The following is a 1,114,168-nucleotide window of genomic DNA, read 5'->3' as shown; positions in this document are numbered from 1 at the left end:
AGCCATCAAAGTCTGGCACTGACTGAAGGCAATTCAATTAGCTGTGACGGTCAAACTGAAACCGAGGGTCAATTGAAATCTCTTTCTTTCCCCCCCCGCTCCCCCTGCCCCCACCCCCACCCCACACCCAGCTCTATTTTCATCCTGAAGCCTGGAATTACAGAAGTCCACCCCATCTTGGGAACTTTTTGTGGGGGGAAGGATGGTGCCTACATAGGAGAAGCTTACTACAGTGACGAAAAAAAGGACAAAAGAAGGGGAATGCACACCAGAAGGGGCTTGTCTTGTCCCTCAGTCCTGCTTAGCTCTTGTGCTGCCTCCTTAAGATGCAACAAGCTTGGGAAGCGTCGCCTTGCAGGATGGCTTGCGATGTGCTTTGGCTAAATTGGTTCGTAATAATGAAATCTTCCTCAGCTTTACCGCTGCCATCTGCTCCGTGCCAACCACAGTGGCCATTTCAGGCTTTTATCAGACCTGTGGGTTTATCCCCAGTGTGCCCAGAGGAAGGAGGGAAGGAGCGAGGAGGAGGAGGCGGGGAGGAAGATGGGAAGGTAGGATGTGAGAGCTGGGACGTGGTGCCAGGCACAGCTGGTTTCACAGCCCCCTCGTTGCAGCCAGCCTCCAGCTCCTTGCTAACGTGCAAACAGTTGTAAAAATAAAGGTCAAACAGATATCTTGATAAATATTTAATAGTTACTGGTTTTACGTTTGCCTTATTGTTATAGATTGAATGTCTAACACTTGTGACATCTGGCAGACAGCGAGCTGGAAGGGAGCGCGTTCAGCTGCGCCCGGTGTGGAGGGAGCAGGCACCAGGGCACGGAGGGGACAGCCTCGGGGGAGCCTGCTGCCACCAGCTCAGCCACCTGAGGGGACAGGCTGCTGCCACCAGCTCAGGACGCCCCCGGCCCCGCCGAGCCCGCCTGCTGTTTGCTCAGGAGCAGCCGCCTCCCCCGGCAGCACAGCCCCATCTTCTCTTGATTCAGTGAGGCCTCACGTGGGGTTCAGTAAATCACAGCATCGGGACTCTGGGTTCCCTCATCCCTCTTGGAGCTAATTCTCATTAAGAACCACCGGCGCACAGGTAAATTGGATGTGCCATGGCCATGATTAACGGCTTCGGGGTCGCTCTGGGCCTTCATTCTCTAGAGGTGCAGGTCGTATTTGGCTCAGTTGGTTTATCACAGGACTGGAGACAGATTTCTGCCCCGGTGGGTTCTTGCTGGACTATTTCCAGGCGGAAGCAAGCCATGGGGAGATTAAAGGAGACTTGTGGTAATAACGTTGTTGACCTCAGAGTCCTATCAACCAGCCAAGTAGTTATGGCAGAGCAAATGCAAACAGTCCTTTTAAGGGATTGCTTGGCAATTAAATGAACTGTATGTTTCCTTGTAGTAGCTGCTACGAAATCATCCATCTTTGCACAGTAGATGAATACTTAATATATTGGGAGAGTTTTTCAGTTCTCCATGCATTAATTTATTGTGATCAATAGAAAATTCAGGATGCCCTGAGAAAAAGGAACATGTTTTACAGACTTTCAACCCTTTAAGACTGTGCTGCACAAGGTCTCGATATCATTTTCACTTTATGGAGATCCTGTATGAAGCATTTCACTGGGCTTTGGAAATCGCTGGCAGTAATGGATTTCCATATGGAAGAACTAATGACCCTAGATAACAAATGAATCAATGTGACAAAAGGAAGAGAATCCAGCTCCACGCTCACTGCTTTGCATGACCTGAGTCTTTGTACAGCAGATGAGAAATGCCAGCGTAGTGGCCTGGCTATACATCAACACCACTTCTGCACTGGTGCAATCAGTCCTGCTTTGGACAGGATAGCCCGGGGATTTAGATCCCCATTTCAGCAGCCTAAAGACCCTTCAAAAAGCTATTTTTGTCCTGAGTAGAAACTGGCCTTGGAACAAATAACTTTACCGTATTCTTTCAGCTGGGACATGATATTTTTCCACTTTTTTCTGTTCAACCTGTGCCTCTAAAGATTCAGCTATGCTCGGAGCTGTGCATGCCTTCCCCCCACTCCAACCTAGTCTTCATCTCATTCATATTGCAAGGAACATGTCATTAACATTTGACAGTCACTCCTTTGCCTCTCCATTGCTCATTCTTTTTTTTTTTTCTTTTCTTTTCCTTTTGTTGAAGCTTTGCTGCCCTATTTTACAGGGTACACAATGTGGAAGATGTCAGAAAACTTGGTTCCGATAGAACTCAGAACTAACTACATATGAATTTAAGAAGTGCCAGCCTTGGGGTAGCATATCATGCTCCCAAACAGCCTGACACAAATAGGGTAAGCATCAACAGCAGTTGAGGACTCACTCAAATACTATTTAAAATCCTTGACAAAAAAAGAAAGACAGATGGTTTTGACTTCGATGGGAAATAGTCTTCTGTCAATATTTCAAGATGCTGCTAAGACGACATGTGCTAGTACTGCAGAGTGGTGTTGCTCCAGAAAGGCAACGTGTTCCCTGTGCAGCAGCTAATGAGCCAACGCGGTACCAAGGCAGTAACCCCAGGGAGGTGCCAGGCAGATCCTGCAGCCATCAAAGCGGTGTAAAGCAGTAACAACTAGAAGGTCTGGCGCTTACATATGCAATTATGACTAACACCGTATTTTGTGGAAGGAAAGGGGACAGGAACTCTTTGGGATTGGCCTATAAATGGGTATCAGCAACATCTTGCATCAAAACATTGTTCCCTGAACACTTCAGGAGCCTACATCTGAGTAGTAACTCCTAGGTCAGCAAGTAGATCTCATTTTTCAGAGTGTTTGCAAACATCTCTCTGTATCCAGCTATGCAACAGCCACTCCTGACAGTGTCACTGGCCAGTTCAGTTGTCAGGTGGTGTTTCTGCTCTGACTGGATGACCAAAAATTTTATGGGTAGGAGGAAGTCAATCAAACATTAAGATATCCTTGAAAAGAAACAGAGGAAAAGCCCTTTTGCCTGCAAACCTTGGTACAAATAGTCACTGAAGTGATGGTGGTAATTTTACTTTCTTGGAATATTCTTGAAACGAAGGCAAAAACTATCACTCAGTAACTATTCACAGAATAACAGTAAAATAGGTCAGATATGCAACTGGAACGAATGTGTTTGAATAAAAGAAAGCCAAGCAAACATTGCAGATACTAGAACTGTGCAAACACAGCAAATAACATAAAGCTTCCCCTCAGGAGAACAATATGCAGAAATCTTGATGCTTTGGTTCACTTAGTGCAGGACCCAATAGAGAATGAAAATAGTTGTGTCCAACTATTATACACCTTTTAAATCCTGAGGGAATCAGTTACCATGTCTTTGTGTGCAGGCTGTGAGGGGCACGTGGGAGTCAGTGGTGACATTTGATTTGTATGAGTTAGAGCAGCTCTGAATTGGAGTGTAATAAGAATTTCATCAAAGAGCCAGGGATCATTGAAGTGTCTTATGTGATAGCTGTGGCTATGGTGTCACCATATGCTGAAAACTGAGAAAATCCCATGTACTATTTCAAGGGAATTACTTCTAAGTGCTTAGCTTTTGTCCCTTATGTTATTCCGGGCTCCAAAATCTACAGGTAGATCTTCCACAATGGTCAAAACAGCCGTGTGTCCACAAGAATGTGCCTGTTGATGGAAGGCGAGCTGACAGCCTCCCAAGTGGTATGCTCTTGTGTCCTGCACTGAGGACCAAACAAAACTTCCCTTGTCCAGACAGACATTCAGGAACGCTTCTCTTGTTCCAGTGGAGGCATCATCTGCCCTTCCCGTGCCACATCCTCACTGCTGGTCTTATTCAAGAGCTTTGAAGGCTCAATCACACTGATCTACATATGCATGTTGTAATTCTACATCGGCTGAAGATATTAAAAAAAACAACCCAGTGTCCAAACTCTGTATTTCTTCCTCCTTTTGTCCCCGTGGCTTCCTCCAGCGGATGGCACCATGCAGCAGCTGCTTGCCCTGCCGGGGAGGAGGAGAGCGGCTGAGGGGCTCACACTGAATCCTTGTCCACGACTCCCTCCGAGCTTGCTGGCTTTCGTTTATTGAATTAGGATAAATTGGAACTTTCATAAAGGGTGATATAAATCATTATCTCAAGTTAGCAGATGCAGACTCACCAGGGTAGAGCTCTGTTAATAACTCCTTCGGATTACGGCTGATTGGTACAATTTGAAACTTGTTTCTCTCAGCTTGATCAGTCTAGTTGTAACTGTGGCAATTATCCCATTTCACTTTCAATAGCTCAGCACAGAGGAGCTGCTGCCTCCAATCCATCCCTCTTTAATGAATCCAGTGTGATACGTTCGGTCCCATGGACAAATATACCCTGTCTCTCCCCTACTCCAAAATAAGCGTTAAAAAAAATAAATCCTGTGTCCAAATGACACATAGGAATGTATCTTTTAGGAAGTGAGATGCTAAGTGTTCGTGTAAACATCATTTAGGTATTTGGCCGCTGAAAAGCCTCTCCTCATTCTTACAGCATCATTTGCACTTTTTGGCAGTCTTCCTGCCTGAGAAATTAGATTAAAAAACAGGGGTTTGTCCAAGCATTGAAGCTGCTTGAATAGATTCTGATGAATGTGTTACATGCTGAATTTGTGGGGTTTTGTTAAATAACTTATCTGGTGATTTTTTTCTTTTTTTTTTCCCCAGGAGTCATTAATAAATGATTTAATGAGTGAACACAGAATTCTCAGAATAATGTATTTGACAAGTATTTTCTTTCACTCCTCCATTTGACTCCAACAACAAGTCTGTGTCTCAATTTAACAGACCCCTGAAGTACACACTTAACTTTGACAATAGTTTTAAATTCATCTCTTTTCAAAACGACACTTGAACAAGCGTTTGCTTTAAGCCCACGTTTAGATCTTGCCTCAGATACTCTGCTGGACCATGGATTTTAGCAGTAAGGTTGACCTGGTGCTTAAATCATTGCGAGTGGTTTCCTTGCCATTACCAGCTCTGCTGTTGACTCTCTACAACCTTTCCAATAACACATACATGTTAGAAGCATAAGTTGCATGTGGTTTCCATGTTTCCTCTGATTAGGAGCTCTGCAAGTGTCTTTGAACCACCCCCAGCCTACCTCACCTCTCAAGCTATATAATGAGTCTTCTCTTTTCCCTCCAACCATTGTCTTCTCTTTCTGGTTGTAAATTCTTTAAGCCAAGGCTGTTGCTCACTTCTTGTTCATACAGCACCTCATACCGTGTTTCATGAAGCCAATAAAAAGTTAGAGATTAAAATACACGGACTGCTTTGTCTCCCACTTACAACACCAAAGCTCTACATCCAAAGGAACGTTGCTGATGCCCATGGAAATGTGCCAGGGAAAGCAGCAGCACGATCCCACCCCAGCTTTGATTTCTAACAGTGGGAATAGGAGAGCTTTCCCATTATGAATTCAGATCCAATGCACATCTGTTCCTGGAAATTGTTTCAGGGTACAGCGTACATAAATGATGGTGTCCCAAAGTTTCCGAGGAGCAGCCACTCCCTTCTCCCCACTCCTGCCAGCTGCCTCCTGCTCGGCTTTGAGCGCTCAGCCTCTTGCAGGGGCTTGGACAGCTCTGAATCATGCTGCTTACAATATGTTTCTGCTAAAAATAATAGTAGTAATTAATGCTCTTAGTTTTAGTGCTGCCATCTGCCTTGATGGCAGCCACAATGGCTATTTTCCTCTGTGTTCCCCAAAGTGGGAAAGAGGGGAAAGAAAGGACAGAGGCAGCTGCTTGCACCTTTCCCCAGCACCTCTGTGTGGCTGGCAGTGATGTGCTGCCGTGGGGGCAGCCCACCATGGCAGACCCCGCAGGGGGCACTGAACGACCTCACAGCGAAAGGTAAGAGAGCTCCAAACCAGACATGCATGAAGGAAAATACACAGAGCTACATCTTCTCCTGAAGGGCATAGGTATACAACTAAATAGCCACACCTTTATAGGAGAGGGCTTTTAAGAGAGGGAGCTCTACAGCATAATTTGGGGGTATCTGTCTAGCTAGACACCACATGAGATAGTGAGGAGGAAGGGAGGAGTGTTGGAAGTTTGCATTAGCTCAGCTGCTGGGATGGGGTGGCGAGAGGTGAGTGCAAGCAGTCTCCTTCTCCATTTTATCTCTGGAAAGTAGCTGCCTTGCCTGGGCCATGCAGATGTCGGGAGCATGAAGGCAAGTTGGGGAATTGAACAAAAGGAAGTGGCAGAGTGTTCAACAAACAGCATCACAAAAAGCATCTGTCACAATACATCACCTTCTGTTCCTCTGAGGCTCCTGCCAGAGCCTTTCCCTTTGTTGTGCCTCCTTCCCCTAATTACAGAATTTACTTGCTGTCCCAGGAGAGAACAAAAGGGCCACTTCAGGTCTGCAGGCAAGGAAGTGTTTATAAAGGAATAAACACTCGCATGCAGACCATACCTGCAGCAGTAAAAGTAATCTTTACTCACCGTAGCAAGATTTGGGGGATGGAGATGGCAAAACAAGTGTAGAAGACAGCCAGATCCCCTTTATTTCTCAACATGGGGAACTTTTAAAGACTGTTCAAAACCTCTTCTCCCTGATCCTCGGTTAGCAAGCTGGCAAGAACTTTTTCTTCTATCAGAGGAGAAGAGCTATTGCACATCAGCCAGCCACATCTCTCCTTCACAGTGAATGACACTTCAGAAGCTTACCTATTGGTCCTAGTCCTATATGCTACGAGTGTGCTCTGAGATGCTTACTTTGACTAAAGCAAGGAGAAAACAGTTGTTGAGGTTAGGAAAAAAAACGCGAGGCACGGCAGCAGACCAGATTTTGATATGGCTGGCCCAGAGGAATGTTTTTAATAATCCACAATCTACATTGCTCCCCCAGGCTCCCAGCCCTCCACAGCCTGAGGCACCTGGTAGCCGAGCTCAGTCTTCAATCCGTTCCCTTGGCAGGCCAGAAGCTTTAGCTCTCACTCACTACTGGTGATGATCTTTTGTCAGCTGCAGGGTTTTGAGCAGTTTGTGTATGTGGGGCTTATATCCTTTGCTTCCCTTCTTCCTGGATCTAACCCTGGTGTCTTAAATGGGAACAGAGCTCTAGTTCCCTTCTATAGGAACAGATCTGCAGTTCCCTTCTTCCTTCCCATCCTCAAATGGTGCTGAAGGGATTTAAAGTGAGAGTTTCAGCCCAAAGCTATTTAATGCATGCCAGCAGTCATCTCCAGCCAGGCTATGGGGTGAGTTACTGGGAGGACCCTATAGGTCTGTAGCTCTTCCATCAATCCTTTTTGGTATGTGCTCAGCTTACACAGGGAGGTGCACTCTCTAGTTTTATCAAGACTCAAGCTAGCTCTGCCAGCCTAAACTGAGCAGCTCTGACATAAATTCAGATAACCATCTCAGCAAGACATGAGGTCCCCGGTAAGGCTGCTCCATTTTGCACAACTAACTAAGCGCTTCCCTTTAATCCAAACATTTGAGATTGGCAAGAGTTTTCCTCTCCTTTTTTTCAGGAAACTGTACATCTTTCCAAGGTGACACATTACTGTTCACAGTCCACCAGTCTTACAAACAGTAGTCCATGTCTTGTTTTGGGGGGGCTTTTTGGGGTGCTTCCATGCCTTTTGCAAGGGTGCCTCTGCCAGAAGCAGAGCAGACGGTTCTATCTCCAAGGGGGGTTAAGCCTAAGGGGCAGCCCCACCATGGCCAGGCTGTGGCTGCGGAGAACGCGGTGAGTTTTCATGTGGGGAGAGATTCCAGAAGGTCAATATTGACTATTCATTATTCACTTAAAATATTTGCCATGCAGTTTGGGACTGAGACAAATTCCAGTGACAGAGGTGACCAGTCACACCATTTGACTAAAAAAACATGATGTTATCATAAACAAGGACTGAGCCAGTTTCAGAAAAAAAAGAGGAGAGAAAATTATTCATCCACTTCTTTGCCAGATATAAAAAAAAATAAAATAATAAAAAAAAAGGTGTCTGTATAAAAATCTGGATTGGATAATAAATTTCTGCTTTTTAATCAAAAAAGGAAGAAAAGTTGTAAGAAATGTCAATTGAGATCAATACTTCAACTAGGAGAAATGACATTATCATGAGTGTTGCATGGAATTGAACAGACATGAGCTAGCATTTGCCATCATAGCCTGGCTGCTATCCAGATAGGTGGCTACTTATCTTTAAAGGTGGGAAAGACGCTTCAGTTTCAAAGTTTTTTCTTCTTTTAATTGTTTTCCTGCTTTGAAAAAAATAAATTATCAAACTTTGCTGTGAATTAAAATTCCAGACAAAAATACAAAAAACCAAAACACACACACACCTTTCCCAACTTATTTAAAAAAATAAATAAATAAAGCTGCTCTATCTTGACTTGGAATTAGTAACTTCTAATTTGTGGATGCTATTTATAGCACTTTTTTGCAAGCTGCTGTCTACAGTGCAGAACAATTTGACTTTCTTTTTTAAGCCAATGTGCTCTGGCAAGCACGGTGTCATCCAGCAGCAGTACAACTTGGAGAAGGTAGCCAGGGGACCCAAACCTTCTCATGACTGACTCAAAGCGAAGAGACAAGACTTACAAAAGCACACAAGGGTTGTGGTAGGACAGTCATGAATGAAAGTGTCAAGGAGCAGCATCTGCAAGAATACAGTGAGCTTGTGAAGAAAGCACTAGCACTTACTTTTTGAAGATAAAGGATCCCTTTAGAAGAAGCAGAAGGACATTAGGACACTTCCAGGGTCAGAGGGGGTCATCCTGGATCCCAGAACTTCTAGGCTGCGGGTTGTAGGAGTGTAAGAACAACGGCAGCAGGCTAGAGGGAAGGCTCAGCCAAGTGCCTTCCCTCAGGCGGTGGCTAGCCATGGTGGCTAAGGCTGTACGCATTCTGTGAAGACTTGTCACCCAAATAGTGTCACCAGTCTGATTCCCACCATCACAGCATATTCTATAGATTCTGGTTTGAAGTCAAGAAAAACATTTTAGCAAAACATCCTAGTAAAAAATAATCAGACATTAGACCTTCCACTTCTCGGAACAGGCAAAAAGGGAGAGTTGTGTATTTTGCTGGTGCGGATGTAGTTTCCCACCGCCTGGCATAGGCAGTGGCCGAGCGGTGAGGATGGAGCTGCTCAGCTGTGAATGTGCAGGACCCATACCTCCATCCCTCACACTCCTCAATGCTATTGCACTTCCCAGAACTCTCTGCATCCCCAACCTTATTATGCTGCATTATCATTAGACACCTTTGTCATGCAAACAAGAAAAAAAAGGTAATTAATACAATTGAAATCTATATTGTAACTTTTGGTCCCTCCAGTGTCCCTCTGTCTTTGTACTTAGAAACAAATGAAGAAGTTCATGGGAACCTTGAAGTAGCCTAAGTTCTCTGTCTTCAAACCCAGCTTCATCTCCCCCTCCCCCTGCCTTGGCCCTGGAAACAAGAGAAAGTGTAAACAAACGTAACAACCTCCAAAGTATTTCAATAGCAAAATAACTAAAGCAATTCTCCCAGGGGCTGGTAAATAGCAGGCAAGCTATCAGAGCCCAGAGGGGGAAAAGTTCAGCCAAAACTAGTTACAAAATCTCAAGATGCAGTGTGACAAACTCCAGCCTGCTCCTGCTCTCACACAGCATTGCCTTTTTCCCGCAGAATGACAGTTTTCAATTACTGGACTGTAGCTAAGAGCAAATTGTGCACTTCAGCAGCTGGAGTTCTCTCTCCCGATTCTCAGACGTGGCTGGGTAAAATGTACAGGGGCAATGAAAATGGCTTTCTCTGCACAGCTAACTGAACAAGGACAAGCCCGGAGACTGTCAGGAGAAAGAGAAAGTGAAAAGGAACAGCAGACCGGGGGTAGGAATGGCCGCTGGCTTTATTTACCCCCCTCTCCTCCCCCAGCAATGAGTCTTCAGCTGTACATGCTACAACAGCAAGACTGTGTCAGCTTGTCTGCCTAAACTTTAAACATGATTTAGATTATTATTTTTTCCCCAAAATGACTCATTCTCTAAATAGTCTGAGATGTGGATCACATTATCCTCATTCTTACACGTGTAATGAATTTCCCCTTTCCCCCATTACAGTCTCCCATTAGACCAAAACCTGGAATTCTGGATGTAGGGACATATCTGAGCTACAACACAACCATGGGGAACAATCCTCTTTGTACAACCCGGGCAGGAGAAGGAGACAAACCCAGGCTTAGAGGGGTGCTAGAGGTGTTGCATCAGGTACTGTTCAGCTGAAGTGAGAAATAACTTGGCAGGGGTTATCCTTATAAAATATTTGTCCTAATAAAAGTAGACGCAGAGAGACTCAGCAGCCTTTTTCTCCCTGTTCTGTGCAAGGTAATTTCATCTGGACAGAGACACGTGAAGTATGGGGCAGATTTTTCTTGTTTCTTCTAGGGCATTTCGGGTCTGTAACTGGCTGCGAATCATAGAGTCACTTAGGTTGGAAGAGACCCTTAAGATCATCAAATTCACACAGCGTGAAGGAGCTAACAGGGTGGGGATGGGGGGGGCAACCACGCTGGCAACATCCCAAGCTTGTTGATAGCTGCTTGAATGTTGCCCACAACGTGGACTTAATGAAATCTTTCCTGCTGGGCACCTTGGATTCAGTTGTTTTGATATTTTTTTTTCTCTCCTTTACAGCAAAGTAATGTTTTAACATGACTGCATTCTTCTTCCTGCAGAAATCTTTGTCCTGTGGAAGGGGACTCCCCTGCCCAGGGCTGCTGTGAGTGCACTTGCTGGAGAAGACAGCGAGTCCCATCGCAGGGCTCAGCCGAAGGCTACGCAGCTGCTCTGCGCTTCTCTGGCATCACCTTCCTTCATCCCCCATCAGCACAAGTGACATGGCTTGGAAAAACAAAATGTTACAAGTGCTCTGCTGTTTCAGGTACTACCAGGAGATCCAGTCCTTGGCTGAGCCCTGTGCCATCCCCGGTTGCCATCCTCCAGTGAGCCACCTCTGTGCTTCAGACAGTCCCCGCCTGCGTGCAGACACCTGGCGCAAGGTGGGATGACCCGAGAGCTCGGCTGGGGTGTCTGCCGTGTCCCTCACCCGGTGAGTGAAGCCAACGCTCTTGGCTAAACAACACTAAAGGTCTCTGACAAAGCCAGGGAACCTGGAGAAATTTCCAGTCACGTAGGACAACGTCTAGCAATGCATTGCTGCCGAACGGGAAGGAGGAAAGCAGAGGGTAGGGCTAGATGAGTACACTTGGTGGTGACATGCCATTTTTAGATGTAATTATGTAAATTACATAATTCATCTTGAAATATTGAGGGTTTTTTCTGTATTTACTGCAATTACGTCAATTGACCTATTTATGTTATCTGACGTGCTTATCATTAAAATGGGACAATATATCCCATTAGATCCTCTTACTACATTGAATGGAATGATGATTAATTATATCATAAAAAGGAGCTGTGCTACGCATCTCTGAACATGGCATTTGAAGCTTAAAATAAAACAACAACCTACCATCATAATTTCCTGCTTTAAAACTTCATCTTACCCAGTTGGGAAGTATGCTCAGGGTTCCCCACATGGGATTATTCCAGCCCACTTTTATATCAATAAAATACTTAGAAAGCCAAACATACTTTATTTTTGTAGGACCTATTGCTGTATATTATGCAGAGGCAACACGCCCAGAGAGAAATCCATCAAACTTGACTCGTATCCAGCTTCATTGCTATGAGTATCTCCTTCCAGAGTGGAGGAAAGGGAGTTTTCCCAACTCCATTGGTTACAACATTTTGGAAACCACCTTCTGCTGTTCTTGTGTGTTTGAGATCTCAGAGGGATCTCAAAGCAAGGAGAGCCCCAGCTCTATGGAAAGGTTGGGAACAGTCTTCTCCCATTAAGCACCAGTTAAACATAAGCCTTATTGTCACAACTGGTGCCTTTCACCTGCCAACGACATCAGCATCACTGATGAGACTAGCACACAAGAAAGACGATAGATCAGCCAGCACCATAACAAGAAATACAGGAGGGGAAAGTGCTGATCAAATGGAAAAAGGCAAAATAAGAAGAAGAATAGCAGTGTGTCTCCAGGATCCTTGGATAGAGGCCTAAGACCAGAGTGAAGTCAAAACTGGAGTGACAAAGCAGGAACAGCGTGCTCTAGCCGCCCCCCCCCCCCCCCCCCCCCCCCCCCCGACACCTCCTCTAGCCCTAGCGCAGTCCATCCAGCGCTGACACCGAGGCAGGCAGGGCAGCTGGGCATTCAGCTTCAGCCTGTCACATACATGTGGAGTGTCTCAGCTCAGGACTAAGAGAAGGCATCTCCACGGGTTAGCCACGCACCCTCCAACAGGACATTTTGCACAGAGCGGGGAACTGCACCTAGACTGCTTTTAAAAATCCTTGTTCTGAGTTTATTCCATCAGCTCCTCTTCCAAGGGTCTGGACTCTCGCCTATGTTGCTGTGGTGATGCTGGCCTCCCTGCCCTACAAACTAACAAGCTTTACAGTCTATTCAGCTTATTAATTGATAGCTTTTCAGGGATCTAACTCCTTTCCTTCTGCGTGTTTCTCCCAGTGCATGGAAGATGGAAGCCCATTGACTTCAATGATTTTCTTTTTATATCTGACTTTGAAGGAGTCTGAATGTTTCAGGCCATGTTACGGCTAGTAACACGGTGGCTCTGGGAATGCAGAATGACAGTGAAGCATGTAGTTTTGATTTCTGCTTTATATATCAACTTGAAAATGTAGGACAGAGCAACTTTTGTGATCATGTTTTTCCTAAATAAGGGCTTCATCCCCACCCTTGCTTGAGCCAAGCTCTGCCTAGTTCTCATCTAAACCCTACCTTCCTTCAGCCCATACTACTTTTCAGCAATGTCTCTTTTCAGCACGGGCATGAAAGTTTAGACCTGAACACAAACTAGGCCAGAGAGAAGTCAATGTGTGGTGTGCTGGATGTGTGCAGGGAGCCAGGCTGGCCACCCAAAGGCGCACGAGGTGCTGGGTGGCCCCACTCTCCCAGTGCTGTGCTCTGCTGGACACTTCCAAAACTCCTTCAGTTCTTCATTTTTCTGGGCAGCAATGCAGTCTGGTACAGGCACAGTTTCTGAGTTACTAACATGCAAGTCCCTATGCACTGCTGTCACATGGTACTTCAGAAAGAAGAAGGACCATATGTCCTTAGGTGACGCACAGCTACAGGGACAAGGACTCTTAGAAAGAGCATGAAAGGGATCCATCATGTGGATCGTACTGGAGCTCGGTGCCGGTGAGGACTGCCTCCTCAGAGATGTCTGTTAAGTTTCTTGGTACTGTTCCTACTCAATCCCTAACCATCTGCTTCTCCTTTGAACAGGCAGAGGTGATGGGAAGAAAGAAAGGATTATTACAATATGTCCCTTCCTAGCTGATCTCACCCTCCCCCACTAGCCAGTGTGCTGTCCCAAAGGGAAAGGTTTCAGCTCATTTTAGTCCAATGGAAAGGGCTCAAGAGCATCTAAAGAGGGTTTCATCGTCGTTTGTTTTACTCAATTAAAAACCTGCAGACACAGATTAGCTCCCTGCTGCTCAGTGTAGGAATTCTTTTAACACTACAGTGATTTACGATCTACCAGACAGTGTTTAACGAATGTCATCCAGAACCCAGAGATGCTTAACATAGGACTGGTCACTCGTGTTAATGAAAAATGGATTTGAGACGACAGTCACTTGCGTGGCTGCATTTTGATAACAAACGACATAGCGGGGCCAGAGCAGAGGGAGGCTTTGTAATTAATATTACAGTAGAATCAGGTATGTAATGGAGAGCTTGACTTAGAATTAAAATCAATACAACAGCTGTTGGGACGTGTCACTCCTGGTCCCTAGGCCCTGAGATATTATGCCAGACGGAGGAAGAGCTGATGGGGAGGTGATGACACACAGTGAATATCCATCTTGTGTTAACTTCAGGCAAGAAATTATGCTTAGTGAAATGTGTTGGCAGACTGGGAGTATTTTATTGGCTTTTTGTTGTTCTTTTTTTCTCTTTTTAGTGGACGGGTGAACAGGGGGGACTATGGACAACTTCTCTCCGTTGCTGTTGCTGATTTTCTTTTCAAACAATGTTTTACAGCAACCAATTGCTGTGTTGCTGTGCTGTGGCAGGTTTTTGGTTTTGCTTTGTTTTCCAGTCTTCCTGCAAGTCAGAAAAAATCAAGTCCAGAGACTATGATGGTCGTGGCTTTTATGAAAATATAATGCAGCTCCATGTTTCTGACAAAGCACATTGTTTGATTGCAGCAGCGGGGACATCTCAGTCTATTTTCAGCCTCCCTCTTCTGTTACCTCCCTTCCCTAGCCATTCAGATGGCCAACACCACCTCCAGCATGGCCGTTGTTCTAACAGAATTTTACTTTGAGGCTTCACAATGTGAAGATGTGAAAAGGTCAAGTGGTATCTGAATTAGGATAGCAGAGAAATTGATTGTGAATTTCCAGGAAATTCTTCTAAAGAAAAAAAAAAAAACACTGAAAATTAAAAATTCAATATTTTGACCACGATCATGAACAAAAAATCTGCAGTGGCTGGGGAGAGAGCTTATAGATGATTGAGATATATGATGCATTGCATTTCACATCAGTGTTGACCTTTGTCCCCCATTGCATTTTTTGTGTTATAAGCTAGAATTTCAAAACTGAAAGTGTAAACCTGTTTTTGTTCAGAAGTGCCAGTGGGAATAATATGACAATGATGGAGCTTTTTCTGCACTTTCTTAAATTCAGTTATATTTAAATGTGGTTATTTAGGAAGCTAGGCTAGGTTTACAACTGGTTTTAGTTCCAGCAAAACAAAATAAAGCCCACGGATCATAGTAACCCTCCAAAACAGCCTTAGACAGCATCTTTTTGGTTATGTACAGCACAGCTGCAATCTGTAAACATTACGGTTGGACACTGTAGCAACTGAATACCACAGCAGCTAGTAAATGAGCAACAATATCTATATATCAGATGAAGGGAAATCCATTATCTGTATGCATTGCCCTGAGGCTCAAGTTCAAAGCTCAAGCCAATCTCAGAACAAAAATCAACTCAGAAATGATGCCCAAATTTCTGTCAGCGTCTGCAAGTGTGACAGAACTGCTTGTTAACATCCACCACCGAGATCAAGGGCTGTAATTGTATCCCTGCAGCTAGGTGCCTAAATTAGGGCCTCCTCTATAGTCCACCAAAGCCAGTAAAAAAGACTCTGACTGATTTCATTAGGGTTTGGAGCTCCTCTTAATGAAAAGCCCATCTGCTACTCAATTCACAAGCTCCTGAATCTCTCACCTTCTCTTCCTCTACCCCCTGCAAAACAAAATCATACATCTCATGACACCAGTGAACTTCTCAGCTTATTTTTTACTAGAAATACAAAGAACAAAAGGAACACAGTAGTATGCAACCTGAATCACCATAGTGGGGTTCATCGGGGGGGGGGGGGGGGGGGGGGGGGGGGTTTGCAAGTTTCTTGCAATAGACATAAATCTGGGCGATGTGCTCAGTTGGGTTACTGCTCCTTTAATGCTACGCCTTCAGCCACAGACTCAGAAATGGGTTAATCCAGCAAGCCAAGATATCCCAGTATATTTTAATCTGTGAATATATGGAATGATCCCTAAGAGAGTTTTAACTACATCCTAAGAACAGCAAATGCATTTATAAATGAAGGTGACATTTTTTATACCTTCTAATGCCCATTTCTAACGTGCAGTCTGACCATGTGCACAGGGAGGTTGAAATGGCCTCCTTCATCAGTGGCCTCTAGAAGAATGAGTATCTGCCAGGCATGATGGAGGTAGAGGTGATCCTGCCTTAGATGATCCCTTGAAGATCTCTCAAGGTCTACTTTCTACAGTGCTGAGCACCCTGGCTTGTGCAGGCAGCCAGAGCTTTTGCAGGGGTGGAAATATCTGGTAAGCCACGTCCAGACGTTGCTCAGATGTGCATTATGCAAACCACAGTCTGCAGCACCAATGCAAAATACTTTCCCATTAGAGATGCACAATGGGATATTTATCAGTTTAAGACTTTTGAACTGCACATTGTGTTGAAATCCAATTATTCTTCACCATATTTAAATCTGTGAAAAGTGGCTTCCTCCCTTATATGACCAAGCCAGTGCATGAGAGTTGCACCACGCCATGAGGCTGCAGGCAGGAGAATGCACGCTTTCCCATGGGACCTTTCCAAGCATGAGGCATCTGAGTCTCTCATCCTTCAGTGACATCTCAGAGCACCTCCTGCTTGTCATAATTCTTCTGTCCCTGGTTGGCAGAACCCAGTTTAAGGTGATTAGAGACGCTGAGGACATTTCACCACAAAGTGAGAGGTCCTGATGCCGCCTTGCAGATGCATAAAGTAGAAGTCTTTGGTGGCTTTGTCTCTGTGGAGAAGGAAGCAGAAGGTAGGACTCATCATTTGAGATTATCTGTGGACTTCATGGACCTGGGATACAGACAGCCAGGAAAGGAAAGGGAAAGGGAAGGGCTGTTCTGCTCTGTACCTTGGGCAAGCACACTCTCGTGGAATATTTCCCCACAGTGCTAATGCAATTGGTGTTCAGCAACCCACATGAAGAAGGGCTCTGAAGGCAATTGGCCATGATGCAGAAAAAATAATGGAAATGCTTCCTTAAGTGCTAACTTATTGAACACTATGAAATTGAAACATATTGCAAGGAGGGCAAAAAAAGCAGGGGAGAAGTATTCTGTGAAAAATACATCCACAATTACTGATGTGACTGGGATATATATATATGTATTTTAGGCCCACCAGGTGTTCTCAGAACAGTGATTGAGGGTCTAATTCACCAGGGATAATTACCTCTGCCCCATAGGAGGTGAAGTGTGCTCACTCAGTGAATAGTGCTGAAGGGCCATGCAGGGAAGGCCCCAAACAGATCAGTGGAAGCAAATTGTTTCTTAATAGTTTTCAGCCTGTGACCTGTACATTTCACTAGTCTTAAATGCCACAGAAACACCAGCTCTGAAGTACTGGAGCTGCACCACCCAGGAAGGCTGGTTCGGAGAGGTAGTCGGTGGCAGATGCCGTGTGCTCATTCATGGTAGCACAGGCAAGGAGGGAGGGGTGCAACCTGTGAGTGTGAGGGGTGCAGTGCAGCACTTACAGACCAAACCTGAACCATATGTGAGCCTTTATCCAGTTCCAAGGCTTTTCCTATGGGTTCAGGTCTATTGCCGCTGTTCTGATTCTTTCTTTTTAATGAAATGTCTTCATTCTCATTACAAGAAGACATTGTTACGCCTAAGCTGTCTGGACTGCCTACCAGACAACTGGCCTGATCATCAGAGCAAAGCTCCCTGCTCCTCAGCCCTTGGAAATGGGAGAAAGGCATATGTTCATCAGCTCTGAATGGCTGCCCTGGTGCTGCCCTGGCTTCATCAGGTTGGCTACGAACCACAAAAAAGCAACATGCATGAGCACAGACCAGTCCTGCCTGCTCATTGACATCTCCTAATGTATATTTCCACTTGTGCCATCTTTAATCACCGGTGACAAATCCCATCCAAATCCTTGCCTGGATTAGGGAGCTCTATGGGTGAGGAATGTAGTTACTCTGTTCATTTCTATAGGGCTCAACAAATAGGAGCCAGTGATGTGAAGTGCATGTGGGTAAGCATGTGCGTGTACTCACACAGAATTCAGATATTTAACATCTGGATGAGAAAAAAAGGACTAGGGTACTTGTGAGAAAGTCTTGATAGTACAGTGGCATCACCTGAGTGGTTATTGAAACAATGATTTCTTTTTGCGGTTTTGTATACAAACAAAAGAAGTCTGTGCTTAGAATAAATTATTTCCTTTCACGGGTTAAGTTGTAAAGTATCTGGAAGCAGAGAATTGTCAGCTGAAGGAACTGGCAGATAGATCTGAATAACATACAAAATTTAGAGAACTTTATGATCTCTTCAGACAATATGTGGATATGCATCAGTATGCCACGTTCTTTGAATAAATTATTCCTTTTAAATTATTCACTCGGTTCTAGTGATTGTTAAGATGAGGGGATTTTGACATAAAGTGCTAACTAGTGAGGTTAAAAAAAAAAACCTGTATACTTTTTTTTTCTCTTCTATTTTTTCAGAATTTTCTACCTGCATTAGCATCATGTCTCTCTTTTCAGGTAACTTTTTCATTAAGCTTGTCTCTCATTCTCTTCTTTCTATCCATCTCTTTCTTTTCAGCACTGCCTGAAGACAAAACAATTTCTCTGAAGGAGATCCTTTTAGGCTATAATGGGATTAGGCCTTGGAGCGGAGATCTTGTTTGGATCAGCTGTTGAACTCACAGGAGTCCTGTTAAAGGCCTATTAAAATTCCATGTAATACCTCAGTAAGTAACATGCGAATCCCCAGCTCATCTTTGGGAATTAAAGTGTGCAGAGCTTACTTGGCTGCTGTCAGGAAGGTTACACAGACCTAGGGCTCATTTGTTTGAAGAATAAGAGGACATCACCTGCCCATTTCCTACACCTCCAAGAAAATATTGGAGTTAAATATTGTGGAAAAAAATATTGTTTGTTCTTGAACTAAAAGAGCTAGAGCTCTGAGAGGACCTGACTGAAGATCAGCCCAAGGCAGACAACTGGCTGGTGACCATGGCCTTTCCAGGGCTGACACACAGACCCAGGGGACATGTGCACCTCAAAGGAAGGTTTCAAAGATTAGGTTTAACTCAGATTATCTCATCAGAACCTCTCTGTACTATAAATTCAGCAGAGTATCTCAGAATGAGTTGACATACCTCTCAGCAGGATGGTATCTACCCTGAGATCTCCTAATTCTGCTCAGACAAGAGACACCATAAGAATAGGGGTTTTCTCCCCTCTGTAGACACATATTTTCTGCTTAGGTCTGAGATCTGAAAGTGTTTCCATTTCTTCAGTTTCTTGTTATTTTCAAAGTTTAAAAGTTAGGGATAGCTCTCAAAATGGGTATGGGCAAACATACTATTAATACATTCTTATATACATTATAGTATATTGATTACCCAGCACAGCATCAAGCTTTGGTGGTGCTATTATGCCAAAAAAATAATTCCTTCCACCCTATGAGGCAACAGCAAATTGCCAGAGCCTGAGAGAGGAGAGGAGAGGAGAGGAGAGGAGAGGAGAGGAGAGGAGAGGAGAGGAGAGGAGAGGAGAGGAGAGGAGAGGAGAGGAGAGGAGAGGAGAGGAGAGGAGAGGAGAGGAGAGGAGAGGAGAGGAGAGGAGAGGAGAGGTGAAATGTGAATTTGGAAATAAACAGTCTTTGGTGTCTCTGAAATTAGAAACAGCTGATCCAAAACCTGTCAAAAGTAGAAGCCCTTGCTTGATGTAAGGCTTGCGCTTGCCACTTGACAGGCATCTCCATCTGAGCCCTCTGTAAGCCAGGCACTCTCCTTCCCAGCGGCATGGCAGGGCTGTCCGCGCCCCGGGGTGCTGCGGCACCCAGCCCTGCTCCAGCGCTGGCACGGCAGTGGGGCAGCTTGTGCCTCCTCTCCCTCATCAGTGCTGGATAATGCTGAAACCTTTTGTGGACGATTCCTGTTTTAAGAGGAACTCAGAGCTTTTTACAAATCTTTATTGATTAAGCATCAAAATCTTCATCTGATGTAGGTAAGTTTAATGGCATTATCCAGATTTTACGAGACTGGTTTTATTGAAGACACAGAGAAGTTAACCAACTCGGTCAAGGTCAGACATCAACATGTGGTAGGACAAGGAACAGAGCTGGGCTCACGTGTAGGCACTCTGTGCCCTTCACATACATCACCTCTTATAACATTGTATTTCTAATTATTGTGCCTTTGGATTATTTCAGGCAATGTTATGGATTTTACTAACGGATGTGACAAGGGAAATATATCTGCATACACAGAGAAATAATTGTACAGAAGTGTGGTACGGCAATTGAAGGTGGGGCTGCCTGGCAGGACTTCTGTGATCTATTTCTCCTTTTCTGTATTTACACAGCACCCCAGCTGGCTGGTTTGACTCCTTGGGTAGATCTAACCTGAGGGAGCTGAATGCTCCATTCAGGAGGGCAGGATCTACTGATAGTTTCTGAGGTGGGAAGGGAAGATTCAGAGCTGGGAAAACATCTAGGAATTTCATGTGGATTCAAATCCTTATTTTGCCCCTGACCTTGCATGATATTATTGTCGCTTTCTATGCCTCAGCTTTCCACCTGTAGAATAAGGCTATTTGTGACCTTTAGCTGCGCTGCAGAGATTAATATGGCCAAGAATGTCTGTAGTGATACCAGAGTGATGGAAATTCTTTGAATGGGAAACTATTGGGTCAAAATGTACTGACAGCCTGGCCATGGAGCTGATGTGCGTTCCCGTGGAGGTGGCAGACTCTGTGAGGAGACAGAGGATGTCTGCAGCCTTGTGGGTCAGCCCTGGGCCATTGCCACTTGGCTGCTCCTCTCCTGCCCTTCCTCCCCACTCGCACTTGCTGCTGTGTCTGGGTAGAAGAGGGTCTGATGTCAGCTGGGGCAAGAATTTCTCTGAAATGACCCAAATTTAAAAAAAAAAAAAAAAAGATGCAGCTGAGCCCTTCCCACCTGCTGGTGTCCAAATGTTCTTGCTTGTTTAGTTTGACCACCTACGAGTGCTGCAGCAGGGAGGAGGAGGAGGAGGAGGAGGAGGAGGAGGAGGAGGAGGAGGAGGAGGAGGAGGAGGAGGAGGAGAAGAGGTCCTTCCTCTCCACACCTGTCCCCCTGCAGGAGCAAACAGGGCTAGATGGGATTGGGATTGCTGCAGCTCTTACAGGAGCAAAACCACCTGAAAGCTTCACAGCCTTGGTTAGGTTCTCTGAGCGGGCTGGAGGCAGGGATATGGTTTAACTCCAGAAACGAATAATCTTTAAGAACATGGTCCAGGTGCTCTGAGCCAGCCTTTGTCCTATGCCCTTGGTGTTGCTCTGCAGGAGGAGGCTGCACGAGTACCTGCCGGCCAAGCCCCAGAGCCATGTGCCCAAAGCTTGTGCCCAGGATAAAACCCAGCAGGGATTTTGCGAGGAGAAGGCTGCTAACTCACAGCACTGGGGGTGCCCAGGCTGCCGGGCACCCTGCCTCCCCGGCCTCCCCGGCCAGCCGAGCTGGGTCCTCAGCCGAAGTGAGGAATCAGACTGGGAGAAGCTGGAAGGAAACGCTGCTCATTAGCGGTCGCGCCGGGCAGCTGCTCCTGAGCCTTGCGGAGCTATCGAGGGCTGGACTATGGAGCTGTGGAGCTGTAGGCATCCACAAAAGGAATTTGTGCCCTTTCATCCTCAGGTAAAGCCTTGCTTAGAGAATGAATTCCTTTTCCTGACGCTGCCAGGGGAGAGGCAGGCAGGGGCAGAGCCCTTCCAGCCGAGCGCTGCCCGGCTGCGCGGCTGCTGCTCCGGCGCTGCTGCAGACCACAAATGCCCCCTTGAGCCCAGGGAGGGGATTGTTCACACGTCTGTCCTCCTCCGACCTTCCTCCAGCCTTCTGCCGAGTGAAAAAGGGCCTTTTGTAGCAGGCTTGTACGAGTAATCCCTGTTCTTTCCATCCTCCCCGTTTGGATGGCGAGCTTTGGGTGCAGGGCAGAGGGATGCACAGTGGTTTCCATCTCCAGCACCCCGGGCATCCCTGCCCTGCTGTGCTCCCCGCACCAGGGCATGCACAGAAAATCATTTCCCATTTTCTGATCCTTTCTTCTTTGCTCCTCACTGTGCATGGTGCCAACTGCGTTTAGAAAATATGTTTGGATCCCTTGTAATAGTCAGAGGAAAAAATGCATTATTATTTAGAAAGAGTCTCTAAGCAGCTGTGTGAAGCATGAACAAGCTCCTGTCACCTAAGCCTCCTATAACTCATGTCACCTTGGCCGCCTCTGGTTCTCCAGTTTCTGTGAAAGCCTGGCCATGTGTCATGCCTGACTCTCTTCTTTTTCATTAGTCTATTTTCACTCCAAATTCCACAAAAAACTTCTGAGCTAGTTCCTTTCCTATTCCCACCTAGTCCAAATAGTTAATTTGCCGATGCCCAGCTATCACAGAGAGACCCAAGTGTGTCAGCTCCCAGGAACTCAGCATTTAATCGCTTATAGGGGTTGCAGCCTCCAGCACCAGCCACTGAGCCTAGCACCTCTCTGCTGCCTGGATTACTGCATGCCACGCTGTATGTTTTGATGAAGCAAATGATGTAGCATTCTGCCCTGGCAGATCATCAGATCCAGGGAAAAAAAACTCAATGGGTATGATAAAACCAGTGATTTAATATGATGTCTGCCCTGCTGTTCCCCAGTTTGGGGGATTCGTGTAAGCGAGGAGCAGATGGGATCTCCAGGGGGAAATTCTAGGCTTGCATTACTGAAACCAATGTAAATTTAGGACTGTATTTCTAAAGTGTTGCTGGAAAGCAGCCAGGAGTCTGAAATCTATCCAAGGTTTTCACCTCTTCAATTCATATATATGTATATTTTTAAATATATATATATATATGTAGTTATATATAGTTGTGTATACATGCACGCACTTATTCATCTATTTCTCATGGGTGGGAATATGAGGTTTCATTCCCATGTGTTTGTGGTTCGTCTTGCCTTAAATGTCATCTGACTCTCCATTTGCCCTTTTTGGAATGAGAGAGAACATCAAAGTCTTGACCAACTGTAACCACAAGGCAATGCTTGCATTGCTCCAAGAACAGGCACTGGTATTGCTGTTGTAACAGCCAAACTTCCAGGTCCCCAAACTTCTCATTCAGTTTGCAATGGATAAAGGCATTTGTCATGCTTCCTTTTGTGCCCAACTGCCCTGCACAATGTTGCTACCAGCTATGGAACCATCATCCCTCTTCTGCCTCTTGAAGATGACTGCACACAAAGAAGCCACCCTTTGCTTCACTGTCTATAGTATACACTTTGCGAAGGCCCTTGAAGAAGGCAGGAATGGTGTAAATACAAAATTCCTTTCTATTAGGCTGTTAGGGTTGCACCCAGCATGTGGGACATTGCTGCTTTTCATTAAAGCCATTTCAGGCCATTCTAGAGGCAACAGCTTTCATTTGGCACACTCTGCATCCTGTCCCTTATGCTCCCTTCCCCAGCAGTGCACTGAATGATTTGAAAGTACCACAGCCAAGAGAAATCTTGGCCCTATCCTATCTAATCTGATCAGTTCAACAGAGCAAGAATGATAGAAATCCACAAATCCTGCCAACAGAAAGGTTTTCTTTGGCTAGGGCTGACATTTGGCATGAACTTTATCTGTATTTGAAAGCGATCTAAAAAAATAATCAAGAAGAATGTCCCTTAAAAACCAAAACTAAGATTGGATGGTACAAAAACAGGAGCAGACATGAAACAGCCTTCTTTAGCAAAGGGTGTCAGGTCAGCTGCCATACCATATTGATTTCAGGAAAAGCCCAAGGATGTAACGGCTTCGTGTCATTACGTGCCACCTCCACTCTTGTCTTAAGAAACCTGCATAGCACCAGCACCTCCAAAGCACCAGCAGCCTTCCAACCAGCCCTGGCCCACAGGATTTTTTAAGACTGTGTTGTACAGGGTTTTCCTGCGTAAGAAGCTTTCTATGTCTTCAGCAGAAGTGCTAAATATTGATATGATCACAAGTTTGCCAGTGTGGAAGTGAGAAGCAGTAATCTGGGTTTGGAAATGAAAAATCAACATTTTCAAACCTCCTTCAAAACTGGAATTTAGATACTATTCTTCAAGCTCAGCTTAAACAATAGCAAGGAGTTAAATTTGCCTTCTTTTTTTCTCCCACGTTACATCCTGTAACTTTTACTGAAAGTCCTCAAAATTTTTTTAAGAAATCAATGTATCCCTATTAAAAATCTTGGTTTCAATAAATCAGCGTTTTCCAATAGAAAATCTGTCTGCCTATTCTTATTTTATTTTTGATCAGTGTTATATTTCAGAGAAATGTATTTTGCAGTGCAGCCTCAGAAACAGGTAAATTACTATGCTGGCTCAGATCCATAGTTCGATTAGATTCATATTTTGCATTTGACAGTTGAGCGGAGAGGTCATTTCAGAATCCACAGCAAGAGGCACAGGGAGGGAGTTACCTGCTCCGTCTTGTCCCAGCCCCAGCTGCGATGTGGATGAAGTTTCCCGAACAGTCTCATAAACACCATGGCCTCGATGATCCTGCTCTGCACCATTTCCCCCACTTGCTTCCTATAGGAACGCTGTTCACTTTTCTTAATTTCTTTATTTAAATTTGATTCTCCCAACAACTTCAGAGGTAACATTGATTTACCTCCATGTGCGGTGAGAGATGTACACAGATGCACTGGGCTCCCCATGAAATGACCCCTCGCTGCCCAGGGACCCTGACTCCACGGATAACCTTTCTTTCCCTGCTTCCCTGGGACCACCATGACCTTTCAGTTCCTACAGGGAGGAGACAAAAAGGCAGCCGCCTCCCCTTGGATCGAGCTGCTGGATCGTTCAGCAGATGTCTGGTTGTGTGCCACTCAGAAATGTCACTGCCTGCCGGCAGCTCCAAGCAGGTGATTAATGCCAGATTGAGGCTTTTTCTGAGCTACATTCAGATCCTTCTGTTCGCTGCCGCTTAGTGAAATGACAACCTGGCCCTCGTGCCACCAGAGGCAAGTGCAAAGCCTGGCACACGATGGAAACAGGGGATCTTCCAGGTCTCATGTGGGGAGGATGAAGGTCTTACCAGAAGACTGGTGAATTAGAGATGAATGGGTGATTCAGCTAGGGGCAAATCCTGCAGTCATAGCTCCAGCGAGGGCTCATGGACACCATCCCTACTCTGTTTGCTTTGTCTCATCAGCTACAAATTGGTCATTAGAAAAATGGTACTAATTATTTGGCTGCTTCCCCCAGAGCAGGTGTTTGAGCAGGTGCCATAGAGTTTCAAAAACATTTAGGATGGAGACATTGCGGAATGCAAGTGACGGCTGGAGTAGCCATGTGTATGCAAGAAAGCCTTCAAGAGGTGGAAAGAAAAGTGCTGTTTGAAAGATTAGATTTTTATCCTGTTGGAAACAAGAAATGAAGAGGGAAGAGTGAGAGATGAGGGAGGACTGAGCATGAGAAAGCGATGTCTTCTTGAACCAAAAGATATCATAGGAATCCCCTGTGCACAAGCATGGGGAAGGCTCAGACTTGTGCAGACCTCCACACCAGGAAGATTGCCCAAACAGCAGCAAATAGGGGTTTGCTCCTTCACGGAGTCTTCTCAGACTAAAAGGGTCAAGCATGATAGCGTGATGTCTCCTGATAAGAGCAAAGAGGATTTTATCCTCTGTCCCTTTAGAGGCTTTAAAAAACAACATTTGTTCTAAAATATAGTTTTTAAGCAAGTAAAAAAAAAAAGAATGCAGTATTCTGACCAGCATCCCATCATCCCAAGCACTATCTCAGCTTTTCTTCAGAGGCTGGTGTTGAGAAAAGGAAAAAAAAAATCAGCACCTGACTTTCTTTCCTCCCTCTTCCCAGCTCCTCAATATATTTATCTTTTCTCCACTTCCTCCACATCCTCAGATTGGTTGCCTGCGCTGCCATGCGAGGGGCTGTTCCTTCAAGCTGACAGCTCCTTTTTGCAAACTGAAGAGTTCCCGGGTTGCTGGTGCTGCTGGTTTCTATATTTTAAATCTTTGATCTCATGACTGAAATAAGAGAAAAGAAAATCAAGGTTTTGGCTAAGTTCCCAGCCCTGTCACTTTTTGACCTTGAGCCAATCACATGAACTTCTAATGTCAATATTCCCATCTGTTAGGCCTCACAAATGTGCTGTAAAGCAAAATTAATGAATTGTATTGGGATATCTACACTTACAGTCAGTAGCATTTCTTTCATGAGTAATCCCATCGACTTGAGTGCAATCACATTGAATAAAGTATTACTCATCATGAGTAAGGGATGAAGAATCCAACCTTTAATATTTGTAAAAAGCTTGGGGATTTTTGTGGGATAAGTTGGAAGGAGAGAAATTCTCTCTGATCCAGGCTACAAATGTGCAGGAGTTCATCCACTGTTAAAGTCTAAAAGGCAGGTAACAGTGCCCCGTTGATCCTCTTGCATGCTTTCCCTGCTGAAAGGGTGATTCGGAGTCCGATGGTGCACAGGGAGTGATCACGGGCTACAGCAGACATGGAGATGGAAGAGAAAGACAGCAAGTTTGAGAGGGAGGAGTGAATGAAACTTTGTCCTGTCAGTGTCCAAGGTTGCAGCAGAGCAGAAGAGAAAGAACATCCGATATTGAATCCTAATGAAAAAACCCACTGGAACCTCATTTAACAACAGTTCAGGTTGTTCAACATGTCCTAAGGCACGCCATGCTTCTACCTTTGCTGCGGAAGGATGCCCTTCAGAGCACCTCCTTCAGCAAGCTCCCGAGCCCCTGCCCTGTGCACCCTTGAGGAAGATGCTGCCCTTGGGAAGAACCAGCTTGGCTGCTTGCAGAAAGGACTGTATCAAACTTTGACAGCTGAACTCACAGGAAAGGGTGCTGTGGGACAGAGGCAAAGACATTAACTTTGAGAATGAGAGGCTTTTTTACCCCCAGCCCACCTGCTTATCATGGTGAGATAACAGCTAACACAAGCAAAGCTACAAGTAGCTGCTGACATTTCCCTGGTGATTCTTTCCTCTACCCCTATACACACAAGAAAATACAAGAAGTGTCTGACTTTGATAGCAGCTGTCAGGCACAGGTCATCCTGCCAAACAGAACTCTTCAGACTTTTCCCACTGCAGACTAAAGCTCTGGAGGGGGAGGAGGGACAGGGAGGTGGTGGAACAGGGAAGCCCATGGAGAAGGGCTTTGCAACATGGCCAGCCCCCTGGCAGCGATGTTCTCTGAGGCATTCAGTATCACCTCTTTCCTGTGAGCATCTCTGTCAAGATTTTTTCACATTGCCAAATCAGATGCCAATAGTGCCTTAATCTGTGCCGATGGGGTGTGTTTATGTTTTGGCAAGTCATGTCAAAATGTGGATGCCCACTGATGCGGTTTTGTGTCCAGCCCGAGCCTGGTTTATGTTCAGCATTCTCCTAGGACTGAGATAGCTTCATGGAAGCAGGGCTGTTTTGGGATTAGTATCTCACTTCATTGTAACTCCTGTGCAGCAATCCCAAATTTTGGCTAAGGTTTTTTAGCATCTCTGGCATGTGATGCTGGAGAGAACAGGCTGTCACCTGGAATCCAACTGACAGCATTTAAAATTGCACAGGCACATCTCTGCCACAGCAGAAATCAAGTAACAGTCCCCAGGGCCAGGTTTTGACGTGAGTTATGAAGCAGCACCCATTTATATGAGCAGGGGGCTATATCCCATCAGACCTCTTCACATGAGAATTCAAATGGATTTGCATCCTTCCCACAAATAGAAAAACATGAATAGGTCCTCTTGTGTGTTTATAATTTTAGCGGTTGTATTGCACTAGTGTATCTACAATCAATATACTATGCCCTGACAGTGCGTGTGATAAACAGGAGGGAGTCTGCCATGGCATCTGATGCATTTTTCATATATTGGGACTGATTCTGATAGCTTTTTTGCTTGTGTAATCCTCCTCTCATACCTGTTTGTGTCCATGTGAGATCAGCATTGAGTTAATTGATTTGTGCTTTCTCCAGCGTAAGCTTGGAAGCTTTCAGCAAACAAAGATTTAAAATAATCTCCAAGATCTGATTTCTAACTGCATTGGGCATCTGGCGTACCAGTGTCTCCTATAGGTTTTGAAAGAAGACCTTAAATCACTTGGCTGATAAGTTAATTCTAAAAGCTCACATAACAAGTACTCTTTCATGGATATATATCCCTCATGACAGTATCTAATGTTAAAGTGGTGTTCTGAAGCATATAGGGGAAGTTACGATCCGAGTCAGGAACTGGTGAGGTTATATGGGTCTCAGTCCACTGCACTAGCTGCGGGACAATTTTGGCTGCGTGCAGAAGTGCTGCTCAAGGTACTTCATCTCTTCAAATCACCTGGACGATTTCCTTCCCAATTTCCCTGTGATTGCACGTCTTCAGACTTAGACGTGCCCTCTAACGAAAGTATTGTCCCATTTCCATGCTGTAGGTATAGAACTAACACAATGAGAAATGACATTATTTAAGTCATTTAAACCTCTTCTGAAGTTTAAGGTTGTCGTTACTGCCCATGCTTTCTTCCTCAGAGAAATTCAAGAAAGTCTTGTTGTTATTTGCCTCAAAGCAAACAAGCTGCTGGAAATGGCACAGGTTAGTTATGTTTAAAGAGAGAAATTGTTTCCTTTTATTTACTCTGTTTTCTTCTTAATTTGCTCAAGTGACCTTTTCTCCATCTAAATTTGAAAAGAGCAAACAGAGCAGCTGATTGACCTGGATATCTTTTATTCTCGGTTGTTGAACTCCAGGTACTCAACGCACAGTTCAACCGACTTCTCTGGTATTTCAGCCCATTTGCTTCAGCATAAACAAAACCAAAAAACCCAAGGCCACTGTTCAGCTCTTTACCTTTTCTTCCTCTTGCACTTCTATGACCAAGATACCCCTGCAAGGTGGTAACACCCTGCTATAGACATTTATCCCATGTTTGACAAGGAAGCTTCCCTTATCTCCAGAAATTCTCATTCTTTCCCGTTCCTCCTTTGGCCCCTATCTATTTCTGCATTGTTTTCCTTAAGTTGCTGCTCCCAAATGATCATGTTTCCCAGGGCAAAAACATGCAGCTGATGTTAGAAAACAAGGCAGGAAATATAATCTCTCTCCAAACAGCTTTCCATTTCGTTCAGGTCTTTGATGACCACTGTGCATTGAACGCATATCTTATACCGAGCTCCCGCAGTAGCCTACAACTTCTTTTATTCCCTAAAGGATACAATCTGTTTGTATATGAATAGTTTGAATTGTTCTTCCCAAAGCATGTTACATGTGCAATGGCCTCAGCAGGATTTTATTTGCCGTTGTATGGCCCACTTACATTCTTCTCTGAGGTCTGTCTTAAATTAATTTCTTGTCATCTTCTCCAGACCTAAGTGACCTAAGAAGAAGATGGGGGAGGAAGGAAATTTTGTTCTTTGAACAAATGTTGCCCTTTTTCACTATTCCGCTCCATCCTCAGGCTCTCAACACATATCTGTAACAATGCTTGTCTTAGGAGTAGCCCCTGGAGCACCTCCCACTATTAACCTCTTTCCATGCTGAGAATCGGACTTTTTATTACAGCTCTTTGATTTTTATGTCGTAGCTTGTTTTCAATCCATCAAAGAACTTCTGCCTCTTACCTCACAAGGTAACCCACTAAGCTTTCCTTAATAGCTCCTTGTGAGGGCTTTTCTCAAAAAATCTTTTGAAAACCTAAATAAATCACCTCTGCTTGTTCAGACGTAACCATTATTTTTGTTAACATTTTGAAATGCATTAAAATAGAGAAGCACGGCGATTTACCGTGACAGACTCCGTGCTGGTTTGTCCCAAGCATCTGGGGGCATTGTACCTCTGTCTTCAATGGGTTTTCTCTTATCTTTTCTTCAATTGAAGTAAGGCTTGCCAGCCTGTAATTCCTTCATCTCCTTTCACACCTTTATGTAAAGATGGATACAGCACTGGCCACTTTTCAGCCCTCTGGCATGAGTTCTGATTTTAATGAAAAAAGTGACAGGCTTTGTGCTAATAGCTCTACTTCTTTGCTCTCTCATTCCTTCTGAATTTGCGTCTGGTCCCAGTGACCTATAGAAAATTGATGGTCTCATCCAGTAGTCTTTACATGCGCGAGTAGGTCCATTAACTTCAGCAGCCCCTCTTTAACTTTAAAAAGCCCCTCTTAAAAAAACAGCATCTGTAGAAATGAGTGCTCTTTGATCAGGTCTTGTTCCTCCGTCTGTCATACTAAGCACGAATGTTTCCATGCCATCTTATACTTCATGGACTGTTTGATTTTGGGTGGGTTTTTTTTTCACTTCTTCCCCTTTTCTTGCCATTGTATGTTGAAGGTTTGGGCATGGACAGTTTTTTTACTGTACGTCTGTGTGGTCTGTACCACAGCGGGTGTCTGAGCCCTTGCATGAACTGCAGACTTCCAGCACACATCCTTATCCCTCCCTGGCAGTATATCACCTTCATTAGCTTGAAAGCAGAACTACGAAATGGAGACTTTTCAGTCTTCCCCATAGAGACATGTATGTTTTTTAAAAAAATAAAAATTACTTTTTCAGTTATGTCTGTTATGTTTCCTCCTAGGGACTGTGGATTGAGGGAATTCAGTGAACCAGAAAGTAAATGCAATTGCATTCTCAGAGTAAAATGGGAAAGGTATAAAAATACAGGAGAGTGAAAGGCTATTTAGGCTAAGCAACACTAGTAGCACTGTAGTTCTTGGATATAAAATGTCACAGGTGGCCCAAACACTGAAAGGGGTATTATAAAAATAAGTGGAGTGACTCTTCAAATAATGGAAAGAGGATAGAAATCAAGCTGCCTCTAAGTTTGTGTTTGATGTGTCTTAGATCAGGGTTATGTATGTGATTGCCTGAGGTGGCAGAGAACTGGATCTGATGACACAAGAGATTTCTTTCACCTTTTTGTCCCAATGTTTCTGTGAGTTAAGTAAGGATGATGCCCTCAGTGGCAGCTGATTTAGACCATGGCTAAAGCAGCACAGCTGGAAGACAGACAGTGTCCTTAAGACCTCTGGTATGATTGCTGCCTTATGTGCTACAACTGCGTTCCATCGGACTGAATGATTAACCAAGAATGTGGATAATCCCCTTCGGTTTGCAATTTAGGATGGATGCAGACAATCCAAAGCCTTGAGCATCTTTGTGTCAAGCCAAGTGCAAGGTCTGCAAGATGGTGGCACGTATCCCTGGAAACAATGCAAACAGTAAGACAGTGGGTTACCAAGAAAACGAGCAGCTGAAGGATGTCACCAGAAGAGAAGTATAAATCACATTTCCTCTCTTGCTGATCTTTATCCTTTTGTCTTGACAGACCATCAGAAACTGCTTTTCTCCTTTCCTCTCTACTTTCTCACATGGCATCTTCACAGTCAGCCCTTGGCAAAGGCTTTTTGTTGGCCATTCATTATTTCTGCTGTGGCCTTTAGTAATGTCATCTTGGCTCAAATGCTTTCTTGAAATACAGTGCTGCAGATTTCCCCAAATATCCTTGGCATGTTATATGGCACTGGGGTAATGCTAACTCTCTTAAAACATAGATGAAGCAAACAGTGCTAATTTATGCCTTGCTTTTTATTCCCAACATAATTTTGATTTTAATGTCCCATCCTCACCACTTCAATATCTTTTCACTACTGGCATGTTAAAACAAAAAGTAAATATTTCATTTTTCTTTCTTTCACTAAGATCGCTACCCAGAGTGTCTGAGACTATGCAAATGAGACATGACTGAGGGATGCTGCTTGGGTGCTTTATGGGACACCGGGGCATGAGGATATTGCCCACAAGTGTCAACGTGAATGGAAAATTAGCTACACTGGGTAGTGATGTATGATTTAATATAGCAAAGGATATTTACAGTAAAACAACAGCTCACAAGAATACATTGCAGAATTGTAGACTCTGCCTGAAGGATCAGAAAGGTTTATTTATTTAAGATATAAAAATCAAGCTCTACTTTGTTCTGCTGAGCATACTGAGCAGGGCGGTGGCCTATTGCTTTAACTGTGATGTATTCCCCTTCCTGCAAAACCCCTACACACTTTAAACAGCCGGTTATCAAAACTCTGGATTTCTCATAATGTGAACTGCAGGTGTTGTCCAGAAATCCCACATCAGTGGTCACTGAACATGAGTAAGGCACATTGCCCTTAAGGGGCATTGAATCTGGCCTGGCTGGAGATGCACAGCTCCTGTGTGCATCAGTTTCTTCATCATCCTTTTGACAGGTTACAGATCTGACCTAGTCCCAGAAACGGTGATCACATTAGTGGTGATTCTGATGTCCAGTAGAGAATTTTTCCATTATATTCTGCCTGTAAGGAGTCTTGAAGCAAGGCTTAGAAGCAGACCCAGGACTGGGCTTAGTCACCTGGAAATAACTCCTTGAAAAACCTGATGTCTGACAGCCATGATTATTTAAGGCAAAAAAACCATTTCAGCTGATACCTTGCCCGTGCCGCAGTCTGTGGTACTTGCACTCCAGTGAGACAAGAGCTTATGAAGAAACTGGAGGCTGTTTCTGAGGTACAGATTTCCTCCCAAGGAGCTGGATCTGGCATTGCTTTCTGGAATTTGTTCCTATTTTCCACCTATTTATTATTTTAGTATTTGAAAAAATGGCGCTGGGCAGGCTTTAGCTAGTGCTGCTGAAGCAAAGCTGAGTTTCACATGTAAGCACACAGGCATTGATATGTAAGCAAACACTTTCTGCTGTGGTATAACTTGAAGAATAAGACTGTTAAGCAAATATAGCTTTGAGATTTGCATTTTTTGTATTTTTGAGAAACAAGTGACTTTAAACAGTGAGATCTTTTCTCTCCGCCCCCCCCAGACCCACTGAACACAGTGGTTTGTCAGCCGTGCAGCCACCAGCCTGGGTGCTGGAGGGCCATGGGGGGAGCCAGGGCTGCTGGAGGGGTCGGGGTCCCAGCTCCTGGGAACCGGGTTGCAGCTCCCCCCCACTCCAGCAACCTTCCCAGCAGGGTCCTGGCTCTCCCTACCCTCACACTTTATTACAGCTTTTAATGTTTGCTAGTGACATGCATGGTGAAATAAAACCTGAAACATCTCAGTACGTGTTGTAGACAGTTGGGGATCCAGTACTCAATTTGTCTCTGTACTTGCCATATACGATGGGTAATTTAGTAGCAGCACTTGGATACGGAGCTGATAGATGCCTTGTAAATACAGCAGATAGATTAAGTTATTAGTGTTAAAGTGGAAAAAATTCACAGATAGGGAAGGCACTGAAGGTTTACCCCTCACACAGTCCATGGAGGATGGCAGCGAATGATCAGCAATCCTCAGACTTGTAACTGAGGTTAGGAAACCTTTACATAAACCGCACAATGTAAAGGAAGAAAGCTAGCCCGTATTTTCCTACGTATTTTGTCACTCCTGGTGGCAACTCCTTGGCTGTGCCCTATCACACCTGACATAGTCAAGCTAGCAGAGGTGCCATCTCTCCCCGGCAGCTCAGCACGGAGCCTACGGAGGAGAAGCTGGTTGGGAGGGATCTCAGCAGCCTCGTGTCTTAGTGAGAGGGCAATGAGAAAGGTCTTTCTGCGAAAACGACCATAGTCTTAGAAGTGAAAGAGAAGGGGATGTAAAATAAAGCTGACCCTAATTTGAAGCTGTTGGGAGGAACTGCCTCTGTGCAGTAGCTTTACTCTATGAAGTGTGCAGCTGAAGCCTTTGCAGTGCGTGGCTGGGCTCCCTGCCGTGCTTTTCAGCTCTCTGTCTATGCAGCACCAGTGAGACTGAGCACAGTGAAGATGCTAGCCCTGCCACCCACTGCAGGGGTCAGCCCCAGCTTGGCAAAGGGGTGGGTTTCCATGATCCCGCTAAGGGAAAGAGTCAGTTTCACATCATAGAAAAAAGGAAGATGCCAGGGTCTGCCAGCAAATTAAATCTGACTTCTGGATCAGAGCATTCATCCGCTTTGGAGCTTGCAGAGTGGGATTTCTGCTGGGGGTCACTCCCCATCGCAAGCTTTCAGGGCTGCGGAGGAAGAGGCACGCAGTGCACGCGCAGCAAAGCAGAGCCCTGCTGACGTCGGGGCACTGCAATGTCCTTCCTCTGGACCCCACACCCAGATCAGGGTCTCGTGTGGGCCCAGGGAAGGACCTCAGCAGCAGGAGCAGGTAGCAAACCCTCAGAGATGATTATGGAATAAGCCACCACAGGGGGGGAGTCTCACAGCTCCCGGTTAGTGAGAAGCTGGTTTGTGCCCTTGAAGGAATCTCTTTGAAGATTGTGGGGAGGGTTGGCTGTTCAAAGGCTTCTTCTGTTTCACAAATCTCCATTTCTGAATCTCGCTCACTCGTGTCTTTAGCACTCAGTTCCACATGCTTTTGTATAAATGCAAATCATAACAGTTTTGAATTTACCACCCTTCTGTTTCATTGAACAACTCTTGTCATTCACTACGAATTTGGAGGCAATTCTGGTTGGACTTGAAGCTCAGGAAAACTCTGATTCCCTTGAAAATTAATAAATATTTCCAGGATATGTTTCTATTGCCCTTTTTGTTGTACAAAGGAAAGGAGGAGACTGCAGAGATGTCAGACAATAATCTCTCTTCAGCATGAAGACTGAATGGGAAGCTACTTTTCTTGTTTGCATACAATATGTGCTCTTCTTTCATGCAACTCGTTTAATCAGGTTTTGTGATCAGATTCTGGCCTGTTTTGTGTAATTGACAGGGCTGGTTTTACATATGCTTTGCAACGAGAAAATGTCGATGACACATGGAACTGCTTGTACTTGCAAAGTAGCAGTTAGACACGTGCTGTTTGTAAGCGGAGACAAGCAGGGCAGCAGTCAGTCGGGGGGGATGGGGGAATGGGGGTCTGTGAGGAAATATATGGAGTGAAACACGGGGAGCAAAAAGTCACCTTCAAAGCTGCGTGTGGGAGATGTGGACTCGTCAGCAACTTCTTGTGGAGCTTCCTGGCAGCTTTTCACTCCTCCTTTACAGTGGTGTGATGCCTTTGGCTATCTCAGGACTGAGCAGAGTCAGACCCTGGGTGTCTATTAACAAGAGCATCTGCCCAAATGTCTTCTGAGTGCAGCTGAGTGTAGGGATCGCACTAAAGTGAACAAACACAACAAATAAAATAGCCTGGGGGTAGGGTTGTGGGTTGTGAAGTTGTAGGGTGTGAAGTTACAGCTAGGACAAGTGAATGAACTTGAACAGGGAAGAAAACTAGATGTGCACACACAGAGCTTCATTTAGCAACTTTGAATCAAATAAAGGTGCTCCAAAATTTGGGGGAACGTCAGCGCAACCAAAACCCCACCAAGGCAGTGTTATTGCATTCATATGTACCTTTAGATGGTGGGGCATTTCTGTCAGAAAGTGCAAACTGTTGAGAGTGACCCTAGATCAGCCCTTTAGCAAGACTGAATTTTCCAGGCTCTTACAGATTCTGCCCAGGACTTAAAAGCAAATAAAGAAGACTGAAGCTTGCCAGACACTGATGATACCTCGGGGAGAGCAAGTGCAGAGAAAAAACACAGACACTCTACAAAATGACTGTCAGAGCTTTCCAGGCAAATACCTGTAGATGAACAAAGACTCCTTGGCACAAAATTAAGATGACTCTGGTGAGTCTTTATGATATTACTGTGCAGGGCAGGAATTACGAGGAATATACATCAATATATTCCTCATATATATATTACACATATTAAAAGCAAGTGCTTGCACCATTAATGAATAAGAAGAGAAAAAAAGAAGAAAAAGGAGGGACTCGGTTTGTGCAGAGCAAAGAAAGAGGAAGGTTGTTGTATCAGGCTCAGCATTTCAACTGTGGCAGCTCTTCTCATCCCAGGTATCCTGGGCCTGATTCTGATAATTTGTGCATCGTGTGTACCTGTGAATATAATTGGAAGCTGAAATAAGCTGAGATGGCAGTTAAAGCCATCGATGGGGGGAATAAAAGTACATTAATTTCTAGCAGCACAAGCTTAGTACCCTGCATAGGGTAGGTACGAGTTCTGGATGGCTTTACATGCCTAAGCCACTTTGCCCATCCTGCCAAAGCAGTCCTGTATGCGGCTTCTCTTGATCCACACCCTGGGAACGTGTTGGTGGACCCCCAGCAACCATAACTCCAGCACTTCTTGTATGGGCAGTCCTGCTCATCTGTCCAAGGGACACATCCAGTCAAATTAGCAATTCAAAACCACTCAGAAGCAAGCAGGGAAATCAGTAACACCCAACATGGATTTGTGATGTACAAATCACTTGAAAGGCAGTCTAATTTTCCTCTATGGTTGGGCAACAGGCCTTGTGGATAACAAATGCACAGCAGAAGTGGTATACCCTGATGCCGGTAAGGTTTTCGATAATTTTTTCACGCAGTGTTCTTGGCAGCAAATTAGGAAAGATGAAAAAAATTTACATGCAGTACCAATGGGTATCTAACCTACCTTCGGAGTGGTGTTCTGTCCTGAAGCAGGAGGATTCAAGGAAATGGGTTCTGTAGAAATTGGTCCTGGCTGCAGTTCTGCTCTCTGATTTAATCATTGATCTGGATGAGGGAATGGAGTCCAGTAGGTTAAGAGAGACTGACTGAGCTGGCAATGCGTAAAAGCACAGAACCAGAATTTTAGAGGAGTTTGACATGAGGGAGATGTGGTCTGAGAAGGACGTACGGCAGGTTAGCAGGGCCAAGTGCAAGGTACAGCCCTGTAATACTCAAACACACAAGTCCAAGGGGGAAATTAGCAAAGCAGACCTTCCCCTGGGTAGGTAAGGCTGCTACAAAAAGGAGGGGGATACACTTTTCTCCATGTCCTCATTGGGTGGCTGAGACCCCAACATTCCCATAAGGGATTTTTTTTTATTATTTTCTCATAAGGATTGAGAGGCTGGAATGGGCTGTCTGGGCAGGGAGCGGGAGGTGTCCCTTGCAGGAGAGCCATGAGTGGGTTTGTCAAACAGCACGAATAATACAACGGTGACTGCTTCTGCTTTGTCACACGGACAGGGACAAGGCAAACTCCAGCAGCTTGTTCTTACCCTATGCTTCTGGGACTATAGAAGTAATGTTAACAGATTTTGTTGCTTTTGGCATTGTTTTGCTTGGCTGATTATTTACTGGAAGACATTAACTCAAAGTGAAACACCAATAACCACCCTATAGTATTAGGAGAAGTTTACCAAATTGAGAAATTTCCTTTCAAAAAACGTCCTTAAGTAGGACACTCAATGTAGTTTATGAGGATAAGAAAAGCCATCTAGGGAGCTAGTACAGAGAAGCTGCTCCTGTGGCTAGGATGCTAGCGAGGATATGAGAGTACTGGGTTTTATTTGTGGTGTTTTGCTGTACATGTCTTGCTAGCTTTTGGACAGGTCTGCTCAATCAGTAAAATTTAACTAGTACTACTTTCTGGCTTGGTTTTCATGCCTGAAATCTCTCTGAAGTCTGCCAGGGACTCACATGCTATAAAATGAGGGTTCACATAAAATACCAAAGATAGAGAAATTCAGAGGTAAGACTCTGCAAGCATTTTTACATGGAGAAAACATAAACCTAGCCTAATTATCTGCCTTCAAACAGATACTAAGTAAAATGGTTTATTTAGGATGATTGATTATAGGAACCCCACTCATACGTTCCAAACACATTCTACAATCACATCTTCTTTTCATTTGCAAGGGCTGAAAAGAATTTTCATATCTCTTCTCCCCCTTGTGATTTATCATTTCTGAGGCTAAGCCTGTTATCAACATGGGTTCACTCTAGAGCTCCCAGAAATTCTAACACATTAGCATGTCTTATTAAACCAAGACTGCGGTTAGAGCTGCAGAAATAGCAATGCTCTTTCTAAAGAAAAAGAAATAATAAAAGATTGAATTCTGCATTTATTAGTTCTTCTCCTGCCAAAGATCTCTTTGGACGTTGATGGGCTTTCTGCTGTACTGTCAAGGGCCACATAGAACAATTTAGGTGGTATTGATCTAATCAGATTTAGTACATCTAAATTCAGGTACTTAGTGTAAGACAGTTCCACTCTTTCTGTAGCCAGTGGCAAGGGCTAGGTATTTCATTCTACTTGACAGTACCATGTTCAAGATATATCAGAAGAATTGTCCCAGAAGTGCCCATCTTTGCAGCTGCTTTTATAGAAGGAGTCCAGCTGCTCAGCCTGGATCTAAGCTGACCAGGTTTTAGACAGCTAATGTCAAATATGAATAAATTAATCCTTGGAGTTTGACTCAGAGCCCATTGGAATAGACAGGAATCTTTCTGTTGACTTGAATGAGCCCTGGGCCAGGTTTTGATGTCATGAAAACATGTTAATTCAGTACTTTTCCTCTTTCTACTTCAGGGTGTCAAGATGTTGTTCTTCTCTTATACCTGTTATTCCATTGCCTTTAGAAATTACAAAAAAAAAAGGCCAAATAACCTGAGTGGGAGACTCGTCTGGGGAAAAAGCAGCAGGATCAGGCCCAAAAAGCACCATTTCTGAATTAATATAATGTTGAATGACAGCTTGCTCTAAACCCCATCAAAAGCAACAGAAAGATTCCCAATGGGAGTTAGTTCAGATTTTATGTTAGGCAACAGAGACGTTCATTTTACCTTTGCAGATGAATCATGGTTCCTGTGGGTTTGATTTTACAAACTTGCTACAGAGATCAAAACTAACGCATCTGAGAAGTGATCCTCCGCATGATCCTGTGGCAGTTTGCCCCGGTGGGATGCAGCTTCCTGTTCATTATAAGGGTTCTTCTTCTAATCCATCTCTACAGAGGTGTCTTAAAGAGCTCAAATGAGTGATTAGAGGTATTCCTGCTGTCACTTTAACACACTTCTACAGTAAAATCTAAGTCCCAGGTTCCAATCATCTAAGAAAGACCCTTGGTGCCTTGGGAGTGGGCAGGCTCCAATGCCCCCTGGGAGGTAGTATGCACTTACAGCGACATTAACACTTATGCCTTCCTTGGTGTCTGATTTTATTTTCATTTTTCTTCCTGAGGCAGGTAAATTGCAAGTTGGCATGGCCTTCTAGGTGCAGCAAAGAAGATTCTGCGTGTCCAGGGGAGGAACTGGTGCCAGGAGATGCTAAAGGTCTTAAATTTGTGGTGACCCCTTTTGAACTGCAGCTAGAGGTGCTCTATTACCCAACAGTATCCCTTGGGATCATGATGTGTTTGTTGCCTGGAAGACAACCCACTTTAGGAAAGACCGGGGATTGCTAGATAGTGGAAAAGAAGCCAGTTAGAAATCTCAGAAATAGTTTGATCTTGTAAGACTGACTGCTCCCATGCCAGAAATCCATGGTCTCCAAAGTGTCTTATCCCTTGCTAATAATTATTAAGAGGTGGTGGGTTGTGGAAGGAAATCAAAGCAGAGGTGGAAGGGATATGCTTCAGCTAGCCACCACCGTGAGGGGAGGGAGAGAGTAAATGATTGAACAAAAGGCTCGCCTCCCATGGAGGGACGTAGCGCTGCTCCATCACTTCTGAAGCCTAGGATGGCTGGTCAGAAAACGTTTATCACTGTAATGACAAGGAAGAAGATGAAGGGCTGAGATAGATCCTAGCTTTTTTGTCTCCCATTTCTCAGGACAGAAAGATACCTGAAGATGGAGGAACCGGGTGTGCAGCAGATGTAAATAGACAGGACCTAATCATTCCCTGGAGCTACACTGATGCAACCTCGTTCAGAACTGGGTGTCCTGGTGCTTTGTTGGTCTCAGAGCTTTGTCTGAACGAGGGTACTAGCTTCTTTTTCCGAGTGACACAGGGATGTGAATGTCAGGATGCTGCTGTCTTCAAGATTAACTAAACTCCAGAACTGGGTGTGTAAGACCCACTGCAGCACTCAGCTGGGCTCCAGATGCTGCAATTCCCTTCTCACTTAAATCCCTGCTGAGCAGCTCAAGCTGCCTGCACGATCCTCCTGTTCTTTGTTCAGCCAAAGAACACAAGGAGCTTTAAAAGTTGAACCAGATAGGGCACATCCCAAGGTAAACAAGCCTAGCTGTTATTGGTTTCTAACTCTTTCAGCGGTCAAGGGCAGTAAGAGGAACACCTTCTGTACAGCATCTCCTTCCCCCTGTGTAGATGGGAGTGTTAGCAGCTGCCAAAGCTCCTACAGCTGATCAGAGCCTGGAAGCTGCTGACATACTTTGTTATTGTAATTTCTTGCTCATTGTTTCCTGCAGAGCACAACCACACTGTCCAATCACCTGTGGCAGCAAGCAGGTGAAATGAGGCATCAAGGTGAGAGAGAACAGAACACCTACAAAAAAATCCCACCATCTGAAAACACATTAGTATTTATATTTTCCTCCTTTCCCACACTTTCTATTCATGTCCATCTTCCCCTTTTTTCTGCCTGGGCTTTTTACAAATGTGATGTGAATAACAAACAGACCCACAGGCAGCTGTGCTCTTTTGGACATAAATGGTAAGATGCTCCAGCATGTCCTCCACAACCAAGAGAAACCACCTCCATGTCAAGAAATCAGGTCCTGCATTAGAAACCAGGAAAAACTCACGCATCCTGAATAATAAGTGTTTAAGATGCTGGCCTTATTATGGTCTTGCATCTTTGGTATGGCAGCCAGTGTGGAGTCTTTAATGTCTTCAAAGAGTAGCAATTACTCCTATCCCTCAGCAACCAAACCTTTTCCCATCCCTCCTCTACCCATCTGCTGCTTTGTCACACAACTGCTGGGAATATATGTTTGCTTCTTCAATCTTTCCATCCCACTAGTTGAAATTTGATGCTGAGGCAAAGAAACAGAGAAATAGGAAAATTAAGAAACAGACTATTACTTAATCTTACTTCCTTAAGAAATACTGCTCACCGCTGAATCTGTTTCTATCTCACAGCACTGTTGTTTTATCTTTGTCTTATATCTGTTAGGGAAAGTTAGTCATGAGTTTTCTTCCCCTCTCTAAACAATGTTTTTTATGTTGGCTAAGACCCATACATATCTGCCTGTGCCTCCTCTTGCTGCTGAACCATGCCGCCTGGTCCAGCCTAAGGCACAGTTCTTCTTTCTCAGCATCCCATGTTACGTACTTATGTGCTCAGCACTCCAAAGCATGGACACTTACCCAGGTTGTTTAAGGAAGTTTGTCCTTCTCTTTCACTCTTGTTGTAGGGCAAGACCCTAATGAAAATTGCATCACAGAGGACAAGGGCACCTGTAGGAACCTGTGCTGTGTCTCACTGACCCACAGCTCATGTTTCCTGAAGTACTTTGTGCAGTGACTCAGCCCTCGCCACTGGCATGTGTTGTGCAGGCTTGGGAGCAGACGAGGTTGGGTGGATGATCAAGATGGGCCCGAGCAAAGCAGGGACACAGCTTTAGAGATGAGGAGCTAGGTCAGGCTGTGAGCAGCTGTAGAGTAGACAGAGCGATTTGGTTTCTTTAGGGCAGTTTTGATAACACGCAATTTGCACATGGGAATGTCTGGAAAAAGAGCAAGGGGATGCTTCAGCATTTCCATGGGTCGATGCAAGGCTCAGCTTCCTTTTCACCCTTCAGTCCTTGCCTATGACAAGGTGAAGTAGCAGGTCTGAGCTGTTTCTGGATGACTAGGAGTAGTACTTCCTACCTGCTGGAATGAAGGTCACTCAACTACCCATGGCAACTAACCTTCTGCTCCAAGGGAAGTCCTTGAGGGTTGAAACCTCCTGTAACTTCCCCATGGAGCTGATCCTGTCTTCCTGACTCCCAACCGTTACCTGAGATACTGAGGAGAAGGAGGAGGGAGAGAGAAGAAGGGGCAAGCACATCAAAAGTTTAATCCTCCACAAAGAGTTCAAATGCAAAATCTAAAGATGTATCACAAACAAAATAAATCTCCCTGAAGTATTTGTTTAATGTTTTTCCAGTTCTGAATCCTTTTCTTGGCAAACGGTCTGTTCTCTGTGAAGTGAAAGGGCTCAGACTGCCTGCCAAGCGTTTGAAGACTTCAGAACAGTACATGGGAGATTGTATCTCAAGGATGGAAGCAACGCAAAAGCCTGGTCCCTGCATCCCAAGTCACAGGTGAAGAGTGTTCATGTTCAGCTAATGAAAACCGCTGGTATCGGCACACACTTTCAAATGGGTGCATCTTGCATCTGTTCATTTCTTGAAAGAAGCCTGGGAACTGTCTACAGGATCCCTGCTGCTTTGCATCTTGATATCTTTTGTTTCTGTATTGCTACTGTTATTATTATTATTATTTGTTCATGTGGTTGTAGACAATACCCTTCCCTAAGAAAAAAAATATCTGTTCTTTTTAAAGAGAAAGAAAATAAAAGAAAAAAGAACTCTCACGTCACTGAGAACTGGTTTAGAAGAAGTTATTAGTGACAATCGTCTCAGGTCAGGATACTTTGCACTTGAATGTCTAAAGGAAAATTAATTTCTGCAAGGAAACAAACCAGGAGAAGGGAACAGATGAGGAAGGGTACAGATAGCTATTTTAGCGATGAGAAAGGGCAAAGCACATGGCCTCAGGAGACAGGAGGAATGCCTGGAGGTCTCAGGGGACTGGCAATGAAACAAAAAGCCTTTCACCTCCAGGTCAATGGTTCAAAGCCAGCTGAAGACAAAAAAAATGGGTTGATGGTCCCAATGAAGGGACTTGATAGTCTTACACCACTTTTGGCTGGAAAGGGAATCCAATTCTCAGCTGGCTCCTTCAATGGCAAATTCTGCTTTAGCAGAGAAGTGACTAAGGCATACAAAGCAAATTCTTTGCTTAGTCCCAACTGAATAACCAGAGGTCAAGACTGAGACACCCTAGTCCCAGTCACCGTTTGCAGAGGCTCCTCCAGCTCTTTCAGGCACTGGAGCTTTCCATCCCCCTGCTCTTCTGAGGAGCTGCTTTTCATACAAAGTGAAAATAAAGTCTAGGACACTTGTTTATAGTAGTTTCTGCCATTTCTGTAGAACCCTGTAAAGCTGGACTCATGGGGTCTAATTTTCACTGTAGCAGAGCTGTTTCCATTTCCAATAATTCCAGTTATTTCTATGCATACTGTGCCTGGAAATATGCTATCACATTAATGACAGCACTGTATTTGGTTAGGCTTAATGTGGCTATATAGCACTATCCTGTGAGCCTGCATGGAGGAAAGGGTGAGGGGGTGTGGCAGTGTCCAGACCATGGCACGGGTGTGAGCTGGGGCTGACAGACATTCCTCCCTGTGCATAACGCTGGCTTTTTAGCTTCACCCCCCAGAACAAGCATCATTCCTGCCACCGCTGCTACCCTTTTCAGCCTCTTGTCCATTACTCTCATTTTTTCCAGTCCAAGAACCCTTGCCTTAGGCCACCAGTGTTGAAGAGCCAAGGCCACCGTCTCCTGCCCTTATTGTCCCAATGGTCATGGCTCATCTTCCCTTGTTCTGACAGTCATCCAGGACAACAAGGCATCTGGGACATGACCGAGGGTTGGGTCAGTATAATGGCCATAAAAGGGGAGGTGGTCACGTTTCTAAAATGTTTCCTGCTTCCCTTGCAAGCTGCTGGTGTTCCCTGACAGTGCCGTTGCAACCCCCACCAGCTTTTACACCGGGCTGTGAACCATTCGCTCAAATCCCAGAGCGAGTCCCTTTGCAAACAGCGAGAAACTCCATTAGCAGTGGCAATGCTCTTCAGCGTACTCTGTGGTGTCTCCTTTTCCTTCCCTCCTCCCTTTCCCCCCTCTCTAGCACTCTAAATTAGGTCATTAATTCCTAAATCAGGCACACCAAAGCTGCTGCCGTGGCAGCGTAAGCGTCCCTGCCACGAGGGAGAAGGGGGCTCAGCATGGGAAGCCGGTACCCGCTCGCTGCTCAGCTGCCCTGCGGGTCCATGTACCAGCCCTCAGCAGAGGAGCCTGTCTGGGGCAGGGAAACCTAGTGTCTGCCACTTTGTGAGAAAATGTTTCTCTCTAAGCAACCTGTGTTTTACACGTGTATATATATATGTATGTATTTTTCTGTTTTGCTTTTGCTTCCCTCCCCCTGCGAACTTGCATCTGCATTTATTTTAAGAGAGCCTTCGGCAGTGTGTGGAGCCGGCAAGCTGCCTGCAGAGCTGAGACCAGGCCTGTGGCTGGAGATCTGGGGCTGGTAGCCCTCTTCTTGGCACTCGACCATTTCTTCTGACTTCAAAGCAAGAAACAAAAGATGTGTCAAGGACTTCTTGGGAAAATCACCATTAGATATGATGAGTCTTAGGGCTGTTTCCATGGCAATGGAGCTTTTTTACATTGTGATCATTGCTGCAAAATGGAAATGTTCTTTTGTCTCTGAAAGTCTGTTCACTTATTTATGTGTGTGTGTGTGTGTGTGTGTGTGTATTTCTTTCAGCACCAAAAAATAATAGAAGGAATTAGATCTTATGGCAGGTTCCACCAACTGAATCACCTTCTCAACCTGTGAAGTTCTTAATTCTTTAAACTCTTGCACCAAAGCAAAAACTTCACAAGGGTTTGATTTAAGTGAATATTAGTACTTAGGCCATCAGATTAACAGCCTTTTAACAGAGGGTCCTAACATCTAATGGTCCCAGTAGACTGGAAACATGATGAACAGAAGGTGATCTTTTGACCCAAAAGAGCAAATCAAACATCTCCTTATGACTGTGACTGTCACCTCTGTTGTCCTGTTGTGCTCCATATCTTGGTATCTGTTGCTTCATCCTTTTACTTTGTCACCACTGATCAGAGTTTGCTTGAAAATCAACGATGCAATCAAAACCCCAGTCCCCCCCTCACCCCCCAAACTATCGCTTTCCTGGAGAGCAAACACTTCTGTCTTCATTCAGACATGGAGATGGCTATTTGGGCGCACTGAAAATCAACCCTAAACATCACATGAAAATATCTGAATTTTCTCTTTCTGATGACCAAATTATTTTGGGGCAGGGTAAAAGGAGAGCTGTGGGAAGGTGACAGGTACAGCTTGGGGACTAAAGAGTGTGCAGTTCCCATGTTTACAGGCATTGCCCTGCTTCCAGCTTACCCCTGTGACCAGAAATGCTAGGACCAAAATGCCACAACCAAATGACACATCTGGCACAGCATTTGTATATACTTCTCCATCTCATCTGGCCCATTCTGAACCTTGCCCACTGACAACTGTGCAAGGATAGGAGCCGTGCTTGAGAGCCAGGTCTGTGATCCTTCTGGGCCCTGTCCCTGTGCCCGCTGTACTGCTCGGGGCCAGATCCTTGCACAGCTCTGAATTGTGTGTAGCCCCCAAATCCACCCCAGAGCCTTTGCTCCCTCCCAGCATCACTCTCTTCTGCCTCGCCACCCTCAGATGTGCTCAATGGCCTTCCATTCATGATAGCAACTGAGGAATCTGCCCATAAAAGCTAAGGTTTATCTCCTGCCAGTATCCCCATTTGTTGTTTTATTGTCATTTCACTGCCAGTTAAACAGAGTTTTCTTCCACTCTCTCCTCACGCTCCTTTTGCTTGCATAAAACATGATGCTGTATTGTGAACAATGCAGGAATACATTACATAAATTTCTCTTTGATATCCAGTGTGTTTCCCGCTGTAATGGAATCGGAACAGAGCAACCTCTCCTCCCCAACATGTCAGATAACTCTCTATCCGCTCTCCATTAGGACAAATGTCTGCATGCCTTTGAAGAGCTAAAACACCATAAAGGAAAACAAAAAACTTAAGGGTGCTCCAGTGGGTATCACTGGAAATAATTGGGTTGAATTAAGCAAAGGGAAAATTTAGGCCAACTAACAGGAATAAAAGAGCAAAGTCTGTTAGGCTAAGAAGTTGTCTCCAAAGCTATTAGCCTAGGGAATAGTCTCAAAGGAAGATGGTGCAAACTTTAAAGAGTGAAATGTATGATTTAGGGAGACAGTCTATAAAGACAGTTGGTGAAAAATATATGGCTTTGAGTCATTTTAAGCTAGACCGAAATGAAACGCTTCAGACCCTAATGCAGTAAAGAACACTTTGTTAGACTGTGCGAAAGATGCTGACCTGCTGAAACTCTTCCACATTGACTCCCTGTGCCTTGATAATTCAGAGAACAGCTTCATGTGCACTTACACAGTGTATCTGCACACCGGCTGGCAGCCGAAGTATACCAAGGCAGACCGCAAATCCTGGTTGTTACACAGGATGAACTGGGGGAAATTATATACGTCACTATCTCCCTGGAGTGGTTGCTTATTCCCTGTTGGAAAGCACACACCCCGTCAAGTTGTTTGTCGGCAGGAACCTGAAGGCAATATTCTGCTCTTTGACTTATGTTCCCTTAACGCTCTCTCCCACGCTGCTCTGGGCTATGGCATAAAACAGCCTGTTAGATGTCACTGAGACATGCCTGAGCAGGTTGGCATCCCACATGGTCTAATCCACGCAGATTCAATGAGAGACTGGAAGAAAAGTGCTCAAGTGCCACCCACACTTTCTGATTCTGACTAGCAACTGAGATTGGAAAAGCCACAGATACCTTTAGAGAGTGATGGGAGCAAGATGCCGTCTTTCATTTAAAGGTTTCTGCTTTGATTCTTCTTATTACTTCTTTTTGATACAGCACTAGACCATATTTTTTTATGTTAAAAAGTCTGCTTTCTTTTTTTTTTTTCCTCAGAAAAAACCGAGAAAACTAATGTTTCTCCTTGGACTAGTAGACTTCCTGACACAGTCCCCACAAATCCAGTGTCTAAATCCTCATCTCCATCTGGTGAAGTTCCAGTTCACAGTTCTTACCTCCATATCTTTGTCCTTCACTGCCAGCCTCTCCTTATGTTTCTCTTAGTTTTCTTATTCCAAAGACAATTCCTAAATCACAGCTGCAGATTGAAACTGGAAAATGAAAGGCAGGCTGGGGTTGTTCTGGATCGTGCACTGCTCATGACTTGGACCTGGCTGATGGGACATAACTCTCAGCTCTGTGTTTCTCCCTAATAATGTGAAATCCATGATTCTATTCCCAGCTATTCATATGAGTGAGTTACATCCAAGCTTTGCTTTCCGGCACTCTTGTATCTGGACATTTTTTGCCCAGTAACTGCATTCATTCATCTCTAGTGTCATGCATCTAAAGCTATTAGTATACATGCTCTTTCAAAACTCCCTTGCTTTGGGACTCCCTGTCCCCTTTGCCATCATAAGCACTCAAAAATTCTTCCAGTTTACTGCTTTCATCCTCCCTCCTGGGTGCTTGCTGATCAGATCTTCTCAATGACATGCTAAGTTGTTTTACTGACATTGATGCATTATGCTGGACTCCATCAGCCTGGCAACCTTTGGGACCAGTCCTAGGAGTCAGGCAGCCAGACAGCTCAACTTGTCTCCATCCATCAGGAAGTGAGACTTTATTGGCCAGCATGAGGGCTACAGGTGTACACCACTGTCACAGTTTTAAATAAACACGATCAGTTTGCCCAGTGCTAAGCAACTGTTTCTGAGAGCGTGTTGGTAAATGTGTTTATAAAGCGTAAGAGTCCAATCCATCAGCCCTCAAAGAGCCTAATCAATATATTCCAATTTGATCTTAGAGAAGTTTCGCCTCTGGGAAGTTTAATTTATTTCAACTCATGACCATGAAAAAATGAACAGCCACGGCACTCTGACAAAATAGAAAAAGCGGATGATGTTGTATCCAGCACCCGTTCCATTTCAATTTTCCATTTTACCTGAACAAATCACCCCTACGACTTGAATGACCATGAAAACTGATCGAGCGATGGAGACAGACTGTGGGCCAAAGGGAAGACAGAAGGAATAAAATATGGATGGGAAATAAGATGCAGGACTTCTAAGATACTTGGCTGTGTTAGTTTGTTCTCTGCAGAGTACAGCTGAAGTGGAATAACTACAACTTTAAATGCAAGGTGGATCAATTCATATTGCAAATGCACGAGGCTGCAAACCCAGTGTCCGATGAGGTTAATATATGGAAACCTATTCTCTGCATTTGTACGAGACTGTTCTTCTATGTTCTTGTAACTTTTTCGTTGATAACCCACCTGCCCATTTCTCATGATCCCAAATTTAAGAGCCAACCCTAAACACTCCTTAAAAACACTAGTACGGTGGCTAAACAAAAGACCATCTGGAGTTCTCCTGAGCCGTATCCAAGTGTTGCAGTGTCTGAGCAAATCTGAGACAGAAATTAGTAGCTGAAGAGCACCTCTCCAGGAAGCACCTGCCTGAACATTACATTTGAGAAGCTTGTGCTTACACCTTCTTGTCTGAAGAAATGTTTGGACAGGACCTGATTTTCATGTGATTTTATGCCAACTAGCTGACTGTCCCTTTAGCAGAAGTACTAGGTGAAACCTTGCTCACACGATTCAAGGGTATTTCAGGTAATCCAGATTTTATTGACAGTGGTTCACCTCTGTTCCAGAGGTTAAGATCATAGTGCTGTGGTTATAGATCAATGTACAAGATACTTCAAAGTGCATTTAACAAAAATACCATGTAAAACAAATGAAACACTTATTTGACTAACCCTCTAAGGACTTAAGCCAAGATGCTTGACATACTTGTTATTTTACAGTGTGATAGGGTTTTTTCAACCCATGCTGGTTTCCAGCAAGGGTTTTGTTCAGGATGGATCATGAGACTGTGTTATAAAGGGAAATCCTTGGATTTCACTCCATGTGGAGGCTGGAGGAGGAAAACAGGTGTCATCCCATTATCACAGATCCTCACTTTTCTTCCTGGGAACAATCACTGGATAAGGAACAATTTTTTTTCTGGGCTTGCCCTATGTTATCAGAAAGGATTTAGGGGAGAAGGGTCTGTTTAATGCTAATTTGTTAAGAATTGCATCTCGTGTCCTCAGAAAATGCAAATCAGTTGTTTATATTGATGCCAGAAAATGTAAAATCAGAAATGAGTGTGTTGATTTTCTTTCCTCCAACTGCATTTCAACCTAATGCTTTCTGCTTTGATGCTTCCTCCCCAATCTTATTTGATATAGCATCAGACCATCTTTTTTATGTCAAACATTTGCTTCAAAGCTTCTCATAGCCTGTGCTAGTTGTCAAAAGTTGGAGGCAACACGTTTTAAGCATTCAGCAAGCATTCTTCCGAAAAGAAAACCACTATTTCTAATGAGCATTTGAGAGTGCGGTGCATTGCAGAAACTGTTTTCTAAGATCTGTCACAAATGATTTACTTTTATTAGTTTTAATGGCCCTTAGCTAAAGGCATGGAATATAAGTGAAAATTAAGATATTTTTCACAAGATGAAAATAGATTTCAATCAAAGACGGTGGGCATTTCCTTCCCCTCACTGATCCGCTATTTATTTTTGTTTCTGAATAGACAACCCTGCTCCAAGGAAATGACTTCACAGTGTCACGACAGACACCTATCCCCCTCCCAAGCGTGAGCTCTGCTGACATCAGAGGTCCTTCTCTCAACTGTATGCAACACCACCCATCAATACCACTTGCGCCATTCCCATTGAAGTGACCTCATATGCTTTACTGGGATTTGGCCATAGACAGGGACACAGCAAGATGTTTCTGGTCAGAACCATACGTTTGTCTTTTCTGCTATTGACCTGAAGAACTCATTTGAAGCCAACTTTTGTTAATTCCCATTCATAATTCCTTTGTATCTTTTCATTTCTCCCTGCTGCTCACACACTCTTTGTCTCAGATAAAAGCATGCTCTTCCTCTTTGCATTTTGGCCATGTTGTTCTTTATGGAATTTGTTATTTTTAGGGGGTTTTTAGGATGTGCTTCTATAACGACTTTTACCATCTCATTTGGGTTTGTATTCAGCGGAGAACGAGTGGCATAGCTAATATTATATTTTGAAGGCTGCACCTAGAGACTCCCTTCATGAGCAAGGCTCTGCCAGGCTTGTTAGAAAACCCCAAAGGGAAAATGGTTTTGTGAAAGGATCTCTCCCCTCCATGGCAACCCCCCTACTTTGTTTCCAGCCACCATACCCTGTTATTCTCACTCAGCAATAGTTTTTTGTCACCTGCAACCCATGAGAGTGAAGTAGGAGTCTGTGTTTCCTACTACAGCTCCTCTGTATCCAAAACTAGTAAACTTACTATGGCTATCAGTGCATGGACCTCTTTCTTTGGCTTCAACAAGAGAAACTCACTGTATTAGTTGTAATAGTTCCAGGTTCAAACATCCCTAAACCCCCCAAAATCATCACTTTCCTCTGTCTTTCTACTCTGTAGCTGTTGAGGAGCTCCAGTCTAAACAAGGTATAGCCACTTGCAGTAATGACCTATGATAGCTAAAGAAAGACACCTGATGTCATGAGCTCTTCCTACTTTGTCTTTGGACACAATTTCCAAGCTAAAAGCATCATTGTTTTTCCCCTTAGGTCCAGTGCTGCATTCTCCCACTGGAATGTGCTCACTGAACTGGGTCTCTCTCGCCTCTTTCATCATCCTCAGTAATTAAGCTTTTACAGATAGAACCTAATTGGTAATTTTATTGTTAATTAAAAAGGCAGGCTATCTCCAGCTCTTTGCCCACAACTTCATTGGCTGTGTAGTATTAAGAGAACAACCACTTCTTTTCACTGAGGGTGTAAGCCTTTGTGTTCTGAAGACATGGAAATAGCCAGATTAGACTCTTAGTTACCCCAAAGTACAAGGAGACCAGCTTCATCAAGTCAGAGTAGTTACTCTGGATTTACATCAACAGAGTTGGGAACACGGCTTGGTCAAGAGAGCAGATCAGTGGAATAAAACTGAGCTAATTTTACAGGGTTTCTTCTCTGAGTGCAGCCACAATTTAATGGTCACCTATAATTAGCTAATTCGTTTACTACTATAATAAATGCTTTGCAGCCCTTATAAATGTCCATTAAACGTGTCAAATCCCTTCCTTCTCTCCTCCACACACATGCAATTTCTTTGGCAAGTGAGAAGGTGTAACCAAATCAAAAGGTGAAAAGCAGGATGTTCTATGAAGAGGGCACGCTTTCCCCTGTCATTCAAATTCTCATGCTTGAATGAGTAAGAAGTACTCTGTAATGATGTTTTAAATGCAACAGATTCCCCTCTGAAAAAAGAAAGCAAAATCTTATCCCTTTTTTGTAGCCGCCGGTTTCAGTGGAGCCTTGCTGATTTAATCTCATGGAGGACCCCATTCTGACTTTGACTAGAAATACTCTATAGGTAAAGAATGATGAAAAAGTAGGGAGATAATTGTATCTTTCCATGAAAAAGGTTCTGAATTTGATCTAAAGTCATGTCGTGCCTCAGGGTTTAGGTGACTGGTGACTCCTAGAGCCTGGAGGAACACCTGAAAATACAGGTCAGTTATTTCCCTTTCCCTTCTGAGCTCTTGTAGCTTCTCCAGCATCCGTATCTCCCTGTTGCTCTATCTTGGTCTATTAAAACATGAGTGGTCACTCTGCCAAATCTCGTGTTCACACATCACTCTTTATTTCTGGAAGCTTGATGGTGAAACTGAAGTTAAAAGCAGTTTTGAAAACCTGAGCTGTATTATTTTTGTATTCTAGCTACATTTTGCAAAAGCTTGGGAAACATTCTGACTCTCCCACCAGGATGGGCAGGACAGGTGTGAGTTGGGGCAGCCCAGGGGTCACCCATGTCTCACTGACAGAGCGGAGCAGAGCGGGGGTCCCCTCCCTCAGTGCAGTGGGGCACCACTGAAGGTCCAGTCAATCTTTCACCCTTGTATGACCCCTTCTCATTTGGCTTTTTAACCTCATCACTGGTCCGATAGCTAGGCACGCACCTTCCGTAGGGATTCACCACCCACGTGTGGCAGGCAGCAGAGCCTCCTGCTCAGGTAAGACCCAATCCTTGCTGTAAAGGAATTACAGAGGAATGAAGGCAGGTTAATTAACATTGATAATGTACAGCTGTGGGCTGGCTTCAGGGGCGGTGGGTTGGCTGGTGTGGATGATGTGCAGCCGTGGCTGGTTCCTGCTGAGGAGTTAAATAGCTCTAAGGGGGATGGAAGAGGAGCAGCAGATGAAGAGAGACCTGGAAGAAGTAGAGAGAGCACCCTGGATGTAGGAGAGATAAGGAGAGGCCCCCAGGAGAAGCAGGGGGCCTGGATGGGGAGGGGCTGGCTGGAAGAGGAGCTGGGAGAAGGAAGAATCTGGCCACAGCAGAGGCAAGAAGCAGGGTGGGCTGGCCCGAAGAGGACAGAGAAACAGCACGGACAGTAGATGAACTCCTGAAAACTTGTGGGGCATTGGTAGCCGTGCTGGGGCAAGGTGCAGGAACTACTTATGGAAGTCAAAAGCCTTGTTGCAGCTGGCTAGTCTGGATAGTGCTGTGACATCTTGCTAGTTTAGCTGGGCAGTGGGTTGACTGCTTCTTCTGTGGCTGCAATGCCCTAAACATGCTGGCGCACAGCTCAATCTGCTCCAAAGTCCATGATTTGACAGTCATCCATGACATAAAGGAACAACCCTTAATCTGTCACTTGTGTAAATCTCTTAAATCCTACCTTAATCCAAACAGTATGCTCAGAGCGCACTGCGTTCATTGCCTGCCTTGCTTTCTCTACCTAAAACCATGGGACAGATGGCTGACCAACAGGCAGAACCTCCAGTGGTGGGTTGGAAAACCATGGGACAGACGGGTGACCAACAGGCAGAACCTCCAGTGGTGGGTTGGAAAACCATGGGACAGATGGGTGACCAACAGGCAGAACCTCCAGTGGTGGGTTGGAGCATGTATCTCAGTCTGGGTTTGAAACTCTTCGTTTAAGTGGTAAGCAGAGGCAGCAGATGCTGCTACTTGTCTGCTGGGGTTCCACTTAAGGAAAGGAGGGTCACTTCCCCAGCTCTCACTTTCACCATCTAATTCTTTCTCTCATTTTGCTTCCCCCTCAAGGAAGTCAGAGCAGAGAGATGGCAGGAGAGTAATACAACAAACTATAACACATTGTGTAATTGAAATGGACCATAATCACTAATATTAAAGACAGTGAATCATTCTAATCGAGCCATGCTCAGCAAACAATGAAAAACTATGTGCCAGAAAAGCTAATGCTGGTTTTAAAATGAACAGAAATTAGGCGAAATGGAACCTCACTCTTTATTCATGAAGGTCAATTTAACGTGATCATTTTTTCCCTGGCATCACAGCTTCGTGATTACTGTTGTATACCTCAGTGCTATTTTCTAACCTAATAACAGTAAAAAATAACCAGCTGGTGATGATTCTGTTTAAAGCAGAGACTAAATGCTCACAAAAACCTGCCACTGAACAGTTGCACATGCTAATCAGACACAGCTCAGCCAGATTCCCAATAGAGTCCATATTTTGCAAATTTCAACTGGTTGACTACATTGAGAAATTAGATTATGCCTTGGACATTCAAGACTCGAAGTGATCTGCATTCATTCATTCCTCCTGGGTGAAATCAAACCCTCTGTAGATCCAGCCTGGCGCTTTTAGTTCGTCCCACTCTGTATCTTCCCATAATATTTACCATCATGCAGTACAATCACTATAGGGATTTGGTGTTTCGGCAGAGGTGACAGAGTCTGATTCTCCCTGGGCATGTTCTTACTTTGGAGGGGTGAAACAGGTTCAGCTTTGGTGAAATTACTCCTGGTGTCAGCAAGGGAAGGATCTGTCCCCCCAGCATATGTGACACTGAAGGAGGGCTCTGCTGAAGACACTTGGAGGAAAGCTGACACCGTTAATGATTGATAATTTCCAAACTTGCCAATAGGAGCTGTGAATTTCAGGGAGGGGGGCAGGAGGAGGCAGAAAAAAGCTAATTAAAAAAAATGCCCAAACCTTCCCTGCTTGGAGGAAAACGTTGTTTATACTAGAATGAAGTAATGCCTTTTGTTTATTTCTCAGTTGCCTGTAGTTCTTAGCAGTGATGTTACCGAGGTTTATGCTATAAAAATAAGGATTTTTTAATATATAAATAAATGTATATTTTTATGCTTACCTTTTTCTATTTTTTTTTTTAATTTTGCTAAAATCCCAGAGAGACAAATTAGTAAAGAGGCAGAGCTTTGCCAGGGAGCCTTCATTAGATCAGCACTAATAACTTCTTTCAGCAGCCATGGATAGCTTCTGACATCACAGCTCAAGCTTGTCCGAAAGCTAATTATTTTCCCTGTTATAAAACAAAGGTTCTGTATCAAAGGCCCATAATGTGACACGGCACACGCTCCAGATGCACTGATTTGCAAAATAAATCAACTGTGTCAGGGTGGAATTTGGAGGAGAAATTACAACAAATTGCAATTATATTTGCAGTGGTACACTATTTAAATGCATTGTCAATTTGTTAAATGCAAGACGCCATGTGTGTCTTTCTCCAGGTTGCTTATGGGGGAATACAAGAGGAAAAATTCTTATCTGTCGAAAGGAGAAAAAATCTTCTCCTCCCCTTCACCCCTTATACAGCTTTTTCCAGCCTACAGATGCTATCATAGCAGGCTTTATAAAAAATTTAAGTGGTGTCATAGGAAGATAGACATAACTAGCAGGAGTAAATGGCTGGAGCCCATCCCTGGCAGAACAAATGAAGAGATGTGTTTAATAACAGAAAGCATTCAAAAACCTTTCTGATTTTGTTATCTTGTTTAGACTGCTATTAAACCACATCACCAAGTAATGCAGAGGTGTGAGGGGGTTTTTTTCTTTGTTTTCCTCCTTCACAGAGACAATTTTCTTCAGTTTTTCCCTTTCCTAACATTCTCCTCCCTGAACAGTGCCAAAACAGCGGCCTTGACCCACCCTGCTGACAGGCAAGCAAAAGGCCACACGTCAAGATGGTCCCTGAGACACAAGCAGAGGATTCACCAGGATCCTGCCTCCACTAGCATGCCTCACCCTGGCCGGCAGGATAAGAAAGGAACGATGGCAGGGAAGGCAAAGCAGGTGGAGAGAGGTCTTTTCAGCATGGACTAGTGACCCCGCAAGTTCCCCCGCATGCTCAGAGTGCAGGTGAGGTGGGCACGTGCCTACCACCCCGTGGCGCTGCGTGAGGGGATGTCGTCTGCATGGCACGGACACCACCGCAGGTAATTAGGATGCACTTTCACTCCCAGTTTGAGTCCCTTCCCTGGCCTCACGATGCTGGCCTCCTCCTCTTTCTTTGTGATTGTGTTTTCTGTTTTCTTACACTTTTCCCCTTCCTATCCACTCCTTAATTTATTTCTTCAGTTTCTTCTCCTTTTATCTGCTGGTGCCTGTGTATTTTCAGGCTCTAATTTCTGCCACATTTCCTGTTTGAACTGCTCCTCTTCTATCTCCTTTCCCATATTAATGTTGTCTGTTTACTTCAGTCTTTGCAAACACTTTTCCTTTCATTTCTAGGGCTTGTTTCCCTTCGATTTGTGTCTCTCTGTGTGTATATACACACATACAGATACATACATATATATACACATAAATCTTGAAGCCTTAGCCTTTTGCGTTTCAAAGCTAGCCTGTCCCTGGAGCCAGTTTGTTATTCCAGTCTCATTCACGTTATTGAGTTATTTTCTTTGCTGCTATCAGTCTCTAAATACAATCCAGTAAAGATACAGCAATGATTTTTGACAACCTGACCTTTCTCTGCTTTCTTACACTTGTTTAATTAGGTACCACATGCAGCTGTGACTTGATCTTTACAGTTTTCCAACCTCCCCCACCTCCTACCTGGGGGGGTAGGGGGTAGGTGGTGGGGAGAACCGAATAAAAAAAGAGAGATGTTGTTGAAAGAAGGTCATTTTTGACAGGTCTGCCAGTTATTTCAGGTGTTGGAAGGCCACGAGGTTCTGCAGGAATGGCAGGCCATGCTGTCTGTATTTTGCTTAACAAGTTAGAGAAAACATTTGGCTGGGGGAGGTGGAGAATTAGGTGATTTACCGGTTTGATGAGGGCCTGCAGTAATTTAACCTTCAGATATCCAGTTGAAACACAAACTTGACAAACAAGAAAGGAAGCTGGGTAAAGATCTGCCATGTCTTTGCTTTGGCAAGCTGGGACCCCTGGAGCAGCCAGGCTGTGGGGGGGTGTGTGGCCAGGAGAGATGCCCCCACAGATCCTCACGTGCAGGAAATTACTGATGCCGTCTTGGGGTGATGGCAGGCAGTCATCACCAGCAGAACATTGCTTTTTGTTTCCCAGGCAAAATGTGTTAGTTTTGATAGTATATGTGTTCATTTGTAAAATCCAAGGCACTTTTTCAGTTTCTGGTGGACCATGCAGGCTTTCAGCAGGCACACAACCACCTCACAAACCCCTCAGTGTACTGCAGTGTGAGTCCGTGCCCTTGTCAGCAGCTCTCAGCCCTGAGAACCAAAAGCCAAAATTCATTATCTGCCCAGGAACTAGCATCCTTATGGCTGTTTTGGCCAAACGGGCAGGCAGGGAGAGTGTATCTCTGTTGTCCCATGTGAACTGCAGTTACACATCCTGAACTCCCTCCACATCTGGCAGAAAAGTTGAGGCTTGCAGCCAGTGTCAGTGTGATGTCTGCGGGCTGTGGTCACATCGTCCTGTGAGCTTATCCATAGCCTGATTGTTCAGAATGACCCCAGTTCAGCAGTGGTGGTTGGTAGATTTTCCCCTTGTAATACACATGGCAATGCAATCTGCTCAGTGCCATTCAAAGCCCATGGAAGACAACTTAAAGTCCTTCAGCTTTCCTATGTCCTCCAGTACAGATCCTTCTGTCCTGACACAGGCAGATCTCCCGGTGACTTCCAGGTGCATGCATTACTTGTATTTTGGTATGGATATTATTTAAGCAAAAGGACATGACAAACTGCCTAGTAACGCTGATTAATGAGTGCCCCTGGGGAATAGTGAGGCATGAGATGAAGTTAAATAACTCCAATGTGCATTACTCAACACTGCCACACCACCTGAAGTGTCTCATTGTGCCTAAAAAATGGATTCCCTTTTAAAAAGGAACATTTTTAATGTTTCACATTAATTTTCTCCAAAGTCCTTACACTGTGAAAAATATTCCCTATGGAAAGCCCTCTCCCCACCTCCACCATCACTGCCTCCCACCAAGCCTTGCCCTACAGGTGTCCAATGTATCTTTGACAAGGTGAAATAGCTCGGTGCATGTACTGATAACCCACTTGCCTACCTTGATTTATACTGCACACTTGTTGGTGTCGCTTTGAAAACCAATGGATTTCTCATGTGATGAAAAGCTGGCTAAAATGCTTTGTCACTGGGCAGACCCAGTGCAAAATGGTCCTGAGCCCTTTAGCTGCATCCTCAACTACCCGCACACACCACAGATGTCGTTTAACGTCTGCGCAAGCTCTGACCATCCAAAGTTTGCTTTGGCACTAGTACCACCATTCGTTTGCTATAAGCATGGAATCTGCCCTGCATCTGGGGTGACGATACACGTGTGGGGGGACAGCTCCCAGTGTCCTTGGGCCTCACGGGAGTTCATAGCAGAAGGACTTCATGGTTTTTTCCAATGACTTGCAAGGCTGGCTGCAATGCGATGACTCAAACATTTTAAGTTATGCATGTGCTTTTCCCAGATCTAGCAGAGAATTTAAGTCTATGTGCTAAAAAAAAATCTTCCTGATGCTTAGTTAAGCAAATCATGTACTCATAGTAGGCCATAGTTATTTTCCTTCTGATTTTATTTTTCTTGAAATTTATAGTCACTAAAGATCAGAGATTTAATACAAGGATGTAATCCAGCATTCTCTGATTGTATTCACAACAGATAGTAGACACTGCTATCACACAGTTCATTCTTCCAACAAAAGGATCCATGCACAGATAAGAACCACCTGGTCATTTGTCACACACTGGCCCTCAAAAAAACACATAGATAAATACAGGAAACAACATTTTCCAGAAGAAAAAAAACTCTTCCTTGAAATTTGTTCACCTAAAATATTAGTGTGCGTTAGAAAATAAAAAGTGATGATGTATCCACTTGAAAAAATGAAGGGGTTGAGTTGTAGGGACACTGGCAGTATTCTTTTACTTTAAGAGGAAGCACTAGGAACCAAAGGGTTTGATACCTATGGCTAAATTTTGAGAAAAGTGATATTTGCTTCCTTGAGTCACAGAAATATTTGTCTGTCAAATCAGGCCAGAGACCCATGGTGTTTTAGACCACTGGAAACCAGCATTTACTGCACCAAAAATCTCTGGATTAACCTGATGCTAGAAAAGAATGGTGGCTCATTTGTTTTCAGCAACTCACTTTTTAACCTCTGTCAGATTATTAGGGAAAAAAAAAAAAAAAAGAGTATTCAAATAGCTATGGTTCAGCTGCAGAGACCCCCATGCAGGTGTGAATTCTGCACCAACAAAGGGAGCCTTCGAAGGGGAAATTGCCCTTCTCAGGTGATGCCCCTGGGCAGGCTGCAAACTGCTGTGAATAACCGAGTCCCCAGCCTCATCCTAAAGCTAATATCTTGCATGATGAATTTCAAGACAAAGCAAATTTCGACAGTCCCGTGATGAGAAACTGGAATTTGCACTGCAAATTCCGGGGCAGGTGTGAAGGGTGCTCTCACGCAGGTGGTGGGGCTGGCTCACATGGCAGCTGTCCCTTGTCCCAGGCCCTGTGAGTAGAGGTGGGTTTTGCAGTGATTTCTCAGCAGCCGTAGCTTCCTTTGGTTAGATGTTCCCTAATGCCCAGAGTCCTGAGCAGCACGCTCCTCCCTGGGGAGCATGGAAACAATGTGATTTACAGGGTCCTCATAAGCCTTTATTTTGTTCGAAGGCAGGAACACTTCTGAAAATACTGTGTTCAGGATCTAATCACCTACTTCACTTGCTCAGCCTGAAGTTATCTTTGTTATAGAGATGAAACTTGACCAGCGGGTGAAAGAACCCACCTGCACCAGTGAGGGGACTCTACTGGGATGTGACTGTTTATTTTGGAGGTAGGGCAAAATAATCATTGAATCCCGCAAGTGCTGTGGATCCGTAGCTCAGCACAGCATTTTTAAAATCTAATGTAAGAATAAGGACTAGATTGTGCCTCTTTTCAGTGCCCATCAAGAAACACAGCAGACCTTAAAAGGTCTGCAAGCTAGGCTGCTTGGTTTTAAACATTGCCAGCTGGAGGTTTTAAATTAATCATCTATCCCAGCACAGAGGCAGACGTTTCTCATAACTGGTCTTCAAATATGGGGAAGCACAGATGTAACTCCTCGGTACATCCTTCTCCAAGTTCAGCTCACAGAAACACTCTGAACCTGAACACAATCTTTCCAAAGTTTTGAGATGTGGATGAGGTGTGTGCAGGGTCTGTGAAGGACTAGTTTAGTAACAGTGTAGTAAAAAGTGCTATCTTCTCTGTCAAATGCTCCAAGCAGGTCTTCAAGGTCTGCAGATACTGAAACCACATATCTGAAAATGATTGAGTTACTCAAGTAATTATTAAATTGGATACTACTCAAATCTGTCCTGCTCTTTATTATACACAATGATTCACCATTTATAGGGCCATAAATTCGTTTGAAAGAGGTATAGCAGATCCAGGCTGGGGACATACTGTGAAGGTTTCAAGATGAAGCCGAAGCTGTAAAGTCGGGCTGGTCTCCAGGGGGGCTGGACGCGGAGCCCCCTGACCTGTTAGTGGCGGGCAGTGATTTGTAACCTGCAGCGCAGCCGCTCTGGCAGGCGCCTTGTCATCCACCCTGGGCTGCCGGAGTAGGGATGAAAGACACGTGTACAGGGAAATAAAGACTTTGCCCATGTGCCAGAAGTCTCCCTGTTCTTTTTCATGTCGGTCTCTTATCCACTCTCTCAGCCATCTTCTCTGTCAGTCCACCAAGTCAGCGTTCCATCTCACAATACATTTTATTTTCTGAAAGCAGTTCTTTACCAAGGATTCACTTGAGTAGTTGTTTGTTTGTTTTCTTTTCTGGGAAATGGTTTAAATTACCATGCTTTGATCACCTGTTTCCCCTCTGCACACACAGAGGATAAAAAAAAAAAACAAAAAAAAACCACAAAACCAAACAAAACAGTTCCAGTGGAAACAGGGTCTATTTTGCAAACAACCTAGTTTTTGGGGGAAAAAAATAGTGGGGAAAATGCTTCATCACAAACATTTTGGACATCCTCTTGTTTTCTCCTGCTCTTGTTCCCTTGGCAGCTGGTAGAAGCAGATTTTATAAAATTGCCATCCAACACACAGAGGCACCGATGGGGTTTGTTAGACTCATGAGTTTCACGGGGCAGATGCTGTCCAGGGAAAACATCTTGCTGCTGTAGTTATTTTGGACCAAAATCTCTGCCTCCACAAATACCTTCCTTTGTTCTTATACAAGCCTAAATGCAAAGCTTTGCTTTTTTGAGGCCTGGATTAGCTAGGTACCAGTTAGCTGGTAACAAGGGAGCAAAGTTCCATCATATCTGTTAAAGCTGATAGCATCTACTCATTTCATTGCTCAGTGAAACAGCTGGTAATTTTTGTCCAGTACTAGCTGTTCTTTCTGGACTCATCTTCTACTACCTGAACAAAGGATTCCTATTTTTTTAAGAGATCTGTCAGTCAGAAGGAAAAGAAAAAGCATATTTTCTGTGCTGCTCGCCATTTCTGAGCAAGACAGTAGAAGAAAAACACACCAACATCCCATGAATTACTTTATCCTTCTAATTGCAAAAGTCTTTGTTTTTCCATCTGTCAGTGACAAGGGCTCCGTTTTGCAACACTGTTGAAAAAAAAGGATTGGGAGGTTTTTGCCAATCTGAACGTGGAAAGCGTTAGTGAGTCTGCAAACTTGGATGAAATTCAGTTACATTTTGCACTGTGAACTTGAAAACCTCAGTTTGGCTGAGAAAATATGTTAGAAAGTAAAAAAGCAGATGCTGCTTTCCAGGTCTGTCATTCACTTTTTAAACGTATTGCTCAATAATCACTAAAACACAGCTTTCTCAGGTGTTAAAACATCTGGGATTCGACATCTCTCTTAACCCAGATCACTGGGAATTCTGAATTGATTCACCAAGTTTCACAGAACAGAACAGGTAACTTGGCTGAATTTAATCCCATTAGCTGAATGTCAACGTTTCACCAGCTTTAACTCATAGATCTGAACTGTCAGCAAGCATCTCTTTTGTGTGCACAGAGAAAGTCGATGTTTTGCAGGAACATACCATAGAACAGACTGAATATCCAAACAAACTGTGTTTGCACACTTGTCTATGGCAATATAGGGGGGAACTGTGTGGGCAATTAAAGAACTGGCATTCACCGGCGGTTGTCTGTACCAACTCTGCCTGTAAGCCAAACAAAAGCTGCATATGAGTTTGACCCACAGGAAAGTGTCTCTTAGACACATGGTGCTGTCTAACACGGGGGAGGGGGCTTTTTCAAAGTCCATTTTACTGTAGTTACCCCAAGGTAATTGACACCCACAGAAGAACTTAGGGGGCATTGCTGCAGACACCGTCATCGAATGCAGAAAGACTTTGTCCACTTCTTCCATCTCCCACTCTCCATGCATCTTAAAATATTACCAGCACTGTTGCAGCTGGCTCAAAGGTAGGCAGGAATGTTGTGCAAAATAAGGATTAGGCTTTAAAAACAAGTAATTTGCTGGTCACTGATTGTGTGTTAATTAGTATCGTCCTGTCCCTGCTTTAAGAAAAATGGTCCACAGATGGCTTCAGCCTGAGAAAAAATTGCAGTTTTTGTTCTAGCAATCCTGTTTGTTTCCTGCCACCACCCCTCCAGCTACCCTCTAATTGAACAAAGTGGACTTAATTTGAATTAAACTGTCAAAAGTCTTCCACTTAAATTGATTTATCAGCCTTCCCGGCTGAAATGGATTCATTTCTGCACAATATATATGAAGTGTGTGTTGATGGATTGCATTTCACAGAATGGAAACATTTTTTATGCATCTTCATTAGATTCAGCTCAGGTATGCAAAGGAAGGGGGGGGGGGGGGCGGGGAAGAAGCAGGAGAAGGGAAGGAGAGGGAGGAAGAAGTGTGCAAGAGCACATGGGGGAGGAAGCATGAGACAGAGAACTCCAACCTGAGAGTAACAGAAATCATCTTTCACTGACTTTGTGTGTTCAGAGCCCAGGCAATGTTCATGTTGCCCCTATATACCAACAGGCATCCTTGGTGGCACTTCCAATGGATGTCAAGCTGAAATCTTACGCAACTCAAGATCTGTTCATCAGAGAAGATCCCTTCTCCATACCCCACCAGCTCTCCTCTCCAGCCTCTCTCTCTCCTTTTCCATGTATCAAAGTGGACAGCTCTTTACCATCTCAGCTCTGGACCCATGTGTGATCCCATCCAAGCACACTGACATGGCTTGCCAGGGCTCTAGCTGTGCCATGGGAAGGGTTATTGACCCAGCTGACCACTGCTGCCCACACAGTGGAGTCCCCTGGACCCAGTTAAAGAGAAAACTGAAAAGAGATGCTCCCACAAGCAGCTGAGCTGTCTTATCTGATGAACTTCCCACAGGGTCCATGACCAACAGCATAGGGTGGGTTGGGAGGTAATTATCCTTTCATTTGGCACGGCTCTATTTGGAGAAACGTGGACTTCTACCCTTAAACAGAGAATGTCACTTCACAGGCAAGTAAGAGAGCATGCTGGGCTGGCTGCAATGAGGCGGCCCAGGGGACCACTGTGGCTGTATGTCTGAGCCCCCTCGGGACAATGAAATGAAATTTTTTTCCTGTGAGATGCCTTAAAAAAGGAGGTTTATATGGAAGGGGCATTAGAGAGAGAAAAATCAAAAGCTTCAGTCAGCTCCACTAAAAGCCTTTCAATTATAAAAGATTGTATTGTCTTTATTTCTGCTCTTTTCCTGACCAAGAGTGTGTTTAATGCAGTAGGAACCATTCGACAAACTCAATTAATTTCCACTTAGAATAAGGTATTTAATCTGAAGAGTTTTAGATGAACTGGGGCAGGTGCAGTTTGCCTCTCTGATTGATTGAATTAAACTTCTATTCATTTCCAGCCATGCCAGATCCAAAAATTTTTCAACAGTTTCCATCTTCTGCTCCTTCTGCCTCACATGTTTTCTTTCCCTCCTTCTGGACATAAGAACAGTAGGTGGGATTCAAAAGGGGCATCAGCTTCTGAAAATGGTTGAAGTAAATGTCACAGGCAGGGAATACCAGAGTGAAGATGCTTGATGGGGAGAAGGCAAAGGAATTACACTATTTACAGGCAAGGAAGGCGGTGACAGGGAGGCTGTTTCTTGAAAGCTACCTGAACAGACTTGATGATCAGGGAAGTGAGGGATATCCAGCCAGCCAGATGAGGCTGGAAGGGATAGATTTTTCTGAATGATTCAGCATGTGGAGTGCTGAGCACCTAGTGGCAGGTAACAAACCCCCTGAAAACAAGACCTGTAGTTTCACTGAAAATCCTTCTCCATTGGCCTCACACGACACTGATCGAAGCCATCAGGAATGTTTCCCATGGTTTCAGTGGGCTTGGGAAAAGTCTTAAGTCAGAAGGTGTACAATTTCTTGTGAAACCTGCCTGCAGAAAATCAGAGCGCTCTGTCACTGATGACTGCAGCAGTAAAATTCAGTCCCATATCCGGAACCCGCATCTTTTCTGATGAAGGTTGCCACAAGGAGATGCCAAAAGTCTGCTTCCCTTACACCCCCTCCCTCATGCTCTTTCACCAGCAAGAATATGAATCAAGCCCTGAAGAGAGCTGTCAGTGAGGGATGATTTTCCTGTGATTATTGCCTGGGTGAGAGATTATGCCTTGTTTTTTTGCAAACTGCCTTATTTGCAGAGCAGAACGCATTGGGCTTATGTCCAATTGATACATTCCTCTTCAAACAGCAGATCCAACTACAGAGTGAGATGCAAATTTAATTATTCCACATGTAGGAAACAGAAAAGGAATCTCATTGTTAAATTTGTTCTCCTACGTCGGAAAGATAAAAAACAAAAAAAGATGCTGAAGTGGCCTGTGTGAGCTGAATACATTTCACTCCCCAGAGCTGGAGAGAAATGAACTCTGTTCCTGCTGCAGAAGCTTCACTGGATAGAATTATTTTTCTTTTCTTTCTTTTTTCTTTTTTTTCCCCCTTTTCTTTTCTATATTCAGCATTACGATGAGCTGCTGAAACTCCTTCTTCATATGCATACATATGTGCAATTCCCCCTCCACTTCCAGGGAGTGTTTTGGGACCACTTCACTTCCCTTTGAAAGTGATCTGCTGGGATGAGAACCAAACTAGTGGGACCTTAGATAGTGGGACATCTAGATCAAAGTTAAGAAAATTGTTTTTCTTAAGAGATTTGTTCCACTCAGTTAAAGCTGCTTAGGGGACCACTGTGTGATCTGTAGACTTTCTTTCCTGCTGTCCTTTACAGTGGGGTGAAAGACCTCTCCCATGGTCCTATTTCTCTACTGGTGTCTACAGTTTCCGAGAGGGAAAGGGTTTATCTGCAAGGTTTTGCCCTCCTTCTTTGTCTCTTTCTCTTTCTGACCACTAATTGCTGCAGCTTTCTTCATGCCCTGCTTAGATATTTCTAGTTGCAATAGAGCAGAGATGTACTATGGCTGTTACAAATAAGAGGAAGTTGTGGTAGGGAGCACCATCCTCTTTGGTACTGAGTGACTTGCTCTTATTGAGTCTATGGGCTCATATTTATGTAGAAGTAACTCCAAGGACTACTTTGAGGACAAGCTGATATTCCATCCATCAATCTCCATATCATCTGGCTGCAGGAGCTGGTGTTCCATAGAAAGGAGAACCCAGAAGGTTCCTAGAATCATCTGCTGCAAGAACCGATGTGATCTGAGGGCAGCCCAAGCTCAGAGTTTGGTCTGCTTACAAAAAGGGCAGCCTTGTGCAAGTCTGTGCTTCGGGTCTGTCCCCTTGAATGTGCAATACAGGGACCACAGCTTTTGTCTCAAGGACAGTTTGCCTTATCTTCTTTGGACAGTACTGGAAATCCCACAAGCTAAACATAACTGATGAGGTCTGTCCTAACAGGCAGCAGCAGAGCCTAGAGCCACTCAGGCTCACCTGCATTAGGCTGACTGCTGCCCCAGAGCCAGTGTCACACTCTGTCCAGTGATGGATCAGCCATGCTAGACCCATTTGTTATAGCTCATATCTTATGATAGCAGGAATAGATCCTGTACACTGTCGCCCAGAGGAAAGCTCCATCTTTTAACTCCCAATGCACCCCTCATAGCCATAAGCTATTGAGTAACAACACTCTATATGGATGGGGAAAATATCCGTGGAAGAGGTCTATGTAATAGATAACATATCACCCCACAGAGCAGAGGCACTCCTGTGGTACTCATCTCCCGCTGCTCCTTTGCAGATGCCTGAAGGATCATCTTTTTCCACGAACTGCCTGTAATTTAGTTCTGGAGGCATGCTCCTTTCCTGCACACACACGTATCAAGAAGATCCGCTTTGTCTGAGCAAACTTCCCTACCACAGCAGAACAAGAGGCAAGCAGGACTCCAGACAAGCGCGGAGTATGATGGTGTTTAGATCCATGCTGCGCGTTGCCAGTATCCTTTTTAAAAGGATACCTTTCCTGAAATGATCAAGCAGGATATGAGTGGCAGGTGTTTGGTGGTTTTTAAACATGGATCACTTCTGTGATGTGGTTTGCAGCATAACCCCCAGATAAATGCACAGGTGAGGGGGTGAAGAGTTGCAACACAAGGGCAGCCAGAGGCAAGAAATTTTTAATTAGCTTTTACAGTGGAAAAAGGTTTTGTGCGGCCACACTTCTAGCTCAGGGGAATCCTTAACCCAGCCTTGCATAGCCTGAGCCTGCTTACTGCAAAAAGGAAAAGGAGTTAGCCAAACGGGGGAAATAAACATTGTGTCACAGCTAAAAGAACATAATTTTCTACCAAACTCTTTCTGTTTACCATATTAAACGATCAACGCATTTGCACTGTATCAAACTGTGCAGATGTAACATTAAAAGGTCAGCCGTTAACCTGCAGAAGCGAAGAGACTCCACATCTCTCTCTTAAAGACGATACTCCATCCTGAATGGGTCCCCGTGGTACTCCTATAATAACATTAATGCTCTGAGTGGCCGTATAGCTGCTCTCATTCACAGTGCGTGGAACCTCTTCATTAAGACTCTGACTCCCACTGTGAAGATGGGAGACAACTTCTTATGGCACTTGAACAACTGGGGAAACTGAGACACAAGGAGATTAAATTATTTCAACTAAAAAAATAATCGGTCTAAATTCCTTATTCTCATTCCAATCTTCAGGCAGGTTTCTACACGGCACAGTTTGTGGGATTAAATATTAAAAAAATCATGGAATTTGGAAACTCTAAAGACTGTGGAACTCTTCCAACTAAATTGTTCATCTGTATGGTCAGTAAATTTGAAACAATTAAGAATATCTTTTGATGCAGTGATACTTGAAGGAATAAGAAAATCAGAGGCAATGCAAGAGCAAGCTGTTTCTCATCTCTCTCACGTCTCGTATTCACGTAAGATAGGCTGGCCTACGCTTGCCAGCAGCTTATAAAATCAGAGCTGTATCATTACTTAGCCCATTTGGGACAGATAAGAACTCTCTTCCAGGCCTGATCCTTACAGACCGGCAGGGTTGTGCATTTGTTTATATTTTAGTTCAGAAAAGGATTTAAGTCTCTGTTTATCTTTAAGGCTCCTAGTAGATGCACAAACATTCCAGTGTTTTTCATTGAAGAATGAGCCCTTCAGTGAATCAAAGCCTTGTTACGTCCCGGTAGCAGATGGGAGAGGTGAAAGCTCGGCCCCACCTGCCCCGCTTGCTAATGGAGCAGCTGAGCCGCAATACAGATGTTGCCGCGCTTACCTCTATTTCCTAGATGAAGCCAGGAGCAGAAGCAGGTTTGAGATTTAGAGCATATCTATACTCACAAGACTATGCAAATTACTTATTACTCTGGCTTCAAGCCTGTGCTTGGAGGTACGATATAGGTTAATTAAAGACACCAGAGAGTATGGGGAAGATGCACAGATTGGACGAAGCAATAGTGGAGTGGCAAAGACTGAGGAAAGAAGTCTCAAGCTGATTCCTGGAGAGAAAATTGACACCGCAAACCCAGCCTTGCCTTTTTTTTTTTTTTTTCAGAGGAAAAGCACAGCATCAAAGGATTGAGCAGAGCTGGTGCAAAAGGGGAACAGTCACTGTTGATCCTGGCTATCCCCACAACTTCAGTGACATGGGAAAACCGGGACAGATTTCTGTGTGTGCTTTCCCAGAAATCATGTCTCCTTTTCCAGCGGTGCACAGCCTGTTAACGAGTCCTAGAGGGCAAAGGGTCTTATTTACCACGAAGATGTAGCAGGTTTTCCAGCCTTTTGACACATTGAAATCATGAAGGCATGTGATGTGCGTCTGGAAGACAGACTTCAGTCACGCACCTCCTGTTTCTAGGGTCAGGACAGGGACAATAGCTGGAGATTTGGCAATGTATAGGAAGGAAGCAGTCAGGCTAAATGACCCAGTAACTTGTCCGTGTCTCAGATACATTAATGGTCTGTGTGTGCCAGGACGAGTATGCCTCTTTTATCCACACGTTAGGGGCACAGCAAAGAAATTGGTATGGAATTGTCGTTTCTGCTACTTCTGCAAGCACTAAATCTTGCTTTGTTTTTCCTATTTTCTTTTCTTCATTTTTTTTTAATAGCCATCCAGGCTTCTTTACTGAAGCCATAAAAAATACAAGTTATGAAAAGCAAAAGAAAAAGGCTATTTCTAGGCAGAGGAACGTGTCTCTCTATGTGTTTGTGGACTGAGCAGCACAAGAGGGGACCTGATCCTCAATATGTTTGTAGGATGTCACACAATAGAGACCTGATTGAGCCCTCCAGGCACAACTGTAATGTAAATATTAATTAACATTAATGGTCTGTGGCCTTGCCTGTCAGCTGGAAGCCAGCAAGACTGTGCATGGCCAAGCAGTATTAATTTGTTGTTGGAGCCCTGAAAGCGGAGTCTGGTGGTATGATGAGCGCAACAGCTTTGCTCCTGCATGCCCACCCTGCGCTGCTTCTGCATCATTCACAGGGAGGGAAACCACAACTGGGAGGAGATGCTGGAGCTGTTTCAAAGAGCACTGGTGACACAGGTGAGAGACAGGCTTATTGCTGAGCTCTGTACCCTGCTGTGGGCTCCCCATGTTGCAAACTCTAGGCATGGTGCCATGTATTTGATGTGGTGAGAACACTGTCTGCAAATGATAGAATCACATCATAGAATCGTAGAATGGGTTGGGTTGGAAGGGACGGGTCACACTTCTGAAAGCCTCTCTCATTCTCCCGGGCAGGTCTCTGCTAGCTGTGCCTCATTCTTCTCACAGCCAGGCACACAGCAATCATTTGGGGGCTTCAGCTGGAACATCTCAGGTTCCCACTTGCTCCCATACTGTGGGCCCAATTCCCAGCAACAGCATCTCCCCCGCTTTCCCTCCCTCCTTCTCTCTGCAAGCACCTCCAATGAATTATTAATTGCAGCTCATCCAATTAAAGGGCTCCTGCATGTTAATAATTCATGGCTGCTCGTCAGAGCTGTTGGCTGGCAGGCTAGGCAGCACTGGGGCTGGGGCTTCAGTGAACTAAGAGGAGTGAAGTGCAATAAAGAAAGGAAGAAATCAATAGTGTAGCGCAGGCTGTACACATCCAGGAGACTCTTTATTATATCTGAAAATTGCTTTCTGTGATTGCTACCATCATTACTTCTGTATTTATTTTTTAACGACTCGTCCATCATGAAGCCTGTATACATAACGAAAAAGGCCAATTGCACTAAAACAGTTAAATTCTTCTAATAGCTGGCACTGGGTGAAAGCAGTAATGAGTTCATTTTGTCTCTGCTCCCTCTTACGGTGAAACCTTCCTCATCCAGAAGCCAGTTTCATTGCTATCTCTGTAAGTGAGAATAGATCTACTGCTTTTCCTCTGGAAAAGGACCCATCAGTGATGTTCATGGGAGTAACCTGCAGATCAGCAGCTCTGACATTAGTATATGAAGCAGATCCCAGGACCAACAGAGTATTCAGAGGAAGCATGAGTGTGGTGCTATTGCAGAACCAACCTTCTATCAGGGCAAGGAAGAAAGGCAATGGGGCTGGAAACCTCTCTCAGGGTTTAAGCTGAGTTGGCACTAGGGAAAAGGTTAACAAGATAGTCTGGGGTGAGGGCCGTGGAAGCTGTGCACATTAGAGGGGATATAGTCTCCTACAGGGCAGATCTGAAATGTGAAGAAAGTGAAATTGTAGATTTTGGTATGTGAGCATAGTCGTAGGGAGCAAATCCAGACTGGTAAATGGCCAACTTCCTCGTTGTCTCAGAAAAAGGTACACAGAGGATGAAGGGTTAGAAAAGAAAGCCAAGAGAAAGTCAAAGCAGAAATAAGATCCACTTTTTGCCAGTGATGGCAGTCCACCGAAAGGAAATACTCAATGAGGCTTTCAACAAGGGTATGCGTAGGTGGCAATCACACCAAGACTCAAAGCCTGATGAAAGGCATGCCTCAAACACTGGGTGATGGTTTACTGCCAATAAACAACCCAGTAAAACGGTGTGGACTGTATTGAGCAGGAAGTCAGCTCAAATCAAACAGCTTTGTCCTCAGAAGTCCTTTGTCTCTGGAATGGTCTCTCTTTAATAGGGATCATACCTTCCTTTTATAAGTTTGGGGACTATGAAGAGGAGGTCAGGCGTACTGGAAGCTGGGGAACTCTTTTTGCAGCCTTGCACGTTGGGAACATTTTGCTTCAAACCACATTTGATGGAAACCATAAAAAAGCCCATTGCTAATGTGCAGTACAATTGGTAGTACCTGTGGGTTGTGAGCTTATTCTGAAAGAAATCATGACTTTGTACAGCACCTGCTTCTGTGAGGCTTCAGACTGGGGCTTTCCACCACACTGCAAATGCATAATATTGATGAAACGCCGTTCCTGTATGGGAGTGTGATGTGACTTAATCACAGATTTTAAAATATGTAAGAACTCAGAAAGAATAGCTATTCTCTTTTTAATGCAAGTGATTTTAGTGCTGATTTGAGAACTCCGAGGAGAACGTGAAGTTCAGTCTTCATGGCCCATTCAGTCTTTGGTCTCTCAGCTGCAATTTCCAATTAACGCTAATTTGATTGTGGTTTCTGTGGTGTGGATCATGACGGCCTTTTATGCTCAGCTGATCTGGCACTGCAATTTGGTGGACCTTTCCCAATGGACAGTAGATAATTGGAGACTCTGCCACCACAACATTACCCCTATTTAAAGGTTTTGCTCAGACACCGCTCCTGGTTAGCCGGGTTCTGGAGGTGTTCAGGCGAACGTCCATTCCCTCGTCATTTCTGTTTCCAAACCCCAAAGCCACATCCTGGTTCCTGCCTTCGTATATTAAATGTGCACTGGATGTGTTAGATACCACCGAAATAATGCCAAGAAAATGATAATTAGCACAAAAGAAAGCAGGAGAGTTCGTGGAAAGGCCAAGCCCCTTGGAAAAGTAAGGAGCACTCCGAGGGAAGCTGGGATTTAGGAGGGGCATGGCACAGCTCTGGGTGGCTGGGGAGGTACCCTCTGGTCTGACTCCTTGCACGAACAGCTCACTACCCAGCTGCTGAGCATGCTCGGGGAAAGTGGCAATCAGGGGTGGTTTATTGGACAATCTCAGGGTGCTTCTTGGTGGTGGGGTAAGCATCTCACCATCCGTGCGTGAGGGGGCAGGGCGGACCGCTGAGCCCTGAGCAGTGACAGCCCAGCCTCCTGGCACTGCCACGGCAGCAGGTGCCCTTCCTTGCCTGGGAACCATCTCCTCTGCTCAGGGATGGGTGAGAGGAGAACACGGGCAGTCTGGCACGTGGCAGGCACCACCGCGATACAGCCAGCTCTCCTAAGCCGCTGCTGTATTTCCGCACAGCTTCCTTCTTTCAAAAAAGAAGGGGAACTATGGGCATTTTTTTTCCAGGTTTTTGCAATATCTCAATTTGTCCACTGTGTACGCACAGATCAATTCCAGAGAATGAAACCGATGTGAACTTGTACCATTGCTGCGTTTTTAAACAACAAGAACAAAATCAACAAAAAAATCTTAGCAGAAAACCAAATTTCTGTATTTTTTTTTATTATTATTTTTATTGATGTTTTCATGAGGGAAGAATTGATCATATCTCAACTCTGGAGTTGAGGTTTTTGAAAAAGCTAGCTTTTAGCTTGCAATACAAAGGTGGAGTGATGGGCAAAGATGATGCCCTTCTTCGAAACACCTCTCTGGAAGCTCCAGTCCAAATCCAGTTCTCTTCCAGCATTGCTTTGTACAATATGATTTTCCACTTGATTCTCTCTCTGCTGTTTGCTTTCTGTGTCTGTTAATACATAAGCCTGTTTGGTTTTTCCCTTGCTTGTATTTTTGGCTTTTTTTTTTTTTTTTCCTTTTCCCTGCTTAGCACTAAACTGCAGCACACGCATTGTGCTTTCAGCTGCCTGTGATCTGTCAGTGGGCCCAGGAGCTTAGCCTTAACAGTCTATGTAAATATTGTCTCAAAATTACAAATATTCAGAATGGCAGTAATATATGGGGCTTTTGTTAAAGCATCTTGTTTTATGGGCTTAACTACAGGCTGGGAAGCATGGAGATGTTGACGTGTTATTTGTACAAGGGACACACACTCACATGTACACAAAAGCCCAACATTGTACAAATAGCAGTTCAGGCCATAAATACGATGGTAAAATTGCTCCCAGATCAAAACAACCCCCAAAAGAGACATGATCGAAAGGAAGTCAGACTGCATCACTTTCGGGGCACACACCTTTTTTTTTTTTGTTGGGGTTTTTTTTTCCTTCCTCCGAAAGTGGGTGGAAAAGAAAACTCTGGTGCCGACAAGCCTATTCTGGATCAACACATTTAGAAACAAAATGTACCTTTGTATCTAAAAATCTGAGTGTCATGAATATTTAACATAGGGAGGAAAGAATGATTTTGTCAGTGTGTAAAGCAGTCCCAGAGAGGCTCGAATTCTGCCTGGTTTCTATTAGCTTTCCTACTCTGTAAACAGACTGAGTCATTTGCTGCAGGAGAGGTGTGCGAGCACAGGGAGGGAAAGACACATGGGTAAAAAGAAAAAACCCACTGCCATGCAAACCGATGGAAATGGATTTACCGTGCAAAGTGCTGCCTCCATTCCCATCTCTCACCATGTGTTGCTGGGTCTGTACAGCCAAGTTTAGCTGCAGTTTTCAGCCCAACAGTGTCATGAATTTGAAAGGTCTCCTGCACTGCTCTAGAAAAATATGAAGGGTGCCTGTACATCATGACTAACCTCCCACAGAGCAAAACAGAGACCCAGAGCCAGCCAAGGGGAAATCTTATATTGGTGAAAATGTGAACAAACAAAAGCTTTCCGATCAACTCATCCCCAGCTGGCTGAAACTGAACCTGTTCCCTGCCAAAAGACATTGCGGTTATTGGGGTGTGATGCGTTCCCCATGGACCTTGTGAGCTACGCAGACACCGTGAAGCCTCCAAGCTACGAACTTAATGAGGGGAAGGAGTTAGCTCTGATCCAGCACAGCAGGGATAGTCCAGGGGATCCAATTTTGTGATCCTGGCACAAGGAAGCCTCTGGACTTAGGCAGTTTTATCAGCATGTATTCAAGTCAAAGGCAGCAAGCCTTTCAGTTAAGCTATCTCAAGAGTTTGTCTGTGTATCAGGGCATCAGCAGCTTCAGCCTGTTCTGCATTGTGTTTTTCTCTGTATTTGCTGAGATCAGTCTACATGGTGGACTGGGCAGTGTTAGGTTTATGGTTGGACTCGATGATCTTAAATGTCTTTTCCAACCTAAATGATTCTACGATTCTGTTTCACAGTCTAGTCCAGTCTTTGGGCTGCAGCAGGGCTGGGGAGGTGCAAAATTAAACCTGCCTGTGCCTCCTGAGCAGGGAGTGGGATAACCTCTGGGGGTACATGGAAAGGGAGATAGATCTGGAGAGAGAGGGGGCTGCAGCCTTCCCTTCCTCACTCTGCACAAGCACATCCCTGTGCTGAGCAGGGGACAGCTTGGGTTTGGTACTGTGTTTAATAGCATTTTGCCCCTTCCATCTTTCCATTACTCCAGTTTTCATATGAGAAGGGGCACAGCCTACCTGGACCAGCCCTGCTGTTTTGCAAACGGAGTCGGTTTGGCATCAGCAAGCAGCTGATTTTTATCTTTTCCTTCCTAAGTTGCTTTTCTCCCTCCTGCCTTTACCATGCAGGTGCTTGGTGCAGCCATGAGTCACAGCCTTTGAGATGGGCTGCTTGTACCAGGCTGCCATCCAGAGGGGAAAGATATGGTGCTGGGAGTACCAGGCACTTACTGGATGGGGGAGATGTACAAAAGGGATAGCTCTGGTCAGGAAATCAGAGCAGGGCTTTACATCTAGGGCAAGGAGAGGGTTTGAAAGGGATCATAAATTTAAAGTTGTTTTCAAGATCCTGACAGCTTGAACCAAACCCTTGCTTCAGAATCCTTTCTGATGAAATTCCACATCGTGAGCAGCAGCAAAATTTGCAAATGAAAAGAAATAATAATAATTTCTGTGCATAAGGCTCATCACTGGAAAATTTCAAGTGTCTCACCCTCTGAATCTTTACAGCTCTGCTCTGTCTGCTTCTGGGCTAATAACTCAGCCTCTGGCCACAAACTAGAGCCTTTCCATCTGTAGGACTCCAGACCTTACCCCAAACTGCGGCACTTGAGCCTTTCTGGGGCAGAGATGGTTGAAACTGCAAGCAGGATGTAAAGCAGGTATTACCTGTTGTTTGAGGCAGGCCTGTCTGGTGTCGGCAGGCACACTTAATCCCCAAACTCTCAGATCATGTTACTCAATTGCCATCAGTGAATAAGAAGAACATGCCCCGACAGGACAGACACACCTATATAATCAATAACTATTAGCTTTTTCCACCCATGGGTTGTGTGGTGTGCATATATTGAGCTAGACACGTCTGTGCACTCATTCAGGACCTTGGAGCTTTTCAGTGACTGCAGATAAATACCTGCTGGTGTACCTATTGTATACAAACACAGAGACAGTGTCCTGCTCTTTGTATAAATTTTTGCCAGGTCTTCCTTTTGCAGTGTGATCAATAACAGCTCTAGTGCAGAAGGTGAGCAAAGTGCCTTGTTAAACTAATAATTGCACAGGAACCAAATCCTTTCTAATAAAGTCTTTTAAAACCTTTATAAAATTTCCAGTCTAAGGCCAGTTTTCCTGGGAGACCTATAATTATTGAGAGTGGAAAGAAAGGAGCATAGCTAGCCTCTCTTACCAGTCGCCCAACAGACACTAAAATGGGGCTGCACCGAGAAGGTAGCCCCTGTGGAATCTCTTGATTGAGACACAAACCTGTGGGCTTGCGCTGTCCATCTCCTGGCAGGGTTTATAATTAAAGCTGTATTGCTGTTTATATTCCAGCAGCACCTATAAGACCCACAGCACAAGGTGCTGTGCAAACAGAGAGACAGCAAGCTTGCTGCAAAGGATTTACAACTGTAATAGATAAAGTGTGCTGCAGGGCGGGGTGGCTGTGGGGAGGGATGAGGAGGAAGGACAGCGAGTCTTTCAAGGTTGTGTGTTAACAGAAAGCAGAAATCAGGGGCCTGACTGCCAGGCAGGTGCCACTCTGCCAGGCCATATTACTTCTCAGGTTTAGTCTCCAAGAAACACATGTGTAGCTTGACCCAGGCACATCCATGTGTGATCACACTGTGGGGCAGAAGTGATGCCTCTTAGCTGCAGCTGAAGTTTTTGGTATCCCATCAGGTCCCACCTTACTTTAGAGATCCCCTAAGCGATGCATATTTTGAATGGACTCAGCTACTGACAACTCCTGTGCGCCAAGTGCAGCTCGGTGGCAGGTCTCCCTGCGGAGCGCTGGGGCCACCCTGCCCTGTGACTGCATGCAACGGATCCCCTGCTCCTGGCCACCAAGGCAAAGGCAAATTTGGGAGGTCTGCATCTGTGGCTCATGCAAGCAAAGGACAGCACCAGAGGATGCTGACGCCGTCTGGGAGCACTGGAGAGGAGGAACCCAGCAGGCTGAGGGTAACAGATGGGCATCTTGTACAGAAAAGGCCATCGCAGCGGGTACAGTGAGGATCACTCCCAGCCAGAGCAGCCAAGAAACACGCCAGCACCTTGTTCACTGGAGCATCCTGCCTGCACTCCACAGGAAGAGGCCAACTGCCTTGTAGATGAGGCACTGCCTTCTCTGGAGAGGCCATTGTTTCTGTGAGGCTTTTCTTTAGCTTCAGTGCCATCCACCTTAGGCAGCATTAGTAATACAAGGAAGAAAGGCAGGGAAGAAGAAAGTTTGTAAGTCATGGGCTGTGTTTGGTTAAACAGTGTCTTCAGGCTTCAAAACTAATGCATATGGAAGGGGGTGTTATGTAGGGACACTCAGCTTCCTTCCTCCGAGTTAATTAACCTCCTTCACCTCCATGCTGTTATAGACACAAGCAGTGCTACCGCATGTGTCAAGGGCGTAATTAGCACAGACTGAGCAAACCACACACACAGAATGGAAGCGTGCCTGCAAGATGGACAAAAGCGAAAGCCAGGCATTGGCAGGGACAGTAAGCCACGGCACAGTTGACTGAGTATGTCAGGAGCAAATCTGAGCTGCTGGAGGGAAAGGTAAGGGCTGCCTCTTTTCCATTCCCTCCATCTGCTCCCTGCAGTGGCAGGGCATGGATGGGAGGCTGCACCCACCAGAGCGGAGCCCATTCACTCTCAGGGGCAGCTTGGTGGCAAAGAAAAGTCTTCCTCAGCTCCTATGCATTGCACCCGGTGGACTCAAACATCCAGCATTTCCAGCTTCTTGGTGCTCAGAGAGCACAACCTTCCTCCCTCATTCAGTTCACATGATGACAGACCTTCAGGTCACCCCTTTCTCCAAGTGAAGGTCTCCACTGTCCCTGCCACCTCTGTAGCTCTGTCCAGCCCTGAGCTCCCCACACCTCTGCAGGCAGCACTCCAGACCCCATCTCCTCAACAGTAACCGAGGTTCCATCTTCCCATCTCTCAGGGGTGACACATCTGCTGTCATGAAAATGAACACCCTGGACAGGGAAGACTGAGGTGGAGCCCAACAGTGTTTCAATGATAGTGGGAAACTGCATTGCCTGAGGGCAGGTCTGCAAGGATCCCTGCGAAGGTGTCCACCCTTGTTCACACAGCTTGTTTCATGGGACCATTGTCTCCATTTCAGTGGATCCTTCCACATCTGTTGGTCAACTCCAGCCATCCTGGTTCCTCTTCTTCCCTCCACTTCATCTACTACTACATTCTCCTGTTACATCTATAGATTGCAAGCAGCCTGGGGCAACCCTGCTCCATGGCCGCAGATCCCCAGTGCTGCTGTCATTCCGGTCGGTCCCTGAGAATGGAGGGTGTGAGAAAAGCAAAACAGAGAATGCTAATTGTTCTCTGTAATGCCTCGCCTCTGCTGCAGCTCACAGCTTCTGACATTGCCTCCTCCCTTCTCCCCAAAATCACAAAAGACATGTGCAAAACATTCCCCATTTTTAAATGTTGCTGTTTTAGGGAAACGTAGTACTTGTTCCAGCTGCAGGCACTAAATCATCCCTCTCCCCTGGACGTGTGCTGAGGAAGTAAGGCCAGTGATGAATGGGGCTGTCCATATTTACATTGGGAGCAGAACAGCTGTGTGAATCTCACTGTGCAATGAGTACTCTGTGCAAACTCGGCATCCCCCTTGCTTCCTCCCCCACCGCTTGGTGACAGTGACTGATTGTCCACTTTTGCAGAGTACTGCCCAGCAGCATGCATGACTCCCAGCACCTCTTGAAAGTGGTGGGGGGGAACGGATGGGGGACCTAACCCTCAAGTCATCAGAGTTGCTGTATTTCTTTGGCGAGTCTCATATCCTGTGATGACTTTGCAAACAAGCAGGCCGCAGAAATAAAAAAGAAGTGCTGGTGAACTGGAAGGGAGAGGGGGGAGGAGGAAGGGTAGCCTGGCTGTTCCTTGCAAGGAACTGCATCCAAAAAGCCGAGCGCCTGTAGCACTTTTCATACTTCAGACAAATGCTCAAGGTAAATATTGATGCCAATATGTTCTGTGTAATCAGAGTGCAGTTCTCTGCATAGAGCTCTTGGACTGTGGGATTTAAGAAGAGCTTAAAATGTTGGCAAGACTTAGGCAATGTATGGATAATGAATACAGGCTCCCACCCCTTTCCCCACTGTTTCATCCCTGCCTTGATCTACACTGTTGGCTGCTACCTTCCCTTGGTGGACCAGTCTCAGCCCTGGATAGAAGGAAATATTTTGTTCTTCCAGCAGCTCTAGGTAATCCTGCTACTGGACTGCACTCCTTCCAAGCAGACTTCCATACTTATGGATCTGCCCATTTGCCTCATAACCTGTATCCCTGTAACCTAGCAGGAAAGTTTTTAGAGATGACCATGATCTGCCAGGGGCTTCATTGCAACTGGCACATTTCAGCAGGATGTTTCACTTTCACCAAATCAGCATATTCTGAAAGGAAAAATATAAGAGTCTCAAATCAGTTAGAACATTTGTGATCAGCTCTCCATTATACTGTTCGGCTGATGGAGATGTGCTGGGTGCCAGCAACAGAATTCTGGAGAAGGGAATACGCTGTGAAGTTGTTTGCCTCCCACATACCTGGAGGTGAAACAAGAGGCTAAAGAAGGAAAGATGCTTAAACGTGACTCTGATACCTTCATGCAGCACCTTACATAAAGAGATTTAAACTATAGCGGTAGGATGGGTGGCTCCACTGCAGAGTCCTGACAGTGTGTCTGAAGAAAGGCACTTGGCACTGTGGTTTGGAGGGATGACACTGTGTGAGGCTCTTATCTGCTCTAAGTAGACCCGGGTGAAGAGGAATGATTACTGCCTCCGTCTGTATAGGCTGCTCCTGCAGCAGACCAGAGGAATCTCTGAGATCTCAGACTTGGCATAGGCTCCCCTGAGGCAGGGTTTAGCCCACAGCTACCATCCGCACCTGGAGTCCATCCAGTCCAGCACAAACTGGAGATGAACTAAGATTCAGGGCTCTGTGGTCTGAAACAGATCTCCTCCCCACCATCACAGGCTGGGTTAATTGCTGAAGGCAGAAAAGAAAGAACTGCAAATGGAAAATGGCATTTTCAATCTGCTGGAGTGTCTGGTGAGGAGGAACAAAGGTAGACTCGGGGAAAGGCGATGAGAAGAATGGCAGGGAGCTGGGAACGGCTCCTTGCCTTATTCCTATGCTGCTCCACTCCACACTCAGATAAAGTGGTCCCTTCTTTCCAGCCTTCTCCTTTCTAGTCACACACTCAGTTGGTTAATTCTCTCCTCGTCGAGATCAGAGATTAGATAGAGCCTGGATTTATAGCTAGTGAAAATAAAAAGAGCTGCTCCTATCAAGGATTCAAATGATTAAATATCCCACCATAGAAATACTTTTAACTTCACTTACAGTACAATTTCACTTACACGCTGATGCAGTTGACAGTGCTAACAAAAGCTGCTTGAGTAATATGGGGCCTGAAGAGAGAGAGAAAGAAGCTGGAGGAGAGAATGAGAACAAGGGATAGGGACAGAAATGGAGAGAGAAAGAGAGAAATGGGATTAGATAGTGAGATGCAAAGAGAGGAAAGGAAAGGCAGGACAAGGGAAGGAAAGGAGGAGGTTGGCTCTCTCTGCCTGCAGCATTAAAAGTACAAGAACTAAACCAATTAAACAATGAAAGGAAAGCAAAGGATTAAATGAAGGGCTATGTAAAACAGCTCCTCTAATCCAGCTCATTTACTGCTCTTTATTCTCCATTTCCCTCTCATGTTGATCCTCAGATTCAACAGCGCCAGACCCGTAGTGCCTCACACGTGCAGGTCCTGCTGGCACCGTGGCCTGCCCCATCCGCTGCCCTTCCTCCCCTGCCCCTGCCCAGCACCAGCCAGGGCAGCGGGGGTGGGGGCGGCGGCAGCGGGTGACCGCAGCACTGGCCTGGAGATGCTCCTGGGCAGGAGACCCAGCCATGGCGAGCCTTGGTCACAGCTGTGGTTAGACCCCTCCTGCTCTCCAGCCAGCCTCGCTGAGGGACACCCTCAGCAATGGACTGAGAGCTTCTCTGTGATCGGGACTGCTCTTCTCTGCCATCATCACCCGCAGGTCAGAGGAGGGACCGTTCCTCTCTGGGTGCTGCTGGAGAGCCCCGTTTCGGACAAAGCCTCTAGGCTGCTGTGGTGATCCAAAGGTCGAAGAGGAACTTTCAGGGCAGTTTCTGCTCCTGCCTTCTCTGGGGCTCCTTTTTTCCCTCATCCCCCTACTTTTCACAGCTTTACAGACTCAGGAGCCAGGAGGTCTGGAGTGGACGCAGCCCCAGAGGGCACAGGAAGGCTGCGCGTCACTCAGGGCACATCCTACCAGGGGCTGCAGACAGCAGCGTGGGAGGGAGCGTTCCCACTCCCTGTGCCCCCTCTCCTCCATGCCCTGCCGATGCTGGGATCCACCACAGCATCCCAATCCTGCTGTGCCAGACAAAGGGTCCTGCAGAACCTGTGGCACTTATGTGTAGCGGAATTGTAGAGGGATTACAGAGGAACGAAGGCAGGTTAATTAACATTGATAATGTACAGCTGTGGGCTGGCTTCAGGGGCGGTGGGTTGGCTGGTGTGGATGATGTGCAGCCGTGGCTGGTTCCTGCTGAGGAGTTAAATAGCTCTAAGGGGGATGGAAGAGGAGCAGCAGATGAAGAGAGACCTGGAAGAAGTAGAGAGAGCACCCTGGATGTAGGAGAGATAAGGAGAGGCCCCCAGGAGAAGCAGGGGGCCTGGATGGGGAGGGGCTGGCTGGGAGAGGAGCTGGCTGGGAGAGGAGCTGGGAGAAGGAAGAATGAAGTAATCCAGATGCAGCAGCAAGAAGCAGGTGGATTGGCCTGAAGACAGAGAAACAGCAGTAGATGAACTTTTGAAACCTTGTAAGAGATTGGTGGCTGTGCTGGGGCAAGGTGCAGGAGCTACTTATGGAAGTCAACCTGGTGTGGGATGGTAAAAGCCTTGTTGCAGCCAGCTAGTTTGGACAGTGCTGTGACACTTAAGGGAAAGTTACTGTTAGCTAAAATGCAACAAAAAGGAGATTGATGGAGTCTGACATCACTTGCCCACCATCTCCTTTTCTCCTCTTTCTCCATTTGACTGATGGCTGAGAACGATTGTTTCTTTTCTGGTTGCTTCTTACAGCTTTGATCTTGGCCAGGGGGAGAGCAGAGGGACAACAGAGCAAGTCATGTGGGGAAGGACTTGAGCATTGGAGGAAAGCCTGGCTCCCCAGAGGAGGTTATCTGTGCCTGGTCACTGTCAGCAGGGATGCTATGTTATTTGGAAATTACTTTTTTCCTCTTCAGCACTCCAGAGCTACAGATCATTTGAATTCACCCTCTCCTTCCCTTTCAGGAGACAGAAAGGTCCCAGCCGTACTTGAAATGAGACAGATGCTTATGGAATTGTGGTTTTAAAAGCATTTTTCAGTTGAGTTCTTTCCTTCTCTACACAGAGCAGTCCAATGTGAGCTGACTAATAAATGCATTATCTTTTTTTTTCCTTTCCTAGGAGGGTTTGATATGGCAGCTCCATAGATCAACCTGGTCTCCAGGGATATTTCTGCCCTAAACAAAATGGAAATTGTCTGCCCCTTCACAAGCCCTTGGTGACTCATACAATAAAGAGAACCCATAAATATTTGGGTAATTACAGTCCATTCACCTAAATGCCATAAGAGGCAGAGCACTTTCTCACTTTGTGTCCATAACCAGCCGTTGTGTGTTGCTGTTTACTGCCTGTGTGTTGTTGTAAGCACCTGATTCCCCCTCGCTGGTCAGCTTCCAGGTTGGGTGCACTCAGCTCTTGGTGGGTAGTTATCAAAGGCTGGGAACAATTCATAGCAATAGGATGAGTTGTTGTGCAAAGAACAGTAAGTTAACTACTGTGTTGTTTTATACTGTATATAACCTTTTATATGCTACCATAGAGCCAGTACCTTTCACCTAATGCCTCGTCATGGATCACTAAGACCATGCTGCAGCCACCTCCCTGACACTGAGAGCAGAGGTCCCCTGTACCCAGAGCAAGCTTTTGCTGAGGTCTGCTGTAGCCAGATGCTCCAGTGCAGTGACAGTCCTAGAGATTGATGCATTTTGTAGTGTTATTATTACTGTGTTGTTGTTAATATTTTACTGCTTGATGTCACCACTCTATGAGGCAGATCCAGCTATACATTTATCTGATCTGGGTGGTCTACAGTCCTCTGTACGTTCCCTGGAACAGTTACACCAGGCTTATGTTACAGCTATTGGATGCTGTATAAAATTACTGGAAAGACAAAAGCCAAGAATATATATATTTAAAAAAGCAATTCAGTGAAGATTTGGGTTATGTTATTTCTTTTCTTCTCCCCCTGCCTTATCAGCTCCAGGTGAATTACAGGGTGCACAAAAACACTTTTAAAAAAACCCTCCTTGAAATTAGCATGTCTGGAGCAGCACTGTCTGCATGCCCCAGCAGTCTGCCTTTTCTCAGTGGCTCATCTCTGCTCTTTGACGACCTCTTGCAGTGCAGCTGATGGTCGCAGTGACAGGAGGGCCACAGGTTTCCTTTTGCCCAGCTCAAGGTAGTCAAATAGACATGGAATGGATTTGCATAAAATGTCTTTCTTTCTTGACTTTCCAACAATTCTCCGAGGAGCATCTCCACTTTGAGAATACGGGGCATCGTTGGCTCGCTCAGACCGCAGGCATCCAGCGAGTGGAGAAGTTCACTCCTCCTGCAAGAGGGAGGGATGGACAGGGCTGCAGAAATGGGCTTGGTTTGGTCTACAGAGGGGAGCTCTCGGAGAAGCTGGTGACTGGCAACTGCAGTGTGGGAATGAGAAGCTGTTAAGCTGGAGGGACCCACCGAGGGCAGCCTCCTGCCTCCAGTGGGAACCAGGCCCAGCTACCTCCAGAGAAGGTTCGAGCAACCCTAGCACCTGGGCTCAGACCTTGCCAGTCATAAACTTCGTATTTCAACATGCTGCTCTATCAAATGCTTCATTTTATCTATTTTTCATCCCCCCTTCCCTTTTCCTCCTGCTACTTAAAATTTGTTTCTTTCCTTGCTATGGGTGACGGTGCTTCTAATCAGCACTTCCCTTGTCTAATTGCCTTATTGCGAGCTTCTCCCTGAACCTGTCAGACTCAAACTCACACTTCTTGCCTTACTTTTAACAAGAAAAATTGTTCTTTTAAATGTGTCTGGAAGAGGCACAAGGATGTTGAATACTCCAGGGAGGGAGAAGGATGGATGGAGGAGTGACTAACTGCAGTTACTTGTTATATGGTATTTCTAAAAGCCCCCCACAGCTTAGCTGGAGATATACAAACATAGAGGGGGGTGTGGGGGGTGTGGGTGGGAATTCCCTGTCTAATAGGTATCACAGAACAAAATATGGTTGACTCTGAAAAGTCCCTGTGGTAGTTATATGGGCTGTGATTATAGGAAAGGATGAGTGGATTACTCGAGGAAACAAACCACCCATGGCAGGAGGGATTATTTTACATGTTAGAAGACGATTTGGGGACTTTAAATACTAATACCCCATTAATGATTAATGTATCCATTGCACAGAACCTGCTTGCTGACCTGTGTGCTCCCTGTCTCAATCACATCAGATGTGCTAGTAGAGAAAAAAGTGCGTATGTTTTTGCTGTACCAGTATTGCATTCATGTGAGAAATGTCTGTCCTGTTTGGAACTGAGTGGAGCTCCGAGTTATACATCCCCCTTTCCAGTCCTCTGTTATCCACCTAAATTAGATTATTTGTCAAGCGTGTTGATATTCACCCCTGGCGATGGCAGAGGAGCCTTTCAGGCCAAGGTATTTGTGGTTGTCATCTTACCTCCTGATAAGAAGATAACAGTGTTCTGCCAGCCCTGACACGGTAACTTCAGTGCTGGTGGCTTTGCTGTCGAAGGCTGGGAGGAGGATGGAGCGGGGTCGGGTGTTTGTGTAGCTGAGCTTATGGTTTCCCTGGTGAGATAAATTATGACTTTGGTCTTACCTCCACTTGCTTAGTCTTGGATGAAGCAGGTGACAAAGCTGATGTCACATCTTCAGGTCTTGTCTGAAGTAATTTGAAGGGCTCCAGCTTCATGGCATTGGTGACATATCAGCTTTGCACCCCACGAGAGCAGATTCTCCCTGTGGCACAGGACCAACCGCTTCAGACCAAGGTCCCTTTCACATACACACCCCACACCCCCCAAATATTAGTTGAGGGACAAAGGTTTTTTCACAGTAAATAATATCTTTGTTTCTTCTGTGCCTTGCCTACAAGCAGTCACAGCTGTGTCCTTTTCCAGTTTTCCCTTTGTGTTTTGGATGTTTTTTGGGGACGGGGCTCAAAGACGTCCCATGGCGGTGGTGTTTGCAGAGCTTGCTCTTGGGAACGCTGGCAGGAGAAAGTGTTCAGGAGCTGCGGGTGGCTTATGTCTGGCATTGCCCTGTCCTGGCTGGATTTCTCACGAGGCAGCTTTGAAGGAGTTTCCCCAAGACCTCCTTTACCTGCCTGGGCTTTCACTGCTTGTGCTCAGCTGGAGAGTGTTGGCTCCTGGCAGGTGAGCTAGTTCCAGAGCAGCTCTGACCTGGTGAAATAAAAGCACCGAGATATTAGCAGGGCAAAATTAGAGGGCAGAGCAGAGATGGGGAGAGATTGACTGTAGGCCACTGCTAAGTATTTTACCTGTCAAAAAATTACTTTAACCTGCATATTTAAGTTATAAAAATATTTCTTCAATCAAAAAAAGGTCTGCTATTCACAAGGACAAAGCTAAGGCAGCATCTTCTCCTTGTTTCAGAAAATGAATTTAAAACAAAAAAATGTGGAGAATTTAATAGAAGGAGAGAAAGAGAGAAAACCATCCTATGCACGGTCTGTAGTCCATGCCCCTCATGCCTCTGCGTTGCAGTAGGGATATGGTATAGCTCTGTTTTCTAGGAGTAAAATGTAAGCATCTGTGTCTTAAAGCCCAGTTAAAAGCTCCCAAAGTCAATGGCGCTCTCAGAAGAGACTTTACCTTTAAATCCACTTCTGTACTGACTCGGTGCTCCCTTCCCAGGTAGGTACCCAACAGCCTCCGTCTCCCTGTGCACTGAGCCCCCCCACCCTCAGCCCCCCCATCCCATCAGAGCCCAGCCACCACCACGGGGCTGCTCTCTGCTGTCCCCCCTCCAGGCTGGGATTGTTGCCTTGCTCCTGCGCGGTTCTGCCAGATTTATGCTAAGTAAAGCAGAACAGACTTTGGCCCTATTTCTTATTAGGCCAATAATTCTTTTCCTACACTTTTCAAATCCCCTGCTGTCTGAATGTAGGATACAAATGACTCAACCTATGCATTTCATGTCATTTGTGAATCATTAGGTCTTCACTTAAGAGGGTTTGCATAACTCTACGCTCATCTTTATAATCCTAGCCTAATTCTGGGCTTTGGCCAAATAGCGTTCGGGCTTCCTTTCCTTTCCCTTCAGTTCCTTATGTGTTATGAGTTATTCAGGCACTTCCCATTGGGATGAATTGGAACTATGCAATGGAAAATGCAGTTTCTCAATGGAAAAATTGACATTTGCTGATGTTTTTTTTGTTTATTTTAAAAATCAACATGCAGTATATACTTCTGACCATAGTAAGACTGATTAAAAATAGAACCATGGCTCAAATACTTCAATTTTCTAAATGTTTTTCTTAAAAACAATGCAACAAAATCCTAAACATTAGTTTACTTCTGACACGCTAAACACTGCCTCATAAAAAATGGTAAGCTGGACACTTATTCTCCTTTAACAGCTAGGCTCTCTAGAGAGGAATTCCTCTTGCACTTTTGATTCATGGTATATCAGGCTCATTACAGGACTCCAGGATATTTTTTGATATGCTCTTAAGAATTCTGGTATCCCTGTTTTTGCAGCAGGCTGACACTTCTACAACCCCAGCAAGGAATGCATCACTAAAGACAAATAGATATTTAATACTAAACCGATCCGAAAAATTTCAGGGAAATTCAGTAAATCAAACCAAAATATTGTGTTTCATTGGTTTTTGTTAGTTTTTATTTTTCAAAATTAGAACTAATTGCAATGGAAATATCAAAAAAAAAAAGTGTTCTTTCACTTTGGAGCTTTTTTTTTTTATGTTTGCTCAACCATAATAAATGTCTATTTAAAGTTTTTGTTATAAGCTTGGATAAAAACCCAGGGTAGAAATTCCATATTTAACTCCGTACTACCTTTTATGATGACAGCAAGTGAAGAGCCAGCAAAAACGGAAATTAGAGTGAGACTCTTTTCCCATGCATGGATCACAGTCAGCTCATAGTAACAATGTTTAAAGCAACTTTGGGCAGGTACAAAGAAGGGATTTGTCACTGTTTACTTTAAGAACAAAAAGAAGCACAAAGAGAACCCTGCTTAGTGAAAATGAGCATAAAATTTCACCTGTAGCCACCTTCCATCTCTGTCTTTACAGAGGTTTTGTCATCTCCATCTTAAGTCGGTGGTGGTGGGATAAAAAGTCTGACCCACCACAGTGATATCTACGAGCTATAGGAGTGCTGTGTTTTTAAGATGTACCCAGCAAAATGTTTCTGGCCTTCTTAGCACTCATTGACTCCAGGGAAACCCCAAACACCCCCATCTTCGCAGACCTTGTCACCTGGTCCCTTAAGTATTCCCCGTGGCACATCCCTGTCTGAGAACTATGATAAAGGCAAAAGGCTTCGCTACCATCAGTGTTTTTGTGGGCATTTTTATCACCAGTAGGATGCATATTGATTTTGAACCAGCCTTGTTTGCCTGAACTCAGGAGCTGGCAGTCTGTGGACATCATTTCAGTCTGTTCAGCACTCCCAGGTGGAGGGTGCCCTCTTTTTATTTTTAAGGCATGTGATAAAGCACAAAATTAATTCCATGTCTGATTTATGCCCAAAGCCACTGTTCTGTGTTCTTCCAGCTGAGATTTGATTGGTTTTCATTAGATTCTTTCCCATAGAGGCAGATAATTTTCTTCAGGTTTAAGTTTGTGTGTTTCTGGTTTGTCTGGGGTTTGGTGTTGTTTTGTTAATGTTGGTAAATAGCTGGAAAATCATTCTATTTGTCTGTATAGAGCTATTCAAACTAAAAATAAAGAACATGCTTTTTTTTAAGTCAAAAGCACAAGTTTTGCATAGATGAAGACATTCTGTAATTCTTTTCCTTTCTTTTTGTTATTTATTGACTATCCTGTGTCCTTAAAAGATACTGTCATGAGATGCTTTTTGTGCATTTATAACAGATCTAGCGCATGATTTACATACCTGGATTCTTGCATGCCTGCATTTACTAACAATCCCAGTTTAGCAGCTATCATCTAAAAAAAAAAAAAAGACTAGACATGCCTAGGTGGGCTGGCAAATACCTATCCTACCTGATGCTTTCAGAAGGAAATAAAATATTCCTCCCTGCTCTGTTGATCCTACCTTTGAGAACAGATAGGCTTAATGCTATGACTGGGAGTTAGCAAAGCCAGGTTCTGCGGGGCCAGATAACAGGGACTGTAATAACACACGTCATGTTGTCAAAGCAAGAGCCTGCACCACCCTTCATTAAACGCGGATGGTCTGACTCCTACTGCCTCTGTGCCAGAGCGAGTCCTCGCTGCTCTTGATCATGTTACTCCAGCTTAAAAGGAGCCTGAGTGTGGCCTTGACAAGACATAACACACAAAAAGGGAAGCCAAAGAAAGAAAGGGAAAAAAAAGAAGAAGAAACGGTGAGATCAGAAGAGGACAAGCTGGGGAAATAACCAGAGGAGAAATAAGGTGATGGGGAAAAGGCAACACGAGGTGATAAGAGCGGAATTCAACTCAGACTTGAACGCTTTCCTACATAACAAGACTAAACTGTGCTTGATGTTCACATGGGCTCTGCCAGCTAAAGGGAAGTGCCTGAAATGTTTTTTAACACGCTGTAGTTCTTTAAGGAGCCGAAAGCAGCCTGTGCCCTGGCTGGGTACCTCCTAGCTGGCAAGTTGCCATTGCCACAGCCCAGCCTGCACGGCACACGCTTCCACCCGGTCCAACGCGAGAAGGAATTTCATAGAAATCGACAATTTCTTTAAGGTCTGAGATCACAGCTTGCAACTAATTATAGAAATAAATAACTAGTGACTGGAGCCATCTGTTCTTTATTTGGCAATGCCTTTCTTCTTCATGAAATTAGCACACCTGCAACCTTCGCGTCTTCCTGAGGATGGGTCACTCTGCCCTCTAAAACACAGACGAATTGCTGGAGCACAGGCAACCCTCTGGAGATGTTGCTACTTATCCTCCTTCTCTTCACCCCCAGGGGAAAATAATTAATATGCTCAATTGAGTTTCATTAGTTATTCAGGTTGAGGAAAAGCAGCAGCTAGGAGGTACAGTAGTAAATAGTTATTTATCACCATGGTTTGAAGCTCGTTATTGGTGCCCAGGGTGGAGGGCTTGGCTCCAGCACTCCAGCAGCCAGTCTGCATCCGTACTGGCCCAGCACGTGTTGGCATGAGCCAGGGGCATGCGTGCAGCACAGTCTGTGGTGGGGAGCCCGAGGGGCAAAGCATGGTGGCACCGCGGGGTTACCCCAACACTGCAAGGGGTGACCCCGGAGGGCTCGTGCTGCCGCCTTCCTGCAGCACTCCCCCCACCAGGGCTTCCCATCCCGCATCAGAAGGCTGTGGGGCAGACCCACCCCAAATCCAGCCTAACAGGAGTTTTCCCATGTCTTCAGTGGGGGCAAAATCAGGGTGTGATGTGGAAAATTCTATTTTTTCTCTCTCTTCTTCTTCTGTCACATTTCCCTTGTTTTAATCTTTTGCATTGAGGTGTTCTGTACAACAATGATCATGGCAATGAATTTTAAAAGGATTATTAATTTTACTCTTTCTTTTTTTTTTTTAGTTTGACTTTTAGCTTAAGTCAAAAATATTTCAGGTCTTTAGACCCATAATTAGACATATTGTCCTTAACCAAATGCCAGATAATTTGTACGCACTTGAGGTAAATCTTTTGCTGGAAAGGTAGGCAAATATTGAAATATGTAATGAAAATGAAAGGAAGCATGAATAAAAAAAAAAAAAACCCACACAACTATTTTAAATCTTTTAAATTACTTTCTCTTCTCCCTCTCATTAGTAAATATTTTAGTTATTCTTGCATTGAACAAATCATCCTTTCAGGGCCTGTGTGTGTCTTTCTCTCTCATTAACATTCTTTTTTTTTTTTATTTTAACAAGTCATAAAGACCTAGTTATTTTTAAAATTCAGGTCCTATACAAGGTCCAGATGCAGGGACCAGAGAGAGAAATAGCAGTGTGTTAATTCATTCTGGGCAGGGATTTTTTTCTTCCTACCTTTAGATGAGAGAGAGTTTTCTTTTGGCTGAAAACATTCAAAGTAAGTGCAGCACTTTGGGAAATAGCACATAAAGGGACATTAGCGGGAGGGAGAAATGAAAAAGGATGGAAAAGTCGAGCAGTGACAGAGGTAGTCAGACAATTTACAAATTATTTTTTCTGACAATGTAGACAGCTCTAGGAGGCTGCCTTCTCTTTCAAGATAAAGTCACTTGTCATTCCGTTAGAAAAAGACAAGGGATGTGTCGGGAGTTATTTGAAATGTAAAGTATTGTTTTTAGCTTCCTTTTCTCTCATTATTGTAGTAGCAAAGTACTTTCTCTGTGTTGATGGAGGGGCTGAAATCGCAGCAGATACGGAGGGCTGCAGGACCCAGGGGGCTCAGAAATTCCCACAGCTGGGACAGACCATGGAGAAAAAAGGAATTTGGGGACCCACAGTATTGAAGACATGGGACAAAGGAGTAGGCTTGTAACAGAAATGAGGGGAAATGGGAATAATCAATAGATCTGTAATGACAATCACCTCCAGTACTGCAAGCATACAGGGCAGCAGGGAGGCGAGGGACACAGCATCAGGGATCCCCTAAGGACATGGCTCTGCAGGGATAAGGAGCTAGCAGAAGATGCTCAAATGAAGCACATCAGGGCACTGACTATTTGCCTATCATAAGGCTCCAGATGCTCCCCAGTTGTCTGAGTCCTCTCTGTCTCCTCCCCCAGGCCCCCAAGGCCTGGTTTCTTTAGTGCTCTTCCTGCACCGAAGAGGAATACTCTTCCCAGAAAACTCCTCAGTGACATTTCTGCTCTCTTCACCTGTGCTGCTTGGAAGCATCACATGAAGGCAAAGTGCAGCACAGTCACAAACAAGCATTGCTCCTCATAGCGTTTTTTTCTTCCCACATTCCCTGACAATTTCAGAGTAATCCCAGTAGCGGAATAAAAATCCCAAAATTCTTTCTTCGGGCACCTCAGATATCCCACCTGCCTTCTCTTCCGCAGCCCAGTCCCCGCTGTTCCCAATGCAAAGGAAGCTTCCAACCAACTTCATATTCAGTGCCAGCCTGCTCCAAGCCCTGGCTGCTGCAGAGACACTGAAGCCCAACGGCCCAAGAAACTCCAGGTGCTGGAAAAGTTGTTTTCCAGCTCCCCTTGGGGAACCCACTCCCTGCTATTCCGTGGATGGCAGCAAGGCTTACCCAGGCAGGTAGTGCTTTGAAGTTCACAGCTATGCCAGCTTTCCTGCTTTAGCCTCTCCCTGTAATGGCTGCAGTTAGCAAAATAACACCGGTGGCAGATAAGCATCTGGTAACCCATGGCAACCAAGTTCCTTTAGAAAATGGTCTTCTGGTAATTTCATAAATGAATGGGCCTTTTTGTTGTTGTTGTTGTTGTTCTTGTTGTTGTTGTTGTAAATGGGGAAAAAAAGAGGACAAGAGAATACAGAAAGTCGCCAGGTGTGTTTGTGTATACACACGTGTTGGGGTGAGCATGGACAGGTGCAGTAGGCACCCTGCATGCTGTGGAGAGGGATGCTCGGCTGCATCCACAGGTCAGACAACACTGGCTCGCACACCTATGTCTGCCTTTCTCTTTCCACCCTATCGCTCCAGCCAGGGTCCAGGGATTTGGATATCTGACTGGCTGTTTCTTCCAAATCTCGCCATAGCAATGGCAGGCAACTGTTAAAAACCCTGTTACAGGATCAGGCTGACAGATGAGATTAGATAGATGTATAGACAGGACGGCAGACAGTGAGACGGATATTTGTGCAAGTTACTATTACAAGACGAGGCTGATTATATTCCATTCTGGATTTGATTAGATTGCATAAGTAGACAGACCAGCAGAAATGAGCCGCCTGGTAGAGCAGGACATTTAACTAAAGGTCAGACAAAATTGCCCTGGAAACTGGTAGATACAGCGAAGTGTGGAGGTGGAGGTGGAGCTGATAGGGCTGGTTTCTGTTAGACAGGACAAGAGTTTAATTGCTAGAATTTTTGAAAGCTTTGTACATGTCTCACCTCAAAAGTGCCCTGCATAAGCACACCCACAGTGCAGCATGCACACTGCAGCACTCACCTTACAGAACAGGGATACCGTGCCAGCACCCCAAATCCTCAACACACAGCCACAAACCCTCCAAACCCTCACTGCATGGCCACAAACATCTCCTGCCAAGCATCCTTTGATGCATCCACCTGTCCTGAGCCATGGAGGAAGGAAAGCACAATCTTCAGCTCCTGCCCTCCACTGTTGGGATGGCAAATCCAGCCAACAGCCTCGTAACAGAGAATTTTTCTCCCTGTTCATAAATGAAAGCAATCAACAAAGCCAAAGCTGCAGGGGAACTGACACTCACAGGCTGTGTTGACAGCATCTGTATTATTTTTACATATCTACTTTTCCCCCCTCTAAATTAACTTTTCCTTTAAATACATTTTTCCAGCAGGCCAAATAATTGGCTTTTTCTTTGTTAAAAGAAGGGAACATAAATTACTCCTGTTGGGTGCAGATTAGGTTATGGGATTTCTTTTCTTCTGTCACCATCAATGCCCCAGTGTCAGAGAGCTTTAATATTTAATGCATTCCTAATTAGTCTCCATTGGCCCAGGGCACTTAACAAAACCTGACACCTACCATCGAGTCAAGTTCATTTAGAGAGCACAATTACCCAACCATCATTTCCATACTGCAGCTGGATTACCCATGAAATTCCCTTCCCAACCCCCATCCTTGCTCCCACCTTCCCACAGTCGCAAGTTAATTACAAAAAAAAAGAGGATTTGATTCCGGTGACAGCAGATACAAACTATCTCATTTGGTCAGGGCAATGACATTTTCAAGACTCCTTTAATCGCTAAGAAGCTCTGCTGCACTGAACGGCATTTACTGAAGGATATTGCTGCTTGTGTCACTCTGCTGCCTTGATGCCTTGTTGCTTTGCATGCTCCAAAGATCTGAAGTTCAGGCTTTCCCAATGCACAGGCTGATCATCTGGGAAAGGAGGGGGAAAAAAGCATCTGGAAAGGAAAATAAAATATAATTGTAAATAACAATTATTTGCCCAGGGAGACTTAGCCTTCAATCAAGAGGCGTGATAGGGCACGTGCAGGGATTAGTGGTGGTGATAGATGGCAGAGACGGCAATAATGATCAGGAGACTGAGCTTTACAAAGAAACCGGGGATGAAGGGAGAGCCTAGCTTCACCGTACTGGAAGCTGAGCCAAAGCACAGGATATCCACGCTCTCCAGCTTTTGGGACCTAACCCTGGTGTCACCCAGGTGCAGTTCTTGATAAATCCAAGAGAAACAAGCTCTGAAACACTGTCTGGAAGCACCGACCTTTTGCTGCCAGCCCTAGGGACACCAGCAATGCAAAGTTCAGCTTCATGAATTCCCACCTAGAGAAAGCCTTTGGCTTTTTGCCCCAAAGAGCCCTGGGTAGAACTAAGCAGGGCAAAAAAAGGAAGCAAAGAAATGCACCGGGACTTCATTATTCTGGAGTGCAGCAACTGAAACTCCTCTGGTGCCAGCTCTTGTTGCCACCACAAATGTCTCTATGTGGCAGATTTGGGCTAAAATTTGTCATTTAAGTGACAGAAATGCTATGAACTGAATCTTTTTTGGACATTAATAACACTGAAACCAAACTGCTTTGTGGGGTTGAATCGCCTTGACCTTCAATTTCAAAGAATAACCACAGGAGCCTTCTCACGGATAATATCAACAATTACAGAAAAGATAATATCCATAAAATCTGTCACACCATGACTAATTTCAGTGACAACAACAAATGCAAAATGTATGTTGCATGCTGAAGAATAATTTAATTTGAAACCTTAAAAAATGATCAGTTGAAAAAATATGTAATATGAATTAATTAAAAATTGACATCAGTTTCCTCCATTGAGGATGAAACCAACCAAACAGCACACTTTGCTAAATAAACAGTTACAGGATTCATGACCTCCAATCGTAAATTGCACAATCAATTGCAATATTTGCAAGTGAACCTGTAGTCACAAATCACACAGTGTTGCTGCTCTTCTGCATGGGTTGCCTGACATTGCAGTTGGTGCAATTTGAAATGTTTGATCCAAGCTCATTGACTTCAATGGAAATTTCTTCTCACCAGGGCCATGCAAACATTTTTCTTTTATTTCCAAGAAGAATCAACCAGCTCTGCTATCTCTCTGTATCTGTTCAATATTCAGAAAATAAATCCCTCCACCACTTCTAAAACTTCTTAAACCCAGCACTGAGAAAGCCCATTCCATGAAATTACGACATTTTTCTTCAGTAAGTGAAAAAAAATATCCACATATTGTTGATCCCTGTGTATGCATCTTCATCCTCCTCATGCAAAGAGGCAGCAGCTGAAGGGTTAATCTGGAATATTAACTTGTTAGACTGTTGATCTGCCCTGGGGCCATTGGGAGCTTAAATAGCCAACAGTTAATTAAAAATAAACTGACACTTTACTTTAAGGATAGTTTTAATAACCATTTATAAATGTTACATTAAAAATTCATGCACTGTTATCAACTCCTGCTAAGGATTTACAGCACAATGGAGGTGTCATGAATGTTTGATAGCTTCTGTGGAAAACCTCTTCCTGAAGAGATATATTCAGAGGTCTATATGTCTTTCCAGGGCTGCATCACACGTACTCAAGACAACAGCAGCATGGCAAATACAAGCAGCTTCCCGAGATACTAGGGCTTAAGTTTAGACTTCACTCTGCAACATATGTGGCAACATAGCAGAGGCCTCATATATCCTCAGAAAGTGTTAAAAAACGCCTCCTGATTCCTACTCCAAGGCAGCCCATTCAGCCCTGGTCTTTAGGAACAGCTACACGCAGCTTCCCCGCGCGATGCACAGATCGGATCGGGTTTCTCAGTCGGTACGTCATAACCCCCAGGAGGGTCACGATAAACAGTCAGGGGCCTCCGAAAGTGCGGAAAATATGATTACAATCTAGAGCAGAGAAAACAACCTAATGCTCCAGAGTAATCTTCATCAGCCTCTCCAAATGCATACACACACAAGCAAACACGCTCACAAACACATCCGCCCAAACACAAACACATACTCGCTGTGCATGTATATAAGCTTATCACGGGTAAATTTTTTACTCCTGTTTGCAGCTGAGGAGAGGCAGTGAAACTGTTGTGCTCTGAATAAGAAGTCTTTGACCTGGAAAGCATTGAGAAACTCTAAGTCATGCTGTTGAGTCAGGGCTCCCAGGTCTTCCTTTCCTGCCTGGCTGTGGTTGCAATGTGTGATCCCACAGTCCCGGAGCCTTCCCTCCCCATCTGCCAGCAGGGATGATAATCCTTCCCATTCATAGTGGGCTTGTACAGATAAACCCATTAATGTGTGGGAGGAGGCAAGATACTACAACGATAACTGCTACCAAAATGATTACAGATAAAGTGAAAGTCTCGTTGTCATTATCAGCCATTTCAAAATGAGCTTCCTTTGACAATGTTGCTGCCCCTTTTGTTTTAACTCTGCAAACACTGGCATGATTGAAACTGGCTGTCTACATGCTTATGGAAAACAAATTTAATGTTATGGTTACCTGCTTATCTGTGCTACTTCTAACTCATTCTGAGTATTTTGCTGAAAGTGATATTAAGCAGGTGAGAAGCGGCGTGCTGGAAGGAGGGAAATGTGGCTGCCAAGGCCCTGCGCGGCGCCCAGGCACAGAAGTGATTAAATCCACAAGGTGAGAGCCTGACCACCTCCTTCGTACTTTATACCATCCATGCAAACACAGGTCCTCCCTGTGCATGCACTGATGGAGAACAACCTTCAGAGTCTGCAGCCAGCCACCAATCAAACTGGCATTAACCTTGCTTGCTTTTTCCTTCTTTCCGCTCCCCCCCCCCGCCCCCCCCTGTTTTGCTGTTTTAGAGGAAAGGCTCTATGAGCTTTGGCTGTAGGGCCTGGCAAGAAAAAGCTTAAAAATTAATGAAAAATACTTGGTGTCAGGCAGGTGCCAACCTCTAATTAGGGTAATTGATAATACAGTGTTCGAAGGCAGCAGAAGCCCTCAGGCTGCTCTGCAGACACCCCTGAAGAAGAGATAAAGATGAAGCAGGCATTTGCCCAGGTTCAGCTCATCAAACTTGCACCCTTAGAAACAGCCAAACCAAAGCTGGATTTTATCCTCCTGCCTATAGCTGAGGTGAGTTCCTGGCAGGATCTCCCAAGCAACCTCTTCTCCTCTTGTTCCCCCTTCAGAAATAGGAGGTTAAGGGCAGCATCCTCAGAGACCAAAACTACACAAATGTAAAACCTCTCAGAGCCACGGGGAAGGCTGGCCCTGCAATCTGTCCCCTACAGCGGCATATGGTGAAGGCACGGCGCGGCCACCCGCTGCTCTGTGCACCACCAGCCCCACACATCCCCGCTCCCCTGAGCTCGCAGGGCACACAGCCAGCCACCCCTGCAGGGCGCTGGCCCAGGTCTAACGCCCCTCGAAGGAGACAGGAAAACGTGGGCTGATTTTAGTGGGTGACAGGCACGGAGCTCCTTTAAGATGTTGTCCTCTCCATCCTGCATTCCCGCTCACTCTTCTTCTGTGCTGTTCTCTGAATTATTTTCATTCAGGGCAACTTCTCCTCTTTTCCCTCCAGTGACGACAGTTTTGTTCTGATGGAGTCGTGAGGTTCACTAAATATTGTGAAGGGCTGTTTCTGCAAGGACTTCAAAAAGCTGGTTTCATTTGCTTGGTTCCTTTCATCCTTTGTTGTCCCTGGTTGTGTTGGACTCCCAACTGCTACCCAACCTTATCTGCTCAAATTTCTGCTGAGGACTTGGAGGCAACACAGTCAAAATCCACATGTGATACCCAATCTGAAAGCTGCTACTCCCCAGCTCACACAAACGAGCAGAAGTTCAAAGGGACTCCACATGCACACACACACATACAGCTGCCTGTGGATGCCACTGTCGCACGCTCTGGAAGAGTTTCATCTGGAGATACAGGAGGGGGATGTGTGCATGGACATGTGGAGGATGCCCATCCTGCATGCAGGCACTCAGAGGCTTCCAGCTGCTTGTGGCCACCCTGACTGACACTCAGAGAAGGTCCTTTGGGGCATACTGAGCACTGACAGCCAGCTCTGCACCCCCTCCACACACAGAGAGCGCTTGGCTGTGCTGCAAAGCACCTTCTCTCTGCAAGCGCCAGTTTCAGCCTGCGTGACTGTGACAGTGGCCAGTGGCTCTCCTGCTGTTGGCACTGCCTGTTGTCCCTGCAGACAAGTCACTGCCACATGGCACCCTGCAGTGCAATGCCCATGCACACAGCGCTGTGCATTTCCCACCCACACACACCCCTCCATGGCTTTGGGAGCACAGAAAATGCAAAAAAAAAGGAAAAAAAAGGGAAAAAAAATCCACATAGCTTTGGACTGAAACTGGGCCAGGACATCCTATCCCTGCCCAGGGTTATCCCAGCCTTCCAGTTATTGCCAGCTCCTGGCAATTTTCACAGCACCCCTTTCTTGCTCTAACTATGCTATAGCTGCAGTGAGGCAGGAAAAACGGGCGGTTTACACATCCAATCTGCAGTTTTACACCAAATCCTGGGAAACCTGATGCCTGCGCATCTGCCATAAAACCCGTCTTCTGCTAAGCCTATATATATGCGCGCAGTGATGAAGGGGCTTTCTTGGACAGCAAAGCGCATACTCTGCAGCACCCCGAGCCCCTGCCCGGGCCAATTTGCCCCTTCTGTTATTGCCAGAGGAGGATTGTTGCCATGTGTTCACTCACCCAAATCTCCCTGCAGAATTTTTAATCTAATTTTCTCTGTAACTGCAAGGTGAGGGTCATTTATAGCTATTTTTCATAAAAGCAATATTTCAACCCAAATAACAATAATGCAGAAGAAAAAAAAAGAAAAAGAAAAGCACCTGAGAACTTGTTGGAGAGGGGGAAACACAGACGAATTAAGCTCAGAGGCTTGTCTCCCTCTACTGGCCCCCAGACAAGGCAGACAGGAGTCAAACTCCTTTTTTAAGGAGAAAAATAGAGCACCAAGCACAGCCGCCGTCCTGCTGGTTTGTGCCCTTTCTCTCCAGTCATGCACACACCTCCGAGAGGGACAGGGACAGCCTGCAGAGGTTGTAGAGAAAGTCTCTCCGGTTCGTTGCTGCACATGCAATGTAGGAACCAGCAGCAGAATACACCTAGCTTTTTTTTTTTTCTTCTCTTTTTTTTCCGAGGTAAGATTGTCTCCTACTACCTACTTCCTAGTGATCCTCCTGATCTAATTTTCAAAGTCCCAGCTATAGATTTCCCTCTGAGCTAATTAATGGGCCCCCACAGCTTTCCTGCAGCCCTACTTGCATTCGGTGTGCAGCATCACTGCTGAGTTCCCCTCCAAAGCCCAGCCCGGGCTGCAGGCTCGCGGGGGAGGCATTTCAGCTGCCCAGGGACAGCAGGGAAGGCTCTGCTGAGCTTCCCTCTACGTGATTTTGGTCTGAGGGGGAGGAAAGGAGAGGCACAGAGCAGTCACATAATGGATCTGGTTTCTGGATAGAGCCTTAGAGGCATAGGCACCACCTCTCTCTGAAACATATAATTCCCAAATGAATTCTATGCCATTGTACCTTGAACATGGCGGGAGGAGGTAAAGGGGAAAGTCAGGATTTGTTAAGTAAAATTTTTCATTAAAGTCATTTAAAACTCCAGACTTAACCACAGTCTGCATCAGGGTCTGAGACAGTTTGCAATTATCCCTGTCCTCATGACTTTTTGAGAAACTGAGATTGCACTGTACTGCTAATATTTGTATCTACAGAGCAACCCCAGGTCTGGGGTTCTTTGGTACGAATCTTGGCTGAACCGTCTAGATCTTAAACATTTTCTAAGTATCCTTGATGGTTTCTTTCTGCCTGATAATCTGCCTCTTGAAATCTGTAAGAATGGGCTTCTATAATGAAACGAAATCTGTAAGAATGTTCCCTGAGTTCTGTGATCATCTGTATTGCAAACAATTAGGGTCTTTCAGTGGCTTGACTCTCCACAAATTACTCCTTTTTTTTTTGGTTGAAATGTTAAAGGAAATCAATGCTGTTAAGAAAAAGACATCATAATTTGCAGGGGGAAGGGCAAACATGGTCATTTTTAGCCATCATGAAAACAAAAATTGCTACCTCCAGCTTAAGTATTATTGTAATGAAGTTGTTTTTTCAATCAGAGCCCCATTTGTGCTGGATACTTTACAAGTATACTGGTTTACCCGCAGGTAAGATCTCATTGGCATTTATACTAATATGCCTGGAGGGGAAGCACTACAAAGTCTTAAATCTATCTCTATAACTCTGCAGAAAAAAAAAAAAAAAAGCTAAGACTTTTGCCATTTACGTTGCTTTTGCTTGTCAGATATTGTCCCATCCATATGCTATACAAAAGGAGCATGAGCTGCCCCAGAAAGTTTTCCAGCCATTACAGAGAGAAGCAGCCACCTCTAGAAACACGGGACCTCTTTGACAGCTATATTACACAGCACTGTAGCACAGAGTGGAGGAAAGAAAAAATGTGCCCATGTGGAATTGTGAAGGGGAGACTGGGGAGAAGACAGTAAGTAGTCAAAATGGAAAATAGCAGAAGCAACACGTAATTCCTCAACAAGAAGGTGGAAGGGAATGAATGACCACACATGGATAGGATAGACAGTGGATGTTATGTTTTATACCAGAAGTTTTCAGCCTGGATCATAGAAGCTGGGGCATCCATAGGCTTTTTCTGAGAGATCTGAGAAAGCCAACGGAGGAAAGCGAGCCAACGGCAAGAGCTTATTTTAGACTTCCACCTTCGGGTGGCAAAGCTTTAGGGGGCTTCAATTCAAAACAGGATGGAAATCAGTGTTTTCTTCCAAAACAGGTCAGCCAGACCCCATCAACACCACAAGGTGGGGTTAGTCCAGCACAGATCCGCTGCTGACACACGCCAGGTAGTGAATAATCCAGTCCCACTTCCTGCAGCAATTTCTCCATAGAGGTTTCTTATTGACCCAGTGCAGTTTAGCTTGTGAGATGTGATGAAATCCTAGCCGGAGGGTTTATGGCAGTGGCTGCAGGCTATTAAAGCTCAGATGCCATCCTTAACTTGTGCTGTGGGCTCTTCTTTATTCATGGCATGACAGCCAGAGGATGAGGTGTCAGGCGCAACACTAACGTTTCTTGGCACCCATTGGTTTGTATTACTCACAAAACTTTGCCTTATTTAGGAGACGATTTGTGTATTTATAATTAATATGGATTAGATATTATTATCTATGCAATATGGCAGGCAAATACTTCAGAGAGGCTAACAGCTGTTCAACAATGCAAATGATGCACAGAGAAAGTACAGTTTGGTAATGGGATATTATTACCAACACACACGAAAGTTCAGAACCAGGGGTGGCAGATATAAATAGCCATGGCATGGAACCTGTCCCAGGCTTTCCCCAGATGTGCAGGGAACAGACCCAGGCACTGGTCCCTCCTGTGCTCTCCAACTGGTCTCACTGTTTGCAGCAGTTATGAATGAATGGAAAAACAGCACAGCTGGCCTCAGAAAAACCATCTAAGCTTTCCCGTGCTTGCTCCAAGCCAAAAAAACTCCTGATGCTTTTGTTGGCACCTGGGGTTTTTGAAGAAAGGCATTAGATTTGACAAACATGTAGTTGGGAAGGTTGGCCTGTTTTAAAAATAATCCCCAGGGAAGGATCTGGTTGCATGGCCTGTTGTCTAAGTTTTTTCCCAGTGAGAGAGATTCTGTGGCCTCAATGGGGCTGGGGGGCAGCCAGAAACCCTGATGTGCTCACTGGACCCTCCTGGGCAGTACAGGTGCATGAGACCTGGACTGATGTGCTCGTCTCTCTGCATGTGCAGTAAATCCGAGGCACTCTGGACAGGCTGCACTCCCTCTCTATGAACCTCACGGAGCACAGTGCATATTTCCACAGCACATATTTCTCTCTAGGAAATCCTGGATGAAAATCCTGGCTCTATTTTTCACTCCAGTCTCAGAGGCTTCTGCTTTTAGACACTGAGTTCTGCCAGCAAGATGCCCTAAGGTAAGGTTTCTCACCAGATTTCAGGCTCAGCGAAACCTTCAAAGCTCATTGCACCTACCTCGAATCTTGCTCAGAGATTCCTCGCCAGCAGCACCCTGTTAGAAGTCCCAAAAGCTTCATCTGGAGCTTACGCCTTATTAGACACAAAAGCCAGACAGTCTCAGGAAACCAGGACTCAGCGGCTCTTGTGCCTTCAGGACTCCTTATCCCACAAACACCAGGGCCCCTGGTGAAGGAGCCCTGTGGAAAATGTGCACTTCTTCTGGAAGAGATCTGCAGGGTAGTATGCCCTGCTCTACCAGCACCTATCTCAGTAGTAACAGTTCTACAGGAATGAGGGAAGCAGGTGACTGCCTTCCTAAACCCAAGCTCAAAAGCAGCAGGGCACAGGGAGGACTTGCCCACCTCCCAAGAAGAGCAACACATCCATCTCCTCTCTGGCATCCTGCAAGGGACTGGGAAGAGATGGTTGCCAGCCCCACAGCTGGGAAGTCTTGGGAGAAGTAAAAGTGAGGCAGAGAAAGCACTGCAGCTTGGGCATAGCCCCTGCCATATGGGTGATGAATGTAGTAGGGTTTGGCACCAGCACTCACACAGCTCCTCTTGTGCTTGCTAAGCCTGCCTAACTATGTAAAATACACTGACAGGAGTCCTGTTAACAGAACAAATCCAAATCAGCTCTTCTGCCAATATCCCAGCAAAGATCAAAGGAGTGAGAGAGAAGCAGGACACCACAGAAAGGCTTTGATTTTTCACTTCCAAATCAGCTCTCGCACAGAAAGGGCTAGCTGAAGATATTGAAATGGGGTGAAAGGGAAGAGGGGAACAAGAGAGATGTAAAAGCAGAGAAAAGTGAATAAAAATTGCACCTGTCTTCAGGTCTAAATGTGCACAGGACACACATACATCTTCATGAGCCAGAAGCTCAGCCATTGCCCATTTCCTTCACTGAATCCTCCTGCAAGGTGGTTTACCTAAGCTGTGGTACCCAGTGACTCCTACACTGGGTGACAGACAAAATCCACAGGTCTCTTCTCTATCCCAACTTGTAATTCAGCCTGCACTGATGATGCGCAGCAGAGTGAAGAGCACGGCATTTCCACGGTGTTGTAAATAAGGCTGAGATTACTGACAGCATAGAATAGGACTGACTATTGCAGTATTTAATCTGCTGGGTGGGCAATTCATTAAAACAGATACCTAGGGCTTTAATCACTCTGCCAGGCTGCCATCTGCTTCCCCTGTGCTCCCTTCTGGCTTAGGCCAGGTCTCGATGTAGGAGGGGACAGCTTGTGAGAGGCACTTCGGGGTCTGTGTCATAATTCATCGTGTGCGCACAACAGAGCTTGCTGTTTGGAGCTATGAATTCTACCACACACATGCAACCACAAGGATCCTGCTTGTGCACTGAGAGGGCGGCTGGAAGATCATGGGGGTCCCAGGGTCTGGCTTGGCCTCTGGGCTTAGGCTGGGAACAGAAGTGATCGGGGGAGCTGGATCCCTAACCTCCCTGCCATGGCAGCAGGGTTTATGGAAAGCATCTGGCAATATTTACAGAGATGTTATTCACAGATATGATATTAATTCATCTCATCAGCTTTCTTGCTGTGATTCTCAGTGGCAATAGTCTTCTCCAAAGCCGGAGCTCTTTCTGTCCTGTGTACAACCTTGGAAACAACATTGCCACCTTCCAGGTCGCTTCTGCCAACAGCTGAAAAACAAGACTTCAGAGTGCTCCTGAGAGGGGTCTAGACTCCATCTGATAGTGACCTTGCCTTTTTCACATCACCCATCCAGACCTCTGCCAAACCATCCAGACCTGATAGGACCAAGATGTGGTTTGGCTATGAGGCCTCCCGTTGGTACAAACCCTGCTTTTTCTCAGGGCATTCTCAACTAGTAAAGCCAGCAAAGCCAAGAAAGAAATGTCCATCACCGGCTTCTTGCTCACCTGGCCTTGTACTCAGCAGGAGAGTACTGTGCTACGTGGAGGAGAAGGTCCCTCTGATCTGAAGGTAAGGGTTAGTAAGGTTTGAGAGTAATCCCCAAATGAACTAGCTACACCAGTGGCTGAGGACTGTGCGGTCTGTGGAGGACAATTCTTTCTCATGCATCAGAAAAATGTCCCCACACCTAAGGGTGGGGATTCACTGGAAGAGTTGCTTCAAAGCAGCCTGCAGTAATGGTGCCTGCTTTGTGCTGCTCCAGTAGCCAGGTCACGTCCATTTTCCATAGGATAAACCAGAAGAACCACTGGGTGGCTGTGGCAGCTGTCCAGCATGGTCACCACCTGCCTTGTTCTTCTGCCCTTGCCACAACCTCCTCTTCTTGTTTACACTCAGACCCACAAAGGGTCTGTTTTTTATTTAGGTACATAGGTCCTGCAGAACGTCGTAGGGACCTGTAGAGGACTGCAAGTGCATACAAGGACGTGGGTTTCATCCCTCAGTCCCTCTGCTCCCTGGCTGTAAGATGCCACCGTGAATCTGTCTTGTCCACTTAATAATATGTCCAGGGTCTTGGCTCTGCCTGTTTTTATGCGACCCACTACCATCTGAGCAGTAGATGTTTTTAAATATAAAAGAAAATTAGTAAGTCTACTTTTTCACTCACTAAATACATATTAAGCAGTACTCGCGTAACTCTTCCTTATCCATGTGAACACATGAGGATTTCAGATCCCTCCAAAACAAAGGAGTTAGAAGAAACAATGAACCTAGTAAAGAGCTATTTTTTAATGAACCGTCTTCGTATTTGAGCAGGTTTTATTCATTCTTTGTGTAATATCTTACACAGCAGGTTCTTGATCTGATACAGGGAGTCCTAGTTGTGACGGTGACCACATGTCACAGCCACCATCGATGTCAAATCCTGGGAGGACAGAGAGCACTCAGGAGTCTCACAACTTGCCGTCCCTTCAGCAAGGGCTGCTCAACCATCTTGGAGTGAGTCAGAAGGTCATGGTTTGACCAGCCATCCCCAGCTCTTCTAGTTCACGGGTCTGCTCCCAGCTTTGTGGACCTCACAAAAAGGCAGCTGAGAAGTCTGAGTTTCTAACCAATTTGGTGCGTTACATGCATTTACACCACAGTCTGGGTGAGGTTCCCTCACCTCAGCCACAAACTGGGAGCAACGTTGCTGCACAGCCTCAGAGCATCTCTGGATGGAGCAGCACTGTGCTGTTTGTGAAGGCTGTGAGAATTAAAGACAAGTAATGTCTCAAACATTCACACTGAGGTATCAATGAGAGGAAAAAAAACCCTTTCCTCTCTGTTTATCTTTCAGCTTTTGGCTCTTCTTGGCATGCCTCCTTACCATATTCCCTTCCAGGTATGGCTATACTTGACTACCTTTACTAACAGTAAATGCTCACTTATTTCTCAGGCAGACATGGGGTTTCCCAGCCACTGGCTTCCCTACTTATTGTTAAGCAAGGGGAAGGTTGGGCTGCACTAAATAGTTTCATGTCTTCACTGCTTCTCCCCATCAACGCTGCCCCGAGTGAATTAGGGGTCCCCAAGAGAGAGGCGCGAGGCCCCGGAGGATGGGCAGTACCTCCTGCCCTCCGGTGCTGGGACTCAGCCCTGACCGGCGAGAAGAGAGAAGCGTTCAAGAAATTCAGATTCCCCTCGCAAGACTTGAGAAGGCTTACAGAACCATATGCCTGTAGAGTTGAAAATATAAATATCTCATAATGAGATAGGCACTTGAGTCTCAGGAAGATTAAGAGGGAATTGCAGAGGGAAGAACGGATGGCAGTGGGGCAGATGGGGAAGAGGAAGTATTTTGCTGGTATTTCTGCCATAAGGACTAAAAGATCCCATGGGTGACAAATTAAACTTGTTATTATTCCTGGGCAAGATGCTGTCGTTTTTGTTTGCTAAGGCTTCCAATTCTCTACCCGCATTTTCCGATACCTGGCCTACATGGGGAGCAATTATGGCTGGGCTGAACTTCGGGAGGAAAGGATCCTCGGGTGGCTTCATGCCCACTGGGTGGGGAATTTGGGTAGACTTGACTGAAAATAGACAGATGGTCTTGGAGTCCCGTGGAGCGGAGAACAGGGATGAATTAGAGACCCTTTTTCCCCCCAAAGACAGCAGCAAAGCTGGGTTTATGGAAATGAGTATGAACCATGGGAAGAGACGTGGGGCACATCACTTAAAGCATCACTGGATGGAGCTTTCATGTCATGGTGAAAAAGGCAGTGCGATAATGGGTCAGAGCACAGGATTGTGCCTTTACTTAAAGAAAACAGTTAATAGTAGTTAACAATAGCGATATGCTTCTCAGTTACGTGACAGCTGGTTCCCACCTGGTGTCAGAGATCAGGGGCAGCTAGAGCTGCCTGCGGTGCACTACCTCCCTGCTCCCAGGCTTCTTCCTGGCAGCGAGCTCATCTCCCCAACCTCCCCGAAGAAACTCCACAGACACAAAGATTAAGGAAACATTTAGCCAGCCAGGCAGGAGCGCCGTCCCAGTGAGAAGTCCATCTTAACCAGTAGGGGTTCAAAACTAATTTGTCCATTTGATTTCCAAGAAGTTGATGCCTTCGGTGCAGTAAATGAGTCTCGTAAATGGAGGTCACAGCAGGGCCTGTTGTTTGCTTTTGCTCCTGTCAGGAGCCAAGCGTAAGGGTTTTCACATGCCACTCTGCATTTCAAACCAGTAGGCAGCCTGGGAGCCTTTAAGTAGGCCCTAATTAGTGCTGATAGATTTCAGGGTGCTCTGAGGCTAGGTTGAGCAGCTTTTGCAGAGCTGGGAGGCAGCCTCCTTCATTGCTTGAATGACAAAGAGGTTCATTGGGACTTGGTTTCGAAACAGCTCAATAAAAGTGGTTATGACATGGCCACAGGCCTTGAATTAACAGCTGATCCAACAAAGGAAAGAGGTGAAACAGCAACCAATTACTGTTTCTTCTTGTGCCATCTCCAAAAGATGCACTTCCAGAGAGTTGCTGCAGGTTTGGATTTCAGCTGCTTACCTGCATTTTCTCCAGTCCTTTGGTTCCACAAAGTTGGGGGCAGTTCATATTAAAAAACCTGCCAAGTTATAAATTCCTGGTACATTTTAATGTTTCTGTGTTTGCTTCATAGTTTATGAACTGGTGCAGAATTATTATGATTAGGTTAAGTCTCAGTAGCTTATGCTTTTAACTTGGCACGCCTCCAGTTGTGACAAGCATGTGTGGGTCAAAAGGATGTGACCCGTATGTCTGTTACTCATAGAACTATAATTCTGCATGAGTTCTGTTCCAGGGGGGAAAAAGCTTCAGTCAAAAGAAGAGGCAAATTGTTCCATAAGAATTAATAAATCCCAGTTTCCATGTATTTTTGTCACTCTTCCACCCCCAACATTTTCTCCTTTGAGACACCTTGCAAGAGGCATTTAAAAACTTAATCACCCACTCTGCGTTACCTCTGGCGTTCCTCCACCTCCACCAGGTCTTTACTATGAGCTGGGTGCTTTCACTGTAAGCTGGGATGTGTTGAAGCTGTAGCTGCCATGACTGGCTGGCCCATGCAGGCGTACATGATGGTCGGTCAAAGGGTTCCCCACTACAGTCCACTGCAGTGGATCACATTCGGTCTGGCTTAGAGCATTACGCCCTTCATATTCCGTGCTACGTGTAGAAAGGAGTAATCTTGATGTTAGTGCAGTAGAGGTGCAGGCTACTGGGTACCAATGAAAGCATACTTTGCTTTTCTTTGTCATCTTCACGTGCCCCCTAGATGCAGTCCCTGCATCCCAGGGAACACGTGAAACACCATCTGAAAAGATTTGGGTGAACTGATGAGTCATTTCTCATCAGTCTGGGCTCAAAACTGCTGTAGCACAGTGGCCATGGACAAGCGCCTGCTTTGATTTCTCTGTACAAAGGAGAGCAGCTAGGCTGGGTTGGTTTGCCTCTTTGCAGACTGTGCACTCTGTGCCTGTAGGTCACTTAAAGCCCTAGGACCCAAGCTCATCTGCCGACCAGAGCTACTCCGCTGCTGACTCAGCACCGTACAATCTCCATGCCCAAGTGGAGAACCTCTATCACACACAGCAAAGATGCCCATGGCTGCACAAGTTCAAAGAGGGTGCACAGACTTTCAAGTGTGAAATAAACTGGAATCCTGTGCTCTTCTCTGATCACCGCAGTGGTGTTAAACAAAAAACCCCAACAGCATAGAAGTGTGTTGTGTTTGGAAAGTTAATGCAGAAGGGCAAAGGGCTTTATCTACAAATGAAAGGTATGCAGGAATGAAGGAGGAGAAGAAAAACCCAAACCCTTACACTGCTTAGGGAAAAAAAAAAAAGGCAGTTAAGAAGGGATTTAATTGATAATGGTTTAGATAATGTCAAGTGAAGTTTCTATTCTCAGCCCAAGTGCAGATGATGAGGCAAAAGGACTAAATGTAGAAATTAAAGAAATACCCATTCAAAGCTAAACTGAGAAACCTTTTGTCACACAGAGAATCATAAGCGTGTGAGAAGTCCCAGCAGGAGAGATTCTCAAGGCAAAATAACACTGGGGGCATTCAGGAAATAATTAGCTGGCTTCCTGGAGGGAGCAAGTAGATGTGTGTGAGGAAAGGAGCCTGTGAGAGGAGGGGGAGGACTGGAATGAGATAAGATCCTAATAGAAAGCATGGATGAGGAATGAGGGGCCTTTAACTCATTCCACACAGGGGGAAAAAAGTAAGCAAGTAAGTAAAGGAAGAAGAAGATCTGTTATGCTCAATTTAATGAGCTCCTCTGGAGTGGCAGTCTAGATCAGACTTGTGAAATGAGGCTTCTGGCTCAGCTGGAGATAAACTGTCCCCAGCTCACAGCCTCATCTCTGAGGGGGGCCAGTTGTTGCAGAACAAAGTGACCCATGGGCTGCTCCTGATCCCTGCAGCCAGCACACCTATGTTGGTCGGTGTTTGCTCTTCCCTGCTCATGGTTACCTTGTTTGAACCATCCCCAGCTGGAGCCCCTGGTGCGGCTTTGCAACATTTTTTAGGTTGGACCCACGTTGCTCTTGCATTGTTCCCCATTTCCACCAGGGATAGCTGCATTTGTCAACAATATTATTGCTACCATTATTGATACTGTCGCAAATCCAAACATTTCTGTAAGAACAACCCTTCCAGCCCCCGTGGAAGGGGCTATCCATTCCATCTGACACAGACACCACATGTTGATACAGAGGGTTGCCCTCAAAACATGCCTGTCTCTCTGAGTTGCCTACAAAGGGAGGTCACATAACCATCACCCCGGCAGTACCTGGCTTTTGGGTGGTTCAAACTGCGAGAGGCAAAACCCACACCAAGCAAAATCCCCAGTGTGCTGTACTGGCAGCAGCCTTGGGGTTTTTGCCTGCAATTTCTTTGAGCACTTTGATGTCATTACGCTTTGGAAGTACCTTTTGGTAATTCTTGTGCAGGAAGTTTCTGTCACAATTGCTTTAATCTCAGTGGTTTCTCTTTTTTTTTTTTTTTTTACTATAAAAGTGATAAATGATGATGTTTTTAAAATTAATTTCCATTCTAGCAGCTCCTGACAGCCCCTTTGTCTGTGTTACTTGGGACAAAGTAAAAGAATTAAGAAAAGGATTTCATGGGTTTTATCATCAGTGCTAACACACAAGAAAATTTAAAACAGTGAGGAAAAACTAAGCACAGCCAAAAGGTGCAAGAGCCACCAAAAGACATATTGAAGGTGTTTTTCTGTCTCAGATCCACCCTCTGATTTTTTCCCCTTCACAACCGTACCCAAACAGAAGAACATCCTGTTTGAGAGCATATGTGTCAGGTGTCTGGGTTCTAACCTTGAAATTCCTGCATATCCTCCAAGCAGGTAACAAACATCTTACCCCAACTACCTGTCAACCCTTAATTAGAGCACTCACCTTTAAGGAAAAAGAGTTTACTGTTTAGGCCTATTCAACACATGGCTTTTCAGCAGTCACTGCTAACGAGGACACCAATTAGCACTAAATGTACTGGTGGCTCTTGCTATATAAGTAGGGGTCCACTAGGAGCCCAGGTGAGATTGCTTCAGGATCCAACCTGGCCATTTAGCTCAGGCTGCTGAACAGCTGCCATAGACTAATCACTGCAACCCGTTACCAGTCTCTGCTAGATCTGAACCACTGGCTGTGACATCCAGGTGCAGTTACATCCTCATGACAGTCTTCCCCCATCCTCAGAAAGGTTCACTGTCATTAGCCGTCTCTCCTTCCACAGTCTGGCTCCAATCTCTGACTGAAAGAGGCAATCTGTGCCAGTCTCTGCCCTTGCTTTGATGCAATGTCCTGTTGTTGACAAATCCCAATAAAAGTGGTTTGTAGACTGCAAGCAGTTACAGAGTGTTACAGAGCTGCTGGATACTAAGGATGGATGGGGTGGAGTCAAGCCACTGAGAAGGGGCTGGAAAAGCCTTGGCTGTATCTAGGTGGTCTGAGGCAATGGACAAGGATATTAATCAAAGTCAGAGCTCTGACACCATGGCTAGAAACCTACCTCCAGTCTGTGTCTCAACACCAAATGGGCTAGTTCAACATACACGCCATCCTGGTGTGTATTTTCTAGTAGAGTCTAAATCACCATCTGAAAGCGACCTCAAGCTCAGGGCTTTCTGCAGGCAAAGGAGCTTCCCCCTCTTCACAGGTGTAGAAATCCAGACCAGATTCCACAGAGAGCAACCCTTTCTCCCCCAGATAGCCACAGATCTCTGCTGGAGGTCTTAAGGCAGCCCCTTCCCCACACACTTTGCCCAGAGTTGGAGCCCTCCCAGATCACCCCAGCAGGAAATCACTGTGCCTGAGCTGAGAACCAGTTGCCTCCCTCACTGCTCTTCTGAGTCTGTTTCCAGTCCTTTCTATCACTGCCTGCCAGTGCAAACAGCAAACACACAGTCCAGCACCAGCCACAGTTAAGAAAAGGTCACTGAAGCCTAAATCACACTCGCAGGCTGTCCCTAAGGAGAGGAAGGGGAATAGGGCACTGTGGCTTCAGGCTTCAGTTTAAATGGGACAGAAAGACAAGACAAAAGCTAACATCTTCCCCTGAGGCTCCTGACAAGGGGTAAATTAATGAGGAGATCCAAAGACTGGAGATTAGCATTTGGGCTTATTGAAGGAGAGGAGATTGTAGGAGGTCTGGAAGGGGACAACAGAGAGTGTATAAACCCTTTAATCTGGCAGATAGTGGCTGTTGAGGATGCATGTTCCAACCTGCTCCATGACACTGTAGATCACATTAGCCTTTGTGCTGGTTTAATTGGAGCTCTGCAGTTGCCCTTGGTCACTGCTAATTGCCTTAATTGAAATGGCGCACGTCTGTGCAAGTGGGAGTACATGCCTGTGTGGGTTTAAGAGGAAAATACATCCTCAGCATTCCTAGCCATTGTCCGATGAGTTTGGGCTGAATTATGTGATTGCATCAGCTGCCTGCTGTGCTTTAGAAAAGCTGGTTGGATTTATTGCAGGCTTATAAAAAACCAGCTTTAGGCTGCACTGGTTGCACTTGGTTACTTAAGGGAAGGGGAGAACAGAAAGAGAATGGAACAGTTGTCTGGTTGTGTAATGTTCACACTGCTGGGGTGGGATCTCTGTCTGCACCCCTGCTCTCTACACTCAGCATGCCTTCTCTAACTGACTAAGGTTTGTATGTGCAGCACACTGAATTAGACCAACAGCCCACATTTTACGCATGGATTTTCTCCAGGCTGAAGGCAATGAAACAGGGTGGTACTGGGAGCCTTAGGACTATCATAAGACACATTTGAGTGGAGGAGAAGATGGAAACTCATCTGTCTTCCCTACCTCTGGCCACACGTGATCTCATCAAGAAATTGAACACATAACTCAGTGCACCTCTGTACCCAAACTGTAATTGCAAAGTATGGTAATAGGCCTTAGCATAGTGACAGGCGCCTCTTCTCCCAAGTGCCTTTTGCTATAACCAATTGTCTATAATGGCACGAACCGCCCCAGAAAGCCGAGTCCATCACTCCACTGCCTTGCTGAAAGCTCTTATCTCTAAGCAGCTGTGATTTCACTCAAATCAGTCCCATACTTTGCAGTAAGAAGCCCAAGCGAAGGGCAGGACTTAAGAAACATTTCTGTACATGGCGTTCCCATACTGGCAGCTGACTCCCTGGGATCTTCTAAGGTCTTTTGCTCTCCCTCATTTGCCAGGGAGACGAGGGGCTGAACTCAGGGCTATGGACTCTGCTTGTGCCAGTAGCCTAGGAGTGGAGCTGCTGTGACACCAGGACTAAATCCCTTAGTTACATCAGGGACCTAAGACTCTCCATCATTGCAGGGCCCTGGAAGCTCGCACAGATTTTGGCATAAGGAAGCTTTGGCAACCCACAAAGATGCATCACTTTGAGTTAATTTATAAGAACTTGGACAGGGAGAGAGTTCATTTAATTGAAAGATGTAATTATCAGGTGTTGGAGGCAAAGGGGCTCATTAATTTCTGAGACATGCTGTTGACTGAGCTGTCCTCATTTTCATTTTTCACTCCACATCAAGGCTGAATCCATGTGTCGGGGAGGTTAGAAGACAGCAGATCACTGTTAGTCCACTTTGATAAAGGTTTTCCTTTACCCCAATAGTAACCACAGTGTTTGCGAACCTGCCCTGAATTGTATGGCAACAAGAGCTCCCATGGGCATCTTGGCATGATTTCATTAGGGCCTGGACCCAGAGGACACACAAACCTTCTGGTAACAGCGTAGACTGGGATAAGGTGGGAGGTGATGCATTATGCCGGCCACATCCAGTGATGGAAAGGAAGATATGAACTCCCTTAACACATATCTTCTCCTTCCTTTAGCTTTAAGGCTTATATTCAGCTCTGAAATGAAGAGAACCATGGTGCTTAGAGCATAGAAGGGCTCCTACACGAAGGAACCCCACAGGGGACCCTTGAGAGCTTGGGGCTGCAGGCTAGCCGTGCCTTTTCCCAAAAAATCCAGATCACAATCCTCTCCATCTGGATTTTTACACCCATCCCACTATTACTCCCTCCTCACTTCTGCCCCTAACAGAAACTGAAACTACCCTGCTGTCACCCTCCTCGCATTGGTATTCCCTCCAGCTTGCCAGTCTGCACTTAGATTTATGATTTATTTAGAATTGGATTACACCACGGCTCAAGGCCAGCACTCCCTAATCTGTCACCGTCCCCGCTATGGCCATACACAAACATTTGTTTTAGCTGCGTCAGCATCTCTGGCTCCTGAAGAAGGACGCCCATTGTTAATTGCTATAGCAACCACGATTCAGGGTTTGAGCTTCTTTTCTTTTTTTTTAATACTCCTTTCCCTGCTGAAAAGCACTGGCATTGTCAAGTGATAGATATTTATAACTTAATAGAACAGTGGCATGTCTAAGTTATGCCACTGAAATGCATCACAGCCGGAGTTGTTCTGTTATTTGTTTTTGTGCTGAATAGCAGCAAACGCTTTAAGTTATTGTCCTTGCACACCCATAAAAAGGGAAAAGAAGGGATGTATAATTGTTGCTCATACTTATAGCAATTGAATGCAGAGTGCCAGGGTGCAAGGAAGTCTGCTTTCAGCAATATCACCCAGGATGATACTGAGGACCATGTTCCCTTCAAATACGCTGATCATGAATGTCTATTTGAATTGGGAAATGAAGGTTTTGGGCTTGGATGAACGAACTGATTATGCCAGGGATATTTTTGGCCCCAGCTGGCTAAAGTTTGATGAGCTAAGATATGAGCACGCTCAAAAATATGGAACCAACACGAAAATAATGAGTAAGCCCTTTGAAATTACTGACTACAAGTGCAAACCAGGAAACAATCCATCTTTAATGTGCCATGACACATATGCAAAGAGTTTGCACTCAGCCTTTTCTTACTATTCTCTAGGCAAGGCCTTGTAGAGATTTATTCTCCCAAAACCGCTCAGGTAGACCTGGTGCTCTGGCCACACACCTGATACCTGTTGAGACAATTTAGAGAGGACAGGGCAAGAAATGGCCAGGCTGTGAGGAGAGGCTCCTCACAGGAGAGTCTGCAGCTGATAGAAGTTTACACCAAATACATATATATGCATATGTGACGTGAATATCAGATGTCTCTGCTAAGGAAAAATCTGGAAGATGAAACCTTGTTTATTACCCAGAGAATTTTGAATTTGATACAAAACAGTCATGCGCAATGTCAGGGCTGAAGCACGCTGCAGGTCAGGCACGTCTGTCAAGCGCCACGTTGAGTCTTGCTCCGCGGACAGCTGCTCTTGCTAAGCAGGAGGTTTGTAAGGGAAGCAAACCCAAAGACAGCACATGCTACCAAGTCAGGGGTCCTCCTGCTGGGAAGGGGCACAGAGGTGCAAGTGATCCCTCAGCCAGAAAGGAACCTGCAGCAGAGGATCAAGTGGGCTGGAGGAAAGACCAAGCAAAAAAATCTCCTCTTGCGAGGACTGGAAGAAAAGTGGGAATGAAAAACAATCTGTGGCAAAACAAAGCTGAAGGCAATGTGGATCAGGTGGTATGAGAGGACAGAGGCTTAGAAGAGGGACCTGCATGGGCTGTGCTGTGAAAAATCTGATCTGGTTGTGGCTGCAGTAGGGCCTCTGGTCAGTGGCTGAGGGAAGTTCTGGCCACAGACGTAACAGCAGCACACTGAAAGGAAAACTAGGAATCACTGAAGGTCAGATAGGAGTTAAGATCTTACTGAGGTCATTGGATAGATTAAAAAACATGTAGACACACAGAAGAGATTTGAAGGAAAGAAGGATCGAGATGAATGCGTAAGTTGGGAATAGCCTTGGGGATAACAAGGCAGGCACAGGGACTGTGCTGCAGCCACCTCAGAGAGCATCTGAAGGAGGTAGAGCCATCAGGGTGGAAATCAAGGAGCCTTGTAAAAAGAAATGCAACCCTCTCTGTTCCACCGCTCTGTGTCCAGGTTCAGCTAGACATGCCTCATCTTCCCATGGTCTCAAAGCCACGATGCTGTTAGCGCTTGGGTGATCCCAGGCTGGTGGGGGCTGGGATCCTGCCATACCTTCTCTCTCTAGGGAGACAAGGGCGGGGGGAGCTGTGACGGGACCACGCACAGAGACCACAGTGCAGTGAGGTGAGGTAAGGTGCGGACCTGCCCTGGACCCATCCTGGGATGAGGCCCATTTGTTCCTCTCTTAACACTCTGCTCACAGCATGAGCCTTCTCACTGCACATCCTTGGAGGAAACCCCGGGTAGTCTACGTCCATCTCCTCCTCCAGAGCGTGTTTTCCCTTGTGCTTGCAGACTACTTTTATTGCTCAGCTTCTTCAATGCAGCCTTCCCCAGCCTGTTGTGGTTTTGTATAGTTTCTGGCAGATCAGGTCACCACCCTTACGCTGAAGGGGAAAGCTCCCCAGCTCAGCTGCTCTTGCATGAGGCACCTGATGCTGCATCCCTATAGCTGCTAGGTGGGCTGGGGACTGCATGGGAGGTGGCTCATGGAGCTGGGGGGAAATGAGGTAGGGGGAGGCAGGGCATTTTCTTAAACAGCTTTAAAGCCCATCGGTGATTTGATTTGCTTTCTGAGAATGGTTTAGCTCAACAAACAATTGCAAGCTACACAGTCGCAAGGTAAAATGAAAAAGCCCATGGGCATTAATTATATATATAGATATTAAAAAAGAAGCTACTGCTTAATTATTGTTTGCAAATCTCGGTATTTAAATTGACTTATTTGCAAATGTCTGTTTAGAAATTGACTTTGTAATTATAAAGTCGGTGCAGGCATATCACAGGCCCTGGAGGGGTCTCTAACGAGGAATGATAATGTACCAGGCAAAGTGAACTATCCTGAGCTGCATTTTAATAACCAAGAGGTGCTTGGAAGGGGGAGTGGAAGGTCCAGGAGAAATCCCAAAGCCAACAAAAGAAGAAGCAAGAGACAGAGGATAGAGAGAGCCGGCTCCACAAAGCGGAGGGCTAACATGTTTGAGAAGGGGCTTCAGGGGAAACGGCATCTCTTCCTGAAGCCCCTGCGATAGGAGTGAGTTGGCAGCAGCCTGGGTTTCAGCTCCTGCATGTGAATGAGGCAGGCTGCTGGCAGCCAGCCGCCGGCTCTGCAGAGCTGTAGCCCCCTGCCCGAGGAAAAGCCCCCGTACAGCCGGTGCCCAGGCAGCCCTCCCCAGCGAGCACTCCTGCAGCAAGGGGACAGACTCACGCTGACCCTCCACAAGCCCCCCGCCACGGGCGCGTGTGCATGCAGGGCTAAGGGCAGCTCGCACTGCCCGTTCTCCAAGATATTAGTAAGGCGGTTCCTAAACCTAACACAACTCGCCTGGACTTGAAGCCGTGTTAAGCAAGCTACATGCTTGAGGATCATCTGCCAAAGGGTGTGGAGAGTGGCTCCATGTGCCTATGGCTGTGCTCTTTCATGTAAAGCAGGTGACCTCCAATGGGACAGAAGGTTTTCTGGGTAACGAGTGGTATATTTTACCAGGCCACAAATCCTTGCCAGTCCCACAGCATGTGCAATAACTCTTAAGATTTAACTTCAGCACATATCTAAGAGGTAAAGTACCTCACCAGTGAAACAAGACTGTTCTCTCACCTTTTTCTCTCCATCATCTTTGACAACAGCACTGCCAGTTCTCCCCATCTAGTGGTCTAGGACATTTCTTCTTTATGGACCGTCACTATTAGCTTTAAAATCAGCCACTGGCCCGTGATTTCTTGCATGGTTCATTAACCAAGAGGGAACAAAGCTTGGCTGCTAAGCGGCACATTAGCAAGATCAACAGCTGGCAGGGTGCAAAAATAATAATCAAAAAAAAATTATCATAAGCAAGAGCTCTGGGTTTTTGACTCATCTGCTATGCATAGTCATGTTATCCCTTATTCGTGAGCATTCAGATGGCGCCAGTATATTCATGAAAATGTGGCAGCTTAAGACAAGGTCTGAAAGTTAAATAGAATCCAGCATCCTACTGGAGCAGAATAATATTACTCTTTTGAGTGAAATTATGAGTGAAAGTGTGGTCCTTGTGAAATCAAAGGCAAACACCCAAACACATTTTTTTACATCACTGTGAACCATGTGAATTAAAAAGCAGCTGCTTCCCTGACCAACATAGCTGTGCCAGGGTAAAAGCAAACTCTGATGGACTCAGCACCCTCCTGATCTGTCTCTCTAAATGCTAAGTGCTGCTCAGTGTTTGCTGTCTGTTCCACTGTGCAGCTTGTGCCTATTAAATACAGAACAAATTCTGCTTGGAACAGCAGTATAAGCCTTGTTTGAGAGAGATAAGAAACCCCACCCGTTAAAACCAGTGACATGGAAGACCCAAATTCTGCTTGAGCTGGCCAGAAATAAGATATCTCCCATCTGGGAGGCCAGGTAGCCATATCAGGAGAGAGTTGTAAACACAAAATCGCCGCTGTAGATCTGTCTGTAGGCACAGCACCTTGGACGGTTTATTCAGCCTGTACGGTGAAACCAGCCTGGTCAGTGACACTTGGATTTTCTGCTTGTCCTGCTCACTAGTCCAGTGTGTTTGGGTTTTAATTGTGTATGTCAGTGAAGCATGAAAAGAAAATAAAAAGGAGAGGAGAGGGAGAGGGAGAGGGAGAGGGAGAGGGAGAGGGAGAGGGAGAGGGAGAGGGAGAGGGAAAATATTAAAGGAAAATAAAGAAGCAGCAGCTTGTGTTGAATTAAAAAGGGGGGAAAAAACCCCAAGCATCTTGATTAGATTTGAAATGGAAGCGTAAGGTACTTGTGTCATTAGCTTAAAAAAAATGTGCATTGCATTTTAGTATCAGCTTGTCTAACAGAGAAATGGTCTGTTGTCCTTGTACAACTGCAGCCTTTCCTCAGTAGGCTGTTGTGCTGTGAAGAGGTGTGTGCACTCACAGCAGCTTCCCCAGGCATGAGGTTCAGGCTGTAGGATCAGGGTGGAATCGTGTCAGCCTACACCGACTCACATGCTCCTCCCAGGTGGGTTCTGCTCCGAGGCCTGCAGCATCCCGTTTACTTTTATTTTTTCCCCCAGTCCTTTAATTCAAGGGTTGTCCTAGGACAATAATTGTTCAAACAAGATGCATATTACATCTCATATTCATGCATTAATTAAACCCATCCAAAATTTCACAAAGTTTGTCACTGATTCCAAGCAAATGGGACCTGCAGATAATTAATGATTTTCAATGACAGTTCTTGAAAAATTAGTTTCTGGCAGCAATCTTCATATGCTGGATAGGTTTCTATTTTATAAGCCTGTTCTGTTCTTAAAGACACAAGAATTAGTGAAAGCGGGCTGTTCTTTTCAATATTAATTAGACCATTATTTATTTGGAAAAGAGAGTTTTTGTTTTAGATACTTATGTGTCAGCTGCTGAGAATTCTGCCCTAAGTCACTTAATAGCCCATTAAGAAATTGTTGTGATGACTAATTATTTATTACAAATTCAGAATCTGTTTACTAGATAGCTTTAGTTTTGTTAATTAATAAGATTACCTCTTAGATCCCAAACCCGTGATGCCTATTCTGGCATTATCTTGGAATACAACATATGTGAAATAGGATACATCATGCATTCTCCTACTAGGGTGTTTTAAGTTCTGCCTAAGAAATACAACTGTTCTGTTCTTCACTGTGGACATATCATTAAGCCCGATTACAACTAACAGCTACTAATAACAAACACTAATGAAGGACTTCATTTTACCTTTAGGAGCAATGGAGCTGCAGACACACTCTGCCTTTGCACTTGTCTGCGCTGCTGCCAAAATTAACGGTGACAAGTCATGATGCAGTGTGGCTGGTCTGAGTTAGCCAACTGCCGAGATAAAGACAACCTAGATCTTAGCTCAGCTTATCCACTGGAGTTCAGGTTCACCTAACAGACCTGAAATGAGGTTGAACCACGGGCTTGATGGTTCCTTTTATCCCCTTATTAAATGAGGAATGTGTTTTTCCTAGGAATTTATTCACAAGTTCAAATCCCAATACTTCTCACTCCACACAGCCACTTCCCACGTATTCGATAGCTCTTTTAAACTTTTACACCTGGGGTAGGTACTGCAGCACCCTGCCCAGGTGCCCCAGCTCCACTTGGGCACGCTCCTGCAGCACCAACAGCCAAGGTCTCTGCCCAAAGCAGCCCATAGTCTATAGAGCGTTCATCAACTCCAGCGGGCTGACCTTGAGGAGAACACCTTGGACTCTCTCTGTGTGGAAACAGCACCACGTCTAATGAAAATCCATACTGAGAGGGTATGCAAAGATCAGACTCAATTAATTCTTTCCAGAGGTGCCTCCACAATGTCAACATTGATCTGCTTCCTAGTTGCACGGTTTTCTCTCGGCTGACAACCATATGCCATTCAGAGCTCTGCTCTATTGTAAGTTTTAACAGATATGGAGATAGGATCATTAAAATACCCTGAGAATACACAACAAGTCATTGTTTTGCTGCTTGTGCTGAGAAAAATCTCACAGTAGCACTGAAGAAGTAAATGCTATAGGCCTATCTCATGGCAAAGAAGTTAATCCTACAACAAAATTGGATGAAATGCCTGAGGATAGGGATCACTATGTGGGTGTCTTGTACTGTCTATGCTAAGAAGTTGCTGCTTTATAAAGCAGGCTTGTAGGACAGTTGCAGAAATGCATGTGCATTTTATTTATAACCATACCTGTGGGAAAATAAAACCAGCCCAGTCTCTATGAGCCGTCGCCCGCAGAGTGCCTGTGTTTCAGACTGCCCTCTGATGTTTTTTTCATTAGAGATAGCACAGAGATAAATAATTTCATCTTACCAGAAGAAGACAAGCTCAACCACCATCTGTCTTCTTACATATGCAACAGGACCTTTTGGATTCAGACTGTATTTTTACAAGTCTGGAGTCACATAGATACTGGATTTTTGACTGAGACCTGTAACAGAACTGAATCATGCATCAGCCATTCCAACTGACTTCTGATAAACTGAGTCTGGGTCTGGGGTAGGGGCTTAGCCCCACCTCCAGGCACTATCAATTGCCTAACTGAATCCAGATGCAACCAATCTTTGCTAATGGGCAGGGCATATTTTCATTATAAACACAGATTTGGAAAGGCTGTACTTCAAGAAGGTTTAGTTAGCAACTCTAAGTAATGATGATCTGTTGTAACAGTGGCTGTTATTATTAATAAAATTCACAAGTCAGGACTATATAATTTTGATTTCTTTTTTATGTTAATTAGAATTCTACCCTTTTTTTTTTTAAACCCTGCTGTTCTTAATCTTCTGTCCTTTTTTGGTTTAAATTAAAATCAAACTAACCTACAAAGTAGGAAACTTCCTTATAAAAAAAAAAAAAGAAAAAAAATAGAAAAGAAATAGAGAAATTCCTTTTCCTGGTGCCTGCACTTTGAAATCAAAGCCGTTTCACTGTTGCAAATAATGACCACACAAAAAAACCCAACACATGCACTGAAGATCTATCAAGGGCCCTGCTGTCCTAAAGGTCACAAGCATACATGAAAGATCTCTTTGCTGGGGTAAGTGGTGCCCAAGAAAAATGCGTTGAGAATTACTCACCTTTCAAAGAAGTTGCAGACAAATGAGTCCGAACTTTCAAAGGAGCAGCGTGACTGCCACCAGATGCCTTCCTTTAAATGCCTCTAAAGGCAACAGGAAAATAAGTCAAATTAAACCATCAATTCAGCAGCATCTTTGCTACTCATCATGCTGGCATTTCTAGAGAAAGAAAGGTTGAAAGCAATCCAGAAAGAGATGTCTGTGCAGAACTCGGTATTCTTTCCATGTGCTAATCTATTCCATTCACCACTTCTGTCTCACCTGCACCACGCCTCTGCGCATCTCCCAACAACGCATTAAACAACACGTGCACGTTCCTGAACCTTCTGCTCCTGTGCTAACTGCTTTGACTTCCACAAACACGCTAGCCAAGAAGACATCACAAAAGTACCTAACCTCATCGTGAGAGCAAGAGAGAGAGAATTATGAGAACAAGTGTAAAGGAAGAGAAAGGGAGAGAGAGACAGAGAAATTTTATTGCTCAAGAGGAAAAAAAGAGATTATAATTGAACTGCAGAAAATTCTCCACATCACAGGTAATGGTGCCTGGGTTACCTCTCTTTATCTGTGCAATAGAGATTAGCACACGGGGTCATAAAGGGAAATTAAAGTCAAATAAATTCTGGGCCAGCACTTGGTAAGTACTGCTGTCCTACCATTTAGAAAAAGGAACATCAGGGCATGAAGTGGCACAGCGTAAGGCAGCAGCCAGCGGGAGAGCCACCCTGCCACAAACATCCAACAGAGCGGGGACAGACTGCTCTGCTGCCACAGATCACCTCCGTGGGGACTGCAGGAGCTTCCCTCCAGGAGCAGGGATGGTCTAGTGTGGATGCTGGCAGACTCAAGCCCCGAGCACTTCAGGAATTGTGGTCTTGGGCAAGGTAGACATCAGAAGTGACTCTGGAGATGTGTGATATTCTCTCCCCACTGTTTTCTTATTGCCCCTGTCCTGCAGTTTCCCGTTTTCCCCCAAAAGATGGATGATTATAAAGCACGTTCATGCCGTGACCATGAGGAACCTGCCCAGACCCCCCACACCAAACCTTCCTCCAACAGCTCCCACGGAGCCCTCGGACCTCACGCTGAAGCAGATAAGGAGTGCTCACCCACAGCCACGTTGCCCACTCGCTCGTGGTGGTAGTTGCCAAGACGCAGCAAGGGGTGGGAGGCACTGCAGGACTGCGCAGCACAGATCGTCCACCTTTGGTTGACAGACCCATGGGACTGCAAGTCCTGCTCCTGACTCAGTGTCTCACCTCTGCGGTGGGGTGAGCTGGATGTCTGCAGCCAGCGCTGTCAGAAATGACAAGAGGGTTTGGAAGCTATTATTCCAAGATTTCCCAGTCTGAGACCCCTTCAAAAGCTTGAGTCTCCAAAAGTGCTGGAAAAAAAATCTCTGGAAATTAGGTTTCTGAAGGTATCTCGGATACAGAATAAATAAAACACATGGGGAAATAAAACAGCCCAAAGCAGGCATTACTACAAATCACTTTGGATCTGTTGAAAGCTCCTTCTTGTTCTTTTTAGAAGTGACTGTTGCTTGTTATGAATGTTTTTCTTTGGCTTTCTTAAGTAATTTTTACTGACCTTCACAAAAATCTTATAGCATTGCTGGCCAGAAAAATATTCAGGGAGCTTTCTGAAGGAAAGATGATGTCTGTATTGAGGTATCTTTATTCTTTTCTTGCAGTGTCAAATTAAATCAGCATTCACCTTCCTCCCCCTTGCCTGGATGGGCAGTACATGATGAAGAGGAAGAGGGTTTGGCTGTCAGAAGCTGTCAGCTGGCGAGAGAGCTGGACAGCCCACCCCAACCTGTCCCCTGCCCATTGCTTTGATGGTGAACTGGACCTTACATCTCCCTGGCAAGTCCTGTGCCTTGCAGCGCTGTGGGCAGTTGAGCACAAAACTGGCTTGGCAGCTGACAGCACACAAAGCTTTGCAGCCAGTGGCCTCATCCTTATTCCTTAGAACTGGGCTGGTCATGTATGTTGGGGTTATTAGACCGTCTTTGCAGTGCAAAGAGCCTAGTTAGGCTCAAGTGGGGCAAGGAAATTGGTTTTGCAAGACAGAACTGTGGTAACCGGAGGAATAAAGCCAAGGTGTGGGTAGCAAAGATGGACAGACATAGGTGATAGAAATAAGCCCATCTGCACTCTTCTTTACTCACACTTTCAAGGGAATGTGTTCCCAACCATTCCTTCCTTCCTTCCCTCCCTCTTCCCCCACCACATATTCTCTCTTGACTTATTTGACGCTGTTTGAAATCAAGCACTTGGTTTACCCTTCTCAAGCGAAGCTGATCTCTCCCAGCATGACTCTGACTGCAGCGGGAGGCACAGCGGGATGCTGGATATGGAAACCTGGCATTAGTATCACTTTCAGATGACAACAGATCAGAGAGCTGGACCTGGGAGTGAATTAATATAGGGCTAGGATTCACTTCAAGGGTTTGCTGCTGTCATACTCCTCTCAAGATGTGAGAGAGAATTAATGCAAGGGGCTGAGATTCACTTTGAGTGCCGCGATGGCTGCCTGCCATCCTCAGGAGCAGCGGGACCCGGCGTGCGAGTGAACACAGGGGACGGGTTTACTCCAGAGCCTGCAGGTATCCCAGGGAGCAGAGGGGAAGGTCACTTAGCTCCTGATGACCTCCTGGGCTATCAGTTAACTGCCTGATCCAAAATCCACCAATGCAGATGACTGAGGGTTGGTTTAACCTCAAATAAATGACCATTTGGCGCGGGGTCGTCTTATTCTGGTGCAATCCTGAGGGAGTCACGGTCTTTGCTGTGGACTGATGCAAAGGGGAACCTCATGGAAAACCATAGCAATGCCCTAGATCTTCAGTCAACCAGTCAGCCAGGGGACAGGGCACCCTCAGATTTGCTGGTACGTATCTTTAAATGTCCTTGGACAAACCGAATAGCTGAACCCAATGGGCCCCCACATCACTGACCCTCTGTATGGGCAGGGACAAAGCACATTTCGCTAGGGAAGGAGAACAGCAACGAAAGTACCCACATCTGGGTAACAGAAATTAGCTTTGTGTGCAGGAGCTGCTGATTATCGAACAGCAGGGCCTTTCCCATTACTCTCATCCCTGAAAAAAACCAGATGCCCTTAATTTATCTCACCCTTTGAATCGCAGATAGCCAGCCTACAGCTTTTTGCCACATGTTGTCTGCCAGGAGATGTTATAGACCTCCATCCTCTCCTCTTCCAATGCAGCGGACAAGAACTTTGGGAGCAACCTGGAGATTTCCTGGTGGCCAAATCAGCCTGCTCTTGTTTTCTGTGGTCCACAAAGTACCTCCCCTCCCGCGGCGAACCTGTTTGCCCAACAGCAATGTACACTCACAAGGGCTTGGCTACAGGCGTGTTTGTAACAAGCACGAACATAGAAAAGGGTGCAGAAAAGATGGAGAGAAAGATCTGTCATTACAATAGAAAGTGACCCACATTTGGGGGAGGTTAATGGTTATTTAGAAGAATGCATCCTTGAGCCAGTGGCTCTGAGGGGCAGGAGGCGAAGGGAGGATTTGATCCCTTTTTTCAAAGGGAGAGAGAGGTTTGGAGCCTGGAGCATAAACACAGCTGAGGATTCTGAAAATAGACAGTATCCTTCAAATGCAGCCTAGGGACGAGATTGAATCATTGTATACACCCGATTCCTTGAGAAGAGAAAACAAAACAAAACAAAAAAGGGAGGAAGTAGGCCCTTGGAAGCAAAATGAAGACAGAACAATGGAAAACTAAGCACTGGAGGAGACAGCTTCAAATAATTACATTGTGCAAGCGTCACACTGGGAAGTAGCATATGCTGGAGGAGCCCTCACTGGGGACACAGGATAAGCAGGCAGGAGGGAGGCCAGGCAAACCGTCAGCTTCAAAGTGGCACACGCCAGGCCAAATTCAGAGCAGCTCCGGCTCCGGTGAGGTCAGCATAACGATGCCAGAGATGAAAATATCCTTGTGCTTAAAACAAAATCCCTTCCTTCCATTGCCAATAGCACCTGGTAATAAGCAGCAGGCAAGGGGCTAACATTGTGACAGATATTTGGGTCACGGGCTGTCTTTTCATATGGGCGAGATAGGCTTGTGTCACCCCATGGTCCTGCTAAGAGCGGTGAGGCAGCTCAGCTCTGCAAAGACACGTGGGGAGTCGAGAAATGGCATTTAACTGTTTAACTGAGATCAGGGGGCTGGTCTCAGTTCATACAGTGCTGAGCACAAGGGGGTCTGCTGCTTGGTTTCTAGGGACCAACATCACTGTATTTAAGTTGTGACTTCCCAATGAAATAGATAAAAAGTTAGGAGGCAATGCCTTGTAAGAAAGTTAGAAAGCGTTGAGCCAGAAACTATGTATTGCTTGGGCACTCGGTTTGGAAAGCAAGGCTGAATGAGGCCAATGTTCTGGTCATAGTCAGGTTTGTGTTGCTGCTTGGAAAACCCTGAGGAATGCTTTTGTGCCTTTGTTTCTGACAGCCCTGTACATCTTATATTTAAATTTTTAATTTACAAAAAGCTTTCAAATGTTTGGGGTTTTTTAATGGGAACATCTTGGTCTTGCTCTGTAAAGATAAGTATGTTTTTAGAGAAAAGGAAATTCCAGCTTCTGTCCTGAAAATGTTCCACTTACATTTCAGCTTCCTTTGTTGAGGAGAGGCAGTATATAGGAAGCAACTGTATTTTCCGTAGCTTTAGGGTCCAAATTATGCTGAGCTGTGGGACCACCACTGTAAAGCACACCTGGACATGCCAGTGAGAGGCAGGACTTCACTGCTTAGGAGCTGCCCTCAGCCCAAGACTTTCCCAATTTCATCTCCCTGTGAAAAGACTGCCACAGGAAAGTGCTGTGCCTGTAAATCCGTAGTCCAGTGGTTTTCAGTCTGGAGTCTGTGCATCCTTGGAGGCCCTCCATTATTTTGCTAACAGATCCATGAGTGGTAACTACAGAGATCGAGTCTGTTGTGACAGAGCTCACATCTGCTGCGCAGGGTCTATGCCTCCCTTGGGGGAAAATTTAGGGAGTCAACAAACTGCAGGATGTGACAACCGTTACTGCAGACAGGCATAGTGTTTTCACCCTTTACACAATAAAAATACAATGAACCTACATGAGCACAGATGCACCTTAAATACCTGTGTTTACTAACTCACGTCAAAATGTCCAACCTATCTACATATATTTATCTGCTCTGGCTGGTTGTGACAACTTTCAAGAAACAGAGAAAACAAGCTGCACAAGCGGGCTTGCAAACTGCTTAGAGGAATACTCCATTAGCACAAAAAATATCCCAGAAGTACATTAGTGATTCAAGAGGTAGCTTGTTAACTTTGGACATTTTGTAAAGTTCTCTGATCAAGCAAATACCTTAGCATGCATCTCTTCCCAGCCCCCATCCTTCCCTGCCTCCCCCCACCCCAAGTTATCCTCCCTGCCCACTGAATGAGGAAAATATCATTCATACAGAACACTCTTCAGCGATCCTGCTATCAATCCCCAACAGTTTTATTTCAATATCAACCAGCTCCATTACGATAATTGATGAGAGATGCAAGTGATGAGTGAAGAGAGCAGTGCTGAGCAGATCATCCAGCCCACATGGTAGGAAGACCCTCACCGTGCTTCATTCCCATCTCATTTGGTATTTCACAAATGAAAAAAAAAATCCTTTGTTTTTTCTTTAGGGAAAGGACATTGCATTATGAAGATTCCAGTTTGCATGAGTGGTCCAAGCCAATCAACATATTTGAGTGTCTGAGTTGAAAAGTCCTTCTCTGAGAGAGAATCAAGCAAACCAATGAATGGCGGGAGAGAGTAAGGCAGGATGAACATGCCATAGACGATAAAAAACCTGAGCAGCTGAGCTTAATGCTTGTAGGGATTTTGTCCATTTTTTAAATATAAATCTTTCCCCTAGACACACCACTGGTGAGAGTAATCTGGAAAGCACAGAGACAAAAGGTTAAGAGTTAAACTTCCCAGCTCAAAAAGCAACAGGCTAGAGGAAGCAAAGGTTACATCGAGACATCCAGGAGGAATAAGCATCCCTGAAAAGCCGCCTTTGTTAAGCGCTTCGTCAAACGGGGATTGCTGCAACACAGTCACCACTTCTGCCCATCCAGACTTCCAGCACCGAGTTACTGTCCTCTGTCAATTTTCATACCCCAGCCCACAATGGGCATGCTGGTTTGTATCCCTAACACTGTTCCTCTCTAGCTGCTCAGGGATGGATTTTAATATCACCATCTTAAGAGAGCCTCAGAGATACAGCTCCCACGCGCAGTGGGCACAGGACTGAGTTGTGAGCCACCAGCAACCACAGCAGAGCAAACACCTGCATACTAATGCAGACCATGGCAGGGAGGTCACTGGATGTTATCAGGTTTCTCATGCCTGCCTCTGCTGTGCAATTAAGTTCATAAACAAGGGAGAACATCCATATATAAAGAAGGTGAAGGAGGAAAAAAAAAAAAAAAGACTCAAAGAAAACCTAATTATCTTGTCAGGGACAGCGGTGAAATGCTTTGCATCTCCTGGTTGTTCCACTGGTTCCTGGGTAGAGAGCTGTCAGGTTCCACCCCAGAAGTGGCTGCCTTTCAGTGAGGTGATGTCTGCTGCTCCTCCTTGGGACTGGCTGCGTAGGGGAGGTTGAGTTGCACTAACAACTCACTGATGTCAAAGAGGGATGGTTATAAACCCCTTCCCGTGCCGTCCTGGACACCCTGCCTCTGTCCTGGCTGTGCACATCCCCTCACTTAGCTCTGGAGCTCACTAGACAGTTTAATGAGCCAGCTCAGCTCTCTAACCCAGCAGAAGACTAATTCAGCCTCTCAAAAACATGTTAATTTATCTCATTTAATATGATACCACCCACAATTTTTATAGTTAAAAAAATGTCTCATGTAACAACCTCCTCCTCACTTCTCTTGCTCCCTATAGACTGTGTGTCCCATTTCACCTTGACTTCTTTTTCACGTTGTCATCCACGCTGGGGAAAACAACTAAGTCGCTTGGTAGCATTTCACACTTGGTTAGCAGCAGTGAGAATGACATTTGCAGGAGTCCCCAGATAGTGGTGCTGCACGCAGCGCTACAAGCTCTCTTCCTTCGCCCTTGTGCTGGGCTTAGTCCTAGAGAGCTGCACTCCTGTCTGCTGGTGCATCAGCTCTGAAGGGGCTCAGATGCCAACCCCTAATGTGGACTCCCCTCACATTTAAAAATCACTCTGGCCGTGGTTTAACAAGCAAATTGTGAAGCTTTATACAGTTAGCTTCGCGCACACACACACGCACACACGCCTTGAGCTCCTAGTGGCTGTTATCAGAAACTGCTCTGAAATGGCCCATAAATAGAAGCAGAGTAATTTGCAATGTATATTCTAATAACTGCAGCTATAATAACACCCCCTCCTCCCCACTTTCCTCTTTAGGGGTGATCTGCCAAAATGAGAAACAAAATTACTGTGTCTGTTCAGCAAATTCTTACTGACAAAATCTTTAAGAGTTGACAAGAGTAATCTACTGAAAATTAGTTCAGAAGTGTTTCAAGTTTCAAAAAATCAATCAAAATCAAATTAAGTTCTGAAGACACTGTCTGTAGAGTTTAAGGAAAACAGAGATCAGGTGCAGCAACATGGGATCATGGGCTCACTTCTGAGCAGGAGAGTTACATCTGCTCTGCCACCTCTTCTGGCTTAGAGCAGAGACTTACAACTGGTCACGAGGGTTTGCTGATCCTCTGGCTGATCTGGGGGGCTTAGGTAGCAACAAGAAACCCAGCCTAAGTAATCTACAGCAGGGTCCTCAGCATGGCGCTTCCTCCATCGTAAGGCTATGCCTTGACCAGTGAGCCAGAAATCAGGGGTTAGAGATAAAAAGAAGGTTTTCCCTCCTGCGTCCTGATCATTTCCTTCAAGATTTGTTCATCCCAATGACAGATAGGGAAAAAGAAGAATTAAAAGAAGAAAAGAAAGGAAAAAAAGAAGCAGCTCATAGAGATACTAATCAACGAGATAAACCAGTTTATAAACCAGATCTATTGCAAAAGCTGGTAGGACCAAGCATAGGCTAACCCACATCAGGGGCAGGGGCAAAGTTAAAGTTCATTAAGTGTTGCTCATGGACTCTGTTTCCTTCTTGGCTGTCTGTTCTCAAATAAACAAAGCTTATACTGGCTCAGTGTCCCTGAAGAAGCCTGGAACTCATAGTCTTTTTGAGAATACGCAAAAAAATTGCACAAGAGTTTGTCCTGTTTATGAGTGATCAGAGCCTTTCTGGGTAAGCAAAGTGCGTGGCTTGCTCAGATATGCTGTCTTTTTTGCCCTTCATCCATATGGTACCCCGACCCCATCTTGGCCCAGCAGATCCAAGAGCTACTGACCTACAAATCCTCAGCCATCTGCTTTGCAATTCAGCCTCAGCCCAGCTATTCCGGCTTGCTGTTTCAGCACTCACTCTGAGTGGATGGGCTCGCTTTACGTTTCCAATTATGTCTTTCTTAATTATATTCCTCCTTGGGGTCCTAGAGGCCCTGGAAATTTTCCCCCACTCTGTCTTTTCCCATAACTGTGAGTCAACAGTTCAATTATAGTCTCTTTATACAGGCATGAGAATTTGTTTCTTGGGCAAAGTTCCTTGATAAGATGATATGCTACATAAATGTCTCTAGCAAAACACATTTCACAGTGAATTTATCTCTGCACAACTTCTCCGCCTTATAGCACCTTATCATTCCAAGACGTCTCAAGGCACTTTCCAAAAGGTGTGCAATAATAATACTTCACAGTTATACACAGCCTTTCATGGAAATATCTCAGAGTGCTGTATGGAGAGAAGCACTCAGCTCCATCAAACAGCTAGGAGTGCTGAGGCAAGGGATGCAGAAAAGAATTGCCCAAACGAATTAGGAAAATGCAGGACTTATGGTGGAGTCCAGGACCCTGGAGAAACCCCCTCCTTTGCTCCCGATGGGCTTCTCATGAGTTCATTGCCCACCACACCAGTCTTGGGAACCAGCCTGCAGAGAGTGGAGAGGAGATACAGCCTCGTCCTCTTGTCAGGGGATGGGGACTCAGTTCTGTGTCTGTCCCATTTACCCTGCACCCAACACATGAATATTACAGAAGGAATTAAACACTTCAAAACTGCAAGCGGTAGGAGGTTTGTAACAAGCTGTGTCTACTCCTGCTCAGCTGAGGATCCTGGCTTGGTCCAGAGTTGAGTAAAGATCTCGTTTTCTCTGTAGGACAGATCTCTAAATACTGCTGTGGTCTCGACAGGACTGAGATTTCCTCAGAGAATGAGCCAGAAGTGCATAGCAGATGCATCCTTTTGCCTCTTTAGAGGCACTTTCATGAATACTTTTATTTCTTTAGCAATGGCCCTAAATCTTGGATCACAAATGTTCTTTAAACTTTATTTGTTCCTGCCTGAGCTCTTGCACTTCACTTGGATATCATTCTGCTTTCTTCCACCTTTCTGCTGAAAGTTTTCCCTTCTTCTGGGGCTTTTCCTTATTTGTTTGAGTTGAGCTGCAATTAGAAAACAGTTACGTGAAAGACAGCCATCTTCTGGGGACATCATGCAGCTGGATTTCTGATGGGCAGCTGGATTTGGTGCTGAGCCACAATGCTTAAAGCTGCTACCTTCCACCACACAGCCTGCTGTGGCCACAGACACAGATGCTGCCACGTATTCAGACCCCACCGGAAGTTTCTTCTGTTTCCAAAGACTGGGGTTGGAGTGACATTAGAGCTGTTCCTTGCCGTCAAAGGAACCCTGACTCCAGTCCCCGCAGGCTGTGGGCACTGTTGGTAACTTCGTCTGTTGCTGTGAGCACCTGCTCACACACCTCCTGCTTTGGTTTCCCCTCTGGCTGGATGGCAAGTGCATGAGAAGAAGGAAAGCGATGAATAACAGTGAACATTTGCTTCCTCCAGGGTGAACTTCCAGCCAAATAACCAGTCTTCCTCCAATATGTGATGGGAAACAGGCCAACAGCAACGCACTGGGGCCCTGGTTATTTTTAAGGGTGCCTGTTGACTACTCAGCAAACTCCCAAATAACTAACCTTTCCGAGGCACAGAAGCCTGGATGTCTATACCCTGCTTAATCCAGATCCAGTTCTTGGCATTGACCATTCCCTTCCCAGCCACACGCACTCCCCAGCGCTTGCCTTGCACTGAGCTGCCATGTCTCGCATCAGTCTGGTGTCCTTGGTTCCAGCCCTGCCTGTCACCTTCCTCCGCATTTTACCATGTTCAGCAACCTCTCCTCTCCCTCCTCCCTCTCAGCCCAGCTTATATCATCAAAAAATCACTTTGGCACCTTCACTGTCAGCGAACGGCTGTTTATCTGCTATATCATTGGAAAGATCTCTAAAGCCAGGCTTGGAAAACAGCCCTTCTTTTTATTTGATGCAGGATCATCTGAAAGGAGGATGAGAAGCGGCGAGAATATGTTTTCCTTGTACAGATCAATATGACTTTAACCTTTCCCCACAGCAGGGCCTGCCTGCCCACCTCCTTAGCTCACGGATTTCTCCTTCCCCACCTTTGCTCACCGTTCCTGCATTTTGGTGTTTCCAGCACTCCTGACACATGGACCTCCTAGTCCTATGTGCATCAGGGCAGTGTTTGTACCTTGTCAGAGCAAGTCAATTCGGTCCAGGGAAAGGGTTCCTGGTCCGTCCATTCACAGACTCAGTCACCCCACAGATTTCTGATGCTTTTTGCGTTCTCCTCACTCCACACTCTTTTACAACTCCTGTGCTGTACACTGCATAGAACTCTGCTTCCAGCTGCTGGGAGTCACTAAACAAATTTTCCATCTCTTCCCTTTCTTCTCCCTTTTTGGGGAAGAAACAGTAGTGTCCTTCTCTCGTGCACCCTTCACCTCTGCCAGTGGCAGATTTACTCCTGCCTGGCTTCCTGGCAGCTGCTGCAGCTGCAGCCCTGAACGGGGGCTCTGGCGTCTTTCGATCCTGCTCTCACTGTGCTGCGTTCCCAGTGTAGTCAGAAACAGAGAGGGCAGTTGCGCAGGTCCTGCAGTGCAGCTCTGAAGACCCAAGGTCAGTCTAAGAGCAGCAAGCTCACTCCTGACCAACCTTGATAATGGATCAATATGATTTTATACACAGGGAAACTGAGGAACCACTTGGTGGGAGGACCAGAGACAGTGGCACAAGAAAAGAGCAGGAGGTCCCTTCCTCCTGGCTCATACATTAGAGGTACCTTTGCTGAAGGGGGAGATAGGCTGAGTAACGTTGAGCAGGCAGTTCATGAGGATAGCCTGGGCTGCTCGTGCTTGGCAGGTATCTACTGTATGAACAGAGAGCTGCCATCACTCACCAGGGTTTAGCCTGCCATTGGCAACCAGTGCCAAATTCATTTTTAAAGAAAAAAGGCAAAGACTGAGTCCCTTCTCAGATCAAAATCCAGCAGCAAACCCCATGCTGCTATTCATACCCAGAGACAGAGAAGCACTTCTTTTTTCTCAGATGGAGATGGAGGGGGGAGACTGGCTGTTACTATAATAGCAGTAAAGACGCCCACCACTGTGCTAAATGATATATTTATATGTACGTATGTAACGAGAGACTGTTCTTGTTCCTAAAGCACTGGCAGCCTGAACGAGAAATGTGAGCACCTTCTCCAAGATCACTGAGTAGCAGGGACTGAGATCCTGGTTTCAGACAGCGCAGGGAAAGGATTCACCCACTGCCCCTCTCCACCTCCTCCCTTCAGATATAACGTGCTTAGCCAGGCTCCTGAGCCCCTTGGTTAGCTGATCCAGACTCAGGGCTGACACTTATCCAGGGAAACAGGGAGTGTGACCAGGGCATGTACAGCCTGGTCCTTCACCCTCCCCACATGGCCCTCTTCCTGCAAGAAAAGAGCTGCAAGGGCATCGCTGCAAAGTTCAAAAAGGAGCAAGAGGGATCCCAAGAGCCGAAAGGCAGTTTTAAATCTTACATTAAAAAAAAATAAAAAATACAAAAAACCAGAGCTGATGTGTTCTGTCCACGTCCAGCCAAACACCAGGTGCTGTCAGAGATTAGACGCTTTGGCAGATAAAAGCAGGTAATAGGGCCTTACTAGATAAGGACAATAAGACAAGAATAAAGGGAGGGGGGAAAAAAGCCAGAGGTGAAAAAGAGGTGAAAGGACAGACAACAGAACAGTTAGCAGCAGATCAGACTGAGAGATCCATCGCTGGCCCATGGGGAACCAGGGCTTTGGACACACCAGCTAAGCAGCAGCCCTTGCTACCCTGCAGGGACATGCCCTAGCACTCACAGCCGCTGGCACCGGGGGCTTGTGCCTCTGTGCCTCCCACTGCCACTGCTCCAGCATGGGATGCACATGGCATCCCCAGAAAATTCAGGATCACTGCTGTCCTGATAAGTAATGTGGACAAATGCCACTCTTCCTGGGTGATCACCTTTCCCAGATGGCCCAGCCTGATGGCCACACTGGAACTGCTGTAAGCGATGGATGCCAAAAGAGAGATGAGAGAGATGTGCTTGGGCCATAGCTGTTTGGCTGGGAAATAGCCATCTCCTCAGTGCTGAGACGCAGCCATCAGTCAAGGGCGTTATTCTGCACTAACTGCAGCAGAGTTTCATCAAGGATGACTCTGGCCCTATAAGTCAAGCGTGATCTAAAGAGTTTCCTGCTCTCCTCCAACTCCCCTTCTGCTCCCGCCTGTTCCCTTGCTCTTCACAGTCCCGGCTCGTTCTGCACGGAATAAACTGCCAGCACCGCACTGCCAGCACCGCACTGTAGAACAGCTTTGAGTTTCAGAAGCTGTGATTAGCGCCTAAGGGCAGCTGAAATGCCAGGGGGAATTTGCTGTAGGGTAGGAACGTGGGCATTGGGTGATGCTGTAGGAACGCTGTCCCTCAGAGAGGCCTGCATCCATTTGTTTGAGATACTCTATGGGAAGCCATAACGGCATTTTTGATACATCACCCGCTGTTCCCTGGGCTGCCTGTGGTGATGTATCCCCCTCCATCCCCTCCTGTGCTGAGGGGGGCTCTGCAGGAATGGGCTGAACTTTGCTTTCCTCTGCAGAGGGGATCTTGATGTTCTTTGTTAAAACCCCATAACTATGACTGGAAGCTTAGAAAAGAGGTGTCAGCCTGTCATTGCTTTGCAAGACCTGCTTGCCCATGTGAAGAAGGACAAGGACACTGGGCTGCTCCCCAGGGATCACCGTACTTCACTTTCTTACCACTTCACGCAGTAGCTTGTCTTGGATTTTACATTCTAAAAACTGCTGCTGTAACTGTGAGCCTTATGCTAGACACTGTGGGTTTATGCTGTATTTTTGTACCACCTTTTGAGAAGGACTGGTAAAGAGTTTGCTTATATATATATGTATTAAAACTATATGTATAAAAACTATATATATAAAAAATGTGGATCTTTGCAGCATTCAAGTACCCTGCATACCAACTGCCTCTCTGCCCAAGGGCCAGGGCCCCCATGTGAACTCCTCCAAATAAAAATGGGTGAGCGGGAAAGAAAGAAAGAGCAAACCTGCAACATCCTCCTCTCTCCTCGCCTCCCACCTCCAAAGCTTCCCTGAGCTGCCGGTGCTGCAGAGCGGACCAGGACCTCTGCACACCTTGCATCAGAGGTGGCCCAGATCTGTAACAAATGGCTCTCAGCCTCCTCCCTGCATGTGATGCATCAGCACAGGAGACTCATTTAACTGCCATTAATTATACGTTGCGAGGGAAAGGGGCATGTTCAGGTTGGCCGTTTTTCTTTCTGTTTCAAATGCCTGCCACCTCGATGGGCTGCAGAAACTCAGCTGCATTCTGCAAGCTGGGTAATAAACCCCAGGCTTTCAGCTCAGCAAAGCGCCTACAGGGAATGGTCCCATGGGGGAGGCAAGGGCTTAACTCCTCCATTACCCCAACCACTGGCTCCTCTTCCCTGGCAGCTATCCATTAATTCACCTCAATTTTCCTTCTGCAACAGGCTCCCTTCAACTCTCTGTTGAAGGATTCAGCAGTGAGCTTAAACTATACCATGTTTTGCAAAACTTCAGCACAATGCGTAGAGACGCCATCTCTCTCTTGGACTTGGTGGGAGCTGCTGGAGCCCAGCACCACATGCTGCTCCCCCCACATGGTGCAGGATCAGGCAGTAAGCCCTGGCACTGCATTACTCCCGTCATTCCTCCTGTACGCAGCCACGACTGCTGGGGAGTGCGGTCTGCCCCTAATAGAGAAATATCCACCTCTTTCTATGATTTATCTTCTGTTTGAGTAGCCTAATAATTCCCAAATCTACTGTTCTTCCTTATAAATGTGGAGTCCTCCTCACTTACCAGCCTCTTTGTTGACAACTTAATATCAGGGGCTCTGAAAAAAATATTGAAAACCTGGAAAGATTCTGAAAACCTGGAGTCTTGCAGCAAGCTGAACACTGTGCCAACAACCACAGCGGAGAAAACTGCTTTCAGAGGAGCTTTAAAACCCAGTCCTGGTCATTCATGGCTAATAAATCTCTCTTTGTAGTTTTTAAGAAGCTGATGCTGATGTCCGGGCCCCAGTAAAGTTTCCAACTTTCTTTACTACTTTTTTCATAGCAAGAAGGGCCCAGCAACTTGAATCCGAAGGGTGCTTTGCACAAAATGTCCTTTCCCTGATGCTGAGCCTCACCGTAACCTAGAAGTGGCTATGCTGGTACTTCAGCTGACATCGCTCGCATGAGCTAGTGCATAGCAGTAAATAGAAAACTATGCCTGTACCCGTCCCAGAGGACTTAGAAATTTTCGACTTTACAGGGGCAAGGAAAGGAGGAAGAAGAGGGGATGGTAGCAGCCTCTAGCAGAGCAAAGGAGAAGATCTATAGGTCTAAAAATTGAGTAAAGTCTATAGCTACAAATGTGACATGTTCATGGACTCCTCTACACAGCCCAACCCCTGCAGCGAGAGCAATGAGGGTGCGGGAGCGAGATGTTGGTAGGCAAGTGTGACCCCAAACCACATTCAAAAGCAAACCTGCTCTGTCTCTCCTTTAAGCAATCAAACCTCAGTGCTCTGAAGCTGGCTCTGCACAGAGGCAACTTTTCCTTTTTTCTCCCCACCACTTGCCATGTGCTCGGAAAACCCACACCTCAGGGTAACCTGGGTCCTTGCGCCATAGCTGGAGTCATGAGCAGAAGGGAGGAGGACACGAAACAGACTTCAAGGATTGTCATTAAACATCCCAAATCTACCAAGGGGTCAACACTATTCTGACTCCATCTGGGCCCCATGCACAGCTTGAGCCAGGGTTCGGATTTTAAATTACTTTCCCCTTCCCATGTTCACATACAGGCTTCTCTCTAGCTGGGAAAGACAGAGACTGTCGGCACGTGCAGCATTTGACAGGAGACCCAGGTTATTGATTCACAGCTCTACTTCCCTGAACTTTTCTGGAGGAAAACGGGGCTGCTTTGCATAAGGCAGGCATATGTTGCAGCTTTGGCACAAGGAGAGCCGGTTGGCATTTCCTTGCCAGACTTTTCCCACCCTCCTCTGATACCATCTGCCTCCATGAAACACTGAAATTCCCATCTGTCAATTTGACTGTAAACACACAATTATCCAGGCTGCTGGGGAAAAAAAGCAGCACGGCCAAACCTCGGCCATTCATGGAAAGGGACAAGTTGGGATGTCTGGCCCTCTCACTGTCCCACGGGGCAGTTTGGTGGAGGGAGCCATGCCTTTTCATTTCCAGCACTGCATCTGCAGTGGTGACCCTCTCCTCCCAGTGACGGATGAGCTGCTGATGCCGCCAACAGTTCCGTCCATGCCCTGGGTGTTTGAGAGCGGGATGCAAACCTGGAGCTCAACCAGAGGCTGGTAGGGAGCACCCAGGTCATTGCAGCCAAGTCATGCCGTTTCCACTTTTTTCCTTTTCTGCTGTGTCATGCCCGCACACGGCCACCTACAACCCCTGCCTGGATCTGTGCTATACAAAATATCAGCCATCCAAACGTCCCGGTGACAGTGTCCACCCCAAAAGCAAAGTCAGCGCTGGAGAAAAAGCCTTCCCTTGCCAGTTCATGTCAGCAGCGTATCTGTGACAACTCTGCCTGTCCCTTGCCTCTGGGTTTCATCACAGCAATGCCCAGATCCTGCAAGTTTAGATGCCAAAACTGCAAGGTTTTTTGCTGCATTCTCCCTGGAAACATCCCTCTTTTTGGCTGGGGGCAGCTTCCTTTGACCACAGCAGACAGCAAAGCACTGCCAGCAGCCCGTGGCATGAGCTGAGCCCTGTCAATCCCAGCCTTCAGCAGCTGAAAGATCTTCTCATCGGTGCTCTGAGTTACTCCGAACCTTTCCAGGGGCAGTGAAGCTGAAAGTGTCTGAGCCGAGCTGGTCTGCAGGATGAGCAAGCAAAGACTGATGGGAAGTGAGGAGACTGTAAATAACCATGGGCTGGGGGCTGATTTAGCGGGGTGGGAGGTGACTATGTTTTGTTTTATTAAATATTGGTCCCCGTGTGGTGTCTCCAGCCCAGAAACCAGCTCTACCACCTGTTTCATTTAGCTGGGAAGAGGGAGGGGGCTGTTGGGTGGCGGAGGAGCTGGCAGATGGCATGTGTTCCTGGAGATAACATGGGGCTAGTTCAGAGGTTACTAATTGGGTTTCTGCTTGCCTTTCATACTGAATGCGAATCAAAATGAGAACATGTGGTTCAACACACACACGTTGTCCTCCTTCCCTGAGGATGCTGCCCTCCGCCACGCTCCTCCACCCGCTCCCTGCACATCCCCACCCAGAAAACCTGAATCAAAGAGGTGTTTACCATTCATTCACAAGCCAAAGCAAAAGGGACAGGGGGGGAAATAGCAAGGAGGTTAGTGAAGGAGCAATTAATAAATGCCTCACCCAGGGTAGACCCTCAGGCCTGCAACCAGCCCTTCTGCACATGCAAGGCTATTAGCAAGATGCTGCTTTGTGCAGCCAGCATGGGAATGCCACACCATGGGCAAGTGAGGTGGCAGCAAGGCCACCTCGCAGCTGAGAGCTCTGTGTGGGCAGGAGGCTGAACTGATGGCTCCTGCCTTCAGGCAGCCCCCCAGGTGCCCCACACAGGGTGCCCTGCATCTCCCTTTGGTGGCTGCCCCAGTGCGCTCATCTTCTTGTAGCTTGGGTCTCCTTCCCACTGCGGCATGAACAGGCTTCAAGGGCAACACCTGGGTGTGATGGCAGAGCTGCAAAGGGGAATCCAGCCATGGCACATTTGGGCAAAGCCCTGTCATTACCAGCATCCATCCCCAGCCTCCACCTCTGGCACTGAGCTACCCCTGACAGGCTGGTTTGAGGAAAAAAAACTCAAAACCTTTAAAGCTAGCAGTATGACCGTGTGGCTCAAGACTTGCTTCAACCTTGAGCCAAGGAGAAAGGCTCACACCCGGCGTGGTCAGCTGTTACTCTAGGTGGAGGTACAGGGCAATACATCTCCTTCGGGGAAGTTATCCTTTCTCTGCAGCCTCCCCAGTCCATAGGGTGTCTTATGTACATTTTGTGCTGAGATGCAATCTTACAGTCAGAGGCAGGGAGAGAGGATCAGGAATAGAAAGCAGGAAGTACGCACACATTCTTGGAAGGGGGAGGAGGAGGGAAGTTAACCAAGAAAAACAGAATACTCTTTGAAAAGGAAAAGAAAAAAATAATAATAAAAAACTCTCTTTTTCAAAGCATTTTGCAAATATTGCTTTTCTCCCCTCCCTCGTTTTCTGTCAAGCTGCAATCAGCATTCAATATTGTCACTCAGAGCCCAATTTCACTGGGGATAGGTAGCCACGGAGCTCTTTAAATGAAATAAATAAATACATCTGGCCATGTATCACAGGGGTTTAGCTGGGAGCTGAGCTCTTCTGAAAATCTGGTCAATCACGGTGACATTGATTTCAGGACAATTACTCCTGATTTACACTGGTGTAAATGAATGGAATGGCATTAAACTGCTGACTGGGGAGTCCATACGCAGGCAGACCTCATCAGAAAGCCGAGTTCCCATTCTGTGAAAGATTGAGATCAGCTTCTCCAACCAAATCAGGACAAAAATGGTCTGTTTTTCTTAAAATGGAACAGAAAGAGGGTGAAAAAAAGCCACTTGGGTTCAATAAAAACTTTGGTTTTGAATGCCTGGCATTTATCAGTTCGACTCTTTAAAATGTTACTCATATATAATAAAAGTAGGTAAGCCAACTTTTCCTCATGTCATAATGAAACTATTGGCTTTGGGTTTTCTTTTTTGCCCAACTAAAACTAATTGGGTCTAGGGAGGACAGAAATCTGTTTTTTACTGAACAATCAAACCTGGCCCCCACCTCTTTTTCCTATTATCCACTGTCAAGCTGTGTCAGGGAGGTTTCCAAGCTCGCTCCCACGCCAGCTGGGCTGCGTGCCTGTGCAAGCACAGCCCTGCACCACCCCCTCGGCACGAGCGGGCAGCTTTGCAAGATGCAACCTCAGCAGCACACAAGGCGAGGTGGAGCGATGAAGAGGCAGGCTGAGGAAAAGGAGAAATGTCAGAAACAGTTGAAAAACTTTTTTTTTTCTTTTCTTTTTTTTTTTTTAGCCTTAAAGGGTCTTCTCAAGTGAGGGCACTGCCTGTTGTAGCAGTGAGAACAGCCGTGGAGGGGAGGGAAGGCTCCCTCACACTGTATCACCCCTGCATTTAACCATGATTAGTTTATGGGGAAGGCGAGGAGGGGAAAAGGCTAAAGCTCTTTGAGAGCCCCTTCCCTAGTTTTTAAAATACTTTTTACCTGGATATATGCTCTGGACATAAATCACTGTTGCTCAGGATAAATGGAAGCCCGTAAGTGCCACGAGCACTAATGACAACATTCATCAAACACTGAACCGCTCCATATTGCACCAGTCTCCAGGATGCCTGCGGACATATGGACTAAGCTCATTCCAGCAGCCCCCGCTCCCCCCTGCACCCCTCCACTCCCCGGCAGCAGGCAACAAGCCTCAGCCTTGCCATGGCCAGCTCGCAGCAAAAGCAGGAGAGACCATCAGGCAGTCATGTACAGCCTCCTCAAAAAAACAGAAAAGTACACAGAATAGCTCCCCTCGGAGCCCCATCTCTCAGCACTTTCCCATCCTATTGCTCCTGAGCCAGCTGTACTCCAAAATCCTAAAAAACAGGTCTCCACCACACAAAAAGAAATCAGCCCTCTGTCAAAAGTTAGCAAACCAGGGCATATTCTCTGAAGCAATCAAGTTACTGAGCCTGCAAGACATAGTCGCTTGCTGGGAATCCTGCTCTCCTGCAAAGTGAAATGCTTTAGCTTAATTGACAAGGCGAGCTGGGCAAAACTCTGGGAAGATGGGCTGAGGTAACAAGAGCTGCTCCATGGTGGCAGCCGGCTGACACCAGCCAAAGCGCTGGCTCCTGCAGCTCAGCTGGTTGGTGGGAATTGATCACATATTTATCCTCTCAGTACCAAAGTGCCTCCCATGTGACGGGGCAGTTTAGCAAAATAATTTTTTTTCAGAATTCTGTATCAGCACTGGGGCTTTGAGGGGATATTCTGAGTCCTGTAGATCCAATTCAGGACAACCCCAGAAGTAATATGATTAAAAAAAACAAAGAGGAACTGTCCCCGAAGGCATGGGTAGGGGGAGTTTCTTGCATGTGAAATGCATTTGATGCTGCTTGCATAACAAGTCTGAAGGGATATGTACAGTTCATGGGTCCAACCCTTCACAGCACAGCCTGAATCATCAAATAGGCCAGTCTGTAATTGCTTCTATTTATTAAGAAATTTATTAAAAGGAGATTTTTCTGCGGACATGTTTCAGGTTCAAGAGTAAGTGTTCTCAAAGTGGAATTACTGCTCAAAACTCAGAAGAAGGACCAGAAATCTTTTAGGATAAGGAAAGCTAGGTAATACCCACTGCATGATTCACAGCAGGAATCTAAACTGAGTCTCTCTCACACCCCCGACTGAGCTGATTTCTTGCTAGACCAAACTCTTTACCTCTGAAGAACCTGAAAGAATAAGTTCTTATTTCAGCCCTGGATATAAAAACTGAGCAGTGTAGCCTTCTCATTTCCTGGCTTTGAGCTTTAAGAACAAGGTGTGCAAGTGATTTCCTAATTTAGTGAAGTTGCAAAACTTGGATTCAGTTTAAACACAGAAGGTACGGCTACATCCACAAATGACATCATTTCCACCAGAAAAGAGGGAGGAAAGTACAACTCAGATGATGTCCTAAGGAAAGGGTTAGGCATTTTGTTTGCTTCCACACTTGTTTTCTTAAAACCTACCAGAAAGTCAATTCTGTGTTTGAGCTAAAGCAATTGTATGTGAAAATGTTTATTATAGTCATCCTGCTGCTTTCCCCCGGGCATGGGGGGAGGAGTATCAGTATAGACGGAGGGAACGTGGCTTTACCCTAATGACAATCAGCATTAGTTTTGGACAGTGCTCTGAATCCCTCAAAATATTCATGAACAGGAACATCCACTCAAATGGAAATAAATAAAAGTTTATTGAAATACGAAACTGCAAATAGTAATGGCTGTTCTAGGCCCTTTGCAGCAATTATGGAGGAGACGCTCATTTTCTAGCTTTTATATGCAACTAAAAAGATGCTTTAATGTAATTTTATAATTTATTTACTCAGGGAAATCCCAGCTTAGATACAGCATCTGTTTTCTTTTTCCTCCTCCCTCCAAACCCCAGTACAGAAGACTCTTCTCGTTTCTTACCCAGTTTCTAGTTAGAAGCTAGAAGAAAGGCAGACGATGCTCCTAAGGTCATGGTGGCAGCCAAAATCCCCAACCAACTTATGAGATCCCATTGCCAAGGTTACTTCAATGCCATCTCTTCATATTTTATTGCTTTTAGCGTTATCAAAGCTAGGAAGGGATTAGGAAGGGGATGGCGTGTGACAGCCTAAGGCACCAGCCATGCTTAAGGGAGGCAGGACAGGGTGGGGTACCCCCCTGGGAGCCAGTGGGGTCTTTGGGAGATGCAGGAGGGAGGTAAAAATGTGGCCTGGTGACACAAGATTGGAACTAAGGGACACCTTTGTCCAAGTGTTGGGCAGAGACCCCATCTTTCTGGTGGAGATTACAGTTTGAACAGGCAGGGAGGAGCAAGAGCAAACAAAGGCATGAGGGAATGCTAAAGGCTGGTCCAGGACGATGCACATCACTGGCAGAGCTTGAGAAGTGGCCCAGAAATCCTAATGCAGCAGCAACGGCAGCTTCCACAGGATGTCTCACAGTGAGGAGCTGTAACATCGGTGTATTGCCTGGGGACCAGACACCAAAAATCAATCTTCAGAGCACAGTCGGTGGGGAACACTGGATCCTGCTCTCATATGCTAATGTCTGGGCTGTGCTGCTTTTCCAAGCCAGAGATCTAGGGTTACAAAAAGGTGTTATTGTGATACATGTCCTCTTTCATCAGAACTGCTGCTCAGGGAGGAGTTAGAGAAGCAAGAGATGCAACATAAGGTTTCTCCAGGTTTGAGCCCAGCTGTACTGCACAGATAGTTTTAAAATATATATATAGGTGCCTACCATGTACCTTCATCTTATTAAACTGAGCCAAGTCAAGCTGAGTTCTCAAGACAGTTAATTTCGTAATTCTGTCATTTCATGGGTGAATTTCATGCGTAGAAAAGCAAAGAATTAGTGGTATGAGTGTGCTTTGCAGGTATAAGACCAAATGAGATCTGGAGGGAAGACATCTTCTTCCATGAAAAATGTCAAGTTATTTTTACATTTTTAAGGGAGAAAAAAAAGCTCATTCCGTCATCCTGGAAGGTCATTTATTTTATTAAAAGGTCAGGAAAATAAATTCTTAGAAAAAGAAGGGGTTTATGTTCCTACTTCAAGAAAAATTTAGTAACTTTTTAGCCACATTCCTTTCCTGTCCCTCTGAGTCACCTGTTCAGGGACTAGTGCCTGTGTGTCCCCAGTCCCACCTTTTGCAGAAGGCAATCCCTCCCAAGGACTCTGGGCTTGCTATTTGCTTAGTGAATCAGTCCCAACAGACATACGCAAGGTGGCTTTACAGATGTTTAGGAAGAGTGAACATTGCAAAAATTAAAGTATAGATAGTTGCAAGCTCTTGTCCTTGGTGTAGGAAACCTTCTCCCATGCTGCCCACCTCCACCTGCACCCCTTTTATCAATTTGTGGCAACTGTGGTGTGAAAAGGCTGCCGAGCTGCAAAAAACCTCCAGCTAACTATATTTAGTGCAAATTTCAAACAAGCAGCCTTTCAAACCTGATAATATTTCAGGGGCCATTAATCACACACACTAGTCACTGCCACAGCAGCTGACTACAGGTTAATAAAAAGGGGTCTGAAATCAAACCCAGGAGAGAAGTGTGATGAGAAGCCGACACTCCTCCTCGGGCGGCAGGGACTGAGCAGTTTTGTTGGGGCAGAGTAGGGAGCTTAATTCCTCTAAGTGGGCACCCTTCTGACCACCAAAGCACCCGACCTGCCAAGCCAGAGGGGGCTGTCACTGTGGCCTGAGCACCCCTCACCCCTGTCTCTGCTCTCAAACCTCTTTGCATCAAAAGGAGCTATCTCCCCAACACTGAGGTTTCCTCTTCTATTTTTGTAGATGTTTCACGTGACCAGGGGCCTGTTTTGTGTTTCTCTGCCCTAGCATGGTCACATCTCTCCATCCAGATCTCCTTCCAGTGCTCACGATCCTCAAGCCCCACAAACCGCATCCAGCTGGGTGGGGATTTCCTCTCCTGCATCTCCCTCCAGCCACAAACCTGCCCTTCTCCCAGCTACTGAACTTTGTATATTTATTCCATTTCAAGCAGCTCTTCGTCTTATTTCACATTCACACAGAAAGGGCTCACCGGGGGGAAGTCAGAGATCTTCGGGGGGGGGGGCATGACCCAAGCAGGAGCCTCCCTGCCCCCTAGCCGATGCTGTCTGGCTGGGCAGCCTGCAGAAGAAGCAGGGGAGAGATGACAAACGAGGACAGGCGAGGTGATGCTGTGGGTGTGTGTGTCAGCTCACATTTGTTTCATTGAGAACTGAGGAAGAGAGGAACTGAAAGGAAGGGAAAAAAATACATCAGTGGGAGAAAAAACCCAGATAATAAAAAAATAAGCGCAAGTGACTGAGAAAGCACATGCGGGAGAGACGGCACTTCTGAACAGCATGGACTCTAATCTCGTTACTGACTTCAGTTCAGGAGGCTGATATACCTCTGAGGACAGGTTGACATTTTGATGCTCCTAGTTAGGGAAAACATGAACTGGGAGAAGCTGCATTAACAAGCAAATAAATTTATAGTCGGCTGGCACCAAAATGAATCTCGCTGTTTGTCGGCAGCAGTTCTTCAGTGATATATGAACTGAGTGAGCTTCCGGCAGAGCATCCTTCCCTCCTCCCCCTCAGAGCTGGTGCTTGGTGGCAAGGGAGAAGGAAGGTCACAGGATTTCCAGTGCTCCCACCATGCCAGAGAATGCAACTGAATAAAACCATCCCAAGGTGGAAACCCAGGCCAGAGACGGGCTATTTTGCAAAGTGCGCTGCTGCTGAGCCGGCACCCAGGCCAGGCAAGCCGAGTGTGACATACCGAGCCAGGGAAGTGTCATCATCACTGAAACCAGACATCTCTGATTTATAGCAAAAGTCAAAGCACGTGCGATTTCAAGCAGACTTGCAGGGCAATAAAAATAAAAATCATCCAGCATCTGCACAAGGCTGGTGCCTGGAGGAGCATCCCAGGAGGCAGGCACAAAGGGTTCCTGGCAGACCTTGGGAGACTCACTTGGACTCATCCTGCCTTCATTTTTGAGGCCCACACACCCCATAGGGTGCTGAGAGGGTTTTGGGTGCTTTGGGATCTCTTAGGGGAAAGATCTCTCTGGGGCAGGAACATCTTTCTGGGAGGGGAATCAGTGGTTAGGACAGAGGACAGCATTGATTTGTAAATCCTTGTTTCTCTGCTGAGGTGGGCTGCTCTCTCCAGAAAAATAAAACTTCAGAGGGTCTCACATCTTTACACAGTGGATGGGGGGGTGGAAATAAAAACAAAAAAACACCCAAAAAGCTGTGAAACCTGGACTTTCTCCACACGCCCTCCAGCAAAAGAAACCTTTTGCTCTGAAAGCTTCCTCCAAGGCACCTTGCGCAGAACAAGGGTGTCAATCACAGGGTTTTGTCTTGCTCTGTTAGGATCCAGATCAAAACTCGCTGAAGACAAAATTCTTTTCACAGACATCCGAGCAGTTTTTTCATGGCACTGTTATTTTCCATTTAGAAATATGATTGAATTAAACCTTCCAACCCCTCCACAAGGGAGAAAGAGAGGAACAGTGAGTACTGAACTGTCTCCTGCGTGCTTCAGGGAGAGAGACTAGCAGCAATTTAACACTATCCATTAGTACAGAGAAAAGCGACTATGGGGTCTGATTCCCTTCCCACGTGCATTGATGTTAATCGGGTGTAACTCCACAGCTGTGACTGCAGCCCCATGGGCTAAGGGGAGAGTCTGGCCACTCCATCCTTTTTACCTTCATAGACATTGCTAAATACCCTCTGTTTTCCCACCAAGCTAAAGTGGGAATTTATAGAAATAATAATAATGATTAATCATGATTCTTGAGCATTTTTCTTCTTGGGAGCTCAAAGCTTTTTTGAAACTAAAATTAATTATGCTTCATAACCCCCCTCTCGAGGTAGGTCAAGGACAGTTAGGGGCTGCTTCCACCTCCCACAGAAGCAAAGGGAATGTGTAGGCAGCTCAGAGCTGCCCGTGCCTCCAGCCCAGGCTGAGGCGAAAGACATCGCGAGGGGCTCTGGGGAACAGCAAAACATCATGAGCTGAGGCTGGGATGACCCTGAGATTCCCAATCTTATTCCAGCAAAAGGAGCCTTGGACTATAACTGGAAGCTAATTATTTCTCTTGTAAGAGATGCATAAAGTAATAATACTACTACTAATAATAATTTTTGTTTCCAGTATGCTATATGATGACACCTTTTTTATTTTCTCTTAACACTTAAAGGAGAGTTACCCATGCTACTGATCCAGTGTGCTAGTGATAGAGAGGAATAGGCCGAGTTATGAAAGATTCAGATTCATTTCCCCTTCTCTTCTAATTAAGACCAAGAATTTGAAGTGGGTTCTCTCATGCACCAGGTGAACATCTCCCTCCAGAGCTTCTCGGCTGTTTTGCTCCCTCTTTCTCTCTTCTCCTTTGACAGAAATTTGACCCTAGACACACAAAACCTTTTCCAACAAAAAGTCACCGAGTCAGGTAGAGTCCCCCTTGAGCTTTGGACCTTGGAGCCTGCATTTCACACCAGCACAGCAACACTGAGCCTTTCTCAGCCATTCCTCCTAATCAGGCCCCATGTTACTTACGCTGGAGGAGCTGAAAATACACTACAAGACAGTAGCTTATTTCACAAGTGCTCAGTTAATTCGCAGGCAGCCTAAAAACAGCAGAAACCTCAAATTTCACCAGTCCTGTTGGCTGTGAAAGAGCTTAGGAAAAGCACGGCAGTATGAAACCAAGGCACACAAGCTAAAAAGTTGTCAGCAGGCTGAGTCACTGCAGGAAGTCTTCTTTGTGCCACAGAAGCTCAGCAAACCCCAACCTCTCTTCTCAGCCCAGATTTAATCTCCTCCCTCGTCATCCTGCCTCCTCATTTGCAGCTTGCAACAAATGAATCCGTGGCAGCTTTATTCAATTTGAGATCGTTTTCCCCACTCATTGGAAACTCAGGGAATGGGCAAGGTGCTCTATTCCATGTTTCTCAATATCAAAGCCCTGGTGAGTTCAGCTGGGTCACAGTCTTTCTGAGCATGAGAAGTACAGGAGAGAGAGCAGAGAAATGAGGAGAGAAAAGGGAGCTGCAGTCCCAGGGAAGTCCTCATGCAGTCAGTGGGCTCGCTGCTGGTGATGGCACTGAGGTCCCCATCAGCCCTCCTGAGGGAACCAGCTGGCAGCAGCAGCCACCCTATGAATTAACAACATTCTAAGGTGAAAAGCAGAGCATTTAGTAAAAAAGGAAATCTCTCCTTCTCATGCATCTCAAGGCATTCACAAGGATAGCCCCCAGAATCACAAACACATGATGAAGCTCCCCTTGGCAGCACCACCAGCCTGGCCAAGGAGCTGGAGTTTAAAATGGGTAAATAAAGAAATAAGAGCGCTAAGCCTGCACAAACTCAGTACAACTAAGGATGCACCAAACCTACATCAGAAGGAAGGGTGCACTCCCACCGAGGTGGCAGGGATGTGCAGAACCAAATCCCAAAACAGCTGCAGAAGTGGAGCATGCTGGTATGCACATGTGTAGCAGAGACAATTTCTCCCCACATGTGCACGCCCGCCCTAATCAATCTCACTTCGTAAGCACCCGCTGATGGTGAGAGTTGAGGTGCACTGTGTGCCGCTCTGGTGTCGGGGTGCCATGGGAGGGGGAGAGCGAGACGGCTGCCAGAGCTCACCCCTGGGCAGCTGCCTTCCCCTCCCTCTGCATTTGCACCCTGCAGGGAATGGTTATTACTGTCCTCAGGCACGAAAAACTTCCTCGATAAAATTAAGCTTACTGGGATTAGGGGAAAGGCCTTAATTTGGTTAATTTTCAAGGTCCTTCCTATCTCCTTCCAGCAGTGCCAGTGCCTCAAAACTCCTTCAAAGAACGGCTCCTTGGGCAGGCTCAGGCAGCCCTTTCCAGCCTTATCTGCATGTCTCAGACCAACTTATTTGCCTAATGGTATGGTTGTATCTGCTGGGAGCCACACCATGTACCTGAGGGAAGCAGCCAGGGCTGCAGGGGCTCCCCTAACTCCTTGCTTTAGACAGCAAATCCTCAGAGCATCCCTGCAGTCCCCTTCCCGCATCCCACTCCTCCGCTGCACCGTATTGCTGCCTTCTAGGGGAAGGGCTGAAGGAAATAAACTCCTGCCACAACTGACCAGCAGGATATCTCCGATATTATATCTGTTAAACTGTAAGCATCTGAGCAGCTGAAAATTATTGAACTATAAATTAATCTATAAAAACGTACATGTTTATATGCAAATATTTACATATAAATATACCTTAGTTTATAAGTAATATTATAAATTACAATTCATCCTGACCTGAAAATTACATATGCTTGCTGCTCTATCCATCACAAATGAAAATCTGAGTGCAGCTGGGTCAAAAGTTACTCCACAGATTCTTCAGGCACTGGATGCCATTCAATGAATGCAAAGTGGCTTGCGGGAGTATGACAATTCCACTTACATTTTATTGCTTTGCTACAGTTCTACTTTGCCATTTATTTTGGCTTTCTTTTTTGGACTCTTACCACATTATCACTTGTAAAAGACTCTAAAAGTCAAGATGGAAGTGTGAGAGTGAGCTTATCAACTACTAAAGCCAAAACAGTTCAACACTGATGATAATAATTCTAAATGCAAATATTTCTTTCCAGATTATTCTGTTTTTACAGAGGAGGGGGGCGGGGAAAGAAAAAGTTTTATTCTACTTTGGAATGAAATAAGCCCTGGGAGTTTCACAGGGCATAAAATCTGAGTTCAGCTCTGTTCTACTTGCTAACTCCTCTCACGCTGATGCAAACTTACCCTACACATTTCAAAACACCAGCCCCAAGTGCCATCCACATCTATTCCTGGGAATATTCTACTCCACACAGAGCCAGCACTGTGAGGAAAACACCGCGACTTCTGCCAAAATGCACCCAAGCCTGTATTTCATCCAAAATTTCATTTCTATATTTAGTTGTAGCGCAATTCCTACTGCAGTGGTTCTGGCAAAGCCCCTGCAGCTTTTCTGAGGTTGAAAATTGAACAGTGTTTAAAAGCACCAGAAAAAGGGGGAAAAGGCGAAGGCAGCGCGTGGCTGTGATGCCCGGGCGCTCTGCCTGCACGGCCACGGCGGGTTTGAGGCCGGTGGGTGACATGTGGGTGACTGCCGGGGCACTTGGTGCTCTTACACTTCAGAAGGGGATGGGGTGCGCACCCCACCGAGTAGCGATGATTTTCCACGACGTGGATTTCGCTGAAATAATCCCGAAGAGCTTTGCCTGCCCCAAGGCATCAGACACCCGGCCGCCCCCTGCCCGCGGGGGCTGCCGACAGACCCCGGGGCTGGCAGCGAGGCAAAGGCGGCTGCAGCGCGAGGGGCCGGGGGAGCAGAGCCCGCTGCGCCCCCGCTGCGCCCCCGCTCCGCTGCGCTGCGCATCGCTGCGCGCCCCGCGCCGCCTCCCGTGGAGCTGGGACGCCACCTGCCGCCGCGGGGCTGCCTGAATCGGGGGGCTGGGGGCCGGCTGCAGCCCCCTCCCCCCCCACCGGCTCCGCTGGCAAGCAGTGCGGGGGGCAGGATGCAGCCTGCCTGCTCCTGGGGCACTCGGATCAATTTTATGCATATTTTTTTTTTTTTTTTTTTTCCATGAATCCAAAGGATTTCCTCGAAATCCTCCAGGAAATCGGCAGCAGGAAGGGCAGCTGGAGCTGGGACGCCTGATCCTAATGCAATGTGTCCCCAAAGGGACCGCTGAGCCTTTGCTGAGGTGTGGGGAAACTGGCTTCACACCCACCACGGTCTGCGGGGCTCTCCCTGTGCCACGGGGGGCCAGGGACCCCACATGCAGGGCTGGAGACTGGGTGTCTCTGTAGGGCTTTGAGTCCGCATGGGAGAACGAGGATTTTTCTGTGGAGAGGCCGTCCCCTGTGATTCCTGCGCACTTTCTAGGCCAGGGGAGGTTGCACACTTCTCTAAACTTTATTGCAAAGCCCTCGGTTGGCACCAGCCCATCCTGTGACATTCCCACCGCTGCCTTTCATGCCTGCACCAGAAAATGAGCTGCTGGCATGCTGGCAAGGGTCACTCTTCAATAGCAGGCAGGGAAAAACAAAGCAGCAGGGTAGGTCTTTTACCCACTTTGCCCAGTGTATTGATTCAATACAGGATCCCATGGGCTCCCACTTGAAAAATGCTGAGCAGCCCGGGTTCCCTTTACCCCGCACACAGGAGACATGGGCAGCAGGGCTGCAGGACTGCAAAGGGAAGAAATTTTTAAGCAAAACCCCAGGGAGAGGCAGGGGTGGAGGCAGGAGCCCGGCAGGCAGGGCGCAGGGAGGTGCTCAGCCCCGGTGAGCGCCACGTGCAGGGTCACGCTGCAGCAGCCGGAGTTAAAAACACAGCGAAGGCAAGTTTTAAACAAGCTTTCTGAGCTTTAACCACGAAGAACAAGGGCCGCTTTGAAAGGCGCTGATTGAAATGGTTTGAGGTCAGCGTATCTGAGCAGCGCTACAGCTCGGGAAGGCTGGCTGCTCCGTGCTGCATCTCAGTCTTCCAAGGGCTGGAGGGGAGCAGCAAAACACAGAAAGTTTGTATTTGGCCAGGGTTCGTGCTAGGCAGTTACAGCGTGGTCCAGGCCATAGGTACCAAGAAATTACATGTAGATGGCTGAGGAAGGAGGGGTCTTCACCACCGTCAGTGGGGCACTTTGCAGGATCTGCCCACACACACACGTGCCCCCTGGACACCCTGGCTATGCTGGAGAAGGGCAAGCCTGGGACGTGGGCACTGTGTAGGGGTCAGGGGACCTGACAGTTCACTGCATGGTTTTTGGAAGTCATTCAGTTCTTCTATTTGGTGCAGCATTGACTTGGCAGCTCTTGAGAGGCTGCCCAGGAACCTCTGAACATAGAGGACCTCTCCTCTTGGAGTACTGCTGCTTTCAGGGGAGTTCAAGGAGTTAACTTAATTTGCCTAACAAATTTCTGTGAAGGCAAAAGTTTAATTTCAGTCCCAAAGTTTGTTCGCAATTTCTTTAGGAAACTGGGAGAAAAAAATCCCACTGTATTCAGAACAACTTGCTGAAAATATTTCTTTTTATAAGACAAGCCATTTTGTGCTTCATGATTAGTTTTGAAGGGGAAAAAAACCTTAAGCCAACCCACACAGCAACCTGGCCAGCTTTCTGCACCACCTCTGTAAAGCAGGGGATAATAAACACTCCTTTATCCAGCAGGCATGTTAGTGAGGCTTCATTAACTCCGAGGCTCAATTAAAGTCTCTAAAAGGCTTTGAGCTGCTTGACCAAAAGGCTCTATGAAAATTAATTTAGTGCTTTTGTACCTGCTCAGCACCAGGACCGCAGCGAGATGCTCTGTCCCTCCAGGATGGGCACGAGGAGGCTGACGGCAGGCGAGGGGGTGCAACAGGCACCTTATCCGACAGCACCCGGTGGCCGGCGGGCAGGAGCTGACGGCAGCGAGGAGGGCAGAGCTCGGATTTTTAAACACTGGCTTTCCTCCGGTAGCTGGCTTGCAGCTGCAGGCTGAAAACAGCATGCTCATCTCTTCACAGCTGTAACGTTTGCCTAGCCTGGGAGCCTGATGAGACAGTTTGAAGTAGGAAGGGGGGGTTAATTACACTTTTTATGGTTGCTAAGAGTCCCCCTGAGCCAAACAGACTGCCTGCTGCACGGGCAGAGAGTCACGTCCAGGCTGAGCAGTGCACAGAGAATCCCCAGCCGCACAAAGGGACACTCAGATAAATGCTACCCCAGTGCTTTGGTGGCAGATTTACCAGGCTGTTTAGATCTCCGGTGTAAATCCAGTGACTTAGAGATAAACTCAGTCCATCGCAAGGAATTGTTTCAACAAAACAAGGCCTGTCAGGAGCGGGGTTATGTTGACAGAGTGGCAGTCCCTGCCGTGCCAGCTCTTGGCATCCCCCAGCTGGAGTCTTTATTTACACAGCTCTCTGCAAGGAGCACCATTCATACGAGCATGTGTTGCTCTTTCCCAAAGGCGAGGAGTCAGTAGGAGACATGGGAGAGCAGCAGCATCCTCTTGGACTTTCCCAGATAGCCTGGAGGAGCAGAGAAATGCCTGGACCCTAGGAACCAAAGTCCTCAGAGTGTGGTCATTCCGTCAGTCTCCACATCTACAGCTGAGTCCAGAAGGTGGAGAGTCTGGTACCTCTGCAGGCAAGCAGAGAGTTTACCAAATAAAAGGAAAAGTGGAGGGGAATGAGGGAAAGGGAAAGCACAGACGGAAATAAAACAGAATAGGCACTGGTGAGACACTCTGCTCTAAATTTAAATAAACCCCCACCTCTTTTCTTCTGCTCACTGACAGTCCTGTCTGGAGGTTTTGATTCAGCATAAACTTCTCAGTAAACAAATACAGGAGTTTTATAATAGAAAGATTGTTTAGCATTAAAGAATTCTCTCCATTTGTACACTTCAAGCCTCAGACCCCTAGCAAAGCTGACTCTCAGCTCAATCAGAAAAGGGAAAAAAAGAGCATCCAGGTATGGGGAGAGCTGAGCTACAGCCATGCGGAGGAGCCCACAGCAGAGTCCAGGCTTTTGCTTTCTCTCTGATCCCCAAATAATAGACTCAGCGAAGGGCCGAGACTGGTGGGCTCTGCACCATCACCTCATCGAGCTAATGCTCGAGCAGGCTGCTCCAGGTCCACCATCCAGCTGTGTCTCACCAGGGCTGGGCAGAGCATTAGGACCTCCTTCCTTGCCTGCTGGCCATGCTTTGCCCCCAGGTGCCTGTCTGCTTTGCCACAAGGGCGGATTAGTAGCTCATCGTCAGCCTGGTGCCCAGCAGAACTCCTATGTCCTCTGCAAAGCTGCTTTCCTGCATGTGCCGGTGCCTGGGGTCATTTCTCCCCACGTAAGGGGTTATTCGTCCCTTATTTAACTTTATGGAATTCCCACTGGCCCATTTCTCCAGCCTGTCAAGGTCCCTCTGAATGGTGCCACCACCACCCTGCCTATCACCCGCTCCCTACAGTTTTGTACCATCTGCACCCTCTCTGGGCTGCTTTCTGTGCCATCGGCCTGGATGTTAACAAAGCTGTGAAACACTGCTGGCCCCAGTACCAACCAGTGGGTGCATCACCAGTCACCAGCCTCCTCAATCACCTGCTCATAGTGCTTGAGACCCTCCTCCAGAGGCAGATCGATTTTATCCTCCCCATTATAAAGACGGAGGAGACTGGGACCAAAACTTCCCAAAGCAGTCGCTCATAACAAATAAGCAGGGAAGTTCCCACTGGTTTTGAAGTGACTGTGTCGGAGAACCAGGCATGGACAATGCTTGGTACTAAACTTTCCTCCTGAAAGAAATTTCTCTTGCATTTTCCCAAAGGCCAACAGCACACGAGTTGCAGAGCCAAGGAGTCCCTGCTTGTAGCTCACGGCTTAAAGCAGCAGATAGAGACAGCAGCTCTCGAGACTTTAGCACTGTCTTAATAGAAGACACTGCACTAAGGGAAATATTATATTAAATCTCTATATTTATATGTGTAACAAAAGTGGTATCAGCAAAATCCTACAGCATCAAAGCAAATCACTTACCTATTTTTAGCTGTGTGATTTAGTCACACACTCTGAGGAAATAAGGTCAGGTTCTTTGCAATGTATCCCTTTCTCCCTGCCTCTCGCTATTTTTTCCTGTCCTTATTAAAATTCTCCACCCTGCAGCAGAGCTTTATGACACTGAGACTTTGTGAGATCCTTACCATCTGCAGGGTCAAGCTGTAGCACTGTCCCAGTAGGAGTCTGTCCTGCTGTCAGCGTGTCTGGATTAGAGGTAACAAAGGCAGGCGAGGCAGCGCTGAAATTTGCAACCCAGCATCTCCACCGGCCGACGCTGCCCAGGGGTGTCCAAGATGGTCTCTCACCAGTCCCATGGCTGCAAAAGGGACTGGCAAGTGCCACCACTGATGCCGTCAGGGACCTGGCCTGGGAGTGCCGGGCTGTGACAGTGCTGCCTCCTTCTGCAGCCTTCAGCTGGTCAGAAATCACTCCCTGCCTCAGTTTCCCCAATTCCTATGTCATGCTTTTGGTCTTTCGTTCAATAGCAAAATGGGGAGCTGCAAGCTTTAACAAGAGAAGATTAAGTTTGGGCTCCTCTTAAATGCCATTGGAAGAGCAATTCAAGCAAATAATGGGGACATTATTCTATTTGTTTGAACATTTAGTTTCCTAAGACCTTTTTCTAGAAATTGTTCCAGCAAGCATTTTACCAATTAAAAAAAAGAAAACAAACCACACACACAACACTTTTATATTTAAAAGAGAAACTACCTGGCAAAACTCCCATAAAGAAAACACAGTATTTCTACCCACCTGTTCAGCACCTCAACATTATTAGGAGTAGCAAACAAGTAAGGGAAATTAATTTAAGAAATTAAAATGGCTCTTGTTACTTTCTTTGCAGTGCGACTTTATTTGTTCTGCTTCCACTTTAGCTGCTACAGCAAGGTCTAGTCTGGGAAGCAGTAATACATTCATCTCATGATGCAGCTGAACTTTGATCTTCTTGGTCCAGCACACAATAACCTTATTACTGCTTCTTTTTTTCAGTTTGATAATTCACTATTATTTATAACTGCAACATTAACTGCTGTCTAATATATTTTGATATTTTACCTGTTGAGCAATGCCCATGATTTATAGCTTTACTATCCTATGAGTACAGCTCCTGACCCCTGAAAATTCCTTTTTGCTTTGCAAGTTACAGTAATACACATGAAAAAGCGAAAACCGGCTCAAGCTTGATTTCTGGACCATGTGAAACCAAGCTTTCTAATAAGGAGTTATAAAAGAACTTAACAAAATTAATTTTTCAGTTAGTCTGAAGTCAGCTGAAATTTTATTTATTTTACTAATCTAAAATCAAAATTAGTAATAAATAACTTTGAATTGTGAAATGTTTCCAAACTTTTTTAAAAAAAAATCTGAGAACTTGAAGTAGAGGACCTTGACCCTACAAAACATTTTATTTCAGCTCCTCTAAAGATGATGCCAAGGTTGCAAAGTTAATAGTGAGAATTAAATAAAGAAAAATAAATAAAAGACTTTCATTAGAAATCTAAATATTATCCACAATCTCTTAGGAAAGGAAATGCCTTAAATACTGTTTCCAATTTTATGTGTGGGTTATAGTCTCTAGCCGTTAAAACAAGCTGTTTTGCAGCTATGTAATGAGAGTTGCTCAAAACTCTAGATGCTGTTTTCTGTGTTCATTATTTACTATGTGGAGAATGTGTTTTGTTTGCATAAATATGTTGTTTTGGGTACTGGGGCAGAGTTAAGGTTATTGTTGAAACTTTAATCAATACCTTTGATGCTTTTTGGCCTCTGTGTTTTTTGACCTGCTGATTCTATATTTGCTTTAAATCTTGCCATTGAATAACGACAAAAGAGATCCTACTAGTTTCATGAATAACTGCAAGGTACTAATTATGTTCCTGTAAATTAATGGTCTATTTACTGCCTTAACCTATCTTAACAAAGATTTTGTTTGGGGATATATTACTAATGAAAAAGCCTTGACATCTTAACACTCTCCTGGGTAAATCGTTAGAATAGATTCCAAACGCAATTAAAGAAAGACTTTTTTTTAACCACTGTATTAGGAGATAAATAGGCACATTCTCCCCTCTGAATGCTTGTTTGTAAATTCACAGAATTTCCATTAACTCCACGCTTCTTGCCTCAAAATTAGTCTGCTGCAGTTGAACTAGGAGAAATGGTAGGGACAGGAGTAGGGTTTTGGTTTGCTTTTATTTTTTGCACGTGAAGTGAAAAATTGAAATGAGGGAAATCCCCCGAGGTGGCAGCAGAGGAGGAAACACTGGGGGAAACTGGCAGCAGAACTATTGACCCGGGGTGGGAAGTTCCTCCAGGAAAACAAGGGGGACCCTCTCTCCACAGCCATCAGCAGGGCTTTCTCCAAGCCTAAGGTATCCACAGGTCTGAAATGGGTCCCCACTCAAATTTCCAAAATATCTTTTCAAAGGCTGTTGCCAGCTCTGGTGATCTTTCTGAGCACCCTGTGATTAGAGGAGAAAAGGGGGCTCTCACACCATGCCATTTCTTTATGGTTCTTAGGAAGAAGGAACTTTTTAACCTTTGGAGCCTCCCAGAGAAGTTTTAGAAAGCCCTTAAATTTACAACAGTTTGAGAGAAGCCATGGTTTACTATTTAATCAATCTTAAGTATTTCCTGACAGGGACGTGGCTTAGGGAGGACCTGACCCTTGAGTTTGCAATGAAAAGCAGTCACTGTATTTTCTTTTCAGGTGTCCGGATCCTTTCCTGACATTTTTCAAACCTGCAGCTCTCAAAAATTTAGCTTTTCTTTTCCTTTCACTGCATTTCTGGAGGCAGGAATTATTTCAAGGGAGGAAGGGGTGAAAAGGAGGGGAATGGCTGGACATAGTCCATACCCCTGCTGAGATGCACAGGGCTGTTATACCCACACGCAGAGATGTGGGAAAGGATCCTGCAGAGAAGCTCCTGCACGTCCCCACCGTCAAAGCCACCAAGAGGAGACTTCTTAGCACGTGGGGGAAAGCCCTGGGACTATCAGGGATGGGCAGGGCAGCTCTCCCCGTCACGGGGCGAACACACTGAGGCCATTTCTGCTCCTGGTGCTTGTGCCCCTTTCCAAACACGGCCAAATAAAGAACACCTGAAACCTTTCAGGACAGAGGGGAGAAGGCAGTTGCTGCCTCCTTGACACAGACTGGCATTCAAGCAGCTGAACTAATTCATAGTTTCATGCCTGCTGGTCCCTCTGATTGGGCTTTTATAATTAGAACAATCTTGTCCCTAAGTGTTTATGAAATGGCTCCAGTGCATGTTCCCAGTTCTTATTACAACTGAATTTAAGTGTATTTATTTAGCTTATTGCTACCACTCCCTCATCCTTATTTGCTAACAAGGGCTTTGTTCCATGCTAGGGATTTAAGAGGGACACAGGATTACTGCAGCCCCCCCACCCCTCCTCTCTCTGTCCCAGATCTGTCTCTCTGGCGCACACTGGCTCCATTGGATTAGGGCGTTGTGCCATGCTGCATCTCTCTTTTTATAAAGTGGATTGATTTACCCCTCTCAGCCTGCTCACTTTTCTCCCCACCTTCCTCCAAAAGAACAAACAGCATCGGATATGCCAGAGCTTCTCATGTCACCATTAAGATTTACTGCACTTTGCAAAACAAAAGCATGTAACTCGTGGCCGGAAAGCAGGAGTGACAGGCGGGAGGTTAAAACTCTTTCTGAGGAAGAATGAGGGGAAAACACATTTCAAGGGAAGGTTTTTCTGCCTGGGCTTCAAAATGAAGCCCAGCAACACCCAGCACACCCTGCTCTGGCATCTAGGACTGGGAAAGACGGGACGCTTTCTCCTGCGATTGTGTTTTCAGGGTAGGCACCCATTCCCCATGCCCAGGGGACCATCTTTCCGCAGCTTAGTCTCCTCACTTTCCTGTGTTGCAGCTCCCCCCGTGTCAGTGGTCCATAAACCACCCAAGGCTACTGCCAGCACATAGCCCAGCCCTGCACCAGGTGCTGCCTAACCGTGGCTTTGTGCTAAAGTCTGCGGTTTCAACCCCTGTGGGTTTTGGGCAGGACAGAAGGTTGTTTCTTCTCTTTAAAGGGCAGTTTTAGCCTTGAAGAAGGCATCAGAAATCTCCATGTTTATTCCCTGACTTTCTTCTTCTCGGTTTGGTTTTGGTTTTGTATGTTTATTCCCCCACTGGTGATTTTCCTGCAATTTAAATATGTGCTAGCAGTTTACAAGCCTTTTCTGATGCTGCCTTAGGCACTATTGTATGTTTTCACCTTCCCTGCCTTCAAGATTTAGCTCAAGGGTCCGGACCCCGTGGTAAAATACCTGGCCCTTAAAATTCCAGCCTGCTGCCATCGATCGCAACAAATCGTCTTGGGCTTACTAGTCAAACTGAACAAAACTGGGTCTTTCAGACACAAAGTGCCAAGCCCATAAATATGGGGGTTCAGAGGGCTGAGAGGCAGGGGAGGAGGTGAAGAGGAGGGGAGAAACTGGAGGGGGGAGCCAGGGGCAGGTGCATGGCCCCGCAAAGGGGCTGCGGCTCTGCCACGCGTGCATGCCGGGCAGGCGGGCACCGCTCCCCCGCAGCCTTGCACACTGTGTTCACCCCACACAATAGATGCAGCAAGCTATTTCCAGCAGGTAGGTCATAAATCCCTCGTTTATTGCCTTTTATTATGTTGTTTCAACAGCTCTTAAAGCTGGAACAGCGACCGATTGATAGCTGCTTTAAATCTCTTTCATTTTCTGCCCATATTTCTTTATTTTTTGGGGAGGGGGGCATCCATCTTTTTTTCACCTATCCACCATCTCTTTCCCTTCATGAGTCAAATCCCATCTCTTTCCCTTTACGAGTCAAGTTTTATAGATCCCCCTCGGCAGGGGAAGACGGCAGCAGCATAGAAACGCTGCTAGTGGTTGGGAAACAGCAGCCAGGGAGCACACATGGAAGGGGACACAGTGTTTATGTTTTGCAAGGAAATGCATATAGATTGAATTCAAACCAAGGAGGGCAAAGCAGAGAGAGGAGAAGAGGTGGCTGACTCAACAGGGAATGATTGACTGCTGTGGAATCAGGAGGCAGAGACCCACAATTAAAATACTATAAGATGATTATGGCTGGATCAATTTTCAGGTGTTCATTTGCAATTGCATTCCCTCCTCTCGAACGACTGCCTTGTCCTCAATGGGAAAGAAGAGCAAGCGCAGCTTTGGGGACGGTGACAAAGGATGCCAGCAGATCTTTATTGAGATGTCAGGGGAAAGTTATGGATTAAATCTCACTATCTTAAGCAGCCCTCGTGCAGCCCCAAGCACAAACCCTCAGCTGAAGGGTCACCAGGGACCTGTGAGTCACACCAACAGCAACAGCAGTGCCAGGGCTTCCTCAGCCAGCAAGCCCAGAGGCAGGGATGTGATTGATGGCAGTGCTAGGGAATCTCAACCACCACCCCCCCAAAGCCTGTATTTTTCCAAGAGTTGATCAAAATCTTATTATTTTAGTCAGGGTAGCTATCTACTAGCAAAATAGAGTTTTCCCATGAAAACATTTCATAAGGATATGTCCACAGTCCTGAAATTTATAGTGGGGGGGAAAAACCAAGTGAATTATTTCAACAGTGTTTGCTCCAGTTCTCATTTTGATTACCTTCATTTTGACACGTATTTTAATATATTCATATTTTCATGCTTTGACCTTATCAGAACGAAATGCTTCATTCCATCTAAATGAAGGGATTACAAATGGGCTGGATGAAACTCTTGGCTGTTCTGAATCCGAAAATGTGACAACTCCTGTTCCATCGAAAAGTTCCAAATTTCAGCATCTCATACACATTCAAAGCAAGCTCTCCAAAGAGTGAAAAGGTCTAGAATGAACACCAATTAAAAGTCCAGGACCACTCACCAAACAGTAGCCTTTTTAGGCAGATTTCCAGCCTTCATTAAAGCTTCCAAAGTAACAGCTAATTTTCATGCTGGATTCAGACTGGTCACGTCTGAGAACTTGCTTTAATGGTGGTTTTTAAGCACCTGGAAATTCAGTCCCAGGTTCTCTGGGCACATCTGATCCCACGGCCCTCAGCACATCTTTCAAAACTCCTTTTCTGGCTGAAGGTGAGGGCTTTTAAGCAATCCATTAGCTGTAAGCAGCCCCTTCGCAGGGCTTTAAGAAAAACATTGAATACCAAAAATCCATGTGCTTAAAACCAAAAAAATAAACAGCCACAGCAATTAGCATCCTTTCCAGTAAGAGTCTCTTAGGGCTGTGGCTATACACTGTGAAAGAAACCAGCCAGCCAGCGGGGTAACTCACACACCATCTGGGAGGCCAGAAAAACGTATCTTCAGGCTTCAAGGGTTATGTATCTCCACACGGCGCAAAGGTATTTATACCAATAATTCCCAAAGGCCAAGTGTGAAATAACTAAATCATGTGCACATGCCAAATAGGGGGGAGAAAAATCTCCAGTCACTTCAATCCACTGAACAGATTTCTTCCCATCCAGAATGAGAATTAACTGCCTTATTTTGTTTTCAAATTAACATGAGGAGGCAGAAACCAGAATATTTCAGCATGCGACTCCTAGTTTTAAAAAAAATGCGGCCAGATCCCATGTCCTGACTGGCTCCATCTTTTCTGATTTATGTGACAATTTGTTCTACTGGGAACTGTGACAAAACTTTGGCATCTCTGATGGATGGGATGTCACCAGTGAGCAAATTCTTACCTGGGAGCTTTTGAAGCAAGGAGCACACCTATTGTCCAACATCTTCATTTCAGCACTCCATTATTGCATTTTTAAAGCACTCCCAGATAAAGGCCAAGTATACACTTAAAAGTTTGGCCAGCATGAGCTGTATCAGTTAAAAGGGTGAACAGCTTTTTTAATTTTTCTATTTTTTTATTACTTAGATGTGCCAATGAAACTCTTGGCCAGTTTTCCACAGTTTGCTTGCTGAACTGAGAGCAAATTAAACTGAGAAAGCAACTTCTTTTCCAGGGGCAGAAGTTGGTAGTAGAGCTGCTTTCTAGGACAGCTGTCCAGGCAAACCTTCAAACTTTATCCAGAGGTAGAGTTGGGATTTGTAAAACTGCTTTTCTTTCCTTCAGAGAGACATCAGCTAAGATTCTCTCTTTCACACAATGTAAATAAAAGAACATCCCCTTCTGAAAAGTATCATTCCAAGGAATTTAATAAATCATCCAAACAAATAAGCACAGAAATAGAGTTAAGAAAAGGTGGGATCTCATTTAAGATAAATCTGCATCCGAACAGGACTAAGGGTGGCACAGAACAACCAGGAGGTCCAGGGTAAAACTATCCAGCTGGGTCTTGAGTGTAAACTTCTGAACAGGGGTGAAAATTCCACATAAAAGGCAGATTCCGCCCTGCCTTCCCATCAGACCTAGTAATTATAAAATTATTGCTCTCAGCCCAGGAAACCTCACTGGGCTCTGCTTGTGCTGAGCTGCACAAGCATGCTTCTAATCATGGTTGGCTCAGCATGATTTTTTTAAGGCACACAAAATCAAGTCCTCTCCGTCTAGTTCCTGCCTGCAGTCTCATTTACACTTTAAAACGAGAGTTGTGCTGATGGTGGAAGTAGGACAGCTAGCATGCCCAGCCAACGTGCTCAGGCCAGCAGATACCTGGCAGTGGGACATTGCATCCCAAACCTCCTCCCCAGTGTAACACATCCCATCCAGGGCATTAACAAATAAGTGGTCCCAAGGTTTTGGAGCTTCGGAGTTTTTTTCAGTACCATTAGCAGTAGCAGGAAAAACACTCTAAAAGCCCTTGTTGTAAATTGTACAAGAAAAAAACCCAACTTGTTCCACTACAAAATGCATCTCTTTCAAGGGATGATCCCCCTAGCACATCTGCAGGTCTATTGCCTTAGGCAATGCCTGTATCACAGACTGCCTGAGCGACCTTGTACCAAATGGGTTGAAGCCCCGTGCCTCAGCTTCCTCGCCTGCAGGGGTAAGGTAGCACTGCTGTCCTGTTGCACAAGCCTCTCTGCATTTGGGAAGTGGTGGAGAGAGCACTGGTACTGGAAACCTTACGAAACTCAGACTATTGGATCCAGGAATACTGCTGTTTCACATTAGCAAACTATTTATTAATAACCACTGTCACAGTAATCAAATATTGTCCACAGCAGCTTCTGCGGTTCTCCACAAACAACAAGCCCTCACAAAACTTCTCTCTTAATCCAAGTGCCAGACTGCCTGCACCGGTGACTCGATTTCTTACTATTTCTGCCTTTAATAGCTGCAGCACTGATAAGATTTCTTGGAGTAGCCCATGTTCAGCAGTTTAATGGGTACCAGCCCAGACAGACTAATGGATCTGGAGACCAGGAAAGAGCAGGAAGGTGAGCTGAGTGGAGAATATTGAGGCTTTTAAGGCAGAAAAGTAGCAGCTAGACATGGGGTAGCTGACTCGCAGAGCCTTGGTGGAGACAGATATCCTCACTGATCGTCCTCAGTCGTTCATCACATTGCGACATGCCCATAAAAACTGATCATTTGTAGAAACAATTCACAAAATGTAAAGCAGAGCTGGAAAGGGTTCCTGGGGCTCAGGGCCAGATACACAGCCAGGTGAATTATTGTAGAGTCTGAACTCACAGGCTTTTCCCTCTCCTAAAGAAGTACATCTCCATTCCTGATGCCTCCTACCACCTCCTAGGAGATGTCAGCCCCTCAGAGAAACCAAATGTCTTTGCTCCATCCAGCACGGTCCCTTTTTCTGGCTCTGAGAGGTCCAGACAAGAAATACCTCCTCGTAACTACCAGTCCCTAATAAACAAGGCCTGCCAGGGAAAGAAAGGTCTTTGGGACTCACCCAAAGGCTGTTCTCGCCTGCACATTGTCACTGGTAGGTGACTTACCAGGGTCAGAGCCACAGAGGACAAATTTCAGTCTACTTCAAGATGCATTTCCAGAAAGTGCTGCCTGGGTTCTGGGAAAAAAAGTGCCATATGTGCCATAGCAGAAACAGAGTAAATAGGGAAGGATTTGCTAAACAGGATTCTCATGCTCATTCATTGAAACCCTTAGGGTCTTTGTTTTGCTTTTTAGTAAAAGAAAATGCTGATTACATAGGAGGGAAAGAAGAGAGAAATCAGGGACAATGTCTGTCCTTTTGCAAAAATATTCATAGAACAATCTTTATCATTCCCAAACTGACTCTGAAGTGGATGACCCTTTGCCCTCTCCTCCCAGGTATTAAATATTCTGATCAATGGAGAAGGATTTGCATCGGTAGGAATATAAACAGAGAACATCTAGAAATCATTTCAGTAAACCATCAGTCGCCAGCAGAGAATGAAATACCTCCTGGACTTCTCACTGAAAGGATGCAAGGGGAGGCCGGGAGGGGCAAGAGACTGGAGAGAACATGAGTGATCCCATAATTAAACAAAAGGCTTTCGCTAAAGTCCCCACTGATGGATATCCTCCTGCAGGCTGGGAACCAGCTTGTGTCGTTTGGTTTTGTTCCACCAGCCATAAATAACAGCTCTCCTGGGACCTGTGAGGAGGGTAAAAATGGCATTTGGCAGAAAAATTGCAACAAGGACAAGGATGCAATGGAGACCTCGAGTAAGGGATGCAGAAGCCAAGGCGGAGACAAATTGCCAATTTATCCTGACCTTCCCTTGAGGCATCCCTCCCCCGTCCCCAAATCTACAAAATGAGCAAGGCAAAAATCAATAGCTCAGCACAGTCACAGAGACGATGAGGAGAGCAGCAGACGGACAGGGCGGTAGATCAGGAAACAAAACCTTGTGGGGAAACAAGCTTCCAGGGGAGGGAAGAGTGTGACATCAGATGTCACAAGGGGTGTCATCCTTGTGACAATACCTGGATGATTTTAAACCAAAAGATTTCTACACACATTGCAGGGGGTGGCAAATCATCCTCTGGCTGCTGGAAACCAACACACAGGAAAAGGAAGATGTGTCCAAGTCAGAAAAAGAAGCCCTGGGAGAACTTTGGTTCCCTGGTAACGCTTGACCTCCTCCCTCATGCTGCTTGGTGTGCTAGTTTTAAGAGCCCTGCATCAATCTGGGGCACAGGGCAAGTGATGCCATTTAAGAAGTCCTCAGATCCCTGGAAATCCCCCAGCCCTACCAGCAGGTCTGAAGATTTGCTGCCTTCCAGGCTTGGAGGAGGACAGACGAGGTCTGTGGGGTGTCACCCAACATCACAGTTTGCCTGGAAGATGTCAGACCAGGTCCAGTCTCCGTCAGGAGGTTTCTCACACAGCATCTCCACAGCAAAGTTGGTACAAGAGGCCCTCAGCCAGTCCTCATCCCTGATTTACCACCCTCCTCAATTATGTCAATGTGTTTATTTATGGGGCCATGCTATAAAACAGGAATTGGTTTAGCTGACCTGGATTAAAAATCTTTATCTCAAGCTAGATGAAAAACTTTCACAAACTCCGCTTCCCCCTACAACACACATGAAAAGGGGTGAGCAGATGAGCAGGGATATTTCAGACACCAATAAATTGTACCAGACTTTGCTGTCCCTTTGCTATCAAGTGAGGAGATGGGTTTTCCAGAAAATCTGTTTCAGGGGGGTTAAATATTAAGATCGTATCTGCAAATGTGAACTCAGGCTTGCTGATTGCATTCATCTGCATTTCTGAGTAATGTTTTTTGGACAGAGAAATGCCCCTTCTTCTACAGACCTGAACTTCAGCAGCTAATGCCCTACAACAATGTTGTGCACCTTTTCACTTTAGTTACTTAAACTAAATTGCATCTTATCCCTGGCAAATTTAAAAGGTAGTCGGCAGACCCTCCAAAGAAGAGCCATGATAGAATTCAATTTGTGTCGACTCCAATGTGGCAAAGATTTACAGCTGTGCTCGATCCGACACAATGCACTTTATTCTTTTTATAGCACGGCCTGAATGCAATAGTGTAACAGCCACGTTAGAGGGAGTCAAGCAGAAGCTAAAGAACAGGAAGGGATTTTATAGGTACAATAAGATTTATGAAGAGAGATGTTTCTCTGGAGCGGGAAGCAAGGGAATTTCCAAAAGCAGCAGAATATCTCTGCTTTTCCGCAGACGCTTTTAACAGTGAGAGGAGTCTACCGTATCCTTGAGGTTTTTTATCATAAAATAGAAAGAAACACAAAGTGGCATTGTGTTCCCATGACTCAATGGCACAGGAGGTGTCCAGGGGTTCAGGCAACTTCATACGCCCTAATTCTCCATGCCACACACTGTGCTTTCGTGGGGTACAACTGCCTGCTAACTTCAGGGATGCTGAGGAGAAAGACTTCAGGTCTAGAAGGGTATGGTGGGAAACCGGGGCCACAGCTGAATTTGGGAGACCATACAATGCGAACATTGCTGCTCCCCTTAATGGTCCCATCAGAAGATTAGTGCCTAGGGGTTGTGGGAAGTGACTGACCACAGAGACTGGTTGTCATCTTAGTTATTAATGTGAATTAGTAGAAGAGGAAAACAACAGCCAAGCGTGCCTTCTCTTTCAGGGCACCACAACACAGCGAAAAGTGATTTTTGCATCCAACGCATAAACTGTTATTTTAACTGCAGTTAAATCCTCACTGGACTGCAGACAAAGCCTGTGCGATGTCTGGGATGTCATAGCACTTCTTGCATGTCACTTAGTTCCCTGTAAAGTCAAGATGCTGATATTCACCTGTGAAATTCCATAAAGCATTTGGAGACTCTCAGATGTGAAGCGATGTGGGGTAATGGATCTCTGCTAACAACTGTATGCAAGAGCTGCTCTTCTGCTCCACAAGGCAGAAAAGCCTTGTAGGACCTCCATTGCAGTAGGTCAGCAGAATACCCACAGAGCCACAGCTGGTTCCAAAAGTACAGTTCTGAAGTCACAGGCAACTCCTAGCTAGCAAGGTATCTTTCAAGGTCCCCTCAATACCTCTGAGGTTGCCAGACTGATCATGTGCCCCCTGAGCTGGTACAGACCCCTTGGGGTGTCTCAGTGGCAGAAGATGTTGCACTGCTGTTAATTCCTTACTGCCATCCTCCTTCCACAGCTGCCAGAGCCGCAGCTCCGTTAGCTCCAGCCTCGATTAATTGGAAGATCTCCCACTGATTCCTGATTAGCTGCTTTTGATTAGGGTTTAATGACTCCACTCGCCCCCTAATTCACAGGGACGAGCTTCGAAATGCCTGTGAACTGCTCAAACAGAATTACATTCTCTCCCACCCTGGAGCCACCACTTAAGCACTGTATACACCAGCCCTGTTCCTCCTGACCCCATAACCTGCTGCCCCCAGCCCCCCTCCTCTCTGCAGCATCAGGCAAGCCAGCAGCCAGGGATGCCAAACGGTGACTTCTGAGGGCTAGGGAAGGAGCTGGAGTGAAGTGCAAACACAGGGATGGTTATTTCAAAGCCACCTTGGCACTCAGGTAATCCATAAAATTCAGTATTTTGAGTGTGGTTTAGCCACATAGCTAAAGCATGCCTGGAGAACTCAGGCTAGAATCAGTTATGGACCCTTGGGTGATTATTCTAATGCATAATGGGATGTTCAGGGATGGCCAAGACAGACCTATATGGGACTTGAGCTGTTCAAGGAGTGCAGGAACTGGTGTGATCTGGCCCTCGGTGGGGAACAGCAGTGGTGCTGCACGTTGGAGCTGGACATCTCTTTTCTAACTGGTGTGTTAATTTCAGGTGTGTTACTCAGGATCCAGGGCTGAGTAAAAGTCTCAATATCTGCATAGTCTTGAATCCTGGAAAGTTTTGGCTTGTGCTCCCTCTGACTCCATTCTCTTTCCTCCTCCATCCCAAAACTCCTGTTCAATGCCTGAAGAAGGAGAGTAGGCAGAGGTGAGGGACTTTGCCCTGGCAAAGCATAGAGGTAAACCCAAACACCGCAGGGCAGACTCGTCCAGCCATGCTACTGGGAGCTCTGATACCCACTCTGCTCCTGGGGACCAGCATTTGCATTGCAGCTTGACCTTGGCGGCTAAGCCGAAGGTCGTGTCATGCTGCCTGTCTGCCTTGTCCCCAGCCAAAGAGGGTGTAAACACTGGTTTCAGAGGCTGGCTTGCCTTTTGAAGATCTGAAAGTGCATTTATCTTCCCGAGACATGCATTAATCTATTAACTACCAGTGAAGATAAGGGGATGAAAAGAGGCTTGGGGGGGAGGGAAAAAAATAAATAAAATAAAATAAATAAAACCCAATAAAACGAAACAAAATGAAATAAAATAAAGGAGCCGTTTTCATCAGCAAGAAGAGGTTCATGGGCTCTTTCACAGTGCCTTAGGCACACTATCCCATCACACAGCTGCCTTATCACAGCTCTCCTCTGCACCAGCCTCACCCTGACGGTGTGAGGTGACAGCTCACCAAGTGTCTGGGTCCCCTCGCCGTGCCCCAAGCCCCACAGCTGAGCTCTGTAATCGCCACATCTCAGTGACAAGGCAAAAAAATAACTCAACTCCCAGCAAGACAAATCCAAAGCAGATTGTTGATTTTCTCTGCAGGCTGTTTTGACTCTGTGCCTGGGAAGAGCCAGGCAAGGCCAGAGCTTGGAGCTTTGCAGAAACAGCCCCTCGGTGCTTTATAGCTGGACCTTGGGTCCTGCTGTGGGAGTCAGAGGTAGTTAATGAAAAATATGCCTGGGTTATAATCCCAGCTACGCTGAGCAGATCACCTCCTTGCTCCAAGCCTCAGTTTCCCCAGCTGGAAGAGAAGAAAATGAATATCCTCCTTCCAGCTCAAGCAAGTCAGAGATAAAGGACCTTTTTGGGTTTTGTTTTGAATGATTCACTGCAGTCTGCTCCCATGCTGGCCCCCCCTGCTGAATTGCCTGCCCTTGGTGGCAGAAGCCTTGTGGGTTCAGGTACTGAAGGGTTGCTAGCAAAGAGAAAAAAAGGGCACAAAAAAGACTTCTTTTGGAGGAAGGCACACTACAACCGATAGGAGGGGAAGAGGGACCAGCTGCCCCACTAACCTGGGGGGAGAGAGCCCCACAGATGTTGTGAAGCGAGAAGGAAGGTGGGCTCCTCCACCATGCAGTGCAGTGGTGACTCCATCAGCAAGACGACCTGGGGAGAGCTGTTTTGGGAGGTGCCTTTTCCCTCCGCTACATCACACTGGACTCGGGGTAACGCCACCACCTTCACAGCTGAGGTGGTGAAGCACAGCCAGGCACCGCCAGCCAAACCTGGCCCTGGGCTGCTCGTCTCCACCACAGCTGAAGGTGAAGGAGAAATTAGGGAAAGGGAGGGTGGGGGAGAAACGCCGCAGAACTAATAAAGGGCTTTGAAGGAGATGGGGAATTGAGTCAGGTTCACATTAAAGGGCAAGGAAATGAATGCTGAGATGAAGGCGCCTGCAATTTCAAATGTATCAAGCCGATAAATAAATAAAGTTAAAAGAATGACTTTCAATTACATTTGAAAGAGAAAAATAGGGAGAGCTGGGGGGAACGACAGAAAAACTGCTGGCAAACCCAGATGCTCTCGAGCACCACATTTGTCTGGCGGGACGCTCCTCTCGCCTGCCCGCCAGAGCCCAGGCCAGCCATCAGCAACGGCAGGGCTGTGGGTCCCAAGAAGATCAAATGAACGTGTTTTTAATGCCTCAATTAAGGTTCATTCTGTTCAGCTTTAAAAAGCAATTTAGCCCTGCTAAGCTGTACCAGGTCAGAAGCAGGGATAGATGGCAAGTCTCATTTGAAAGCCAAACACATATGTTCCCATCATTAACAGTCCCTTCCCATTAATGAGAATAATATTGTTGGCTTATAATGTTGCTTTCATTTAACGACTGGAGAAGAATGAAATGCTTTCCTTCAATTTTGGTCTGGTGCCAGAAGCTGCCTGTAAAATCCAGATAAGAGTTCTCAGCACAAACTTCTGATAAGGGTATTAACAGGTAAACTTTAAACTTTGGAGAAGTAGGAGGTGAGGAGGAGAGGGAAAGCATTTGTGATCCCTTTGCTGGTGTCAGCTTGCCAGGCTGAATCTCATCAGACCCAGCTGCCACGCTCCCTGGATCCTCATCCCTATTATCTGTCTATACTGGGAAATTACCTTTTTCCATAGCTGAAGCTATGGCATCATCTCCTTAAGGATCCTTCTTTTTCCTCTCCTATTTTCTTACCTCCCCAGAGACCAGCCTCCATACTATTCCTAGCATAGCTCTTCTCTTAAATGGAAACTAATTCCCCATCAAATCCTCTGGGGTTCTTTCATCCCTTTTTTTTTTCTTAAATCACTTCGCCTAGATCATCCACAAACTCAACCAGAGCTAAAAGAATTTACTGACTCCAGATACAGCTGTCCCTTGCAGACACTGTGATGAAGAGTACCTGCAATGGTCAGGGTGAAACACTGGGATGAAATGCCCTCTGGGGAAAGAGTTTTTCACCCTAATTGTCCACTTTCCCAGGGCTCAAGATCATGAAAAGCTGAAGCTGATCCACCAGATCTGGGAAATTCTGGGACACCTGAAACTTGGAAGAAGATAATAATATAGGAATGAGTCAGTTCCTACTAGCAGTTCAAGCTATACAACCAGAGGACGCTTGGTTTAGAAGTGTTAAATTTCATTCATCTTTGGCCACCATTTGGCTGGACTGGTTAACTTCAAGGATATTTATTCCAGCTCTCCTCTACAGCTAAATACTCATTCCGCTCCTGGAGAGCCTATACCCAAGGGAGATTACGTGAACAGCCCATGATCATGGAGCAAGTTAAGGTCAGAAGAAAAGCAAAGATTAGAGCATCAAGTCATCTCTCTGTCTAGCACTGAATCCCTGGAGTGGCTCCTAGCAAAGTCACTCTGTGCTTAAGACTTAAAAATAAAGCGGTGATACAATCAGCTGGTAAGCAAAAAAATAAAAAAACATATGATTTTGCCTATACGTCCCCATTACCTTCCATTGTTAAAAAGGTGAGTAAGGCACAGGAACAGAATGACTCCTCACTCAAGCACCAGGGTTTAGCAAACTGCTCCTTCCTTCTTCCAAATACTGGCATTTTCCGTTGGTAGCTGCAGCCTGAGCCACACAAACCAGCCTTGTGAATGCAAGGGCAAAATCCAGACAGCTCAAATAGAAATATCAGAGTTTTTCAGAAGCTAAAAGGAATTTTATTCGTTTACCCAATATTGCTGTTTCTGGACTTTTATATCCTGAGAGGGAAGACCAAAATAACATGTCAAGGGCCATTCACAATAAATTTCCTGCTATCACCGGAGCAGTCAGCCTGGGAATCCCACAGGTTTTGTATGATCAGCAGCACTAATTCACCCATCTCTCGGTTTTAGGACCGATTAGGACCTCCAAGTGCTTAAAGTTTGGGAAAGGCTGAAATCCTTGTCACCTGTGGATATGGCTTTTTAAAACTTATATTCTCCTTTTTGAACCCTAGTCTAATATCACCCCCAAATTTCTGTCCTCTGCACCGCCATCATCATGCATGCCTGTCCCAAGAAACTCACTGTTTCTGGAAGAGGAAGAGCTGGGCAGGAATATCTTGTTAAGACTTCTATTACAGTTTGGAAAAGGCTGATTAATCTCAATTGAAATACTTCGAAGAAAGAGAGCCAATTTGATGAATTCCTTCTATCAGGAAAAAAAATTGAGACTAAGACAACCTGTTTTAAGTTTTTATTCAAAGTCATTTTGTTGTGAAATTTAAGCTGATTATAATAAAAACATTTTTTTAAAAAATGAAAAAGAGGTCACACATGAAACACTTTGATATCATCAAAATGAGGCATTGCAGGCAATTTTTTTTTTATTTTTTGTCAGCTCATGAAAGTCTTAGTGATTTTGACTTTTCATCCAGGACAAGGAATTTTAAGCCTCTATGTCTCTTTTTGGGATGAGAAATCATTTATTACTCATTTCTAATAGAAAAACAGAACCAGCCTTTCAGTTTCTAGTTCTGCTTTGAACTGAGACTGAGAGTTAACTAGACTGATCCAAAGTTGTTAAAAACCAAGAGAAAAGCTTTCATATTTCAGACTTCAATCTTTCTCTGCTCCCAGCGGCCAAAGAAAATGCCATTAGCCTTGGAGGTACTTTTGGTAAATAAAGAAAAGGGGAAAAAGAAAAAAGAAAAAAAAGACGAGATAATAGTCGTTATCCTTTATTTTTCTCTCATATATATATATATTATAAACCATTTTCTCCAAGGCGTGAAAGTGTCTCACTTCAGCCCACAGAGTCAAGGGAGCCCGAGTTTTCAAAGTCACATTTTGAAAGGGATGTGTGGCTTTACAGCCCAGCTCAGGCGTCCTTTGCTAATACGGGGCAGTTCACATGGGCTCGTGCAAATGCGGGCTCCCTGCAGAGATCCCTTTAGCTCTTCTTATTAGGATTGTGCCAGAGTCTGAAGGAAAACAGCACAACTCTGCCTGGCTGGAAATCTCAGACACTATTTGCACATCAATACCCAGAAGAAGGGGACAAATGCTTGCTTGTCAGATCTCCCAGGCTTTGAGTTTCTTGCTACTTAGCTATTTATTTGAAAGAATTTTCAAGGGGGAATTGTTCCAGGGAGACGGGTAGATCCCAGGGTCATCACTGCTGTCCTTCACTGAAGGCATCAGGGATTTGAGGGACTCACTGGTGACTTTTGCTTTTATAGAGCCAGAGCTGCTGCTGGTATTTTTCCTCATAGCTTTGCTGTCCACACCACGGTGACAGAACTGGGAGCTCTGCAGAAGATGCTGTTGTATGAAAGCTTATTTGGGAAAAGGCTATTTTGGGAAGCATTGCCTGTAAGCGAAGTCATGTGAGGAGTCCTCATTTGGGTCTTTAAATTTCTTGTGGGTAGGCGAATCAATGCACACAGAAAAAGCTGGCCTTTCACTTTGTACTTTGCTGTCTCCCTGCCCCAAGTTGGGGCTGGTTACAGCTTCTCTGTGAAGATTTCTTTAACCTAGTCCCTTATTGCAAGAGGGGTCCCTTTGCTTCCAAACTGGTACCAGCTAAACCCAGAGAAAATAAACTAACAACAAAATAACCCCAAAACCAGCAACAAAACCATGGCATGAATGAGCAGCCAGGCTAGACTATTAGAAAATGCTCTTTTTATTTCAATTGTGTCCCCAAAGGATCAACCTTAAGACCAGCACTGCAAGGTCATGACTCCAACAGACCTGAAAATGACTGCTTCCAACACGGCAATTCCCACTCCATCTCTATTTCAATTGTGTCCCCAAAGGATCAACCTTAAGACCAGCACTGCAAGGTCATGACTCCAACAGACCTGAAAATGACTGCTTCCAACACGGCAATTCCCACTCCATCTCTATTTCAATTGTGTCCCCAAAGGATCAACCTTAAGACCAGCACTGCAAGGTCATGACTCCAACAGACCTGAAAATGACTGCTTCCAACACGGCAATTCCCACTCCATCTCTGTGTTCCTCCCTGTGAGCAAACTGAAACTTCAACCTATTCCATGAGACTACTTGGACACTCACATGATTTGTGGTGACCATGTCTCAGCTTTCTTCAGGACTGACTGTCCTAGTAGACAAGACAGACTTTCCCCAGTCACACGTGGGCTCCCATCTCAGTAACAGCTATGTCTAGGATCCCTCTCCTGGAGGAATGGTCACAGGCACCTAAAGTGACTTGAGGCAGCAGTGATACGGGAACGAGCATGTGCTCTGCTGGAAAGTGACCTTTGCTACACGGATGCTCCATTACCCGTCCAGGAGAAGCCCTTGTCTGCATGTCAAGAGAAGGTCATAGTCACTCCACTTTGTGCCATGGTGCACGGAGGAAAGGAGAGGGTGTCGAGATCTGCATGCTGTGATGGAGGAGCTCTGTGAAACAGCACCACAAGTGAAACATAACAAGATCGTTTGAATGCTTCCAAATAAATGGCTCCCAGAGTGAGGCGTCTGCTTCTGGCTCTCCCTGCTGGGTTCTTTAGAATGCTGGCAACACAGTATTCAGATTTGAAGTCACTGGGAGTTTTGCAACCAAGTTGCCTACAGTCTGGGATTTCACCCTTTCCGAGAAACTATTTGCAATAGCCAGCCATTGCAGCGGGGAGGGGAGCGTGAGGGAGGAGGGGAACCACAGCTCGCACTTGCTCAGCGGAGCAGGAAGGCAGTTAACAGCCAGTATGGCTGTTTTGTCGATTAAAAAGCAGATTCATTTTCAGTGAGCTGCCTCCAGAAACCAGCACTGGCAGTGCCACCAGAATCCATTTTGGGTGGAAGAAGCAACACAGTTATGCTTCTCTTCTGAACAGAAATATGCAGAAGAAGCATCTCATGAAAAGCACAACAATGCTATGTTTATTAGCAAAAAAAAAAAAAAAAAAAAAAAAAGACACCGATAAGCTTATTATTACCATTATGGCAAAAGTTCCACTGAAATTTAGGCTAGGCTCTGTGGTGGATGCTGTCTGCATTCCAGAAAACATTCCCAAACCCCAAGGACTCATCTGCATGCTGGGTCTAGTAAGGTGACCATGGTCACTTGAGACATCAGTGGCAGAGACATGATGGCATGATGGCTCTGTCCCACTCCAGCCATGCACAAATTGCATCCACTTCTTTGGTTTTCCTGCTGTGGAGTGCAAGCCTTGATAGTAGAGCTGCTGCACAACACTGCTGATTTTGAGCCCTCGGGGACTCATAGCCCCTTTCATGAATAAAGACAGCTGAGCACAGCTCCGGTGCTCGCAATGCTCCCGCACTGCAGTGCTCGGGTGGCATTTCTGCAGATATTTACAGTTGCACTCCTAGGGAGTCTAATAGTCCCATCTGGAAACATCAGAGCTCAGATGGGGCTAGAAGTGGTTGTGGCAATTCCAAGCAGCAGGAGATGGATGTATGGGGCTTCATAAAAGTCATTGCAAGGATATGACACAGACAGTCCTCATCTCCCCTTGCATCAGAAGCAGGGAGAGGACACAGCATGGCTCCTGAAAGAGCCGGCAAGCACGGAGTGCCTGCACTGTGCCTGGGGGGCATAGTTTGTGCGGGCTTTCCCTGCACTTGTGGCATGTCTGCTGTGTGCAGGGCACCCCAGGCAGTGCACCTGATCTTCCTGAGTCCCTCCAAGGGTCCTAGACTGGAAATGGTCTTCTTTTTCCAGGCATGTAAAGCTTTAGGGAACAGGCTCAGAAATCCCTAATGAAACAGTATGATAGAGGCATCGCCAGGCTTGGCTGCCTGATGCTGGTGCCAGGGGAAGGGGGGTGCTCCGGGCTCCCTGAGGGCTTTGGATTGTGCTGTCAGCCTTTGGGAGGGGCACAGGAACGGGATGGCAATACCCCAACCACTCCTAATCTCCTTGCTAAGGTCAGGTTGCTCCCAGCCATTGCTGAGGCTCAGGGTGACCCTTGCTGCATTGATCAAGTATTTCACATCCCTGTCAAGTGAAAAGTTCTCTGTCAGCAGCCTCCCCCATGATCTCCAGGTGTACTTGCATAAACATGCAGCTTTACATCCTCGTTATGCACAAGTGGATACCTCTAGGCACATTAAGAGTCTTGACTGTTTAACTCCACCAGCCCAGTTCCACTGAGAGCCACAGCTCAGCCCTTCACTCTCAACATCACACTGTATCTGGAGCGCATAACTGTCACTGGAAACCACATGTGTATACCACAGCCCAGAAATGGCTTCTTTTCGTATAACCAGCCAGATCTCACCTTGCCTGTGATATGCCAGACCAGGTCAACCCTCCAGTCATCCTCTGAGGAGGCAGGACAACTATCATGCACCATTTGCAAGGTTTTGCTGGCATGGGTGGAAAAAGGGAAAGCAAACTCATTGCAGAATGACAGGTATCTTAAGATGCAGGTTTCATCATCTCTGTCAGAAAGCGTCTAGTCCTTGCTGCTGTGCAAAGAACCATCAAAGTTGTGAGTGGCTTTGTCAGCACACTTTTGCATAAAAGAACACAGCAACTTGTAAAGTGGGTCTGTTCCCCAGGGCTGGTCACGGTCACTCACAGCTCCCAGTGCTGCAGGACAAGCTTAGGCTTTTTGTGGTTCCAGGAGTACCACAAGACAGGTTGGAGCTGAAAATTTCTACCACCCCCCCATGGCTTTATTTTGTTTTGCAATTAGGCCAACCCAGAGGCAAATTACGATAAATAAAAGGAAAGGAGATGAAGGTGGCCTTTGCTTTTCAGCAAAGTATATGATAAGGAGCACCCTGGTGTGCCTGCTTAGGAGAAAGAAGCAGCTGTGGTTCCCAGTGAGAAAATTGTAAATGTTCATTTAGGATAAGACAGCCAAGCAAAGCACTGCCTAAATAGACTCCAAGTAGCCACTACTCCACCATGCTCCCCCAGAAAGCCAGCTTGTTCTGGGGCCTTTTCCATGTGCTTTCAGACAGTGCAGGAGCTAGGGCCACCAACATGCAGGTTGGAGGACCAGGACTCTGCCTGCCATCCCTCCTGCAGTGCTTCACTTTCCCCATCCTCCTGTTAATGGGCAAAGATATGGTGAAGGTGAATGCAGTATCATTCACAGATCATTGGAGGGAAGGACTTAGGGCAAATATAATGTAAAAAAAAAAAAAAATCAAGCACAGAAATAGTATTTTTATGAGCAAAGCAAAAAATTCCATGCTACTTTGAGCAGCAATATGGAGCTGGGCAGGAGCTGGCGCAGTGGGTCAGTGTTTGGGATGCAGTACCAGGGCTGGTAACCCAGCAGCAACCTGCCCTGGCAAGAGCAGATAGATCAGAGCTCCTGCAGGTGGAAAGTCACTGGAGTAGGGGACTAACAGCCAAGGGAAACAGCCTGGTGGTGTGGCCCATGTGGACAGAAGTGCTAGACTCTTACAGCTCATCTGCATTGCAAAAGGCTGTCAGGACAGAGGTGTTGATAACTTTGTCTAGTAGGGACACAAAATGAGGTAAAAAAGTGCTCCTTTGGGTGAAATACATGATACATTATCTTTCCTCTGTCTGGCACTGGTGCAAGGAATAAAGGGGTCTTTCTTTCCTACCAGCTGTTAGTGCTGGTTCTTGCCTTCCCCCATCCCCACAGTCCAGCACCCCCAGCCCATTCCAGAGCTGCCAGGACAGCTGTTCCTTGCCCCTCTTGCCAGCCCCAAGCATCCTTAGCAGGAGGAGCTGGACGCATCCAAGACCAGTTGTGCCAGGAAGCAGCTTTGTGCTTGGACAGTGAACTTAAGACACTTGGAAATCTTCTTTTTCTGTCACCTAAAGCACTCAGCTGGAAAGTGATGCAGATTTTGTGACAGCAAAGAACAGGGTAGGGAGAGCCAGTCCCTGCTAGCAGAGCCAAATCGCCAGTATCAGGAGGCGGTTTCCTCCCTTCCAACACCACCTTTGCTCACCAGGCTGTACCAGAAGCAAACAGGGGCAATTCCACAGGGAAACCCACAGCCCCACGCTGCCTTTAGTCAGTCTGGATAGGATTTGGAACTCGTGGGTTTTGCTGTTTCTTTTACGCAAAATTTAAAAAAAAAAAAAAAAAAAAAAAAAAAGTGGCAGCAAATTGGAGGGGCTGCAGGAAAAGGAGATAAAGATGATTAAAGGTTTAGAAGGATTGACCTATGAGGAAAGATTAAAGGAACTAATTATGTACAGCTCAGATAAAGGATGAGTAAAGAGGTGATTTAATAACGACCTGCAAACACTCAGGAAGGTGCCAACAGTAAGGAAGGGGGAGGAATTGTTTAGAGTCCTTCACTGAGGAACAACACTAGTGATGGAATGAAAGGGGAAGGTGACATGGGACATTGGCACAATGCAGACAAAACCAGAGATTTCTTTGAGGAGCAGCAAGTCAGTTAGGAGCACAAATCATCTGGAACTCTCTGGCTTTCCATCCTTAAGTGACAGAAGAATGCAGTTCTGAGGTGTCCAGGTGCTTAAAGGTGCAGGGAAGTGCTTTAATAGGATTTTCAGATGCATCTGAGCAGGTTAGGCAACAGATTTCAGTGGGAGTTCGGCACTTAAATAGTTTCATCACTTCCATCAGTTGCTTGCTTACATCTTTGCACAAAACATCTTGAAGGTCTGGCTCTAGGACTCATCATAAATCCCCCAGCAGAAGATTAGAATGGATTCCAAGCTGCTGGAGCCCTGTAAAAGTGGACAAGCTGATGTGCAGGAGGACGTTTTGTAGGAAACCATCTTGCCTTGTCAGGGCATTGTGCATTGATCTGCACAGTCAATTTGAAAGTCAATGAGATTTAGACTCCCAGGCCCATTAAAATAAAAATTTAAAAATGCCTTTGGCACTTAAACACCTTGGTCAGTTAGGTAGGTTTTTGCTGCAGAGTGACTGTGGGTTATCAGTGCTCAAGGTGAACACAGACAGTGAAAATGCCTCCCCAAAGCAGCATGTTCTCCCGTGCGCTTCACTTGGGAGTGTCACCATGTCTCCAGAGAAACATGTCCCATATTTCTCTGTGCTGCAACTAAGTCACCCATTGTTTTCCTGGTGACAGGGGACACTCTTCCCCAGTAAGTGGTAGGAGTAATCAACTGGATGGAGGAGAGGTGGGAAGACATTAGAAGGAGGAACAGCATGACAGTGAACTGAAAGTCTGCTGGCTGCTGGGATGAAAGCCCCACCAGACTTCCCAGCTACGAGCACTATGGAACTGTAGGGAGGAAACGCAAGTGTGGACTTAGAAGAGGATTACTGACCTGAAAGCTGTCTTCCCACAGCCCATTGCAGACATTACTCAAGAGTTCAAGACCAATCTGCTCTCCAAGGAGCTCAACCAACAATGCCTACGTGGTGGGGCTCTCCAGTGTCATGCATGGAGATTCACCGTTGTGCCCAAGGCTACCCACTTGGCTTACTGCACCTACCCAACCTCTCAGACATCAAGGTCTCAGAGGAGGTTACTACATCCCACCAAAGACCCTCCAGCTTGTCAGTGGGAACTCTAACCATGCACTGTAGATGGTCACGGTCACACCTCTATCCCAAACCCAGAAGCACAAAATTTGTGAAATGCACTTGCTTTCTCATTGTTCCTGAATACACATGAAAACATTTTAATAAAAAGAAAAAAAAGAAAGCCAGATTTGCCAAAGTGTAAGCTTACCCAATATCCAGCCATTTGACTGTCACAGCTATTGCAGCTGCAAGTTTAGATTCTGTATGAGAATTCTGAAGACAGTAATAATAGAAGGCAAGGGGAGAGGAGAGAGGTTTTGACTTGTTCTTGTTATCGCCCTGAAGCGTTTTTCAGGGCAAATATTCTGGAGACAGTTTTCATTAAACCACAAACTTGTCAATTTAGCCTAAAATATATATGTGTATTTTCAAGTAATTGCTTAAAACAGGGAGATATTTGAAAGACTGGTTTAACCCTTTTGCAGCACTTGAGTCCACTTGAAATGGTATGAAAGAGGAAAGTTAAATACAAAGATAAATGCATAAATGGCCAGAGTTGCTATGGAAATGTAAGAGGATGGAAATTGAAAGTCAATAGAGGACTAACTTACTGTTCAATTTTAAAAATAGTCTTTCTATACAGAAATGGAACATTTTTCAAATCTCTGTTGGCCTGTATTATACAAAATGGGAAGTGGTTTTGTGGCTGGGTACATCTATTTAATGCTGCATCCTCAATCTGCAAACTGCATGGTCAATGGGACATACTAAGTAGGACCTTTTTCTCAAGTTAATGATAATCACAGCTACAGAGCCATGAAAAGCACAGGTATGTGGGTCAAACTCTGTGGGATATAATGACAAATAATTTTTAGGCAGTTTAGGTCCCATCTGTTTATTTTTTTTACACAGTTTCCCAAGGAAACAAGGCTTAGCTGATGGGGCTAGCTGATGGGGCCACAGGCACTGCATAATAGTTTCGTAAAGCCACTGGCCTGCAATCAGATTTGATGGAAGAAGAGACATGTCAGAGGAATTACGTTGTAACAAGCTTTTAAGGGAGGATATACTCAAATTAGCACTTCTTCCCATCACCCTTCCACCTCCCATCCCACTCCCAGGACGTGATATGAGCTCACCCACTCTATCAGACACCAGAGAACCCACATGGGAGACAACTGTAGGAAACCAGGTTTTGTAGGTTCCACTGCTTGCAAAGCGACTTGTTTTATTAAGATAAATGTAATACACTTCCCTGGTTCCATTTGGAGAGGGAGAGCGAATTATGTTTGTACAGCGCAAAACTCCATCCATGAGCAGCATATCAAGTGGAAAGGGGGCTTTGCTTCAAGCCATCCGCACTTATGCGCCCTATTGCCAGGCACTGCTGGGGCTTGTTGGTAGATCTATTCACCTACAAAGTATCCAGTGCCGGTTTGGCATTGGCAGCCCAAAATTCATGGCTTATTGTGTCCCACATCCCAAGATCCCAAGGGCATGACTCTTTTATCCCCTTGGTCTTCTCTGCCCATTTGCAGAGGTTTTCCCTACCTCTTTACTCTGTGGTGCTCAGAAGCTGCAGGCAACTGATCCGACACGCAGCTCTGAGGAGGAGAGCAGAGCATCCCTGGGACACGCTCCTGCCCACCTTTCCCATGAAATGAACCGCTGCACCCCTTTCATGTGTCTGGGCATGCTTTCAAAACATTCAAGTCTCACACAACAAATTTCCTACAGCTGGAGGCATCTCACTGATTTAGGTACGGCAAAGCTAAAAAAAATTAACAGACGCAGATGCTGAAATTCAGCTTTCCAGTGGGAAGAGCTGGCACAAGCTTCACACTTGGCAAAATCATTCTGCCACTTCCTCTTTTCTGAGATACTTTCCCCAAGACTAGCTCCATACTTTTCTGCAAGGGGTTTAAAAGAAATCCACGGCACCAGCAGGATTCTCACCAGCCCCATCTCCCAGCCCGTTAGAAAAAGGCCTTTAAAAATAGTTACATGCTGCTGGGTGGGATTTTCTTCCACAGGTGCTGTGCAATATAGAGTGAGATGAGATTCTAATCATAGCTGCTTCACAGAGGGAAGGGTTCAGAGTTTAGCTGTGTGGCAGCAGCCTCATTTTCACAGCAATATCGTTATATTCTCTGGGTGTCAGGGGGACACATATTGCTGTCATTTCCCCACGCTGTGTTTGGATATCAGATGCAAAGAGCAGCATCGAAGCATGCATCTATCACCACTCCATCGCACTAAGCCAGAGGAGAGCAGCCCGTCTGGTGGTCTGGTTCATCTGCTCTGAGCTCAGCTCTGATGGCAGCCAAGGAGCTCTTGGCCAGCTTGACCCACGGAGGAGAGGCTCCCTGTCCTGGTGGGTGCCTTCCCCTCCAGCTAGAGGGGTGGGGAGAGAGGGCTCCCCATCCGAACAGAGGCTGGGCACAGAAACAGGAGCTCAAGGCTGCATTTCCCCAACACATAAACATCTGACAGGGCTCTGCACTCCCCACTGAGGACTGTCTCTTCCCCACCACAGCCCCACGCTCATGAAAAATTCACCACATCATAAGACAAATGGCTTTCCTCAAAATTAGTCAAAACCACCAGATTTTCTTACAGTTAAGTTGCCACCACCCTGCTCAAGGTGTACAACCTGGGTGGCATGTGAGGTCTGGTTTTCTCTAGCTGGCTATCTCGCCAGGGTGCCAGCAGACGCTTCTGCTGCATGGGCTGTGCACTTTCTGCCAGGTCCCTTCACAAAAGAGCTGTCAGTCCCCAGGAGGAGAAGGTCCCTGCCAGAGCCTCAGCATCTGGATCTCTTCAATGGAGCAGACTGGTAGCCTCAAGACTCGGAGGGATTTCTGACAAGGTCTCCCAACATAGTCCAGCAAACATGTTTACCATCTGCTAAAGTTCACATGACTGAAATGCATGTGGGAATTGCATCACCACCACACAGCACAGACAATAATACCTTCTCCTTTAATTTTCCTCTTTCTTTGGCACTATCTCTGCTGAGCTATGCCCACTGCCTTCTGTCAGCTCATACAATTAGGGCTGTGGTAGGTCTGTGCTAGTGCTGACTTCCCCATCACTGTGTTTTCAGAAGTTTGAGTCTAGCCATTTACAATGTCCTGGAGGGACACAAGGCATCACCAGCTTATTTACAGTTAAAGATATTTTCTAAATAGAGGTGCAAGCCCAAAACACCACTCCAAGGACTCTCACTGCCATGAACAAATCCAGGGAAAGCTCAAGAAAGGATGCACTTTGGCTCAGCATTTATCTCCTTTGGTTGTTTTCTCTGTTGTTCCTTCCTCTGCAATATATCGTTCCTTCCTAAGCCCCAGATTTTATGAGGATGTTTCATTTTTAGCCTTTTGCTGCAATATTAAAGCAACTAGTCCCTACGTTTTGCTTTAAGGACATGAAATCCACTGCAATCAGCCTGGGTGCACTCAGTGCAACAGCCTGGCATGACTTAGGGAAGGATGTGAGCTTTTAGGGATGCCTGGCCCCACTCTGGGTCAACCCTGAACTGGTTAGTTGGGTACCCAACTTGGGGCAACTCTCTGGCCAGCAGCTGTCCTGGGGCCCTGGCAAATCCACCCAGGTTAATATGTGCCTGCTCACTGGGGATCCTACAGAAAAGTCTGATAAAATCACGGGGAGAGAAGTGACATTCACCACTTGGACTGGAGCAGCCACCAACCCATCCCTGAGGGGAAGTTTTCAGAAACAGAGATTACCACTACACAGCTATACCTTCATGTCACCCACACCATATCCACAGCCAGAAAACCATAGATGACAGCAAAGTCACCACAGCGTGACCAGTTTGTGGTAACTTACCCTCAAAGGCACACTTCCACATACACAGATGTTTCATCAGATGTGTGACAGGGCTGGCAAACTTGTCTCAGAGCTGTTCTGTGGTTACCGGCAGCAAAGCTATTAAACCCCCTTTGCACCCCCATATGCATTCATTTCATGTGTTTAATCCTGACAGCCCTAGTAAATTCTTCCTGAAAAGAAAAGAAAACCCTTGTTTCCTCTCCCCTTGAGCTACTGCTTCTTGTTAAATGTCATTAAAAGCAGAACCCACAACAACATCAGTCCTTGCTGAAGGTTAGAACCACCTTGACTGTAATCCTGGTGTGGCACTGGATGTTAAAAAGGCAAAAACAAAAGCAAAAAAACAGATACTTCCTTCCACTTCTCTGTCAGCTCCACTTTGCATCAAAATCTCCTTTGTATGTCACTCAGTTATTAAAGTTGTGGATTGCGGCTCAGAATGTGTGTGTGTGAACGTGTGCATGTGTGTATGCCTGCGTCTCAAAAACTGGGTCACCCAGAGAGTGCTCCGTGAAAACTCATCCCTGACAAATCCAGGCTGGAAAGACTCAAAGATACTCCTTATAATGTTTCTTTTCCTCCCATCATGCTTTGAATGGAGCAAATAATAGTGCTTTCTGCTGTATTTTTGTATCTTTTATTCAGCAGCTTCCCGAGGTAAATAACCTCCAGCAGGCAAATCTAAGGGGATGCTCCTATCTTGCCTGTGTCTACTCTCACTGAAGTCATGATATACTTTGCTTTCATAAGGTTCTTTATAAAACATTCCCTTTATTCCAAGAGAAGCAGCTATCAAGGAGGGCAAGCAACTCCCCAGATTTGACTCAGGCTCCAATCCCAGCATCTTGTCATCCTCCTCTCCCCCTCACAGCACCAGGGATGCTGGCAGGGCACCTCCACAGCACTCAGGGGATCTCCGCGGGCATGTCCCCTGTCAGAGCACAGAGCTGCTTTCCAGCCATGGCATTTTTAGCAAACAGGCACCCTTTATTTCCATCAAGGCTCTGAATAACACCACCCAGGCAGTTTCTGTCTGAGGCTGAGGGGCAAACCCTGTCACCCACCTGCTCTCAGTGGGGCAGTGAGAGGTGGGGGGAAACTGGCTGAAGGCAGAGCAGGGCTGGCCCAGCTTAGCACTGGGTGAGACCATGGGCTGCTAGAGCACGCAAGCAGCAGGGAACTGAAACTTGCTGACTCTGTGCAGGTCAGAAAGGCATGGGCCACAGTCACGGGAGGAGCAGAAAGCAGGAACACTGTGAGTTTCCTTATTAACATCTTATTCTAATACTTACAGCATCAATGAAGGAGTGGCAGAAAGAAATACCTCAGCAGGGAGGATTTTACTGCTAAGGCAGAATTGCAAAGAGGGTCCTGGGGGCCAAATACTGCTTTTTGCTGTGCTACTGTCAGTGCACTTATTTCCCTTAAAAAAAGCAAAACTTAAGTAACCACTAGCCAGGACCAGTGACAGGAAAGGGGTTGGAAGGATCTGACTTCAGACACACATTTGCTGGCCTGGGGAGAGCTGTAGAGATGGATTTCAGAATCCCAAGATGGGGGAAATGGAGTTGAGGAACAGAAAGTACAGTTTTCATGGGCGCTGATCTGTGGTCCAGCTACCTCTTAGTGATTCACTCCAGTAAATCACAGTGTGTGGGTCGCAATCCCCATTTTACCAACAGAGAAAACGAGACAGGGCATCTATCATCTAAGGGGGCTCAGCAGCATCCAAAGCCAGGCAGGGATGGCAGGGTTCCCTTCTGAGCAGATTACACTGATCAGAAAAGAAAACAGAGAGATTACACCCCAGGATCAGGGGTGGGGACACAGGCTCCCAGCAGATCCATCACTGAGACAGAGCCTGTGAGAGAGGAAAGAATGACTTCCAGGCATCCCCTTGTGAATCTTGCAGCGTGGGAGCTGAACCACTGCAGAGCATCCCAGCGCTGCCACATCGGGCAATTTGGGTTTGTTTCAGGTTACTGCGGAGAAGTGCTCACCCAGGGGCCTTTGGTGGATGTGTTAAACTGGACTGCCAGGCTGTAGGGAGGGGGGACAGGGCATAACAGTCTCCTCAAGCCCACTCCGTGTCCTCTGCCTAATGTATTCAGCAGTGAGTTTAGGGGATCTCAGGAGAATGAATTGTCAGAGCGTCTGAAGCAAGTGATGGCAGGGGAATTACTGCTAATCCTTCTTGCGGGACACAACACTCTAAAGGATTTAAAGACTTTTTTTAAAATGAAGAAAAAAAGGACAATCCTCCCTTCTTTCATACATTTGGGGCTGGTCGCTTGCTGCTGGCTGGGATCTGAAAGAGAGAAAAGGGAACCTTTGAGGAGAGGGAAAGGATGAGAGAGGGGGAGAAGAAAAGATAAAGACTGGAGATGAGATCTGGAGAAAAGCCTATCTTCCCCTCTCTGGGAGTGTAGGCTGCAATTAAATCTCTTTTGCCTGACAATACCCTATTGTTATTTGCATAGTGCTCAAGATGTGGAGATAAGGGAGGAAGGAGCTGCAGGCAGGGCAGGCTGCACTTGCTCTCTTATCACCGGGCTGCGGCAGGGCTTGAACCCTCTGGCTGGAGGGACAGGGGCCGGAGCTCCAGGGCAGGGTGATCTTCTCCTCGGCTGAGGTTCTGCCCCACCACCAGCAAGGAATGTTTTCTGAGCAGCTCTGGTGGGAGGATTTGGGGAGCGCGGGGGCCGTATGCCCTCTCGCTGCGACACATCTGACCTGTAGCCGTGGTCAAGGCTTTACTTTTGCGGCCCTTTCAACCTACACCTTGATGCTCCTCTTGGTGCACCACCTCAGCTGTGGTTCAGCAAAGGGTGCTGCTGAAGAAGAGGTACAGCAGGGTGCTGTGGGGTGCCTAAAGCCTTTTGGGAAGTGGGGCCCACGTTTTGCACATCAGTTCACAGCATAGACACCCTGTGTGAGAGGGGGGTCAGACAGGTATATGCTGTTGATGGGAGGGCTTAGATACATGGGTTAGATATGGGGAGGAGATGTCTGTTGCCTTGGGACTGTCTCCCCTCTTGTAATTTGTGTCCTGTAATTGAGAATGACTATAAGCAGAGTGAAGAACAACAAATTGTGACCTGGAAGATTTTTTGTATGTACTGATTCACTCCCTCTATATACTGGGTAGCCTTGGCAGGCATAAAGGGAAACTTGGACTAGGCTGCTTTTGCCCTCTGGGGTTGTGGTCCTGCAGAGATGCTGAAGTACTTTCATGCCAGTCACCTGCCCCAGCTGGAGCCCCAAGGGCTGCCAAGCTCCACCATGTCACCTGCAGAACAGTGCTGGTACCCATGCGATGCTCATTTCCATCCTTCCTATTCAGACTCCGGTACAATACCTGCTCTGGAGCATGGGCCACGGGGGTACTGCAAGGACAGAAGACATATCAATATCATTGCTAAAGCTGGAGTGGCCCAACGATGTAATTTGGGCAGCTGGTAAATACAGACGTGCTTTCAGGTGCAGACATTTCATTTGCTAAAAGGGGAGGCTGTGGGGGAAAGCAATGCAAGGGAACGTGAAGGGAAGTGCCATTATGCCACAGGGCATCCAGTGACAGTAATAGCTAAAATCACGACTTTGCAGACTGAGGTAATAGAGAGCATTGTAGAATGGCTTTAAGGCTCTCCTAATGAATACATGAAGGTGTATATAACACACTTCAAGGCCAGAGTTTCATCTGTATTTAAATATATTTAAATGGTTGCTCAGTCCTTCTCTTCCACGTGGGTAGGAACAGGACTAATGCAGGTAGGTAACGTTAGCCCAGGTGGAGCTAGCTCCCAGGAACTGCCCATGCTGGGAAGACATGGAGAGGAACGTGCAAACTATCATTCATGTTTTGAGAGGGTGACCCAGGGTGTCCCAGCAAGGAAGCACCAGGGTGAGAAGTGCACATGTCCTGAATTGGGGCTCGCCACAGCAGGACTTGCTGAAAGAGCAGAATTACCTCCCTCTTCTCAGGAGTGATGGAAAACACACCACTGCTGCCTTAGTTGCTCTCTGAATAGGCACCAGCATGCAGAAACTCGATCTAACAGCAACTTCTCAGAGGTACTAATTTCAAAACCTTTTCTTGTCACCATTATGCAAAAAGGTAGCACTTATAGACTCATCAGAAAACTTCTGCCTTCTAGTTGCTTTAGGCTGTTAGTGCGGGCAGCCCTGGGACCAAGTCACCGCCAGCAGCTGAGATTCACCCAGCTGCTAAATTGTGGCCACTTTCCCTGAGATCCTGCACCAATCTCTTTCCTATTCTTTTTAATCTTTTTTCTTGATTTTAAAGGCTTTTAACAGAACTGTCCTCAATTATGCAATGTTTCTCTCTCTGTGCTTGCAGCAACACAGGGAGGTCCAGGTTGGCGGATTATTGACTTTGCCCTCTACACGACCTTGAAGCTGAGGAAGGTTCACACTACTGGCAGATGAGCTCTTCAGCAAATCATGCTTTGCTGTCATTTGTCCCAATTCTCAGCCTCAGCTGAGATGGCAAAGAACAACTTGTTAAGGAATTGCTTCTCTCCTACCATGTTCAATTGCTCTCAGTCTCAGGCAGTTCGTATTGATTGACTGAACCTACTCAAGATGTTTTGCAAAAGGCACTTAGTGAAATTCATTGTGGAGATTCTTCAGTGTTTTTACTGCCCAGATTACATGTGTGATACAGCCAGGTGAAGGTTTACCTTTTAGAGGGTCAGGGTAAGAGCCATCATGGCAGCAGAATTTCTGTTTTGTTAAAACTTCTGCTTTTTAAAGTTTTGTTAAAAGTTCCTCATGGTACAAAAATGAAAAATCATTAATTTTCCCACAAAAAAAAAAGGTGTTGTTTTTTTTTTTTAATTTGGGTAGATGAAAACATTTTTACATTTTGGTTTTGGTTTGGGAGGCTACTCAGATTATATAAATAGAAAGACATTTCAAATGAAAAGGTACTCTAAGGAACAACAGCAGAAGCCTAAACCAATGTTTTTTTAAATGATGCTTGGAACAATTTAACTTTTATTTGAAATCCTTTTTTCCAACCCCTCCAAAACTTTGCAAAAAATCAGTTTCCATGCAAAATGTCTGTTCCAAGATTACAACCCCATGCAATACTAAACCAGAAACCCTGCTATGACAATTTCTGTTCCACAGCTTCACTACGCTACCTCATTAAATTACATAAGCCACCTACAAAATAGCATTTCCAAAAGGACAAACACACTCCTAGAAAAAGTTTCAACCTGTCCTGTCAAGTATCAGTCAGTCCAGAGAAATCAGCTGCTTTTCCTTGTTTTCTTGATCTTTAAACTGACACTGGAAGTCTGTGCTGATACTTGGGGAGGCCAAGGGAACAGCCGTGTGATGCTGCGCCTGCGGCCAGCCGGATCCAGGCGGGCATCAATGCGAATGGCTCTAGTTTTCAGCTTTTACATAATGTCTCTGCTACAGTGCGGAGACCACAAATGCAATCATGCTAATGAGGGCTTGCTCGGTTCAGAGCCCTCACTGCAAACCGCATCTTGGTGATGATGCCAGCACATCATGATGGCCTGCCTCTGAGACATCGCCCTCTGCCATGCAAGTAAGACCGGAGCTTTGTCTATACTGGCATTTTGCATGGGTCAAATCAAGCACCTAGTGAAATCAGGGCACATCCCCATTACAAATGAAGTGAAATAACTTGGATGCAACAGCCCTTTGGAGCTTCATCTCCATCTGTTTTTATGACCTGGGTAAAACAGATGCTTTAATAACTGGAGCAGGTTCAGCTATTTACATGAGAGATGAATGCGGACCTGCATAGATGTTTGGTTGGCTGCTCATTTATTCACCCAAATGAGTAAATAATATCAAAGCTACCTGCTGCACAGTGAACATTTTCAAACAACAGTGCATGCCAGCATGTTTGAAGATGAGAACATTCAGTTTTGCTTTGGAAATTTGCTTCCTGTAACAAAGGCAAATAGGAATGTGTGGGTTTTTTTGAAGCACAATGATTTCCCCTTTTATAGTATTGGGGAAAGTTGTTTTGAGTCTTCTAAAAACAAATCTACTTTTTCTCTGCCAGGTAAATGGTGAAAACGTAATTGTTGATACAGCCCTTTCCTTCCTAGACTCAAACAACAAAATATAGAAGACGGGCACTGCCAGGGCAGGGCTGTGCAAAGGGGAGGGCTGGGGGCCACTCACCCCACAGAGCTCACAGCTGCGCAGGTCAACATTTATGGCACGTGGCTGTGCCTGGCACCCAGGTCCTATCAAGGGGTGTTCATGCCACCAGGCAGCCTGTCCTCCTGGGCCATTCAGGGAAAAAAAGAAAGTCCTGGTTCTGCTCTGAAGGTCTCAGCAATAGAAGAAATCAGCTTGTGTCTTTCAGAGCACCAACTACTGCTGAGACCAAGTGAAATCTCTAAACGCACGGAGAGAAGCAGGACTGAGAGTGACTTTGGGGCTTGCAGAGAACAAACGTCTTCCAAACCCCCTTTTTTTCTGAACACCCCAGCCTCCTCTCTCTTTCTCATTGTATCATCTCACTCTCACTTCCAGAAGCTATGATGGTTTTTGTGCTTTCTCTTGGGCAGTAAGAGGGCCTGGGGCAACTCACATATCCATCTTTGCTGTAGGGACTCTGAATAGGAAGAGAAGAACAAGTGTCTGGTTTCTTTTTAAATTGTACAGGTGGGAGCCTCCTTTCAGCATCATCCCAGCTCTCCTAAAGTTGCTTTGATATTCAACAAACACTCGCTTTTTAAACAATACTGTCCTAAACCCGTACTATAATGCCCAGAACCACTTTCAGGCTTTCTGAAACTGATTATTATAATCACAACCAAGAATCATAGGACTCTGCTTTGTGCCAGAAATACATATACACCCAATTGTTTGTAGAGGAACCACAGAGAGAAAGAGTGAGGGAGAAATGCAGGTTCAGTGCTGCTCGATTCAGGAGCAGGAACTCCTACCTAATTTAATTTTCCTCTTTTGTTTTCCAATTTAACTTGTAGCTATTGAAATCCAGGCTAAAATTTGCTTTGGCCTCCGTGCTCTCCTTTGGCCTCAACCCAGGGAGCACAATGCTGTGCCCTGGTTCACGGCATCCCATCTCCCGCCCCGCCCCCATCCCCAGCAGGCTCTCCCCAGGTGAGGAGGCAGCCCTGCTGGCACAGCACAGCACTCTGGACCCTCAGTCACAGCACAGGTAAGGAGCACCGCGCTCTGGAAATTGCTGCAACAGTACTTGGCAGGTGCAAAGCAAACTCACTGGGCAAGTGAAAGCAGCATTGAGCTTAGTTTTATGAAAGTTTCATCACATAGGGCACAAAAAGCCTTTGAGAGGGCTTGGGGGTGGGGGTGGGGGGCGTTGGTAGTGTTATCTGGCACAGTACACAGCAAGAGAACTGTGATGCAGCTTTTGCCAGAACAAGCCCTGGCACTAGCTCGCTCTCTTTTTCAAATAGTGTCTGATGTTGATCTCACCACTAGCTTCCACGGAGATGGTGCTGACTGGTGCTTAGAAAAGTGAGATGGATCAGGCCCTTTCCTCTGAATAAATATCAGATCTGATTCACCACTCAATTGCTTCTGTTTTACCTCTGTAGAACGTCATTGATTATAGACGGATTTGCAAGTTTAAAACTAGAGTAATTCAGTGATTAATCCTAACCAAAGCCTTTCATAAATAGAGAGCAATATGCCAGCACTATTCAATATTCAGCACATCGATGGGAGCGCTCAGTAATATGATTCAATGGCATTTAGACTTTCCTTCCCTTTATTCAGGGCAGCGCTGGGATACATTTAGTTTAGCTAACCCAGACTTTTCTCCTCTATCTCTTCTCCCTGCAAAATGTCAGGCACATTCTCAGTGAAAAAAGGCAAAACTCTCCCACCCAGTGACTGGCCTGTTCCACGTAGCACCTGGACCCTGGGAAAGGCTGACCACACGTGTTGAGATGCCCACCAGGATCAGAGGCTGCCACAGCCTGACAGTGGGAAGCAAGAGGGACTCTCAGCCTGAACAGGTCCAAAGCCCATTTCAACCCATGGGCTGGAGGCTCCTACAGCACCTTCCAGCCGTGAACTAAGGCTGGTCCAGAGAGTAGAAAAGCTTATTCTAGAACTGGCTGGCTGTAAACATCAAAACACTTTGCTCAGACTGAATCTTGCTCGTATAGGGCAGTCCCACACAGTGTATCCAGAAACACTGCGTGAGGCAAAACAGTTGAGGCAAAGAAATAGCTTGATTTTAAAGGTGTTAAGCATTTCTATGGCTCTTTCTGGTCCCACGGATTTTTGGATCTCACACAAAGACCTCAAACCACTCTTTCAAATGCTATATAATATAGCTTGATATAAATAAGAGTTCCAGGTGGTGGCAATATTTGGGGGATTCAATATTTTGTCTTGGTCTAAAGAAAACTGAAATAAACATGTTAAGGAAATGTCCCACCAAGAACAACCTCCCCCCACACTGATGACATAACTGCTCAGCTGCACTGAGTGGCTGCCAGGTGGTCTGTGGCTGTAGGGAACTCCATTTCCCTCTGCAGGGTTTTCTCCCTGAGCCATGGTGCCTAAGGAGGCAGACCCAAGACTTTCAGGATCCAAATCTTGTTTCTGTTTCCCATCACTTTTAGACCCAAGAGTCCTGTACCTTTGCTCTCCCCTGGAGATCCTGGGGTCCCCTCAAAGCAACAGAGCCTGAAGTTCCACTGGGTAAATGACCTCAGGATCAGAGGTCCTGTATCAGAAAATACAGTTTCAGAGGCAGGTAAACGACAGTAAGAGCTGTCCATCTGTTCACCAACCCACCAGACCTGCGTGGATTGCTGGACCAGCTTTGGCTGACATCTACAGGCAAACACAGGGCTCAGGCGTGTGCAGCTGCTGACACTCCTTAGCTTACAAGTTCCCTTGAGAAAGGGTGACCAGCAAGGCAGGTATTTTTGTACTGTTTTTGCAGTGCCTTCATCTACTTCCTCCAACTCTGAACAGCCACGGAAGTACCAACTTCTGAGCACCAGCCACCAGCCAAGCCATGATGGGAGACAGGAGAGAAGTGATCTCTCTTTTTCTTCACATGAGCTTTGCCTCCTCGTGATTCCACTTCTTGCCTTCTAGCAGGACTGCTGTGAGTTGCCTCCAGAAGATGTGTCTGCTGATTTCCTTGTTTGTCCACTCCAGATAGGTGTTCCTCCTCAGATATCGGGACAGCCCCAGCCTCTGCCTCAGCAAGGTTTTATTCACTTCTCCTAGTACAATCATGATAATTCCAGCTTTTCCTTCAACAAGCTGCCAGGACTGGGCAATGTCAAACTCAAAGCTACACCACTTACTTTCCAGAAAGTCAGTAGAGATGACTGCAATGACATTTCTGCTACTCAAAAAACCTTCTTGGATGATATTGGTGACAATGGGTACCCCTGGTAGGAAATCCCTGTAGTAAAGACAAAGCTGGAAGGGAGGTGTTCCTCCTTCTAAGGGTTCCACCAGCTCTTTCATCACCCATTCCTGGTCTTTGCTGGAGTGGATAACAAATGCATCATAGGTGTCACCCCTTTCTGCAGTGTGTTTACACCCACTGAGCAGCACCAATGAGTAGTATAGCTGGAAGTAGTACTTGTAAATCAGGAAGAGGAACACTGCTGCAGTGAGCAATGCGATCACTGAGAATGCCACTGTACTTGCTTTGAGTTGGCAGGAGTGCAGATCGAAGCTTGACAGGCTCATGTTCTTCACATATACAGGTGTGTGGCATATCATCAATTCCCTGTTCTGCAGTAGGTCCTGCTTTTCCTTTACCCATTTCAGAAAGTTTAGGTTTGTGCAAGAGCATTCAAACAGGTTTTGAGAGATGTCTAACAGGACCAGACTATCAGGCAGGATTCCTAGGGCTGAGTCCACCAGAACGCTCAGCTGGTTGTTGCTGAGATCCAGGGCTGTGAGCGCTTGCAGCGGCTTGTAGACTACAGGATCAAAGCTCAGTAGTTTATTGTTGCTGATGTTTAGCTCTTTTAGTTCAGAGAGGGCATCAAATGTATTTTTATCCACCTGAACTAATTTGCAACTTGAAATATCCAAGGTGTGGAGGTGACTTAGGTTTTTGAAGTTGTTGGCCAATTGGTTGTTCTCAAAGGAGTTGCCTGCCATCTTGAGCACTCGCAAAGAGTTCAAGCCACAAAAGGTACACTGGGATTTAACATGAGTTCTGGTATGGGAAATATCGAGGTATATGAGTTTCTGAAGGGATAGGAAGACAGGGTAGGAGCCAGGACCAAACAGATTTGTGTGCTGAAGGTCCAAATATAACAAATTCTTCACATTAGTGAAATCTCCGGTAATTCTGATGATAGAATTGTAACTTAGGTTCAAGTATTTCAAATTTGGACATCCAGGAAACAGAGGGGAACAGCAGCTATAGAAGGAGAGGTGATTCTCACTCAAATCTACCACCTCCAGGTTTCTTAGACTCTCAAATTTCTGTCGGAAGCTACTGAGGTTTTTGTTCTTGGTAATACGAAGCACTCTCAGCTCCTTGAAAAGAGAGAGCTTCGTGGCAGGCACTTCCTGAAACTTGCATTTCTTGCATTCCAGCTGTTTCACTTGAGAGAACATAGGAACCTCTGACATCTTTTCAAGCTGGAGGTTCACCAAGCGAATACTGGAGACATTGCCTAAGCAGTTAAAAAGAGTGTCTGTGTCATCCTCAAATCCCCTTACACACACTAAGATAAATTCTTGCATTTGTACCTGACACAGTCCACTCAAGAGTCCTCTCTGAAAGTCTACCAGTTTCTCACTGTCACTGAATTCTCCAGCGATTAGCCTGTTGACCTGTAAACCAGTCAGGCCTTGAAGAGAAGTGTGCATCACACTAAAGTTCCCAAAAGAGGCTCTTAGTCCCAGCTCACCAAGGTGAATCTTTGCAAAGGACCCTGGCTGTATGTGTTTTATATTATTCAAGGAAAGCTCCAGTGTAAGGTTGAGCCTGTTCACTTCCTTCAGGGCATCCAGGTCTCCTTTGGAGATATATGTGATCTTGTTAGAAAGAAAGCTCAGGTGCCTGAGAGAGGTCAGGTTGGTGAAATATTTGGGAAGCTTCAATGAAGCAATGTTGTTGTGGCCCAAATTCAGCTCCTGCAGGGTATGCAAGTGTCCAATGGGTAGGTCAGTCAGAGAGGCTATGTTGGTTTCCACCAGTACCAGTTTTTTCAGAGATGTTAAGCCGTCGAAGGCTGCTGTCCCCAAGTACTGGAGGGAATTGGCAGTTAAAATTAAGGTGGAAAGTTTCTGAAGATCCTTAAAGGAGTTATCTTCTATTGTATGAAGGTGGCATCTGTTGGACAGGAAAAGAGAATAAATGTGCATGTAAAACTGTCCCTTTCATGTCTGCTAACACTACAGCACCAAGCACTGGTGCAACATTCTTAGGCTCCACCTCACGCTGGGGGTCAGTTTGGCTTTACTGTGCTGAGCAGTCAGCACTCCTGAATGTGCAAAGGGAACCCTTCCACAGCAGGAGACCTTCTCTCACCTCCTCCTCCCTCTCTAAATCTGAAGTTCAATTGCAAAGCAAGAGACCTTGAGACACGCTGAAAGTCAAAAATTCAGGCAAGCAGCAGGAAAGAATTGCGGCTTTCTGTTAAGGCCAAAGTAACCTCCTAACGACCATCACTGATGGCAGAGCTAAACAGATACAGCACGTCCTTCCACCTTGCACCCCCCAGACCTTCACACTGTCACCTCAGCCACACTTGGGTAGTTCCACTGGCACCAGCATGATGCAGCAGTGGCAAAGCTCACAATTCTTTTGCTTTTGATATCTGAGAGGCACCAGACCCCAGGCCATGCTGGTTCTAAAGGAGAAAAGGAAGAGAGGAAAAAGAGGGTGACCACCTAAAATTGGTTTCATAAGGGAAGATCCAGAATTCGAGACCCAAATCCATTCTGCAATTAATTCTAGTAAAATTAGTTTTATAATGCAGCCAGTGCTTTACAGCAAACCCGCTCTGCCACTCAGACACTTTGGAGCTGTAACTGATGGAACTGAGTGACATTTTTCAGTGAAACAATTTACCCAGAGAAACTGTTGTCTTAAGTCAATGGAAATTATACATCAATTCAAATTTGCTAATAAGCCTCCCCCATCTCCTCCCCCAGATATGTGAGGAGAAGGGAAAAGGGAATGTGTTGATATTTTAAAACAGCCTTTTAGAAAATGAATGTACCTTCATTTTTTTTTAAACTGTGATTAGAAGAACAGCTCACCCAAGATGTTCCACTTTGAAGTTTTTGTTACAGTGAAAAATCTGACATTTTTCTTGTTCAGAGAGAAGTAAAACATCTTCCTCTTCCTTCTCACATCCCATCCCAACCTACACGATCAGGCTGACAGACCCACCTCTGTGCAGCAGGTGGGCACTCAGTAACCAGACTAAAAGCTGCACATCACTTGACCATGGGGATGTGCAGAGAGACAGACACAGGGATAAAGACACAGGTAAAACAAAATGAACAGCCAAGACCAACAGACCGCAAAATAAGCAACCATGGTGGCCCAGCTGATGAAGCAAGGTTAACCAGTAACCCCGTAAAAGAGCTCATTACCTTGTAAGATCAAGAAGCTGCAGTTCAGGGACTGATGAAAAATAATTTGACCCCAGTGATTGCAGATTGTTGAAACTGAGATCCAAGTTCTGGGTGGTATGTGGGATTTCAGCAGGAACTCCAGAGACGTTCAGTCCCATGCAGCTGAAAGTTTTGTTAGGGATGACCTGTAACAGTGGCAGATCCAATCACGGTCAACATCTGCTCTTCAAGAAGTGCCAGAAAATTACAGTCAGGAAAACAGGAGCAGAATGACTAGCCTTGTAGTGAGTTTCTAAATAAGCTGCCCTGAGCTTTAGGAAATAATCTTATATATCCTAAGAATCTTTCCCACTTCTAATAGAACCAGTCCTACTCCCCAGGAAGAGCTGCGTTTCTTGCTGATTGAAGCAGGTGCAAAACTACAGGACAGTGTTCCTTGAGGCTATGGATGAACCAGCAGCAACCTTTGAGAGAGGCAGCAAAACAAACACAGGGATGCAATGTATGTCCAGGATCAGCTTTCAGCTTACAACAGGCAGCTGTAACCAAAGTTATAATTGTCAGCAAAAGTTTGGAAAATGCAGGGGCCAGGTACTTGGAGTACTGGTGAAATGACTCTACAGTACAAATCAGGCAATAATCTGTGTTTTGCAGAAATTATAGATAAGGCTTGGATCTCTTCCAAGGGAAATGTAATCTATTAGATTAACTGTACTGCAGTAACCATCAAAGGTAGAGAAAGCTAACAAGAAGAAATGGTTCATGCTGCTAGTTCTGGTTCTCAGATGTTTTTGAGACCAGCATTTACTTCAAATACTTCAATTGCCTTGGTAACAGCCTCGGGAAAAAAGATAGGCTTTCCTAAGACTACTAACACACAACAGACTTGATGCACAAACCTCCCAAGCAGAGGGAAAAGTTGCAGCAGAGAAACAGAAAGATTTTGCGCTCGTTTAGAGATCACATACCTCCAAACAGGGATTGAGGAGGCAGCCTGCCAGCTGTGATGGGACAAGCACCAGCTGCAGCACTACCATGAGCATCCACAGGGAAAGAGCTCTAATCTGGGACATCTTCAGGAGGCCAGGCATGCAGGAGAAAGCAGCGTGAGTATCACTCAAGGACCTGGAGTGAGAAACTTCCTGAAATGCCAAGCGTTGTGTTTCATCACTCCTGCTTCTCACTGCACGTCACTAAGAATTGCAGAAAACAAGGAGGGAAGTGAAACTGGTAGCCGCCTGTTTTCTAGACATGCTTTGAGTGAATTTCTCTTCTTGCAACTGTTTAAAAAAAAAAAAAGATTTTAAAAAAAAAGAAAAGCAAGAAAAAAAGGAAGTAATGAAAGGTATAGTTTGGACCAGAAATTAGAGAGGAATATGAGTTATATCAATGTGTCAATTGCCTTCATCACCTCAGCTTAGCTCAGGTCAAATTGGCAAAAAAAAGGAAAACACTTGTGAAATCCTCAGTCCAATTTCTGGAAGGTCATGCTTCACATCCCATAATTCAAATGCACTGGATAGAGCAAATGATTCTGCCTTTGTATCCCTGCCAAGCTCCCAGCTACTCCACACTGGCAAGTAGTGGATAAGTGCTCTGCTGTGGCAGATGTTTTCCTGAGCCATGTAACAACAGGTTTATCTATGGCTCAGCTCTTATGAACATACATCTGGGTTTTATCCATCTGGTTGGACCTCAGTATTGTAATTATTACAGGAACAAGCTGCACGTGGCCAGGCACAGGGAGTAAATATTGGAGATTCACCGAGCAGTCATAGCCCGAGACCTTACACCCCTCCTCACCTTTTCCTTGGGTGGGTGGTTGCTGGGAGCAGCAAGCTGGGAAAGGCATAAACACCCCAGCTGGGCTTAGAGCTGCTATCTGCCCTGGTCATGCCTGAATCTGCATTTGATGCCTCGCTACAAAAGTGAGTACCTCTCAATACTGTCCTTAATTTACAGTGCAAACACAGCTGTTGTTTCTGGAAGAGCCTTTGTAAAACCTCGCAGTTGGCAATATTAATTTAAATCAGCTGTAAGCCTTCTAATAAAGCTCCCTGCCTTCATTTATTCTGATAAATGGTAGTGCATTCATGTATCTACTCCTGTCTTTCTGTAGATAACTAAAAAGCGTTACTGGGGATACAGCTATAGGGTTCCTGGGTATTATTAACACCACATAGACAGAGAAGTTGCAAAAATGTGAGATGAGGATGGGATACTAGTCTAGAAGTAGACAGAATAGCGAGTCACTACTGATGAAAGCCTGTGTAAATTAATATTAAATATAAGCTGCAATATCAATCCAGTGAGAAATCCACTTATAAAGAAAAGTTTAAAATATGGCAGGTGGGGATTGGACTTCTTTGGCAGGTCAGTAGATGGCCACTGAGATGGAGAAATCCTAAAATAACAGATGATCTCTGCAATGAAAAACACAAGGCAGCACAATGGGAGCTAAAACCGACACCCTGATGTGCAGCCAGATAGTGCCCATTAAGCCAGCAGACAAGAAGTTTGTTGAAATTGGACAAGTTCTACAAAATCCCTGTTCTAAAAAGCCTCTCATGATTGCAGGTATTTCCTTTTACAGATGGAATCAAAAGTGACTGCTTCTGTGCCTGGATTAAGGAAACTGGCAGAGCATCATGTGTCTGCAGAGAGGACAAATGAGTGCATCTTTTAGTATTCAATATGCAGAATGAAGCAATCCACATTTAATTTTTATCTAAAGCTGAGATGAGCCTGAAGTATGCTCTAGAAATTACCATTTCAATGGAGACGCACTGAACATGCTGGAAAGTTTGGGAGCATCACAAAATCCATCCAACAGCCTTGCTCAGGGGTCAAGTAGAAAGCGCAGCTTAAAGGACGTTCGGAGAATGTGCTGCTTCCATCACAAGCAACAGTTTCACAATACACATCACAATTTGTTCAAGGACAAATCCTACAGAATCTGCAAGGGATGGGGTGCAAGAAGAAAACATGCAAGCTGGCAAATCAAGCCCAGCTACCGGTTTAGAAAGTCAGTGCTGGTTAACTTCATATTCTTCAGCTTGCATACAACAATGTGCAACGACTGTAGAAAGCCGTAATGTCTATGTAATTGCCTCTTTCTGTTCACAAGAAACAAAAGTATTATTTGGAATCCTTTAAAGTGACAAGAATAACATCTGAAGTGAAACATGATTCACTGTGCTGGCAATTTACTGGTGGGATCATCAAAGATCTTTTAGAAAGGAGGTGTTACAGAGAATCTGTATTTCTAAGAACACATGCCCGAGTGATCTTTGTTCTCTTGAACGTTATTATAATATAAGTAACACAACAGCAGACAGCATATACTCAACCTCTGTGATCTGAAGCAAGATATTACATAGCATAAGACAGCCACAATGTAGCTGGACTGACAAAACCTCTTGTACTCGCTTACGTGAAATTAAAATAATTCATGAACTGCAGCCAAAAAGAAGAGTTAGTTAACTCTCGGACAAGACAGCTGGTGATAGCCATGAGAACAGATAGGGCTGTTTGTAGCTGTGGTGATTTCAAGGTCACAGCTAACTCAGTATCACATGTAGATCAACAGCTATTACCCAGAAGAGAGGATATATTTACCTCAGTAGTCAGCAGTTCCCCAAGTCTATCTGCAAATGGAGACTGAAATACTTCTTACCATGTTCTTCAAGTTTAAACACACCAGGTCTTATTTTAAGTGAAAGGACCATCTGTAACAACTATTTGGTTGTGAGTCATGGATCAGATGGGAGAGAGCATTCCTGAGATGCTGGCACACACACAACACAACATTTGTGGAGCTAGAGATGGAGAGCACCACAAGAGCTTCCAAAAGCACTTGAGAAACTCAGGCATGGGGTAACCTACACCAGCTGACCCAGTATTGCTCTCAAATGGGTTGCAGCACTGGCCATATGTGCCATCCTAACTAGCACAATATAAGCTAATACAACTCAGCTCAGCAATCACCGGTGGAGAATTAAGCTTAGATCACGTCCAGTGCAGCTGGGGTCTAAGCTCAGGCTGTGTAGACAGTTACCAAGTCCTTGAGGTTCAGCTGACACCACCAGTCTTTATACCCAGCAACTCCAGTCTGAAAGGTTGTCTGAGCGGATAGGAAAAGCAAAAGAAAATTACTCTAAATATATAGAATTTTCCTAGCCGTTCTTCTAGGAAAAACAATTTATATAAAGTACAAGGAAAAATGAGGGGTGAGGGTGGGGAGGGGAATGTCTGGAAATTGCTTTAAGATCCTTTTGCTGCAAATTCCACAAATACATTACACCATGGCACTGGTGAGTCACTGCCTCACCCAGCAAGCCCTGGCTGACCTGGCAGACTGATCAAGCCAGCACTGAACCACACGTACCCTGCACCAAGGCTGCTGAAGGAGCTGAGGAGCTGGTGTCATCAGAACATGTCCTTCCTAGAGTGCCTTGATGCCTATAACCCTCACTTGTGATGCTTCCCCACACGAAGCGGGTGTGATAATCTCACACTTGATGGAAGATCAGCCTAGAAGACCCACTGCCTTTGCTACTGGATCTCGTATCTTTGAAGAAGTGAAGAACGTTCAGATTGAGAGAGAAACTTTGCATTTAGTTTGGGGTGTTAGACAGCTGCGTCGCTGTCTGTCTGAACAATGATTGACTCTAGTTACAGATCATTAAACTGCTAGTTTCAAAGCAAAGAGCATCAGTAACGCAGATTGCTTGTCATGCCTGTGACTGTAAGTGACAGGTAAGGACACGGAGGTGGAATCACAGACAGTCTCTACATGCCACATAGCACACACCAAGCCCCAGCCAGTTGCAAAAGATGCCACCTAACCCAAACAGACTCCAGCATAGCTAAGGTGTTCCCCACTGCAGAAAAGGACAGATACTGGTGTACACAGGGGAAAGGAAATAATAAAAAAAAAACAACCCAAAAGCTAGTGTCCAAGTTAGTTTGATGAAAAGCAGCCAAGCCAACACTGAAGTAGGTAATGTGTGTCATCAGATGGGCTATTCCCCACAGCAGAGGTCATATGAATACCCCAGAACTATTCAAAAGCTATTAGGGAAGAACTGTGTCAAGTAACCAGGGACAAATACACTACTGGTAGAAGCGATTAATCAGTGTCAAGATAGACACTATCTGTGGCAGCTACTCCATATGGACTGTGTCAGGTTAGTTAGGAGCCCTACATTTTACAGAAGTCAGTGTTTAATCTAAATGGTCGGAAAGATTTCACACAGATGGTGGAGACAACCAGACTCACTTGCCAAGCATTCATGGACAGGCAGTCAGGGACGGTGGAGCTCCCTTGACCCCTGGAGACAGGCAGGCTGGCACCAAACAGCCCAGAAGCTCCCTGCCCTTCTGCCTCACGCAAACCATGGTTGCCCTCCAGCTGGCCACAGCCGGGGGTTCACCCTTGCCATAGATGCGAGGATGTTTGTGGACCTTAGCATGAAATGCACTGTGCTTAGAGGAATGTAATTACCTTTCTGCAGCCCTGAGAAGGTGGATTTACCACCTCAAACCAATGCTAGCTTTTGCTACTAAAGCAACAATAGCACTCATTTTCTTTTTCTTTCCCCCTCCATTACATCATTATTATGGTATCTGGTAGCCTAATTTACATATGTTTTGCATTACTGTGGCTTTGCCTTATTCCACCTCCTTCCCCCAGTTCTCTTGATAATAATGAGTCTGCTGTAGGGCAAGGATTTATTCAGGCTATCAAACATGAAAGGTTTGTAGGGCATGGAGGACTGCGGCTCTCAGAATTTTTAAACTGGACCCAAGAAAGTTTGATTCAGTGCCCCCACCAAAGCACGGTTAAATACTCAGCCCCTACCACATTGCTCCAACACTCTGGGAAGTTTGAAACAAAAGGCAGCTCTAATGAATCATGGTTACCTGGAAAGATTACAGAACCCTGTTTTGAGGGGAAACCAGACAGCTCTTAAACATAAGAGCAAAAAGCTATGTAGCGGACCTGCTTGCTGCAAGTACTGGGAGTGCTGCCACAGGCAGCAGTGACCAATGCCAAGACTCTTGAGCCTCATGTTTATGGTTTCACTACCATGACTTGCACTATATAGCAGGTAAATGTTGCAGCAACTACAGCAGAAAGTGCAGACACAGCTTCTGCAAGCCATGGCAAAGTTCTTGTATACACAAGAACCTAAAGAGAAAATATAAACCCTCTCCTGGGGTTAGTACATAGCATGTTTTGTACATCAGTTTTACATATTAAAATTTTTGTGCCATTTTACTCTATCAGGAGAAGAGCATAAAATATTAACTGTCCACATAGCTGAGAGCCCACTTCCATTACTTACAAAGCAATATATTTCACAAGAGTGGTCGAACCAAATCCAAATATGCATTTGGAAAACCATAATTTTGGAATCTGCAAAACCTGCGTGGCTACTATGTGTTGTATAGAAAGACTTAATTGTGTACAGAGGAAACATGGAGTGGGTAAAAAGGAATTTATTAAAACACCCCAATTCTCTCAAGCTCAGTTTGGTTATGTTTGCATGTGCAAGATGAGGTCATCCCCTTCCAGTGTTCAAGTGACCTTTCTCAAACTGAGCTGGACCAGGGCCTCCAGTTCTTCCAGCAGTCTCCCAGGGCCAGGCAGCTTTTGAGGGAATTTTGTCAGCATTTCTTAGGCCATAAATTGCTTGCACCAACCAGGACAAACCCATTTCAGTTGTAATGGAGGAGGAACCAGGTTGGCCAAAAGGGAATAGCAGCAGAGCAACATGGAGGGCATTAACACTTTGCAGATCTTGAGAGTCAGGGCGTTTTTGAAAGCTTTCAGGAGGCAGGGCTGAGTTACTAGATAAGAAGTTACCCAGGAAAAGCAGTGACACGAGTAACACAGGATGTGCCCTGAAAGCCTGACCACAGTGAAGGGGAGAGAGGAAGGAAATGGGAGGGAAAGCAGAAGTTTCACTTCCCATGGAAATAGTTAGCAGTTATGAGCACTGTACTCATGCTCCCACACCCCAAAAGCTGCTGCTGTATGATACATGCAGCCTGATGTAAGTTATACCAATCTGACTCTGAGAGTGCACCCTCAACAAGCCATGAAGGAGGAGCAGCCTTCCCAGTGAGCACCTGCCTGAAGGGCTGCACAAACTGCTCACACCAGCAGAGCCATCACCTTCTAAGTCCAGCACTGCAGGATCTGTCTAACGGTAGAGGCAGGAGTTTGGAGAGTCAACAGCTGAGTTGAACACATGATGTTAACAGTCCAGGAAGAAAGCAGCAATAAGGGGAGTAAAGAAGAGGAAATATGACATAGCGACATCTGGTAGAAAGTAGCAGAGCATGAGAAGATGTGGACCCAGAGGTAAAATGTGGACATGAGCCAGCAGCAGAGAAGTGGGCGTTTAATGTCCTTTCTAAAATGTGAAAAATCTTCAGCACACAAAATAAACTTGGCAGGTGGCTCCATGCTCAGAACAAGCTGGAAGAGACAAGAAAATATCCAGAAAAAAGAAAAGAAGTAGAAAAACTTGAAACAAAATCCAAAGAGAAAAAAAGAAAATTCCAACAGGGTAGAGGTAGAAGTCAAAGAAGAGTTCAAAAAGAAAAGAAGATAAATAGAAACAGAAAAGAAGCAAAGTTGAAACAAAGTTGATACAGAAAAGAAACAAAGTTGCAACACAAAAAAAAAAAAAAAAGAAAAAAGAAAAAAAGAAAAAAACAACACCCCCCCCAAAAAAAAACCCCAAAAAACTCCCCAAAGACAAAAAAAATTCCACGCAACATTGAAGCAGAAAAGCTGCAAAGTGCATGGAGAAAAGCTGGAAAGTCCATGGACAAAGGCTGCAAAAGCCAAGGAGAAAAGCTGCAAAGTCCACAGAGAAAAGTTGCAAAGTCCATGGAGAAAAGTTGCAAAGTATATGGAGAAAAGCTGCAAAACCCAAGGAAAAAAAATCTGCAAAATTTAGGAGAAAAGCTGCAAATCCTGAGAAAAAAAGTTCCAAATCCCAAGGAGAAAAGCTGCAAAGTCCATGAGTAAAGCTGGAAAGGCCATGGGAAAACCTGCAAAGTCCATGAAGAAAAGCTGGGAAATCCAACGAGAAAAGCTGGAAATCCCAATGAGAGAAGCTGCAAAGTACATGGAGAAAAGCTGCACAGTTGGAAGAACATTGATGCAGAAAAGAAGTAAAGTTGAAACAGAAAAGAAAGAAAGTTGGTATAGAAAAGAAGGTTGATACAGTAAAGGAAGATGATAAAGAAAATAAATAAAGTTGATACAGAAAGAAACACAGTTGGTAGAGAAAAGAAACAAAGTTGATACAGAAGAGAAACAATGTTGATACAGAAGGCAAAGTTGAAAGGACACTGCAAGAGAAAAGAAACAAAGTTGAAACAAACTTGAAACAGAAAAAAGACAGAGCCCAAAAAAAAAGCCACACCAAAGTCAAAACAAAGCCCAAAGAAAGTACAAACAAAACACAAGCAGAAAAGAGACACAGTCAAGGCAGAAAAGAGGTAAAGCCCAAGCAGAAAAGATGCAAGATTGAAAAGAAAAGAAGAAAAATGAAACAAATATAAAGTGCAAAAGAGTTGTCATCCAACGTTGTTGGAAAAAGTTGAAGCAGAAAAGAGGCAAAGTCCACCAAAAAAAGGAAAACAGTCCACACAACATTGAAGCAGAAAATCTGCAAAGTGCATGGAGAAAAACAGCAGAGTTGGTATAAAGTCAAAGCAGAAATTAAACAAAGTTGAAACAGAAAGGAAATAAACTTTATACAGAACAGAAAGTTGAAAGAAAACTGAAACAGAAAAGAACCAAAGTTGATGAAGAAAAGAAGGAAAGTTGATACAGAAGAGATACAATGTTGATATGGAACACAATGATTAAAGTTGATGCAGAAAAAAAAAACAACAAAGTTGAAACAAAGTTGATACTGAAAAGCAATTTGAAAGAAAGGACATTGAAACAGAAAAGAAACAAAGTTATACAGAAAAGAAACAAAGTCAAAAGAGAAAAGAAGCAAAATTGAATTCAAGTTAAAACTGAAAAGAAATAAAGTAGGAAGATATTTGATACAGAAAAGAAACAAATTTCATAGATAAAAGAAACAAAATTGAAAATAAGAGGCGAAATTGAAACGCCTACACAAACTGGAAGCAGACAAGAAGTGAAGTCAGGAAAGAAAAGTAGCAATGTTGAAGCAGAAAAGAGTTGTAGAAACAAAAGTAGAAAGCAACGAAAAAGGGATTATATGAGGTCATAAAGCCATGAGTTACCAGCAGTTACCAAGGTAATTCTCAACTGTCCTGACTTGAAATTCCCCTGCCCCAAGACAGTGCCCACTCCTTGAAGCCAGAACTGCAACTTATTCTCAAACAGAACAATGAACAAAATGGTCCTGGTTTCCTGCAGACCCAGCAATTAGATACTGAAACCTCCGAGTGTTCAACCTGGCCCTTTTCCAAAGTGACGGGTACGACTCTCTCCAATCTGCTTTGGAAGGAATTTGAAAACCCAAGGCAGGTATTGCACCTTCACCCCTTCCCTTCCTCAGGGGCTGAGGACCAGCTTAGCATCTCATTTTGGTGCTTTTTACAAAGAACTGAGGAGCACAGGCTAGCTGCTTACAACACAGGGAGGGGATTACTCCAAGCAGAAGGGTTGTGTAACACCCCACGTCCTCAGCAGTGGAAACCAGAGGCCAGCAGAGGAAAGGGCAAGCGCTCTGAATCTCAGGGATTCGTCTCCCACCCTACCTACGATAGGACAAACTGAGTCCTGCTCAAAGCAACCTGGAACAAGGGCAAAGCCCAGCTGGGGTCAACAAGTCCTATCTGGAGGAGACAGCAAGCAGCATGGCCCTCTCTCACCACGTCTGACTCAATAATTTTCACCAGCCTGTTTCTCTCAGCAGTGATATTGTGCTGAAAGAGCTGCAGGCAAGAAAGGGAAAGCTATAGATTATTCCTTACAATGCCCCACACTCTGCCCAAAATGCTCTGGATCCTGCCCAACCCAACTTTGCCAGCGGCTCCTTGCAGGACTTTCACTGCACAGGACCCTTGTCACCAAACTAGGACAAACGAAAGGCACCCTGAAGCACCAGGGTCTGTGCCTGTGCTGCTCTCTGAGCACAAAGCATGTGCCAACACATTCCCTGGCATGTTGCAGCAGGAATTTCTCTGGGTAACACCAGCAATAGCTACTAGACCTTTCAGCTGCTTTACTCCCAGCTTTGGGCCAGTATGTTTCCCTATGGAGGACCCCTTAGTTTGAAGAGGAGGCATTTGCTACCTCTTCTTTACATTATTGTAGTAATATATTGGCTTAGTATTGTCATGGTTGCCAGGGTAACCAAAGCCTGCAATATTGGCCTCTTGGCATATATGGAGGGCTGAGTTCAAAGCAATGATTCCCATGGCAGCATATCTCTGGAAAGGGAAAAAAAGAGAAGAGCTGTTTAGGATTTCAAACTCATACTTTTACAAAACTGACACCAGCAACATCTCTGCAGCTGGGACAAGTAGCTTCTTCCACACTCAATATGGCAGGAGGGAGAGGAAAAAACCAGAACAGGTGTATGGACAGCATTCCCAAAACTCAAAGAAGTCTCATGAAAAGGTGCTGCAGAAGCTGAAGGCTTATGAACATACAACCTCTGGGTTGATAAAACATAATGCTCCATGGAAATCAAAAAGCTTTGAATGGAAGAAATGAGCACGCTTTTTAACAAATCCACATCCATGATAGAGCCTATATAAGGTCTCTGCATCTATCGCTTTTCCATGTGCCTCTTTGTGTGTATTCCCTGCTGGCAGCCCTCATGTGACACCTCACTTTTAATCCACGCATTAAATTCCTGTCCCTGGCCTGTGTGCTACAAAACTGCCTTCTGCTCACGTAAAGCTAACATGGCCAAGTACAAACTCAAACGCTGCCTTAAAAGCCTTGTGACTGAGCAGCACAGCCACCACGCTTGCGAGCAGCTGAACACGCTCTCTGGTCCCCTACGCCTAACTGAGCACTTCACACTCCTCGCCTGGATTGTCCCACTTTGCACTTTCCAAACATTTTAGCAGCAAAATGTACTTTTTGTTATAGCATTGCTGCAGCAGTCAGGAGACTTGGCATCTAATCACAAACCCAGCCAACAGTCAGTGCATGACCTTGGACAAGGTTGTTTTACCACACCAGGCCTTCAAGCTTCTCCCCTATTTGTTGCAGATTATAAACATCCTAGTGGTGCCTGGCAGGCTTAAAGTTAATTAAAGATTGCACAGCACCATCACGAAGATCGTCAGGACCAAAGACAAAGTATCATTAGATTCATTAATGAAATAATCCTCCATCGTGCAGTGAAGGGGAAAACCACACTCCAGAAGCAGTGGGCATAACAGCCAGCCTCAGGCCAGAGATCTGTAACAACAGAGGTTTTTAAGGAATGCCAACCAAAATTCCTGCTATTTTACACTAGCTAATTGTTAGTAATGGTCTTCGGACAGGGAAAGCACAGGAACATATATGAAAGGGTTTATATGGCACAGCTGTTTGTCACTAGAGAACCAGGTTATCTGAGGTCTAGAGCCGTGGACATAAATGTAACTCTAAAAAGAAATTATAGAGCAAAATGGCATGCTGGAATGAGAATAACGCTGCAGTGCTGTGACAGGTGAGGAAAAGTCTTCCTTTTCTGGGTAGGAGCAGAGCTCCAAACCTGAAGCACCATGCTGCAGGAAAAGACTGCATTTACTAGGGGAAGGAACTAATGTGGCAACAAATGAAAAGGTTTTCCTTCCCCTTGCACAGCACTGAAGCAGGAAGGTATAAGGCAGCTCGTCGGTCTGCTCTCCAGTGGGGTATCATACCCTACTTGCCACGTTCAGCTGCAGCAGTTTGTACGTCACTTCATAGGTGACATACGAGTTGAGAATATGTAGCTGAGAGACGTTCCCATTCCACTTGGTGGGGGGGCTGGTGCCAAAACCCCACCTGTAGCAGAAAGGCAGAGAGATACCTGAGGCATGCCCATGCACACCAGGCAGTGCCATGATAAAGATCCCGAGTTAGCTGCAATCTACCGCTCTGGCTGGGTGCTCAGAAGGACTTATGAGAGTTTGGAGGAACAGTGGATCACCACGTCTTTTACATTTCTTCCCATATACCTGTCTCCAACGTGGCTGAGACTGGGCTCTTTCTAATTAGTGAAAAATAAAGTCTCAGGTGCATGATGCAGCTCATTAAATATTTGAAAGACACATGATTATCAGAGCTATTGAATATGTCACTGCAAATAACCTGGTTTCAGCCTTCCTTCATTAGAATCACAGAATCATTTAGGTTGGAAAAGACCTCTGAGATCATCAAGTCCAACCATTAACCCAGGATTGCCAAGCCCACCACTAAACCATGCCACTAAGCAAAGACATCTCACCTTATTCCTTGTTTTCAGTAATATTTCCCTCAACGAGAGGTAAGCCAGGGGCTTGAATGGGACAAACACCTCAGTGCATCATTGTCATTGTTTTCCAGAGGGTTGGGCAGAGCTGATTCAGGGAACAAGAGAAGGATTATTGTTCTCTCACCTATATCTTTCTTGTGCTCTTTTACTGGAGCATCATTTAATTTGAGAATCGAAGCCAGAATTTGTCCAGTTTCAGTATCACTTATTTGCAACCTTGGAGGCAGCTGTGTGCTGTCAAATACATGACTGGTTGTGTGAACTCACTTGAGGGCACCAACACACATTACGGCCCAGCCTGGCAGCCTGGTTCCATGGCACGGGACACCTCACACAGACACAGATAGTCCTTCCCTTGTAATAAAAAGGCAGACAGCAGTGGCAGACAACCACTATTTTTTAGATAGGGAAGTGAGGCACAGAGAAATTAAATTACTTTCTCAAGTCAGAGTAAAAATGCATGTAGTCCTGTAACACTGGGATTGCCTGCCACTCCACTGAGCTGGAGATGGCTATCTAGCTCCCCAGCACAGCATCTGAATGAGCAGTACGCATTCTGGCTCCTGCAGGGCCTGTGCTGAGCCATGAACTGCAAGAGAGTTGTTTGATTACCTGAGCTGATGCATCCCAGGTGTTATGTTTACTAGGCAAGAGTCACAAGCACATTACTGCTCTTGGTCTATGCCTAATTGTTGAGGCTTCAGTAAGGATTCAGTACCTTATGATAACATGGTGAGACTCAATTTTCCTAAGGCGTTGGCCATGGATGGAGTAACCATTGCTGACCACAGTGCACCTTGGGCACCATAATCTGGCAAAAAAGTAGATTGCAAGAGATTAAGTTGTTCTCTGACAAATGTCTCTACCAGGTTAAATCAGTATCCTCTGAGGGCCTTTTTGATGTCCCCAGGTAACAACTCAGGTGGCATCAGAGGAGCAAAGCCACACAGCTGCAGCACTACAGTAGGACTCCAGCTGTATCCTGGACAGGTTGGTCTTAACTTAGTGACCATAAGACAATGCGGTATCATAAATGTACCAGTAAAATTGTGAAGGATCTCTAGTTAGTGAGAGGTCACGACACTAAAGAAATGAAAAATCAAGTGTGGATGCCCAGCAGACCAGTAACTAGGAGGGTGAACCTCTGCTTACAGTATGCAGTGTATTGTAGAGAGGAAGAATGAGACGCCACAGAATAATTCCTGTAATGAATTAGAGGAAAGAAGAAGGGCCCAAATGAAAGCATTTGCCAACAGCTGCCACAGTCTACTTTTTGTTGTCCCTGAATGTGGGCAGGCAGAACCGAGGGAGGCACCCAACTTTCCAAGCCCTGGACTGTCACACTTGGGATGGAGTTAGAGCAAAAGAAAATAGATGGGACAGGGCAATACTGAGAACAGAGATCAGGGTATGACAGAAGTTAAAGGGAGGGAGCTGCAATCTAGCAGCTTAAGTTCATCAGTATGACAGCTGCTTGAAAGGGCATGAAAGAGAAACCTACTGAGAGGGGAGATGAACAGTGACGGGAGTGAGAGGCAGAGAGGGCTGTGAAGTTGAGTGCTAGGAGAGAGAACTTCGAGTTGCTGCTGAAACCAAGGCTCTCAACCCAGCTATCACTTCCGTCACACGCCTGCTCTGCAACACCCATCTCCAGCCCAGCCTCATACCTGGCAAAGGATCCAGGCATCTCCTGCTGGGGAAGAAGCTGCAATGTGGTAAAACCAGAGAGAACTGGAAGACAAGAAATGGAAGAATCATCAAGATTTCCCTGCCCAAACTAAGCCTGGAGTTAAAGCTCTGCCCTTTTCCTCCATCACCACCGTCCCGGCCAATGTCCTTTTCCCAAAGGCTGGCCATCCAGTAAATTCAGCTTTCCCCTGGTGCACTCTGGTGCCCAGCTGTATTTCCATCTCCTCTGCAGCACTCAAGGCTGCTGCCTAAGGGGAGGCTCTCCAGCTGCACAGTGTCCGTCCAAGACACACCACCACCAAGGGGAGAGTATTGCAATACCTGAGCTCTGCAGCCTGAAAGGCAGCTCATGAAACCACAGAACTTTTACGAGCTCTCTTCTAAAAGGTCTGTCCATGAGTGAGTATAAGGATTTGCTGGTCAGGAAAGCCTTCCAGTGAGATTCAAACCTACCATGAGAGATTCAGAAGAAAGGCAGCAGTTTAGGGATGAGTGGAGCAGTCACAGCAGTATCAGACACGAGGACTAAGGCGGCTGAAGCAGGCTGCATAATGAAGAGCTTTGGAAAGCTACTGAGCTATCCTGAAGTACTTCCCAGAAATAACCCACATCTTTTAAATACAGTCCTTACTGCTGTTTCTAATCCACCTTCTGAGAAGCAATGGCATCACAATCTCATTTCTCTCTAGTTCTGGCCCCCCAGTTCTTCTCCCTTTTTGGCCATTTCTTTTGCTGTACACGTTTGGGGAACGCTTATTCATCCTTTCTTTTTTTATCCCCAAGAGGAGAGAGAAGCAGACTTCCCATTATGTTTCTAATTTCATTTATTCATTCATTTCATGACAAAGCTCATGACACCCATGAAAAAGCCTCACTGCACACTCATCAGTTCAACAGCACATCTTTTCCCCTCTGATTGTCCTTCAGAGCACATTTTACACACCCATCTGTATTGCATCATTCTGCTGGCCTGTTGACTCACTTGTAACGGTGCCAAGATGCCATTGTGCATTGGTTAGCTGAACTTAGCTCTGTTTCCCTTCCTGCTCTCTGCATATAAACCCCAGGCTGCTAGTCTCCACCTATCAGCAACCACTGACACACTGATTCATCTCTCAACAAAATTCCCCAAACAAATAAAATATAGCTAACGAACCTTCCAAGAAAAGGCTTTCTCCACACAAAGCATCTCTGGCAAGCACCAGGATGCTTCCTGTGAAAGAAACAAGGTTCATTTCCTACTAGCCCTTCCTAAAGACCTTCAGACTGTGGTCTGAGAATCAGTGGTAGTTCAGGAGGTCTCTTAAAGAGGTCTACAAATGCGAGGTTTTGAGCTCATGGGCATGTTGTCCTACCTCCTAGCTCCTGACCACTTCAGTCCCATGAACAGCCAGCACACACACACACCACACACCCCTCCCTGCCCCAAGCACATAAAGGGCTCCTTTACACAGAGGAATTTAGGTGGAAACAGATGGAGAGCTAGTGTCAAGCTGTTCGAGACCTTGCACAGCTTGAGTTTTAGAAAATCATTGGCCTCAGGTAAACCTCACTCACTCCTCCAGACGGAGACAGGCAATGAACAGCATGGTGGGATGTCCACAAGGCACCCTGGAAATGACCATCAGCACAGGGAATCTCTGCTGCAGTCTAGCTAAGGCATCTTCAGGGTTACCAATGCTGCTATGTCCCACTACTTTTCTGTCTGCCCTGCCCAAAAGTCACTGCCAGGCAGAATGCAGTCTTTCAGGTTTCCAAGAATTCACATTATTGTGAATATTTTCACCCAGATTTTATCCTGGGAGGGTGATTGCCTCTTTTTTCCACAACAAGGAATCGTGCCCCACCTCTAACCCAGACTACAGTAACAGTGGGGCCAGAAGAGGGAAGAAGAAAAGGTAACTTACTCGGTGTGACTTTCATGTGAGCTCATCACAGAGTAGCACAGGCTCTGCACGCACAGCCCTGCGGAAGGCAATGCGGGGGGGCTGACACAGGCGCAGCAGCCACACAGCCGCAGCACCACAGCTAGGACCACCCCACCGTGCAGCTCACAGGACCTCTCCCACCCGACAGCACCTCCCCAGCCCCTGCAGCCGTCAGACCTGCAGACGAGCAGACCCTGTTTCAGAGTTTGGAGCCTCCAAGTGGCTGTTTTGGAGCCTCCAAGTCAGCCCCTTACTACACAAAATTAAACGGGGCCTTCTAGTGATGAACCCTAGTAAATGCAGTATCCTTTTCTCCAGCAGCTAAGGACCTTTCCTTGCAAGCTTAAGCCTCACAGCACTCCAGCACACACATCAATCTGTAAAATGACATGGTGACAGCACAGAGAAGGGAGGTGACTGACCATGGCACTCCTGGAACTGGTCAAGGCCTCGGCCCCTCGATATGCTCCCTGTGGGGCTGGCCTGGCCCCCAAGCCTGGCTCCCCTTCCCTGCCACCCACAGCCCTCCTGGCCATGGCCACTTCTAGGGTGAGCTGTGGAGTTCCACATCCACAGCATAGGCTCCCTGGCTCTTTTCTCTCCATAGCTGTCAGGTGGCTGCTCCTCGGGATGTCACAGGGCACCATGAGGGCCATCAAACAGCTCCTGTTGCACAAAGTGATCCGTTATCTCACTGACAGGCAGTAGTATGCAGCTGCAACCCACACCATGGTTCTTGGGTACAAAGTCCAGAGGACAAAAGTCTTTGCTGAGGACAGCAAAGGCTCACAGCAGTAAGAAGAAACGTAGATGCAGCAGAAATCCTCCAGTCCTGACCAGGACTGCTTCCCAGGCTGAAATAAAGGATTCATGCCAGAGAAAAGATCAGCCAAAACCGGTTCTGTAACATGCATGATAGTTTGTTTGATAGGCTCTTCACTTTGATCAAGGTGCTGTGCTGACACAGCGCATGAACTCAGTTCACCCCGAGTGCCTTGCTCCACGTGAGTGAATTTGGGACTGTGGATGCAGAAGGGAAAAAGTCCTCCATCATTTGCACCCACCTAAATAAAAGGACAGTGGTTGCACCTTGGTCATTAAGCAGCTGTGACTTTCCTGTGACTAACAACCAGCCTTTCAATGATGCTATGAAATTAGAACTGGATTTTTTTTTTTATTTTGGAGGGAGCTCACAAGCATCTACATACACTTCTACAGGCACTGTAACAGTGGGTCTCTCCTGGACCTCCTACCCACACTGCACAGAAGCTTTCTTCAGCCGATTACTTCTGGGCTGCTACACACATACACACAACATAGGTAAACATCCACCTCTGGACCCTAATCCTGCAGAGATCACAGCAGCATTTATCAGAGGGTGACTGCTACACCTCCCACACACACAGAGGAATTTAATTTGTATATCACAGAAGCACATTAACCCTGCTTTAGCCTCCCAGAGCCCTGCTCACACGTACCACAGGATGCAGGTCTTACAATGGTATTTGCAAATATTAACAGTTTTGAAAGAAGTTATTCCTCATTTGCCCTTGCTGTAGAAGCAGTGTATTGGGTAGGCATAGGGAAAATTCACTGTACAATTGTGCACAACAACAAAAAGATTTATGTACTTCGGGAAACCACTCACCTTTCAGATGCTTTTCTACTGTTCACACATCCCAAAGACATCCAAAATTATTTGATTTTCTAAAAATACACCCAAAACAGGCACAGTTAAAGCCTCTCTGGAGAAGCCCAGCTTTGCTAGTGACAAATGCGAGTGCAATGCCTCCCCATCTCAGCCTGTGGGGACACCTAGGGCTGCATGTGTCTGATGTATGGAAACACATCTCCTCCCTTCCCTCTTCCATCAATTTGCATTTTTGGCATCTCTCCAGTGAAGACAACAGTGGCCAGGAGGGTCCCCTCTTTCTGTACAGCCCCAGCTCAGCAAGGCCCTACACAGAGCTAGATCACCAGCTTTTTCTACTGGAAGAGGGCAAAGAAGAGTCTCCCTGCTATGGAGACAATACTGGTCAAAAACAGGGCTGAGAAACTTTTGCCTGGCACTTTTGCAGAGACAGGCAGGCGGAGTGCCCATCCTGCAAGTCTAGACTTCCAGATGCCATGCCTCCAGCCCTACAGTGCTGATCGCTCCCAGGCTCTGTCTGCTGACCCACAAGATCCCCGTGCACAGAGGGGCTGCACTGGGTCAAGCCCTTCTCTGTTTTGCTGTGTGCTCCAGCCAGTAAAGACAACAGATAAACACTCACACTTCCTGCCAGCATAGGTATACCCTGACCTCCAGAAGCTAGCTTTGAACCAGAAACAGAGATCAGGATCAGTGCAGCTCACCCCACCACCTGCACAGGACCCATGGTCACAGCTAGCATGTCCAGTAAGCACTGGAGGCACCTAACTGCTTTTCTAGGGATTTTTCCTTCTCACAACCCCACAGTTTGTTCTTCCAACAAGGGAAAAGAAAGCCCGCAGAGCGCTGCTTTGACTGCCAAGCAATAAAGTCCTGTGATCAATCTTCATAGGCCATGGAGTTTGTAGTGTTCAGGTGCCTGAGTTTGGCTGACAGCCTTAATTATATAAGGACAGCATCACAGCTCAGAGACGATTGCTGGTTCAGGCTGGTGAAAAACAGTAGTATGCTCCTCTCTTAGAGGGATGGTACAGAAAGTGAGAGCTCAGCTTACCCATCTAATGGTGATCATCTAATTGTACTCAACGAGCTAGATACAAATCACAGCTTAGCAGGGGGAAAGCACACTTGGATACTCTCAATCCACCCTCTTCCCCCTATATCCAGGCCTGGAAAAAGACCTTTGCAAGGCTGATTAATCCATCTAAGTGGACCCTTCTGCTTAGTGCCACCCAGCTGGAGCACTGCTGTCCTCTGAAACCTGGGGCTGGCAGCTGCTGCTTCCCCAGCCATGCCAAGGAGCTCCAGCGATCCCTCAGCTGTGGGCAGCAGCTTGCAGTGCATCAGAGCTGGTCTTAAATGGGAAGCCCTGATGGCCTGGTGTGCTTTGGGAAGGCAGGGTCTTTCTCTGGGTGGATGTGCTTTAGGGGAAGACTATTGGGAGTATTTCTGAGGAAGATCTTAAGGCAGGGGCGTAGAAAGAGCTAGCTTGTCTCTTCTGGCTTTAAGCCTACTACAGTGGGCATGGGAATGGGTTGAGTAGGTGCCCTTCACAGGCTTCTTCCTTTGTTTCAAACTACAAGGAAGGGGTTCTCTTGCCATTTTTCCTGCAGGCAAGTCTTGTAGACTCACACTGCACTCTTAACTATAAATGGAGTCTCCCTTTTTCCCGCTCTGACAAACTTTGCGGTCAAAACTAGGTGCAATGTTTTTAGTCTCTAACTAGACTTGGAGAAAAATCTTCAGGTCTGAGCCACAATTTTGTGCTTACAGCTTCCCATCCCTCTCATCTGTCCCTGGAGTTAACATCAGCCTGGCACATTTAGAAGTTTCTTGCTGTTTGCTGCTGCTGTGCTTTCCCTAGGGGCAAGCTAAAGCCAGGGAGGGAGAGCAGGTACAAGGAGTCCCATAATCAAATACAGCAACCACAGCGGGTTCATTTAATATTTTGCTCTTAAGTGAAGGAAAGAGGTGGGGCCAAGGTAGGTAGAAGAACTTGCTTCCTTCTTATTCTCAAGACACTATCATCTGAAACCAAGTTGTTCTGCGCACAGACTAGAGCTGGAGCAGGCAGAGGACAAGCAGTTTGAGAAAAAGTCGGGGGGGGGGGGGTGTGTTTTGTTTTTTTTTTTTTGTTTTGGGGTTTGTTTTTGTTTTGTTTTTTCTTGGAAGAAATGTACCTGGATTTCCTCACACAGCTGAGGTTTTCACAAGTACCTCCCTCCTTGAATTTAGCAGAATAGTCCCCAAAGCCCACATGCATATACATAAAATGCATCCTGGCTGCTGGAGGGCTTCATTTGCCCATTTCTGCTTCTTGCAAGCCTTTTAGGATTCTTTTCACAGAGGCGCTTTTTCTGTGTGATTTTTTTTTCTCCCTTCCATTTTAATTGAAGTATTTTTCTCCACAGCAGGAAATGTAAACTATGCAGCAGGCAATCTTGATGTATATTTTAAAAGAGGAAAAATTATTTAGCAAAGCTATTATCTTCAGATATGCACAGAAGCAATCACTAACCCTGTTCCTAGAAGCCAGGAAAGTCAAACAAAAAAGGGAAAAGAAGGATGCTATTACTTAAAAACCTAGAAAAAATAATGAACAGGTTTTTAATTCCATGCCTAGGAATGAAGGGTCAGATTATTGTCAATGAAAAAAACATTCGTCTTGGCAAAATGCAGGAGCTTTTCCCTAAGAAACTACAAGAGCTGAGGAGTAGCTGAACTCTGAAAATCTGCTGCTCAGTACTCTCACTGAAGAAAGGCTGGCTGCTAAGCACTAGTGAAAACCTCATTTTGTCTAAGTTTAATTGGGAGCTGAGTGCTGCTGAAGGTGTGGTCTGGGTTGTATGTGCTGGCTATATCCTGGGTTTGGAAATCAGCCCTTAGTGCCTGTGCCATACACTGCTCTTGGCTGCACTTGTGATCTGAAGGGGAAGGGGGCAATTTATTATTCCGTGCCTCAGTTTCCCCACTTGCAAAATGTATATTATCACAGTTCAGGCTACAAACCTAAAACCAGTGGCATAGAGCAGCTATGATGAGTCCCTGCAGCAGGCCAAGAATAACACAAAAATACTTAAAGAGATGAGACACTCTCCATTCTTCAGAGAGCAATTGATTAGTTGAGCTATACTGCGATTTTTGCCCATCAGAGATTGCAAACTTGAAAAAAAGATGGCCTAGAAAATGAGAGTGCATTTTTGCTGATTGTCTTTCCCTCTTCCCACACCACTCCCAGCCTCTGCCTCCCCTACTCCAGAAAAAAAAAAATCCCAATAAATTAAAAATCAACTTCTCTAAATATTGTTTCTCTCACATCAGCCCAGCAGGAGAGGCAGAAATCAAATTACAACCACTGAAATAAACCATCAGCACTTAGTGCCAGGAGGGTGGGTGGAGACACTGGAACATTTTGCTTTAGGCTTAAAAAAAAAATTTAAAAAAATCTGTCTTTATTAAAACAAACAACTGCAAAAGAAGAAACAAAAAAAATCAATCAGTTGCATTTACAACAGGGAGATATCAAGCAATGAGTGCTCCATACAGAGAGACAGATGAGAGCTGCAATAACCAGACCCCCTCTGTCCTGACCCTCTCTTGGAAAAGGATTTTTGTCTCACTCCTCTCCTGATTCTGTGCTTTCTCTCCTGTCCTAGAGAACTTTTTCCTACAGGGACAACAGGAGGAGGAAAACAGAGCCATATACTTTGTGTCCACCAGATAATTCAAGATAACCTCTACAAAGGGGTTTGCTGTGTTTTCCATACCTACAGGATCTGGCAATAATTTAGATAGAACTTGCTGGGTTTATAACTCTCCAGTTTTTTTGTAGATAAGAAGAGATAAATGCCAGGATTGTCACATCCAGATATTTTTACAGTTTCTCTCCTGCAGGGATTATTTCAGGAAAAAGCATGTGCTATATGGAAATGCTGTTGCAGCCTTTCTGTTCATCTCTATGGCTCTCTCTGTTTTTTTGGCTAGAGGATTGCTAACTTCAGGAACAAGCAAACTAAACAATTTACTCGCTCTCTTCCAAAACCCAGCTGCCAGGCAGCAGGATATTATCATACAAGACCTGCACCAGGGCTTGATTCTGACCGCTGTGCATTTGAAGACCACCTTTCTGCCTGTGTGAGCTTATCAGGTAAAGCCAGATGTTGTGGCAGCAGTGGAGTCTGAGTGAGCCCAGGGCATGGGCAGCTCTCCTGGTCCACGCAGAAGGATGCTTTGGGGGCACATTGGCTTACAGTGCTACTGCCCAAAGTAGCCCCAGACCTACCTGTCTTGCTGCCTGGCTAAACACCGCTGGGCTTTGGGGAAGGTTTGTTTGGACCTATCCAGAGAGGGGAATGGTCTCAGGCATGCCCAGGGACCCCTCCACGTACAGCTGTGAGGAACCACTTCACAAAGCATCCACTGTGCATTTTGGAAGATGCCAGCTCAGGAACACACACTCGGGCCCCTGTTGCAACACTGTATGTACTTGTGTCTCAGGTCCCAAGGAGATGGGGCGATCCTGCAGCGGCAGCCAGCAGCTTGGACTCAAGGCTTTGCCCTAGCTGGGAGCAGCAGAGCACTGGGCATCACCATCCCCCAGGCTTCCTCCACATTTTGTCCCTGGAAAGCCACCGCACCTGCAACAGCTTCATCTCCACGGAGGGGTTAAAAATCCAGTTGAGTTGCAGAGGAGGCTGAGGTGGTTTTGCGCTCCTGCAGTGCCATCATGTGCTTTTGGTACGCACTGCAGAGACACTTCTGGCTGACAAAACTTCCAGGGGCCAAGGAGGTGGAGGAACTGGAGAGCAAAACCTCAGTGTCCCTGGAGGTGACATGTCCCAGCTCCCGGCACTGACCACCCAGGAGTGGGAAGCCCTGCAGCCACCACCACCTCATGCACTCTGGGAGGTGGTCGCAGGGCAACCCTGTGCCCTGATGCTCTCTGGGGAACAGAATGTTTCAGCTACCTTGACATCCTTGGCACAGGACTGAAATCAACCCCATATCATACAGGGCTGTTGAAGGCTATGGAGACCTCAGAGGAGAACAGCAAAAGATTCCGCAGCAAAGGAGCCATGGAGTGGAAAACAGAGATTTTGCCCTCTGTTTCACCTGGAAAATTCCCCATCCTGGAGACTTCTCAGCATGCCCTTCTTGCTGCTTAATAAACCCTGCTCCAACCACGGCAGGTCCTGTCAGCAGGCGCTGTGCCACTTTGTTAAGTGGATCCATGGGAGAGAGTGCTCATTAACAATGCCAGAAAATGGCATCACGATGCCTTGACAGCACCTATGGTGACAGCTGCAAAGTGCCCCAGTCAGTGATGGCAAGCACAACATGGTCTCCTGCCACTTTGGGGAACCTGGGAAGAGGACATCCAGCAACAGAGCTGCGGACAGAGGAGCCCTGCACTGTGCAAAGCATAAGGAGGGCAGGGCACACGGCTGGCAGCACTTGGGGCTGCTCGTATCACCTCATTCCCTTTGCTTGCTGCTGTCCGGCTCCCTGGTGTGAAAAGGCACCTTGGGATGCTGCAGCCATGTCTCTTGGGAGCCAGACCTGTTTGCATCTCCTCTGCAGTCAGCATGGGTCTTGTGCCTCCACAAGCTGTCCTTGCACAGCCTGTTGCCTCTTCCCGTTCCCCTTGTCCCCTCCAAGGCACAGCTCCAAATGAAACCCTCCTTCAGCCTCATGTTTTCTCCCATTGTTCTGATGTTAGCTTTCCAGCCCAAAGCTTTGGCAATTCATCCTGCCCTCCACAGCTCTGGCCTTTCTTCCCCCTTAGCTCAGACAAGCATCAAGAGATGCAGGCAAGCCCTGGAGCCTAACTAAGCTCTAGCCTATTGCACAAGAAAAAAATTAGCTATTGCATGGGAAAAAATGAGCAACCAAAAAGTGAGCTAATGCAAGAAACCCCAACCATTAAAGGCAGAAGCCCTGCAGTGCAGATAGAAGAGGATGGATCCACACGCACTGTCAGGCTCGAGGAGAAATGATGGCTTTCACAGCCCTGGGGTATGCACACACTTTCCCACATCTCCCCAGCTTGTGGTCCAGCCTGATGTAAGCAAAGGGGAAGATGTGCATGTCACGAGGCCCCAGTTTTCCCTCCAGTGCCCCCTGTTCTGGAGCTGGAGCCCAAAGCCTTCTCAGCTCTCCCCAACTGCCTGCCTGCACCATGTCCTGAGGCAGAGACTGTCCCAGTGAGGACTAAGCCCCTGGGAGGACAGAGCAGGAGGTAAACAGCTGGACAGCAATGGAAGGAGAAGCCTTTCAGGGCTTGTTCTGCTAGTGCCTCGCAAAGGGGGCTGCAGCCAGGTGCAGCCCTGCATGCTTGGGGCTGGAAAGCAGACACTGAGTGTGCGCTGCGGGGAGAGATGTGATGGCAGCACAGGGCACTCCTGGCTTCATGTCGCTTGTTTCTGGCTCTTGCACTCACAAAGAAAATAAAAATAAAACCAAAAAGTAAAAAAGTTTTTCAAAAGCACCAGAGGGGAGGAAACTGTCACGGTCTGATGGCAGCCGGGGTGCGCACCACAGGGCACACTGCTGGCTGGCCACACCGGGGCTCCAGGCTGTGAAACCAACTGCTGAGTAGCTGTGGCCTGAAGGAGCTTTTTTGTGTGGAAAGGAGGAAAATGGTGTTCGGTGCGAGCAGGCCCAGGAGCCGCTCAGGGTGAGCCAGGGCTCCTTCTCCAGGCCCCTGCTCTGACCCCCTGCCCTGCCAGCCCAGGCAGCCATGTGCGAGGGGACCCCTGCCACAGCACGGGGGGGCCTGCCTGGTGCTGCCAGCTCTGCCTGCCGTCACCCTGCTGTCACCTGTTGTCACCCTGCCGTCACCCTGCTGTCACCCCCTGCAGCCGCTGGCCCCCGGGCCTTTCCCAGGCAGGGCTTCACATTGGAGTCCCCACAGGCTGCAGGCCAGCCTGCGGTGGCTTTAACGCTTCAGGGCTCTAGAGGGGGGCCTTGTCCTTCCCCGCCACCCAGCTCGCGTCCAGGTGGCCTTAGACACGGTGGCTGCTGTGTCCTCGGAGGGCAGCTGCCCCCAGGCCTGTCACAGCTGTGAGGCGCCAGGCCCTGAGCAGCCCCCACAAGGCCAGCAGCCATTTAGCCCCACACCATGCCGGCCCGCCGCCATCTCCCTGCCCTCAGCGGGTAGCGCAGACCCCAGGGAAGCCACGGCCACAGCAGGGACAAGCCAGGGCCACCACCACGGTTCAGGTCCCAGTCCTGCCACACCTGGTAGCCATCCTTACCTCAAGCTGGTGGCACTTACGCCTGCTATCTGTCTCCCGTGCATTCCCTGGGCTGGGGGATGAAATCTCCAGAGCTGATGAAAGAGGCCTACAGAGGCGGGTGGCCGGGGGAGTGTTTTCCTGAGAAGCTGGTGGCCAGGGGGGTGTTTTTCTGAGAAGCTGCTTTTCCAGGCTGTGGCCCACCACGGCCTCGGTGAGGTGTTCCCTGGTGTGGGCATGAACCGCTGCCCCACCGCAGCCCCTGGCAGCGAAGCAGAGGGGCGAGGTGGGATGGCGGGGCACAGTGTTCCTGTGGAGAAGCTCAGTCAACAACCTTCCTCTGCCAAAGCTTTGTTCACAGAAACTTTGAGGGTTTAATCCAGCTACAAGGAACCAAACTATTTAAGCTGAAAGTGTTATAATCAGCTTTGGTGATGCTCCCACCTCAGCACCCAATATATTCCTGGTTCCCTCTCACGCTGCAGCTCTCTAGCTGGACTGCCTTCACTGCAACACGGGGCTTTGGCTGGCCAGGTTCAGTTATTACTTTTTAATGAAAAAAAAAAAAAAAAAAAAAGAAAAGGTATTTGGGAGAAAGTAGGTACTCTGCAATCAAATAATAAAATAGAGGACCTGCCCCAACCAGATTCTGACAAAAATTTCTACTCAGAGGAAATTTATGCCACCGTAAACAGATGAAAAAAGTTATTAGAGTGGAATCACAGTATTTTACATTCATTTTATAACAGTGTAAATGACAGCAAAAACATAAACAAAATTAGGGGCATTCATACATTTTCATTTCTTTCCTCTTTTCATTTCCTTACCTTTTCTAGCCTGCTCCATCTGGAGGAGGGTTTGCAGCCAGGCATGCCTGGCAAGGAGTCAAGGGCAGAGGGGTGCCCTGAGACCAGTGTTCAGAGTTGACTTTTGGTAACAGGAAAGGAAGAAAAGTAGGATCTATTTAACTTCATGCTCTCTGTTAAAGCTTGATAGAAAAGCACTGTGTTAGAGAGGATTCTGACACTGTCCATCCCACGGACACCCTTAACATGTGCTGCCTTATCACTGTGAGCCAAAAACTTCCCACAGCCAACTATTCTCTCAGTCCCTTCTCTACTTAAGCATATGTTTAATTTGAAATTGCGTTGACAACGGTAGGATGCAAGCAGTTTTGCTTAGATTGCTCTCCTGATGTGGGTGTCTAGCTACCAAGCAGTCCTATCCCTTTTCCTTCCCCCACTTTGAGTCACGCTTCCCTATTTTTTTTTTGCTGCTGGTGGTGTCTATTTTAATAGATGGGAAAGAGATGCCTCTTCAGACTTACTGTGCTGCAATCAGCTACCACCTAGCTAGGAGCTCTGGATTGCTGCTTTCTAATTAATTACCCCTCCCATACTCAAAAAGCTTGCAGCCAGCAATACAGCGGGAAGAGGCTGGTCTTCAGGTTCTCCCCATGCCTGCAAAAGCAGCGGAGCGCCCCATCTCTGCTCGGCAGCCACTAGTCCCACAAGGGCCAAACCTGTTGCAGTGTTTTGGCCCAGAGGCAGAGAAAAAACATCTTTGAGTAGAGATAAGCAGGATGTTTTCCATTCAGAACTTCCAAAGAGCTACTAGACAGGATCAATGGAGCAAACCTCTCTTTAAATGCCATCTGCAGAAGACAGAGATCCAGAGTTAACAGGGAAATGAGCTGTCTGACACAAAAGTAGTGTCCTTTGATTTCATCTTATCCCTTGCCAAAGCAACCAGCCCTTAGGAGTACAATGTGCTTTGGAGCATATGGAAACATCTTTCTGTTTTTCTGAGACTTTGCTCAGGAGGTGGGGGAAACCCTATTTTGCCCCAGAGCAGACCCACGCCAGCAGGGAGTGGGGGAGCTCTGAAGCAGCAGTTTGCCATTACTTACCAGCCCCGGCAGTGATGGGCACTGCTCGCAATTGCACTGACCCCTCTTGAAAGAAGGTTAAGCCCTTTCTGTACAAGTGGGAGCTTTTGTTTTGCATATTTACACAGCATGTCTGCAGGAGGGCTAAAACAAATCACCAGAGCAGACAGAACTCGAGGGCTCTGCCAGATTATCTCCTGGTAAATTGAGCTAAGGTGCTGCATGACCTTGGCTATCCACTGGACACTGCCAGCTGCCATCCCACCACACCTGACCGATCCTACCATGGGCGTCTGCTGGAGCCCATGCTCCCCACACGCTGCCAGGAGAGGCAGAGGAGGAAGCACGAAGGCACCGCATGCAAGCTGCCAGCCACCCACTTACGTCTGCCAAACTTCCCAGCGTGCTCCCTCAGCCCAGATGAACAGTGTAGGTTTGGTCACGCCACTGAGCAGCGTCATCGTTTCAAATCATGAGACCGACTTAAAAATAATAAATGGTGATAAGTGAAAAATGCTCAATTCCTCTTCGTTTCCCCAGCATTTAGGAGGGTTTTGCAAGCCTTTATAACTCCAGATTTCAGGGTTTTCTGTGATGGCTAAAAGTTTATATTTGCTTTAGTGAAACCTTATGACTCTCCTGTAATGAAAAGGTCCCAGCAACAGTACTTATTTAGAAGTTAATCAAACAAAAACCCCAAATGTCACTGTATTTGCAATAAAGCCTAGCAGAACAGGCTACAGTAAAATAAACTCTTTGGTCAGGCAGTTTGCTTGGCTGTGTATTTATAGGATTTACTAATGTGTAAGAGAAATGAATATAAATTGACATGGAGACAGGGGCGTGGTTTTTAATTCCTGTAAGTAATTCATGTAACTTCAGCAGAGGGTATTGCTTTCTGTGCCATCTCCTTTCCCTGCAGCTGCATCACCTGAACCGGTGACTGCCACCAGCATCACCTTAAGCATTTGCAGACAGACCGTAATACAGGTAAGGACTCTGGCTCCCCTCCAAGCTCACAGCTGTAGGTACCAGAGGCAGAAGGTATCTGTGGGCACACGCAAGCTGACATGGCCTGTGAAACCAGACTGTCCACTGCAGACTGACCAATTCTGGTCTCCGTTAGCTCAGGCATCTCTGTGTCGCTCCCTGTTTTGTGAGCCAAACATGTCCAAGGGATGGGAGGTGAAGGGAGAATGATTTTTCACTGTCTTCTTAATGCAAGAACTGGGAACACTGAGTTAAATTAGTAGGTGATATGCTGAAAACAAAATAAGATATACAGCTTCACAGAGGAGAACTATGGGACTATTTGAGTGGAGATTTTGTAGATGCTCAAAGTTTGCATAACTTTCAAAAATGACTAGGCAAGCTTGTGGAAGAAAATTCCAGTTAGAGCTAGAAACCACAAAGATCTTCCTGGGCTGCAGATTGCTCGAGGCTGCTGGAGAAATAGCACTATATGAATGACCTATTCCTATACATTTTCCAAAGCATACAGTGTTGGTCACTGCTCGAGCTGGATGCACTTGTACTTTGACCTAGCCTGGTCACTCTTTTTCCTTATTTATTCCAGTGCATCAGCACTTGAGGGAGGCAAGATCTGTGCCATTGAGAAGGATTTTTGCTGTTTTCCAAGAAAAATCCTCCTCTGAAGACTGAGTCTCATCACAAATCGGTAGTAGGACCCTACAATGGCAAGTCAAGGGTTCAATGACTGTCTGAGCAGGAACATCCCCAAAACAACTATCAGGGCTTTATTAATAGACAGCACTGTCAGGTCGCTTGGATGGAAAAATACATTCCTGCTATCGACTCCAAAGGCTCATCCTGGCAGAGAGTGTGACTGCAGATTGTGAGTGTCTGTTTCCTTTTCTTTGTTTCCTTGTTGTCTTTTTTAAACAATCTGCCAATTCATCATTAAGAAATTAAATATTTTATAGCTGCTGTGATGCTGATGACAGGTGCCAGATTGATTGGTTCTGGCAGAGGAAATTTGCTGCTCATTTCTTCCCTTTGCAGCAATAAGTTATGTGCACAGGGGTAGAAAAAGGGAAGAGCTGAAGGCTCCAAGCTGTCCAGATCTGACCCAATAAAGAGTTTAAAAATAGGTACAATCTGGAAACATTTTGGTGCCAACAACAACAACAACAACAACAAAAAAAAAAAAAAAAAAAAAAAAAAAAGCCCAGCTAGAGTGGCTGTATTTGCTAGTCCTTTACACAGCGGGTGGAAGGGGAGAGTCCTTGGCACGGCTAGCAGAGATGTCAAGGTTGCCCTGACTTACAGGACCCCCAGGACAGGCTGTTTCAAACGAGCCACAGTGCTCCAAAAGGAATAATCATGTAATTAAGCCACTAGCCTTACAGTCAGAGACCTTGAGCTCCATTCTGGCCTCTGCCACCGACTTCCCATACGGCCCTGAGTAACTCATTTCATCTCCCTCCTGGGGAAATTAATACACCTCTTTTTTTGAGCCTGGCCTATTTCAGTTTTTGATTAGGAATGAGCTTATCTGTACAGCACCTGACACATCAGGAAGGCATTGGCCCATGTGGCCCAACAGACCTCCCCTTCCCACATGCAACCTGCCTCCTCTCCCATAGCCCCATCCTGAACAGATCCCATCTTGTGTCCTGGAAAAATGGGGATTTGGGATGTCTGCGCCCATCTTTGATCACCTCCGCCTCCTCCGCCTCCACTGCCTTTCCCATAAGCCAAGTTCCCCTGGGGCAACCTGGTTTATGCAGCACTCAGTTGAGGAGACAGATGAGACACGTTCCCAGAGATGACACTAACAAGATTTACTACGTGACTAAGGCTTGCAATCGGTGGTGATAACTAGAGAATTACCCTGATAAATATTTGATATGATTTGGAGAGTAATAATAGATTTTTCTTGCCCACGATTTCCATCAGGAAGAGGCAAGAGGAAAGAGCTGCTGAAAAGGGGAATGTAATTGTGGCATCCGTCTTTCTGGCTGAGGTTGCCTTGCGATAGATCAGTGGGGAATAGGGCAGGGGGGATGTGGAGGGGTAGAAGGTGACAGGACATTCCTCAGCCCCACATTCAAGATCTGCTGGCAGGTCTGTGGCGTTGGGAGGATTGAGTGTGTGATTCTCTGTGTGTGTGACAAGCCAAACTGAAAGATGGAGAGGGAAAAAAAAAACAACCGGGAGGCCAGAGAAAGAAAATAGGATGGAAAGATCCAGGGCAGCAATGGAAAGAGGGCTGGGCTGGTGATGGGGAGGGCATACTGGGATGCAAAGGAAGCCTCTTCTCTGCGCTGTTGGATCTGAAAGGATAACAGAACTGGCGGCTGCTGCTGAGGCAGTGCATCCTTTTGTAAACCATCTGAGGGTGCATGTCCATGGGCAGTTGTAAGCAGTCTGCCTGTAACACCACCATGCCCTCGGCCAGTCTTGCACCAGCACTGCTGGGCCAGGGGAAGGGTTGGTACCTGTGTTAATTGGCCCTGGTCTCAGGCTGCAGGGAAACCTGATCAACTGTAAGCTGCACCTTTTCTTTAATGAAAGCACACCAATACCACCACATCCCAACAGGATTTCAACTCATCAAAGCCAAGATATTTTGTTAACATGTAGCACACAGCAGCAAATAGCTCTGTTGGAGAAGGTCAGAGCAGCCAGTGACACACACCATGGCCTTGAAGAGTGTGAAAGCAAATCTTGCCCTTCTCCCACTGGCACAGGATGGTCTCAGAGACCCTGCAGAATTTGCTGTCATTTGGTATCAAGGGCAGCAGGACCACAATGCTATCCCAGCATCGCGTGTCTCCCAGCACACCCCCAGCAAAGGCCAACAACTGGCATGTAAGGGCTCAGTTTCCATCTTGCTGCAGCCACGGCAAAACTGTGTTTAAGACTATAGGTAGGTTTTCATTTCTGAGAAATCCCATTTCCTCACACTGTCATTCACACAACAGGACAACCCTGTGAGAAGTGTCCAGCTGAGGATCTGGGATACCCAACACAGTGGTCCAGTACAAGGAGCCCCCTTTCCTGGCTCTGCCACCAACCCACTGTGACACAGAAACCAAGTCACTTCATCCCTCCATGTCTTCCTTTTCTTGTTCCTTTTCTTTCCAGTGCTTCCTCTGCCTGATGTAGCTGTCCCCTTTGGAGCAGAGGTTTGACAGTGCCTAGCACAGTGGTGCCTGGACCTTCACTTTCCAACAGGATATAAATCGATGTGTCCTGATTTCCAGAGAAGCTGTCACTGGCTGAAGCAGCAGCAGCTATCTGCCTCTGAAACAGTGGGCCTCCTTTCACCTTGCTGCCCAATTTGAGGCCTCTGACAGCAAGTGTTCACCTCATTCTTTATTCCTGTCCTTATTTTGCACTCAAGTCATTACTCAGGCTGCATTCAGTGGCATCAGCTAAAGGAGATTTTTAAGATAATGCAGGGAAAGCAAGTGAGAACAAAGATCACAGCAAGGAAAGTAGTACTTTGGCATGTTCACATAACAGCTACTCCATCAGGTGGAACATGACAGTTATTGTAGGAATCTCTTCATAAACCCTAATACACACTCAATTATATACTCTTAAGATTCCCTTTTTGTTCCGTGTCATTCAGCTAAAGAGGTGTCAGATGGAGAAAGGCAATAATCCACAGAGACACCAATTCATTTTATCCACATATTCAGGGATAGTTATTAATAGCAAAGCTGCTGGTTAATTGCACATGTCCTGTTACAGGAGATCAATCACATACAGAAGAGCTTGAAAACAACTTAGTGTTATTTCGCACAGAACTATTTAGTCAAGGCTACACTCGTGTCCTTGCTGGACTCATACAACCTTTTGTGAGGATTAAGATTTGCTGTGGTTGAACTGCACTAGAAACATTGCTTCCCTCCCGGAGTTTACAGTTAAATCTGGTCTCTCTGTGCAAGCCAGTGTTATATTTTTGGGTTGTAGCATAGACACAACCTGAGGGGCCAGGGCTTGTAATATTGATATACACAGCCTTGATGTCTTCCCTATTAAAAGCCAAAGGATTTTTCCTCTGCAAGAGGTTGCAGACAACATGATTGTCTCTTCTGCAAGTCAGCAGCAGGAGGAGAAAAGGGAATGTGCAGCACATAACTAAGAAAACTCTACTATTGATGAATCCCTATTCTTTTATTTAGGATCATGTAAAGTACCTAAGCGGGCATAAGGATCTTACTGCATGAGATGCTGCACAAACATACAAATAAGACTTCAGGCTCTTCTAAATCTTTATTTTTTTTTAAATAATATTAATAATAATAACTCCACAATGAAATCAGATGTGGGAAAAAAATGGGCAAAAGGAGCCCCATCAAAGACAAACTCCATTTCCACTTATCAGTGTTGCCAAATCCCAGTTCAGTTTCCATCACTTCCAGTTCCCATCAATCTTTATGGGCCCTTGAAATAAACAACAACTTCTATCATCACATCGTAAAGGTTAATATCACTTTCAAGCAATCATCTTGATAAGAACGATGCATTAATTTTAAGGGATAGGTCCTAGACAACAGAGCTACAACTCTACACTGCTAAGCTATAGACAGACTCAGACAAACAAGACTGTCTCCAATGATAGATTGATTCAAATCTGGAGAGCTGGAGTTGAAAGAAAAATTTGATATAGCCTTCTTGATTTTTTCCTTTTCTGCCCATTAAGTTGTCACCAGATGCCTTAATTAGATACTGTTATTAACAAGAATATAACACACAAGTTAGACCTACTCCATGCTTCATACCATTTGCCTACTATGGTAATTTTACCCAATTGTGTTCTCTAGAGGGCATAGGATCTGCTTTATCTATTCTCCTCATCTCTGAAATAGCTCCAGGTCTGGGCCCCAATTCTGCTGTGCATTTGAGCATGACTCTCGCTCTAAATGTGTGGGGTGGTAAGACAGGCGTTTCACTGAGTTCAGACAGTTAGCAAAGACTTTCATGTCTCATCCTGAAACCAAGACATCCAAAAATCACAAGGGAAATGTGGCTGCTAGGATCCTCAGCTAAAGAATTCTTTTTTCTGAGCCATACACCTGCAACCTGTTTTTGCGATACTGATAGAAGGGGGAGGTAATTCTTATGCTGACACAAAGTAAGATGTATACAGGCTCTGAAATGCAAATATAATCCAGCTTTTGTCTCCATTCCATGGAAATATGTTAGCAAAGCATCTTTTTGAGAGGGGCAGCACTGTGCATCACCTGCAAGTTCAGTTCTAACCTCTCTTCATACTCCCCAGCAGTAGTTCCATGTATGGCACAACAGCAGGCAGGTAGCTAAATCCCACCCCCTCTGCTTTACAGCCTTGTGCCAGGGCTGGCTTGTGTGTAGGGTGGATAATAAGACTGGATGGCCCAGGTGGAAAAGTCAGACATCCACCTCTTACCTCTTTTGCACAGGGGTGAGAGTCTCTGAGCACCAGAGAGAGGAAAGCCAGATCCTTGGAGCATAATGAGAAAGTGGGTCAAGTGGTCCCGCAGTGTGCGGAGGAACTAGAGAAGCATCGTGCAAGCAGGCAGAGAGGGTTGGCTGAACGCTGCTTCAAGTGCTGCAGCACCACTGAAGTCACTGGCTGTAGACCAGTTCAGAGCAGCTGAGGAGCCGGCCATAAATGTGTATGTGTTTGGGAGATGTTCTTGTATGTTCTGCCACTAAAACAGGCTCCTAGAAAGGCTGCCAGCTGCCCTCCTGTCCTGGTCTCAGGGTTCCACAGAGCCACTTCCATCTGTCCGTGCTTTGAAAAGGTCATGGTGCTACTGCCCCAAAGTGCTGGGCATTGACTTTTTCTGGAGAGAACAAACTGACCCTCAGAGGTTTCCTATCAACCTGCCAACCCGGCGATCCCTCAGGAAGGGGAAGAAGGCTTAGGAATCTGGTAGCCCAACACAAATAAAGCCTGACACTCTACATATGTACCTGAAAGAGCACTCAGGCCTTAGCAGAGCTGTCTTCCTCGTACAGACGTGCTCTAGAGAGAGCTCCTGAGCTGTCAGGGCAAGGAGAAGTGCAGGGGCAGGAGTGGGTGACACAGAAGGCACCAGGCACACGCCTGTCTGATGGGGTGGAGGAAGGATGCTCCCATCATTCAGACACAGGGACCAGCAACCCAAATCTCATGTTGTATTGAATGAAACACCAAATGCTAAGAGCTCCTGAATAATTTTTACCATTGTAAACGTTGGCTTTGGACCACTTCCACTCACTGTGCCTCAGTTTCTTGCTCTGACAAACACAGATTATGGCATTTTTTAGGAGGTATGGCAAGGGTGGATCCAGGAAAGCATGTGAGCCCTCTGTGGACACAGAAGTATCACCAGCTGGGACAATTGTCTAGGCATGAGAATATAGCATAGGAGTGAAGGTGCCACTTGCTGCCCTAACTGTTTGTCCCCAGCCCCTCTGCAGCTAAACCATTACCCCCCCCCAGCCAAATCATGCCCACCAGCCTCTCTCCTGTGCTTTGTATGACAGGAACTTGGGTTAAAAGAGCCAGGAGCTGCAGACAGAAAAAATAACAGTGACAATTACGATTTAGCTGAGTTCCCAGCATACAGGGAGGCATGTGCATCAAAAGCACAAGCTGCTCCTGCATGTATGTTAAAGACATAGGGCACACACGTGGGCCAAGCCCATGTCCAAGGCATGATGCAGCCCACCATCTCCTTAAATACAGGAGAATTAGCACTTTTTAAAAGGCAACAAGTTACTGACTGCCTAATCCACAGCTCCTGCTTCTTCTTTCCTCAGGGCTTGACATGTTCCCCAATGCCTAGCACCTGCTAATGTGATCATCACAGCAGGGGAAAAAACTTTGTAAAAATGTTCTTAAACAGCTTTCTCCCCACCATGCCAGCATCTACGTGTGATTACAACATGTGTGCTGCTAGTCCAAAGCTGAGAAGAAAACCTGCAGGCTCACCAAAGCCTTCCCCTCTCTCCCTCACAGCCCCTTCCAGGGGCATATCACCTTGATTGCTCAAATCTGATTGTTTCCCAATCTTCTTTCATCTCACATTGACCTCCCAGCATGGCAGGCAGCAATAATCAAAGCTGTTTCACATGTGATAGCCCTGTGCCAGACAAGGCATTAACAGTTCCTTTAGATTTAAGCTTAGTTCATACTCACCCAGTAAATACTCTTCCCAGTGAGCTCCTCAAATCTATAGTCAGCTCATCAGAAAGTACTTGTCCCGGTTTCACAAAAGGCCTGAAAATGAGGCAAATATAAAGCAAAGGAAAAAAGCATATGCTGGTTAAAATTACTCTAATGCAGGAGCAACAGTCAGGAGGGGAAAGCATGCACCACGTAAATTGTATTAGTACGCCTGGTTCCAAATGCCAACTTACCCTCTTCAGGCATCTTTAGACAGCAAAATGCGGAGGTGATCGTCCTATAGGCTGATGCAAGTTAGAAAGAAACTAGAAATGTTAACCCAGAGCAGTCAAAATGTTATAGCACAGGATAGCAAGCAGCTCACCAGGACCCCGGACAGACAGCTGGTGTTCTTACATCACGCTAACTCTCTGGCTGACCTGTTTTCCTTGATTTTGTTACCTGTTCTGGCTGCATTAGAGTTGAGATTTTCCTATATGTGCTGCAATCACCACTTCCGTTTCCCACACAGAGGTACTTACTGACTCTGGTAGGACCATAAAGGGATTTTCAGGACCATCAGGAATGAGAAAGTTGTCCGGAATACCAGGAAAGACTCAAGGGAGAAGTGACCTGCCTGGGAGCACGTGAATGTCAGAGACCTCCTGGGCTAGCAAGACCAGTTCTTGTCATTGCAGGTGTAAAAGGAAAAGGTCAGATCTCAAAACCTTCTCTCTCACCCCCGTATCTTCCACCAGCAGGCAGGGAACCCTTTCTCTTAATGCTGGCCTGACTGCGTTGATGCCCTGGTTTCTTCAGGATCTGTATCCCATCAGTTTACAGAGACACTTTACCTCTCTGGAACTTGTCCCATGTCAACTTGTATTTTATCAAATTAAACATGCTGCTCCTGAGACTTCTGCTCTCCTCTCTGTGATGTTTTCCATCTTCTATATCATCTTTCAGCTTTCCTCTGTATTCATACAAGGTTAAGCTTATCCATCGTGACCTTAAGAAGCCAGACACACAGTCAATAACACCATTTTTTATCTGTATTTGCTGAAATATCCCTCCTGATACATCCAAGAATAGAATTTGCTTCTCTGTGCCTGACATCTCAGTCAGTCTGTGCTTAGACCACATGGTCCTTGATCATTTGCAGCTCATCATCTCCTGTATTATATCTGAGGCTATCACAAGTCCTCAGATTCGTGACCTGTCATCTCAAACTTTTTGTTTTCCAGCTCATTTCAATTATTCTTATTCTCAAGGTCACTGAGTTCTTTCAAACTTGTACTCTCGTTCTCCTCTGCCTTGACAAAACTTCCAGTTCTGTGTTGCTGGGCAATTTTAGACTCAGGATCCTGCTTTCACTGCCGAGATCATCCAGAAGAAGAAAAGATAGGTTTCAAAACTGTTCTGTGAGAAAATCCAGAGAGTTGCACCTCATCTTACAGTTTACTAATCCTCCTTTCCTCCAGCTTCACTAATGATTTCCCACATGGCACCTATCAGATACCTTACTGAAGTCTAGATAAAGGAGATCAGCAGCATTCCCTTTGTCTAGAAAATCAGGTATCTTATCAAAACAAAGCTATCATGCTCGTCTGACACAATCTACATTTCGTAAACCCATGTTGCATCTTATCTCATTTCCCCTTTATCTCTGGGTATTTAATTGTTCTTTCCTTCAAAATTCACTTTGAAATCTCAAGTCAAGGTTAGATTAAGAGGCTAGTAGTTAACTGGATAACTTCTTCTCCCCACCTTCCTACTTCTACCATTCTCTGCTCATATGGCATGATCCCTGCAAGACATTATTAATCACCTTTTCTGCTGGACCTATGTCTTAATGGGCTGATTCTGACCTACAGCTCCATGAAGCGCAGTTCACTCAGGTGCAGTCTAGTGTTAAAGCCTGGTTGGGGGTGTATTACACAAGAAAGGAATTGCCTAGGTAAACCTGCGGGCGTGGGGGTGGGATGTGATGGACAAAGACAGAAGTCTGTGGGAGAAGCATTTTGGGACCTGGGCTCTGCTAAGATTCATCATAAAATTGACTAAAAAGGAGGCTGGCTGTACTGCTCATGCAAACAGGGAGCGTATGGTATTAACAAGGTGCGACTGGGCTGTTTTGTTTGTGAGCAGCTTTAAAAATGTTAGACTTATTAGTGATGGTTGTCAAAGTGCCGCTTGCAAAGTTCCCCACTGCAAGTGACTGCCAGACCTTTAATGTTAATTGGACAGATTGTGTCTGGTTTTGAAGAGAAAGCTGTGATTAATGAAACAACTGTTAACGAGGCTGGAGGAGAGCAGACCCTTCACCTTCCTTCTTCTGAGAGGTGGTAAACAACAACTGCCTTTGGCTGCCCTTAAGAAGTAGCTGATTGAGGGCCCTCCTCAAGAGCAGGGCCAAAACTAAGCTGCAGAGATGCATTCAAGGAACTGAGAGCCGTGTAGGTGCTTCATGCCTCCAGGTGGAGGCAGGACACCCACAGCCTCTTCTGTAGTTTAATTCCTGGTCAAATCTTCCCAGGTTTATCTGAGATTCAGAATTGACTAGAAAACACAGTCCTAGACCTTAAGTATCTTTGGTCCCACACAGGTTCTCTGTGGCCTTTTGCACTCTGTGACTTTGTGCTGGTCTAGCACGGGCACAGTTTACTGTCCTAATTCAGAAGTGGCTTTTATGCTTATACTGGCTGCTGGGTTCCATATTTATACTCACACAATTGGCCAGAGGAATAAGTATAGTTCCTTCTTGGATATGAAAGCTGAAGGGGATGACGGCTTTTCTTAGTATTTCTTTATCATTGACTTTCCTGTCCACAGACCCTTAATCTCTACCTACCAACTCTCTGGTGCTACCACCCTCCCCGATTTCTGAAGATGCCCATCACAGAGCTTAAAACAGACAGGACCTTCACCCTCTGTTATACACCCTTCCCTCTCATTTAGGAACACAGTCCCTTAACAGACACAAGATAAAACATTTCCTATTGGTTTCAGAGAAAAAGCACATGATTATACACAGGAGTATCCAGCTCTCCTTTGCCTTTGTTTCCAAATTACCTTCTGCTGAAGGAGAAGGTTGGAGCGTTTGATGCCTGAGCCCTACCAGTCTTTCTTCTTCCCCAGTGAATTCACTGGAGCATCTCTGTGGAGCCATTCAGTCCCATTACCAGCACTTAGGTCTTAATCTTCCTGTAGCGAGCAGCAAAACTCCAGGCTGACTTCAAGGGAACAAAGATCAGGCCTCAAATGTCTACCTTGAGCAGTGAATTAAGAGTTCTCCCCCCTCTCTCATGATGTGCTCGTACTCTGAGGTCTCGGTCATTACTCTCCTTGCTGCCTCATTACCAGAATGTGCCATTAAAGTTTCGCTCACTTGAAAATGATCTCTTATTATCTCTCCATGGAAATTGCCCCGGCAACAAGCTTCCTTCAATATCTATCAAGCCAAAGAAAGCCATTAGAGAAATTACAGTGCGCTGCATGGATGCGTACGCCCCTTCCCTGGCAGGTATGCTCGCTCCCCTGGCACACGATGCCATGGCCACATGCTGCGCTGGCTCCATCATGAGGCCACTGGATGAGCAGCCAAGTGTCTCTGTCAAGGTCCCTGTGAGGATGGGGTGGAGGAGATCTGGAGCCCAAGCCAAAAGTGGTCCCATTTGAGGTATGACCACTCCTTGCAGAAAAGGTGATGTGTTGGGAGCCTGGTCCACTGTGCCCAGCATCCCAAGTGTTGGTTAATAGCTAAAGAAGAGGGGAATAGCCCAGATTATCTGTACAAAGATGGGTAAAGGTTCCTAAAAAATCCTTTTCTGTTGCTTTCATTTTGGAATGTCTCCCATGAAATGCCCGGAGAGCCTCTTCTCTTTGTTCTGGATGTCTATAGTGCTGTTCGTCTGGCTGCAACACACTAGGCTGCCTTTCCAGTTCATGGAAGAAAGAGGCATGTCAAGGGCATGATTCATTTCACCTGCTTTAGACATCAGCACGGGATGAATTGCACCCCAGAGGTATCTGTTTCTCTCCCCTGTCTACAAAGGAAGATAAAATAGCTCACTGCTGTAGGTATCTGTGTTGCCAGATGAAGCAAATTCTCAGTGTATTATTTCAGGAGGTGCAAAGCATTTGGATTAGGGACCTTGAAAAAAACAGAAACACCAAGTGATTACCCATTTCCAAAAACACAGCCCAAACCTCTGGGCTTTGTTTTTGTGGGAGGACTTTGTTTCGTGATATCTGGATGTTGGATGGGGGAAGTAGCAGGTTTTATCAGACTCCTTGGGGCTTTATTTGATATTCATAATGTTACAAAGTCCTATGAATTCACATGGGGTGGCAGCAGACCAGTTCCCAGGTCCTTCTTTATTCTGTACTCCCTCCATGACTCCAAGTCACAGGGATGGCACATGGTTATTATTTTTGTTTCTGTTCCTTTTCCTCAGCAGAATAACAGCACTGGCTTGTCTGCCACCTTTGAAAACAGTGTAAGTATAAAACACTCAAGGCATTTTCAGAGAAACAAACTAGAAACAAACTGTGGGAGCAGGGCCCTGCTCTGCCCTTTCTATCACCAAACTCTGCAGGTTGCATTTCCATGCTTAGAAAAGGTTTGATTTGCTACTTGCAGCCCTGAAAACGGTGAAAGGAAAAAGAATAGGGGCATGTCTTCACTGCCAGTCAGAGGTCTGTCTACAGCAGGGGTTTCCTACTAGGAGCTGCACTATAGCACCTCCTTGCTGAGCACTGGATAGAGGAAGTGCAAAGTGTCTCCACTACCAGGGTTACATCTTGCCTTTAGCTAAGATATACTATAAGGGAGGATGGCAGAAGGTTATCTTCCAAGCTAGTGACAGGAGCCCTGAGTTCGAGTGATCATTATGCTAGAAGCATAGACTGATCCCCAAGGGTGTTGCATGTCGATATCTGCTTTCCTTAAGTCAGTATTGTAGTTCCTTCCCATGCTATGCAGCCCTCTGCTCTGTTTGTATTCTCCTACCTCTCTGCACATCTCTCTATCATGAAGGCTTGTGCCTCCTCTGAAACTATTAGAGCTTCCTTGTCCCTTTTTCCACCACCTTTGCAAATACAGGCCACTGGGCTCCCCATCAAGCAAGGGCTGACGTACATTTGTGGGAGCAACTGGCTCCAGGGAGATGTTCTGTATCCTTCCTGTTGTTTTTCTGGATCTTATCCTGACTCTATTGTCAGCTGTGTTGGACATTCACTCTGGTACCCACAACCTCCCCCTGAACTGGAGCAGCTGCTCTGCTCCATGACGGACCTCAGCATTCAACCCAGCTTTCCAAGGGTTGTAATTATGCCACTAAGAAATAGCTCAAATTCCGTGAGCCCGCCTTACTCCTTTTGTCCAGCTCCCTTTGCCAAAGTGCCTGGGCAAAGCGATGTTATGGCTTAGCCCAGGAGAGGAGAGGAGAGAGAAAAAGGGAGACTGAAAGAGAATCAGGAAATTAATAAACAAAGTCCAAGTGGTGTTGATACTGAAAAGCAAACAGGAGACACAGGCAAAGAGAAGTAAACCATGGGCATGTGTCACATTCTTGGTCACATCTGTTAGGGGACAGCTGGTTTCTTGATGGAGCTTCTCAGAGCCCACCTGCTGCGCGGGTCTCCAGGGAGCCTAAATTTCAGTGCTGGAGCTGACTGTACTGAAGTGGAAGGTGTATGCAGGGGGAGCGTTGGGAAAACATGTTTGCATTTACCCTCACAGAAGGTTTGCAGCCCCAACAAACCTCATCTTGGTGGTTTGCCTTGTCAATGACACTGAGATGAGTTCACAGAAAAGGAAAAAAAAAAAAAAAAAAAGGAAGAAAAAAAGAAAGGGTAATCTCATTCAAGAAGGGACAGGTTTTGCTAAGCACAAACCAGAAAGAGAGTCTCTGGAGGTTCAAGCAGTGTTTATGGGACTTAGTTTGGACTTCACAGCCCGCTCAACTGCAGGAAAGGGATGTGACCCAAGATTTTTGTTAGCTTACTTGGTCATAAAACAGCCAATTAAGTTTGAAACTCCCATGAGAGGATTGCATTTATTTCAGCTGGACCCCATATGTGCTCTCTTTCTCCAGCTGGCCAGCAGCCAGGTCTGCTAGAGCAGCCTTGGTGTTTCCTGTAGCTGGAGAGGCTCGTAAGCACTCCGTGGGTTTCCACTTACACTCTATAATGGAACTGGAAGTCAGGACTCCTGGGTTCCTTTTCTACCTCTACCTCTGCCTTGAGGTATGACTTCAAATAAATTATTTCCCTTCCCTGTGCTTCCTATCTGTGAAACATAGCTAATGATACTCTCCAACCTTTTAAGACTGCTCTGAGATTCTCTATAATTGCAGGGTTGTATTATTGTAGTAATCATTCTGGACTTTGCCAGTTCAAAAATTATTTTCTGAGATCTGATTGTGTTGAAGAATGGTGTTTGCTGATCTAAGGCAGAGCAGTGGTCAGAGGGTAAAAGATCGAGAGGCAGGATAGGAGAGGTCTGGGACCAGTAAAGATTATGGCACCTGACTAAGAGGATGAGGAGCAAAAGGAAAGATCCACCTTGGTTAATATTATGCCAGGAATGGTCTTTTCAATGTGTTATTCACCAACAAGGGGATGGGGACTTCTGCTTTCTGAAACCTGTTGGGAGCTCTGGTTTTGATACTCCAAAGCAGTGAAACATCCAGGATAGTACCTGGGCTACTGATTTGTAAAGATAGTCTAACAACTTATTCAACTTAAAGTAAATCTTTACTGATTGGATCACATTAGATCATCAAAATTATACTAGCAAAGGGGCTTTCAAATGTTTCCCCAGGCATGAGGGTATTGAGCAGACAGTCACAGTACAGCTCTACTGCTTCAGGGAACAGAAAGAAATTTGATCTTTGGGAATTGGGATTTGAATTTTCTGCATTAGGTAAAGACCCACTGCCCATGTCTCCCAGCTGTTGAGGAAAAGATCTGGCCAAATTTAGCCTGGATATACTTAGACTCTAGCACAGTATGTTCTGGGTCATTTCACACTGGGGAAGTTGTCAATGTTTAATTGAGATTGAAAAACTGAAAGGAAACAAAGGCGACTGAAGGCCTAAATGGGGTTTGTCTATGACTACCCCATGTGGCCAGAATTCTCAGAAGGTATTTAGCCTGGGGAGGAATGTTAATGGCAGGAATATTTTAGAATTATATGTGTTATAGTGAAAAGGAATTTATTGCTCTTCTTGCCTTATCTCATAATAAGAAAACTATGTTCTTATTCCATTAGATTAATGGTTAGGGAAATTTAATACAGGTTAAAGAAAAAAAAAAATGACCACACCTGATGTACTGTGTAGTCAGTTCATGTAATTCACTGCTGCAGGAGGTCAGAGTGATATGCTGTGGTTGGAGTTAAAAAAGAGCTCTGTAATTTTACAGCCATTAAGAGCATGTCATTATACCTGTGAATGGGGGAATTGAAATCTCAAACTTCAGAATGCAGAGAAAGAACAGCCTTAGGAAAGAAATTTCCCCATCTTCTCCCATCACCTTTCACACTACTGGGGTTATATTAGACTGGGTTATTGCCATTACCCTTGGAATTGCCTGCTGACAGCCACCATAATGTATGCAGGTGTTCACCAGTGCAGTGAGGCACATCAATGAACATGGTCTTATTCAGTTTACTGAGCAATGCTGTTTCCTCACAGCGTCTAAGAGCCCACTTGCTTATTGGTTTAAGGAAATACTTGCTGCCTGCACCCTGAAGTGCAACAGCCACACCATTCCCCACAAGCAGATCTCCTTCATCTCCAGGTGGTCCAGCCAGCAGCAGGCAAGAAGGCAGGCAGTGCAGTTCTGGTGGCACTTGGTGCCTTTCGACTGATAGTCCCTCTTCATGTAGAGGCTCTTTTGTAGTTGACATCTCAGAGCCTGGGCCTCATGGTTTGGGAGGAAAGTGATGGGTATTCAGCATGGCACTTTTCCCATGGGAAGTCAGTTCCACATAAAGCGATACTCACTGGGCTTCTTAATAGCAGGCTGGAGGGAACTGTATTTCCATGGAGGCAAACAACACCAGGAGCAGTGAGAAGCCTCCATGCAAGTCATTTCACCCTTTAGATTTTCACAGATCCATGAGATCAGATGAGCTGGGAAATCTGGAGCTCCTTTCACAGTTTCCTTTTTCCCCAGGTAGAGCCACAACTTTTGATTCCCAATGTCATGCCCCTACTGGCTACACAAATAGCTCTTCATGTTTAGGTGAGGAAGGCCCTCATAGAAGGGCATCCTGGGTCCGGGCATTGTGTCATGGATGCGGCAAGCACACTGTGAGCAAACAGGACACTTTCTTGGGTGATGTATCTCCATCTCCCTTAGTTCATGGTTCTTCTGCACCTTCCTCCCCAGCAGCTAAATGGAGACAGTTTTGTCACATTCCTAAGAACTAGCCACACATGGGAATTCAGTACCTTTTCTACCTACCTTTACCTTCAAAAATTTAATTTATCTGCATTTAAATTGGCATTGTTTTCTGTGTTGTGTGAGGAACCGGTGAATAGATTCATGTTTTAGTCAGGTTCTAATTTGGTAGAGACTTAAAGCCTCATAAATAAGGCAGTATTTATTCAGCATGTTTGATGAAGATGTCCTTCCTATAGCCTCAAATACAATCCTTTTTCTTTTTTACAAGCAGAAGAGAGTGAAACACAAAATATTTTGTATGCTATCAGCACAAAATACTCAGGGCCCAAGCGCTCAGCTGGTGCAAACTGGTACAGATTAGTGGCTGGCAATGCAAATGCATCCATGATCCTGCACAACAGGTGTCAGAGCTGACCTTGCTTTGCTCTCACACATCTCTAACATTGCTCCCAACTTGTGCAATCACACTTGCATCACTCTACAGCTTCCCTGTCTTGTGGAAGCCTTTGCCAGCATGCTGGATGTGGGGGAAAAGGCTCACAGTACTGCAATAGTGCAGTGTGAGTTACTTCTTCCCCTGTGTGGCTGAAAACTTGCTGTGCCACCCTCCTGTCTGTATTCATGGAGAAACACAGTTGGATGCTAACTAGTGGAAATGGGCTGGAGAGCATTTCCTGGGCTTAGGTGGGAGATTAGCCTTCAAGCCACCAAAAAGGCCTTAGGCAAAAGCAGCCAGCTCAGGACCTGAAGCAAAATGTGTTTTATCCAGCCCCATGGCTCAAACTTCCCTTCTTGCTTCCCTGGGTTCTCTGGCTCCGCTGAGATTACAAGAGGAACACACACCTCTCTGCTCCGTGCACTCCTGCTGCCGGCTGTTGGACTCTGCCACCAGCATCCCAGGGTCCAAATGGCCTTTCTCCAGCTCGACTAATCTGTCACTGCCGAATCTGTCAGCTGGCAGATAATATATGTGCACGAGCTCTGGGGTGGGCAGGGAGGAATGGCACAGACCCAGGATTTACAATGCACGTGTCCAGGGGAGGGGGAGCAAAAGCTGCAAACGTGACGTTTTTCTCTCCCCATTTATAGCAGGCTCCACAGCCCATTACAGAGGAAGTAGCCCACGGGAGGCTGTGGTGCTGTGGGTTTGTAGGAGCTTTTGCTAATACTGAAGTAATACCAAATTTTCGCTGTCTCCCTGCAAAGTTCCCCTGCCCACTGAGCAACCTGCATGGCCGACACCTGCCAGAAAATTAAAAGCAGGGTGTTTGGGGCAAAGCCAGCTTTTCAGGAGTGTGCCTCATGCTCTCCTAGGTTGATTTGGATAGTGGTTCCTCCTGGCTCACAGTGCCTGCTGCTGTGGATGAGCAGATCTGCAGTCACAGGGTCCCCTTGTCAGATTGATCCGGTGGTGTAAATCCACAGGCTGTGCATGTGTGCACCCCAGAGTCCCCAGCCAAACCCCATCTGCACAGTGCAGAGGAGCTGCAGGACTGGACCTCGTGTGGCAGGAGCCCAAGTTGGCACTGCTTCAGCTGGACACCCTCCACCAGTGACAGGCTGTGTGAAGGCTGTGTTTCACCGCTTGTGAATCCCTGTCAGTGCCTGGGCGTCTCTGGACTCTATATAGCAACCAAGACCCTGCTCAGACCTCCAGCTTTCCAGTTAAACAAAACTCCTTATAATTAACCAGCTCCAAAAGTCCTGCCCCTTCACACGCAGGCCACCATCCCCTCCCTGCAGAACACGATGCCCATTTCAGAAGACATGGGTCAAACACCAGTCAGGACTTTCTGTAAAACATATTCAAATCGATGCTATGGCAAGTAATTATGATGATCCCTGCCTCAGAGTTCAGCAACTGGACTTGTAAAGCAGTAAAGCTAATCAGTGGTAGGACAAATCTGGACCCTTGCATCCTGGTCCAGTTACCCAGGTCATGTCCCATACCAAGACGCATGGACCCATACATGCTCCTAGAAAGCCCAGGAGCTTTGCTGGCTCCTGTGCATTGGAACAAGCGCTGCCTAGCACATAGGGCAGGACAGCTGAAAGGCTTGACACTGAGCTGATGAACCAAACATGCAGCATCGCTGTAGGTACCATGTCGCCCAGGAAGATGGAGCATGCCTTTGTAAGGCACACTCTAATTGCACGGAGCTGTGACAGCTCTGGTGGCACCATCTGAATTCCTATGTCAGCTGGACACTTACCACCAAGAAAATAATAAACACTTGGAAACAGGGCACATCATTGCTGTGGATGGCCTTTGAAACATGCTCGGTTCCTCCACCGAAGGAGCAGGTGTTTCTACTTGATGCTCTTCTTGTGAAGCCAGAGAGGCAGAATCCCGCTGCATGTTTCTGGTGACACAGAAAGTAAACAGTAATTTACCACCCACTCTGCTCTCAAGTCCTTGCTAAAGAATTGGGACCTGACACTACCTCCCTGAGACTGGTAGAAATCGGGAGTTACTCTATGGCTGTCTGGTTGCTGTAAAGCTGGCCTGAGGACTTCCTATCTTCTGTGGCGACCCCAAAAGCTGTCAGTGTTTGTGTCTGGGTTGGAGGCCAGGGCTTTTTGCTGATCTACACCTGCAGATTTATTGAAGATTTTAATATAGTAATTACAAGCAAACCAAATTTTCCTGTCCTTTACACTGAGCTTACCCATGCACCTGCTCTCTGTCCGGTTCCAGCTCTTTGGACCAGGTTCTCTGTACACCTTCTGCAGGATTGCCTCCATGCAGGGCTAGGTCCTCGGCTGGTCTAGGGAGAAATAACCCATCTCCTTCACATGGTGATGTTCCCTCATGGAAGACTCAGTGGGTTCCCTCCCCGCTAACTTCAGCTGGCCAGAAATCACGCGCTTAGTATAAACCAATTATCTGGACTTTTTCTACGGTCGCTGGAGAAAGATTGGCATGTCCCAGGACAAATTATTGCCATCACACTGTGGGTGTCTAGGGAAGGAAGGGTTGAATTACCACCTCATTAGGGCTATGCAAAACAGCAAGAACATGAAACTCGCTCGATTTGGCGAAAACCTGATCTGCCCCTGGGGTAGGTTAGTAAAGCTCTTCTAAACCATGCCAACAGCACATTTGGATTGATCAATAGCCCTAGCTCAGCTATCCTTGATATGCAGTAGTGCTCATCTACAGCAATTACCTAAAAGCCTGGGAAGGGGAGGAGATCAAGTAATTTACCAAGGGGACAGGGCCTTTGCATTGATTAAAAAATGTAATGGGATCTTTGAGATGGCTTCAAAGTTGCCCCTGAAGTACTTCATCAGCTAGAGGCAGAAGTCACAGCGCTGCTGGGGCTTTGCCTCTGTTCTCCAGCCCAGCAAACCAATTGTAGTCAGGGGACCTCTTTTAGGTGAAGGCAGCGCTCCTCCGGGAGGGGTGGGTTGCCTCTACAGCTGGGGTACAGCACCAGGGGGTCAGAGCCTGAGAGAGGGAGAGATGCACCACAGACTACAGAGCATCAGGGACAGAAAGAGGGGCAGGGCCAGCATGTTTAAATCGATGGAACAATCAGTCGGAGGCTAAAGCAATTTTGAGATTAGGCCTCCTTTATGGAAAGCAGTGATCTCTTTTTGATGAAAAAGCCATCCCAGCCTATTGTTGTAATCTTACCTCTGCTCATGCAGTTTTCCTGCGTCCCTGTGGCTGACCCACTTCCTTCAGTTCCTTTGCTTGTTTCCTTCAAGTGCAGTTTTAGCTCCACATAAACACCTTGTTTAAATTGCTTTAATCTCCAAGTGCTCTTTCTATTGATTTGAAACAGTTAAGCTGTCAATCAGCCCTTTCTCTTCACACTGTGGACCAGGGAGGAAGATTAAAATAACAAACAAACAAGAGGCAGATGGGCAAGGAAGTTAGTCTGAATTTTGCAGCAGATGCTAACTCTTAGGAGCCTGGAACCAGGTGGAAATGAGGTCCTTCAGACACTGAACTCTGTAGAAAGGCATGATTCAGAATGCAGGGCAGCGTGTGATGCCCTGTAGTGCCCTGTTCTTGCAGGTGATAATGCATCCAGACACTTGCACTGCTAAGGTAGGACCTGGATATCTCTTCATGCTAAGTGCTGTGCAAATACTTCTAGGAGACAACCTCAGGCTTACAAAGTTTGCACTCAGCACTAATAAAACAGACCCAAAAAAAAAAAAAAAAAAAAAAAAAAAAGAAGATTAAGCCAGGTAAACAGATGCACAGAGAGAAAAAGTACTTTTTCCAAGGGCAGTGCATGAATCCAAAGAAAGACTGCCTCCTGATGAGGATCTAGCACCTCATCAAAAAAAACCTCAATAAATACATTCAGGGTGACTTTTTTTGTGCAGTAGTGAGGCAGGGAATGGACCTGCCCTCTTACAGCTGCACACGGCATCTGAAAGCCAGCCTGCTCACAGCTCTGCCCCAGAAGGCTGTGCAAAAGTGCCATTGAGGAAGGACATTTGAGCTGGACCACTGAAACTGCGGATGCTCTTGTAGTCAGTGGCTGCATCCCCTGGCACTTTCCCTCGCTTGGATAACATACCAGGCCATCTGCACTCAGGACAATCCTGATGGCAAGCCTGAAGCAGCAAGCTATTATTTCATCATTACAGCAAGGATAATGACAGGGCCAGAGAGGCTGATTGCTGATGGAGAGGCCAACGGTCAAGGAACTAAGAAGGAGAAAAAAGATGAGGCATGGCACATGAGGCTTTGCAAGAGATGTGCAGCTGGCTTCTCCTCGCTCTGGAGTATTGATCAATAAAATGAAGCTGAGGTAGAGTCTTCAAAATGGAAATGCACTGAAGTCCAGTCCAGCGCTAGTCACACTCTGAAAATCCATCAATTAATCACATTATGCAAAGCCAGTATTAGACACAGCAGCACTCAGATACTACATGGGCTTACTCTGTGATGCATGGACTGAGAAAAAAACCTGCTGGTGACCCACTTGTTTCTGTCCCTCCCTGTAAAATTATAACGTGGTCTGGGAAGGACAGTAGATGAGGGAGATGACAACCCCAGAGGGACTGGAGGGGCCCAGGGATGAGGACTGGTGCTTGCAGCAGTGCTCTGCTTTCTCCAAGGCAGAGCTGCCAGTCCCACAGCTGGAGCACACAGGGATTCCTGGGAAGGGCTCACAGAAAGCCCTTGAAGAAACAGAAAAAGAACAGAAAGGCCCTTGACTGGGTCATTCAGTTGAATGTTTAAAATAATAATAATAATAATAAACCCCCCCCCCTTGAATGGGTTTCTTTCCCCTCAAGCAATTCAAGCAGCTGCTCAATTTCCATTTGGCCTCAAGATCCCCTTATTGATATGCTATAAAAATGTGCATGTGGTAGAAAGGTTGCTGGAGAGCTTGTGCTGGGAGGGTCGCACCTTTGCAGCTACAGGGGCTGAGGGGATTTCACTTTCTTCTTCTGACTTTTGGGAGCAGGAGTGGGAATAAAGATTGGAGCGGAGGGGTCACAGAGAAACCAGCAGAGATAAAAAGAGACAAGATTGCTGCACGCAATGAATCAAATGTCCTACAGACAACAGTCTCCTACATTACATTCCACTTGTCCACTCTCAAAAGGTGCCAGTGTGGGATACAGTCAGGTGAAGGTCCTAGGGGGAAAATACGAGGTGATGAGAAGAATAAAGGTGGCATAACGGATTTCAGTGAGGGCTAGATTTAAGGTTAGATGGACAACTGGCCTTCCACTTCTGGCTATACAAATATTTCCTTTTTAAACCCTTACTAATATTCCTTGGTCAAATGGAAGAAGAAGGGGAAGGAAGTAATCAGAAGGATTAATGTGATTTTTAGCATGATAGGCTGGCCTGGGGGGCAGGGGGGCAAGTTGCTTCTGCATGGGGGAGCTTCAGAAAATTCTGACACCTCAGACAAAACCTTCTGGAGGCTGGTAGAAGACAGCTCTGCGCAGGGAGCAGTGTAATATGGAGAACTGGAAGACTTGACGTCAGCACTCCCTTTCTGATGATAAAGTGTCATTCCAGGAAAACAAGCAAATTTCAAGGAGCAAAAAGAAAGAGGCTACAAAACAAGTAGCTTTTTTTTTGCTTTTTTTTTCTCCATATACAAAACACACAGACTGGATTGATTTCATGTTTTTAGAGGACTTCAATCATATGAATAAAGATGGCTTTCCCCAGCTCCCCTCTCCCAGTTGTTCACAGCTGGCTGACAGCCATTGCACACAGCAGTAAGGGTCAGAGCATGGAACGGGGCAGCCAGAACTGACACTGGTGGATGAAGCCTGTGAGGACAGGACAGAAGGAGGCCTGGGGAGAGGTATCAGATCAAATAGAAAAGGACAGCACCAGGGTCACAGCACAATGACTTAATCTGTGGGTTTGTTCTGCTCTGTAGGGGTGGGCTGATGTGACACCCACGCACTGAGCAACAGCTGGCAACATCTGCCACAGCTCCTCCTCTTCTTCAGCTTTCAAACACTTGCTGTCCTCATCAGTTCTTCTTATTTCTCCTCCCCTTGCACTTCCTAACTGCTGCAGTTTGCTTTTTTTTAATGAAGTCCCTTATCGGGGCTTCAAAGGGGAGGTGCATAGAAGTCAGGAAGAGGAGGGAGTGGTGCCTTCCAGTCTTTCAGGTTAAAATTGCAAACACACACATATGCATACACATTGAAAAAGCAAAGCAAGGAGGGAAATCAATAGCCCTGGTCAAAACTCATTTTCAAATCTGAACGAAGGCTGTGATTAGTAGAGCCCCACAGAAGCAACAGTTTCCAGTCTTGATCTGATCTTTAAATGTCAACCTTGCAGAATCATAGAAAATTAGGGGTGAGCAGGACTCCCAGATGCCACCTCATCCATCCCCTTGTCAGACAGCCCCGTATGTATAAGACTCACCAGTAAGGGGAAATGCCAACTGCTTTTTATGGTTGGTTTGGTGTCGTGTTTGGACTGGAAAAATGCGACGGACAGAACCTGCTTTCTTTACTGAATTAACCTCTCCCCTGAAGGCCAGTGTGTTCCAGGATCTCCAACATGAGCAGGGCTGATCACGGTCGGACCACCCTCATCGCTCTGCCAGTGGGCTTTAGCATCTTCCCCACTGGGTTCAAAAGGGGTGGGGAGAGTTGGGGGGGATGATCATGTATGAAGGAGGAGTAAATTCAGACAATTCTAATCTTGTCTCTAAAATAAGTGGTTGTTGTTGTTGTTTTCTTAACCTGTATTTCATCAAATTACACCTCACAGCCACAGGCAATAAATAAGTGGTAATGGGGTGGCACAGTGGAGGACCAGGCAGGGGTAGATGGGGATGTAAGAATGTGAGACAGAGGAAATGAGGAGAATAAGCTCTGGCCACCTGAGCTCATTTCTGAGGGTGGACATAACTGGTGATTAGCAAAGTCCGACTTAACCGCTATTATCTCCTCCCTGGCTTGCGATGTAAATGTCAGCTTCCTGCGGCAGGCAGAGGACCACTAATGGCTGCGGCAAAGCAAGGAGAGGCAAGGAACTTCCAAATGAGCTTGACATTTTCTTAACCTGAAACAAAGGGAGGCTGTGAAAGGCCAGGGAAGGAACCCATCGGAGTGACGGAGAGGGCTGTAAATGAAGAGCAAGACCTCGCTTAAACATAGCCATTTGTAATGGGCTGTCGAGCTGTGACAGAGGGTGAGTTGTGGGAGTTTGCATTGGGAGGGGGTGCCAAGAGGGTGGGTGGAGGAGCATATGTGTTCGCACTCCCTTTTGGCAAAAAGGATAATAACATTTGCCTTATTTAAAAGGAATACCGATGAATAGTTAGTAATCCTGGGCTGGGCTGCTCTCCATAGGCTCACTGTCTTCTCTGAGGACTTTTCATATGGGAGGATTTGAGAAGCAGAACCTCTAAGCTAAATGAAAAATCTACACAGCAGGAGTGATTCCCTTTCTTGCAAAACTCAAAAATTAAAAGAAATTTTCCATCCTCCTCAGGGTAGAAATGAAATCTCAAAATTTTATGGGCTGAACTGGGAAGGGGAGCATAAGAAACAGGCTCCCTCAGATGAGTCAATATACTGATGATCAGCACAGTCACCTAAGACATGGTAAATGCAGATTCAAGTCTTTGCCTCAGCATGGTTCAGAGCAAGGCTGGTGTAAATCATAGCTTGGTCTCTCTTTGGATGGCAGTCCTGTGTACCTCACCACCAAGACTCAGTCCTATATCTCTATGCTTGATTGAATTGTCCCAGTTCATCTAACCTGGTTCATCCCTCCTCAGGAAGACCTGATGTCAGCCCATGAGCATTTTCCAATTAAAACTGCTTTCAGGGAAATAAAGGCATAATAAAGTATCTGTGGTGCTGTGTCACACCAAAGGCTCCATGACCCCTCCCTCAGAGAGGGGACTGCAAAGCTGCAGAGAACATCTAAGATCAGAACACATAAAGCATGACCCTTTATGTCAGCCAGCTTCCCAAAGCTGCATCTCTAACTACATGTAGGTTGTACCACTGAAAGAATACTTGGGTTTGATGCGCACCTCAACCTACTAAGTCTCCTGGAACTTTCCTTGAACCAACACACACTCACCACATTATTTTTGCTGCACATAGGTACGTGCATGGTTTTGAAAAAGCTGCTTATTACAGTTCAATGCAGAAGGATAGACCATATTTTATCACAGATCCGCTTGTAAGCTTCATTATTGATTTTAATGTACCTGTGCCAAGAGGCAACGACGGGCACAGTTTTTTAAAGAGAAGGAAGGAAGATTAAATATACTCAATCCTTGTCACCTTAGCAAACATCCATCCGGTTGTGTGTGATGAGAAGTCTCTATTCCAAAGAAGGAATTAAATTTTAATAGGACAGAAACATGTTTGTAGGGCTGTCATGGCCCAGGATTGGAACAGACTACAGCACTGCAGGGAAACGCTAGAAGCTGCTGACAGAAGAAAACCAGAAGGTGATAACTTATGCCTGAAACGACTGATAGTGGGGAAGTAGGTGATGCGAGACAGGGCTGATGTGGAGCATTCCACCCAATGATGGCAGAGAAATTCCCTGCTCAAAAAGGAGGCAGAGCAGCCTCCAGCATTGCCCTAGCACATCACAAATGTGATGCTAAAATTACAATGAAAGCCAGAAAATCCCAGTACAGACAACAAGGTTGCTCACTGGTGTATGCTCACTGCCATGGGCTTCCCCAGCAGCAGGAGCCAGTCTGCAGGACTACGTCTACAAGTGAGCCTCTTCCCAACTTTGCAGATGGGCATTGCTCCGTTTGGGGAAAGTTTAATCCTTCCAGGTAATGCCAGCCAAGCTCAATGCTAATGAGAAGGTTAATAATGAACTTGCTCGGGCAGGGAAAGGCTAGCACAGCAGGTGAAACCTTTGCTAGACTCTGGAGTGAAATGTGTGATGTAACGTGCACTAATGAACTGGACCAGTGGAGGCTGGCAAATGTTTTGGGCACCTCCTTTGCCGTGTTCCGTACCACGGAGGGGGCACAGCAGAGGTTTCTGCTCTCCCACTGTCCCGGTGTACACCGAGGGTCACCCCATGCTCCAGCAAAGAACACGCTCTACCTCCTGCCCTTTAGTGGCCTCCACAGCTTCTTACTTCCAGTCATTACCAGCCACGGTCTGGATTTAATGAGGCCAGAGTTCACTGGATGAAATAAATGCAGGTCCCCGAACCCTCTAAACCAAAGCTAATGAAAAATATATGCTCCCTCACTCCTGCTCTCATTTTCACATCCTGCAAATTATCTGTGCTAATGCACGCAACTCTCTGCTCCTCCGCGGCTTCAGATGCTGAACTTTGAGTCTTTGTCACATCAGCCGGCACCAAGTAATTCTGTACAGAAGTCTGACATTTCCAGTTGAAAAAAATAAATTGATTAAAATTCAACAGGCATGTAGTGTTCAGCTTTTAAAGGTCGGCGAATCTAAGGAACTATCAACTGTAAAATAATTCAGCATTTAGAGGGGAGGGGCAGCTGGGGGGGTCCTGGGAAGAGGGAGGGAGCACAGAATGTTAGGATCATTTACTGCCTGCATTTCACTGTCAAGAACATAATTACAGGAAATTTAATTATCGTATAATGGAAAGGGTCCATCTTCCTGAGCATCACAGCCAGATCCTACTTTGCCTCCCTGGGCTCTGTGCAGTGCAGACGTGGGGAGGGGACTCTGACAGTGACCAGGTGTGCCTGTGGGTCAAAGGGACCTTGGAGAATGAAGGTGGGTGATGTTGTTTCTGCTTCTTCTCATGCTGGAGGCTGGATCGAGCTCATCTGAAAGAGACTTTCAGTCACCCAATAAAAGGAAGAAAGATCAGGCTGTCTGGTGCAATAGTGGCATAAAACCCCTAGAGAGAAAACTGCTTTCACATGGGAAGTATGAATTTACCCAGGCACAGGTCTTTTTTTCTAGCACGCTCCTGTCTGTTTGGTTCTGCAGGTCTCCTGTGACTTCTGTCTTTCTGGGAGGCTTCAGTGAATATGGAAGCCAAGACAAACAAGCACAGCCCTGTAAGTGAGCTGCAGAGATGAGTACTGATACCAAAGGAAACCCAATCAGGGTTTCAAGAGCTGCCCCATCCATCTTACTTCTCTGGAGGTCTACCAAGACCCAAATCTGTATCTTGAAGTTCCTCTAGTTCTACGACTTGGATTTTGCTTTTCAAGGTCTGTACTTGAAAACTTGTCAGTTTTGAGTGAGATCAGGTTAGACAAACAGGAAGCAAAGCCCCCTTGCACCAACCTTGAAGGACCACCAACATCTACATGAACAAGAAACCTGGACACAGAAGTCTTCAGCCTGAGCCGCCTTTGACAGGTTGCATGTTACTAATCAGGACGCTCTCCTTTCCCTTGACTGCACCGTATGTGTGTAAATCATGTTATCTAATGCATGGCTTCTCCTCTTTCTTCTCCTTATCTCACCCTCTTGTTAAAATCTTTGTTGTTCACATACTTTTGTGCATGAACTTGAGACCAGCTTTTTGCAGCCTGGAACATGTTTGGTTTCACTGTTAGGTCAAGAAATACATCCCATGGAAAATATCCCCTAGAGCTTAGTGGCAGAGAGAGCTGCAGAAGGGCTGGAGCCCACCTGGGTGGGTTTGGGGCAGCAGCCTGTGGGCAGTGGGCGCTTGGCTTTCTGCCGGTTTTCTGCCCCACAGTTCAGCAGCAAGTGGGCAGTGTAATGCTGGGATTGCCTTTCCCAAGGACTGGATCACAGTCTGTTGTACAATCCAACTGTGACCCCTACAGGTCTCTGCAAGGAGAATACTGATCTCCTTAGAGGCAGGCACAGAGAGAGGGGCATCTCCTTCATCCTCATCAGCCAGTACCCCTGAATATCAGGGTACAGTTGCTATGCTTGTGATTAATCGTTCCTTGTAATATCAAATCCTCCCCTCACACAGGTGTCATGCCATTGATTTTAGTGGGGACAGGAGCGCTATGAGCAAAGGGGAAAACATCGGCCGTGAAGTTGCTGGTGAATCACACTCTCCAGGCTAGAGACCAACAGAAGGACTCAGCTCCAGGAAGCAAAAATACACATCAAAGGAGAGCAACATGACTCCTGCTGCAAGGTGGCTGTAGGAAGCTTCTCCAGGGGCAGCTGTGAGTTTGCAACAGGGCAAACTAACTTTGAAAAACTGAAATAAGGGGGAAGGAAAGAGAAGGGCCAGCAGGCACATTGCTGTTTCTGTCTGTTACCCAAATGCTGCCGTGTGTCAGTATGAAGGAGAGCAGAGGAAAGGGAACACCATGTTGTCTTCACTTAAAATGCTCCCAGACTAATCTTGGCTAACTCAGCTCCATCCCTGAGCCTCTGTCTTGCCTTGTCTCAACAGGGTACCACTACAGTGCATCACTGCAAGCTTTTGCTAATCTTTTGACCTCTGGCATATCACCAGAAACATATCCCTGCCCTTTACCCTGCCTAGGGAATCCCTTTTGTGAGCAGTGGGGCGTTCACATCCCCACATTATCTCCACCTATTGTATTAGTTCAATGCTCAGTAGACGGATTCAGCATTTCCATCTCCTCATACAAGACCTAGACCTCCCTTCTCCGAGGCCATGGACAGCCAGCCATAGTCTCCAGTGCGCTGGATCATGGTGCATCAAACCCACCACAAGTATCAGCACGCCACCAGGCTGCATGGGCATCTCCCCACATGGCCAAGACTGTCCAAATCCTACCCCTTCTGGCAGGAAACCCTACACCCTGAAACTTGTGCCAGGGAAAGAAGATGAAGCCCTGCAGCTCCCCATCCCATCACCACAGAGCTTGCACGGCCTGGAGCTGGGGAAGGTGGGCATCACAACTCCCTGCTGAGCATGGCTTGCTGATGGCAGCATCCAGGGCTCACTCATGAATCAACGGTAGCCAGGCTGGCTGCTCTGCCTCCTTCCCCCTCCCACTCATACACAGCAGCCAAAAAGCACCATGTTAATTATTCAAGAGTGGGCTCTTAACAGCCCTAATCAGTTGATAATCCAATAACACACTCAGCTGAGCTGCGCTCTCAGCTCCCAGGTCCCTGCCACTGAGAGAACATTTACAGCTGCGTCGTGTTGATAATAACTGCCCAGCAGTAAGGAGGAAAGCACAGCAAACGATTCCCCGCTTGCTGCCTCCTCGTGCTCCTCAGCCAGGTCAGAGGTAGATGGACCGTTCCTCCCTACCTCACCCCTGCCTTCCCCTGGCCCCTCTCTGCTCGCAGCGAGAGCAGGCGGCTGCACAGTTGGCTGCCGGTGGGGTCCTGTCTTTTGCCCTCGCATGTAGCTGTGCAACAGCCTGGCTCCTGGGATCCTCAGGAAAGTAAGCTGCCTGTTCTCTTGAGCTACCCCTTGGCAAAACTGTTTTAAATGCAATAAATAAAAGGCGAAGCATCAAATCCATCGTTTTGAGGGCATTTGAAATGCAAGATGCCGGGGACCAGCCAGCACAGCCTCAGGCCCTTTTGGTTCTCCAGCACTTCAGCACAAACTGTGAGCATTCAGCCTGGGTGGCCTGGAGCCAGTGTGCTGGGAGAGACACTGAATGCAGAAATATCCCTTCCTCTGCACCAGCCCAGCTTTCCACCCCCAGCCCTGTCCTGAGACAGGCAGAAAACCATTCACACCTGCTTCTCACTGCTTTCACAGCTTGATTTCTCAGATAGAGAGGCTGGCTGAGTCTTCTGGCAAAGTCCTCTCTCTTCACCTCACCTTCCACTCATCCATTTTACACAACTCCTCTTGTCCACCCAGGCCACTGTCTGGGTCTTTGCTGCATGCTGGGGTCTGCACTCAGCCCCCTCCTGCCCCATACAGGGTGTGCCTGGCCCTGCCTCATTAATCAATGCGTCTCATTAGCCATTTGATTTACAAATGACTGCAATTTCTTCCAGGTGTAACATCAGGACTGCACTAGCAAAAAGGTGTGGAAAGCCATTTCTGGGCCTAAATACAGATATTTCCATTAAAAGATTAAATGAATTTCCACATGCATTGAAATGGATAGGTGTGTGTGCATGTGTATGTGCTTGCACGTGTGCAGGAGTTTGTGTTCAGAGCATATCACCCTTTATTTCCTGAAACACTTTAGCTGGTAGATTTACCAGGCAGACAAAAGGGTGTGAGGAAATCTGTATCTCTACTGTAACACTTTCTTGTGTACCTGAAGAAAAAAAGTAAAATGAAATAACCCAAAGCAGAGAGTTTCTTCATCACAGGCTCTCACAGTGACCAAATGCCTCCAAATGGTTATTTCTCATGGGCATCTCTGTGGAGCAGGAAAATGCATTGCTTCTAGCAATATTAAGATGTTAACGTCTAATGGAAGCTAAAATGGAGTTGTTGTTCATTGGGCTGTGTGAAAGGGAGGAGAGCTGGACCTGGACCCCTCTGCAGCCAGTGGGTGGTGGGCACCATGGACCCAGGATCCCCATGCTCCCCACGCGCTTATGCTGCTCTTTTCTCTCCTGGTGCAAAACTTTGCCCCACTCAAACCCATGGTGTGGCATGCTGGCCTGCTCTTCCTCATTGTCCTCCTCCTCCTGGGATGCTGCTGGTTGCCATGGCGATGTTGCCAGCCAACCTCACACCCAGCAGGATCAGGTCCAGTTGCCCATCCTCACCATAGCCTTCTGCAGCCACCCAGGAGGGTTCCCGGGGGATGTGGAGGCAAAAGTCACACCCCACACACAGACCATCACGCATCTGCTCTCTGCACCCCTTCCATCTCTCCCCAAAAGCCAGCTTGCTCTCCTCTGCCCCTTCTCCTAGCTGGTCCTGTCTTCTCCCCTTTCCTGCAGACCCCAACTAATCTTGGATGTCAGTTCTCTGGACCAATTTCAGGAATGAACTGTGTGCTCCTGTACCTGGCAGGTGGGGCTGGCTGCAGTGTCTCTCCCCTGTTTTGGCAGGTCTCTCTCCCATCTTCAACCTCTCCTCTCTCTCTACAAAATCTTTCCCACAACAGGTCACAACCAGCAGCTCTTTCTCTCCCAGCACGTTTGCTCCCTGCCCTCTTTGCAGTCTGTCTCCTCTGGCACAGATCTCCATGCCAAGCTACCAGTCTCAGGCATGAAGCAGTTGGTATTGCCTCTCCCTCCTGCTAGAGTCGATGCTTGCTGCTCCAATATCATCAGTGTTCAGGGACATGGGAGTGGGACATACACATCCTGATGCAATAGGAATGCAGGGACCAAAAGAAAAGCCCATTAAAATCCACAGCCCAAACCTCCTTCTTGCCTGCACAGCACATGTGGCAAAGTCACTTCAGTGTTTCCTCTTGTGCTGCTTATATTGGGTAGAGTGCAGACCCTGATAGATTGCGAATAGCTCCGATGGGGCTCTTCTGCTCTATTGTGTGTGTAATCCCCTCTCTAAAAAACAGCCCTGCCTGATTATATGCTTAGGCAAGAGGCTAGAAAAACCCCAGGGATGCTGACATTCTCTACAGAAGAATCTTGGAAGAGCTGGGGTTTTGGAACTGAAAACAAAGTGAAGAAGTGCCACTGGCTCTCTTCTTCCCCACTTGGCAAAAATCTTCACAGCAATAATGATGTGTGTGGAGGGGCTGGGGCCACTGCAGACGTGTCTGGGAGATGTGCTGTCTGGTGGAGCAAAGGGGACAGGAGGGGCGAGAAGCAGAGGAGCTTGCACAGCACATCTCCGGGGGAGCTCTTTCCCACCGGAGGATCTTTGGGGCTGCAGCATGGGGCTGGCAGCACCCCAGTGCCAAGCCCACACGAGTGAGCTCAGGCCAGGTGTGACTGCCCCACCGGTGGTTTTGAGGTCCTGGCCATCCACTCCTCTGCAGTTCTTTCCAATTTCCCATTAACTGAGCCAGTGCACAGCAACTTAGCACCATCCCACTGGGCCATGGGAGGTCCATGTAGGTCCTGACCAGCCTCGTTTCACACTCCAGGCACAGGGATATGCTGAATTGCCTTCAGCTCCTCTCTCCCAGGGGCAACCTTCCTGTTGTTTCTGAGGTCTGTAGGACCAGGACCTGAGGGAGGGGAAAAGACCCATCCATGCATCAGGACCAGCCTCTGCCCAAGTGCTTCCCTGTACCAGAGCCTCTGACCCTCTTTCCTGGGGCTTGGGAGGTGTATTTAGGTAGTGTAAGGGGTGAGGATGGGCAGAGGGTATATGGACAGGATGAGAGCTGGCTATGTGGACTGATGGGCTGGAGGAAACTATGCATCATGACACTTAAAACATCTCCAGGGTTTCCTCAGCCCCTTCTCCACATTTGGCCCTTGATGTCTTTGGTACATTCACTCCTCAGCCTTGATGAGGAGGGGCCCAATTAGTGTAAACAGCTTTACAGCAGAAACCACTGGGCTGAGACTCCCAGCTTATTTCACGTATCACTGGGCCCTGCAAAGCCATCAATTGGTAATGGCTTTCTCTCGGCACTCGGATGGGAGCTGGTAGCCCTGAGCCAAAGGCTGTGTTGTCTGTTACTATTCCCTTGTTCCCTGCACCACCCACCCCACCACGAACACCACCCCTCTGTGCCATGGGCATCCCTGCTGGGAAGTGGTGATGGTGCACAGCGGTTTCTTCTGGGGCTTTGCAGAGATCCTCCTCCCACAAAGTGCCCAGCGAGGAGTCGCTGCATTGATTTTCCAGCATGCTGAGGAATAAAGCCCATCTCTTCACAGCGGTCATTTTGGCTGAGCACTCTTTGGGGTATATTTGATTTGAGCCGTGATAATCAGGTGTACCCCTGGTCCTTGGCAGGCAGTGGCTCTTAATCAAGTGTTTCTGCTGCAAATAGTAAAAGGTGTGTGGCCATCTCCTCGGAGGGCTGGTGCTGGCTGCCTCCTGCCGCGGTGCGTGGCTCACCGAAGCTGGGGAGGGCAGTGCTGGCAGGGGGACGCTGGCCAGTTTGGGCAGGAAGCATAGAAAAAGAGAGCACCAGCAGTCAGAGATCATGCGTCAGCATGGAGGGTTTGGGATCGTACCTCAAACGTTTGGGCAGTACCTGGCACAATGGGGATTTGACCGTCCTCGGGGAGCCTTATGTCCTGTGACAGCAGTGTCCCTGCTGCCATCTCCTGCGCTGGCTGCAGGGAGGAGCCCTGCAGGGACGCCCTGGCTGTCAGCTGCCAGGATGGAGCCCATGCCTGGGCTGGGGTTTGGCACAACCTGACCCGCTGGCACCGCTGTGGTCTGCTCCACCACCGCACATCCAGGGCTCCCAAACTGAGCTCAGCATCGCATCCCCTCGCTGCTGCTCTGCCCCCTCCTTCCTGTCATTCGGTGACATAATGGAATCAAATTAAAGCCCCATTTACCAGTTTTATTGCCTATTATTTATAATACTCCAGCTCCAAAGTGCTGTTTTATAGAGTGCTTAAGCTGCCATTGCTGGATAGAGTTTGCCATAAATGTCTCCACATGCACAGAACATAATGTCCTCGCGTCGTGCAGGAAAAGGGAAGAGATTATTCTCAATTATTTCATATAGTCTGTTTTATTGTCTTATTGTAATAAACTGTCATACCCTACAACACTTTAAAATCAATAGTTTGCATTAAAAGTAATGAAAAGTAGTTATTAATCCCGCTTAGTGCTTCCGCTCTTCCGCTCACCGCGAGGCCCTGGAACGGGGAGCGGGTGATAATTATTCATTTCCGATCAATAAGAACATTTCCCAGTGCTCCTGTGTGTATTGCTGCTCTCACAGCTGTGTGAGTTAATGATAATGGAGGGCAGGGGTGGAGGCTGGGGCTTGGCCTTGCCTCAGTTTCCCCCCATCATCTCTGCCTGTGAGACAGAACTGTTTTATCTGAGAAGCAAGGCAGGGTTTAAATGCAAACAAGGCAGGGGGTTTATTTAGTTTTGTCTTGTCTTCCCGAGAGCTGCCAGATTTATGGCATATGAGGGGTTTCTACAAACAGCAATCAGATATATGGTATTGGCTCATGGCAGCTTTTTGCACATCACTGGACTAACGCAGCTAACATCAGGCTCTTCTCCTTGACCAAGCTGCGTCCCAGCCATTTGACCAGCAATGACTGAGACATCGCTGGACATTCCTGAAACACCCATCAGTGCTGCCTCACAGGCCCCCAGTTTGAAGGGATGTGTCTGGTTCTCTGGAGCCCTAAGCCAGATTCCAGCATCACCGGATGTGTTGTGGTGTCTACTCATTTACTGTAAGTGTTAACGAAGCCTGGGTGTGACGGGCCATGAAGGGAAGCCGTGCTTAGGGCTCTGCATGCATGCTCACGTATGGTGCCAAAGACCTTGTAAAGGTTTAGGGAGAGCCTGGACCCACTTGTCCCTGGAAATGTAGGAAGTGCCAGCCAGCCTGAGGCAGACCCAGCTTCTTTCCAGCACAGAGAAGCATCCAAACAGCCACCACCAGCTGTTTCCAAACCTAGGCTTTAGGGCTCCCCAACACGTCAGCCCCTGTAATACCCAAAATCTTGGATTTATGCATAGTTCTGAGACATAGACTTAATCTTCTGCAGGAACAATCCACATCCTCCACCTGTGGTGCAGGCTGGAACTCTGTACTCCTGAAACAACACACCTCCAGCATTGCTGCAGGATACGTAGCAGCCAGGGAAGGCAGAGCTGAGCAGAGGCATGATTTTGCTGGTACTCCTGGGCAGAGCATGTTGAATGCAGAAAAAGTTCTGGATTCCAGGTTTTGGGGGATCCTGAAGTGAGGTATGCAGATCTCATAGTAGCTGGGCAAGGTGACGCAGATTTGACCTTATTCATATCACTTCTCTTTGCTTTATGACTTTTCATGCTATGTGGGGCATGTGAGTTCCTCCCCAGGTGTTGTCCAGCATTGCCACACTGTGACATGGAAGTCATAGTGCACATTGGTGAGTTGATAAAGCAAAATGGCCCTTTCCCAAGGGCTGCTTTTATGTTAACAACTCACTGCAGACATGGTAAAATGCACCAAAATGCAAGTGATTTACATTTTCCAAAACCTGAGTTTTGCTAAACCTAGATGATGGCATTATGATATGGGCTGAGCTCTCTGCCACTCCACATTTTCAAGGAGGCAGGAACAGTCATCCCTAGACTCCATCCTGAAGTGTAGAGAGAACTGACTGATGCAGGAGCCAAAACCAGGAGCATGAGGCTGGCCACCTTCTCCCGAGGCAGCGTCTTGCTCCAGGTTGGGGCTTGTGCTGGCACATGTGGCATAGCTGAGAACAACTGCTGAGCAGGGCTGAATTTCAGCTGAGGAAGGATGGAGAGAGCAAATAAAGGGATGAAGAGGCATGTAGATCATCAGGATCATTCCTTTACTTTTTATGACTTTTTAATCGTATTACCAGTTATGTTTTTTTTCAATGGGAAAACCCAGCTGGTAGGTTGGATTGAATCTGTCTCCGATTCAATACAGTTGTAATGAAAAAAGTCCACTAGCACATTAATTGTCATGATAAACATCAAAATCAGGCAGCCACCTGCATGCACACAGCTCCATGGCAGGCCCATTGTATCAATATCAGAGCAGCATTTTTCACCGCCACCGCAATAACTGAGAAATAGAACAAAATGCTAGTAAAACCCAGAAGGAGTTATCAGTGCCTGATCAGATCTCAAGAGATTTATTTTTTTTCTTTTTAATAAAGTCCATCTCCCACCTTGTTTGTCAGAAGCACTCTGCTTTAAATGTTGCATGAGCAGAAGCAGGAATTACCTGTGTCTACACTCACTCAGGGAAGAAAACATAACCAAACACTTCCACTCCTTCCATCCAAAGATCTCAAAGCAGTTAAGAGCATCCTTACTCTGGCCAAACGGCTTTATTTTTGTAGGCCCCAAAGCATCGATCTGCAGACCCGAAGAGCCACAGCTAACAGGAATGCAAGTCGGAGCATGCTGCTGGAGCTTGGCAGAGCTGACTGGCCCGACATGCACATGGGAGAGGATAAGGGTGGGATAACATTAAACCACCAAGGCAGTGACATCCAAGAAAGGTAAAACATCCTCTGTGCACACTGCCTCTCCTTAGCTGTCAAGTACAGATATAAGTGTTTAATTTAGGGGTCTTTTCCATTTGATGATGCTATTCTAAGTGTTCTTAATTTATGTCTCTGGAAGAGCCAGGAATAAACCCCTCAAATTAACCCTTTCTTGCTCCACTTGCATCCCAGGAATGGGACCAGGGAACAGCCAGGCATGACGGGAGCAATACCAATGTGGTTTCTACCATATTCTTTAATGGTTGACCCAGCCACCCCCCACCTCTCACTGCTTTTCTCACACTCTCCCGTATAGGAACTTCATTTCCCAAGTGTCCATGAAAGACAGTACCTCTGTGCCTCCCAGGCCCCCTTCCCTGTCCCTACATAAAGCACCCTGGCACCATGCAAGCATCCTGGGCGTCACGCATGGAGAATAGGGGGGCTCTGCTGCCCAGGGACAGGACCTGGGGAGGAGATGGGGAAGGGGGTCCAACCTCCCATGCAGGAGCTTTAACAGTGTGCCAAGACCCAAGTGTATTTGAAGGGGGAGGAGGGAGGGGTGGCAGTCACTGTCCTGGCAGCTGAATGAGATGGGTGGGAAGGATGGGTCTTTTTTCCTACCTAGATGATAGGGTTTTAATCTGGCTTTGACATTATCTGAAATTAAAATCGAACCTGACACGCGGACAGAGGCAGAAATGAATTACACCTCTCCTGCCAGTAGATAATCCCCTTCTAATTCCCCCACTTTATTCAGATGGGAGATGGTTTAAGGAAAGAGGAGGCAAGAAATATTTTCCTTTTCCCCCTTTGCAGACAGCAGCTCTTCCAAAGCCTCTCCCTGGCACAGCCCTCCTGGGGCGCATCTGCCAGCTGCCAGGACCACACCACGACAGATCACCCAGCAAACTTCTCTCTTCATGAGCAGCACCCTCATCACACCACGCATTGGTGCGGCTGATGTCAAGACCAAAGCAGAGGGACTGAGGGTGCAATATGCAAAGGGATAATACCTCAGTGCAAAAGGGAACGACAAACCAAACCCCTGAATACTGGAAGAAAGAATCACAGAATCAAGACACAAATGTTAATGCACAACAGCTTTATTCCTTCTTACCTACCTTTCCCCACCTCTCAGATGTGGATCTCTCTTGCACAGCAGCACCTCACAATTTCTTCACATTCTGAATTGTTGTGGCTGTGCTGGGTGGAAGAGGGATGTGTCTCTCTCGTCCCTCCCTTCCCCATAACTTCGGAATCTGCATGCCAGTTTCAACCAGTTAAACAGTATAGCTAATGCAAAGCTATCATGTTGCTACAGCTTGTATGGGAAATAGGTGGCCAAGTAGAGGATAGAGACAGGAGCATTATTTGACATCAGAGAGGCCACAAACAACAGCACCACAGGAAACCTGGCTTCATCTGTCCTGCTGCCTACGCAGTGAATCACTTACTACACCCCTGTGCCATCCAGCAGAGTATTTTTACCCCATTACACCAAAAGACTTAAGGGTCTGCGAGGACAGACGAAAGCGCTGACCTCTGCAAGCTGAAGTCCCCAAGGACCGGGGTGCCAGCCACCTCCCCACCCCGCGCTCTGCCGATGATTGCCACCTCATGTAGGCAACACCACCATGGTGAGGTGCCCCTGCGCTCTTCATGCCATCCCTGATAAGCATGCATGGAGCAACACGTGTGTCCTCACAGGAGCTATAACAAGCAGGTTTGGCCTTTGAGCCCCTTTATGCTCATCCTCATGAGAAATTGTTCCTCTCATCCTTCTTTTCCCTACCTCTGTCAAGCTGTTGCCTTGGAGAGAGGACGTAGAGGTTGATGTTAGTCCTTATTTCTTCACACCTCCTCCGTGCCCTTGTTCTCCCTCGTCAGACTCCCCCAAGTCGCTCACACCCCAGTGTCCCTACGCCCTACAGCGCCCTGTCAAACGCTCTCTCCTTCCCACCACCATGCATCTTCCAAGCAGCCGCAGGCAGAGGGTGTGAAGCCTCATATCCCAAAAGAGCAAAGCTGAGAGACCTGGGAGCATACTCAGAGGAAAGCACAGTGTCGATGGAGATGCCATTACCCTTTGGCCCATCACTGCAGCTCAAGAAGGACACAGGGACATAGAAATGAGGAGAGACAAGATTGATGATCTATTTGCTCCTCGGTCATGGGTTGAAACCCATCTCAGAGCAGTATTGACTGAAAGCAGGGGAAAGTCAGTGCTTGTAATGGCTGTACAGCATCTCTCCCTTCCTCAGCCAGCCTGTGGCAGGCAAATACACATTGAACTCCTCCACCACAAGTGACCATTTCAGCGGAGGAGTTATGTTTGAGGGTGGCAGGATGTCCTCACTGTCCCCACAGCAGAGTACCAGCTAGCGGTGCGTGCATCGATTCACTTTGGGTCAATGGGGTGAAGAGTAATTTTTAATGTGGGTTCTTTGTTTGCCTGATGAAAGCTTCTGCATGGGAAGAAATTATTTCCAGAGCCCTTCCTCCCCAGCTGGATCCCCTCCTCTATCCATACTTTCCTCTTCCCCAGGTCTAATGGAATCCCTGACAGTGAGTGAGTGTGGGTAAAATTGGTTAGGAATCTGCAGTACAATTCAATTTCAGAGCCATTCCAGACAACAATGGGTCTAAACAAAATGTGATATGTAATTCACATAGTAATATCACCTTAATTACATTTTTTGGAACAGTCTTTTCTCTCGCTCTCTCCACTCTCCAGCCCCAAGTAGCATATCTAAAACTAGAGAAAAAAAGTCATCCCTCTCTTAAAACATCACAAGGGATGGGAGGGAAATTGCAGGAAGAATAGATTAAAATTGCTGGGAATTTTGCTCTTTTTGTGGAGCAGTGTTCTCAGCATCACTTTCACATGCTGGGTAATTGATTTTCCATGGAACTCTTGGAGGCTTTTTTTTTTTTTTTTCCAATTTAGTTTTTGAAGTTTAAATTCAGTTCCCTCCAGTCTGCTGGACCCGTGCACTGAAATCTCCCGTGTTATCTTTGGACTAAGCATAGGGAAGAGACAGCAGGGCTGAGTTCTAATCCACCTGTCCTATAGGCATGCCTGAATCCCACTGTACGCTGTATAGACATTGATGCTTACCCTTTCTCATGTAGCTGCTCCTAGAAATGGTTGGGCCATGCTGCCCTACCTAGCTCTATGAGATGTGTTCTTGTTGAAACACAGATCCTAAGGTCAAAGGATCAACCTAGTCTGACCTCTGGTATAAGAGGCCATGGGATTTCCTTGCATCCATACCTGTTTGGAGTATAAACGTGGGAAGAAAATAATCCAGTCTCGATGGTCAGAGGTGGAAAAATCAAGGACTGGAGAGTATTAAGTCTTCTATTCCTGCACTATGGAACGGAGTCAAACTTTATAACAGGTACCTAATGGAGCTTTGTCATGACGTCTTTCTCAGCAACACTGCTGTATCTGACCAGAGAGCGTGGGCAGCCACATTCAGCCCTTCACAGCAGGCTGCCAGGTACTTCATCTGCTTTAGCAGGGCGTGAAATCCAGAGCCAAAGCTGCAGCTCTGGGTGGAGCACCCATGTATTGCAGACCTCCAGCATCTGAGCTGAAAGATGCATCTCCCTCAGCAAAAGCTGTCACGGGTTCAGCAGCAGCTCCATGTGACCCAGACAGCGCAGCAAGGGGGTATGGATTACAAGTGCACCTTCTGTTGAAACAGCTGAGCCCATCCATGGCGGTAGGAAAACAGCTCATAACACCTGTTGAGTGAGCGCTGGAAGGAGCAGTATTTGACAGCAGCTGCTACACACGGCTTATTTTCATAACACGGACACAAGTCATAATCTTGACTGAGATTCCCAGCAAGAGGCTAACTGGGAGGCTATAGCTAACAATGCACACAGCTGTGACTTACCAAGTAAGAGCTGAGCCAAGAGCAAGAAGCCATTAGAAGGTAATAGTGTGAAAACACTAATGGCCTAGAGCCAGATTTGAATTAACAGTCCAGGAGAAAAGAAGCCTATCAACACTTCTTAGTTTCCCCTTTGGTTTGTTACAGGACTGCAGTACTGTCAGAAAGCTGGGAGAAAAGCGTGGCTTATCCTGTCAAGGGTTCTGCCCCAACACTGCAGAGCATTAATCTCTGCTCAGAAGATCCTCTGCTCACTGGTCGTCCAGGCTGGGAGGCTAACAAAGAGAGGCACTGAATGGTGGACCTAAAAATTTAAAACCATTAGGGCTTCCCATATGAATTTACAGGCAACTTTAGAGTATATTCCTTTTCCTTTCCAGCTCATACACACCTTTCAGCAAATTTACCCTCTTCTCCGAGACCCCCAAAGCCTTCTCCTCCTGTTTTTGCACTGGTAGCTCATTCCACATAGCAGCAGGGAAGGTACGGTGTTGGCAAGCCCCACACTGACAACCCGAATGGTCCAGCTACAGAAGCAAGGTGCAGTCAGCATGCCTCCTCCTTCCCAAATCCTCAACACCAACCACCTGTACACGCTGTCCCTTCACAGCCTGAGCCATGTGCTTTCCACAGCTGCTCTCAGCATCACTGGTGCATGGTCTCACAGGTGCCAGATACAGGCCAGGTGCTTTCTAGCTAAGCCTCCTCTAGATGTGACTCTCCGAAGCTACATACTGGCCTGATTCCTTTCCACAGATGGTTTCTCCCTCTCCTTTCCCTCTCCACCCCTCCCCACAATAAATATGAGGTCTCTCTGCGATTCTGCATTCTGGTGTGACCGACAGCACTAGGGTGAAACCACTTAGCACAGATGGCAAATTATCCTTCTCAGCTGCTCCTATGCAACGCAGACCTTTTCTAGCTTCATTGCTCTTCAGCCCTGGACTCCTCTTCCTCCATGCTGCCCGTGGACCTCAGTGCCTGGGTGAAACTGGTTCCAGTCCTGCTGGGTCCCAGTAACTCCCAGTGATGTCAGTAGGGGCTAAGTTCAGGCTGAAAGGACAGGTCCCACTGCAAGCTCCCTTTTGGCAAGACGAAAGGCAGTTTCCATTCTCTAGCCTATGCTTTCATCTTTTAGCTTCCTTTCTCTTCTTAGAATTTCTTCAACTTCTTTCTTCAATAGAGGGAGTTCGTAGAGGTTGTCAGGGAGGACTACAATCTTGTAAATACACGTGTGACATCTTGTAACTCGTCTTTGAAAAATCTTTTTTTTCCCCATCAAAACAAGTCAGTAAACCACAGAAAACGTCTTCCAGAGATGCCCTCAGGGCCCCTTTACTTTGCCTATTCTGAATGTTTTATCTCTTGCTGATGCTTTGTCAGCCTTTCTCTGTTCTCCATCCACAATCAGTAGTTCCTCAGCTGTGGTCCCAATAGAACAGAACTTTCTGAGAAGACACAAGATGGCCTCAAATGGTTTTACCTGTAGCTAAAACAGCCCTTCTTTTTGCACTCCAGAAATGGTGTCCTTGTCATCATTCTACCTGGAGAATGTGGCTAGATCTCATGCTGAAGAGGACTGATGAGAAGACAGATGCTCTGCTGCATGAAGGGATCCATTTGCTGCCTCTGTTCCATATAGGCAAGGAAACCAAACATTTCAAAGTCACCCAGGAAAGAAAACTCCAGGTAAAGGTGCAGAGGGACAGCCTCAGGTAGACCAAAAGTGAGGTCTGCTCACACCGGCTGAGGGGCTGGTGCTGAGCCTGCCACGGAGAAGTGACCTGATGACTGGCCTGTCTGTATCCATGAGGTGATGCTCTTAGCCACTGCTTTCTGCTGGCTGGTTCCCATAGCCCAGGGGCAGGGTGTAAGCACCCAAAAGAATGTGTCATCCGCATTCAGCTTTTATCTGTCTTTCCTTTCCCAGTGTTGGATGCATCCCAGAGCCCATGTCTGTGCTGGCTATTAGTTCCTACATCTAACCCTCTGCAACACACAGTGCTGATGGCTTCCTGGTGTGTGTTTGTGCCAAGCATGAAATAGACTGCCCTTTGCTCACATTTCCAGCCTCCCAGATGAGGATGACAATGCCCTTATGAGTCAGCTTCAAATAACCTTGCAAGACACAGAGTATGTGCCATTCTTCCAGGGAGACTCCACCTCCCATCCGCTATATGTTGTGGGTCAAAGCTCCAGTCTACATTTGCTCAGATAAATGCAAACCTTGGGAAAACAATCAAGAAATGCCATTCATTATTGAGGGGAAACTGGGGAATAGGTGGAAATTACTGGCAAAATGACTTGAAAGCCCTCCCGTTTTCTGAACATTTCTCTTTGATTTCTTGCAGATTTAAGAGGTCGCTAGGAGCTAATGAACCTCAGATAGCAAAGCTGTCTCTTGTTTGTTTGTCATTTTGAGTTTTTCTGGTTGATTAAGATCCATGCTGGCAGTAAGGTATAAAATAGCAAATTTCTGTGTATATAGTGAGGTCACGTTTCCTACTCTGAAAAACTGCTGAACTTACCAGGAAAAACAGTTCCAGTGACTAACAAGCCAGCTCGCAGCAGAGGATGTTTCTTTGTGGTTCTGTTACCCATATTTACTTTTTTTATTCCTGGTTCCACAGGTTTTCAACAGCATCCATCAATACAGTGGTGTGCCAGATAATCTGTACCCCAAGACAGGCTCATTCTAGGGCTACCATATATTTTGGGAATGGTAAGATGTGTCTTCTTTCTCCACCTTAGAATTTGATCTGAGGTGAATTTGAGGACTTCGTTTTCCTGTCTAGTCACTCGCTTGGAGTAGTGACAACAGAAGTCCAAATGCAAAGATCACCTCCACAGCACCGGTGCAGTGAGTCCTGCACCTCTGGACATGTCACCCCTGTCAGATCTGTGCTGTCCAGATGCTTGGTGCAATGCAGCGTGGCCACTGCTTCCACATAGCGACAGCCCGATTCTAAGTGCCTATCACACCAAGCCAAAAGGCGATGGAACCTGCAAAAATGCCCATTGTTTGTAAAGGAATTAGCTCTGTGAAAAAGTCCTGCCTGGTAAGCCAAATATATACAGGACATACTGATCTATACATGCTCTGCACATGAGCAAGGAATGTGCCACAGCAGAGCTACCGAGTTAGGCATACTGGTGATGAACTGGAGCACAGGAGGCCTGATGACTCCTGGATTTGTCAGATTAGTTCTAGTTTGCATTCATGCTAGCAAATGCTAGTCAAAAGTATGTTATTATTCCTATTCACTACTCTGACTGGTGACTCATGTTTGTCCTGTCCCACTGGAGAGTCCTTGAAGGCCCATTCTCTTGCTTTTTTCAGTAGAATCATGATTCTCCTCTTAGAGCTCCAGCTCTGGACCCAAGTGATTATGGTAAAAATAAATGAAAAAAAAAAATCAAATTCCATTTGCCTGCTTCTGCTCACAGCCTACTCAGAATTAAAGGACAAACCCGTTGTTCTCCTTCCTTTAATGTCCCTGTTGAGGAGAGCTCAGGGGGTGCAGCACCGTGCTGAGCAACACCCATTGTTTCTGCTGAAATTACTGGGGAAGCTGAAGGTGCCTCAGCATTTGCTGAACACCACACCCCTCCCAAGAGCTGTTGATTGAAGTGGGAACTTGCTGTTTCCACTCATACCGCAAGTGAAATAACCCTGGAGAAAGAAATCTTTCTTGATGGAAGCTTTTCTGTCTGTTTTTACACCAACTGCACCATTTTTGCTGGCACTTCAGGTGATCCTTCAGACATCCTGGAAGGCGCTCATCACTTTGTCAGAGACAGTGCCCATTGCAGAGGGAAAGAAGCCTAAAACAAGTGAAAAGTAACTTTACAGATGCAGCTCAAAATGTTTTAAGGGTTAAGGGCCCTGTTCCCACAAAACAACTCGGCCTTCCCAGCCTCGGAGCTTGATATGGTCCACACCTACCTCCTTCTTGTTGAGGGAACTATTTTGGACCCCTGTCACAAGGCCTTGTGCTCATTTCCCACCAGTGCCACCCTGAGTGGACAGCACACCTTGGAGTGCACCTACAGTGCCGACGTGCCGACGTAACCAGGAACTGCTAACCACCCCAGCGTTACAGAGCTTCACCACTGAAACACAGGAGAGGCTTGGACCAGAGTCCAGCCAACGTCTGGGCCAGCAAACCATCACCAGCTTGGATATATCTACGTTATACTGCAAAGTGCTGACTTTAATGGGCAGGGATGGGTATCTTGAAAAGAAACACCATGAGGAGTCTCAGTTCCCCTGTTAACTTCAGCTTCTGTTTAGCACATCATGTGAAGCCACCACCATTGTGCAGCTTCACAGCCCAGTCTGCACCCCAGCGTGAAGATTCCCCTTATCTTCCCAGAGAGCAATGACTAACCTGAGGGTGTGTTTGCTGTCCAGTCCAGGCATGACAGAGGCTGCCAAGGAGCCAGATGTCAGGCCCACAAACTTTGGGGCTTCTTTTGAAACTCTTGCCTAGCTCAACACAAAACTATTCTTGAACTTCCAAAGCAGTCAGTGCCGTGGAAAAATAAATTTTTTCCAGCTACTCCATCAACTATGGCCTTGACACTCTTGCCTTTTCCTGCTGCGAGCAGACCTCTATCGAGTGGCATTACCTCACCAGCCCTGGACCCTTCCACTGAAACGCATCCCTGCTCCCGCCGGGGACAGGGAGCAGATGTTCAATCACACATCGCAGCACACCAAAGCGGCGCGGGCCAGGGAGCGAAGGTGGATGCCACACTCCAGTGAAGCTGCAGGATGGATTTTGGTAGACTGAACGCAATTATCCAAATCATAATTTACTCAAGACATAAATCTTTTGAAATAGTAACAACATTTAGCACATATAAAGCATTATGCATGTTCAAAGCACAAATGGTAATGTTTATGCTGAAAATGCTTGAACTTCCAATAATTAATAACAAGCTAGGAAATTGCATAGCTGGGAGGGTTTTTTCCAGCTTTAATTCACAGGAGCAGCATTTTTTTTTTCCCCAGGAAAACTTTGTACAGGTTTCTCCCTGTCTTCTGCAGATCCCAGTTGTCCTCCCAAAGCTCTGTCAAGAAATAATAACAAAAATAAAATGTATCACCATCCCACAAAAAAGACTGCTGAATCTTAGCAAAACATGCGACATGAAATTAAGATGTGACTCTCTAAGTGGAGCACTTTTTAAAACTAAGTGGATATAAATAAATTAGACACATACATACCCACTTACACATATATTTTATATATACAGACAAACACATATATATGTATAAAACCCACAAAAGCTCACACTCTGGATGTGAAACTTTGGTCCAGTCCATCTCCACCCAGCTCAGATAATGGTACCTAGCTGACAGTGATGTTTCCTACTTCCCAAGATGTGGGATCCAAAAAGGAACAGGTTACATCACAAGTTAAAAGAACCCGTAGGGATGGCTATAATATGTATGGGTTGGTAAGCTTTCCCTTCTGCCTCCTGCTACCACCTCTGCTTTCAGAAAAGTGTCGGTACGATTTGAGAAGCGCATATGGGATTAAATCTTATACTTGTGGGGAGTGAAAGAGTCCCAGGTGTCCATCAGCTGCTCAAAATGGACACATTCCTCAGGATACTGTGAGATTCAACCTGCCTCTGCACAGCTTGTCTGCAAATCTACAGCCTTCATCTGAAAAATTTGGTAAAGGTAATTTGCTTGCAAAAGAGTTTGCTTCATAGCCAAACGCATGCGATGAGCCCTGGTTTTCCAAGCCTGATTGGGATCAGGCTGCACAGCCAGCTCTCACTGGAGCAGCTGGGGGAGTCTGGGATGTTTTTTCATGAGAACAGTAGGCATTGTATTAAAAAAAACCCACAAACAAAACTGAAGCCATGTCTCTGGACAACTCTTGGAGCCAGAATTCATTTCTCTCACTCTGTTCTCCTAAAGCGTCAACAATGGCCAACATTTTGAGCGCTAGTGGCACATTGGCGAACTCACCAGAGCTCCAGGGCCTGTTTCTCATTTGTATATTTACATAAATTTCCATATGGCTTGGAAAACCAATAAATAGAGGTAGAAATGTAATTTTGTAATTTTCCATGTATTTGAGTTTTTTTCCTGCAAGTGGCCAAGCTGCCTGATTCAGCGCAAGGGCCTCAGCTTTAAATTAAGCATGTGCTCAAGTGGCTGGGGCTGGAGCGCTGAGCCTTCTGCGCTCTCTGAGAAGCAGCCCAGGGTGACGGCAAGAGCGCAAGCATTTTTTAACAGCTGGATACACCATCTTATAGGTGCAACAGGGATAGGAACCTTGGAAACAGGCTGGGATGGAGAGAGAAATTGCTAGAGGAATAGTCTGGGCCATGGTGCAGAAGCAGGTAGGTGTCTTGTTGAAATGCAGTTCATGCCTGGGCGCTGGACGTGCATAATAAGAAGGCTGCAACCTTGCCTGGAGCTGGCAGGGAGTACACCCATGTGCATACACACAGACACCACGTACACTCAGCACACACATCAGGCTCGTTCCCGGGGTCGTCCTCTTCCCTCAGCCGTTTTTTATTAACAGGGGAGCTTGAAGGAAAATCTGCAGTATCCCAAACCCACCTTCCAGACTGGGACAGGTTGGCCTTCAACCTCCCCCAGGCAGAGCTGCAGAAAAGAAAAAGCAACATGAGGCCTCCTGGATGCGGGGAGGAAAGGGAGATGCAGTAAGTGTCCTGAATTATTTTTTGTTGTTGTTGTTGTTGAAATTAAAATCCAGGGAAACAAACAAAATTTCCACCCAACCAAGACACTATCAAAGCAGCAACATCGGTTTAAACACCTTTCCTAGGCACAATTAAACTGAGCAGGCTGCTTGAACTTTCCCCGCAGCAGGATCCCGGTGGGGTTAAGGCTTTCTGAACTCTGATGCCCAGCTCTCTCCCTGTCTCCTGCTCAGAGCTAGAGGGGAGACTGAGTCATTTGGTTAAAAATAAAAACACTGCTATCTAAACTTTAATGGCTTTGTTTCTCATTGCTGCAGGCAGTGGTTCATATGCATTCCAAACAGCACTTTGACTGCAAATGTACCGTTTTGGAAGCTATTCCACCTGAAAAACAATATCTTTCATCTCTCTGCCTTGCACTATTGGGGGCTGGGAGCATACCCGTCCTGGCTCCAGCAGGCACTGGGGGGCTGGTGGGGTGGAAAAGAGAAAAGCTGGCGATGCCGCAAGGATGACCCTTGCTGCAGCCTCGGCCCTGGAGAGCCCGAAGGCAGCCTGCAGATGGGCTGGGGTGGGTGGAGAGCGGTGTGCTGATGCACTGGAAGTGCTGAGGAGTGAGGCTTCAGCCTGCGCTGGAAAGGCAGGTGTTTGAAATGTTGGGGTGGGGGGTGATGCTAAACCCTGCAGCACCCAGGACTTCGTGAGGGGCCAGCCCAGCTCTATCAGGACACTGTGGCCCCTGCAGACCTCCCAGCTGTGGGCTTTCACTGCCCAGAGGCTCCTTTACACACCCAGAGCAAACTTTTGGCTGTGGCATGCACAAATCCAGTTGAATCTTCCTAGCCCAGGGATCAATGGCGAAGAAGAGGGTATGGCTGGAGCTGGAGGTTGCTCTGCCAACCAGTACACACACACACTGCACCAGCACTGGCTGCACGCTCTGGTAGCCCCTGTTGAAGCCTTTCCCATGCTGACTTCATCACTGTTGTCACTTTTGCCAGGACAGTTGTGTTAGGCCATTTGTGCCATTGCCTGCCCAAATGCTACAGGTTCACGCTGCTGCAGAGACACAGCGGTCTGCAAATGCACACCTGGACGCAGCTGAGCCAGACTGCGGGGCTCATAAATGCATATATATTCCCCTTGCTTACACAAATCCCACACAGACCACGAGTTTATGCAAGGGAACAGCCATGGCAAGGTCTGCAATAGGTACTTTGTGCAATCGTCATCGCTCCAGCCCTGTGCTTTAAAAAGCAGCGTGGTTTTGATGGTGGCCCCACTTCTAATGTTGGGTTACTCAATTCGTTAGGGTCTTTTTCTCTAACCTTTGAATGACAGTTCCCTGTATGACTCCAGCTTCCACGGAAATCAGTGATGAGCCTCTCACTAGTTTTTATGTCATGGGATCTGGTTGAGAAGGGACAGACAAAGGAATCTGAGTTGGGGGTCACAAAGAGATGGTCAAATAACTGGTCGTGCAAGGGGGTAACGTATTCGTCTCATGCATATAATGACTTTGTGGTGTTACCCTAGCAACTAAAGCTCAGAGATGATGCAATCAAATTTGGGAACGATGTGATTAGAAATGACAGGCAAGGGGAAACAAAGGGAAGCAAAGTTGCTGTGGCAGCTGGGATGCAGCACTCAGCAAGTAATGCATGTATCGGGGCTGCGAGACATCATTCCGAGCAATTACACCAAATATCATATTCTATTTGCCAGTTAATTACAGAATATCATTCAGCGCCTGCCGTCCAGCCTGTTCCTGCTCTCCTCACTTTGGTGAGGCCTGGGGAACGGTACTCTCATTAACCCAGGTGTGTTTGATCTGCTCTTACATTTTCACTTGGCACCTGCCCAGCAAAAACGACTCTTTACTTTCCCCCCCCTCTTTGCATATTCCCTTCCCCACATCAGGGTCCCCTCCCATCCAGGGACCTGCTGCTCTCCCTGGGCAGTTACACAGCCCCGTCTTTGCAAGGATCCCTCCAAGGGAGAAGTGCTAATGAGCATCATAAAGGGGAGTGCTTTGCTTTGGGCTGCCTGTGCATGGCTACAAGTGCTCAGCCAGCCTTTAACCCCATATGCAACAGACCCAGTAGGTCTGTGCACCACCTGAGGCCTAATAACTCCCTAATACAAAGCTTAAATATCATTTAGGCTTGCACTGCTTGAGCACAGCTGCCCAGATGTTCTGCTCGCTTCATACACCCGCATGACTTGATGTAGGATGCATTGCTAAGCCATGAGCATACACCTTCACTGCAGAGCATGGGGGGACACCCTGCCCACCCCTCAAGAGACACCCTGTTTGCTGTCACCCACCTTGTTTGGAGGGGGTGGCAGGGCCAGGGGTGCAAGATGTCCCTGAGCTCTGTCAGACCCACATTTGGGGTTTGGCTTGTTTACCTGCCAGGGGGATGCACTCAGGGCTCTGCTCCTCTGCTCCTGGAAATAATTGCCCTGGAAAGGAGAAAGAAACAACTAGAAATATAGGGAATAGGGACTTGCACTGTAAATATTACTGATGATTCATAATCCCTTTTTCTCAGAATTTCAGGTTTCTTAACTATTATCCCTCTCACAGGAAGCCCTGGTTGTTCTTTTGACAGGTTTATGTGACCCAGCAGGCACTTTTCATTCATTTTCACTGTAAAAACAACAGGCTCAATTCTCTGTTGCTTGGTACCTGGCGGTGTCATTAGCCCAGTGCTGAGGATGAGGAGGGGGAATGGGAAGAAAGAAGAATCACTACTGCTGTAATGTGACACGTCTTTACAGCCATCCATGCTGTCCTCAGACATCATACGTAGCCGACAACAAGTGAGAGTCACTTCAAGGGTGCAGAAACCAAACATTTCCAAAGAAGCACTGAGAAGAACACAAAACTGATGCCGTTTCTCTCCCAGACCCTCTGGCCTTGTCTCCACTGGCAGAGAAAGATAGGGTGGTTTGAAATATGCATTATCTGACACATTTTAAGATCCTTGTGGTGACAGGATACCTTGGTGGATGGTCATGATGAACCCTCCTGTTGTCTCTTATTAGCGAATGTGTTTGGAATAGAGCAGGCTGTTCCTAAGTTAGGATTGTAACATGTGAGTCAGCCACTTGGTAAACGTGATAAACTGCATTTTTTCCCTGCTGTGTTTCTGTCCCTCTGTTTTGGCATCCCAAAAAGGTTCCCTGCACCTCCAACAACGTCCCCCGCAGGTGGGAGCTGAGGGCAGAGAGGGGAAGGAGTTTCTGACTCGCCTTATTTATCGTATTTTCTTTCTACAAAGCTAAAGAGAAGGCTCCACCTTCCATCACCCTGTAAGGGTGCTGTGACGCTGTGCTGGCCAGGGGAATGGCAGACCTCCCCGTAGCCTGCCACGCTCCCAAAGCCCGCCGGCTTCCCTTTCCTTCTGTCATGTGATACCATGAACGAGGTGCCAGAGGGGACAGCGAGGATGGAAGCCAAGGTTTGGGCTTCAGCTCCCATCTCAGGGAACCTCTCCAGTCCCACCAGCCTCCTTCCCCCCACTGGCCCTCTCCCAGTAGTGCCCATCTTGCACCCGAGAGCAAGTTGTTTGGGATGGCTGGGGCTGGATGCAGTGAGCCCCAGCAGGTGTCTGCCGAGCACTGTGGGGCTGCAAAATCCAGACAGATCAAACCACCGTAGGATGTGAGAAAGGGAGAACAGCTGAGAAGGCAGCAAACATAAATGGGGGAGCTGCCATTGCCAGATGGGACACGGGGAGCCGAACTTAATTTGAATTGCTTGCAGGCTTAGCAGCCAGGCAGAAAGAAATCATCGCAAATCCATCTAATGCAAACTAATGCTGGTCATTAGAAGCAGGCTAGAAGAGTGCTGCCTGCATCGGGGAAAAGACATTAGGAAGAAAGTTTCTGAGCAGGTTTCTGAGCCAAAATAGATCATCTCGGAACGATTTACTCTTCATTCGCTGTTGTTCTCCAAACTGGGGAAGGGAATGTTGGTATTCCCCGCCCAGAGAAAAAGTACCCCGGGATGATGTCGCTTGTACTGTGGCTTGTTTTTTAGCAATGTTGGACAGAAGGCGATGTTTGTGGCTGTCAGCAAAAGGCCCAGTCACTCAGCATCACTGAAACGCAGGGTAGCCCTTTCCTCCATACGTGCATCAAGGGTAACATCTGTAATTGGGTTTATGCAATTCTGGAATGGGAAACAGAACAGTCCTGTCCACGACTGGCACTACCACAGCTCCCCCTCTCCACAAACACTGCTGCCACAGTGGTGGTTTAACAAGAAGCAAATGCTTTTTGATGATCATTCGTAAAAAAATAAACAAATCAATAATTCCCTCTCAGCTGCAGACCTTGAATGAGTTCTCCTAACCCTCCTGGCTGCTAATGGAAGGCAGCAGCATGGCTGAAGGGACACCGTGCCATTTAAAAGTTATCTTTTGGAAATAACCTGTCTTTCTCCAAAACAACTTCTTTGATTATTCAAAATGGTTTCAGTGTCAAGGCTGTTTCCAAATGTTTTTCTACACTTGCTGTCTTGTTCTTCCTTTTACTCCACAGGACAATTTTTTAGCACTTTGTATTGGGCATCAGTTGCCATATAACTTGTCTTACCAAAGACTGCCAAGGGAAAGGAACCGAATCTTAGGAAATAGTTGGCTCCCAGCCTAAGCCCTGCTCATGGTGGGGGCAGGAATGGCTGGGGAGGCTGGACACCCACCCACCCAGTGTGGCATCAAAAAGGTGGTTGGGAGCCTTGAGGGGAAAAATTTTTTTAAAAAATTCAATGGAAAATGCTGATGGGATTTTGCAAAAAACAGACCATCCTTTGATGGGAACTCCCAAATTCCTTCAGCAGTCACCTTCAGGGCCTCCAGAGATAACTTCACAGGGTGACTCATCCACAAGTGGGATATTTGAAGTCCTCCTGTGGGTCACAGGGAACAGGAGCTCCAGCTCAAGGGCACTCAGGTCAACTCACAGAGGACCATTGACCTAAGAAAGAAAAATAATTTAAAAAATACTTCCTGGTTGAAACTGCTCAGCATGAATTTTTTGCTTTCCTGAATCAGGATGAAAACTTTCTGTAAGTCTCTAAGTATAAGACCACTGCAGGAGCCTGCAAGTAACGTGTAGAGCATCTCTTCTCTCCTCACCTTCAGCTGTGCATGTCTAATGAAGCCAGAAAATGTCTCATTACTGCAGCTGAACTGAAACAGCTTTTGGGGAAATGACCTCTTGTTTTGAGGTCTCTTCAGGGGGAGGAAGGCTCAGGGAAAAGAGGCTGCAGGATGGGAGGTCTCGGGACTAAGAGCCTTCAAGAAGTCTATAATTCTCCTTGGGACTGTTAGAAAATCACTCCCTGCTGTTGCTCTCTATGGACTTTAGAATGAGATTTCAATAAACTCTGTTAATTTTCTATAAAACCCTATCAACTGCATTCACATTAAATCCTATAGCACTTCTGCAGACAGCTCCAGGGAATGATAACCTGAAGTTTTGCCAAATAAAGGAACTCAGAAAGTGAGACTTTGCACTAGAGTTGGTTCACAGACTGCCAGGCTGGACCAGACCATCTGCTCCCCTGCCCAGCCCCTCCAATATTCTCAGCTAAAGACATTCATCCTTTTTCTCTGCCAGGGCCCACCTGACTTCTCACTAGCTAGCATGCTTTGTGCAAGTCTATCAGATCAGTACAGAGAGGTCTTGCTTTAAACTGGGTGAGTATTTCTTTGCTGCTGACTCAACACACAAGACACTGGTCCATCCACCTCCCAAGGAAGGAGGAATCTGTGTGGTGCCGACAGACCTTCCTTTGCTACGTTAAACCCCGACACCTTCATGGAGCAGCAGGTGCTCCGCAGTTGTTGTCTGCCTGATATTCAGTATCCAGAGACAAGAGCAACCAGCTAACCAGAGGAAAGTGCCCATGGAGAAGCCCAGTCTGTGCCATCAGTCCAGCATGCTGATAGATACATCCAGGCCCCTGCTGCAGCCCAGAGGCAGGACAACAGCTGTGGTGGATTGATCTGGGCTGGTTTTAAACCATCCAGCTGGGGCATCCATGCTGCTGGAGGAGGAGGACTTTCAACAGGGGTGTGGAAGCCAGTGAGGAAGTCTATGAGGAAGACAACTAACCTTTGCTGAGGACCAAGGTGCCCTAATGCCCCACTTACACCTGCCCTGTCATCAAATACAAAGCCTTTGTGACACCGGGGTACAGACAGACTGTTTCACTGCCCAGCATGGGTGAGGCTTTCAGGCTGAGGCACAGCACCAGCATTTTGTACACCGCGTAAGTGTGGCTAATTGTTAAGCTGTGTTTTCAGATAAAGCCTTTGCTGTATTTTAAAGGCACCCAATTTTCTTTCTAGGTGTTCTGTTCTCTCTGCATCTGCATTTGTAGTTACTTCTATCCTCTATCTTACCACCCTTAGCCTGCCTTACAATAATTTGCAAATCACAGGAGCTGGAGGTGGCAGAAGCTTCATCTTTTGCTGGGTTTCAGTGCAAAGTGTCATGAGTCCATCGAAGCAAATGCAGTACCAGGCCCACGCATGTCAGCAAACCCTGACCCACACACCAGAAGGCCCTGTCCAGGTCCTCGGTGAGGAAACAGTTAATATGTTTGTCTTGCAGAAGCCAGGCTGGGCTCAGCTGGAGAGAATCACTTTATCAGGAGAGGTTAGGAGAAAATAAACTCTTAAAAGACTCTGTAGCAGAGTGTAGAGCTGGTGGGGAGTTGTGTTGTTTGCACCTGGGAGCAGGTGCTTGCTGTGAAAGCCTCTGTTGATCTCTTTTAGGGGCAGATTTCAGTGCCTGGTGGTCACCATTAAAGCTGGGTTTTTGGAGGTGGTGGCAGGCAGGGGCAGAGGGGCACAAAGAAAGGACTTTGCAGTCATGCAAAACTTTTGATGTTGTTCTGATTGGGAGCAGTTGAAAACCTCCATGTTCTTCACACAACAGTATTCCCAAATCAAAAGCATTTTTTTTTTTAATTATTTGATAAAAATGTAAAATTTTTCAAAGAGTTAATTAAATGTTTATGTTATGGGTCAATCTGCAGGTTTAGTTTGAAATCAACAAAAAAAGGAAACAACTGGGATCGTGCAAATGCTGGTTTACTTTTATTTCTTAAACTTTCCCTTTCGGGTGTGATATATGCATGAGCAATAGCTTTTCTAAGCAGAGGGTTCTTTATGTTTTTTAATTCAGAAAAATCAGAAGTTTAAATATAGCTTAAAATAATCACTTCTTGGAGTTGAGAAAGAGTCCCGTCGAGCAAGAGCAAGGCTGCAGGCAGTGCAGCCCAGAACACCAGGCTGCTCAGAAGATCCAGATGGAAAACCCTGGAGGACCCAGCACGCGCTGTCACTTCCCAGAGCGAGCACTAGTCCCAGAATTTTCTGCCCGGAAAGCCTTAACCCTACTTGCAGACCATGGTCTTTCCTTGCAGCTTCTATTTAGTCACCTCAAAATGAGTCTGTCTTCTCTCTTGTCAGATGCCACGGTGGTCCCAGCATTTGAAGGCTGTCACCAACCTTCCTCTTCAAACCTCAGCCTTTACGTGTAGGATCAGGCTCACGTGCACTAACATTTTGGCTGGGTTTTGACTTAATTTTGGGACTATTTTGCCTTGGGTATTTACCTCCCCCTCCACCTTTTTCCTGACATGCCAAAAAAAAAAAAAAAAAAAAAAAAAAGCAAGAAGCTTAAACATATTTTGCGGTTAAACCAATTTTTTTTTTCATGTTGGCTGGTTCCCACTGGGCTGAAAAGCAATAAAAAGTCAGGAAGAAGTATGGGCTCCCCTCTCAGCTTTGTCATATGGATGAATAGCACAGTAAAAAGCGCTGAATGCTATCGGTTAAAACGAACTCGCTGCTCTTCCAAGTACATTTTGCAATGCTCTGATGCAAAGGGGTGGGGTATTCGATGGTGAAAAAACCTCTCCCAGAGATGGATCCTTTGTCGGGCTAAAGATTTTTGCATTAAAAAGAAATTCTGGTTATAATCGCTCTACCCACAGCAACATTTTCAGTCGTCCCTCCCTCTGCCCTCACCCCCCTCACTTTTCTGTGGCACCGAAATAAATCTGAAGGTAATGTAACATGCAGCAAGGCTATCTTTGAGCATCTTGGAGGCTCTGTCAATAAGAGGCCAGGCAAGTCGCGCTGGAGTGCAAAGCTTCTCTTGCTATCTCGCTTCGCAGCCCTTACTGGGCATTTCTCTGCCTCGTGTTCCTAGTCAGGTCCCTGATCATGCTGATAAGGGGGGAAAAAAAGAGAATGGGGGGATGGAACTGCAAAACTAGATGACAAGACCTTGCACCGTTTCACATTTACACCTGGAAAATACTCTGATCTGGAATGTTAATATCTAATTGCAGATAAAAGTAGATGAGCAATTGCTGGAGAATTTCCCATTAAGATACTCAGATACTTAGAAATCGCTTCTTACTCGGGTTTTGATCTATTGTCGAGCAAGCTGAAAGCAGTTCACTTCAGGAGAAAGCAGGTTCCATTGTGTAAGATCCCTTTCCAGCAGCGACAGCCGGACTGGAGTTTTTAATAGAATAGGTTTTTCTTTTCTCTCTCACTTTCTCTCTGAAACCCTCCCCCCACCTCCTTTTTTTTTTTTTTTTAGAGCAAAGCTAACTTTTCAAAAACCAAACCTTCCTGAAGAACATCTGACCCTGATAAGATGGTTTAGCCTGGACAAGAAGGTTATATGGTTAAGCCCTCCTACAAGGGGAAGGAGACCTCAGAAGAGCAGGAGATTATCCAGGGCTATTGAGCGCCTGGTGCTCAAACCACCCCGATGACACGGATGCTGTGACGGGCAAGTCGATCAAGAGCACAGATTTGAGTCTTGGTCCCTCACCTACCCCCAGAGACCCCAACAACTGAGTGTTCTGGAAAGGACAAGCTTATCAGTAATCTCAGGTTCAGAATGGGATGACCTTTAAATTTTAACCAGCTTTAGAGACTGGAGAAGCCATTTTCTGCCCAAACTTACCCAGATCCTCTTCCTTCTTTTCTCCTTTTTTCCTGTCCCTAGAGGTGAAGCCTGTGTGACCACCTGTTCCTAAACCAAAAAGAGTCTCAGGCAAGGGTAAACCCAGTTGTTTTATAAACATGTCACCAGAGCAGTGGAAAGGGTTCAGCTGCAGACACGCTCCTGCCTGCACAAAGGCGTTAATGCGGGCACCCATGGCAGCCGCAGTCTACGGTGGAAGCAGGGAGCAGCGTGTCCCGTGGAGACCACAGGTGGGTCTCAGGGAAGAAGGTTTTGATGTTTTTCCTTCCAAGTTTTTCCCCCTTGTCTAAACATAGATTTTCGCAGATCTGCTTTCACTGGTGGGAAAGTAAGCGTTGGGGTTTTTTTTTGGGGGGAGGGGGGCGTTTGCTGATATTCTACTCTGATTTTATTTGGTTATGCTTCACTGGGGAAATGCTGAGGAAAAATAAAAGAATGGTGGTTTATCCCTTAATATCCTCATAGGATATTTTTGTGCCTGTCCCATTTCAGCTTATCATTACACTGGACAGCCAGAATGTGGGGGATTTCTGGTGGACTGATGGCTTCTGAATCAAAAGGCACGTCGCTGCACCCTGGCACTAGGTGCCGTACATGACAGCCAGTACAGGAGGAGGTGAAAGGAGATGACCCTCCTCTTGGCAGCCCTTGAGGAGGACCCACCAGAAAGGAGGGATGTAGTGGGACCCTCAGCCAGTGCTGAAGGAAAAGCTGCACTGGGAAACCACAGGCTGAAGGGACCTTTGAAGGGTCCAAGCCCTGCTGAGAGCAGGTCTAACTGGGGTCAGGCAGCTCAGGGCTGATCCAATTGAGCTGTGAACAATTCCAGGATTGGAGCTTCATCCAAGCTCTTTTCAACTACCTTTGTTGTGGAAGTTTTTCTCATATCTAGTCGAAATTTCCCTTGTTGCTCCTTGTGTCTGATGCCAGTCATCATTTGCTGCGAGAAGAATCTGGCTCTGACAACACTGAAATTTAGGTGGGAGGAAGGGTCTAACTTGTGGAACTTGGTGCTACAAGACAACCATGGAGGGCAAGGACCCCCGAGGATTCAGAGAGTGATAGACAGATAATGGACATCCACAGATAAGCTGATAAAGCGCTTACAAGGGATATAATCCCTTCTGTTCCTGGTGATAAGCCAGCTGCTGACTGACACCGGCAAGGAGGAAAACCCTTCTGGGAAGATTATTCCAAACCGAGTGAATTTAAGTCATGGATACTTGCAGAACCGGTTGTGGCAATCTCAGTCATTAGTGGTTATCTCTGGAAACTTCAGAAGATTGGAAAGGGACAAAAAATGCCTAACTTTTTAAAAAATATTGGGAACATGGGCAGAAATGGGGAACTACAGACCCACTGGTTTAACTTCAGTCCATGAAAAATCCTGACAGAAAGATGAGTATGTTATTTACAGGTGTCTAGGAGGTACCAAGGAGAAGAGTCTCAGTGGCCATGGATTTGTCAAGGACACTCTTCTTCTAACACCTCTGTGACAAACTGGAGAAATGAACTGAAAAAAATAAAAGGTTGAGATTCAGAAGGTGCAGCCGGAAAGTAATATGCCTAGGGATGATGGACTGCGCAGGTGAGATAGGCTTCAGTTCAGCAGAAAAAGATCTAAGGTTTATTTTGTTCCACTAAGTGAACATGACTCAGTGATATCAAGCTGGTACAAAAATGGCAAACGTCTTCCCAGGTTGTGTAAGAAGGCAGATGATGCAGGAGACGTACATTAATCCTAGGGATTGGTGACACCACAGCAGAGCTCCATGGGTTACCACGTGGGAGGGAAAAAATGGAAGAACGGGGTAGAGATCAGGGGGAAGCAACAGGAAAGATGAGAGCTGGAAGAAATATTCACAAGGAAAAAAGTAGTCTAGAAAAGAGGGAAAGTGGAACATCAGCTTGGGTAACACAAAGCTGGCCTGTAAAGCCAGTTTGGGAGGGTGAAGTTCGTGGCAATTCCTTTTAGGCCTGGATCTTGGATGGGACTGAAAGTTTTAGCCATGTTCCGTACCTGGGAAGGGCAGCTCAGAGGAGACCTGAGAGAAAAGATTGCCGGACTTATCTGAGGATTGGTGGGTGGGTGTAAATAAAGCTTAGGACATACCCAGGCTCTGCGTCACTGGAAACTGCCCTGCATGGCCCCCAGCATCTGCTGCTGCACTGCAACAGGATAACAGACAGGCTGGGAAAATGTTTAATTTAACAGGTTTTCTTTTGTTAAATGGCTCCTGCTGCCTATGTAGGCCCGATAGGAGGAGGCGGGACCTGGGAGGTGACACTGGCAGTCTGCTGGGGTGGGATAACGAGTCCTCACCCTTGTCAGCATCCATGCTGCTGCTGGCTGCTCGATGGGGAGAATGGGGAGGTTGGGGTAGAGAAGAAAGAACCCATGCCCTTGGGTTCATCTGCTGCTTTTTGGGGTCTTGTTTCTTATTTTTAAGGATAGGGATCCTCCAGCACCACTCATGGCTGCCATGTCTCCCTGCTTTTCTGCGTCAGGAGGTGAAGAGGCACAAGAGAAGGCACTCAACAGTCTGGCAGCCAGCCCAAAAGCAGCCTGTCCACCAGAGAGCGGCAGATAGCAGGGAAAGGTCCTGTGGGACCATCCCAAATGGACCCCCAGACTCTGGACAGAGAAGCCTTTGGCTGCAAGCAGTCTGCACAGAGCTAATCCATCCTGGAGGTCCTCTGTAATGAGTATCTGGGGGGCAATAACTATTTTTTTCCCCCTTTGCAGAATCACCGTTTGACAGAGAAATAGGAGCAGAAAGTAGCTGCTGGGAGATGGGCAGAAGCCCAGGAGAGGAGCAGAGAGAGGGCCCAGCCTTCCCCTGCTCCTCGGTCTGCTGGCAGGACCAGTGCCAGACAGCCCCGTGCTGCTTCCAAGAGCCAGGCAGCAGAAAGTGATTCATGTCAAGTGAGTGCGAAATGGTGTGCAGACAGTCAGCCTCCTATTGTCTGTGTCCTTGGACGCCTGCCAAGCCCCCGTGCCTTGGCCAAGGCAGGGGGAAGGAGTCCGGGCTGGTTGACATCTGCTCTGCTCAAGCTACAGCAGAGAAGGAGGCTACAGGGCAACGTGCTGCTCTCCTTCCCTCCCAGCCGTGGTTGTGCCAGGGATGTCAGCAAGCTCCTCCGTTCATCCTGAGAAGAAGCTCTGGCCTCCTGGTGACAATTGACCATCTCTGATCACCTGGCAGATTGCACCCGGCTTAAATCTTGACCAGAGCTGTCTGCACTCCACAGCAAAGCCCATCGTGGGTGTTTGTAATCATCTCTGATGCAGTGTGAAAGGCAGAAAGGAAAGGCTTTATGGCTTGTGGGGACCTCCTCTCATGCCACGAGGCTGGCGAGCATGAGGCGGACCTTGATCTCCACCTTGGGGTACGGTGGAAACCTCTGGCAAGACCTGTAAAAGAAAAAAAAAAGAAAAGTATGGAGGTTTCTACGTTAATTAAGGGGTTATTAGCCATACTGACAAAAAAAAAAAAAAAAAAAAAAAAAGAAAAGGCTTATAGCACCATTAATGTATGCTATCCTAACATATGCTAAGTCATCAAAAACATGCCATTTTAAAAATATCCAGCATGCTTCTTGCAGTGAATATCAGCCCATGTTGTATACATGCTTTACCAAAGGAGACTTTCAGTCTCATTTAAAGAAATAAAGAAATCCAGGAAAGATTCTGCTTTCTGTCACCCAAGGGCAAGCCTCAGTATCAGAAGAGATAACATCCATGGCTATAAAACTCTGTGTATATTTATCCAGACTCTAAAGGCCATTTTTATAACTTCAATCTTGGTTTACTTCTCAATACTCTTATCTTTTTTGCCATGTTTTGGAAAATATATAAGGTTTGGCTATTGGAACTTGCAGCTTTGTGCAAAATATTTAATCGAAGCCCATCATTGCAAGCTGTAAATGTAATACTAGTGACAGATTGTAAAGCCAGAAACCATTTGGTCAACACACAACAGCTAACAAGAGTGTTTCAGCAAAGACACACACAAAAAAAAAAAAAAAAAAAAAAAAGCATATAGGGCAATATCTTAGCACAGATGTGAGTTTTATTGCAAGAAAACAAACCTTTCAGAAAATTTAGGAAAAAGAGGAATGTAGGAATGTGTTATCAGATCCATAAGGCATATGATGAAAATCAGGCTTCTTTTTATGTAGGAAAAAAAATCTACTTTAAATCAGCCAAAAGAAGTGATATATTATTCTTACTGAAAGTAATTTTGTCTATAAGCACTTTCAAGACTTCAAACAAAAACAAACCAGGGACTGGAAAACAGTCTCTGGAAGATGTTAGCTGCTCCTGTTCAACTCATGTTTCCTCTTGTTGCTGTAAAGCTTGGTTGATTCCTTAAACGTTTGAAATGACAAGCTTTTCGAGATGTGCAGTTGAAAGTATTGTGCATCTGTGTACAGACATTCACAAAATAACCTCCCTGCTGCATTTGCTACATGACTGGTGAGATGCTTTATGTACAACACAGCAAGGTCAGATGATGCTGCAGTTGGTTACTGCTATAGCAGTAGCTGAAGCATAGAGTATTTACATTAATTGCAGAATTAGTTATCTGTCAAGAGGCACCTCACTAAATTTCTTGTTAAGAAAAAAGGACAATAAGTTCTTTAAATACTGCTCAAGTTTAAAGGCACTCTTTAAGAATTAATTAAATTAAGAAGACTATTTTGAGAGCTGGAAGACTTATATACATAAAAGTAAGATTGTTTGGACTTACTGGAAACAGAATTCTTGCCTCTATTAAACCTTGATGAAACCAAAAGAATGACTCAGAAAATTGACTGAATACAAGAACAACTCTTAAGATGCTCTGAGAATCTCCCACAGCAAGAACAAAGGCAATTAGAAGTGCACTGCATAGGCATTCAGCAGATTACATATTCATGAGCTGAAGACATTACCAGGTCCTTCCCCCAACACCAGCGAAGGGATGACAGCAGTCGGTTTTATATTGAATGTCATCTTACCCTTCCCACAAAGCAGCTGGGATCAGGTGGGGTCTGAAAACTCTGAACTGAGCTGAAAGCCACATTTTGCCCTGCCCTTTGCTCTGCGGTCCCCGCAGGCTCGGTGTGCGAGCAAGACAAGAGCAGAGCAAAGCACGAGAAGGGGCAGCCGCAGCGTGGTCTCTGCCCAGCCATATTTCCACAGATGAGAGGAAGCCATAAAATACCCCTGCAAATTTTTATTTGCATTTTTGAGCTGATTTAAGGGGATATCAAAATAGTCTTACAATTCACAATACGGAGAGCTTTCACCGTAAACACCCAATTGGTTAGAAATGTTCTGTTGCAATTGAGAGACGGGTTAAATTTGTGTCATGGGGCAGGACAGTGTGGTTTTATTCAGCTATAAGAATGTTGATATTCTTTGATATGCTTTTCTTAAGATGGATCTTGCTATGATTTCTTTTGAATAACTGACTTAAATATTTGCACTGGCTTCATAGGGTTTACTTAAGATTATTCATGTTTCTTATTACTAGCTGTTTAGATTATCACTGATATACCAAAATAGGATTTACAAGACTCTCCCCATACATATAGAGAAGCCATGTCTGTGCCTTGTTTTTATCTACCATTAAAACAAGATTACAACTCATTTTAGAAAAAAGGTACTTAGATCCCCTCCAAGGGTAAATCTACTCCTGCCATATATAATCTCTGTTACAAAGTCTCCTGAGAGAGAAGTACAGAGGAGACTGTAACTGGAATAATCATCATTTATTGCTTACGATCTCCTTCGGTTCAGTTTGCTTTTGATTTCTTTAGTGATAAAAGAGCCACAAGTCATTCACAAAAATTGTTGTATTTGTTCTTTATTGAGACATCTTTTGAGGGCTGGGTGAATAGTGGCATCACACCTTTGCACTGCCACGAAAGGCAACGGTAAATATGGGGCACTCCTTGTGCAGCTTGCTTTTAGCTTGCGGCAGCTCCTGAGGCCAAGCCCAGTGACTGGAGATGTCATCTCCAGTCCCAACCAGCCGGAAACATCCCTTCCTCCTGCACCTGGGAGAAGGGGATACTGAGCATCTGCAGCTTAAAAACCTTCCCCTGTTGCTGGGATGAATGCCAAGAAGTAACACCGCCTGTCACGTGGTGGGACCCCCAAACTCAGAGGACAGCGCTATCCCAGAGCCCCAGCACTAGCCACAAAGCCACAGCAGACCCTTCCAAAGCCTGGCCATGTCCCGATTGGACCTTGGGAACAATTAGTCTCCTTCTTCACTGGAGACTGAATTAAGGAAATCATCTGCCAAGGAAACACAGGTGTCCTCTCCGGTGGTGCCAGGGCCAGGAGCACTAACAAGCTATAACAGCCTGAGCAGCCCCACCTGCCCCCAGCCATCACGAGCAGTATTTAAGCCCAAGCCCAGTGCCTGCCTTTTTCTTGGGCTGTGTGTGGGGTTGCCTTTGGTTTTTTCATGGTCAGGTTGCTCCTCTGTGTCCTGCCCCACCAACTGACTTCCTCAATGGATACTGGACCTGCCTCCCCGATGCTATGGGTTCTCAGCAGCTGGCCCCACTGCCCGGCTCAGGTGTAGTGGGGTGGGGTGGGGGCTGTACAAGTCCCTTGGTTCCTGGCTTTGAAGGGGACACCAGCCCTCACAGCACCTGGGTGTGGGAGCCAGAAGTGCCACCTGCCTCTCCTGTCATTGACCAGAGCACCTTGGAGGGCTCACAGGCAGCATTGCTGTGACCTCCAGGTGCACAAGAAGGCTCACCCCAGTGCCACAAGCTCTCTGCAGGTTGGCTACGTGACCTCTCAGCCATGCTCATCCTCTACCATGCCATGGGGTCTATCAGGAGGCACCGGCTCACCTTGCTTTCTGAGGTGCATGGAGCAGGAGAACGCTCGGTCCCAGAAGAGCAGTTTTGCAACCTGTTGGCTTGCAGCAACAGCTGTGAAAGTGATCGCTGTATGTTTTGTTTTTTTTACGTAAGTGCTTGAAGGGGTTTAGAGGACAAAGTTGTCTGCAAACCCAGTGCTTACACTTGCTGCAAGACCCTGCTTGTACATCACTGTTTTCCTCTCCCCTTGCTTGTCTGTGGCTCAGACGCTCCTCCTGGTAGCGGCTGATGGAGCTGATCCCTGCAGAAAGCTGCTGCTCCAGCGCCACGGAGCCTCTGCCCCTGCTTCCACCAAAAAAAGAACCATATATACCCTGGCTGAGCCACGAGCATCTCTGTACAGCTGCCAGCCAGAGCAGGAGTGAGGTAGGAGGAGCCTGCAGCTCCGTGCTGCAAAGGACGTGCAAACATTCCCTTCGGTGTGCAGGGGCACTGCTTGTGACCGAGCAAGCGGGTGCACTGGGGCAGGGGCTGCTGTTTACATGGTGCTCATAGATTAAAGCCGGTGCTAAGGGCTATTCCACGCGGCACGGGATAAGCAGTGGGTGAATTGCACGGATCTGAGCCACCAGCTTGCGTAGCTCCTCAGATTTCTAAAAGATGCCAACAGAGGGCATCCGCTGCCAGACACCAGCCTGCAAAATCCCTGCTGCAGCCCCTGTGCCTGCCTTCAGATCCAGAACATCTCCGGCTTTTTAACCCTCTCCCACTTAGGCTCAGGTTAAGCTTTGTCAGAGGTTCTAAGCAGATGGGCTTCAATGGGCGTGTTCACTTTCCTTTAAAGAAAGGAGGAGGAGTGGGGTGGAACGATAATCCATAGCTACAGTATCTTGGTCAAAGCAAGACTTTGTTAATCAGTGTTGAAAAGCTGCACACAGCCTGGCAGACCAACAGCCAGGTTCAAAGTGAAGGTGGATGCTCGGTTGTCCTGTGCAGCTGTAAACAACATCAGAAGTGCTGCTATGCTGGTGTTGGAGAGCAGGAGATTTCATGACAAATGTCCTGGCTTTGGTGGATTTAAATAGTCAGTTTTATTTATAGGTGTTTATCCCTGGTGTTTAATCTCCTTGTTTCATGTATATTGTGGACAGCCAAAAAGAAATTGAACTTCTAAAGCCTGCTGCTCCCTCTGGTAAATATATATTGATGTTTGCGCTGTGGAGCAGGCTCACACTGAGCACGTTGTCGCTCTTGTTTTGCTAAGACCTCACACCAAAACATCTGAGATGTTCAAAGGCCAGGAAGCCTGGCTGATGGCAAGCTTGTGAATCCCGTTTTGACTGGGGCAGAAAAGGTCCCAAGGCAAGGGCTTGTGTGAGGGTTAGGGGTGGAAGAAGTCTTATCAGAGGCTTCCTCGCTGCACATAAAACCAGCAGAAGGTTAATAGGTGCAGGAGTTGGGGTATTGTGCTTCGAAGTGGCCTAGGAACAAGAGTCAGTCTGAGCTGGGTGAGGGCTTAGGTGTAAAGGAATGATTCCAAGTGATAGTTTTTAGTGGAATTAAGGATAGGACACACACCAGATATTCTGCTCCCCTTAGTCACGTATTTCTTTGGATCAGCCTGGATGGAACGTGACCCCTTTCAGATCCAGCTGGACCTCAGCAGTGATGGGGTTGGCGATTGCTGGGCTCCCAGAAGCATATTCTGTTCCAGGCGTTTTCAGCTGCTTTGCACACAAAATGGGGCAAACACCTAAAAAATCAGGATAGCTGGTAGACCTGGGTAGGATAGTCACCTGTGCTTAGAAAAGGCCTGTCTCTGTTTCATGAAGCTAAAGTTGATCTAAGCTGTGCCATGTCTAGCCTGGCCCAGTAGTATCTGTTCTGGGTCTGGTTTAACTCTTCGTGTGGAAACATACACCTTTTACCTTCACCTTCCAAAAAGTGCATACATTTTCAATGGTACAGCTTGAAGTACATGAACATAATGTTTTTCAAAAAGATGTTTGTTTGCTCTGATATTTAGCCAGGGTTTCCCAACAGGCCACCAAAAAAGTGCTCTGCACACGTAGGTCATCTCTACTTTATATTATACGTTGAATAAGGGCCAGAAACCTACAGCCAAAATTGATTTATGGACTGCCATAGAGATTTAAGAAATTTATGATTTGATTAATCCATCCCATATATCTTTTTCTTTATTACCGGTAATTCATGCTATATATCATAGCTTTCTGAGCAGTAATTTGGCTGCCTGATGCATGCCAATGTTTCCTAAGGGTTAAAGTCTATGGTGCACTAACCAGACAATAAACTGTTGTGATCTGCTGGTTAAATATGTATTCAGCAGTACTGGAATCTGACTTACCTAATAGATTTGTTCTGGTTTACCAAATGGGAATGTATTTAGGACATGTTGTATGTGCAGAATAACAGTACTGGGGTGGGGTGTGGCTGGAAAAAATCTTTGCAAAACACGCTGATGTGCCAGGGTGACCAAAGCTTGTAGAAAATGAACAGGTGCCTGCAGTGCTCTTAAAAAATATGTGCTGAGCATAGCTATAGATGGGATGACCAGTTCTTATGCAGGGGGACTGCCTGGTGACAGCCTTCACTAGCAGGGTGAGGAGCCTTGGCAGTGGCGTTGGCTGCGGAGACCTGGTCCCTGCTGGCAATCTTTGTTTTCACTCGGAGGGAGGTGGGGGTTTGGCATAGGGCAGGAAAAGCAAATCAAGTAATTAACTCAATGAGGGAATAAAAAATAACATATGTCAAATTGAATGAGGATGTGACCTGAGACTGTAGATGCTTCTGCTGCCGGTAAACATGTTTCCTGTTTTTTTCTGTAACACTATTGACATTTTAAAATGATCAGAATATTTCAGAGCACATTTAACAAGACAGAAGTACTGGATTTCAATACTGTCAACTCCAGAAAGCAGAAGGCGGGTCCTAAATTACCCTCAAAATCATAACAATTTAAAAAGTGGAGTAGTTTCTAATTTGCGTTCTGGTTTTCAGCTACTCCGGGTCACCCGGCTCTCCTCCTCCCCTGGGAGCAGGCCTTTGAGAAGGAGGAGGAGAGGAGTGATTCTGGTTGCACTGGGGGGAGCAGCCAGCACACACCTGACAGCCCTGGAGCACATTCCCTGTGCTGGATGCAGGTGTGTGAGCTTCCCCTGCCTGGCCCTGCCGTGGCTGCCTGGGGGGGACCCCTCTCCCCAGCCCCTGCAGTCCCTGCTCTCTGCTGATGGGGAGTGGGGATGCCAATTAGCAGGAGCCCCAGTTTCATTTTGCAATGAGGGCTCCTGCCTGTCAGGGACTGGGGACAGTTGAGCGTGCTTTCACCCAGCAGCCTTTAATAATGCCTCAGCTCTGTTAAGCTGCCCACAGTTTCAGCCAGCCACCTCTTTCAGAAAAGCCCTGCATCTTCATTACCTTCCCCTCGAGCCATCTGGTCCCTCAACCTGACCTTTTTTAAAAAGATTGCTTAAAAAACTGGAGCAGTCCCTGAACAGAAGACCCTGTGTGTCGCGTTTAAGCCCAGAGCAAATTTTTATGTCCAAGCTGTAAAACCTTGAAAATAAAGATTTATAATTGAGATTCTGGCTGAAGCAGAGTGAACAGAGATGGTCTAATTAAATTCTGTGGTGGATATAATTAACCCATTTATTCATTTATTACCCTTTATACAGCGAATGCAGGCTACACCATCGCCATTTGTTTACGAAGAGCCTGTTACCTGGCTGCTTGGCTTGGGCTGTGCAGCAGCCAGGCCCATCGTGATGCTCCGGGGAAACTGGTGGTTCTGTACAAGCAGGTCTGATCTGACAGGCGCATTTTCAGAAGCCAGCTTGGCTCTTGAATGTGTCAGCTGAGAAGGAGCAGGGTGGAAAGTGAAGAGACCCTGCGTTCTGCTTTGGCTCTCGAAAGGTGACTTGGTGTGGTGGCTTGGGAGAAAAGGGTTCGGGGATGCTAGAGCAGCGTGGCTCTCTGGTGTTGCACACACCTGGTACTGTGTTACTAAATTCTCACTGTGCACTATCGAGAGCTGCTGTAATATCCACACTGACGTGTGGATTTCTGCTGTCTCTCCTTCACAGTTCAGTGTGGAAATGGCACTTGCAAACCCGTAACACAGATAACTACTCACGCATCCTTTGGGAGAGCCTCATCTGACTAAAAGCCCGTCTGGGTTTTCCAGAATGGAGCTGTTTCTTTGCTGCAAAGACTCATTTTGCCTCACTTTCTTGCAGCCATCATTAGATAAAAAACAATGAAACAACCAGAGATTATTTTTCATAAAAGTTTAATCGGGCACTGTCCCCTTCCTGTGCCTGTGTGTGCAAACATTGGTGAGCATGTACAGCTTGAACACGGAGTGAAAACCATATGCTTGAGAAGCAAGAAGTGCAGGGGAAATCCTTTGCTCACTGGCATCTATCTGGGCAGACAGATCTGCTGCAGATGCACTGTCTGCAGTTTAGCCTCTGGGTCCCTCAGCCCACCCATCTCTGAAGCAGTGAAAGACAATACCTCTCCCTTCTCCTTCCCCTCCCTTTGCTGCTCCTTAATATTTCATGCATCAAAGAAGTTTCACTTGTAATGCAAAAGCTGATTAATTAAGTAGAGTGCAAGAGTTACATGCATTTAAGGTTTCTTTCATCTTGGGAAGAAGAGGAGCCACGCTGGAGGCTGTTACTGCTCATGAAGGGCAGGCAGTGATGGAGTGGCTGCACAGTACTGAAGGAGGGGAAGGGACAGCCTCATTCCCTGGGCTTTGGCTCAAGCAACAGCCTGCTTTCCAGTTGTCCCTGGGTTCTCCTTAAGAGCACTGGCTAGCTAGGCTGGCCCATGCCTCCCTCTAGCAATGTCTGGGGAGGGGGCTTGTGGCAAGGCACCTGCCTGGCTCCAGCTGCCTGAGTAAGGGCTCGCCTTTGGGTGTGCAAGGTCCCTTTGCAGTGTGGCTTTGGTCCTGAATGTGCCTAGCACGCTGCTGACACCATACACAAGCAACATCTGGCTAAAACCCCAGGGCGCTCCAGGCTGAGTTATCAAGTGGGAGGTAGTGCAGGATGATACCACTCAAGGGGGGGAAAACTAGAAAATGCCCTGATGCCATAGCGACAGGTGCCTGACTACAACCATCCCACCTGGGTAAGTCAAGGCTGTTATTTGTAATGTAACCGTTTATCTGTACCTCAACGCAAGATGCTTAACAGCCTTTTTTAGCTGTACAAATTCTGCAGACCCTTGTTACTGCTCCAGGGCCTTCTAAACTGAGCCCAGTGGCGGTTTCCCAGTGCACAGCACGGTTTCATGGCTATCCGGTGAAAGGCAGGAACCAGCTACTTGTATTTGAGAAGGGAGGAGGAAATTCAGCTGCTCCTGGCTGTAAAAGCAGGGAAGCTAAAGCCAGGAGAGCGTCCCTCAGGGTGCTTATCTGCAAGTGGTCAGGAAGCTCCTAGTTTGATGCTGTTTCAGAAAGACAACATCTCCTGTAGCTTTGTGCACAGCGAGGGGTCTGTTGGCTCACTATTAACCTAGAAGCAAGAATGTCACCTAAGGAATTGCAAAGGGCACTTTCTGCATCCCCTCGCTCGCTCTCCCAGGAGGCATTTTTCTGAATTGCTGACCCAGCCTGTCTCTTGGTTTGCTTGTGAGAGCTGACAAAAGCACAGCTTGAGCCATGTGGTTGTGGACCACAGTCAGATACCATATGGCTGTGGACCAGCATTTGTACACTGCAGCTTAGAAACAAAATTAATTTTGTGGTGTTTCCTTCAGAATATATATAAAAAACCCTTTTCACTTCTTTAGTGGAGTTATTAATGCTGATGTGACTCTTGCAGGGTGAAATATAAGCCTCTGATTACATCATAGCTCTATGACTTACTTTCTCTTCCACTTGCTAGCAGGAGGATTTGTGATACACATTACAGACATAAATTGTTCTCTATATTGTAAATACATAGTGCATTTTAATGATTGCTGCTGTATGTACATCTCTTTGGTAATGGGACCAATTGAAAACCACTTCAGAAAGCTGCTATTGATATCTTTGCAATAACCTCCTTCTCTGTGCCAGCCGATAAAAGATGCATTAGTTCTGGGTGTCCAGAAAGGCAGTTCACAGGACTGAAAGTCGAAGGATGCTTCATCTGTGACCCTTTAAATGAGAATGACTCTTTATTATTTTTTTTCCCCTTCCCTTCCCATCCTTTTTAAATTTAGATAGTATAGACATTTTAAGCGTTTCCCAGCAAAACATCTGCACAAAGTTCCCTACAGAGGCACAAAACCACAGGTTTTCCCAAACCCCACTTGGGGTATAGTCATACAGAAAAAAGTGACCCTGGGGCTGAGCTTCTCTGCTTGGGAATAAAAATTAGAAGAGTTCTCAAAGTTCCTGCTAAAAAAATCCACTCAGGTGAAAATTGGGTATGAATGTAGGCAGATGCAGACATAAGGTAGGCATAGCCAAGGCTCCCGGTTCGCATGGCACACAACATATGTTCTCTCTGCTTCTAGAGGCTGCTCCACCTGATAACAGCCCACTATCAATAGCAGAGAAACTCCCAGCTCATGCCGAGAATGTCTGTGCTTTTTGTACTGAAAACCCCATACTTGGGATTTACTGCTACAATTCCTGCAGCTCTCCGTATCCCTTTTTATCTATTATGGTAACAACTAATTATTTTCTTGAGTTTCTGTATGTAAGAGGGCATACAAACCTCAAGGGTAGAAAATAGAAGGGATTTGCCCCCAAAACCGCACAGTCAGCAGCTGAGGTGAGAACGGAGCTGGTGTCTCCTGACAACCCGTCAGATCCCCCCATCACGCCCTACCCAGATGGGTCTTGTCAATTTAATGCATTTTCACTTCTTAGATGATTTCCATTTTCATTCTGGAGTTTTTGCTAGGAATGGCAGTTTTTACTGCTTCCTTGGCCCTGATGCTATTGAAATTGATGGTCAGGCAGTCGCTGACTTCCCTGAGGAAAGGCTGGATCCATGAAGCATAAGAAAAAGATATTAAAAATGGGCCTCATTTAGAAATAGAAATCTGGGTTATGCAATTGGCTTGAAAATCCACAGTTTGTATGGACTTAAAGTATCCCAAATTTAGCAAGTTTAAGCAAACTTCTCTAAGTGTTCCTAGAATACTTTGCTAGTGAGCAAAACTTTGTTAGTGTGATGTGCTTCACTTTGTCCCTGCCGTTTAACGGTGCTTGGGGAGGGTAATAGAAACCTGTCACCTCAGTTGTAAACCAGGACTATGTGTTTCCCTTTGGGAAGATCATTGGTGGTTTTCAAATGGTGAAACTTCGTGTTTAGCCTAATTCTTTGGAACAAAAACGCAGGTGGAATCCTTTTCTTCCCAAAATGAGAACAAAGATTTGCATCAGGAAGGATCCAGGCTAAACTGAATGAACCCACTGAAAGGCAGCCGTCTGCAGAACATTCCCCTTTATCTTTGTGTCTACCTTTGTACAGGAGGACTTGCAAAAATCTCAGTGTGCTTCTCGGGAGACAGTTAGCAGTACTCTGTGGATACAGACAGCAAGGCAAAATAGGGTTGAATGATGTATGGAGAGCTGCTCAGTTCTCTGGGTAGGGGCGCAGACAAGACAACCCCTCAAGGTCCCTCACAGCTCTTTTCTGGTATCTCAGGGTTTGCCCAGGGTCAGACAGTCAGTAGCACAACAGGCATTTGAACTTACGTCTCCTGATCGTTGGCTTTTCAGCTCTAAACCCCCAAAAAAATTCACCTCGATGCTCGGTGGCATATGCTAGATCAGAGAACATCTGGATACACTTAAAACATGTGTCCTCCGTGCCAATCCAGCCGGATCCATGGGCAAAACTAAAGAAGAAACCCCTGCAGCCCAAAGCAGGCTGCCCAGAGCTGTGACAGCAGAAGGTATCTCTGGATCCCATTCCCACCTCAAGGACAACCCCTTGCCAAAATCCTCTGGTACTCGACAGCAGAAAGAAGCCTCTGCTTCTGACACACACACACAGAGCAAGGGGCTACCGGGAGAGTACATAACAGGGATGGGGCCTTAAACAGAAATAGATATTTTTCAGGATTTCCAGTTCTAAAAAAACCATGAAAAATGTACTTCACTTTTCAGACATACTGCCTACTATGCAGATTTGCTTCTTTGCTCTTTTTGCCTAGGAGAGTTTTCAAAACTATGAAAAAGTTATCAGCGCACACACTGCTAATGCCTGGAAATTAGTACACGTACTGACAACAGCCTAAGGCAGTTCAAAAATCTGTCCTTTCCCTATTAAAAAAAAAAAAAAAACAAAAAAAAAAAAAACAAAAAAGAAACAAAAAAGCAAAAGAGAAAAAGGAGGGGAAAGAAAGGAGAAAAAACTTCTACCATCACAGTTTTCCCAACCGACAGCTGACATTTAGGATTGCATTTTTGCTTGACTTTTTCTTTTTTTTCCCCAGCGTGCCTGGAAAGTTCATCCCTCCCAGTTAGGCAGAGCTGGGGTCCCACATTAAATATTTTGTAACTAGTTGACTGTTTGCGGGTGAGCCCTTTTTGCTTTCTCTCTGTTCCTGTAGTTGGAGACAGGCAGCGTACTCACACCAACACTTGGGGTGGGGGCTGCAGGCTGTTCAGGCTGTGAGCTGGAGCTGTGGCCACTCCAGGAGCGGGGGCTCATGCTGTTTGTTTGCTGGGTTTTGCGTTCTTTGCCATCATTGTGGTTTTAACGTTTGATGACCTAGGTATCTCAGAAGGCTGTTTTACCTCAATAGGCATGTGATGAATTGATCTTAATTAGCTTGTGGAAATAATATAAGCCTGAGCATTAAGTGTGCTTTGTTAGGGTTTTGACATCTTCTTTTATATGTACATCTACAAATAAAATCAGGTAGATTAGCAGTCACTAGGAAATTGTTGTGACTCACTGACTCATAACTACCGTAGGCTGCCTCTCCTTGTCTCCGTTAGTCATGCTGCCTGTGGGCAGGGGTTCACGCGGCTCTGGGGCTAACCATGTCCATTTTGCCTGTACGAACAGGCTTTGCCTCCAAAACTAATACCAGCTACCTGCTGGAAGAGCCAGTTGGCTCTGTCGCGGCTCAAGGCAGAGCGTGAGCCAAAACCACGGCCGAGGAGCTCACCTGGTTTGTCCTCAAGCCCTCAGGTGGCACCGGCCATCCATGAGACGGATGGGTGTAGGGACCTGTGATCAGACCCCAGCATCATTTATCCCTCTGGCTCCCATTTAAACACTGGCTGTTAAAGGAGAGGTCAAAAATCTTCCCTGTTAAGTCCCCGGTTTGTCTCCTCCAGGCTCATCAGCGCAAGCTGTCTTGGCGTGCCCTGGGCACCTTCTGGAAGCGTAATAACTACCCAGAGCTCATGGGCACATCTTGCTGTGCTGCTGCACCGGGCAAGTGCCCGAGGGAAGTGGGGGTGGGGGGGGGGTGGGGGGAGGCTGCGGGTGTGAGGCAGGCAGCCAGATGGGGCCAGAGGTGGGAGGGAGAGCCAGGTTTTGCGAGGAAGAAGAGGCCATGTGCCACGGGCAGCAAGCTGGGTTTGTGAGAAGGAAAAGAGGATGCTTGCAGGGCAGCAAGCTGGGTATTGTGAGGAAGAGGAGGCGATGCTCCCAAGGCAGCAGTCTGGGTTTTTGAGGAGGAAGAGGAGGCTATGCTCCTGGTGCCGTGAGCCAGGTTTTGTGAGGAAGAAAACACCATGTGCCCAGTGCAGCAAGCTGGATTTTGTGAGAAGGGAGAGGGGATGCTCGCAGGGCAGCAGTCTGGGTTTCAGGAGGAAGAGGAGGCAATGCTCCTGGCGCAGAGAGCCAGGCTTTGTGAGGAAGAAGAGGCTATGTGCCCAGGGCAGCAACCTGGATTTTGTGAGGAAGAGGAGGCGATGCTCCTGGGGCAGCAGTCTGGGTTTGTGAGGAGGAAGAGGCGATGCTCCCAGGGCAGCAGCCCAGGTTTCTGAGGAAGAGGAGGCGATGCTCCTGGCGCAGCGAGCCAGGTTTTGTGAGGAAGAAGAGGCCACGTGCCCAGGGCAGCAGCCCGGGCTCCCTGAGGAAGAGGAGGCGACGCTCCCGAGGCAGAGAGCCCGGTTTGGCGAGGAAGAGGAGGCGAGGCGCCCGGGGCAGCGGGAAGGTGCGGGCCGGGGGCCGGTGCGCAGCCGGTCAGGCCGCCGCGGGGAGCGGCGGGACTCGGTGCCGGGGCGGGGGCGGGCGCTCCCCCGCGAGCAGCGGCGGGTCCAGCGGCTCGGCGGGTCCCCGGAACGGGGCGGGGGGCTGCGGGGCGGGGCGGGAGGCGGGGCCGGGCGGCGGCGGCGGCGGCGGGCTGGGGCGGCTCAGTGCGCCCGGCTCCGCTCGCCTCCCCGCGCCGCGGCTCTCCTGCGCCTGGCTCCGGCCCGGCATGGCCGCTCCGCCGCGCCGCCGCCTCGCCGCCGCGCCGCCCCCGCTGCTGCTGCTGCTGCTGCTGCTGCTGCCGCCGCCGGTGATGCTGGGCGGCGGGCCCGGCGCGGCGGCGTCGCGGGAGACCCCCGGTCCCTGCCGAGTGAAGACGGTGACGGTGTCCACGCTGCCGGTGCTCCGGGAGAACGATATCAGCTGGAGCGGAGCCCCGCCGCCCGCCGCCGCCGCCGACTCCCGCTTGCTGCTCTTCGTCCGCAGCGAGCTGCCCGGCCGCGTCGCCGTGCAGGACGACCTGGACAACACCGAGCTGCCCTTCTTCACCCTCGGTAGGCACCGCTGCCCCTGTCCCCGGGGCCCGCCGCCCCCGGGCCCCCCTGCCCCGCCGCCGCGCTGCCCCGGGGCGCGGAGCATCCCGCTGCGGACGGGCGGCCCCGGGCTCTCCCCGCTGCGCCGGGGTTTCTGCTCAGCCTCCCCTCGCCGTGGGCTGCTGGGTTGTGTTTTGGAGCTCTCTAACCCTGCCCTTGCTGCACCCTGGTGGCTTTTTTTTGTTTGTTTGTTTGTTTATATATGTATTTATTTTTTCTGCTGGGGAGGGATTTTTTAGCAGGGCCTGAGGGTTGCTCCCTCTTGGAAGCCCTGGGAGTAGAGCAGCTCCACTCAGGCTATAAAGTGATGGGTGCTGCCTCTTGTGCTCCGACTTGAACGCTTAGCCCTGGAGGAGGTACCGCCGAGCCTGGGAGAACAGGAGAGGCTGCTTTTCTAGCCAGAGCCTGATTTTATAAATGCTTCGTCTTAATTCCCGAAGCTCGCTCTTGCTTCACGCACAACTCCAGCGCCTGGGTCTGTGGCAGCCGCCTGCAGACTTTGCTACTGTCTCAGCTTCTGTGGGGAGGGGGATGGGACTAGAAATAATTCTGTTGTCGTACTTCTTGATGCCTGATCCTACTGGCTCAGCCGGGGTGCCCGAGCCGTCTCTTGTCACTTTTATCTTTTTCTGTGCCTTAACCATCCTGGGCATCTTCCACGGGAACTGTTCGGAATGCCGCACGAACAGCGCGGTGTTTACTCTGCCGGGTCACCCAAGGTTTTTTGTTGATCTCTTCTTGATCCACTAGCTTTCTGCTTTTTGGTGCCTGAACCGAGGTTAATTTGAGTACCTGCTTAACGTCGGGTCCGAGATACTGCTTGACACCCACCTCTGGTTGTGGCTTCCAGTGCATCGCCCTGCATGCATCAGGCGTGCTGAGGTGTGCCCGCCGCAGTCTGGCTGGGGCACCCACCGCAAGTCCCTTCCCCTGGCCTGCGGAAGCGACTGCCTTGTGCTGGGTGCGATGTGCCGGGGTAGGAAAATGCCTGGCTGTGCCTCCCGGTCCTGTCCTTTTACCTTCTGTGAAGCGTTCTTGTAGCAAGTGCCCGTAATGGATAAGTTGATGGTACTTCTTGAGCCTCTTGGGTTCTGGCTTTGCAGTGTGGCTTCCTTAGACACGGTTGGTCACTTGCAAAAATCCCAAACAAACCAGGTACTCTATTTCAAGTAATAAAAGGGGAAAATCAAAGCTTTGATTTAGTAGGAATGACATTTACCTTACAGTGATTAAAAGTAACAAGAAGTTTCATGGTTCACAGAGTTGAATTTTCAGATTAGAGTACACTTTCTTCAGGGACCAGGTGTGAATTGCGCACTGATCTAAATATATTGGAAAGCAAAGAAACCCCTCTGTGTATAGCTTAGGTAATAGCTCAATTTGGAGGAGAGGAATTTGTCTTGATAGATCAGAGACATGATCTCGTATAGCAAATCCTATTTCTGTGAGTAACTGCCAGTAAAAAGACCATGTCTTGATCTAAAAAATTCTCTTTTCCTTGCCTGGGATATTGGTTATGCATGACTGTTGAATATGTAGCATGTCTTGTGCAAAACTCTGGGGTTTTCTGCTGCCCCTTCACAGACAAAAGACCCCGAAACATCCCCTCCTGTTTCCCTGAACCCACAGGCATCAGGCAGATTGGAAGATAAATGGAAGCTTTGCCCATGGTGGGATAGCTTCATCACAGTCCTGAAATTAATCAGCACGTTGCCTCCAGAGAAGGTAAAACACTTGTCCTTTCCCAAGGTCTAGCTCGTGAATTGCTGTGGATGCTCTGATATTTCAAATTTGTTGCATTTCATCCCATCTCCTGGTGTGGCAACTGAGTCTTGCTCACAGTTAACTCTTTTCTGGGCGAGTGCTGTGTAGAGGATTTCTGCTGGCAGGAAGTAAGGCTGGAGTTTTCTGTGGTGGTTTTCCCCCCCTGCATCCTTTTCTAAGTTCATTCGTCGCTGGGAACCTGAGAGCTGCTGCCGCCTGGTAATGGGCTCTTGGAGGTGAAAATCACGTTACATGTAGGAGGTCAGTGGGATGGCTTCGGGGTGACTTGGGGGCAGGGAGTGATTTGAACGCTGGCTTCTGTTTGCCAAAGTCTTATCACTAGGTGATTTCTGATGTTTATATGTATTTATGCACGTTGCTGAAAACCTTTAGTTGCTTTCTGGGCCTGAGCTCAGGAAGGCATGTAAAGAGCTGATGTCCTGCTGATTGCAAATGTGTTGAGGGCTCCTAGATGTCTGAGAGCAAGCTGATGTTGCTAGCAGAGACCGCTTTCTGGCTTTGTGGGGTAAGGAGGGGTTAGGAAGACCTCTCAAAGCACACCTCACGACAGCCACCCTGGCTGGCAGTCTGGAGGGATTTTTGAAACTATAAAAAAAAAAAAAAAAAAAGCAAAGCATAAAGCAGGCAGAGCTGAGTCCTGGTGCTTATGCTATGGACATAAGTTGAGAATAAATTGAGGCTACACCATTCTGCAGGGCTGAAAAGTCATTCCAGGCCAGGAAGCACAAAATAAAACCTTACCTGTGTTTAAGCAGGCAGTCTGTAGTCCTGGGCCTGCTCAGCAACTCCCAGTGTAATATGTCTTCTGGCGCTGGAGCGGTTCCTGTGCCTCTCTTGTGCTAAAGGAGGGTGGGGGAACTGTAGCTAAAGGCTCGCAGATGCCAGAGCCTTGTTTGCAGCAGTGTGAAACTTAGAATCACAGAATAATTTAGGTTTTAAGATCGAGCCCAACTGCAAACCTAACACTGCCAAGTCCACTGCTAACCCATGTCCCCGAGCGCCACAGCTTCTGCTGGTTCTTTTTTAAGGGCAGACCAAGTTAAAATAGGCTCAGGGGATAGATGCTCTGAGTTGGTGGCTGGTACAGAGCATGTGCAGTGCTCCGTGTCCCTTTTCTTTAAGGGATTCCTCCTTCTAGGGAGGAAGCAACTTTTTCTGTTCCCTGGCAATACGACATCTAATTAATTTAAGCATAAGTAAGTATAAGCGCATAAAGTGAGAGCTTGCAGGGTTGCACCCCTGCCTGCAGGGAAGCCTGGTCTGCAGGAGCTGCTGCATGACAGACGGGAGAGAGCAGCGCTAGGAAATCCCTGTGCAGACGACCCCTGGCCCACGGCGTGCTTGCAGCAGCAGCCGCGGGCTCATCCGCGCCGTCCGTGGGTCGCGAGTGGCGCGCGCGAGCCCGCTAGGGGGTGGTGGGAGCCCGGAGATGCTCCGCCAGCAGCACCGGCTCTGCCGGCAGCCCCGGCACCGGGCACAAGCAGCGCGCACGCACACGGCCCGGGGACACGCAGTGGGCACATACATGGCCCAGGCACACGCAGAACGCACACACACGGCCCGGGCACACGCAGCACATGCAGCCCGTGTGCACATGGCCCCGGCACATACAGCGGGCATGCACACGGCCTGGGCACATAGGGCCTAGGCATGTGCACACAGCCTGGACACATGCACACAGCCTGGAACATGCACGCAGCCCAGATGTGCACACGGCCTGGGCACATGCAGCCCACATATGCACAGGGTCCAGACACATACAGCCTAGACGTGCACACAGCCCAGGTGTGCACAGGGCCCAGGCACATACAGCCTACATGCACATGACCCAGGCACGTGCACAGGGTCCAGATGTGCACACGGCCCAGGCGCATACAGCCCACGTGCACACGGCCCAGGCATGTGCACACGGCCAGGTGCATACAGCCCACATGCACACGGCCCAGATGTGCACACAGCCCAGGCGCATACAGCCCGCATGCACACGGCCCAGGCACGTGCACACGGCCCAGACGTGCACATGGCCCAGGCACATACAGCCCACATGCACACGGCCCAGGCACATACAGCCCACATGCACACGGCCCAGACATGCACACGGCCCAGGCACATACAGCCTGCATGCACACGGCCCAGGCACGTGCACACGGCCCAGGCACATACGGCCCAGGCACGTGCACACGGCCCAGATGTGCACACGGCCCAGGCACATACAGCCCACATGCACACGGCCCAGATGTGCACACGGCCCAGGCACATACAGCCCACATGCACACGGCCCAGGCACATGCACACGGCCCAGATGTGCACACAGCCCAGGCACATACAGCCCACATGCACACGGCCCAGGCACGTGCACACGGCCCAGATGTGCACACGGCCCAGGCACGTGCAGCCCACATATGCACATACAGCCCAGACATGCACACGGCCCAGACGTGCACATGGCCCAGGCACATGCAGCCCACATGCACATGGCCCGCACGCAGCCCCCTGCGAGCAGGTGGGTGGCCAGCAGGGAGTGGGTTCTTCATCTCCCAACTGAGGCAGGAAACTTTGCTTCTGCGTCGCATCCTTCCCGGGTTGCGGCTCGGGCCTGCTGCTGAACGGTATGCTCAGCAGCCCTTCAGCTGGCTCTCTCAGTTTCTGTATTTCCTGCGCCTCAGTTTATTTTTTTCTCTCTTGTGTTGGAGACCAGGAGGACGTTTCGCCCCCTACCACCCAGTTACATTACTATAAAATTACCCAGCAAAGCGCAGCGGTGGCAGGAAATGACAAATGTAACTTTGCCACCAGTGCATATGAATTGCTGTGCATCTCCTGCCCTGAAAAAGCATCCTGCCCTTTCCTTAACCTTGGATACAACTGATGCTTTGCGGTATCCCCCCTCCCCTGCCCCCCCCCCCCCCTTCCCCTTTAATTCTTCTAGTGTTACGCTGGCGAATGGTGCAGCCTATCATTGACTTTATTCTTGTACAATGAGGTCTCTCTAAGGTATGTATCTTGATTTAGTCAGCAGCCATGTGTTCTGTACAATAGCTGCTCCATGAGCAGCGTTGCCTGCTTTAAGTGCAATTCAGGGAATGAAGGCAGTTAGCTTCTGAGCTAATTTAGATGAGCTCTGTCTATGTGTGAGCAGATATATATAGAGGAGAGAGAAGGAAAGAGGCAGACAAATTTTCACCACTGCTCTTACCCGGTAGTGGCTTACGTAAGAACAGTTTACTATACACTTCTCATAAATGGCTTTAATGGATGCTGTTTAACGGGCATCTGCAGTGCTACGAGGTGCTTTGTTTTGGTGGGTGGCAGAAAGGGTGCTTGTGCATCTATGTTGCCAGTGTCCCACCGTGGCCCCTGCGTGTGGCTGCTCATTATCCCCCACTTCTTGAAGCTGTGCAGCTCCTCCATCTCCTCAGCAGTTCGGGGCTGCTTCTTTTATCTTCTTTCTTAACTTTTCCTGAAGCCATCTTGTAACTCAAACTTCTCTTTAGGGTAAGAATGCATTGAAATAAGGGACAGCGCTTGAGCAGGGGATTGCCACCCTTGCTTTTGTCAGCGGGGTGGAGAGGCTGGAGGGTTACCTAGGGAGCGTGGCTGCCACTGATGCCTTTTGATGCCACTGTTTGGAAGCACCATTCATTGCTTTGAGCTGGCCCGTGAGATGCAGCAGCAGCAGGCGGGTAGCAGAGAGAGCCTGTGCCTGGCGTGAGACTCTACTCATCAGGGCACAGCATCTAAAAACTGGGTTGTCTCTGCAGAGAGCCAACAGCAAAGTTTGCTTTCAACACCTCCCTTTGCTGTTAACTGCCTCCTGGTAGACTTGACGAGCTGCACCGCATATCTGGCCAGAGGTTGGGTGAAATCAAGTGTTGGTATTTTTTTTTGTTTGTTTGTTTATTTTTCTTTGTCTGGCTCTTCCCAAGGTTTAAAGTATCACATCTCCCACCAGGCAAGTGGAGGGAGCCAAAAAGCCTCATTGAGGCTGTACAGTGAAGATAAGATGTGTCAGTGGGCTCCTTGGGATGGGGGCTGGGGGGGGAGATAGACCTGAGAGGAATGACTGCTTCCCTTCCCCTTCATGCCCACCCACAGCTGTGTGTGGTCATGGGGTCTGGGCCAGGTCCCCGGTGCCTGGGCTGCCTGGGGAGGGTGTAGGAAAGGGGAGAACCTTCTGGTAGCAATTTCCTCCCCTCCTCGTGTGAAGCTATGTGATTACTTAACCTTTCCAGGCCGTTGGGTTCTTGTAGTTGAAAGGGGAAGGAAGGAGGGCCCGGCTCGGGCTGGGGTGGTACCAGTGATGTGGGTCCTGAGCTCGAGCTGTGCCCGCTGGGGCTGCTGCAGGAGAGGCGAGCTCTGTAACACCCCAAAAGGCTGTAGGCACCAAGTGCCCATGAAAATGGGTCTGTCCTCAGATGACTGCTTCCCTCCCCAAAGGCAAGGTTGAGCGTAGCTGGTCCAGCACGGTGGGGTGTGGACTTGCAGGGTTTTTGCTTCATCTCAGGTATTTTCTGGGGTGAGAATCCCAGTTAAAACTGGGAGTCTGTAACTGAGTGGCAGGCTGTACTCGGGGAGCTGCTGCTTTTCAAGAGTACCCATGTTGACCAGCTAGTGGCAACAGAAGATTAACTATAGAGAGAGGAGCCGGTTTACTGCAGCTGAACCGTGGAGTAGCGGAGAGGCTGACAGCTGGGGCTGTCCTCTGCTCCCTCTTCCTCCCATGGGACGGTGGTGGCTTTTCCATGATGTCTGTGAGCCAGAGACCTTTATCGCTCTTCTGCTGGAAGAAAAAAAAATGTGTGCTTTTCATCAGAATTAGGTGGGGCACTTGCATTTCTCTGTGGGGGCTGGGGAGGTGAGTGACCTCCGAGTGCCACCACACAGTTAGGCGTTACCTCCAAAATTTGCTGTCTTTTCCTTTCTAAGCCCTCCAAGTGTGAACCCTGGCTGTGTGACGGACCAGCCTTTGTGCTGCCTCAGTGACACGGCACTGATGTGCGGTGTTGGCTGGCTGTGAATTGGGCTGAGCCCTTGGGCTTTCCTGGTGTAACGGGAGTTCAGGCGTGGGACTGGCTGAGACAGGAGGAGAATAGATTGATGTCACTTGTGAGAACATTAGGGTATTGATCTTATGCTGCCTCGATGTGTATGTTAGCGACGGCAGGTGGCTTTAAGAAACACCTACCGTCACACCAAACTGCCTTGCAATGTGTGGGGGTAGGCTGGGGTTGGAGACTGAAAGGAGAAGTGAAGAAAATAGAAGTGTCTTGATTGAAGCCTCTCATCGCCTGTAGTGCCCACAGTACAGCTCGTGTCGGGAGTGTCCTCCTCCAACTGCAACCAGCTGAAATGGGGAATGATGAGCCTCGGGCAGCCTTCCCTTGTGGCTCCCCAGTCCTGCCCTGTCACTACCTGTGCGGTGGGTGACGGCATTGAGCAGAGATGATTCTTGTGCGTAACCAGCTTAAGAAATGGTGCCACTTAAAAGAATTGAATGCTTGTGCTGCTGCTCGGGTCTCAGCTAATGTTGTTAGGGTTTCCAGTGTCCAGACAGTATGGAGACACTTAATGGTATTGAAGAAGCGGAATGGCACACAGAGGGGACGAGCAGTGATCTTGACTGGGTGGGTGAGGCTTTCTGATTGTCTCCTGGGAAGGAGGCAGGTGAGGGGAAAAAAATCGTAAGAGTAAATGATTTTGGCCCATCGATCCCTTTGGGCATCTTCCCTGTATGCTGTGCAAGAAGCACTGCTCTTGAATGCATCCAGTGTGCTTATCCCGCTGTGGTCTGGTCCAAGGAGGAATGAGGGATTCCTTGCAGGAGGAGGTTGTGCTGTGACTGCCTGCGAGAAGATGGGGCAGATAAGATTTGGAGCCAGGGCTCTGTCTGTGGGAGCAGAGGCGGCTGGTGAGGAGGTAGACAGAAGTATGAGTTCTCTGTTTCTCATTATCTGTTCCTCACCAGTCTTGCACCCCTCCCTCTGTGCTTCCATTTCTCCCATCTCCATGCAAGACAAAGTCTGTATGAAACCGCTACTTGCTTTGAAAGCAGCAGCAAAAGGGGAGAAATTTTCCATTAGCAGCATCAGCAGTAAAAGAGATTTTTTCCCAGTCACCTGGTAACTGCTGTATTTAGGAAGATTACTGAGCTGATGGTGTTGCTCCCAGCCATGTGCATGGGAGTGATCCTGTTAGAGGGGAGGCAAGGGCCATCGTGCATAGCTGCACGCAGGGAGGTGAGCTGGGAAAGGTTAGCTGTGCATCTCTCTGCAGGGAGAGGAGAGCCGCTGTGCTGGAGAGGGGACCCGCTGGGCCTCGCATCTCGCGTGCACAGTCATCTGCTCTTCCAGTGCACGAGAATGAAACAGAAATCGTATTGCCAGCTGCACTAATGAGCTGCAGCAGAGGGGGAGCAGAGCATGGCTCCCCGGGGCTGGGTGCTTGCCCCATCCTCGAGTGGCGGAGGGGATGCCTGGCTCCAGCCTGCCTTCGGGGACAGGCTGGTTATTTTGGTGCCTGCTACCTTTCTTTCTCCGAGTCTGATGAGATATGCCTATGGAAGGGTGCTGCCCTGGCTGCAAAGACCCCACGGACTATCTGCAGATGTGCACCCACCCTCCCAAAAGCTTGTGGCCCCAGGACTGCATAATGGGGTGCAGGCTCTGGGGACCCCAGGTTTGCTCCCAGCCCTGCTGCTGGCCGTGAGCATGTTCACAAGAGCTCAGCTGTGCTGATACCTTTGAGGCTTTGGTTCTTTTTCCTTTCTCTGCTCCCTTATATCTCTCTGTAGGGCAGCGGGGTGGCCTCACCTGTGGCTGGAGCCCTGCCCTGGCTCTGCTGCATGAGCTGGGCTCCCTGGCCAGCCCCAAGGGCTGCTGAGTGCCAAGGCACTCGCCTAACGTGAGCTGGCATTGCAGAGTGTGCCTGCGGCTGCCGCAGTCACAGCTGTGTTGGTCCCAAGGCCGTTCAGAGCTCGTATCCTTCCCTTGCTGCTCCTTCTGGTTCTCAAGCGATTGGTGTTCCAGGGAGTGCAGCACATCCCTAAAATATGGGATCAAGTGACAGAAAATAGGAGTTGGCAACAGCATAGGAATTTTTTTTTTTTTGCCTCTAGCCAACTGCTCAGTAACATCAGCTTCTTGATGCACCGCTGCCGTATCAGCAGCATGCCGTGATGGCAAACGCAGGACAGTTTGTGTGTGGGAGCAGGGGCGAGGGCTGGAGCAGAGCAGAGGGCTGGAGCAGAGCATGTTTTCTGCAGCCCAGGACCAGGACCTGCTGCTTGTCTGCCCTGGCCAGGGAGCACCAGCTCTGTGTGCTGAGGCTGAAAAGCCTCTACCTCCATTCATGCTTGCTGTCCTATTGCTCCTTGCTACCTGGGGGTCTGATGGGAGCTGGAGTAAAAGTTGATGCCACTGACCTAATTAATTACTCAAGGGGCACGCACAGAGTGAGGTCTGCTCACTTGGGAAGTTTCCCACTTAGATGGGCTTCCTGGGGTGAAGGGGCACATACAGCAGATGCTGCCAATTGTTCCCACCTCAATCTCAGTTACTCGGTGCTGCCTTGCACAGGCTGCTCTGTGGGGGTGGAGGGAGGTGGAGAACCCTTCACCTTGGTTTGCTGGGTCTGAGCAGTCACCTGTGTGGTGGATTCAGCATGGGTGGTGGCCCTGGAGAGCTCTGTGGCTTGTTGAGACATCCTGAATGTGTCCCTTTTCTTTCTACCCCTATCACACTTCTGTCTTGTCCTTTGTACCTCTCATCTGTTTAAGTTAGAGGAGTTTAAACACTTTTTCCCGCCCTGTAACATGCCCAGGGAATTCCTTCCAGGCTTCTCTGAAAATGTTCTTGTTGGCATCGTGCTCCTTGTTCATCTACCTCTAATGTCTTGGGAAATCTGGACAGAGAAGTGCCCAGGAGCGAGGTGATGGGCAGGTGACCCAAAGGGTGGATACACGTTCCCCTCCCTCTCTTCCATGCCATCCAAACTGGACAGCCCATGGTCAAGCTGGGTCCACAGACACATTTGCAGCATTTCAAGCATCAATTAGGCTTCAAAAAAAGAGTAGGAAACATTTCCTGCCCTCCCACCCAGGAGGTGACAGGTGTTTATCAAGAGAGGTGGCCCACACGGCAGTGTGCTGGGGTTTATCTCAGTCTCCCTGTGCCTGGGGCTTCTGCTGGTTCAGGCTCCGGTGTGGCCTGGGATGCCCCAGCCAGAGGGCCACCCACTGGCAAACATCTCCCATCATCTCCTGGCTGGAGGAGGTGCTTGAGGTGGGCAGCTCAGGGCCTCTCATGGGATGCCAATGCTGGGTACCACTTGATTAAGGTAGACTCAACTCACAGGAGCCTCCCAGCTCTTACCTGGGATGGCTGTTGGGACAGGAGGCACTGCGGTGGGTCCAGCTGAAGAATAGGGATGCCGTAGAGAAGCCGAGCGCAGCAGTGGCATTTTGGGGACCTGACAGGCATGTTTGGGAGTTAAACATGTTGCAGGCTGAAAGCACATCCAGCAGCGATGACATTGACCTTAGCTGTGCAGGCATGTCCTTGCCCGCTGTTGCTGGAAGGGTGCTGGCTGCTCCATCTACCACGTTCACATCGGGGGCTCCAGCGTTTTTCAACCCCTGCAGAGCGGAGGGCGGCTGTAGGGGTGCATTCATCACCTGAAGAGCCCCTGGGCTTTGGCTGAACTTTGTGTTCTAGCAATAAAACCGTGCTAGGAAATGTGTGCTGTAACAAAGCCCATGGATATAATACATCCGTATCATACTGTACCTTTCATCTTGAAGGATTCCCGAGGAGCTTTACAAACTCAGTGTGCTGCAGCCTGCCAGGGTGACTGAATGTTATCAGTAAAGGCTGCAGTCTAATCTCTGCGGTAGCATGTGTCCCCCGCCCCCCTCCCCATCGCAGAGGGAACTTTATGAAGTCTGATCTTGGACTAGCACTGCACCGGGTGTTTTCCTCTAAGCCCGAGTTTCTCAGGAGAAAAAGGAAAAGCATGTAGCTGTTTGTTATGCAAAACCAGCGAAGAAGTATTCTTCCTGGGGCAGTAGGAGTGGGTGGGAATTACTTTCACGCAGCTTCAACAGCTTTGGATCTCGGCAGAAAAAGCATTCGCAGGGGAACGTGCCCTCCATGCAGACCCAAGAAAGAGGATAAGAAAGTTTGAGCGCTTGAGAAATTGCTTCTGGGCACAAGCAGGGTGGCAGGGTTCAACTGCTGGGTATGGGGGCTGCTGCCAGGGCAGCTCTGGGGAGGGAGACTGGTAGTGTCTGCCTGAAATACTTGCTGTGCAAGTCTTTTGTCACCCAATGTCCCCTTCTGTCCCTGCAGAGACAGTTCCTGAGCCAGCTGATGGCGTGTCCATGTCCTGCAGCCTTTGGAAACGTCTAGGCTGCTGCTGCCTCCCACCGCCCGCAGAGTGGGAGCAGGGAAGGGCAATGCAGCCCCCTCTGCCTCGGTCACCCTTGCCGGTCTCCAGCTCCCGTTGGGTTTATTTGCATCTGCTCTTGGCTTACCTGGAGCTGTGAGGGCCGTGGGAGGCATCTGAACCTGCTGTCGATGGTGGCAGAGCCTAAAACTCAAAACTGAAAGTGGGATAAGCGGCTCTAAACGAAGCTGTCATCAGAGGCATATGCTTGAAAAGTGGAGGTTAGCTTGAGTCTATTTTTGTTTGGAGTGGTACATGCTTAGCCTGTTTTGTTTAGCAGTTTGTTTATGGGATGTATTTTCCCATCCTGTGTAGCTCCTAAACTGTAAAATGGAAAGCAGCCTTTACGTGTTCCCATTAAATGCATCCTGGTGCACAGGAGATCCAGGGTGCGTGGTGCTGGCAGGGCTGAGGTGCCTGCTGGCCAGAGGTCCTCAATTAAGGAGGGGACAACGCAGCAGCGAAGGAGGTTATTTTGTCACATTTGAATATGGGAATTACTGTGGGCACCCCTGGGATGGAGCAGGGACACCTCAAAAGCTTGCTAGCCTTTTCATCCATTTGCTCTTGCTTTGGAGGCTCCAAGCCTTCTCATGCTCATCCCTGAGGAGCGCAGGTGTGGTGTTGCCACCTGCAGCTCCTTTAGTTTTGCCTCCTTCCCTGGACCCCTTTGAATTGGTCCTTCAGGCCACCAGTAATGGGGTGTGGTGTTTCCAGCATAGTTCATGGATACTGGACAGTAAGAGCCTTCAGTATCAATCGGCTTTGAAAAGGCGATGAAGGTTTGTGGTCATTCTTACTGCAGTTGTTGCAGTTGCATGCCTCGTCCTGAATCAACAGCCATGTGTTTCTCGCTTTAATTTTTCTGAGTGCGATCAGAGGGGCTAGAAGTGTATTTAATTAAATAGCAACACCCTTGCCTTTTAACAATTCAAGAAACTGGAGCTGCTTGAAGACACAAACTCCATTACATTGCTTTACATCTTATCACGTCCCAGCGCTTGCTGTTTCTTCCTCTCCTGCTCTTTGCTCTCCCAGACAAGCAGCACAGTTGTCCTTACTGTGTTCCTGGCTTCTGCTGTGTCGGAGGAGAAAATCCGTTACCCGGTGGCATGGCAGCGGGGAGGGAGGTCGGGGACGCTGCCTGTAGGGGCTGCTCGTAGCCAGCTTGGGGTCTTGCTGGAGCAGCAGTTTGCACGACAGACACACTGCTCCTCGTTGTACTCAATTTTATTCTGCTTTTGTAGCAGCTGCCGTTGCCGCTTAGCTGACAAGCTGTTCCTTAACATGCTATGGCCCAGCGGCACGCGGGAACGGGGACAAGAGCTGGGATTTGAGCAGGATGCGAGCTCCGTGAGCATGCGATGCGGGGATGCTGCTGGCTCCTGCTCCCCGGGAGTGCGTGCACTGCCCAAAATCACTTGCGCCGCCCAAAACTGTGCGTGCTGGGGGAGGTTTGCTCTGCTGCCTGGGCTTGCTTTAAAGACTGTTGTAAAACCTTTTCCCTCCTTGCCGATGAAGGGTTTTACAGCGTGTTGCAATGAGCCACTTAAACGCAAAACGGGAGGAAAAAATCCTGTTAGCAGCACTCCTCCCAGCTGAGCCGGCGTGGCAGCCCGGGGCCTGCGCTGGGGTGAGATCCAGGGTGTTTGTAGGGGATGCTGAAGAAAAACTGAGCCTCGCGAGAGCCTACCCTTTGCAGAACAGCCCACTGGTGTTTCTCCTGTGGCATGTCCCAGCTGCATTGCCTCCCCAAAACCATGTTCCCCACTGCTTGACAGGCTTCTCTGCTGGTTTGGATGATCCCCGAGTCACGTAAGCCCAGCGTTTAAGTAGACCTTGGTCTGCAGAGCCTCTCTCCAGCAGGAATGATGCAAATTTGTCCATGGTTTCCTGGCCCGCAGCTGAAGCAGCTCCCTGCAAAGCGTGTCCCAAATGGTGCCGTGTCCCATGATCTCTCTGCAGCTCCCGGGCCCTGCTGGTGGCAGGAGGTTGGGCTGGGAAGGAGGGTGATGCTTTTGCTGTGGCTCAAAAGGAAAGAGTTTTCTGTGAATGTGGGGCTGTGGTTTTTAATCACTGCTTGTTCTGATCATCACTCTACAAAACAGTTTGAAGGCACCCAAGGGCAAACCAGTAGGTGTTAATATTCTTCTTCTATTGCTGTTGGGTGGGGAAAGAATTCAGATTCAAGAAAATCTGTTATTTATAATGGTGCTTCTCACCTTGGCTGTGGCAGCTGGAGGGCGGGTGAGACATGGGTGCTCTAGACCTGGCTGGGGAACAACCTGCAGCCGTAATTTGGCTGGTAATGGCTGTGCAGCGTTTCCCCAGGCTTCTCATGCCCTTGTTCTTCCAACTCCATGCAAATATTTCTGCAGTTAGGGAGCTGTCCAGGGAGGATTTTATTCCTGGCATGAACCGAGTAAGCAGGAAAGGTTGGGCCAGGAGAATGGTCTCACGGTGGGCACCGAGATCCACCTTGTCCATCAGCTTGGTTGCACATAGCCACAATAACCATCTATACATCCCGACCAAGCTGAAAGGGTCCCACAGTAGCTCCTGAGGGGCTCCTGCATCTCCGTAACACTGGCCTCTGGGAAGTGCCTCTGTTGATGGGGATGCTGAATTGTGTCATGCACAGACAGCTGCAGTGGGGGAAGGGGGAAGTTTTCCTTTGAGGTCTCCTGGACACGCTGAGTGCTGACCAGGGGCTGGTGCAGAGGGAGAGATGCTTCTGTTAATTAGCACTAGATAAAAGGAAAACTTGTCTTTATTCAAAGAGTGCCTTGTTCCAGTTTCATTGCAGCCCCTCAATTCTGAGCTTTAAAGTTTGGCGTATGTGTGAACAATAAGTTTAGAAAGATGTTTTGAAGCCGCATTGTTATGAAAATGCTGAAGGGGAGTTGTGACACTGTTTTGAAGATGAAAGTATTTTTACAATCTTAAACTGACACATTTAAAGAAAAGAAAAGAAAAATACAGTTTGCATGAAAGAGTTCTCAACAAGACTTTCCCTGGCCAGAATGAAAAATGACCATCCCCAAAGATCAGTGAAGACACTTTGAGGTGCTGCTGGCTTTGGCCATCACATAGGTGACCCTGTGTCCAGTGTGGTGAAGTGAGTGGTTCCTGTTGGTGTTGCTGGTGCATGCTGGGCAGGGTGAGCCCTGCGCAGCCTGGCAGAAGGAGTGGTGTGTGCCCCCTGCCCCGTTGGGTGCTTGCTTTCCTCCAGGCAGCTGATGGACCAAGCAGGACAGGAGGAGGAGGGTGTGAGATGGGGAGAGCTGATGGAGCATAGACACGTGCTGGTCCTGTTCTTGCTGCCCAAGAGATGCCCTCCACACTTCTGACCCCAGCAGTTCTTACTGCAGTTGGAGTTGGTTTGTGAAAACAAATTTTTCACAGTTGTTTAGCAAGCATCTGCATAAATGATTAGCCAAATAGTGCTCTCTCAGTGAGGACTGAAGAGGGAGGCTGGAGCTGGCTGGCTCTGGTTCTGACTCTGGGCTGCCCCTGCTCCTCGGCCGGCCCCAGGGCTCGTTGGTTCACACTGTTTCAGCTCACCCACAGGCACCGGGGAAGCTGGGCTGGGGGTAAAGGCTGGCCATGAACACCATTATCAGGAGGGGAATGGCTTGGTGGGTCTGGGGACTTGCAGCACCTTGGGCTCTGTCACAGCCTCTTCAGTGTCTGGCTCCCCATCCCCATCCCAGTGTTGCAGCTCCCCAGTTCAAGCTGTGGACGCTTGGCCCAGCCCAGGTGCTCATTCGCTGCCCCCTGCACAGAGCAGCCTCTCGTGCTCCGCGGTCCATGAAGCTGTAGCGTACAAGAAGGTGTCCAGGGTGCCAGGTGAAGCAGTGCTAAACACACCTCTCCTTTGCTGGGTGCCTGCATCTCCTCTTGGCTGGGATGGCAAGCAGCATCCTTGGTCACTCACTGATCACCTTTTCTTGGGATTTTCTCTTCTTCAACCATCTGAATGCACCAGCTTGTGCTGATGTTTTGGGTTTGTTTGGGGTTTTTTGTTGTTTTTTTTTTTTTTTTTTTTTTTAAATTCCCATTAAGATCTAGTTTCCATTGTGCTCTCTCAGATACCCAGGGACCTCTGAGCAGGTGCCTTATAATTAAAAGCAATCTATTGCGATGTCTGAGGGAGCTGTGTGAGTTCCAGGGCCATGAGCCCTGGTCTGCTGCAGAAGAGCTGTCAGGCAGTTCCTTCGTTAGAAAATAGACACCAAAAATTCCTCTTCCACCCCCAACTTTGTCTTCCTGCCAGTCCTGGATTCCAGATTTATTTAAGGGTCTTTTCTTTTGGGCTTGGGTAGTTGCGGAGCGTGTATTTTTTGCCATGTAAGTCTGACAAGCCCTCGGGGAGGATGAGTGGGTGTCTTGAAGCGTTAGGGAGAAACTTGGCAAGCGCTTCAGCTCCAGGGATCTCTTTGCACTTTTGGCTGCATCTGCTTTTTTATCTTGCTGCTCTTAAACTTTTCTGAACCAGCAAAGTCACGCCCCAGGAGCGCTGCCATCCAGGAATAACGCTGCTCCCATTCCTCAAAGGCCTGGCCACAGAGACTTGATGTTTTTTGTGGTTTCTCCCAAGGGTACCAGCCACTGGGTGGGACATTCCTGGGTTCCCTCTGCCCAGCACTCCCAGATCGGAGTGTTATCTGTGGATGATCGTCCCTTCTTTGCATCATGGAGGAGGGTCCTCCGCTCTTGGAGGTGGGCAGGAGGTGCTCAGAGCAGGCTGCAGTGTCTGGGACATACGTGCCATGCTTGGGTGTTTCCCGAAATCTCTCCTGAGCCTTTTTGAGGTGGTGCATCTCTTGTGTGTTGTTCCACACTCCCAGCTTGGTTCTTGGCCTTGTACACAGGATTTGGGATCCTGTTTCAGGTGAAAGCAGTCTCTTAGCTGTGGTGGAGGTTAGGGGGAAGAGCTTCCCTCCATGACCTTTGCTGCGCTGCAGTTGGAGGAAGCGTACGTGAGCGTGCAGATTCATCTGGTGGAAAACACAGGGGTTTCAGTCATTCTGGCATTCTCTTCTTGGTTTTGCTATTTACTCATGAAATGACCTTGAGAGAGCGAGCACACCTTACCCACTGTTTGCAAGAGCCTGGAGGGCTCCCTGTCTGCTTTACCAAGGTGGTGTAAAGTTCCTGTGTGGAGGTGGGAGGGAGGGACAGACCCTTTCGGGTCCTTTCCCACTATGCTGCCTGCAGGCTGATGGTGCGGAGCGGGTGAGGAAAGGAGACCAGTGGAAGTGCAAAGCCAGAGGTAGAAGAAATGGGTGGGTGGAGGAGTGAGAAGTAGACTTGACAGACCAGGATCTGCTGCTTCTCTGAGCTGGGTTAGCTGCTGCCCCGTGCGTTTCTCTAGCCAACAGCTCTCCCCACGGCTCGACGAGCAGCTGGGCAGCGGGAGAGCAGGATGCTGCTGTCAGGTCTGCTGGCTGTAACATGTGGTCGGTCCTATTAGGAGTTGGGTTTTTTTCTTTGCTTTAGTGAGCTAAAAATGATCTGCATGGTTGAAAGTTCCCCTCCTCTCCCCCACGTGCACACACGTCTTCCTGATCTCTGCAAGAGAGTGACAGCTTCTCTAATTAGGCAGCTGAGGAGGTAACCTTAGCAACTCCATGATGGTGCTAGGGATATCTCCAGCTACCCTTGGAGATGGCGTGTCTGGTGTTCCAATGGCCTCTCATGAGGACAGGAGAGCTCGGGCTGCCTGCACACCCATCCTCCCTCCCTGACACTGCTTCGCGTGTCTGGTGGTGTCTGCCATGTGAAGCAAGAGCCGGCGTGGGAGGAGGGCACCGATGTCCCATCGCTGCTTGCTCTGTACTTGCTGATGCGCAGGCTGGGTGTGCAACCTGCTGGAGCTCTAGGGTGAAGTGCTGTGGTGTCTGTGGGCGGTACTGGAAGGGAACTGGTGCAGAAGGAGGTGCTGAGGCTGCTTCTGTACCAGTGATGCCTGCGCTGCAGTGAGCAGGGATTTGGTGCTGCATCAGGGGAAGCTCTGGAGATCCAGGAGAGTGGGAACCTGCCCTCCAGGCGCACAGAGTGGGCCTGTACTTGGCTTGTCCATCTCCTTAGGTTGCAGGCAGTGGGAGTGGATAGCCTCGCAGCAGAGCAGCACTAGCTGGGGCTTGGAAGGTGGTTGTTAGCACAGCAGGGTCCCTGTTTGCTGCAAAAGGACCGGTGGTGTCCACAGAGCCTGCCTGCACAGCAGCATCCCTGTCTCTTCATTCTCCCTGTTCCAGCTGATGTGGTGGCTGCAGCACTGAGCACTCCCTTAAAATCTGTATGTGCCTCTTGCCCTGTGGGCTGTAAGGGGCCTTGGCTACTTGAAATAGTGCTCAGAAATACTTTTTTTATAGCAGCTGGGAGTAAGCCAGGGCAAAAATGAGCTGAGGCCGCTGAAGGGAGATAAGCCGAGACGTAAACTGTGATTTTCTGCCCTGTGAGCCCTATGCATGGATTTCATCTTTTAATGGAAGTGCAGTAAATAAAAGCCATTTTCACAATAAGCTGAGCAACAGGTCATAAGTGTCTGAGCCACTGAAATTGATAGAAGCGAGCTAAGCGTAACAAATCTCCCAAAATTGCACCAGACTCCACTTGTATCTAGTCCCTTCCTGCATCTCACCAATTATAGCAAACGGCAATTATTTCTGAGCCAGAGCTTTCTCTGAATAAAACCTCAGTCAAACTGCAAATGCTTTATCTTCTTTTCAAATAGATTTGTACCGGAGGAAAAACCCTCAGTGGGGAGAAATCCCATTTGAAGGGGCTTTCCCTTGCAGTGTTTGCAGAGACAGTGGATGCTGGACACGCATGGAGGCGTAAATTTGACCGATCCATAGTTTACTGGCTCTGGCTGAGAGGGGGATTCAGGGAGATGTCAAGCATGTTGCCTTTCGAATGTCACATGTGCTTTTGTTAGAATGAAGCATGGGCTGGGGATGTGCTGGCATCAGCTGTCACGGTGTGACCCACTTGCTGCTGGGTTGCTCCTGTGATGGGGCCTCTGTGGAGCATTGACTTTTTCTCCCTCTTCCAGTTAGATCCACTAAGTGACTGACTTTTCCCAGTCCCCACCACAGGGCTCTGTGCTGGTACCCAGTGATGCTTCTCAGCTATAAAGCAGACTCTCAAGTCCATGCTCAGACTAAATGCTAACGCTTTTGTCCCGTATAACCTCTATGCTTTTTGTAGAAGCACCTCTGCTGTGGAGCCTTGGGGATGTGCCTGCAGCGAGGATAGCATGTGGGGTGAAATTTCCTTGTCTCTGCAACAGTTTGTCTGATTTGAGGGGGTTACCTGGGCATTTATTTGCAAGTGCTTTTAAAGAAGTGCTTGTTTTATGCATGGAGATGTGGCACCACTAGTTTTGCCTGCTTGGTCTCCAGTCTGAGATCAAATAGCCTGGTCTTCACCATTGCTTCTGGCCTCGTGGTGTTTGGGCACAACGCCCCTGGTGCCCTACGGACCGTAGGGCTCATGGAGGAGGGCTGTGCAGGTGGCTGTCAGCATGTGTACGGTCGCTTCTTGGCTGAATGGCTGTGCTGAGGCATCAGGCATCTCAGCTCTTATGTTTTTCTGTATGTAGGAATGAAGTGCCTGGCATGGGATTTGTTGCAAGTGTGCTCCTACTGTTAGATGCTGCTAGAGATGCTGACGAAGAAGTGCCACAAGATAACGGGTGTATGAAGCTCAACTGACTTTCTGATTGATATCATTAGTACTCCCTACTGAAAAATCCCTGGGAAGCTGGACACTTTCTGTCTCTGGATGTCTCCAGCAGTTTTAGCTGAACAACTTCTTGTTAGGTGCGTAGAAGCTGCTAATGTGGCACCCTCCTGGGTCCCTGAAAAAAAAAAGTCAAGGTCTTGAATTGCCCAAGGACTGATTTGTCTCTCGTGGTGTTGTTAGCGAAGTGCATCACTTGGGGTATTTTGCAATGTCTGGAAGCCTGTGGGATGGGACGGGGAGTCTGCGTTGCCTGCGACAGCCCCAGGGCTGCTGCTTGGTAAGGTTTTCCTAGCACGGGTGAGATGAGAAATCACCAATGGGGAGCGATGAGTGTTGTTCAATGATGCGTCCTCCCCTGTCATGGGGGAGCAGCGTTTGATTGATTTACTCTGTGTTAGCTTCGCATGAAGAAAACTGTTGGTTACATTTTTTTTTTCTCTTTACCGTAGACTTGGGAATTGCATTTCTCTCCCCAGCCCCCCTCCCCCCGCCCTTGAAGGGTTGTTAACGAAGAGCACTGAACCAGCTTCTCTTGAATTTAATGTGCTTGCATCAGCTGGCAGCCCCCTCCAAACACCTCTCAAAAATGTATCATGAAATGCTTTGCATTGAAAGGGACCTTAAATATCATCGAGCTCCAACCCCCCTGCCATGGGCAGGGACACCTTCCACCAGCCCAGGTTGCTCCAAGCCCCATCCAACGTGGCCTTGAGCCCCGCCAGGGATGGGGCATCCACAGCTGCTCTGGGCAGCCTGTGCCAGTGTCTTGCCACTCTCACCATCAACAAATTCTTCCCAATGTCAACTCCAAATGTACCCTCTTTAACTTTAAAACTGCTACCCCTCACCCTGTCGCTACACTCCCTGATAAGGAGTCCCTTCCCGTCTTTCCTGGAGGCCGCCTTTAGGTACTCTGCTCGATATTAGGCAGCTACAGATAGCTGGCCATCTGCCAGCCCAGGCGCATCGCCATTGCTGTTACCAAAATGTTCGCAGGCCCAGCAGTGTCGGATGATCAGCAGCACAGCAGTACAGCGAGCAGCGAAAGCAAAAAGCAGCCACTAACGAGTACAAGGCTCTAATATAGAGTGAGGCAAGCAAGCCCCGTGGCGAGCACAGGAGCCTGTCGATTAAATCTAAACAGCTATAACAGCTATAAATTCGATCTGGTACATTCCAGCCAAACCTGTCATTATCTCAAACCCTTCTACAGTACAGAAAAGTTTTGATTAGAGAAGGAGCATGTGTGGTGTCCTTGTGGGCAGCTCCCAGGGGAGGATCTGGCGAAAGCAGCCCTTGGAGTCAGCATGAGCCCTTTTTCTCTACTGAGGCAGCAGGTAGAGAGGAGAAGCATTGAAAAGCTGTGAAATGCCTTATTTCAGACCTCTCCTGGGCTTTCCTGGCATGCAGAGGGGAGGACTGGCTGGTGGCAGGTCTTGGAATGATGAGGAAGGCTGATGTGGCGGATCTCCAGCTGGGAGAGGGAGATGGAGATGAAGGGTTTGGTAGGCAGGATTTTGGCATGTGAGCTCCTGTTTTGCCAAATTCAGAAAACAATATGAAGTCTATGCCCTTCTGTGCCCTCATGCCTTTCTCTGGAGAGGTGTTGCAGTTTTAGAATTAAATTTCAGGTGTTCCCCAAGTAGCTTTTTTATTCTTACATGCATGTGGGCAGCCCTACCACCATGATCTCCCCTGCCATGGGACAGTGCAGTCACTGTGTTTGGAGCTGGTAAAAGGCATCCCTGCTCCCTGCGGGTACCACTGTGCTGCTTATCTGTTATCAGACGCAGGGATGTGATCAGGCTTCACAGTCTCCTTTGCCATGTCTCTGCCAGCTGAGGGACATCTGGCTCTTCTCTCCCAGTCCAGCGGCAGCCAGGGCTCTCGATGCATCCTGCCACAGGGATGCAGTTTTGTTGTCCACCTTTGGAGTCTCCTCTGTTGGCAGTATCAGAGGCAAATCAACTAAAATACAGGATCAACGTGGTTATTCGGTACATCCACCTTCCTCTGGTGAGCAGTTTGGCATGCAGAACGTGTTCATTTATTTGCGGAAACAGAATTTAATCGTCCACCTCCTGCAGTGTGTTACGAATTCAGCCAGAGATGCTCAGCCCCTGTAGCCTCAGCAAACTGAAGCTCCCCAAGATCCTCCGCAAACTGCAACTTGCTCTCTGCTTCTTGCAGCGTTTCTCTACCGCAGTTGCCCCCGCGAACCTATTTTCAATTTGGGAAGCAGTGTCTTTGTTTCCTTTTGCCTAGCCAGCTGTAATCCCTGCCTAGCTGTGCCCCTTACTGGGTAGCCATTTATTTCCCTTAATCTTTTATGAAGCACTTTTATCATAAGCTCTCTGAAAATCTGCTGAAATTAGACCCTCTAAATCACCTTCATCTATTTTAAAGGCTTTCTTTTGCAGATAATACTGCCAGGTTACTTAGCATGCCTCTTTTCCAGCATCCCTTGAAGAAGTTGCATTGCCTCGACCTGTTCAGATTATACTTTGCTGGCTTCTTTATTGGCTGACCCCTAATTAGACTAGTGAAGTTCCTGCTCTCCTGTGGTTTGGTATGTAGTTCTGCGGTCCTGGAGCCATGGTCTTCTGCTTTTAAAAAATAAAATAATAATAATAACAACGATAAAAAAAACAAACTGTGACTGTTTTGCTGCTTGCACAGCTTTTAGGAAAAGCATCCAGGGCTTGGAGGATATTGTGGGAATTGTGTTAGTGTTTGGTACAACTCTGTACCTGAGCTAAGAAGCCTTTTCAGATCTGAAGGACGTGAAATTAGCTTGGCAGCCAGGATGCACAAGTTTTTTTAAGTAGCTACAACTTCTGAGAAACCAGACCCTACACCTCTGATGTAGTTTTTCTGATAGTTCATGCCTTGTTTGACTCGGGGGGGGTATTTTTTCCTGGAGCTGCTGACAGCTATAAGACAGGGAGGGCGGTGGATGAACTGGCTGCCTGCAGACAGCAGTCTTAGGTCAGTCCTCCTGTGCTCAGGGAGGGGGGAAGCTGGTACACAGCACAGCACAGCACTAGGGAGTTATTTTCTTTCTGGTATGGTAAAAGAAACCCATTCTTGAAGCACATGGCTGTGGCCTTTCCCTGGTGTGAAAGCTTGGGGAAAAATAACATTGGTTGACCAGCTCTCTGTATTTCGGAAAATAAGGCTTTTCAGAGCAAAGCCCCCCACCTTGCAGGCTCAGGCATAACTGTATCCAGCAGCTGGAAGCTGCAATTAGATAAATTCAGGCTGAAAATGAAGCACAAATCCCCAAATGAAATTAGCTGGCCACTGTCGGGCGGGGGGTCGTGCTGTGTGATTGCTGTGATCTCTCCTGCCTGCCTGCGTCTTTGGGAACAGCTGGTTTCTCTCTCCCGTACTCTAACTGCTGGAAGGCTACAACAGGCTGTAATATTGCTCTGTTTTTCTGCTTCCTACAAATAAAGCAAGCTTCTTCCCGGACTTCTTAGGAAGGGTAGGATATGGGAGGGATGTCTTTGAACAGAAGCATCTGTCCTCCCCTGCATCCCTCCTCCTTCTCCCCCATCCTCTCACTCCTTTTTGCAAGGTTAAATGCCACAGCAGAGAAGGAAATTGAGTTTTGGTGTCTGCTCCCAAAGGCTGCTCTCAGCTGGGGAAATGCATCATCCCGCTGAGCTCTTGTGCTAATCCCTCCTGGGATTGCTTGCCGGCTGGGAGGCAATGACACAGACCAAAGGGGTTGCAGCTGGTGCTCCCAGTGTCCTTGGGTCAATGGGATGCTGGTCTCATCATGCACTTATAATGGAGAGGGTATCTCTAGAAGCAAGGATTTATTCACAGTGTCTGGCCTGGCAGGGGTAATTTGGGATTGCAAGGAATGAGTACTCAGATTTTCGTTTTCTGAGGGCAATGCCAAGTAAAAATGGCTGAGTCTTAGGGTGGGTTTTTTTTAGTGTTTAGAAGAAAAGAAACCTTGCACCCTGCACAGTGGGGTGGGCTCTATATTAAAAATAGAGGTTAAAGCCTAGGAGCAGAGCTACAGGAGCCTTGTAAGAAAGAATCCAGGACGTTTCCCCTGGTAATCTCAGGGTGGAAGAGCTATTGACCCTGAGATAGGCTTGTAGAGAGGGGAAGATCATGTTGTCGCCCATCCTCTCATCCATAGTCTCCGTTCCTGTAGGGTTCAGAGAATTTTTCTTCTCTGATCGTACAGGTTGTCATCAGCTGATGGGAGGCTTTGCCTTCTGCATCCCTTTGGCAGGGTGTGGATCAGGCTCCTCAGGAGACAGCCCCCTCCTGAAGTGGTGTGTCTCATGCTGTGCTGACAAAGATAGATGCTGCAAAGGTCTCAGTTTTCAGAGGAGGGGAAATTGAGGCCTTGTTGTCCATCAACACGTGTGTGTGTGTGTGTATATATATAGATGTATGTGTATATAAAAAATCATATTTAAACATGTTGGCTAATACATTAAAAATAATTGTTATTGGTTATACAAATTGCTAGCAATATTGCTATGGCTGTATTACAGCCTAAATTTTCACTTGATTGCTACCACATAATTTTCAGCAAATAACCAAAGCATTCCAGCTTAAATATTGTCACAGTATCCTTTTAATAGGCAAATGAGTTAATTATAATCTTCTTGGATAATAGGACAGCTTCTACCTACCAACATGCATGTAATGCATTTTGTGTTTTAAACCAGGCTTCGGAGATTTGTGTTTTCTTTAGTGGTAGTTCTGCAAAGCTTGAAAAACCCCTTCAGCTGGGTCAACAGGGAGGTCTGTAAATGAGCAGGTGAATACGCATGTCCTGGTGCCATCCTTCCTGCTGAGGCTTTACAGGGTTGCTTTCGTCTTGGAGGAGTTTGTCCATGGGCAAGGGATAAACTCAGAAATGCTGTGCACACCGATGGCTCAGCTATCTGATCAGTGGCTGAGTGGAGCCTGTGGCAAAGGAAGTGTTTCTGGCATGGTGCTGGCTTTTAAAAATGAACTCCGATCTCTTGCATCCCCCACAAATGAAATCTTCTTGGGGCTGCTTTCTGGCTCTGCAAATTGAGTTTTGTGCATAAGCAGCAGTGGGCAACTCCAACCTGCTGGTGCTGCGGGGGTCCCGGGGGCTGCCAGCAGCTGATGCTGGGAACGGACTGGGGTTGGCATGACAATTGGCCTGATGCCCACCCGCTCTGCAGCATCTGCTTCATCGCCTTCCCATCCGACTGCACCCTGTGAGTTTTCACGCTTCCCATGGATAGTGGGGCATATGGGGAAGGGCATGGGCTGGAGGGACTTTTGTTTCTAGCTTGTCTGCGTTAAAGTTTTCTTGGCTCAGTCTGAGGTTTGCAACAAGGTGTCAAACGTGGCTTTCATGGCTTGGATGCTGTATTGGTAGGGTGAAAGCCGGCAGCTCTGCATTCCTTTAGAATGAAGAGATGGGTGCTGGGCTTGGCTGTGGGAGCCGTTACTGTTGGGTGCATGTAGGGAGGGGAGGCTGGGCTAAAATTCTGCCCGAGTTACCTGCATCCAGGGAAAGGAGTCGGGGTGCAGAAGGTGCCTGGGATGGAAGTGCTGCCGGTGTGTGGGGTGGCTGGCTGCCTTCACACTGCCTGTGGACATTTGCAGCTCAGGGGGATGCGATGCACGCGTGTGCACACAGGGGGGCTGACGAGAACAAGTGCTCCCAAAATGTGCATCGCAAATTCATTCCCTGCAGTATCCCCTATTCTTCCAGTCTTGGAGTTCTGTGGCTTGGCAGGTCTCGGTCATCCATCATTTGCCAGAGCAGCATTTTGCAAACCAGCATCTCCTCTGTCCCTCTGGTTTCCCTGATCTACCCTGCCTCCTGCGATGGGTGCTGATGGGGAAGGAAATCACAGTGGTGGAATGAGCTGCACTGCTGTACCTTGCCATCACTTAAGCTATACCTTTTTCCTGCTCTCGCTCACACCCTGCCTCCGATGATTGTAGCGCAGAGAACGCCTTGATTGCTGACAGCTTCTCAGGAGTTGCAGCACAATTGAATCAGTTCCCTTTCAGTGCATAGAAGCCCTTCAAATTGTAATCATGGGCCATTCTCCATCTCCGCATTGTGTTCAGCAGGCAGCTGCGAGCCAGCACTGTTCTCCTCCTCCTCCCCAGAGCCCCTGGGCCATGCTGGCACTGATCCCCTCGCTCTCACCACCAGCAGGGCTGCTCCTTGGTGGGTGTTTGCATACCCCAAGCAAATAAGACTTGTGATGGAGTGGATTGGGATGGCATGGCCGGCAGGAGCAGGTGATGTGGTTTTTGGGGACAGCCAGCACCAGCCGGGCCAGGGGCTGCAGGGTAGGGATGCTGTGCTTGTGCATCTCTCTCCCAAGTGGGAGGGGTGGAAGGTCTCAGGCTGAAGACAAAAAGAGGGAGCTACCAGGCTCCTATGCTGCCTGCCTTGCAGCCTGAGGCAGATGGACATAGTGCTCGAAGCTGTAACGCTTGCTTTGGGGTGGGTCTTTTCCTAGGAGCAATGCATTTTTTTTTTATTATTTTTTGAGAAACTGCAGGCATGAGCTGGGGGCAACCACCTCCCTCTGCCCAGCCTGTCTGACTGAGTTGAAACCAGAAGAGAAAGTAGAAATGAGCCTCTGCAGTCCTGGGAGCAAGAACATCTGCATCTTCTCTGCGTCTCTTCTGAATATTCCAGCAGGGCTGGGAGAAGGTGACCAGGAGCCAGGCAGGGTCTGGTGATACTTGGAGCCTGGAGAGGTCACCCAGGGTGAGGCAATGCCAGCCCTGTTGGTGCCTGTCCTGGTGCCACATCACTGTTTGTCACTGCATGTCAGCATCACATTTCATACCCCATCAGCCAAATTTCTGCTAGTTTTGCTCTCTTCTTTCTCTTCCCCTGACCCTTAATTTTCTTTGCACGGCATCATTTTCACTTTCTTTGTCTTTCCTTTTGTTCACCTTCTCTGTCTCTATGTCTTTCTGCTCCCTTCAGAGACATCCCAGCCTTCTCTCTCCTGCAGGGCTGTGTCCGTGCAGGTGCCTGCAGAGCCGTGTCCATGCAGATGTCCGCAGGACCAGCAGGATGCCTCCCTGCCCCTTGCTCCCATTTCATGCGGGCAGGTGACCGAGCGCTGCCTGCTGCCTGCCCAGAGCTAGCAAACGCAGCAGAGGGTCAATGTGTCAATGGAAAATTGAGTGCGGAGAGAATTAGGGCAGCGAGGCATAATAATAAAACCTCTTGCTGTTGAAATCAAGCCAGGAGAAGCTATAGAGGGAGGGCTGGGTGCCAAGGCTAGGGGGAAAAAGTATGATGCAGCATGGCCCTGAGCTCATCTGTCTGGAGGTCAGGATAGGGCTGGGGTGAGCTTTTGGACATGGGGACAGCAGGGAGCTGATGCTGGCCTGGCAGAGCCCTGGGACCACCTCTGAGAACTTCGCTCCTCTGCCTGCAGTCCCCAGTACCCACCGGTGGTGCTTGCTGGTCTGGCTTCGGTCTGGCTGCTGTCGGTTGTTCCTTTCCTTCCCTGTGGGGCTGGGGAGGTAAATCTGAGAAGAAAATATTTAGTGGGAAAGAACAGCGTCAAAGTGGTTCTGTGCTTTGTGGGGCAGGTGGCAGGTTTTGTCCTTCTGCTTGTGCTCATATCGCATGCTTTTCTCCAAGGGGAAAACCTAAAACTTGTAAAACTTGAAAGGCCTGAAGTCCCAAGTGTGCAGGTGGCCCCGGGGCTAATTGCTGTCATGTCCTGTAAGTGCAGGGCAAGTATTCCTGTGAATTTTTTCTGGGAACATCAGTCCTGATTCAGTAATGCAGCTCGGGCACGTGCTTTGCTTTCAGCACCGGTGTGTGGAGGCTTCAAGCCAGTGCTTTGCTGAAAAGGATCCAATAGGCTCAAGACGCTGTTTGCTTTGTTGTGATTTTTTTTTTTTTTTCATGTTGGGAAGAGGAACTGTCTCAAGGTGGCAGTCAATTAAAAAAACAAAACTCAAAACCTGGCTGCTGTGATCTGTGGTTCTCCCCCCAACTAAGCCCCATCAGTTCCTTCTGAATACAGAAGTAATGTTAGCAATGCTAACAACATCGTTATCAGAGACAGTGTCTTTAAGGCAGCGGGTTTGTCTCTGAGGCTTTCAAACTTTCTTTTGTCCCAAGAAGTCAAAGTAAATTGCAGGCAGCCAGCTAGAACATGCATTCCTGGGGGATCCGCTTTCCTTGGCAGATAAGTAGGCTTTTTTGTTATGCATTGAGGTCTCTGTGTGTTCCTGAGCCCCCTGACTGTACAACTGTCATCATTATGTACTTCATAATGGCATGATGGGATGTACTGGGAAACCAGGTCAGCGGACAGGGAAGTGCAGGCATCGCTGGTATATGCCACGGCATCTTTGCTCGGCGGCGCACAGCACGAGGCATAGCGTTCCAAGGCCTCAGTGCCTAATAGGAGCACCCAGGCTTGAAACATTGGGAGAGGGGACCCGTGGCCATTTGACAGCTTGATCTCCAGTTTCACACATGGCTTCATGCTGGCAGGACCCTGGGCTTCACCAGGAAGATGGCCAAGCCTCCTGGTTAACCCAGTCCTGGAGCTCGGGAGAGGAAGGACCAGCCCTCTTCCCGTGCCAAAGCCAGGAAAAAAATGGCCCTGACTTCAGCTTGAAGATTGCATCCTCACATCGGCTGGGGTAGAGCAGCTCATATATTCTTGTTTCCCTAAATGAAGGATGCACTCAAGCAATTGAAAACAACTTCTGGGACAATCTCGTTCCATTATGTCTAATGGAACCGGCTGTATGTGGCGCGTCGCGCGTGCTGATATCTTGGAGAAACAAAGAGGGATTTTCCCATTATTCAGAGAATGGATGAGACGTGAAATGAACTCCTCAGAGGCGTTTCAGTTTGTCACAATAGAGCAAAGTGAGTCACGTTTGGAGGATTTGGGAACAAAATGTGTGCGATTTCTTGTATTCTTCTGTTTGTGTATTCCCTCCCTCTTCTGTCCCCCCTCCTCTTCCTTTCCTGTCAAAATTTGTCAACAGAAACCCAAACTCCAGGCGCACTTGCTCATGCTATTAGAGTCATCAGTGGAGGTTAGACTGCGGCCCCTCTCCTCCCTGGATGGGGTTGCAGGAGAGGACCTCATTGACTCAGGCATCAGCACATGCTCCTGAAATGGGGTTTTATTTGTCATTTTGTTTGTGAGCCCAGAGGAGGCATTTGCTTGTGTCTTCAGCTGGCAGTGACCATGAGAAGTAGCTAATCCAGTGAGCCAAGTCAAGAGCATCTCGGCTCTTTCAAATGTGGTAGTTGGAGCATTAAGAAATAACCAAATATCCTTTGAACTGGAATAATTAATCTCATATTGATAAGTAAGTTAATGGATTCAATGGACTATAGGATGTTGTATGTGCAGCCCTGGGGTTGCTTGATGTTTCCCAGCCAGAGAGGAGCATCCAAAACTTTTCTCATGGTTTTCCCTTCAGAAAATATAATTTCACTGAAGAAGGGAGGGGGGTAAGGAGGAAACACTCGATTTGTAGCCTCCAGTTGGCTGAATTAGAATTAAAACTGCCATTTTATTTTGAAGTATTATTTTATATGGCTGAATTGCAGGAGGTTTAGGATTCAGCTGGGCAGGTGTCCTGCTTCCAGCTCTGCACTGTCATAAATGAGGGATGGGGGAGGCTGGTTTGGCACTGGTTTTGGCATAAACCCAGTGAAGGCATGCAGTGCTTGCTCATGAGCATTGCCTGTTTGAGCATCTTTTGTTTTGGTGGCACTGAAATGTTTCCAGAGGCCAAATGATGGCACCCAGATGGTCTGTCCCAGCCCAGGCAGGGGTAGGTGCAACCTTAATGCCCATGAGGAGCGCTGCAGAGGGGCAATGACCAGCTACCTTACCGGCATCAGCACTTGCTGGGCACCCCTGCATTTTTGGTTATTTATGCTTTTGAAGTTGAGTTTTTTTTCCAAAACAAGGCAATGAGCCGATGTAGGGATGGTGATGCAGATGCCAATGTGGGCAGCAGCTTTCCTTGGTCAGGTTGTGCAGATTTTGGAAGGGGTGTGGAGTTTCTTTTCTGGCCGGCATGAAATACTGCAGTTTGTTTCTCCCTAAGCACTGTAATTTAATTTACTCCTGCAAAAATGCTGTCCAAAAATAAATCCTTTACAGGAGAAACTTAATTATTGTTGGACATAAATCTTTTGTAGGGCACTTTGAGCCTCCTGGGTTCTGTCCCAGCCGGAGGGGTTCCTGTAGGGCAAGGAAGGGAGCGTCCTGTTTTCAAGACCTTCCCCTGGAGTGGTTTCTGCCTCTTGTTGAGCTTCTCTTTGCTGCACCTGTGTTGCTGATTAAGAATTGCCTTCAAAAGCATCTTCAAACTCTTAAAGGACTGTTTCCCGACTTAACAAATCAATGCATTATAATCTATAAATATTTAATCACTGTTTGCTCTCCAGCAAGGCTAGCCTTGTGTCTCTTCCCCTCTCTCCCCCCTCCACCAGTAAGACCATACTCTGCAATACCCAGATAACCCATTTACTAATGACCACTGCATGACTGTGCCCCTTCTTCTCTGGTAGCACAAGGTCCATAGGCAAACCAGTCCCCAAAGAGCATGGAAGAACCCTGGCTGGGTTTTCTGCTACAAGCGAACCAGCAAGTGCAATGGCAGGATGCACCATACAGCTTGTAAGGGTGTATGATTTTTATTTCTAAACATTCTCCCATCTCCATGAATCATCTGTCAGTGGTCTGTCTTGTGTATGAAGATTTGAAACTGCTACTTCACTATGTCCAGGGTAAGCAGGAGGGGTGTGTGTGTGGCATAGGGAAGTGAGGGTCCAGCAGGTATCCGAGAAGGTGAGATATTTGCCCCAGTTACGCAGTGGCTGGTTGCGATGCCAGACCTGCCGTGCTGTACCAGCAGGATGCTCATGGGTGACCGACTGCCCAGCATTGTGCCTGTTTCTGTGCAAGATACAGCCCTGAACTGCAAACCCACAAACCAACCCCCAAGCAAACTCTGAAGTTCTCTAGAAGAGACACAAAAAATGTGGCTTATGAAAGAGATTCTTTATATCACTCTGAACATTTTTTCTTTTATTTCCGCCCCCCCCCCCCCCCCCCCCCCCCCCGGCAATTAAATTCAAGGTCTTGTATCATCTGCTGTCGTCATTCCCAGGAGAAGCTGTGGATGTGACAGCAGGAGTGTGTTGGGAGAAGGGAGCCAGGCTGCACCCTGAGCTGGGAGAGAGCAGCCTGCCATGAGTGCCGAGCCCAGACCTCTCTGGGGGAGGCTGCTGGGGGGCTCTGGGATGAACTGGGATGTCCTGCTTGAGCTGGGCTGACATACAGGGAGCAGAGATGCTGGTGTGGGGCTCTGCAGGTGCGGGAAGCCCAACTTCCCAGCAGGATGGGTGAGGCTAACATTTCAGTGTCCGTGCTAGCTGGGGTTTTGCTGTGGAAAACTTTTTGTGGGAGTGGGAACCGGGCAAGTTTCACAGGAAGACAAGCATTAAGGCAAAAGCTGATGGCAAGTTTTGTAGCAGAGTAGGAGCAAAACCTCCCAGCCCAAGCCGCAGGCTGTTGCTTGCAAGAGCCTTCCCTCTCCTCTCCCCCTGCTCACGAGCTTGATGGCTTCTTGCTGTGCTGTTGTGTTCCTGTGGTGCTTGTGTTTTCCCCTGTTACTTGTTTGGAAGATTTCTGGGGCTCTTGGCCTGAGTTATGGAAACAGGCAGGCGTTGGAGCAGCTGTGCTGGTGGCGATACCAGGGCTCCGCCAAGCTGGGCACAGGCTGCTATTTTCCTTCGCTTGCCGGCTGTACTTCCCGGGGAATTGCGTTCTCCCAGCTTTCTTCTCAACACTCAGCAATTGATTAGCCTTTGCCCATCTCCAGAGGTTTGGCTGTCTTTGCTTTTTCTCCTGAAAAGGTAACGTTTGAGGGGCTTGAAGCTATTGAATCAAAGGTTTAAAATAAGCAGGAATGAGGAGATGGGTGCTGGTCGCTCTCCAGGCTGTTCTCAGGAGATGCTCCTGCAGAGCAGCAGCCCTGTGCACAGGGGTTTGTGGAGGGAGAGCCGAGCCCAGCCTCATGGCTACCAGAACTGGATGTTCCTGGCTCTGTGCTCGTGTGCTGTAATTTTGAGAAGTCCCAGAGGTGTGGATTGGCTTTTCTGTGTCTCTGCGGGGAGATGTGTGCCCTGAGATGCAGTGCTGGATGCCTGTGAGTGCTGGCTATCAGTGCTACCTATTCCACTGGTCCAGGGAGTGGCTGGATGATGGTTTCCCCTGTAGGAACCTCACCAGGGAGCCCCCTTGTCCTGTGCTGTAAGCAATTACATCTGGAATCTGCTTTATTTTTATTTCTGAAAGTGAAAATGAGACAGAACCGAATGTGTGGGGCTGGCTGGCTCTGTTTCAGAGACTTTTGTGGAGTGCTCCAGCCAGGGCCTGCGGGGAGCCCAGGGAAGCTGGAGGTGGCAGCTGGAGCCATCCTATTTTGAAAACAATGAAATGCAAAATGTCTTGATTTCTCCCACCTCCCTCCCCTGAAATGGGAAGGAAATTCCAAAAAACCTCGTCATGACGACTCTGACACTTCTGTTCCCATTTGCTCCAAAATTACCTTTCAAATATAGTTCAGTTCTCTCCAACAGGAGACCTGTCAGAGAGAGACTCTTCCAGGACAGCTGAGGAAGAGAGAAAAGACTGAAGCAGCATCCATCCCCACTATCTCTAAGGGAGCTAAACATGGGACATTTCAGCTCCAGATGCCTGTGCTGTGCTCTCTCCTCCTGCAGCATAAATCCCAAAGGGAGACAATGTTCTGAGTATTATAATTTGATGATAATAATTCAGCATTTACAGAATCTTCTATCTCTGAATAACAAAGCACGTCAGGAAAAAAATACTAACCCTGGTGACAGGTGGGGGGATGAGAGGTAAAGTCGATTGAGTTGAGCTGAAGATCTGGGTGTGACACCTCAGGTTTGTGACTTCTGAGTTGGGGGTTTTACTTTCCTGATGCTCTCCCTCTACCCCAGCTGCCTCACAGGGGCTATCAGCCAGGGGATGCTGATGGGATGCTCTGCCTGCGGAGGTACTGGCGAGTTTGCATCCCTGGTGCAGTTTGCAGGCACTTCTCCGTGGTGGGCTCTGCTAAAGGTGAGATGCCAGCAGTGAGGGGAGGGTATCCCAGAGCTTTGGAAACGATGGACATAAAATGTTTTGTTTGAAAAGTAAATGAATGCAAGCTTCCCGAAAGGATCCTGATACAATTTCTGATGCCGTAAGAAATGCAAATCTTCATAGAGCTGGCTGGTTTTACAGTCCTGCCCTTGAAGCGGTATTCAGACATCTGTATGAAAGTGATGTCGGTATTATCGTTATACCTAATTGTTCAAACTCCTCCTTATCTGCATGACTTCACTTCTGAAATGACCGAATGAGAGGATGGGGGAGAGAAGGGAGGAGGGGGTCTGCAGTAGTGAGTCAGACCCAGGGATTAGAACAGAAATTGTCTTATAATTAAAGTTATGGAGCTGCTGCCGCAGCAGTGTAATTAGTAATGGGGACCACTGAAGCACAGATGAGGAACCGTAAGATACCTGGCTTTTGGTGAGCATCTGAGCAGGGGTGAGGAGGTAAAATGATGCTGTTTGGGAGGACAGCTGGGGATGAAGTTAGGGAATGAGCAGAATGAAAGGAAGGGGGTAGGGGAGTGATCCTGTGCTGCCGCAGCTCCTGGAGGTATTTCAAGCTAGATGCATGGTATGAGATGCTCTTTGACCAGGTTTGCATGTGCACCATCAGGTTATGGTGAAGCACCTTGCGGTCCCTCCTGCTTGCTGCTGGAGGGGCCACTGGCACATGCATGCATTTTGCTTCAAGAGCAGCTGACTTGTTTGTGTGAAGGGAACGTTTTATTTGGTGAGCATTGGCTTCTGCTGCTTCATTTCATGCTTGGTGCTCGGAGATCAAGGGCTGTTTCTTTCCAAGACCTTTAAGTGCCTCTGAGTTACTGGAGCTGTTTAGTTAGCACTGAGAGGGAGGGCGGGGAGGTGTTTTTTTCCTAGTTCAATACTTGTGGCTGTTTTCTTGCATTCCTCTGCCCCTTACAAGCACATGCTCTCTGGTTTTTATTTATTAATATTGGCCAAATGTTGGTTTTTGGGAGGGCTCTTGGTGGTAACACAATTAGAGCTGTGCATCCATAAGCACTCAGAAATGAGCAGTTATCCATGTCTGCTCCCGGCAGAGGCCGTGCAGTTGCTGGCCGCTGAAATGAGCTTTGGTGACCCCAGTTTGGCTCTTGTGCTCACGGTCAAAAGGAGTTGTTTTTATTTTCACCTCCTGTGCAACCGATACCATCTCTTCTCATTTGGATGCTCTTCCCGCTGGTCTCTCTGCACAGCTGCTGTCTGGAGGATGGCACACAGCTGGATGTGGCTATGGTACCGAAAGGTACCAACAGCCTCAGCATCCTCCAGCCGGGGCAGGAGCATGTGATATGCTTCTCCACTAGCAGAAGATAAACTGGGGAGAGCAAAGACTGTTTTTTGTGTTGTGCTTGGGGGTTAAGGTGGAAAAGTAGCTCCTGCTGGCATGTCCTCTGCACCCGGTGGGGACCGAAGAGGGCTGGGACGAGGGGTGTGCCAGGCTGCAGTAACTAGTGCTAACGCACTTCCCTGCAATATGCAAAATGCTTAGAGGAGCAATGGGGATTTCTGCCTGACCTCAGCTGGTGTGATCAACTGATGCCCTGAAGCATGAAAATAAATAGCTCTGACTCATAAGAACAAGTGGTGCAATTACTTTAGCTAGGATAAAATATTTGTAAGTATCTAATCCTTCTCTGTACCGTGTGCAGAAGCAAGTACTTATCTCCCTACTTCTCCCTCTTCCCTGCAGCAGCAGCACAGCTCCATGCAAACAAGGAGCCTCTTAAACTTTTCACGTCTTGCTACATCTGTTCCCACAGCCCTTGCTCCGAGCTGAGGAGGTGGGAGGGAGGCACAACCCCAGGACTTGCTGCAAGTGGAAGTTGTATCTCTTAGTTCAGGGTTGTTTTGTGGCTTTGCCTTAGTAAAGCAGAGCAGGAGAGAATGCCTGGAGGTCTGTTAGCAAAAGGGAAGCTTGGAAGGAGCAGGAGGTGGTGAGGTGAAGCCTGAGGAGGGGTTCCCTGGCTCCTGGCCAGCTGTGTGGGGTTGTGAATGCAGCCACCAGCAGCTTTATCGTTTCTCCTGCGGTCACTGGTGTGAAGGGGCTCGTTCTGGCTCAAAACGGGGTGTTTGGCTCGGCCGAGGAGCTGGCTGGCAGCAGTGAGGGCTGTCTGCTGGGCTCTGGGGCTGCCCAGCTTGCCTTGCCTGTTCAGCCTGGGGGTGGCGGAGGGCAGGGGTGGCAGCGGTGAGCCCTGTTAGACAGCACATAGAAGGTGCATTCAGATGTCAACTTAACTTTTTATTTTTCCTCTTTAATATTATCCACCAGCTGTGTCTCCACCAGCTGTGTCTCTCCTCAGGATTTGCTAGGCACCAATTTGTGGTTTAATTTTGATTGCTAATCACCACAGCTGAGGAGTGGGGAGCCCCCCCACGTCCCCTCATCCCCACGCGTGGGCATGCACCCGATCCCTCCTGGCCCGTGGGTGAAAGGGCTTTGTACCAATGTTAAACAACCGCGTCCTTGTGTGCATCAACTCGGAAAATAAACTGCTTAATGGGTGGGATGCTGAAAACGTGACAGGGCTGCTTGTGTGGCTGGTGCTGGCCACTAGCAGCTCACTTCGCCCAGACCTCGGTGTGCGAATGCTGCCCAGTCGATGCCGATGCAGGGCGTGCGGAGCAGCGTGGCAGGCAGAAGAGCACCGGTGAGATGCAGGTTGTGCTCCGGGAAGGGCAAGGGCAGTGCCATTCATTCCACCGGCCGATTTTGGGTGGGTTTCTATCTTGTTCTCCTTTGCAGTGCCCCAGGGTCATTCCCAGGGACAAGCCCGATCCCAATGCAGAGCCAGGATTCTTCTGACTCAAGCATTTTCTTTTTCTTTTTTTTTTAATAGGTTTGACCCAAGAGTGATTTAATGATCTTTTTCTAAAATTCAGGGTTTTTTGGCTTTGTTTCAAGCATTAGCTATTTCAGAACTAATTGTCAAATGAAACATTAAGCTCACAGAAAAACATTTTAAGGTTTTTTTTCCTTAATGCTTTCAGCAAACAGAGAAATGACTTAATCTCATGGCTGTGCCCTGACGTCCAATCTGCCTTTGGTAGTGCTATATCTGGACAAATGTACATGGCAACACATTCCCTTTTTTTTAATTTTTTTTATTTTTCCCTCATCAATTTCACAGTCAGCAGGAAAATAGTACTGACTTCAGCTGCGCTCTTACAGCATTAGCATCTTGCAAAGACCTGACCCGAGCAGCTGGAGACGCGCGGGTCATGCTGTGCACTGCCCATGTACTCGCTGGTGGCTCCATCTGAGGGTGTCTTGTGGTTTCCAAGGCTCCTTGCGTGACCAGGGGAGAGGACTTGCTGTTGAAGGAAGGCTCCGTAGCACTGGACCACTCTGTTCAAACCACTCCGCGGCAGCCTGAGTCTAGCTTGGAGCAGAGCTAAAACTGAGAGTAAGGCTCTGGTGGTCCAGTGCTGCCCTCACTGATGTTGCCCACCCTTCTCTGAGCCCTGCTGGTGCTGGGGGGCTGTGGGTTTGCCCTCCCCCCCGTGTCTCCAGGCTATCATGTGCTTAAGGAGGTGGTGGTGCCTTGGACCAAATGAGCTCTGCCTTGAGGGGGGCAGGATGAAGCACATCCAGAATAATAGGATTTGGTTGGTTTTACAGAGACTGAAATAAGCTATGCCTCCTAGCTACTCCTCTCTGGAAGGTGCTTGCCCATGGGAAAAAAACCCGCCAGCCTGGAGTGAGATGCTTTTTAGATAGCAAATAATTGGTGGGACAAGGCCAGTTCTCAAGGGGCTGAGGCCAGCATTGTACCTGCTCAGCACCCACCGTCAGGATGAGGTCTCTCTAGAGCACTCCCTGCCCAACAGCTCCAGTATTCCTGCCAGGTTGCCTGAGCAGGGCTTGAAAGCGAAAATGCCTCCAATGCACACAAACTAATTACCGTCCTGCCCCTGGAGAGTGTGAGTGATTTGAGCTTAGAGTCCTGTATCTTGATTGTTCCCTGGGAAAGAAACAAAACCAGGCTTGTACCCGCGGTCCCCATGGACTTGGGGAAGATGTGTGACTCAGACTTGATTGCATTTCTTGGTCTGCCACCACGATATTGAAAACATTTAATAAACATATTTGGAGTGCAGATTGACATGTCTGCACTGGGCTCGCTTTGGGAGCCAAATGCTGGAGTTCACCGGGAAAGCTGTTTCTTGCTGCAGCCCCGGCATCGTCCGGCATCGTCCAGTCCTGGCTGTGAGCTGGGTTGACACTGGGAATCGCCAGTTTCCCAAGGGAGTAATTTCCTGGACCTTAATGCTTAAGGCTGACCAGGAGACTGGACTATCCTGTGGCAAACCTCCAGGCTTCAGTGCTTCTGAACCTGTAGGACAATATATTTATTTGTTTAACTATTCTTTTATTTATTTTCCCCTTCAGAATGGGGCCGCCTTGATCTATCTCGTGCATCACAAAGCTTGTATTTTGCAATTTATTTGGTTTCTTTTTTTCACTGTCTTTCTGATCAGAAGTGACAAAAGCCTCTGTGTGGCACCCGGACAACCTTCCCACTGAAATGCAAATACCCTGGGAAGGTCTTGGCTTGAGCAAAGCACACCCTTCTGATGGAAACCCATTAGCTGCTGCTTTTTCTTTCCTCCCTCCTCTCTTCCTTGCTAGTATAAAGTGGTTTGCATCATTTCCCACCTTGTTTCAGCCAACAAACATGTTAGTTTCTCCTTAATTACCTGGGTGTCAATGGGGTGCTTCATCACTGTCTTTCCTCAGCTGGTTCCTTTTTATTTCAATATGTAGCAGGTAATCAGGATCCTCAATTGCAAACCCTGAAAAATCCTCTAGATTTGAAACTGGAAAATAACCCAAAAATGACCTTGAGATGACTTTCTGTGTCCATGGAAATTAAAATTAACTGGACTGATTTGACTGGCCTGAGGGGAAGAAGTATTTAAAAAAAATAAAAATAAAAAAATCTGACAAATGAGGCAGGAAAGTTTTGAGTGTCTCAGGTGAACAGGAACATTATAATATGTATTAGTTATAAATGCTCTAGTGCAGGGTGCCCAAAATCGTTATAGGAAAATAATCTGTGTGTATGCATGAGGAATGCACGTGAGATGTGCACGGCTGCGGTAGGAACGTGACCCTGGGAGCTGGTATTGCTCCAGCTGGAAGAGAGCACAAGCCAAGTGGTCTGTGCTCGCTTGCTGGGGAGCTCGGGTGAGTTAGCTCGCTCTCATGCACTGTGCTGTCTATATGAAGATTTATTTCAGTGGTGCTGGCAGCTCTGCCCAAGCTCGACCCTCACTTTTGCTGCGTACTGCAAAAACGCAGAGAACTGCAGGGGTCTGCAGCCTGCAGAGCACAGGGATGTGGCGTACGGGCGTCTGTATTCTGGTAGCCGTGAAACACAACGTGGCTCACACAAGGTCACGTAGGCTGGCCCTTGTGGAGGTCAAGCTTCAATCCAGGTCCCCTGAGGTGCCGCGGATGTATCTTACCCATGAGACATCTTCCATACGGACAAACAAGCTGACAGGCATGGGATGGAAGGTAGCTGGACATATGCACGGGGCTGATTCTCTTGGGATTTCCCAGGCCCTGGGCTTTTGCTTCAAGCAGCCACTTTCTCAGGGATGTCGTGCACTGCTGTGACACTGTGAAATGTCAGCCTTGCCCTCAAGTCAAGGGGACACATGTCCTGTGACAGCCCAATGGAATAGCTGTCACCTTCTATCTGCTGCTTGAGTGTGCTCCTTGTCTTAGATGATACCTGGGGAGGTGAGAATAGACTAGATGAGGGCGGAGTGGCCGAAAGCATGGTGTCCAGAGGTGGGAAGGTGTTGGGTATGCTGACTTGAAGGAACATACCACCATCTCATTGACTGTGAAGGTGCATTGGGGTTACGTGGCAGCCCCCGTTTCCTATACCCCTTGCACCGCTTAGGGGGAGGAGATAGAAGAGTTGGCAATGAAGGAATGCGAGAGTGGCTCGGTGGGTGCATGGCAGCCAGCCAAGGTTAACCCACCACGGAAGGCAAGAAACATGGGGGCGAGTATGAATTCACCCAACCCAGGGCAGGGTGTCTGTGCTGAGGTCCTTCGGGTTGCATCTTGGAGGCCGGTCCCAGGCTGGAGCTGCTGGAGAAGGGATCCCCTTGTGCTGCAGCACAAAGGGTCTGTGTTCTGTGAGGGTCCAGCCCGTTGTTTGGTCTCCACAACTGCTTTGTGTTTGCCTACAGACTCGGTTTGTCGTTTGTGAGGTTGGGCAGCAGCATTATCTTGACAAGAGAGAGAGATTTAGAGCTCTGTAATCCATGCTTGTCCATCCTAATTACTTCCTTTATCAGCCTTCAGGAGAGTAACTTTACAGTGGTAATTAGTCTCTTCAATCCCACCCTATCTTAATAATTAACACAGAGCTAGCATGGGAGGAGAGGATCTCTGTTTTGGGCTGAGAAGGTCCTTCTGGGGGGAAGGCGGAATGGATTTCTTAAGCCATCAAACGCAGCCTGGAGAGGACAGCCTTGGGGATGGCTCCGGGAGGCTGTGTGCTGAGGACCTACGGGACGATGACAACAAGTAGCAAGCAATGCGAGCCAAAATTGTGTTTATGTAGTGTGAGTTTGGATGTTTTATTAATGGAAGTGCTTGGCAGGCACTAGCGATGCGGTATCGGAGTGGTGAGCATCTGCGGTTTGCCTGGGCTTCACCTGGAGCTGTGAGCATCCAGCTCTGCTGAAAATGAGCCCATTCATCATTTCTAGTGTTTGAGACACAGCACAAAAAGGGCAGTTTGACCTAATACTGCCCTATAGCAGCTGCAATTACTGGAGTATAATTCATTTCAAATGGATCCAGAGATTTCTTTCCATTAACATCCAGAATGAAAAAAAAAGAGCTAGTGGGCAGGATTCACAAGGCAGGTAGTGACCAGCCCAACAGTCATCGCAGGTGGAGGATTAAGTTGCATTTTGTGGAGGCAAAGAGCAGGATAGGACCTAGTTGGGCTCCTGTGTGCTTCTCTGGGAAGACACTGGGTTTTATTTCTGGTGTTTAATGATGGTCTGAACCTTGAGTACAGGTAGCAATACAGTGTGTGATGTGATGTGATGATCAAAGGCAGCCGCGGTGGCAAATTTCTTGCAGGAAAACTTGATTCTTGGCTTTTCCCGAGTAGATAGGTTTTAGTTCATAAAACTCAAATCTCTTTGGGGTGGTATGTTGGGTTTGGTTATGTCCTTTTTCAGAAGGAGGCCCACAGAAGACATTTGCAGGTGAGGGAACAGTGGGGCCCTGGAAACTATTCCATTCTCATCAGTTTTAGGCTGTATTGCTGGGTCAGGATGCTTAGAGACTGTCAGTTTGGACAGTTGCTGCCTCAACTTGAAGATCTGGCTGTGTGTATCAAATCTGGTGTTTCTTTGAATTCTTGGAATGATGCAATTAATCAGCAAGGTGGGTCTGAGAAGCAGAAAGTGCCGTTGCATGCTCTGCCGGTCCTGCGGATGAATGCAGCTGGGGCACCACTGCTCCGGAGCTGACCTCTGTCTCCAAGGAGCTTGCGAGTAAATGTACGCAAAGGGAGGGATGGAATTGAAATCTTTTTTTAGTCTGCTGCTTTAATTTTCAGACATCTTCCATCTAACCTCTCTCTGGGAAAAAAACATCTTGATTTTTATTACAAGCCCCAAAGGCTTATACTAATAGGTTGGTTTAGAGCTGGCAGTAATACCTTCCAGAAACTGTCTGCAAAACTATCTGAAGGCTAGACTCTGCCACCACATTCTCAGTATCTCTGTCCTCGTTGGCTTTTTCCATCCCTACCCCCAGCCTGTTCCCTTGTGCTGGAGCTCCAAACAAGACGTGCTTCTGCCAGGTCAGCCTGTCCAGGTTAACTGTTGGACATGGCCAAGAGGGTCTCAGGTCCTGGTTCAGCCCAGGGTTTCAAGTAGCAGTGCAGCGATATGGAGGGGCTCACCTGTCTGAAGAGCTTCCCACCCTTCCCAGGCCATTGCTGTGGAAGATGTATTTCCCTTGGCTTCTTCCAAGATGAATTCGATCCCCACAGTGTGAGTGGTGCCAGGCTGGTGTCGGGCTATGATGGATGGACAGAGACACTAAGCAGTTGGTTAAGGATCCCACTTGGTCATGCCCCTTGGCTCGCTTGTCCTGCTCCCATGCTGAGGACGTGGCTCCTCTGTGGTCCACGTTTCCTTTCCATCATCATTGTGCTAAACTGAAGAGACAGCTCCGTTCAATAATTCATAACCTCACATAGCCGTCGTAATATTTAAAGGAGGGGGAAAACCCCTTTGGTTTGTCCTTCCTCCAGGCTGGAGGTAGAGGAGCAGAAGTGATGGAGGCTGTTGGGTGGTTCCTTGGGCAATGCTGTTTGACTGGATGCAGTGGTAGACACAAATGTCTTCTTGTGGCCAGATGCAGAAGCCCTTCAGAGTGGTAGGGACATAGGGCAGGCAAAAGCCCTCTGAAGGTGTGAACGTTCTGTGGGAGAAGGCTCTGTGAGTGACCTGTGCAAGGGCCAGAGCGAAGGTGCTGGCTGAGATTTTCCTTTTTTGTTTGGTTTTGAGTGTTTTTAAATGATTTTCATGCTCATGTATGGCTTTCAAATGGGAATTGATCATTCAGAAGCTGGTGTGTTATGGCAAATGAGCCAAACTGGCTCTTAAGCAACTTTGTGGTGTTTTGAACAGCTCCCTTCCCATCCGTGTAACTTGGCCTCATGTGGTAATTGTATAAACTATTCTGCTTCCTTTGGCTGTCAGGTGAGATGCTGAATTTATCCCCCACCCATCCAGGCTTATTTTCATTCTTGTACAGACTTTTCTAAAATCTGAGTAGAGGGTGCTGTGCAAGTCCAAAGTGTTTGATTGTTTAGAAGTCACTGGAGTATCTTGTGTTCATTATTTTAACAATTGGAGAGAGGGGTTTATTTTCTCCAGAATCATAAACACAATCTTCAGTGTGTTTTATGAAAACAATAAAGCTAAACTCTAATAACCACACATTTTCCTTGCTTTATGTGCACACATCCTTGGGGAACAGGGCCTCAAGGACTCATCTTGCTCTGCTTTTAACGGAGTTTTAATACGCTCAAGTTGGTAAGTGGTGGAGAGCTAGATTATGAATTTGCTTTGGTACCTAAAGGAATTTTCTTTGCCTTTAAAAATGCTCAAGGTGAGCAAAAAAGGCACCTCTGGAAGAGAAAGCCAGTGACGCAACGCGAAATTTTTAGCCCTGTGATCCAAAAATCAGGCTTCATTTAAATGCTGTCTATTGCAAACTCCTCTGTACGAGGACTAATTAGCTTTCTTGCATCTCTTTCCCATCCTGTGAATAATACTGTTTTCTTTTAGAAGAGATCTGAGGCTCTCAGAGGCAATTTATAAAGGAGGATGCTTTGTTACAGACGGAGAACCAAAGCAGGGAGATGAAGGGACGCTGTTCCTAAAGTATTTAGCCACCTAATGGATTTTTCATTTTTGAGTGCAGAAGTAGGTTAGGGCCCCAGCTCCATCTGCGGTAGTGATGTTTTGATTGAGAACTCACTTAACAAGACAGTTTTCATCGAGAAGTGTTCAGAAATCCAAAATACCATGGAGAAGCTTCAGTTTTGAATGTTTTCTGGGGGAAGGAGGAGGGAAAAATCCCATCTTTTGGCATTTCTTCAAAGAAGAGCATGTGACCGGGTAGGTGTCCACATGTGCTATAGTCACCCTGGGACAGTAAATGTCCGTGGTCTTGGCTGGGCTGTGCCTGATGCTTGTCTTTCACCCTTTCATTGCACTGTTTCTGGGAGGGATAGATGGAGAGGTTATTTTCCCTTCTCCCTCATGGGGAAACTTCCAAGTGGTCTTTTTTCCCCACCACAGACCAGGATAAGGTTCAAAGCCTCAGGAGAGCCTCCTTAGATCTCCACAGGAGCAGCTGTTATGTTCCTTTGTTTTCAGTGTGGTGCGATTTGGACATGCAGGCTGCACCTCTTCCAGAAGCCCCACCAGGGCCAGGTAGATCCATAAATATCTGAATTCATGAATGTCTCTGGGGCGTGTAGCAGAGCCAAAGGTTGAATGGAGGGATTCTCAGTGTCTGCCCAGTGTGGTGGAGATGGGCACCATGAAGGATCTCCAGGCTGCATTTATGGCTCAGCCTTGCAAGCACCATGTGCCAGGAGCAGGAAGCCCAGCGTGTGGGGCATCAGGAGAGATGATCTATGTCTGTAGATCCCAAAGCCTCAACACTGTGAAGGGCTGGAGCCCTGAAGGAAGGCAGACCTCTATGGCTGGTGCACAAATGATCTTGGGTGGTGGAAAGTCGGCAGGGAGTGATGGGGAGGAGATGAAAGGTGTTGCTGCTACTGACAGGCAGAAGATGGTGTGGAAAGGCAGGTAAGTGCCTCTCTTTATGGGAGGGAAGAGCTTTGAGCCAGCACTGGGTATGGACAGGCTATAGGCCCCATGCTTACAGTCCTGGGCAGCAGGAGCTAATTAGCATGGGCTTTAATGCAACGGGGCTGCTCGGCACCATCGCCTTTCCAAGTTAACGTGGACTTCTCACGTCCGAAGTCCTTTGATGCTTGTCTGAGAGTATCAGGGCGCTCTGGTTTCCAAAAGGAGCTCTCCACAGAAGAGTGATAAATGTGTTTAATTTTTGCAGAGCTTGTAGCCTGGTTTTATCCCAGGATCCGTCTCTTGGGGTTTTATTAGCTGATGGTGTCTGTAGGAAAAAGTCAAAGCGACTAGACAGGAACAGCCGTGGAATTGATGTAGGAAGCAAGAGCATGTTTTGGAGATAATGTTTCTCATTCTTGCTGTTTCTACGTGCTGAGTTTAGGCAGCTCATTTCTAGTTTTGCCATAGTTTTACAGCTGCTGCCTGCAAAAAAATCCTCTGGCTGGCTGCCGGCTTAGGCAGGGTGTGAGTTGCACGCTCTGGTCATGATGGGTCCCCTGTGCTGGACCACAGGTGAGGCCCTGCTGGGCTGGAGCACAGGGACGAGTGGATATGTCCTTCTCCCCTGCATACGGCTCTGATAAATCTGGCGCAGAGGAAGGCTTGGCTTGGCTTGGCTTGGCTTGGCTTGGCTTGGCTTGGCTTGGCTTGGCTTGGCTTGGCTTGCTGAAAGCTCCAGGTGGCAGGAGGGGCCCGTCTGCTCTGGGTGTGCTGGTGTGGAGAGGTGATCACCCTGCCTTTGAATCTGGGAGAGAGACAATTTGCAAACATGTGTTGATGCGTTCCTGTAGGAAGCCAGGCACTAAATCATCACCTTGCAGCTTGCATGCAGATTCATCCAGGGAACCTATTTAATTAGGGGATAAATTTAGAAATCAATTATTATTTGCAGAAACAGTTTCTTTCCCTCTAATGAGGCTGCAAGGATTCATCCTCCTCTGCCTCTTTCCCATGACCTTTGTGTATGCAGATCAGGGGTGGAAATGCTCCATGTCTCTATCTGTTTAGGTGGCCTGGGTTTGGGCAGCTGCTGCACAGCTTTCCCCAGAACTCTGTTAGGACAGCAAATGGGGATACAACCATGAAACCATGATGGTTTTGGATCTAATGATGGGAGCACCAGGTCTGCTGTTACTGGGGACATGGATTAGCCTTTCCTCATGGAGTAGAGGATGGCAAGAGATCTGAATTTGATGGGAAGGGGAAAATAAGGATGAAGGGGTGGAATGGGATGATAGGCTTGTTGTTAGTGATGGGAGAGAAGGATGGGGGACAGGAAGAGCCTCATGAAGCATTTCCAGTGATGGGGAATGCTAGGTGACCTGGCTGGGATAGGAGTGGGACCGTTTGGGGTGGTGTGTGTTGATGGTGAGTTGTCAAAAGTTCTGCAAAGCTGGGTTAGGGCTGCAGTGACAGCAAAGCTGGCCCTGCTCTGCCTGTTTGGACAGATGTGGCACCAGCGGGCTCAAGCTACCTCCAGAGCTGGAGGAACTTCTGGGCAAGCACAGTGGCTGGAGACCTGCCTGTGCTGTCACACCCTGGCACCATCACAGGCATCTCCCCGACCCTCAGAGAGGGCTGGCACCCCCCACATGGTGACGGGGGTGTTATGATGGCCTGGCTACCCCCAGCAGCGCAGCAGGGCTTTCTAGCAACCCAGGATTGCTCTCTTATTACAGCAGGCGAAGCACTTGTTGCAAGGCATGGCTAGGACACCTGGTCGAGTGAGAAAGGACCCTGCTTGCGCCAGGCTGGGTGGTGATCATGTTTGTGAGGACATGGCTGCTCCAGGCTTCGGTCTCTGCCACTTCATCACTTCTAATCTCTGACAAATTGCTTAGCTTCTCTTTTGCCTTACTCACTTTTAAATGAGGAAAAATTATTTTGCCCACAGGCTCTGAGAAGCCTCAATAAATTTGGTTACTTTTATTATTTTGGAATTTAATGTCTCCTCATCTTACGATGCCACTTTCTGAGCCCTCCAGCAACTTCCCTGTGCTCTTAGATCAGCTGCTTTGAGTCCAGTTCATTTCAGTGTGAGTCAGTCCAGACAGACGTGAGGATTTTCACAGCTCTGTCTCAGTAAACTCTTTTGCTTTTGGCAGTCTGATGGCTTGCAGCCTCCCACTGCGGCCCTTCACTCCAGGGCTGAGGCAGCCTGGGTGGTCTGTCCTGCTCAGGGGGGGTCTGGCACCCTGGGATGGCATCCTCGGGGAGCAACAGGCTGCTCTTGCATAGATAGCCCTTGCTGTGCTTATTTCCTGCAGAAACCTGGTGGTGCTTGGGCAATGGGACCCTGTCAGTGTGTGCGGGGCCGATGGCATCCCTCTGGGTGCTGGGGTAGATAAACATGCAAGGTTGCTCCTGGGTTAAGGTGTAATATCCTTAGAGAGAAGTGAGTTTTCTGTGAGGTTGCAAGAACTCATTTCTATAAGCAAGAGCTGAATCTGGGGTTTGTGAGCAGCTAAGGCAGAAGCTGGATACTTGCGTGGTACCTTGGGTACCTGGTCTCTGGGGAACTGGAGGCCTTCCAAGGAGCAAGCACTCAAAAGCCTCTCCCAGAGAAGAGGGGAGATCCTTAATCCTTTATAACCACTGTGGATGTCTGCCTTGACAGCAAGGGAAGGGACTTTGTTAGTGTGGGAGCCCTGTCATGCACGTGGATGGGCTCCAGCAAATATTCATTCCTGGTAGCTAATATTTTTACCTTTCTGGGCAAGGCTATGCCCAGAACTTGCGGGCTACTTGGCTTTGAATGCACCCACCTGGTGTTCCAGGTGACACATGGGCTGAAGAGTTCAAGTTATCCACTACCTGCTTTTTGCCTGAAAATGCCCAGCCGGCTCCTCTCCTTTACACTGCCGGCTCTTTCTCCTTGGGAAAGGACATCCACCTCTCAGCAGGTAGAACTGTCCTAGTGTATGTCTCTCTAGAAAGCAGCAAGATCTCCTCTGTCCTTCTTGTCTTCCTCTGCCCATCCCACCACAGCACATGGGGAGTTTCTGCTGGGACCCCCCCAGTGCTCAAGAGCTTATTGGGAGGGGAGGTCTGTGGAGGAACCATTCTAAAACCATTACTTTGCTTCACAGTTTGAGCAGTGCCCTGAGCTATCAAACTACCTTATAATTTTAAGAGGTATGTTTCCCAAAGAGAGACATTTAAAAATGCATAGAGGTTATAAAGCACTTGGCTAGTTTTAATCAAGCTCTGAGCAATGCTCACCCCTCGAGGCCAGCACCGTTCACTCACTCCCTGGCATACGCTGTGCAGAGCGGCAGATGCTGTAAAATGAACATAGCGCTCTGCTTTGTTGTGAAGTCTGCCTGGCTTTGCAATGCTCTTCAAGTCACCTGGATAGGTCACGTTGCCCTTCTGCCACAGCTTGCAGGAAAGAGAAGCACGGTCGCGGCTGCTGGCCTGTGCCTTTGCCTGTGTGACAGTGCTCCGCTGCCCCTCAGTGCCCACCCTGCTGTGCTGGGCAGCCCTCTGCCCTGCTCCACGCCCAGCCCTCAACTCCTGCTGAAACTCAGGAGTTAAAGGAAAAGTCGCAGTTGCCACTGCCACCTGCACAGGGAAGAGGCTGTAGGGGTGGTTTTAAAAAAAATTGAATGTTTTTCTTTGCACAAGCCTTATCTAGAGCCATAATGACTCCTGGGGCTGCTCTGCTGCCAGGGTGTCTGTGTTTGAGGTACTGCTGGCTGTCCTGGAAAAAAGCATCCACACCCCAGCCTCACTGGCAAATGCCTGTGTCAAGGAAAAGAAAGCAGGAGGGATGCAGGCAAGCTGGGGCTGGCTGAGCACCTTCTCTCTTTTGCTGTGGAACTTGGGTTAAAACATTGACAGAACCCATCCGGCCCCATCTCCATGTGCCAGCATTTGCTGCCTACTCGGGGACCGCGTGCTGCCGCTGCGGGCGATGGCAGTGCCATGCCCGTGCCCTGCCTGCCCGCACGGCTGTCTCAGCTGCTGTGAAAAATCAAGCGAGTGGTTATCGCACACAGCAGCTCTTGCTCGGTAGCCTCTGGTTGTGTCATTAGACACTTCAGATCCATTCAGGCTCCAAGCAAAGCTCCCGTGTCACCGTGCAGGCAGTGATCTGTAGTGGTGGGTGACGGCACTCCAAGCACCAGCATCTCGCCTTAGCTGTGCTGTGCCTGGGCTTGAGGATTAAATAGGTGGTTTTTTTTTATTGTCAAGTGCCTAGTGAAGGCTTCCAAAGGTGGTTCCCCTGGATGTGAGGTGGGAACAGACTCTAACAGACTCTCTAAGGCTTTTTGTGGTCCTGCAGGAGCCAAGCTGGGGTTTTCAGACATGCTGGAGTCATGTGTGGGGCTGGGGCAGTGATGGAAAGATGTCCTGTGTGGCAGGGGTGCAGGTGGAGCAGGGCAGACCTGGTCCCTGCAGGGCTTAGGGCTGAGTAGAGCTACTGCCCTGATGCAGCTGAGCTGCTGATCCACTGCTCATAGCTGAATTTTCTGAGGCAGGACATCCCTACTGTCTTCATAAAAACCTGTCACATTTAATCCATCCTTAAAATAGTGATGGGCCAGGTCTGGCAGTGTTGTGTGCCCATTGCCGACAGAAAAGCTTCCTCATCAAAGACACTGAATTCCTTAACAGGGATTAATAGTTGGACCATCAAAAACTGGTGCTTGTGCCTTTCAGATACACTTTTTTCCCCTCCATTTATCAGGTCTATCTCTTGTTGGTTTTGAGGATCTGGAGTAAGTGGGGAACAGAAAACTTTTGCAGCTTTCCTCACGCATCTCTACAGCAGCAGCTTTCATGGACCAGCAGCTCTTTCTCCTGTGACAAGAGGAAAGACTCAGCTCTTCCTTCTTCCTCACACCTTCAGGTGCTCTCTCACAAGTGAACCCTGTGTCTCTCTTGGGTGAGCCAGGAGGATCCAGAGAAGTGGCAAAGCTTGAGCTTTTCAGTAAAACCCCAAAGCACCTCCAAAGCAAACTCCTGTGCCTTGCCTCAGGGGTGGGCATTAGGGTAGGAGAGAGGGCTGCTAAACAAAACCTGTGCATCAAGGTACCATGTTCACACCCATCCCTCTTGCAAGCCACCTCCGCAGGATGCGCAAGAGGGGCTCTGATATTTAAAGTTGCTTGCTTTTTTTTTTTTAAATTATGGCTGCATCAGCCAAGTGGATGACACTGTCAAGGGACTGCGGCTGAGCACCCCCAGTGCTGCTCCGAGCCTGCCTGTCCCATCTCTCTGAGAAAGCTGCACCCAGGAGTGCTCTGCCACCTGCTTTTCCAGACCCAGCATTTCTCATTCAAACCGAGATGACCTGTCGTGTTGAGCTGCGTGTGAGTGATTTCTATAGGACTGGCTTAACATGCAGTAGCGCTGTCTGCCTGCGTGCTGTTGGCTTCCACCGCTGGTCAATGGGAGTCTCTGCTGACAAATAAAAATGGAATTGAATGGAAGGGAATTGAAAGTCAAAAGGGCCCTGTAATAATTTTAGAGTGCCTGAGGCGCCACACTGAAGCCCTGGCATTAGAAATAAGGGTAATGTACTAGAGACTGAATTGCAATCAAAGCAGCTGTAAGAATGTGGAGCGTGTGCTGAGTTTCTTTAGGGTGCGTGAAGCCAGATTATGATCTGTAAGCAGTGCGGGCAGATCGATATCTGCTCACTGACGCATACAGGGACCCTAAAGCCTGTGATTAGAAGGGCCGAAGGGATGTGGAGAATGGTGCAGAGGGCTCCAGAGCCAGGAGTGGGAGCTGTATTGGAGCAGCTCAATCCTCGGGTTGTCTCGAAGCGTTTCCAGGGGCTGAGCCATGCAAGGGGCTGATGCTGTCCACTGTGCTCACCCTGTCTCATCTCATGGACCATCTGTGTGATGATGCAGTCTGCTGACCTCTTGCTGTATTTCACAATAATTACATCTATCTAAAATAGTCTTTAAAAAACCCCACAAATCCCATGTTTATGAATAAGGTTGGTGGGAGGAGGGGAAGAATCCAAATGTCCTGGCTGAGTTCACTGTTCCTGACATTCACTGGAGCAAATCCAGTACCATCACTGGTCCCGCAAGTGTAACACCAGCTCATGGCAAACAGCTGCCCCAGAATTGCTGAAGCCATCGGAGGGTCAGGCAGGGAGATGTAAGGGCTGGCATTGGTGCCTGCTGAATCTGGGCTGATGCTGTGGACCACCCTTGGGACAGCCGGTACAGTGGCATGGCTCAATAGCTTGATGATGAAACGTGATGGCAGCAAGGAAGGCCATTCCTGAGTTGGGACTCACTGTCTGATTTCATGTGCTGGTGGCTGAATTTATCAGCTCGGTGCATGTATTCCCTTACATCCCTCTCGGCCACCATGGGCTCTGTGTGTCCTGCTTTGTGCCACATGCAGGATGACAATCCCTTTTTCTGCAAAGGTGAATGGGCTTGGGAAGAGCACCAGCTGAAGGGATGCCAGGTACCTCTGCTTTGTGTGTGCAGGCGTACCCACAAACCTTGTTTCCACCAGACTGCAGCCTGCGGGGAGCATTTTACCAGTAAATGGGTGTAAACCTTCAAGCTCTCAAGCTGAGATGTACATGGTAGTCTTCCAGCTCTTCAAGAAACCAGCGGTGCTGGTGTTCATGAGGGAAGAGTTGCTGAGGTGCTTTGTGGCTCATCACTGTTGCCAAAAGCATTGGCAAGCTCAGCCTGGGAGTCACTCCTGCACAGGGCAGAGTCTGTGCAAAGCCCTTCCCAGCATTTTCTAAAATGTCTGTGGGAAGGGTTGTTGGCCAGGGCATCATGAACGTAGGAACCACACCTGGTCACAGCTTTCTGTACCCGTGACGCCATAGCAGCAGCGTGGGACAGGGCTGTGTGCTAGCTGCGTCTGAAGGTCGACGTCCTGAGGCTGCATGGAGGCATGTCGTCTGCTCGCAGCAGTGACAGGGCAGGCAGTGGTGCTGGTGCTGTCTCTGTCACCTGCCTTTGGCAGTGTGGATGATCTGTGAGGTGGTGCTGGCTGTGCCGTCCCTGGTGAGCACCCGTTCTCCTGGGAGCACGGCGGGGATGCTCTGCCCCTGTACCTCTCCAGCCTGGCCATGGGGAGAGGCAGGGTCTCCATCAGAACTGAGGAGGCTTTCTCATCTTTTGGGTTCTTGCTGAGCTTGGGATCTTTCCTCACCTTCAGTTGTGTTGCTCTGATTGTCAGGGACCCTTTGGTGGCACTTTAGCTCTTACCACATTTATGCAGTCTTTGAGGTGGCGGGACCCAGGAGCATGCCCAAAGTCTGGCTTCTTGTTCTTCTTCTTCCAGGTAGTTTGAGCAAAACCTAAAACCAGCCAAACCTACTTTACTGTAAATCCCTTTTTTCCCATCCAACATCAGATAACGATGCTGCTGGCAGAGCAAATGAGATGCAGAGAGAGAGCCCGAGCCTTCCCACAATGTTGGTGGGGTGCCCCCTGGACCACCCCAAGACCGAAGCTCCCTGACACCTCCTCCATGCAGCACCACCCCCAGACATGCACCGTGTCCCAGCAGACGTGCACAGTGCTGAAGCCACCCCTGAAGTGCCCTGCAGGTGCAGCACTGTGTTCCTCACAGACAGAGGCTTTGAAAAAAAGATGATCAGAGGGAGCTTGTAATCTTTTTTTCCCCCTTCTTAAACTTCTGAGCTTCTCTGTTACTTTTTACGATCTGCAGCTGCGTTTGTGTGTTGCCCTGGGGAGTACTGCCAGTGGAGCAGGGAGTAGATGTAGAAGGCAAGGAAAATGTTAAAAAAATGAGCAGAGGGGAAGGGGGGGAAAAAAAAAACCAAACCAAAAAAAAACCTGTGCTAATGATTGGGATAAAAAAACCCCACCACATTGCCACCAAAAGACCCAAACCCTTAGAACTGTTAGGGCCTGTTTGACTGCAGAATAGTCCCCTGGGGAGCATGGGGGAAGCCCCATTACTAGAGTCATTTTGGAGCTAGTCTGCACAGAGCGCGATAATCTATTCCGCAGGGAGCAATCCTGTGCTGGCAAGGGCACTGGGGAGAGCTCTCTGTTTATGACTTTCTGCATAAATTTGGTTTATTAGCATAAGTGGTAGCTAGCACCGAAGAATCTATAAACTAACACTTCACAGAGGTTGGTGCCTCTGGAGAACATTAACTCAGAAGAGCCCCTGGACTAATAGCAGGAGAAATGGGGTTGCAGGCTTAGGGGTGACGCATGGGCAAGAAGAGGACGATGCAGTTACCAGTGTTGGCTTTTTATGGAGGACAGGATTGTGTTTCTGAGTCTGCTGTAAAAGGAAATATAATCGCTAAACAGATCTCCAGCTTTTCCTCTGCCAGCAGATTAAGATGATGGGCTGTGCAGGTGAGCTGATGAAAGTCTGGCTGCAGGGTGCAGGTCCTGCTGGGATGAAGCAGGTGGGGAGGAAAAAGGCAGGAGGAGCCTGGATCTGTGCACTGGAAATTACTCACAGGTTTCTCACCCGTCATGCCAAGGGTTTGATTCTTATAGTAGAAGTGTCCAGCAGGTCCCAGGGTCTGAGCAGCACTGAGGAGCAGAGAGGAGGGGAAGCGCAAGGAGGGTTTGGTTATCCGGGGGTGTGGAACTGTGCAGGGATGAACTGCCACAAGCAAAATGGCTTATTTTAATAATGACCTTCAAGAATTAAATAAAAATACAATAATCATGGTAGATTAGCAAGAACAAGCCAATTAAATATAAAACAGGCTTTGTAAAACGCCATGACAGATAAGGCAGGGCTGCAACCTCCCGCATAACTGATGAATGTTGAAGCATTGCATAAGGTCGGGGGGGGGGGGGGGGGGGGGGGGGGGGGAGGGCAGGGGGGAGCCAAGTGAATATTTTGAGCCTGGCAGCCTGCCTTGGAGAAGGCAGAGGTGAAAAGGCTATCTCTGCCAGCTCTCTGCTGTCAGTAAAACGGAGCAGGAGGGAACGGAGAGGAAGGAGGAGGTGGGTAGGGTGGCCAGGAGCCCGAAGGCATAGAGTAACAATCCTCCAACTTTAATATCTGCTGTTTCATTTTATATTCATCATGTCAGCATAATCTGCTTTTATGGGAATCGTCTTGGTTCCCAACCAAATGCATTTAGGCCCTTTTGCTTTTAAGTTTGATTGTAATACGAGTTGAAGACTTCAATGAAATGTTTATATGTAAGGATTGTAGCAACAGGGAAGGGAAAAATGGAATTAGATAATCAGTCTGAAGGGATCTTGCTGTGTTTGCTGCTGTCCCCTGCCCCCACCCTTCTCCTGGGCAGATGACCTTCAGATGGGCATGAGCCCAGGTCAGGATCTGACCCCCCGGAAACATTTTGTTTGGATTGTGTGTTTGATTTCCAAGGAAAATGCGGAAATTGTAGTTTTATGAGACTCAGAGCTTGAGGAAGGGCAGAAAAGGCTCTAGTGCTCTGTATGCCCTTTCCTCAACGCAGACCATCAGCAGGTGCTGTCCTTGGGCTCAGCTGAGCTGCGTGACGGGAGATGAAGAGCAGGTGTGAAGAGCTGGGGGCCACAGCCAGGTGAGGCTGCAGGGGAGACATTTCTGCTCCTGTTGCAGGGGGAAGAGGCTCCTCAGGTCCTCTGCTCTGGGACAGACAAATGCCAGACTCTTGGTTGGGGGGAAAAGGGGTCTGGCTGGCTGCTGCAAGCGTAGAGGACCCTCATCATCCCTTCTCTGCCGTTCTCTGTTGGGTGCAGTGAGCAGGTAGGAAGATGGCGTGGCAGATGTTTTGTGGTCTGTTTGGCTGGTTTACTCAGTGTTTTACCCATGAATCTGTGTTTAAGCCCCAGTGGAGAATTCCCCATCTGCTAGATGCCAAGGTTTTAAATAGCTATAGGCTACAAATGCTCTTCCATTGCTGCCCATTTAATACCTTAACTGTATCTCGTTCTGTTTTGGTGCAGAAATGCCCTTGATTTGTTCCAAAAGTATTTGAAAGCTCTGATAACAGGCAATCTTGCTGCAGACTATTGCATCCTTTCTGATGGACGGGCTATTGCTGCTGTAACTGCTGTGTAGATAGTGGAGTGACAACGCGTGTCTAGTGCAACGCAGGCAGTGTAATATTCATCTCAAGTGCATGAGGCCACGAAACTTCCCCGTGTTTGGATATCGAACGGTTCAGCAGCTAACAGGGCTTGAAAAGGGTGGGATTTTTATGTTTGTTTTTCTTGTTTTGTGAGCAGCAAATCTGATTGGAGGCTCATGATGTCCCAGCAGTGGTGGGAGTAGTAGTGGTCAGGTATCCTGCAACACGGGCTGCAGGGATGAAAAGGATACAGGTATTTATAAATGTGTAGTAAATGATATCCAGGCTTGGCAAGTCAACTTTCGTCAGAAATTGCCTTGCTGCTGCGTTTGCTTAAAATTGTGAAATGAATGTTAAATTGAAGTTTCTACTTTTGGAAGAGACCTTTTGAAAATGAAACAGGCTTATCTTCAGTCTAGGCTAAAATCCAAAAAATTGCTTATATCTCAGAACTCCTCAGAAGTGTTCTCCGTGATCCTTTTAAACATCCCATGCAAAAATGTGTGCGCAAGGGGAAAAAATTGGAGAAAGTTTGACTCTGAAGGTTTTTTTCCCTGCTTCCGTAATGTGAGGTAGCCTTTGGGAACCATAGCAGCGGGGTCCTGGCAGCACCCACATCGAGTCTGTGCTGTGGTCTAGGTGATATAACCTCCCTTTCCTGAGCCCTTTGGGAACGGGTTGCTGCAGGGATGTGTGTGTGATGAGTGTGTGATACTGTAAATCATCCTCTCCTACGGGTGATGGTCCCTCTGAACAGAATTAAGATGGCTTTGCGTAGCCAGAGGCCTGTGTCTCGATGCTTGTGTCTCCCATGGCCTGTTTGCCTCTTCGGAAGAGCTTGTGATATCTATCCCAAAGCCGAGTTAGTGCTTTTACTCCTAAAAGTAGCATTTGCTGCTATTTTAATTAGAGAAGGAGATGCTTTTCAGTACAGACCCTTGAAGTATTGCTAGGAAGATGACTGCAATTAAACAGCCCTGATATTCCTCTCATTTTGTCCTTTCTTTTACCACTTTAAGCTGCCTGCTTTAGTCTTGTGTCTCTCATCTCCAAAGAGGCTAATTTCATTAGATTCCCAGGTCTTGCACAGGCTGCTGTCCTGCAGCATGAGCCATGGGGATGGCTTGATTTACAGGGCAAGGAGTGCAAGCAACACCTCTTGCTACTGATTTGCTCCAGCAAATGGCTATTTCTATTAAAGGAGGGAAGGGATTATCAGGAGCAACCTTATTGCAATGACAGGGATGTGACAGGGAGTTCACGTGTTCCCTCCGAAGTGCAAGCATGGGCTCTTCATGGATTCCACGCATGGTCAGGAGCTGTTTAGTTTTTCTTCTTTGACTGCTCAGATGTGCATAGAGATATGGATAATGACTGGCACTGTGCTTGGGAGGGCAGAGATAATGAGCATAGCCCTCCAATTAGCTTCAGGTGACAGGGCAGCTGGCTCAGGTGTGTCAGTAGTGTAATTAGTGAGGTGCTGAATCAGGGAGCTGGCTGGTGTAACCTTGTCCCTGCTGTCAGCAGGGCTGTGGAGTGGGGGGAGATCCTGCAGGACCAGGGGTGTGATGGGGACTTCTCTGTGAGCAGGGGGTGCTTGGCTCCATTTTAATCCATGGTGGAAAGCCAGGAGCTTGCTGCTGGGAAATGTATTGATTTGGGGAGTAAGAAAAATTGTTCCTTAAGGATTGGTATGTTTTTTTTGCTGGGTGGAGATGTGGGTCTGTGGAAGTGCCTGGTCTTGTAGTTTGCATGGCTGCTCGTGAGCCAGCACCCAAGTGTCTTGAAACATCTTATTCTGAAAGCTGTGGGTGACTCCTCAGGACAGCCTCAGCTGGGTTTCGTCTCCACTGGAAGCTGGAACTGGATGTGCTTTTGCTCAGCTGGGTTCAGGAAAATAAATGCACAATGCCCCTGCTGTTGCCTGGCTGCCTTGCCCGCAGGGGAGCAAGCCCTGTCCTCCCCACTGACCCTCTGTGGCCAGGCTGTGAAGGAGGACCTTGTCTCTCTTCCCACCGTGGTGCCAGGGAAACCCAAACTTGTGCTGTTGGCCTTTCTGGAGCAGACACTGTGCAAACAGCAGGTCATGCTCCGTTATAGCCGCTCACCCTTCCCAGATAGGAGGGAACTGAATTTGGGTCTCTCACAAAGCAAGTGTTTGCCGAAGCTGTGGGCCCAGTGACTAAGAGGACCTGACTTTCTTCCCATTGCTTATATTTCAGATGGAAAAACAAACACAAAAGAGGTGGTGGAAGGAGAAATATTTTGGCTCATTTTATGCTAGTATTTTTTTTTTTTTCGGTTTTGATTCGGCTGCCAAACTGCCAAATCCGTTCTTTGCAGAGATCCGTTTAAGACTTGATGGGCAGCTGTGGAGCTGTCAGCACTGCTGCCTGTGTCTGCTGCTGCCTGGCCAAGGCACGAGCTGCAGCTGAGGCTTGGAGCTGCTGGCTCTGGCTGTGCTGGGGCTGTGGATCTCAGCTGGCTTTCGCTTACAGGGTGCCTAAGCCCCTAATTAGTCTGATGTGGTGCCCTAAGTCAGGGGAAGCTGCCACAGTGGATGTTTGTGCTGGGATGCTGTAATCGGGGCTCCCAGGGTGCTTATGCTATAAATCAGGACTGGGTGGGATGTGACACTAACAGAAGGCTGCAGAAGACCACTGACAGGCGTGTGACCCCAAGGTCAAGAGGAATTTGTCAAGCCCGGTGGTCATTTCTTCTTGCCAGTGCTCATTAGTGTGTGCTGGGGATGCCCCTGTTAAACACAGCTGTAGTGCTACCTCGCAACCTGGACGAAGTTTTCCATTGTAAACACCAGCAGAATATGTACAAATGCCTGTGTTTTGGCTTGCTGGGCACCAAGTGTCCTTCCTCCACCCTGTGCCGAGCAGCAAACCTCCCTTGGGCTTGGCTACAGATCTCTAGGAGCTTCTTCTAGCCTGTTTGCTGGGAGAGCTATAGGAGGTTAAAGGAACCTTGTCAACATATTATTTTTACAGTTGTTGCCTTTCCAGTTTAGAAATCCCAAGGCAGTTTGTAGCCCCTTGGTTTTTATTAAGGAAGATAACTATTACTGTTCATGTGTGGGGGAAACAGCAGACAGAGGTCAAAAAAAACCCAGTGCTCAAGCTCATCCTGTAGATCAGAAGCAGTACTAGTGGTAGGGCTCCAAAGTCCTGATTCCCTGGACTGCTAAGAATACTGCCTTTTAGCATCGTGGAGAAAACTGATCCTCAAGTTGTGTGTTTTGTCCCTGCAGAGATGTCGGGGACAGTGGCTGACATTTCCCTGGTGCACTGGAAGCAGCAGTGGCTGGAGAATGGTACCCTGTACTTCCACGTCTCCATGAGCAGTGCCGAGCAGCTCTCCCGAGCCACCCCCCCCACACTCCAGGAGCCTTCGGAGATAGTGGAGGAGCAGATGCATATTCTTCACATCTCAGTCATGGTGAGTTAAAGCTGCCAATGGCATCAGAGGGCACAGAAGACTCTCTGGGATGGGACAGTAGCCAGGTCGTGGTGGGAGGGTGGTGTTAAGGGGCAATGTGATGAGCCTGGTTTGCAAATGTCTGTGTCCCTTCTTGGTTGGGCCTCCAGAGAGGGAGAAATGTGTTTGAATGGGCCGGGAAAAAAGAAAAAAAAAAAGTTGTTCTTTTTAGAAAATGAAACTAAATAAAACAACAGACTGTAGGGAAGAAGCTGTTGGGAGGGTGACAAGGAAGCTTGTGATTCCTCCTGCATCTGCTGGCTACTGGTGAGGTGTTCCTTGCCTTGCTCTTGCCTTTGGACATGTGCACAGGCAAGATTTTGGGCATGGACTTGGTCATTTCTTTCTGAAACTGGATTTTACCTATTGAGTGAATATGGGCTGAGGCATGATCCTTCTTTTGCAAAGGATAAACCTGACTTAAAAGTTAAAAAAAAAATAATAAAAAATGTTCCATATTGCTTTGAATGTCTCCGTCCCGGGTGTTGTGTGACCTTTTGTTAACAGATCATGTATGTGCTCTGTTGCCTTTTAAGTGCTTGAGTGCCTTATTGAAGCAGTTGTCTATGTATTTGGATCTGGTCCATCATTCCTCTGTGCTTTGGAGCCCCATCTGTAAAATGGGACTAAATATATTGTCCCTTAACTCCTCCATTGGGATAAACGATCCCATCAATAAAAGAAAAAAAAAAACCCAAAGCTAGGTTTGTAGATCCTGTGTCACCTATTTGCCCAAGGAAAATCTTTTATAGGAATGGGGGTTCCATTGCAGCAAAAGGTGGATTTATTCATCTCCTGGAACCAGTGTGTCATCTCCATGGGTTCTGTCCTTTGTTTTGGCAGGAGGAGCAGAGGCTGCAGAAAGCCTTTATTTCTTCCATTTGAACAAGCAGCTGTTGGCTTTTACAACTTAAACCTGTTTGTTTGAGTGTCTCAGCCCTTGCTAGTGGGGCTATAGGTTGGGCAGTGGGTGCCTGTGAGCACAGAGAGGGGCTTAGCATTAAGGCAGTTAGGCAAGATAAGATGCAGGATGGCAGAAAGGAAACAAATTGGGGACTTCAGCTTACTGGGCTGGCTAGGGAATGTTTTTATGTCCTGCTAAAAATGTCAGTGTGATGGAGTATTGGGGCCCGGGGCAAGAACGTAAAACTGGTGCACTTAGAAGATGAACCTGAAAAAATAATTGAGAGACAGAGCAAAGAATGAGGACAGCAGAATGCAGGTCTGGGGTGTGGAAAGCTCAATCCCTGGTCTGAGTGTGGGATTGCTTGGCTGTTGTTGGCAAACCGGAGCCACAAAGCCGTGGCCCGTGGCTGCAGGGCAATACTGGCTCTGGAGCCTGGTGACTCCTGCGATTGCTTGAAAAGCAGGTGAGCTTTAGTGGGGAGAGATTCAGTCTTGGTCCTCAGACCTTGCTGAAGCTGTTCTTTATAAAAAAATGTGATGATTGTAATGGATTGCATCAGAGAGAGAAAGTTTCTTTGAGAAATTCCTGCCCGTAGCCTTCATTTGCGGCACCTCAGAGCATAGGAGCAGCAATGCCGGTGGGCTGGAGCTGGAGGTATTGCTGTGCATATCACAGCAGAAATGTTCCTGCACTCCAGTGCTGATTAAGTGGTTAAGATTGGTTTTGCCGCATCTTACTGAAGCCGATGGCATGGGAGCATCTGTGGCTTTGTTGTGAGGATTGACTCATGCCCTGACCCTCTCCTGCCCTTCTGCAAAAGCAAGAAGTTCCTCCTGCACAGAATGAACCATAATTCCATTTTCTGTATCAACTTTGATACTACTTGCAATGGGAGCAGAGATTCCAGACAGGGATGTTGGGTTCAGGTTGGGGTCTGGGCTGCACTCGTGTCCCTGGAGAGGAGAAGCCCTGTGCGTTGCTTCCCTGGGTCAGGACTGCAGCGTAGACTTGAAACTTTGCCTAGTTTTTTTTTTTTAGAAGATTCATTAACTTTTTGAATGAACCTGAGCCAAATTTTGAGTTACTAGCAGAGGATAAATGTGTGTTTTATTGAGTTTTTTTTTTTTTTTTTTTTTTTTTTTTCCTTTCAAGACCACATGGAGTTCTGTAGCTAAAGTAACACGGGGCAAAAATCTTAGGTGGAATATTTAATCCGAGTCCCCAGGCTCTGTTCAGGCTGCTTTCCCATGCTGTTACTTTCCTCCCTGGCCCCAGCGACATCACATCCCAGGAGCCCCTGTCACTCGAGCCCTCCTGCCTCCCCAGCAGCAGGGTTCCCCTGCTGTGCCCTGCTTGGCAGCCGCTGGATTGCAGCGTGGGGGGCTGTGGTACCCCCTTCCTGTCCTCCCCTGTGCTCCCTGTGTCTGTATCCCTTCTCCTGCCTTGAGATGCAGCTGGACATCCCCGTGTCCACCTTCCCGGCCCTCAAATGCTTTTCCTTCTGCATCCTACTGTAAAGCCCAATGTCTCCTGCATGTTCTCTATAGGCTAAAACACCATTCCCTGCGCAGGAGGAGTTTCAGCCCACCCCAGCGCTGCCTTGGCATTCAGGGTCGGTGTGCCCCGTTCATCATCAACCAGCATCTCGCTACGGGGGACAGGAGGAGACATGGGAAAGTGCTTCCTTCCATCTCCTTTAAGTGGCTGTAACACGCACTTTTACCTGTTTCCTCATCCTCCAGCTGAGTTATAGAAAGCCGAGGAAGGTTTGCCTGGGGGATCTCGCTAATCCCCCGCTTAGGGAGTACTCTGGCAAAGCTTTATCAGGCAGCAAGACATCTCCAAGCTGAGCTCCCTGTGACTGGAACGTTGTTTTGGATTTCTGTAAATGTTTATGGCTTGGCTGGCAGCTCCTGCTCTGCCTCTAAAGCCAGGACCCCCTCTGCGCTGCATGGGGGCTCCGCTGGGTGTAAATCCTGGCTTTACTCCCCCTCGCAGTGATTTTGGCTGTCAGTGCATGGCTTTCTGGTTTGCGGTGGCTTTGCTTCCAGTGCAGCAGGAAAGGACCCATCTACGTCTGTGGCCCTGGGACAAAAGCACTGGGTGACCATAACCCTCTTCACACCTCCCTTCCGAAGCTCAAGGGCATCTTTGACAGCAAAATAATACTTTATTTTTATTTCTTTTTTTTTTTCCTTTCCTCACTGTTTTTTCTTAATCTCTCCCCAATGAGACATAACATTAATTACTGCAGTTAAAGGGAATTCGGTCTCCATCACTCTCTGCCACCCCTTTCCTCTTGGCTTGAGCATCTGAAATTTGTCTCCCAAATGAAAAGAAGGGAGAAAGGGAAAAAACAAATATGCAAATGCTAGATTTTATTTATTTACCTTTTTTTTTTTTTTTTGCGCAGTGTCAAGTAGAAAGGAATCAATATTTTTGTCATTACTCCTGTTGTGTTTTCTCCCCATATCTTAGCTGTCATTTGGGTTTAATTGTGTTGTTTCCTCTTGTGTGGAAGTAAATCTTATCTGTTTTGGATTAAAATTCAATGAAGGTCACAGCAGCTCGAAAACTTACCAGGCTGCAGCAATTAATGTTCATTTGGCTTTGATAAATTGGAATGTTCCCCACAATAGGACTGGAGTGGATTTCAGAAGCAATAATTCTTCCATTAACTCAATGATTCCCTGCGTGACGGAGCGTCTTGTCACTGCTCTGTTTGTCATCTGTCACTTCAAGGATCTGGGCATATGCCTGATATGATTTATCATGATTATTGGGGCTGCTTGTGTCAAAACATTTTAAACCACTAATTATTCCAGCCTTGTAAATTGCTGTATTTAACAAAACATAAGAGATATTTATTCTTTTGTTGTTCCTCACCATCTTGTGTCCCTGTTCAATTATTGCTCTGTGTCGTGGTGAATTCAGAGCCGGGACCATGTCCAGCAGCGTTCACTGTAGATGGGGACTTATCTTCTGGGCTCTGGGGAGGTGAAGGGGTGGGTATGGGTAGGACAGTCATGTTTTATCTCTGCGTTGACCTACCTCGCAGGCCTTTGGTAGGGCCATTGCAGCCAGAAGCTCCTCCTGGCCCGGCGAGTGCCAGGGATGCGCGTTTGGGAAGAGGATGCAAAGCCACATCTCATTCTGCTGGTGAGGGGATGGGTCTTTCTCCCTGAAGCCTGTGTGAGTGATGCTGGTAAAACCCCTGGTTGTGGGATATCAGAGCCAGGACTGTGGGGGGGTGTAAATGAGCTACACACTGCCTTTGCTCCAGCTCCAGCGGAAATAAGGTGGGCTTTTTTGAGAATGGTAACACACAGAAGCCTTGTTTCATGTTGTACCATCACCCTGCAGAGAAGCATATCAGTTTCGGGCATAAACAGTGACCAGACCTCATCAGGCTGCTTTTTTTATATTATTATTTTTTACTTTTATTGCCTACTTTCTGCTGGCTGATACTGGCAGTAGACAAGTTATCTCTTGGTTTCTAGGTCTCCCAGAGGATTTTTTTAGCTTTTATTTATAAGTTTCCTTTTTTTCTTCTTGTTCTTATGCATCCTGATGTTTCCCTAATGATCAGCCATTGGTGCTGTGCTCCATCAGCCTCCGAGTTGGGTATAAAGCGTGCTCTTAAATGCTTCACTCTGATTTAGCATCCTGCTCTGAAGTGGAGCTGGGGAGGGGTCCTGTGGGTCTGATGTACTGTGCAGGTGGATGGTGGCGAGCACCGTTTCTCGTGGCTGTCTCGGACTGGGGCAGCTTTCTAGTTCCTTAAGCACTGCTGGAATAGAATATCCAAGAGCAAGTGAGGTTTTAGGAGCTGTTGCTGTCTCCTACCTGAAGCTGCTGTCACCCAACAAGAGTGATGACAAATGCATTCATCTCCCCCCCCCCCCCCCCTCCTTTTTTTTCCCCATCATCTGTGACCCATATCACAACTCTCCCTCCACCCATGCTCTTCTGCCTGTGTTTCCTTGGGGACCCTGTGTCACATTAGGCTCTTGGCTTTCAGCTTGGCTGTGCAAAGCGTTGTCTGTGGGTGGCATCGTGCTTGTCCTGCGTGACGTTGGGGTGTGATGACAGCTGTACCTGGTGGAACGAGCCCCATAGTGCTTTGACTGCCTTAAACACAGCATCCAGCCAGCATGTTGGACAGGGTGGTGAGGTCTTCTCCAAACCGCTGTGCAAGCCCAACTGCCTTTCTGACTGCCTGTGCTGGCAGGGGTTACTCTCCTTCCCACAGATAGATATAACGTTATACCAGTGCAATCGGGCTTATCTTGGCATGTATGGGAGGGGAGAGGAGGCCGAGCTCTTTGCAGAGCTGGGACAGTTCCCATCCTTCCTAGCAAACAGCTTTCTGAGGGATCACCCCAGGTCCCATGGGCTTCGGACACATCCATGTGCGGGCTCGGTCATCTTCGGCATTCCCCTCTGCTTGGCCATCATGAGTGGTGTCCTGTTTCCCTACTCAAATGTATTTTGTCTTCCCTGATGCAAAACCTCCCATTGGTTTTAATTCCCTCCTGACCGTGTGCTTGCAGCTTGCATGGCACCATGTCCTCTGGGATAGCTGGGTGCCCTGGTGGATACAGAATGTTGCTTGAGCCTTACTCTGGTTCCTTGCACTGTGTCTTGCTGATAGCAGCATGGGAGCTTCTGTCAGCCAGCTCAATTGGGGGGGGAAAAAAAAAAAAGTGATGTACATGAGTAATGATGTAGTGAAGAAGGCACAACATCTGTGTCATCATTTCTGCACCAGGAGGTCAACCAGATTCATAAAACATGCCCTTCCAGCTTGTGATATGTTTAGGAATTAATTAAGGTAGGGAGAGAATTGCTGCTGCAGCAGATTTCCTTATCTGAAAGGTATTAAAAAGCTAAATTGATCTCCAATGAGCTGTTTTTATTAAAAAAAAAAAAACAAAGCAAAAAAGCAAAGCCCTAAAACCTCTAGAGCTGGGTTCAGTACGTTGCTGTTTGAGAGTTGCGTCACTGCTCCTCACATGGGGAGAGGAAAAGGAGATGCCCACCCCCATGTGCAGATGGACCAAGCATCCCCAAATCCCCAGGAGGTGGATGGGAGGTGCAGGCTCTGTGCTGGTGAAACACCAAGCCGGTAGCCCCTTGTCTGGAGGAGTGTCCCATCAGCAGTCCTCCCCAGTCTGCTGAAGGTGGTCCTAAGCTCTTCCCCAAGCTGCTTTGGGGTGGCCAAAGGGGCTGGTGGGACCTTTGCTGGGTCTGGTGACCCAAGGCAGTGGGGCTGAGTGCTTGCAGACTGTTAATCTGGGGACTGGAGCTCAGCATAGCTGGAAGCTGAACTTCCCCATAATAACCTTTACCTGCCCTGTGCTGTCTGGAGCACCTTGGGGACAGCAATTAAATCATGCATGTGCACGTGAACCAGCGCAGGGGGGCTTGCTAGTTGGTGACACTGTTGGTGGTGTCTGCTCTTTCCCAGGGTGGGGACATTCTTTGGCTTCAAGTTCCATTACCATAATGAGCCATTAACAAACTTCTTGTAGCCTGGGAGAAGCAGCCTCTTTCATTCACCATCCTCCTCTTCTCCGCTCCCCTCCTTTGCAGAGATGATCCAAAACGGGGACTAAATGTAGTTAACGGTGTGCTCTTGTATTTAGGGAATTCATTTGGGAGGGATTTGTCTTTAAAGTGTCACTTTTGTGACAGTGACACCTGTTATGTTAATAATTTTTCACTAATCTCTCTGTTTTCTACCTTAGCTACTGTGAATACATTAGACACTTTATAGCTTTCTATCTAGCAGATTTTTTTTCCCCCCACTGTGTTAAAATATGTAACTGGAGTGCTTGATTTGCATCTCTGATAAAGCAAGGCTGAATAAATACTCTTAGTTCATCTGAACTCATCAGTAAACCAACTTTCTTGTGTCATCCCCAGAGCAATCAAAGTTGGTACTGGGGGAAAAGCAGCCATAGGAGGTGTTTGGGAGGGGTTTGTTTTTTGCAGATGGCATTGAATGTGTGGGAGGGATCTGCACCCTTAGGAAATTCCCAACCTCGACATGCTGAGAAAAGAGGACAGCGGGTAAAAAGAACTCACGTTGGAAAGGTGGCTGGTATAGTCAGGGGGTGCTAGAGCTGGAAGGAGGATGCTGGAGTGGGGAGGAAATGGAGAAGAGACATGGAAGGGAGGTTTCAGAAATAGGATGAGGAGCATCGGAGCAGCATTAGCTGGTGGCTCAGGGTGGGACACGCAGCAAGGCGCTGTGTGCATCTGTCTTCACCCCCGTGGCGCATCCCTCTGTGCTGCTGGCGACAGCATCGTGTATTTTTATTGCGCGGTGCGCTGGGCTGCGCAGGGAGTTTGCCGATTTCAGATTCTTGTCTTGAACTTGTTCCTTTCCTTCCTCCTCCTCGTTCTTCCCCTTCCCACCATCTGTCTGGGAGAAATACTTGTGCATCTACAGCGCCGCGGGGCGTAGCTGGTAGGTTGACCTTTTCTCAGTGCTTTTTCTCTCAGCATGGGCAAAGCAGATGGAAAAGCCGGGCTTCGGTGGGGTAGTTCTGCCTTGGCTTCTGGCTTCAGAGGGGTCAGAGAGGAAGGAGCATCCCTGTCCTGCACAGGTCAATCTCACCGAGCTGCTGGGCTCCTGGAGAGAGCAATTCCATGCGGGAGCCCAGTGCTAATCCTGTGTGTAAAGTGCTGAGAGTATTTGATGTGTACCTTTGAAACATTGACGTAAACACAGAAATGCTTTGCAGCTACCAGCCTAGATCTAATCGCTTTCAACTGCCAGGCTCAAAACTACATATGGTGTTAAAACTGTTACAAAATGTTAATGCAGGAACGGGCCTGTGGTTGCTGACACCGCTCTGGGTGGCCCGGTGGTGGCTGGGAGTGGGTGGCCAGGGCTCCAAGGTAATTGCTTATGATGGGGAGTGTTTTCTCAGGCTGCAGACCTCGCCCTGCCTGCTTTGGGGTGCTCCTCGGCCGGGTGATGGGGTGTTGGCAGGATGCCGTCCCCTTGCCGGGGAGGCTGTGATATGGTGGGACATGGCCAGGGATGCCTGGCACGCTCTTTACCTCCCCGCAGGAGTAGCATCATCTCCAGCTTTCTGCCGGTACAACGCAGGCTCTGACCCTGGGGATGCAGAGAGATGGGTGATGCTCCTGGTCCTGGGGTTTGCTGCTTGTTGTAGCTGCAAGGGAGAGGCTGTGGACGTGAAGGCTGGATTGGCCTTCAGACAAGGAGAGAGGCATCTGCCTTTTTCCTTCAAACTTTGTGTTATCTGCAGATCTTGCTTTTCTCGTAGTTATTCTTGTTTGAATGCAAGTTAGAAAGGTTTGCATCAGTTAAAACGTTGTTGGTGTTGGGCATTGGCTTATGTACAGGTGAACTGTGATGAACCTGATATGAAATAGCTTAAAAGTGGTTGTGAAATATATTTACTTTATACAGCACTACAAAAGACTGAATTTTTGTTTGGTTGGCAAACCCCAAAGATGGGAGTAAGTGTTAAAGACAGGATGAAATGCAATATCGTATTTGTCCCCAGAAATATGATGTTCGCTTTCAGTTTGGGCTTTTTTTTTTTTTCCCCCCATTTAAAAATAAATTGGACTTAGTTTCACAAGGCAACGTTATACTGTGAAAAGGCAGAGCGTTTTTTGTTCAGGGAAGTGTCAGAATGAAATGTTTCTATTCTTCAACACTTTCCATATCCTCCCTAAAACCACTTACGCTTTATTTTCAGCTGATGCGAAACTGTCTAAGCAGATAAACCATGCCTTGAAAAACCTTGCCAAGCTCTTCATGGAGTAACTGTGCCTAAACCAGAGGAGATGCAGTGCTGGGGGGGAAGGCGGTGTGGGCTGGTTGATCACCCACCAAGTGTCTCCAGCCTCTGCAGTGCCTGGCCCTGGTGGAAGGGATGCTCAGATAGCCACCAGGATGAAATAGGGGGAAGAAGCTCATGCAGATGTGATTTTCTTTCATCATCGTAAAGCTGTTAATATAGCAAAGGACTCTTTTTATGTGTGTCTGGATCTTGCTGCTGTAGGAAGTTGGGCAAAATTCCCACCGGCTTAATTGGGAGCAACATCGGGCCAAGTGTGGTTATTTTTACCTGTCACTGCTCCCACTCCGCCTCCTCCCTCCCACCTCCATCCCCCCAGACAAGAGGGAGTGAGCTCTGTTTCAGCCTTCAAAAGGTCTCTGCCAGCTCCGAGCAGCAGCCTTGTGTTCACGATGTGCAGCAAAGGAAAAGAAAGGGTGGGGGGGAGGAGTAATTGTGCTTATTTTTAAAATCCAATTATCTACAACTGCAGGAAAATAATTATTTTTGAATGGAGCTGCTTGGACTGGCTGGGCTTTGCCCTGGGTGGGAGCTCCCTAGGGCTGGGCTGGATTCATTACGGCAGTGGCTGGAGAAGGAGCAAGTGGGAGCATCAGCCCCAGCTCTGCTAGGAAATGCTCAGCTTTCAGGTGCTTGGCACTTTATTCTTTGCACTGTTCTTTATTCAACAGGGAAACTGGTTGTTTTTCCTTCTAGCTGTCTTCTTTCTACTCCTCAGGGCAGAGGAGCCCACTTTTGGGGTTTTTTTTTTGTTTGCTTTTTTTTGTGGGGGGATGGAGAGGAAAGACACCTGGCTGCAGGAGAATGGCACCAAAGTCAGATGATGCTTTAGCAATGTCAGGTACCTCAGTTTCCCTTCCCAGAGGCATATCTGGTTATGAACTCATCACCAGCCACCCCTTAGGCACTCCTGAGCCCTCCTGCTGTCCTGGGCCTGGCGTTCCTCATTGCACCAAACCAAGGTGGTAAAGGCAGCGCTTGCTGGGGGAGCAGAGAGCAGCTCCAGTGTTGAATTTGCTGCTGCTTTGGCAAACATTAGAGCATTTTGGGAGCATCATTCCGCAGAGGTCTGCATTGTGGGGTGGGTTTGCTAAGGCAGAAGTAAAGGGACAGGCAGCCCTGCGTGGGTGCTGTGAGCTGCAGTGGCACAGCAGCCATCAGCAGCGTGAAATTGCTGGGGGGGGGGGGGGGGGGGAACGACTGGTTGGAGGGTGCTGGTTAATGCCCCAAAGGGAGTCTCTCGCTATGATAAAGGTTTTGCTTGGCCTCTCCCAGAGATAGACCCATCATTATTCACGCCAGCACTGGGCCTGTCAGGCTCCCTCTGCCACAGAAATTAATGATTTGAACTCGCCGACCAGCTCACGTGTCGGGATGCAGCTTGGCGAGGCAGGCAAGGGCTCTGTGGGGTGCCAGCAAAGTGGGGTACTGGGGACCTGATCCCGGTATGCATCCTTGGGATGGCAAGGGCAGGGCAGCCGCTTCGCCTACCACCCTTCCTTGTGGTGGGAGCTTGGGGTACATAGCTGTTCAGCCACTGTCCCCCACACCCTTTCAGGACTCTGTGGGTTCAGGCACATCTGCAACCCCCTTGGAAAATGGTTCTTCAGCTGCCTGCAGCCTCATGGGACTGGGAGATGTTGGGGGATGAATATTGGGGTGCCAGTTTGGGAGAGCGTCGTGGGGATGGAGAGGTGTGCTGCCAGCCATCCGTGGTGCGGGATTAGGTAAGGAAGAGGCTCATTTGCAAACTGCAAACAAAAGCAATGGTTGCTACAAGGCTTGTAGAAATAAACAGAAATGGGACAACAGCTCCAGGTACATTGACCTATTGCTTGAATTGATGCCAAGGATTCCTCTCACCCCGCAGCATCCAGCTAACAAGCTGTGGGATGCCTCTTGGCTGTGTGGCTGAGGATCCAGTTATCAAGTAAGGTTTGTGCCCTTAGGCTGATGTTGTGGGAGGGGATGTGGATGTGGCCGTGCCTTCCCAGGTTGGGGAAGCGTGTAAGCTGTTAGCAAAAGCTTTTCTGTCCACCTTACGTGCCCTGCAAGGAAGGGCTGCTGCTGCATTGCCCACAGCTCTCGGCGCCCGTGGTGACGCTTCCAGCTTGTCACTGATCCTGTTTTGCACCAAAAATCTGGAGAATCAGTTGCCTGGGCATGCTGGTTGGGCTGACAGATCTCAGACCCTTCTTTGACGGCTACCTTGACCTTGTCTCGAGGCATCCTCAGTACTGGCTTGGGGGCACCCTTTCCCATATCCACCTGGGATGCTCATGGCCTGTGCTGGGATGAATGCTGCAGCAGTAGCTGTAGTATGGAGCTGTTTTCAATTCTCCTCTCCCTCTTCGTGTACTTGAACTGCCTCTGCCATGCAGCCTGGCTCATCCTCCAGCTGTCTGGGGGCCAAGGGGAGGAGGAGGAGGAGTCAGCCAGGTTGTTCTAGTAGCTGTTGCTTAGTCCTGGGAATTGGGGGATAACCTTGCCAAACTAGAGGAGTGAAGTGACCTGATTCTTTTCCCCTCAGCCCTTGGAAGGGAGGAGTGAGCTGGGCTGTTTGCTGGCCTGTGTTTCCTCTCCCACCCCACCCCAGCCCATGTCAGGGAGGTGGGGGGTTGCACGAGCGTCTGGACAGCCTGCCTGTAGTCCGTGGGGACAGCTGTGGCTGGGGTTAGTCAGAGATACAGACACAAACGGATTTCTCTACTAATCTACTCCTGCCTTAGGATACTGGCTGCTTTGGACTTGGCTACCACAGTCCCTGTGTACCTCACCCTGGACCTCATACCCGTCCCTAGCTGCCAGCCCCAGCACCCCACACCACTGCTGGGCAGAGCCTTCCCCGGGGGGGGCTGAGGGGGAGCTGTTCCTGGCGGTGTGCCGAGATGCGTTGGGGTAAAACACGGACCTTGGCAGCTGCAGACCCTTGGAGGGTTTATGTCCCTGCCTGTGTACACCCAGGCTGGCCTTGGCTGCATGGCTGGTGTGACGTGGCAGAAGGTAGTCCTGGGTGGAGGTGACCTACGTTGGCTTTGGGCAGCTTGTGCTCCGCAGGCCACTAATACCAGGATCCTGGCTTTGCTAACCGAGCAGATCTTGAAGCAGTATGTACATGTGAGCAGGCTGCTCTGCTCCCAGGGCTGGCTGGAGCTTTCCAGGTGTTGTGTGAGGTAGCTAACCTGCAACGCAGGTGGTGCTCAGCTTAGCAGTGTGATGCACAACGATGTGAAGAGTGGCTTCAATGATAAAGTCATGTGCTGCATATCTCTTTGACAGCTACTTTATTTTAAAGTGCTCACACCTTACCTGACCAGCCTATCGTCTGGGTGTCTCTGCTGACATAAGATCTCTTCACTGTGCTCCCTTGCCACCCTGGGGTGCTTTCCCATCGCCCGTTCAGCTGCAGTGGCTGGGTGGGGCTATACACCCCTCCTTGGGGTAAGCCCTGTTCAGCAGCGGATGCTGCCCTTCAGCTGGGGGCAAAGCTGCCACCCAAATGGGGCGGGGGGGGTGCGTGTGTCTGTATGCATGTGCTGCTCTTGGGTTGCTCCTGGGCTGGATGGCTGGGGTTGTCCCCTTGCTCTCAGGATTAGTCATGTTCCTTTCTTCTCCCTTGAAAAATCTGCCAATTAAACGTTGGACTCATCCTGTCCTTCCCTGGGAAGCTGCTGCTCCTGGCTGTGATGCTCCGGCCGCAGAGGGTTTCACCCTTTGTACCCTCTGGGTGCCGGTGAGCTTCTTCCTCCTGCAGTGTCCTCAGCAGAGCTGTCACCTCCGTGGGGGCTGCCTTGTGTTGCCAGGGAGGAGAGAGGAGGCTTCCCACTGCCCTGCCCTTTTGGGTCGTGACATTTTGAGGTAAAATCGTTCTACTTCACCCCTATGCACTCAAGCCTGTTGGCAGAGCAGTGTACCCAGCAGCGCTTCCCTCTGTGGGCTTGCTGGAGTGAGGGCACTGGGGTGGGTGCGATGCCTCCTCGGGGAGGTCCTGCTTTGGGGGGCTCTCCGTACAGCAGCGTGGGGTGCAGCGGGGCTGTGCAAAATGCAGCTGCTGCCTTCTACCGGCGAAGGAGGCAGTGGGAGCCCAGCTTCTGCTGTGCTGGCCGGAGGGTGATGGCTTTGTTCTAGCTGCTGAGCAAAGTGATGGCCCCAGGTCTCATCTGCTCACCTCCTGCCGCAGCTCCATGCCCTCGCCTTGGCCATGTTTCCCTGAGGAAAATAAGGACCGTGGGGTTCTTTTTCTTTCCTTTTTAAATGGCTAATTTTCACTTTTTTTTTTTTTTTTCCCATGCTCTTCCTCCTTGGCATGCAGGTCGGAGGGGAGAGGGAGCCTTCAGCCAAGCTCTCCATCACATGTCCCTTGTTTTTTGTGTGTTATTTTTTCCCCACTGCTGCCCTTGCCAAGGGAAGGACATTGTATAGCCACTGAGACTGGCAGGGGCTATACTACTGCCTGCCAATAGCCTCAATGTCTGAAAAGGCTTAGGAAATCCAAGCTCTAAATTAGCTCCCAAATCTTCTTCTTCCCTTTCTCTGGTTAGAGCTCCCCACAGAGCAAGCCTGAGCTCCCCTTTTGTCACTGGGCTCCCCGGCGAGCGGCTGGCTTTGCTGTGGTGCTGGGGGGGGCTTTGCCTGGAGAGTGCAGTGTGGCATTCCCATGGGGATACCGGGAAGATTCTCGGCATGACATGGCTCAAGGGAAGCTGGAGCATCCTGGGGAGAGGTGGGAGGCAAATTTCTGGCATCCCTCCTCCCAACCTTTGCCACCCCAGCCTCTGGCTCAGCTCCCTCCCCATATAACGGCTTTGCAGCACTTGCTTGACAAGTGCGTTGGGGCTCTCGGTTGTGGTGCTGGAGAGAGTGGGAGGGGAAGCGCAGAGCTGATGGATGGCTGCCGAAAGCCTCCTGGGGAGGTGGGAGGCCCAGCCCGTGCTTGCCCCAAGGATGCTGCCGAGAGTGGCCAAGGTCATGGCATTACTGGCAGCATGTGGCCAGGACATCTGAGGCCAGATGGAGGGGAGAGCAGGAGGCGTGCTGGCTGCATATCTGTTAGAGAAGGGGACAACCTGTGCCATGTCCAGGTGTTCCCCCCCAGCACCTCATTTCTGCCCTTGCCAGGTCAGTTGGAGGAGGCGGCAGCAGCAGCACTATGTCCCAGCGCCCTGCGTTAGCAGGACATCTGCAGGGCAAATTTTTTCCCAGGGCCCTTGGTGAGAGGTTATTTTGCAGCAGCCGAGCCCGGGGAGCAGCTTTGCTCAGCAGTGCTTTGGGGCTTCGTCTTTTACTTCTGTTTTCTTGTCTCAAGAGAGAGAAATGGGAAGGGCTCAGCTTTGCTGTCTCTCCTGGAAATTCAGGCTTCAGCTCTGTCAATGCCCGGCGGTTCAGCACCCCCACTGGCACACCAGCTTTCACTGCTGAATACAAATTGTTCTTTAAATGTCTCCAACATGTCTCTGTAGGTAGTTTTTTGTGCTCAGGTACTGCAAACAGAGCGTAGGCATCACATCTGAAATGCTCTCCTAACCCCAAACCAGCCCAGAAAGGGCTCCTGTGCCGTGTGCTTTGGGGCTGTTGGCATCCTGCCTGGCTCTGCGTGAGGGTGAGGAAGGTGATCATCCTCTGGAGGGCTGAGCATCACCAAGGATTGTTGTTGTGGCTCAGCGAGGGAGGCAGCGAGGCTGAGCTGCCGCCGTGAGCACTGCTCCTTCTCTGGGCCCTCCGAGGTGGCACGTGTGTGGGAGAGAGTGTGAGCTCTGCAGAGCAGCCTTGGGCGCTGAAGTCTGCCCACTTCATCCTAGTGGTGGGTACCTTGGGAAACAGCAGAAGAAAATTCCACTTCTTGAGGCATGTAACTTGTTTTATATATATATATATTTAAAAAAAGCTCTGTCAAACTCATGCTCTCTCTCCCCCTCCCTGTGCTATGCAGCCAGCTCTGAAGCAGAAGTGATATTTTCTGCCAATGCAATGATTAGCCTTTCCGCTAATGACCCAAGAACAGTGTCCAAAATAAATGAGCCCAACCTGCTCATCTTATTAGCCAAATGATTGCAAAGAAAGAGGAAATATCTGCAAAAATCGCTTAGGCATCTGGAATTTGGAAGTGTGGTGGAGTCGCTGCTTGAAGTATGGAGAAGAACCATATGTCTTCCAAAAGCTGGTCCTCTCCCAGGGCAGGGAGAGCCCCTGTGTTATAGGGGTTCTGCTCGCCCCCCGCTCCCCCTTTTGTGAGGTGACCCTGCGGGGTTGGAGCTGTGACTGTCCCCAGACTCTGCTGGTTCCTGGGGCTGAGAAACTGGGGACAAGCAGATACTTCTTTTGTTTTCCTTGTCTGGTTTGTGATTTCCCATGTCCTTTAGATGACAAGCAGCAGCACTGGGATGTTGGTCAGGAGAGCAGCTGATACAGTTACGGGCACTAAGTCATTTTTGAGGAGTTGTTCTGATGTCCTTCAGGTTCTTCCCAATGCCCTTGGCAAGGTTGTGGAACATCCTTGTTTAACAGAATAACAGAACGGTCAGGGTTGGAAGGGACGTCTGGAGATCATCCACTCCAACCCCCTGCTAAAGCAGGTTTTCCTTGAGCAGGTTGCACAGAGTCATGTCCAGGTGGGTTTTGAATGTCTGCAGAGAAGGAGACTCCACAGCTTCTCTGGGCAGCCTGTGCCAGTGCTTGGTCACCCTCACAGTGAAGTTCTTGCTCATATTCAGATGGGACCTCCTGTGTGGCAGTTTGTGCCCATTGTCCCTTGTCCTGTCACTTGGCATCACTGCAAAGGGCCTGGCCCCGTCCTCCTGTTGCTCACCCTTGAGATATTTGTGTGCGTTGATAAGATCCCCCCCCCTCAGCCTTCTCTTCTCTGGGCTAAGCAGGCGCAGTGCTCTCTGCCTTTCCCCTTAAGGGAGATGCTCCAGTCCCTCATCATCCTTGTAGCCTCTGCTGGACCCGCTCCAGTAATTCCCTGTCTGTCCTGAACTGGGGACTCCAGAACTGGACACAGCACTCCATGTTCACGTGGGGGAGGGTGAGGAGCAAAAAAAAGAAGAGGTATAGAAGCCGGGGGGTGGGTCTGCAGAGAAGGGAGGTGAAACAGGGTTCTTGAGCATCACCATCATCTAGGAAGCGATCACAAGTAAAACAAGAGCTCACCTTGAGAATGGATTTCAAGGGGGAGAAACAGGGCTGGCTGCAGGAGAGGGGGTATATCATGGGGAGGGATGAATATGTGGAGAAGCTGGAGGGCTGGGTGTGACAACCCGTCTGATTTTGGAAACAACTTGACCTTCTCTGTGGGACAAACTCCTCTTGAGAGGTGGGTTGTCTTCCCAGTTGCTGCTCCCGCATCCCAGTAGGTCTCTCGCCAGCTAAGAGACCTGACCCTGCATGAGCCTCTGTGGGGCTGACAGCGGTGTGGCAGTCCTGGAGAACGTCTCTGGGGGCTGAGGATGGAGGCTGAGATAAGCCCTGAATGCACAACATGTAGCCTTGAAGCTGTAGTGCGTCAGGGGATGCGTGCCAATCTCACGTTTTGTTAGATAGCAGAGAAAACCACCCTCGTTCTTCTTGTCCCCTCGAGCGAGGGCAGCTGGACACCTGGCTTGCAATGTGCCAGACCCTAAAAATTGCTGGGGAGGAGGAGGTCATCCTTCTTCCAGCACTGGGTGTGCACCCCACATGCTTCCCTGACCTCTGTAGCACAGCCAGTGCAAGCTCTTGCACGCCTGCTCACTGATGCAGCATCGCAGCTCGTGGGCCAGTGCCGTGGGCTGCTCGTGGGGTCCTGTCAGCACCTCGGCATCGCAGCCTGTGTGTCCCACCGGGACACTTCAACAGGCAAATAGGCAGAGCTGATGTATGAGCAAAAGCACATCATGCATATTGCATGGCTCTGTGTGTGTGTATATATATGAAATATAAACTTCAAATAGATATGTGTATGTATGGTTTTTTACTGAGTTGGGATCTAAAGGGTGTAACGTACAGAAATAGGAACCACAACTTCTTTATTTTTTAACTACATTCATATATAGCTAGTTCTTTGCTCTCTTCTGTTTTATACAGACTTAAATTATGCCTTGAACGTCTTTCTTCCTTTTCTAATTGGTGGGGGAATTGCTAATGGTATGTTTTTGTTCCGAGACGTTTCAGTTTTAAATGATTATCTATGCTGGAAAACATCTTGACAGTGCAGATATTGGAAATTCAAACATGAAGTGGATAAGCAAATGACCCTGGCTATCTTTGCACCCGTCAATGTCTTCTGTTGCACTGAACCTCCCTGGAAAGCTGCCTTCGGTCTCTGGGGTTTGGGGGTTGATGAGACATGGGTGTAAATGGAAGTTTCACCTGCACGCCCTAGGCTGCACAAGCGTAGCTGTGCTAATTTTTTATTGTCATTTCCTTAAACAAGTTTTTCAGGTTAATGCTGATGCAGTTTGGCTTGGGAAGGTGTGGCGTTTTGAGACTGCAGGGTGGGTTTTGTTTTGTTTGTTTTTTTGAGTGAGGGAGTTGCTTTTTCGCTACCCCAAACTTTCCACACATGCCTACCCTGTTAATGGCACTGACAGTAGTCGGGATACTCCAGGGGGTACTGCCCTTCTCCAGGGTTTTGCAGGATGAGGGTTACTTTTGCATAGGATCTCTGGAGTGGAAGGGATTTGGAGAGGTCATTAAATCCATCTCTTTGCCCTCAGGCAGGATCAATAACCCTTTGTCACTGGTGATGGATGTTTCTCTATCCTGTTCTGCAAGACTTCCCTGTAGGCTGTTGTTCCAGCCTATGCCGTCTGACACAGATTTGGTTTGGACTGCAGCCGACCCAGGGAGAAGCAGCCTTACAAACCCCACCAAACACGCTTCCCTTCCAGCACACTGCCTTCAGCCCAGCCTTGCAACAGCCTGGTATTTCAAGTAACTTTTTCTCAATGTTTGGACTGATTTAAATAAGCAGGTGGTTTGAAGTGATTGATGGAAATCCTTTTCCTGTAAATGTTTTGCTCTGAGGATTTAGCTTCAAGTATCTCGCTCCCGGGATAGAGCGGGAATGCAGGCTGGCGTCCTCCCATTGCCCTGCTGTTGCCTGCGGCTCCTCGGTCAGAGGTTACAGACACACGTGCACATGGAGGACTGCCGCTGCAGCTGCTTTTTAAGAGGAGTGGTCTAAGCACTTTTATTTTTCTTTTCAAGTTATCCATTGAAAAATGGGACGTGCCCATGCTCCGTATAGCCACATCCATTCCTGTTGCTCCAGGAGCCAGTCCCTGCAGGGACCGGGATGGTTGGTGCCTGGGGCAGGGGTGGCTGAGAGCTGCAGCAATCTGGGTTTTTACTCCCTGGGACTCCTTTTTCATCTCCGAAAGACAAAATCTTGTTTTAAACCAGACCCTCCTGTCTGGCTTGTGCAAGGGCACCTGGTCTTAGATAAGTAACTGAACTGCTCTTCTACAGTTCCCTGTACACCCTACTGAATTTCTTCCTGGATTTATGGATTTATTCTCATCCCACTCCCACAAAACAGGGGCAAGGCTGTTCCTGAGTTGCCAAAAGGACACTGGAGCACAGGACTTGTATGATTTTTTTGGCCAGAATCAGCTGTGGCAGGAGCTGGGAACTGAACTCAGCATCTGTGCAGCTGGGCAGTGCCTTGACCCCCTGGCTGCCCTCCCTGTGCCTGGGCGAGCAGAAAGCTGTGAACTTTGGAAGCGTTGGGCACGGGGTGACTGCAGGCAGCCTCCCAGGTGTGCTGTTACTCTTCCCTCCACGGGTTCTCTGGTGCATAAGAAGGTCCTTGTGATGGATGGCTTGGTACCACAATGCCCAGCAGCCCTGGCCAGGAGTAAGGGCTCTGCTGAGGGTGTTTTAGAAGCTACTGTCCCCTTCTGCCCTGAGCTGGCAGCTGTGGGTGGCGGCAGGTCATTGTAAAGCAGGGAGAACTGCTGTGTGCAGGGCAATGATACGGTGCTATGAAGCAATTGGGTTACTGAGCTCTGCAATGTCAATGGGTAGAGGTGATGCTCGATGCCATTCTGCTGATGCATGGGTCACCTTGCCTTGGAGGAAGCCCACAAAGCATTCTCAGCGTGGCAGGATGATCACCAAGCAGAAGAGTGGAAAGCTGAAGCCTGGAGCAGGTTCTTGACCCTCTTGTTGGGCTGTAGGACTTTGTTTTCATCCTGCAAGTTTGCAGCTTGCAAGTATTGCGGGGTCGCTTGGTCCCTGCTAGTGTCACGTGTCCCCTCTCCGGTGTAAGGGTGGAAGCTGCTTTGTGGTACAGGGTAACTGTTGATGGCAGAAGTCAGTGCAGAGTTGTGTTGCCTGTGGAGATTCTTTGGGCTCAGTTGCACTGTTAAAGAGCATCACTGAGATGTGTGAGGAGGAGGTGGGAAACACAGGTGGAAATGAGTAGTTGTGGGAAACCTTCAGATCCCCTAAACCTCAAGACCTCACTGGCAAGACCCATCTGTGGTGGGCACATGGTGCTGCAGATCTGAGCCCTGCTGTAAATCTCCCCAGAGCAGCCCTGCCCAATGCTGCACCCCCACCCCACCCCACCCCCCGCCCCAGTCCTCCTCTTTGGGGTTGCACCTATGCTTTAAATACTCACTTTGGGTATTTAATCCCTGCTTTGCAGATTAGCCTTACCCCACAGTGAGCATTTATGGGCCAGGCAGGGACACAGTTGCTGAGTGTGTAACTTTACTCACCTGGTGCTCTTGGGAGAGACTTTTCCTTGCCTGGTGCTATCTGGGTCTATCACATTAAATTGCCTGCTGCAATTGCTTGGCCATCACATAGATTTTTATCTCAAGTGTCCTTTGGAAAGGGAGCCCTGAGCTGTCGCTGGGAACATTAAAATGATATATGTGTTTTGCACCTGGCAATAGGAAGGAGCAGCTTTGGGGCATGTGACAGTCTGCAGCCTCTGCTGCCTGCGCTGGCTGTGTGCGGGCACCTCTGCCTCTTCTCTGGAGGGATGAGCATCTCAGAAGGATGGGAAGGGACCAGCATGTCTGCTCTCGCATGGCCAGCGCCTGCTGGAGGTAGCTCGGGTCCTCAGGTGTGCGCTGGGATGCATTAGGGAGAGGAGCTGTGGTGGAAACAGGGCTTGGTAGCACAGAGGAAAGGGTGTGCTGCTGCTTTAAACGGGGATGCAGGAGACTGAGCGGAGCCCCAAGCTCTGGGTCTTGTTTTCTTAAATTGTTTTCCTGCTTGTAGTGACTCTGGCCCCATTTGGGATCCTGAGGTCCTGTTTGTGTGCTGGAGCTTGTTCCAGCCCTTGGCTGAGGCTGCCAGGAGAGAAGAGCTTGTTTTGAAAGGTCCTTGATGGAAAACATTTGCCTGCCTTGGAGACGGGGTTTCCTCTGTTCGGCTGGGCAGTGCTGGCTGTCCCCTCACCCTGGGCTCGGGCGTGTGGGCTGGCTCCACCACCCCTGAATGATCCCCACCGGTGTGGAGAGCCTGGCCATGAAACCACAAGGGTGGGTGGGGTGGGCTTGGAGGAGGACCATGCCTCCTTGGCCGCAAGCGAAGCTCTTGGTGAACAGCATCCTGGTGCTGGGTGCTGTCGCTCGGGGTGGTGGCTAGCAAAAAGCTGAGCAGCTTCCTTGTGCCCTCAGGTACCGCTCTGCTGCAGCGGCACGTGATTTCACGATGGGATGGTCTCCCATCCAACTGCTCTCCAGCCGTGGACGGGAAGGTTGCCTTCACCTTGCTGTTTTGCACATTGAGTGTGTGTCCTGGGCTCCCTGAGCTGGGGGCTTGCCCAAGGACCATGCCGGTGTGGACCAAAAAGTTTGAACCAAGTTTTCAGCGCTCTGTCTATACAACATACCAGGGACTCTGTTCTTTTTTGCCTTCCTTTGTCATGTGGGAAATTACTCTTCTGTGGTGAAGCCTGAAAGGAGGTAGGATGCTGAGAATGTCAGCTGAGTGCCTGAGGATCAAGAGGTGGTTCTTATTTGGAGGAGAGGAGGGTTTGAAAGGTGGAGGAGCCCATGCAGACCTGTGCTGCCTCTCGAATGGATGCTTCTTTCTACCCAGGAGCTCTCCCCTCTCTTCCCCACCTGCCTTCACCTTGCCACCCCAGCAAGCTTCTCTGGGAACATATCGCTGTATCTTCATCTCCAGTTCCTGCTTTCCCCTCAGGCAAAGCTCTTTCTTCTGCAGGAGGCCAGGCCTCCTCTGAAGATGGGAGCATTGCATGTGCTGGGCTTAATTTAGATTAGATGTGCTACTTGTGAACTCAGCCCAGCCAGCAGGACAGGCACCGCATTGGGGTGAGCTGTGATGGAGCTGAAGGTGGGTGGGAGGTGGTTTTCCTGCCTCCTGTGGGCTAAAAACAAACTGTTCAGGGGTGTATGTGCTTGGTGGGGGGAAGGAGACCAAAGCTTCATACCCACTGCCTGCACCAGGAGCAGCAAATCAGGAGCGGAGGTGTGCTTTGTGAGCCCAAAGGTGTGGGTAGAAGGGCTTTATTAGCTCCATTTGAAATATTTTGTCTTGATTCCCATTTAGCTACGGAATCTAACTTTATTTTAGCTTTAAATTTAGATTTTCAAAACAGGCCTGTCAAATTAGTAAAAGGAAATTTGATTAGAAAATGGCAGTGGGATTGAGATCTTTGTTTTTCTCTGCGCGCAGCTTGGCTTGGAGATCACTTGTAACCAAAAATACCCTATTAGTTTTTTAGCTAATCAGCACTTTCCAACTGGGTGGGAGGAGGGAAAAGAAGAGAGAGCAGAGCTGGAGAATTCCTGCCACCAGCTCCCCAGCCAGCAGCTGCCTCTTAGCAGGGACCTGGAGGGTTGGGCTGTGGGGCCAGGACTGTGGTGGGGATGACTTGGGGACTGGAGGGAACAAAGAACGCAGAAGGGGGTGGCATGGCTTCGTGCCTTCCCCTCTCCTCTCCTGCTCGCTGCCATCCCTGTGTTGGGGTTCAGCTGTTTGAATTCCCTGACACAGGGGTGGCTGAGCCTTGGCGCGGCGCCAGGAGCTGCCCATCCCATGCCCAGGTTAGTGAGGGATGCTCAACCCCGGGGGTGGTGAGGCTGTTTTGGGGTGCAGGTGCAGAGCTCTCCCCTGTTCCACTGACCCCAGCACCTTGGTGTGTCTGCTGTCTGTCCCAGATGGTAGGAGTCGAGGGGGAAGGATGAGGAAATCAATTAAACAGTGGAGTTAAACACCAGCTAATAACAGACATGGGGAGAGGGGAGGGCTGGAGAGCTGTAAACTACCATGCCCAGGGCTTCCCTACAGATCTTTCCTTGGGGGGACGAAGGAGGTTTTGCAGGTTGTGGGGGCAGCTTTCCCTACACACAGCCCTATTTGAAGCCTGTTTGCATTAATGAATTACTGCTCATCAGCTGAACACCCAGCCTGTATGGCTCTTGTCAGCCTTAACAAGCCCCCGCTGGTGTTCCTCAGTGGGCAAGCAGAGACAGGATGCAATGGGGGGGCCCAGTGCCGCGGAGCTCGTGCCACGATTGATGCTGCTGTGGGTGGCAGAGGGCTGGGTGTCAGGCTGACTCCAAAGCAGCCATCCTTGCCCCCCATCCCACCCTGCTGCTGGGGACGGTGCCACCTGCCATCGGTGGCTGAATTCACTCCACGACTATTCACAGATGCTGCAATTATGCTGGCAACACCATGTCAAAAACCTCACAGTGGCATCGGTGTGCACACAGGGACGGGAGGGGGTTATTAGCCTGCTATTATCCATTTACCCAGATATCCTGGCTAATCAGCTTTCAGATGGGGAGAATTAATTGGTTTCGTTTGGAGCACCAGACATGTTTAATTGAAATGAATTCTTTCCCATTTCCAAACAGGCGCTTTCTCAGCCGCTGTTGGGGGGGGAGGGGGGGGCTGCAGCCTTCCCATCATGGACCCACATGGCATGGTGCAGCTGGGCTGCAGCGAACCGGTTGTAATAGCAGTGCCCTCCAATCCTCGCTCCATCTGGGAAGGAGCTCTTGTTTCTCCATGCATGCACCCTGCTGGAACACGCTTCAGATCCTCTCTTACAGCTTGGCTGGGGATGCAAGTCCCAGATTTTCTCGTTCCCTTTTAGCATGTAGAGTGGTACATACCAGGGAGCTTGGCAGGGCATCTTGGTGACACCTGGGTGGCATCACTGTGATGCTTGCTGCTTTCTGTGGGCAAGAGCTGCGGCTGGGGCATGAAGTTGGGAGATGAGGGTCCCCAAGGCGGAGTGGGCATGCCTGGTCTGTGATGCTCAGGGCTGTGGAGCTGTGTGCCTGAATAAAACCACTCTGTACTCCTGCTGCTGCTTACCCTGCTCCCAGGCTCTCCAGGGCTTTGCGGCAGCGCCAGGCAAGCTATACAGGAGATGGTCGCACTGGGTGGCCCCAGATTTGGGTGACTGAGCAGCACCCTACAGCAGAGGTGGAAGGGGGGTGGCAGCTGGTGACATATCACGCAAGGGATAGTATCAGTCCTGCCTGTGGGGATGCAAAGAGAGAAAATCCAGCACCTTTGTGTGTGTGTGGCACTGAGTGAGCCCACCAGCTCCTCCAAACCCTGCCCAGCCCTCTGGGCCGTTGCTGCTGCCTGCTGGCCTCTTCCTGCTCTGGTGCCAGCTTCTCTTAATTAAAGGTCTGTCTCCTCTTTGCAAGAAGGCGGCTGTAATTAGAGCTGGGAATAAGGACTGCTTCTCGCTTTGTGAGAGCACAAGTGAAAGCTCATGGCTCTGCAAAGGTCCCTGTGGATAGCAGGGATGGAGCTCTGAGCCCTGCCCCGGAAGGGGATGCATTGGCAGGTCCTCAGGGAGTCCCTTCAGGTCCCCACTTCTCAAGTCTTGCTCTTGCAAGGGTGCGGGTTATTGGGGGGGGGGGGGGGGGGGGGGCGCTCAGAAGTAGTCATAGGTTTTCAAATTGTGGTGCTTTAAATGCAGACTGTTGAGGATGGGAGGGCAGGACTGGACTGCCCCAAATCACTGGTCCTTTCTCAAAATGCACAGGTAACTGGCCTTTTGGAAGTGCCAGCATCTTAGCACCTGTTCAGTGCCTCCCTCCTGCAGCATTTTATGGCAGAAAGATGGAGGTAGGAGCCCTGGTTCCCGCTGCCTCCTCTGCTCTGCTCCCGTGGTCTTTGATGTCCTATACCCATACAGAAAAAAAGAGGGACTTGAATTGCAGGTGCCTCGAGCTGCACGTGCTTTGAGGTGAGGGCTGTCCCCTGTGTGCAGAGCTCTCCAGAGCTGAAGCTGCTCTGGCTGCACCCCAGGGGTGCAAAGGGCCCCTTGGCAGATGCAAATTCGTCTTTCCCCCTTCCAGCCTGGCAGCTCGACGCCTGCAGTCCCTGCTTGCGGCTCTGCCTACCAGCAAGGAGATTGCTGGCCTCGTGCCCTTCAAAGCACACTTGAAAACAAGTGAGCAAAACAAAGCTGGTGTGTTCCCATCCTTTTATATTCTCAGCTTTTGATCAATACAGCAAGAGAGCAGAGTGAATGAGTTCCAGGGTTTCGGCGAGCCGGCTTGGCGTGGTCCAACATGCTGTGGAACAAAAAGGTTTTTGTGGACCCACGGGTGCATAAGCAATGAGTGTGGGAGGTGTACGGCAGGACGGGGTTTGCTTTTCACTGTGCCGAGTCCCGAGGTTGTTTGGAGGCATCAGACTAGGGCTGGGTAACAGGAACTCTGCGTTCTTGGGCAAGAAGATGAAAAAGCCCTGAAACACCTGATAAATTTTGTTTCTGTGCAAAGTCCCAGTGAAGTTAATGGGAGTTAAGTGTATGGTTAAGAGCAGTACATAACTGGGCTCTTAACCCTGTGGGAATAGCTGTGGTGTTTGGGGGGAGGAGAAGGTTTGTGGGCTTGCTGAGCTCTTTGATCTTTTCCTTAAAACCAAGTCTCAGATTTGCCTGCTCTGCGATGCATGGGGGCAGCAGTGTATTCCTTCAAATTGTGTATGCGCAAATTGATACAACTTTTTGTTTTGTTTTGGTCCGGTTTTTTGTCTTTTCCTCTGGTGTGCGATGCCCCAGGTACCAGTGGAGGCTCCTCTCTGGAGTACGGGGCGCTGCGGTGTGCAATTCCTGTAGTGTGAGTTGCAACGCCAGAATTGCAAAGTACCTTGAGGTGCCAAACGCTACGTAGACACGTGCGTGGAGCTTTTATCCTTGTTGTGTTTGAATACCCTCCCTCTCCCCCTGGAAAGCAGTGGTTTGTGCTGCTGCTTTTCAGAAAGATGTTCATTACGCTGAAATATTTGCACTTTAAATATGGTAAGGCAGTTTTGGTTTTTTTGATACAATAGGCTGGATCATTCCCAGAGCAGCTGCCAGCTCTGGGCTCAGTAATAAACCTTTAGAAAAAAACAAAACCCAACAGCAACAAAAAGAGCTCTTTTCCTCTATTCCTGTGTGCACAATAGCACCTTCCCATCAGGTCCTCACTCCATAAATTGTTTTGAGATGTCCATAAATAAACTCTAAACCCCTTTTCCAGGCTCTGTCCTGTCTTTGCTCCACCCTGTGCAGAGCAGCAGCACACACCAATGCACTTGGAAGTGTCGGGCTTCTCCAAGAATTATTCCTTAATTATTCCTTAATGCTGTGGTGAATTTTTGTCCATGCTTTGCCAGTTTTTCTGGACAACTGTCCAAGATTTGGCAGGCCCCAGAAGCTGGCTGGTTAATTGAGCAGAAAGGATGCTGTACCGTGTCACTCACCAGCACTTGGAAGCTGGAGGCACAATGTGAATTGTGTTCGTGTTCCTTCATCCGGAGATGTGCATCTCTTATTAGATTAATTTTTTTTTAATATATGCAGAATATACAGTGGGAACAGCATTAATTCGCACTAATGGTTGTGAGATCCACTGAGAATTAACTGCATTTTTTGTAAATTAGTGAGGAAGCGGATAAACACAATTATTGAAAAAACAAGAAAGGTACTTTTGCAACAGCAGTACATGTTACTCATTTATCTGACAAGTGTTCTTTACTTTTAATTATATTTCATCACTTGCTAGCAAATGCTCTGCTGGTAGATTTTGTAATAATTCTAGTAATTTGAGACCCTGCTTCAGTGTTTGTTAAACCTGTTTTTGGAGGGGGTGAGAAGCAGCTGGGTAGTTCAGGTATCCTGCAGTGGAAGTGATTTCGCGGGGAGGGGCGGGGGGGTGGGGAGGGGGGGGAGGGGATCGGGGCACGGTATTTGGTATTTGACTGCCAGAGGCCCCAGCTGCTGCCTGATAAGCAGAGATAAGCTGTGTACACACTCTCTGGGAGATGCTCTTGTGCACTCGCTGTCCAAACAAAGCGGGTAAACAGGGGGTGGGAGTGAAGGTAGGACCCGCGCTAGGTTTGTGGTGGGGGACACACAGGGTGATGGAGGTGCTGGGGTTTGGGTGGTCACTCAGGGGTGTGAAATCAGCCTGGGGCAAAGGCTCCTAAAGGATGTGCAGCTCCTCTGAGTTTTATCCTTTTTTTAGATTAGTGAGTTTAGCTGCATCCCTCCGTCATTGTGCCACCTTCGCACCCCCTTTGCTGTGACTAATACCGGGCTGCTCTGTCCATCGGGGCCATCTGACCAGCAGGTTGGCTTCTTCATCAGATGCTAAAATGAATATTCTGCATTTTTTCCTGGCAGAGGCTGTGGAGGTGTTTGTAGCCTCTACTGGGCAGCGGGTGAAGCATGAACCTGATAAAAGTGGGTCCAGAAAAACACAGTGCGGTGTGGCTTGGCTGGCACAGCAAAGGGCATCATGCGTGATGCTCTGCCATGGCAGATGCTCTGCTGATGGATGGAGCACCTGCATGGGCAGAGCTTAACCTAAAGTTCAGGGCAGGAAAGTCTGGAAAACCTCCAAGATGCTCCCATAGGCAGCACTGCCAGCCCCCAAAGCAGGAGTGGCGTGCAGGGTGAGGCAGGTTGGGGCTCCCATGGGACCGGCTGTCCCTGCCCAGGGGTGCACGCATGCAAAGTGCAGATCTGCAGGTCTGTTGGAGGGGTCTCATTAAGAGGAACCCCCAGCTGACCGTCTCTGCTGTCAGTCGGGAAGCTCTGGAGGGAGGAGGGGGGTGGGGTAGGGTTGTGTTCGCCACTAGCATCAGGCAGAGCAGGCATGGTCAAGCTGCTGTTACTGGTGATTTCAGTGAACCCAAGTAGAAACTGAGCCTTGGAGGACCTCGTTGCTCTTCTCTTTCATTTTGGAAGGTATTAGGGCCACACAGTCTCTCTGGTGGTCCTCCTTAATGTTGGGTGGATTTCCATTTGCCCTTCCCCTGTCAGAGGCTGCCCTTGCTGCGATGCAACCACAGGGCAGTCTGACTGGATGTTGGGATGCTCCTCACCTGAGCCAGGTCCTTGTGGGTGGTGGGGGTTGGGGCTCAGGGCTCTGCTGTGAAGATGGTGCGGAGAGGGACATCACATGGGTGGTAGCTCTGCACTCGCTGGTTCTGAGGGACTTGCCTTTAGTCCCATGATTAATTACAAGGTGCTTTGTGTGTTGGTGCAGCGCTGGGCGCTCTCACCCTGCAATGGGACCATGCCTGTGAGACCTTGCCTGTGCTGGGAGAAACTGGCTGTGGATGTGGTGACCTTTTTGATTTAAAAGCCAGGTTGTTTGTTCGTAAGTGATTTTTTCCTCCCCTTTTGGAATACTGTTAAAATGCAATTCGGGAACTGGGTGTAAATGAGCTGAGCAGGATGAACGTGTGCAGGGCTGTCTAGTGGGCTCAGTAACTGAAACTTCTCGGGGCGGGGGGCGGGAAGCTTTTGTTTTTGTCCCAGCTTTGCGGTCAGACAGACTGCCCACATTAGGGAAACATGAGCACGAGCGCAGGAGACCTTACGCATTTTAAAATCTTCCCTCTCTGAGGGCAAGCTCTGGGTTAGCAGGTCAGCCGATTTAGGTGAACCATTTAGTGTGCATTAAAATCACAATTTATGCAATCTGTGCTCTGGCTTTAAGGTGCTTAATAAAATCACCTCCAGCCCTTCTCTTTCAGTTCACTGCAAATAAATGCCTTTTTTTTTTTTTCTTTTTTAATCATAAAAATGGATTAGGAGTCATTTTGAATTGTTATCCCAGCAAGATGTGCAGCTTGGGATATGTAGGCATGTTCAGTGTGATTGAGGGTTGTGTTTTTTGGTGCTTGCATACAGCCAGTGCCTGGGAGACCATTCAAATAAACACTTACTGGAATATCACATTGCATGTCTGAACGACGCAGAAAAGCTGATTGGCAGGTTCGCTCCTTTTTGTTTCTGTTCTTGGATGAAACAGCAAAATAAAATTCAGTGCGCCTTAAAAAAAAATAAAATTATATGGAAATATGACTTTTTGTCTGACGTTATATTTTTTTAACGTGGAAGAGTCAGAGATTTTAAAGTTATGGTTCCCACAGCAACTGTAACTCTCATCTCGTTGCGTGCGTTACATTTGCAGGACTGTATATGCTATTAAACTGGTGCTCCATGCGTGTACATACAGCAGAGTGTGTGATGGATCTGCACGGGCCTGATGGAGTGATCCTGCGGGAACGCTTCCTTTTAAACCCCTGGGCCAGATCCTGCACTCTCTTGCACCACTATAAGCCCATTCAGAGAGGGTGGTACATAGGTGCTGTCAGCTCTGGGCAGCATTAGGTGACACACTTGTGATAAGAACAACTGCAGAAGGCAGTACCCCATCATTGCTGGAGCTCAGCAATGTTGTAAGAGCTGTGGAAAGAGGAGAAAAAAGATGTAATACAGTTCTCTTCGGGCCACAATTCAAGCAGCCATCCCTGCTCAGCAAAGCGCTGAGGCGTGTGCTATAGTCTCATGGACTGTAATGGGAATTAAACACATATTTAAAGTTAAGCGTGTGGTTAAGCACCTTGGTGAAGCAGTGCTCAAATGGGGATTTGAAGCATACAGGGAGAAAATGCTGTATTTTTTAGTAGATTTGCCCTGTGTCATTGCTGTCTTTTATGGAGAGGTGGAGTTGAGTGGTTTTGAGATCAGGACTGGATCCAGATCTCTTTGGAGGGGTGTTTTGTTTTGGGTTTTTTTTTTTTTGGTGTGATGAGTTTTTTTCTGTGTGTGTCTTTTTGGTTGGTTGGTTTTTTTGGCTTTTTTTTTGTTTTGTATTTTATTGCATTCCTGGTGGTCATCTCTTCCTCGCTAGCCTTCGTGCTGGCTTGCTGTTTGTCCTTGGTCTGCCTCAGTTTCCCTGCCTTGTGCTCACCTGCCCCTGGGCTCATTTACAGAGCCCTGCAGCGTGCAGGGGTGCGTGCCATCGGGGTGGGCCCCCCATCCCCAGACAAAAGCTGCCTGCTCTCAGCAGGGGCTGTTGGCAGGACCCCTGCATCCCTGAGGTATTCCAGCACTGCTCCACGTTTTGGGAAGGTGACATCCAGTGACTGAGATGTCTCGGCTCTCCTGGAAGCATCGTGCTTTTTGCTATTATGCTGCTTCTTGAATGATCCTGACTGTAAGTCAAAGCTCCCAACTTGTCATGCCATCCATGCAGGAAGGCAGCAAGCATGTTTCCATCCCTGGCTTATGTTGTCACATCCTTTCTGCCGACGAGGCTGTGTAAGGATTGAGCAGGCTTGGTTGGGTCTGTGCCCACAGGAGCATCTCCTGAGACAGGACTCGGCGCCTTCCTGAGCTCTAGGTGCTACTGCTCTGTTTCTGTCCATGAGCCCTGATTTCCTCTTGTAGATGTGACTGCTTCTTGCAAAGCCTGTTTGCCAAAGCCCTGTTTCTTTTCCATCCTCTCCCTCCTTGTGTGCATTCGGTTGGCTCCCATAACCTTTCTTGCCCTTGTGTGCCATGTGCGTTAGTGGACAGAGTGATCCAGGGTCTCTTTGCTCTGCCTGAAGGGATGTTGGTATTTCTGGGACCTCATCTGCCTTTTTAGACTCTGATGCAATGGGCCAGTGTGTGTGGACATGGAGAGGCAGGCAGAGGTGCTGTGGGTGCAGAGACCTTGGTTTTTGCAGGAGACAGCCAAACCTCTCCTGTTATGGGGCAGACAGCTGGAGGCTGGTGTTATCCCTGCTCTAGGCAAGTGCACGCTGTAACATCGTTTCCCCAGCCCTGCTTTTTCTTTTAAAACCGGAGGGATTGTGTGCCATCTGTGGTTATGTCCTGTCCTTCAGGAGGGCGAGGAAGCGGCAGGGTGCAGAGGAGGTCATGATAAACAGCCATGCGCAGGGAAGTGAAGACTCCAAGAGATGTCTGCAGAGATCAGCCTTATTTTTCATCGTTAATGATCTGAAAGAAGGTGCAAACAGCATGTTAATTAAAATTTGCAGAAGAAACGTTTAAATCGAGAGGTGCAGCAATAAGGCAAAGGAGTCCTAGGGAGAAGCTGGTGTGGTGCAGAGGTTTGATTTGAGAAGGGAAGAAGCGGACTCTATGCGACCCAGTATGTTAAATGTGGTATTTTTCTTCCAAAGTCACCCTGAGCACAGCTCAGTTGGGGTGTGGGTGTCCTGGCACGGGGTCTGGCCTGGTAAAGGGACCTACTGGCAGAGCCAGGAGGGAGAGGATGGACAGACCTGGGGCTGCTCACCGGCCAGCTTGGGCACCAGTGGGTGTCTTTGAGTTTGGCTGCAGCAGAGGGGTCAGCCGAGGGGACTGATTGCCAATTAACAGCCACTGCTATATCGGCTAACAAGGATGAACCCAGCTCCGCTTCTGGTTGTGGTTTGCGCTGGGATGTGGCTGTGGAGGGTCTGTGCTCCAAGCCTCTGCCTGGTGAAACGGCATTTATAGGGTCTCTGTGCTGCTGTTGGCCATTGCTTTTAGTTAAATCAATTAGAAATCTGTTAGCTCAAATTACAGCATGGGTAAAACCTAATGCAAATGTTTGCTACACCTACTTATTGAGCGCTGCCTTATTATAGCCCTTGGCAATGGCAGGAACGAGCGAGGAGAGGTTTGTGTACCGAGCTGTGGAGGTCTGAGGTTTGGTCTGTGCTGGTGGCATCTTCCTCTCTGGTGTGGCAATAGGTGGACGTGCCTTACCTGCCCGCTTGTGTCCAGGGTCTGGTGGTGCTTTTTGTGCCTGGGTTGACCTGGGAGGGGATGAAATGCTTGAAAGAGAGGTAGGATGTTATAGAGCTGAAATGTGAGTAAGAAAAAATTGAGAGTGTGGAAGACCAGAAGAGAGTGTGGGGTCATCTGCTGTGCCTTCCAGTGCTCAAGTGCCCTCCCAGGGCACAAAGACCCCCTGAAGCCTTTATTTCTCACTTGAAATAAAACATAACATTTCTAAAAGCATCCAGGTTTGATTTAAAAAAAAAAAAAAAAATGACAGTGATGGATAATCCATTACAACCCTTGGTAAATTGTTCTAGTGTTTAATTACCTTCACAGCCGAAAAGGAAAGAAGTAGTACACAATGTGAAGAGCTCTGAGGATTGCATGGTTATTTCTGAGACCTGTTTGTGTACTGTGGTTCACCTGCTGGGATGATGTAGGGCAGCGTGACGTCCCGGCACTCTGACCGCATAGGGTGCGATGGGTGCTTTGTGCGGGGTTTGTGTGGGGCAGAGCCCGGCTGTCCTGGGGACTGTCCTTGGAGTGGTGGCCCTGGGCTGCGAGAGCCCTGTTCCACCCAGCAGCAGGAAGGTAGCAATGGGGCTGGTTGTCAGCACGATGTGGGACAATAACTGGTTTTGGATGTTATGTGGGAGCAGTAGTGGCTTCAAAGTTGGAAAAGAAATGGGGATATTTTTTTACCCCAGGGCAAAACCTGGTGTCAGTGTTCAGAGGAGGCAGCAGAAGTGGTTCAGGTCAGCACCAGGCTGAACGTTGGGCTTTTTTGCACCGCTTTTGCTTTGACCTGGAGAAGGGATGCTTTGGTGTAACAGGTCTCCCTAGCCTAAACCATGCTCTCCTCCAGCCTGGGACCTCAGCCCACTCTGGCGTGGCGGCTGGCAGACCAGCAGGGCTTGCTTTGGTAACGCCTGGGCTGTGTTGCTGCAGTTGTGCTGTGTTTGACTGTAAAGCTGCAGGGCTGGAGGCTCCGACGGGGAGCCACGCCACGTCCACCCCGCTACGGGGACCAGAACTGGCCAGGCAGAGTCTGTTGAGACTCAGAGACCAGGCTGGAGCCTGTTGCAGGGACGTGTGTCCAGACCCCAGACGAGCAGCAGCAGCAGTCCCTCGTCTTTCACCGCTTTGGTAGGGAAGGGGGGTGGCTTGCATTTGAAGAAGCACGTGCATCCTCTTGCTGCTCAGAAATTGCTCAGCATCTCAGATAGATGCCCAAACAGTGACCACCCTCCAGGTCAGCAGCTTGGCAGCCTTCATCATTTATATGAGCGCCCAATCTCTTGGGCTTTGAGGTGGCTTCTTCCATGAGTGTTCCTTCTGTGCTTCAAATAAGTCCCAGCCTTGCTGCTCTCCAGCTTCGGCTGAGGTTTGCCCCAGTGCTACGAGCCTTGCCGTTCTGCACACGCATGGGTTGTCCCGACCAGCCCTCTTCTCACTCCTCCTCTTCCTCTTCCCCCTCCTCCCATGTCCTCCGCTCTCCTGTGGCTCTCAGCAACCCCCTGGTGCCCAGCAGCTCCCACTTGGCCGGCGCAGGGCACGCGGGAGCACGGCGGGAAGGACATTACGTGGGAGAATATGCATGTTCACAGCTCAGAGGATTAAAGGCCCGTGTTCTTATCACTGCAGAACAGAGTATTATAAATCCAGCCTTAGAATACCAAATCCCCGCGCGGCTCGGCCATTGTTTGGGAATATTAAAAAGCTCGGAGACAGAAATAATCAGTTTCCGAATGACACGTTGTCAAATAAAACATTTCTCATATTATCCCTTCCTTCCCCTTTCTCTCTCCCGCTCCCTCAGTTGGATAATTTAACATGAAAAATAGATTAAAATGAGGCTGGCTTGAATGCCTCCTAAGTTGGACTTTTTTTTTTTTTTTTTCCTTTCCTTTTCTTTTTTTTTTTTCCCCTTCCCTTTTCCCAGGAAGCTCTCCGGGCATGTGCAGCGTGGTTAAACAAGCAGCTGCTAGCACGGGGTCAGGGACAAAAGGAGCATGTCAAAACTGAGCTGGCTGCTGTGGGCCCATGAGTGCTCCCCCGGAGGGCTGGCACGGGCACCCCCAGCCTTTCCCAGGCAGAGGGGGACGTTGCCTCCATATCTGACAGAACAATGCTTTCTGGCTCGTCCCCAAAGGATGTGGGAGCCACAGCCGAGCTGGGCTGGGAGCCCTCAGCTTTCTGGAGCCAACCCTGTTGTTTCCGAGCTGGGGGGGGGGGGGGGGGAAATGGCACACTAATAACATCTGTGCCTTTATGCCTTTTGGTAATTTTTCCTAAGCAGCGAGATCTTTAATTTAATATGCTAACAGGTTTATCTGCTCCGGGCTGTTTCACGGGGGCTGATGCAAGGTGAGCCCAGCCAGGCAGATACACGGCCCCAGCACTGCCGCAGGTGCCCGGACCGTTTCCTTGGGTCCAGATGGCAAAGCAGCTCCTCAGGCAAGGCTTTATTGGTCACCCTGACTGTTTCTGAGCATCTGGGTTGTCTCCAGTTGTGCTTTTCAAGGGAGGACAAGTGCCTGTGGGTACAGAGTGTTCTGTCCTGCAGCCACTTTGCAGTTGCAGAGAGCAGCCATACAGAAGTGACATCCAGCCAGGCAGCTTGGGTGCTTGATGGTGAAGCCTTGGAGAAGGATTTTCCCAGTAGTCCTGTCCACCAGTGTTGTTTTGAAACCCTTCTGTAATATCAGAGCCCTTGCTTTGCTGGCTGTGCTGTCTGGTTTGTTGTGTTGAAGTTTGTGACCCTGCTGTGTCCCTGTCACTGGGCCTCCCTTTCACAGGGTCTGGTGTGCTGTGGTTTTTCTCCTGCGAACTGGGTTTCCAAGGAAATGTCCCCAGTTTGATGCCAGGGAGCGTGGGTGGCTCATGCCAGGCAGCTCCTGTGATGCTCTGGGGTCTCTGTGAATCAGGTGCTGTGCAGACCTGAGGAGATGCCTGTCTGCTCCTCCAGGCTGGGGTGTCCATGCTGTTACTTGCTTGTGAGCATGGAAGGCCGCGAAGGGTCCTCATCCCACTGGACCGATCCTTTAAGTGCTCTGGTACTTCAGGGCATGAACCCAGACTGCTGACCTAGCCTTGCCCTTCTCCCTCGCAGAGATCCCTGAGCATCTCCTGGACACTACAACACCTTTCCTGCATGTTACCTAAACTGGAGAAATCAAGCTGAGCAATGTCCCCCTGAATCCCCAAGCCCTGCTCCTGTTTGTAGCAATTAGTGGGGAGAGGAGGTGGTCCTGATGTGGGAGAGGCTGGGCTGGGCTCCTGTCTGCAGGAAGTTGTGGTGCCAGGGTGAAGCATCCAGGGAAGCGTCTCTCCTCCTTCTGAGGCTTCTCCCCCGTGTAGCTCATCCTGTGAGCTGCAGTTCTTGATGCCACCTCTTTACAGCTGATATTGTTTACGAGTCAGACCCACGCTCCGGGTACAGCAGGGTGCTTTGTATCTAATGCGGAGGAAATATTTGCATGTGTCTGCTTCGCCTTTGCATGCTTTGTAAAGTTCTGGGCTGTGGCATCCCCTGTGCCAGAGAAACGCCTGCCGGCAGAGAAATGCCCTGCCCTGGCTGTTCCACGTCATGCTGCAAAGCCCCGATTGCTCATGCTGCTCCTGATTTACATGCCCTGCTTTTCTTGTCTGCCATGGGATAAAATTGCTCCGATGCTGTGGAGATTAAGAGGCTGGTAACTGGCATGTGCACAGCTCCTGCCTGCATGGAGCTGAGCAACTGGCGGAATTTAACATCCAGAGCAGCCAGAGGCAGGGCTGACGCCCTTTGGAACTTCCTAGCCCAGCTCCCCTGGGAGAGGAGGCTACTTCCATGGGTGTAGAGCTATTTAGGAAGTTTATTATTTTGGTTAAAAAAATTATAATATAATGGTAACGTAGCTGGGAGTTGTATTGAATAAAATTTGGAGGTGGGGAAGAGGAGAGCTTTGCAGAGAGGGGTCTTGGTCTGGAATATGCTGTGCTGTGCCCCCAGGTTTGCAGCTGACGTCTCACTGAAACCATAGGCAAATCACAACCAGAAATGATGGAGCTGGGCTAACTGTGCCCTGGGGAGCGGCAGTTGCGTGGTGCCATTTGTTGCACCGTTGTTTGTGTGAAACGTTGTGTCTGCTGAAGCTTTACTGCTCCCATGTCGGTGGCTGGGTTGTTTTAATGAGTTTTTTTCTCTTAAGTGGTGGGATGTGATTGCCACCTCTGTCATGTCCCGGTGCAGGGTGGGAGGGGTGCGTACCCACCTCAGGCCCCTCTGCGTGTGGGTGAGGATGGCTGGGGGGACCCAAGGGATAAGTGATAAGAACAAAGTCCCTGGGAGAGTGGGCAGAGCTGAGCTAGGGGTGTCACTGTGCCATCCCTGGCTAAAGGCCACCTCTGACACCTTGCTCCACCTGCCAGTGATGTCCTGTTCTGGAGGTGGCTTCCCCACGTATCCACCTGTATGTGTGCGTGGGGTGTTGCTGAAAGGATGCTCTGAGGGTGGAAGAGGAGAGGGTCCATGGACAGTGGCTGCAGCATCTCCTGACGCATCACCGCACCTTCTGCATCTCCTGACCCATTCCTGTGCCCTGTACCTCTCCTGACCCATGCCCTTTCCTCTCCTCTGCAGGGCGGGCTGATCGCACTGCTCCTGCTTCTCTTGGTCTTCATGGTGGCTCTGTACGCCCAACGGCGCTGGCACAAGCGCCGCCGCATCCCGCAGAAGAGTGCCAGCACGGAGGCCACTCACGAGATCCACTATATCCCCTCGGTGCTGCTGGGCCCCCAGGCCCGCGAGAGCTTCCGCAACTCGCGCCTCCAGGCCCACAACTCGGTCATCGGGGTGCCCATCCGTGAGACCCCCATCCTGGATGACTATGAGGATGAGGAGGAGGAGGAGACACCGCGACGGGCAGAACCCAGCACCAGGGAGGATGAGTTTGGCAGCCAGGTGACGCGGACGCTGGAGAGCCTGGGCCGGGGCGGGGAGGAGAAGCCCGACTACGAAAAGAAAGGTTTGTGGCTTTTCTGTCTCCTCTTTTACTGTCCGCATCTCCTGCCAGCATGTCTGTCCTGTGTGGTGTCACCTAGAGAGGATTGCTCATCCATATACAGCCCCTGTGGCTGGTGCTTGGCTTTCCAGGCTTTGTTCCTCAGCTGTCTACAAGGTTCTTTGCAGACCTTGTTCTAGAGCTGCCCTTCCTGAGAGAGGTATCACCTCTGGATGGTACTGGGGAAACTGAGGCACAGTAGCTGTGAGCTCTCAGCTGTCATTGCCAGCCCCGAAGACCAGGACCCCATGTCTCGCAGCACCCCCTGACTGTGCTTTGCTGGTGGCTTGGGTGCCATAGAAGCGTGAGCTGTGCGCTTGGGAGCTGCACGGAGATGGGGACGCATAGGATTTGACCCGTCTCCTTTATAAGCATCTTCTTCCCAAACCAGTCTCCTGTTCCCAGCATGAGCCTGCCTGGTGTGATGAGATGGGAAGCTGATGGCTCTGCTTTCGAGCTGGGTGGTATATCTGGTCCTAGCAATGGCAGGGACCACTGTGAAACTCCCGGTGCGTTAGGGGATGCCTGGCTGGGGGAGCAGAGCTGGCAATTCCCCACGGAGGGGAGATGCTTTTTTTGCCACGGGCTTGTGCAGCACCGTGCACGGGGCAGCATGGAGGAGGCATCCCTGCTGCTCTAGCAGTGCTGGAACTCCTCTCTTCTCAACAGGATGGGAATGCTAGGATTCATCCCAACGTCTTGCCGTGGGTGAGTGCTAGCACATGGGTATCAATCAGGCTGGTCTTTACTTTCTAGGTGGCAGAAATGTTCATTGCCTTGCTGTTGAGTAGGGCATCAGTTCTAGCGAGGCAGTGTGTTGGTGTGCTGGGGCTCTGCCAGCCTGCTGAGCCTTGATGCTCCTCAGAGAGCTGCTCCATAAAGCAGTGCTTTCCGCTAGCAGCAAAACATCCCCTGTGCTTTATTCTCTGAGCAATCAGACAAACGATCCTGTAGTCACCCGCAAACAAAGTCATCAGGGCTGTAGATTTGAGACAAGCACATAGAAGCCCCGTCTGGAGCTGTACGTGGCAGATTAGAAGATTCTCATTGTGGGCAGAAGCACAGAGCTGAATCCATGTGGATCCGACGGATGGACACAGATGTCGAATGTGAACCATTTCCCACCTATAGTGTTTGGTATGGCAGGTAGAGTGCTATATAGCATCTGTAGGTCAGATTAGAAAGAAGCCTGTATAATTCCATAAGTGTGGGTTCTGGCTGCTTGTAAGGTGTAATACTGGACAACACCGCTCTTCTGAGGTATAAATCTTCTGCTGGCAGCTGCAGGGAGCAGGGCAGCGAGAGCTGGGCTGGCGTGCCCCATTCCTGAGTAGGCAAGGTGCTGCAGATGCTTTGTGCCTTCCCTGAGTGTGCTGGGCTGGGATTTGGAGGAGCTCTGGTCCTTTTGGGGTTCTTCCTCCCCAGAGCTCTGCCCAGCTCGGGAAGAAAATAGTGTGTGGGGGGTCCCTCTGGGTAAAGCATTCCAAAACGGGCACAGCGGATAGCCAAAGGTTGGGCGCAGCAGGACAGATGGGCAGGGTCCTCTGCGGTCACGGTGTCCGGGATGGCACTGTCGCTGGCGGTAGCGGCATGCAGGAGCAGAGGGTGTGCGTACGGACAGGGCTCGCAGTGCTCCTGCAAGCTGAGCAGCTGGGGAGGCACGTTACCTGTGTCAGCCCGTACGGCTTCTGCTGGGAGAGACTGAGAGACAAAACCATGGGTGACAGATTCCGGTGGTGTCTCTTAATGCACTACTGGAAGGCACCCAGGAGCTCTAGGGGGTGGTCAGTGCGAGAGCCTATATAAAGCAGTCCAGACTGGCTGCTCTTTATTTCATTCTCTGAACTGCAAATAAAACTCGTGCTGCCAAACCATGTTGTTCTGCACTTGGAGAACTGTCCCTGAGGGGGCCGGGCAGGGTCTGTGCATGGGGATGGAGGGACGGCAGGCTGCACGGGTACAACTGTGTGACTCGGAGGGATATTTCTCCTGCATGGAGAAGAGCAGCGCTTTCCCCAGAGTGTTTTGGCTAATGCACACTTGATTGCTTGCATTTTTAGTCTGTCTCTCAGAAGCTGCAACACCCACCTCTGCTTATTGAGCTGTTGTTAGAAGCCATTTAATGTTGTTCACCTGCAATGAACAGTAAAATACATTTGAATAAACAAAAGCCAAGTACATTAGTGCTAATTGCCGAGTGACTCTGGAAGGAGTGAGGAAGGGATGCTCCAGCTCACTCTGTGCAGGGAAGGGGCTCTTGGGGTGACCTGGACCATCCCTCCCTTCTTCCCGTGAGCCTGTGGGCTTCCCGTAAAGTCTGAGCGGTCCCTGTTGGAGCACCCGTGGTGGCGGAGCTAGAGGACAAGGATGGGGACAGAGACTCTTCTTGGCTCTGCAGAGGAGACTGCGGCTCTGAGTGACGGAGCCAGGGAGAGCACAGATGATGCATTGTCTCTGGAAAGCAGGTCCCTGCACTTGTGATGATCCTAAGTGGTGGCTGAGGTTGTGTTTCTTCCATCCTTAAGATGCTTTTTACTCTTTCTTCTTTTAAACAAGGTTATTATGATGGTGATGGTTTGCTAACAAACACTGAGGTGCCCAGGGGTCAATCTGCCATCCTTGAGTGCTGATCTGAGCATCCCTGTTGGCATTCCCCTTTGTGTATGGCTGGCTGTTACCAGCCTGTGGTGTTAAGAGATGTTTCCCCAAGCCTCTGCTCGATGAGAATGAACAAATGAAAGCCTTCATATATCGTAACTGAGGTACCTTTTTTATTCTTTCATATTCTCTTCTTTGTTTTGCTTTTCTATAAATTATTTAGAGTTGTGTGAGTGGGGGAGACAGCAGTAACTGCATTTCAGTCCTCTTCAAAACATAATAGTAAACAAGATCTAGGGCAGAATATTAAACTATCCAAGGGCTTCAGGAGTTGGCAATAAAGAACTACTTTTATTGACTGAGAAATCCCCCCAAGCCAGGGCTGCAAGCTGCCTGCAGGGCCAGGGCTACTCTAGGCTGTGAGATGTGTTCACAAATGCTCCAACCAGTTCAGCACATGATGCCGCCAGGCTCTGCAGCTTGGATGGAGGCAGGTTTGTGCCTTGCCTAGTCTGATCCTTCCAAACAATGCCAGTTCACTGTGTGTTTCCTTCCAGACGGGCTTTGCTCCAGGAGTCGACCTATGGTATGTGCTAGTTACTCCTCTGCTGAAGCTAGTCGGAGCCTGGATTGTCAAGGATGAGGTGGATGTAGTTCAGATCTAGGATTTCTAGACTATAAAGATAATATAAATGCTGTGGGCTTTGCACTCTGACCTGATCTGCATATGCATGGCAATGCAGTGATTCAGGACGCGGTGGATGTGCTGTGCACACAGGCGCTTCGACCTGCCTGAGCGGCAGATGCAGCTGGGATTCCCCTGGGGATGCAGCAGGTGGGGTGGAGAAACTGCAGTTGGTGTGAGCAGACACTGCCTACCTGGAGATCCCCAGGGACTGGAAATCAGTTCTGCTTGGGCATGGTTTTAGAGGTGCATTGAGGATGGATGCATCAAGGCAAACCCAGCTGGAGCTTGGCCCTAGCTCGAGGACAGGATCAGCCTTTCCCCTGGTGTCCGGCTGCGTGGCTGGAGCCTCCAGGTTTCAGCATGAACACCAGAGCTGGGTGAGAAGCTGTGCCCACATCCCAGGGAGTCCGTCAGCACCCAAAGGAGCAGCTCTCCTTGCTGCTCTTGCAGCGTAACATTGTGATAAGACAGCTGGGACTTGTCAGCAGGCTCCAAAAAGTATCATCACTGGGGCTGTCACTAGAGGCTCTTTCAAGTGTCACTTCCCAACAGTAATTATCAGGGATGGCAAATCCGAGGAAGATGGAGCATTTCGGCTCACCCTCCACCTGCCTGCGCTGCTTGCTTTCCCCCACGTGCCGGGCAGTGATTGATTTGCAGCTGCTGGGTTGTGCCGGCGGCGGGTGCTTTCTGTCACTGGGGATTTGTGCACCCTGCACTGTGTGGCTGTTGGGCTCAATTGCCATTTCCATGAGGAAGAGTGTAATTTTTTTATTCCCCATGTGGAGCTTCTGGATGTATCAGGTCAGGCAGGGAATTGCAGTGGATGACTCTGCTACATACAGCTCTGCAAAATGGGAGAGAAGTCCCGGCCCGGGTGGTCGAGCAGCACAAATGTTTTGCAAGTGACAGGCGAGCCGAGCACAGATCAGCGAGCCAAACTTTCCTCCCAAGTCTTGGGCAGTGCTCTGCAGCGATGCAGGTGGGAGGGCTGCTCCTGCACAGTGCCAGAGCATCTGAAGTGAAGCTCAGCACAAAGAAAACATGGGAGCAATGTGCTGAATAATGACATCTAGCAACAAGCGCGTCTGAGTGATAAAGTTAATGAAATTACAGGTTCTGACCTGATACCAGGCTCTGCTGTGGGTAGATAAACAGCAGGGCAAAGATGAGATGTTTATTTCTCCCTAGCTGCAGTTGTAATCTGGATGCGCTATGCAGGGCCATTAACATTATTACTGTTATGCAAAATCATTTTTGACTTGGGGGAAAAAAAGAAAGAGCGAAAGAAAAATCCCCAACTCCCTAGAAAATGGAAAGCTGACAAAATTAGAATTGCAGCAGGAGCACAAACTGACCTGGTGACATTGCACAGAGCCCAGATGAATTTCGACAGAAGAAAAATCTGAGGCAGTTTAAGAAGAAAAGTAGTCCTTTTTTTATTATTAATATAATAAAATGAAATCGAGCAAGGAAGGAGGCAATAGCCAGACAGTCCTAATTAGCCGAAAGGATCCCTTTGTGCTGATGTGGAAAGGGGCCGTGCTGTCTCTTCGTGGTTTTGGGTTCTCTCTGGCAATTAGGAGGTCTCCAGCCTTTTTGTACCGTGTGTGTGTGGTGCCAAGTGGGGTCTGCTGGTGTGGGGTGCAGTTTCTGGGGTCTTGGTCTTTGCCGGGAGACCTCCCGTGTCCAAACCCAGTCCCTGTGTGTACACAACATACTGCATTTAAGGGAATTTGGGTGAATTTGGGTGGTGTCACTGTCCTCAGTGCCTCTGTCCCTGCTTCTCTGGGTGGTTTCCAGTCCATGCTCCTGATGATTTCTGCTCTCCTGCCTTTCCCAAGCAGATGGCCTCGAGCTCCAGCCGCTGAGGAATTCCTAACTTGCTTTTGTCTTTTAATATACTTGGCTCTCGTCTTTACTGACAGTTTCATCCTACAGTGGCAGGAGCCCTTTGCTTCTGTCCATCAAGTGCTGCTTGAGGGAGTCTGGCCCCCGGTCTATCGCAGACGGCACCACTGCATCCCCAGATGGGATGTTGCTGGATGCAGGGAGGTGGGGTTAGTAAATGAAGGCAGATAGAAGTCCAGCAAGCCTGAATATGGGGTTACCCACAAGTTCCCCAATGAGAAGATTTTGCCAAACCAAATCTACTACAGATTGGTGAGAAGCAGAACTTCTGCCTAGTGAAAACTGAGGAGAAAATAGATGTCAGACTTGATTGAAAATCGAGTATCTGCAATTCCAGTCCTCCAACAAAGGACCTACCTTTATTTTCTCAGTTTCTTTCATGTTCAAAAAAAGAACTTTCCAAGCGAGCCTTTGTGCTGGCTTCACAGACTCTGCAGTCTGGGTATGGCCTCCAAGTCTAGACAGGAGACAGGACTTATTACTGATGGTACCAATGATTAATACCGTAGGCATATCAAAGTTGTGGTTGTGCTGTCATCTTGAATTCATATCTCCTGGACTTCCTTCTCACCTGCTGTGTTAACTTAGGTAAACCTCTGAAGTTTCTCTTACTTAATCCATGGATGCTTTTCTCTGTAGTGGTAGTAAGAGGCTTTTGAGCATGCCTGAAAGATGGTCTGGCACCTCGAGTGAACCTGGAGATGTAGGTTCAGCTCTGCTCTGCCACTGGCTGCTTTGGTAACCCTGGTCATGTCACTTAATGGTCTAGTCCTCATCTGTGAGTTGGAGAGGGGAGTCAAGCCAGAGAGCAGACTGGGCAGCATGAGGAAATACTGAGAACCGCTAATGTAAGGGGTTGTGGTCCCAGCAGCCTCCCAGCCGGACTGATCTGATGATGTCTGGGATGTGCTGCAGTCTGGGAGAACTGCGGGAGAAGGGTTTGAGGCAGGGGAGACAAATGGCTTATGTTTGAGATAACACAGAAAGGCAGGCAGGGGAAGGGTCCTGGTGATGAGGAGGGGGGCTTCTTATGCCACCCACCAACGCTGGAGCAGCTGTTCTGGTGGCCACATCTCAGTCATCATCTTCACACCCAGTGAAGGCTCCTCTACGGGAGAGGTAAGGCAGTGCTCTGGCCCGAGGTCAGTGTCAGGGCTGGGGGAAGGGACGTTTGGGGGGCTGAGATGTGAGCGAGGAGGGCAGGTGGTTTAGCTGTGCCCTACAGCCGCTGTTCATTACAAGCATGTGAGCTCGGCAGTATTTTGGAGGTGAGATTTGAAGACAGGATGTGCGTCGGGGGCGATGCCCTCGTGATGGGCAGGGTGACAGTGTTGCCCTCCGTGATGGAGAAGGGAAAGCCCGTGGGCAACAGGAGGGAGGTGGCTGACCTGATGTTGCCATCTCTGAGGTGACAGCCCGGTGTCCCTGGGGGAAGGTGGGTGCCTGGCCGGGCTTGTGGCTGGCTGCCGGCAGGGAGATCCCCGCCGTGTCGGCGTGTGCCATCCTGGTGCCCACGCGGCCGTGCCAGGGCTTTGAGCCGCTGTCTGCAGCTGCCGCTTGCTTGGGTAGGCAGATGTGGTGCCACCCTGAATCTGAGCATTAACCAGAGGCTTTCTGAGCCTTTAATAAATAAAATGATGGCTTAACATTTGCTGGGGCTGGAGGCTAAAATGGGACAGTGCGTCAGGCTGGCATCTGATGTGTCTTGGGGCTCTGTCTTCTTTCCAGTGACCTGATGGGATCACGACCCTCTTTGTACGTGATCAGCTTTTCCCAGCTCTAATCTCTGCCAACTCCTTGTGTAATTTACAGAGACCTTTGAAAATGTATATTCACGTAGCCTGCCAGCGGAAAGTGTTTTTGCAGTCCACTATTCCTGGCTGAAAAACCTGGCTGCAAATTTCAGCTTTGAAGAAATAAAAAATAATAATAATAATAAAAAAAAAAATGAGGCCCAATAGGGTAGGAATTGAGTCCCAATTCAGGAAAGCATTTAAACACATGCTTAACTAGTATGTCTAGTTATTAGAGAAATTAGACCTTTTTTTTTTAAGTCCAACATGCTTAATTCCAACTGATTTGAGTGCATTAATGAAGAGAATAGGGTCCCCAGCTGCAGATGTTACAACAGATATGCCATGGGTCATTCCCTTTAGTTTTATGGTAATGCCAGCTCTAACTTTAATGTTGATTTGAAAGTGTCCGTACTTGCCAGGGCAAAGCTTTGCTTTCCAGAGGCATAAACACAATCATAATTAATATATTAATTGCTTTTCAAGCTCTAAATGGAAAGCTACCAGGCTGGAACTTTACATTTATTTTGCTCATCCCATCACATTGAACTAATTGCCTCCATCCCAAATCTGTGTTGTCCTCACCAATGTGGGGGGAGGGATTGATGGTCTCCTGGCCCGGTGGTCCTGTGGATCATGCTCCCCCTCCTGTACACCCCCAAGAAAGTGGCCTACAGCATCATCATGGGTGCACAGGAGCATGCCCAGGAGGGCTCCCGGCAAAGGCCATGTCCCTCCTGTCTCCAGCAATGGCTCAGCAGGGATGGGGAAGCTCCCAGGGGTTGGTGGCCTCCCCTGATCCTGTGTCCCCTGGGCTGAGGGAAGTGCTGTGCTGGCATGTGCTTAATGACTAATTAATGCTTAAACATCTCAGCCCAGCCAGGGCTCTTCCTGGCCCCCAGCGAGCGTTGCTGTTGAGGAAAGGCTGGCAGGCTGGGATTCCTGATGTGGTTTTCTTTCTCCCCTCTCTTTGCTATACCCTGCTCATGTTTTCATGAGACAGGAGGGAAAAAGCTGACGGAAAAGTGGCTTTTGATGGTGCTATAGGGAATGGAAGAGAAAAGGGGTGTTAATATACCGGTACTTTGTTGCGCATCCCAAAGGGATGGCAGTTTTGTGAAGTCCCACTGGTTTATTGCCACTTTGTGAATCTTGGGCTGGTCTTGCCCTGGTGCTGCGTGACATGCCACGTGAGAAGAAATACCTTTGCTCATCCCTTTTCCCAGTCACAGCTGAGTGACTTGTGGCACCTCAAGTCAGCGGCAGCTCTTTTAATGTGGGGTTTTGTTGGGTTTTGTGGGGCTGCCGATGCCTGGTGGAGATGTCGTGGCAGTTTTGTGTGCAGTAGCCTTGATTCCCCAGATGTCCAAAGTGCTTTTCATCCAGGCGAAATCACAAGCTCAGAGAAGATAAGCTGTGAAGTTTTGGCTGTCCAAGGAAAACAAGCCATCAGGAACTATACTTATATAAACACCAGGCGCATGTTGTTCATCACTTTGTGCATCACTATGAATGTTTGATAAAGCACTACATTATTTAAGGCGTAGCTGGTTGTAGGCCAGTTGTTGACCAGGATTAGCTTCAAGATGATTTTTTTCCCCCCTGATGTAAAATTAAAAAAAAAAAAAAAAAATGATGGCTGTTTATTCCCCTTGGAAGACCCTGGGGGATCTCAAGTGTCCTCCCCTCTCCTTGGTTTATGTGCTGGGTTGCAACTTGCAGCTGCCTTGTGTGCAATGCGGAGGACCTGGGAGAGCTTCAGTTCTGCCTGGGGCTGTCCTTCCATGGTGTCAGCGTGGAGCAAAAACCTGCCACTGGTTTCTGAAGTCAGGCTGACCAGGCGAAGAGGGCATGGGGTCTGGGATGAAGGAGAACAACCCCACAATGTTCCTCATTTCTGCTGGGAATATATAGATTCTAGATCACTCTCAGGCACTGGGATGCATGGCTCAGAGCTGAGGCTGCTCCAGATCCTGTTGCCTGCATGGGAGCAATGGGTTTGTCTCAGTCCGTGATGCTCAGTGCTGCTTCACCTTGGCTTTCAGTAGCATTGTGTGTGCAAGGTGTTCTCCTTGCTGGTCTGTCCCAGGCTTATGGGTTTTATGGGGAGGCGAGCAGGGGGGGCAGCTGCAGCACCAGCTCTTCGCTCTGTTTGCATGCCCTCTTCCTATCGGTTGTGTTTTACCTGGCTACGGCGCCGAGACAGTTGGTTTTGTCAGCTGGTTCCTAAGGAAGACGGATCGAGGCCGGGCACCTGCGCTGATACGAGGTCTGTAGGTACCTTCCAGCCCCATTTATCATTAGGCAATGACCTACCCAAAGGACCAGCGGAGAGGAAACTTATTAACAAGGTGCTTCAAATCAATCCTTTCTGACAGCCCCGCTGAGTTACAGCATTTGCTGCGACTCACCCACCGGGTCCTGTGGGCTCTGGCTGTGCTCAGCCTCACTTCTTCACCCATGTGGCTTGGAAGTGGTTTCCTTTTGACAGCCTGGGCTCTCTGGGTGTTCCCTCAGCTCCAGGTCTTCCCCTGAGCCAGCACCAGTTTTTGGTGGTTTGCCTTTCTCTGGCTTGATGTCACTCCCTTGCTCTCCCCGGCACGTGGCACGGAGTTGCTGGTACCATGGAAAGGTGTCATCACCCTGTCTGTTGTGCAAGGAAAATTAATTGCCAGCTGACAGATCTGTTCTGCACCGCGCTGCTGAGCAGGGAGTTGGGTTGTGGTTGAGGCTGGAGCGCGGCCACAATGCCACATTTCCCACCCATGTTTGCCAGGCACTGCTGTTCCCAGAGCCCTGCCCATCCTTAGGGGTGCTGGGTCTTGCTCACACTCACTTTATAGACACCGAACTACTGCTGCCTCCAGGTTCATCCCCCAGCGGCAGTTCCTGGCCAGGTAGGGATGGGGCTTTCTCCACCCTTGGTGGGTCTCTGCCCTGGCTGACTCCATGGGGCAGTTTTTCCTCTGGATTTGTGGAGTTGTAGGAGACGTGCTGTGGAGAGAAGGATGGGAGGTTAGCGCTGTGCTCTCAAGCTGGTGTCTCTCCTCCATGCAACATTAGGCCAGGCTGCTTCGTGTCCCCATTAGCACCAAATCGGGAAGCTTCCTCCAGAGTCTTCTTATTTAACTTTTCAATTATTTTATAACTTGAGGAACATTAGCTACTGCTGAGGGTCTGCCCATCTTTCCCACTCCTCTCTGCTCACCATTTAAGTGAAAAAGCTATCATGCCTTATAAAAAAAAAGGTCAGTTAAGGGTTTTATTAGAGTGGAAAAAGTGGGAAGCAGAGTGTCCAGTGGCCTGGACCTTCTTGATGCTGAGGCAGGAGGAGATGGGGCAGGCTTCGTGGGCAGCATTCCATGGCCAAAGACTTCTCCTTGCAGAAAGAGAAATGGGGTAAAGAGCTAAATGCCCTGTACTTGTCAGGGAGCGGCGTGCTAGAAAAATCTTTGCCCCATGGAAATGCTGAAGGTTTCCTGGTCAGAAACAGCTCCGGGGAAGGTCAAACCCACCTGGTAGTAGCCCAAGGAGTGCAGAGACCCATCTGCTTTTGAAAGATGCTCACAATGCAAAGGTGTGAGGCAGAGGCAGGATCTGTTGGACCGCAGCTGTTAAGCGTTTTATCTTTTGCGATGTGTTTGTAATTATATTGCATTATTTTAATTACCAACATGGAAGTTGGGAGTGTGGAGGTGGAAAGGGAAAGGAGGAAGGTGGAAAAGCAGGGAAAGTATGGGGTGACAAATAACTCACAGCCTGTGTCGATGGGGCCACAACTGTGGTTGGAGCTGGAAGCGATGCTATTAATACAATGCTTATTCATTTCCTATAATAAAAAAATGAAAGTGCTTCACAATTACCCAATTCCGAATGAAATTAACATTCCGTGGCATTTTCCAGTAAACGGTTAGTTTGCACACATGAGTGGAGGCAATTAGCTGGGAAGCAATTGAGCGCCGTGACTGGAGAGAGGATGAAGAAGGGTCAGGGCAGCTGGTGCTGGGAGGGTGCTGCTGTGGGCTCTGGCTCCAGATGCTCTTTCCTTGCATGCTGGGCATTCCCCTGGGTCCTGCTGGTTTGAGGAGCAGGTCACCTGGCTGCAGCAAGGACAGGAGTTGCAGATGATACCTCCTGCTCTCTATAGATGGGTGCCTATAGATCTCTGTAGGCAGGGGGTGGGGGAGGAACAGCAGCAAAGCTTTGCAATGAAAAGGAAAAGCCAAGAGTGGGTGCATTGTCAGATGGGTTCTAGGGTGTCCTGGTGCTCTCTGGGGTCCCCATCCCCATTGTGGGATGCTGAGTCAGCACAGATCTCCATCCTCTTCCCACTCTGCATGCCAACCTCTCCCGGCATCCCCCCTTCCTTGTCACACACCCCACACTTTATTAAAATCAATGAGGACATTTTTTTTTTTTTCAGATTTGTTAAACTACTGAAAACTTCAGATCCTATCAGGGTTGGGTTTTTTTTTTTCCCCTGCCTTGTACCAGATAAGGACTGTGCTGGCTCTGAGCCCGGAGCTGAGGGTGGTGGAGAATGGGGTAGGGAAGCAGTCATCTCATGAATATATGAAGGAGGAAAGTACATTTGTTCAGTTTCCTTCAAAGAAGACATCTCAAATAAAACTTTATCTCTTCTTCTGCTACCCTCCCCCTCCAATTTGCAATTAAAATCAGAATTTTACGTATAAAAATCTATTTTTATAGTGGGAGATTTATTAATGTATGTAGTAATCTATTTAGATATTAATATCTATGTATTAATACCTACATTAAAAAAATGTATACATTCTCTATTTTAAAACTTAACAAAAAGGGCCAGGAAAGAGAAGAAAGAAAAAGCAGAGATGGAATACAAGCCTGTTTTCAAAATGCTCCCAGGTTCCCATATCCCTCTCTTGCCGCAGCTGAAAACCCTTCTGTGTAAAAGAGCTTCTCGGAGAGAGCCTGATCCTCCCTCAGCCGCGTTGGCAGGCTGGGCTGGGGGCCAGCTCCAGCAAAGCGCGTGGCGTCACGTATGTTGCGTCCCTGATGGGTTCACCTAAGGATGGCTTGGAGATGTATGTGTTGCAGGAGGTACTTGGTCCCCTGATGCACGGGTATGTGTGGTTATTTCTGCTTTGTGTGTATACATATATATTATTTTTTTTTAATAAAAAACATTCTTAATTTTTTTTTTTTTTAAATACATATCCTGAGTTGGTTGCATAATGCAGCCTCCTGGTGTTTCTTGGATGTGGTGTGCTTGCACATGGCATATGACATGGGCTGGTGGAGAGCAGGTGACTGATGGGGACAGAGGCTCTCTTGCTGGAGAGGTGGTAGAAGGCTTTGGTGGCTGCAGGAGATGGAGAGGTGAAGCTCTTAGTGTTTCTCATGTCTTTGCCCTATCCTCCATGTCCTCCACGCTGTGTTGTCAGGACATCACTGCCCAACTGTGTTTTCATCCCAATATGTGTGAAGCTGTTGTACAAATCTCTCCCACCATCATCACATAGGCGTTGTTGTAATTACCTAATTTTATGCTAGTAAAGCTCTCTGCTTGCTGGAGCTTAGTACCTTCAGGGTGGCACTGTTGAAAATCAGTCCACATCCCAGTTTCAGAACAAACAATGTTGCTTATTTCATGCTTCGGAAAGCAACAAACACCCATTATTTAGAGCTGGGGAGAAAACAGGGTTTTCCACCATGTGGAAAACTTCCAGTATAGAGAAATTTATGCTCATCCCAAATAGGATCGGAGAGTCGATTTCTTGAAATTACCTTGTAGAATAGAAATTTTCAATGTATCGATCCAGAAAGATCAAAAGCAGCTTATTGAAATTTGGGAGTTTGATTTGGAGGAAACAATTATAATGTTATTAAACTGCGTTACACATACCTGATCTTTACGTGATATGTAGTGGACATGATGATGCATTAGAGCTTTACAGCTGGTGTCAGTGATTCCCAGGAGCGCACCCTTTCCTGTGCCTAGAAAAAGCGGATTATTTGAAAGATACTGGAAGCAGTTGGTGAGAGGCAGGAGATAGTCTTGGAGAAGGGGTAGTGTCTGAGATGAAGGGGCTGCGTCCTGCACGTGGCCACAGGTGCTGTTATGAATGTGTGCACAGGTCAAGAGATAAAAATCCCACCAGCCTTGACTTCTAATTGTGCCCAAACTTTTTCATTTAATCCTTGATTGAGTTTGACATGTTCTTGTGAAACGCTTTGATTCCAGTGAAGCAGCACGCTCAGTCGAGCAGCTCTTGAGCTGCTCTGCAAGTTACTTCTCTCTCCAAAACTCTGGGAGCATTTTAACCACTGGTAATGATGAGGAATCGATAACTTACCCTCTGACACTCAGAAATCAAAGAGAGGGATGGGAAAACCAGATGCTTAAAAAACTATATTTTAAAAAAAAATGTTTTACTCAGTACCTAGCATGGGAAGATCTAACAGAAGCTGCTGTTGCCTTCCCAGTCGCCTTCGTGCAGCTGTAGGAGTGCAGATACTGTGCAAGGGGGACAGGGATGGTTGTGGCTCCAGGGACCAAAACTTCAAGCTGAACACCAAAGACTGGGAGACTCAAGGAAGCTGGCACCTTTGCAGACTTTAAGCCTCATCGCTCTTTTAATAAGCTGCAAAAACTAAGCCATGGGGTTGTCCAGCTCTCCCAACCGCCCAACGGCAGCATGAGGTGTTGAGCCTGGTTGGGGGAGAAGCTGCTGCCCTTGCCCTGCCCCACCGGGGTCTGGTGCAGCATCGAGTGGGGCTGCCAGGTACTGGGTGGGTGTAGGGTCTCTGCAGGGTGCGGGAGTGTTGGCTTAGGAGAGGGCAGTTCTCCAGTCTGTGGTACGGCTGCTGCTTGGGGTCCACCAAGGCCATGTCTGAAGTCCCTAAAGTAGCAAAGTTGAGGGCTTGTTTCCAAGAGCTATGGGGCACTTCCACCATCACCTGGCTTTGCTGGCTGAAAACAGATTGTACGGTGGGGGTTTGCAGTTCTGTGTCCCTTGAGCTGAACCCTTGGGAATGTCATGGGATGGTGGAAGCACCCAACTAGTGCATCTCTCAAATACAAGTTGCGGGTGCTTGTACTGATCTGAGCCCAGGACTGTGTTTTGGAGAACCTCTCCTGGCTGCTGAAGCTGGTGAGATACTAGTTTGGATATCTCCTCAAAACAGCCCCCTCCATGCCCAGCCTGTGAGTCTGTGAAAGGTACGTTTCTCCTGGCTGTGCTGGGAGTGCTGGAACGAGCACTGCCATGTCCCATCTCTATTGCAATGTATTTTTACCCAAACATTGCTTATATTGTTCAATTGATGACTTTGCTGCTGCTGTTGTTGTAATTTTTAACCCAAAGAACATATCTTCCCATTGCAATTTCTTCCTTCCTTCTTGCTGGCACAAAGGCAGGCTGTTGGTATGAATTGTTCTGTGGGAGACACGCAAATGCATAGGGGAGCCATAAGGAGAGCAAATCACTTTCAAAGGAGCGTATGGGGGTGGACAGGAGGGAGGTGAACGTTGGGAACACATAATGTGCTTTACAAAGGTATGGTGACCTTCAGCTGCGTCCTTAAATCACTGCTGGAGATGGGAGCTGATTTTGTGGAGGCTGAAGAGCCTCGTGTTTCCTCTGCATCAGCTTGTTCTTGGGGTTGTTATGCTGCCGCAGGCTCTCACTACAGGACAGGGTGAGATTGAGATCATAGCATTGTGCCAGACCTCAGGGTGGATCTCGCCACCTCTGCCAGGCTGGAGAAACTGTCAACGTGGTGACAAAGGTGTGAGCTTAATAGCCCTGATGGATTTATCTCCTGGAAACCAGGGATGGGAGAGAGGGCAACTTGACAAGCTTTGCTCAAGGAGGGAATGGTCCCATCACCTCTAAAACCGTGTCGTGTTCAGCCATTGTTGGGAGGAGCTGGTGCCTGGGCACTGGTGATGGGGCTTGATCATGCTGGGGAGGGGAGCAGCATGCGGGTAGCGCGGCAGGGACAGGAGCCACCAGCCGAGCCCATGTTTGGCACATGCAGCCCAGGCAGGTCCTGCAGGGCAGTGCTGGGGTATGCAGGGCAGACTAGTTCAGTTGGAAGGGACCTAGAAGGATCACCTAGTCCAACTGTCTGACCACTTCAAGGCTGACCAAAAATTAAAGCAAATTATTAAGGGCACTGTCTACCCCATGGCAGCACTTCTTCCTATCCTTTTAGGAACAATTCAAACCTCCATGGGAAAGGGGAATGCCAGGCACGCGTGCAGTGCGTGCAGAGCACAGTGGTGTGTGTGGGCAAACTGGTGTTTGCTGTGCAGTTGTGTGATGGCCAAGGAGGCATCGGTCTGGGTGGGTGGGGACAGCTGCCTGTGGGGAAGCGTGAGTCTGGTGGACTGTGTCTCTTATGGATATGGTGACCATGTCTATGGGCAGCAGGGTCCCACCAGCCTCAGCGAGTGCCATGTCTCATTTCATTATGATGCATTGGTTTCTTCTTCCCTTTTTGTCACTGTTGGCAGTGCATGAAGGGTCCTCCCTTCATCCTTGATCCCCGATACTCATTCAGTTGAAGCCCACCTACCTTTCATTTGTGAGCAAGGATTTTCTTTATGCTGGCTGTGTAGAACTCCACTTGCTTGTGATCATGTCAGCAGGGGTTGGGGTTTTTTTCTTCTTTTTTTTTCTTCTTCTTTCTTTCCCCCCCCCCCCCCCCCCGCCCCCTTCCCCACTGCTGCAAACGCCTGAGCTCAGACACATAGAGATCAGACACATGGAGAAGCCAGTGATATGCTGGTACACATGAACTGTGCAGAACTGTGAGATGCACCAGCTTTTTGCTCCCATTCCTGGAGTGAGTGTTTGTAGCATCATCACAACTAGCCAGTGACCGCAGGGGCCCTCTCCCCACAAAGGTAATGCTCCTCCCCTGCTTTTGGGGTTTGCTCCGCTGACAAGCGTGTGAGCAGATGCTTCTGCATGGATGTGCCGAGGAGCGTGGTGGCCAGGTGGGGTACAATCACTGCAGTGGTGATTACTCCCATCAGCCAAGCAGGGACCATGAGAGAGCTGCGACCTCAGCGCGTTTCATTGCTAGCTGAAGTCATGTCCCCCTCCTTCTCCCCTTTCGCGCCCTCCTTCTGGCCTTCTTTCAGTAAATAAGCCTCAGCCACGCAGTTCCTGAGCTCCCTGCTCTGCTTGCACATGTTTTATATTGCACAGCCCCAGAGGTTCAAATAACTTGCCATCTCTTCATGGGGAGGCCCTGCTATGCTTGCTCCCAGGTGAAGGAGCTGTGGGGACAGGCTTCCCCCTGCAAACATGGTGGTGTGGTGCTGAGCCACACCGGTGCTGCCACAGCATCCTTCCCTGGTGCCTCAATGGAGTCCTGCAAGAAGGGGTTGATGTGTGCCGTCAGCAGTGGGACTAGATGCTTTTTGGGGACCTTTCCCTGCTCGTGACTTTTTATTCCCCACCCCACCCCCCCTTGCGATACTGCTTGCTGAGGCATCCGACACAGCAGGATCCAGCTGTGCCTGCCTTAAGTGTAGGGGACTTTGGGGGAGCTCTGCCTTTGATCTGTGGTGCCTGGGAGAGCCTGGTGATGAGTAATTGGAAGATGTAACATAGCTCGTCCCTTAGGCCACCCTCTCTCTGGACCTCTCCCCAAATGATTCCCACCTTTGGTGCGGGTGCAGGCAGCAGGTTTGATCCTTGTCTTTCCATCGCTCGGTGCGGCAGCGCTGGGTGGATGGATCCGCTCCCAGGCCCTCCCGATGCGCTTGCACCCATGGGCACTGCAGCCACTCCCAGTGGTCCCAGCAGATTTCAGTACCTTCTCTGCAGCCTGTGGGGGTACAAAAGCACCCTGGGGTGGTCTAAAGCCTCTCAACCCTGGGAGGCCAAGGACATCACCTTTGGGATTTGGGGAGAAGGAAGGGGGAGCTGCTTCGTGGGCTGGTGTGGCGCTGCCTGCAGCGTGGCTGGCTGGCAGAGTCATCTGCTGCAGCCTCCACATTTAAGTTAAATCTTTGGCCGGGATTACAAATACCATGCCCTGCATGGCCAGCCAGCTTCTCATTTTGCACTAAAATGGCCCCTGCACCATGCTGTGAAGGGAGTTAGAGCCTGTGGTCCAGAGCTGTTATGCACCCTGAGCTCACTGGGTGCCCAAGGAGCTCCATACGGACGTGGTGTGTCTCTGGACACGGGAGGTGCAGACTGATGTGTCAGCCTATAGCTCCTGGCAGGCTGGGGGGCTCCAAGGGGCTCACTTATCCCTTATCCGAAAGGGATGTGCGGTAGCTCTAGACATGGCACGGGCATGCTGCGGGAGCTAAGCGGAGGGACTCTGTGACTCTCGAAATGGAGACAGCACAGAGGTTATGTTCTGCTAATGAGTTTATTCAAGGAGCTGACAGCGACCAAACTCTTTGTTAAACCTGGGAGACCTCTGTGGCCTACATAAGAACAAACCTTTTGATCCTGATTTTCACCTTTGCTCTTTGTGAGTGGTTCCATGATTTCCCGTCACTGCCCGTTGTGTGTGTGGGTGGTGACTTTCATAGAACAAATCTGGGGTTTTGTTCGGTGCTTTTTTTTTTTTTTTTCTTCCATTACTGGATAGGGGCTGTGTGAGAGCAAGGAGGGGAGTTGCTTAAATATCAGCAAGCTGTGATGTGCCATGGGATATTGCAGCAAGCTGTTTCCTGAGCTCAGGTGCTGCTGCCCAGCATGTGAGTGCAGCTGCTGGAAGACCCCAAGGATTCCTTCTACAGCTCAGAACATGCCCAGCCCGGCTGTACATCATTTGCCTGGCTCCTACCCCAGTCTTGCCCATCGCTCCGTAATCCCAGACTTGCCTGCTGGGGAGTACCCGGCCCTGCAAAAGGCTGCCAAGCCTGGGGTTCGACTCTGAGCTCCCAGGGCAGAGTTAAACCTGACCCAAAGCCGGCTCAGTGCTGGGGGAGTTCCTGTGTGTTTGAACCCTTCCGGCTGTGACTTGGATAAGGGCATGACGCTTCCGAGTGCCCTGCGTGCACGTGGAGGAAGAGGCAAGAGATAATCCAAAATGCTGGAAAGCAGCATGAAAAAAATGCGATTTCTGTAAACTCACAATTTTCTGTGGCTTTGGTAAAACTTGGCAAGGGCTGGGTGGGTCCTTATGGGTGACTTTGGAGGGTCTTGGCCCAGGACTCTGCTCCAGCTCACACTGTCCTCTGTGAGAAGGGGTTGTATGTGTGGGCAGTGGGGACATGGTGGCCTGGTCCTCTTTTAACCACAGTCCCTTTGCCGGTGTTGCAGCTCCCGAGGTGACGCAGGAGACGGTGGAGTCCCTGATGCAGAAGTTCAAGGAGAGCTTCCGCACCAACACACCCATTGAGATCGGGCAGCTCCAGCCCGCGCTGCGCAGCACGTCTGTGGGGAGACGGAAACGCCGGAGCCGGCCCCGAGGTAGGCTGCCACGGTCACCGGCTGCTCCTCCGGTGCCCTGGGTTTGGCCATGTCTGAAGAGGTTTGGCTGGGGAGGAAGGCAGGGGCTCCTCACCCTCACTGCTGAGTCTGGGGACCCCAGAGCTTTTCTGTGATGGGGTGAAGAGGGGCAAACCCCACACGGCATCCTCTGGATGGTCTGGTGGAGGTCCTGGGGAGTGGTGTCACCTCATATCCCACCAAGGATTTATCCAGATCTGCTGTAAGCCCTGCTGCCAGCTGGCCCGGCTGACTGAGGTTTTGTGGGATGGAAATACGGTTTCTTGGCAAGTGTTTATTTCAGAGAAAGGGGTGAAGTTAATTTTGGCTGTAACTCACATCACTGGGACCTCTCTTCTTTCCACTTTCCCAGTGCTTAGGCTTTTTTGGACTTTTTTTTAGGGGCCATGCAGAGGGTGGGAGCAGCATCCATGGCTTTGAAGGCTGTACCGTGCAAAAGCGTGCTGGGGGCTCCTGAGTTTTATTTGTAGCCTTGATGGCTGTTGCCAGCTACACCAGAGCAACAGGAGGAGGTTGGCTGGAACAGCCCTGTGAGCAGGATTTGGTCTTGGTATTGCCTGTCAGCAAGGGGAACTGCCACCTCCTGTTGCTGTTGCTGCTTAGAAGGGCAGTGGCTGTGGGTTCAGCGGTGAGTGCTGAGGCTGTGCGGAGGGTGTGGGTCCAGACCCCCAGCTGGGGGGGAGGAGGTGTCAGGGTTCCTCCAGGGATGATGGGCAGAAGGGTCCCTTACCCATGGTCTGCCCAGCGCACTGTGGGTCTTTGTGGCAGTGCTGGGAACTGGGAAGCAAAGACTTTTCTTTCTGTTTACTGTTGGTTTTGTTTTTCATTTATTTATGAGTATGAAATGCAATCTTTTATTCCGGATACATTTTCCTGCAATACAGGCCTGGAGAGGGCTTTTTTTATTATAGCTCTCCCCATAAATTATTCACTTAGTGTGAAGAAAATGTTCTGACTCTTTAACTGGTTTAAATTATTTGGTTTGTTTTCTAGTAGTTATTCAAATACGTATATCTGGATTTTAGTGTGCATGTGTGTGGGTACTTTGAGGTCCACAGTGGCTGCCTAGAGAAGTTTTCATGATTCCCTGCTCCAGTCTCTTTTTTTTCTTATTTGTTTGGGTTTTGGTTTGGTTTCTTTTTTCATGTGTGTATGTTTTGTTTCACTTTTGAACAGCCTGAAGGTAAGAGGCCTTTTGGTCACTAACGGTGGAAGTCAATTAATCCTTGCAGCCAAGCTTAGGAGGTGACACGGCTGCAGGCAGAGCCTCTGGCTGCACGAGAACCTAGTGTGGCGCCAAGCCAGCCCAGCTTGACCCCATCTCTGGGGACATGCACCCTCCGTCTCCCCGGGCTGGGGCTCCCCTGACTCCCTGCAAATCCCCATCTGCACCAGTGTGCCCCAGGGCAGCGGGAGGTCTTCCCCACCCTCACCCCATCACCCCTGAGCCCCAGGATCTCCCTGCCCATCACTGGCCGTGGGAATATCAGTGGGTACCAGGACAAGAAAGCCCTTGCTTGCTCTTTGTTTCTGCCCAGACTTGTGCCTCCTCAACACGAGGGCTGGAGACCAGCCTGTGCCCAACACCTACTTGGGGCGAGGAGCCGAATGTCCCCTCTGGCTGCTGTGCCTCAGGAACCCGCTCGTGGTGCTCAGCGCAGTCACCCTCCCTCTCTCCCTGCCACGGCTGCCAGTACAGGCAGTCCTCAGCCAGACCCGTGTTACAGAAAGCAAATCAAATTATGTCCCTCGGGACTCCTGTGCTGCTCCCGGCAGGGATGGGACCCCCTGGGAGCCAGAGCGTCCCACAAATCTTCGCCGTCATCATGCTGTGCTGGGGGCTGTCTGCCGGGGCGTTGGCTGTGCGTCTGGGGTGTGCAGCCCCACACCGGGCAGACTCTGGAATGCCGAGTTGTGGGGCTGGGGAACAGCTTGGGGGGAAGGATGCGGGTGAGGGCAGGTGATGGGGAGGAGCTGGGCACCAGCACCTTGCGCTGCTCTGGTCCTGAGCTGGTTGCAATGGTCCCAGAGGTGCTGCAGGATGGGTGGGGATGTCTCGCTGCACACCTATGCTGCAGGGCTCAGCTCTGGTAGAAGTGAAGAGGGTGGCTGGAAGGGAAGGGCCCAGGTTAGCTGGGAAGGTGCTGTTGTGGCTGTTCCCTTGTCTGCACTAGAAGCAGAATGGGTCCCCACGGTGCTGGTGCCCAACCTACTGTGGTTTTCTTGGGTCTCTGTTCCTCCCAGCAGCTCATCCATGAATGGCTGCGTGTGCCATCAGAGATGGTGGGGAGCTGTGTCTGCTCTCAGTTGCCCAAGGCATAATGTACCCCACGGGCTTCAGGAGGGGAATGTAACTTTGAGAGTGTCCACCAGTGGCAGCCCTCACTGGCATGCCCTAGAAAAAAGATTTTAAGATCTCAATCATTAGAAATCAGTCTCAATCATTATAAGGTCTCAATCATCAGAGCAGCCCCCAAAAGAAAGCCAGTTGCAGTGTCTCCAGTGCAGATCTCACTCCCCACAGCCTCATCCCATCCTCTTTTCCTTTGAATTTAAATTTCTTTTCACTTGTGAAAGCTGTGGCTGGGTGCTGCTGCTGAGGCCACATGCACACCTTTCCCTGCACCTCTCCTGTGCTGGAGGTCTTGTTTTTACAGCCCGCAGTTAATTGTCCCTCCAGCGGGCAAGTGGTTGGAGTGCTATGAAACATTAAGGTTAAACGATGATATCACAACTCACAATGTTTGCATTTTACATCCAATTGCAAACACAAACCCTTCGCCTCATTAATCTTTTGCAATCCGTGGGGTTTTTTTCCTCCCCCTAAATGAAATTGTCCGTTTGGGATGCATTTATTTCCTTCTAACAGCCGCGTGACAGTTCTGCTGATGGAGTTTGCATCCAACTTTGTTACTGGGTAGTGACACGTCAGGCTGACGGATGCATGTGTGTAATTATTTTCTCGCAGTTCGATTTAATTAATGCTTAACCTCATCAGAGCCCTACAGCTGGAGCGCTCTCCTGGCAGGAATCGCGCACAGCAAAAGGATTTCCTCCTTTATAGAAAGGCTCCAAAAGGGCTCCAAGTGCTGCTTTCACAGAAGGACGGGATAAACCAAACCAGAAAACAAGCAGCCTGATGCCCCGGCCCAACAAAATCAAATCTGGGATAAGCTTTGCCTTGCTTCGCTTCCCTGCACTAAGTGCATTTAAACTGTTGCCTATTGCTTGTCATTAAATCTGATTCTGCACTAAGTGTTTCTAACAGCTCTGGGAAAGGTCGTATTTTACTGAGATCGACTTTAAAAAAAAAAAAAAAACAAACCCGACAACAAAACCATACCACCCTCTCCATTTACAGTACCATATAACTTTATTTTGTCTAATGCTTTTTTCATACAAACTTTCTCCCAAAACACTTTTATCGAGTGAAGCGCATTTAGAGTTTATAAATAATAGAGGGAGAGCGAGGATGATAAAAGCTGAGGTGCAGGAGGGCTGGAAGGAGGGTATCTCCGCTGAGGGCTGGCAGTGCAGGAGGGAAGGATGCTGTGTTCAGCAGGGTCTAGGTTTCCTGATTCCCAAAACGCAGCCAGGCGGGTACCCAGAGCATCCCATCCTGGCTGTATCAGAACGGGGCTAGAACCGGGAAGCGATGCCTTGGGAAGGGCGAGGCAGCCGTGCAGGAACCGAGGATGTGGGTTTGGCCGATGGACCACCCTGTGTGCCCACCCCACAGGCTGGGTGGGATGTTGGGGTGGGGGGCTGGGAGGTGGCCCTGGGGGAGGTTGGTTCGCGCAGAGAGGGGGTCTGGTGCCCTCTCCTGGGGCAGGCCTTTAAAAGCACCCTGGCTTGGAGAATAAACGAGCCATTAACGGGGCTTTTTGCCTGAGGTGGGATGTGCCGTTTATCAAGGCTGCAGCTTGTGTTTTAGAAGGTTTTGGCTGTGCCATACGGTACCCAAAGTTACCCTGGGGAGGAGAGCCATGGCTCGGCAGGGCTTGCTCATGGTCCCTGCTTTTGCCAAGACACCGCTGCCTCCCATCTCGCCCCATCCATCTATCCCGCGGTGCCCACGGAGCATTGCATTGTACTGGTGAGGCTTGTTTTGGGGTTCAGCCAGGAGCTTTTGCCTCATCTGAGTCGAAGCATCACATCCAGCTCCTTGAGTTGGTCCTTGGTGAAAATAAAACCCTTCGCAGCTGTGCAAAGGCTGCCATCTGGGATCAGTGTGATCCCAGTTTTCCATGGTGGGAGCTGAGGGGCTGTCACTTGGTATTTGCACCACCTGCCCCGGTGCGCGTTTTTGGGCATAGGCAGAAGGAAAAGGGAAGATCGATGAGGAGGAAGAATTTTCGTCAGCTGAAGCCATGTGTGTGCGTGCGTACACCTGCTGCAGTGACAAACCAGAGCAGAGTGTTTCATTTGTAAAGGGCTTCTTTTCTTTATCTTTTTTTTGTGTTGACTGGATACATTTCAAAAGAAAACATTTGTGTATTTTTTTTTTTTGCCTTCCTAAAACTGCATCTAATTTATCTTTCTCTGGCCACATTTGGGTTTTCAGTTGACTGGTGCACTTTTCAGGGGTAAATTAATTAAACTGAAAATTTCCACTTAGCTAATTGTATAGCATTGCATCACCCTGCCAGCCCCTGGTGCACAGACCTTGCTGCAGTGCTGGGGAGGGGTCCCCTCATCTTATTCTTTCTGGGAAGCCTGGCAGCAGAGGGGCTTCTTGAACACCCAGGAGACTGTGTTGCATGAGGCAAGCGAGTGTGGAGGTGGAGTGAATCAAACCCAATCAAGCAGGGAGGTCATAGGTCTTTAATGCTGTGGTGTATACAGGGTTTGGCCATTTTTCTGGAGGGGGGGGATGCAGAAAAATCCTTTTGCATTGGCAGTGGGGCTGTGGCTGTGGGGCAGAGGCATGCACGGACACAAGTGTCACCCAGGGTGGCACCACTGGGAACAAATATGAGCCACCCCTTCTATTATAACATGCAGCTTGGAGGGATTAAGTATCTGCAGTCAACCTGGTCTCACACAGGAGTTATCCAAGTAGCTCCTGTTATTTATTTCTTTATTTTAACTCAGTTTTGATTCGTTTTGCATCCACAGTTGTTTCCCTGAGACACTCTGTAATCCCCTGGCTTTGGGGAAGGGATTTAAAATGTCAGGATTATGGTTTCCCCCCCCCCCTCTTTTTAATGACAAAACCACACCTTTAAAAAATATGCATGGCTTTAGTTAACAAAAGGTCTTTGGGGATGACAGAGTCTCTAATTCCTGAATTTTATTTCCTTAGTCCCCATTTAGCATTAACATTACTATCTTTAATTACACCATAACAAGAGGTGTTTGCCTTGGCACCCCGCCTTGCTCCCCCCGAAGTTAATGTCGTGCTCAAAAACGAGCGCCCTGCCCTGGCACGTGGCTGAGCTGCGATCTATTTGAATGGATTAGCGAGCTTGTAAATCCGCAAACAGGATTAGAAACGAGACATCTTCCTTGAGCTCCCCCTCCTCGCACACACCTCTGCCTCCTGCCCCACCGCAGGGGCGCAGGTGAGGAAGGAGAGCTTTAGTTTTTCTCAAATCTAAAGAGCAGGAGTAAACTGGATGTCAGGGGAGAGTAGCTCCCTGGGGGGGCTGCTGCAGAGAGTTGCTGGCACATTACAGGTACCCAGCGCTGTGAAGTTGCTGTTTCCCTGTCCTCTGTCTTTTAAGCATCTTATTCTGCTCTGCAATCGGTTGTGGCAATTAGGATCTTTTTTTCTGCTATTTGGTGTTTTTCTCCATCTTTTTAAAGAGAAAAGGGGTGCCGACCAGGCAGGACTGCTTGGCTTTAATTGGGTGCTCTCCCTGTGCACCCCCATCAGCAGCTGCATGTGGGTGTTCTCTGCTGGGAGTATCCTCAGCCCCACCCTGAGCATCCTTGGCCCAGCCACAAGCATCCTCAGCCTCATGCCCTGGCGAGCAGCCTGCCACTGAGGCCAGCCACAGCAGCTGGTGCAGAAAGTGATGTCCCAAGCACAAGCATCTCACAGGGATGCTTCAGCAAGATTTTGGGGCCAATTAAACATGAAATCAGGTTCACAGTGGGATCAGTTGATATTAGTGCTCCTGCATCCTACAGGCTGCCTCGGCTGGGCTCTGGGACCCCCAAAACCACTGCCAAGATGCGTTCTAGCATCCTTGATATCACGAAGGGGTAGAAGCGCATCCCTTGCAGCCAGTTCCCTGCCCCAGACGCGTGTTTCCAGGCTGACCTCTGCCACTGCATGTTGGGTCAGAGGAGACGTTTCCGCTGCGGGCTGGGGACCTGCGCCGGGTCTCCCGACTCCTGTATTTATACATCCTGCGCAGTGCTGGGTAATCAGAAAATGCAATATCGCTGTCACCAGCTCTCCGAAGACATCCAGCCTGAGTAATTTAACATGTCAGCGCCATCCATCACGGAGACGCAGCCGGCAAACAAACGCAGAGCGGCCAGAGGGGGCTGGGACTGTGGCTGGTGGAGTGGCTGCTGCCTGAACCAGCTGCCTGCTCTGGCTGCCCGGTCACCTCGGTGGGGTGCAAGAGTGGAGAGAGCACCAGATCCCTCCTCTGTCCACCCCTGGCCATCTGCCTCACAAAAGGGACCAGGTCTGGCTTATGGGAAGGTGGCAGAAGGATGTGGTATGTTCTGCCTGCGCGGGCAGCGGCCAGGTCCCTCACCGGGGCAGGGGAGATGGCTCTGCTGAGCCCCTGGGGGAACTCCCCCCATAGCTGGTGTCTGGTGCCTGGACCTGGGCACTGCCGGCAGCAGAAGAGCCCAGGGCAGCCCCTCTTCGGTGAGGGAAGGGGATGTGCAGCAGAGCCGCAGCCCTGGCTGGTTGCCCGAGGGCCAGCATTAGAAGCCCAGGTTAATTAGGTTTTTCCTCACTGATGTGAATAAGCCTTATTGGTTTTACCACCCAGTCCCTGGGTGTGGGTATATCACAACATCGGATGTTTGCTGCGATGTGGGGGGCTGAAGAGAGACTGACAACGGGTTATGGTTTGGGGTGCGAGGCTGTAAAACCCCCACACCCCACGTCCAAGCACTAAATGCTGCTGTGTGCAAGCGCTGACCCCTCTTGCTGCTGTCACAAGCAAAGGAGCTGCTGCAGCCTCTGCCTGCCCCCCATTGAGCCCCCCCGAGGGCACTGTACAGCCAGGTCGGGGCATGGATGGGGCAGAAGCCACGTGCCGAACTCCTGGCGTCCCTCTGGCTCCTGCCAGCCACCTCTCGTTGTGGCGATTAAGGATTTCAGAGGGCAGAAGGCACCACTCGTTTTCTGTTCTCCTGCCAAGAAGTGAGGAAATTGTGCTTCTGCCTAGAATAAAGGATTTTTTAAAAACAGTAAAATATTTTAATGGCAGATTAAAGGGCCACTGTTGGCCCCCATAGGCCTCTTTGCTTTAAACTCTTCATGGACTGAAGGGCTTCTGCCAGTTAGGCTGGGTTGCTTTTAAGCATCCGTCAGTCCTTGGCGGGTGCGGCAGCTGAAGCGAGCCAGGCTCCGCTGGCATCCCACCCCATCCCCAGCTCGGGGAGGGAGATGCCGGATAAACCGGGCCAGCCCTGCTCCTTGCCATGGCTGCCGTACCAGCCGCTGCAGGGACGCGTGCTGCTGCCCATCACGGTGAGCTGGGGGAGCAGATGGGCCAAAGTGGGTGCTGAGGGAGAGAAGTCAGAGCTTTGCCATGCAGCGGGGTCCCAGGTGCTGTGTTCCCCCTGCACTGATTGTCTCTGCTGGGCTTGCTTCGGAGCAAACACCTAAAATTTGCTGTACTTCACCATGTAGCTGTCCTTGAGGAAAGCAGCTTCTACACTCAGAGATTTTTTTCTGTAAGTGTACATTGCCATACATTTGTAAAATACATTCCTGGGGATAGAAAGCAGCTTACATTCACATTGCAATTGGCACTATGGGGTCTTGATTCTTGACTAGGGCAATAAGGAACCAGTGAAATCATGTGTGGCCAAAGTCCTTGGTTGCTTCAGGTGACCCCAAACAGAGCACCTGGGCCAGGAGCTGTGGGTGCCGGCCAAACCCGGCAGCTCTGCCAAGGAGCTTCCAGCTCCTCCTCTCTGCCATGTATCCCAGCTGACAGGGCTGATTTTTTCCTCTCTGTTGCTTGCAGGTGGCATCGGGTTTGGACGTGCCAAAGGAAACTCTGGCTCAGAGGCGGACGATGAAACCCAGCTAACCTTCTACACTGAGCAGTATCGGAGCCGGAGACGAAGTAAAGGTACAGAATGACATAGGCACTGGGGTCTAAAAGGAAAGAATTGGTTGAGCACCTTTCCATGGGTGGTGCTGTCTGATACTGTATAATCTAGATAAGGCCAGACTGTAGTGGTAAGCACATCCCAAGATGTGCTGTGTGTGTGATGCAGCACCACGCTGGAGCTAGAAATAGAGTTTCCTGGTGCTGTTGCTGAGGTTCTGGGTTTCTTTGATCTTTTTTAGTATCAGTTACGTTACACATGCCCTGGCATTTCCCTAAAGTTGCACTGGTGGGTGGTGACTGTGTCCACCACCGTCCTGGTGCCTGTGTAGGGATGTCACCTTGGCAATTCCTTGCTCCAAACTCCTGTTTTCTGCCCTTTATTTCCCCATACAAAGCACCCATCAGACAGAAATTTCCCAGCCTTCCTCTTGGCACAAAGGCAATTAAAAGGAACAAATTCAAAATGAGGTCTGGGGCAGGGATTTGTAGACCGGAGTCCCTTCAGGCTTTTTTTGTGACTTAGAAGAACTGAGAAACTGAAATATCATTCGCAGTTTGAAATTAGCGTCCACATCTCCTCCGGCCACATCACTCTGGATGGCTTTTGTTTGGGACCCTCGGACCAAGTGCTTTGACGGAGGACAAGGGCGAGCCTTGCTGCTGCTGCATTTGAAAAATCACTGTCAGGAAATAGCTATGTTGGGAAGCAATTTAAAAATTCCACAGTGGGTCTGCTCCTTCCATTTGTTTTCCGTATTAAGCCAGGCATCAGCAGAGTGCAGCATGCCAGATAGATGCCTGCGCCCACCGCAGCAAACGCGGCCCCATTTGTTTCAATGATTAGGCATTCCAATAAATGCTTGCAATGTGTTTATTTGAATGTGAAATTACCTCAACACCTCTGATCAGCCTGATGATTGCACATGGGAATAAACACACATATGCAAAGGGGTGTATTGCATTTATTCCTGCCGAAGAGCAGGGCATTCAATTTTTTGTTTCCTTTTCCATGTGTTTTAGAACCATGAGAAATTCTCACTGAGTTTAAAATGAGCTTTTGATGAAAAAGCAGGGATAGAATTCATGAGTTAAAGTTACTTGTAGTAGTACGAACACAGCTGTGTTAAGGGGAAAATGGTGCGCAAGAGAAGGAAGAAATTGGTTGTGTTGCAAACAGGGACAAAAGAAATGGTCCCGAAAAGTTGCTGGTGCAGGAGGAAAATTTCCTAAGTGCTGCAGTAGTTTTTTCAATGAGTTATTCTGAAATACTGGGCTGGGTGTGAAGGTCCTTGGGTACTTCAGAAAAATCACGGAAGTCTGGGTTTTCTCAGTTACCTCTGGGGAAGGGGGAGGCATGCGCTAGGTGTAGAAAACTGTTTTGATGAAAAGCAGATAAATCTTTGTGTTCCTGCTGCCTTGATGCCATTCCCTGAGAGGTCAAGTGCTCTGTCAGTCTCTCGAAGCACGCTCGTGCTGGATGCTGGGTACAAAGATATTCTTATTGACATATAAGCTGGCTTTGGGTTGTTTGTTTAAGCTTCCTTGTAGGGCAAATATAAAGGAATAGATAAATGGGAAGGATTCTTTTTTTTTTTCCTTTGAATAAGCTGTTGTTCACCTGTGCAGCTTTGATGACTGGGTTTGAAGGGGATTCGGGAGGAAGAGCTGCCTCGCACGGTTGTGCGGAGCTGGCTGTTAGATCTATGTTTGAGTTTCTGTGTTTGAGTGATGCTGCGAGAACCCGGTTTGTTCATGTTCTGTGGTGGCTAACCAAGGGGATTGTCTTGCATAAAGTCCCCATTGTATTTCCCCTCCTGTCTAGCTAAGTTTTGCCATCGCTGCGTCCTTGAAAGGAATTTTCCATTATCCTTTGATTGACTCTTCTCTCCCTTGTGGAAGGAAAGCAATAGCTTAGTGGGAAGTCACAGTGCTAAACTCATAATTACAAGTTCGGCAAAGATCCATAATTGGACGAGATCGTAACTCTAATAGAGAAGGATGCATCGTCAGATACAGTTAATTCTTACAGTGATGTTCTTGTATCAATTTCGCCATGGTTGTGTGTCATTGCAGGTGCCATGAGATAGATATCGGGTCCGAGGAGAGAGATTGCTCCGAGTTTCTCTCCTCAGATTTGGTTCTGCAGGATTGAGTCTAATTACTGATACTGTCAAGGTGTTGATCCCAGCTGATGCGATGGGAAGTTTCCACTTAGGTGGCATGTAGCTTTGGTTTGACTTGGAGCTTTGTTGGAGCCAGCTGGTTTAAGTGGTCGTGGGCTTTGTTTATCTTCTGTAGAAGGAAGACTGCAGGTTTCATAGTCCCTTGGCAAGGTATATTAGAGGGACATTCCCATAGGTAAATACTGAGTGAGTGAGAGCTTGCTCTGGTAGCTCAGGAGCAGCAGACCTCGTCATGCCTGGTTTTCAGTTCTGGAATACACGGAGAAGTGAATGATCAGTCTGGGTACAGAGGCAGGGATGGCTGAGGCATCACCTTCTGTGGTCCCAGGGTATTGCGCCGTGCATCTTCCCAGCTTCTAGGTCTGTGGGATCCCTTTGTGTTCCTGTCTTTGGAAAGTCTCCGGAGAAGTTAGAGGCGGGGGGAATGTAAGAAATCATGCAGAGGAGACTTTCCTGTCTTGGTTCCTTGTCTGGTGTTGTTGGGCTCAGTCCCATCTCTGGGATTTGTGCTGGGAGAAGCAGCACTGGTCACCAGTGTCTCTGGGGAGCTGGCTCATGCCCAGAAGTGCTCTGTCCATACCCGTCTGCAGTGAGGCACCCCTTTTCTTCACCACAGCTCTGTGCCCAGGCCAGCTCTCCACCACCTACTTTCTGATGGATCAGTGTGACTTCTGCTCTGGATGGCAGCGCTGATGGCAGGGCTGGCGTGCATTCCCAAGGGAGCTGCCATTTGGACTTCATGTCCTGCTTTTACAAGTGGACAATTTTTTACTCATCCTGAGAAAGGCTGTCAGGCCACATGGAGGTGGGAGGGACCCTCAGCTGGGGCCAGCAATGTCTGGTTTGCCCCTTCCTCAAGATTTTCCGGGAATTAGAATATTCTTGCAACCTGTTTGCTACAGGTTTGTGCAGTTCAGGGCTCTGCTTGCTGTGGGGGCTGGCTCTCCCCTTTCCCACTCCCCTGGGAGAACTGGGAAGCACGGGAACCTCTTCGCATGCCAGCTGTGGTACATGGATGTCTCTTGTCTCCAGGGCTGTCAGTCACCGCACATTTCACCAGCGCTGAGGTCTCTGTGAGAGGTAACCTGCCAGTGTTGTAGGGATGCTAATCCACACCCCCAGCTGCCCGTCACGGGTGATATCAAGCTTTGATACTTAGTTCCTCTCTTCTTCTGAGCAGCATGGGATGTGTTCAGTCAGGTCCCCCTCTGAGTTCAAGAGGAAAATATTAGCAGCAAAAAAAAAAAACCCAAACCAGGGAGGCAGAGCCCATGACAAACCTTGCTTGCATCGTGCATCGCTCCTGCTCCATCCCCCTTGCTCTGGTGTGGTGTTTGCTTCCTGCCCAGCAAAACATATTCAGCTCCAGGTCTGAGTTGCAGCCCCCCACTCCCCAGGTCGCATGCCGTGCCTGCCCAATGGCTACTCAAATGGGGGGAAAGGGTGGGGGGGAGTGTGTGTGTGTGGATAAAAGAATGGGCATTGTAACTCCAAAGGCCGTACCAGGCTCCCTGCTGGCCCCCACGCTCTGTGCTGGCTCATCAAGGTCTCTGTGAGTTTAACGAGCCCCGCTGGCTCGCTGGTGGGGAGGGGGGGCATGAACAAGCCTTCCCCGCCTCCGTCTGCTTTCTTGGGCCCTGGCACAGCTGCTCTGTAACACAGAAACGTTCCTGCTCTTTTAAAACCTCTTCCAGGAGAAGGTCTCTAAGGGTTAAACGAAGAGTAAATAAGCTTCGCGTCCAGTCTGCAGGGCAGATGCTGTTGCAGCTTCCTGGGTTAAGGGAAACTGAGGCAGGAAAAGTGCCGGTGTCGTACGGAGATCCTGTGAGGGGCTGAACATCCCAACCCCACTCATCTTGGAGATCTGGAGAGCCTCTTGCCCCTCCTGCAGCCTGGCTGCTGTCTGCAGCCCTGGGACCTGCCAGGGGTCCCCGCAGCTGCTGGTGAGCCACTGGGACTGGGGCTGATCTTGCTCCCCCCGCTCAGGCAGAAAGGTCAGGCACAGAGAGTTGCTGGAAACCTGGATACATAGTGGAGCGCTGGGTGCAAGCACGAAGCGATGCTGTTGGTACCATGGTGGTTGAGATGTGCTGGAGGGCCCCCGGCACCCTGACCCAGCTGGGATCTCCCGTTGAATGTCCTCAGCTGGTGGCTGCTCTTCAGGCAGGCTCTGGTACCTGCTTCAGCCTCACCTAGACCACCCCGAGCCTGCTCCTCCACACTCGGCTCTGGGATTGTTTCATCCTTCTGGGCATCACCTTTGTTGCAGCCTGTTAAAAGAGGAGAGGGGAAACATCCTGTGCCGTTTTCATGCATCAGTTTTCTTCAGGTGGTACCTTCCCACCCCAGCAACCTGCTGCCATCCCAGGAGAGCTCCCCAGCGCCTCAGAGAAGGGAGGGTGTGGTTTTGGGATCATCCTTGGCCGAGGTCTCCATGAACAAGGCACCCAGCTGTTTCCATAGCATGCGGTGATGGTTTAGACAAATTAGCAGAGTCCAATTATGTACCTTGGATTGGTGTCAGCAGCAAGTGTGTGCATGCGTGTGTGTGCCTGGCTGGCTGGTGAAGTCTTCTGAGAGCTGTTAGAGAAATGAGAAGCTGAGCTTTGATCTGCCTCTGTATTTGGTGTTTAAAACAAGGCCTTTTATAAGGGAATATTAGGTATTCGGAGTCTGTTACATATGAGGAAGCTTTGCTTTGATCCTCGCCTGTCTCCGGAGGCAGCAGACACTTATTATTTCATGGGGAACTAAACGAAATGCAGAATGAAATTTGGGTACCGTTCTCCGTGCTCTGCTGGTGCCCCTGGCCCTGCCGGGGCTGAGCAAATGCCGTGGGCAGCATGTCGCCCCGTCCCTGCTGTGCTCCTCAGGGAATCACCCTGCCGTGTCTGCACCAGCTTCAGCTCGCTGTGCCGGCAGCTTTCAAATTGGGGGAGATGCTGTCAGGAATCAAACAGGAGACAAAAGGCAATAAAGCAAACATGTTGATTTGGGTTGCTTACAGTAGTAAGAGGGAATAATAGGTCTGTCCATGCCCGGTGCTGCCTGAATGTGCTTGGGGATCCTTCTCCCTCCCTGCAGGCACTGGCAGCCCTGTGCTGGCTCAGCTGCTGCCCATCCCCTGCTTGTGTGGTCGGTCAGTCCATGGTACAGCCGGCTGTGCCCCAGCCCCTGCAGCGTGGGCTTCTCTGGGAAGGGGACACAGAGCCACTGGCTGCAGGGACACACGGACAGGCCAGTGCTGGTGTCTGGCGCACACCCAGCTGGGTTGTGGCATGTGGAGCTGTGCTGCTCATTGCAAGGCCAGGGTGGAGCATCCCAGAGGGGACAGCTGGGGTCCCATGCAACCTAGACTCCCCAAATCTCTGGGGCTGAGATACCTATGTGATAAAAGTCTCCTCTTTACCTCCCAGAGCATCAGAGTGCATCCACCCCGCAGGCTGCAACCCGTGCCCAGACCACTGCAGTGCCCCAGGGCAGTGGTGCAGAGGAGGGATGCTGTTAACTTCCAACCCTTCTCAGCTCTCCAAAGCTCCGTCATGGATGCTGGTTTTTCCAGCGAGCCAACAAACGTGGTGCTTTTGCCTGATGGCTTATTTTGCTCACAGAGCAAGCAGGCACTGCATCAGCACATAAAACCCACGCGGAGCCCCTCTCCATCCCTGTTGGATGCTGTCTGTCCAGCAAAGTTGTGTTGGTGTTGTTCCAGCAGCATCTTTGGTCCTGTAAGTCCCCCGTGGCTGTAGGTGTGAGGCTGCACACACGCTCCTGCCTGTGTCAGGGGTACTGAGCTTTGGGGGAGAGGGAAGCTGGGGAAGGTGGTTGCAAAGCCAGAGCAGAGGGGTCTGCAATTAAAGCCATCCTAGAGCCACAGCAGCCACAGGCTGTTTAACTTCCTCGGACTGTGCTAGAGATAACGGCTTTTACATCTGTTCCTGGAGGCAGTGTGGGTCTTTCTATTTATTTATTTATTTTTTGATTGTATCTGATACAGCCTCAGCGAGTAATTGAGTGTTTGAGAGTGAAAAATTATCTCTCCGGCTTGGCCCTTATCTTGACAGCAAAGCAGCACTTTTAATTTAATTTTGTTCAGAGCATGTGGGTAACAAATTTCACTAATCGCTCTGCTGTCGCCCTCCGCATGGTAACGAGCCTCTTGTTTCCCAGGAAGCGGAACATAAACACGGTGCTGGATGCAGGCAGGAGGAAGGCGAGGGTTACTGCTGGCTGGAAAATGAAGACGCGTTTTGGTGCCGGTGCTTGGCGCGCCCGTGACACGATGGATTTGTCTCCTGGATGGAGCAGGAGGAGGAGCGGGAGGAGGCAGAGGGTGGTGGATGTCACGCTGTGCTGATGAAGCTCGTCCTTGTGCGGTGCTTGGCAGCAGGGGAAACTGAGGCACGGAGGGAATGTGCCCCAGCCCCAGGGAACTGTTGCAGAGCAGAGATTTTTAGTCTCACCCTGTTGGGTTAGTTTGCATCTATTCCAAAAATAATGGAGGGAGGGAAAAGATGAAAGATGTTTCGGTGCTTTTGGCTGGTTTTGGGTTGGGTTTTTTTGGGGGTTTTTTTTTTAAGCGTCTGGCTTTGTAGGTCCCAGCCCAGATCCCAGGCAGCAGCCTGGCTGTGTCTGCGATGGGAGAGCTTGGGTGGGCAGCGTGGTGGAGGTCCAGCAGTGATGGGCAGCTTGCCAGGCACCGAGGCATCTCCTGCCAGGTCCTGAGCCCTCCCAGGCAGCCTGGCCTCCATCCCTGCTTTTTCCCAGTCTCTGAAATCAATTCAGCTGTCTGACCAGCCCTTCGCTCACCCAGCACAGTCCTCCCTGGGCTGTGACTCAACACGAGCTATTTCATAGATAATGATTACTTCTTTTTCTCTTCTTTTTCCTGTAGGAATAATGTTTTCGTTACACTGTATTGAAAATTGCTTTACCTCCTCCTTAAATTGAAGCCTTCCACTCAGATTTGCCTTTGTGTTTGTATATTGTAAAATTGGGACTCATTTGGAGTTTAAAACAAAAAAAAGATCACACCTTAATTCCAGGAGAAGTATTTCCATTGATTTGTGTGAAAGAAAATTCCAGTGCAGGCAATCTCTGCCTTTAAATATGTAACTGTTTCTTTAATGTGATTTTATCTCAACCGATTCAGCACCAAGAACATGAAAGCAAAACTGACTTCATTGATTTTAATTGTCCATGCCCAGAGAAATGCAAAAAATCTTAACAGTGCCGTGAGAACAAATTGGGTTTGCACAAATGCTTCCTTCCCCCTTTGCTGTGCCGGGGGAGGTCTGAGACGTGCGGGCAGGAGACTCTGCCCGTGCTGGCCAGGGCTGGAGGTGGTGACCCTGGAGGTGATGGAGCTGGTGGGTCAGCAATGACCAACATCTCAACCTGTGCCACCTTGGCCATCTCTGTTTCCCCCCTTCCCTCTGCTGCCCCTTCCTTGCCCAGCCTTCAGGGCTTTTCCTTTCCCTCCACTTCCCCCCTTACTCTTCCTCCTCAATCCTGATTGAAATTTGCTGGTGTTGTCTCCCTGCAAGCTGCAGACACAGTGTTTTAGAGCAAATGGGGAGCACCACTGGCAACTGTATAAATAGGAAGTAAATACATTTATTCAGTACATGAGGCATTAAGACGCCAGGAGCACATAAAGAGCTGAGGCTCAGGCTGCTGGAGGAGTGTGAGAGCTCGCCGGGGCGAGTGCTGCAGGCTGTGGTGCATGCCAGAGCTCAGCCGCAGAGCCCTTCACCTCGCCATCAGGTCCGGCAGCCTGACCCCAACCTTCTGCAGTGGCCGTGCCCCTCCCCCAGCATACTCCTCTCCCTGACCCATGCCTCAGGGCTGCCTCTTCTGTAGCGCCCCCCCCGCCATACCTGGGGACACCTCGGCTAATTGCTAGTGGGTAATTCGTAAATGGGTAATCCATATGTGAACATTAAAACATAAATGTTCATTAAAAAAATAATCAGTATTAATCTTATTCAGCATGTGCTTAGCAAGATCAAATCCTCTATAAATCCAGAAGTGTCTGATCTCACTCTTCTGCTGCACAATGCAGCCGTCTTTCCTCTTCGCTTCCCCTCCCCGCCCGTCCCTTCTCGTGTGCACCCTCTCTGCCTTCTTGGAGGTGAGAGGAGCTTCCCTGGGGGTCTCCCCCAGCACGGGGGGAGCAAAGCTGCTGCTTCGGGGCTGATCCCCATCCTGTTGACTCTGGGGATGAGGCTGAGACAGCCCCGTGCCCAAGCCCTGGTCCAGATCCTGACTGTAGATGTGAGCACCTTCACTTGGGATTTCTTCAAGGCAGCGATGGAGAAGGTGCCTGCTCGAGGAGGGGCTGAGACCAGGCATTGTAGAGAGGACACATAATGAAACGCCTGCTCAGGCTCTCACCCAGCTGCTCAGATGCTGCTTGTGGGGGGTCATTGCATCAACATCCATCCCCTTCTGAGGAAAGTGGCTCTGGGGCAGGGTGGTCCATGAAGGCTTTGTGGGGACCATGGTGCACAAGAGCTGTGTCTGGATGGAAGGAGGATATCCTATCCCATCCTATCCCATCCCATGTCTCAGGCGTGCTGGAGAAAGAGGGCCCATCCTCATGTGGGGGGTGGGGCTGGTGCTGGTCAGGGAGGGGAGATGGGCAATGCTGCTCCTTGTCACAGGGGTGCTCCGTGGCCAGAGCTGCCTGCAACACCACTGCTCATCTTAATTGGCATTTGATTTGAGTCAACATGATCTCCCACTTGTAAAACACCTTGAGATGTTTCTGTGTGTGAGGGTGTCCTGGAAACGCTGTCTTACTGTATTAATGAGCCTCTGCTGGAACATCAGGGAGGATCATTAGGAGCGCCCAAATCCTCTAACAAGCCAGCAACATTGGCATGCATGGGGAGCGGCGCAGGGATGCTGGGGATGCGAGTCAGGCTGCAGCGGGCTCGCTGCTCCGCGGGGGTGCTGTGGGTGCTGCTCACCCCACGCCGGGTGCTTCTGCATGCAGCACGGCACGGCGGCCGGGCGCTGGCAGCTGCGCCGCGCGTTGCTAAGCAGTTCAGGCACTTGCTGTTCTCCCGCCCAGTTTCCCCAGCCCCGTCTTCCTCGGGTGATAGAAATACATTTTAATATCCGAGTAGCCGCGAAACATTCTGTATTATGCTATTATCTCCGGGGGGGTGGGGAAGATTGCAAAGCACTTGCCGTTTAACACCCACATATGGCTAACACCATGGGCTGTGTGCTGATAAAGATGGGGTAATTAAAGTTTATTTTTTTTATAGACTAATCTCCCAAGCATGTATTTATGAGCCTGATTTAGAAACATCATATTACCAAGAGCATGGGATATTTGTGTTGCTCGTAAATCCGTGTGTTCTGAACATACCTCCCCCCCCCAAATTTAGGCAGCAATGCCAATATTAAAAAGAAACGAGCTCAGAGTTTTGTTGCTGTCGTCCCCTCCCCCCTTCCCCCCTTGTCCTTTAGGTGAGCAAAGGAAAGTATACAAAGCAGGGAGTAATTAACTGCACAAGGAAATGATATTTCAAAGGAGACACGGTGCATTTGGAGGGGCTGTTTGCAGAGTGTTTACACCAGTGGTTTTGAATTTATCTTCATCTTGCAGCAGGTGCAAATTCTTCAGGGGAATGTGGCGCTTTGCAAGCGGTTTCTGAGCTGTCTGCGGAGGGGACCGGTGTCTTCTCCAGGAGGCTGGAGCTGGGCTAGTTGGCACGGGTGTTAAAGGAGAGAAAAAAAAAAAAAAATCTTGGGTGGGAAAGGTGGTAGTGGCAGGAACCCCTCTGACCACAGTCCTGGCTGCTTCTCTTGTCTTCCAGTTAAATTAAGCTGCTGTTAATTGGATCATTAGCAGGAAGCATCTGTGCTAAAATGGAGCAGTTTGCCTTTCCTTTCAACTTCTCTCCTTCGCTCTCACAGGCTGGGGGAAGAAGTTACTTCTCCCCAGTCAGAAAGAAAGTAATTTCTTCTTATTCTTCATCCCCATTGTGTGTCCTTGCTGCTGCTCTGCTCACTGCTCTGCCCGCTGCTCAGGCACAGGCTCCCTGGGTCTGCCCCCCTCCACCCCCCCACCCCCACCCCCCCCGGGACCATCGCTTTCCCCCCAGAACAGACTGGCTGAGTGCTTGGGCACCCACTCACTCTGTTGCAACCATCCAAAACACAACAGAAATTGGTTTAAAGGTATAGAGAAGTCATTTCAATATATAAAAGATTTATTAGGGCAGAGGAATCTGGGGAGTGAGTTTGGTCTTGGCCGTGCCTGCTTCCCATCTGCCTCTTGGGTTTTTTGGACCCCACAAGATCCAAGCAAAGACTTGTGTTGGTTACTGAGGCTCTCGGGGCTCCTGAGTCCCATCAGCCATCCAGGGAGGTCTTGAAATCCCTCTCAAGCTTCCTCGTCTTCATAAAGCAGGTTGATACCAGCTTTATTTGCTGGACCTGAGTTTGCAAATCTGCACTGTAAACACCTCCCTGAAAGTCCGGAGATGACGTGGAGGGATAGAGTGAGCCTCAGCCACACAGAGCTCGTTCGCAGTGTTGTGGTTTATGTGGTGCTGCCGGTGTTAGTGAGCTGGGTTTGGATCCCCTCCCCGGGCCAAGGGTGGGATGGATCATTTTTGTCTCACCTCTTGAACAGGAGCATGAAGCTCTGGTGAACCCGCTGAGGTTGGTTTTGTTAGCAGTGGCTTGCTAAGAACACATTTGCTTGTGGTTTTAGAGGCCTGGCATGAAGCTCTTTATCTCCAGATGGGCGTTTAAATGCAGCACAGAAGTGCTTCTGCTGGAGCATCAGTGGTCTGAAGAGCAGGCAATGGGATGGAAAACAGGAGCTGTGTCCCTTTATTTAAAGAACAAGGGAAGGATCTGCTTTTCCAGCAGCCTCCCTTCAAACTTGGCAACAAACTGCCCATGAGCAATAAAAAGCTGAGCTGGAAATCCAATTTCTGCTCAAGCAGAAGACCTGTTGTTTTGGTTCAGTTGGTCAAAGCCAATGTCAGGCGGTTCTAGAGGTCAATAATTAGCGCCATGGTGGAAACAAGCGGGGCGCAGGAGGCAGGGGAGCAGGGAAGGTAGTTAAAGGAGACTTGTAGCACATTGTCCCTTTCCTTGGACAGCCAAGCTCAAGCTCATTGAGCTGTAATGGGCTTTTTGCTCTTTTAAGCTCCTGTGCCCCTCTCAGTCATGGGGAAAGAAGCAGCCACATGGACTGATGGGGGTGGGAGCTCCCAGATTCTAATTCCTGCAGCTTCGCATCCACAGCAGGATGGTGAAAGCTGCCATCGTACCTGTGATTCAGGCTCTTTGTGAAAAGGGGATAATACTTGTCTAACTTGTAAGGGATTTGTGATTTAATGTTTGCAAAGCACTTTAAGACCCTGGATTGAAAGGTGATTTATAATGGTAAAATCCAGTGTTCTGTGGTCTATTGTATATTTGGCCATGTCCACTTATCCTAATGGAGGATTTTTTCCTTTTTTTTCCCCGCCCCTCTTTTTCCTTTTTGTGTTCGTGTAGTAACTTCAAGGCAACGCAGGGTTTGTGCAGGCACAGTATGCCCAGTGAGAGGCTGAGTTTGCCTCCCGAGGAGGTGCTAACTTATGCAGATGATATGAATACAGATTGGGAAGAAAAAATCGGGATTGCAAGGTGAAGGGCACACGAGATAGGCAATAAAGCTGTGAAAAAGGGGTGGGAAGGCTGTTTAGATGATGCATGCATAAGGAAAGTAAAAGATGCTTCATAAATAATCCATCTGCATACTCCTGGCGGTTGTAGTGATGGGTGTGTTTTCCAGCGCATCAACCACTTCTCCTGTCCTGCAGATGCTGGTTGGAGCATCCGCTGTGCAGGCTCCATCCTGCAGTAGGGGATGCTTCGGTGGGGCATGCTGCCCTGCCTGGAAAACACAGGTTGGGCCGAGCGTGAGATCCCTGCCCTGGCACCAGCATTTCTAACAGCAGCTTCGGTCAAATTACAGGGTGTGCAAGTGCTAACCTGCTGGATGTATTTCCCGTTCAATTTTCAGACTGATGCTTTTTAAATCTCGCTTTGCTGATGAAATGGCAGGGGCCAGGGGAGCAACAGGGGGGAGGCTGGATTGGCTTCCAAAAATAAGTAAGTGTCCTCACCTGAATCCTGAGCAGGGACACGGTCAGGTCTGCCAGGAACTCGCTCATCTCAGCTGCACCGTAATAAAGTGCACGGTGCCTGGGGTTAATTGCTGGGCTGTGCCCTCTCCTTGGCATTGCCATACTCCCCAGGTGGTTTTTATTCAGGATGACAAGCACTGGAGAAGGGACCTGGCTGCTCTGCAAGCTGTCTGTCATTAGCCTTGAGCAGAGCAGAGCACTGCTGCGAGGTGTCGGACTAGGTGGCCGTAAGGGATGCGGTGCAGTCGGAGCAACGGTGGGGCAGCCCCAGGTCCAGAGAGGCTGGGCAGGGAGCGAGCAGTGCTGCCTCCAGGGTGCAGGGTCCAGGGCTGCTCCCTTCTCGGGCAGCGGACATCAATGGAGGATGTCTTATTTCAACATGTGGATGCTCCTGTCCTGTGTCCAACAAGGGCATCTGAATCTCTTGGGGCAGCCAGGTCTTTTCTGATGAGCCTGTATCGCCCAGCTTCACCCCCTTCCTTGCAGTTCAGGGGTTGCTCTCTCCCACCCAACTGCAGTTGACAGTGATTCAGTCATCTTAATATTATACTGCTCCATGAGGTTACCCCGTGGGTTTGTACCTGCTGACAGCCTCTCTAGACATGCAGATGCTCAAGCTTCTCGTTGGCTCGTTGACTTTTGACTAATGCTTCAAAAAAAGCCCAAATAAAATAGAAGCCACCAGCCAAGCCTAGCCAATCGTGCAGGTCTGAGTGGAGCTGTGGGGTGATGGGTTTCTCCCCAGCCTCGTGGGCTTATTTCATGGTGCTGGCATCCCTTAGCCATGGCGCCAGGCACGTGGCCATCACGCTGAGGGATGGGACTTTGAGAGTGACCCACATGTGCCTGCTGGGGACCGGGTGGGCTGGGTACCTGCTTCGGCAGCTGGCTTTTGTGTGTCAGAAAATATAGAGCTGCTTTGTGGGAGATTTCTTTGCCTGACAGAATAAAACTTGTTTTGCAGTATCTCCTGCCTGTCAGAAGTGGCTGGCTCTGTAGGTCGCTTTGTTGTTTAGTGTAGCCCCCTTGTGATGACTGAATATTGATATATATTTGTGCAAATGATTAGCGCTCATTGGTGCTATATAACATCTACAGGTGTAGATTTCTCTTGGCATTAAGTGAAAGCAAACAATGCCACAGTCCAGGCAGCCCTCAGATTTGGCTTAATTATTCTTTGTAACTTGACAGGATTTGCCAAATAAACCAAGGCTGGCAAGAAGTGCTGGTGCCTTCACTGGGGGAGCCTGGCAGGAGGAGGGCTTCCTAGGGTGAGGGCCTGTACAGGGCTCTGAGCAGGTTTCCTTCCTCCTCTGGGAAAATATAGTCCCCAAGATGGATGTAACTGAATGAGTGGAACGGGAGGAATGTTGAAAACCCAGCCAAACAAAGTGTGATGGGAATGATGGGGTTTGCAGACCTCAGGAGCTCTTCCAGTGCTACCAAGCTGAGTTTTTGTTTTCAGTGCCTGCCCTTCCCCAAGGCTGGAGCTCTCCTGCATCCACACAGGGAAGGGGAAGGCCAAGCAAGCCTCTAGTACAGCTTTGTCTTGTGGCCACCCACCCCTCTCTCTGCCTTCCAGGTTCGATGAAGAGCCCTGTCAACAAGACGGCGCTGACCCTCATTGCAGTCAGCTCCTGCGTCCTGGCCGTGGTGTGCGGCTCCCAGCTCTCCTGCCCGCTGACTGTCAAGGTGACGCTTCATGTACCTGAGCACTTCATCGCGGATGGTAAGATCCTCTGGGGTCTTGGACCCCACTGCCCCACCTGGGTGTGTTTGGGACACGGGGTTCCTCTTTTTGAGAATTGCCCTGGCCGCATTCAGCTGCAGGGATACCCCTTCCCAGAGGAGCAAAGCACATCTGCAAGCTCAAGGCCAAAATCTCAATTGTGTCCTTTATTACTGTTATTATTATTATTGCTACTACTACTGCTCCTTGTGTCTGATGGATATTCCTGTTTTCCTCTAAACTCGTTGATGAGCCCTGGGAGCCTGCACAGACAAATGTCCTCCTGTCCTGCAGCAGCAAAGCTGCTCATCCCAGCCCCTTGCAGCAGTGCAGAGTGAAATTGCTAGGGTTTGAGCAAAGGCAGAGATGCTCTGAAAAATTAGACAAGGGCTGCTGTCACTATTTATTGTTTTCTCCAACTGGGCTCCTTGCATTTGTTGTGTTTCACTGACCTTTTCTTTATAATGTGCAGTGAGCGTCAAGTGCAAGTTTTCAGTAACATGAGGGCAAATTTCATTTTCTTCCAGCAGACGGGACCCATTATTCAGTCGGTTCCAATTCCTCAGCTCCTGCACTCATCTTGCTGCTTGGGGCATGCGGAGGAGGCACTTTTTCTCTGCCAGAAATATGCTGCGTGGAGCCAGTGCATCACCACCTGCTGGGGTGTCCCAGCATGGTGAGCTCCTGTACAGCCTCCCACTTTGGGGGCTGGGATGGAGGGCAGCTCTTGGGGGGGATTAATATTTTGGGGAGATGTAGATGGTTAAAGAGGTGTGGTGGCGTGGCAGCAGTAGGAGGTGGTGGAGGGGGGGCTTAGACTATCGCCCTGTGGCGGGGAGGGACTCACCAGTGTGTTTGAAGTGAGATTAAGCCCTGCTAGGAGTGGTTTCTCCTGGGCTGTGACATGCATTCGTAGGACATTACCTGCACTGCAACACTGATGGAGCACGTGCTCTCCCCAGCCCCACCACTGACCCTCGCTGCCTCCTTAACCCCACTTCTATGTCTGCACCCGATGGTGCTTACGAGACGGGTGTTGTGTGCAGTAGGCTGATGCCTCCATTGCTGGTGGGTGAGGCTGCATCTGCTCTGATCTGCTGACTGGAAATCACAGCCCAATCTCCAGGTACGTGGGCAACCCCAGCCATCAAAGCTTCATCCCTTAAGGGAAGAGGAGGTGAGCGTCTACTTTGTGATCTCAGATTGGAGGGACGGGACATCGGTAGAGGGGAGACATGAAAACAGCATAACTTGAAGCAAGGGACTTGTCTATGCCTTGACCTGTTTCTAAAAGGCTTTAAGGATTACTCAGGCTGCACATAAATATCCTGAAGTCTTCACAGATGGTTATTCTGAATAGCTGGAGAACAGAAACTGGTTTTGCACTTGGGAAATGAGGCTGCTGCAGTGTTAACTCGTGTCCCTTCGAGATGGACACTGGCCAGTTCCTCACTTGGACCGGGAGATCACAGTGGGTTTTGGTACTTGCTGAAGGTCAGCCAGGAAGGCAGTGATGGAGACAGGACCTCGGCATCCTGCTTCTGGCCCAGGAAGACAGCGTTTCCTTGAAAAAGGAAATAAAACAAAATGCAATGTGACTCTGTAGAATGAAAGTGAAAAGCTGAGCCTGTGCTTGTCACCGGGAAGGGGGTGGCGATGCAAATTATGCAAATATGGAGAACACTCGAATGGAAATGACAATGAAATACCAATAAAACAGATTAATATCCTTGAAACTGGGGGAAATGGGATGATCTCCAGTCCTGACTTAATGACTTTTCCGAAGAGAAAGTGGCAAGAGGACTGGTGAAAACGGTTTGGAAAAGAATTAAAATGAGCTTTGTAATGAAACTGTAAAATATAATTACAAACTGTGAAAACTTTTTAAATATTTTTTATGAGAAACAGTCAAATTCTTCACATAGAAGCAGCCAAGACGTTTTGCAGTGGCCATCACTTTTACTGAAATCTCATCATTTTATGTGATGGCGGAGTCCCTTGCCTGGGAAGAGAAAAGCTCTTAAAGTTGTCCCTTCTTTTTGAATAACAACAAATCCCAGGGTGGCACCCAACTGACAGCAAAATATTATAAAAAATTTAAAGACATCGCGGAACTGAGCTGTGTTGGGAAATTTTAATGATACCCAGGAAGAACGTGGCTCGCTGTGCTTGCAGCAGCTTGGCACCCAGAGTTTTACACTGATGGAAAATAGGGGACTTCTTTTCCCTGGCCATCTCCTGGGTGGGTTTAGATCTTTTTCTGCCTAGGTGCAAAGGAGGGTTGGTGTGGGCATCCCCCTGTGAGCCAGGCGATGGCAGAGCTGATGTCTTTGGCCTGGCCGAGGCTGGGAGCTGTGATCAGTCTGAAACCAGCCTCGCACACGGCACCTGATGGCGTGCACCACATCTCGTAAATGCTGCCGTGCACTTAAATAGTCTGGTTCCCGAAGCTGTTCTTTTTTGTATTTTGCACAGTGATAAGGCAGGCTCTGTGAGAAGGCAAGGATGGTGCATTCATGGGAGATACTCCCATGTGAAAGAAGGGTACCCTCTCGTTCCTTTTTGAAATGTGGTATTTCAATAGATGCCAGTAGCCAAGGAAAATCTTAAAGCGGAGCAGCTCCCAACACCTCTGCAGGAAAAGCCAAACAAAAGCAGAGGCTGAAAGAAATCCCTCTCCTAGCAGATGAAAACTCATCTTTGAAGGAAACTTTAAATAGATGCCAGCAAGCTCCAGCACACCAGGAGCTAAAGCCAAGCTGGGAAAAGGAGGAGGGGGAAAAGCCCCACCAAATGCCTCCAGCCTCGGAGGAAAGCAGCTTTCCCCTCTGCAGCGAGCAACAGCGTTAGAGAAAGAAGCTCCCAAGCCCACTGAAGTCACTGGATGGGAAAGGGGAGGGGAAGGACTGGGACCAGAAGCCAACTGGCAGCAAAGGCTGAGAGGATACGTTCCAAGCAGCAGTATTAATAACCAGCCTGTCTCTATTGCCCTTATTTCTCTCTCTCGGTTCGTTTTCTTTCTTTTGTTCATTTGATGTTGTTCACCTGCCCTGCTCCTCTCCCCTCTGAGCAATTACTGGCTGGTTTGCACAGCTGCCATGCCTTCCTTTCCCAGGGCAGCCAGACCCAGGCAAGCCTGGCAGGAGCTGGCAAGGAGGGCTGGGGTCTCCTGCCTCGGTGGGACAGGTCGGTGCCTCTAAACCTTCTCTCAGGGTGTGCTGGTTGTAGCATCCTCTCCCTTCTGCTGCTCCAGGGTGTCATGTTTTGGGGTAGCCTCTGCCTCTGCTGAGCAGAAGGCATCACTGATTTCAGAGATGGCTCAGATTTATAGAAAGAATAGTAGTGGCTTTTATGACTATATGGAAATGCAAAGCATTATTTAGAGGACCCTTTAGCAGTGTCAAAGGGGGAAGAAAGGAAGGAGAGTCCCTCTATCTGAGTAATAAAACCTGTTATGAATATGTGAGCCACTCAGCTCTATGCATTCAACAGTAGGGTTGGGGGTTTTTCTTTCGTGTAAGTAATCATTCAAAAAGTAGAGGTACAGCAATGGGAGCGGCTTGCACGGAAGGCAGGGCTGGAGAAAGATACCCTAGAGGACTCAGCCTGGAGCATGTCCTTGCTGCACAACAGTTTGAAATATAGTATCAATTAAAGCTTCCCATTTTTACAGCCTGCAAAGAGGTTATATACGGTGTGGGTGGATGTTTGTATCTGGGTACTTCAGTAGGAGAGGTAGGTGAGAGCCTCCGGTGCGTACAGAAGGAAGCACGAGCTACATTTAGCTAGGGGCTTGTAGGGCTTTGGTTTATAAGTGGAAATAAAGCAAAGGGCATAAAGCAGGTTTCTGTCCCTTCAAAGACATCTCAGGGCATTCACTACCTCCTTCCCCCCCTCTTCTGAGGCACATCCCAGAGGAGATGTGGTAAACCCTCTGCCTGGCACCTTGCTGAACTGCAGACTGGGTGGTTTACGGAGGTCAGCGAGCAGAGGCACCGTGCGCGCAGGCACGGTCCTCGCGGTGGGCTCTGCTCCGAGCTGCCTCTCGGGCTTCAGCCCTCCTGCAAACACGGATCAGTTCCCCCAGGATGAACACTGCCCTGCAAGCAATGGCGGGAGGAAAGCAAACCCTTTCGCACCCCGTGCAAAGCCAGGAGAGCGATGGGAAGTGGAATTGCCACTGGAGGCCATGCTGTGGGGTTGAGGGTCTGACAAGATGGCAGAGATGGAGGAAGCTTCTTTGTGGCTTTTTTTTTTTTTTTCTTTTAAGCTTCATGCATCTGTGTCTGCCTGTCTGAATGATGACATTCTGTGATTATCACACAGCTGATAGTTAATTGTTTCATCTCAAGATTATTTCCTACCTTACCACCACCACTGTTTCCTCCAAGACGCTGGTGGAATTGGATGTTCCTATTAGCAGCTTGTGTTAATTTTCCCCAGAGACTGCTAGAGCTCTGCAGACTGCAATTGTTGGACTCGCAACAACTTCTCATTTTGAATTTAATTAAATATGTTGCTTTAAATTGTTTGCTTTTGACATCTCCTGCTCAATCTTCTGCAGCCCTCAGAGGTGACCAGGCGTTAGCTTGTGTCCTCAGGTGCTTGTCTGCGCACGTGCTCAGCCCATGTGCACGTGCAGCCACAGAGAAATGAGCAGCAGGAGGTGGGAGCCCAGCTGCTTCCCCATCCCATTTCACAGCAAGGAGAATCTGGAGCTGCTCTTTTATTTACATGTGCAGCACCCCAGGTATATAGCAAAAGGACGGAGGAAGGGATCTGATCTCAAAAGTATCTCTCTGAGCTTTCAGAGGGATGCTGCCACTGGGGTCCCCCACGTTCTCCAGCTGGTCCCAGCCCCCTCTGAAATCAGCAGAGGGAATTCGTTGGCTTAAAACAAGTTTTTTCTTTTGCTGTTTTCTGCCCCCTGGAGCCATTCTGCCACAGAGGTGCCTGGTATGCTGTACAGAAACCTGGCTCGGGGCTTCAGCAGAAGCAATACTCTCCTGTTGCAGACTCAAGGCCACATCTGGCTACTCTGGACCCTGCGTGTTTCTTGTAAGGTGGCCATGTTTTGGGGCAGCTTTACAAATTGCATTTAATTCCATCAGCTCTTAATCACCAGGTCACCTCTGTGTCTGCATTAGAGCTCGCTCCTGTTCCTGTGCCTGTTTGGTTGGCAAGAAAGTGTGAGCAAATGGCTGCAGCGCTACCAGACATGAACTCTAAATATTAACATCAATTTATAAACTGTATCAGCGTGGATCAAAGGGATTCCGAGACGGTTTTACGGCGCGAATGCTCTTTGCATGAAGAACTAATAATATTCTGGAGGCTGAAGTACATCATGTTTATATCGTGCCTTTGACAGGCTTGTGATCCTGCGCTCAGCTCTTCCCGGTGCCAGCCTGGCTCCCCTGGCCATGCGCCTGCTGCCAGCGCGCCTGGCTGCCGGGACAGCTCGGCTTGCAAGGGAAGGCAAATGCCTCTTCCTTTCTCCTTTGCAGAATTCATTGGAGTAAAGCCAGGGCAGTTGGTATTGGTATTTGGATGGTGTCAGCAGGGGCTGCTTCAGAGCTGGGAGTTCCTGCACCCGGAGAGAGGCAGGATGTGCCCGCCACTGGGGAGGCGGCATCTCCCGGCACCTGCTGAGCTTCTGTCAACACCGTTTACCCTCTAATTTGAGAGGGATGGTGAGGGAAGACTGCAGTAAGGCACAATGTCTTTGACTAACTAACCCTGCTCCTTTCCATAGATGGAGAGATGCAAACACTGACCTGCATCTGCAGGATGAGGCCCTGTGCGCTTGAAGCATGGTGGTGGGTCCCTCCTGAGAAGCTGGCTTAGGCCACGCTTGCCTTCCAAAAAGAATTAATGGGATACCTGCAGCAGCAATGATGCAGCAATGCAGTGAGGATTTTTGGAGGCTGCAGAGCTAGGAACATGCTACTTCACTTTATCTTTCTCCCACCAAGTGGCATTGCTGATCTGCAATCTCTTGGCGAGTGGGTGTTAGCTTGCCTTGGCCCCGTGGCATATTAACTTTGCACTGGCTGCCTCTTGGTTGTGTTTGCTGCTGCCCTGGGAGGATGTTTGGTCTTGCAGCTAGCTGAAAAATCTCCATTCACCCACACTTTGTGTTTTTTAAAGCTTAGCATAACTTACCTGTCGTATACTTTGTGATGTGATTAGATGTAGGCTGGATTTCCCCAAACCCTTGTCCAGTATCTAAAGAGCATCACTGAGAAAGAGCCCCAGGCTGAGTGTGGGAGTTGGGAGATAGGGAGCATTAAGGAGTCTAATCTCAGTCTCAGCCAGTGCTGGCCCAGATAGGACAGAGATGTGCTGTTACTAACACCTGTGCAATTATATTCCCTAATAACGCCATGGGAGATGTCATTGCAGTGTGAGCTTGACCACAAGGCAGGGCCCGGGAGATGGCATCTGGCTTGGGTTTGGGAAACGTTGGCCAGGTCGTCACCTGCTCTATAAAGTTAAATGCGTGCGTTGCTTGTCAGTTCAGCCCTGGCGAAATCAAGACTGACTGCCAAGAAAACCCAAAGAAAGAGTCTGTCAGAATTATCAAGAAAGTGCAATTTTACACTTAAACTGTAACCCTGCTCCTCCCACAGGAAAGACGCTTCTAGTCTTAGCTGTAATTACGTACAGATTTGCATCACTAATTTGCTTCTGCTTTGCCAGAGTGAAAAAGCTCTGGCAGGACTGACAGTGTTCCTAAGGGGCGGGGGTCTCCAGGTTTGATGGTCGGCGGGTTGGGGACCACTGGCATGAGCAGCCCACGGCCACGCAGGCAGTTTCTGTGCTGACAACACATCCTTAAGCCAAGCCCCGTGGACGGTGTAAACTGTGTGCACTTGGGCTGATGGAAGCGTAAAGTAAAGGTGTGTCTCCAGGCTTTTGTTTAGTTAGAAGCTTGCTCTTGTAGCTTTCTGTTTAAGCATTTCGTCTTGTGCAGGAGAGAAACCATTTGAAAAACAAGATGAGATGGATAGATTGGATTTTAACCTGGTGTGATCCTGTCCTTGGATTCAAATTATAATACAGAATTAAGAGTTTGCAGATTTTCAGGTTTTCCAAAATTACGTTTTGTGTTGAGCGGGAGAGGGGTGGTAAAGCTGAACACCACCTTCATCTGTGGGTGCAATCCTGCACCAAGCCTGGTTTGCTTGCTTAGGTCAGTGTGTCCTGGACATCCAACATCTGTCTGCTTCTTCTGCACTTTCTGAAGAACTTAAGAAGCAGTTGTTTTCTTTCCCTGGGACCAGGACAGGAGAGTGAGAGCCGATCAGTGGAAAACACTGATAAGGGAGGAGTTGTCTCTTTGGGAAATGTTCTTTGAAGTTTAACAAGGAAAAAACTCCAGTCCTCTAAAGAAATCAAATAGGGATGTTCTTTGTACCTATAGAATGGAGCAAGAGGGATAGTCCTTCCTCTAGTGTTTAAAAAAATATCTGTAACAGGATTATAATTGTATGTTAACATAGCAATGGATACATTAATAGCAACCTGTAGCGTGACCTCCTGTAGCTTTCCAACAAAAATACTAATTTTAGATGAAAAGGAATTTCATTGGCCAAGAAACAGTGAATGGACCAAAGAAGACAAAAAGAGCGGAGAGAGGAAGAAACAGACATTCTTAAAAAAAATATATTTTTTGATCTTTCCCCTTGGAAAAAAAAGAGAAAGGAAAAGCCAAACCCTTTTGGCTGCCTTTTGGGCGCTTTGTTCTTTTCCCTTGTTAGATATCTCTTCAGAGCTGTTTTATCCTTATGTGTTTTGGAAAATGATTTTTGAAATGTCAAAACTTCAAGCCTCTTTTGTCAAAGCTTAAGCAGTTTCACTGAACTTGGAAGGAGACCCCAGCATAACAGACATGAACTTTCGATGCTGCCTTAACTGAGCTGCCTTTGATCAGGGTTGGAGAAGGAAAGGGCAGGTGGGGGAAACACATGCATACAAACCCCCAAACAAATCAGTCCCCCGAAGGGCTACCGGACCTCGTGGAGCTGGGAGGCGGTTGTGTAGCGATGTACTGATGTCCTCCGTGGTACTGCAGTGTTGCTCTCCAGCATAGACTGGCCCATAAAGCCACCAGTGCTCGAGGGACGTGTCCTGCTGGGGGGGTTTCTGGGAGGTGGTGGTGGGTGGAGAGGTGCTGCTTTGTTGCTGTATTCCCGTGTTTGGTTGATGATTGCTTTACCCTGAGACCTCAATGTCTCTGTTTAAGGGAGATTTCATCCAGCTTTTTAGCAGAAAGCTCAAAACTTGTGGCTAAGAGGACACCTGGGAAGGGACGGGGTTGGCAGCAGAGGACAGCAGGGTGGACGGCCTCTCCGAGTGTCTGCCGAGATCTGCTCCCCAGGGTCCACAGGCAGTGACTGCAGGTGTGCTTAAGGCTGGATGTGGGGGTCGTTTGGTGGGGTCTGAGGTCCTCAAGGCAGGCTTTCAGGGGGTGGTTCAGAGTGGGGTCAACCCCCTGCTGCCCTGGCAGTGTGAGCCCCTGGGGTTCCCCATCACCCCCCTTCCCTCCTCCTTGATTTTCCTCCATTGAGAGGCTGCGCCTTGGTGAAAACAAGCCTGGCTGGTGTTCCCAGCAAGCTAAAGACATTTGAAACAGCTTTTGCTTAGAAAATATTTGTTCTTGGTAGTTTCTAAAAGGATTTGATACTCAACCTGCCCTTTCTGAGCTTTTCAAGATGGTTTTGATAAGTGTGCATTGGTGACTTCTGAAAACTGTTTCTTGTGTGTGGATTCTTTGAAAATAAAGAGAAAACCTGTGTGAAAAGGCTTTGAAATCTTCAGAATTTTAGCTTTCAAAATATTTGTAAAATGCCTTTTCCTGTTGTTTTTTTCCCAGACAAGCTACAAAGGGATCAAGGTTGGGATGTATGTTTGTTTGTATTTTCAATGGGAGTGAAGGTGATGAGAGTGTCTGTGAATGTTTCTAGAAATCTTACCCAGCTGAGCTGCAACACACTCGGCTTCAAAGATGTGAGATGTTTCTTTGCTGGAAGTTGTCCCTTCCCTTCTAGGAAGGAGGGGATTAACTAAAACCTTTAGTTTCCCCAGGTTTGGGGTGGTGGTGGCTTTATTTTTTTTAATTTGGTTGGGTTTTTTTGTTTCTTAGACTGAAGTAGACAGCCTCTATTTTACACTGAACTCAAATTCAGGGATTTTAGATTCAGTTGTTTTCACCTCTGCCACACCACTTTTGAAGTTGAGGATGATTTCTCACTCAGACTTAGTGAAATCACAATAAGTAATTAATCTTGAAGACACCAGGACTTTTCTTTTTTAAGTTGCTTCGTGTTTGGGAAGGTCTTTCTATATACAGAATATGGCAAAGCTTTATCAATTTGCAAATGATTTCAAGCTTCCCAATCGTGGTTGAACATGGATGCCAAAATTCTGCTGAAAGAGATGCTATTGGCTCCTGGCCAGGTGTCACATTTTGGTGTTGATTGAGGAGGTACTTCCACAAACAGGTAGTCATTGTGGGCTTTTTTACACACCCAACAGCAAATAGGCTGGATTTTCCAAAGGAAATTAAAATCTGGCAGCAGTGTCATGAATGCGCTTCTTCCTCCTGGAGGAGCTCAGCCTGGTGGGCTGGTGGGGAGCTCCATCGCCCACCCCGACCATGAGGTCCTCCCCTCCGTGTAGCAGCTCCTGGGCCAGGATGCTCTGCCAGCTCAACTCACTCTTGTCGTTATGAATAGTAATTACATGACTATTTTATGTCTGATTTGCTTCTGTTACTTTCAGCTTGGCTGTATTTTAACTAGAAGTGGGGTTCATTAAGTAGGGATTTAATCAAGAGCTGGTGGTTTCACTCTTCAGTCTTTGGGTGCAGAGGGAGTTGCCTGTAGCTGAGCCTCAGAATGTGCTTACGTGCCTCCCAAGCCTCACTCTTTTTTAGGAACTACAAAAACAAGGAAGAAAGCAAGATGGACAGGTAACTACATAGATACGTATGCGTAAATGGTAAACACTCCCAATGGGTTCTTGATGCATTGCTGGTTTATTTTACCAAACAGAAATAGTTATTATTGGTATTTAAAGCTATCTTTAAATATTCATGGAAAAGAATGATAATTAGAAATAAAATTACGTGGCTCCAAGGTACTTTGTGCTCAGCGTTTCGATGCTTTCCACTGGTGCTGTGGAGTTTTCCCAGCAATTTACTGCTGCCGTGTGTCTGATTGAGATGTATCCTGCTGCCTTGGTGATGCAGGCTCCTGCCTTGCTGTGTCTCCAGAGCAGCTGGATCCCGGATGTCTAATTTTCATTTGCTTGAACAGTCAGTAGTTTGGCAGCCTCCATTGGCTTTGAGCGTAGAGATGCGTCTGTGAATACGTTTATGGTATATAAACAGTGTAAGTGTAGAAGACTCAAAATCATGTGAAATTAGGGCCCAGATTGGTATGACGCTGAGACTTCAGGATGCCTGAAAATGGGGTTACTCACTAGGATACTTGACTTCAGGATTTAGTTATTTTATCCTTTGCATGGATAACGTGGTGGAGGATGAGGTTTAGAAGGGCTCCTTCTTGCTGAAGCATCAGTGATTCTCTTCAGAAGGAAATTAGGAGTTAGTGTTCAAGCAGGTTCATGCGGGGTGGTTGCTGCTATGTTTTTTTTGTCTTGCTGTTTTAATCTCCTGGGCTTTCATTGAGCTAAAATCTTATGCAGTGCTTAGAAAGATGATGTCCAAGTCTTTTACTAAGTGATACAAGCCCTAAAGTTTCTTGAAAATATGCCCTGGATCTGTAGATTTGCTGTCCTTGGGTAATCGCTAAGAAAGATTTCTATCTTCACATGGTTGCAAATTTTGCCCACATTTGCAAGTCCTAGCACTTCATGGAAGGGTGACTCTGGGTTCCTGGGCTATCTGGCAGTTCCCCTTGCCCACTGCTCTGTGAAGGTTTCTTCTCCCCTCGTTTTAGAGGCTTTTACCTGGGTAACTTTTGAAAAACACCACTCAATGGCAGAGGTTTTTTGGCTCCCCTCTCATCTGTGCAGCACTATTATGGAGGCAGTCTTATAATCAATGTAATTGAAGATCAGAGTTAATGAGGACCTCTGTGCCTACAAAATCCCCCAAGCGATGCTGGGCCTCAGATGTTAGATAAGGAAATGATTGGGCTGAACTGAAAATCTATTTGGCTAATTAGATGATGCATATTCCCAGATGCCAATGGGGAAAAATACATTTCACAAAGTAAAGAAACATAAGAATTTGTAAGAAAAGATTTTTGGCAGGAATTCACTTCTAACTCTCAGGAGGGAGAGGGTGAGGGAGTGTCTCTGATACGAGACCAGTCGTACGAGGAGTTGTGTGTTGGGGCAGTTCACTCACCTTCGACAACAGCTCTGAAGTGGGAGCAGCCCACGATGCTCTGCCCACCCGCGCCCTGAGCCTGGCATCCAGGCGTCTTGTGGACACCACTTGCACAAGCTGGGGAAGCGATGCTGCAATCGTACGGATCAGGATAATTACAGTTGTCCACATTTCTGCAGAGATCTGGGAATCAAATCCAGTATCCCGTGATGCTGGGTACGGGAATGTCTCAGCATAGGAGCGTTCCAGCTGGCGGACCACTTGTTAGGGCACAGTTGTATGGACAGGAACGGTCAAATGAAATTCTTTGGGTCCAGGTGTTGGTGAACTCACTATTATTTAGTTGATCTTGACATCACAGCAGCTCTTGAAGAGTGTCATTGGGCCAAAACACAATTGGCTTTTTTTATTTATTATTATTTTTACACTTAACTGACACACTTTTTTCCTACCCTCCAGGAAGCAGCTTCGTTGTGAGCGAGGGGAGCTACTTGGACATCTCCGACTGGCTTAATCCAGCCAAGCTGTCCCTCTACTATCAGATCAATGCCACATCCCCCTGGGTCAGAGACCTCTGTGGACAGAGGACCACCGATGCCTGTGAGCAGCTGTGTGATCAAGAAACAGGTAAGAGAGGCTGAGGAAGCATGAAGACCTTGACAAACTTGGAGATGTGAGGGAGGTTTGTCTCTGGATACTTTGAGGCCTGCTTGGCTCACCTCTGCTTTAGCCTGGTGCTAGGCATGGGGGACCGAGAGGTACCAGCAGGGTCACACAGTGGTGACCCCCATCAGTAAAGTGTAAAGAGGATGGGCACAATGGGCACAGTGTGGCAGCTGCAGGCACGTGGAGTTTATCTGCTTCTAAGTTGTGCTATTTTGCTGTCCAGTGTCAAATACCTACTCATCAGTTTGCCCCATCTCTGTCCCTTTTCTTTTTGGGCCATTCCACTGTAGAGCACCAAGTTTCCCATTAGTGCTCCTGCCTGATGGTCACCTAGGTTGGATCTCTCCACCAACCCTTCCTCAGGGAGCTGTGAAGTGTGTCACCTTTCCTCATCTGTAAATGACATTTTGCTGAGCATGTTCTGCTTGCATGCAAAGGCTGCCCCTGTGAAGCAACAACCTGCCCTGCTGGGACTGTGCGATGTGGGGCTGGGCAAAGGAGAAGTGTCACCTTTCCTTCTGGCCTGTGTGCTCCTGCGTGATAAATGGGGGTCCTGGAGCCTGCAGTGGGCTGGAAACACAGAAAACAGCAAACGTGCAACTAGTGAATGGAGGCAGGGGGTCTGCGTGGGTGGGAAGTGTGTGTGTGACCCCAGCCAGCAGGTGCCATCTCCTCAGCTGACGCGGGTGACAGGACCTTGCACAGGAAGGTGGCTCGGGGGCTGTGCTGGGTTTTTGTAACATGGGGTGCGCCATGCCACGGGGGAGAGCAGGACTGGCCAGTCAGGCTGGATTTCAAAGCCTAAATCAAAAATCCTCTTAGGATGTCCAAACTTCCTAAGACGTAGTAACCACCCGCTGAAAACAAAATTTTGGAAGTACCTCTGTGACACCCTACCCCAGGACACGGCCCCAAGCACCACTGAAGTTCATCACCGTTGACCAGCCTTTAACTGGTGAGAAGTTTCCATGCCGGGCTGGGAGCAGACTGTAGCTCCGTGATACACCGCATGTATTTTTAGATTTATTTTTATTAGCATCGTTCTATTTTTAAGGGTGATTTGTTTTTATCACCGTGAGAAAGGCAGGCCTGTGGTTTTACTATGGGACATAAATCTTGTCTAGATTTCAACCTTTCCAGGTCAGGGATTTTATCGTCTCTGTGAGCATCTCAAGCAATGGGTGCTGGGGGTTTCCCCTGCCCTCTGTCCTCTTGTGCTGGGTGAAGCATCCATGAGGAGGGTGGACTGAGGTTTGTCCTCAGACCATCTAGAGGATGAAAATCTAAAAGGCTTCTCCTGTGAAGAGCAGCAAAACCACATTTGAGGTCCTCCAGCACATTTGTAGCTAATCTGTCTTTAGTCTTACCGTTGGAGCCGCTCTCCATGGCAGTGTGGATACAACCCTGTCCCAAAGCTTCCTTGCTCCGAGGTGTAGGCAAACCTCTGTGGGCAGGACTCACCCCTGGTGGTAGCACCACCGGCTCCTGCCACACGTTTGGACAGGAGCCCCCAGCTCATGTATGCTCTGTCTGGTGAGACTCAAGCCCTTCCCAGCACCAAAGACCTCTTCTGGGCTGGCATTTTATGTAAGATCTGTCCGTACGATGTGCTGACTCATTCATCCAGCCACCAAGTACCACTTCAGTATGAATAATAATCCACAGTGAAAACGGAGGCTCTGAAACACTAGGATATACCAAAATATATTTTGCTTGCCTGACCTTAATTTGCCTTCCCTTGTGTCTTTGCCTTGTGACTCACTCTTTAATTAAATGATTGCTGCCCCCTGACGAGTTTCAAACCCGCATTGCAAAGCACCAGCTCATCAGAGCTTTTCAGAGGGAGCACCAACATCTGCACATGAGGAAAATATCATGTTTTTCCTTCCTCCCTGCCTTGGAAACAGCCAAGCCGGTTGGTCTGACATGACTGCAAATATGTAAATAAATGGAGGCTGCTGAGGGTCTTCCCCCTGCAGATGTGACACGGTGGCTTTTCCCCAGCCACCATGTCAGATGGGACAGTCCCTTGCCAGGGTCGGGATGCTGTCCTCAGCTGAAGAGGTTCAGTCAGAACGCCCCATCCTGGTAGATGCTGACTGTGCTGCTTGAAAAGAGAACAGAAAGTCTGTTGAATTCTGGGACTTGCAGTCAGCTCTCCTTGCTCTCTGTATTTTGGACAGATGTGGAGTATGCTGCCCGCGCCACCGCTTGTGCCATGCACTGGGATACCTCTGTGTACAATTCAGGAGTGCTTGCTTTTTCACTGGCCTCCCTTACGGCACCGGTAACGTTTATGAGAGCATCCGTTTTCAGCAGCATATGCAAATCCTGATTTGTGAGCACAATTACCTGCTTTGTATGCATAAAACTGATTCACTTGCACATTCTGTGGGCATCACTTAAGAGACCTGCTGGAGAATCGGTCCCTTAAGGCCAAATGCTGGAAGAAACAGCCTCTGATTTTGTGCTGTCAGGCTTGCTGGAGCAGTGGCATAAATGAGATGGATAGCTACCTTGATTAACAGGTGCAAATGTGTTGAAATTTTTTTCCCCCCATCTATAAATCAGGCACCTCTCCACTGAAATTCTCTCCTTTGCATCCACAATTATGACACCCCCAAAGCAATAGGCACAGGCTTGTAAGGACCAAATGAGATGTGGTAGTGAAGGGTCTTTTCTGAAAATTGGCAGGAGGTAAAAAAAAAAAAAGGGGTTTCCATCATCTTCCAAATGGGCTAGTTTGTCACCAGAGCCGCAGATGGTGCTCCTGTCCGGGTAGAACAGGGGTCTTGCGGGCAGGAGACAGATGAAAGTCATTTTTAAACAGAGCCATTTTTTAAAGGCAACCTGGTGAGGAGATTTGGAGGTTGCAGAACTGAGCATGTAAATCAGGAGATGACCAGCCTTGGTGAGGGTTTATCTGTGTTTATGAAAACAGCCATTTTCTCCAATAGTTCAATTTAATATTGTGCAGGTTTTGTGCACATCAAGTAATATTTGTTTGTTCTTGTGCACTTCTGCTATTTTCTCTGTTGGAGGATCCTAGTGTCTTTATTGACTTAGACTTTTATAAGATGAGGTTCTGTCTCTCTAAGGTATGGAGTTTAATAACTTGGTCAAAAACCATGTAATATATGATTTCTTTTCATGTGGCGGCACAGCTTGCTTCGTGCACCAAGCAGGGCATGAGGCAGTTAACTCCCAAGCTAATTTAGCTTCGGGCTGAAGTGTTATACATAAACAGCAATCAAAATGCATGCCTTCGAGGGGGCTGAGTTAAGGTTATCTGTGCTGTCTTTACACTCTCATTTTCTGCCATTAGACTGTTTAATCCTGTAGCTGCTAATGTTCTTGTAATGGCATTTCTGTGCTTGTCTAAAGACCATGGAGAAGAGGGAAGAGGAATGAGTTTTGCTATACGGAGCCGCTCCTGGGCCCATCTCCCTGGCTTGGCCTGTCCCACCAATGCTGCAGGAGGTGGCTTCTCGCCTTGCCGTGGTCAGCTGTGGGCAGTGTTCGCCCCAGGTGACAGCCATGGCACCGTGGATCAGCCTTGGTCCACCCTTGGGCACTCTCGCTGCTTCCTTGCATCAGCCACACGCTGTGCCCAGGGAGATCTTCCTTGGCGGCGTGACGTAGGAGCTGAGCAGATGAGAATGAGAATGAAATCCATGCAGAGCGTAAACCCAGATGCAATCCTTGGAAGTTAAACTTCGCTTAAGTGCTGTGATGGATCTGGGTGAAGAGAGTGACTTGCGGCAGGGGGAGAGGAGGGATAACTGTCACATTAACTCCAGATTTTCCCTCCGTACTCTGTGCCAGGCTGGCCGGGCAGGAGCCGCTTTCTGTTTCTTCCATGGTTAAACTGCATTTTGGAAATTGCATTTCTTGTCAGGATGAAGCAAAGACTCAGGTTTGGAAAGTGCCATCCCCAAAGGCCAGGGACAGCAGATAGCGAGGGCAAGAGGAGAAGCTTTGCAGAGAGCATCGCTGGGAGCTGGTGCTGCTGGGGTTGTTGGAGGAGCCACGGCCTCGACCAGGGGCCAACCCTGGCTTGAGGAGCAGCTCTCTGAAGATGTTGTGCTTGTTCATTGAAGTCGGGAATTTCATGAACTATTAAGACCCTTGTTCATCCTTATATGTGTTTTAATTTTCTCCGAATCACTTTCTCAAAAGAGGCCCGCATCTGCTGTCTCACAGGGGCACAGAAAACTCTTTAAGGAAGCGTTTTGGTGCAAGGGTTTAACTTTTCTTTCATGCACACCTCTATCGATGGGAAACCCTGGTGCCAACCCTGGTGCAAACATGTGTCTTGTCCCGTCCCTGGCGAGGTCATCCTTGTCATCGCACTGCTGGGAGCTGCATCTCCCAGGGAAGCTGCAGTGGGGCACCAGTGGCTCAGGTACCTGAGCAGCCACACGATGCTGCGCTCACAGCCCGGCAGCCAGTTTGAGGCCAGCTCGGGGAGCGCTGCTAGCAGGTGGTTTGGTGTTTTATTATTTTTATTTAGGCCAGACTGCAGGCAGGGAAGCTCCTGTCTGGAGGAGGACTTGGTGCTGAGATCTCTTGTGCAGTTCCCAGGGTTTGCATTTCCCTGGTAATCATCCCCCAGGAGGAGGCTGGGCAGCCAGGAGAGGTGCTGCTTTAGGGGGCCCGTGGCATCTCCCCATGGGTGGTTGCAGCTCTAGGGTAGGGTGCAGGGGTGCAGTCAGATCTGCCTGCACGGGGGTTGCTGTAGGCAGGGAGGGAGACGGGCCAAGGCAGTGAGCATTGCACGTGGTTCAGAGACAGCGTTGAGGACCACTGGGCCATGCCATGCCCCAGAGGGAACGCTGCGGCCTCCTCTTGCGCTGAGGGTCTGGGGTTCTCCATAATGGTGAGGAAGAATGGCCTGAGAGAGATGTCCATGGGGTCACAGCATGCACTTTAGATGGCTGAAGGGCACAAGGTTTGATTCACCTGCATCGAACTTCCTGCAGATGCTGGATGAAGAGGTTGTTTCTCTGTCAGGAGCTCAGAAATCTTTCACAAAGGATAAATCGATGCAGGGCTTCCTCTGGACATGGATGAAACTCTGAGGCCTCAACAGCTTCATTATGGGAGGTTGAAGGCCATGGCCATTGGAGGGATGAGGTGACTTGTGTTGATCCGTTGGTGGCTTGTGACACATGGTGACATGTGACTCAGGGCTGCTGCCAGTGCTCCTGGGCATTGCCCCCACCTTGGGAGGGACGCATGGGGGAACAGCAGAGCCAAAGACAGCACAGGGTGTCTCGTGCGGTGGCAGGAGGCAGCCCATGAACCCCACATGGGAGCACCCATGTCCCCCCTGCCTCGATGGGAACTCCTGGGCAGTGGCTCCTACTGCAGGCAGTGGTGACAAGGGGACATTGTCCATGCCAAAACCCAAGCTGGTGGCTGGGACAGCAGCGACTGGGTGGGGGATGCCTTTTGGCAGCTGCCTTTGCTCCTGGCAAGGGGATTCAGGCCATGCAACTCAAGCTGCTGATGGGGGTGAAGGCTTTGCATCCCTGCAGCAGGGAAGGAGGTGGGACCCTCCAGTCCTCCCACTTCGGATCAGTCTGGTAACCCTGGAGATGGCTCTGCACTCACCCAGAAGAGAGGGGCTTTGTGCCGCGGCCCCGCAGCGAACAGTGGTGCAGTCAGGGCTGGTGGGGCGGGCAGCCACCGCACTCAACGGCCGCCTCTGTTTACTGAAAAATGCTTGGCCTCGGCTTATCGCCTGGCGCCCACCTCCCTTGCAGACCCTTTCTCCTCCCGTGCCATGATGGGTGGAAGGAGGAGAAGCGAGAGGCAGTGTCGGTAAGCCAGCTGTGCTGGAGCTCGCCCCACTGCTGGGATGGGGGCTCTGCATGGGGGATGGCCCAGCCGGGCTGCAGAGCCAAGGGTGGCTGGGCAAGTGGTGCTGCAGCTTCCTGGCTCGCTGGCATCTGGGGGTGCTTTGCTGGGGCTGTAGGAGGGGACCCAAAAATCTGAGACCAGGCTGTGCATCACTTCAGGTGGGAGAGGCAGCCCCGAAGCGGCTGGCCGTGTGTACATGCAGTGTTCACAGAGGTTGAAAGGCACGTGCTTATAGCCCTGCAGCCTCTGGGGACAGGCTGCCACCTCAACGGGGGTCTGGACTTGTCCCCACAGTGGTGTCTTTGCAGCTGGGGCATAGCCCTGGCACAGCAGGGCATCCCTCAGGGACAAGGGCGAACACCAGGGATAGAAGTGCTGCTGTGGAGAGGGAATCACACACACTGGCAGTGCCAGGAGAAGGCTGACAAGCCACAGGCTTGCTCCATGAGTGCCAAAGCCCTCCCGACTCCTTAAATAAAAATGTCAATAAGAGCAGCAGCTTCCCTGGGAGCATAGGGACTCCGGAAGCCTCCACGTCATGCTGTGCGCTGGGTGGGTGGATTAGGGGGATCTTGCGGCATTATCGCCGTGGATCACCTCTCGCCCTAATGAGGCTAACAGGATTACCCTGGCACGCTGGCAGTTCATCCCACAGCTCTGCTCTGCTGCTCCCCGGGCAGAGTGGGGAGGGCCAGGGAGGGTGCGGGTGCAGCACGAGACCCTGTTCCCCTTTCAGAAGAAGCAGCAGTGCAGTGTGGTGGATGAAATGGAAGAATAGTTCTTCAACTTTCAGCTTAGATAGAAAAAAAAAGAGAGCTAAAGCCTCTAGCTGTGCTGGTCAAGCTGTGGCAGGAGCTGGAGGGCTCTTTTCCTCCACGTAGTTGGCTCTGCACCATGCCTGTGCCACTGGAAGCAATGAGCTCTGATGTGGCTCCTGTTAGATTCGTTTCCTTCAGGCACGAGCGAGCTTCAGCATGGGCCCACCCCAAGCCAGAAGCCGTGGATGCTAACAGTGGTAACGATGGCTGCGGACTGCTCCAGCCCTCCCTTCTGCAGCTCCAGCACTAAAGCTGGCGTGAAGCACGGACAATGCGAGATGCTCTTTGCTCGGACACAGACGGAGGAAGCTCATATCTGCATGTGGAAACTAGGTCGATGTGTCCTTAGTTTGCCCCGTTCCTCCAGGTGAGGCTCCAGATCCCTCTCACCTGCCCAGCTGAGGGCAAGAGCAATGCCTGCAGTGTCGTGGGGACAAAGCAGGCTGGAGGTGCGTCGCTGTGTCTCCAGGTGCCGCGGGCTGGGCTCCCTGCTTCTGGCAGCACAGCAGCCCGTTGCCTCGCTGCGCATGGCTCTGCATGGCACATCGGGCTGAGCTGCCAGGGGTCTCTTCCACCAGCCTCCGTGGGGATGAAGGCACAGCAGGAGGGAGGCTGCAGGTGAGACATGCCTGTTTTGTTTGGGGATATGTCCTGCTGCTACAGACAAGGGCTTGCTCTCCCCAAACAGAAACTGCCACGGAGACTGTGTCACCTGTCATTAGTCATGGCAGCACAGTCTGTGATGAGCTTTTGTGTAAGTGGGGAGAGGGGAGCAAGGGAGGATGGAGAGCAGTGCTGTGGGTGCTGCTGCATTCCCACAGCCTCAGCTCTCCCCTTGTCCTTCCATGTAGCTGCATGTATCACATGAATAATATATTTTCTGAGCTTATTGCTAGAGCTACAGCATTGCATTTGCTGGTTTATGCATCTTCTCTCTGTGTTGGCAGAGGTGTTTCCTCCCCTCCCAGTATTTTGTTTAATAACACACTGTAAGTATAACATGGGACCTCCAGAGCTGAGCACCAGGACCTGCTCTCGTTGAAACTGAGCGAGCAGCAATCCTTCCTTTTGCTGTAGCAGCTCAAAATTTGCCATGGATTATCCGACCCAGTTTGTGGGTTATATATGAATCCAAAGGAAGAGGCAGGACCACACATGCCTGTGTTTTTACCACGGGCAGGCAGGGTGCGGGTTGGTGGCTGTGGAAATAGGATGCTTGTCACGGCAGTTTGTAGATCCTGATTCATTTGTCCTCCAGCAGCAGCCGAATGCTGTGCGGAGGCATGTGCAGGACTTAGGGAAACTGCATCCAGCTTCAGGCGTGGTTATTTGTCAAACCTGGTTATTTTGGTTGACTCTGGCTTTAAGCTCAGGTTGAATCCTAACTTAGCCCAAGCAATGCTGGGCAGGTAACTGTGCCTGTCTCAGAAATAGATGGGATTTAGTAGCTCTGAACAAAGGCACTGTTGTTTTGGCTTTTGGTGGTTTGGTTTATTTTAGTAACCTGTCGAAATCTGCTTTTTAGAAAAGGCACTTACCCTAAAGAGGAGTTAGGGGTACGGGAGCTGCTGGTCCTGCCACTCCGGGGTCTTTATCGGGTGTTTCTCAGTCTGTGGGGATTAGCCTGGCTTGCTCAGCAGCCTCCCTTGGCTCAGCATCACACCCAGGGAGGATGGGAACAGACAAAATATCCGAGTAGCTCAGAGGGCCAAAGAAGGAGGGTGGATGCTGATGAAGAGGGAGCAAAAGCGGGTTCTGCTGAGGCTTTTTGGAAACCCCACTAATTGCCTGTTTGTGGTTCTAGATACAGAAATAGATCCTAAAGCATCTGTCCCAGAAAGATGGAGTCCCTGCTCCTCCAGCAGGCTGCAACGCTCAGCTGATCCCATGCTGGGAACCTTCCTATCCAATTGCTAAAACTCTGCCAAAAGGCTGCAGACCTCCCTGGAAAATCTGTGGAAAGCTGGTCCTGAGTGCTCCTGGTGAGGGGCAGGTACCCATGGTCTCTGTGCCCTGAGTGGCTTTATGCGGTGTCCCACCTCTCTGCCACCCTGGATCTCCTCCGCAGCTAGTGCCACCGTTTGCCCTCTCGCTTGCTGAAATAAACCTCCCAATAAACCTCCCAATAAAGCCTCGAGCACCGGCTGTAGCTGTTGAAACTCCAGGATTGGAGTCGATAAAATCAATATTTCTGCAGGTTGATAGAGTTTCTCCTTCCGACGCCAAACTAAGGCAGCAGTAAACAAACTGGCGGACAAAATAAAATCTCCTGCGCTGTGGGAAAAGGGTTCGCTGCCCCGGCACCTCCAGCCGCTGATAAGGAGGGAGGTGTTTGGGCCGTTTGATGCCGACCTCTGTAGGTGGCTTTTCCCTACTTGCTGTAATTTCTGTGGCAGGAGCTGAGCAGGAGCAGGTTCCCCAAGACTTCCAGCTCTGCTTTGCAAGCACTTTGAGATGTCTCTCATTTGCAGAGCATATATTTGTTATGTAATAAGTGCCAGGAATTAATGATCTGCGGCATGTCTGGGGAAACTTGCGTGCTAAGCACCCAAGGAAAAAATAACTTTTCTTTTTTTAAAATCACTGATGGAGCCATTAGGACCCACGTTTTCTTGAGAGGAGACTGCCCCAGCCTGCAGGCACGGCTGAGCCGGAGCAGGGGCTAGCACTGCCATCTCTGTCCCAACTCTTTCCCGTTGGAGAAGCAATGCTCCTGCCGCTCCCGTTATGAATCATGAGGTTAGCAGCTTTTGACAGATCATAAATCAGTGCTTCGAAGTCGCTAGGACAAATCCCAGGACATTTAATCTTTAATATTAGACGTGTTTAAGGCAGTGAATATTTCATGAAGGTGCTGTTGCATTTTAGCACATCATTAGCTGTCTCTTTTCTCCCCTTCTTTTCTTTTTTTGCCGCCTCCCCCTTTCCAGGCAGCTCTTCCTCAAAAATCCCAGCAGCTGAACCCTCGTCTCGCTCCCTCCTGACAATAAAGCTCTTTACTGTAATCCCTGCGAGGCATTTTAAGAACTTGCTTAGGATCCCAATGAGCACGCAGGTACCTGCCAGTCTGCATTACTGCCGTGCTGGGGGTCCCTCCCCCCCAGGCACCCTCCCCAGGTCCCCACCTCTGCTGGTGTTTAGAGCTCAGCCTGCTGCACCGGCAGGCACGGTGGGGGGAGGAGGGGGAAAACCACTGGCAGCAGCTTGTAACACCACGTGCAAATCCAATTAATCTTTTGATTTTGCCGTTTCTTGCTCTGGGTTATGTATTTCTACCAAACATGGAATCAATTTGGGCCAAGCACGGTTGGGTTTCTGGTGCAAGAAATATTTTCTCCTGCTGTCAAAGAGCTGTAACAGGGTGAAGCAGCACCTGGGGAGCAGGGAGGGGAGCAGGGCTCGGAGTCCCTGTGCTGCGGGACAGGGACACGACAGGGGTGCTGCCTGTGGAGGGTGGAGAGAGGGGGTTTCTGCATCCTCCTGTGGGAGTCTGGGCTGCAGGAGGCTCTGCTATCCCATCCCCATGCAAGGTGGCAGGAGCACAGGTGGGAAGGGGATGTGGCCAAGGTGGGTTTGGGGTGTCCCCCCACTCAGGAAGTGCATGGGAGTAGATGCTGCTCTTCTCAAGTGAGGTCATGGTCCCTGCTGAGGGAACCACTGGCCCCAGAGCAGCCCCTCTGCCAGGGGTGTAGGCAGGACTCAGCAGGACCAGGGCAGGGGCTGGATCCATGTGGGCAGTCTCTTTGGGGAATGTGAGGCATTCTTGGAGGCCATTGAGTAGAGGTTTGCTGAGCCTGGAGAGCTGCAGGGCTGCACAGGAACACAGGTTAAGGACAGACCTTTTGCAGCATGAAATTCCATCCCTGGCTACTGTGGGTGCTATGTCATGTAACCCCCTCCAGAAGACTTGCAGGTTTCTTGCAGCTTTCCACATCATCTCATCTCTTCCTCCACATCTCCTGGAGGTTTCAGAAGAGTCCAAAGTGCTCCAGGTCCTTGGCAGGGACCAGGAATGGCTGTGAACAAGCACAGATGGGCAGCAGGGGAGGAGGGTGATGCCACAGGTGCTGACATGCCTCTGGGGCAGAGAGGTCTCATCTTCCCCTCTTCTCTTTCAGGAGAGTGCAGCTGCCATGAAGGCTATGCCCCGGACCCCGTCCATCGCCACTTGTGCGTGCGCAGCGACTGGGGACACAGCGAAGGGTGAGTGGTGATACAATGATATGTTTGCTCTGTCCTGGCTCCCACGCTGGTGAGGAGCCCAGCTCTGCTCCCCACCGGTCATCATGGCACCAAAGACCCGGGACTGGGCTGTGCCGCTTTCCCTGCCGAGCGATGTGCCACAGCTGCTCTTTCCCTCTCTGCCTCCAGGCCGTGGCCATACACAACGCTTGAGCGGGGATATGACTTGGTCACAGGAGAGCAGGCACCGGAGAAGATACTCAGGTGAGCCAAAGGAGTCTTCAACTTGGACATTCGGGAGGGAAGAGCCGGTGAGGACATCCCAGCAGATGCTACCTCTTGGTCAGTCCTGGCTCTGTCTTGTTGTGCTGGCTGGGGGACACGACTGTCGTTTGCCTTTGACAGACGTGAAAGATTTGTCCATATTCTGCAGACAGGGAGGGGTTTCCCTTTTGTCCCCTTGGCTGGACACAGCTCAGCAAAATGAGGACAGTGTGCACAGAAAATTCCCGTGGACTAAAAAGAAAAGCTTGACCATCCCCATGTTCCTCCCTGTCACACCTCTACTTACTCCTCTCTCATCTGGTTTTCAGCACAACTAAACAGCTAACTTATCCACTGCTGCTCTGACTTCCAAGTGGTCTGGTGAAACAGAGGACCACCATTCACTGTGGATTCTCTGTTCCTATATGATATATTTGTCCTTGTTCCAGATCAACCTATAGTTTGGGTCAAGGCTTGTGGCTGCCTGTCAGTAAGAGCTTCGTGGTGCCCCCCGTGGAGCTTTCCATCAATCCTCTCGCCAGCTGCAAGACAGATGTTCTGGTGACGGAAGATCCAGCAGATGTCAGGTAGGAAGCAGATTTCTCGTTTTCCTCATGCTTGAGTGACTACACTGCTTTTAAATTGTTATTGAAAATGCAGTAATTTCTATGATGATGTTTGGTTAATTTTCTTCCAATAAGAAATCTGACGTGATAGCTTTCCAGGCCTTTTTGATCCTGATCGGTCTAGGCCAGGCCTGTGTATATAGCTCTGAAGTCTGCCAATCCAGTCAGGTAAATTGGTCTGAGCCTGTGGAAAAGCAATTTTAAAGTGGCTTAAACCTAACGTTAGACTGCATGGCTTAGATTGATGCATTTACCAGTACGGAGGTGCTGTCATTATTCAGAAACTCCTACGTGTATCACATCTGTCCAGCCCTTGATACTTGGCTCTGGTGCTCATGAAGGGCCAAGCTCAGAGCCTGGTGAAAGACCACGTTGCTTGTCCAATTATTACACAATTTGAGGTTCTTTTTTCCCTTCCTCAAGTTCAGTAAATGTCCAGATATTTCTCTGGCTCCCCTGTTTTGGCTAGCTTGCCTTTTAACCGCATGTCGTTGGACTTGCGCTAGTCTAGTTCAGAAGCGGGACCTAAGAAGGCGTTGCAGGAGAGTTGTCCTGGTGGAAGGAGAGGCTGTTTGCTGGGAGACTGGGCTGAGGGTAGGCAAAGGGGGATCCTTTGGAAAAGAAGCCAGGCAAAACGGTCGCCTTCTGTGCCCCAACTGGAAAGGGAGCAGCAGCCTCTGCCTCGGAGGCAGGTGGTGGTGGTGATTGTCCTCCTTTGTCTGATTTACAAGGGCTTGGCTGTAAACTACAAGGATTTAATTCCTAAAGGTATCTATTGTGTATTCCTCTCTCCCCCATTAAATTAAGATTAAGCATGTGACTGCTGGGTGCCAGGGAGACTCTGTGATCCCTTCCTCCCTCCCTTCCATCTCACTGCCTTCTGCTGTTGACTCAAGACATAATTTCCTGACCTGCAAATTGTTGTCTGTGTTGTGGCTCACCTTCCTAGGCACTAGCAGCATCCTCATGTCCCACAGCCCCTCCATCTTTTCTTTTCCCAGAGCAATAAGGTGGTGGATTTCCATTCTTCTGTCCCATCACCTTGGCAGGGCTATGGTTGGAGCAAGTGCGTACAAAACCTATGGCAAAGCCAGGACTGGCGTCCAAGAGGTCCTCACTTCCAAGTGTGTTTTTGTTGCTAATTAGTGTTTGTTCCCTTTCCTGCAAAGAGACTGATGGTACATATCTATCACAATTTGGCTCTCTTAGGAACGTTGTTTTTCTTGTCTGCAGAAGACTACTGCTTTTTGTTTGAGAAGGTGAAGGGTCGTCTGCTTTTATGTTAACATTTTCCAAGCCAAAATGCCGGGAGAACATTTTTTATTTCTTACCTTCTCACATCTTTGTTAAAAGTACCTTAGTGAAAGTAGAGCCTAGGAAGCTCGCTTTCTGCTCCAGTGCAGTAATTGCCTCTGGGTACTGATCCTTGTGGAAGAGTCTCGGTCGGGGTGGATGAATGCCAGGCAGGAGGAGGGGATTTGCTGGCACGGGGGCTGTTGCCCGTTTCCCTCGTAATTGGATCCCAAACTGAGAATTCCAGGTATAAATATTGGAGTGACCCAGGTAGAATAAGGGAGGCGAGTTCATGGTGCTTGTATCTTACGTACAGGAGACACTAAATTATTAAAACTTCAATAAACGTAATAATAAATATTTGATGTTGAATTATGGAAGGTTTCACAGATACAGTGAAAACCGAAAAGCGATCTATTATTTCTGCATTAGAACTTAAACACTTCTCAAACAGGGATCAGGCTGCAAGCTCAGAGTCCCAAGCACCCTGGGGTGGGTGGAATCCAAGGTAATACTGCCCGAACGGAGCATGATGGTGCGGAGGGGCTGATGCTGGGGCTGTTCAGGTCCACTGCAGTTGGTGAGCAGGGACATTGCTGTGTTTGGTGCTCACAGGCATTGTGTTGCCTTGTCTTCAAGAACCTCCACTGAGATTCTTGAGTGCTTTCACATGAGAAAAGTACTTTTAGAACTGTTTATCTTGCGATGTCTTGTCTCAATCCAGAAGGACAAAGCAAAGTGTTAGTAGCTTCTCAAAGGAGCAGTAATGCAGCAGTTTTGATGGTTCAGATGTCCAGATGATGACCCGTAACGTTAGACCTACCATCAGAGGTGAACACGTGTTGGGTTGTCCATTGTGTAGATGTTCAAACGCAGCCATCCCTCTGCACTGGGGGACCTGCCCCCTGGGCTGTGGGACCGCAGGAGCACTGCTGTTCCTCCGTGCTGGCAGCCTCCGCAGCGGGTCCTGCAGCACCTGAGCTCGAAGCCAGTCACGTCCTGTGCCAGGGGGGCAGATCCTGGGCTGTGTTACATCAGCCGCAACACAGCCACATCTCAGCACCTAGAGTGCCCTGTTTGCTGTCCTGGAACGCTGTGGTGGTAGCTCAGTCCTGTATTTCTTCTGTGTCTTTAATAACGAGTGTGCTGCATTCCTCCAGACCTTTCATTAGTCTGGCACCTTTTGGCTCCGGGGTCGCTTGTCTTGAAGAGTTTAATGGAGGGAAATTGCAGAAAGCCTGGTTTGGAGAAAACAAGTGATGAAGTCTTTGCAACTCAGAGGGTTAAAGGTTCAAACATGGCCTTGCGTTTTTAAGCAGATGCTTGAGCCTGCGGAGGGGGGAGGTGGGGCTCTGCCTTTCAGCAGCTCTCTGGAGAAATGCTGACCCCCTACGCTGCTGCTCCAGAGGGATGCCGTTCTCTGTGTGCTTCACCACTGAGCAGTGCAACAAGCTGTACGTGGTGCTTTTGGTGGGTGGGAACAAAGGGCACAAGCCTTCTCCAGCTGCTGCAGGCAAGTCATCACAGAATCTTCCTACAGACAGAAGCCAAAGGTCTGCATACAAATGTCCCGCTGGGGATGCTCCCATGTGTGCTAGGGCTTGAGCGGGGACAGGACTTTGCGTGCAGAACTTGGCGGTGGAGGTTTTAGGACTGTGCATCATAAATTAACCACGAGGGTGCTTAGACTTAATGAAACTTACATGTATAATTTATCAGTAACCATATTGAGCATCCCTTCCTCAACCCCAGCATCTCATCATCCACACGATGATCACATCGGTCACACGTCTGGGATTGTGGTAGCCACGCTAACAGTGATGTCTTTGTTCATATGAGGTTGACCAGCAGTGCTGTGGGGCTCTCCCCATGTTGGGGAGCCTCTGGCTTTGGCTGGAGGCCAGGTGGCAGGCTGGGCGGACTGCCCCAGCTGCGCTTCCCCTGCCAGGACAAGAAATACCTCCTGGTCCCACCTTGCCTCACCTGGTTTCAAGAGCTGTCTTTGTTTCCCTCTCCCCATTGCCCTCATCCTTCCCTCTTACCTGTACTTCTCCCATAACCTGGTGGTAAACACACTAGTCCATATTTTTTTAAACAAATTACTATTAGGAGTTTAATCCTTCTACTAGCCTTCCCTGGACACCTTGCTGTCTCTGGCCCTTCAGGAGGTACTGCTTGTCCCATGGGACCGGGAATCGCTATAATTGTGTCAGCGTATGCTGCTCTGCCCCACTGGCAGCTCATGGGGAGGACCCGCACCTGCAGTCCCACCACCATTGGCACCGAGCATCCCTGTGGGGGATAATAAAAGCATCCCTCGAGGCACAGCTGGCTGTGGGAGACTAAAGGAGAGACAACCTGGGGGGCAGAGCATGGCACTGGCAAATGCCTGGTGGTCCTGGTTCACCGTTCCACCCACTCTGCAGAGAAGTTGATAATTTCTGGTGAGCGGCTATAAATCAGAGGTGCAAGCCTCAGCTGTGCCTGACATGACATATAGCTCTATCGTTATGGCAACCATAGAAACAAATAAAAGCCTTGCCTTTGCTTGACAAGCCTTTGAGATGTCCTGATGGAGAGACAAGTGTTCAGCAGCAAAATGAATTCTCTTGAACTTGCTGTCGATTCATCTTCGTTTTGCTCCCAAGTGAGCCTTTGCTCTCTGCATTCTTCGCCAAAGTACAATCAACTGGATTTTTATTTTTTTTTAATTTTTATTTGTTTGTTATTTTATTTTCAGTTCTCTTGGTGACAGAGTGGTGCTCCCCAGCTCTGCACCTGCGTGCATCCTGTCTTGTGTTGAGGATGGGAGCTGGGCTTTTGCTCCCTGCCTGTGGCTTTCCCTGGCTCAGCCCTGCCATGTTCTTGCAACACCACTGCTACCCCAGTCTTACAAGAGTCAAAACTCTTGTAACCGTGGTGTTTTGCAGGGGGTTTGCAGTGATGATTTGCAGGGGGTTTGCCATGATTTGGGCAATTGTGATTTTGCAAGACAGTGCTGAGCCCTGCGGTGTGAGGCTCCCTAGGAGCGGAGGATGAAAAGTGAAGTGGATGAGAAAAGCGAAGGGAATCTGGGCCAGGAGATGGGGAAACAGCTTTGCCATGGCCATGCTGTTGCAGCAGCAGCAAGAGCTCATCTGCCCTGTGCCTCAGCCTTGTGCCTTATCTGCAGGAGTGCAGGAAAATGGGTGCTGCTGCAGGTGAGCATCACTGAGGCTCAGGAGGTGGGTTAGGCCAGTCCCCGTGTGCAGCATGCCATTGGGGTATGAGCAGAAGCAGGCAGAAGGCACCTTGCCAGCTCTTCGTGCTGTTTGGTGCAGGAGATGCCATAGGAACTTAGTCTTTTTCCCCCCTTTTCTTTCTCCTGCCCTCCTGGAGCAGTGTGGGCTGTGATTTCTGGATGCTTGGTGCTGGAGGGACCCTCAACCAGGAGGTCGGGGGAGAGGGGAAACCCCTGTTTCGGGCTGTTCCTCAGCGGGGGACCCAAGGAGCTGCCTACAGAGCTCCACTGGTGCCAATAAAGTGGCTGCGAGCAGCTGGTAGTCGGTGCCTGTGATGAATAGACGGCTTCACATGATGGAGCAAATTGATCATTGCATCACCAGGTACAACTTACTCATTTCTGCAAAGAGGGTAATTCATTACTGTGCACATCACAGAGACACCGTCATCCCCACCGATAACGTCCCTGCCACTCTGGCCTGGGCTTGTCACCCCAACACGCTGTCATCTCGCATAAAGTGGTGGAGAAGCAGCTTGCAGAGCTTAACGCCAGGATAAAGGCAGCCTTTGGCCTCTTCCTCTGGAGGGAAAGGACAGATGCTTTACAGAGAGGCAGCCACCAGCCCCTGCCCTGCATCTGTCAACTTAGCATTGTCCTGGCTGCTTACCGGGATTTTTCCTGTTCCCTGCCTCCTACTTTTGATTTATGAGAGCATGTTATATGAGCCAGGTATGTCTCACTTGGCTACGGGGTGACTAAATGGAGACGTAACCTTGCAGCAGCCACTGAAGGGTGTGAGCAGCAAAATGAGAGAGGAATTACAGGAGTGGTGTGATGGGGAAATAGGGGCAGGGAGGAAAAAACCCTGGAAACCTGATCTGAAATTGCCCAGGGAGTATCTAGGGTAGGTCACAACTGAAAGGCAGGTCACCCAGCACCTGTGAGAGGGTACAGGGACCCCACTGCCCTCAGCCTGTCTCTTCCTGGTCCTTCACCAGCCATAGGTGATCTTTCATGCCCAGAATCCAAGGGACATTTCAGCCCTCCCTCCTCAGGGGCTTTTAACGGTTCCTGCTACAGTAATGCTGAGTTTCACTCTTTCTGTGCTTCAGTCCTTTGTGCAAACCCACTGCATTTTTGAGACCGTGGTGCTGGGCTGTAAAACTTCACAGAGAATGATTGAACCCCTTAGGGATATTGGATGTAAATTTGGACCTGGCTTGTAGGCAAATCCATCACAGGGAGCACCAGCAACAGCTACAAGTTTGGCAGCTGAGCAATTGTTGTTCCTCTCGTCCATGGTGCCGCAGAGCCCAGGAGGGAAAAACAACCCAACAAGCGAACAGATTTTGTTTATATATTTATTGAGACAATTAAAAAAAACCCCAACAACCGCCAAATATGCAAATGCTGTCTCAACACCCTGAATGATTGCCTTTAATGTACCTGGGATTTCCCATCACAGAGTAGGGTTTGGCACCCATCTCCGTAGCTGCCCTTTACGCCAGATGTGCTGCTGTGGCTGTGTGTCCGTCCATCCAAGCGCCTGGAGCAGCATCTGTCTGTGATGGAGCAGGATCCTGCCAGCGCTGAGACAAGCAGTGAGTGCAGAGGGTTTGGAGAGGGAGGCAGGGTCTCTAAAACACTGTGCTGATGTGCGTGCTTAGCAGAAAGGGTGATGCAGAGCAGCAAAATCAGACCTTGGGTTTCTTCAGTGAAAGGAGTTCTGCGGTCCCTGTTTGATGGTGGTATTTGGTTTTATGTCCCTGCCTTTGCTTTCTGTTCAACAACACCCAGAGCATGCTTTGTAGCTGCCTGTTCAAAGTGCAGCCCTGTGGCCTCTCTGTACAGCCTGTCTGTACTGTTTTTCCTGAATAACATTTCCGCTTCATCCACCCTCCCCCAACCCCCCCATACCCCCCTGCACCGTTTGAGTTTTATCCCCTTTGCCTTTGTGTGTATCTCCTGTCTGTGAAGGGGACTAGAAGGTCTGCAGGTGGGAGAGGGACCAGGCAGTTCATCCCCTGGCCCATGCAGGGGTGGCTGTGTGACAGCATGATGCTGGGTCGGCGGGGACCTGTGCCAGGCTTGGAACAGGGAACCTCTGCTCTCCTCCTCCTCTTCCTCCTCCTGTGCCGGGGAGGGAGCTGCAGGCTTTTGGGAAGGGTCGGGTCGCTGGGGATGGGCACAGCGGTGCCAGGCTGGTGCTGTGGGGCTGGGTTGTAGTGCGGGTCCTTGAGCCCCAGCAAGGGCAGAGTATCTGGGGGCAGCTCTGCTCTCTCCCATTTCAGAGCAAGCTGACCCACATCACCTTCACCCAGTGCCAGCTGAGAGTGTGTGGCCGCCTGCCTGGTGGGCTGGGGCTGGGAACGGCACTCGTGGGTCACCAGAGACAGGAGAGGGACAGCAAGGAATGAGAACAGTGACAGTGGCAGGGGGGGACAGGATTTCCTGGGTGCCTGGGGAAGGATGCTCTGAGTGCCTGCCCTCTCTCCCAGGGCTGTCCTCAACAACTTTGTCCTTAAGGTCCTGAGATGCTTCAGGGCAGGGTGGGACAATGGCCCCAGTCCCGTCTGGATGTACAGCTGCCCTTCAGCCCAGCTATGCAACTGGGGGCTTCTGGTCCTGGCTGGGGCAGTGACGTTGGGAACAGGTTAATGCTTAGTGGGAAGGGCTGGCAGCACCTGCCAAGCAGTTCTGATGGGCCTTCAGTTCCCCAAAACTTACCCGATATGAGCCAGGCCTGACCCTCCTTTCTCGTTCCTGTAACTACCGTCGGATCAGCTTCATCCAGAGGGCAAAACTAACAAAATCCAGCTGAGGCAAAACTTCCCGGGGAGTGTGCCAGGGCCTGAGACAGGCTCTGCAGCCTGCGCGTGAGGAGAAACCGTCCTGGTGGGGGTGACAAGCGCAGAGGTGGACACCGACAGGGGAGCTTTGCCCTTCTGCTTTAAAGGCACCACGAGAAGACATTGTCCCTTGCAGGCTTGGAAAGGACTCCTGGAGAAGATGGAGCCCTAGGTTTAATTTTATGGGTGTTTTTTAATTACTGAAGGGAAGGTGGGGGATGCATGCGTTGCTGCAGAGGAAGACTGTTCTCGCCGTAGAGGGGAGAGGGATGGCAGCTCTGTGCAAAGCAGACAAACCCAGGGGAAAAGCTCCCGTTCAGCTTTCACCCCAGGGCAGGCAGCGACCAGCGGGCACCGTGGCTGCTGCACCCGGCAGTGTGGGCAGCCAGGGCCGGGCAGGGGGCAGCCGCAGTCACGGCCACTGAACCGGCCGCGCTCTCCGAAGACAAATGAAGTTAATTAGTTTCAGCTCCTGCTCCTGAGCAGCGAGGCCAGGGTGATGTTTCCATCAGCTCTAGTGGACTCGGTACAGTGCCCCACCGCCGTGACTGCAGCCCCCAAGTGATTTGCTCCGCTCTGGGATGTCATACGTGTTCTTGGGGTGATTTATTAGGACAAAATGCCCTCTGTTCCTCCAGCTTGCCTTGGGGCAGCCAAGGGAGCTGTTGGTGCAGCACTTCCCAGGCAGCTCAGAGTAACTTTGCTTGTGGCACGCTGGTCCTTCTCATTCCATGGATGGATGCTCTGCAGGTTCCCCCTGGCCCCCTGACCTGCAGGAAAGGAACAAAAGCAGCTCAAAATGAGGTCAGAAGTACCAAAAAGCTCAGCATGTGGTTTAAAGACAGCGTCAATGTTGCACAGAGCAGGGAACGGTGTGCCCTGTCTGGCACTGCCCATTGCCTCAGAAAACTTCTCCATGCTTTGCTGCAGCCAGCCGGCATGACTGCCGCTGGACCGCACTGTGCATCAGCTGCGAATTGTCTGCCCTTTGTCTCTGCTCTGCCCGGGTTTTGTATCATTGCCCATCTTCATCTGTTCATTAGCTGCTTACTTAGTTTCTCCTTTTCTGATTTTACATGTTTGTAAGTACCTGCCAGCTCTTTTTCTGGTCTCCCCAAATCGGGCTGCTGGCTACAGAGTGAAAAAACAGAAGCTTTCTCTACTTTTTCCTGCTGCTACGTGTTTAAAGCCTGGAGGTGCGGTGGGTGGTGATGCTTTCCTGGGCAATACACTGGAGTGTGTTAAGCAGAATGTTGTTTTGAGGGACTAAATCAAAAAAGCAGTTGTAAAGCTGGAGATGTTTGGAAGAAGGGCTGGTGAGCAAGCAGAGGGGAAAAAAAATATCAAGAAAATTAGGTGAAGCCTTGCAAAAAAATAATCCCACCTTGGGAATTGCCCCGCTTTCACTGCCTGAAGAATTACTGTGCCATAATCAATTCAGCTCTAGACATTTCCTGCGGTGTTTTTGATATAATGAGGTGCTATTGGCTGCAACCAAGTGCCTTTTATCATAACGCAGATGGGTGCAGTTAGGGACCCGCTGCTGCGCCGTGCTGCAGGCTGCGTTGCGCTCGGGGCCAGGCTCCAGCAGGGCTGAGCAATGCTGGTGGTGGCTGGGGTGGAGGCGGGGAAGGCAGTGCTGGGAAGGAGGGATGAGGGTGAGGACCATGTATAATTCACCTAGCATGTTTCACCTCCACTGGAGGAAACAAAAGTGGCTGGTATTGAGCAGGCTTTGGAGGGGAGCCATGAGGGGGGCGTGAAGAGCCCCCAGCTGCACTAGGGCATGTTGAAGTCTGCTGTCCCTGCCACTGGATGGGTTTTGGGGGAGAACGTATCCATGTCCTCTGCAAATTGGAGGTCTGGGCATTGCATGCCAGAGTTTGCCCCAGGTCAGGTCCGTAGCAAGGTTGCTCCCTGCGGACCGATGTTGCTTTGCCTTATGTGTAAGGTAACTGGCTCAGGCTGGGGTAGCATCCCCTGGTGCTGCTCACCCTCCTGGCTGGCTGGTGGCTCTACTGTTGGTTGTCTCCCTGTCACTGCCTGACCATGTCCATCCCTGCCCTGCCCTGCAGCGGGGCTCTCTCCCAGCAGCAGCTCATTGGGAGCTGCACTGAACCCAGCAACACACAATTAAACACCAGCTAGTACTTCCCTGCTACTGTGGAGGGCTTAAAATGACATAAATGAAGAAGCTGAGAATTAAGGCAAGATACTGTGTAAATATGCACTGAGCTTTTGCAGTAAGAAGTCTCTTTATTCAGTTCAGTCCACATTTCCTGTTGGTTTGTGGGGTTTTTTTCTTTTTTTTTTTCTTTTTCTTTTCTTTAATCGGTATGCATCAAACACAGATGGGCTGGAGCTGGAGATGTTGGCTCGGAAATGTGGGTCCCCTCTGGATTTGGACCCACGTTGGGGCCATAACCGAGCAGTTTATAAAGCATTAATGATAAAGTTGTGGGTGGTTTAATAAAGGGCTTCTCAACTGATAGAGTCCAAGGGGTGAATACGTTGCTTATAACCAGACATGATCGATATGTGTAACAGGTCCCTGACGTGCATCAGGGCTCCGCTACCTGAGTAAATGCTGTGGAGCAACTATTCTGCACTATCTCCTTAGGGGCATGCCTTGAAAATCCTGTGGGAACGGAGGGCGTTAACCCACCATGAGGCTCTTGACCTCAGCCCCCCTTTTATTTCATATGTGCCCATGCTGTCAGCCCATAATCTGCCATTAACCCTTTATTAACACAAAGCCTGCCCTTATTTTGAAGCATGACCTTTAAGCTCGATAGCACCAAGGCTGCTTTCCCAGGCCAGTGCCTGCGGCGGCCACGTGCTGGCTGGGCAGGCAGGCTGGGCAGCACGGCCTCTTGACTGCAAGCATCAGTAGCAGCTGCCAGCCCAGTTCACAGCCCAGTCATGCCTGAGGTCACTGTGTAGAGGTTTGGCAGCTATTGAGTGGTGGTACCTGGTTTCCTCCCCTTGCTCCATAGTGATGACTTCCTTCAGGGAAGCTGCGGGTTTCTTCTCTCCTCTGGCCCACAGCCAGTCTTCATGGTGGCATTTTACTTATGAGTTGGTAATTGGCTTCTGTTTGGGTCCAAAGAACATTAACTGTTGTTTTACTGACAGCTGAAATGAGCCCTCTTAGACCTGCTCCAAGTAGTTGGGACGGGCACCACTGCAAGCCAAGACTATTTATTATGGATGGACTGTTCCAGGCTATCCATCTCCTTAGTTCTTCCTTGCCCTTTCTGAATAGGTGGCTTGTTCCCCATTCCTGCAGGGAGCTGTGGGAGAGGGGAGCAGGGGAAGGCAGGGTGTGGATGGAACTCTGCTTATTTGAGCCAAGAAGCCAGCACCAGGTGTGTTACAAGACCTGGCGGCTTCTCTTCCTTACGGGAACTTCTTGAGGACTGAAGGCAGGAGCAGATCATCCCTACCTGATCTGTCTGTAGGCAAACCCAAGCCCACCATCCTGCCTGGGTGGTGGGAGCTGGGTCCAGGTGAAGGAGCCCTCCTGGGTTCGTGTTAGTTTGACCTGGGGCATTGGGATGACATATTTTTGATGGGGGTAAAAGCCATAATTTGTGCCCAGACATAGCTGATCCATGATACTGATAGAGGGGAAGGAGAGGCAAGAATGGCGGCCACTGACCTGTAGGGCTTTTCATGGCATCTCACTTGGAGCCTGGGGAGAGCTGCATACTCCCCCTTTCCTAGTAAAACTGGGATATGCTGCATCACAGGCAATTAATTATGAACAGAAACCTCCTCTTTTGTTGAAGTCTGCTTTAAAAAAATAATAATATATAAAAGAGCTTTTAGTATGAAAAACTTCATTGCAGTAAAAATAGCACCTGGCTTGCCTATCGAGCACAAGTGAGCAGCAGATGGAGCAGCAGGGGTGGCTGGGTGGGGGGACACTGCCTGTGCTTGGGGAGCAGCCATGCACGTTCACTGCCCAGCTCCAGGGTGGAAAAGAAGCCGCAGAAGTTCCTGCCATCCCCTTGCCCGGCCTTGAAAGGGGGCAAGAAATGGGTGGGATTGAATGGAAATCTGATGAGTGGTGCCAGGAGAAGCCCCAGCTGTTGTGCGCCTTTTTGATTCATCAGCTGAGGCTTTGCAGGGATTTAAGGGAGCATGAAAAGATTTCCTGCTAAACATCTGGCTCCCCAGTATTTTGGCAGCCTGCTCGGAGAACGCTGTGTGTGCTCAGGTTGCAGGCAGAGGTGGGGAGGCAGCAGTGGCTTTGCCACCCCTTTGCTGCGGGGACACTGGTCCCCACCCCACCACCGCTTCTAGCGCAGGTGGGCAGCTGTTCCTGCGGAGGCTGTTGTCCTCCATCTGTCCCTGTCTGCTGGTGACCTTTCAGCTGTGTCACCCTGTGGGTGACAGGGCATGCAGAGAGTTAGGAGCAACCTCACAGATTTTCCAACCCTCCTCTCCCTGTGGTACCTGGTCAGGCTGATGGAGGGTGTTCCCAGAATAGCCAAAAGCTCATTTTTGGGGAGCCTGTGGGTTTGGCTGTGCAGAACTCCCCCTGAGTAGCTGCAGCTGGTACCTGAAGTCCCAAAGCTCTGGCCCCTCCATGGCATCTGTGACAGTCTGACCTGTGTTGGCACATTGCCTGCTATAATGGGCTTTTTTGAACTTTGCCAGGTTCATCTTGGTCTCTCCTTGATTTCCCGGTGGGAGCGGGGCTGAGGGAGGTTTGGGCTGGGAATGCTCGAGCAGTTTACTGGGGGCTGAGCTGCTATGCAGGGCCAGCACGGAGTCTGTGTGCAGCATTGATCCTGCTGCTCCCTGGGTCAGGCGCCCACGCAGGCATTTCCTCCAAGCAAACCTGCAGAAATAAAACCCAGAGCCAAGTGCTGGGTGAGCTATTTAGGAAATCCTTGTAGCCACTTTGACTTGGTTCCGCAGAGTCCCAGCAAAGTCAGTCCCACGTCCTCTGCCACAGCTCTGATGCTGCCAGGAGCTGCTGCGGTCCCTCCTGCTGCCACCTGCCAGCTCTACGCAGGGTGGCATTGCCTGCCCCACGTGTCTCGCAGCGAGGGGGTTTCACCTGCGGTGCTGCTCTGGGAAGAGCTGCTTTTTCTTGCAGGAGATGTGGCCGCAGAAGGCAGAGGAGGACATGCTCGTGTAGGGGGCTCTGCCACCTGAACAGCTTCCATGGCTGAAGTGGCGTGTGTGCTCATCCTTGCTTTTGGGGGCTGAAGCAGGGATATGTGGGGCATCTTTTAATTGCGTGTATGTACACGCAACCTCTCACTCGGCAAAGTATGGCTCCCTGCCTGCGCAGGGGAGGTGGCATTAGTGGGACAGCTGGGACATCAGTCATAGACCCATATACCTCCTGGGTGGCTGCTGCCCCCCCCGTCTCAGTTCCCCTGTTACAACATCATGACTTTTTTTAGTAGGGTTACCTCTGGCTTGGCCAAGACACTCTTTGCAAGGACATGGCTTTGGCACTGGGGGTTGCACTGAGCATGGCCCCACAGGACTTGTTCTTGCTCTCTGAGCTGGGCTGTGGGAGCCTGGGTGGGAAAAGTATTCAAGTCCTGTGACTTTGACACTGGCAGACATGGCTGTCAGACTCCTCTGGTGAGAGCACTAGTACAAATATCACATAGGATCAGCCCCCAGAGGGCTTGAGAAATGGCACTGAAAGCTCCCTGTCACATATTCCAGCACAGCTCAAAGGCTGCTTTTGTACCATCTCTAAGCCATCTTGCAGTTTCATGTCAATCCTTATCCATGGTCGCTTTGCTAATAATTTCCGTGCATCACTCTATCAAGTTATCTGTTGAAGTTTAGACGGATCAGGTATTTGCCTTTCCTTAACAGAAATAATACAAATTCTCTTATCACAGAAAGATAAGGGGTGAATCTGATATGCTTCAGAGTCAACAGGTAGACACAGAGAGAGGGGACAGGGACCAGCGTGTCTGGCAGGATCTGACACCCCCCCGCTGCCTGTCCTGCTGGGATGCAGCTGCTGTGTGTCACCACCTGTTGATGGGCATCCCCGTGGGGATGTGCCAGCTTCCCCAGTGGGTCCATGAGCTGTGCGAGCTGCTGTTAGCACAACCAAGAGCTTCCCGAGCTTCAAGCCCTCCTTGGCTCAGCCCATCCCAAAGGTCTCTGGTCCCCTCCGTGTCCCCTCCCATTGCAGAGCCCCCCTGCTCCCTGGGGCTACCCAGGAAGGAAGGGTTCCTGCCTTCTCCCGGTGACAAAATCAATACCAACGGCTTCCATTAATATTCTAGGAATGGCAGGGAAGATTGACTGCCTCATTAGCAGGCATCGTGTGAAACTCTGACAATAATTAACAACTCAACGGTCTTATTTGCTGGCCTATCACAGAAGTATTCAATCAAAAATGTAATTTGCTCGACGCTCCCATTTACCATAAAGAGAATATTCCTTCAAAGTTTTAAATAGACTAATTAAGAGGGAAGAAATACAGGGAAAAAAATTATTAACAGTATAGTTTTAATGGGAAATTACTGGAGCGTATTAATAATGCAATAACCATTTTTAACAGCTGTCTGTCAGTTTGTGGGCCGGGGTAATTAAATTAGTCACTAAAGGGTTAGTCAAATTAGGCGTCGGAGAGCAACACTGGGGCTAACGAAGGCACTTCAGGCTTAATGCTCTGGCACACGAAGGAGGATGAGCTGCTGATGTTCAGGGCAGAATCCCTCTGAGGTCCCTAGGGACCATGCGGAGGGGGGAACCCCTAGTCAAGCCAGGCACCGGCATCTCGCATCTCCTCTCCTAGGTGTAGATGAACCCGTTGTGCCGGGTGATGCAAGGCGCGGGGCAGAGCTATGTGTTGGCAAAGGCTGGGTTGTCTCTGGGAAAATAATAATAAGAAGAAAGAGTCTTATCTGAGCATGAGCATGGCCCAGGGTGGCCTCTGTGACGTCTGCTTCAGCCTGAAGCTGCTCAGGTTTTTAATCTCTTTCTGAGAGCCAGAAGGCAGCTATGCAGGGGCTTTTTGGCAGTTTCTTTCAAGGCTTTTATATTCTGCAGGTTTCAGGCTTGTATTCCCCCTTCCTCCACCCCTTCTTCCCTTTTGAAATGAATCGCAGTTCATTTTGGATGTTGTCGAGCCTGAAAACACATCTTTCTTGCCGCCAGCCTATTAAAAAATATATTTACAGCTCCATAAAGCAAAGCCAGCTGTCAAGGTAACGTCCTGCTGGCTCCCATGTGTTCAGGGTGGAGAGTAAGGATTTGGAGAGGTACTTGCTTGCGTGATCACAGTGAAGATTTTAAGCCCAACAGAGAGGTTTCTGTCTGAGAAAATCATTGTGTCCAGCCCAGGGAGGTGTTCGTGGGAAGCGCTGTGCCTGAGGGACCTGGGATGCCTGTGCTTCTGGCCAGGGGATGCTGCTGCGATTCCCTTTCCTTCTCGGTTCTGTAAATCAGGATGAGGAGGCTGCCCTCTGGGTCTGAGTGGGAAAGGATTACTCCTTACAGTGTGGGTTTTTTTGAGATTTCACATGTTTTCTCCATTTTGTATTGAAGTAGGACCTTTTCTGTCGTATGTCTGTGTGGAAAAACAAACTGACACAAAGCAGTAACTGAATCCCAGAGGAAAACCCTCACCCATCGAGAGGTACCGAACAATGTGGTGGTTGGGGTGTTTGCACAGTGTAGAGGTCGGTGAAACCATGGCCTAAATCATGCAGAGCAAGGACATCAGTTTCCATATATTGTCTAAAGGTCTGGGCTTTTCTGGGGAATTTTCTTACTCAGATTTTACATTTTCTTGCTCTTGAAATTTGTAATTGATAGAGGTGATGGCAAAGCCTGTGCATCCTCCTGAGAAGTTTCAGTGTTCATGAATCAATGGGAGGGTTTTTTGCATAATTCTTTCTCCCAACACCCCATTTGAAATTTAATTTAGTTATAGAGATACCCCTACCTGACTCAAGTATTTGGGACGTGCTCTTTTTATATTATTAAGATAGACATAAAGCTAGCAGTTGCTTTAACTTGGTGATGGGTGGGGGGGTGGGGGGAAACGTGTCCTGCACAGCATGCAGTAGTCAAATAAATACCCAGTGGAAGCAGCTCTGGTTCAGCTGTTGGCACCTCAGATTGCTTCAAGAGGAGAATCCTGGGAGAAGGGAAATAGTAAAACCCATCAAACCCACCACAGCACTCCAATATCCCAACAACTGCAAAAAAAAATGTTGCCACCCATATTACAGCCCGGGTGGGCACTCGGGCGAAGGCAGGCCCTCCTCTTTCTCACATGTTGGAGAATTACAAGCCGTATAGATTATTTTAATGGCCGTATTACTTCCAACTGTGCCTCCACCATCTGTTCTTCCCCAATTACGGATGCAAAACCCCAGCATGTTTCTCCATTCCGGCAGTAGAGAATGAAATATAAGCGTTGTAAAAGGGTGTATGTTCGTTCAACAATGTAGTTGGCACCTGCGATAATTTGCTCACGCTTCTGACCCACGTTGGTCAGGATGCTCCACCTGGTCCCTCTGCACCACTGCCGGCCGATGCCGGGATGCGCAGTGACAGAGGATAAGAGGAAGAGGCTGGTGTGCAACATGATTTATCTAAGCTGTGTGGTCCAGCTGAATTATTAATGCTGACCAGGCGTCTAAGTGCTACATAGAAATAATGAAATGGTGTGTGTTGGAAGGGACCTTAAAGATCATCGAGCTCCAACCCCTCTGCCATGGGCAGGGACACCTTCCACCAGCCCAGGTTGCTCCAAGCCCCATCCAGCCTGGCCTTGGACACTGCCAGGGATGGGGCATCCACAGCTTCTCCTGGAAGCCTGTCCCAGTGGCCCAGCACCCCCAGAGTGAAGAATTTCTTCCTTATATCTAATCTAAATCCACCCTCTGACAATTTAAAGTTCCCCCTTGTCCAGTCACTACAGGCCCTTGTAAAAAGCCCCTCTCCAGCTTTCTTGTCACCCCCTTTAGGTACTGGAAGGAACTTTCAGGTCACCCTGGAGCCTTCTCCTCTCCAGGCTGAACAACCCCAACTCTCTCAGCCTGTCCTCACAGGAGAGCTGCTCCAGCCCCCTGATCATCTTCATGGTCTCCTCTGGACTCGCTCCCGCAGGTCCATGTCCTTCTTATTCTGGGGTCTCCAGAGCTAAACACAGCCCTGCAGGCGGGGTCTCACCAGAACGGAGTAGAAAACAGAGTAAAAAACTCGACAAGAACCTCTTACCTCCAGCAAAGTGATAAACCGGGACTGGGGCACAGTGGGAGGGAGAGAATTAAGAGAGGACATCAAAGACTGGATTCCATCAGGTAAATCATGCCATTGCTTCAGTAAAAGAGCCCCTAAATGTTTTATCAGGGATTTTCAACAACTACCAAAATTAAGATGGAAGGGATGAATTATTAAAAAATAGATTAACTAAACTAGCCTCTGTATTAAACATGAAAGGTACCTATTGGGAGCAGCATGGCCACTGTGTGATGTATGCGTCTGAGTCCTTCAGCTGGGCATGGTGGAGCGGCGCTGCCGGGGGGGCTGGTGAACCGCCAGCGGCTCTGCAGGGCTGGGGCTGCAGTGCCAGGCACGGAGAGGCTGGCTGCAGGGTCAGGAGAACAGAGGGCCAGGTGCTGCATAGGCACTGAAGGAGGGGCTTCTGCCTCCAGGAGATGCAGACTGAAGAGGTGCAAGGTGGAGCAAAGGAAATAATGTTGGCCCTCTCTTAAATAATGCAGGTACAAAAAGGTGACTTGCCTTGAAGCACTTGAGCCGGGATCTGAACCTTCCGTTGCTATGTGCTGGTGTGGTGTTACCCACTCAAACCCGACTGTGGCAGGAGAGGGACTGAGCCTGCACACAGCTCAGGGGCTGGGGGTGGAACTGGAGGCTCCAAACCTGCTCCACCAGAATTGATGCTCGCAACATCAAATAAGATAAGGAGGGTTTGCAGGGGCTGGAGAGCTGCCCGGGTGGGTGGGTGAGGAGTGCTCCTGTGGTCCATTCAGCCAGTGCGCCTGGGAGGATGGGATGCGGTTTGGGTAGTGCTAACAGCTGGGCACAGCTGGCACTGCCCCTGCCAGAGCAGAGGTCTGTCCCTGTAGTGCAGGCAGTACGTAGGTCTGCCCCCAGCTTGCTGCAGGCAACGTTGGTGTCTTGTGCTACATTTCTTCCACCTGTCAAGTAGAGACAATATATTAATCCCTTCCTAAAGTGGCCGTGTCACCTCAGTTTGCTGTTTAAGTGCCCTTGCAGAATGATCTGTCCCGACATTATGCATGCAGGTCTATGGCAACCCATGAAGGTAAAGCACAGACAAGAATGGGAGGTGAAGAGATGCTGTTGTCTCTGGTTTGTTTTATTTCAGCCCCCAGGAGGGGTAGGATCATTGTTTCTGGATGTGAAGCACAGAATACGGCGGCATTTTTATTTGGGTTTTTTTTTTTCGTACTCTTTCTTCTCCCCCAGCATGCTCAAAGCTCTTATTTGAAAGTCTACAGTCAAACTCCTGCAAATGCCAGCAGTAGTACTGCTGCTGGGAACGACTCACAGTGTCTACAGCAGCACTGCTTTAAGGTGTGCTCTGATGGAATAAGTGGAAGCTTCATTCATCGTAATAATAAAACACTATTTTGCAGTTATATGCCGCTTTTAATCTTCACAACTCAAAGGAGCATTAATTAACTGCGTGGCACGGTGGGAGGCAGGTAGCTGTTGTTGTCCCTGTTTCACAGATGAGGAGTCTGGAGCGCTGACACATACTGCCAGTTGCCCACGGTTGTGCAGTATTTCACCATCCAAGTCTGCAGCTGATCCCAAAATGCCATCTCCCACTCGGGGCTTTATTCCTGGGAATGCGCTCTGCTTGTCTTCTGTGGCAGAGCAGACCCTCAGGAGTTTTGAGGTCAACTTCATTTCTTTAAACCTATTGGATAGATAGAGGCGACTATTGCTGAAGTCAAATTTGAGTCTCCTAATGTGAATTAAGCCAAATGCTGAATGCAAGTTCATTGCCCTCAGGCCAGCAATCGGGCAGTTTCAGCTTTGCAGTGCTCCTTCCATCGAGGGAAAAACTTGGAGAAACAAGTGAAGTCGGCTTTCTGCGATGATTTGCTTTCTGCCTATATGTACAGAGAAGCCTGTTTGCGTGAAATGGTAAAAATAAAACCACCAACTGTTTTCTTGCTTGTAAATCCCCAAGTTTGCCTCTCCAGTGAGCTCTGCCTCCCCAAACCTCCATCGTGCCTCTTGCCCATGGTCACGTTTGCAGAAGCTTGCTTCTGCTGCTGCTTATTGGCTGAAAAATCAGTGTTTTGGCCCTCGTATATGTAATCAAAGAGGAGTCTTGGTCTGTGCTTTGGGAGAACATTTGTCTGAGAGGCTTTGGGTAACCCTCATCTCTCCTTGCACACAGCATGGAGTTGGCATCGTGCTCTGTGCAGCTGCGGTGTGAGGTGACTCAGGCTGAGAGGTCGCGCCATGAAGAGGAGCAGGGTGCACGGTGTCAGGGTGGGATCAGCCTTCCCTTGCCCCCCACCTCCTCTGAGAGCCCATGTGATGCTCACAGCTCCCCCTCCTACCTGGAGGCACCAGCTGCCACAGGCTCTGATGGATGCTCCTGGCACCTGTCAGAAGATCTTCACCCATTGCTCCCTGCCCTGGCAGTGGTGGTTTGTGGGGTTCGTGGTGGGACCACGGAGGGACACGTCTCTGCATGTCTCTCTGGTGCCTTTCAGAGGAAGCAAACTGTATTCCGAGCATCCTCCTCAGCCCTTTGGGGCAGACCTTGGATTAGCATAGAAGCCTTTCCATTTAGTCTTCTTAATTAAAATAGACTCTAAAATAAAGGCAGTGAGTGAAATGTGATGGGCAGGAGGAAGAGGGGGTCATGCTGCAGTGTACAAATGCTCTTCTTGTCTTCCCCCCTTGCTTTTTTCTCCCCTTGCTAAACGTGCAGCTGGAGAGCAGGTTCTCAGGCAAAATTCCCCCTGATAGGTTTTGACAGGTCTAATCAGGCAGGAATAGTGACATCCATGTCCCGCGCTCCTGTGAATTGCAGTTCAAACTGAACATCCTTCACCGTGACACTGGCAACTGAAACGAACCTGAAGGCTGAGATCTGGCTGGCCCAAGGGGAAGGATGCTCCCGTCCCATGCACACCTGCCTGCAGCTCCATCACTGCCTGCAGGCTCGGGCCCCCGCTGCATCTCTTACAACCTCTGCCATAGCACAGCTCTTCTACATGCCTTTGATGTGGGACACTTAGTGCTGAAACTCAGGGAAGAATCTGCCAGGAGGTGTAGTCTCTCTTCTGCCTTTAATAGAGGCATATATTCTTTATGTTCCACTTAATCCTGCAGTAGCACAAAGGTTTACAGGTAAGGGGAGGATGTCTGTTCTGGGGTGCTTGGTATCAGAGTGAGGCCAGAGAAGCTCTGAGTTAAACTTCAAAATCAGGGTATGTTTGCATGTAAGCACAGTGCTGCCATTGGTGTAACGCATTGTGTCGTCTTTAGAGGTGCGTCAGGTGATTGTTGAGAATGGGTAGGCTTGTGAATAAAAAAACAACTCAACAAAATAAGGACGTAGATCTTCCAAAGTGATGCCTCCTTTGGAGACCTGAGCCTGGGACTAGTGAACAAACCGAGGACTCAGCCCTGTGCATTTCCACCCCCACCCCCATTAGTAGCCCTGCTTGGCAGGTCTGAACTAGGGCAGCTGCAATGTCCAGAGGCAGAGTGATGGGATGGGGCAGCACAGCAAGGACAACGAATCCTCTTGTGGGCGCTGGGAGTTTGGCATCTTACAGGTTTGTGTCTCATGGTGAATCTGTGGTGTCTAAGACAATGCAAAGTGCGAGGAGTTCTTCCTGGTGGAGGTTTTTTGTACCTCTGCCAAATGGTGGTTTAGCTGTCTAATGCTATGGGTGAGCTCAAGACCTTCTGTAGGAAGGCTGGTAACAGGCTCCTTCTCTCTCTGGCACCTGTTGCTAGTAGTTCCAAGGGCCGTAGGATGGGACCGATTTGACTGCGCTTAGGAGTAGCTTATGTCATCCCTAGATCTGTACCTAAGCTAGTCCCCGATGCTGCTTTTTCTAATCCACGGAGATCTAGTCTCTGGAGGCACCGATCAGCTCTTGCTGCAATCCTTGCCCTCCCAGCATGGACTGATCTCCCCCTGATCTTCCTGAGTTTGGAAGGACCCAAAGTGACCAGTCCTGTGCATATCTTGGGTTGCCTTGGGACAGGTGAGCTGAAGCCCATCCTTGGCATCTCTGAGACCTGGGGCAGGCTTGGTCTGGCCACTGGTGGATGAGCAGCAGTCAGGTCTCAGCCTTGCGCAGGCTGCACGCCATTCCCCATCATCTTATCTCAGGATTTGGGTCTGGGGTCTTCTGTTTTAAGCACATCAACCCCAGTCCCACAGCATTTTCCCAAGCCTCAGTGAAGCGGGCACAGTTCCTGCCTCCCAGCACTGAGCTCCGAGGTGCGATGCCCTTACATGAGATACAGATGGATGTGTGCCCTGCTTCAGCCTCTCTGCCTTTAACCCTCTCACTTCCTCAGGTAAATGATGATGTTCCCTGTTCCACGTTCTACTCCCTGCTCAATTTATCTTGTTTATTGACCCAAACAGAAAGTCAATGTTTTCTTCAGCTGCTGTTTGCTTCGATGGCAGCCAATTTGATTCAGGAGGAACAAAAATGGATGCAACAGAGTTCAGTGCCAGATTTTTCTCTCTTTTTTTTTTTTTTTTTTTTTTCTTTTTTCTTTTAAATGCTGATCATCCTTTTTTTCTGAACCCACCTGGCCCTGGACACAGCTCGACAGCCTTCACTATACGATATGGCTGCAGGCAAGTGTAAAAATGTACAGCATTTACCCCATGAATTGGAGAGCCAGGAGAAAGCCTGCGGGTCAGCTCATTACAGGCAGGCATTGCTGCAGCCAGGGCTGCCCGCTCCCTCCCACTGGGTGCCGTTTGTTTGTGAAACGTTGGTCTCTGGGGGTCTCACGTGCATTTGAAGCTTTGTCTTTTCCTCAAAAGTTGGAAGGGCAATGCTTTGCAGCCATCATCCGGATCAGAGATTTTCAGACACTGTACTGTGGGCTCTCGGGGGTTGTGGTTTGCCATGGGGGTGTGAAAGGGGAAGGAGAAAGGCTTGCTCAACTCTCTGCTGGGGTATTTTAAGACGCAAATCAGGAAAGGTTCACTGAAGTGCATTGAAGAGAACTGCAGCAAGTGCAGGTCTCAATGCAGCTTCTGGCCCAAGGAGTTCACAAGCTGGGGACAGCGTGTGGCTGCTTTGAGGCCTGTTCAGGTGGTCCTCACTGCTGTGGTGGCACATCTTTGCAGGAGAGGTGGAAGTCAAACCCTCCCAGCAGTGTGGGTGCAGTCATAGGTCATAACCAAGGTGATTTAATGAGATGTGGCCACTGCACAGGGTGGTCCTGGCCTTCCCCCAGCCACTGATGCCCATCACTTCCCCCATGCCAGCAGTGGCATCTCTCTGATCCTGGGCTGAGCTTGTTCAGGGATTTAAATCAGCAAAAAACCCCATTTTCTCTGTGGTAGTTAATGATCTGCTCTGAGGTGCCCACATTACCAGGCAGGGGTTAGATGTGTCCCTACCAAAGGCAGCAGCAGATCGGGGTGCTCGTCATCTCTGGAGACTGAACCCATGGTGGTGGTGTCCTTGGAAGGGCTTGGGGACCAGGGGCTTACCAAGGAGAGTGCTGCCCTTGTGACAAACCTGGCTGAACTTCAAGGAGCTGCTAATGGATGCTGGGCACCTTGGAAAACACAGTCTGCATTGGGTGCCTAGATAACAGCTGAGTCCTTTCAAAAAATCTGTCCATGTGGATGGAAAATCCCTATGCAAATCTTTCCCCAGGTATAAAATTAATTGGATTGCAACTTCAAAGAGTACTTCTGGAAATAAGCTGTAAATAATCTAGTTGTGCCTCAGTTCCTCTGTCTGTGGACATTCACTGGGCTTTTTGAAAGCCAGTGAGCATTGGTGATAGAAGGTGCTATATATAGTAGCAAAACTATGCATATATGTATATGTATGCATAAATGCATCCCTAGTAACCAACCCCGGTGTGCGGTATTCTAAAATACAGTTCATGGGTTTGGTTCTCTAGAAAGCTCTACTTTTGCTTCTTATGGGCTCTTACCCCTGCCTCCGTGCAGCTGTACGCACCCCCATGCCATGGGACACTGCCCACCCATGCTGTGGCTGGAGCAGTGTGCCCCGCGCCCCAGGTCTGTAGGGAGCAGGCTGGAGTGGATGGGGTGTGGAGATCCCTGGGATGCAGACAGGTTGACGAAGGTCACCAATCTGTGTAGCTTTTGTCAGGGTTTAGCTGGATGGAGCTTCATTGCAGAGCCTGGTGTCACCCTTGAGCTGCATGAGGATGCTGAGCTGCTGTGGTCTTCAGGGGCTTGCTCCTCCATGGGCTGTCCTGCCTGCAGCGAGCATCTCATCAGGGCAGGGATCTGCAGTCCCAGCGCTTATCCCTGCCTGAGTGGAGATGGCTGATCCCCAGCACCCAGTTTCTTAGAGGCTTGATGCCGTTTGTTCCCAGCGGATCGATAGGAGCATCTGTGAAAAATCAGGGCATGGATATCTGATCCAGCAGCCTTTGCTGTTTCCTATTTATCTAATCTAATTCTATTGGCATTTCTAAAGTGCTTATCACCACCGCATCTAAGCACGTTATATGTATCTTGAAAAAAAAAAACCCACAATTGCTGTGTAATGAGTGTTTGAGTCTGGGATGTGGCTGGTCCTGGTGCCTGGGCACAGGCAAACCCAGGCTAAAGAGGAACCCCCTCCCTCTCCCAGTTTCTTTGCAAAGTCCAGCTTATCCTGGTGACCCTCACAGATTGCTACAAAGTCATATCCAGAAGAGCCCACTAGAACAGAAAACTTGCACAAAATACCCTCAAAGGTTATAAAAGGGAAGGAGAACCCCAGTGACTCATTTGTGCCCCAGGAGATGCTGAAGCCTGAGCCCCAAGCTGGGGTTTTCAAACTTGCCATTGCAAAATGCTCATGGTGACTGAAGGCAGATACAGCCCCCCATGCCGTACCCTCTACTGGGTCTGTCCCCAGCACCCCATGGGTCACTGTAGGACATCTCTGCATCTGTGGAGCTGGGGGATGAGCTGCAGCACCTGGGGGAGCTGTGCAAGCCCCGGGGCTGAGGCACAGGAGCAGGGAATGGCACTGGCACCTGGGCTGGGGTCCTTCCAGCTCCCCTCTGTCTTTCTGGCCCCTCCAAGTTCCCACCAGCAAGCAAATTCCCTATTTCTCAGTCAGGAAAGCAGGGTGGAGAGATGAAAACTGCCACAGCCAAGCTCTCTGTTGGGCTAGAATATATGTCTGTTTTAAAAGGGAGAATCCTTTAGCTCATCCTAGGCTCATTTCTTTGGGATGGTGAACAAGCAGGGACCTGAAATCTTTGCTTGCTGATGGCTGATTATTTTGAAGGGCAAAGCAAGGGGAAGGTGGCTGGATGATGCTCAGTTCCTCTCCAGTGTCTGGTCAGGTCTGTGTCGGGAGCAGATACGGATGAGGTAGCGAGGAGATGCCCAGAGCTCATCACAGCAGTGAGATTAATGGCATTTTTCACCCTGCCACATAGAATCTATGGGAATCTCTGTTTTATTTCAGCAAGCCCAGGCAGGGCTGCAATCACTTGCCTTGGTGCTGTGGTGGCCTGACCCATCTCACGATGTCTTCAGCCTTTAATAATTTAGGATGAGAGATCCCAGGCCTTCTGTCTAGGCTTTTGCTCGATTGCTTGTTTTTCTAAGATTTCTCTTTCTCCCCCAGGCAAAACTGTTGCAGAGGATTGAGGTGCAAGTTTTGTGGAGGGTCTCTATTTTACAAGTGAAGAATTGCCTTAATTTGGGCAGCTTAAAAGTGCTTTTGAAAAACTTGAATTGCTGCACACAGCGTGAAGTCTTGTTTGATTTTACCAGCAAGTGTTGGCAGCAATCCTCCACGCCCGAGCACGGCTGAGCATCCTTGCTTCGAAACACTGGCTGAGGCCGTGAGGAAGGCAGACAGCAAATGGCCAAAACCACCGAGTTTGAGTCTAGTGGGGAAGGGGGACGGGGCGTATAGGGGTGAGGAATGGGCTATACTGGCACAGGAGGGGAAGGGAACGGTGAGCGTGCTGGTAGGAGCCTGCCGTGGGGATCTGCCCCGGGGAGAGCTCTGCACACTAAAGGCTGAGCGATGCTGCATCCTGCAGCTGCTGCTGCAAAATGTCCTCTTTTTCCAGACTGAACACCTTCCCCTTCCTCCCTGCCCAGAATAAACCCCTGATTAGGCTCATCTTCAGCAAACGTTATCAAGTTTGCAAAACTCCAAAGCCAGGAGGTGCCAGGGTCAGTTTGCTGTGCAGCCTTCAGGCAGCCCCTCTGTGCATATGCATTATGGAACCGTCTTTAATGGCATGATCATATCCCAGTTTTTCACCTTTGCCTCTCTCAGCACAGCTGATGAACCTGCTCTGGGAATGATCTGCATTAATGTGGAGCTGTAAAAACTTCAACTGAAGTCAATGAGAGCTGTGCTTTGAGCAGGGGAAGTGTCATTTAATGCTAAGCACTCTGAAAAATCAAGTCTAAATGTCTCAAATTTGGTGCATGTAATGTAATGGATGTTTTTTACATTATCGTGCCTGGGCTTTAGCTCCCTGTCTGTAAAATGGGGATGATAACAGGGGGACTGGGAACTTAATCGCTTTATTGGTTGTGAAATACTGCTGCTTTTTGGTGTTGAGCAAAGCATAAGCAACCCATGAGAAGCTGAGTAATTGTGCATGCAGAACAGCATCTGAATAGAGTACAATAAAGTAGGAGCTATGTGTCTGGAAAGGGAAGGGAAGGGAAAACAAGATACTGAGAAGCTGCAGGTGAAGTTGTTTGTAGGGTGCTGAGAAGCCTGTGCATGTTCATAGGTACCTGGGGGGGAGGGGGGGGGGAGGGGGTTGGGGATGCCTGTATGCTGAGCTCTGGGTGGATTCAGGCATCCAGAGGCACGTGGCTGCAGCTCAGCCCCATCACCTTGGGCATCTGGGGAGACAGGTCCTTCAGATAATCCTCCTGTATGTGGTCTTGCAATCAACACCTTCATCAAAGTGTATAATTACTAGAGACTGCATTAAGGTTGCCCTTAGTTCTCACATTTTCTTAATTTTTGAGTACGCAACATTGCAACCTTGGTAATTTCCTTTATTATATTTCTTCTGTGGGCGCGTACCTGCTTTGCATGGCAGTGGCTCCCGTTCACAGAATGCCTGATGGACCTCCACGTCTCACTGGCTTGGCAGTGCCCATCATACCTGCAGCCCTGCTAACGTGGGCTTTCCTTGGAAACTTGGTCTGGCTTTGCATTGCAGAGCCGATGCTCTGCAGGATCCTTTTGCCAGTGGACATCCCACCATCCAGGTGGAGATAGCCTGGACATGGCATCCCCCACAGAGGGCTTTGCTCCCTGTAAATTTGTCTGTGGGGTGCTGCGTTTGGCAGCTGCCCTGGATTTGGGTGGCAGGGCTGGGTTGCATCCCAGCAGCAGGTTACAGGAGCAAGGCAGGGTGATAGCAGAGCCCGTGCCGCTTCCCTGCCGAGCTCCTGCAGAAACGTGATCCCCATGGAGGATCTGGCACCAGGCTGGCCTCCCTTGTCCTCCGAGGTCCCTGCCCTTGGTCATGACATGCAGTTCTGGGGTCAGAACTGGGGTTTTAATCAACATCAAACCAGATTTCTCCCCCAGCTGCTGCTCCTCTCTTCTCCTCCTATGGCATGGTGTCTTTTTGCTCTGTCCCTCCGAATAAGCCCATGAGACTCCTGGCCACCACTTGCATGCTGCCGGGGTCCTGGGGTCAGTGTTTAATTGGTAGGGGTGTTAGAAGTATTTTTGGATATTGCCAATGGCATCCGCGAAGTCTGCTCGGCTCAAAGCCGTGGCGAGCCCCGAGCCCTCCCTGAGGTCTCTCCCTTCCCCTTCTGCACAGATCTTTTCCTTCTTCGTTAGCACAGTATTATCTCTGAGCATAAAAAATACCCTCTGGTTGCTTTTTATTTCTAAATTGAAGCTGGAAATGTATTTACAAGTTCACTGTTTTGAAAATGATGTTTTGAGAGGATGGGAGGGAACAAATCGCTGGGTAAACTGAGCTAGTAAAAATAGTAAGTAGCATAGAGAAATCATGTGATAATTTTCATTTATGTGTTTTTTAATTATTCATTGCTGTCTTTACTGATAACCCCTGTGCCAATAGTGATCCATTTTACTAGATAAACATATTACTTCATCAGTTAGTGTGAATTGCTTTCAATTAATATATTATACTACTACTGATTCTGTGTTGAAAAAGCAGATTCTACAACTATTAACTTTTAAAATTATTAATATTTGAGCAGCCTAGAATGCCTCACCAAAAGGTGTCGTTGCAGTGGCGTGAGGGGCCAGGTGGCTTCTCACTGAGCCTGGAGGTTTCTGTTCCTGGTGCTCTAAACGCTATGTTTTTTTTCATTATTTAATTTCTTAAGATGTTGAAACTGTGCTTTTCCTGTGCTGCCACTTCTTGAACTTTTAGATTTCACATTGTAACGTTTTCCTTTGCAGCTGAAGTTTGGAGGGGAAGGGAGAGGTCAGGCTCAGCTCAGATAATTTTGCATGCTTCATAACTTAATAACTAAAGTTAATAAAACTGAATTAGGTGTGTCTGGCTCTGGCTGGTGACATCGTCAACAAAGGGAAATGGATTCCTTTGAAGCTGAGAACATTAGGTGGGGTGTTAGGAGCAGTTGTGGCAATAGCCGTGGGGAGCTGGGCTCTGCAGTTGCATGGAAGGGGGGAGGTAGTTCTGTCAGTGCTGGACACCTTTGAAACGGGGAATCACATCCTCACCTTGAAGAACTAGCTCCTGCTGAAGGTAATGAGGAGCAGGTGGAAAATGGGCAGGAGCAGGGACATTTGCCTGGTGCAGTGTGCAGGGCTGAGCCCGTGTGATCTGCTAGGACGTGGCTGTCAAGGCTCCTAAAAGATGTAAAACAGGAGAATAAACGCTGGGACTTTTAAGATGGCTGGGAAGGCAGTATCTTAAATAAATGGAGAATGTGGTGGGGACCTACAGCAGTGCCCATCCCTTTTGCTGTGACATGCCGGGGTGGTCAGGGTAGTCAGATGATTGGCAGTGCTGTTTCTCCTCCCAGCAGGTGTTCCCAGGTGTTTAGTGTGGGTGCTTGCTGTGCTTCAAGCCCCTGTCCCGTCCCATCCCATCCCATCCCATCCCATCCCACATTTTGTTGTCAAGCTGCCTGATGCACAAGAGCATCCTGATGATACCGCCACCATGCAGGGAATGCAACCCGCTGAAGTTGGGATTAATTAAAAGTCACAGCAAAGTGGGTGCTGGCACGTGTAATTTCCAGCATGCTTACTGACCATGCTTTATCATCTCTGTTAAGGCTCATGCACTTTTTCTTAAACCTCCCAGCGCTGAGGTTGCCTGGGAGACTGAGCCAGCACTGCCTGCATTTGCCTTTGGCTTGCATGGGGTTGAAGCCGCAACCGCGATGCTTCCCTGAAATAGGGGGAAAATGCTCAGAATTAAAACTGTCTTATTTATCTCATTGGTGACATCCTGGTCCTTCATACGTCAGAGCCGCCACCAAGGGGGCTGCAGCGGGGAAGGAGGGGGGGCAGGCTGGAGCAAACCCTGGACTATGTGCTGTGTCTGGTGGGCTCTCTGAGCTTGCTTTTATTCTGGTGTGTTTGTTTTTGCTTTGCTTTGCTGTAATTAAATTTCTGGCCCTTCTGGTTGCTGAAGTGAGCTTCAAAACACTCTGGCAGAGCGATGGTTTTATTGAATATCTAGCAAATTATTGAAGCTTGGTAGGGAATTTTCCATGTTTTCAACCTCAAGGTTTTTGGGAAAGCATTTTTGCAAGTCTTCATTATGGTATTACCACAACAAGTGAGACTACCCAGAAAATTTATAGTAAGCAGCTCATCAGCTGTGGTATGTCAGTGTAGCTCCACTGGAGTGCCTCCTCCAGTGTCACTCAAGTAAGAATGATTTTTTCCAGTTTATGATGTGGATGGTGGTTTTTCCTCAAACCTCCCAGCACTATTAGAGTCTGTGGGTGCGCTGGGCAGAAACTCATTTTTTCTGTATAAAATGATAAATTTGCTGCATGCGTGCACATCGTCAGGCACTGTGCTGAGAAAGCTGGTTGAAGATGGGAGCTCAAGCATGCCAGAGTTTCAGATCGTGAAGTCCCCAAGTTAGAAGCTGCCACCACCTTCCCAGGTTGTCCAGTGTCGGGGCTGGAGATTAACTTTTCCAGAGCATCCCAGCTTGGTCAGTGTGCGGATGGACTTGCTTGGGAGATAGCTCTTGGCTCGGTGCTGCGGGAGATGGTTGCTGCAGTCACTGCAGACATGGGGAATGGTGTAGTGGGTGCAGGAGAGGCTGTAGAGAAAACAGTCTCTCGTTGCAGGCAGTATTAAAAGAGGGTTGAAATTGTGGAAGAAAGATATTCTTTTGCTTTTAAATTGGAGACCACTTTTCTCAGATGACCATTTACTGCCTGTTCATTGTAATTTGGGTGTTTAACTGGATGGCCCTCTGTACAGAACAGCTGAGCCGATGGTGCAGTCAAACCCAGTTGGAATTGTACTGTGACTGTGGGAAGTGCTAAAAGTACTAAAAATAACTTTGAAAGCATCTCCATTTGGGCATCCCACAGTGGTGAGTGCCTTTAATCCTGATCTCTTGTTGCCTTGGCTCCCTGTCTTAAGCACGAAGAAAATACCCAGTGTATAGAGGGGCTGTGAATATAAACTAACATTTGTGAGATGCTGGGGGTCCTGGGCGCTCAGTCCCCGGGAGGGGAAACCCCCAGGGGAAGGGATGGCCCTGCCTAGTAGGAGAGTGGGAATGCGACGTGCTGAGAGCAGGGCAGGGCCATGGGGGTGGTACCGAGGGGTCCCCGGGGGTCTGCTGGCAGCCAGGGTCCCAGCCCCACACGCTGATCAAATCCCAGCGCTTCACTTCTGAACGCTGGGCTTTGCAGGTGCAATTTGACTTTTTATTGGTTATATGTAATGCTTTTATAAAAAATGTGATTATGAGTTTTGCAGTACCCCCTCAGCTGGGTACGCATGCCGATAAGGCAGGCGGACCCTTCATGCCCATTTCTGTGATGAATCTTGCTGGGCATTGTGTGAACACGCTGAGCTCTGCCCAGCCTTAACAAGCCCAGGCGCTGCAGCGCAGGGAGCCGGGGATGAAGAGCTGGGTTAACTTTGTTTCTGCTACAGTCTGTAACTCCCCCTCCAATTTGATATTTCAGGCTTGCAGCTGAGGGATCCTACCCTTCCCAGCTCGCTGTTCCACCCAGCATTTGCAATTCATGGCTGGTAAAGAAGTTTCCAACCCATATGGCTTCAGGCAAAACAGAGGTAGAACCATTTGCACAGCAAAAAGGCTCGTGCAGGTCCCACTTCCACCGATCCCATTAATATCTTTGAACCATTTACTCTGAAATTCGAGGAAGTTTGGCAACATCACTAATGATTTCAGCGCTATCCAGATTAGCAGAGGAAGGTAGGGGTTTACTGGAGAAAAAGAGATATGAGGGAGAAGAGTAAAGGAGCAGAGGAAGACAGGAGTGGAAAAGGTGAGAGCTCAGAGAGAGCATTTGCTGGGGAGCCACGCGGACAGGGACTTTAGCTGTTGCAGGTCTGGGGCTGTGTTTGTGGCCTCAGAGGCATTTTTCCCCAAGGAGGGCATCCAGCTCCTCCTGGAAACATCCCCAGAGGGACAGGTGCTTGGCTTGAGCTTTTGGGGCTGGATATGGGGACTAGAAGGGGAAAGCAGCCCTGGGTTCCCACATGAGCATCCACAGGGCAAAGGCTGAGGGTCCCTCCATGTAAAGCCAGCAGTGGGTGAGATGACCTGATGGGACAGGGAAGAAGAATGGAAGAAGGCAGAGGACATCAGATTTAACCCCTAGCTGAGAATAATGGCAAAAGGGAGCAAAGTCTGTGCAGGGAGACACCTCTCTGGTGGGCTCCCGACAGTAAGGAGACCAGCCCTTTTGACCAGCTGGTCAAAATTTCTCAGGCAAGCAGCTGTCAGGCTGAAAAATGCAGAATCTGGGTGGAAATTTCTCTGTCCTGGTTTGCAAGTGCATCAGCCCTGAAGTTCCTTGTTGAGTGGGGTCTTGCTAGTGGAAGTAGGAAGCAGTGCCAGCTGCTGGACACGAGGCACCCTGGCTGGGCTGCGCCAGGTGGCCTTGGGTCCCTGCTCTGTACCGGTCCCTCCTTTGGGGTGAAGCTGCAGGTGACACAGCATCATGCCTTTTGCTGCTAGTGGGCCCTCTTTAGAAGCTCATGGACCCCAAATCTCCCCCCAGTCCTTCTCCAAGCAGTTGAGGGAGCACATAGTAAAGCAGCACTGGCTAAGTCCCCAGCTTGCATCTTTTTCTTTCTTTTTTTTTTTCCCAGCGATGGTTAACTTTGTAAGACACCGAAGTCTTTAACCATTAGTAGGCAATAAAAAGGGGCAGCTGAGTTGGATAACACCTGCTAATCCCCTTCCAGAATGAGCTACAGAGAAGAGCTGCTGCAAAGCTCGGGAGCTTATTCTGAGAAGAGTGCTTTGGAGGCTTTGAGAATTGCATGGTGTTGGTATTTCATGAATAAATAACCCCCAGCAATATTTGTCACTGAATCTGCCTCATTAATGAGGGCCTGCAACACAGGGGGAGGATGGAGAAAAGTATTTTCAAGGGAATTGAAGCGAGTGTGGGTGATGGGAGGTGCCACGGGGCTGAGGTTGAGGATGGGTGGCATGGTCTGTACCACAGGAGCTGTGCAAAGCCAGGTAGGGAGCCCTGCTGTTGGGCACCATGCTGAAGGAATTGTTGGAAAAGTGGGTTTTACTGGTGCTGGGTACATAATCAATGAGCCCTGGTAGGGAGGGGAGTGCCTTTCATTTATAAGTGTATCATTTGGGCATCTGTGTGTGTCTTTGGGAGGTCTGGAGAGTTAAAGAGCGAGCATGTGTGTGTTCATAGACATGCATGTGCTTGCAGAGAGAATCTGGCACCAGAAATTAGGTCACTTCCTCCAAAATACCCTTTTTGACAGGACAACAGGACATGGCATCTGCTTCAGGGTGGTGGGGAATTGCCCCGTCCTCCCAGTATGCCGGGTGCTGAGCCCTGCCTGCTCCCTGGTGCCTGGGTCTGGCCAGGGCCACCAGCAGCTTCCCCCAGCTCTCAGGTGTGCTCTGGGCATGGCACAAACTGCAGAGCCCATCTCCTCCATCCTGCCTTGTCAGAATAGATCTGGGGGTTACTCAGTGAAATTCAATACAGATAGATGGAGAACAAGAGAAAAAAGCTGTTCTTTTGCAGGCAGCTCTTTACGGCAGGGAAAGTGATTCATCCATCAGGGCTCTTCTAATCTGGCATGTCCGGGCAGTGAGGAGGGACAGCTGACCCAGTGGGCACCGTGCAGTGGTGGCCAGACACTGCCATCGCTCCTCAGGTGTCCCCTGCCTTGTCGGCACTGCCTTCTCTCCAGGGCTGGCGCTGGGATCTGGGGGCCGCAGTCCCGTACAGGGGCAGGGAGGGATGGGCAGCGGTCACCGCTGGAGCTGTGTGGGTGGAAAGTCATCTGCTCCGTGCCATGTGTTGTCTGTCCCATTGTCACTGCGGGAGGCAAGTAATGAATTATTGCTCTTCACCCCCCAAAACTAAAAGGAGCTGCTGAGGCTGGCAGCACCTACCCGCACTGAGCCTGCCTCCACCGGCCCCTCTGGAGAAAAACAAAAGCAAGTTTGATCCCAGCTCACTCCGAGCATCACGTCAGCCCTCTCATCTGCTGACATCCCCCTGTCAGGGCGCACGTGGGAGTGATGCTGCTCTAATCTAACGATGGCCGACGCAGACACGATCCGGCCAAGCAGCATCCCTCCGTCTGCAGGCAGCACCATCACCCCGCTCCTCTCGCAGGTGACATTTGAATGCTTCCCTCCGGCTGTGCTGCCCCACCTTCCAGCAGGGTTAATATTTTAATAAGCTTAATGACTCATTCCAGCTCATCAGCCCCTGCCCCTGCTTTGTTTTGGGTCATCCATTATGCAGGCACTATTTTGGAGAGCCAGGTTCCTGTTCCCATCCTCTGTCCTCCCAAGGGCAGAAGATCAGTTCGGGCTTCCAGGTTTTAGTAAAAAGCATAACAAGCTGGCTTCTCCCGGCAGGACTCTGGCTCTCTGGAGCTACCCCGGCCGAGGATCCAGCCCCAGAGTCTCCTTTGTACCACCCAAGGCAGCTGTAGCTCCTCGCCTTCTCCCTCCAGTGACGTGGGAGCTGCAGGAGCTTCTGGTTGTTTGGTGGCCAAATGGAAAACCCAGGAGGGAGGACAGAGGCACGGTTCTCCTTGCAGTCCACCTACGATGAGAAACCCTTCAAGAGGAGCAGATGGGGCTGAGCTTTCTGGGTGGGTGGTGGAGGAGTTATCGTGGTTTGTTGCTTTTTTTTTTTTTTCTTTTTTTTTTTTTTTTTTAATAAATAATTATCCCTACATTATTAAACAGTGTTTTTGGTTAGTAAATAATATGCCCTTTCCCTCCCCGCATCTCTCCAGCAGAAATAAGTGCCCTGATCTAATATATTCTGCCTTTCACACTCCCTCACTTCAGAGGAGCTGCAAATTCTGGTGGGAACAGAGTGCTAATAGAAAAGGGTCTCTACTGATATTTGAAACATGACCAAGAAAGGACAGAGGGAGATTCAGCTCGAAATATGCTGGAAAATCTAGGAGATGGGCCAAGAAAGGGGGGAATATTTGAAGCATGATCACCAAGAGGGAAAAGTTAATTGGGAAGCATTAATTGGGGGTGAAAATGGGCAACACAGACATGAATTTGCTACGTGGGGCATTGATGCAGCTGGAGATGCTGGGGTGGGCATGGAGTGACCCTGGTGCTGGGGTAACTCGTCTGCCCTGACCCACGGTAGCGGAGGAGCTGCCCTGCACCTCTGTCTGAGCAGGGATGTGCCGACTTATCAGTCTTGCTGGTTTTATGGTGTTTTTCTTGTTGAAAGTCCCAGCTTCTGGAATCCTGCAATTGCCTGGAAAACTGGCCCTACTGCACAGGGCTTTATTTCTTGGGTTTGGTCTCTGGGTAGTTTCTAGCCCTCAAGTTTGCAGAGAGAAGCTCCATTACACCCTAAAGGCTCAGAAAGCAGAAGGCAAATTTAGGGGAGGGGGGGGAAAAATCACCCAGTGATTGATTTATTTTTAAAATCTCATCATTTTTATGCCAATCTCATTATTATTTTTTTTTTTTATGGCTGACTCATGATTTTTTTCGAGCGTTCGGTGTTGGCAGGGCTCTGTGCGTGAGTGTGACGGCATGTGTGTGCGCAGGGGCCCTCTGCTGATAGATAATGCAGTGCTGCTTCCAGAGAGCAGTGCTGTGGTCTTCAAGGGCTGCTGAATATTCCACACGGTTTTCAAATTAAAACCCCCAAAACCCCCAAACAAACCCCCCAAAAACCCCCAACCCAAAAAAGGGAGGCTCGAACTGGGCATTCATTCATTGTGTGGCTTTTTAGGTCCTGGTGGGAGAGCAGGGGAGATGCTAAAGGGGAATAAATGACCCTGTGACTCCCAGCATTGCCTCGGGGGATGTTTTAAGGTCAGAGGGGTCAGTGTTTATTTGCAGACCCCTGTGTATAAAGATCTAATAAATAGCCTGTGGAGGTCAAGTCCGCTGCCATCAGTGACTTGTTCTGTGACCTTGGGTAAATCGCTTTGTCTCTCCCCTGTTGGTAAGTGGGTGACAGGATCTGTTACCCAAGACAGGTTGCAGGTATTGGTTACTATATAAAATGTGCTTTGAAGATGAAAAATACCTTGGAGATGCTTTAAGCTCTTGACAAGCATCTGTGTTCCCTTTGCAGGAACCCAGCAGAAAGCGAAGTGCCTGAATACTTTGTCACAGACAAAATCTGCTGTGTGCGCAGCTCGGAGAGGCAGGGCTGGGAGCTTCCCAAGGCTTTACACGGCCATTGAATTTGTTGGTATTTATGGTTCTTGCTTGCGTAAGAGAGGGGTGTCACAGCGCAGCCGTGCCCGGAGCTTTGCAGAGCTGTCACGGGCTGGAGCAGTGCAGCAGAGAGCTGTGCCTGCACCCACCCCTGCGTCCCCTGCTCCGGGTCCCCCTGTCCCCTGGAGCCAAGCAGGGGTGAGCCCCCACATCCATAGCCCAGCAAGCACGAAGCCAAGTTTCCAGCTTTGGCAGCGTCCCCCGGCGATGAATGAGGTGTGGGTGCTCAGGGAGGCTTGGCCCAGCTGTGAAACGTTCAGGACGAGTTTCATTGTTGTGGATTCACTGTTGTCTAGTATAGGGCTGGATTCACACACAACTCCAGGCTACTAATAAAGTATCTCTTAGTTGGTAGTTTGCTTGAAAATGGTAGATAGTATCTTTGAAACCCCTTAACTGGTTGATTTTCATCAAGGATGTCAGAGTTATGCAGCAGATTTATTATATATAGGATAATCACAAAGCCTTACTTTTTCTTGGGGAGCTTCCTTTGACTCAGGTTTGCTAATTAAAACGCTGTGATTTTGCCAGGGCAGCTCTCTTCATGGATTGCCCTGCCCATACCACGTGCTGCCTGCTCCCTGCTGGCCCTAACGGTGCCTTTTCTCTCCAAGGGAAGAAGCGATGCTGTCCACCTACTTTGAAACCATCAATGACTTGCTCTCCTCCTTTGGGCCAGTGCGAGACTGCTCACGCAACAACGGTGGCTGTACCCGCAACTTCAAGTGCGTTTCGGATCGCAAGGTGGACTCGACAGGCTGCGTGGTAGGTACTGTGGCTGCTGGCCCCTGGGGCTGGCGTCTGGTCGGGGGCAGGGCGGGGGTAAGCCCGAGGGGGACGTCGGCTGCTGCCTCCCTGGGGATGTGGCCAAGGGGATGTGTGTGCTGGTGGTGGACTCCCCCTCCACCCCTGGGCCCTTCACAGCAAATCACATCTGCCTTAAGGACCTGAGGGAAGCAGTCTGGGGACTGAGATGAGCAAAAGAAAAATGCTTAAGGCTGATGGTCATTTCCCTGCTTGTCAAGAAAGCACAGGGTGAAAACAGTCTCGCTTTTTCTCCTGCCTTCTGCTTGCCAGCATGGGAGAAAGATGAAGCATCTCCCCATCATCTCCCCCTCTGACACCCTCAGAATTCTGATTTGTTTCTGCACGTGCTCACATCTAGCCAAACAATCTACTGCTGCGTCCCAGGTTTTGCAGTTCCCTGCTCCCCCCTCCACAAGACCTGTTAGACCCTAGACCATTAGCTTTGGGCAGAGGCTTTGTATCGTTCCCAGCTATCGATGCACAGAGGGGTTTCGCTGCTGTTGCAGGTGGGAGCAGCAGAGCTCAGCACCTCTCCCACCTCTAACCCATCTCACCTCAACAGCAAAGTCCCCATTTCCCTGCGTGCAGCAGCTTGTGCGAGTCTGGTACAACACACGGAGACACAGGGGCAGAGCCTTGGGAAAGCGGGGGAAGCCTGGGAGCATCCCTTCTCGTCTGTCTGTGGTAGGAGCCCCTGCCTGCCCAGCAGCAGGTGGTGACCCCTGAGGGGGCCCACAGCGAACACGTGCCTGCTGCTGCAAAGCCCCCTGCAACCCCTCTGCCCCTTCCCCTCCCTCTTGCCACAGGCAGAGACCCCCCGCCCCAGCCCTCCCACCTCAGCAGAGGCAGGATTTAAGTGTCTCTTTATTTATTGAAGATGTTTAGACACGGCAGCCAGGAAAGGTCAGGCTAGAGCGGTGCTGTCCCGGGGGTGGCATTTTCATTATCCCCCTCTCCAGTTGCTTGTTAAGGCCATTTAACACGACAGCCTGATGTGTCACCAGCAGCGCCTGGTGCCATCTCCCCCTTGCTGCTCCTCTCCCTTCCCTCCTTTCTTTTCCCATTGTTGCTTTTTGTGGGTTTTTTTTGTTCCCTTTCCCAGGGAGCATCTGCCTTTCTAGTCTTTTTTTTTTGGGGGGGTGTCCCTCTTTTTTGGGGTGTTATTTTGCGCTGAATGCCAACGTGCATCCCAGACACTGTCAGAAGCAATTGGGACTCTGCCCCATGCCGCTGGGAAGGGATGCCTCTTTCTAAAAGTCAGGATATATTAAGATAGAAATTGTCAATAAATTACAGGTCTAGCACTGGCCATGCTGGCGCGCAGAGAGGCAGAAATTGAAAACTGTGTCACTGGGGGAAAATACCCCCCCGCCTCTGTAATGCCTAAGTGAGGCTTTATGCAAAGAGAACAAACTGTGTACAGCAGGCAGCGGGGAGAGAAAGGAGAAGCAGCAGGAGCTGTTCTCCTGGGGTCCATTCCCTCCCTGAGAACCATGGGTGAAAGGTGACACATGGGACCCCCTGTCCTCCTGTGTCACACCAGGCTCCCCGAGGCCATGAATCCCATGGGGACAGGAGACAGCTGTAGAGGTGCCCATCTCTCCTTCTGCTCCTCACCCCTTTTTCTCCCCACTGCAGGAGCATGAGGTGGCTCTGCCTCTCTCCACAGCTCCCAGTTGTGGGGTGAAGCCCCCCGGCTCCTCAGTCCCAGCTGCAGCTTGAGGACAGCGGAGATGAGCTCCCTGGGGGGAGGTTGGAGATGGCTGCTACATCCCACCTGGGGTCCATGTCTCTCCTGCTTCCCACTGGGCTGACGCCAGAGTCACAGTGCTCCATCCCTCCCAGCTCCATGTAATGTTGTACACACATCACCTGCTTGTAGGTCTTTGGCAGTGGCAGGGCTGTGAGCAGAGGTCTGGAGGACACCGTCCCCTGTTTCTGACTGTGGCCCATGGCCGTTGCTTGGGGAAAAGCCAGCGGGTGGGCAGGCAGCGCTGCCCTCAGCCCCAGGTCATGCTCATGGCACTGAGTGGGGTTGCAGGCGATGGGAGCTGAGTGTCAGAGCTTGCCGCAGTCCTGGCACGTGACCTTAAGGCACCTTCTGTCCTGGTCCCTGCACTGGACAGTATGTCCCCTCCTCATCCCGTCTCTGCTCCCGGAGTCTGCTGGGTGAGAGCTGGGCTTCCAGTGTGAGTAGGGATGGGACCATTTGCTGCAAATTTGCAGGGATGTCAGTTAGTTTTAAAGCTGAACTGCTGTGAACTCAATTTGCCAATTTGGTAAGTGCTATGGGCAATATCGGGATGTAATTTAATTAAGCTATCCCCTTTTTATATAGTTCAGGGAGCATTCACGTACTAATTTTAGCACTAGGTTTGCTTCAGCTTTACTCTGGACACTGTTTCACAAATCATGACATGTTGTTAATCTTTACCAGTCAACAGTTTATTAATTTGCTGAGGACCACAGAAGTATATAATCAGTGGTTCATCAATCAAGGCTAAATCTAACAAATGTTCCAGGCAGGTACCGAGCATAAAATATACATGCCGGCTTGTAAGCAATTAATACACAGCAGAGCTGGAGCCTAGCAGCTCAACCAGGGAACAGCACAAATCTCAAAGATTTCTTATTCCTTTTATATATAATCATCATCTGTTACCAGTTCCTTCATGCCCTTAATACAGCTTCCAGTAATTCTGCGAGGACTGGGGATGCATTTGTCTTTGGGCTTTTTAGCGGCATGGGCTCTGCCATTACCTAATTGTTTGGCGTTAAATGGACATGGTTAAAACGTGGAGAGCAGGTTTGTGTGTAACTTGTGGTGGAGCCTCTCTGAGGACAGTCCCTTTGGGCTGGCGAGGGAGAAAAGAGAATGTCGCTTGACTTAAAATCCTGCATGCCAGGTGTCACCTGGAAGACCTCAAAGGCTCTGCAGAGGGGTCCCCCCACAGAGGGGTGACATCTACTCAGCTTCCATCCCACACTTCCCACGGGACCCCTTCCCCCCCCAGTCTCATGGCTTTTCTGTTATTTTGACGTGTACCCAGTAGATGGCATTCGTGCATAAAGGTTTTCTGCAGTTCTTTTCTTATCGGAGGCCTTTTTTCATTTGGGTAGCTTTAAGTAGGAGCTGCAACCTTGCCAAGACCTTGGGATTGCAAACTGAAGCCTTGTCTTTGACCCCTACCTTGCACCATAACAAAACAATCCCCAAGCTCTAGAAAACCTGTGTCCACATTGCTTTTCCCTGTGACACCCTAGAATTGCTGTCAGCTCTGGGGAAGCCACAGGCATTTCCCAAGAAAATAAAATCCCAGCAAGCTTGTATAAATCCGGTGGGCTGGCTCTGCACGTAGAGTTCAGCGTGCATTTCATACCATCTTGCAGGGATCACAGCAAACCAGGAGAAACTGTGCTGGAGGAATAAGGCAGAATATTGCCAGCGAAGGAATATATGTCACTGATCCCTCCTACCAGCACGGCAGTAGCTGCTCAGCCCGGAGGGAGGATGCTGAAGGAGAGAAAAGTGCTTGACCCTCATGTGTTGGTGATTTATAATTTGAGATGAAAACCTGTGAATTAGCCCTGAGGGACTGAAGGAAACACCTGTAATGTGGCTTAAATTCAGGTTTCCCCACCTGTCTCTCAGCTTGGCTTTGCTCGCTGATGCCAGTCCTCTCATCTGCCTGGGGAGAAGGAGGGTTGCCTTCTTCTGCTGCCCTATGGCTGTGCCTGTTTGTGAGCTCCAGCAAGACAGGATTGCAGCTGCAGAAGAGTAAAAGGGATGAGGTGATGGTTTTTTTTCCCCTAAGGAAAATGAGCTTTGGTCTCAGCATGTGAGCTGGGTAGGGAGGTGGTCAGTTCCCCTCCAGGGCATCTTGAGCATCCTTGGCGTTGCCACAGCAGGAGGCAGCAGCAGGTACAGGTGCGCAGTGAAGGTGAGCCCTGTGATGCCTCTGAGGACGGGGCCTTATCTCTGGGGGGGGCTCCTGGAGAAGCAGGAGGGCACGAGCTGCCCAGCTGCTTGGGAGGAAGGCAGCTCAGGCCTCATGCTAACGTAGTGGCAGAATTAGACCACTTGTTTCCCTGCTGCTTGAGCAGCTTCATGGCAGCAGGTGGGTGCAGGTGGTGTGGTCTGATGGTTCTGCAACATCTGTGATGCCTGCAGGTGTTGGTGAGTTCATCTTTTAAGTCAGAAGACAGTGACTTGTGCCACAGAAGCCAAAGATGTTGCAGGGGGATGTGGAAGGGCTCACAGCATGGCTGTGCTCCAGGACCTGTTCCACCTTGGAAGAGGTGTTGGCAAGAGGTAGGAGAGCCCACCAAGGCCAGGCAGTGGGTGCTGCTGTTCTGCGCAGCCATGAGATCCTGCTGATGGTCACCATCTCCCTGCTTACGGGCTCAGGCTCCTCTAGTGCAGATGTCTTTCTAATCTGAGTAAGAGAAAAAAGTATTGTTTGCCTTCGAGGACAATGGGAGTGGTTCCTTTCCATGGTTGTGGGGTCAGTGCATCAGGCAGGAGAGGGGGTTTCTCTGGCTCAGCAGTATGCAGAAGGGAGAGCTTCTACCAGAGTGTCTCTTAATGAAGTTGTGGCCCACGGTGACACTGGTGTGGTGTTGGTCTCAGCCTTTTTAGATGGAGAAGGAAGAGAAATTTGGCATGGTCCACACAGGTATATTAGCCTTAGGGCAGCCTGTCTGGAAATAATCCTTCTGTTTTCCCCTCTTCCACATCAAAATGATGGGATGTTCCTTAGCTGCTGCAAAGCAGGGCAGAGAAACATCTTAATTTAATAATGTAACTGTTTTGAGGAGAAATGGGATTAGAACGAAAGGAGCAGGGCAGTGGCCACCGCTTCAGTGTTCTCCTTCCAGACACCCAGGGGTGGCTCAGGGACCATGGGGATTGGAGAGGTACTTCCAAAGGAAGAGGATGATGCTGAGAAAAGATATTCTTGGGGAGGAAAGTGGGTGTTTGGGAATTTCACCCCAAACCAAAGTGCTGTGCAGAAATCCCCACATGTGAAAATTCCAAAATAATTTTGTTCAAAACATCTCCTTTCTATGAAGGAAGGTGAAATGTTTAATTTCAACATTATCATCTGGAGCTTTGTTATATATTGCGTTATCCCAGTGTACAGCCTGAAATAAAAATACATGTAGGTGATGGAAACCAAAACATCTCAACTTTCTCAAAATTAAATGCTCTCCTAATTTCCCAATGAATTTTGAGATGTAATTGATGGAATCCCACAAAGCACTTAAGCTTCATCAAGTCTGCATTTTTCTGACAGACAGTTGTTCATTGAAAGATAAAAACTCATTCGTCCCTGCCTTATGAGGCACCTACCTAATTATGTTAGAGATGCACGTGCGAAAGCGGGAGATGGGGAGGAAACTATTATCTTCTAATCCCTTTAAAGTTTAGCTGGCTCCTTGAAGCAGAAGATGACTCCTTATGCACATTCTGATTGGAAGCAGAAGCCCCCTGAACCTCAACAGCAAGCCCCCCTCCCAAGGAGCCTGTGGTTTTGGATTTATCTCGTTAAGCCAGGTAACTACCTGTGATGAAAATGGGATTTGAGGCAGAGAGAGAAGCAAAGGATGGCAAAAGGCCCTGGGGTCAGTAGCTGGCCATGGCAGGGAGCGGAGGGGCAGGTGGGGAGCCCACTGCCTGCCTGCCTGCCTTTGCTTTCAGGGCTGCAAAAGGCGTTTGCATCATGTCTGCAAGCACTGGCCAAAGTTAAAAGCAAGTGGAATAGCTCAGGAAGCACCAGGGTGAGCTTCAGGTCTCTGCCTGTGCTGGGAGGTAGTTGTCTGGGTGATAAAAGCCCCATTCTCTCCACCGTTGGCTTTTTCAGCGGTGTTCCTTGGAGGGCTTGGCGGGTGCCAGCCCTTGCCCCTCTGCGCTCCCATAGACTGGGATGCTTTGTGTGTTGTGGTCACAGCTGGGTTGAGCTGTTTGGTTTGGTTTGAAGGATTTGGCGTGTAGTGTTGTGGCTGGGTTGTACCCTGCATGTCAGGTGGGGTGGGAGCTGAATTTCTGTTCTCCCGAAGGGTTTTGGATGTGCCAGCCTCTGCTGTAGTAGGAAGGGAAACTCTCAGATGGGCAGGAGATACCAGTGCATCCCAAAATGGGCTATTGGTGACTCCTGGAAGGAAGGCAGCTGTAGGGTTTCCACTAGCTTGATTTCCTTGCTCCAGGAGCTCTGAACACTTATATCAGTGTGCATAGCATCCCACCAGCTGGTTGAAACAAGTCCACCCCACTTTGAATTGATATGTGAACATACACATAGTGACCTGCCCAAGACAGTCCCTGCGAGAGCTGTGTGGTGCCTGTAGTTGAGGAGATGCCGCCTCGTTGCCCAGAGCTTCGGTCTCCTCCATGGAGCCCCCAGCCCCCCCCGTCATGGGGCGACCGAGCCAAGGAGTGTGAGCTATCGCAGTGTGTGCACAGGAGCCTGGAAGACAGATGGGTTTGATTTTCTGAGGCTAAAATAATGATTAATGATCTTGAAAGGAAAAAGGAAGCAGGGGGAAAGCAGGGAGGGGCAAAAGGAGTGGGAAGATAATGACTGTTATTTCAGAAAACAGTTGTAATGTTTCCCCCTGGGGATGATGCTCCCCTGCGGTGGGTGTCGGGGAGGGGTCTGCCACAGCTGGTGTGGTGGCGAGGACATCGCTGCCCCGAGGAGGGGCAGGGGTGGCCCTGAAGAGAGACTGCCTGGAGCCAATGGGTGCTTCAGCAGCCAGCTTTTTTGCCCGTTTTGCCAAAATATTAGGAAAGGAGGAATAAATCTCAGCTGTGGAGACTGGGCTGTGTACAGCCAGGCTCTGGTCCTGCTGCTGCGGAGGAGCGCTGCTCACCGAGGGCCTTCTGGACCAAGAAAGCGAAGGCAGAATAAGCCAAAGTTGTCTGAATATATATATATAAATACAGACACAGAGGAGTTTACTGTGTTTGTATCATTTCTGAGCTTTAACAAGCAAATAAAATACATGCCAGTGCATAGTTCGGAGCTCATTAAAATGCTGGCAATTGCTTGTACCTCGGCAGTGCCTCAGGTTATCTTTTTGTCTCACCCTGAAGAGGCTGCTCGGTGAGGAGTGAGGATGCCTCTAAATAAAGGGGGTCATTAGGGCTTTGGGCATCTCGCTCGGGGCCTCTGCAGCCCTGAGCCACCAGCCTTTCTTGCAGCCTCAGGTGCTGGGGATGCAGCCTGGGGAAGCTGCGCTGGGCCAGGGTCCTGGATCTTGCCTCTGGATGCATCCAGACGTGCGTGCATGGTACCTGGAATGGAGCTGGGAGCCAGGGGTTGGTGGCAGCTTCCCTGTGCAGTTTTGAGGAGCTGGGCTCGTCTGCACTCAGAGCATCACCTCTGACACCTTGGTGTGGGAGAAGTCTCTGACAAAAAGGCTGCTGTTGAGAAAACAGAATGTAATAATAAAAAGGGCAGTTTACTCTCTCCAGAAACATTTAATTAAGTATTCTTTTTTTATTAAAATTAATAACGGAAGAGAGGAGCTGAGCTGAGCAACCCTAGTAGGCAGTTCAGATGGAGAGCTGGTATCCATCCCCTTGTCTGGGGGGATCTGTGTCAGTAATGAGGCTCTGATTTTATTTCCAGTGACCCCTTCACCAGTCTCACTGCTAATGAGCTTTGTAAATGAGAAAGTGAGCAAAGGCCCCTTTTTTTTTCCTAACATGAACAGGGGCTCATCCAGGTGCTTATTTTCCGAAGACCCGATCTTGTGCAGGTTTTGGTGGATGTTGCTTGCTTTCCCCTTGAAGATGATCCTCCCTCCGTTGGGTTTTCTCTGGCCATGCTGGGGACTGTGGTGGTGGGCAGAGGAGCTGTGCTGTGTCCTGGAGGCTGCAGGCCATGCCATGCCACATGCTGTGCCGGCGGTGTGTGCGGGCATCCCATTTCATTCCAAACCACTGCCTGGAACATCAGCAAGGCTGGCATTGGTGGTCTCCCCGGTGTGGCAGCAGGTCCTGCCAGCTCTGCCACTCCATGTCATCTCAGAGATGTCATTTAAAAGGGAAAAAAGACCGTTTCTCAAAAAAACCCAAAAACAACAACAAAAAACCCAAACCCAGATTAAAATAGCACTTTCTTATTCAGCATATCCATTCCCTGTGCATGCTTGGAGTACATTTGCTGACTGCAGTCACAAAAAATACAGTCCTGGGTGCTCTGCCTGGCACGGCTGGAGGGGGACATGCTGGTGGCTGATGGTGCTATCAGCCAAACCCCGCCGAGCTGCCAGCAGTGCCTGCTTCGCAAACTGAATGGTAACAGCAGGGTCGGGGCGTTGTAGCTGTGGGTCACATTTAGCCTGCACGATCTGTATTATCAGTTCTAATGCACAAGAAGACAAGAAACTTACGTTTTCTTTTCCAATCCCAAGAGCAATTTTCAGGGCTGGCCGTTGTCACAGAGAAACCAATTCACTGCTGTGTAGGTGGAGTGGATTTGCAAGGCAGTGGAATTACATTTGTATGGTAACAGCTTCTCCGTGGCTTTTCAGAGCAGACCATGAGCTGGAGTCTCCCCCTACCTCCCTTTTCCTCTCGGTGGCATGGGTTAAGCACCAGACCCTCTTCCCGAGTTTTGAGATATTTTTGCTTGTCAGATCCATGGGTGATGGATGGTCCAGGAGTTTGAGGCTGGTTCCGAAGCAGTGCAGGTCTAACACAGCAAACCAAAACCAGCTTTTTCTTTTGAATTGCTGGCTAACAGTTTATAGAGGATCCCTTTGCTTCCTTGGATAAAAGGATCCATCCTGTATCCGAATGAGGGGTGTGCAGAGGTGTGGTTGGCCAGGAGCTGCTGGGGCACCATGTCTCGCCAGCTTTCCTCCCGTCAGGCAGGGATGTCACCCGTGATCGCCCAGACAGGTTTATTGACTGAGTTGCTTATGGATTTTCTAATCATTTTCTGACACAGCCCCCCATCCTGTGTCACTGCCAAGGCAGATCGCAAATTGAACTGCAGCTGAATTGATGGGGGATTGATTAAAACTCACCATAATTATTGGTTCTCTGCTGCCCAAGCCAGACAAATCAATGTCAGCAATAACAGAACTGATCCTTTGTAAAAGCCCAGCAAACACAGAGTGAGGGCTAGTTTTGTAAGCTCCCCTGGGAGTCCAGACCGACTCTTCAGCACAGCCCAGGGAGTTGTGATTAGCACAAGCTGGCTTTTTCCTGGGTCATTGCTGACTACTGTGGACAGAGTTGCACCCAGATGGGCTTCAGTTCCCCCCCTGCTCTGATCTATTGGTGTGACATCCCAATTGCAAGTCCTCTGCTCCTGGAGCAGGGAGATCTGTAATAAAGTTTTGCCCGGTAGTTGCTCCATTTGCCTATTCATCCCTGCAAGACCTCCGCGCTGGCATTGCTGCTCCTGCCGTCTGCCTGTTGGTTTTGCTGGCTGGCGCTGGCTGCAGAGCTCGCCGGTTCCCCAGCTCACTGTCCCTGGCATCTTTGTCCCCCCTGTAGTGCCACCAAGCAGGGACACCTCCTGTGTTTGTGTGTTGGCTACCAAAGCTCTCTGTCCCTGGAGAGCTGCTTGCTGCAGCGTGACAGCTGGCTGGAGAGCCGGCTCCATGCCGAGCCAGGGATGGATGCGGAGGGGAGGGGGTGCTTTCTTTTACAAATTTTGTGCTTGAGCTACTTGCCTGCCATAAATAATAGGTATGAGGATGCATAATTACAAACAGAAAGGAAACTTGTGGTGATGAAAAGCCCAGACTGGAGGAATACCCCAAAGGTGACCTCAAGCAGAGTGGGACTAAGGGAGGGAGGGGCTTTGGTGACCTACTAACCTAGTCCCAGTGTCCCATCATCCTCCTCTGCGGGCTGGGGAAGGTGCTGTGCTCAGCGCACAGCTTGGTGCCAGGGTTAGAGTTCTGGGTGACAGCCCAGGACAGCCGTGACTGACCCTCTGCCGGTCACTCTGCAGCTCCTGCAGACCTGGATTCCCACCCAGTTGCCTTCAGCACCTTGGAGGGTCCCCGGGGAGCTCAGGGGGGGCTTGGGCAGAGCCCCAGATCCCACCCTGGTTGGTGTGGGGTGAGCAGCCCAGAGGTGGATGAGGTGCCACGGAGCAGAAGATGCTGTTTGCAGTCAGCCCTCCATCTCTAGGGAGAGGTGTTTCTGCCAGTTTGTACAGCTCTTATTCTTACAGTGGGGCTGGCAGATGCGGAGGAGACCACAGGAGATAAGTGTTGTATCTGCGGATTCACAAACACGCTTATCCTGATCCTGTTTCCCAGGCAGCTGGGTGGTAAAAGCACAGATTGTTCCAAGTGTCCTCTCTCGTCTCCTCCTTCATATTTATTCTGTATACGCAGCTAGAAAGCTTCCTGCTCCCATGTCCTCTGCAGCTTCGTGCCTAGGCAGGGCTACTGTTCCCCCACCTGCCTCCCTGGGGGGCTGCCTGTGCCCTGCCTGCTCTGCAGAGATGGGCAGCATCCTATTCCAGAGCCCTTCACTGCCAACATCCTTCGGCTAGAAAAGTTGTGTGCCTCTCAGCCTTCTCTTGCCTCCTTTTCCCACCTTACTTGGCACCTGCAGGGGAGGTGCTGAGGTTGGCAAGATCCACCCAAGCTTCAGGGCTGAGGGCACGGGAGCCAGCGAGGTGTCTGAGGGGCACCAGGGATGGAGATGCCTGAGACGTTGTGGTTGCTGCAGATGGGGCAGAAGCAGCTTTAAGGCTGCTACCGTAGGGAAATGGCACAGGGTTTCTAGGAGGTGGAAAGAAACTTTTCATACTTGATGGGGTTGGCCAGGACTCCCTAAAGCATCTTTCTGAGGTCCCCTGCAGGCAGCTTGCTTCTTAAGTAGCCAAGAGTGAGCGAGGCTCAAGCAGCCCATCTCCCGTCAGGACCCTGCCAGTGTCAGCAAGCACGGGGTCCAGGGTCTCCTGAACTTTTATTAATATGTACAGCATTTTACTCACATGGAAAATTGATTTCTCTTTTTAACCACAAAGTATAGCGGTTTTATAACCTTTCTTCTGCTTGACAGAGGCCATTTATAACCTGCTTTCATCACTACCTGTACAATCTCCAGACTAACCCATCTTCAAGAAATTCCATAATGCATTTTTAATTGCGAGCTGCTTCTAGGCAAGATTTATTTATTTTCTCAAGGACTGGGCCTTTTTGTTGTTGTTTGTGTGCGTGCATGTTTGGCGAAAAGGGATAAATAACGCAAGTGGAATAGAAGAGTACTTTAATCTGGGTGACAATTTATTGATGGCATTTGCCGCCTGCTGGCTTTTATCTTCTGGGACAAGGAAAGCCAGCTGAGGAACTGGAATTAAAACCCAGAGACAGATCTCCAGCTTACGTGAAGCAGCACGGTTCCCTTGGCTGCGGAAAACTGATGAGCCTGGGCTGCGGTCCTGTCTTCCGCCAGTCCTGCCTCCACCGCCGGCCAGTCCTGCCCGCAGCTGCCTCCCCCCGTGGGAGGGATCAGCTTTTGGAGCTGATGCCCAGGTCACGCTCGCTGGCCTGCCTGGCATGGGTTGAAGTGGTTATTCTGGGTCACTCCCAAGCACTGAGATGGCTTTCTGGTTTGGTCCCAGGTACTGAGATGGTATTTTCTGGGTTGCACCCAATTTCTCTGGGTCTCGGAGGAGCAGGCAGCAAATACAGAGGGTTCCTCCAGTACGTTACAGAGGGGGTTGTCATGCTTCGCCCCACACTGGCTTGAGGCTTCATCACTGTGTAATTTTGCTGCCTCAAGGATTTCACCCTCCTCCAAAGGGAGGAGGGGGAGGAAGGCTTTTGCAGCAGACTGGGTCCTTGCCCTATGGTTCTTGCCCCCTCCCCAAAGGCTCTGTGACATGATGCTGGGCCCTTGTGGCTGCCCCATCTGTCACTCAAATCGAACTCATCTCCTTTAGTTGTAGGCAGAGTTCAGTGGCACTGGCTCTTGGGTGGGCTGTGCCCTGGGAGGGCACCCACGGGGCTGTGGCTCCAGGGCAGGTGAGGACCCCCCAGTGACCTTCCCACATCCCATCTCTCGCTGCAGTGCCCTGAGGACCTCCGACCCATGAAGGATGGTACCGGTTGCTACGACTACTCCAAAGGGATTGACTGCTCAGATGGCTTCAACGGTGGCTGCGAGCAGCTCTGTCTCCAGCAGACCCTTCCTCTGCCCCACGACCCATTGTCCAGCACCATCTTCATGTTCTGTGGGTGAGTCCTGTCCAATGCTCCAGCATCTCTCACTAGCAGATAAATAACCTGTACCCTTTTCCATCCCTGCCAACCCTCCTGTGCCACCCAGCCCCAAACCGGCATGCCCAGCAAGGGAGCTGGGTGCCCAAGAAAAAGAAAAGCCTGTTTATGGAGCTGACTTCCAGCAGGGAGCAGAGGCACCTGGTTTGCCTGCAGGCAAAAGCATACGGGAGTGCGAGGAGCCATCTGAGCAGATGCACCTTCCTCCTCTCCCCCACTGTGTGATGGTACAGTTTGATCTGTGACTCACCATGAAGGGACCCAAAAACTGTACATTGAGTGTTGGAGGGGGAAGGTAGAGGATTTGTTTAAGAATTGCTACCTTCCCCCCTCCCCCCGCCCCATGCCTCTCTTAAAATAGAGTTTCATCCATGATTTTGGCCAGGATCCTATAATCCTACGCAATTTAGCATTTTCTCTCAGGAAAATCTCCCTGGCTGCAGTATGTTCTAAAAGGAGCTCAGTGATTATCTGGCTTTATGCTGCACAGCTGCAGCCATCCATCCATTGCCTGCCCCGTCCCGCGCCCAGCCCCAGCGCCGGGGGCTCTGCAGATTGCATCCCATGGCTGGTTCATGCTCTCGGGCACACGCGGGAACCTACTTCACATCCTGGTGCGAAGGGTTAGGGTGAAAGGGAGGAAAAGGAGCCCTTTTGGGAAGGGAATGTCCACAAGCAAGAGGGGGAGAAAATTCTCAACAGTAACTCTGAGGAGCATCCGTCAAGTCCCGAAGTTGCAGGTGCAGCAGAGACCGCGCAGCCCTGGCTGCTTGCTGCTCCCTGGGGAAGAGCAGCCCAGGGAGCTCTGCCTGTGTCAGCTTCTTTCTCTTTTTTTTTAATCCATTTTTGCTGGTTTGTTGTTCCCCCCACCACCACCTTCTTTTTTATTGTTGTTTAGCAGTACAGAGTGGTTGAGTCACTAAGACAGAGCACGTTGCTTGCAGAAGGGGTTGGGAATCCGTATAGACATTAGCAACCCTTGTGAGGAGTGTCTAGAAAACCTTGGGACATTACGTGGTCTCCATCCACACCCATGCAGGGAATCGGCATTTCAACCTTCCATCCTCGAGGGCAAAGACTCTTTCCCTGGGTTTGGTTGTTTTTTTGGTTTTTGTTTTGTTTTTTCATAATGCCTTTTCAAGGCAGGCCTGCACTTTGGGAACAGGCAGGGAAAAGTGCAACAGACGGGTGGGAGTTTTGCTTGCAGCAGTAAAATGCGGTAGAGGAATGGGAGAGGGAAGCAAGCTTGGATGGAGATGGGATTGTTAACAGAGCACTGTGGCGGTGGGGAGGAACGGGAATGCAGGGAACAGAACTTTCCTTGTCAGCTGGGAGCTGCAGCGCCGGGGAAAAGGCTGGAGGAAGGAGAAGAGAGGGAGGGGAGGCAGGATGAACACATATGCAAAAGACGCCGCTGATTTCTCTAGTGTCTGTAGTTAAATCACATCCCTGCTGCCTGCATCAGTTTCCCTTACTGTCTGTTGAAGATGAGCATGTGCATCTTACAGTGTGCTTGAAAGTGGGGCCAAAGAGCAAAAGAGCAGCCACACTGGAGCTGGAGCTGTTTCCTTGCAGGAGGGCGCTGCTGGGTGGAAAAAAGGGCAGGAGCTTGATTTTGCTTTGTTCTTGCCTGGGGAATGTTTGTACCTGCACGGCAGCAGTGTCACAGGACACAGGGTGGGCAGGGACTGTCGGGGATGGTTGAGCAGCGGCTGCACGGTGGGCTCAGCTCGGCTCGGGCACGGGGGCAGCTCCCAGGCAGGGCAGCCCGGCTGCAGGCAGGGTCGTGCTGCTGCAGGAAGGGTAGATGTTGGGAACAGCTGCAGAGGGTGCGGGCTCTGCAACCTCTGTGCCTTCCCGGGCAGCCGCTGCAGGAGTTGATGATGCTTGGCGGGGCTCAGCAGCAGCTCGTCCCGTGGCAGGGCTCGTGGGGTGGCATGCCCTGCGCCTGGCCCATCTCATGTAGCTTGCGGTGCTCCGCAGGTGCGTGGAGGAGTACAAGCTGGCGCCCGACGGGAAGTCCTGCCTGATGCTGTCTGACATCTGCGAGGGTCCCAAGTGCCTGAAGTCGGATGCCAAGTTCAACAACACCCTCTTCGGGGAGATGCTTCACGGCTATAACAACAGGAGCCAGCACGTCAACCAAGGGCAGGTGTTCCAGATGACTTTCAGGTATGGCCTAGTTCTGCTGCTAGCTTTGGGAACATGGGGATGGTGAGATGGGACCAAGGGCCGTTGGTGCAGAACCTGCATCTGTGACATGTTCACTAGGGGAAGAGAGCAAAAGGGCAACAAACACATGTGGTTTTCCTACTTGCTTATCCTTCCCACAGGCAGCAGCATAGGACCTTCCTGGGCCAGTGTGTGTTCGTTAGATAAGTGTTTAATTGCCTTCAGTGGGCTTTTCTCAGTGGTGTTGCCTCGTCTCTTCCTGAACACTAATGTCTTTCATCTCCACAATACCCTGTGACAATGAGTTCTGTTGTTTAACTGTGTGTAGCATGACAGAGCATTTCCTTTGGCGTGTTTTCAGCCTGTGCGAGCTGGTGTTACTCAGTGCCCAGTTTCAGTGCTGAGAGGAGCTGTGGATGTACCATGATAAGAAGGTAAATACCCCCACCAAGGGGCAAGGAGCAGATAGCAGGGGGGGTCTGCAAGCTGCATCCCAGGTATTTTGTGAGTGCCAAGGGTCAGATGAGGGTGGGGAAAGCAGGGTCTGAAGTGCCCAGATCTTCACCTTGCCGTGCTTATAGAGTAGAGCTTGCTGGTAGCTGCTGAATTCAGGGCTGGAAAATGAGTTTACTTATTTTTCTTCAGTTCTTCTGAATACAGCCATACTTTGAATGTAAACCAGTGTGGCCCTGTGAGTTTCAAAGCAGCAGCACTGCTCATGGTCAGGAGAGGATCCAGCACACATCCTACCCAGACATCTTCCTTCCCAGCATCTGCCAGTGCACTGAGGGTTTCTTTCCTGTTAAGACACCGAGACCTTATCACTGCCTCTGATTTTAGCTGGAGTTGTGGGTGCTCGTCGCTGCTGGCCACGGTGCTTTTCTGGGTGTTATTTCCCCAGCTGAGCGCAAAGCCTTCCTAGCTATGAATTTGCGCTGAACTCTGGCCTTCTGCTCTCTTGCTGGCAGATGAATTATGAGCTCCATCAGCACAAAGCCGCTTAGAAAGCCACAACCAGCTGAGTGCTTGGAGCCAGCAGAGCTGCAGCCTTTGCTGGAAGTGAGAATTGACAGTACACGAAGGCAATTTTCCCAGTGGGCTCCTCTTTGCTTTCTCTCCCTCCCATGTTACAAGCGTCAGTGGGTCCGTCAGAGCAGAGCCAGGGCTGCAGAGCTGAAATTCTTCATGAGCTGGTGGGTCTGGGGGCTTCAAACACTCCCCAAGCCCATCTCCTGGAAATGCCAGACCCAGACAGGCTCCCCCCAAACGAGGTCCAGCCCCAGCTCATGCTGTGAGTCCCTAAGCACCAAACCTTCTTTCTGCAGAGGCTTAGATCTCCTTTCCAGCTTGTCTGTAGCCTGCCCTTTCCTTGCACTGCGAAGTGGGAGGGTGGATAGCCATCCTTCCCCTGCCTCAGCCAGGGCTGAGGTCTAAGGGCTGCTTTGTTACTGCCAGGAAGCAAACACATCCCCTGTCCTCAGGGCTAAATTCCAGCCAAAAGCATGCCAGGTTGTCTGTGGGTCTTGTTTATCCTGGGCCATGTGGCTTCTCCAAGTCATGCCCTTTGAGGGCATCCTGGGGACGGTGGGTTTGGGCAGTCCCAGGCTGGACCAGGAGCAGTTCCTGCTGGGGCTGCCCTCGGCCTCTTCGCTATTGGGATAAAACACCTGTGGTGTGGGGATTGCATCTTCCAGGGGTCAGAGCCCAAAGCACTCCCGGGCAGCTCTGGCTGACAGTTTTTCAGATTTAAAAGAACCAGCTCTTAGTGACCCATCCTGCTTCCCACGGCTGGCCCGCTCCTGCTGCGCTGCATGGGCGATGCCCGAGGTGTGTGCAGTGCGGGGAAGCTTTTCCCTGTGAGGCTGCGTGCAGTGGGAGCCAGATGCTCTGCAGGACCTCGCTATCACAAACAGAGTTTTCAGTGCCCAGCATCAGCAGGGGCCTGGTCCCAGGTCTCACAGCTGTGAGGGGCAGGAGAAAGCAGCTCTGAAACAAGAGCAACTTGCAAAGTGTGCCCGCGTGTTGCAGGCTGTAGCGTGCAATGCGCTGGCTCGGCAGAGCTCAGAGCCTGGTGGGAGGCAGCATGTCTTGCTCCAGAAATGCTTTCAGCAGCCTGGAAGGTCAGTGTGGCTGCCCTTTCCTGTTTGAGTGTAGCCTGTTCGCTTCAAAAGCACTAGGCAGTGATGAGAAGGGCTCGCTTCCCTGCGCGCAGCATCTTTCCCTGCGGCCAGGCTGCCCGGTGTCGTAGGGTTATGCTGCAGAAACATCATCTCCTAACAAGGGAAGAGAAGGAGGTTAATGGAGAAGAAATTATTAACTAAAAGATGTAATTTGCCTCTGATTTTCATAGATATTCAAGAACCTCTCTGAGCATTAAGACACCAGCTGTTAGAGAAGCCCTTAATTTGGTGCATTTGAAACATAGCAGGAAGCTGCCTAATACCAGGGATTAAAAGCCTGTTTCTGCAAAGTAGGAGCAAGAACCTGCTATCAGAACAAGGGGCTGAGTATTTTAGAGGGATTTATAACTGCTGGGATCCTTTAGCTATGCAGATGTGACAGTCCTTTGAATGGTGTCTGCTTCCCATGTCGCCGCATCTTCAGTGTCTTTAATAAATAGGATATTCTCAATTTGCCAGGCATGTCAGCATGGTGTTAGGATGAAGCCTTTGTGCTGGGAAAAGCTGTCTCACACACCGTGGCCTGAGCAACACCTATCAGTTACAGCAGTATTTCCATCCCGTTGGGCTTGGGGTGGTCTCTTTGCCACCCAGCACTGATTAGAGTCTTTGCGCTTCTGATGGCTGCATGGTCCTCCTGGCCGCAGCCTAGCCCAGCACTGGGATGTAACTGGTGTAGCACCGATGGCTTTCCTGTGTCTGGCCAGCTTGAGAGGATGGGGATGTTCAGCAGGTACCTTTAAGATGCAGGGTAAGGATGATGTTTGACGTGAGCACGCAGCAGACTGGGCTGGTAGTGGGAGAGCTACACAGCCTTGGAGGTCCCAGACCTGAAACCAGCAAGCAGTTCTAGTCCATGCTGCTTCAGATTTTGGTTTTCCCCTTTAACCCACATAATTTTGTCCAAGGCGGTCAGGCAACACCCAAGCACTTTAGTGGCGTGACTGAGGAGATGGTTGGCACCCGAGGGAAGGATGGAGGAAGCAAACACTGGCTGCTGTGACCAACGTACTCACAACAGGGAGGGGCAGCAGCCGGAATGGTTCACGCTGCACGCACTGAATATGCTCCATATGTACACTAGCACCGGTGTAATGCCTTGCTGTGTTGCATAGAGCCTGTCCCTGCTCGCATGTCCCTCCGTGCTGCCAAGGACTCTCTTCCCATCCATCAGCAACAGTGAAGCCACAGCCCAGGATGTGAGCGCCGCAGCATCCCTGCAGCTCAGGTTGAGCCGTCGTGAGTTAGGAGCAATGTGGACAGCTTATTCTGTACTGAGGTGGCTTAATAACTGCTAATTATCGCTGTGGTGGTTGGGGTGCTCGACTGACCGGTTAGACAAGGCAGTGTCAAAGTTTCTCCTCAGAGGAGTGTTCTACATGATTGCTGCTGCTGCCGTTTTATTGCAAGGAGTTAAATCAAAGCACTCCTCTGGTGATGCTTCTCCTGCGTGGTCCCTTGCGGGTGCTTTGTTGGGGGGCAGAGGAGGGATCTTTCATCACACACCAGAACCCCTCCTTGCTCCTTCCACCACTGAGCCGAAAGCACATTCAGAGCCGCCTTATTCTGGGCATCCCTCTCTTCTTTTAAAAAAAAGGTTCTTCTCTTTGGAAAATGCTGTGTGGTGTTAATAAATAGATGGGATTGGAGCTGATCTATTCCAGTCACACCTCTCGGTCTATCCGGGAGACTCAGCAGTGGATCCAGCTCGCTAAAGACTAGATTAGAGCAATTTTTTCCCCGTTGCCTCACGGTGGGGCACAGCCCAAACTCCGCGCCGTCCCCAAATCACTGGGGGATTATTTTCTAAATGGGTTGTTTGTTTGTTCCTTATCTGTTTTGTGCCGTCTCTTTGCCACAAGGGAATAGAAATTTTTGTTTAAAAGCCGTTTGCAGTTTCAGACTGTTGCTTTTATGCCATTAATATGGTGAAATCCCAAATTACTACCCATGGAGCCAGCTTTACTTGCTGGATTATTACTGCATAGCAAATGGGATGTCAGAGCAGTGCGTGGCAGAGCTCTCCCCAGGGTGCAGCCATCTGCCCTAACCTATCCCTTCCCATCCCTACCTCCAGCTCTGTCTCTCATCCCGGCTTTTGCTCCAGCTTGGCATAGCCCTGGGACACAGGGAGCACCTTGCTCAGCCACACAGTCCTCATTTGATTCCCTCCCAGAGGAGATGCAGTGAATCCGGGAAGTTTCTGGGTGTGGGGGCAGAAAAGCAGCCAAAATGGTTCAGTGGCTGGATGGAAGGAGGATGTGTGTCAGCACTCCCTCACTGCTAAACACGTGCTGAGCACCGAGTGTTTTCCCCTCTCCGTAACCAGGGAGGATGTCTCCAGATGATGTAGGGCTGCAGTGCTGTGCTGTGCCAAGCACCCTTCTACAGACTGGAAGTACCCTTCCCTCTGCAATCCCTCAGAGGATGCTGTTCCTCACATCTCCACCTATAAAACAGGGCTGCTGCTTCTTTACAGCCTTGGGGAAGCTAAAGGGTGGGTTGGAGGTGGTGCTGAGCACCGGCCAGTGCTACCGAGGTGGCTCGGGTGCTGCAGGGACGGATGGGCACCCACTGGCCCCAAGCATTGCCAGCCTGGCAGCCAGCTCTGCCCCCACACAGCTGCGGTAGTGCTGTCAGGCAGTGTGCCGGGTCGCTGAACTGATGCGGGGAATTGTCATAATATTGATGAGGAGTTTGGCAAGTTAATTTAAAATCTGTCACTCCTTCCTCTCACTGCTTCTCAGCCCTTAATAAACCAGGGTGGCGACAGCAGGTGAGCTGACAGCTCAGTGCCAACCCTGCCGGGGGGCTGCTTTGGAAAATGTCCTCATCCCATCACTCCCAACTGTGCTGGGCCAGGCCTCCTGCGAGCTGCACCCAGTGCCCCCCCAGCTGTGGGTGCTGCCAGGGGCCGGGGTGGTGCTCAGAGGGTGCAGCATCACTTCTGGGTCCGAGAGGCTGGGGGGGCCTTTGCTGGTGCCACCCGGCTTGGAACTCGCGGACCAGCCCTCACAAGGACATCCTGCCTCCCCCGCGGCATCACAAATGAAAAGTCTGTAACCAGTTAAATTAACGCTATTGATTTTTTTGTATTTTTTTCCCTTTATTTGAAACCTCCAAGCACAGAAGTTATAATTGCGCTGTTTATTATTCCTGTGCTGGTGAGCTCAGTGCCAGCCAGTACACCAACGCCTTGTTTACCTATTACCCTTCAGGCCGGGATAACGGATGGATCTCTTTTCCAGTGGCTGCCTTCCATTTCATTCCTCTTTTTATTATTTGTTGCTGCAATTCTATTACCTGTTCACAACTCTGAAGCCTCAGACATACTAGTTGGAAGCAATGATGTCTTTCCAAGCCAGGCTAATGCCTCAGGCCTTGGTCCTCAGTAGCTGGCGAGGGGGTCGTTAGCAGTTTAGCAGCTCTGCAGAGCGGGTGCGGGATGTGATGCTCTGGTTCTGCCCCGCTCCCGGTGCGTGCCATGTGGGAGCACTGCCTGCTCCCAGCCAGGGGTGCTGCCTGCAGAGCAGGGATGTCCTGGTGCCTGCTTGTGGCCATGTCACATGCGATGGCTGTGAAGCCCCCAGAGGGCCCCCATCTGAGCTGTTTTCTCAATCCTATTTTTTTCACCTCTCAGCCTAGCATCAGGGACATCCTGGCTGCTTTATTGAGTCCATCTAGCCCTTTTCTGAGCCCACAACTCGTTGCATACAGACACACGCCATGTATTTTGAGGGCATCTTCACTGGCCAGGCTAAGCATTGAGGTTTTGTCAGTCCAGTGTATAAATGACTAATGCAATAAGCACAGTACTCCATCAGTTAGGTTACTGTTACATCCTGCGTGCATCAGCTCTGCTCCATTTCAAAGTCAGCATCCCACTGAGAAAGAGAACAAACCGTTCAGCTTTGAGTTGGTTATTTCTGACAGTCTGCAGCCACAGGCTTTTTGCACTGGATTGGCAGCATTTTTTTATTCTTCTAGCAAAACAAAAGCAAGCCTATTGCCAACAATATCCTAAAGACAATCCAGGGGTCCAGGGCAAAAGCGATATTTTTTAAAATACACTGAGATGTTAGTAATAGAGGTATTTTAAGTACTAGAGGTTTTCAGACTCATTCTGCACGTGGTGTGGGTAGGATTTAAGAAGCAGGTCATCACATCCTTGGCGAATGCGGGCATGGCTGTTGCAGCCACCTCGTGTTCCTGCTGCCCCATCCCTGCTCTGGATGCACCTCTGAGCTGCTCCATTTCATTCCTGTCTGCACAGGCAGTGGGGTAATCTCGCACGGGGTCAGTCCTTGCTGTTTGGTCACTGCCTGTGAGAGCCCCACCACCCCCAGCGTGTGCCTGAGCCCCTGGAGGAGGAGGGACGGCCGGAGTGGAAGCTGCCAGCAGAGCCCAAAACTGATTGCACATCTGTGACTTGGGGCTTGGGCTCCTCGCCCAGCTCCTTCTGAGCCCCAGGCAGTGCGTGAAGGTGTGCAGGTTAAAAAATAGGTGGGTGTTTGGAAATGCACCCAAACTCCCCACCTTTATTATGAGGCTGAGGAAATGCCAAGCAGCTTTCACCTCAGCCCATGCCCTGAAAGCAGGCTTTTCGGCCATGTAGGTTGATGTTTCAAAGGGGAGCTCATGCCGCAGAGGTGGGCAGTGAGAGAGCAGAGCTGGCATGGTGCCTTGGGAGATGAGGGTACCACGGGTATATACCCCAAACCCACTCGCACAGGCACAGTCCAGAGCCAAGGCACTGCTGTTGGACATGGTACCATCACACACCAAAGCTGATGGTCTGTCACCCCCTGGCTTCTGCTGGGCTGGGGGACAAGCTGGTGGCGGCAGAGCTTTCCTTACCCTGGCAGTGGAGCTGCTGCCCCTGCAGCAAGGGATGCCGGGGAGCTGCTCCCCCACCCCACACCCCTGCTCCCTGCTCCCCCCAGCCCTGGCAGCGCGTTTGTGTCTGTGCAGATGTTTGTATTCTCTGCAGCTGATGAAAATATTCATTATCTTGTTAGCTGCTGCGGCGGAGGAAGTTCAGATTTGCATTTCCACAGCTAATCACGCAGCGCAAACAGAGCCTGTCACCCAGCAGTGCTAATTGGGCAGAGCAGCGCTGTGCCCGGGCAGGGAGTCCTCCCTCCTGTCCTTCCCACCGCCCGTGCTGCCGTGCCAGCTGGCATGGCAGGGGAGAAGTGCCGGGGCCACGTGGGCACAGCGTGGAGGCGAGGAGGATGTCAGGGTTTCTGGGATCGGGAGGTGGAGGAAGGCAGCGGGCAGCAGGATGGTCAGCCAGTGAGGAGGAGTGCTGGTCCCCAGGCAGTGTGGGAGCAGGTAGTGGGATCCCAGTCCGGGAACGCTGCTGGGCAAGGGGTGTGTATGTGTGCCTATGGGAAGGTCGTGTCTCCTAGTCCTGGGCCTGGGAGCTTCTCATGGGATGGGAGGTCTGGGGGAGTGCTTGTCCCTTGGGGAGCTGGCATGGGACACAGGCTCCTCCTGCAATGAGCCTGCCCTGCTGTCATCAGGGGACACCTGTGTCCCCCCATGCAGCTCTCAGGGGGCTTGGTGAGGTCTGCAGGGTCTACCCAGGGAAAAAGTGATGGTGACATCCTTGTCTCAAGTCCTAAGCATGAGGTAAACATAAAGGTCTGAGAGAGGAGATGTGGACCCGCACAGGAGAGGAGAGACCGGAGCTGGCGTCAGGCACTTGCAGAACGAGAGCAGGGTTCTGCTCCCCTCCCGGGTCTGGCAGAGGTGCGGTGATTCCTGTGCCATCCCCTCCTTGTCACGGCTCCCTTGATTGTGCCCGGCACTGCCAAGCCTGCCTTTGCTTTTCCAAGCTCCCAAGGCACCCGGGAGGTTTCCCCCTTCCCCCATGCTGTGGGGAGCAGTCTGCGAGATGGACTCACTGACCTCCTAGCCTTTCCCGTCTCTGACTTTTACGATACTAATTACAGCTAGTGTTATTGCATAGTTAATCTGCATTATTAAGAGATGCGGTGGAGATTGGTTTTGTAATAATAACGGCTCAGATTTATAGAGTACCTTTCATCCCAGGGGTTCCTTATTGGCTTTATAGCCTTTGAGTGGTGTACAGGCTTGCAGAGAGGAATTGCTGCTTCTTTCCTCATCTGACGCCGGGTACAGCCACTCCTGGGGCACGGGGGCTCTGCACCCACTTGAGATGCATGAAAATGAGGGTTATGTTCAGCTGAATAGAAAAGAGAGTGAGGTGGGAGGGTTTGAGGCAGTTAATTGTAATTACCCAACTTTAAGCTGTGATAGCAGGGTTTTTCCATCACGCTTTGGGCACTTTGGTGGTCACCATTAGCATGGGCCGTGGGTCAGTGCTGCTCGCACCACAGGCACCGCTCCTGCAGCACCTCTGGGGACAAGGCTGACACTTACCAGCCCATCACTGCTCTTCCTCACTAGTGCCTGCGCTGGTCGATGGAGATTCCCCATCCAAGGACTAAATCAGCTTGACATTGACTTAGCAATGCGAAACCTTGCTCCAGGCAATGCAGTCACAAGCAGGCACCAGCATGGAGATATCCGAGTGCTCCGCAGCTATGCCAGCTGTCGAGCCATACCTGCCTCTGAGATAGCAGCAGGGCTTGGATGCAATCCTCGATGCAGCAGAAAATCTTGTCTTGCTCTTTCCCATCCCAAGTGGTCTCTCCAGAGATGGAGGATTTGCCCTTCTGCATGTTGCAGTGTAACTTGTAACTGTATAAACCTGAAGGCAAGTGCTAAGTTTAGGCTTGGGCCATCAGTTGAACTCACTGTCCACCAAAAGTGATGGGCAAGCTGTGCTCCCATCCCCTGCTGCATCAGATAACCCAGGAGTTCTCCTAAATCTTCCACTGCACCCAGTTTCTGGGCAATGTCCCCTCGCTTGGATGCTGGAGCCGTGGCTCAGTGCAGAGGAATGCAGGAGCGGCTGGCAGGGACCAACCCAGCATCACTCGCCCTCTTCCCTGTCCCCCAGCAATGCTCCCCTGCTGTCATGCTCTCACCCTGCCCAGAACGCAGCCAGGTGAGAAGGAGACTCCCATGGGCTGTTGCCTTCAGTAACAGTTCACTTGAGATGAAAGCCGGGGACGTTTGTGCCAGTTCCTTCCTCCCCCAGCATGAGCCGAAGGAGCCGGCTGCAGGCAGAGCAGCCTGCATGCCTGCACCCCAGCTTTCCAGGGGACAGCGCCACTCACCAGCTGTGACCCTACCCACGGGCAGCTGGAAAACATCTGGAGGGTGTGATGGCACTGCCGCTTGTCATCAGGCAGCTGCGCAGCCTGGGTATGATGGCCTGCAGAGCTGGGAGGAGGGAAGCAAGTGGAAGGTGCTCCAAGGCACCTCACTGAGCCCCAGTGTGCGGCTCGGCTCTCAGCACCCATCTTTCCCTAGGAGGATGGCGAGGGGGGAGCTCACTGCAGGTGCCATCACCCCTCCCCAGCTCACCGCATGTATCATTTTGTGGCTTCCATAATTAACTTTGCACACAGAAATGCGATTTTGCAGATGCAGTCACAAATCCTAGCTAATTCAGCATATGCTCTGGCTGCCTGAGAGTGCCAGGGAGCTGCTGCTTACAGATACATCCCCAAGCGCTGCCCTGCCCGGCTGCTGCCTTTGCCTCCCCTGCCTGTCCCTGGCCCCTGGGGGACACTGGCCTCTGCAGAGCAGAGTGACTGCGATGGTCCGTGCTGGTGGGTTTGCTGCTGGGCAGAACCATGGGCTGGCCAAGCAACCTGCATGAGCAGCTTGGGTGGGCACTGGGTACCAACGGGGGTCACCCCGGGCTCGGTCAGTCCTGGCACAGGGATGCTGGTGCAGCTGGAGCCTGTGCTGGCATATGGCAGGCCTTGCATGTAGGGGAAGCGGGAGCATTAACTGCGTTGAAATGACTTTGTCAGAGTGCCAGCATATGAAATGTGTGGTGATATTGCAGCCCTGCCACTGCCTGTGGCTGTTTTTCCTCTGCTTCTAATGACTAATAGAGAGAAGACAAAACAATTTCTATTAGTTTCTCCCACGCTGCCATGGGTTTCTTATTTTCCAAACCTCATTAGAGTTTGTAATACCATGGTGGTAGTCAAGAGCAGTCCGAATCACCCTGGGGGGAAGGAAGAGCCGAAGAGATGATGTGCGGCCCAGTATTAACACTGCTCCTGGTTCATTTCCAAGGTCCCTCCTGATTCCTTTCCAAACTCTTACACCTTATCTTCATCTTAAAGGTTAACAATGAAGCTTAGGGGAGAGGGAGAGAGAGAGAGAGGGGAAAAAAAAAAAAAAAAAAAAAAAGCTTAAGATCCTAAATTGTTAAAGAGAATGGATGTGTGTGCTGAGCAGAGACCTGGGTCTGCATTTACATTGGAAAGGCAAATATTAGTTAAAAGGCAGTGCTTTTGCTTCCCAGGGCATTGCAGCTGGGTGTGGGTTTCTCTGGGAGCGCTGCTGGTTCAAGGGGCTGCTGGTGTGCAGAGAGGCCACTGGCTTCAGGTCACCATGCCTAAATGCTGTAGGAACTGGATGCAAGTCGGGCACCAGCCTCACGCCAGCTCCTTGGGAAGTCCCAGCGTGCGCTCCTGGCTCCTCTGAAGTCAGTGAGAGTTTTGCATTTGTTGCCTCACTACAAATAAAGCTAATGAAAGCGCCAGGCATGGAGCTGCTCGAGCTACAAACAGTATCCAAACAACCCACACAAGAGGACCCGCAGCCTGGACTCAGCTCATCACGGAAATAATCATTCAGAGGCGTCCAGCCTGGCTGTGAGTTACTCAGGTGTAGAAAAAACATCCCCACAGAGAAATTGTCCCCAGATCATCTCACGGTGGCCGTAGCCTGGTGGGCAGAAGCTCTGTGAGCTGCTCCAGGAGGTCCGTCTGTCATCTTCTCCATCCAAATTGTTAAAAAGCTGAAAGTGGCTGAGCTTATGGAAGCCGACAAGGTCAGACCCTTCGGCTGTCAGCGGTGGCGAAGCTAATGGAGGGAGACACCTTGAAGAGCAGATACAAGGAGCAAGACACGGATGCTCCTGGCAGACACTGATCAGTGCCAACCCTTTGCAAACAGGCAGATTTCTCATCAGCCACATCACCTAGTGGACATTTCCCAGACCTTCCAGTCAAGGAGGGATAGCACACGGCTCAGACGTGTCCTCCTGGCCCTGCCACCAGCTTGCAGGCTCAGGACGGGGCTGCTGATGTGGGCAGCGGTGGAGCCACTGCCTATCTCACTGGTGAGATCAGCCAAACACTTAATCCAGAGCCACACAGGGAGAGGTTTTGGCTACTTGCTCATTTGCTTTGCCCCTGCAGAAGGAGGAGAAGAGCAGAGGTGCGTGTGGAAGAGCTTGTTCTGGGTGATGATGCACCTAAGAGATGTGATGCACCTAGGCAGTGTGGCTTGAGCAGGGCAGTAGTAAGGAGTTAAGCAACTTAAGGATGCTAAACGTTGGGTCAGGCATATGCTGGATTGTATTTCATCAGTTTCTTTGCTGCTTCACGAAGCAAGCAGACGATCAAATGAGGTTTCCAGCACTAAATGCAAAGAACTTGCAGCCTGCTCCATCAGAGGGAAGAAACTATTGGTGGACTATTTTGGGCTCTGGTCCTGGTGCAGCTGGGAGATCTTACCTGGGTTTGAGTGTTAATGATGGCAGCTTTTGCACCAAGTCACGTCTCCCAGCTCACATGCACCGGACTCCCTGGGGTTTCACTGTCTGCGAGTGTGGGCTTCCAGGAGCAATTTGTGCGAAGTTGTGAGGCAAAGAAGAGACAGGTTGCCACTCTTTTCCCTTTCTCCAGTCACCGGCATGTCTGCTTATTTTTTGTCACTCTTTTGCTCAAACATGGGGGGGAGGTTTGACTTTTCTTAAAACTTCTTGCAGAAAATCATGTTTAAGCTTAGGTTAAGCATGGGAAATTTCAATCCCAAAAGGAATAATCCATATATTTGCAAAGTTCTCTAAGGGACTAAAAACTAGAGCTTTGCTTGGGATTCCTCTTGCAGCCCCGACTCCGTAATTAAGGCATAAATCCAGCTCTGCGTGCCTGCACGCTGCCTGCTGCACAGGCGCCAGGCGTTGCTGTGGGAACCGTAACTTTCCAAATTTGTTTTTACTCAGCACTCCATTTCAGCCTGTTCCCAACAGGCGCTGTGGTGGAAGAAAGATCCACAGCCTACCGTAGGATTTCACCCACAGGAGACACTCTTTACTGGAATAAATAAATAGCTGTATAGTGAGAAGCAGGGCGGGGAGAATAATAAGTGATGAGCAGGTGCTGGGCTATGGATGCTCCACCTGAGCTTCCTTGTTTCTGCTGGCCAGAACCATGGTGGTGGAACTCCTCCAGCAGCATGTCCTACCCCCGCTGCCTGCTCCGGGGCTTGCCAGGGTGCAGGAGGGAGATCCCTGCTCCCGTTGCTCATGGCTTCTCTACCTCTCTGTGTCAAAGCAAGTTCCTGTGTGTTTCCTTTAGAAATGGCTTCAGGAGAGGATGCACTTTTTCTCTGTGTTGGTGAACATGATGTTTACTGTGCCACGGTGGTGGGTGCTGCTGGCTGAGTTTCCCTGGTGTGTGGTGGCGTTACTGCTGGAGGGGGGCTTTAGTGTTTGGGGGATGTTTGGAGATGATCTGCAGGAAAATCAAGTTGGAATAGTCCAGCATTGGTGGAGCATGATGCTGATGGGCATGGGCACGGGCACATGATGCCCGGGTCCAGAGGAAGGGTCCTGCTGCTGACCCAGGCTTGGGCATGAGCAGTGCAGAAGCTGAGTTATCGGTTCAACAGCTGAACTAAAACACCCCCAGCAACATGCTTTGGATTACTGTGAAGGGAGTTTGATGTTCTGGTGCACTAATAGAGAATGGGAAAGTGGTCACAGTCTCTGTTGAGACTTGTCTTTAGCTACTGGGAAGATGCAGGACCCCCTGGCAGGGACGGAGGTGGTGGCACCACAGTGGTGGCAACTATTCATCTTCCTCTATTTTGTACTAAAAATATCTATTTCTTTATTTTTCATCTGTTTTGTACTAAAAAGAAACAACCACCAAAAAAATCTCTGCTTGGGTTCTGCAACAGGTTCAAGCAGAGTTGACAAATAGCTTTGGATCAGCTGAATTCCTGGTTTACAGTGAATAAACTATTCACCGGGAAGGAATTCCCTTCCCTGCCTTGGCTGGCTCCCGGGCAGCAGCGCTGCTCCCATCGCTCTCATCCTTCTGTCTGGCTGTCGCTGCTCTCTCAGGTCTTGAGGTCCCATGCCCATATGTCATTTGGTGACTGTCACCATCATTGTGCCATGGCTGGGGACCCTGCACGGCACCACATGCCCGGTGGCACAGGCACTAGTGGGGTTGGCATCTCCTGCTCTCATCCACAGTTCCTGGTGATAGCCACCACCCTTTGCCCCGTTCTGTGGCTCTTGCTGTCCCCTCCCATGCTTCAGTGTCCCCACATTGGGCCTGATGAGGGAAGAGGAGCCCCGGTGGTGCCACCGAGGGCCTCCTGCAGCTGTGTCGGTGCAGCTGCCACAATTAATATTCCAGTGCCAGGATCAAAGAGCCACCGAGACAGAGCCCACGGCATTCTGCCAGTGTTGGCTGAGCCCTCTTCAACACCTCCCCATCACAGCGCAGGTGACTGCACCACCACACAGCCCCAGCCCTGCGTTAGAGTGGGAGCAGGAGGCGTGGGAAGGGGGGTCCCAGTCACCCCCAGCCCCACAGCGGCTATTGGGGCTCAGTCTGAGGGTGCGTGGAGGGGATGGTGCTGAGCATCTGTGCATGCCCGCAGGCGTTGCAGCCCCAGCGCTGGCATGATTTACCTTCCCGAAAACCACCTCAATTTAAATGCTAATTATCCCTGAACCAGGGGGGTAAGGCAGCTATTGAATATTGTCAGGCTGCTTATTGCTGGCGCTGCAGTGGGGCAGGCTGGGGCTGCGGCAGGGAGGGACAGGCAGCGCGGGGACAGGTGCTACAGCAGCAGCAGGGCTGATGGAGGGATGGGGCTGATAGCTGTGGCCACACGGTGGGGTTCTCCGGGGGACATGGGTCTTCTCTCTCCCCACAGCTCCGTCCAGCCATGCATCATTGCAAATGGTGGTTAGGGCTGAAAGTTGTGGAGCTGATGGGGGCTCCAGGGCCTGGCAAAACCTGACCAGTCTGTCCTTTTTTTATCCTGTTTTGTTAGACTGGAGTGGGGCCTCACTAAAATTAATGACCAGTAAATTTGGAGTAAGTAACTGCTGCTTCAGAGGGTTTGCATTAAGCCTTTGTAATTCACCAGTGCCTGAGGTCACAGAGACGTGTGGAGGGAGATTTACAGCATGCTTACCTTCTTCAAAGTGGCTGTGGAAACAGGACACCCTCTTTTCTGTCTCTCAGTGACTCTAAATAAATTGGTTTTGGTGATGACAAGCTAAAAAGAAGGTATTTCTGAATGTCCCCATGTCAGATGCAGGCCACCCCAGCGGGAAAGCTTCTCTGAGGGAAAGTTGGGTCAAAAGCTGGCACAAAATAACCTCAGATCCATCATGTTCTCCCCAGGCCATTGCAGGGCAGGAAGACTAAGATTAATAAATTATTTTTGCCGAAGAAGGCATCCTCTCAGACTTGCATAGCAGAAAGCGCAGTCCTCACATCGTCACTTTGCTGAACATAAGCATGCTGGATGATAATGTGATTAACATTTGTAGCTGCGCCAGCTCAGATAAGGGTAATTAAATCTCATGCTTCAGGGCATGAGCTAATCACTTGTGGGGTCATTTTATATACATATATATATATATATATATATTTTACCCCTTCATGAATATGTTTGCCCGGTTGCTGGGATGCAGGGTGTGCATCCGCTATCAGAGGCAGGTGGAGGCAGGGAGCCCCATGCCAGCTGATGCTTGGATTTGCAGTGAGAGTTGTACAGGAGCAAGGAGGGTCTCTGCAAGGGTTGGTGAGCAGAATCTGGCCTTGAGGCCATGTCCTCCAAGAGTGAAGCGTGAAGGGAGGAAGCCACATCTGGCTGAGCCAAGGAGGAGAAGCTGCTCCTTCACCCAACAGTGTTGCTAACAGGAAAATGATAGAAATGTGAGGCACCAGCTGAGCTTTCACTACTGCGGGCCATCCCACTGCGCGCTTGGCCCTGGCTTTCAGTGCCTTGGCAGGAGGACAAGGTGCTCTAGGGCTTAGCAGAATCATGCCATGGACCAGGACCTGGCAACTGTGGCCACGTCCAGAAGGATGACAGCACTCTGGCTCCTCCTCAGTGCCTGCATCAGCCTCTTCTGCTCCCCCCAAAACCCCCTTTCGCTCAGAGATGCTGCAGGATGTTGGTCCTTTTTGGAAGCTATGTGAGATGATACCAGCACTGCGAAGCACAGTAACACAGCTCTACGCTGCACCGTGCTGTGGCTGTATTGCATGACCTTGGGTGTATTATTTAAGGTTAGATTCCCCAAAAAAGCATCTCTAGTTTGTGTATCTAGTTTCAGGAGGACAGGAGAACACCAGCACAGCAGGCTCTTGCCGTGTGAGCCCTCCTCCTGGTACCTGAGCAGCCACTAATCGCCTTTACCCCAGCAGCACCTCGAGATGGAGGGAGCTGCTGTCTGTTACCTGTGTCACCTGCAGCAGCGGGTGCATTTTATGACTCAGCCAAGGTTACATGGAGTATCCACCAAAGCCAGGATCTTGAACTCAGTTTAACCCAGGTGAATGTTTTCTTTCACAGCCCACTTTGCCAGTACAAGAGCTCAGGAAAGCCTTTGGCCATTTGACTTTTCCCAGCATCAAGACTCGTTTATCTGGAAGTCGGCTCCCTCCTGAGTCAGGGATGTAGCCTAGGTTGGATGCTACTAGGGACCGGAGCTGTGAGGGAGAAACAGCACTTCCTTGTATAATGACTTAGTTTCTGCAAAATGCCCCAAGAGATGTTCAGATGCCCACCAGCAGAGCGCTGCCAGTCGACAAGTGGATTCAGTGTGCATCATGCCAGAGAGCACTGCGTGCTCTCTGCTCCTGTGAGTATCTGACATCTGCTCCGTGAGTGCTGGGGAGATGCTGGCGGCAGAGCAAGGGAGGATGTTGTGGGGTTAGCAGGTGCTGGGATCAGGCAGGTTTGCCTGGCTTGCTCCTGATCCCATCAGAATAAACCTGGCTTCATAATCAGTAGGAACCATGAGGTCATGAAGGCATCACCGTGCCTCTTGGAAACAGCATGGCCCCCCAGTTGTGAACCCTGCACATGGTCCTGCACCCGTGCAGAGGTGCCGGTGGCGCAGCCATGCCCCAGATGGAGGCATGTGCAGCAGCACATGCGCAAGGATGCTGTCACATGCCTCCCCTCGTCTGTCTCCCTGCCCTGCACGCATTGCCCAATGGCTTTGATCAGAGCTTCCAGAGAGCACAGAAGCCTGGCAGAAAGGCTTTTTTTGTGCCTCTACAGTGAGCAGCACTGCGAGCCGCAGGGTTGTTAGTAAGGTGCAGTGGAAGAGGAGCTGCAGCCCTCTGCCGGCTGTGGCTCTGCAGCACACTGCCCTCCACGCCTGCCGGGCACGAGCGGGTTTGGGCATCCCCATCATCTGCCCTCCCAGTTTGCCCAGATGCAGCGGGGGCTGGGCGCAGTGTTAGCTGGGAGGACTCTACAGGGGGGCTGTGCCATGCCCGGACCCTGTGTCCAGTGGGTGCTTCCTCCACGCAGCTTCAGCTCATCCTGGCTTTGGGCAGGCAGGGAGCAAGGGGTTGGAGGTGGGGAAGGAAGGTGGAGACCCAGGAAGGCTTTGGTAGCAAAAATGCATCATTGAAGCCCTCCTGAAGTCCTGCCTTGTACCACTGCTCCCTCCCGTTACGGGAGCACGTTGTGAGCACCCTCCGGTGTGTATGCCCACGCCTCGACTCGTTCTGGCCCCTTGTTTTTCCTTGACCTTTCGACTGCGGAGCAGTTAAAGCAAATGGCATTACAGCAAGCGGCACCACCGAGCGTGGCTTTTTGGTAAATACCTTTTTACAGAGGCGTCAGCTCTGAGCAGCAGTTGCTGCGTGCAGGTTGCCCTGGCACCAGTGTGCGTCTCCTCCAGCTTCTCCCTCCTGAGCTGCCAGCGCATGGACCACCAGCCCCCGACAGCTGTCCTGCCACCCAGGTGGGCTGGCCTTGTGCCCAGGGACAGCCGATCCGTGGGCTCATGGCACGGGTGGGTGTTGGTGAGATGGTCCGGGTGGGTTTGCATGGAGGAGACGCTGCTTCTGCATCTTCTCTGCTCCATGTTCAGATGCAGGGCACGGGGTTAACACAGTCTTCTGGTGTCTGCCGTGCCATGTGTTTCTGTCCCCTGGGGCTGGGCTCTTCTGGCATCACTGAGTCTGTCCCCTTGTGCAAGGCGGTGTGAGAGTCCTTGGGAAGGTGCTACCAGCCACTGTCATTGTCCTGAGCATCTCCTCCTGGTCCTTTCGGAGATGGGATGCAGGCAGGCCTCCAGTGTGACCTGCCTGGCCCTTGAGCTAATCTCCTAGTGCAGGGTGTGGGGCTGACCCACCAGGGAGGGGACGGTCCCTGTCCTCCGGGGTGGCAGGTGAGCTCAGCACGGCTGCATCCTGCTTTTCTGGTGCAGCATCACGCTTCTGTGGGGCTTTGGGATTTGGTAACACTGACAGCTTTCTCCCTTTTCAGCTGAGGCAGAGCAGCAGAGACACCAACATGATTCTTTCCATATTCCCTACTGATCTGCCTAATTTTGCAGCCCCTGCTTCCCACCACCCACACCGCTCCTGTCTGCAGCAGTAATTGCACTTTGCCATTTGCATCACTGAAACAGCGAAGGGCTCAGAACAGCAAAGGACCGCTCAGCCGTGGGGGATCCCACGCCCGGTGTGAGCGACAGGAGATTTGCGAGCACATATGTGAGCGGGAGGCTTTTCCTCTCAGACAAATAAACCACTTTTTCTCCAACTGTGCCTGAAGTGAAGCTCCCGAGACACAATCAGGTGCCAGCAGCTTTGAGACGGGGAGTGCAGCGTGAAGGCTCGTGTCAGTGCTCCTCGCCCACCTTGGGGCTGGGAGCATCCCCAGGTGGGACTGCTCCCAAATGCACAGGGCTATGGCCTTCTGCTTGCCACTGGTACAGGTTGCACTGGCCATATCCTGGCCCTGGAGCATCAGGAGAGCCCCAAGGAAGTGCTCCACCAACTCAGCATCTTGCTACAATGGGACCCTTGGAGGTGACCAGGGTGTCCCCACTTGCAAGATGAACATGGGATGATGGAGCATCACTGCCAGGATGGGCTGCAGGGAGTAAAACTGAGGTAAACCGGCAGCTGTTTAAAGGAAGATCTGTTCAGAAAACACGCCGCTCGGGCGGGCGGTGCCAGCCTGAGCCTCCCCCCAGCTCCTGGGGCTGACCTGATTTTGCAGGAACCTCCCTTTTTTCTGCTCTGCTGCCCTTTTGTCTCTGCACCTGGAGGACGCAGAGCCTCCTGGCCTATATTTTGGCTCTAAGATCAATATTTAAAATCCCCCCCTCCCGTTTCCTTTGCGCAGGCGTGAGGCATTTCGCTTGCCGGGGGAGGTTTGTCTCCCAGAGACCTGTCTGTTCACCATTTCAAATAATTTCCCCAGCATCGTTGTTCTAGAAACAATTCATTAGGGGCCTATTATACAATGTTATACCTGCCAAGGTTAGAAAAGATCCCCCAGGTGTGGTAAAATCGTGCTGTGAGCTGCACGCGCCGGCTTTTTTTTTTTTTTTTGGTGTCTGTCTGTAAATGTGCCTTTTACTCCTTTTGGAAATCCAGTCATCTGGGGGCAAAGCCGCAGGGGTGATGCTGCTGTCTGGGATTGCAAAGCCCCAGCCGTGCGTGGTCTGGTGCTTGGTGGTTCTATACTGGAAGTTGGTGCAGGTGGTGGAAAGGGGCAGTTTTGGGGTGTAGCAGCCATTCCTCTCTCCTTGCTGCTGTTTTCCCCCTCTCCAGTGGCACACTTTGAAAATCCAGGCTGAAACCAGTGGCTGGGTCCCCAGGCTGAGACCAGCCCCACGTTACTGGAGAACTAACGGAGCCATGGTCCCTGGGGAGCTCATTAAGCATCACCTTGGAGGGCTGTGCTGCCAGGGGTGGCTGGTGGCAGGGGCAGCAAACCTCATCCCCTGTAAGGTCTCCTGCTTGGAGGTGTCCCTCGCCCTCCCTCGCCCTCTGTCCCCGTGCTGCTGGGGCAGATCAGCCCCCCTGCCTGGTCGTGGCCTGCATCGTTGCTTTGCAGTTGTCTTTTTCTCTCTGCAGGGAGAATAACTTCATCAAGGACTTCCCACAGCTGGCCGATGGCCTCATGGTGATCCCGCTGCCCGTGGAGGAGCAGTGCCGTGGCGTCCTTTCGGAGCCCCTTCCTGACCTCCAGCTTCTCACTGGTACGAACTGCCCCTGAGCTCAGCTCCTGCTGGGGCGAGCACAGGAGCAAGAACCCTTTCTCCCACCCTAGATCCCAGCATGGTGCCCAAGGGGCATCAGCACTCCTGAGGTGCTGGTCTTGGGCTCCTTCATGGCATCCCTCCTGTCTGTCCGGGGCATAAATCGCATATGGGCTCTGCGAGTCTGCCCTGGCATGACAAGGCAGCATCTCCATCCCTGTGAGCTCCAGGCAGCCGCAGCCATCGCAATGCTGGTCCTGCCAGCAGCCTGAGGACCCCGTGGCACAGCCACTGGAGGTTGCCATCCCTGCTATCATCCCGTTTCTCTCCCCTGTGGTGTGTAGCAAAGCCATTGCTCTGTGCAAGCATTAGGCATTTCCCAGAGCGTGGCTGCGGGGTCAGCAGGGGCTGAGCATCGGCTCTTCCTTTGCAGGGGACATCAAGTATGACGAGGCGATGGGCTACCCCATGGTGCAGCACTGGCGGGTCAGGAGCAACCTCTACAGGGTGAAGCTCAGCTCCATCACCCTCTCTGCAGGTGAGGGTTTCTGATAAGAGGGAGACGTGTGTCCACATGGGTGGGTGGCTGGTGGTCTTCTGCCCCAAGGCATGGTCGTGCCAAGCATCTCACCAGCGTTTCCCAGCCCCAGGCTCTGCGCGGGCAGTAGCTCATGCTGTCAGTGCTGCTGCAGAGGCAGGCAGAGAGATCTTCCTGCATTTTACAGGGGGGAAACTGAGGCAGGGTGTTTGTGCAGCCGAATTGCACAAACCAAGAGCTAAGGTCAGAGCCAGGATCAGGCTAATAAGCAAGACTTCTGGGAGGATTCATGTGGGGGTGGCTGTTTATATGTGTATGTATGAAACCCAGTAAGTTCTTGAAAAAATGTGGTTTCAAAAGGACCCAAAGCGCTTGTAAATGTGGGTCATATAAAGCAGGGAGTTGCAGATGAAGAAGGGGTGGGCGGGAGGATCCTGCAAACGTCAAAACATTTCACTTCCACATTTTTATAGCTACACATTTTGTTTCAGAAGCACTGAAACATTTTGTTACGACCTGAAATGTTTTGCCTTTTCATTTCAAAACAGCATTTTTTATTTAAAAATCAACCTGTTTTTTAAATGGAGGAAAAAAAAAAAAAAAAAGAAGAAAGAAAAGATTTAGTGCAGACAGATGCAGAGCCCCAGAATAAAATAACCTGCTTAGAGCTGAAAAAAATATTTGGGTTCAGCTCAAAATGAATTCTTCTAGCTTTTTTATTAAACCAACCTTCTCTTTCAATAAAACAACCAACCAACCAGCCAGATAACCTCATTTTGGTGACAGTTATGACGTATTTTCTTGCAGTATGTGTTCCGTTCCACCACTGAACCAAAATGATGATATCAGCCAGCTCTAAATGATGCCACCGATGCCTCCACAATATTTCATCTCTGTAGATCAGTGAGGGTGCATGTCCTTGTCCTGTGCTGGAGTCCCCGCTGTCTGTACTGACACTGCAGGGCGTTGTTCAAGAGATGCCCTGGCCCTTGCGCACCCATGGAGCTGCAATCAGCCCAGCCCCACGTGTCCTTCTGGGCTGTCTCCAGCTTTCCTAAAAATAGTTATCGGTTGTGCAGGGTATTGACACTGGGGATGGTCTGCAGTGCAGTCTGTAATAAATTAATCCTTACACCAGGAGAACATCTCTGGTTATGGCTACTGCAAAGCAAAGGCCAAGCGCATCCTCTGCGGAGAGCGCTGACAATGTGCCAGCAGCCTGCAAAATGGGCCAGAGCTGGCACGAGGGTATGTAGGGGAGTGTGGGGGCGTGGGTGCACACACACGTGTTCACGTGCACATCCCTCTGAAATGATTTGAGAAGTGTCTTAGGGAGAGGAATCATAGCAGGATGCCAGAGCCACAGCCCAGTGCAAATAGCTGGTTGTGGATTCCAAAGGATCATAAAGACCACGGAGGCAAGAGAGGAGGAACTGCATTTTGCACCCATGTGGGGACGTGTACATCTTGAGCAGGGATTTTCTGGGCCTCCTTCCCCCCAGGCTGTGGCTGGCAGCCCTGCCTGGCTGACCCACGATCCCCTGCCTCCTTCCCACAGGCTTTGCAAACATCCTGAAGATACTGACCAAGGACAGCAGCCGGGAGGAGCTGCTCTCCTTCATCCAGCAGTTTGGCTCCCACTACATCGCGGAGGCGCTGTATGGCTCCGAATTCAGCTGCACCATCCACTTCCCCAGTAAGAAGGTCCAGCAGCAGCTCTGGCTCCAGTACCAGAAAGGTGAGGAGGGCGGCGGGAATGGGTGGGGTCACAAATGCTGGTTATCATTCGTGCTGTTTTCCACCCATCATCCCCTCTCTGCTGTGCACTCACCATCACCATGCTGGCTGGCAGGCGCATACAGGAGACTGGTACCAAACCAATTGCCCAGCAGCAGGCAATGGTGGCACATGTCCGTGGGCAGCACCCCTGAGCCATCCTGCCTGCTCCTGCCCTTTGGCTCCATCCTTCCCCAGGGTGACCCAGTTCACCGGCTGCCCCCAGCCCCGCTGTGGTGGCCCCCACATGCCGGGGTGCTTGGGGTCAGGTGATGGAGATGTGACATAATTGAACTGCCTCAGAATGGCTTCGTTTTATTGCTTGTGACAATGACGGTCTTTAAAGAAGTGTATTAAATCAATAGCAGACTCATTGTGCTACACCATAAATAACGAGACACATCATTAAACAGGGCAATAAACTTCAGGACTTTGAAGTAATACAATTAGGTTATGTTTATAAAAAACTCCCTTATCACTGGAGCCTTCCATTTGCCAATTCATCTCTCTTCTCCAGGGAGCTGGGGATACTCCCTGGGTCTGTGGTGTTTTATAGGGCCCGTTGTGGGGCTGATGGTAATGGAGGTCGTCAAGGCACTGGTGTCGTGCCCCATGGGCGCTGCCGAGAGTGGCCTCGTTTGGTGGAAGCCAACAGATGGGACGGAGGTGTGCTCCCACCGCTGCCTCTGTTGCTTTCTGCTCTTTTTTTTTTTTTCCTGTCTTCCCAGCACAGCTCGTCTTGTAAGCGTATTTACAACACCTTGTACTTGTTTGTTCTGCTTTTAAATAGTGATAAATGAAGTTTGCCATAGCAATGCCCCTGTTTAGCAGCAGAAAGCGTGGTGGAGGTGTGTTGTTTACATACTCACAAGGTATTAATCGTTTGGGCACGCTCCCTGCAATCCCTGGGCAAATGTATCAGTGGGGAGCAGAGCCGGAATGGCTCCATGGCCCCAGCACTGTCACTGCAGACGCTGGGTTTCTCTGGAGATGCCGCATGGGAACAAGAGGCAGTCACTGCAGCCTCAGCCTGGCACAAGCATCGCTGCTGTTTCACGGTGCTGGGGCCAGAGGGGAGATGAACAGTGGCAACACTTAATCTGGTGGTGAAATATCTCCCATTTCTGAACCCCCACCTTCCTCCTGGCCATGGGCAGCGGTGGTTCCCAGGGCTCAACCGCAAAGCCCCGCAGTAGCACGGGGCCTGAGGTGAGCAGTGCCTTGCTGACAAAATAATTTCCTTTTTAGTGCATGGTATGTAGCTGGCTGAGGCGAGCACCCTCGCTCCCCACCCAGCTCCCACCAGCACCTCTGGAGCTGTGCCTGCCCCGTGCTGCTCACAGGACGGCCCCGGCCGGCTAGAGGCATCCAGAACACTCTTGCCCACCACCAGCAGAGCACCAAAGCACTCACAGGACCCCGGGGATCCCCCCCGAGTTTTGCATGCAATGCCTGGACATAAACATTTAGTTTCTGGCTGTGCAGCTTTTGGGCACTGGGTGCTGGCTCTGACCTTGTTCTCTGTGTGTGGCTCCATCTGTGGCTTCAGTAGCTGTGGGGTCAGTGAGGCTGGACGTCGGGGCTGGCGGCACTGCAGAGGGGACCAGTGTTGTACTTAGTTCTTTGATGGCCAGAAAATGCTCTTGAAAGGACACTGAGGACGTTGAGGGCTCTTGCTGATACCGGGGGAGATCAGCTCTGTGGGCAGAGAAGGCATCACGGGAAAACCCAGGGTTCGCTCACTCCTGGAGAAGCCCCAGTTAACTAAGAGAAAGAGCTTGCTGTTTATGGTAGATGGATTTTATTCCCAGCTTCTCCACTGATTTACCCTCATTTTGCCAGTGACATAAGGAGGATCAGCATAAATAGGTCCAGCTAGACAGTTCTGGATGCCTTCTCCGCTCAGAAACAGCTCTGGCCTGCCGGGCTCCCCGCTGCTAGCCAGCCCGTTTCCGAACTGCTCAGAGAGTGTACATATGCATCATCGCTAATAAATACAAAAGTAAGGCCAGGATAACTGTAATTTGTTAGCGTACAAAGCAGGTCAGAAGAGGAGGGGGAGAGGAGAGTCTCGAGCTAATTGGAACAGCACCAACTATGATAAAAATGCACACTGCAGCGTGTTTGCAGCATCACACAAAATTATTTTGATATTTTAATCAACTTCATAAATCAATCGGCAGGCCTCGGGAGGAGGCCTCTGCCAATAAGGTGCACAATCTGTGCGTCGAGCCCTAATTGAAAACATGGTCTTGAAGAGGCGACCGCGCCGCTGGCAGCCGGACTCGTGCAAAGCGCCAGGCCAGGTGCTGGCTCTCTGCCGGGGCTGGAGCAGCCCAAACGCCGCGCTCGCTGCCGGCACAGGAGCCTGTGATATAGGTCGGTGTCTGCAGAGTGCTTCCTTCAGCCACATGGAGGAGAAAGGGATCTGGCTCTCGCCAGGGACAGCAGAAAGTTGGTGGCTTCTCACTGCCTGGACCCCCAGCTCTGCTGGAGTGGGTGGGCTGCGGGCACCGCTGGCGTGTGCAGGCTGCTCTGCCTCTAGAAAGGCAAACTGTTCTCCTTCCTCCTGCAAGCAGATAAGGTGTGTGCTGGGGGAGGCGAGGCAAAAGAGCTGCCTGCCCTTGTTCCTAAAGATTTGCAGGAGTGAATCCTCCAAGTGAGAGAGCCAGGGAGGCACGGAGGCAGGGCTGCAGCACAGGAGTGCTGTGCTCCTTTCAGGGCAGGCATGGAAACGGCCCCCAGGCTCTCCCCCTAGGAACAGTGTTAGCCTGTGAGCAGAGCAAAGCAAACCCCAATTTTAGTTCATGCAGAGTGATTAAAAGCCCATTTTCTGGGCTGCTAGTTCTGGCTCTGTGCAGCCAAGCAATGCTTTAACTCTGAGCAGGGACCTTGAGATCGACCTGGCCATTGATCTGTACCAGAGGAGCCCTCATCAGTTTTCTCCCCCATCGAAGCCAGTATTTAACACTGATGGCACCTCATTAAGTTCGTACCAATTATGTGAGCATCTTTGTTTGGCAGCTGGGACAAACGTGACACTCCTGGCCACCTCCTGTTGTGTGTAAGAATGTTCTGGGTCTGGCTGGGATGGAGCGAACTGTCTTCATTGCAGCTCCTGTGGTGCTGTGCTTTGGGTTTGTGGCTAAGCCAGTGCTGATAACACCCCAGCACGTTGGCCACTGCTGAGCAGTGCTTGCACAGCACCCAGGCTCCCTCTCCACAGCACCTAGGCTGGAGTGGGCAAGACGTTGGGAGGGGACACAGCCAGGACTGCTGATGCAAACTGGTCTATTCCACACCGTATATTGCCATGCTCAGCAATGAAACTGGAGGTGGAGGCTGGGAGTCACCCCGCCACAAAAAGAGTCACAGAATGTACAGGAGGAAAGACAGCGATCCCTCCATCCAGCATATCCACCTGCCAGGGACCGCTTCATTCGCTGATAAACATGTGTCAGAGACCTGGTTGCTTTGTGGCCCCTCAGTCTGGCTAGATGAGGAAGAGGAGGAGAGCTCAGTGAGGGAAAGGAAAGAGGTGCTGTGACAGCAAAATCTGACAGCAAGACCTGACAGCCCTGGTGGGATTCTCCCAAGAGCTGTTCTAGCTTGCTCATTCACTCTACGATAGTAGATGGCTAGATGATCTTTAAGGTCCCTTCCCACCCAACCCATTCTATGATTCTGTGATACATGAAATGCAGAACAGAAGTCTGTAAGTGCCCCAGCACCTAGAGAAAATGGAGACGTTATCAGCAGCAATGTGGAGGGTCTCTTCTTGTCAAGCATTTGAGTGACAACTCGTTTCCTTCCCATGGTGCAGACTAGCTGAGCCTCAGCGTGGGAGACTTCTGTTCTCCAGCTGGGAAAAGTTGGAAAAAAGAAATGGCATGCTGGTGGTGTGCTGTGGAGGAGGAGCACGCAGCCTTGCAGGAGCTCCTCTCCCTTGCCACTTGAGGACCTGGGAGAAGCTCAGCTGGGGAGCGGGGAGGGATGCTGATGGGCTCGGGATGTGCTATGCATGGGTGGTGGAGACTCAGAGGGCTTCACTACCTGACCACGTTACGTTGCTTTAGGTCTGCAGTAAGTGAAATGTTTGTTTTTCTTGCATTTCCTATGATCTCTGGAGAGTTTCCTGGGCTGATGTTACCTGGCCACATTGGGCAGCCAGCAAGCCGAGCTTGGGAAGTGGCTGCTACAGATGTGAAAGATGTTCCCTCTCAGCAACAGGTCACTTACTAAAATAGCCCATGGAAGGGCTGTGCTCTGGCAGGTCCCATCGCATTCCCGAAGGCTTTCTGCCCACCAGCCTCCCCAATACTTTCCTCCTTTTGAACTATATGTTGTTGATCGCATTTACCTTTAAGAGGTTACAGTTTTCCTGCTTTCTTGTGAACTCAGCAGTTCAGACAGAAGTTCTTCATAAAACACAAGCCATAGTAAGGACACAACCTCAAGCTCTGCTAAAATAGCAGTTCATATTCTTCTGAGTGGGGTCTGTGGATCCCTTCTGTCTCTTGAGGTTCTCATTCATCTCCCTCCAGGTCTGATACTGCCATAACACAATTAAGATTGAACTAGTCCACGAGAACTTCTAGTTCTCATTTCCTAGACGCAATCAGGTGCATTAAGAAAGCTACAAGGCAAGCTCTGCATCTATTAAAGGAGGTAATGGCTTTACCCTTATACCTGCTCGGTCAGAAGTGCATAGAATTTCCCTGTCCTTGAGATCTGTTCCTATAAACAACCACTCTATTTAATCTTTGTAACACTCTTACTTGCTTGCGGTGTATGCCATTATATTTATTTCAAACCCTCAGATTTTGACATTTTGTTTGGAGGAGGAAAAAACAATCTAGCTGGTTGCCGTGAAATTTAGTTTAGACTAAAATATGTGCCATGACTCAGTCTGCTAAATGACCTTATGCACTGCTCATTGTAATCCAAAATTGCCAGGCAAGTCGAGTAATTAGTTGTGCAAAATGAAATAACTTTAAATCCTCGCACTGAGTAATGACCCAGAAAAATCACTTAAACTATACAATAGAAAAGACTTGGAGCATCTGGCTTTATTTTTACTTTTATGGTTCTGCCCCCTTTGATTAAGAAACAGGCTGTCTCCCTCATCCCTTTAGAAGAAACCCTGGCTGTCAGTTGCCGCTACCCTAAGAAATCAAACTTCTCATAAAGTGGCAGGGTGGGTCTAACAGCAGCGGCACGACAGTTGTTCTGTGTTTGATAAACCAGTAACTTGTAGCTGTTTAAAGAGCTGCCTTCACCCAGATCTGCAAACCCAGCTGGGTAGCAGGAGCAGGGGGAGAGCCTGCACGTACTGACGTACTGATGCCCTGGAATGCCGAGCAGCGAACTGCTTAGCTCTCTGCTGGCTCAGCCTACATACACTGTTTCTAACATGATTTCTTGTAGCATTTATCAAAATTATCCAGAATAATAGGTGAACCCTAATAGCAGCCCTGCTACCAGCCCCAGCAAATATGTCACCTCTACAGAGGGACAGAGCTGAGCCAGAAAGCCCCTTGATGAGCCAGGGATGCAGGTGATGAAGCCTTCAGCCAGGCTTCCACATCCTCTTACTAAGCGCTCCATGCCAGTGAATGTGGGCCAGACCTTTAAAACATCAGGTATCAGCTACAGTGAAAAGTAAGATATTGCCCTTGTGGGAGTATCGGCATGAATTAAGGTACGACATTCTAGTATTTGTTTATGAGGTGGGTAGGGAAGTGTCAGATAAAGTTACATGAGACCTGCCAAGGAGCTCAGATTTATCCTCTGCAACCTGACAGCATAAAAGGGGTCTCGTAGCCATTGTGTTCCCAAGTCTAATCCCCACTGGCTGTAAAAACCAATCTGCCACCAAAGGGAGGAGATGAAGTGTTTTTAATAAGAAAATGAGCCATTTGCAATGCACTTTTAATTGGATCAATTTTTCCTTTATTACAGAATCTTTAAAAACCAAACACATACGTACAACCAGACAAGCTCTTTTTCCAGGTAGAGAGCAGAAGCCAAACTATTTTGTCACAATCCTTAATTACTCCATTTCATCTCGTTTGGCAGATGATCACAACATTGTGTAGGGGCACCATGGCAAGAAATACAGCTGTGCAAAATCATCTCGCAATCACTTCTGAGTTTTGTCAGGGGATGTGAATACCCTGGGCGAGGGACAGCAGGTTTTCTTTTTCACTTTTCTGACTGAAACCCAAGACTAGAAGAAGAGCTGCAGGCAACACACCCCCCCAGGCGCTGATCACAGTGTCCTGGCCCACCAGTGCATCGCAGGATAGTGTTATTTTTCTTGAATCTCTGAGAAACAGATGACAGACGCTTTGTTTGAACTGTGTAACCAGAACAGGCTGGGGTAACCAACTGCTCAGTTTACTGGACCGGCTTTTATGTCCCTTCAAGCACTCTAGGAAATGTTATTGCTAGTAGTGTGATGTTTATTGCAAAAAAAAAAAAAAATCCATCGAAACAGAAAATGACAGAGGTACATATTATCATAGATAATATTGCTTCAATTATTCAGGTCCACAGTAGCTTACTGCTTGGAGCAGTTCTTGGAAACAGGAGGAAACTTAAAAAGAGATCAGTAGGAGAGGAACTGCCATTACCGTAATACTGGAAAAAATGCCTTGAGTTACAATGTAATTAACTGCAGAAGGGCCCAGTAATAGCCATCATCTCCCAAAAACATACATGCAAGATGAGATCGGTTCCCCAAATTGCTGTTACACACCTTAGGCGACTACCCCTCCCACCCAAAAATAGAGAAGCAGAGAATGTAAATAATTATGTGCAAGTTGGTAGCCTTGGCAAACACACGGAGCAGCTCAGGAGGGAAGCGGGGTTCCATTCCCTTGAGGTCGCTCAGCACCATCTGCCATGCTAGTGTCTTGGCTCCTGCTCCCTTCTCCGCAAGCTTTTTCCAGCACATTATAGCAAGGGAAACCCAAAGTTGCCCTGATGGAGGGGCATCTCCATCGCACAGCTGGTGTTTGTTGTGTTGACCCTCTTCAGTGCCTTGGATAAGCAGAACGGGGAGGGGAAAAACCCAAAATCTCACCAAAATCTGCTCCCAGCGCTTCTTTTGCAAACCCTGTAACTGCCAAACAACTGGCGGGAGCAGCAGCAGCTCGGAAGCCGGTTTTACTTTGCTGTTTCACTAGGGGAAAATATATAGGAGTTTAAAAAAAAATCACCTGTTGCATACATGTTGTAGCACAAGTAGCAAACAATTTGCTCTAGCATGGCAGCCACCATAAAATCAGCTTTTATATGGTCTGTTGTGCCCCCAAATTTGCAACTACATTGTTGATAGCAACAAATAAATGCACTGCAGTGTAACTATTATCTGTGGCAGATTAACATGCTACCACTGTGCCCTATTTAAATGCATCTTTCCTTCAATAAACTATTCTAGGCGAGCAGCACCACACTGAGGAACACATTTATCAGCCAGGAGAGTAGCACTGTGGGGGCCTTGGTTCACACAGCTGCAGTTTTGTGCTTCATTTGGCCCAAAGCCGTGATGAACATGAACTCTGGTGCCTGCTGGTGCCGTAAAAAAAAAAAAAAAAAAAAAAAACAACAGCAATGCACCAATGGACACGCTTCCAAGTATTAACAAAATAAAAACGAAGGAGTACCACAAACACACACACACTCCTTCTCAGCAGCGAGTAGCTTGCACATACTAAGTGCAGATGAGTGGAAACCTATTCCTAAATGCAGTGGTCTGGAATGCAAAATAGTGAAGTGCAAGTGAACAAAACAATATGTTGCATCTAACCTCATTTACTACAGTCTCCCAGTCTTATTTCCCCAGCCCATACCCCCTCCCCACGAACCTTTCTATACCAGACCTACCTTCCAAAGACAGTTTCCAGGATACATTTAATAGTAAAACAACAGTAAATATCAACCACAGGTTCCCCTCATTTTTTTTCCTCCAACCCCCTCTCTTTTTAGCCCCTTCTACCTAGCAGAACTCTTAGTAGAAATAAAAACCCTGTTGCCATCAGGGGGCAGTTTTCTGACTCAGCTCAGTCTCCCATGATTGCACAGTACTCACTTCACATCGCACAGACACGGTTCACAAATGGCACGACAGGGGCGATCTCCTGAATACCAGAAAAATGAAGAGAGAAAACCCTCCCTCATCAGTCTGAAAGTAAAGCTCCATCTCTGGGCAGCTGAAGAGGGCTATTTCGTTTTATGCAGTGCTGCAATGGGAAACTGCTTTATCTAGTAGTTGCCCAGACAACTGCTACCCAGTTCCTTGCAAATACCACAGCAAGAACAGGATTGCCTCTCTGGTTCTCTAAGGGAAGCTGATTTAGAGCAGTCAAGTCAGCGTTCATGGCACAAAGAAAGATACAGTGGTTGAAGCTGGAAGTGTAGGAGATGTGATGCACAGAGGTGACAGGTTTTATGGAGTGACCAGTCATTTAGCAGGAAACAAGTACTCCAGCAGGATGGATCCTTTCCCTCATGCTTGTTCTTTTTTATTGTGTGGATTTTATATAAAAAAAGAAGAAGAAGCAGACCACCACCACATAATCTATTTTGTTTCTAAACACAAAACATGACGGTTCGGTTATGGCACAATCTTTCCGAATACTTGACGCCTGTTCCCATCAGGTTGCAATGCGGCTGGAAGAATCTCTGCTGCCAAAAGAGGTTTTGCTTAGAGACATGCCTTTAAGGAGTGGAATATCTTCTCAGATGGTAACTGTAGATCTTAATGCAATGATCCCAACAGTCCAGCACCAGCAGCTGCCCTTTGGGAGTAATGGCGATACCGACTGGGCAGGTGAGTCCTTCCCGGATTAAGATATTATAGCCACCCCCTTTAGGAAAATGCAGGATTTCTTTACGGCTGCTGTCGGCAACAATGAGGTCACCCCTGGCATCAACACACATCCCAGCAATGCACCTGAAATCCTCATTCTCAGAGAAGAAGTGGCTAATCTGGCGTCCCAGCTGCCCATCTGGGCCAACAGAGCCAATTGAAAAGCCTCCTTCTAAGTGGTGTTCGTACTGCCGGTTTTCCAAGTTAAGCCCCAGCCCCTGAGTAAAGTATATTGTCCCTTCAGCATCACAGGTGACAAACTTCGGGCGCACTGCACTACATAAGCAACTGTACTTGACTACCCCCACGCCGCGGTCAACTGTGAAACACCAGAGTTTCCCCCCTTCCACGTCGGTCACTACAAACTGCCCAGAAGGCAGGGCAGCGATGCCCCAGGGCTTGCTTAGCTGGCTGCGGTGACAGGCCACGCAATGGCCATCCATGGTGTAGACCTTGACAGAGTTATCGTAGCTGTCAGTCACACCTATCAGGCCATGGCAGTTCATGGTGACAGAAAGAGGAGTCAAATTGGGCAAGTCTGCTCCAAGGAAACTCAATACAAAGCTATCGATTCCACTAGGGCTCCGGCGAATCTCCTTCAGAAAGCCCTTGCGGGTAAAAACCTGGATTCGGAAATTGCCTCTGTCTGCCACAAGTACCTCACCTTGCAGGGTGACGTGCAGGCTGACGGGAAGATTAAACATCCCTGGCAGGCTGCCCTTGGAGCCCATCTTCTTGATGAAGTGACACTGCTGGATGCTCGTGGCTGCTTCAGGCATCCTTGGCTTGGCTGGTGAGGAATTTGGTGTGCAGCTGGCCTCTTCTTGCACCAAGTCAGGCTCCCTAAATGATGCCGATGAGGATGCTGCAGTTTCCATAAGTGATTCCTCCATGTTAACGGTCCGGGGTTTCTTCACCACCTGCCCGATCTGCAGTGGTCCCACGTGGCTCACCTTAAGGAGTTCAACTTCCTGAAGGGTCAGCTCCCTTGGGAGACTGTTTGTCAGTTCTGGTTCTTCCTCGTCTGCTGCCTCCTCCAAGAGAGCTATATCTCCCTGCTTTATTTTGGCAAGGAAATAGTCACAGCGAGACATTATCTGCACTTCTGCTAAGTTCAGCAGGTAAGCTTGCTCCTCCATTACCTGATTATTTACCTTCTCCACTTCAGACAAAGAGGTGGTGAAGAACTTGCGTGACCTGGCCAGTTCTTCCTGGATTTTGCGCTCTTCTTTGCTGTAATCTTGCAGAACTGCTTTGTATCTAGACTGCAGGTCTCTTGAAACACCCTCCAGAGATGCTTTTCTTTTCTGCAGATCATCCATGAGCTCCCGAAGTCTGGCAAGCCTCGTACCAAATTCCCTCCTACGCTCCTCAGCAGCCTCTTTGATAGCAATGACTCTATGCCCTTGGGGCACGTGTGATGTCTCCTTGCACGGCTCACATAAAACCAAGCTACAGCTCTTGCAAAAGTGTCTTGGCAACCTTCTCCCACAGACCTTACACATGAGCAGACCCACCACCTCCCCCAGTCCAGCGGTGTCTATGATCTTCAGCACAGTAAGATTGTCAGTCAGCTGAGCTAAGCTTGTGATCCGCGTGATTTTGCTGCAAAAGGGGCATCGTATCCCATTAATGCTGTTTGCTAGGAGTTTCTCCAAGCACTGTTTGCAGATGGTGTGCCCACAGTGTAAGAGCTTGGGTCTCAGGTGCTCCTCAGTGAAGGACTCCATGCAAATGGGGCACTCCAGGACCTCTCGCAGTGCATCTGAGTTGAGATGAGGGGCAGCAGCCATGGCTTTCCAAGGCAGCTCTAGCTGGTGCAAAGTCTTGTACTCGCATCTATTCCAAGGTGCTCCTGTTCTGTCCAGAAAGAAAAAAGGAAATGTGATTTATGTCATCACCAGCAGTTACATATACATGCAATTTATTTCTGATTTATCACCCAACCCTGAAAAAAAAGAAGCCCAGTTAGCTTTTCCACATTTGGAAAGAATGGATTAGTCATAGCTAATCTCAGAGTGGGCAAATTCCAAAACTAACTTGCAGCTCCTAGTGCGATGAATTATTCACTTGCAAAATTTGTAAGTAGAACTGAAAGAAGTGTAATGGCAGCAATAAGGAAGCCCAATAGATATTGATGACTGAATCATCTCCTCATGGTGCCCATCTCCTGCTGCCAAGCCTCCAAGTTTACATAATTTACTGAAACCCAGGGAGATTAAACCAAGCATTCAAAACGCTGTGCATCAAAAGAGGAACCAGATGGTGCAATGCTTTAGGACATTAATATATCACCTCTGGAGACCTGCATTCAGATGTGACATCAAATACGAACGAAATGAATGTGGTTGTTTTACTCTGCTTTTCTAGATAGCCAAAATAAATTTTCAAGGTTTCATACGTTTGCCAAAAAGTGAAACTAGAAGGAATGATGTGTCAGCTTCCACTTGTTCTGGGAATGAGACTGTACATACTGAAAACATAGTGAACATTTTACACCGGTGTATTCCATTAACCTCTGCCGTGCTGCATCATGCTTCAGCATGCCAACTAAACACCGCTTGACGCAGCAGTGTTCTAGCAGGTATTAGCAATAAAGGAGTTAACAGACAACTCCAAACATTCATTACTATGTACTACAAGTGTCACTATTAGTTTCTGAACTTAGCTTAACTGCATATAATTCCTCCTTTTTTCACAATCTCGCAGTGTTAACCTCATTCTTGTATTCTGGTTCTGTCTTCTACCACTCTGGTTGCTGTTCAGCTTCAATCCAGGTTCCTCCATCCTCGCATCCCTCACAGCAGGGAGCAGATCCCAGCAGCTCTCTTGCTAAAGCAGCCATCCATTCAAAAGGAACAGCACAGGGCTACATCATTAAGTTATTATTCAGTAGACTGGCTTTCAATACCTTTGCTATTGCATTGCTTAGCCATTAAAAGAAGTGGGGAAGAAAACATTTCTTCTAGGGGGAGAGGAGGAGAATGAAGTAGTTAGTCTTTAAAATGAAGAGACAGTCACAGAAGGATGTGAACAGACAGCTTTTTCTGAATAATGGCTGCATGTGTGCAGCATTCTCGCTTCCCTGCTGGGTTTGCCTGCTTCATCCTCGGGAACGTTTCAGACAGAAAGGTTCAGTGTATTTCAGTTTCCCATTTGCTCAAGTGGAAGATGACAACTGCAACGAAGAAAAGTTCTTTATGTTCATATAGAAAAGAAAAAAATAATAATTATCAGCTGCAGTTCACAGTCCTTTAAAGCCCATATTTCAGGCAGGTATTCAGTGGTGTAGCAGAACCTCCAAGTACCAAGCTGGGGTCTGATGCTTGGCTCGATGGTGGCACAGTGAGTATCACATCCCCAGCACCCAGGGAGCAGGGACACTCCAGGCGCTTGCTGCCGCGTGTGCTGAATGTGCTTCCCTTTTATTCTTAGCGTATATCTCAGCTGGGTAAGCAGAAGCCTGGGTGCTGCCATGTAGAGCAGAAACCTTCTTCTGAGGGATGAAAAGTCTGTCTGTTAAAACGGTTTTTAAAAATGAAACACAGGATACCAGATCCATTATTCTTATTTTCCTTGGAAATATATCAGAAGACTTGCTTAGGGAGGGATGAGGGAGCAGCACAGACGCCAGATGCTGAGTTATGTAAAAAGCTACCTTTAAACCAAGTATTTTCATTAAAGAACAATGGTGGAAGGGATTTTGTTTAGGTTTAAGTCAGGTTTTTATAAAGATGATTTGTATGACATTCTTTTCATGTATAACCCCCTGTTATCAGAACAGCAGCATGCGCCTTAGTCGTGTGAAATTAGTTCTACTGCTGCACTTTTTATCTTTATCTCGCACTCGGCCGTGCCTTCCAGGAAGTTTCCTTAACAGCCCCTTGTTCTGGCGCATCAGTCCCTCCCAAGGCAGTTCCCTGATGCAGAGCAGGGTGGCAGGGAAAGCCTCAGCTGAGGCTCAAGCTAGAAAAATTGGGAAATTATGCGCATTTGGTTTCCTTATATTGAAAAAAAATTCCTGCTGTAGTTTCTCTTCGCAAACCTGTAGTTTTCAGCGAGTGCGTGCGGCGAGCCCGCTAGTCCCGCGCCGGGGTGGCCCGCTGGGGTCGGTGGCCAGCGCAGTGCCGGGGTAAGGCGGCACAGCCCGGCGCCGTGACCCCCCGCAGCCCCGGTGACAACGCCAGCGGCGGCCACAGCAGCAGCCGTCTCGCAGCACCCCCCGCGCACCGAGCCGAGCCCCTGTGCTACCGGAGCCGGGGGGTGGGGGGGCGCGGCTTCACCGGCCGCCGGGCCCGCTACGAACCGCCGCCATACCCGCGGGAGCAGCCCCCTCCCGCCTCGCCCGCCGCGGCCCCCGGTGCCCGGGCAAGGCCCGCCGCGGCCTGAGGAGGGGCGGCCCCCCGAGGGGCCCTCACCGGCGGGGAGCGCCCATCCCGCGGAGGCACGGCACGGCTGGGGGCCAGGGGGGGCTTCCCGGCCCGGCCGCCCCCTCCCCAGCCCGCCGAGGCCGCCCCGGGGTGGGAGGGAGGTGGGGGTGGTGGGGTTTGGGGTCCCGCCTGCCGCCGCCCCGCGCTCCCGCCCCGCCTGCAGGGGGCGCCGCCGCCGCGGGGCCCGGGGTGCGCCCTACCTGCCCGCCGCTCCCGGGGCGCGCGCCGCTTCCCGGCATGCCCCGCGCCGCCGCGCCGCCGTGACGTATGCACCGGGCCGCGGAGCATGCCGGGAGTTGGAGTCGCGGGAGGCGGCGGGGCCGGGGCGGTGGCGAGCGGCTGCGGGGAGGCCAGCGCGGGGCGGGGGGAGAGGCTGCGGGGGGGCCGATGTATCCGGCAGGGGCAGGCGGGGGGCCGCGGTGCCGGGTCTCGGGGCCTGGTGCGGGGAGCTGCCCGCACAGGGAGCCCCCCGGTGGGCCGGGCTCCCGCCTCCGCGCCCGTGCCCTAGCTGTTTCTATCGAGGAAAGTTAAAAGAAAAACGAGGAAACAGAAACGTGCCTTCTCTCTTTATTTTTCTCGGTTTATCACGCGAGGGTTCCCCGCCCGCCGGTTGTCCTGCGGCCTTCCCCTGGCCAGGCGGTACTGAGGGAGTAGCCAGGCCCTCCCTGCTGGTGGGCCCAGGCCTGCGCCGGGCCTGGCGTCAGCCGTTGGAAATTTGTCTGTCTCTGTTCATTTCATAAACTGGTTGGAGCAGCCCGTGGACTCCCAGGACAAAAAGGACTATTTTTAGGTGGAGAATAGCAAATGTAATCAGTTGATTGGGTGATGCGCATAAATACCATCAGGGAATAGATAAGTAGCAGTGGTTGCTTGTGCAAGGGCTTGCTCCTGGCACATCCCGGTTGGTATTAACTCCTTTGCAATGGTGGCCCTGATTCTGCACTCGTGGCCAGCGATCAGTGCAGCTGCTGCAGCACAGGCAGGGAATTACCAGTTCGTGGGGCACTGAGCAGTTACAGGTTTTGCTTTCGATCAGAGGAGAGCTTCTGTTGCCTGGTCATTTGACTCATCTGCTCATGCCTGGGAGGCAGTAAAAGTTGCCATCTCCATTACACCCGCGCAGGGCTAATGACTGGAGTCGTTAATCATGGAATAACTCTTCCTTCCTCCTCCTCCTCCCTTCAGCCTTTATTTCTGACCCCTCCACCCATCAGATGTGCTCTCACACTGCAGGGAGTCTGGCTGGCAGCAGTAGCTGGAGGCAGGGTTTTAGCCACCCGACTGTGGCTTTCCTCTGCCCTGGTGTTTTTTGGGGTCTTGCTGGTGCAAGGGCCATCAGTAACACGAATCCCCCTTCCAGCTCGGCTTTTGTTCAGCCATCATGAGACTGCTTTACAGATTGCAGAGAAACCAGTTTTAGTGTGATCTTGTGAGGCTGCACAGCAGATCAAGAAATGTCGGGGCCTGGCATTTCCTCTGTGGGAGCAGGGAGAAGCCCAGGCCTGGGCAGGCAGGTTCCAGGGAACCATGTCCTTCACCCACGCCACGAGCAGCGCCACGGCTCCAGTGCCACCGGCAGCACTGCTGGTCCCAGCAGCAGCCAGGCAGTGTCTTGCAGTCAGCCCTGCTCGAGGGCTGATGTGCAGGTGGAGGTCTGAAGGCTCAGAGGACTTTGCTGCCTGCGGAGGAGGCAAGACCTTGGTTTAACCATTTCCCGTAAACTGTGTGTGGCCTCTCTGCTTGCATGCCCAGGTAGGAGAGCGGCACAGCCGATGCCACACCGGCAGCTGTAGGGCTCTGCCCAGACCTTTCAGCGAAAGCTGCAGCACATTTCTGGTGCTGCTTGCTCACCTGCTCCAGCAGCTACCAACCAGCACTAAAGAGAGCACTGGCATAATGCAGCCATTCTTGCTGCCTTCTGTTTTTGGTGTTTTTTCTGCTTTATTTAGAATAGAATAGAATAGTTCAGTTGCAAGGGACCTACATCTGAGCAGCAATCAGGACCAGCAGGGATCAGCAACGTGGGCAGCAGATGCACTCATAGGCAGGGAGAGCAGATGCAAAGCCTGACCAGGATTGCGAAAGAAAATGAGTGAGATTTACGGTCTCCTGTTTCATGCCGTGCTTCAGGAATGGGACCCTCTCGATCACCAGCGGTTCCCTGGGGGTGTTGCTGTGCCCAGAGCAGGGACATGGGGTTCAGCCCTGCTTCCTGGCGTCACTAGGGAAATGCTCTTTCAGCTCCTGGTGCATTTTCCAGTGAATAAACATGGACGTAAGCATTGAACCAGGGTGGTCTGGCAGATTTTGTGAGGCCACCCACACCTGCAAGTGAACAGTGTGAGGGAAAAATAACGGTAGGAATAAGGAAATAAGCTTTTAATGCATCCTGGGGAGAAAACAAAGGACTCTGGGTTTGGTTAGAGGTGGTAACAATGAGCCGATGGCGTTACCCAGTTGTTGGCATATGGGAAGCCTGTGCTGTGAGGAGGAAGGATGGGGAGGCTGTTCAGCCTGAGACCCTGATCACCCTGCCCCCCTGGCCTGAGGGGCTGCCACATGCTGTTAGCTGGCCATCCAACTGGCAGGGCTTGGTAAATGCCAGCCAGCCCACGGGAAATGGGCATGTGGGTGCATGGGAGCAGGGAGGGAGCCAGCTGCTGCTACAGGGGTCTTATGCAGCCGCCCCTGCAGTCTGGGGGTCATGGAGCCATCCTTGCCGGGCTGTAGTGGCTTGGAGGCAGGGGGCAAGGACTGAGATGCTGCCAGGGGTCGGATGAGCAGGGCAGGACATTGGTTGTTGTTCCTGGGAGACAGTGCAGGCAGCGGGGTGGCAGTGGGGCCATGCAGGGCTCTGCAGAGCTGGTTCCTTTGACAGAGTGAGCTCATCGATGATGCCTGCGCTGTCCCCTTTTATAGAGGTTTATCAGTGGTCTCTAAAAGCTCTCCTGGTTTTGTTTTTTTTTTTTCTTACTACCACAGGCTTGCAAGTCTGTAAATGTCACATCTGAAGCCGAGGTTACCGCAGAGCCTGCCTGTCTGACCGAGAACCGGATTCTCCCTGCCGGTACCTTGGGGATCAGCCCCAGGGCAGAGGGGCTTCTGTGGGGTCATGTGTGTGGCTGAGCCACAGGCACCCCAGTGCAGCTGTCTGGCTCTCCCTGAGGTTGGGCATTAGGGCACTGCGAGTCCACAGGGTTCTGTGTTTAATTGAGTTGGATTAATTGTCTGGGAGCAGCGGTCAGAGCACCAGCGGGAGAGCAGGGTTTGCAGCGGCGGGGGGCAGAGGCTGGCAGGCAGCTGGCAGCGTGGGGCTCTCCGGACATAACGGGAGGAGAAACGGGGTCACAAACCGTCACGTTCAGGATTATCCCGTGTTGGCGCTAGGGGATGTTACGCACGGGGCTTGTCCGGCTCCTCTTCCCGAGGCGTGCGGCTCCCCGCAGGATGCGGCCCCGGGGGTCCCGGCGCGGGGGCTGCGGTGTGGCCGTGGCCGAGCGAGCGGCGGGATCGCGGGCCCGGAGCCGTCGTGCCGCGGTGCCACGAGAGGGCAGCAGGGCCTCACGGACCGCCCGGCCACAGCTGCCCCGCGCCCGGCCCCACGCCGCCCACCCGCGGCTCGGGGGCTCGGCGCGTCCGGCGTGCCCGCCCGCGGCGTCTGCGCCGTGTGCTGCGTCCCTCCGAAGCGGGCTGCCAGCATGCCTTCAGCCAGGCATCCCCCGGGAGGCCGTGCCGCTGGACGGCTGCGTTCCCCAAACGGCGTACCCCGAGAGATGGGGCAGTGGTTCCCCAGCCGCTGTGTGAGCCCTGGGGTGCAGGTGGTGCTGGCCGCTTGGTGGGTCAGCACAAGCCACTGCTGGTATGGCCTTTCCTGGGCAGCGGCAGGGGCTGGCACCACCTTTCTTGCACCCGTGGACGTATGTGAGAGAGGAGCGCTGCTGGCTCCCCCCGACATCTGCACCCACACCTTCCCCGCAGCCCCGAGCAGCGTTTTCCCATCACTAACAGTGGGCAGCGTTAAGTGTCCAGCTCTTCGCAGACCTGGTGGTTACCACATTGACAGTATCTCACTGCAAGAGAAATTCCCAAATACATCTATTGATTTTCTTTCTACCTCCCTTTCAATGGATTTGTTGACAAATGGGGCATTATTCCACCAGGTAATAAACAGACAGCCTGTTCCAGTGGATGTGTACATAAATCCACACTGCCCTGCCCGTGGTGGCACTAGGTCTGTCTGGACGGAGGGTGGTATGAAGGGAAGGTGGACCAGAATTACCTCTTCTTTGTGTGAAATGCAAAACCTGAGTCCTAAACCAGGCCCAGCTGAGCCGCCCATTGGTGTCATTGGGGTTAACCTGCTGAGCCTGGAGGAATCCCTTCTTGGGTCTCTTCCTGACATTCCCTCTATACTTTCAGCTGGAGAGGCTTCTTCTCTCCTTGTTCCGAGCATTTCTGCTGTTGAAGAGCTACCACATCCTACCCCTGATGTGGCTGCATTCTTGTGGTAAGTGGAGTGATTCCTAGTTTTGGAATAACTCAGGATCTTTTGAAAGAGGTGCTGTATAAAATGCTGGACCACTAGCAAACCCATCATCTCCTGGGAGCTCTCAAGACAAAACAGCATTCCCAATACAAAAGAATTAGGTATTATGCTTTTGTTATTGTTATAGTAGTGGTGTTACCATACTTCCCTTCTGTCCAGGCACTAGGAGGTGCTGCTGGTAATGCTGGAAGCCTTTCCTCACATCTGCAACTGCTGCATCCCGAGCAGGGACCCCTGCACGCTGTGCAGGCAGTCACCTCGGGGTTATTTAATCCTGGTGGAGCACAGAGCCAGGCACCCAACAGCCAAGCGGTACCTCTGCGCACTCTGCACTGCTCATCCTCCTTTTCTTACACAAGGCTTGACGCTTGGTGGAAAACTGTTATTTTATTTGTTTTGTTGTGTTTTTTTTTTTAATACATATTTCAGACAAAGAAACAAACTAATAAATCCCACAAGTTGCTGTGATGCAACTAACCACATCCGCAGTGCTGTGCTTCCAAACACATGTTGCCAGGATGCAACTGAGTTGCCAGCAGTGTTAGTGAAAGCATGTTCAGATGCAAGGGCTGATAAGGAATCCCTCTATCCTTGCTGCTGCTGCACTGTAGCCCCTGCAGCAGAACCTCATCCTCCTGCCAGAACAGGACCTCTAGGAGGGACCCAGCTTGCAGTGAAGACAACAGGAGCGTTTCTGTTGGCTTCACTGGCAGCGGGAGATGGCATTGCAATGGTAGGTTGCAAGGTCTGGTTTTCACTCTCTCCAATCCAATGGCAAAAAATTCCTTTGACTTCATCAGGAACAGGGTTGGGCTCCCAGTATTTTTGTTCAAGAAGCCAGTCATCTGGGCCTCAGCACTGACAAATGCTGTACAGCGACTAGGTAATAAAAGCCAGACCGAGCCTCTAGGAATATGCAGGGTTTCTCCAGTTCACTGTCGGGTTTGCTGCGGGGAGAGCAGGCTGGCCCCCAAACCTGCTCCTTGCATGCAGGCAGCTGTGCAGATAACCAAAACTCGTCTGAGAGGTGGGAGAGCGGGAGATAGAGGGACCCTGACCCCTCCTCTCTTTGTGCTACAGTTGCAATGGCAGGTCCAGGAGTAAAGGAGTGTGTTCTGGGGGAAGATACCTCCCAGGTCTGAATAACTCCTCTGTGAGATGCTGTGAGTGGTGGGTGGGAAGAGCAGGAAACACAGTCTCCATCAAGAAAATTGCCAGCTTTTTAGGGATGGGGCACCTGGAGCTGATACTTTCCACCTCCTGAGCAAGCAGATGAGGAGCAGCAGTTCCTCCTTGCTGCTCTCCCTGGCTCTGGAGGAGCTGGCTTACAAGCAGGGTGTGCAGCTGGCACTCTCAGATAGGTTTTAATAGCAGAAATGGGGTGATTATTTTGTTAGGACTGTACATAAGCCCCCAAAGCTCATTCCACAAAAGCTACCAGGAATTGCTATCCAGTGCTGATGACTTCCAAGTGCTTGTCTGGATGAGAGCTGGCAATCTGGCAGTGAAGCCTGTCTCCCTCTGCTGAGCCATGTCCTATTTCATTTTCCTCTTTTGGAGTTGTACCCAGAGCCTTTTTGGTACAAGGGAAAATCGGGGATCCCTTGCCAGCACGCTGAACCAATAAGCTCGGTTACAGTAACCCCTCGCATCCCCCTGAAGCCAATCTGTAAAGGATTCCTTTTCCCCAAAGTGACTGGGGCTTCAACTGTTATAAAGAGGATTAAATGCAGACAGCCATTTCTACCTTACCTATGAAGTCTGCTCTGCTGACAAGCCTACCATGAGTCACCAGGCTCCGTGGTTAATCTTCTGTTGCTGAGTGCATGGCTGCTACGGAAGTGGAGCTGCGCTACTCACACAGTTTGCTACCTTACTTTATTTGCAGACCTCTACGCTTTCCTCTGTGCAGCTCCATTTGATGATTGCTGCTCCTGAAATGGCTTTGCTGTCTCTGGGTTTCCTTCAGGAGAAAGGAAGGAATGCTTGCTTTCATGCCCTAGTCTTTGGAGAGCTTTTGAAACCACCACTTCCACCACCCCAGCTACAGTGCCCCTTCCTGGGAGCGATGGGCAAAGGAGGCGGTGGGTGGTGCAGGATACGTTGGATGAACTTGTGTTCATTTTCTTTTCTTGCTAAAGGGGCTGTGGCGTCAGGGTGGGTGCTGAAAGACGGCTCTCCACATCTAGCCCCCTATTTGCGGGGAAGCCGTGTCCTCTCCTTCCCCACGGTGACGTGTCTGGTGGAGCACTGCTGCACACAGCTTCGTCTGTATTCCCAAATGGGGCAGCTAATGCAAACGCGTGAATCTCAGCTCTTACAGCTGCATCAGTTGGGGGTGTCCCTCAGCACGGGGCAATGCAGGGAGACTGGGGTCAGCATTCTCATGCAGAGGGAAATTCTTGCTCAGATGTTTATTTTGCTCCTTACTTGTCTCGGCTTGCTCCTTGCAAACACAGACCATAACTGAGGAGGACCACGGGAGGTTGCTCTTCCTGCTTATTCATCCCTCTCCTTCCTGCTTGTTTGTACTTGAAGAGCACCTGAGCCCACCAGCACTGTGTGCACGTGCATTGTATGCCCTGTGCTTCAACGCAGGGAGGACAGGTGACACGGGGGGAGAAGCACAGAGCAGATAGCTTGGAACAGAGCCTCCAAGGCATTCCCAGGCCAGGGCTGTAGCAACTGGACCACGCTGCCCATCCAGCCTGGACTGTCTCCAGGTCTTCCAGGTTTTGGTGTAAGCCTGTATGTGTGATTTGAGCAATGATTTTCAGAAGGCCTTTTAGAAAGGCTTGAAACTGTGTGCCACATCTCCAGACAAGCCTTAGCTAAGCTTAGACTAAGCCATAGCCTCTGTTAAAGACACATCCACACATTTGATGCTAGTGGTCTACAATTCTTAACAATAAAGCCAGTAACTGAGGAAGGGAGGTTTGATATCCTATTGCCAATCATGAGATAACTGATTCCACTTTCTCTTCAGCTCTGTGTTCATGTTCTCTGTTAAAGCCTGGCTCCAAAACTTACTTCCCTGTGGAGGATCTCTGAAATCACTGCTTCAGCTCTGGTGAAGAAGTTTTGCAGCCCAGAAGTGTCATAGTCTCTTCTACATGTAGTTTAGGAGCACTGTTAAAAAATATTACTCCCATCCATCTTCATGGCTTTTCCTTACAAGGCTTGAAGTTGCCTGGAGCTGCTCTTCTAGAAAATAATCTGTCCAAGAACCATCTCCAAGTCTCATTTTTCCTGTCTGTGTACACCGTTGTGTCCCTAGATACTGAGACATCTCCTCACAGCCTTGTTTTAATTTATCTTATCAACTCCCCTCCCCGCCCCCCCCCCGCCTTTTATTCCACTGAAAGATGGATTGGTTGGAATTTGCTCGTTCTTCCCGTGATAGCTTTGATCCCGCACACAGAAGTGTTCCCTGAGAGCCAGACAGCAGGGAAGGGCTGTCCCTAGCCTGGAGGGCTTTGGGAGCCGTGAATGAATACTGTGTCTACTTGTGTTTCTAATTGACTAGTGCCTTGCCAGATCAGCTGCGTGTCACTGCAAGCTGAGGGCATTGAGGCAATCCCCATTCCTCTACAGCTCCTTCGTGGGACTGAGAAGTTGTTGCTGGAGGTAACAGCCATCCATCCAGCTCATGGTGTTGGGAGACTTATTTGGGCACAGGATGGATAAAGGCTTTTCTTCTGTAGGTCTGTCACCAGTTTATGGAAGGTGGGCCTTCTCTCTTGGATCAACCCAAGAGGAGCGTCTGTGGATACAGAGTTTAAATAGAAGTGTCCAGGACAAAGATGGGAGTCCTGTCTCCTTTGCTCAGGGTATCACCAGGTGCGATACATTCCGTGTCCTTAGTGAGTGTGTGGACCAAGGCAGGACAAAGTAAGGCTCTCCAGGTGTATCGCCTTGTGGTTCAGACCACCAGGAAGTTTCACAATGGGTTTCAAAGGCCTGAATGTTTCCTCAGAGTGTTGACAGTTTGGGTTTGGTAATGCCTCCGTCTGTTCCATCTATTCCCTGTGTGGTGAGTTTGTTCCTGTACCTGCTTACCCCCTCTGCCACGGGCTGCATCCCACAGTGTAGTCTTTGCATCCATCTGTTTCATCCCACAGTCCCACTCTTTGCAGCCTCCTTTGCATCCATCTCAGTGCCTTGGATAACGTAATCCAAAACAGAGAGCCAAGGACCACAGGGACCGGGGAGAGCTGGTGTTGGCACAGGTGTGAGGGCACTCAGCTCTTTGACCTGGTCCTTTTGGCAGGCAAGATGTACTTGGGTGGTTTTGTTCTGTTTTGAAGTGCAGAAAGCGAATATGCAATTTACAAAAAAGAAGAAGGAGAACATGGTCAGCTCTGTCACTCTAGAAGTGCTTGTCTGGAAATGCTCGCGCTTTCTACCCACTCCTAAGCACTGACCTGCAAGTCCTGTTTTTCTCCTTCTCTCCTTGACCTTTCTGGTTTCCTGCTCCCACCTGCTCCACACCTTTAGCAGCTGCATTTATCCTGGCTGCTGCAAAGTTTGGGTTTGGGAAGATGGACTGTGCTGAGATTTATTTAATGTTGTTTGGTTTCTTCCCTCTCTCTAAACCAGAAACAACTGAGCTTGGGAACAAGAAGGAGTTGAAATCCATGCCCTTCATCACCTATCTCTCCGGCCTGCTGACAGCACAGATGCTCTCTGATGACCACCTCATCTCAGGTGTGGAGATTCACTGCGAGGAGAAAGGGCGCTGCCCATCCACTTGCCATTTGTGCCGGCGCCCTGGCAAGGAGCAGCTCAGCCCTATGCCGGTTCTGCTGGAGATCAACCGAGTGGTGCCTCTGTATGCTCTGATCCAGGACAACGATACCAGGGAGGTGAGTGAGCTGTGGTGGACCAGCTCCACTGCTGTGATCCTGCCTTAGTCACCTCTCAAGTCTGCCTTCATCTCTGCGTAAATGTTGGGTTCCTGGGAGTAGGACAGTGTTTTCATGTGCATGTTTGGGGGGGGAACGCTTCAGGATGGTGTCAGTGATGGAGCTGGCGGATCCTGCTGCCCCATCACCTACAGCCGTGGCAGACCTGTGTCTCCCTGCCTTCAGTACGGTGAAGGCAGTGCCATAAGCAGCTGGGGCCATGGTCATTGCCGGTGTCCACCCCAGCAGCCACAGGTGTGCAGGATGTGTCCTGTGGAGGGGTCTTAGGAGCCAGACATCACCTCAGGCTTTCACTCCTGGCTCTGATCTCAGCCGAAGCTGTGTGAGGGGTGGCCAAAGCCCTGCGGGGCTCCAGTGTGGCTTTGCAAAACGCCTGTGTAGAGGAAGGGAGTAACCAGCCCCTCGGGACAGTCCCGCAGCCACAGGAGGTCACTGTTACTCCAGGAGGGACCAGCCACGCTGGAGGTCACCCTTCCCTGGGGCTGGGCTCTGCCTCCTGCGAGATCTTCAGTGTTAATCCTATGGAGATTGATTTCCCACTTTCTCGGTTCACTGCTGCCCCCCGCCCCCCTCCGCAGCCCTCTAACCCCAGTTTCAAGTCCAGAAATGACAGACCTGCCTAAAGTCACTTACTAGCACCGAGCCTGCACTTGATTAAGATGCTTGGAGTAAGCCAGTGTGCAGCAGCTGTGGGTGGGACACAGAGGGCTGCAGGTCAGGAAGCAATCCTAGCACATGGAGCTGTGACCACCAGGAATGATGCTTCACCCCCTTCCCAGATCTGTGGGCAAAAGAGCCCCCCGTGCTTTTCCTGGTGCCCAAGTCCATTATGGGGGCTTTTCTTCCTTGGTTACTTCTTGTTCTTCTTCCCGCTTTCCCCTCTATCAACCCTTCTGGTTCTTCCATGCAGCTATGCCTGATTTCTATACCTCAGTTCCTCTCTCTTTGCAGCTCTTTCCCCAAACTCCCTTTCTCCCACTATTTTCTCATCCTGCATCCCTTCCTCATCCATGCCTGCTCTTTCCACTGGGCAATTCTCGTGTAGACATTGACCTGCTGTTATCAGCATGTCCCAGGCAGTGCTGGGATGAGGCATTGCAGATACAGGGAGAGCAGTGGGAAAGGTGGTTTCCTTCAGGCAAGAAAGATGCCTTTCCCAGCAGCAATCCACAAGAAGATGGTTCCTTTTGGGGTACAAGAGGTAGGTTAGCCAGTGGGGAAGGGTGTAACAGTGAAAGCAAGCAGAGCCCAGCAGGATCTGGGGGATCTCCATGAACCCTGCTCACCACCAGCTCCTCTTCCTAGCCCTGTGCCCAGGTGGCAAATGCCACCCTGCCTCTCTTGTCCTGGCTGCAAGGTGTCCCCCTCCTCCTCGCCTGTCCCCCGCAGCCCTGCTGGTGCTGCCAGCCCTGCCAGGCTCGCTTGGGGTGCCTCCTTGTCCTGGGGAGCTAGAGCCTGTGTTTCACCAGCAGCAGCCTCCTTCCCTCACTCCCCTGGCTCATGCGGAGGGCTGGCCCCATCAGCTGCAGCTGGAGGACAGCCCGCATTGTGCTTTCCACAGAGGCGCCGGGAAAACCAGCAAACAAACAAAACCCCAGTGAAGCAACCAAATGAGAGAAGCCCCAGCCATCTTCCAGAGGGCTGTGTTCGATGTGTCCCTCCCACTCCTGCCACGGGTTCACCCAGAGGTGGAGGGGCACCCCGGGGACCCTGTCTGTGCACGGGTGCTGTGTCTGAGTCTGCTCCCCCTTCACCCCAGGGTGCTCTTCGTCAGTGGTGCCGGGGTTAGAGGTGGGAGGGTGAGGGATTCTGGAAGCTGCAGGATGGAGGATGCTGCCAATGCAGTGCTAAGGGGACAGCGGGAGCTGGCAGTGAGCAGGGTGTGCTGGGACAAGTCACCTTGTGCCATCCACAGCAGAGGGTCCTGGGGTGGGGGCAGGCGGTACGTGCTGTCCTCTCTGACCCCCCACCGCCAGCTGGACTGGGTCTTGCTGTTTTGGCTGTGGGCTTCTCTTGGTGGTAGGCCCTCTCACCGCCCCTGTCCCTGCGGCCCATCCAAGGCCACCCCCATCCTTGCTGCAGCAAGGCTTTTTGCCTTCCTGTGCCTCCTCTTTTCCATGCATTCCCATTCCTTCAGCATGAGTCCCTTGTCTCACATCAGCTCCAGCATTTTCCTTTTCCCTTCTTGCTCACTTCTTAAACCTTCATCTGATCTGCCGTCCTGCTCCCTCCATCCCTTCCTCCCCAACTTGCTTCTCCCTCTTCTCTCCACCAGCCTCTCCTGCAGGATATTTATTTCTCTCCCTCTCCTCCCCTTGCTGCCCTTCAGCCCCATGGGCAGAGATGAGTCCCGGTGCCTGAGGGCTGTAATCCACTGCTGCCAGAGGGGCTCGCTGCCACCATGGCACAAGCCCTGGCTCTCGGCAGGGTGGCCTGGGCTGGGCAAAGCTGCAGCCACCTCTCTGGAGGGGATGGAGCTGATGGTAGCCATGCCCATGCCCTAGAGTGGATGGTTTGGCGTAGGGTTAGCATTGCCTGTGTGAGAACGTGCCCACGTGCCTCGTGGCATCGTGAGCTTGGGGGATGAGGGATGCCCACAGGGGCATGGGCATGGCCCTCCCCCGTGAGCAGGGAAGGAGAGTGACCATGAAAGGGAAGGGGGTCTAGAGGTGGTGGGAAGCTGCAGCCGCCACAGGGACATCACCTCGTCACCGAGACCCAGCAGTGTGCCCTGTTCTACTGTGAGCATGCTGGAAGGCTGGTGGCTTCAACTGCTAGCTTGTTCTGCGCACTGGGATGGGCCGCCAAAGGGCGGGTGCTGTAAGGAGCATCTCATGGACAGTCTGGATGTTGAAATATCCTTTTTCAGCATCAAGTAGGAGGCCTGGGAGGAGGGTCCCCGGGCACTAGCAGAGTGGTGTTTGCCTGTGCCATGAACAAGGTTTGCGGATGCTTGGGCTGAGCCAAGTTCTGCATGTCCGAGAACAGCATCCACAGTTGAGCGCTACCCTGCCTGCTTTTACCTGTTCATGTGGGTAATAATCAATATAGCAAATGCTGGCCTTATGGAAACTGCAAGCAGGTCCCAATTCCCCTGTAGTAATAAAAAAATAATTGTGAACAATGATGATCTTTTTCTTTGCATCTATGTCCACGTAGATACATACAGGTGTGTGCAGAGAGAAAGCAAGGTCATTAATAAGGTGCATGCTAACATCTAAAAGTTTGCTGAAAATTATCCTGTATAAGCCTAGCAGCAGAGATGAGGCAGGACACAGGTATAGACATTTTAGCCACTTCAGTATGTATAGGTTTTTTTAGTAGGTCTGCCTTTTCATCTGCCTCAGTGCAGTGAGTTATGCACTTTTTAAAATTTACAACTACCGCACGGTACAAGGCTGTGTTCTCAGTTGCTGATGACCTTGCCAGACTTTTAAGTGCTGGGGTTTAGGTTTCCATGCTGGGTGTCTGCCTTGGGCTGATTTGCGATTTTTGTATGCGTGCATGTTTGATTTCAGCTAAAACTGACCATTTCCAAGAGGGAGATTAGGTGAAAATATATTGCTTTGCCCACATGAAATATGTTGGAAAATTCTTTATTTCCACGTCACTGGGAACTGCTGTTTTCTTCTTGCTTTGAAGCAAGGGCTTGAAATTTGGAAGGGCTCCAGGAGTCAGGTTTTGCCTTTTGCTGCCCAGGGAGCATTTGTCCAGAGGCATTTGTGCTGTGAGCTTAAGGAAGCTCTCAGCTGTGTGTGATCAGCAGGGGTTTGCTCCGTCTCCTCTGTCCTGCTCGAGCATCACACCCGCTTTCAGCAGCAGGGAGGAACAGTGTATCAGGGCATTACCATTTAATGATGGTCCCTCTTTGCCTTCTGGTGTGCAATGAAAACTGTGCACTGAGCCCCTGCTAGGAGGTGGGTTTGTTGCCCGCCGTGGTTTAACAGCGTTGGTCAGAGAACTTGCATGGTCACTGATAGCTGCAGCCTGGCTGGGGACATTGGCAGTGCTGGGCAAGTAGCTTCCCAGGTTCAAGGGATGTGTTTGAAAGTCCAAGCATCTTTTGAAGGGCTTTTTTGGATGACTTTTTCATAACTGTCATGGCTGATGTGGCTGTGGGTGGAAGGTTTTGCAGGTGAAGGACTGCTTGCTGGAACAGAAGCAATGCTAGAGCCTTCTGTCCACTGGTCCCGGTCAGCTGGTGGGATTAGACTTTTCCATTGCTGTTGTAACTCCATTGCTCTGTGTCTCTTTACATCTTTTGAACACGTTGTGAGCATTTGGACTAAAGAAGCTGTGACCTTGGCAGCGACATCTCTGGATGTCTTGGAACCTACGTTGTGGTTTGAACAGCACCGTCTGCCCACATCTCTCTTCTGTGTCACTTGTGCTCTGCAGCAGTGCGGATACCAGTGGTCCCTCCATTGCCATGTCCATGTGAAGCTGGAGGAGATTCTCCACTGCAGGACTGTGGAAGAAACCTCCACCAGTGTCAGCAGCTGGCTAGGCCCAACAGCAAAGAGCTTCTATCTGTTGTGGGGCTTTCTGCTGGCAAAATGCCCCTGACACCTCGAGAGCAGGGTGCTGTTGGGTGCATGTGATGGGGAGAGAAGAGAGACGTGGTGACCCTGGCTGTTTTCCCTCTAGTGAACATCCTGGACCCAAAGGAGAGGAGAGCCACATGTCACCCCAGCGAGAGTGCCAGACTGTCATGGTCTTCCTCCTCCACCATCAGAATATTCCTGCCTGCCCTCAGCCTATGAGATGGGCAACATACCTCTTAGTGCCCAGCATAGCCCTGGAGTCCACTAAGGCATGGACTGAGAGAGCGAGACCCCACGTTTGCACGTTCTGCAAACCTCCACGCCTCCTGGCTGGGCTGCAGGCAGCCAACCCTGAGAGGCACCGGGAGGAGCTGGGTTTGCCCTGCTTCCCCCATCCCTCCCACTGCCAGCACTGGCCCGGGGAGTGGCACTGAGACCTGGAAGAGTCGGTGCACTCAGGAGCACCTTTGACAGGGATGGCTGGAGCCACAGGGCAGCCATGGCCAGCAGTGGGGAGGAAAGGGGCAGGCAGTGTGGTCCCCTCCTGTTTGTTGTCTGTTCCTTTCCCCCAAAAAAGCCCGAAATGAACACAAAAGCCACTCCCGCAGAGCAGCTTGGCCAGCTGCAGAAGTGCTTAGAGGGTGATGTGGTGAGAGAGGTGCGGGGAAGGGGAGCAGGAGAGATCAGTCTCACCCCTGGTGGGAAATGGACTCAAACCCCTGTTGTTTGTATTTAAGGAGACAAATGGACCTGGAGCCTGGATTTTTAGAAGACCCCTAGGACCTTGATTTAATTCAAAAATTGAGTAATCTCAGCATTTTCCTGCAGCAACAACCTCACAGCACATGCAACCCAGCCCGCGGCATAGCGGTGTGCTGGGGGGCACGTCCCTGCTCTGCCGGCCCCGTCAGCCCCCGCAGGAGCTGGCGCGTGGCTGGGACCCTGGCAGCACTCTCAGCCAGAGCTGCTTTGCTGCGTGGACCCCAGTGTGCTCGTGCCAGCAGTGCCTGCGTGCCGGAGGCCTGCAGAGCCCCTGCGGCCTCACCGGCTGGGACGGCAGCTCTCGAGGCTGGAGCAAAATTCCCCATCACTCCTACCCACCCCTTGCCTGTGAGCACCTGCTGGCCCCAAGGGGCCATCTATTGCTGTGCAGAACGTGGCCACCGCTGACCACTGCAGTGTCCCCAGGGTGGCCTTGGCCAGGGTGCTGGGAGTGAGGACCAGGGGAGCTGCAGGCAGTGAGCTTGTGTCCCAGCGGAGTGCTGTGCCGGCTCCAGCGACCACTCGAGCCTGGCCATGTGGGCAGCTGAGTTATTATGGACCAGGAGGCGAGCAGGAGCAAAGAGAGGAGAAAGCATTTCTTTCACCCATCCCATCCTTCATCCTTCAAACCACCTACCCTCAGCTCTCTCTGAAGATGCAGGATGGAGCATGTCTCCTTCCTCCCCCCAGAGCAGGCTGGCTGCTTGCACAGATGATGACAAAGTGGCGGTGGCAATTTCTGAGGGAGCTGCACAAGCTGGTGTCTCTTTTCCTCCTGGGCCCAGCTGATCTCCATGCCCTTGCAGCTCACTTTCTCCAATAGCTGTATTTCAGCAGAAGTACAAAGTTTAGCCAGTTTTGAAGTCTCCCGTTGGTGATCCTTGCTCAGGTCTCGGGGTCAAGGTTGTCTTGCATTCGTTGTTGTAAGGCACAGTGTGATGGAGCCATGCCCTGGAGCCCTTCTATACATTTATACCACCCCTGCATTACCAGGAAGGATGGTCTAAAGGGCCCACAACGGGGTGAATCACATCCCTCGTACCTCCAGTGCCATCCATCCGTCAGGGCAGCCCACCTGAGCCAGCCCTGGTTTGTGCAGACTGGGCACACCATTGTGGCTCCCCAGCCCCTGGGCGAGGAGCTGAAGTGGCCAAGTGTATCACTGGTGCTGTGACCCCCTGGTTTGGTGTTGACATTGCCCTCAAAGGGCAGGGTAGATGGAAAAGAACACACCTGAGAAATACAGGATCCTGGTGCTGGTGCCTCGAGACCCCGTGCTCCTGCAGCATGAGATCGCCTTGGTGGGCAACGTCCGGGCTCTGCTGCTGGCTTTGAAGTTGTGAGCGTGCCTGGAGAGGAGCCCCTGACTCTGCTGGGTGAACATTGTCCATGCTGCCGTCCGGGTTCAGCCCATCAGGGAAGCAAACTGCAGTCAGTAGAGACCAGAGATGTGCCTGGAGGAGATCAGTCCTAGGAGTGAGCAGGACTTTGAGAAACATGAGCCTGAGGAGGAGGGACAGGGGGATTGAGGCAGAGGCTGGAGAAGCCAAGCTGGGGCTCCTTTCTCGGGGAAGAGTTTGGCCGTACCCCTTGAACCCCACTCTGAAGGCTGGATATCTGGGCCCTTCCCATAGCCCTGTGTCTCAGGGCTGGTTCTCCTGGTGTCCCCTGCCCATCTGGGCCCGGCAGGAGGAGGGTGAAGTTTTGCAGGGTGCTGTGGAGGCAGGGTGAAAGGTGTCGGCGAGGCCATGGGCTCACTCTGGGCCCCATACAGCACCCGATGGCAGAGCTGCTGGAGGACCACAGTCCTCCCTGCGCCTACACAGCTTCCCCGGAGCAGCCTCTGAAGGTGGAGAGCCAGTGCCAGGGATTTGTTTTTCCACTGCCAAAACTGAAAGTGAGCCAGGGCGAACGGGGACAGCATTTGTATTGTTGAGGTGAATTTTTTTTGTTTTGGTCTGGGGTGCGTGGGTGGGTTTATTTGGTTTTGCTTTGTTTTAATATCTGCTAATTGGCCCTTGTCCTCCTCCTTGCGCACTTGAGCATCCTGCTGCAGCTTGAGCCCACATCCGACTCGCCTTACCAGGGGAAGAATAGCTGCATTGTAACCGCCCCACCGTGTTATAATGGGGAGCTTTGTAGCCGAAGTGTGAAAGCAGAGCCGGTTCCCCAGGACAGGACTCTCGCTGCAGTGCAAAGGCTTTTATTTCCCCTGCTGCCAGGTTTTACAGTGTCCTCTGCTGCTCCCTCGGATCCCATAAATAACACAAACCAGGATGCTGCCCACCCTGGGTCCCTTCCAGCACCCTGACCTTTCCGGCAAACCGCTGATGTGCCTTCCCAGGATGAAGTGCTGGTGATCCTGCTCCCCAGGGACAGGCAGCCGGAGGCAGGGAGGGTGTGAGCAGCACAAGATGAGATCACCTGCCAACAGCAGTAGGGAAACTTCATCCTCCTTTGCTGTGAACCTGGAGCAGACTTTCAGACGCGAACTGCATGATCCTGGAAAGAGTCTCTGGCCTGGGAAATCCTTAGTTTTCCTTTCTTTTTTGGTCTCTTTTTTTTTCTTTTTCCTTTTTTTCTTCCCCCCCCCCCTCCCCCCTCCTTCTCCCCTCTCCTCCTTAGAGATGTCTAGACTAAGGAGCAGTGTTCATCTTCTATGAACAGCACTGAGCATGACTGTAAGGGCATGGAAAGCTTTTCCTCTAGCCACCCTTATCATCATGATGGCATCCTGTTCAGCCTGTGAAATCCCTGCTGGAGCCTGCCTCGCATACTCTTTCCCTTGATGAACAGTCAGTATTGCTGTCTACAGACTGCGTGGAGCATGGCAGTGTCCAGGAGCTCCAGGCAATGGCACTGTTGTGGCAGGCACTGTATGGGGTGGCAGCGCTGGGTGACTGGATTTGCTGGTAAGCAGAACAGGACTGCGCCACGCCAAGCAGCCCTCTGCCTCCTCCGCTGGCACCTGCCTGTGTGTGAGGGAAGGTGGTGGTGGTGTGCAGGCACCATCTCCATCCCACAAATAGGAAGGGACAGAATGTCTGTGTTGGCTGCTCTATCCCTGGACAAGGGACTGAGGTGTCCACTGGCATGACCCAACCTGCTTCCACTCTTCTTGCTTTCCTTCTGCATTGAGAAGAACAATAACAAACAAGCAAGCAAAGACCAGGGAAACCAGTACAAGACCCCAAATGTACCAAACTTCCAGCTTCTAGATCACCTTCACTATCTCTGGCGCATCTCTGTCCGTGCTCATCTGTGGTTGGTATTTTTATCTCCCTGTATTTCCTTTTTAATTTTTCGAGAAACTGAGGTGTGCATAGCAACTACAAAGAAACCTAGACTCAAAGAAACAATTGAGCCAGATTTTTGTATCCCTGTCAGCCATGGAAAAGACCAGATATTCACAAATAAGCACCCGACACGTGCCTTTTCCCGGATCCCATCTGGAAACACCAGCCCCTGTGGTGCGTGCTGAGTCCTGCAAATGCTGATCTGAAAGGTTCCTTCATGTCCTATAATTTACCTCTCCGGGGATGTCAACAGAAAACCTACGGTTAGAAATAACTTAATGCTTCTCCCTCCATCAGCCAGGTCTAACAGAGGACAAAGGAAATGTTCTTCAATATTCTGTTGCAGAGTGTCTAAGCCATAAAATGGGACCAAATGGCCTCCCCCTGAGCACAAATAACAACAGGAGAAAGATCCATATGCAATCAACTGTAGGATAAATGTGCTTAGCTGATCATTCGTTTCCCTAATATTTTTTTTATGAATAGGCTTAACTTATGGTAAGATGGGACTTTATGGTCCTGTAAGTCTTGCTCGTGTCAAAACAAATGAACTAGCCATCCTATGGGGGAACTATCAATCCAATATATGTGTGTGTATGGGTGTGGGGAGTCAGACCTATTATACCTTTAAGAGCAAATTAGATGCTGTTCCTATGATTCATAATGCTATATGTCTAATGGCATGACTCGTCATCTAGAAAATAAACGTTTTGAGCCAGTTTCTCATCTCATAAATTTCCCCTCTGGCACTGAAGGACATAAACTAAATGGGCTGACTCACAGGGAAACAATACAATTTGGATACTTTTAAATGAAAGATAAAATTGCCTTAGGGCACAGAGGGGCGTTGAGATCCTGGGGAATGGTTGGCAAGCACAGGACGGCACATCGGGGGCCACTCTACCGTCTCCAGGAGGCAAGGCTGCTCCTGGGGAGCCTTTCATGCTTGAAGACCCTGTTGGGTTTCCCCAGCTCGCTAGCTTGATGTAACCAATGAAACATCCGATGTGGAGATGGTCATCTTGTTGTACGTGTTGTCTCCTGGCAGGGAGGAGAGCACTTGCTGCACATTCCAAGCATGGCATCAGGAAAGGACACGAGATGTGGAGGTGCCCACTCCACGGCAGGAGGGGAAGGTGGTCCTTAGCCACCAGACCAGGGAAGTCCCTGTGCATTCCCACCTGAAGCTCTCCCAAAGGCTGCAGCTGCCCATGGGATGGGTCTTGGCACCTTTGCTGCATCCTTTGTCCATTACTCTTGGTCTTCCCTTGCGACTGGGCTCCTGGTTTGGGTGGCAGCTGCCATTCCCCTGGGTTTGTGTGAGCAGTCCCATAGCTCCCAGGCTATGCTGTCGGAAGGAGAAAGGGAAGGAGAAGTTTTCACGTGGTTGCCACGGGTGGAGGAGCCTGCAATGTGCCTTCGGGGCTGGGCTGGTTAAAGCTATCACCTTTGCAGAGAAGGGGACTTCAACTGCCGATCTCTGCCAGGACCTGAGAGCAGCCTCTGCCGTTGCAGCTGGAGCCTGGGGCAGGCTGGGGGAGCCGAGGGAAGGAAGGGTGGGCTCTGTGTGAGCTACAGCAAAAGCTGTACCTGGCTTCTGGGCTGGGAGGACCACAGAGTCCTCAAAGCTCACAGAGACCATCCATTTGTCCTGTAGTTTCTGTGGATCAATTGACTGTCCCCATGGAGGGTTTAGGGCCTCTTAAAGTGATGGTGAACATCTTTGTGTGGGGAGCATCATCCCTTCTTCTGCATGATCTTACCTGTTTCCTTGTCATCAGTTTGCTCTTGCCACTTCCCCACTCTCTGACACACACTCCCTGGCACCGAGGGCAAAATCCTGGAAACCTCTGGCTCGAAATCCCACTGGAAAGCAAGAGAAGGTGAGTCCTGGAGGGAGGCAGTGGCCAGCACTGGGGGCTGACCATGCTAACCCAGTTAGTGCGCGTAGGTGTGCTCACCTTAATGAGTGCAATTGAAGGACGCATCGATTAGCTAACCTCGTTTGTGTGAAGGCTGACACAAGGCAGATGACGGCTGGCTACCTGCAGGATCTAATTAAAATGTATGTGAGGCTGGGCAGGCAGAGCAGAGGGGATTGCTCATCCAGCCTTGCGCTCACCAGCAGAAAAAAGAAAATAAAAGGAAGGAATTGACTATTGGATTTGGCTAAAGGGCATGGATGGGGTGGGTGGGATTTCTTCCCTGCATTGGGGATGTGCAGGGAGCAGCTGGGTTAGGGGCCAGGGAGGGAGCGTGCAGAGCAGCGGTTGTCAGGGCTGGGGAAGGGTGACAGTGGAGCAGTGCTGTCTGGGTGACAGGGCAGCTCTTCCAGGGATCACCCGACATCTGTCTTTGCCCACAGTGCATGTCTGTGCACACATGTACCTACAACATACATATTTATCCTGCTTCCTAGGGAGAGAACATGCCTCCTCATCCATCTATGCACATCATTTTCTGTTTCTATCCTGCACAGCCCTTCCGCTCCTCTCTGTCTTCCCTGCTCTTCGTTGCTTGCAATGCCCTTTCCAGCCCAGTGCTTCAATTACATTCTAAACAACAAGTAAAATAACGTCACATTTTCTCTCTTTCTCATGTTTTTTCCTTCCATTTTTTTTTTTTTTTTTTTTTTTGTCTGGAACAGTCCCATTTTGTAAATGCCTGGAAGCAGAAAATGTTTCAGACATGAGAGCCTCGAGGCGCCTTGTTAAAGGTGCTCGGGGTGTTTGGGGGGAGTGACAAAACCCCGGACAATGGGAGCCCTGACGTCAGGCTCTATTTATACCTCCTCTTTTCAGAAACCTCCCCGGGATGGCGCTTTTCCTAGAGTTTTCTGCTAAATGCCGCAGCTGCTGGAGCCATCTCTGTCCTCAAAGGGCACGTTTTTATCTTTAAGGCGTAACCTGGCAGTGCGGGCAGTATCACCCGGGCCAGGCTTCCGCAGGCAGCTTGGAAAGGGTGGAATAGTGCTGCTTCGAGCTGGGCTGTGCAGGGGCTGGTAGCGAGGCTGCTGCACATGCATGAGGACCCATGAAGGATTTTCAAGCCTGAAATGTACCTTTTAAAAGGTCAAAAGCATTACAAGGACGTTTGTTTTGGTGGACGAAGTTTTGGTGTTACGATTATTCTAGCAGGGTGTGTGGCTGCGCAGCGTTGGGTTGAATATTGGCCGGGTGTGTGCAGGGTGAGATGCTGTCTTCCAGGCTGGAGGTTTGATTAGGTGTGACAGGCAAAGGGTGGTGTGAGAAACCATGGTAAATCCACGCGGTCCGAACTACAGCAGGGTACAGAGGAAGGGGCGCCCTGTCCTGCAGCATGGGGACCAACGTCGAGCACCCCAAGCTGCAGGACGAGCACAGGGAAGATAGCACAAGGTGAGACCCTGAAGGCTTTGGGAATTCAAAGTGTTTCAGTCTCATACCCCAGCAGATGAATGGGTGTCTTTCTGGGGATGCATTGGCACCATTAGGAGCGGTCGGGAGGGCTCCTGGTCAGGCTGGGGACACTGCCCGGCTGGGGAACACCCTGCAAGCATTTTACAGGATTGTATTCTTCCAGATACTGCTCTTCTGCTTCTGAGTATTCCTTATGCAAGTGAATAAAGCAGCAGTTTGCTTGCAGGAGTGCAGCTTACATGAATAATGAACCCATGAGAAGGATGGGAGCGGTCTGTGTTGTTGGGGATGAAGGAATTAATTCTTAGTAGGGACAAAACCAGCTGTGGGATGGGCATGTGGAAGGGTTTCACTGTGCACAGCAGCAGTGTGAGGGTGCTCTGTATGCTGTCCAGTGTCACAGACAGGCTTATGTTTGTGTGTCTTCAGGCAGCTGCCCTCCGTCACAGGAGAGCCCTTTTGCAGGATCGTGCAGACCCTCCCCATCCCCATGCCAAAGGCAGCACCCAGGGGTGAACCAGCATCACTCCGCAGCGAGAGCTAAAGCACAGGGAGGGGAAGGGACTTGCCCAGGGCCATGCAGAGCTGGGGCGACCCCCCATGTTCCCTGATCCCGCACCCCTGACGCTCAGCACCATGTGGCCGAGCCACTGGCCGGGTTTCACCGAGTCTTTAGCACATGTGTTCATGCTTTTTGTTCTCATGTCAGGCTTTCAAGGGAGCCCTGATGAGCTCATACTGGTGCTCGGGGAAAGGCGATGTTATCGAAGACTGGTGCAGGTGTGACCTCAACGCCTTCGATGAGAATGGACTCCCGAACTGCAGCCCTCTCCCTCCACCTGTGTACGTATCGGTGCGAGCCCCTCCCGCAAGTCACGGCCCCAGCCCCCAGCCCCTTTCCTGCAGGCTCAGGCCATGGGCATCTCCTTCCTCTCATCTTCAAGCCCCGGGGCCACAGTCCAGCACTCCTCACTGTGTGACTGATGCCTTTAGGATATCCTGGCTCCGGCTGTGGCCCTGGAAGGTTTCCTTATAGATTTTCATCACCTGATTAGCAGGGGTTGTAGAATGGGATTTCAAATGCTGAAAGAAATGGAATTACGGTGCAATTCATTGTGGCTTGTCAGAACAAGAGCAAATCAGGAGCAAACTGATGGGTAATTAGCTGAGAAGGCAGGAAGACTGGCTCCAGTGAGCCACAAGGAGCAGAACACCTTCTTAGCGAGCCAATATCCTTGGAGGGGATTTGTTTCCCATCCCAAGTTCAACAAAGACACTCATATGTTTGGAACCAGACCCTTCATAGCCCCATACTTTGTATTGTCATTTATCCGAGCGCAAAGAGAGCTGACACCTTTGCACCAGCATGGCCAGCAGCACAAAGTTGCTCTGCCTTCACACCTACCCTCATCATCCCTGACCCAGGCAGGACCCCTGCACAGCTGCCCCTGCTTTGGCTGTCACTCACACCCATCAGAGGCTTGCCCGTTTGCAGCTGGGTAAATTCACAGCCACAGCTGCCCCTTCGCTCCCTCCCACCCGCCTTTGCCTTTGCTCACTGGTGATGCAGACTAGACCCTCCCCCTCCTGCAGATTCAGCCCAGCTGGGTTGCATAAAGGTTAAGCTGGATCCTCCTCTTCCTTTTGTGTTCCTGGGCAGCTAGTCCTTGGGTCCTTCTGGGGCTGCTGAAGCTTAGTAGTTCTCCCAGGAGATGAAGGTTCCTTTAGATAGAGTGTTTGGGTTCCTGTGGTTGCATGACCTGGGCTTTACCAGGAACACTGGGAGGTAAGGACACGTTCTGCAGTAGGCTGGACCTAACTGATCTTCAACTGGAAGTTGTTCTGCACTTACCTGCTGCTTTCCCCTTGTGCTGTCTGTCTTTGTGGGTCTGTGTGCGTGTCCCTGTGTCTAAGCGTGAGCTGGGGCTGTGCTGCTTGTAGAGGGGGGTTCCTCCCCAGAAGGAGAGCTGATGTCTTATTTGGTTTCTTTCCTGTCTCCTGCCCAGCCTGCGGCTCTCCCCCAACGTGGAGCCCTCCAGCACCGTGGTCTCCCTGGAGTGGCTGGACGTGCAGCCTGCCATTGGGACGAAGGTGTCCGACTATGTTCTGCAGCACAAGAAGGTGGATGAGTACACAGACACGGACCTCTACACAGGTGGGTGCAACTGCTGAGGGCAAGTTCTCCTTGGTGCAAAGTGTGCGCGGTGATGTGTCCTGTGCTCTGCCTGGCTGGGAGCTGCTGCTGTTGTGGAGAATGATGCATAACGCCAAGGTGTTGTATGAGGTATCAAAACTGCTTTGTTCAGGAGAGGTTTCTGAAGGCTTCTGCAGACACGGGTGTTTAAGTGGAAGGGGAAATGCAAAAATGCAGTGTGGCAGGAAGAAATTATTTGCCTTTTTTGGGTAGGAGAACCGTGAGTTGAAGTTTCTGACTGAAGTGACTGTTTGACCTGATTAGTCTGAAATGCTGCAGGATGGTGGGTGTGGGAGGAAGTTCAGCCCTCAACAACTTGAGGGCTTTACTGCTCAGTTCCAGTGAGTACTGCATTACCTGCCAGCCTTTGAAAGGACACTTCTAAGTTGCTTTGTGCACCTATCGAAGTGACTTAAGTCTACGGTATTAAGGGAGATCATTTAAGCAGCACAAAACTTCTCTAGGGGAGCCTGAAACTCTCCCGAGTTGGGGTTTGGTTCCCAGCTCAGGCTTGGGCTGAGTGCCCTGTGCTTTGCAAAGGCTTTGTCAGCAATTTAAGCCATGCTCCAGGAGCTGCTGGGCAAGGTGTAGGGATGTGAAGGATGGGATTTGATTTGGGTGAATCAATGATGTATTTCAGAAAATAGCACTGGAGACCTTGAGTGATGCTGCTGCTGCATGGAAAGCCAGGCAAAACCTCATACTGTTTTTTGCTTGAGGATTTTGGATGTAGTTTAAGAAGCTCATGTTGTGTGTCAGGGGCAGCCAGTGTTGTTGACCAGAGCAAAGGTTTAGCTTTGTGTGAAGGCTCCTTCCCCCAGGTGCTGGCAATATCTAATTTCAGCTGTCTCTAGGTAAGGAAACATAGGAATAAGGTTTCTACCCACCATTGGAGCAAAGCTCTGCAGCTGCTACTGCTCTGGGTGATTAAAACCCTCATTTGTTCTGAGGTGGAGTCTGGTCAGCTTATGCAAAGCATGTGTGTTCTGGGCTGCTGCAAGGACAAGGAGCCAGGCTGAGGGTAGGGACAGGGCTGGCACTACAGGGGACCTCGCTGCTCCCCTGCTGCCTGGGCATCCTGGTGAGACATGTCTGTGTGTCCCTGTTGGAAGGCCATCTCAGGAAGATCATTCAGAGCTGGATCGGGAGTTGCACGCAGGCAGTTGTTAGATCTTGGTCGGAAGCTTTCTTAGCTTGTGGTGGTGGCTTTTTCTTCTCCTCGCTAATTCAAGACCCCCTGAGCCAAGCCCTCTGCTCCCATGAGCTGCCACAAAGCAAACTGCTCCACCTCACAGCCACAGGGAAGTTTTTGCCCTTAAAAATTTTGTCCTACACGAGCTGCACTTTTCCTGCTGGAGAGAGCCAGAGACCTACATCCTGGGGGGACCTAGCTGTTTGTGGAGACCCCTGTGAGAAGGAGGTCTGGTTCCTGGCTCGTACAACAGTCCTGTCCCTCAGGAGCTTTCTCCTATACCTTGCCAGCATCCACTTCCAGAGCTGCCTGATGTGGCCATGGCCCCTGGGTTATGTTTCTAGTTTCCCGGCATGGAAGAAGGCTTGTTCTTTATCTTGGAGGGGCACCCTCCAGTAATGGAGAAGGAAAACAAGCCACCAAAGGAGGGGCTTTGTTTTGGATGGGGATTCCAGATTGCTCACACATCAGTCAGGTGAGGCCAGACTGGGGAAACATGGGGTTTCTCCTTTGAAGTGGCTGGATCTTTGCCTGGCAGCCAGAGTAGGAAATACAGATTATTATTATTATTTTCCTTTTATGACTGCCATGTGTTTGACAGGTGATTGAATTCATTGTGGGGAGCTGCGCTCCCTTCTCCCTGCTCTGGGGGACTGTTTGGGACAGAATGACCCCATTAACAATTAAAGAGAAAAGCCAATCCTAAACCTTTCCCTTTTTTCTATGCTGTTTATAACCAAACAACATTCCTGCCTTCGTTCCTTTCTTACCCTACAGGCCTCTAATGCCAGATGACTTGATTCTTGCAAATACCTTGCATAGGTACAGAGATGCTGATTGCTGCATCTCTCTAAGGCTTTGCTTGGTACCATGCTTCACCCAGCCAAAAATCCTACCACGGGTGTCCCCTCACCACCATCGCCCACCCATCGTGCTGCACCACATCTCCATTACATCCAAGCAGCATCCACAAAAACATTCATTCAGCCCTGGGAGGGGTGTGTGCAGGATATGAAATTTGGGTGGCTTTTGATGGGTATTGGCAGGTCTTCCTTCCCCATCGGTCTCCTCGCTGCTGGCAGGTAAGAGCAGGCTGCTGCCAGTGCTGGAGGTGCACCATGGGTGCTTGCAGAGTGTGGCACTATTGGGCTGGGAAGGTCCTGCAAGGTTGGAGGGCTCTGGAGCCTGCTGCCATTCATCCCTTGGGTCTCTTGAGTTTAAATGTATGGGTTATTTGTGCTTGTAGGGGGAAGTTTAGTTTTATTGCAGTTTTAGCCATTTCTTGTTGGAATTTCTGGTGCTGGACTGGGGCTAGAGCTGTTCCAACCGGCTCTTCAGCCCCATGACAAGCTAGGTGGTACCTGGCCCCTGCCTTCCTCCTGCCCCCATGAAAGCCTCCAGTCTCTCCCCATTGCAAAACTCCTTGACTGTCTCCTTGCTTTGCAACTGGAAGATGTAGCTTTTCCCTTGAGCCAGAGAATATTTGCTCCTCTTCTTGGAGCAGAGTCAGGAGAGAGTTTTGAGGCTGGTCTGGTGTGTGTCCCTTCTGCTCCCTGCCGGGCTCTGTGCGGGGTGGTGATGCTGCGGCTTGGGGCAGGAGGAGCCAGGAGCTCACATGGGGCAGCTGCCCCTGGCTGTATGTGCTTTTTAAAGAGGCTTATTACTGGTGCTTAGAAAAACATAGCCTTTGGACCATCTGAGGCTAATAGGAGGTGAACTTGTGTGCGAAACAAACCATGCTTTCAACACCAGCGCGTGGGGAGCGAGCGGCTCTCCACTCGGGAGCCAGCAGAGAAGACGGAGAGCAATTACATCCCAAACTGTTTATTAAAACTTGTGGAAATTACTCATAACTCCATGTGTGCGACGGCTTTGTAGTTGAGTGATGCTCTTTGTTTGAACATGGGGCTCTCGAAGAGGGTGCAAGCGTGTGTGTGTGTGCATGGCCGAGCCCGCCAGCGCATTATGTCATGGACGAAGCAGGCGCTGCACTTGAGAGAGGGAGAGGGAGAAATGTGTTTTACAGGGTGAGGTACAAACTGAAATGGCTGTGAACATCTGGAACTGATATTAGGCTTGGAAAATGTTTTCTGTCACTCCAACACTCCTCTAGAGGAAGGTTTCTGAAGTTAAGAAGCTCCAAAGGGGATGCGGGGGAGGGACAAGGGGATAACATGACCGTGGCGCAAAGTGCTTTTTATGTCTTGGTTCTGGTTGCCGTAGCCAGGCCGTGTCCCTGCCTGTGCCGGGTGGGGGACCTGGGGTATTGCTGTTGCTGGTTGTGGTGGCCCTGGCTCGGCAGGTCCCCTGGCTGAGCTGCGCCCTGCATCCTGAGATGGTCCTGCATGGGGAGCGCTGCGCCCTCCAGCCCGTGATGGGTGGAAGGACAGAAGGCTCCTTGCCCTGGTTGTAGGGTTAGGAACCGAGGAGCTGAGGTGGGTGGCCTCTTCCAAAAAAGGAAGGGTGAGATCCTCGGGTGGGGACGAGCAGACCTGCACCTGGTTTAAAACCACCTGGAACATCTCTGGGGCCCACTTGGGAGGTCAGACTCACCTGCGGCCAGGTGCAGGTTGGGGTGGCTGCTGTGAGCATGCAAAGTGCAAGGTTTAAAAGTAAAAAAGCGTTTTGAATGTGTTTGTAGCATGCACACGGCAGGGCTGGGGATGACTGGAGGAGAACGAGGGGCTAGACTTTCACTGTGCGATGGATGGGGTCTGTGGGCTTGGCAGGGGACTGTGTTGCTCCTGGGGTGGTAGCCGTGTGGCTGCTGCAATGCTTTGTAGCTCTGAGAGCTCCTCAGTCCTTTTCTCAGTGTTCTTCTCCCTGATGCAGTTTTCTTCCCCTCATGCCCACGTCTCTGTTTGCTGCTGGGTCTCTGAGCACACATCTGTAGGGGGCTTGGGGGTGGCTGCCACTGCCCTGGCACAGGATGGGGGTGGGCCTGGGGAGGTGGCGATTTGAGTGTGTGAGCTGTGAGAATATGTCGAAGTACTTTGCTGGTGATAAGTCAGACCTTGCACGCTCTGGGGTAGGAGTGAGCTCTCCCTTGCTGTGCAGACAAGGGGGGGAAAAAAACCAAGATGGAGATAAAATGCCTTCCCTGAGGGAACAAGAGCTGGGCAATGAGTTAACCTCAACACAAGACCCTTGGCATCGAATAGTACTCGCCTCCGAGGGCAGAGAGGGGTACAGGTCCTGGATGCCCCCAGCTTTGTACCCTGCCCTGCACTGGCTCCTCTGTCGGGACCCACAAGCTGATGGTGGCACCACCTTGCACCTCCCAGTAGTTCCCCACCACCAGGGTGGTCAGCCCTGTACCCGAGCAAAGATCATGCAATAGCTGCGCTCTGTGAGCGTGAAGCCATCTCCTCCTGCTTGTGCTTCAGTATCAACGTGGGTAGAACTGGGAAGGTGCAGAGAAACGAAGTGTCGCTTACTGTCACTATGGTTGAGGGTGACGGTGTGAATGTGACGCTGCCACAACATGCCACTTGCTCTGTGTTGCTGCTAGCAGATCACGAACGGATTGTGAGGATCTATCTGCCTCCCAGCCCATCATCCTCTGCCCTGTTCTGCGTGGTTTCCTTCCCTTTCTGTGGTACTGCTCCTACACCTTGGTGTGTGTCAAGAGCTGAGTCAGTGTCGCTGAGGCTCTTGTAGGGTATTAGCTGAAAAAAAGTGCACAAGAAAAGTACACTGCTCATCTGACTTTATACAGCAGTGCTGCGGTTGGTCACGAGATGCCATGTCCCAGAAAGACGGGTGAGCTCTGAGCAGAGACTCCCAAGCTTTGTTATTTCTCATGACTTTGAGGGATCCTGCCTGTTCCTGGATCTCTTTGGCTAGGCAGCGATCACGTTCGTAAGAAGTAGCTGTCATCCAGAACAGCTTGTAATCCTCAAAGAAAGGAGCACAGGCGCCCAGCCTGCTGAATGAGCTTCTTGAAGATCATGTAGATCTCTGAGCAGGAGAATGCAGATTCCGGCAGCTTGGTCGGACCCCTCTGGTATACCAGGGCCCTCTAAATACAGGGCTGTGGTGTGGAGAAGAGCTAGCAGGTTAGCTGGGGAGGCGTCTGGAGAATAAACTGGGTAGAATGGTGTACAGAAATTGAGGGTATGGTTATATAAAATCTGTGCGTGTCACTGCGCCAGTGTCACAGGCTTCTCTGGAGCAATGCTGTTCTGAGAGGAGTCTTCCAGTACATATTATGTCTATAAAAGAAAGTGAAAGAGGTCAGACCAGAAGGCTTAGCGTTTTGTACGCTTGCAAGTTGCTTTCCAAATTGAGGCAAAAGAGTATCTTATAACTTAACCCTGTTCTACAGAGCATCATTCTGATGTGTCTGGGTGGCCGGGGCTGCACAGACATAGCTATGGCAACCATCACTTCCAGCACACCTTCTTGTGTGCAAGCTGTGCCACTGCTGTCACGCAAAAGCCAGTGATAGGCTGGAAGAACAGAGAAAACAATCTGGCCAGAACAAATCCTGTGCCTGTCGGTAAGGAGTTGGTGCAATCACCATACAACTAGGTTGCACTCCTAGTACATGCCGTAATCATCTTTAGAGTTCTGACTTCCAAACGGGCTGGGCACCAGAGGGAGTAGTAGGAGCTGACGCTTGAGGGCCAGCCAGGAGTTGGGTAAATACATGAACATCCAGAGTTTTAATTCATGACAATGAAGTGTGGAAGATGTTAAAGCCTGAGTGTTTAAACCAGTTGTGGCTAAAGATGCTAATGATCTGGAGTGGTATTGACTGCCTCTCTAAAGCCCTGAGGAGTCAAGGTGTGCTCTGGAGAGTGAGCTATCACACCTGTATTAATAGAGATGCCATTTTTTTGATTATTTTTCATTTGTAAGTTGGCCCAGGGTACGTAGGCTCTGCAGCTGGTGGATCACGGACAGAAACTTGGAAAAGACCACAGTCCCCACTGGTTGCAGGAGAGTATTTTTTCTGCTCTCCCTACGTATGGTACCAGACCACTGCTCAGCGCAGTGATGCTGTGGTCAGGAAGGTTAGTGCTCAGCCTGGGAGGGATAGGTGGCTCTTTCAGGGAGCATCTGCATGTTCGACTTGTGTTCAAAAGCGCTCCTTGAACATCATACCGAAGTAGAGGAGGACCTGGCGGTGGTCAGGAGCTGGTGACCCGCCATTGCCGGTGTTAAACTTGCTGCTTGGTTGTCTCTGCTTGTTCTTTGGTGATCTGCCTGGTGGATCTCGGCTTGTTTCTCCGTGGGTGGGGGGTTGGCTGATCACAGCCACGGCTTGGTGAAGACTAGCTCACTTAAGTGCTGGGAATGAAAATGCAGCAGAACTTCATCTGGGAACACCTGCGTGTGGGAGCATGGCCAGGGCAGGGCTGCTGTGTAGAAGCTGTCATTGCTGCTGCCTTTCCTGGATCTAGTGCACCAGTAAAGATGTTTTCAACACCCAGAGTGCCCTTCTTGAGTGCTGAATCCGCTTCACTTGTTAGAAAAGGGAAAGATGATTCAAAAATAAGTCTTTGAAGAAAAGGTCAAGTTTTTGGAAGCTGTTTCCTGGGTTATGTTGTGTAATAGCACCAAGCCAGTGCTTAGTTTTGGCCATCCCTCAGTGCTGTGAAGCACTGATTTCTCTCCCGCTGGGACAGCTGTAGTTATTTCCACCTACCAGTGTCATTTTTGTATCCTGGAAAGCAGAAGGGAGGTGGAGGGTTCTCAGCTCTCAGTTATGGTTGAGCCAGTTGCTGAAGTATTTCATTAATTCACATTTCCATCTGGTTGTTCCAGGTTTTTTCACTTTTATCTGCCCAGACACCTTTGGGACAGAACTGGGCATTATCTTTGCTTTTCCCCAAATCACTTAATAGGTGGAGGGCTGGGACTGTCTGCCCGTTCCCTGCTGACTGCGGAGGACGGAGGAGCCTGGATGGTGCCGTGAGTGTGTCATGCACTTTAAGAGCACAGCGTTTGCCAAGAGCTTTGTGCTGTCTGCTCAGAGCTCCCTCTCTCAAGGCAAAGGACAGCTGTAGATGCTCTCTTCTAGCAAGGAAGGCTCTGAACTTCTTATATGGCAGTTAACAAGGCCAGCCACGGAGACTTTTACTGGTCTGTAATTTTATCTTCTAGGATTAAGTTTCTCCTGATCTGGAAAAGTCAAGGCCACAAATCCATCTTGTCAAAAAACATCAAAAGCAAAGGCTGCTAACGCAGGTGGACGGATCATGGCATGTGAGTGTAGTTCAGTGGAACTTTTTCATAGAAGCCTTTATTGACTAGACAGGCTTTTCTAATCAATAAATTGTGGCTGGGATTTGGAGGGAGGCTCAGTCTGTGTTTGCAAAGCTGGTGCTTGGCAATGCAGCCCTGAGCTACTTGGAAAATTTAGTCTGTGGGACATTCACGGATGCAACACAACCCTGCTCTGGTTGGGAACTTGGGTATGCTTGCTGCACAAAGTACAGGGTCTTCCCTTTGGATAGGCTTTGAATGACACCCAGGCTGAGATTCCCTGCCAGGTTAGAATCTTCCTGGAGATTTTGCATGTTCCTCTCATTCTAGCCAAAGCCTGAGATGAGATCCTGGACGGATCTCATTTGCTTTCCAGTCCTCTGGCTGCTGTTGAGGTTTCCCATGCCTTCAGCTTTTTCAGGTGGCTGAAATACAATCCAAAATGTTAGACGGCATCCCTCTGTGCTTCTCTGGAAGGAAATACGGATAGAGAAGGGATCCAAGGAGGACAGAGGCTGCCTTGGGACAGCCTACTCTGTCCTGTTTGAAACCTCTCAGCCGCGGTGCAGGAGGGACTTTGGGGACATCGGGGTGATTCTGGGCTATGGTCTGTCCATTGCCTGCTCTGCCCTGCCGGCACTGGGGCTGCTCTAACCCACACCGTTCCTCAGGCACGTCTGTGTTAATGGCACATGGTGGTACCAGCCCTTCATCCCTGCATCTCCCAAGATGGGCTATGTACACTGTGTGTCCTGAGGACCACAGTCCCCTGCCTCCTTCCCAAAGATGATGGGAGCTCCCTGTGGTGGGCAGTGGCTCAAAGTGGGGCGTATCATCTGTTCCTCACACTGAAGCAACATGGGGGAAGTTAAGTGAAAACAGAGGGGGATTAAACCTTGAGTCAGGGGATTTGCCAATTAAAATAGCTGCTGCTCCTGCAGGTTTCATATGATACAACAGCAGGGAGAGACTCTCCTTATCTCCCCAGTGACTCCTTCCCAGTTTGTTCAGCTTGCTAGGGGTTGAGATCTGGCTCTTAGGAGTGAGGGGACAGCTGGGTCTAGGTTACATTTCATGCTGTTTAGATAGGATAAACCTTTCCTCCCTGTAATTGGGAGATTGGACTTGGAAGCTTTCTCAGATATTAATCTGGAGACCCTAGAGGGGGTCAGATTAGGTTATGGAGACATAATAGGAAATACTGCTGTGGCTAGTTTGGGTTACGGGGGATAGTGTGGATATTCTGCAGGGTTTCCCTGCTGGGTTCCCACTGATGGGGTCTGCGTGGTGGGGTCAAGGAGCGGTCTTATCTCAGCATCAGGTTGACTTGGTCTTTGCTGGGAGCAACAGCCTCTGAACTCTTTCCACCCCTGTAATCCTGCTCTTCTAGGGAACAGGACCACAATCTCTCCTTTGCTGGACAGAGGGGTGGGTGGTGCTTACCTGGGGCTGATTTGCAGAGGAAAGAGCATCACTTTTCAAATGGGCATCATGTCTCTGAGAACCCTGGGATAGAAAAAGCTTCATATTCTGAACTGGTGTTTTTTGGACCAAGTAAGATCTTCCTCCCTTGCTAGCCCATGTCGTGCCAGTTGTGGAGAAGGGGTTGATGGATCCCAGCAGGCATCACTTAGACCAGTAAGCATTTAAGTGCATGCTTTCATCCGTCCCATGTGAGAGATGTATTTGAGGAAGGATGTCAGGCTGGGGCCAGTCGGAGCCTGTGAGATGAGCTTGTCCCTGTGACCCAATGAGCGTTTTGGAGCTGTCCTGATTAGGGTTGCTGCACTGAAGCAGCATCCTGAAGGGTACTGGAGAAGGGAAACCTGCCACATTTCTGCCACAGACCCATTTGGTGTGGGGGTTAATACCTCCTCCCGTTCCTGCATGCTGTGTCCTGGAGCGGCTCTGCGGCCTTGCTGGACACAAGTTCTGCTGATCCGAGCCTGGCTCCAGGCACTGGTCTGCAGCACTCCTTCCAGCCCTCGTTTCTTTTTATTAACAGAGAGATGACAGATAGGGGATGGTCATTAATTTAATAAAGGAAGTTTCTGATCATGACTACAGAAGCAAGGTCCTGAGGTTTTTCATGGTGGTCTGATGACTCACCATGATGAAATAGGGTGACACTGGGATAGGAAATAGCTCACTGGAGCTCAGAGCGTGGCAGTGGCTCTGCCTACACAGCAGCCAGGCTCACACAGTCATTCTGCCATCCCTGGCTGGGCTGTCCTTGGGCCTGGCCTCACCAATATGAGCATTACCCCCACTGAGAAGACCTGAATTTACACTCCAGAGAGACCTATGGTCCTATGCAGCTAGGTCAGTTTGCTGGCTTTAATGAAGCTCACTCTTTTTCCCTGGTGCTGGTCCTGAACTCCTGCTTGGGGTGACAGTGGAGTCAGGAATGCTGAGGGACCATGCTCTCCATCTCCCACTTCGTGGCACACTCACAAGGACAGTGAGGGCAGGAGTGCAGGTGGTAGCAGCGTGGCTGTGCTGTGAGAGGAGAGCTTGTACACAATTACAGATAATGCTTGGCTTTCCTTTATCCTCTGCTATCATCTGTGGGAATTGATAGATCTCACCTACTTCATTGTGTGGCCTGGGAAAATGGAGGTGGCTCAGCAGTAACGGCCAAAAATTGTGTGTGGACTCTAAATCCAGAAGAGCCAGTTAAGAGCAAGGGGCCTAAGTTCATGTACAGCTAATAGTTACGGTGCTTGGTGCTCTCAAGCCTCAAAAGTTCACACTTGGCTGCAGGTTATTTTCAGATCTCAATTTCCAGTTCCTCTAGAAAAAGCTTGGTGTCGTCTTGGTAGATGGAGAGTGTCAAACCCAGGTGAATATGCCTGTCCTGCTAGGGACCAGGGACTGCGCAGGAGTGACAGTGGCCCTCAGGCATCAAAGAAGCCATTGGGTCTGCCCTATCCTAGTGCACAGCTCTCGTGGATGGGGAGGTGGCCATCCCAGGGTGTCATGGGGTGTGCCAGACCCTGTGGGGACTGTTCCCCCTCGGCATCCTGACTTTGCTCGGGTCCTTCTGTAGTCCTGCAGCTGATGGAGCTTCCTCTGCCAGACACCCCCAGGATGATGTCAGGCAGCACAGCCCCATCTCGGCACCCTGCTTTCTGGGGACAAAGGCATGAGACCCTTGTCTCCTTATTTAAGCTCAGGAGCTTTCTGTGAAAGCTCCCAGACCTTTTCCAGTCCTCAAGGATAAGCTCGGGGAAGCAGCAATAGCTGTTTAAAATTGGGTGCTGGGGCCCCTAGACCTAGAGAGAGGCTGTGTGTTCCCCTCCTGGGGGGGCCAGGAGGACTTTTGGTGCCTGCTCTGCCTGTCCCCAGCTCCCAACCTCCCTGCTCCCCTCCTGTCCTGGAAGCAGGCAGCTGCAGAGAGGCATGGCAGGGCTTGTTGGGATCAGGGCTGGGGAAAGGAATGTGTGAGCCAGAGATGGCCTGTGATGGGAGGGATGCAGGAAATCCACGCTGTTCGTCCGGGTAAGGCTGGGATAGTGGGTAGCTGGACAGGCACTCCTTGCTCACCCCAGCTGTGCACCGTGAGGGTTGGCTGCTCAGCATCTGCCTGTGTCCTCCAGCTGCAAACAGCTGGTGTGTTTGTTGGGAACATGCTGGGACTGATGCTGCTTTGGCACGGCCGGGTCAGCCAGCTCCCGTCAGCTTGCAGCCGTGGGCTGATCCCGTATCCTGGGTGCTGCTGTGCCTGCAGGAAGGGTCTTGTCCCCCGGAGTACCCCAGAAGCAGGGTGCTGGGGTGAACCTCTGCCCTCCCCTCTGTGTGTACAGCGGGGGGCAGGTGGTACAGTGGCCACAGAAGCCGGGTAGCAGAGTAGGGGATGGGAAATGCCTTCCTCCCTGCCTCCCGTGCTCATCAGCTGGCCTCCTCGAGCACGTGATAGATTCCCTTTATCTGCTAATATTAGTCATAAAACAATCTAGATCTGTCCATAATCCTGTTAGAGCCTTTGACTCTTGCTCCTGTGACTCGCGGCAGCTCTAATTACGGATACTTATGATGGTGATTAACGACCTGATTCATCTTCAGTGGCACCAATTTTACATGTGAAGCCCGCTTTCCCCCCAGGCAATGATTTGTGCAAAGGGGAAATAATCTCTGTTAAAAACCAACAGCACAGAAATGTTGTGTTGGCGTTTTGCCTTCATCTGGCCCTTCTGCATCCTGTCCATCCTTTCACTCATCTCCCCCCAGCCTTTCATCTCCGAGAGAACGACCCTAATTGCTGCACACTGTAATTTTGCTGCACTGTAACCCATAAATCACTCCAACGCATGGAGCATTTTCATGCTCCTTAACAAAAGGAGCGGGATTTTCTCCTCTGCTGCGTGTTTCACAAGTGACTAATTGCATCAAGGCACCTTTCAAGCAATGACTTCATCAATTGCTCATCCTGCGGATGCACTCCTGGTTATGTACGCCTGATCAGAATCCTACATTTATTAGGATTAATTTATTCTCCAATCATTTTTCTTCTGCCACAAGGACAGGAAAGTTGAGTGATGTTACTTGCTTGGCTACGTAAGCATGATTTCTTGCCTCATTACTGAGCCCGAGATATTTTTGTTACATGCTGAAACTTTTCCAAATGAAAATGAGTAATGTTACATCTTGGACAGAAGTGCTCCCAGGACACTGGAGAAATCAAGTTATTTCAGGGTGCCTACGAATTGGCTTCAGATCTCAATCTTCCTTTCTAATTTTGTCTTCCCCCCCCGTTTGTCATGGGGCACGTGTTTGTGAGTGACAGCATGTCTTGGGGCTTCATACGAAGGGGTCCAGGAGTGGGTAAGAGTAAGTGTTTCTCCCAATTAGAGACCGTCCAGAATGAGGGGTGGTTCTTCCAGGTTAGCAAATCCTTATGAGGCTGCTGGTAAACTCGCTGGATGTTCAGCTGAGTAGGAGCAATGTGGAAGGGCTGGCTGTGTTAAAAAAAAAAAAAAAATAATGTAGTGAGCGCAGGCTGAGCATCTTTGAGGAGGAGGCACTGTAACTGGTGAGGACAGAGAACAGTAAACTCGGGCAAATTCACATTTTCTTAAAAGCTGTGGTCAAACTGTTTTGTAGGAGTAGTGGCTGATAACAACTGCCAGAAGCTATTGACTCAGCTGCTAACCTCCCACCCCCAGAAAGGCTCCTCTTTTGGGAAGGACAGAGCTTGTTTGCATCCAGGCAGGAATTTTGCCTCTGTTACTTCCAGTCTGGTATTCATCTGCCCTAATTCGCTGCTGGCCCCAGCAAGTGTCTGGAGGGGGATTTTGGAGCATAGCTAGTGGCCCAAATGAAGTCGCTTTGAAGGAGAGCTGGGTTTAAGTCTGTGGTCTGAGGGAGCTGTGGCTGTGCTGGGGATCCTCACCTGGATGATGTGTGGTGGTGGGATGAGGAGGTGCGGGAGAGAGGATGGAGAAGAAGCACTGGGGGTGGATGATTTCCTTCTGTTGTACTGTGAAGGAAAGGAGTGCACCAAGGCCCCCGTAACACAGGCTGGGAAAGTGCTTGTGCAGCACTGGGGAGCTCGGGTTTGGCAAGAGACCAGAGAAAAGTAGGTGACTGCTTCGCAGAGGTTGGAGAGAGGGCAGCTCTGGACCGAGGAGACATACCGAAGCCCAGAGCCGTACAGAGGCGTGCTTGTTTTATTTTGCCAACAGCAAGCTGGCAAGACATCGGTTGTTTTGATGGCAGATCTGCTGTCCTGCTGGATGTCCAGCCTCGGTTCGTGTCGTGTGTAACGGGGCCAGCTATTAACGAGCAGTGGAGCAGAGACCCCATCCCTGGCTGGCGTGGAGCCCTGTGCTGCTGCTCTCCCCTGGCCCCATGGTGGGGGCTTGTGTTGGGGTGGACTAAGAAGGGGGTGCTGCTGGAAAAACATGTCAAGAAGCAGGGGATGCTGGTAAGTGTGGGCCTTTGCCTACAGAGGGGGCTCCTGCACTGCCCAAGGCTAGCTGGGCTGGGAAGGCAGGAGAAGGGATGCTGGATGCAGCGGCTGCCAGCTGACCTTTCTCAAACAGTTCATGGGTTTCCAGAGCAGCCGAGGTGTCAGCGGTGTAGAGCAGTCACAGCTTCCCAGTCGCTGGAGGAGGAAGGCAGGGGGCACTCGAAAGGGGAGGAAAAGGCTCTGTCCTGGAAGGGTGGAAACCTTGCAACCTATTAACTGTTTCTCAGCAGAGTGTGATGGAAAACAAACAAGGTCTGGTCTGCTTTTTCCCTGTGCCGTGCCCGCCTTATGCCATCCTTTCTGCCCCTGCCTACCTTTCCCTGCTGGCTCCTGCAAAGGCAGGCCCTGGGGCATTGAGGATCTGGGTGAAAAACCAGCTGTGCCCCACCGACTGAGCAGCCCTAAGCGGGGCAGCGTGCTGGAAAGCAAAGCGTGCCACTGCACCCAGAGCCCTGGTGGTCCCCGTGGTTGTGTCTCTGTGCAAAGTGCTTTGCTTTGACAAGGTCTCTGCAATCAGACTTCATTAGTAGGCAGGGACCCACAGAAAAACCTCTTCCAGCCCTTTTTTAACCAGCGTGTAGTGGGGTGCTCTGTGTTGTCAGATCTGTACTTGCTGAAAGCACATTTGTCTCAAGCAAGGGAAGGGGCTGAGTTGCTCCGCAACAGCCTAAAACTAAGACACTTTCGCTCATGGATGACAAAGCTTGGGAGTAAATTAGCAGGCAGAGTCTGTGAAAAGAAATGTTTCCTTAAACGTTTCCATAAAAGCTAATTGGGCTGTAAGAGCAGCGTACCTGCAGGCGCACTGCCTCCCGGGGTTCAGGGCTCGGGGAATCTATTCCTGGCTCGACTAATAATTTCCAGTGTGACTTTGAGCAGGTCATTTCAGTTCTTTGTGCCTTGGTTTCCCTCTCTCTGAAATGAGAAGAATACCCCCTTCCAGAGCACTGATAAGGTTTAAGTACTAAAATTTTATTACTTATTTGAAGATCCTTGGCAAAGGGATATTATGCAGATAGAAGGTTAATGATGATGATAGGGAGAGAATAAAAAAACAGAAATTGCTGTTTTATTTTTATTTTGTTCTTTAAGTGATGTTTAATAGCTAGTTTTCATTTCAGGAATAAAACCCAGTCCCCTGTGACCATCAAATTATCTTGCAAACAGTGTTCTGCGTGCTCTCAAAGCTTGCAGAGGAAGTGAGGAGCATACCCCTTCTCTCTGCTCCTACAAGCAAAACACTGCTTCAGCAGCTCATCTCCAGCAAGAGTTTTTCTTTTCCCAGTTAGGAAGCTTGTCTTGATTCAGGAATAATTAAAAGAGCCCTTCCCAAAAGTTTTGCACCCAGCGTCATGGGTCTGTTAGGGGCTGACTGTCCCCACTGGGTTGACAGCCCCATTGCACCAGCCATGGTGTGTGGTGGGACAGCTCCTTGCCCAGGGTCTGGGCGGATGGAGGGACCTGCCTGAGGTCAGGTAGGAAGTCAGACAGAGGGCAGAACAGGACTTTAGTTCTGCCAGAGGGAATTAAGAGCTGAATGCAGCCATTAACCCCCCCAAATTAACCCCATGCCTTTCTAAAAGAATTGCTAGGCAAGCACATCGCACCACTGTGATGACCTGGAGATCTGAGGAGCCTGTTAGTGTTTGCTGTGATGCTACAGGCTAGGAGGGGTGCCTACAGGCTAGGAGGGGTGCCTACAGGCTAGGAGGGGTGCCTGCAGGCTGGGGGGGTGTCTGCAGGGTGGGTGCCCACCCAGCCCCTCGCTGACCCCGCAGCCCTGCCCACGGCGCCCTGGCCGGCTGCCCTGGCAGCACCGCGGGCCACCCCGGTTTGTCATCCTCACCACAGCCGCTGTAAGCATCCACCACAGTGAGACAATGCAGTCTGCGGCTGGGTGCTTGCTTATTTATTTCTTTTTTCATTTGTTTTTTTCACAAACATTAGCTACGTCAAGAATGCAGTGTTCATCATCCTCAAACTGTTACCAAAGTTAAGATCAAAGTCTGGTGTAGTTCTGGCTGGGGAAAAGAACAATTCAGATGAGTTGGTCTCTGGTGGGTGAGGCGTGGGGCTTGGGGAGTGCTTTCTCCTCTTTTTCCGCTGGTTATGAGTGAAGGTTTCCTGGCCCGGTGGCAGTGTCCAGCCGTGGGGTAGAGGCTGCATCTGTGAAGACGTGCGCCCGGTGCTTGTGCTCTCTTCTTCCTGCTGAATTTTACTTCGGAGAAATACTTAGTGAGATGTGGTTTGTTAGGGGAGGTAATACTTGTGGTTAGGCCCACTGATATACCTGGAGAAGGAAACGGGAAAAAACACTAGCTCTTGGATGCAGACCTCCAGTATTCACCAGGTAATCCCAAACACCATCCCCCTACCCTCCTCATGGTCTAATGGCTCATGTGAGAGGTGGAAGACCTCTGCCACTTTTGCCCATTTCCTCAAGCACTATCGTACCCTTCTGGTCACCCGCACAATCTTCCTCTGATCCATCCTTCTGCAGGTCCCCACCCCCCCGCCCTAATGCATTGTCCTGTCTTTCTGCACACATTTCCACTTTGATGTTCTTTTCCTGCATCTGCATCTTTGTGTCTCTCACAGTGGGCTGCCCCCACCTTGTCTCATGTGCCAGGTAGCAGCTTCGCATCTCCTCTGGGATCCTCCACTGCACTGCTGAGCCCTAATAGCTCCAGTGAGCAGCCTGCAAACCTTCTGTGGGTGACAGTGCAAAATACAGTTGAGGTATTGTGTTTTGGTCACTCGTGCAGTTGCATTTGATTGCAGAGTTTCTCACCCAGCTCGTCTTTGTCATCTCTCTGCTTGGGAGGTTGGGTAACACAGCTGCAGTGTTTGTCCCATTTTTGTGAAGTGGTTCATCCCTAGAGACAGCATCCTTTAGCTGTGGCTTTCTAGGAGAGAGTTTCTCCAGTTTTGGCACAGAGCACGAGCCCTGCAGGTATCTGGGTTGCAAAGCGTGGTGCTGCCGCTTTCTGCCGGCTAGCCAAAGCAGCTGGCAAAGAGCAGCCAGAGTCTTGAGCCAGGTCTGAAGATCTTATTGGGCCTTACTGGAAAGTAATCTTCAATTATTAGAAAATAATTTTCTACAGCCCATATTGGAAAACAATTTTCGGTGGATCTAAATGCTTCCCCGATGAGGCAGTTCAAGCTCTGTTTGCTCTGGCAAGCAAAGCAACACCAAAACTGTCACAGCCACACCAACTGCAAAGATTGCTTATGATCCCTTAATCCAACTTGACCAAATGTCAGCACAATGGGAAAAAATCACCACTGTTGGAAGGTGAGGGAAGAAACCAAATGGTCTGGCTTTATCCTCCTTTTCAGCCCTGTGAGATGGGGCTGTCCTGGTGTGTGTGTCTCCCTGTGGAGGCTCTCACTGGCAGAGTTCGGGTGCCTGTTCCCTCTCTGCCTATGCCAGGAGCTGAGGATTTGGGAACGGGAGGGCTTGGGGCTTTGTACTGGCTCTTTTCTGGGGGAAGAATCCCAGCCCAGAGCCTGTATTCGACCCTAAAGTGCTAGTCCATCATTTTTTCCCTTTGCTGTTGACCTCTTAAATATCTCTGAGTCTCTTCCCAGCACTTTAAATTTTATTGCCTATATAACAGGCTTCTAAAAAGGGATCCTTGCACTGTCCCCATCCCCTCATTGTGTTTGCTCAAAGCCTCCCCCAAAAGCTGCTGTGTGTGTAGACAGGGTTTCTCCTCATCCCCACGCCCCTCTCCCTCATTCCTCCGTCTCCCTCTGGATTCTCCTGGCCCTGTCTGAGCGAGGTTCAGCTCTAGGTGCAGGCTGTGGTGTCTGTGCTGAGGAAGGGAAGGGGCTGTGCTCTGATTAACTCTCCCACCTCAGTAAATACAGTCATGGTAGATTTGTTGAAGACCTGGGTTGCTTTGGGCTTTTTTTTTTTTGCCATCTGTGTCTGCACGAAGCCAGTGTGGGACTATGATGCTGACAGTATTACACAGAATATCTCAAGGTGGAAGGAACCCGTAAGGGTCATAGAGTCCAGTTCTCTGAAAGAGAAGTTGTCTGCTCATATGTATGTGTATAAATCCCTCCCAGCAAGACCCTAATCTCTCTTGGGACCTTGAGGTGCTACTGCAAAGTGAAATGATCGAACGCTACTGCCCAGCAAAAGCTCCCATTGCATCAGCAAAACTTGTCTTTGTAAAGATGATCTCGGTCTATCCCTCTGTTTAGGAGCCAGGCTGCAGGTTGTAGCCAGATGAGATGTTTGGGTATTTGGTTTGTGCAATGGGGAAGCACTGGGAAAGGCTGGGAGTGAGATGTGGTAAGGTGTGCTTGTACCTTCTGCAGCCCTCCTGCTCTGGGTCTGCCCTTGCTTGGTGCTTATTTGTACTGAGAATAAACCCAGCCCTTTTTTGACCTTAAGTGATGTTTTAGGATTTATTTTATTTGTGGACCTTGGCTTGGCCTTCTGTCGCTATTTGTCTCTCAGAAAAAAGGATTCTGCTCTTTCAATTTCTGTGTCAAATTTGGAGGGGGGGGGGGGGGGGGGGGATATTGCCAATCGGGGTCAGTAAATAGCTCATCTGACTTCGTAATACTTAGCATTTAGATAGTGCTTTCCACCATCAGAGCCCTTTGCAAACTCCCAGAAATCCTCCCAGCACCCCTTGAGTTAGGTAAGTATAACTAATCCCAAACAAATAGCTGCAGTGTGGAACTAATGTAGAGAATGCATAAGAGTAATTTAAGGTTTAAAAGAAAACTAGTGGGTAATCTCACAACAAAATTAGGAAAAAAAAAAAAGGGCAGAGAGAAGGAAAAAAGCTGGAGTTATTGAATGTGAAAGTTAAATCAGACTTAAACATGTTGTTAATTTGCATTTCAAGTAGCCAGGATAGTCTGTAGATATTACAGCTACTTAGTGTAGGTCCTGCCATTTGGAGGTATGAAATGCACCAAAGCTTCAATAATATGTGAAGTAATTAAATTTTAAATGCCCTCAATTTTAGCCTTTTTCTGTATGTTAGACCTTGCCATGTTTTTTGTGTATTTTTTTAAATCTTGCAAGCAGTACTGAATTCCATCTTTTCTGTGTGCTTGTATCTAATAACTGTATTTACTTATTAGTTTCCAAATTTCATCCCCTCCTGCCTCATCTTTTCGTGAATGGGAACTCGAGATTTGCACACCCTCATTATACTTTAGTGTCTTGTAATTTCTATGTCTTGGTTCACTTTTTTCCAAGTCCTATGGAACAGTTGGTTTTGGTCACCAACTCAACTCATTTTATCTGTGTTTCATCTGGGATACATTTCCGAGAGGAAGGGCTTAAAGGCAGATTCCCTTTGGAAACAGAGTCCCTGATCTTTGTTCTAGGTGGTGGCCTGCCGCCTTGTGCAGGAGACAATGTCCGAGGGGCTTGCAAGGTGGAAAGCTGCAATTCGAGGCTCAGATTTCCAATTCTGATGGCTCAATGGGCCACCTCCCATCTGCTTTCCAGTGGCAGCTGTGCTAGCTGGACCAGACCTAGAGCTCCAGCGGACCAAGTCTCCTGTGAAAACCCCTTTGCTTATGCAATTGTTTGCCCATTCAGGAAATCTCCTTGCAGACTTGCAAATCTTGCCTGCTCAGAGGGACTCTGAGCTGGCAGTTTCCCTGTGCCTCTCCTCTCGATGGGTCCTTTCATGTATGGACTTTAAAAGGTGACCCCTGTTTAGAAGCACCTCTTTGGTTTTCTTGCACTGTGCATTGCAATTGCAACCAGTCCCCGTGTTTTGTAAGATGTTGTATGCTCGATCATGGTTTTACAGAGCAATACAGCTGCAGGTGCTGTTGCACAGCACAAGGAGCTATAGAACATCAGAAGGACCTTTTGCAGCCCTTTTACTGCTCCCGAGCATTGCCTGCTGATCCAGGTCCCTGCCACACAACCAGCACTTGCTGCAGTGGTGTGTGCTAAAGCTCCGGGTGTCCCCACTGCCCTGGCTTGGATCGGAGGAGGCTGGGGTGACCAGCCATGCTGGTGCTGGTGTGCGACCCTGGATGAGCCCCTGGCAAGGCTGTGGGCAGCACAGGGAGAGACTGGGGGGGTCTGATGTGGGGGAGGGCTTAGACCTGCGCCTGGGGCAGTGGGTGCTGGGAGTCCCGACTGGAGCATCTTAGGAGTGGGGAGTGAGAGTGGGACAAGTTGCAGTCCAGGCCAGGCGAAGCTATGCCAGCAGAACTGCAGATGCCCTTCTCCTTTACTTACCTGAGCCCAAAATCCACTGCCTCCTGCCCCAGGTATTTCTAAGCAATTATATATTTGCCTCAGACTTCTCTTCCCCTTCATCCTCAGCCCCATGTGTTGAAAGGAGACTAGTGAAAAGTGCCTCAAGAGGACCAAGCATGACCATTTCTTGCAGAGACCAGGCTTAGGAGAGGCAGGAGGGAGCCCAGCCCTCCCTTGTGTCCCCGACCTCCTATCCGCCCACTGTACCCCTCCACGGCAAACTTCTCAAGGAGAAAGAATAATAAATGTTTGGCAGGTCTATTCACACAGTGTAAAATTGAATTAGTGGAGGTATGTGAAGAACATGGCTCGATTTCCATGGGGATGAGGAGATCTTTATCACCACCCCCCCAGGATTATCCCATGCAGCGCAAAGCTGCTTTTGGTGCTGGCGGGTGGGCATCCCCCCGTGAGCCTTGGTGGGGTAAAATCAAAGTGATGTCTGAGTTGGACTGGCCTCGATGGTCTGGGGGCTTAACCAGGGCGGGGAAGCAAAAGGGTAGAACTGAGCCTAGGGGAAGCAGAGGTGTGATTGTCTGCAAAGGTGCAGGCTGGAGTTTGAGCAAGGGATAGGAGCTGGGACCCCTCCAGTTGTTTTCTGCCCCTTCTTTGACAAGGTTCAGCACCTTTTGATGCCTGCCCTTTGACAAATCCATGGGGTTTGAGGAGGTCCTGAGCCATGGCTGGGCCAGGAGGAACTGGGGCAGGGGCAGGCAATTAGAGGTGATTGCATCCTAATCCCCAAAATAACAATGCTGCTTTCCCTATCTGCGGCTGCTGAGCTTCACCTTCCCCTGTGTTCAGTGGCAGCTGAGAAAATGTCCAGGACACAACCTGCAGAAGCGTTAGCCCTGTCGCAAAGGGATTATCATCTCTCTGTCCCAGAAAGGTCCCTGCAGCCCATCCAAAAGCTCATCCAGCCCAGCCACACCCCCACCAAACCTCAGGGAAGGGCTGAGGCTCCAGCCTGAGTGTGGGTGGCAGTGCCGCAGGATGGATGTGACTGTGCTAATGATGGGGGAGTGATGGGAAAACAATCCCAGTTTTCTGGGCTGACGGGCTCCTCGTTTGCCACCTTGGATGGTGAAGTGCAAAATGGAAAGGAAAAGTGAGAGGGAAGAGCCCTGTGTCTGCACACGCCCCTGTGTAGGCAAGCCAAGCTCGGGGCCAGCAGGCTGGGAGCAAGCGGATTCCTTGCTTCCTCCCTCTCCACCCTGGAGGGACGTGGCTGGGTGGAGATCTGGCCAAACCTCTTGTCCTCTCGCTTGCCAGCACAGCTTAGCTGGGGCAACTGGTGTCTAGCACTGGCGTAGATCTGGCATCCGCAGTCGGGAGAAGCGCTGTGCATCCCTATAGTGGGATGAGGGCCAAGGAGTCCGTGAGCAGGACGGGTGTGTTGTGGCTGTAGGATGCGCAGGGCAGGGTTTAAAGCGCAGTCCCGCCATGCCAGGTGAAAAGTTATCTTCCTGTTGCATGGCCAGCATGGGAAATGGTACAAGGCCCAGGGAAAGGGGCTGCTTGGGACAGAAGGGCACCTGTAAAGGAGAGGGGAACTGTGCAGCATCCCCAGGAGACTAAGCCCACCCGATGGGGTGAGGAGCAGCAGGGCACCGCACAGGCAGCTGTTGGAGCAGGGAGGCTGGAGAAGCTACCTAGCCCTTTGGTCCTCCCTCTTCCATCAGCCAGACCTGCCACTCGCGGTGTCTCTTTCCCACCTCGGAGCAATTTGTCCTCTGCTTCCTGCCGGTGGGGCAGCAGCCCAGTTCTCATGAGCAGCCCTGCCAGATGTGCTTGCCGAGACCTGCCCATCCCAGGCTGGGAAAACTGGACCCAAAATACCATGTGAAGAGCAGATGTTCCCTTTGGGTTACTGCCCATCCCGAGTATCGCAGGCCAGGCTTCATCAGCACTGACCCATGTGCTGCACGCTGACAAGCCTTATTCTTATAATTCAGGAAAAGCCTGTTTCCTTTAGGTGTGACCCTTCACCATCTTAAAAGTTACATTTCTTATTTTCCAGAGACTTGGGCACAATCTCTATGGCTGGGGACCCTTCTTGATTTAGCCTGGCCCATTAGGGCCTCTTTCACACCTCTGTTGTTCCCTGAAATGGCAGCCAAGAGCTCTAAACACTAGTGTTCTACTTCTGCAGTGAGGAGCTGCTCCCTTTCCAGCATGTGTAGCTGCTGGTAACCAAATGCTACTCCTATATGGCACCCATGTGCAAGGATCATGAGAGCCTTGACCTCCCAAGCATCCTCCAAAATGGGTAGTAGGTCTGCAAGGGGCATTTGGAGAGCTGCTGGGGACCCCCTGCTGCAGCACTTCACCTGTCAACCCCCTTCAGCTAGACAGGGCTACAATAAATCGGTTTGGTACTGCATGTTTGGGGAATGGGTGCGGGGAAAGGCAGAGCAGCGTTTCACCCTGCTCACTGGTTTGCGTAGCGCTGTGGGCTGCGTTGGCAGCAGAGCCAGATACCAAATTCCTTGCTGCCTTTGGGTACCACTGGTTGCTCCCACTCCCCATACAAGCAGCCTCCCCTGATCCCACATGGTCACAGAACCTCTTTTTGATGCCAACACACTGGCTCGGGTAGTGAGATGGGCTTCAGTTTCCAGACTAGCAGAGGGTTAAAAACAATCCTGTGCATGGGCAGGGTGCTGCTGCCCAGGAGCCCCTCGGTGCTGGAATGGGGAGCGTGGGGGGCTGCCTGGCTGCAGTGCCAGCTCCAGCCCTTGCCATCTGCCCACCACACGCCTTTCCTCATCCCTGGGAAGCGGAGCCCACAACCCTTTTGCTTGTTTGGTTTTGTCCTGTAACCAGCCTGTTTATTGTTCTGAAAAGGTTAAATTGGTCAGAGGAAAAAAATAAAAAGGATAGATTTTTTTTTTTTCTTCCCCTTTCTAATGAGAGTCTGGGGACCTTTTCCCTGCTGACGTCAGAGTCATATCCAATAGCCTTTGCAGTGAGGCCTGATTTGCAAAGGACACCCCGGGGAAAGCAAAAATCTTGGTGAAACCTTTAAAAAGAAAAAGCAACCTTTGAGATTATTTTCTGCTTCTTTTATGTCCTGATTTCACCTTCTAATTACTAATTCCTTATTTCTTAAACCCCCCCCTCTTTTTTTTTTTTTTTTTTTTTCCCCCTAGCCAAGGGAAGGCAGGAGGGGAGGGTGTTTGCAGCCCCCTGTGCACGCACACGCTCCCCATCTCTCCTTGTGCTTGGCTCTCCCCCGCAGCTGCCATGCAAGGAGAAGCCAAGCCCGAGCAGCTGGGCTGCTCCGTCCTGCCTTGGCCGGGAAGCCGAGGGGGCCCCGTCTGGGTCGCTCTGCACAGGCAGCCCCAGCCCTGCCATTCACCGTGCACACCCTGCCTGCCCTGCCTTGCCTTGCTGTGCCGGCAGGATGGCGTGCTGCCCGCTGGGCACCGGTGCATTGGCTGCCTCTGACCATCCAGCAGGTCCCAAGGGGCGTGAGGGGCCATCGCCCCCTCCTTCCCTCCCCAAGGCAGGAGCTGGACTCTACCCATCCTGCCCATCCAGGCTTTCAGAGCCAGAGCAGCATCTCTGACACAGTGCCCCAGCCGTGCCCTGCAGCCCCCCGGGAGCTGTATCCTGACCCCGCAGCAGGACAGGCGAGGGTGTAGGTGGCAGGGACAGAATTTTAGCTCACCAAGCACCATGCTGGGGAGAGATGCCAGAATGTCCTGGCTGGAAACTGATGTTCTGTGTTTATGGCAAGGCCATGGGAGATGCCCCTGCACTTGCTGGGTGCTGGGGGTGGGGGGGCTCTTGGCTGGAGGTGGTGTTCCTGAGATGCTGATGTGGGCATCGTGGCTCCCTCAGAGCTGCAGCTCATGGGTGGCTGTGGCCATGGTCAGGAATTTGACTCAATGCTCTTAAATACCACCCTGGCACAAATGGTGACTTGTGATCCTAAGTGCCTGGGCTGGCCTGAACCGCCCCAGGGTGAAGGGCTCCTTAATGCACAGCTGAGTCGTTTGATACCCTCTGGGTGGAGGTTCTGTTTTAGTAGAAACCTTTCACATTTACCATTAAAAGTTCAAGTGCCTCTTCCCTCCCTGCCCGTGCTGCCCAGGGGTGGAGGATCTCAGCAGCCTTGCAGTGCCGGAGCAGCTTTTCAGACCTCTGCCCACCCTGCCTGCGTGGTGGGGATGAGCGGGAACCCACCAGCCCTCTGCACTGCAGTTGAAAGATGGCCTTGGGGTGCTCGTCTCCCCTCCTGCCTGAGGGAGGGAGGCTGGGATGTGGGGGCGCACCCAGTCTTCCTGGACATGTTTCTTTGGTGGTTTTGGGGATGTTCAGAGGAAGATGTGTCTCATCCTCGTCATAGCTGGCCTCGATGAGGTTTGCTGGGCTCAGAGGCTGCCTGTTTGGAGAATGCAGAGTAGTGCTGGCCACAGTGTGAAGGCTTTTGATACTCTCCCATGTGTCCTGGATATGAAGCCTACCTGCTCCCCCCACGCGCTGTGTTTTGGGTGGGCTGCAGTGCAGAGGGTGCAGCTGCCCTGGGGTCCCACCTGCGAGCAGCCATGGGTGCTTCCTCAGAGGACAGAGACAGCAGTGTTTACGACTCCCAACAAAACCCCGTGAAATGCAAATGATACAAACTCAATAGAAGTTTAGTTCTGTGTCCAAACTTCATGGCAGTCTCCTTCTAAGGAGTTGATTTTTTTTTTTTTCCCGGTCTGAATACATCCAAACTTAGAGCTAGCTCAGCTTCTGCTCTGGCTCTTAAGCCAAGCTTTGCCGATTCAATCTCTCTCCTTTCTCCTGCTTTGATTTGGATGCATTTCAGCCGAAGAACACTTGGGTCCAGCAGCCATGCTTTCCTCGTCCTCCCCAAAGCTTTTCCCATCCAGCAGCAGTCAAACACTTGGGTTTTGTGTGCTGAGCCCAGTATAACCCCTTCGCTTTGCTCTGGTGTACAGGGCTCTGGGCATGCCAGGTTGCAGGGCAAAATGCCCAGGAGTCTGTACAGACTTGACTGTAGCGGGACAACTGCACCTCGCTGATACAATTAGTAAGACTTTCTATGAACCTCCCTAATTAGTATCTTACTGTCTGTTAAGTGCAGGCTATGGCCATGCACTCAACTGGCTTTTCCTCTCCTGAGTGCTGGGGGTGGGGAAATTCTGCTGGGAAAAGGCATCTCCTGGAAAAATAAATCCCTCTGTGCCCTGATAGTGGGAGGGTCTGTATGCGGGGCTCTGCAAGTCGTGCTCTGGTAGTATCCAGGACTCTCTGCATTGCAGACCAAATAGCAATAAAGCAGGGATGGTTTCCGTACGGCGTGGAAAGGGGCTTCACAAGACACAGAGGACAGGGCTTTATTACAATGAAAAAAAGCTCAAAATGTCATGTGTCTGTCTTAGGGCAAGAATCTTCGCATCACTCTTTGGAGTGGTTGAAATAAGTGACTGGAGTTATACGTGTAGTGATGAAGGACCCAGAAGTGATTTCTGCATCTTTCATGCTGTGTGCAGTCCTGAGGATGCTCCTCTGGGAGGAGGTTGGGTAGCTGTGGCCCAAGAGCACGACTTATGGGTAAAGGGCTGGTGGGGAAAGGCAATGCAGCTCTGCAATGGTTTTGGTGCGTGCCGTGCCATGCTTTGTCACGGCAGTAGCTCAGCAGCTGTGGCAGGTCCGGGGACAACCCCATTTGCACAAGGGAGCTGAGGGCTGTTGTGAAGCAGTGGGGTGTGAGTCACGGCACCAGCCCCCTGGCATCACGCTGCTCTCCGTGGCACCCCCAGTCACCGGCAGTGCAGCTGCCCCCAGACAACTGCAGAAGCTGCCTCTGCCAAGGGAAACGTCCCGGCTGCTGCGGCGGTTGAGCAGAGGCTGGAGTGGGTGAGCGTGGCGGTGTGACAGGCGTGGTGAGGAGGTCCCAGCGATGGCTCACGATGGGCTGCACTCCTAGCTGTCTTCTTGCTATGTTCCTTGCTGGAAACCTGCTGTTCAGCCAAGTTTGTCTCAGAACAGCCACAATACATTGGGAAAGTCAGGAGCACCCTCCTGCTGCCCCTCCTTGTTTTCCCTTGTCTCCTTTTTTTTTTTTTTTTTTTTTTTTTAAATTCTTCCCCTACCCCATCATTGCTTTCTGCTGCTTCTCACTTTGGAGTTACCTTCAGCAAACACTGCTGTGTTCTACACGAGCCAGGCAAAAAAGCAGCTCCTGCTCCGTAGCCAAATGTAGGCTTAGAGGCACAGCACAGACACAGCTCCATTAAGCCAGGCTGAGCCTTACGGGAATCGTTCCTGGCCTGGGCTTGAAAAACAAATATAGCACGTTGGTTTGCTTTGGCTGCACCAGGAGGGTCACGCAGGGATACAGGTTTTCTGCTCTGATGGGAGGCAAGGTCCAAAGAGCAGTGTAATAGGCTGGAAAGCCATGGAAATGGTATGTCATTATTTACATGTCAGGGATGGAGCCAGCAGAGGCCGAGGATGGGCTCTTAGGAGCGGTTCAGGTTTGTGCTTGTCACGTGTGGGAGAGATGCGGGGTGTTGTGGAGCTGGTGGCACCTCAGCCACGTGTTCAGCCAGAGCAGGGAGGGGTGAAAGCCCGGTCTGTTCTGCAAAGGGAAGGCAGCATCCCACCCAGCCCCGCTCGCATCGCCCCTTCCACCTGCCTAGCTGGCTGCAGGCACAGCAGCTCCATGCCGAGCCGCAGCACCCACAGGTTTGCTGGGTTTTAGCAGAGGCTGGACCACGATGAGCCTGCCCTGGGCGCTGCTTCTGCCTTGTGTCCAGCAAGGGGCAGGTGTGGAGGTGCTGGCAGCAGCACTTCAGTCCAGGAAACTTTCTGAGCTGCCTCGGGCACAGGCTTTATCTTGCCCCTTATTGCCCAGGTGGTGTGGTGAGACTTTTCTCCCAGTTTTGCTACATCTAAACTGGTTAAATTGCCAGTTCTTTGACATGGGAATTATTTATCCATAAAGCATCCAGCATGTGTTGGTTATTATTTGGATATGTTATTATGAGTCAAATAGGCAGTAATAATTTATGCTGGAGCTGGAGCTGACCTTTGTACACCAGGGAAACCAACCTGAAAAGGGAAAACAGTGACGACATCCACTGTGTTTACTGACATTTTGACTTTTTACTGGCATGTTTTCAAACACCAAAAAAAGTGGCTTCTCTATAAGTACACATAGATATAGTGTATAAACATGATGTATAAGCATGGGATTTAGTTCTATATCTTTGTCGTGTGTGTGTATATATAGTATAAAAATGCAGGCATCAGGTTTGCAAAATTAATATCTAAATTATTTTTGTTTGCGTGCTTTCTGTTTGTGACCAAAACATGACTTCCTTTTCTTTCATAACCTAGCATTGAATGGAAAAACAAAAAAGCCATAAATCTAGATTATATATAAAAACTTCTCATATCATCTGAAGCTTACACAAGACTAAGAATAAAAAAAAAAATGCCTTCAAGTTAATTTACCATTTTTATTGCTGTGTTTGGGGCCGGGGTGGGGGGAGAGAAATGCGGACTAGTACCAAGTTCTGGTCTTTGATTTTGATTCTTTTCTTTACACCTCCTCTTGGTAATTTCAGTGCTGGTTGCTAGCCCCATCCAAGAGGGGGGCACAGACGTGCCTATGGGCACGCACGCGTACACACACAATCTCTCTCCTCTTTTTCATGCTCACATCCAGCCCAGCCCGTGTAGACGGCTCTTCGACTGTTCAGTCATCACCTTATAAATAGCTTTTCCTTCACGTACTTGGCCAAGTGCGTAATGCAGTGAGTGATACCCAGAGCTCCTTGGATTCTGCTTGCGGGTTTGCTGCTGACCCGGTGGGGGAGTTTAAGCTGTTGCTTTGCCCCTTAGATCCTAATTCATCCTTTGGTTTGCTCTTTTGGGATTGGGAATTGTCCAGGACAAGGATCATGTCTACGTGTCCAGCATGACCAGGTATTAATTAAAGCCGCAGAAGGCCTAGATATTTGGTCTGAAGGGAAAAGAGGTGCATATCCATGTATATATACATACACAATATGCGAGTATTTAATTATGACCAAAGGGAACAGTTTCCCTTCTTCCCCTCCTATAATCATTTGAAATGTTCCATTAAATAAAATTGCCCCTTTACAGCCCCCTCCCTGCCCCCTCATAAAACCTGCTTTGGGTTAATTTAGAGGCTTTGTTGTGCGAAAGAGAAGTTTTCTCTCTTCCTGACCTTTTAAAAACTTAATATTTTTAACCATTGGTGATAGTCTTTAAAAAAGTCACTTTGAAAGCTATAATTGCATTGTTCCATTCCAAAAATGTTGTAATGTGGCAGTTTCAACACTACCAAAGGGATTGTCTCAATTTGTTTCCCCCAGCCCTCACTTTTGTCCTGTATGCCTGTTTCTAAACTGTTATTTTTAACCAGAAGGACTTTTTTTGCTGGACAACTAGTTTTGACCCAGTATTCCTAACCAGTCCCGCTCTTTAACTGTAGCCTGTTCTCTCAGGAGATCCTGCAGTTCACTGAGGATGGTCCAAGGCTTTTACTGTGGGGGGCACCAATTTTGGGACCCTTTGCCTTCCCCACAGAAGCTGTGGAGGCGAGCAGGTGAGGCTCTTGGGCTTGGGCATGTCTCCTGGCTGGGTCCCACCACCCGCAGCCCCTCATACGTGGAGCTCCCCTGCTCTTGCTGGAGGCAGAGGTGGGTCAAACCCCACCGAGAGCTGGTGTCCCCCCAGGCACCACTTGGGGGCCTCCTGCACTCTGTTGGGCATGAGCACATGTGTGCAGGTACACGCTCATAGCCTTAATTTATTATTACATGGTTTTGCAAGCCCTTAGCTTCCCCAGGTCAGCCAAGAACATGTCCTTCTCCTTCTGTACCACAGCTCCCCGTTGGCTTGGCTCACCGGAGGGTTTTCATGTTTGCTCCTGTGGGCTCCCAGGACAAAGGGGCTGGGATTTCTCCAAGCCTCAGATGTTTTTGGTTTCTTTTGCTGGTGTTTTTTTTTATTTTTCAGTTGTTTTATTATTATTTTTTTTCATCGTCCTTGCAAGGTGAGCTGCGCCAGCTGACACGACATGCCTTCAGACCTTTCCTCCTTCCACTACCCATTCCTCATGTGGAAAGCCTGACATCCCTCCCCGGGTGTCTGCAAGCCGCAGGAGCCCCTCTTGGCTGCCCTGAACCCTGTATCGTGAACGTGCTCAGAAATAGCTCCAGCAGCACCTTTCTTAAATCATGTGTATTACATGCAGCCTCGATGTTCGTTGGGAGGCCACTGGAATGGCTGGGAGGGATTTACCAGGTCCAAATTCACTTGACAGAAAAACAAAATTCCAGCGTAATTTTAACCAGCTGTGGTGGGAGAGTGAAAGAGAGAGAGAGGCAAGGAGAAGGAAAGCTCAGTGTGTGGGGGGAGCGCACGGGAGGGGAGGTGGGAGAGGTGGTGCTGGGAACAGGCTGCATCGAGCAGCATTTGTGCAAAGAGGAGCCCGGGGAGGCCACCGCCTTGTGGGCTGGTGGTGATGGGGACTCAGTGTCTGCCCTTCTTGGCCGTTGCCTCGTCGTTGTCATAGGAGATGACGCTGGTGCCCACGAGGCAGCGTTGGGGCTGCTTCAACCTGCTGAGCTCTTGTGCCTTCGCTGCTGTTCGCCTGGCTGGGTGGAGCGGGGGGGGAGGGTCCCCTGCCAGACAGGACAAATCCACACTGTGTTCATATCATCTTTGGTACCTCAGTGGAGAGCGTGTACATGACGTTAAATATATTGCCTAAAAAATCAGTTGATGTTTAAAAAGAGAAAAAAAAAAAAATCAAAGAGAAAAGAGCTACATGACTTCAGTATCTAGCTTTTATTTTTGTATTCTTCGGTATTATGGAATGATGATGGCATGTCCTCCAAAGACGTATGGCAAACAAATACATTTAGTTTCAGTATGATTTTAATTTTATGTAAATATATATTTTTGTAGTCTAATAATGTATTTTATACATGTACATGTGTGTATTTCGTAGGTATAATTGAAACAATGCAATTTTAAATTAAATATGAGCTACTTCTAAGTCTAACTTTGTGAGAATACATGTTCGTGATTTCAAAAGTTAGAGAACTTATGAAGAAGTTTTTTTTCAATAACCTGAAACATTTAAAGACATTTTTATTACATTTTATTATGTTTCCCATCCCGTTTCCATTTTAGACTGCATGTACCAAGTGAGTCAAACATCTGATGAATCTGGGGACTCCTGTTTGAACCCTATTGCTATGTAATAATTTTTCCAGATACATAAAACATAAGTACAGCTTCAAGCTCTTCAGCAAGCTGCCGATGAATAGTTCATTGAAACCAGGGAGATCTCAGGCGTACACCAAGTTGTGCCCGTGTCAGGATTTTGCAGGACCAAGGCTATGTGTTATGATGCAGAAATGTTGCTAAAAATGAGCTCTTGTAGGACATAAATAGAGGAGAATATTCACACCATTTACAAGAAAAAGCTGCAGTGTTCATGCTGGCAAAAGTACCCAGCTGAGTGCTGTTCTGTGGGGAGGGACATCCTGCTCAGCTGAGAAGTTGTCCCTTGGAGATAAATGACCTGAGCATCCTGACCTTCCTGGTGATCATTTCTGTGGAAGCATAACAAGTATTTTTATTTTGGTTTACTTTAAAAAAAAAAAAAAAAAAGAGCAGTGCAGCATTGTATCACCATGCTTGTTTTTGGGAGGGCTTCTGTGTGCAGTGAACTTGATGCAGGCAAGAAATAAGGTGTGGTGGTGTTGAGCTGGAGCAGGAGGGTCATGCAGCAAGGGCAGAAGGCTGGAGAAATCTACTTAATCTGTGCTGCAGAAGAGCCTTTTGGGGGGCCACAGTCCTAGATATCCTACAACATGTTAGGGCAGCTGGTTCCTTGTTTCCCTGGTCTGACCCCACAGCAGTGGTCTTCTGCTCCCCCAGTGCTGTTAGGGGACGTGTGGTCTGAGGCAGTTGCATGTGCCCATCTGCAAGTGTGGTGGTTGTGGCTGATGTTGTTGGAGCTTCTGAAAACCCCAGAAGACACTGCTTGTCCCACTGACTGTGTCCCCATAGTCCCCTTGACTACGTGCCTGCCCTACCTTCTGTCTCAAATCCTTTCCACCTAGATATTACAGTTTTGTGAAGGCAATTGTATGCGATTGGGTATTGCATCTTCTGGAGATGGACATCTCTTCTATCCAGCTGCAGCCTGCAGATAGCTCTGTCCAAGCCATAACCATGGCCAGGTGGAAACTTGACAGAAATCAGTCATGTCAAAGAGCATACTTCCAGGTGGAAGGCAACGTTGTTAGGGTACGGTGGGGCAACCTTCAGTGTAGGTATCACTCCCCATTGGTGTATTTATATGTTGACTGTTTTTGGACAGCCTGCTTCAAAAGAGGCAAGCGTTTGAAGGAGCTGTGTGACTGTTCCCAATGTCATCCTGGTAACAATGGTACCTCCTCTTCCTGAGATCCTAAAGGCTGCTGGCTCAATGTGGCTTGAGATCCCTGGGCGAAAGTGTGTTGCGTTAAAGATGGTGGCATTTAGCACACAGCCTGAAAGGTGTCCTCTGGGCACATTTTCCCGAACAGCTCTGCTGCCCCAGGTAGCATCGAGCTGCCTGTTGACTGTTGCTTGTTCCCTGGACCCCAACACTCTCACTTCTCCTTGCAATGCATTACGTGGTTTCTGTCAGACCAGATGGCCCAACTAGGCTTCAAACAATTGTTTTTTACCTCAGTATGCATGACTGACTTTGTCTGCTCCTTCATGGCTGGGAAAGTCATGAGTGAACTTGGTGGGCCTGGGGAGGGCAGCTTTGTCATACACAGGACTGTGCTACCTGCAGCAACATCAGTTTGACTCAATCCTATTGCATACCCAACAGGCCAGGAGCAGGGAGGCTGAGAAGCGGCAGCAAATGAGTCAGGATGTTGGATTTCCCATTGATTTCTGAGGTGCCCCTTTCCTCCGGCTGTCCTGGGGATGTTGACATCACTTCTGGACATGCTGCTCACTTAAGTAGGATTTAGTGTGAAACGATTGAGCTTAGATCTAACGTGTCTAGAAGGATCTGCCTTCCCCTGGGAGCATGGAGGTGTTGACTCTGATCGCTCAGTCCTGGGCTCTCACCCACGGATAATTACGTTTTTCCACGGATGATCCTGAAGGCCAAGTTCTGTTGGAGCAGGAGGATGTGCAGGTGGGCAGGAGTCAGCTCGTCACCTCGTGCTTTGTACAGCTGTTGCTGCAGCCACTCTTCAGTGTTCTGTCTAGGGAGGGTCAGAGGCAGGGAAAAGAAAACCTTCATGTAACTGTCCCTCCCTTCCCCATTCGGTAGCAGCAGTGAAATCCATGATCCATTCCTGTTGGCGCTGAGCTACCCTTGATGGCTTCTCGCAGGAGCACTCAGGACTTCAGCTCTGTCCAAGGGGTGATATTAACCAAAACGCTTTGTGCTCAGCCCATAGTGATCCCTGGATTGGGAGCCAGGCTGCTGTGGTGACAGTTTCCCTCGAGATGCCTAAATCAATTAGACTGGGACACATCAACTCTGGTCTCTCAACTTTTTCCCCATTGCCCTCCCCCATCTCATCTAGCTGCATGTTCTGTGTGAGATACCTACCACTCCCAGCCGGTAATGACTTCCACATGGGGCTGGACCTTATGGACAAATCCCCTGTAACAATAGGAAATGTTCCTTGGTCTCTCATTGTGTCTGTCTTTGGGAAGGAGGAGAAGGCGTTGACGACAAGCCGAAGAGCTCTAATATTCCTCCCGGACAGCTGATTAATTCCATCCTCTGCATCCGCTCTGGACCATCCCGCCCCGCCCTGCGCCTTCTGCTTTTTATTGTTCTCTCCACCTGGCTCCCTCTGGCAAGGAAACCGATGGGATTTCGTGCCACGTGGAGCTCCAAATGGAAAACCCGGACAGCGAGAGCCTCTGCTCCCCCTGCGATCCAGGCCCAGTGGCTCTTGCTGGAGGGGGAGAGGCTGTGCCTTCCTCACAGCCAAGACCGAGCGCTGGAACGGGGACGCAGCATTCCTCCCCGGCACGTCTGCTCCCGCCTGGGAGAGATGAGACCCTGCCTTTTCCCACTCCTTCCCCCACCATCAGGATAGTTCTCTCTCTGCAGATAGCTTCAGGCTCACTCTCACTCTTGGAACATTCTTCCTACATGTATGGGCACATTGCTGCTCAGAAATGGTCCAGGCTCCTACAGGGACGTGCCCACCCTTGACCTGAAAATTGCCTGCCCGTTGCGTACTGCAAAGCCTCCTGTGCTCGTTCCTTCCCCTGCTTGTGTCGTTTGTTCACTCGCATGCTGACATAGCAAGGGCTTGTGATGTCTCCCACGCCCAGCTGTGGTCACACGTGCATGCAGGTTTGCACACTCGCTCACATGTGTCCCCTCGCTCTTTCGCCACAGCCTGGTTTTGTCTCGAGCCCTTGCCATTCCCTCACCAGGTGCATGCTCCAGCCTTGTTGCTCAGCTGTGATCCATGGAAGAGCGGGGAAAAGAGAGGCAAGGGCATTTTGATTGTGATTATGGAGTTGATTTATTAGAATAATTTTAAAACACAAAGCCATCTGTGTGCCTCTTCCCTATCCAAGATTTATAAAAGACGAAACCATCCATCTGACCCCCAGCTCTCCCTCCCCTCCTCTTCCCTTGCCTCATCCTCGCCTTCCATTCTCCTCTGTGGCTCTCTTGCCAAAACACTTGCCCAAACTTAATTCTCCTCCCAGAGAGACAATGCTTTGCATTCTTGTATGGGAAGCCAAAAAAAAGACAATTCTATTCTGTCTCCACTTTGCAGCTTGGTCTGCTAAGTTGCTTTCCCGAGAGTCTCTGTTTAAAACAAAAGAAGATAAAGGAAAAGACAAGTTGGTGCTGAAAGGTGCTGGAACATCATCGCGTGGGGGTAACGTTTTCATTCACTCCACATATCAAACAGCCACTGGCAGGCGGTCCCCAGGCAGAGCAAGTGGGACTGGAGCCTGTTCCAAAGGGCTCACCTTTAGGGCGGAACGACGCTTTTGGACTCCATCTCCCATTCTTCCTTTGCTCCCTTTTGAGGGCCTTGGCTCAAGCCCCAGTTTTTGAGGGTTGAGGTGTGCTGACAGATTCTCTGAGCAGGATGAGCTGGTGGCTGAAATCCAGAGCAGGAGGAGAGCCGAGGTCCAAGGTTTTCTGGAATGGCGTTGTGACAAGCAGGAAGAGGCGCAGCCCTCCTCTTCCTCACTGCTCCGCTTGATGCCGGTCCAGCCTCCCTGGGGTGCTGACATCAGAAGAGCTGTAATGATTTATGTCTCTTGAGGATTCACCTCTCCCTGCTGTGGCCAAGTCACTTCACCTCTCCATGCCTCCATTTTTTTCCAGATCTGCAATGTTTTAGGCATTTCTGTGGTCACCGGAAAAACTAAACCAGCGTCACCAACTGGCAGTCGAGGATTTTGACATTATAATGCTGTCGCCCTTCTCACGAGGCTGGAAGGTAGGGAGCAGTTCTAGAGCCCTAGAGCTCCTGTCTTAGATAAAAAGAGAGCTAGAGGGAGCATTAGCACGCAGTTTGTGTGACCTAGAAGTGATCAAACTAAGTCTGAGATTACCTCATGCATGTTTAGCCTTTTCTTATTTACACATCAGGGAAGCATTTTCCCCAGTTTCAGCTAATTAATTTGTAGCCAGTGTACAGCATTCAAAATTGCAGTGACGGTGAGAGAAGGTCACGGGTGGTGGTGATCGTGCTCCCGAACAGCACTGTTTTGACTTTGATTTTATTTGTGTGTGCTTGGGTACAAACAAAACCTTTCTGGGTTTTGTAACCGTTCTTTTGAAGTTCATCTTTCCACGTAAATCTTATTTTTATGTTGTTAGTGATTCCCACATGAGATCTGACATTTGTTACTTGATACTGGCAGAGGAGAATGAAACCTATTAGTGAAGGCTCATGGGTTCAACAGGATCCTAGGGAATAAGAGCAGGGCTTGTGAAAAGACCTGAGGATTTAGTGTCACTGTCATCTGCTCGAGCTCTTGAATCTCTTTACTGACCCCTTTCTATCCACAGAATTGTCTGTCTTCAGTTTCCCTGGTTCCAGGTGTATATTCATCGAAGCTGATGACTTATCCACTTTGTTGTACACTAAATCACCCAAGTGCTGAGTGTCTTCCAGGACCTCTGTGCAATTCCCTTGCGCCTGCTTAGGAAGGATAGGCATAACCTTATGTGTTTCTTTTGGAAAGAAGGAAGGAGAAGTTTTATTTCGAGCACAAAACTGCTCTGGTTAGTGTGGCACCTCTTTGCACCGAGGTCCCTCTTGCTCCTCTTCAAGAAAGACATCTCGTAGAGGAAAGACATTACTCGGCTCTGGAATCCTAGGAAAGGGCTGGAAGTGATGGTCTTCAGGCCTAGAGCCAAATAACCCTGCTTAAGCCAGCTGTGACAAGGGTCTGACCAGCGGCCTTCCCAGAGCATCCACATCTGCATTGAGAAGAAGGCCGTGAGAAGGCCTTAAAGATGACTCTCCAGTTTATGCATCCCAAAATGAGTAAGGACGGTGAACGGTCACATCTCATGGACTCTTATTCTTGGATCAGAACGCAAAGATCTCTGCTTGCTCCATGAATGCCGACTGAAGAAAAGGAATTTCCAGCCCGTATTCCCCATGCTCGCAGCTTCTCCCTTTTGATGTCTCTTGAACGTGATGTTCATCTTCAGTTCCTGTCCAGCACTGCTGTATCATGGTTTAAGCAGCTGCCACGTCCCACCCTCGAGGCAGCTGCGCCTCAGGGCTGCCTGGGGAGCACAGGGCTCCTCGCCCCGACTCGGTCCCGCTGCCTGGGCCAGACACTGCTCTGCACCATGGGCCACCTGCCTGGAGGGACGGGGCAGGACCATGCCAGCCCACCAGCCCGCCTTCCTTCATGCTTTGCAGTCTGGTGCAGCAATGCCTTTTCTCCTCGTTTTTTTTCCTTCCCTTTTTTAAAATTTTTTTTTTTCATTTTTTTTTTCCTTTCCATTGGTTGTTTGGATTAAGGGGCCTTAAAGGGGCCAGACATTTTTTGTGTTCTCTCATACCCTATAAATAACCGGCACCTCTCCAGTGCTCGAACTCCACCCTTCAGTTGCAGATTCCACTGTCTAGCTGCCACCACTCTGCATGGCCTTTCACACTCTTCCTTTCTATTTAATACAGAAATATTAGTAAAAAAACTTGCTGTCACCAATTCTCCAAGAGGAGGAGGAGGGGGAAGGGAGAGAGAGGTGGGAGGTGGGAGGGAAGGACACAACCAGCCAAAAAGAGTATCTGAAGGAATGTTCTTCTCCCTCCCAGGTTTACAGCAATGCCTTTCCACCCAGAGTCATCTGTTTTGTTTTCCTTTTCCCTCAGCCTGGAAGTGCTGCAGCATTATCATGTAATGTTGCTTAATGCGACCAAAGGCTTCGACAAGTCGCCTCACAGACCGCAAGCATAGCCCAGATTCCAAGGCAGCAATGCCTGCGGCGTCTAGTTAAAGCGGAGGACTTGCAGCCCTCCGTCTGTCCCATGAATGGTTGTTCGAGGTTTTGTTTTTTCCTTGTCTTTTTTTCTTCCCTGCACCTCCCCCCCCCCCCAAGGGCATGCTGCCACCCAATCCAGGCAGGGATTTTGTAACCACACCGGCATATCTGGGAGGTATTTGTGGAATCTTTCAAGTGCTTGGGCAGTCCTCTGTGGTTTCCTTTGAGCAACTACCCACCCTGCCAGCTCCCACCATCCCTTCCCAAGCCCCCTGACATGCAACCGGTTGCGCCATTCATACTGGAGTTTCACATGACAGTTGTCTCCTCCGGGTTTCTTTCTGTTCCTTCCTCCTGGTGTATTTTCTGATGCTGGTGAAGGATCAGAGGGTAGTAGCCATGAAGATTGAAGCAGTCTTGAAGACCATGGAGCAGGCAGAGATAAAGGACAAGCTCTTACCTACTAAGTGTCCCAGTCCAGTTTAGGGAGTGAGACATAAGCCCTTCTTGGTGCTAGATTCTGTTAAGAATTGGAGTGAGGATATGGGATGCTTTAGTGGATGAAGATCTGACTTTTTGCTCTACCTGAGATGTTATTCCACCAGTATTTTATCATGTCTTGTGGTTTTTTTCCTTAGCAACCATCTGTGGGGCAGGGGATCCTTTTTATTTCCACTTGGGGAAGGTGGAGTTAAAGCACGTAGCCCTGGAGGTTGGGGTTGTCTTGGGCATTGCTACTGGCCTGGTTGGTGCCCACTAGCCAGAGCGATGAGCTCCTTAGTCTGTGGGTGCAAGCTCCCATGTACTGATGTCCATGTGGCTCTGCAGGAGATGTGCTGGTGGGTTGTGTTGGCTGCGATTTTGATCAGAGTAGTTGAGACTGGATGGATGGAAATGTGGACCTGTGGGGTGGCATCTCATGGTCCTCCTTTCCGGAGCTCAGCCCATGTCCACCTTTCAGTTGTGCTTCTTTGATGGTGTGTACAGTAGAAAAATCTGACTATGAGAGTGGTTGTTTCCATGATGGTTTAGCTGTATCCTTAGGCCTGGACACATCCCTCATATTAACACCACCTGCTTAACCTGCATGGCCCAAGCCCCCGCAGTGGGCGGTGGAGCTGCACAGGTTTCCTTTATGGGAACTCCCTCTTCATGTCTTCATTAACGGTGTTTAGGTGTGAGGAATCACCATCAGGAGATACCCATACCTTCCTGTTGACTAAAGGAAGAACCTAACTAGATGCCTGCTTTGGAGAGGGCTAAAGGGAGGTAAATCCCAGCCAAAGGGATTTTATTGGCAGCCGGAGAGCTGCCCTGCTTTCTGCTTGCGTGCCGTGCCAGTGGGGTTACCTGCTGAGCAAATAACAGCGTGTGGTTACTGTTACCACTTGCAATTAAAAAAATTAATAGAAGAGAAACCCCAGTGCACTAAAACAAGCAAAGCAGCGAGGCCTATTCATGCAGATTAGGTCCTAATTTGCCAAAAAGCATCTATATTGCTTTGTTACTGGATTTTGTTGTTGTCTTTTACCTGTTTTTCCTTTATAAGAGTTGAATCCCACCCCGCAGAAGTCTCTGGTGTTCCCCAGTGCATTTCTGCAGGAGATGAGTGAAGCCCTTTAATTCAGGCCCTTCTCCGCGCAGTGGGATCTCTGTGCCTTCACCTGCAGAGCCTTCTTCAGTACCCAGCACAGCATCGCCTGCAGCCCCCGTGCACCCTCTGCCCTTTTGGCATGACTGTTGCATTAGCACTGAATACACACGTTGCCTCTCCGCTGGGCTGCAGCAGGCATCAGACAGTTGGGAAGTGTTAAGCAATGTTTTTCCGTCCTTGAATAAGTAGTGACAAAAGCTATGGGTCTGCTTTCGGCTGGGGCACGCTCACCCACCCTTCGGGAGGGATGTGTATGTGGTGTGGTCCAGTGCAGGGGCTGAAGCATCCTGGGGAACTCGGAGAAACCAACCAACCTCCCAGCAGAGTGTGTGCAGACCAAGCGCTGCTGGCCCTGCAGTGCTGCCAAGTGGAATGAAACATCCACAGGGGTGACAAAGCCGTGTCGTTAACGCAGTGTTCAACCCTCTCTGCCAAATGTTGAGTTGCTGCTCTGAACACTGGGGCTTCACAACAGAAGTAGTAAGTTGGTTTGGGGTTTTTGATATTATTTTTTTTAACATGAGGAAAACTATATTTTTTTGCAAACTGCCTTGTTGGAATTGGCTGGACTTGTTTTATCTGAAACTTTCCAAAAAAAATTCAGCCTGAGGCAGATACCCAGTGTGGAAAATTTCAACCCAAACAGTTAAAGTTTGGCAGTGTTGTAGAAGCTGAGCATACGGAAAGTGCAAAGCCAGCACGCTGGGGCCGTGCTACCTGCTCTGCTTGTGTCTGTGGGGGTGTTTGCATTCGTGTCCTCTTCTTGAGTAACTGAGCATGGGTCTGGCCTCATGTAGAGATGCAGTAAGGGATAGAAACATCTATTCTATTCTGGGTTATGGGAGTCCGCATGCTAACCAGAAAATCACTGTTCCCGGTGGGACCCTGCCTGGTCACCTTCACAGAGATGCTGCAGTGAATGAGCGGAGGAGCTGGTCGCACCTCCTGTGGTCAGGTGCTCTGCAGGGAGGACAGGTGACCTGAGTGAGGAGAGGAATCCTCTGCCTCTGGGCCCTCTTAGCAAACTGGGGGTGACACCAGCTGCTGGCAGGTGGGATTAACCCTTCAGAGCCCGTATCACAGATGGGTGCTCATATCCCAGTTGCACCCATACGTATCTGCTGTGCTGGCAAGAGGCTTCCAGCGTGGGCACTGCCAGTTCACCCAAAAGTTGAGCAGTTGCTTTATGTTCCGTCTGTAGTGTCAGCATCACACAGAGCCATGTTTTGGCCTGGTGTCCGAGCAGGGTGGGCACTGGGGGGTGAGCGCCAGGGAGCCCTGCTTCTGTGGCAGCTGCTTCCCAAAACCCAGTGACCTTCCACCTCCGCCAGCCCCAACACTCCTCTTACTCTGATCTTGCTGTTGGATTGAGAAAGGAGTTTGTGAGCCTGGTGGGATGGCGGTTGTGTTTTTAACGAAGCCTGCAGCCTTTTTGAGAAAGTGGCTAACCATGTAAGAGCCTCTCTGGATTTCTCAGTGGGGCAGCATGTGCTGGGTGTTTATTTCTTTCAGGTGACCTGTGACGGGGTGGGAGGAGGGACTCTGCTCTCCCCTCTGCCTCCCGGCTCAATACTCCTGTCTCAAAAAACCCAAATGTAACCTGGAACCAAGGGCCAAGCCTTCAGCTTTTCTTTTCCCTGCCCACCCGCCAGCATCCTCGTGCAGATGCACACTGTTCCCGTCACAGAGCATCCTGCCACTCACCCCGCCTGCTGCGTGGGGACCGCCACACGCGCTGGCTAACGTGTTACCGCCAGACAACCCGAGTGATGACTCTTCTTAATTAATCTGGCTTTCCTTCCCCTTCCTTCTTTTTTATTTCCGTCCCCAAAGTGTGGCAGAGAACACCAGGCGCTGTCAGATGCGTTGCGCAGGCAGGGTGACATCAGCTCATTTCCTTTGGGATGGTGCTTTACAGTCCAGCTGAAATTTTTAGGGCCGGTTTTCATTAAAAGTGGCTTTTGAAAATGGTTAAGTAGTAATTTGCTAAATCAAGCCCCGAACTGCTCAGTTTAACAAATTATTACTTTTTTTTTTTAAGAATATGCATAAAGTGAAGCTCAGTTTAATGAAAAATGGCCAGGTTGGATCAGGCTGGATGCTAATTCCAGTTCTGTGTCGCCACTATCTTTGTCGTCATTGTTTAGTCATGTTCTCCTTTACATGTTAATTAAACTGATGTGTCAGTAAGTGTTATAAGTACAAAGTTGGGTAGTGTTTGGTTTTTTTGCTTTTGCAGTGTTGCTTTTGCAACATTTGTTTAGTTTTCATTCAGTGCATAAAATATGAAAGGAACAAAGAACTCATGCACATTGTATCATGTAATTGGACAAATAACCAGATGTTAATTAATATATGAATATCGTTTTTATTTCCAATCGTCTGGCTGTGGTTTGAGCAAACCTATATCCCCCAGCTGTTGCTACATGAGACACAGTCAGAGCAAAAACAGAGCTAGCGTTCAGCTGCTCTGTTCCCAGAGCACAGACTATTACCCCAGCTGAAAGAGGAGATGCTTTTAGGATGTGCTGTCCCCAGACATGACACAGCAGTGTGACAGTCTCCTTCTATCCAGTGGAGGGCAACAGGGGACACGCTCATCGTCCTGTACCTCCCAACCAGTCTGGGGGGCCAGCAGCGCTGGGGCTTTGGAGCCCTGCAGAAACGCACCCAGGTCTTTCCTCCTGGATCCCATAGTCCAGTGGGATTTCTGCTGCCAAGCAGTGGTTATTTGTACACCAGCTATGTGGCTCTTGGAGAAGGCCCTGGAGATTTTCAAAATTAAACTGGATAAAGGCCCAAGCAGCCATGCCTTGGCGTTGCAGTGGGCCCCACGGTGAAGAGGTTGGACTGCAGACTTTCTGAGACTCGCTAACAGCAAGGCAGGTGGTGGGCCACCACGTTCAGCCTTTTGCTATCAGGGGACTTGGTGCTTCTTTACTTCAACTGGAAGACCCTTTCTAAGCTGATCCAAGAATGTCCTTTCCTTTTCTCCTGCTCTCTTCCAGTGGCAACGTGTGGTCTTGCTGTGACCAGCCAGTGCGTCCATGCATTTCTCCTTTTCCTCCTTTGTTTCTATCTGCAGAAGTTCCTGCTAACAAAAGAACTATTTTAATGTCTGTCTTTAAGTTAGTTTGCATTTTTAAGCATTCAAATTCATTCTACTTGCATTACTATAGTCCTCAAGATCTTTTAATTTCTTTTGACTGATCCTCTGATCTCCTGTGTGGTAATAATGCATTCCACTTCATTGGTGCTAAAATCACTGCTGTATTTCCAGTGAGAAATAAGATTGATTACATTGAGGAACTCCGCTAGTTATAACTCGGTTCCCATCACTCTCTTTCCAGCATACCCGTTTTCATTTGTCCATTACTTAGTTCCTTAGCTGCTGTGTAATTCTTCTGCTAATTCCCATCTTTTCAAGCTTTCCTAATAATTACCCATGATGTGTCATGGTGCCTCTTGATACCTAGATAAATTAGATTGTATCGTGCTTCTCATGTCTAGGGAATGAACTGTCTCATTGAAGAAATAAATCAGGCTCGTCTCACACAATTTACTAAACCTGGGGTTGCAGTTTATTCTCCTTGTCTCAATGTCTTTAATGATTCCTTCCTTTAAAAGGGGAAAAAAATCTCTCTCCAACCTACACCTGTGCCTTGAATATCAGCAAGGAAGGCTGAGCTATTCAACCTCTTTGACCCATCACGTGGTCCACAGATGCACTGACGTTCTCAAGGCATCCCATCTTCTGCTAAGTCAAGACGAAAGCCCATGACTTTCTCTAAATTGCTTGTGAACTCCCTGACACACTCTCTTTGTCTCTGTTTTTCCTTCTATCCTCCCTCCCTGCCAGCAGCTGGCACAAGGAGAATAACAGTGGCATCTCCCGCATTGCTGTGGTCTGAGCAGGTTTCCCTCACATTATGTCTAAATAAATATTAATAAGAAAAATGGAATAAGAGCTCATTGACAAATTCGGCAAATATTTGCCTCTGCCTTCCCTTTCCAGCCACCTGGCTCCCGCAGGAAAGTTTTGCCCTTTCTCAGACCAGAGCATTCAGGAAATAAACATTTGGTTTATTTTCTTGGAGGAGAAGGAAAATGAAAATAGCATTATGGGGTCTGGAGCCCACATCTCACTTTGTGTGTGGCTGGAAGCAACTTCAAACCGCTAGCTTGAGCGATGGCTTTTCTCTGTGCCTTCAAGTGACAAGTTATCGCAGAACTGGCCAGGGTGGCCTTGGATGATGCCCACAATTTCACCTTGATGACCCAGAATGCTTTTCTGCACCCTTGGAGGGACTGTTTTATCCAGAAAGTTCCCAGAAAAAAAAAGAGACTGAGTCTTCAAGCCAATCTTTGCACTTGAAAAATTGAAACCTTGGTTTTAACAGCAGCAACAGGCAGAAGGAATAGAGAGAGAGAGAGAAAAGGAGGGATGGCAATGATGCTAGCTCCCTGGGGCATGTGGGTAGGCAGCCGTAGCCGTGGCTGCTAGCAGAGACCTGGAACAAGGTCTTTGGAGACAAACTCCCATCTAGGAGGTGGCGTTTGTGCAAGGCTGCTTGAGGACTTGGTTGCAGGGCCACCCTGACTTAAAAAAAAAAAAAAAAACAAAAAAAAAAAACAAAAAACAAACAAACAAAAAAAAAAAAAACAACCAACCAAACAAAAAAACCCAACAAAAAACCAAAACCACAAAAACCTTCCAAGGTCAACTCATTTTTGCTTGCTGGGATTTGGCTTCCAGCTTGAGCTGGGGCTGTGCTGGGGGACAAGAAGGCAAAATTGAGGAGATCAAGACCAGGCAGTTATGGTGTTGCAGTGCAGGTGTCCAGTGGACCCTGGCCTTTTTTTTTTGGGGGGGTGTTTATATTTATTCCTGCTTTTTCTTTGGTTTCTGAATAGAAGAGGGGTTGGGGCTGGGGTAAACAAGCAGGGACAAGGAAAAACAAGATGATGGGAGGTATGACAGTGAGTCAGGAAATGACAATAAGTTAATTGTCACTCTGATTTCTCTGCTGGTTGGTTGGATGCCCTCTGGGAGGGAAAAGCCCATCGGGGGAATACATGGGGTTTGGGGCAGGGGATCCCATAAAGTAAATGCTGCAAAAAAGCTGTTCTGGGGAACTACAAAATCCAGTGTCTGGGATGTTTTGTGGGTGTTTCTGTTGTGGTCACGTCTTCCTGCTCAGAGGAACTGCACTGCACCAAGCACGATCTAGAGCCAGGCTCTCAGCTGGTGCAAATTGCTTCATTCCCACTGGTGTCAGCGGAGCTGCTGTGGCTTGTATCAGCAGAGGCTTCGGCTTTGTCGCTGACACAGCTCTCTGTGTCTCTGCTCTTTCCTCTGAGGAAATGATCTCTTGGTGTGGCCTTGCAGAGGTACAGCAGAAACAATACTTTAATCGCTTCTAGTAATTCTCTGTGACAGAAGTATGGGGCTGTAGAAGGTACTGAGTTTAATTTAACAGCAAGCTGCTGGAGAAAACAAGCAGGAACACCCAAAATGCGAAGGCTCAAAAGCTTCTTCAGAGCCATAGTAGAGGTAATTCCTTAGTCCATAGTTGTAAAGATCTTCTGCCTTCAGGTTACAGCCAAGTTCAAAGCCACTGACAGGCAGCTCAAAGTGTTTAGGAGGTTCCTGCTGTGCAGAATTTGGGAGTGTTGTTGCAGGGTTTTGGGGCTGATGTGCACAGCTGTTCACCCTGGGGGTGCTTGGGAGTACCGGGGGTGCACAGGTGCCCATCAGAAGTGGTAGAGTGGATCTGCCTGTGGGCTGCTGGGGTTTGCTGTTGTTCACAAGTTCTGTGTCAGGCAGTGGATTTTTCCTGGGTGGAATTAGCTAACTGTTTAACTGTTGGTCAAGAGGACTCCGTCTCCCCTGCCCAAACTGGGTTAAAAGGCTGAAGAAGCAGAAGGACCTGCAGCAGAGCTGAGATCTAACTGGGTGAGCAGCCAGCTCTGCCTCCAGGGCGGCGCGAAGGTTGGTTCTGAAACAGCTGGTGTGGGAGACTGGGGTTCAGGTAGCTCTTTGCCCATAATTCCATCCACAACTCATTGCAGCTGGCCTCCGTGATCCCAAGCAAAGGTTAAGGATGCAGTTTCACTGCTGAGGAGGAACCACCTCTCCATCAGCTCAGTGCAGAGGCTGGCACAGGGCAAGACATTTGCCGTGTCCCATCGGGACTGACCCTAACCCACAGCTATGTGCAGGAGTTGGGTGTGAAGGCTGCCTACCTTCCTCCAGAGCAACAACTGGTGGCGTTCACACCACAGGCCATCTTCTGGGTGCCCGCCTTCAGGTTGTCTCTGATCGCTGCCAGCAGAGAGCTGCCTTTCAGCCAGGTGCATCCTTGCCCAGTGCCTGGCCATGGCTGCATGGAGCCGAGCTCCCCGCAGCTCCTCCAGCCCAGCTGCGGCTGCCTCCCTCTGTGGGGCTTGGCTCCAGGTGCTCGCTGGGCAGAAAGCGGACAAAAATTATTCCTGGGATACCACGTGGTGGTGTTCCTTAGTCCTCCAAGGATGGAGCAGCAGATCCCGCCGTTCCTTTAACGAGGCTGGCTAATTATTTATTACAAAGGAGTTTGCAGGAATCTGGAGTGGAAACTACTCCCCAGGACAGCTAACTCACACCTAAGCACGCCAGGCAGCTTTCAGAGCAGAGCACATGCCGGAGCAATCAGACCTGCTGCTGGGAGGCTCGCAGGAGTGGGACCAAGGCTGTTTTATACATATGTGTGTGAGTGGGTATATATATATGAGTATAAAAAGTGCATTTCTCTGTGTGTGTGTGTGTATATTTTACTATGTTAAGCTATAAACTGTATGGGTTAGGTATGAATTAGAACCTTATAAAATGTGTTTACTCATTCTGTGTAACTCAAAGCGGGGATTAAACAGTAGGAAAAACTGACCGGGAGAATTTTCCAAGCAAAAAGTTTTACAGCTCTCATTGTGAACTTCAGAGGGAGGATTTTTTTTTTTTTTTTTTTTTACTTAGGATTTTTTCAGGGCAAGTTTTTTGTGTTTGAATTTTTATGGTCATTAGATAAAAGGAGCGGGGGGACAGCTGAGGAGGAAAGATGAATGGAGGAATAGCAGGAGAGCATTCTGGCAGGGAGAACTCTCCCCAGGCACCTGAGTCTCATCCTCCTCTTCACCTCTTGTGACAATGTGTTTTCTGTGCCAGTGGCATCCAGGAGGGCCTCCCCGCAGCATGCCGTGCTCCTAAGCAGGCCCTGCTTTTCTCATCTCATTGAAGGCATCTTTTATAGGGAAAACAGAGTGCCATAATGCTGCTGAATTTAAAGGGGATGGGTGTGGGAAAGGAGTGGTCGAAGCAGCAGCAGCAGGGAGGTGAGGCTCCGCTGAGCATCTCAGGGAGGGGAAGAAGAGAGGGAGGAGCAGGGTATGGAGGCGGATTGGGGTCTTACAGCCTTTTTGCCGCCTTCTCATAAAGAAAGTCTGAACAAAGCACTAAAGGAATAAATCTCACCACTGTCAAGTGAGTCATGCTGGGTCAGTTCTAGCAGCGATGTTCAATAAAAAACAGGGTGCATGCAACCCGGAACAGTTTAGTTTCTTATTTCTTTCACTTCTTTGACACAACTTTTTTTCTGTGCCCTCTTTTCGTTCTCTTCTACCTTCTAGTTCTTGCTGGCTTGGTGAATCATCTCTGCCTTCAGGACTGGTGACCTTTGTGCAGCAGAGCCTGACTCACTGTTCTCTACATGTTATTTCCACAGCCTTAGGAAGGTTGGGTTTTGGTTGTTGGGGTTTGGGTTGGTTTTGGTGTTTTGTTTTGGTTTTGTTTTTTTTTTTTTCCACTTTATGAACATTTTCCAGGAGATTGGGGGAAGGGAGGGGAGAAGAGAAACCTGAGAGAGTTCATTGTTTGGGTAATTTTTCCTACTGCTAAATGTCAACATCCTACGCTTGATGCTTAGGATAGGGAGTAGTGGGGCTTCTGTTCCAGGCTTTGCAAGGGGTGGAAGAGACTCACCTTATCTCTCTGGCATGGCCCAAACAATGTTTGGGTTCTATTTATGGATTTGAAGAAAAGAGGGAAGTGATAACCTTACTGTATGAGCTCCAGTCTGGCTACCTGGCACTGGCTTCCCTCGTCAGCACGGATCCTGGAACAGCCCTGGAATCCATTTACCACTTGGCTTAATCCTGCCCTGTTCGTTCTGGGAATCTGTCTTTTGTCGTCTGAGTGGTCAGATGTTGCACAGTCGCTGGTGATGACGTGTCTTCAACTAACTATTCTAGACTGATCGGTGATCCTGGGGGTGGGAAACGTGCCCAGATACCTTGCTTTGCCAAGGACATCTAGGAGTCAAACAACTGTTCCCACCATAGAGGGCCTTTGGTGAGATGGGTTCCCAGGGGACGTTGTCCATCAGAGCTGTCCTGGCTATTAACAACTCCCCTTTCCTGTGGATGCCAGGATTGATTTCTCTTGGTTTCTGGGAAACGTGACTTAAAATTCAGAGCAGAAGGCTCTTCCATGCCAGCATCCTGCTGTGTGTGTATGGCAGGTATCCTCAGTGCCTGGAGTTTGTAAAAAACAGTTTAATAGTCTTTCAGAAATTAAAGCCAGCTATTAGTGCTTAGAGATCTGGGCTGGGGCTCTGGATTGTAGCCTCAAATTTGCCTTTTGCCTGCTATCTTGAAAAAGCAATTTCCTTTCTTTGCATCCATGCTCCTTTGCCTGCCGTGACGCAGGTATATATATTGTAACAGAGCTTGTGTCTTGGCTGAGGGACTTAAATGCTGCCACATCGTCAGATATATTAGTGGCCTTTCCGAAATGCATTGAAGTCTCTGGGCGTCGAGAACCTTGTTGACACGTGTTTTGTCCTCAAGGAAAAAAAAAATCAGCTCAATTTACAAATTAGAAATTGTATTCTGTTCTTGTGTGCAATGGGATTGTGCAGTGATGTGGGAGATCCTGTCTCACCTTGTCATCTCAGGGGACAAGACAGTGATTGCTGATATGATGGTGGATGCTGAAGTAGACTCCTCATGGCCAAGAGATTCCCAGCTCTTTCTCCTCTTCACTGATTTGTGTCTTTTAATGAATCAAAATTGTGTCCCTGCTCACAGCAGAGGGGGTGGAACTAGGTGGTCTCTAAGGTCCCTTCCAACCCAAACCATTCTGTGGTTCTATGAAAATGGTAAAGGAAAAACGTTAACTTCATTATGAGGAAATCAATAAGTGAATGATTCGTTAGCTGTGTTAAGCAAGCTGTTGTGAATATACTCTAGTAACCCAGGTAATTCCTTGTTCAAGAGCTGATGTCAACTCTTGCATAAGTTAGACTTGACTGAGTGGGGTTTTTTCTAGCTTTCTGAGTTTGGTCAGATCATTGCTTCTTTATCATATTTGGCTTCTCTTGTGATACCTGATTGTATAAATGGTGAGTTATAAAGAGAGGCATAGTCAAATGACATGCCTGTCTGAATCTGAGGTAACTGAACATGTCTACAAAAACATTTAGAACTCGTTGTGTTTGCACTCGTTTTAACCTTGGTCCTGCAAGCATGTACATTAGTTTATCTGGCACACGAGTGTAATGGAACAACTCACATGAATAAAGCTAAACATGTGTAAATGTTTGCAAGATATGGGTCAATAATTCTTTGGAAAGCATAGCAAACCAGCTCTATTTTCTTATGCAGTGGTATTCTCCTATCTGTCTTAGACAAGTGATCTGAAATATCTGTAATAATCATTATGGTGTAGTTGCTCCAAATAGCTCACAGCCAGGATGCAACGACTCAGCTAGTGTAAATTGTTATTGTTCCATTGACTTCAAGGGAGCTACAGGAGATTTTATGAACTGAGGATCTGCCCCCACATTCTCAAATGTCCAAAATTGCATATTTAGGCCAAATAAGAGGTCTGCTTCCATGTGGGTGTCTCCATCAGGACTAATTTTTTCTAAGTGTTCGTTGGCTAACAGGCTGCAGATTTGTTTGCAGTTGTGTGTGCTGAGCCTTTTGGAATATACTGGTCCAAAGTCTTATCACTAATTCATCAGCATCTATGCACGTTACCTCTATTAAAAATAAATGGGACAAAAAAAAATACATTTTTTAAACTGGTTGCTACTAAAGGCAGTGGTTTGGTCCAACTTTCCAGCACTGAGCCATGAAATGTAAGAAGGGACTGGGATCAGGGTCAGGCAACAGTGGCAATATAGAAGATATTGGCTGGATCTAAGAAGCCAAAAAACACTTTCCCTGTAAGCGCAAGGAAGAAGTGAAGCACAAACCGGATGATGGCTTTTCAGCATAGGTTTACATTAATTTGATTCGATAAATCGCCCAAGATAAATGTGGTTTTAGCATTTAATTGCATACTGAGTTATTTTCTAGGAAATGTTCTTCCCCCCTCCTGCTAGCCTGGTATTTGCATGTGTGTGTAAGGCTTGATCTGCAGTGGGTGCAAGTCAGCGAGTGGGGTTCTGTGGGTCGTTAAACCGCTGGAGTATCTGGTCATAAAAAGCTGAAAATAAATGAGAGACGGCTCAGCAGAGCTGGAAATGAAGGACCCGACCCAGCTGTTTGGCAGGTCTCCCCTGTGTTCTTCGTAGACCATGTACTGGGCAGCTTAGGAGGCTCGTGTGCTACTGTAAGTCAAGCATTGTGGGTACATCACCAGAGCCCGCTTGGACTGGCCAGAGTCACCTTGTCATTGATTTTTTTTTTTTTTTTTTTTTTTTTTTTTTTAAGGAAGGATCCCAGGATTTGTTCTCTGACATGTCTCACGGTGGAAGTTGTTCCCCTTCAGGTTTAGTTCTCTTAATCCCAGCAGAAGATGAAACATCCCAGTACTCTGGACTGATGGAGCCCAGGTCCTTGGTGCCATCTTTACATCCAAAATTTGAGAGTCATTTTCCGACAGTAGCTCGTTCTCCTAGGAACTGCAAGAGTAGATTTGTGCGTTTAAGAGGAAAAAGGTTATGATACAGGTTTTGTTGCCATCTCAGAACTACCTGACATACCAGTTTATGCTGTAGAAGAGTGCTTTGGGGCTGTAGCAGGGCTGGTGGGATTTCTGGTGAACATAAGGCTCTGTGCAGCCCCTGGATCTGCTACAGACTGCTGACTGTTGGCCTTGGGGACCACCACATGGTCTGGATCACTGGTGTGTTGTTTAAAAATCTCTAATTTAAAAGAAGCTACAAATGAAAGGAAAGCAATAATGAGGGTGGGGACTAGACCTGTGGTGATGAGAGCGAGAACTAGACTTGTGGCGATGGACAAAATCTTCTCAGACAAGAAGTATCCGAGGACAAAGCTCATGTCTTTGCTTTGTGTCTGCACAACTCCCAGCACAAATAGGTTCCCGCTTTGCCTTGAAAGCAAGTAACTATTTTAACATGCTGCAGAGCCCAAAAAAACCTCCAAGGGAATAGACAAATTCACTTGGACTCTCCACCATGCTAATGTGAATACGTGGCTTTGAGATTGGAACTGGCTCATGCCTAGATGGCTCCAAGCACAGCAGAGTCAGCTTGTGTCTGGCTGTGGTTGACCCTTAGCAACCCAGTGAACCTTGAGAAATACTGGAGGGCTCGTAGCACAGAATGAAATGCATTAATTCTCACTTTCCTCCAGCAGCATACTGCCTTGGGGGAGATGGAGGAGGTGATGTGTTTTTATATGAGTTGAAGCAGTTTTTCTGAGATCTTAGATACTGACTGTGAAAGAACTGTGATAAGCAGTCTGTGGAGAGTTCAGGTGAAGGAGTCCTGCTGGTGACCCTGAAAGAGTTCGCTCATGATTAGCCTTGTGCATCATGTTTTTAGAACATTGTAGCTCATCCAAATTAAGACCATTTCCTTTTGTTTGACTGCCTGTCTTGATAAGAACAGTGCAAGAAAGCCCATCCTTCAGTTCCACATGGTCACTCTGTATACAGCAAGTTCTAGCCCTGGAGAGCACCAGCAAAGCCATTTGAGGGACTTTGGTGGCACTGGAATGCAACTTGTGCTCTTAGCTCAGCTAAAGCATTGCTCCTTTAGTTTTAGCGATCTACAAATGCAGTCTTCCACCAGCAGCAGGGAACGGGGAAGCCCAGAGGAGAGCTCTTCGTCATTATTAATGTGTCTAGTAGCATACAGACACAGGAAGCAAATTCCCCTAGAATTCATAACTTAGGCAAGGTGAAGTCGTTCGCAGAAGTACTGCAATCTGCACCTTTGTACAAGTTGGCAAGTGAGCCAGGAACTGTGCCCAAAGTTGCAGAGCACATTCACTGGCTTTTCTGTTTTAGCCTAGACAACCCGTACCCAGCCAGAGGGATTCCCAATGGATGTGTCTTTGAGAAAAGTCACGAGAAAGAAATTATTTCAGAGGCTGCAGGCTTTTTGGGCACGGGGCTTAGGCTCCCATCTAACGCGAGAGGTTGGCATGCATGGATGCTCCCAGAATGTGGACAGAAGATTTTTTAGTAATGACAAGGCCTTTTTCTTTCTTTTATAATCTGGCAAGCCGTGTAGGGAAGGAGGTTTTGACATCCTTCCACAAGGATCAGTAGGGACAGTTTGCTTTTAATGATCTAGGCAGCAAGACAGACCATCTGCTGATGTAAATCGGAACAGCTCCGTCGCCTAAAGTTATGTTACAGTAATTTAAATCAGCCCATCGTCTTCAGGACAAACCACCTTTCGCTGCCTTCCCCCACTAAGCACCAGATCCAAAGCACATTAAACCCAGATACAACCTCGTTGTGGAGGAACCACCCTGCAAGCCTGTGCTGCCCATCTACCCATCCAAAATCCCAGCCCAAGCCTTCTGCTCACAGCCCTCCTCTGAACCTCCCCTCCCCAGAGGCAGAGCCCTGGAGGAAGATGGGATGAGGACCCCCAAAAGGTGACAAACCTGGAGGGCTGAGCGTGCCATTTGTTTCCTCATTTCAGGAACCAAAACCTGGCAAGAGCAAAGTGGACTAAGGTCTCTTTTTCCATCTGCTTTACTGGCATTGCTCCGGAGGTCACTGCCGGGGATGGAGGTCCTCACTGGGCCCCATCTGCCTTCCCCGGGCTCCCTCATGTATGCCCACTTGGGCCTCTGACATTCTACTCTGTTTTTCTTTCCTTGAAAATGGATCGGGAATTGGGAGCCGCTGTGCCGGAACGCGCCTGTTCCCCATTACAGCTCCACCGGGGCTGTAACACGATCGTGCCTGCTCCGTACCCACACAGATATTTATTTATCCATACAGGCTTTCTCCTTGTTTTCATTAAGTTAGGCAGAAAAGGTTAATCTTTCTCCTGCTAAAGCTTCAAAACCAACCAAGCTAAATAAAATATGATTTCTTTCATTTCTTTTCTAAAGGACACTCTCTCTCTTCACCCCCCCATGCACCCCCCCCTCGCCTTAAGTACCAGAATGAGGTCACAGTCAGAGATGCCACAAGAGTAAATTGAAAACAGGTTGAAAAAAAGCAAAAGGGAGAAAGACGGAGGGAGAAAACGACAAACAGAAGAAAGTGGCTGGTAATGTTGCAGGGTTGGTTTCATCCAGTCTAGTAAAGAAGCTGTCAAGACAGAGATGGTGGTGCCTTCCTGCTTTGCCCTTTGTGCTCTTTCTAGGAATCTCAAAGGTGAATCACAGCAGGGAGGTCTCCTCTCATCTTCATTTCCACCATGGTTTGCGCCGCCTGGGTTTTGTCTGTGCTGCTCTCAGCACAGAGACATGGGCTGAAGGTGGGGGAATGCTGGTGAGGGTCCCAGAGCTTCCTTGTGCTCCTCTAACCTCCCGGAGGCTCCTGGCTTCGCTCTCTTGTTTAGACTGGTTGAATTCAACACCGTAACTGTTGTTGTCTTCGGTGGGATGGTTGATAGGTGATTCATCCTGCCTGCCGCCCGCAACTGCTGGGCGCTGGCACAGGTCACGGTGGAAGGACTGAGGCAGACTAAGACTGTTGGATGCTGTGAGCGAGCGGTCTGAGTCTGCTCCCATCCATTTTTGTTCCTCGGTCCCCATTCCTGCCTGTTTGAGCTTCCTGCTACTAGAAATGTGCTCGCTCGAGAGCAGATTACCAGCTCAGCCTTGCAGAGAAGCAGCTGAGTTGGGGCTTCCCCCCCCCCCCCCTCAAGTTGAGTTCCCAGGTGGCCATCCCAAAGCCATCACCGGTGGGGTGACCTATATACTTTGCTGTTGCCAGAAGTTTGCAATGTTCACAAAACGGGGCTAACGCCTTGGCAAGCTCCAAGCATGCTGTTGTTTTCCTCTGGTTTAGGGAGAGCTCTGACTCACTGCAACACCAGGATCAGTATAAGATACATGTTTATAAAAACTAAAAAGAGGAGGTTTTCCCAACTCCACAGCTGTGTCTGTGGGAGAGGATGAGGTGGTAGGGAGCGGTTGCCCTGGAGAGGGAAGGAAAATGCCACCTGGAGGGAGCTGCATCTCCCCGACGGTCATTAGTAGAGCAGAGATCAATTTGCAGAAGCTGCCTGGGGAACCGAACGGTTTGGGCCAGACCAGTCCCAGGAAGGCGGTTGTGTGGAAACGAGGGGGAAAAGAGTCTTGCAGGGATTTGGTGTACAGGTGGGAGAATCAGCATCCCATTGCTGAGCACAATTGCTCCGTTACCTGTAATCAGTGTGCAGCAAGTAGAGTCTTTTGCTCTGTGCACAGCACTTAGCATGGTCATGTTGAGCTCCGGTCTGGATTTATTTACTACTGAGAAGTGAACACAGGTGAGGCATCCTCACAGGATCTGGTCATTTGTCCTTGATATCTGTAACAGCTTATTGCTTTATTTAGCATGACATCAATTATTTATTACTATTAATGAAGGACACAGATGGCTGTCTGGTCAATAAAATATCTCCTACTCCACAGAGATGATCTACTTAGCTATCATTTACTCTGAAGAGAACCTTTGGATTCTTTCTGAAATTTAATAATGCGAGCAAAGATACTACAGCAATCTAGAAGGTTTGTGCTTCAGGGCTGCTTTGGGAGGCTGAAATCCTTCTTGATATTTGCTGGCAGGGTGTGCGAGAACACAGGTTCAGACAGGAAAGAGAAGCCCCTTTGCTTTCCATCACAAGCTACTTATCCATATAATCCCTTCTATAAAGTGATCAAACTCCTTTTTAAAAGATAGTTAGGTTATTTGCCCTTCTCAAGAGTAGACCGTTTGTTCATACCCAATTTACTTTCTCTTGCCATTACTGTCCATTAGCCTAAATATTTCTTTTCCATCTGAGTGCCTGCCGTGTTGATGTATTCAGAGTCATGTGTCTCTGCTTTGCCTTTTTACGGCTCTGCTTGTATGGTAAACTTGCACTTTTTGTTATTTCCCTGTGAAGCCTTCTCTCCTGCTTTCCCCATGCCTTGCTCTTAAGCACAGGTGAGCAACACGACGCACTGAGCTCTCACCTTGTGCAGTTAGGTCAGTATTCCTCTGTTGCTACAACATCCCAAGGCACTTTTCCGTGGTAGGGCAGCATTAGTGGTCCATCGGCCTCTTGCAATGCCAGCAAGTGCACCTGTTGCCTTAGCTGCATTCCACTGACAACATCCCAGTCTAGGGAAAAAAGTTGTTTCCTGGTCCTAGAGAAGGACATTTCATTTCAGCTGCTCTCAGAGCATTGCAGACTGAACAGTCTCTCTGACTTCTTGTGTGCAAGATGAACAAATAAAGCTGCCGTGTGCTGTGCCTCACCCAGGGGATGGCACAGAAACAACTCGCTGTTCACTGCCGTTTGACAGCCTGGGGTAGTTGGTTTGTCCCTGGGGTGTCCCTTACCCCACCCCATCTTTGCTCTATGGTCCATGCAGTCTGGCACCACCAGCGACCTCACTGCAGCTTATGCAGGTGCAGAAAGACTCCCGGGCTGTGGGCTGTGGTTTCAGCACCTTTGCTAGCATCCGTTTTGCTATTTTCATAACGACCTCCTTGCTTTTGTTTGATTGTAGCAAGGCCAACAAGACAGGAAAGTTCCCCAGAGGCTCAGGATTGAACACAAAGCACCCTCTCCCTTGCAGGGATTTTATTGCAAGGGGTTTGGCTTAACCCACGTTGGCAGACCCCAAGAGCTTAGTTTCCCCCATGCAGGGGGACAGCAGTGCACCCCACAACCTAGGCAGGGCTGATCCATGACAACCCAGAGCATCATGTGATGCGTTTGGAAATGAGCAATAGGGTTGGTGTGTTCATTTAAACCGTGAATCTAGAGCTAAGGGGCTTGCTCAAAGCCACTCAGCGCTCATGACTTCCAAGCAGGGATTTTCCTGCTGCCAACCCAACCTGTCCGTGGAGTTGGCTTGTGCACTGGTACGGACCCGGGGCTGGGAACTGGGTTAAATTGCAGAGACCAGTGACAGAGCTGCCTGAAAAAAGTTTGGAAAGAACGAGTTGTGCTGGGAGCATTAAAATGAATAATTAAGGCTTGGATTCCTTTAGGGAGGAAAAGTATTTATTGCTGCTCTTTTCTCTAGCCAAGGGGGACATTTGTTACTGAGTTGTGTATTTTGAGACAAGACGCAAATGTGAGTTGGGGGGGCTGGGGAGGAGGAATTTTTTTTCTTTTACCTGGGTAATCTGGCTGCACAGTGAGACATTCTGGGCTGCTCATACCACTGGGTTCTTTCTTACGGTCTATACCAAGAACCTAGACTTGTGCTTCATTTCAGTAGCCATCAGTCACTTTTGCTTTTAGAAAAAATAAAGTGCTGAGAAGGGAATTCTCCTCCTCCCTCTGCTGTGGTGTCTTGACATTTACACATGCACAAGGTAGCCGGCAGAGCAATCTGTGGGTCCAGGTTTGCTTATCCCAGCACAACTCTATCAGCTGCAGCAGCCCTTTGATTCCCATCAGTGGGAATGGGGGCACAACCAGGGCAGCTGCTCTGGTTTTTTTACTGCTTGGTACCTTGGGCTTTCAGTTACATTGATGTAAAATGGGAGTTGAATGCAATGAGCATTCTTGCCCACTGCAAGGAGACAGGTTGCATGACAGTAGATAATCATGCCTGAAAAGATTAATAAATGGAGTGTTTTCAGTTTTAGCTGGTTTACGATCTAAGTGTTTAATAAGCTTTATAAACTAGAAGACACACCACCCCCCCCAAAAGAAAGTTTTTCAGCATTTTTAATCAGTATTTTTTTTCATTTCAATGCTTGTAAAGGGTCGAGTGTTCTTCAGCACAGCTGAAGGAGCTCCAGTCAGAGCTCCAGGAGATGGCAGAGTGCACCTCAACAAAGCTACTGATATTCATTGACTAAAAATAATAATAAAAAAACCCAAACCAAAACATACATGCACGCACCCTGAGCACATTGAGAGCAATTCCATCCAAGCTCTGAAAATGTCTTCTTTCCTGATAATCTAACACAGCAGAAACACATTTTGCTGTGACAACAGCTGGTGGCCCAGTTGTGTTTGCTACTTGCTTTGTCCATAGACGATATTCTCCACAGAGACTTGGGGCCATTCCTACCAGCCACAGCTAGAGTTTGTTGATTGCCTGTCCTGTGTAGAGCTGTTCCTACAGTGTTTTTCAAATAGCAGTAATTTTGCACCTGTATTGATGTCTTGGTCTTGCTCATCTCTTTGCTCTCCAGGAGAATCCTTGAGCTTTGCGGATGATTTGCTTTCTGGCCTTGCAACATCCTGTGTGGCAGCGGGTAGGAGCCATGGAGATGTCCCTGAAACCAGCCTCTACTCAGTCATTTTCAAGTGCCTGGAACCAGATGGTCTGTACAAGTAAGGAGAGGCATGTGGGGAGGGTCTGGGAGCAAGGAGGCTTTTCCGATGCTATTATTTGATTGTTACTGACCTGTTCGGTCAGCCCAATGTTACAGCAGACACTGGGCAAACAAGGAGACTCTTTCTGTTGTGTAGGATGTTCTGCTCAGCTGGTGAAAATTGAAAACCAATGTTTGCCAGTACAGTGGTGGAGGCACTGGGAGTCTGTGGGAGACTCCACTGGAATAACTCACATTTTCAGCATCCTGGGCTTCCTGGTCCATGCCGGGTGGATAGGGTCGTCTGTCACGGATGAACTGAGCTAATACCATCAGATTGAAGCAAGTTGCTAAATGCCTGGTGGACTGAAATAGCCAGATATTTAAAGTGTGATAGGTAGTGTTTATATAAGTTGCTGTTTACGTCGGTAGGACACATACCACAGATCAGCGAGGCACCACGTCCATCTGCCAACCACCCAGTTCCCCCTGCAGGGGTGGCTGGCCGTGTCTGTGCTGGTGTTCTCTTGCCTCTTCTGAGATGTTCTTTGAGCACGTGGGATTGGATTGTCTGTTTGAATCACGTGGAGTAATTAGTGTCCAAAGCAAAGGGATCATTTCAGGATCTGAATATTAACTTCCCCTTCATTATCATTTGGAGGAGGTCTGGGCTTTTCAACTTGGCTTGTGTTAGTGAGGGCATCCTCTGTCTTGAGGGGAATATCAGGAGTCAGGACAGTAAGAGAGAAAAAAATTGAGAAATAAGGCAAGGAGACAGAGCAGATACAGAGTACACGAGAGAGAAACACCCAGGGCTTAATGTCAGAGAGACTGTAATAATTAAAACAGATTTTGTAGTGAGTAATGAAACTTTTTATAGGACCACAAAAGCATTTAAAGTGAGAGCTGGCAAATGGTCTGTCAGTGAGAACTTTTTAAGACCTTGATTAATACTTTCCCTTTGCCTCCCTCTTCACCACCCCCTGGTTAAGTATCTTGACAGCCTCCGAAGAAGGAGCAGCCTTTATCACACATCTCTCGAGCAGGGCTGCCTCCAGGAGTGGGCTCCAAGTGATACCTCTTTCCATTTAATAATTGTAAATGTTTTTCTTGTTAAATATATATATATATAATGCATAAATACAATTATTAATATCTCTGGGAACTCTGCTGCTCTGAAAAGGTGCCAGGGAGAGGCTGGAGCAACCGCAGAGCTTGCTAATAACCCGCCGCCCATAAAATCAGCTGGTTGTGAGCTCTCAGCCGTTCGGCTTACGGCTGCTAGGGGCACCGGGGGAGGGAAGAGCCGCTGGGTTTGATGGGGGGGCTGCTGCTGAGGTGAGTGCATGGAGCTGGGAGCCAGAAGGTCTGGCTCTTGGGCAGCCTGGGCTGCCAAATCATCTTCCCCATCTGCTGGGCAGGGATAATTGCACTCACCCATCGCTTTAGGGGCTCTGTTATCTAATTCCTGGTGTCTGCATAGGGCTGGGAGAGCCTTGGGTGGACGGCAGAAGGCTTTGTCCAGAGTCTTGTCATCTCTTCCGTCAAAGCCAGGCTTCTGCTTCGCAGTTATGAGGCACATGGCCACGGAGGGGGTAAGCAGTCAGCCATGCCCCCTGTTCTGGGGGTGGCTATGGGCAGCTCCGACTCTCTGTGGGTGCCCTTGGGTGAGGGACAGTAGGTTTTTGTGGGGAGCCGTGGCTGCAGGCAGCCAGCAGGCAGCAGTCCCCTGGCATCAAGGAGCTTTGGACCTCATCCTTCTGTGGGGACAGGCCCTGGGGTGACGCACAGTGTTGGCTCCGTCCCACAGCTAATGCTCAGCAGGGCTTGGCACGCTGTTCCCAGGGCTGTGCACACATGTATGGACACATGTTTGTGTTGGCACCCGTGGGGCATAGACCCACGCTCCTGGGCATCCAAAAAAGTGTGCATGCACACACACTACAGCACACCCTTCTTAGCGCTGGCTGCTGCACGCCCAGCACACCTGCATGCACTGGTACACCTTACTGCTCAGTGTGTTTGCATGCACTGCCGTGGATGCATGCATATCCGACACACACACGTTTGCTCCATCCTGCGTCCTAACCAGCACGTGTTTACTTGGCATCTGAGCGTTCTGAGATACATCGGCACACGCATCAAATATCCCTCTGTTCAGATGTCCATACAGTTGCAACACAGCATGAAGAAAGCCAGAACAGTGAAATGTGAGGCTAACACTCTGTTCTGAGCCCGTGCAGATGTAACAACAACAGAAACATGGGAACAGGGTCATTTCGTAAATTGAATTTCTTCTGCTTGTTTCATTTGTTTCTGTGGAAAAATAGCTATCTTGGAAGGCTCTGGCCTGCGTAGAATCCTGATTTAAGCCACTCGACAGGGACCTGTGCTTTTCTCTAGGCTGTTAGGTGAGCACACAGAGTCTGCAGCACTGATGCTTTTGCTTGTTCAGTAGTCTGAGGGTATCACATAAACCGAGAGAGATTGTGGAAGTCTCTTCTGCTCTGTAAATGTGTCAGACATTCTGTCTCTTTTCTTCTCCAGTACCTACGGCAATTCCACTCTGCCATTGACCGTTCAGTTGGAGTATTACCAGCCTGAGATCAAAGCTGGGCTTAAGTATGAAAGTCAAAACCAAAATATGCTCTACAAGCAAACAAATAAACAAAGTCAGATTGATTCCTTTGCTTTTGAGACTTCTGTAATTTCAAAACATAAGCTAACAAAAGAAGAAATAATTTCTTCGTCCTTTGCAATTTCGGTCTGACAAAAGTATGTTGCCTGTCAGCCCTTTTCTTCCCTTTGCCTGTAGTGCCTTGGGGTTGAGGTGTCCCTGCACGGAGGGTTTTCGAAGGGAAAGTAGCTCATGTCAACAAAGATGTGTGTGCTCTGTAGGCTCCGGTACGCGTGTGGAGAGTCCTGCCGGTCTGTCAGACATGGGTGCCCATGTGTGGGGATCCCTGCTGCTGATGTTCACACACACAGGGACACTGAGGGTGGTCCTTGAAGACTGTCAAGTTTGGTTTAAGCTGTTAAAACCCCAAAGTCTTATAATTCTTTCAAAATGCATTGCAGGAGAGGTGTTTGTTCTCCCCTGAGGTTGGCTAGAAAGCAGTCTGTCAAGTGTCCTCCCAGGTTGAACTGGAAGAGGATGGGTGAGGAAGGCAGAGGGAGAGATGCCTGTGTGTCTGTTTAGTACTCGTTTTGCATGGACCAGCCAGCCCGGACAGTGGTTAACACCAGTCAGACTGATCGTTTGGGAGCTTGGGAGCACTGTGCTGTGACAGGCAACTTGTGATGCACCAAACACCAGTCAAGAGGAAGGGCTCTCGCTTGTCTCAGAGGTCAAACTCAGCCTGGAAGGACTAAGCTTTCATTACTCATGGCCCTTACATAGCTCAGCATCCTACAAACCCAACTGATCTCGTCACTGTGGAGATAGGAGCTTCCCTTGTGCTTCCCACAGCCTCCCTGAGCCTTCGGTCCAGCTCATCCATCTCAGCTTCTCACCCTGTCGTTCCTTGAGTGCCTGGGGATGCCTCTTCACTGAGCTGTACCTGATCAGCCACTGGAAAGTGGTTTTGCCAGCCCAGCACGTTCATTTCAGATACTTGGGGAGACACCAAGTATCCCTCAGCCAAAAAAGGGAAATTTTGGAAAGCGAAATGAAAACCCCCTCCAGCTCCTCAGTGGAGCTGCAGTGCAAACACACCAACTCCTTCCCTGCGCCACAGATACTATAATTATAGATTAGATTAAATCCCAATGTTTCACTTTATTTACATTCCTGACCTAGCCTATTCATTTCCGGTGTTTGTGCCAAGAATCAGCACAAAATTTACTGGAAATAATATGGAAGTCATCAGGATCCCTTCCAAAGCCTTTCCTTGGAGTGTGTTCATGTGCTAAGAAGGAGCCTCGACTTTGCATTCCCTTTGTTGGCTCTGATAGGGTTTGCCCAGGCTGATCCTGAACCAACCCAAAGGCTCTGGGAGAGCAAGTTTCGGGAGTGTTGGAAGGGTGGAAACCCCTTCCCAGGGGATGGAGATGGGACACTGCCATCAGATGGAAGGGGATTCAGTTAGACCTTAGAGTAACAACACAAGGCTTTCACCTGCAGCCAAGACCCACCAAGCCCTGCCCAGACAGCATCATCCCCTGTAGGGTCTGGAGGCCATCGCCAGCATGGCCAAGCTTAGCCTCTGTCATCACGTCCTGGCTGACAGCGTCCTTTTATTTCAGCCAGCTTAAGGCAAGCAGCAAAGGTGTTGAGTAGGGAGAACCCATCATAGCACAGAGAGACAGCAATTGCAATTCAGCCGGCTGAATGTGCTGGAGGAGCTGGCCCAGAGCAAGGCTGATTAATGTTGACTGACCTCTGCCTTGTGCATAGCTGGGATAAAAAGTGGAATGGAAACCCTTGGTGCTCAAGAGTGTGCTAATGCTGGCAGCAGTCCGCTGTTCCTTATATGATACTAATTGTTATTGTTGGTCTTCCATCAGAAAGACACGTGAGTGAGCACTGGAGCAATCGGAGACAGATCCCAAATAGCTCAGTGGCATGGGTTAAAACACATCTGTTACAGCCCTTGGCCGAGTCCCCTGTGTGCACAGGAGCTGTGCTGCTTCATTGAATCCACCTCTTCTATTCCACATGCTCTCCAGCTTCCTGAAGCTGAGTGGTGTATGGCTGTAGTTTCTTCTCAGGCACTCCTGGCTTGCGGAAGCTCAAACAAGGCAAGTCAGCAGTTGAACAAGTGTTTGCTGAGTCCCTGTGCTTTAAATGCAGGCTCGTCCTCCCTCAGCAGTTTAGGGTTGCTTCAGAATCAGATGTGTGGTCATTTTTGCTGAAGGAAGCCCAGCACCACACTGTCTGGCCCTGACTGGGCTGCGCACGGATCACTGCAGTGGAAGTGGGTTGGTGCCAGGAAGGATGGGCTGTACATGGAGGTCAGGGGTTCAGCACAAGGAGGAGACAATCTCTCTTACTGCTGATATTAATGAAGTCCCATGCATGGAAGAAGGTTAGTTCCCGTTGAAGTTTCCAGTGTTAGGAGGGTACACATAAAAAAGCTGTAAGGAAGACATTCATGCTTTCTTCAGGGCCAGTCAAAGTGCTGGAGGCTTTCCCCAACTTTGCCATTTGCTCTGCTGAGTGATTTAACCAGATCACTTTGTCTCACTTTCATCCTCATCTGTTTGCCTGTCCCCTTCATAGGCACAGGGTTTAAGCTCTGTTTCGCTGTCTCTGCATACAGCCCAGCCTGGGTGAATGAGATCAGGGCTTCCAGGTGCTGCTGCAGCATCCGTTGGCCATCGCGCTTCTTAAAGTTTCGTTTGTGCCTCAATCCTTCTGATCTCTCTCTGCCACCAGTATTCAGCCACCTGGGACACATCTGGAGTCAGGATGTACCTTTCTACTGACCTTATGGAACCTTCTTCCCTGATTGTCCTGGTTAAACCATGACGCTAGTGTCTGCCAAGTGTATGAGCATCCTCTGTCCTTTTTGCTGGAAAGATCAGGTTATCCTCCCCAAATTCTCTGCTTCTGCTCATACCCCATGCCACAAAGAGAAACAGAACAGCCTTTGTTGCCTCCCACATTTGGCTCCTCCCCATCCCTTCCTCAGGACATCTGGATTGAAACAACATTCTTGTTTTTGTCCTAAAACCTCCCGGCATCCAAACTCCAAACCTGGCTGGGTCCAGGCCCATTCGTATTGCTTCTCTGGGGGTGGCTGCAGGAAGGCTGGCAGCGGGGGAGGGAGGAGGAGGAGGAGGAGGCATGGACAGGTCGTTGTGTAGGGTATTGCAGCTGGGGGAGTGTGCAAATATAGGATTCTTCTATGGTAACGGGGTGGAGAGGAGGAGCTTGGCCTCTTCATTTGTTGGTAGACAAATGGACCTTTGCAATTCCACCTTTTCCCCGTCACCCATCCCCTGTCGGCAGCCCTTTACAGTTATGGACTTGGAGAGTATTCTGATTTCTGAGTGTGTAGAAACCTAATGCCACTAACATACATCTGTCCAAGTCTTATCTCATTGCCTAATGGGAGAGCAAGTACAAGAGATGCAATATAAATATCAACGCACAGGCGTTGCTGGCTTTGATTTGCCTCTAAGCTATGCATTGTGCTACTGCGTTGGAGTCATTTGCTTTGTTCATCAGTTCTCCGTGGTATAGAACACTTTTTTCCTGAAGGCTGGAAAGCTGGGGACCAAGTTGGTTTGATTCTTACAGCAAGGTTTGAACCCTCTCCCCTTCCAGGACACAAGGAATTCACTGCTTGGCATGGACGTTTCTTTTATCTTGTAGGGAAGGAATAGGTCAGGAGAAGGGCAAGTGCTTTTGTTCTTGTTGGCCACGTCCTAGCAAGGGGAACTGAGGCAGGGAGAGGTTATGTGACATGCCTGAAGTTTGTTCAGTGGGCTGGAGCTGAGCAGAGTCAAGAGCTGCCCTTGCTTACACTTCACATAAGCCCCACTTCAGGAAAGCACTTAAGAGAATTGCTTTTTTGGTCAGGGGATTAAGCAATACCTCCTGCATAAAAATGCAGTTTCCTCTTCCTAATTTCTGCCTCCCGTCAGGGACCCAGGTACCTGAGAGTGCGCATCAAGGAACCCGAGGCAGCCCCTCGAAAGTGCTGCTGGCTGGCTTTATGTCTCACACCTCCCCTCTCTCTTGTTCCTATTCTCAGTGTGTTGGTGGTGGGTTTTTTTTTCCCAGCAAAACCAACCTGGTGGCAAAATGACATTTTTGCACAGCCCTAGAGACAGCAGGTGATGCCCCTTTGCCAGCTGGAGTTTCCCCTCTGTTCCGAAGTGCCGATGAAGCTCCTGCCGCTGCACCTCCAGGAGCGATGCTCGCTCCTTGTGGGGGGCAGCACCAGGGCTTTGACACCAAGAGGCAGTGTTACATCACTTCTGCAGATCCGAGCCCTGCTTGCAGTCTTGCTGGGGTGCACACAGCCCAAAACAAGCTCTGCCCATGCTGATCCTGGAATTTAAATTATGGGCAAGCGTGATGCAGAAGGATCCAAGCAGACTGCCTGTGAGCCAGCCTGAGCCAGACACAGCATGGCCGCGTTTGCTTGGCAGTCCTGTGGCTTTAGGGTCGCTCTGCCAAGCTACGAGGAGAGCAAGGGGGTGTCAGACGGGGTGCAGGCCTGGGCTAGCAGGGCTGCTCTGCAGCAGGATTGGAGCTGGTACTTTCTGTAGTACGGTGCTGGTGGTGTTTCCCTGCTCAGGTCTCTGTTAGGGTGATTGTCCCTTCGCTGTGCACTGTTTTGTGGCTGGATAGCTCTGGTACACCCCAGGCAGACTCTGCCTGCAAAACGATGGTTGGATTTGCCACGTGTGGGTTCATGTGTCACTAGTAAACACTTTGATGTTTGGGTGGGAAGTTCCTGCCTCCTCCTTTGACTGCCTCCCTGCACCCAGTAGCAGCTCAGCCTGATAACTGCAGACAACTCAGGTTTTTAATGGGCTAATTATAGCCTTAAGGAGTGGCCGAAACAGCTGCATCCGTAAATACACCCCAGGAAGGATGTGACAAGCTGCTCTGGTGCCCAGGTGTTCAGATATTGGTGCACCCACAGGTCTTATCTGAACCTGGAGCCATACCCGCAGCCTGTGGAGTAAATCAGCTCAGGCAGACTCTGGATGGGACCCCAGGTCCCAAAAGCTGGAGATATTTGGCCCAAAAGATGATGCTTATCTAAATAAAAAGATAAGTCATGAGCTAATCCTACCTGCCCATCTTCTCCTCCACACTCTAGAGGCAAAGTCTGGATGCCATTACCTACCAGATCTGTCCCAGCTCAGACCAGCAATGTGTATATATCTTATATATGGCCTGCAAGTCCATAAAACTAGTTAAACTTACTTTGTTTTGTTTCAGTTTTCTAAATAACACCTGCAGCACATCCCACACCATCCTTTTCTTGTTGTTAAACAGCACAGAGTCCCTCACCAGCCTTGTCTCCCCAGAGAGCACTTTATCTTAATTTTCCTTCAGTTATTTTTGGGTGCGTATTTTTTAAAAAAATAAATCTTTTTTAATCTTTGGACCTGCACAGAACATTACATCTGTGAGCACCCACCTCCTGGTTGTGCTGCACTGGAGTTTATCAGCACACAGTGACCTCTACAGCTCCGCCACCCCTTCTCCCCCTCCGGGTCACGGAGCAAGGCTGTTTGTCCTGGGGAGGCTGTGTGGGTGCTGGAGCCCCTGCACAGGCCATTGCTGAAGTCAGTTGCTTTCCAGTAGATCTCAAGTGACCTTGAACTTATTCCTTGGGGGTTGGTTTTTTTTCCCCTCTGCAAAAGAAATTTGCTTGTATTTTCCTAGTTGGTGGATATTGAGCGCATCTGGGTTTTTCCGTGCTGGTCGCATCTTCGGTTATGGGGTCTGGCCCAGGCCCTGTTGTGGTTGATGGAGATGTTGCTCCCCTGGATTTCAGGCAGCCTTGGGTTCTGCTGATGGAGCAGGAGTGTGGTAGGGCATGGCTGCAACTGCTCCACCTCGGCTGCTGCTGCTTCACTCTTTTGCTTGGAAGCGGACTTGTCAGGAGTGCCCACGTTTGGGGGCCTTTTGCGGTTGTATGGGCTGAGGCTAAAAATCTCTCAACTTTACAGGTTTGCAGCCCTCGTTGCCTGTCTCAGGTTAGGTTATGGCTGAAGTAACTGGCTTGGTTGCTTGGCCAGCTACTTAGATGGCCAAGGCCCTGCTGCAGAACCTGTGTTTGCAAAAGTAGCCAGTGAATTCATACATCTCCATTTTGGGACCATCGTCTTCCAGGCTTTGCTGGCAGAGCCACAGCTCCCATTGGCTTCAGCTGAATTTGCACCAGGGTAGGTCGGTGTAAAATGGAGACGTTCAAGGTTAGCAAGTAACCTCAAAGTAACCGCTTCTTCCTGAATTTTCCCAGCTGTAAAGCAGATGTGTTAGAACTGAGCTAGCCCCTTTGCTAGGTTTCCTGTAGTGAGGAGAAGAGCATAATAAAATGGGAGAGAAAGCCAAGAAGTAGCTACTTGGTTGAGGAGGTGGCATCTGCATGGGGAGGTGAGACGTGCCATGGGGAGGTGGTCCCTGCTGGAGCTAAGGCCCACTTGGTCTCTGCTTGGTCTCCCCAGTCTGATGCCAACTCGTACTGCCAAGGGTAGGATATTTGCCCTGAGTACCTTTAGAGTGATTGCTGCCAGCGCACATGCCCTCATCGCTCCTGGTCACCTCACGCACACACGCTCACTTCCCTCATCAGGAATGAGATAAATCTGATTATGCAGCAATATGGTTTTTGTTATGAAAAGGGGAAAGAAAATACCCTGGCTTTCACTGAAAACCCTTGGAGCCAAAGCTTATGTCATAATTTAAATGTTTCTAAAAAAGAAGTAGGGTCTGAGGGTTTCTTTTTGTTCAGGGGGTGGTGGGTGGAGGGGGTGGTGGGGCAGGGGCCCGTCTTCACTAGCCGTGCTGGTGGAGCCAGGTGCCGAGCCTTGCTGCCCTGGCAGGAGGGGGTGCAAAGGGAACCCCGATTCAGGGAGATGCCTGCCCAGACACCTGGGGCCACTGACTGGGTGCCCCGCTAGCTCAGTCACGTGGGCTTGGGTGCTTACCTTGCCTCAGGTCTGAGCTGTTGTGCCCCCAAATCAGGGTCTGCTGCTTTTCTTCCACCTTTTCTTCTCCTGATTTCTGCTAGGGCAGCTGCAGGGCAGTGCGCGGCAGCAGCAACCAGAGCTGCCTCTGCAGCGGGCCAGCCCCTGGCATAGCGTTCTCTTCCCTCCTGAGCATCTCCCACCCCCCCGCAGTTATGGAAATAGCCTCAGTGTCTTTGCAACCAAAAGCACTGTGGAGAAAGGAGTAACCTAAATACTTCTGGAGCCCAGCAAAGTGCCGCACCCCGAGTTCTGCTTGGCAGCGTACCCCGCAGCGTGCTCCACAGGCAGTGACGTCCCTGTGGCTCTTCCATTGCCTGGCCAAACCTGCCCGCTCGCTGCTCCAGCACAGCTGCCCCCATGCAGCCCAGCCCGTGGTGTGAAGCCCACCCGCGTCACCCCACACGGCTCTCAAGCTCTTGCAGGCCACCTCCGGCTTTTGGCTCTGTCCCTGGCTTGTACCTGCTGCACAGCCACACGCTGAATTGTTTTCCAAGTGGAAACATGAGTTGAAGTATTAACTCCATGAGGGCCTTTCTTGCAATGCACCAGGATTAAATATTTATGTTGGCAAAAAGCATGTAACAGGCAGCTCAAGATGAGAGATAATGAAATTGAGGTGTGTGAAAAAAAAGTGGGGGGAGGCAGGGGGCTGCAGGAGCAGAAGGGAGAGGGACCCAGGTGGGTTGTAGTATGTGTGCATGGGCGATTGCTTTTGGTTTTATTAATACCCCACCTGTTTGTAGGAGGACCCCAGCCCCATCGCTGGGAGCTCTGTCGTGCAAAAGGGAGTGCAGAGATCAGCCATCGCCGTTCCTTGCATGCACACCAGCGTGGGGTAGGGGTAGGTGTCACCCCAGTGACTTTAACTTAGAGCCTTCTGAAGTGAGGTGGGGCAGGGACCATTGTGGGGAAGGTGCCTGGGCAGGGAGCAGCAAGGGATGAGACCTTCTCTGTGTCATCTGCAAACAATGTACGATCCTAAATCATTAATAGCAGTGATATAGGATCCCTCGCTCTTCCAGACCACTGCAGTCAAGGTTATTTACCGGTGACTGTATCTGATCAGGCAGCAATGTGGTTTGGATTATACGGAGGGTTCCCGATCAGGTCAGGAGGATGCTCATCACAGCGACCGCAGCACACCGAGCAGGGAAGGCCCATGCAAGCCTCCATGGTGGGTGTTAACGAAGAGCCCTGCAAGGATGAGCAGCGGGGGGGGTGGGGTGTGAGGGGAGCGGGCACAGGCGAGGTGCACAGCACGGAGGGTGTTGGGCAATGCAGGAGGGAAAACCCATTCCCCCACCCCAGCAGGAAAACAAGCAGCACATGCAACAGCGCAGGGCGCTGCTCTTTCTCAATTCATTATCTTTATGAGACAACAACATCTCTCTCCTTCCACCCAACAAACAAGTATCGCGGAAGGCAGCACATGGAGGGTGTGAGTCCTGCACCGTGCTGTGGGAGCGTGGCCAGTCGCGGAGCCTCCAGGGAGGTATGAAACAAGGCATGAATGGAGCGTTAGGAGGGAATGGAAACTCTCCACTGGCTCCCAGGCTGGCTCTTGCGGGGGGTCCCTTGCTCACGATGACAGTGCTGCCTCTCATAAACATGCATTTCCTCATCCCCGTTTGTTTCTCTCTCTTGTGCAATCTCTTGTACCAGACGGGAATGGGGAGTGAGTCCCAGTGGTACGAGAATGTGTTACAAAAAAACTTCCCACCCTGCCACCAACGAAGTACTGAGAAATAACAACAGGGTTTAGAAGAAGAAAAGAGAAAGAAAAGAAAGATGGGGGGAGCCAGATGGATTTGCTACTGGCCGTGAGTTATTATTCTGAGTGTAAACTCAAGGGCATGGCTGTGCCGGTAGTTTGCAGCATCAACCAGCATTCAGAAGCCCCTGCTTTGCTCTGTGCTGTGCACTTCTCTGGGAAAAGGAAGCTCCTTCCCCAAATGACTTTCCTGCATGAAAAACATGGGACAAAAATAGGGGTAAAGTCACTTGGCTGAGGTCACATAGTCTTCAAACCAAGAGAAAGTCCCAGCTCCAGCCTGCCTGCCTAACGCCATCCCCTGTGCTGGGTTGTTCCACTTGGGATATGCAAGCAATGCAGCTGCTGCAAGTCCATGGGCATCGGCCAGACTGCCCTTCTGGATCGACACTGCTGGGACAGAGCCCAGCCAGGGTGAGGTGTGTTGCTAAGGTGTAGGATCCAGAGCAAGTCCCACCATTAAACACAGCCTGGACTGACGGTAGAGGTTAGAAAGTTTCCTGGACCTGGGCTGGTGGAGCAGGGATGGAGGGTCCGTGTCCTAGCTCTAGCTGCAGAGGAGGAGTTGCAATCCTTCCATGCAGAGGGAAAAGCAAGGGAAGAAACCTGCAGGGAGCGATGACCCCAGAGCAGCATTTGCAGGAGAGCGGAGCTGGCTCCGCACCTCTGGATGCTTGCAAGCATGGCCACCGCAATGGCGAGGCACCCTCCCGAAACGTGGGGCAGTGGGTCTGCAGTCCTGGCAGAGGCTCGCTGAGGGTAGCAGGGCTCTCGCTCCTGGCTGGTTGGCTGTATAGCCATCATTTCAATAAAGAAATTATTACAAGGGGGTGGGGAGACTGGGAGTTGGGGACGGGGGGTGGGGGGCGCGTAGTGGAGAAAAACACAAAACATCTGTTTTACTTCAAATCAGGGAAGATTCCTTTGCTTGCAAGGAATGTGTAAATCACGCCGGGCTGGGAGATGTACATAACCCTGCCTGAAAGCTCCTCTGTACTTCAAACGAATTCTAACGTGCTTACTGGGATTTTGTTTTTATTATTTGTTTCGGAGCCCCCCCGCCTCGTCCTACCTTCCGCCCTCCCTTTCTGCCTGCCAGAGCTGTGAGAACCTCCTGCCCACTGCCAGCCCCTGGCCCTGTCCCCCCTCGATTCGGGGGCCTCGGGGCACGGGGCAAGAGGCCAGCGGGCCGCAGCGACCGCAGACCTGGCTTGCATCCTTCTGCCGGGGCTTGCGGGCACGCAGCATCCCTGCCTTGCCACCATCCTCCCCCCATGCCATCCCTGTGCCAGCATTGTGGGGCTGTTGCAGGGACCCATTGGCTGCCCTTGCTGCTCTCGCAGCCCAGCACAGGGTGTGGGTGCCTCTCGGAGGCTGGCACATTTGGATCCTGCCTGGGATGCTGCAAGCACAGCAAGCGGAGGAGATCCCCTCCTCCAAGCCATTCCCTTGTGTGCGGTTATTGTTGTTGTGCTTTGTGCGGAGGGTGAAGCTGAGGCTGGCCAATGGTGCTGAGGACAAACCCAACAGAGGTAGATAGATCGACAGCCTCTGTTAGTAGGGATGCACAACCACCTCCCCATGCCAGCCTACTAAGGTGACTCGTCCTGCACCAGTGGGACCACCCTCGGGGCCGAGGATGGGCTCCGCTCCCTGTGGTCGAGGCAGCCAGCCCTTTGCCTTTCTTCTGAGGCTGTTGAGCAGGAGGCCCTATTGTGGTGGCTTATATAAGAACAGTCAGCCATCGACTCGCTTGACGTGGACCACCCACTACTCTGCAGATGACACTGGCTTTTGAAGTCACTACCAGCCTGGGCTGGATTTCAACCAGCAGCCCAGATGGAAGCCAAGCCCCCAGGAGGATGAGAACAAGCCCTACCAAGGGGATCTCCTGGGGTAGCGAACTGTGGAGTGTCTGGTTCTTGTTTAGAGTGACTGTGAGGTTGGGAGGGGCAGGCGTTTCCCAATTTGCCAAGGGTCACAACCTTCCTCTCCCCCCATCTCCCCAGGGCCGGCGATGGCCAAGCCTTGCAGAGCGTTGGTAGGTTGAGCGGCTGGTATGGTTAGCTGTGAACATTTCCATTGTGGAGCTCACTGCAGGGGTCCAGGGCCTCGCTTGTCTCTCCTTTCTCCCTGGCACAACTGGAGGAAGAGTTTGATTTATTCCCTCCTTTCTTCTGAGCAGCCTTCTCGTCTCCTGCAGCCGCAGCCTCCCCGAGCCCTGCTGTCTCTTCACGGAGGAGGACGGCAGCCATCCTAGGAGCAGCCCAAGTACTGAAGTGATGCATCTCTCCTGGGACACCCACCCAGCATGCAGGACTAATGCTTTTAGATGAGGCTGAAAGCCACTTACCGTAGATCCCTGTGAAGAAGACAAGCCAAACCTCGGAGTAATGGCGTAATGATCTACCCCACAACACATAACCTTCATGAAGCTGGGGCTGGAGGCTTCGGGGAACGGGGGGTGGGCTGGGCTGGGCTGGGCTGTGGCTTTGGGAAGAGTGGCAGGGTTGTCCTGGGCCAAAGTGGGGAGCAGAAGGTATTACAGCAGGAGGGAGGGAGGATGCTGGTGCTGCCTGGGGGTACCCTGGCCCTGGGAGCGGTGGGGGCGTTGTGGAGAGCTAGAGGTATTGATGGTCATTGCAGCACCCATGTGAAGGCTGCGGCAGGACCCGAGGAACATGTGGGATGCAGAGCCTGGGGAAAGCCCTCCTTGGCTGTGCTGTGCCCAGGACAGCTTGATCCATCACCAGCTCTTGCTGACTCTCTGCAGCCGGAGCAGGATGAGCCCCTGTGGTTTGCAGCCTCAGGCGTCAATCTGAGCCATGGCGTGGGGGGAATTGTTCCAGCAGCACGGGGAGTCAAAGGCAACTCATTTGACCTTTGTCCAAAGGCTTTGTTTGGGATCTCCTGGTGAGTCCCAGCAGAACAGGGACGCTGGCACTCGACAGACTGATACGGGCTGCTTTTGCTTCACTGAGACAAAAGCAGCAGCCCGTAGTGGCTCAGCACCACCTCCTTCTGGTTCTTCACCCCACCAAGGGACATTGGAATTCACATCCTGGGTAACCTGGGCCTTTTTCTGGCCTTGCCGCGCAGGGGGGAAACAACTTGCCTCAAGCCCCGAGACAGGCAGTGGAGACTGCAAAGAGCTGGGCCAATTTTTGCTGCATTGCCTTTATAAGCACATCTGCGAATCTTCATCCTCGCAGCCAGCAGGACGAAAGCAAGGCCACAACTGCCAAGAAATACGGACCTCAGACATCCTCTATCCGTTCTGCCCAAAGCTGGTAATTCCAGAGTGATCCTGCTTTTTCTGCCATTGTCCTGTCCTCAGGGTTCAGGGACCATCCCTGTGGGACACCCCGGAGGGTCTACTGGGCATCTTCAAGCTAATAAGAGACTTCTTGCTCCTAGGAGCTAAAGCCCCAGGGTTGCAATGTTAATGCTATCTCATGTCAGGGCAACTTTTTTTGGGTGTGCTGTCCTGCTGCCATGCCAAGGAGCTGTTCTCTCATCTACGTCTTGTCTCCAGCCGAAGCTTTGTGCAGTGCAGCGGCCGCTCTCTACAGAGAAGCTTGCTCTGCTCATCAGTGGCGTAAAGCTGCTCCTGAAAGGATGTATTCTGAGTGTGAGCCATGCACGGGGGAAATAGAAACCTTATTGAGGGTGAGGCAGTAATTATCTGCTCCTTGCCAGTGGTTGCAAGGGGCAGGGGTGACAAAGGAGGAAGTCTGTAAGACAGAGAAAATGGCAGGGGGGTGGCAGGGGGCACTGCTGGTGCTCCAGCCCCGGGACAGTGAAGGATGCAGCAGCCAGGAGGGCTACAGTGACCGTGCTGCACCTTCTGGGTGAAACCATGGCCCTGCTGAAACCCGCTGGCATTTTTCCCTCATTTCCAGTGAAACGCTTTTTCACCTGAGGCAATCTTGGCACTGCCGCTTGCAAGGTGTCCGGCTGGCAAAGGGGCTCCTTGTGGGATCTTGGCCTTCCAACACAGGTATCATTCAGGAGCAGGGCTCTAGGGAACAGATGGTGGCCTGTGTATCAAGGCCCTCTTTCACATCCATGGTGGTACTGGGAATCGCTGCTCCGGTGGGGTTTATTGACAGGGTTTCGAGGGAAATCTTGGGAAATTGAGACGTTGCAGCTGAAGCTGGGAAGGTGAGCGTCCTGCCGGGGATATCTCTAGTAGGAAGGCAATGGATCCAGGCAGTAGCAAGAAATGATCTTTATTTAAAAAAAGGTTTAAAATTAATTTTATTTCTTTCCCCTTCATCTTTTTTTTTTTTTTTGATCTTGTTTGACGGGGACCTGAAACACAAAGAGATTGATGAAGTGCTGTAAGGAGCGAGAGCTGAGCGAATTTGCGTTGTAGCTTGGCTCAGGCATGCAGTGTCTGCCGTGGGAGCGGGGGGATCGGTGCTCACACCTTCCCCGCTGCAGGTTTTGAATCTCCGTGGCTTTGTAGCTGAGAGACAGAGGACAAACCTAGGAAACCTGGAGCAGCATAGTATGCTGACCCAGTGCCGAGGGAAGACAGCGTTTCAGTGCCCAAAGTCACGGAGCAGTATTTTCCTGTTGTCAGCTCTTGAACTGATAGACTGTCACCAAGGTACCTTGTTTGCGCTACCTGGGGGTCGACCTTGCATGTAGACATGCTCGGCAGTCTCCTGTGAGCCTCTCCTCCCTCTTGTCACCTCCTCAGTGCCACTCAGCTGCTGCCTCAGATAAATCCAGGTGCCAGGTAAGAAGGCATCTGATACTGCTTTAGTTTCTGCTTCTCTCATCATGCAGCAGTGCGTGGCAGCTCTGCGGTTTGTGGTACGTGCAGTGGGTGCCGCAGAACACTTCTGTGAGTGCGGTGGGGGGATGCCGTGACACCAAAGTGACACTGTCCTGTGCTGCACTCCTGTAATGCATTAAGTAGACCTGCTCTCCTCCCTGGTAGCTCCCCTAAGTACCACAGTCTCAAGTCAGTGGTTTTGAGTCTGGACATGGCATCAGCTGCAACTCAAAGTAAACTTGCAGTGCAGATAACCCTGGGTGACATTTCCAGGGTTGCCACAGAGCAGAGATGGACCCACGGCTGTGCAACCCTGTTCCCAGCCCCACAGCTGCTCCACCTGTCCTCACCATCTCAGAGATCAGGTCTCCTCTGCCCTTTTCCAGAGGTCTTCTTGAACAAGCAGCCTCTTACTGTGCAGAGCAGCCTGTGTTCTTCTTCCTGCCAGGAGTATTTGATGGGCACTGCTTTATATGCTTCCAAAAGGCATCAGACACCTGAGGCATGTTGTGGCAGGTACATTTATTTCCCTCCATCTGACAACTGTGGTCTGGTATTGTTGAGAGGCATCTGTTGAAGGATAACGATTAGTCTCGCAGCACTTGCTGTCCTGGAAAAAAAGGTGTGAATTGTGAGAACAGTTTACTGACAGCCTCATGTATTCGTGTAACAGCAAAGCTTCAATGCTCTGGTGTGGTACCAGCGTTGCTGCTAACCTGTTCCTCCATCATGCTGATGGGAGCAAGGTCTGTTGTCACAGATGGTTAAAAGAAGCCCAGTTATAAAAGGTACTTTTCTTGGGTGGTAGAACTGTGAGGAGAGCTTTCTAAAAGATGGGGTTTTTTTTCAAGATGGCACTATCCACTGCTTCCTTATTGCAGTATAGTTTCTGCAGGAAGGCAGAGCCAGCAATAATGGCAATGCAGAAAAGGAGATGGTCCTTTTGCAGAAGAGGTATGATAGATAAGCGGCAATTTGTGGGTGGTGGTAGCAGGTTGGTGGTGGCTCCCTCGGTGCCTCTCCCCAGCGTGCAGCTGGCACCGAGCTGCTCAGAAACTCCTTTTCCAGGGTGAGCTGCCCCCTCTGTGATGGCACAGCCTGAGGTCACAGCAAGCCCCTTCCCCGCAGCCCTGCTCCACGTTCCCGCCAGGATTCAAATGCCCTAACAGGAGCATCTGATTGCTGTAATGCTTGTGACAGTTCCAGCCCTGGGGAGGCAGCAGAAGGACATCCACTGCCCTGTAAAGCTCAGCCCACATCCCAGGCCTCCAGCAGAGCCTCTGGTAGGGATGCAGCATGGTCAGTCCCATCCACGCTGTGTGCCCAGTCCTGTCCCAGGGTACCAGCCCAGCTTGCTATCTGGCACCGTGGGCACAGGCACGACTTTAGTGATCAGCCCAAAGTCAGGGCCCAACAAATAGACCAAGAAGTCCTCTCCTTTCAAAAACCACTCCCTGCTTATTGTCTGCTTGGCATTTGCTGCAGAGACTGGGGGGGGGGGGGTTGTTTTCATTTACCTTTCTTAATTATACCAAATCACAGAGTCGCCAGTAAGCTAAGCTGCATTCCTGTGGCTTGTGTGGACAGGCTGCTTTTTATTTGATTTTATTTCTTTTTAAATTGTAATGGTTTCTGAATTGGGAATGCTTGCACTAAACACCCCCACCCCCTTTCTGTGCTTGCCCAGACTGCTGCTGGCAGGCGAGCCCCGCTTCTGCTCCATAGCCTTCAATGAAAATGGCTGGGAGGCTCAGCAGGAGATGTATGAGCCCATGGAGGGGGGACAGGGGTGTGTGGGTGCCCAGTGGCCCCATGGATCATGCACACCTTGTGGCATGCAGCTGGGGGTAGAACACCCGCAGCACCCCATGGCTCTCCTAACTTGCAAAATAGTCTTTCAGAGAAACTCTTTGTGTAAATTTATTGATGGTTTTAGTAGCCAGGAGATGCTGAGATGAAGGTTTGTTGCTGCTCACCAGACTGATGCTCTGCTGTATCGGCACAAAGAAACACTCACACCCTCTCAGCGAGCCCCTCACCTTGGTGTCTGGGAGCTGAAGGCCCTGGAGGACTGGGAAAGGACACTGTGGGTCTCCTGAGCATGAGGGTGTGTGCAGTGCTGGGTGTGAGGAGTGTGTTTACACCCATCTGTGTTTGTTGCAGCATTCCTGGCAGCTCCGCTCTGCCCGTGCCTGAGTCCGGGCACAGCCCAAGCCTTGCGGGCCCCGGGTTCCTCGTGCCCAGTCCCTGTGTTGAAATCACCGGGGAGTGGGGAGGCAGGGATTGCCAAGAGCTGGTCCATTGAGAGCTTTTAAACAGGGGCCTCCAAATTGTTTTTCAGCTGGAACAGGAGGTGAGAAGGGCTGGCAAAGCAGGGGTGTGATGTTTGTGTGTCAGCATGCTGGACCAGCCTCAGCACCGTGGCGCTGGTTGCGTGCGAGCCCACAGACCCTGGGCTGTGCAGAAGGCACGGACGAGCTGTGACCGAGCAGATGGTGATGACAGGACTTGCACATAACACCGAGGTGATGCAACCTCAGACAGGTCAGGATTTGTGGTTTTGTGCTCAGCATCATGGTGGCGGCACCACGCTGCCAGGGGCGAGAGCATCCGTTGCGCCACATGTGTGACCCCGGCCAGCTCGGCCCTGCGCCAAGCTCCAGGAGCTAGCAGCAGGACAGTCTCGTGGCCACAGGAGCAGAGTGCCCAGCCCAGGCCTATCAGCCAAGCTCTCGAGCCCTACTGACGAGAGCAGCTTGCACCACTTTGGAAATTGTGAGACCGCATTTCTGCAAGACGCTGCACTCTGGAGCAGCGTCTCTGCCCTGTCCCCCATTTACACGGTGCAGGGGTCTCCTCAGCACAGCCCGGGTTTGCCACAACAGCCACTGCTGTTGGATGCAGCCAGCTACTCATAGGCACACGGTCACTTAGCGGGGTGTTTGGCAGCTGCAGGAGTGCTTGTCGGACTCCTTCTTGGAGCCTTTTCTCTACAGCCCATTTGTGGTACAGCACATCATTCAGCAGCTGCATGAGCCCAGAGGCTTCTGGAAGAGCAGTGCACAAGGCAGAACAGAAATGCCTGTGGTATCTCTGTAGGATATAGAGAAATCAGCTGCTGAGCTGAGGAAGGTCAGATGCAGAAGTCCTTATCTCCCTTCCCGCAAATAAGGATCATGAGTAAAGCACTCAAACATCATGAGCATCATGAGAGGAATTTAAAAAAAACATGAGCTGACATTGTTGTCTATAAATAAATAACATGTTCTGGGGGTTCATCGTCAGCCTTACGATTTCATGCCTTTAGAATTTTGTGTTTGGGGTTCTTTTTTTTTCAATTGCGAAGGGATAGATATTTTTTTTCTTTTTTTTTTTTTTTTTTTTTTTTTTTTTTAACACAATTGACTATCTTCCACAGTCATTAGATTCCAGGAACCGAAGCTTTAACACGCCCCTCCACTTTCTCTTCCTTCTTCAAGAAGCATCTTGAGCCTAGTGATAAAATCCAGGCTCCAGCCAACGTTGGGTGGGGTATCTATGAGGAAGGTGTTGACATTTCATGAGGCCACATGTTAATTGCTTTCTATCTCTCTCTAAAAGTTCCTTTGGGTCCCAATACGTTTGGATTTTGTAGTAAACATTGAAGTGGCATTACTTTATAGGACCCTATATGCTGGGTTTTGCGGCAGAGGTGGTGGCGTTTCCAGGCATGGAGGAGCTGATCTCTGCGAAGAGCATATGTGCTTTGAGTGGTGAAATGCTCTTTGGAAGCTCTTTGGGCAAATATATATATTAGTATTTCTAGAATATCAAGTGTTGTATATAATCTTACTGAAGGCACAGGTGAAAAAGAGGATCAGCTGTGAGACGGTAGCAGGCAGCCCCAAGCTCCTTTGGAAAGCACAGGGAGAACATGAGAAAACATTGTGAGGAAAGTTTATTGCTAAACAAAACACCTCCAGGTTATGAAGGAGGCTTTGCCAGATCACAGCTACCATATGGCATTCCAGGTTTTCTGATACGGTTTCATGCACCGACTGTGGGTCTGGGACCTTTTTGTTTCTGGCTTTGACTTTACCCCAGAGATCCTCTGCCTTGGGCAAAGCAGTCAGAACCACTCTTTGGCCTCCTTTTTTTTTTTTTTTTTTTTTTTTTTAACAAATTACCAGAGTTGGCATAATTAGGTGCAGCTCCTCATCATCCATGAGGATGCTGCCTGTTTTCATCCTTGGCCCAAAGCACTGTACGTAGATGTAAGTATGGCAGGACGATCTCCACGTAGCATTGCAGAGCTGGACTCCAGCCCACCACATGCCCTGCAGAGCTCCCTCCTTCAGTCGTGCTCACTTTGGTTTTCCCCTTATTTGCTGTGCAGACATCCCCATCCCTCCTGTGTAGCGGTGGTCCCTCTCCTCCTGCCAGCCACCCTCTTGGTGCCCTGTTGGGTCCCAGGCTGGTCCTGTCCCTGCCAGCCGCTCCTCGCTTGCATCTGCCGGATGCTCAGATGCTCAGAGATGTTTCGCTCAGATGCAGCAAGCAAGATCTGACCGTTAATGCCGGGTTTACACTAGCCACACATCTTTGCACTCTCTCCTCTTAATTGTCTGTTTCCGGGAATAAAAGAAAAAAATAAGCCCCAGCACTCTGCACAGTGCCATTAACTGGCTGTAAAAGTGTTTTGCCGCAGAGAGGCTGTGTGGTCAAGTGGTTTGAGAAGAAGATTGGAAGCCACCATCTCCCGAGTTTCCAAATCATTCATGTCACTGAGCCTCTCCAGGGCACGATGCTTCACCCCGTATGTCTCTGTTTACCATTGATAAAACAGAGCTATTAGCACTGCTGTGCTTCGGGGTGATTTTTGGACCGTAATTAACATTCAGACCTTCTGAGATGACTTGCTGGAAGGAGTTAGAGCGGTGCAGAGGGCTGCGTGCGGCCGGGGCTGCCAGCCTCCACCAGAGCTGGATTTACTGGTGCCAATTCCAAAACGTCTCATTCAGGGTGAATGGAAATTCCATCCTTTCCTCTACGGTTCTTGAAAGGGGACGGGTTTCAGGTGAAGTAAAGCAATTACTTTTCTTCTCAGAAAGTAATTTTTGACTACATCAAAATCACTTTGATTCTGATGTTTTGTCATTTACATTTTGGTTTTTTTTTATCCTTATATCATCTGAAAAAATGGTGAAATGAAGGGCTTGGTTGTTGATATGTGTTTTTTAACCCAGGCCTGCCCAGTACAGATGCTCTTGCTCTTGGCAGCCGAGTGACTTTGTTTCTGTGTGTTCTGGGCAGAGGGGAAAAGTGCAGCCAAAGGGCTAACACAGGTCTTGAACATCACCCAAAGGGGTGGGTGGATGTGCTTTAACACCCAGCCAGTCCTCTTGACCCGGCTGGTGATGGAATAGGTGATGTGGGCACTAATTGCTGAACGAACATTACAATAGCAATGTGATAAAAGTCTTCTGTTTTTCTAGGAAAGTGCTCTGGCACTGATTGCCTCAGAGCTAATGGAGCCTTACTGACTGAGCTGCTATGGGCAGAGCAGAGGTTACACATTAGCTGTGCTCACCCATTTAAAAAAGAAAAGCACGGCCACTGTAGCTAAGCCAGTGACCCCAGAATGGGGATGGAGATCAGCTCATGGCAGTAGCCTGCACTTCCAGCTCTCTTACTGCTTGTTGTGCTTGTGCTGATGAGTGAGAAGACCATTGCCCACTGCTGAGCACCTGGACGGGCTGCAGGACTCCTGGGGTCTGCCCAGCTCTCCCACTGCAGCTTTCCTTGTCTTGCTGGGGTTGAGGTCCCCCCACCCAACAGTGGGTGCCCCTGTTGCTGTTGCTTTCTGGACCTGGAAAGAGGGCTTCATGCTGCCAAGCTGCAGAGACACATAGCTTACCTGCTCGCAGCAAGAGACTCCTTAGTCACCTTGAACCCCTCGTCTGTTGAAGGGAGGAGCAGGGACGGTGTCACCTCTGGGATGGGATGCAAAGCCCTGAAGTTAGACTCCTGCCCTGAATTCAATATTACCCTGTTGCTCTGTTGCTGTCCCTTAATTATAGCGGAAGAACAGCCTGTGTGTGGTACTTGTGAAATTGCACGGTGTGGACGTCCTTCCTGAGATGCTCCCACTCTGAGCAACGTTCCTTGCAAATTAAGGAAAATGATGTCATGCCAAAGAATTAAATAACGGCTCCGTGAGTGAGCTCAGCATGCGTGTCCCCTGCATGCCCCAGCTTTGTGACAATGGGAGTTGTCCCTACGCACAAGCGGGTTCCTTGGCAGTCTGCTGGCATCCTGTCAGACTGCAAGTATTGTTAATGCTAATTGCTCGGAGAGAGTATGTCCTGTGCTGGGAATTGCTACCGTGCAAATGTCAGCTCTTATCGGCTGCATCTGGGGTGCTCAGGGCCGGTGGGGAGGCGGGGGGAGCTGGCGGTGCTCGTGTGTGGGGTGAGGAAAAGGGAGGCATTGCTTCTGTTCCCATTAAGGATGCTAAGGAGTTAGGACCATTCCTTAAGTAAACATACCTCAGGGTCTCAATCCCATTTAAGCTTCAGCTGCTTTTATGGTACTCCTTGCACTCACTCGCAAGAGCTGCTTGCTTTTACCTCAGGATAAGGAGCGGGGCTGTGTTATTTCTTGGGATCTGGGTACCCCACCACCAGGCATCTCAGACCTCCGAGGGGTTCAAGGCAGCTCCTGCACTTTGTCAAAGCCAGCTTGAGTTTCCGTGCCTGGCTCAGAGCGAATAAATATGAACTGATGCCTTTTGGGAGAGTGGACGGAAGATTGTAGCCCCTGCTGTGAAGAAGCATTCTCAGTTTGAAGCTTTGATACTTTGACCAGGACTCTGAGCTCAGCATCCCAGGACATCCCATGCAGCCACAGCCTGTTTATTCAATGCTTCATTCAGCACAAAAGCCATATTTTACTGTCAGATGCTCTCCATTAGCTTCAAGTGTGAAATTATCATTCCCACCCTTTTACCAACCCCACCCTGGTGAGGAAATGAAGGAGAAAACAACCTCAAGGGCCGTTCACAGGATGTGTACGAGCTGTCACTTGTCAGCACAGAGCCCACTTATGGCAGGAATTACTGCTTGGCTCTCAGGAGGGCGGGAGAGGAGCCCAGCTTGCAAATGCCACAGCGTTCTAATGTTTGCATCGGCGCATGGCAAAGCAACCCCAGAGATGTTTCCAAGTCTTTGCAGTCAGGCAGCTACAGGGTGCAGCCCTGCAGGGCTCCCAGGGATGGCAGGGGGAGAGGGGATGCAGCTCCGCAGATGCTGCATGGGGATGCTGTGCCTGTCGCCCAGCCCTGGCTCCTTTCCCCGGGTCATCTCCTCTTCTAAGGCCAAGTTCATCTCATGTCTTCTGGAGATGCCAAAACCGACTGATAGGAGCCTGGACCACATTTTTGCTTGCTCTTGTGAAGGCCAGTTCCCATAACAACCTGGCAGTGTGGGACTGAGGGATAAAGGCATTATTTTCCTTTTCCTTCCTGCCTTCCAGATTTACCCTCTATGCGGTGGATACACGAGGGAGACACTCGGAGCTGAGCACGGTCACCCTGAGGACAGCCTGCCCACTGGTAGACGACAGCAAGGCAGAAGGTCAGTGTTCAGGCACCTCATCTTCCACAACAGAAGACATTTCCTGCTGATTTTGCTTTTCCTCTATTCATTGTACTCCTGCAAGCCCCTCAAGTCCCTCCTCTCCCGGTGTGAAGGGCTCCCGTAAGTTCACCCAAGGTCACAGGGACATTCCTCTGGGAAGGGGTGACAAATAAGAGTGTCCAGTAGCAAAGTCCCCTCGGCTGGGCAGCTCCTGTGGTCCTGTGCCACGCAGTGCCATGGCATCCTTCCCTGCAGACGGCCATGGGGGCCAGTAACATGTGTTTGGCATGTCCCCTGGAGGAGCAGCGATCTCTTCCTGCAAAAGCAAGCGGTGCTAGATGCTGTCAGCTCTGGGTGTTTAAAAGGGTGCTGGTGGCAGCTGGTTCCATTCTGAAACAGAAATACCAATAAAGCTTAGCCACTTCTGCACATTTGCATTTCCCAGTTTTGAAACCAATCCAATTTGTTTCTATGCCCTGAGTGCTTGGCTGCTTTCAAATTTCAAAAGATTCTTCTAAGTGCAAGGCAGGTTACCTGTTTTCTTTCTTGCTTTCTTTCTGTTTTGAAAAGCACACAAAGGAAAGTTTTTATTAATGTTTTGCTCCATGTTACTGATAAGCATTTCCAGGAAAAATGAGCTAAGGAGAGACTAAAGAAAGGGAAGGAAATGGAGTTTTGTGCATTTTTCATCTCCAAAAAGATCTTTTTTCTGCATCAGTGCACCCTCTTGTTTAATACATCTGAGCTGCCCAGTAGATACATGCAGTGATGATGTGCTGTATTTCTGGCTGAAGTACCATCTTATTATCAATATTTTTGTATTCTTCCTACCCTTCAGCATCGTAGCTGTGCAATGGCTTTTTGTTTGGTGAGTGTGGACAAAGCTTGCCTGCCCTACCTGGGAGGACAGGGCTGTGTCTGCCTGTGCTGGCAGCCCTTCTCTCCTTCTCCCGTTCCTTCATGGAGTACTGCTGGAGTCTTTGGGCCTGCTCCGCTCATGCAGGGCATTCACTGCTGGTTTAGCCAGAGGGAATGCAAAATGCTCCCCAGGTCACCAAACCCTGCTGCAGTCCCAGGGGACTGGCAGTCATCAGATGCCCACCCCTCCTGCCAGGGGCTTCACTCCTCCCCCTCCTCCTCCTCCTCCTCCTCCTCCTCTGTAGTACTGTCTGTCTGTTCATTAATCCCTTCCTCCTGATCCTTTCCAGAGATAGCTGACAAAATCTACAACCTCTACAATGGCTACACCAGTGGGAAAGAGCAGCAGACAGCCTATAACACGCTGATGGAGGTCTCCGCTTCCATGCTCTTCCGAGTCCAGCACCACTACAACTCCCACTATGAGAAGTTTGGAGACTTCGTGTGGCGCAGTGAGGATGAGCTGGGGCCCAGGTACCTGTCCCTTCCCGGCGTTCTCCCCTGCCCCACTGCCGGGAGCACCCCTCTGCTTGGCCACTGTTGATGTGACCCTCATTTCCTTCTCCTCATAGCTGAGAGAAGTCCCCTTGTGGTGCTCACCAAAATGTCCTCCCACCCACTGGGACCACCAGGTCCTGCGTGGTCTGTGGATGAATGCTTATGGGCCACTTGGCAGCTTGGTGGCCTTTGGATGAATGTTCGTGGGACCATTAGCAACCAGCCTGAACCAGGCGGGTGATAGTGCAGATGAGCTGGCTCTTTTGGAAAAGTTGGTGGGGTGGGGGGAAAGGGTGTAAATTAGGCCTGGGATGGAGTGTAAACCGGGACCAACACTCATCCTCTTCAGCTGTAGAGCCCATGGTAGATGAGACCATGGCTGCCCTAGGGTTCAGAGATGCCCTGAGTCATTGCAGGGTGGATGGCTGGAAAGGGTGATGCTGAAGCGCAAATGCAGCAGGTGTGTGTTGAGTGGTGTGCAGAGTGACAAGCACTAGGTATCAAGAGCTGCAGTACAGAGGCAGCTGTATGCCTTGGAGGTGTCTGAGGAATGCAGAGCAAATCCATCCCTCTAGGGTAGTATTGGTGCCTGACAAATACCTGGGTAATGGGGAGCAGAATCCCTCTTGGGCAGTTTTTGGTGGAGCCCACTGGTATCGAGGAACATGGTGTGACCTCCAGGACCAGCCTCCCCCATAGTAGGGTGGATTCTACACCCAGGAGAGATCCGTTCTGCCATCCTGCATTTGGACTAGCTTCCTCCACACCTAGGCAATATTCCCTGTGGACAGTTGAGGAGAGGACCACTCGCCCCAGGCTTGGCTTTGGGCACCTGCTAGGTCCTTGTGTGGCTGGGGACATGTGTGGCCATGCAAACACCCTGCTGCAGCGGGATTATTTGTATGAGAAAACAGTTCTGAGCCCATGGAAGGACAGAGCTGAGGTGGTGGTGAACAGATTATTACTTTTTTCTGTAGATTGACTAGTTGATACCATCAGAGGGGTCAGTGATTGAGCAATCTATATGCAGTAAACTTGGGTCTTCTAAATAGTATGTTTCATGGACACTTCCTTCTATTTATTTCTCTGTCTACCTGACTTGACATGTATTTATTCTAACAGTGGTATATGGTTGCTGTACAAACCGTAAATATTTCCAAAATTCCCTTTTCCACCTTCCCTCTCTCCCAGAGGAATAATTCAGCTTGCTGATGTAGGCAATGGAAAGGTCCTCCTAAATTTCAGCTCTGTGGTGCCCCTGACACCATGCGAGGATGCCAGCAAGCACACAGCACCTCATCTGTTACCTATATATAGCTTTATGCTGAAAGTATTTTCTCCTTACTTTACATTTCATCCTCTGAGAAGGGCTGGGAGGGGATTGTTTCTGGGACTGTAAAGGGCAACATTTCCAGAGGGACTGCATCTGCAGGCCCCCGGTGCACAGTGAGAGGGGTGGTAAGGCACTAAGAGATTGCAGATACATGAACTACGTTCATCCAGGGAGCTGGCGGTGTCCTGGCAGTGTCCCAGCATAGGCCAGACTGCCACCCAGCCCCTTGGGAAACACTCTGCGAGAAATGCTCACAAGTAGCCATATCTCTCTGGACATCTTGATGTCTCTTACAGGATTCAAATAGCCTTGACCTGCTCTGAAGCTTTCAGAGACACGGTTCATCCAGCGTCCTCCTCTAACGTGTTGATCTCTGAGAAGCTGGAGCAGAGGAAGGTGAAGGAATGGCATCCTGCAGTACATGAATAACTGGAAAAGGTTTTCCTTCTCTCCCCACTGCTCCCATCTGCTTGTTGGATGCAGCTGAGGATCTGTCCATAATACCAGCAAGACAGTTCCTCACAATGGTTTACACCCCTTCTGGACATGAATCCAGCTAGCCTGCGGCTTGCCTTCCTCCAGAGATGACCTTGGTCATAGTTTCTTTGGTAGTTCATTAGCCATGCTCATCCTTCCCACTGCTGTCCTCCTCCTTTGATGAAACTGCAGACTTGTTTGTCCTTTTCAATTGTTCCTTTCTCTCTAAATCCCTGGGAACCATCAATCTCTTCTAACACATCCTCATTTCTTCTGTTACCTGAGATCCAACACACTTCCTGAAGGATGCTATCTAACCTGATACCTGCATCAAGCCCACAGTTTGCAAGGTGACATTTAAATCGCCTGTGTTGCCCGACTGTACCAAGCTACATCTGGAGCCAGTGGTCGATTTAGCTGCTGTCTGTCTTGCTCACCGAGCCAGATGAGCTCCTAGCAGTGCTCCTGTGCCCCTGTTCTGTGCTTGAGAAATATGTGATTTGAAGCCAAGGGGAAGCATCTATGGACGCCGCAGCAGCTGGTGCCAGGCTCTTGATAAGGGCAGAGCTCTGCTGTCCAGCCTTGCTTCTCAGGGAGCTTGGACAGAAACAGAGGCACTGACGTAGCAGGAGGCGAGTGAGGATTTGCCAGGGGAGACCATCTCGTAACACAATTTTACTTGATAGACTGTTCTCCTTCCCAGGGGGACATTCATTTTCGTACCTTGAAATGTTTATCAGATGAGCCTCAGCTTCACAGTAAATGTTCGCTCGTAAAACTGAGCGACAAGAGGGAAGTTGATTGCCTCCGTGTAATAAATACATCACACTGGAGTCCTCGTGAGCCCAGTTTCCATGAAAGCCACAGGTTACTGCAAACAGCTGCTTGCAAGAAGACACACTGATAGCCAGATGTCCCAACCAGACCGTTTACATTAAGGAGACATTAAAAACTTAGCTCATAGGTGGCCCTAAACCAGGACTTTCTGTGGTCAGCAGCATCTAGGCACCTGGCTTGCCTCATCCTGCTGGTCTCCTTTAGCAACAACAACCCCTTTCCTGCTCCCCCCGTTCCTCTTACAGACACTAAATGAATCTCACGGAGTTAATTTGTTCCAACAAAACCGAAGAATCTGTCTAAACCAGTGAATGTTTAATGCTACTGTGCATTCAGACCTTTGGATCTGTGCAGCCAGAGCGCTTCCTGACACAGCAATGGGAAGATTTCTCTAGTATTTGCTTTTACTGTGTTTTCAGGGCAATTCTTATGGCCACTGCAAACAGGGCCTGGCTTTTTGGAGCGGGGGGACGACAAATAATTAGTTACTATCTTCCTTCTGTGCCTCTACTTGTGGCCACCAGCAACAACAGGGTCAGGATGTGGCATCAGGCCAGGACTTCCAGCCTCTCCGTTGCTCGTTGCTCGAGCAAGTCGCCCAGGCAGGCAGCCGGGACGGCTGCAGGAGACAAAGTGCATCCCCAGAGCAGCTGCCTTCTGGTACCGAGGGGGAATGCAATGTACCGATGGGAGGCTGTGATAAGAGGCCATCAAGTCCTGGACTCGTCCTCTCACAAGAGGGTCTGACAGACCCAGGTCAGTTCTCAGTAGAGTGTAAAAATCTGAATTTATGACAAAATCACCCCATATGGGAAAACAGCAGCCAGACAGCCACCCTCTCCCTGCAGCCGTCCCAGTAAACACATCCTTCCCTCCAGCTCAGGTATCATTTCTTCTTTGCTTCTTCATGCTGGTTCTTTCTCTTTTAGTACCTTCCTCCTAGGCGAGATAGGGCAGGGTTTTACTGGCTCTGGATATGTTTTCATCCCTCACCAGCCATCAAGGTGGGTGATAGCTGTCCGCTGTGCAGCTGGGGGATGAATGTCCCTGTGGGAGCACCCCTGAGGCTGGGCAGAGCAGGAGTAACACGTCTCCTGCTCTTGGGCACATCCTTGCACAGCTGGCACTGGCAACCAGCGCCCTGGGCGCCCTGTCTCCTGTGCAATCACTGCGCTGCACTCCCTTGCAGTGGGACCACTGCTTCAAGCATGAGCCTTTGGAAAGTGCCCAGCAGTAGACACCCACCCCCCTCCCCTTTCCTCTCCCCCACCATGCCATGAGGCACCGCAGAGGGATGCAGCCACGTAGAGTCATCACTACTTTTAAATCCCCCTCTTCATCATTTATGACTGCAGCTGTGACCTCCTAAATCCGTCACATAGGGAAGACCAGAATCAGTCCTTGGCTGGCATCAGCTTAAAGCGACAGCCCCTGCAGAAGGCGTGTGGCAGGTGTGAGGGCACCACTGGCTCATACCAGCATGGGGGCACCCCCTGGCTGGGCTGTGGGATGAGGGGGAAGGGGGCTGCTTCATCCCTTTTGGGGTCTGAGAGCTCGGGGTCTGGCCACAGGCAGCCATGAGAGTGACTCCCCTCCTTGCTCACTCCCCCAATGTCCTCTCCCAATTCCTGCCCTTTAATAAGGCAATAAATCACCGTTTCTGGCAGGGACGAGGTTGGTCAGCATTTAGGAAGATTTCATTTCCAGTATTTGAAAAGGTGGTCATTCTGACCTGACAGTCCTCCGCAGGGAGCACTTGGGTAATACCCAGGGCTTGATTTATGGTGTTAAATTGGCAGCCCAAGAACTGCTCCCGTAATTTATTACCCAGCCTTCACCAGAAAGTCTCTCTCTTTTTCTCACCCCTCCCCTTGCCCCGCTCTGTCTCGCTTTCTCCTTATTTTGTTTAAGAGGGAACAGCTGACAGCCGAAAGCTAAATCTAACATTTACACATGACTTCATTACCCCACTAAAATAAGTGACTCAGAGCAGTGAATCCCATCAAAATGGGGGCGTCGGCACTGGATGGAAAGCAAGGGGCCTGACTCCCTCCATCCCCATCACCCTGTCTTCTCCTTGACCACAGTGTAGTGTGTTTTCAGCATCCTCATAGGGCCAACCCATCATGTGCTGCATCCCACCCTTAAACATCTTTCCTGGGACCAATTGCACTGAATGCAACTGCGGAGGCAGTGGACGTATGGAGACCAGCTCCACGAGGAGCACAGCCTCCAGCACGGGACACATCAGCAGGTCTGGATGGTTTGACCTCTGGACTTCTTCCTAACATTGAGCTGCTCCTCACACATAGGAATGTTTGCCTGGATAAGAGACCTGAGTACATGTTAGGAAGCAAGGACAACATAGTGATTTTTAGCAGAATCCAGAAGATCATGGAAGTAATGAAAATGGGAAGGTAGAGGAGGCCAAGGGAAATGAGGTAGAAAAAGACCTATGGAGGGTAGGAGAAAGGTGAATGATGAGAGGGGAGGAGAGGAGAAGAGCTTGGCCAGCAGACACAAGTAGTCGCATGCTGGGGGGTCCGCTCCTTGTGGTGTTTGGGCCAAGCTGTGGATATCCACCACTGGGGTTTCCCCTCAAGGGCTGGTCATGGCCACTCATTGTCACTCCCCTGTGCTATGGCTGGGAAAGGCCTTGTGGTGAGCTGGAGTGGAAACCAGTCTGAGGAAAATCCATGGGTTGCTTGGTTGGCCTTTGGATGGACAACTTCTCCATGATGGCACAGCATTGAGGTCCACAGATGCTTGCACAAACACAAGGAGCTGGGCTGGGGAAGGGCCAATACCCCCTTTTGGCAGTAGAGATGATTTACCATAAATAAGGTGACCATGGATTTATGGCCTTAGAGAGGTGATAGTCATCTTTTTAAAGGCAAAGGGTATTCTGGCTTAAATACTCTCCTCCTGAGCACTGTCAGCTCACATAAAAGTCCATCTTATGAGCTGAGTGTGGGCCCTGTGCTTGCTCAGCCTTCCCTGAAAAAAAAAAAAAAACCAAAAAGGGAGAATCAGCACAGATGTTAAGAAACAATTTCTCAGCGTTAGGATGAGTGAGCACTAGAAGGATCATCAGCTCTTAGCTCTAAGAACAGGTTAGACAGATATTCATCAAGGCAGGTTGATCCCAGGAAGGAAGTGACACAGATGATGACTTTTGGTCCCTTCCAGCACCACAGACTGTGATTTGCTGACGTTTGTTAACCGTAGTGACAGTCACTGCAGGCTTTGGTTTGCTGCTGCGCTGAGCTTTAATCAATCAGCTGTTACTGAAAGCATCTAATGCCATCGTAGAATTTCATAACTTCTTGGAGGCAGATTTCCAGCTGTGAAGGACCTGTTCTTGGCAGTGTGTCAGGTCTTGACGCTCAGTGGGAGCACCAGATGCTGTCGAAGGTCAGGTGGCTGCTATGGAGAGTAGCCTGAGTAGAGGTACTGTCAGAGCTGGGCACAGCTCAGCCCATGATATCATTATTCTATATGTGAGTGTGTGTAGCTAACGAGGCTCAAATCGCCTAGTCAGGCTCATCTTTATAGATTAAATCAATATATGGCTACTATGTAGTGTTGTCCAGGAAAGGCCTTTGCTCGTCCCTTCCCCTGGAAAGCCGAACCTGAGCCCATTGCCCCTGGGGACCTGAGCCCATCAGCCCTGGGGAGGAGCAGCAAAGTTTTCCAAGCGCAGCTCTGGGGGACCAGTGGTGTGGTTTCCCACAGCCTTTCATGCCGGCTTCCTGCCCCAGAGGGAGAGATCCATAGCTGGCTGGGGATGCTGGGGTGCCCTCTTGCCCCCTGCCCCTGTCTCTGCCCTCTGCCCTGGCGCTGGGGTGACTCTGGCCAGCCCTTCCCTGCATCCCGTCCCGTCCCCGGGTGCCTGTGGTGTGCGGCTGCATCGGGCTCCTGGCGCTCCCCCCGGCTGGCAGCTCACAGCCCGAGCTGCAGCACCGCACAGCTCTCATAATCAGCTAATCCCCATGTTTATGTCTCACTGACTGACAGTGCTGCCCCTGACATATCATTATCGGGAATTTACATTCCTGCAGGAACTGCGAAATCCCCTAGCCCCAAATCCAGAGCTTTCCTGTGGCACCAGAGGGAGAGGAAATAATCTGAGATCTTGAGACTTTCAGACCACTGATGTAAACCCTCTTCCCCTCCCTTTGTTTGATTTAGCACTTTGCAGACTCCCACAAGGGGATTCTTGGTTTCTTATGGGTTTATTTTGTTTTGTCTTAAATATGTTGTGCTTTTTATCCTCGCTCGTCTAGTGTCAGTCCTTTTGGGCCATTTGCCTCCTAGAGACTTGGGAAAACAGGAAAGGGAGGGCTGGGCTCATCAGTTGGGAGCAGTAAGGTGCTGGGGGTCTCACCAAGGTGCATGGGGGCCAGCACACTGGGGGGGTGGTGGTGGTGGTGACCAGCCAGCCAGGGGCAGACAGTGTCCCCAGGGCACCCAAGCTGATTTAGTGGGTTAGACCTGAGGTCCCTCCAGCCCTGTTGACTTGGTGCTGTGAAACAGTAGATATACCCAGAACTTTTGGGTAAAACAGAGCTTCTCTCTGCCTGAAACAGGAAAGGCAATGTCTTAGACAGTGGGTCTTGTCTGTTCTTGCCACAAGACAGAGTTGGTGGTGAAAGCCAGAAGTCCTGGCTCCTGGTCTCCTCTGTGCATTGCCTGCACTGCTCTGTCTCTGTCTCTGTTTGTCCCCTCCAGGAAGGCACACCTGATCCTGAGGAGGCTGGAGAAGGTCAGCAGCCACTGCTCGACCCTGCTACGCAGTGCCTACATCCAGAGCCGCACCGAGACCATGCCCTACTTGTTCTGCCGCAGCGAAGAAGTCCGGCCACCTGGCATGGTCTGGTACAGCATCCTAAAGGACACCAAAGTAACGTGCGAGGAGAAGATGGTCTCCATGCTGCGCAACACGTACGGGGAGTCCAAGGGGCGGTGAGGGAAGGTGCGGGCCTGGAGCTGCGGGAGGCAAAGGGACTCCGAGGAGTCGAGGACTTGTGATGTGCTGAGTGGCTGGTGGGGTTAGGGGTCGGGTGGTGTTCAGAGGGGGTGGAAGGGGACAAGCAAGACCAAACAGGACTTTCTCACGCAGATGGCAGAGAAACAAGCAATCAGCAAGTTGGACTTTAATTTGTTTTCCTTTTTTTTAATTTTTCAAAAGGAAAAAAAAAAAAGAAATTACCTAAATTGACTCAGCATAAAAGCCTCTCCTTTTTAATCTTTTCTTACTGAATTTCCTGGACTACATGCTCCAAAATCCTGGGAGCAGGAGATACCTGCTTGAGGCCAGGGCCAGGCAGAGGGGAGCTGCTGGGCACAGGGTGACCCCCGCCCTGCCTGTCCTGCCGTGGGGCAGGAGCTGTGGGGCAAGGGGCCCCGGTGCCGTGGTGGCCCAGGACAGCAGAAGGAGGTGGTGCAGGTGGCCGGTGACACCGCGCCGCCAGCGAAGGTCCCGGAGGGGGATGCCAGGCAGGTGCCGGGATGCTGCAGGCAAGCTGGGCTTTTGTACCACTCCGAGTCGACGGACCGGCTCCGTGCGCAGCCTTTGTTTGCAAGGCTCCCGGCAGCTTGTTCTGCGCATTAAAGATTCATATTAAGTCCACTTTGCTGCCTCTTTGGTGTTTCTTCCTGACACCGTCTCACAGCTGCTTGGGTATTTGTAGGGTTTCAGGACCGGAGATGGCATCACCGATGCTGTCCCCATGCCGGGGTTTGGCTGAGCTGAGGGGCTGTGTCTCAAAACCAGTGCTGACCTCAAGAGCTGGACTCGTGGAGAGGAGGGGAAAGTGCAGCCTCTCTGCGTAGGGTCCTCTCCCTCCCCAACACCCAGCTCGCCCACCAGCCCTGGTGGGAGCTGAAGGCGTGTGGGAAAGCCCCAAGAAGCAAGCCAGGAGCTAAAAAGACATGGAGAATCTGGTTTCTTTTACTGTCAGATGTGGCTTAGGCTGGCCTGGGATCCCTGTGGGTAATGGATTTCTCAGTCTGGTAGCCAAACCAGAAAGTGCGGGAGGGTGAGAAGGGGAAAAAAAATCCCAAATCAGCTCAGCTCAGAGCTATTGCTTTTTCTTTTTACAGCAAAAGAACAAACGTTGAATGAATCGGTTCAGTCAGCTTAAAGCAAATAGTTTTGTTTAGTTTTTTAGGTTAATTAACCCTTTAACATGAAAGCAAACAAGCAGGAGGTGAGTTTCAAAATGGAAGTGTTTTGAAACCAAACAAAGGTGCAGGATTTGATGTGGAGGAAGTTCAGCCACAGACCTTTTTCTTCTTGAGCCAGACCTGTTTGCCTGATTTGCACCCGTGCAAATAATTCTGATCATTTCTCCTAAACTGCTTTTCCCTCCGCCTCCTTGGTTACATCTCTCCATTTGTCTTGAGCCACACTGACGTTGCACTTCGGGAGGGGTCAAAGTCCTGCTGGAGTTCACAGAAGACTTTGCCTTTATGGAGCAGCCTGTGGATCAAGCGCCAGAGCATTGCAGGTTGCCTGAGGTCATAATGTTTCAGGTAAATCCCTTTTTCTGATGGAGAGGAGGAGGACAGTGATGGAGCTGGGCTATGGCCACTGTGTCAGTGAGGCTTGTAGAGCACTGAGCACAAGAGCCGTGGAGGGACCGTGATGCCACGTGTGTTAAAGCCTCTCAGCCTCCACCCTGCTGCTGCCTGTTACCTGTCCTTTTGCCCTCCGGAGGTGGCTGGTAGCCATCGATTTTGCTTGTGGAGATGACTGTGACTTGCTGCAGAAGAACGTAGACTTCCTATTTGCTTGGCTGGAGGTGCCAAGCCCTGGTGTGGCTCTCAGCACCCATATCCAGCACCCTGTGCAGCAGCCAGTTCTATGAGCTGCAGAATGGCCAGAGCTCGCAGATCTTGCACCTCCCAAAACAAGAGACACTGGTGTGAGAGGAGGTGAAGTGATATTTGTTCAGCTTTGCTATTGTGCAAAACAAAACACAGCAAAACCCTTGAAGTGCAAATGTGCAGGCATCCTGGCAGCGCGGCGTTACGCCGAGCCACTCAGTCCATGATATGCCGTGACGGGGCATATGCGCTGCTGGAGGAAAAAAACCCTAAACCTCTTTTTGGAGCCGCTGATACAGATTGACCGGCACTGATCCTTCCCTCCTGGCAGCTGCGGAGCAGGCAGCAGCTCCATCGCCCCGCAGGACAGGACCCTGGATGCTCGGTGGGACACGGCACACAGCAGGGCTGCCAGGGCCAGCAGCAGCCGCGCTGAGCCCAGCTGGTCCCAGCCTGCCGGCGTGTTGCTGCTAGTGCTGTGTGCACCTCCAGGTGCTCTGAAGCCATCTTGTGTTCTCAGGGCTTTGGCCTCAGCCCTGCCTTTCCCTGCGTTTTACAAACATGGTGGTTTATTTGGGTTTTGTTTGGTTTTGCTCGGTGATGATCCGTTTCGCCTGAAAGCCCTGGGCAGTGTTGCTGCCATGGGGAGCAGCTCTGCGGTTTCGCTGCAGGCGAGGGCTGGTGTTGACTGACCCGATGGACAAATTGCTTGTGTTTTCTGTAACACCGCTGACGGGACTGGAGGCACTCGTAGGTGTGATGGGGCTAATGCTACTCGTGCGATTCCTGACCGTCATGAGTGTGGTGCTAAGCATTAGGAATAGGAGATGCCAGCCAAAATACGGGGTGGCTGGCTAGATGCCCTTCAGCGCTCTTTTTTTCCCAACCTGATACAGTGAGCTCCTCCCCAGCGGTATTTTTTGCACCTGGGATTCCCACCCCAGTAGTCTCCCTTGGCAGGCCTCAGGGGAAGGGGCAAAGCCCGTAGCATGGGGCTGTTCTGCTGCAGACGGCGATGGAAAGGAGAGCTCTGGTAGCCCAGACTTCTGCTGGGAACAAAACAGGGGCAGCACAAGGACAGGCTGGCTGTCCCCCTGGCTCCGCGCTGCAGCTGTGTCTGCTGCAGAGACCAGGGGCTTAATTCTTGCTGCTTACCTTGGAAGGCTGCTGAAGAGCTTCACTTCACATCCTTGGTGAGGCTGGCTGTTGCATACGGGTACGTATACAGAGGGAGTTGTGTGTAAGCCTGTGTTAATATGTACAGAGCAGGTGGAAGAGTCTAGACTCTCGGGCAGGAAGGCTGTGGAGTTTGACGACTATTAACCTGTTGAGAAGCGCACCTAGCTCTCAGATCAAAGCCAGAAGAGCCTCTGGCTGGTGATGCTACCCGGCACGGTGTACCCAAGCCAAACAAAACCGAGGAATTCGTCGAGGTTACACATCCTCCAGCACGCAGCTGAAAGGAAGGGTCTGTATGTTCTCCCTGGAAACTTTGGAGAATGTAACCCTCTGCCTTTCAAGATAAACAGTTGTAGTCACAGCCTGGCAATGCTGGCAGATGGACCTGTGCCCCGTGTGTGTGTGCGCACGTTCACACCCCCCCCACACCCCCATTCCTCTGGGAATCCTTTGGGAAAAGGGATCCTGGCTCCAAAGCAACTTGCTGCTGTCACAGGAGCTGGTTCCTCTTGCCAGTCTGCACCCCAGCTCCGCTGTGCCATGGACCAGGCTATGGCAGCCCAGGGGCCAATGCTGTTGCTGGGTGGGGACAGCACCGAGGGGTCCATGAAACGTGAAAAGTGAGTGGGGAGAGGTGCAAAAAGGTGCCGTCCTCCAGTTTTAATAGACAAACTGCCTACATCTATTTGCAAAGCTGAAATTATTTGCATGATAGCATGAAGCAGGGAACCTGGCATCAGTGGCCCCTGGATGGAGTCACCAGCTTTAGGATGAGTTCAGGTCAAAAGCAGCAACCTCCTTTGTGTGCCTCTGCAGTGAGCGCGTGTGCAGGTAACGGCTCAGTAGAGCAGTTGTGCGTGAGTGCAGGGTGGCCGCTGCTCCCTGCACAGCACAGCCCTACTCGCACCATCCATGCACTCCCCAGCACCCAATAAACTCCAGCTCAGCACTAAGAGGTGGTTCCTCTGCAGAGGCTGCTCACTCTTCTCTGTCGGTGTGTTCACACTCCTCCTTTTAACAAATACACGCTCTGCCGCTTTCAGCATTCCGTGACCATCCCAGCAGACACATGCCCTTCGTAAGGACACCCCAAATCTGCTGCCTGTTTGGCAACTCAGAGCTGGTGACAGCCCCAGGTCCCCTCCCAGGGCTTTGTGGGCTGTCCCCTCCTGGGGAGCAGAGCAGCCCTGAACAATCCCCATTGTCCCCATGGCCATTGTTCCCCACCGCCCTTGTCCCCCCTTGTCCCAGGCCGGGCAGCAGCTGGCACGGTGCACAGAGGGGCTGATTGTTTGGGTTGCTGTGCTGCTGCTGACACACCGCTTTGGGACAGCTTCTTCCCACGGCAGAGGCCTCCAGAATCAAGTGCTGCATTTGCTCCTTTATTTATACGTTTGGTTTCTGCTTTTCCTCTTTTAATTTTTTTTTTTTCTTTTTTAATTCTTGGTTGGATGAGGCAGGCTCTGGCGAGGCTGAGGAAGAAACAAAGGGAGTGCCAGAGCATCGGCAGCCCCAGTCCTCCCAGTGGGGGGTGGGTGGGGGTGGGGGGCTGGGCTGGACAAAGCCTGACAGTAACACTGATGCTTATCACGACAATGCTCTTCGATGTGAAGGGTGCCTCAGTGGCCTGCGAGCTCATGCTTTTTTTCTGTTGGGAAGATGGAAACCGCACATTGTACCTCTTGGGCCAGAGGTGGGATTATCTCTCCAAAAGCTGAGCATCACTAACATTAATTAATTGTGCACTGCGAGACACAAAGCAAAAAAGGTTTCTGATTTTTTTTTGTGGGGTGTTTTTTTTTTTAAAATTTATTTTTTTATGCACACTTGGCCTGTCTGCCTCCCCCAGTGTTGGTGGCCATGACGTTAATCCAGGAGGGACCCTAGCGCATAGTCCCACCGTGGTGAGGGGACATGCCCTGGGCAACACTGGCCTTGCAAGTGCCATTCACAGTGCTGGGCTGGGGCGAGCAAGGCTGTGCTCCGAGGGCACCAGGAGCTGCAAAGGCTTCAGGAACACTTGGAGTTTGCACGGTGTGCTTCAGCTTTGGCATTTCATATAGTGCTGTGTGCGTCCGCGGTCTTTAAATGCTTGGGTGGAAAGTTTGAGTATTGCACTATTAATGAAGTCTGCACTAGAAAGGATTCCCTTTCCCTCCCCTGCTCCTGCCCACCCTCCTGTCTCCCCAAGCCCATTTAGCAGCCGCTGTAGCATGGAGCCTTCATGCCTTATGGAAACACAGAGGCGTCAGGGCTCAGGAAAGACCATGTTATTAGGGTGACATTTTGAAAAGAACCTGATGATTTTGAGCACATCTGTGCTACAAGGTGAGTGCCCAAAGACAGAGCTGGGCTTTGTTCAGCCAGGACCATGCCCATATTTCAACTCTTTCATCAAAAATGCCAACAAACCTGAAGCATTAGTTGGTTCATCTCTGTGGGCTGGATGATTATAAAGAGGAACAGCAGTGAGCTTATATATGGGCTCTTAAGCGTTTTTAAACAGTATATGAGTGGGAGAGTGAGTTATAAATGGGTAAACTGACAGATAATATCTTACGAGCAGGGCAGGAGGGTGGCTAGAAGTGGTCATGCTGCTGTTTGGGCTAGTTCTTCATTCATCCTAAGTAAAACAATCAGAAAGTTGTGAATAACTTTTTATCTGAGAAAAAAATAATAATTTCATAAAATCTGGGTTTAACCACTAATGACCCTCCCCAGTCCCAAGAGAAGTCAGCCAAGATATTCTCAAGACCTTTAAAACTATTTTGACACACTGTTGCCTCACTTGTACTTAAAACAGATTTGAGACGCTGGCCCTTTGGCTACATTTTATCAGTGAACTTCGTCCAGTTGTTGATTTGAATGATGTGGGCAGTGGTTATTCAAATTCAGGGCAGAGGGGAAATTTGGGGCCGTCGTAGTGTTGTGGTAGTTAATGAGCAGCAAAAAGCAGAATGCTGGTCTGGGAGCTGCTCAGTTTTCTTCACCTCCCAGGTGTGTGCCTTCAAAACTGGAAAGGTGAGGGAGCAGGCTGAACAAGCCCAGGGAACGACAGTGCTGGGCCAGAAACTGTTTGCTGGGTTTGTGTGCCTCTGTGTGTGTGTGTGTGTAAGCAGGAGAGCATATGGGCACGCACCTGCCAGCGTACACACCTGACTGGTGACTCACTCTTCAGATGCCCTTGCTTGCATGGAAAGTAGTTTTCTGTTATGTGTGTAGTTTCCTTTATATTCCGGTCTTTCTGTGGAAGCTTTTTTTAAGCCTGTGTCTTTTTTTCCAAATTGTTCAAAGTTGCTAACAGCTTCATTTTCCCATTACCACAATTACCAATGCCATACTTGTTTGAGAAGCTGTGGCTTTCAGCTGGGAGAGGACTTTGCCGTATGAATTTAGAGCAATTTCCGCAGCTTTCATATATAATTAATGCAGTCAGCTCCTTTTGATTTAAAGCAGCCAACGGGAACCGCATCTGCTGCCACAAGTCCCTTGCAGTCACTTCAGCACGTGGGTCTCTTGGGGAGGCTGGTGGCCCAGTCTGGGTGACTTTGAGTGTGTCATGAGGTTTCCTGGGCTGGTCACCACACAGCAAGGTGACTGGCGTCATTGCTACGGGGCTGAGGTATGAAAGCTGCCTTCCTTGCTGGGGTGCAGCTGGATTTAACGTTTGCTGGTGGCCCCGAGCCCTGTTGCCATCCCGCAGGGCAGTGGCTTAGGACCTTGCTCACTGCATGTATTGATTTTTATTTTTTTTTTTTTTCCCTCTCCCTCTCTTTAGTGATTGATTTCCAGGCAGACATGTAAACTGGGCAGAGAAGCTGTTGTTTTGACTGTGCGTTTCAATTGCTGGCACTGGGGTGGTTGTGGCGGTGCGGGAGGAGCAGAGCTGAGCACAGCGCAGCCAATGCAGCCCAGCAGCAACGAGCTGCCCGCTGCTCACTGCCTTTATGGCTTGCTCCCGTCTTAAGGTCCTTATTAATGCTTAATAGATAGTTCAACACAGAGACAATTGATTTGTTTATTGCTATAGACACAAACCTTTTAATACATTGTTTATGGACCTTTTTATCTACAGTGTGTTCTATTGATAGGGCTGTTTGTGATCTGCTTATACCCTATCAATAATGCATTGACCATAGACAAGGATGGTATAGAAAGCGTGATGTGCTCTTACTCATGCTCTTTTTCTCTCTCTCCCCCTGCTCAACATATTGCATAAAATGCAAAACATTTTTTTACTGACTCATTTATGCTAGTGTAAAAAAACCCAACAACAATTAATTTATTCTCATCCCAATCTATTGCCCCCAAGTCCCATAGATTGTGTGGTATGGAATTCATTTATGGCTCAGTCCGCAGGCTGTTTATGCACTATGGTATTACTGCCACAGCTTTATAAGGGCCAAGGTGGTAGCAGCCAGTACTGTAACTATGTCAGGATGGCAAGCAGAGCTAGCTGGCACTGTAGCCCAGCGCTGCCTAAAGCAGCTGCAAAGGGAAATGTGTAATATAAGCATAGCTGGTGTTTAACACTCCTTCCCCCATGCAACCCCTCCTTGTCCTCTGCTTATGCTCCCAGCCTCTGCGTCTTACCGGGGCTTTCCTGGGGAGTTAAATCATCAATGAGTTTGGGAGTTAACTGGGTTAGAAATGCTCTCTTTAGGATTGGAGGTCAGTAACTGCCAGGGTTAAATGGTACCTATCCCGACTGCATGCGCATCCTCAAGGTCTGGAGATGTTGATGCTGAATCAGTTCAGGTTTGCAAGCTGAATCAATACATATTCTCAGTACAGCAGCATAAAGTCCCTTCCTTGCCTGCCACAGCAGGGTCTGAGCTGGGTCCCACACCGTGGCCCTGGTGTAGGGGTCCTGCTGGAGCAGTAACGGTGCGGGGGTACCATTGGCAAAGCGGGGCAACGTGGCAGGACCAGTGCGGCTGGGAGCAAGGGGAGGCAAAGCCTCCAAGGGAGGAAGAATCTGCAGAGTTGGTGGGCCATAACAGGGCCAAAGGACGTGCCCATTAATGATAGTTAACATCATTGCCCAGGGAAGCTGCCCTTGGCTGGGGGCAGGTGGGCTGCCTGAGATGTGCAGGGCTGAGCCCTGGGCTGCTGCAGGCTCTGCTGGAGCTGCAGCTCCTCCAGCCCACCCTCCTCTCCACAGCCACCTGACGTAGCAGCGAAAAGCCACACTTTTGGTGTTGAAGGACCAAAAGCTTCTTAGTCCAATTCAGGTTATTTCACACACTGGCAACAACCAACAGCTCTGTGGTTGGAGTTCACCCCAGTCTTCTTGGACTTCTGCCTGCCTGTGGGTGTGCAACTGAGATGTGTCCACCACTGCACCGACCAAACCGCTGTCTCTGGGTTGCAGAGCCTCACAGAAAGACTTGCACCTTCATTGCAGGTGAGCCAGCTCTGAGGAGGGGCCAGGATCAGGACTGGCTGAGAGAGTCTGTGTCCATGTCCGTGTCTGTGTGTCTCTGTGTGTGGCTTTATCAGCACCAGCCGTGCATGTGCACTCTGCACATACCTTACAAGGCCGTGGTCTGGCGTGGGGGGACTGCAAGCCCAGCTATCTAGTGACCACTGGAGACTGCCTTATCTTTATCTGTATGTTTTCTTGTGTGTCCAAAGGCTTTGTGCATTGGGATGTTTGGATCTGTAGCTGCACATAGCTTTCAGCCTTCCTTCCTTCCTAGGTAATACCCATGAGTCAAGGAAAATTCCCACTGGGACTCATTTTCTGGATGACCATGTTCTTTCTGCATGTGATGTGGGGGTGAGCAGATACCATGGACAACTTAAAAAAAGAAAAAAAAAAAGTTCTTTGTAAAATTAAAAGCATCCAACCTTTACATTTTCAAGCATCTCACACCAAAACCTACACCAGGCACCCCCAGGTGAAGCAGGACCTGAGCCACCTTGGCAGAACCAAACCCGCTGGAGGTGAAACGGGCTCTTGGGCTGACACGCGGCTCTGGCTGGCACTGCTTCCCTCCACCTGCTGCACCCTCTCCCATCAGGACTCATCGGAACACCACGGTTTTCAAAACCCCTGCCCAAAACCAAAGTGCTGGACCTCAGCGGGAGCTGTGGACAGGGTGGCCCATGCAGCTGTGCAGCCAGATGTGGGAGCCACAGCCACACTCACCACCTCCCCGAGGTACCTGTTGATGCTCGGGGCTGGCTCGACCGAAAGCAAAGGAGACGTGGCAAGAGCAAGCGGTCCAGTTCAGAACTCTTTAATACAAGCTTATATTGTTTGTGTTTCCGATTCTCTGTTCTCCCAGCATCTGGGGACATTAACCCTCATATGTGTGTGAGCATGTGTATGAAGATATATACAAAATCACATAGTTAAATATTTAAGCATACAAGGTATTATATATTTATATAATATAGAACTTTAGGGTATAGGAATCAACAATGGCAAAATATTTCTGATGAATCTGACGTAACTTTTTTGAGTGAAACATGACCTGTTTTTGAAAGACCAGAGGAAGTTGTTGCTTATTAAAAGAAAGAGAAAAACCTGTATAAAGAAATTCTGTGAAAATGATTTAAAAAACATCATGAACCAAAAAAAGGTCAACTGTTAAAAACTGTATTGAAAAAAAAAATAAATTAGATGAACAATTGTGTAAATATAAATTAAAAAAGATGACAATCTTAATAAATAAGCTTTACTATTTACATCTTTATATATTGCTTGGAGACTTAAATTAGATCCGTTAAAAACAAACGAACGCAAAATAAAACCCGAAATTGGAGCAGCAAACGTACAGGCGTGAGGTACAGAATTAAGGGTTGAACTGTATTTTGCTTGTTTCTTTTTTTTTTTTTTTCTTTTCTCTTTTATACAGTAGACCAGTAGAATTTTTGTGAAAATAGATCCTCAGCACTTCATTGGAGTATTGGTTGACGTGGCTTCCAAAAGGTGCCAAGAAAGATTCCATAATAATAATAATAATAATAATAACCCTAATAATCATAATAATTATAACAATAATAAAAAGATACAATATGATACATAAATATGGAAGAGCAGTTGGTAATATGAATACATTTTTCTCTAGACGAGATCACAGTTTTATTTGTAAATATTACACTGATATATATATATAATATTACACATATAATATTATATATATATCATATATATATATTTATATATATATATTTATATATATAGTATGGCTCAATCCTGCTCCCAGTGAAGTCAACAACAACAACAAAAACCCCTGTTGACTTGATGGGAGCAAAATTCAGCCGATCATCTGCAGACAGGTAAGTAATTACAGAGGCCGTACAATGCAAACTCCGCAATGGTTCCAATTCCCTCTTTAATTGCTGGTGAAATGTTTCGTTAAAGCCCTGGTTCTTTGCACTCAGAAGATGGAAACTGGTGGCTGAATTGTGGCCTCACCAAATGAAGGGAAAACCAAAAGACTAAACCAAACCAAAATGGGAACCAAAGACAGCTTGGACTCATTAGCTCCGTATCTTGACCTAACAGGACTAACGCCACCAACAAGTAGCACCAAGACTCTTCATCTGACACCTGAAGCCAACCCAAGCTCTTATTTCTGGCCTCAGAGGAAGCAGTTATTACTCTTGATGAATCTTGGATATGTAGATCAGGTGGAAAGGGGAAAATTCAGTTTGCCAAACTAAGACAGAAACAAAACGTCAAGCCTCACTTTGCTCCCGCTGAAATGACCAGGGTTTGGAACAGGTGGCAGGAACAGCCCAGCACCAAACCCCTGTCACCCAAATTGACTGTAGCTCCAAAGAAATACATCCTGGGCCACCTGGACCTGCTCCTGCTGATGTTTTGGTCACACTCCCACTTAACTCAGTGGTCAAGGTCCTCCAGTGGCAAGGGGACTGTCCCCAGGGCTCCTGTGTGCCCAACACATGTGGTCAGCTGGAGGCAGGGGTGATCCTATGTCCCCAGCAGGGAGGTGGCTTTCCCCAGAGGATGGGATGACATGACATAGAAGAAACGCAAGACAGATCAGCTCAGTTGCACCACTGAGACCAAAATGGGGCCCACAACCGCAAAGATACCAAGAGTGTATCTAAGCCCGGTATATGGTCCTCTCCCAGTGATTACAAACCTGCCCATTAACTCTCACTGGGGCATCCAGCGATTGGGCAGGCAAGGACAAACCACTGCCCAAAGGCTGGGAATTTCCATGGCATCCAGAAAAGTTCAACAGCCAGATCACCAGCTCTGAAAACCCTTTGAGCATCCCAGCGTCAGCTGGCTTAATCCTATACCCTCCTGTCTTCTAGCTTGGCCTTGAATGGAAATAATGGGCTGGAGTGTGGGAAGGGGATGGTCGGCACCCCACTTCCCACTGATGGGAATCACCTGTCTGCTTATGTAGCAGCTTTCTCCTTCCCTCTCTCACTCCCAGTCTCGCAGCTCTTCGGGATTCAGACTGTGCAGTGCTTCTGAGTGCAGTAATTAGAGCACAGTGAAATACTGGTTAAATGCGTATGTACAGTTGGATAACGTAAAAATAAGCACAATTAAAAAAATAATCTGGAAAAAAACCCAAAAACCTCCACCCCCCCCTCCCCCCACAAACAACAATACGCCAGGGGAAAAAATACCTTAGCCTTAGTTCCTGGACTTATCACAAAGCACAAGGAAAACAAAACCAGACAATGTTATAAAACCTCACGGTACTTCTAGGGAAATCTACAATTAAGTATCTAGCTCTCTACTCAGCTGGCAGAATCAGTGTTTTCTTTTTGAACACACAAAAATAGGCTTTGCTCTTCTTGAATTTGGATTATGCGGGTTTTCTTTTCTCCTTTCTTTTTTTTTTTTTTTTCTCTTTTCTTCCTCTCTGTAAAGCTTTACTTGTTATTTTTTCCCCCACTTGAATCAGTTGCAGCAAGAAACTTTTGTTGGCTGTTGGGCTTTCTTTTTTTCTCTCTTTTTTTTTTTTTTTTCCTTTTTTTTTTTTCTTTTTCTTGAACACAGGTAAAACCTAGAACAAACCGACAGTTACAACCAAGTGAAACCAAAACCGGAAGGGAGGTAGCTGGAACCCGACTCCAAGAGTCCTCTGGTGCCATCCTCCTTTCTCAGCCTAGGGGGGGACAGTGGAAGATGCAAGAAAAGCAGGAGGACACCAGCTCAGCCCCTGTGTGAGAGGGTGGGGAGGGAAAGGGGTAGCAGCTGATAGGAATTTCCCACCCCACCATGCACCGTTCACCGCTTTCTGCTCCAGCTTTCTCCCCTGCTGGCTGTGGACACCACCCATAACCAAGAGGCTGGCTGGTGGCCCAGGTAGGGTGCAGCCTTGGCTCCTTGTCTGTGACAGAGATCTTGGCACTGATGTGACCTGGACTTCACGAGCAGCTAAATTTCATCAGCGTAAGCACCCTCTCCCGTTCCCCCAAACTTATTTGATGTTGTTCTACACCACTAGTTTGGTGGGTGGAGATGGTGGATAATGTCCCTCTCACTCCCACCCAATGGCCATCACAGGCATGGAGAGTCTTTCCTAGGTACTCCACTGGACATTCAAGGCCCTTAAAGTGGTAGAAGCTACAAGGCCATCCAGCTGGCCTTGCCCCAGGGTTGGAGCACAGGGGAATAACAGCTGAGCAGGTGTCCATGCCCCACAGCTCCCCTCTGTGCATCCCCCACGTGCATGGTACAGCACTCGAAATGCAGAGGGCAAAGCTTTGCCCCAATGCGATCTTTTCCCAATGGAAACAAAAAAAAAGCTATTGAATTTGACACGACACAGAACAGAACTTCTTCTGCTCTTGGTTCCATCAGCTCCATTGGATGAGATGGACAGTGCCAGCATGGCAGCTAGAAAAAAAAAAAAAAATCAGCATGGAAAGCCTGCCTGTGGGAAAGGGAACTGGATTACCCCTGGACTGCAGGAGTGAAGCTGAGGTGTGAGGCTGGGCTGGCAAGAGGCCACTGTCACCCTTGAGGCGAGAAGGACTCGGACTCGGTGAGCAGAGGCTGGTGGTGGCTAGGCAGAGGAGCTCAGCGGGCTCTGAGCTCCTGGGAGCCCACAGCAGCAAGTGGCAATAATGCTTGTACAGACCTGCCTCTCCTGAGTAATGTCCTAGGTGGGAAAAGCAGATGAAAAATCTCCTCCGTGCAGAGCTGCGTGACTGAGAAGGGGATCTTGCAAACTGAGCTGCCACCAGGATGCACACAGGACCTGAACTGAGGCTCCCTGCGAGGGCGAAACCCAGGTGGGGTGGAGCAGGGAGGTCATGCCAAAATAGCTCAGGCATCGAGGACATGATGCGCTGGCAATCTGAAAGGCTTTTGAGGTTGTCGACTCTTCTGATGGGCTGGATGGCACATGAACAAACTGCCAACAGAAAAGGGGAGGATGAAGGGACCAGAAGGAAACAACCTTTTCACAGTTATTTACTTCCATTATTAATTAGATGGCAAGGGGCAAAAGCAGAAGTTTTGCCCAGGCCCAGTTTTGCCACTGGTCTCTACACTGGAGGATGTTCTACTGACTCCATGGAAGGAGCCCTGATCCCACTGTGCCTCCCTGTCCTCTACACGCATCCCCACCACCCCACCCCCACCCCGGCCCGGTGGGGTAGAGCCATCTGCACAGCTCCCATGGCCAGGACTTCTCCAAGAATAACTAGGAGCTTCATAAAACAGAGCTCCTCACCTTCTTATGACAATCATCTCTTCAGGCCTCTACATGTTAGTTTTCAAGATTCATCTCTGGTTAATTCCAACAGAAACAACCTCAACAGTGGGTGACAAGAGCCTGGCTCCTTGCGCCTTACAGCTCTGTCAGTTTTCCATTTCTAGTTCTCCTACCCACTTTTACATTCGTCTGCATGACCTAAATGACCCCTCTCCTTACCCTTCTGCCTTGCTCCAGCGCCTATATGTTCAATCAAGCAGAAGTAGGAAAATAATCTTTCCAACCTGTCTTTACCTGTAGATTGTACATGTCAGGAGAGTCCCAAGGAACAGAAAGACTTAACACTTGGAAGGATGCTCTCTTGAATGTGTGTTCTTCCTAGCAGGACCCTGAAGCAGCAGGAGGAAAGCCCAAGCCACACTGGAAAGATCTCTGGGACTTCCGTGGGATGGGCTGTAGCAGCAGTGGCAGTGCTAGATGTCCTGGGCATCTCAGTGACTCATCATGATGAACCTTACGATGAAATGAGTCCCCAGGGGTCTGGTACAACATGTTCCCCTCTGGGTTGAAACAGGATGGAGCTATATGACAGAGAATTGTGAGGTCTGCTGCAGCTAATGCCCTTCCTTCTAGAAGATTACAAGCAGCTAAGCTCCTGATCTATCAAAAGTGTCTGACCCACTGGCCTGGAAGCTTAATACTGATAAATATAGCCAAAATTCTAATACTGTCTCCTGCAGTCTTTTCCCCATAGCATGTGCCTCCTCCTCCTCTTCCCCTCTCCTGAGAAAACAGGAGCATGAAGTGGCTGTTAGATATAGACCACCGTAAAAGGGGGGTGGAGAAGGTCCAGAGAACCACTTGGCTGGGTGGAAACCAGAAAGCAGATTCCTTTGGCTGGCTGGTGTCCTGTTTTCTTGCCCCAATGCTGAGGAAGAGACCAGAGGGTTTGAAAGGCAGGTTGTAGGTAAGCTTTAAGGCAGACTGTTTGGTTGCATGGGGTTGTTTTTCACCCTGTCCTGACACGGTAAGGAAACTAGTTGTATGGGACATAGCAGCAGGAGTAGCAGCAGCAGACATGCTCAAATGACAAGTGCAGGCGCAAGTTACCCTTTCTGCTCCTCAGAAGCAATCATCCACATTCCTTGATGCCAGTCCTTAGACTCCCCACTCTCTGGCTCCAACATGGGACCACCTGCCCATCTCCACACAGAAACATCCCAGCAGCCCTGCAGCTTGCATGCAGGCTACAAGGGGACTTTTTGTTGGCTTTTTGAGGGCAAGGGGAGAAGGAGGAGCTGTACAGAAAGGCCACTGCAGTCTGCTGAGCTCCCTGGCTGGAAGTAGCGTTCCTGTGAGGAGCAGACTCATCCCATGTCTCGAGCTGGCTGGGCATCTGGCAAGTCACTTGCCAAGAGGCACAGCCCTGTGGAGATCCCCCCCCCCCAACCTCAGTGCCCCGAGCATGCGATACCTTGGCATTCAGCATCAGAAAAGGCTCAGCTTGGAGTCCTCCAAGAGCACAGCCTCTTCCGTGAACGATCTGAGTTGTGAGTGCTGGGGAGGGGAAAGTGTTTTTGCGTTGAACGTAATCTCTCACTCTTTCTCTCTTTCTCTACTTATTTCTATAAATATGTGTACATAAATAGCTTGTTTCTCGCCTTGAATCTAGATATGAACTGTTCAAATTAGGTGGGCATAACATGCTGTTTTGATACATGAAAGTCTTCTCGACTCTTGGTTGGTTGTTTCTCATCATCACTATTTAAGATATAGTTAATACATAAACCCCTACTTTGAGTTCTCCTTGGACAAAAATTAAAGGCAGACTGGTTGAATTCTAAGGGTCCCTGGTGCAGAAATGCCATCCAGTTGAGCAGCTAAATGTTAAAAACTATACCAAAAGGGATGTGGTGTCTCTCCTAGCCTGCCTTGAGCAGTGTGGTCCTCCATTCCACGTCACTTGGCATTACCCAAGACTGAAGCCACGGAGGTCTTTCTGATTGTGCTCTTGGGCGTTGGGGTCCCGGCAAGCACACTCTCCTTGTAGGTCACAGGACATAGGGAAAGGAGTAACCTGGGGAAGGAAACCAAAGACACAAAGACATGAAGGAGGGAACACACCTACAGCATCCAGGAGAACAAACAAGATCTCTGTAGTGACATAGTCAGAGATTAGCTGCAGTTTTCATCTATGTCCTGTTCTTACAGTGATTTATTGTAATGTTGAGCTGGTGGTGCACCAAGGACTCAGGTGAGCTACCCGTCCATAAGAAAGGCTGTGAAAAGTGTAAAGAAGAACCTGTTCAACTCATGTAGTTACTGGTCAGGAGATACTCTCTTGAGTTCACATCAAGCACATGAACACAGCTGGCTGGGGAGACGTGTACTTCTCAGGCAACCCTGGGGCTATTGGGGGTACTTACCAAGATGCTGGCATCCCATTACACTGCCAGCCTCTTCTGAAAAGCTATCCTTACCCCAAAGGCTGCAAACACTACATGACAGCAAAGTTACAAAACCCTTATCTCACATGACCAACTCAAATGGTCACCAAATGCTACTGGGTCCTACCCACCCCCAGCTTGGGGGTTTCGGTGAACCCTACCCCTGGGCCATAATGCCCCCTCTGTAGGGTATCATCCTGCAGTAGGGCCCTATGGCTTGGGTGCTGCTGCTCTGCCTATGTCCATTGGTGTAGTAACTATAAATGTTCTTGGCTTCATTTCGTCAGGAACTGAACCAAGCAGTATGTAGCAAGTCAGTGAAGCTGCAGTCCAGCAGAGACTTCCCTAAATACCTGTGGTGTTTAAGGTCAAGAGATGCAGCTAATGGGCACTGAGGAATGGCAAAGGTATGCAAGTGAGAGACTGCGTGCATGATCCATCATCTGTCCATGATCTCTCTGGAGAAGCGTAGGAAGGAGCTGAAACAATAGCCTGCAGTGCCTGGCTAGTGGAAGTTGATTTTTGGACTATTGCATCATAGTGTTTACATAAAGAAAAGGGGGGGGGGGGGGGGGGGGGGGGGCGGGGCAGTGGGACACTGTCTCTCTTGCCCTGAAGTGAATTCCCAAGAATTTCTCCCATCTGCACAGACAGAGCAAATGACTTCATTCCCCTCTACACAACTTCCAAGACAGTGCCGCAACCTGTTCAAATGTTCCCTGCGAGGGCTGCGCGCGTGTGCTCCAGCTGCTCCCCTTGGCTTTGCTGCCACGTTTGATCTCTCTTTCATGAACACGTTTCTCCAGGCTATGAAGCCTGGCTCTGCCTGTTCCCTAGGCATCATCAACAGCACATCTAGGAATGTGGACCAAGCACTGTGCGTGAACACATAGCTGTCATTTCCACCTAGACCTTCCATACGTGTCCCTGCATGTCCATCTCTAACGTGCCTTTCTCCTGACGCACATAAGGATGGGATTGAGGGGTGTGGATCTTCATTTCACAACTGGGGAGCCTAAGGCAGGGACATGCTGACAGAGACATTAAATAGCCAACGCTCATCACCAAATCAGGATTTAGAGAGCCTCCTCCCCTTGCTTTTGCCTTCTTTCCCAGAAGACCTGGCCCTCCAGGTAGAATAAGGTGATGACTCTTCATCAAGCCATGCCCTGGGGGATTTACGAGCTAAATAACCAACCAGTGAATAATCTGGATCTACAGTTGTCCAAATGCGGAGGTTGCAAAGAGAAGAGAAAGTCCAACAAGTTAGAAACAAATTAAATCAAATAATTGGAAACTAAAGTTTATAAACTGCAGAAAACAATAGGAGCTTAATGGTCACTTGATCCAACAGAAGCCAGCCAGAGCAGGACAGTCTCATATCACAGTGTTATGAATATTCTTAGATAGGAAATAGAGAAGTCTGAAAACAATGAGGTTTGGGGAGGAGGCTGAGGAGGGATTGTTTAATGACTAAATTAAAATACTGGAAAGGCAAAAAGAAAAGAGACATGAAAATAAATTGTCTTTTTCTGTTCAGTGTAGCAGTAAACATTTTGATTTAGGTTATCTGCCACAGTTCAGGTTTGACCTTTCTCTCCAAGACATCCAAATGAAAAAGACTACTTCACAGCAAAAGTTATGTCTTGAAATAAAAACTTATTTCACTTAGAAAACGCTCAAACAAAACATTTAAGTATGTCTGGAGTTTTTCCCTATTTTTATTTTTTTATCCTGAACCATTCAGTTCAATCTGGATTTGGCAATGATTTTGACTTTAAAAATCCTCCCTGTCGTACAACGAAGCTACTAGTTGGAGGCGAGACCTGGGAACCTGATTCTTTCATTTGTCTTGATCAGACTCTTTCTTCTCTCTGGCCTGGATTCGCTGCGTTTGTCTGTGAGAGTCTAACAAAGGCGACGCAGTGGCCCCTGCATTCAAGGGAGAGGCAGGCTCACGGGGAAGGTGGGTGCACGTTTTGCGCTGAACACAGGACAACCACACAGCCAACTCTGGCGTTTCTGAAAACAGCCGTGACATCGTGCTACACTTGGCCTCTGCTGTTGTCCATGCGTAAGTGGGACAGCGAAACGTGTCGCAGGCATGAAGATCCCAGCGATGCTGCCATTTCACTGGCAGGAACACCAGAGCCAGGAGTGGAAGCCCTGCACAACTGTGTCTCCAAACTACCAGTTCACGTTCCCTTAACCTACTCCGGGGGCTGTGCTGAAACAGTGGCCTTAGAAACCCAAACTGGCACGAGTCTGAGGCTGCCTCGCAGTGATCTACCTTCTTCAGTCCCACTCCTCCCATTTCTGAGTCCCGCTTTTCCCCTCTGCTTTCTAACAGGTCACTGTAAGCGTGTGCTCAACACTGGAGCAACCTGATCCAAATGTGCACGTAAGAGACCAGAGAGCTCCTATATTGTGGCCAATTTCTGGTGAGATGGGGCCACTAGAAAAGAAACGTCTTGCTGCATGTTGTCCTCTAGAAACCCTCTGGTCTCCTAAGAGCGGTCATGGACAGAAGAACAGAAGCCTCCCTGGGACAGAGCCATGGCCCCGAGAGCAGTTTCATGGCTCAGCAGAACTTCATAGCAGTGGGTAGCCTGAGTGTAAGAGGGTTTCTTCCTGATCAGATTAGCCTTATTCACTTTATGTCCCTTACAGAGTTTTCTCATGCAATTCAATTTTTACAGTGCTATTGTCCAGATAGACGAATTGTTTTGTCTCATGGCAGTGAGCTCCAGAGATGCGTTTTCTATTATGTGAAAAGGCAGAGATTTCTATGGGTAATGAGCACATTCACAGTCACATTAGACCAGACAAAATTCTGCAAATGCTTAGCAGTAATACAGGGTTTCCACTTTAAACAACACCTACAACAACTGAATTCCCCAGGGACCTGACTTCCACAGGCATTTAGGGAATCTAGTCCCCAAACAGCATCTACTAGGATTGTCACAAGTACCCAACTCACAGAAACCATACGACTCCTTAGAAGAAGGAGTGCCTATTGCCTTGGGCGCATACAGTGGTAGCCTTCTGGAGTGCAGAGCCATGAATAAAGCTGCTGGATGTGCTAGAAGTAATAAATGCTGAACCTTTTTTGAACGATAGCCCATTTAAGTGTGGAGCCCAGATATACATACTCCAAGATTAACTGCTTTTTTTCTTTTTAAATAGGTCTGTGAAGCCCAACTAATTAACAGAATATATGACCTGTCCTGAAATTTCCAGATATACCCATTGTAAAGCCAGTACTAAAGAATTGGCTTTTCTTCCTTCCACTCACCAAGTTCTGTGTTTCACCTACATCTGTCTTCCCTTGTAGAAAGACTGGCTAATATCTAGGAGGGCAGGGAGAAAAAGCTAAAAATTAAGCTCAGAGCCTGGCTTGGTCATTTGATGTAGTGCAGGATATTGTCTTCCCAGACTAACTAAAGTAGGTTGAAAAAGGCACAACTGAAGAACACGGCTCCGCACACCTACACACACGTCACACACACACACACATCTCCTGGAGACAATTCAGAACAGAGCCATGGCATGGACTGATAGCACCGAGGGGAATGTGGGTCACACCTGAACCACGCTGGACCACAGACCTGTCTATCTTCAAGAGAAAACAGACACAACCTAACCAATGTTCGTCACCCCAGGAACATGCACTGCATGCCATACACTGCTCTGAACCTAAAGGAGCATTTGCAGCAGGTGTAGGGTTCTGTGCTAGGCAGGAGGCTAGCACAGGCATCGGGCGCATAATGCACAGGAGATATGGGACACTTCCACCTCAACCAACTCACCACCCATGCTGCACAGCGTTATGAACCCATACTTCCATTCTCCACAAAGGTATGGGAGCCCTAAGCATCCTCTCCCATGCCAGGCGATGAGATCTTGGATAAAATCCAAACTCCCACTTGGAAACAGGGCTGCGTTTGTCCTTGACACCATGTTCCTGACTATGGGAACAAAGACAACAGTACAACAGAGCAATGCAGAACTAGAAGCCAGGTCAAGAAATGAGTGAGAGGCCACAAATCCTCATTATGCAGCACCTATCTGAAGAGGCTGGTGACATCCCAAGACAGATCCCTGCTAAGAAAGGCCAGCCTGTAGGGAACTGGTGGGAATGTTGACAGGAGAAATCCCAGACAGGTACAGGGAGGGATGGGAAAGAGTTCTGCAAAGGGTGGGAGCTCACCCCTCACATGGGCTGTGTCAGGTTGACTGGGCTGTACCTCCCACTCAGCACACTTGGGGCTGTCTCACATCAGCACCAGGACAGGCAGAATCAGGCCCAGGGAAGGGCCTGGGTTGGAGGCAGTAGGGGAAGCAGGGGAGGAGGGCTGCAAAGTGTTGGGAAACAGCCTGTTGTTAGATTTCAGCCCTGAAGTGTTTGCGAAATCTCCCAGATGGGCCTAACTGGAAATAGGAAGGCCCCACTGCAAACAGAGCTTCTGCGGGCGAGCGCGGCGTGTCGAGATAAGCGTGGCAGGCTGTGCTGAGTGTCGCAGCCCCGCGCCTCCTGAGACCCTCGCAGCTCAGATGCCGGGGAGTATTTTGTTCCCTGACAAGGCCCTTGTGGGACAAAAATGCATCTTGTAAGGGTCTTCTCAGTGGTTTTCGTCATTTAGGTCACCGGGGCTGTTTTGAGATAACAGAACAAAATTAACAAGCTCCCTTTTAACTCTGGGCGCTGGTATGCAGGTTCACACCTAGGGCACCGCTCCAGAGGGCCTGGGAAAGGCAAAGATGAAGCTCATAGGAAACCTCCTCTCCATGCAGCACATAGAGTTTGAAAGGCTTGAATTTTTGTTAACTGCCCTGCCATAAACCTGGCTTTCCCCCGCCAAAGCCAGCAACTGTGGTGTAACAAGACGTAGCTCAGCTGAACCCAACAGACGCTCCTCTCTCTCTCCATCGGGTATAAATCAGGAGCAGCCTCACCAGATCTGGTGGAAGCAGGATGGCCCAAAGCCAGCAGGGATCCCCGGGAAAGCCCTGCCTGCACGGATCCCTGCAACCCCGCCTGCCCGCTGAGCGGAGACAGGGAGCCCGTGTGCCAAACCACACGGAGCTCAGTTGCTCAGCAATCAGCTGTGCTTCCTACCCTCGTGCTACTGATTGTGCAAACATGAATGTAATTAGTCTAAATAATCACCAAAGATTTAATAGGAGCCAGACCACCCAGAGGCCAAATAGCTGGCGGTGGAGCAGGGAAGGTTTGTTCGCTGGTTTTTATAACACTTGCTAATGAAGTGAGGTCGGATAGCAAAGCAAACACCCTCTGCTAGCACGTCCCCTGGGAACGCTGTATGTTGTGGGAAGCCCCATGTCCCTTGAAGCCAAGAACGTTCTCTCAGGACAGACAACATGTGCTGCTACCATCACTGCTTCTAATTTATCACTGCCTGAAAAGCCTCCCTAAACAATTATGAAACCAAGCTCTGAGCCCCAAAATAAGTTCCCATCCCAACCAACCATGACTGAAAAGGCTCCTCACACAGCAAACAGCTAGCCACCGGTGCTGGGACCAACAGCTCATGGGTGAGCAAGTTCACCCTCACGCCTGGACGAACCAGCACACTTGGAGCACGCAGCGGCACTCAGCCGCTTCCAGGGGCATGAAGCAACACCCCGCATTGTATCCTTCCTTCCTCCGTGTCACCCACCATTCATCCTATCTCACCAGCTAATTATAGAGCTGACAAACACACCCAGCTGGGGACACTCAAGTCGTTGGGAGCAGCAGCATGGCAGGAACACCAATGCGTCCGGATAAGCCGAGTTTCCTCAGCCGAGGTGGTCACTTAGGTTGCTAATTGCACGCACTGCCTCAAACCCATGTTCTGCCATCGGAGCAAGGTCTGAGATGCCCCAAGACAGGTTTGCGTCACAGTTAGAGAGCAGGGAGAAGGCACTTATTTCTCCAAAATGCTAAGAAGTAGTTATTTCTGTTGTCTTAGGGGTAGGAGTGCAGCAGACCCTCCTTTCTGGGGAGACAGGGACAGTCTCTGGAAATCCCTGCTGGAGCCAGCAGCAGTCCCTCAGTTCAAAGCTCCTTTCTTTAGGCCTTGAATTCTCGGCCATAAAGTCTCTGAAGAGTTTTTGATAACTTGCCTATCTCTTAGATAAGCAAAGCTTTGGATGAATCCCACACGGTCCTCTATCTACCGCAAGTCCTCATTTGTTTTCCGCTGAGGCACTTGCTGGTTTTCCTCTCCAAGGTGTCGGACAGAAATGTCAAGAGGCTGAAGGGGCAGGACGATTCTTCTTTTTCTTTTCTAAGTGCTACGGGGCAAAGTGGTTAAGGGAAAACCTGAGTGATAACTGAGTGAGACAGGTTTTTCTCATGGGAGCTGTAGGTTTACCCTTTATGCAACAAAAGGGAAAAGCAGAGAGGAGAGACAGATGAAAGTTTGCCCTTTCAAATGGTTTAAGTTAGAGGAATTTTAAAACGGCACATTCTGTGTAGTGAAATCTGCAGGGACCAGACTGAAGGATCTTCTACTAAGCAAATCTGCGATCTGAGACTTGAACAAAGTACATAAGCAGAGCCTAAAGAGAGACATTTCTGATTTCTGCAAGGCCTTTCTAGACAGCCTTGTCCAGGGAAAACTTGGAAAAGGGAAGGGGAAGAGAAAAGAAGTGAAGGAGAACAGCGACTGGAGAGATTTCCTGAAACGACTCGGGATACAGCTATCGCCTCCCACCCCGCCATGCCGCACACCCCAGGGGTTCCTCGCAGGCAGCCGCCAGCCCCGAGGCAGCCACCCAGGTTATTTATTTTTCTCACTTTAGCAAGTGTCACGTATTTAATGTTTTTTTTTTTTTTTTAAAAAAAAAGTATCTTCTTTTATCTACGGCAGGATACAAAGCAAGAAGCAGCTTCCTACAGCAGCCAGGCAGAAGGGAGCTGGCAACCTGTGCTGGGTCAGGAGGGCAGGAAGATTAAAAGGAGATGGGATTTTGCTTTGTCCTTCACGGAAGACTTTATCCCCTCCAGACACACAACAGAAGCTTTCCCTCCCTTGGAGGTTGGCTGGCAATGGCCTTCCTGTCTCTCAAAGCTGCTCCCGGGTCACACACAGGGCTCCCCGTCCTCTGCCCCGCGTGCAAACCCCGCCGCCCCCTGCTCCCCACCTGCCTGGGGCCGCACCGCCAGGCGCCACAGGATGTGCGCCCCGCTTCCCTGGGGGACACTGCGCCCTGTGCCAGCCCTGGCTGCTTGCCCGCTGCCGGGGGACGCTGATCAATTAGCGCACAACAAATAATTAAGCTGATGAATGTCTCTTTTTCTCGCTTGCTGACTGCAGTTGCCTCAAATTTATGCCCAGAATATGACTGAATGTATTCGTTGTCATTTGTAGCATTCAAAAGAGGCCTTTAATGATTTCTTTTAAGCTCTCTAGCCTGACTGTGAACAGTGCAGGGCAAATACTCATTATTTCCTATCTAAGCAGCAGCGCTGATTAGTCAGTGGTTGGTCAGATAAGTCACCCTGCTCTGTTCCCCTCTCGCTGCAGAAATGCACAAGGTCATTTGCTGCTAATACTCAAATGCAAAGGGAAAACACAGCCTAAGTGACCGCTGCATGGAAATCTCTTGTGCATTTGCAGGGCAACAAAACAGAAGCGTGCAAAATCTCACATTAAGTAAGAGGGCTCAGAATTAAAGTGAACATGGGTTGAATAATTTTGCTTTCACGCAGCCCGGTTCGCAGCATTGCATGCAGCTGAAAGTGCATTTGGGAGGGTAGTGGGATTGCAGTGAAACTTGTCTTGACAGTTCGTGGCCATTAAAGACCTGAAGCCAGCTCTTAACTTGACTGTTAACTCCTGAATCTTCACATGATGCAATGTTAATCTTAAGCCCTTTCCTAAAATAATGTGAGGAGTTGCTATGTTCTGTTAAATGTGAACCATGTGTCACCTCAGCAGTGGCTGCAATGGTGAAAAGATGATAAATCTAAAGCTTGTAAAATGTCCTGTGACATTTTGGGAGAAAAACAGGTGTTGCATAAATGTTAGACATTTATGGGCAAACTTGCAGGGGCTTTAAAAGACTGACACATCTGCCACATAGTATGTAACCCTGAAAGAAAAGGAGCAAAGCAGTCTCTTTCATGTGTCTCGCTCTTTCTCCAACCGTATGAAAATACATCCTCATCTGGTATTGGAATTAACAGAGCTGGACTTGCCCCTCCCTGTGTCTCCTCCAGGTTTTTGGCTTTTACACCCAATGTGTATTTTAAAAATGTGCCTTTTTAAGTAGGTGGCAAACTGTGCTGGAAGGATTTGGTATGCGGAGTATTTTTATTCAGCTCCCTTTTCTCTCACCTTTCATTGTTTTTCCCTTTGGAATATCTCCTGTAACGCTCCACTCATAAACCTCTTCAAAGGGAGGGCTGTATTTGAACAGCCTTGCCTGAAATCTGGTCTCAGTCAAAGGCCTCAGATGGGAAAATAACTCGCAGAGCCGAGACCTGTGGCCCCACGGCTGCTGCCGTAGGTGTCGGCGGCCGCTTTGCAGGCAGAGAGGTGCTGCCTGCCGCCTCCTTGGCTTTGACCCTGCAGCCCTGCCGGCTGGGTTATTATTCCCCCCTTTACCCTATAAATGTAATAAACTGGGACTTAGCCTCTTGCTTTTGGCATGGAAGGTCCAGGAGAAGGTGGTTTTCTCACTCCTCCCGAGTGCCTTGTTCAGCTCCTGGGATGTTGTTGGTGTTTTGGGAGAGAGGAGAACTTTTTTGGAAGCTGAGCGTGTGCCAAGGAAGCAATGGGCAACACAGGTCAGTCCTCAGACTACGTGATCTCTAGGATGGGTGTTTCTAAAGTACAAAGCAGGGCAAACCTAATTCCCCCGGTCACAAAGATACAGCTCCCAGAGAAGTCGGTAGAAGCAGACTTATTTCCAAAAAGCTATAAAATCTCCCTCTCCACGGGGGAAGTGCATCAGACTCATGACCAGCTGCCTGGCTCTGAACCACTTGCCCTTTGCACCAGGCAGTTTTAGCACAGAAACCAGTAACCAACTGGGCTACAAAGTGCTTTCCCCCTCTTGGGTGGTCACTTCATTTCTGGGTGGCAGCGAAGCGGCAGATACTTTGAGCGTGACTCGCCTGGCTGGTAAGTGCTCACAACTCTGTGCAGATCCCACTCTGTCTCAACTCCCTGCCCAGCAATAAATTCTGCTCCCAAACTTTAATCTTCTCCCTCTCCCCCTCCATTTGGCACTCACATCCCTTGTCCTTCCCATCCCCAACCCAGCAATGCTTTTTGCCCTTAGCTCCTGTCTTGATGGGGCTGGTTTGGGTCAGTCCCCTCCCAGTCACCTCACTTCCACTCCTCTGGCACCTCTTGGGATTTTTCATCCTCTGCTCTCAAGCCTGGAGGCAGCAAGATGAATTTCCCAGGCAGGCTGTTGTAAAGACCAATGCCATGCTGAGCTACTGGGCACTTCCAGTTCTGCCCTCCCAGCTGGTGGGCCTGTGAGGTCAGTGAGCAAGCTGTGCTTGCCCCTGGGCTGCTCCTCCCAAGGAGGTGGAAAATCAGCCAGAGACGGCAATCTCTTCTTGAAGATGACACTGAAGACAAGCTGCTGCCTCTCACCCCGCTTGTCTCTGCAGTGGCTGTTTCAGCAGAGAGCCCCGGAGGGGCTCCCCATGCCCTACTCCACCTTTGGGGAGCAGAAGCTCACCTGCCCATGCTTCCCTCCCAGCACATTGGCTTGCAGAGCCACTGGCAAAGAAACACAGCAATATGGGGGGAAATTTGCCCCAAAAAAGCACATTTAGGAAAACTACCTTTCCCCCCATGGAGAAATAAACTCTTTCCGCTTGCCAAGATCTGTCCACTTCCCTTCGCCAGTGTTCCCAGATGGGCCAGAGACAACCTACGGTGCTGTACTGGTAAGAGATCTTTGGCTGAACCAAGGAAAAGAGCCTCCAGCCAAAGCTATCTTAGAAAGGACTGGACTGGTGCCTCAGCTGCGGTAGAAAGGACCTTCTTCCTCAGATGGGTGATATGGATGATGTCATATGCTAAGCCCAAGCTCCCTCAAATGTTGTTATTTATTGAGATACATCAAATACTTAACATAGCTGGATTTTCATTCAGATCTACACTCAAATCTTGAAGACAACGTAAAAATCTCACATGGCAGAGGCTAAAATTTCCTTTCATTTCTTTGGGAAACAAGTTCAAAATCTATCCAGGTTAGAAACACATGAAATATAGTGCTTCAAACCATTGCTCCAGTCACTGTCCCTAACCGTGGCCAGAAATGGGTGTTAAAGCAGCATAAAACAGGGAGATGTGTGGAGGGATCCTTCCCCAGGCTCAAGCAGTCAATGGTTTAGATATTCCTGAGGCACAAATTGCATCCAGATCACAGTGTTTAATAGCCACTGATAGAGCTAACCTTCACCGATATGTTTATTCTCTTTTGGACTTCAAATATATTTTTGTTCTTAAAAACACTTTGTGGCAATGCATCCTATCATTCAAATAGACACTGTGTGAATAAGCACCTTCTTTCATTTGTTTGGATCCTGCTTCCACATAATTACCATTTCATCCCCTTATTGCTGTGTGATAAGAAACAGTGGGGTTTATTTTCCCAAGCATCCTCCTGTTAAATAATGTTTTTATAAATCTCTGCCACTAACCATGCCTATGGTCTCTGTCCCACTGCCACATGCATGCAGGTACACACAGATCAAAGTACACACCTACAATGATGCTTTCATTTTTCTCTCTGTTCTTTTCCTAATGACTCCTAACCTTTAGTTTCCCTTTTGAGCATTGAGGGTGGATATCAGGATGGGCAAATATACCCTTCTCGGTGTTTCTGGGTGAAGGTCTCCTGAGCAGTAGATGCAGCTTTGCTAATGAACGTGACCCAGGGTTTTGGAGGGAGCCAGCCTTTGCCTATAGAGAAGCCAGAGTTTGTTTACAATAAGAATGAATAAATGTCTCTGACCAGTTTATTTAAGAACCTGCCTTGCACAGGTGTAAGATGGGTTATGATGAGAAATGCACATGTATACCTAGAGAGAACTTCAAAATGAACCCACAAGAACTCGGTGCCTATGGTGAGCTGATGCCTGGACTGAAGGTCTTTCTGAGATCTTGGACCTTTCCTATTCCAGCCAAAAAAAAAAAAAAAAAAAAAAAAAGAGGTGCAAAGAAGCACTCAGCAAGGAATTCCCAGTGAAAAGAGAAAGGGGCATCCCTACCTTTTTGGTCTTGACTGTTGAGGCACAGCAGTCCCCACCATCATAGTTGCAGAAGGCTCGGTTGTTGATGGAGTCACAGTAGTTGTCCCCCATAAAAGGCTGAAAAAGAAAAAAGCAGAAAGAAGACTGAGAGCGTGGACATGGACACAACCTGTAACTATATGTCGGAAGGAAAACATGAAGGCTTGAAGCAGCCATATAGTTTGTAACATTACTAGCTGCCCTGAAAAGCAAGACATAATTATTCCCCTCTCCCTTCAAAGCGGGTATAAAAAAAAAAAAAAAAAAAAAAGGACACTAGATGGAAGGGAAATGAGCCCTTGTTGGCTTTTCACATCCCACATAAGATGATGCTTCAGGAATATTAATTTATCTAGTCCCAGAGACAGCATCAAGGCATCTAAAATTGTGGCACCTTTTGATAATTTTAAGCTAACCTTCCAAAACTATGTGGGATAAGAAGAAGGTTATGTATAGCAGCAAAACTGGCTTGCTTTTAATAGCTGTACTTTCCACCACGGCTCTCCAAACTATGCAACATGTGTCAGCAATGAGGGCACAAAACATACCACAAAGAGAAATGGAAGTGGTCTGAGCTCAGCACAGGGACCACATGCTCTTGTTCTCCGACCACCAGTGACTGCACGTGACCTTGGCTATGGCACATAATCTTCCTCCACTCCACAGCTCAGAGCTGGCATAATGGCAATTATTCAGAGGGATGTTGTGGAAAGCTATTAAGTGAAATTCATAAATCACCTTGAAAAAGAAAATGTGGTCACTAGTCTATGTGCTGCACAGGACCTGAATAATAATCACGAAACTGAAGAAAAGACTTGATGTCTGTTTTTTCATTGCATATTGGAACCCTCTTGGTCAGCAAATAGAGAATTCTTTCTTGGAAGTGAAAACTGTGCTTGATGCTAAAAGAGATCCGTGCCCAGTATGAGAATCCCAGGCAGCAATGAAAGCTCAGAAAAATGGATGCTCAGCAGAGAGCAGAATCATATCTCTGTAACACTTCTTACACACATGGGCTCATGGAGCCATTCCCATTTTATCTGCTCTTTGGAAAATTCATTTGTTCTGCACTGAGAAAAACACACTGGGGACTTTCTTACAAGAAAGCATCATTGAAGTGAGGGTGGGGAGGTTTGTGGATGTTTCCTGGGAGGATTTTGCAGCAATTGCAGTACCAGAGTCTCCCTGATGATAGATACCTGAAGAATCAGCCGTAAGAGCTTGCTGTGCTCTCCCCAGGCAGACCCTTGGCCATGCTCATCAGTATTGAAATGGACCCTACGGAGTGGTGCAAATACACGCTTTTACTGCTGGTGTTTCGCAAATTTACCTATTTCTATCAGGGTGCAGGAAAGGCAGGCAGTGATGGTGATATCACGCCACAGTAGGACTACTAGGAGGTGACTGACTCATCGTGTTCACTCGTTTAGCTACATGCAAATACCACAAATGCTGACAAGGAAATCAGAGTTACAGGGTGAGGCGCCTATCCCTGTAAACTGGCTTAGCTCCACTGACTTCCACAGAGAATGACTTATTCATATAGGCGAAGACTTTGACTTGCAAACTCCCTTCCAATTTAATTAATGAATATGCTAAGAGTTAAGAAGAAATGATTTATATAGTAGAAGAAGAGGTATTTTTATGCCAACCTGGCCATATTCAAAAATGTGAACTTTGCCCAGCCTCCCAGGACATCTTGTAGCCTTCTCCACGTTTCCCTTGTATTGCCTGGCTGTGTCTGCTGTGTCGGGAAAGGCTTGACTTAAATTTTCATGCCTATGCCTGTAACCTACACCTATGAACACTGGAAAATCAGTAGAAGAAACCTGTAGGAGAGTTTGCCTTTCATTCGCACTGGCAGAGTAGGCAAGTCAGTCCTTTGGAGGAGAAGAACGGGACAATGAGCATCTGTTCTGCTTTGGTACCAAAATCCTCATCTGGGAGACCTTAGAGGCCTGGCTGTGGAGGGTGAGGTCTCTATAGGCCTTCATGCATATCTTAGTGCTCCTGTGTTTTTGGAGGACTATGCAGGTAGTCCAGAGGGACTATTTTCCCACTGAAACACCTACGGTAGCTGCGGCGGAGTACGGGGCTGACTCGGAGACCTCTATTCCTGCCACTAGGGAGCGACAAAAAATCACATTGCAGCACCACGCTGGTACCACCGCGCTCACCCGGGGTGAAATAACGCCCTGCTTACAGCCCTCTTTTGGGAACCCTCCCTCATTCTAGGGATAGTAATACATGAGGGGTTGTGTCAGCTTAATGGCCCAGTAATATTGACCTACTTGCTTATTAACCCCCGTTTCCCTAGTCGTGTGAAAAGGCTTGGTGAAGATGGCATTTCTTCTGAAACCTTAATGCCAGAGAACAAGCTCTGGCCCATTCGTGGATCCTGGAAGAATCATGCTCTAAAAATGATGCTACAGGCCATTATCAATTGTCTGGGCAAAGCCTTCCAAGATGATAGATTGCGATGCGGTGACACTGCTGGATGAATGATGAAAAGAAGAAAGTTCCTATTGATGCAGAGGGGTCTGGCAATTAACAATGATGGAAGGGAAGAAAATGCTGAGAAAAAGCATGTCAGTAATAATGGCTTCTGGTAAATTATTACATCATTGCAAAGTTTGCCTCAGTAACAACTATCCTTAAACAGCAGGAGAATAGATACCCAATGGTGCATCAGCACCTGAATGGCATTTCTTAATGGTTGCTGGACGTTATTTTAGCTCTTTGGAGAATAGGGGCGCCTAGCCAGCCTGCATGACTGCAATGCGTGAGATGGCTTATGGCATTCAAAGCACTGACAGCAGAATGCTTTTCATTTAGGAAACAACTAGACAGAAACTATTACATTGTTGAAGAGTTATTACCCTCTTGGGCCCAACATTTGTATGCGAAGGAAACCTGTCTTTTACTTGAAGACAAATCATGTCGCACAGCAATGTGGTCTAGAGTTCCGTGTCAGATTTGGGATTTCTGTGCCATGTTCTGCCTCTTCAGGCAAATAGCTTCAATGCGCTTGTAAGACTGGGTTGCTGAGAGCACAACCAGTGCAGGAGATGTGGGGTCGAGACACAGCTCTTCCACTGCCCGTCCATGTAACCAAAGCAGCCATCTATCTCTCTGCCTGTGAGCTACCCTATTTTTAAAATGGCCATGAAGCTTCTCAGCCTTACAGAGGTACCACAAGGGTTGACTCCTTGACATGAGTAAGATACTCAAGGCATGGAAGGAAACTGCATGAGCACCATGACCCAGAGATCTCCTGCCCCGTTTAACCACTGGAAGCATCTTCAGACTTTTCAGACTTTTCAAACACTGTTGCCAGCAGAAACCACATCCTTCAAAGTAGTTGCTGTTTTCAAATAATATACAAGACTGTAAAAAATATCACAGCTGAAATATCACTGCACTTTTCTGATTTTTTTTCTAGTTCAGATGGAAGTGCACAGTGGAGGGATGTGTGATTTGCTCACTGTCCAGCTGTGCTGTTCACCCGGTGGTATCATTCCTGCCTCTGGCCTTCTTAGAGTTTACCTGCACACTCCAATGCCCAAAACCTACCTGGCCTTGGAAAGAATTAACCCTCTAATAAGACGTCAAAATCAAGGAAAAACAACTGAAGGTATTTGCAGCTGCCCAGAAATTCCCAGATCCTCAGAAACGCTGATGGGCCACCAATGTTGTTGAGCTACTTGATCTTTCACTCCTGTGAGTATCACTCAACCATCAGCTCTAGGAAAACCACCAACTTCACCACTGAGTGTAAGAACTGATGCAAGTGATCACAGCCTGGTAGACAGGATCGTGAGGGCAAAAGTCTGTTTGCCCCACTTGGAAAACAGCATTTACAGCCCACATGACTGCAGTGACTGTTACCATAACATTCAGGAGAGCAAGCACGGACCACCGGAGCTAATGCGAGCGCTCACCTCACAGCCTTTGACACAATGAATCAGGGAAGGGTGAGGGTACCACTTGAGTCCCGCCGTGCAGACAACGCTCTGGAGGAAAGAAAAAAAAAAAAAAAACACCAACCAAAAACCAACAGGTTAAGACAAAGAAATCAGTGTACAGAAAGTCAGCATGCTGGCTCCTATGGCTCTCCTGTACTTAACCAATGAAGTTCAGTTCCTAACACCTCTTGTGTTCTCAGGACCTGGCTGTCCTCCAGGTATTTACAAGAAGTGTTGGACTTGACACTTGCAATAACAGAACATTTGAGATTAAAATAATATTTAAGGTTCTCCTAAAATGTCATGTCCAATATTTCACTCATGGTGGGGGAACGTGGCAGGGAAAGGCAAAGGCACAGATCCACTCTCTTGCTTTTGGGTAGGGGGGAGACATTTCAGGAATCCATTTAGGGATTTCTTCGGTGCTGCAAAGCATTGCTCTCTTTCACTACTCGTACCTGTACTTCTAGAAGATGCAAACAGCTAAAGGTGGACTTTCAGATACATTTTTGGCACCATCTTAAATAAAAGCACCTCCCACTACATACCTTCGGTATAACCCAGCATCATCTGCTGCATTTTATGAGCTTTACAATAATATCTGTACCAACTCTGTTTATAGATTTTCTAGATTTTGCCTTAGTTTTGGGCAAAAATGATGACCAGCCTACTCAACGATGACACACGCAGGACAGCCACTGTTTGCCTGTACATGTGGAAGCTTAGATTTTAGGAGTGGATGAAAAGTTTGGCCGGTCAGTGGAGATGGTGGTTCAATACCATGGAGGTCTAGGAGCTCGGACTCCCATCCTTCACCAGGACATCAGGCACAATATTCATTTTGGGTTATCGCCCATGGATGGAACACTACAATGTCCAGCTGGGCGAAATGAACACATAGGCACTCACCCAAAGACAGGGGTCAGGGTTGGATGGAGGCCTGGGGAAGGAAGGGATTAACATTTGGGAAGACCTGACGCACAAGCCATCCCTTCCCCTGTTTATTTGAGGGCTAATTTAATCCATCTGCAGGGGAACCTCAGCCTGTTTTTACAGTTTCTGTCATTTGAGGCTTACCTGGCGTGTGCTAGAAAAAGGACTTTTATACTATCTGACTTGGGCTGTTTATCTTTCCGATGCTCTCGGATTTTCCACTATTAGTCAAGCCCGGCTTGCCCCACCTGCCTCGCAACAGGGCCCGTCTGTGTGAGCAGGGGAGCGGCCGGGCGAGGGGGGAGGACGTTGTTTATCCCCGGGAGGGAGGCTGCAAGGTGCCGGGGCCCTGCAGTGTCAGACATTCCCCCAGTGTGCTCTTGACAGGCAGCTGGAGATTTCCAGGCTGTTGCCTGCCACAAATGGTGAGATAATTCCCCCCACCCCCTTCTGTTTATTGCACTTCAGAGGAAGAAGAAAGGAAACTTTTCTAGGTTTCAAAATAAACAAGGCCAGTCAACAGACTGGGAGGGGGAGAGTAAAGGAAGCAGTTCAAGAGCATTTGAACCCAAGAATTAAAGCAAAGCAGAAAACCCCAGGCATTTGCCTCCTGTATCCAAGGCCAGCCAGACAATGAGTAGAAGTGCACTTACAAAGAGCGTCTCACATTCCCCTGGTAAGAAGCACCAATACTTACAAAACCTCTCGATAAGAGTGAATGTGTGTGAGCATGGCATGTGGAGCTTACAAAAGGAGCCAAAGAGCCCCATAACAGGCTCCTAAGAAAGGAGGTTTCCAAGCGAGAGCAATCCCTTGCAGAAGATGTGCCGACTACTTTCCTGACCTCCCAGTATTAAAACTCCAGCACCCTCCCTTAGAGGAATGGATGGAAGGTGAAGGCTCTGCTCAGACAACACTCTGGTTGGAGCTCTCACTTAGGGTCATCCTCAATCCCCAGGGCTGGACATCCTCCAGGGAAAGGGAGTGCAGCCCTGAGTCGCTTTCCATAGTGTAGGAAAGCCCGCTGACCTTGTGCTTGATTAATCACTGGGTCAGTGGGACATTCCCATTGCTCTGGAGTGGTACCTGCCCACAGCTTAGTCCCAGTTACTTTGCCCTCTCCTTGGGTGATATTTTGCTAGTGGAGACCATTAGAGGTGCTCCAGCTGGATTCAATCTTGCTAACATTCATGGAGCTGGAAGCGGGGTGTGCTCAGGGAAGGGCCCTCAGCCATGGTCCTGGCTCCTCTTGCTGGTTTTTCAAGCCCCAGATTCCCACAACCCAGCCTGTTTGTACCCTCAGGCTGCTGCTGTGGTATATGTGGTGCAATGGGATGGGAGGGGGGATGTGGGTAGAGGGAGAGACTGAACTGGAAGGTTGAGAAATCGGAGATGATTTGGGTTGCTGGGCATCATCCCTGCAAACACGCACATAGGTGCCGTGGGGTGCTGCATGGGGCAACTGAGATAAACAAATGTGTAAAGAGCAAGCAAGGAAGGGTATAGGCAGCACTACTGCAGGCATGACCAGGGTCTGATGGCATCAGTGCCCACAGAAAGGAAGGTGGACTCACAAGGCCAACAAGGGATGTAGTAGGAGGTGGATGGAAGGACTACATGCAACACGTGCCAGGCGGTGCAGGGCAGATAAAGCCCATCCGGCTGCTGCCTCTGCAAGCCCCATCCCTGTCCCGTGCTGCCACGTGCTCCAAGCCGCTGTGGTGACATATGCTGCCCTCATGGTCCCAGCTCCCCTTGTGCATCGGCTTCTGCAGCACAGCTGCCCTCCCGTGTGGGCCACACTGTGCAGCTGGGTGTATTGACTTTGGTCCTGTCCCCATCCCAGAAACGCCATCCAGCCACATCTGCGGTTTGGTGGCTGTGACTCCATCTGCTGCGAACGGAGAGGAAGCTGGGATGCGCTCCCACAGTAGGTAACAAAGAGCCAAGAAAGCAAATCCAGCTGTCATTTTCTCCTTGTGAGGGAAGACCTAGTGCCTCCGGTCACAGCACTTCCCTCCCATGGTGGAACTAACACAATGATGTCAACCATTTGCAGGCTGCAGAGGGGATTAGGTTTCCCCAAGAGAGGCCAGTGGAGAGCTCTCCTCCACCTTAGACGGGTCAAGTGTCCCCCAGGGCTAAAGCCCAGGGACTGGCATCTACTGGTCTCAGCTAACTCACTCCTCAGGCACTAAAAGAACAAAACAATTAACCATGGGCTTAATGTGGTGGTGGTGAGGGGATTGGCCACTGCTGCCGAGAGAGGAAAGACACTGGGCTTGGTGGCTGTTTCCTCCTGTAGCTACAGACAGGGTGGGAACTCCTGCCTGCCAGGGTGCTGAGCTACTGCACCACAAGAAGTCATATCACCGCTCTGCGACTCAGTTTCCCTGTCTGCAAAATGAGCCCAACACTCCCAGAAAGGGGAGAGGGGAAGGAAAGAGAGAAGCTGCAAAGCTAAAATGAATCCAGGAGTATTTAAGGAGAATCCCCATTAATGACTTCTGGACATCCAAAATCCCAGGGCTTGCGGTGCATATGGCAAAACACATCGCCAGCAGTCGGGCAGTGTCCCAGGCATGCGGGGGGGGCATAGCCACACTCAGCCCCGCTGGTAGGCAGAGTCGGGCACACCAACCCTTTGAAGGCTACCCCAGGCATGCACACACTTGCACAGTGTTTGGACTGTTCCTGCTCAGCACAAAGGCAAGAACCCAAAATTCAGACAACCTAAGAAATTAGGTGTCTGTCCTGTTTCTCTGCAGTCAATGGGAAAGAGCTGTCAAGCTGTCTTTCTGGGATATTTCACTTTTTTTCTCTCCACTGCCTGCATAGTCGAACTTGGCAGCTCTATCTATAGGTGTCTTCAACAGCTCGCTGCCCGTTGCGCACGCACAGTAAATGGGAAATCAGAGAAGCAGCAATGGTTGCTCCGAACACGGCCCACTGCAGAACAGCAGATGCACAGAAGATTTCAGTTTGGTTTCCCTTCCCCCCGCCCCCGCTGAAAATACCAATTTGGAAGACACTGCCAACTTACACTGATTTCGGCAAACTGTTTCAGACCCAACAAAACAACTCAGCCTAAACCAATTCTGAAAAACACAGTAATATTTACACATTGCTTGAAATTAAATATCTGTTGTTGTTGTTGTTCCTTTGAGAGGACATTTAATTTCTAGTTCTTCATTTGCATTAAACAAAAAGTTTAAAAAAATCCTTGGAAATGAAATGTTACGTTATGATCAAACCAGCATGTTTTTTTCTCCAATTTTTTTGGTTCACCAAAAATCACAACAACAAAAGAGTTGCTTTGATTAGGGGAAAACATTTTTTTTTTTAATTTGACAGAACTTTGAGTGAACCGAAAAATCAAGTGATTTGTACAGCTCTACTCTAAACAACCCCCAGAGGAGGGATGGTTCCTTCTTGCCACTTTGCTTCCATAACAGCTATTGCTTGAACAGCTACACATATATATATTTTTTTTTTTTCCTTGTCAGCTCTCCCTGTGTTTTATCTGTGCCTGTCCTCTCAAAGGTAGGCTCCACAGGTCAGTCCCGCCTATATTTGCTCGTACTACACTCATTTGTACATTACTTGTGCCTGAAATTAAGTAACTGTTTCCTTTGCATCATTCAAGTCCTTCTGAGATCCACAAAGACTTGCTGCGTAAATGCAACCAGCTGCTCCTGTTCCTTGTATGGCACAACAGCAAGCTGCCACTGACCATAAACAGAGACAGGTATTATTAATGATACAGAGCACATTGCCATGGGGACCTTCCCTTTAGGCATCCCAGCCCCATCTCTCCAGGGTCTGCCCAGTCCCACCAGCAGCAGCATTTCCCCCAGTGGCACCCCACGAGGCACCACTCCCCGTGGGTGACATCCTTTTATCTGGAGAGTTGAATAAGATGGATGTTTTGTAACTACCAAAAAAATCTCCTCCAGCGTGTTTCAGCATCACACCACTCATCTCCTAAAGGCTCCCCTCCATCGCCCAACACAAGTTTTCAAGCCCAAATCTCACCCTCCAATTAGAAAGTGTTTGTGGGGTTGAACTTGTATCTGCTTACAGCCTAAAACTCTTGCAAGATCCTCACCATCAGGGCAAAAAAGGTCCGATTTACCACAGTACTTTTGGAAACATGATTTCTCCTCCACCCCTCGCTCCCCTCATCCCTTTACTACTATATGTTTTCCCTGCTGCCTAATGAGCCCTCCAGAGACCTGCAGGTATAAAACTCGTTACAGCTCCCTCTGTGTACCCGCATCAATAAACGAAGGAGCACAGCAGAGAACGGGAGGGAAGCTGTCACTTTATTTCACCATGAATTACAAAACCACTTTAAAGTCTAGCACTCGGGAAAGGGCCAGTGAGAAATTGCCCCTAATACAGAGATAGGGGTTTTCTTTATGTTCCATGCCAGAAACTTGGCAAAGCCTAGGCTTAGCAGTAATATAATCTCGGTGTCTGGAGTACATGGGAAGCTGGGAAGGACACTGCAAGCTTGTTGTAATCTCTGGATTTAGGTTCCCCACCCCTTTCCAGGATTTATTCTATTGCTCTGTGTGAAGTAGGGAAGTACAAAGTGGTGGAGATTTTTGGAGTGGCTCTCTATCCACAGCCAAGGCTAGATTTCAAAAATCCCAAACCTTGGGTACATATTTAGGCATGTAGAGAAGCAAATAGACTGTCAAAGCTGCTCAGGACATGCTGGGGCTGTGGTGGCTGCTTGTTCTCCTCCTAAATGGAGTTCAAGTGTGTAAAACAGACTGCTGCAAAGCCAGGGCCAAGTATGTAAAAGCCGACAGTGTTTGCTCAAGCACCACCAGCAACCTGCACCCTGGTGACACGTGATGTGCCAGCGTCTTCCGACATGCACTTAAGCATGTCCAGATAAACATCTGCACCTGCAGAAATACTGCGTAGGCACAAGCACCTGGTTACACGCATTTCTAGGCAAGAGGGCACATTTGTGTAGATGACGCGAGGGTTTTCAGAATGGGGTAGATGAGCGTGTCCCGCTGATATCCAAGTGTAGGCATGAAACCAAGCAGCTCTTTGCTGCAAGTGGCCTGCATGTGCAGGGCTGAGCATGTGTGCCGGGCGCTGTGCATGGGTGTGCATGTGCCCATCGGGGCAGACAGATGCCGGCAGGTGCTGGAGGACACACAGGACAGAGCACCAGGAGCAGTTAATGCTGCCTGCGTGTTTGCAGCAGCAGGAGGAAGAAGTGGTGACCTCTGGAAGGGGCTGTGCTGAGCAGGCATCTCTCGCATGCGGGCGAAGGGGCGGGGGGAGGACTCAGCCAGCTCTGCTGGTTTGGGAAATGAAATACCCTCTGTATCAGCTGCTTTTGTCATCCCAAAGCAGTGCCGAAAAATCCAGCCCTGCCACCAAAGAATGCAAAGTACTGAACAGGAGGAAGAAAATAAAACCTGGCCAGTGCCCTTTCTCTCACTGTCCATCACACCTTCCTGTGTAATGAATCCTGTTTCCAGATCACACCCACTGTAGGTGCTGGGTGGATCTGAGCGCACTGATTTGGGACCTTTACCTTGAACTGACTTTCACTGGGAAATCACAGAGAGAAAGCAACTTGGAGAGGAAGCCACCGCATTACCAGAACAATATGCAAAGACACAACAAACATCAGGCATTCTTTTTGAAAAGGCAGAATTCTCCGTGTATTCCCCTCCCTGCATGAACCACAGGCAGCGCTGTTCACTCACCGCACTTGAACATGCAGCAGGATATAGTGAGGGAAACTGGCAGGCACTGACCTTCACTCTTTGAGGGTTCATCCAGTGCTGGATGTCTTGCACAGTCTCGTTCACACGCAGGAGGATGGGCTCGTGACTGTGATCCAGACATGAGGTGGTACACTCCGTGCCTGCACAAAACATGGGAGAGGATAAAGCTAAAGGATAAAGTAAGCAGCTTCTGACCCTTTCAGCATCCTTCCAGCTGAAGGACAGGATTAGGGCTCATTTTTCCTAAATTGCAATTAGCAGTCAACCATAACTATCACATATCTTCTAGACACACATGAAATGCTGAGTACAACCCTGCATCTCAGCAGGAGATCGTGGGGGTGGCAGATATTCCAGGGTCCTTTTGTATGAGCTGCATATCTAGGTATTTCTCTGGCTATTAACTCCAAGAAGGGGGTCAGATTTTGTGCTTTCAGATCATCAAGAAAACGTGAAGGTTTTCCTATTTTAACTGCTCTTTCAAGCAATGGGACTGATTAAGCAGAGGCTGTCAAACTCATCTCACCTATGACATGACAAAAACCTACTGTTTGATCTGTCACATTTACAGACCTTCAATAATAATCTTTCAGAGGGTGACCAAGCCTAATGATATTGCAGACAAGCTATCACCTAAGTCCCACAGTCAATAAGAAGTATGCAGAAAGGTAATGATGGCTTTGTTCACACATAAACCTGCTTTTTCTCTGATTAACTGTCATGCCCAGTGGGAATCCTGTCCTTTCTTTATTAAAACATGCTGTGATACTCTGCAGCAATATCCCAGAGCCCTGTGGTGACACAACTGTAAGCCCTAGTGCGTTGGACCATTACCATTTCCCCCCTGGAAAATCAGTCTTGAATGGCACAGCTGCTGCAAACATGTCATTAGGATTTCTGCACTCCAATCAGCGCTGGGGGAGGAATTAATCTCTGCACTGGTTTGGAGAGCTGAACCTTTGGCTCAACACACACCTCAGCCTGGAAGGGCAGATTAGGTGTCTGAGGAATTACCGAAGGTGTGTGGGATTCATAGTGACCACAACTGGATGCTATTATTTTCCCCACCTGCTTCTGCCTTCTCATGTACTCCCACATGGAGGAGGCAGCAGGAGCAGAGCAGACCTGGGACGTTGAGCCAGCAGGATGGGGAGAACTTGGGGTTTGTTTTGCTTTCCCAGCACACATGGCAGTGGCTCCAGGGACCCACTGGATTAGGCCCACTGACACCAGCCCCATTGCAACTGGGTGGCAGGGGAGGAGCACCTTCTTGGAAGGACATCGATCAGTCTTCCAAAAACACAAAGAAGAGAAGAAAACCCCAACAATCTGATCCCAAAAGGCGGTGCTGGGTGAGCCTAACAAAGTGTGTGGTATGTCTCCATCTGCTGAGGATAAAAGCCAACGGCCGCTGTGCCCTCACCGAGCTATTCCTCTCTCTCCAGTGACAACCACGCTCCCAAGCAGGATCCAGCCCATTAATTGTTCACCTCCTTGATGGCTGTGTGGTCCCATCCCAGGATCAAACCCACTCGATCTTGCATCTGGGATTGGTACCTGCTGACAGCTGCCCCAGCAGGGCTGGGAAAGCACTAAGGGTTGGCAGGCGCCCCCTGTGTGGGCAGCTGCAGACCCTCCTGCTTCCAGTTCTGAGATGCTCCCCTCCAAACCAGGAATCGGTATTTCTTTCCTTGCAAAAACCTGGCCGGCCCCAGGAGGTAACCTCATCTCAAGGGTAAAATGCCTCTCCACATTGAGTCGCCACAGTCTGCTCGCCACTCGCTCTCCCGCGCTCTGCCACGCTATTTACACTTACGGAAAGGAGTGGGTCAGAATTGTTTTGATATATGATCTGTAATTGGCATCATTACAGAGTAGTGATCTCATCCAGGTTGTGTTCACCTCCCCAGGGAGGGAACACAAGGAGGCTTGTGGTCCCTTGCATGGCTGCGATATAATGAGGGAGCCGTGCAACGAGGAAATGTCTCCAAGTTCAAAGGGACAGGGGGAGGGAGGAGGGGGCTGGCAGGGGCTGGAGCTGCAGGAAGGGGCCTCATGGGTCTGTGAGGGTTGCAGCCAGTGCAGCTCCCGTTGCAGCCCTTAGAGCAGGGAGACCTCAAAAACAGGGGCTGAAAATACAACACAGTGTGTAGAATTCAGTGTGCAGTCTGTCCCTCCCTCTGCCTGGGTGATACAAAGCGGGGCTGAGCACAGGAAGTCATCACCCCTGGCGGAATGACCAGGGGGAAAACCATACCCTTACAACAGCTCCTAAACAACCTTCATACCAAAGGGGAAACTCAGCTGATCTCATATTCTTTCTAGAGAGACCTGAATCATCCTGGCGCTGTGCTTCCCTGCCGGCTTCCTGACTTTCAGCCTCTGGGCTGTGCGTGTGTGCGTGTGGTTGAAGGAGGGGGACCTTACAAAGGTGTAAGAGCAAACGCAGGTACAATCTCTCCCTGTGTTTTGAGGACTGGATGTGTCTCTGGTGTAGTCTGGTGTGCTGGCTGCCCATTAAAACCAGCTGGCCAAGAAGGGACATGATGAAACTGGAAGCGCTGCAAGGAGCAGGCAATCAGAGCATGTTATATGATGCCTGGCCTCTCAAAGGTTCATGTTTCTTAAAAGCAGTTCCCCGAAAAGCCTCCCGCAGCAGCCTCCCACTCAGGCAAAGAGGTCCACAGGAGAAGGTGACTTCAAGGACTGCAGGCTCCTTCCTTCCTCCCTCTCGTTCCCACCCTCATCCCCACCTCCCGTCTTGCTGCTCCCCTCTGAGCTGCACCCAGACTGGTGCTCACAGACCTATGCCGTAGCCGCCGGCACACTGCAGCTTCAGGTGGCTGTTGAGCTGTGTGGGCAGTGTGCACTGGCCCTGCATTTCTCTGCAGAGATGAAAGGAGCCGCTCCAGGTGCCATCCTTCCGGCAGTGAATCACGTTGCTTCCACGGCCCTGGGAACGAGAGAAGGAGATAAGGAGAATGGTCACAAAACCAGCAGCAAGGCCAAGGTGAGAAGTGAGAAGTGGGCAGAGCTGAGCTGGGAGCAAAGTTCTGCTGGAGCTGGAAGAGCCCCAGGTTGGGACTGCCAGCCCTGGGGGCAAGGAGGAGTTTTCTTCCAAAGAATAATAATAAAAAAACCCTGCATTGCATACAAACACACATACATGCCCCTTCTGTGCAATGCAATGTCTTTACAAGGCCCTTGCAGGTCTCTGCCTTAATATAGACCCACTGCAGGTGCGATAAAGGTGCATTCTCCCCATTTGCCTTCTTTGCTGTTGTTGAGACATTACCTTGAATGCAGACAACCTTTCCCCTCTGCCCATTTTCTAACTAGTTGCACCATCTTTGTCTCAAAACAGAAAGAATCCCCAATGGCCATCTGAAGGAGGAAGGAAAGCGGGACACAAGCAGGGATGCTTAGCAGGGCAGAACGTGCTCTTTAGAGCTTGGCTGCCTTGAGTGACAGCAAGCGAAGGGGCTGAGACAGCCATGCAGAGGCAGGTGGAAAGGAGAAAAAAAATCCTCTGGTGTGGGAATGGGCAAGGAATAGAATATGACATTTCTCTCATAGAAAACATTCTCTGTATGATACTGAAGAATGAATACCGAAGTCCAAGGGGAAATATCATGCTCTTTAGAAACAACAAAGGAGTGCACAGGCAATCTTTTGTCAGATCTATCCTTGTGGCATTGGGGATTTCTGCGCAAGCTGTTCTGCAGGATCTGTGAGCCTAACTGCCATGGGGTAATGTGGGACATTCAACAGGAGGACGTCTGGTGTGGCTGGGCTCCAAACCTCCCGCGGGGTCCTTGCTGGGTGGGAGAACCATGAAGGATCTCTGCTTCTCCCCGCCCGTTTGACGTGCCAAGCATGTTTCCTGCAATCAGCCCACCCTGCTCTTGGAGATTGTGGTGGATATCTTCGGGGGCCCTTTAGTGTGCTGTCCATGCTGGAATCCCAGCAGGGCTGCTGAACCTTTCTTAGGAGCTCTTCCCCACAACCCACATGGATCTGCGCAGGCCCCTGGTACCGGCATGGAAGACTGAGCAGCCTTTGGTGTCAGTCTTGTCCTTAACGTCCTAATGCCTTTTCTGCTCAGCGTTGCTGATGAACACAACGTTTAGTGAGATGCAAAGTGGTCTTATTGGCAGACTACTGCATGGGACCTGCTTCCCCTTCTCTAGACATCTGGCCATTGCCAGAAGTAATAAGAAAATCATATGAAAAGATAATGGACCAGATGGACTCAGGGTGTGATCCAGCTTGGTGACTCTCACCTAAGGGCCAGTTTGGCAGAGACTGATTAATTTAGATCTGACTGTTCATATGATTTGTGCACAATATTCAGAAATGGAAGACCCTTGCTCTGTGTGCTAGGGGAGGTACCTGCTTAAATGACCATTATGTTCCTGGTGATTAAGAGATGCCATATGTACAGCTGAGTAATGATCTTTCAGCATGGTGACAAATTCAGGAAGAAATCACTAAGTGATAATTGAACACAATTTGCTGTTTTAGCAAGCGTGGTGCACTTCCAGTGCAATTTGCATGCCAGGGTTCAAGCATGTTTTTTAAAGGTGAGCCATGAAACCTGATTTATGTTCCTGGAGCTGGCTGTGCTTGAGGGTCCTATTGTATAGTTTCTGCAACATACTCAGAGATCCCAGGATATCCATTGCTATAGTAACATACTGTCCATCATTCCCTGACCTGCAAAATCTCTTGTGAAAATCCCTGCTGGGTTTCTTGCTTGGATGCAACGTGCATTATCACCTTATATAGCTGAGAGAGACTTAGTGGGGTTTAATCCTTAAATAATTAACACCTCTCAAGTGGTTCTGGCTTGTGCCAGGAGTCCTCCCTCTTTTTCTGTAGTCTATTTTCTGGGATATCTGGAAATACCTTTCTCTGCAAATCCCTTTCTCAAGATGTCCTTTGCTCAAGGTGCTTTCGCAGCTGAACAGTCACTACACTTTTCCTTACAGTAACAGAGACATAGCCGTATCTCTCCTTTTCCAGAGCTCACTTCATTATTGCTGTAACCCTGACTCCACTGCTTGCTCCTCTTCACATCCAGCTCATTTAAAAGCAAAACACAAGCCCGTTACACCATTTTCATAACCCCAATGGCCCTGGTTTCCCTGCGCTGGCAGCAGTAGGACATGTCTTCAGCCACACTGACCATTCTGAGCTGGTGGTAGATGCACAAAGCCACTGACGGCATATCCCAGAGCTCCCACTCCAACTGCACCCACATGCGCAACCTCTCATTTCACAAGGCTCAAAACCTCATGTAAGCTATACAAGTCAAACTTTTCCAGGTGCCTTGATGCAAAACCCCAGGGCTCTGCCTGTTTTCCCCGTGAAGAGGCAGGCCAGCCTGGCAGGGAATAGGAGCAGCAATGGGCTTTTAACATCTGGAGCAGGTATCAGAGGTGCCTTTCCGATCACTGGTCCTAGGGCAGGGTTGGTCTCTTTTTAATGTGTCCTCAGAATGTGGAATTAAGTTAAAAGGCCTTTGACATGGCACTCCCTGCTCTCTGCAGTGCGTGTGGTAGCAGCAGCTTCTACAACTCCCACTTTCTCTTCCCAAGTGTACTAAGCAGCAGCAGCACTTCTGGGAGAAGTCACTGATCTCACAAACTATAATTACCTCTGGCGAGGAACACTAAGCATTTCAAACGTGATATTAAAGGCCAGACCTTCTCGTGTCAGTGAACAAAGCTCCTAGGAAGTCAAAGGCAACATGCTGATTTATGCCAGATGAGGATCTGACCCCTGATGCCAAATGACAACTTCACTGCCAGAGAAACATGACAGTTTAGAGACAGTTCACCTGAATAGTGGCAATCCCTATAAAGTTCAATTATCATATGGCACACATAGACATAACGATAATGAGAAAAAGAATTGGAGAGAAAAGCAAGGTAAACCAGAATGAACAACCAGGGTGAAGGTAACTCATATCCTATTTACTTTCATTCATTACTTGGTATTTTCTAGGTACATCATAGAGCCAATGAGGCAATTTTTTCAGCCACTTATTGCCCAGAAACAGTAAGTCAGTCACGGCTAGTCCTCCACAGGTAATAGTTAACAGCATTACTACTATCATAAAAATAATATTTCCAGGCTCTTTGCAGCACTCTCCCTCTAATTATGTATTTCCCGTCTCCATTTCTGTGCCTCTGGTCTCAGAAGAGCTCAAAGGCACTTTGCCCCTCTAAAATCAGGGTCCTCAGGGAACATATGCTAAACCCATGATTGTGTGGGCTGAGATAATTTAGGTAAGAGAGACTCACCGACTGATTGTCATCATCTTCGCACTTGATCCGGCACTCACTGTTGAACTGGAAGCCGTTTGAGCACTGGTAGAGCCCGTGAAACTTGGAAGGCGGAGGGTCGCAGGTAACAGGCACGCAAGCGCCTGGCAGCCACGTGCCGTCTTGCGTGCACTGGATCTTAAAGGCTCGCCTTTTTGTGCAGAAAAAACCAAGACCATTTATTGAGTGGCTGAGTCAGCTAAGAGCCTTTAAAGCCTCTGAGCTCTGCTAGCAGGTTGAAGGGGATGGGTGTGCTTGAGCTTTTAGCAGTTAGGGATCAAGTTGTGAATCTGCGTCATGAAGTCTCTGAGCAAAAATAATGATTATTTGCAAAGCCAACATTGAGTTGCCCAGCCTAAACTCCTCTTTTGGCCTTGGACACATCTCTCAAAAACTCTGCTTCCCAGATTTTTGGGCTGTGGTTGGTCTGAAGTGGGTTTGTGCAGAGTCAGGAGTATATGATAGCAGTAACCCTTTCCCACAGAGTTTCAAAGGGGACTCCCCAGGCTGCATATCAAAGGGGTATTTCTAAGGTAAGGTCTGTTTTCTGAGCACTGGTTAGGATTTGCAAAGAAGCGTAAGTGAACTAGGTGCCTAAATCCCCTTGAAACTGCACAACTATCTGTGTGAAGAAATTGTTCAGTGATATTCCTGATATTATAAACAGCCCATCCCTCTCCCAGAATCACTTAACTCGTGGCTCTCTGAATCATACTGACTACATGGCTTTACTCTTTCACGTACTTTCTTGCTTTTCTGGAGGATCCAGGGACATGGTAACCTGGTTTGCACTTGTACTTGCAAAACGAGCCCACTTTGTGCTTATCTTCTCGGCAACGAGTAGTCTGGAGATCTGCATTAGGGACGATGGAGGGTGCTCGACACATCAGCTCACACAGGGCCTCCGGAAAGGACCACAGCCCATCCTCCATGCAGGTCAAGTTGCTGTTGTTTCCTGAGAAGAACAGTGAGCAAAGTCAACAACATTCAGCAGCACTATTTTATTTTTTTTTTTTTTTTCAAAATATAGTTACACGCATAATATATCAAAAGCCACCTCGGTTGGTTTGACAAATTCAGCTGTGTATGTCCTATGCATTTTCTCTTTCTAGATGATGCCATTAAATCATTAAGAACTCTGTTTTCAGGTGACAGGCAGACAGTGCTTATTTCAGGAAATGCTGTAGCATAGGGGAAACCACACTGACTTTGCAATCTTTTGTATTTCTCTTCCTTATTTTGTTCTTCTCTGAAAGGAAGCTTGCTTCATACATCACCCTCTCCTCTCCAAAGTCATGGCATTAACAGAGGGTTTGTTGCCATTACATTCTTCATTCTGCTTCTGTGTTATATCTCTTCCCTGAATTTGTCCTTTTTATTTCAATTTTGAGCCTTTTGGAGCAGCATCTGTTAGTTTTAGACTCACTACTCCAACACAATGAGGAGCCATTCTCAGCTGGGGACTCTCAGTCCTTGGGGACTACTGTGATAAATACGATTCATAACACTCATTAGAGACTCATTTTCCTTAGGAAGCTTTCTTGGCCAGCACCTCAAAGGTAAAAGGTACAATAGATCTATTTGCCTCTGCTATGACCTACTTGACTTCAGAAGGTTAAGCTAAAAGTAGCCTAGTCTCAGTGTATTTTACATTCTTTGTTATTTTATACTGTATGTTGAAAAGGCATAAGCTTTTCCTAAGAAACAAAGCACAGCTATGAGCCACTAACCCTTCAAAAATCCCTAATACTCGATTGAAATCCCCGAGCATTGCTGCAGGAACTCTTCTCAACCCACAAGGCATATTTTCAACGCTAAGCCAACTTCGGCGTTATCCGAAATAATACTGACAAACTCCTAACCCCAGAGCAATGGCATCTTTCTGAGGGGGAAGGAAGAGAGCCGGGACATGAGGCTGGAATTCAAAGAAGAAGAAAACAAAAGGCTCTGGAGGGCTCAGGAAGGTATGTGGAAAAGCCCTCCTGCCCTACCCGCACAGATAAGAGAAGCTGCAGTAAATCAGCCCCGGCTTTCGGCTTCCTCTCCCCTCGCCGGCTGCAGATGGTTGCAAGAGGGATTGCAGTGGGATTGCAGTGGGATTGCAGTGGGAGGGGGGCTCTGCTCCAGTGCCCCAGCCTGCTCCTCTGCTCTGACTCACCCACAGCCCTGCACACCAGCCGCGGTGATATCATACTTGCCACTGCAAAGTGATAAGCTGTGACATGACCAACAGTGGCTGTCATGACGTCAGTGATTGAATTAGGCATGAGTCATTCGAACGCTGCTCTCCAGAAGCTTAGTGGCAACATCTATTAGTCATCACCAGTGGCTGTACACCAAATGGTGCCTTTACCTCACAGCTCACAGAGTTTCTGGGCAAAAGTGAAGTGATACTGCACCACAGCTGCCCCCCCGCCGCGGGGGCTGGTTATCATCCCTCCAGCTGCCCCTGCCGGAGTCATCAGCTGAAGCTCTTGTTGGTCCTAATAATGAGCACCGCTATTTTCATCGCCCCCTCAAAAAAATTCCAGGCACTTTCAATGAAAAAACACCTCGTGTTGAAGATGACCCTCTGAGTATATGAAGAAAAATAGGGAGTTCTTTGATAAAACCTTCCTTTTGAGTCTTAACTTAAAGTCTTAACTTCCACTGTGTGTTTGCTGCTTGCAGTTATCCTCCTAAATTGGAGTTATACATTTGGTTATAAAAGAAATCAACATATCCTCTCACTAAAATGAAGAATACTTCCCAAGCCTTTTCTGGGTTCTGCACTAAATCCTAGTAGAAAAGGTGATACCGTGTGTACAGAAAAAGCTTATACAGCATTTGTACTTGAGTTGACAACAGCAGTTGTCCACTTGCAAGATGACAAGTTAATTTGGCTCTAATGTTCCTTCAAATTAGCAATGATATCTTTTTTTATTTTCCTGAGGACCAGATCAAAAAGGGTAATATGCCAGCGAGCGGAGGAGTTGATGGTGCTGAGAAGATGATGAGGATACTAGCAGAAAAGCAGCAGGGAAGAACATGGGGGAGAAAAGGAAAAAAGGCAGCAGAATGTGTTATTTTTAAGAAAAGAAAAAAAAAAAAAAGAAAAAAAAAGTAGAGTGTCCCAAACAAGAAGAGGAGAGAAAGGTCAGAGATAGAGCAAGACGAGTGTGGAAAAGGGGAGAGGTGATGGGTGGATTAGGAAAAACAGTGATGGGGGACTGTGCCACTGGGACACGGGACATTTCTGTCTTCTGCCTTTCCAAGTACAGGGAGAAGGCATAGAAGGGAGACACAGAAAATAGAAAAGGCATGGGAAAGAAGATGAGAGAGTTCAATTTGATTTATCCCCATGACTTTTCCATGTTTTGTTTGCATGGAAGCAATATTCACTGTCGTTACTGCCTGGTTGGCCGTGATCAAGGAAAGGTCAAAGGAAGGTAATAGACAGATGCAAAGGAACTTAACTTCTAATATAAATAAACTTTCCCATAGAGTCTCATAATTCTTCATACTTAAAATATCATGAATAATTCTAAAAACCAGCGCCAGTAACATATATTCCTAGGAGCAGTCTGTGTTAGCCATGCAGCTATCCCCAGGTCACTGCACACCCTCTGATACCTTTCAGAAGAGCGGGCGGGCGGCACGTGAAGGAGCATTTCTTGCCAAAGGTGGTCCCCTCGCTGCAGTTGAAGGTGGCAGGGTAGACATGGTACTGGTCTGGGATGCCACAGTCCACGGGCTCGCAGGTCACCTGCTTGTTCCACTTCCCATCCATGCAAGTCATGGTGATGCTGGCCTCCATCTGGAAAAAGATACATGCCTACAGTCACCACAGCCGGCAAGGGAGAGATCAACATCATTTCAAGCCCAACAACAGCCCTTATTTTGGCTCACAAGTTAAACAAAACTGGGCCTGACCACTACCATCATCATTTGGACAGCAGCTCCTAAAGCCACCAAGGCCCCACAAGAAACAGTGTCAGAGAACCCGCGTCTATTTCTGTCACCTCTGGGGTGAGACACCAAAGTGCTTCAATGTGAAGAGTGGAGCACTACCAACAACCTGACTCCTGCCTGCATCGCCCTGAGCCCACCGGGAAGCCCACTGCCCTGCCCTGCCATCAGAAAGGAGCCTGCAATCTGAGCTGTGGGAGCTGCCAGCTGTCCCCCATCCTGCCACCTTTCTGTGACACAGCCACTCCAAGGGGACGCCCACGCACTGCTGAGCAGTGGGACTCACCCTTGGGTCTGAAGGAAAAGCCAACCTGACCTGAACCCATCTGGGACTCCCACCCGAGGCTCTCCCAAGGTGTCAGTTCCCGTAGGGCTGGGGTACCACGGGAGGTAGCCCGGGCCATGTCAGCATTGTCTTCAGACACGGAAAGCTGCTGTAATGGCTTTACCATCACAGTGCCCCAAGGTTACAAATGAAATCAGGGCCCCACTGTCCCGGTGCTGGGGACATGCATGCCTGAGGACAGACTTTTTCCTGGAGGAGTCTGCAATGGACAGAGCCAAGCACGTCCCCCCTGTACGTTCACCTGGCACTTGAGAGGTCAAATACAGTCTGACTTCCCTAAAGTCACTCTACCATCATAGCCACACAGAAGCTACACTGCCATGGATTTGAGGAACAGTCCAAGCAATGGAGCAGATTCAAGTCCTGAAGTGCCAGGGAAAGGGGAAAAAAAAATAAGGGGGGGGGGGGAGGTAATGGAGCCGCCCATCCATAGCTAAGGTGAAGAATTCACTGGGTGACTGAAGGACAAACAGATGTTGGCAAAAAAGAACAGAATAAACAATATGTCCACTTTCTAATGAAAAAGGGAAAAATACTACAAACTGGAAGTGAAGAATCTGAAAGTAGGAGTCTTCCCTCCATACCAGAATAAAGAATAAAGAGAGGGACAGAAGAAAAAGAAATGTGAGAAACCCAAACACGAGAAGGGGAAGATAGCGGCGAGGAATCTGACCAAGCCATACAGCAGCACTCCTCTGCCTCCAGGGAATATTTTATTCAGGGCTGGTACGCTCACAGGAGATTTGCACTGCTGACCATTGATCTGGGTTTATAAAGGGAAGGGGAATTTTTCTAGCACACATCAAAGGGACCTGGATTCCCTTTTTGCAAAAACACCCTAATGGTTTCAACAGAAGTTCAGACCTGTCTCCCTTTGATATATGGTTGCGTTCAGAATGGAAAAAGCAGTCCCAGAGCTGAGAAACTGGACACTTCCCAAGTGGGCACAAAACCCCTTTTCTAGACCATGGAGTTTGTTTAAACAGGGAGCACTGCTGATGGAAAAAAAAAGTCTTTTCTACAAATTCAGAGTAGCACATTCTGGGATTCTTGGAGCTCTCAGGTGAAGTGACACTCTGTTCTCATTCTCAATCATTTTGCTCCCCAGTGGCCATTTATTCTGCCTTTGTGGCTTAACAGAATATCTGCACCATTAAAAAGTATATCTATACTGTAGACAGTTGATGACTTGAAGATGCATGTGCTTCCGGGAAGTTACAGTGTGATGGCCACAGGAGAAGGGGTGATACGGCATATTTCCATGTCTTTATAACACATACATACAGCAGCATCACCACCACATTTGCACTCTGGACTGGGCTGCTCCAGCATTCAGCAAAGCCTCCATTTCCCTTAACTGATGCTATCATCAAATAACACTCCAGCACCATGGCTGCTGGGCACCTCGAACAGCAGGAGCTTAAAACATAAAACCAAGCTATTGATGTCAGGGGCTATCCAAATGTTATGGAAAAGACATGGGTCTTGCACTGTGTCTTGTTGGATGTTGGATCCATGCTGAGCACAGGGAAAATCTATCAGCGATAGGAGATTCACCTCCAAGAATTCAGTTGTTAATGGTGGTGTGATCTAGTTTAGGAATAAATGATTGTTCCTGCTTGCTGATAGTGACTGCTGAGACACAGCATGGTGCGCAAGGGAGTTTCTCTAATGACAGGGTTGTACATCAGAGGTACCTCTGGTGTACACCAAATAAACAGTGCAAATTCAGAATCCAGAATGTAACACGCAGTTTTAAAGAGAAGCAATATCTGTGCATGACAGCACCTTACAGAAAATGGGCAAGAACGTTTTGCCCAGCCCAACACTTGTGAGAGTATTTCAGCTGCAGCCGTGGTCTTTGCTAGCAGAAAGCTGCAGGACACTACAGCCAGCTGGAAATGCAGTGTGCCTGGGGTCATCTTTCCCGGGAAGGGATCCCTCATCACAGCTCTACCTCCACTGCACTTTATTTCTGCCCCTGTTCTAGACCTTGATGGGGGGGGGGGGGGGGGGGGGGAAATAAAAAAAATAAATAAAAAAAGAGTCTCTCCATGTTTTCATCCCCTAGGGTTTTCCCCATGGTCTTTCCCAACAAAAACAGTAACCAAATCTGGAAGAGTCACCTCCTTCCAGACCCATATGGCTTTTCCTCTTCCTGGCACACTGGCAAGGCCATTCCCACCCAGAGAATCTGCACCCATGTGGGCAAGACCCTGTATTCTCAGCTTTTCCCAGTAATTTGTTCCACACTTTGTATGATGGAAGCTGAGGTTTTCAAGGTCAGACATAATAATGGCACATTTTAGAGCATGTCTATCATGTCATCACTTCAAGCAATAGGAGCACATGCGTTTCTGCAGCAGAACATAACAGAGACCATTCCCTGCAATGGAGACAAACAAAGACTAGTGGCTTTGACGGAAAGCACGGAGGTCAGCCCTACCACAGAAACGATGGCAGATGGCACCCACCAGCTTTCAGCTTCTCCCTCTTGCAACATCCCACCTGAAGGTGGGATCGTTGCAGTGCCCTGGGACAGGACTCCAGCCTGCTGAGCAGGAGCCCATCTCTCCCCAGCACCATGCTGCACCTCGGGCGTATTTCCAGTCAACAGCCTCAGCAGTGCTGCCATCGGACCTGGCATTGGATCTTAGCGGCAGCATCTGCATCTGCCTTTGCAGATCTTCCACCCGAAGCCTAAGCAGACACGTGCCTGTTTCACCTGTCTGATCTGACAAGGTCACCCAGCTCACAGCAGCCTGTACCAAGCACTTGGCTTTCTCCTCTGGTTTATTAGCTGTCACTTTGGGCACTCTGTGCTGCTCTGACGGGCATCACAGCAACCGCTTCCCTTCATGTCCTGCCTTCCAAAGGAGGCTTACGCAAGGAGGGAGGGCAAGCAAGAAGGAAAAAAAAAAAGGGGGGAAAAAAAAAGAGCCTCCAAAAATACAGTGTGCAGTACAGTGAAGATGATGCAAAGTTAAACAAATATGGTGCCAGAAAGATTTGTTCCTTGGGACTTTTAGCAGCCTGGGAGAATTCATGTCTCCTTCCTGCTGCCCAAGATCCCAGCCGGCTCCTTCTTCAAGCGATGCTTCAAGTGTGAAGTTTCCTCTCCTTAAAAATGAACAGCTGTGCCCTCCCCTCTAAGTATTCTTCCACTTCTGCCCACTACTGTGCCTCTAATTGAACCCACATGAGCCGCGCTTTCTTTTCCTGGCATGATTGATGACGCCTTTGCACAACATTAGGGAGCTGCTGGGTTTTAAATAACACCTCTTGACCAGAGCAGCAGTGGTGGTAGCTTCAAGGAGAGATGACAACAAGTAACTGAATGAGCGGGGCTTTCAGCAAAGGGCAAGGGGGAGGAAAACAGTGAAAGACAAAGGGAGAAAAGGGACAGAAGAGAAGAGAAGAGAAGAGAAGAGAAGAGAAGAGAAGAGAAGAGAAGAGAAGAGAAGAGAAGAGAAGAGAAGAGAAGAAAGAGCAATGGAGTTGTCAGGAGGGTGGGAAGAAATAGGGGGGAAATGAAAACATCCTGAGATCTTCTTTGTGAAAAAGAGACACGAAGGGTTTTGCTCTATCCCTATGCGAGCCCTTTTCTGTTTTTGTTGCTGAAGTCCTTCAGTGAGGATGAGAGAGAGCCTATGAGTCTGTAAACAGCTCAGCTTTTTTTAATTTTCAAACAGCAAACAGTTTCTATTGCACATAGTGTTGATGGTTTTTAGGGTTTGGTGATTTTATGGAGTTTTAACAGAAATTGGGAATGGGAGCTTCTCAGAGAGCAGAGATGAATGATTTTTTTGCCTTAAGACTGATTAAAATGGTGGCTTCAGAAGACACAGAGGCCAGAAAGTGCAGAAACTGTTAAGAAGATTTTCAAAGACCCCTCAGATATAAAAGATTGATTTGAAATGTGACTTGTGCCCCTACATCTCTGAGGTGCTTTTGAAAATTTCTCTTTTAATTCTCTGTTCACCCTTTTTTTCTGTCTTTCAGTGAAATAGGGAAGACAAATGTGATTCAGATGCTAAACCAGGATGGTTTCACTGGTCTGTCCAGCAGCAGCAGCACACAGTGGTCATGGGCCACCAATGTTCAGTTTGCTCTTTGAGACTTTGTACCTCACCTCAGCCTCGTTCATACCTGAGAGTGTGAAACAGCATGTGCAAAGCTGCTTTCCTTCCTCCCCTTCCTCGTGTAGTCCCCCCACACTGTCAGTTAAATGAGAAAAATAGCTCTGGGCCCTCAAATCCATCAAATAAGCTAAATATCCAATTAAATGACAGTGGTGAAACAACCAACAGCTCTATGCAAGGTTTCTTGATCATGGAGAGAGTCCCTCTGACCGTAGATAACAAGCCACATGGCCCTATCTCATCTCCAAATACTTGTGACCTGAAGAGGGGCTGAAGCTGGGAAGCAATTGTGGAAGGACCCAAGTGCAATTCAGTACAACACAATACGAGGAACCCAAACCATGGATTCTGGACATTCTCAGATAATCCATTTCTTACCTACACATTCCACAAGTTCTGGATTGAAGTACGTGGCACAAAGAAATAAAACAAGATGACACAGTGAAAGAAACTGCCCAATCCTTTTTAACGGATCTCCAAAGCACACGGATAAACTTTTAAAGCCCGTGTTTAATGTGCTTAGCTGAACATGGATACCTTTAAGATGTTCCACTCCTTCCCTGTGAACGCACAGCGCTGAGCAAAAGAAAGCGCTGGCCTCAGGGTTTGTATCGGTGGAAAAAAGACAATGAAGTGCAATCGCAGACCAGCGCGAGTGGAAGCGTGTTGTAATAGGCAGTGAATCACGTTAGCGAGGGGTGCTAAAATCCTCTGCTCCCGTCATATGAGTCTGATCAAGGCTCTGAAACCAAACCTCTCCCAGCAAAACCATATACAGTTGGCTGAGCTTCCCCAAAAGGTACTTCTTGCGTTTAAATATCACAGTGCTGGTGAACCATGTTTAGGCTGTTTTATTTGGTTTGGGATTCTTGTGTGCTCAACGTACAGATCCCTTCCAACTATTTCCTGGTTCAGCCATTCAGGCTCATTTGAGAACTTGTTTTCTGTTCTGTAAAAATGCTCAGCTGGAGCTGGGGTTCTGGTGCTGATGCCAATTAGGATGGAAGAGGCCCAGCTCACAGGGTCCTGTATTTGTTTTGTAATTGAGTTGAAAGGGCTGACTCATTCACCTCCACTCTGTCTCCCCACTTTGCGAGCGTATGAAGAGCACGGTATTTCACAAATACAGCCAGGCTGCTGCGCGTGGCTGCCTGCCCCCAGCCCTCCCTGGCCCCAGATGCGTGCGCTGTCCCAACCACACACAAGAAGGTGCCAATGGGGAAACCACCCCCACGCTGCACTCACGGGATCCGGCAGCATTAGAGAGAAGAGCACAAACTGGGGTGTCTGCCCTGCACCCACATATCCCATGCACCCTGCTCCTAGAGGCATGCCAAGGCTGGATGCTGCACATCCACCTCCCCCACCACAAAGGACCTGCATTTTTTTAATGTTTAAAGAAATTGATAGTTTCCCTCAATACCCCAATCACTGCATCAAGACGTGTTGCTGTTGTGGAACGGGATTATTAATGCATGGCTTAGAGAAGATGGGGAGCACTTCCTGGTGCATGGGGGAAGGTTTTTGGTGATTTGTGTGGAAGCAAAAAGGTTTAGGTGCTTTTTCCACACCTGTGATCCCATGCACTTCTGCAGTGTCAGGGTGTGGAAGAGATGGACTGAAACACTACAAAGGAGTTAAGACATCATTAGCCTCAACCCAAGGAATAAAAATGAGATATTTTGCCCAGAAACAAGTTGTGCAAAAAACCCCAACCACCACACCTCCAAAAACCAGCCTAAGAAACACTGTTTGGCTGAGTAGAGCCAAACAGTGAGGACAAAGAAGGGCTGAACACATATTTAAACCTTTTGGGTTGAAAACTCCTGAATTTGGGGAACATCTGAGCTTTGCTCACTGTCAGTGCCTCTTCCTACAGAGTCAGATGGCTCCTATTCTGATCAGAAGTATTTGAATAAAGCCTTGTTCCAAGGCTGAGCTGAGATTTTGGGGGTTAGACTGGGTTATTTCTCAATTTCACCACATCTGTTTGCTCATCTCTGTCTTGCAGGTCATACAAAACCAGCAGAACAAACCTGGCTTTTGCTGAGATCATCATCTCGCTGGACTTGCAAAATGTAGCCTGTCCTGCAGCTCACGTTGCACTGGTCACCGTTGTACCACCCGCCACCGGTGCAGTTCAGCAGTGCATTCTCAATCTCCAGCTTCTGGCAGTCGGTGGCTTCGCAGGAGTAGTGGACACAGCTAGGTGGGAGACAAGAAGCGGTGCTTTCATTCATTTAATCATTCATTCCACAAAAGCAAGCGCGTCTGACTGGCAAACTCGTCACTTGTCAGGCAGCCGGTACACAGACCACAAAGTGAACCCAGTGTGGCAAAGGGCTCCTCACCAACGAGCACGCTGTCTAATTATGTCTTTCAAAGGACAGGGACAGTGGTAATGGCAATGACATTGAAAGCAAAGTACAGGTCTTGTGGCAAAAGGGAAGAGCCTGCCAATTCTGCAGAATTACTTTCCGTTCTGCAACATTCACCTGCGCTGTAGCTTTTCTACTCCTGTACCAATGTGCATCCATCCATCCATCCCACAAAAGCACTCTCCCTCCAAGAGCAGTCCTTACATCCCATCCAATTTAAAATCTCTGCTGAATTCAGGAGTGTCCGATATTGCTAGTGATAAGCGTGCATGTGTGTACGTGTGAGGAGGGGTTTTTGTGATAGACACTCTTATCTTTGAGAAACTCGAGTGAATAATGTGATTGAAATCAACACATTCATTTTATTCCACTTCACAAGGAACACCAAACATCAGCTGTGTAGCTGTGTTGATAAGCTCTTATCAAGCTCAGCAGCATGCTGTCATTTCAGATCTCTCCAGTTGCTGTCCTGCCATCCATAAAATGTTTCCCTGGACAGAAACTGTCTGCTCTCGCTACAGTAAATTATTGTAACATTTAGCACAACTTGTAAAAAGAGGGGTTTGTTTTATTTTTGTATACACAGAGATGTCTGGTTGACGCAAAATCTTTCACCATCTCTGATGACCTCAGTCAAACATTATAGCACACGTTCGAATGTGAGTATGGGGCAGTCCCTCAGCTAAAGGGCAATGAAAATGCTGAGAGTCTTGAAGCAGGAGGGTAGATTTAGACTAGATATAAGGAAGAAATTTTTTACAATGCGGGCAGTGAAACACAGAACAGGTTGCCCAGAGAGGTGGTAGATGCCCCACCCCTGAAACATTCAAGGTCAGGTTGGACAGGGCTCTGAGCAACCTGATCTAATGGAAGGTGTCCCTGCTTATTGCGGGGGGGGGGGGGGGGGCTGGACCAGATGACCTTTAAAGGTTGCTTTCGACCCAAATTGTACTATGATTCTACATGCAAATATTTTTTGCTGGATTAGAGACAAAATTTCTGAGGTTAAGGATTCCTACAAGTTAATATGCCTCTGCTGAAAATTAAAATGAATTTAAATTAAATACAGTGTAATTAATTCTGAGGAGGGAAAACCTTGACTTATTTCACCATCTATGTGGGTAGGGAAGAACCTAAACCAGACAGTTACATAAAAAGGGGAAAGCAATGCACCAATACACATATTTTGAAACGGATTACATGCAAGTTATTCCCCTCTCCCAGAGAAAGGGTTAACAGCCACAAAAATCGCGTCCACCTTAGTAAGCACAGGACTTAGCATGTACATGGTATTTTGCTGTGTTCAAGGCATTGTGCAGACATTATCTAATTAATTTTCATGACACCCCTGTGAGATACTTGTGCTGGTATTGTTATCCCCATGTTACTGATAGAGAAGCACATCTGTACATGTCTCTACTGAGCTCTAGAGCAGATCAGACGACAAAATGATTCTATGATTCTATGATCCTATTATGTACCTCCACAACTCATTTCTCTGCCCTCGACTAGCGCTATAGGGGAAGCGCCCGCTGCTTGTAATTTAAGGTTGCGTGTTCAGTGGCAGCCCTTCCCCGGAGTGCGATGAGCCATAAACAATTTCTACATGCAGAAAGATCTTATTTCCTCATTCTGCACAAAGTATCGTCGCTGATAGGACTGAGGAAGGAGAGTTCCACTTCTGTCTTGGCCAGCCCGATCCCCTTCTATGCAACAAACAGCGCCCTGTCTATCAGCACTACAACAGTGACACTCACTGCTTCTGCAGAACGGGTGATCCTTTGCCAGAGCTGACCTAGGTGGAGTGATTCTGCTTTCAGCAGGATCCCACCCCCCATACCAAGGGTTTCACATACGTTTTCCAGTCACTGCAACTCACAGCCTGACATACAAATTTGAACTGCCATCAATTTCACTTTCCACCAGTCAACAAGGCTGTGGATGCGATGGTGGAAGAGCAAGTGGACAGCATATCCTCGTGCCCAGGTGGTCTTCTCTTCCAGAGAAATGAGGTGAGGAGAACAGCCACATGCAACGTCGTGTCAATGCCCAACATGAATCACCCAGGGCAGCAGAGCCCCGGCAGCCTCACGTGCTGTGGCTTCTCAAGAAGAGCGGTACCTTACTGTTAACCCGCGGCACTGCTAAGTCACCCAGTGGCATTAGCAAGAACATCTGAACATGGATGTTGAGTGAGAGCATAAATGATGGATGACATCTTGTTGAACCCTCCCTACATGTCCCAGCTACATCTACCCATGATAGCTAACTGTCACTTTGCTCCCCTCCGTTTCTCAGGCGGTGAGACTGCAAAACGAGTTGCTCCCGTGCCAGGGCTTCGGAAATGAGGAAGTTGACTCATTGAGGAAAAAAGCAAGCACTACTGCCAAGCCATTCTCAGAAGTGCATATTGCGAACCTTGACTGCCCATTGCAAAACTCCCGCAAAATCTGAAAACCTTTGTGCGCTAAAGTTGGAAAAACAAAATAATAGCAGACCTATTTAATTTAATACTTATGTGAATCAATGTGCAACACATCTATGTAGCACTGAGTTCAGCCTTGAGCAGCTTCAGAGGGAAGGATGAGCCTAAGAAAACCTTTGCAATTTGCACAAAGGGAAATCTGGAGCAACGTCACCGCAATCAGTGGCATTGCTTTTCATTTCCATCAATGTAAAGGGGAAAAAGAATTTGGTTTCTTGAGTTCATATCAGGGCACCAGATGAGCAAGCCTGGGCTTAAAAGTCCTACAGAACTGAAACGCCACAGACAAAGGCATTAAGAAACACTTATTGTGATGTTCTTCTTTCTGTTTACAAGTCCCCTTGTGGTCTTCTTAAATGGCCAGGGAACATTTTTAGCCACCCCCTCCAGGCTCCAGATTATGCCTCAGTTAGCAGATCATCTGGGCAGCTCGCTCTGTCTGTAACTCTATATGAATGACTTCAGTGACAAACAATACAGCCATTCACTTTTTGTAAAAAACCAACCACTGCCACCAAATGTTTCCAATTTAAATATTTCTGGTTCTCTAGCTACTGGTTCCAATTTGGTATCAGCTACTGTCAGCCGTAAATCCCAATGAATTTTGAAGTCACGATCCTGAATTGAGTTCTGCAAAGGCAGAATTAAGAAGGAGAAATTAATATCTACAAGTAGGAAGTTGAGACAAAGGACCCATCACATCCATATTGCAGAACTGTGGGTTACAGAAGCTCTTGCGTGGGTCCTGCCATTTAACAGTGGTTAATCATCACAAGCTCCAGAAACTATGCATTCCTCAGGAAAGAAACAATATAGAGGATCTGAGACTGAAATCACTTGTACTTTAACTCATGTCGATTCCTGTCATAGGGCAGTTTATCCCGTTGTCCTGCAATCAAAATTGGGTGACTTCATCCAAAACTACCTATTGCAAATCATCCCTGGTCTATCCTAACTCCCTGAATGCACCTGGGAATGTGAGTTGGTCTGGACCAAAGCTATGCAAGGCACCCACAGACCACTCTAATGATTTTCTGACATACATGTAACGAACAAGTGTCAGTGCCTCAGATATTTCCTGACAGTGTTTATTTTACTGGGTCTACTTCAGGATTCACCTGTTCCTGTTCTTGCCCTGGTGGTGTGTGATTTCCCAAAGCAACACTCTCGCTCCAAGGTGAGTGCAAGGATCTGTGGGTTTCTTGCACGCATTCCTCTGCCTGCGGCATGTTAAAAACACCCATCAAGGCAGACCATTTCAGTGATGTGAAAAGCCCTGAACTGAGTTAGCTTCATATGTAGGCTGACATTCTGAGCCAGTTCTTCCTTTATTCAAATCCATTCTGCCCATCCCTAATCTAAATAAGCTCAGTCATTAACCTCTAAATCTTTATTTCTCTGTGCCAATATTGGCCCCAATTCAGCAAGGCACTTAAATACGTGCTTAACTTCAAAAGCACAGTTAAGTCCCACTGATAGATTTGACTACAGGGGGATGTAAGCAAATAGCTAAGGGCTTTGCTAAATTGGGGTCTTAGTGACACAATCCTAGAAACATTTGTATTTTAACATGTTTATAGAGAATTATAACAATTAAGTGGAACTCTTCCCTCCTCACATAAAAACAATCCAGGACTTCCTCTTTCGAAAAGTTTACAGCAGCCAAACTTTCTTTTCCTAACCCTGGGGTCAAGCACTTTTCCAAGAACTCATCATAGTATAATGCCCTAATTATTTGTTTCCTTCATGATAGCTCTGGCACATATATATGCATAAGTGAGCATAAAAGCTCAGGGTATACACTCATTACGAGAAAAGCCACACCATTACCTATTGTACGTAGGAAAAACTTCCTTCTCTGCAGCCCAGGCCAGCCTGGATTACAGACCTGAAGCACACTTTGGTTTTGTTCTACACCACCACACGTACAGCTCACACATGCGTAGCTGCTGATGGTTTTTCTAACAGATTTACCCTTATGGTGGGTTTGTCTTCTCCTCTGTAGAGATCCCTCCAAAGGCAAGAACAGGTTCTCTCTCTCTAATTCAAGCGTATATGTATTCTAGCCACATTCCCTGGTGCAGACTACCGTCCCCACCACTGGCAGGGAGACGTTCTCCCTGGGGACTGGCTCTGCCTTCAGCCTGTCGGCATCCCCTTGTGGGAGGGATTCCTGCCTGGGGGAGTCCGTACTCAACTGATAAAGGCCTCCAAGCTCCTTCGCCCTCCCTGCCAGCCTGGAAGCGGGACCGTGTGCCTGGGCGTCAGCAGCCCTGCAGGTCTCCCTGCCAGAGTCTGTCCAGACAAACAAAGAAAACGCATCGCCTTCCACTTTAATAAAAGCCAAATGATGCCGTTTGCCAATTACCAAAATGGGGCGAAGGTTAAAAACCCACTGAATTATAACACATGTCATGGACCAAAGCTTCTATGATTAACAGTTCTGTGAGAAATTCATTAATTTCACCAGAAGCAAGCTGACAGAGATTGCTTTTAATGACAGAACGCAGGGCAGGGGAAAGACGGCCGAATCGTGAAAGAGAAAGCTGCATTAAATCACACCAGGAAAAAAAAAAAAAAAAAAAAGAGGAAACCCTTCCCCCCCACCCTTATAAAAAGGGGGAAAAAAGAACCAGAGTTATAAAGGCCGGTTGCATTTGTTCCGCTGCTGAAGATTTATCTTCATCATTTCTTGTTGGGGAAGCTGACAGCAGGAGAGAGCAAGACAAAGAGAAGAGCTGGAGTGGGCTGCGTCTCCCCGGGCTGGCTTGGGGCAGCAGAGGGTGAAGCCCGGAGGAGGAGGATGGCCCATGGCCCCCCACGGAGGCCAGGGCCAGGGCAGGCGATGGCACATTGGCCAGGAGTGAGTCTTGGTCTCCAGTGCTGGTCCCCCCCAGCTGTCAAACACCCAGCTGTGCACACTGATGGAGGAAGGTAAGCCCAAAATCTCCCCTGCAGAAGCAATTCTGCAGCCGTAATGCTGAGTTCACGCCAAGCTTTAACCAAATGAAAGAAAGGAAAATCTCTTTGCTACACTAGCTAGAGAGTGCAGGGAGCTGGCGACGTGGGGCATGCACAGCAGGGAGCTGCGGGCGGCCAGAGCCTGCTCCGGCGGTGTGCAGGCTTAGCTTCGTTACAAACACAGAGTTAATGGGGGATTAGAAAGCTGGAAACTCCTAAAATCCACAATTCTGACAGGTGAATTGGGGTATCTACCTGGGTTTTCACGCCCACTGCCTGCAGTTTCCGGGAGAGGAGCAAAGGGCACCAGGCGGGATGGAGGAGGGGACAGGTCTGGTGAACATGGCAGGGAAATGCCACCGAGGGACAGCGGCACTTCACAAGAACTGCCTTGCCAGGGATAGGAGGCCCTCAGCTAATGCTTGCACCTGGCAAAAAGGACAAAACCCTGATTTTTGAGGAACCGCCGTTGAAGGCAGCCCCAAGGCACCATGCTTGCTAGTTGCCAGAGTGATGCAGGGTGGGCAGTTCTACCTCTGCCTCTGCCTCCCTATTTCACTGTCTGCTCCACCAGGCTAAATAGGAAATAATAAAAGTATAATAATTTGAGCTATAAAGCACAGAAGAAAAACTAACTGAGCAATTATGTCTGGTCTAAGGATGCAATGTGAAAATAAAGCGTGTTGTTTTTACAGCACATCTCCAGCAGTGAGGTAAACTTTTGCTAAAAACAAAACCGAGCCTGTGGTCAACTGCAGCAGAAAAAACAACTGGAAAGTACAGAGTATTTTTTTTTCAACCTCTCTATAAATGTCTTCAGAAGGATGGAATAGATTTTCAAAAGAGGTAACGATGGCTGACAACTACCTATAAAGTTCAATGGGACTTTTCCATTTAAGCTCCTTTTTCTCTTCTAAAATATTAACTTTAATACGTGTTTTAAGAAAAAAGAGAAAAAAATGCTTTATTTTCAGTTATTAAGTTGTCACTAACCCATGGGAGTGATCCATTCACCCTCAAAATAAATGCTCTGTTAATTTTCAAGGGCCGATATATTTCTTTTCCCTCACATATTTAAAATCTGCACCCTTGCCTAGAAGTGTCTGTATCTGGCTATAAATCCTCTCCAACCAAAATAATTCTCCTAGAAGAGAGAGAAATAATATCTCTTGCAGAAAGAAGCCAAAGAGCAGGCAAAAATATCCATGTTGACCTAAGGAGAATGAAAGTGGTTAAAATTGATGCTTACACATAAGGAAGGAAAGTTCCTTTAAAAAATAAATAAATATTTTAAACATTGTATTAGGCAAATGCAACTGTGGGGAAAGGGGAGAAGGGAAGGGCAGGCAGCGTGGGGCTGTCACTCCAAGGGAGTCTGGTAGGAAGACCGTGAGCATGGGAGGCAGAAAACCTACATCCCGCTTCTGATCTGGTTAAGAATACATTTTTTAAATCCATCTTTCTATATTCTTCCTGGATTGAGTAAAATAACAAAGGAAAAAGATGGCAGGGGACAGCAAAGGCGTCACCTATTTCCTGCTGCAGGACCTAATGCACAGCTTTCGCTGCGTCTTGGACACCTCAAGTGCTCAGAGATACTTGTACAGAAGGAAGCACATATGGGCACCCCAAACTATCCCACCACAAGGCAGACAGGAGACTCCCCACTACAGCACTGTCACCAGTGGAAAAAATCCCACTGATTTCAATCAGCTTTGGACCAGGACTTTATTTCATGGAGTTTCTAGTTCCTTGACTGACATGGGAAACTTTATGATCAATCCAGCGTTGTAACCTGCAAAACCTAAGCCATTCCTTTGAACGAGCGAGGCTCTGACGGGGTTTTTGAGAGCAAGGGGCTAAGATGGTTCAGTGCATCATGAAAACAAAACAATGCAAAAAAAAAAAAACAACAAAACAAAACAAAAAAAAAAAAAAAAACCAAAAAAAACAACCTACAAAAAACCCAAACCAACAACAAAAAAAAAAAAACCAAGAAGAAAAAGAAGAGGCAAACGGCGGGTGATTCTTCTTCAAGAGATTTCTAAAGGTTAGTTTGCCGGGCTGCAGAAGCTTACTGAAGCTTTGCCTAAGGGGACTGAATTTTTTATTAAGGAAATAACTTTCTAAACAGAGAGCACTTCTAATTTCATAAGTGAACAAATGGTTCAATTCCTACTGAAAACTTGAGAGGGAAGAACGTGGTCCTGCGCCTCAGCCCTCTTGAGCTCCCTGTTGCTTCTTGCCGTCTCCTTCCAGTGGGTCTCTCTCACCCTTTGCCTCTCCCAGTCCTGCACTGGGATTTGGCCAAACTTCCACAACTAGATTTCTCCTCGGAAACTTGATCCTGCTGCCTTTGGGCCTCTGAATTTATACAACCTATTGCATAGAATGATCAGACTCCTTGAATCTAGGTCAGAACACACTGACTGGATTGATTTAGCTATAGATATACTCCTTTTTTAAAATTTTTTTTAAATTTAATTTTATTTTCCCTTCCTTCTCCCCCTTCTCACCCTCCTGTCTTTCCTGGAATAAAAGCAGGTCCTAAAACCAAGCCAGAACATTATCAAAAAACCTGACAGCTTGCTTGGGAGGCTGAGCAGAGGTTTACTGGGATATGCAACTTGTTTTACTATTGCTGCCGCTACAGCATGATGACTGCTCACACTTTGAATTCACAAAGGGAAAAAAAAAAAATATTCTTTCAGGGGTTTTGCTAAATTCTCCCCTCTTCTTTTCACTGCCTCGCTGAAAGGATCCATGAAGCTGCCGCACCAGAGGCCAGGAAAGGTCACAATCTCTGTGGGATGCTGTAAAGCAGAGACTGAGAGGGGTTGGTGGTGATCTATTGATGTGTCTGTAATAACAACAAGAATAAAACGGTAGCCATAAACCTTTCATCCTGGGGGGTCCCACAGAGCTTTTCAGAGCATGGGCCAGATCCAGAGAGGTACTCAGGGCCCTTACCCGGCCATAAAAACACCACGAATGCCGGCGGCCAAGCACCCGCCGCACGGGCCTGAGCACCTCGCAGGATCTGGCCCCGCCAGGGCACAAGCATCACTTTGTCTCCGCACGGCTGCTTCCGTGGGAGGTCCCTGTAGCACTTCAGCAGCACAAAGCGGTTTAGATTGGAGCCGGTGTGTGAGTGGTGAAAACGATGCCGTACTGGGGAATGTACGAAGAGTTAACTGGCCCCAATTCCAAGTTTGGGATAATGGAGGGAGGAGAAAGGAAGAGGAAATAATTCGCTAACAGTATCCCATGCAGGTTAAATGTCTCATCCATCCTGATCAATGAGAACACTGCCGGTTTTTTAGCAGCGACACAAAAGGGTCAGCAGGGTTCAGCTGCCGTGTCCCTCCTGCCTCCTCTTAACCCCCGGTGCAGGCGGGCGGCGCGGGGGGCGGTGGGTGGCGAGGCAGAAGGAAGCAAGCTGACAGGCTCACCTCTGCTCCGCCGGGCTGTAGGTCTGTCCTCGCTGGCAGCTGCTGATGGTGATGGGGTCGAAGTTGTGGAAGGAACGCAGGGCCACCCCGGAGATGGCCACAAACTGGGAGCTGAAGCTAATGAGGACAGCCTGGGTGTGATAAAAAGGGTGACTGAGGTCATGGATGACGGGGATAATCAGGGGATTGTTCCTGCAGCTCAGGACGTGGACACCTGCCAGAGGAGAGACAAGATCAGAGGAAGGGTCAGACTTAACACAATCACTTCCCGAAGCAGTGGGCACTTCAGAAGCATTTCACCCATAGGAGCGGTCCTATAGAGCTGAAAAGTTATGGTAAGCTGCCTGGAGGGGCTTCCCAAATCGCTCCGGAGAGCTTAACAGAGAAGTATATCCCTCCAGACAGCTGAAGAAAGGCTGCCATTCTCTCCACAAGCACGGCAGGCTCTCAGAGCAGTTTCTTTAGACCACAGCTACGTTCCTATTGTGCTCTGTTAAATCAGGAGCAACCATCACGGAGGAAGCGGAGTCGCGCTATTGTAAAACCGGTCTGAGAGGACAGTTGGACCCTTTATACCGTGCATCAAATGGTGCTGGCAGGCTGGGTGGCTTTGTGCACCGTGGCCAGCACACCAGTGGCTTGTTTGTAGCTGTGCATGTCATTAGCACTCAGCATAAAACTTTTTTTTGCATGAGCTCTACACTAAATGTGCCCAGTTTTGATTTTTTTATTAATGGTTTTCAGGTTTAGGGTATCTTGTTCTTTGATAAAAAAGGTGAAGATCTTCCTGGAGACAGAAACAAGGGCGATGGACCCACTGAGGGTATTACAGGTCCTCTTTTATGAGAAGAAAATAATTGTGCCTTGGGAAAATAAGTATCTCCAGAGAGCGAGGTGCACAGAAGCACCAGAGATGACAAGGAGACTTCTTAATTCCTTTTCTTCAGCAGAGAAGGTACTCAGGGATAGTTGGGAATAAATTTCCACCTTCAGGTACAGGCAAATTGAATTCAAATGGGCCAAATCCATCTCAGGGGCAACTGAAAGGACAGACAGCTGTCAGCTGGCCTCAAATTCATTAATTGAGATTCACGGCCTGCTGGCTGCCAGCAAAGCCCTGCCTCCGCGGCTCCGTGGCATCACTCCGAGGATCAGCTTGGCTCCAGCTCCATTCGCTTCACTGGAGCTCCCCCAGCAACGGCTTTGGCCCAGGCCCTTTGGCTACCATGAGAGACTTACAAATTTGGAAATAAAATAAATTATATTTGCATGTTTAACTGGCTCAGGGATTTCTATTATTATTATTATTATTATTATTATTTTCCCAGTTCAGGTTTCTTGACTCAAAAGTGAAGGAATAAAAAAATTTTCATTTTTCTCCTTAGAAAGTGATTTCCTGTGAATTAAGACAGACTTCTGACCACTCTCTTTAAACATCTATCTCCCACCCTCTAATTAAAAAAAAAATATCTTCCTGTAATAATAATAAAACCCCATAAAATAAAAAAGCAAAAGTCTTTTTGTTTTGGTCTTTACCTGACCCTGAAATAACCTCCCTGTCTACTTGCCTCCCACAGGTCTTTTGATATCAGCTCCTTGTGGAACGGTGCACGTTTCTCACTTACAAACAGGTGCAGTTAATACTCAAAATCCCGGGTTCCCAAATTCCTTGGAAGTTTCTGCCTTCTCTGATGGAAAGCCAAGAAAGACCTTATGGTATGAGGCTGTTTATTCACTTCAATTTCATTCCTCACACTCAGGTGGTGTCCACAACAAAACAGACCCTCAGAGCTGCGCTGCAGTTGCTTGTGCTTTCTGACTCCGACAAGTTAAACGGGGACTGAACGGGTCAGGTTCATTTAACTAACCTGCCTTCATTAGCAAAAAGCCACTCAAGACAGTACATGCGCCCATGGCAGCGGAGCTAGAGCTGTCCCCATCCCCATGCTCTGTATCCACCTATTCAATGCTCAACAGCTCTTGCAAAGTACCTGGCAGCTGAACCCCAGTGTCTTCAATGGCTCTGAGCTAGCAGCACCGAGGTGTTTGGTGTCCCAACCTCTCCGTCTCCTACTGAGACTCAAAAGAAGCTTCTCATTATTTTCTGGGAGTTCACATGGAAAACATTTGCTTTGATCAAGGTGGAAAACTGCACTTCTGGATAGACTGTGTTTTGCTCATGGGAGCGTCTAGCACACTGAGGACTGATCAAGCTTTAAATTATTGCTACTTCCTTCTGGACATACTTCTAGTTTGCCACCAGCTGTTGCTTAAGGCCGACTGACCGTCTGCAGTCAGTCCTGCACCCAGTGCATGCCAAAGTTTGCATCTCAGCTGCAGTTACTAGCTTGCCACAGTGATAATTAAAACACATCAAATACAATATCCTGGACAAAGACTTAATGTCACACCCAGATCTCAGACAGAAGAGTGACGAGGAACTCTGCCAAAGTGAGAACTGTGGGGTAGCCCACCTACACCTCTCTGCTCCAGGCCAGCCTCTTCTGGAAATGACGAAGGCAACATTTTAGCTGTGAAGATCTCCAGGCATCAGTTTGAGCCATGCCAAATTCATGTTGCAACTTCATCAAGGATTTCAAAACCTAACCCTCAGTTTCCTCTTTGCTCCTCTTTCTGGTTCTCTTTCTCTCACAATCTGTCTGTCTCCATGAAATGTTGCATTAAGTGTTTGTTGGCATGCTTTTGTCTCCATCATTTATTTCTCAGAGGGAAAGAGCTATGTGCCACTGTTTTGCAAAAGGAGGAGGATGAAATTAATCCAGGGGCTCTGGCAAACTGGGAGCTATTTTGACTCAACCTGCACAACTTGCTATGAATTTTGGATTGTTCTCGGACAGCAGACACCACATATATTTTCTTTGTTTTTCCTCCACACCCCACCAAATTATATATTACCCTGGATAGGTACCTAACACCTGTCAGTTGTGTGTGTCCTTTTTCTTTCTCATCACTAGCAGGAAGTTCATTTGAGTTTCAGCTTGTCAAAATTGCAAAGTTATGGTAAAACAGAAAGCTGGGGAAGCAGGGTTATGTTTTCCATAAAAACTGCTCTTGAGGTGACATGGCTAGTGCAAAAAAGGGCAGGGGACAGCTCAAAAGGGATTATGCAAGCCGTACCCTGACGTGGAGTTGGGAGCTAGGGTAAGCCTCTTGGTTCTGGAGCTTAAACGCAGCCAGAATCAATGCACCAGACACAACATTGCCAGGTTCAGGTACCTGTGCCCAGCGTATGGTCCACCCTGGCACCTCAGCACAACTAGCAGGTCCACAGCCTTTGCCAGGCACATCTGCCTGAGGCCATGCAAGGAGTTTGCAAGAGCCCTGGTATTAGACCTTCATCAAACCTGAAATGCTTTGCATGAAAAATGTTGGCCATTAAACAGCCATGGAAACCTCCCTGCAAGCAGGACTAGAGATCCAGCCAACTACACCTGGTGAATGCAGCAGCTGGGGCAGGTCCCTCACTCCCTGCTATCAGCAGTTATCTGTATCACTGTTAATGTCTCTCCAGGGGGGTGCTGTGTGTGAAACATTGAAATAGTCCTTATTTAATGACTAAAGAGGAACTAACCACTTCGAAACACAGAGTGAACAGGAATGGAAAAACATCTGTATAAAATGATGCCTCATTTTCAACACACTCTAGTAAACTCAGGTCCTAGAGCATTAAGCAAGCATTTTTTTTTTGTCTGATCCTTGAAAAACCGAGCAGGAGTATTGTTCAGTTTGTGAATGGGGTACCAACAAATTAAGCAAGCAATAAAGAGGAAGTTTAATAAAATACAGTCTTACCAAGATCATGGCTTTGCTCTTTAGTGTCAAACAGCTGCACACCAATGGTCTCCTGCTTCTGATCCAGGTAATAGGTCCCATCAGTGACCAAGTGAACTAGGACTGCCGCAGCTACCATAGGCTGGGAAAAATAAGCCTGGGAAAACAAAAGCCCCGCAAAGGTTGAGGTGGAGAACCATGGTGGGCTTTAAAGAAACCCAAGAGTCAGTCCAGGACTGTTAAAATAACAATTCCCACCCCAGGTCACACAGAAGTCTTCTCTTCCAACCTCTCTTACACAAACTAGATAAACTCCAGTCAAAGAGCCCTGCAGCTGGAGGCTGTACCCTCAGAAATTCAATAGCCTCGTCCCAGGAGGGCACTTCACGACTGGCTCTCTAGACAGTGCTCAGACTTTGTTTTGCTATTTTGCACTAAACATACTTCAAAGAAAGGAGCAGCTTGGCCCTGGGAAGGCTGTCCCACGGTATTTTGCTTGTTGAGGAAACTTTCTACAGACAGGCAGAGAGCAGACTTCTGAGTGACGTGTGTGCTGCCTACCTTCAGCCAGAAAATGGTCTGTGTCATGTGGGAGTACTGGAAGTTGGCCGTGCAGGGATACCAGGCGTACTGAGAGACTCCGTCGTTCAAGTCAATCACCTTAGTTCGACACATCTGCAGGAGAAAAAACACATGCCAAACCAGATGTAGATGACAGTAAGGAAGCATTATGACTGTTTAAAGCGGGGAAAAAAGTCCAGGTGCACTGCTAGAATAAAATAATACACAACAATGATGTTTCTAAATACCATGAGATTATTCAAAAGTTACGTTTCCAGGTCTTCCACCTCAATAAGAAAAACTGAAACATGAAAAGGAGCTGAAGACTCACAGCAGCTGGATGGCAGCCAACAGTTTCCTCTTAATTTGGCACAAGGTCTCTGACAGCATTCAGAACTTTTGCACCCACCCAAATGGACCACAACTCTTCCCACTGGAGTCAAAGTGATGATCGGTTCTGAACGTACCAACTCACAGCACAGAGGGTCTGCAGATGCTTTCCACATACTCAAGCAATGCCCTATTTAAACCTGCACGTTACTGAAACCCCAGGGAAGCCACAGATGGCCATGTAAACTTGGAAGTAAGTGTAGCCAGGGAAGTCCTGTCTCTACAACCCAATTTAAGCAAACTAGTTTCTTGTTTTGTTAACTAGTTCCTGCAAGTTGAATCACCTTCTCCTTACACCTACAGCACCTTCCATGGCAGACAGCAGTAAGAGTATAAGCAAACTGCTCTTTCCACTAAGGAACGAGTAAATGCATTCCAAGTGCTAGCATGGATATAAAGCTCAAAGGAAAAAATGCCAGAATCTAAGTACCAGAAAGCCTTGCAGTGCCATCAGTGTGTAAGATGTGAAAATGAAGCTACAAGAAACGGTAGATGCACTGTTCAGTAAAGCTGCTTCTAAAAAGAAACATGCATGACCATAGCTTTTATCCCCCCAGCAAACATGAGAAATGCCCACCGTGCAAGAGGTTACAACTGCTTTAGAAGGATGCCTCCAGCTGAGGCTCTCAGAACATCTGACGGGTACCTATTAAGATTCCCAAAGCTTTCATGAACTTAGTGACTGTCATTACCAGAATCACAGGGATAGAGGGAATTCCCGGGGGTCATACAATATAGTGGCAATGGAGTTATGACTGTAACCCAGGAGGTCAAACCACCTCCATCAGTTGTGTGAGCCACAGGAGAGTCTAGGACTGGTCACACAGACCACCTGTGCTAGGTGTTAACTGGAGCTATGTACTCTTGGGGACAGTATTGGATTTCTTTCCAAGACCAGAGTCTGAACTGAGCAATCAGGTGGTGACGTGCTGTCAGTAAAGCTGTTCCCATAAGCAATTTCCCCGATTATTAAAACAAAACCAAAACCCTGAAGCAAAACAAGAGAATTAACAGAGGTGGTTTTAACCATTCAAAATCCTATGCCCACTTGGTAATTCTGCATGGAACTGCCCTCTTGGTGTCAGCAGGCAAAGTCTGGGCGATGCAAAGAGAGCCTGGGATGCCTGGGAATGAGACACCAGATCGGCTAAAAGTGAGGTAATCACCTCCATCATCTGAGTCCCTCAAGATCCAGCACAGAGGAATCTATGGGCAAAACATAAATCAGCTTTAATGGGCTGGAAGATTTTTAGTTGTGTTTTTTGTTTGTTTTTTTTTTGAAACAACTGGGACCAAGCTTCATTGAGGCTAGCCAGTAGATAGTGTTACATTTTACAGCAGAGCAAGGCTTTACATAAACTATCTTTGGCATTTGAAATCCAGGCCAGCAATTCGACATGTACCATTTCGCAATTCTCCCTTGCATTTTCAGCAGCCTGTCTCTTGTTGGGAGCATGGTTTTTATTTTAATACCTCTCCAGCTAGGGAATTTATCGTAGTCACATCTGCAATTTATATGGTCAGAGAGCCCTTTGACATGAACAAAGGCCTCCTTACTTTTATATGATTTTGTTCTTACTCTTGTATCTCCTCCTCTATTAGTCCAAGAAGGTGGCTGAAAGAAACAAAATTACTGATGTTTGATGCATTTTAAGTGCCACTTAATGGATGAGTGAAAACCTGTATTAAGAATTCACCTAGACCTTCACCAAAAGTTTGAATCAAACTCAAAATAAACCCCTGTTGAGGTGGGTTGAAAATCTCTGATAGTTTTTAAATGCCTTGTTTGATTTGTGTGCATTTCTACTTCTGCCTGAGAATATTAGCAAAAACCTTAATATTGCATAAAGAGCCTGTGTCTGAGACACGTGGAGCTGAGGTGTGCAGGCTCAGTGGACTGCCCTGGTTTGAACAGGTTAGATAAGCTTCCTCCTGCTGAGGCTGATCCATCGCTACTCAGACAAGTGCTTCAAAGTGGTACTGGGGAAAAAAGTTCTTTCAGGAGAAGAGTATAATCAGGAAGTGTGGGAAAAGTCTAACAGACGCGACATTCAGAGTGGCCATAAGAGCTTTTTCTACACTAGCTGCTGTCTAGTAAACTTAGCTAATGGCAAAAAAGTTCTTTAAGGTTTTGTAATAAAAATCTGATTAGATAAACAGCCCCTATCACCTACAGACTCCACCGCCTCAATAGGCTTTAATGCACACAGTAAATACATCTCCTTTTTGATTCTAGCCTGTTATTGAGTGCTACACCACAACTGCAAAGCCTGGGAACCATTTGCTGGGAGAGTCTGTCACACCTCTAAATCCCTAGAAGATAGCATCAGCGTGAAGGCACTTACTGCTGTAGTACCACCACTTGTAAGCTGCAAGTTCCAATGGCCTGGAAGGCAGAGCATCATCTCTCCTCATGGCTACAAATTCACAGGAATCCACGCTTATGAGACATAAATTATTTCCTAACATCCTCGTTAGCTACAGTGATGCAAAACAACAGCTAAAGCACCTGACAGCTGCGGAGGGAAGGGATAGATGTACTTTACATTTCAGGGTGTTACCAAACACTCAAGTATTTTCTTTGAAGAATGACAGCATCATGCAGGACTCAAAAACTTCACTCACTGGGGCTTATCCAGGTTCTCAGATCCACACAGCAATTGCAATCCACAGGAGTTTAGTATCTGCTCCAAAGTATGCGGGGACTATTTGTGTCTACTTACTGGAAGCCCATGTCATACCCCTCCCTAGGAAGCTGCTTTCAATTAAAATTGCTGATGTCTGTTCCTCTTGGAGGTTCTAATCCAGCTTGTCTCCCACCCACACATTTTGTACACAAACATCGAGAGACAGAATGAACAAGGCCAGAGAGCACTGTGGGATCTTCCCACAAGAGGGAATGCCTGGAGGATTCCCTTTGACTGATTTATACAACCTCTTGTCAATCACAGGGACAACATGTTCTTCAAACCGCCTCTCCTGTTTTCCTTCTCTTAATGGGACCGAGGAACGTGTCAGCAGACAGGGAAAAGTGATATATTGGGAGCACTTAGTTCATTGCCACATCTAAAACGCATCTACTACTGCAATCAACTCCATCTCCTCATATCGTTTTCCTTCAAAGCAGTATGGAAGAATTTGCTGAAGAGCAAATGTTAGGAGGCACCCTGGCGAACGATCCCCATCCAACCCATGGCTGCAGGCAATGTTAGGTTGTGCCGATGGGCTCCTCTTGCAGACAAACGACAGGTTAAGGGTCACTGATCCCACAGGCTGGGCGCTGGAGCAGGCCTCAGCCTGGGCGTGCCTGGTGCCTGGTCCCGTTACAACCTTCTGGGCAACACTTGGCTTCTCCAGGCCCGAGACCCTCGTCTGTAAGACAAGGATGATATTCCCCCACGTCACACAGGTATCTGGAGCGTAAAAGCCATTAGCCATGTAAAGGTGCTCAGATGTTGCAAAGAGAAAGGACAAACTAGCACATACATGCACGAAGTATATACCTTCCCCCAGGAGTGGGTTAAATACAGACAGATGCCATCCCACTCTGTCCTCCCCATTGAGCAAGCACAGCCAGACACCACAGGCTTTCCATACACTGGTGGTTCTCATCTCTCACGCTGTAACATCAAAATAATTCTAAATGCTGACAGGCAAAGCTGCTATTTAAACTAGGATGCTGCCCTACTCAGCGCTGGCATACGGCTGACGCCGCGGCTGGAGTGGACATGCCTGTCTGCATGCCCACAGGCGGCTGTAAACACAGCAAATCTCCAGCGCGCAGATCTGTCTGCTCCCCAAATCCCATCTGCTGTCCCATGGTGGGGCTTCCTCCAGACTATGTCTTCAAGCTACGTACGGCTGTGAAGGGCTGTCGCCAGCACTTCTCCATCAGGCAGCAGGGAGCAACCTCCTCCTGGGGGAGAAGGGTGAGGGGCTATTGTCCCCACACACGCAGCTTCTGCCTCTCCCTCCCTCCTTCCTACTGGGGACCATGCTGCTGACCCTTCTGCACCCAGGCAGATCGCTACAGCTTCCTGGGAAACAGGCTATACCGTGTCCCATTTGCAAAACAGCAGCCACAGAACAAGCAGGAACAGGATCTGTTGGTAAAAGCCACAGCCCCGTCTATTTGGGGAGCACACAACATCCTGAGTGAGGTTGTACAAGTCCACAGAAAAACTCATGGACTGAAACGGAACCTGTGGAGGCACAAACAGAACCTATTCTGTTGTTTGAAGATCCAGATAAAGAACAGTTTTCAACCATAATACTGAAACCTAATTAATTTACAATTTTTAGCTGACTGCTCTGCAGAATGTTATTTATATTTAACTCAACACATGCCAGAGAATCCCAACCATGACACAAGCAGCATTTTAACACATCCCTTACAGATGAAAACTTTCTCTCTCCATTGCCAGACAAGGTGGCTGGCAGTCACCCAGACCTTTTATTCTTAAATATGCTATTGTTTTTGCAGACCTAAGGTTAATCTTACTAAGGATGAGATACTATGGTGCAGTTGCTAAATACCAGAAAGGTTCCTGCTTGTTTATTGCCCAATATTATAAGGCAGCTTGACTGCCACATGGACACCACCCAGTTTGCCGACTGCAGCACAGACCTCCAATCTGTTCTGAAAGCTGTTGCACTGTTCTTCTCATTTAGGCTGGGAATTGGGTTGGAGTTCCAGAAAAATGAAATTGCCTGCATTAGTGAGCACCAAACCATTAAAAAGGCCACCATTTGGGCTCAAACAAACACCTCAAAAATCAGCCAATTCCTATGACCATTGCAAACCTCAGGAGCCCACAGAGCTCAGATGGAAATTATAGACATAGGCTTACTCAAGGGACATCAGGAATTTTGCTCTGGGTTTTCTTCTAGGTTCTGGTCAGAAATGCTTTAGGACTAGTCTCTTTTATTAGTATTCTGGATTTGTCTCATCAGAAGATCTGAGTCAACGGTTGTCTGCCCAACTATGAAAGTCATCATCGGGTCATTTCAGGTTGGCCTCTAAGACTTAAGGAAAGCATTCAAAGTTACTTTTTCCAAACTGGTACATATATTATGTTTTTATGTGCACTAACAATGAGTTTAAAATACCCTGTTGTTGTAAAAAATAAAATAAAAAAGCCCAACCCAAATCCAAGATTCAGCAGCCTAGATTATAAGCATCAGATGATGAGAGAAAGCTGTGTACTCCCTCTTTCAACAGCCTTCTTACCTTCTAGTCTGCTGCTTCTTCTCCAGCAGCAACTTTCCCTTACTTCTGATGCTCACAAACTGCAGCTCCTACCTCTCCTTGTCCTCTGCGTCTGATACACAGCTTTCCTAAGTTTCATGCTCTTTGTCTGCTTTTGCCTGTTTTCATTGGGGTACTTCAAGGTCTGATGGCAAAAGATGAAAAACTGCAGCATGTCCTGCTCCAGGACAAAGGCATGCAGGCAGGTGATCAACAGAAAAGCTTGATCAACTGGAAGCTGATAAAACTCCTGGGGTAACGCACTGATGCTATATTACTCCCAGATTTGGTTGGCTCAGAAGTAAGAGGAAATCTCATCTGTCAGATTTACCTGTGTAATGAAGAACAGGATTTGGCTGTGGGATTGGGAAGCAGATTACATCTCCTGCAAGATGAAATAAAGCCCCGTTGCTGGGTTGCTATGTCCAGCCTCAGCACAGCCACCTCCCCTTTCAACCTGGAGCAGCTGATGGTCTCTGGATCTTGCAGATTTAGTATTTGATCAGCATGTTACTACAGCTTTCTCAGCACAGAGCCCCAATTTCCAGCTGAATTGTTTAGTCATTGGAAAGTGACCTTTATGTGTCTGAAAATACTGCAGCCGATATGGCACAGCATCAATAGTTTGTTTGCAATGTGACACGATGATAAATTCCTCTACTTTACAATAAAAATGATGGTGTTCATTTCCAAAGGGAAATTTCCTTGGATAGAGTTTTGGATGTAGCACAGGGCTGTGATTCAGAAATGAGTGGGAGATGCAAGGGCTGTTTTGTTTTGTCATATAAGCTGGTTTAGTTGCAGGAAAGTAATGGGAGCTACAGGGGTTTCCATTAGGTGATGGCCCAGATTGCATGTGTATTCAACATGTGTTATTAACTTTAACTTTCTCAAAAAATGCAGTTATTCCACTTCCAAAGAGTCTGTATGAACAATATATTTCCATTTTTAAATCATGCAGACCTGCATTCTTTGAGCTTTCCTTTGAATTTCTGTTATCTCCAGATTCAAAGCAAGCTTCATTTAAAACCGATGAGTTCAAATCAAAATCACATAAAACCATAAACTTCACATGATATACCTGAAAAAACTGTAAATCAGTTCTAACTGGCCCTATCCCAAACCCACATTGGCTTTGACATCCAGCCAGGTGTAATCAAAATAACTAGGATGCTAGCTGGACCTGTGGAAAAAACAACATAGATTTTTGATTCTACAACAAAACCCTAACCAGATGATTTTTGCATGGTTCAAAGGATCACCCCAAAGACATCATTTGAGCCTGGGCCAGAAACTACAGAAAAAATGTGAGAAAAAGAAGAACTAATTGCACTAATGGGATTTAATAACCAAGTCAACTTTGATACAAGCCCACAAGTAAACACCAGTGTTTGGAGCTCCTGAGTGCAACTTCCTTGCCCCTGCTTCATTCGCCATTCAGGAACACACGCTGAAAAGATGCAAAATCAAGTGATAACTCCAAGTGCACAGCAGCGTGGAATGCAGGCTCGTGTGAAGCACATGAAAGTGTAGCTGAGCAATTTGCCATGTGCTCCTGTTTATTCACATCAGACATTTGCTATTTCTTCAACACAGCAGTAGGACATAAAGAAGCTGCTCTCAAACAACAGCATCTTCCACCCCAGCACTGCCGGGATCTCACCTACGAGGCATAATTCTTAGACTCAGCGCTGAATTGCATTCTGCTATTATGTTCAAATTCACAAATACATCTACCAGCAGAAAGAGCAGCCAAATGCAACCTGCTAGGCAGACAGCATAAAGAAACAGCACCCAAACAAGACCTTATACCTTCAGTTTTGCAAACATCAGCCTCATTTAAGCTAAAAGACATTTTCAATCTGCAGCAAAAGCTCCTGCCTACGACTTCCACAGTTCTGCTCGCAAAAGTGTGAAGGTATTATAGACTGATAAGTGCTTTAACAGACTGTATATCCATCCACTGGAGAGCAAGGTTAAACAAATACAGTAGCCAGAACATTATTGTTGGCTGCACACTTGGGTTCCCAAACTGCCTGTCTCTAACTTGAACCAGCTAGGTCCACTCCAGCAAAGCTCACACACAATCCGGGCCAAGGCTGGCCGGGGAGGTGCTGCGGCAAAGGAAAACAATCCCATCCCATAAGCTTTTACCACTGATGAGTGGAATAGAGAAAAACTTTTTTTTTTCCTCTTTTTTTATTTCTTTGACTGGAGTGTTTCATTTGAGAGCAGCTGGCATCAGAAAATCAAACTGTCAAAGGCAGAACGTTCGCCACACTTTAGAAGGATTTTAAATGTATTTTTATTTTTATATTTATATTAGCAGATCTGACTCACTGGATTCATTGTAGTTTTGCTGGTTTGGCACCCCTGTGAGGAAAAGCAGGATTGATCTTATTACAATCTACTTGGTAACATCCTCTCCTTCCTTTCCAAAACTGGTCCTATAAATTTGCTTGGATGAAGAAAGCACACAGCTAGTTAAAGAAAGCCCAAAAGCAACAATGACAAATCCCTAAAGAACTTCAGCTCGATGAAGAGCTCCATCAGGATAACACACTGGCTGAGGTGGACAGGGATGCTTAGAAATACTTGGGCAACATTTTTGATAGGAAGAGAGACAAACTGGTGGGGAATATTAAGCTACACATTTCCAGCTAAAAGCAGGAAAAAACAACAATGTGGGTTTTTTTTCCAGCATGGTAGGAGTAGACCCTAACTAGCCCCCTACCTAACCCCACGTCCCCTGAACCACCCCGAGTCCACACGGGGCACAGGAGCAGCTTCCAAGAGAGATGAAACAACACAGGTGCTACCATGAGCTCTGAAGATTGCTCGCTAAGCTTTGCCTGCGGCTGAAGCAAACAGCCGTGCAGTGGTTAATGTCAGCTCTGACCACATGATCACATTCAGGAAAGGTCAAAAGAGTGATTTTTCATTTAAAAACATCTGTGTGTTTAAAGAACAAAACTTTCTCATGTGCAGAAAAACAGGGGTTTCCAGCGCTTTTATTTCCAGAGTTAAAGTCATGCTTTTCAGCTTTGTTTAGGGTTATGGACCATGTAAACATGCTGTGTAAACCACACGCAACCCTCATCACACAGTGTTTCCACATGCAAGGATAACTGGGGGTGCAAATCTCTCTCTCCCTGGCTCCTTTTCCCTCTCCAAGCTGCTCGGCTTCCCACACCGCACTCCCAGCGAGCCAGCCAGCCACCCAGTTGTTGTCCTTCCCTATATGAAGACGTACACATGCCTCTAATCCTAAGGGTATAAGTCTGCTCTGGGCTGTCAACAGGCCCTAATTGGATACATCCAGGGAGATGATACATTGGGAAGAGGCCCTGAATTTAACAGCGAGAGGGAAGGCTGTAGCAGGGCTCCCAGGGAGTGCAGCGGGGGGAGCGGAGCTACCATGTGCCATCTGGGGAGCTGCCTGCAGTTACACCTCGGGAGGTGAAGCCTTTCGGTGCCCTATCCAACCAGCCGGCCCTACACCAGTGTGTGTGAAGGTTAAACCTTGTGGCTTCTTTTTCTTAATACCTGAAGGCACTGCTTGTGCCATGCAAATCAGAAGGTCCCCCCCTGCTTCACCGGGCTTTTCCCACTGAAGCTGCAGTGATGAAACCACTGTCATGCAAACTAATTCCTCTGAAGGAGTTGACCAGCCAGAGAAAGTCCACAGAACAGCAGCCAGTTGCTTCCTCCAGCCCATGCTCATCTCCACCCAAGTCAAGGTTTGGTTGCAAGTGTCTGGGGAAGCCTGTCGCTTCCCTCTAACCTCAGAACAGCCCTTGTTGCTCTGATAAACCTCGACCTCCAACAAATTAAGCCAAAAGACCACTTGGAGCATTTCATTCGTGAAGCCCCAGGTTAGCAGGGGAGCTCACAGAAACTCCCAGCTGCTCCCAAAAGAAGTCACTGGGGGATTCAAGTATGAAGATCGTCTATAAGACGAAGCTCATGGCTCCTTCAGCCTCACTGCCCTCCAGGAGCAGGCTCCAGGAGGATGGGATGGAGGAACTCACAACTGCTGAGGCTCGGTCTGTCCCACCAGAAACAGACCCTGGGAAACAGTTACATTTCCACACAGTGTGCCTTTCCTTTCCAGCTGGGAAGGGCCTGAGTGCACAGTGCTGTGCACCAGGAACAGATCTGCTCCGCTGGAAGAGCAGGTTTTTGAAAGGTATTTGGCTGGAGAAAGGTGAAGGGAAGGTCATCTCTACCCTGTGCTTCAGCTTCTCCCTGAAAAGAGACTTGTCTTCTCTGAGAGCAATGATGCAAGGGTTAATTACCAAAAAATGGGAAAATAAGATCCTCTGGCCAAAGTGCCAAGTGTAAGGATTTTGGCCCAATGACCAAAATGGCTAAGCAGAACTTGATGTTCTCCTGAAGTGAGGGCTTCTCCCAGTGGGTAGGTACATGTGCAGGCAGATAATAGCACTGATCATGCAAATAACCATTTCCTGGCACGAATTGCAGTTTGCAGCCAGACCCTGAGGCTACGGTGGAAACCCAGGCCCGGGGGAGGCTCCTGCTGATAGCAGAGGGAGCTGGGCCCGCTTACCAGAAGCGTGAATCATGTCTTCTTATCAGACTTACCACCAAAATTACCTCAGAGGAAACAGCAATCCTCTAACTTTGCAGGCAGTATTTCCAAAAATGAGCACGGATTTGGGGTACCTCAACAGTTACAGCTCCAACTAAGGCAGCATGATTCAGGAGAGATTTAGAGCCGCTCAGGAGTTTATCCAAATGGTCCTCAGTTTTGTTGTTTGGTTTGTGGGGCTTTTGTTTGGTTTTTTATTTTTTTTCCTTTTAAAGCAGATACTTATTTGCAGGTAGGGACAGAGGGATTGACTCGAGAGACCTGTGGACAGTACTGGGTATCCTCCCCATCCATCCACCAAAAACCATGCCTTTTAGAGACATCTCAAGATGAACACCCTAAAATTCATTGGCATTCAAAATATGAGGTCTCTTGTGACAATGTGGGCTAAAATGCCTACGGTACTTGGAATAAGTAGAGCAGACAATCCTTCATTTAAAATAAAAAAAACAAATTCTCCACTCCTGGCATGAGAAAGTTTACTTTCAGCTTAAAGAAATGATCGTGTGGTTTTGGGGATGGCATTCCGTTCTGCTGAAGAATAGCACCCTGCCTGCCTGTCTATCTGTGGCTATGTAGCTACATTACAATCCTGGAGAGCTCTGTTTACATATTTTACATGTTTTCTTGTGAGGAACATGAAATGAAATTACATAGTAAAAGGCCACTACAGCTTCACTCTTGCAACCCTTTTCCATCCCCTCCTTCCGATCACTTGTTTTAATTTTATCCAAAATAATCAACTGGATATTTTTAACTGCACTTGATCGACTGGTAATGCTTCAGGCAGGTTTATTTGCTGTTGCACAGGGAAATCATGCAAAAGCTGGTGAAGCTACATGCCAGGGGGGTAGGGAGAAGATGGCTGGGGTGGGGGCAGGATGAGAAATGCCGAGAACCCTTCATGCATGAACAAAGCAGACGTGTCGATGCATTTATGCAAAATCATTCTCCTCTGAATGGAGAGGGACCCAAGACAAACAACCCGGATGGGATGCAGGAGAGCTATCCCACGCTTACGGCTGGACATGCTCTGCATCTAAAGGCTTGTGAGCAGCAACAGCAGACAGAGAGACTGGCAGGTTGAGGGGCAAGGGCCGAGGAGGGGGGTCTCCTTTCAGAAGAGTGCATGCTAACGAGCACCGCCGCGGTCGTGGGGTCCGGCTTTCCAGCTCGCTGATGCTTGGGGGGGGTCCAAGCTGTTTTCTATTACTGCATGTAATCTGGGTGGGTGGCTGGGTGTACAGTAGATATGATCATAAAATGGTAAGTTACTTCCCAAAGAAGCACATAATCCTCATTATTATCCAAGACAATATTCTTTTCTTGCCTTTCTTCTTGCTTCTAGCAACAACAAACAGCATGGAATTCTGCTCTCGTTTCATTAGTGGTAAATGTCTCCTGGTCCTAGGAAGACAGGACCAGTTTCCAGCACCTGAGGATTTTTGGTTTGACCTTCATCTCTGAAAAGGTCAGATTGAACCTCTCTGAGAGTACTGATGGCTGCTTTGCTCTCTGCATCATCCTTTGTTTCTTTTATCTATTTTCTCTACAGTACACAAAGGGAACACAGTGTACCAGCCCCTGGTACTCACTGTTCTGTTTCCCTTAGATGACTTGCATATGTGCTCTTGAAAAATTATTCTCAAAACTAAGGGGGGGGGGGGGGGGGGGAGTGGAAAGAAAAAAAAATATCCCTTGAGTGTTTGGCAAAATTTCTTGGAATCTCCTCTGACATCTCATTGTGTTCTCTCTGTCCTCCCCTTACACAAATCAGCCAGAGGCTACGACATCAGCCATGGGGTCTGCTGGTTTCCTACTGCCAGGAGCAGGGGAACACTAGAAGAGGTAGGGATGGAGGGGTGAGAGGGAGGGAATCACTGTCTGTCCCAGCAGGGAGAAGGCAGCCAGGTGATGGGCAGCATCCCCTCTTCTCCAGCCAGCTCTCAACTGACTTTAAGGGTAAATGCTCTTTCTCAGCCATCTCTCTGCAACTGAGCCTTTTCCAAGTCAGCCTACCTAGACATCCCATCTCTCATTTTATTTTGCTTTAGAGACCTCCCCAGAATACTGAGATGACTCCTGAGCAGGAGCCATGGCACTGATGTTAGCACACATCTTTGTAGCATTCCTCACCTTGATGTGGACCCCTCGCGTGGACCACCTACTCCAACGAGGCAAAGCAGCCATGAAAACATGTAAGGAGGGACCAGTAGAGTGCCTTTAGCAGAGAGGTTGCAAAATCCAGCTTTCCCAGCAAGACAAGTTGGAAACAAGTTTTCTAGCCATTAAAGTGAGGAGCTGGGTGGACAGTTTTCTAGTCTTTTTGTACTGGGAATGAACAGCCAAATTGTGCTAAGATAAAGACTGATTAATTCACAAATGGGAAGACATGAGGTGGCTGACAGAGCTAAAATGACCACAAACCCCTTGCAGGTCTCTGCTCCCTGACAGCAACTCTCAGCAGGCCCTGAACAATTTTCTTTTTATCCAAGATAGGAACATCTCCCTTTCAAGACATCCTGAACTTCCTCATCCTGGGTGGTGGTGGTGGGGCTAGGCTCAATAATGCCCAATGCCTGCAACATCTCTGAAGGATACTGAGGTTTAATCCTCAAACAGTAGCTTTACCTTTCTGTGCTCTGGTTTCCACCTCTATTAAATGGAATAGAAAGTGAGCAGTGTGGCTGTGATAAGGCTTAATTAACCCCTGCACATTGAAAAAAAAAAAAGTAAAATATCATCATTTAAGCCAAGGGAGGAGCATTCCAGCTTGAATTTGCCTGATGGTCAGGGCCAGGCTCGTGATGCAACTCTCCAGCCTTCAGGCAGAAGACCAAATTGACTGGTCTGAAGTATCTGGGGGAAGGCTGAAATAAAGACAAAGCTTTGGACCCCCTTGAACTAACTTTAGACTTGGAGACACTGTAAGCTAAGCTGAAGCTTTTTGGTGGATCAGCCAGTACTGGAAAGGAGCTCAGATGCGTACAGCAAACCTACATTCCTCTTGCAACAGCCTGTGCACATTGTCTAGTTCATCTTTTTCCAGAACTGGTCTCTGATCACTCATGGTTCCTCCATTAATGGTTTTTCTTAGTGAGATTCTGCCCTCATCCTCCAGAGATTAGTGGTTCAAAGCCTGGCCTGGCTATAAATAACAAAGACATTTGCAAAGCAAATCATCTTATTAAAAATGGAGATTTTTTTATCCCTCCAACCACAACAAAACTCTTACCGTTGAAAAGCAACAGGACTTGGCTGTGAATTGGGAAGTTCAAAAAGAGCCACTTGCAGAGTCGACAGACAGACACCCTCCCTCTTCTCAGCAAGAGCACCCCAAAGGAAAGGAATGGCTTCTCCATTAAAAGTTGCAGGTTTCCTCTCTTCCCACTCCTGTTCAAGATTACTCTATTTGTTGGCTTTGCTGGTTCTTTGGGGAATCATCTTCAGTGTTGTATTTATTAGACAGAATAAAACTGTGTGGCAGAAAACTTCATCATCTTTCTCGTTAATTTTCTTATGGTATTTTTTTACCAGACTTGGAGCCCTCACTCTACCATGTTATTTTTCCTAGCATTCAGAGTATTTTTGTCCTCCTGTGTTCTCCTTTTGTGGGCAATTTCAGACATACTGCAATTCTAGACATCTTCCTGCTGCTGGTGGAAGAATAAGTTTGTTGCAGTGGGTCTGGGTGAGTGCAACTGTGGGAACTGTAATAGGGGCAGGAGGGGGCCTGTTTGTGGGAAAGATGTAATAAGAATCCTCTTCCACAACATCTTACTCCATAGCAGCCCCTGTGGGGTACCCAGAGGAGAACAGGGTGTGTTCATCAGTCCGGGAAAGAAAACGAATCCCAGGATCTGTCTGTGCCCAGCAGCCTCAGGAAAGAGTCCCCTTTTGGTTAACTGTGCCTGAGCTGTGTGGCTTTTTCCATACAGGGGCAAAGCAAACTCAAACAATAGCATAGGGAGGAAAAAAACCCCTCTTTTATATATATAAGTGGTTACTTGGCCTAAGCAATTTCTGCACAACTGGGAGGAAATGCATGAAAGACATAATTCCTGGGGGACTGGCCCTCTACATGAGCAATGCACACACCAACTTCCCATGTCTTGAGCACACATTGCTGGGACAGGAGTAACGAGGTCAGCAATAAGCCACCTAAAAATTCCTTAGTCCCTTATCACTATAATAAAGGCCCAAAGGGAAACTGCAGATGAATGGGTTCTCCAGAAGCAGGAGTGCTACCGGCAAGAAAGGAGAAACGGCATCTCCAGCCGCCTGTGGCTGGTCTGCACCCACCTGCCTCTGCTCCTCTCACCCAAGCCATGGAGCAACCCTTATGAAACCATCCTGTGAGAAGCCTCCTCCAAAGGCACATCCATATAGAAAACACACTTCAAAATACCTAAATCCTTCCTGCTCAGTACAACTTACCATAGGAGGGACTAACATATGAGCTAATGCGCCCACTGAGTGTAAACTGTGGCAGAACAAAGTTGGTGTGCAATGAGGCATGGTGACTGAGCTGGCTAAGGCTGTTGCAAGACCCTGGTTTCTTGAACCCTACAAGACAGGCAAACTTTTACAATAACCTGCACGTTCCTGCTTAGCGCTCCTCACTGACACAGCTTCACCAGTGACAATACAACAGGGCTTGTCTGGGAAGGCCATGAGTTGGCTTTTTGAATTCATGTCTTGTCAAGCCCAGGTGTGCCTACCTTGGTGCCAGGAGGCCGTGCCCTACCCCCTCCGGCTGGTAACGAGAAGGTTGACCCTAGCTGAGTACAAACCAGTCAGAGAAATAAGTCCCTGGGGACTTCCAATACAGAAAAAATCACAGCTATTCACAAAACAGATCAGCTGAAGCACCCTTTGTCTGTCTGTTTATGCCTACCAGATCTGTCCTTCAGCTAGCATAAATCTGCCCAGTGCTACTGCCTGTTTGTAGTCTTTGCCAGCATACACTAGCTGATGACTTAATGCTAGCATCAATAATCTTTAGCACAAGAAAGGCCCTGAGAAATAAACAGTGCTGTAGAAAACCCCACACAACCAGTACATCAGCACTGATAATATTTCACACACAGTGGATGGCAAGGAGAGGCTGTTTACAAACTCACAGCAAGAGCGGTAGGGAAAAGAGCAGCCCAAGAGTGTGCAAAGCCCTTATTGCTGAATTCCTCCTGCAGCTGACAACAGGTACGGAGCTGCATCTGCTTCAAGATCTGCGGAGGACGCCAGATTAGAAGTCAAACTGTAAAAATACCCTGCATCAGTGCTTGCATTTCTGTGCTGGTGCAATGTTGCTGACTGGTCCTCTTTGGCTCTAAATATGATGCTGTCAGTACTGAGAATATTTCTTAATCAGCACTGAAGAGTGGCTGCCAGGAAAGTAGAAGTGGCTGTCTATCAGCCTTGCTTCTGCAGAAGGAGGGATTGTTTAAAGGGGTGTGGGGGTGGGGGTGGGCTGTTTGACCTTTCCATTTTTCAAATGTGTATCTCTTTGCCAAGACTGTGTCATTTTTTGTAAGCATTTTGTTGTTCAAAACAGATCTTATACTGTGAACTTTTTTCCCCCCCCTCCCTTAGTATGTTGCTGTTGAGCAGCCTCATACCAAGTAAGGCACTGGCAGGTAAGATCCCTCTCAAAATAGTAAGCAAGCACCGGCTTCTTCTCTACTTCTAAGGAACAACCAACTCTGCAGAAAGGGGCAATGTCTTAGGTTAACTGGGCAAACAGGTGTGGGGTGGTCAGTTTGCAAAAGCAACCCTACAATAATAAGGAAGTGTTTTCCTGCTTGTGCTCAGAAACGATCTTCCAACAGAAAACAAGTGCGCGCAAGCAGATGCTGCTGAGAAGCACCACAGTAAGAAACCAACCCATGATGCTGCTCCTAGAAACAACCTAGGCGAAACTATGAGAGTCATGCAGAGAAACGGGTGTTAGTAAGGATGAGAAACATTTTAAATCATGAAGGACAGGCTTAAAATGCTTTAAAGCACCTTGAGAGCACCAGGGCAATTATGAGAAATGGGGATGGCTACAAACCGGCAGTTTATGTATGCTGTATATTGCTGTGCACTGCACTCAAACATATCTTTCATGGCATTCTTGATGAGAAGCCAACACAAATACCACTCTGATTAATCAGGAAACTACCCAGCAACAACATGAAAAGTTTGCACAAGCCCAGCAAGCACACAACCCACTCTGAAAGATATCTGGGTGAGGAAAGGTGCTCCTTTCATCAATACAAAAACTCCCTAAGGTTCAATGCTTGTGCAGATAATGAAGCCAAACATGTTTACACACCACTGATCATTACATGCAGTGATTAGTGAAGAACTTAGGTTAATTTTCATCTCTGCTAGCTAACAGACTGATGACCTGCTGCCCCACCTAACCTCTCCAGAGTGACAAGTCAGGTGCTTTCACAAGCTGATGAGGCTGTCTTGTTCCTGGGGAAAACAAAGACTTTCTCAACGTATACAATTAAAAAGGTCAATGAACCCCATGCACTCAAACTGGTGTAATAGGACCAGCTGAGCTAAAGCAAAAATTCCTTTTGCTAGAAGTAAATAGCACACTGTTATCTCCCCAGGGGCCAGGCAATAACAGGAGGCATGTTCCCATTCACTCTGCTAGTGTGTGATATGCTAGTGCTCTCCCTATAAATACAACAGCTTTTTTTTTGCCTTTTTTTTTTTTTTTCTTTTTTTTTTTTTTCTTTTTTTACAAGGCTGTGACAACTTCATCTCATCTGGGTACAACAAACATGCCTGAGTTGTGGCTACACAGCAGGGCTTTCTGTTGTGTGTGCGCGTGGTGGTGTTTTTTCCACTGCAGGACCATATGTTACCTACTGCACGGCATGGCTGTGTTTCCACCAGTGCATTAGGAGAAAATCAGGGCAGCTCTCCATAGCGGCTGCACGGGGACAGAGTGCTGGGGGACGTACCCATAAAGCAGCACCTGAACTGCAGACAGTGGGCTTTGGGCTGTACTACAATACAGGGAGCTCGAATGAGAAAGAAATTACGAAGGCACTGGTAGGGGTCCAGGGGAAAGTTCCTTTTACGGCGCAAAATAATAAATGAGACCATGACAAAAAGGCAATACTGGGCTCAGGATTCTGCCTTGGTACTATGCCAGCTAACCACGCTTTGTGCATTTAAAACTGACCTGGTCATTAATTTGTTACAGACTTGTGCAATGTGAACGAGGCCAAGTCTCTTGCATAAAGATGTTTTCCCTTGCAAGCCAACTGGAAATGCTTAGCGTTTACTATTCACGGCGAAATCTGCTTGTCATATCTGTGACACGGCATTCCTCCCTGCACTGCCTACTCAAGACATCCCCCAGATAATTCGACTGTAGGAACAACTTTGCTGCGTCAAACCAGAAGTCCACCTAATCTACTGCTCTGTCTCTAGCCAGTGACAGCAATGGATGCTGAAGGAGGAATATACAAAGCAGCTCTTACTTATGATGCTCTTTTCCCTGCTGTACCCTCTAAACCACCAATAATAAGCAATGTGGGCTTTCCTGAGTCAAGTTGCATCTGGACTGTTGCATCTGCATCGTGTACAGCTCTGTTTTCCAGGCATTTATCTAATGTCTTTTTGAACTCATTTGGATCTAATTCTCTGAGGGAGACAAAAGGTAAAGTTATGGTAACTGGAGCTATTTATGTTACAAAGGAGACATGTAAGAAGGGGGTTGAAGCTAATGAATGGCTTTGGGAATGGACGGGACCTTTCTCAGAATAGAACAATAGAGTGCTTTTATGAAACTGGGAGACAGAAAACACAAAACTATTAAAAAAGAAAGAACATTCTTTTGTATTATTCGGCATTAGCCTTCAGAACTCATCGCCATGAGATAGTACCCTGTGCTAGCTTGCAGAGTCTGTCTGCTCTTTTAGGTGATGCTAGTTAGTCGAGGTGACTCCTACACAGCCTATGGAACTGAGCCGGCCACAACTTCAGCCAGATTTTAGCTGGATGACTGGAACTGAATTTCAACTCATCACTACTAATCAGGCTCAGAAAAAGGGAAACTTCTCTCAGGGGCCTTCCTTGGTGAAGCAGCAAGTTAACAGGCAGGGGCAACATCACAAATGAACGCTGACTGTCTAGCTACGCTCATGAATGTTGCTCCTTGCTGGACTTCACTTTCCAGGACAAGAAAGGGAGTATGCTTTCCTTACCTGGGTTGCTGCCGGCTGACCGATGACCACCCATCCTGGACACTGCTGGTCACTGTGATGTGAGACGGAGACATTGGAAGCCCACTGGTCGAGGAAGCCTTTGGGAGTATAAACACCACAGTCTTTGATGCTGGTCATTTGCTCAAATTCCTCACATACTCCATCACCATCGTGGAAATAGCACCTGCTGGGTTCATCTGCCAGAAGAAAGCAGAGAAAAGAAATCACAAAAGACTGGCTACACATGGCTGCAATCAAGTTGCTAGGACCTGATTCATCAGTGGTCGTGTATCTGCTGGACCAGGTCATTGGGAAGTGAAAGCATTGCTCCCTTCTAAGTAACAGCAAGGTGATTTTAAAAATGCCAAGCAACAATAGTCGAGTTCTGTATTGGGTGATTCCCTCAAGATTTTTCCTAATGTAAGGGGGGTTTCTGCTTATTTTCATCTATCTCCATTTAAAAGGATGGAGACAGAAGAAAGCAGGGATAGAAAATTATACATAGAGAGACAATGTGGGTGTTGGCATAATTCCACCAACTTGGATGGAAAACCGCCAACAGAGGGTCTGGTCTACACTGTTTCCCTTTTTGTTTTTAAAAGGTATCTGCAAAACAACAACAGCAGCAACTGTGAATTTAGGGATGGTGAAAACTGCCAAGTTCACAGTTGTAGTGACCAAAGGGCCAAACAGATCTGTTTATCCAGAGAGCAGATACAGTATACATAGTGTGAGGGTAAGCTTGCCACATACACACACGGCTTCAACGAACATGACTCAGATTTGACCTGAAAGGATCAAAAGCAGCAGGAGACTTTATTACCCTTGTCCATTTATTCTGTGGCTTCTCTAATGAGACTGCCAACAAAGATGCCAAATTTTTGAGGTTGTTTCTGTAACACTGGCCCATTAAAAACTGAACTGCGATCCATCTACTCTTTTCAAACAGACTGCATAGCAATAATGACTTTCAGTCATTAGAGTACTCTGTGAAATGGAAACCTTTGACCTGTTGGTATCCTATTTTGTATTGTATTATCATTGCCAGTCCCCAGAGGTATTCAGTTCTGACAGCCTGTTGTATTTTTGTCTGGCAAATAAGCCCGCTGAAAAAACGGTAGGAAATTAGCCAGAGCTGCTAGCTGGACTGATGGAAACGATCCCTAAGGAGAGTCCTGTTGGTAGCATTGTACTATCTCAAGCTAGGTGTCAGAAAATCCAACGGCTGCTCTATTTTGAGCTACTTCCAAACTACTAAATCCCTTGTTTATTTTTCCTCCTAGTTTACACAGTGAAATACCATCATGAGCCAGAAAAAATCAGTTTATTGCAATTCAATTATTTAATGACTTTCACTCCTTTTTCCCTCCCTTCCTCCCAATCTCCCATGCAAAATTCCAGGTCCTTGAGAGACGGTGAGTTTGAAAGAATGGAGAAGTCTATCAGGGAACAATATCATTATGGTTTCATTTCATCGCAACCCCTGAGGACAGCTTGTGTACGTGGGTGAGTGTGGGGAACTGTATCTGCTGGGCTAGTGCTCCGAGCGGGCGAAAAGGACCCAGCTTAAGCTGGAAGCCGTTCAGCTGTAGGAGTGCAGCCCTGCGTCAGAGTGAATATTTCCGGGGTGGCCAAACTTCTTGACCCTACATGTCACATCTTAAAATCTTCATATGGCTGGGAGCCACCAAACATATACCACACACCTCGAAGAGCTCAGAGGAGGAGCTTTCGGGAGAGTGCTTCACAGGCAAAAGATGACAATGGCTCCCTGGGGTGCCCCATTAGCCCACGGTGGGAGGGGGCTCGGGTGGATGTGCAGATGGGCCCTAAGGCAACCCAGCAGTGCTGGCCCCAGCAGCCCAGCTGCCTTGCCTCCTCCCACAGCTGGATTGCCCAATAGCCTTGATGCCAGCAGGGCCCTGTTACTTCTCATCTGATATTGGCCCAGCTAGGAATGTGTGCTTGAACAGCTCATGAACCATACGTGCCCTGACACCTCAGTCTGGACATCCCTGTAACATACCTTGTTTCTCTGCACAGCTTATTATTGCTGGCACAGTGCTACACCATGGCTCATGCACCCCTGGGAGACACACGCTCTGTGTCTGGCCAGCTCAAGGAAGGGGCAGAGCTGGGATGTCACTGTGACAGCCATGGAGGCAAACTCTCGGTTCCCTCACCTTATCCTTCTGCATCTCTTGTTCTGCTCCTCTCTCTGCAGAGACGTAGCAAAGCGTAGGCCAGGTGGACCCAAGAGCAGTAGGATAAAGCTATCAGCTCACCCGCCTCAGAGCACTATGTCCCAGTTTGAGTGAGAGTCTCAGCAGAAATCACTGAGAAATAGTCAGCTCTGGAAAGACTGTGGTCAGCAATCGAAATCCTCAAAAACAAATCCCAAACATATGAAAATATGTATTTTGGGGAAAAGAGATTCTTGGTCATTTTATGAAAAGGGGCTTATTTCTGTAAAAAGGGAAAACAAAAAAAAAAAAAAAAAAAAAGAAAAGAAAATACCTACCATATTAAAACGACCTAACCTTCAGCTGATAAACATATGCAGTCAGATACACACTTACAGTGAGACACCGGCACCCAAGCACCTCCTGCTCCACACCCACACTGACAGAAGCATTGACACAAACACACGTACACTCTCTTTACACATCCCCAACGCAGCCACCCCACCGATTCAAACACGTACCCAGAAGCTCACAGCCTAATTTTAGGCACATGCGTTCAGCCAGTGTTTCCCTGGCCTTCCTGAAGCTCTGACTTATTTCCACGACAGGCACTGAAGTAAGCACAACATTTATATAGCAACGTACTCCTGCACTGGCTCCAAATGTTCCCTCCTAATGCGATGATAAACGTAATGGGCTTCTGATAAGATCATGTGTTTGGGATAAAAGAATACTCAAGACCTACTCCAATCCGATGACTTAATTCATATTCACATGGATGGGAAGGCAGCCCTTGAATAGCTGTGATCCAGGCCAGTGTGTGATCCTAACAGAGGCTAATTTGTTCCTGATTATGCTTAAGACCCCAATAAATCTTTCTGCTCGGAGTCTGCAAAACCCGAGGGAGGAACCGAATGGAGAGACTGAGATGTCTGAATTAAATGGAGACTGCCTAAATGATTAACAAAGTCTTACTGAACTGCACTGTCACGAGCCCTTCAGCTGTGCTGGTCCTGGAGCGCCGCTGTGCCCTGCCCTCCACCACAGCCGGGCTCTCGAGAGATCAGGAACCCGCTTGCTTTGTGTGCTTTGGGAAATGATGGGGGAAAGTGGCTTTGCAGCTCTAGATTTCTTTTAAGGAAGATCTGTAAGTCCCGCTATTGACTGCCATCCCAAAGCGTGCAGTGTCAGGCTTTGAGGGGAGCGCTGGTGAGAAGAGGGAAGACCTTTCCTGCCCAGGAGGTCCATACCTCTGAGCGATGGCAAAGGGCGGGGGGTGGGGTGGGGTGTGTGTGCTTCTTTAAATCCTTCCCAGGTATCGGTGAGCAGAGTGATGAGGGCATCAGCTGACCACAGCTGCATGTGGTGCATCACTGGGCGTGCTGCCCACAAGCAGTAGAGGCTCTTCCCTCCACAGGGATAAAGCACCAGCTCTGACTCCTGATCCTCACTGTGGTCCTGGATGCTAGATAGGTTGCATGCTGGGCTTTACATTTTCATAAGCAAAGTGAAGAACGACCAGATTGTTTCTTCCTACGATTGCCCTCACAGAATAAAAACTAACAGGCTGCTTCCCTTTCCACAGTGGTGTGAACACAGCTCAGTTAAATCCGTAGAGTCCTACAGGCTCAAAGCTGGGGAGGGCAGTGTCAGGAATGGTATATTTCTAGGGAGCAGTAGCTAACATCTTTATTTCCATAATGGTGCAAAATGTCTTTTCTGTTCTTTTCTCAACTACTGCGACACGAAAAGTACCCAGGGCCTTGGTAATACAAGAAAATTTTTGTCTCCACAGAGGTCTGTAGGTTCCCAAGAGCTGGTGAAGGGCATGGTGATGTATTGGTCACGTATGCCCTGCGTCATGGACGATGCTCATCAACACTGTGGACTCCTCACTTCAAGGCTGAATCTGATTTGAAGGAGAGATAGAGGAAGGAACATGAAGGAAATCTGGTTTGTCCTCAAGGAAAACTGACTTCAAAAAATTAAAAAACGGTTGCCTGGAAAACCAGCTTAAATCTAGAACAGTAAAATGTCTGCAGGCGTAGCACCTGGCAGCAGGAGACAACGTCTCTGGGGGACTGACAACAGATGCTGAAGGATCCTGATCTGAACTCGGGGAATGTGTGTTCATTCAGGCAGCCAGAGCTCCTTTTCCCTGACAAAGTTCTTACCGAAGGCACAAAATCATTGGGGCCAAACCAAAGTCCTTCTCTTGCCCTTGCTTTGGGAAAAGGCCATCTGCGGTTCAGCAAAGACTTCTGTGACACCTGGGAACCTCTGTGGCAGCCATCAGCCTGGAGAAGGGGGATATCTGAGAGAGACAGACTGGCAAGACCTGGCCTGCTTACTGGTGCAGCTGGGCTTCAGGATCAAGAATGATCTTGGGGGTCTTGTGTATCGCACCAGAAAATGATGCGAACTCCACTTCTCCTTGCCTTTTAAGCTGCCCAAGCACTGTGCAAAAGGCAGCCTTCTGTATTGAAACACACACCCCTCCTCCGGGGTTCAGAAATGAAAGGATGCACAAGGTAAGGCAGAGAATTTAGGGAGTGCCCGGGAATGCCAGGCAGACCCACTGTGGCTGAGCAGGTAACCCCCCAGCACAGGTACCTGTTCAAAGCAAGGCTAGCACATCGCCCACAAAATGAGTGAAGTCTGGCACAGATCAGGAAGCAGACATGCAGGATATACACTTATCTGTGATAGGCAGCCTTCCACCTCATTAAAAAAAAAAAAAGATAAAGAGATCCAATTCATAGCACAGGGCACATCCTCTGACAAGGCTTTTAATGTCCAAGCCGTATAGTCAAAGGGCTGGGGACAGACACTCGGGGCGGCTTCCTGTTTTCCGCTGGAGCGCAGTGATTGGCATCAGCATAGTCTTCTTTTGTGCAATAACTACTATTTTTTTTAAAAGGCCAGACAAAAAAAAGGAGTATTTTTAAGCTCAGCTGTTTACTTAGGGCTGTTTCCAACTATAACAAGCCTCATGCCACATAACTATTTGTCCGAAAAAAAAAAAAAAAAAAAAAAGAAAAAAAAAGGGACACACACACACACAAAAAAAAATGCAGTAGCATTGTTTCAGAGTAACAAATTCTTGGAACAGAGCGAGCTTCACATTTTAACCCCTGAAGGGTCTGTGCAGAGGTGTGCAGGCCTTTTTAGACACAGCAAGGGCCACATCACAGGCTCGCCGGTGTCAGCAATTTCTGCAGAAGCAGGATTTTACCACCGCGTCACTTGATCGGCATCTTCAGCGCTGGTGTTTATGTTCACAGAGGAGAAGAAACGTATCCAGAGGTTTCTGTCACAAAAGGAGAAATAATTCCACTGAAGATCACATGAAGCCGGCTGCTGAGTGATCGCAGAACCTGCTCCATTTATTTCTATGGGAGTTTCACCTTTGGCTTCAGTGGGAAGAGAGTGAATAGCATGGCCTGCTTCCAGGATATCTGCTAATCTCTTCTTTAATATTGAATAAGCCAGAAACAGAGATATTTCCTGCTACAGTAAAATATTCGAGAGTTATATTCCTTCCTGGATGTTCTGATTTGAAAAAAGGAAAACCATTACACAGAGCTTGGGCAGGCCTTTCCGAATAAAATTGCATATCAATAAAATGTGACATTTTTCTTCAATGAAATAAACCAGACACCTTGGAAATGAAGGCGATGTGGGTGTTGCAATCTACTGTGGTGCATCCAGGGGCCTCGCAGGAGGCTTTTTCTGTACAATATGACAATCGTGTCTGAGCATCTCCTGAACCGAGCAGGCAGGCATAATGCATCTGCGGATCGTGGCTCCCTGGTAATTCAGCTGCTTTGTGGAAATACATTCCTGGGCTTGTCCTTTGTCTGGCATGACTCGGCTCATCGGTATGATATAGCGGTTGGAGCACAATAATTATGCAATTGATCTGCGCGCTGCAGACAGATACAATTACAACTCCCTTGTAGAGCCCGGCACTGAAATTTGATATTTCACCTCCAAGAACACGAGCCTTTGTCACTTAAGCGAAAGGATATTTCCATCGCTGGCAGTGGTAGTAAGACATTATCTGCTCTGTGGCTAGCCAACAGGAGCCAGTGTGGCCTGTTTGACTGAAAATCTTGAGGCTTCTATCACACAAGGCAGCAAGCACCACGACCACGAGAAGGCTGGCCAGCGTGGCCCTCCTCCACGCCTGGCCCACTTGCTTGGGAGGCTGGGAAGGAGCCCGAGAGAAAAAACGCAGTGGTGCCATTCATCGAGGCAAACAGACTGCTTGTCTGTGTGTGTGTGACTGGATGTTAGTGCAAAGGCAGGTCTTGTGCTCAGCATCTCCCTGTAAGCACAGCAAGCTGCCGTTGAGTCACGGAGGATGCTCTAAGGAGGGAAGTACAACCAGCCGTGGAAGCCTCTCTGATCCACGGACAGTAATGCGTGAGGCATGCAACAAGCAAAGGAGAAATTCTTCTGTCGGGCTCTGGTTGTAGCTGTGTCCTAAAAACCAAAGCTGGATTGAGCTGGGCTGGAGTCACTGGCCTAGGGAAAAATGCAGGCAAATACCACTGCAGCCCACATTCTCCCCCACAAAAAAACATCTGTCCTTTGTATTTTGCTGCCTGAGATGCCTGCTCTCTCTGCTTTGTGGCTCAGCTGGCCCTGCTAAGTTTGCACTATTAATGACAACAGTCTGAAAATCACTTTAGGAGACTTTATGACAATGCTGTGATTACTAACTTGTCAGATGAGTGCTTGGACATTTTAGAACATGTAGCCACACTCCCATGAGATGCAGGAAACAGTCAGCTTCAAAGAATTTGCCTTAAGCTGAAGGATTCACACAAACATCATCTGAATAGCCCCGGTCAGTAAATTCATTGCTGTTTGCTATGAAATTCTTCTATAGAACCTCAGTTTCTTTATCGACAGCAATGCTCTTTCCCAAGCTCCTTGGTCAAGGCTTTAGTCTTATTGATGCCCTGTGAGATGCTGAGTTTCTCTTGCAAGGTGGCTGGGTTTCTCCCATGCTGTTGTTCTACTGAAAGCCCTCAGCAGGGTCAGCCAAGGCCTATTTAATCTTGGTGAAAGAAGGCAAAATCACCATTAGCTGCTGTGTGGGGCCACGGTTTCGGCAGTCAAAGCCGTGTTCCTGTGCAGGGGTATGAGGGAGGGAGGGGGAGAGGATGGGAGTGCGGTGCTCTCAAAGCATGCCCACAATGAATATGGATGGTCATCCATCAATTTATTTTAAGCACATTACTTCTCTGTCAAAAAGGGGAAAAAAAGGAAAAAGAAAGAAAGGAAAGAAAAGACATATAAAATTAGGTTTGTGTCACTCATTTAACACTGCAATTTCCCTAGAGGATTATGCACCAAACAGAGATAGCAAGCTCATGAATATTAATCATTTCCCTGAATGCAATGCAGCCCACCAAACAATAAGATTAGGGGAAAGTGCTATGCTTAATTTATGGATAATGGGAGAGGTAAAGGATAGAGCTCCCACAAAGGTAAGGCTCACAGCTGGAGGGAGAGGCCTCTGACAGATCCAGATTTGTAAGGTAGCAAAAAAAAAAAAATTTGAGGCCAAGCAGGAGTGAAAGGAAAGGTGTTTCAGGATCATTGTCAAATTAAAATCATACTTTCCTCTGAACAACCACTGGCGACTATGCTCCAAGCATGCCAGAAATCGGTGGTAAATTCAAGAGCTAAATATGTTTTTCTCTTTTCCTCTACTCTGTGCCTTTTCTTTGTATTTTACATCCCTGAGGCCCTGATCCAACAAACCATGGAGACATATGTCTAACCTGAAACATTCGCGTTCTTCAGGGGGACTGCTCACATGTGGAAGTTGGCAGAAGCCCTGCCCTGCTTTGCTGTAAAAAGGTTTTAGCAAAGAGTCCCTTATAAGCAAAGGAGATAAAGTGTAGCAATAATAACACCAATAAGACGCAACTGAAACCCCCATAAATTACCGGGCAAACTTAAGGGTAGATAGAAGTTCTGAAGCTACTTCCCAGCTGTGTTTCAATGTGTCTATCAGCCTTTACTCATCTCTTTTCATATTACTTTCTCTCCCCCTCCCTTCTTTTTTATTGATCTCTGCATCTTTTTTATTATATCCTTCTCTTTCTTCAGCACTGGTGAGCTAAATCAATGCATAATGCACATCACACTCAACAAAAGGAATGCAAATGAAAGCAGCACTCTTTTTCAGCATCCACACATATATCTAGATGCATGTGTACAATGTTGGTGTGTGGGAGAGTGCACACCAAGGACAAGGTGCTCAGCTGCCTGTTAGACACCCATTTCTCAACAGTCCGGTGGGAATGGATCAAGTGCTAAAAAGCTTTGAGTTCCCACAACTGTAAATCATAACTCTTACAACCAAGGCCTGTTTTACACAGGACGCATCGGCTTGAACTTGGCTGAGATCCACAGTAATCGCAAAAATCGGTTATCCCAGGAGTAATCAAAAGCAAGGTGAAAGCAAAGCAGCCAAGAGGTAGGAGAGGGCTGCATCAGTCACAGCGGACATGACGGTGATTTGCTCGTCTCTTACAAATCGAAAGGTAAAGTGAAACTTTCCCCCTGGAACCAAATTCTGTGCGGAGCAGATAAAATGTGCAAAATCTGTTACACAAAGGCGGGGGAGTGGGGGGGTGTGGGGGGGTGGGGGGCGGGGAGTGGGGAAGAAGAGATGATAGATTTCAGGATGGGGAAGGGTGAGTGTACTGCAGAACTTAAAAAAGGAGTACTGCCAGATGCTTTCATTAATTAATTAATTAATCTCACTGTCGCTCTTCAGCATGTTGCAGGAAGAAAACGCTATTAATCTTATCTGTTTTCTGTTACTCGGCTTTGTGTTCAGAGAAGGCCAGGACAGCCTGACAGTAAGACCACACAGTTTCCTTCCCTGCCTCCCTCCTTCCATCCCTCGTGCCCCTCCTCCCGTGGCAGAGCAGATTGATCCACTGTTATCTGATTAGAGAGGAAAGGAGGAGGGAAAACAAAACCGAGGGGGGGAGGGGGGAGTCTAATTTTATTACAGGCACTAGTGCAAAGTGTCTTGAGAGCCTTGTGCCATTTATTCAAAGGAAAGTTGGACCGATTGAAAAAAAAAACAAACATAAACTTCACGATCCTAAAAGGCAAAGGGAGCAAGAGAGGCATAGGGACACCTGCAAGAAGGCTGCCTCCATCCTTGGAGATCTCCAGAACGCAGCTGGACATGGCCCTGAGCAACATGCTCCAACTTTGAAGCTGGATCTGACTTTGAAGTTGGCTCTCCTTGGGCCAGAGGTCTCCAGAGACTCCTTCAAACCCAAACTGTTCTGATTCATGGCTCTAAATCTAAAGCTTGATGGTGTTTGCGGGCTCCATTGTATTTATTTTCTACCAAGTGAGGTGACTTGCATGGTCTCTGCTTTGGAAAGAAGAAATCCACTTGGGCTTTGCTATCAAACGTCCTGCTATGGACCCACCCCCGACCATACCCCTTCAGCCCTGCCTTTGCAAACAGAATGTTGAGTGATTATTCTCAGCCGTGTGGGACCCAATCCTGCAGACAATCTGTGACAAGCATTGCATTCACTGTTGTGGTTAGATTTGCTGAAGTCTGAAGAATGCCTTGTGGTAGTTCAGAAACATGCCTGGAAGGAAGCATTTGCAAGATCAAACCCTGAGGCCCCCAATTCAGCAAAGCCTCTGAACATGTGTTTGAGGCTCAGTGAATTCTTTGGTGAAGGGGAGTGATTCCCGGGGCTCTAAAGAGCTACATAATGCAACAAGAACATCACTGCAAAAATAACACTGTCTGAAATAATTACTTGTTGTCCTACAGGATTATAACATGTGTTAGCCTTGTAAACACGGAAATAAATTACACTTATTTTTCTGTGCTCCTCAAACAGGGACCCAAGCGTTCTGTATTTTCCAAGAAAACACCCCGCCAGTCTCAAAGATGACTTTTGTTTAGCTGAATTTCTGCTCTTTTTAATTATTATTATGCAATATGTACTGCCACTTGCTTCCTCAACACCTTTATGCTTTCTGGTGAGATTTTAATGCTTGTTATGTTAAAGCAGAATACAAATCAGCACTGTTCATCTGTCTGAAAGATGAGCCAGCAGTTTCTCCCTAGCTCTTGATGTCCTCATCCATGGTCACCCAGCAGCTGTAAAAGCCAATAGGACCCGTTCTGCAGGTCCTGAATCTTTCCCTGAACCTTTCCCAGGGACTGGATGAAGGCAGTGTTTGCCCAAAAGCAATAGCAGCTGGTCTACCCTCACAGACCCTACTTGCATGCCGAGGCCATCACCACACACATGCACTTGTAAAGTCACACAACGAAACATTTGTAAGGTCTGTGTCCAGACACCTTTCCATTGATTCAGCTGGTGTGATTCACCTGAGTCCTCATATTCAGTATTAAACACACAATTTGATTTCATTTGCTTTTGCAATCCAGGACCAGTGCAAAACCACAACAAACCCACGACAAACACACAGCTTTTTACCTCTGGAATTCCCCTTTCCTTTTCCACACAAGCAAATCTGAAAAATCGCTGCCTCTGTAATGATGTAGAAAAAATCTGTGTGTCTGGTTTAGTTGCTTCATTTTCTAATCATATTGCTGTCAGACAGGTTTTTTCCACATTCTTAACCACCCCTATTGCAGGTCCTGGAGATGAAGATGTACATTGGTATAAAGCAGGCTGCGGCGCTGAGCTGCAGGACACCACTGTGTGCCCAAGGCTTGGGACACCCCGCTCCTGCCCCAGCACATGGACTCCCCTGGAGCACGGTGCTGCTCCTCCCCAGCCCACACAACCCAGTTGCCTTGAGAACCAACATACACAGGGGAGAAAGGGATAACCTGGGTCACGTCTCAGCGTTAACACTGAGATGTGGTCCAAGTACAGCCCTGGAGCAAGGAACTCAGACCTGCTGCTGAACAGGGTGATACAGATGTAACCATCCAGCTCCAACCCCGAACCCTTGCTGGAACCAGCCTCGTGCTGTGCCTGACTTTGGAGAGCCCAAAACATTTGTGCAAGTGTTTATTCTCGCTATCAAAATATTATGACTAATATCTTTCAGTGCTTGAGGCTCGAATGCAGCAAGTTATTTAAAACACAAACGTAACTTCCAGACCACCAATAGCCACAATTAACGGTGACCATAAATATGCCCAGATTTCAATAGAGCTATTTACATATGTAAATAAGTACATCACCAAATTGGGCCTCAAGTCTGCCGGTGTGGGATGCCGAAGTAAAAATGTAGCTGTTATTACGAGACAAGCAGCCCCCAGCTTACCACCCAAGGGAAACACGATGCCTGTGAGGTCCTTTATATGTTGTTCCAGGCACAAGATTTGATCATCAGATTGCCAAAAAGAGCAAATTTCAGTCTTGCCAACATTATATTATCTGCTTAGAACTGACGCCCTGAGCTGAAGGCATGGGATCACTAGACGGGTATTTGCTTGGTCAGTCCAGATAAGGAATCTCATGAAATGCCTTGAGAAAAGCCCTTTATAAACCTTAACTTTGGTTTCGGAAGCTCTGCGTGTTTCCTCCTTCCCCAGACCTCGTTGAGCCCTGGCTGGGAAACACAATCCCTCCTGCAGCACAGGGCTGCCCCACCGAAGGTGTGGTGTAAATGGGTCTCCATTTCCCTTCTCTGCCCCCAGCATTCCTAGAGAGTTTAATAAATATGTAAAGCTCACAACTGCAGCCCTGCTATCCCTGATAGCTCGAGCATCTTCCGGCCATTGTGCTTACAGGTTTTGCTAATCAGAGCAAACCAGGCTTGCAAATGAAATCTGATTAAGTAGTTTTCACCTCTGAAAAAGGGGATTAGCTAGACCTTTGATCCTCAGATATTGATTTGCAACTCAAAGGAGGTGTGACCTCAGCTGGACTTGCTTCTGGTCTCAGTCCCTTCCCCTTTCGCTCCTCCTCCTGTTTACCAGAAAAAATCAGTTCATGTCTTCTCACGTAGCCAGATCTAAAGCCTATTGAAGGCCCTGGAAAACCACCCACTGACTTCAATGGGCTTTGGATCAGTCCCACAATGGCTGACTTAGCCTTAAGTCCTGGGCTGTTTCAAAGCCAGCAGAACCAATTTCCCATCCAAATGACCAGAAGCTGGGAAGATATGTTCGCCTTTCAAACCTACAAATTCCACCGTTTTTTCTCTCTTCCATGACAATTCTTCAGCTAGAAATGCTGAAAATACTGTTTATTTTTTCCTTGCACTCTGCATAGAGTTGTTGCCCACCATGAGTGGAAGGGCTCTGAGCCAGACTTACCAATGCAATTAAAGGATAACTCCTGCAGGCAGAATAGGGAGCAGCCATCACCGTTGATCTTATTCATATCATCGCATTCTTCCCCCAAGTCTCTGTAGGCAGGGCACACACATGCAAAAAGGAGTCAGATGGCAAATGGCATCATCCCCGACGATTGCTGCACCCCCCCTGCAGAACCCTAAAGCCCTGAAATCCAGTAGAGCGGCTTTGTGTGCCGACCCTTAAAATACCTCTCCCTTTCTCCTCCAGCCCTGACTTTCATCATTCCTCATTCACAGGCCTGCCTGGCCACTTCTCTCCTGCACATGTGGATACCACTTGCTGTTCTCTGATGAGGATGTGAGCAACTTCCTTCATAGCTCATGTGGCTGCAACTCAGCAGGTGGGGAAAAAGAGAACAGGAATCTCTGAAACTCTTTGTATTAAATCTGGAAGGGCCAGCCTGTGACCCCAGCATGGGAATAACGAGGCATAAAGCTGGGTGCTGGGCTATTCCAGGTGACAGCACTTGGAGGAGGGCAGTCGGTGTCGGGGATGGGGTCCTTTCTGCCTTGTGCCCACCCGCATGGCTGCAGCAGCGTGTGGGGAGAAGAGTGTGAACCAGATGAGAAAGGGGCTACCACAGCTGCCAGTGGGGCCACAACCAACCAAGCTGTGACACAGCCTGGTTCCTGCTCGCTCCTGAGGCAGCTCAGCTATTGTTCAGTGCTTGCTGCAAAGCCACAAGTGATGTTTGAGGAATGTGCAAACATAACAGTAGGAGAAAAGTTATGGAAAGCAAAATTAATCTGTCTTTCTCCACCTCTCTCTCCAACACTGCCCTGGATTCATGTCATTTGATTGTTCTCTTTGATTTCCCTGCCTGTTGGGCCTCATCCTGCAAATCCTTGCTGCCAGGTATATCATTTGACAGAGCTGTACTACACGATTGCCGGTCAGCATTATTTCAAGCAAATAATACTGGCTGAATTAAACACTTGCTTGTTGTTACTTTCATAGTTTAAATAATTACATTACCTAATGCCAGGAAGCTTTGAAGCAGGTAGCCTTAAGGACCAACATAGTAAAAGAATAAACCTTAACAATAGTCATGAACAATTGTTTTATGTTTTCAGGGGATCTGGGGACTGGCAGCTGGCGAGAGGGAGCTGCTGATTGAGAACATGCAGTTCCCAGCACTCTCCTTCAGAGGCCAAATCTATCACCTCCAAATACATCCCAGCTCCAGTGGTCAGTCAAACGAAAGGCTGCACCAAGAACCTGGCCCAACATGTGGCAGGGTTTTACCCTGTCCACCAGCTGCCAGACACATGGGACTTAATGTGTGAGGAGAGCATCAAAGGCTGTGAGAATTTTTCCAGCACTTACTTCAGCTCCTCATAGGAAATGTCATATACATGTATAAAGATACAGATACACTAACAAACAGCATAAACAGCATATAGCGTACTTTTGTATCGATCCTGCTGTCTGGACTCCATTATCTATATCTCTGTCTGTATCTACTGGTGCCAGGATAGCAGGGTCTAAGTTCCAATTAAATGTCATCATCCTGGTAATCATCAAGCACATGAGTCATTATCTACAGATGAGAGCCGGCCTAAACTAAGAAGACATCAGAGGTCATCAATTCCTTTCTAGTCTCAGGTTCTGGCCATGTACATGTGACCAGATTTATCTGTTTGCTCGCTCCAGACTTACATTTGGATAATCCCGTCTCCACAGTATCCACTTCCAGAGATATACACAAGCGCGGGGGAAGGCTCGCTTTCTTCCGTCCCGGAAACAATGACAACCTGGTATGTGTATGTAGTCCTGTCACTCAGTTCCCTGCAAGACAAAAGGAAATATGAAGTGATCAGTACAACCAAGGCAGTAACACAGGGCAGAGAAGGAGGTACTGAAATGGAAGTTGGCTGCCCAAAAGGCAAATTTTAGTTCCATCAGGTTCTCAGAATATTCCTGCCTCTTTTTGGTGGGATTAATTTTCGGTTGGGTGCCTTTTTCCTGTGAGCCCAACAGTGTTACCTATGTTCGTGCTTGATTTGTGCACAGTTCTGTAATAAGTGCAACTCTTGAATATTTGAAAGTTAAAGTATGTGCTGATGAAAATCACGCAACTCGGTGTGTTGCTGCTTACATCTATACCCACTGCAGAGATGGCACTGCACTGACACCCTGGCAGGGTATCGAGCCTCACCAAACAGTAACAGCATTACTGATGGTCGATAGTTGTGCAGCATTTGAGAAACCAGCCCTGTGCTTCACTGTGTCCAGCCTTGGACACTTCTGCTCCCATCTCTCCACGTCAGTGACTGTTACCTGCAAGTTTATGGCACAGTTAATTTAAGGAACTTCAAGTTCCCTGTAAACACTCATTGCTTTCTGAGCAGCCCTGAGCTTGATCCAACTGCTGCTGGAGCCAGTGGGAATTTGTGTATTGACTTAAAGACAAAATTACACCGGGGATGTTTCAATGATGGATAAATAAGTTATCCACTTTGCATATGAGTATTAAAACAGTAGTTAAAAAGAAGGTTTCATCCTATCCACGAGAGCACACAAAATAGGATTCACACCACAGCACTGGATCATGGTATTAGCATCGAAATAAACTAAAAAAAAAAAAAAATAAATAAATAAAAAAAAAAAAATAGAAAGAAGGAATTAGCAAACTGTTACATATTTATGCAAAACCATAATTACATAAATTCTGTGCATCTGTAAAATGAGGAATCATTTTTATATGCAATATAGAAATAATATAAGCCTAATGTAAACATTTAGCTCTTCTACAATGTCTTTTACATTAACAGAAGTCAAAACGTTCCACAAAAAAACTCATTACCATTATCCTCGTTGTGCTGATTTGTAAAGCCTCAGAGTGGCAAAGGCAAAATGATTTTCTTGAAATCATCAATCAAGCTAATTGCAAAGCCCATAATACAACCCAGCTCTTTCCTAACCCATGCCCATCTTCTCCTTACTATGCTCATATTGCCCCAATTAATGACAGTAATATACATGTCCTTTTGTCACAGGAACTTGGTAAAAAAGCATCTATTAATGAGGTGTGTACTATGAAGAGATATATCTACCATACAGAGCAACAAAACTATTGAAGTAGATATCAATGGACTGTAGTTACTGAAATCTTCAAGATTGTGAAATAAGTATCTCCTAACAACATTCATTAAATTAACAAGCATGACTTAAACCCCAATATCACACACTATATTTTATAACAAAGCTGTTTCTCATGGATAGTATGCCTGCAAAGTAACTGCCACTGAGTGAATTGCACGAGAATGGCACTGGGATTTGATTCTTTGTTAGCGCACATGGGAGTGAAATGGGGAGTGAAATTCAGTGGAATGAAAACACAACACAATGGCTTTCTCGTTGCTTTTTCACCTTATTCCTGTCAGCAACAGTCTATAGCTCCTATTAGCTAAATTTGAGTGTTCAGGTAGCACACAAACAGTTTCTTAATTCACCTACAGATTGAGGAGACATTTACCCAGGTACGGGTAAGAGTGTTTATTCAAAATGAAGAATTTCAAACTTCTGCCCTTGGGCTCTGTTTAAAAGAACAAAGAGAAAAAAAATTACAGGAAGAAACTTCAGTGGCCGAACACACATCGATGTATAATACTGAGGGTTTCCTCTAGACTTCACTCCCAGATAAATCCACTTATTAAGATGGGAAGTTTTTGATATATACTGATAAAATCAAAGCAATGGCAAGCTTTGATTATTAAAGAGCAGTTATTTCTCAAGTTCTTTCTCAAAACTGTTCATAAAGTAGTTAAGATTAACAAGTATACTTGCATAAATGTGGATTTTGTCACTGGGGATCTGCTAACCACAAAAAAGCTTCAATTCTTTGAAAAGACTTAGCAAATGAATAGATCAGGCAGCTGTAACAGCTACAAAATAAACCCATGCTGCTTCCTGATGCACTGAGATCACACGCATGAGTGTAAACCAGTAGTTTTCAGATACTGAATTTTGGAGTGATTTCCACCGATACCCATAGGTGATGGGCAGGCATGCGGCTAACAGCAGAAAGTGTGCCTCTGCGAGCGTGGTTTAGTATGTGGGAGTGTTTGTGTATGCCTGTGTATACATGTAAGCAAATGGAAAACAGGAAAAGTTCACATTTGTTTATGTACAGGGTGGGAAGTTGGCAGAGCATAATGAAAGAAGACATAGAACTAAATTAAGCATGGGAGAGAAGATGGTGTTTATGAATTATTAGGCGATTGGAGATGAATATGTATGGGGGTGAATAAGACAGAAAACTGCAAATGAAAGTTATTAGGTGGGGAGAACTCTAGCATATTTAATTATATGGATTGTGAATAAAAAACAGTATGGAGAGAGGACCCTGTGGGCATCAGAGAAGAGTGACTGATAGCTTTGTGGCAACGGGCTTTGGTCTAATCCTGTCACCTGTGTAAGGAGGGGAGATTTCCAACTACAGCCTGCTGTTCAAAAATAGAAAGTTCTGGTGTAATGATATGTCATGAAAGGCAAATGATTCTTATAGTTTAGTGATAAAAATAATAATAAAAAAAATCCATTTCTTCTCCAAAAAAGAAGTTGAACAAAATATCTGACTTCTTACATATACATTTAGGTATTTGCACGGCCTGGTCTCCCTTACTTCTACACAGTTTGGGTACAAAATCGCTATTGAACTATTTATGCTCACGATACCCCATGAACTACGAGGGTAATATCCTTGTCCTGGTTAGAATATAGAGAAGGGGAAGACAAATGCCTGGAAACATATGGTCCCTGCAACAGCAGGATGGGGAGCCACCTCTCCAGACCCCCACTGGAGCTGTGAGGCCACTCTTCCCCCAGCTCCCCTTTCGGACAGCCCAGTCCAGAGCAACCTGGAGCTTCACAACCTTCCCCTTGGCTGAGGACAGCAGAGGAGCCCCCGGCTGTCCCACCCAGGGCAGCACCAACAAAGCAGCTGTGCCCAGAGGAGGTCAGCAATGGGAGCACGCCTGCCCCAGGGGTGCCATCCAGCATCACGCAGCCACAGCTGGAGGCACGCCTGGATGGAAGCACCAGAAAGCCACGTTAGGAGCGCAAAGCTCAAGGCACAAGCACTTTCAGCTCACCCTGGCCTGATGCAACTAGTGTTAAAACCTGACTGAGCTGGATGTGGCATTTCATGTCTCCACAACTGGAACTTGAGATACTTATACCCTCCTGAACTGTTAAATGCATCATATTGGCAGCAACTAAGAGTTTTAGCATTCCTTCACAGTACCCACATTTCGGAAAAATATATCTGCTAAAGGGATGATATGTGCAATACTTTGGGCAGTAATCCAGTACGATAGTGAGGGAGAGAGGAAGGAATGCAGGAACAAAGCAGGGGAAAAAACCAAAAAAAGAATTCATTCTCTCCCATATAGTTATAGGGCACCAGGGTCGATATTACAGACTATATCTGGAGATGTCAGTAAGGCAAGCTCTGCTCCAAGTGTGATAAAAGTGTGATTTTTGACCATTTATTTTCTCTCCTGCCTTCTCTCGAAGCTGATGGCACCCCGGCAGTGATAACCTGCTCTTTCCACTCTGCTGTCAGGCAGGTCCGATGCACGGCAGCTTTGTACAATGCTACTTAAGGAAGTGAGAGAGAAGAACATCTTTAACATTAAGGATGTGAACAAACACTCTTTTAAATTTATATCTATGGTCTTTTAATGACCTTTTCGAGAACTGAGTAAGCCACATTGATCGCTGCAGCTTCCGCCCGTGGGGAGGCAGTCTTATTAAAAAGCAATGACTCAAGCCCTCTGCTTAGAGGGGGAATTAGGATGTGCCGTGTGAAATACCATGAGGGCAACTTTCCTGTCTGCTGTGGCAAGTGACGGATGCAGGGTCAGGAATATAAAAACCTCTAATTCTTTTCCTGTTTTTACTGGGGAGGCTGGGCAGTTGAGTTAACCTTGCTGTGTTCCCCAGGCAAGAGATCTCTGCTTTTAGTTTGGGTATTCCTGTAAAACTTACAGGAAAAAATTACACCTCTGGAAGTTGTTTTCTACTCAGATCAAGGTGAGTTTAAAAGATCATTGAATTTATAAAAGCAACACGCTTGCCCTGGAGTGCCAGCAGACCTGCAAGGGCCGACAGTGCCCCAGCCCCATCTGCTCTGTGTCCGCTGCAGGGCTTCAGCGTCTGAGGACACAGGACCCACTTGAGATGCAATGAAAGCACCGAGGGAAAGCAAACATCCCATGCCTCTCTCCCTACTACAATGGCATATATGTTTTTCCTACTACATATCACAGCAGGGAGAGTTTTTATACAGCAAAGACTTGTTTCCAACAAAATTGAAAATATAGTTAAGACTGATCCCAGCTTCTGCCCTATGAAAACATAAATGGCCAGAAAGCAATGAAAGCAGACAGCATTCCTGTTGCTTAAGGACAGGACAACAAAGTCTTAGGCATCCCCAGTTAAACTATGGTTATTGCAGGCAGTGTCATGTGAAAGAGGCAAATTCCACACCTCAAGCATCCTCACCAAGGACCCATCTTTGACTTTGAACAGCCACCAAACTCTTGAGCTAAACAACAGCATTTCCTGGACAGCTCTCTGCAGCCCAGAACAAGCTCCGGTCTGCCAGCACCATCCCCGCTGCCCTCCAACACTGTCACCTTTTCCTCTTCTTCAATCACAAGGAAGCCTTGCTGAGCAAAACAGGAAATCTGCTGGTGGCAAACAGCAGTGACCCCACATCTTCCCTTGTTGCAACGGTTTGGATCAGCTGCTCGAGGTGCACTTGAATACAACCGCACGAAAAAGCTGAAGGTCTACGCCACCTCCTGTCCTGTCCTCCGCCACCTGGAGCTGTCCAATTCCTCCCTGTATGCTGCTCGCAGCTGCCACAACACCCAGCGTCATTTACAGAGGTCCTGGATTACCCCAAACAGCCACTAACTCAGTGAAGAAGCACGACACTTCTCAGACTTGCTTAGAGCCTCCCAGTCCTAGACACTGAACCAGGGCTCGGTGTTTCTAGGAGGAGCTAACACCACTCTCTTCATTGCTACTTAAGAGTCGGTCATTATGCTGTGCTGCATGTTACCCCTTAGCAGTACCACTGCAGTGTCTGCAGGCTCCCCCAGCCTCAGGTGCTCCAAAAGTAGCTGATAAAGAGTAACCCAGGGGATGAGGTTGGTTTAGGACAACGCAAACAGATCTGCTCCCCAGGTCCCATTCTTTTTCCTGCATTGCCATTGACTGTACAACAAATATGACTGTTTTCTTCTTTTATCTCCTCTCTCACACACGCTCCCCCTTGCCTTGCCTTTCCTTCTTTTAATAAAAATGGCATGAGAAGCACGGCAGAAGATAATAAAGAGAATTCCTGCCTGGCTCTGCAGTTGGGAGAAAGGAGGGGTGGGATGCTGTAAACAAAAGAAGGATGTCAAAAATCCTGAGCTCTTGCGACGGGCTGTTTTTTCAGCTGTGATCCGATCTCTTGCTGTTTGGATAAGCCCAGTGACATGGCAGGTGCAAAGGCCTCAAAACAAGTCTCCTGCCTCTCTCTCAGACACTGAGCTGACTCAGAAGACATAAATGCCAAGGAAGTAGCCTTGGAGAGGCTTTTCTCTCTATCCATGATGAGACAGGTTCCAACAGGGGTGGTGGGTTTGCTCTGTGCCCTCCAGCACATTGTTTATGATTTGTTTACAAGCAAATCAGAAGAGGGTGGTTGAAGTACTAAATGAATGCTCAAGGGCTGGATGGGAGAGTGGGGATGGTACGGTGGATTTCTGCTCCCAAACCCAGCTTAAACCTGGACTGGGTATTTCTGAGGAAGAAAGACAGAGCTACCAACGGCCTGAACAGGCAATCTCAGTTGAATACTTGGTGAGGTATGTGTTGTACCATCAGGTGTCTCTACTGCCTGAAGCCCTGAGTCTCATCATACAAAGCAGTGGCATCAAGACAGTGTCCAAACTCAACTTTTCCTTCTGACTCTATCAGAAAGGTATTTCTACTAATTCCTAAACCAACCACTTTATCCACTTACATGATACCATGGAGACCACGCCTATTTAAAATTGAAGGCAAGGGTTGAGGGACCAGCCTGTTAGGAAAAGGAAAAAATCTTTTGCTCCATTAAATACTTCTAAGAACCAAAGTCATCACCAACTCTCACAATCACCACAAAATCAAAACAAGCCATTAGTTTACAGCTCTGCTCTCACTTACGCCGGTGTAAAACTCAAGCAACTTTAGGAGACCTGAGCAAAACAGTCCAGGGTTAAATCACTGCAGCTCAGCTGCTCACCTCTTCCTCTGAGCTGCAAACGTGTGCATCTGCTGCTCAGACCAGCTCCCTGCCTGCACAAGATGCCCTGGCACAGGACTACGTGCTGGTCTGTAGCACCTCGCTCTGAAAGCCAGGTCCTGCTTAGGACCTCAAACACATTTGTTTTTTTACAGTGATCATTTTCTTCTGTCCTTCGTGCGAGAACTGTAAGTTTTTTAAGTAGCAAGCATATAGATATATATGTAACTGATTAAGTCCAGCAGACTTTGATATAATCGTCCAAGTATTTGCCCTGGTACCAATTTAAAACACAGTAGCATATTTAATAAAAAACTAAGTTTGCAGCCAAGGCCTTAAAGATATTTCCTGGGTTTTTCTCAAAAGAAAAAAAAAAATTACACGTTAAAAGGCAATTTTCTATTCATGTTTAAACAACAACAACAAAACCTATGAATTTTTAAGGTGGATGATATAAAATGGGGGATCTAAATGAGATTAGGTTACAAATCCTGGGATAAAGGAAATCCTGGAGGCCCAGGGCCTCACATGGGTGTTTGCACTAGACAAGCAATTTCACGGCAGCACACAGGTTAAGTGTCAGAGCACCTGGTTGCTATTAGAAGCAGGGAAGGAGGGGGGAAATCTCTTGTGTTTGCTTCTTCACGGCTGCGCTCAGAGCTTAAGCTGAGATGGGAGCGCTTCTCAACACGAAGCTCAGATGCAGCCACCACGGGAGGGAAGGCTGTTCTGTTCTGACTGTGGAAGGAAAGATCCGGGACACGACATGCAGAAGGCCCAATTTCCGACTGGTGGAAACCAGCACTTCCCTATTGATTTCTAGGGACTGGTGCCAGTATCCACCACCCGAGAACAGTGCTCCCGTGCACCAGCATGGCAGGGAGAAAACAGTAACACAAGCGGCGGGCAGGTTAGGACAGATGAATGGCTTTAAAGGCCGTCATCATCACTGGCAACCCCCTGCCTGTTGCATCGTGCCTCTCGATGAGCACTGCCTGATTACTCACAGTGTTATCGACATCCCAGTTGTGCCATGGCTTTTCCATGCAGGACCACCAGCAGCAGCAGCCCTGCAGGCTCCAGCGCTGCTTCAGACCACACTGCAGAAGTGCCTGGTGTGCACCCTGCACAAGGGTCTGGGACCCCAACAACTGCCCCTCAGCTTTTGGATGGCGACAGTTCATTGCCGGGGCTGGGAGCACATCTGCTGCCACCCTCAGCCCCGGGCCAGTTTGCCAGGTTCAGCTCTCCCTGTGGGCAGAAGCCTCTTCCCAATTTAGGGCTATCAGCTTGGCAAAATAATGTTTTTCAGCTTCTCTGAATCCAGACCTGACCTCTAGGATTTACTTTCAACAGGCCTGAGCCAAGACCTGATTTTCAGAACTTAATACCCTCCCATTTCCACGTAATCCCACCAAAATGGTAAACAGAGCCATGGGAGCAGACACTCACAGAGCCTGATCCAAAGGCTCCTGAAGCCAGGGGGAGTTATTATGTGCATTTTCAGTGGGGCTTAGATTGGGCCCCAAGTGAACACAGATGTTTGCAGTTTTCTCTGGTTTCACCTCTACCATCCCTCCTCAAGGAAACCCCAGCTGGGAGGGTAAGGGCGTGGGGGCTGGGGCACTGCTCCTCACAAGGAGGGAGGGAACCTATAGGTACACGTGCCTACGCATGAGCGAGACGTATGTGCTGTCACACAAGCCGCACAGCAGAGCCCACAGAGATGGGCGAGGAGATGAGGTGACTATTCCAAAGGAACAGTTTGTCATTTCCCTCCTTAGGGGCTCTGTGTTTTGCCTTAAGCCACTTCAGATTATGAGAAATCCTACTAGCTGGTCTCCAGTGGCATCTTTAATGGTTTAATAACCGAACATTACTGAACATATTTCCACTAGCCTCTTTCTAAAATCCCATCATGAGCTAATTTCCCCTATTGTCATTACATCCGCAACTGGTCTTACATTTTAAAAAAATCTGTACCACTGTGAATAAATGAGCTGCTTTACTGCCCTGAGCTCTCAGGGCCAGTATTTTTAGTACTGGTTGATAATTTGGGGTGTCCAGTTCCAGGCACCCTCTCTGGGGTACAATTCTCAGTGAAGAATGAGCTCTACTTCCAGCTTGCCCCTCCTGTCACGAAAAGCTCCAGGAAAATGCTGGAATGGGGGCAGCAGCAGGCAGATGCCCAGTGTCACCATGCATTGAAGAAGCTCCTGGCCAGAAAGGCTAAGATGAAGTTTGGGTGAAGCAACCACAGGATGGGTGCCTTGGGCCCGCAGTGCGCTCAGTTCATGCCATGCCATGCGATGATACACCTAAAAGGCTTCTGTCTTGTCTGTCGCTGTATCCAATGAGGTATTAAGGACAGCACAGGTATTTTAGTCTCACTGCAGCGTTGTTTCCAAAACCTTGCCTCTTTGAGTGTAGTTCCACTCCAAATTTAACAGAGACTTGGAATTCATTTCCTAGGAAAATATATTAAAATAAAATGCCCAGGAAATGATCAGGCCAATAGTTCAGTAAAAGTAGCTGAAAAAAGCTGTACTGGCTGACACTGCTGATAAAAAGGTAGGTAACACATTTCTGCCTCTTCTGCGGTATTTGAGGCTCACTCCAAGTTTTACAAGAGAGTTATTTTTAAATTGTTGCATAACACATGTCTGTCCAATATTTCTTTCCTCAATCAAGCAAAGAAAATGCATTTGTTATTCCTGGGAGATTTCTGGTGCTTCTTATCTTATTTAGAGCCCAAAATAAAGATGCACACAAGAAGGCAAACATCAGAGAGAAATTATTATCCACGAGATAATGCACAGACTAATTTACCACATATCTGAGACTGTTTCACCTGCAATAAATTATTTTGCCCAGCAGGAAAAGTCCTGTTTGACCTTCTTCTTTTTTTTTTTTTTTTTTTTTTTTTTCCTGCAGCTGAAAACTCTGCTACTACTTCTAGGTCGTGAGTTCAAATTCCACCCTGGCTGGGAGTGATTAAATATATCAGTTTCTAATAGTATTATTTGGTTAATAATAGGACAGCCATGAATGTTTGCTTTTTCAGGGACACTTGCATATGGCTAAGTTATAGTCTATGGGTCTGATCTCTCTACAGATCACGCAAATATCACCCAAGAGGTACAGTGGAGATGTGAATCGAAAGTGGCAGCAGTCCCTGTGGAGTCTTTGGCTGGAGCAGAGCTGATCCCGAGGCCAAGCGTCATTCCTCAAATGGGGCAGTCCCTCTTTCCTGGCTCTTCCCATGCTCTCAAGTCATTTCTTTGCGAGAGGCAGCTGGGGGTCATTCAGAGCAATCTCACCCTTCAAAGATAGACCCAGGCTGAAAAATTCCTCTGGACTGCCCTGTTTCAGGATCACAAACCCATAAAGATATCAACCCGCCCTTACTACCTTATTCTTGCATCATGTGCGGCCGAGCCAGAACAGGAGCTACGGATTTTGTCGAGTGCCAGCTATAGTTACAGAGTTACATAAGAAACCGCAACAGCGAAGAATCACAAATCTATCACTACAGCTGGCACCAAATGGCATCTTTGCACAGGCTTAGTGGAAAAGCTGCCTACTGAATTGGCACAGACCGTCAAATTGTTCTTTCTCTTCTCCAGGGCAGGGTTAAGGCAATTTGGCAGAGGGCGGTAAGGGAAAAAACTGCTCTATCTGTTCTGTGTGTGGGGTCAGGAAGCAGGTTTTATTCTTTCACAAAGATAACCTGGCACCTTTAATGAAGAAAGCAAGAAAGAAGGAAAGCCACCAGAGTGTGGCTTCCAGCTGTCAAGTCACATCAGCCAAGTGGAGATGTATAATCCCCGAGAGCAGTAGCACTGCTAGCCTCTAACATTTAATCGTGAGCTCTTTGAAAGAAGGCACCTGGTGTATTTCTTCTGTAAAATGCCCGGCACACTACTGGCAGCTATAAATAATAACAACCGCTACCTCAGTATTCAGCAGCAGAACATATGTGAAGGAAGGATGCAGAAACAGTAGATGGAAAAGGAGCTTCCTCTCGACGGCTTGCCAAGCCCTCAGTGCAGAGCAGGTGTACACGCTGCTGTCTGGCATAGGGAGCAGAATCAGTCACCCCTGCCCAGTCCCAGCTCCCTGCTGCCATGCAAGTCAGAGGTGAGGTCACATGGTTTGGGAAAGGAAATAATTTCCCAGGAGGATGTTGTCGGTGAAGATGCTGCTGGATGGAGGAGTCTCCTTCCTACCAGCATTTCACCTCCATCAGGGTAGATGAAGCTGTTACCAGTTTCCCAGTGTTGGAAGGGAACACGTGGGACAGGCAATTGTCCCATCCTTTTCTGTTCTTTCACCACGAGAAATTTCCAGGTTCATCAAGCAGAAACAGGGCAATCAATACTGGCTGCACAAGGAAGGAGCTGCCAAGGCAGCCAAGGCTAGACAGGGCCTGGGAGAGGCACCAAGACAGATGATGCTGGCTAGCAGGCTGCCAGCACCTTCGCTAAGCTCGGGGACTGCTACACTCTTCTACACCAGCTGAGTCTTAAACTTCACAACTTTGCCAAAACTGACCACAGGCAGCTCCGATACACTCCGAGCTCTTCACTGACACACGGAGGCTTTCAGACAGTGACAGCACGGCTGCTAATCCAGCTGGGAAACTAGGGTCAGAGAGCAACAACTGAAACAGTGACTCCTTAATGCAAAGACGGTGGATGAAGAGCTAAACAAAAACTAGCAGTGCTAGTGTTGCACCTGAAACTGGAAATTATAGGGATAAGGGAAACCTGGTGGGACAGAAGGGTGTTTGCTTCCTGGGAATGCTCAGAATAGCTCAGTCCATGCAGCACTGCAAACTAATCTTAGGGAAGCTTATAGGAATGAGCAAGAAAGTGTGAATAAATTTGTTCCTGTTGAAGCTTGGAAAAAGTGTTTTTACTGGAGATGAGCTGTAGACTTTCATATGGATACAGATAGGGATCTCTAATATATTACTAGAGAGAAATAATACGAAGAATTGTGCAGTTATGGAAAAGAAAACTAGATGCAGACTAAAGAACAAATGCTTTTTTTAATAATGGCATGTCTCTGGTACTGCTAGCTGTGAGAGCAGGCATTAGATACTTAGGGACTCAACAAGAGATGACACTGTCCTGGTCTTAACTCTAGTAGCTGGAACAGGTTGGATTGAAAGAGAAATTGGAATGAAAATGGAAATTTGCCTTTCAGTTATCACTTTGAGGTTAACTAATAAGCATTTCCCGCAAATAAAGATCTGAACCTCAAAAGTCCAGGTATCTGCAGACAACACAGAACTGGCAAATAGGCTCAGTCAAGGCAGAGAAGGATGGAGTTATAATGTAGAAATGACTAATTTACAGGACTGGATGTCTCAAAATGGTGCATATGGTGGTATAAGACAATATTATGCATGTTAGGATCAAGAAACTCAGAATACACTGGGAGCTCTTCATCGCAGGTGAGACGGGAAGAAGCAGTTGGTTGTTATTTATTCAATTTCAAGACAACTATGAACCATGAGTGGGATGTATCCACAAAAAAAGTATACAAGGTCCTTGCACGCATCAAGGCAAAGCATTTCCAGGGTAGCTGGTTAAGTATTCGTGCACAAGGACATCTGGAATACCATATACAGTTCTAAAGCCTGTTGGGAATCCAGATGTGTAGCATGCCGATATCATACGGACAACCTAGCAGCTCTTGCAGATAAATCTGGGCATATAAAGTGCTTTCTTAACATTTCAGCCCTATCTTAGATACTCCCCAGTATTTCCTGGCATATCAAGAGAGGTTTGGCATAGTAACTGCGGAGGAGGGGTAAGCAGAAGATGGTGATAATATGGGCTTCAGCTTTTTGGTGTTGGGAGAACATCCACCCAGTGATCTGTATCTCGTTTGGGTGGAAATATGGTCTTAATTATCTTCATGACAGATGGATCTGGCAATTCATTTCAGCTGCTTTAGATCATACATTCCTCTGGCTGGTAGACCTTCAGAAAATAGAGGAATAGATCTTCAAGATGAAGGAAAGAATGCCATAATAAGGATAGATGTCACCATGAAAGTTTAGTGTTGTATTCGGCAGGGACTCGGGTTTACATATCATCACTGCGATATTCATGCAGTCTTCCTATTGAGTCCAGGGGCTAAAAGGCACACCAATAATTGGCTGTAATGAATTATTACTCACTCTGAATAGTCACTGCTGATTCTCCAGCCTCTCTGCTTGTTCACATTAGTAGGAAACTTCAGACTAAAGAACTGTTTTCAGTTCATAGAACTCCTTCAACCACTCATCGCCTAGAGTTACCGACAAGTCACTGATCATACGCCCTTCTGATTAACAGTAATGGTAACCAGTAACAAATGGCAAATGCATCAAGAACGCAAATTTTGAAACAATTATTTTGCATATAGTACAATGCTGAAGTGCAACGCTGAGGACCCATGTGACAGCAGCCCTCCAGCTACCTGTGGTCTTGATGAGGGTAATTTCTCAGTCGTTCTGCAAGCATGCCCCGGAGCCCGAGTGACAGCCACACTCCACTGTCTTAGGTGAGGAGTTACAACACAGTGAATGACATGGAGTTTACAAGCTTAGCACTGAATGGAACTCCTGATTCTAACAAAATATTTTAAAATACTGTATTTACTTCAGATGATGACCAGTCCCCTCCAGCTATTATCAAGCAACAGAAAAGGTTTAGCCATAGAATGTAGGTGTAAAATAGGCAAACACGGAAGAAAAGCATATTCCCTAATGTGAGGAAACGCAAGTTTCTCTATCTGTCTCTTTTCTTTCTTTTTCAAGTACGAATGCAGTATCTCTAGGTGTCACGTAGGTACTAAAGCTCTAGTCAGTGTAGGAATGGCTCAGAGGAATGTATCACAGGACAGCACACTTGCTCCTCAATGACACTCAACTCTGCAAAACCAAAACTCGTACCAGGGCTTCATGCTGGGATTCTTTCTAAGGTTATTTCAGTCAAAGCCTTTGTCTCGAAAAAAGCCTAAAAATTACACCACACACAGATGACCTGATCCGTCACCGTCCACCACATTTTGAGGTTTCCTACGAAGTCTGTGGCAGAAAAGTTGGGAAAATTTCCAATTCTTAGAAACTTTTCCAGTTATTCTGACAACTTTCCAAAACTAATCTTGGTGTCTTTCAGCTTGGCCTGCTGGAGGGGAGAGCACGGATCTTGCCAGCACACCCGGCTGCTCACTGCTTGCAGCTTTGGCTTCTGAGAGTGCAATGGGGAACACGGGCTGCTCAGCCCAGACTGTCCCAGTGGGACTGGCACCTAACTGCCTGTGACATCCTCAGAAGAACATCTCGTTATAGGCACTCACTTGTCACTGAGGTCTTAAAAAATCAGTGGTTGCTACAAACAAATGCAAGAGCAATGATTACATTCCAACTGCAATGATGTGAGCATAAAAGTGCTATAGTGAGGGCAAAGCGAGGGCAAAGCAATTACTACATTCACTATTGTGACTATCTTGCACATTATTTCTAGAGAACAGCCAGAGTGCAACCCTCTATGCATGAGCACAACCCACACTTTGGATTAAATTGTGAGCTGAGACTTTGAGACTTGCAGATGAGGCTCCTTCCTTATCACTCGCTGTGGTGTGAAGACTCAGCAGTTCTGTGCTGCACCTGGCCTGACCTCTTTTTTTTTTTTTTTTCCCACTGATTTATTTAGCTTTCTGCTGTCTTCCTAGGCTCTGACTCTCATTTTGTGTCACAGATACCAGCAATTCTGGCTGTTCATACTCAGTGGAATTGAGTGTATCTTGCCTGGTTTCTGTAAGGTCCAAGAAAAAGGTCCTGTCCCTTAGAAAAGATTGTTAGCTTCAGCTTGAGCCAAGAGCTGAGATTAAAATCCAGCTTGAGAACAGAAGGTCTGGCATAATTTTGCATTTCTTAATAGAAGGTTTCCACTGTTCTAGTTATTTACTCTCCTCTGTGGAGCACTCAGTGCTGACTAGGCAAGGGCTATCCATTAAAGGCTGTCTCTCCTCTCAGCTTAAAGAGAAGTTCCCTCTCTTTGAAGGGAAAAAGGTAGGAGAAATTAATTTTTCTTTCAGTATTGCCACACCTGGGGAAAGGATCTTGCTCACAGATAACAGTGCAAGCAAATATTTTCTTTGGGAGAAAAAAAGACAGTGAAGATCAAGGTCAGAGGAGGCAAGAGCAAAGATATGCGACTGCCTTCAAAATAACCTTCCATAGAACACGTGTGGGGGGGGTTATTTTATTTAATATGGAAAACACACAAAAGCATAAAGGGGTACCTGGCTTGGGCTTACGGAGAGATAAAGGGGCTGCAAAGTCTGGTTGCACAGATATGCTGAATTCCAGCTGTACAGGATGAGACAAGCAGGCAGATGCGAACAGGCTGCATCTACCTCCACACAAACATACCCACGCAGGAGCACAGCCCAGCACCTCTGTCCCCGACTTCCCTGAAGCATCTTCATCCCTCCCTGCTTACAGAGTATAAGGACCGTGGCTATTCTTTGCACAAGGTGCTAATTCATCTTGCCTTTGCCTCTAACACGTAACCGCAGCTCCATGCAGTTTCAATGAATTTGTCATGTGTCGAGGTATGGCCCAGCAGCAGCCTGGACACAGAGCGTCAGCCAAACGGATCTGTGTGACCCCATCACCAGAGGGTATGGATCAATGCCGCGCATGTATGAGGATAAACAAATCATCTCACTTTTCAGAATTTCAAACACATGCAGAAGTCTTCAATCAAAACCAACTACAAGTATTTAAGACTCCTCGCCCAGTAACTAAAGGCTCCACTGTCCAAGTGTCTCATGGAAGATCACTGGCAGGATTGTCCCTGAAGTCCCTGGAAAGACACAGGTGACCCGAGGCCAGCTAGGCTGCAGGGTTTGTTTGGGATCTGGCGGGGTGGCTGGCTGTGCCAGCCGCCAGGAGCATCCATTTCTGCCTCCTGGTCACAGGTAGAGCCCAGAAGACTAACAGCTTTTGTGTTTTTTAGCTGGCTGTGTAGCTAGGTGAGACATACAAACAGGTACAGTAACGTTACCCCTGTGATTTATTCCATGACATGCAGGAAAATCGTCATTAAACCTTGTCTACTGATTTAATTACTCTTTCACTTCTTCTAGCTGTAAGCTGGAAGTGACCCACAAAATCATAATAAAAGACAAGGGAACAGAACTCAGAATACAAGTTATGTTTTGGGCTATTTTTTTTTCTTTTTTTTTCTTTCACACTCTGTTATGAACTCGAAACTGGACCTGATTCTGTGGGAACTTGTGCTAAGGTATGCAAATATTTCAAACCAAACCAGTCCCATTTTCCAATGAGAGTGGGCCAGGTTTCAGGCAAAGATGCTTTCACAGCAAAACCTTGGGAAAATTCACCCTTTTCCATGTTTCCAATATGCCAATATTCATTTCATGCTAAGTGTTGGAATAAGGCTACAACCCAAGAAAGCACTTAAGCACATGCTTAACTTTCAGCACATGAGTAAACTCAGTGATGTCCTGGGTTTTTGCTTTTATATTCATTACTGTTAGTTACCTTGAATTTTTAAATCTGTAGGGACAATTTGCATCTTCTGAGCTGTATAATTGGGCCATGAAAGGGATGGTAGCTCATGATTACTGAATTGTTAATTAATCATTTTTATTATATTTAAACATGCTTTAGAAGACCATAATGATGTATGCTTCCTTGATATTAGCTGTACTAATTAGATCATCTTTTCTAAATTAGAGTGCAGTTTTCTTAGCAGGTTTCCTTTTATCTGGTGTTCATTTTTCAAAAGAGCTTCATGTTATTCCCACAGATGAGTGAATCTTTTCTAGGGAATCATGCTATGTAAAAGACGTTTTTCTTGCTGCTGTGGAATACCTATGGGTGGATCATGGATCTTTTGTAGTTTTTTTTAAGAATATTTCCTCAACAGTCAGGCATTCCTTGACAGATGAGCATAAGTGCACCTGGGATGAAACTCAGTCCCTACAACAAACTAGTGCATTGGCATGTTTACTATGTTAGAACAATCTCACTCCAACACAATTTGTTTCAGTGACATGTGAAAGAAGGAAATGAAAGTGGTTGAAATACATTTATATACCTGAACATACTATTTTTTTGCACGCATTCTTGAACAATTAATTGGTGCTCCAGCACTGAGAGCCATCTATCTCCTCCATCAAAATATTACTTTCAAATTATATTTAAGGAAACGATGACCATGTTACTCCAGAGGTCCTCATTTAGGTTATCTTAAACATTTAACTTATCATAGCTTAGGGAGTTTGCATATCCTTCTGGGTTAAGGAAAGCCTGAATTTCACATCTCTGCACAACTAGCCCTGACATTTCTCACAATCATTTGTGAAATCTCAGGCTATTTCACCTGAGTGTGATGGTCCTTGTTCCATAGGGAAACTATTAGAATATCCTCTCTTGGTGATACTTGTTACATCTATCTAGTTCAAAATACTAAAAGTCATTTTTAATACTGGACATTACAGGTTATTGTTCTTCGGCTCTCTGGAAAGTGGAAAGCAGTACTTACGTGTCGACAAATCTTCTGCTGAGGTTTGAGATGACAACTGGAGATCCAGACTGGAAAGGAGGCTCCCGAACCACTTTGTACTGGATGGGTTTGCAGTCTACACACAGCATGCTGTGGGGGACAGAGCTCAGCATGGCAGCATCAATTTCCAGGTGCTCATCCAGAGTGTAGATCTGGATCCCATACACCTCCTCACCCACTTGTCCTGCATCCAGCTTTATGGTCAATGGGATATCGCAGAAGACGTTCTGCGGCCCGAGAGAAATGTTCTTCCCACTGATGGTGAGCAGCTTGATGTCATTCACCGCTCCACTGGAGTCCCAGTCCGGGGAAACAAATGTCACCCAGACTGTGAGGGACTCTGGAGTCAGGGGATAACGAAACTCCAGCTGCAGGTAGCAGCCCTGAGGCTCAGGACAGGCTGGGGGCACTGTGTGTTGGTTGACTGCTGAGTTGGGACTCCAAGTTCTGACACTGGATTTACAGGGCTGCTCAACATCAGGGTGCCCTGGAAAGAAAGAAGGAAGCAAAGACAGGGAGCAAAAGAATTTAGAAAACATGGGTTATCATTAGTATCGGTCTTGAAAGACAAACTGGTGGCAGAAGAGCTTATCTGTCCAGGAAACTAATTATTTACTTGAGCAGAACAGGCATGGCCAGCACAGAGAGGACAATTATAATGCCAACGTCTCCTGGCCAGGTGAGAAACGCAAAACCAGTTTAAGTGCCTAGCTGGACTGGACACCACACAACACACACTGCCAGGGCATCTGCCCTGCATTTCCTATTTCTAGTGCCTTCCCCTGTGCCAAACAATGATATTTTCTACTCCTTCCACTTGGTAATTTACCTGATAAACAGAGTCACTTTGCCTTCAGTTCACCTCAGCGCCCCTACTTATTCCCTTGCCTCTCACTCTGAAGTACAACCTTTCACTCTTTAACAAAGACAAGAAATGAGCTTTTGTTGATTCCAAGAAGCTGTTGCACTGTGCTGTTGAGGGGTGACTCCTATGCCATTTACAGGCTAATCTAGCACGCTGTGCAAAACCCTTTTTTTTGGAGGCACGTGGAGCACAGGTCTGAGCTGTAGCTTTGGGCTCGCTGTGATGAAACAACAGGCACTTGTACTTTTACGTTTCTCACCGTTGGCTATGTTCAACTACATGGGAGGTACTACTAAAAATTAATGAAAGCCACAATGCTTGCTGGGTTCCCAAATACTATGGTAACATTACAATTTGGCACAGAGTCATGGACTGCAAGATCCAGAGAGGTCAGATGGGTGGAACAGTTGGTAACAGAATCCAGTGAGAGCTATAAATTCCCTCTTCTTTCACAAATAATCACACGAAAAGGGAGCAAGCAGCCCAGGGAAAAGGCAAAGTACAGAAAAGAAGGAAGGGAAAAGTAGAGATAAAGAAAGGTAAAGAGAGGAGAGAAAATGGAGAGGACAGAGGGGAAAAAAAAAAAAAAAAAAGAGAGAGCACAGCTGTTTGCAACCAAGGAAGAAAGGAAGATAAAGTACTGGGCAAACATGAACAAACAGGACATCACTACTAATTTAAAGAGAAAAGGGCAACGTGTGAAGGTTATTCTTATTGTCTGTGATCCAATGAAGTGTTAGAAATGTGCCTCTCTTGTCAAGGGAATTCTCCTGCTCATACCAAATGAACCCAGATGCAGAATAGATTTCCTGGTATCTCAGGCAGTCCCTCCCCGCCATCCAACGCAATCGTCCCGCAGATGCACAACTTCTAATGCTTCTCCCTCACCCGCACACATGCCATAGCCCTCCTCTCCTGCCCGCATGCCACAGAGCAGCGGGAATGCCACTAACCTCAGCATCTGGAGAGACCACGGCAGAGAGATATTTTGAAGAAAGCCAGAGTTCCATTTAACACACTCAATTTTTTTCCCCCTGGCAAGCTCGCAAGTGCTGTGTATAATCATTCTGCAGAGCGAATACCCCCTTCAGCTCACGTTATCTCACAGCATTCGCTGCCGTCCTCATGTGCCTGGCTGGGATACACAGCAAGCTCCTGACTGCAGCCCTGAGAAGGTGGGTTTTAACCCTGGTATCTCAGAGGGCTTTGGAAAGATCTGTGAATCTTATCACTGCCATCTCACAGATAGGAAAATGGACTTGATTAATGACTCACAGCTCAGTAATGTTTTCAAAAGTGGGCTCCCCTTGAGTCCCTGCAAATTCACCTCTGCCAGTTCAAGGCTTCTGTAAGACTTAAATAGAGAATAAACCTACATGTTTTGGTAGATCAGAGTGTGAACCCTGGAGTTACATGAACTGGACCCAGCCTCCAGGGAGTTTAATGCATATCATTACCCCAAAATGTGATCTTGACTGTAGTCATTCATAGACTAAAAACCTCAATGAAACTGGGTTAAAGAGATCCTTTCTTAAATATCAGCAAAGACTTAGACCTGGGTAAGAAACGTTAATTTAATTGTGGAAGAGGACAGAAACCTTACTCCATGTAACTCTAGATTTCTACAGATGGGTATATACTACACAAATTACAAATATTTGTATATAAAAAGGAATGGTGTAGTAGCTATTCTGCCCCTGTAAACTCAGGTTCTGAAAATCCTTAGGCTTATGAGGTCGTCAGTGAGATGGGCCATTGAACATCTCACACAACATCACGTCTTGCCTAACAGAAAATGTGAATGTGAGGCTTGTTCTCTCCTGGTCAGAGAACAGGAATGGCAGGCTGGGAGGGAGGCTTCCCCAAAAACATTGGCCACCGCCACAGCCCGATGGGTCAACACAAGCCTTCATCACGCTGTTAAGTGAAGCGGTTGGGATGAATGCCCCTCTGTTGCCCCAGCACATGGACGGAGACTTGACACTCTTGTTTGGTGTGGCCAGCTGGGATCAGCAGCCTCTCAGGATGCAGTGACTGTCACAGCTATGAATCACTTGCCACATTTCTTAGATGGTCAAGACAGAGGAACCATCCAGTGGGACTCTAATGTCCAGCTGAGACAATTCCACTTGCAAATACAGAATGAATCACTCTTGAGTGACATATTGGCCACTGGGAAAGGCAGCAAACTAGAGAAGCCTAAGGCAGAAAAATTTTTTATTATATTCTCACACTTCTCTTCGTCAATAGTGAGCCAGGCAGTTGGAATTGACTGATATATGCATATATTGCACAGTAAGCAAAGGTACCTACTTGGGTTTGAGCCAAAATCACCTTTCATACATAAAATACTCCTTTGACCGAGTTGTGAAGGTGATGTAAGGTTTGTTTATCTAGCTGGTGTTGCTGGTGAGAATCCAGGTAGGTTAGAGCTTTCTTGCTCTATGGTGAAGGCAAAGAGTAAATCAGAACTGCCTGATCTCCAGTGCGTTCCCACAACCACTGCCAAGCAGCAAACAACCCCTCACACAAGGGGCACAACTGGCTCTGAGAAAAAATCACAAAATATCTCAGCCCAGGGGATTGGACTCCACCATGCTGGGGCACAAGCAGGGACCCAGGAAGGGGACAGTCCCCACGGCAGAGTTTTGCAATGGGCACGGCTCACACGTGTTCCAGAGCACAGCTGGTGGCAGCTACCTGGGGCAACTGTGCAACGTTAACAATGCTGTGAGACTTCAGGAAAATGAAATCAGACCAACCAGGTTCTGAGCTGCTTCAGAGACACGTGAGAAATGTGGTTTTCTGGTAAGAAGCTGGATGAGTACTACGAAACATTTTCCATGACTGCCGTCTCAAATTTTAAAATGAGTTCATTTTGGCCATGCTTATGCCTCTTTTGTATTCACTTTCCATGAACATTCAAGCAGTTGGAGATTTACACACATGAACGCTTGCAGAAAGTGAATTTAAAGCTTGCATGCTTGAGTACTCACAGATAGACAATTAAAGAAGCCAGACAATGATCTAACTGTGCTATTTGTAACTCAGACCAAGTGCAAATAGGCAGAGATCCTGAATGTCAGGGAGTGTGGTAGTGATGACAGAAAATTAAAGAGCAACAAATACCATACGCTTGGTATATTTCTACCCTAAAGTGGAGACAACTCATTAACATAGTAAGAGGATAGGATTCCCAAATTTTCTTTCCAGAGCAAACGGCACAACAGCAATTGAATGAGACAGATAAGGATCAGACTGCACCCTTCATAGTTAAGAACATGCAGGCACACACTGTAAGAAGAGGAAATTAAATGCAAAATGCAGCTGAGTAATAAATCTTAGAGTAGCTTAGTTTCTCTAGGAATGATGCCGCTGGCAAGACGTGTGAGATCTAGAAGTTTTCAAATCAGAGCTCGTTGGAGAAATTTTGATGGAACAGCGTATCTCAATGGAATATGTAGTTCTCTCAAAATCAAAACACTTTGCAAAATTGGGTTTATTTGGCCAAAATTTTACTCTGAAAAAGAAAGTGGGAAGAAAGTTCTAACAATATTGGAACACTGTGTTTTGACATTTTTGGACTTTGAAACACTTTTAATTCTGATATTAAAAGTTGCTTTTGCCCTGTATTATATACTAAAAGGGGTTATTTTCAAATGTCATAACTTAACCAAAGTTCATGAAAGAGGAATTATATGAGCTAAACAAAACATTTTGGCCAGCCTCAAACACTTTTTGTTTTTAATTTTCCTTCATGGACAAATTCAAAAGTTTCAGGTTTTGTTCCAAATGCAACCAGGTTTCAAAGTCTTGTAATGCTTGGCTAAGTTGAAATTCCACCTTCCACCCTGCACTACTACTGCAAGCGATCCAAATTTAGCTAATCCTGTTTACTTGATCATCCAGTCACACTTGTAGCCGGAGCACTGCTTCCTCGGACAGAGCTCTTGAACAACATCCACCCAAGGGGCAGGCTTGCTCCCGCGCTGCCCAGCGGCCTTGGCCCTTGGATGTCCGTTCTGGGGGTTGAGTTGGTGTGAACCATAATCTCTGTTGGGCACCCACCGTGGGAGATGGGTGCATAGGGTAGGACATACTCACTCACACGTCTTGTCCCATCAGGCAGCTTTCTTTTGGAAAGAGCAGATTATTATTTCAATCTGCCCACCACAAGCTTGCCACATCTGCTGACCTTAGGACTAGGGAGGGCTCCAGGGTTCCAGCACTGCATATATCACGGTATTAGCTTACAAATAATCTTCCTCGTTGAGCAACTGCCACGTGCTCTAGCTGCAGGACACAGAAGCCCTTAATGTAAGGAGGTATAGGCATAATGAGTTTGCAAAATCCAGGGATTGGCCTTTTGAGTTCACTGAGCTCATCTGTGTGTTTACAGTGAAGTCTGGGCCCAGAGTGTGCTGCTCCCAGAGGAACAGCTTGTGATGGACAGATTGAGATAATATTCTACTTGTCCCAAACCGTAATTTGTGATTACTGACCTCTGCCTGGTATAATCTTACACACTGGCTCTACCACATCCACCTACTTACATCATGGAAGGTACATATGGAGGAGGATTAATGATGGAGATCTAATGGCACTGTACAACCAGCCCTGCAGACCGTTCCCCCTCCAACATGCTCTAAGAGAAACGGTAACAATGACACCTGAAGTAGACAGGGCTTGACGTAGACACCTGCCTTCATGCTGCAGAGTACTTGCCCAGAGGGCCATCTCCTCTCAGCCTGTCTGCTGGAGCAGCCCATTACTATTGAATGGAAGGGAAGGCAGCAGAAATCAGGCCCAAATAAAAACCAAGCAATTATTCACTTTTGGAGTTGGAGTAGAAGGAGTAAACAGCTCCCCTGAGGAATTCATCTGGCAGATGTGAATGATCAGCATTTCTTGGCACTCTGCTGCTTTCTGAAATTCAGGTTCAGCCTCTGGAATTCATTTAATTCATGGGCAGGGTCAGGACACGGGGACCAAAACACAGGTATTTCAGCCAGTGGCATTACTTCAGGGCACAGTGTACTCGATCTGCTACAAACAGGTATGATCAGTCACTCCCGGATTGTCCCACTGGTTTTGTGGCTCTTTTTTTGCTCTGGCCCATCTTGTCCCTCACCATGTCTTTGTCCCCAGCCCTGTGACTCACCTTCTGCTTCCCGTGGGCTCCAGTGCCCAGAGGGATCGCAGGGCATCGGAGAAGAGGCGCTGAAGGCGTATTGCACCAGGACTCTTCCTTCTGCACACAGATCACATGCTGATCCCACTTCTCTAGGAGGCCAGGAAAACAGGAAAACACACCAACTTAGTAACAGCTGAATGAGCTGCTTATTCAACTATATTAAAAGCAATAAGACTTTGAATTCAGTTTCACTTAACCCTCTTTTCTCAAGGCACTGACAAGAGTGTTTTCTGACGTTGACCTTCTGTAGGTTTGGGCTAACAGCCTGTGTAGACGGCATCTGTGAGTCCGCCATCCAACGTGAAATGACAGGAACCTGTGAAATCACACTCAGCTATATCTTTTTTTTTTTCCCTTCCTCCCCTGCACTACAACTGGATCAAACCCTGACAAAAGAAAATACGTGTTGCTTAGTGGTTAGAGCAGAAAAATTGGCCTCAGGAGATTTCAGATCTATTTTTGCTCCCACCATGGATTTATTGCTTGAACTTGTAGTATCTGTAGGCCTTGGGCTTACTGGTGATTAGAGGAGAGAGTGAAGTCCCAGGCTCTGAGAACATCAGACAGAGCTGCTCTGTGAAGCACAGCTTTGCTAAGTATGCAAGGAGCCACTTTTGGAGGTATCTCACAGCCCAGCTCACCAGCCTGGCAAAGGGGTGGGTTCTGAACATACAGAAAAGAACATGCCCTTAATCCTTTTTGCAGGGGAAACTGGATTCAACACCTGGCAGCTTTGATACCAGTGGATGGCTCTTTGAACTGGAACATCTTATGGCTCCACGCCATCAGATGGCATGACATGGCTTTCAGAACGGCACTTCACTGCCCAACACTAACGTTACTTCACCTGCACATCACTTCCAGTACCAGCTACAGTCAATAAAGTACTATGAGCAGAAGCGGTTGAACAGGAAAACCCAGTCAAACACCGATTCACAAACATTTTTGCTAATACACTCACAAGCTCTGGGTTTAAGCTGATGTAGATCTGAGTAACTCTAATATCTTCCATATCATTAAGCTGATTTATATCACCTGAGAATGCAACTCACACAGTTCAGCCCTACGTTCCTCAGGTTCAAAAAATTTGGAACCATGTATGACCCATAATGTGTCTTTATTCATCCCAGTAAGTTGTTTATTATGCAGAATTCATTGTTCTGCTTCAAGGAACACTGCCCACTCAAAAGAAAAAAAATTAATTACCTTAATGATTAAAGGCACCTAGGAAAGGATGGAAGTTTTCAGCAAACAAATTGCGCGTAACACACAGTGTACTCTCTCTCTAAGCTATCCAAGTAAGTATGGATTGAGTCATCAATTATTATAATCAGCTATGCAAATTCTAACCATCTCCCATTGTGCAATTTATTTCAGCACTGCTTTACGAAGGGCACTGTGATCCTCAGGCAGAAGTTATTCTGGATCCTCAGTGAGGACACCAGGACTGTAAATCTACTCTTGCAGCCCTCCCAGGCTGTGTGATCTCCTTTCCCATCGGTGGTACAGACGACACGCTCAGCTTCTCCACAGCTTTGCATCTCCTATTTGTTGACAGGGATCTATCTGAAAGTCAACTTTCTGTTGGCTTAATTAGGTGGAAGCAGAGATTGTCAACGGGGGGGCTTGGAATGGAACCGGTGGTAAAACTCATATCCATTTCAATATGGCCCACAGCCACCCTACAAAGAGACGGTAAATGACAGAGCTTGCAGACAGTGCAGAAAGGGATGCACCTGCTGAAAACATCTGAAGAATAAAATGTGGCAATGAGGTAGAATAAAGAAGAGGGAGGCAAAGGTGCCCTCCTCTTCCTTGCACGATCTGTAGCACCGGTAATGAACAAATTTGGGCATGTTGCGAATACCTTCTCTCCCTCTCTCACTTCACCCACCTGCACTATTGGTATGACACTGTCTCCCTACTTCATTTCTCAGCTGTCTATTCAGCAGTGCTTTAAGTGTCTAACTCGGCTTGTCTAAATAATATATGCAAAAGTATTCAAGAATCCAGAATAAAAGGTACTGAGAAATCAAAACGTAGGATTATTATTGTGCAGTTGTTTTTCAGACGCAGCCACCAACAGTCAGGATAGAAGTCCCTGCAATAGTAATCTCTCAGTTTCTCTACGAAGAGACTCCTGCATTAGCACTTGGTCCTGGATGAAGACAGGGCTTTGAAAGCCAAGTTTCCACAATTAGGACTGCTTTTTACTCAAATTAGCAGCTATACAATTTCATCACAGGCTGCCATGGTGGAAAAAACTGTAGGCTTATGGACAAACATTTCCTTTTACCAGCAAGGACTTGGAGGTAAGAGAAATCACAAGGAGCATCATGTGGGAAAGGCTATGAGCAAACTTTCTCTTTTTACTTTTCCAGTTTGGGAGCCAAACTCAACCCTGATGTAACTCCACTGACTGAAAGGAGTTACACAGGGGATGACTCCTGGGTTAAAGTTTTTGGTCTGCAGACGCTTGCACACAAATCCTACAAACAGCCATGAATGTCAAAACTAATTATGGCATCACATTTACAGGCTTATGAAATTCTAAGCCAGATCCTTACACCTTATGCAGCCACTGACATCAAGACAAAATGAGCGTAAATTGTTTCAAAACACTATTAATTAGTTAACAATAGCATATCTGACAACTTGTACACTGGTGCACATGACTCCCCAAAGTGCAGGGTGATGGAAAATCTAGAGTTCTCTGTTTTCTAATAAGCCAAATACTGGGGAAATTCCAGTTTATGAAGTTCAGAGTGCAGGAGGAATTAATTCCTACAGCATGATGTTTCAGTGTGGTGGATTCAAAATCTGAAGATTACTAGTGAAAAACAGACAATTCTCTTCAGGGCCAGCACCAGTTCAGTGGGGAACTCAAACCCAGTAAAAAACTATCATTCCTTTCAGTAAAGACTGCCTGTTTTCAGACTAAATTGTATCTGCTTACTTGAAATTCAGAATTGATGCTTTCCGCCTCTAAGGCACTGAAACTTCCCAGCAAGGTTTAAGCAAGTGATTATCAAGCCCAGCCATCTAGATCTGGGACACCATACTGACCAAAATGTTTGCTTGCTAAGAATGAGATAGAATCAGATTCATGGAAATGAATGCAGTCACCTCAATGAAAACTTGGAAGACCAGATGCTTTCAAACTTTTCTGTCCAAGCAGAATTTTCTGCAGAGCCCTATTACAATAACTGTTTACATCCTGCCTACGCATATCAAACAGGAGGCGCATGAATGGATGCTTAGCGACAGCAGATGAACGCATCTAATAGATGCGGTCAGGAAATGAATAGGGTTTTCTTTTTCTCCCTTGTTTTCACTTGTTTTGTTGCCTCTATTATTATTTTATTATTACATATTATTATATGCACATGTGACATTTTTCATGCTTTTATTTAATGGGAGGATGGAGAATGGTATTCCAATCCTGTGTGTAGTAGCTACAAGAAGAAATGCTGGTTCTTGATATGTTTGATTGTTAGAGATGTTTAGAAGCTCAACCAGCTGGTGAAGCTTAGGGTCAAACACATGCTGGCAAATGTGCAGGTAAATGACTCTCTAGAGTCATATAGTGGACACCAGTCGAACACACTAAATAAGTAAGGATGCTATATCAGGAAGAAAAGCACAGCACTCCGCACACAGCTCCTGTGCACATCTTGCCAAGGTGTGAGGACACAGGATAGCCAACCCCAAATTTACAAAAACTATGAGTTAGCATTACTGTCTGTCCCCAAATCCATGTAATTAATGATGTAATTCCTAAAACCGAGGCCCTAAGAGAAAAGCACCTAATATGTGGCAGCTGTGACAAAGCTGCATCTAAGCAGGGAAAAGGCACATGGACTTGTACTTCCATGCTTCACGTCCCTTCAACCGCAGACCTGTCAGGATCTCACCCATACATACAATGTTACATTTTTAAACACAAGGCTAAATTTTCCTTTCTTAACTTTCACTAAGCAGAGGTCACTGCCTATGCATAGCTCTAGAGAATAAAAGGGGCATAAAAGGAACTTGAGTTACACTGAGTGCCTACAGTAGCATTGTCATTTGGATGAGGAACGAGCTTTTGAAGGAAAAATCTTCATCTTCCCTGCTTAAAGCAGCCCTAGTGCACGGATGCTGGACCCATTTCTGCCTGAATCCAGAGTGGACATGTGCTCCAGGACCACACCTGATGTGCTACAACTGCTGATGGGGCCAGGCTGAAACAACCCCCCGAAACCCCTACAGTGTTGACGTCAGGTTTTCATTAACAACTGTTTTGCGCTGGAGATCTACTTATATTGGGCCACAATACTTGCTAATGTAGCCAGAGCCATTCAGCCTTTTAAGGCAGTTCTACACTGTCAAAACAGCATGGAAGGGGCCTCTGTGCATTAGAAACCAGGCCCAAGGCACTCAGCAGTTGAGTATCAGTCTTCTGTTTTTTACATGAATAGTCCCATTGAAGTGAATGAGTTTATTCATTCAAGTGAGGCAAGTAAAATTTGGGCCATGGTGTGCACTTTGTGTAAAAATATCTGCAAAGATTTACAGTATTCCCACACACAGATAAGATTATACTTGGCCAATTTTACCGCCTACTTGTCTTGCACAGTGACCCAATTTTACAAATTGATATAGGCATGCAGCTCTAACCGAGCAGTGCTGGGCACATCGGTGCTGGAAGTTCAGCACATGAGCTTTTCCAGTATTAGTCACTATAATACTACTATCATCCTTGTTTTGATTAATATATCAGAAATGTGGGCATGTTTTAGACAGGATCACTTATCTCTCTCAGTAACATTTTCACATGGTCACAGCAACATTTCTGTATCTATTAGCCCTGGGAATCTCATTTTAACAAGGAGTTGGACTCAAAGTACTTGGGGCTGTCTCTTTAAATCTCTTCAGTAATACTGAGTACACAGATTTGAAAACCCAAAGGGCTTCTTTTTCCTAGAAAATTGCTATTTATTTAACATATGATAACTCTGTTATGAAATTGTAGATTTACCACGCTATCCACTGTATGTTATTTAAGAAGCAACTAACTAGAGGTTATTAAGAACATATTGATTGAGTTATAAGAAATATGTAATAAAGACATATTTGGTTACATAACAATTAGTGCTGTATAAATGTGTTTTAAGAGGCAGATGGTATTTATTTAACACATAATAAGTATCTCCTGAAATCTAAATTAAATTGGAGAAACTTAATTTACCTAAAAATGATTATGGGCTAAAAAATCCTGAATTAATTTTCAGAACTTCACGTAAATCCTTTTCACACACAGGGAATAAAAGGATTCAGTTACAAAATTGTAATTAAAGCAAACACTCTTCAGAGCACGAGACCCCTCTTTATCAACTCCCAATATGATTTGATTGCCCTCCTCATATTAATTTGCAATAAAGGTGGAAAATCTCATCTGGGCAGAAAATACCAGCTATCTGTCTCTTCAGATAAAGTGCAGGCTGGCCACTGAAATGGCCATGGTGCACTAGCAGTGCTGGAAGGAGTTTCACCCCTCATGGAGGCAGTGGCTTTCAAGGTGCTCTCGCTGAACAAAGCAGCAGTGCTGAGACAGCTCTTTGGGTGCTAATATGCTTGTAAATTCAGCCTCCTGCGATACCTACTGCTACAGTCCTGAAGGACACTCGAAGTTTGTTCCCTATAAAATAACAAAGCAAAAACTGGAAAAGAGATGCAAGTAGGGAAGGTGAGTTAATGGTACTGTGAGAATCAACCATTTAGGAAGTTCTGTGCTAGGACTCCCATAGCTCCTGCGGCTCATCCAAGAGCTGCGTCAGACTATTTAGATGAAGTACCCAGTTGCTCAGGTCATGCTGGGGTAGAGCTGCACCGGCTATGAACTGCAACGCGCTGTGACTCCCGTCCCGAGCCCTGCACTCAGTTCATCTGTCGTTACGGGTACCACATCACTGCGTGCCTGTCAGACACAAACACACACACACACTCTGACCTACATGCTCTACACAGGGTGCAGTAAGATGACGCTCGCATGATATTCAGGGGTTTAGGTCCTTGGCTCTGTCTTGCTCAATTCCCATCTCAGACCTGCAGCTCAAGGAAGGAGGCAGCATTTGTTCCTCTCCCTGGCCCTGCCACCTCCTTGCCCTGGGAGTCTCCATTGCCCATCAGCTCAGTGTTGTCACGGGAGTAGAAACAAGATTCACTTTGTCCTTGCAAAGGAAACATGCAAAAGGAGGAGGGGGGAATGTGCCAGCAGAACTGAAGCCCACAGGTATTTGTGAGCAGCAATAACAGCAGGAATCACAGGGCCAGAATTGTTGATTGAAAATTACTCCCATAACATATGGAAAAAGATTTGCCCTTTACATGGCAAATCAATGGCCCTCAGCTGAGTGCTACAGGCTGAGAAAGGAAGAGCAGAAAACAGATCAATAACCTCCTCAGTATGAACCAATTTAGAAAAGAGCCTTAATCCAGACCGAGCACAGCACATGATAAAGCTGCGCTCCACGAGTGGGGCCTCAGGCTGTCCCCCTATTTCTCCCCTCTCCATTCAGTTCAGTGCCAGAGTACAGAGCAGCGCGTGATCACCTTTCAAAGAAGTGGCCATCAATGGGTGGAAACCACTCCAGCGTGACAGAGGTGGAGGTCCGAGACACGATCTGGGGGGCAATTGCAATAGGAGCCGGTTTCTTTGCGGGCTGCCAGCTCTGATAGACGAGGTCCAAGTAGCAGTGCATCCTGGCCACTTGGTTGGGTGTGAAGGAGTCCGTGCAGTCATCGTCTGAAATGACAACAGAAACCACATCAACCACGTGGGAGATCAGGCAGGAGCAAGAGAATTACAACCCGGTGAACAGCAGCTCCTTGAAAGGGCTGGGCTGGGTTCTCGCGGCACTCGGAAGTTAATAACCTGTGAACAAATTAGTGCCATCATCACTCGTGGAGGCAGGTGAAAGGAAACAAACGTTAAAAAGGAATAAATAAATAAATAAACCTTCCCTCCCTCTTGTCCGGGATACATATGAAGCACCTAGAGATCATCCCTAGGTGAGACAGAGACACATGGAGGCGAAGAAGCAGAAAGCCCCAGTGCAGCACCTTCTGGTCACAGTTGGGGCTACCAGTGGACCTCTGGGCTTAAAAGAATTTCATGTCTAAAAGATTATCTCTGAGAGAGGATAAAAGGGCAAAGAACAGCTAGCATTAGCATAAAGGATTGCCTGAAATTCATGCAAACTCTGTGCAATAGAGTTTGACAGATTCCTTAGATTAAAAAGGACACAGAATTTTAAAAATACATAATTTTTTAAAGTCCTTAAATTTTCTGATGAACAAATAAAAATGCTCTGAAAGATCAATTTAAAAAATAATTACTTTAAAATGTAAATTTTTGGTGCAATAAACCAACTTTATTTCTATTTTAAATCTCCCCCTTTCTGAACTTTTCATAAATGTTTTTGATGTTTCAAATTTGTTTTTCATTCAAAACGGAGAAATAATTTTGCTGGATAATTTCCCATAAATATCCATTTCTCATTTCATCTGTTTCTCCCAAACATGATTTGGCAACAAGAACACATCTAGTGTCCTCTGAACACAAGTAGAAAATTACTATTTCTCTATTGTGCAGATCACAGAAGGAATAAATATGTTGTGCAAAGTCACCCAGAAACGCTGTGCTGAAGAACACAATGCTAGCTCTTTAACCAGTTTTCTGGTACTCTTCCCATCAGATGGAAAGCTCTCAAAAACACGGAGCGTTGTTTCCCCTGTGCCGGCAGAGTTCCTAGCCCAGTAAAGCTCAGTCCCAGATGGGACCTCTGCACGCTGCTGTGATACAAATAACAATGACAGTTTTGCACAGGTCAAGTAACACACTTTTCTGGGAAGATGCAGGTCACGAAGGCTTTTCAGAGAGTTGCTTGCATGCGTGTAAGTTGGCAGTTCAATATTGTAATAGTGTTACTAGATGCTCAGATGTCTTCAAGTCCATGCCCTGTGGAACTCAAGGGGAACAAAAAAATATGAATTTGTTCTAAAGAGAAGTGTGACTTTGCTGGCTAATTTAAAACCTTACCACATCTTCCCAGAGATGCAAGCAAAAGGAGACAGCTCCAGTCGGGATCCTGCTCAGACTACAGCCCTGAATGCAGCCCTACCACAGCGAGGACATGTCAGTTCACATGTTCTCCCGTGTCTCTCCTAATTCCACTGAGCAGCGAACCTCCTCTCATCAAACACGCACAGCAGATAGACAGACACCAGCAGCTTGAAAATATCTACAAATCCCTGTGGGTATGCAAAAAGCTGCTTTAATATGACATCTCTGGATTTCCTCAATAATTATCGATGGTCTATCCCTAAGCATGCTGTACAAGCCATAAATATTCTTCACAGAAGCACAGAAGGAGACAAAGGCCCTTAATAGCCATCATAAAGGAACAATAAAATATATATAGGACAAAGCAGTGAGACAATGGCACAGGAAAAAGATGACCTGCATTCTCAATCTGTTTGAACATCAGCACAGGCTGTGTCCTGGGGGAGGGGAAGGGAGGGGAGGCAAGGGGGAAAGGGATCTCACTTGATCACTTGATTTCAAAAAAGTTTCAAGATCCTCAGATGAAGCAGTAACTTGAAAATTCAAGAGATGTTGCTGGGATGATTATTCCAACAGAATTCAGAGGCAGAACTACTGCTGATTTCATGAAGAGTCATCTAAACAACTAACTTATCTTTTTATTTGGGAACACCATGGCTATTTGGACTTGTAAAAATAATTTACAAGTCCAGTTTCTCACACTCCTTGATCTTCTGGACATCGTAACTTGTGATTTCAGGGAAAGAACAGTTACTCCTTAAGTCAGTGCTTTGCTGCAGAGCTGGGGGTAACTGGACAGATGGATGTTAGAGACAGACAGATAAACACAACACAACCAAGCTGTATACAAGCAGCAAAACAGAAAGGAAAGAAAGGCAATGTCTAGAGCTGCATGACCTCAACCTAGTCATTTCAAATGTATTTCGATAGCAATTTGATATCCTGCTATATTTTTATTCCACTGGCAACAACAGAAAAGCAAACAGATTCATGCATGAGCTCTAGAGATACACATCATGTCGCTTCAATTCATTTTTCAAGAAAACAAAAAAAAAAAAAAAAAAGTTTCTGCTCGGAACACCAGCAGGTAGGTAGCTCCCCAGAGCAGATAGGTATCTCTGTGGTCTGCCTCTCTCTTTAAGATCTCGAGAGAGTTGGCAAGGCAAGGTCTGGCTGGAAGAAAAGACCTCAGCATTCGGAAACAAGCATGCTCCACCTCTCATCACACAGACATGAGCAGATTTGGTGGAGGGATATTGTCATCTGGAGTGGCACTGACTTATCCATGTGATGTTACCAGGAGGCTGTATCAGGCAGTAAGACTCTGCCCTACCGCATGCACAGAAGTGCACAACATGCTGAGGAACTGACTCAGTGTGTGTATGCTTGTCCCTGAAAACACCCTCTAAACAAATAGAAAAATAAAGAGAAAACTAAGCATCACTTTTAGCTAGTGCCATGAAGGGCATAAAAGCATTTCTGTTATAAATCATTTCAATCTGTGCCCCAGATGGCATTAAACACTTTGCTTCTCTACAGTTTTATTACAGAATAAGCACTCCTATGACCTTTTGAGTGGGCAATCTGTGTTTTCGCCTGGAGTATAAAGGTGCCCTTCAGTGGCTAGAAGTGTATTGGTCACCTTTAAAATGTTGTTGATGCTGTCAGCTCAGTGTCACAGACCTTCATCAGGGCTAGATGTGACCCAAAATAAGGGGAAATATGACCCAAGGTATTCCCTGTTCTTTCTGGGAAATAACAGAGAATCCTTCAACTCCCCTTGAGCTTCCAGGGGTGCAGCAAGGACCCTACCCCACGCCCATCCGAGAGGCAAGGGTCACAGGAGCTCATGCCCTCTTTGCATTATGCTAGACTGAGGCTGAATGCCATGAACCGGCACCCCTGAACAACACAGTTGTGCCTACAGAAGTCTGCAGAGTTAAAACTACAAGATAAGGCTTTTGCTTAAGCAGCTTGTTCCTCTTGGAGGGGTGTTTTTTATGGCACTGATATGGAGCCTTTAGTTCTTTAGCCTATAGTCCCAGCACAAATCAGCACAGCACACTCGTAGTCTTTGACCAGAAGAGCAATCCTGATCCAGGTACTATCCTAGTATTCACACTCTAATGATGAAAAACAAATGTGAGTGATTTTAGCTGAACCACAGCGGCTCCAAATCAAACAATAAACATGGTATTTGAACAGACACCCGGAGGGATGAGCAGTGTCTCATTAGATGTCTACCTAGCACAGGTGTATCCTACAGCCTTGGTAGTACCAATAATCATCTGACATTCAATATTTCCTTGGGAGAAGGTAAACAATCTCTGAATTTGGGTTTTCAAAGAAGACCTCATAGATCAGGCATCCAGATCCCAGGGAAAAAGGGTGTCAAATTTTCTGTAGAGCCTTTAGAAGCTCTTTTCTTAATGTTTATTTCATTACCTCCTTCCCCCAAACCTTCTGCCTGGTCTTCCCATGAAACTATGTAAAGTTGGGGAAGCTGGGTAAACATAACAGGATAAGTGGAAGAGGTTCCTGAGGCCATCAGCTTTGTTCATCAAGCCTGATCCTAGACCAATGGACACACATGTCAGCATAAAGCCCTGCATGAGATGGACTGTAGGAATCAGAGTTAATAGTGCTATTCCTTGTTCTTGCCCAACCACAGACCCCACCAGCAAACCAAGGAAACCCAAGTACCTGCGTAGCTCATGAAGTTACTGAATGGTGTGTTTAGGAAACTGTGAAAACCGCACGTGTCATTGCCAGGTCCAGGATCTCCACAGAGCTTGTGCTTAGGAGCAGGGTTGGTGTCACTGCAGAGGTCCCCGGTCTCGAAGGAGGGCTCCGTTTCCATGCACGGGTCGCTGCAGGAGAGGATCTCTGAGATTCCCCGGAAGACGTGATAGAGCCCCAGGCTGTGCCCAATCTCATGGATCATTGTGTGTGTGTGGCCAGGGATGCCATAGAAGGAAGGATTCAGCACAATGCCGCCTGCGAGGGGAAAACAGAATAGCTTCCATGTTTGCCTTGTCTTCCTTGGAGGAGCAAGAGAAAGGGAAAGGAAGGCAATCCAAAGGGCAGATCCCCTGGCAGTTCATCGCATTCTCTATAGCATAGACTGCTTTTTGCACCATCAGGCACATTGCTGGCTCAGAGAAACTGCACAGCAAGGTTTCATCTCACCTTTCATCTGGGGCTCTAAGGATGAGGAATCGTGGGACAAAGCCCAACACCTTAAACCAAAAACCAGTGACAGTCAGTCTTTCAACTGAATATGTTCAGTTTTCCTTGTTTGTTAACTTAGAGAAAAATCCTACCTGCAATTACCTCATGCTAAGCGATTTCAAATAATTTAACGTGCTTAAAGAGAATGATTCTGCCTAGATGAGTGTAAGCAATCTGATAGCAAGAGTCAAACAAAACATACCTGGAGCACTCTCTGTATTCCACAGGGTAAAGTCATAAGAGAAGCCTCTTAATTTCTGAAACACCCTAAAAATTGCAGTAGGTTGCACCAGTAATTGCAAACTAATAGCTGGACAAAGAAATCAGAATACATCCAAGGCTGGAACAGTTTTTGCAGGGTGTGCTCTGATCATACAGACAGCTTTGAAGAAACTGTCAGAAACACACTCTGTTCATATACCCAGACAAGCCTAGTTTGATCTGAACTGCACAGTCCACTAATGAATATGCATAAGTCTAATGTGTCAAAAAATATGAAATCCTGGAATGTGATAGTTCTAAAAGAACTGCATGGTTGTTAAATGTGCTCAAAGAAAACTAACGGTGATTTTTTTTGTTGTATGAATTACAGAATGTGTAGATAAGCAAATAGTAAATTAGTGAGGCTTTACAGTATATTGAATTAATCATAAGAATTATATTTTTAGCTCAGTTAGATGTACCTTTGGATTTATGATATGTTTCATATCATCTTTATTTAGCTTGTTGATCTCAACTTTTCCAAGCCTTTTATTTAAAACTGTTTGTGCATACTGCCTGTTATGGCAATGTGAGACTGCTTTGTAAAAAAGATATCGTGGAAAAATAAATCTCAGATATGGTACACCAATAATTTAGTGACGATGAGGAGAAAAATGTTTCGGCAGGAGGAACTTTATCAGTGACTGTAGTGCAGGGAAGATGAGATCATCAGATTCTGACACACTATGGACTCTTTCTTCTCATCTGCCTGGAGACTTGGTTGCAATAACCCGGGAATTAGTGAAAAATAAGACTGAAAAGATCTTAAGTCATCTAAATTTCACTCTCAAACAATATAAGACCAATTAGGTCTATACAATCCCTCACACATATTTGTCTAACATCTCTTCCTTTACAACCCCTGATGACATGACTGCCCCAGCAATCAATTTCAGCACTCAGTATCCTTACAGCTGCAAGGATTTAACTCACATCTAATCTGACCTGATTTTTTTGGCAATTTAAGTTCAGGACTTCAGTCCTGCCTCACACGGATAGGAAGAGCAGAAGATGCTCCTCCGCTTTCATCAGCTTTTATTAGATTGTCATCATCCCCACTTCAGGATCTTTTCCTTCAGCCTGAATAACTGGAATCCATTCAACCTTTCCTTCCAGTGCAATCCTTTTTCTGGAGCTCCCTGGCTGTCCTTCCCCTTTGGTTTTCCCCGTTGTCTCACGTCTTCCTCCAAACACATTGTCCAAACACAATACAGTATTCCAGCTGAAATCTTATCAATGCTGAAGAGAGAGGAAGGACCACTTTGGATGTCCTGCACGGACACATGGATAAAGAGCAATAGAGAAAAGATTTTCCCTTTGTGCATGGGGCATGTGTGACTACACACAACACAGTGGAGAAAAGTCACATAGCCATGTACACATACATACATAGTATTAAAAAAAAATGGACTAAAAATCTAAATACAAACACAAAAGAATGTATAAAATCAATTGCACTGCAACACCCTGCCTATTACACCACATGTAGCATCTGCACATCCTTTTCACAGCACTAAACTGTTCCTTACACTAGTTCTCCACAATCCCGATTAATTGCATACAGACCCACCAGTACACAGCCACTGCGACCCCTATGTTCCCTCTATCCCTCTCTCCGCCTTTATACAATACGTGCTCCGATTCCTCTGGTGCTTGGGCTCTACCCAGGTGGAGCCATTTACATGCAGAGAGTACCCTGGTATGTTTTGTGGGGGTTGTTTTCCCAAAAATAATTCCAGAGTTTTGTTTTCCAATGGCAAGAGTACTGGTGGAATTCCTCAGCAGGATGTGCCTTCAAAATACAGGCTGGGTAAATGGTTCTGGCACTGGACAGCCCTGAGGCAGCTGGAGAGGGAGATTTTATTTTTGCCTTTGTTGAAAATTTATATTTTTCACAGCTGTCAAGAATCTAAATCAATTGCAGTTTTACAGAAAAGATAAACTCCCTCACGCAGACAATCTCTATCCCAGCCTTTAGATCTGCACCACAGGACATATTTCATATTTTTTATTAAGTACATATTGGATTTATAGAAGAGAGTAAAAAAGATTAAAGATGAATTCTTACAGACCAAGCACAGGTCTGGGAGGGCTATTATGACAGGAAATTATGACCATTATTTATTTATTTTTACTTTTTGCACTGCAAGTCAACTTTAAACTGTTGGCTAACGTCTTTTTTTCTCGTGAGATCTTTTTTTGGTCAATGAATTCTGTCAATACACTGTAGGAGCTGAATTTAAATTGTTTTGCTCAGGCATGATGTTGACAATTAGCTTAACGAAGTGACAGAAGAACTCCTCAGGACTTTGGGCGAGCCCCAGCCTTCTTGCAGAAGGTTCTTCTTGGCACTCTGGAGCTCTCTCCTTGTTCTCTGCTCCCTCCCATGGCAACACCAAAGGAAGTTGTGAAAATACTCATTTAGGGAAGGATCAGCTCTACTGCAGCTTTATTTCACTCCAGCAGTGGCATTAGGGCTAATGTTTCCCACCAGCGAGCTATACTGTTGCACAATCAGAAGCAAACGGTTACTGTGGGGTTAGTGCTGGAGCTCTGGTACTACAAAGTGAGAGGAATCACATTGTCATGGGTGCTGGCTGAGGATGGGATTGATATCTAGCTTTGGTTTTACCAGAAGATGTGCCATGGGGGATGCTCGCTGGCAGGCATTCACAGCATCTTCTGGTTTGGGTGCTCCCAGCAGGAGCCCGTGGACACGGAGCTGGAGGCAAGTCAGAGTGGAAGTGGCTTCACTTCCAGCCTAGCTTGGCAGGAGACTGGATGTGTGTCACTGCTGGTCCTTGGGAAGGGAAGTTTGCTCACACTTCTTCCAGAGCAGCTGCAGAGCTGGATGTTGTAATAAAACTTCTACTAAAGTAGGGCAGCCAGTTCCAGCTGCTTAGTTTGACCACAGAGCCTCTCTCAGCTACGGAGACAGGTGACTATAAAGAGATGTTAACATCTATGTTTTGGGGTAATGTATTTTTGAACATGGAAAAGCCTCCCTTACTGATGGCTCAAGCTGTAGCTCAGCTCTCATAGTACACTTCAGAATAATAAACACCATATTTTGCTCTCCTCGTCTAGGTTTACATTTGCCACAACTTTTTTGTTCTGCTCAATATGGGGCTGGGTAATATAAAACCTAGCTGAAACAGTCTTTCACAAAGACTGAACTTGGCTGAAACTGGATTTCACTTCCAGCCTAGGAAGGCCTGGACAAGCTGGAGAAATATCTGGAAAACTTGTGAGAATCCCTGCTCTTGTAAGATGACCTGATCAGGTTTGCAGCCCGTGGGAGGTTTGTGCAGTTAGGAGTACACACAGACTCAGTGGGTGCCTTCTGAACCTTTTGAGGTTCATCTGACATTTCACAAGGAACACAGGTCCGGTGGCATGGCAGGTGTCAGGGCAATGAGTCATTTGGGAGCTTGCACAGCTTTGTCTGGATCCGTGCATTCCAGCAGCCATACTCAGCAGCCTAGTTATGAAACATGCAGGGCAATCTGCAGGGTAGTGAACTCTTTCCAGTTCCACTCAAATGAACATTAGAAATACAATCTCTCAGCGGTTTGCTCTTTTGCACATTGGTAGAGAAAAACAGCAACAATTTTAACTGAAGTCTGTAAGGAAAATTAATTGAACACTTACTAAGTAATGTACTAAGGATTAGAACCTAACAGGCTAAGGTTAAAAATTCACTTCTGTCTAGCATCCCTGCACCTATCCCCCAATCTTCTTTGCAAAGTGCTCCCATGGAGTGAATGCCCTGTAAAGTAGCTTCACTTAAAAGGTGAAATTCTTTCAGCTTGACATCATCTACAAATACCATAATATGCTTTGGGTTTATAACCTAATATTTTCCTGGTTGTGAGCCAGTATCTGGGAATCGTGAAATACTTTTTTTCCCCTGACTATATATTAGAAGAATGATAAGAAATCAGAACAGAGCTTAACGCATATTTATCTTTCCTTCTTCACGCCTCAAAAGAAAGCTTTACAAAGAAGAAACATCTCTATCGCTCACCTAGATGCATCAAGGCTTCCTTGTCCCAGGGCCAAGTTGCCACTCCAGCCAGCTCTTCCTCAGAGGAATTGGCAAAGAAGATGTTGAGGTGTGTGGATCCATCCAGCTTGAGTATGTTCTTCAGTTCATTGACATCTAAGTATGCTCTGTAGAAAAAGAAAAGCATTTTTTCCAAAAGGTGACAGAAAAAGCAACAAAGTCTTGAAGAAGTGCTGCAATCCAGGAAAAGATCTTATAATATCCTGCGTATCAGTCACCTGAAATATTTTAATAACGCACTCCCAAACTTCAATTACATCACATTCACAGAGTGAATCTCATCTAAGGACTTCAGGCCATTGATTAACTAAGGCCACAAAATCCAAGGTAAATACATAAAGCTGTCCACATTCCTAAGGTAAGTACAGGAATCTATTTATTATGAATGTAATTAAGCATGTATTATGGTCAGTAAATCTTTTTATATCAGCCGTTATCTTACACATTTCCTCTAAGCTGTTTATTATTGTTACCTCTAATTTTCCTTCACAATAACAAGTTTCACATCTTCAGGCTGGCGCAACATCTAACACCAGCTCACCAAGTTACTCCTTTAGCAGCGGTGGCAGTATTGTGCCAAGATGCCCACGCTCCGACCCTGACATAGGGTGGGCGTTTGGGAATTGCTATTTTCAGCAAGCAAAGTTGTGCCAAGAGGTCCCCTTGCAAAGAGATCTCTGCAGGAGTGGTACCATATCATGACATAAATTCCTAAGGCTCCTTAGGTCACCCCCTCAGGCGAGCAGCATTTCTTCTTAGCTTTTGGGATGTCTGGAGATTACAGAGCAACCTGCTTGCAGGCAAGCAAAGCCAATCCCTTAAGCTTGCTGGCCATTGGAAGTACTTTTCCCAGTCCTTTAAAGAAGCAGGCTTTGTCAATACTGGAATACGGGAGCTACCTGCCGAAGTGTGTACCATGCTGTCACATTGCTTTCAGTGGCACTGTGGTGTTCTAACTCAGAGCAAAGCTGGAGAAAGTGAAGCATAAGAGTAAACCCGTTGGTTCGCTGCTTCTAGCTCAAATTGTCTTTCGATATCAAGTGTTGTACTAAAACCAGATCTAAAACACGGCTAAGTTCTACTACCTTCACTTGACAGGTGGAAACAACAGAGAGTTGACTCTGAGTCAAGCATGGTTGAGTAGCTTGTAAGGAAAGGACACCATGATGGTCTTGAGCAGATTGAGTCCTGCTTCCTAAAGTCCCCCTTTTCCTTATGTGTATGGGTGTGTGGGGCTCACGTAGCTCTCACAAACCAAACGTGCTCACATTCAGCAAGTACGGTTCCTTGCATACTTTGCAAGGCTTTTGTTCCCAGAAGGGTGAAGAAAAAATAGGGGAACTGGCTCAGCACCAAGATCTTTCTGTCCTTCCCTGGAGGACTCCCCAATGGAAAACACATTCATATTTCCACAGTAGCTTCCCCTGCCACTTGCTTAAGTCATTGCCTCCAAAATAGTTCATGGCTGGGTGTCCCCAGGCCCTCGCTGACTCATTGAGGAAGACGTGCTCTTTGGGGACACCAGTGGAAGGGTATGTTTCCATTCCATACAGTGTTTATCTTCCAATCAAATGTGGATGACATCCTGAAGGACAGGTCAGCACTGTGACCCTTTACACATTTCTCATCTTTCCAGTGTTCCCAACGCATCTATGGAAAATACACAGATCTTCCCCTTAGCTCCTCAAGCTTGTTCTGCATGTATCTGCACAATGTTCTGAGGCTGTGCGTAACCTATTTCTAGGATCTTCTTTGTGCCTTTGAAAACATCTTTTCCAAACACAGACACATACATGTCCACGAGCAATAGTTCACAATTGCATGACAGTTAATGTGCACTTCCACATAAAAGTGTAAGCCCATCAGGGGAATATGGGATGGAGGATGCATGCGTATGAAGGGGACTGTGTATGTCTGCACATATGGCAGCATCAGTAAAAGACAGTGAGCAAAAGCATAAGGGAGAATGCGGCAGCGATGTGATACTTCGTGCAAGAGAGAAAAGGACAGAAACAGAAGCATTGCGTACCTTTAAGTGGAAAAATGCTTGTGTGTTTTGTATCACAGTGGGAAGGAAAGGCCGCCTGTCTGTGTTGAGACTGCAGTTGTTGACTCTGGATGCAGATGCTTTATGGCCTATGCAAATCCCTGTAGGATATAATCACACTCCCCTCTGGAAATTACCATTTTTATCCCCGCTTCTCTCTTATGGTTTCAAATAATCTAAACAAATAATTATTTATTTTCAGCTGTCTCTTTGCTTATTGTTTACACAATTCAATCCCCATTTACATCCTCAGTGTGTGGCCACAATCACTCTCTCACTTGCACACAGGCTATGTGCTTCAACATCTAGGGCTGTTCTGTACATGGATTATTACTGCAGACAACATCCAGAGCAGACAGCATTTAACTAATTAGCCAGTGATGTCAGTGCATCACCGAGACTGAACTCATGTCTTACGTAAATCCACCATACTAAGTCAATTGGACTTGGTTTGATATTATTTCTCTGACCACTACTCTGCTAGCCAAGGGAAGTCTGACAATGAGCAGAATATATTCGAACGGTATAAGAGCAGAATGCTAAGAGGATTTTCAGCAAAAGGTTTACACAGGAGTAGGTGTAAACAGATAGTGCTTGGGAGGAAGTAAATGCAAACCCTTTTGTAAAAGCAGTCAGCAATCCTCAACACAAAAACATGTTCAAACATTTAGCCTAGGCAAATCCCTTGTAAGCGTGTGAACATGCGCCTGCATGTGCGTGCATGAACAGAGGTGTGTGTAAGCAAGGGTTTGGACTGTGCACACATGCAAGACAGCCAAGAGTATGTATGCAAAGGAACCAGCGTGCGTGTGTGTGTGTGTAAGAGATAAAAACATGAGCTGGAATTCCATCCTCTCCTTCCTCCCCATGTTTCTAATAACCTCCCATCCCTATCCATCATCACCACATTCCTACACTCAAGGAGGCATAAATTAACTACTTTTGCAGTTCATGTCCAACTACGTAGCCGCAGGCAGCAGACCCAACAGTTACCAGGTCAAAATAGTTTTCAGTTATTGCCTTGGACTGGGCTGACTCCCCCCTGCTGCCGCGGCTGCTTTGTTATCAGCCCAGACTATCTGACCCAATGCAATCTGCGAGCATTGCTTACACTTCTCAAGGTTATGTGGGTCCCCTGATAGAGGACATAATGACTGTCACATGGGCTTGTGCCAAAGGGAGCCAAAGAGCCCAGCCTTTCCAGCACTGCCAAACTTGCATTTCAAAGACATGAGTGCAGTCTTGGAAAAGGATCAAAGCCTTTCCAACTGTCATTAGAATATTTCCTTTATGCATCTCTCCGTGAGTGCCAGCAACATATTTCATAAAATTCATTGGCTCGAGATGGTACCTCCAATATAAACCTGAATGAGGGAACTGTCAGGGCAAGTCTATGTGGAAAACAAAACAAAACCCAAAGCACAACAAAACACGTGTAATTCCTGTAATGGAAAAAACATACGATGCTGTAAGCATGCCTTGCTCAAGAAAGCCTAGTGAGCCTATTAGTGCATCATAAAAGGTCTCCTTTGCTGGAATCTGTTTTAGACACAGAAATTCTATGGGCTGTTTAAGGCCATTTGGGACACCAAATCATATCAGGCAATGTGCACATTCCCACCCAGATCTTTTCATCGACTTATTTCTCCAATGCACAGCTTCAGCTTGCTTTTTTCCTCCACTGCAGTGTAAATAGCCCTCTGAAACCATACTGTATAGCAGCTCACCCTTATCCAGTAAGCCCCAGACCTCAATCAGTAATATGTATCCCGTCCAGTGCTCCAGTTTCAGTCTAATGGAGTCTTTAGCTCATCCAGCATTGTCTCGCGACTGCCCTACCCGGCACGCAGCCTGCCCCATCAGTCACCCGAGCCATTATCCCCATGCCTGTCTCATCTCTCCTGCCCATTTCCTGTCCATTTGGGCTATGGCAGCAGGACTCGTCCCTGGGTGGTGAGGTGCACTGCCCCCACCACCACCACCACCCCTGCCCCCAGCAGCCCCACCTGCCCACCATGACCACTGCAAGGAGCTCCCTTCTGGCCCTCAGCGCCAAAGCCAAAACCAGCCACAAATCTCTGCCACGTAGCTACAAACACATTTGACAATGGCTTTGAAACTCAGTTGATGACAATGGCTTTGAAACTCCGTTGATATCAGGTCTAATCGCATTAAATTTGGCCTTTGTGACTAGAGTTGACCAGTTTTCTAACTGGGTTGGAAATTTTTCTCTCCCCCGTTTTCTTCCAGGTCAGAGAGTGGCTTTCCTGTGTTTCCCTAATGTGTCTGGGGTGCAGCCTCTTGCGCTCATGGGTGTTTTTTGCAAGGAACGCAAAGCCTTCCAGCCCTTATAGTTAGGAAATGTTTTCTACTGTTTGCACTAAGTTACTCTCTATCTGACTGTTTTGGTGGTGGTTTTTTTTTTCCTTCAAAGACAAGTGTTGCTTTACAGCAAGGAAACAAACAGGGTACTTAAGGGATTACTCGCAAGACCGCACCCAAACACAGAGTAGGAACTTTGCTGTCTGCTCACTATGGAGTATGGTCTCCATCTGCCTGATGAGTTTGTTAGCAATAAAAGGCATTGCATTTCATAATTAAAAATAACAAACAAAAAACCCCCACAAAACCCCCCAAATGCCAGCATCTTCTGAATTGGGAAGTCAGCTGTAAAATTCTTCGTTTTTTCTCTTGACATAAAACATCTCATCCCTTACCTAGTGGTTTCAGCATATGGCAGGACAGAGTAAACCTGCTGGAATCACAGGGACCCAGTACATCGTGCTCCTTCCCAAGACTCCTTGTTGCAACTTTCATATGATGCTCTCAAAACAGCTGTCAGCCCAGCTTAAACCATGGCATACAGTTTAGCAGACAAAGAGAAAGCCTTTCTGGACAGCCCTGGCAACGCTCACCAGCAGCCTGGGACAGATCCAGGTGTGGTTCCCAGCGTGGTGTGGCTGATAGCTCTCGGTGGCGTTCCCTTGGTCCCACCAGCTCTGATCTTGGCCCCAGGATTGACAATAACTCGTTAGAGCAGCAAAGACCACACCAGTTGGTATCTGCACACTTACCAACTGTCTGTCCCGTTTGTTCAAGCAACACAGGGGGCCCAACATTTTAGGGTGCAGAGTCTACCTAGAGATTTTCAATATCTGCAGCCAACAGCAAGGATGGTTTGAGATACATGATGTTCTTTCTGAAGACAGTGGCAAGAGCCATGACATCAACAGCACTGAAACCTGACTTTAAAATGGGGCCCTTTGACAGAAGGGCATAATTTACCTTTCTCTCTGTAATTTACCTTTTTTCTCTGTGATTTCTCAGTCTTGGGGGGGTTAGACACGGGACTCTCCTTCTGGAGACGCAGTGTTGATACCAGTGTATAAGCTGCCTTTTGCCTTCTGTCACAGAGTCACGGAAAAACAAGCCTGGAAAGGATGTCCAGAGACCACTGCTGCTAGCCCTCCACCCCAGAGCAGGGGCATCTCTGTATGTCACACCAAGGGAATTTTTATCTAGCTCATACCACTGACGACAAAGACCTCTGCTGCTGCCCCAGCAGCCTGCAGCCCATGGCTCAATACATTTACAGTCAGGAAGTTTCTCTGAATGTCTACCTGAGTCTTTTTTTGCTGCGGCAGATGTGCGTGACTATTTGTACCATTCCTCACAGACAGGGAGATTAGATGATTCCCTTCTGCTTCACCAAGCCTATTACTTACTTGAAAGATTATTATATCTCCTGTAAGCCATCTCATTTTTAGGCTAAAACCACCTTATTCCTTCAGCCTGTCCCCACTGGTTATATTTTTTTAAGACCTCTGGTCATTTCTGATGCTCTCATCTGTGCTCTCATCTGTGCTCTGCACATCTTTCTCAAAGGCAGGTCATCAAAAGAGGACACAGTCCTCCAGCTGAGAGCTTATCAGTGCCATGTAACTGCTACGTTTGTCCTGTCTATCACCTCCAACCTGACAGAAAATACACAGTAGAGATTTCAGACCTACAAACATTTCTAATTTTTTTTTTTCCTAAAGTGCTACAGGTCTGTCAAAAACCTGAATCAAAAAGCCAACCTACAAACCCCCTTTAGCAGTGGACTTACAATAAAATTTTTGTCTGACTTGATGTTAAAGATCTGACTTAGCTGGCAAATTTAATTTTGCTCCTCATTTCAGATGGATTGCCATAAATCATGTGAAGCAGGAAGCGTGCCTCATCTACATTTGGTTTAGTGTTAATTTAAGACAGTGGTGTAAGTGTAGTAAAAGTCACGATAATTTATTGATAAAGGTATAAATCTTTCAGCAATTGGGACAGAGCCTGAAATAGAGCGGAGCCAGGATATTACAAGTGAAAGGCTTCAGGTCCCCATTTAGATTCAGATCTCTGCCTGTGTTCACACTGAAATCCAAATGTGTAACTGTAATTCCGACCACATCCAAACCATGCAGTCAGTAGGTCATGTCCACAAGCATAAATTGCAAACACTGTCAGCACACGCAGACTTGGCAGCTTTTAAAGAATTCTGGTTTATCTGCTGCAGCAAAATGTCCTCTGCAGCCCCCAAATCTGGTCTCCTGTTGCAAGGATGGAGGAGTGTTTTGGAAAAAAAAAGAAAAAAAGAAGAAAAAAAAAAAAAAGAAAAAAAAGAAAGATAAGGATCCAAGAAAAGACAGTTAGGATAATTGTTCAAATATAAACCCAGCTTGGTTTGGGTAGGCTTGGTAGCCTGTGTTTAACTTTGCATCGTTCCCTGTGACACTGCTAATGCATTCAGGTCAGCTGGCTAAAGCTGGACGAGGTTCTTTTACATCAGTGGCAGGTCCTATGGTTAAGACTGACCCTAAGCAACACATATTAAAAAATAAAAGCCCATGTGTTACAAAAGTCCGGGTGTTCATTGATCCTAGGGTGCCCTTTTTTCCAAATTGAAATTTTTCTACATTATGCTAGAGACTCAAGGCTTTACTCACCCTATTAAAAAAAATATTAAAATATGTAGAAAGAAAATAAGAGTTTTACTGTGCAAAACATGGGAAAACCTTTGGGTCTAGGTTTTCTTTATTCTGCAACAGAGACCAAAAGCAGCTCCTTGGTCTACAGTAAGGAACTCTTACAATTGTCAAGTCATCAGTTTCCTTTCATTTGCTTTGAAATGCTGGCTTTCCAGCTGGATAGTCCTAGAACTAAGCACATTTCTACTATAAAATTTTGCACTATATATAGAACTGCAACGAAAAAAAAAACAACAACAAAACAAAACACCAAAAAACCACCACTCCCTACATAAAGGAAATTATTTGCTACTAAGTTCTAAAAATCAGTATTATCATCTATAGAACCCTAATGGCGCACCCCTGCTCAGTCCTATCTGACTTTCTCATAAAGGACCTCTAATAGATGATACAGCTTTATTTTATGCAATTACCTATAGATAAATTCTGGATGTTGAAAATGCAGTATCTGCTTCATGGGCTGAGCAACAGATTGGAATAAACCTGCTGGCTGGGCTACTCCAAACCTAGCTCTGGGTCCTGTTTTGGTTTGGTTCATGCAAGCTTCTAGTTTGAGCCAACTTCTGTTCTCCCTGGGCTGCCCACAAGTCTCGGTGCTCACTGTGATGCAGTTGCTCCAGTGTACATCTAGAGTTAGTCAGAGCAAAATCTGAATCCCAAAGTACAGCTTCAGGTTCAAATCCAAAATCTCAAAGGAAACCTCAGTTGAAACAACCAATTTTTGCCCAATTTCTGGCCAACACAACTTGCTTTTTTAAGAAGGGAGGCGGGTTTCCTTAGATCTCCATACAGATTCTCTCAAAGATTTGTAAATCCTTGCCAAATCCTTCACAAACCTGGGCTGAGATTCAGAAATACAGTGAAAACAGATTATTTTATTTTATTTTTTTTTCCCCGGCACTTTTGCTGCTGGTTCTGGCCAGGATAAGGACGAGTAGAGGCTCAGGGAAAAGAATGGGGAAAAAGATGATGCAAAAATTTTCAAATGTCAAACATGTTCTGTCTGAGCTCTGGGCAAAAATTTAGGGTGGCTGTAATGTACACAAAATTATTTGTTTCCTCTCTCCCTTTATCCTCCCAGGCTTTTTTGCCCACTTCTTATAGTAGAGACCCAACCTTTATATAATCTTTATGTAGGTTTATAAAAAGTTGCAGTGCTATAGACCAGAAATATGTGACCACTGAGCCTTCTTCCTTTGCAGAGTCTACGTCTGAGAGCAGAACAATATTTGAGCTCACTTGCGTAGCAAGAACTGAAAAGCCCTTTTTTCCTTGCATGACCATAAAAAATAATTAAGCTAACCAACTACACAGAAAACGAGAAAAAGATACGCTGGCTGGCCAACTTGCAGGAAGAAAAAAGAAAACAAAGGAAAAGCCTTGGCAATGGAAATTGTGATCTTACTGTACAATTAACTTCTGAGACAGTGAGTAGGATTAAAGCATGGAACATTTCAAGACGCATCTCTTTAAAATAGCAAAGCATTATGAAGTATATATGCACATTTCACAGACCTTTGAAATCAGCACCACTGGCAGGTTTATTTGTTTTGATTGTCTCTTTTACTTTCTTTTACTACTTCGGGATTTTTTTTCTCTCCTTTTCAAGACTAGAGCCAAATGACCCATGAGAAACGTACTGTAATTTGTCTCTTATCCATCCCTCATCTCCAACTGATATTCCCTCTGCCCTGGTTACCCTGATGTTTTTCCAGACTCTACACGCTGAACCATTGTAACAAGGAGAAAAGTCAAACGATAAAGAAAGAAGTGGTGTAAGGATGTTTTCAGGAACCTGTTCTGTTAAAACAGATTTGCCACTTTATGAAAACCCATTTTGCCAGCAACAAACCACATTCACGTATATGTAAGAATATAAATCAGTATGGGAAGGTATCTCTATTTTAGGCTCTTTTAACCATCAGTTAAACTGCTTGGCACTTCCACGACGCTTCCCCTCTGGGCCTCAAAATACTTCCTGAACATGAAGAGAGAAATTCCACTCTGGTCAAAGCCCCGACACAAGCCCTCTGCACCGCTTCAAACCCCGTCCACGGGCTTAAGCGACACTAACGTGGGGCAGGAATCCTTGTGTCAGGCCTCCCCTCAAGGAATTTTACCATCACTGAAGAAGCCATGAAATAGGTAAATGGAATAATTTTCCTTGTCTTCTGAACGGGAAAACTGAGGTAGATAAATACAATAATTTGTCCAAAGTAACAAAATCATTCACTGTGACAGCAAAGATTAGAAACTCGATCTCTTGAGCCTACATTCTGTGATAATATGGATCATCTTTCTTTTAAATAAGCAGTAGTTTGTGTTGCTGATCCTTTAAGTTTTCTGCTGGTGGCCACTAATCACATTTTATAAGGCTTCACTCATATTTTACAACCTTTTACTCATATTTTACAGTCTCCAAAAAAGTCCTAAAGGTCCAGTGCTCAGCAGATGGAAAGTCAAAGCTCCCTAAAATAAGCTGGTCCTTCCTGCATCCCTCGGCTTCACTGTTCCTGAAGACGATGTAGCACATTTACTTCATAAACAGATTTTCTGGTGGAACCAGGGCTCTGCTTTCAACGAGTGAGCAGCCACCGGTCTAATAATATTTGGCATTTACATAACACCTCGCATCCCAAAGCTTCCAATAACAACCAACAGATACGTGCATAGCACACTGCACAATAGTTCAAGTAAAGGACATTTTGGTTTCAGTCACCAGAACAAACCTGATTTTTTTTTTTTTTTTTATGAAAAGCACCAGAGAGACCAGGAATGCAGCTTGTCATCACTCCCTTGAATCAGGTCAAGAGTTAGGTAGATCCTCTGTTAATCAGACTGGAAGTTAGAGATCAAGAGGAAACCTGAGGCTTTGATACAGAATTTTCTTTAATTATAGAAGTAGCTCCTAGCAACTCTTTATATTAAAGTTGTCTAACAACTTCCACTACTAATATTCAACTCCAGCCTGTCTTTCTCATCTCCATCCTTGTGGCTGTGGGGTCGTACTTGAGGTCACATCTGCAGCCTGCCCAAACAAGTGCCTTGCTGGCATGACCCTTGGGTGTCATGGCCGGAGTAACCCAGGTCTTGGCACCTCTGGAGCACTGGGAAATGCTTTGTGTCCCCTCTTCAGAGTCTGAGGAAAACATGGGGTTACTACTGCATGGATACTGCTCTGTCCTGAGCTCCATCTACCTCCACCACCCGCCCTTGCAGTAGGCAACTGCGGGCAGACAGGATGGGTCAGGATCCTTCCTGGGTGGACTCCGGTGGGTCACCTACTGTGGGAGTATTTGGGATTTTTAGGAAGTTGAACACAGGTCAGGGTAGGGAGCACTGTGGCCTTGGGGGGCTCACAGTTAGGCTGCAGTTACAGCTCCTGCAGGAGGGTGACACATGGCATCATCCCTGCTGGGGGGGGGTGGGGGGGGGGTGGGGGGGGTGGGCAGCTGGGACTTTAAGGGGCTGGTCCTTTATCATCTTCTCTAATTAACACACTGTAAAAAATCCAGGATGAAAAAAGAACAAGATCAAATTCTTTGCTCCTTTCATCTCACTTTTTGACGCTAATCCTCCCTACACATAAACCCCGTGCCACAACGTGAGATATACGTTGCTATTGAAATGAAGAGCAACTTGGAATCAGGCCGACATCAGAAAAAAAAAATCATATAAAACCACAAAGGACCTAGCATGTTTATTACAGATACTTCTGGAGTTGATGGGCCAAAATAACCAGTCCAAATATGCATCTTGCAAAACAATCACTTTTGCTTTGGAGATGCCGCTTCTTTTCTGTTTTTGTTTTTATAACTCATGGACTTCCAAATCTCATTTCTTAACCTCCTGGCAGGGTTGTGCATGAAGTTGGTCCTGCTGCAGTGGGCAGATCATCAGTGGCTTATGGTTAGGATAATCCCAATTTTCCTCTTTTCTAAGAAAGAAATGAAAACCTCATTCAAACGAGACTGGTTGACATTTCCTCATATTTCATCTTATGCAGGAAAGGGTAGGAGACACCAAAGTGAGATCACAAAGAACAGAGTCTGGTGATGGAGACTTCAGTTCAGGAAAACCAAGAAAAACCTGTGCTCTGGCACTAAAAGCCTCACGTTTTCAAAGTTCATGGTTTTTTTTTTTCCTCCCTGTTACAGCAAAGGACTAATATTTAGCTCTTTTTATTTTCTGTTTTTTTCAGGGGGTACTGATGGATCATACTAGTGTTTATCTTCAACAGTGAAGTCCTGAACATGTTTTTTAAGAAAAAACAAAAACAACAAAAAAACCCCAACAACTGAATAGTCTGATTTAAAGAGCTAATAAATATTGTAAGATCTATGAAAGCTGGTTACTTCTGTTCTTTCCCAACAACGAAGAGATTACAAGGAAACAGAAAATGTCAGCCGCCGCAACAGAAATTTCATGTAAGAACATTTAGCTTTGAAGTTCCCAGAATCCACAGTAAATTGCCAGGTGATCTGGTAGAAACACCAACACAGCTGCAATGAAAATAGTCCAGAGCTGCAGAAAGAAAATATTGTGGACAGTTTATTTTCTAAATCCAAATTATTATTGGTTTTTTTTGAATTTCCATTCCTGTTCACTAAGAAGACAGAAACAAAGGAAAAGAAAGAGCAGGAGAGAGGATTTAGTAGATCAGGACTTTGTCAAGTGACTACCATTGGGAGATGAAACATGGAAGCAATGGCTGTAACAGATACTGCTGACATAATTAACTCCCTGACATCAAAATCCTGTCCCTTGATTCTCTTTGTTGAGCCAGAGTTAAGCAGCAGGAGGAGAGATGTAAACATGGCTTTGTCAAACACTCAAGAACTTTCAGCCTTCCTGGTTTTTTAAGCTACGCAGGACCTGCAGCTTCTGCATAGACACAAGGTAAAGCAAACACCGTTGTACGTGTGTGCTTCTGGGAGCAGGCGTTGGTTGAGCTGAGGGATATATCAAGCAGAAGATCCTCTACCCCACGATAAAACAGTGGGCAGCAGGGACATCTAATGTCCAGGCTGTTAGTCGGATGGAAGGACATTTAGGTTGCCTCACATACGGATCTGCTAACGCATGTAACCAGAAAACAGGCACTATCAGCCCAAAACATAAGGCTGATTGTAAGCATTCCCCAGAGGACACATTTCCCAAGACCCTACAAAATTGGACTGGCAGCTTATGAAACGTACAATACTGATCCAGCATGTAACAGTAAACTATAGGAAATCATACCCATATATTTGGCCTTCAGACAGGAGTGCAGAAATTGCCTCTTTTGGCACCACAAGCCTGTGGATCCACTTGAATCAAACACAGACCTCTAGCAAAGGGCTATGAGAATGCAAAGATCTGTTCTCCATTGTCAAGACACAAGACAGGGAAAACTCTGATTTTCCTTTACAGTAAGCAAATTTCTTGACCGACTTTTACCATGAGTACAACTGCTATAGACAGGCCACACAGTTTAATTTCCCCAAACATTTGCACCCTCTGTCACTCTAGTTGCATCTCACAACCACACATCAACTGTCGCCCTGGTTTGCTGCAGCAATTTATTGATAACATGTCACTAACAACTACTAGAGAACTTAAGATCTTGATGACTACAAAACTAGCTTTGCGAAGGACCCAGCAAAAATTGCAGGTTGTCATTTTTGTCCACCATTTCCCACACACAGACCCAGAATTATACAAACCCGCATTTATAAAGCATATGTTAGCGTGAAACGTCTTGCAGCTCCCTGTCAAAGACAGAGGGGGGTGTTATGAATTCCCTCACTTCCACAACTCCTCTGCTGCCAGCTCAAGTACATCTCAAGAACTTTGCAAAACCTGACATCCCGCCTCGCTCAGCTGCGGGGGAGCAGCCATCCTGGAAGCACCTTTTGGACTATCTCCTCCCGATGGTTTTCTAGATCAAAACCTGGAAATGCTTCAGGTATTCTTCCCAGGTGGATAAAAAAAACAACAACAAACTTTGTGTCTGATCAAGATGAGGATAGCTAAAGGTTTGAGCCTGCATTTTTAAGACAAAATAAGACGTTTTGAAGACAAAAACCCCACATGAATAAATCTATGCCCAGAAGTAAAACCATTAGAGGAATTCTGAGTGAATAAGGGGGAAGCCAGGAACTCCTAGCCCTTTTCTGAATCCAGTGGGGGGCAGGGGGGAAATTAAATGGCACCGATTTCTTCAGGCAAACTGGGACAAACACTCTGATGTGTCTGACGGAAGCATTTTACTCTGTGTTTGGAAGTTTATCATGACCGATCAATTCTGGAAGAATTAGTGAGTGAGTTCTGGGTTTTGGCACTGACACAGTCGTGGTAAAAGGCTGGAGGCAAAAGGGAAGTAATTTTCATAATGCTGTGAACTGATGCCATCACTCCTTACCCAAAACATTTCTTTTACTTACTCTAGCACAGTGTTGTTCTGTAGGAGCTTTCCTCCTAGCTGTTGCCCTTCGTCTCAGGAAGGCTCTCGACCTCACTTGTGCTGTGGATGTAGAGATCCAAGCCAAAGACCAAAGTCTTTGGGAGTTCAGTCTTTCTGCGGACTTCAAAGAGCTTGGGATATGTGACTTAGTCCAGACAGAAAGCATAACATACATTTGGAACAACATTATATATGTAAAAATAGAAAAGATTGAATGACTGTTAAGGAGTGCAGTGATGGGGAAGCCTGATGTAAATTGTGTATGGCATTTACATACCTATTTCCAGCCTCTAACCTAGGTGCTCTGCATCCTCATGGAAGCACCTACCTTTTCTCCAGCGATTATAAAGACTTTAAGATTTAATTCTCTAAATCACACCTATGCTGTGTGTCTATACCTGCTGTGAGCAGATGGCATGACTGTTCCCCTAAGGAACTAACAACAACAACTACAAATAGCCAATGCTTATCCTCAGCACTTAGTGCAATAACATTGAGCCTACACATCAGGGGAGGAATCAGCAACTTGCAGAATTAGTCCTTAACAGAAAGCAAGCCAAACGTGAAGGCAAAATAAAAACCCTGAACCAGAAATGCCAAGCCCAAACATATTCAGGTATTTTGAATAATATACATTTATGAAATTCTTAGTATTTCTCAGGCATGACTATGTTTGTCTCCATTTGCTCTTCCTGGGATTGAAGACAGAAATAAAGCATCATCAAACTCGGGGACATCAGAAGATCACAGAAAAATGCTGTTTTGTAATTGTTCTAGACCAGTTCTGCAAACCTAAGCAGTTCAGACAGTTTGAAAACATTTCCATACGCTCTGGTGCTCACATGAAGCAAACTAAGCTCTGGTCTTTTTGACGTTTACCCAGGTTCTCTAAAGGAGTGTATCATATTTCTTTATTAATTTAGATTTTTTTACCAGTTAATCTTCCCTGTCTCATTCTTAATTAAACAATACCAATAAATGACTCAAGGAAACACAAAACAACTTAAGGCAAAGCTTTTCAAAGTGTAAAGGGGATTTTGATACCCACATGCTACCGATAGTCAATGGTCTTGTCTTGGGAACGTAATTCCCTTTTGTGCCTTTGGAAGGTACACAAAAAGATGTGTAGATGATTACAGTAATGAGCCTATTAATTGATATAAGATGGATTTTATGTTATTTAACCAGTATCTGAGCTCTGACTACAAAAGAAGCTTAAATTGACACCCTCACTCTTTCCTGCTCAATGCTCCCTAACCTGTCATCTTTGATACATTAATATAATTTGCAAGTCTGAGAAGGGCACAAGTCTCATTACATCATATCACAGAAATTAGCAATGAATCAATAAACAAAGAGGAAAACTCCTGATCAGCTCATTCCTACCACATAATGTGGAATTCTTCACATTTTACACCTAATCCCATGTCTGATCAAACTGAAATGTCTTCAGGGTCAGAAATGCCTCTGCTTCCTTCTGATATTTCTTTCAGAGTCTAATCACATCTCAGAAAAGCTGGTATTTTGTGCCTACGCACCTTATCTTTATCCTTTGTATAATTTGTGTTGTTTAAATGCTCAAGAAATAATTTAGCAACGTACTTCTTGCAATGGGGCAGATCCTTAATGTAAGACAAAGGCTGGCATGGCCTGAATAACAGACTAAATCCCCCTCTTGGCATACTCGTTTTTACTGTGTCTTTCACTATAATTTCAACATGGAATTTTCCTGGCATAAATCACACAGGTTTCCCTCTTCCCCTCCACACCATGCTGCGTAGCTCTGTGTATTGGTAAATCTCATCTATTAATAGTTGCCCTCTGTGGCTATAAAAAAAAACCTCAGTAGTCAAAAGCCAACCCTTGCTAGGGAACAGCTGTGGATGCCTGAACGCACGCAGGACCCGGCATCACACAGCAAAGCCCTTTCTTGGCTCCATGTCAGAGCAAACCGATTAAATAAGGCCATAGTCAAGCGAACGGAAAAGGAGCCCCTTCCCTGCAACAGAAGGAGAGAGAGGCCGACTCCGGCTCTAGGCTGGAGAAACATCAGGGTATTTCCATTTTCTCACTGACATTTTCCTTTTTTAAGTCAGCAAACCCCCCTCCCGTGTCTTCCTCACTCCACCCTTCTGCCAAGTCCCAATAAAATCTTGCACTTAAAGAAATAGGACAAAGACGTCATCACAGCGAGTATCAAAGGTCGCGGGGTAAATTTTAAGGTCTTGTCTACTTTTTTTGTTTGATTGATTTAACTGATTAAAGCATTTCTGCTCTTCCTGTGCTTTCAGCAGCATCCTGGGTAACTCAGGGGAAATTCAAACCAACCAGCTGTGATCTGTATTACAAAGTCAAGGCTGGAAATCCAGCACAAAGATGTTGATGGGGCCATACTGGAAAGGGTGAAAGGAGAGAGGAATATTGTCTCCCGCTAAAGTGACAAAGTGCTTTCATGTGTTAGAATGAGAAATATTCAGCTTAGCAGAGGATACAGGGAGTTCCTCATCCTCTCAGCAGTGCAGGGTACCAGTCCCAGCACAGAGGGTGACAAAGTACCTGGCTCCAGGCAGCAGGAATCCTCCCCAGATTTCACTTTGAATTTTCATTTGCATGAACTAAAGTTACTGAAAATCCTCAAGGACTGCTGAGTTTCTGGGGCTTCCATGCAAAGTGTGCAATGCCACAGCCATCGCAAGGGTTGGCAGGGAAATGGTGGGGGAGCCTCAATGCCTCTGGAAACCAGGCGCTGGCTCTCCGCACTTAGCGTACACCTGGTCTAAGGCTGCAGGCACTTACAAAGCCAATGCCACAAACTTCAGCACTTTCCCAATTCCCCCAGGGACATTTCACCAAGATAAATTCTCCTTGTGAAGCTGATGGGAATGACTTGAAAAACCAACAGTCTTGTACTGGGGAAACTAACTACCTCACTGAAGTCCTCAATTTATCGACACGACAAGGTTATAGCATGAGAAGCAAATTTATTCCATATTATCTACTGGCAATATAGCTCAAAATTTGCATTTTGAGGCAGCAGAAAGAATTTTATTCTCCAAAGTCTTGTAATTCAACCCTGCTGAAGCTGCCCTCACACAAATCAGTGATGACACATCTTTTCAACATCTAGGGCCAAAATTATTTTTAAAAGCATTGCAGGTAATTGCCACTGCTGTCATTCCAAACCACTGCTGTTTCCACTATTTTACCACCACTGATGTAACCCAACAAATGTCAACAGCAAACACCGGCTGCTTCTGCAATTACTGAATTAATGGAAATAATACATTTAACACCAAACAGCTCACGCATATTGATAGCCATGACCAGATCTTTAACTAGAATTTATATGAGATGCTCTGTGTTTCCAAGGTTTGTTACATACTACTCAGACATCTGGGTACCTTCTAAAATAATTGGTCTGCGGGGTGCAGATTTTATCAATCTCTTTCACTGGAGTGGATTGGCCGCAAAAGTCTTTAAAACAACTGTAGAAAAAAATTGCTCAACCTAGTTCTCCTGAAAAATTTCAGAAAGACCAAATTAGGCCAAAACCTCCAATTCTGGTTTCAGTGAGGTCCCTTTTTAGCAGGGGTCCCTCTAGCAGGGTCCCTCCTTTAAAAGAAAAAGGAAATTAAAAATGAAAAACAGCACTGGGGAAAAGTTAAGCGTGTACTTCAAACTCACACATGCCAGGAAATTTAGAGTTAAAGGTGAAACTCCACCCTAAAGAGCTCCATACTGGAGATATTTCAGCGAACAAACATAACGTGTTCTGAAATACAAAGACCCAGTAGGGTGCACTAGGTATGGAGTTTCAGCCTTCACTCCAAATTTCCTGGCTTTTTGGTTTATTAGAGTTTCATACTCCAACCATTTAAGTACTCCAAGAAGTTTCCTCAGTGCAGCTCACCCTGATTCTGTTGGAAGCTGAGAACAAGCCCTCCGATGGTGTAGCCACACGTTACTAATGAACCTGAAAACACCTTCTTGCAAATTTCTGTTAATTTGGATTGCTGAAATTATGTGCAAACTGGGTAGTTTCAGTTGAGTTACCCTGAGAAACTCCAAAATTGCAAATCTACTCTGAACAAAACTGAAGGACAGGATTTCATTGACCACAGCAGAGCACTAATCTTCCTCCACTGCATGTGGGTCCTGTAACTCTGCCTCAGCCAGGGCTGCCATCAAGCAAACACAGAACTGCTTTTGACAGTAGTGGTTTGTATTCCTGGTCTAAACACTCTACCATGTTGTGGGGCGGAGATATATCCAGCTTACTTCTCAATGAATCTGGCTCTAATGGATGAAAAATGACTACGGCTATCAGCATCATGCTTTTTTACAACACAGCTTTTACGGACACGTTACAAATATTGAAGCGGTTCCAGCATAACTCAGTAATCCCAAAAAGGTCTGTTGTGAGGCTCTGCATCATTGTATTTCCTCATAGCTCTAAGGAAGTTATTACCAGCAGCTCTCTGTAGCCCCTCGGATCACCTAAACTCTTCATCTTTCTCACACATGGACACAGAGAAAGTTTTAGGACTCTATCACCATTTCACGAGGTGTCTTAACATATAGCTAATGGACAAGACATGGCATATACTTTGAAACTGGCCTCAGCAGTCACTCTGCACAAGCATATCTTAGTGGTGGACAGGGGCAAAAGCAATGGGACAGCTCCATACTGTCCTGATCCTGGGGTGTTTGAGGGACAGTTGATTCTTCTTGCTGCAGTCAAGAGAAGATAAACCGAGATGTCCACCTCCTGGGTTTCCCCTAGCCCTGAACTGGGCAGAGAAGAGAGCCTATACTGGAGGAATGATCTGCCTTAGGGAAAGAAGGAAGACAGAATAGGGAGGAGGCAGACAGGGACTTAAAACATCAGGAACTAGTGCCAAAGAAGTTCAAACAAGGGCCAATAGACAGACTGTGCTTCATGCTGCTGCTTACAGATCTACCTCTACATCCTTTCTCCTTCAACTTTTTACAAGACCTTCCTTTTTTCCATCACCTTTCCATTTAGTTAATCCTCTCCTCACTCTGTTTCAGCTATCAAATTTAAACATACATACACACGCAAATCCCCTGACATACACTCGCCATACCTCAGAAATCCCCCAACAGGCCAACAAACTAAAAAAAAGAAAGACTGCAAAAAAATCGCAAGGAATGATTGCTTGGGAGAAATATTTATTTTTTTTTTACCCAGATCAAGTGATTAATTTAGGGAGAAAAGAGAACAAGTTTTCAAGCTTGTAAACCCTTCTTTCTATTATAATGTTTTTCTCCTAGCATGATTAATTGCCTTAAGAAAAGACATCCCCACCCCCCCAACCCGCTGCTCAAACCTGCCTTGCTTGTAAGCTTCAGCTCTCCTAGCCACACCAAGATCATCATTGCTCTGAAAATCATAGCAGTGGCACACTAACACTTTTTTCAGTGACATGGACAGTGGGATGGAGCACACCCTCAGCAAGTCTCCCAATGACACCAAGCTGTGTGGTGCTGTTGAGGCGCTGGGGGAAGGGATGCCATCCAGAGGGACCCTGACAGGCTTGTGATGGGCCCTTGCAAAGCTCATGATATTCAACCAGGCCAAGTGCAAGGTCCCGCACGTGGGCCAGGCCAGTCCCAAGCACAAATACAGGCTGGGTGGGGAATGGACTGAGAGCAGCCCTGAGGAGGACTTGAGGGTGCTGGTTGATGAGAAGCTCCACGTGACCTGCCAATGTGCGTTTGCAGCCCAGAAAGCCAACTGTACCCTGGGCCGCATCAAAAGCAGCGTGACCAGCAGGGCGGGGGAGGGGATTCCGCCCCTCTACTCTGTTCTGGTGAGACTCCACCTGCAATGCTACGTCCAGCTCTGGGGCTCCCAGCATAAGAAGGACATGGACCTGCGGGAGCGAGTCCAGAGGAGGCCATGAAGATGATCAGGGGGCTGGAGCAGCTCTCCTGTGAGGACAGGCTGATGGAGTTGGTGTTGTTCAGCCTGGAGAGGAGAAAGCTCCAGTGCGACCTCATAGCTCCTTCCAGTACCTAAAGGGGGTGACAAGAAAGCTGGAGAGGGGCTTTTTACAAGGGCCTGTAGTGACTGGACAAGGGGGAAGAACTTTAAACTGACAGAGGTTGGATTTAGATTAGAGATAAGGAAGAAATTCTTCGCTATGGGGGTGGTGGGGCACTGGGACAGGCTACGCAGAGATGCTGTGGATGCCCCATCCCTGGCAGTGTCCAAGGCCAGGCTGGACGGGGCTTGGAGCAACCTGGTCTAGTAGAAAACGTCCCTGCCCAAGGCAGGGGGGTTGGAGCTTGATGGTCTTTAAGATCATATCCAAATCAAACCATTCTGTGATTCTACTACTACTATCTGTTTCTTCTGTTCAAAACTTGTATCTCTTTCCCCAGCCTTTCCATCCATCCATCAATCCATCCTCCATCTTCTGAGGTTGCAGGTAAGTCCTCTGTGGCATAAAGGTATCTTTCTACAAAAATTTAAACTACTTATAGAAACTGCTATTTTCTGAGTAATCACATTTTGGGGTTGGCTTTCTCCCCTGGCATTAAGTTCACAGATACCAGGCAAAGGCAGAGCTGCTAGGCCAGTATTCATGCCCCTGCTCACATCAACATTTTCAGCTGAGAGTAAATAAAGAAAATTCACCTTATCCTTCTCACCCCTTCTCCTGAACCTTGTGAACCCACTATGTGAATGCCCCAGTAATGCTGAGGATTTGAAGTGTGGCTGCAGAAAGCAGACTCCCCCAGGACATAGCACAAGTCAGCATCATCTCTTCTGAAAGATTTATGTACGTTCCCACTGGCAGCAATAGTGAAGGGATCATTAGGCAAAAAAAACCCAACTGAAGTTCTCTTTGCCCAAGTCCAGCAATCCACGTGAGAGGCAGTCAGATGAATCGTGTTCATGGATGCTGTAAATGGAGCATGGCAGAGGTGGCTGCTCTGTATTTCCTCAAAAGGTAGCTATTGCCTGCAAGAACTGGACTTAAATTCCTACCAAAAAAGAAGTTTGAAAGACAGAACAGGAATTGTAAATGTAAGTATTGCACCTGGCTAAGCTTGCCACAGAAATAGCCCATGCTTTGCATCTTTCTCTGTTTGAAAGGTGCAACCTCCTGAATTTACAGAAGGTTTCAGCTGCCGCTAATTAAAAACGCAAAGGGCACCTCACACCCACTGGTGAAGAGAGGTTGTGCACAAATGGATATGGGAGAAAAACAGTGATTAATGCAAAGCCCCACAGCACTTGAAATAGGCATGTTGGACGTGATCAAACTGTAGGCCTGTGTGTGAGACAGTATAATCTAAATTGATCAGCAAAGGGAATAAAACAGCTTACATACACTGCTTCTTTCCAGAACATGGGAGGGGATGAGCTCCACCTTGTTTGCTGAACCAGAGGCTGGTAAGGGGCTGCTGGAGAGTGTCAGTGGGGCAGCTGGTCCTGGAGGATGCAGTGCTGCAGAGCATCAAGGGGTAAATTCAGTCCTTGCCAAATCCACAGACTCTGCACTTGCAAATCTTCCATGTGGGCCCCAGAGCCAAATGGGTCTGCATTAGCACTGGAGAGTATAATGATACTTTAATCTATTGTCTCCCACAAGGATTCTTAATGATCTCTGATAGTTTACTCCATAGATTTTATAGGCTGTCTTCATTCCAAGCATCCTGCAGTTTGACCAGACAGTGATCGTTTTACATAATGGATAATGTCCATGAATGGAGCCATGAGTCCTATGAGTCTTGGGGAAAAAATGTTTCTCTGAAAAACTGTTGGAAAAGATGACTATGGGTCAAGCTAAATCGAGCAAACTCCTACTGTTTCTAGGGTGTGCGATCATATATGTAGAAATAGTTTCTTTAGTACTTGAAGCCCTGTCTATATCAGAATTCAATAGTAGACTTATAGATGTCAGTTGCTAGCATGGGGACAGATGCATCTCCTCGCAGCCGATTAACATCCCTGACATCTGGAATAAAGGACAGAATAAACAGAGAGAATAGAGGGTTTCCTTTTGGGACTTGGCTTTTCGGTGACAACGACCACAGCATCTCTGTCCTTTAGAATGTTACCTCTCCACCTTCTAAACAGCCCTGGGGCTGGAAATTAGAGAACTGGACATCTAATGTCAAACCCCTTGACAAAAAATCAGGTATTTGCTATATGTCTGTCTGGTACCTGTGAGAATGCAGGAATCCTTGATGTCAAGAGTTGCACAATGATCTCTTTGAGGCAGGGGATTAAGTTCTCAAACTTCCTGAATCGAAGAGCTTTGATGAATTTCTTCTGTTCTTTTTAGTGTTTAGGATTAAGTGGAAATGAGTCCTTTATTGAGAATCAAGGAATATTTCTTACAACTCTTCTAGCTCCTAGAAAAGGACATTAAGTATGCCTCCCTCCTCCAGAGCAAGTTGACCATATTTTGCAAAGAAGCCTCATGAAAAGATTTCCAGTGGAAAAGAAGGAAAAAAAAAAAAAAAAACAACGATCAGAGGCTGATCTGATTTGAAACTCCATGAAGGAGCCCTGAAGTGTAGCCACAGCTCGGTTACCTCGACGGGGCTGACTTGGCTGTGAATTAGCCACCTCCAGCTGGTACTGCTGGGGTCCGTATGGTCTAGCACAGTGTGCTTTTCATACAAGGCTCTGCCATACCCATTGCTTTTTGAAACCACTATGGAGATTCCTACAGATTGTTCAAATGTGTATCCAGAGTCCAATTTACACGTGCCTGGAACGTGCTGATGCCCTTAACCTTGAGTGAACTGATGTGATGCAACGCTAAGCTGTGCTGAACTGCACGAATGTTGAAAAAGGCCATGGAAAAGGGTTGGATCAGCAGGGCACTGGGCCTCAGTTCTTTGCTTCGGTGTCACCCCGAGCCTGCAGGCAGGTGCTGCAAAGAGGCTCTGGAGTTGTACAGCTCATCCCTGCCTCTTGTTTAGGCAGAACTGAAGGGTTGTGGGAGCCTTCAGAGCACACATGTGGATGTTGAGAAAGCCAGTCCCCAGGGTCAGTTATTCTGAGGGGATTTCCAGCAAGTATTCACAGAAGATTGTATGAATCGAGGGTGTTTGAAGACACTCCAGTAGTCTTTACTGTTTCAGGAATTTCATCAGCCTTTTCCTAAGGCAGCATCAACGGGAATGCTTTCTTATCTGTCCATGCGATCCTGTGGTGAAGCCTGATGTGCAAGCCCAATATTACATAAAAGCAACAGCTCAGTTAACCATAGGATGGTGCAAGAATTTGCCACATCAAATGGCACATACAGAGCATGATTTCCTATGATTCCTTGCTGTTTGTTTCAAGTTTTTTGAAAAGGAGACATGGTAGGTGTCATGAGCTCAAAGTCCTCCCTATTTTGTAACCAACAGTATCCCAAATAACACAAGGAATGTGTCTTTCTGGCAAGAGTGGTTATCCTTGCTTCTTCCCTTTATATTGGGACAGACTGTATGACCTTAGCATGTTCTAATTTCCCAGAATTGCAGAAATAAAGAAAAGCTGCACAATAATTGCAAATCTTGTGCAAGGACTAAATAAATGTTGTCCCACTCTCAAAAAATTAATAAAAAGAAGTGAGGCACATATTCTTGGATAAAGCCTGCTGTGTGGCTAATGATAACCAGTCTTTTGTTTTTTCCCTGTAGGCTATTAAAAAAGAGGAGAGATGGTACGACAATGCTTACAGCTTTTCTGCTGAGCAGCTCTAAGAGCAGAGTTCCCATCTATCAGTGCTGTCCCTCTGAACTGTCCCTCTGGCAAACTTCTTTATGGATACGTCACTGTACTTAAACCTTCATGCTCCACCATCCTCGTTACCTGACTATGGCACAGAATCTCAGCTCTTTGGAGAAAAATATTTTTGAGGAGGTTCCAGGAGAGAAAGAGAGGTTGGAAATAAACCAAAAACCAGCAAAACCAGTTTGGCTGTTGGGAGCAGCTCTAAGATCCCCATAACTGTACCACAAAGGTGGCTGAAGGACACCATCAAAGTACTGGAGCACTTTGCCCAAGGTGCCAAAAGGATCACAAGAAATTTATAAATCAGATCTGAGGTGTCTTGAAATTGTTTCAGTGATATTTCATCTGTGGTTGCACTTAGCCGAGAAGCATCCACAGAGCTTTTTGTGACAAGACTCACAGTAACTTTGTCCCAGGATGGACAGTCCCAGGCCTGGTAGACTGGGACTGAGACAGTCAGAAGAAGGGGAGTGACTGGAAATGGATACATCTTTTTTAGGGACGAAGAGGCACTGAAGAGGGTTCCTGTTTATAAGAACATTAATCAAGCATTAGAATTTTTTGGTTGGTTCCAAAGGACTAAAGTATTTCAGGAATAAACTCTGCATGGTGAACAGCTGGCTACAACTGCTGACACTAAGGATGCAGAGGAACAAAAGCCAGTAGCATCTGAAGGCCCCCCCAGTACTAAGGAAGACTGTGAACTCTTTACAGCCCAAAGCTCAGGAAACTTTTTATTGATCCCACTGCATCTTTTTCCCCCTCCTTTCCTCACCAGACTGAAGGCTCTTTTCCTTTTCTTCTACTATTGTTAAACTGAACTTTGGCAGAGGAAATACCTGGAATTAGATGTGAGTTTTCGGTGGCTGTGGAGATGTCTTCATTGATGTGGTGCAAGGCCTGCACTAGAGAGGACTGAGGACTCTTTGCCAATGAAAGTGATGACAAGAGGGGCTGGTGATGCAAAATGGGCCCAGATGGTGCCAACTGAGTCACAGATTTTGACTGAGTCACTAGCTGGCATGGAAACCTCTCTCAGGGGACAATGCTGAGGGCAATACCAAAGCCAAACATAGGGTTTGAATCTTCAGCCTTTTAGTCAATGAAGGCTTTGCTGCCAAAGCCACTGCCCTAAACCTGTATTTGTTAGCCTAAATACTCAGTGTTCAGCTTTACAAAGCTCATTAATAAGTCCACAGAGCTAATTGCTCTATTTTGCCACACTGAGTGCAAACACCCATCATAGTGGTGGGCATGAGCTTAGCCTAAGCACATCAGCCACCAAATAAAGGCTCCAAAGAGATGGAGTGTCTTCTACTCCCTTCTTGGTTTCATTGCCAATGATAAATGCTGCCTTACAATGTCTGTGCAAAGACAAATAAACAAAAGCTAACTGTTGCGAAAAAATATTTGGAGGATCCATGGATATTCTCAGGCTCTACGCTGTGGAAGAAGACCTTCAGGCCTCCCTCACTGACTTCAGCGTGTCAGTCAAGAGGAGGGGCTGCTCCTTCTGGAACCACCTCAATGAACATATAGAAGATTTGTGAGCTCAATGCGGTGAAATACAAATCTTTCAGACAGGTTCAGAAAGGTGGTTGTCTCCAATAGGAACACACAACGACATAGGAAAAGCAACTCTGCTGTGTTGAGGTAACTTCAGATTTTAGAAGTAAATTTATTGCTCGGGTTTGTGCAAGTACAATCTGTGCAGCAAAAAGACTTTATTTGAAATAGAAACATCTCTGTACATCAGAACAACATTAAGGCACAAGCTTAAATCTGTCAGCTAAAATTTACAAGGCTATTCTTGTTTCATTTTGTATGGGTATTATGTTGGTCACAGAACAAGTGATAAAAGGGTACTATCAGATTAAAAATAAAGTATTTTTCTAAAAATTGTCATAGCTGTTATAACTAACACCTCGAGTTCTCAGAACTACGGTGTTAAAACAATCCAATTTGCATTATGCCTTTGATGATATTTGCTTAGTTGTGTTCCTCTCCGGTTGAACATTATTAAAAGATTGGTATTATTCCTTTCGATATTTTCAATCACCAGTATTTAAAGTATTTTCTCATTTGAGCTTTGTTCACTGGTAACTGGCTGAAGTCAAGCTGAGCTATAAGGATTTTTTCAAAAACAACCTCACTGGAGTTTAAAAAAAAATGGAAAGGAAGCATTTCTTTGCAGATTAATTATGTGTATTTAAAGCTCCAGTAGAGCTGATAATGTTGTTTAAAAACTTCTCTCTACTAAGGAAGTTACAAATATAGCCTAAATTGCTATAATGGAAGGGACTCCAGAACAGCTCATAGTTTCCTTCTTAACCTGAACCTTAGTGTTGACAACACAGGGTGTTCTGACCATCTAGAGGTTTTCCCCCATGACTCCATGAACTGCCCTAAAAAAACTGTAACATGGGATACAGACAACAGAATTTCAGCTTTAACCTTCATCTTCTGTGTGTTTATATTTAAAACTCATTCACAGGGAACACCTTTTACTTAAACATACTAACGCGCATCTGAAGATGACCAAAACCAAACTGAAGTAATTGCAGGTATATGGTACTCCAGTGATGCAAGTTATTCAAGGGTGCCACTCTTCACACTACAACACAAGGAAGCCTTTAGCTGAGGATCTCAGGATTTTGTAAACTCTCATCCACCCACAGAAGGTTTCTCTGCCATTTGCAATAAATGGCTTCAGCCCCATTTATATATATATATATATATATATATATATATATATATATATATATTTGTATGAAGGGGTGCAGAAGAGTTAAATTATGCACCCAATGTGTACAACAGCACTTCCAGGAACCTGGTACCCACCTCCCTGCTCATAACTCACGGACTCAGCTGCCCATCTGCAGCAGTGCTTACAGAAAGCTCATAGCATTAAGCATATAGAATAACCTACCTACCTTCAAAGAATTCCTACAGAATTAAAGTCTGCCTAAGAGTGTTTATGTTCTGTTCCATGCCTGAAGGGTAGTTCTCTCTCCGAATACGTATGAGCTTTCTATGACGTCCAATCCCCACTCCTAAGACTCTGTGGTTAGAATAAAAACTGTGCAATGCTACAATACACTGCTCATTACCAACAACTAATGGGTCTCCCAAAGTTGGCCGCTTTGGTCTTTATTAGCCTAGATGGAGAATACCAATTCAATGGTATGAGTCTGTTGAGGCCATTACTGAGATTGCAGCTGGGTAACTGTAACATGAGCCAAATACTAAGGACAAAATAAATTAATTACAAACTCCAAAGCCCATAATGGCAACAACACAAGGGCTCAACAGCCAGAAGGCTGATCAATAACTAGACAGATATGCATTAATACAATCATAACAAGCTTGTTTAAGAAATTGCCTACCTGTAAGGAGAATAGGGGTCAAAGCACGTCTTGGTGACTTCTGTTATCTCTGGGTTACAGCATTCCCCGCCATCGAAGTTGTACCTCTCGTAATTACAATCCATGTCACACACACCATTCTGCTTCTTCTTGTTGAAGAGTGTGTGGCGTATGTGTCGGCAGTCTCCGCCATCGTACCCAGTCAAGGTGTGGTTGCACTCAGGATCACAGTTCTCGTCCCCGATCTTGCTGATATCACAGTTGGCCAGGATGAGTCGGTGTCGAAGGGAAGAGTTCTTTACCTCCAGCACCTCCAGCTCCCAGGTGATATTGTAGCGGCTGAAAGCTTCATTTAAATGCTGATGCTGGAACTCAATCTGCTGCCAGCTGACGGTGGGGTTCTGGTGCTTGTCGTCATAGAGATTTACCACACGGTAGCGAACAATTTTGTTGCGGCGGAAGCTGGGGAGCTTGTTGTAGCTGGCGATTACATCCGTGTTGTCACAGACTGTCTGTCCACAGAGAGGAGGGTCTAGGCTGGTATCCAGCAAATAGCCATGATGATAGCTGAACTTGCTCTGAGGGCTGCTGCCATCCTTCATGGGAGACCAGGTGTTTTTCACATTCAGTAAACTGTCTTGAAGAACTAGCTGAGGTAGAGGCGTGTCTTGTCTGTGAATTGCCTGGCCCATGTCCAGCAAGATCTCCTTCTGAGACCTGGCTGTCCTCCAGAGGCTGAAGTGCTCTACGTAACCCCGATAGTTCTGGTTCAGGGCATTTCCTCCAACCATGAGCACCTTGCACTTCAAGGTCAGAAGACTGAAGATGCTGCCCACTTGCTCTCCACTTGTGGCCACCTGGGCACCATTCACATAGAGTTTCATCAGGTGCCCATCATACGTGGCAGCCAGATGCACCCACTGGTTGGGGAGGTAGCTGCGATGTGCTGCAATGGTGGTTACTTTGCGAGCACGGTCCGTCTTCAGAGAGAAGAAATAGCGGGGGTCTCTATTCCCCTGGTCACTGACGGTGTTAATCCCCAGGACCCATCCTCGGTCACGGGAGGTGTAAGAACATTTGTCATATAGTCCTATGTGCCCCCAGAAAAGAAATATGAATAAATAAGTATGACAGAATAAAGAAAATAGTCTTTAAATTACATTAATATATATCTATACACATATATACACACTCACCTACATATGTTAGAAAGTTACGTGTACAAGAAAGACATTAAATCATCTAGTGCATGATTGTGGGAGGTTATCTTAAAACTTGCTATTAAAGGTCAAGATTTGCCAGTGGCGTGTCCTAATGTCCTAATGTCCCTTTCCTGACCAAAGACCAAAAATCTTTTGCAACTTCCTATTAGCAAAATGTTGTACTGAGCATTTGGTTCTTACCTTCACCCAAGCCATACATCGTTGGCTGAATATAAGAACAACTCTTGAGAAGCAATCCTTGTTGGTCTCACTCATATTCATACCCCTGAACACTGTATCTCAGAATGTCCAGAGAAAGATGAAGTCTAAAATCTAAGTACTGCACAGTCTGAGAAACACTCAGCAGCTGCAATAATCTTGATAGGTTCCAGCACCCACATCCTACAGAGAGTGAACGGGATGTGTCCAGGCTACCTTCAAATCCATACCTATTAAAAAACGGTGAGGACATGGCATACGTTGGTATGCTGGATGTGCTGAACAAGGTATATATCCCACCAGAAAAGGGCAAGAAACATGCACAGATGGACTCGCACACTCAAAAAGATTCCTGCCCCCTCTCACAAGCACTTGATAACAATTTGGTGCACTGCAGGGAATACACACTAATGATGTCTCCCACAGGCAAAGCATGGATCACACCTAAACCGCTCCCAGCCAGTCTTCAGACAGCTCTGTGTGGTGGGAAGAGCCCACTCCTTCTCAGTCTGGGTCATGAGGTTTGGCAAGGTAAAGACATTTCCATCTTTCAGTTCTCAAAGGCCAAGGGCTGCAGGGGCACCCCTCAAATGAAAAACTAATCGTCAGAGCCTTCAGCACCACACGGCTTTTCTACTATCAGCATATAGAAAACAATCCTTCCCCCAAGCCCGCACTTCCAAAAGCCTACAAGAAAATCATAAATCTCTGACAGTTGAGTCCTCATGAAAAGACTAAATATCCCCTTACCTCACCCCTGCACCCTAACCCTCCCAGCACTACAACCAAATAACATCTTCTGCTTCTGACTAAGTTGCTCAACAGCCATCTGTTAACAATCACTCATTAACAGTGCAGTCTTGTCTAGTATCAACAGAGCAAAGGTTACAGGAGCATTCACTGTATTTTTCCTCCCCTCTCCCAGCACCCACCTTCCCCCCTCTCCTCACACCCTTCCCCTCTCCTCCTCCTACCTCTGTAAAAAAAAAAAAAAAATATCTTCTGATGGGAAAGTAAAAAAAAAATTTAAACAGGCCTTTTTTCTGCACACTGGTATTTTGCTAAGGACTCTGAGCTCCCCCTTTTCCTGTTTCCTTTGGAAGAGAGATCCCAGGGTTCGGAAGGTAATGTGTTTATTCATCTGTAGGGTGCACTCGGTTCAAAACCTTTTCGAGACCAGCTTCTAGTTTATACTGCTACTTCTGATCACAAGAAAGGAGAGGAGGAGAACCAGGCAAGGAAAAAACAAATATGCCAGGGGGAAAAAAAAAAAAAAAGACATTTGCTGGGATGGATATTTACCCGAGAAATTTGTGATATGAAATCCAAAGCTACCAATGACCTTCTGGAATCTGTTTTTTAAGCATTTTTAATTTTTTCTTTACGGGATAAATACTTTTACAAAGCATTCATTTTCAGATGTATGAGAACCCATAAAAATCTGCATTTTTATGAATCTCAAAAGAAAGTATTGTCCAACAATATTGGGTGGATAATACTGCAATGAACAAGAAGACAGCTGGCAAGGCAAGTCCCTCTTCCAAATAAGTCATTAAAAAAAAAAAAAAAAGCTATAAAAATCTCAACTTATTGTAATAAAACCATTAGAGCTGGTCAGACATTTTGTAAGAGAGCCCTTGCCTGCCAAGAAATGCCAACACAACGAGAGCAGAAGAAGTGATGCAGAAATGGGCTAGTCCCAACAAACCTCTCTGAGAAGCTGTGGGTCTTTAATGTGCCAGGAGAAGCCCGGGGACACCTTCAGCTGCTCTGACTGCAAGCACAGAAGGTCAACCCGTCCCAGCCATGTTCCCCACCATCTCCTGCCACCTTTGCCGACTGAATTCTCCAGGCCTGCAGATGACAGGGCAGCTGCACACACAATAGCTGCTCCACCTGTTTCTTAAGGCATCCAAGATCCCTGCTGTTGGATGGATGGCTGGAAATCCTGGCACAGGCTTCTGGGGTCTCCAGCTCTGGGGAAGTCCACCATGCAGTCTTTAAGGTCAAGGTTTTTGGCTTTTTGTACTGACCAGGGCTGGAAATATTCGCTCAAAGAACTGATAAATCGTGGAATGGAAATTCAGTTTCCTAGCCAGCATTAAAGAACATCTTCCTCTCTCTCTGAAGTGCTGCGTGATGCTAGTGATTGACCTCAGCTGAACAGATGGAGCTGCTGGAGGAATACTACAAAATAGTAGCAATCCTCCCTTGCCTTTGAGCATTTAAACCCTGATGTGATGCAACGTGTCTTGAGTTTGGCTCAAACAGCTGCCATCAATTCAAGATTTACAGGGAGCCAAAGGAGGGCAGAACAAGAAAAAAAAACCAGTGACAATAGGGACACCACGGAATACGCCAGTATGAAAGCTGCTCAACTAAAACAGTCTACTATTCCAGTTCCTTACATTTGCTAGTTTAGGGCAAAGGTCACTACTGAATCCATACGCCACACACAGTATTCTTTTCTCAAACTTTTACTATTACAGATATCCAACTCTTGATGAAAAGATGGATTGAACAGAATCCCTTCAGCAGCACAAGTTGTTTTATTCTTAAGAGAAAGGAAAGAGTAAGAAAAGGGATAAGAAATCCACACTCCCTATAACTTGCAAGTTGCACTGCTTATTTATGACCTTCTTTTGCTTGTACGCGGTACTTACTTTCCCAATCCTTCACTCACTTTGGCTTTAGACTAAGAACCCTCCGGCTAAGGGAGTGTCACTTTTCCGTTTTGTCCCCAGCACAATGAAACTAATTTCAGCTGGGACTTTGGATGTCATAATAAAAGAATTTATTACTTCTTCTGTGACAACTAATAAGGGTAAAGCCATTGGAAGAGGGACATGTGAAATAATTGCCAGAACTTCTGAAAACTGAATAATTTGATGTTTTCACAATTTATTTCAATTTAGTAAAAGGTTCCATAGCCATGAGTTATTTCTTAGACATAATTAAGAACATTTTAAACAAGAGGAGGCCTCTTTTACCCCAAGCAAGGCTGGTTTTGAGCAAAATCACCCCTCACAATGGTTGACACTCCGAATTTCAAAATTCAGCTGTGACCACAACCAACATTTACATGAAAAACATACAGAGTTTAGAGTCTCATTTACACTGAGAATTCTTTACAATAATGTGGTAAGGGACATTTTTAGCTACTTAATATCCCTTTACAAACCAAAAGTGGTGTAAAGAGGCCTCATGGTAAATGAGACTCAAGCCAATGACTGAAAAACCACAATTTGGCAAAAATGCCTGCAGTTTCTGAGCCAAGAAATGGTGCGAAATAAAACTGATGTTTGTTTTCCCCACAGCAATTAGATTAAAAAAATATGTACAAGTTTCATACAGCAGCAAACAGTTTTCCTCACTTCTGCTTGCCCTGAGTTGCTAGAAAGGGACGGAGCTAAAGCTGAGAAGAATACTGACAGCCCCTCTAACTCCCTAGTCTGGATGGGTTTTTCCCTTCTAAAGCTCGTGTTCCTGAAGCCCAAGGAGCTAGTTCAGCTTTCCAGTAAGAGGCACTGGTAACCTTCCTTCCCCACAAAGGAATGAGTCACTTTGCAGACAACTTTGGAGTAGTGCACGAACAGAGCAAGATGCCACATTCCTGTATGCTTGGTCAGAGACAGACTTCAATGGCCCACGAGGCTCCTTCCAGTCCCATGTTTGTCCCATATAGGAAAAGTAAATTCCTAGGCATCAAAAGAGTGGGGAAAGCTGGAAAATTAAAATCCAAAGGCTTAAAGCCAAAAGCCAAACATGGAAAACCAGAAATACAGTCTCTCCTTTTTTTTTACAAGTGAAATCTCAGTTCTCTGGCTACTGACCCACAGCTGGTCCAGCACACAACTGTCCATCTGACCTCCTCCAGGAGGCCCTAACCAAGGCCACTGCATGATTTATAACCCAGTTTGTTTTCAGAACTTTGCTGGGGACTTAAAAAGAGCCACATCTTCACAGGGGCTCTGCGCGCCGGACAGGATTTGGCAGCACGAGCACAGTAGTATCAGCTGCTGAACTCCTGGAAGAAAGTCCTGGGTGAGGACACGAGGCATTGCTGTAACCAAGCTTGTGATGCCGAGATTGGAGCAGATTTTTATCAGCAGCAGCCACAGAGAAACGGGAACTCACAGCTAGAGGCTGTGGCTGCTGGAGCCATAAGTAGCACTCTGTGGGCAGAGTTTGAAAGAGGAGAGGCCGAAGTTGCCCATGCAAGCTGCTGTAATCCACTTTAATATTATCAATAACAGACTCCAGGCCTTCGCCTTCCTCCCTCACTTCAGTGCTGTTTCTTGCCTCTTGCTAACAGCAATCTTCCCCACTTTGCTGAGCAACGGGTAGCAAAAAAAAAAAAAAAGACTTGTTATGCTTTCCTTTCCAGCAGCCAAGAGGCTGGGGGAAGGGGAAGAAGGAGGTCAGTTTGACTTTGAACACATCAGGTGTGCTGCGGAGCCCGTCACAGCCGTGCAAGGCAGAACAGAAAACAGTGCCCTGCACTTCTGAAAGTTGGCTGTGCCTGTTTTGCTGGGAGACTCCAACCAGAGGTGACAGGACTCAGTTATGAAAGGGGAATTTAGGTCAACAATCAAAGCTGCAGTCAGGGGGCCCAAGAACAGGGAGCTAAAGGTTGGGGCTGTTTTTTTTCTTTAGCATGCTTTAATCGTTTAGTATCAAAGCACAGAGGAACGCTTGAAAGAGCAAATATTCTACAGGAACCTATAGAAAGCTTTTATCTGTCCAGAGGAAAATAATTAAAACCGACAGATTTGGGTTAAGTATCCCCATGTTCCATGCAATTGGATAAGTCAGTGAAGATCCACTGGAGCAGTTCTTGAGTTCTGCACTGGATATTTCATGGTATGATGTTGAACCCAATATAGAGGGGAGAAATAATCTCTCCTTTCCTTTGCCATGCTTCCTGCAACCCCCACTTCCTTCTACAATAGTTAAATAATTCAAAGTCCAGAGTACTTAAGGCAACATCTCTGTCTATACCATTTCCAACACAGCTAAGAGTCCTCCTGAGGTCACCCCCTGAGACGAGGAGTGGCTCAAGCAAACCACCTGAGACTTGCTCAGGTGGCAATGTACTACTTAAGCGAGCAAAAAGGGGATGTTTGCTGCTGCTGCTATCAATCTAGCTGAATTCACACCAGATAGTATCGTTTACAAGCTATGCGATAGGATTCAGATCTGAGACAGAAGGATGGAGTTCTTTTTGTTTTGCCGTGAAAGACAAGATCTTCACGTAGAAATGCGGAGTTTAATACAGCTATGCTTTGTAACGTTGAGAATTTGGCCTAAGGCTCTTTAAAATATCAAAATCTTTATATCCTTGCCATTTAGCATTAAATTAAGCATATATTCTGTACTGTTTCTCAAATTCCCAGTCACTCATATGCTCAATGAGATACCTTGAAGCCTGAAAACAGGGAGACAACAAGGGATAAAACAGCAAAACATGAATTTGTAGAGGCTGGTTAGTTATGAACATTACATAAATCCTTCCCTTCTGATAACAAAATCATGTAGGCTGCAACAGAGCAGCCGCTGGCATGGACAATCATATTAGTGACACTTCACTGACCTATTGTGAGAATATACCCGCTAAGAGTATATAAGAGCTTACTGCAAACAGATCTGGTAGGCTGGGGTTAGTGAGAAATTATTAGATTGTGAGGATTTTGAGGTGTAAGTGAACACACAACACTGCATAACCAGATGGCACAGAGAAGCGAGCTTCAGTCCTTGCCGTATTGTAACAGGGTCGTTCTTGGACCGGGTATTGCTCTTGCAAGGGCTCCTTCGTATACAGTATCAGTGTAAACAAGTATTAGTGGGAAGGTTGGCTTCTTATCTAGATCTTTTTAAGCATTTCACAATAAAGCTGCAGAACCAGTGGAGACTGGTACTTGGTTAACAAACTGTGGCTGTTTATGATCTAATAACTAGGTTTAGGCGGGCTTTTAGATGGATAGCAAAAAGCACATCCTTTACAAGGGTCAAACTGCAGTCCCTGCTATAAAGTCTGGGACCATGGGAACATTCCAGAGAACAAGGGTAAGGATTTTATAATATCTATGAAACAATTTATTTCTCCTGCCTTGTTCTCTGAAACAACTGAATATATTTGGTTGAAGCTTGGAAAACCAGTATGTGTCCATGTTTTTAGGGATGATGATAACACATGCAGATATAGGGACAGTATTAAGATAGTACAGGCAGGCTTCATTTGGATATTACTTCAAGTCATAAACTCTGCAGCCATCAGCATGTTCCTTCAGAGAATCACCAGTGTGTGCCATAAACATGGGAGGCTTTGCATCAGGCTTGATTTGGACAAGAATTCAGGGTGGTGGCTGCCAGTTGTACACACTCTAGTGTGGCTCCCTGACAACAAAGCAGAGTTTAGTGTTTATGAAGACCCAGATGTCCTTCAAATACAGGGAATGGAAAGCCCTCCATAAGTTTGTTGATTTGGCCCAAAAGGGCCTTAACACACCTCTCAACTGCCAAGCTTATCTATGCTAACTGATCAGCAGAACCAGGTTACGAATTAACCATCCTATTGTAGCCGAGGCAGTGCATTCACCTTTAGAGAAATCCAGCATTAACATCATTCTCACTTCAAAAGCAGATCTTGCCAAACACAGAGATACGGATCGAGACACATGCGTGAAAATCCATCTTTCACTGACACGTGCACAACACACAAAACTGGAACAACACATGAACATACAAAAAAGGACATAAATACAACAGCACACCGGCAGAAGGGTCACCCTGCACACACAGATGGATGTACCCAGCAACATGCTTGGTAGAACAAATGTCACCTCTGCTTCCACGTCATCTCCTCCTCCCTGAGCTATTAGCCAAATACTGATTAGTTATCAAAGCTCTACAGAGAAATCTACTCTTGTGCATGCTAACACAGAGTGACTTTCCTCCCTTTTGTAAGAGTTAATGCTTGAGAGCAAACACAGAGGGTATCTTCTATGGAAGGAACAGACACGTAAGTCCCATAACTTCCGGGCAATCTAAATGATAAAGTGGTATTTCTGGGCTCCTTTTAGAAAACAGCACAGAGAATTGATCATAAACTGGGTCAAGACAGGTCAGCATACCTCAGAGCAGATCAGATGGCCAGATCATCCCAGGAGGAAACGCTCTTCTGGAAGGATTATTAGGGGCACATCTGTGCCATCAGATGACCGTACACAATACCCATCAGCTCACTAGGAGTTCAATATGGCATTTCCTTTCAAAATGTGCTTTGTGCCTGACAAGCACTGCAAGTCAATCAGCTGTAGCAGCAGCCAAGCCTGTAGTCGTGCTGGAAAAATGCCCAACATGCTGCCCTACGGAACCCCCTCGATGGCCAGAAAGACAGAGCGGTGAGAAGTGGAGGTCTAGTATGAGACTGCTTGTGATGCTCATCAAAATACACAGCCAGGATTGAAGGGGGGACAACAACACGGCTTGTTTTGCCTTTTAGAATTCCCTTGTCTCTGACCTTTACAGCAGCACTGGAACCAGCTGAGCAGTTACTGCTCCCAGCTGCAGAGAGAAGAGCTTTTACACCATTGCACAATGCACGTGTGTTTGTGGGGGGGAGGTTAGGGCTAGAGAACAAAGAAGGAAATCTAGTGGCACCTAAATCAAACATTATGATCAATGAGGGAGTGGGAAGAGGACCTAGGGAGCGGGGACAACCTTACAACCTTTCCAGGATCAGACAGATGGCCAACATCCACATTATTACAAAACCAAAACAAAAACAAAAAATTCCATGAATGCAAACTAAGGCACCCTGGGAGGACACTGTAAAAATCACATCATGATAGCTTAGACTTGTCTTTTTAATTGAGGGGCATTTCCACATGAAACAGTTCTAGTTATTTAATTGGATTTTGAGAACATTCTTGGGCAGATATTTTGTGAGTGCAAAACTGAGTAGTTCCAGCACCTTTACACTGATTTATACCATGCAAGGTCTTTGCTTCTGTGAGAATTAAATATCTTATTGTAAAAATATCTTAGATCTTATCCAGACTCAAATATCTTACTGCATCTGGCTTTCCCATATGACTGCATCTATCCTGTACTAATGGAAACAACTGAGGAATTTACCAACCTTAAAAGCAACCTTAAAAGTCTCCGATGCGGTGTGCAGAGCAGCATGCCACAGCAGCAGGCAGAACAGAGCTGATTGTGCCTGTTCTCTGCTGTCGCTTTTGAAAGGGAGCCGGGCCTTCTCTAATCATGACTATTTCATGCCTCAAATTCCCCGCTCCATACTTGCATGCAAGTTCCAAACCCATACACAAACCACAGAGATATTTCTGCTTTCTAGGAAACATCCTGCTGCAAAAACCTGCTGCTCTAACATGATATAACTATTAGAGTATGCATTCCAGATAGGCTGTAGTCACCACATACTAACCTAAGTATATAATTTTAGAGCTCTATTTTTCTGCTCAGTTTGAATCCAATTTCATTTGTTTTGCTATGATTTTCCTTCTGGAAATACCTGAGCCTGTATTTCTGCTCTACAAATACCAGTGATCACTTGATCTGTGAGCACAAATAAATAGACATCTAAAAGAAAATCCTCAGACAGACACTCACAATGTCTTAGAAGTGTACGGAAACAAATTCACACCTATTAAACTGAAGGCTGTAGCTGAAAATTCAGCCTTTAGTTCTTAAAGGACAAGATGGGACAACGATGGGCAAACCTCCAAAAGGTCATAATTCTACTTTGCTTTCCATAAGCATTGCCAAAGTCAAATGCTTCTCAAAAGTAATTGACCTTCTCAAGTCTGCAGAACTGGGAGAAAAATGTAAAAGAAACAAGCTACCTTGGAAGATTTTTGGCAATTCTTGTGTTTAGCTGAGCAGCAGGAAGTATCGTATGTCCAGCCTTTCATATGTTATTTCAGCCCTTCCACTTCTGGTTAAATTTGGAACCAAAGAAATGAAGACTAGCAAAGTAGTATGTACACATACTGCTTTCTCTGTGCATAGGCCTATATATACTTGTGCACATGGGTTTGAGGGAGTAAACTTGGGCATTTTGAGCACTTGGCTTAAATCTGAATTTTGAGGAATGGTCTCCAGCTGGGGGTGGGTCAAATGAACTGAAATCCTGTCTCAGAACACTCATTACCTTCAACAGGTCTTTGGTCTATATTTTTTGTTTGCAACTCAGCCAAAGTCACAGGAATAGGTAATTTCAGCGTATAGCCTGCATACCCTTCTGGACTGCTGTTCTACCCTGAGACTGTGAGACAGACCACCCAGCAAGAAGGTGACAAGCAAAAGTCACCCCAGGCTTAGTTCGTTTTACTCACTTCTTTGTTTTTAAGGGACGTCTGCTGTGTTAGCTTCACACTTCTGACAGTGTCAATGCTCCAGCTTCCAGAGGGAAACCATGATTTTGCTCCCCAAAGTTTGTATTTTACAGCTAAATTCTTGGCTTCATTGAAGTCAACTACCTTCAATGAGAAAAGATTTTAGTCCTGTTTTTCAGCTAGTTTTCAGACTAGCACACTGGACTGTTTTGAAGGAGAAAAGTCAAGGCATTGCTCGGCACACTGTTCTGGTTAAAGGTGACAAAATCTAACTAAGATTAACATCATATGAAACCGATCCTGACAATTCAACTAGAGTGATCCCGAGGAAACCCTACAAAGAGCTGGAAATATGGTGATTAGAATATCCTCCCAGTGTCAAGGAGAATCCATAGAAATACTGGAAAAACAGAAGATTTGAAATTAGCATCCTAGTGCTACCTGTGTGTTACAGTGGGATTCAATTATTTTTGCAGTTATAGCTGAAAACCCCAGAATGATCTGACATTAGAAGAACTCGAGACACTCACATGGGTGACAACTGAATTGACTTCTCTTTAAAGACCTTGCAATTTGGAAAAACACTGAATTTCACTGTGAAATTTCTGGTGCCAGGTATCCCATTGTTCTAACCAGAAAGTTTTTTTCAGTGATTGACTACTCTCAAGGCTAAAATACCATATTTTCTCACTGTTCTGAAGTTGCTTAGTCTCCATGTGCATCCACTGGATTTACTGATATCCTCCATTATTAGATTTCCAATCTCCAATTATCAGATTAATATTCCCCAAACATATATTTAAAGATCATGATGATCAAGTGACCTCTTAATCTTCTTGAGGCAAATACTTTAAGACTTGTTACAAATCATATAATTATCGTCATGGCTCATTTTTTTCCCTCCAAACCCTCTGTCACACAACATCCTTCTGAAACTGTAGACACCAGAACCAGGAAAAGTACTTCAGGAGCAGCTACTCCAGTGTCAGGACAAGGATAACACGACCTCCCCAGTCCTGTTCAATGCTTCCTTGTTTACATAGCCAATGATGACTCTAAACCTTTGGCCACAGCAACACATTGGCAGCTCACATTTACACGCTTTATCTATTCCAACAGGCAGTTACTCCTACACATGCAGATCCAGGTGAAAGACCCTTCCCCCACCACCCATCTATTATGTATGACTTGCCGCCTGTCTTTCTATATGTATGACTTCACATTTGGCTTTATTCTAATGCATGCTGTTTGCATGTTCTCAATTTTTGAAAACACCCAAATGAGAGTCCTGTTTTGGTCATTGTTTACCACTCCCTGAACTCTGCAACATCTGCAAATTTTATCAGGACTGATTTTGTGTTTTCTTGCAGGTTGTTGACAGAAAATATTAACTAGTAAAAAGCCAAGACTAAATTGTGCTGAATAGGAGGGAATGTGGCCAGAGTCACACTGTTCAGACAACAGCTCTGTTTTTCAGTAGGGGAAAATAAATACCTGTGATACTCATGAATACGAGCTTACACAAGTCAAGAGAAAAAAGATGGGACAAATAGATAAGTAGGAGATTGGCAAGATATGCCTCTGTCGTTTTGTCTCTTTGGCATTCCACAATTTCAGTCTTCTCTTCATAGCAGTGAAGCACTGCAGGGACCTAGCACAACCCTGGGCAATGGGACTTCTGGGATGAGCATTCCTTCTTTTTGGTACAATGGAGTGGCATTTACAATTTACAGCATCATACATGATCGAAGTACTGCTCTGATGATATTACCTCATCCTTACAAAAAGCATCTATCTGACAGCTGCTGAGAACCATTATCCCACCTTCACAGATGAGGACAGAGCTGGAGACACCTCAGAGCAGTTGTAAAGTAACAACTAAAACCCCAGAACAACCTGTGCACCTCCAACCACTACGCCACAAAATAAGCAGCCTGAACTGGCAGAAGAGGGAGCTGGCTTCTCTCACACAGCGGTTTCATCACTGCTGAAACAAACACCCTTTCTTTCTCCAAAGCTTCTAATTTATCACTGAAGGAAATCTCTGCTCTCTTCCCAAAACCACCAGCCAAAAAGAAACCTCTACCCTTTGCAACTGCCTCTGTTTTCCTTCCTGCCAACTAGTCTCCGTCTCTCCTTTCCTTACAGAACATCTTGTTGCAATGCCCTTCTATAATAATTTTCATGTAAAAACCAGTGCCTCATCAAGCTTGCCCTGTCACCAGTGTTTGACAAGTGTCAGAGAAACCCCATAAAAGCCAAGCTGCGAGTTTGTTAGTGCAAAGGACACCATGTGTTGAACACATTGACAGTTCTCAATAAATAACATCCCTGCAGAACAGCTGGTTGGATTGCTTGGGTTTGGAAGAATGTTGGCCACATTGCCTACTTACGTGCATCATCCTCAATGATGCACAGAAGATCCTGTGCATGGGGAGCGGAAATACATCACTTCCAGAAGATACCAAAGTATTTTTTTTAAAAAAAAAGTATCAGAACACAAGTTTAGATCCTGACTCAAGGTTTATAGTCAATTTCAGATGTACAGATGTGCAATAGTGTTGTTTTCTTGATGTAGGTGTAAGAGACGTTCCTTCTGAGGGAAGGGAGAGGCAGGAGATGGTAGGATGGTAGGAAGAGCTATCCTAATCTTGTTTCCTTCTTCCCTCTCTCTTATGAAATAGATAGCTCCCATTTCATTTAGTGCTTTCTTGTTTGCCAAAACACTTTGGCCTTCACAGTGTAAGACAAAACACATGGCTGGGGCAGAAAGGCCATTGCTTCTCTACCTCTGCCATCAGTGCTTGAAGCAGAGGGAAAAGTCTAGTCCAGTGCTCAGCCTCCAAACGCTGCCAGGTGCCTTCCTCCATGAGTATGAGTGCTCCTGGCCCACCTTTGATGCCAAACTCCAACCCTTTAGAAAGCTTTGGAGAAGGAACATAGACCTCTGGCAGTACCATATTGCCTCTGTGTGATTCAGCTGCTGTTGCTTCCCTCTCTGACCTGTTCCATGGAGCCTGCAGGTGTTTGGATACAGCCATTTCCCAGTAAAACTGGTGCTATGCTGACGTTTAAAACAAAAAAAAAAATAAATAATAAACCCCTAGTATTACAGCGTATAGCTGAAGACCACCCCTGTTTGAGCATTGCCTCTGGTGAGACATAGAATGTAAACAGTCTGTTTGATTAAGCCATCTCTAGCAAGGGGACTTCGGGGAATTCTGGTCTTTCCCAGCACAAAGAGCAGAAGATACTCTGCTCTTCATTAATTCAGAGCTCTTCAAAGGGCAAGAATGATTCGCTCAACTTTCCTCCTAGGAGAAACTGTTATCCTGGAATTCTTGGAGGATGCTCACCAATATAAATCAGGTCCATTTCCACCACCACCCTGCCCCAATTCTTTATTTAATCTCTTCACAGGCAAAGTGATTGTGCAACCACTGATAAACTCTGTTGATGCTGCAATACAAAATGTTCACTTCTGATTGTCTTCCCTCCCATTGGGGTGGGAGGTGGAGAGACCACACTGGAATAGTCTTATAGATAAGACAAAATATTTGTACAATAAGAGAAACTGCTTTTTCAACAAAAAGCAACAGATAAGGCTATTTTAAACCATCACAGTTTAAGGTATGGAGGTTCTGCCAGCAGCAGACACCTTTGGTAACACATCTAAAACTTCAAGGCTCTTACATCTAAAAGTGGGACTACAGCTTTCATATCTATTATGTCTGTAAAAACACCCTTATTCCTCCCAAGACACTGCTTATGGAAATGGGGGAGCCTGGACAGTGACATGAGCACTGCGTTAATACTACACCTCTGCACAAGTGAGGAACCACAGTCCTGACCAGTGCTGCTTCCCTCATTCCCAGAACTTTACTTTATCTGGTGATTCTCCCACACATTTTGAGTAGGCAGAAAGGCTTTTTAGAGGATCCCAGTTTCTCCTGGAAGGAAACAAACACATAATTCCCTCACCTCCTGTCTAAGGCCACCAAGATGTAGTACTAAAGGCACAACCCAGGGGCAGTCACAAGAAAATGGATTTCTTCTTGGGTTCCCCCTGTGCTGCAAGGGGTTTGGGGGACCTCTGGAGCAAGTTAAAGCATTTTGCATTTTCCAGCTGACAGCACATGGAGATCTGTCCCTTGCTCCAAGCTCATGGTGACTATGTCATGGTGTAGTCCTGTGTTATCTACTTACTTGAGTCTGGCTCACTCCTACCTCCTTAAGCTGGTAGTTCTGTGAGAGAGATGTGCAACACCAGATATATCAGCCTTCTGCTCAGACTACAGTAGGACAATTATCCTTTGGGCTGTTTTAGTCCTTTTACAGCCTTTGCGCAACTCAAGAGCAAGAGTTTTGCCAGGAGCCAGAATCTAGATTTCAGTGTTTAAAAAAACATAAATAGACAAAATCAGTGGATATATTAAGAAGAAATTCTACAAGTTCATTGATGCTAGCCTCCCTGCTTGGGTTCCCAAATACTGTCCATGCTGATTTTATAATTTTACTCCCTCTTTTTTCATATTTTCCATGACGGAGGGAAGAGAAAGACACATAGTTAGACAGGCAAACATCTCATCAAAGAAACTCCTACAAGCAGATGCAGAGTAGGAAACATCCAGCAACCCTGCTGGCTCCAGCCCACAGCATGGACCTGAGCGTATCGTTGATTTTCATTAAGTAACATTTCTTCCTGTGAACTTCCTCTGAGGGTGTTTGTTTATAAACAGAGGAGGGGATATTATTGCTGGAGATGGGACCGTATGGGAGGAGGTGAAGGAGTTTAGGGCCACAAGACTGGAGAGTAGAGTTCAGAAGTGTTTGTTGCTGGAAACACAAACACTGTAAAACTGGTGTATCGCCTAATTTCACAGTCCACAGGGATTACGATAGGTATATGCAGAAAATGCTCCAAAAAGTATAAACAACCCCACACTGTACAAATGTTTCCCACTGCATCACCATAACCATTACACACCCAAATTAAACTATCAACAGCGGTGACGGTGGTTGGAGGTTGTTCTCCATGACATTCACTTCTCAGCTTGTTCATTTTCCCCATTGCATGCGCTGTCTCTGCCCCAGATTCTACACGTTCATCGGTCTGGAGCAGTCCCCCTGATTTCCTCTCCAACGGAGTTACTCTAGGTTTACATTGGTGTGTTCAACAGCAGAATCTGGCTTGTACTTCTCACCCTTCCCTCTGCCAAGTACATGTTTCAAAATCATGTGCGTAATGCATTTAGTTAACATTTGCTTTTTCTCCCAGTACTCCTTTTCTCCCTGAACATCTCCATTCATGAGCTACAGCACAGGAGGCTTCCAATTCTTGTCTAGTTTATGCTGAAAATAATTCCTATTAAATTATCACTGGTGAAAGGTGCTGTTTTGACCTCAGAGAGGCTGCTCTGTTTATCCACAAGACAGATGCAATGTAAGACAGTAGTAATGCAAGCTCAGCACCTCAGACTTTACAGGCACAGATGCTACTGAATTCAGAACAAAACCGCATGGACTGCATGATGTACAGCCTCCCTGTTGACACTCCCGAGAGAAACACTGGTTGTTTAGCCATGAGGGTGTGCACTAGATTATGATCCCTCCCCAAAACAGTCTGTGGCACTAACACACTGTGTGCAAAGCCCCTTCAGCAACTTCTCACCTGGTCCATGTTTAACTAGGGGATAAACAGGTTGCTCTCACCCTTAATTAATAACCCAAGATATCCAGAGACAGATTTGCAGCATTTCCTAGGAAGATAAAACAGTTGCAACTTACACATTTCACAAGCTGTTTCAGCAAGTCAATATATTAATCAATGTGTAGAAGTATCAAAAATATCAAAGCATTCCAATTTAGAGTACTCTGAACTAAGGGTCTCGGTGATATTTGCTTTTCTCTCCCATTATGGGCTGCATAAACTGTTCCATTTGAGAAATACAGTAATTCATGCTGATTCAAACATCACCAGCATGTCTGTTCAGACATAGCAATTCCAGAAAATCTGATTTTCTGCCATCTCCAAAGACCTCATGTCACAAACACCAACCGCCTTCCTCACCCACTCCCCGTGTTGCCAGTGGTTTCAACAATGCAGTACCAGGTAAAAGAATTTTGTCACCACCATCAGCTCAGCACAGCAAACAAAGAACCCTCAGCAGCTACAAGGATCATCCTGCAGGAATTAGGGTGTGTTGGTTTCACATGGAGAACAACCTAGACTAAGGAATAACTGTCATTGCCCCTTAAAAAAAAAAAAAAAAAAAGTTTGAGAAAAGGCCAAGACTGCTGGGTTCTGTTTCTAGCTCTGTCACCACCACCCTACCACATCTTGGACAAATCAGAGCATCCCTCCTTTCCTCAGTTTCCCTGATCGTAAGGGTAATGTTCTGTCATGCTTAAGAAACTCATCACCACCATCAGCAGAATGCTTTGAGGCAGCTATTGGGACCACAAAATCAGTCTTACTGCAATGGTAAAGGAAACTAACAGTACTAGAATACATCAGTACAGGAGAAAAAACCCTACATTCAAAACTCAGTAACACTCGTAACATTGAAGGCCTTTCCTTTCCTTTTTTTTCCCTGTCTTAAATAAAACAAACAAAATAACGGTGATAAGATCTGTTTCCTCAATCCAATGGATGATTTGTGTGAATATGCTTCCAACAAAGAGCAGAGACTAGACGAGAAAGAAAATGAAGGAGGAAAGGAGCCTGCAGCTGATGCTCGGTGTCAGGAACAGGGCTGCTCTTCTCCCAATTCCATGACAACAGAGGACTCCTGGGAATCAGATGAGCGAGGGGAAGATGGGTCAGAAGAGAGAAATCCATATGGGAAAGTGATTTAAAGCAAATAAAGAGGCAATAAATTAGATAAGGAAAAGGAGGAAAAACACAACAAGGGGAGAAAGGAGAAGACATAAAGGAGCCCCAAGTATCACTCGAAGGGAAGACTCAAGGAAAGCCTACCAGACCCCAGGAGCTGATCAGCAAAGAACAGAGTGTTTTCTTCTCTAACACAGCAGTTCTTTTGCTTTCATGAGCTGGTATCATGTGTCTCAGATGCTGCTTCACCAGGCCAATCCCAGATGCTTCTCAGTTTCACTTCACCCTCACTCCCTCTTTTGTGAGAACAACTGCTCGCTCCTTGTCTGTGTACTGCTAGGATGGATATTAAACAGAACAATATCAATAATTCCCGGAAAATGTGCATGAGCATATGCTTGACTAAGCACACAAACACATGGCCTGCTTACCCTCTGTTCCCACAGCTCTTCCAACACGAGCTGGCTGAAGCGACCAACCTGGTGCCCACCCTTGGGCTGCAAGGAAGGGATGCCACCCTCCTGCAGCAGAAGAAGATGAAAACTACAGAGTGTGTAGGGTCACCCACGGCATGCGTGTGCTAGGGAGGAGGAAACCAGCAACTGTGCAGAGCAGGAAGAAGGGAAAGACAGGGGAATCAAGGACACCAGATAATAGAGAAAGAACTGAGACTATGATGGTGATAAGAGAGGGTGGAGAGATTGGATGGGAAAGTTACACACTTACATCACCCAGCAAAACAGAAAACTGGACAGTGTGTTTTGAATAAGTGCTCTTTTTAACACTGGGGGAAAAAAAGAAAAACAAAACAAAACAAAACAAAACAAAAAAAAAAAAAAAAAAAAAAAAAAAAGAGAAAGGTTGAAAGAGATGGAGGCCAGAATGGGATTTGGAGTATACCAAAAACAACTAAAATAAACATGTCCCCTTCCCTTGGCCAATTTCTCTGACGTAAGGCCTTCATTTTGTTTTGTTGGGTTTTGTTGGGTTTTTTTTCCCCCCTCTTGTATCCAAAGCAAGAAGGGGCAGCAAAAAAAAGTACTATGGAAGGGTCCAGGCTGTAGAGGTGGGATGCAGAAGACTTTCTGAAATCAGACCCTAAGCCAGGGTCAGCCAAAATCAATGGTATTTTTCCTATGATCCTGAACATGTTTAGGATCAAATCCATGATGCTTGTGTAAATCTAACTTTATGAATCCAGCCCCATTCTCACCAAGGGATAATCTGACTTGTATTTGTATTTATTCAGTTTTAACTGTGATATATACTGCACCCTCATCTGATGCCGGCAGCCTTATGGATATTGAACAATCCCCAACTAAGCAAATTGTTCTGATCACCATGAACAAGGACAGCAGAAAGCAAAATTCTGGAACAAGATATTTACTCTTGTTCTCCTTTTAACTCACCTTTTGGAGTTCTGCTCTGCTTACATTCAGAGTAAGAGTACTTTAACTTCATGGATGGCTTTGGAGAGAGTAAACTTTATAACAGGCACTAACATCTAATCAAAGCAGTTTACAAGATCTGCCACTTGTGTCAGAACATGTGGGGAAATAAACAAGCTGCTCTTCCTTGATCATTGGAGTTTAAATGCTCTATTGATCTGCGGAAAAAAATCAAAGGTGCTTTGGAAATTGTGTGCATATGTGCATGCTTCTCACACCAGAGAAAAATGGAGAGAAATGTAGGGACAAGCAAAAATCAGAAGAACAATCAAGCATTTCTTCTCCGCAGAAACCTGAAATAAAACTAAGAATCATATTCAGGTGTCAGCTACCCCAAGGTAGGGAAATGCCCACAAGACAGTGTAAGCCTAAGGTCAGAAGAAAGGTACACTGTCATTTCTAAAAGTCTCATTTTGGGGAAAATAAACAAACAAAAAGGAAAGCACAGTCAATTGTTCTGTGTCCAGAACAGTGCATGAAGCAAACACCCAGAACTTAGGAAACAGAAAAGCCCAACTTATCTTGCATATTTAAAATAGAAAGAATAACATAAACTGATCCTTTAAGGTCTATATTAAATTAAAAATTTGGTAGCACTGAGAGAGGAGCTTAAATGAAGAAAGAGATGATATTAGACTAACTGTTATAGCTGAGAGAAAAATGCGGAGAGTTTTGATCAACCAAGGCTTTTCTGATGCCTTTTCAGGATAACCTGGAATACAAGATTTGAAGAAGTAAAAATGTAATAAAGTGAACATGTTCATTCTTACTATGATGGGATGTAGGAACTGCCACACAGACCAAGACCAGAGAAGGGTGGGATATGTTTGATAAAATATTTTTCTCAGGAAAAAGGGAAATTAATCAAAACAGACTATCTGTGGGAAAGGATCAGTTCTGGCAAATATTCTAACTTCAAATTTCAATAGAAGTTTCATAACTCTCAAAACACCTGATTCTTTTTTAACTTTCTGAAAATAAGAAAGCTCATATCTTTTACCAGCAAATGTTTTTCTTTCTCATACTTAACAGTTTTCTAAAAAAATGCTTTGGATCTCAGGTACTTAAGATGTTGTCAATCTGTCCTTCTCTTTTCCTGTCTTACATTATAGCGGTGACTCTTGGTCTTAGCTAAAGATCTTTGGTTTATAGTAGAGCACTGGGAAATTTTCTGTGGCCTGTGCTATATCAGAACCTACAGAGTGGATATCCTCTGAATGTTTGGACTAATTATCTGCTGTTATATCCCTGACACTGCAATGGACTGAATTTGGCAACCCAGGTGGTCCTTTCTCTGCTCCTGCTCCTATAATTTCTATCAGAGAAAAGAAAAGAAGAGATGAAAAAACAACGGCTAAAATTGGAAGCAAAACTATTATATAGGAACATTTCATCTGACCCCAGTTTATTTTTGTTTTTTTCAATATATCTTTTTGAAAAAAAGACACTATATTTTGGATCTTTTTTTCTAGCTCAGGCCAGCATGAGCAATGAAAATCCAAGGTGAAAGCGCTTGGTTAATCCCATGGTCTTGACAGCACCTAAAACCCATCGATCCTGCAGTATTTTTGTGTTAAAGCTGCTCAAGCAGGTGTCATGACTGCACCTTTCTTGTGCCAGACCTGAGGAGCTTGGCACCTATGTCCTGACAGAGCCAGACCTGGACTCCGAAGAAGGCATTTCTCCACCAAAAATCCCTGCCCCAGCAGCTGGATGCCCCTGCAGCGCTCCAAGGGTCCAGCCCCTGGCACGTACCTGCCACCCTTGGGCTCTTTGCTGTTCAATGCACCCGGCCAAAGATCTCTCTTCTCCTTGGCAAAGGCTGATGAACATGTGAAGCTCGTGGAGCAGCATCAGCAGATTCCTGGGCCCGCTTTGGAAGTGGAGACCTGGCCTGATCTTCATGAGAAAGGTGAGTGGCAGCTACCTTCGTGGGAGGGTCTGAGTTAGGGTCCCTGGGGAGCCAGCGTCCCCCCTCCCAGCTGCTTCAGTGCTCAGTGAGACCTCTGGGATTTGGGATTTAAGCGCATCTCTCACTATGTCACATGTAGCTAGGGTGATGGTGGGCACCTGCACCTCCATTTGGTGTGGCTGTGTCCTTGGTGTCCCCTCAGCCGTCTCCAGTGCTCCCCTGGCTCTGCATGGGAGGGTGACATGGAGACCCAGAGAGCAGCTTCAACCTGACGCAATAACATTCAGGCATCTGAATCACCAATCAGGTCTGTCTTTCTGCGATGGCTCAGGGTGTGAAGGCTTTCCAAGGGCTTCTTTTCACCCCACCACTGAGACCTGCCCGCCACTGCTCTGCTCTGTGCTTCTCTAGACGTCTCCATGAACCCCTGAGGAGAGCTCCGCTCCCCCTCTCTCTCCAAACACCATCCCCTCAGCTTGCTCTGTGCCTCATGTGAGTTATTCTAACTGAAACAGGCTGGCTTGAAATAAATCAGGCCGAAATGGAGCTCGGAGAGCTGGGGCAAGCCTGGGACACATCTCCGTGCCTACAGGAGACAGCCATGCATCATTTTGGAATCTAAATTTACAACCTTCACACACAGAGAGTCAAATTTCCCTCTCCCTTTTATTACCATTTTATTAATTAGAGCAGCCTACATGTAAGTGCTTAAAGGAAAAGAAAAAAACGTAAACATCAAACAGAAAACTTTCTTCTGATTTTGCTGTCCTGACTCTATAGTGTGTAGCTGGTCAATGAAACAAGAGTCATTAAATTTGCACATCTTACGGGAGAAAAAAAAATATTTTTCTTTTCCAGTTTCTGACTCTTCCTTATCCAGATCCATAGTCACAAAGTGGCTAATCGTTTGAACCCATCTACAGGGAAGCCAAAACCACACAGTACATCCTACCTGTAGGCTTCAGCAGTGGTGTATTGGAGGCTTCTCACCCTGAAGGAGCATCTGGGCAGGTGTTCAAGCTCCTGTCATTGTGGTCCAGCTGTTATTCCACTCTGCCCTTCATGCCCATCACCCTGGGACCTGGCACATGCCAGTGCTAATTAAATGACAGAACTACAAGCTTTATATTTGACTTACTTTATAGTCCTTCATTCTAATACTTCATTACAGAACAAAACAAGAAAATTAGTGAAATGAAAAGACAACAGGCTGTTGAAGATGAGAGAATATGTCATTATCTATCTACATATCACTTTAATGCTAATGAAACTCAGAGTAAACTCTCTATTGAAAACATCCTCAAGTTCCCAACACATCAGCTATAAGGATCAGCTCCAGGGACAGGACCTACCTCACCGATTCTACCTGAAGTGCATTAAATCAATATCAGGCTCCAAAAGTTCAGAAGGGAACCAAATTAACCCCCAAAAGTAAACATATATTCTTAAACCCTGTGAAGGGAACAGACTTATGCAGTGTCAATTACATATCTTTATAATTGCCCAATTATTGGGTCCCAACACAGATGTTTCTCAGTCTCTCACATGCAAGAGCTGTGGCTTTAAGTGAGCTTCACTCTGCTGATTTTGGCATTTCTTTCCCTTTGGATTCTACTGCAGTTTTATGTTCATCAAGGACTGAAGCTGGGAAAACACAGGCACTCCCTTACATATGAAGCTTTATTAAGTTGGGATCATGCTCTCTGTTGGCAGGCAGAGGAATAGAGAGACAGAGGAGAATGAAACTGAGAAGGGGGAAGAAAAAAAAACCCCCACCAAAACAAAACACAAATAACTTTCACTCTTCAGAGCAGGCACGCCTTCTTACTCCGGCTCCCACTGCCAATCATTCATCCCGCTCCTCTCAGCTCCCAGCCAGCAAAGAGTCAACATCACATTCCCATGAAAGCATGAGCTATCCCATTGCTGAGCCATATACCAGAAAACACACTGACAGGGACTCAGGAGGATCCTGTTTCTTAGGATGGAGTTGCATTTCCACAGGAGGACTGAAATATCTTTGATTACAACAGAAGCAAGGTCAACTGTGCTTTGAAGCCTCTGATTTTGCATGGCATGTGTATTACCTAACTTGAGTACAGTCTGGACCTTAACTCCTTCCTTCACAACTAGATGTGCATTCAAAGGCTGTACAGGGGAAAGTGCGCAAACTTGCATGATTAATACCATGTGCACATGTGTGTGTTTATAAGAGGGATGTACTGTGCTGTGTGGTAGGTATGCACATCCAAGGAGTGTTTGTCCAAGAACTATGTGGCCCAGGGAGGGAGGCAAGTACGCAGGAGCTGCTAGCTGCCTCCGCTGGAGAGCTGCACCGCAGGAGCCGCACAAAGGAAGCACAGCCCAGCTCCGAAAAGGCTTCCGAGCTTTTGCGTAACACAGATCAATGGGTCAGACTTCTAGTTTCCCAACAGCCTTCCCTGACAAATGCCAGAACAGATATCAGCGAAGTCAAACAGGGCAGCAATAACATCACTGCCAGCCAGCGTGAAAATTGGCAGAGCCTGGCACCAAGGACTGCCTATCATCAGAGACAGGGCATGGCCCGGCACAATGACGAACCCACTTAACAACACTGTAAAATTAGCCATTTATGAAAACAAATTGAATACTGCAGCAGAGGGTGACGTAAGGAGAGTTGGCTCCAGACAGAAACTCCTGCAGCCTGGATTAGCAGAAGAGCTCCGTTATAGCAGGGCTCAGGCACAGAAGCTGATAACAACTTGGGTCCCACATAAGATTTTTATCAAAAACAACAGGCTTCCCCTATAGGCACACATAAGGCTGCTGTATGACTTGTAGTGACTACTTATATGCCAGGAAGGAGGGATGGAAGGGGAGCAGTCAACACAGTCAGAGGGTAGGGTGTAGAAAGTAGAAGAAGATAGAAGGAGGACCCCCAAACAAGAGGTGTCTTCCAGTCAGTTCTGCCCTCTCCTTCAGATCTGTGCAATCACACAGTTTCCCACTTTGCAACTGAGGTAGAAGTTGGGGAGAAACTTACTTCTGGCACTGTCAGCAAATTTCACCCAGTCCCTGCCCCCTCCCCCCCCCCCCCACCCCCCCTCCAAACACCCAAAAGGGCTCTTGGTTTCAGTGGGGTCCTACAGAGGCAACTTCAACAGCAGAACCAGGCTCCTGAGTCTGTCACATCCCAAAACAGTGAAAATGAGAAAGCCAAGAGTTTTGGCAGCCAGAACCCTTGATTTCCTCATTGAGGGAAGCATAATCTCTCCCTAAGCTCGCTGCAGGTCTGGGAGGCTGTGGTGTGTGGAGGATACTCCAAGTGAGTTCCTCTTGGACCTCTTCCAGGTGTTTACACACAGAGCCAAACCTGGCTTCTCTTCAAGAGTGCATGCGAGGGGGGTAGGGGGAGCTTAAAAATAAAATAAAAATCACAAAGTCCTCCTGAGCTGAGCTGCAAGCTCTATGGTGTAAAACTGGGGCATTTCTTTTCGTTTTTCACAGTGGAATGTTATTTCCATGCATAAAATGGGTCAAGTGTTTTATACAGGCAACAACTCAACCTCCCCCATCCAATTAAAGTATTTTACTACAAATGATCTTTGTGTTTTTGTCTAGGTTCCCTATTGTATGAATTAGAGATACTTGCACCAAAGGCGGACATGGGGGCTTAGGTGTTGGATTAAACACATTAGAAAACACACTGATTAGATCTGTGTAAACCCAAATGCCGCTTTTCCTAACTTGAAAGGGAAACACTTTGTGCCCCGGGGTTTCAGTGAAGACTGGGAACCAGGAGAGCGGAGCATGAGAAAGTCAGAGGAAATAACGCAAGTAATAATCCACTTCACCTATGAAATTACTCATCTGCCTGCCCTCCCGAGGGCAGAAGGGACCAGCCCATGCCCAGCACCTCCTGCCCACCCTGGCATCAGGCACACACCGCATCCCCCTCCTCGCAAACGAGCAGAGCAACTGGGATTGGGGGAAGTTAAGGAAAAGCACTGCTGAGTTCATCTCAGTTTTTCTTTTCCTTAGGACAAAGCAACTTTCTGGCGAGCCCAGAGTGGTGCAGGTCAGGGCTAGGGCAGCAATGGAGCCCAGCGTCGCAGGGAGGGTGGCAGGGCAGGGGCAAGCTGGGCTGGCACTGGGCAGCCACGGTGCCACCGGCACCAGCACCCGCTGCCTCCTGGTAGGAAGGGACTCCAGTTAAAGGGAAAGGGGGAATCCTCCCTGTCTCTTTAAGGCATCTCCTAGGACATGGAAACTTTGTACTTTCAGGGAATCTCCTTGCCAAAAGAACTGTAAAACATGTCCTCCTCCCCTCCCCCCCCCCCCCCCCCCCCCCCCCCCCCCCCCCCAGCACACACACACACACACACACACCCTTGTCTTTCTGGCTTGTTTTCTGTTTTTTTTTAAAGGACATTTCCATTTTCTATGACTTCCTTCAGAGCAAAGATGGATGTGGCGACATTTATAAGGGTTTGTAACCCTCTGAAAAGTATCCGATTTCACGACAACTTCACTGCACTTTATCACTAAGGGGGGAGGAGGGTGGGAGGTGGTGGGAGGGAGGGGAAGAGGGAGCGAACGCAGGGGGAAAGAACCCAAATTCACGATGGGCTCATAAAATTTAAATAAGAAAAGTGCAATATTCCTCATTATTGTTCAGCTCAGACAGCTTAGACTGGTAGCTGCTTTGAGTACTAAATGATTTTATAGGGCTATTTGACCTTACAATCATTTGTGTTACACTTGCCATTTCTAAGTGGAGACAAAAATACTCAACACATCCTCTAGCTGCAGTGCTAGTCCCAGCCCTAGCTGAGTGTCGAGGGGTTGGGAACTTTATAAACTCATTTGATTCATTTGAGGTTTCACAATAGCCAAAAGTTCCTTTATAGCTTTTTGGAAACCACATGCTAACATTGCATCTAAAAAGGTAACAGTGAAGTACACTAAAAAGCTAATAAAACTAAGGAAATCTTATAAGGATCTTAGATATGTGTTTCTTTGCAGCCACACACCAGACACATACATTTCTTTTCATACATACATCAAGCTACTTTCAAATGCTCTGTTTACACTTTTCCAACCTGAAAATTAGGTGAAAACCCACCGTAAGAGCTCTCTCTCCTATCTGCATCTTGATCTGTACACACAGAAATAAAGAAACTACCCAGGATACTGCCATTTCCCTATGCAAAAGTTTACATAACTTTTTCTGCGAGCATCTACTTTCAGACAGTTTGCTGAGCTCCGGTATTTCACCAAATATATATACGATAAACGCACCCGAGCGTGTTTACACATGCACTCGCACACAGATGTACGTTGCAAGGCACACACGCAGATTTAAATGTACACACATGTAAACTATACACACGCACGCCTACAGCTGGCTGCTCTGCTGGCTCCCGAAACGTAAAAGGGATGCTGCAGCCACAGGCACGACCAACTACCTACCTGCAATGACAGCCGGAGATCTCTGTCCTCCTTCAGCTTTCAGCCACACTTGCAAAGTGAAGGCATCTCGGGGCAGCTCAATATCTGCCTTCAGCCGCAGCTGATCACCTTGTCCACTGAAATAGAGCGCCCTGCTCGGGGTAAGGGACTCCTCTTCGTCCTTTACCTCCCGCTGTTGCCTCCTGCGGGGGACATGCCCAGGCTCCAGCCCAGCAGTGGAGCGCCTTCCTCGGGCTAACCTGGTGGCACAGGTGCCCGGGGCCGTGTAGCGGAGCTGGCGGCTGTGCCTGGTGTCCCTCCTCGCCCTGCGGGAGCGCTCGTCCATCCCACATTCGGGTCCACTGGCTAGGGCTGTACAGAGAAGCGCAAGAGGCAGCAGCAAACTCCAGAGCTGCATTTCCAATCTTCCCCCCCCTTCTCCCCTGCAAATCCTCCCGATCTGCCAGCTTTGGGCTCCTCCTTGCCTTGACTTTCTTCTCTTGTTCACCCTTCTTGGTATTTGCTCTTTTTATAACCCTTCTCAGTTGCTTTTTCTTTTCTTTTTTTCTTTTTCTTTCTTTCTTTTTCCTGCTTATAGATTTTTTTTCCCCCTTAAAACAAATAAAAATAAAATAAATCAAAACTCCTTCTTGGTGGCAATGTATTTCTCTGTTCTTCCTCCTCTATCTGTCTTCTTCTCCTCTATTCCTCCACAGCTGGAATTCCTCTCCCTCTTCTTTTCTCTGCTGGATTTTCTTCCCTTTATTTTTTTTTTCTTCTTAAAAAAACCACACACACTCTCTCACACACACACACACACCCCAAAACAAAAAAACAAAACAACCCCCCCAGCTTTCTCCAAGACTCAGACCCACTGATTTCCCTCCCCCCAAATGATGCTCTAATCTATTTATTTTTTTGGCCTCCTTTATAACATAAGCCACAACCCCCTCCTTCCCCCCAACCTCCCCCCCTCCCTTCTTCTCCACAAAATGAAAGAAAAGAGAAAAAGCCCCTCAGAAGATGAGTAAACAAGAATATGCTAATCTACTCTAGGGTGCTCCACCTTCCCAATTGAATGATTCCCATTAAAACTGCAGGGATCATGACTAATCAATCAGCTTGAAGGAACAGATAGCTCCAGAGGTTCAAACACTTTTGCTGTTTTCTTTTTCCCCCCTTCTTTTCCTCTCTTCCTCTTTCCTCCTATCACTTTCCCCCCTCTTATTTATTTTTTAAAGAAGACAATCAAGATGAATGGATCAATGTGACAAAAATCCTGCACCCTCCTTTTTGCAATCTCCCCAGCTTTCTTTCCCAGTCCAGTCCAAAGCACACATTCCTATTTTTTTTTCTTGGCAAAAGAGAAAGCTATTTCTCCTCTCAGACTCCCCGTTGCACTTTGCTGGTAAACCTTATGCTCCTCTGCAGCACATAAAGAGTCTTGAAACTTGAGTCTCAGATATTTTTTTTTTAATTGCTTTCTTTCTTTCTCTCTTTTTCACTCTCTCTCTCTTTTCCTAATTCTTTCTTTTCCTCTTATTATTTTCTTAAAGTTATGCAATCAGCCAGGCTCCCCCTTTTGTGGTCCCCCTCAGTGCAGTTGTGTGCAGCTAATCCAAATGTTGCATCAAAGGTCCCCATCGAATCATCAGGAGCTAAAAGGAGAGAAGCTTTTTGAAGAGCATTTGCCTTCCAGAAGCTGTAGCAACAGAGCAGGATTTGGCTTTTGAATGCTCCAAAAACTCCTGGTTTTTTAAAAAATAATAATAATAAATAAAAAGATTATTAATTTTATTGGTGGATTGAGTAAAAAATTCCTCTCTCAATATTGCTAATTTTTTGGTCTAAGCAATTCAGCTCCCCTGGCTTCCTTGGCTTAGTTGTAGCCACAGGTAAGGTTCTGGCTGCTTGCTGGTTTGTAGATCTCTGTTTCTGAGCTGGGACGTTTCTTTTTTTTCTCCTTTCCTTTTTTTTTTTTTTTTAATAATTTTTTTTTTCACTCTTGAAAGATCTCAAAAGCTCCCCCTGATGGCAACAAAAAGGATTTTTCTAAGTACTTAATAAGTGGAAATGACTTAGCAGTAGCACACTCTGAATCTACGGGCCACTAATCCACTCAGAAGTGCAGCAAAACCAAGTTAAATCACACTGAATTCAGTCACAAACCCAGTAACCCACAACATCCTCTTCATCTCGAAACCAATGAGTGTCACACCTGACTTTCCTATAAACTTTTAACAGCAATCACACAAGAGTGTTTTCCTGGGACTGTAAGCTTTCTGCTTTTGCAGGTTACTGTATTAGTACGTGCTTGTTATGACTATTTGCACTTAAAATATACATGATACAATTAATGAAAGTAAATTTTTCAGTGAGGAAGAGTTGCTGCATGCTTGAAAAGCTTCTGAGAGATAGTTGTTTTCAGTTTCTAACTAATTTACAAACACTCAAGAATGTACAACTGGAATTTTCAGGGATGTTGGACATATCCATAAAGTCTCACTAGAATTCAACAGCTGACGAGCCCCTCTCCAACCATACAGACCTTCCCTACGCAACAGCTCTGCTTACAAGGCAGACACAAAATACTGGCAACATCTACAAAATTTTTAATAGAAGACCTCAAGGCAATTAAGCTTTCTCAACAACCAAGAGGAAATTATTAGCTAGGAAACAAACTATACCACGGTACACACTCCCATAAACATCCCAAAATTGCTCCGAGGGATGCAAAAAAATATATTTATGCATGTGCACCTGCTTGGCAGAAACAATTTAAGATCAGAGACAGAGTACTGCACTTCAATATTTTAATTTAACACACAGAGGACAGTGAAAAATCAAAAAAAAAAATCAAAAATTAGAAGTGAACTTTTCCAGCTTCAAATAAGAGCTAAACCGGGAAGAGTGGAGCTGCTGGGGGCACTGCTTTCTCCACCTGACAACTCCCTCCATGTCCCCAGGAACTTTGCCCATACCAAGTCTGGAAGAACAGGCTCTTTAACGTAGTGCAGGTTCCAGTTTTTCCAGTGGAAAAAGCTAATTCTGTGAAATCATGTTTCTTAGGGACGTTATGATTGGCTGAAATCATTAAAGTTATTGAAACATTTCAGTTTAATGGCACTACACCATTTCACTTTGAATGTCTTTGACCTTCTATTTCGTACAGTATCACCAGCAAAGTCTCACTGTGACCAAACGCAACACTTCAGTGTATCCGACTGTAGCTCCAGTCACAAATTCTGGGGTACTCTTGTTACAAAAAGGCCAAAGCTCAGCCTTCTGTATTCATGGAAGGCAGAAGAAAATATGAAAAGATGGAATTTACCTCCAGTGCATGAGTTACATGTTCGATCAGTTTTATTTCTAAGACATAGTAAAAACATAAAGAAAGTGTGATACCCAAACTCTTGAGTCCTGAGTGACAAAGAACAGAGTGGAAGAGATGTGGTTTTAGGAATAGTGAGTAAATCTGGGATTCCTTAAGCCTGTGGGTCAGCTCTAAGTTCCCTGACAACAGATGAAATTCTACCCTGCACAGATGGACATTTATTCTCTGCTTAAGCCAGTACTTAAGTGATGTACGGGCCTTCTGGCAGGGGGGCTTCTACCCAAGGAGAATAATCCTACTGTTGAACTCGAGTGGAGTATTCTCCTAAGTAAAGGGAGCAGGATATTGTCCTCCATCTAGAGGTATTTTCACAAGGAAAAGGAAAAAAGCACCAAACCCTAGATACACATACAGAGACAAGAATTAAAATAGATATTTATGATATCATGCCAAAAAAATAGCATTGAGCTAAATGCTGTATGCAGTCATTATAAGTAGAAATACTCAGCAGGAATCTCAGCTGAAGCTGCCAATAACTCCCAGGTTCAAGACTAGAGCTGAGTGAATAAATCATAACAAATAATGGTTTTGTCAAATTTTGACTTTTTTTTTTTCTCCTATTTGTGAACAGACTGCAAAACCTCTCAAATATGTTAGAAATTATATGCCCATTTCTTCTTCATATTTAGTATTTCTCTAAGGCCAATTAGCACACAATTTACTGTAATGTACACATTTTCACATTTGTTCTGTGTTAATTAGGCAAGGAAGTCACACAGCATTATTTTTGGCTCCCTGGGGATCAGGTTTAATCACTCATGCTATAGTAAAATTACTAATTTTACATACGATGGGAGGTTCTACTGCTTGAAACTCTCCTTGTGAAAAGCAGTGTTGGCTCTTCAAATTACTCACATGAAGGTCAATTAAAAACAATGTTTCTTGAAAGTCGAGCTGAAAAGTCTGCCGGTTACAGCCGAATTGAGGCCCTGCTACTTTAGTCAAGTATTTGTACATATTTGTCCTCACTGCGCACAACTCCGTCCAGCACAGCAGACATTCGCATGGGTTTTACCCCACGCAGATACCCCAGCCAAGTCTCTCTGAACTTGGCTTAGGTTGAGGAGTGCTGAAACCCAACCCAACAGCTACTCTGTTCAGAATCGAGCAGGGCCCAGACACCAGATTTTAATGCAACATGTTGGATTCAGGGAATATTTTATGCAATCAAGAATGGTATGATAGGAATCACGCTGCCTCCACAGAATAGCAAGGAATGAAACCCAAAGAGCTAAGAATAGCTTCAAAGAAAAAGGGATTTGGGCATTCCAGGTTGCGAATCCCATGAGTCCAGCACCTTTTAGGAGATAGATAAAGCCACTTGCTTGGTGTCAAGACAGTGAGACAGGGTTTGCATTAGGTGGAATGTGGCTACAGCTTCTCATGAGCCCAAGAAAACGCAGAAATGCTAACAAATGAAAAACCAACAATTAAAAAAAGGTCAAATGTTCTGTCTTGGAAAAGATTGAACTGAAGATCTACTTTGGACTCAGTATAAATTCACCAGTTTTTAAACTGTTTTCTTTATCTGTTCTTCCTCCTCCTATTTTAAAAAGGACAAATGATTAAAACTCTATGTGCTACCTTTAATGTCACACTCCATACTAAGAACAATCCTGATTTTAAGGGTTCGTTATAACTATTGCCTGCACACGCATGATTCCATACAACTATGCAAGCCCAAGTAGAAATCAGAACACCAGCACTACATTGCCTTTGTTAGTGGGTAAAAGACTCTTCTACTCCTGGTCCCCCAGTTGTCCCATACATCCCGTATGTAAAATACACACTATGTTAATTTACATCAATAAAACAGCTTTATGTCAATTTGAAATATACCATCTAATCGAGAAAAGTTTACTGAACAATTAAAAGGTGCAATAAATGACAATCAAGACTAAACATGTACTTGATGACTTTATGAATGTATCAGTAATTTTATAAGGTAATTTGCAGTCAATGGCTATAAATTCCTATTTAAACCTGGCATACCACTCTTTTTTGCCCTGCAGAGAGCTGTACTTCCTAACAATACTGATGCCTGTTTGCCTGGAATTCGGTTACTTTATCCTTCAAATTTCCCTCATGAAATATCGTATTTCCAGAAAAGTTACATATTCTTTGTGTTTTTTCCACCACATTCTTGAAATACATTCTTGGGGGTGGGTCAATAATCTCTATCCTACAACACTGTGGTGAGAGCAAAAAGACACAGTAGATGATGTAAGCAATGAGGCATTCTTCCTCTTCAATTAAACCATGTAAATGCCAATTAATTCAGTGGGTCCATTTTAATTTGGACTGTATACTGTAATTCTGAGTGTTTGGGATGGTCTGCCCAGATGAAATCCTTGCTCAGGCATGAAGAGGAGAACAACCACAGACCTCACCTACGTGGTACCCAGTCACTACTCCAAGGCCACATGCCTGGGGTCCAAGACACACACGTGAGGATGCACACGGCTTCTGTGAGCAGCCCCAGTGGGTCAGGTGGGATGACTTTGGGACCAGGCCCTTTACCTTTCTGCTGCAGGGCCACATCCTGTGGCAGGAGAGCACCACGCAGGCAAAGGAGGCAGGTTCCTAAATCAGCAGACTGATGGGGGCAGCAAAATCACAGCCTAAAGCAAAAGATACTGAGAGAAGGACGGACCTCCTGGGTATCAGCAAGTGCCCACAGCACCATACCCAGGCAGCCCACATCACTGGGGCATCCCCTGTGGATCCTTGGCAAGAGTGAGCTCCTAGCGCCCTCCCCAGCCCTCCTGGCATTGCCCCTATATCTAAAGCCCTACTTCAAGCCCCCTGCCCCTCTTGCATGCGTTTAAAACCCCTACAAGAACAAAAAACTCTTTGCCTCACTTTCCCTTCTCATTTAAGGAGGTTAATCTAATGTCTATTTTAAAAGCCTGTTCACCCAGAGATTTAAGAACCTCAGATGAAATCCAGGATGGTGAGACCCAGAACTGTAGAACACTGTTTTTATCACTTCTGCACTGTTTGCCCAATGAGGAATTTCTGAGGGGCCATGAGGAGGGGATACCAAATGCTGCTCTTGAAAAAACAGGTAAAACCCAGGAAAGTGCAGGAGGAGGTACCCTGATTTTCCAGAATGTGAGATGTATTATGTCATTCCCAAACCATCTCACCCAAATGTTATAATGCTCTCCAGTATTTCTGGGGTTGGGTCAAATGCTGTGGAAAGACAGTTGGACCTGGCTAGGAAGAAAAGGGGAACAAGAGAAGCAGTCAACTGACCAGGAAGGGAAAAACTCCTTGTGATTTGCATCATCTAGGGATTTGCAGATACTGCTAGTTGGCTTATGACCTGCAGGAAGAAGACTGCACAGGGCCATTGCTTTATTCACCCCTGAGCATTTTTGGTTTGTTTGGGCTGCTTTGCTGCAGTCTGCAACTCAGGAGAGCTGTCTCCATGATAGGACCCACAAGCCCACCCTGACATCTGCTGGGGCCACCTCAAATCGATTTCTGGGATGCACAGGGTCCTCAGGCCCCCAGAACAACCAAGATCAAATCAGGAGGGTGATGGCAGAGAAGGAAAGACTATTTCACTGAACCAGAGACTTATCAGACAGCACCTGACGGTCAAGTAACTGTAAAAAAAAAAGAAAAGATGGGGGCTTGCTTCTTACACCGGAACCCCCTGCCTTTGTAAACATATGGTACCTTAGCAGATATGTTCCACCCAAAGGGGCATGCATCCACAAGACAAAATACACCACTGCAGTTGCTGTTAATTAGTCACTGCCCCACAGCAAGTCTCAGCCCAGAGGTCAAGGACTGTGTGAGCTCTGGAGCCTAAACTATCCTCTTAGGCATAGTAATGTTTTCCCCACAAGATAAATATCGTGCATGTGTGCAGAGAGGGGAGAGGGCCCTTGGAAAGGCACATGGGGCCTCTGCTAGTTGGGTACCTGTGCAGAAGATACATGGGAGGTCATTAGTCTTCCAGTGCTCTGCTCTGACATCTTCCTTTAGCCATACATAACTTTTAAAACTTTAAAGAGAGAGAGGTCATTATCAGCTGTCCTGAAGGAGGAAGGCAGCAGAAGCAGCGGGCGGCTTGCCAGCCCCACATGCCGGGGGGGGCTCCCTTGGGCAAGGTGGCATTGACCACTGCAGGAGAGGTGTGTCCAGGAGATCGGGATGGAGAAGAGGGCTTTGCTTGCTGCTCTCTCAGCTCCCCCAAAGTGTAGCCAGCACACTGTGGTACTGTATCAGAAGAGCCACAGAAGCTGCTCTGAAAAAGTCTGATGCTGGCACGTAAGTATGCATGGGAAGAGGCGAGGAGCAGGACTCAGAGAAACAGATGGAAATACATGGCTCAGGAATAATCTAGAAAATTCAAACCTAGCAGGCCATGTTTCGGGATTCACAGACATCATCTACAAGAAAGTTTAACATACTCAAATATTTTTCCTAAACTCAATTTCTGCTCCGATGCCAGTACTAACAGGATTAACAAAAGAAACCTGTCCTGTCTTGCTTTTGAAGAGGATAATCAAGGAAACGATAAACAAATTGATCAAGAGAAAGACATTCTGTGTCATTCTGCAGCAGGAAAGCCAAAAGACAGAATTCAGAGGAAAAGCTTCTCTCTGCATTTGAGAGCTGTTTCCAGTGAAATGGGATTTCCCCTTTCTGCTTTCATTTGAATGGCATTTGAAAAACACAGCTGCAGAGTCCCATGCACACAAGGTACGGAGCCAAGCGGGGAACCCTCCCAGCCAGGCCGTCACAGCCTTCAGCAGCGGCTGCATTTAGCACTTTGTCCTGTCTTTACAGCACACAGAGCCCAAGTCCTTGATTCAAATGCTCCCGAGCTGCAACAGGCATCTTGATCCTCACCTGGACCTGGGTTCTTGAGCTCACCCATAAAGCAGCAGTCAAAGGCTAACTTCTGCCCCAGGCTGGCGCAGGAGGCCATGTCGGTGCAGACACAATGCACCCGGCATCTGAGCCACCCTCTGCCCAGCTGTGGATTATACCTTCACCCTGAAGTTCAGAGCAAGGCAGGATCTGGCATCGCAGAGCAAGGTAATTACCTGCCTGCCTGGAAGACAGATCTAGTCTTTTCAGTCATGCACTTAGCTTCAGAATTCGAAAAATCTCATAACTTTTTCTCATGCTCTTGCACCTGAAGCAAGCTCCAGAGACCTCCCTTCCTCATCCCAGCCCCACTGTCAACTTTCCCCATCCTTCCACCCACCTTGCATGCTGGCTATTCTTCTTCCTGTGCCCCCCAATACTCTGCCCCCAGAATCCACAGATATTAATTGATTTGTCAAAAGAAAGTTCAGGCAAGGATCTATTAAATCAAAACATTCCACTCATACCTTCCAGGCTTCTCCATGAAACTGAGATTCCTCAAATATAGTAAAAAGACAAAACAAGACAAAACAAAACGAAGAGGGAAAGAACAGAAAGAGTGGAAATAGAAACCAGACAGATGAAAACCAGAAGGAAAAAGAAAACCAACAACCAAGCACAAATAAATTGGAGGACAGCACTCACTAAATGCTGCAGGTTGGGGTGGGTTGGTATTTTTTTTGTTAAGAATTTGGCATCATTGGCTTTCTGTGATATGTCACTGCATGAAATAAATACAACATAGCAAGCATTATAGGAAACAATTGCCATATGTGAGAGTGGTGGCAGCCTGTGCTTTCCCCGCCACCCCCTATTGCTTTTGTCTGCACTAAAGCTGCGTTTAAACTAGTGAAATCCATCTCTCTCTGCCTTAATGTATAAATACATTTTCAACCAAGACCCACCACTGGCTATACTTGTATGGCAACTCTCAATCGAAATGTCTAAGCAGGGTTTTGACTATATCCCCAGCTCATTGTTAATGCATTTAACAGGATTTTCAAAAATTCCCTTTGCTCTTTGAGGTGATACCCGGTTCTCCAGTGAAATGCAGTAGATCTCTGATGCAGTACAGCTCGCTATTGAGTGTTAAACCCTTTTTGCCCACTAGTATAGAAAAAACAGAAAACATCATATGGACAGGTATAAAAGCTGCAGAGAACTAGATCTGAGAAAACTATAATCTTGTTTGCGTTGGAGGGTATTTCACGTATGCTAGTTTTAAAACTGCACAAGTACATCTGTGCACAGAATTGGCCACATACTAAATGGCCTGGGATTGTTGAAATGGCAGCTCAGATACACTGCTAAGGAAGGTAATTAAACTGGTGAGTACGTGAATGACCTGGTTAAGAATCTCAAGAAAACAGAAAATTCCTCAGGAGGCAAAAACTGGAATTGAAATATCAAAATTTATCCTGTAGCAAAAAATAGCCTCCTTTCATTCCTTTGCTGCCAATGCTTTAAAAAAAGAACAAGGAAAAAGAAAAGTGCACAAAATAATACATGAAAACATTCTCCAAAACTAAATAGGCATAGAAGCACAAAGCCCTCTATATAGTCAATACTATTTTTAGAAAACATTTGAACCCACAGACTTCAAAATTAATTCTCTAAAGTACATTTCTATAACACAATACAAATCTCACTAAATTCCATGGTTCACAATATTATACAAGAAGGTACCCTTTGCTATTAAATGCTATAGGACCTGCCCAGAAAGGTTAGCAACTCTTTCTAGGATACCAAAATCTTTTCAGTTCAGTTCATCACTAAAAAAAAAATGATGGACTGATTTTAATTTGATCAGACTTCAGTTGTTGTCAGAATAGTGTACCGAACAGTTACTATGAAAAATAGGGAGGGTTTTTGTTCACAAATGAAATCAACTTTCTTAGGAGTATTCATAATGTTTCAGCCCTTAAAATGTCATGTGCTCCAAAACAGTACATGCTTTGTGGCAAATAATGTATTGCCAACTTTAACAGGAAAAGCTGTATGTGGAATTTACAGCAATTACTTCGTGGGGAATGCAGGCAGCTTTCCCACTAAAGGTGACTGGGGTGATGAGCCCCGTTGCATAGGTTGGGGCAAATCAGTCAAAACCAAGAGCTAGACAGGTATGTTGGTGCCTACATTTCCAATTACATCAATGGAAGTGAAGGATTTACATAGCAGTTGATGTTTACGTGTTTAACTGCTAACTTTGTACCAGGTTTCAGTGATAGCTGTTCTTTTTCCAGCCTTGTCAAGTATGGCCAGGATTATCGAGTCGACCTGACCCTTTTTGATTGCCTTCTACGACCTGATTTTTTGGAGGACATCATGAGCCTTCACTCCTCAAAACGTCACCTAGAATCCACCTGAAAGTACGAAGGGATAGCAGAGGGACTGGGCCAGCAGACAAAAACATGTGCTGACACTCATTATACATGTTCAAGCCTCCGTTCTTCTATGTTTTGCCAACACTAAATTCACCAAGACTGCCATCAGAAAAATGCAGTTGGAAAATGAGAAAGATTATCAGACTCGAGAACCAGTACTTTAAACCGCATCCTATATTGGGTTTTTGTTTCCTCATTCCACTAACTTACTTTTACTAAGGCTGATTATAACAATGGCATGAAACTAAGTGAGAGAGAGGAGAGGGGGGAAAGGGGGGCTAGGGAAAGGAAGAAAAACACTCTTTGTTTGTTTAGATTGGGTCACATTGTGAATTTAGGTTTCATTTTTCTCTTAATTTTGTGCAAAGATTGGCCTTAAGAAGAAACACATTTCTGGAATTGGGAACCTACACCATGGTACAGCTTTCAAGACACCATGCCAAAGTGTCTCTTTAATTATTTTTTAGATGAATTTTCCTTGTTCTGAGCTAATGGGTAACAGACCATGTCACAAAAATATTCCACATCCCTATTTATTCAGCAGGAGAGAGCTTTTTCTAAGAGTTTTTGAGGGGTTTTAAAAACTATAGGCAAAGAGTCCTCAGAACCGGTACCTACAGGCTGTAGGCATCTAGTTCTGGTTCACTGGAGCCACATTCAGCCAAGGACATCCAGCTTCAGCTGCAATTTAGGATTAAACTCAGGATGCTCATGAGGCAACAGAGCCGTTTGCTTTCCTCTGTTCCCTCACTGCCTTCACAACCCAGAGTAAAACCATAAGAGAGCTCCCAGAAACTACAGGTATAGCTTCAACAACTGTTTAAATTTTACAAAATAAACCTGCTTAAGCAATTAAGATGTTTTTGATGTTTAAGATTACTGAATGCATGAAAATTAATAGATACCCCTGAGTCATCTTCAGCCAGAAAAGCCATAAGACACCCTGGAACGAGCCATTTTCAGCTCTAAAAGGCGCTGAGGTCCGTGGCAGGAGTCACTGTGGGAAGCTGGCTGGGAAGCTCTCAGCCCCTCAAGGTTCATCTTTACTCTTCAGGAGCCACTGCCAGGGCAACGTGCTGGCTTGGGGCACCTCAGGCAAGAGAGACGGCTGAAACTGGTGTAGGACGCTGATGCTGGGGAGAGGGCAGCCGCCCAATGCCTCAGCCAGCCTGGCTCTGGGGGCCCGAGTGGGATCCTTTTTCTGGAGGAAATCACACTTTTCTGTAACATTAGTCCTTCCCAAAAGGGCTGCTGAAGCCAGCCTGCTTTTTGTTCTCAATAATCACTTTACCAATATTTCAAAGGCATTATGTAACTGAAACAGTGTAAAGTTATTGCTACCGACATTGTCAATAAATCATTAACATTTCTTAACAGGAACAGCACAACTGTTCATGTCATGGCTGTCTCATTCACTTTCAAATCAAAGCTTTCAAATTAAATATTCATTTAATATTAAAATATTAATGCAGTCCCACTGTTTCTGTAATATTAATTTCTTATGGCGTTTCCAGGCAAATGCATATATTATAAGCTTCATCTCCCACAGGAGGTCCCTCAGCCTTCCCTTTCCCTCTTCCAGCATTATCCTGATACCGGGCCAGGATGGGACTTTGAGAGAAGGAGGGGCTGCCTGATGAAGGAGCAGCAAGGTGGATAATTTAACTTAAAGTGTACCCCATTCCTCCCCTCCCACACAACCTCCCCACCCTTAGATCAGGATATCGAAGGCTGCCATTATATCTCCCGCCTACAGAATGAGTCATTCATACATTCAGCAATTCCTGTTGGAAAAACAGTGAATGCCTCTGCCACCAGAGCCCATTACAGAAATTAAACTTTGCAAATCATCAGGGAGGGGCAAGATTTAAAGTCTTTCAAGGCACACTCCTGATCTCTCTGGTCTCAGTAAGAGCAGAATTGATTTGACAATAAGCTTTTACAGCCTTAATGTCTACAGTAGGCAGCACGCACATACCCGGGTAAGAAGCAGGTCAGAGGAATAGAGTACTTCTGAATATTATTTTTTTTTTCCCAGTGGTTCATCTCAGGCAAAAAGGCACTGAATAGAAATCCACAGTGGCATTTCCATTGCTGTACTACAGCTCGACGTCCAAGGTTCGCACGAAGAGCACCCCTGGTCCATCAGGCTCTTTCTGGCTGCCCCCGCACGAGGTTCCCTGGAGGCAGTGAGTGAGCTGGGGGGAAACCTGCAGCACCCTAAGGAAAACTTGGGTTTTCAAAAATTTCACGCTGCAGGAAACTCTGATTGGGAAGATCCAAAGCAGAAGCCAAGTTTATTCACTGACAAATGGTCAAGACATAACCCCATTCTGAAATACTAAGTTTCTGCACAGTTGTGCTGGTTTTGCCTGGGATAGAGTTAATTTTCTTCACAGTAGCTAGTATGGGGCTGTTTTGGATTTATGCTGGAAACAGTGCTGATAACAGAGGGATGGTTTAGTTCCTGCCCAGCAGAGCTCTGGGAGCCAGGGGCATCTCTGCCCCTCCCCCCACCCCACAGCGAGCAGGCCGGGGGGCACAAGGGGCTGGGGGGGACACGGCCGGGACAGCCGCCCCCCCTGCCCCGAGGGCTGTGCCGTGCCATGCGGTGCCACGCTCGGCATGGGAAGCGGGGGGCAGAAGGAAGGGGGGGCGCTGGGATGGTGGCGTTTGCCTTCCCCAGTGCCCGCCAGGCGTGCTGGAGCCCTGCTGCCCTGGGGGTGGCTGCGCCCCTGCCTGCTGTGGGGAGTGGGGGGGTCCCCGGCTTCGCTTTGCTTGTAAGCATGACTTTCGCTTTACCTATTAAACTGCCTTTATCTCAACCCCTGAGCTTTCTCACTTTTACTGTTCTGATTCTTTGCCCTATCCCACTGGGGAGGAGTGAGTGAGCAGCTGTGAGGGGCTTAGTTGTCAGCTGGGGTTAAACCATGACAACAGTTTACTATAATTACTTCTGTTGCTTGTAGCTTCCTTATCCCTCCTCCTGAGACCATTAAATCTATGCTACTTCTTCAGAGTGAGGAATAAGAGCTCTTCAGCATTCAGGCTCTTTGGTATGTTCTCTCACTGTTCCCTTCTCCACTCATGAGACATCCTGGGTTTTGTTTGGGGATTTGTTTGTTTGTTTGTTGGGTGCGTGTGGGTGTGTATTTTTTTTTTTAAACCAAGTGCATCATCTCCATAAAATTCATTCACTTGCATTCTTCAGGGGGAGGGAAATTATTTCGTTTCAATTTGCCAGTGGCACCAGACCTCCCTCTCTTTACATCTCTTAAAGGCCTGAGAGGTCTTTGAAATAGGGAAAGCACTATCAAAGTTTAGCAATGAGCTTCTAACAGGAGTAGACACAGGTTGCAACTGAAATACTCTGGTACTGTATTTCAGGTTGGTTGTTGGATGCTGACTTTAAAATGATGTTGGGATAATCCTTCCTCAATAGGAAGAGCAGGAGGTGCCACCCTGGAGGTACCACGTCTGTTTATGCCCTTCTAATCCTGCTACAAGCCAGGCCTTTGTGCCTGGGTATTGGTAGTCTGAGTGCTCAATGGGACTACAGGAGCTACTTTCTCAGTTTACCCTGAATACAAGAAAATCTGTTCACTCAAATGGGTTCTTGCCTTTCTTTGAGGTTTGTCATCAGAGGGCATGTTGCCATATAATCACTTAGGATTAAAACCACAAAGGGCTATCTTTGAGAGTGATAACTTTGGATACTTTAATCAGTGAGAGAGGAGTTTGGATGCTTGGTCTACCTGAGGGTGTTTCTGCTTAGCAATCTTTCTTTCCCTGCAAATCCCTTACAGAGAACATCTTTGGAAAGAGTGCTTCTGTCCAGAAACTAGTGGCATGACCAATTAACTTAATATTAGAACTGTGTTCCCTTAAATTCCCAGAAATCATATACTAGGGTACAACATCACCTCCAGGAGAAGCATGGAAAGCCACCAATTCAGCTAGACAAACGTCTCGCCCAGCCAACATCCCTCCTCTGACAGTCCTCACCCCTCTCAGCAGCTGCCTCCCACTAAACCCATCAACTCTGTCATCCTGCCAAAAACTGTTCATCTGCATCTAGCCCCAATGTAACATTCACCTCCCCTCTTCTTTCCCTTTCTATAAATTGCATCGTTCCCCTCTCATACTCTCCAACTCCTCCACATTTGTCTTCTTTCTCCCATTGCTCTCACTTTCCATTCTCTCCCCTCACCCTTCCCGCTTGTAAATGATACCTGTCCTTCTTTACATACCACTTCACCCTTTCCCTGTCCAAAGCAGCATCCAGCTCCTGGAAGCATTCACTGATCATTTTACATCCTCCCTGTAAAATATTTTTTTTACTTTTTTTTTTTTTTAAAGGATCCTACATAAAAATAAACTATATTCGTTTTGAACATTCCTGTGACCGTTAAACCACCACACTCAGCAGTGAGTTTTTACAGCTCATCATAAAGCCTCCTGCAGTCCCATTATAGTTGACTAAGGGAATAAAACATGGTTTGAAAAGTATCCCAACAGTCTACCATTACTGCTTTCCTCCTGTGCTTTTTAACTGATTAAAAAAATAATTAACATATTAGAAGTACTCTGTCCCCAGGTTTTCAGAGCAGCACCCAAAGGAGACAGGGGAAGGGAGAGCACGCAGGGCAGCTCCTGTTGAATCCATCACGTTGGCTACCAGTCCTCACACAAAACAGAGTGAATGCAACGCTCCCAACCACTCACTTTGCCCTGCGACACGGAGACATCCAGTCACACCTTTGCTGCCCATTAGGACACCTTTGAGGGGCATCAATCTAGTTTTTCAGCCACAGATTATGGAGGGTATATCAAGGCCTCCAAAAGGGATTCAAGAAACTGAAAAAGAAAAGAGCACAGGAGCAGCCTCAGGAGCAGCTGGCCACGCTGGAACGGGCCCTGGGCTTGGCTGCAGGACCAAGTGGACAAAGGCACCGTGGGGCCACGCTCCACAGACGTGTTTCGGGGTGGGCGTGAAGGAGGAAGTGGCGCAAACACGAAGCATGAGTCAGAGCCACACCTTGCAAGTGGCTGTCACCAATGTCTGTTATTGTTATGCAGGAGACTCTGGCATTACTGGGAAGGTTCTCTGGGTTGTGGCCAATGAAGTGATTGCTGTGGAGGATATTAGGTGTAACAGGATGTTTTTCTAGCAAGGGCTAAAGGCAGAAGCTATGTCATTGCTTTGGCTTCCCTTCTTCCACACGGGGGATGAAAATGGATCCCAAGGTGGGGAAAAAACTTTGAACGTGCAGTCAGCAACTTACTCCTTCATTTTGAACAAGTTATTTAAAAGTACTAATAATTGTATTAGGAATGAGTACATTTTCCAGCTATCCAGCTCACTTTCCCTCCCTAATGCTGACATTTCAAGTAGAGTGTTACAGAGTTATACCATTACTAGATTAATAGGATGTCACAGGCAGCCTCAATTATAAAGTCAATTGATTGTATTGAGTGAAAAAAAATCTTCTGAAAATAATAATGCTAGTTTTATACCATTATTCTCTGCAGCTGTAACATACTCCATGAGCAGTAGGGAGAAATAGCAAAGCTCTACACCCTGTATCAGAAGGTGGGTAATGCTGGCCCAAGTTTCTCCTACCTCTATGTGATGATTCTCAAAAACTTTCATACAAGAGAAACACATGATGACCAACAAAATCTGTAGTAGCACAGGCTCATAACTTTATGTCACCTGATATACGGCTTCTGTTCCTTGAAAAATAATACAGCCAAAGAATCTGCCACTAAACCACCAAATAGCTACAGCAATACAAAGAGTTCAAAGGATCGTGCTACAGTACCAGAGCACATAGTGAAGCAGGGCAGGTACACGCGTACCTGGACGTGCCCTTACGCTGTCTCTCACCAAGGCCTCTTTTCCTACCTGTGCTGCCTCTCTAACTGCTAAGATCCTGAGCGTGGACCAGACAAAGCTTAGAACCTGCATTCCCACAGCTACTGAGCAGGGTTCAGCATGTCACATTAATGTCACTGCCCTGCTAGCACTCTGTGAACAGCTCTGGTTTTGCTTTTAACATTAGTTATATTTCCTTCAGCTATTAAAAGTATACAGACACTCATTTCCCCATTTGCTCTACTATCCCGTATAGTGTCTACCTAGAAGGCTTTGGAATAGCATAGGCCACAAAACCAACAGTCGATTAACAATAAGTAAAAAGTATAATCTTTAATCAATACACCACTTCTAGGTAATTGCTATGCAAAGTTAAAAGGCAGACCCTTTCTGCACAACTTATAAAGCTATTTAAAGGTAATTATGATGGGTAGACATAATTTAGAGCAGGAATATTTCTTTCCAACACTGGAGAGGGAGGGATTGTTCCCTACCTTCATTCTCTAGTTTTCTCTAGTTTGCTTATCCCAATATCAAATTAGGTAAACTCTGACATTTTCCTTAAATCACTTACGATCCCTCAAAAGTTCAGAGGTTTGGTTCTGAAGGACTCTCTCAAAAAATTCAGATGTTTTGCTACCTTTGCTCTAGGCTCTCCAAAATTCTTCAAAATTCAAAGGAGGGCAGGAAACCTTTCCTAGGATTTACATCTTGCATCTGTTTGAACTATAATGCCATCGAAACAGCCTCTGACATGACATTTTGGCATACCTGGTGCTGTGAAGCCAGGAACTGCATTGGTCTATAGAAGCCGAGGCTTTCTGTAAAGGTAACTTGAATCTCCACTGAAACACTGGGCTCACAATGTACATTGAGTTAAGCCAAAGTTTTGGGAGAAAAGTTGCATTTCCTTTCTCCAACCTCGTATCCCCTATCCTTAGTTTGCAGCCTGCAAGACAGACAGGATTATACCTTCCTATCATTTGTGTTCTGTCTCAACTCAGTGTAGACAGGCTATGGATGATGATGATGCATCCATATGAAGCTGCCATGGCAGAGCTGTAAAAGCTACTACAGTGACAAGTGCCTACTACCTGGTCGCTACCCAGGAGAAAGTAGTGAATTGTGAGCTATATAAAAAAATAAGCAGGGAGTTTTATAATATTGATAAGGAAAACTGCATTTTATAGCCAGGTAACACCAAATGTATATTCATATCAAAACCTGACTTTCACAGTGTGTAACATCATAGATCACAAGACTCTCAATTTTTTACTATTTCAGTTTTTTGCCTTATCATGGTTTAAAAAAACTCCTGCCTTCTGTTGCAATTACAGCAATGAATTACACCACCACAGATGGAAGAAAATTCATAAGGTTGCAGAGTCAAGATTTCAGTGATTAGGAAATCCCTGAATTATGCTTGAATGTGCAATCAATATTTGTTCCCCATGTGCACGCACACTACAACAATGTTCCCAACACTACGATCACATGCTCCTTTATCCCATGCCACTTTGGTCTGCCTCACTCAGTACATAGATCCTTACTCCAGGAATGAGCTGGGGTGGAGAGCAAGTGAAGCTCTATTTTTGGCATGTGAGCACGGACAGCGGGCTTTTCCTCTACCATACACTGATAGCTTGGGAGCAGGGGCTCCAAAACCAAGCAACACGCACAGTTGGAGACAGAATTAGCTGCAAATTTATGACCAGAAAAATGCACATCAGCAGAGTGAGGCCCCCACATCCTATTAACAAATGTCAAGTCTTTCAAGGTTCGAGAGTTTCACATTGAAAGAGCTGTGAGTTTGTTTGGGTTTTTTTAATGGGTAATACAAAATAATTTCCTCCCAATTTGTTCCTGGAAAGAGAAGACTACTTTGGCTCAAACATTTTAAGAGATGAACCAGCAGGAAAAATTTCAGCCTACATGAGTAACTGAAAAAAAGTCCAGTTTTATACTAAAAGCACTAGAAAATCATAACCTTGGCAGTTACATGGCCTATTCCCAGAAGCAGCTACACCTGAGGGCATTTGTTTTAAGGTAGGTTTGGGAGGTTGTTTTGATTTTGTTGGGGTTTTTAAGCTGTAAGAGAAATTCTGGATCATTCACAATTTCTGTTGAAGCTATATAAAATTAAGCTAATAGCTTTGGCCAAAAGAGATGAAAAAGAACAGAAAACAAAAGCTTTTGAAAGAATCCAAGTGTTTCAGTTCCAACTTTTCAAAATTATGGTATTCAAGTTTTCACTCCATGTGAAGTTTTGAGTCCAAATCTACCTCCATTTACTTTTAAAGTACTGAAGGCTTACATTCAATGCTTTATTTTGAGCTACATAAAAAAATTTTGCCTAATCTGACGCCCTCCACATCTTGAGGAAAAGGCACTTCACAAGGTGGCAGTGACAAGAGGCCATGCAACAAATGTCAGCAGAGCTTTTCTGCAGGCTGAAATCTGTTCTATGCAAGATCTGCAGGAGTCTCTTTCCAGGAGTTTTTGGACACACATTAGGCAGAGGAAAATATTTCCAAGGCTGGTTATCTGAGAGTCTGCTTTCCCTTTCTGGGTGTGGTTTGGAAGATGCTCTCCAGAGACATCCTCCTCAACCACGCAGTCACTGTTGCCTGCATTAACACCTCTGTATTTGGCTAAATTGTTGGTTTGAGGTACCTTCTGGTAGTTAGTTGTCCGATGCTGACCTCCATTTGCAGCACTTGGCTAGATGGGACAGTTCTCTGCAAGAGCATTTTGGTTCATTTCTGGAAAGCTCGCAGGAGAGTGGGGAAAAGGTGTTCACTGAAAATACTTCAGTGAGGTGTTTTGCCTGTCCTTAGAGCAGTCCAGGGATCACTGCTTCCAGGGGTAACGTATTACCCTCCACAAGGTATTTCAGAACATGCATTTCTTCCCTCTGGGAGGGGAGGAATCTCTCAAATTCATTGTACGGCTCTATCGTCCTGATTCTAATTGGGCCTCTTTATCAATAAAGGCACCTGCCACCTTGCAGAAGAGAGGTCAGCTCTAGGCTTAGGGAGGATGCTCATTCCCTTTGCCACGCAGGAAGCACAAGTCAGATTGTACTATGCTATCAGTACACTCAGTCTATTTTTTCAGGAACAAACTATAATTTTTTCCAGCAAGTGCACTTAGAAGTTTGTTTGCTAAGTGGAGTGGTGTTGCGTCCCTCCTTGATTATGGTTGAATAGAAGTGTGGGGATTTTTTTTTTCAAATGGAAAAACAAATGGAACAGATTCTCTGGCCTTCCAACCCTTGCAGGCACCTTTGGTATGAGGTTTATCACTCATCGAGGGAGAGGAAATAACTTTTTTGGACACTCCTTGTTATGATATGGACAGCTGATCTTAATACAAGATAATCAGAATGAATTATTCTTGACAATGTTTTACAAAACTGTCACAATGGTATGCGAGTCAGAGAATAAAGTTCTAGGCAAAATCCTTAGAAAACAAATAGATTTATGCTGGAGAGTATGCCCCTTTGCCTATAGCTTACAGAATTATTCATGCCAAATCACTTCATAGAGAAGTTTGGGCTTTTTTCTTGTTGCTGGACAAGTTACTTTAAGGGATATAATTTTTCTGGTTTCTGCATAATAATAACCTCATGATCAGATCCAGTCTCCATCTAGTTGAGTATTCTGCCTCCAACTGTGTCGAGGGGGCAAAAGGCAGCACCTGGACCAGGAGATCCTTCATGCATGTGACAAAACAACATGAAGGTAAACCAAAGTCTTCCACTCCTTACCCCAGGGGAAAAAGAAGCCATGTACCTGCATCACGATGTGGCTTTTGGCATGGTAGTCCACAGGCATCTGATTTCACATTTCCCTAACAACTCTCCATTTGCTAGCCATGCATTCATTTCTACCTGCCACCTTCTGCTAGATCAATGCTCTAAGTGTGTGTGCACATAAAATGCTGAGCTGTGGGCACCTCGCTTCTGGGATTTTAGATGAAACAATTACATTTCACTGGCAGAGTTAAAAGAAAGCATTGCCTATTTGTGTCATCTGAGACTGCAAGAAACAGTCATAGTGGGATTTCTTATCTACTAAAATTTCTGAGGGCTAGCCTGAAGGACACGGGCTCCCTTTCCTTGAAATAGCACACAGCGTATTACTTCAGGCTCGTGTCTGTCCCAAGCTGAACTACAGAGTAACTGGAGAATGGAAAAATGCTGCCAGCGCCCAAGTTGCCTGTTGCCACCTCCCACTGTAAACTCCTTATCTGGGAAATGCCTTGTGAATCGGATGGCAGGGTTTCAACTGCTGCTTCTTCTGGTGCCCATCCTGCCCCGAACTGTCCACCGCTGCCACAGCCCTGATCCCGGGCAGGACAGCCCTCGTGCCACGACACAGGAGGAGGGACAGGGTGAGCGGCCAAGTGCACAGAGGATTGCCCCTTTCAGGCTTTCATTGCGTTGCTTACAATGCAGGAGAATTTTGATAAGGAGGGAGGGGAATGACTAATTTTGCCATCAGATGGAGTAAAATTAGCTTAGGTGAGTAAGGGTGTCTGGCTGGCAGACAGCCATTTTCAAATACAGCCCAGTGAGCTCAGCTCCACGGCCAAGAAAACAGTGGGATTTGTATTTTAAAGTGCTTCGTTAGATCAAGTGCTCGTAGCCAAAGCTGAGAGCAAGCCACAGGGGGAGGAACAGGGTGGTGGCAGCTGGGAGTCTGGCAGCTGTGTGATCTCTGGGGGCTACAAATGAACATGTAAATTTCTATATTAAGCAGCAAAAGCATCTATTAGAGTAAAATTGCTCCAGCTTAATTGTTAGATAGGCATGTTTGTTAAAATACAATTTAAGCAAGATCGTATCACTCTTCCTCACTCAAAAGTGTATGCTCGATAACGTCGTTTGTCAGCAACTGCCTACTATGTTAAATAGCTGAGGAATTGCTGGATATCTTTCTGCTTAGATAATAACATTAAAGTTTCTTGAAGCATTTTAGAAGTCTGACTAATCTCTCTGTCTCTCTATTTTATTTTTCTAAAGTGAATTTAGTGCTGGTGAAAGGTTCCAGATTGACAGCCCTGGAGACAGGAGCTGATTGCTTATCCACATAATAGGTACAGTCCAGACAGCTGCAGAGCACGTACCACTCCCTCCCAACCACCGGCTCTGGTTCCTGCACCTTGCACTGCCACCCTGAACGCTGAAGAGTGGCTGCAAGGCTTTGCTGCACATGGTGGTGGGCATTCCCACAGGTGATCCATGGCTTTATCAGGTTAATCTTCTTGGGCTCCCTTTATAGCCAGAGAGGAGGCTATAATGAATCACCCTGCAGAAAAACCAGCAGGAGCCTAATTTCATCTTCTCTGCCTCCTTTGGATTATTAAGGGAGTCTTGGGACCTCAGGCTTAAGGTGCAGTTAACAGGGAGTGGGAGTCTACGAGGCTCACTCTGATCTGGGAAATGACAGCTTTTGCCAGGTGCCTTCCACAACAAGCAAGCAAATACCCACAGCCTCAAACCAGTCTTGAAGTCCAGGCCTTGAGAAATGCCTGCAGCTGAGAACCGACAAAGACACAGAAAATACTCTTTGGCTGAAACTGCCTAAATGTGTAGCAACCAAAGCCAGCCAAACATCAGAGATTTGCTTGTTTGCTTCTGACAGATACAGAGCTGAAACTACCTGGGTGTTCAGACACCCACAACCCAAGATATATTTGAATGACAACTCAGTTACAGCACCCTAATGATACATGGTACTAAAGCTAACCAAGCCCCTGACTCAAAACGTCACTCTCCATTCAGCTCTCATGGACATTCCCACATTCTGAAAGATCTATGCACTGGTAGGAAGAATATCATACTGCAGGAGATGTGACAAATTGGGGGAAAGTGCTTTGCTGAGATTGCAAGGTAGAAAGGGCACCTCTGGAAAATGCATTGAGCTAGAAAAGTCCTCTTGACTTCACACACTGCACTGTCAGACTTTCTCCTGCTGGCAGCATTGGAAGGTCTGCTTTGGCAAATCCTACTAAATCTACACAGTGCATGGAGCAAACATGTAAAAAAAGTAGCAAATCAAACCAAAGCAGGTAGATCTGGATGCTGCTTTAAATAAATGAGGAGAATTTTTCATTTTGCTGTCATTGCTCTTTCCAGTTGTAGAAATGTTACTGCTCTTTGGATACCAATATGGCAAGCAAGGAGGTAACAAAGTAAACCAGGCTATTACTTCTTCATAGTGGACAAAGCCTTTTCTTTCTCCAGCCAACTGCCTTCAAACATCCACATTCGAGCTCTGTATTAATAACCTTGCTTCTACAATGAATTGGAGCAGTTTCCAGCATCAAATCTTTGTGGCAGCCAGAGTGAAAAGCGATTCAAGGGAACACCATACTAGATAAATGACTTTTACTCAACAATTCTTAGGTTACCCTTGAGAAACTATTGTTGGAGGGGGAGGAGGATAAACCACAAGCCTCAACAAGGAGAAAACTTTTATGCAAGAGTTCCTTGTTTTCCAAAATTGTCCCAAACAAACATCACAGTGGCGAATTCTATACTTCTATTTCATTCTGGTTTGGCTCTCAAAGGGACAATATCTACATCCCCAGGCCTGTAAAGACATATGTACTTTATTAATATATACCTTATGATTGCTGTTTCATGCAGCTACTCCCAGGATGCCAAGTTTTGTTTACAGACAAAAGCCTTCACAGAATTGGGGTTTTGTCCTCTTATATGTAGTCAGACCTTATCAGTTCCATTCCCTACCATTGGAATATTGTAATTGCAAAGAATTTCTCTTTTATCCCAAATACTGACTATTTCAGGACAAAGAGTGAAATTGCAAACGTTTTGGTTACAGCTCTAAGCAGCACACACATCGTAAGCGCAATGAGCTGAGCTCACTCCAGTCCCAAAATTGATTTGGCTTCCACACCTCTGCAAATTAGGTTACATATTTCCATGCTCAAGTGAAAAAGCCAACCTGCAACTTTAATACTTAATATTTAAACAAAGTGCTTAATGTTTACTCACTAAGTTATTTTTCTAAATTTAAGCCTTTGCCTAAGTTAGACAGAAAATAGTAATGGGTGAACCTCAAACCATTGGAAGGTTGGGTCCAGTTCAGAAGCTTATCCAAACCCCTTCTGTGTTTAAAGAAACTGGCTTTGAGACTTGCAAGAACATGAGTCATCCAAATGCCACTGTGACTTATTATGGGCAATCAAACTTTGAGTGATGGTCCCCAAATTCTCTTTCTGATCACCAATTTGGCTATTGCTTTCAAGTTTAATGATGCTGAGTCACACGGATGATAAAATCTTTTGGAAAACCAGTTTAAACTGTCGGCAGAGCCACAGCCAAATGTAGGTCTGTCTGAGCCATGCCCCGATTTGCTCCCAAGTCAGCTTATTCCAGTCTACCCTGGAACATTCCCCAAGGCCACGGCTGACGCAAAGGTGATACAAAATTAATAGATCTGCATTTGACTCCCCAGTCCTCCTGTTACCAGGGGTATTCCAAAAGCCCTAAGCTTTTTCCTGCAGCACCTCTCTGTCAGTTCAGTTTATGTTAACAGCCACAGAAAAAAAGTCAAATCAAACCTTGTGGCTAATGCAAGATGGACACAGTTTATGCGGTGGAGTTACATAAACTCATGACAAGTACATTCACCCAAACTGCACCCCAGAGCTGGGCAGTGCACCATAGGAAAAACAGTTTTTCTCGAAACTAAATGTACATCCACTGTAAATACAGAGTTGCATGCTCTGCAGCCATCCTTAGTGACTTATCTTTAGAGACTGTCCAAAGCCTTAAAAGGCAGCCATGGCCAGGTTTGAGTGAACTCAGGGGCCTTCAGGACATCACAAGGAACTCTTGTTCTGTTAAAACTCACCATTAATCCACCAGGTTGAAGCATCCCATCTGACTTTATCTAACTGTTTATTGTAGGATGATATGATCCACCACAGAAATCACATCAGCCTTTATACACCAATAAACAATTTAAATAGTCTTAGCTCAATGGTCCAGAAATAATAACCATTCTTATCATTGAGAGATAAAAGTAGACAAGAAAAGTTAATAAAAAGGGAATAACCAAGCTTTCTGGAGCCTAAGCAAAACTTGATACAGCTCAGAGTTTTAGTTAAGTCATGTTCTTCTTCAGCTTCGATCTTAATGGAAATAAACTTACATAGTTAGTGCTACTGAGCTCATAAAAAAAAACCCAAACAACAAACAAATCATTGGGCAGGGGTGTTACAGATAACAGTGATCTGGTAAAGCATGTTGCTTGAAAGAAAAGGAAACAAGAAAAAAAAAAAATCCTGTTTATGCTTATCCAAGTCTGTATTCAAGGCCATTGACGTTAGCAGAACTTTTCACTGACTTTATCATCTTCTCCATCAAAATTGCTCTTCCTTCATGGAATTACCTAATTGACATCTAGGCCATCCTCACCAATCTGCTGTCATTCGTTTTAGGGCAGAGGACTGTGATCATTCACCATTCACATGCTTCCAGAAGCAGATTGCTTCCATGGGCAGACTCTCAGTTTGCTTTGACATGATGAATCAGTTGGGAACAAAGTCCACCTTATCAGGAATTTGTCCTTAGCTATTTATGCTTATGGTTATAACATTCAAAACCAACAGAGACCAACAGAAAGAGCCAGAATTTAAGAAAAAAACAATACTGCCTTTAAGTATTAGCAGTAACTACATCAAAATTATCCATCATCTATAATGCTTCTCCAGGAATTTCTGGACCTATTCCTGCCACAACTTCAGAGAGGAAACCTGGGCTATGAAAGGACCTAAGTTGCGTACTCTGATGGCAACATCACAGAGATCAAATTAAATCAAGGGAACCTAAATAACCTATTTTTATTCCTGCAACTTCTGGTAAATTTTATTTCTGTGAGTTGAGGTGATTATTTTTCCCTTTTGATACCATTTTCAGTGCATGCCCTTCATCTCCCCTGTGGAGCCAGCCCAAATGTCACAGAGACTATTAGTGGTGTATACTTAACACACATACTTCCAGTATGTTCATTCTCAGGGAGACTAAACATTATTGAAAGGTTACAGCATTTATTTTGATGTGTGTCTGTTTAACCAATTCTAGTAAATGTTACACAAACACAAAACGGGCTTTCCTTCCCTGTTCCTCACAAGCCACGCTGAGCCACTGATTTTTAAATAGAAACCCTCCCTCAAATCAATGAGGAATTAAAAAACCTGATGCCACAATATGGCACATGGAGATAGTTTGAGTGTAAACAGATACATAAAGGAGAAAGAAACATTTCATCCTTACTCCTAGCCCTACTAACACCAATTTCAAGCTTCAAGTCCACCAGTTTCTATCAGCTTCTGGCTGTTTCAGGGACCACCTCTCCAGCATCAATGTGCTATCAGGAAGACTCAGCAGTTTCTTTTCTCACTATCTTGATTCTCATTTAATGGATGAGATTTGGATGGATTTCTTGTGATTCCTAAGGATTTCCTGTTTTCATTGGGACTGGACATAACAGTCAATAAATACAGCCTTTCTCATGGCCAAGTCCCTAGCAAGTAGCACAAGCATGGAGAAAAAACACCAAACCTGTAAACCACTGGTTCAAATTCAAATTTGCATATTATCCCAGCCATGGTTTATAAAGGATCTAACCGTGCAGTTACCACTCATCTGCAAAAGTGAGCTTAATAATCCCCACTGTAGTTACTAACAACTCTTTTCATTCTTGCTTTTCTTTCAAGAGTTAGACCTTTAGAAAAACAAACAAACAAACAAAAACAAAACAAAACAAAACAAAAACCACAAACAAAAACAACCAAGTAGTTTTCCCCCTCTTGCCTCAAACTCTGTATAAAATCACGAAGATTTGGTGCCAGGGAAACCCCACATCACTCCTCAACTGACTGCAAAGACAGTCAAGGGCACATGAGGCCATAGCAAAGTCAGGTTCTTCTATTTATCTTGTTTTACCCTTCCTTCGGAGTTGCTGTTGGGAAAGACGTCCAATGCCATCAAAGCAGAGTGCTAGCATAAACACTGTTCACATGAAGCCAGAATCATAAAGCAGTAGCAGCAACTAATATTCAGAATATTAGGAAAGCTAATTAATAAGTTCCCTCAGTATACATCCCCAGTCCAAAAATACAACCTTCTGCTGCCGGTCACAAACTAAACTCAGTGTCTTTTCTTTATGCTGGAAGAAATTGAACTGACTGGACTCCTTCACCAAAAGGTCAAATGTTAAAACAAACTAAGGAAAACCGGGCTGTCCTTTTCTCAAGCATCCTGCTACTCTGACACCTTGTCCTTGGACTCTAACCTGCTCTTCCTCTCAGAAACTCATCTTCAAGCAACCCACCATTCACCCACTGCTTCTTACCTTCCTTCTAGCTGCCAGCCAGCACAGGCATCTGCCCAGGCACTCCCTAGACCTGGAGAAGGTGGAGCAGCAAGGACGTTTGCTGCTGCAGGCAACTAGGAAGTGGTGTCAGAGGCCTCATGGCTGCCCTCAGTTGCTCCCAGAGAGCCCTGTAATCCTACCTGTGTCTTCCCCAAATGGACCAGAATTCTATCTTTGGTGATATTACGGGGTAAAGATGGAGCTTGGAGGTAGGCCAGTAGAAGCAGAACAAAAGACAAGCCAGCTCTCCACCTCAGCCACTCTTGCTACTCTCCATAGTGCCCTTGCATTCACATTCATCACATCCCAGCTCTCCCAGTCAGCCAGACTGGGAAGCTTTTCTGTACACTGCTTCCAGCCAAGCAACCTTGGAGGAGAGACTGTCCCTCATCTGAACACAACAATCTTTGGTCCTTAGATGACGACCTCGAAAGAAATGCCCTTCTCAGGGCAGACAGCCCAGTGGTGCTATGGAAGGGAGCTTAGCAGCTCTTGCACAAATAGTCATTGGCATTTTCCTATTGTCAAGACTGCAGCCTTAAAAATAAGTAAATCAAATAGAAAACAAAGACCGGCAGTATCTCCATTCCTTGCCAGTCCTCAGAGTAACAGGGAAGGTTGCACCCTCTGCCACTGTAGAAGAGGGTCATTTGGGCAGTGGTTTCCAAATGTTTTACCACTGGCTTCACTGCTACCTGGAAGCATCATTTCACGTGAACTTGTTGCAGGCTCATAAGCCCCCATTGTGCCAGATCTACTAAGAACACAGCAGCACCCTCAGGGGACCAGTGCACAGGGGGCTCACAGTGACCCTTTCCTATCATGGCATCCCATGTTTTCCCCATTCGCTAAGGACATGTAGGGGCTGGACTTGTGGGGACACCCCTTGCATAAAGAAATGCCCTTCTCTCACCTGAAAAGGTGAATGATTCAGAAAACTACAAAAACTTCAACCCAGCTGGAATAAAACAGAAACTATTCCCAAACACGACACCAAAGTTATTACTGAAAGTTAAAAAGCAAATATTTTCATAATTAATTTTTCAATTTCATGCCACCTCTGCACTAATTATTTGTGGCCAAGAGATGGCTTGCCAAAACATTACAAAATGCTACCAACCAACACTACAAGAGAAAACTTTTGGGAGAATTCTCACACAACAGTCCCACAGCCACATGAAATGACAGAGGCAGACACACTTCGAAAGAGCCACCCAGAGTGAGCCCTTCCCCTAAGCAGGTCTCCAGCCCCCTAAAGTGCCCTCCCTCTCCTCCACCCCCTCCCCATGTTTGCAGCAGGACTGGTCCCTGGCAGAGGCTGCTCTATACGGTATATAGGGCCCTACAGGGTGTTAGGCGGCTGTATGTGTGCAGGGCTGTTTAAGCAGAGGAATCAAACAGCTGCACAGTTTCTGACCATCTCAGCACAACAACCTCATGTTGATATGTGGAGAGGAATGCGGAGACCTCAACGGTGCCTCTCGACACCCATCTGTTTTTTAGAGTCAACTTCCCCGAACTCCTCTGCAAACTATTAGCACGTCGAATGTCCAGTCAAAGGCTGTGTTTTGTGTGTGCGCTTTAATTCCAAAATAAACTCTTTTGCCTCGAGAAACATGCAACACAAAAAAAGCTAATTTGAGTTTAGCTTATTTTAATCTTTCTGGGTTTTTTGTTGTTTTGATCTGATCCCAGAAGTGGAAGTCTGGTTTAGGTATCGTGTTTTTGTTTTGTTTTGGGCTTGAGGGTTTTTTTTCCCTCTTTCTGGGATTTGCTCTCCACAAGCCAGATTCCTGGATTTGACAAGTTCTGTTTTATGCTACTTACACTGCCACCTGCGCAGCCGGGGAGAGATTTAAAAGGCTGACTTCCCTGTTGGTAAAAGCAACAACAAGCAAATACAGAGCTGTGCTCAGGACAAGCCGAAAGGAAATTTGCTTCCTTTCTTTATATTAATTTACGGATGTGTCCTTCCCCATTTTCCTATGCCCTGTCCTTCTACCTGGCCAATGCTTTTCCTCCACATAATAGACTTAAGCAGTTCTCCTGTCACATTAATTTTGTTTAATAATCCTCCTTTTTACACTTACTAATTTTGCCACTGCCTGAAGACAAAGTCACAGGGAGGCACACAGGCTGCCTCAGGGACAATGCTAGGGCAGTTTCTGCTGAGCAGCGTCACCTCCATGTCATCTTACCACTTCTCTCACCAGGCCAGGAAGACCCAGAGACCACAGCTGTCCCGCCAAGAGCCCAGTGATGTCATCTGCCCGATATTCAGGTGAAACGAGGCCAAACTTCGCTGACTGGTGAAGTGACTCATGTTGTAGAGTCCTGCACGGGGTCGAGAGGAGGTTCAGGAGTCCTGATTCAACATCTCTTGCGTGGCTGAACAGACCACAGCTCAAACAGGAAGGGTGGGGAGTAATAGTGAAGAAGCAGAGAAGAACGAGGTTCACTGCAGCCCAAACCCAGCAGCACCAGCTTGGATATTTAGGCGATAAGCCTAACGTCCACACTTCTGCTGCAAATTTTAATTTTGGAAAACGAAAGGTCAAGGGATTGGAAGTTTTTCTCAGTTCCTAGTAAGGTCTGCCAAGCACTACTGTAACAACCCAGCTTTCTGAGTATGTTACAGGAACAGTAACGCAAGAGGAAAAAATAATAATAATACAGGAACAAGTAATCCCTTGTATAAAAATAAAAACAAATAATGCACCGTAAATATAAAAGTTATTCAGAGAGTTGAGATCTGATGTTACAACTCAATGGGATTCTCCAATACAGTGTACAGCTCAGAAAGCTGTCTTAGAAAAAAATAGTGGCTTTCTGTCCTTCTCATTCTTTCACAATTGTAACACTACCTAGAGTAAGTGAATGAAATAAAAATAATCTTAAAAAAAAAAAAAAGTAAAGACCAACTGTTTCTAAATGTAAGTGGGACCTCTCCTTCAATGTGTGTACCCTTTCCACCCCCTCCAGGTTCCCTCCCTCCCTATTCAGATAAACCAAAGTGAATAAGCACACCAGGATGCAAGAGCAGAACAGAATGACTAAGACCTCGATATGTAATAATACGTCTGTACCGTAACTAAACATAAACCTTTTAAAAATTCAAAATAGGTGACTAAAAGCTATGGAGACTTTTCCAAACATCAGACAGAACAAAAAAACCTGCATTAGGATTTTTCAGTTAAAGCAATTACATTTAAATAAAGCTGCTTATTAGTGTAATTGCAGAAAAGCTGTACAATTCAGCTTAGCGTTGATAATGAGGCGCTGACTGAGAAGCATCCAGGACACACTCCGCCTTGATTTGACATCTGTCTCCCTCCAAGTCACTCATCTTCACCCACTGGAGATGGAAGGATAAGACTGTTATTTCAAGCAACTGTAAATTAGATGCTGTTTCAAAAGAGCTTTGGTTTCGCACATAAATCACAGCTTCTTGTAAACATCATGGTGCTCATTGGTCTGCAGAGCTGGAGGCAGTGCCATCAGGTAGGAGGAGATATGGTGACTCCAGTGCCGCAGATACTGCATAAACCAAGCACGAGTTGCTAGTCTGAGCTCAGTGTAGGACAAACACGTAACCCTGTGTGCCAGTCATGAGCAGGCGCTGCCCAGCTCCCTCAGCAACGAGTGGCACCCAACGCCTCAATCCCACAGAGACATAGCTTCACAAACTAAATTCTACTTGACAACAGTCAACTTTCAGCTAATGAACTTATAAGAAGACCCACAGCCATGAGATGTGATGCAGAGAATAACTGTCCTCAGGGTGAGTTGATTAGATAGGCCCTAAAATACCTTTAAAAAAATTAAAAAACAAACAAAACAACAAAAAAAAAACACCCAAAAACCAGCCAACCCCCCCCCCCAAAAAAAAAAGGGTAGCATAATTTAATATTCAATCTACGGTTGAAAAAGGTAACTCCACATCAAGGTGGAACGCAAGAATGCAAACTATTCTGCTCCAGGCCTAATCCTGATTAGGTGCCTTGGGCTAGAAGGAAATACTTTTTTATTTCTGTTACAAAACATGAATAAACAGAAGGCCTGGTTAACACAAAGTGAAAATCCCTTGAGTAGGGACTCCAAGATTTACCCCATTAATCATACATTACTAAGAAAACCAAAATATAAAATAGCTCACTTTGTTTTCCTTTGGTTTTTGAAAGAAGCAGCAGCCACAAAAACGTAAGTACAGATGATAGAATAACAATGATTGTGTAGAAATTGCATCAAGGATGTGCATGGTTAATTGTTCATTAGGATGGCTCACTTCCTAATGGAAGGGCCAGGTTGTGCAACGTCGTCTTACACAGGGAAGGATTACCGACACAGTAGTCCCACCCGTGTCGGCAGAGCTGTGAGCCACCCGTCATGAGCGTAAGGGGCCACGGATCCAACCCAGGCACTGAAGTGATTCAGGCAGCAGGGCTTCAGCTTTCCTTCACGGAGGCTGTGCTCCCATCACCAGAGCTGGAGGTGAAGTCCGGTTAGATCACCCAGCTCGTTTCCCTGCCAGCACAGGTTTGTCTTCAAAGACGTTTTCTAGGGTTTTATCCAGATTGCTTTAAAAAAGCCCTGACAATGGGATTCCCCATTGTGCTGCCATGACCGTTTCATATCACAGTGCCCTTCACTTGTAAACATTTCCTGATAACCAGGTTTATTACATTTCTTTCCTATGCTACTCCATTTTTTTTGTAGCCCCATAGTGCTCCCTCTCTGGCAATGGGGTGGCACAGTATTAAAATCCAACAGGATTCAGCTTGTTCGGATTGCAGCAGTTTATCCTGTGGTGACAGTTTCTTTTTTAAAGGAAATAGGTACAGGATTTTGCTCCAGGATATTAGATGTCCCCTGGATCCTTATGATCTTGGGAAGGCTTGGTCATGAGCTCAGCAGATCTGGAAAGGGGCCCTACAACTGCTGGTTTTTTTCAATCCTTCCTTACATATTTGCCCTTTGATTTAGGAACATTTGGGAGATTCTGCCCTCTCTCTGCTCCCCCTCTTCCTTCTTTACAGGCTCTATAACCCACAGTGATGTTACACACTCACCTTGGATTTCTTGCTGCATTTACTCTACAAAGTCTCATTTGGCCATGTCAATACAGAACTATTCTTTTTTTGCTTTGTTCTGGACTTAGGCATTTACACCCAAAAAAAACAGTGCATACAGTGTAGCTGACTCAGTCTATTTAAGCTCTCTTTATCAAGCAGTTTTCACCACAACACTGTATGAATCCTAAAACTCTTACTGATAAATAATGCATTCTAGCAAAATATAAATCCATTTCCTTCTATTAGCTACAATTACAGCCTAAAATAGTAATGGAGGTATTGGGTTACTAAAGCAGCCATGCTTTCATTAAGAGCATTCACCATTCAGATTGCACTTTGAGCCCAAATGGGATAATTTCACATTTACCTTTCCTTTGGTCATCGTCTCCCTCCACTTATTGGCACTGAGAGGTTTACCCTATTTGCTCCCGCACTCCTTCCAGATCCTTGCAGGGGCTAATGACTGAATCAAGCCTTCCTTTGCTGGGGTTATTTAATCCCACCTGGGCATAATAAATGGGAAATCCCCAGCACTCTTTACAATATTTGTAGCACTGGGACACTTTTATGACATTATTACAACTGGAGCATTGTTGTACCTTGAGATTTTTAGAGAGGTCTCACTACTAGGAATTCTCTCTTGATTTTCAGCCTGAATTTTTCTTATTTTCCTTCCACTGCCTACAGGTTTGCCTCTGTTGGCTCAAACCAGACGTTTCTGTTTCTCTCTAGTATTTATGTATTTGAAGATAGTTATCATAATACCTACTTAGTAATTTTAAACCAAGCAGCCATATTTAGCTCCTTTTAGTCTTCTACTCATAAATCATCCCTCCCTGGTCTCCTTTGCCAATGTCAGAAATGTTTTCCTATAGCTCCAAAAGAGAAATATACCTCTGTTACAAAATAGCTTGTATGTGATTGCAGAGAGAAGAAAAAATGGATTCAGAAATTACAAGAAAAGGAAATCCGAATATCCTCTGGCAGGTAAAATTCCCATGAGTCCAGAGCCTCATGCCTTACGTTCCCTGCTTCAACATCCTTAAAGAACCTCAGAACTAAGCAACAGTGTATCAAAATACCCAATAACGCACCTAATCATTCATGTCACTTCTGACCCTTGCCACTTGAGATCAGGGCATTTCCTTCCTTGCACTTTGTTAAATGTGTTTTTAATCTGCTTAAATTGCATGACAACATGGCACAATATAAATGGGAGCATGACCGAAGTGATTTTTAAAAGACCTTATTAACAAAGGTGGTTCTTTCCCATTCAGTCAATGGAAAGGATTGGGCCACATCTTGCCTTGACCCTGTTTAGGCTCTGACTGAAGGGAGGAAAGAAGAGAGTCCCAAAATCCTTCTCCCACATTGCTGACTATGTACTCCCCTCCACCTACCTTCAGACACTGCTGCATGAGCAACTAGACTGTCTGTCCTGCCTTGTGAGTAAGGCCAGTGTTGCCCCAGGACAGTGCTTCTGTCCCTTCCAAAGATATACAAAACGCATACCTCCAGGAGGCAGAAACATTTCTCCATTGCTCTGCCCAAGCCTGGCCCCAAGGATGTGCACGCTTGCCCAGCTGCTGCTTGGGTCCCTTTCTGACCTTTCATCCTCACTTTTCTACTGGGATGGCAGGTAGGGACCAGGGATCCCAAGGTAATTATCCTGTAAAACAACCCACTCGATACTTCCTTTTTCTTTTTAAAATTCTTTTAAAAGAGCTAATACACTAGATTTCCGTATGCAATCAGCCAAACATTGCAGTACAACTCTAAAAGACAAAACAAGTTGGTTTTTTTTTCTTAATACATTTCTCCCACTGTTCACTTGTTTATAGGATTCAGTCATTCTCATCAAGCCAAACCTGGCACGACTAACTCTGATCCCACACTCAACAAAATCGCTGCTGTGTTTATATTTCCAGGGGGACTTTTCAGAGGGGGAGAAAAGCACCTCCAGTACGTTAATTCCCAAGGACTCAACGATTAATGAACTAATCTTATTACACGTGCCGGGGGCGGAATCCTGGTAGATGAAACCTGAGCTAATGAATTAAAGCCCAAAAACTCCTTTGGCTGCATAAACGTGCTTTTAATTTCAGCTAATGTTTCAATAATAATCCTTCAGGACTTTTTTCCATGATGCTTATACTTTCTTAAGATATGTGACTCCTCTTGGATACAAGCTCCTTTGTTATTTTATTTCTTGGAAATATTTAGCAATGTCCCAATAACTTTCTTGTTAAAAGTGTATTTGCTTTTCCTGTCCTGAAGGTTGTAGCTGAGTTTTCCTCTCTCTGTGGAAGGCCCTTGGCTTTTTACTGAATTTTTACTGCTGGGAGTAAACACAGAATAGGAGAAATGTTTGCCATATGTTGATATAATGGTCACATTGTGGGAGGGGAGCAGAGAGGAAGGCTGGCCCCCTGACATCATGGTAGAAGTGCCCTTTTTTCACAGTTAAAAGTAGGTAAATAAGTTACGGCAAATAAAAACCAACCTGAACTTTCACTAAGGACTTCAAAGGAAACCTAAATACCATGTGATTTTAGAAGCTGAGGAAAAAAATCAATTAGCATTCCACATATTTAGAGACATTGGTCAGAAAGACACCTATGTTATGAGCAACTTATGCTCACACAAGGACTCCCCCAAAAAGTCACTTTTTCCTATGAATACCTTAGATGCCATATGGAACAGCAGTAGAGGGAACACAGGGGCAGATACTTTCAAAAAATCTTTCAAACTTATTCCTATCTCTGCACTTTCTGTTCAGTTTAGAACCTTAGCACTCTCCTCTTATTTGTTATTTGTATGTGTCCGTGACACTGCACACAATACTCTTAACACTTCTGTATATTTTCATAGTAAATCATGACTGATCTAAGGAATTGTATCAGAACATATTGGTTGAGCCAGTGATTAACACGCTGACATGGTCTTTATTTGAAACAGTTTGAAAGTTTATTCTGAGAACATCAAAGAGATTTTAGTGTCATACTACGTAATACAAGTTGTGAATTAATAGTAAATGTGAACACCCTCTGCCTACACTTGGTCCATTAAATGGACTGGCAAAAGATTGGTGATTTTACCTTACCTGGGTGGAAAGAAAAAGAAAAGAAAACAAAAATTTTCTTTGCAATTTTACACTTAAGAGAACTGTTACCGTGTAAAACACCTGGCAGACAGGGAGGAACATCGCTTTCATATACACCTAGCTAGCTACAAAAAAAACCCTGCCTGTGAAGAACTAACATACAGATCTCAAACTCTTGAAAGAAAACTTTTCCTTTATGCTCTGTGTATACTACAGTTGCACCTTGAGATAACCAACTTGATGTAAAACATTTCCTTTCTCTTTTTCGAACAAAAACAATGCAATGTTTCCCCACAAACATACTTCACCTTTCTGAATCCCACTCTGATGTGACAGATGCACACCCACACACTGTCTTCAATTCATTTTGCCTTGGTTAACAGTTTTTGATAACTTACATTTATTTTATATTTCCTGGCCCTGTCAGCCATGATTTTCAGGTTTTGAGTTCTACAGCCTCATTTTTCATGACTGGGAGACAGATGGGCAACTTTTGGTCAGGCATAAGATAATTCAAAATGCTAACCTTTCAAAAAATGCAGAAAATTAAGAACTAAGTCCTATGACATGAGGGAAGCACCGGGGAAACAGATACATGAGTAGTAAGTGCATGCATTGAGAGTCTGCTGGCATACCCACCTGCACACCTTCATTGCTTTGATGCAGTTTAAGGCCCTAAAATACACTCTTACAAGAGGAAAAATGCCAGCCTTTTACAGAACAAAGCACTTGACAGTGGGAGAATGGGGCAGAAACAGCCACACAGACACACACCGAGTGTGCAAGCTCACTGAGCAGCCTCCGGGCACCACGTTTGGCAGCAAAGCTGGCCCAGCACCACCATCAGGCTTTGCCATGACCCTCAACGAGACGTACCAACCTCCCTGCATGTGGTTCACCTGTCTCACCGGCATAGACCTGAAGGTCAGAACAGCAGGACCTACCCCAGGATGTGATTTCCACAAGGACTTCAAGAAACTACTGCAATATGCGTATTTGTGACTTTAAAAGCCCAGCTTTGGGAGTAAATGCTACCCCACAGATGCGGGCGGGTCTGCCTTTTGAGAATAAGGGAGGTGTTTCCTCATGGCTGCCCTGCCTCTAACCATATGGCCAAAGTCTTCAGCAAAGTATTAAAACACTCTAAAAGGAAACGAACGGGGGGCAGGAACGGACAGCGTAAGGGATTCCTCTGACATACAAGAAACCCAGATGCTGCTGCCTGCGTCGGATGGGGCAGCAGCGGGGAGGCCCTGCACCCCGCAAGCCGGCAAGCCCGCCACAAAGCGCACAACTACACCAGACTGAGCAGCTCCGGCAGCACCGGGGAAACCACCATGCTCATTTGATACCCTCTTCCCACATGTACACACACTTCTTTTTCCAGGCGTGCCACTAGAAAATATCACTTCTAATGATATGCCTCTGCTGGCAAAGTTTACAAATAATTCTTTCAAGGCGGGACAGCAGGGGCGAGGGCGGCTGCCCTGAGCCCTTCTCACGGGCGCTGCGTGGGGAAACGGTGGTTTTTGTTGGCAGCCCCAGGGCCTGAGCCCACCATGCCGGGGAGCCACGGGAGGAGGATGGGGGCTATTGTAAAAGCAAGCACAAGCTTTGGCAGGCTTGCAGCAGCCAGCCTTCCTCCTGAGGCACATGCACATTCACGGGTTTATTCCACATGCTGCTGTTGATGATTTCAGCTATTTTTTCCCCCTAGACTCCCCCTCTGTCAGCTCCATAAAATAATGCATAAGTATGTGATACCTCAGAAGTTGGACAGGGTAGTTGCAAGCAGAAAAACCGCTATTTTAAATTCTCTGGAAAAACAGGTTATAGATTCTATATTTAAATAAAGGTTAGAACAATAAAGCTGCAGGGTTTTTCCACAGTAACTCTCACCTTCTCAGACAGTAAATGCTGAGTAACCTCTCAGCCCTCCTCGCCCGCTCCCTCCCGCGCCCCGGCTCGCCTCATGTTTACTGAACATCTGCAGCGATGTTGGGGCAAGCCACAAGACCGCTCTTTTTCGGAGACCATTCCACTTGTCACCACGTTAAAAAAGAAAATAAAAAGGAGGGAGGCAGGAGCAGCCGCCCACGCGTGGGCTGGCCCAGGCAGAGGGCTGCTCCAGGCCGGGCTGGCGGCACTTCCACCCACCTCCAGCTGGGCCGCGGCATGGCTGCACTGAGGGCCAGGAGCACGGCGAGGGATCCGTGCGGACGCGAGAGGGGCAGTGCCTATTTTTAGGTAGCTGGAGTTTCCACGAGGATTCCTAAATCTCTAGTTTCATTAGGGCGTGTGTGCTTTTTTAAGAACAGGTCATTTAAAATTGTGGTTGCGTTGCTCTGCTTCTTTCCCTTCCACGGCGAGAGGCTCACGATATAAATAACAAACCTATTAAATAAACGTGCGAGCCTGCTGTAAGGCATAAATAAGGCCCGGCTGAAAGGCTGGAGCCAGGCTGAGTACCAGGGCCGATGGTGGGGCACAGACAAGCACAGGGGCTGGTGGCAAGTGGCCTGTGCAGGCACTGGCCACGGCTGGTCGGTTTGGCGAGGGACCTTTCCCTGCTCTGGGCTGTTTTTCCCAGGCTACAATAAAGCAGGGTTTACCCACTCAAGCCACTCATTGCCCAAACCTGACTGTTTCCCATATGCACGCAATTTCTGTATGCTTTGAAATAAACAATGTACATTAAAGTCAAGCTCTCATGCCAAGGCCTGTGACTCTCTCACTGGGGTCTTCCAGTTTTTAGCCTCACACGGCACTTACAACTGCCCAGCGATTTGGCTTGTCAGCTCACTGGCATAGGCACTTGTGCACATTACCCTCCTGACCTCAAAATGACAATCTGCCCCCTCCCACCCTTTCTATTATTTTTTTGCCCCCCTCCCTGCCTGACAAGGCTAAACTGTCTACTTACCGTTCCCCACACAGCAGCAGCAGCTGGGAGCATCTGGCATGGGACATATGGAATTTAATTTCCCAATATTTACATAGATTGAAACAATTCCGACTCCAGACTTCAGAAGGCCCATTGCACCAGACCTTAAGGCAAAAGCTTTCAGTTCATTTCATTTTCCTCCTCTTCTTTTGGCAAATGAGTTGGGAATACCAGTTTAAAGTCTGCACGGGCTTTAGGATGTTGAAAGATACTAAAGTCCTTGATCTATAAGGCTTACAGGGTAAATGCTGCTTTTTTGCTTCTGGGGAATCCAAAAGGACTTTTAAGAGCCCTAGCCACTTTAAAAATATCTTTTTTCAATGACCTTGACTAGATTTGAAACAGCCCATTTGAGAGTTTTGCACATGTGGCTACAGATAAAAAGTTTCTTTGTAAAAAATGAAATAGCTAAAGGGAAATATTCGGTCATACAAAGGAGAATGAAAAGGGACATGTCTAGTGCTGACTGCAGGGCCAGTGCCGCTGCTCTGCTGCTGTTGAGCAGAGAGTTAAACCAGGACATGCTCCTGAGCAAGACAGATATTGTATGAAAACGGCAAAGCAAAATGTGGCTGAAACACTGTAGTCCTCCAAAACAGTTGGTTGTCTTTACTTTGCTGGTCAGTTACCATCCATGACATTTCCAATAATTACAGAAACAGAGACTTTAAAGGTGGTGGAGTCCATTATCAACAAAGAATTGCCAGGGATGGCAGCACACCAGTCCAGCTTTGCAAAATCTCTCTTGTAACAACACTTGAAAAGAATGGCTTAAAAATCCCACCTTATTTTAAGGACGCCACAACAGATTCATCAGTTAGAAAAGCAGATAGGATAGTTTGTGTTCTTTATGGCCATAATTGACCAGATTCTTCAAATGGCAGTGGTGCAAATGTGAATACCAGCAGTATCAGTCATGGAGATCCATGCTCCAACATACAGCATCTGAGGACCTCACACATTGATGTGCAATTTGCCAGTAAAATCCCAGTGGCTGAGCTAGAAAGATACTATGGTTTCCTGGGAGAGTTCATCCAACAGAAAATATGCCTGTTGCTTGGTGTATACACATTTTTTAAGACAAAGGTATTTTTTTTTTTTCTTGAGAGTGCATCAGGATGAGGCCAAAATAGGACTTGGATCTTCAGATTTAGACTCCTAATTGAGATTCCTATGCTCAAAATGGCAACCTAAAAACTTCCGTCAACCCTAAAGGCACCTCACTCAGTTCCTTGAAACTCCCCAAGCTCCTCCAGTTTTGCTTCTTTGCTTGCTCAGCTGTTCCATGAAAAACGCTTAAACAACCTTGGAGTTACGGCTGGAACTCAGGTCTCCTACCACTGGCAAAGGCACTTTTTACAAGGCCTCAGATTCCACCCCCCCACCCCCCTCCTTATCCAGTGACTCCTGCATTCTTATTATGAGCCCAGTAAAACTAACTGCAGTGCTGGAAAACGCACCCAGTGCAAAGCAACCAGCTCCCTGGGCAGAGATCTCTCTGAAAAGGAGATTTCAGTCTGAATTCTCCCAGACAGAAGAGAAATCTGGGTCTCCAGCATCCTGGGTGAGCATTCAGACACAGGGCCATTGTGTAAGAACAGGTCACTTCAGGGAATCTGACCCTCCATGAGAATCAGGTCTTCAATCTTTTCCTAAAAATGCCAGCCTTTCTGATAACGCCACTGTTTAGGTCTGGCCATCACCAGGGAGGGTTTGCAATAAACAATGCAGATTTCCACTTGTGCTAAATTAGAGCAGTCAAGACTGGAAAGAAGTTTAAAATCCCCAGTCCTAATTGCTTATTTAACTCGCTTGTTAAATTTGATTTTGTACTTGTGCGCCAAAGGATCTCCTTGTTATGGACTTTAAAAAAATCTAATAATAAATAGTGTTTTAATATTAGGTTCGTTCAACTTTTGTTACTCTATTTAGAGGACCTTATTATACTTTTATTGCTATTAAAGAACTGTATTCTCCTTATGATTAGTTTACAGGGCTCTAGACAGTTGATCTGGATGCTGTCTTATTAACTGTACCAGGTGGTAGAAACGCCAATTATCCTCTTTAATATCAGTAATTCAGACTACATGGCAAGGCTGACCTCAGCATCTATCATGCACCAGGAGGAACTACATTATATCACTGCATAAGGGGTCAGAGATGAGAGAGCTTTTGGCAAGGGACTTTCACTGTGTAGATGAAAGCATCCTGATTAAAAATAATGCTTCCTGCATAACACTGCTGTTCTCACACTTTCCAAACCCACAAAGGCTGCTTTCTAAAGATGAGTAAAATGATCCCGGTATGGTTTATGTAATATATTTGCTGTGTAGTTTTAGGGGTTTTAAGGATGAAAGATGGATGGAGTACAGTCAGGCTTCAGGACAGGTTGTTTAGCATCCAAAAGTAATTGGTACTGAGAAGGAATAAAAAGATGGCGAGATGCCCCTAGGCTGCTCTAAATTGGGCTTCAGAATTGGTACATGGGATTAACATTGTCTCTATTAACTTAGTTCCCAAACACTTTTTATAACATTAATGCATTTGTCCTCACAAATCCCTAGGAGGCAAGAATTTTAAAAAGCAAACAAACCAACCAAGAAGTCAAGCATACCAACTGGGAACGAAACTCTGAGCAATGACTACGAGTGCCTCCACTCTCGCCACCTAATTTGGGATAGACATTAAAGAGCAGAGGCAAGTCTCAAATCAGGTTCTTTCAAAGTATCTTATTTTTAGGACTCAAAAGCTGAATTGCTTCCTTTTGACCCTCAAATATCTATTAAGAAGCCTCAAAATCCCAGCCAAAGACCCTGAAGGCCATCTGTGGTGGAACAGGGAATAAAATGCCCATCTCCCATATGAGAGGCCCCTTACCACTTCCTCCCCTAGCATCCCGCAGGATGTCACACCAGCCCGGCCACTCACACTGGATGGCATCACTCCACTGGAAACCCCAGGGCAAGGAAGGCAGAATCAAGCCCAAGGTATCCCCAAACATGCGTTGTTTGTCCAAGAACAAGAAATTTGAGGCCAGCTTTCTGAAAGCCTTGAGCCCCAGAGTAGATGTGAAATGTAGACTCTATTTTCACAAGTGTTCAGCACGCAATCTATTGAGTTCTTCTGAAAATCTGGACCTTATTTAGACAAGTAAATGAGAGCCAAGCTCTTTTTAAAACAGAGGGTTTAATAGAAATGTCTGCCGCCTCCTATTCTTAGGCTCCTAAGTAAGTGGTGCTGGCTGTGGTGGGAGCTGCTGGTACATGGCTGGTGACTTGCTTGGTCATCCCAGGAGATCCTATGGGTTGCTAAGACATTCATGAAAAGCCAACAGAAAATTTTGCACAAGCAGAGCAAACAGGAAAAAAACCCAACAACCAAAACCAACCAACCAACCAAACAGGACCCCAATCCAAAAAAAAAAACCAACCCAGCTTCGTGCTACAGCAAATGTTCAGGAAAAACGTTTGCATAGGTCTAGCGTGAACTGGTTAAAAGTCAAATCTAAGTGCTGGTCTACTGGCAGCTAAACCCATATTACAAAACCCCATTGCCTTAGTTCACTTCAGAATTGTCTCAGCTACTCATTCCTATATCAGTGGGAAATTTGGAAGTGACTTTGGATTTGCAGTTTCCTTTTGATAAATGTATTAAAAATACCAATATAACAGCTTTTTATATCATAATAAAAATACATGGAGGATTAAATCCTGCCTAACTCTTGCTGACTTGGAAGCAAGTTTGCATGCTTTCCTCACATCCAGATTCGATTACACTAACTCTTAATGTACAGCTTTGCCAGAAATGTTTTTATTAGAAGAAATTGCACTTGGTCCAGAATGTGGCAGCAGGAATGATCTCTGGCATGCATGGTAACAGGCTTTTTTCACCAGTCTGAGATCTCTACACGGGTTTCTAATTTCAGCTGAAATTGAGTTGAAAAATTGGGTTTTGGATCAGCAAGAGATTGGAAGATTATAGGTAATGCTGGACTCTGGAAGTCTTGGAGAAAAACTTCTGGCCAATAGGCCTTGTGCATTATATTCCTCAGCTGGGAAGCTCTCTCAGAGTGTACTCACATTCACTTTTGACTTGCCTCCTCTTGTTACTAGTGTGTACTTAATTCCTTAAAACAACTTTTTTAAACCCTTTCTTTCCCAAAATAATTCAGCTGCATCTGGAATTGTGCTATCTATCCCAACCAGCTTTGAAAAGTATTGATGAATTTGTGAAGGGCTTTGAAGTAGCAGCAGTGAAATATACTGCAGAGATGAAAAGAGATTGAATGGTTGACAGCCTTGCTTCTATTTTATTGGCTTACTTTGTAGCACTAACTTAATATCGTCAATCAACCAGATAGCTTTCCAAAGCAGTTTTTTTGTGCAAGCATCTTTGGTGTTATGCACAGCTTACAGAGTAAACCAATGATGGTTTTAAACAGCAAATCATGATTATTGCATTAATCTTTCTATCAGGTGTATAATTTTAAATAAGAAGTACTGGAATCATCCCCATTGTTTTGCTGGAAGTTGGCAAAGGTGAAGGGAATGTGCCTCCATGTGTTTGCACAGTGATTCCCCTTGTCTTCCTTGGGGCCTGTGGACAGAAGCCTACTACCACTAAAATGAGACGGTTGCAATGCCAGACTGGAATTAACACAGTGCAGAACTGAGATCCATCTAAATCTTCTAGTTGACTGAATTCTGCACGGTTGGAGACTCTGAGGAGCACAGGCTGCAGGATCTGTAAGTAACTGCAAGAATCACGCTGGGAGTTAAGATTAAAATGAAGGACAGATTGAGGTTTCTGAAAGCAGCCAAGAAAGCCTAGGTCTCAATCTTGCTAGATTCCTGAGGCGGTCGTAAGACACTTTAATTACATGATCAATACAGTTTCAAAGCAAGCACGGAAGCCACAATGACTCTGAGGGCACAAACATTATTTGAAGGGTAAAGTGAAAACCCGTTGAAGAAAAACGTGAGATCTCTGCTTTAGAGAAACCAATCAATGCCTGCTTAGTCTCCTATGTGTTAAGTTAAGAAACATTTGAAGGTATCCTAAATGGAAGTGTAAAGACAATTATGCAAAAAGTCAGCAGTTTCCCAGATCCCTGAGAAACTGTACAGTGGAACAGACATTCACCAGCATCACATTCATCCTGCTGAGGCAAAGCAGGTGCCTGAAAACCTGGCATTGCTTGTTACAAAATCATACACCCCCACCCCCCCCATCATGCAGAACAAGGCTTGTAAGTAGCTTATCCCCCTCTTTGCAGGCTGTTGCTGCCTCAGACAAATTAATGAAGATTTCCCTTTTCACTGAGAAAGCTCTGGAGCCAATATCCCAAGAGAGACAGCAGACTGAGATGCTGCAGCAGCAAATACATAACCTATCCTGTCTTTACCAATTAAGGTAATATTCCATAATTACAGGACATACAGAAGAGGACATAAAGGAACAATAGCACTAATCCCTGTTGCTATTTATGTGTTTTTAGAAAAAAAAAATATTTGTGGAACCAAATGCTGTAGTGATAAGTTTCAGTTACGGTATTGTTTTGAAAGAAGACAAAAATTTGATTCAAGAATCCATTCCAGAATGCCCTCTAACATGATTAAGGTACCCACCTAGATTTGACTCCAGGCCCAAATAAAGAAAAGAAGGACTCTGAATTTGAATTATCTCATTCCAAGCCACTGGACAGTGATGGTTTCAGATGGATGTAATCATAGACTTCCATCTCCCCCATCCTGAAAAATGTTAATAGTTTTAAATCTGGAAAAAAATGAAAACAAACAATAGAAAGTAAAAAAATGTTTTCTGTTGAATTGAGCTCTTATTTTCAGGCCAACTGTAACAAAAACATTGTAGAAGTACATGAGCAAAGCCCAGACTTTCCAGGCTGGAACACAGCACTGGTCCATCAAGTCAAGGCCATCACATTTACGTCCCTCCTGCAACAGACATCTGCATCATTTAATCACTTGAAGAAATCACTCTGCATCCTAAAACCAATGTGGTTTACAGCAATTAATGACATCACATTATAATGTAGAAAAGTGGTGTCGGAACAACCGTAAACACAAGCCTGAGAATGAGAGAAATTTAGTTGATAAGGTTAAAAAAAGACAAGCTGGTAAAGAAGAGCTTTTTCTGATACGCAAAACCCTCTGACCCTGCATTCCCTCTTCCAATCCTTTTTATATTCTGCCTACTTGACAAATAAAGTCTTTGTGGCAGGCACAGTGTCAGACTATACATTTAGAGCAATCAGCTCCATCCAACATGCCACTCTAAGTCAAGTCCCACTAAGCCCTTACACAGAACACACACACACACACACAAAAAAAAAATTACATTCATCCTTGGTCCTGCCCCGTAGGGTTTTGCTGAGGCTTTGAACAGAGCAAGCAGCAGTAGAACGTCCACTGAAATTCCACAGGATCCAGGCGCCAGCTTTTCAAGGCTCCTCAAAATACCCCCACTAGTATAAAAATTTCAAGGTACTTTTCCCTTCACTGTTAATTTCTCTTGCCCAGAACTAGTCCAGAGTTAAATTTTATGGACTACGGATTTAAGGACAGACACATCCAACAGAACGAATAAAACATGTCCCTCCCAAGGTGTCCCTAATTCCCTGCAATTACAGAAAGAGGACACTGCAGGTTTTTATTGCTGATGAACTCCAAGAGCAAGAAATTTTCTCTGTACTTATTGAGAATGATAAAGAAGCAAGAGTGATTATTAATGTGCATCTCATGCATTTGCAATTATGCAAATACACACGCAAATGAAGCACAACCTTTGGGCTCCTGCCATGTTGCCGATGCTTCCCTCTGTGGCACAAATTTTGGCTACACTCTTAGCTTTAATATCAGGTCCTACACACAGGGCCCAGATGCTGTAGCATTCTGAGCATTTCTCAGCCAGCCCTTAATGGCATGGGGGTCCCTCTGGGCTCCCTCTGACTTCAACAGATGCTCAAGGCTTTTCATAGATCCCCAAGTCTCAAAACCTCTCTGGGGCAGGTTAGGAGGACACCGAACTCACCACTCGCAGGGGAACTGGTGAGTCAAGTCACTGATATGTGAAGAAAAGCAGCAAGCAGTGCCCCAGTTTGCTGGGTCTGTAATCATTCAAGAGATTATTTAACACTGTGGCTCACGGTGAAGCTGGAGCATATGCCCACCTTTCTGTTTAATTAAAGCAGAAAATGTAATTGGTAATTTGTTTGGAGGTTCTCTTGGGATGTTGAAGAGCAAACCTGCTAAGGAAGCCAAGGCGATGCAGTGTTTGTGCTGAGGTGAAACTCATCCAAATGCACCTCGCAGCATGCTGCCTTCAATGTACAGAAACTGTTCTCTCTCTCCTGCTACCCACCCCCACCCAGGAACTGCTGAAACAGGATTAACCCACCTCCTAAAGGAATAAATCTCTTACTTTCATCCATCTCCAGCCACGCACACATTGAAAATCTTGATAAATGGACAGGTTACAAACTTTCTACAGGAACCTCTGGCTATACATCAAAGTTACTGTACTTCCACCACCCAGGGCAGGGGCGGGGGTGGGGGTGGGGGGATGTGTGTGTGGGGAACCGTTGCTGAGATGGACCATGATCCTGGACATCTGAGAGCCAACAAGGGCTGGAAGCATGTTCCTCAGCCCCTGAAGGTGAGGGGTTGATTAAGTGACTTGGGCGGAGCCTGAAGCTGTGCTTTGCCTTCTCGCCCACTCCTCAGCCAGAAGCCCAGGCAGACTCCACGCAGGGATCTCACGGCATGCTGCAGGTATGATAAACATGGAAGCCCACTGTTTCTTCCAAAAGTTGTGCAAAGCACAAAAATGCAGAAGCGAACGGCTCTCCCTTGTTACACCAAAACAAGAACTCCTCTAGCTTTTAGTCACCCCTCTGGTTCAGGGACTTTACTCCTGAACAGACAAATAGAGGTTGGTCCCTCAGCTCGAGGAACACTAGGAACAAAGCAAAGAACGGGGAGTGAGCAAGCACATGACATGCTGGGGATATTTTTTCCTGCAATGCAGTCTGTGCCATGCATTCCCTGTCTTCAAGAGATGTTGAAATCCAATCCCGATTTGATTCCCATCAAAAAGTGCTAAATAAAACTCCCAGATTACAAACGTACACAGAGAAAAGCATTGCATGGGAGTACTTGCAAGGTGACTACTGTTAAGACAGTCTGTGTACAAGTCTCTTACACATCCAAATCCTAAGGGTCATTCCCCAGAAGGGAAACATTTTGAGGGGAAGACAGGGACACACACACCGACACCCAAAGAAAACAGAAATCAAAAGAGGGGTTAAATACAAAAAGACCTAAACCCCCCCAAACTAAAATGTAACTGAGCAAACTTTTGGCAGAATATTTTTAAACTTTCTTTGGTGACTCTGGGACTGCAAGTGTGGGTGGAGGTACAGCATAAGCCCTGAAGAAATCCTTTCCCAGCCAGTTATCTGCAAGGCAGTGTCAGTGTGCAGTTTTCTACTGTGCTCGGGACAGCAAGGGAGTTGAAGCCCTAGCCAGGGCCAGGAAGGATTGTGCAAGCATCTTCTGGACTGTGCTCTCATTGTCCCTCTCCACACAGCAATGTTAGACAAGTCCCCTAATTCTGCAGGGCCAAAAACACACTAAAGGTTTCTTCTTAAAGGGACCTGGACCTGGGAAGAGCTCTGCTTTCAAAATATCCCCTACAATTATGCCTGGTTCCTAATTCATGCATTTCTGGAAATCTTGCCTTGCTTCTTTAAAGCCTGTAAACCAATTTCTTCCCCTCATAGTGCTGGTGTGTCTAGGAAGAGTCTTCCCCACTTCCCCCATCCCATTGGCTCAGATGAAAACAAACCAACAAAACCAGCAGCAAACAGAAGATAATCCACATCCTTTTCATAACCTTCCCAATCATCCACCTTCTAATGCAATTACAAGGGCTGTGAAATCCCTGCTGAACCATAACTCCATCCTCTTGCCCTTCACTGGGACTGCCACAGTGCTTACTGCTCCTGCAACAGTGCCACCGCCAGTGACTGCCCCACCTTTCAGGCAGGGCAATGCACAGACACATGGCAGAAGGAGAAAAAAGCGCAGCAAAGAAGTAAGGCAAAACTAAAGACCTTTTCACAGAAAAGACCAGACACACTGCTGCGAGCTACACTGACTCAGTCAGCATGGTGTCTTCCTCAGCTATGCAAAACAGTTGAAAGGAGAACACCATGCACCAGCCAAAATTCTTCATGTAACAGGATGTCATCACTAAAGCCAGAGACATCAGAAATGTGCCAGATGACACCGGGATTTGAACTCTGAAGCACTGCTGCATTGGAACGCACCCATCAAGATAGCCCCTTGGATCAACGTAGACCAGTGTGTGTTGAGAAAGTTGTCATAGGTTGAAATTCAGAAGAAATGGGCTCTGTCTGCTGATATACTTTGTTGAGTCTACACTTCACAAAAAATGCAGTGGCACCATTCAGAGCATGAGCAGCATAATTCATCATCAGCTAGATACCATATATGCTCAAATAATGGATGCAATTTTGCTTTCAAAACCCCAGGTGCAGCAGTGGTACATGCTTGCTTAAAACTGCCAGAGAACTATTGCTTGCTATAAATCAGGTCTTGATTCTATACAGGAAAACATCTTACTCTTATCCTGAGCATCTAAGCACCCGTGTCTCCTCAAACTCCCGTTTTGCCTGTGTCCCTAAAAATATTATCAAGATCAGCAGAGAAAAAACTGGTCAGAAACCAAGATTTTCGAAGCAATTACAGGTCTAATTGTCAAGCACTTACAACTCATTATCTGAAACAGCATTTCAAAAGGTCTCAGAAACAGAACCAACCAGACTTCATTTTTTTGGTCCCACACAACCAATTCCATAAGCCAACCATTTTTCTTGTCCCAACAAATGGAACAGAGTGCTGAAACCATGAAAATACACAGATGGTTTCAAAACCTAGGATTGGGAAACGCTGAGCATATTTTCATCAAAGTTGTACTTTTGTACAAAATTTCCATTTATAAAAAATCATTACACTTAACTGCAATGGACAATCTTCCTTCCCTTTCAGAAGTGTTTGATTCGGTCCAAACCGTAACATGTTCTCAGGACATGCATCTACAATGGTTCAGCTGAAGCCTATTTAAACACCTTGGATGGGGAGTGTTCAGCTCTACGACCTCCAGTTGAGACACGACCTCACTGTTCATAAAGAGCCTCACAACATGCAACGCCACATGGATTTCGATGCAAAAAAATAAAACTCCAGGAACCAGAACAATGGCAACTTCAGTCTTGCAGCTCTTTCACATTCACTTTCAAAAAGGAAAAGTAACAAGCCTGGGAGGCTGCATTACCGCAGGCACCGATCCCTCAATATGCATGTGAACTCAAGTAACCTCCTATTCATCCAGGCCCTAAAATAGGAAGGCACAGTTCTGGACAAGCATATTGATCTGGATTCCTGTAACTATCCCTTTGAAACACAAATAAACTATTGTTAAAAAAAAAAACCAACAGATCTCAGTGTGTGCTCTGGTTCCTTTGCAATGTGTACTATCCGACTAAAATCCATCTTGGCAATGGAACAGCTACGCAGACGTTCTTCTGAGCCAGCTCTAATGTAAAGGGATGCCAAGTATGTCTTCCCTTTTGTATTTACAGTAATAGTTTCGGCTTTCGCCACCGCTGGGAGTGCTGTTGGGGGACCAGCTGGCAAAAATATACTTATCTAAAAGGACCACTGTAATTCCACTTGAAGCTGAACTGTTTTGCAGGGGTTGTCAGCAAGGACCTTCTCCCACATTAATCTATAGCAAGTAACGTTGCGGTGCTGTCACTGGCATGAAGCTGACAGCAAATCCTGGGTTTGTCTCCTCCCAAGCCGGACTATCTGCTGACAGACCACTGGCCTCAGTTTGCTCCCTTACGCTGGTCTATGTTTGGAGTGAGGCTCTCTGGTGTGTCTGAGCTGTGCTGTCTGCTCTGGAAGTGGAAAACCAAGGGCGATCTATCACAGAAGTGGGTGCTTCAGAGAGACAGGTATATAAATTTTTGAATCAAACAGTGCTAAAATGCAGCCAGGGTATTCTGGCCTCCAGGAACTATCAAGGAGTAGAGATATGGGATGTGTGCCGCAGAGCTGCACTGAGCAACCTGCAAATAGAGCTGTTTTGTGGTAGTAAAATTTGAAAACTTCAGGGCTGCTTCCCACTACAAAGCCTAGAACATGGTGTCTCCAGCTGACCTGAAAACACAGGTAGCCAGTGCAACTCTGGCAGACAGACTGGCCACTAACATTCGTGAGGACTTCCAATACCTCAGCAACACAAAGTTTTGCTGCTGGTGATCTTAACTACGTTAAGAACAAGAGCTAGCCACCAGTTCTCCACTAGCTTGAACTATGGATCAACCCACAGGTCCTAGCACTGCCCTAAACAAAACACCAACAAGGACATAGACGACCGGCTGTGGGTTTGCAAGCAGGAGAATAAGCTCCTGGCGAGGGCTTGGACTTGGTGGACTGCTGAGCAGGATTAAGATTTCTCATAGAACATAGATGAGCAAATCTGCTCTGGATTTCTTAGGAATCTCACCAACTCTACATCTTTTTTCTGAGCTCCTACACATGCCCAACAGCCTGGATGCCAAGGTCTTACCATCTGTGGCCTTATTTACACTCATATAAAGGAAAGGCACAGATCCTACACCAGCATGACTCCACATCAGGCTTGCTGCAGCTCTGTTGCACTCTTCCACTCTGTCACACCTGAGCACCTTAGCATTGCATTCTCCTTTAACAAGACAGACAGAGAATGCATTTAAGATCCCTCTGAGCAGGAGATGAAGGAGGGAGCAATTATTTTATCTTTCCAGGATATATTCCTGGATGTCAAAACTCTGCCCAAAACACTGTGCAACCCAAAGCAATCACTGAGGTCTGTAGCAAGGAAATGCAGGGAGTAATTTCCCACTGCTAACAGCAAAATCAGAACAGCTTCGGGTGCAGGAAGTCTGAAACCATTATAGAGCTACAGAATGGCATGTGTTCGAAGGGACCTTAAAGATCATCGAGGTCCAATCCCATCACCATGGACAGGCACACCTTCCACTAGCACAGGTTGCTCCAAGCCCCATCCAGCCTGGCCTTGAACACTGCCAGGGATGGGGCATCCACAGCTTCTCCTGGAAGCCTGTCCCAGTGCCCCACCACCCAGGAGTGAAGAATTTCTTCCTTATATCTAATCTAAATTCACCCTCTGTCAGTTTAAAGCTCTTCCCCCTTGTCCAGTCACTACAGGTCCTTGTAAAAAGCCCCTCTCCAGCTTTCTTGTCACCCCCTTTAGGTACTGGAAAGTGCTATCGGGTATAAGAACTGTGTCCTCTCCATTAAAAAGGGGCACAATCACCATATGACTACCCCATCCTTTCAACACTGTAGAATGCACAGTTTTTGCCACAAAGCTAAAACTCCCACCAGGATTTCAGAAGACTGTTTTGTTTAGGTTTTTTTTAAGGTGATAATTCATGTAAATAAACCACCCCTCACGACCATTTAACATTTAACTTATTATACCATTATCCTAATTTATATTTTGTTAAGCCTTAGGGGATTTAGCTGAGAGCACAGATCCATTGCAGCAAGTGCTGTAAAGACACACAGTAGAAAGCAGTCCTTGCTTCAATGAATTTACAGTCTGAATAGACAAAAGGCAGGAGAAAGGCAGAATTACTCTCCAGGCCCCACCAAAACAGCCAATAAACTTACCCCCGCTTCCTGCTGACTTGTGCTCCAGAACGTCAGCTTTCATTAAAAAAAAAAAAACCAACAACAACAAAAGATATTTCTAGCTCCTGTGGTTGCAAAAAACTCATGAAGACATGCTAAATCAATGCAATCACATTTACCCAACTATGCAGATGACTTCGGCAAGAGACATAGCCATTCACCTCTGACAAGACGCAATTACAAATTTCTGCAGCCACAGATCTCTCCATTTCAGTGCAGCGACTTTTAGTCCATATTTTCCTGTCTTACTTCATCCTACCTGAAATTGTGACTTATCCTCCAGTTTTCCCACCCCAAATCCACGTTAATATACATATTCCCATCACTATTGCAGGCAGTCCACGACTAAAATTCAGTTGCCAGAGCTGGTATCCTTCTGAGGCTCAGCAGTAGAAGCCCAGCACAGTATAAAAGCAGGAATTCTGAAATGAGCTGCACTGGAACCAGGACCCAGAGGAATAGATAATGTGAATGAGCAGAGAGGGGAAAAAACACAAAATCGTCCACAGCAATGCCTCTTCCTGAAAGCACCTGTCCATGAAATGTCCACAGTCTGGGGGACAAAGAAAATTTCACGTAAAGGAAAAAAAGCAACCTTTACCATACTGTTTAAGTTTGTACCGCAAAACATGTGAATCGCCAGCGAGCATCCCCACCACACAGACAGAGCTCGGGTCACTTCAAAGTCAACGCTTGAGCCAAAATTGGATCTTCCCAATTGAAACCAGCAGTGTACCCGCTACCTTATCCCTTTCCAACAGAACATGTTGCGCACCAGTAAACCTTCCAACCCATAAACAATTACTTGTATTGAAAGCACAGACAAATCTTCAACAAGAAAAAAATCCAGTCCTGTCTTCCCGTCTTGAAAGGACTTGCCCAATCACGGTGATGTTGGGAACATTACACACTTGGGAAGATACCGGTGCTTTCACCACCTGCTGGCACGCTCCAGGCAGATCTAGCTCTGCGAGCTTCACCTCCCCTGCCAGCAGGAAATAAATCTTGTGGTTTTAGAGTTGGAGAGTGAATCCATATTCAGTTAGGAATTTATGGTGACTTTATGGATCCCACAAATGCTTCACTACCACCATTTTCTGGAAGCTACACAATTCCTGCAGTTCATTCACTGCGTTCAATTGCCCTTTTTCAGGGAAGTACTTCTAATTGCTTTTTTACAGATATGGGTTTCTGTAAAGAATAAAGCATGGCTCATACTGTATTAAATGTTACCATAGCCTTTTCAACTATATATAGCTTTTACAGCTAGATTTAATTTCCCCAGAGTATTCATCCCAAAGGGTCAAATCTGTCCCTCGTGTAGCTCCCATGGATACACACCAAAGTCTATTTAACACAGTAATCACAGTGCTACAATTCAAGCAAAGTTTTCTCATACAATTTCTACCATCTCACAAGGGCCCTTTCCTTTCAGCTGCAATGAAATGTGTAGCAGTAAGCGAATACCTGTGCAATCTGCACTGATTTACAGATATTCAAACATTGTTACCAGCCCCTATTATCCCCCTGGCTGTTTGTTTGTTGTTGGGTAGGTATATTTTGTTTTTAATATTGCATCGGATTGTTCCACTCTTTCCCTGGGAAACATTTGTACACATTTCTTCACCACTAACACTGCAAAGCCAGTATCAATTTTCTTCCTTTATATTAGCCCCTCTGGTACCTTTACATTAACCCAAAATGAATCATTGGCCTCCCAGTCATTTCTTGCTACATACAGTTTTGAGAAATGGTGTAACTCACATTTCAGAGAAGGCCTGGTTTCTGCAGATGGGTTCCTCGACTGCCAAATAGCTGGTGTGATGGCTCACGCTTCCCATCCAGACAGCCCCTGGCAACTTGTTCACTTTTTCTCCCAGCTCTGCATCCAGTGTGCTGGCAAAAATCCTCCACTGCAGCCAGTGCAACACACAAGGAATGGTGAGGTGACTCCAGTCCTCCCACCAGCATTATTTCTTTCCACCAAACAGGGTCAGCTCATACTGTCAGTTTCCACTGCCATCTCGATGTCCTTTTTCTATCCAAATTGCTCATCTTTTTCATTAACTGACTCAGTTGCCCTGTACAAAAAGAGACATGTTTACCCCATACGCTCCTCACTGATAGGGCACCCAGCTCTATCGAAACAAAAAGACACAAGCTGAGCCAGCATTTAACAAACTGCCCACCCACGGCAAACTGGGCAAGCTAATAGTAACAAAGAGCCCATAAGTGTCCATATTAGAGCAGGGAAACGCCAGTTGTGTTTTAAATTGTAGCAGACTCAGACAGATGAGATTGTCTTTAGGCCAGCATAAACCCCAAAGCACATATCCTTCACAGTGGTGGAAGAAACGTGGGAATACAAAGGACATTTCAGTGACCTGAGGCTCTAAGTCCTGCTTGGTGCCCTCCTGCCTGGCCAGCAGGAAAGCAAGCCCAGCTGTGCGTGCAGCAGCACCCGCGCTTCTCACAGGAGACCCAGGGCAGACAGAAGTACTCGACAGTCAAGACTGAAGTTTTGGCATCTTCCTCTGCATTACCACCAGCCAGCTGTAGAAAGACCCATGTCAAATTTGCTAACTTCAGCATCTCTGCCGGGCCCTGTGAATGGCACCCTCCAAACTTTCCAGGGTGTCTTTTGCCCTCGCTAAGGGAACGGCAGCAGCAACACAAGACAGGCACCAAATTACCCACAAAGCTGAAGAGTGTCTAATAGGTGTGCCTTTGCGTACCAGAACAAAACTGAAAGGAAATTAAAGGGACTATTTAAGAAGCAATGAAAACGGCAAAAAAAAGAAAGAATTCATTTAAACAAGATAATAGGGCCTAGCAGAGAAAAGACATTTTTTTTCCATCGTGTTCAGAAGTCTCCTTATTTCATCAGCCTTATGCACTGGCTCTCAGAAGTGTTGTTATCCCCATTTAACTCATGAGAAACTGGGGCATAATAGAAGTAAGTTGTTTTTGAAAGGCCATGCAAGGTTTGTATGGCAGAGCAAGAATGAAATATTTATGGCATTAAACACCCAGGTCTTTTTTCCTTAAGGCACTGGCTGGCTGAGGTATTGACTTCTACAGCAAATCAGTCTTGACAACTACAGTAAATCTGTCTCACGACAAGGGTATTAGGATCAGCCCAGGACAAAACATGACATAAATCTGTCCCTTACAGTTGAAGAGAAAGTGCAGATTTGGGTATTAAAACCACTGAAATCTCCCATTACAACCCCCCCAACCTCATGACACACATCTTTTCCTTTCAGGGCCCGACGCTCAGATAGCCGAGGTCCATGAAAACTTTGGTTTGGGTTAAGACATTTAGCTGGCAAAACACAAGACCGAGATTCAAGAAATGTAGTTTTGGCCCATAGCTTTGACATGAATTTTTTGTTGCTTTTGGACAACTGAGCCCCCTTGCCTGCCAGGTCGGAATAGCTGCCGTCTTGTCTCCTTAGCTCATAAGTTCTTCATGGAGAGGGTGATCTCTACAAGAATACATAGCGCCCTGGAGCTCCAGCCCTGAACAGGATCTGGAAGTTGGGTCAGCTTAAAATGACATCAGATACATACTAGCATCCTGCACAATTCCACTATTAGGTAAGTTTTGGGCTGGGGTTTTTTTTGGTGAAAATTCTGGCTGGAATCTCACAGAAAAGGTCCAAGGACTCCCCACGATGGGGAGCCAGCATGAAGTGAAAGAACAAAATCAATCAGTCCATGCTGGTGCCACAGCCCCTGGCAAAGCCACGCCGCTGATGCCTGCCCGGCTCTCCCCGAGCCCTCCTCACCTGCACAACACGCTCACAGCAACGGGCAGCGCATTTCCAGGGGGGGTACTGCGAAACAAAACTAAGTGCATTTAAAAATGAATGTGTTGATAGTAATTCCAGTTGCATTAAAGAGCCAGTGTGAGCACTCCATTGGTAATACACTGCATACATTTGTCAACAAACACAAATCTGTTTGAATAGATTTCTTGTGGCCTGTTATTTATGAGGGGAAAATATCCCCTGGTCTGGGTTGATGAGAGCCAATACTTTCCCTTCTAATCTTAACTGCCTATTATTAGCAACCCCATTTATAGAATGCCCCTCTGCCTTATATATCCCAAGTACCCCAACTTTCCACTCTGCATGGGCATGTGGCAGGGGAAGACACAGAGCAGTCAATTACTGGCATTTCAATGTGCCTTTTGCAGCACACTCCTACACTTGGGATAATCTAATTACACAGGGCAGAAACCTCACCCAACCATATATTTTCCTTAGACCCTGTTGCCACCAGCTACTTTTACTTCTCATTGAAACAGTCCCCCTCTTTTTTTTTTATTTCCTCCTCTTTTTTTCTTTTTTTTTTTTTCCACATCGTTAAAAATTTATTATTTAGACTGATGATGACATCATCTGGAAAGGGACCCAGGCTGCGGTCATCAGGGCCTTTTTCTGCATTACAGAGAAGCAGTTTCTCCTCTCTCCCTTGCAGATCATTAATTTTTAAAATAGAGCTTTGCTTTAAATACATACAGCTCATTTTGCTTTCAGCTGATGAGTCAGAGAAGCTGTCTTTCAACCAGGTCAGGTGCCCCCCGTGCCATGCTTCCTGCCCGAAGCAGCACGCACTCTCCCCGATGAAGCTCTGGCTTCAGGGCTCTGCAGGGAACAGAAGGGAGTTTCTGTGTAAATAAACAAATAATTACATTTGCAGGCTGACCAGCTTTGCTCCGCCATGCATCCTGAAATGGCTTGGAGAGTACAAGCCTGACCCTGCAGCTGCTCCTCAGGGGTAGGATCTCATTTGCTTTGCCTGAAGATACTTTAAGGGAAGACTCTACGACATGGCTCTTCCTCTAAGAACATGAGCAGGTTTCAGCCTGGTACGGGCGTATTTCACCATACCACGCGGTATTTTTATGGTGACTATTCCATGAATCCTGACACTGCCCTTTTGAGAGCTGTGGTTTCCTCTCCCCTGTAGACACCGAGTCAGGCCTCTGCATTACCTGTAGGATTATGCAAAGGATTATTAATAAAGCACATGCTAATTGTAGGTATTCACTGTTTGCATCCCAGACCCAAAGGACTGGACCACTTGCCTTTCAGCCCCGCAGAGTGGGCAGACGTGTATATGAGCACCACAGCTCTGCAGGTTGGCTAACAGCAGAAGAACCAGCACTCAAGGCAGCACACAGAGCCCTCCAAGAGGTGTCAAAGCTATCTGTCATGTGCACCTCACAGCAGAATCCAGGTTGGAGCAGATGGAGCCTGGCAACGGAGAATCTGCATATAGCTGTATGCCTCTAGTGTCCTTGCAGAGAAACGCCTCCATCCCCCCAGAACCCACCATTCAGATCTCACCTTGCTGGGAGCAGGAGCTCTGGTCAGCACAACTCAGCATTCACTCATCTGACCTTTAATTCAGCCCTAAATCTACAAGTAGTGGTTGCTAGCTGTATTACCTGGGGGGCAACCATGATTTTCCTCAACTGCTTATACTTAACTCATCCTTTAGTATGCACAAATCCTTGCAGACATTTCTCTCTTCAAGGCAGTATTTTGCTGCTTGCAAGTCCCTTCAGATAAAATAGATTTTACTACCCCCATACACATCTGGGTATTCACAGAAGCGCTTGGCACCACGATAGGTACGCAGATGCCTTGGAAATGCTTCAATGACATAGGAATTTAGGAGAAAGGGTCGAGGCATATCTTATCTGAATGTGGATGCAGGACATGCTTAGAGAATGGGGACATAAACACCACTTACTTTTAGATACCTATCTTAGCCTACATTATGCAACTAGCATCTCCAGACTTCTTATATACTTAGTGAGGGGAAAAAAACATACTTCCAGAAGGCAAGTAAGAAAAGAAACTTAATTTAGATGCACTCTTCCTTCATGGACTCAATGAAGAAAGAAAGAGATGGAGAGCACCTCCTAAATAAGGTGTTATAAATAGCTGCAACCAACACATAGAAAAGATTCACTCAAATAAATGTCTGACCAGGGCAAGGTGTTGCTCATCCAGCACAGTGAAAGCTGCCATGGGTTCTTTTAATGAGCGCAAGTGGCTTCAGCTTTGGTTTTAGGTTTACTCCAAGCACAACACCCGTCCTCAAACTGTGCTGGGGCACGAGTTCAGGACAGGTCCATGAAGAACAGTGCTCCTCATTCAATCGTGTCCAGCTATTACTTTCTTTAATGCCTTGTTTTTCACTGAATTTTCCACATCTTAGAACAGGCCCATCCCTTAGCTTATGAGCACTCAGAAGCTACTGAAACCCTAGCATAGCATGCAGGGATTCAGGTTTAAGAAAAAGAATTTGATAGTCCTTTATTAGATTATCATATCATTATTGTTGTAATTTCCATAGCTCTCTAGTAGATAGAAAGGGCTGTCAAAGTACATACATAGCAAACAGTGTTGTACATAGCTTTTGAGAAGAATGTGAAAAGGTTAGAAGCGTGAACTGGCTGTTACATGGACACGTGCTGTAATGTTTTCTTAGACTCAGTGATGCAGTAACACAGTTCAACAAAATCTGTCAGAACAATCCACAATGCCTTGCTCACTCTCAAAATCACTGCTTTCCCCTCCAGCTCCTCACCCTGACTGCTTGTAGGACCTGAGCTCCCTCCTCACCCTCCAAGCTTCCAAGGGATGATCTACAGAGCACGTAATAATCCTTCCTTTTTGGCTGAAACAAACAAAACTGATGGGAGATGGAGATGAAACAAAGAACAAAAGTAGACAGCACAATCAAATACATTTTTCCTGCACCTAGAGTTACAACTACAAGAAGTATTCTCCAAACACAATTTCTCCAGGTAATGGCAAGGGCAAAGGAGGGAGGGTAAAATGCCAAATGATCATAAAATGCCAAGGAGCAGCCTGTAAGACAGTCTCTGGGTCTAAGTAAGCTCTGTACTATGGAAATTTTTAAGGAAAAAAAAAATTAATTTCAAAGTACAGCAGAGAGCCTCTTTCAAAACTCACTGCTTTATCTACACATCTTGGCTCCAATTCTCCTACTCGCTCTTCAAATTCCAAAGCCCCCTTTCCTAGACCTCCTGCTGCCCTCCAAAGAAGAGCTCTGCCGTCTCTATGATTGCTGCTCTGCCCTTCCCAAGGGCCTCCTGCTCAAAACCTCTCAGCCCACTGTGCGGGAACCTTCCCATCATCTGCCACGAGCCTGTGAATTGGGCCCTAAGTGTGCTGCTGGAGGAGGGAGAAAGGTTTAACATGCAGCAAAAAAGAAGTTAAAATGGATTAGATTATGGTTGTATTAATTCAGGGCACCCACCCAATCCTTTCATTAGCTTGATTCTCCTGCTACCGTAGCAATCCTTAAGTGTTACAAGCTTTAAATGCTTTATGTACTTTAAGCTTTATAGGAGACTACTACTATTAACAGTTACACAAGTTGGGAGGAAAGGGGGATGCTGTGCACATTATATATGAGTCTGTCAAGGCTGTGAATGCACAATCTTAGGCTAAACATTCCCAGAACTTGGGATGAGACTCCCAGATACTTCACATCAAACAGCTCCCAAGGTGACACCTAGGGCTACGTTTCCAAGAGTGCTCAGGTCCCACCAGCAGCACGTGAAGCCTTCCACCTTTTTGGCTATTCATTGCCTTGAAAGAAGACATTACATGACTGTGACCAGGTCCAAAACACTGGGTGATTCAACCTAACTCTTCACCCCGCAGCCCAGCCAGCCACAAGCATGTGGTTAGCAACAGTGTTCCCTGAACTTCTGAACTCTACTTTTTTCTCTTAGGTGAGGAATTAAGTGGACATAGTCACACAGAACTTTAGTCAGGGGTCTTTGAAGATGAGGAGCTGGCAGTGATAAGGTTTTGCGTGGATTTCAGAAGGCCTTTTTTCCTCTAAAGTCCTGAATACCATGTTCAGCTTCTCAATGAAAAAAAATAAATAAATAAAATCCAGGGATGAGGGCAGCAGCCTTCATATGGCAATGAAATCACTTCTTCCTAATCTTGGAGCCTTAGCAGCAAGAGACCATCAGGTCACAACCAAATACCTTTTCCAGTCATAAATTTCTAGGTATCTCCAGTAATGGGTCTGATCTCAGTTTACTGGAGCTGGGCTTTTTTCATTCGTTTTTCTCAGAATAGCCTTATGGAAGAACGCAGGCAGTACCCTGAATTTAGAGAGCTTGATCTCAGCCACCGACTGACCATTAAATTCCATATTTACATCTCTAGCCAAATGGGTAAACAAGTAAGTACAGTAATTTAAAAAGTCAAATCTCCATTAACTTTTATGTAACTGAAGATGAGATGAAAGTACATAGGCATAAAGCCTAGCCTCGGCGTGCTTTCCAGGAATAAAACTATGCTGATTTGTTACCTTCCATAAAGAGATCAGGGTGGAAATTAATCAGTAATAGTTTCACTCCCTTTTTATAAATGAAGAGTATTTCTCTAAACCAATGTTTTCTCCCTTTATCAGCAGCTGCATTACCAACAGATGCCCATTCTCAACCTTTCACCTGAACAACAGAAAGTCTCAAAAAAAACCAGTTTTGGCATAGGATATATTTCATAAGCAAAACACACAGCAGCAAGGGGTGGGGGTGGGGTGGGGGGTGGGGGGAAGGACACACACCAGAAACACTTGCTCACAGTAATAGCTATTTTCCTTTCCTCTTAAGGCAGCACAATGAAGCAATTACTGTACATCACCCTTCCAGCGGCTGTTCCAGCCAAAGCAATTGGCTGGACGGCGTGGAGGGGGCTGGAGGTGTGGCATAAGAAAAAGAAACAACTCCTACCAGATCTGATTCACTAACAACAAAAACATCCCCATGGTACCTCTTACTTTTCATCGGATGAGGACAGGTTTTCCACCAGCAGGGTTTTCAGATTAGAGGAATTTTTCTGTAATGGGATTGATGACATAGGTGTTGGTACAAAAATAGGAAGGACCTCAGAGGTTACAGCTAAGCTGGGAGTCTTCTGGTACCTGAATGGTTGCAGATTCTCAGAAAACTCCTTGTGGTCTCAGGACGATGTACCGTATGGGAAACCCTTTCATTTACTTGAGAAAGGAGAACGCGTTCATGGGTAATTATCTCTCTGGAATTACACTAAACAAAGAATATATGAACAAAGACAGAACAGCCCTTGTTAGGTGAGCCATTGTGTCCCACACAAACACACGCCATCTATTACTGGACACACGGCATGGGGAACCAACAGATGAGACCAAGGAACATCACACAAATTAGAAATAGATTAAAAATATAACGTGAATGTGTTCTGTCTCCAGGCATCAAATTATGTAAATCATCAGACCCACTTTATAGGTATATATTCTAAAACATGTATTCAGTTCTGATGGCCTTTGGCACGCAGCCTTGGTATGAGTATGCCTGTAAATCTGTATTTGTTTTAAAAGTATTAAAGGCAGAATTGGCAGCAACTTCCACATTTAGCTTGCTTGGCACTTTCTTTTAGAAAAAAAATCTTCAAGTCTTTTTTTGGAAACTTAAAAAAATTATGGAACACCCGCTATAAAATTAAATTGAAGGACAGGCAGGTGGGAGAGAAATACTATTACCATTTTTCTCCATGTCAGCAGGCACTAATAGTCCAACATTTTGCATTAAAACACATGAGCTTTTGTAATTGTCTCCCAGAGATGAAAGTTTGATGAGACAGAGCTGAGGTTAGGGGTGTCTGAGATGTCTCTCTGTCGCACTGTGTAAGTTTTCCTAACATCCTGGTTGTTGTATCTCAGCAGGGAGGCTGATGCGGCAACACTGAATGCAGTTAAAGCTTGTGTTGGTCTGACAAATTATTAAATTACTGTATAATCTTTAAGATCTCTTCCAACCCAAACCATTCTATGATTCTATAATCCTATGATAATACATTTGAAGCAGTATTTTGATATGAGGTTACATGTTTTTGCAACTTCGACTCACGCACGCTGCTCGCAGCTCCCGGTGAGTTCAACCAGAGATGCGAGTGGTTGGTACGTCTTAGAGCCAGACTTTTTTAAACCATCAACCAGTGGGTAGTATTCCTGTAAACAATTAAACAGATGATTTCTTCTACCCTACAGCTGTGCTACCACAGCAAGTGGAATGACCATTTTAGATCCAAAATGTGCTTTTGATAAATAAACAAAGAGAAGCATGAAACTAAGATACAAACTGTTAGTACTGCCTGAGTTGTGTTGGTTTTGTTTTTTTTTAATAAGTAACAGAACAATGTCAAATAGTGTAAGCAATAATTTAACTGCCCTTTCAAATTAATGAATCTGCCATAGGATAAAGGTTTATTAATATCAGATTTCTACTAATGGGTAAAACCAAAGTTAGATAGAATAATTCATAAAAGAGAAACAATACCCATGGCATTGGCAGGAATAGTACATGCTGTCAAAAAATGGCAGGAAACTTCATAAAGCTGCTGCAATAAAATAGTATATAAAGATTATTATCTTATAAACATATAAGGAAATATGAGAAAATATATGAACATACAAAATTTCAAGTAAAAAATGTTATTGCATACTGATATTTATTTTCTAGGCCACCTGAAATTTCTTGCAAACTCTGTATACTGAGGAGTAAGAAAGCAGAGGAAATGGGAAAACATTTTCTTACTTTTTCCTTTCTCCAAAACTCATAATCTTGATGGTATTTAGAAGAATGAGAAATTTCTATCACCTCAGTCCATCAATTATACATCAGTCAGTGTAGCCTAAACTTTACATTTATCATCTCTGGATATTCCACCCCAAAACAAGCACGAAAGACCTAAAAGATTCTAATGCAAATGACTACGTATGTCTTCTATGTACTTACTACTGCAAACAATACCTTAATGGAGTGGTAAGAATCCCCCCTGCCTGCCACAAACACGTAAGAGCACATCACCTGGTAATGCCATACTGAAATGGAGAGATATGCAGCACTGTCTTAAAAGATCTGCTGATTCATTGATGCTTATGCTTTCACTTCAATAGCAAATATCTGGGTTTGTCTCCAATAAACACATGCAAATAAAGCCACCTTTTATGTCAATAAATTATGGTTTGCGTACTTCATTTTCATGCCAATGGGAAAGAGGCTGTAAGAAAAGTAGTTCGAAGATGGTCAAAGAGAATTGCAATTAATCTGCCAGAAAGAGTTATGGTAAATATTATTATGATTATTAATGATTTGTAAAGCGCTGTAAGTCTCCATGACAGTAATTATGATGCTTTGTATATACAAATTTGGCATTCTGCATATACAAGCACTTGGGCTTGAACTCTTTCTAGATCATTAGGAAATTAGAGGTCATATCATCGGTCACTTGAAAAGTAATTTCCTGCAGATTTTCAGGCAATTCTCAGATTTATCCTTACTGTAAAAAAGGTACTAATGATTTCTCCCTAGACAAACAAGTTTTCAGAGAGGCTGTGATGAACAGCCTTTTCAGTCCAGTGACCCAGAGCTGCAGCAGACACAGTGAGTCTGGAACCCCTTTCGCATCAGCTGCAAGGACAAGCAGGGTGGGCACAGCCTGCCAGGGCCGCAGAGGTGGCAGGCTGAGGGCCCATGTTCTGCGTATGTTGGTAGAGTTTCCAAAGATAAACTGAATTTGTGGAAAGCATTAATCTTCAGAGGCCTCCTCTTGGCCATGTGTCACTTCATGTATCGAGAAAGGCAGTGGGATTGAAATGATCTGCCATTCTCATGCCAATCCTCCATGTGGAGGAAATCCTCCAAGAGAGGGATCTGCTGCTTCCCAGCTTCCTTTCTGGAGACTCACATCTTTGGAAATCTGTGATTCCAGGAAGGGGATTCCCACAAAGCATGGCTTGCTGTTAAAAGAGGGAAGAGGCAGCTTCCTATCTCCTTTTACAGGGAATCAATAACCTTTCTGTTGGCAGCTGTTCAGCTGCATTTGGTGCTCTGCCCTCTTTTTCAGTAGATTCCTCCTCTGGTAATAAGCAAAAAGGACATTACAAGTCAGTTCCATTGAAGATTAAACCCTGGCGTCCTCTGCTCAACTAAATAAGTAGTTTCTGCCATCTAAATGCCAGGCAGATGGAATTCACCTATTCCACCTCTTTTAAAACGCCCTGCCTTCCATCCCACTGAAAAGCACTGCTCCCCCGTGCTAGCAGAAGCACCCATGGGAGCAGCTGGGGATGTGCAGAGGGAACATACCAGTGGGAGACACACAACCGAGCCCAGCTCCTGCAAAGCAGCATGCACCCACAGTTCAACGGGCCGTGCTGGGTGCGAAGCAAAGCAGCGATACTGAGGTTGAATCTCACTACTCAATGTCGGCTAAACAGGGAGTGCCCGAGCAAACTGGGCTCCGACATGACATTATTTCTCTATTAAAAAAATATTATTATTATTATCATCATCATCATCATCATCATTAATAATAATAATAATAATAATAATAATAATAATAATAATAATAATAATAATAATAATAATAATAATAATAATAATAATATTTAATACCGTCGGGAGTAGTTTATCCGCTCTGTTATGACTGAGTTCAATAGTCTTGCAATTCCAGGCTTTGGAGTGATGGCTTTATGAGAACATCAAAAGCAGTGAGCCTGACCAACCCTCCTGGATACATGCACGCTTCTCCTACCAGGAGCCGCAAGCGGCTGCAGGCAGCGTCTGTTGGGAGCTTCCCAAAAGAGAACCCTTCCTGAATTATGAGCAGGCCCACACACACACACCCTCAACTTCACAGCCCATTGCTTTCCCAGGAGCAGAGTCTGTGCTGTCTGCACCAAGGCAATATATCTCTTTATGGCCTGCCAGTGACTTTACAGAGAGATAAACAAAGCTTTTAAATCAAAAGGAGACTGAGCAGAAGAAAAAGTTTGGCACCCCAGAACACATGCTGCTATTTATTTTTTAACCCTTCATGACAAATAGAAAAGCAAGGAGTTTCTTACATGGGATCTGCCAACTGACAACCATGGGAGAAATGGGAAACCCAAGGGTGGAAATGTAAAGAATTCTCCTAAACTTTAAAATTTACACTGAAATCTCTGTCCAGTGAAGAGAGGGTCTGCATTAATTTCAAATAGTCTGAGAAATTGGTATGGGATTAAATTGAGCTGTAGGATAAGAGGTCTTAAAGTATTGCATCCTAGATTTGCTACTAACCAAGGACATGATGTAATATTCTCTTTGCCTCACCTCTATTGACTGTAAATTTGGAGGGGGGGTGGGTGGGTGGGTGGAGTGTAAGGCAAGGAGGAACATCAACTTCATGTATGAATACCAAATCATCGCATATTGTCCTGAGCTGCTTTTCAGCTGCAGACCCTTTCAGGCAGGCAATAGACAGCAGGACAGTAGCTCCAGCAGTGACTTAATTTAATTAATTAAATCCAGGATTTAATCATTTCACAGTTGCCTGGAAAGTTGAAATTTTCAAAGAATAAAAATCCAGAGCTAATATGAGTCTGAAAACATCAGGAGGTTCCAAAGCATTCTGGTGCTAATTTATTTAAAAGTTTCATCGTTTCCCTGCCCTCAACTTATTTCATGGATCTGGGACATAGGTTGTGTATTTGGTGCTGGGAGAATGTCTAAATCCATTAAATATCCCTCCCTCTTCATACAGAGGCTCTGAAAACTCCTTCACCTTTTCACTGAAAGTAAATGTACTTGAGGCGTCCCTTCTTTCCCTCCTAGAAAACTTCTTCCATCTGCAAAGACAAAAACTCCACTCATATCCCAAGAGGAACTACCCCAGATACTGCTCAGCAGCTACTGCTGTACAAAAGTGGAAAGAAAGCTTGTGGGAATAGATTTCACAGGACCAGGTCATTCAAGTTCAGGCGAAAAAAAAAAAAAAAAAAAAGAGGATGATGGCTTGATGGCTTAGGGGTGCCCATTGACTCATTTAGGCCAGGATGTGCTTCTTTCTTCCCCACTAGACCAAGGCAGATGATTTCAGATGTGTGCACAAACTGCCTGAGAAGCCATCAACTTGTACGTACAAAGCAGTTATCTGTGTGAACACGTATACAGGCCAGTTCATCTTCAGCTCCCTGTTTGCAGCCAAACAGTCTTCTGTTTGCAAGAGAGGGTATTTTCTAAGGCGGCAGGTTCTGGCACTAAAATTGTAGCCCATGCAAACCAACCTTACGTCCACCTTCCCAGATCCTAGTCCAAGCCACACTGATACACTTGCTTCAGGTCAGGTTCCTGCATAAGATGATTTGCAAAATTCAGAACGAGAATGGGAACAAAGCTTCAAACCCTCTCCCACCTGCCTGGATGCTCAGAACTTACCCTTGCTCCAACTGCACAGCAGCTGAGCCCCACCAGCTTCAGTAGGACTATTCCTGATTATACCTGTGTAAAAGTCAGAAGCCAGAAGCCCAAACTCAGTCCAAAATAGAACAGACTCTCCCTCCTGGCCATGACCACAAATCTCAACAGAGCAATCTCAGCACTAAAAGCTGCTTTTCAATATTTCTAGCTACTTTCACAACTCTTATCACCCAAAACTTGGAGTGCATAAAAGCAACTCCATACTCTTCTGATTTTTTTTATTATTATTATTTCTAGCATTTTAGGGTGGTTTTCTTCTCTGTGATCACAGCTGAACTTCCTACTGGCCCAGAGGGAGTAGAGAGCAATAACTTTAAATGGCCTCATAGATGCAGCCATGGCCTCAAGCCAGCACTAATTTCCAATCTTGTTATGCTGAAGAAAAAGGGTAAAGAAAAAAAAAGGGGGAAAAAAAAAGGAAAAGAGGAAGAATGGAAACCAGAAAACATAGAAATAGCCCTTAATGTTGGTGAGAATTGAGAAGTCCTATTGGTGGTTTCAGTGACAGGTTTAAGTTTCTATTAAAAAAAAAAAAAAAAAAAAAAAAAAGGAGAAGAATTGAGAGTATCTGTTTAAAATGAGAGTTAATATTTTTCCTTAGACACAGAACATCCTTGTGACATTCAGGTCTTTGCATACTGCAGGCAGGATGGAATTTTACTGACCAAATAAAGCATTGTCACTACTTGAGTACAGCAAACGTTTTAAAAAACATATTAATCGTGTCATAAATTAACTTAATTTGGGAGCCTGTAAACACTCACTTGAACTTACAGTTCTTTGATTTCACCAGTATATCCAGAGATCTGGATACCCAGAGGATCCCAGATTCATCCCTTAACCTGCGAAAGCATTGGCTTTTTAATTCCTTTTGCATTTTCTAAATTCCTTTGGGCCTATTTAGTCTAGTCACCATCCCCTTCCCTGACAATGGATGAAAATCAAGAGCACTGGGGAAAAGGTAGCATTCTGCAACACCTTCCCAGGAGCTCCCACTTTCCAAACTCAGGCTTTTACCACAACGGGGGAGGCAGAGGGGCTGCATTTATAGCAAGTGCTAGTCAAGACAAAGTAAAACTTTGTATCACACAAGGAACAGATGCAAGTCAAAATAAAACTCCAAGAGGAATTTAGCAAGGAAGTATGGAGTTACCCACATAGATACTTGGCCAAGAAAATGGAGCTATCTTGTGGAGAGCACTGTGACCACAGCCTCCGAGAGCTGAGGCGCTGGGCCGGCAGCAGCGATGTGTTCAGCTTTTATTCCCATCGAAGGAGACGTGGGTTTGGAGAACAAGCTGCTGACAGACAGAAAGAAGAAGCACCATTTCCTTACAACGTGGTCTCCTCAACAGTTCGGTCACATAGAGCAACTCAGGTGAGGATGGCTGCACCGCACAGTAACATTGGCATGAGGCGATGGCACTTAAAGATGCTGGCAGACTTAGAATTTGTCTTTTGCCCCCCAAGCGCTGCCTGACCCCTACCTGCAGCACATGTTTGTCTTTTCCATGCAGCAGCATCGCCCAGATGGATTCAGCCTGCAGTCCTGCTCGCCTTATATCAGGATTTCTGTGCATGAGTAGAAGGTAGGGCTGAAGCAAAACTGGAGTCAGAGTTCAGCATACTACTACAAACACATCACAGAGTCAAATCTAAACTGAGTAGGTCTGGCAGGTAACCCAGATTTGATCCAAAGGGAATTTACACAAAGAAGCTTAATATGCCCAAAGGTGTGAGGAAATGAAGAGTATAAAAATTAACAACTCATTCTATAATATCGAGTAAGGGACAAGGAAAAGAGATTCTCCATCCTTGTACTTTGGTCGCTTTCTGCCCTGCATTCAAGCTTTCCAAATTCACTTGACAGACTCTGACAATAAATGGCGTTTTGCTTTGAGATTGCATGTCTTGCACCCCCTGAAAAGGCAGCAAGCCACATTGTCTCCTTTTAATCTCCATAATTAGTCTTCAAGCCTGCCAGGCATTTTATTGCCTTAGGTGATGCAAAGCTGAACCTGGATTCCTCAGTCAGGGCCATCAGATCCAAAGTTTAACTGTAGACAAAACAACCAATGTTAGATTCCCCAAAGGCTGCCACTAAAGCCAAGGAAATTGCTGCTACTGCTTTTAGTTCAAAGTCTTCCTATCCGCCTTGACAATCCTGGGGAACACTGGAGACCCAGAACAGCAAAGCAGTAAAATACGGTCAGAAACAACCATAACAGCAACTCCTTGGAACGGGGCTGTAGGGCTGAGGAGACAGTGAATGTTGTGTGACAAAGTGCTGCTTTGCTGTCAAAGGCACACCAGCGTTACTCCAACTGCCACCTCAAGTCCTCAAAAGGAGGGAAATTTCCAGGCACCCAACTCTTACTGACTTCTCCCTGGTTTGCATTGGAATTAGAGCCCAGACAGCAGCAAAGAAGCACTTACACCGTCCTTTAATCTTTTAAGTGCATAAGAGACATTTAAAAAAAAGAGCGACAAATATCTTAGATGCCCAGTTCCCTTCCAAAATTGGATTTTGTTTGCCTGCTTACTTTCCTCTTGACTTATTGGACAGAGAGAAACGACTCAAGATCCAGGCCAGCGTGCCTAAACTTCCCACACAGACACCTTGTTTGCCCCAGACCCCCTTGCACAGGGGCCCACGCTGCACGCAGAAGGACGGCACAGAAGCAGCATCACACTCTTGTGGCAGCAGACTCCAGGCCAGCACTCAAACATGTGGCCCTAGGACCAGATGTTGTGTCCTAACATGCACATGCATCTTTTCCCTCCAAATGCTGATTGCTCCTGCTGGTCTGATGCCAAAGCTCCCCTCACGAGCCACACACACGCCTCCCCTGGTTTTGCACCTTCCTGCACTGGGGTAAGTTGCGAGTCATTAACATCATAATTGCTTGGGTACAACTGTAAGTAAATCCAGCTCAGTATGCTAAAATAAACTGCAGGTTAAAAAAAAAAAAAAAAAAAAAATCTGAACACCCAAACAACAGAAATAGTCATAATTTCTCAGCATTTTATATCAGCTGTGGGCCCATGCAGAAACTGAGGCAATTTGGTCAAAAAAACAGATGTTAACTGAGGAGACGCATCCTGCACTGCAGGTCCTTGGCAGTCATGAAGAAGCTGTACTAAGAATCTTGTGCGCCTAAATTGCCTTTAGAGGATAATTGTCCCTGAGAGCAAAGACTGGACGGTATTTGGGGCAGGGGCTGAGTCAATTGCTCTTTGGATAGGATGCCAATGTCCAGGCATATAATTCCTAATTGCAAACAAAACAAAATATTGTTGCCAGGCAAGATTACCCTGTAGGGAGATTCTATGTGGAAGGGGTGGGGGTGTGTAGGTGCCTTTCCTGGCCCTGCCTGGCACCCTTTAAAAGTCACTTGAGTGCTTTGAAGAGGCTGTTTCTGCACCTGTGGAGCCTCACCAATCGCCTCACTTCAGCAGAAAGCTTGTGAGCCTCTTGCTTCCCATGTGCTTTGAGATCCCCAAATGATGAGGCTCAGTAAGAACAAACAACAAGACAAATGACCGATCACCTGGCTTTAAGCTTCTGTTTGAAAACCAGCACCGAGACGTGCAGGAGGTGCTGCCAGGCGAGTAGGAGTGAATGAGCAAAGCTGCATCCCTCAGGGAGCCCAGCTTAAGCAGCAGCTCACCCGAGAGCAGCGGCGTTTCTCGGGGGGGGGATACCACTTGGGGTTTTGGGGAAGTGCCTGCACAGGTCTGTACTTTTCCAGGCGGATCTGAGGCCAGCGAGGAAAATGGTAATTGTTTCTTTTATTTTTCATCTCTCCCCTACATCTCCTCCCTAGCAACTTCAGCTGCAGCCACATTCTATTTTTTCCCCTTACAATTGTTTCAATAGATTCTTTATGGTTTATGGGTTGGTTTTTGGTGTTGTTGTGCACCCCCCACCCCCCTTAAACTGAAGCCTGAAATATGCTCTGAATTAAGAAAAAGCTCCATGTCACTGGGGATTGGACTGCTGCTGAACTGTTCCGTGTGTGTGTGTGTGTGTGTGTGTGTGTGTGTGTGTGCGCGTGCGTGCGTGCGTGCACAACCTCCTGGCCAAAAATGCCTCAGGGGCTCTCCCTGACTGCTGGGGTCCTAAAAAGGGTCCGTTTCTCCTGAGTGCCCCCCCCTCCCTGACACGGCTCGGGGGGAGAGCTTTCTCCACCCCCACTAACACCACACTCCCTCTTCTTGCACATCTGTCCAAGCTCGCTCACTGCTGGCCCTTTCCTTCCCCATATGCTACAGGCATTTTTGGCCTGACTGAATCCTTAGTGCATTAAGCAGGAGGCCCCTGGTTCAAGAAATCTCCCCCACTTATAATATGTGGTGCAGAAGAAATGGTGTGTGCAGGGTGAGAAGAAGGGATCAGCAAGGAGAAAAGGGAAAAAAAAAAAAAAAAAAAGGTGTGTGTGGGGAAGGGGAACACCTCCCCTGCTATCTTTATCAGAAAAAGAAGTAAATTCACTGCAGGAAAGTAACACACGGCTTTGGCTTTAAACCTTTTGTGTTCCCCAGGCAAAGTGTGAATGCGGGGTTGTAGAGGCTTGCTGTTTGTAAGCACCGATTCAGATACACAGAGGTCTCCCTGGTCCGTAAGGTCTCTGTCTTTAGTTAGGGTAGTTTATTCTGGGATGTTGCAGCTGTGTAGCAAAACAACACACATGAACACACACACGCCCCGAACAAGAAACCTTCTGGATATCACTTTGTTTGGTCCCAGGTTTAAAACTGGAATTTGGGAACTGGTCGGTGCAGCTGGAAAACATCCCATCTGGATCACACTGGTCCAGCCCTAGTGAGGGTCATGCGCTGGGGCAGCCAGCTACACTGTGCAACTTCCCTCAAACCTACCATCAGGCTACCTAATTCTGCATCTTAACTCCCAAGACATGAAAAAACGGCAATCCCAGGGCTAAACACACACGTCAGTGGTCAGGACACAGCTCTTGTTACTTGGACAATTGCTTCCTGCTGCTGAGACACACAAAGCAACATCGTGTAAGGGAAGACAGGATGCTGTGAAGGCAGAAAAGCTGCCAACCTCCGCTTCTCCTCTCAACTTGTCGTTAGGGTGGTCTCTTCACAAAAATTAACTTAACCTCCAGTCCACAGGTACCCAGCGTACCTCACACTGCTGTGCCCAAATGACCGTGGGTATTTAGTGGGGATGGTAGCTTTGCTGTGTCTCCGTTTCCCCTAACTGCACAAGCTGAGCTTCACAGAGGCCATGAGATCCCCGGGGAAAGGCAGTTCAGAGCGGGATAATGGGGGACTGCACCACCAGCCCCTGCTCAGCAGGACCTCACTGGGCAGAGCCTCCCCACGGAGCCAGCCCAGACCCGGACTGGGGAAACGCAACAAAGCTTTGCAGGTGGAAAAGCCAGCGGCGTGCATTGGTCTTTGTTTTTTTCCTAAGCAGCAACATGAAATTTCAAATGCAAATGGTTTTAGGTATTTGGCCTCTCCAGAGGCCGCTTTCATTTACTCAAACCCCTTTTTAGGTCCCTTTTACATTTCTGGATTCATGCATGAAAAATTAATGGCATACAGTAACATTTATATTCTTCTATTCACAATTCTAGAAAAAAAAGGGGGAAAACAAGATTACATCCTAAGTTATCCTTGTTTCAGCAATGAGGTGTTCATCAGTCTCAGGAAGCTCTAAGTGTCTGGACATCTCAGGCATTTTGAAAAAACCCTGCCTCCCTTGCCTTTTGTATCAAAAAGTCATCAGTGAGTTCAAACGAGAGGACTGGGCGCCCAGGAGGTTCACTGGCTAGTGGTGAGCTTGGGATGGAAAGCTGCGTATGTATCACTGAACTGCTCCCACTCGGTCAGTTGTCTCACAGTCAAATAACAAACTCAGCCATTTAAAAACCTAGGCACGTTAATTACTAATCACAGCACAATAAAGAACAAAAGTAAAACAAAGGCTGAGAAACGTATGAGAACCACAACGCAGCTGCTGAGGAAGGCTATGATCATATTGAACAGCTATTCCCAGTTGTCTGCTGTCCAAATAAGAAGAGATGAGATGGGCACAACACTTCTCACACCACCTGAAGGATATTTTAGCTGAAAGGGCACCTGGCCTGGTTATATATACCGGTTAGCTGACATAACACAGAATAACCTTGATGGAACTACTCACTCTACCTTGTTCTCACCTACTGTAAGAAGCGTAACAGTCACTTACCTCGCACAAGTGTTGGATGAATAAAATTGTTCATGATTGTAAGAACTCAGATTTATCACCAGCATCATAGCTCTGAAAAACTCGGTAGACAAACGATCAACACTCCATCTACCTGCCAGTTGCTAATATTTTATTCAGTCTAATCTTGAAATGCACTTACAATTACAGAGATGTAAGAGTCAGAAGTTACCCAAAGCTGCAGTCTAGCCTGTTCCTGAATGCAGAAGACAACACCAAATATTCCTAGACCATCCCTGACAGAGGACTAACTTACTTTTAAAGACCTCCAAGGAAGCAGATCCAGGAACCTTCTCACAAAGCCTATTTTAGTACTGAAATATCCATGAAGCTAGAATGCTTTTCTAGTATCTAAACTAAACCTTTTCTGCTACAAATTACACCAATTATTTTTCTCCTACTCATTGCTGCTATGAAGAACAATTCATCACGATTCTCTTTCTAGCAATGTTTTACATATTGGAGGAATGTTATCACGTCCTGTCAGTCTTCCCTTCTCTAGACTAAACAAATCCAATTCTTTCAATCTTTCCTCATAGGTTGCGTTTTCCAAACCTCTTATCATTCCTACGGCTCTCCTTTAGTCCCTCTCCAATTTGTCAAGATTTTTCTTGAACTGCACAACCGAAGTGGAACGCAGCCAAGGCTGTACGAAGGTTGCCTGAAAAGCAAAATTTACCCCTTGTCTTTTACCCACAAGTCCCACTAAAACTCTCCATTGTATGAGCTGTCTTTTCTGAAGCAGTTTTATGGTGTTATATCAAATTCAGTTTAAGATTTTCTAGCACTCTGCATCCTCAATTGTCTTAAATTTTTAATACTGCTTCACTTGCAAATTATCCTCTGTTCTGCATTTTATTCTGTACTTGCATTTATTTCATTAACCATTATGATTTGGTTTTATCACATTTCAAGTTGCTCATTTCATATAACCAGGTATGAAAATCATTCCAAGTTTTGCTTCTGCTTTCCAAAACGCTGTGTTCCCACCCAACATGACCTCAGAAGATTGTACTGGTATGCACTTCATATCATCACGCAAGACGGTCACCAAAATGCTGAGCACTTCCCGACCCAGGGCAGACCCTTGGGGGACCCCACCTGACATGCCCTCACCTCCCCCCCAATCTTGACAGGAAACTATCTACAACTAGGTTTTGAACCTTAATTTACAACTAGCTGTGCCCCCACAGCGTGGCAAGATGAAACTGAGCACGTACCTCTGCTTTGACTATGACGATGCCAAGAATGAGTGTTCAAAGCCTTACTAAAAATCAACCACCACCACATCCACTTCTCAGGTTTTACTTACTAGTTCATCCACTCTGCAAAGAAATTGTACCGGTTTGACATGATTTGCTCTTGACAAATCCATATTTGCTGTTTCTTATTAACTTCTTATTCTCTGAGTGCTTGTAACAGCTAATTCTAGAAACTTCTTGGGTATTGAAGTTAGTTTTACTGTTCCATAATCCCCCTGGTTCTCATTCTCCCCCTATTTAAAAATAGACCTTATGTTTACCCTTCCCTGGGCCTCTGGCTCTACCTTGGTCATCTGTGAACTCTGAAAGATAATCTCTAATCACTCTGGGATAGTTTCAGCTAGATCCTGAAGTACTCCAGGGCAGATTTCATCAGGTCCTGCTGAATTACAGAACATCTAAATTATCTACGTTTTAGCCAGCATAGCCTTCTGCTGTTTTAGATGATCCCCTTGTTAAAACTTACTACATTAATACAGAACCACGATCAACCTTTTTTTTTCTTTGGAAAAGCAACCAAAAAAGTCATTGAATACTTAATTCTCTTTATCATTCGTTATTTTCTCTCCTTCCTTTTAAAGTAATGGACTAACCAGCCTAACACTTGCTGTTTTAATGTTTGTATTTATGTTTTTAAGGGGTTTGGCTCAGGGACTGATTTATGTGGGATAAAATAATGCAAGAGGAGGATCTGTGCTATCAAGAAACTCAGATACCGTGAGCAAATGAGTTTATGCCTAACTTTTGACTTCAAAAATAACCCAGAGCCATTTAAAGAAAAAAAAAAAAAAAAGACTACAACATTCTTTTAGAACTTAACAGAAGTTTAAATAATATAAATACATATGCAAAAGCTTCTGCTTTATTTTAAGAAAGTTTATCGTGTAACTGGAATACACAAGACCATGCGTGCATGCTTGTGCCTCTGTGTACGAGCTGATGATCAAAAGCATTTTGAAAAGCGAATTTATATGCTAATGTGCTCGATATATAATTTCTCTTCTAAATGACCAAATCATCTCCAAATACATTTTGTCCACAGATGTCACAGAGAGAAAAGGAAGATGATGACAAAAGTACATAGTGCACGTCGAAAGAAAAATAACTCAAAGTACTTTTTTTTTTTTTTTTTTTTCCAAGTGCAGCCATTAGCAAGAAATCCTTGGAAACCCTGCGGGTTTTATGAGGTTTGATGAGCTTTTAATTAGATATGGATGAAATCTGAACTGAGGACTTCTGAACACTGTGCCTGGATGGAAACAGAAGGCTTGCTTCTGCCCCATTTCCTACTTAAAACAGGCTTATGTGCAAATTCGAATAAACCTGGCTAAGAATGATAATACCAGAGCGGACTGGTAGCACAGGGCCAAGTGTTTCTGATACAGGCTGATCAAAAAGAATTTCTTCCCAAACTCCGACCAAAATATACTCTGATCAGAGAAATGGGTTCAGAAGTGGTTAGAGGCATCGAGAAAGGAAAAAGGATGAGGCTGGGGCAGAGGAGGCCAAGAAAAAAAAAAAAAAGTTGGCATTTGAGAAATAGAGTCAGGCAATTACAAAAGATCTGAAAAACACCTAGGAGAAAATCTTAGATTTTCAAAGAAGGTTAGGTGCCTAGCTCTCTTTGGAGGTCTGAACCTGAACTCTTAACTGGTGTAAATGAATGTTACTGGAGTGGAGGCAATGGAGATGCTGCTAATTTCCAAGGCAGTATTGCTAATATAGAAGCTTCAGATAAGCTGCATCCTATCAGCACAAAAGAAATCTGACCACTGGACTTTGCTTGCCCATAGGAGGGTGTTGGAACATCTTCCATCTCCTGTTTATTAACTGGAACGCCCCAGATACAGAAACCAAATTACAGAGCACCTGGAATCGCTGAAATCCTCTGTGCACCAACAGGAGCTATTGAATTATCTTACAGGAGCTCTGAGAAAGTTCCCTGATAGATCTGCGGCTTTTTATCTACTTCCAAGCTCTACCTGAAAGCGATACATTTATCGCTTGCATGTACATCTTAACTGTTCCCCTTTTCTTTGAATTTCGGGCTGCATTCAATTAACGCTACAAAATATTGTGGGATGTCATGCTGGAACAACATATGCAGGATGGATTGTGATTAGACAGAGTGAAACAGATCACTGAACATGAGACAGATTAGCAGCTATACTAGACAGCCAACCTATTTAGTTCTTCTGCATTTCATTGTGATTTAATTTAATTAAAATACTATGCAGTTTTTCCAGTGTATTACTTGAAAATAGGATTTCTTTTTTATCTGGAAGATTAGCATTCTCATTTAAGGGTGTTCCTGTTCTGGACAAAAGCCCTCTATTTTTGGTTAAAACTCCACGTTTTCAAGAAATTCCAACTTCTAACAGTTATACCTCCAATAAGACTAATTACTGTTCTCCATCCCAAGTTGAAACACAAAAAACTTAGAAATTAAAGGTTAGAGACTCAGTGAAAGTTGGTGAAGCACTTCTTAAAAAAAAATAAAATAAGTTACAGGCCTAGAAGAGTTATTGCTGTTTCTACTCTTAATTAATTAATATTAATATTAATTAATTCTTAATATAATAAGAAATATTAATGAAAAATATTTGCTAATTTCACACTGTCCTTTTGTACTGGAGAGCTCACTGGATACCATTCAGGTCCTTCTGTATCCCCTGAGCTTCTTTACTGCTCCTATAAAACATTTGGACATGTGTGCTGACTGCAGCATCCCTGAACAGCAAGTGTGATCGTAAGGAAAAAAAACCCTTTATATGCAGTATTCAAATGGTCGCATGCAAAGATTTTGGAGGGGGAGAGGTGGCCTGCTCTGGCATGGCTGGCAGCCGCCGCTTTCCAAACATTTTCGCTGCCTTGTTCAGGCTGTTATCCTGTGCCAGGCTGCTGGATGCATATTTGGGAGACCCCACTTGGCTGCAAACAGGCTAACGTGGAGCCAGCTGGGGGGAGCACGGAACTGCATGACAAGCAGAAGCACTCTCCTGTAGCTTTTGATTTCAACCTTTTATTTCCAAAAATGGAAGATGGGTATCAGCAGCTGGACCCTGGGCCAGCCACAGCCACGGCGCCTGTGTAAATATGGAGGTTTCAGAAGAGGGAACTTACGCCAAAGAGCTTTGTGCCAGAGAGGGGGGCAGCAAGGCTCTGTGTCTGCTGGAGGAACTCCCACTTCGTTAAACGCCCTGGACATGTCTGAACAAGCCCAACACTCACCAGAGGTTAAAACCAAACAGATATTTCTGCCGGTTTAGCCTGGCCCCTCTGTTTAAATTGGAGTGATGACATCAGAGGAAATGAAGGATCAGGGATGGCGAGAGGGAGGGAGCCTTCAGGGACCGAGACCTGCTCACTGCAGAGTGCCGCAGCTCCGCCGGCTCTCACACATCAAATACCTTGGCTTTAACTTATGCATAAGCTGGCAAGAAAGTCAGTCCCCCTGTTGAACTCACGGACGGAACAGAAGAGTGATTTGATTAATGTGCATAGACATATACATGAGGGGAGGGATGGGAAGAAAGAGATGAGAAAGTCTGCTCTGGAGGCTCTGTGTTAATGAAGGACTGCTCTCCAATGAAATAACCATCTACAGAACTGTATTCTAATTGCAAGGCCTCCTGTAAGAATTTCAGCATCTCCTGACTACGCTCCTTGAGTTTTTGCCATTAAGCCAGCCAAAGCTCCTCACTCCCTCCCATCACCCTCGTCCCTGGGCTTTGGGCACAGCTCCTCAAAGCCAACCAAGAGGGTTCCATAGCAGAAGAGAAGAGCCCACAAGCGAACACAACAGGGTTCACAGGAAAGCAGGGTGGTCATATTCATTGTAAACCAGGGGCCAATAATCAAAGAAAAGCGGGAGTCGGACTCGCGGTAAAAATCAATGGGAACTGGGGCATTGGCTTAGCCATCCTTCTTAAACATGTCCTCTGCACCACAGGGATTTACCTGTGGAAGGCTTGTGCACTACAAGGTAAACCTGGATTATAGGAACTATAGGTTTAATAGTTTCTTCTCTGCTCTAAAAGATCTTTAAGTTTCCTTGTAACTTTATATGTGTGGGTACACCCCTACACCTGGCTGAAACTCCCCTCTGCAATCCAGAGGTGTCCGTATGAGAGCAGGGTCTCCCAAACAGATCCTGTTTCAGGTCTTCCCCAGCCTAATGTTAAAAAAAAACACCACTTATTTGTTTCAGTTTCATAGAATCTCATTTTACTAGAGTTTCCAGCATCCCCTGGGATCATGGTAAAATTAAGCTTTACCCATCTTGTAACATTTATTCTGGTATCTTGCAATGTGCTGGGTATTACGACGTGAGGGGAACTAAGCCAGCTGCTCTTTCCTTCTCTTTTTTTTTTTTTTTATTTTTTCCCCCGATATGAAGACAACAGATGAAAACTGCTTTCGGGAACTACGAGACAAGTCATAGTTCTTCATGCAGTTCCTGAGAAAGTTGCTCTGGCCCAAAAGATTGCTTTTCTTGCAATGTTATTCTACTCAAGAGCTTTATACTAATTGTTCTGATCAGCAATAACATCTTCTGTTTTGCCATTTTATGGACATTATGTAAAGTAAAAGGACAATGAAATAAAATGGATTTTGTCAAAGCCACCAAACCATTACAAAGATTCATTGCATAATGGATGCCCTTTTCCCCATAGGGAAAGAAAAATACCCTGGCTTCAGCTTAATTTTTTTGTTTTGTCTGTTTGATATCTGATGCCTACCAGAAGGATTTGTAAAGAAACCTAAGGCATTTACAGTCCAATTTAATGGGATTTAAGCATTTACTTCTGTTGGAAATGTTTGAAAACAATATGCTAAAGACCAAGCTAACTACCAAGTTCTAATCACCTCCAAACTTCGATACCTTCAACAATAACACGTTGAAAAAGAGTAGAAAATTGTGGGGCCGGAGGCAGCAGAATGCAAAGGAACCCTTCCATGCCTTGGCTTTCTAAAACGTTTCAGACTACTATTAGTTCTCAATAATTTCCGCTGGGGCTGCAATTACTAAAGGCTTCTGAAAGTCAGCTTTTAAAGGAGGGGAGTTTTCCCCCCAGTAATAACAGATGGTTTGGAGATATAGTGGCTCTAAATGCTCGCTTGAGGAACCTGAAAATTCCAGAAGTAGGAGATTTCAAAGCTGACAGTCAATTGATAAATTTTGAGACTATTCTACAAAGCTGAGAAAATGCGACAAGAAAAGATCAGGAGGAGACAGCAAAACAGAAAATACGAACAGGCTTTCTCAAAATAACCAGAGCTCTGTGGCAGTAACAGGGGAATAACAAAACCTGCTCGGTGCCTGACTCCGCTACTTCTGCCTTTGCTCTTGTTGAGTAGTAGCATTAGTTTCACTGAAATCAATCAGCCTGCCTCTGGAGTCAGTTGTTATTTAATTTCACTGAAGGGAAAGGGCAGAATCAAGCCAGTAAATACTATCACGTTTATAGATACGTTTTGTTATGTTACATGAGAAATAGTAGCATGGGACTGCTGGGAGTTTTCAGACTGATAAAGCTGTTATCGTATTTCTATTTTTCACTGGGGAACTGCAGCACCAAGAGATCAAGGTCATGTTTAGCAGAAAGAGCTTAAGGGGTATTTTACATATGAATAACTTCAAGCATATGTTTAAGTGTTTATCTGAACTAGAGTCTCTACAAATGGCCTAAGACAATCCAGATCGAGCACAGTCCACAGCAGCGAGCATCAGTGAGCCCCAAGTACCTGTTCAGGGCTATAATTACAAAACCATAAACTCTTTGCGGCGAGAGCTCTATTAACGTCATTTTCTTGTCCCTAAAGAACGTTCCTGACCCTTATAGGCTGTCTAGCAATGGGACACGAGCTCCAAGTTCCTCTCCATTTCTTATCTAAATACAGCCTCTTAGTTCATCAAGAGCGTCACACTGCCCTAAGCCTCTCATTTTAACAAGGGATGAGAGCTTTACCTGAAGTGCTTCAGTGACTCTCTTAGACAAGTCTGCAGCTCTTGAGACTAGTATTAAATGCACTAGGTGTTTCTTCTGCATTACTCAGATCCTTCAAGAAGTCAGAGGGAGAAATGAATATGTATTCTATATGTCAGCTGGTTATATCAAAGCCTATCTGTGTCTAATTATGGAAAACAATCTGCCTATGTGAAGTTAACAGGGAAAGCTCTAAACAGATGTTGATTAAAGAGTGCCTCTGTAGAGTACTTTTTGAGAGGTCATTTTGCTGAGTTTAGATTGAGATGGATGAAGGTGAGGTATTTGGCACTGAATTGCATCTTTGAAGTGAGTGACGAGATCAGGTTTTAGTATGGAAGCACAGAGGTTGCAGTGACATTCATCCACAGGGGAGGCAAGTGGAATTATTATGAGAATGAACAAACTAATGCGCACAAGTGAGAAACCTTTCTGAAGTGAGTAGTCGCGTTTACTTTAAAGGTACGTATGAATGTAAAGGTTAGTCCAAGTCATGCAAGAGAAAATCAGTGAACTTTTTCCTGGAGATAATGGCATCAAGAGGATATTCAATTTCCAATCTCTTAAACTATGAGCCTTTACTTCAGATTAAATTCTTCCTTACCTTGAGCAACATTACAGTGACTATGTTCCATTAAAAACTTCACAGCCCTGAAGGTACTATCGGAGGTCAATCATCTTGCCCAAGAAAAGGGCCCATTTTTTAGTTCCCCTAGAACACCGGTTGCAGAAATAAAGCATGGTATTACCCTAAACAATCCGCAGAGGGTGGGCCCAGCTCTTTGGTGCTGGAAAATGATCGATCTGCTGGGCAGAGCATTTGGCCCATGTATTCAAGCCTCTGTGGAGATGATGCTCGAGATGGATCAAAGGAAATGCCACAAGTTCCTCACTCTCAAATGATGTTGGCACTCCTTGTGACAATCCCAGCAGATTTATTACCTCTCTGAAAACATCCTACTGTGCTTTATACCTCCTTGCGGAATAGCCACCATTTACTGGTAGCCAGAAGCCATTAGGGGGAAGTAGTCCTTTCTCTTTGAGTTCAACAAACACAAATCCAATGCACAACAAAGCTGCAGATAAGAACTCCACTGAATGTCTGACTGTAAGTGAAACTTTCAATAGCTTATTGCATGGAAGTGAGAGCAGAGTTTGAAAAGTAAATGCATTTTGTCCAGGGCAGAGCATTGCAAAAATAATTTCTGACAGCCTGTGCCAAAGCACTGAAGGCAATAGACTTGGCTAATCCACCCCGATAAATGCAACATTTATAAAAATAAGTAACTTTAAAAAGCAGTTGGAAGCTGGCCAACTCTAACAATCAGAAGACAGCCACATTTGACACCCCTAAACCCTGAAGCAGTTGATAGAAAAAATTACCTTTCCAGAGACATTTCTATCAGGCATGGACAGCCCCTGCTTGCTACCCACCACGGCCACCTCACTTGAGACCAGCCTACTCGCTGCTCCAAAGGACTCTTTGAGGGTACCAGCTGCATGGCTGTGGCTTATTTCCATGAGTTTCTTTACTCAAAAACCTACTAGTTCTAAAAAAGGCCCAGTATTCAAACTGCCCTACAGGACGTTCTGCTTGCTTTGCTGCTTGCTTGGTACTGTTGTCACCTCCTCACTTAATGAGAGATGGGCAAGAGAATTTGAGGTGACCTTTGAGCCCTCTGCATCAACACTGGAAGTAACATGACTCACGTATTTACCAGTACTGTCGTACGTGCTTTCATATAGAATGGAGAATGAAAATTTAACTATTTTTTGGCAGTTTATCTTACTTTTGTAGCAAATCAACTTACTTCAAAGCATAGTTCACTAAGTACAGAGGAAGAGTTGCTGTGGAGAGAAACATACAAAGGAGAAGAGTGACACAGATAATATATTTAAGAACTGTCTTTTCCTTTGGCCCAGTTCCCATGGAGTCTTTCCATCTAATTTATGTGGTACTGTGAATCTCAGAGAAGTCAATGGACCTCTTTGCGACTTCCAGAAGAAGCCAGGAAAGAAAGATGCAAGCACTTGTAAGGAAATCCTTGAATTTCCAATAGCTTTTTATGCAGTGGCTTAATGTCTAGACTCTTTCTTGGAATGAAGGCTCTGGATCATTTTCCTTTTTTCCCCCCAAGTACTGCCCTGCATGACTGCAAGGCATGAAGAGCCAGCACCTCTCAAGCTCTATTCATTGCTTTCACTAAACTTGTACCTCACTTTCAAACTTTATAAAGTGGGATATTATAAAAGCAGATATAAACAGAAAGCTAAAAGGATATTTTAATCACAACTTATTTTAAAGATTTCTGACTAATTCTGCATTAAACAAACCTTCAGAACATTGCAGTTCAGCAGCTGATTACCATCTCACAACTGGGCTTTCATTTCAGAAATTATTTTACGTATCTTTTCCTACAAGATCAAGATCTAACTCTCCATACAGCATTGCTAATCTCAGATTCACTCCGCTCTCAGAGCTTGTGCACCCTGGTTTCGCTCCATTACAACCATTGCGGTTAAGTATACAGTGTTCTGTTGATGTCTGTATTGGTACATCACCAGCCTCGCTGCAGCCCTATGAACACAAAGCTTTAGCCCTGTTGCTGAGCTGGCTTTGCAGGTCCATCTCTGTGCCTCGCAGAGGATGGCAATTTACTACAGTTTTGCTGGAAGAAACTTTGCTCATTCTTCAAGTGCTAGCAGCTCCTGCTTTAATATTTCAAAGACAAGCACCCACTCCACTGTAGTCCAACCATGGACTGAGCACAATCTGTGACCAACAAAGTTACGTGATCAACACCACACCCAGTTGCCTTTGTGCTTACATTGAACTTTAACTATTGCCTCCAAGTATGAAACCAGAATATATGAGCATGATGATATGGGGAGGAAGCATCATTTATCAATATTGCCCATTTATAGAAGGAGTCAAAAAAAAAAAAAAATATCATATCCCACCACAGACTCAAACTCACATCTCCGTAACCTCAGCAATGCTGCCCCAACACGTCATTTCAGCACACAAATGTCCCTCATCCTGTCTTCAAAGGAACGAACACAGTGTGGGTCCCAACAGAATAGCTTAGCCCTGTAAAGCAGTTTTATAGACTTTAGCAACTGTGGTGTCACTGTACATCCACAATAGGAGCTTGCAGTGATTTAACAACCAGAGGTTCCAAACTATTCTTTATTTTAACCACGGCTTCCAAGTTTAAAGTATAGAACAAAGTCATGGTGGCAATGGCAGAACATTGCTTGTCAGGCAGCCCTAAATCTGTGATGCATTAATGGTGGTTGGGGACAGCCTATTTGTTAATTCTCGCTCTAGGTTCACAGAGCCGTTGTCTGCTAATCTATTAATTCAGAGAGTTGTTGGCCTGAGCTTGAAGCACCGTGGGATCATCTAAAGAGTGACTCCAGTACCTAAGGCAGTGATGAAATTGAGAGGCTTACATTTAGAGAAGACACAGGTCAGCTTTGTTGGAGGTACACGTGCTTTGGCACTGCTGCTTTACTCTTCCCAGTTCACGTCACCGGAACTTTGCAGAGGTTTTTCAGACATCATCTCCCTTTAGTCATGGAGGCTTATCATGGTTATTAACACTGAAATAAGATAATCAAGTTATGAAAGGCCAGCTCCAGTTATCTCCCGCCCATAATGCACTTCATCAGATGAGCCAGAGTGACAGGGCAGAACCTCAGGATACATTATGCACTATGGCTCATTTCTTGCATCTCTCAGGCACTGCATTCTTACATCACTTCTTTACAGGAGGCATGAGACAGGGACTAATATATGCGTGTCTTAGCACAGTATGTAATGCAGTGGAGTCCTGACCTTGTTCAAAGTTACTAAGTGCTATTAATATATATAATGGAAATAAATATTAGCCTTGCTTTGCAGATCGAGCAACCTGAGACACAAGGGCCCCGAGCGATTTGTCAGGACCGACAGGGAGCCAGGTATCCTGACAATTCCTTTTACTCTAAGCACCTGACAAAGTTCATTCCCATCCATCCTAGGGCTCCTGCAGGGGCGGGGGGAAAATCACCTCTAAAAATGTTCCTGCTTTATCAGCAAAAAGAGGGTGATAACAAAAACAGCTCAGGCCAGACAAAAGCTAATTGAAGCATATGGGCTCACACGGATACTTAGAAGCACTGCCTTAAAATAGCCCAGCAAGACCGAGGGATGAATCTTCCTCGAGGACTGCAATAGTCAGAAAGGAACCAGCAGTAAGGCTGGAAACAAACCACAATAAAGCATTTCCAGGCAGGTCAGGCACCTGCTTCAGACTTTCTGAAAGGACAATGTGGTCCACTGTGCTGAAAGCAGCAGCGGTGAAGAGAACATATCCCTAAATCACTCTTCTACAAGAGATGGCTGCCTAAACTTTCCAGTGGGCAGTCTGAGTCCTGCCATACTCTTGCCTTAGAGCCAGCCTCAAATATATGTATGAGATCATGGGTACGGAGGTGCTATTGATGCTGCACTGAAGTGACCTTCTCTAGAACCTTGAATATAAATGGAAAACACCATAGGCAACCAGACGAAAATTTGACACATTGCCTGGAGAGAGAACAGACTGTTTCAGTGCTTGAAAGAAGAATGCTGTATGGCAGTAAGTAATAGGTAGCATCCATTAAGCAGGATCTCTTTGGACACAGATCTGGGGGATAAGTTTTCAGTGTGACATTGAATTCTTCAGACACTGTAGTAGGCTTAGCTTCTTTAAAGGAAATTTGCTCAGAGGAATATAAGCCATTTCCAAGCATGAACAGAGTACATTAAAACACTGACTCAGGCTTTGATTCAGAAAAGCACTTAAGCACCCTTCTTGTAAAGGGATACTTTTCGGCACTCGGACCTTGGAAAGGAAGGTGTATTGTGGTCTCTGGCTCAACGCCACATATCAGGACATAAAATAAACCTCAAACTAATGCAATTAAGGAAGATTCTTTCACAGTGGACGTATTTAATCCATTACTGCCCACCGCAGCAGTTCTTGCACCTAGAACTGGTCCCTGCCAGGAAAGGCACACTGACTAGACAGAAGAATGACCCATTGTGACAAAAGCTGTGTCTGAAATATTGAAGAAAAAACCCCAAACATCCCTATTGCTTTGCACTGTGAATTTGGACGTCATGACTTTGCTCTTCAGCTGTGATAGTTTGGCATGGGTTTATAGTGTGACACAGACACACAAATGGAGGTACAGGGAACACAGCACAAGAAAACGGCTTCTATGGACAAAGGAGCTTCTTTCCAACAGCATCAATGGGCAACAGAGCCCCAGGGGACTGTGGAATTTTGCACATGAAAAAGGGTGTGGGAGGTAGGAGCAGAGGTAGAAAAACGTTGATTTCATAAAAATTGTTTGATGTAGAGGAGGAAAAAGAAGCAAGCCAGGGAGGAAAAAAAAAAAAAAAAAAACCACCAAACAAAACCACTTTTATTTCATAGCTGGCTGAACTCCTTGGGAAGAAGAAAGATTACAAAGAATCTCACCAAAAATTTACCCTTTCAAAATTGTGTAAAAACTTCCAAATTAAAAAAAAAAACAAAAAACAACGAAACACAAAACCAACAGACATTCCTGTCATTGCATTCATCTTGATCATAAAAGCATCAGTGTTACTGATATCAAAGATTCTAAATCACAGACTCATTCCTCTTACAAGCAAAATTCATTTGTAATTCCACAGCATTTTATTTCATGATGCGCTAGTAAGTGTTCAGTAGTGCATTTTGCAATAATAATAAACTAAAAGCAACATGAGATGTCAGTGCTGTAACTTGGCTGTTAAATCTTTTTTTGAAAGAGCTACGAGCTTGCCAGAATACTTGGTGAGCGATGTCAGGGTTGCAAATTGACACAAACAATTAACCAGGTTCTATAATATACTATAGACTTTTCTTTTAGCTATTTCTGTTATGATTAATCTTCCAAACTCTTTGTAAATGTTTATATTATAAATATTATTATTATTGATATTAAAATTCTTATAGTAGGACACCTATAGTTTTAGTTCAAATTCCAGTTTGAATTTGATCCTCATCACACACGCCATAGACACAATTTCCTCATGTCTGTCCCTTCAAAATATTATGTAGATGAAGCAACATCATGCAATACAATAAAATGAGATTAATAATGTAGGAAAAAAATTCCTTTCAGATGAGAAAACTGATCTGCAGTGTCATAGCCAGGGTGACATGAAGAGTTAACAGCAGAATTAAGTTATTCCTGTTCCAGTGCCTTAATGATGCAATCATCCTTCCTTGCCAGTTAGCTCTCCTTATAATTACAGTGTACAATGACGCATGTTTTAAGAGTAGAGACAAGCACAGAGCTAATATCATGTTAAGTGGTCTGTCAAGTAACTGCATCAGCTCTCCCAAAGTCTGTCCGTCTAGGGATGTACTCAGAAGAGTGTGACACCAGGGCGGTCGTGGATGAAGAACATGCAGTCAAATGGCTAAGATTTCCTTACGGCCTAATTCCAGCAATTTCTGTAGCTCCTAAGGAAGCAGAAAAGGCCCTCTCTAAGTGTGAGAAAGGCAGCACTTCCCCTTGGGACATTGATGCAAAGTCAAGGGATGCTTTTCCATGGAAAAGAACTGCAGATTTAACCATGTCCTGGAAAGCGTATAAACTGTGTTCGCTCATCTGCCGTGAGAGGCTGATCCCTCTCTCTGGCTCATCCCACATCTCTGTCTTCAGCCACATGTGACCTCAATTACTTTTGGCCCTGGCTGTATGAGAAGGACAGTTTGGCTTTCAGTTCCTGAGAATCCATCCCCTATCTTTAAGTTTACATGAAAAAAAGATAGCAGTACAGCAGAAGGTGATGTACTGTTCTACAAATGGGGGATCCTCTTACACTAATGAAACACTCCTGGGCACAGTCTACCTACTGGTAAGAAGTGTCAGCTTAACAGCTCTTCCAAAGTCATGAAACCAGATAAACCTTCTGGTCTGCATTGACTTTCAGCTTCCTGAAACACCGAGGGAAAATATCAGCACTTATCGTTTAGATGTTGGTTTAGAGCAAGGGTTGGGTACACAGCATCTCGAACTCCCTTCCACCCCCAGCTTGCTAGGACTACCTGCTACAGATAATGCACAAGCTCTCATCTTCACTGGCCTTGTTGATACTTTCTTCAGCTTCTGGACACAGACTGTCTTGCAATTTGTGGTTACAGCTTCTCGTGCTGCTCTTCTTCTCCAAAGGTAACATGTTTCTTCTTGCATGCATAGGCCTTTTATGCATTTTAGACTTACATCCTCTGCCACTCATTTCTTCTTAGATATAACAAATCTAGTTATTCAGGATTTTTTCTTAGAAGTCACCTATTCTGTCTGACCACCCTGTCGACTCCTAACCCAGATTTATCTGGGGAAACTGGAAAGAAAACGTCTCATAGCTTTGCCATGGTGTTAAGGACTTCTCTTTTAAGGGCAATGAATGTCTTTGCTGCCACTCAAGTTCCTGCCAAGGGCCTCTGCAGGACAGTTTCTTTCTGACTGAACTTTTAATAAACCTTCGTTTTTCTAACTTGGTCACCTGATCAATAACGGCTATTTGTCTACTTCTGTAAGCACAAGGACGAAATATTAATTGGTGAGACTACTTATTGCAACTACTTCATTTGCACAAAACAAGGTATTTGTTAGAATGTCTATATACCGTAATAAAGGCTGAGCCAAATTATATTAAGTGCTACAGAAATACATAGGAAGGAGAGCTCCTTCCTAAAAGATCTAAACTAAACTAAGTCAGAAAAGACAGGAGATGTAAATATCACAATTGCTCTCATTTCACAGGTGAAGAACAGAATATAGAACCCGAATATTTAGAAGGCTTCTAAGCAGCCAGGGTAACAGGCAATTTCCTAATTGGATCCTAGCCTTGGAGGTCTACTCAGTCTCAGATCAACACTTCAGCCACACTCCTTCCAATCCTTTACAGTTTAAAGAGAAAAAGTCTGCTTCATTCTTCATGAAAACAGCTCCATTTTCAAAGCCCGAAGATGCTAGGAAGGCCATAAACTATATGAAGACTACAGTGATGATAGGAAAGCTCTGTGAAAGCAATGGAAGGTATGAAGATAATCTTGAGAAAGGCTGAGCTAAGATCATGCCCCTTATGTCAAAGAAACCTCTGTCAGTTTATCCTCCAATTTTTATATCCCATTTCTTTAGGCTTTCCAAATCTCTGCAAACCAAGTCCAGAGTTTCATTATTTATTTGGGATGCTGTGTGTCACAGTGACACATTGAGAAACTGGCATTTGCAATTTTCACATGTCAGAGTGACTGTAACTTGAACTGACAAAATAAATTGCTGTTCACACACTCCCACTGACTTTGTTATGTCCCTGAAGCCCTAGGCCTATTTTTTCAATTAAGATCCCCCTTCTTCCATCCCCCCTCTTCCTACTGCAAAAGCACAATGAACGGCTGGCAGGAGGGAACGTGACTTCCACAGCTGGCAGTAGTTGACTGGGAAAAGCAATGGCATTGCTGATACAGAGAGCAAATAACTCTCCTTAGATTTCCTGGAAAAGGCACATGTCCTTGCTGCATCTGATATTGCTACCAATGCTTGCAGAGCTCGGTGTGCAGAAGATGACAGGACTGTATCAGGTTTGCTGTGGCCTTTTGGCTCACCAAAAAAAAAAAAAAAAAAAATGTGGAGCAGTTCTACCAGGACAGAACGATTCTTAGTTAAAACCAGTGGAAAATTTCCTAATCGGGAGATTAAATTGATCTCCCGATCACAGGAATGTCAAAGATCTGAGTGAGTTCAGTGAGACACTATAGCGGTCTCCCTAGGAACGGTGGGTGATAAAATCTAACGTGGGGATATCTCATTTGCTACGTGTCCAGCAAGGGAAAAAAATCTTACAGACCTGAGAGCCCCCAAAGTTTTGGCTCACTGAAGGCTCAAAATGAGCAGTTCCCGTCTCTCCTTTACCTAATTTCCCGTTAGTGAGCCTGAGCCATGACCTCACTTCCGACTCCTACCTTCATTCCTCCTTGTCCTGTCACAGCGGGCATGGAAAACATTCCCTTCTCTGCCGCAGCGCAAGCCAAAGCAAGCAGCAACTATTTCAAGCACCAGAACTAGTAAGGCTCATGAAGCAACACTAGCCAGCATTCTTAGTCCTGTGACAATTATACCTCGCCTGAGCCCCTGACTTGGTTTCCACACAGTCTTCTTCATTTGGTAAAATGCATCACATACTCCAAGGTGCTACCGTAGGAAAACATATTTTGTTTAATACTCCAGGTTGAACCAAGTTGTTCCCTCATTTTGTAATCCTTTCCATTTATATGAGCTGAATTTGGAGCAACAAAACCACAAGTGGCTTGCGTGACATTTAATTGCAAGTACTTCACACACTTCTAAATTCCTTCCTTTCGTGTGCAGCACTACATATTTAGTCAAGGGCAAATGGTGGGGAAGGTCAGTGGGAAGGGAGAGACAGAAGAGAAAACCATCTTCTGGAATGGCCAATGCACTAGAAAGAGCCCTGCTCAACCACAAGAGCTAGTCATAGGTATGAACAATTCTGTGTTCCTATGGGCAGAGCCGCGAGGGCAAACTCAGCTATCTAACAACAGCCACTGACCTGGCAGCCATCAGCTCAGGGATGGATCTGGGTGCCTTGTGGCCTAGGAAGTTATGAGAATGCAACATCACTGGATTACAAATAGGGTTATTTGGAGGCGTCAAGGTCTGTGGTAATGACTAGCTCACAGAAAAATCTCCTGCTGGGCTATGAGACTACAAAGAACATCACGGTTCTGCCTGTCCCAGATGAGCCATGAGCAACAGAGCAAGGAAAAGAGCAAGGAAAGAGGAAAGAGGAAGGGATCCCAAAGTCTCCACAGAAAGGCACTCTAAAGGAGTGAAGTACAAAATACAAACCAAATTGGTGATATTAAACTAATGCAATTGTTCAGTTAATTACATGAGAACAGTTATTTTGTTTCCTAATCATAATTCTTAAACAATACAATCAAAACCAAGATAAAAATCAAAGAACAGATTTTATGCTCCTGCGCCCACACCTTAGTACAGATACCAACTTCTGCTCTCAGGAGTAATTGCTCGTAGTCTCTAGTTCAGCGCTCAGTTATCACCCCAAAATTCCTGTGCTGTCAGCTCCTGTTCAGCTTTTTAAGGACCAGTCAGGCGCCCTCAAACTTGTTTCCATTTCATTCCAAGACTTAAATGCACTGGGGGAAGAAGATTTAAAATGGGAATAATTCTTTTCCATGGAAAAATTGACATCTTTACTTCTTTGGTCAAAATAGATAAAAAAATTTTCCTTCCCCTAAGGCTTTTCCATTAAACATAAATATTAACCCCAACCCTTAACTTCAAGGTTCCTGAACTGAGCCTGCTACTGCCCAAAGAGGGCTGCCTACACGTGCTCCACTCAACCCCATCCCCAGATGTTCTCACAGCCCCGTGTGTGCGCAGGCAATCTGGATCTGCTCTGGTTCTGCCCTAATTTCCACAAGAACAAATGGGAATAAAGCCTTTTTAGCTAACTGAATCTCGCACAGAACGGATGAGAGATGAGTGTTAAGAACAATGTGTTCTGCTCACCAAAGTGATCGAGCATGAACTAGGTAGCAAGCAGCCAGCGCAGGTGTGACAGGGAGAAGAGAGTGCATGAATAGAGACCTCTGAAACACCAACAGGAGCTCAGCATCCCTTGGGCACAGATGCCCGTAATTCTTGGTGTCATTTTAAGCCATGGAAATGAAACTTTCTTCTCAAAATGACATTGTCAGGGCCTTTGCCACTGCTTTCATGCTAAGGAAATCAAGGGCAGTAGTTGCTCTGCCTTTAACCTTGAAGCAAATCCACTGAGAACAGAAATTGCTAACTTGACAGTTGATGAGAGTATATTCCTCTACATGTACACAGCAGGTAGAACAAAAATAGCAATAGTATAAACTTCTTCCCATCGACTCGATTCTCCTCAGCACTCACCTTCAAAATACTTGCGGGCTTTTTGCTGTGCACGTAAGGCTCAGCTGCCTTCTCATCCCCCCTGGCAAGGGTGGTGGATCAGTGGGAGGCATGCACAGGATAACCAGAGGAACAAGGACAGACCAGAGTAAGCACACACACCTCCGTACAGCAGCCCAGGCTCTAGAAAATGTCCTGAGAGCTTCTGAGGTCTGGTGCGCATGTAAAAATTGTTCCTGTACAAAAGCATGAACTGCAGATGCATAATATGGAGAAATTTTTGAAAAATTCCTCTTCAGAAGGACTGTCCAAGGAAGAGCAGCCTGATTCATGCAACTTAACCATGACTAAAGCCACTGTTTGGGCTTTGAAAACGTGCTTAGGTGTTGGCAGCCATCTCAGACCTTTGTAGTGTGTCAGCAGGTTATAGATTTCAAGACCAAATTAAATCTTTCAAACTCAATGCCATTCCAGATGAAGGCCTTAACATTTGAACTCAGCAAAACACACTAGAAATATTTTAAAGAAAATACTGATTTGTCAAAGATATTTTTCAGAGGTCCATTTGTTTCAGCAAAAGCAGAGAGATATTTCTTACTGCCCCCTAACTCAAACTAAGCAGCAGTGGCTGAGTGATTACAATCAAATTTGTGCAGGCTGAAGACCTGTCTGGTTTACAGAAAGCACCTGAATTCAAGTACTTGCCACGGTACGTGAACGCCCTGACAGCACCATACAGTTAACTGGGTTGGGGAGTGGAGGAAAATAGCAAAGTTCCTTCTTGGAAATAGAAGAAGGAAGGAAGAAAGGAAAAAGAAATCTAGTTAGTGATTTCTTTCTATACCAGAATATGTGTCTGAACCTCTGCACCTCCACGCTAGCCCGCGTGTCATTCAGCAAGCCCCTCGAGCAGAAGTACAACTTTCCCATTAACAGCGCATTCATTAAGGAAGCACAAGGCTGAGGCTGCCCCGAGGAGCTTATCAGTCAGCAGCAAAATGCGTAAAAGACCCCATCTTCACTAGATTACATCCACCAAATACGTTCATACAGTGTTTTCCAGGACGGAGCAAATTTTGTTTTTTCTGCTGTGATGCATGCTGCTAACAGTTACCCACAGATGGTAGTTTAAACAGCATCTTTTCCCCAGAAAACCTTTGTATTGTCCCAGATTTTTTGACTAGCTCCCCTGGAATAAGAACAGCCATCACTGTAATGAAAGTCTCGATTCCAGGGGACTTGGACTTGCATCTGCTCATCTCCAGACATCCTGCTAAATCATATCGCTCCTTCCCTACGCTCCTTCCAGAGCGGAGCAGATTGAAGAGCAAAAAAAAGAATTTCAAGGTGAATAAAAGTCCCGTTTTAAGCAGGAGGTTAGACACAGGGGTTGTGGTATCACAGCAGCCTTGGAAATGCCCACGAATCCCCAAAGCTTTGATTTCAGCATTAAGTAATGCTGGCTTGAACATTCATCCGGAAATGTGCACTGCACAGAACTTTTTATGTAGAACTTTTCTTTTTCAAAAGCTTCACTTCTCCCTTCAGGTCGGGAGACTAAAAAAATGCCAAGAACATTGGATTCACTATTCGGGTCAGTCCAGTAATACATCTCTTTCGGCACCCTGCCTGACAGGTGAGTTGAGCCAGCACCAGCTGCTCCAGTGGTAAATACGAAACTCTGCAGTAGGCAGTTATGAAATAACCTTGGTAAGAGGAGGTTTCTTGCTAGCCTCATCCTAACTCCTATCGTTTAGAAGTTGGCTTACACCCAGAAGTACATAGCACCCAGAAGGATGCATAAACCCCTTTTTAAATTATCCAAACATAATTGGATGCTCTCATTAGCCTTACGTATTTCTATCACAGTCAATCATCCCATAAATTGAAATGCCAACTGCTTATTTACACGTCAGGGACAGAATATACACAATATTTAATAAATACTTGATGTTTATATTCCAGTCCAAGTCTGACCATGCCTTACACATAGCAAGAGACAGTGTCTGCTCAAGCAGGACTATAACCTGCCCAGCCTGTGCTGCCGAGCACCACTGCCTCTGGTGAGACAAAAGACAGATGAGAATTTTGGGCAAAGTTAGCTGTAAGAACAAGGAACTGGAGCAAGATCAGTGTTTCCCACGCTACCTAGAGCAACAACGTTTTTGGACACTTTTGTGGCCGGCTCACCATGGTCTTTTGGACTGTGGAGGAAACCAGTTTCACAGCTTGGGGACAGCTGGTTTGTGCAAAAGCCTCCCCACTCAGCGCAGTAACCTCAAGGCAGACACACAGTGAAAACTAGGATAAATTTATGGACAATTAGCAAAGCAAACATGGCTGAAAATTCTAGGAATATTTTTCAGAAATGGTTCTGAAAAAAGCTGGTCACAAAAGGAATCAGACATGTCCAATATATCAAGAAACTCCTATACATATGTGCTTGTATATAAATATATCTACATCTGTGGATCTGTAAGTATTTGTATGCCCTGGCTTTCTCAACCAGGTGAAAGTTGTCCAAGCAAAACTGCATGATGTTTTTCTCCGCTGTCATGCACACATTAATGTTGATGAAGAATTTTCACTGTTTTCCTCCTTCTCAGAAAAGTTAGAACAAGGATATTTCTCTTGCCTGGTGAAAAACACTGTCAATTATCTTCCATTTATCTGCAAAATTCATAACAAACACTTCCAGTGGTTTTTGAGCAAAACTTAGCTTTTTTTATTTATTTATTTAATATGCTTCTCATTCCTTCTCCAAAGCAGAGGTAAAAGTAAAACTATTTTTGCTTTCTTTCCAAAACAGCTAAGATTTTCCTTTGCTGGCCTGGTGCTCCCCCACTCCAATTTAGCACTTGTTTCCACTGTTGGGAAGATCCATCTTCCAGCAGAGCTACTTTTCCTGGTTTACATGGAAAGCATACACAGATGAAGGCAACAAGCACTGATAAGAATAGTTAGGACTAGAAAGGAGCCATCAGCAATGCAGCAGCTATATTACGGCAGCGTAGCGGGGACTGAGCAAATACCAGGTCCCTTCACTATATTACAGCTGTACTCACACACAACAATGACACACTCCCTGGGACAAGGGCTCAGCATAAAAAAAAAAAAAACCAAAAAAAAAACCCCAACAAAAAACCCAACAAAAACCCACAAGAAAATAAACCCATGAAGCACATTCTGATCTGAAGTAGTCAGTACTTCCAGAGTAAGAGATTTGGTATCAACTTTTTTTGGTGCAAAATAGGCTTCCAAAGGATTTACTCGAATCTCCTAAATGCCTTGTTATTTCGGCCAGGCTCAACAGTGAAACAAACACCTATGAGCATCCTGCTCCAAGTCTTGTTACCCTTAACGTAAAAGGCTGAGCCCTGAATCACAGTAAAACCTGGGAAGTACAGAGAAGATCCAGCTACAACATGCTCAATTCACCTTCTTCTTTATAAGTAAACAAATATATAGCCCTTCAGACATTGTTTAGGCTCAAACCTTGGTTTGAGGGTTTAGCTTCACTTGCTACAGCTTGCCACGCTTTCAGAGAGCCCAAATTTCACCCAGGTTTGAGTCTGCACAGAAACCAAGGGAAAGGTGACTGGGGGGATGGGGGGGGGGGGGGGGGGGGGGGGGGGGGCAAGGGTAGGAAGGGGAAGAAATAAATAGTTTTCTTCAGGATTTCAACCCACAAACTGAAACATGGTGACACCATCACCTTTCTCACAGCTACATCATATCCCAAAGGCAGGAGGAGAGCAAAGTAGCAGCTCTGAACAGCTCAAACATATTTGCAGATGCTGAATCAGTTGAAATTCTTCATGATCATAACACAGCAAACATCATGCTCATTTCTATCAAAATTGGAGACCTGTGAGTTGAAAAGAAAAGTCTTCCTTGCATTTCCAAGACATAGGAAGACTTTCAGGGTGGCTGTACAAATTTTTTCCTCAAGTCTCCCACCTCCCTCATATCTCGCTGAACAAGAGAGGTTTTCCCTTTAATCTGCAATGCCACCTTGTGGCTATAAACAATGAGAACATTTAAAATACATGTTCCAACGTTTAAAACAAAATTCTAGGTCACTTTGACCAGAGGTGGAAGTACTACATCTGCAACAGAAACACATGATGTAGGAGGGCAAAAGTCATCTGTAAACGCCTGCATTTTCTTGAAGTTAGTGTTTGAGCTGTATGGGTTTCAGTGACCCAAATTCATGTTTGCATATGGACAAGAAGCTTATTACATTGGTCCAGTGATGGCTAATTTCATTACATCCTCTCCCTACCTGCTGTCAGGAGGCAGGTGGGTAGATGGTCTCCCTGGGAGAGGGATGCAGGTTTTTTTCTGAACCCTTGTCTCTTATGTCCTGTAATCCTTTCACACAAGACCTTTAGAGAAGCAGCAGCAGCTGAAGCACAGAGCCAGAGCGTGCAGCCAAGGCATAAACAGCGCTCCCAACCCATAGCATTGACATCTGCTGCAAGCATGCAGCGACTGCCTGATAACCATGGGCATGTGCAGGTACTGCTTTCCAACTTGCCCATTAGTCACTTCTTGCACCAGCGGGGCTCCGTCCCACCAAGAATTTACAACCCCTTTCAAGAACAGCAGTCACAATGACTTCCCCAGGCAAAGCAAAATTTATCCCAGGTAGAACCAGCCACCTGACAAAGACTGGTGCTGAGAGAAGATACCCCATTTGTAAAAGCAGCAATTACAGCCAGAGCTTGTAGCTGTGTGCTACAAACAAAAAGCCCCAGCTCCAGTCCTTCCCAACCCTCCTGGATGCTGGCTGTGCCAGCAGCAGCCCAGTTGGACTCTTCCCTCCTCCCTCATCTCGCAAGACAGATTCATTCTTTAGGAACGTGTGCCTTTATCAATAGCACTTACAATCCAACACCACGTCGGACATCCACTACCTTTACCTTCTTGTGTTATGCTGGGAGATGCACTGAGCTCCCTCTGGACTGCAAGACCCGGCTTAATTAAAGTTGGACACTGTTAACCTGTCACAGGGTCCAGTATCTAAAATCTTAGTGCAATTCAGCCGTCTTCTTCTGAAGGCTTCAAAGATGTATTTTGAAATAATTTAGTCTCAAAGTCGCCTTTTGAGCAGACAAGTATTCTTCCCATCTCACAGCTGGCAGGCCAAGGCACACAAATACTAAACCCTTCTGGGTAGGGAGTAGCTGCCCTGCTATGCACAAAAATTATTGTATTTTTAAGCTTTAAAATATGATTCTCTCAGGCAAATTAGGAGCAGCTGTCCCTCCCTGGGACAAGCTGGCTTCTCACAAATATTTGGCATTCATAATACTCTCGTCCTTCGGCCACTGGGCCTGGTTTGCAATTAGGCCTGATTTTAAAACTTACCAACCAAGCTATTGCTCTGGGCTGCTGGGGCACAAGAGGTAGTACAAGGTTAAATCCATCAACAGTGCAAGTCAGGGCATGTTCAGAAGCTAGATGGAGGCGCTCCCACCTCCATGTCACCCCAGCTCCCTAACCCAGCAGTGGTTTCATTCCCTACTCCCTGTATCCCGTGGAGCTCTTTGCACCTGGGAAGAAGCTGGTATGAACTACTTATGGTTAACACATACACACCTGCTCTACCAAGGTGCCTTTCTCCACCCATGCTCAGCAAGGCAAGCACAAATCACCTAGAGAGAGGGGGTCCCTCTCTCCTTCGGGAGCATTCAACATGTACCCACAGGACTGAGTACGAAGAAATCTCTATTCATGGTTCTGCTGGAGACTCCGTGGAGCCAATAGACTTCTTTAAGCGACAGCACTGAACACGGGCTTTGATTTGTCCCAACTGACTTTATACACTTACTGAAGCCTTTAAGTAAAAGTCCAGGAGGTAAAGCCTAGGGTAAGCCTTCTAGATCACCACTCTAATCAATAAAGAGACAAAAGCCCTCCTGAAAGTAATTAAGATCATATATGGACTAAGACACTGTTTCTGTAACTTACTTATGATGTCAGTGAGATGCTGCCAAAGACCTATCTGAAATCTGAATACATAAATCTGCTGCTGCTTCTCTGTCCGCAAGACTTATTGCCATGCTGCATGAGGATGTTAGATGGCTGTGATGAGATTTTTGGCATGTTATTCTTATCCCTGTTACCTTGCAGGTGTTTAAAAAAGGTTGTTGGATTACTTGTTCATGCACTTTTCCAGAAATCAATGTTAAGTTGGTGGGTCTCTAGGCTCCTTTTTCTTTTTTTAAGAATGGTCACTGTGCTTGTCTTTTCACAGGCTTCCCATTCTCTCCTTAACAAGTTAACCCCACTTGCAGCACTGAAATACCTTTTTTTTTTTTTTTTTTTTTAAAAGTATTCTAAAATTAAATTCACAATCCCAACCAATTTGAAAACACATAAATTATCCACATTGGCCCTAACCCATTTTCAAATATCTAGGTTGGGACCTTACTGCTTTATAACTAGTCCTAATTACAGAAATCATCTAATTAGTGTTAAACTTCATATGAAGAAAAGACATTAAACAATTATCTTCAGTGCTGATATGTCGAAGCTTTCTTTCCCTATTGTATAGCTGAACAGCCTCTTGCAACAGTGATACCAAATGACATCTAGTTACTGCCAATGGCTCTTAAACATTATATCTTTATTTAGTTCTTTGGCCTTTCTGATTTTGTCTATCTATACTCCCGCTACACTCCTGTTCTCATTCTGGGAGCCTGACCTAGTTTCCTCTTACTGCACGTTTCTTTCTTGTATTTGAGGTCAACGATGAGATCATGATAAACCAATTAAGTCCCCCACTATACTTCCCGAATGGGATAGCTTGAACTCGTGGCCTTAAGACTCCCTAAGGGTCTCCTGGCTTTCCTTAAGTCACCTTTCCCTTAGCTCAGCCTCTCAGGAGATCTTTTCTCCCAATTCTTAGTCTATTCCAGTTACCTTGCTTTCCTGAAAGCTATTTTTTTTTAAAGTTTTGCTGTGATTTTTCACCAACACACTCATTTTGCCTTTCCAGTCTTTGTAAAAAGCATGTAACCTATCAATAAACATATTTATTTACATAATACGCACTTAATAAAATACGGCTAGGAGTAGGAGTAGAAAAATAGTGGCAAGCAGCAAGTAAGAGCAGATTCTGTGAACACTCATGTACTTTAGCTTACCAATATACTGTGTACAAACACAATGTTTGCCAAAGCCATTTGTTAGGCAGAGTGCATCGAACAGATAACTTCAAATTGACAATGTGGACTGTTTTGGCCAGAGGAGATACCTAGCCAGAGCAGTAATCATTCATACCTCTAACTCAGGCAGCGCTATTTTGAACACTGGTATTTGATGCAAACTGTGCAAAGCACAGAGAGAGGGCAAAAAAAATCTTAAGTAATTGATCTAATTAATCAATTTACCAATGCTCCTCTCACAGCATCTTAACAACTGGAGGTGTAGTGAATTTTAACAATGCATGCAGTGCTCATTTGCTCACCTTCAGGATACAATGGGAACATAGATCCCCATCCGCAGCAATGAGAAAAGTCAAGAGCGTGAATAAAATGAATCTGTATGATATTCTCACACCAAGAATTGAAAATAATGCACAGCCTTTCTCGAGCTATTCTGCATCAATTAAAAACTGAAACATGAGGATCTACGCTACTGTTCTAGTTCAAGGGCTTATTACACTTGCTGTACCCTAATGCAAATAATCTCACTAGCTATAATGTAATCAGCAATCACACATTACCTGGAACCTGCCACAATGCTGCCAAGATAAACAGAAAAGCTGGGTAAATTCTAGCTAGTGTGTTAGAAACACCCGTGGTCCCAGAGCAGCCCTCTGCCCCATGGATTTGCTTTCTCTGCCACTGCCCAGGCATTCGCCCCTTCTGGTGCTGAAGCGATGTGCCTCTCCAAGAAAGCAACATGTCACCTCTTAAAGAATTAAAAAACAGTAAGACACCTCAGCTCTTTTTCATTTACCATGATTTTGTGCCCCAGTCATGAGGTAAGTTCCAGTGTTCTGGGACTCTGAATTAGAAGATGGTAACAATCCTTTATTTGTCCACCTCCCACTCCTCGCTCCCACCCTTATGACTCTAACAAGTGGGCTGATTGCCACATAACTCAAACTTCACAAACAGAAAATACCACTTCCAACTGCTATTTTCATTATTTCCCTGCTTTCTAAGAGTACCCTCACACCTTATTCCTGATCATCTTCACCTCCTGCCACATTACTCATATCTTCTTTTTCCTTAGGGACAGGGATAGCCAGCCAGCAGCCCCAGGTTTGGTGGAACCCTGAACGAGGATCTGATCTTTAGATAGTCTGTGTTACCACCAAACTGCCAGATTTCCCATCTTCTCACAGTATACTTCAATGGCTTAATACTTCAGTGGGAAAATATCCCAGGCGCAGTAAGAGCAACTGCTTTTTCTCACTTACTCTGTGATTAAGCATGGGTGCCAAATCCTGGACAAACAAATGAGTTCTTTGGATAAAGAGAAACGGAGAGCCACTCGAGTTGGCTGAGTTACAGATGTTGTCAATGGAGTATCGAAAAAGTTCATCTGGGGATATATACAAAAGTCTGCACTTCACAGTCACTGAATGTCCTTTAGCCTCCCCAAAGAGGTCAAGATGAGATCGACAAATAAATGCTATTCCAGCAGATAAGTGTATTTATTTTTTTCCCAATGTGTTTCTTTAAGTGCTGGATCAAACTTCTAAACTCTCTCATGCTGAGTACTCTTATTTATGCAAAGTTTGATTGGTCTCAGCCTCCCAGAGACACCTGAAGGGGATGCTGAAATAAGACAGCCTTGGCAGCCCCCTGCATCCCTTACAGGGAAATAAGGAGCAAAATGAAGCATTAATGTTGAAAACTTCAGGAGAATGAATCAGAATACATTCACTTGTCAGTAATGTCTGTACTGATTAATATAAATGCACGTGGTAGCCAGTATCAGAGCACACTATGTGGATTTATTTACATAATTATTTGAGAACTCACCCTCCCTCCTTGACTTTGATGCTTGGTACATATTTATTTACACAACACTGCACTGCCAAACAAGCCAAATGTTTTCCAGAAAGACATCAGAAGAATTACAATTGTTTGAGCAGTGGGTTTTCAGGATGATAAAAAACAAACTCAAGTCAAATCCATTTAGCAACTGAAGCGCTTTCCTCAGGTCACAAACAATGCTGCTGCTGTCCTTGCGTGGTCACTGACCTTGAGTGGCTCTGAAGTCACCGGTGCAGCTTCAGAGAGAGCTGCCCTAGGTATAACTCGGGCTGAAGACAACTGTGGTATTCAGCAATGTGGGGGCAAGGTAGGGGCAAAGGCCTGATGCCCACAGATGTTACAGATAGGGACAAAATTTTAAGAGATGTTTCATCTCTGCTCCCTGTAATATGAGGGAAGTGGCTTGTACGAACCTGTATCTTCACCACAGCTGGTCTGCCCATGTTCTGGACCCAGCCAGGAGCACCAATGCCTGATTTCCATCAGTGCCCAGATAACTACGAGGCACCAGCGTGCTCGCATTACACCGATAGACATCACTGCAGGTTTGTGGTTCTCAACACCTTAGTAAGTGAGGCCACAAGTATCTCCTGCCAATAAGGGGACGTGCTGTATGTTGTCCTCTATACATCCTCTAACACTCCCCTGCCCACCTCAGACACCGTCACAACACGCACAGCGCAGAACCTGACAGCATGGTAGAGAAACACTTACTCCAATGGCTCCTGACACCAGCCCATCCATCTCTGGATGCTCACACCAAGCCTCAGCCCATCTTTGCCCGATGTAAACACAAGTAGCGCAGCTCCCTGGGCTCAGCTCTGACCAGTGTGAACACAACCCTGCCACATTCCTGTCATGATGCAGCGAGAGGTGTATCTAGCCAGCATTCACTTGGTATTTCATTATTTTTATAACAGTTCTCATTAGTTTGCTGAAATAAAAAGAAAAATACTCTCATAAGTTAAATCAAATATGGGGGAAAAAGTTAACTAAACTTTCCAGAACTTCCAAAGGTATCAGCTGGGAGTTTTTGGCAGGGGAGGCTCTGGTTTTACATTCATCTGGACACAACATGTTTTTTTTCCAGATCCTAATTGATCACTAGAGTTACTCAGCACACAAACAATGCCTGTTGTTTTGGAGCTGATTTCTCAACCTATTATGTGTATTCCTGTTTACAAACAGTGGCTGCAACATGCAGAAAGTCTGCAGGGGACTTGACTGCACCCACTTAACCCTTATGCCTGCCTGCACGTAGGCAACTCTGAAGTACTTTTCCATGGTCACACGGAGGATCTGGAGCAGACACCAAAACTGAACCCAGAATACCTAAAACTGCTCTTGCCCAAATAGCATTGGGTTTGTGGGGGTGTAAGTGGTGGAAGGAGCTGAGAGGAGAAGGGAGATAATATTGCAATGCTTTAAATAATTGTAACAATTGTCATAGTAACACAAGACTGTGACACATGCTTTAAACATGTCACTCAGCCTATATCCTGGAGCATATCTGTAACTCCTGATGTGCTCCTTTGGGGAAAAGGCAACCAAGCAAGAGACATCAAAAAATTCCACCTACAGGTAGAGACCTCAGGAAGCAGGGAACAGAGTTGTATCTATTTGCACGGGCTTGAAGTTTTGGGTTGCTCAGAATCACAGGTCCAGAGTTTTATCTTCAGCTCAAATGTGAACAGAAGTGCTCAAAAGCCGAGTGTGAAATATCAGCCAGAATCATGAAGTTTTGCCTGGCTCAGGAGAGGGATCAGATTCATGTAAAATAGTTCAAATTGGTTTCCACCCAAGATCATAAATCCACCTAGGTTTGCCAATAGGATTCTGACTGTCAGCAAATCCTTTCTTTTGGCAATGCTGGGTAATTTCAAGACCTTCAGAGTGAAACTCTGAGGGTTTGCCTGAGCCATTGGTCTTTGTGGGAAGAGAAGGGGGCAAGGGTTGCAAAGGACACCCCTAAGAAAAACGTACAGCCCAATAACCTACCCACACTGGGAGCATCAGGGCAGGGAGAAGGTGTCTGGGGCAGGTTTTCCTCCTGATTGGCATTAGCTATGGAACATGTACTCCTGCCAGACAGGACAGAGTCTGGGGACCATGTAACCCTCTAATATGTATACTGGGGCTTCTCCTACCTGTGCTTCACTGCTGGCATCTCACTTTAGCAAGTTCTACAAGTAAATCAGCACCTAACTCCCAGTGGAATTTGAAAGCCACGCTTTTTTAACCTCTCTGAGGTCCTGTGGGTATAAATACCATTCTCTCCATCTCACCTAGTGACCTTTATCCTCATTTAGAAAAATACATCCTCTACCACCACTCCAACACAGGCCTGATGCATTTAGCCAGTGCCACGAGCCAGTCCCTCAGCAAGGGAAACACAGCCTGGGCTACCGAGGGGGAAATGGTGTTTTGAAATGAAGAAATGATTAAACAAAAATAACTTCTTAGAGCTGCAGGGACTTACTATTTTGCCTGCAGCGTATGGCGGCTCAGGGAAGCAGCATTCACAGTAGTATGCTGCTCTGATAAGTGGAAAGGGCCCTCTCATATTTCCACTTCTTTCTGCAGTTTAATACATGGGGGCTGAGGCTGTGACCATGACCTCAGCTGTCTTACAATGTTCCCCCTCAGGGAAGCCCCATGCTTATCGTTTAAGCGAGTATGAAGTCTGCACGCAGCTCTGTGCATTGAGAAAAATCCCAGCACACATTTCTCCTCTTCCACCCAATGCAAAACGAGGATTGATTTTGCTCCAAGCAAGGAGGAGCATTTGGAATATAATGAAGCTGGAAAGGGTGGAGTGGGAGTACCAAGAGATGAGTCCAAGCTCAGCATGACAAATGGTATACAGGACCACTTGGTTTTATTATACACTATCAAATATCCGTAACGTAAACAGCAGAGCTAATAAGCATGCCAATGTATATATTTACATTGCCTGAAATGTGCACAACCCTGTACAAAAATTAGAGTGCAACTGTTATGATCAACCCATTAGAGAAAACAAAATCAATCCAAAGTATAGACCAGCCTTGCTAACAAGCTCCCTACTTTGCCGGCTCCCCCTTCCTCAGAAACTTTTCAGCAGAGCAAAACTTTTCTGACCTCAGAATGAAGGAACTTCCACAGGAAGTCTTAAGAACTAATTGTAATGGTACTTCATCTAGCTAAAATGCACATAAAATAGCAGCTGTGAGAAATGCAGACTGTGAACCAGCAGCAGGGGTAAGAGGGAAGTTAATTGCCTCTGTCTTAATGTAAAGGTAGACTAGACTTTCTGGAGTACCTTCAGTGGGTTCTCTCACCATTAGCTCTGGGTGGCAAAGATTTTCAGGATTTTGAAGGTCCTCCCTCGCCTCCCACCCCACCCTCCTGCCCAAACCAGACAAAAAAAAGTTGAAATTGCAGAAAGTTTGTATGGAGCAAAAAACTAATGAGGAAAGGGAGAAAAAACAGTTTGAGTAAAGTGGAATGCTCTCTTTTTAAACATTAAAGATATCCTGTTTTGCTTTAGTTAATTTTTACTTGATGTTTCTTTCTCTAAATTTAGCTTAATAATAGTTATATAATTTAGAATTCTTTGTTGTTGGATAAAATAATATCTATAAAAAACAGAGCCTTTCTCATGAGAAATTTGGAAAAATCCAGATTATTCCTGTCCATGAAGATATTAATATTTTTATTGAAAATTTGCCAAACCATTTCTGTCTCTTTATGGAGAAGAAGAGCTCTTCATAAGTTTCAGATGCTCAGTTTTGCAGCCTACATGACCTTTCAGTTCTCACACATTTTTTATTTGCATTAAGTTATTCAAATAGTGTAAACTAGTAGCCTATCAATAAAAGACTCTTAAAAGGATTTTCGGGGACCGCATGTTTTGGGGGCTTTGCTGCAGTACTGGAGATCTGCACTAAACAGGGAAGCGCAGGCAGCCTTCCCTTGACAATGTGATTTCTCCTATTTCTGCCTGGCGAGGAGGACAACCAGCTTCACTGCAGGATGCTGCCAGGCTGTCTGTCTCCTGACACGAGGATGTCTCAGCCTCCACCCAACAGAACACGCTCTGTGCTTGACGGAATAGCACACTGCAGTAGCACAGGGATTAGCAACAACATGGAAGGGCAGCTGGAGAAGAATGGGGAATTTTAAAGGTAACTATCTCTTGATCCAGCAAAGAAAACTTTTTCTGGACTCAGAAGGTGGTTTAAATGAAGAACCAAGTGCTTGACAAAGAGACCTTGGAAGACTGAGATACGCCCCTGTCTGATTACGACTTGAACAGTATGACCGAAGACATTCTGGACAGATTCTTGGCAGAAAGAGATGGGCATTCACTAATTTACATGTCCTGAGGATCTACTTCTCCTCTACTATCATGTCAACTGGGATATAAATAAATCTAATGTAAAGAATAAATTTGCATGGCATTGCTATCTGGAAGGACCCCAATGGAACATACTTAGCACTTTGCCTGCCATCAAAATGTGGTTGCTGTGAAGGTCGAGCATAGCAGCTCCTCAGGTACAGCAGAATAGATCAAGTCTATCATATCTATTGGAAATTGCAAAAAGAAGGCATGGTACAAATAAAGCTTCTGCCTTCTGGAATTCAGCCAGTAAACTAGGACTAAGCCTTTGACACTTGTAAAGACGTTTTCGCAACCCAAGGGTAGAATTTTGATTTTACAGATTGCCAAGGTAACCCCTACCATCAGATGTCTCCTAAACAATAGCACCATGTGCTGTCAATATAGCATCAAACCATGAAGGAAGACTGTCTTGCTACTCAGTAACTCCTGCTCCCATCATCCATCCCGTGCGTAGTTCATTCTGCAAACTTCTATCCAAGTTCTCCACTGGCCGTGGTTCAGGCTCATATGCAAGCTAGGCAAAAGAAAACACATTTTCTCCTGGCTATATATGTAGGCCAGCAGATGTTTGAGCTGAGATTTTCAAGATGCACAAGGTCTTTTGCGTGTGTAACCCCTCATGTAAAAATCCCTTGCTTCTTAAAGCCAGCCTTGGAAATCTGGAATCACATACTGTCCAAGAAGAGGCATCCAGTGCATTTTAAGGACAAGGTGTTTTTGTCTGAAACACTAAATCATCTTTTCACAGCAGTGAATGACTACAACTGTTATTGAGCAGTTCCTGAAATAAAACAGAGGACTGACCTCTACAGCGTCGCCAGCTAACGTGAATTCAGGCCAACAGGGTCAACTAAGAATCGCTTGCACCCTGTGCATTCTCACAGCTCATTAGGAAACACAACTGAAAGAACCCTACAACGTGTCAGTGAATGGCACAGGAATTCAGGAAAAAAACCAATATTAAGTAATTTTGTCTGATCATTATCCTCAATAAGTGCAATTACTAGAAAAGGGCATTTGATGTCTGCTGACATGTACCATTCCTTCCCACTTAACATTAATATATCCATTGCTTTTATCAGGCAAATAACCAGAGACTCAATTTAAAATTGGAACCCCATTTTGTCAGGTATTACAAATACAGCTATCTGGACATCTGTAATGGTCTAGCAATTCAGAGATGCACCGAGAAGTGCTCCAGGGCTCCCAGCCCCCTGAGCAGTATTTTCTACTGCTCACTTAAAACACGGTTTTGTTTCCACAGGTTAATTTTAACTTCATGGGTCATTTCTGTCTATTCCGCAAGTTTATCTAACTAGCTTTTGTCCCTCTTTCTGATGTATCAGTGTTATACCATAATCATGTAAAATTATTTACAGTAACAACAAAGGGGAGAAATAGAAAGAAATTATGATCTGTAGAAACACTGATGTGCCAAGTAAAGAAGAGTTTACGCTTATATTTCTGCAGAGAGAAAAAATGTTCAGTGTCTGCAAAACCAGCTAAAATTGTATTTTCAGCACATTCACAAATGTAAACAACATTATTTGACATGTTTGACTCACATTTTCTGGTATTTCTTTTGGATTTTTCACAGATTTAAAGGCGAGAACAAAATTAGCCATTAAGCCATCTATTCCGAGCAGCTACCATTTATCTCATGCACCAGATCTTGTCCACAAAGAATTTCTTGAGAGCTGGGTTAGGACAGAAAGAAAATATCCTGATATAACCTTAGTGCAGGAATCATTTAGATAACTGTAGCAGCAGTAGTTTGAAAATTTAACCTTCTCACAAATATCTGAAGTCTGGTATTGCAAGGACCTTACTGCAAGATATATAGCTCTTTGAGATATTGCAAATAAGGTTTCATAAATCGTATTTTCACACCAATCTGAGTCTTACTGGTGATACATCTAACTCAAAAGAACAGGCACTAATAGCCCATACTTTCGTCCAGCCTAGTGCTTATTATAGCTTTTTCGCTATAAAGTATTTATTATAGAGTTAAGTTTTAATAAATGTTTAATTAATGCTTAAAATTAAACTAAAACATCTATTCAACAGCTCCCAGCTGCTATTAATATTCATACCAGAGCTCATTGATTAATGCACACAGGGGTTTTATGACCTTAAATTCAAATTCTGAATCACTGTTTGATTTGGCCATTGTTAACATACTTTTTGTTGGCTACTCACGGATCGTTTTATGGTTTTGAAAGCATTTGAGAAAGACTGGTTCTCTGTGCAGAACAACTCTACTTAATTAGCCCTCTTTTAAGAACGTAGCCTGCTTAAGTTTTGAAGTGTCTGAAAAGGCAACAAGGGACAATGAGTGTTATTGCATAATGTTTCTTTTGCCCAAGTGCTAGAAATCATTTGGATCACGGTTTTCATGATACCAAGTGCTGTATAAATACCTAATAAATGAAAGTCCATGTCGCAAGGAACACATCTTCTGAAAAGATGACACATACATAAAGTCTGCTGAGACAGCTCTGCCTTGGGCTGGTCTCGGCAGACGCAAAGGACCAGTAATAGTTTTGACTCCAACTAGAAATGGTTTGCTAGAACACACGCTGGTTTATAAATATGCTAATACCTTAAATTGTATTGCTATCATACCGGCAGCCACGCAGTTTATGGAGAATAAATGAAACAGACTGCCTTTCTTTAAGAAAGAAGAATAGCCCAGCAATCATACTCCCCACTCTTATGACATTACTTACAATTGAAGAACATCAGCAAAGAATACATTGGGCTCGCCAGTACTGCATTTGCATGATCAATATATTGAGTGCTATGCATTTAATAAACAAACATCTATATAAATACATAATCATGCATAAATAGTGGTTCCTTATAGATGCAGAAGCTTCTTTCACCACAAGTGCTATACGGCCTTTCTTCAAAGGTTTCCCTGGGGAATGACCTTCTGGTCAAATGCTGTATGTGTCTCACTGGTGCTGACTGTAGCGTGGCTACATGCCGTTACCCACAACCTCTGCGTTCCTGACCAGGACCTGTCTGAGCTGACCTCCAAAAGCCTCCGAAGGGAGCGCTGCCCTCCCAGCCAGCCGCCCAGTGGGGGGCCAGCCTGACAGACCGGGGGAGCCATGGGGGACATGGCGCAGTCAGCACGGTGCTGATGCTGCAAACGGTCCTTCCCTCCAGCTCTCCTGGTCATGTGCTGCAAGGTCAGGTCAAGAGAAGAGAAGCTCTCAGTGACCCCACGAGAGGCAGAAGTTAGCAGCCACAACGTGAAGCCTACGGCCACACAGACTAGATGCTCCCTGCCAGCGACTCCCGTTTGACCCTTACACATGGGCACCGAGCATTCGCCGCCCTTGGGGACCACGTACCAGCCCTGCCAACCCCTGGAAGCACACACAGACATCTCAACGGGGAAAAGTAGCGTTGGATTTGGCGTTATGGACACTTAACCATGAGGATAACAGACCGACGGCTGTGCCGGTGTCTCCGCTTCTATCAATTTGTAAATCAAAGCACAACTTCCTGATACTTTGAGATTCAATTTGTGGAGCTACCACGATCTGTCCTACAGATCTGGGGAACTGACTTCACAAGGATCACTTTTGGGTTTTGATCCTTGCTTCTTAATGCCATGTTTACAACCTGCTAGTTATCTAAGGAAGTAAGGAATCCTTTCCAAATAGCATATTTTTTTTTGCAAGAGAGAATGCAGATGTCAATATCTATATGAAAAAATAAGTTGCTGCAGCACAAAGCGGTGCACTTGTAGGAACAGCATAGGAGGAACTGTGAGAAACTATGTCACCACATTGCTCTTTGGTTTTAGGCTGATCCAAGTTCCCCTCCCCATTGTTGTTTCAATTCTGAGGATTTTAAGACTCGCACATTAGATGGAAACAATACTCAGTGTACTGAAGTCCAGATTCCCATCTGGGATTTAATGATACTGTAATAATCATCTTAATACTGAACGATGTTATAACACAGAAATTCAGCACTATGGATCTTTCCCCTTCCCTTGAGGTACCCAGGCTTACAGATAAGAGGAACATGGGAATTCAACTCTTCAAACTTCATGTGTCTCATTAAAGTAGTAATTTATAGTCTCTCATTAGAGAAAGTGATTTTGGTTTAAATTGTTGTGCATGAGAAAAAGCCAACTCTGAGAAAAGGAATTATTGAAGGTTACGCTCGCTCCTTTATCCACCAGCTCCAAGTGGGATTAAATTGCCTTGATACAGATTCAAATTTAATTTCAGAACAATGCATCATATTTCTCTGTGCAATATCAATCTGAAGAAAATAAATTACAATAAGCAAAAAAGATATAAAAATATGATATCAGATATGACTTGTCTCCACTTCAGCTGAATGACTTTATTGTTAGTCAAAAAAAAAAAAAGTGAGTTATTTCTCTATCCATGGAACTTCTGACTCTGATACATTTCAGTTGCTGATGCAAATGGATGGAACTCTGGGTGAGTCCATCTGCTTCCCTTCTTAGAAAATTCTGAGGTTTTGATCAGGGCTACAATGACAGCAAATTTTGCTGGTGTGATTTATTTAGTCATCAGGCCAAATATTCCCTCCATAGCCATCAATCTAACCAGATCTCATTTTGCAAAAACCAGTTTACTTGACTAGTTTAGCATATCATTGGTACTTTCCACTACTACAAAAAAACAAACCAACCCAAAAAAGTATTGCCACAGTAAGTATACTATCTGTTTGCTACCACTGAAGAGAATAATAACACTTCTTTGTGTTTAGAAATATTCTTATTATTATTCCCCAGTATTTGTTCAAGCTTGGACTTAACTCCTGGTACAGTTCAGCAGCCTCTGAGGGCTGCAACTGAAACAACTTACATTTGAAATGACCCTGTTTGAAGTATCTGCAGTATGCCCCTGGTCTTGCTTCCTTAAGTTAAGAACGAGACTAGGGATTGATTTGGGATGGTACTTTTTTAGTTCACATGAGGACAAGATTCACTTCTGTGCCGCCATCTCCCACAAACAACTTTGCTCCGTAAGGTACCTGAGTCGAACTTGTCTATCCCACAGAAAATGCAACTCCATGACTGTTCTCTGCTAAAGGATATTAGTTTAAGCCAAGTAGTAATTCTTGCTTTCCTTTCACAGTTATAGCTTCAAGCATTTGGACATAGTTTCAATTTCTACTAACAGCTAAAATTGTGTCCATCACAAGCATGGCAGTTTCAGAAAAAGAATTGCTGTGGGATTCAGTAAATTAGGGTGAATTTCTTTTGCCTAAGAGAAGCAATAATTTCACCAGATGATGTTTGTAACATACTTTTTCCCACCCCCACAAACCATGTGCCATGGAAAAAGTCAGTCAGTTCTAACAGCGAAAGTCACCTCCTAAATTAGGATGCAATGACACAAATTCTGGTGCTGGATCCCACTATTCAAAAGCAGCATTCTCACATCAACGATGGCTTTTTTATTCAGTTCTCACATCAACAATGTTGGGGTTTTTTATGCAGGCTAAAGAGCAAGGCTCTAAAAAAGATAAAAACTAACAATTTGCATCCTGCAAGGTAGATTATGAACACCCCTGCTGTAGAGTTGTACAAAGATACTGTCCTTGTTGCCTGCACCTGTATAACAGGTTTCTGTTTGTTTTTCCACAAACATACAGTATTCTCAGAGAAGAATAACAATTTTTAGTCCCCAGCAAGCTTCGGTTACTATAGTTTATTGCAGAGTGAAGTTTGTATCATACTAGAGATGGCTGAAGTTATTATTCAGATTACACAGTTTTCTGATAGGGAAAATGCTTTTCCAAACACACTTTTTATTTTGTGGAAAATTGTTGACACTTTTGAATGCTTCTATTGGGAACAAGAATTGCAGCTTTAACTCATGGAAATTGAAGTGCAAAACTTCATGAAGGTTTCATGGTGCTGATTTTGGATTGGTTTGCTTTTGCCTGCTCTGACTCCTCCTTGTTTTTTGTTGCAATTGCAACATGGAGATCCACGCACAGCCTGCAAGCACTGCTGAAAAACCCTGAAATATCTGCAGAAGTGGGTGCACAAGAGATAAGAATTAAGCTTCAAGGCCAGGCACGAATGTGCATGTATGTGTAGAAATGACAAGAGTCTATGCCCAGCTCTCTCACACCCCTGAAGTTATTTGGTGGGTCAGGACAATGAAAGCTGTGACTGTTACACAAGACAGAAATTACTGGGTGGCGAATAGAAGCACCATACATCATAAACACATATATTAAAAATCAAGGATGCTTCAGTCTGCTCCCAGAGCAAGCTTTAGCATCCCCCAGAATAAAGTTTCACATTGCATGTGAAACCTGCGCAGCTCTCAGCACACAGCTCAGCACTCAAAATGGTTTGTAAGTTTTGGTGCATTTTACTAAAGCACATGAAGATAAAGCTACGGGCCTGATCGCTGCTCGGGTCACAGAGACCCAGGAGCACCCGAGAAGGAAGGCGGCAGGACTCAACTGCTCTTGCACACCAGTGGCTAATCAGCACACCCACCCCACCGACTCCCTGCCCTTCCACAGGGCAACTGCTCGCCAAAGCTGGGCGCAGCTCCAAAGGGGAACGCAAACATTTAACTGCCAACACCCTCTGGTGCCGTGAAAATAGGATGGGCTTAACCAGCCAAGGCCAGGCTGAGCTGCCCCTTGAGCCCCCCCACGCTGCGCTGGCTCCTGGGGACGCTTCAGCCCCACGGCTGCTGTTCAGGCAAGATGCAGCAGGGAAATAAAATAATAATAAATAAAAAAAATTTTAAAAAAGACAAAAGGCATACAGTTTGACAGGATTAAAAATATCTTTCTGTCTTTTTCCAGCAAAGCAATAAACTGCCCCTCGAAGCTTTACCTCACATACCCCCTCTACTCAGACAAACGCAGGGTTTGGCATTAGCAGTCGACATCACAGGGGTAGCAGCACGCAGGCAGGGCTGCACGCTTCCCTCGGCTCGGCGCTCTTGGCTCGGGGAGAATTCGTTGTGAACAAAACATCCAAAAGGAATAAACCCTCCCGGTGCTCAGAATAGGACTTTTCTCCCTCTTGCTGCTTTGTGCTCTCCTCCTCCCTTTCTTACTTTCAGAAATACAGAATATGTATTTTTAATAATACAGATTTCTAAAGAACCAAGTACGCAACATTTTTGTCCCCTAGGAACAGAGCAACTGCTACACTAGCGCCGTCATGAAGGAGAACGCTTTTGAAATCCATCTGCCGGGAGAGTCAAATCAGTATTACATTGACCATAAATGCCGCAGTTATGTCTTCGGGTTGAGCATTAGTGCTCACCTGAAAAGTCTGTGCATGGCAGGGATAGCGTGACTGCATTAAAAAATATCCACTTCTGAAGCTAGCAGCACTCGGGGGCCAGAGGGCCATGAATGTTTCATCTCCCTCCGGCCCTGGAGGAGAGGAGCCACACGCAGGAGCTCCAGGGTGGAACCCACGCTGTGCATCTGTAAATGAGCATCGCGTTCAAACCTTCTGCTGCTCCAGAGGGATCTGCAGGAAAGCAGAGCAAGTCGCAATACAGGGGGGAAATGTGCTGTTGCTGAGCTTCTAAGCCTGTGAGATGGTTTTGCAGCGTATAGAGGGATGCCAGAGAAATAAATTTCATCTTGCAAGTCTAAGGCTTGACCCAAAGCTTATTAAGGTCAGTGGAAAACCTTCCACTGATCTCTCTGAATTTTGACCGAGGTACACAATGCAGTAGTCTCAACTAGGATTGCTATCATTTACTTTTGCCATTACAGCTTCATGAATACAGTTAAAGTTGTAGTTGTTGGGTGCCTGCGACCTTCGTCCACTAAAATCCCAGGCTGTTCTGGCAGAAACAGTGGTGTCCCTATTTTCAAATCCTTTCTGGTTGTAAGGAAAATAAAGTTGAAACTTTTACCCAGGATAAAAACAAGAAAACCAAGAAAAAAAAATAGACATTGATCCTAAAAATCTCCATTCTGTTACAAAGAAAATAACAAAAAATAAAATCCCAAAGAAAACAAAACAATACTTTTCTCTACTATTTAGCTAAGAATTATGTTTGAAAGGTTCTCCTAAAACATTTTTGTACTTTGACACTTTGTATTATAGATACTGGCTCAATGCTTCGATACCAGAAAAACAGACTAAAACACCTTTTTATTTATATCATTAATCCTGATCAGAAAAGGAAGACTCAGTCAAGTTGCTGGGGAAGACTCCAGTAAACAAATTGAAAAACTTCACTCAGCCGAGATTTCAACCAAGCCACTTGGGTACCAATGCAAAACACGTAGCACTTGCTTGGCTTAAAAATAAATAAATATTTTTCTTTAGGAAAAAAAAATCAGATAAATAGATTCAGTCTGTGCAAAATTAAACCCTAAATCTGGAAAGACAGGAAGTAGGAAATGGGTGGGAAAAGACAGATAATTCTATACAAACAAAAATCAGCCGAATTCCTTCAAAATCAAGGGAGACACAGCTCTTTGCATCAGCTGCCAATCTCATCCAGCAACCAAACTCTCAACCAACTTGTATTTTGGGTCCTACAAAAAATTTCCTCTTGGAGTATAAAGCCTGTATTTATCCATTGGCCTTAGAAAGTATGCACAGCTGTGACATAAGTAACCCCTGCTCTGTTTTTCAATGTATGCAAACATAAAACGAAGAAGAAAAATGACATTAAAATAATGTTAAGGATTTGGCTTGGGGCCATCAAAGCTAGGACATTCCAAGTTAAAGCTGAAACGACATCCTTAACCTTAACTCACCCCATTGTGCCTGGGTATTGCAGCTGCTGAAAGGGGAAAATCAGAGCAGTTATGGTCTGGCGTGTGAATGAGTGCTGAGGGACTCTTAAATCCATGATTATTTGGCTGCCGCACACCACGCACTGGATCCACGTGCTAGCAATCCTTATGCAATCTTTGCTGGGAGAGGAAAAGAAGTATCTCTCAGGCTGCGTTTGTACAGTGACGGTACTTCTGGAGAAAGTAAAAAGGTCACTTTTTTAATTAATGCAAGATCTGTAATTGCGTTTTGTGGCAGGCAAGAGGAGCAACAACAATCTGACTTGCTAACCCAAAGTACCAGGGATTGATGCGTGCACTGGGGAACCTCCGTGTGGCACGTGATGCTGGGGAAGCAGCAGGTGAATCCTGCACCATTAAATTACTTTTCATTCAAGAACTTTTCAGTAGAGGGTCTTTCTATTATGTATATATATGTTAAGTATACAAAAACATTACGCTTAACAGAATTTTTTTTCATTCAAGGTTTCAATACACCAACCCTATGTTTCTTGAAAGTCAAAACTGCTTTCTGTTTCCAAAAATGAAGTTGAGACATTGGACACACTGAGGATTTGGTTGAACTGGATTTTCTCTTCTATGTAATTACTAGTTTGGGCACAGGTTCCTTCTCCTTTATTTCTCCCTCTTTTTTTTTTTTCTTTTTTTTTCCACACTTACGGCATCCATCTCTTCCTTCTCTCTGTACTCCTAAACTGGTAAAAATAAAAATAGAAAATGACAGGAAAGAGAAAGTAAGACTACAAGAATACAAAGAAATCCTTCAAATCCAAATTGTCTGCCTCAGGAGGGCTGGAAGCTGTAGGTAAAAGCAATTGTAAAAACCTCCTGTACATTCACATCTGCATGCAAATAAAGAATAATACATTAATATTTGCAGTTTAGCTTAATGTTTGCTTGACTTAATAAATAACTGTGGCAAAGCTGGTCAAGATAGTCTTCAGATTTTTTTTTTATTTTTTTATTTTTTATGGATTCAAGATAGTCCTTGAGTTAAAAGAGCTGGTGAATTATCAGGCTCAAAGGCTACACGAAAGCCTTCTCCAGCCCTGATCTCCTGCGGTTCTCCAACTGGCCACATGTACACACACACCTATGGGTTCAGCACATCCAACAAGCACTCAATTATTTGGGACAGTCATTAAGAGTTGTACCTAAAGTGCAAACTGCTACCGTGATGATCTCCAGGAACTTGTTTCTATATTAGCTTTGTCATTGTTTCAAGCAACTGACAGCACCCACCTCCCAGTCAGACACTTTGCCTCGTCCTGTCTTTGCCTTGAGATGAAAGAGAGAATACTTCCCAAAGACTATTTTCCAACTCAGTGGTTTATCTTGCAGGAGAATGCACAGCAAAGGTATAAGCAGTATTTTTATGGAACACATTACTATGTCTGAGCCCTTCTGCTCCACCAGGGACAGGAAAATAATCGACTTGGTACAATGAACTCTTCATATTTCTGTGCTTGCACAGTACCGGTAGATTTATGCCTATGTAAACTCATCCCTGATCTCAGGGGTGAGAAGAGACAAGGAGGAATGGAAGGAGGCCTGAGGGCTTAGGTGTTCTGCATTGCCACAGTCTCCATCTGGATCATGCCCTTTTGAACAGTGCAGCAAACGGAGTAAATTAAGCAACCTACAGAAGGGCTTGGGGCAGGTGTCTCCACCAGCCCTGCAAGGAACACACCACGTTTAAGATAGCTTTAAAGTGACTCCAGGACACCGCTCTAGTGATTTTCCATAATGAGATGGACAGTCAAACGGAACCAAAATGCTCACAGATGGGTTCAGGGTCGTCTGTTGGGCTACACGTTTACTGAGGTCTAGTTTGTTCATTGAAAGGACTTCAGCAGACTCTCCATCACCTCTTCACTAGTCTCACTGCCCGGTATTTCTCTGCCGCTGCTGAGAACGCTTCATTTCAATAGGAGGGTAGTGGAATGGTACGAGGATAGATTGCAATAATAATGTAATCACCAAAAAATAAGCTCCATTGGAAAATACTGATGAGTGGCCATATTTAACTGCCTGGCTATTATGTTTGATTAAAGTAGTGCAAAAATATTAATTAATTGGGCTAGTTATATAGATAGCTTTATGTCCTGCAGCAATTCATGTAATAACAAATTGATTTTCAGCTAAGCGAGACCCTGCAGGCTGAAGAAAAGGAGAAACTGGAAATAGTGCCTGAATGCATTATGTATCCTTAGGCTGAAGTTATAATGTATGCGTGGCATAAAATGCTGGGGAGAAACACAGAGAACAGTTCCTTCAGTGGGAGAAAGAAACCTAATTCATTTAGTGGCCTTTGAATATTTTAACTCCTCCATTTCACATTCACATAATTTCACTCTCACCAATACTACGCACTGGGCAGACTTCAAACTTAAACCCCCCCCAAATAAATTTACAATACAGTGACAAGTTAAAGAAGCTTTTATATGGAGATGTCTCCAGCTGAAATAAGGGACAGTTGTATTTCAGCTCCTACCAGACAACTCTGCACAACCCAAGTCACTTCCAAATATAACACCACCTTCTACCACTCTTTACAAGCAGAGCCAGAAAAAAAAAAAAAAAAAAAAAAAACCACCAAAAAACAACAAACGTTATATAGATAGAAAATTGATTCAGGTCTCTAAATCAAGTCTAATAGTTTTGTACTATGATTTCAGTGGGATCCTGCGAGCTGTGCGCTCATGGTGGGGCTGCCATGCAGAGCTGCCGGGGACCGCTGGTGCCTGCACACAGGTCTCCCGTGCCAAGTCACCCAACGTGCTTGGGTCCATGGGTCACCTGTGCCGTGGGGCTGGCTGGGCTGTGCCCAAAGCCTTGCACACCGCACTGGGCAGGGGGGACGAGCCCGGTGAGCTGAGCCCCCGCACAAATCAGGATGTGGCCACATATATGCCCCAAAGCAAGTTCCTGAACTGCTGTTGAGCTTGGCATCAGCTGGGCTGCTCCGGACATTAACCCTTGAGAGCAGCTGAGAAAAAAACAACCAACAAAACACCATATCCAAAAAGTGGGAGGCAGATGAGGAACAATGAGAAAAAGCTTCAGGATTCTGCAGCACTGATATTACTGGATGAAAGAAGGTGAAAGAACAGATCCATGTGTTCAGGGCAGAAGGTAGCTGCCTTCCTGCCACACTGATATACATACCCCAATGCTGCCTGTGCTTCTGACGATGACAGGTTTTTTGAGGGGAATCATTGAACACTGAGTGGCCAGAGAGAAAAGCAAAGGGTTTCAAGAAGAAAGCAATCACTCATGTGAAAACTGTCGCAGCTACTTAGGAAATCGAAAATATTTTCCACCCTTGCCTGAACGATGATTTCCAAATTTAAATTATTTCCCAATTGTCTCCGAGGATACATGGCTACCAACCTCACTGGGGGCTGAGGAAAGACAACTGCCAACTGTACAGAACAGATCTGATCAGATTAAAAGATATTTCAGATATTAAGCATGAGAATTTGACGAGGAAGCCATAACAGCATATATGTTTGGGTAGGTTCAAAACACCAGAGTACTTCTGTAAGCTCATGCCTGCTTCACTGTGGTGCTTGCACTGAGTTACTGAGTAAATAGTTTAATGCTCTGTACTTCTCTGTACTTGACTCTTCACTATTTCCACTCCCAGCATTTGCATAAAGCAACAGCCAGTTTCAAATCAGCTAAGTCAAGCTGAAACTGATTTTAGCAAAAACAAAAGAACAGAAAAAGAGCCTTAAGTTAGTTATATTAACCTAGAAAAGGGTCTCAGGCATAACCATGGAGGGAGAACCAAGGTCAGTAACAAGAGGCTGAGCTGGACTGAGCTCAGAGAAGAACATCTAGAATGGTAGTAACAGCGTAATTCAGAGCACATGAAGTATGAAAAGCAGTGGGGAAAGCAGAGTTTGCTCTACCTGGGGACTAAAGGAACCTTATCAGAGTCTTCAAACACCTAATGGGGGGCAATGAAATGATGGAGCCAAGCTCTTCTTAAAGGTGCACAATGAACAAGAGGAAACACACAGGTTGCAGTAAGAGAAATTCCAGTTAGAAAAGCGGGGGGAAATAACAGTAAGAGCAAGTACTGCAACATAGTTGTCCAGAGAGACTGCAATCTCCATCCTTGAAGATAACCAGACCCCAATGGTACACAGCCCTAAGCAATCCCATCCAGCTTCAGGCTTAGTCCTGCTGTGAGCAGGAGGGTTGGACCAGAAACACTCAGACACCCTCGCACACACACAACCTAGTTTTTCTAGGATGTATTTCATCTTCTATTGAGACAGTATTTTTCCTAAGAGAAAAGGGAGTCAGTCTTTTAGCAACAGAAATGAATTTTAAAAATGCTATGACTTGAATATGAACACAATTCAATACAGGGAAAAAAAAAAAAACAAAATCCCTTTTTATGTCACTTAGCATACAGCAGCGCCTCTGACAGTAAGTACACTTAACAGAACCCCCTGTGAAATAAAAACACTCTTTATAGTGGAATTTGATGCCTTTGGTTTGGTGATACAGACAGAACAAAAGCAATTGAGAAGCGATTGGCAGAGAAACTCAACTTTAACATGTTCTTCACAATGGCACAGTGGTTAGTTCAGATCCTCTCTGAACAGCCGCAGCACAAAGTCCAAAACTGCATGGGCAGACACTGGTTTAACTTCAACAGCAATCAGACACAAAGGGAGAAAGTTTACTGAGTAAATGAATATTTCTGGTAGCTCAGTTTTTTTGATGAGTTTGATCCAAAAGCAAACAGTAAAGCTCTGTCCTTAATGCTGTCCTGCAGTAAGCTTTCCCATGGAGATATATATATATATATATATAAAACACACTATGCAGAAAAGGAATGCGGTGCTCGGTGTGCCTTGCACAACCTCTGTTTCCTACACCCTCCTCCTCCAGCAATGCGTTCATTCCCCAGAGGAATTTTCCAGTCTGAGGAGCAAAACAAGCCAAGAATGTGTTAAAACAGGTGTTCCAATCAACTCCGGGTACAATCTTAGTACAACTGAGGTTAAAAATTTTTGGGAATGATGTAATAAAAAGATAATAAGTTATTGCTGTATATTCCCCTCCACCCACATAGTAAGACAGTCGATGGGGAGGTTGTCAGTTGTTCTTTCTTTTCCTAACGTACAAGCTCAGGTTCAAGGGCCAGTCTGCTCTGACTTCTGCCAAATTAGGCTGGAACAGCCCAGCATGGCAAGGAACCAGCAACAGCAAGTCCAGACATCGAAGAAAGAAGGAACCGTGTGCTAGCACAGCACTGCGTGGGTCTGCTCCTGTGCTGGGTGCTGACGCCCACAGAAGTATGCAGTGACCAAATCAGCATTTACAGTTGGAAAGCTGCTTCATGGGCAGAGAATAAGGAGGCAACCAGGCAAACACACCATGCCAGTCACTTCCAACCCTGGCACACTTTAGTCTCACCAGCAATACACACCCCTTAAGCACAAACTGACCCTCTTTCTCCCACCCCACTTGTTACGTCCCAAAAAAGAAGTGCTGCTAACCTGCCTGGTTAACACGCGCGTGTGCTGCAACACACATTGCTACAGCTGCCTCAAAAATCCTACCAGTGCCTGATTGATGATCTCTGTAGATGTAACTTAGGAAGAATAAAAGCTCTTCATATTCTCTCTACCTATCACTGGAGAGGAAAGCTTTGTGGCTTTGCAGGCAGTTTTCCCAGGGTGTGAAGTTTGCTAGCAAGTCAAAAGTGTACCCCTAAATCAGTACTGAGGTACGTGCATTATTACTGCTCTATTTGTTGCCTCCATAAACTGAACTATTATGCAGTTTGTCATGGCAAAGTGTTTAGGGACACTCTCAGCACAAAAAGCACAATAGAAAAGTCTGTTCCAGCTGAAATTAAGGCTGTTAACATACAGCTCAGATCATTTCCATCCTGTATCCTGATCTTAAGAAAGACTAGACTGCTTCACTTGGAAAATATCACATCACTTTACATTCCACTCTCCCCAGCTATAAATCATTGTTTAAGACCTACCTGATTTAAATCTGGAGAGCATCCATCTGTCAAGCTCCACATCTCCAGCACCTTTTGTGCCAAACACCCCCAGGTGTTCTTATCAAATACTCACATTAACAGCTCAATTAATTATGAGTTAGCCAGATCAAACAGGCCAGTCTCTAGCTTGACAGGTATCTGATGTTCAGATATCCTACCTATGCAAACCTTACAAAGTCAAGCAAAATTCAAATTCCAGAGGGCTCAGATCAATACCACATTAAGATGCTGAGCTTATCTCTTCACTTGAAAAAATCATGAGAGAGAGTGTGTAGAACCTGCTGTTCATCATTCCATCTATGGAATTAAAATAGAAAAACCAATCTGCTAGATCTTAACCATTTGATATCGTAGTAAAGGACACAAACCGTGAGGCAGAGAAGCGTTAAACTCCATGAAGCCAACAGAAAGCAGTACACACTGCCTGCTGGATGCGTGTTTTAGAGTGACCGCAGGGATATAAGCCCTTTAAAGCTGCTCAGTATCTCAGAGGACAAGACATTTCCTGACAGGCAGAGGATCTGCAAAGAAGTTTCACCACCCAGCTCTTTACAAATCTCAACCTCTTTAGAGAGAGGAGTTCCACAAAGACGATTTTTGTAGAGCAGCTTCATCAGCCTTCCCCACCTAAGAAACGCTCCCGGGGGCATTTCTTTGTGTTCGCTAAAGATTCACGACCTTAATAAAATCATCTACCTTCTGAACCCATCCCATTCACTCTCCAGGTTAACGACGCTGGGAAGGGTTTCAGTGCAACATTGCTCCAAATTTAAGCTCTGTACATGACATGGCATACAAGCTTCTGCAGATACCTACTGCAGAATGGGATCCTTGGAAAGCCTTAATGTTCACATGCGGTTTGGAGATCCCCGTGTTTAGATAGGAGGCCAGATAAAAGCCAAGGTACTAATCCGGCCTGCAAAGATATAGGAGGAAAAACATACATTAAGATACAAAGCTAAAAGTCCTCGGCATTGCATCTCAGGCCTGTTCTGATGTTTGAGGATCTTTTCCAGCTCACGCTTTTACTTACTTAAGCTTTGTCAATTCAAATTTGTCAATTACAGATTTGTAGTTGAGTAAGCCCTTATACATTTATTTTGCTGTTATTAATGACATAGGCTTTTATTTATTTAATACTAAGGAACTGAGTCACAGATGCCTCAGTAAGAGTAGTACTTAGCATTTATGGCAAATAATGCTTCCCCATTTCCCAGCACATTACAGGCAAAGACTAATCAATCTTCCCAGCATATGCATGAGATAAGAAAGTATTATTTTAAGATTGTATTATTGGTCAGATCTCACATGCGTATGAGTACTGAGCAATATTCCTTCGTTCCAGTCACTCCATCTAATTGCACTGAGAAAATACCAGGGGAAATCACAACTGTTTACAAATTTGCATAGTCTGTTACTTGATTTGTACTGTACCTCTCAGTCTGCACAAAGTCAAGGTAGGATTTTTGCAGGAGCTTAAGGAGGGAGGCAGAGCCTAGCTGTGGTTGTGGCTGGTGGGCAGACACAGCAGCAGCTGGCCTGTACCCTGCATGTCCTTGACTCCCCCACGGGCAGCCCACAGGCTGCTTCTCTGGGAGCCACGCTGCCCATCTCACAGAGACCTGAGCAGCCAGGCATATTCAATCAAACACTGGTCCACTATTTCCCAAGGACCACGCCTGCCTTGACCCCAGCTGAGCCTTCTGGGCTCGGTTCAGACCACAAGCCCAGTCCTCAGCATGGCCCTAGGGCAGGTCTCCAGATGCAGCTCCACATGCCACACCGTCACCTCTCTCGGGGAGGGAGTGCCAGCTGTACACGTGCTCCAGCTTCCAAACCGCTGTATTTTCAGATAGAGACCAACTTCCAGACATCACTAATCTCTCCATAATGCTGAAGGAGTTGAGGAAGCCTGCAGACACTTGCAAACACCAATGTGCTTTATTGTAGTTAGAAAAGTCTAATTTGATAAATCTCAGGGCCGCACATATTTGTTTTTTAATTCCCTATAAAGATATAAAGAAAATAGAGTAATTAAGCATGCACAGCAGGGTTAGGGGTTTTCCAGGGTCATAAGGGATTCTCTGGCAGACCCACCATCTGAATCCGAGGCACTGGGGTTCATTGCTTTGACCAACATCATCCCTTTTCCTAATTCATATGATTTGATGCCACTGCTATTTACTGTTTAAATGCAATCATATGCCTGAGTGCTTTGCTGGATGTGGGCCTTCTGATTGACCCTTGCCATTGCTAGCTGCATGCTGAGATAACGGAGAACTAAAGACATAAAGGCTGGAAACATCAAATGGGTCTAAGGTATTTTTATGGCCAATTCTTGCCAAAAATGTGGAATCCCCACTGCGTCTCTTGAAAATTTCAGCTCAAAGACTGCACAGCAGGGCACAACGGAGGCATCAAACCAGCCTGGACCAGAGAAAGTTTCTCTGCCTTAGAGAATCAATAGGGAAAGAGAGAAGATCCTCCACAGGGTGATTCAGAGCTCCGGCGGATCCTTAAATCTCTTTGTAAAAGTACATTTACGACAGCAAAAAATAGAGTGTCACAGACATGCTAATTCCACCAGAAGCATCAATTTTGACTGCCACAGGAAAATAAGTCAAGTGAAATGAAAATAAAAGGAAGTAATTTTCTTTAAGTTTAGCTTTTCCTCATTCTTGGTTGTTTGTTTTATGATGCACTGTCTGTTATGATCTTCAGCTAAGAACCTCTACCATCCACAAGGGCTTTCCTCACGGCTGAAAGTACTGTGGTAATTGTTTTCCCTTTCCATTATCATTTATCTTTTATAAAGAGGTGTTAACTATGACACTTGTGTTTGAAAGGCAGTTTTTCTTATTGAAAGCTTAGCTTCGGAATAATGGGAAAGATTAGCATACCTTTAAATTGTCTCATCTCTTTACAAAAACATGACAGATAAAAGATATTTCACGCAGCCAATTCACTCATTCTAAGTACTGCATTTAATTAAATGAAGTAGAGCACCTATATTTCTTAAAGGATGCTTTTGCATTTCCCAACTACCAGTTACTCTCAAGAGTCTCAATCTTCAGTTTTCTGGTCTCTGACACTCAGCTCTGGAAGACATTCAGAGCTTTGTACAAAACTCTGCAGTAGAAAAAAAAAAATTATCTTTGCCTCTGTGAAAAATACAAAGGCCAAAAAAACGTTTTGAAGTGAAACAAATAGGGGATCTTTTTCTTCGCTACAGAAGAGTGTAATGACCACAAGTAAGTCTTTCCACACACACTTTTTCTAAGCCTGTCTTTTAATCAAAAAATCTGAGAAGAAATGTTTCTGAAATTACCTTTTTCTTGTGTATTCGGGGTCGTTTGATTCTCTCCAAGGGAGGGGAAAATTGAGGTTGTACCACTTGAGCAGCAGCTTAGTGCAAACTGTAACTAGATACATCAGATTTGTAGGAAAGAGGTAGATGGGAATGTGATTTACCCAGGTAGCTTCTCTAAGGCAACTAAGCAGCACATTTCCTTTGGCAAATTTGAAATCCCCATGTCTACTCGACACAAAAAACCAATGTAAAACTATCTGTCACAATGACTCCTAAACAAAAAGAAAACAAAGTGAATGATAAAGAGGGAATAAAGGCGATAAATTGGAAGTTGTAGATTGCATCCTCCTCTGGAAACATGAAGACAATCAAATTTTACGTGCCTACAGACACAGCACACATGAGCAGGAATCACAGTTTATATAACGCCAGGCTTTAAAAGATGCTTCGTGTATGAAAGTTCACTGCTAATAATTTTCTTCAATGGACATCATGAGGCTGAGAAGTGAAGAGCTCAGATGCAAAACTGACTGCAATGCAAAGTGATTTCAGCTACAGAACACGAGCAAACTAAAAAGGCAATTTTTTTTCCCTACCCCTTCAAAATCTATATCCGTGACAGCACCTTTGAAGGTCATTTGTACAAAGTAGGTCGAGTGTTTCAGACAGATGTACGATTTTCAAGTGGGCACTGTGTCTCTCAGCGTATCTTTGTTTCTGCTTCATGAACATTGTGTTACACAGTTCTAAGGCACGATGCATTGTAATTTTTAACAATAGAATTAAAAAATTACTTGGATTGTAAATGCTTTGGAGCAGGGGACATCTCTTTGGCATTTGAACACTGCCAAGTACAACGGGGGGGTCTTGTCTGTGGCAGAAGTCCCTCAGAGCTACAACATTCATAAATTTTAATGTCCTATAGAGGTCTGGGTTTCAGAAACGTCAAACACCTGCAGCTTCCATTAGCATAACAGGGCAGTATGTTGTTAATTATTCCCATGCTTAAAATTCTTTGGTTGCCCAATTGGGGAGCAGAAACAACCCCACGTCACTTGGGCAAGCAAGCACACCGCAGGCGGTGGGACTCGAAACCAGAGTGGGGCCCGAAGCCCGAGCACGACCCTCCGAGCTGCCTCCCACTAACTGCAAAACAACAAACGCTCTGAAAGCAAAGCAGGGTTGCTTTGCACTACTTAACAACTATAAAGGCATTAAGTTGTTAATACTGTTTGTAATGAGTGTTTTGGCCAATTCTAGTCTCCAGCATTCAGGAGTCTTGAAAACAGCTCGGTGATTTCTGCCAAACTGCAGCTTGGCTAATTTCTTCCTTACATCCCTACCTCACAATTGTGTTATTTGTAGTAAGTCAAATGCTGAGCTGGGGTAAATCAGAGCAGATTCATCTACGGAAACACACTAATTTTTACCAGCTGAAAATTAACACCAGAAGTCTTTGCTCTCTGTGATAAATGTTAACTACATGAAAAAAGACTTGAAAGACTTAAATTAACAGAACCAATGCTGACTTTTTAAAAACAAAATATTTTGCACATCTTCCATTCTGCACTTCCAGAAAATTTGAAGTGTTTTCACTGAGCTAAAGCTCATGTCCAACTTTTTCCCCCTGGATGTCCTCACTCACAGCCCCGCGGAGCTGGCAGGCGTGCTGGGCTCACCACGGAGGTGACTTGGCACCGCACAGGCTGCGAGCAGCTCTCCGTGCGGTGCTGCGCTCTCTTCTACAGGAGGTATCACTTTTCACTCTGCTTCAGCTAAAGCCTGGAAAATAGCAGACCCAACAACTTCTGTGGCTTCGAGTTGTTAAGCAAGCCACAGTTCCAGGTAAATAACGTCATTATAAGGAACTAGGAAGAGCACATGAGAGTGAAATTAATAGGAACAAAGGCCTGGGTGGGCAGTAAGGAGAGGAGGAATTGCACATTTGACTCCAGGGACTTTGCAGTAATTTCTCATTGAATTTTCTTCTTTCCTCAGCACTAACAATTATTATCTATTAAAGTATGGTACTCCTTTGGTGAGTTTGTTTTATATCCTCCTTAAAATTCCCTTGCAATTTCTTTAGAATGCACAATTAGTAGACAAAAATATTCCTTACACACTGCAAAGATACTACTGATAGCAGAGAACTGTGCACCAGAACAGAAGCCACTCGTCAAAGCCTTCAGCTTCACATTACCCTGATGCCTCAAGCGCTTATCTTTCAGTATAGAGCGGGGCTTGGTAGCCATCCTGGAAATGGAAAGTTGTGCATCTAAAGCAGGTAAAGAGAAAGAGTAAAAATGCTCCAGACCTCCAAATATGCAAGTTCATACAATAGAATCAGATACTCGCTACCAGACAGGGATACCGAGGTGGTGGCACCAGTGGGTCCGCTCTGCACAGGGGTGCCTGGAGCTGGAGCTACTTCAGGGTCTCTAACACACATTATGTTCAAGTCATATGTTCTCTGCCACCAAGTGATATCGGTCAAGCATTTCTGCCTATTAGGCGCCGACGAACTTTGATGGCGTCAAGAAATAAAAGACCTAGGATTCTACTAAGCTATGAGTAATGTAACTCATCTGAAGACCTCCTGGCATCAAGCAGCAATAAATAAGCAAGAAAAATACACCCAAAGATATAAGCTGTAGGTAGTAATAGCAAGAACAAAGAACAATATCAAGTTACCACTTAGCAACAGTGTTCTTTCTACCACAATCAGTGTATTCTCTGCTTTAAAGAGACCACTTCCATAACCTAATATATCTTTTTATTATTACTAACACCACTATCTCTTTAAAACATACTAAGTGTTTTAGAGAACAAATGAAAATCATTGCGTAGACGGATGTTCCATACAGCTTATGATTCAGTGACACAGCACTGATCATTAGGCTCACAGAAGTAAAACACTTGAATATTCATCCAACTTGGACTCCCAACAGTTTCACAAACCCTTCCTCTCGTACCAGGAATGCCGCAAGAATGAAAGCAGCTGGCAAAACTGAAAAGCAACAGAGAAAAGGAAAACAGAGAAATAACTAACCACAGTTTTATGAAATGCAAACAATCAGAACAGAAGACAAAGAGGAAACGATACGCATTTTGGATTAGCCTTACTCTGTGCTTGTTATATCCATGCTGGTTCTTTCACTCTGTATGCCAAACCTAACGCTACCCCTAGCGTCAAGCCATACAGTACTGCAGTCAGTGCCTGAGCAAAGCCCATCAAAATCTGGGATCCCCAGGCATGGCAAACTTGAGGAAGCTGCCTAGCATAGTTGCAGTTGTGGACGAGGGAACAGGATGATTCCCCAGCCCCAGAGGAAAAATGTGAACCTTCACCCATGAAAAGGAATTCCCCTTAATGTACAGTCTGTAGGGAGAGTCCTCCACCCTGATTTTGGGATACTGGCAACAGGCTGAGGGCAGCATCATGCCCTGCCATGGCCTTTATATGGTTGATGTGGGAAATGACTAATGGAAACCACCATTTTTGGCATCTCTCAAAAGCAGCTAAAAATAACAAACAGCTATGTCTATCCACAGTTCTGATTAGAGTAAGAACCCCTCCAAGGATAAGAAAACATGAAAACTGTGGGGACAGATCAAGTGGATTCCCCTAATGACATTCCTGCTCCTCCTTGAAAATTCTTCCTTTTTCAGAAAAAAAGTCACAGGGTAAACAGGACACTTGTTACAATGGTGCCTCTCCCCATTGAAAATAGACACATTCCTGTGAGTCCCTAAAGGAAATGGAGAAAAAAATAAACATGGATGAGACGTCAGCACTGAGGGGCAAAGGGAATATAACCAGAATGGAATATTTGTGAAGCAAAATATATAGGGAAAAGGGCTTTGCCTCTGACCTACAGCATCCCATTGAGGAAGATGGCTGCTAGGTAAGTCCCATAGCCTTCCCATAATGGAGTTACAACTACAAAACAGGGACAAAATAAAAGCTATTTCTATTTTTCTATTGAAAAAAAAAATCTTCTAGAAAAGACACCAAAGAAACCCCAGGTTATAGGAAAAAGCTCCAGGCTTTGACAAGTTCACTGCAGAGGTGTGCACGGCCACGTAGATATGGAAAACTCAGCTTTCCCTGGCAGCCAGGTGCCATCCTGGTGCTGCCCACACACAGCCCCTGCAGCCGCGACAGAGTCACAACCATGAGCATACCAGCGGGCAAGGAGGGGGCAGCAGTGCCTCTGCCCCCCAAAAGCCAGGGAGTGCCTCGCACAACAATGCGGCTTCAAGCCTGTGTGGCCGAGCACAGTGTCCTTCCCCAAGCAGTAACTTCTCAATCCAGCAACGTTTGCTCTACAGCTCCTTACTCCAGTTTGCTTACAAACAGGAATTCCTGCTCAGCATCGCTATGAGGCTGTTAAGGACCCAAATCATCAGGCTGACCCTGCACCATCACACCTCGTGGTGCTGGTGTGGTTACTCCTGCACTTTCACACAGCAGCACAGATTTCACCGGTGAGTTATTTGCACGTGGCAACGTTGTTACAACACCTCTGTACTCTAAAAAAAGCTCATTCTTACCATGACAGATCACACAGGCATGTCACATAGTTGGACATGCTCCTGGCATCCAGCTACACGATACAGCATGTTCCTCTGCCGCACCACACGAGTAGCTCCGTGTGTATCACCAAAAGCATGTTTGTCACAGGGCCAGAAAATTCGGTCTGTTACGCAAAGATAAGTATTTTAGAAAAGTAAATAAAAGCAGCATGTATGAGAGATGCAAGATAATCCCCTACAGCACCTTCAACTATAGGAAATTAAAAATCTGAAGTGGGAGCTATTACCGAGCCAACTGCAGTGCACGCAGGGCACAGCTAGCTCTGCAGTGAGGCGGGGGGGGGGGGGGGCAGGACTGCAAAGCAGGCAAGGAGGGGGAAGCAAATCCATATTATTTTGTAGATTCTTTTATCCTGTGAATATTAGCATTTTATTTCGGTTTGGTCAAAACTGTTTAAATAGCAATTCCAAATACGTGCATTTTTCCTAACAATATTTTCCCTTCAGTTGGAGTAGGGGAAGGGCATTTTTACAAGCATTGTTCAGGTGCAGTCCTTTTTCATAATGGAAAGCTTTTTTTTTTTTTTTTCCTCTTAATTTTCTTCTACGCACACCACCAAGCTTATCTGCTTTGCAAAGATGAATAACTAAGTCAACCCTGCTGGGATTCAACCCCCTAGGCTTAAACATCATGAGTGCTTCCGTCTCCCTCATTATCTGAAACAATTAGTAGGGAGAAAAGAAAGCTACATTAGAGTTGGCAGTTTCCTATTCTCATCCCGTGGTACAACATCTCTCAGAAATGCCTGTATTTCAGAGAGCTGATCTTAAGCCACAGATATTGGATCCAGACACTGATTCATATTGCTATCAACTCCTCCAGCTCCAAGCTGGTCAGAATAAGTGATGCAGTTCAGACACATCGATACAGGAGGCCTAAAACGCTGTGCTTTTTTTTCAAATCTGTCTGGCAAGGCCCTGAAGTTAGGGAGAAAGGCTTTCTCATCTGCTCTAGTTGGGTGCATCTCCAATGCTCTCACATCAACACACGTTGTCAGACCAGGACAATTAACAATTCAGTAATTTCAAACCTGAAAAGCACCTGGCTTCCAGGGAGAAAAAACCCAGCTACAATTCAAAAGTTGTCCTGTGCCCTGAGCTGCAATGACAACAGTTAACGTGTTTCTGAGACATTTGCCCTCTTCTATTTAGCACATAACAGGTTCATTTAAAAAGCTCCATACTAGAGTTAGGAATAGAACAACTTAGGTTACAGTCGTTAGAGTCTAATATTCTTGATATAAGCATATCTTTAGGTATCTTGATGCTTTGATAAAAAGTGAATTTGAATCCCATTTAAAGCAATAAAACCACTTAAGTAGTATCTTTCTTGGAAGTCTGAATCATTGCTCAAGCTGATCCTGATAAGTGTGTCGCTTAAAATTGCCTCTTTCTGCATTTAGAGCTGGTAAGTGCAAAACAGTGCCTTCATTTCTCAGAGAATGCTTTATGTCCAGTTATCATTTACTACCTTGGAAACTATTGTCAGGAGAGCATCAAAAGGATGCTGTGAAGGCTGTCAAGACTGTCAGTCTTGAGAAAGTACCTCATTAACCTCCCCTCTAGGACTGGCTGGAGCTTCAGGGAAGAGGATCTCAAGACAGACATTTAGCTGGAAGGTAGCAGGCTTTATTTAAGGGCTCTCTGCTGGGCTTGGGAAGGCTGGACAGCGAGTTACCTTTTCTTCAGAAAAGGGCTGATGAGGCAGTGAGCAGGATATGGAGTTGGCCTGTAGTTTGCTAATTCTCTGTAGATTCCCCAATCTCTTTTATTACCAGGACTTAAAGCTGTACTACACGGAGCCAAGGGGGATTTGAACTTCACTCAGCAAACCAGCTGACTTTGATGGGAATCACTCAAAGTTCGCGTCAGGGCTGTAGGACTGGACAGAAAGAAGGGAAAGAGTGGAGGAGGATATTACATTCTTGGATGTAAGTTGTTGGCTAAAGAACATATGAGATGCAAATAGCCACTAAAGAGCATATTCAGGCTGCCTAGATTTCTCCCGAGTCCCTTTGCCTCTTGGCTGGCTTCAGATTCAGGTCTTCAGATCTTCATTCAGATCTCCAGAGGATTTCAGTAGTGCCTGGATTTTGATACAGTCAAGCAGAGAGAGGTAGGTGAAACAAACTCTGAATAAAAGCCTAAATGGACCATTATTTCAACCTCCCCAGCAAGGGCTGTTCAGTCTTAAGAAAATGCTTAAGAGTAGAGCCTTTGCACATTTAGCAGCTTCATCTGCTTAGCAATAAGGTGAACTTATTACTAGTCTATGCAGACTCTACTGGTTTGGGAAAAACTTTACGATGGCCATCCTTACAATATTTTTCACACCTCTTTGCTTCACATTAGTGTATTTTCTAGATAAATAGGAAAATAGAATTCATATCACCCATTATCACATCAGAAGTAAAAGGTGCAAATTCTGTAGTTGTGCTATGAAACTTCCATGTGAGCGTTTTAAGGTGGATCCAACCAGCAGGGCAGGTTTGCAGTCTTTATTCATGTTGAGCCATGGAACCCAACTAGCTTGGGGCCAAAGTCTCAGGGATGTTTGTCTTAGTCTCAGGTAGAAACCAAGCAGAATACAGTGAGATTACAAACAGATTATAGGAAAATATACCGACCAGAACAGTTTATGCATAACTTCAGTGTAAGTCTTCACCTAAACGCAGACTTGGAATTTACATACATGCACATGCATTGACCCTTAACCTATGGGAGCCATAAGCAGCAGCAGTGAAGCACAAGACATGATGCAAAGAAGAGGCAACTCCACATTCCTGGTCAGCATCACCTCTCTCAGGGCTTTACAGGTAACAGGAGGTTTGAGAATCATGACTTCAGGGCCACTGTACTGGAGCCTGGAGATAATATATGCTTTAGGAAGTTTAACATTTTTTGGGTTTGATTCCCATGCTGAGTAGAAAACATTAAAATAAAAGCAGCCTAAAACAGGTGAAGTTTATCACTGTTTGTACACACTTGCATCCATTATTTGCTAGATGCTTTCCAAAAATTTAAGTAGATTAAACCTTGTTCTAAGAAACTCACAGTCAAACAACCGATAGGCATGTGTTAGAAAAGCGGGTGGGGGTGGGGGGGAAGGTGATTGTTTCACAGTAATCACCATTGTAAGTGTGGGTCTCTACAAAAATATATCTGTTATAATGACAGAGAGAGGTGTTAGAGCAAAGATACCCAAGGTGTCTTGAATCTGGTTTGCTTGAGTACTGAAAGCAGCGAAGAAGGAGCTGCAAAGATTAATCCTGCACTTGTACAAAGCCTCTCAAATTCACTTTGTGCATCTTGCATGGAAGCCTGTACTACTAAGGTGCAGATCTGTCAGCACTTGAGCTACCTGGACTACAGCCATGCTGCACGCATGTTTGCTTTCAGAGTAGAGTCCCTTTGAACGTGGACAGAAGAGGTAACTTGTAGGAACTGCACTGAACCTATTTTGCAAGCTCAGTTTAGCTTACCTTGAATTAACTTATTTTTGTGTCCATACTTCCCTATCCCAGATAGCAAGACCTAGCTCAAAAAGAAGAGTCCAAAACTCAAACTGATCATTTGGGTTATGGTTTGTAACTATCTGACATAGAGGGAGCCTCCAACATCATGGAAAGCCTGCCCAGCAGGTGGGCCGGATGCTTTGCAACAGAAAGACTTTTGCCTGTGGTGCTTGATGTGTTTGAGGCCTCTGCCAAAGAGGAAGCATCTCTTTTCCCTGGACCCAGAAAATATCGTCCTCGCCAAGAGGAGAAAGGCTGCTGAGAAGAGAGCTGTGTTGGCCCATTTCGATAATTGATGCTACAATAAGAATTTTGGCCTGGTTCCTGGGGAAGACACTGCATTGCACCTAGGTACCAGGGGCTGCTTTAAGTGTTCATGTTCCTTGGGACCTTTTATAAGAACAGTGGAGACAGGCAGGCATTGCCCGCCCCCCCCCAGGATTTAAGACAGCGACATTACTAAAATTATTTCTTCTTTAACCCTCTTACATAGGGCTGCAAAGGTGCCACATGTGATGAAGTTACCTGCTGCAGATAACCTCTCCCATGTTGCTGGACCTTCTCAAATAAAACCAGCTTCACCAGATCTCCAGCATGGAGCTTGTCAGCATTCCTGGTGTGAGAGGATACGCTGACTTGCCACTGTTGTTTCTATACTCAGGCAAGTCAGGAATAACAGTACCAAAATCAGGTTACATAGCTATACACACCATTCTTGTTTGGTTTATTGAGGAGATCAGTTTCCCGGTTACCCTTCTGTCTGACAAAGCATTTTCCTGCGGGCTGGCATTAGCTCAGAAACGCTCTCTGTTCCGCAATATACATATACTGCATATGAATGTATATGCAATGGAATACGAACTTCATGTATGTATATGCAATGGCATATACATATATGGCATATAGAAGGAATTACTTCCATGCATGTGAAGAAGCTAAATACATTCTACTTAAATCACGCTGTTACATCCCCATCCCCACACAACTCCCTCAAGCACTTTGCCAATTGAACAGACAGAAAATGAGCACATTCTCCTCACTGCAGTCCTGAGGAAGAGGAAGGCACAAACAATCCTGAATAAGGCAAAAGAACATGCCTTATAAGGCATATCTATATGCCTTATAAGATATATAAGAATATTTTTATATATAAAATATACATATATAAAAATATAAGAATATTTCCATACAGAATATGGAGAAAGGAAACATGCAACCTGCATCAAGCTGGTGGTTTTATAAGACTATAAAGACAGAGGAGTGTCCACACAGGTTTACATTAAGGACAGGCTGGTCTGATCTTCTCATACAAAAGCACATTGTTACAAAGAAGAGTAGTGTCACCCAATGTCTGCAAAGTTTTTCCACGCAGGCTTTCTTGTGAACACACAGTGTGAAAACCTGTCTGTTTCACCACGTTGGTGTTACTCCTTCCTTTGTCCGTTTCCAGGGGGTATTCATTATTGATAAAGAAATATAGCTTCCCTTATCAATAAAAGAAATGTTTCACTCAGTCATGTTTCCTGGAAGGAGTAGGAGTTTTACACTCCCATTTATTGTCGTGTGCAGCACAGCAGCAATGGGAAGGAAAAGCCCAACTCATAAGGACAGCACTCTGGGCACAACTTCCCCTAAACTTTGTTTCTCCAAACATCCAAATTGTAAGCAGGCTCTCTAGAAGACAGGATGTTTCTTAATTTGTGGCTAAAGCTAACAAATTAGTTTTAAATCTGCAAAAACAGCTGACAAATCTACAGCCCAGGCAGCCCAGCAGCACACTGGCCCCTGCAGGTACCATCTCAGCTGCCTTCAGTACAGGAGGTGACCACCCTTCTGCAGAGAAGCAGCAGAACGGTGGAACAGGTCACTGTCAGACATCTCCAAGAATTCATTTCATGTCATTGGTTTCAGCTTGGTAGAGGCCAGATCTGAAAGACTTTATGACCTGTTTCAAATTTGCAGAAGATGCACCTGAGAAGAGGACTGACTAAAAGGGTCCAAGCAGCATTTAGTGTCTCAGGTATGGAAGATGTTAGAAGAGATCTTTGTAGTCTGCTTACAGATTTTTATAAGCCAAGCTGGAGCATAAACGGTTTTAACTGTGTTTTATAATGTAGTATTACTAAAAGCCCACAGAAAGTGTCTGCATTTCAAATTCTAGACTTCAAATGAAAAAACTTTTTTTTTTCTTTTAACTTTTCTTCCTCTCCATTTTAAAAATCCAATAAATGAATATACATTAAATGGGACTGATAGTGGGGGCTATCGATTCTAAACAAGATCTGCCTGTGAAGCAGAGAGCTAAATGGGTTAGAAAATTGATGTCTGAGGCCTCAGACAGGCGCATTGCCACAGAAATGTAGCTCAGGCAGGCTACGCTAGGACAGGGAGAGAAGGAGGTCTGCATTCTTCTCTCTACCTGACTTGCCCTTAATGCGAGGTGAACGACATTTAGCACTGCCTAGCGCTTCAGCTGCAGCATCAGCTTTTTCAGACTAGCCTTGTTCACACCAATTACAGTACTGTTCGCACATGCACATGAACCGGTGTGATGAAACCCTAGGATACTCAAAGCCAAACTACTTATTACGCCCAGCTTTACTTTGAGCCACCTTGTCACTCGGTGTAAATCGACACAATGCCTCCAAAAAATCAGTGCTGGAATTTTACCCCAGCAGCAATTTTAAGCCTTTGGTCCAACATGGGTAACAGAACTTTTCACAGCCACCGGCACTTTTAGAGGGCCCAGTTTAGATCTCACTGGCATCACAGTAAAGCAGAAGCAATTCCATTAAAGCTGACGGCACAAATTCTCAGCCTCTATAAAAAAAAAGTCGTCTCCTTTGAATTACATGAGCTGTGTCTGTAGAGCAGCAGAAGCACGTCAGCACAAGCATTTGAGCTCCTTCCTCAAAAAAAGTCAGCTGTATCCTTTTGTCATTCCATGATTGAAAAGTAGCAAGTTAGGAAATAATATCTGCACTGCCTAAATGCCCACTCTTCAAAAGCCTCTCCTAGGAAACTATCAGGTAGCCAAGAAAAATTTTAAGCTACCTAAATTACTTTCAGACCTGGGTTTGATATTTGCTGTTACGGAGGTCTCAATGCAGAGAGCTGTTCCACTTTGTTTCTCAGGGTAGAGAGTTGTTCAGTTGTTTTTAATCAAACTGCTTAATTACAAAATGCTGGGGGACTTCCTGCTTGCTTTTCAAGTTTGTTCATTAATCTGTGTTAGATTCTGCTCAAATGATTATGGCACCAAGCCAGTTTGCTTCACAAAACTAACATTTAAAGAAGTAAATAACCGAAAATGGTTAAAAGGCATAATTATTTTTGTAATGCAACATCTAATTAATCCGTGAAGCTCACTGAAACAAGTGCTAATTGAAGAGAATACCTTAACAAGATTTTCAAAAGGAATGATTAGACATGGTTAGGAATAGGAATTTTGCCATGCCAGTAACTGAAATCAAGCTGCAAAGTCACTTTCACATTTCTATATATAAGCTAACCGCAGGCAGGGGCTGAGAACGGCTTCTGTCTCCCCTCGCATGAGCAGCCTGATGCAACGTGCTGGTTGTTTGTGTCTGTCTGAGGCATGACACGTTAGCCATTATCAGAGACAAGGTCCATCTAATCTTGTATCATTCATCTGTTTTCTTGTGGCAGTTCCAATATTGCTGGGTAACGTCAGAGGAATGTGATAATGAATAACTGACTCATGATGAAGCCATCATCTCAAAAGCCTTCTATGCAACTAAATGAATTAGTGCTTGGTATGAGCAATATCTTGATGTGACTAAGCTCCCAAGATAACTCAACCGTTTACCCATTAGCGAAGCAAACTGGAACCAGCCCAGAATTAGGCTTCTGGCAGAACACCTTCAAGGTAATTTCCCCACAGCCAGCGTGACAAGCATGCCCTCAAGAGATGTGATCTCTTATAAGAAAAATTGGAGAGAGGACAGTAGTTATTGAAAATCTGGCTGAAATTCTTGCTCCACCGAGGCCTCAGGAGTTCTGCCATTTCACATGGACCTTTAAATTCTATTCCCTATTTTGCAGCTTGGGACGATCCAATATAGGGGTTTAGCAAGCCTGTTGCAGAAAAATATCCCCTCTTTCCTTTGCAGCATCAGCACCAGGCTTGGACAGAATTTATTGGTCTTGCCTAGGATATCTGCTTGCTTGAGACACACACAGCAGGAGGACTGCCGTTGTGTGGGAGTGAACACGGCCAGTCCTTCACCCCCTATCTCTCTCGTGACTCTACAAACTTAGAGCCAGCTCACACTTTTCAGGAAGAGGGAATCTCTGGGAAATCCTGAAGATTTAAAAGCTTTATCACTGTTGTTGGCTTCCAAGTAGCATTCTTAGGTTTTGCTCAAGAATTTTTTCTCCTATATTCAAATTCAACCATTTAGGCAAATTTTTGTAGTAACCATAACTGACATAAAAGACCAAACCAGCCTCTGGTATATGGGTTCCAATTTCAGCCACAATCAGCTGATTACTACACTTTGCTGTTACAAGCCAACTATTATGACACAGGGAAAAATATTGAAGCGAGTTCAAAACAAAAATCTCACAGTACGCACCCAAGTATTAGCTGTTTTCCAAATGAGTAAACATAAACCAAATTTTGTTTATACAGTAAATGTGCTGAAAATAGGAAACCCACAGAGTCTATGCTTAATTGTCTCAAAATGAAGAAAAGCTGAGAGATCCACTGGTGTATGGTTTTACATGTATGGGTAGCTATAGGTTAGGATGCTGCGGAACTTTTTTCCCCAAGCCTGAAATAAAATGCAGTGTCTTAACTTCTCATTCTTTTTTTACATTTTTAAGTTGTTCTTTTTTCCACATATTTAAGAAATGCCTTCCTCATGATTTCTGTCCCTCAACTAATTTTGTCCAACATTGACTATTCAAAATAAGTGTTTTTGCAGATAGAGCTTTTCCCTTCCAATATCTCTTATCACAGAAATATTGGCTGGGAGAGACCTCTCAGTCTCCCACTCAGCACGGACCCATTGCCAACGCTGGCTCAGGTCAGCCACGGCTTCATCCAGCCAAGGCTCAACAACCTCCAAGGATGGTGCTTCCACAGCCTGTCTAGACAACCAGTCCCAGGCCTGCCCTTCCTTTCCAGGGAAAACTATTTCCCTGATATTTGTCTTGCAGCTTCCAAATAGCTGTTTTACAGCCACTGCCCCCTTGTTTTATTATCTGGCACTACTAACATCTCCCTCGTCTTGCTAACTGTAGATTGCTCGCAGGGAGCTGCTTCAGCCCCTCTGCCAAACTCAGCCAACCTCCTTGCTCAGTCACATACTGTAGGGTCCCGATCATCTCAACAGCTTTGGGCTGGATCTTCCCCCTTAGGCTTGGGGAACTGAAGCTCTGCAGGTTCAGTGCCCCGGTACTGCGGGAGAATGGGGCAAACATGAAGGGGAAGGGAAGAATAAATTTTTTTGCACCTCAACAGGCACTCACGCCCTGAAGCTGTGTCTTACTAAGAAGTTTCCCACTTCTTATTTGGGCAACAGTAGGATCCCAGCAGCCCATCCTCCAGCTGGCAGTACCTGATAGCTTCACCAATTGTGCATTATCACTTTACAATTGGAAATTATGTTGCCATTGGATCACCAAGTACCCAATTCATTCAGAAAAAAACAATGCAATACAACTGAAGTAGAATAAATTAGCCTTTATCCCAGTTTTCTCATATGGTTTTTTTACAGCTGTTACATTAACATCCATCTGTCTATCGTATTTCTGATGCCATTCACTGCTATCATTTTAACAGCTACAGACTCCTTTCATCCAAATGAAGGATTTGTGTGGGAACAGCTGGACCGCTACACGTAGCTCCCAGTCCATCACTCCCTTATTACTGCGAAACATGGAGAGAGTCGCATAGCTTCGTGTGCTGCTTCACAAGATTTCAAAGAGAAATGTGGCCTCCATCCAAAAAGTTTATCACAGTTTTGCCAAACCAAAAAGCTCAAAAATCACAAATAAAGCCAGCCCAAAACCATGAGATTGATTTATTTAGATGCTTCATTTCAGCAACACTCAAATAGGAAAAAGATGCTGAAATACTTCAAGGATCTGGGTTTTAATACCTCACAAATGATAGTGAAATCACCCTCTCATTTCTGCCAGCATTTAGGGAGGATTTTTAGTCTCACTTTATGGATTGAGGACTGAGTGAGACATGTCAACAAGGTCTGACAATGCTGGTGAAGCAAAACCTTTATTCCCTTTGATCTCTGCCTCAATTCAGAGACACATTTTGCTGTATGATCCTTCCTCCTCAGTGCTTCATTGGCAGGAGATCTGTGGCAGGAGACACCACAGGAGCACAAAACAGCAGGAGGAATGCCCAAGCTAAATGACAGCTTCACGTACTTAGAGACAAAAGTGGAGGAGACTATGCAATTTACGGAGGATGCTGTGCACTACACAGAAAGGTCTGAAGGGCAGCTGCACAAAAGCTTGTTTCACAAGAAGGCATTCGCCTTGACCTACCTACAGCAAACAACCCACAGCTCTACTTGTTTTGTCTCAGCAAAGCTACTCATGTGGTCCAAAATAGTCCCTGTTGACTTCATAGAATGACAAAAGTCCACACAACTTGCGTGCTGTTGCCTGATTCAGCATAGTGACCTCAGGTATACCTGCTCTTTGGATTACTTGCCAGTACCCTCACCCTAGTATCAAAACAATAACCTGCTGCAAGAATTGTTCTTAAAGTGACCTTAAAGAAGTTAGAGCAGAACAAGTACTGCTCAGCTGCATGTTTACACAAAAGCCAATTCCATTAAAGACCAGGTCACTACTGGTTTCTGAGTGGTCTCACACACAGCTACTAATGCTGCTTTCATGGGACAATATGCAGGACCTTTTCATGTGAAGTTTCCAGCACCTCAAAATTGATTCGGAGTTACCTGGTCAACCTTGTGGCCTCAGAAAGTTACAGAAAGGAATGAAGCCTTTTTTGTTATTATTATTTTAAAAGGAGTCCTCAATTTTGGGGCTGTCTCCAGCACTTTCTTTGAATCCCTTATTTTTCATTTGAGTGGAGCTAAATTGTGTACTTCTTTTGAACCAGAATTCATGAGATCTTAGGGAAACAAATTGCTGTACAAAGCCAGAGCAAAGGTCTGATAGGGGTTCCTGAAAAACTGAGGCAAATAAACTCAATCGCCATTCCAAAAAAAAAAAAAAAAATCTCAAGGATTCACCCACAAAGCACATAGGAAAAGCAGACACATGCAGAAACAAACGTCCCTTCACTTGATTCCTGGCCACCTGCTATTTATAATCTAGTCCAAGGATCCACACACACTTTTGCCTGTTCCAGCCCCAACAGTCATTGCAGATCCCACATCAGCAGGAGTAATGCTACTATACACACAGCTTTTCCAGTATTGTGGACAACTAATGCCTCATTAATTACTGCATGAGCACCCCTATTCAAATCAATAAAGATTAAAGCACAAGTCTGAAAACTGCAGTAACCAAAAACCTGCTCAGTGTGCACTAAGCGATGCATTTACCCTGCATGGCTCAGTCTCTCTTCACCCTCTTCTGACCTCTAACACACTCCATACATACCGTTTTGTTACTGACAAGTTAAAATTCAGTTAACATTCCTGGAGACTTCAATCACAGTGCTCAAAACCCCTGCATATCTAAGCAAATGCACTCATCTTCCAGTTCCGAGATGATCACAATTTTTATTTTTATTATTGTAAATGTTCTTGCCAGTTTCCATTGCAAATCATGCAATGTCTGGTGAGCAAATGAAAGGGTAGAATGTTCTCATGCTTGGGAAAGACATTCAGTGTGGGAGGAAGTTTCTTAGAAGTAGCTGCACTCTTTTTCTAAAAAGAAAAATACAGTACATACTTGGAATAGAATGAATAAAACAGAAAAGATGACATTAAGACAGGGGTGTAGGGAATATTTTGATGGTAGCCTTAACAGCTGAAGATGTTTCTCTGCTACACTGGTAACTGAGAAACATCTGGATGGAGAAGGAATCAGAGAAAGGCGCCTTTATTACAAGCACTGGTTTAAAAAGAGAGCGTTTACTTGCTAAAGAGAATACAGAGAGTTTTTATGCCCAGTTCACACAGAAAGTTATTATTAACATCCTTACATTATGGCTGCCACAGGCAGATACACTCAAGCTCCAAACTAAACCGACCTGACAGAAATAAACTTCACCTTTCATGTGTGGCTCTGCACAATACTCCAACTGTTGCCTCAGCACACTACTTGTGCTTAGGGATCCTGCTACATCTTACGAGACTGGGAACTTCGGAAACTATCCATCGTCAGCAGAATGAATGTCGGAGGCTATAGGTTAACAAGCCTTCTCTTTTGACTGCTTTGTGTATGTAGCCCTACAGAGCCACCCCGTCTCAATTTTAGTAACAAGCAGTTGCACTCTGACTTGTTCATCCTTAACCGTATGGAGTCTGGATTGTAATAGTTCGTATCAGTGCCTGCTATGGGGGGCTGATTCTACTTTATGCATCTAGGCAGCATAAATTACACAACTCCACATAGCACATTGCAAAGCAGGACTAGAATCTGCATCAGTCATTTATGTTAAAGTGAGTGTAACCACCCACGGTTCCATTCAGTAACACGTTAGATGACTTCGATGGATGTGACTACGACATGCAGGGCCAACAGAGAATCAGGTCGTAGCATGTTCAGACATTCGGAGAACAGAATAGCATGGTACATATTTAATGCTATTCTTTTCAGCCTTTCCTAAATTATAAACAACATACATGAGCTATACCATGAACCACAGCCCAGCAAAGAAAACCAGAAGATTTGGGACCTGTAGAAGTTTCAGTCTGGCATCTCCCAGCAGCATGAAATGAAATGAAGCAAGCCATATTTTATACCATAAGCAGGGTTGGGGATGTGTGGTTTCTCCTATTCAAAGAACTTCTGAACGTGATCAGCTTGGAGAGCCAAGCACAGGCTAACAGCAATTTCACATAAATACAGGAAGAATCGATGACAACACTTGGGAATAATCACAATGAGTCAAAGCTGCAGAAGTCTTCCTAATGCTGCAGGATCACTTGGAAAAACAATCTCTCATTTTCCACAGACAGTAAGTGACGATAAATGAGGACACATTTATTAAGATGGAACTTTGCATCCAGTTTCCTTCCCTCAAATCACAGCAGAGGATGGGGTCTCTGTATGCTAAGCACTTTTCTAATGCAATAATCCCAACTTTTCCATGGGACCAAGGTGCAACTAATAACCTCACTGACAGATTTGTTTAAACACCTTGAAGGACTCTGCACTTTCACAGAAAGAGCAAGCAGAAGGATACTTATATTGAGAAAACTCAACTTCTCATTTAACCTCCATTTCCAGAGGTTCAAACAGAAGAATATGCACGTCTCAAGGGAAACTGGTAAGCTCAAAAAATGTGTAATTAAAACCAGAATACATGTGAGTGCTGAAGGCTGCCCATTGCCTCTGCCAGGATGGGCATGAGCTTTAGGCAATCAAAAGATTTTTCTCCCTTTAATCCAGTTAATGACGCATGGGCCAAACCAAAACCCAGTAGCACAAATGAAGGAGGCAGCTGGCAGCTCTGCAGCTTTTCCTCCTGCCATGGATTGCCACTGGCTTCACGCACAGCGTTCATCTCTCTTGACCTTGTTTTTCCTCACTTACAGGACATAATCACACTTGGTTCCCATGCAGGACTACTGTGAATTGAAATTCATTCAGACTGCTTGAGAGATGATACGGGAATGTAAAGCATCAGCTGCGCCAGAGGAGCCTGCAGGCGAGCTTCAGCAGACAGCCATGTGCTAAACCAGAGCAGAGTATGCACAGGAGAAGAATTACATTCGGGTGGTGGCACAGGGGAAATTATGAAAGCAATTCAGAAGCATTGTAATAAAGTACAATGCACTCTAGTGCTGCTCAAATTCAAAACAGGAATAAATTCTTTCATATGTTAAGTGCTCCCTGAAGTACAGGGCTGCCTAAAGCGCGAGGCCCTGTATGGGGGCACAGTGGTACAGGCTTCGAGCTGGGTTTGGGTGCCTGACAGAACTGCAGCTGAAATACAAACTGACATGCCCATGGCTCCTTAGCTGTCTGAACCGCAAAAGCCAAATTAAACATTGCTTCAGCTGCAACTTACCCTTTGTACCTTTAAAACCATTATATTAAAGAGCAATGTCATTTATGAGCTGGCCGTGGGGAAGGGCAGGTGTCTAACACTGAGAAATCATTTCAGCTATGGGTGATAAATCCAGTCTATAAACTGAAAGTGTCCAAAACGAGCTCCACATTCCGTCCCACCCCTTTTCGTTCTTTTTCATTTGACTTCGCTGGGATACTGAACTCCAAACCTGAACCACCTCCTTTAGTGGCAGTGGCACAGCTGTAACCTGAGGTCACAGCAGCATGATGCTGGCAGCTTGCTCCAATACCTGCTGGATTCAATGGAAACCTTTCCATGCGCTTCAGAAAGCTTTGGTTTACTCCCTAGGTGACACTGCATGTCATTTTTTTTTTTCCTTAAGCTTCACAGTATCAGGCATTTAAAAGTGTTATTTAATCTCCAGCCAACTTGAGTTGACTTCTCAGCAGGATGCTCTATCTCACCAACAGACCTTGGAGCTTTCCACTGTGAAGCAGCAAAGAGGAACAACGTCACTTGGGGGATGTTTTAATCATAATTTCCTTGGGGTTCAAGTAGATTCTGATATCTAAATGATAAGTCCACCAGGGCAGAGAAGGTATCTCCTTGCCTCCTAACTAGTCTACTGGGAAAACAGTCCCAGAGACTAGGTGGACCATAGAAATATGCCTGGCTGGTACCTGAGTGTACCAGAGCTGGCCCATTGCTCCTCACTGGGCATTCAGGGGCTGGGAGGGCACATAGCTACTGAGCACTGTGTCTTCAGAAGAAATATTTAGCAGCAATAATAATAGGCCCCCATCCCCAACAAAGAAGCTCAGCTTGTCAATGGGTTCTGTTCACATTCAGTACATCCTCATGTATTTCAAAATTAAGTCTTATTTTCAAAGGCCTGACAACCATGCACAGCACTGCCTGTACTCATGAATATACAAATGTATTTACATTGCAAGAAGGTTACTGTACATATAGAGCTTGCAGAAACTGAATGTATTTTTTCTTCCTTTCATAACAGCCTAAACTGAAGGTGACATGAAAACTAGGATGCAGGAGAAAACCAAACCAATGTTTTTCTGTCTAGAAAACTAGAGGAGTGATCCGCTACTAGAACCAGTAGCGGTTCAACAGCAATACCAGCAACACTTCAGATAAATGATTTTAGACCATTTCCTAAGAGGACACACACACACACACACCTGCCCCCAGCAGCTTCAGGTTCCTCTTTCCATGGTGCTAAACAAAGGAAGATGAACATGGCTGCCTGGTACCTGCTGGCTGCCCTCTTCCCTGCCACCTGCGTGAAAGGGGTCTGCAACAGCCTGATACAACTCTGCAGTCCCAGCAACCCCAGAGCTTGCTCAGCTCCTGAAAAAAAGCCATCAACAGCCTTTCTCTGAGCACAGGGCAGGACCCCTGTACCTGCAAGCTTTTAGGTCCTTCTTTCCTAGCAGGAAGCTCTCCCCTAGAATGATCAGTGATGGGGAAAGAATATGCACATGGTGATTCACAGGTCACTCGTAGTAAACTATCCCCATTCTTGCATCCAGAAAGAGATGGAAATTTGCCTGTTGCCTGAAGGATATTCAGATTTGTGTTTGTAATTTAGCTCCTCCCAGAACTGTCAAGATGACAGAGCCACAAAACCAGGGGGCACTTGAGCTTCAGTATCTCACAGCTTGCACTGTTACTTGGGGTGCCACTTCTGAGGTTGTTATGCACCACATGCAGAATCCACTTCCAGCAACCTCACAGCCCCTGCATGGCAGCTCTTTTTCAGAAAGACATCTGGGCCTTGGGTTAAAATACATGTGCTTTGCTGTTAAGTGGCTTTTCTGCAACAACACTTCCAAAATATAGTCACACTGACTGAACGTGGTTTGTAAAATGCAAACTGTGTCTCAAACTACAATGTTAAAGGGGACTTCTGCCCACTTTGAGTATCAAGGTCTATAATTCTTGAGTGGCATTTTTAGGTGTCATGCTAGGCATACATCTGCATGAGTGGTCTCATTTCCTTACATTTACAACCTGCAAAAACCATGAATAAACTTTGACTTTATGATTTTTTTTCTTTCCAGTAAACTTTGGATTTGTAACTTGGCAGAGGGAGACACTGTATTTAACCACCTGTGCAGACATTAACTAAACACTTGAGCTTTAAAATCAAGAAAACACAAAGTGCTAACACTGCTTAGATGGATGCTTGGGTACCTTCCAACTTCTCTTAGCAAGACAAGGCTGTGAATGTGCAGCACCTTCATGCAGTCACTGCTCTCCCTTACTGTACAAGGACATGGGAGTGCTGCCCATGCAGGAGGATTTACAGTATTTGAGTGGTTCCCAGGCAAGAGGCATTGCAAGGAAAGGTGCACACAGGGCTTTGGGGAGGTCGCAGCCTCTCTCTGTGCTGTGCTTACTTGGCAATGATTGCTCGCAAACTGGAAGCCACAGAGATTTCACAGCTAACTCCAACTGGGAATAACTTGTGTTATTCTTAATATTTCACTCAAAAAACACCACCAGGTCTGAACAAAGCAACAGCCTTGTTCTGCAAGGTACTTCACATGCACTTGGTCATGGATGGTCCCATACCAAAGAGCTGTAGCGACAGCAAAGAGAAGACAGGCTTTGTTAACCACATTTCATAGGTGGAAACCCGAAGCCCAGAGGCAATCAGGTGCCTTACTGATGGCTGCACCAGTCACTGGCAGAACCGGTGTCTGAACCATGGCACACTGATTTCGAGATCCATCCTTAACCTCAATGTCGTTCTTAGCTATTACTGGAGAAATAAAGACCACAAGAACTGGCAGCAGAAAACCAAATTCTTCCAAGCTAGAGACATAACACAGAGGAAAGCATTGTAACTGCAGGAAAGGCAAATCTATACCATACCCTGGCCCTTATTGGACTCTCTCCAAGTCCTTGCTGTTTAAAACTCCAGGGACTTTGATTTCAGAGTTATCAAGTTTCAGTTAATTATCTCTATTTCATTAGGGTCTGATCTGCCTCATTTCTTCCATATAAGCCACAGCAGTGTATGTTCAGCCCACCTGTGGGCTGGATATAAGCAGCATTACCTTGAGGTGAGTCCATTGGATAGGGACAGAGGTAAGAGGCTGGAGTCAGTGTCCTCTGCACCGACTGCCCCGGGCTGTGCTGGCCCCCCCCAGAGCAATGCCTGCTGACTGTCGCACTGCACAGAAAACCTGCATCGTTACAAGGCTCTTCCCTCGTAAGCCAGAGCAGAGAAGCCCGTCGGGCCTCTGAGCGAGAAGCCCCTGCTAAATGGTCAGTTCAGAGTCAGTACAAATAAACTGACATTGCTTGAAAGTGAGATCATTGGCAATTTATTCCTGCCCGAGCCCTACCAGAAAGAAAACAGTGTTTCATGTTGGGGCTTTTTCCTCCTCTCTCCCGCTCTCATTTCTCATCTCTTTGCTATTTCCATGTGCTTCCCACCACACTGTGATTAATCTTTTCTAAGGCCTAAGGGACTGGAGTAAAGAGGTAAGTCAGACTGTATCAAAGACCCTACACAGAGGCAGCCAGGATCTGCCCCAGCCTTTGTGGGGCTGCAGCATTCCAAGAAACATTTTCCATCCTCAGAAGTTATAAAGAGTCAGAACTTTTACAGTTCATTAGTAAATCATTAATGAGATATTCCCTTTAACTCTCAACAAGCTCCTTGCTTCCCTCCGCCAAACCAATCCTAAAATCCTCCTGTGAAAAAGAGCATTTTGTTTTCAAGGCCCCGTAAACGCCAAACTCCTTTTCTTCCACTCCCCAGCACATTTTCCAAGAGCTAAATTCAAGCCCACCAAAGCTGCTGCCAGGGAGGTGGAGAGCTGCAGCCAACCTGCTTGGCACCAGCAAGGGGATTACCACACTACGCCACACATACACCGTGCTTAGGTCCTGGCTTTCCAAGAAAGACCCACCAGATTATTGAGAGCTGGAGCCCTGGTGAAGGTCACGAAGATATTTGATTCCAGCACTGATCCTAAATCTACACAAGAAACTTGCCAGTCTGGCCATCGATGTCAGTTAAAGTAAGGAACAGGGTCAGCTTTTGTGATGTGTGCCAGTAAAAGCTTTTTCAACGCAGTCACATAAAAGCACATTTATTAGCACTTTTCACTCACTGAATAATCATCAACTAATATCAGCAGAAGTCATTTCTGTCGGTATAAATTACGTCTATTTGGTGAGGATCCTGGAAGAACAGGTGTATTAGAGGAACAGGTGTAAAATACATCTTGAGCTCCTGCACTGAGAAATAATGCAATATTTTCCAACATCCAGTTGCAAAAAGGGTTCTGTGCAACACGGATGAGTACTGCAGGATCTGAATACTTGACTGAACTATGTGAAAAGAAATGGGCTCCTGCCAGGTACCCAGCTCCGAGAAAGCCTTCCACAGTATTTGCAAAGATTTGGGTTCTCTATCAGATCCATACCTTACAACATTATGCTTAGCTTTAAGAAACAAAAGAAAAATTTTGAAAAATTGTTTCTCATGCGACTTTGAGTTTTCTTTACTTTTTATTAAGTAAAAAAAAAAACAATCTCCCATATGTATCTTATGACATGTAGCACTTACTCCTAGCCTTGCCACAGACTCAGAGTATCTGCAAACATTTACAGTGTTTTGGTGTGGTCATTCTTGCAAAATTATCAATAATCTCGCACTACTTGACAGTATCCCTGAAGTCTGAGCTGCTGACACCTTTTGATGGAAAACAGAATTCCCTGATGAAAAAAAAAGTCCGTCCTTGGTTTGAGAGAGAAGTCAGAAAGTATAAGGTTGCTGAAAGATTAGAAGTAAAAGCAAAAGAACTCCAAATATGTTATATATTTATATATCACAGGGAGTATGGTACTTGGCCATAAGGTTTTAACATATCACCGATAATAATGGGACACATAAGCAGTAAGCCTGAGTCAAAACCTATCAGTGCCTAAAAGGCGACTAGAAATTCAAAGTTCAATTTAGTTTTGTGTTTTAAATGTAAATCCAAACTAATTATATTCCACATAGATTTGTCTGAAGAATTTTAACAAAAATATTGTCAACAACAGAATATTTGACTCAGGACGTTGCCTCCCATGAAGTACCCTCCAACCCCCAGAGATCCCCCCCATGCCTGAGTCAGGGAAAACGTGGTTAAGCCCTGCGTGGGAAGCACAGTTAATTTTTGCACGGGGCAGGAACTGTAGCTTTGATTATTCAGAATAGACAGGCCAACGTGCCAACAATAGTGCAGTAGTCATAAATGTCACACAAACTAGGATCTTGCATTCATTATATCCCTTTTCAAATTTGAGGGAGACAAAAAAATAAATAAAAGAGTGTCAAAATGGACATTGTCACATAATGTCACTGGAAGGAGGGACTGCTTAACATGCAGTTTCTGGTACTGGTAAAGAACGATGCCAAACTGGGACCACATTTTAATGACATGACAACACCCTTTCTCCAGATGCCCCTTCTGCTCTGCTTTTACCCATCACACTTGTGTTTCAGTCGAACCCAGGTTTCAGAGCAGAAAGTCTGCCCTTTTCTGCAACATTGCCTTATCAATAGTTTCACAAAGAGCTGGAGTTAAATCCCAGAAAGACGACGTCTCATGCATCCTGATAAAGTGTCCGGCACCCATGCAACAGACTTTTCAGAATACATTTAATTAAAGGCTGGATCCCATAGACTCCCACTTTAATAAATGAACACAGCAGCTGCAAGTCAGCACAGAAAAAAAAAAATATATCTTTGAGACACTTTACTCTTTTGAGACCATTAAGATGGCAGCTGCCAGTTGGTTGTTGTTTTTTTTTTCTTTTTCCTAAGAAACTACTGAGATGCCCTAGTTATTCAATGGAAAACTACACAGAAAAGCAAAATATTTCTCCACTTGCCAAAGTGCAAAGAGGGAAACCAGACAAGATTGAAATCAGCAATTTTATCCTGACAGTGACATCAAATCTCTCCTAATGGAACCACATGCAACATAAAAGTGATCTATTGCCAGGATACAAATGTTCTGGTTGGTTTCAAATCAAACTAATTCTAATATCAAATATAATTGGTGGAGCCCTTGTTTATGTATGGCAAGAATTAAATCCAGAACAACTATTTGTTGGAAACTGAGTACTACTTATGCTTGCTATCAAAGTTCTTTGGACTTCCCCTGCTTTAATCTTTCTGTTTTTTAATAGAGGCTGAATTCTTTGGCCATCACCTGTAAAGGTGGACAGAAATGCTGTGCTAGAAGAGCTAACACAAGGGTATGATCAATCCTGGCAGTGCTGCTGGAGACAAAATGCAAGAGCTTTTTCAGGTAGGTTGTAAGCTAGACAGATAAGGTCCCAGAGTGTCGTACCTCTGGTCATGGTGCCCACTACATCCATCTCCCCGCCCAAGGGTCCAGCACGCAACCCCCCTGCCTGTCCCTCCTCCCCAGGTTTCTTGTGCCCCTACACCACCCCTCGGGGGCACAGAGTGGGCACCTTACCTGCTGTTCCCCACATCCCTTGTTCTTAGAGGGACAAACACCTCATGACCCAGCAGCGAGACACGTAGCAGGGACAGGCACCAGCTCAGGCACAGCCGCCACTGCCACTCACTGCACCAGCAGGCCAGGCAGAACAGAGACGAGACATGAAGCTATCGAGGAAATAGGTAAATGCCAAAATATTAGCACAGAAATAGTAACAAAAGGGTACATCAGGAAAAAATAGGTTTGAATTAGGCCATGGTTATGCAAACCAAATGAAGCAAGAACAGCTACAACTAGTTAACAGCCAAGCAAAACCTGCCCATTAAGAGATATTTGCATTTTGCAAAGGCCCAAAGAGACCTATTTTTCTACTTTATTTCTTCAAACATCTTTTTTTGAGGGAAAGGGTAATTTAGCTCAAATTTTCCTTAGATTTTTCTGTAGTGAGCACAGTCAGGTTTTTATTAGGAAAAGAATAATCTTTTCAGGAAAGTTATTAAAAAAAGCAAGCCACGTATGTTCAATTAAAATTTTAAATAAGGTACGAATTCATTTGCAAAATGTGAAGTGCTAATAACCTTGGCATATTTTAGTCAGATGCACTTTAAGAACAATTCTTTTCTTCATGAAAATCATTTTTTATGAACAACTTAAATCAGCTCTATTAGCAGTTTTAGAAACGGGGACGTGGTTATGAAGACAATTCCAGCCAGAAAAGGGCAGACATTTGTAGGGGAATATTAAGGGAATGTAAATCATTTTCCAATAAATATTCCGTGCAGAATATTCAATTCTGTGATACACAATACTGTCTTTTTCCAGAGATATTGCCTTCCCTCCCTGTGGATGCTGAAAGTGATTGCAGTATTAAGTTTCAATTGATTGTTAACAAAACCCCAAGCCTGTTCCCACTTTTGAATCAATCCACTTAGAATAGCAGGCTGAGCTTTTCTAATCTCATTTTAATTTTCCATGGGGGACTAAGTGTCCAAAATCCTTGTGAGAGGGCTGGAAGTTTCAGCTGTAGGATGCAACAACCTGATTCAAAGTCAATGGAGAAAGACCGTCATTGAGAGTAGGTCCCCAATGGCCTCGGTAGGCTCCAGAAACTGCCCCGAATTACCATCTTTCTCATAAAGCAGAATATCATTTCACCCGTATCAGGCCTCCAAACATAGTTAACGCTCAGCCTTCGAAAGAAAAAAAGATCACAAGAGAATAGTCTTACATTGCAGCTGCCTGTTAACAGGCAGCAGAACTGTTTTTCCTCGGTTCACTGTTACCGAGGGCTGGTTTGGAGTCCCCCATGCCATGCCACCTTTCAAGGCTTTTGCATATCTAATAACCGCCTGAATCCTAACCTGTGCATGCATCCTGTGCATGCAAGGACTGCAGGAAAAACACAACTGCTCCCCAAATTTTTTTCTTGACTGACCCTGCTCTACCAGCACCACCTCATGCCTTCTCTGTCCTTCTGCCCCCCTCCGTACCCAGCAAGGCAGCCAGGAGATACCTGTCGGGGCAGATTCACTGTCCTTTCACTGGCTTTCATCTTCCAAAAGGGAAATTACAAAAGTGGAAAAAATGCACCAAAAAAAAAAAAAAAAAAAAAAAAAAAAGGCATCCCAAGCCCTTTGGCTTCTCAAGTCCCATCCACTTAGGCTTGGTTCCTGTAAATCTCATCCTGCCTAGTGAACACAAACTCTCCGGCCAGTCCCAGCGGTGCCACGGTGGTGTTCAAAGGGGAATTTCATACGTGGCAGATGTTTGGGGACAGCCTTGAAAGACTTGTTCAAATAGCCCACATCCTCCTTTAAAAAAATCAACCCCTTCACCTGCAATTTCACTCTCCCCACCCTACCTTATCTCCCTTCCTCTCTGCATAGCTTTTCTCTGCAACTTCGACATTTTCAACAGTAATGGCATAAATACAGGAAATTTCTGTTGCACGTTAAAACGCAGAGGTTTTACAGTAACGTTTCAGACCAGCCTATCAAACCGAGAAGAAAAAAATCTTTACAACTCAACACTTGACCCCATATACAACTTGTGGAGCGTATGACAAGACACACCGTAACCACAGGGGTCACATTCAACAACTCGAGAAACAAACCCAGCAGAGCAGTGCCCCAGCCACCCCACAGCCAGCACCCTGCTAACCAGAGCCCTGCAGTACCTCTGCTCAGCAGCTTTATTCTTCAGACTTAATGAGACAGATGCAAACAGCAGGCACTTATTCTCTAATTAACCAATTTGGCTGCCACTTTGTGATCATTAACCCAATGTTTCTGGGTCAAGATTGCACACAGAGTGTTTCTTCCTTCCCTGCACTCTCTGCCTTTCAATCCTAACATATGCCAGGCTTTGAAATCAGCCGCTCCCCTCCGCTCCCCAACCTCCGCTGAGTACAAACCATCTTTGCTCACTCACTGCAGCACCTTACAAGATGTATTCCTGAGGTCTAAAAATAAGCTTGTTAGATTATTTGACAGTCAAAAATTAAATGAAATTGGAAGTAGTAATTATTTTCTTGATTATTTAATATGGGCCAGACTTTTATCAAAATATTTTGACATGAGAAGGTTTGTGAAAATAAATAGGCAATCAGCAAGTCATTGCTAACGGAAAAGATTTTTTTTCAGGGAAAGAAATATATATTACCTGTCACTGCCATGTGGAAGTCTCATGCTTTAAAAGATGATATGTTAACAGCACTTTATCTACAAGACAGCGTAACAGACAGTTCAACATCATCAAAAGACAGATTCAAGCAGTGCCACACTGAATGTGGCAAAGGCACTGTATTGTACCCGAAGGTTAGTGAACTTTCACGTATGTAGAAGTTCCTGGGGGGCAAAGGCTGGAGAACGGGTCTCTGTGCAGCTTGATGAGAACTCTAATTACTAGCCTAAAAACATTTAAAAGAAAAAATGCACATTCATCCATCTTCCTCCTTTCTCAACCCAGAAATTCTGGCCAACCTCAACAGGAGAGTAAGAGGGCACTTCCTTCTCAAAACATTTACATCAACCACAAAGAGGGGGCTTGACAACATTGTGCCATCTACCACATCAGTACTTTATACAGCACAAGCTTAAGCAATCTCACGGCCTTCCTCCTTCTAGATGAGGTATGGGCCATCTCCTGCCTGAGCCAGAGACCTGTCACAGCTGGTTATGCTCATTTTGACTTGCCATTTGTACTCCGAGTTGGTGAGTGCCAATGCTAGTGGAGCATTTCTTGTTTCATATCCAGGTAAACCCTGTCTTTCATGACCTTATTATGAAGAGTCTTGGGATCTGCAACAGATCAGCTGTTTAGTGTTAGCTATGAACACACAGCGCCAGTTTGTTATAGCACAAACAGCTGCTATAATTATTTGCTTCTCCTTTCTTAAAAAGAAGAGGAATAACATATGAAATGGATTTTATCTGCTTTAGGGATAGTATTAATATCATTTTTCCTATGCTTGCCTCTTTTTTGGAACTGGTTTGCATAACATTTCCTAGAAATACACTCCACATCTACACCAGCTAGCTACACCAACTACACCAACAAGAGCTATTGGCTGGGGGTGAAGCAGAGGCGGGGGGGCAGGCGCGCATCCACACACATTAGTTAGCACCAACACACAGAAAGATGGGCTGTGGTCGAGCCAGGTGAATTGTTCCAAAACAGCAGGACAACTCCCATCAGACTTACACAAACTAGGTCTGGAAAGATTACATTCAGCACAGAAAACACACACCTCCATTTGGAAAGGCCTCATTTAGCATCTGGTGTGGTGTGTCAGATTCCATTTGAGATACTGGGCTCCAGAGACCAGTGGGAGAAAACAAGACACTCCAGAGTACATGTGTAACATGAGGAGTTAATCCCACACAGGCATTCATCTTTTCAAAGCATATATTTCTGACAGTTTTGGAAAGCACGCTTACAATTTCCATAATGTTTGAAAACATACAGACACTTTCTCTCAGTGTCACAGCGTCTTGAACTTCTGAGGCCCTTTTCGTGACACCATAAACTTCTCCTTGGAAGCACAGTATGATGTCAGAGGATGTAACAGTACAAGAGGTGAAGAGGAAAGCTGTGGGAGCATTCAAATAACTTTTTCTGGCCTAAAAAGAAATAAAATAAAACCCAGAGTTTGATCCAAGAACATTTTGTTCATTTGCTATACAGGGGTGCCTTTTGTATGAGCACAGACTGTTTTGTGGACTCTGGTCCTCTGTAGTCACCATGAAACGGAAAATATACAATGAAGCTAGTGATGTGTTATCATCTAAGATTTCTATGAATGCTATTTCTGTCTTATGTTCACAGTGACTGCTGGTCAAACGTTCATCCACTACAACTCGATAAAACCAGGAGTTTTAAAGAATTACCACAGATATTTATAGGTTATTTTCTTTTCTCTCTTTTATCTCATGTGCACAGCTGGCATGATAATGCTCATTAGTGTTCAGCATTAAATGAATCATCCAAAATAGCATTTTTTTAAAGTTGCTAGTTTCTCACACATTCATCAGGGTTAAAAATATCCATATTTTTAATAAAGACATACTTTGATATCATCCAGGTAAGCCAAACAAATTTTATGCAAGCATGACCGAACTGCTGCATCTGTCACCTTCAGACTTGACTTGTGCCATAGTTCCAACAGAGATTTAATGAACAATTCAAATTTGATGCAAACTTTCAGAAGTTTCACAGCTCTAATCAGCAGAAAAAAAGTGCGTTAGGTAATTAGTGGAGTGTTAAGCTGATATTTATCTCTGTAATACCCCAGATGAAAGAACTAGATTTCACAAGAACAGTCTTTAAATTTAACACCATATGCAGAAAGAAAAAAAAAAAAAGACAATATAGCAACTGATTGAAGACAAACATTGAGGTGTTAACACTGGACTGTTTATACCTTCAGCCCTGCTTACCCCTGTGAAACGCTTCTCTTACATGACCATGGTGGCTGTCACCAGGATCAGGCTTAGGACTAGCAATGTTCATGTATTCCTCTCCCCCTCCCTCAGCACTTCACCTTCCCCCACCATTTATTTATTCCAAACTCTCCAACCTCTGTTCTCTCATTTCATCACAGCCTTTTCTGCTGGAAACCATCATTTCAGGAAGCAAAAGCTCCCAAACACTACCCACACAGGCATGGCGCTGGTGCTAGGAGAGAAAGTCATGCCCATCACGTGAAGTAGCCTCCATGGACACCTCTTTATAGGGCTGTGCTGGTTTTCAGACCTGCACTGATGAGGAGGCTGAAGCTGCACATTTTCATTACATCCGCAGGACGGAGCTCATGACCCATCACCAGGACCCTTCTACTTATTTCATGTATTCCAACACTCTGCAGATAAAAATACAGTTTTAAATATGGGGAAAACATTCATCTCTATCCATATGTCAAACAGATCAGCTGTCTCAAGATTCCAGAAAAATATCGGTCTGCTTATAGCATTTACCCAAATGACTACTGCTTCAGCAAATTTATTAGCCTCTGAACACAAGATACCATTAATAACAGGACTGAACAACCTTAAAAGCAGTTGATGGTATTATTTTTACTCAGTTTCATCTTGCAGTTCCAAAAATGTACTAAAAATAAAGCCCCAGAGGCGGTAAATACATTTTGGACATTTCAATATATTTTAAAACCCCAGGTAGAGCACAGCTGTTCAGCACATCAGCTTTATCAACCACCTTCCATTGTATCATTATACAGATATTCACACCTACACAGACACACAAAAACTTGTGATTAAAAAATCAAATATAAATGAAACAAAACAAACACCTCAGGAAGCATATGTGGGCTTTAGCCATAGAACATGCCTCCATGTGCCGAAGGAAGAAAAGGAGAGAACAGATGGCTTTCTCGCTTTGTCTTCGTACTGCTTTCATACTTACACTACTTCATACTTTGGGTTAATATTTTTATCCAAACTCAGTAATTAACAGTAAAGAGAGACAGACGGAGGATTGTATTTCACTCTATAATTAGGCAGACACAATGAGGTGAGTTCTCAGCACGATACAGAGGAAAATAAAGCCTCCGTAGCTCCATTAGTGATATTTCCAATGCACAGGGGAATAACTTTTATTCCAATATGTGCAATAGAGATGAGAATTTTAAAAACCCTCAGACCCACAAAAACCAGGGTTTACAGTGTTATTAATGAAACAAAATACCACAAAGCCCTCTTTCAGGGCAAGACTTAACTCTTCCTTAACTTTAAACACATGCTTACGTGCCCAATCACTTAGAGAACGAAGACATGGACAGTATCTTATTCCAATGCTAGAAATAACAATGGACTTGCTCTTTTTAAACAGTCTGGGTGAAAAGCTGCCATAATCTTAGTTTTAATCAGACAAACATCCTTCATAAATGTTTTGTGCAACTGAAGCAGTACTGGATGAGTGCTGACTATTCCCGCAGTGTGCCTGGGCACACTGCATGGAGGACGCCACTCATGTCATGAGATCCAGTGACAGACTCGTGGGTAATCGAACATGGAAAACAAGAGGAACACAGCTCTAGGAAAGGCACAGGGCTCTGCAAACGGGGCACAATCCAGGGGCCAGTCTGCTGAGATTCCCAGGCCATGCGCAGAACAGTCTGCCTACCACCACTATGAAAGCATTTTGCTTGGTACGGGTTTGCTCATGATGGAGGTACTGGCACATGAATAAGTTGGAAAGGACTGGTGTCTGGCAAAACACTTGAGATTAAGTTACATACATAGCAAAAAAGCTCATGTACCACAGTAATGAAGATATTTTTAGTTTCAGACCTAAAGGTAAGAGCACATGCTTATGCGAACTAGTTCAAGAGACTTGGCACAGACAAAGGCTGTCTAGAAGTGACCGCTTCTGTTTAAGAACTGATGTGGTACTAGGACTGAGAAAACCCGTGAAAGGGTCTACAATGCTCTAGTCTCATCAGTCTCCACACTGATGTCGGGGCAGTGCCTTGGTAAGCTACGCACGCACCTCATCTGCTTGCCACAATGTTTGCTCTCAAACACCTCATGCTTTATGAATGACAGCAAAATGATGGCTTACGTTTATAAGTTTATCACTTAAGTAATAAGTTTATTACTGCCAAGGCAAAAAATACAAAGGAAGTGCAAAAAATAACTTGAGGTCTGTTGTGCTCAATAGAAGTTGTAGGAGCCCAGAGCCAAAATCTGAACGGAGGGTGATCGCCAGCAGCCTGGACAGGGCGTACTGGAGGTGTGTAGGACAAATCTGATGATTCAGCTCTTCCGACAAACTCACCCTGCTCTAGTTACAGCAAAGTACAACGACCTCTTACGTGCCTTCCTCTCCCCTCTTAGCAGCATAGGGATTGCCATGGTGACTGACTGGTGGCCCAACAGATTTAATACTTTGCTGTCAACAGTAGCCGGTACTCAGTGCGTCAAAGGAAAAATACAACAGCTCTGCAGCAGGCAGTTACAGAACAGCTAGTCAAGGGGGAAAGCTTCCTCCTAATCCCCTTGCCATTTAATATTGGCTTATGGCTTCAGTAGCAGCAGACTCAGACCCTGCGTGAGGAAGTATTTGAACACAAACATAGCATTAAACACAGGCTTATAGGCACATGCTCAAATCCGACAAGCTTCAATGAATGGAGCGTTTCCCTGCCTAGAGCCATGCTCGTGAACCGCAGTGTAGGAGTTCAAGTCATGAGGGTTTGTTCTCGCCCTGCAAGAAACACAGCTCTTCCGTGAAAAAAAACAGTTCCTCACATCAGAAAGACCTGGCCCATAATGACAATACAAACGCACATGCCACTCTTAGTCTGCCTTAGACAATTTGACACAAATCTGCTCTGAAAAGGTCCGGAGACTTCCTGGGGGCTGCCCCAGTTCAGAGCTTAAATGGATCTACTGGCAGAAACAGGTAACCCACATCAAGACGACATTTAGAACTGGAGTGGGAGCAGGTTCGATGAAATTATCACTGGCTTTAGGCAGACATCAAGGGCTCAGCCAGTGGGGTCACAGTTTCCAGAGGTTTCAGCACCTACCACTGCCAGAGATCTGGTCTCTCTTGGAAACCGGGAATTGCCTCTACACACCAACACCAGTGAAAGACAGCACTGGCCCAGGCTGATGTGAGAGGTACCCGACAGCCTTTTATAAAACTCTTCTGGACCAAGACTTCTTTTCCAGTCGTGATGGAGCACTCTCTCAGTCAAAGCAGCATATGGAAAAACCCCCAGCACTGCATGTTCTCATAATTTTTGGAACACTGTAAATATTTGAGTCAGTAGATCTTAATCCATAAACACAGCTGGACTTAAGAAACAATGATGGTAACTTATTATAATTTAAACAATTGTGTAACAAAACAAACCAATGATAATCACTTTGGTTTTCTAAGGACAATAGGCGCAACCTTTTCACAAAGTTAACATGATGGTACACATAATTACATAAAAAATAAACTTACATATGCTAAGATAAATTATTCTCAGCTTTTAAAGAGCGCTGTAGAGGAATGACAGGGGAAGAGAAAAGCTGTATGGTGCAAAGCCAGCATTTCGTATAATGTACAGAGCTGGAACGGTAACCGCCAGCCAAAGGACATCCCTTTTCCCTTCTATCTTCTTCCAGAACATATTAGTTTAATTGCTCTATGACCAGGAACGTCATTCCCCCAAGTTTGCCCTCGGTGTAAGCCCTTGTGCACAGTTTACATACAACAAACTAGCAGCTGATCTCTGCTCTGATTAAGGAGAGGGACATTATCCAAATGCATAAGAACAGACCTGGGCAGTCAACTCACATTTTAAGTTAAATGGGGTTTAAGTTTTTCCCTGAAAGTTCAGATAAGTTTGGTTCCTTCTTATTTCCCTTGCTTCTTTGCATTTTCACAAGCATTTGCATTCAGCAATATAATTTAGAAACAGAAGTGAACACAACATGGTCCAAATCCATTTTGGAATTGTGCTAAACAGGGTGCTATTCTGAAGTTTTTACCAGAGATGTAAAGTGGATTCAATTAGCACCAAAACACACAGCCAAGACAAAAACTATATGAAAACAAAATAGGATTTAAATGCACTGACTTTTTTTCAAAACAAAATCCTGATTACAGCTATAAACCCTTTATTACTTTGCTAACACCAACACAAAACCATTTTCAGCTTTCATGTTTTATACCCAATTTTCAAGATATGAGATTCCTACCCCAAACTTCTAGAATCCAGAGTTCAAGTGAAAACTACAAATAAGGTGGGCTAAAGCTCTTTAGTCAAGCGTTATAACAGCTTGATATTCCAAAACTGCAATTGTCACACTACCAGAATCTGCCTGCCTTGTGTCTCCTCCTTAGATGTTATGGTGAATAAGCCTGTACACCAGCTACATACATGGTACAAGCCCCAGCATCCAGTTCCTGGTGAAGTCATCATTGCCACAAAAAATGATAAAGCTGACATCTGAACTAATTCCTTATACCAGGCAAATTCCTAGTTCTAAAATTGCTAGCTCAAAAAAGAGCATATGAGCAAAACAGTATATTTTCCAGCTCCCTCTCTTGCGATGAGACAGATGAGCCATATTAACTGCAACTTTTGGAAAAAAAAAAATCAAGTATGGAAAACATCAGCTCCACAGTACAAATCTGGCAAAGTTATAATCAACTAAAATCAGGATCTTATAATAGGAACTGACAGGGAAATTCTAGCTACTTGTGCTGCTTATAAACGCTAACATTATCTGGCAAAAGGATGAAGCCACAAAGCTGAAATCCAGTTCTGGACTAGAACTTCCCCAAGTTTTCAGGGAACTTTGATAAAGGAGTTCAGTTTGGCACAGGCGGAAGCATACATATGTCTTTCAAAAATAAATCATGAGAAGGTCTAAGAACGGTTGCAGGTTCAAAGGAACGCTTACCGTTCAGATTAAAACTCTTTTTTCAATAAAGAAAACCACAATACAGGATGGTAATTTCAGCGCCTGACTTGTGACCCCTAAATCAGTATGCTATGCTTCACACTAGAAATATTGCCTCTGCTCCATTTGAATATAAGAGCATTCTTTAAAAAAGGGGAAAATAAATCTAGAACAAGGACCACATTAATCCAGACCCTGTTTGGCAGGGTCTGCCAAACAACCATTAATAGCCATTTATGAAAGTTCCTAAATGGGAGATCATTCATTGACTTGCAAATGATGTCACCCTCCAAGTGATGGAACATCTCTTTCCTTTTGTGGTTTGCCCATCCTATTTCTGCAAGGCTGCCAGACAGGTAAACAGAATTCCACTTATCTGTCTGCAGCTTAAAAAACACAACCTGCAGCTTGTCCATTGAGGCCAGTGTTTTCAAAGATGAGTGCTTAACACTGGCCACCTAAATCCAAGTTTAGGAACATAAATAAGTATCCTGGTTTTTTTTAAAGCCTTTAAACAAGTACTGTACGCTCCACAATGTTTTTCTATTCCATGTTGTTCTTCAGTAAGGATCTCAGGGAGAGGGAGGGGAGAGCAGGGAAGGGGGGCATGGTGCTAACCAGATTTATTGTCTCCCAGACTTCAGTCCGCTCACATAGCAGGAGGACTGGCTAGAGAACAACAATTCTTCCCCACTAAACCCACCCCCCCGCCCCCCAGCATTTTAAAATTTAGCTTCATTCCATTCCTTATCACTGGTTCAGTACAAGAACACTTCTGCAAGAGATTTAGGGGGAGGTGAGAGAGTGACTGACATGGTTGAGAACAGAGACTTCAGCCTGCTTTAATCAGAAAAGCAATTGCACCTTATCCATCTTTCCAAGCCAACAACTCTGTCACAGAGCTGCTCTGAACCTGAGGAAACTTCCTGATGAGTATTTCAGGAAAATTCTTACTCCAACTACTTTACCACAAACAGGAGACTTCAAACAGTAAATTAACTTCTAATCAAACCATTCTTGGCCACTTCTATTTCAGAGAATCACAGAATGCTTTGGGTTGGAAGGGACCTTAAACATCATCAAGTTCCAACCCTTGTGCCATGGGCAGGGACGTTTTCTACTAGACCAGGTTGCTCCAAGCCCCGTCCAGCCTGGCCTTGGACACTGCCAGGGATGGGGCATCCACAGCTGCTCTGGGCAGCCTGTCCCAGTGCCCCACCACCCCCATAGCGAAGAATTTCTTCCTTATCTCTAATCTAAATCCAACCTCTGTCAGTTTAAAAGTTCTTCCCCCTTGTCCAGTCACTACAGGCCCTTGTAAAAAGCCCCTCTCCAGCTTTCTTGTCACCCCCTTTAGGTACTGGAAGGAGCTATGAGGTCGCACTGGAGCTTTCTCCTCTCCAGGCTGAACAACACCAACTCCATCAGCCTGTCCTCACAGGAGAGCTGCTCCAGCCCCCTGATCATCTATGTGGTCTCCTCTGGACTCGCTCCCACAGGTCCATGTCCTTCTTATGCTGGGAGCCCCAGAGCTGGACGTAGCATTGCAGGTGGAGTCTCACCAGAACAGAGTAGAGGGGCGGAATCCCCTCCCCCGCCCTGCTGGTCACGCTGCTTTTGATGCGGCCCAGGGTACAGTTGGCTTTCTGGGCTGCAAACGCACATTGGCAGGTCACGTGGAGCTTCTCATCAACCAGCACCCTCAAGTCCTCCTCAGGGCTGCTCTCAGTCCATTCCCCACCCAGCCTGTATTTGTGCTTGGGACTGGCCTGGCCCACGTGCGGGACCTTGCACTTGGCCTGGTTGAATGTCATGAGCTTTGCAAGGGCCCATCACAAGCCTGTCAGGGTCCCTCTGGATGGCATCCCTTCCCCCAGCGCCTCAACAGCACCACACAGCTTGGTGTCATTGGGAGACTTGCTGAGGGTGTGCTCCATCCCACTGTCCATGTCACTGACAAAGGTGTTAAACAATGCTGGTCCCAATACAGACCCCTGAGGAACACCACTCATCACTGGTCTCCACTTGGACATCAAGCTATTGACTGCAACTCTGAGTGCAACCATCCAGCCAATTCTTTATCCATCAAGTGCCCATCTGTCAAATCCATATCTCTCCAGTTTAAAAACAAGAATGTTCTGCGGGACAGTGTCAAATGCTTTGCACAAGTCCAGATCAATGATGTCAGATGGTTCCCCCAGGACCCACAGTCTCTACCTTCCCACTAATCCTGACCCATAAGCTTTCTCTATCAGCTCCTCTTCCACCACCAGGCAGAGCTCCATACACTTCAGGTGGTTGCTGACACAGAGGGTGACACCCCCTGCTCATATCCCCTGCCTATCCTTCCTAAAGAGCCTGTATCCTTCCATTCCAACAGTCCAGTCACAGGAGCCATCCCACCACATCTCCGTGATGCCAGTAAGATCGTAGCCCTGCAGGCAAGCACACGTCTCCAACTCATTTATTTCCCCATGCTACATGCGGTTTCACAGAGACATTTAAGTTGGGCCCTGAAGAAGCTGCCTTACTGGCTGGAATTCCTTTGGGCTGCTCTTCAGGCACTCTTCTGCTGACCTGTGATCCCTCCCCAGGCTTTGGGCAACTCTTGCTAGTACTGGTATCAAACTGGTAGGAGTGGGATGGATTGAGGTTCCCCTCCCCCAGAAACTTCAGTTTATAGGACACGAGTAGTTTTCCTCGCAGATAAATTTGCAAATGCAAGCTGAAACCTGACAACATGACAGCACGGCTCCAGCACTACCACCGTTAACAAGTAGTCACATGCAGGAACATTTTCTCATCATTTTCTTCACAACAGATCAGTGGTGAGGGCTCAAGGGAAAAGAAAGGAAGTTGCTTGAACTTTGAGAGTTGGAATGTCAGAAGTACTCACCCTACTCCCACTGGGGTCAGCAGCAGGAGAGTGGGCCAAAACTTCCAAAACTTTTTTGCCTTATATGTATCAATTTCAGGAGTCAAGAGACTGAGGGGTGATCAAGAGATGTTTTCTCACAGGGCGACAGCACCTAAGTCTCTGGCAGAAATGCCTTCTGTATTGCCCATCTAGGATGGTGATGAGCTGCAGACCACCCTTCAGCTTCTGACCACCTTGGCACGGGTTCGCATTCATCCTTCCCAAGGTACCAGACAGAGCCACGCAACACCTTAGACCCCTTCATTTGTCAGTGTAGGGGCAAAACATCTTCAAAAAGAACTGCCATAGTGCCAGGATGTGTCTACCTACTTGTATGCCTCTTCTCTATAGTAGGACACTACAGTGTCCTAGTCAGTGAAGGAAGTGCCAAAAGTTAAAAGGAGTTAATGCAGATATTGAAGGGTTTTTTTCTCCCTCTGCTACACAATAATGAAGTTTTCTGCATCTCTACCACCAGCAGGAACTTACAAGCACTGGTGCAGTTTTCTGTGGACAGGCATATAGGAATGGGGATGTTGCTACTGTCTTCAGTAGGGTCAGTTTTAGGTCAACACTAAAATTCAAATGAGTTCATCAGGCTACCTTAGGTCCAAAGTTTGATGCAAAGCACTCTCTTTCCTCACTCAAAGCCAGTCTTTCCTCACTCCGATTTAAATGTTTAACTTGCCTAAACTCATTGCCATTGAAAATTGCAAACAGTTCCAGTTGAACCTAACTTTTGGATTTTTCCTTTTCAGTTCTTGTACTTCTCCTTATTTCGTCTTCCCTCATTACTATCTCTGTAAGTTATTCACATCACAAATAGTGAATCACAAAAATGTACGTGAGTAGCTACTTAAGTTGCAGGACAGAATCCCTCAGTATTTGTAATCTGCTAAATGATTGATTGCTGGTTCTCTCCACTTGTTCTTTCCAGAGCACACCCACCCAGCACCCAAGACAAAGCAAGTTTGGGGAGTGAAAAGGCAATGATTTTTACTGAAAATAATCCAGAGCAAAACTGAGTAAAAAGAAACATCAAGCAACTTGAGACAACGCAAAATTACAGATTTTCAAATAATTCAGATATAATAAGATGCCATTAAAGAAATTAAATACCAAACCATCCAGATAATTTGAAAATCTCAGGCTGTGTACCTGAAGAGTAGCTGGTTTCATCTAATTCAGTCCACACTCAGCACAGTTGAAGGATTTTTTTGATGGCTTTTTTTCCTGAAACACATACACAGCAACATGTAACAACTCCGTATTTCTATGCTTAAATAGGTCACAGAGGCAACGCGCATGGCGATCTCTGCCTTTATACCACCCAAGTCCTGCTTTGGCATTTCACCTCTGCGTAGCTAGGCCTTGACCTCACGCATAGCTTGTTTGCAGCAAGACTTTAACAAGTCTGAGGTTGACCACGCATTTAGGAGTTTGTTTCTATTTTACATCCTGAATTCATACAGTGGTTTGGCCCCAGTTTCCACAGAAACTGACTTGGGAAGGCTGCTGCTCCTAACAGGATGGTCCAATGCGAGGGCCGTGCAACTCTGATCCCAAATAGGGGCTGCTTTATGTCTCCTGCTTCTTTGGGGACTGCATTTACCTCGGACAGGCAGTCTGCCTCTTCTAAGGCTGAAGTGGCATCAGCTGCCTAGGCTGTGGGCATCACATCAACTACACATCCTTCTCCGTCTAACTCTGTGGATAGTTTGTTGGATAGGACTCCTAGGCTAAAAGCAGAGAGAAACCAGGTCCCCGGAGGTGGAGATGGGATGTGATGGCATCTCAGTGGAAACCTCCAGTATTCAACAGGATTGTGTTCTGACTTTGAAGAGCTCCCCTCCCCCTTAATGCTTATTCCAAAATGATTTGCAGATTTTTATAGAAGTACAGTAGAGATGAAAACTAAGCATTACCAAAGAAAAGAAAAAAGTGAAAATACATTTTCAGTTAAATTTTGAAAAGTCAATGAGACAACAAAATATGGTAAAGTTGTTCCAGATGGCAAGAAATGTACTTGAGGAATTTCATTTAATCACATTCATGCAAGATGTTTTGATTTGGATGACATATATCAATTGCATACTTAAATTAACAGTCCTTCCTACTGAAGTAAATGTAAAGCTCCCAGGAGCAGGAAAGGGTCTCCGTGCTTTTACTTTAAGTGCAAGCACACTATGTATGGAGCTGAGAGCCTTTTTGCTAGTCTCTTGAGGAAAAGCAACGGTTCATCAAGACACTGCAAAAACATGTCCATTTTGAAAGCAGCCTCAGGCCGTTTGCCCACCTGAGTCATCAGTTCTTTGCCCTCTGCGCTACCAAGACAATTCCCACCTCCCATGCCCTAGCTGATCGGATGGCCAGGTCCCAGTGCCTTGAAAATAAACGTGATGAGCTGAGAGAGAGAAGGAACTCTACATAAATATGAAGGTTCCAGCTTCTATAATCTGTTTTACATTCAGCAAGCCCCCAGTGCTCTTGCCCCAAGGTAATTCACCAAACTGATGCTCCGAAGGTGCGTCACCAAGACAGCCCAAGCCACTGAGCTCTTCTCAAGCAGACAGGCAGGGTGTACAAGGCCCCTCCAAAGCCTCTTTGAAAAGTCAAATAAAACACTGAGGTTCTGGCTGGAAGGAAAATGTCACATTCTACCCAGGCTTTCCCCACACTACAATCATTTAACCCACCTAATCATTCCAAGATGATTATTATACATAAACACACACTGCATCCCCATAATGAGATGGGTAAGGTTCCAAAGATCCTACCTGCCTTAATTTAATTTATAAAGCCTGGGAACACAGGTAAGAAGACCCACCATATTAACAGGTCAGTATCAGAACTATAGCACACATTTTCTACATTTCAAATAAAAATAATTCTATCTCTGAGGCCGTAGCACCTCTCAAATAGACCATTGGAAGCAGATTTATTTAGACTAGTTTTTGTTAAAAGTTGAAACTCGGTTTACACCTAAAGAGCGCACCAAAGTTTTTTAAAGACGTGGAGAATTTCAGTCACCTCCAAAACACTGCAAATGCAAACTATCTTTTTGCACAGCTTCTTCCTGCAGCTGTACTCTGAAGGGAGATATACATATACATACAGGTATGTATATTAGCTATTATAGAATAACTGTAGTAAGGCCTTTTGTTTGGTGACTGTCTATTTCTAAGGAGTGAAGCATGACAAGATTTAGCTTGCCAGATGCACAGTTCACTTTCCCATATCCCCAAACAGAGATTTAAAATAGCCTGTTTATCAGATGTGTATCTAACTTGTATTCCACTGTGAGGTCTAAAAAGGAATTTCCATTCTTACAGATATCCCCCTTGTGGGGCATTACCGTCTGTTCCGATCATTGTAAAGGGTCCCTCTTTCCTTCTAGTCCAAAACCCACTGAAGCATTTCTTTAGTGACAATAAAACAAAAGGCTAGAGGCTTTCTTGACTTAATTTATATACAAATACATTACCAATTAAAAAGGTAACTGTGAAGAGCAAGCTGATAATGGAATGCCTTCTGCAACCTGAACTGTAGCATCGCCACCATGGCATTATAATAATTAGTTAATCTACCCTCTAATTTGTCTCAATTTGCATTGGCAGTCTAGAAGCTGCTGTTTACATGATTTCTTATTGAGAACTGTGGTAGAAGGAAAAAAAATAATTTTCCCACCACCCACCCATTCTATGCATAATCTTTTCCCTCTTCCCTCCACCACCACTGTAAATCCAAAATACATCTCTATTAAGACAAATGGAGTTATATTCCAGAACCACTAAGAAAGTAGAATTTGGCTTAGTACCATACACCAAACTCATGCATTCAAAAATGCCTTATCATTGCAGCCAGCCTGCTGCCTGTGCTCTTGTTCCACTGCCAGGGTTAGCTCAGTGAAGTTTGCAGCAAACTTCTCCGTTGAATAGAGACCTTTCTCCCTCCTTTCTATGCAACACCACCCCCACTTGCAAAGGGTTTGTGATAAGTTCATCAATTCCCCAATTATTCCTCTTGCTGTTCAAAATAACAAAGGCAAATCCTCCCTTCTTACCTAAGCTGCTCAGATGGATGGAACATCTGTGCATCAGAAACACAGGGTGTAAAGAGGAGTTCAAGGCAAAAGTCTGTACTTCAGCAATGCCCTCATATGACTTAGATGCACATTTCTTTCCATCAGGAATCAACTATTTTGCTACCACACCTGTGCAGCCAGATGTCACACAATGGTAATTCAAGCCATTAGAAAGACGTTTCAGAATTTGTATGCCTAAAAAAGGCAGGGAGACAAAAACTGATAAAGAATTTACTTTCCAATTAGTTCAAGACTTTGAAAAATGCATCTTGCCTTTTCAGGAGTTATATTTACCTATATGCAGAAAAATGGTGATACCTATTATTTTTCAAATCAAGCTTCATTTTGATTGCTTCCATAAAATGAAACCCACCATTATCCAAAAAAATCCCAAAACAAAACAACCCAGCAACTACAAAGCATACAACTCATAGTAAGCATTTGCCAAAATGTTAGCCTTTGGCACTTCTTTTTAAACAAACATAAGGAAATGAGATGACCTTTAAATCACTTCTTGACATGTACTAAATCTACAGAAATTAGCAAGATTCTCTGGAAAAAATGGTATAATTTTAGTACCCAGGGTATATTTTTAGCATATGCTAAGAATATTTTGTATACTAGAAGAATGCTGTGTACAGTAACACTGCAGGGATTTTGTCAAGCTTTGGAAGTCTAGTGATTAGGTTAAAGGGCAGTAGAAGTAGCAGCTGGATGGCTTGAAGCAAGCAGGAAATAACCACCATAAGCTAATCAAAGCTTGCATCACCTGGGCAACACCCTTTTATTACCTCCGTCCTCTTGTCCTTTAAAAGCAGAGCTTGGGGATTCATTAATAAATTAATTCCTTCTTCCACCCTTCTGCTCCTAAGATGCAGAAAGGGGCAAGGGACAAGAGTCCGATCTGCAGGCTGCCCAGATAGGCAATTGAATCAGAGCCCTAAACTAGGATGAGCTCAGTCATCCAGTTTTCCCTTTTTCCGATGAGATGAATTCTGTATCCAAACAGAAGGTGAGTGGCAGAAGAATAAGTGTCACAGGAACTGCTGATGCCGAGAACAGCATAATGAAGGAAAGCAGGCAATGCAGCTGCTGCCTAGTGAGAACCGCAAGTGACCTGTTGCATGTGTGGGGTGCGTGAGTTGAAGCGTATGCACACAATTGTGTAGTAGAGGATTTGCTGAAGACCTCTGCTTAACGTAAGCGCTTTGCTTCGAAGAGATTTGTTTCATCGGGAGGGGAAGGATTGCAGCTAGTTGTTCCACCCTGGATGCCAAGAGTGTGGCTGTATCCCTGACGAAGTGCGATGAGCAGCAAGCTTCGCAGGGCGAAGCCTAGCTCCATATGGTTTCACAGAGCTGCATTTGCACCATCACTGAATTTGGTCACGGCATCACATGAGCTGTTTGTGAGAGAGGTGTAAAGGAGCATCTTGTACTGCAGTCCGAGTTGCAATAGCGTGAAAACATCATCAACTTCCACACAAAAGACAGATGGAAACTGGATCCAATAGATGCAGGTGACCGCAGGTGTTTGCTTCCCATCACAAAAGTGCCGGCTCAGACTGAACTAGATGGGCTTAACATCACAGCTAAATCAAAAAGACAGAGCAGTGCAAGCCTGAAGGGAGAGCACACAAGGACAAAGTAGAACACAAGGAGAATTTGAAAGAGATTACATTTCCTGGACCACGAGAGCAGTTCTGGAGAACTAAAAGGCACAATTAGCAACTTTTCAGCTAATACCAGTTAAGAAACCTAACATGAAGACTGAAGCAAAGTCAGGAGGGTTAGATGCCATCCATCAAATACACAATTCCTAATGGTAAGAAATTAAGAACTGCCAACACATTTCTCCCTATTTCTCACCCACACATGCATGCATTCCCTGCAACTCACACAAGCAAAGCTTCCAGAGTTTGGAGAGGCAAGCTGCACTGTCATTTGTTCCTGACTAAATCAAGGAATTGCTCTGCTCTGTTTTCTAAGAGCAAACGTGCTGGCCAGAGACGCATGAGTTTAGTAATGCCCAATTCAAGCTCTGGCAGCTATGAAGTTCATTGGCTTCATTTCCCCGCCCCTCCTCTCCTCAGGGCAATTATTACTAGGAAATACTAGTAGCTCCCAACTCCCTATACTAGTCTCTGTGGATCCTCCTGTGGAATACTTCTCTTTTGTGCACTACACCCAGGAATTTCACTTCATAACAAGATGCATAACAGTAGGTCATTAAAATAGGCAAACCGCATGGGTGAGAATACCAGGAAAAATGAAGAACAGAAATGAGGACTTGAATTACACCTGCCATGACCTTCCAGGCCTGCAGTCTGTGAAATCACTGTCATTGGAAGCAAACGTGTTAAGCACAATGAAAAAAACTTCACATCTCCATTTTTGTCCTATGTAACAGGCTCCATAACAGTCAGGATGAGAGAAACTCCCGTCCCCAGGTCCTAGCTCTGCACCACCATTTCAGAACAGATCCAGCCCTCACCGCACGTACCACCCGCTCAGGAGACTTCAATGATGCACACTGTCATGACGTTAAGGCAGAGAATGTTCTGATTGTTAATTCAAGATGCCCTCAGAGCTCTGTGGTGACCCAGCTGGTCATTTCTGCTCTTGTTTGTCCGAGCAGCAGAGCAGTCCACAGATTGCAGTGGTTATGACTAAGCAAGCATGTATGCATTTCTGTTGACAGCATCTTCCCAGAAATGATTGCAGATCCCAACTGGTACGCATACAGTCTTTAGACTTTTTTCAGATATGTTCTACATACATATAAAACTCAATTCAGACGAAAACCTGAAATGAGAATTATTTTCCTCAGCCTTTTGATAACTTCCTGTAGACAAAGACATACAGAAGCTGCTGCTTAGCACAGGGTGCACTTATTGCACGTATTTAAAGATTGCAAATCCTTAGCCAAATATTTCCACCCATGGGGTTATGTGTTTACATACCCTGTGGTATATGATCAGCAGTTACTTGGGATATACTGTGCCTTTAATGTCTGAAGCCTAGCATGCCACATGCTGGGAGTCAGGTAGCCTCAAACTGTTTGACTTCACTGAGAAACACTGCTCCAGATGTGAAAGAGCGTTATCTTCCCTTTTTAGAGATGACTTCCCCCATGATTCCCTTTTTCCCCTACCTAGAAATTGGAAAACTAAAGTTAGCAGAGGCATAGTCAGGAAATAGAAGAAATTATATAGCTTACGCAATATGGAATACATTCAAATAAACCAGCAAAAAGCTACCAAAATAACTGCAAAATTTGCAGTTCTCTGGAAAGACAAGGGCTTATTTTTCAGAGCACAGGGATGAACCAACACATTCCTAATACACAGAGATGCCCAAAGATGGAAGCATGTAAGTTTAAGTTGTCCTTGCCATCCCAACCCCCGCATTTCTCAGCCTTTGGCGAGACAGAGCAAGACATTCAGCTTGTACGTTAGGGTTTATGGCAGACCCCGCACAAGGCAGAGAGTACTTCAGGAAGAACACTCTTGTACTATGAAGTCACTGGCTTCCACAGCAATATGCTGCTCTCCCTTTCCATCCACAGCACTTAGATGTAGTCCACTGTCATTGCACCCAAAGTACTTCCTCAGGCAAGGGGTGACACCTTCATATATGGGAAACTGCAAAGAGGCTCAGATCTTGAGGAAAACACTGATCCAGAACAGTATTTAGCCATGCTCTGGTTCTGAGATAAAAGCTGCCACTGCCCCCAAATGACTTGCCCAACCCTACAGAGTTCACCTCTGTCATTCCTCCCTCTTGTCCTGCAAAGCACACTCCTGAGCAGGTCCCAGTTCTGCAATGTCAACCGTGCTGGTCTGCCAACCTGAGCAGCAAAGGCCGGGCTGTGTTCAGAACAAGGCACGCTATGGGGGGAAAGGCAGGCAGGGCTTATGGGCTTCTTGTCTACCTCACCTCTGGAGAGTCTTTTATGGTTTGTTCAAGAAGACATCTGCCTCCTTATGAAACCCTCAGGCATTCAAGTACCAATGGGTCCTTGTTAGCTTACACAGAAGTCTGAAAGGCCAAGACTAATTTCTGGCTATATTCTGACACAGGTCTCAGTATGTAGTATTTCTTAAATAGTGCCTTACTGTAGAGTTTCACACATATCCTAAAATGATTAAAAAAATCATTGTTTACCTGAAAACTGGAGTATGTTGCTCACTACTCACCTTAATTGCTTAGAAAGGCAGGCGTTACCAGCCAAGAGAACTGGCAATAGGCACAAGTAAGGATTTTGAGAAAAGAACTTGATTCTTCAGGAAAGACAGGAGCCTGGACCACCCCTTGCAATTGTTGCTAAACATTCAGGGATCCTTAGAAGGCAGCTCAGGCACTGTCGTGCTATGGGAGAGCACAGCTACACGCTGGTTAGAGATAATTAGGCAGAGAGGAGTTACTGCTGTTTCTATACAAGACATGGGTGGAAGCAATAGATCAAACTTAGATCTTGAACTCCTGTAGTAAACACAAAGCATATCAGGAGGAGCTGCTGGCAAGCCAGCATCTGAGAAACATGGGAATGCGCTTGTGACCCCATCTGCACGCATCCTGACAGCTTCTCTGAAATTTCACAAGCAGGGGGATGTCCTAGATAATGGATGGGAGCCCAGCTGCCCCCAGATGAGGGAGTTTCCTTTGTGCACGAGTCCCTAAGTTATTTCAGCAGCATCTGGCAGTGACGCTCTTGTTAAGGCTGCTATTTATAAAGCCTGATTGTTCGTTCAGGGACAGCTCTTGGCATACGAGGCCTCAGGAGAGCTGGAGTGATCTGGTTAACAAAACACCCAGCAAGCTGGGAAATCAAGTCTGCTTTTGATTTATAACACAGCAAACTAAAATTATGATTTGCCAGGCTCATTTTGGCACTCTCATAATTCAACTACAGTTCTGATTATTTTTTAAAAAAATAATTAAAAACCCACCAAGTTTAATTACCATAATTATGGAAATACTCAGAGTGAAAAGGACTTGAAAATAATGAGGCAAACTCGAACTCCACCAATTAACAGTACGTTAGGTCTGCGAGACAAGACTCAGGAAAACTTCTCCATTGGCACCATCGCAGCAGAAAGGACGAACCCACTACATGTGTAGGTTTTATTACAAACCTATTGCACCCTCTTGTGCCGAGGTGTCAGAATTACTTTGGCTTGACTGACTTGAAGCTAATTGCTCTGCAGCACTTGACCTTCAAATCGGCTCTCCTGCAGCAGGCTACAGCAAAGCATACAGCATTGTAGCAGCAATATGTTGAGGGCTGCTATGAGTGTCCAAGTTATGAACTAATTCTTTGTGCAAGACTGAATATCACTAATTCCAAGCTTTTATGGATCCCCTGCATCTCTATTTTGTATATGTGACCTTAGATTTTCGTTGAACCCAATAACGGAAACTTTGTAGAATCATTTGGTAGATACAGCATCCCACAAATCCGCCTGGCCAGACAGAGCTGACCTGTGCATCTTTTATGGGTTTCCTAGGAGGGAAAAAAGCTAAACATCTATAAACATAAAAAGGAACACTGTAAAACACAAATATTTCTCCTCCTGCATTGGCTCGGGCCTCAGGTAGTGGTACTCCATCCAGTGTTTGGTGCTGCAATTTAAGCAAAACACAGGGCTGGAGCAAGTTCAGAGGAAATGACTAAGAATAAGATGTCTAGAAAACGCTGACTGAGAGACAAGGCTGAACAATCAGGGAGTGTCCTGCCTAGGAAAGATCAACGAGTTCCCCTCAGTCTTCAACTAGGCAAGAGGGAGCCAAAACAATTTTTTCTCTCTGCTCCTGGTTGATAGGACAAGGAATAACAACACTAATTTGAACCATGGGAGATTAAGGTGAAATACTAGGAAGACAGAAATCTCCTCAATCAGTCTTTTAAAGTAGTCCCTCACTGCAAATTAAAAGCAGATTAGGCAGGTACGTCAGGAAAAAGCTAGGTAGAACAGATCCTGCCTCGAAGCAGCAGGCTGAATTACATGATTTCTTAAGGTCCCTTCCAGGCTCGTTGCTATTGTGTTCAGCTTTGGAATTGTTCCTCTCCGATTAACACCGGGGCTTGTTTTCAGAGTATCACACACAAGCTTGTCCAACAGCTAAATACAAAAGTTTTTCCCTGGCAATCACATACACAACCCCCAGCACTGTATCTCCTGCTGGTAACACCAGTGGTAACGCTAATTTGCGGCTCCTAATCACTGTGAAAAGAAAACATTTCTAAACAGCTCACTGTCTTAACTGCAAATTTCAGCCTGAGTTAAAGCTGGGTCTGCTACAGCATGAGAAATATTTCAGGTACAGAAAATCCACAAGTGTCTAAAATCAATAGACTAAATTGAAAGCAGGATGCTCAGCTGCTGCAACCAGCGTAATACCACTGCTCCCCTTAAGCCAGTTTTGGCCCATTCTTTCCAGAGGATGAAAAACTGAAGAAAATACACTAAATAGCAAAATTTTAAAAAGGGAGGTGTGTATGGGGGAAGCAGGACACAAGATCACCATAATGCCTTGGTTTAACAGGAATAACCTTCCCTACATCTTTTCCTCATGCAGCAGGAACAGGGGATAGGTTTGGATTTGCAGGGTGCTGATGGGGAAGTTTCCAAAGCCTGGCTCAGGGGTGGGTAGGACAGGCCTGCAACAATTGAAACTAAATTGCATTCTAATCCATGAATCAAAGCACTTGCAATTACCATTTCAAGGCAGGTGAAACAATAACAAATAGGAACAAAGAGACATTTCAAACCTTTGCTGATGCACTCTCTGTGCTTACTGCAGAAACTGCTAACTGGACACATTTCACCCAGAGCCAAGGTGATTGCCTTAGATAGCTCCAGTTAATCAAGCCTGAGAAAAATGAGAGTGTAATCTCCTCTATTGTAAAGCAGTATTTCAAACCTCCTCCAGCACGCACCCAATGTAGCTTTTGTAGTCTTGGCTTAGATTTAAAGTGGGAGAACAGAAGGCACATATGAATCAGGACAAATTGCATGTTGGCTTAGAAACAGTGCAGTCCTTTGAACCCTCAGTATGTGTTAAAAAACACACAGGTAAGTAGCAAACCATATACATGTCACATTACATGGGTTTTTAGTAGACAAGATGAAGCTCTCCTCATTGAAAACTTGACAGTTTTGACAAGATCTACATAAAAATTCACGTTACAGACCTAGATTATTGAAGTGAGGTTTTGTAATATTTATTATTAGTCAAGTTCCTAAAATGCAGGTTTCTCACCTATAAGGCAGATCTGCACACTTATGACAGGTTCCTCTACAAATTTCTTAGCAACTCCTTAGAAGTGGTTACAAACCACAAGTTGAAAAACAGTGGTTTCAGTAATTTCCTGGTATGCTTTTCTTTGTCTCTCAGTCCATCTAACCCCCGGGCCACAGCCCATCTCTCACAGATCACCCATCTCTAACACTCAAACTTTCTCTTTCCAGCTCAGGAGTTCCATAACTCAGAAGGTGGAATCATTACCCACAGCCAGCACCATGGAGGCCTTTCAGTAGCAGCGGCAAAACCTCAAACTAGGCCCTGAAGTCAACAGAGGAACTACACAGAGGAGAGGCAGGAGCATGCAGCTCCCTGGCAAGCTGCATTTCTACCCTCAGGCTCACGGAAAGGAGCAGGGCACAGGATAGGGGATCAATGAGTCTGAAACAAAACTGGGATGAAGGCTCCGAGATGCAAGAGGACCTCTTGGGTGCCTTCAGCTGCTAAAAGTTAGCCCTATTTTTACTTTCAGGTCCATTGCAAGGGCAAAGGCTGCTGCTTCCACCATTGAGCTACTGATGTTGCCTAACCCTGCGCAGCAACTCATGTCGAACGGCGCGGGCTGTCTCGCAGGAGTGACTACTTGCCCATACTCCGTTTTTGTTATTGGATTGAATAGGAACAGCCTTTAACAGTGGGCTTTTGGCAGGGCAGGCACAGAAACCCAGCAAGTGTTATTCAACCTCTGGTCCTCCCAGCTCAGCCTGCTATTAATATATATATGTTAAATCCCCTATGAACAGTACTGGAAGCCGTGTAGGTAAACCGAAAACAAAGCTGGCCCTTTCAGATGAGCTGATGGAATAGGAGTGCTTGCCTGCAGGAGAAGAGAAAGGGGAGGGGAACTAGCTAAGCCTGAGACTCCAGGGAATCCATGGCTGGATGATTTCTGGGCACCCATCCTGCTCTTGCTCTCCTGGAGTCGTAGGGCATTAAGTTCACATCCATGTAGCACTCATGCTGCTTTGGATCTGGTGACAGTGACACCCTGTCTAGCAGGGAGAGATCTCCTCTGCTGACAAGCTGCTGGGTCAGGAACCAGCAATATCCTTGCTGCAGCCCCCACGCTGGCTGTTTGCCTTGGCCAGGGCTGCAGGCAGCAGCTGAGCTCAGCAAGTTGCATTTTGAGCACAGCACCGTTGCAGCCGGGGTTCTTTGCTGGCAATGTGACTCATGATCCAAAGGTCACCTTCTCCTCCATCCCCTGAGCCAGGGGGGAGGAAAGAGGGGGGAAAAGGAGGAGCAGAGAGAAAGGGAAGCTGATTCTCACCACAGCTGCAAGCTCCAACTCTAAACTGCTAACCCCTTTGCTCCTTGGAAAGCTGACTCCCAAATCCCTAGGTGTTTCATTATCTCTTCCACTCCCTCCCAGAGTTTCTCTCAGGTAATTGTTCCCACATAGCATCTGCTTCAATTTGAGCCAGCTTCCTCCTTCACTACAAGGTTTTTCAGCATAAGCGAGGCGATGGCTTCGCTTCAGCTCCGTCATTCCCTGCACAAGCAGTAAAAAGGCTGAGAAGCAAATAAGCAAGTTTATGCCGGGACAAAACTCATACCCAGTTAGAATGGGAACCACCATCCCCAGGGGAAGCTATGTTGTTTGCAATACCAAGAAACAGACTAAGCACTGAATCAGAAATAACCTTCTGCCAGCCAGATAACATGACCAGACACTCATGGACTTGTCTTTTGACCCCATCTTGCTCACACATATGCCAGTAAGATTCCTCCAACTCCAGGAAGAACAAAGGAATTGTCATTCCTACATCACTGCTGATAAAGTGTTGGTTTTCAGAGAAGTCACCATTCCTGCTATGAACAGCAGTCAAAAGGAGCTGCAAGAACTTGCATCTTTGGTCCTGGTTAGGTCATCGTAACCCTCACAAGACAAGTGAAGAATCATGAGCTCATCCCTTGGCAGGAAGGGACTGACTGTAGTTTGCAATATTCATAGTAATTTGTGTAATATAATGCAGAGGGTGAAGTTCTCAGCCAGGGTAAATCAGAGCAATGTCAATTTTGCACTATCGAAGCAGCTGGGTCAGCCTGTTAATAAAGAAATTAACTCTTTGTAAAAATTTCTTCTGTTCACCTTGAAGAAGCCTCCTTCAAAACTATACACTGTTTTTAGGTTGCTGTAACAGTCAGCTAATTGCTACCCAGTCAGTGCTGTAAAAGGCAAAGTGCTCTCCATCATGGCTTTGTCTGATTGGATCTGGGTAAATGGGAAAAAGCAGAGAAAGCATGGTTCAAAGATATTTTAATCAAGTCATTAGAATGCACATGGATAATCATGAATCTCAACAGGCAGCTAGTTATAAAAATAATTCAATGACTAGCTTTTTTAAAGTGTAACAATGTTCATTGGACCAAATTCAATACTGCTGTAGATTCTTGGAAGCACCCTATAGCAGAGGGGAGACAGTCTGTCAGACATCTCCAACTTTTCCCATGAATAGAGACTTAATAGCAGGCAGGAACACTTTTCATTGCTTTCTGTATTAAGCAAGGAGTATTACTAGAGTACGGGGCACTACAGTGGAGCACCCACAGCAGACTGGGTTATGAACACTGTATTCAAAAAAGGGCAAAGAGATAAAGGAGACTGAGCAATGCAACACATGTGCTGGTCCATGAATAAATCCTCCCTCTCATCCATTCAGGCAGCACTACCCCTATGAAAAGGCAACAGGCCGACCCAAAAAATCAGGCTCTGATGCCGGGCATGTGCCTGCCTATGAAGCTCCCCGAGTCTGGGTGCACATCGCTGAGTCTGTACTTCAGTCCCCATTGTTTTCTTCTCCACCTCCTCACACAAACAGGCTGCTGTGGAAGTCAGAAGGGTTTGTTTTCTGACATGCAGACCTGAGCAAGCCCAGCGTTCCCTCCTCTGCTAGGTTTTGGGAAGACCACACTTTGTCTAGCTCTCTTGTAGAAGCTTTAATATCACCTCCTAGTAAAAGGCCATTATTCCTCCTGCCCTTGCCACCCATCCTACACTAGCAGCACTCCAATCATGGCAAAATCACCTCAGCTTACACACAAAAGCATCAGGCCCAGAGGTTTTACACTGAGCCAGAGGCTTACAGCCATGACCTATAGCCACCACTGTGCCTGCGAGTAATTTGCTTTCGTAGATGCAGGCTTTCGGATCTGCTTTTAAACTGAAGTCCAGCAGCTGAGTAGGTGGCCACTTAATATCTCTGGGTACTTTCAGAGAAGATTAGGTGAAAGTCCAAATCCAGGTTGACATTCCCTCTCTCTGAGAAACAGGCCTGCAATAAATAAGGCTGCGTGCAAGTTGTTGTTCCTGCTATACTGCTCTACTCAGCCACTTACTGCCAATATGTTCCTCATTAGCACTCTGGGAAGCTGTGAGTGCATAAGGCACTCTGTGCAGCCCCATTTTTATTCTGTTCTCAAACACATGGAAACACTTTAAAAGTAAGAGCCTTGGGACCTGTGCAAGGGCGACAAGTGACGAGATGAGGAGAGGAGACCAGACCCAGCCCCTGACAAATTTGAACCATCCAGTCTTTAATCCACAACAACCAAAAAAATTGATGCTAAACAAACCTAGCCTTTTTCAGAAAGGAGATTACATGTGTAATGGAAAAATTATGGGTATGGGGAGTCTGGCCTACAAAAATTGGTTAAAATTAAGAGCCTTCAGCTTGCTTTCCATGATTAATGGAACTTCCCCTACATGCAACTCAGTCAACATTTCCATCCCCCCCTGGAGCCTATTGAGAGCCCCCTATTTTTTTAATTTAAGGAAAATGGAATTTTAAGACTTCGTAACATTTCCATAACTTACTGTGACCAGGTGATTGGCCATTTCCCCCTTCAAATACAATCTTCCTCACGAGGCAGAGCTGGCAGCCAGGGGAATGGAGGGGTATTGCCTTCATATCTTCTACTTGGGACGGCATTCAGAATCATTTAGGTTGAAAAAAAGACCTATAATTTTCCTCATAGAGCCATTGTAGCAAGAGGCAGGAGCAGTGCCACGAAGCAAAGCATAGAGCTGGCCTGGTTCTTGGAGAAGAAGGTGGCATCCCTGTACTGTCAGGCCCGATAGGGATGACCAGTCCTCTCCGTAAGTGAAAAGAGCCTTCACATAAGTGAATTTCTAATGAAACAGTTGAGCCCTAGCACTGGACAGAACAGAAATAGGCCCTTAATGCCAACCCCACAGGACTTCAAGAGTTAAAGCTGTTGGAAGAAATATTTGTGCATGTGCTTTCACGCCAGTGGAAACATAAGAAAAAGCCTTAACTCTCTGCACTGGCACAGCAGGTTCAGCTTTGATCTCTCAGGAGGTTCATTTCCTTCATTAGGCTTTTCTTAAAATTCACTTTTATGAACCCTTTTAATTTCCCCCCTGCATCCCCCCCCCATAAAAGCCTTTTTAGATTCATTCAACAAAGGGGCAGGGGTGGGGGAGGAGAATCTCATTTAATTGCCACTAAACTTTACCTGAAGCTGCTAGTCATGTACAGGGATGCTGGAGCTGTTCATTGTGTGAGTCACAGGAACTGAAGGAGGGAAAAACCCCACTAAGGCAATAATAAACCACTAAAAGGAACACAGGGAGGAGAGAGAGGAACAGAACCACAAAGCACCAACAAAGGGAAAGGTGAGGCAGTACAGGGAACAGCAGGGAGATCTCCAGCAGAACTTGGCTGGTCGCTGCTGCAAAACAGAGTACTTGTAACCCACATCACCCACAGCCTCCCTCTATTTCATCTCTGTTGGTGCTGGATAGCGGATCAAACCAGAACTTTGCCCCGTTTCAGGTGTCTGCTCTGTAAATACAGTATGATGACACAACTGCTTCCTCATAGCAGGGCTGCAAGGCTTAAAAATCCTGCACTGAAGGAGTTTAAAGGAGGTTCAGCATCCCACTATCCAAATTCTAGCACCAAGCTGATTACAGCATTTGAGCAGGTGATTTATGGCTGCTGTTCCTGTAAGGAAAAGCATGGGAACAGAGGGCCACCCTTTGAAATGCCTTCCTCCGCTGACTGCGGCAGGGAAATAAACGCAGAGTTCACATTTTCTGTTGGACTCCTTGCACACAAAAAAAAGTGTACACATCTCACCTGACCTGCGTGCAAGCTAAAGGTAACAGCATTGAGTTCACTTCTCCAAACAGAGATCCAGGGCCTTATCAACAGCATGCCACCTTACACCACAAAAGCCTTTTAATAGGCAAGGGATGGAAAGGTATTGCCTGGGTTGCTGAATACAGCCCCCCACTATTGTAATCTATTGGACTGTATAATTGTATTCACAAGAAGCAGCTTCATTTTAACAGTAGTTTGTGGCTTTACCCCCACTATTCCTATTAAAAGCTTAACTTCTTACGATTAGCCAGTTACTTGGAGTAATTTAAACAATGAAACAATCAGAGCAAATTGTAAGACTATTCACCAGCCTGTTGGTGTAGATGAACTTGCTTAAGTCCTTGGAAGCAGATACTGTTCTTAATGAGAAAACTGTGTCCAGATTCCTGCTTGGGCTGTAGTGAACCCTCAGGGGTTGTGTCCTCTGACACGAGGGAACAATCCCCGTTTCGCTCTCTCAGCCTGCTTCTACTAGAGAAAGAAAGAAGTTGCCGTTTCTAGACAATTTCCCAGGGACAGATTCTGACCTCAGACAAAGGAGCATGAAACACGAATCCACACAAGTTCTTCTAGTTTTAAGCCTGGTGTAGCAGAGATGAGGTTCTGCCCTGCCTTTTCATTTCTGATGTTCACTTAATTCACTGTAACATGAACACAACTGGATTTAACAGGACTCAACAACTGCAATAGCTCACAGTATTTCTTTAGCCCTGGAAGCACAGGCCTCTGGTTTTCTGCTACATCAACCTCAGGCCTAGCCCCAGCCCAAACTCAATTTCAATTATATTTAACAAAGCTAGGTGGATGGGCAGCATGAAGTCAGATGAAGTTCAGTGCAGACAAATGCAAGGTAATGCACTTAGGAAAGGATAATTTGAACTACACAGGGAAAAAAAAAAAAAAAACACACCAGAATGCTTTTGCGAGATAATCATCTGCTGTGCACCAAGAGGTAGGGAACTGAAAAGACTAAAATGGAAAGAGGTGGCAAGTCCTTCCTTGGGAAGCTGTTCACCCCAGCTCGCAGTAATCTGAGCTCACCCTAACTCTTGCAGCACTGCAGCAACAGAAAAGCTCTAAGAGATCAGAGGAACTTTCACACAAGGTAAGTTTGAAGTCTGGTAGAGTACAGGAAAGGATGCATGAAAGAGCAGTTCTTTGTGCACCTTTGAGTCAGAGCAAGCTGGGGCATTCGGGGTACCCAGCTGCAAATCCCAGGGCAGAGAGACTTCTCCCCAGAAACCCCTCAAGTCCAAATGTCCATGAGTTACAAAGCCCTATACAGACACATTAACCACTGGGGAATAGGACCCCTAAAGCGCTAACAGCCATTTTACAGGACAGGAACATATGTCAAATGGATTCCACAATGAGACCCCCTGCACCTGCACTGCCTTAGCACATCAGCTCTCCTTACGGGCCCAGCTCCGAGACACAAACCCTCTGTGTGCCAGGGAGACAAGCCAGGGTGGACATGGGCACACAACAACTCCAGCCTACGCTCAGCAAAACAAAAGCTAGCCAGAACCTCAAGCTCCCTATGATGCCATCTAGATTTGCTAGAGAGCAGCAGCAACCACACACGCAGCCTCCCCCAGCAAGCGCTCCTGCTCCCCACTGCCATCAGCCTGGGTCTGCACCCCAGGGGAGAAGCTACATCACCCACTCAACTCCACCGCAGGGCAAAGGAGAGCAAGTCTGACTCCTTGCTCCCCATCTAGAGCCTTAAACACCAAGGTCTTCCCTTCCAAAGGTCAAAAAGAGACAACACAGATGTGGGAAACTCAGCAATGCCTGCTCAGGGCTTTGCTAGCCTGCCCTGACTGCCTGCAGGCTATCACCCCACCAGGGAAAAGAGGGATGGGGGGCACGATGGAGCATCTCCCGGGCTGGACCCGGGGCACGGAGCACATTCCGTGAAGTGTGGGGCCATCTGATGGCAGCAGCAGGCAGCGCTAGTCAGAGCATCCCAAATGCTGCGCTGCTTTGCTCCATTCATCTTCAGTAATTGAATGCATGCCCTAGGGGGGGTGCACTGTGCAGGGGCGAGAGGAAGGGAGGGGGAACAGTATTTATATTTGTCTTCCCAGATTTAGTTTGTCTTTATCTCTAGCTATTTTGAATGTCATGGGGAGTTAATGAAGACATGTTGTGCATCTGCAACGCATGGAACAACTTCTCTCCTGTCTCAGCATATTAAATTCTTTCTTACTTACACGAGGAGTTACAGGGGAAAAAAACAGACACAAACAAAAAGCAAGAGAGATAATAGGAATGCAGAAAGAGATAAGACAGTAGAAGAAAGGAGGAAACCCCCTTTCCTTACTTCAGCTCTCAAAGTTGCATCACACCGCATTTTTCTAGCCCCTTCACTTCTGTCTTGATCAGAGATACCAGCCCTGGAAGAACTGCTCCTTGTCCATTTGGCAGGACACAGAACAGCCTCTGAAACACCCCACTGGAGACCACTTCTCTCCACAGTCCACTCTCCACTACAAATGCAAGTCAGGGTGAGGGCACACAGCAGAGATGTATCCTGAGCCGTGGCACCCTCCCCAGCAGCAAGTGGCACATCCCCAAGCCCTGATGTAACGTACCTGCAGCCACCAGATATCCCTCCAGAAACTAGGAAGGACATGTCATACAGCAAGACCTCAGGGCTCCCAGCACAGGCACAGATACTGCTCTGCAGCTGGATATTTTTAGTTGCTCTTCCTGCACTACAGACAGGAAACTGAGGCAGACAGCAAACAGGCTCAGAGCTATAAAGGCTTTCTGGCCTTCAACCTCTGTCTTAAGACAATCCCTGGCTTAGATCTCACCAGTCATTTCCAAGAGAAGAGACAAGGCAGTGGCAGAGAAAAGCCTTTTCTCTAGGATATCCCTTCCTCAGCTCCCCTCTCTCCCTTTTGGGCGAGGCAAGAGTACAGATTTTCCTTAATCATGGGGCTGTTCTCTTAGAAATTAAGATCTTCTCTTTCCTGGCACTTCCCATCCTCTCTCTTTCCCTGAGGCAAGATCTGGCACACCTTAGATGTTCTGGTTTGGCCTGAAGTTTTATTTAGACTGCTCCTTGCTTAGGGGATTCTCTGTTTATATCATCGGAGGGTGTTAATAAGGGCAGAATGGTTTCCAGATCCACACCAGCTGACTGGATTTCCTGAATCCACGCCATCTGTAAAAACAGAAATGTTCCCTTCTCCTTGTACACACAGATAAATGCATTAAGGCTAAACCTCCTGGGGCAGGAGTACAGGAGAGGTTTGGACTTCTGGCCAAGTGAAACCCAGCAAGCTCTGGAACGAGATACAGAACTACCATTTTTAATATGGAGGCTCAGCTGAAGACATGAAAGATCTCATCACTCTGTGGAGCAGACAGAAGAGTTTGACATTTTAAAAAAGCACACTAAGGAGTTTCTGGCACCTCTCAGATGCATCTGGCACCGGCTGCCCTCAGAGACACAGGAATACACAAAATCAGGCCCTGGCTGGTATTACAGCTCTTGCATATCAGCTCCTCCATTTCAAGGCAAGCTTCTCTGGAGTCACTTGCTCACCAGCCGCACACAACAGCGCAACACACTAATCCAGATGCTTCTGAATTATGCAAAGAACCAACAGAGCAAGGGAGGTGCTTGGGAGATGGGACACTCTGAGTCCAATACTGGGCACGCAACAGGTTTGCCGATGGCTTGGGGTCTGTCAGCAGGAAGGGTTTGTTTCTCATAGCCTGGCACCTGTGTGGCGTGAGCTATGCACACCAAAATGGGAACTGGAAATCTAATGTCTCTCACCTCGACGCTCCTCAGGTTCACACCAAAACTGTAGTGTGGTGTAGACACTGCATGCAGATGTGAACAAAGGGGCTGAATCATCTTACTCTTTCCACTATTTCTTCTCCCCATCTTAACACAGCTAGATGTTACCCAGACTCTTAGGAAAGAAGGAACAGCTAGTAGTACAGCCAAAAAAAAATATCATTATTTAATACACCAGAACAAAAATTACTCTTAAGTGAAAACAGGCTAAAGCATCAAAGGTTTAGTCTGGCTGAAATAACATCAGCAAGCAGCTTTGAAATACACACCAAACAGCAAGACAAGCAGAGAGGGGCAAGGACTTAAGTCCCTTACCCAGGGACTTGCATGCAGAACTAGTTTGTCTGCTGGGTTACCCCAAGAGGGATAATTCTGTTAGTTCAGCAAAGCGCATCAGCTCAACACATCTGATGAGCTCTGCAAAGAAGGGGAGTGGTAGACTTTACAACCAGGAGCAAGACCAGACCTATGTGACCTGCTCTTTCCAGCAGGAAAGAAGTGTCCCTCAGCCACATCACATTCCTTCCTTCACTTCAAGTTGTTCCTTTGATAAAATTAGTCCTGTCTCAAGAAGGAATGAAGATACAGCAGCTAAACTGAAATAGCAGTGAGCAGCCAATCTGTAAGACTTTAGGAGTACTCCAAACGATGGGGACTCCTAGCCAACAGAGGCATTTATCACCCACCTTTCACATCTCTAGAACTACAGAACCACGACACTTCTCTTTCCTCTTCCTATGCCAACAGGACTCATGTGTTAAGTCTGATTTGGGGATGGGTCTGGCCTTTACTGACCAGTTCAAAGTCACCTCACAGGTGAGGGAGCAGCAAAGGGAGTGGCACCAGCTCCTTTCATGCCCCAGCACTATCTGTTCCATGAAAGAGCAGAAGCTCTGACCACAACATGTTCACCTAAAGCTTTTAGTTCCCAGACTAAAAGGCTTGACAGCACAGACCATTTAATGTAAAGCCTCTCATTTAGTTGCAGTGGAAATGAGGATATTCCCCTTTGGAAGCTTCCCCTCTGCCCCAGCTCACTGAAACCCAAACACCTGGTTATCATTTTCTCTCACATGAATAAAAATGTTTCTTACAACATGCATCTCATCCAGCTACAATACGGCAAAGGACACAAAACAGGAACAGTCCAATTCAGCCAGATTTTCTTTGTTACAACATCAAGCTATCCACACACCAAAATCAACTGTGCCCTGACCCAGCAGCATCTTGCACATGGCATCTACAGCAATCGCCAAATAGGCGGCAAAGTTGCAGGCACTGTGCAACTCTGCAGCATTTGGCAGCCGTGCTGCTGACCACCTGGGGAACAGCAGGACACATGAGCTGACTCTTGGCATTGCTTCCAAGTGAAAAGAACTCGTGTGTGTTTACAGTAAGTCCAGTCACCAGTTTGGTGTTTGTGAAAAATTATGCTTTGTGGTAGCATAAATGCTGCAATACTGAGATTTTCAAGGTCTTCAGTCCTTGGTGTGTTCAGAACTGCAACTTGAACCCTAAAATAGAACGATACTGCTCACATTATGCCAACGCCTTTTTTAGTGCATGACAACTAGCTACCTCAATTAAAAGGAACAATTTGCTACACGTTATTCTTAAAGTCACCAAGCTCCAGAAGAGCAGCCTTGCAAATACTGGCCGGAATCCAAAAGCACTCCATTATAAACAATCTTACTGTAATACAGAACTACACTAATGCATATACTTACAGTAGCTTCCATCCCTTCAAATTAGACAGAGTTCACAAATGCAGTTATTTCAGGTTCCAATGCAATACATGAACTTCATTATATCTGTATATTTTACCTTCTTTAACACAAAATCTGACTATCCAATTCTATTTCAAGAACTCTGAATTTCACAATATGCCAAAAAGCCACTAATTTTTTGATAATTCAGCTCAGCTTTCTGCTCTGTATTTCATCGTAAAGGGCCTTGGAAGATCATAAGTAATGAACTACTTTCAATAGCAATGGACCATCTAATCCCAAAATCCTCTCTCCAACAATAGCCAAGAACAAGCATTACCATTTTCAACTTCTTTATACTTTAGCTAGCCTCCCAAAAGTCACTTTATATGGTTCATGGTTTAATTGAAGTTTAAAAAGTATTCCCTTCTGGGGTTTTTATTTGTTGTTGTTGTTTTTTAAAACTACAGAATGTGTTGCATGTCTCAGGAGCTTCCTTACCCCGTTTTTATTTTTATAGCAAAATGTTTATTATCTATGGCAAATACTATTAATCTCTGCCTCGGTTTCCCTAATGCATAGCACTTACTCAGGTGATCATGCAGCAGTTGCTGTGATGGCAGAACCAGCAATCACTGTTCCAGCCATCAAGGCATCTTGTTGTTTCACACCATTGATTTCTTCTCTAAAGTAATTAAGAGCATGAAAGACAGGAATGAGCATCATTAGTTCCTACAAGTACGGGCATCCTCCAGCTCTTCCATGAACCTTTCCAAGGAGCAACAACTCACTGTATGTACACACAAGCATGTGAAACAGCAGAGGGTTATTTGCTGCAGACAGGTCACATTCCCTGCTCAGCCTTTCACCTGCTGCAGGGCTCTGCAAGCTCCAGGATCTCTCCGATGGCTGTCCGATGTGCAGCACCAAGCACAACAGGCATTACTTTTGTACTAAGCTCACCAGATGATAACCTAACAGAAATCCTGGATTCCAGCCTGCACAAATTGGAGACACCGGGAGAGAAATGCCGTCAAAAGCACTACCCAGAGCTATCAGCTCCAGCTTCTCTCCCTTTCCCTTAAAGCCCAATGACAGTCTCTCAGAATAAAGCAAGACATTTGCTGGATCTCCCTTATCTTATTGTACATCAATTTGCTGAAACATTCATGGGATCACTACGCATTTCATTTACCCTTAAGGCCAACCCCTCTGCTTATTAAATTAGGAAGATGAATGAGAGATTTGCTCTCTTGCTAGCAGCCCAGGGGATTCATTAGTCAAGTAAATGATTGCACTTACCTCAAGTTATGCTACTGCAATGTTTGTAATGTGTCTTCTGATCTCAGCTCCCCATGCACTTTTTGGAAACAAGGTTGGCTTTCAGACAGGTCACACTTAATTCCAGTCATTTGACTTCAGCAAATGGAAATAAAGGCCTCGAATTCACTATCCTATTTCCTTCCTTAGCTCAGCCCTCCAAACATTTCACAGCACAGCCACACAAGGGGAATCAGGAGCTACATGTAAGCTGTTATAAACTATAACAATTAAAACAATTTGATTTTGGGTTCAATCAATTTAGGCTGAGAAACAATAAGCAAAAACAGCACTGGGTGCGCAGAGAACTCAATTAGTTCCACCACACGCACCCCTGAGTCCTAAAAGCAGATCTTTTATGCCCGGATCTTGACCAATCTCCTCTCGCCAGATGTTCGTCCCGCTCTTTCCCCACTGGGCCGTCAGGGTACGCCTTCTCCTCCTATTGGCTCTCCTTTGGCGCGCTTTTCCAGATCTCAAGGTCTTTGTCTCCTTCGGCGGGCTTCCCCTGGCGGGCTTTCCTTATCTCCTTTGGCGGGCTTTTCCAAGCAGCGATTGCCTCAGGGGAAGGGGAAGCCATCACATTGTCTCAAAGGAGGAGCACACGCGCCCACTCACCACAGCTGCGATACAGGTCCCAGACTTACACAGGGTACAACAATTACACTTATCACACTACATTCTGTTTTTGACATGAATCATGACTGCGTTTATCACACAAGCTACCAATATTCATCCCATTTATGTCTGTATCAAGCACAGTTACCATTTTAGCACTGACACAGTGCAGATTTGTGTACATAGCAACACACCACAGTAACAGAACTGTGCTGGGCAGAAGGGAGCATGTCCATCCCATCAGGTTAGACCATTAATTAAACATGGAGGTGACTTAACAAGCTCCCTTTTGCTTTCCGGAAAGGAGCTGGCTCTAAGTAATAGCATCCAGAGGACACCAGCACTTCTGTATACAATATTAGGAAAGCAGGAGGAAAATGGCACTTCAGAAAGAGGTTAAAATTCACATCCCAATTAAACTGCACTGACGCATAGATGGGAAGGGGGCTGAACACTATGAACTCCAGTGAATAGTTGTCCCAGTCCTGCAGGACTGCCCCATGAAAAGCAGAATCTGGATAGACAAACCTCACCAGCACAGTTGGGTGAGCACTTTGGCAGTGTGATAAAGCATCATAGAAGAAATACCCTCTGGTGAGGTCCAAAATAAGCAAATGGAAGGTTGCACATCTTTAAGTTACTTGCAGGTAATGGTGTCCTGCATGCGGACTCCTGCAAACACAGCCAGCCACCTTTAACACTAGGGAAGTGTTACAGCAAGTCACAGTTTCTCAGTAATGGACCTGTGATTAATTGTATTTTTTTTTTTTTTTTTGGAATGACAATAACAGAACCATGGTACCTGTCACCTGATACAACTCCCAGAGATGCCCAGGTAACTGCACACTCTGCTGCAAAGCTACAGAAGTGAATCTGAAACATTGAGCGTTAGGAAAAACTGCCCAGTTCTTGAAAGTTTCCCAGCAAATCTGTAAACAACCAGAAATTGAAAGATTTGGGGGCTGTTCTATCCCCAGCATTGCACATGAAGCAACACAGCAGACAAACACCCAGAAATGCTCGCTCCCATGAAAAGTGTCACAGCTGCAATAGGAAAGGGATGCTCTCTGCAGCCTGGGAAAGAAGAGTGTGTGCACTGCACACCAGAGGTACACATGAGCGTGCAAAAGGGGAGGACTAATCTAACAGCAACAGCAGTGAAAAGGGAATTAAGATGTCTGAGCTAACACAACTGTCCTCCCTCTCCTTGCCATTGCCCATGAATCAAGTGCTTATTTACCTCACGGCTTTGCCACAGCTTCCTCACCTGACCTTCATCAAGTCATTTATATCCTGTCTATAAATAGAGTAGCATGAAAACTCCGCTACATCTGTAGAGAGTAAAGGTTTTTGCCAGGACTGCTTTCACACAGCACGCATGTCCAAGTTCACACAACACAAGGCACATACGTGAGCTACATTTGTTTAAAGCAGTGTCAGGACATAGTCCACAACCAGGTGTCACTCCAGGGAAGGACAGGAGGCAAGTCTGATAAATTTTGTAGATACAAGTTCTCCTATTTACCAAGTAGCATAACTAGAACAAAGAATAACCTTAGAGTTACACAGCAGAGGATTTCACGGTGGCCACAGATGGCTGCAAAACGCCCTTTCCTTTTACCACCGTATGCTTACTTCAATAGAAATCACAAATCCTATATCCTTATTTCTGTCAGTTGCATTAGCTGGGCAACCCCACCCAGGAAAGGGCTCCTGGGCCCGTATGGGTGGATGTGCTTGATGGGAGGCAGGAGTCACCCAGCCTGTGCTGGGGTGTAATATCCCCTGCCCTGCACAGCTGGGGGTTCATTACCCTGTCCCAAGGCCACAAGCTGTCCTCAGAGCTACTTCCCATTCCAGCTTTGGCTCGGGCTGACCTCCCCAAAACCGATTTTGAACACAGCGAAAGGTCCCAGCAACAGCCACCAGAGCTGCTTGGGGGTGGTTGTGCTGCAAGCCCCGGGGGGCTCCAGCCCCCAGCAGACACCCACCACCCCCACTAGGCAGAGCCCATACAGACGCACACCTGAGCCTAGTTAGGGGCTTTCAGCTCCTCTAACGGCCACCTGGGGAGGGGGATCGGTCCGGCCAGCCCCAAGCCCACCACCGGGTACTGCCGTGGTGTGGGGGGCTGGGCTGCCGTGCCCCCTGCACTGGGCTGGAAGAGCAGGTTTGCAGCGCTTAGCCGAGAAATTGCACGTTCGAGGTCTTCAAGCACCCCCTGCCCTGAAGGGACCCCCCCGGCAAGCGGCTCTAACCGCACCGAGCCCCCCGAGCCGGGCTGGGGCCTGTCCCCGGAGCCCAGCCTGGGGGTGGCAGGGCCCTTCCACCCGCCGCTTTCCCGCGCCGCCCGCGCAAATTTGAGGAGCTGCCGCCATCTAGTGGGGCCGAACCCGCCCCCCGCCCCAGCCGTGGCCTTGCCCTGAGCCCGCCGGGACCCCCCTCCACAGCCCAGAGACCCTTCTCAGCCCAGCCTGGCTCCCAAGCAGCAGCCCCATCCCGCCGGGAGGGACCGGGGTGGGGGGTGGCCCCCAGGACCCCTCCACCCCTCCAGCCGGCTGGCCCGGCACCCTGCAGCTGGTGCCGAGCTGATTGCGGGGTCTAAAGGGGGACAGGCGGTGGGGGGTGGTGGTGTCAGTCAGCCAGCCAGCCAGCCCTGAGCCCTGGTGCCTTAACCCTGAGTCAGGCTGAGGAGGTGCCCTGCAGGCTGTCTGCACCCCGGCGCCTCGGGGAGCACAGCTCTGGGAGGCCGGGACATGCTGAGTGTGGCCAAGGCTATATGTTCATGGTAACAGTAAGAAAAGGAGGGAGGAGAAGTTTTCTGCAGGGCTGAGGAGGGGTGCTGGGTGCCTCGTGGCCTGTTTGGGGATGAAGTACCAGATGTGTTCAGAGGCTGGCAGCTGGAGAAGACGTGCAAGAGGAGAAGCTCTATCTTAGCTAAAGGCCACGGGAGGCAACTGTGCTGCTTCTGCAATGTGGGACACCACCAGATCCCCAAGACTCGTTGCTATCGCAAGAGGAACCTGAATGCCAGGGCTCGGTGGGTCACTCCAGCCCATCTGGGGGCCCTGCCTAAAGAGAGGGGCAAAACATAAAAGGAGGAGCTGGGTCTGTATGTGGAAATGTAAAGGCAAGGCATGTGCCATGAGGAAAATGGATGTAATTAAAGAGGCTGCTCTTGGTAGTAGGATTTTGGAGAGAGCTGTGTGGACACAGTGGAGGGAAAGTTGAAGATAAAAGATAAATGTGCGACAATTATGACAGTACAAATATGCCACTGCTGCCATAAAAGCACTTACATGTTATTTCAAACAAGAGCCTCTGTCTGCGGTTTTGTCCAGACTACATCTGCCAGAGCTTTTCTGTGTGCCTCTGCCTGAAATCTGCACAGGACGGGTTTATTCAAAAAGCTTTGGAGATTACTTTCTTATCCTGAGAATAAGGAAGGGATTCATTCCAGGTACAGAGCATTAGCTGCAAGTCACAAAATTCAGTAGCTAATATCACTAGGAATCAAAGTATTTTGAACAGGGTTAATGTTAGTAATTTTAAGAAAAGAGACATAAAAGGAACTACAAGGATTTAGAGTAAAGTCTTCTCTGCAGCTAGTGGAAAATTCCAAGAAATCTTCCATTATGGTGACTTTAATGCCTGCAATACAAAGCCTTGAACATGCCAGACATCACCTGGATCAGAGCACCCAGATAGTCATGTCTCTTACTGGGAAGCAGGTGGAGCACATTAAGGCAATTAGCTAAGGAGGGAAGACCTACAGACTGGGAGGTTGCTCTGCCATGGCCTGATATTGGTTCACACATCTCTCTTGGTTTGCAGATGCTGGCTGGCAGTGGTAGTTTTGCTGCAGGCATCTGTGCAACATTGTAGGGTGAGGTTGTTCTTTTGCCTTGGTGTCACCTCTGCAATGGAGTTTCAGCAGCAGTGACAGCAATGCCACCAGCTCTAGTATCTCAGGACTGGCCCTGATTTTGTGAGATGTGAAGTTAGCTTTGTGCCGTGGTGGTTTGACAAAGCAAAGGGACACCTGGATGCAAAACCACTTCAGACAGTGGAATGATGGGTTGGAGGGCTGATGTTGCTTCAGGTGGTTACGCTGCTGCATTTGCACGATGTTTTGCATTTGCATCCTGGGACTGAAGCTTGTTTTGTGGGATGAAACCCAAAAGCTGTCAGTCTTTTGCCTAAGGTTGCATCTAAACTCACACACCCTGCTAAAAGGTGAGTGATAACAGCAACTACCCGTGCGTAATTAGCAAGACAACAATTTAGTGATGACTGAGAACAGCATGGGGAGACAGGTATGCAATTCCTGATTACTTCAAAAAGGATAAGGAACCTAGACCTGATGTAACACAGCGTACAGCAGCAGCAGTTGCATACCTCTAATTCAGGGCACCCTGTGAGTCTCAGACAAGTTGTAACCAGCTCACGAACCTTTACAGCTGCTGGTCTCAGAGCCTTGCAGCATCATGCCTGCTGATCAGTGTGAATCCCCAGCCAGGAGGGGGTTGCTCAAATCACCCTCTTGGCTGGGAACTCAAGTTTTGGAAGCTGATGCTGTCACCAAAATCGGAATAAGAAAACTCCTTAGCACCAATGCAGCATTAAGAACAGGCATTCCTTTATCGTTGTGCTGGATGCACAGGGGATCGCTCCACCTAGCATGCATACTGTGTGTTTCATTCAAGCAAGATCATATAGTCCACGCATACGTTTATGCATTACATTTCTTGGAAAAATCATGTGTATTAATTCAATATGTGGTACTATGTTAATTAAGCACCGCACATGCTCCTTACAGGTATTTGAGTCTTCCAAGGTGACTTAAAGAACAGTGGAGCTTATGGTTACAGCTGACCGAACATTGAACCTCAGTTTGCTTCCCTTATCTGGTCTGTTTGTGTTTGGTTCATTAGTTTCCTGTACAACAGTCTCCTCATCGACCGTAAGTTTTAGACAACTCCTTTCCTCTTGGCATGAAATTACAGGACCAAGGCTGGTTAGCAATCTCTCGGTAGTGATTATACTGAAACAAACAATAATACATGGTAGCAATATAGTTGCAAAGTGAAAACAAATAATAACACATAGTAACAATTTTGCTGCAAAGCTGAAACAAACATTAATACAAGTAACAATTTGTTGCAAAGCTGAAACAAACATCACCACATGGTCTTAATGCCACCTCACACCTTTACACTGCGCTTAGAGCTCCCTCTCCTCGCAAGGCGCTGAGCTCTGCCCGATGGGCCCTGAGGCTTTCTGTTAGGTTTTTGGTAGGCAATTTGTACAGTCTAAAAGAGAGTCTAGAAGTGATATGGAGAAATAGTGTGAAATGGGGACGATGGAACACCGACTGTGATTGTATATGTCTGCCCAGGAATGTGGTGACTAGTCATGGGTGCGGTGTCTGGTCACATAGGCACACAGCTCTGAGGAGACAACTACAGTTTTGAGGAGACACGCCTGCCCTTCTTCCTCTAACAAAGGGGAGACGCCTGCTCTTCTTCCTCTAACAAAGGGGCTATTTAAAAAAGAATGAGAAAAGGATGAGAGATATTCCAATGCTATCTAGAGGGAGGGAGTGCTAAGTCTCCTTGCTGGAGAAGATCAGATGGTCACAAGAACATGAATCACCTACAAACCTGCAAGACCACCACATTCCAGGAAACGGACTGATAAGCTAATTAACATATGAAGCGGGGTTTAGGTAACGAATATATATAGGCGTTAATTGAATATTCATTTGTTTCATTGTATAAATGTGGGATGGTTCATCACTTCGGGTATGCACGCTTGTGGAGGAGTGATCCCCCGTGCATCTGCGCGCAATAAACATATATATAATAATATATATAACATATATAATAAACATATATATAAACTTTATAACTTTCGAGTTATAGAGTCGAATTCCGCACGTCAGAAGGTTGATCACACTGCTGTAATTAAGATGATGCCAATCTAGATTAAATGACTTTACTTATTTGCATGGTTGTTGCAGTCATCATCTTTGCTGTAACAGCATTTGTTTCTGAAGCTGATGGAAAATCTCTGCTGCTGCCAAGCTGTTCTGGAAGGGATGGGAAATTCTGAGCCTACTGAGGAGGCACTGCTGGCGGTTTGTGCGATGCACCACCTCGCTGACCCCAGCACATCTGTGACATGCACAGGCAAAAGCAGGAGGGAAGAATGCACCAAGATTCAGGCAGCACTTGAAGGTGCAGAAAGGTTCAGGCTGCTCTTGAAGGTGCAGAAGGACACCTTTTCCTGCATCCCAAAGGTGATGTGGGGTTGCATGTCCCTGGGGACCCAAAGAAGGTCTATTTGTATAAAAGTTGTCTTCCGTTTCTCAAAGCCCAATTTGTGGTCGTCATTTGTTTGCACTGGGCACACCACGATGTGGTTTTTACATGTGCAAAGTTAAGAGCAAAGCAGCAGCACTGTAGGCAGGAGAGGAATGAAATATCTTTCTGACCTTTTGCTCTTGAGGACAAATGTACCATCCCTGGATGTGAACACAAATACCTAAAGCAATTTCTGCCACTGCACTGGGCTGGGAGGGTGACAGAGGGGGAACTGAATTAATACAAGTCACCTGGACTGAATTTCAGGCATGTCAGGCTTAACAGGGCCAGAAAAGAAGTGATTTGTAATGTTCAAAGCAATAAAATCATAATACACTAGGGATGCTGTACATCCTGTATGATGCCTATTACTGCTTTTTAACTGAATGTCAAGGTACCAGTATTTGGGAGAGATGCTGGATGCAGCAAGAAAGTAAAAGCAATACTTGCTGGCAAAAGCCCCACCACCTCCTTGATCTGTTGATCACTTTCTATTGCAGTTGCTTTCTTCAGTGGGTACAGAAATCTTTTTGAAGCTTGCAAGAGTATGTAACTCTGGCCTTTACTTTGGAATAAAATCCACATTTATAGCTCCTGACACAGAAAGAATAGCCATGATTTCCCCTCTAGTAATACAATGACATTGAAACTGAGCCTTGGGTTTCATGTGGTATAGCTGAGGGTACTGACACTGTGGTAGCCATGTCACTGCTCCCCAGACCTGTAAACATCCACTGCATGTACACAGTGTGTCACTGACATCTGATATAGCTACAAAAATAAAACCTGCTTGCTTGCAGGCCTTTTTCCTGTGTTGAGAGTTGGATTACTGGTGCACGTTGTGAAATTTCAATGAAAGGGTAGGATTGGAGAGCTCTCAAACCCTGGGGATTTGGAGAGCTCTCGTTGTCCAGGCACATAGTAAAGCTGTGCTGAGACGGCACAAATGTCTGCTCAGACTTCCTTCATAAATGATGGGCTCATCTGAAAACCAGATAAAATAAATAAAGAAAAAGGAAAATCTTCTACTTTGTATTTTGTCTTGCTTTGCTTTCAGGTAAAAAACTGGCAGGCTCCCATCATCCCAGCAATATTATTTGTTAGTAGGAGAAGGATTTGTTCATGTCTGTGGGCTAGTGAAGAGAAAAGAAGCTCTGAGCAGCAGAGACCCTCCTCTAGCTCTAGCATGGCATGCCCACAGATAGAGTTCCATGTTGAAACCCCATGGTTAGAGCCTATTATTATTACCATGGGATTTTATTTTACTGTACCTATTCATTAAAAAGTGAAACCATAACTCTCAGTCTAGGATCATTAGGGCAGGGGCATTTTTACCCATATATGAAATCCATGGCTGAGAATTGTGTGGCACGTGGCTGACTGACAGCTAGATGCAGTGGGTGACTTCCATGGCCTCCCATCTGCTGAGCCCTGAATTCAAACCGTGGTGGATTATGAATGGGAATAGGATTGTGTCTGTGCTTTGTTTTACAGCACAGGAGTCCTGGATTCGGTTTCTCACAGACATTAGCACAGCTTAGTGCTCTTGGGCAAAGGACACTTTGGTGGGGAGCATGGCACAGAGGGGTATGGGCTCTGCTGCTCGCAGGTTGCAGTGGGAGAGGACAGGGTGCCAGCACATCACCAGCACTGTGCAGGTGTGCAGCTGGGAATTGGAAAAGGGAAGATATAAGATGGATGGATGGATGGATGGATGGATGGATGGATGGAGGCATACTGGCACATACTTGCATGTGCTATACCATTCTTTATTTTCACAAGAGCAGCAACATACACAAACATAAAAGGAGAAAATGAACACTCCAGCCTCTGTGAGGCTGGGTTAGAGTGCTGTACTACGCAACTCACATTCCTTCTCCATCCACCTTTTTTCCTTTTTCATTCCTAAAGGTCACACACATACACTAGCACTTGCCTATCTACTTCCAGTTGCTGGCTGGAGTTTCCTTTTTGTAGTTACTTTTTCTGTGGCAGACACAGTACTCCGCAGTGTCCAGGAGGTGGCAAGCTTTCAATGCACATTGCTCTGTGCTCCACTCGTTTCCCCAAAGCCAAGAGCTTGAGGAAAGCTGGGACAACAGAGCCCTGCTTGCTCATGGGGTGAAAGCCTGGGTCTAAGTCTATATTTCTGCGTGTGAGACAGAGGGAGAATGTGACTGATTAGCAGAGTCAATGACAGAGGAAGCAGTGTTCTGCTACAGACCATCACAGATAACAGGCCATCCTGTTCGTCATCCTCAGGGCAAGGCACCAGGAGACAAGTCAGACAGGCTTAGGCTGCAGCATTTTCCCAGGCTATCTCAATACACTGATTTTGCCGCAGCATTCTGCATTAAGAGGTGGGTTAAATCCATTCCTACCAAAAGAAAACAAAATCAAGATGGTTTTGAGAACATCATGTTCTCCCTCTGACTGTTAGCAGCCATACTTTTAATTTCCTCTATCCCATCCCACTTAGTGGAAGCAGTGTTTAGCCACACAGACATGTCCTTGCAGGGTGACAGCAGAAATTACATGTTTCTGAGCACGTGCAGCACTAAAGCAGGCATCCATGCATCATGCACATGTAGCTGGGTGCTGAACCGAAGGTCCCCACTTGGTTTCACAGAAGGCCTGCTCTGGTTACCCTCCCAAATGATCTATGGCGAGGGAAGCCAGGCAGCCAGCTTTGTGAGCAGCTACACCACTGACCTGCCAGGCTGTTCCCTTCAACAAGGGCAGCTTCCCCTCCTGCTCATGGCTTATTTAGGCTGTCACTTCTTCAGTTCAGGCACTGTCCCTTATGATGTGTTTGTTCTGTGATGTTCTGGTTCTGTTACAGGGTTCTGAATGCCACTGGCAGGCAATAGGGACCCAGGACAGCTGCAGAGCTTCATGGCAGGTTGTCATCCCCTCAGAGCCATGCCATCCCACGGGTGCATCCCTTCCCTGCACACACAGCATGTGCTGCTCAGGAGGAAACCTTCAGAGTGGTTTCTCCAGCTTTCCTGACACTGCAATACTGAAGGCAGCGGAGGTGAAAAGAACTAATTTCTTCCAGACAAGGCTAAGTTTGGAATATGTGAGTCCATAAAGTCCAGGTAAGCAAAAAAACCCAACCCAAACCAAACCCATAAAAAACCCAGCTATTCATGGGACAGACAGTAAGTAACACAGGGGTGGTAATTACTACCTGGGTCAGGTGTTGACTATTAATTATCAGCCTTAATGAAGCCTTGGCACTTGCTTGGTTGCTCTTTCCTAAAGAAAGCAACTTTCAAAGCAGGCAGTTAACAAAAATAAGACAAGCATGACAGCATCCCTCCTCTGCTGGCACTGCAGCAGAATGAATTCTCCCTTGGCTCCCAGAGTGAGTAGGTGTGGTGGTGTTTCAAGGTTTTTATGGATTTAACCAACTTTTTAGGCCACTGATAAGAAACACATGGAGTGCAGCTCAGGTTACCTCAAACATGTCTACAAGAAAAGCACCGTGCCAAGAACTGCTTTTACACATCCCTGCTTCCTACATCATCCAAAATAAGAAATAAGATCCTATTTTCCTCTTTCTTCTGCCTCTAACCCGTTGCAAGCTCCTGGTGACATCACCAAACACAGAAGTGGAGCTGGAGACACTCAAAAATATTATTACAGCCTTTATGTGCACTTGGGGGTGCATAATAGCATATAATACACGGTTAATAAAACCTACAGCCCAGTCTGTTCTTCTTCCCTTTTCAGAGCCACAGCCACAGAATTTATTTTCCTTAGGTCTTCATCCTTTCCCCCAAACTCTTCCCCTCACCCTGTGAAATCTCTCCCAGATGGGAAATGTATTTAAATGCACTATTTGAAAAGATAAGCAGGGCATTCTGAAAGAAATAGCTGCTAATGGGCAGGGAATTACCCTCACATTACTGAAAAAGAACCCAGTGTGGGATGCCTTTGTGGTGTGGGGCAACATTCACCAGAGCTGTTTCCAACAATGTCAGCTTGCAGCACTGTTACTGATGGCAGCATTAAACTGGCTTCTGTTAATTGTGTCAAACCAAGCAGTAATACACAGCAGCTTCTCCTGTTCAAGAGCTCTCCTTTGTGGAGAAATCTCTACGGCTTTTCCGGGCATATACGAGACACGTGGGTGCAGCCCTGGCAATCCTCCAGCAGCTCACAGATTCCCTCAGGTGCCTGGAGGGTTTTGTGCTCCTGTCTCTTACCACTACACAGAAACGTGTGAGCCAGAGGGAATGGCATCACTGAGGGTGCTCTGAGTCTGCTGTGGATCCTCTTCTGCTATATGGTACCAGGAGCAGAAGGTGGGAAGTAATATCTCATTTTCTGGGCAGTCCCTGCATGGACAGTCACCACCTTGTTCTCCACTTTCCTATCCAGATAGAAGGTAGAGTTAGCCCAGCTGGAGAGATGAAGCCTAAATACTGTATAGCCTAGTGGACAGACTTGTGAGAGCTCGAAGATGAGCCCTGCTTTGGCAGAGGAGAGACACAAGCCCAGGCTTCTCATAACCCCATCGCATTCACATTTGCTTGACAGTGAAGTATTGCAAAAAAGAAGGGAAAGCACCATGACTCCAGCCGTGCTGGTGCTCCTCCAGCCAAAGCTCAGCTGTGAATCCAGCCTGCCTTAACCACAGCTTGGGGACCACTGAAACACATTTTATGGCAAAATCACTATTTGACAATTAGAATATGAGATGATCCATGCAGGTCTGATGCGTAGCTTCAGGCCCTCTGAGAATCATCCTGAAAGCCTAGATAATAACGTAAAGACAGAAAACAACTCGGGCCGCTCTAAATTAAACCACAGGCTGGATCAGTGTCAGTACCAGAGTATAAAAGACATCACTACAGGTTCCCTCTGTGAAATCACACGATCTTCAGCTTTGCTTTGCAACACTTCCCTGCAGTTTGAACCTGGTCCAGACCCTTCTGACTTCAACTTCTAAATGTTTGCCTTAACACCAAAAATATAGGAAGGTCCTCAAAAGTATGGTTGTAGAGAGACTTTTAAAATAATAGTTTCCTTGAGGCATAAAACCAATTGCAGGACTTCTTCCCCTTTTGACAGCGCTTTATGTACTCAGATCTTCCTGAAGGTAAACATCCTCTGAACTACAGTAAAATGGCAAAATAGTCAATAAAAAGGAATTGATTTCAGAGATCAGCCAAGATTATTTTAGCCATCCACTCTGAAACCTATTGTAAAAATCTTGTGCTTAGTCTCTTAAACTACACAGAGGAGCAGCTTCCATCAGGCCAGTGGAACCGGCTTGCCTTAGCTTTGAGAGCAAATTGTGTTTCTACAAAAGCAGAACATGACTTCAGTCATAGGGTTGCATTTGAAGAAAGATAGGGCCAGCTCCCAGTGTGGCTGGGGAAGAGGGATTCTGTCTTTTCTGTCACCTCACGAGAAAGAAGCAAAATCAACAGCAGAAGGTAATAGCCCTTCAAATCCTCCCCTAACCCCACAGTGAGTCCAGTCCCAAACAAATTCACCTCTGAGCTTATCAGAAAGGGCTAGGCTGCAAAATTCAAATTTTAGCTACAAAGAGAGTAAAGGTTTTCAGAGAGCTTATTTGTCATTTTGGCCTTTCAGTAGTTTTGAAGTCAGATTTCAGATTAATTCAGACACTGCCCATGAAATGTTACGAATGGGAGCTGCTGGGGTCTGACTGCTTGGACTAGGTTTGAAGCTCTGTTGAAAAGTCTGCTCTTCTGTGTTAGCAGAGAATTAAACAGATCATCTCTCCTTTTGCCTCTAGGTTTCTAGGTAAAGCTTGGCAGCAGGGCTGGAGTTCATCTATCAACTGGCATAGAACACAGGGTGCTGAATGTGCCTTTTCCCTGCAAACAACTGTGAATTCAGGATGGATCTGAAGGAGCGGAGCTGGTGGGATGCTGACCTGGTGTCACTTGAGAGCGTCTGTGCTTTTGTCTGTCATTAGGTCTGACTCTCTGGAGGAAATGAACACAGAGCTTTTTCCTAATAGACATGCAACGGATCCAAGTACCAGCATCAATCACTGACAGACTCATCAGGGATATCAACAAATGTGGTTGCCCTCAGACTTAATTGTCCTCACTGAGAACGCAGTCTGGCCAGACTGTCCAAGGGAAACCAGCACTGCCTATTTACAGAGGATGAAAAATTTGGACAGACCTAGATGGAGAACTTTGAATGTGTGGCTTAAATGTAACAGCTGAAAGGTCACCCTGTGCCTGGGAAAGCCCAGCCAGATACGTACGCTGTCTCTGCCTCAGCATTTCCCAGGCACAATGGTGATGCTTGACTTTCCCCAACGCACAGCTCAGGCAGGGCAGTGGCTCAGACCAGTCTGTGTATGTCTGGAAATTCTGGGGAAATGCCCACAGTGCCTGGTCAGATCAACCATGGCTTTTGTGCAAGGGGAGATCACTGCTCTGCACTCGCTGTGCTCACTCTGGATGTGCTGTTCAGATCGAGCTGTCTGGGGATCCCAGCAGGAGCTAACAGGTGCCCTCACTCCTCATCCCTTTGCTTACAGAGATCCAGGCTGCAGACATCTGGTTACCATCCTTCACCCAAGTGGCAAGTGGGAACTTCCCTGTTCAACAAACAAGAGGATTTACTAAAAGACTAAGGACACCTTGCACAAGCAGGGGTTACCGTCAGCCTCCAGTACTGCGCACGGCTGGGCCCAGACCCCTAGCAATATAGGGGCTGAGAAGCCAAACCAGGACTACATCTGCCACTGCCTGGAGTGAAAGAAAGAAATGCCTCTCTGGAGGCATGTGAATTTCTGACAGCTGTGACATATAAAGATGGAGTTCTCTTGACAATGGGATCAGATCCACTTCAGCTCATGTACATCTACTTGCCAGTCTAAAAACTGTATCCAGTAACTGAATTAAACTTCTGACATGCACTGGAATTTATAGACTAAACCTGATGACTTCACAGTAAAGCGGCATTTGCTTCCTGCATGAAATATTACAGGATACCATTTTTGTAATTTCCTCCTTACTTGATCATGATAACACCGTTCCCTAGGCACTGGAAATCCAGAGAGTATGTGCCAAGTGGAGGAGATGGAAATGGGAGAGTCGGCAGTAATACAAAACACAGTTAAGGAAACAGTGTTTGAGAGTGATTGTTGTGTGATAGGGAACGTTTTGTCTTTTTCTTCATCGATCATTTGGAGTGGGAAGAGATAATACGTTTTTAAAAGCTTAGAAGCAATTCTTAGAACTGCTTCGAACCAGCTTCCACGTGGAGCTTTGCTTGCCCTGTAAATCTTTTCCTTTCTACAGTTTTAAATGCAACAGCACCAATAAGACAAAAATATGTACCTTCACCTACCCTTGACCGTTCAAAAAATGATAGGGACAGAAAGCAGTAAGCATGGCAATGTGGTTTATCTTTAGGTTTAACCCTTTCTCTGCCAACAGTGAAGCATACCAAGGGATCTCATTTCTTCTCTGACCTGCTATAGGACTGATGCTGGTGTCAATCTATTCTTTTGCAATGGGACTACTCACAGCAAGGAAAGAGAGAAGAGTTAAGCTCAAAGCTAAGTGGCACAGCAGTGCAAGATGGACTAGCATATTTTATTTCAACTGTTAACAGTGATAACATGCTCAAGGTAATTTTATCTAAACAAGAAGATACAAAGTTCCTGTCTATAAGGAAGTTTATGCATTGTTCTAACAATGTCCTTTCCTAGAAGAAGAGGAGCATTCAGCGTGCTTTGGAGTACAGATTTAAAGGACTTGCATTCCTAAGCAGCTAACAGGGAACATGGCTGAGGCTGATGCAGCGTTGCTTCTCTGTAATCATTTCTGCCAACCACAGCATGAGCTGAAAGAGCAGTCATCTGCTGGCATTTCATGGGGTTGTGAAGATACCTTGGTGAATACAGACTCATCTGCCATGGACCAATCTTAGAACTGGAACAATACTGCCTTTTACATAGCTGTGTGACTCTGTAACGGGATAACATTGCCTCCTCAATTTCCAGACACTCTTGCTGAAAGATGCACCACAAAAATGAAGCTAGAGTCTGCACTTCTGTGATTTGTACTGCTACAAGACAACAAAGAGCCGTAAAACAAGTCCTTTCTACATAGCACCAAAAAGTTGTATCTATCATATAAAGGATAAGCACATAGCCAAGGGTCAGCCTATTCTTAAAGTATTAATAAATGCTTTCCAATTAATCTGTCTCTGCACATGCAGTGATTCAGGCCTGAGTGGCTGGCGAGCCCAGAGGGTGAATCACACGCTTATTCCTTGTTTTGTTTATTGTTGGTCTTTCAGTAAGTCCCTTCTGAGAAGGTGGCAGCCCTCCTTCACCTCTGACAGGGTTTGCTCGTGCTCCTGTTAATGGCAGAGGAACTTCTGCCACCAACTTCAACGGGGTGGGAGAACTTACTATGTGCGTTTTCAAATATTTCTTCAGCTTTGTGACATTATCACCTCTAGTGGGTTCAGAAAGGTTTCTGGGCTTGAGACAAAATTTGTGTCAAGTAAAGAAGTCATTATCTGAACTTCCCCAGCATGTGTCTGCTTTAGTGACAATCCCTGGGAACGCCAACAAATGCCTATGGCTTCCCAAAACATACAACAACTATCCTTTGTAGTTCTGAGCCATACGCCAGGCATGGCATTAAGACCAAGGAAGGATATTGTATTTACAACCAAAGGAAGCAAGGCTGTTCCAGGTATACATAAATTACCTCCTGTGCAGAGCAAGCATCAACTTTCAGCCTTTCTAGGAGATACACTGAAGAACAGAGATGTTTTCGTGAAGTTTGTCTAATGCGTTGTCCACAAAGTAGGCGGTGTAAAGATGCTGTAGTAATAAGAGAAAATTCTGGGATGGAGAAGACTTTCAAAGAGCCAAACAATAGCTAGATACCAATTGCAGTGAGAGATGGCAAAACCAAAACTGAGAGTTCCTGCCTTTTAAGCGTGAAGGGAATTGAGGACTGGATTTGAATGTCAGATCTCCTGCACAATTTTGGTTCATGAGCCCATGAGATGAAGCCAGAGTTATCTGGAACTGTTGGAAGCTGTGGGCACACTGCTGATCAGGAGCCTGTCTCCTTCCAACAAGGGAAATGTGCTCCGAGAACACAGTAAGTGAATGCAAAAAATACACAGCCCAGCATTTCTTTCAGCTTTTGTTAGGACTGGAAAAACATTAATTTGTGAATGTAGACCATTAATGATTTTTCCTTCCACTTTGCAATGTCTACCATTAGCAATTTAGATCTTTAGAGAATTAAAAAAAATAAGTTATTTTTCATTTCTATTTAACTGCTGAACTCATGCTGGCAATCTGTAATCAGAAATTCAATATGGAATCATTGAGAGGTTATTTTTGAATCTCACCTCCTGCCCACAATGTACTTGAATAAATAAGAACACCAGAGGGATTTTTTAAATTAGCTGTTAATCCAAAAATGCACATTGATAAAATCTTACAAATATCCAGTGTTAGTGTTTGACTTTCCATAAAATTAACATTGGATAATCCAGCCTTCATCTATACTGTTTTAGGAGCAGGGCTTTAAACTGTGCAAATCCCATATCCAAAGACAATAATACAGTGCCTACCCTTTAAATCACATTAAAGGCAAGAAATCCTAAAGAAACTAAATGCTGAACAATACAGCTTTTTCCTCTTTTTAAAATGACTGATAAACTGGGCAAGGAGAAGGGGAAGGAACAACTTCACACCCAACAACAGCTTTGAGACAGCCCAGGGCAGAGAACAGAGAACTTCAGACTCATTCTTGACGGGATCACCCCCACATCTTAGGGGCTCATTATGCAAAGAGGTATTTGTGTGCGTGCTTTAATGAAGCATGTTAAAAAGTATGGCATTACCTACTTAGGCTCTGGCTGCACCGTCTTTTCTTCTAATACAGCAACTTTTATAGCAAATCAGGAACTAATTTAGCAATGTTAGGTCTGAGTTTTAGGAAGAGAAATGCAACTGCTCTATTAAATTGCTACTTTACGGGCAACAGTTACAAGGATCTCGGATACTGGTGCTGAAGGACTTGGCTTCAATCCTCTACCATGAGCACGGTGATTTATATGGACGCCATGCAAACTTTACAATAAGAGACTGGCTTGGAAGCCAAAATGGAAGAGGGCAACTACAAAGTCTACAGCACAGCTTCCCACAGTAATCCGGGCTTTACTTGGAGGTCTTCCATGAGAAAGCATGATGTGGTGAGATCACATCCCAAGCTGAACTGATAGAGAAGAGGGAATCCTTCCACAGCTGGAGACTGATCTATACATATAAATATGTGAAGTCACAGCTTCCATTAAAGTCTATCCATCACAAGTATCTTGGCATGTGATAACTCCTCTCGGTCTGAGTGATTCATAGAAATGACCCTGTTTTCAACAGTGAGGGAGAATCTGCAAGATCCTAGCTTGGCAACTGGCAACACCATGAGTTTTGCACAGTGATGGAAATAATGTACCAAGTAGAAAAAAATGTGGGGGAGGATGTGTGCACAAAACAGCTTGGGAGTTTAGGAAAAATATCCAGCCTCCCACTAAGTTGCTATGGGGTAATTAATGAAATATCTCATTCTCTCCAGCTTTTCTTCCAACCTTTTCCTCCACAAGAGAACTTTCCATCAAAGAACATTTTTATTTGGCCTAGTAGATTAATAATGATAGATGGTTTAAAAAGAGCAGGTCTGGAACCCATCTCACCTCCCACTATTGAAAATTAATCACAGCACAGTTGGCCAAAGTGTAGGTGGAAAGCAACATAAGGCTTCTTTGGTCCATGGGTGTCAGCTGGCACACCAGTATACAACACAACTTAGTAGAAACATTAACAGATAGTGGATGTACTAGGAGCTGATGACATGTAGTCATCAGCTTCTATTTTATATCCCTTTATTGTTTTGTGTGAGCTGATAGATCACCTGCCAGTCTGCTCACACCACAAGACTCCAGCTGGCAGGCTATTCGGTTCGAAGCACCACACATCAAGAAAGACTGGAAGATCAGTTGGAAGAAGTCCAAAGAAAAGCAAGAGGAATGATCAGAGCTCTAGAGAATGTGACCCTTGGTGAAAGATTGAAAAGATTTGGTGCATTTAAGGCTGGAGAAGAGAAGGCAAAGGAAAGGCATGATAACAGTGTTCAAATATGTGGAAGGTGATTGCAAAAAGGAAGGGAATAAAAAGTTTACTATGTCCATTGTGATAAAGACAATAAGTCACAAGTTTAAAGTGTAGCTGAGGAAGTTTTGATGAAACTGTAGGGAATGCACAGGAACAGTAAAGCCCCTGAAAAATTTGTGTAAGGAAGCTGTAGCCTTGCCAGGGTTGTGGGTTTCTGAGTGCAGGCAGGTCAGACTGCTATCTGCAGACAACAGTTCAGGCATAGCCAATGCAGCCTTGGGCATGGGGCTGGCTAAATAATTTCTTAAAGTACCTTTCAGACTTTTTCTATGATCTGTGATTAAAAAAAATAATATTCTTCTATCATATATAGTGAAGGACACAGAAGAAATGTACCCATCAACAAGAGTTAATGTGGACAAAAGAACTAGATATGAAAGTCTGAGGCATAGCAATACCCAGAATATCTCAATAAAATCATAGTTTGTAATGGAACCTGCAACTTAACCATCAGATAAGACTTGAAAACATGTAAAGGGTTATTTGTGGGATGACTAGAGACTGGGGCTAAGGGGAAATTAATGTTCCACTCCTTCATTTTGGAAATATTCTCATTAGTAATTGCCCCATTTATAGTTAGAGGAAAACAGAACATTCAAATTCCTGGCAGCAAAACACTTCCCTAGTTGCAGATAAATATTGATATTGGCTTCAAGTCAGTTTACAAAAAGAAATTAAAAGAAAAAACAGCTCCAGTGCTGCCTGTCGGGCTTTGCAGCATCTCTTGAGAAACTGTTTGGTGAGTGTCATTTTGCAGGACACAAAGTCAAAACTATTCACTATTAATGGTCTGATTAGATAAATTCAGGAGAAAGACCCTGTGGAGCTGGGCTCCTCCTGCCGGCAGTCCTCAGCCCATTGCCCATCACAAGCAGCAACAGCATTTGTAAAAACTCACAAAAAAGGATGGACCTCAGACCAGTTCAGCGCAGCTGCACTCTCTGAGTGCCACCACTTCCCACGATCGTTGCCTGAGCTTTGACTGGGCGTTTGGGGGGGACTGAGAGTGGAAACATGGGGCCAAACCTGTGGGAATGCCAAAGGGGATCAGCACCCACACTGTACCTTCCTCCCATCCCTCCACGGGATGCTCCAGATCCAGTCAGGCAAAACCTGTGTGCTAACACACTGTCTCTGGGAGCTAATGGTGTGACATGGTATGGAGAAGCCTGGAAAGAAACACCAAATTACTATGGGTTATGCTCCTTCATGTGTGCTTAGACATCTGTGCTTTGGCTTATACGGGTTTGAATTTCAGGCCGCCGTTACACTTGGAGGTAAGAAGGTGAGCTGAGCCTGACTAAGCTGTTTTACATGGGTTTGTGATCTTTTTTGTCTCCTTCCTCACCTGTAACCTAGTTAGCAGCTTTTCAAGAGCCAGATTCTTCTCACAAACTGTGTAGTAGTGCATAACTTGTCCAGCACATAATGTTCCTTCCTCTCCTTTGAGAAAAATAAATAATAATAAATTCTAATTTAATAATAATAATAGTAATTCTTATGCTCTGTGACTTTGCCTCCCAGAGCTGCCCAATTTCTCACTCTTTCCTACTGCTGAGTCTTCATTTCACTCAAGCAGCAAGATGACTTCTTCCCTGAACTCCAACCTTCATGCCCACAACAGTCTTTTTTCCTGAGATGAGAGGCCAGAGGATCCTACACACTCTCAAGGGCAAACAAGCCATTTTCGTCAGCAGAAGGCCCTAGGGCTCCTGAACGGGGCAGCTGTGGATGTGCTGGCTGACCCACACTGCCACCGAGCCTCCCACAGGAGGTGGGGGCACCCTCAAAGATACCGAGCCACCAGAGAGCTGAAGTACCCAGCACTGTAAACATCAGTTAGCTTTAAACCAAGGAAAAGGCTACAAAAGTGCCCTTCAGCCAAAGAGGGGAAAGATGTATTGATCCTGAGGTGACTTCTTACTGCGCATTATCTGACACTGGCACTTCCTTTAGCCATTGGGAGTATCTGGCAGCTTTCATTTGTGAGATATGGGAAACAGCTGCAAAGAAAATAGAAATGGCTTAAGTCATTCACAGACTTGTTGGGAACTAAACCCAAATCCTCCATCAGTGATGTCTCATAAAAGGGCCCATTCTGTTCTTAGCCTCATTCCTTTTTTCTGTTGGGGAAGCCCCAGATCTTCTGTCAGGGTCAGATGTAGAAAATATTACAAAACGGCCCATTTGCCAGGTACCAAGTTGCCGTATGCAGATCTGCTAGGAACTTGCTGTAACGGCTTGGAAAAGTCAATTGCCACCCCGTGCCTCAGTTTCCCCACTGGCTGTATGGCAAAAAAGACACATCACTACCTCTGTAAACCAGCACGTGTTGGTCTGACATACGTTCTGTCAAAACCCGCAGGAGCCTGGAGCCCTCAGAGGGTCAGTGAGAGCTGTTGGTGGTGCACACCCGGCTGCCCCACCGGTGGGTACCACCAAACCCTCCAGCCACCAATACACAGATGATTTGTCCTGATCTGCTTGAGGACATCAATACTCAGGATTTTCCATTCCTGACCTTTACAAGGGTAGGATGACAGCCCCATCAGCTCGGAAAGTCATTCTGTGGACAGGAAACTACCTCAGACCTTCTGGCTAATCTCCCCAGCTGCCTTTTTCTTTTTTTAGTGTCCTGACAGGATGCGTGGAGGAGAAGACATGGTTTGGAAAGACAGAGCAGGACAGCACACAGGGGAGCCGGGGGCAGTCAGGAGACAGGGGTTTTGCTTTCCTGCTCCACTGCGTGACCACAGGCAAGTCACTTAACCTCTGCCTTCACTCCCACTCCCTGATCACATAGCTATCGGGCGTCTCTTCATAGTGTGGGCAGCCACAAAGGATGCTCCGGGGCATTGCAATCGGGGGATTGCTAGGTTACCTACTCCAGCATTTCATATGGGTCAGGCTATTACATTTCACCTAATTATTCAGAATCAAATAGTTTGTCTTTGCCTAAAATGTCTCTTCCAGAAAGGCTTTGTATGAAAACATCCAGTAACACAGGATTTCTTACACATTTATTAAGCTTCAGATCTATCTGCTGCTTCTTACTTTACTGGATAACTGAGCTGCACAGCATGGCCCAGTATTCTACTTCTTTTTCCCCAGGAATATATTTACATATTTACTTCACCTCTCAATATTTTCTTATAGCAATTAAACATATTTAACCAATTTATGTTCTTGTTCTGAAGCACTTTTTCAGCCTTCAAATAACTTCGATACCTTTTTACAAGCATTCAGGCTTCCTACAGTGCCAGAACGACATCTCACAGTAGAACAGTTTTACAGCAGAAGTGATAGCCCAAGTCATCAGTGAGGCTAATTTTGTGGGGAGAAATCATATAATTTATACTTTATTAGATCAATTAATGGAGTTAGAAGGAGAGGGTTTCATGTACATGCTTTTCTTTGTTTTCAAGTTCCAGACCACTGCTGTACAGAGGAACCAAATGACCCTTTCAGACCTGCTGTGCTCCACATGCACAACCACCAGCATGAACTTTCTTTGTCTCACAGAGAGGGACACTGACAGATGTCCCGGCTGGCTCCTTCACCCTGCCTCTCACTTTCTGCCAGTCACCACTGATACAACACAAGTCAAGGGCATAGTATCTTGGGTGGCATGTAAATCAATCATAACAAATAAATGATGGGAGAAAGGCTCTTTGAAAACTGTTTCTGCTTTTCAAAGGGAGAAAGTTTGTCTTGGCAGAAAAGTGAGTTTTTTGTGAAAGATTTTACAATGTGTGCTGAAGATTTTTGACAGCTGATTTTTGCCTGAAAGGTTATTTGAAAACCTGCTATCCATAGTTGTCATGTCATCTGTGTTCGTTAAACCATTCTGGAGCTTCCTGAAACACATTTTAATCTCTGGCATGTCCAATATTCCCTGATGTGTTTCTCTGCAATTACTTGTCTCCTTCTGATTCAGCCCTTGGACTTGTCTTCCAGCTGAGGATAAAAATGGTTTTGTCTTGCATGAGACCGGCTGCTGTGCAACGTGGAGCAAGTCCCAGGTGCTGGTTTGAGATGTCCAAACAATGGAGCAAACAGTGATGCTGGCAAGCACACGTGAAAGGAGAAAGGGCATCCACCAGCCCTGGAAAAGCCCTCTGTGTTTTTCACCGTGACCTTGTATTGCAGTGTAGATACCTGTGGACTATTTGCTTGAGGAGAATTTTCCTTATTTAAGAACCACAGAAAGGAACTAAGGAGTTTTCCCACTTAACGTTTTGGATCTTATTACTGTTTCTTTTTTTTTTTTTTTTTTTTATTCAGTCACTGTCAGGAGGATATAACTGTTATAACTGTGCCATTTAGGCATGGGCATCCCAGCACCATGTCCAAGCCAAACTGCCCCAACACTGTGAGCCCGAAGGATTTGGCGCAGACTCAGAGAACTGGCAGCTGAAAGACTAAGGAACATCACACGAACCACCCCAGAGCATCCAGCACTTTGGCAAACATCTGATTGTACAGGTCCTAGAGGAACTGTTTTCCTTACAGAGAATATGAAAAGCAATGGGGACAGAAAAAAAAGAGGGAGCTTAGCCTTTTGTCAGTTTTGTTTTGTTGTATTCTCAATCTTGGGATAATTATTTTGATTGATCTGTCTAAACCAGTTGATTTATTCCTACTATGAAGATGAAATGAAAGATTTTCTTTCTCTCCTAGGCTACCTTGGTATGTATCTTCTCTGACACTTGACATGCTGTGTGTAATTGCCACATCAATACCCGTCTGCAAATCTCACTGCTCAGAACTTTGTCCCAAGCACTGGAAAACTACTGCAGCCTGAGAAGTATAGCTAATAGGATCCGTCTGCTTTGGAGACATTTTTAATTCCTATGATTTATTCGTTCATTTTCTTTTCTCTAATTACACACAAACGTCAGTGGGGAAAACTGGAAAAAAGAGAAACAAGAAAGGGAAAAAAGCCATCTGTCAGTGCACGGCTGCATTTCGTGCTGCAGTCACTAGCCGGCGTGATCCCCACAGTCACTGCAACACGTCCTGCTCAGGGATAGACTGGGACGCGAGGGATATTTTTCAAGAGAAATAACAAAAGGGAGAATCCTGATGGATGAGTGAATTGTGTCTAAAAAGAAGATCCAGAGGTACTATCAAGGGGTTGGGTGGACTGACGATTATTATTAAAGCTCTGAATAAACAGACCGACCAGCACCCGTTCAGTCCCAGCCGTAAAGCCATGCGCTGAGACCTGGACAGGGGAGAGGCTGTTTATGAAAAAAATAAATAAAGTAATCCAGCAAAGAGGTAAGCCAGAGAGACAGCACAAGCCCTTGTCTTCCTCATGCCCACGGAGGACAGTGCATGCTCCTGCTTGCCTCGGTGAGGCCAGTAACCTGCCCTGCAAAAGCGTGGCCCTGTGGGAATGGCAGAGCACACCCTGTGCCCTGCAGGGCTGCTCAGATACTTCAAGTGTTTGATGCCTTTTTGCTTAGAGAAGCAATGCGTACCCAGCCTCCAGGATCCTAATATAATTTCTAGTGATAGAGCCACTTGGGCCCACACTGGTGCCTCCCTGCCTGGGATTGCACACAGATGGTCAGCAGCTCCTGGCTGCACCTAGCACAGAGAATCACAGGATTTTAAGTTTCTTGAGTGGTTCAGCAAACTAGACCTGTTTCAAAGTTCTACCTGTGCTCCAAGAAAGACACAAACTGTCTCTAAATCTGAAAATATCCATTCACCCACCCTGACCTACTGCTGTGCACGTGTCACGCAGTGCATCACTGTTGTCCATCATACCCCATGCACCCCTCTGACTTTTTTCCAGTCTGAGCTGCTTTGCCCCAGAAATGGCAAACAAACCTTCCCCACTGTGGTTTCACCCCACACTCACTTTCTGCTCCTTTGAGCTATGTGTTTAGTTATTCCTTGGTTTTGCCTTCCCTGGCTCCACCAGTGAGGAACCTCCACAGCCCCCCCAAAGGCCTGGGGTCACCCGCGGCTGCTGCCCCTGCCAGGGGCTGTTCAGGGCCAGGAATCTGCAAAAAGCTGAATGACCCAAACCTGAGCCTCTGTGGGACTCAGGGCTGATGCCTGAGGGCATCACTCCAGTTTCATAAAGCATTTACCAACGCAACTCAGAACAAGATGTAGAAGAAAAATATGAACCAGAAGGAATAACTTCTTTGTTTTCTCATCATATAAGGGAATTATTCATACATTTCCAAAAGGTACTGGGAAACGCTGATAACCTTTATTAAAATACTAATAATTAACAAGGAACACTCTTCTTTCCAGGTGAACCTGTGGGCTCAGCTTTTAGCACCCCGTTCCCAGCAAGTCACACAAAATAAGCCATGCAGACACCCACTTCGGTGTTACAGTACTGGCATTTTTTTATATATCCCAGTATTTTTTTAATGTAGGTCAACCTTATGAATGCAAGGGCACTCATCTTCCCTCTGAGGAAGAGATACGGAAACCTTCATTTTGACGATAGGAAACAGAGAAATAGCCGACAATAGGAAACAGAGAAATAGCCAACGAAAGGGCGCAGAGACACCAGGTTCTGTGTGGCTGATTTGCAGCCCCAAGTGAAAGGTAACCCCCAAAGGCTTCCTCCGATAGCTCTCACGTTACAGCATGCAGAGGCCAGTCATCATCCTGTAACTTGCTCTTTTGCCAGGAATTTAGGCACCTCCTTTCCATGGAAATCAATCACAGCTACGGACTGAAATACCATCTGTGCCTTTACTGAGGTCACCTAAGAAATGCCCAGTTAAACCCAGACTTGAACAGGCTCTTTCCAGGCACCACGACCTGTGAAACATCCTCCTTCCTTTGGTAGTTCTGAAACTTTTACAATAGCATCTAGAAAAGAAAGATAACTATCTAAGGATGGTGGTGTGATTTTAGGTTACTGATAAAAATATTTGGTAAATTAAGTACAGATTATTAGCCACAGTGTTTATATGAGATAGCCATTAAAAGAGATTACTTAAAAAAATATCTAGTTTTCCTCTTTTATTTATTTAAAACTTCTTTCTGGCTTTATTTTGCTTACTTTATAAATGTTATTTTTCAGTATTTCATTGTGAATTTTGTTATTTCCAATATTGAAAATTCCATCAGCAACAAAGCCAAGCTGGACCACACAGCCTGCATTTCTGCAAGCTTCACATAAACTGTTCCACCTCCAGTTCTGAAATCCAAAAGGCTGACGAATTCCTCTCACATCCCTACTCTTGATTTTTATTAATCTCACCATGATGCAGGTGTGAACTAAGAAGGTGTTTGATGTAAGCAGGTTTATGAGGCCATGATTAATAAGCCAGGCAATACTGTAGGACCCAGGAATGCTTCCTGGCTCCCAGGTCTAGGTGTAAATGCTGGCAAAGCTCTAACTGTGTGACGGGACCAAGCCCCAACCCTGCTCAGCCCTTCCTGCACTTCAGTTTCCATGCAAAGAAAGGCAAGCTCGTAACCTAGAAGTGCTCTAAACTGTGCCTGAACAAGCCCCTGAGGAGGACAAGAAATGCAGTTTATTGCAGGGCACCAGACAGACGCAGCCATACAGTGACCTAATCAGGGTATAAGTGACATTAATATCATTTCCTTGGGTTTGCATTTCAGCATTTCCCCTTCCAACTGACCCAGTGCATCGAAGGCAGCACCAGCCCGGGGGAGCGCAGGGCAGGGCAGCAGGCAGGCTGTCTGGACACAAATCAGCACGTGTTCACGGCTCTACCTCAGTGCCTCGGGCTGCTCTATACTTTCCTACAGTTGCAGAAAATACCAGCCAGGGAAGACAGCAGGAGTCAGATGCTGATCTCACTCTTGTCATTTGTCACCCAAAGCATCAGGGAGCTCTGTGCAGCTCTCGGTTTGGTGCATGACAGGAATCTGAGCTCTTTCTGGAGTTATTGGTGGCTCTGATGTGTGGCTGAAAACAGATGCCAGAGATTAGTTCTTGCTTGGTACCTTCTGCCTAGATAATTAGCTGATTGTTAGGGTAGAAAAAGTCAAACCTTTCCCACCTTCTTTTAGAGAAATCTCCTGCTCAGGGGTCTCATTCATTTTCTATAATAGGTACTGAAAACATTTTGGCTCTATCCACTTCAGTAGCCAATGTGTTTTCAATCCTGTGTGAGGGGGAAGGGACCGATTTTTGACAAGTGTTGTTAATAATGAGCCATTTTTTAGCACAGACAGTCTCCTGGGTTTTAACCTATAGCTTTTCCTTTCACCCCACTTAGTTCTTCCCACATGCAAAGTCATTTGGCTCCGTAGAGGCCCTGTCACAGTTATTTATGTATTCTGGACCTCTATTTGTTCCCCATCTCTCTCCCACAGCAGCTTGGTTCTGCAGGGGAGTATTTCCAGGCAGAAAACTAAACACTTCAAAGAAAAGACACCACTATCTTCCTCCTCCTCCTGTATGAGCTCCCTAGGTGGACTTCGTTAAGTCTGCCCAGCTCTTGGCAAAGTACCAGATCAGTAGAAATGTCAAAAACTCCACTGACTTTATATTTACTACATCTTTGTGACATGAAAGCACTTAATTTTCAGTGTTATACTTTCTCTTCATATTTTCATTTTCCTGTTTGTGCACAGAGAATTAAAGCTTAGAGGAGAACCTGAAATTTGTATCATGTATAGCAACCGTAGGAAATACAGTGCTTTCTGGCAACTGTGCCCATTCATAACTGATTTCCCACAGCCAGATACAAACACCTCTCTGCAGAACATGCAGTCAGTTTGGTGCCCTCACAAGGGGCATTCCCGGCGGACAGAGAACTAATATCTAAGTACTAAGTAACTAATATCTAAGGCTAACGGATGATATTCATTCTCTCATTCCAAGCACACCTCAGGTCTTAAGGCTGTCTCATTTAAGGTTGCATGGCAAGACAAAGGCTGTTAGACACGTTGTGTGGTTGCAGTGCTTAAAACAGCTGCAATTTCTGATGGCATTAGGTATTACTACACTATAATGGTAAACAGCAAGTATAACTCAGACATTTATAGAAATATATACTCAGATACTTCCGCCAGCATTATTGATTTGCTATGATTGGGAAGCGAACTCGGCAATGAAAAACACAATGACATATACCCTGTATTTTGCCAGAAATATCAAACAGCGTAATGGGTTTCTTTGCATACATGTGCTATTTTGCTTCTGTTCCTTACTGAGTTAAATGACTTGACTAATACTTTTTCACTGGTTCTTACAGGCAAGGCTGGTATTTTCACTCTCTGAGTAGCACTTGGATTTTAAGAGTTGGAAGACTCAAATCATGTTTCCGACATTAGGAATTAACTGCCCATCTGTGGTTAGGCGCCTGTGGGTTGAAGCAACAGAATTCCTTCTGGTTTTGAATGAAATATCTGCGACTGCCACAGACTGCACTGTGATCTCAAACAGTTATATCTTCTACAGAAGGTAGAGAACAGCACCATAGCCATACCTGCTACAGGCAAGCAGAGCACTGAAGAACAACCAACACTCACCTAGAGCATATACTGTCATTCCTGGTTTTTTGCATTATGGGACAGAATGAACGTGGTCCCCATGAAGCTGGGAGAGGACAAGCTGCACTGGGGATAGCTCATCATTCAGAAATGGCTGCAGCTTCAAGCAGGCTCTCCCTTGCTGTCTAGGGTTTGAAGACCGCAGTGAAAATGGATGCAGGTCAGTGAGTTAATTCCTTGAATTTCTTTGTTTAACCAGTTATGGGGATGCCCATACATAGTTACTTCACCTTTCACTTTCCCTGTTAAAAATGCAGAAGAATCTTGCCTTACACAGTAGTGGTGGTGTAGGTATAACTGTGAAGATGATGCATTTCCTCACTTCACAGTGCCCTCCAGCAACAGGAGACACCATGGAGCATGGCTACCTCCTGTGCTTTAGAACCACGAGACAAAAGGACATTAGTGCTGTACATCCCCATTTTAGAGATGAGGTTTTCTTTTGAAACTTGGTTATAATCCTCCAGCCTCAGGAGAGGATGCATAGTCTATTGTATGGATGCCTGTGCTCAAACTTCTGGGCTGCTTTTATGGTATCCTTTGTATAGGCACTGAACTCACTCCTGCCTCATGTTGAGTGCCTCCTCAGAGGCGCTGATAGTTCCCTTGTTTTGCTGTCTGCAATGGGAGGAAAATGGTGCAGCCAAATGTTTATGGTGCCATAAAACCCAACAACACTAATGAGGTGGTGACATGAGCAATGCAATATCTGCACAGCTCCCAGGCTGTGCCTCTGTTCAGCGGAGCCATCACCACTGCCTCTCTGACATGGCACTCCCCCAACTCTCTGGAAGGAAATCCTCGGCAATCGTTTTATTAATAAAGAAGTAAGTACCAGCTTAGAGATGAAGGTGCTAATTGTGGCACATCAGCAGCCAGAAGAAACAATTCCTCTAGGAACACACACATTAATCTCCTGTGGCTGTTGGTCAGAGTGAGAGGCATTCCCTTAGCGGTGATGACAGCTGCTAATAAGACAGCACAACACTCCGCAAGTGTGACCATCGATGCTGCCAGCCAGGAAGCTAGGGATTCACATCTCTGGTAGACCTCGGTCTCCAACTTCTGCTTGTTGAATAAGCATGAGGGGATGTACTGGAGTGCCTTGCAGGCAGGCAAAGCGGTCAAATGGCTTCCATGTATCGATTGCTACACTGGCGAAAGGAAGGCTTGGTAAAGCAGCACAACTCTGCATGGGTCATACTTTCTGGCTCAAAGCAACTCTGTGATGCTGTCTTGAGGTCTACTGACACTGCTGTCGAAGATAAAAGGTAAGGAGGAGACATCACTACATTTATGATTAGGTTGTTGGAATAGGGATATGCCTTAGTTGGGTATCTCAGTGAATATTTTCAGGGAAAGAGCTCTACCTACTTTTGTTTACATCCTGCCCACACCAACTATCATCTGAACATCACAGAATCACAGCAGTGGTGGTTGGAAAAGATTTCTGGAGTTTCCAGTCCAATCTCCCAGTCAGCTATGGGACTGATGCTAGCGCTAGATGAAGACAGCCAAGGCTGAGAGCCTCTGGGGACAGCGATGGCACGGCCTCTCTGGTAACCTGTTCCGTGCTGCACTATTTTCCTAGGGAAGGTGTTTTCCTCCATGCCCGATATGAATATTCTACAGCACAAGTTGTGGCTGTAGCACACTCACAAAGAAGTAACCGAAGAAAGCAGATCCGGTCCCCTGACTGTGCACGTGTACTTACTTGACAGTGAGGACCCCAGACCCCGTTCCCAGACACTCAGCCCTGCACCTCTAGTGCTTCCACATTCACAGCAATCACATCAAAAGAAAGGTGGAGACTTAACCCTGCTTGCTGGCAGAAATTCGTGCCTTAGAGAAGAGCTATTTCCAATTCCATCTAAATTTCATTAACTTCTCCAGGGACAAATACATCCTAGGGCTTGCTGTTGTTTCTTAAACTCATGGCAACGTTTGGGACTGGGTCAGTGCTTTTCCAAGTTCTACCAGCAAAACTGAAATTGTGGCTAATCTCTTCCTTTGCAAAACTCCCAGTTAGGAATATTCTGTCACAGGGAGCCTATATTAAGTGAGGAAAAAGCCCAGACTGCTCTGCCAGGTACTGGGGCACATTATGGATGCAACAATAGTTCAGCCACAGTGTGCACAAACACAGCTACATGTCTGGCTGGAATCAGAATACATTCCTTTCCTAAGCTGGCAGCTTACCTCTGTCTCCTTCTGCAAGACCCTGACTGACCTCAATACCCAACGAGCTCCCAGCCCATCTCCCTCATTGGCACTATCCTTCCATTATTCTGAGTCACACATAAGCAGTCTTGTGAATTAGAGGTTCCAAAAAGAAAAGAAACTTGCTGCATCAGTCAAACTCCTGCACTGTTCTTTTTTCTAAGTTGTAGCTGGGCAAACATCCATAGAGTCCAGTAGCTAGATGGCAAAAAGAAACAGGGAAGGAAGAAAGGGGCAGGGGACACACACACACACAGAACAGTTACGAACTAAAATTATGAAATGGAGAGTAAAGGGTAAAGTCTGGGGAAGTGGAGAAGGGAATAGGACTAAAGAGAGAAGATGAGGGGACAAGGAGAAACTTTCAGAAAAGTGGCACATAGTCTGCCTGGAGAGTTACCATAGATTTAGATTTCACTATTAAAAAAGGGAATCAATGGCTGGCCCCAAGCCTCACGCTGGCAGCCTCTGCCGTTCTGATCTCAGGAGCAGCATCTGTCAGCAATTTTCAAGAGGAACCATTAGAAATCACAATGTTTAACAGTTTGTCTTGGCCCCCTGGAATTTTACCACCCCCATCAGCTACTGAAAAAAAGTAGGAGGTTAGAAGGAGGAGAGGGGAAGAGGGTGAAGAGAAGAAGGAAGGGAAAACAAAATGGTACTTGTAAGATTTAATGTGTGCCTCCCCCTTTTCCCCTTCTTATATGCCACATCCGCAGAGGTGATATATAGATGGTGGTTTTGGCCTCATTCCTATATGCTCTAACAACATGGATGCTGGTTTAGTGGAGAGCTGGCTGGAAATTCCCTGTGAGCGGCTCCAGGCATCTCTGCTGGGGAGCCTTCCCGGAAGCAGAACAGACTCGGAGATTTAGTGTCTTGCAAAGCAAATTGTTCCTGACACTCCTGATACAAGAGCAACTTCTGGGCATCTCACATATAAATCCAAGAGAAAAAGAGATGTAGCATTTCCCAGAAGTGGTTCAGTCACTTGGCTACCACCAGATGATTTATTCCATCTGTTCTTCTATCCAGATCTCTAAATAGGGAACCACAAAAGGAAGCATGGGGAGTGAGGACAAGGAAGAGCAGTTTCTCAGAGCATTTTGGCAAGCCTGGCCATGTGCGGTGCTTGGTGGTCAGCTCTGGAGGGGACACCAGACAGCCACAATGAAAAGGTTTTTAAATAAAGTGTTCAAAGGGCTGGTTCTGTTTGGCACCAATAAAACCGGTGAAACAAAACTGAATGAAGGAAAACAAATCATTGCAGTGAGGTTTGAATGCATTTTCTACAGTGCCAGGAGGGTGAATCAAAAGCACTATGCTGAAGGAGAGACTTACGTGGCAGCTGAAGGGTAGGCTGTCACAGTGGTAAGGTGCTGAGTGACTTACAAGCACCAGAATCTGATGTCTGGTCCATTTTCCTTTGAATACTGCCTAAATCCAGCCCCAAAGCACCAGGTGGTACAGGAATTTAAAAGTGCACTGAAGACCGAGTAGGATTTCAGGTCCAGATCTGAATTTGATGCTGCCTCAACTTCTACATGAGCTCAATATAAGTTGTATTATATTTTAAGGTACATATAAGCTGTATTATAAGGGGCTGATATCTGTGTCTATCAGACTTACGCAGTATGGACCTCATGCTTCGGTTCTTCTGGTAGGAATGTAGCATAGCTAGGAAGTCCTTCCCTTCTGCTTTATACAGAACTCAGCCTCTGCCCTGCTGGAACCAGCAATACCTACAGACAGGCTGTACAGAGGATACGCCACTAATGCTGGCCTCATTCACATCCCGAGATGCCCATTTTATCTAGCTTGCAACCAGGGTTGGAGGCAGGATGGATTTTTTTATTTACTCCAAGTCAGGTTATTAGGGAGGGAATAGTGGGGCTGTTTTACTTTCTTCAGTGACATGAGACAAAGCCAAGTCTTACGGCAACACAGAGGTTTCACCTGACAAATTCCCTGAAGCATTAAGGCCCTCGACCTTACACCATTGTCCTCTCTCCTATGCCATGGTCTGTCTGGTTATGACTATTAGTCTTTAACTCTGATTCATGTTTCACAGCTTTGGGAGATGTTTTGTGGTTTACGCAGACTCAAAGACCAGTTGGTCCTTCCCAGTCCTGTGCCTTCCCAGGTGGAGGGAGCAGACTTGTAAGAGTTAAGCTGAGCTGTAATGGTGCTACTCAATGTTCTTAAAGGTCCTTTTCAACATAAATGATTCTATACAGCCTTAGCTGTGAGCAATGGAAGAGAATATGGATTTTGACTTGCCATCCGCAGAGACCAGGGAACTGTACCTTGAGTTCCCGTTCCACCGTGGAAATGAAATGCATTTGTTCACAGACCCCTTGACTTTTCAATAGTATTTTGCTAGAAAATGGCAAGAGTTAAATACAGAGATTTGAAAAGTTATTCCTGGGCAGAAGGCCACGTTATAAGCGTAATCATTTCACTTACTCTTACTGCATGGAGAGTCCTACTGCAGATTTCAGACCACCCCCAGGACCCCTGTCTGCCATCTCTCTTGACCTCAGAAGAGGTGAACAACTTTATCGGCTGGATGGGCAGATTGAGCAAGAAATGAAAGAAAGACTCAGGGGAGAGATGTCTCTCAGCCTATGCTTAGTTTACAGCGACTTAAAAACCTTCCAAACAGAAATGCCAAATGAGTTTTAAAACCTTCCAAACAGAGAAGAGCTAAATGAGTTTTTCAGATCCCCTGGACACTTGAAGCATGTGCAAACACAATGTGACTTGCAACATTTCATAGCCTGAATTCCAGCAACACCATATAACAAAATGCAGTTTGTACAATGTTTTTCAAACCATGGACAGGGTAACAGGCAAGTTACATGGGCAGATGAATCTAGTAAGAATAATATCAAGCAGTTGGCATGGTCTTGGCTATCAGATCTTGATTTGTCTACATGTGACATTTGGAGTCTAGCCAAGCTTCAGAAAAATATCTATGGTGAGCTAAACTAAGCTTAGCTACCTTTAACCTTGGACTAAACTACCACACAAAGAAGAGTGGAAGCTGTAGATACCAGCCTGTTTTAGATTACTTAATAGATAAGCCCCTGGTTTATACATTTGGTGCATATTTGAAAGATTCCACCAAGTCTTATTCCTTGGTTCTATCTCTGTTTTCATAGTTAATTAGCTAAACAAATTGTCTTCTAATCAATTTTTTTTTTCCACTGAAAGAAAAAGTGTTTCCTGGTTAATATGACATGATTCAAGATTTTAGGAAGGAACAGAAGAATATTAACATCTGTTTCCATGTTGCCTTGACAGGGACAGACCTCAATTAAGCATCTTATTAAAAGTGTCTCCTCCTGCATTACATCAAGTCCCAGTGCCTTTGCTGAGGGTTAAAAACGTGCACACGTGCTAACCACAGACTAGTAGTCCAAAGGTGACAGAGCTGTCAATAAATTAAGGAGTACGTGCTAGATTAGCTGCAAAGGAGATGGATCATGGAAACTAAAAGAGGCTGTGGCAGCTTGGCTAGTATCTAGGAACACTTTAGGTCCAAGTGTATTTGGACATTTACCAGGGAAGCTATCTAGTACAAAATATTCTCAAAATCAGGGGCAACAACTTTTAAATTAATTTGGTGCTTTTTCCATGTTTAATTTGCTATTAACTGCCTTGATTGATGATGCCTTCTTAATTCTCTTGTGGGTATATCTGATATCCCAGATTCTTCCCACTGCTACAGTTAGGATAGTTTAAGTTACCTTTGAGAATCAATCAGCCTATTTGGACACATGGAAAACCCAAGAATTAAAAAGGCAAATAATAAAACAGAGATCTTAAGTTTTCCAGCATCATTTTTGCCTCCTCCAAAAATATTTGAAAACATTCCCAAAATATTTGTTTAAACAGAGAGCTTGTTTTTTCCAGACCAAATCCCTGTACCTGCCACAGTCTGTTCCCTGATTGCCCTTGAAGCAGACCCTCAGCTGTCCTGAACCAGCTTGCACAAAGTACAGCAACATTGCTTTACACCAGGCAAAGACCTTGGCCATCACATCCTTCCTGTACAAACTTTGTTTAAACTGTTTACACATCACCAATGCCTGCCTTCTCTTTCAGGAGTATGCAATACCTGAAGCATTTACAGTTTTTTACCACTCATAAACGTCTGTCTCCCTTTGGAGTTATAAACGTTTGGTACCTTCCAGCAACTCATCCCTCCAATCAACTCAGAAAAGAACATTTCTGGATAATGCTGTCATATTTCCTAAAACAAAACAAGTAATTTAGAACAGAAGATAAATTAATTCACTTTGGAAGTTTAAGTATGTCTTGATTTCAACACAGCAATACATACCAATGTGAGATTAAGTGACTACATCCAACATTCCTTGCTGGGAACAACTGAGCAATTTCTTTAACTTTCTTTCCACAGAACCACCTTCTAAAAATTTTATTACAAAGCGGATCTTCCTCTGGTTCTGTGAGTTTGAAACAGAGACCTTAAAGAACAGAAACAAACTTTAACCAGAAGTCAGCAGATGGAAGATATATTTTTACATATGTGCTGAGCCATTGAGAGGAATCCAGGAAAAGCAGGTGTATCTTTTTCCATGAGATTTCAAGTAAATTCTAACCATGCTGCAGAACAAAAAGAGTGCTCCACATGGCCGCAGCTGATGCCTGCAGGGTCTTGTGAACTGAGGTTTTGGCCTGCCTGTGTCATTAGGACCAAACGTTTATTTGAGTTTACAGAAATTAAGCTCCAGAATATCTCCAGAAATCAGGGATGTTGGTTAAGTCTAACGTGATATTTCTATCCCTTGAAACTTCTGTGAGCTCCTGGCTGTATGGAATTTCTGGCTTCTATGAATTCCTTCAAATTGTGTGTACTGCTAAAGGTTTCAAAGAGTTTATTCCACCTTCCACCTCGGAGATAAGTGAATTGCAGTGGGAATATCCTCTCTTTGGACATCTCAGGTAGAGGAGGATGAGAAGAGCAGGACAGACACCAGTACCACTGGGACTGCTGGACAAGGAGAGAGGAACTTGCTTTTTACTCACAAAATGCATGCAGCAAGGGCAGTTGTTTGGGATGTTTCAGTCCTGCTTCAACGCTATGTTTTAGGTATCAAGGAAAACTAAGACAAAGTGAGTTCGAGCTGTGAGCACTCTTCTCTGCAGCTCAGCTGTTGGTGAACAGTGCCAATACCACCAGTGGGCTTTAGGGAGGGATTCTGGCATATATCTACCACAAACTTGCTCAGAAAGGATGGATCCACATTGCTGAAAACTGCTGGAGTGCTAACCACTATCTGGTCCTCTTAGCTGGCTCCAGCAGCTGGTCACCAGAACGGACCCTGCAATCCCTGCCTGATCCACCTCAGTGCAGAGCCAGCTGTGAGCAACAGCTCAAGTGGTCCAAAGCACAGCAGGAGCATCCACAGCCATAGGGGTAGCATCCAGTGGATATATCATTAGATGCAAATGAGGAGTTTTGAGACTAAAAAATAAAACATCTCCCCCGTCCCCCAAAACAACCCCACTCAAACAAACCAACCCTATGTACTGCATACACAATATTCTCAGGCATTTCTAACAGTTTTGCAAATGGTTTGTAGTCATTCTGATAAGAAGCAAGCAGGGTGAGATATCAAGAATGGTCGGTGGCTGAGACGCAATGCTGAATGGCAAGGATGCTCACGTGCTCTCATTTACGATCCAGAAACAAAAATGAAAGTTCCTGCTGATCAAAATTTCCAAGCAACAAAGTCTGTGATAGTGCCGTCGGACAGCAGTGCAACGTACATCACCTGAGGAGTTTGCCACATTCAACAGAAATGTTTTGACACACGTACCTCATCCAAGGCCAAGCTTGGCACAGTAGAACATCAGTCTGCCAGACAGTGGTGGCAGGCAAAGGCTGCAGAGGCCATGAAGAAGCCTCTAGATCACCACGTGACCTTTAAGGATCTTTCAGAAGATTTTTTGAATCAGGAATAGGAAAATACTCTCATCTCTACAGACATATGTTCATCGTGTGGTTAATATAGGTGAGCAACACAAGGTTAATCAAGCTTTACTAAAGAGAATTACTCTGACAAGCAGCTTCTACATTCCCATTCAGGTGTTGCTGGGATAACTGGAGGCATTTCATGGAGGTCTCCACCCTGCAGCCAGCTGGTGCTCCCGGATTCCTTCCCTACAGACCTTAGTGCTGCTGTGCAGACACAACTAAATACCATAGTTAGGCTAAAGTCTCACTGAACAACAGCCAGTCACAGCATTGCGTCAAGGATGATAGTAGGAAAAAATTCTTCACCAAAGGGTTGTCAAGCATTGGAACAGGCTGCCCAGGGAAGGGGTTGAGTCACGATCCCCAGAGGTACTTAAAAGTTGTGTAGATGTGGCACTTAGGGACACGGTTTAGTGGTGGACTTGGCAGTGCTGTGTTAACGGTTGGAGTTGATGAACTTACATGTCTTTTCCAACCTAAACAATTCTATGATTCTATGACATTTGGAAAATATTCATTTTAGATCACATGGCTTTGCAGTGCCCTACTCTCATTTCTCTCTTACAGATGCAACTGTTTCTGCAAGTGCGTTGAATCACCGAGTGACATCTCTAAAATGATTTTATAATTTGCCTAGAACACTACGTAAGAGGAAAGAAAGCATCACAGCAGTGTGAACCATAGCTAGAGTTATTCCTTTCCCCTGGAAATTATGGGTCAGATTCTGTCTCCCAGACTGGTGTAAAATTATGCACTTCACGGCAGTTATCTTGCTCTTCACAAAACATGGTCCTCCACGCAGTAGAAGTTGCAATGTGCATGAAAGCTAAGCTGAGCCAGGGAGGGAGAGGGTATCCCATGCTCAGCATCACAGCCTGCACCACACCGTTCTTTTACTCCTGCCCTGCAGCATACGACGGTTTCATCCTGTGGTCTCTCTTTGTTAAGCTCACTGAAAAAGTACCAGCTCAAAAAGCTATTTTGCACAAAGACCTTTTAAAACTCATCTCCTTTTGCTTCCTTCCCTGTGAACCCAACGAAAATGCCTCTCCCCTCATCTCTATGAAAGCAAGCTGCTGCAGAAATAGAAACTCTGTGTCATAAATCCCGCTGATGTCAATTAATACAGGCACACTGACTTTTATGGAGCCGTGCTAACTTACAACAGCTGAGGATGCAAAGCTATTGACATTCAGCAAATTACATCAATTTTTAAGAGTATCTGGCCTTCAACTTAAAGGTAGTCCAAAGAGATTCAAAAGCTTTATTTAGAAGACAAGCATGGGTGATACTGTAATGCAATTATTCCCACCAAACAGGGGTCTTTTGCATCAGAAGCATCAAGGAGCTCCTTGGCTGTGGGAGACTGCATGGAAAATTTTCTTTCCTTACTCCATTGCGGGTGGCAGAAGCATACTCGTTAGATCTGAACTAACCTGAGGTTTGAAAAATGCTGAAATTTACACTTTTATGCATCTGCTATGAGATCACCAGAGACTGTTGATTCATAGATACTGAAGCTGTCTCTCATTTGCTCCTGTAGGAAAGTGTCCCTGGGAAAATCCAGAAAGGAGAGGGAGAGGAGAAGGCAGCCCTGCAGCCTGTGGTTTGGGAACTTCCCCTGATGCAGCGGCGGTGTCACTTGATTGTCCGTGTGTTTCATGTTATCAGTTTTCCCTGCTACATAATGCTGGTGTAAAAAGCAGAGCAAGCAGAAAAGTCACATCCCATTTGCACAATACTTGTATCTATTTAAACTCAATGTGCAGCTCTTCAGCAGCAGGATACAGACGCGGTCTCCTGCCCGGTGGCATTTTTGCTTTATCATGTAATAAATGAGACCTCTGTTCTGGGAAAAGTCAAGGACATTTCCTGGCTTGGGAGACAACACTCATAAAAAGCGTCTATAGAAATCCTTCAACAGTGGGCAGCATGACTGCACACTGTGATCTGCAGGAGGAAAACAGAGTCACGTCTTAACTTGTGTTGGTCAGCAAAAAATGCAATTCCAACGTAATTTTGAAGTCACGTGCACCAACTGGTTAAAAGGAAAACTTAGCTCACAGAGGAATGTTCTTTGAATTTTCTAAAATGCGATAAAATGTTTCTATTCAAAGTAGTTTATTTGGGTTTCAATATTATTTTGTTCAAACCTGAACTAATCACCATAATCTTCACTTCCTGAAGTAAAACAAAAACCCCAAAGACACTCTAGCTGCCTTTAATATCAGTTTTGACAGAGAACAGGACTGATTAATGATTCCCAAATCATGAGAAAAAAAGAACAAATCTCTACTGTTATTGGGAAAATAACCAAAAAGTGGCTGGAGGGGATGTGCTTGAGCTCTTCTCCTGGTTTAACTTTTGTACCCTCCATTTCTCCACAATCATTCCCTGCCCACCATCTATCCAAGCCTTTACTATATCGTGGTGTCTAAAACCATAGACAAATTCTTATTATTTAAATTCTTATTATTTGAATAGAGGTCACGATTTCCCTATTGTGGTCACAAATATAAGCATCCCTAAGAAAACCCTTACAGCTCTAGCTTCAGACTTGGGTCTGAATTGAATGAATTGGGAGTGCACAAAGGCCCTGGCCAAAGTCAACCAAGACAAGAGGGAGGGAAGGAATGTAAGAGTCTGGAAAAGTTTAGCTGGATGGATCTTAGAGTCCAGAAATTGCTGGGGATGCAAAGTCTGGGATTGCTTATGCATTAGAGAGATGACAGTTAAAGCTTCAGTTTAAACCATTTCTGCCCATTTTATAGCAAGCATTAGCACTAAACAAGTGTAAATGAACCATCTTATTTTGAAGCTGCCCAAAAGAGTATGTCCCCCACCAGTGCCCAGGCTCCGAGTTGCTGTTCCTGAGAGCTGCCCACCACACTTTGGCCCACAACAGCCCAGAGGAGGAGGAGGGACACTGCCTTGTCAGCGTACCCTCACCTCTGAGACATTGCCAGCACCAACACACAGCATTTCTTGGAAGCAGAACACCACAGCACAACTGCATGTGCCCAAGACTGTCATTAAAGAAATCCACAGGCACCCTACCGATAGCTAAGTACACAAACCAAAGATCACAGGCTTGAATTTGATTCAGAGTGTTTTGATGAAACATGAAAACCGACCAATTTCTGCAGAGGTTGAAGCTAAAGATAGATCTGACCAAACTGACAAAATCAGCAGCACGCTGGGTTAGCCACCCTGGCAGCATGGAGAAGGGTGAATGATGGGGAAACCTCCTTCCAGAGAGAGACAGGAGAGTGGTTATATAGCAGCTCGCAATCACTTCAGATCTACCCCTTTCAGAAGTCACTTCATAAGCCTCTAAGAAAAACTTTCTGTGAAATGCTTTGGACTTTGGCACTGAAGGATCTCCTAACACCACTGGTTCCAGACAAACTGGCTTCAGAGAGCCGCAGTCCCCGTGAAAGGGAACTTCAGCAGCAAGTCCTTCCCAAGGAAGAAGTAGAAGTGGGCAGTGGAAAAAAGTTGCCTATAGAAGGACTAAAATAGACTAAAATAGCAACAGTCTTACTGTAAAAGAGAATGGAAAGGAAAATCTGCAAGTCAATGAGAGAATTCACACGTATAAATAGAACAAGGCAGATGTTAATGAGTCATTGCTTGCTCAAAGAAATAAGCCATTTGCCTTTTCTTTGAGTCACTGGCACATCCTGCAGCAGCACCAGCAACCTCTTGACATGAACCATTCTTAACAATTCATTACTCATACAGACTTTCCAGCCGTTTAAAAGCTCCACGAAGGATTGAAAAACATGACATCATCTCTTGTCCATGCTGTTCCCTACCTGAAATGCACACTGGGGGGGTTAGCCCTTGGGTATGAGCAGGAAGAAACAAAACCTGTAAGAGGGCAGGTTCTGGGCTCACAAGCAGACAAGGATTCCCCTGCTCGCCTCCTTGGGTGCTCTGGGACTGTAGCTCTTTATGCTAAATACATTCATCAGTCATCAACAAGAAAAATTGCTTAGGCTAGAAAAAACTCAAAAAAAAAAAAAAAAGCGTGAAGTTATTGTCAGCTTCACCATAAAATACCAGCTCCTCACTTTAGGTCTGCTGCAGTAGTTCTCAATAAAGCTATGAAAAAGGTGTTTCTCAGTTGTGTTCAAACAGGCATCCAGAGGTGCTCTGGGGTCCAGATGGGAAGCTCAAGAGATGACATAGCAGGGGAGGAGAGAGGCACTAGCAGGTTATAATGTGAAACTTCACGAAGTGTTTACTAACTTCCAGGCGTGGTGGTCTGGCCTAGTGGTTTGGTGCTAGTTCCTTAAACTGAACTTTTGCATCTGTAGAATGTTTTGGGGAGCTTTTTTTTTTTTCCTTTCCCCCCTCCCCGGATTATTTCAGGCTGCAGGATATGCTATGTATAGCATGTGGAACATAGAACAAACTGTATATATAGTACTAAATAAACAGGCATTTAAAGAATGCAGCTATGAGAAGTAACTTATTGAAATCATATGTTATTTTTAGATTGCATATTTCCAGGCCAGCTTCCATCGGCTCCACTCCCTTATTTTTTGGTCTGATTATCACAGGCTATCTCAAGATTCCTGCCAGATTTCTGCGTGAGTGTTCCCCTCAATGGCTTGTTGGAAAGGACAGTCAGTCCTAGGGCATCTTTGGACTACAACCATGGATTTAACCTCAAACCAATGTAATTTTTCTTTCAGTGCTTTTTTTCTACCCTGCAATCATACTTAGCTTCTTTCCCAGGACCACAATGCAGTGATGTCAGTGAGAGGAGCAATTTCCAATTCACTAGGGCACACAGCAGAAGCGATACCTACTAGCTCTTCTGCTGCCATCATGCCATATTGTAGGGAAGAGGCAGTAAAGATTATGTCAGGACCAGGATTGAATCGTGAATGCAGATCCCAAATTTAGGACCATCTCCATCCCAGAAGTCACTCAAACACTTGTGAGGAATGAGCAGTGGATGTCATAGGGATTTAGGACAGGACGGAGAATTGTTCAGTTATTAATTTCATATTGATTTCAAGAATAAAGATCTATGAGAGGGAAACAAAAGCTGTTTCATTGGTAGTACAGGAGCAGAGCTTGTGCTTTGGAAAGGAGACGGCTTCAATCTCAAGGCTCGCAGAAACAAGGCATTTCTGGCATGAATTGATCACTGTTGCCGTTGATCACTGTACAGTGAAGCAGTAACGGCTCCTTTCTGTCATACAGTGGGGTCTGCTTGTGAAGGAGAAATACTAGGAGAAAGAAAAAGTGACTTTAAAAAGTGAAATGGGAATGTTATTAGAATAAAAGTTACTTTCAATTCGTTTAGCCATCCAAACCCATATATGACCATCAAAAACATTACCCAAACACTCCTAAAATGAAGGAATGATAATGTATCCTGTTCTTCCCACCAGCTTGAAATCCAGTTATAAATTTAGGAATACTGCTGTCTGCCTAGTGAGGAGGATGAACGTTGCTGGTGGGACATCTTGGGCAAAGACATTTGGACACTTATCATGGAACACAATGTTATGATTGCTATTTCAGAAAAAGAGTGTATCTAAGGTTAGATACAAATTTATGGGGAAATCTGGATTCTCTGTGAAAGACTCTAAAAGAAGAAAACATGAGACAGAAGTTGGGCAGAACAAGCTCTTTCCATCTCAGAACTGCACCCAAACTAGTTCTGATGCTTACACTGTATGAACAATTTGACCTAGAGAAAAGGGTCTTCTCCCAACAGACTCTTTCAGGCAGAGAAAGTGGATTGTTTTTGAATGTTAGCACTTAGTTACTCCCTCCTACAAACTGACAAACATCAGCCCAGACTTGTAATTGCTTTCAAACTTCAGCCAGCTGCCATGGGGAAGAGGTTGGAAGACCATAAATATTGTCTGACAAAGTCATGGAACGGATTCAAGCTCCTACGCAAAGGAACATGTTGGGTAAGATCTCCCTGTGACTTGGTTCTGACTAGAAATCAGTTTTATTCTGATTACTCAAGCTATTGATATCCTTGGGTATTGAAGAAAACTGAACAGGTTAGAAATCTTGCAAGTACTCAAAAGGCAAATATCTCCCAAGATCTCTGGGGAATCAGACACGTTAGCCCACTCAGCTTGCTCAAAATTTATAGACTTAGCCTTTGTAGACTCCACAGCTGGCTGAACAGGGGCTTTCCCTGTGTTTAGCAGGAGCCAGGAACTTTGCTGTAGTAGGTAGCATGCAACACTCGTGACAGTTGGCTGCCCATATTTAAACATCTATCAATGTAAACAAGAAAAAAATCAGAGACAAAAAGAAAGGGCAAAGGAAGGAATGAAAGACAAATGAAGCTGACACAGAAACAATTTCCCCAAAGATACAAAGGAAAATTCCACAGAGGTACAAAGGGTAGGAACTTTACTTAGATCTTCACCCTAAGTCTACCCTACCTCTATTCTCACAAAGTATAATTTTGAATGGAAAGATGGAGATGAAAATATGCAACACACACAACAAAGCCTTGAGTAAGTCATTGGTATTATTAGCCTTACTAAGCTGAAACCAGAAAGTATTCTACCAGACCACATCATCTTGACTGAATCAGCACCTAGAAGTTACAGGTTTCACCACGGGTCAAAGCACTTGTGGAGTTGGATGTTTTGAGCATCACATTATAAGCATAAGCAAACTAGAAAGGTTTTGCATTGGAATACCTGGTTATAAAAGTAGCTGTGCAAACGTCACGGCTGTGATTTGGAAGTCAGTATGTGCTTGTTCAAGTACTCTCTGGAGTCAAAATTCTCTAGGACAGTATTATCTCCAACAAACACATACTGTTTGTGGAAGGAATAGATTGCAGGAGGGACAAGCAGTAAGACACAATTTTCATTTCTAGGTAACTGCACAGACTATGTGTTTGGAAGCAATTTGTTTGCTAAACAGGAATAAGCCAAAGGTCTACGTTGTGCTGCTTGTGCAAGTCAGCTCAAACACCTTAAAAACAGTCTCAGAAAAGAGTATTATTTTATATTAATTGTTGCAGAAGAGGTTACCTCTAGGCTAGCACAGAACTGAGCCTGCTGGGCTGGACAATCTTCTACTACCTAGTGATCTTACCCCTTCTGCAAACAGACAGAGCTCTTGGTCTCCAAGTACATGCCAGAAGCTTTCAGGTTACCTGACTGCAAAGCCAACAAAATACTTCCCTGGATTCACCATGGCTGCTTTGCCTTTGAACAAGGGAGTGTCTGAGCCTACCAAACGGTGAACCACAGATGTGGCTGAAGGCAATGATTGCCATCTCTAGCCTGCCCACAATTTCATTGCTATTTTAGTTAAAACAGATCTTAAAGTTAAAGCAGTGTTTGATTGAAGGTTATCAGTGAGACAATCAACCACAGTAACTGGTAAGTTATTAAGCAGAGTGTTTCGTTGTTAGAACGATGCACAATATTTTCAGTCTGGTTTCGCCACATTGTGGTTCCTATTGCCTGGCAGTTGTAAACCCAACAATAAACAGGTTCCCTGAAGAGCTCTTCAGGCTCTGCTCGCCCACCCTCCCAGTGTGTTCCTTCCAATAACTTTCCATGGCCACCACTATGTCTTAAATTCATTGTGACTGATCATTGCTTTCCCAGACAGGAGTCAGACCTGCAGGACAGCCAAACACTAAAGAAAGAAGTGAGTTAGTCACTGGTTTAGAGGCCCAGGAACAAAAAAAAGAATAAAATAAAAATTCCAAAGAACAGACAACAAAGTAGCATGAGAGTATTATCACAGAGTTAAGCAGCGTGGCTGTCATTAAATATATGGAATCAGACATTTCAAGACAGTCAAAATAGTCAGTATTTTGACCTTTCTGCCTCTTTTGATATCAAAAGTCTGCAAACTGAATACTGAGATGACTGATAGTGCTGCTTGCTTCTTCAGAATAAGACAGAAAGCTCAAAGAAGCTTATTCATATGCCACTTTTAAGTGGACACTTAAAGAACTATTAGATTGAGTTTCTGAGAATATTCTTAAAGTGGATGACCAACACAACCCCTTCAGCACATACAGTCCTTCCTCAAGAAGCATCAGACTTACTTTGTTCTACTGACATCCTTGCAGAAGAGGGAAAGTTTGGGATACCTTGGTAATACTTGAAGCAAAACCCGCAGATCTGAGTTCTTACAACAGTTGTAACTGAGCATGACGGTTAGGAACAATATTTTTAAGCCATCTTCAACAAAAATAGCCTTCTCAGCTCATCTGCATATAGTTTATGTGTCCTACTTTTAGCTCAAAATATTAAACCATGAGAGAATAGACAGCATGTCAAGGAGGTTATGAGAAATTTTATAGGGACCATTCTTATCCATAATCCTTTGAATATAAGGGGAGTTGCTTCTCCTCCTTTTATCAATCCCTTGACTGACTGTTCATGTATCTAGTCATCGTTTCTAGAGCAAGAAGGAATGATATAGAAAATATCTTTTTTATTTATTTCATTATCAAGAAAAATACCTCCTCTGAGAAAGTTTCTAGACTTGAACAGCTGGGTGTCATTGTGAATTTCTCAATGACACATGAAGGTTTCAGTGTCCTCAGTGAAACATTTCCATCTCTAAGGTAGGATGGTGGTAGGAACCAGCTGTATACAGAGCCAAGAAAATAGAGAATTGCAAAAGCTGATTTACACTGGCCTTTGTTTTTCTCTTTCTCTAGGAAGACAATTAAAGGTCTAGTAAATGTCTCCAGAACCCTGCATCTCTAAGCACTGATAACCCCTGCCCCAAAGAGGAAGATTTCTCATTGCTTCTAGTGAGGAAAGACCGTAAATGGGTGTCTTGTCAAGGTTTTTCAAGGAACAGAGGGAAAAAAGCATACAACCTGCAAAACATTAGCTGCAAGAGAAAAGTGCCAGGGATGTCTCTGGAGCCCATGGCAAACACAGAGCAGGACAGTAGGACCCATAACAGACATCCTTGTGTATCAATACCAGAGATAACCACTCCATATCCCTCTTGAGTTTCCACCCCCTCAGGAAGCAGACAAATTAGGAAGGAGTAGTATATTCCTAAGAAAGACACACCAGAAGAAAGCCAACATTGAGGGGGCAGATACAAGTTTAAGACATCTTTCCTCTCTTCCTCTTAGCAGCTCCTACCGAGAAGATGCATCTGTCTGATTCCTACGCTTAACGAGGTTACCTCCTCCAAAGCTGCTGACTTTCTTCTAGCTGTGCCATGACCACACACTATCCCTCCCACTCCCTACTCCAAGTTACTTCATGTGGGTAAAAAGAAAAAAAAAAAAAAAAAAAAAAAAAAGCTGACATGTCCTGCACTGAATTAGCGCTGTGTAACAATAGAAACTTTAAGACTCCTTCATTTCTAGGAAGACTCTCATGCTACATGAGGAAGGATTTGCTGGAAAAGAAGAGATGATCTCATATCGTTGGCAATTGGATACAGATTTAGATTGTGTATCAGCTTCTGCCGCTGAGTACCCCACCAGGCTAAGCTGTCATTTCAGCCAGGTGGCCATTTATTGGGTGTTCCTGGTTTGACCTGGGCCTCAGGAGCCTGATGTGCTGAAGTGCTAAGTACTCACAGCTGCAGCTAAACTCCAGGGGAGCTGGGAACAAATAATGTGCTCTGAAAAAAACCCAGCCTTTGGAGATCACTCAATAAGCAACCAGAAGTTAGAGGTTGCTTATATCTTGTGTCCCGATTTCCCCATCAGTCCTATTGTATCCAAGCATAATGGCAATGAATATAAGAGGGTTTCAGAAATGCTAAAATGCTGTGGTAATGGGAACAATAGGAAAAAAAAAAAAAAAAAGAAAAACTCAGAATGGAGTTGAATATTATCCAGTAAATAAAACATGCAACTGCTCTAAACAATAAGAAGGGTAGTTACTTATCCTCATCATGAGAAATATTTAGTCACATAAGGAAAAAAAATCATATTTTTTGAAATTGTACCATAATGTACATATATTAAGAGACCAGGTTACTCAGGAACTATGATTCTGACTTTTTCCAGCTTCAGAAAGTTTGCCTTGCAACTTTAAATACACTTACATAAAATTAACTCAAAACATACAAGTGGTGGCAGAGACTTTGCCATTGAGGTTAATGGCTATAGTAACTATAATGTAGCTAAATCTCCTAGAAAACTCTTAAAGCTTCTAGCTTTAAAATATTTTACAAAAACAAGGAAATGCATCTCAACTGTCCTTTGTAGCTTTTAAAAGAAGTTATTCTTAAAAAAAATAAAAATTATTCAGGCATAATGGAAAGAAGATAAAGATGCCAACCAGGGGAGTAGGGCAACGGAGCGGCTTTTAAGCCAGGAGGCTGTGGTTTGAGTCATTCCTCTTCACTAATATTCACAGATTCCATGTGCAGCCTTCTGAAAGCCAGATTATCAAATGCTCAAAAAGGATTCAAATGGCAAAGCGGGAGGTGCAGCAGAGCTCTATAACCCCAGCACCCACCTCCTCTCCCACCCTGCAGCGTAGGTCACCGATCAGCACGGTCAGGAGACAGTATTGCTCTCCTCAGGTTTCAGAGTGGTAACCAGCTTGGAAAGCCTCTACATCCAGGACAAACCAAGGCAAGGTACAGTCATGGATGTTTCTGAAGCACAGAATATGTGATTGTTTCTAGTCAATGTTCAGAGACCTCCAAGGTGTAAAACAGCTCCGTGCCAAGCCTGGAGAGGGTCAAGCCCACATTTCCCTCACACTGGAGACTCTAACCTCAGTGGTCAGGACACATAAGAGTTTAACGTACAGTTGCATTTGGAATTTTTCTCTCCTCCCTTTCTGGTGAATTTGGAATCTAGATTTGCACCTTGTCACACAGTCTATAAAGAGCTGAATCAAATTTGAGGACCCTTAAGTGTCTAAAATATGGATCTGTAGCAAAACTAAGAGCCAATGCAATCTGCATACCCACACAAAGCATGTTCTCCTGGCATGCCTTTGTAATACATGTATAAACAATTTTCTGTTTAGTAAACTTTGTTTGACTAACCACTTGACTTAAATTCTAGCCTTTCTCAGACTCATGCACATCATCTGAAATAACCATCAGTAAGAGAGAAGGCAATGGCATGAAGACAAGCATAATAATTCTGATTGTTTCTGGTAACACTGTCATTTAAAAATAGATGTTAATACTTAACCTGTTCCAGTTAACTTTCCAAAAGTAGAATTCCACAATGCTTCCTTACCAAAATCAGCCCCTCTGACCTCAGATCACTGCATCCCCAGTCAACTTCCATGATGTCAGTGCAAGCAAGTCTTCTTAAGTGGACTCCAGGAAACAATTCCTAGATTGGTACTTTCCATTGGAAGTACTCTGTGTTTTCTCTAAAGATCCAGGAAAAACGCATCTTTGCTTACTCTCTCACTCAGAGTTAGCAAAGCTTATTAAAACATTAAATGAAGCTCGAGAACTCTGTTGGTCAGATTGTGCCAATTGTTTTAGGGTTTTATTTATTTATTTATTTGTTGCTTTGTATGCAAAAATAAAGTATAAAACCCGAATGCAAACACATTCATTTTCTATGCTGGCAGAGTTATTTTCTCATGCTTGTGACAGATGAGTGACCTACTTTTATTTGCTCATGTCTCAGTGCCTCTGTGGTGGGAGGCAAAGCTGAGATGTTAGCACTGTTTGGAAAGGATGACTGGTTGTCTGAATGACTAAATCAACCTCAGTTCTCTGCAAACAGCTACGATTCAGAAACCAACAAATATTTTAGTTAAAGGTAAGTGATAGATGACAGTGCAAAGCCTTGGTTCAGAAGAGGGATCTGGGAAGGTAAGTAAAACTTTAACTAGGGGCTGCATCACCTTCCTATCTATTGCTGGTAATTTTAAAAAAACTAACCTTCAAAGGAAGCTGCAACTTCACTATAGTAGGAATTGGATCTTCACAGTGGTTGCCAATGTGAAGTTTTCTACTCTCTGGTTCCAGAGGCTACCCATTTTTAGTGTGAGAGAATGCAGAATACAACATTTCAGACATATCCATTACTGTTTTGGAAGAACTTTCAGAAAGGCCATTCAGCTTAGCTGCCATATTTCTCCCCTCACACGTTTGCAGAATCCCTGCAGACCCTATGCATGTCTTAAAGTACTCCAAATCCTGAACTTTGAACAGAAGAATCATAAGAATGACCACATCTATGAAAAACCCATCTTTCCACCCTTCAGAGAGGTATAGCACAAGGTAAATACTAACTAATAAGGAACAAAAGATGTAGAAAGACAACACGATTAATAATATGGTAGATCATAGAATGGTTTGGGTTGGAAAGGACCTTAAAGATCATCAAGCTCCAACCCCCCTGCCATGGGCAGGGACACCTTCCACCAGCCCAGGTTGCTCCAAGCCCCGTCCAGCCTGGCCTTGGACACTGCCAGGGATGGGGCATCCACAGCTGCTCTGGGCAGCCTGTGCCAGTGTCCCACCACTCTCACAGTAAAGAATTTCTTCCTTATATCTAATCTAAATCCATCCTTTTCCAGTTTAAAGCCATTACCCCTTGTCCAGCACTAACAAAGAAATTTAGGAAGTAAAAAAAATGGGCAAGTGTGTCAAGCAGACTCTGTGTTTAGTGGTCACATCCTGATCTTTCTCATACACTCTTCTACTTTTAGGTGATTTTCTCTAAGCCTTGTGAAGAATGAAGAGACCATTTTCTTTGCTGGCAACAGAATTTCACTGACTTCTGTGGATTTATGCAGGCATTAATTTGGATCACTGTGGTAAACATACTGCTTCCCCTGAGTAAGTATCACAAAAAAAGGCTGGCAGGAAGGAAACCCTTCTGAAAGGCACTGGAAACATGGTGCATCTAGAAAGCAGATTTTTAACTTGGCAAAATAACCTACAGTAAACCCTTACTTGTGCCAGACTATGCAATCAATTCAGTAAGATAAACAAGTTAGTTCGATTTGTTTTCCTTTTATCTTCAGTTTCATCTCGAAAAAACCAGTATGTCTAAGAAGAAAATGCATCAAGATACAGCCATTCAAGAAAAAAGCCAGGACCAGTGAAATTTTCCCAGGCTGCAGCTGAAGGTTTCTGTAGAAAGCAGGCTCGCTCTGTCCCTGCTGCAGTATGCCCTTACCATCCCTGTCACTGGGAGTGCTCCTGCTGCCAAAGAGCAGTATTTGGCTCTCGGTGATTTCCTATCCCTTAGCCTTTACTGCAGGCTGGGCTATTCCTGGTTTGTGCAAATGACCCAGACCAGAAAATGTCACCCTCGTCAGAGTGGAATCAAGGGATGTGCTGATCAGGAGCCATAATACAGTAACATATTTTCAAATGAGACCTTCTTAATGCTATTTTAGGTTTTCTTTCAAAGGCATCTTTCATATGTCTGTTTGTCCCTGAAACGTATACGAATTTGCAATGAGGTCTGCTTGCATACTGGCTTTGTGAATGGACATACAGCTCAGCTACAGCTGTGCATTAAGCAATCGGCATTGACCCTGCATAATATCTAAGCCCTTCCCCGTATCAGCCAGTTGGTATATAATCTGCAAAATGCCAAAAGATCTAAGGTCCCCTTAGTCTTCTTGAAATGAATAATCAAACCCTTACACTCTGATTGTAGTTCATCGCCACCTGTTAACAATTAGCCTGCCAAATGAAGAGCTATCATGTTAGGAACCAGTATGAGTTTACTGCTTTCTGGCATCACAGGTCTTTCAAAGTTTTAAGCATAACAAAGAACCTTGAAGAACGTATAACACAGCTTGTGGTAGCTAAATGTCCATATAGGTGAAATGCAGTACACCACAAAGGTAATCCTAAAGTACTTTAAGTCTTACTGTGTTTGTAAGCCTTCCCAGTATATGATAGTCTGGGAGGGGGAAAATGATGCTTGATTTGCTCAGTTACTGCGCGCATGCCAAGCCACTGCTACAAGCACCTGGAAAATCTGACATGCTTAGATTTCCAGATAACTGTAAGATTACAATAGATATCTTTACAGTGACCTTCATAACCACCAAAGCTAGGAAGGCAGAAGCTTATCAGGTAGTTTATTGTAAGATAAAAGAAAAAAAAAAAAGAAAAAAGAAAAAAAAGAGTAGGTACAGTGCAGATAGGAGGACTGAAGCTTTGAAATCCTTTTACATTTATTTTGGGATAAAAGATGAAACAGGAATAGGCTTCCAAAACTTGTCTTGCAACATAATCAATTGCTAAAGAAAGAGGAGATATTTTTTTTTCTTCCTATCTTTATTTCCTTTCCCCATTTTTCTTGAGACCGGGGAATCCTGCAGTAGCAAGATTTCAAAAAGAGACTTCCATCTGATTCAGAAGGTTTTAATTGCCATTTCTTTAATACATGACTGAAAAGACTTTTTATTAAGCTTTTATAATTTGTCCCAGCTACTCCTCTGCTTAAGGATTTTTAAGATGTTTCCTTCTGCACCATTCAAGCAATCTGTGTAACACTGGAGAGCTCTTCAGTGAATTAGGTAGGGCCACGTACATTTGTACTGGGGAGCTAATAGTTACCTTTGATATTTCCCTGCTTGTGTTGATCACTTACTAAGTTTTAATGTCTGCTTGATGGGTTTCAATTCTTGGTGCAGTGAACAAGTACAAATGTCATTTTTGTATGTAGTGTTGCTTACAGTTTTTCAACGGAAAAATAAGATTTGTCTAAAAGAATTTCAGCTGCTTTCATCTTGAAGAGTATTCATTTTTAAATGAAAGGTATTAAGATTTTCTGGCTAAATACTTCATGAATATTTTGGCAGGTTACAGCTGAAAAAAACCACCTCTTTAGATATTTACATCCCTTGCTGATGTGTTTTTCTCAAAGGAAAACTTTTCCTCTACAACATTCTGTTTTACATAAAAACACATCCCCTTCTTCCTGCTGGTTCATTGAGCCTCATTACTAATGTAATCTTGTTATGAAGGAAGAGTTTTGTAAAACAATAATTTTGTCACATTTCTTAATGATGCTGGACTCATGCCACTTCCCATGGAAGTCCGTTTCCTAGCTGGCTCTTGGCAGTCAAGGACATATTTTCCTCAACTGTCACATACATCGTTCTAGACTTCATGATCTTTGAAATTTTCTATTGTATGCTAGTTCTCCCACATATTTTTCCCCTTTCCACTGTTTTTCCATTTTGTAACCCAGCTCTGACAAGGACATACTTGTTTGCAGGAAAACAACTGGCCAGTGAACCACCTCCCTTTAGGCAAAAAATTCTTTACTCTATAAATTTGTTTCCTTTGGCTTTATTAATTTTTTCCATATCATGATAAAGATTTGCTAATCTGAGTGACAAAGGGGCCTCTCTTGTACACAAACACATGCTTACAGTATTCTACAACAACAAGTTACCAGTGGAAGGGCTGTGTTTATATACACAGGCTCAGCTTCTGGAGAAACACGCTGACTTCATTTCTCTTCTGTCTGGAGTAAAGTAAGGCACGTTCCAGTTGAAGTCAAATAATCCCAGAAAAGCCCTGAAACTTTAGACTTTCTGGAAGACTTTTGGAACACCCCCAAAGGCAAACAGAGGATTTTGTGAAGCATTCCATTACTCATATGAAAATTATTTTGGGGAAATACACACAATGCAAACCACTCTAGGGGTTTACGAGTCTTCCAGCAAAGAATTCCTTCAGCTTTGCATTTCTTGGATAAAAGATTTCAAAAATAGGAAAGTATTATAATCTCATTTTAGACTTATTTGTTCTGACTGAGAAGAGTTTTGATGCACTGAAAGGTAAGTGCTATGTAGTCTGTTCACAAGTTTAGAATAGTGTTGGTTTCCACATTTCTGTAAGCGTATATTCATGCCTCCCTCTTCTCCCCCCACGTGTTTCTATTTAGCTAGGTAAATATCAACCATCTTGATTCTCCCCTCAAAAACACTAGGATAAATCAGGAATAATCCTGGTGAAATCACTAACTTAAGCCGGTTTAAGCAGAGAATCACTCCTCAAGAAATCAGAAGTGAGTTTTGAATTTACTTGTCCTCTCACAAGGCAAACACAAAGGGCACATGATACACTACTGGGTCAAAGGAATCCAAAAGTCTCTTTTCACTGCAAGTAATATGCAGAAAAAACAGACCCCAACTTTTTCATAAAAAATAGGAATATCTCAATCTGGCCTTATAAGAATCTCCCTGTCCAACTAGAGACCTCTGTACACAGATTAAAACAGAATTATTGACATAACGAGGCATGTTCTCAGTGAATTTGTTACAGGCAAAAAACATGAACGTTGACATGAGCCAACAATTCTTTGGTGGCCTATTTGAAATGAGCAGCTGGGTTTTGCTCCATTTTCTAGGTAGATACATGTCCACATTAATTAAGTGCAAGGTATCATACAGAAATGGGCATAAGCCCATAATTCCAGGATTTTTCTTTTTATTTTGGTTGTGATTTTGAAAACCACTCCAGTCTGGCAAAAAAAAAAATCCATTCTGTATAAAAATCTGTTTAGCAAAAATGGATTTCTTTCACAGAAAAGCCTGTGACTCACATACAGGCCAATGACGTATCACAAAGTGACCTTCAGCACCGGGCTAATTGGTCTTTATTCTGAATTTACTAGGAGGCTAGAATATTTAAACAGTATTTGGGAGATAACTGAGGCTAAATAATGACATGCTTCCGAGATTAGACCATGCATGATCTTTCTGCCAAGTGCCTTATCTAAAATAATAATTATTTTTTGGGGAAAGGCAACACATCATGTTTTTTTAGTTTCTAATCTACTGTTTATCCCATTCCTTTCTGCATGCTAAATAATGAAAAGTTGATCTGTTCTGTACTGAAAGGAGAAAACTCAGTGACTTTCAGTTCCATTCCCAAATTCATTTCTCCACTTTAGCAGCCTGGAAATCAGAGTTCTCGCTCCTTAGGACAGTGCCTGAAACAGGAGGCTACAGCACAGGGAAGGGGCAAGGAAGTTTTACTTTCCTTCTGCTTGAAGGTGCTCCACTTTGCAGACAACATTCACTGTTCTTCAATTACACTAATGAGGGGGTGAGGATCAGCTGTTGCCTTTGTGGCTGGAGAAGGAAATCAGATCTGGATTGCACTGTTTAGTCTGAGGACGCTTTCATTTAAGAAGAGAGCAAGACAAAAAAGAAAACCAGCTCACTTTCACTGGAAAAGACTTTCAAGATAGAAAGGGAATGAGATGTACAACACAGCCTGTCCCCAGTGTTCCCTGACTTACTGGGGGCAATAGCTCCCTGCTCTGAGCTTCCCCCTCCCTCCAACTCCTTCTCAGTTCTGAACCATCAAAACCTTTCCACGCAGTATAAATATACAGAATAGCAGGACTTAATTCTTCATTCCCCAGCCCCTTCTGGAACCTGGGCCACAGTACCTACCCACAGAAATTACTTAAGCTGGCAGAAACAACTAGCAAGAGGAAGAGGTAAGCTGCCTTTAAAGTGTAACCAGAGTTCTTATGATGTAACTAGAAGTCTGTTCTGGCTCCTGAAACTCATGAAACACTTCATCCTGACAGTGTTGAGACATGACACACATTATCCAAAGCCTCATTTAATCAGCTTAGGAACGTGAATAAGGCTAACAGTAAAAACAGCTCCCACCGATCCACTCTCCAGAGTTTTTACTTTCTAAGCAAACCAGCAGAGTTATTCCCAAATACCCCATAATCTCACAAGAAGAATTTATCGAACACACACTTATAAAGGTGTGTTTCACAGTGGTAAGTGCAATATAGCCAGTCCTCTCGTTTCATTGGACATTTCTTTAGGATATTCAAGGTCATTCAGAATTTACCTTCAATACATCTGCATCCTGTTCCTGTGCATTTTAGCAGCATGCAACTGGGATGAATCACCTGCGTCATCAAGGCTGGCTTCCTGCTTCTGCAAGCAAACTTGTAATGGAGACTCTTTCATAAGTTCATGGCCAACAAGCTCATGGGCTTGCTGGCATAGATATCCAAATGTTTTCATAGTCCCCTCTGTCAGGACACAGCAGTGTCAGCTACTTCCAAAGGGATGGGGAAGCCGGGGTCATCCTGGGCCCAGTAAGCAGGAGCAAGGTGAGCAGGACAGACCAAGGGGCAATGGACAGGTTCACCCAAGAGTCCCAAGCACTAGACAAATTCATAGTGATCAATTAGGTTCAAGGCCAAGCCAGGAGCAGGTACAAGTCAGGGTTCGGTTCAGTGATAGCAAACACGGTCCACACAGTGCAGGAAGGGCCATAATGACAACACAGATTGGATGATTCATGGATCAGGGTCCAGATCAATGAGGTCCGTAGTTCAGCAAGGCTGAGCTAGAGACCAGACATCCTACAGCATAACTTAAACTAGGAGCAAAGTCTCAGATCTGAGCTTAAACCACCTCCTGAGCCCATGGGCAGGGTAGAGGCCTCAGGTGAGGCTGGTCAGGGCCATTAAGGCTATTAGTGCCCTCAGGGCTCTCACCCTCATAATTCACAGACTTATTTCTTCCTCTCTATTTCTCAGCTTTCTTTCCTGTAGATGGATGTTGCATTGAGAGCTGAAACAGGCCAAGAGTAGATGCTAGCTGATCTCCACAGGGAATAACTGCAGTGCTGGAGGGCTGACACCATCACGCTTTGCTCCCTGGGCTCGGGTCAAAGCTGGTCACTGGAGCACAGCCGCAAGCTGCTGGGCTGCTCGCAGCCTGTGAGGCAACCAGGCCCCGTACCTTTAAATATTTTTGTCGAAGAATAGGACAGGTCATGGAGCCTGCTGAGTATCAGCTGGAGCATTCCTGAGTTGCTCTTTCCCTTGGTCAGTGACTGTGAGGCAGCCTGCCTGCTTTTGCTACAGCATCTCTGTTGTGCAGGGCAGTGGAAGAAAGTAAGCGAGGTTCAGTAATGTGAAAGGAGCACCACAGTGCAGCTTTTCTCAGCTTACGTGAGAAATAACTTGAAGTTCTTGTGGGGTTAGTATATTGATAGCATGTTACCATGCAGTTCATATGTTAAATGCAATACAACAAGCTTTCACTGTATGCCAGAGCAGAAGTATCCACATCTGCACAGGATCATGTCTCCTCAGCAGTGACAGGAGACGGCCATGCATATGTGCTGAAGAGCAAAGGTGACTGTAATGGGGTTTGTTTACAAAAACAGCCCATGGAAGTAGTGTAACCAAGTCCCAGTGAATCCTCATGGAATTTAGGGGCCTATTTCCCTTATGCCTTTTTGAGGACACCAAACATTAACAAATTATGTGAGATGACAGCAGCAGCATTCTTAACCAGTGAGTATTCCCACTATGTTGTTCTGTTTTCCCAGATAACTTTCATCTAGGATGTTACCCATACTGTAATTCACTTTTGGATTTCCATCTGGAGTAAAATATTTCATTAACATTTGTAATCTCAAAAACTCCAAAATGAACATTTAGATATTCTAAAGCTGTTTCCTAAAACAAAAGGAAAACCACAAAGACAGTACATTTGTAACCAGGACTCACAAAGCAGATTGTCTGAAGATACTAGCTCCTAGTGATCCTCCACCATCTGGGACAAGCTGATACTTGTCCTTCATGATGTAGAACTCCATGAACATATTTCTTCTTTTCAAGGGGAAGGTTTAATGGTTAATCAAGTACTACTGAACATGTATAAAGAAATCATAATCTCATCCTTAGATTTTACACTGGAGATCTAGCTGAACATACCCCTCCAACCTATGTCACTATTAAAGGTAAAAGTGCTCTGGATAAGGAAAATGAAGATGTCACCATTGCAAACACAAAATGAAGTCCACTGTGTTACGACGAGTTTCTGAGAAATCAATTGCTCAGAGTAGCCTAAGAATCAAAAAGTTATAGTGTTGCCTGATGATGTGTTTTTTTTCTGGACAGTTTAGGAAGGTCTCATGTCCACCCAGACTGCTGGCTGCTGCGACCACCTGTCCCATTCCCTTTGGGTCTGCACGATGCCTTCCAAAGGCACACACTGACCTGGCTCAAACTCCTTAAACGAAAGTTATTTTTGGATGAGATCACTTCAGCAATCTTGTTCAAAACTATGTGTGGACAGTTGTCTCAGTGCTACCAAAGGCATGTAAACTGCAGTATGCAATTTGAAATGTCTTCAATGAGCTTTGCTGCTGGAAAAGACATGTCTCGTTATTCCTCTGTTTTCCAGAAATTAATGGGAAGTGGTGCCCTGTCTTTCTGCCTTGATGTCTCCTTGCTGTCTGTTGGAAACATTAAATACATCACATGCTTTTCCTGTTGAAAATCAGAATGAAGAGTGCAAATGCTAATTAATTTTTTGAACTTGCAGTCTGAAAAAGCCCCAGCAACTTAGGTCAATCAGCCTTTTAAAATGTCAAGTGCTGTTCTAGATTCATTTAACATGATGGCTTTATACTTGAAAGCCTACAAAAGAAGATTGAAAAAAACCCTGTAGTGAAGTACTATACTTAAACTTTAAAGATTTGCAGGTGGGGTGGTTTTCTGCCCTTTCAAAGCTGACTTTTGTCCACAAACTCTACGAAAATTTATTCTGCAGTACCTGAAGATACATGATGGTTTATAAGTGCTTCTACCACAGGCCAGTTCTTTTGTTATGACTCAAATCCCAGTCAGACTTTTAGGTGCCTTCAAAAGAGCACTTCGTTAACCCAGAGAAGTTTTTTAGGGACACTAAGGCATATTCAGCACTTTTACAATTTCATCTTGGCTCCATGTTAATCTGACCTTGCACACAGAAAGACTCCACGTACCAGATGACGGATGGTTCACAGGCCTTGTCCAACCTTATGCATCATTCACAACCCATTATTTCTGAAGTGCTGTTAGCAAGCAAACTCAAACAATCTTTTTCCCAAGCTGCCCTTTCACCCATGGCCTTGGCAAGCTTTAAGTGTAGAGCAAGCCAAAAGTCTCTTCAGTTAAAATGACACGTTCCAAATGGATATTGAACTGTTTACTTGAGTGTGAAGAATCCCTTTTCCTGGATCTTACTTGAGATCTTTTTCTGATAGCATTTGTGGTGCCCAGATGGTTTCTAAATTGAAACGGATTTCCTCCCCCCACTGTGTCTCCCTTTTATTCTCCCATCCTTTTGAACACACTGAGAGACTGCAAGTGAGCTAAGACTAGGAGACAGCAATCTCATGGATGAGATGAGCATGAGCCAAGGCACCCAGTTTACTTCTGGGAGCCTGGCCTCTGCAGTCAGACACCAGAAGGATGCCAAATAAAGAAGTCAGCAGTTGTACAGATGCCTTGGGTTTGGGCCCATGCTCAACATATCAAATCTAACAAAGTTTTTTTGAAGGTTCTTCAGAAGTGGACCAAATGGTGCTTACTGTACTGTCTAGATACAATCATCGCTATGTCTTTCTGACCAGACTGGCATACTGCCTGTCACTTAGGAGGCTTACGATTGTTACAGCAAAACTTTTCCTTTCCACAGTGAACTTCACTGCTTTTTATGGTTATTTTGAACAAATAATAGTTCTTTCACTGCCGGATTCCAGGAGCAAAAGGTAGTCCACCTGCCTCTAAACCACCATATTTCTCTTCCCAAAGCACTTTCGTCAAGGAGAGAAGCATTATCCTACTTGGTGAATAATCACAAAGGACATTCCCATCCTGAAGCTGCTTAGCCAGGGTCACACAAGAAGTCCCTGTCTGAACCAGCAATTTAACACTGTGCTCTTGGGTTGCAGTCTAGCAAGTGTCTACTTCAGCTGTTTTCTTTGTTCTGGTGGAATGGAATATCTCTTACTCATTTCTAAGTAGTCCAGTTTTAGAGATTATAAGAAATGGAGTTTGACCTTTTGATTATCCACATTAAAACACGGTTACTGACCACTGAAACTTCTGAGAGCTATGCTGGCAAGGTTGCCTTTTGTAAAGATGTGAAGCAACCTTGTCAGAAGAGTGAGGGCTCATCAGCTGTACAAGATCAAGGGGAATTTTTAAAGGCAGGCAAATGTGCAGTCCCACCCCGAGGCTAAACAATCAAAGGTAGACACCTAGCCACTTGGATTTATTGCATCAAGTCACGCAGGCAGAAATCTGCATCCCCAAGCTTTTTTCTGAAGGGTTAAATCTGGATAAAACTCATGGGGACTACTCTTTCACAAGATGAATTTTAAAGGAAACTTACAGATCAGAGTTCCAGTTCAGTTCAATTCCCATTACATCATTAGTTCTCAACTTCACATTATGACTGTGTGAGAAAGACTCTCTCACAAACACTTGCCCTTCACTATAAGGAAAAGGCACTGCCTATCTACAGAGCTGACACAAGGAAACCTATGAGGAAAAAAAATCACACAATTTTGATAAATGTTGTCCTGATTTACTGTTACGATGTTCGTTGTGACAGTGAATTCCATTCCATGCTTACAGGCTGCTGCTGCTTGCCTCTAGGAGTCTGGGAGGAAGCATGCCCTCTGCGTGCTCCAAACACCTAGCAGCTCACCACAATTCTGTTTCCTTCTGCTAAATCTCAGATGTCCTATTTCTGGCTGTTTCCAACTAGTCAGAGTAGAACAGTTGTCCAGGTTGGTACTACATCTTTACCTTTTTTTTTTTACATATCATCTATAGTTTTGATCAGATGGCCAGGATTGTCACGTTTAGGACTAGAAAAAGATTTTCTATTAAGGTCTAAACCTGGCAATGTTCCACTGCCCCAGGAAATGCAGACTGCCTGCACTGACCTGTGATACCGCTGTGGAAGCTTTTGGTACTGCTGGTGCCCATTCCTGGTTCTGCAACACGCAGCACATTAATTTCTGGCTTTAAAAGTAGTGCAAGAAGACAGAGGATCAGGACCAGTACGAATTTGTGAACCAGTGGAATTTCCTATTAGAGGACAATAAGCCACTGAGCACATTCTTCCATTTCTCTGGCCAATTTCAATTTGAAACATTAAACATTATTGGCAGACACAAAGAGACAGTCAAGGTAATAATATTTATGCTTTGGTTAATTAACTGCTTGAAGTACCACCCGTGAAGCAGATAAATCAGAGTGTTCTTCTAAGTCCTGACTGAAACAAGGTTAAAGTATTCTTTTTAACATTACCATAATCTAATATGTGAACAAATGTACAGACACTACATTCAAGAGAGCTGTAACAAAGTAACTGCTACTTATGGGGAGGTTGACTGGATGGATGCCAACGTATTCACTGCCCTGAAAACAGACGACTAGAAAACACACATATCAAGTTAAACTAATGATTTATGTGTCCCAGAGGCAAGTATCAGTAGAAGGAACCCCTGGAAGGCACAAATAATGAATACATTGCCTGTAAGAGTAATGTTTATTTCTGCTTCTAGTAGGGGGCTATTTCATAACGGAGAGCATGAGAATTCGATATTCCTCCCAACATTTTGAGAGGCTTACTGGTGTTCCCCAGAGGATTGTCTGCAAGGAAGCCACTCAGTGAGGACCGCAGATACTCCAAAAGGCAGCTGCATTTGTAAGTGGGTGGGCTGGCTATGAGCAGAGATCAGGGCTGGCAAATCTGAGAAAATGGTGACTGGAAGCATGTACTGGAAAGCAGAACAGTGCAGGGAGAAATATGGCTGGAGAGAGATGAGAATAAGGTGAGTCCCTAGAGAAAGGTTGCAGCAAAGTACACAAGAGACATTTTCAGAAAGTACAAGAGAGAAAGAATTTAGCACAGTGCTGACTAACGAGTGGATTTTTCTTTACAATACAATGCATCCTTCCCAAGCAGAACGTACTGGCCAGCTTAGTACAGCCATGTCAGCCAGCCTTGGGAAAGGAAAGGAAAGCAACACAAGTGGAACGATATACTAGCTTGGAAACTCTTACCGAGCTCAGGGCAAGTATCTTTGTGTGTCACTGCACCATGCCATTTAGATAGCCAGCATTTGTCTTTAGCTCATACACCCAGAGTGCACCCTGATGCACAGCGTAACTCCGGCTTCAGGAAATTCCCCTGTAGCGGCACAGGTTGTGGCTATACTGCTACACGGAACAGGGGAAGTCCAGGGGCTCAGGCACTGGTGTTTGTGGTCAATACCACGCATCCGTTAGCTGTCTCCCATGCACAATTGTGTTCTGTGCCAACTAGCATCCTTCGGGGCAACACCCAGACTCAGTTCTGGGAAACACAAGTTCCAGAGCTTGTTAGCATGCACCAGGCTGGTTTCCTTACCTGACTCTGCTCCAGAAGACTTTGCACCCTCAGGAATTCCCAGTATGTGTTCATAGCACATCCCATGGTGTGCAGCATCTTTATATTCGTACTATGACAACACTGTTTTGATGGGCTACAACACAGCTTTTGCACTACTTCCAGCATCTGGAACTGAAAACAAAAACAAACAAAAAAAAAGGCATGCAAAAAGTAATAACTATGTGTTAAGAGTCACACACAACAGAAAATCCAGCTGTACCTGTGTGAATGTAGCCAGCCTGTGTCCTTTGGCATCTGGATGAGCAAGCTGCCAATAATTTGTTTAGCAAGGAAGAATAGGCCCAAAACCCAGGAGCTTACACTCCTACAGGCTGTACTCTGAATCTACAGTCTGGTAGTATGACAAGGTTTTCAGGACCCCAAATAAATAGAAAAGATTTTGTTCACGTGTCCAGCTCCTGTGTCACAACCTCATGGCGCTTCCTAGAAAGGCTTGTTCAAACAGTGTCCTAATCACAGAAAAAACAGACCTTCATCCAATTTTCAGCTGGGACTACGAGAATTTAGGGAGAGCGTAGTCACAGATTGTTCTCACCGCTTTCCTAGTTCATCTCTCTGTTCTTACCCCATCCCTAATTTCTTCCTCTATTTAAACAACTACTCAGAAGGGAAGACTCTGCCCACCTGCAAGTTTCTTGCCTAGAATGCCTGCAAGGTACAGTTTCTGATACCCCTGTTTCATAGCAGCTTAGAATCTAACCTTATATTTATGTTGGTGGGATATGTTTATGCCTAAAAATGCACTCAGAAAGTCCAACAGCCTATAGCTGTCAACAGAGTTCTTAATAGAGACATAAGACGAGCATATCCCCATGCAGATGCATCCCAGACTCACATGATGACCCTGAAATCCCATTACGAGCAGCTTAACACACTGACAAGAGCCACAACAACAACGTTCTTTACACATGTGAAATGTGTAAGATGCTAGAAAACTAGTACATATGTGGGATGAAAGAAGGAGAGGGGAACAAAACTTTTTGAATAGATATGAACCCCCTAATACCAGTAGTATTAGTTCACAGGAAATAATACTTATATCAGAAACCACCAAGACATCTGTTTATTTTAATGTTAAAGATCTTCCCTAAAGGACACGTGAATATGCTTCAAGTACTCCCAGACCAACTTCAGCCAAAAAGGCAGGTGGCAGCAAGATACAATTACTCAACCGCAGATTGCCTGCAGACAGTGAATCAGCCTGCAGAGATCCCTGCGCAGCAGCCCACGGCGTGACGAGCATCAGCTTTGCTCACCAGCCTGACCGTGCAGATGGGAACCATGTGGGTCTCCACAGGCTGGGTATGTCTGGGCTGTGACCTAGACAGAACACAGAGCCAGGCATACTCATTCTGATGCCAGATTCTTTGTTGCTTACACTAAATGAGGACAAATGGACAGTACTTGTAGGTTGTTCTGCTGGGCTGTGGTGATAATTGTTGCTGGTACCCACACAGATTCATGCTATAGTGTAGCCTGAAGTACTGAGGTACGTTTAGAATGATCACAGGGAAGTTGGCAGGGTGCAAAGTTGCACTCAGACTTATGTTGCATTAACATCCACATGCCTCTGATCTTTCATTCATCTAGCAACAGTCAGAAACAAGATAGCTTATTCCTGGTATGACTTGAGTTCAGTCAGGCTATTCCATGAATGAATTTAGCCCATGACCTACAACAGACACTGGCGCAAACAATTCCTTCAGATACAAAGATATAACTCTTCTTAAAGCCCTCAGATCACAAGTATTTTAACAAACAGTTGGTAACAGAAGGATTTTAAATCCTTGCCTTTTAGGCAGAAAGTCAGCCCTTAAATATAAATCTGCCTGTGCTGGCAGTGAATAGTTTTCATGGGCACGTGGCCAGCTGAAGTGAAATCCATGCAGTTCTGAATGTGCAAAACTTGCACTAGCACGAGGACAATGAGTTTGTGCTTCAAGCGTACACTGGTCACAAGCTGTAGCCAGAAGGCTGTTTCTCTCCATGGAATATTATGAAAATAGCTTTCTTGTGATCCCAAACAAGAAAATAGTTTAAAGAGAGAAAGAGCAGCCAGTGGCAACATCAATTATTTGTTCTTCTTTCCCATCTTGGACATTTCAGAATAACAGTGGTTATGCCTGTGCTGCAAGGCAGACTGATTCAACATGATCAGTCCCCTGCTCTGGTTCCTAGCACAGCTCCATAGGCAGCCATGGATGGAAAAGGAAGAATGTTCTACAAGTAAGTTTTGCTACTCAATACATGAACTAGAATAGGAAGGAAATATTTAACAGGAAAAGATAGAAGGAACGGGCACTTTGCCCATTGCTGTTCTGTTTTGCTGTTACTGTATTTTCACTTAGAAAACAGTTATTTCAAGCCATACAATACTAAAAGGATACAATTTGGGGTTTGTTCTCTGAAAATTATGAAAATTGACTTCAGAAGAAAGAGACAAAAGGATGAGAGACCATCACACAACAGACGTTTGTTGAGTTGGTTAATACACTTGAGCTGTATCATACTCATAGACATAGTTACAGGAAAGTCTATAATCTCCAGGCTAAGTTCATTAGCTTTTGATGCTTCCCAAGGGCAGATGAACAGAATGAGGCTCACTGGTGACATAACTTGATTTCATCTTGTTAGTCTTTTGGATTCTGGAAAGATACTGATTTTCATATGAGAGAACACACATGCCATAGTTAGCTGTGGTGACATGTGTGAGGTTGAGTTCCAAAAAGTACTTTTTAATTACAACAGACTTTGTCAAGATCCTCAGAACTTCCCAGTACAGTACACTAAATAAATAGTCATAGCTCTCCAGTAAATGCATAAGAATTTGCATATCCCTTTTGAATTAGCCAGCATCCAGGATTTGCATTATTTCACATACAGGTGTTTTTTGTTGGATATTTCTTATATTTATGGCACTTCAAAACACCCTGCAGTTTGGAGAGAGCAAGTCAGATCACAGACAAAGCAGGTGCCCTTGAAATCCTGTCTCTGTTCATGTCAATAGAATTTCTTACATTGCCTTTTCCTTAGAGCTAAAATTTTGCTTGAAAGTTAAATGTATTTGCATTCACCAATAGAAGGGGAAGACTGGCAGCAGAAGGCATGCTCCGAATATCCTATACCAGATACAAATCACCAGCTTCCTTTCCAGCTCTGATAGATGAACCTATTCCCAGTGGAGAGGATATGTTGCAATAGAGCTAATGAACACAGTATTTTAGTCATTGTTTAAGCAGGTTACAGATCCTTTGGGACTTGTTGAAGATGTTGCCAGCTAGACCTTAGTCAACATCATCTTCCAAGGCCCTTCAAGATGCTGGTCTGCAAGGAAGCCTGGGCTGTTCTATAGGGTTATGTCTACCAAGCGTGAAAACAGCACAGAGACATTCTGCAAATAAACCCCAGTGAAACAGATTTCAGCTGTTGAATATTTATCTGGGGTACCAGGTAAGATGTTATGGCTGTCGCTGTTACAGCTTTTTAGCTTGGATACCACCACCTAAGTGGATTGCAGTTAAGTTAATTACATTTGTCCATTCATGCTGCAGTTGAATCTCCCAGCTGGCATGTCCTACAACTGCAATCACACTGGCTTCATGACTGCAGAAGCAGCAGTGGCTTATAAAGCTTTGACCATAAAAATGTCATTTTCCATTGAAAATGGGCTCAGTATAACAGAAATTAAAAGAACTAAAGAACTGAACAAGAATATAGTAAATAAGCAAGAGCACACAGCTAGTTTGTCATAGCAATCTGAAGCAACCCGGAGCGAGCACTAAGCAGGGCTCACACACAGTGCTCTGGAACACAAAGATGAAAGAGCACAAAGACCCCAAAAGCAGGGCGATTTTCTAAAGACACATGATGAAATATTGCCTTTTATTTGGCTGCCAGCTTTACTAACTTCCCAAAGGCACTTCTTTGTTAGCCTGGCTTGATCAAATGTTTCCCAGCATAAAACAGTACCTCTCTAGACAGACGGATCATCCAAGATCTTATGCACAAAATGAGGATAATATCTCCCAGAACTACCAAGCCTAAAAATATTAATGATTGTTTATAATACTACAGTGAAAGGGAATGCAAAGGAAAAGATCTTTGGGCAACTCTCCCACTTTCCAGTCCTAGTGAGTTTTCTCAGGCACGCATCCTGTGTCTCCTTCACCTCAGAGCGCTTTGCTTTACAGGTTCTTATAGAAAAACATCTTCTGCAGAGGCTATTCAAGGTGCTGCCCTAAAAAGCAGAGCAACTGCCCACACTGTTTCTGGATATGTGATACTACCTAGCACAACAGGGCTGCTGTGAGTGACCGTTCTATCAGATTTAATTAAAAACTCCAGGCTAGCGCACAAAAAAAGCGATGAAGAATGCTCCGAACTGCAGACACCAAGTTTGGCACGTCAAGCTTTGTTACCAGATCTTTTCATCTTTCTAGTCTGGTAAATAGCTTCATTTCCAACCTGTATTCAGGAATTACGGCAATGAATTCAAAGACAAGGAGCAGATGGAGAGATGGGGTAAGAAAGGATGGCAAGTAGTTCTGTGTTAAGTAAGAGTGTGTTTTGAACTGATATCCTGAGTAAAAAACCAAATGGCCTTCAGATGTGGCTTTACAAATTACAGTATCAGTAGAAAAAAAAAAAAAGTCTTCTAAATGTTAAGTTTTCCCTCAAGATTCAAGTGAGCATTCATGCTGGCTGCCTCACTTCATTCCTTCCCCTAACTTCCAAACTGAAATGTCAGCTCAAACTCTATTTACAGTCCCTCACTTTAGACTTTCCTATGGCACTGTCAAAGTAACATTTGAATTTCCATTTCATCAACTCAAAGAAAAACAACCCCAAACTTTGGATATATTGGATACAGGGATTAAAACTGTGTACTGCTTATATGTCTCCTAGCTGTTTTGTCTAAAACAAAGGGATTTGTTCACTGCATGATTCTGACATGTGTAATATCTAAGTTATTAAGTAACACTAACGGGACTAAAGCACGCTGACCAAAGCTTATCAAGGGTGTTTTTCTGTAGGATGTTTAACTACAGTCATGGCACCGCCCTTACATGCTCTACTCCTTTCTGATTACAGTGTAAGTTACTTAGCAAGGCTAAAGCACCAAAATAAATATTTTGTACCTTTGCGCAAATGTTCAAGATGCATATGCTCATCTTCTACAGTATCAACAATGTGTTGAGAGGTTAGAGCTCTTAGACCTGCAAGCTGTGCATATTTCTCTTCCTTCCAATTGTTGCACTAACAGTTAGGTTGTGGCAATAACGTGTTTTAAAGAAAATAAATGAAATTATCTGGGTTAAGAGCATTTTTAATAGCTTTTATTTTAAGTATGATCACTTCCCTGGTCCACTTTAGAGAACTTCTTCCATAATAATGTAACAACAGCACATCTGAGAGGTGGCAAACTCTGAACTTCAAACGTTGAGTTTTGACACCCCTAGATGTCTGAGATCTAAAAATAAGAACAAAGGTTCCTGAGTAACTCTAGTTTCTTTGGAAAGCAGATCACTACTGCTCTTGCGACAAGTCCATTTAAATTCAGAGCAGTCCAACTCTACCTTGAAAATGTGTCCAAACTTTTATCAGATGTAGTTATTCTGATAGTCCTAAGATAACAGATGAAATGAGTAGCAACATGAACTGCCAGCTTGGATTAAAAGGGACTCGGTCTCATCTTGTGCTGCACCTTCTAGTGTACGCACCTAGGAAGTGGGGATGAAATTAGGAAAACAGAAAAAAGCCTGTGTCAACCAAGCCAATGGATTTTAAGTTACTCCAGAGACTGTATTTATTCTGCTGAATAGAGTGGACCAGGAACTAAAACCCAGTTCTGACATGAAATGTTGCTTACTGGCTCATACCCACGCTGCCTACTGCCAGCCCACTGTAAAGCAGACTTATCTTAAAGCTTGCTGGAGTGGTCCAAAACAGAGTCCAAAAGAGACTTAACAAAGCAGCACGGACAACCAAGAGTCCTTGCTTGCTTGCCCTCCCTCATCTCCTAGACCTCCTTTATTTAGCAGTACAGATGTACCAATGGTGTATTCATGGTACTCAGAGCATGCCAGGTGTGTTACTGAACCATCCATCAGCAGCCAGCTCTTCTTGCAGAACAGCTTCTAGCCACTGCTGGAAGCTTGACTGGGATTGGGTAGACTGGGATAGTGTAACATCAAATCCCTAACACTAACCATCTTAGGTTTAGCCTTGTTACTGCTAAGTGTAAAACATGCTGTCTGCAAGTATTTCAGAACAGTGAAAATTCAAGTATTACTTGCAAGTGCAAGTATTTCAGAACAGGCAACACAAACACAAAGCAAAATCAGCTGGATTTAGTCTTCTTCTGAAGACTGTCCTATTTCCTTCTTTGCTGAGCTCGGACTTCTTTTGCAACTTTTGGGCTTCCCTCAGACTGAATGATCAGACATCATACCTTGATCCATTTATTTGTTCTTTGCTGTATTTCATTCTCATTTTGTATCTAGTGGAGGCAGAGAGAGAGGAAAGAAAAGAAATTAGGAAGATCACTTCCTTGCATTACTTGCAGTCTCTTTTGTTTCTCTCCTTCCCTTGCCTCTGTTGGCACAAGGTGAAATTCTCCCCAGTGAAGAATTAGGGGCCCTTTGGGGATCTGTGAGGAGCTCTGCAGAGGTGAGAACCAGCTGCTATCACAGCCAAACTGTATTGCAGCAAGAAAAACGTTTAGTGGAGAGACCTGACACAGTGTTGTACCTGACTTGTCTCCAGGCCTGATGGAGCATCCTCTGCTTTGTCAAGATATGGAACTCTAAACCCATGAAAATCAGCACATGCTGCTGTGTGGACACAGTGCTACAGAGGACAAACCTCTCAATGCTATTTAAGGTCAGCTGTAACAGCCGTCAAAGAGCCGCTTCTCATTGCAGACACAAAGGACTGATGCCTGACCATAAACGATGGTTTTTCCACCCCCTACTGTTTTCCTCCTCTGCCTTCACATCTGTGGTCTTATCTGGAACTGTGCACTTGCACCATGCTGTGATAAAAGGTTAACATAATAAGTAACTGGCAAACCCACATCACTGGCAACATCTGATGAGTGAGTCATTCCTGCTATAGGAGCCATTTCCTTTAAAGTGAAAAGAAAAAGAATATAATACAGAAATAAGGAACCAGTTGCTGAACTTTCCATAAATGATATTTCCTCCTCATTGTCTTTCACCAGTTGACTTGCACTTCTTGCCTTCTCCCTTTGCCACTGAAGTTCCCAGGTCCTGGTTCTAGTAATTTGTCAATGAACTGCAAAAGGAGCAGCATGAGTCATACCAAGCCCAGACAAACAGCAGCTTCTGGGGAGCTTTCTTCTGCTCCAGAGGAGATTTTATTCTGTGGCTTTAAAAACTCCATGCAATTAGAAGGGGAAAGGGGAAAAAAGCTGTTCCAAACATGATGTCAGTGTTTCCACTACTTCATAGGGAAACCATGTCCCCCTCTTGTTTTAAAGATGACATATTAGTGCTTATTTTCCTGTCAGTCGTGTGTGTGTGAGTAAAGAGGAGGCAAAAGGGATACGGATTTGCTGGCTTCTTGTAACTAACAATGGAAATATCAAGATCCTGCATCAGCTGAGAAGTGGGAAGCAGCTGGAATATATCTGGAGAGAACAGAGCAGCCAAGCAAGCTCCATAGTGGAAAGCTCCCTGCACTGAGGAAATCTTGAGGTGGCTCAGACTCCACAGTTCTCAGGGAGCCCTTCTAACTTCCCCAAGTGGGATGGGAAATAGGTCTCTATTCAGAGGTTAGTCAAGGTTTAAAAAGAAGAAAATTACCCAGGTGCAGAATGATTCTGTGTGCAGACTATTCAACATTAAAAATATAGCTATTTTCCATGCCCCCAAGTCTGATCAAAATAGCTGTCAAGCGTGTGGTTAGGATATAGGCTACATACCGGCACCAATCAAATCTGAACACCTTGGCTCTCAGTCACCAAGTACAATTTAAGCTGCTGGTTCTGTCTGATAATAGAAAGATTTCTCTTACATTAGCTCCCCAGTATATGTATATGGTATACTGGAACATTTGGCACAGATCTGTGTGTGAAGATGCATGGCTATATGCTGTCATATAACATAAGTTTGTACAGCAAAGGTACACCAAAGCACTGCATTATCTTCAGTCCCCTGAACAGCTGACGCCATGGGGAACCACAAAACGTCAAGGCTGATTGACCAGGAGGAGCCAGCAGATCCACAAACATTAAAACACCAACTTTTGGGCTTCTGGTGAGCCTGAGGTTGCTGATTCTTTGCCCTTTTATTTCCAGAGGCACCACTCTGTCTGTCAAGAGTAATTGGTACGCCAAATCTGAGATCTCGTCTCAGCTCCAGCTATGTAAGTGACCAAATGCCACACCTTGTCACCATTGTCATCAACCACATGCTGCTCTTCCTACCACTTCTCTCATCCTGTGCCTCCAGAGCAGCTTCCCATCACGTCCCACCTTTGCATGTGCTACTGTATTTGACAGGGTCTGCCTTGTGACTGACAGTTTGGCTACATCCAAGGGGAAGCAGTTAGATCCATCGATAATCCCCTCTGCACTGTTTCTGCGCTGTGCATACACTACAAGCCAAGTGTAATAGTGCAAATACACATCAGTTACAGTAGTGCCCAAAGGCAGAAATGCCTGCAAATATTACCACCTTTGTGAACATTTTCCTTCCCTTTTTTTGTAAGCAGAATGCAATCTTAAATTCCTGTCCCCATCTCTTCCCTCTTATCATGCAAAGTTCAGCAAGAAATGTGTTTTTGTTTATAGAGGTAAGGAATTTAATCCATGTCTCAGCTTGACCCTGTCTGTCCCATTCATTAAATACTACTCCTCAGGCATTAGAAGCAAAGAATAGAGGGATAAAGTCTCTCTCAAACATACAAACCAAACAGCAGTTTGTGTTTAGTGTTTTTACACGTATAGATTTCTTTTCCTCATTTTGGTAGCGACTTTGCTTCTTTCCACATAAACCATATTCAATAATCCTCTATTTCTTTTCATAATGGCTTCTGAAATCAGAGATGATGTCCTGCCTCCCAAGGCAGCAGCTGTGTTGCCCACTCCAACGAGGAGTAACTGCAACATGATTTTCGCCTTATTACACTGTAAATTATGAAGTCATGGAAGACTGTCAGAGAATAAGACACACGTCCTTGTAATGTAATACTGCCTCCACCGCCATCCCAGTGGACACTCTGCTACAGGAAAAGACTTGGGAAGAAGGGAAAAACTCGTTTCCCAACAACATCTGGATTCAGACACTACCTGTGGCTCAATCTGCTGGCTGATTCAGCTTTCTCTTGTGGTTATAGTGAAGTAACCCTGGCTAAGATGGTGCACAGGGGACCTTAAGCCATTTGCTCAGAAAACTTAATCAAGCACAATATGATCCATTGTCCTCTGCCTGCTTTGTATTAAGGAAAATCAAAATCAGCTTATAGCAGAGGTTGAAGAATAGACATCTTGCTCATGCACGTAGCCATTGTCATCACTCAACGAAATGTAACAGCCACGCAGAGAATGGCAGGAGAACTATGGAAAATATTTGCAGTTCTAGTCTTGTAGTGAAGGTAAGGATCTATTTGTGGGGTGCAGTAGCTCTACCATACAGAGATGCCATGACACTTATCCTTTCCAAGCTAAACCTGTCTCTAGGAAGACAGCCATGCTCAGAAGTTTCAGATTGTTCAAACGGGGCATCATATCTTACATGAGACAAAGCCCGTACTAGTAGATCACCTCAACTGCCATTTACTATCAACAGACCTCCCAGGGCAGCTACTGTAGCACCACTGTCATATGAAAACAGTTTTCTATACTTATTCAGCTCTCCTCATATAGTTTAACATGTCCTGAAGAGAAAACAAATCTTAAATACATTCTAATAGATCTGCCAGAAAGACCACTAGAAGTATAAGACTGAGCTGAAAACCCAAGACAACTCGAGGGCACTTGAACAGGGGAGCTGGAGCGTGGGGCAAAGGAGCTCTCCCAGGCCACAGGCAGTACAGTGGAAGTAGTAAAAAAAGAGGATGATAAAGAAACAGGAAAGGAAGAAGAGAATCTTAGAGCTAGGAGCGAAAGAAAAAAGGAGACACAGGGTAGATAACAGAAATACTCATGAATTCCAAACGCCAAAACCTCTCATGTTTTTTCCCTTTCAAAATATAAGCCAGAAATCACATATTTCATTAACCTTTTTGTATTTATTGCCACTCGCAATTTATCTCCCAATGTTTTTTACCACAACTATGAAGAGTCATCAAATGGAACACTACAGGAGATATAGTTATTTTGTTCAACAACATTTCTTACCCTGGACAAAATAGATGGGTTTTTTTCTGTTATTTTATTGCCAGAAGACCTGCAGTTTGAAAGAATAGTGTAAGAATATAGGAACTGCTATGGCACAAAAGATGGGCATTAAAATTCTGCAGGGTCAATGCTTAACCATGCACTCAGTTCAAATACTCTGATCCTGTTGTGGGAACTATTGCATTCCCAGCTCTCCAGGAACCTCATTCAGGTTTTTTTTCTTCAAGAAATCTATTTTCTATCATACACACACACGTACGTTTGCTTGTGACTGCTGTCCCTGACCCTCCATCCTCCCAGTCCTCTGTGATACATCCACCATGTTCTTGAGAGTGGTCCAAGTCTCTGCAGCCCATTAAAAGCTGAAGCCTGCAAACTGGTTTGTGGGAAGCTGCTCATGCAGAAGGGCAAACATGCTCACTAGGAAAACTCTTGTTGAACCATTAATGCCAGACCAGTTCCATGCAGAAATATGTAATAAGTCCGGATAACTAATACTGGAAGCTATTTCCCTGGCAGTCTGGGAGGTTTTGAAAGCCATAGGAAAGTTATAAAACATGAAAAGACAAAGATGAAATGCTGTTTCCAATTATCAAATTCACTCTCCTTGAGGGTGCGTACAAGAGAATGGCAATCCATTAAGAAACAAGAACCAGCTGAGTTTAAACAAAACCCAAATCATGTGACTTTTCACTTAACAGTGGTGATTACACAACTGTTGTTCAGTTACATAAGTAGACAGACTATGTTGCCTGCAAATAATCAAGTTAAAATCTTGAAGGTCCAGAGCTGTAAACATCTTCCCCATTGGGAGTCCAAAGATCTTTCTGAAAGAAGCACGGAACTCATTAAACTAAAAATATCTGAAGTGATCAGATTTTGTTACTGGTAACATCTTTGCCAAATCTCCTTTATAAACCTTATTTTATTTTTTAATGATAAACAAAAGCCAAAAATACCAATCTGGTAAACATTATTGCTTTCAGAAACATGGGCACTATGGTGAAAGCCTTTTTTTACCTAAATTAGGACAATTCCATTTTTGCAAGAATTTGGTGTTTTAAACTGTTAAAGACTTTCAGTTATTTTACCTTTTTCCCTACAAAATGAATAAAACACATCCTGTCCAACTTCATCTGCTCTTTACAAGAGTATCATGAATGAAAACAGGTAAAGTTCAGGAGTCATAAGAAACCCCAGTGTTTTCATCTCCTTTGTTACAATCCAGAAAGTTGCTTTTAGAACAAAATGGATGCTGAACATGGCACTCAGGGGGCTAAATGCAGCCTTTACATAGTGTGACCTCTGTATTTACGTCCAAATTAACCTGGACAGAGCTTAGATACATAAAAGTGCAACAGATAACAAAAGTAGTAGTATTTTGGTTTCCTAGATGAAACATCATGATTCTGATGCTGCATACCACTGATACTCAAATAGATGAAAAAAAATCTCCCTTTAACAGCTGTCCATAATTCAATAGCTTTTTCTTCAGAACAACCTAAAAATCCTTAAATGGTCCTACTAATCCTAGTGGTAAGGAAGCACATCACAATCTTTAACACTACTCTAGCATACCAAAGTGACCAACCATCTGTGCTGCAGGCAGACCTGAAGCAGAGAGGTGAGATCTTATTCAGTCTCCAGTTCCCTTAACCTTATTCCTACACACTAGACCACGTCACAGCCTTTTTAACCAGCTGGAGTCTGAAATAAGCTACTTATGTCTCTGGGCAGAGAAGCAATAACACAGACTGCAGACACTTGTAGGATGGTCCCAGCATCGTCAGCAGCTACACTCTGCAAAACAGAGTTCCAGCTCAGGCATTATCATAAAATCATTATTGACATTGGCTCAGAAAGTAATGATCTAACCCTCACCAGGTTTTCCTTTACCTCTGATAAAAATCAACAGCCACTGGATACCTAAATAGCTTTTAGAAGTCACACAGCCATCTTAAAAATCAAAGTAGTCTGTGAGACAGCAAGAAATCATACAGCAGCATCCCATTCCTCAATATCCTATCTTCTCTAAACTAAGTCATAATTAAAATCCAACCTGGACCCCCTTTCCATGGCACTTTGTCCCAAGTTTCTTAGACTCAGCGTCTGGTCAGTGATCCCAGGTTTGCTGCTGAAGCATAATCCAGGCTTTTGAGATTCAGGCTAAAGCATTTGCACAGTTCCCCTAAATATACCCATAAATAGAGTTTTAAAAAATCTGCTTTAAGATTCATATAAGGAGTAAAGCCCAGGCTGACATAAATCTTAGAAAATGTGTTTGGTTCGGATGAGCCTAAAGAAGCTTGAACATTGAGCTAAATCTGTTTAATCTGGAAATGATGCTGGAAATCTCATAAAGTCAGGCTTTCTTGAAAGATTTGTAGTACTTTCTTATTTTTGTGTGGTCAGAAATTACTATAAGAAAAATGTCTTTCCATGCTATTTCAGTATTTCAGCTTTAAGTTTGGACCAAGATCAAAGCTGCTTTAATTTTATTTTTAATAAGTTCTAACCAGCCTGTAAAAAGATGGCTGCAATTAGATTTAGTTTGATATGTCAAGATTTGCTCCATAATCCTGAATACAATACTCATATGCTTTTTGACCTTTTTTCTTATTAATCAACCATGTTTCCATTTTACCAGCAGTTATTAACTGGTATAGCCGAGGTAGTTCCCTCTCATAGCCACAAACGGATTTTAACAAGCAAATTTAGGAGGGGACTCCTGCTTATGTGTTTCCTCCCACAGTTAGCCATGTCATTTAGCCATCTCTGAGGAGCCCCCGGGGCTGCCTGAACCACACACAGCTCAAAAGCAGTAGAGCAGTCGGTCTTCCCACAGAGGGAACCCCTCGTTTTGCAGCACGAGCGCCTTGTGACTTGAAATACTCTCAAACGCAATTCTCTGGTGCCCATCGACTTACAGCAGCCTTTTCTCTGCCCCAGATGCTTGCTAATGAAAAGAGGTTGCTGCTTCTTCTGCTAAGTCCAAAAACTGAGTGGCAGCAGCAACTCTTGCCAATTCCGGATCTAACTCTAGGAAAGCTGCATTTTCCAACCCCACCAAAAGAAATGCTTGTCACATTATTCATAAATGTGGTCTCTTACCATATGAGGAGGCAGGCTGAGAAAGGGGAAAGCCAACGTTAATATTTGCACAAACCAACTCAGGCCAGAATCAGAGCAAGTGGGACAGTATGTCCTCAAAGCTTACAGCAGAGACTAAGCAACGAGAGAACATCGTTCAGCCAGCAGCCAAGGGGCTCCCAAGGATGATTGCTTGTGAGCCTTCACGCGTCTTTTGAACCCCGAGTTCCGTAACCCCAGTGCACAGGCTATATAGGAACAGTCATACAAAGAAGCCTCAGCAGTACTGGGATTCTGGCTGTGTGTCATACCAGCCAGGTGCTAGGAATGCTACAGCATCATAACACGCAGAAGTCAATCTATGGGGCCAGATGGGATCCACCCGAGGGTAAGGAGGGAGCTGGTGGAGGAGCATGCCAAGCCACTCGCTATCATTTATCAACAGTCCTGGCTAACTGGGAAGGTCCCAGAGGACTAGAGGTTAGCCAATGTGATGCCCATTTACAGGAAGGGCAGGAAGAAGGATCTGGGAGACTACAGCCCTGTCAGCCTGACCTCAGTGTTGGGGCAGGTTACAGAGCAGATCATCCTGAGTGCCATCATGCAGGACAGCCAGCCAGCATGGGGTTTATGAAAGGCAAGTCCTGCCTGGCAAACCTGGTCTCCTTCTATGACAAGATGACCCATCTAGTGGGTGAGGAAAAGGCTGTGGCTGTTATCTACCTGGTCCATACTCAAGCCTTTGACTCTGCCTCTCACAGCACCCTCCGGGAGAAACTGGCAGCTCGTGGCTGGGATGGGTGCACTCTGTGCTAGGCTCAAAGCTGGCTGGCTGGCCGAGCCCCAGGAGCCGTGGGGAATGGAGTGACATCCCACTGGTGGCCAGTCACACATCTAGATGATGATCTAGATTAAGGCATCAAATGCACCATTAGTAAGTTTGTAGACAACACCAAGTTGGGCACAGGGGGGGAGTGTCGACCTGCTGGAGGCTGAAGAGGGAGCTGGGCAGGCTGAGCCAAAGGTCTGAGGCCACTTGTATGAAGTTCAACAGGGCTCAGTGTTGGGTCCTGAGCCTGGGTCACAACAACCCCATGCAACGCTGCAGTCCTGGGGAGGAATGGCTGGAAAGTTGCCTGGAGGAAAAAGATATGGGGGTGCTGGTTGACCACCAGTTGAACATGAGCCAGCAGTGTGCCCAGGTGGCCAACAAGGCCAATGATATCCTGGTTTGTATCTGAAATAGTGTAGCCAGCAGGACAAGGTCAGTGATTGTCCCACTGTACTCAACACTGGTGAGGCTGCGTCTCAAATAGTGTTCAGTTTAGGGGCTCACACTTCAGGAAATACATTGAGATGCTGCAGTGTGTCCAGAGAAAGGCAACAGAGCTGGGGAAAGGAAGGGAACACAAGTATCACAAGGAGCAGCTGAGGGAACTGGGGATGTTTAGTCTGGAGAAAAGGAGACTCAGGGGGAACCTTATTGCTCTACAACTACCTGAAAAGAGGCTGTAGATGGGTGGGGGTTTGCCTTTTCTCCCAGATAACAAGCAATAGGACAAGAGGAAACACCCTTAAGTCATGCCAGGGGAGGTTTAGATAGGATATTAGGAAAAAATTCCTTCACTGAAAGGGTGATCAAGCATTGGAACAGGCTGCCCACAGAGGTGGTAGAATCACCATCCCTGGAGATGTTTAAAAAAAATGCATAGATGTGGGTGCTTGGGGACATAGTTTAGAGGTGGGCTTGGCAGTGCTGGGTTAATGGTTGGACCTGATGAACTTAAAGACCTTTTCCAACCTAAATGATTCTATAAATATGTCTGATATTAGCCTTACCATCAGGTCCTGCCTGCCCCTCTGGTCCCTGCCTATACCTCCTCTATACGATGGCAGTGGGCTGAGGGGGCAGATGGAGACAGACCATTCTCCCCTGTTCCTTTCCCAAGGACAATTCCTCCTCTGGCACAGAGCAGAGCTTCCCTGCATGCAGGCCCACAAGGAGGGGACAGATGTGGTGGTATAGAGAGGCTTCTCCTGCAATGTGATGCAATAAGACAGAGAATAAGCCTCCCTGTTCTCATGGCCATTCCATGAGTACAGATTGCATTCCGTTTCTTCTCAGTAGGTTCAAAGTTCAGGGAAAAACAAAGGGATCTTCTGCCGTATAGAAGTATTCTGATGTTTGGAATTTCTCCCTGTTAATAATATGTCTTTGTTTAAACGCCCACACCAGAAGCACGTTGTCCACCTTAGCATGAATAATTAAATACTGGAAGGAATACTTTGGAGAAAAACTAAAAAAGTATGTATGTTTCTTGAAAAAAATCATCAAAAATTAAACACTTTATCTAGAGAAGCTACAAAGTATCTATAGGATATTCTGGGGATTACAAATAAGATTTGAAACTAGAAGCAATAATGCAATTCTCCCTCTGGCCTAGAGGAAATTAAACCACTCCAGCTTGATTTAACAGAGTGAAAGGGCTCTAGAAGTAATGGATGACAGTGAAATTCTAGAATTTCCCAAAAGCCAAGATACTGGCAGAGAACATCACAAAATCGTACCTTTGGTGCCAAAGGAATATTCCAGTTAATGAAACACGCGGCTTGGAAAAAAATCTGCTGGATTTTGTAAAAGACTCCTTGAAAAAATTTGTCCCTTCTAGCGATATTTCCAATCCAAAAAAAATCTTTGCTGAGCTGGAGACCATTTTACAGTGGAAAGGCATTTACCCGTCCCAGAGGACTCTGGAGATTTATCCAGAATAGGGTGCAAACAGAACTTCAGGGAGTTTGGTCTGGAAAAACAAGAGCTAAAAGAATGCTTATAGGGATGTTTCATGTTCCGGAAAGGACAGTCTGGAATAGACCACAAACAGATGAGGAAAACATGAATAAAATAAATGAGGAATAGGAAATTTAAATTTTAAGAAAACTTAGAGGGTTAAAAAATTGTTTCAGATCAAAAGGCAGAGGGAAGGGGCTTGTTTTTGTACTAATCCCATTCCCTAGTGTGTCATTCAGCAATGTAACATGGTGGCATAATATCTGGAGTGGCATTCCTGAGTATAAATGTTAGGAAAGGTCGGAGCTAGGTAAAAAAGGCTGCTGGAACAAGAACTTAATCTTGATGAAATGAAGTTCAGCAGCCTTGCTCAAAGCTTTCATTAATAAATGGCCGTAAACTGGACAATAACACTCTAAAGTTGGAAATAAGAAGGATTTTAATAATCATAGCTAAGGTTTTGAAGCAGCCTCCTCACAGAAATAGTGGGAGTCAGTCTTGATTTGAAAATCCATCTTGATGCATTTACGAATGCCTTTATGATATGAATGCCTGACAGAGCCAGAGACTGGACGTGACCTTGAAAGACCATTTTCCTAGTTCCTTCAACAGCACCATATCAGTCAATGTCTATGTTCATTTTACCGCACTGCCTTCTTCCCAACTCTCCAGACTGAAGCAATTTCATATTCACCAGCTGAATAAAAATCAAAATCATTTTTGCAGGAAATGCACCAGTCATCTTTCACATTTGGACTGCAATATCTCAAGGCCTATGATCCAGCAGCCAGTGTGGCTTTGAAACTTTCAATAAAACAAACTTCAACACTTTGGAAAGGTTTCACTAAAAGAAGGGCTGAGTTTCAGATGCTACAGTTTCCACAGCTAGATTTCAATTGCTTCTTTTCGGTAAAGGTCAGAAATGTTTAGTTTCACAGTCTTGCTCTTGCCCATCCCAGAAACTAAGATGATTTGTAAAATTTGGATCCGTATACCCCTCTGGGCTCCAGCATTCCCCAGAAGGACTCTAGTGGAAGCTAAGTGCCTCATCAAGACCACGCATAAACAACCCTTGCTTTTCTAAAGTGTCTTTACCATGCTCATGCAGAGAATTTGTTTTCTCTTAGTTGAGTAGATTCTAAACATTCAATATATTTTTCTCCACTAGCACTTTGTTCTCACTAAAGAGTTAACGAAGAGAACCAGATTTCAACTCCTAGCCAGCTAGGGCCAAATAGTTAATACTTCATGACACAAACACTGGTCAGGCATATATCATTTATTTACATTGCAGCTAGAGTCAGTAGCCAGACTTCTACCACAGTGACATGCAACAAATAAACTGCATCTGGGCTTTCCAGATACATGAGGAGCTGTCAGAAAGCCAAGTTATAACAGCATCCTCCCAGCTGCTCACCAACCTTACTCTTGGATAGGTGAAAACATCTCCTTTGCTGAACTGTTGCCTAGGGCAAGTATAAACACCCCACTGGCTTGTCCCAACACAAGTGTGGGGTGTGTCCTAAACAGTCTTAAGGATTCAGAAACAGTGTCCTCATCAGAGAGAACATTAAACATTAAAGGAAGATTGCTATTTGGGCTCATGCCTTTTTTAATATATTCCCAGTGCTGCACAACTAAGCTTGCTCTCTCTAGTCTTGTTCATAATGAATACTTCAAGAAATTTTCTTCCTTGCTTTAAAGAACTTAGGAGAACAACTCAATAAGTCTCTGATTTTGTGAACACGAACAAACTAGTAACTTCACTAAAGCAAGCGGCTCCTGAGGCAGAGGGCTGCCAAATGACAGTTTCAAATACATCAGTAAACCTCAGTTCAGAAGGATTGAAAAGCAATCAAAGGATACAAACCAGTGTTTTGCATAAAATCATCAACCAGTCATGACCATAATCCTTTTATATGACCCAGAACGCTTAACAACTCTGCTCACACTACACATGCAGTTTGGGCCCAAGCCCATTCTCAGAGTTTGCCTGTCAGACAGCTCAGCCCTACAACCCACCAGCCTAAGACTTACAGCCCTAACACTTCTGCAGCTCAAGGGAGGCCATAGCCGCCTCCGTGCATTTCAGGTGCAGCAGACAGGGCTGATGCTGCTGCAGCCCAGTCCACAGTGCTCCCAAAGTCTATTCTTCCTAAGCCTGTCACTGGTATTTTTAGCCAGAGCTACTGTCACGCTAACAGCCAGTTACACATGGAGGAAGGGAAAGGAGCTCTCCTTCCTTTTCTCTCTGTTCTGGAGGGCTTCAGAACATTCCAAACCAATATTTTGGTGGAACTTTGTCAGTAGCTTATCCTGTGAGACCAAAATCTCTGCCATTGAAGCTACATGTATACTCAAAGTCCCTCTTAAGGCCTGAGGTTGTATTTGCTGCATGAAGATGACCAGCATGTGATAGGATTAAGCTCTAGTTTGTGTCTCTTCAGTAAAACACTGGGGTTTATTCACCAGCATGAAAAAACACACAGGACTTGTTTAGATTCTAATACTGATCTAAAGGATGAAGAGAACTGGAAAGAAAACACTCATATGCTTCCCTTTGGGATGTAAGGCCAACATTATTCCAGGAGGCAAAAAACAAATTCAATTTTCACCATAAGCTGGAAAGCACACTAAGCACCATCTCTGCAAAAAAATGGGATACAATATTTTAAAGGGCTTTTTGCTGTTAAAAAATATTTTATTATAGTACATTCTTCTGTTTAAGAGGGGGATACTGGAAAGGAAACCCACAGAAGGATGTTCTTCATAATATCCCACTGATTTAAAAGAATCTGATTTTGTCCCCTACAGATTTGGTACTGGCATTAATTAACCTCATTTCCAAGAAATGTTGGACTCTTCTGTTCTTACAACTCTCTAGTGACAGCAATTCCACACACCCCTAGGCAATTCAGTGCCTCTGTCTCTTTAGAACATCTTTTACAACATATTCCCTAAAATCTTTTTCTGGGATTTAAATCTTTCACTACTATTCTTATTTATACTGCACATTGAGAACATTTTAATCTTTATTAGCTAACTTTGATGTATTTAAAGAACATTACGCCTCTTTCAGTTCTCCTCTCAACATTTCATAAACCCCATTCTTTTAGTCATACACCAAAGGTCATGGTTGTTTTTAAACCTTTGATCATTCTTGTTTTTCTCCTCTAGCATTCCTCCAATTGCTCTTCATCTCTCCTCAAGTGCATTGCCATTCATGAAGTTCTGTCCACCAGGAAGCAAGAAGCCCAGGATATAGGAGATCTGAAGTCTGGAAACAATGGGACAAATAAAGCCTCAGAACAGCTACAATATCAGGAGGATGTTTGCTTATGGTACTTCTTATTCCAATACAACTTAAATTCAGGATTGTGAAGTGAAAGCTCAGGGTGCTTATCTTATCTGAATATGTTTGCACATTCTTAGCATTGAGTCAAAACTTCTTTAACCAGAGCCCAGCTCTGAGAGTTTAAATTCTTTGAAGTCAACAGTAGATGAAGCCTAAGTCAACCTTTCATTTTTGGAAGCATGTTTGTCCCCTTATCACTTCCCCCCCCTCCCCACTTCTGCTGGTTTGACAGTGCAATTAGTCTTTCCCAATTGCTCTTCTCTTTAAAAATTAGATGATGAGAGCAGGCATGACAGATTTTATTTGCTAAAATGGGGGTGGGTGGGTAAGGGAGGCAAGAAATTATGCACATCAGGATTAATTAGCAAGTTGGATGAGAGTGAGTGACGGAGAGATGAGACCCAAATAGAAAAGAACATGGAACAAACATAAGGCAAGTGATATGATCATCTGTTTTTTCACTCACTTGTATGAGATTTAAGTAATCCAGAAAAGCTACAAGGTCAAATATCTCTATGGACATCTAAATCCAATATCACCAGATTCCAGAGAAGAAACAAAATGCTAACAACTCCTCCACTTTGACCACAGAATGGGTTTCCTTCCATTACTTCCTATTTATTTCCCTTCTGAAAATAAAACTTATTTCCTCCGAGGAGGCAGCTGAAGATTAGAAAATGGAAAACGAAACCTTGTTTAGGGGTGAGGAAATTGTAGGCATAATTTTACAGCAGAGACTTATCTATTTACATGAGAAAGATGGGTCAGATTGGATGACATTACCACATGGCTGCCATCCTGCTCCACAAGCACATCGGAGAGCAAGCCCTGTTACATCTGAGCATCACATCAATTATACTGAGCTTGCACCATGAAAGAGAAGGAAGACAGGACAGAAAAACATACTTTCCACATCAAGTTCTGCTTTTCTTCTCTTGAAGCCATTCACAGAGGCATCATTCACAGGCTTAGATCCAATTTTCTATGCTTTTTAACATAACATTTTTTTTAATGACTATGATTGTTCAGTGGAGTGTATTGTGCATGCACACTCCGGGAGGAACGTCATATACAGATAAGGATTAATGTAAACAGTTATGCAGCCTGTGGTGATCTAGTCAGTCACCTTAACTGACCAAGCAGCCTAAACCTCTACCTCCATTAGTCTAAGTTTTCTGAGCTCCTTGTGCACTGCTCCCGATTTCTAAATTTCCATTCACTGTTTCCAAAACATTGATATATTAACTAAAAGTGCAAGAACTATTTTCAGTTCCTTTTCTGAGTCAGAGTGAAACTTGACTTCAAAGTAGCTAGTTGAGTCACCTCCCCCCCCCCCCCCCCCCCCCCGCCCCTTTTCTGTGCCTGCACCCTGACATAGAAGTCCTTTCCAAGGTTTTCTCCTAAGCATAATCAATGCCAGTTTTACTGGGCTCCTGTTCATAGCCCCAAGCCAGGGCTAGGTCACTCAAAGTGCTATGCTTTTACTCCCTGTGCCTCTGTTTGCTTAAGCTGCTGAACAAAACGCCCAGCCTAGTTTAGCAACAGACTTTCTCCTCTCCCCCCCACCCTTCAACTTTTCAAAGTGACATGTTGCATTTCAGCCTTTTCTGAGCTAAAAGATAGGTCAGGCAAAATGTCATGATTTGACTTTCAGTACTTGTGCCTGAGCTTGGCAGGTAACAGTTTTGTATAGCACTTTGCCTAATTTCCCCCTATACAGGCAATTTACATTTTATATTAGAGGTAGTCAATATACAATTGTATTGTGCAAGAAAAAAAACCAGATTAATTTACATCTGGATTATCTAATTACATCTTACCGAAACTTATACACTGATAAAGTAGTATTTCACACCCATTTGCACTTTCTTATGCATGGGAAAAAGTGGGTATCAGGCAGCAGAAAATTAATCCGATTATGAGCTATTTCTATGCATATTTGTAACATACAATAGAAAAAATTGTCAATAATGAAATGCTGAAGCAGCACAGTAATAAAGAGGACTGGCTACTATACAATATTTGATGGAGTTATGAGGGGTTTCATCGGTTCCAAATGGGATGCCATTTATATAAAAATAAAAGCAGCAGCAACTTCCATTAGAAGGTAACAGCTCTCACCTCCCCTTTTCTTCTACAGCATCACCATGACCATTTATTACTTTTAGGTGTGCATCATAGATACAGGGGGAGCTCCATTATACTGTGTGCTATTGAAAGTCAGGTGAAGGAAAATCATGTCTTTGGGACAGAGAAACATTCCAAGCACAATCATACAACAAGACACATATGAAAACTCCCTCTGCACCCCATCCAGGGGAGCCTGCTCTGCTTTTTCCTCCTCCCGGAGAAAACAGTAGTTCAGTCCCAAGGAGGCTAATGTAAGACTAGCCCAGCCCCGACGCAGCACCTAAGCAAGTCACAGCCTGCACCCTAGCAGCCCCAAGGGAACCCCTGCAGGAATTCCCCACACACTCCACGGTATAGCAACAGTGGTGCAGAGCATCTCTGCACATGGACAAAGCATGGAATAAGGGGCTCTGTAGTGTTCTCCTCTGTGAGCTTTGCACAAAAAATCTGCCCATCATCACACCCACCCATCCTCCTGCAGCAGCTCCCCACTCAAGCCTTGCACACCCCAATACACACAGGGATCCTACCCACTGCCAGAGGTGCTCATGGCAAGGGGAGCCGGGTAACACCAGGGGAGCCCAGCATTTGGATCTAGATCCAGCTTGTGTGCTTTGGTTCAGCTAAAGTTACACTTTCCGTGTATGGATAATAAAGTACTGCATACCAGGGAACAAGAGGCTAGAGAAAGCCCTAGGGTTAAGGATTTATCTGTATCACCTTCAGAGCTTGAAGTAGTTGGGAAAGAGATTTTGGAAGAGGCAGGAGAAAAGATGCCTTTAAAGTGTACCTTCTGGGGAAGAGAGCTGCTTGGATTCATGGAGTCACATGAAGCCTGTGATGTGAATGCTGAGATGGAAGCTCTAAGGAGAGCAAGCCTTGTGAAGGTACCCTGGTGTACTTCCCCCCATACTACTGTATTCTGCCTTTCATCTTCCAAAATACAAGAATTTGAGGTTCCTCTTTATTTCCCTCTGCAGTCTGCTCTATATCAGATCCTTAAAACATTCACAGTCATTTAAATGTGTCCCTGAAATATAAAATTTGTAGCACATATGCAGGCCATCTGTGCATGCATGCATGTTTCTGACATAGAAATCACATGCAGAGATAAGATAGCCTCAGGTAAGAGCATCTGTAGCTCGCAGTAGCCCTGAAATCATTTCAGCTGTAAAAAAAGCTGTTAGAGCTCCCAGGATAGCCCACCTTACAGGCTAGAAATGCACCTCCAGAAATTAAAGATTTAATCACCATTTACATTTCCTTGAGGGTCTCCAAAATTTTTAGTTCTGGGCCTTTTCTGCAGCCAACAGGACCAGACACAAATTTTCCCTGCACGTAGGTCTATGTTATTGCTCAGGTTTGTTTTTCTCAGTCTGCCCTGGCTGGCTAATGCTCTTTCTCTAGAAACTGCAGCACTCTTGAAAGTGTTCTGCATTAGGAGAACTCTCCAGTTTAAAATGTGATTTATACAGCATGCAATTAAACCAAAAGTGGGACCCTTCAGATAAATGCAAGCCAAAAAACTGTTACTATAAACATGCTGTGGGCTTTCTGCCTGCTAGTCTGTCAAGCCAAGCTGCTTTATTTGCACACTGGGATTCTTAAACCCAGATGTACACTGAAGACGCACATCCAACAGTCTTCATAGAGTGAAACATGAATTTTTGGGGTATCAAACACTGATCCTTAAAGGGGGGTTTATCTGTATGTGTACGTTTGGAAAGGGAAATTTAAATCACTGTGCGCCTCCCAATTATTTCTTATTGTTGGATAAGCTAAGGCAGAAATCTGCTTTTTTATTCACTCCATGGTTATCTGAATGCCCCTTCTACCCAATAAGGAGATCCTCACTGCCTACACAAAGTAGCCCTGCAAGTTCAATGTAATAGATAACTTTTAAAGTGCTTGATCCTTCATTGACTGTAATTCAAGCCAGACATTCCACTTTGACTAAATACCTAGGTTCTGGACAACAAACTTAGGTTATACCTATCTTATGTGCCAAATATCTGCAGTTCAGGGCCTAAGAGTTCATAGAGAACCTAATTTGGGCTGAGGTGAGATGCACAGCTCCTGCAAGACACACAGCTAGTATAAATGAACATGCAAAGGCACAAATGAGCAAACCTAGAGCAAATTTCAGATACCTCACCAAATTTTGCAAAAATATCCATTAACATATTTGGGAGAGTTAAAAAAATTGTTGAGATGCAACTTTTTAATGATTACAATGAGTATGCTTATCTTACTTTCTCTACTGTACTGAATGCTTTATGTGATTTAAGGGGAATGAGCAAGGTAAAACCTAATCCTGAGCTGAAGGAGAAGGAAACTGAGACATTTGGACCTCATGAAATTTTACAGCTTACTCCTGTAAGTTTGTTGGGTTTTGGGTTTTTGTTTGTGGTTTTTTTGGTTTTTTTGTTGTTGTTTTTGGGTTTTTTTTCACTTTTTACTTTACTCCTGATCTTCCCCAATCAGTACCAAGACAGCCATGTAGACAGGCAGATGGGTTTTTAGAACAGGGACATGTGATGTAGAGCCAGATGAGACAGAACCTAGCAAGTATTTCTAGGCTTCACCTTTTAAGGTCCAGCCACTGATTCAAGAGGGTATTCTGCAGAATCCAATGCCAGATATGATCTGGGGTCAGTCTTTAAGTCACAGGAGTCAGGCAGTTCAATTTGCATAAAAGCCTTGCTAAGACCTATCTGAAAGTGTTATGCAAATAGCATAAGTGGGGTGCCCCAAATCTGCAAAAACTATAATGCATGTTCTTTTCTTAGATCTTTACCCTTGGTCTTAATGTTCCAAGTAAAGTGAAAATGAAAATTCTCAAGAATATTGATAGTCTACAATTAGAGAACAGTGAATTTAATAGATCATCCACAGAGGCACCTTTGTGACAAAAAGCTAGTATCACCCCTGTTTCCATAGGCTACCCCCAGGATACACGGGGGAACTACATCCACAGTTGAAGGTACAAAAATATTTTAGTCCTAAATATTATTTTTATTGTGAATTAGTGGTGTTCTGTTCCTGTCCACACTTGGATTTGATCACTTATTTTAAGGAATTTGTAGGAAAATCCCTTCAACCATTTTTCAGTTAGAAGAAACACAATTATTGCCACATACTTCCCCCCAACAAATACCTCATAAACAGCTGGAACTTTTAAGTAGAAATCTTGGCCAGGCTATAACCTTGTCTGTGGTGTTAGGAGATATTAGACATAGCTACAGTGAGTCAGTGTTGCTTTGCCCAAGCATTAAAACAAATAATCACAAGACTGTCTTAAGTCACTAGATTTTTTTTTTTTTTAGCTTCTGAAATTGTAGGATTTGCATCTTCACTGTTATAATGCCTAAAATCAGGGAAGAAAGAAGATGTTTGTGTTCAAATACCATACTCCAACAACCAGAGCTAGAAGGCAAAACTCAAATATTCAATGCATGATAAACCATGAGAGCTGGGAACTTAGATAAAATCAGTCGGTAGAAGAAAAAAATAAGTTAAATTATGAACTTTAGAATGCTGTTCACACCATGTGTCCAGAAGTTTGACTGCTTATTTAGTGGTTTAGTAATAACATGTCACACCCATTCTGCCACACAGTCCATACTTAAAAACCTATGAAGGACAGAGGGAAGAGTTACAGGAAATCCTTCTGCAAGAAAAACAGCGCAGGGTTTATAACTGGCTAGGACAAGGACACTTGGCAACACCATAAAGGGTCCCCCCAAATAGCAAGGGAAAAAACACAGTAATAATTAAGTTGACACAGTTGCAGCATGGAGAGGCTTCCAGTACAAATGACATTTTCATAGTCGTTCAGATAAATGGTTTTTCAGATAACAAGAAAATTTTTCTTGCTATCTTTTGCTAGTCATAAATTCAATAGTTTTACTGCCTTCCCTTCCAATTAGTGATTTAGAAGGAAAATGCTTCGAGAGTGTTTAAAATTTCCATTAGCAGTGGTTGAGCTGGAATAAGTATTTGCTCTTTGAAGTTGGTTAAATGAGAGGACCAAGAGTAAAAAAAGAAAAGGATTTTCAGGGGATGCTGAAGCTCTTTGCAAATGCACCTTGAATTTAACAGGTAGTTTTGGCCAGAATAATTAGGGAAAAAACACTTTAAAAAGATCAAAATGCTGCCAAGTGATGGTTTTACCCTAATTTGTTTTGTTTTCTAAATTGCATTTTCTATATCTTCTGGTTTGAAAAATGAATATATATTGACTCAAAAGCAATGCTTTAAGTCATTTTTTCTTTTTTTGCATTCAAAAGAGTAAATACCTAAAAGAAACAAAGACACAAGTCCAAAAGAACAGTTATAGATTGATGCAAAGTGAATTTTCTTCAGCTGGTGGGATGAAAGCACAAAGACTGTTTATTTTTCTTATCTTTCTCTGCCTTTGAGCTTCAATTGAAAAAAAGCCAAGCTGACACTTCACTCCTTTCCTCAGCTAGGCCATACTGAGAAAGTCATTCCACCCCATCTTTTGGATCTCTGCTGATTCCAGCCTGGTTTAGGCTCTCCCGTGGAGAGCATGGATGTAGGACACAGTGATTTAGGAGCATGGAGATTCCTGTTATTACCCACAAAGAAAATGCTTGTGCTCCCTGCCTGCTCAGGAGCCTCCCTGCTGCCACCGGCCCCAGCACAGGGCACGGCCCCTTCACCTAGAGCTGGCAATGCTGAGCAGCCCACAAAATGTCCCTCCTGGTAGATGTGGCAAGGGAAGGGGACAGAGGCTGCCAAGCCAGCTCAGCCTGGGGCAGAGGTGGAGGCCTCCTCCCTGCAGCACTGCTGGGCCGGGGGGGGGGGGGCCTGGCACCCCATCGTGGGTAGCCAGGGCTGTGAAGGCTTGTTGGTGCCCCCACCACAGGGTAGGCACCGACCCCCCCAGAGACCTGAGCTGGAGAGCTGTGGGGCATTAGGGGCTGCCTCAGGGGAGAGCCAGGACAGCAGCACTGGGTGCTGGGCAGGGCATCCCACCGCCCATGGTGGGGCCAGGTGGCCCTCAGGAGCCCAGAGCCCTGGGGAGGGGAAAGGCCAGGCCCCAGGGTGCCCAGCTCAGGGCTCCCACTGCCCATGGTAGGGCCAGGGCCCTGAGGAGGAAGGGCCAGGCCCCAGGGTGCCCAGCTCAGGGCTCCCACTGCCCACGGTGGGGCCAGGTGGCCCTCAGGAGCCCCAAGCCCTGGGGAGGGGAAGGGCCATGCCCCAGGGTGCCCAGCTCAGGGTGGTTTGAGCCTGCAGAACAACAGCTGAGCAGGACACCAGGGCAGAGGCCTCAGCCAGCAGCACCCACCCCACCGTACCTGCCCGAGGCAGCAGGGCCAGCCCAGGGGGCACAGCCAAGCACACAGCAGCAGAGGAGCTCACAGCCATGAGACAAGTTTAAGGTCCATCCAGGTGAGTCCACAGTGCAGGATCTAGAGGATCAAAGCAGCATACCACACAAACCCCTAACAATACCAAAGACAACCCCATGCACAGCCTAAAAAGGACTCAGTGCCTCCACCTGGGCTTAAATACAGCCCTGCCGCAGCTGTGGTCAGGTGAAGCCAGTCAATCATTAGTGTTCTCCCAGCCCTAATGAGTTTTTTCTGCCAACAGCTGTGCTACAAATGTGAACAACCCAGGATTTGGAGGTTTTTGTGGTGCCTTAGCTCCAGGACTTGACAAGCGATCTGAGCACTTCAGCCACCGTTACCATGAATCTGCACTTCCCCAACCTGTGTCCATCTGGAAGAAAAATCAAATGTAATGACTGAGTGCATCTGAAAGGCGGAGGTACCAAAATAGAAAGCAAGCAGCCTTTTGCTTTTAAACGGCCTTACGATTTTTGGAAGCTTCACAGTAGCAATACATTAAACTCATCCATGTTTTTTCCTCTTTTGTTTTTCTTTTGAGAAATTCTAGTATCTGAAACACTGCTCCAGCAGGTGTCAGAGACTGACACTGGTAAGGAATCTAAAAAATAAGTGCATTAACTCTGCATGTCTGTGATTCCATTTACATATAACTTGTGGGATAGGCAGGTTTTCCATGTGCAAACTTGTGACAGCCTTTCCCACTCATGTAGGAGCTAAGAAATATTGTTTTGATCTTTTGCTTTGATTTTATTAGTGAGACTGTTGCATAGATTCTATTTGGTAAGTTTTAATTTGCTTATAGTCCTGCTTGCTATTTATGTGTTTCTTTAAGACTGTTTTCAATACACTGACAAAGTTCCCCAGTTATGTATCTATACAACACCTAGGGTAAGACAGTTTTCCCTGAAAAGCCTTGCAGTCATCAGACCCTTCATTACATTAACAGAGGATACGGCAACTTCACAGGTGAAGATCTAAAGCCTCAACCCTTTCTAGCCACCTTGTCTCTTCTACTAGACAAACCCCACCTTTTGTTTGTTTGTCTGAGGAAAGGCATACCAAGCTCATTAAAAGGCTGATTGGAATTGGTCAATGATATGAGGTCTGTTAGGGTTATTTTGCTTTTCATTTTGTTAGTAGAGGATCAGGCTTAGCTTAAAAGGGAGTAGGAATGCTGCCTGGTGGTTTGTGGCAAGAAGACTTACTGCCTAAGTCTAAGAAAAACTATAGTATGGTACTCTCTCCCTGTAGGCTAATATGGTGATTATGAATTGGGCTAGCTGCAGGTGATGACTGTGGCTTGTTTTAGCCTGTATCTTGTAAAAGCATGTCCATATGTTTTGTGCTGAGTTCTTTAGTAGCCTGGAGCTGTGGAATGGCTTTCGGCCTAGAAATTATTGCTAGCTGAGAGGAAAGAAGAGGTTCTTCTGCTTCAGTATGGAGTACTGAGACAGGCCTCTTGTCTGCTTTCTCCTGCAGAAACAGCTGTGCTGTCGTGAGTGACTTTTTTTTCTCTTTTTTTTTTCCCCCTCCCTTTCTGTGAGGAAAGGATTAAAAGGAAGCAGGAGTGGCAAGCAGCATAACAATGTTAACTCTGGACTGCTGTAATTTCGTGGTGGTGGTGTGGGCTAACTATGCACAGCCTTGTACTTGAAGATTAAAGTTCAAAAATAAAGTGAGGTTGCAATCAGAGGTACCTTAGATCACTTGTGTGTATTGAAAATATCTGTGTTAATGTTAAACCATGTTGTCTTTAGGGTGTGCAGAAACAAAATCTAGAGGAATAAAAATAGTGGCTGAGCTGTGATGAGCGTGTCGGGGCCCTGAGCCTATTGCTTGGTCTTAATAACCCTGATCAGCTTCACCTGGGGCCGCTACCAACACTCTGACCAGGGCCTAGAAAAACCATTTAATCTTAGGCCTGGACCTTCTCATCTCCTAGAGCTGTATTATAGGTACGTGCATTGCCAGCCCTTCTTCTAGCTCTACCTCCCCAATGGACTTTGGATGTATAGAGGTAGGTTGCTCATCTCCTGGCAGGACAATTTGTAGTGTATGTCTGTAGCTTGTCTCCAGTCCTGTCTTTGGCTCTGTATCTTGGATGGATCTTGCTCCTGTGCTGTAGCCTTGTTACCAGATCTGTCTCTGTCTCCTTTTGCTTCTGACTCTGCTCTGTGGTCAGTTACTACCAACGCTTGCTGCTCCCTGACAAAGTGAAGGAAATCTGTGCTTTGTTGACATGTCCAGGGACTTCTTGTCTAAGGTGATATCTTTAGTCTTCTGATATTTTGAAACTGTATAAACCTTACAGCGTCCACCATGGTGGTGTAACAGTGCATTTAATGTGACTACTGCCCATGCAAAACCACTCTTAAGGCATTTTATTTTTCCTCTCTGGAGACTTGAGAGAGTTGTTTTTATGTGCTGCTCCTTTCTGCCTGTATTCTTTTTCATTCTTTCCGTATTACATGAGACAGTAGGTGGGAATATGCAGCCAGATAATAGTAATTTATCACTGATCTGTCAGAGTTGTTCAAATGTCTTTCCAGCTAATAATATAAATTGAACATTTCTGTCCTTTCCTTGCCTTTAGTGATCTGAGAATACTATTGATGGAATGCAATGGCATGTCTAAATTTCTTGCAAACATTTAAGTAGCGTGTGCTGAAGATGACATATGGAGAAGTATTTTTCTCTTACAAGATAGGATTGGATTAATCAGTCATGTCTAGATAATAATTATTAATGTAAGTTTCTGCATTCTGCCTTTGCCCCAGCAAGTCTCCTTATTGCCTTTGTTTATGTTAAGACTCTTTTATTTTTTTTCCTTTTTATTTCTGTTTTCTGTGCCTGCTACTTCCTATGTTTGATTGTCTTGGATAAAATAACGTTTGGAGTATCAATTAGTTGTTAACCTTTCTAGAATTAAGATGCTGATAAATTCTCATTCTGATACTTTCCTAGCTATACCAGTGTATTGTTTATAACCAGAACAAGGTGGTAGGGGCGTGTATTAAAAGCTGGAAGCTAATGTTTTGTATAATGATTCTAGGCTTGGGGAGAAGGAATCCTGTGCTAACTTTAATTTTTGGGTTAGTTATAACTCAGATAAGGCCTTTATCTCCTTTGGAGCTTGTACCAAACTACCATTAGTTTGGTTAAAGGGTCAAGTGTATCCGTCGGTAGCATTGTAGAGTAAAGGGATGTATGTGTGATGTACTGTACTAAGATGTAGTTTGAATTTGTCATTCTTCCCTTCAAAAGAAATCCTCTCCTCCTACAAAGAAAGAAGGTGGTTACAAATGTATGCCAGCTTTCACCAGGAGCAAAATACATATTTCTTATGGTAAAAACTTGGAACTTTCAGTTCTGCCTGTTTGCCTCTCTTGATCAAAATGACGCAAAGGTGCATCTGGAGTCAGAATCCTGTTCCAAGCTTGTGTGCTGTGCAGGATGCATGGAGGTATTTATGCCTTTCTCACAACCTGTTTAGGTACACAGTGTGAATCACCAGGTTCTAGTTATTCTTAAGTAGTCAACAGTTTTGCCAGAGCTGGTTGTGCTGTGGCATATTTCATCAGGCAGGTGATTTGCTGCTGTTGTGCGCAAAATTAAGTACAATAGTGCATCTGACTGTGACTCAGCAGTGTCTTGTCCTCCAAAGCCATAGGACTATTACTAATAAAGAAACTATTAGTGAAGTTTTTTCAAAGAACGTCTTTCCAGAGCCTGTTTGACTATCTTTCTGCTGACCTTAAACACGATGGATTAATCCAGCAGGTAAAGTGTGACCGCTTTCCTTAGGCATGAATTTCAACTGGTTGCATAGTAAAATAGTCCATTAGCTTTCAGCTGCACCATTTTTAGCATATAAGCAACTCCCTGATTTTTGTGTCAAAACTCTCTTTCTAACTATTTAACACATTTCACTTTTTTGGGCATTCTGAAGAATTGGCAGAAAGCATAACAGGCTGTCTGCTTTCTCTTGGTAGTCCATCATCAAGTATGTTCAGGTTAACATTCTTGTGCATTTTCTCAGAAATTATCACTTAAGGTCACCTTTTTAATTATGAGTTTTTCAGAAGGTGTCATTCTGTTGGAAGCGTTCCCAGCTATGGCAGTAGCAGAGTAAAAGCTTGCAACTTTGGATTCTATATTTTTACAGTTTCCTGTTGCATAAAATTAATTCTATATTGGGCTTCACTTAAAGGTATACATGCAATAAGATAAAATACAATGCTCATTCTTATGGAGTTTAATCGAACCTGAGGTAAGCCAGCACCGAAGTTGAGCAGTTAACTTCCAGAAGTCACTCTACTGCATTTAGAACATCAACTAGAAGTTGGTAGGATAGGCACTTAAGTGTTGCAGGCAAAACTTGAAGAGTCTGCAGAGCAAGCATCTGTGAGCCATGTCTTCCTTTCCACCCCATCCTGGGTACTATTTTAGAAGGCAGCCAAATGTAAAACAGCTACGTTTTTTAACTTCAAAATCTTGGTGTCATGAATCGTGGGCTGAATGGGTCCTGTAATGATGTATGTATCACAATGTGTAGTGCACACTGAACTTCAGAGAGGAAGATCAACTGCTGTGTGCTGTCTGCATGAGTTCATTTTTCTAGTCTTGATTTATTCGACAGAAGTAGGGGGTTGTCTGCTTTGCTGTAGTCTCAGTGGGGAAACAGCCTGAGAATGTGCTTTCCCCTAAGCATAAATATCTCCTTTCTGGTCTTTGTATTAGCCCTAAACCTTCAGTGCCACAGCAGTTGCCAATCAGTCTTGCACATTATGTTGTGATGGGTCTTTTGCTCTGAATGGTGTTTGTTTTCAGTTCAAAGAGTGATGTTCTCTGCTGTGAGGATTACTACTGTGAGTGTTAAGCACTGAAAAGAGTAATGGAAATATTTCAGGGGAGGGCAGGATCGTCAAAGCACTTTACAACACTGTAAAGGAAGGATAAAGTAGATGCAAAATGTTCTGCCTGGTAGCGTTCTGCTTAAGTGTTAAATGACAGCTTGTATTCAAGGTGACAGACTACAGCATCTGTGCTGTAAATGCACTGAAATAAAATGTTCTTTTGCATTATTACAGTTACTCAGACTGCAAGAGTAAAATTAATATTCCCGCATGTGTAGTGTTCTGTAAATAGATGTAACCAAACCAGAAAGTGTTCTATTAACTTAGGCCTTGAAATTAATAGACCACAGGCAGTTGACAATCTGTTTCACAAAGAGAACTGGCTTTGGGTATTTCTTCTACATCTCATGATGTACCTTGCACTCAGGCAAGAGAGCAACTGAAGACTGGAAGGAACTGCTTAAAAAAAAAAAAAGGGGGTGGGGGAGAGGGGGGGAATCACACCAGCAATAGGAGATTTATGTTATTGACCTGATTTGGTTTGGACAGCACAAATTGAAGAAAACTTCTTTGATAACACACTGGCTGTGGCCTTGACTCCCAGGCTCTGTGTGCTGACTGACAGCAGCTGAGAATGTGGCTTCAGACTTGCACTCCCAGAATTGGTCTTGCATCTAGCCATTACATTTCTACAGCTACTCTAGCATGTGCCTGCTTCCTTGCTAGATCTCTTACAGAGTAGGAATGAGGTCTGGAGTGAGAGGTTCCTAAGTCAAATAGGGAAGAAATGCTTCCCGAGCACTGAAAGCTTGGTTTCCCTACAACACATAAAGTACCTCAGGACAGGAATGAAACACAAATGTAGGGAGTAGGTGCCTGCAGCCTACCTGTTGGGGGATTACTAATCATACCAGGATTTTCTCTTTGATGGCAGCTGAAGCACCAAGCACATTAGTGTATCATTTTCCCCGTTAACTAGAATTTTGCTTCTTGTTCATTGTGGCTGCTTTGTCTTACCTCATGTCTACTTAAAATTCTATACAATGAAAGCAAGATTTAGTCTAATATAGCTCTATTAAACTAACATAGGACCAAGTTAATATTTTTCTTAATTCATGCTGAGCTTGGGTATAGTGGCTTGTATGTATTATTTTCTAAATAACATGTGCTGAGTATATAAAGTTAGATTATTCCTGTCATCCTCCCTGGAAAGATGAGGATGTTTTTGAATGTCTGGATTTTTTATGAAAACAGATAAATGAAGATTATTAATGGGGCTAATAGGCCTCCTTATATAGAGCTGGTTCTAAAGTTTCTTGCTTTTTATTTATATTCCTACAAATTGGTGCCTTCCATCAAAATCTTTAGAGAAGGGCTATCTGTCTAGCTTATTGTCACCAAACTACTTCACTGTTGTCACAAATGACATCAACAGAGGAAAAGGCTTTGTCTCTGTGTTTAGGGTCTTTTTGTTTTGGTGGGGTTTTATTTTGGAAACAACACTTGTTGAGCTTAAATTGTTCAAATTTCAAAGGAGAACTCCAGTGTTTAAGAAGCTGTTCTTCATTTGAATGCTTGGGTGAGGTTCTTGTGAAGCTTGCAAACAAAGCCCATCTTAAATTCAGGCATTTCTTAACACTAGACTTTTTGACTTCAGTCTCCTGTGAATGCTTGTGTACTGTGATGCTTTGTCTACCTGTGTTATTTGCACAATGCCCAGTATTTACAAGTCATAATACTTTTACTATCGTTGCACTTTAGATTACTCTGTTTAAATTTGAAAATGCAAGCTGTTTTGGTGCGTTCAGTTTTGCTTATTTTAACAGGTAGATTTGAACTATCAGAGCTGATAAAATCTGCACATTTTATTCATCTGTTTTTGGTGGAGTGACTGGATAGGTTTTCTTTGTTTTGAACATAAACTGTCCTTGTTGTCTGGGGGTGGGCAGCAAAAGCAAAGATATTTTAACCTGGCAACAGTGGCAAAGCCCACAACTTTGATAAGTTCATTTTCAATGAATGTATTCAGCCAAATACGATGTTGAGTAGTGCCACAGATGTGATAAGGAGCTAGACTAACTATAAGATTTTATATGAAAGGGTGTGCACAGCTCACCAGTGTGCCTTGGAAAATCCAAATTTCTATTAGAAAGAGGTGTGTATGTGGTGGTTTATAACTCCTTCCAGGAGAAGCACAGTGTGTTCTTTTGGGACCTGTATTGCTAATGCAGCGTGTAGGAGGCCTCTTATTTTGAATGGTATTTATTTGGTTTCTTTTATTGTGTTGGTGGCGATTTTGGCACAACAAAGCCCATATGCAACTGATTTTTTAAAAAAATACAAACATAAGAAAGTAGAAACGATTGTTTTTCAGGCTGTGGTTTCTCATTCTTATCCAAGTACAGTGCTTGCCCACGCTGTCCTCAGCGGAATGCTCTAGGACACTCAATGCTGCTGGCTGGAATGCAGGAGTGAAAGATACTGAGTATAGGTTTCCTATCATCTCTCTCTGTTGAGAGGTTCCTGCTGCTAGAGAGTTAGGGTAGGGATACATGTATGCTGCTGGAATCATTCCAGGTGACAGGGCTTGCATATGTGCATGAGGCAAGGAAAAGCCTAAACTGGTCCTCCAACAGAAGATCTCTGTTTTGAGGGTTATTTATTTAATGGAAGCTGAAAGACTGATGCTGACAGTAAATCCACTCGGTTCTTTATGGGTATACTAATAACAAGCTGCTTCCAACTACA

At 46.8% G+C, this 1,114,168-nt stretch overlaps 4 protein-coding genes and 1 long non-coding RNA gene across 22 annotated transcripts; 2 read left to right on the top strand and 3 right to left on the bottom strand.

Annotated features, from left to right (window-relative positions):
* Nucleotides 1-84,707: 84,707 nt before the first annotated feature.
* Nucleotides 84,708-200,582, bottom strand: TLR4 (toll like receptor 4). 7 transcript variants are annotated; one of them, XR_013930473.1, is made up of 6 exons: nucleotides 191,263-200,582; nucleotides 190,313-190,479; nucleotides 186,360-189,041; nucleotides 158,897-158,967; nucleotides 147,755-148,011; nucleotides 84,708-91,006 (listed from the first exon to the last, which is right to left on the bottom strand). XR_013930473.1 is itself a non-coding variant. In XM_080402356.1 (3 exons), exons 1-3 carry the CDS (start codon nucleotides 191,383-191,385, stop codon nucleotides 186,782-186,784), a joined length of 2,550 nt encoding a protein of 849 aa, XP_080258482.1. In that variant the 5' UTR covers nucleotides 191,386-200,582; the 3' UTR covers nucleotides 167,116-186,781. The 7 variants fall into 7 exon arrangements, 1 of the variants encoding a protein (XP_080258482.1); XR_013930477.1 differs by lacking the exon at nucleotides 84,708-91,006 and adding an exon at nucleotides 142,648-143,612; XR_013930474.1 differs by lacking the exon at nucleotides 147,755-148,011.
* An 88,446-nt stretch (nucleotides 200,583-289,028) lies between these two features.
* On the top strand, nucleotides 289,029-655,461 carry ASTN2 (astrotactin 2). The gene is made up of 23 exons (XM_080402294.1): nucleotides 289,029-290,302; nucleotides 346,241-346,428; nucleotides 381,846-382,230; nucleotides 400,539-400,688; nucleotides 408,896-409,003; nucleotides 422,917-423,063; nucleotides 434,885-435,052; nucleotides 445,893-445,977; nucleotides 446,146-446,220; nucleotides 446,670-446,807; nucleotides 481,976-482,126; nucleotides 494,224-494,390; nucleotides 496,416-496,604; nucleotides 516,061-516,185; nucleotides 516,619-516,723; nucleotides 518,282-518,461; nucleotides 540,950-541,215; nucleotides 553,985-554,118; nucleotides 555,282-555,430; nucleotides 610,877-611,018; nucleotides 634,732-634,832; nucleotides 636,044-636,227; nucleotides 643,630-655,461. Exons 1-23 carry the CDS (start codon nucleotides 289,513-289,515, stop codon nucleotides 643,865-643,867), a joined length of 4,365 nt encoding a protein of 1,454 aa, XP_080258420.1. The 5' UTR covers nucleotides 289,029-289,512; the 3' UTR covers nucleotides 643,868-655,461.
* Nucleotides 526,989-532,161, bottom strand: TRIM32 (tripartite motif containing 32). Of its 11 annotated transcripts, none has more exons than XM_080402300.1 (3): nucleotides 532,005-532,105; nucleotides 530,049-530,552; nucleotides 526,989-529,234 (listed from the first exon to the last, which is right to left on the bottom strand). In XM_080402300.1, exons 2-3 carry the CDS (start codon nucleotides 530,159-530,161, stop codon nucleotides 527,224-527,226), a joined length of 2,124 nt encoding a protein of 707 aa, XP_080258426.1. In that variant the 5' UTR covers nucleotides 530,162-530,552; nucleotides 532,005-532,105; the 3' UTR covers nucleotides 526,989-527,223. The 11 variants fall into 11 exon arrangements, with proteins under 11 accessions (XP_080258426.1, XP_080258424.1, XP_080258425.1 ...); XM_080402298.1 differs by having other exon boundaries at nucleotides 530,049-530,870; nucleotides 532,005-532,032; XM_080402299.1 differs by lacking the exon at nucleotides 532,005-532,105 and adding an exon at nucleotides 531,420-531,996 and having other exon boundaries at nucleotides 530,049-530,870.
* PAPPA (pappalysin 1) lies at nucleotides 653,138-1,073,306 on the bottom strand. Of its 2 annotated transcripts, XM_080402293.1 has the most exons (23): nucleotides 1,066,464-1,073,306; nucleotides 908,478-908,549; nucleotides 810,623-811,691; nucleotides 783,916-784,061; nucleotides 779,100-779,393; nucleotides 774,884-775,076; nucleotides 768,257-768,378; nucleotides 762,210-762,717; nucleotides 745,005-745,133; nucleotides 743,304-743,395; nucleotides 730,809-731,005; nucleotides 712,346-712,459; nucleotides 711,806-711,941; nucleotides 707,993-708,206; nucleotides 698,753-698,921; nucleotides 691,893-692,076; nucleotides 689,025-689,235; nucleotides 688,260-688,431; nucleotides 684,757-684,904; nucleotides 681,982-682,091; nucleotides 675,233-675,304; nucleotides 671,271-671,369; nucleotides 653,138-659,652 (listed from the first exon to the last, which is right to left on the bottom strand). In XM_080402293.1, the coding sequence occupies exons 2-23, from the start codon at nucleotides 908,509-908,511 to the stop codon at nucleotides 659,545-659,547; spliced, it is 4,521 nt and encodes a 1,506-aa protein (XP_080258419.1). In that variant the 5' UTR covers nucleotides 908,512-908,549; nucleotides 1,066,464-1,073,306; the 3' UTR covers nucleotides 653,138-659,544. The 2 variants fall into 2 exon arrangements, with proteins under 2 accessions (XP_080258419.1, XP_080258418.1); XM_080402292.1 differs by lacking the exons at nucleotides 908,478-908,549; nucleotides 1,066,464-1,073,306 and adding an exon at nucleotides 837,034-889,654.
* LOC308069649 lies at nucleotides 698,929-706,494 on the top strand. Its single transcript, XR_013930471.1, has 2 exons — nucleotides 698,929-704,513; nucleotides 705,236-706,494. It is a non-coding gene; the product is annotated as an uncharacterized lncRNA (long non-coding RNA).
* Nucleotides 1,073,307-1,114,168: the final 40,862 nt, after the last annotated feature.

The sequence above is a fragment of the Falco punctatus genome (assembly GCF_963210335.1).
Source record: "Falco punctatus genome assembly, chromosome: 9".
In the NCBI taxonomy this organism is placed as follows: Eukaryota; Metazoa; Chordata; class Aves; order Falconiformes; family Falconidae; genus Falco; species Falco punctatus.
The sequence above is the reverse complement of the archived record's forward strand: the minus strand, read 5'-3'. Positions and strand labels throughout refer to the sequence as shown.

Excerpts from the sequence above, each read along its gene's own strand:
- TLR4 (XM_080402356.1), bottom strand. The coding sequence starts at position 191,385 with ATGCCTGGCCTCCTGAAGATGTCCCAGATTAGAGCTCTTTCCCTGTGG. Across the intron at positions 190,480-191,262 it reads TCCTCAATCCCTGTTTGGAG|GTCATCCCTAACAAAACTTT; the intron begins GTATGTGATCTC and ends CCACTGTTACAG. Across the intron at positions 189,042-190,312 it reads CAGCTTCTTGATCTTACAAG|ATGCCACCTTCATACAATAG; the intron begins GTAATGAGCTCT and ends CCTGTCCAACAG.
- ASTN2 (XM_080402294.1), top strand. The coding sequence starts at position 289,513 with ATGCTCCCAGGGCAGCAGCCCAGGTTTCTGAGGAAGAGGAGGCGATGC. Across the intron at positions 435,053-445,892 it reads GCTGTGTGATCAAGAAACAG|GAGAGTGCAGCTGCCATGAA; the intron begins GTAAGAGAGGCT and ends CTTCTCTTTCAG. Across the intron at positions 446,221-446,669 it reads GCACCGGAGAAGATACTCAG|ATCAACCTATAGTTTGGGTC; the intron begins GTGAGCCAAAGG and ends TCCTTGTTCCAG.
- TRIM32 (XM_080402300.1), bottom strand. The coding sequence starts at position 530,161 with ATGGAGGAACCTGGATTGAAGCTGAACAGCAACCAGAGTGGTAGAAGA. Across the intron at positions 529,235-530,048 it reads AAAAGGAGGAATTATATGCA|AACAGGAGCACCTTGGAATA; the intron begins GTTAAGCTAAGT and ends CTTTCTGGACAG.
- PAPPA (XM_080402292.1), bottom strand. The coding sequence starts at position 837,430 with ATGCAGCTCTGGAGTTTGCTGCTGCCTCTTGCGCTTCTCTGTACAGCC. Across the intron at positions 692,077-698,752 it reads ATGATCTCAGCAAAAGCCAG|ATGGAGGCCAGCATCACCAT; the intron begins GTTTGTTCTGCT and ends ATCTTTTTCCAG. Across the intron at positions 659,653-671,270 it reads CAACAGTCAAGACCAAAAAG|GTTACTCCTTTCCCTATGTC; the intron begins GTAGGGATGCCC and ends TTCCTTCCCCAG.